The sequence below is a fragment of the Mauremys reevesii genome, linkage group 2 (genome assembly GCF_016161935.1).
Source record: "Mauremys reevesii isolate NIE-2019 linkage group 2, ASM1616193v1, whole genome shotgun sequence".
Taxonomy (NCBI): Eukaryota; Metazoa; Chordata; order Testudines; family Geoemydidae; genus Mauremys; species Mauremys reevesii.
The window spans coordinates 73,369,925-74,472,866 of record NC_052624.1 but is presented as its reverse complement, the minus strand read 5'-3'; the positions used below and the strand labels follow the sequence as shown (position 1 = coordinate 74,472,866).

At 41.4% G+C, this 1,102,942-nt stretch overlaps 1 protein-coding gene and 2 long non-coding RNA genes across 17 annotated transcripts; 1 reads left to right on the top strand and 2 right to left on the bottom strand.

Moving 5' to 3' along the window:
* Nucleotides 1-154,580: 154,580 nt before the first annotated feature.
* Nucleotides 154,581-1,059,110, bottom strand: RBMS3 (RNA binding motif single stranded interacting protein 3). Of its 15 annotated transcripts, none has more exons than XM_039527084.1 (18): nucleotides 919,392-919,647; nucleotides 916,356-916,424; nucleotides 773,376-773,430; nucleotides 770,127-770,300; nucleotides 584,184-584,353; nucleotides 557,182-557,240; nucleotides 479,971-480,062; nucleotides 343,200-343,357; nucleotides 325,085-325,164; nucleotides 264,443-264,549; nucleotides 250,696-250,742; nucleotides 242,423-242,519; nucleotides 240,284-240,334; nucleotides 207,299-207,397; nucleotides 202,206-202,316; nucleotides 167,953-168,033; nucleotides 165,478-165,605; nucleotides 154,581-160,465 (listed from the first exon to the last, which is right to left on the bottom strand). In XM_039527084.1, exons 4-18 carry the CDS (start codon nucleotides 770,250-770,252, stop codon nucleotides 160,459-160,461), a joined length of 1,413 nt encoding a protein of 470 aa, XP_039383018.1. In that variant the 5' UTR covers nucleotides 770,253-770,300; nucleotides 773,376-773,430; nucleotides 916,356-916,424; nucleotides 919,392-919,647; the 3' UTR covers nucleotides 154,581-160,458. The 15 variants fall into 15 exon arrangements, with proteins under 15 accessions (XP_039383018.1, XP_039383019.1, XP_039383024.1 ...); XM_039527085.1 differs by having other exon boundaries at nucleotides 770,127-770,295; XM_039527090.1 differs by having other exon boundaries at nucleotides 919,508-919,611.
* On the bottom strand, nucleotides 1,012,828-1,023,858 carry LOC120399143. The gene is made up of 4 exons (XR_005594982.1): nucleotides 1,023,800-1,023,858; nucleotides 1,015,753-1,015,790; nucleotides 1,014,163-1,014,454; nucleotides 1,012,828-1,013,251 (listed from the first exon to the last, which is right to left on the bottom strand). It is a non-coding gene; the product is annotated as an uncharacterized LOC120399143 (long non-coding RNA).
* LOC120399147 lies at nucleotides 1,023,909-1,055,798 on the top strand. Its single transcript, XR_005594988.1, has 3 exons — nucleotides 1,023,909-1,024,018; nucleotides 1,055,397-1,055,503; nucleotides 1,055,683-1,055,798. It is a non-coding gene; the product is annotated as an uncharacterized LOC120399147 (long non-coding RNA).
* Nucleotides 1,059,111-1,102,942: the final 43,832 nt, after the last annotated feature.

Here is a 1,102,942-nt window from a genome sequence, read left to right as displayed (position 1 = left end):
TTATTCCTGAATAACTCTAGAGAAGCACTGACAAGACGTCAACTGGGCAGCACACTTTGGGAACGATGTGGAAAAACTGGAGAAAATCCAGAGGAAAGCAACAAAAATGATTAAGGGTCTAAAAAACATGACCTACAAGGAAAGAGAGGAAAAATAGGTTTGTTTAGTCTGGAGAAAAGGAAACTGGGGTGAGGGGGGACATGATGATAGTCTTCAAGTACATAAAGAGGAGGTTGATGAATTGTTCTCCTTATCCACTGAGGGCAGGACAAAAAGAAATGGACTTAAATTGCAGCAAGGGCAGTTTAGGTTAGACATTAGGGAAAACTTCCTGTTAGGGTAGTTAAGCACTGGAACAAATTGCCTAGGGACAGGCCCACTGATGTGGGCAGGGGAGAGTGGGGAAAGAGGGCAATTGCCCAGGGGTTCGGGTGATTTAAAAGGGTCTGGGCCCCCCTGCCACCACTGTTACCACAGCAGCTGGGAGCCCTGGGCCCTTTTAAATTGCCCAGTTGGGCCGCAGGGCTCCTATTCATAGGTGCCAAGTGGGAGCTGAGCACATACCGGCGGGCCCATCCTCTCCCCCTGCGCCTCCTGCCAGCGGCGGGCCCTGCCAGCTGCTGCTCTGCAGCCCTCCACAGCAGCTGCCTAAGAGAGCCTGGCTGGGGAAGTGACTTCTGCTCCCTGCCCAGCTCAGGTGCTGGGGTCCCAGGCAGCCGAGCCAGGTGGAGAGCGGAAGCCACCTCCTCTCCAGCCAGGCTCTCTCAGATAGCTGCCAGGCAGGACTGCAGAGCAGTGACCAGGAGGGGCCAGCATTAAAAGCGGCTCCCTCCTGCTCCCCACCGAGGCTCCTGCCCGCCAGGGAGAGCAGCAGAACGTGAGGGAGGGGCAGGCACAGCGGGAGCACAAAGTGCCCCCCCACTCCGGAAACATGGGGCAGGGAGAGTGCAGTGGCCCTGGGTTGGGCGGTGGACACATGACCTGCCCTTTAGATCATGCCCCCCCACTATGGGGAGGCACCAGTTGTATATGGGGTGCCCTAAGGGCAGAGGGTGGAACAGGTGAGGCAGGCATGGAGCATTGGGGGAAGAGACCTAGAATGGAGCAGGGGGTCGAGCCCCCTCTGGGAAACCTGGAAGTCGGCGCCTATGCTCCTAGGCACACGTGGGGTGGTACCGGCGGCGGCAAAGGCTGCCAGGTGGGCATGTGGAATCCCTGGCCATGCCGGAAGAGCACACCCAGTACCACAGCCAGCAGCTTGCTGGGCACCAGTGGGCACCCATTGACTGGTCTGCCCTGGAGCCTGGAATTGCTGTTGGTGGGCCTGCCTAGGGAGCTTGTGGAATCTCCATCACTGGAGATTTTTAAGAGCAGGTTAGACAAACACTGGTCAGGGATGGTCTAGATAATATTTAGTCCTACCTCAGTGCAGGGGACTATACTGGATGACCGAGCAAGGTCCCGTCGAGTTCTACATTTCAATGATTCTATGATAAGCACCGAGAAACCAACATGACACTACTTAGACTTAGTGAAGGAAGAATGTTTAAAATCCTGATCCTCTTCCCACTAAAATCAATGAGAAAGTTCCCTCTGACTTCAAGAGTAGGCCCACATGAGTGCAATGAGGAGAGCCCTGCAGAGAACACGCTACATGTGGGTCAGACTTTCAAGAATTGGGACCCATGAGGTATTAGTGATCAGCAATAAGTGAGGGGTTGGTGACATAAAGGAGAGACAAACCCTTAAAATACAATAGACGATCCATGAAAATGTAGCTTTCCATGAATTCTGGAAAGCGCATTTATGTTTCTGTCTGTCTGTGTCTACATTTAAACCATTACAACGACACAGCTGCAGTTCTTCATTGTAGCGACTCACTACAGCGACGGGAGAGGTTCTCCTGTCGCTGCAGTTAATCCAACCCCCGAGAGGTAGTAGCTAGATTGATGGAAGAATTCTTTCATAAACCTATTGCTGTCTGCACCCCAGGTTAATTCGGCTTAACAATGTCACTCAGGGGTATGGAGTTTTCACACCCCCAAGTGACATAGCTGAGTCAATTTTACTTTTTAGTGTAGACCTGACCATAATGTCTACACTGCAGTCAGAGGTGTGACTGCAGCACTTGTAAGCATATCCAAACTAGCTTTGATCTGGCTAGTTCCAATAATAATAGCAATGAAACCCTGGCAGTACGGACTAACTGCTTAGGCACATACCCAGGGTCCTGGATGGGCTTGTGCTGACTCGGTTTCACTGATAATGTTATTGGATCTAGCTAGAACAAAGCTATCAGGCATGTCTACAGTTGCAGTCACTCCTCTGATCAGTGTTGACATAGTTTAAGTGTACACTTTGGGGTCAATTTCTTTTACACTTAATTAGCCCAAGATTTCTTTCTGCTGATTAAGGGCTGGCAAGTTGTTGTTGTTTTGTTTTAAGAAGGGAATAAACAAACCAACCCAAACAACAAGGTTTGATGTATTCCAGACATTTTCCAATTTTATTTTTAAAACACCCATGGCTATGTGTGTCTGCAGTTCACATACACATATGTTTAAATAATTGTGTATAAATTAGCACTTGATTTGAAAATTAAACTAGCTGGTGCAGGTAGCAGCAATTAAGTTAGCAATTGCTACTCTGTAACTAAGGGTATGTCTACACTACCCGCCGGATCGGCAGGCAGTGATTGATCCAGCAGGGGTCGATTTATCGTGTCCAGTCTAGAAGCAATAAATTGACCCCCAAACGCTCTCCTGTCGACTCTTGGTACCCCACTGCCATGAGAGGCGCAGTGAAGACACCGCGGTAAGTAGATCTAAGTACATTGACTTCAGCTACGTTATTCATGTAGCTGAAGTTGCGTAACTTAGATCGATTGCGCCCCCTCCCCCGCAATTGTAGACCAGGCCTCAGCATTACAGAGAAGCCTTCTCCTTACCCAAACCAAACAACATTGTCTTTGCAGCAATAGCAATAATCAAATTGGGATTTGTTCTACTACAAAGTCTGGCTTGATTGGCAAATTAAACTCCCTCTTTCCTTTCTGGAAAACAAACAAACAAAACAAAACTCTGCCTTTGAATTATATGGCTGCAGCTGAAAAGTCCAGCCCAAGCCTCTCCCCTCCTTAGACATCACAGACATCTCATCAGAGCACTAGCAGACAACACATTAAATGGGGCCCAGTCTCAGTATGCTCAGTAATGCACTTCTTACACAAGTTATTACTGGTATGGCTGACATCAGATAGGCCCATCTACCTCCCTTCTGACATGCAGCCCAGTACCATTGCTCTGCTCAGCTCCTTCCCTTTCCCCTCCTCTTGAGACTGTTCCACTCCTCCTGGTTGGTTCATGTGGCCACTCTCATATCTGACTGGCAGCTGAAGATTGCAGGGTAGATTTGGCTGAAATCTTTCAAAATTCCAAGTTCTGAAATTTCAAAATTCCAAGAAATTCACTGAAAAACTTCAGTTTAAATTTTCCTGAAATTTCTCTCAATTTTTGACTGCTTAAGTCCTGCTGTCTCCTGCATGCTGATGTGCAGTGAGCCTGCATGGAGAAGGGCTCTACCATAGCCCATGCATGCCTTCCCACATGCTTCCCTCTCCCTTGCCTGGAGAGTAGAGCTGGTCAGAATATTTTCTGACAAACAAGAATGTACAAGAATGTTCAGGGTCATGGGGAAATCCATTTTTTGACAAACTCTACTGGTGAGTCTCTGCATTGGCAGGGGAGAGGGCTGTATTTACCCTTTGCTGCACAACATATAGTCTCTTACTGGCATTATTGTCTTTAAGGGTGAGATTTACTGTGTGCAGATTGAGAGCAAAAGGCCCTTGGCACCATTTTAAGCCCTATTTTGAGGGCTTACATTGCACATAGGCTTTGCACTGGCCCAAAGCACAAGAATAAATTTCACCTTTAATGCAGTGAAATTATTTCTCCTAGAATGGAACCTTCATCAAACCATAAAATTGGTCCATTCCTCAAGAAGTCCTTTGGTGGATAAAAATCCAAACCATGAAGCATAATTAAAAACAAAGGCATTTAAAAAAATACTAAAACAGAATTATTAATCTAAATAAAATACAACTCAGCATCTCATCAGAAGTTTTGAAACTACGTGTAACCTTTTTGTAAGCAAAACTAAAAGCAGACTAAAATGTAATATAAACTGAACAGAAAAAATGGCAAAAATGCAACTTATTTATCATCACAATCAAAACATTTTGGTGGAATGATAGGCAACTGCAACTCAGTAAAACTACTATAAATGAATATAAATGTGGTTGATGCTACTAGACAGAAATGATTTGATGGTTCTGAAATAGGAGGAGAGAGAGGAGGAGTAAATTAATGAACCACACGTTGTTGTTCATTTCTTTGCAGCTCTGAGTAATGAGAATGTAGGTGGGTGGAGCGCCAGGAAGATATTAACAGAAAGGAAGAGTAAATAGTGTAATAAACCTGTATAGAAGCTTATGATTTTATGGTGAATCACACAAGGTAAACTTGTTACTGATTATCACCATAAGTAGATGAAAGGTTTAAAGTATGGAATAAATAAATGCAAAGGCCACACAGTATTCAGAACCAAACGTTCTCATTTGCTTAGTAGTTCAAAAATTACTTGATTCTTGAGCATTTGCTGTTTATTCCCTAATGCTTCCTTTCTCCAGTTAACATTTTATAGCAAAGTGTAATCAATTTTTGGTTTCCATTTACGAAACTGTAACAGGAAATTAAGGTTTTCTAAAATAAATCTGTCTCAGTCCATCTGCAGAGCTCCTTATACTTTGGTTATAAACTCACAGCATACTACTTTCACCAAAAGCAAAAGACTAGAAGTGGGTGATTTCCATATATAGTATTAATTATTGTGACTTCTAATATTTACTGTCATACAAACCCTTGTTTATAAGAAGTTTCTGGAACCATTTTACACTGATTATTCATGAAATAATGTAACTATAATAGAGAATTAAAAGCTACTAGCAAGCACCATTTGTTGGGTAGGTGTTTATGATCATTGTTACTCAAGCAGTTTAGACATTTCTTTGAAGGCATGAGAGGTTTAGATCTAAACAGTTTTTAATTATTTAAAAATGTTTACTGACAACAATATTTTGCCTTTCTTTGTACCTATATAGTGTACAGATTGCTTGGGTCTGCTACTTTCTACACCATTTAAGAATATGTTTAAAAATCAGGAATATGTTTAAACTAAAAAGAAAGCTACACCACTATGATGCTAGTAAAACCACAACAGGTGTACAGTTTTAGATAGTGGGCGCACATACGCACGAAGCACAAAAGATGTGGGCTGGTGGTTTTGTTGATGAAAACAGTGTAAATGTTGAGACCTGTAGTGTGAAATTAAGATAAACTGCAAGTCCTCTTGCTCTGATGTATGCTAATACAGCGAGCATGACAGGATTGCTTCAAAAATTAGATACAAATGAGGACTTTGAACCCTCACTCCCCACGGAAGTAAACCTCCCAGGGCCAATCAGATGGGGGGGTGGGAGGGAAGAGGGTCATTTGGCCTGGGCCTCAAGCTCAAAGGGGCCTCAAATTTAGACACTTGTTAATTTTTTGGTATTTGATAAGTTTTGCAACTTGTTTTTATGCACATCCCTATTGGACCAAAATGTGACACACACTCTCAGCTTAGAGCTGCAAATTTAAGTAAATAAGAGATGTGATTTGGTAAAAGAAATTTTTTTTTGGTTAAACTGATATAGATTGTTTCATATTAAAGAATTAAAAATGTTCATAAATATTAATAAAAATATATCAGTTCTAATGGCACAAGATTAGACCGTGATGACTGTGTCCTCTCAGATCAGCTGATTATATAAACAAACCACTACTAGTGGCTGGTACTGGATCAAGTGTGTGTTGAAAGGTAGAGAACTGTTACATTTTAGAGTCTTTATCGCTTTACATCTAGTTGACTAAGGAATTATTTGTGTGTGAGAATTCCTCATTATTATCTTCATACGGTAGCTAAAAGAGGTGACTGGCTGGTTGGTTGATCCCTAGCTTGGCCATCATCATAGGCTTTCGTAGGCTATAGGCCCAGATTCAAGGTGAAAATTTGTGAGGACAATCTCGTACAGTGAGTTTTGTGAGGACACACGTGAAATTTTTGGACGTTATCCCTCTGTCTGTATCCGTGTGTGTGTCATCCCTTTGTCTTCAGCTCAGCCTGTTATATTATACCTTGCGTGCTTGAGTTTTGATTCAGTGACAAGATAATAACCTGTCTGACTGTTTCATTTTGTGCTCTTAATTTTAAGTCTTTTCAGCATTTGTGTGCATGTCTACAATAGAAGATTTCAAGTGTAGATAAGCTACTTATTTACAACGGAATATTTCAAGTGTGGATAGGCTACATATTGACCAAAGAGATCATCATGAAGAGGAGATTTGAAAGTGGTGCAAGCAAGAGATGGCAAAAACAACTGAGTGAAGCAACAGCTAAGAGCTCAAAGCCAATAACTTCATTTCTCACTGAAAAACACACCTTACCCAACAAACAATGCTACAGATAGTGAAAACTCTGCAGCTGCAACAGGTGATATTTCAATGCCAATACCTGAACATAAGGACAATAGTCAAGAAGGAGATGTGCCAACAGTAATAGATGGAGCAGAAGATCCTGTGTACGATCAAGAAACTCAACAGCAACAGGTAGATATAGATCTTGAGCAGCAAGAGCAATTCATGAGTACTACAGGTTTGGCTGTGGCTGACATTGGAATTATTGACAAGAGCAATGCTGCCCAAATGCAATCTTTTCTTCAAATTATTTGTTTTGAAATTCTAAGTAACATTCCACGAGATGCTGATAATCATGCTTTTCCTACTCATCTGCTGACAAAAACTCTTCCAAATGGCGAGACCTGCACAAGAGACTGGTTATGCTGGAGTATGGAAAAACAATCTCTGTACTGTGCACCCTGCTTCATTTTGAACAAAAGTGCTGCAAATGCATCAGTTCTCTCTGATCAATCAGGATGGAGCATCAACAGAGATTGGAGGAAGTTGAAAGATAGAATACCATCAACATCACACAAATAAAACGATGTTGCATGGAAATCAGTCAAAAGGGCAGCATCAGCTGAAAGTTCAGCTGAGAATTTACTCTGGACTGAACTCTCTGCAGAAACTAATAACTGGAAAAGCTTCTTGAGCGCATCCTGAATCCCATCCTTTTTCTCTCTGAGCGGGGATTGGCTTTCTTTGGTTCCAGTCAATGTTTTGTGCAAATGGAAACTTTCTAGGCATAGTTGAGCTCCTCAGCAAATATGACCTACTTTTATCAAAGCACGTTAAAGGTGTTTGAGAATCGCAAGAGAAACAAAAGTGCATGCAAGTCCATTATCTCTCCACACGCATACAAAACGAGTTTATTGAGCTATGTGGGTCAGTCATACAAACAATTCTTGATGAGATTTGAAATACCAAGAACTTTTCAATCATTGTTGATGCCACTCCAGATTGTTCTCACAAGGAATAGACTACTATGGTTATTTGATATGTTAAGATTGTAGACAGCTCAAAATTTTCAATTGAAGAAGATTTATTTTGTTTGATAATTTCATGAGAGAAACTGGAAAAGAAATTGCTGCTCAAGTACTAGCCATACTAGAAGGGTTTAAGTTAGATTTTCAAGTCTGCATTAGTCAAGCCTATGACAGTGGATCTAATATGGCTGGGAAGTACAAAGGTGTACAAGAAGTTCTGCTTGAGCATAATTCAAACTGTATTTTCTCCAGCTGTGGAACCACACACTAAACCTTGTAGGTGTTGACTGTGCTGAATCATGCAAGGAAGAAATTACTTACTTTGGAACTGTTCAGCAAATGTACAATCTCTTCAGTAGCAATCCACAAAGGTGGGAAATTCTGAAGCAGTATCTTCCTGTTTCACTGCATGGGATATCCAAAACTAGATGGTCTGCACCTATTGATAGTAGTCAACCAGTTGCATAGCATTTGAATTCAGTGAGAACGGCTTTAAATGAGCTTGAATCTCTAAATCTCACTGCACGGGCTCGAACTGAACTTCAGTCTAGTTAGAAGCACTGTCCAAATTTGAATGCATTCTGATGTCATCTTTGTGGATGAAACTACTTACAATGATCCACCAAACTAATCTGGTAATTGAAGCACACAATGCTACACTTGATGTTGAGAGGGATAACAATGAAAGTCTTGTCAATGACATCCAATGGATTTGTGAACAATGGGATGCGATTCTGACTGAGTCCAAATTTGTAGCATTGATTATTGGCATTTCATCTGAGTTCTCCACCAATCGCAACTTACCTACTGAATCTGATGCAGAGTAGCATTATAAGGTCAATGTCTTCCTTTTCATCATTGATTCTATTCAATCAGGTCGTACACATCAATTTGAGTCACTGCAACTAATTTGTATCCTTTTTGGGTTTCTTTGGCAGTTCAACAGACTGAGTAATGAAGATCTACTTTCTGCAGCTGAACAATTTCAGTAACAGTACAACAAAGAAATCTCAAAAGATCTCAGTGATGAGGTCATCTTCCTCAAACAAATATATTCCATGAACTTTAAATTGGATTGCAAGCCAGAGGAATTGCTTCAAGAAATACTCGAACTTGGACTCTTTGGGGTGTTTCCTAATATCACAATTGCATTGCATATTTTTGTCAGTTTGCTTGCATCAGTGGCTTCAGGTGAACACACCTTCAATGCGCTGAAGCAGGTAAAGGACTATCACCATTCAACTATGGGATAAGAATATTTGAAAGGGCTCACCATGCTTAAAATAAACTGTGACATTGCATGAAAGCTAGATTTTTCCTCAATTAGTGCATGTTCACAGAAAAAGGCTAGAAAAGCATTTGTTAAACAAAAAAGTATTAAAATTATGTATCACTCTTTTTGGTTCCTTATTTTGTTTTCATGTGCTGTCATTTTTTATTTTTATTATGGCTAGGGGCCTCAAAAGCTGGAAGTGGCCCGGGATCCTCTGGACCTCTGAGAGGGCCTGAAAACTCCCATTAAAATCCCCAAGAGTTTTGCCTGTATAAGGGCAGAAGGATCATACTCAAGTTTTACTGTCTGAGATTATATGGAATAGAATTTTACAAGCAGGAGACAATCTGCCTACAGCAGATAGTATTCAGCAATGGCTACACTGTCCTTGTAGAAACTAAGAAAGCAATAGAAACAGGTTCATTATATTAGTAAATAAATAAATAGAGAGTTTTCTAGGCAAAATCAAGGTCCTTGAGAGGCACAAAGTCACTCTCTTTTTACAGAGGTATCTGGAATGCAGAAAGTGAATCTAAACAGTGAGATCTCTAGGCCTAGGAAGGTGTGGAGAATAGGTCTTTATTATCTGCCTCCTTTCAACTATTTCCTGAGAACGAAAAATAAAAGGACAAAATACTTGCCACATGAAGAATACAGTGAGATTTTTATATCTAAAGTTACCGCCTGTTTTCAGATCAGTATTGCCTTTGTACAAGACAGGATGAAAGAAAGCAAGAGGAGTTCAATACATTTTCATGTTATTCACCTTCAAAAGCACAAGCAATTTTATGTGATCATTTACACAGACAAATCAAAACTAAGCCCTTCTGGGAAGAAGGCAAAGAGTGATTGGTTCCCCAGTTTAACAGTTGAAGAGTGTATTGCAGTCAGACATTTCTGACTCATGAGGAGGTGGGCCCAGGAAAATGTATTAAAATGTTTTGTAATGGGAAATGACTCAAGGGTTTATAACTGGAAATCCAGATGCTAATCAGCAGTATAAACAGAGAGCTTCTCCAAAATGCCCTGAAGTCGTACTTAGTCAGAAAGTGAAGGAAAAAAATCATGGCAACCTTCCTTTGGAATGCTACTGAGGCTATCATCATTGGTGACCGCCCTCTAACACTACTATTACAGGGGAAGTGCACTAGCTAGAGTGACTTGCTACAGAAACTGAGAAGTGGCACTGAAAGACAGCAGTGTGCCGTGCTGCACTTGCATGAAGAAATCAGCACAGAGCTCAGAAGCTCTTAATAAAAGTACTAATATAAAAATAGAGCCTCCAGATGTTTCTAGGCCCCCTCATTTTTAAGACCCAGATCACAATCTCACAAGCCATTGAGTGCTCTTAATTCCTATCAAAGTCAATGGGAGACCAGGAAGCTGAGCATTTTACAGGATAAAGCCCCAGTGGGCTAAACTTGCTCCTATTAAAGGCCCTGGGAGTTTTGCAACTGATGTCAACTACCCATTTTACAGATGGAGTATTATTGTTGTTGCTATTTGTTATTGTGCTAGCATCTAGAGGCCAAGGTCCCATTGTGCTAGGCACTGTGCAAACATACACAGATGGTCTGTTCCATAAAGAGTTTACAATCTAAGTTAAAGACAGGATACAACAGGTAGATATGAGAGATGGTGAGGTGCATGAGGAGACAGGGAGGTCATAAACCGAGATACTGAAAAGATAAGATTAAATGATTTTCCCAAGGCCACACACTAAGTCAGTGGTAGAGGTCAAAGATCTTGTGTCCTTGTAATCCATTGTAAACCCTGAACCACACTGTCTCTATGTAGCATGCACTGTTTTCTCCTCTTTGAGAGAGACAAGGTTTTCTCCTCTTTTGAGAGAGACCTTAGTTCTGTTAAGGTACAGTAGAAAGTTGTATATAAACATTCCAGATATTATTGTTAATAACATACAATTTGTATTGAGTTGCCTATATAGGGTAGAAAATAAAATGTGTCTGGAGTTGTCTGTGTTGGGTTTGTGGCCCTACATTGGTAATTTCATAACAGAGTTGATTCTGTGAGCATCCCTGTGAGGTGCTGAGCTTCCTCAACTTCTAATGACTTCATTGGGAGCTCAGGGGGCCTCTTACCTTTATAGCAGTGCTCAGCAACGTGCAGAATCAAACCCATAATGCGGACATGTTAATGGGACCAATGTGAACTTATTGAGAGGGCAAGTGCTGCTACGTCTTTGTGACTTGAACTTTTGGCTGCTGTTTTCCATTATTCTTTTCTGCTGCAGGAAGTAATGGTAATGTCTCATAAGAATGTAAGAGTGGCCATATGGAGTCAGACCAGTGGTCCATCTATCCCAGTATCCTGTCTTCAGGCAGTGGCTGGTGCCAGATGCTTCAGAGGGTGTGATTGAATGAACCCCTGTATACATACCATTGTAATAATCTTTGTACAAAATATGTCTTGTGAGGTTCTCATTTGAAAAGTAGTAACTTGCTGGTCAATAATATCACGGTGAGATGTAAGCAGCAACAATATATGCAAAGTTATGAATTTCCTCTGTATGATGTTGGTAGCACACATTCAAACCCACGCAGCCCCGATTAGACAGGAGTGGCTAAGCAGGTCTATCTTAAACAAAGGAATGTGTGTTTACCTCAATTTACATATAAGTAATAAACAAGGTCCTTGAGACAGCAAGAGGGAGACAAGGCAAAACTGCATGTCACCATACACAGGGGAGATGAAAGAGCATGGGGCACCATCACCCCCAAACTCCACATCATCTTTGTTACCATTTAAATAAACTTTGCTTTGCGGGGTAATCCTCAGAAGAATTCACTTCAAAGGGGGACTGAACTATAAAAGTGAAGGGCCAAAACACCCCAGGTATCCTCTCTTTATCTCTCTCACTCACTCTTTCACCTGAGAGGACAAAGGAACCAGCCTTTGGACTTTGGGAAGGGTTCTGACCTAAGAATTTGGTTAGCAGCATTGCTGGGAACATGTAGCAAGATTTTCACCTTGAACCAAGTCTAATTTGTTACCTTTTAGTTACTGGAAAGCATTTTATTTTTATTTCGCTTGTGACCCTTTCTGACTTTAATGCCTTATGCTTGTACTCATTTAAAATCTATCTCCTTATAGTTAAATGAACTTGTTATATTCTTTAATCAAAACTAAACTGAACTGTGTGGGTAACTCCATTTAAAGTAGCAAACTGTTAGACATTGACCCTTACAGGGGCAATGGACCTCCAATATCTGGACTGTCCAGGAGAGGGCTGGACAGTGCAGAACACACATTTTGAGGAAAAACACAGGACTGGGAGTGTGTTTGGGTTCCACTTCTAGTGACCAAGGGAGGTGGAAGCCAGAGTGTAACTGGAGTGTGCTGGCAGGCTACAGCTATACACAGACACTCAAGGTGTGACCCACATTCTATTTGGCTGTTTGTGAGATGTCCAGGTTGGGAGTTACAGCAGCAAAGCATTGTAAAGCACCCAACATTGCAAGTCAGATGGTAACACAGCACCTCACTGGTCTGGATTGCAACACAGAATGTTAAAGAGGGAATGGACAGAACAGGGGAATTTATCGAGTGATCCATCCCCTGTCCTCCAGTCCCAGCTTCTGGCAATCAGAGGTTTAGGGACACTCAGAGCATGGGCTTACATCCTTGTCTAGTTCTTTTTTAAATCAAGTTATGCTTTTAGCCTTTGCAACTTCCCCTGGCAATGAGTTCTACAGATTGACTATGTGCTATGTAGAGAAGTACTTCTTTTGTTTTAAACCTGGTGCAAACTGATTTCTTTAGGTGACTCCCTGGTTCTTGTGTTACGTGAAGAGGTAAATAACACTTCTGTATTAACTTTCTCCACACCATTCATGGTTTTATAGACATCTATCATATTCCCCCCCACCCAATCATCTCTTTTGTAAGCTGAACAGTCCCAGTCTTTTAATCTTGCCTCATATGAAAGCTGTTCAATACCCCCAATCTTTTTTGTTGCCATTCCTAACATATCCTTTTTGAGATGGGACGACCAGAACTGCATGCAGTATTCAAGTTGTGGTTGTAACATGGATTTATATCATGGCATAATGATATTTTCTGTCTTATCTATCCCTTTCCTAATGGTTTCTAATATTCTGTTAGCTTTTATGACTGCTGCTTCACATTGAGCAGAAGTTTTTAGAGAACTACCCATGATGATGCCACGATCTCTTGTGGTAACAGCTAATTAGATCCCCATCATTTTGTATGTATAGTTTGGATTATGTTTTCCACTTTGCATTAGCCTGCACTTGTCAACACTGAGTTTCATCTGCCATTTTGTTGCTCAGTCACCCTGTTTTGTTAGATTGCCTAGTAACTCTTCACAGTTATCTTTGGCTTTAATTATCTTGAGTAATTTTGTATCATACACAAACTTTGCCAACTCACCGTTTACCCCCTTTTCCAGTCCATTTATCAATATTTTTAACAGCACTGGTCCCAGTAGAAATCCAGACCTTGGGGGACCATGCTATTTACCTCTCTCCACTTCAAGAATGACCATTTATTCCTGAGGTTTGTTTCCTATCTTTTAACCAGGTACTGATCCAGGAACAGACTTTCCATTTTATGCCATGACTGCTTACTTTGTTGAAGAGCCTTTAGAGAGGAATGCTGTGAAAGGCTTTCTGAAAGTCCAAGTACACAATGTCCACTGAATCACCCTTGTCCACCTGTTTGTTGATTCCCTCTCAGAGAATGAGGCATGATTTTCCTTTACAAAAGCCATGGTGACTCTTCCCAAAGCTATCATCTTCATCTATGTCTCTGATAATTCTGTTCTTGACTATACTTTCAACCAATTTGCCTAGTACTGAAGTTAGGCCTGTAATTGCCAGGATCTTCTCTGGAGTACAGATTTCTCACTAACTGTTTTTACAGACTCCAACATTTGTTGCATTGTACCAGTGGCTGAAGCACAGAGAGTCATGTCAGCATATCTGACATCACGTGTCCACCAGTGGAAATCCCAGCTCCATTCACTTTGTCAAAACCTTCCAAGACTTGTCTCATAATAAATTCTGTGTATATGTTAACCAGATGTGGGAAGAAAATACATCCTTGTCTCACACCCTGCCCAGTGGAAAACTATTCTCTGTCTCCTATTACTATTCACACTGGGGTCCATAGGCGGCAGGTTTGTATAATTTTTGGTGGGGCCCAAAATGGTGGTGCCCCCCCGCTCCCGCCCTGTAAGCCGATATAAAATGAAGCTACAACGCGTCAGTGCCACAAGATTACAAGGGTCAATTAAAAGTGGAAAGTCAGAAGCAGTACTTGCCTACTTCAATATACAGTATTATATTTTGTTGCATCTGTTGTGATGAAGTGGGAATGTTCTTAATATTTTCTCTGAATACTGTGTGGGTGCCTCAGTTTCCCCTGCAAGATGCCAACTGAAGGTGTTGGGGACAAAGAGATCAGGTGGCCTCCTTGTCCAGAAGAGACACAGAGGCCATAGGAGGGAGTGTCAGTTTGGAGCTGGCTGGGGAAATTGGGAGAGACCCAGAACTTGGTTCTGGGCTCCCCACCCCCCAAGATGGACCTGACAGAGGGGTTCTGTTTTCTGTACCAACAAGCTCTGTTTAAACTGTGTTCCCGTCATCTAATAAACCTTCTGTTTTACTGTCTGGCTGAGAGTCACATCTGACTGCAGAGTTGGGGTGCAGCGACCTCTGGTTGCCCCAGGACCAGCCTGGGCAGACTCACTTTGGAAAGTGCATGACGTGGAAGGGCATGCTGAATGCTCCGAGGTCAGACCCAGGAAGGTGTAAGCTTCTTGCCCTGGAGACAGTATGCTCCGAGAGAGAAGGCTCCCCCAGAGTCCTGACTGGCTTTGTATGGAGATGTTCCAAAGCATCACAGCATCCCCTTCCACACCGTGCACTTCCCAGAAGTCCGCACAGGCACTGACACTCCCTCCTCCGGCCTTTGTCTCTTTTCCAGGCATTAGGAGGCCACCTGATCTCTCTGTTCTCCAACACCTTCAGTTGGCACCTTGCAGGGGAAACTGATTTGGGAGAAATGAAGTAAAAGCTGCCCAAACCGAGCTTGAGCACTCCTGAATTTTGAGGTGTTCAAATCTGGAAGGCAGGTGCTGGAGAGGTGGGAGAGGGCTGTGGGCTCCATGGGGAGCATGGCAGCAACTGTCTGGAGCTGCATGGAGCCAGATACGCTGGTCTGAGTGGCACAGTAAGCAGTTTGGGGTTGGAGAAGAGGTAGGGAGTTCCGGGGGCAGTCAAGGGACAAGGAGCAGGGGAGTTGGATGGGGCAGAGGTTCAAGGGGCAGTCAGGGGACAGGCAGCAATTGGATAGGCATGGGAGTCTAAGAGGTTTATCAGGGGACAGGTAGGGGTGCGGTCCTGGGGAAGTTGGGTGGGGTCTCAGGAGGGGGCCGTGGGGGACAAGGAGAAGGGAGGCTTAGATAGGGGCTGAGGTCCCAAGGGGCAGTTAGGGGCAGGGGTCTCGGGAGGGGGTAATTGGGGAACAAGGACCAGTGGGGCTTAGATAGGGGGTGGAGGTTCTGGGGGGCAGTTGGGGCAGGGGTCTGGGGAGGGGGCAATCAGCGGACAGAGGCTGGGATTCAAAGGGCTCTGGGCTGCTGGCAGCCGCGGGGATCCCAGAGCCCTTTAAATCCCAGCTGGGGCCGGGAATCAGAGGGCTCTGGGCTGCCCGCTGCGGCGGGGAGCCCAGAACCCTTTAAATCTCAGCCGCTGCTGGGATTTAAAGGGCTCTGGGCTGCCTGCAACCGCGGGGAGCCCGCAGCCCTTAAAAACTCAGCCGCGGCAGGGATTTAAAGGGCTCTGGGCTGCCTGCAACCGGGGGGAGCTGAGACCCTTTTAAATCCCAGCCGCGGTTATTTAATTTGTTTTAAGTGGTTTCAAGATAAGATGTAGTACAGTAGCACTAAGTATATTTATTACTATAAATAAGGCAAAGTTGTATATGCAGAGGCTGAAGGGGGTATTAAGACATGCTCTTTCTCCCCTCTATGGGCTCCACATGCCAGGAGCAGCAGTACGGGGGAGATGTCGTCTCCACAAAGCCATTATTTTCCATCACACCGCTCCCCAGCAGAGAATAGACAAAGCCTTAGCTCTACCCCCAACGTACTAGCCAGCATAGCTGCACCAGCAGAGAGAGAGAGAGACAGAGAGATGCTGTGCCAAGTATACATCTGGCCCTGGCTATATCCCCCTTGGAGCTAGGGAGAACCCAAGAAGCAGACAGAGTCAGAGCAATGACATGCTGCCCCTTGCATTAGACTTGTGACAAAGCCAAGATTTGAGTTCATAATTTGTGAAGTGTTTTGGGTCCCTTTGGGACAAAACACATCATATAAACACGAGCTAAATACTCATTTAATAAAGATTTTGCCTTTTGGTACAGCACCAGTTTCCATATGAGAAAGGGCCCAAGCCTTTCTAACTGGGTATACTGGCCCTTTAAGAGTAAAGGGTGCCAGAAGACCACATTCCAGGGAGCTGAAAAGAACAAAGGCCCCGGAAATGGCCCAGGAGTGGGAGAGAGGAAGTGGTTCTGGGGAATGAGGAGTAAGTTGGGAGGAAAATTCCAAGACTCTGTTCCTTTAAGGGCCCAAGATCAGGAGCCCTATAGTGTAGAGTGGGGCAGGGCTCCCCTCTCTCCCAGCCAATTGGGAAGAGATCTCTGGAAGAGGGTAGTATATAGAGGGCCTAAAGAAGGAAGCTGGAGCCAGAAGACTGAATTCCAGGCAGACACAGCTAGGAAAGGTGACCTTGTGAAGGGCAGAAGAGCCAGAGATAAGCTTGAAGCTTTGGATTGCAGTGATGGCCTTTATTATTTGGAACTATTTGTGGACATTAAACCATCCCAAATGGGGGGTGGTAGAACTCATAACAAAGGCTGTGGGGAGTGTGTGAAGAGGGAGAAGAGAAGGCCACCACAAGGGGAACTGTGGCCACAAGGGACTACTCAGAAAGCAGCCCGGTTATACCTTGTCCCATTGAAGTCAATGGCAAAATTCTCCTTGAGGTCTGTGAAAGTAGGAACCAGCCCCAGATTGCTTGAGAAACACTATAATAAAGATAGAAGAGGAGGTTTCAGACTAAATTTATTTTAACTATTGGACACTGCAACATTATTCTGTGGCTCTGTATTTTAATGCTCCTTTTCATTTTGTAGCCTAGACACTTTGGAGGACAATGCATGTAATAACTGGTTAAGGCAGGGGATTGTCCAGTTATCAGCAAACCTTTCTAACTGGTGGTACCGGTTAAGTGAATTAACCTTGGAAGATAGACCGAGTGCAATGGTTTGAAATCTTGAAATTACAGGAGAGAGGGAGGCAGACTTGTCTCAGTTTCATCTACTTAAATGCAGCAGTGAAGCAGCAGGTCTTATAAAAGAGAGGAAAGTGGCTCATTTGCCAGAGACACTGGTCTCTTTGAGGCACATCAGCTTACATCCATTCTTTTATAAAATCTCTTTCTAACACAACCAGGGTGATCGAAATGGGAACTATAATAAATGGGCCATACTTGTCAGTTCGCACATTTCTGTTAGCCAGTTCCAAGGAGCCAGTTTTACTTCATTATAGTGAAATACATCCAAAGCATCTTGGGTGTTGAGTTTCTCTGGAACAATTACAACAGGATGTCATCTGCGCATCAGTTTACAAATTGAACTAGAAACAGACACAACAAGCCAGAGCTACTGTCAAAATGGGAGGAAAAAACCCCAAAACAAATGAACAAACAACCCCCCTACCACAGGAAAATGTAAAACAAGTGATATTGCCAAAATGATGATAAACCAATTAGTCTGAATAACATGAAAATGTAAAGAGACCATGATACTGACTGTAATATATTCGGAATACAGTAATGCTAGTGTACTATAAAAGTGTGAACCATTCCTATAAAAAACTGGTATATATATTACAAAATCAAAGCATTTCTGATGGATTTATAAACCTGAGTGTGTCAAACAAATTCCCTTAAAAGAAAGCTAACCTAAAATCCAAAATATTCTACATATTAAGAAATTAAAAACAAAACGCTACTGTAAAATGATTAACCATGCACATACCTGCAACAAGTTAGCCAGGTATTAATACTACTCTGGGGAGGAGGGAAAACTGTTTAGAGCAGAACTGAGACTACAACATTATGGAGGAAGAAGGAAGCAATGAAGTAAAACTAGCAGGGGTTAAAAGTTCGGCTGACTTTATAAGCAAATTTCTGTAGTGAATGCATTTAACAAGAAGCCAAAGAAGACTGTTCAAAAAGGAATTAGCTTTGAACAAACTCCATCCTCCAACCAGGCTGAATGTATGCAGACCATAAATCACCCGTTTCAAATGAACCTCTTTTAGACCTAGCAAGTAAATTTGGAGATCAGCAGCAAGGTAATGAAAGTCCAGGGCTAAGACCTATTAAGTCAAGTTTCAGGCTGGCTGTGAGTTTTTAAATGGATAAGCTATAAATCCTTGAAAACAGGATTTATAATGAAAATGCTGACAGACCTATAACCACCCAGCAGATGTTAGTATAGAAATATTCAGTAAGCATGAGATTCACTGCAGTTGAAAAGGACCTCCACAAAGCCCTGCCCATCACTTAAACTCTAGGTTACAAGTTTAAGTGACACAGAGGGCTTTGCGAAGGCCTTCTGCCTAAGTATCCCACCACAGAACAGCTAGATTTGAACAAGGCTTGGCTAGAGAACTTCAGATTTGTGAATACACATCACGTAGAAGGAGTTGTGAGCAGATTATTAAAAGTTGGAGGGAAGGGTTCATCTATTACTCTCCTCTCTACTCTCCATGCCACCGACAAAACACAGCAGCACTAGCTGATATTTCTCTTATTCAGTGAGCATTTTTTCAGATCAAAATCTCCCACTGAGAAGTTCGGATATTCAGAACAGGAGCATGTAGGAGCTGATAGGGGAACAGACTTGTATGAAATACAAAACGTTACCAGAAAGAATACTTTCTCTTTTGGAAAAGTTAGCTCAGTGTCATTTTATTTTAATTAACGATGGGTAGAGACATTATTTCCCTAGAGTTTAGTTTTCACGTTTACCTCTCCCTTAATTAAGTTGTAGATCTCTTTTAATAAGTGAAGTCGTTTGTTGTGAGGGTAATTTTGCCCACTCAGCAAAGTACCGAGAAGAGTTATTGGTTCATCACTTTCTCCTAATTCTCAAAGTGAATTTGGCATTGTTAATAGCTCGATGCTATAATTCACTGTTAAGGTTATGGCTCTTTATGTGTACTGCAAACCATGGGCCCAATTCACCCTAGGCCTCAGCGGGTGAGGGTCACAGTGGTACAAGGCAGGTGTAATGCCCACTGCTCTGAAGGGCCCCCAAGTCTGCTGCTACAGCCCAGAAAATGGGCAGGGCTTTCTGGGAAGGTGACAGGGCTAGAGTACCTGTGAGTTGGGTTGATTTAGCTTACCCCCTGTGCAGCCTATATGTGTGGATCTCCTAGAAAGTCTTAGCTGTAGATTAAATTTACTCTCACCTTGGAAGAAACTCTTGAAAGAAAGCAGTGGCACCACTTGCCCATCCCAACAGGAAAATCCTTCCCTTGGCGCAGCTACTGCAAGTCGTTCACATAGTAATAGTGCTGTCTGAGATTGTTTCTGATGTCTTGATTAAGTTGTTAAATGGATGGGCATAAGAAATGTAATGTGTGAGGAATGCAACACTTATTGTAGTCTGAAAATCTGTCAGATTGCTGCTGGTAACTTTAGGTTCCCCGTGGGTTATTGAAACCTAGCATTTATGGAGTGTTCAGATTTTCTTCTCTGAAACTGGCATTACAATGCTAATTCTCATAGATCACCTTGGTATCTGGAAGCAATTGCCTTGCACATCTGAAACACAGTCAACACATTAGGCTGAGTCAAATCTCGCCCCTTTCCTGAGGCTTGGATTTATTAACAAAGAAATTTATAATAAAATGAAGTTCAGCTCAAGCCTTCTCCTCAGGCTTGCTCTTAAATTTCTTACCTCAGGGCTTCTTAGTTCACAACCTAGAGAGACAGTGAGTGAGTGTGCATGCATAGCTCTCTCTCTCTCTCACATACACACACACACACACACACACACACGGTCTCTGTCAGGGGAACACCTATTTGAGATATGCTTTTCTCTCTCTCTCTTTATACTGTGAAGGGCCTTTCCTCCAAAGCTGACAGGTGTTGCAGAGCCAGCCCTAGTTCCCAGGACAGACTATTAACCATTTTCTGCTGTGGTCCAGCATGGGATTGATTTACACCATCACACCGTATAAAAGAATAACCAGGGCTAGGGACCTGAATGACAAAAGTATTTCACCTCTCCTCTAGCATCCTAGTTAAACTCAAACCAAGGTCAATAGTATCTGAAGTTTTTAACCATCTCAGCACTCAGCTTTTATTGTGGTCTGATCACTCCCCAAGTTCTAATGGATATGAGTACCCTAGAAATAGGCAAACATGGTCACACAACAAAGATTCTCTTAATATTTGCTTATTTTTTAAAATCAAACCCAGCATTTTTCCATAAGTCTGAAATGCTCAGATGAGTGTTTCTTCACTTCTAGCCAAGTCTAGAACCAGAACGGCTAACTACTAGAAAGCTGTTCTTCCACTATTTCTACTGGCAGTTCTGCCAGCATGCTAAGTGGAGATGCTGAAAGCCTAGTTTCAAGATTTCCAGGCTAGCTGATAAGACTCAACCATTTTGCATAGCTCAGATAAGCTTTGGAAAACCATCCAAACTTTTGGATGCTTAGCTAAAGTGCCTCCAAATCCAAGCCTTCTGAGACTCCCCCACCCCTAGTATTTACATCGGCAAAAATTTACATTTATCTACAATATTTACATCAGCAGCAGCAATGGGCACCATCACCAACTGGAACTAGTTTCAACAGAGAGGCTGAAGGTTCCTGTCTCCGTTATTCACCCAGCTGTAATACCACTGGTTGATCTACACATGCTACTCATTTGTTACCCTGTAAAATTTGTATCCCTTGTTTAATTCAAATGTTTGTGCAGTCACCAACTCTGTGAAAGTTGACACACAGCATTATTTACAATATTTCTCAATGACACGCTATTCACCGTACAGGTATAGAGCAAGACAAAGTCTATGCCTTAAGGAGCTTACAGTCAAAAAACAGTTCTTACTACTTATATAGCCCTTTTCATCCCCTGGTCTCAAAGCCCTTTACAAAAGTATCATTAGCCCAATTGCACAGATGAGAAAACTGAGGCACAGAGAAGGGAAGTGACTTGTCTAAAGTCACACAAGAAATCAGTGACAAAACTAGCAATAGAATCCAAGTCTCCTTCCTCCCAGTACTGATGGCCTATCCATGGGACCATACTGACTCCAAAGCAGTCAAACAGATGAAGGGTGAGGGCTAAGGGTACAGTATGTTTGTCCTTTAAAATTACATATACACATATAATTTTAAAGGTCAAGTATGCTGCATCCTGCTACATGATAGTTATGTATGGCTGAAACTATCTTAAACTCCTGATGTACCTAGCCATTATTAACTGATTTATTTCTTGAGAGTATCTCAACAGAAGCAGGTCTGGAGGAGGAATGTGAATGCAGAGAGGGTAGCAGCCTTAGGACCTGCTCAGGAAGGGTGTCCCATATGTGGAGGGAGATACAAGAAAAAAGCAAATGTTTGTTTGTTTGCTGTTTCAATTCCTTCAAAATATGACTTTACAAGCTTAACATTTATTGCTACATTTCTTAACCTTAGATTATTTGTTGCAAGGAGTTCAATAGCTTTGTTACACTCTCTAAGCTAGCTTTTCTATTACCCTCACCTTCTGCCCCCAAAATCAACTATGTATATTCTCTCAATAGATTTATTCTTGCTATAACACTACAGTATTTTTTCCAAGGGTTTCTTATTTGACCTCAGGCAACAAACATGCTCGTCTCCACAGCAATATAGTCTACTCTTATCCAGAGCACAAATTTCTCCTCTGCCATTCCCAGCATGGTTTCACTGCTTTGGTCTTTGTACGTGGACTTCGCACAACCTCCTTTGAAGTTGCATATGCCATTTTTCAGTTTGTTTTTTCAGTGCTTCCTTAGAAACGTAACTGCCACATTTTCACTTAAGCAAGACGTTTTAAAAAGGTCCCTGCCAAGAACGACGTCAGACATCATCAGAATGCAAAGAACCAGTCTCCCAGCCAGCATCAGAACCCAGGGAATATAAAGCTGTACTCACAATAGAGAGAACCTGAGGCACTCCTTGAAAAAAAACAAAAAGACCCCTGTATATGTGGTGCATTTTAACAAAAACCCTTCTTTATAGAAGATGTGATAGTTATAGACTTATTCCATAAAACAAACAAACAAATTAAAAAAAAAACATCAAAAGCCTCTACACTAAAAAACTATTCAGGTTGTGAAATGAAAGTCAGGAAAGAAGAGCGCTAACACTGACTGCGCAAACTTGCTCTATTCAAAATGTATCGACCTCACGTTGGGCCAGACACTGAAGGCCCCTTGCTTGGCTGCAGAGGGGCAGAATACTGTGCTGAAGGCTTGTACATGCCGGCAGTCTGTGCACTCCCACAGGGCCTTCTCACTGATGTGCCTTCAAATTAGTAAAACAAGCACACGCATAAGTCCTACTGAACTAGACTTTATAACCGAAAAGTGTGCATACGAGCTGTTCCCCAGCAAAGGGGAAACCTCTTAGCTTTTGAACAGGCAAACTTATCTCCTAGCATACCTAACGTGGTATGTCACTCTGTCACATATAGGATCCATGGAAAGAAAATAAATATATAAGGGGCTAGATTATACCACTTCCCCATGTAAGGAGCAGTGCAGAGCCAAACACTTCCAGGCGTACCAAGAACTTAAGCATGTGATTTAAGTTCAGTGCTTTGCTGAAGCAGGGGTTTGGGATCATCCCAATGCATGGAGCAACCCTGTGAGAGACTGTGTTTGCCTGTAGCACAGTTTCCCTGGCTCTCCTAGAGTTGTGTAGCTCTGTACTGCCCCCTATACAGTGGCATAAATGTCATGATGCATGTTAAATTGATTTCACTCAAGAGGTCAGTACACAGCTATATGATTGCAGCATCAAAGTGGCACAAGAAAAAAAATCTTTATAGTGGCTTTTTTTAGAGACTTCCCTGCAGCAGCACTGTCTTCGCCTTGCAGTTCTGATCACGGCCAAAACTTTCACTCGCTTCCTCTAGTGCATGAAACTATTTAAAAATAAGGTTACACTTCTGGTTGCTTGCTTTAAAAAATTGTGTAATTCATTTTTAAAAGCTGCACAATAAATGCTCAGCTTCCAGACGGGTTCGTGTGGAGCATTACCATACTGGAAACATAATGTTCCTGAAACAGCCATTTCAATTTCACTCTTTCTGGGCTATGTAGTAATTTTCCACATTTAGTTTTATCACCCATGTCTTATTGTACTGCCAACATCTGTACAAAGAATTCTTTTTACCTGCCAACTTTTTAAAAAAACCCACACGCAGTAAATTCAAAGTATGCTTGTTCCGAGAATTTTTTTCTACCACTCATCTACCTGCTCGTGGATATGGGAAGCCAAACTTCAAGTTGAAACATATGATATGGAATAAGAGAGAGACTTTGTTTTTAGAGTGAAAAACCTGGATTAAATACATAAGTAAAGTTGTCAAAAATCTTTTAATCAGCTACCTGCTACACTTCAGGAGGTAGAGTTTTAGCTGTCATTCTATCCTCTCTCCATTTATACATTCACTTTAAAATATTCATTCTTCAAAGGGTACGTCTTCAGCAAGACCTTAACTGTTTTTCTTTTCCAGATCCATTTAGACCTCCTTTATGCTTAAGGAAATCATGGGAAAAGATAGTTTCTGTTGCTTGCAATATGCACTCAGAGCCAAATTCTGGCATTCTTCTGGGTTTGACAAAAGAATAGATGCATACTAATGCTGCAAAATCAGCAGTGGTATGAGCCTATATATGAACATGCATACACACCATTTTCTTCCACTCTTTCCGCCTTCTCATGTCCAGGCAGATTATTGCTGCCAGGAATCCATGCTCAATTGTGCTGATCAGGTCCTTCATGCCAACACCTGCCCCAGAACGCTCTTTCATGGCCCCACTCATGGAGCCGCAGCAGTCTCACTATTTTGACTTATACTACATACAAAGACATGCATGGTCTGGATATTGCACACCAGTAACACTTGCTTTGTGTGATGATGATTTTGCTGAAACCCCCAGAAAAATGAATAATAATTTACAGAATTCTTTGGCATACTTTGATGAGTGAGATTTAAAATGTTTATTAAGTCAATGACATTAAAGGTATCTTAAGGAAGACTATGATGAGACATCTTAAACTGTTAGTCGGGGCAAACTAATCAGTCTTGCATTGGGCAGGAGGAGAAGGTTAGCACCAAAAAGCAACAGTTTCTCTGTGGAGGTTCAAAAATACAGGAAATAAACACAGAAATACAGGGGCACAAAAGATAATAAAAGAACTAGTTAATGTCAGAGGTAAACAATGCATTGATCATGGAAAGCACTCAGAGGGCTAAGGCAAGGGTATTACAAGAGAAGGAACAAAGCCACAGCCCCTAGCATATAAACTGAGAACTTCCAGGGAATGACATATTGTTGCCCCAAGTTAGATAACATAGGGCACTAGAAAGTTGGCCCACATGACATTTGGGAAAACGTCACAAACTTTTATGAAAAATTTTAAAAGGCTCCAATAACAACATTTATTTGATTAAGAGACTAGTTAACGAGTGCTAAATTACCAAAATCAACCACTGCCCAACCAAAACAACTATATACCTCTTATTACAGATAAAGCACAAGAGGCTAGTAAACTTCATTAAAATGTGAAAGAAGAGAGTTGTCTTCTCTTACTTGGTATAGGGAAGGGTTGGGTGGAACTTCTAGCTAAGTTACAGGAATTTAAGGTAGGAGCCGGCATGCAGAGATGCACCATCACACTTTATGCGCCCCTTTGAGCAATAATTAGATTCAATAGGCAATATCTAAACAAACACATCTTGGTTGGCTCTGTTCATTCCCTTCTCACCTGCGCATTATTTATGATGCCCCGTGGAACACTAGTTTAGAAACAGCTCCAATGTATATGGAATTAAAATAGCAGGACAATAAAACAAAGTGCAAATGGCTAATGCTAACCTGATGGTTAAAAGTGTAATTGTTCCTCTGCCAAACAGAATGAAACAAAGAGAAGTGGTGTCCTCTTTCAATCCCAGGTGAACTACAGATACTGAGGTCCTTCCAATAGGCCTCAAATATAAAGAACAGAGAAGCCTGGAATCTTTATTTAATTTGAGAGGGACTAAAACTCATATCAGATATTTGAGAGTTACTATCAAATGTGACAGGAATAAAAATGGTATGAAGTGAATCATATCCCTCTATTAAATGAAATAAAAATCAGCTGTAGAGAAGTGGTAAAATCTCATGTGGCTAAATTATGCTTCCTTTAACCCTTCTACCCCAACATGGCGGTACCTGGCAGAAGGAAGGAGAAGCAGTTAGTGCTGCTGGCCAGAGGGGAAACATCTGGTTAGAGGATGGTATGGTGGGAGGAGTCCTGCTACTCCATCATAAAAGCATAGCAAGAGTGTTTCCCAGCACAATTCCCACAGTACTCAAAGGGTATTTCAGAAAGTTAGACAACCTACTGGAGATGGATTGGCCGTCTCTGCTCCCCTATCCCATTTGGCTCAACTACGTCAGAGGCATCGTATAAAGAAACTCATGATATCCTGAGTTGGGAAATTGCACCCATTAAAATTAGACTTAATACCTGACATAATACTATGCAGCAGGCAAGGGCTGGAGGGAGGAAGCGAAGGAGTTTGAACTTATGTCAGAGATGAATTTGGCCAATTATGGTCAGAACAATGAAGGAAAAGGGGTCTGGCCAACCCCAAATCAAGAAATATTTTTGGCCAGCTCAGCTGAAAAGGCCATTTAGGTTACTGGGCAAAGGAACAGTGATCAGTGTGCACTTGCAAGGACAAAACCTTTTCCCTGTGCCTATCAAGTTAGCCACCTGGTAACCTGTAGAGCAACCTCTGTGGCTAGCAGGTGGATGAAAAATTCTCAGAACACAGCCCACACAAGTGCAGTTGTGCAAAAAGCTGGCATGAGTTTATTTTCAGTGCGACCATTTCCAACGCAAAACATCTTTACAAGGAAAAATGATATTCTCCCAACCTACATCAAACAACCAGGAAAAAATAACAAGCAGGTTCCTGAACCTTAAATCCCAGGTCATAAAACTCAAAGGAGGAAAATACATTCCCTGAAACCAGAGGAAATTTTCAGTCTCTCTGACTTTTATTTTTTTTATTGGCAACAGGAGTTTGTGTGTACTAGACATGTTTATACAACATGGGAAAGAGGTGACTCTAAGCATGGGAAAATGGGGACTTGAGGGAAAAGGCTATTTTAAAAAAAAAGAGTCTATTCTTCTGCATGTCCAACTCCAACACGGGACTCTGTGCTTTAAACGACCTTGACGCAGTGCTGCAGCAGCACTGCACCTTATGGAAAAGAACCACACATGTCCAGTGCATTCTAAAATGTAGTTGGATGCTTTTCTGCATACTAATCAATTCCAGTTTACAGCTCAGGATTTAAGAAATTTTAGTATCTCATCACAGCACATTGCACTGCAGTATGTAAACACAAGTGATGTGTTTTAATTGGCATGCGCCAGTGACCTGTGCTGTGACAGTGCAGGATACAGCACTACGTGCCCTGAATGCAGAGCAGTGAGTGCAACACACATGCCATTGTGCAGATATTGAATCTCCAAACCTAGCAATTTAAAATAACCTCTGGATACTTTGGAAATAGTTAGGGCCAAATCCTGTCCTGTCTTGTGAAGGTAAACTGAGATGGGGGAAGGGAGTGCAAGGTGCCTTTTCCTCTCCACTCCCTTGTAATTACCCATGCCATGACTAGGCATGATTCTAACAGGTGTTTCTTTGAATGCTAGGAGGAGGCGGCCCCTTTCCATGGTCCCAAGGAAGTATGATGAGTTAGCTTTGGATGATTGGTCAGTATTTAGAAACTAAAATGAAAAGGCAAAACTAACACCTAACTCAGTAAAATTCAGATTGTTCTATATAGACCTAATTCGACTCATAGAAAATGGAATATACGTCAGCATAAAAAAAACCTCTGTTGCTGACAGGATACTAAGGCCTTCACTGTATTTCAGATGGCTTCATTTTATTATGGCTGCCAGCCTTTAACGGTAACAGCAAATAAAAAAGGTTTGCGCTTTTATGTGTTTGTTTGTTTATTTGTGCCTTCTGCATGATGAATAAAGATGACCTGCCTTTTTTTTTAAAATGAAAGAAGGTCTTTTTCCATGTGTTTATGCATTAGAAATATCAGGGTATTCCTTTCCATCTCCCCCTCCTTTTTTTTCCTTTCCCTGGAAAAATGGAAGAAGAGACAAGAGATTGAAACCTCAGCAATTTTTATTTATATTTCTTTCAATTAGAGTTGTTCCAAAATGCCACTTATTTTGCATGTGGAATATTTTTGTTGTCATTTTTCCAAGTCATTTCCATGAAAATGGTTCTTGTTTGACAAAAACTGAAAATTTTTACTGAAAACCAAACATTTTTTCCAGAGAATTTGAAACAAAAATAAGATTTTCATTTAAAACCAGGCTATCTGCCATTTTAAAAAGAGGGGATTTCCAACCAGCTCTACTATTTAATTAAAACTAACACCATTTACCAATTATTTTTTAAACATTCCACTAACACATACATTGGGCACCCTTATAATGGCAATTCAAAAATATAATCACAAATAATAAACTACTTTTGGTGTCATGAACACTTAACCTATCAATCCTCCAGATAAAAACTCCTCATCAGCTACTCTCCTCTATAAAGGCGTGGAAGAAAGTGGCTTTGCAAAACATCTATAATGTTAATAGTTCTGGGCTGTGCCATACAAACCAAGGCGGAAGTGAGTTCTAGAATCAAGGAACTTTCATGGAGAATGCCTTGCCAGCATCTCCCTCCTACGCATCACTGAGCTCCTCCCTGTGATTGCAAATACACCATTGTATTACAAGGAGGGCTGCAGCCTCTCAGCTAATCAGGCCCCACACCAGTTGGGGTTAAAGGCACACCTTCAATTCTGTTCCATCATTTTCAGGTTCCTGCACAGTGTTATCACCATGGTATCCGAATTCCAGTTGGAAACTCAGAGTCAGCTACTGCAGAACCTAAAGCACCTGTGATACAGGATGGGCTTTTGGGGTGAAGTTCCATTCAAACTCTCCTGCAAACACTTACGTGTGTGCTTAGCTGTACTCCCCAGAGTATGCCTATTCATTTATTAGGTCGTAACTCAAAAATGGAATGCTATAACATATTGTCTACATACTGCACCTTGAGCCACTCAGATACTGAAGCTAATACTCCATACAGTGGCTAACTTAGGTCACAACCCTACAAACACTTGTACACGTTCATAACTTCACTAACCTGAGTACTCCCATTTAAAACTTGTCTTCTTTTCCCACCCCTTTCATGTTTTAAGTTAACAGCAATTTAATTCAAACTCCTGACAAGCCCAAGAAAAGCTCTCTTTGCAAAATAGTTCACATCTTATCCCTTCAGCTGAGTGCTGAGAAATCAGATACAGCAGATTCCCAATGCTTTATTACAAGAGTTTATAAATATTAGGAATATCAGCTATTTTCATAAGGTAAAAACACTTTGAATATTCAATGTTCCATTCTCGTTGGGAAACAGACTCTTCTTCCCAGCACTGAACTATATAAGCTGAAGAAATGTTCTTATGTTCTTATGAAATTACTAGCATCCTAAAACTAGTAATGTGGAAATAATCCCTAGGTTAAATAAATCAGTACATTTCTAAGTAATAAATTGGTTGATTTTGCTTTTACTAAAATACAGTGGATATATGCCAGTTATTTTAGTTTACAAACACAGCTGTTTGCAATGATTCATTTCCCATGATTTCCCAGCAGACCCACACAGAATGAGAGCAGCCAGCTTTAAAAGTTGCTAAGATCAGTACTGAAATCATTTCTCACCCAAACTTATTGGACTACATGTTCAATCAACGTAGTCTGTGAAGTAGCAACCATACAGAAATATTTTTGTAAAGCAAATATAAGTGCATAATGCAATTGGAAGTATGGAATGTTTCATCAGGATTTCTTGACAATGTTAGCAGAGCAAGCACCATGGAGAATGAGGCCTTCTGTGTATCACAGCACAGGAATATCACAGTCAGTGGTACCATGAGTTTCCCCACACTACCCTGCCCCATACACCTCAGCCTTGATCTGGAGACACCGCTGACAAGGGTGAGAGGTTAATTCAGTCCTTTTACCTGTTCAGTCCTTGCCCTTTGCTGAATGCAAACTAGAGTACCAGTTAGAGCCAATGGCAGTGGTAATTTTGTGATGTGGATAGCTATTAGGAACTGAATTAAGACAAGCAAATCATTTCATAGAGTCCACTAAACAACCATTGGATGGTAACATTTTTTGTCACTTCTGACCTGGGCAGGATTCAGTGGGCCTGATTCCAAACTTATTTACATAGGTATAAACCAGGAGTAAAGCTGCTGAAATCAAAAGATGTACAAGAGTGTAAAATTCGTGTATGCAGCAACCTGCATGGAACTTGGAACGAGGAACAAAAGTTACTGGAAGGAAGAGTTTGGAGCAGCTCCAGGAAGTCAGTCTGTGTACACATAGCTGGAATCCTAGCTGCAGCTGAAGTATCTCTCTCAATAGTTCTCTTAATAAAAAGCCAGCTTAGCTTTAAAAATATGGAGTTTCTCTTACATTATTACCCAGTACACAGTATATAAAACTGCGTGAGTGGAGAATGTGTTAATGAATAACCATATAGATGCAAGAATTTAAATCAATCAAAGTTAGGAAGTGCAATATAAACAATGAGGTCAGTGTTTCAGCTATGAGCACCTGGAGACCCCCATATACAATTGTATTACATTTGCCTTAGGAAACTCTTTTTATACACAGATTTTAAAATCAGTTTCTGCCAACTCTATAGTCCAGGTAAAACTGTTTCAAAAGAGGGTTAAAAACTTTTGTGTTTTCTTAGGAAGGATGACAGCTCACAATACAGATGTCTAACAGTATTTTAAACTCCTTTGCAGAAATGTACAGGTTTAGCCTCATCTGCACAGCGGGTTTGTTTGTTTTTTGTTTTTTCTGTGCTGGTATAAACCAAGACTTGCATCACTGCAACATCCTTTGGTTTCTGTGATCTACACTAGTCCATTGTGCCTCTGTTGGGGGTTTGCTTCAGCATGTCAACATTGCTGTTGCTACACCAGTACAGAAGAACCCTGTGTTGATAAGGCCTTAGCAAACAACATTTAACCAGCAAGTTAAAGAAGTATGGGCTGGATGAATGGACGGTAAGGTGGATAGAAAACTGGCTAGATGGTCGGGCTCAACGGGTAGTGATCAATGGTTCCATGTCTAGTTGGCAGCCGGTATCAAGTGGAGTGCCCCAAGGGTTGGTGCTGGGGCCGGTTTTGTTCAATATCTTCATTAACGATCTGGAGGATGGTGTGGACTGCACCCTTAGCAAGTTTGCAGATGACACTAAACTAGGAGGAGTGGTTGATACGCTGGAGGGTAGGGATAGGATACAGAGGGACCTAGACAAATTAGAGGATTGGGCCAAAAGAAATATGATGAGGTTCAACAAGGACAAGTGCAGAGTCCTGCACTTAGGACGGAAGAATCCCATGCACTGCTACAGACTAGGGACCGAATGGCTGGGCAGCAGGTCTGCAGAAAAGGACCTAGGGGTTACGGTGGACGAAAAGCTGAATATGAGTCAACAGTGTGCCCTTGTTGCCAAGAAGGCTAATGGCATTTTGGGTTGTATAAGTAGGGGCATTTCCAGCAGATCGAGGGATGTGATCATTCCCCTCTATTCAGCACTGGTGAGGCCTCATTTGGAGTACTGTGTCCAGTTTTGGGCCCCACACTACAAGAAGGATGTGGAAAAATTGGAGAGAGTCCAGCGGAGGGCAACAAAAATGATTAGGGGGCTGGAGCACATGACTTATGAGGTGAGGCTGAGGGAACTGAGACTGTTTAGCCTGCAGAAGAGAAGAATGAGGGGGGATTTGATAGCTGCTTTCAACTACCTGAAAGGGGGTTCCAAAGAGGATGGATCTAGACTGTTCTCAGTGGTAGAAGATGACAGAACAAGGAGTAATGGTCTCAAGTTGCAGAGTGGGAGGTTTAGGTTGGACATTAGGAAAAACTTTTTCACTAGTAGGGTGGTGAAGAACTGGAATGGGTTACCTAGGGAGGTGGTGGAATCTCCTTCCTTAGAGGTTTTTAAGGTCAGGCTTGACAAAGCCCTGGCTGGGATGATTTAGTTGGGTTTGGTCCTGCTTTGAGCAGGGGGTTGGACTAGATGACCTCCTGAGGTCCCTTCCAACCCTGAGATTCTATTATTCTAACCCATATTAGCAGAAATCATTTGGAAGACATTATCTCCACTGGGCAGTTTGTACTACACCAATGCAGACCCCCAATGTATATTAGTCCAGCACGTCTACACTAAAAGTTTGCACTGGAGTCTCTATACTGGTGCAAAAACCCTAATGTGGACAAGATTAAAGTCTACATTTTAAATGGCTTTCATAACACAGGAAAACACCAAGTGTGGATAGGGCCTGGACCACCACATGGAAATATCAGTTTGGGAGTGTCCTGGGGATGCTCACCTTTTGGGCCAGTAGATACAAGGAATAGAGAGTGGGATGAAGCTAACTCAACCTGCACTACACACTTAAATTGTCCGTGCAACTTAGGCCTTTACTCAGTGAACAGGTACATAGTCCACTATGAACCTAGGTCAGGGAGCTGGTGTGGCTATGTCTTTTGTACTTTACTTCAGATGAAGCAGGAGCGCCCCACTTTAAAAGTGGATTTGTTTCAGTACATTTCCCACGATGCCCACCCCAAGGTGAAAGGTTAAAGTGGATTGTGCATTTTAAAAATTGAAAATATAACTACTTTAAGGCTATGAATTAAATAAGAATATATACACACACAGAGAGAGAACAAGAGAGAGAGAGAGAGACCGTATTCTGCTCGCCTAATCAAAATGAGCAAACCAGTGATGTGGCAAGTGTATACAGTGCGCTCGCTCTCTCTCTCTCTCAAAGCTGGAACATGGCCAGACTAGTTATCCATTATTTCTCTAATCCTTTGCAGGTTTGTCTTTGGTTTTCTTTGGTTGATAGGTGACTGACCATATTGTAAAAAAGACCTATACAGCACAGTTAAGAAACTCTATGGAGCATAGTTAGGGGGTAGTAAACATCATTAGTTTGAAGCAGCAAGAACTCACCTGTCAATCATTATCCTTGGTATGCAATGATGCAGATCCCTGTGCAGTGAAACAGATACCCAGAAAAAATAAACTCCCTAACACTCATCAGCCCAGATCCATGCAATATCGCATATATCACACTTTCTAAAAGAAAAAAAAACAATAATTTATTTCATTATGTTATTCAAGCGCCTCTGTGGGGGAAACAAGAACTATTATCAACTGTCAAACACTTGTAATTGGGTATCCAATTTGGTCTTTAGAAGAGGGGTAAGAAGAGTTGATAATACCCAAGAGTTAAGTACACTACATACTGTAGGAGAAGGTAATATAATTGTAAGTGCCCCTGGCATGGAAATTTATTGATAGCAATAAGGGTGCTATAAACAGGAGTGATATTATGGGGCTCTGAATATATTGGGCTAATAACCATTTTAAATATATAACACATAGCATATTTTTCTTTAATTGGGTGGGAATCTGGCAATGTGTTTTCCAGTGGAGGCTGATATACCTCAAGTGGGAAGCAGAACTACATAATGAAAAGAATATACTGACTAATGAGTTTTGTCTCAATCTGCATGAATTAGATAGAACACTGAAATATGGACTTTACAACAGAAGAGTAACCCCAACAGTTAGTCCCAAGCATTCTTACAAAACAGCAAGATAGGGAGATAGTAGAAGCTTCAAAAATCAGACTACATATAAAAATCCAACTATGCTTGGGCTGGAATACCTACATGGAAACAAGGCTTGTACCGCCCTCTCCCCTAGAAACATAGATTTGGCAGTGCTTTTTGCAATTAAACAGGAGGGCACAAACGGGTTTCTTCAAACCCCCGTGACAACCACCTCTTACCCAACACATTGGGGATTAACCTGTGGACCTCCAAAAGGTAAAAACCATGAGCTAATACAGCTTGAGCTCGAGAGCCAAGACTCTGTAGCTGGAGGCTGTAACAACTCATGTCCTCTGTGTAACCCCCGATGAGAGTATAATACCCCTAACCAGCAGACCACTTGTGGTCTAATCCAAAGCCCAGTGAAAAATGCCATTGAGGCAGGCTTTGGATCAGGCCTTTAAGCGTGTGCTAAACTTTAAGCACATGAGAATTCCCATAGAAATCAACAACAAAACTCCAGTTGACTTCAGCAGTGCAGGATCAGGCCACACGAGCCCAGTTCCACAAGCCCCTTCAACTGCCATTGGAGTCAAAGGCACTCAGCTCTCTGCAAAATTGACCTCCCACCCAAAGGTCTTCATTCACTTGCTCCCACGTGACTTTAATTGCTGTGCTAAAACAGCAAGCAAGAGATGAGAGCGGCAGGTTCTTTCACCACAATCCATTCAGACAACTTTTAAAACTCATTTTAGGTCAAAGGTAATTTATTCAAGGGCACATCAACAGATGATCCGACCCATACCTTAGGGGGAGGGGGAGGGATCCTAGAATTTATAAAAAGAGAAAAGTATCATATTCCATTCCAGAGTTTTTTCTTTTTTACGTTCTAATCCACATGACCTAAGGAAATCTTTCCCCAACCTCATCTCTTTTCCACAAGGCCAAGGAGGTAAAAAGTGGCTTAGAGCAAAAAACTAGTTACCTGGTTTCTAATAGGCAATAATATCTCATTACCTCAGTGTTACAATAATATACTGTGTCACACATGCTAAGCTCCTTCATGAGAAAACAGGCCCTTACATACAATATTCATTTTAGGAAGGTGATATTGGGGCGGGAGGCAGTTTCATAAAATAGAGCTAACAAATAACCTGATTTTTCACTGCAATTTTTTTTAAAATCACTTCCTTTTTTATCATATATTTTTGTATGAGGGATGAGGAGTGGGGATAGATGGAAAACTGACTGCTGCAAAGTGCATCATGAACTGAGATGTCACTAGCATCTGTCAAAATGATAGTCAGTGTGACTCCTTTTTCCTGAAGGGGGATTCTATGAAGGATGGGTGCATCAAGGCCAGTGAAGGGAACTCAACAGAAAGAAATAATCCCCAAATACACAAAAAAGTGGTTGCCTGTTGCTCTTACAGTTTGCTGGTTCAGTAAGTGTCATTTTAGCTCCACGGTTGCACATGCTTTATTTCAGCACAGTTAGCTGTAATAAAAAGTAGTAAAGAATGCAGCAGCAATTTCTGTGAATTGTGTTGCAGGGGGAGTGTGTTTATATGAGGGGAGAAAGAATAATACTCAATACCAACCTATCCCCAGAGGAACATATGGTGCAAGGGACTGGTAAGGGGATACAAAGCCTTTACACTATCAGTGTGAATCCTGCCTACCTCAGTAGTGGTCAGAGTTGTTACAGCTATTTGGTGACCTGTCTGAATTCCCATTGGGCAGATATCCAGTTTGTAAGCTCTTTCCCATTCACCGTCCCAATCTGAGGTTGTTCGAGATAGGGCAAGTCTGCCTTGTGGCTTTTTATACAACTGTAACAAAACGACCACCCAAACTGGCACTTAAGACCAGTTTTTTTTTAAAGTATTTAGGCACCACTGAGCTCAATGGGAGTTAGACACCTCAATGCCTTTATAAGTGAGTATACTGGTTTACAGTCAGCAGAGGCCAATAACTAAATGGCAATGAGGGAAGCAGTGTCGCGCCCAGGGTTGCTCAGTGTGCCTTACTTGTGCTCTCGGTGCCATGCATTCAGATAGTGCAGATTGGCACCTAAGTGACATAGGTACTTTTGAAAATCTTACCCAGAGCCAATGCAATGAGGGGAGCAAAGTCCCCATTGACTTGACAATCTTATCCTCCGCTTCATGGGCTGGTATAGGAGTGTGGTGCAGCATATAGAGATTACCCAGACCCTGGAGACTATGGTCATGGTGAATGTAAAATGGTTTCTATTTCCTGTCTTACCATACACTTGCCTCCTCGCACTATGGCCCCTTAGGGGCCACTTGGCTACACGACTATGCACACGCTAAATAAATAAGTGGCCACCCTGAATAGTGATCACAACTAACATCACAGAGGAGACAGCAGGAACCTGGTCCTTATCTTCCCTCACCTCTTTTGAGTGACTTGATATCATGGCTCATGAGGCCTGCTATTGTGATTGGCCCTTCAGCAAATTGTGCAAGAGGTGGGTGGGGAAAAGGGTCTTTGCATATCCCAGCACGATTTCGTAAGGGCAAGTCACAAACTACCCATAATTCCCGAAACAAATAGTATCCAGGTAAAGTTAAGGGCACAATGTAAGGCCCAGTTCTCCTCGCACGCTGGTTTTACATTGGTGGAACTCTGTGCTAGAAATACTGCAGTAACTTGAGATGGATTAAAATACTAGTGAACCAGATGGTGCAATGAGATCAATATCTGAGACTATCCCATAACAACGCCATCTCAGTGCAGTTTTGAATTACCAATATTTTCTTCCCTGTGCCAGTAAATTTCACTTGGAGATATTATTTCTCACCCTGTGCAATACAGCAATGGTGCGTCGGAACAACAAAGGTGTGACCATTTTCTTTTTGTATTTATTTAATGGGGGGTAAGCAGGAGCAGAATTTTAGGAAGGGTAACATTTAAAGCAGCACTATACTGTGTGTCAATGCATGTGATTTGTGAGACAAACTGACATATTAAAAGGGCAGCAACAAATACATTTCCACACCTAGGATTAATTTAAACCATATAACCAAATGTTCCAATCCTTTTGATCTAGCACTGTCAAACATTCCTAAGCCATGCTGTAAAAAACCCAAGGACCCTGAAGGTAATCACTTTGCAAGCTTTATTTGTTTTGTTATAGAGTCAAGACTTTGGAAAGCTTTCAAGACAATGCTTATTCTTGAACAAATGCCATTACAAACTTCACAAACATACGGGATATTCAGACCAATTTCTGAAGGGGGAATGGAAAGCATGCAGCTGAACAAACCACATTGCCCCACTCTTCCCACTCATATCCCTAGCCCCAAACAAAACTGGAAAGCAAACACTGACTCCCTTCTGTAAACAGCAGCTGCCTTGTCAAAACCTGCCCATTCGCTCCATCACTCTGCATCACAGATAGTTGGGGGTTTTTTTGAAGCATTTTCATATCGCACCTCTTGCCAGGACAACTGAATGTTTTATCTATGAGATCTGAATCCTCCTGGCTGTGACATTATTCAAACATTACTGATACAATGGCCTCCAAGTACAACTGCTTCTGCTAACGTGTGTCAGAAAGAGTTTTATAGTGAGAGCTTATGAAGAAATTTACATAATCAAAGGAAATGTAACACTTTATTTTAAGTGTCCTTCAAGCAATGCTTCATCACTGCACCACACCTTGGGGAAGTGCATATGACATCCACACGATTGCTAAATGAATCCATTCAGATTAGTGGTATCAAAATAAATACCAGCTGAATAAACAGGGGATTGTGTTAAACAAAATGCAGTATAATGCTTGTGTTCCAATTCCAGTCTTCAAATAATATCTGCATATTACCCTAAAATCATGTCTTTGCTATTCTAGTCTCTTTCCTATAGAGCTCTAATGGTAGTTTTGCCCTATAGTGAATCAATATTGTATCTGGCATGGGACAACTGGCATTTGGATTCACTTAACTGTTGTCAAATGTGTAAGCTTGCTGTTCCTAGATTCGCAGAGTACTTTGGAAAACAATTTTCAATGCTTGATGGGGAAACAGGGAAACTGAGCCAAACTAAACTTCCCCTTCTTCTGATAACTCCTTGTGATTTTCAAAATGAGATAAAAGAGGTTAGATATCTGCTGAATTCAGAGAGCAGAGGTTGGCCAGGACTGATTGACAGTGACTAGACCATATATTACAATGAGAACAATTGCCCAAGTAAAAGCCCAGACACGAAAGTGTGCAAAATTTCCCAAGAACTAGCATTTTCATTTGTCACAGCACAAGTGACAAAGAAACAGCATCTCTAATTAGACCAAAAAAGTGGTGCATTCTTATATTTTAAGAGATGTCAAGGACAGAAGGGACCATTAGGATCATCTAGATTGATCTCTGGTTTGTCTATTTAGTTTGATTTGAGTTGGTTTGTTTTAGATCTGAACTAGTTAACCCCAATTATGAGCAGCTTCCTTGAAGACCTACTATAAGTTAGCCAACTTGAAGAATCAGTCACTCTCCTCACTAGATCCTTTTGTCCAAAATTTCCTCCACAGTTTCAGCCTTAACTATAGAGAGAGGACATTGTTTCCCACAATATATTCACCTACAGGCTTTATAATTCTGGGTTTTGAAGCAGCAAACTATGACCCAACATACAATCATACCTGCCATGTACAATACGTGCAAAACATCACAGATGAAATTCAGAATAAGGACAACAAAAGACAAGAGGCACAGAACTGGGTAGGAGCTAAAGTAACAGCCCCAGGGAAGTTCCAAGAGGCTGTAAACCTTCTAGCGTAATTAAAAGTGGGGAAGGCCCTAGAAATATTTGTAAATCTGGGGAAATACCTAGATGATTATAATTCAGCCAAGGATTTAAACAAGGAAACACGCACTACAAATCTGTTTACATTTCTTGAGGGAGAAACAAAAAGTTGATGTGGGGAAATAATTGACTGGAAAGTTATTGATACAGAGGCACTGGCCAGAATAGAGGCATTATCCTGTGAATTCTGAGAGCTTGCAGCCACTGCATGCGCCAGATGGAGCAATAGTCACAAATAATCTCCTCTTCCTGGCTACAGGCATCCTTGTTTGGTGGATATTAGGTGATTTTACTGACACTGGCTGCCATTTTGTCTTGCCTGCCTGCCCAAAACGAGAAAAATTTAGTTGTTTGCAGTGGCTATTTGCCACAGCTAGGTGGAGTTTTCCATTTGAGCTGTGAGGAGGGGGTTCACAGGCAGCCAGGCTTCTGACCAGGACACAAAGACCTGAGACGTATACCTTCATTCAATATAAAAACTGATGGCCCTGGAAGCTGAAATTTGCCTACATGAATCTCTTTAGCCATTTTGAAGCCCCGTTGACAGTCTTCTCTTCTGCTTCCACTGACTGCTGCCTTCTGAACCGCTAGAGCTAGTCAATATTTTGTATTCAAAGGATCACCTGCTTCCCGCTAACTAGTGTTTAGTGTGCCCTTCCCACACCCAGCTTTTGCTGCCACTTTTCAGCCTCCAGAAGATAGGACTACAGCACACTGGTTCCCCAGGCAGAAGCTTGGGGAAGAGGTAAGGAGAGCAAATTGGATTCTCGTCATACCAAGTTCTAAAACCGTACTGAATAAATGATCAATTGCACAAAAAGGAGCAACCAAGGGAAACAGTTTCAAGACGACAGCTATTTTGAAGGAAAAATATATTATGCTTTACAAGCAATAATTTAAAAGGGGGCTGGAGATATAAACATAAATGGGCTTCTTAGCCAAAAAACCTGTGCTGTGGACCTACTGCATTCTCCTAAAATATGTACAAATTCCTGAGGGAGGGGGCCGTCGGGGTGTGACAAGCTTTAAATTCCACTTAGAGCAAAATATGACAAAGGGTAAAGAAACTGCAGCAATATTAAATGCTGGGTCCCTGAAGTTAAAAACAAGGAAAATATATCCCGACCCCAGAGTCTGTGTTGAGTCTACTAACTTCAGTGCCAATAAGAGTTAAAACTTCAGTTGCTATGTTTGTCTACTTTGCAATTTAAGGTGGATTCAAATTCTGCTTAAAGCAACAGCATTGGGCAAATTCATTCATTCAACTCTACTCAGGTCAATGGAGTTGGGATGAATTTGACACATTATTTTTTTTTTTTAGTTAGTGCATCTATATATTACACAAATGTATTACTATCTAAAAGCTGCCAGGGCTTTATTATTTTTATTATTATTATTTATTTTAGTTTAATGAGATTTTGATCTTGTAGCATTGCAAGAATACATTTTATAATATTTATTATCTTGCTGTTTTGTTTATTCCTAATTACATGGATTCGATTCTGTATTCAGCAAATAAAATTCTAAATTTGATCAAATACAGATTAAATAAAGAGATTGGATTAATCTACTTTGAGCTATACAGAATCCAAGAAAATTACAATTTCAAGGAAATGTGATGGAGATAACTTTTGTTTATGGCTATGGCAATAGATTAATATGGCTATGACAATAAATTAATTTTTAATGACCATGGAAAAGTCTGTCCATTTGAATTACTTACTAAAAGTAGTCATACCAGGCCTTGTCTGCCTTTGGAGATGAGAGTAGGTAGTTCACATGGACTCTAGTACAAGTGCACATTCATCCAAGGAGAGATTTATAAGTCAAAATGCTCCATTTTCTTTTTATGAAACCTATCATTTAAATCAGTCTCTGTACCAGATGACTGGAGGATAGCTAACATAACAACATTTTTTTAAAAAGGTTCCAGAGGCGATCCCGGCAATTACAGGATAGTAAGCCTAACTTCAGTACCAGGGCACATGGTTGAAGTATAGTAAAGAACAGAATTATCAGACATATAGATGAACACGAGTTGCTGTAGAAGGGTCAATACGGCTTTTGTAAAGGGAAATCATGCCTCACCAATCTATTAGAATTCTTTGAGTGGGTCAACAAACATGTGGACACGGTGATCCAGTGAATAGAGCGTACTTGACTTTCAGAAAGCCTTTAACAAGGACCCTCACCAAAGGCTCTTAAGCAAAGTAAGCAATCATAAGATAAGAGGGAAGGTCCTCTCATGGATCAGTAACTGGTTAAAAGACAGGAAACAAAGGGTAGGAATAAATGGACAGTTTTCGTAATAGAGAGAGGTTAGTAGTGGTGTCCCCCAAGGATCTATATTGGAACCAGTGATGTTCAACATATTTATAAATGATCTGGAAAGAGGGGTAAGCAGTGAAGTGGCAAAATTTGCAGATGATACAAAATTACTCAAGATAGTTAAGTCCAGTGCAGACTGTGAAGAGTTACAAAGGAATTACACTAAACTGGGTGACTGGGCAACAAAATGGCAGATGAAATTCAATGTTGATAAATGCAATGTAATGCACATTGAAAAAAATAATCCTTATACATACATATAGATTAGCTGTTATCACTCAAGAAAGAGATCTTGGAGTCATTGTGGATAGTTCTCTGAAAACATCCACTCAGTGTGCAGCAGCAGTCAAAAACACTAACGGAATGTTCGGAATAAGACAGAAAATATAATACCACTATATAAATCCATGAAACACCCACATCTTGAATATTGCGTGCAGTTCTGATCATCTCATCTAAAAAAAGATATATTAACATGAGAAAAGGTACAGAGAAGGCCAACAAAAATGATTAAGGGTATGGAACAGACTCTGTACGAGGAGAACTGATACTTTTCAGCTTGGAAAAGAGATGACTAAGAGGAGATATGAAAGAGATCTATAAAATCATGAATGGTGTGGAGAAAGTAAGTGTTAGTTACTCCTTCACATAACGCAAGAACCAGGGGTCACCCAATGAAATTTATAGTCAGCACATTTAAAATAAACAAAAGGAAGTACTTCATACAACGCCCAGTCAACCTGTGGAACTCATTGCCAGGGGAAGTTGTGAAGGTCAAAAACTATAGTGTGGTTCAAAAAAGAATTAGATAAATTAATGGAGGATAAGTCCATCAATGGCTATTAGCCGAGATGGTCAGGGAGGCAACCCCATGGTCTGCGTGTCCCTAATTTCTGTTTGCCAGAAACTAGGAGTGGGCGACGGGATGAATCACTGGATGACTGCCTGTTCTGTTCATTCCCTCTGAAACAACTGGCATTGGCCACTGTTGGAAGACAGGATACTGGATTAGATGGACCCTTGGTCTGACCTAATATGGCTGTTATGTTCTTTGGATTTGTGCAAAGCAAGATATGGGGCAAAAATCACTCTTTTGCACCACATGGCTCCTCTTGTCCAGGATCTAAAACTTGAATTTCAAGTTGAGTATTTCACAGAGCTCTATTGTATTTCCTGGTGCTTTCTCTGTGGAAAACAGCTGTTGGTGTCATCATGGTGTCTTCGCTGCAATTGTCACAAAATCAGCGTTCTTAAGGAGCTGAAATAAACTGTGGATTTTAGTGAGAAAAGATGCTGATGCTTAAGGTGCACTAAATGAGTACAAACCAGTCAGAGAAAGTTTTTTGCTCCAATGCCTAAACCAGACATTAATGAGTTCCTGAATTTCTGTTTTTTTAATACTGAGTAGTTATGGTTTGACGTCTTCCAAGTGGAAACTACATCAGTCATTTTACCCTGCCTTTGGGAGCTTCCTATAGTGGATGGCAATGCCACTGCATTGTGTATTCTTCAATGGAGTCTTATAAAAAGAGGTTAAAGAAGTAAACCTCTATAGTAAGAATTACCACATTGGTTCCTAAAGTTAGCCATTGTGTTAATCATTTAAACTTTTATTATACTACCTACCATTATTATTGTCTCCTTTTGTGAGGAGACATAGTTGCTTACCCCACCTCCTATCTTACACAGGCTATAATGGAACATTGGCTGACTTGGGATTTCTGAAACTGGCCCTGTGTACGGCCCAATACATTACTTTAGCCCAACTATCAGATGTTTGTGTGCATAAATTAGGATTGTGCCAATGTTAATGTACAGTTGCATATGCTAGTTGAAAACTTGGCTCCTTTTGTATGTTTTTGATGTTCTTCCAGATTCTCGTATTGCTATTTGTGAAGAAAAAGGGGGGAAGTTGACAGTAATGAATATAAATCAGAAGCTAGGAATGTAGAAAATTGATAAGGAAGCAAAGGGATACAAGGAAAAGTCTATGGACAGCAGAATTAAGAATATATAAGAAAGAGTTTTAAAAGTATATTAGGAACAAAAAGAATCCTGACAATCGTATCGGTCCATTACTGGACAGAAATGGTAGAATTATCAATAATAATGCAGAAAAGGCAGACATGTTCAATAAATATTTCTGTTCTGTATTTGGAAAAAAAAAACGTTGTTCCATCATATGATGATTATGTTAAACAGATGCTACTAAAGTTATACATTTTTATATCAGCAGCTCCAAATAACCTGCATCCAACAGTTTTAAAAGAGCTGGCTGAAAATCTCGCTAGACTGTTAATGTTGATTTTCAGTAAGTCTTGGAATTCTGGAGACGTTCCAGAAGACTAAAAAAAAAGCTAATGTTGTGCCAATATTTAAAAAGGGTAAATTGGATGATGCAGATAATTATAGGCCCGTTGATCTGACATCGATCCTGGACAAGATAGTACACTAGGACTTGATTAATAAAGAATTAAAGGAGGGTGATATAATTAACACCAATCAACATGAGTTTATGGAAAATAGATTCTGTCAAACTAATTTGATATCTTGTTTGGATGACATAACAAGTTTGGTTGACAAAGGCAATAGTTTTGATATAATATACTTAATCTTCTGTAAAGCATTTGACTATGGACTGCAAGACATTCTGATTAAAAAAGCTAGAAAGTTATAGAATTAACATGGCACACATTAAATGGACTAATAGCTGGATAACTGATAGGTCTCAAAATGTAATTCTAAATAGGGAATCATCTTTAAGCAGGTGTGTTCTAGTCGAGTCCTGTGGCGATCAGTTCTTAGCCCTACACTATTGAACATTTTTATCAATGACATGGAATAAAACAAAATTGTCACTGATAAAGTTTACAGGTGACACAAAAATCAGGAGAGTGGTAGACAATGAAGAGGACAGGTCACTGATTCAGAGCTATCTGGATGGCTTTGTAAACTGCGACCAAGCCAACAATAAGCGTTAATACAGTAAATGCAAATGTATACATCTGGGAACAAAGAATCTAGGCCATACTTACAGGATGGGAGCACTCTCTCCTGGGAAGCAGTGATTTTAATCAAGATTTGGGGGTCATGGTGGATAATCAGCTGAACATGAGCTCCCAGTGTGAAGCTGTGGCGAAAAGGGCTAATGTAATCCTGGGATTCATAAACAGGAATCTCGAGTAGGATTTGGCCTTGGTGCAAGTGCTGTGGCGACTGTCTGGCATACCAGCACTGCCACGCTGGGAAATCAGCAAGGTTGTAGGGGCAGGAAAAGCCAACGCAGGAAAGGGAAAGAGTAGGATTTAGGTGCAGGGGTTTGTGAGAATGCAAGGCGACAACTGAATTTGCGTGAAGCCAGGTACGTCGTCTATTGGACCCTTCAGCACAAGTAGGGGACTTTTCCCTTTTATTGGATAAACTGCTTGTAGTCAGATAAGCCCAGACCCAACTCAAGGGAAGTCAAGGTTTGGAAGAGATCTCTACAAAAAGGAAACATCTGTCAAGAAGATGTTACTGTAAGTGACTGTTTCAGGCTTATTTCAATAAGGCTTGGTTCAGCTTCACAAGTGACCGTTTCTGTGCTTGATTATTCCTCCCAAACTACTCTTCCACTGAGGGAAATACTTGAGTGGGAGCGGGGATAGAAGGGCCCTCAAATGTGCAGGGAGAAAAGAGGCATGGAGTGTGGGAATAGAATGTGAGATGCTGAGATTGTTTAGGCTTCTGGGCTGGGAATTGTGTGTGAAGGGCTGGCCTTGGGCTTGTTCTCATTGGCCAGCTAATTGTGAGATGATTGATAACAGTGTGTAGGATGATAATTGATAATGGGTTACAGCTGTGGCTGTGTGAGTTTAATTAATTAATTAATTATTTAATTGTTGTTTGATTGCTATATATAATAATATATAGGGAATGATGAATAATGAATGCATACACATACACACACACACACTCTCTCTCTCACATTGAATGTGTTGAATTGTGAACTCTGTTCCTGCTCTTCAAAATGCAACAAATGGTGGAGAATGCGGGCAGTAGGCCTGAAAAAAAAAAAAAAAAGGGAGTCCACCTGAGTCTGAGTGGAGCCGGCTGGGAGCGGAAAGGAAAAAGGAGGCGCAGGAGTGTCTCTGGGAGAGCTGGGCTGGGGCTGCAGAGAAAAGGGCGGAGGAGCGAGTGTCAGTGTTGGCGGGCGGCTGAGCGCGGGGCGGGAAAGAGGAAAGCAGGGCGAGCTGAGCTCAGGCGTTGCGCCGCGGCGCGCAGGGAAAAGGAGGGCACACCGAATTTAGAGGTGAGCAGCTACCATGAAAAGGCGGGACTTAGCGAAGAAAGGATAGCGGGAGCTGTGCAGCACATATGCAGCTCAGCGCAGCCCCCTGTGCCCCCTCCCGTCCCTCCTCTCCCTCGCCTCTTTTGCGATAATCTGACTATAATGAAATCTGAAAGGATCTGGTAATTAAATCTGATCTTATATCTATTATGAGTATTGTATTGCAGCGAGGCGGGAGTAGGAGTGAGCAGCGGCGGCGCGCGCTGGCAGTTTGCGCGCAGCGCTGTTGTTTTTTTTTTTTTTTATATTTTTTGCTTTTTTTTTTTTAAGAAAGGGCGCCTGCGAGCCCTGCTTGCCTGATTGAAATGCTTGAGATGATTGAGATGATCATGCTATGAAATATCTAAGCTCTAAATCAGCTAAGAACAAGAAGATCAGCTCAATGAACTGTTGGAAATTAACCTGAGATATTGACCATGACACCTTTGAATGAGACTTGATTGACTGAGACTGAAAGAAAAAGATCTCTCAAGATCTCTTCAGCTTAACTCAAAAAAAAGCAAAAAGCCTTAACACCAAAAAATGGCTTGGAGCTGTGTTGGACTATGTGTGTGTGTTAGAAGAAAGAAAGAAGAATGAAGAAGCCACTGAAGAAAGAGAAGAAATTTTAGTAGCTGAGGTATCTCTTACATAAACTTAATGATGAAATGGAAATTCTGAAAATAGAGAGGAGAGAAAATGGAGTTGGAGAGTAGCTACTGAGAGTTGGGTTCACAACTGCTTTCATTCTCTCATTCACTTGAATTTGTTCATTCAGAAGAATTTATCTTGTGAAGAGAGAAGGGTTTTTTTTTTTTTTTTTTTTTTTTTTTTTTTATTATTTTTTTTTTTTGTTTTTTTTTTTGTTTTTTTTTTTTTTTTTTTTTTTTCTGTTAATGCATTTTTTTGTGCTTTTGTTTATTTGTTTAGTGTTTGTTTTTGTTATTTTGTTTGTTTATTTTTTTGTTTTTGTTTTGTTGTTGTTTTGTGTTGTTTTTGTTTGTGTGTTGTTTTGTTTTTTTGTTGTTATGTGATGTTTTTTTTTCTAGATGATCCCTCTTTTTTTCTCACCTCATCTGAGGTTTTGTTTTGTGTTTGTTGGGGGGGGGGGTTGTTCTTTGTTGTTTTGTGTTGGTTGTTGTTATTGTATGGTTTTGTTTTTTTTATGTGTTGTTATGTGGTGCTATTGTGTTTTTATTTTTTGGTTTTTTTAATTGTTTTTTTTTTATTTTTTTTTTTTGTGAATTTTTTTGTTGTTATTTTTTGGAAATGTTTTTTTTTGTTTTTTGTTTTGTTTGATTTTGAGATAAGGGGGGGAAGTGTGTGAGAGGCTGGCTGGCTGCTTGGTTCTTTCTCTTGTGCTGTTGGTTGTGTGGCTGGCTGGCAGGCTGTTGGCTTGTGTTGATGATAAGATTAATGATGGATGATAGAGTTGTGTGGGTGTAATTAATTAATTAGTGATTGTTTGATTGCTGTGTGTATTTAATTAATTAATTATGAGTTAATTATAATGATTAAATATTGTATATTTGTATACACTATTTTTATGAATAACATGGAATGAACAAATAATTTCTTCTCTCTGCTCTTCTGCTCTGAATGCTGTTTGAACTCTTTCAATGGAGAAGGCAGGGCCAGGGCCCCTCACCTATTCTACATGTAGCCTGCACACTCTCTCTGAACACCAGGGAGTCCAGTAGGGGTTCTGGGACAGATTCTCAGTGCAAGACCAGAGAGTAAGGGTACCAAAGGTGGCATTAAGGGCACTGCTCTGACCCTCTCCTCTCCTCAATTTTTAGCCAGCTCAGTGCAAGGTTGGTCTTCCGGTGCAGATTAGAGCAGTTGCTCTAATGTGTGATGGCTGACAATGACCCAGCCAGGGAGCATTCCAGCATCCAGGAACCAGCAACCTGGTTATGCCATTCAGATGGCAGGTGCTTCAAAGCCCCTAGGCTGCATAGTTCACATTTAATTGGTGGTTGCAGTATGAGGGTTCCCACATTTCATACAACAGGCCAGCAACTACAAGAGTATGATGCCCCATCGAAGTTTTGCTCTAGAGCTGTTACTGGTTTCAGTGCTGGCAATATATAGAATTTAATCTATGTTGATGTTATTAAATTGTATATTAAACATTTTTCCTTGCTGATGTGTTTTTCCTTCTTTATTTAATCTCCTTAGGCACAACTGCTGACTGCATTTTACTACTGATGCAATAGTGCTTTCTGACATGGGAAGAGTGGCTCACACACAACACTAAAGCTGAAACACTAAGAGGAATAATGCCAGAAAACATCAAATTCCCGTCAGTGTTCTATACAGTGATCACGGGAAATCTTGAGACTATTGTTTCTCTTTCAATCCCTCCCAATCCCAACGGAGCACCAACCTCTTTCCCACCAATAATTGTGTTTTCATGCCAGAATGATTAAAACTGAAAGTCTTGCATCATCTCTCAAGTTATAAGGCTAACATGACAACCAGTGGATGCAAGGATAGAAAGCAAAATTAGCAGCAACTGAGAAGGGCTTATTTAATGGCAGTATGGAGCCTTATATAGTCTTATTAAGACTCAAATGTTCATGCTAGAAAAGCTAGGGCTATTGCCATGCATCTACAAGTATCTTTAACTGAGATATTATTTAAGTGATCATTTTCATCCTCAGTATGTTGACATCTTACTCCTGCATTCAACACCATTTCCAACTTCTACCTTCCACAGAAAACTCAAGGCAAGTGGAGGAGGAGAGTACAATTGACATCATTATGAGACAGGTATCAGAGGGGTAGCCATGTATGTATCCACAAAAACGACGACGAGTCTGGTGGTACCTTAAAGACTAACAGATTTATTTGCCCAAATAAATTTGTTAATCTTTAAGGTGCCACCGGACTCCTCGTTGTCATTATGAGACAGACTTGCAGTCACCAGTTAGCCACCATGGCCAAGATTTTCAGAAATAACTAGTGGTTTTGGGTGCCCAACTTCTTTTTCCTTTATGCCGCTTTTCCTGGTGAGGTTTGCAGTGGCAGCATGGAGAATAAGGAGGACCAGACAGGTTTCAGCTCCTCCTGGGGGATTCCCCAGCATTCCCAGGCCAGCCAGGAGATAAAAGCCCTCCAGCGCATCCTGGGTCGACCTCAGGGCCTCCACCAGTGGGTCACGCCCGGTATAGTTCCAATGGAAGCCTCCCCGGGGGCATGTTTATCAGGCACCTGAACCACCTCAACTGGCTCCTTCAATCCAGAGGAATAGCCACAGCTTCTTGTGGCTGCCTGAACGATTGAGGCCCACATGGTCCACTTGGACTCAATGTCCAAGACCTCACCTAGGATACAGGAGAAGTTCTTCCAAAGGTGGCAATTGAAGTCTTTGCACACAGGGTCCTTCATGAGACATTCCCAGGTGACTTGCACTGATCATTTGAGCCTCCTGTGTCTATCTGGCCAGCAGCCTATTCATCAGATCCAACTCACCACCAAGTGGTGATTGGTTGTTAGCTCTGCCCATCTCTTCACCCGAGTGTTCAGAACATACAGCCTTAGGTCCAACGAGATAACTATGAAGATGATCTTTGGCCCAAGGTGCTCTGGTACCAGGTACATTTATGAGCAACCTCATGTTTGAACATGGTATTTGTTATGGACAATTCATGACTAGCACAGAAGTCCAACAACAACTCACCTCTCGAGTCCAGACCAGGGAGGCCATTCCTCCCAGTCACTCCCCTCCAGATATCTCCATTGTTCCCCACGTGAGCGCTGAGGTCCCTCCGTAGAACTACAGAGTTGGTAGGTGGCACTCTATTGAGCACCGATCCCACTGTCTCCAGAAAGGCTGAGTACTCTGAACTGCTGTTGGGCACATAGGCAACTTGAGATAGCTTAAAAGAGCCTGATTATCAGTAGGTGCTGATCACCCTGCAAATCATGGCCCTATAAGGCCGTTAAAGTCATGCAGAAAATCTTTTGGAAGATCTTGCCCACATCTACTTTCTGCTCTTTGATTCTGTTTTATTCAATCTATATGCCATGTGGATGAAATGAAAAGGTTAACTTTGATACTTGCCTATTTCATGGTTCCAACCCTGGGCCAGAAGAAGCAGTGCTGAAATACTGTAAGGAAGACTGTTGATGCAATTTCTGTCCTGACTGGAAAATAGGAAATAAGTTAGGGGGTTTTTTGTTTAAAAAACAATTGAGATTTCTAATCCAACCTGCAGACCAAAGAGTTTCAGAGAATCCATTTAAAGATTTGGGTGTTATTCAGAGGTTTACTTCAGAAAGAAATGAGGTTTATTAATCACTAAACCACAACTGTCTGTTCATGTGGACCTAGTGAATCATTTCTCCAGTGTACCTTATTGTGAGGTTTTCTAGATCACTAGGAAAGAATGTAAATTGTTTTCATTCTTTTCATTTTTACTTCATTTTTGACATTTAAAAGTCCTTCCTCCCTTGTCTAACATTTTTTATCTTAAGCACACATTTACAAAGAGTAAATAGTCCTTTTGAGATGTTGTATGCAGTGGTGTAAACTCGAAAGTTTGTCTCTCTCACCTGTAGAAGTTGGTCCAATAAAAGATATTACCTCACTCAGCTTGTCTCTTGTGACGATCCCGCTGTTAACTATTATTGTTCATGCCTCAGAGTGAACACGACTGATTTTGTTTCAACAAAATACGGTACCAGTGCACTCTGTTCCATTGATTTACGATGCACAAGCATTTTTCTTTGCAATAGTCAGGAATCTTGGCTCAACTTCAATATCTCTATACTTATACATTGGTCTGCGTGACTCTATTACTATCCCACTCAGTGAGAGATGAGATGTAATTGAATAGAGGAAAATATAAATAGCAATATAAACTATATTAATTAATAAAAAACCAGGCAAGAGAGGGCAGAGTGCAGGTTAATGGTCAGGTGAACTTCTGTTGTTCCCCAGAAAGACAAAATTAGTTTGAAATGTTCTTTTGTTCAAAGCAGTCACTTATAGGAGACATTGTTATAGACTCATTGTAAGTGCTGTTGTTTTTTTAAAAAAAGATTAACTCTATTGAAGTCAATGACTGGTGTAAGTGAAATCAGAATCAGAAACTCTAAATTGGATCCCCACAATCTTTTGCTTTTCTCCTGTGAATATAAAACATTTTTTATATTAGAAATAGAATTCTTCTAAACTTCCTGGCTGCTGGATGATACCCCTACATCATCACTCTTCCCTGAAGCACCTCCAAACACTGGAAGTGAGAAAGGGGAGATAAATGGTTTTACACCACTTTGGTAAGCAGTGCTTGTTTTTCTGCAAAAAGGCAACATTTTACTTTTAGTTGATCAATTTTGAAAACACACTGAGATGTCATTTTAGGGTTAGACTCTCATAAAACCAGATTATATCGGCTACAAAATACTCAAGCTTTTCCTAGGCTCCCAAACCAGGCACCACTTTGTTGGGAGTTTGTATTCAAACTTTCCTGAATCAGTTCTTCCAGTCTCTAATTTCCTTGTATTTATCAGATAAGAGTCATCATACAAACAGTTCTGATGAGAAGCTGCCCAAGCAAAGCTGAGTGGGTGAGACAATGCTTTCATAAGTGAACTCCCATGCGAGAACAACAGATGTACAAATGTATTACGAAATTATGAAATTAGTTGTGAGCACACAAAATTAGGCCCAGATTCTCTGCTAGTGGCTCAAAAGCAGCCACAGTTCCTCAGCCGGGTCCTATGCTTAGGTTCTCTGGCAATGGGGGCCTTTCAGGGTTAATAAGAGGCTGTGGCCATAGAACTCTTGCACTCCAGCTGTTCTCATCTAGCAGCTGAACACTTGGGAGCTATAGCTAGTCAGTGGAGTGTGGGATAGCCCCAAGTCAGCTCTACACTTCACCGGGATAAAAATTGCCAAAATTGCAACTGCCCTAAGTGCAGCCTTTAGGGGACAGGTTTGCAGCTGTGTTTGGCATTTACCAGACACAACTCGGAGAGGTTGCAGGGTTGCCAAGTGTCTGGTTTTTGACCAGAATGCCTGGTCAAAAAGGGATCCTGGCAGCTCCCATCAGCACAGCTGATTGGGCTGTTAAAATTCCAGTTGGTGGGGCTAAGGCAGGCTCCCTGCCTGCCTTGGCTCCATGTGGCTCCCAGAAGCAGCAGCATGTGTCTCCTCCAGTTCCTAGGCCTAGGGGCAGCCAGGGGGCTCCACGTGCTGCCCCCATCCCAAGTGCCAGCTCTGCAGCTCCCAATGGCCAGGAACTGCGGCCAATGGGATCTGCAGGAGCAGTGCCTGCGGATGGAGCAGCGCACAGAGCCGTCTGGAGATGCCTCCACATAGGAGCCAGAGGGGGGATATGCCACTACTTCCGGGAGCTGCCTGAGGTAAGTGCCACCCAGAGCCTGCACCCCTTCCTGTGCTCCAACCCCCTTCCCCAGCCCTGACCCCGCTCCTATCGTCTGAATCCCTTTATCCCAGCCTGGAGCACCCTCCTGCGTCCCAAATCCCTCATCCTCAGCTCCACGCCAGAGCCTGCACCTCCAGCTGGAGCCCTCACCCTGCCACCCCCAGTCCTGATCCCCGTCCCAACCTCTGAACCCCTTGGTCCCAACACAGAGCACCCTTCTAGACCCCAAACCCCTCATCCTCAACCCCACCCCAGAGCCTGCACCCCCAGCTGGAGCCCTCACTCCCCCCGCATCTCAACCCACTGTCCCAGCCTGGAGCCCCCTCCTGCACCCCAAACCCCTCATTCCTGGCCCCACCCCAGAGCCTGCACCCCCAGCTGGAGCCCTCAACCCCCTCACCCCAACCCCCTGAACCAGCCTGGTGAAAATGAGCGAGTGAGTGACAGTGGGGAGAGCGAGAGGCAGATGGAGGGGGGATAGAGTGAGAGGGGGTGGCCAAAGGTGTTCCGTTGTGTGCGAGTATAAAGCTGGCAACCCTAACTGCAAGGGAGCTGGTAAGGGCTCATAGATTCTGGTGCCAGGTCTATGCTCTCATTCCGGCTCAGGCTACAGCCCAAGCTCCAAATGTCTACACTGCGATTTTTAGCCCCACAGCATGAGCCCAATTCAGTTAACCTGGCCTCTGAGACTCACTGCTGTGGGTCTTTTTTTGCTTTGTATACATTCAGTGTGCATGCACAGGGTAAGTCTAGGAAGCTTGAGACGGATATTCCTTTCGTTCTCTAAAACTAACAGAATCAATGACCATGAGTCAGAAAAATCTCACATCTCTTTTTTACAATATGAAGGCCCAAATTTTCTAAGGTGCTAAGCACATGGAGCAGCCAGGGAGCTTAATCCCAGTCTCTTGGCCAAATTTTACTTGGGTCCTTCTGCCCACCTAAAACTTCCCTTATACATTTAATTGGAGGAACTACTCTTCAACTCTTAAAAACTGGTATAGAAGATTGCTTTGTTCTGTTAATCAGCTGCCATGTTCCTCCCCAGAGATAGCTGGGTGGTTCATGTACCTAGAAGTGAGCTGTAGCTCACGAAAGCTCATGCTAAAATAAATTTGTTAGTCTTTAAGGTGCCACACAAGTACCTGTTTCTTTTATGGATACAGACTAGCTAACACTACTCCTGTATATATGTAAAGCACATTGGGAGTCCTCTGTGTGAAAGGTTCAAAACAAATGAAAGCTTTACAAGGTATTACTACTGACATGGAGGATCAACATGCTGAAAAGTACTGTACATTGCATTCTCCTAGGAATAGGCATTACACTGGCAAGTGGGGAAAACAGATCCCCTAAAAGATTATGTTCCATAAACCTCAGATAGCATGGCAGATATTGTCTAATTTTGTTAATTCCTAATTTTCAAGAAATGTGCTTGGATAAGAGAGAGACAGATGATTTGCAGTATGTGAGCTAAATTCAGAGCTAAATCTAAGCAAATCTATAGGGTGTCCAAGTTGTAATTTTGTTTGAGCAGCCTGCTTGGATTGTATGCTCCATCCACTTAGACTCCTTTAAACTGCCATAGACAATCTCCCTTTTACCAAAATGTAACGTAGACAGCAGCCTTACACCTCATCTCTGACTTATGTCCACTGAGTCTAAGGTGGACTCAATTATTATATTGGGATAATTCACGCAGAAAAGGACCAGAGAGACGCGTACATGAAGAAAAAGTTACCAAGAGAATGTAAGAAGGTGCAAGTTAAAGTAGCACATACCTACTTTAATTTACACCTTCCAGTTTTTTGGTGTGTAAGTTACATCAACTTAGAATCCTTTCAACATCAGTAAAATGGATGTAAGTAGATTCAAGGGACTATGACTAAGTAAATTAGCATAACCAGGTAGAATTAACAGATCAACTCTGAATTTGGCCCCTTATGTGGGGGGACTTTTTTTTTAAAAAAAAAGCAGGTGTTTGTTTCAGATTTGGAATTTGATTATCTGAAGTGTCTTATCACATATTTGATGCCTCACATTTCATCACCAAATTCATGACTTGTCATATCCACTGTTCCACCGCCTCACAAAAACACACCTTGAGGGGGACAGTGAAACTTGATTGCACCCAAGAGAAACACTGCAACACAGGACATGACATATTCATTGTTAATGTCAACAGCAAGAGTCTCTGCTGAGATAAAGCTGGCAGACCAAAATCAGGCAGATCAGAAATTGGAAAATACCACAGTTGGCTGCCTGTGTGAATTACTTTCAGGTGGTCAGGTTAATCTCTAATTAAGATAGCACTCTTAGCAGGAGGTCCTAATGAGTCCACAGAAAGGCATAATGAGTCCCCATTCCCATCCTGCATAGTGGCACTTATCAGGCTGCATAGGTTACTATGCAATAAGTAAAGTACAACAAGCTTCTTGCATTTGCTAAGTGAGATGGGAGTCAGGTTACATTAAAGGTTTGATTGGTTCATTTGTGTACTGTATGTGTTGCTGGTTTTGTTTTTTTGTGAGAACCCTGGATGGAAGCCTTAAACTGTGGGGAAGAAAACACTAGGACATGCTTGAAATCCACTCCATTAGCAAACCTAATTTTTTAATGCAGGATAGAGTAGGAGAAAATTACTATCTATTTTAATGACATGAATATGCACAAAGCATATGTGACACTTTGCACCTGCTTTGAGCCTCAGTTTCATGCAAAAGCAACATTGGGACAAAACTGGAGTTTTATTAGTGTTGACTTGCAGCTGACAAGATTAGTGAGCTTTGTAATGGAACTTTAATGATGAAAGTTGGGAAGTCGGAGTGGACTTTTTGCCAAGTTCTTTTGTACAGGCAGAGTGGCCTAAGGGCTACAGGACCGACAGTCAGGAGATTCAGATTCTATTCCTGACTGGGCCACAGAATTGCTGTTATTGCCTTTGGAAAGTCGCTTTGCTGTGGTGATGAGAGCCATACAAGTACAAATTTTCACTTCCCCATCCAGAACATGGAGATAATTTCCTACCTCACAGGCAAGCTGTGAAGCTAGCTTTTTAAGGCAGGGACTGTCATTTACATAGCCTTGAGTGGATTAGGTCCTAGTTAACAAAACAGGTTCTCCAAAATCCTAGTCCAGACAAGGCCCAAGCATTTGTACAGGACCTAGCATGATGGGGCCATAACCCATTTGAGGTCCCTAGATGCTATCTTAATACAAATAATAATTAACATTTATAAAGGTCTTTGGCTAGGAAGCACAATAGAAATGCAAAGTATTATTTATCCAAATCAGCTCATTTTGCAATCTCTGGTTTCAAGAGGCAGTAAAAAGATTCATGTGACCCTCACTCAATTTTGCTGCTGAGCCCACACAAGTTTTCCTGGTTTCGATTTAGATTTTTTTAAAGAAAAGTTTTGCCCAGCTCTGCCTATGACACATTCTTTGATATGCCAAGTAGGAATGCTTTGAGCATTTGGGAATGGAAGATTTTGGTGGGTGGAAAATACTCAAGGCCAAATCTTCAGCTGATGTACATTAGTGTAGCTCCACTGAAGTCAATGAGATTGTAAACTCTTTGAAGAGGGGTGGGTGGATGGGGGTGAGTATGTGTGTGTGAGTGAGCAAGAGAGAGCAAGCATGCACACTTGCTAGAGGTGAGTGGAAATGCCTGTCCTATACATACCAAGTCTATTTTGGCAGACTGAGCAGAGGACACCTCTTGGTCCAATGGCAGGAAAGGCACTGCAGTAATGGATTGTGGAATATGTAAAGCTTGACAAGGCAAAAAGACATCAATGGCTATTCACTGCAGCTAATGAATTTCCCAGTCTTTGTGTCCTTTTGTGTCTCCAAATTCAGCAGCAGAGAAGTGAGATTGCCCCCATGCAACGATCTTTTTTTTTTTTTAAATGTGATGCAAAGGTATTCACACATCATTAAGGAAGAAAGCAATGGCTAGCTGTGAAGTGCAGCTGTAGATGAACACTAGGAGTTGTAGTTGCAAACCTGCATGAAGGTGAGCCACCAATCTTGGGCAGCAGGGGTGTTCAGCAACAGCCCTTTTTCAGGGCTGCACAATAGTCAAGGAAAGGGCTACAGAAAGGTGCCCTAAATATTACCTGCCCAACTTTAATCTGGCCAGTTCACCATGACTGGTGGATCATCCACAGAGCGGTCGTTCTATAAGAAAAACAAGAGATCTCATTGTAATGACAGGGAACACATGGATCCCAATGGACAGAGATAACACATCAAGACCTGAAAGATGTACAGCATTAAATACGAGGGAACTTGCTAGGTACAGCAGTGACATAGCTACCCTCAGTGAAACCAGACTTGTACACAAAGGCTCCATAAAGGAATTAGGAAGTGGCTACACCTTCTTTTGGAACAGGAAACCAACAGAGGAAGACAGAATTTATGGCATTGGTTGTGTCACTAAAAACAATGTCCTGAAATGACTGACAGGCTTATCTGCCAGCAAAAATGTACACTTAGTGACTCTATAACTTCTCGGCTTCTGGCAAACAGAATTTTTTAAGTGAAATTTTTTTATTTCATTTTATTCATTTCATTTCATTTCATATACCGCACTGTATCAGCTGTACCTTCTGGTTTCTGAGCCAGTAGAGTCATGGCTAGGTCACATTTTCAAGCTTTACTCTGACCATCAGCCTTGAAAAAAACTCAAGTCCTTTTCCAACCAGCCCCATTAACCACTAAGACAAGTAGCTCCACTGATGGTACAAAACTAAAGAATGTTAATCATCTTACATACCTTAGCAATACTATTTCAAGTGATGGTTTCTTGGATCAAGAAATCCAAAAGGCAGCACAGGTTTTCAGAAGACTTTGTCATAGGATACTCAACCAGCATACCATCAAATCATTGAAAAAGAGACAACACATCAGTTTTGTTATCTGAGCAGGTAATCAAAATCAGGGGCAGCTCTAGCCATTTCGCCGCCCCAAGCACGGCAGCATGCCGCGGGGGGCGCTCTGCCGGTCGCCGGTCCCGCAGCTCCGGTGGACCTCCCGCAGACGTGCCTATGGAGGGTCCGCTGATCCTGCGGCTCCGGTGGACCTCCCGCAGGTGTGCCTGCGGATGCTCCATCGAAGCCGTGGCATGCCGCCCCAAGCACGCGCTTGGTGTGCTGGGGCCTGGAGCCGCCCCTGATCAAAATTCAGGGCTCCGTAAGTGTTCCAGTTGGGAATAGAAATTGACAGTAGCCATATACTTTTTTGATGCGATCTTGTTAATTTACAAAGTGTACAAAGCACCGTGTCTCTGAATTTAGGAAGAATCCAGAAGAAAAAGGAGTAGTTTCTTAGCTTGCTAGTCCGCCAAGTCCCTTTAGCCATCTGGCTCTCAACTTTTCCAGACTACTGTACCCCTTTCAGGAGTCTAATTTGTCTTGCATTCCCCCAAGTTTCACCTCACTTAAAAACTACTTGCTTTCAAAATCAGACATAAAAATACAAAAGTGTCATGGCATGCTGACTTTCTTATTTTTACCACATAATTATAAAATAAATAAATTGGAATATAAATATTGTACTTGCATTTCAGTGTATAGTATATAGAGCAGTATAAACAAGTCATTATTTGTATGAAATTATGGTTTGTACTGACTTTGCTAGTGCTTTTTCCATAGCCTGTTGTAAAACTAGACAAATATCTAAATGAGTTGATGTACACCCTGGAAGACCTCTGCATACCCCCAGTGGTACACGGACCCCTGGTTGAGAACCACTGCTTTAGCAAACACCAGACCCAAAGCTCTTTCTTGCTTTTTCCAGTGCTCATAGACTCCTGCTTGGCTTTTCTTACCTCTTCTCCTCTGTCTCGCTCTCTGTTCTTGTCTGTGACCTCAGTATCTGGGGACAGGTCTATACTAAAAATTTATATCAGCGCATGGATGCAGTTGCACCTCTGTAACGCATCTGGTGAAGATGCTCTCAGATGATGGGAGAGAGCTCTTTCATCATCTTAATAACTCCACTTCTGCAACATAGCACAGTCTACATGGGGGGTTAAGGTCAGTATAACTACGTTGCTTATGGGTGTGGATTTTTCACACCCCTGAACGATGTAGTTATACCAAATTAAGTGTGTAGTGTAGACCAAGCCTGGGTGTTCCCTCACACTCATCTACCCAACACAATACTCAGCCAGCTGCTGGGCAGGTTCACACATGCACCTTTTGCCTAAGGTGGGGCTTATGCTTACATTGATGTTAATTGAAGGATGAATTCAAGCTCAATGGGGTTTTAAGCCATCCCATAACATTTCACCCAGCTCATAACAGACAATATACAACACAGCAGTGACAGCATCTCTTTTATATAGGTGTGGAAAATGGACAATTTACCACAGACCCATCAAACAACTTGAAAAATTTCACATGCTTTATCTTTGCTCTACTCTGAAGGTCCACTGGCAAGACAAAATGTCAAACATCAACATTCTTGAAAAAGAACGAACCACCAGAATCAAAGCAATGCTTATCAAAACTCAGCTTAGATGGACAGGTCAGAATATCAAAATGGGTGATGATACTTCCAGAAAAAAGTCCTCAAGGATGAACTGAAACTCAGAAAGTACAGGAAGGGGGTCAACATAAATGCTTCAAAAGCACCCGCAAGCTGCATATCAACTCACACGGCATAAATATTGATAACTTCAAAGACACAGCCAAGGACAGACCTGAATGGAGAGCAACTATCAATAAAGGTTGTAAACACTTTGAGAAAGACAGACACACGCAAAAATGATTGAAAAAGCAGCCAAGCAGCACATCAAGTCTTCAGTGGGAACCTACACATTCCTATGGGACATCTGTTCACAACCTTGCTCCTTGCAGATCAAACTATACAGCCAGAAGAGAACAAATAGATACTGTGACATCATCATTGGATACAACGGACAACCATCGAGATGTATGTGAGGGTCTATGTCTGCGTACTTATTGCGCCTAGCATAATGGGGCCTTGATCCCTGATTTGGCTCTCTAGACCCCAGTGCAATGCAAATATAAAGTAAAAGCTGATTGACAACAGCTGAGGATCTGGTGTGTATTCCACAGAGCTGTTTCTATGCTATGAACCCAGATTATAACTCCCTAGAAGGAATCCTTGTTCATGCTACTCTAATGCAATTTACTTACTGAGAGCAGATTTTTTGAGATGCTTTCTATAGTTGCCTAGCGAGTTATTTCTCTTTATAAAAACAGGCTGAAATCTGACAACTTTTCTGGTAATTAGCCCCATCTCTCACAGACAAAACTACATTTTCAGCTCCCCTTCTGTTTCTTTTTTTTCCCCAGTGTTAAGCCTCATATGGTATTAGCACAGAGCCGGCCAGTTAATACAGTGTAGCAGAGCTAGTCAAGAATTTTCTGATGAAAAATGATTAATGTGAAAATGCCAATTAATTGAAACCAAAACTGTTCACAGAGAAGGGGCAGTTTCAACAAATCTCCCGATTCAATCTTAGAAGAAAGTTTTGCAATTTTCAAAACAAAATTTCGTTTTTTGATTCAAACCAACTTTGTTTAAAAAAAGTTAGGTATTTTATACTGAAGAGGTATTAAAATAATAAAAAAAAAAGATCAAAGCCAATATTGGTTACCACATATTTGCATTAGTTTCTAATAAATCTGAAATATGTAATAACATAATACTTTGCCCAAGCAAATACATTAATGATTCAGGGACTCCACAGTAGTAAACCTTGTGAATATTTAGAAATACTTATCTTAAGTGCATTGGATATCATCACTAACAATATAAATTATATTGAATATAAACATGTAACTTTCAGTGCTTGAGATATTGATTCCTAGACAACATTCTGTTTCGGTGATGGACCTTACCTCTGTTATGAAGGATGGAAAATTATGCAGATTTTGCTATTGTATGTAGTGCAGTCAGGTTTAGAGTAGAGTAGATTACGATACCATTATAAAAAAAAATCCAAAACACAAAACAAGCCCTTCCCCTCCCCTTCCCCCCAGCCCCCGCATTTTGACCACTGTAGGTCAGGAAATAAATTGCAGTCCCAGTTATTCACAACAATAAAGTGTTTTGTTTCTCAAAGTTTATTGAACATTATAATCAGATGAGGACTTTTTTTTTTTAGTTTCTAGTTACAGGTAGAGAGGAGCAAAGCTATAGGGGAATTTTGGTTCTGGAAAACTACCTAGCAGCTGTTATCTTGGTTTTGCCACTGTAACTCCAAAACCATTCCAGCAACGGCTTGATAGCTCATAAAGATATGGTATATTTTACTCTCCAAATTTCTTTTGCTCACCTATGGCTCTTCTTTCCCCTTTAAATAATTCTTGCCCTGCTTCTAGGATTATATTGCAAATTAAAATTCGAACTCCTGCATTAGCATTACAATAATGCAAAGGAGACTACTTATTAAAACAGCCCCAATATTGCAGAAATATATATATGAGGACAGAGTAAAACAGCCTCAACAATGCAAAATAGATGTGCCAAACTCCCTCATCAATATGGCATTAGTTCCAGACTAAGAGAGACCAAGCGAGAAGTATAATTCTTACTGTTATTCCAGTATGTGTTAAGAATGTTAATAGGAGAAAGACCCCAGTGCCCCACTGTGAATCCTCAGTTTATATCAGATTAATCAAACCAGATTTACATCTGATAAGGCTCTGGAGATGTAAAGCAGCCCCAATGGCATGTTAATTAGCCAAGTGGGATTCCCCCATCAAAGGGGGATCCCGCAGCTACATCTATGCTGCTCTTTCTTAGAGTCCAAGTGTAGCATGCACTTGAGAGACAGAGTTCAGGGAAGAGCACTGCATTTTGTCTGATCTCCAGCTAGCGTACAGCCCATTGAAGCCTTTTACCAACTGGCATAATCTAGAGCAGCCCCGAGACTGTTCTAAGGGTATGTCTACACTACAAAATTAGGTCGATTTAATAGAAGTCAATTTTTTAGAAATCAATTTGCTACAGTCAATTGTGTGTGTTTCCACTAAGCGCATTAAGTCAGCGGTGTGCGTCCACAGTACCAAGGCTAGGATCAACTTTTGGAGCGTTGCACTGTGGTAGCTACCGCACAGTTCCCACAGTCTCAGCCGCCCATTGGAATTCTGGGTTGAGCTCCCAATGCCTGATGGGGCAAAAACATTGTTGTGGATGGTTCTGAGTACATATAGTCAGGCCCCCCTCCCTCCATGAAAGCAACAGCAAAAAATCGTTTCTCACCTTTTTTCCTGGGTTACCCATGCAGATGACATACCACGGCAAGCATGGAGCCCACTCAGCTGTCACCGTATGTCTCCTGGGTGCTGCTGGCAGACGCGGTACTGCAGTGCTACACAGCAGCATCCCCTTGCCTTGTCTTGCGGATGGCAGATGGTACAATATGACTGCTAGGTGTTGTCGTTGTCCCGTGGGTGCTCCTTACAGACCTTGGTTAGGTTGGTTGGGGGCGCCTGGACAAAAATGGGAATGATTCCATTCTCTTCTAATGGAGATTCAGTCCTGCCTGGAATATCATGCCAGCTGGAGGCTTCTGCCTCAGGCTGCTCTCCCAGTCAGTAGCACCGCACTGTCACACCTACCCCAGCCTACCCCTTGCTCCCATGGTAAGGAACAGTTCAACTATAGGCTGAGCAAGTGCATAATGGTGGTAGAATGTGCCTTTGGATGTTTAAAAGTGCGCTGGCGCAGTTTACTGACTCGGTTAGACCTCAGTGAAACCAATATTCCCATCGTTATTACTGCTTGCTGTGTGCTCCACAATATCTGTGAGAGTAAGGGGGAGACGTTTATAGCGGGATGGGAGGTTGAGGCAAATTTCCTGGCCGCTGATTACGCACAGCAAAACACCAGGGCAGTTAGAAGAGCACAGCAGGGCGTGCTGTGCCTCAGAGAAGCTTTGCAAACCAGTTTCATGACTGGCCAGGCTACGGTGTGAAAGTTCTGTTTGTTTCTCCTTGATGAAAACCCACTCCCTTGGTTCATTCTACTTCTCTGTAAGCCAATTGCCCTCCCCTCCTCACTTTGATCTCCACTTGCAGAGGCAATAAAGTCATTGTTGTTTCAAATTCATGCATTCTTTATTACACAAATGGGGGGAGAACTGCCAAGGTAGCCCGGGAGGGGTGGGGGAGGAAAGCACAGGGGTGGGGTAGTTGTAGGGGCACCCCCTAGAATGGTATGCAGCTCGTCATAGAAGCGGCATGTCTATGGCTCTGACCCAGAACAGCTGTTTGCCTCTCTGGTTCTTTGGTAGGCTTCACGCGGCACTGCTGCGGGTCCCTGTTATAACCTCTGTCCTTCATGCCCTTGGAGATTTTTTCAAATATTCCAGCATTTCATCTTTTGGAATGGAGTTTGGATAGCACAGATTAATTCATTCATACAGCGATCAGATGCAGTACCTCCCATTCGGTCCATGCTGGAGCTCTTTTGCGATTCTGGGACTCCATGGTCACCTGCGCTGATGAGCTCTGCATGGTCACTTGCGCTGATTAGCTCACTTCGCTGGCCAAACAGGAAATGAAATTCAAAAGTTTGCGGGGCTTTTCCTGTCTGCCTGGCCAGTGCATCTGCGTTGAGAGTGCTGTCCAGAGCGGTCACAATGGAGCACTCGGGGATAGCTCCCAGAGGCCAATACCATCGAATTGCGTCCACACTACCCCAAATTTGACCCACCAGGGTCGATTTCAGTGCTAATCCCCTCGTCAGGGACAAGTACAGAAATCAAGAGCCCTTTAAGTTGACAAAAATGGCTTCGTCGTGTGGACGGGTGCATGGTTAAATTGATCTAATGCTGCTAAATTCAACCTAAACTCATAGTGTAGACCAGGGCTAAGTTATGTCAAGTTGGTCCTCTGAAACAGGGGAGCAAAAAGAGTCACGAAGTTACCTTTGCCCTCCTGATCCCCAGTCCTATGCTGAGCACAGCTTGGCTGTGCCCAAATATCTGAATTATCACCATCATAGAAGGAGATGCTACAGGTGGAATACACTGCTCTGTGCTGTCAACGTGGAAACATTTTAAAAGCAAAGTAAAACAAACTAGAAATATGGTGCTGGTGAGGCAGCCAGACCAGGAATGTGCAATGAAGCCAAAAACACAACAAAATCGAGTGGGTAAAATCTGCTTTCTATTTTACTGTAGGAAATAATGTGTCCAAGGACATATTATTTGTTGCACTGACATGCAACAAACGTCAGCTACAGCAAGCCTGGAACCTATGTGGATGCACCTGTATAAAAGAGCCATCTATAAATAGTGCTGCTATGCCAATATGCCACTAGTTGCCAGTCTGACAGAAGCAGATAGGATTGGACTACATCATGTTTCCAGCACTGAACAAACTTTCAAAAGATCAAAAGTTGTTATTGTGCTACAAAAGATCAAAGGCCCCACAGCAGGTGTTTCACCAGCTGTTCCTGTCCAATTTCTGCCCAGACAATACACAGCTGGCTGTGAAACTGGGTATAGAAGCAGAGCCCAAGAGAGACTCAGAACCAGGGGAAGTGAATCTGCTAGGTCTCTTGTGGAGGAAGTAGATTATTATTAAATGGGTTTTTCTATGGAACAGCAACTGAGAATTTCTTCCCTTTTTCTTCCCCCAACTCCAATTAAAAAAAATCCAGCACCCTAGTTAAGAGTTCTGTCTACGATGAAGAACTATGTGGGCAGTTATGCATAGCTTTGAGAGGCGTTGTTTTCTATGGACAGAACACAATTAGTTTTCTTCACTGGGGCGGAGGTGGAGACTCAAAGATGAGGGGTCAGATACTCATGTGGTGCAAATCAATGCAACTCTTTGTAAATCAATGTAGATTCACTGAAGTCAATGTACCCATGTTGATTTATAACAGCTGAGGAACTGGCCTCTGGTTCACATCACAAACAGGAAAAGTTTTCTCACAAAATGGTGCTATTGAAATGGATCATTATCACACGATTATACACATATACAGTACTAAGCTTTGCACACTACTTAATTGTGCTGATTAACAAATTAGAAAAGGTTCAGAAAATAGCCAAAGAATGATTTGTGGCCAGGAAAATGCATCTTACAGTGAGATATGTAAGCTCAATCAATTTGGTTTCTCAAATAAAAATTAAGAAGTGACTTGGCCATGGTTTTTAATCACGTGGGAGGAAGATTCTTGATAGTAGAGGGCTTCTTACTCTATCAAACAAAATCCAAGGGGTGGAAGCTGAAGCTAGACAAATGAAACTGGAAATGAGGTACACATTTTTAACATTGAAGGTAATTAGTGACTGGAAAAAACTTAATAGGGATGTGGTGAATTCTCTGTTGTTTGAAGTCATTAAATCAAGATAGAATGCATTTCTTAAAGATACATTGTAGTTCAACCAGAAGTTACATTCTTGAAGGAATAACTGGGAGAATTTTGATGGGCTGTATTATATTGGTCAAACTAGATAATCACAATGGTCCTTTCTGACCTTAAAAAAAAAAATCCATGAAAAATTGTGTGTGTTGTCAGGCATATGACGATCACTCCAGTGCAGGGGACGTCCTCCACCATTACACTGCTGCTGTCATGGCTGCTCCTAACCCCCCTCCCCCATCCCCGTAGTTGGCATAATGGTGTGGTCCCTTGCGTTACTGGAACACTGGTTCAGTGCACAGACAATCTAGTCATACCAAATTTCCATTCTATGAAAAAAGTCTCAAGATTTCAAAATTTTCCATAACATGAGATTGTTGGGAAAAAAAACCCTTCGGGTGGATTGAAATGTTCTCTTCTGATAAAATCAAAACATTTCATTCTGATTTTGACTTTATATTTTTTAAATAAAATTAAAATTTTTGAAATGAAAAGCAGTTTTGAAACAAAGAAAATCAAACTGTTCAATTCTGATGTCAAAATCATCAAAACACTTCATTTTCATTTAACAAAAAAAAAAATTTCACTGGAAGCTTTGATGGAAACTTTTGATTTCAACAAAATGGCATTTTCCGATGAAAAAATGTTCTGTCGGAAATTTTTCAACCAGCTCTATTTTTCATGTAGGCTGGAGTTTTGCTATGTGATCTTGGGCCACAGCCAAGGATCTAAGCCTTAGAGTCCATTGCACTTTAAAAGACAAGCATTCGTAAAAATCATTACATTAAAAAATGCCTGTTTAATATAAATTTCCTAGATGGAACTTACAATAGCCCTGCCTGATAGTTGTTTCCCTTCTATTTGTTCCTGAAGTGAATATAGTGAACCTGAAAAGTTCCAAGAGGATAGTCCTGGAAACTGACCTCCTTCCTCTAGCGAATGGGTAAAGCAAAGCAACAGCAGTGTTTGCTTCCCCCACACTATCCTGCCAATGTGCATCAGCCCTCACCTGGGTAGACCATCTGTAATGGTGACAAGATAGTTCAGTTTCCATGTTCATTTAGTCCTTGGTCTCTTTGCTGAGACTCCCAGTAAGGGTACTAGTTAGTATCAAATATGTTTCTAATCTTTGTAATATGCATAGCTGCACATAGGGTGACCAGACGTCCTGATTTTATCGGGACTGTCCCGATATTTGCTTGTTTGTCCCGCGTCCTGACCAATGTTAGGTCGGGACACTGGACAAACAAGCAAAGGCTCTGGAGCCCGAAGGGCTTGCGCCCTCCCCTGCCCCAACTCCGCCCCCTCCTTCCCCCATTGGATCCTTCCCCAAATCCTCGCCCCCATCCCCGCCCCCTCACTGCCCCATTGTCTCCCTCCCCAAATCCCCGCCTCTTTCCAAGCATGCCATGCCCAGGAGACTCAGGTGAGTGCGAGTCTGGCCTGGCCCCGAGCAGGCAGGACTTGGGCGCGGTACCTGGAGGGAGAGTAGGGGGGCGGCCCGTGGGGCTAGGTGGTGGCTGTTCTCCCCACCTGGGCAGCGGACTCGGGAGCAGCCGCTGCTGCAGCTCCCACTGCTGCAGGGGGAGGAAGTGGCCAAGCACGTGGCGCTCGCGGCTGCGGCTTTGGTGCCTGGGCCCGAACCCCCCGAGCCCGGGCCTGCTGCGGGGCAGCGCGCACACTGCGCTCAGCCCCTGGCCAGCCGCGTCTGGGCTGGCTGCCCAGCTGGTGCAATCCCGTGGCGGAGGCATCGGCAGCCCAGTCCCGTTCTTTCCCCTGCAGGACCCGAGCGGGATGCGGGGGGCTGGGGCCTGCTGCCCCCACTCCGAGGCCGCCCGCAGGATTGCACCAGCTGAGCAGCCAGCCCAGACGCGAGTGGCCAGGGGCTGGGTATGCGCAGCGTGCGCGCTGGGTCCCCGCAGCAGGCCCGGGCTCGGGGGGTTCGTGGGCGCCAGAGCCGCAGCTGCCGAGCTTGGCCAGCGGCCGCTTCCTCCCCCCGCGGCAGTGGGAGCTGCAGCAGCGGCTGCTCCCGAGTCCTGCTGCCCAGGTGGGGAGAACAGCCGCTGCCTGGTCCCGCAGGCCACCCCGTACTCTCCCTCCAGATACCGCGCCTGAGTCCTGCCTGCTCGGGGCCAGGCTGGACTCACACTCACCCCGGCCCCGTGCTCCCCTGAGTCTCCCGGGCCTCCCTCCAGCGCTTGCGGAGGGAGGAGGAATCGGGGGTGGGGGATTTTTTTTTTTTTGCTCTGCCGCCATTTTTTCCCCTTCTGCCCCCGCCCCGCCCCCCTGCATCCCGATATTTGACCTGGGTGATCTGGTCACCCTAGCTGCACAATAGGGAATAGACTGAGACTAACAACTCATTTTACATACAGTAGGCCATCAAACAGCCATCAGAGGGTAACAATGTCAGTCGCTACAAACTGGGGCTTCCTGCCTATCTAAAGTGTTTATAGGAGCCACTCACCATGGTACCTGATTAGAATTTATGACATGGGCTCTGTTGTTGAAAGGCAATTACCACTTCACTGAGACATTCGGCCCATACTGTCTAATGCTTTCATACCTTAAAACTCCTCCAAAAATTAAGCAAGTTGATACTTTCCAGAATTAGAAAACACTCTGCATACTCCTACTTGGTCATCATTAAAAGGACCCGTGTCCACTGCAATCAACAGCTGACCTTGGATGGGTTTCCTGCAGCATGTGATTATAATAAAAATATTTCTACTGGCCAATATTTTCAAAAACAGGATACTATTTAGAGGTGTGTAAATCCAGATATAGGCATGATTTTCAAAAGTGCTGAGCACCCACAAGCTCTTGTAGAGGTTAACAGCACTTGTTGCTAGATACTGGGCACTTTTGAAAATAGGTCTTTATTTCAATGCATAAATATGGCCTTAGAAATCTATAGTCAGAATCTTGTTATCGGAAGTGTTGGCTTCCAGCTTGGAAGACAGTGAGCCAAATTCTGCTCTCAATCAGCCTGGGGAAGTCCTATGAAAGGCAATTAGGCTGCACTAGGGTAAATGAGAGAGTTTAGCTCAGAAGTGGTGCAGTCTAACTATCATTCCCTTTTGCTAAATTTTGGAAGCTGTATTTGATTTCTCCTGGACCCCTTTTCTATTATCGACAGGTGGCACTAATTTCTTTCATCCTCCCATTTAAATTGCAACTTCCAGTGGCCAAATTCAGTCCTTGTGTAACTAGATACAGTAACAGAAGATGGGAGAGCAAGGAAGAAGTGGCTAGAAGAAAAGGAGAAGAGACAATCGAGATAGCCATAAGTCAGAGCCCCAGGAGGATAGAGGATGACTCACAGAAGATTGCAAGGACGAACAGAAAACAAGAAGACTTGCAGCCAGAAAGAATGGAAGGGGGAAGACCAGAGAACTGCACCAACACCAGAAAGACCTACGTGACTGGGGACTCCCTACTAAGAAGAACAGACAGGCCTGTCATCAGAGCTGACCTGGAGAACAGACAATCAAGTAAAAGAGGATATGGCAATAGGGAAAGAAACAGAGGGTAGGAGAATGGACCAGAAAAGGAAAGATAGTGCCAATACCAATAATGTTATACCAATATAATAAAAACCAGCAGGATCTTATTAAGAGGGATAAGGCAAAGATGCCACATTTATTGCAAATATAATAATAAAGCAAAAGATAAAAGTAAACAACGCTGTTTGACTAATTTCTATTACTACTTATTCCTTACACACACACACACACACACACATATATATTCATTCACACAATCATTCATTCAGGTTCTGTATAGGTGTTATAGCTACCAGCCTAGAAGTTGCTCATGCCAAGTTACTGACCAGGTATCTTGGTCATGAGGATGGAGCCGAGTCTGTATCAGATGCACCTGATGCTCCTGGAGGCTGCCCGCATGGCCCCTCAGTATGCCAACATCTTTATGGCTGACTTAGAACAACGCTTCCTTAACTCTCGTTCCCTAACGCCCCTACTCTCCTTGCACTACATTGATGACATCTTCATCATCTGGACTCATGGAAAAGAAGCCCTCGAGGAATTCCACCGAGATTTTAACAATTTCCATCCCACCATCAACCTCAGCCTAGACCAATCCACACAAGCGGTCCATTTCCTAGACACTACTGTGCTAATAAACGATGGTCACATAAATACCACCCTATACCGGAAACCCACTGACCGCTATACTTACTTACATGCCTCCAGCTTCCATCCCGGACACACCACACGATCCATTGTCTACAGCCAAGCTCTAAGATACAACCGTATTTGCTCCAATCCCTCAGACAGAGATAAACACCTACAAGATCTCTATCAAGCATTCTTAAACCTACAATACCCACCTGCTGAAGTGAAAAAACAGATTGACAGAGCCAGAAGAGTACCCAGAAGCCACCTACTACAGGACAGGCCTAAAAAAGAAAATAACAGAACACCACTAGCCATCACCTACAGCCCCCAACTAAAACCTCTCCAGCACATCATCAAAGATTTACAACCTATCCTTAGAGATGATCCCTCACTCTCACAGTCCTCACTTATAGACAGCCTCCCAACCTGAAGCAAATACTCACCAGCAACCACACACCATACAACATAAACACTAACCCAGGAACCTATCCTTGCAACAAAGCCCGATGCCAGCTCTGTCCACATATCCATTCAAGTGACACCATCATAGGACCTAATCACATCAGACACGCCATCAGGGGCTCATACACCTGCACATCTACCAACGTGATATATGCCATCATGTGCCAGCAATGCCCCTCTGCCATGTACATTGGCCAAACCGGACAGTCTCTACGCAAAAGAATAAATGGACACAAATCAGACATCAGGAATCATAACATTCAAAAACCAGTGGGAGAACACTTCAAGCTCTCTAACCACTCAGTGATAGACTTGAAGGTGGCAATTTTGCAACAAAAATCTTCAAAAACAGACTCCAAAGAGAAACTGCTGAACTTGAATTAATATGCAAACTAGATACTATTAACTGTGGGTTAAACAAAGACTGGGAATGGTTGGGTCATTACACCAATTGAATCTATTTCCCTATGTTAAGTTCTCCTCACACCTTCTATGGGCCATCTTAATTATCACTTCAAAAAGTTTTTTTTCCTCCTGCTAAGGATAGCTCATCTCAATTGATTAGACTCTGCCTGTTGGTATGCATACTTCCACCTTTTCATGTTCTCTGTATGTATAAATATCCCCTGTCTGTGTGTTCCATTCTATGCATCTGAAGAAGTGAGCTGTAGCCCACAAAAGCTTATGCTTAAATAAATTTGTTAGTCTTTAAGGTGCCACAAGTACTCCTGTTTTTTTTTCAAAGTCCTCAGTTTTTAAGAGTCAATTTTTATAGGAATTAATTCCTATGTTAGTCTATGGGAACCATTTCATCCTGCTGTTGCTGGCTCAATCAGCAGATCAGGGGCGACTCTACCTTTTTGGCTGCCCCAAGCAGTCATGCGCGGGAGGCGCCCCGGAAGCAGCGGACCTCCCGCGGGCATGACTGCAGAGGGACCGCTGGTCCCGCGTGGCTCGGCTGGACCTCCCGCAGCTGCGGACGGTTCGCGGGTCCGGTGGCTCCGCTTGAGCTGCCGCAGTCATGCCTGCGGGAGGTCCAGCCGAGCCGCGGGACGAGCGCCCCCTCCGCAGTTATGCCTGCGGCAGGTCCAGTCGTCCCGGGGCTCCGGTGGACCTCCCGCAGGCATGACTGCGGCAGGTCCGCCGACCCAGCCTGCCGCCCCCCCCGGCTGCAGGGGACGGGCCGCTCCTCGGCTCGCAGCGCCCCCTAGATTTTGCCGCCCTAGGCACCAGCTTGTTTTGCAGCAGATGGCACATTCCTGGTGGCTCCACACTGTCTAAAGTGGCACATTCCTTCCAGGTGTTTGGGGTGGATCCCAGTTTACCCTCCAAGGTTTGTCTGGTGGTCCACTTGATACATTCTTCGGCCGATGGATCCTTTCTAGGCTGGCACCTCCCTAACCATTCACATACATCAAACATTCATCAACATAAATTCCATATCTTAACCATATCTTAATTTACTGTCTCCACCACTTTTGGGGTGTGTGTTAATTCTGATGAGACTCCCGGCCCTGTAATCACAGAGGGTGGGGGTCTGTTTGTTTACATTGTATCAATTACAGCTTAAGGCTAGCTTTGTGTTTACTTCAAGAACAAAGTCAATTAACTTGTTTGTAAGTTTTACATAGTAATAGAGTATCTTTCACAGGACAGATACAATCAGTGTTTTCTGCAGACAGGAGCTTACAAGTTTTAACATAAGAACTAAAAGATTTTTGTACTTGGTGAAACTGGGGGGTCACTGTCACCTGGGGGAATCACTGTTAGTACCTTCCTACAATGACACTAACAGTCAGGTAGATGATACTGGCAATACAATGTCTGTACCTAACTGGGTGAAGAATCTGGATGAAGCTGAGCACAAACAACTAAGATGTCTGTACACCACTGCAAGAAGCCTGGGTAACAAAATGGAGGAACTAGAACTACTGGTGCAGGAAGTGAAAGTCGATATGATAGAGGTAGCAGAAACATGGTGGAATAGTAGTCATGACTGGAGCACAGGTATTAAAGGATATGTGCTGTTCAGGAAAGATAGGAATAAAGGCGAAGGTGGTGGAGTAGCATTGTATTTTGATGATAAAGTAGACTGTAAAGAAATTAGAAGTGATGGAATGGATAAAACAGAATCTATTAAGGTCAAAATCACTTTGGGGAAGAAAGGTACCAGATGCTCCACTGGGACAGTGCTTGGGGTCTGATATAGACCCCCAGGATCTGATTTGGAGATGAATAGAGACATCTTTAATATTTGTAATGAAATAAGTCCTACTGGGAATTGTGAGATTATAGGAGACTTTAATTTCCCAGATATAGACTGGAGGATGAGTGCTAATAATAATGGTAGGGCTCCAATATTCCTGGATGTGATAGTGAACTGATTTCTTCACCAAATAGTCACCAAATCAACAAGAGGTGATGCCATTTATTATTGGTAAGTAGCAAGAACCTCATGGAAGAATTGGTTGAAGAGGATAAGCTTGCTTGAATGATCATAAGTTAATGCAGTAAACTAAATGGAAGAATAAACAAAAATAAATCTGCAACTATGGTCCTATAAGCTATAAAAAATTAAGGGAATTATTTAGGGAAGTGGACTGGACTGAAGAACTCAAAGATCTGAATATGGAGGAGGCTTGGAATAACTTGAAGTCAAAGCGACAGAAACTGTCTGAAGTCTGCATCCCAAGCAAGGGGAAATGTATTGTAGGGAAGGGTTGCAGTGCAAGCTAAATGAACTTGCACCTCAAACAAGTGGTTAAGAGAAAATAGAAAGCACCTACAGGGAATGGAAGTAGGGATGGATCAGAAGGAAAACTACTTTTTGGTGGTCAGAAAGCACAGGGGGGAAGTGAGAACTGCCAAGAGCCAAACAGAGTTGGACCTTGCAAAGGAAAATAAAACCAACAGTAAAATGTTCTATAGCCATATAAATAAAGAAAAGAAAAGAAAAGAAAAGAAAAGAAAAGAAAAGGGACCACTAAGCACCGAGGATGAGTTTCAGATTAAAGATAATCTAGGTAAGGCCCAACACCTAAACGGAATACTTTGCCTTGGTTTTTAATAAGGGTAATGAGGAGCTTGGAGTATGTGACTAATGAGAACAAGGATATGGAAGAAGAAATTACCACATCAGAGATCGAAGCCAAACTCAAACTGCTCAAAATTAGACACAGATTTCTAACCATCAGAAGAGCAAACTTCTGGAACAACCTTCCAAGGGGAGTAGTGGGGGCAAAAAAATTATTTTAAGGCTGACTTGATGAGTGTATGGAGGGGTGATATGATGAGGCTGCCTACTATGACATATGGCCCATTTACAACTGCTGTTAAAAATATATCCAATGGCCAGTGATGGGACATTAGATGGGGAGGGTTCTGAGTAACTACAGAGAATTCTTTCCCAGATGTTTGGCTGGTGGGTCTTGCCCACATGCTCAGGGTCTAACTGATCACCATATTTGGGGTTGAGAAGAAATTTTTCACCAGGTCAGATTGGCAGAGACCATGGGGGTTTTTTGCCTTCCTCTACAGCATGGGCATGGGTCACTTGCTGGTTTGAACTAGAATAAATGATGTATTCTCTGTAACCTGAAGTCTTTAAATCAATATTTGGGTGGGAGAAGTTCTGTGGCCTGCAATGTGCAGGTGGTCAGACTAAATGATCATGATGGCCCTTCTGCCTTTAAAGTCTATGAGTCTATATACAACTCCCATTGTCTTCATGTTTTTGGATTACAGCTAGAGCCATATAAACAGATTTGGAATAAAGCCCTAAACTTGCCCACTTTTATGCTTGGTAACTAATTCAAAACTCATCCCAGCTATACCAAAATATTCACCAAGACTCACAAATCTGCCAAACAAACTAAGGCCAAGTTTCAGGTAAATTTTGGTAGAATTTCCAGAGAACCTCCTCTCATTCTCTGGGTTTCTGGGGGAGCTTTAAAGTTCCATGCAAATTTGTAGTTTTACACAGATTCATTCCAAAGCCAGGAAAAATTTGGAAATTTTGAATTCATTTAAACACAAAATTTTAAGTAAAAACATGGTGGGTGCTAATCCTTGCAACTTGGAACTAACAAATTGGTTGAAACCCATGTGAACTTATATTGGCCGGGGTCTGCTTACCTCAGAAATCCCAGCTTTGTGGATTACTCAAGTGGGAATCAGCACAGTCCAGCAGATAAGACGCTAGAGACAGGAGACTTGGATTCTATTCCCAGCTGTACCACTTCCTAGCTATGTTACCTTGGCAAACCACTTGAGCTCTGTATATTAATTTAATTTACCCACTTTTGTAAGTTTGAGGTCTACAGATTAAAAGTTAGTAAGAGCTAAGTATTAATATCATATATACCGGCCCCAGGCTTCCATAGCTCTTATTATAGGGCTCGCGCTCTCTCTCAGAAGGAATGCAGCATACACAAACTTTACAACCAACTAACAAACTTTCATCAAGTAATTTATAAGACAGAACATTAGTCTTAGTCAAAATATTTAACAATAGGGCCCCTTTTGATGTGTTAAAGGGAGAGAGAGCTGCTGCACATAAAGGAATAAAGATTGTATCTATTTTGCACAATGCATAAAAAGCACTATTTGAATTTGTGCCATGCATGCAAAGCATCTTTAAAAGAGTAGAACTATAGTAAAAATTTCTGGCACATTTGTGCATTTAAAAGAGCTGGGGGGATTTTATAGTTACAGTCCAGTGATATATACAGCACAGACCGTTTGAGGGATTATTTTGTGTTTTGTAAACTAGATAAATAACCATCCTTGAATTATTTCATGAAGCATAAAGCAATGTAGAATCCAACTGTTTCTATATCTAAAGTACACTGCAGTGAGACATGAAGGAGGGGCTAGAAAGTACATGCTCATAAGGCAATATCTGCTTCTCCCCTTTTAAGGCACAAAATACATGTACGTGATTGAAATGAGTCCATATTCCCAACCTTACAATTATGTTCTAAGGGAAAACTAGAAAGAGGAAGAGTCCATTAAATTTAGGGCATGTCTACGCTGCCCCACAGTTCAGACTACAGGGGGAGTGAACAGCAGTGCTCAACGAAGTGCTGCACTGTAACGCCACCGTGTGGATGGGGCAGGTCAAACTAAAAGATTCCTACTTCTCATTAATGTAGTCCTATTTGAAGAGCCCGATAGTCCAAACTGCAGGGCAGTGTAGACCTGCCCTTAAACTCCAGACTACAGACAGTGAGAATGGCTCCATCACCTCTGTCCTTCACTCTCAGCTCCAACTGCTTGCCTAGCACATACTGTACACCCCATATGGTGAATACTTCAAAAGCCCTCCTTTCCTCCCACCCCTTCATGCCCCCTCCCCCTCAGATCAGTTCCACTTGTGTTCAAAGTAGCTTCACAGCTGAATATTAATTTTCAGGAAGACATAGGGCAAAATTCAGATAGGGTGTGAGAGGGCTGAAACCTGCATTCAGTCTATAGGTATACTGGCTCTGACCCTATGGATCTAGTATGAGACCCTCTCTTGGTGCAGTAGAGGAAGATAAATCCATGTAGTCTCGTGGCTATTGTAAGGGGCTCAGAGGCAAGACTCCTGGGGTCACTTAATCATTCTGACTCTCATCTTTAAATGGTGACAATAATATTACCCTACTTCACAGGGTTGTAGGGTTTAACTCACTCCTATTTGTAAAGCCCTTTGATAGCCTCACAGGAAGAAAGCTATAGGAGTGAAAATTATTATTATTAGACACTTGTCCACCTGGGCATGCTCCACCATGGGAGTGGGTAGGTATAAATCCCTTCCTGCCACCTACACGGTGATTATTTTACGACCTGAGGCAGGAGGATGAGTTACCCGCTGGACAAATTCCAAATAGTTCCAAAAAGAGCAGGCCACCTGCATTTCCTATTAAAGTCAGTTCTCAGCACCTCTTAGGATTCAGCCCCACACTATCTGCATTCACACACCTACTACAGCTAGCACTGGGGGCTGTGAAATGATCCAGTATCTATAAAAAATGAACTACAGTGCTGTGTAAAGTGCAGCTGTTTCACATTAACTATGCCAAATACAAAAGCTAAGCCCAGAAAAACGGACATTGCCCCATTTAGGCCTCGCTCCTTCATTCAGATCCATATGTCTGTAAGAGTGTATAGCGAGGATATGGCTGCAGGGTCTGGGATTTACATTTAAATTGACATAAAAAAAGAAAAATATCAATATGATAAAACTTAATCTAGCACCAAATCCTGTTCTTGCTCATGCAAGTGCTCACTCCCATTGAAGTGGATGGAAATACTTGTATGGCCAGACTTTTCCCCTCTTCATTTTAACCCTAGTTTTATCCCCAAGGAATTATTCACAGACCAAACTATAGACTTCCCTTCCCCCAATGAGATAAGCAACTAAATCCCAACAGAAATCATGGCACTAACAAGCAAGGCAGGAGGAGACATAAATCTCAGCGGGCATAAAGCTCACTCCTTTGCCAACACCAGGCCCAGTTTAGGGGAAGGTTGGAGGACTGCTATAACATGTGCTGAGGGAGGGCTGGAACTGCACACGGCATATCACAACTTCTGTGATGGCCCATCTCTCTCTTCTAAGCTGAACAGGTGTTGGAGCAGGAGAAAAATCTCATCTTGTGTCTTATTACTACCTGTTGGTGCTATACAGATCATAAAAATAACAATCATATTATTCATCCCCATGCCTTAGCCTCTGTAACATACATGATTTCCCAAGATAGCAACACCAAACCTTACCACCTTTATACAGTGATGAAATGGAGCAATGTCATAACTAAGTGCTTCTTGGTTTTACTTAGCACAGTACACTTTGATTTGAACCTTCCCTTGATGCCTTAGAGAGGTAGGATCGTGCATTTATTTCTCTGAGTTGTGAGATCTCACAGGGTTACCTGCAAAATCATAAGAGAATTAATATACTACTGTGTACTTGCAGAAATGCCTGCCACCTTATGAAAGCTGCCAGTACTGCCCTTCTCCCAATCTCAGTCATCATCATCTACTCCTCACAAGTGAATCTTCCTTTATATTTCTCCACTGCCCCAGTCATGACACCTTAAGTCATCCAGCTATATCCACATCTGCTGCTGCTACAGCAACTGTAGCAGAAAAGATAGGGGCTACCTTATGAGCGTCTACCTCAGTATGGATTTTAAAATACCAGGCGCAACTATTACCTGCTTCCCTTGGCCATTCCCCTCCAATTATTTCAATCTAGCAAGCAGGCTTTGCAAACCTGGGGCTAGTACCTTATCAGCACCAAATGGTTAATGATTTATGAAGCCACGCTGCAGGCAAAATAATGCTCACCATGTGGCTAACAAACAGGCTTTGTGAAATAAAGCTGAAAAAATTAGGGTCTTTTCTTGGGATAGTTTCAAGGAACTTTAAATATGGTTTGACATGTGCCTTGAATGTTAAGCAGACAATCTTGGCATTTTCAAAGTCAGTATAATTGCAAAGTGAAGGAGGGGAATATATTAATAAAAATCAGCCTTCACTTCTGTAAGAGAAGGGTGTTTTAGTCTTATACTGGACAGGTCTCATTTAATTGAATTGCAGGTAGAATCTCTGGGCCCAAAAGGCTTACTGTGTTTCATAGCGCAATTCCCAGACTGCGGTGACCTGGGGTAACTGTGCTGCTGTATAATGCTGGAAACATGCTGCAATGAATACATTTTATGCTGGTAGAAGTAAAGAAAAGACATGCTATTATTTTCAAGGCCAAAACAATAGGAAATGCAAAGAGAGAACACTCCAAAACCAGAAACCTCACCTTGATCAAGTGAAAACAAACGATAAGAAAATGTTGCCTTAGATTGTAAGCTTTTTGGGGCAGGGACGGTCTCTTACTATTGGTATGTACAGTGCCTAGCACAATGGGGCCCTTATCTCTTAATATTAATAATTGGAGCTGATCAAACTTTTTCAAAGTTCAATTTTTTTGGAAGATATTTTTTTGTCTAAAATTCAAACATTTAAAAATCTGAAACACTTCATTTAGGTTCTAGGCCACCTATAGAGCTGGCAAAAAATAGTTCAGTTTTTACAAGATTTAACTGAAAATTCCAAAAAACAGTATGTTAAAAAAAAGGCAACTTTTTTTTAAACCAGTTCTAATAATAATGCAAAGAATGCCTGGAAAATGAGAGAATATCATAGTCAGAAGGAATAACAAGGCATCTGCTTTTCGTTCCTTTCCCCATGTACTCTGTCACATGGCTTTGTGACTACTGTTTCTCTCCCTCTTTCCCTCCTCCAACACCACACATGCTTAATGTTTCAATTAAAGCTCATCTCAATGGGCCATTTCAGAACAGACAGCACCATCTTTAGAGGGTCTGTAGCTTAATCCTTGTTTTACAGCTCTGTCTTTGGCCACAGACCAGCATTTTCAGCAGAACATGAAGCCCAGGAGATCATGGGGATAAATAACAGGAAGGGAGACCATTTGAACATATCCAGCCAAAGCATATTTCTATTGCCAACTTTCTATCCACTTACGTTTCTCGCTAATCAGCAGTGAAGTGAAACGGTGAATATCCTGTGATCACCTATGCAGTGTACATTAAACAATCCACATGAAGCACTTTCCCATAGACCCAGATCCTGCAGAATCACATTATTTTGAAAGTAATGTGTAGAGAAAGCATGTCTGATTACAGTTAGATAAGAGGCTTTTACTGAGTCCATAAATAGGTCACCTACTGAAATTTTGCATAGAGATATAAACTTCACACATAGTGATACTCCCAAATGTGTAATTACTTATGGAAAGAGATTCTGATCTCAGACCACTGATGTAACTTCACAGAATTCAGCAGACTTCCTCTGGATTTACCAGCATAACTAAGCAGAGCATGGACCCAAATATAAGCAAGGTTCCTATTCCAAGAAGCTTACAAGCCAAGATCCTGATTTAGGAACTCATTCAAGCATGTGCTTAAGTCCATCAACTATTCAGGAAAGCACTTAAGCACCCACTTAAGTCTCACTAACCTCAATAAGATTTAAACATGCTTAAGAACCCCTTCCTAATGGAGGCCAGAGGCTCTGATCCTACAAGGAACTCCACATGAGCACATGGTACTTCAGGGGGTGGTGGTTTCCATGCACATGCAGGGGTCTGCCTGCATAGAGTTCCTTGCAGCTCAGGGCCTAAAACTAGATATGGTCAAGGCAACACCCCTAATTTCTCATCAAGCTGACTTCTGCTTATTGTAGGATGTAGGTAGCAATGAGTGCTGCTACTTTAAGATATGCAAATATACCTCTGATGAAAGGTGACAGACTAAGGCTTGGTCCACACTAGCCTGTTATTTCGGAATTAGCCAAATTATTTCGAAAAAAAATGATTCCGTCCACATGACCAAATGTAAAAAGCAACAAAGAGTCATATGGCACCTTATAGACTAACAGACATATTGGAGCATAAGCTTTCATGGGTGAATACCCACTTTGTCAGACACATGTCAAACGACCAAACCTTTTTTATTTATTTATAGGGCTCTTTAAATCGATTTCTGTACTCCACCTCGGCAAGTGGAGTAGCGCTTAAATCGAGATCACAATCCTGGGTTAAAGGTATTGTGGACTCAATTCGACATTATTGGCCTCCGGGAGCTAACCCAGGATGCTCCCTTGTGACCACTCTGGACTCTCAACTCCAATGCACTAGCCAGGTGGGCAGGAAAATCCCCAGGAACTTCTGAATTTCATTTCCTGTTTGGTCACCATCAGCACAGGTGACTGTCAGCACAGTCCACCATCACAGGTGACCATGCAGAGTCCACCATCACAAGAGATCACGCAGTCCAAGATTTGCAGACGAGCTCCAGCATGGTCCGAATGGGAGGTGCTGGATCTCATCGCATGCTGGGGAGATGAGTCTGTTATGGCAGCACTACGTTCCAAAAAAAGGAACGCAAATATCTACGCTAAAGTCTCCAGGGCCATGATGGAAAGAGGCTACTCCAGGGACACAGAGCAGTGGCGTACAAAAATCAAGCTGCTCAGGCAAGCGTACCAAAAAGCCAGGGAGGCAAATGGGCACTCTGGGTCACAGCCCCATACATTCTGCTTTTACTGTGAGCTCCATGCAATTATGGGGGGTGATGGCACCACTACCCCAGCACTGTCCATGGACACCTGCAAGTGGGGAGTTGCACGGAGCGAGGAGGAAGAGACATTGGAGGACGAGGAGGAGGAGGAGGAGAATGCACAGGTGGCAAGTGGGGAATCCGTTTCCCCCCCTAGTCAGGAACTAATCTTAACTCTGGATCCAATAGCCTCCCCTCACTCCCAAGGCGGGCTCCTGTTCCATGACCCTGGAGAAGGTATTTCTGGTGAGTGAGAGCCTGATCGGAGCCACGCGATGGGGGCTGGGTGGGTGGGGTGGGAAACCCAGCTGTGCTGGGTTGTTCATGTTTAGAGTAAATGGCTCATCCCTGCTCTGAGCCTGATCGGAACCATGCGGGGCGGGGGAGGGGGTGGTTGCTGTGTGCAGTGATCATCCCAGAGAGCCCACAGGCCCTCCTTTTATATGGCAAACCCACCAGGCATTGCTTGCTGTGGGAAAGGGGGCCCACCAGTTTGAAAACATTGAAATGAATGTAAAAGAAGCAGAACCCCGCATGCCCCTAGGCTGCCTGCAAGCTGAATTCTGTTGCCCGGCCGTGTGTGATGGCTTACTCATACCAAAGTGCCCCCTTTGTTCTCGACAATGTATTTTTTAAAATACTACTCTCCCTTTGTCTCCTCCCGCAGGTGCAAATGTTTCAAAGTGGCCCCTATCTACTCCATCCCAGAGGCTGGCCCAGATTAGAAGGCAGAAAAAACGAATTTGAGAGGACATGTTCACCAAGCTCATGCAGTCCTCCCACACTGATAGGACCCAGCTGAATGCGTGGAGGCAAACAATTGCGGAGTCCCCTAAAGCATTACAGGAACACGAAGACAGGAGGGAGGCGCGCAATTTGAGCAGGCAGGACGCTAGGGTCAAGCTCATGGGGGAGCAAACTGACATACTCCACTGTATGGTGGATCTAATGCAGGAAAGGCAGCAAGACCACAGACTTCTGCTGCAGCCCCTGTATAATTAAACTCCCTCCTCTCCAAGTTCCATAGCCTCCTATGTGGCCCAGGGAACTGCTGCAGGGGGCACTGCAGGAAGAAATCACTTGAGGCCAGAGAGCAGACAGCTAACCAAAAACCTCATTTTTATTACAGAGACAGAGCGCCTTCTGTCTCTAGGTGGAAAATCTTTCAGCTAATCCGTTGGTGGACGGAGATGATATGGTGCTGTGATGATGTGTATCCCCATTTGCCTTCAAAAATTTTTTGAACCTGACTTCATTATAGAGACTTCTGGCCATTTAGAATGGGCATCTACTGCCACCAAGAACACATTCCCTTCAAGGGCCAGCAGCAAACAAAATCATACGCTTTCACGTTGCAGTTCAGGCCAGTCATGGGGGTGGGGGTGCCTGGTGTGCATTTTTTTACACCTGACACATACACAACAGCTTTTTGCCTTCACTTTCACTGTCCAATCTAGGCCACCAAACCAAAAAATAGCTTTGTGCCTTCATGCACATATTCACACACAGTGACCGGTAGCTGCTTCTCTAATCTGTGTGATCTCAGGGTTGGTGGAAATGTTGCACGCCCCACACACAACACACAACAATTGGACCGATAACTCCGGACGCCTGGACATGTAGGAGGACAGGTCGGTGAGAAGAAGAAGGTTTGTCAAGATTTTCCATGCACACCAGGTCCATAATAATCACCAGGTCCATAACTTGGGGTTGGTTTCCTTTATAGCAGTAGTAGGAGTATTCTCTACCTGTTCATTCTCAAAGGGAAGATTTCCTTTTTTTCACTATTTTGATGTTTGAGGATGGATCAAAGTGCATTAGAACTCAGAATTTAATGCATCATCCTTTGCTTTGTGCAACATCACAGGCTTCAGTCCACTTCCAGGCCACTTTGCCCCTGGAGCTCATAGCTGGTTTTTGGTTTTTAGCAGTGTGGCTGTGGATGAACTTATAGTTCAGTAGTCCTAGAAATAGAAATGAGCGCTGGCTTTACATTCGAGGAGGTGGGTTTCCATAATTTTTTTAACTTTTGCAGGCCTTATGAAGACGATGATCAGAATGTCCCATGTATTCAACTGATCCTCTTCATTTCTTCCAGTGATCAGGATATCATCAGAGAGCACTGAACTCTCCACAAAACACACAAGATCTGGTCCATAGCCTCTGGAACAGAGCGGGAGCGATTCTGATTCGTAGGCGATAGACACAGTCGATAAAACCCCCCATGATAGTCAATAGTGTCAACAGCTCTTGGGACTTTTCATCATCTGTAATGTAAATTGCTTCAGATCATCAATCTGAACTTTTCTCCCCCCCCCAGCCAGGCCCAGGCCGGTCATCAGCCCGCTGCCAAAGACAAAGCATGCAGTGGCACTTCCTCTTGTGAGGAGGTCACCACTTGATCATCCTGATCTGCGTCACGCAGGGCATCATTTAACATCTCTTTAAATTCACAGTGTTCTGTTAGCTTTTTAAAATGGCTACAAATTGTACAACTGCAAAAAGCAAAATACACATGCCACTGCTCTGTATTCTCATCAAAAGGCCAGGGGCCTGGTCAGAGAGTAGCATTTTTTTTTTTTCTTTTCACAGTCAGTGCAAACAAGCAGCTTTTTTTTTTGTTTGGTCTTTACCTTGACTTCTACTTCCTTCTGTTACTAAGGAAAACACTTGAGGCCAGAGAGCGGACAGCTAACCAAAACCTCCATTTTATTTACAGGACAGAACCGCAGGTCTGGGAGCTGTGGAAGGGGGGGCAGGGAGTTGCCACGGGGGGGGCTCTCCTGCTCCACCCCAACCCCACCTCTTCTTGCCCCTGCTCTGCTCCAGCCCCATCACCACTCCCTGAAGACTGCAGCCAGGCCTGGCCCTGCACTCACCACATGGTAAGTGGAGCAACCTGGCCCCAGGCCTCCATGGTGGTGGCGGGGGGCTGGTCCCAGGCCTCCGTGGGGGATGGGGGGGCTGGCCACTTCCTGTGGGAAGTGGAGTGACCCAGCCCCAGCCTGCTCTGCTCTCCTGGCTCCCAGCCGCACCACCGGCGAGTGCTGAGGGGCGGTTCCCCCCTCCCTCCAAGCCTGGGAGCCAAGGGAGCAGAACAGGCTGGGGCCCCAGGCCTCCGCAGCGGGGAGGGAGGGGCTGGCCCCAGGCCTCCATGGGGAACAGGGGGAGGGGGACTGGCTACTTCCTGCAGGAAGTGGAGTAACTCGGCCCCAGCCTGCTCCACTCCCCTGGCTCCCAGGCTTGGAGGGAGGGGGCAACCGCCCCTCCACACTCACCGTTGGGGGCTGTGTAGGACACCAAAATAGCTAGGATGGCTCTGGCTCCCCGGGGGCTTAAGATGGAAGTTTCACCTAGGGCACGAAATATCCTTGCACCAGCCCTGGTTCCACCAGTCTGTGCTTGTTTCCCGGGCCCAGAATCTGCGTTCCATGGCATGAACCTGGCCCAATGCCACCATGGTCTCCCAATCGCCACATGCCGTGCATCTAGGAACATCTGTGTCCATGTCCTCATCAGTATGTAATCGCACTGTCGTCACTTCCTCACCTGGTTTTGCAGGTACTGAACATACTGCTGGATAATGCGCGAGGTATTCAATGGTCAAAACGGCAGCAGAGATCTGAGTGGGCTCCATGTTTGCCGTGCAATGGCTCCTGCATGGGTAATCCTTGAAAAAGGGCGCGAAATGAACTGTTCGGTTCAAGATGGCCAATAAAAGGCGGTAAATGGTTGTTTTCTGTTGCTTCCACAGGAGCCCAGGACAGCTTCCGCCACTTTCTCCAGATTGTCTGTGCGGCTCTCTTCATGATGGCTGAGAAACAGCAGGGAATTGTTGCCTTCTGTAGCTTCCATGGGAGCCCAGGACCGACAACATGGGAAAAGCGGCAGAAGCTGTGCGGCTCTGTTCACGATGGCCAAGAAACGGTGGGAAATGGTTAGATGAAAGAGGAGATAGAAAGAGGAGAGGACATTCGAAGTGGATTCAACATACCAGGAGACAGGTGGTGCACTGTGCTACACCATTTGCTGGCAGCTTGGTGTCTGCCGTAGCTTTCATGGAGGGAGGAGCGAGTGACGGCACACACCCAAAAAAACCCATGAGAATGTTTTTACCCATCATGCACTGGGAGCTTAACCCACAATTCCAATGGCCGGCAGAGACTGCGGGAACTGTGGGATAGCTACCACAGTGCAACGCTCTGTCCTTCGATGCTAACCTCGGTACTGTGGAACGCACTCCACCGAATTCACGCGCTTTAGTGGGGACATATAACATCGAATGTATGAACTCGATTCTGGAAATTTGAATAAAATAACTTTGAATTAATTTTGTACTGTAGACGTACCCTACGTTTCTTGTAGGCATCGTGGAATAAAGCAGGTCTTCGGAAGGAATTTACAAGAGGAGAGGGTAAAGGATACGCAGAGCCGCTAAGCAGCAAGTCTCCAAACAAATGGAATTTTAACAGTGTTATAGAGGTATAAATGATAGGTGAGCCAGGCCCACTGTGACAGTTTTGCTAGTCTTACCCTGGACTCCACCCACACCTGGCAGAGGAATGATCTCTCTGATTGTGATGTCAAGCTCTAAAAAACATTTCATATAAAGTATACTATCAAGTAACTTGTTTTCCTTTTCCATATTTATCATCTGCGGTTAAGCAGTACTGCCTTCTGCCCCTACTAGTCGAATTTCACAGAGATGGGTTGTCACAGCTGACAAAATTCCTTCTGAGAAATGGCCTCATTTCTATTGAAACACCCAAATTACTAGTCTCTGTGGGAACTACAGCATCATCCTGGAGTAGCAAGACCATCAGAATAAATAACCAGACAGAAGGGATACACATCTTAATTCCCAGTAGGTGCTCTGTCATCTTCTCAGACTTGTTAATCCTGGGAGATTTAAAGTACTAACTATATAAACTATAAAGGATGGCAAAAAATGATCTACAGTGACTTGTGCATCTTTCTCTCGCCATAAATAACTTTATATTTCATTTCTGGCAGCATGACAAAGCAAGGAGGTAATGAGCCATTATGGAAAACCCATCTGTTGCTTGTAAGGGGAAAGGCTCTGTGCTGGTAGATTTATTTAGGAAAATTTTCAGTGCAAGTCCCATTATTGTTAATGAGAATTGCACATCTAATTGCCCATGCTGAAAATGTACCCCATTATGTTCCTTCACTGTCTAGATATGCAGCACTGTGAGCTGCAGCAACAAGGGGGAAATGCTATTCAAAGGCAATCCAGAGCAGAAGTGACAATGACAGTCTCATGGTGAGGGAGCAGGGATATGAGCTATTGGGATGTGTGGAAAGGGAAGAGAGCTATTGAGAATTTTTACCAGCAAAACATAATCACTAAAAGATTCCTTTAAAAGTACAAGTACAGTAGGTATTTTTAAAAGATCCACACAGATTCCTATGCTAGTGGCTCTAGCCAAAAGTCTCTGTGCTTTTTCTGCTCTTGCTAAGCCTAAGCTATTAACCCTGATATTTCTGGTCAAAATTTTTCCATTGAACCTAGCAATACAGGTGGCTAAATCTAAACAATGCTGACAAATAACATGGTGAATACATACGCTAATTATGTCTTGCTCTTCTATGCTCCTTTCCTCTGACACCTCAAGCATTCTACAAACATTAACTAATTGAGCTTCACAACACCCTGTGAGGTAGATAAGACATACCATATATAGCACAGTGATAAGTTCACCTGCCTCTGAAATGTAACCACCTCTGCACTGGAACACAACAGTAACACAACACAACTGTTTAGGAAGGGAGAGAGGAAGACTGCTGTATCTGACTGACTCTATAGGGGGTTATAAGCAGGCAGAATGGAGATCTGAGAGTTTGGCCAGGACACCATGTTTGATGCAACATACCATGATATCTTTAATGACTACAGATGGCAAGAATCTGGGTTTTAAGTTTCATTCAAACAGCACCTTCTGAAGTACAGGGCCCCTAACATGCTGGGATATTGATTCATAAGAACGGCCATACTGGGTCAGGCCAATGGCCCATCGAGCCCAGCATCCCGTCTTCGGGCCTGTGCCAGATGCTTCAGAGGGAATGAACAGAACAGGGCAATTTTGACCGATCGATTCCCTGTCATCCAGTCCTGATTGCTGGCAGTTGGAGGTTTAGGTTTAGGCATGGGGTTGCATGCCTGACCATCTTGGCTAATAGCCATTGATGGACTTATCCTCCAAGAACTTACCTAATTTTTTTTGGAACCCACTTATACTTTTGGCCTTCACAACATTTCTTGTCAAAAGTTCCACAGACTGACGGTACACGGTGTGAATTACTTCCTTTTGCTTGTTTTAAACCTGCTTCCTACTAGTTTTATCTTGTGACTCCCAGTCCTTGGGTTAAATGAAGGGGTAATTAAGACTTCCCTTTTCACTTTCTCTATACAATTCATGATTTTATAGACACCTTATCATATCCCCCCTTACTCATCCCATTTCTAAAATGAACAGTACCAGTCCTTTCAATCTCTCCTCCTATGGCAGCTGTTCCATACCCCTAATCATTTCAGTTGCCCTTCCCTGCACCTTTTCCAATTCTAATATATCTTTTTTGAAATGGGAAGACCAGAACTACATGCAGTACTCAAGGTGTGGACGTAGGATGTATATAGTGCCATTATGATATTTTCTGTCTTATCAGCTATCCCTTTCCTAATGGTTCCACACTATTTACCTCTCTCCACTATGAAAACTGTCTGTTGTGGCAGCAAATGGTGACTTTACAACCACTAATAATATCTTATCTGACTGGGCAGTAAGTATAGCTGTTTGGAAATTTTCAAACAGAATGGCATTTTTTGATAGAAAAACAATTTCTATAAATTTCTGTCAGAAAACTGAAAGGATTCCTGCCAGCTCGCCCATCTCCCTGACTACCCACCTGGCAGGCTGCCCCAGCGCAAGGAGATCCAGGCTTCCCAGGTCATAGGCCAGCTGGCTCCTCAGGCTGCCTGACTCCTGTAGGCAGCCTGGAAAGCTCAGCTGGATCTTCCAACCTCCCAGCCAGGCTCAGAGAGAGCCAGGATCTGGGAAGTGCTTGGACTCCCAGTACCCAAGCTCTAAGGCTCCCAGGGCTTCTATGTTTTTGAATTTTTTTCTGGAATTTCCCTTCCATGGGAAATTTTTACTTTTCAGGCCAAAACAGAACAAAATAATTGCAATATTTCAGAATTTCCCACAGAAGGGAAATTCCAAATTTCTACCAGTTCGAGCGCTAAGTAGAAGCTTGAGAAGAGAAACCCTTAGAATGATTTAAGGTATCTCCAATTTAGAGAGACACTCATCCTAAGCATGTGAAGAGCACATCTTTAAGAGCTGCAGCTTCGTGGCATAGCATCAAGGGAAATGCTATAAAGAATGAAGGGGTTTGGGTTTTTTAATTTTTATTTGCTAGCATGTGCGTAGATTATAAAACAACAGGAGGAGGAAAAGAAGCCAGGTCCCAAAAACAGACATCCTACATATGTAAATTCAACTTAAAGTAAAAAAGGAGTTGGGGAAAGAGTGAAAGACAAGATAAGGAAAAGAGTGTGAGGGAGAGTGACTGCAGGAGGAATAAAGGGAAAAAGAAGATAAGTATGGGATCAATCATACCCTGTAGGCACAGCCCTGAGCCAGCAAGCTACAATGCCCCAGGAGATGTGACACACATTGCGTACAGTGCCTTAAAGAGCCCCGGGTGCATCGAGTGGGAGCACTCCTGCTGCTATAAGTCTTAAAAGGGGTGCAGCGGGGGAAGGGTTACATAACGGGCTGTTGCACAGACACACCACCAGGGAGGCAGTCCCTGTACTCCAGAATCAAAGGCACTGTGCCAGGCCAATACACAGGGCTTTGAGAGCAAGATTGCTTCTTTCACCCTCCCCAGTTTGCTCACATGTCTCGTGGCCAAGCAAAAGATCCTCTTGCTGGCACAGCTTACTGCATTTGGGGAAATGATATAAATTCTACTGACAAACACAGGATAAGCTGCATTCCCATCATAGTATAGCTCTACTGGTATATCTGTCTACTGGTATATCTTACCAATTGAAAGGTTACTGCTGTTTTCTCAGAAGATAACCATCTCCTTTCTTTCCCTGTGTATCTCTCTGATTAGGTTCAATCACCACCTCCTGCAGGACTTGCCATGTGAACACAGGAATTTTTAATCTCCACAGGCCTTGAAAGCAATGTGATCAAATGGATGACTGAGGGAACTTGACAGGTGTACAGCTGTGTACTGCACCTCTGCTGCCCCCCGACTTCTGAGCTCATCTGTCTCTGTTGTCTCACAGCATGCAAACACTCAGCAAAAGGAGATTTAAAGCAGCATTACAAGTTACTGCATTTAGCAAAGAGGAAAGAGAAAAATCAGCTGAGAGGGTATAGAGACAAAATCCAAAGTGGACAACAAAATCTGCTAGTCCCTTTCCTCTGATTCTGCTGCACAGAATCCTACTTGTAACAAGGGGAGGTCCCCACTTCACTCTCCTCTGGGTCTCAGTGTGTTCTTTGTCAATCTTTTAGGCACAACATCAGGGCCAAGCAGACTGTTACCTCATAAAAAAACCAAATAACTAACAACAACAACAACACAGTTCTTCAATTACAAAAGCCTATTCCCTCAGAGACAGCGTGACCCTTCCAATATGGATCTATCATAACCTTTGGAACCCACCGTCTCTGAATCCCACTGCATCTGGACAGTGTCCTGATACTGCTTCTATCTTTGGCTTCTCAGGCACATTCCCAGGGTACAGACTCTTATTCTGGTGGTCATTCTTGGGATGTGGGCCCTGCAGCTGCTGCATGCCCCAAGGCTAGTGCTGAACCCCATGTCTCTCTATTAGCTTATGCACATTCTCCCAGGGCTGTCCCCTCATGGACACTCTGGTTTATAGTTTAACTCTTCAGGGATACATGACAAATAAAGCAAGGAACAGAGAGTCTTTAATAAAGAACTTATTACACACACACGCACTCTCTCTCTCTCTCTCTTAGAAAGCTTGGTTTGGTCCCCTGATGAGGCTGTACCCTAGGGCAGGAGGGAACATGGCCCATTTCAGAGTGGAGTTCAATGGCCTGCTATTCTCCCTCTCCCCAGCATCTTCAGGGAAGAACAGCAGGCCTGTTCCCTTCTTAGTGTCTTGGGGGTGGGGGAAGAAAATCTCATATGGTTTTCATTGAGGCTGTAGAGTTTCAGTATTTCCCCCACCATCTTCCAAAGAATCGCTGCTTACTCTGTGTGTATGATAAAATGCATCCCTGTACTCACCCCCTACGTACTATTGTAATAATCTTTATACAAAATATGTCTTGTAAGGTATCATTTGAAAACTAATAGCTTGGTGGTCAATAATATCATGTTAAAATTTATATAACAATATTATATGTAAAGTTATGAATATATGCTGAAATCATGTCTGAAATGTGTTTGCCAGACAACTCTGGGAAGTGGGTAAACCTGTTTCTCAAAGACAAAGAACAAGTTGACACCGCTAGGCAGGTGTCATCAAAGCAGATGGGCCATCGCCTATCAAGTGGTTGTACCTTGGCAAAGAAGTGGAGGCAGGAACAAATCTCATCTGCATCTTAGCAAACAGCAACATAACACCTCTTCCCCACCAGACTCCATGTCTCCTTGCTCTCAACTGAAAAGAACGTGATCTAGGAATCACTCACAGGAAAATACATTTGAAAAGGTGACTGAACTATAAAAGTGAGGGGCAAAAACACCCGAAGTTCTCTCTCCCTGTCTCTCTCTCTCTTTTCACCTAAGAATAGTCATTGGACCTTGGGAGCAGATTCTGACCTGAAACTTGGTCAGCAATGCCACTGAAAACCTGTGATAAGAATTTCACCTTGAATCACATCTAGTTTCTTTAACTTTAATACTAGAAAGTGTTCTATCCTTATTTTTCTTGTAATCATTTCTGACTTTCATGCCATAATGCTTGTATTCATTTAAAACCTCTCTCTTTGTAGTGAAATAAACTTTTTATTCTTTAATCAAAACTAATCCAGCGTTGTGAACTGTGTGGGTAACTCCATTAAGGTGGCAAACTACTGTATCTTGATTGCCATAGAGGGACAATGGACCTAATGTATCTAGACTGTCCAGAACTCAGATTTTTGGGGGGAATGTGGGGCTGGGAGTATGTTGAGGTCACCCTGCATGTAGTAACTGAGGCTGGTGGAACCCATAGTGTGGCTGGTGTGTCACTGACAGTCTGCTGGGATCAGCATTGCTGGACCAGGGCTGTGGCTAACACAGATACTCAGGGTGTGACCTGCAAGCTGTTTGTGAGGGGCCCAGGTTGGGAGCCACAATAGCAAAGCATTTTGAGGCACCGCAGCTTGCAGGACAGGTGGTGAGATAGCCCCCCCACTGGTCTGAAATTACCAGTCCCTGAGAAGTCCTCCCTCTTCCCAAATTAACTCAGCCTCCCCACTTTGCCTAAACTTACCACTTGTTTGGTGCAATAATTGGTCCATGACAGGCAAGAATCCTGAGCAGCAACAGAGCTATTGTCCTGCAGCCAAATCCCCCACCAGACTCACAGGAAACATAGAGCTTCCATTCCAGTGCCTGAATAGCAACACTTCTCAGCCCCAGGAGGCACAGGACCTTAAAAAGCAATTCTGGCAAGCAGATCTCTCTCTCTCTCGCTGCCTCCCCTCCCCCACATCTGTGCTAAGAGGAATAAAAACCAGCAATGTTTTATTTTTTCACTAAAAAAAATAATCAGTAGATATGTCTGAGTACATACAGGAAACAGATCTGTTAAGAAAGAAACAGTTGTTTTGTCATTTTCCAGTCTCTCTCCCCACTCTGTTTATATATATATACATATATATATATATAAATATATATATATATATATATATATATATATATATATATATATATAAAATACACACACACATACCTATATCCCCACTTATTAAGACATCAGGTCACCATGACTAGTCTTAAAAATCTTGTGTAACAGCAGCTAATCACCCTGCCATGTGACAGGAATATAACCTTTTGTAAACCTATCCATGCTATTTGACTGAGACAGGAGATAAAAAGCACCTGAGGTACCTACCCTCCTGCATATCACGACCAGGACTGATCGGATCAAAGGGGGAATGCTGGCAACTATATGTTCCATTCTGAAAAGTAACTATATCAAAATTGCACTTTTCTACAAACAGATCTGGCCCATGTGCATAGCCTAAATTATGGGTGCTCGCTTGCTGCTTTTCATTCCTTATAGTACTGTAGAACCCAGTTTGCTAAGAAAGAGCAGGCTGGATTCTATTCCTTCTTGAGAATTAGCAAAATAATTGTTTGTTAAGTTCCAGTCAGTTACATCTGGCAAATCTGTTAAAGCAATGGGTATGCACAGAGGTCACTGAGGTCATAATTTTCCCTGCAGAACTTCTGTAACTGGGGAAATAACCTAATTCAACTTTCTCTCATATCCCTATTTGAGTTAGAAAAAAAATCTTTGAAATTTATAAACCGAGCACAGCTGATGTGAAAGTCACCAAAAAACAATAGGCGGGGGGCCACACCCATTTTTACAGAGCTACTTTTTGGAATGACAACACTTAAAACCCATGCTCAGTCAGAAATGTAGAAATATAATAAGAGCTAATTACTCCCAGCAGATACACTTGTGGGTGGATTGCAGATGAGTGTCAGAACTGATTGGCTATGTTGGCTGCAGTGAAAAAATATTGTTCCCCCAAATGTTTGCCTGTTCCAAAACACTTACACTGACTGCAACCCATCCACATTAGGATAAAAGATACCGAAACAGAGGTAGTGGTTTGGCAAAAAAGACAGTTATTAAGGCTGTTGCAATAAAAGCGTGTTGGTTTGCACATGTCAGCGAACTTTACAAGCAGGCCTGAATTACAGATGTTACGACCCCTAAATTTCATGTTGAGTTTCAGGGTCAACTAACCCTAGCGTGAAGCACAGGCACAAACGTGATACGCCCAGGGAATTTTTGGTGAAACCAACAATAGAAATGGACATTCATTCTCTCCATATAGTACATCACCTTTTGCCATATTTAGGGAGGGGGTCCTGGTGGCTTTGAAATGTTTTCCAACATTTTCTCTGCTGTCTGCAAAACCAGCTGACTGGCTCCTTTTACAGCCTAGATCCTTAGCAGAAGTTCAGCTGAAACATTTCTGCTTCTGAGCCAGCTAGTAAGGCCTACTGTACAAATGCTATCAAACAATCTCCAATTTGCCCCTTTTCCAAACTGCTATGTGGAAAGAACTCCCACTTTAACTTTTCCTGATAGACAGCAGGGCTGTAACCCACGACTAGAAACGGGCAATGCAAGCAACTGGGGCCAGTAATGAAGTGAAGCAAATCAAACAAACATTTCTAAACTGATGCAAATCCTTGAAAATAATTGGTATAGAAGGTATTTTATCTCCCTTAATCCAATTAGGAGGAACAATACCTCTGTATAACCATATAAATTCAGGTTAATCTCTTCAGTGAAACCCTATCTCTTAAGCACAACCCATTAGAAAATATCTTATAATACAGTTAGTTATTGACTGCGTAAAGCCTTTTAATCTTGAATACTTCAGGAATAAAAATATAATCAGGCAAGGTACAAAATTATTTGGGACTGAGCACAAAGGTCTAGTTAATTTGTTGTATAGTCCACAAATGGTTAATGTACACATCTCACTACTGGTTAATATTCACCAGTTTGAGTACATATTGTACAGCCCAGCACCAATTAATGTATATAGCTGTAGATAATACATTGTACATGCCAAATTTACCAGCTTGAAAGACATTTGTTCATTAGAGCACTCTACTTGGGATACCAAGAGATTTCAATTAAGCAGTCACATGGCACATGCATTGTGAGGCACTGGATCAGAGTACAGTTACCGTCTACCACCTAAGCAGCACCAAATTGCTCATCCCGTGGCTTGTTTCTATGCATATTTGCAGAACAGAGGCAGTGTTGAACCACTGAGGGAGTCAGATGTGCCATAGGAGAGCTCTTCCAGAGCCCACTGATCAGTAATTTTTGCAAAAACAAAAAAACAAACAAACAAAAAACCCCACAACCTGTTGGTCTTTCTCATTCCTCCCACTTTTTACAATGTCTAGTAAGAAATAAGGCCATTAACTATAGCAAAGGTTAAAACAGCAATGATTTGCATCGAAATACACAGTACCTTCGGAGAAAGCACCTCTGTCAGCAGTTTTTCAGGCTTCATTTGCCCAAAGGGATTGCAGTTTTGAGATTCTTGCAGAGATGACAGCCAGCAGTAATGGGCTCTGTTCATCCCTCAGTGGATTCTTCTCCCAAAGGGGAGAAGCTAGTCAGGCTTTGTAGCCACTTTAAATATTAGAAAATTGTTTGTGAACTAAATCTGATTTTCATTACCTGTAAAACTGGTATAAATGACATCAGACTCAGGCATATATTACAAGCATCTTATAGAACTCACATCACTTCCACTGTGAGTCTATTTTTCCTCCCACTGTTTATCCGTCTGGTTTGTTTAGATCATAAGTTCTTCCGGGTAAGGATTGTCTCACATTATATGTTTGCAGCAGCCGAGACACAAGGAGGTCCCAATTTTAGTAGGGCCTCTATGTGCTATTGTAATACCATACAGATACATCTGTTGTGGACAGGAAGAATACAATTCAGCTTTGAGATCAAGGACCACCACAACAATATGCATACCATGCAATATATGTCCTATCTTTAAAAAATTGCATATTCTTGAGCACCCTGCCTCTCTTCATGTAATGCAACACAATAGGGCAGCAAAAAGGCCAGTACAAGTTGGGCTGAAAAGAACACAAAGCAGAGGGGTAATGGCTCAGATCCATGGTGAAATTTAGGCATTGTGATGCTGAGTGTAATGGAACCTAGAAAATCAAAATCTAACTTTTGGCTAGGGAATAGCCTGAGGTGGATCTCCCTCAGTTTCTCCCATTGAAGTGGTTCCACTTTAATTAAATACTTAAATAATTAAATATTAATTGAGCGTGTGAAAGAATTAGAATGACTCTGTAGCCCAGTGATTCAGGCACTTCCCTGATAGGTAGGTGACCCCTGTTCAAATGCTCTCTCCTTGTTAGGTAGGTGTGAGATATGAACTGGGAAATAAACAAAAGACTAAAAGTGATGAGGTAGCTTCCCTCCCCACAGCTGTTTTGTATGAACTCACCTAAGGGGCTTGATCCACTAGGTGGCTTTTGACCATACCTACCAGATCAGGCAGCTGAATGCCTGTTTTCCTCAGTTTGTGAATCACCCTGGGGCTTAGGAAGGAGATAAGCACCCAGAGTGAGGCAGCAGTGCACATGCCCATAGGCAAGAACCTAGGCACCTTCAGGGTTAGGCAGCAGCCAAGCAGGAGTTTTGTGAATTGCAGTGAGCCTAAAAATGGGACTTAGGCACATAAGTATTTTCATGAACCACACCCATATTCCCTATGAGCCTGATCCAATGCTAATTGAAGTTTATTTAGTCTCATGAGCTTTGGATCTGTTCCTATGTGACTATAGTGAAACTACTCCTAGGCTATTGGGCCAGATATTTAGGATCCATGGGCTGTGAATCTTGGGAGTGCAGTGTGCTCTGGCCACACCCCATTTTATCTCCAAGTGCAGCTAAGGGTAGGCTACATGGGTGGAGGACATAACAGTCTACAAATATTTGGCAGCTACAAATGTCAAGGAGGGAGAGGAATTATTTAGGTTGCTATCAGATTTATATCTAGGAATGAAGTTGAGCTAGAGAAAATTCTGGCAGACTATGAGGGGAAGCTTTTGAAGGAGATGAGAGACCTACTGGGCTGTGGTATCCTAAAGAAGTCTCCCAAGAGAAGAGGTGAAAGCCCCATCATTTGGGACATTTAAAACCAGACAAAATCTTAGTCAAAGTTCTGTAGGGAACAAGCTGGCATTGGCAGGCAGATGAACTGGATGGTGTGAGGGTTCTTTTCCTTTTTTGGTTCTGCGTTATTAGGGCTTGGGTCAAGTGGGAACCGAGAAGAAAAATCCCCCCCTTGTTAAAATAAGAGATGGTTTAATAAATCACATCTTGAGATAGTGTAAATTGGCATAGTCCATTGAAGTCAATGGTGCAACACTGATTTACACTGATTAAGGATCTGGTCCAGGAAGTGGAGAGTTTGGGGAAAGGAATTTTTCTTCACTGTTTCCAAATCAAGTCATCCATGAATCTCACCCCGGAGTTGTAACATTGACAAAACGTCTTCATTAACTCGTTCCCAACTTCTCAACAATTGCATCTACTCACAAATATTAGTATAGCCTCAAGTAAACTAATATCTGGATCGAGAGATGTATAAAGATTCGAATGATTGTACTCAATAAGAGATTCTCTGTAGCTTTAAGTATCAGAGGGGTAGCCGTGTTAGTCTGGTTCTGTAGAAGCAGCAAAGAATCCTGTGGCACCTTATAGACTAACAGACGTTTTGCAGCATGAGCTTTCGTGGGTGAATACCCACTTCTTCGGATGCAAGCCAAAAATGTGAAGAACAGATATTGAAATTTGGATCAGCAAGTCATGGTATGTTTCAAGTATAATGGTTCAAAGTGTACAGATTTTATTATAGAGATGTGAGGAAATATTTGAGTAATTCCATTTTTAACACTACCATGGAAACCTCTCAAACAACCTGATAGAAACAAGTAACAAATTAGCACTCTTTTTGGCATTTTCTAATACAACGTATGTCCAATCCTTGGATGAACATCTCTCCCAACTACAGCCAACTGTTAACTGAAATTACGAATGTTAATCTACCTTGCTGATAATCTTTTCTTGGAGGAAACAAACTAACAACTATGACTACTACAAAGTATAAGACAAAAATTTCAGTTATGTCTTCATAGTTCCAAGAGTGCATGGGAACAGTTAATAAGCTTTTTCACATTCAAATATTACATATTGTTAAAATTGTATGTAAACTATTAGGGAAAACAAAATTTCCCCAGGCATTTTCTATGTCCTGTGATTGACTGACAGCATTGTTAGAGCCAAAGAAACAGTTAGGAAGTGGGTGTGGTTTACCAACCCCTTACAGGGTTAGTGAACATAATTGTTTCATTCTGTGTTTATGATCCACTATTTTTTCCACATCCTTGTAAAAGGCAAGGAACAGTGGATTCACGTGTGTCTCTTTAAACAGCAGCTTACTGATCTGAGCACTAGTTGGGTTGATTTATGTTTTAATTTTATGGATGATATCACACAATTATCTCCAGATGGAATAATCAGGATGAAGCATTGCCAAAGAACATTAGATATTAAAGAAGTTCAGCCAATGCAATCCATTCAGTATTGTAATTATTTTTGTTTTGGATTCATATAGTTGTATGGAGACACAAAACTCATTTCTTTACGGCATGATTCAACACCCGTTGAAGTCAGTGGAAAGACTCCCACTGATTTCAGAGGGCATTGCCTCAAGCAGAGTCCCACACCCATTCACTTATTTTTCCCATTAGAATGGGAATATTTCAAGGATCTCTCCATAATACTCCCTTTATTTTCATTCTGTCTTCCTCCTATCACTTTGCTGCAGATATTTGGGCCCATCAATTGTAGTTTATTGAGCCAAAACACATGGTAGGTTGGGGGGGGGGGGGGAAGTCCTTTCTTTGAATTATGGGCGAAACAGTTTTGAGTTGTGGGGTTTTTTGTTTGTTTTTGGCTGGCTGAATGATATTATGTATTAGCGAAACGATCATCTCAAGGTTTTCTTAGTGCTAAACTCTCGCAAAGAAGCTTTTCTAAATTAAAGCTGACAATTTAAAGGCAGATAGGGTTATACAAGAGGTCTATTTCTCATCTACCTGGGAATAACAAGCTCTTTGTTACTGGCAAAGCTAACTTCATAGAACACTTAAAATGTAGGCCAAAATGTTAGGTGCTAAAGTGAGATTTCTAGGGTGGGATTTTCAAAAGTGCCTAATTGAATTAGGAGCACAAGTTCCTTGGAAAGTCCTCGAGCCATACGTAGGCACCTACCTAAAACTAAATGTGGTTTTGGAAGCATAACTATAGGCACTGAGGTTTGAACATTGTGGACTGAGGCTATATTGCAGAATGCAAACTAGGCTCAAGGCCAACAACTGGCCACCACCAATGACTAATCATGTCTTTGTCTCCTGTTCAGGCTTTATTGTGTATATTAACTTCTCTTGTCCTGCCCAAAAAGCAAGTTTGACCTCTATTTATAAGGTGTTAGTGACTTCACTACCATGGATAAAGATTCCTCCAATATGTTTGGTATCAGAAACTGGCTTTGTGTGATACTTCCTAGGTGACTTTGTGTGTATGTGACAGAGCCAGGAATTGAGTCCACAACTCGTAAGTCCCAGCCCATTGCCTTAGCTATAAGGCCATTCTCCCCATTATTCTCCCTTCTCCCCCCCCCAAAAAAAGTTTACTCTTTTTAATATGTTGGTAGTGTGCAGGAAGACTGCTTCTCAGTCTAGGACAATGGTTCCAACCCTTTTCTCTGCTGTAGCACACCTTGATACCTTTAATTATTTTGAGGCATGCCACCATATTGTCTCCAAATGAACTTGCCTTTGTATAGCCTCGGTTAAGCTGTTTACACCCTTACCATTCACAGTCTGTACAACACAGTTAAGCTGGCAAGTATGAGACACTGAAATCTGTGTATAAAGGATCAGGCAAAAATCAGCCCAGTCGTGAAGGATGCTTGTAGCTAAATCAACATGTTTTGACTGGTGTGGTATATAGAACCTTATTTCTAATAAACATAATATTTCTCAGATCCATTGTTGTATTAATTAGGGAGGTACAAATTATTTGAAATTAACATCACAATCTATCAATTTGATATTTTGCACATGGTGGTGTAATCTAGATATAGGTCCTTTTCACTGAAAAACTTGCTAAATAGCATTACTTTTTGTGCGAAAATTGACTTGTTATTAAGAGAAGCTGGCTCTTGCAGCCGAACCGAGAATTTTCACACTGCAATAGAATAACATGAAAATTGTTATTTTTTCAAAATTATAATAAAGCAAGATTTTGGTGGCGGGGAGGGAATAGCCTGAAACATAATAGCAAAAAAGTCCATTTGAATCATTTTGAAAAAAAATATTTTCCAGATTTGCAGTTCTTCTTACAATGTGTTGTTTAACTTAAATAGTGTGTTTAACAGATGAACAAGGCAGTCACCTTTGTTCCCTTCTAATTATCGTCATACATTGCACAATCCATTTGAAAATTTCCAGTATTGGCTTATGAATTTATGACTGCAACAACAAAACACTATGCTAACCGAGATAACCAAGGTAAAGGAAATGTAAAAACATCCAGCATGCAAAGAGAGCAGGCTAGAAAAGGAAAAATGTAGTGCCAGAGGCAATGGAAACATACATGGTGCTGCATGACCTCTGAGTGAAGGTCACTGTCATTTTACCCTGCATTCCTGGATAAAAATGTGGCAGTCATTTCAGAGGAACACAACTTTTGTTGAACAGACTTCAAGTTCCATCAGTCCCTTTCAATTCACGGATGAGTGCAGGTCTCTCTCTACATAGATTCATTCCATGTAGTACTGAGGTAATAGTTGCAAGCATATTGTCCAACACAGAGGAAATGTTAAGTAAATGTCATTAAGCCCAATGGGAGGGCTAATAGACTTGTGCAGTACTTTGGTGCCTATTGTCAAAGGTAGTACACTACTTCATTATCAATGACTTGTTGCATTATCCAGCGCAACATGTAGTTCTATCTATGCTGTGATATGCACCTTATAAACAATGGTGTGTACCCAGCTAACTCCAGGTTTGTGGGTTGTACTAGTTCATGTGTTAAGCTACCAACAACCTTTTTTCTTCCCCCTAGCCTCAGGCATTGTTTCATTTGCTGGCTAATCAATAAATTCAACCCTAACTGCTTAATTCACCATGACTGAAAACAAATTCTGTTTGTAGCATGGCCTTAATATGTTCCTCAAGCTCACAGCTGCATGAGACCCAGAAGTGGAGCCAAACATCTACCTTTTAGCACTGGATACTAATGAAAATAGTTTGCATACTGGGGATTTAGATGTCTCTACCTTACCTACTACTATTGAAGTCAATGGGACTAGCCACATTCTTCTAGCGTCTTATATATCTCAAGTCCACCTCAGACCCAGCTGACTTCTTTTTGCATCACTTCTGCAACCCCAGGGAGGTAGGAGGGTGAATGGAGATCAATAGAATTGCACTTGACTGACTTGCTTCCTCAGCTATTCCCACTAAAGTGGCACATATGTATATCCAACGTCCCTTTCTTACAGCTGGCTAGAGTGAGCTCTGCTGTCTGCCATGGCTATTGCCCTCACTAGGAGGCTGTATTGCCGTGGATGCACATAGCAACCTAGTTGCTTGAGAGAACCAGTTCACTGACCCTTTCGTTGGGTTCTATTGGGGCATCATTACCACTGGAACTTTTCCTAAAAGCAGAGGCTGGAAACATGCTGGTTAGCAGCCTTACCATTGAAAAGTGAATGGAACCCTGCTAAGTGATGGGTGGCAAAGGAATGATACTGCACTGGGTGGCCTAGTTAGCAAAAGACATGAAAAAGCTTATACTCACCTCATTAAACATTGTGATCAAACACTCTCAGCCCCAGCTAATGTATTGGAGGGTGGGGGGAAGAAGAGAGAAACATGCAGGATTATGTGAAGGGGACTGGGAAAACAATTTAAGTTAGAGTGAATGAATTACCAGAATTTCAGACTGGCATCTGGTGTTTGCACATGAAATTGCAAGGCACTTTCAATTGTAATTTGTCAGTTAAGAAAAAGAACAGAATACAAAATGTCACGATTTGCATGGCAGGCAGTTTACACTGTGTCTTGCTTCTCTTTCATTTACTTCCCCTTATATTAAACAATTTACATCCACTAACATCAGATCTTAGATTGTGGAACTAAAGTCAGATCTTTCATGGTGCCAAAGACATATCTGGGTGCTCCCAGAACTCATGGCTAAGATGTGCTCTACATTTGTGAAAAAAAGTTCTGTGTAGTTCAAAAGCTTGTTCACCGACAGAAGTTGGTCTGATAAAAGACCCACCATGTCTCTGTATATTTGTGGAACAATAAACTGCGGGGTCTCATGCTGTGTGAATGCATTGATAATCATCCTGTTAGCTGCTAGCCATGGGTGGTGGGTGAACCCCTGCTTTGGGGAGGCTATCACATGGGCCTTGCCCCTGGAGCGCTGAAACCAGCCCCCCTTAACAGGAGGAGCCCTAAGGGCCTCCCCGTGACCGGAGGAGCCCCATCCCTCCTGCCCCAGCCACACTGGGCCAAGCCCCAGCTCTGGGCTGAGCCCCCCCCCCCAAGCTCGGACTGAGCCACCAGCCCTCTGAGTCCCAGGCCACTGGTCCTGGCCAAGCTGAGCCTAGTGCTGGGCCGAGCTGCCTGCCCCCCCAGCCAGAAGGCCCACCCCAGCTGATCTAGGCTGGCTCCAGCACTGGGCCTAGCCACCAGCCCCCCAAGTGTCAGTGCCAGGCTGCCAGCTCCCCCAAGCACTGGGCCGAGCCGCCACCCCCCACCACTGCAGGCTCCCCCGACTGAGCTGCCACCACCCCTCCTGAGTCACCAGCCCTTCTCTCCCCCTCCTCCCGCCACCAGGCCAGCCCTAGTGCCCGGCCAAGCTCCCTCACTCCCCCACCAGTCGCCCCTGCCCGCCACGTCCCTCCTCACTCCCCCTCCCAAGAGGAGGAGGGATGTGGCGAGCTAGCAGCAGGAACTTCCGGGGGATGCTGGTGGTGGACTGGAGGACTTACTGACAGGCAGAAGCAGGAGGAAGTGGGGGAAGGAGCAGGGCCACTGTGGCCCCCCAGGTGGCCGGTCGGTGGCAGCTGTTCCAGGGAAGGCTTATCCTTCCCTGGCCTATTACACCTGCCTTCCATGCTGCTAGCAATACCTCCTCATGCCTCCCTTGCTCCCTAAGAATATCCTCAAATGAAGTCAGTTGCAAAACTCCCATTGACTTCAGTGGGGCCAGGATATCACCCTAGATGTGGGAAGCAAGTCATAAAGCCCAATTCTGCATTGTACGGCACTGGCATTGCCAGGACTACTCCCCTTCTTCAGCTGACTGTGAGAAAAGCAGGGGAAGTGCTTTCAAGGGTAGCTAATCTGTCTGGCATGTGTGAGGTTCTTTTGAGATCTGAGGATGCTTTGCCATTGCTCCAGCTAAAGGAGAAGTATGCTTCAGTTACCTAATTGAAACTGATTTCGGTACAGAGACTTCCATTGCCAAATCATTCCACTGGGATTCATTGGATTCAAGTGACCACACCCGTGCCAATGTTGAAGGATATTTCTGTGCAAGCTTCCGTAACATTGCCCTGCTGGGAAAGAAACTCCTTGAAAGTAGCTGGTGTGAATAGAGACAGTAAGCATGTTTCAAAATCTAAATTCTGATTGCCTGCTTCCAGCCAGGCTGAAACACTGCCTGATTGTCCAGGGTAGCATGGAATCGTGGGGGAATACAAAGCGACACTTGTAACCTAGACAAGTGAATTGGCTGCTGTCCCCAGCACAATGATATGGATTTAGCTGGAACGCTATCCATGGCAAACACAACCAGTGTGGAAACCTTTAGTGCTCTCTTTGACTGGACCATTACTCAAGCACTGTGACTTTTTTCCTTCTTTTAAACAGACAACTGTCTAAAGCCAGATCTGCAAATTCAGGCAGTGAAATGGTGCACCTATGTTTGCATGCATCTCTCTGATGCATTTAAATATATAAAATGTGTATTTGCACTAACTGAATATTGAAATCTGCTCTATAGTAACAATAACTTCCAGTTCTTAAAACAATTCATTCCTGTAACAATCTTGAGGTTCATTAAGCAACAAACCGAATGAATGAGAAAGGAATAAAACTTCTAATAAAACAAATTGAAGAGCTTCTGTGGTGAACTGCCACACGCAGCCATGTGGTGTTCACAACCCCCACCGCCAGGGTACATCTCCAAATTCCTATGTTGATAATACTGTTCCTTATGAGAGAGTGTCTCTAAATCTTCTACAGACACGTCTCTACCTTTTTCCTCTTAAAGAAAAACAAATGAACTCATATACATACATATAAACTGCTAACAGCTATCTAATAACACATGTAGTACATGAATTAAGAATTTAATGCATTTCCATAAACCCAGTGTGTCAGCTATCTAGAGAGAAGAGGGTACCAGCACATCCCTCTCAAGTGAGTCTTTACCACTCACTTTCCTCCAATACTCCTCCAGGCAGGTTAGCAAGTCTCTTTGGCCTGGTCTACACTACGCGTTTAAACCGAATTTAGCAGCGTTATACCGATTTAACCCTGCACCCGTCCACACAATGAGGCCCTTTATATCGATATAAAGGGCTCTTTGAACCGGTTTCTGTACTCCTCCCCGACGAGAGGAGTAGCGCTGAAATCGGTATTGCCATGTCGGATTAGGGTTAGTGTGGCCACAAATTGACGGTATTGGCCTCTGGGAGCTATCCCACAGTGCACCATTGTGACCGCTCTGGAAAACCATCTGAACTCGGATGCACTGGGCAGGTAGACAGGAAAAGCCCCGCTAACTTTTGAATTTCATTTCCTGTTTGCCCAGCGTGGAGCTCTGATCAGCACGGGTGGCAATGCAGTCCCAAATCCAAAAAGAGCTCCAGCATGGACCGTACGGGAGATACTGGATCTGATCGCTGTATGGGGAGACAAATCTGTTGTATCAGAGCTCCGTTACAGAAGACGAAATGACAAAGCATTTGAAAAAATCTCCAGGCTATGATAGACAGAGGCCACAGCAGGGACTCAGCACAGTGCTGCGTGAGAAGCGTAACGGAAAGCCAAAGAATCAAATGGACGCTCATGGAGGGAGGGAGGGGGGACTGAGGACTCCAGCTATCCCACAGTCCCCGAAAAGCATTTGCATTCTTGGCTGGGCTCCAAGTGCCTGAAGGGTCAAAAACATTTTCCCGGGTGTTTCAAGGTGTATGTCGTCAATTTACACCCTTCTCCCCCCCCCGCCCGAAAGAAAAGGGAAAAAAATCGTTTCTTGCCTTTTTTCAATGTCACCCTATGTCTACTGCATGCTGCTGGTAGACGGGGTGCTGGAGCGCTAAACAGCAGCATCCTCTCCTCTCCCCTCCCTGGTGGCAGATGGTACAGTGCAGAAGGACTGGTATCCGTCCTCGTCATCAGCCCGTGAGTGCTCCTGGCTGGCCTCGGTGAGGTCGGCCGGGGGCACCTGGATAAAAATAGGAATGACTCCAGGTCATTCCCAGCAGATGGTACAGAATGGCTGGTAACCGTCCTCATCATAGCAACTGGGGGCTGAGCTCTATCAGCCCCCCCCCCCATCCTGTCTAAAGAAAAGATTCTGTACTGCCTGGACTATCATAGCAGCAGAAGGCTGGTCTCCTCACCCCCTTTAGTGTCCTGCCTGGACTATCATAGCAGCTGGAGGCTTCCTCTCCCTCATTTTATCTCACTAAAAAGACTGTGTTTCTTATTCCTGCATTCTTTATTACTTCATCACACAAACGGGGGGGCACTGCCACTGTAGCCCAGGAGGGCTGGGGGAAGAGGGAAGCAACAGGTGGGGTTGTTGCAGGGGCACCCCCTGTGAATGGCATGCAGCTCATCATTTCTGCGGGAGCTCTGGGGCTCTGACACAGAGCGGCTGTGCTCTCTGGTTCTCTAGTACACTTGCCCCATATTCTAGGCAGGACTGATTATTTTTAGACAAAACATAGGAAGGGAATGACTCAGGGAGTCATTCCCATTTTTGCATTTGTGCCCCCGGCCGACCTCAGCGAGGCCAGCCAGGAGCACCCATGATAGCAGCAGACAGTACAGAACGACTGATAACCGTCATCTCATCGCCAATTTACAATGGCAGATGGTGCAATATGACTGGTAACCATCTCTGCTATCTTGCAAAGGCAAATGAATGCTGCTGTGTAGCAGTGCAGTACTGCGTCTGTCAGCAGCATCCAGTACACGTATGGTAACAGTGACAAAAGGCAAAACGGGCTCCATGATTGCCATGCTATGGCGTCTGCCAGGGCAATCCAGGGAAAAAGGGCGCAAAATGATTGTCTGCCGTTGCTTTCCCGGAGGAAGGATTGAGTGACGACATTTACCTAGAATCACCCGCAACACTGTTTTTGCATTGGGATCTCAACCCAGAATTCCAATGGGCAGGGGAGACTGCGGGAACTATGGGATAGCTACGGGATAGCTACCAACAGTACAATGCTCCGGAAATCAACGTTAGCCTTGGTACATGGACGCACACCGCCGGATTAATGTGCTTAGTGTGGCTGCGTGCACTCGACTTTATACAATCTGTTTTACAAAACCAGTTTATGTAAAATCGGAATAATCCCATAGTGTAGACATACCCTTTCAGACTGTCAGAACATTTAATCTCCTGCTCTGATCTTCTCAGTATCAGCCTTTCATTATAATCTGAGTTGTTCTCTTGTTCCTTGACAGTTGCTCCTTTGTGCATTGATGATAAAGGATCAGTTAGATGGGAAATGCCAAAGTCCACATCTACTGTCAATGTGTTGGAACTTTCTGGGATTACTGGTAGATCCCTTCAATTATGTCGAAATGTGTCCCCCTGGTTTGTCTGGACAATACTTTGGATGCAGCTGTTCTTTAATGGTATCCCTTCTGCCCCAAGTATTAGAGGTGTGACTCCTCAGGCACATTATTACCTGATAAAGAGAGGAAATCACAGGCCTTTAGTCAAAATAACATTTCTGCTTCCGCTTCTGATTTTCTTTCATCTTCAGTTTGATTTCATTGTTAGATTTCAGCAAGTAAACAGTAATTGGTAAATTAGATCTGATCCTTCTTCCCATTAACAGCTGAGCTGGAGAAAAGCCATTATCCAGGGGTGTACTTCAGTAAACCAGTAATGCTTTATACAAATCACCCCACTGGCAAAAGTCTTTCATAACGTTCTTTATTGTCCATATTGACCTTTCCACAATTCCATTTGATTGGTTTTAATTTGGACTTGATATTTGGACTTGCCAGATTGCCAGATTGGTCGCAGAGGGGAGCCGGGCTCTGTTGGTCGCATTCCGATGCTCCTGGAGTGTGACAAGACGAACCCAAAGCCCCATGGCAGAGCACCCTGTTCTTATAGTCTTTTTTCCCTCTGTTGAAGTCTATGGATTTTGCTGTGTCAGTTTGTGACCAGGTTACTTCTTAATTGGTGTATCTTTTGGTGTAAACATTCCAATACACCTCCGAGAGGGTCATCCTGTCCTTTGTTCCAATTTAATCAATTGTCCTTAGGGGTGCCAGCCTTCACCTCAGGGTCGTCAATCTGCTCTTCATTATGGATGCGCATTAATGAGTCTCTGATGTCTTTTAAGTATCTTCACTCCTCTTTCCTTGATCATCTGGCTACAACAATGGCCTTCACACCTATCTTTTCCTGATGCATACATTCCTCATTCACACAAACAGACCTTTGAGAATACAAACAGTGTTAGGGCTTGGCTACACTTGAAAGTTGCAGCGCTGGGAGTTACAGCGCTGGTCGTGCAGCTGTGCAGGAACAGCGCTGGTGTGTGGCCACACTCACAGCTACCAGCGCTGGTGTGTGGCCACATTTGCAGCATTTGCAGCGCTGTTGGGAGTGATGCATTATGGGCAGCTATCCCAGCGTTCAAGTGGCAGCAACGTGCTTTTCAAAAGAGGGGGGTGGAGTGGGGTCTAGTGTGACAGGGAGCGGGGGGAGAGAGAGAGAGTGGATTTTTGGAGCCAACACTGTGTGTTACCTTCCTGCCTTGAAAAATCAGAACATGTTCCCGATCCCTTACCCTTAACTCTTAACTGCAAACAGCCTGCATCCAACACGACTCCCCTCTGTTTCACTCACTCCCTGCCTGCCTCTCATTTGATTGTTTACAGCCAGGTACAGATTGATCACAGCAAACAGGAGCTCTGTTTGTTTTTTAGATAAGCAGCACCGGCAACGGAGCTCCGTGCGGAGCTTGGAGTTCACAACAAAACAAAGAGAGGCTGCATAACAAAACAAAGAGAGTAATTTAGTTAAAAGCATTCTGGGATATCTCCTAATACCCTGGAGGCCAATTAAAGCGCTGGTGTGTGGCCACACTTTATGAGCAGCGCTGGATCACCAGTGCTGCACTCGTTATACCCCAACCAGACCAGGTGTACAGCCAGCGCTGCAGCCAGGGAGTTGCAGCGCTGGATGTGCCTTGCAGGTGTGAACAGTTACTAATTGCAGCGCTGGAAAGCCTCCACCAGCGCTGCAACTTTCAAGTGTAGCCAAGCCCTTAGTCTATATTGAGCAAAAAGGCATTGCAAATTAAACCTTACTAAGTTTTATAACCAGTAACCAAGACAATTTACATTGACACCCAGGCCTTCAATGTTCCCCTAATCTACTTAACATAGACGCAATACAGAATCCTGTCTCTTACTATCTAAGCTTTAAAACAAAGAACAAAAGAGGGCGCAATTTATAATGCATACGGGAAACCATAGTAGACATTATAACTTATCCTAAAACAAAAGGGTGACCATAATCAGTCATAAGGATTGTTCTGGTCTATCATTCCTTTCTGCTATTCAAAAAGGGTGGCTGACAGGATAAAAATCAAATCATACATTAATTCTCATAGTACAATTATAAAATCCTTCTTCTATAAATCCCAATGTATGGCAAAGTACCTAAATCTGCACTGGAAAATTGCAGCGCATTATCGCTAAAGACTTGGTCTGGAATTCCATGTCTGGAGAAGATTCCCTTCATGCCGGCGATCACTGACTTACTATTAGTACTGTGCAGTGTGCACATTTCTGGATACTAAAAATAATAATCTGTGACTGTTAAATAATCCTTTTATTGTCAGGTAAATAAGTCAGTGCCTATCTTCTCATAAGGCCTTTGTGGAATTGGATGAGGTCTCAGTGGCTCTTCCTTTTGGCATGGCTTGTATTTCAAGCATGAAAAACAGTTTCCTACCACATTAGTAATGTCATGATTGATCAATGGCCAATACAGCACCTCTTGTGCTCATTGTTTGCACTTTTCAATTCCTAAAGGACCCTCGTGGATATCCTGTAGCATTTCTTTTTGGAGGATCATTGGAATTACAACCTTACTGCCTTTGAAAATCACCCCACCTATCACAGTAAGTTCATGTCTGCCGTTCCAATAGTCTCTTATACTTGGACAACTGTTTATTTCTTCAGACCACCTTTTAATTATCACTTCTTTAAGGGTTCCTAACAATTCATCTTTCTCTGTTTCCTCTCTTATTTGTTGCAGTTTCCTGTTAGCTATTGGAATTGACTTTATAATCGATCTACATAGGCTTGCATCTCTGTCTCTAAAGTCTTCTCTGGTTTCATGGGAGCTACTGCTCAGGAAACTGCATCTGCAACAAACTTGAATTTATGGTCATGTAGGTCAAACCAAATCATACTTTTGCAGCTTTATCATCATTCTTTGAATCCTTAAGGCAGCGTTATTTAGCAAACCGCTAAATAACTATCGGGGCTTGTGGTCCATTTCAACTTGCACTGTCTACCCATAAATATACTGATTGAATCTCTCACAGGCAAACAATATTCCTAAAAGCTCCTTCTCGATCTGGGCATATCTGGTTTCTGCCTCAGTCAGTGATTTGGATTCATATCCTAGAGGTGGCCAACAATCGTCATGCTTCAGTAAAATCACTGCACCAAACCCAGACTGTGAAACATCTGCTGAAATCTTAATAGGCCATCCTGGTGCATAGAACTTCAACACTGGCTTTTGTATCAGTTGTTGTTTTAAATTTTCCCATGATTCTTCCTGTTCTGCACCCCAATATCATTCATTTTTGTTCTCTAGGAGTTTTCTAAAAGCCAATGGTTTGGTAAATGGAAAATTCATACATAATCTAAGATAATTAACCGTTCCCAGGCACTATTGGACATCTTTCTTTGACTGGGGACATGGCATTTCAATGGCTGGAATCTTCCTCTTATCAGGTTTTACACCTTCATTGGAAATAATGTCCCCAACAAAAGTCAATTCTGTAACCCCTAAAACACATTTCTCTCTATTTAGTTTCAGGTTTGCAGCTCTAGTTGCATCCAGGACTTCCCAAAGTCTATGACCATGTTCCTCTTTGGTTGAGCCCAAGATGATGATGTCATTCATTGAGGTGTCAACACCATTAATATGTTCAGAGATCATATGTATGGCTTCTGGTGCTGAAGCTATGCAGAAGGGTAACCATAAGAATCGGTATCTTCCAAAAGGGGTATTAAATGTGCATAGCTTTGAGTTTTCTTCAGTTAATTTTAGCTGCCAAAAACCTGAGGATGAATCCAATTTACTGAAATATTGAGCGTTAGCAAATTGAGCCACAATCTCTTCTCTGGTTAGTATTTTGAAATGTTATCTCTTTTTATAGCCTTGTTGAGGTTTCTGGGATCTAAGCATATATGTAGCTGGCCATTACTTTTCTCCACAATGATGAGGGAGTTCATCCATTCTCTTGGCTCCTCAATTTTTTGTATTTCTTGCATTGCTTCCATTCTTGCAAGCTCAGCATTGAGTTTATCACAGAGTGCAAATGACTGGAGGGATGGAGAGATTATTCGAAGGACCTGCCTGTTTAACTGGATTGTATGTTAACCCTGCAAGCAGCTCAACCCTTGAAACAGGTCATAAAATTTCCAAAGGACTGCCTGACTGGTATATTCAGGGCCGGCTCTAGGCACCAGCTAAGGAAGCAGGTGCTTGGGGCGGCCAATATCCAGGGGTGGCACGTCCGGGTCTTCAGCGGCAATTCAGCGGTGGGTCCCTCAGTCCCTGTCAGAATGAAGGACCTGCCACCGAATTGCCGCTGAGGAGTGGAGTGGCACGATTGCGATGCTGTGGCTTTTTTTTTTTTGCGCACCCCTTGGGGCGGCAGAAAACCTGGAGCCAGCCCTAGGTATATTTGTTCCAGAATAATCAGACTAACACGGCTACCCCTCTGATACCAGAATAATCAGTTACTTTTATTTTTGTTGGTCCCAGTTTTGGTCTTATTTTCAGTCTCTCATAATCTTATTCAGACAAAATATTAACCAGAGCTCCTGCGTTCAGTTTCAGTGGAATAATTGTTCCATTCACTGTCATAGGCAGTATCCAGTCCCTCAGTAGGCTTGCTAGATCCCAGTGTCTATATGAAAAACTCCTCAACCAGATTGTCTTTAACTGAATGCACTTGACTTTTCTGCATTTGGGATCTGCAGCATTTTGCAAAATGATTATTTTCCCCACATTTATGACAAAAAGTTTCCCATAAAGCAACACACTATTTGGGGCCATGCTTTTATCCACACCTTCCACATGACCATCTGTGCCCAGTCTTTCCCCTAGAAGTAGTTTTCATAGCGAGTGGTTTCACTCTTTGATTTGACCTGTTCTGGCTATATTCTTTTGTATTTACCCCCTTCTGGTGAATTTAGAGCTTTGATTTGTGTTTTCACAATTTCTGCTGCCCTGCACATATGGAGAGCTTTTTCTAAAGTTAAGTCTCCTTCATGGAGCGTCTCTCTTAACACAGTCTCTGGTCAGAGATAGAATCATTTGTGGCATTAAAAACAGTCAGCTCACCAAAGTCACAGGTTTCAATGAGTTTCCTTAATTCTGTGACATATTGCTCTATGGCAGGGGTCTCAAACATGCGGCCCGCAAGCTCCTCACAGCCCCCCCGCCATTCCCCAGCATTTACCTAAAGCGGCTCTGGCCCAGCGCGCACTGGAGGGAGGCTCCCTGCCTGCCTGCCCTGCCCCTGCACTGCTCTGGGAAGCGGAAAGAACGTGGGGGAAGAGAGCTGCAGGGGCGTGTGTTGCTGTTGCTTCAGGCACCACCCCCAGCAGCTCCCATTGGCCGCGATTCCCCCTTCCCAGCCAATGGGAGATGCTGGGGGTGGTGCCTGAAGCAACAGCAACACACACCCCTGTGCCCTTGCTCCCCCACGTTCTAGCCACTTCCCAGAGCAGCACAGGTGGTCAGGCAGGCAGGGAGTCTGCTCTGCCCTCAGTGCATGCCAGGCCAGAGCCCGCCCCCTGAACCACTTCTGCATTCGAATCCCCTGACCTGAGCCCCCTGCCACACCCCTCCTGCACCCAACTCACTGCCCTGAGCCCCCTGCCACACCCCGACCCCCTGCTCTACCCTGCACCCTGACCCCCTTCCCTGAGTCACCTGCTGCACCCCTCCTGCACCCCAACCCCCTTCTCTGAGCCGCCTGCTGCACCCTGCACCCGACCCCATGCCCTGAACCCCCTGCTGCACCCTGCTGCCCCCTGTACCCCTCCTGCACCCCAACCCCCTTCCCTGCACCTGACCCCCTGCCCTGACCCCCTGCTGCACCCCTCATCCCCCCTGCACCCAACACCCCAACTTCCTGCCCTGATCCCCTCCCACACCCCTCCTGCACCCCTGGGGGCAGGGTGGGGATTGAGTTGGGGTGGGGATTTCGGGGAAGAGGTGGGAATGGGGGCAGGGAAGGGGTGGGAAGAGGCGGGGCAGGGGCGGGGCCTCATGGAAAGGTGGAATGGGGGCGGGGCCGAGGGAGGCACGGGGGAGGTGTCAGTAATGCGGCCCTTGGGCCAAAGTACTAGTCCTCATGTGGCCCTCATTGTCATTTGAGTTTGAGACCCCTGCTCTATGGTGTCATCAGGTTTTTTTCATGCATGTAAAAAGGTTGTTCATCTCGCAAAGACTTCATTCCTTTTTGGCATGCAATGTTCCTCAAACGTAGTCAGCATTTTACTTAACTTCATGCTTTCACCTTATTCAAACTTAAAGTTGTTATAAATATCCAGTAATGCCTCCCCAACAACATGCAAAAAGATTGATGATTATTTCATTTTATCATTTTTTCTCCTTTGTCTGCTAAATACAATTCAAATCTGTCTGAAATTTTTCAGGTCTCTGCAACATTGCCTGACAATTGCAGACTGGACGGAGGTTGCAACACGTCCATTTTTGGCTCCCTCCCCCCGCCCCCCTGCTTTTAAGCTAGGTAAGCTACTATTGTGCTCACCAAATACATGCAAAAGCCTCAGTGCCTGGTGCTCCACGTGTTTCTCTGGTGCCTCCCTTTGTCTCCACTTTCAGTTGCAAACACCTGAGTTAACTTGAAAATGACTGCAGTTTCCCTTTCATGACTGCAGCACTTCTGACATCATGTAATGATCTTGGGGTTCATTAAACGATAAAACCAAATGAATGAGAAAGGAATAAACACTTTCAATAAAACCAACTGGAGACCTTCTGTGGTGAACTTCTGCACACAGCCATGTGGTGTTCCCAACCCCCACTTCCTGGGCAACATCTCCAAATTCCTACATTCACAATACTGTCCCTTATGAGGGAGCGTCTCTAGGTTATAATCTTCTACAAACATATCTAAAGTTCCCTAATAGTCTTCTGCTGGCCAATGGATCTAGCCTGTAATTTAATGAGATACTGAGCTTACTAACCAAAATAACATGTTTAAAATTAATCTGTTTTCATTCATCAATGTTATTTCTAGCCAATATCTCTATGGGACCAACACAGCTACAACAACACTGCAAACAAATCTATCTATTGACATTTATATAATGCTGTAAATAAGTGCTGTAAAAGCATAGTAAGATTTGCCAGGGAGTGGGGGGGGAAATCTGTTTTCTATCTTACTCTCTCTCACATGTGATCAGGGGCCTATCTATGAAGGTGATGTCAATTATCCATTTCACTCAAGATTTGGTCTTAGGCTGCTGCTTTTAAGGTTGCCAAAATGTGTTCTTGTGTTCTGGTTCCTTGGGGAATGCTCTGGTGCAGAGTGGTGTCTTAAAATGTGGCTGGAAGATGGTGATCTCCTTTGGGAGGGTTTTCCCCCCAGTATCTTTGGGCCTGCTGTTGAAAAGGCTCCACTTTTCTGCTCTCAAGTCAGTATCTGGATTCCAGTAAGGGTAAGGTGCTTGGTGATCATAAGTGCTGTTGAGCACTTCTGGAGAAATAATGGTTTGTAAGATAATATTGGCGTATACATCAGTATCAGAACCATTAATTGAGTCTGGTTACAGATCTGCAGCCCACCCAGTTGAGAACTTTTTTTGGGGGGGGGAGTCACTTCTGCAGCACTGGTGTGGAGGAATGGAGTTGCAATCAATAGTGTTGCCTAGAACATTGGCTCTCAATCTTTCCAGACTACTGTACTCCTTTCAGGAGTCTGATTTCTCTTTGGTATCCCATGTTACACCTCACTTAAAACTACTTGATTACAAAATCAGACATAAAAATACAAGTGTCACAGCACAATATTACTGAAAAATTGCTGACTTTCTCATTTTTACCATATAATTATAAAAAAATCAATTGGAATATAAATATTGTACTTACATTTCAGTATATAGTATATAGCACAGTATAAACAAGTTATTGTCTTTATGAAATTTTAGTTTGTACTTACTTTGCTAGTGCTTTTTATGCAGCCGGTTGTAAAATTAGGCAAATATATAAATGAGTTGATGTACCCCCCGGAAGACCTCTTAACATGTACCCCTGGTTAAGAACCACTGGCTTACAGGTTCTCTGAATTTAGCTCATTGCATAGACAAAATGACATCCTTTAATGTATTAGCCAGTTTTACATGAGCTTTTTAAAATTGTTCATAGCAATCGTTCTTGGAATCCATCTGAACCTGTTAGTAACGTAAGGCTTTTGGGACTCTTTCCATTGCTTTCAATGTGAGTTGGATCAGGCCCATGAACAGAGTGCATAAGTTGGGGGTGGGTGGGTTGCGCACATTAGGCATTTGGAAAGATTTAATACACTCGAGAAACTTTTTTGTTCTTTTTAAGATAGGGCATGTATTCTGTGGTTACTTTTCAAACTGATGTAGCACTATGAGGACAGAGTGGCAGTCATGACCCTGAATTTTCTTGGTTTGGCTATTTAAGGCACACTTTTATATTTCCTTTTCCTTGTGCAATGCATGCAATATACACTGTAGTTCTTCCATCAATGAGATTCAGAAGCAAGACTGCAACCCACAAATCAAACTTCCTTTAGGATATGGTCAGCAGTCAGCTCAGCCATGCATATGCAAAGCCTGTATTTAACAGGAATTATGGTTTGCGGGATCCATGCATTTTCTGAACCATGAAGTAAAGTAATTTACTCATTAAAGTACCCATCTATCAGTGAAGCTTAAAAAGCAGTACTAAAACAGACTACGGCTGAAAATGGAAAAAAAAAAAACCAACTTGATTTAAAGAGTTTAAAATGAGTGAAATTCCAGAGGTTTCTGAACTTTTTTCTCTCTGCTTCATACTAAATTATATGAAAGCCAGAAAGACCACCAAAGATCAGACATTGGGCAGGATCTCTAAAAAGAAAAGTTGGACTCAGCTTTAACCTTCAACAGATGCATGAAATCAAACATCATTTTTACTGGGTAGAGGCCAAACAAAAAAAAAGTAACATGAAATCCCCAAAGACCAAACTAAATGAGAGTCATTTGAAAGTGACTATGAATGAAAGTTAAGGATAAATATTTTGCAGACATCATTTGATGGACTAAATGAATGAACGTATTATTCTAAAATCTTTATATTTACTTCTTGAATGTTTTTACTAGACTTTGGCGTGGAAGCATTTAATTGGGATGCAAACATTAAATCACTGCAATGATCAGTGAAATTGATAGCTTGCTAAGATGTCTTATTCTTAGTTTTTGAGGCCTTTATAATCACATCACCCAATTACAAAGAGAGCAAAAGAAATTATGTTTCCCCATTTTAAATTTACTCTTTATTCATCTGCAGGTATTCATCCTCACATTACATGCTGTGAAGCAAGCTACCTGAGTTATTTCTCATGCCGTGGAATAGAAAGACACTTGGGAGTAACATATTCTCATCCCAAGACCAAAAGAGTTTGAAAGACTGGTTTATTTGGGAAAAAAAGAGTCCTGACTGTTGGTTTACTAGCTCAGCTACATCATTCATGCCTCCTCTTTAGGGAGCAATTCTGTATTCATTTGAACAGGATATTTATGTGAGTTGGCTCATTGGATTGGATTCAGGGTAGATTCTGTGCAGTGCTGAGCACCTGATCTTAGGGTTAAACTAAAATATATGTTCTTGGTGCCTTGCTCTGGCTGCTGTATAAGGAGATTGACTCCAGGGTCTTTATGAGCAAAATCCAACACAGATTATGGTGCAGGCCTTTGATGGCAGAAAATGCACCAAGGGGATGGATTGTAGTGGTACAAGGAGGCACCCACAATTTCCCTTCTCCTGAGATAGGGGTGCTATAGGCAGTCAGAGATCCCAAAATTGGACTTCTAAAGTGTCTTTAGAGTAGGCAGGGAATGCACAGATTTAGCACATGTATGGAACCCCCAGCAACTTCCAAAAAGCAGTACCCTGAGAGAGAGTAGTGATGGAAACAAGCTGCCATCACCATGGGGCAAGCCATCCTGAGGTAGAAGTGATACGCTGGCACAGGATGCTACAATTTACACCAAGATTGGCCCCAGAATGGTCTCCTCAGCTATATTCCAATTCAAACTGTATGCAAAATATCATTCTATGTACATAAGGGGCTCCTGAATGGAAGATATTACTGATATTGTTTTATTAACTGTGAATTACATTGTCTGAGACATATTAATGTGGGTGCTAAAAGATCAGTCTTAAAAGTTAAATGTGGAAGATTTTTCTGCAGTGAATTATCTCAAATAATGTTTCCCAAAAATGTTACATATTATGTGAAGACTTACTATCATGTAACAGTAATGCTAGAATCTCCACTAAGCATGAAGGATCCAAAAGACGGCAAAAAGAACTGTATTATCTTCTGGCATATGGGAGGCATACATGCTTTTTAGCTAAAGAATGACTACTGTGCTGTGCATTGTCACCAGGGCCAGCTCCAGGGTTTTTGCCTCCCCAAGTGTCAGGAAAAAAAAAAGCCACGATCGCTATCGGCAGCAGCTCCACCACGCAGCTTTCTTCTTCGGCGGCAATTTGGCGGCAGGTCCTTCCCTCTGAGAGGGACGGAGGAACCTGCAGCTGAATTGCCGCCGAAGAGCCCGACATGCCGCCCTTTCCCCTTGGCTGCCCCAAGACCTTTCAAAGTGCACAATTTGCACATGCAGGTGTTGAGAGTGCACGAAGAACTGTACCACTTGCATAGGAGAGGCCTGTTAGAAGTCTAAATGGTCATTTTGACATGAGGTTAGTGCAGTTTCATGAACTATGGTGGTAAGTGCCCAAGTACATTATCTGCTGGTGCACCTTTAAAGGTCTACATCTAAACAGTAGAGAATAGTACCAGCATCTTTGCAACCATTCCCTCTCATAATAAAAAGACTGTCTATTTTGGTTCTTAGATTGTCTATTCCCACATTATGTAACAAACCTTCCATGGCCTGTGTGTAACTGATGAGCTAGCACAGCAAAGGTGTCAGTCTCAGTTGTGACAGTCCAGGACAGAATAGGAGACATCCTCTATCTAGTACCTCTGCAGTGCCTGCCCAACTCTTGGTGATACAAGCATGAAATGCAATGATTATCAGAATCAAAGTGAGGGTGGAGTCATGGGGTTCAGAAGAGCACCTGACACGGATAGTAGTGTTTTTAAATATAAAAACAAGCCGAGTTTTTACTGCATTGTATTAAAATTCCTTTCAGTGAGCTTTTGACCAACCATACTCTGTCACTATTTTGCCTTGTGAAGTCTGTCAGGAAACAAGGAACTTGCTCCTTCTAAAACATTTGTGGAATTTAGGCCTAAATGGCATTCTTCTGCAAATGCTATTCAATGACAATAGAAGGCTTGCTTTCGCCACCTAGCGGCTAAAATGTAAAGCTAATATTCAGTGCTATAAAAGTGCCAGAAAGAAGGAGGACATGCAAAATCCAAATAAAAGGAAGAAAAACCACCAGAAATCCCTTGCTAGCCCCCAGTATCTTGTTTTGCTTCACTTCATTTTAACAAAATGACAGATTTTATCCCCCTCCTGGTCTTTATGTGAATTTAGCTCTCATGAAAGCTGCTGGGCTAAGAGCCCTGGAGATTAAAGTCAGCTATTTCTTCACAAAATAGGTACAGTATATGCAAATCAGCCCAATATTTAGACACTCAGAGCAAGAGATCTGGTCAAACTGCAATTCAGGGAGGAGAAAGCTTACCTTTGTGCTTCCCTGATCCTGCTGCGTAAAGGGCAGGTCCCCCAGTACAAATTAGAGCAGCCTGGAGATTAATGCAAATTACGCTGGCTGCCAACAGCTGGCTGGCAGCCGGGAGACTGGTGAGGCATAAGAAAGCCCTTGCTACATCCTCTCTGCACAGACTGTGCCCCTAATGCCAACAGAGGGAGGGGGATTGTATTGGCATCTCTATACTGGCTACATGTCACCAGAGGATTCCCCTACACCGGCGTGAACTGGGATAGCTAATTAAACTGGCTTTATGGGCAGAGCAGCCACGTTGCACTCCAGGATCTGGTCTACAATTCCCAAGTCCAAATCAAAGTCATGTAAGAACCAAGATTCCCAATGCCAATTACACGCACACACGCACAGTAACACAAAGCAACCGTGAAAAATAATCAAGCCAGGACCTGGCTACGTTTCTTGTTGACCTTCTCTTCAACTCCTCCAAAGCTCAATTGCCAAAGTCAGTTCTGGGGCAGTATCACAGAAGCTAAACACTGTGTTAAAAATGACAAGGGAAACAAAGGAAAAACTTTGGCAACATGGGGTCCATAAGATGAAGATCAGATGCCTTCAATGGCAAGTGAGGAAGTAAACAACCATGTGTAATTCTTTGAATACTCCACTGATTCTTCTGGGATAGTGAAACTATTTTAGGGGTGATAGAATTTTTAAAAATATTTTTATCTTGATACTTACTTGTGACACCTAGGTTAAGACAAAGTCTGAAATTCTAATAATATCTTGAACTTTTTATCCAAAGAGCTTTATAAACATTAGTTCTCCCCAAGTCCCTCAGAATGAGGTAGAGAAGTATTAATGTTAAAGTTGGCATGAGTTTATTGGAAAAAATTAATATTTCAATGGAGAATTAAAAAGGGAAAAGAAAGTTCCAGTAATTTTTGTCCATGTTCAATCAGCTCTAAATTTGGGGAAACTGAGGCAAATAAAGGGTTTGATCAAATGCTCACTGTAATTAACTGGAGTCTTTCAGTGGGAATTGGATTGAGCCATAAGTAACTTATCCATGGTTATTCAAGCCCTGATTCAGCAGTCATTCTCTAGTGAGTATAACTTTAGGAATACCCTTACGTCCCAGTGAACTCATGCATTATGTTAGTGCATGAGACCCAGAGAACAAATTCAGTTTCATTGTCCAAGCTAAGTGAGAAGTGCAAAACAGTTAGGTTTAAAAAAAAACCAAACCTTTCAGTTAAGGAGGATATGTGGTCTAGTGAATTAACTTCAATGGGCCTTAAGCACATGGCTAAAATTAAGCACGTGTTTAAGTCCTTTGCTGAATAGGGATGGACTTAATCACATCTTTAAATACTTTTCTGATTTGAAGCCTTTGTACCTCAATGACAGAGCCACAAATAGCACCCAGGAGTCCTGAAGCACTAATTCTAGGCTTCTCACCCCACCTCCACCCCAGCTGGGGTTTCCAACATTATAGGAGAGCTATAAAATACAATTTTAAAACACTTTTTTCTATGGGAAACAGACATTATTGAAATGTTTCCAAATGTAGTGGGGTTTTGTAAAATCTGTACAAAACGTACATTTTGGGCATAAGCTTTATGTGCCATTGTCCCCTTCAGTAGGTCACCAACACCTTAAAGCGTGGCAAGTTGAAGTACGCCATATGCAGGAAGAGATTATAATAAAAGATATATCTGAGTCAGCTCCATCTGAGATAGATTGCTCACTAATTGGCAATATGTCCTTTCAGAGCTAGAGCACTGAGTCCTTCTGAATGTCAGGGTAAGTTGCTTCTTTTACACTATATTACAATATGATATATTACTGGCCTATTTCCATATCTCTCCTCCTCAAACACTGAAAAATCTTGATACTTAAACTCATAATGAAACATTGCAACAACTCAACATTTTTTAGGGAGGTAGCATGGACCAGTGGATAGGGCACTGAAAGTCATAAGATATGGATTGGATTCCCAGCTCTGCCGCTGCCTTACAGTGCAATCTTGGGCAAGTCACTTTCCTGTTGATGTCACAAGGGCCAGGATTTTATACTCTATGGCTCACTCTCATCTGTAGAACAAGGATGCTAAATTAGTGCTGGCCAACTTTTGTGGTTTCAAAATTTGATTTTGTTCTGTTATCAGAAAGAAAATAAAACCTTTCAAATATTTTTCACAAAATGGAATGATGTCATCCATTTTCAGATCAAAAAGGTCACATTTTCAATTGGGGTCTCTCTCTCGAGAAGTGACCAAAAAGTCCTCGACTTCAAGCATCCCCCCCATCAAAAACATCACTGAATACACTAACATCAACGAAATGGCATATTTTGATGAAAATACATTTGCTGATAATGTTTCAACCATCTCAAACAATAATGCTTATCAACAAATCTGTATTTATTACAGTAAGTGTGACTGGCAAGTTGTCATTCACACTTCCTCTCCCACTGAAATCTATCTTATCAACTTCTCCAACAAAGGATAACACCAATCCGATGATATGTAATATCTGACATTGCTGGGTTAAAACTCCTTTTCTTTGCTATCAAAAAGCCCCACAGTGGTAAATCTTGAAGCAGCTCTTTGGTTAAATCCCTTGCTAGCAATCTCCAATTTAAGTTCCCTTTATCTAGCCAAGGGGCTAGAAATAGGAATCAATACTACAGGGATGTTCTTAGCACTGCAAGAAGATTTTCACATATTCGCCAAGCAGCTCTACGAATACATGCACATTACTTGAGCTTTGTGAGTTATCTAATGACAGCTTCTCCTAAGCACAAAATGGATTCTCTTCCCAATCCCTCAGAACACATTTGCTTTTCTAGTCATGCAGCCACAGGGTCCCCCATAAACAGGCACCAACATGCCAGTTAAAATAAGTACTTTCAACTTTACACTGAGACATTACCCACATTTCTGGAGTCTAAGTGTTGACTTGAGTCTCACAGGCAAGCTGAAAGAATGGAGATGGATGCATTTCTCACTCAGAGAGACAGGCTATTTTTAGATGATACTAGCTGGCTGACCAAGCAAGATTTACTGCTCTACTAAAGGTGAGATGGAAGGGCAATGTGACTCCTCATTGATTCAGTAAAAATGAGTATTACTGCTGAAAATATGTTTCCTTTGCCTTCTTTCCCTAGGTGTTATTTATATTGCTTAAGTTGTTTGGGGTGTGTGTGTGTGGTTTTTTGCAAAGATTGTTTAATGTATTATAAAAATTGATATATACCTATTTTTACAGCTGTCAGTCAAGGGCTTTGGTGCATTAGTATTATGCATTCCCACCAGGAAAAAAAATATGTTGGTGGTACAAATGACAGCTGTTTGCACTGCATATTCTTTTGTACTAGCAAATGTTATTAGTCATCAGTATGTGCAGGAGGACTTTTTGATTTCTGTGTTATTCTTCAGCAGCACTTAGGAGACTGGAATAATGGAGCTGTGGGCAACATCTTTTTAAGATAATTGCAGGTAAAGAGATGTGTGGAAATGCAGAAAGAGAAAAGTCCTGGATATAATAAATGGATTATGCTCCTTTAAAAAAAATAAAAATAAAAAAACTATAGGCTCACCATGAGCTCTGATTCAACATGGGTTCACCTCCTTCCCACGCTGTCCCAGACTATTTCACCCTGTTGAAGTAACTTACCATTCAAGAGATCAGGGCTTGCAGAGGCTGATTTTTTAGTATTTCCGCAGCAGTGCAATAGTACTACAGAAAAGGATAGCTGATCACAAATTGAATGAGCCAACAGCGTGATGCAGTTGCAAAAAAGACTAATATCATTCTGGGGTATATTAACAGCAGTGTTATGTGTAAGACATGGGAGGTAATTGTCCCAACCTAATTGGCCTCTGATGAGGTCTCAGCTGGAGTACTGCGTCCAGTTCTGGGAGCCACACTTTTAAAAGGATGTGGACAACAGAGAGATTCCAGAGAACAGTAACAAAAGTGAGGTCAAGTTTTCTAAACCTTTTATATTAGAAAAGGTTGAAACACTGGAGAGATCTAGTTTTGAGAAAATAAGATTATGGAGGGATCCTGATAGTCTTCAAATATGTTAAGGGTTGTTACAAAGAGGATTGGATCAATTGTTCTCCATGCCCACTGAAGGTAGGACAAGAAGTAAGGGATTTAAGCTGCAGCAAGGGAGATATAGCTTGGGTATTAGGAAAAACTTTCCAACTATAAGGATAGTTAAGTTCTGGAACAGGCTACCAAGGGAGGCTGTGGAATTCCCATCACTGGAAGTTGTTAGGAGCATCTTAGACAAACATCTCTAAAGGATGGCTTAGGTAGCCTTTATTCTGCCTCAGCACAGGGAGCTGGAACAGATGACTTCTTGAGGTCCCTTTGCACCCTACATTTCTGTGATTCTGTTTTATTTTAATTATCAGTTCAAGTTGAAAATTAAAATACAGTGGCACATTAAGCTCATTACTCCACTGCTTACAAAGAGAATGCAGAAGAAGTGAGATTTCAAATCAGAGCCACAGCAAGGGAGTACAAAGCCTATAACAGCAGGAGCCTGAGACAGACAGGAGTCCTGCAGTTCAGTCAATCCGTTTTTTACCGATGCCTTCATCCACAAAAATGCCTGTAGCCATCTGAACCACAGTAGAGTCCCAATTCAGCAAGGTGCTTAAGAATGTGGTTAACTTTAAGCATGTGAATAGCTTCATCAAAATCATTTGCTTCAGGTCATAACCACGTCTCATGTGCTAACAGTTCAGTGTGTGTTTGAGGTTCTGATTCATCATAGTGTGATCCAGAAAGTTTTTTGACCCATATTTAATGTCAGCCAGGGAAGACATCTTGTCCATATTTAACTTTGCACAATAAATAACCCTAATTAAAAAGCATGGGCCTGATTCACCACTACCTTATTCCAGTTCTACTCTGGTGTATCTGCATTGATTATAATAGTGTTAAACCCAGAGTATGAACAAGGGGGGCCAAGCAGGAGCATGTACCCCCCCCCGCCCCGAAAAAGTGAGGAAATTTAAATTCCTGCTCATGCCCCTGATTACACTCGTGTAAAACTGGACTAATGCAGTGGCGATTCAGGCCCTGCACCTTTAGGCTGGGAATTTCAAAGGAGTCTAAGGTACATTTACAGTGCACACTCCTTGGGGCAGTGTGTAGAGTACATACACAGCACACACCCTTAGCCTAGGTATCAACAACAGCATAGACCATGACTATTATTAGAGCTGCTAAGGCACATAAAGAAACTCCTCAATCCTATGGGTATGGTAATAAAAAAGGTAATAATTTTTTATTATTCCAATCTACCAATCTCCTAGAACTGGAAGGGACCTTGAAAGGTCATCTAGTCCAGCCCCCTGCCTTCACTAGCAGGACCAATTTTTGCCCCAGATCTCTAAGTGGCCTCCTCAAGGATTGAACTCACAACCCTGGGTTTAGCAGACCAATGCTCAAACCACTGAGCTATCCCTCCTCCCTATGTGTGTGTTCTACCGGGCTCTCTACTCACGCAAGCAGTGACTCCCCACCTACACTGCTGTGTTTAGCAGCCTGCTTTTCTCTGTGGCATGTAACTACACACATCACCTACATACCATTACAAAAGGTGGGCAGTGTAGCCATAACCTAAAAGAATTAGGCACCCATCTTCCACTGAATTTCAATAGTATGTGGGTGCATCATTCCCTAGTGTCCTTTGAAAACCCCAACCTTCAGAATGCCAGACAAGCACATTTAGGAGTATATCATGGATGTGTAGAATGTGAATTCTTATTTTAAAGTGGTTCAAATAGCATGTATATTTAGAAAAAGGATAAGAAATGTGATTGAAAAACTGACCTGGACTAGGAACAATTGTTCACTAGCTGGTTGTTTTTTTTATTTACTTACTTCACTTTTGTTCGCAGTCTATTGCAGTACAAGGCTGTACAAGACAGTTTCATTCAAAACGTTTTTTGGGAGTTCATTCATTGCTCTAACATTCACCAATGTGTTCCTCAAAATAATCATAAATTTAACAAAAAGATAGCTTTTCACAATGAACTCAAATAAGGCCAACCTATTTCTACATAGCAATCTCCAGGAAAAGCATATTATCACAAAAAGAGGGAAAATTTCTCCTTTTGACTTTCACTATTATATATGAGGCGGCTATGTCTATATATGTCTTCCAAGACTGGAGCTCAAGTAGTCTTGAAATGGTAATACCTCAGAGCAAACTAGGATAAAAAATGGATCTTAGTGGGAAATGCACTATTTATTGGTTTAAAAGATAAACGAGCTAAAATGATACTTTTCCAATAGCATCTCTGAAGCAGGCAGGCAATTGTGCACTATCAATTTTGTATAGGAATTGTTATTATAGTGAGACTACAATTTCTTCAAAAATATGACAGCAATTTAGTGATTCAAAGACAGTCATTCATCATAATTTCATCTTGCAAGACATACTGAGCATGTTTTACCATCTATTTTATTTCCAAAAAGTGTATTATATTGAACATGGTTGATATTGTGCAATGTATTACACGTTTTAAATAAATATGGGCCCAATTCTTCCTTCAGACATATATGCACAGCTCCTGCTGATATCAATGGCTATAGGAGGACAGAACTGGCCCTGTGTTTGAATTATGGGCTTTAAAATGCAGATAGGAAGTCAGATAGACACAACATTGTCTTGCATGAAATACAATGGAAATGAGCCATACTTCATCTGTTTAAGCTCCTGTCACTTCATTTAACAGGCAACATAGAAGTCTAACCATTTAACTACTTTTCAGTTTCTTAGATAATTATGGGGCCAATTCTCAGCTACGGTAGATTCTGTATAACTCTACTATGGTCAATGGAACTATGCCAATTTGTACGAGCTGAAGATGTGACCATATGTTATTATATAGTACTTTATGTCCCTACCAAATGGTTTCATTGCCAATTAGTTCCAGAGTATATTACCCCATAAATGTCAATGTTCACATCTAATACAATACTCTTTAGAAGACAGAAAAATTAGCAACCTCTCTCATAGCAACCTTCTTAGCCCCCTTCCTCAGTTAAGAGCTTGTGTGTGGGAACTTATGTTCATGAGGATGTGGAGTCACCGGACATCAATGATTCTTACCAATCACACCCAGCTAGCTTAAAGTGTCTTCTCATGTGTTTAGTTGTGAATGGTTAGAGCCACTATTCAGAGTGGCCACTAGGGACCCAGGGGACGGAGGTAAGAGTTCATGTAAACAAGAAATAAAGAAAGTCTCAAATTCATCCCAGTCATGGTGTCCTCTGTAATTGCTACAGTGCCAATGATGCAGCATTCCAATGTCTAGGCTAAAAGACCCTGCTTGGGAAGTAGGTGGCTCAGGCTCATTCTTAGCACAAGGGATGTGAGGATGATTGGCAAGAGGAAATGTTTTAAGAAACTGGCATGAGCTGTAACCTCACCCTCAAGTCCTGCACTTATAAAGAAATTTGCAATCTGGGGGGTCTCACTGGACTCACTTTTTTCCCTGGAGTTGCAGAGACAGAAGAGCATTTTACAATTTTGAGTCGGACAGGTCAGGTCTTAGATAAAGACCTAACTGCATTGATCCATGTTTAGATTGCCTCAAGGCTAGATGATGGCAATATACTCTGTGTGGATTTACCCTGAATATAATCTGGAATTGGCAGCTAGTTTAGAATTCCATCCCTCACCTTTTTGGTAGGGCAGGTAGATGTGAAAATATCACTCCAATGCTCTGGCCTGTCAAATCAATATTAATACAAGGTGCTGGTGCTAACTAGGCTAGGTCTCAACTTTCAGAGAAGGGCAGATAAAAAAAAATTTTCCCCAAAAAAAGAAAGAAAATCAGGTTTTTTTTTAAAGTCATGGCAGGGTGATCCACTCACCACCGGTCTGGCACCTGCTCCTGGTCATTCTGGGGACTAGCTCTCAAGGTCAACAGTTTGCACACCATCACTCTGTCTCTGGTTCCTCTCACTCCAGGACCTGCAGCATCCTCTCTGTGACTTAGCCCTCTGGCTAGATCAGTCAGTGTTCCCCCTTCCAGGGTTCAGTCCATCAGCAGTCCTAGGCAGCCTTCCCATTCGCTACCCTGGTGCCACTCCTCCAATGGCTGGTAAGGGAACCCAGGCCCACCCTCTAGTCCAGGTTCCAGTCCCAGGACCCTCAGCTCAGCAGTTCTGGGCTTCCTCTCTCTGCCTTCACTGCTCCCTACTCTCTGGCTCCTTTTCTGTCTCTGAATGTCAAGGCCTCCAGAGCCCTCCCAAAATGGGGAGGGGGCAGGGCCCCTGCCCCCCAAGGCCCTACCCTGGCCAAAAAGTGGGAGGATCCTGGGCCCCCCAGTTCCAGTGCCACTGCTGGGTGTACTAGCTCCAAGTACCTGCCTCCCTCTTCCCAGGGAGTGACTGCTACCTGTCTTCCTTCAGCCTTTCCCAGCAGCCCAGTATATAGACCACTACCTGGTTTTATAGGCCCCACCAATTCCTGCACAGGTGAGTCTCTCTCTAATTAGTTGCCTCCAGCCTAAAGCTCCTCTGTTTGCAGCCTAATTACCTGATTGGGCCCACATGACCCCAATTCTGCTCTTGCAGGGCTAGCCTGGGGATCTCTCCATCACATTATTTAAATCAGTATTTCTTTTAAAAAATAAACCTGTTTAAAATGAAATCTGAATTTAATATGAACCATGTTAAGGCCTAAACTTATTATAATCACGTACAACATTTAAATAAAAAATAATTATGCTGAATCCATGGCCTCTATCTGTGAGTTAAAGGCTGCTTTTATATATAAATAAAGAATCAGGGGGAAAACATCTAACTTTTGAGGCCAAGCTTTATAAATATGGCACAATAGGTTATGTATTGTATTAAGGGCTTGATCCTGTGGAGGATCCAGGGTGCAAGACACTGGCAGCCATCCCAGGCATTGGGACCCATTCTCTGACTCTAGGAGACATCTTCATGTATCTCAACAGTCTGATCCACTGGGCTTATAGCTTTTGCCCTACCTGAGCTCTGATTTGCTCAATTCTCAAATTATGAATATTTCTGACTCCACTCACCATGGAAATTTACTTTCCAGCTCATGGAAAAACAGTGATGAATCAGGGCATTTCAAGTGAATGGCCTTGCTGTCTCCTTGCATGTGTTTACAGACAGAGAGACAAACAAACAGAAATCCATTAATTTCTCAACTGCCTCGCTCTCTGTCTCTGAACAAATTAAATTCTGCATATGGGTTACATGAGCACATGTCCTGGATTGTTTAGTGCTTTTGTTTTTCTGGAAGTGAGGGTCCAGCGCACTGAGCCAGAGGACTTATGTAATGGGGGAAGGAGCAGAGTGTACAATCAGAAATAAGCAACACTGGTGTCAAAGACACTATGGGGAGAAGTGACAACATTCTTCAGGGTGCAGCCTCTAGTGTTCATTTCAACACTCAGGGACTAGACAGGGAAGGGAAAAAAAACTGCCATGGCTGCAGGTTGTAAAAGAGACCCTACCTGGGAGTATTTTCAAGAAATTCCTGTACTTCTGGGTCAAAAAGAAACACCTTCCAAATGTAAACAGTGCAAGAAAGAGATGCAAGGCCTGGTTGTCACTATGAAACATTATGAAAAAACTGCTTCTCAGAAGGCAATGCCTTTGACAATGTTGATGTGGACATGTCTGAACAATCTGGATCAGCTGGTTACTAAACTTATTTTTGTACAATTTTTATGGATGACCTACCATGTTTTACTATGCTAGTGAATGATAACTTAGATTAATGATACTCAGACCCCAGTGGTTCAGGAGCCAAATTAGTGCTCAACATTTCCCCAAAAGAGCCACAGTAGTGTGAATTCATTGTTTCATTTACTATAGTATTATATATTCATATTTAAACAGTATGACGGGGAAATATTTAGTGTATATATATTTAATTTCTGTATTATATCAAATAAATATATTGTTTATATATATATAAATTCTCACAGCAAAATGACTGACCAAGTATTATTATTTTATCAACTGCAATTGGTTAATAACATAATAAGAGCATCCTGATTATTAACTAATCTAAGTTATTAACCAATAAAAACAAAGCGTTTTAATATCATGAGCTGCAAAGAGCCACGGGAAACACATTAAAGAGCCACTTGCAGCTCCTGAGCCTCAGTCTGAGTATTACTGCCTTAGATTGCGGTCATAAATTTGTGTTTCAGGTGGATTATTTACTTATGTAGGTCAAAATGTTTGAGTTCAAAATATGTGGTATGCTAATTTGCTGTGGGAGTAGTTATCAGTTACATGTTTACTGTTACTGCTGGACTTCTGAAATGATTTTTTATTGCTCAGTATAAGTCAGCACCTTAGGTGAAGATTTCCTGTTTAAAGTTTTACTAGGCATTTATGAATTTTAACATTGAAAAAAATTTCAAGCTGTTTGGTATGTTGCTAGAGATAAGGGCTTAAATAAATTTAGATAATCCTTGATTTAATAATTATTTTCTCTATAAAACTGGGTTTAGAATAAATTGTATTATTCAAACAGCTGTAGTAGGAGGAATCTTTTATTTACAATCTCATTTTTTTAAAGCAGTGTGCTGAGTAATAGTGAGCAAGAGTGACCTGTTCACCATTTTGTTTCAGGGTCCAGTTTAGCCATAATGTCCATCATCTGCAATGTCTACAACTTCAGAGTCATCAGCTGGTACCACCAGCAATGCTGCAACTAAATATACATCAGACAGTAAATTACCTGTATCAAAAAAGAGACTTTGTTCATTATCCAGTAAAACCATGGATATGTCTATAATCAGGACTAACCAATTCCAGCAAGACGCCATATATGAAAATATTTCTTAGTTCAATTCTCCCTTTCATTTTGTTAGAACAAACATTTCATTCACATGGTTCAATCATAGTGACCAGGCTACACTCCATCCTTCAGAGCAGACATTACAGAAGGTTTCTTGATACACTGTATGAGATGGAAATTAAACATTGTGAAAAAACATTGATGGGAAATTCATTATTCTCCATCTTGATGGGTGGAGCAATGTACACAATGATCCAGTAATGTATGTTTGTGAGACACTAGAAAATGGGCTTGTCTATCTTACAGAAACACCTGATCTGTCTGTAAAAGGAATAATTAAAAGAAGTAGCAGTAAAAGTTATAGCAAACTGTGAACAAAAATTAAAGTGTCATGTGTGTATCTTTGTCAAAGACACTTGTAGCAAATGTAGCAAAGATGAGAAGAAAGAAAACTAGAAGAAGATAATGAAGGTAACCTGAAACTTGTAATGTAGGGGTGCAGTGCTGGTCTAATATAATAAAAATAATAATACATGGAGATATACTTATCTCATAGAACTGGAAGTGACCCTGAAAAGTCATTGAGTCTAGCCCTCTGCCTTTGCTAGCAAGACCAGCTACTGAATTTTTTTTTGCCCCAGATTCCTAATGTGGCCCCCTCAAGGACTGAACTCACAACCCTGGGTTTAGTAGGCCAATGCTCAAACCACTGAGCTATCCCCCCCTTGCCTGCAACATATTTAGCCAAAGACTTAATTACAACTCCATGAATAAAGGAAACTGTTGACATTGCAAAATACTTCTATAACAACCACTTTACTTCAGCTTCATTGAGGAGAGTGGGAGGATCCAAATCAACTCTGCCCCCACAATGTATAATGGAATTCAGCAATTGCCCATTTTGAGCTATTTATTAAGAATTGGCCTAGTCTGATGACAACTTGTGAAAAAAATAGATGGAACTATCACAACCAAAGGCATCAACATTGGACTAAAGAGGAATGTAGACAATATGCGGCATTTACTGAGACCTATTTTCTGTAGCCCTGGACAAACTACAGAAAGATTGCGGCTGCATTGCTGATGCTGTTGAAATTTGGAAAGAACTTCAAGAGACACTGAAGAAAGATATACCCAACCACAGAGTTAAATTGCAGGCACTAAAGAAGGAGATGGATTAAGCACTTACTCCACCTCATTTTCTTGACAATATTCTCAACCAAAAGCACTAGGGTAGAGGCCTAACTGCTGAAGATGCTGCTGCTGCTATGACACGGGTATCTAATAATCACTCATCATTCCTGGCAACCATAATAACTTTCCAGGCTGGAGGTGAATCATTCAGTTAGGACTTTTGCTGATGATGTTTTAAAGAAAGTCACACTACTGAACTGGGGGGAATTCACTAGCTAAGAACTGGAACCAGAGTCTGTTAAAGTGCTAAACCAGCGTTTGACAGCAGTAGCTTCGTCTGCAGGCACAGAAAGAATATTTTCTTCATTTGGAATAATTCATTCAAAGCTGAGAAATTAATTGGCAGTTGAAAAAGCAGGAAAACTTGTCTATGAATAAAAATGAGAAGGAAGAGGGGGAAATCTACTAGTTTTAAAAGTTTGAAGGACAGTCTATGTAACTTAGAAGATTGTTGTCTGATTTTTAAGAGACGAAGATGATTAGGAGCTTAAGCTCCAGTCATTTTCACTTAGGCATATTTGAAAATTTTCCCAGGCTGACTTGAAAGAACCAGTTTAATTCACAGACAGTTAATCCCTCTGTTCCTTTAATAAATCATTTAGTTGTAAATGTGACATGTTTTGATGAGAAGTTTATGTATCCAAAACTTTTAAGGTAATTTTGTTTAATAAAAATAAATTGTACATGCTGTTTTGTGTGTTTAATTAAAACCTAATATAGCTTGACACAAAACATGAGCAAAAAGGTAATTATCTCAGTAAATAAGCAATATATCATTCATTATTTTCTAGCATACGAAAATGTACAACTAATAAAATCTGAAAATGTTAAGCTATATAATTGCTTAAATACATGTGTACAGTAATAGAGTATCCTCCTAGATAGCAAAAAGATGAACCAAATCAAGTGTAAAGACTCTAGTTGTAAATCAATATAGTTTAAAAGCTATATCAACCAGTGAGAATGCAGCTTTCTTTAAAAAATAACTGAAGTACAAATGGAAAAAGTTGATTAAAATAGATTATTTAAATCGAGGCTTTCCACCTGCTGCTTTAAATCGTCAAGATTTAAATCAATCCACCCTGTTTCAGAAGCTGCCTTTGTGATTGCTTAGCCAGATGGAGACTCTAATTCTCATGTGAAGGCAGCGTTCTCTCACTGGGGGACTCTGACCTGGGAACGCCTCCCCAACTGGAGATCCAGTGTAGTCCTTCAGGTATGTTATGAGCCTCAGCTCTGTACAGGCCTTCTCTGAACAGAGGGGGAGATTCTGCCGCCTGTATTCACACCGACTAGCACTTTTCTCCATGAGCAATCCCAAAGTGAAAAAAGGTGACAGAAACTGTCCCAGAGCTATGGCAACAGCCTCCTGACTTGCTCACTCTTTAAAAGCAATTGGCTGTGACTGAGGGAAGGTTTTTTATATCATTTTTATGCAATGCATCAGGTGCTGTGATGTTAGCCCATTCAAAATGCAATTTGGAAAATTATAACTGAATCTTATTTAATTTGACTATTTAAACTTCTCTCTTTCTTGGAACATGAGGGATATCTTTTTTGAAACCCCATGGCCTTGATCCTCTGCTTTGTGCACTGGAGATGAGTTGTGGCTGGATATAGGTGGCTTTCTGACCCCTCTATTATTATTATTATTATTATTATTATTGGTTCGTACTATGGTAACTTTTAGAGGGCCCAGCTGAGATCAGGGCCCCATTACACTGTGCACTTTGCACACAGATAGTAAGAAACAATCCCTGCCTGAAAGAGCTCATAATGTTAATAACCAAGGAAGTACAATTATCCCCTTTCACAGATGGGGATCTGAGGTACAGAAAGAGTAGGTGACTTGGCCATCATTCTCCAGAAAGTCTGTAGAAAAAACTACAGCTTCTCTGCAGCTTAGAAAAGCCTAGGGCTAACCTTGAACACCAGCACAAGAACATAAGAACGGCCATACCAGGTCAGACCAAAGGTCCATCTAGCCCAGTATCCTGTCTACCGATAGTGGCCAATGCCAGGTGCCCCAGAGGGAGTGAACCTAACAGGCAATGATTAAGTGATATCTGTCCTGCCATCCATCTCCATCCTCTGACAAACAGAGGCTAGGGACACCATTCCTTACCCATCCTGGCTAATAGCCATTTATGGACTTAACCACCATGAATTTATCCAGTTCCCTTTTAAACGCTGTTATAGTCCTAGCCTTCACAACCTCCTCAGGTAAGGAGTTCCACAAGTTGACTATGCGCTGCATGAAGAAGAACTTCCTTTTATTTGTTTTAAACCTGCTGCCTATTAATTTCATTTGGTGACCCCTAGTTCTTGTATTATGGGAATAAGTAAATAACTTTTCCTTATCCACTTTCTCCACTTTCTGCAGCAAAACAAAAGTTCTCCACTAGCCAGCTCCTGGTCAATCATCAGCCCCAGCAAGGAAGTTCTACATTGACAGAGAAGAACTGGAAAATGTAGAACACTTTGCCTACCTTGGCAGCCATCTCTCATAGAGGCCAAACACAGACACTGAGATTCAACACAGAATCTGCTGTGCCAGCCTTACTTTTGGTAGACTGTCTCACTAGGTGTTCAACCACCATGACATCAGAACACACACTAGACTTTTAGTTTATAAAGCAGTGGTAACCCCAACTCTCCTCTATGGCTGCAAAACTTGGGTGACCTACAGAAAACACCAGAAAAACCTGGAATGCCGGCACCAGCACTTTCTCCCAAAGATCCTCAACATAAAGTGGAAGGATCATCGCACTAACATCAGTGTCCTCACTGAGGCCAACACCTTCAGTATTGAGGCCCTGGTTATCCAGTTGAGGGGGAGTGGGCACTGTGCACACCTAACAAAACAATTGCTGAATATCCCACTCAAAGGAGAAAGGAAATGGGGAGGCCAAAAGAAATGCATCAAAGAAATCCTCAAGACAAATATCAAGAGATGTGGCATTGATACCATACACTGGGAGACAGTAGCCCAGGACAAGGCTAACTGGCAAAGACTTGTCTGAGAAGGAACAGTCATTTTTTTGAGGAAAATCATTTTGCCCCGGCCACAGAAAAATGCCAGAAAAGAAAGGACAAATGACTGTCATGCATCCATTGTGGCCCGATCCTGTTTTCCAACATCGCCTGCAATGTCTGCCAACAAGTTTGCGGCTCAAGAATTGGACTCCTCAATTACCAAAGGACCCATAGAAAGTAAAACCCGTGGAATAAATCATCCTCAATCCTGAGGTATCACCGCTGCTGATGTAGAAAAAACAGGAATTGAACTCAGGTGTTTTATCACAAGCCCACCCACCCACACATCCACTGCTGATCAGAGGAGCAGCCACAAGACTGTTCTTGTTCTCACCTAGATTAACAGTAACAGGCTCTGGGGCCCCATTTTATTAGTTCAGGATCTCCAGAGGGCAGTGTGCTCTAGCTACACTTTCTCTCATTCCTGGGATGCCTCTTAGCATGCCCCCCGCCGCAGGAGATAGAGGCACAAATGCCAGACTTTACACCACGTGGGGATGGCCCAGAAGTCCCTTTAGGGCAGCTCTATGTTCCCTTTGTGTGCTAATGGAACTTAGCAAACAACAGAATTTGGCCTGGCAACTTTAACTGAAATGTATTCTCACATCCTTTGTGGTCTATGTTAGCTGTTTTTAAGCAAGCACTCAACAGGTTGCAGTCAACAGCCCACCTGGGTCCAGGTTGGCCTTGCTTTGATCTTGTATATGCCCTAAAGCTGGGAATGAGGTTTACCGATAAAACAAGAGTAGAGGTTTCAGACTCTCTTCTGTATGTATTTGTGTTTCAAGTGCTTGTTTTAATGTTTGGTTTGTTGGTGTTGGGTTATTTTTTGCCAGGCTTCTGTAGTGCCATAGAGAGCCATTTATGGTGCTGAGATGTTCTTCTAGTGTGATTTCATTTCCGGGATGGAGAAAATACCACAAGAAAGATCCGATTGCACGTTATTTTAGTCCCATGGGGCCTGAAAAATGTAAATACATATCCAACAATGCTAGGCTTTACTCTGGTTTAACCCAATACCTCAATTTTTTACTTTATTCAGGTTCTTGAAGAAACCAAATCACTTGCTCCATCTTCTTTTCCAACATTTCACCTGTCAACATGAGCCTTCCATTCATTAAACCCTCCCAAAAATTGGTACATCTAATGAATGAAAAAAAAAGTAAATTCTTGCAGCATTGGCTCTGCGTGCTGTATTACATTTCAGGGGAAGAAAGGCTTTATTTCTATAGGTTTGTTTACTCTGGCAAATGATGTCTCTTCCTCTTGTGTTTTAAAAGCTGGCTTTAACAAAATGACATCTTAAAAACCCTTCTTATTCACAGCTTGATATTGAGGTGGAAGCAAGCCAGAGCTGGAATGGCTTTCCAAATTAGCCAGGGAACCTGCTGCTGAAGTAGGCTATTACCCTGCGTGTGTTCGTGTGTACAACCCTGTTTCCTCTTACCCACACTGCGCTGCTATCATTTACTCACCTCACAAAGCGGCCTTCTTCCTGTTTTTCTCTCAAAGAATTTCAGCTAAAACAAAAGAAAATCAACGTAAGTCCTTGGTGCTTGAAAGTGCTTCACCACTTCAAATGACCAAGGAGTGTTGTTGTTTTGAGGAAGCAACAGAGAAAGATTCTTGAAAGGTTCAAGGAAAACACAGTGAGCTATATTTTCAAAGGGCTTCTTTCGCTGTGCTGCAGTCAGTGGGAGATCATCCCCAAGCACATGCAAAACTCTGAATGTGTGTGGGCAAAAGGCCAGTGTTGCAAGCACACCAGGTAACTGGATGCAAATCAAATGCATTTGTTGTATTGCTGGTGCTGTTCTGGCCTGTTATAGATAGCCAAAGCCAGGGTATTATTACTGACTATAACTTAAAGGTAATAATATTCTGTAGTTTATATATAATCACTTTTCATCCATATATTTCAGAGAGCTAAAAAGGCTGGAGCATATGGAGAAACTGAGGCAGGGAAAAGCAAAGTGACTTGAAGAAGGTCCCACTGGAGGTCAGTAGTGAAGCCAGGAATAGAAACATGGGTCTCCTCACTCCAATCTTGTAGTCTTTTAGTCTTGGACTGTTAAGCAGATTAACAAAAGAGGACTAACTTACAAGTATTAATAACAATCAACCAGCCCAAGATGGACCGTAGATGAAGATGATGGACAGTGATTTCCCATATGCCTGTTGACCATTTTCCTGTTGATTTTAGTTCATTATCGGAGGTCGGGATCATCCCTCCCCATCTGTCTGGGAGGGAAGACACACCCCCTCACTACCGTGCCTCTGTAGGAGTCAAGTTCAGGGGGAATTATTACTGGTGGCTCGAGGCTTCTGGCAGGATGGAACACCAGTTAGGTAGCCCTGGCTCACAGTCAGGGCAGAGCAGCAAAAGAGTCTAGGGGCCCTGGTACTCAGGGCAGGGCAAACAGTTAGGGAGCTCTGGCCTGCAGTCAGGGCAGAGCAAGAAAGGGTCTAGCATCCTAGTTCTGGCAGACAGTAGACCAACACAGGCCACCTGGCCTAAGGTGGTAAAGCTGTCACTCCAAAGGTGCAGTGGCAGGGATGGGGGGAATCTGGGCCCACTTGACCCCACTGGGTACCAGCCAAGGGTCCTAACAAATGGCAGTGTGTCCTGCCAATGGGTCAGCAGGGAATTCAACCCCAACATGCTGACCTAGTTTCAGAGCAGAATACAACCAAACCATCATCAGGTTCCCCTGGGCTACTTCCTACGCTCCCGCTGTGGGGAACCTGTGTCTTGGGGTCGTCGTCCGTCTCTCTGGGGTAGACAGCTAATGGCAGCCCCAACAGCTCCTTGGCATCCCCAGCACCCAGCAGCTCCAGCTGTTTCTCCAGGACTTTGGCACTGTAGTGTCGTCTGTCAAGACTCGAGCAGCACCAGTAGGCAGGAGATGTCCTTCTCCTCTGGTGGCTCCAGCCCAACTGAGGGTCTGCCCTTTATACTTCTGGTTCCTGCTCCACCCTTCTGTTTCTGGCGAAGTGGGTACAGATGTCCTGGCTCTGCCCACCAGGGAGTGGGTTAGAGAGTCTCCCCATCTGTCTGGGAGGGAAGCCACACCCTCTCATTACATTCACAAAAGGATTAGGCCCAAACTCTGAAGTCTGCATACCACTCAAATAAACAGGCTGTTCACAGAGATACCCCACATGGTTCAGGGGTGATTAAATCCTTTCAGTTTATGGTATGGAACAAAATCAGAGCTACTCCATGGCTACAGAGCAGTGGCATGACTAACCATGGTGACAAAGCAGGGCAGTGGCAGAACCAGAAATAAAACACAGCTCTCCAGAGGACACATCCATTTCCCTTTCTTATGAACCACACTGCCTCTGCATCCTGATTCTGCACTGCTCATTGCCTTCTGTGTCAGGGAGCAGGAAGGAGTCAGCATAAGAGTGGGTAATACATACTTAGTGTGTGTTTATATATATAAATATTCTGGGAGCATATTGTAACTGTACCTTGCAGCAGGGGTGGGCTGTGCTGATGTGGATTAATACAACCAGACAAGGAAATCAGTTAAAAGGGGGAAGTTGAAAGAAGAGTAAAAGGCAAGAGGAGAGTGTGAAAACATGTAAAATGTTGCAATGATAGCGAGAATGATACCATGAAGCCAAGTTTATTAAAGGAACTGTCAATTATAGTGATAGATTACATTTTAAAAATGTAACTCTAAGGAGAAGCCTTGATTCCCTCCCAACCTGAAAAGTAACAGACATTACTTTCAATTTTGATCCTTGGCCATCTTGCTCCATTCCAGTGGCATGAGCGATGAATGATGTCCTGGAGCCTAGTACAGCCATGGTCTCACATTTCATCTTCTATGGTGTGATGCCCAAGTAATTGAAATGTAGCCATTCATATAGAACAGATTGTCTTTGGATTCAATAATCAGCTTCAATATTCATAATTAGTACTCGCCAAGGATTCAACTCAGATGGATTCAGACAATATGAACAAACCCCAACACCCAAACAAAAGTCAGCCTAAACCAACTGGTTCCCTTCTGAAACCAGAAATCATTGGAGGTTGCCTGACATATAGCCCAGGCTAACTGAAAGGGTCATGCATTTTTGTGAACAAATTGGGCCAGTGAATAGCTTATGTTTCTACAGCACCTAGAACAAGGAAGTCTTGACCTGATAACCATTAGTTGCTACAGCAATATAAAAGTTATATAACAACACCTTTTAATTAAACCCAGGCTAAGTTTTGGGTTGGGCTGTACTGCCCAGTTAGCACAAGAATGAAGGCCATCTGGATCAATAGTCTGCTTATCTATGCATTTCTAGTGCACCCTCACTGTATCTGTGTGCTAGTTTTGATCATGAAACCCAAAGTCACGTGGATGTCATTTGGTTAATAGAGTTTTACACAGCTGTCTGTGCACAGATTGCTTTTTTCACAGTGTACTTAACAATCCCGATGAAGGAGTTGTCCTTGTATCCTGGAAATATGGCCTACTTTTCCTCAAATTATTGCAAATAGCAGCAAGTCAAAAGAAGAACGGACAGTATTTAAGTGTTTATGGTAACCAGTCTATTCCACCTTAGCTGAGACACCTTGAATACATTTCCCAGCCCTGAAGAAGAGCTCTGTGTAAGCTCAAAAGCTTGTCTCTCTCCGCAAAAGAAGTTGGTCCAATAAAAGATATTACCTCACCCACCTTGTGTCTCTAATATCCTGGGACTGACATGGCTACAACAATTGCTGACTGTTATATTTCTTTTAGGCTAGCAGTGAGGGAGGAAAAAGCCTCCCAGCTCCAAGCAGGGTAGAATAGCTGGGTCTAACAGAAAAGGCATAGATATCAAAGTCACTGATTTTTCTTTCTTCTAGGCAGTTGTTCAGCATCCAGAAGCAAACTGTGTTTGAACGTATGGTATATCAAAGCCTAATTGGTTCAGAAAATCTTGCCTCAAAAGTGGTTCTTTCTTTCATTGCAACGGCGAGCCTCCTCTTTCTTCAAGTGATCTCCGTTTACTATGGGACCAGAGATCTGTTTGATCAAACAGAGAAGCCAATCCAGATGTATAAGTAGGAAGTATTGTTATTGCTCATCAGAATAACCTCTGCATGGAGGAAAGCAAGGCATAGGTGCCTATGTATAAGGAGTGAGAAATCTGAGGCTGGTAAATAAATGAAGAATTAAAAATAGACATGGATCTTCATGGGAAAATCTGAAGCAGCCCCGCACAAATTGTGTGATATATTGTCAGTGCTGCAGCTATCCAGACATGCATGCGCACAGACCACAGCTGGCACAGGAGCTGACAATTTTGCTAGGCTACTTATGCCTGCTTCCCAACTGCTCAGGCACACGGATCACTTGTAATAACCTTATAGTCTTGTCATCCCGCTCTCTTTCTGGCTCTTCATTCTTCCTGTTCTCCAGTCCTTGCTCTTAGCCAGCACCACCAAGGGCACACCAGTTCTTTTTCCCTACTCGTCTGTCACGTTAAGTGCTTGTTATTGACTTGGTAAATTGATCTACCCCTCGATCATTGTAGCTTACACACACACACACACACACACACAATTCTTTTCAGCTCACAAGGAGCCATTTTTAATTATCTCAAGCCGATGGAATGTGTGGATGTGCCAGAGCCCTGTGATATTAAATGGTCGAGGTCAGGTAGTGAAATTGGAATGTCCCAAATATTTTCCTGATGGACTTTGGGAAATGGATAACGAGGAGTTGGGGAAAATAGTATTGGATGGCTTACTTCTCCCAAATTGATGGCTGGATGGAATTGGAGTCACTTCTGGTCTGGAGATGGAATCACTGCCCTACATGCCCACTTATTTTTAATTGTACCTTTTCTACTGTTTTTAGCTGGAGCTGGACTGGGCCTGCAATTTCCCAAACATCCAGATACCGAAGGCAATTTCCTGCCCCCACCCAAGAAGGCTGTGCTAGTGACATTGTAATAATGAGAGCAAGCCACTGCAAACATAGATCAATTTACAGAAGAAACGATAAAGGAAACTAGATCTGAGAATAATTGTTTCCTGAACGCTAGCACAATAACAATACCATCTTGTTTGCTTTATCTTCAATACATATTGACAAGTTTTATTTTGGAATCTCACAACTGACACTTGAACTGCACTTAAAGTAGAAGATGCTCATATTCTGATATGACATGACAGCTGGTCAGGAACTGGAATTTCTGATCTATGGGAAATTCTAAAATTGGAGGGGGGGGGGGAATTGTTCCAAATTGGAATGAAAGTCCAATATGTCAAAATTTCCCATGAAATGAAAATTCCAAAAAAATTCAGTTCAGAACGCTCCAAGGTTTAATTTTGATAGTGTTGAAACATTCTATGAACGTGTCATTTTGATTCATTTCATTTAGCATTTTATATTACATTAAAACAGTGGTTCTCAAACTTTTGTACTGGTGACCCCTTTCACACAGCAAGCCTATGAGTGCGATTCCCCCCCCTTATAAATTAAAAAACACATTTTTTAATATATTTAGCACACTTATAAATGGGTGAAGCGGGGTTTGGGGATGGAGGCAGACAGCCCATGACCCCCACATAATCTCGCAGCCCCCTGATGGATCACAACCCCCATACTACACATATATCATCGAATATTAATAGAATATCAAAATTGATATTTTCATACAACATAAATGTCCACATAAAATCAATTGAAATGATATTATCTGAATAAAATGTTTTCACTTTTTCCCATTAAAAAATTGACACACAGCCACAAAACATTTCTATTTCCATGAAACTGTATTTTTGGACAGGAAAACTGTTCCATCAAAAACAATGTGACTGGCTCTATGTGGCACTGATTTCAATGGGACTACTTAGAGTGCAAGCTGCTGCTCAACAGGATTAAGCATGGCAGAATGCGGCCCTTAAATTATAATTTCAGTGAGGCTCATTTTATCTGTTGTGCACAGCAGCCAGCTTTTGGGTGCTACATTAATATACAGTGACTATTTATACTCCCTGCTCTTTCTCCCTTGATTCATCTCCCAAGTCCCTTCTTTATCTCTCTCACTCTCTCTATCCCTCCATCCCTATTTCCTGTCTCATTCCCTCTCTCCTCCTTGCGCCCGCCTTCCTTTGTTCTTTTACTGGTATTATAGTCCCTGAATCACACTCCTGTGTTGCCAGACAGTTTGAATTGGAACTTCAGAAGGCAGTGTCTCTCCTCTCAGAAAGCGACTGCTTATTTCACACACTGAGAGGAGGCATGATCTGAAGCATCAGTTCAGAGCAGCAGGGGAAATTGTGGAACACTATTCTGGAGCATTAGGGCTTCATTTAACCTCATAAGAAAACTAGGTTAGAGCAGTGGTTTTCAAACTTTTTTTCTGGGGATGCAGTTGAAGAAAATTATTGATGCCCACCACTCAATGGAGCTGGGGATGAGGGGTTTGGGGTGTGGGAGGGGCTCAGGGATGGGGCAGAGGGTTGGGGTGCTGGGGTGAGATCTGTGGGGTGGGAATGAGGGGTTCAGAGTCTGGGGGGGCTCTGGGCTGGGGCAGGGGGTCGGCATGTGGGAGGGGCGCAGGGCTCCAGGCTGGGAGTGCAGGCTCTGGGGTGGGGCCAGAGATGAGGGGTTTGGGATGCAGGAAGGTGTTCCAGGTTTGTGGGGGGCTCAGGGCTGGGGCAGGGGGTTGGGGTGTGGGAGGGGGTCAGGGCTCTGGGCTGGGAGTGCAAGCTCTGGGGTGGGGCCAGAGATGAGGGGTTTGGGGTGCAGGAAAGGGTCCCAGGTTTCGGGGGGAAGGGGGCTCAGGGCTGGGACAGGGGATTGCGGCACAGGGTTGGGGCACGGACTAACCTCTGGTGGCTCCCAGTCAGCGGTGCAGCCAGGGTGCAGAGGCAGCCCTCCCACCTTTCCTGGCACCGCAGACTGCACTGCGCTCTGGAAGCGGCCAGCGGCAGGTCTGGCTCCTAGGTTGAGGTGCGCAAGTGGCTCTGCGTGACTCTCGCCCGCAGGCACTACCCCTCCAGTTCCCATTGGCTGGTTACCAGCCAATGGAAGTGCAGAGCCAGTGCTCAGGGCAGAAACAACACATGGAGCCCTGTGGGCTCCCCCCATCTAGTAGCCAGACCCGCTGCTGGCTGCTAATGGGGCACAGCATGGTGTCAGAAAAGGTAGGCTCTAGCCTGCCTTATCTGGGCAGCACCACCAATGGGACTTTTAACATCTCGGTCGGTGGCGTTGACCAGAGCAACCGCCTTACATACCACGACCCAGTAGTTGGTTGTGACTCTCAGTTTGAAAAACACTGGGTTAGAGCATCCTACTAGTAAAGACCATGTGATGGGATATGCGTGAGAGGGAGATAGGAATTCTTTAAGCTGGGAACATGTTGGCTGGATACATGCAGTACTTGCAGGGGACTATTTTCAGCTCAGTGCCCACTGTTTGTGGGTACCATTTGCACCCACCATTTTGCCAGTGATGGTGGCAGGCCTAAGCAGTCACTTCTTTGCCTACATGCTTTACATCCACTGATTGCAAGAGACATGGCTGCTTAGATCTGCACCTGAATTCTGGCCTCAAAGTAACACACACCGGACCTTCCAAAGACAGAGCTCTCTTCTGAAATGTGGACACCTCATTAACCCAACTGCTTTGGAAACATGATCTCTTATTCCTTTCTTGCCTCTCAGGGCTTTTTGGAGGCTTATTACCCCTGTTTTACCGATGGAAAAAATGAGACAGTTTGAACACTAGCTAGATGGAATCTAACCCTCCACAAGTGCATGAGAAGGCAAGTGGGGACTATAAAGATTGCCTCTAGATTTTAATGCAAATTTTTTCTGCATAAACATGAAAAATCAGGGATGGTGAGAAACAACAAATAGGAAAATCTGCTGGTTTAACTGCATCACCACACCAGCACTAGCTAACAATGTGACCCTCTGGTGAGATCAGGGGAAAATGACATTTTTACATGTGAATTATGCTGGATAGCTGTGATCCAATAAAGGTGTTTGAGTGGGATTTCATAATACATTATTTCTATCTTAATCAGCTACATAAAGCAGCAACAGGACTTACATACTTCACAGCCACTTTAGGTTATTGAAAGCTTGCAGTAGTCTCTAAGAGCACTTACAGCTCATCAAATTAAGCCAAAAAGTGCAAATTAAGTACAATCAAGCCTACAAACCATTGCATTTATGGGGAGCGGGGGGAGAGAAACAGTCAGCATGAATACAAGAATGAGGCCTTAAAATGTATTTTTCAATAGCATTCATTTATGAAAAAAATAATTAGCAAACACAACACTGCGCACCTTGTAGTGAGCAAAGGGCTACGTACACATTGCTCCCAAAATAAAATCATAGCTTTTGCAGTCATTTGATTATCAGATTATTCCCAAATACAGAGTGTTTAGCACCTTCCACATGTTGCAGTTTATGGAGTGGGTAAATCTCATCCTGGCTACAATTTAGGAAACTTGTGAAATAATTCTCTGCCTCCAAATCCAGACTTGGCCTCAGCAGAGCACCACAAAGCCCCACTATGCCCTGGGGTCAGCACCAGAACTCCAGCATGCAACAAATTTTGCACTTATAACATTTCACCTGAGTAGTGTCGTATTTCTATTATTGTCTATCTGCCATAACTAATTAGGCCCTGATTCTCTAATTATTTGTAGATGCAGTAGTGCATCCATACACAAACAATTACGGGATTGGGACCTTATACTGTAAACTCTTTGGAGAAGGCAATGTCTATCTGATTTTTGTATGTCACCTGTCACAGAGCTTGATTGAGGCTTTCAGGCATTAGCAACACATAAATAATGCTAATTCTAACAAATAAAAAATGACACTGCAGTATTTGCACAAAATAAACATTTGAATTCTTTGCTCCGCATTTATCTGCAGGACTAATATTATTCAGTCATCATGAATATTCATATGACCACCCACATATTCATGAAAATGTTCATAAATCACAAAAGCTTCATGAATTTTAGGACGAATGCTTCTGACTTTGAAAATTCTTTACTGAACCTATGTTATGGGATATTCCTCATCTGCTGTTTGGCATTTCTTTGTGTAAAAAGTTCCAGTCAATCAACTAAGGAACGTGAACAATGCCGCATGATTTGGGTGACCAGTAACAAACCACAAACAATTAATGGCACATAACAGATAGTCAAAATGAACCATTAATGAACAACCCTATTAAATTAGTATTACTATTGCCATTAAGCCACAACATGACAGCCTATTAATTTGTTACTCTGTTTCCTCTACCCTCTCACTCTGACCTGCTTGCTTGTCCAATTTGTTTTATCTTTTCTGTTTAGATAGTCCCTGTGCCAAAGTGTTGACTATCTTTCACTATGTATTTGTACTAAGCCTAGACACAACAGGGCTCATACCGGGTTGTGGCCTTTAGGTTCTACCTTTAAGTAAGAATAATAACAATCCACAAGGTAAAATGTGATTTCATACAGCATTTGGGGAACAAAACTTAAGAGTAATGAAAAAATCAGTAGACAGGCTAGGTTTGAAAATGATTTATGAACATAAAACAAAATTGATCTGACAAATTATTGCCAATAAATAAATTAATTAGGTTTAGTCTACTTGGAGATCTGGAGCTTCTGATAGCTACTTTCCAGCCTAGAATAACCAGATTTCAATATGGTTATCTTCTGAGGTGTTAACATGATTTCACATGGTAAGTGCAGGCAGGGCCCAATAAATTACAGAATAAGTTACCAAACACTCAAGAGAATGTAGAGGTTTGTTTCTAAGGCAATTCCTAAGATAGTGGAGCATCAAACATTGGGAAACGAGAAAATTATTGCAAATTATCAGTTGTGGTTTGCTCATAACAAGAGAAATGGCCAGCTGCTAAGGGTTTCTTAGTGTTGCCATTCATCAGTTTCCACCAAGAAAAATGAAGCTGTTGAATAGTTTGTTTGGTATTAGGGTAACTAGCAATAGGCAATATTTGTCCAGAGATTTTTTTTTTAATAAAGGCGACAGACAAAAAAATCAAGACTCCAGTTTTTAGCTTCTAACTTTAGCAGGGCTTTAAAATGGAATTTTCAGGGTCAGTATTTATTAGGTGGTTCATTTTCTGTTATCTATGATAATTTTGAAGAAATATGATCAAGTTGTTGGGGAGTCAAATTCAGATAACAAAACAGATCATCCCTTGTTCATCCTATGCTCCAAAAGAAGGGACAGGTCGGGAGGCCATTGTGTATGTATGGAAGGGTAGCACGTAGCAGGGAGGAACATGGAGAAGATTACAACTGTAAGAATGCTGAGTTCCCAGAGATGAGCCTTCAGCGACAATGCGGAATTTAGGGTGGGCACCATAGCAGATTGTGCAGATTAGGAAAATCTGGCGACTATTGGTTGTACTAAAGGCTAGACCACACCAAAAAATGATTGTCACTTTAATCATATTTCTTACCCATCAGTACTGAATGTGGGCACTCAATCAGCGTTTCAGATGGGGACGTGCCACCACTTCCTAGTGTGGTCTCAGTGAAAAGCTTTGGTTGGCTGGGATCTGTCTCTCCTCTCTCTCTTGTGGAATGTGAGACAGAAAAAGATTGATGTCCAGGATACATACCAACAGAGCCTATAATTTAGTACTTTTACTGAGTAATAAGTACAGACGTATTAAACCTTAAGGCCTGTAGGCACATATATAGCTGTAGCTATAGATATGTATCTACACACACACACACACACACACACACACACACACACACACACACACACACACACACACACACACACACAGATATATGCTGTGCATGGATTGCAGTCTATGGTGCCATCTGGTGGAAAGAAGAGAATAGCAGCTCTTCTGATACATTAAAAAATGCCAGTGCATTTTAAATTGACTTAAAAGTAACTTTAAAATAAAACAGAAGAGAAGCAAGAAATATAGCACAAAGAGGAGAGGATGCTGATCCATGTGATTTACAGAAGCAGACATGGTGTCAAACAATCAATTCCAGTCTGCCTTAAAACACCTAACCATGTCACCTTTACTCACCACACTGTTAAACTCTTAGAGGTTGATCAACAACCCTTGTGGAGTTTTGAAACCCAGGAAAGGCTAAAGTGACTTAGGGAAAAATGTGAAGACTTTGCTGCATTTCTAATAGTTCCAGTCTGGACTCTGTCTCCCCTGGGTGGTTTGAAATCGGTCAGATTTGCTAGGAATAGCAGACATCGTCATTTTTAGTATTGCTCTGAGAATGATCCACTCACATTCAATGAGTATTTTCCTGCAAGCCTGGATATTTTTGTGGTGATTTGTCAGTCTGGTATGGCATGAAACCTCTCCATTTCCATCAGTGATGTAGTTTTTGGGGTGGAAATTGGGGGCAATAATTCAATTTTTTTCATAGTTACTTTAGATGGAGATTTGCCATACATGCAGAGAAAGGTAGTTGTCATTTTTGAAGTAAAAATTATGGGTTTTCTTGTGAAAACTTCCTTTCATTTTCGGGGGGGGGGGGAGCAAGTCATAGGGGTTCATGAAAGAATACCCAAATATCCAAAAGTGTATGCCCACCTCAGACTGGATTGGGGACAGTGAGGAGCCAGCCAACCAGGAATACGTAGAGGGCTTAATTTTGCACTCAGTTATACAAATCAAGTAAATCAGGAGTAACTCTATTATATGCAGTGGCGTTAGACTCAGGTAAACTGGTGTAAATGAGACCAGAAGCAGTTTCAGGGTAATTTAAGGCTAGCAGGGAAGATATAAGGGCAGATATGAGTTAATAATAGCCAAGGAGTGTGGTGGGAATAAAAATTATCATAATTTTCAGTGAGAAAAAATATTAGAGTGCAAATAGATGCTATTCTTTTAGCACTGACTTGAAATGTTTCATACACAGTGTATGCGCGGGGCGGGGGGGGGGGAGGTGAAATAATACAATCAATGACATGCACAAGATAACCAAGGAAGTTTCCAAAAAGGCCAAGCTTCTGAAAATTTTTTCAATTGTTCTTGAACAAAAGCAACAATATTTAAAAAAAAAAAACACCAATGACCAATCTGAAGACCTTGTTGGTACAACCACTAACAAAAAGTATGGAAGGAAATACTTTGAAAAGCCTGCACAAATGAGCAAGCACAGCTACTTGTGCATTAAGCAATCTGTCTATAGTGCAACTGCCAGAAATTGAGCCATTTATCTTTCCATTTGAGCCAGTTCACTAACTCCCTGCGGCAAGTCAATCTAACCGTGCCACCTACACTTGTCCTCCTGTTTCTTACCACCTTGGTTCCTTCCTTTCCTGTTCACCAGAACCCAACAGCTCCTCCTCTCCATCCTTCAGGTCTGTCAAGAATCTCCCTTCTTCCATGACACCCATCACCTGAGTTCAGTGAGACAGACAGAGTGGGACATCATGTAGCTAAACTATTATGCCATCCTTGTTCAGATAAAATCCCCATTGACTTTGATGAGTGTTTGACTCAATAACAACTGAGAAAAAACTAAAGTATCTCAGGATTTGGCCCATAATTAACTTAATTTTATAACCAGGAAACCAAATCTATTTTTTTTCTTCCAGTGAGGGCTGAAGAAAGGCTTATGGGATAATATGGCCACTGGCAGAAATAGAGCTGATTGAAACATATCAGATTTTGAAATTTTTTGACGATTTTTTAAATAAAAAATGTGTCCAGTATTCTGACTGACTATAAAGCTGGCTGAAAAACATCAAGGATTTTCAACAAAATAGACATAAAATATTCCCCCCCTTTTCTGACCTCTATAGTCAAAAATGCTTCCCTCCCCACTTTAAAAAGATGAACACATTTGCTCTCCCCTCCCCCAGCAGTTTTCTGCCACATAAAATTGGAAACAATTGCTAAGGGGCTCAATAAGTTCAGTAACTAATTTCTTAGGGACCCTGTGATGTGTATTATGACTATGAGTAATTATTCTTATTATTTAATGCAGAACCATTAATGTGCCAGAGTTATTCAGAGAACAAATAAAAGACCTCGCTTTCTGCCATGAAGAGTTTACAATATGAGACTCTGCAGGATTTATAAAGAGCAAATCTTGCCAGACAAACATGAGCACTCCAAAAATGTTCCCTTTGTAATGATTGGGAATTTTGCCACTCACTGTAATGGGAACAGGCCTGGACCGTTGCTGGCTGTAGGGAATGCAAAACGTGAAATATAATTGGAATTTAATAAGACGACTCATTCATTTCCTCATAAAGCCTCGAAAAATCCATTAGTTAGTTTAGTTATGAATACTCACCTGGACAGAAAGCTGACTGAACTAAACAAAGGCTAATAACAATAATTTCATCGCACATCAACCAGTGGGGCCCTGTCCAGCTGAACAGCAAAGGAAAGTTGCCCCCTTTAACTGCAGGAATGGGTTTTGCCTGGCAGACTGGTAGGGATGGGGTAATTGTGCCTTTAAGCCCCTCCCCCCAAGATGATTGAAGAGGTGAACAAGAGGAAGTAGTATGCCTGGCCAGGTCAGTGGTGGAGGACGACGCAGCCCCTCTTCCGCCAGCTGAGCGGAAGGGGGTTATTTATTCCTGGAATGCCCCCTTTAACCCAGACCAGGCTAGAGGAGAAATACAATCAGCAGTTGCACTGGGAACTCTTTTCCTCTGGGGTATAACTGAACATCTTCACCCAAACCTCTGGCCAACTTGGTGGTTCAAGGCTGCAGCTGGGAGAGTAGAAGGACTGATGTATTTAATTATTCTAGAAGAGTTTAGACAATCATCACAGGATTGTGCAGGCTTAAGTACAACAGCACCTGGCCTTTGAAGCTAGCAGAGCCTGCTGCACAGCCCACATACAAGACAACATGGTAGCTGAGCAGTCACCTGGCGCTAAAAATAATGCTCATCCAGCCGCTGGGGTGTCCTTTGTGTGCCCAACTCTGCTCCCACTGACGTCAATGGTAAAACTTGATTTCAATGGGTGATACACACACCAAAGCGGAGGGTTTTTCAAATTTCCTAGCCCGTACCTGTTATTCAGCTATATCATCACTAAACAGAACACACAACAAGAAGGAATGTACGCGAGCAGAACTATTTCAATGGTGGAGCCCAAGGAGGGTCTAAACAGAGTAGAGCTTACACATATAGGTTGAGTGAGAACAACCTGCCTAACAAAACCATTTTTCCATGCATCAAATCAAGTAGGTTTCATTCTGAATCTGAATCCTTCCCGCACATCAAGTAAGGCACAAAGCAAGCTCCACCACCAGTGTCTATTCTGGGCTGCTCTTTGCATGTCCTCTGTATTTATTATTATTTCTGATCTGTATTACAATACCACCCAGGAGCCTTGGCATCGACCAGGACTTCATAATGCTAGGTGTTGTACAAAGACAGAACAAAAAGACAGTCCAATATGTTTTCCCTCTCTACGTACTATTCGATGGAGGGGTTTCCCCTTTAATGTCAAGTGACAGTAAGTTCTGCCAATTATTGCACATGATACCAGCATGGTTTGCAATATTTCAGTTAGCTGCACTGTAGCGAACACTTACTTTCACCTCTCTAGCCAGTTCTTTGCTAGCATAGTCCCAACTGCCCTGGGTTTACAGTGTAGTGTTCAGTATTCATAGACTATCTACATAATTTAAAGATGTATCCTTAGAGTGCAAGCAGAGGAGGCTGACGGGTGCTGCTGCTGGGTAGAGGGAAGCAGTGGAGGGGGTATTGCTCATCGCAAGGGGGAAGGTGAAGAAGCTTGGGAGAACCCACAGGCTTTTTTGGTTTTATAATAAAACTATAGGGTGGGCCCCCGACTTTATTTTATTGCAGTAACTACTCACTGTGGTGAAAATCACCTGTCTACTGAGGGCTTAAGTGGGACTCCCTTGGCCTTGCACTGGCCCTTTGCAGAGGGGTTCATCTCTCCCTATTTAGAGGCTCGGCTACCAATACCTTACTTTTCTTGTTCCAGGATTTGCGTCTCTGTGCCGCAGCTAGTCTGCCAAATACCATCTATCCTGCAGCCATTTAAAAATGATAGAAACAAAGGCCCAGGTTGCCACTGGCACTTAGCAGGCCCAATCAAGCACACAGACATGATTTATGGAGAAATCTTACTCCTGAGCAGCTTTTATGACTATAAGTGGGAGTTGTTGGACACACAGTTTGCTTTTTATTCAGGCTCAAGGGAACTAGATCCTGCTGAATTTGGAGCTGGGCTGATGACCTCCACTATAACAACTCGCATTTTGTGATGACATCTGTTAAAGCCAGCAATGGGGGACTTTCAGAAGGTTCAGTGGCTTGAGTAGGCATTAAAAAGCTTGGATACATATCCAAACATCAGAGATCATTGTTATTCCTCCCTCCCACAAGATCCTCCTTGCCTCTACAGTAACAGGCACCACGACTGTTCCCCTGGGAATGGAAGAAGGATTTCTCAAGGATTTTATAATGCGACAGTGGATCTAGCAGACAGGACACACTGAGTTCTGGACGTAATCTGAAGTTCTGTGATCAGATTTAAAGAAGATTGAAGATTTTTCTACATAGGGCTATATATTGCAAAATTATCATGCGTGTGTGTATAGACACTTACATATGTTCACACAATATGGTGTTAAATTGTGGCTTGAAGCCATAACCTATAATAGGGAATGGTATAGGTGTGCATTGCCCCAGCACATGCCCACATAGGGGTATGTCTATACAACAAAGCAAAACCAGTGGCTGGCCCATGCCAGCTGACTCGGACTTGGGCTGCAGGGCTGTTTCATTGCTGTGTAGACTTCTGGGCTTGGGCTCGAGCCTGAACTCTGGGACCCTTCTGCCTCACGGGATCCTAGGACACAGGGTCCAGCATAAGAACAGCCATACTGGGTCAGACCAAAGGTCCATCCAGCCCCAGAGCCTGTCTTCCAATAGTGGCCAGTGCCAGGTGCCCCAGAGGGAATGAATAGAACAGGCAATCATCAAGTGATCCATCCCCTGTCGCCCATTCCCAACTTCTGGTAAACAGAGGCTAGGGACACCATCCCAGCGACTAGCCATTGATGGACCTATCTTCTGAGCCTAGTCGTCTACACAGCAGTTAAAGAGACCCACAGCCCAAGCCCTGCAAGCCCAATTCAGCTGGCATGAGCCAGCCACGGGTGTCTGTCGACATTGGCTAGTATCGTAGTCTGCATGCGGTGCACTATCAGAAAGCTGAATCTTTTACATAGTCTATGTTTCTATTTTATTTTAGGAACTAAAAAGCCACATCAGGATTCAACATTGGCTTATTCAATGCAACAAATTACTCCAGCTACAGTTTTTTGCTTTGTTGTTTTCAACCAAATTACTTCCTCTCGACTCCTACTTGGGAAATCAACGAACTAACTAAATACAGCATGAATGACACTAAGTAAATTAGGAAAAACAATAAAAGTCTGTAGTCTTTCAGGAACATGAAAGTCACTGCGGCTCAATTTCCATTAATAGCTATTGTCAGGTAGAGCTGGACTGAAGGAATGAGCAGGGGGAATTTCACAGTGACATGTTTGCAGCTAACCCGACACAAAAATCCCAGTGTAAAACTGGGCATGCCATATTCCCGAGCATGCCCCAGAGAGCTCACGATCTACATGTGTCACACGCTGCCTTAGAATGAATGAATCAGACAAGTGAGGTGGACGTGGACTGAGATTACAGTACAATAAAACAGAGATTTTAGCAGGAGAGGTTTTGCTTTTGCTGTTCACTGATCAATACAACCAGGGCCAACAGACAATAGGATGTTTGTTGCTGTAATACAGTCAGTTCCTGCGTTGGAAGGAATCTCTCTTTGCTTCTTGGCAAGGGATCTCTAGATGGTGCTGAGTGGTATTTAGATTCTCCAAGGTGAACATGGCCAGCATTCATCACGCAAAGGATCACCGAAAGATGGGTTGAAAAAGCCAAAGTAGGGAGGAAATATGTGGATCGCAGAAAACATCTCCATCCCCCCAGCCACCCCAAATGTAAGACAAAAAATAGAATGGTTTTATGATAAAGCCAGCAGACGAGGACTCAGGAGACAGGAGACAGTAGACAGACTCAGGAGACTAGGACAGGGATCAGTTCCTAGCTCTACCACAAATCTCTTGTGTGATGTTGGGCAAGTCACATAGGCCCCAATCCAGCAGAGCACTTAAGCAAGTACCTAATATCCAGCACTTGAGTGGCAGGCTCACTGAAGTCACGTAGCATTTCTTATGATACGAAAATCAAATATGGAAATAAACCTCCTAAAACTGTTCCATCCTACCACCAATAATTTAGTCAACGGAACAACTCATGTGCTTAAATGTAAGCCCATAATTAAGTGCCTTGCTAGATTGGAGGTTTAATCTCTCTGTGCTTCAGTTCCCCATCTGTTAAAAAATATATGGGGAAGCCTTTCTCCAACTCATCATCTGTCTTGACTATGTAGACTGTAAGCAATCAGGGCAGAGATTCTGAGTATGTAGTACAGCACCTAGCACAACGGGGAAGGGCTAATCTTGGTTAGGGTCTTTAGGAGCTTCTGTAATACACATATTTAGCAACATGCTGTTCCACACTAAAAAGTATGAAAAATCCTTCATGACTTATATTACACCTCCCATTTAAAAAAAAAATCATAACAAATTATACTGCAGTGATGTAGGTTATGGCCTCTTAGCCAAAAGGGAATTCTGTTATAAGGAGTGATCTGAACAACTCTCTTTTGCACATCGTAACTGAATGATTACAATGGGCGATGTTCAGTCTAGTTCAGAGAGCAAGCACAGGGACTACGCATCCTTTAAATGTGCAGTCGAGGGTTTTAGTTGGACTTAAGTTGTAATAGGCCATTTCCTGTCTCTCTGCACAGGGGTGAATTGTGCACTACATAAGGCAGCATATTCCCCCAAATCATAGACTCTAAAGCCAGAAGGGACCATTATGCTCATCTAGTGTGACCTCCAGCACAGCGTAGGCCACAGAACCTCCCCCAGCCTCTCCTGTAATAGAACTATAACCTCTGGAGGAGTTACTGAAGGCCTCAAATCATGGTTTAAAGACATCAAGTTACAGAGAATCCACCTTTTACACTAGTTTAAATCTGAAAGTGACCCATGCCCCATGCAGCAGAGGAAGGCAACCCCCCTGCCCAGGATCTCTGCCAATCTGACCCCAAATGTGGCGATCAGTTAAACCCTGAGCATGTGGGCAAGACCCAGCAGGCAGATACCTGGGAAAGAATTCTCTGTTGTAACTGAGAACCCTTTCCATCTAGTGTTCCATCACAGGCTATTGGAGATATTTGCTTATAGCAGCAACAGACCAACTACATGCCATTGTAGGCAACCTCATCATACCATCCCCTTCATAAACTTATCAAGTTCAGTCTTGAAGCCAGTTACGTTTTTTTTTGCCCCCCACTACACTTCCCTTGGAAGGCTGTTCCAGAACTTCACTCCTCTGATGGTAAGAAACCTTCATCTAATTTCAAGTCTAAATTTATTGATGGACAGTTTAGCTCCATTTGTTCTTATGTCAACTTTGGCACTTAACTTACATAATTCCTCTCCTCCCTGCGATTTATCCCTCTGATGTATTTATAGGGAGCAATCATATCTCTCCTCATCCTCCTTCTGGTTAAGCTAAACAAGCAAAGCTCTTTGAGTCTCCTCTCTTAAGGTAGGTTTTCCATTCCTCTGATCATCCTAGTAGCCTTTCTCTGCAACTATTCCACGTTGAATTCATCCTTCTTAAACATGGGCGAGTAGAATTGCACACAGTATTCCCGATGAGGTCTCACTAGTGCCTTGTATAATGGTACTAACACTGCCCTGTCTCTACTGGGAATACCTCGCCTGAGGCATTCTAGGACTGTATTAGCCTTTTTTCCCAGCCATATCACACTGGTGACTCAGAGTCATCCTGTGATCAACCAATACACTTTGGTCTTTCTTCGCCTCTGTCACTTCCAACTGATACGTCCCCAGTTTATAGCAAAAGTTCTTATTGTTAGTGCCCAAGTGCAAGATTTTCCACTATTACATTTCATCCCATTTCTATTATTACAATTTTCAAGGCCCTCCAGATCTTCGTGTATGATATTCTGGTCATCTGTATTGGCAATACCTCCCAAATTTGCATCAGCTGCAAAGTTTTATTAGCATACTCAACCTTTTTAAACCAAGGTCACTAATAAAAATGTTAAATAACCTAGGTCCCAAGACTGATCCCTGAGGAACTTCACTATTAACCTCCCTCAGGCCTGATAATTCACCTTTCAGTATGACCAATTGTAGTCTCCCTTTTAACCTGTTCCTTATCCACCTTTCAATTCTCATAAATCTCCATCTTCTCCAATTTAACTAATAATTTCCCATGTGGAACTGTATCAAATTCCTTACTGAAATCCAGGTAGATTAGATCTACTGCTTTTCCTTTTTCTAAAAAAAAAAAATCAGTTAGCTCAAAGAAGGAGATCAGGCTGGTTTGGCACAATCTACCTTTTTCTAAAACCATGCTGTATTTTGTCTGAATTACCGTTTACCTCTATAACAAATCTCTTTTTAAACATTTGTTCCAGAAACAGGAAAAGATGCAAAATTGCCAATTTGCAGAACAATCCATCTATCAGGCATTTGAAGCACCAGAGTAGTTTAATCAAGTTCTTATTAATGACAATGGACACTTCCATATGGCTTCTGCTCTATGGCACTCAAAAAAGGTATGGACGTCTGGTCTGCCTTGGCGATAATCAAAGCAAACATTTGCAAACTGAGCCTTCCATCCCAAAAGTTCCTGGAACAGAATAATCAATGAACAAAAATGGAAACTGACTTTTGGAAGGAGGACTGAATCCATGTACAGCAGTCAAATGATCACTACACACCGTGATGAGCAGAGCAATCCCCCACTGTTCCATCTGTGCCCAAGTGTCTAAGACAAAAGGCAGCTCCAGCATTTAATGGCTTTTTGACTATAAGTTGTAAAGACACTCGGGCACAGATGGTCTCGCTTCTTTGTTTGTGCAGCACCCAGCACTATGGGATCCCAGAATGACTTGGGGCCTTTTGAGTGTTATCATAATATAAATATACATGCCTGCTGTCCAGGTACAAATAAGAAAGCAGCACAAACCCTAACAGCCCCACTTGTGGGCTGTTGAAAAGAAACTGCAGGGAAGGGAAAGAGAAGGTGGTGGCTCCTTGGGACTGCTGGAGATGCATCTGTTCAACTAATGGTTAGCCTGCTGCGGGAGCTTGTTAGGAAGAAAAGTGTGCAGTGTGAGAAGGCGCAGAGCCAGCCAAGAAGTGAAGCATTGGTTCAAATATGCATTTCTCAGCACTAACATGGGCATTTTAATTCACTGTGCAATGACTAAGAAGGCTCCTAAGAGCTCCTCAAAAGTTGTGAACAGGGAGAAGGTCATTTGTTTAACAGCATATTGGAACTGGGCATGTATTTGCGTGTCTATCTGTTTGGGAGCTGAGCGAGGCCTCCATTCTCAGTTATGATTTTTATTTTTTCCTCAAATAAATGGCCCCCTTTACTGCTTTTTTTCTAACTGAATGACTGACTGTTCTTGGTACCAACCAATGAAAGCCTTACATTCCCCTGCCTCTACTCCCTGGTAGTACTGAAATTAGTGGCACCCTGCTAGATAAATCTTTACCTGGTTCATGTCAGCAATAGTTGCTAACTCAGCCTAGGAAATAGAGTAAAATCGTGGCAAGGATGCTCAGTGGAGTTGCGAGTTTCATTATCAGTTGCTTTAGTTTAATATAGGAGTAGGCAGAATTTGTCCTGTGCTGAAGAAGAGCTTATATAGAAGCTGTGGTGTGCCATTCTAAACCACTATTGACTAAAATGTGTACTCAACTGTGTGACTACTCTGAAAAATGTTTGAGACCAAATACCAAACTTAGCCAAATTTACTGTCTAAAGACAAAGCAGTACAACATGAAAAGGAGCCATACATACCCTTCTTCTCGGAAGAAACTTCTTGCAGCGTGTTCACCTTACACAGGTGTGCTTCAGAGATACGCACTTCAGCTATAGTATATATAGCATACTTTTACACGTTACAAAACTCTTTACAGATCACTAATATCCAACCCACCAGTTTGTAACAGTTCCTTAACTTGTTGGTTTGTTCTGTACTTTTCTTATTTCTGTTTTGGGTACTATGTTCTCAGCCAGTTGGGTGTAGAGTAGAGGTGGACAAACTGCGGCCCGCAGGCCGGATCTGGCCCCTCAGGGCTTTGGATTCAGCAGGTGGGATTGCCACCTGTGGTGCCGCTCTCAGAAGCGGCCAGCACAACATCCCTGCGGCACCTGGGGGGGTGGGGGGAAGCAGAAGGCTCCGCATGTTGCCCTTGCCTCCAGGCACTGCTCCCGTGCAGCTCCCATTGGCCCGGAACAGGGAACCTCAGTCAATGGGAGCTTCGGGGGAGGTGCCTGGAGGCGCGCAAAGGGCAACGCGTGCGGAGCCCTCCTTTCCCAGGGGCCACAGTGCTTCCTGGAGCGGTGCAGGGCCGGGGCCAGGCCCAGGGCAGGCAACTTGCCCTGGCCCTGGTGTGTGCTGCTGCCACCCCGGAGCCACTTTAGGTAAGCGGCGCCAGGCCTGGGCCCAAATGCCACCTGCATCCCACCCCCCACAACTCCCTGCCCAACCCCCCTGCCTGCACCTTGCACCTCCTGCACTCCAACTCCCTGCCTTGAGTCCCCTGCTGCACTCTGCACCCCAACCCTGAGCCCCCTCCTGCACCCCAACCCCCTTTCCTGAGCCCCCTCATATACCCCACACCCCTCCTCTGCCCCAATCCCTTGCCCTGAGCCCCTTCCTGCACACCGCACCCCCTCCCACACCCTGCACTCCCTCCTGCACCCCAACCCCCTGCCCCGGCCCTGCATACAATTTCCCCATCCAGATGTGGCCCTTGGCCCAAAAAGTTTGCCCACCCCTGGTGTAGAGGTCCAATACCCTATGCTAGGTCACAGCATTCATGATTCTTGGCTTTTATAGGCTTCTTATTTTCTAACGCCAAAGCTTATTTCAGCTGTATTGGTGGATACTTGCCGTGGGTGAACAGAATTATAGGGGCGCGCATAACACAGTCCATTAACATAACTGCCTAGCACCGATGTATACTATGTCAATATTATGCATGTCTTACCTATTAATGTGGTGTATACTGTACATAACATTTATCACCAACATAGGGGAAAAGAAAAAAGATTTTGCTTGGAAAATAGAAGCTCAATCCCATAGGAATGGTGTTCAAGTAGACCATAGCGTTTTTCATTAGGCAATACCTATGGCTGAATAAAGGTCAGTGGATAACCCACTTAAAGTTCACTAGTTTTCATTTGCTAGGTACCTTTTCAATGGTATATGATTAGCACTATAGCTGGTAATATTAAATGCAGAGAATATATTATCCAGTAAATATTGATGGAGCTAATAAAATAATGTTTAATACATTGTATGTTCCATTCAACAAGTTCTATTATTATTACAATAGCGTCTAGAGACATCCCCCCCAGCTAGGTGCTTTACAACCACAAAGGCCTGGTCTATATTTTAAAAGTTACGGTAGATTAACATTGGTTTAACTAGACAAAATTTAAATCCATCTAGTTAAACTGATGCAAACCCCTAAAGTAGATGCACTTAAACATTTAATCCTCATTTTACGCACTTTAGTAATTCACCAACTCAAGCTAAACCAATTTAAGCAGTCATGCAGCCACATTAAGGGTTGGCACCAGTTTAACTAAATCAATTTTAAACTGATTTAAACTGGCCCCAGTTTTTTTAATGCAGGCAAGTGGTTAGTTAGAGCCCCTGCCCTAAGAGTTTGGCACTCCAGTCATGTCAGAGCTCAGGGCCCATTGAAAAGCATGCCAAATGCCTTTCCATGGGCTCTGTGCACCTACATCACTCAGGTGCTTTTGAAAATCTCCCGAAAAGCACAAGAGAGACAGAAGGTGGGACAGGAAACAGAGGCACAGAGAGCGGATGGATTGCAGTGTCACAGCACTGCCAGGAAGAAAATCTAGGTCTCCTGATTCCCAGCGTATGGCCCTATCCACTCGATTGCTCTGCTCCTCTGATTAATTCGATTGCAAACACTTTGGTTGCAGCCTCCCCCCTTGTTCTCACTGTGAGAGGGAGCATGTGGCACCTCAGTATAGGCTTGAGAGTGGACCCTGTTCCCCTTTCTGGGCCTGCTCCTCCATCTTCATGCTCAAGGGATTGCACCAATGAGCAGTTCACTGGGCAAAAAGAGCCAGAGGTGAAAGGGACAGACAGCCCCAGAGAGCTCAAGACATGTTGAGGGCACGTTCCTGGCCCTAACAGGCTAGGAGACGGGGGGAAGCCGAGAGATGTTCAACCACCGCCGGGCTCACTGAAAGCAGCAACCACAGCGGGGAGGGAGAACCACTGAAGAACGCCCTTAGCCTGACAGAAGTGTGTGTGTGTGAGAGAGAGACGGAGAGAATGACAGAGTGATTGAGGGCGGCGAGCTAGTCAGCAGTATCCCCAGAACCAGCGGGAGCCACAGCCATGGCTGGGAGAAGAAAAGGGCCCACTGAGCAACTGCTTTTGGCCCCCAGTGGGAGAAGTGGCTGGAGGTGGGGGCTCGTTTTTGCCCCAATTTCATTTCTACATGAGGCACATCAGGAGGCAATTTGGGGATGCGCACAGCTACCAACTGTGCTGTACGTGAAGAAAGGACGTCAGCTGAAAATGACGAGCACGTAAGTCTCTAGTCAATGTTTTTTAAAAAAGCTAAAACATTATCTAACATAAACCTTAGAAACAGAGGGAATGTGCTAATCAGTGGGTGGCGGGCGGGGTGAGGGGGGAAGGGTGACCAGACAGCAAGTGTGAAAAATCGTGACAGGAGTTGGGGGGTAATAGGAGCTTATATAAGACAAAGCCCTAAATATCGAGACTGTCCCTACAAAATTGGGACATCTGGTCACCCTACGGGGGGGGGGGGAAGGGGATGAGGGGGTGGTGTCTGAGTGTAGGGAACATTAGTATTAATCACCAGGCCTCAGCATGAGAGAACCTTTCTATTCAATTCCACCTTCTAACACGTGGGTGATTTTTGCTCCCAACATGAAGGAGAAACAGCAATCCTGTCTCTCAGGAGATTCAATTCTTAAAACCACGTGACAAGGAGCTAGGCAAAGGAGAGCATGTTGAAGTTCCCCTCCCATCTCAGCATTTAACACAGCATTTCACAGTGCTTAATGCTTCAGGGAGCCGCTGTTGCAATGTGTCACAAGAACACGCAGCCACCCATTGCTTTTCTTTTATTTATTTTTTTATTGAAAGCTTCATCAAAGAAAACAGAAGTTTAAACCTAACATCCACTGATCTACAGAAAGCCCCACGAGTGGGAAAATGGCAGCTATTAGGATTGTGGTACAAATGGAAAATAAAAATTAAAAAAAAGAAAATCATAGCAGTACAGCTCGTTCAGTGACAGTCTGAGATATCAGCACTATGATGCCCTTATAAATAAGATTCAGAATTGAATGGCTCACAGAGGTCCTTTGGTCGACAATACGGATACAGCAAGGTCTGTTTTAAAGAACCTCTGTTTCATTTATGTGAAACGTTTTCATGATTGGAATTCGTCTATTTTTAAAGCTGCTTTGATTTTTCTTAAATGGAAGCTTTTATTTATTGATTTTTAAATGGAGGGAAAAAATTAAACGTTTCTGTATGAATTCTGGATGCTTCCTGGTTTTACAGGTTTTTCCTTAAAAAGTGGGGGGGGGGGGAGAGAGAGAGGTGGATTTACTTATTTTCTGGGCAGCATCTTTAGTAATTTCTACAGCATCTTTAGTGACACTTAGTTACACTGAACATCATGTTCTCCTCTCTAAGCTTCATTTTTGGAGTTTTTCAAAATATGTGACTGTAAAATCTGCCAGACATAAATATGGCACCCGAGAGAGAGAAATCAACATTCAGAAAATATCATTAACGCTAAGCAGATTTTTTTAAACAACGGGCCCAGCTCTTAAGAGGTGCTGAACACCTCAGGATTTGGCCCTATGAGGAGAAACGGGTTTGTGGACCTGTCGATAGGGAACATTTTGCATTTTCTTACAAGTTGTTATTAAAAGGAAAGGAACTCAAATATCGTGGGCATGGAATAAGAACAAGAACAACTGATTTAAACACAAGAGTTTTTCTCATCATTGGAAGTAAAAGCAACTTTTTTTGTACAGCTTTTGTCATCTTTTTCTGTTTAACAAAGAAGACATTCACAACGGGGAGATTAATGGTCTCTTCTGCGCTCTCTGAGGCATGACGAAGAGTCTCACAGGTGCGTACAGCATTCCAGTCTATTTGGATGATATGACCGAAGTGGAAGGCGGGTGCTTCTTCTGAGAGAAAAATAACTCCCTCCCTCACTGACTCACACTCCAGGTTTGCTGCTTGAGGATTCCAGAAATCCACTTTGTTGAGGAATATAAAAAGTCTGCTGCTGATTCAACCCTTCTTCTGCTAATGTTTGGGCATGATTATGTGTTTGCATGTATCAGAAATGAAAGGAATCACCACTACTGGAGAGAAAAGAAATGCCATCAAACAGAAAAGATAGGTTCACTGGAATAGTCAGCGTGTTTCTGTTTGCTTTTGAATTTCCATCACACCGTTGGTATTTCCTCAGTTCAGATGGGCTTCCTAGAAGATCTCTAAAATCCTTTGCCCCAGGGCACTTCTTTTGCATCAAGACCAATTTCATGTTAAATAAAGTTCTGAAAAGAAATCTTAGCTGTGGGGGGGTCAAACATAACTATCTTCTACTACCACATTTGGTCTCATCACTAAAAGTGGATTGATTCATTACTTTAAGCCCATTATCACTCTTTAGCATGACTCTTACCATAGGTACAGTTCAGTGAGTGAGTCTCCTTAAACCTGTTTCACTCATGTCAACCTCAGCATTAAAATGAAGAGGCTGACTGATAAGCACCATCAAACTTAAAATTATGAACCAAGGCAGCTTGTTACACATTAAGTATTAATCTCATCCTTCAGTACCATAGACAACATAATATAGATCAAAATACTATGACATATTAAAAATAAACTTTATTACAATGCAGGCTTCCTCAAATTTGCTGAATTTTGGTACACACACATACATAAATAATACCCTTCATTTGATTTTTACTCAAGTAAAAATCCATTTTACTGCTTAATCCCATTGCAGAATCCCTCACTTTCCTGATCACCATCTGTCATCTTCCACAGTTGTGCATGCAGCCATAGCAGAAGATAATACAACATGATGAAATTGCTCTAAAATAAATCTAGTTCTGCATTACATTGGATGTCTCAACTATCATGTAAAGACAGTCTAAACCCCTTGGCAAACAGAACCATACAAGTATTCATCCACCAGGGACATTTCAAGAGTCCATTTCAGCGGAAGGGAAGACGAGGGCAACCAAAATTCTAGGCCTGACTGTCACAGGTGACCAGTGCTAACAAAATCAGCAATAGAGCCAGATAGGAAGAGGGCTCCCTAAGCATTTTAGTTCACTTGGGACAATAAGACTTTTCAGTGCCCTGAATTAGGCTCTGGATATGTCACTAGCAGCTCCAAATACAATATATTATACTGTATTTAGTTCCATCATACCAATTAACTTTCAATCGTCAGTGACAACTACGTATTCCGAATTTCCCAGCGTATTTCTGACACCTCTCATTTTCATTTATTTGAAAAGGGAAAAAAAAGTCTAAAATTTGACTATTTACAAGAGTTCGGATGTGATGGAAAGTACATATGCAGCTCAGCTTATGGATTTGATTTTATTTCCAGACACTTGGGTTAGGCACCATTGCCTTAGACTTCTGGAGTAGTTTCTGCAACCTTTCAGGAACTCTCCTGATATTTAAGGCTAAATTGGCATGACATAGGTACTGAATGTACAAATTCAGCACTTAAAAAAAAAAAGCCACTAAGAACCTTGTCAGCCAGAACATAAAGGAAATCAGCTTCAGTTTTTTGAAGCAATTGGGTATCTCTGTTATGATGATACCTAAAGGGCAGATAGGTGTGCTGCATTCAGTAGATTTCATCTGTATTCTTTTACTTCACCTTTGATTCTTACAAATAAGGATTCCCATCTCAGCATTTTCTGTATTTTGAATATGTTATTTCTTACCTGCTGATATATAACTGTTTACAACTGATGGACTACCAATTAATCAATACTGGGATCAATAAAATAAGATGATTAATTGGATTTATAGGACCTTTTGTCTTTCTTTTTCTTCTTCCCCTTTTTTGGTTTTTAAACAATGTTAAACGTTGTAACATGGCAAAAAGTTAAACAATCCTAACACAGAATGTACTTATAACAGTTTAAAGTGACAGGCATCCTGATACCTCTTTGCCTGACTGGCTTAATAAAAAAACACTGAGATTGTTTTACTTTATTTGCTCAAAATAATAATAAAAATGTTTCTGAATGTATAAATAAAGCAGCAGAGTTCTGAATAGAAACAGGAAGGTACCTCAGCATATTCATCAGCCACATGGTAGCTACCTTGTAGCCTCATTGTTGATAGTAAATGAGACCTTTTTGTGTGTCACATTAGAATTTGTACAGAAACAGAACAAGTATTTATTTCATATTCAACTCAGTGGTGCCTGGGGATCTCTATTTATACAAAGAGTTCATACACAGAGTGTAAAAAGGAAGAAAATAAGGCTAGCTTGATTTTTCCCATACCTTTTCCAAGGACAAAACTCGACTGTCATTCACAAAAAGAAAACAGCAATGAGGAAGCACGTGGAACAGAAAGGAAAAAGCTAGAGGTCTTTCTGTAAGATGGAAACACTACTTTCTTTCCTCCCACATGTTAGCATGGGCCTGATTTTTAAAAGTCCTGAATAACCACAACTCCAGGTGGAGTCAACAGGAGCTGGGAATACTTTAGCCCTTCTGAAAACCAGGCTCTGTAGCGATGGCAGTTAACCAGACAAGATCCCATCCCTCTCTTTCACATGTTGCATATTTAGCAGCCATTTGCTTGGGTAACCCACCCCTTCCCACACCCCACTACATTACAAAATAAGGTATTGATTTAGTAATTTTAAAAAAATACGTGATTTAAAAAAATCAGTTAAACATCAGATATTGTTTAGTTAGGGTGGCTAAATCAGGTTGATCCAATATAAATATGCCTTAATTTTTTTTTAATGGATACCCTGTTTTTAATGTACCACAGTGAATGTGGTGAAGCGTCCCCTTTTTCTTTGATGGACGAAAGTTTTCAGTTGTTTGATTTAGTTTATATGCTGCTTTTCTTTGATCTTTCTGCCTTAAGAAAAAAAACACGCGTCTTGTTCTGACTTAGTTCACCCCTTGTTTGTTTGGAAAAAGCAAGGATTTTAATCAGGATTTCTCCGTGCAATAGTTGTTATTCCTAAAATAGATTTCAACTGACTCAATTTATTTACCATTGTCTTTTGACTAATCGTACCAATTAGTGATTGTCAGCCAATATATTAAGACAACAGAAATCATAGGTGAGAAAAGTAATTTTTAACTTCCTGCCTGCTTGAGCATACAAACGTGAGTACTTTTTAACTTTCTGCTTGCATGGGAGAGCTAAAATGAGAACAGAGATTAAGTTTGCTTTCTCTAGGTGACTCAAATGCATCACTGAAAAACAAATACAGAATCAAGGTGACTATACATGTTGCAAGATGACAAAGACTGAGGTGAGGAAATGAACCTGTAGTATGTTGGAATTCAGAAGGAAGACTGTAGTTTCCGTAGAAATACAAAAGACCAGGCAATGTAACAGAAAACTTGTAAAAATTAAAGCCCATCTGGATAGTCGGTAACCCAGATCTCCTCATACTCTGAAATGATGCAAAACACAGGAGGTACAAGCTTCTAGTACCAACTGCTCTGAAATGATCATTATAAACATATGCAGTAAGTAAAAAACCAGTGGAAGATAGTTTAAACAAACAAGAAAGTAAGAACTGGTCCGGCCATGTAGGTCAAATAAAGATAAAAAAAGAAAAAACCTCTATCTCCTGGACTGCGTTAGGGTGTCATTTCATCTTTGGTATAAAATAGGCCATCCATAGGCTGCATTTGATCACAACTAGGAAAGACTACAGAAATTGTCAACAATTTCTTCTATCTATTGCTTTTTTGCACTTTTTTTGACCATAAGCTCCTATCTACTTAAGTTTTTTTAAATGCTCTTAAGCTAGGTTTTTGCAATGTGACAAGCAAAGCAGACTAAAAACTTCTTAAAGCTCATAAAAAAGATTGCAGATAAAAAGCACTAATGCTTTTGCTAGCGATCACGCTTTGTAAATTAAAAAAAATCTGCATTCGGCAAGAAAAAAACCCTGCATTCTTTATAATGCAGTTATTTTTTTCTCAATTCAATAACTTTACTGTAAAATGCTTTAGCCTTCTAGAATTTTTTTCTGTCAATACTTAAGACAAAGTTCATAAAAGTTCCAGCATTTTTCCAATCCTTACAGTTGCCACAGTTCCTTTATCAACAAGTTTTCTCCAAAAGAAGAAAAGCATTTTCTTTTAAACTGTACAGTTTTTTGTTGTTCACCCCAAAATCTCAGTCTGTTAAACTTCTGCACCAGCTGAAACCAGTGTGAGCAAGTTTCAATTCTTTTTCGGTTTTTCTAATAAGACATTGACAGCTTGCCTTGAGAGCCTCTGACGTCCTTAAAATTAAGGCAATTAAGATTCAAGATAAACCTTACCTAAACATTTCTAAAAAACACCCCAAAACAAAAACACACTAGATTTAAAACAAGAAGGAAAAAATGTAGAGAAAAAAAAGTAGCTTAATTTTTGAGGAAGACAATTAGTTTTCTTGTCAACTTGCTCCCTCTTGACATCCTCAGTTTTGATGTTTAAAAAAAAAAAATCTAGTTACACCTACAGGTAAATTCTGAATTCAAATGTTCGTCCTGATGAAATGTCAACCCAGTGTTTTTCCTCTGGGTCTTTTCTTTAATTAAAAAAAATATAGCAAAAATAAAACTGTCAGACTACATGACGGAACCATTTGCACAGCACATAAAAACACTCTTGTGTTTTCGTTGGGAAAGTAGAAAATTAAAAAAAAAAGCATTCATTTGACGCCTGTGCAAACTGGAAGCCAACTTCTTGTTCAATGAAGTTTCTCCATTCAAGGCAAAGATTTCAGACCGACATTCTTCAGTCCTGTTTATTGTCTGTGAAAACAATTGTATTAAAGTGGTCATTAAGTCAAAACAACTTTGAAATAGGCTCCTGTCCTTTTTTCCACCCAATTCCCTTTAAAAGGTATCCAAGCAAAACTAACTTTGCAGCTGTTTAAATATGATACAGCCACTAAACTGAAAATAGTGAGGCCAAAGCAGAGAAATCCTACTTTACGGGCATTCCTACTCAGTGCAGAAGGATTTTTACTCTTATTAATGCTATGGTTTATGCATAGTCCAGCACGTTGAAACGAGACTATATGTATTTACATAACTTTAAAGCTTTAATGTTATGTAAACACTTCAAGGGTAATAATGTATGAGAGAGAACTCTCTTTGTATTATTAAGTGGCACCATTTATTTTGGACACTAGTATTAAAATGAAGGCTAAACTTAAAATAAAAGGATAAATTCAACTTGCAAATAAGAAAACATTTTCTGATTGTAAGAATAACTGGACAGTGGAACAGTTTGCCTAATGAGCCAGTTATGGCCGATTCAGTAGAAACATTCATGCTGATAATAAATAAAAGTATATAGAAACTGTAGAAAGTACATGTACAGTCTTTCCAATTTAACACAGGGGACATGGTCTAGATGACCAATATTACTGCATCATTAAAGCAAAACGATTCAGGAATGTTTTTGAATGTTCCTAAAATGGAAGCAGCATCACAAAAACGTAATCTTGCCACCATAGTATGATATTTCTGTGGAGGTGGAGCTACTGTTGACAGTTGTCTATTACCGTGTCATCTATAATGCTATAGTTAAGGGATGGTTATTGATGCTCTTGTAAGCCTCCACGTTTAGGGGTTTACAGCTCTTCTGTAAAACTCCTCTCCAGGTGGAAACTCGACATAAGAAAAGCCAATAGTTTTCCTTTTGCCAAATTTTAAAATATTCAGTTGGGATTTTTTGTTGTTGTTTTAACTCAGTATATATATTTTTAAAAGAAAAGAACCATAATGAATCAGAATGCGTTCCCATATAGCTACCTTTCTGGGACTATGTCATTATATAAAATAATTACAGTCAGTATTTTCCAAACGAAGAACAGACATTTTCAGATAATGATGGTAGAATGTCAGATTTGTCTATTTCCTTACGGATTTTCCAAAGCATTGACCTATTCAGATATTTGTTGGCATTCTGTACCTGTATACTTAGGGAGCAACTGGAGGCAACCACTCTTAGTAGGGTCCTTGCTACCTGTCAGGAGGATGGAAACTGTGAGTGGATCTGAGAAATCTCCTACTGTGCTTCAGAGAAGGCTCCACAAACATCACCCTCACACAAAGAGTTAGTGGTTCCTGAGAGGTAGCCACCCAAATCACTGATTTGTACATCCTATCTCCTACCCCACCAGAGGAGTTCCTTACCCGTGCCAATGAGCCCCACACTTTACAAGTTGACCAACATTTATGCAATTAGGCCCAAAGTTTTTGCCACTGAGTCTTCAGCATTCTCAGCTAACTCATAGTTTGTGTTCGGAGTTAGCCCTGGTGTAAGGGGGAACCCATTTCACAGGAGTGTTATGTTTGTCTTTGTATGCCTATTTGCATTGTGGTTGTTTGGCCATCCTTTTTCTTCTAGAATTTCTTGAGTTCAGGTTTTTCTTCCCCTATATATAGCCATTCAGGTTGGACTGCCCACCTTCTGTGATTTTACTGCCTATTCGAGGGTGTTATCTGGATTGTCAGCATTGCTGTCATTAGTGTAAGAGAGTTATTGTGTGTTTCCCTGGAAAGTTTCTTGTGGGACCTAAAATCTGTACTCAAAAAAGAGTTTATCCCAGGTAGAAACATCATGCATTCTTTAATCTGGTACGGGATTTATCTTCCCAGAAAACCCAAAAATCTTTCTTTCCTACTTAAAGTCTGAGAGCTGCTGTCCAGCAAACAGACCTTTGCCCAGAGGCAAGAGGGTGGAGTTCCTGAGACAAAAGAGTTCGCTCTAACTTCACTTTCAAGGTTTCACATTTGTATATGTTAATTTATAAGAAGATTTGCAGGGGACAGAGATTCCTGTGGTCTAAAATGACTGAGGTACCCTCCTAATGAAGTGGAGTATTCTGCTCAGAGCCAAAGGATAGAGAGCCAAATTCGTCCATGGTATAATTTGCTCACATTACTGGATTTATGCTTTAAATTTGAATGCACTAAGATGAAATCACTATTAAAAAGCAGTCTAACAGGGTATATGAAAAAATATGTTCCTTGGCCAAGAAAGAGAAACAATTTCACCAGTTATCTATTTTACACTTACCTACAAGGCCAATACAAAATCTTTATCACATCCAGTTCAATTTCAAGATATTCTTATCTATTTGTTGGTTGTTATTTTCTGGTTAGTTCACAGAAAGATACATATAATTAACGAAGAGATTATAACATCCCTCCCATGAGCTTCTAGACAATTCTTTTGTAAGTTCTGCATGTTCCCTTGGCTATAAATGATTAGAATCAGCATCTAATCAGGTTAATTACTTCCTCTCCGCCACAATGGAAATTATTGTCATATACTGGGCATCATTTTCATTACTGCTAAATGTGCTTTTAAATTGAAAAAAATATATTTATTCCATATGATCTTTTGTAACTGGTGCGTTTGAAAAATATTTTAATTTTTTTTTTTAACTAGAAATTGCATACACTCTTTCTGTATCGATCCCCTCCCAAGTTTTGACATTTGTAACCACAATTTGCAGACACAGAAACAGCTGGCATGTTTCAGCAAAAAAAACAGAACAACAAAACAGAAAGGAACATCCAGATAGCCTGTAGTTTACCTACCTACGTGACTGAAAAAGAAAGTCCCCTAAATATAAATACCAATGACATAAGAACAGCATCTGCTACAGCAGTCATGCAATAGCTGAGTATGTGAGATGAGGGATGTTCTCAGAGAAGATGGGAATTTTACAGTGGAAAAATCCAGCAGTCATTTAAAAAAAGAGCTACAATCTTTGCAATATAGGCACAAGCCCAGCAGAAACTGCCGCCAGCTACATGTTGGGGGCTTCTGAACTTAAGTCTTTTTGCTTAAGGGAAAGGGAATTAGAAAATGAGAATGGTTAGTTCAAAATCCCTTCAGGACACAATGATCAGACCAGGCAACCAGCATGGAGTTGTCATGTATATTTTTCTCTTGGCCCATTATATTCTCTAAGTAGGTTGCCATTATTTATTTTTATAGGTTGTGACAAAGTTCCTCCTCTAGCTTGGTGGGTCCTGCGCTTATTGGCAGATTTTCTCACCTCAGTGATCTTCCCCACAGTCTGGATCAGCTCCTCCTGTGTCTGATCAGGAGTTGGGAGGTTTGGGGGGAACCCGGGCCCGCCCTCTACTCCGGGTTCCAGCCCAGGGCCCTGTGGATTGCAGCTGTCTATAGTGCCTCCTGTAACAGCTGCATGACAGCTACAACTCCCTGGGCTACTTCCCCATGGCCTCCTCCAAACACCTTCTTTATCCTCACCACAGGACCTTCCTCCTGGTGTCTGACAACACTTGTACTCCTCAGTCCTCCAGCAGCACACCCTCTCACTCTCAGCTCCTTGTGCCTCTTGCTCCCAGCTCCTCACACGCACTTCCTCTCCTCTGGCTCCTCCTTGCCTGACTGGGGTGAGCTCCTTTTTAAACCCAGGTGCCCTGATTAGCCTGCCTTGATTGGCTGCAGGTGTTCTAATCAGCCTGTCTGCCTTAATTGGTTCTAGCAGGTTCCTGATTACTCTAGTGCAGCCCCTGCTCTGGTCACTCAGGGAACAGAAAACTACTCATCCAGTGACCAGTATATTTGCCCTCTACCAGACTCCTGTACGCCACTGGTCTGGGTCTGTCACAAAGTATTAAAGAAAATGATGGCAGAACAGGTACACAAACATATTGTGCCTCTGAGTACATCAGACATATAGAGAAGAGGTGTATGATTGACTCCATCTGTAAAATACATACTGGGCCAAATTCTACAGCAATAAACAATACTGACGATGTAAGCTACCCACTGGGTACATGTATGTTGGCCAAACGGTGGGTATAGCTTGCACCAGTTTGGCATTCAGTTGGTGTGAAAAACAAGTGCAACTTAATGGTGAGGGGTCAAAAAGGCAGGTGAAGCAACCAACCAGATGGATACATTTCTATTCTGTTTCATTTGTTTTACTGTGCCTATCACCATGGTATCTGAGTACCTTCTCATGATGCATTAAACAGGGTCCAGCATGTGTCAAGTGAGGATCCTTCTTCATTTCATTCTCCTAGTTGAAAGCTGTGTGTGAATTTTTTTTTTTTTTTTGGTGATGTGCTATGTACTTTCACTGGAAGGCCAAGGCAAAAGAGAGAACTTTTCACTTGGGACAGGGGTTTGGTGTGGTTCATAATAATTTATGCTCTGTCTTCCACACAAATAACCTCTCCCTTCGGAGTAACAATTCCACTGTGGCACCGGAGCAGAAGAGGTAAGGGCTGTTTTGTTTCTAGAACATGAGGAGAACGTGGCTCAACCATTAAGTGTGTTGAAAATAAGGTTGAACTTTGAATTTATGGTATTATTCTATCGGAGCAAATGCAGTGAGCAGATGTCAGGGGTAAGATAAAACAGCCCCCCTACCTTTTCTTGAGATTGCCTTTCCTGCAGCACCCCTTTCTTCTCTCTCAACGTGCAAGTGACACTAGTTTTGCACACCCGCTGAATGCCATTTACACTACTTTGTCAGTTACATTCACATCCTGAAAAACTAAGCACCAGATGTGGAACTTACTGCTCCATTGACATCACTGGGGAATTTGACCAAAAGTTGTAGCCTCTTAACATCTGTTTGGGATTTTGCCCAGTGTGCTGATTGCTGAGCCAATGTCTGGTGTAAAACCAGAGCAACTCCACTGAATTCAGTAGAGCTACTCTGAATTTATACTATCACAATTGAGAGCAGAACTGAGATCTCTGTATTCCAAATACAATATCATATGTGGCCCTACCAGTGACTAATCACAGTCTTACTTACTTAGACTGTTGGTAAGAATATGCAGGTGCATGTTCACTGGATGTTTCCACTGTCATCTGTTGCTGTTGACCACTGGCTTCCTGTGATGAAGATGCTACTGTCTGCGGAGAAGTATCAGCAACGACACCCTATGGAAGCAAACAAGAACACAAAGGTCTTACTGATATTAATCACATGAAGGTGTTCAGCATCATCTCACCACTTCTTTATTTCTGTGTATCGGTACCATTGGTTTGCATTGTTGAGAGTGTCTGGGATAGCAGAAACCACATGCAGACATGACATAAATGCTATCAATTTACAAGGAGATCTGACCCGGCAATGAGAAACAGCCTCAATTCACGGAGTACCTGGAGCACTGTGCACTAACATGCAGTGGCGAAAATTATCTACACATTATGGAGGAAATCCCAGCCTTGCTGAAGTCACAACGTTTCCATTGACTTCAGTGGAACCAAGATTTCATCCTGTATATGTTATTTTTATTACATATGCATGGTTAATCTGTTTTTTTTACCTCACTTACACTGACTTTATCTTGGTCTAACATTGACTTCTGATTTACACTGGTGTGAGAACAGAACCAAGTCCCACAGGATTTTGCAATATATTGTGCTATAACACACATGGTGCAGACACTGTAGCATGCTTTGAACAATAGTGTATTTGCATTGATGTAGTGTTTTTATTTAGAGCGTTTTCCCTTTTAAAATAAATTTAAGACAAACAAAAGATTTTACCTAATAGGACGTTGCACAAATGAGGCTTTGAGGCATGTATGTGTGTATGTATTCGACATTATATGCATTTGCCTTGAAAACCTGCAATTACAATTATTTCATTGATAATTTTGTTTCTCCTATTTTGGCATTTTTTAGTTTTTTACATTTCTATTGAAATTAGCCATATTCTGTTTTCTTCTGTGCTTGTGTGCATCAACCACACCAATGATACCAGCAGCGCTCTTCTGGGAATAGACTGGAGTAGTAGATTGCACACTGTAGAGACAGGAGAGGGAGCACAAAGCACTCAGTTTTGTTGTTATCTGAGTTCTATATAAACAATGGGTGGTGCATTTTAAATCGCTGTGACAAAGTGGTCAATTTCTTTTTCAAAGCTTCCTAGAGTCCACTGCCTGCCATGCTGACCAATACTGGCTTATTGTTTCCTTCCTGTCTATCTGCATCCATCTGTTGTCTCTTGCCTTAGATTTAAATTGTAAACTCTTTGGGGCAGGGAACAGCTTTTTGTTCTGTTTGTACAACACCTAGCACAATGGGGTGCTCACCCATGACTAGGTGCTATGGTAATATAACAAACCAATAATTGCCAGATTATCGCAAATGTTATGGTAGGTCTTCTGCTCCGTTCCTTTAATAATTAATGAAGGCTATTCAAAGTAGTCTTGATATATTTACAGCAAAATCAGATTTAGGGTGAAACTGATGCGATGAAGATTTAAATAAGACCAGCTGAATATGACCAAAAATAAAATAAAAATAAAAATAAAAAAATAAACCAAACCCACCAGTAGGGGTCTTTCCTATCAGGTGGTAGATCATTTAGGATTCAGAGAATTTGCAGTCATGGAGACTGAGAAAACTATGGTGGATCCACTTGACTGCAGGCAGAGAAGTGCCAAAATAACAGCTCGAAGAGCATCCTCAACTGGCCAATCCATGGAGCAGTAATAGCCTCAACTCCAGAGGAGAGACAGCTGAAGACTAAAGTATTGAGACAATAGTGCCCCTCATATTATCACAAAGTAGGGGAGAAGAGGTTAAAAACAGAGAGAAGAATACAAATTTAAGAGTAACAGCATCTTTATTTCCCAAAGCCTCCCTCTTGTTGTGTCAGATGCCCTTATGAAGATGCACAGCAGTGGAGGTTGGGCTGAAGTGCTCCAGGCAACTTGTGCTCTACAGGGTTGAGTAAATACTTACTCATTAGAATGTCATCAGCATGACTCAGCCCCAAGGAGGGAGAGAGCGAATCCTTCCTCAAGGATGAAAAAGCACTCAGTCAGTGCAGCATCCTCCACGTCTGTATGTACAAGAGGAAGGTTTCCATTGCTCAATCACTTTTTCTGGTTGCTGCATGTTTTCAGCAGTTACCTACACTCACTAAGGACTGCATCAAACCCTCTTGCCATCATCTCTTCGGGTTCGTGGTTTGCTGGTTGGGTTTGTTTTCCTGCATTTTCCCATTTCCCTCCCAAATACATGAAACATCAAGAATGGTTTATTCCATTTCCTATGCACAGCAAAACAAATGCAAAAACAAGAGCATTTGCAGATCTTCAAAAAAAAAAGAAAAAAAAGAAATTTGAAGTGCAATCACAAATCTAAGAGCAGCATACGGTCTGTTTTGGTAAAGCAACATTTGACCCTTCTTGATATACAACAGGTTCAATGACGAATAGGTTTGTGATTTGTCACCCCTTCACCCTACTTGCATGAATGGAGGTAAACTTACTTCAATGGGGACAGCTGTTGCAGGCACAGGAGTGTACTGGGGAATGTAGGTCCCTTGCATAGGTGCAGCAGCAGTCATATACTAGAATAAGTCAAAGGCACATGTATATTAGAAATAGAAAACCACAATGCAACCACAGAAGACTGTATTAGAAGCATTATATAGATTTGGTTACAGTACAGAATGTATTGGTTTGTACGCACTGTACACCACACCATTATTTTTTGCTAATAATTTTACATAATGGTAGGAACTGACCATTAAAATCATACATCCTGACCTGCTTAGTGATGGCACATATGACTGAAAGCAACACCAAGAGATCATAGTATACAGTGCTGATGGGTTTAGATTTTATTATTTTGTCATATGCTTTATAACTGGAAGGAGTTCTATTTCGACATCTGAAGAAAATACCAAGGAGACACAATAACATCACGCACACGGTGATTATGTAGAAAAGTCTAAGGAAGCTCTTGGAATCCACATTTTTAAATGATACCTACAAAAATAACAAACTTAGGGCTAAAACCCTTACTCTAAGGGCTAGTCTACACTTACCTGCCGGGTTGACGCGGTGAGTTTGACTTCTCGGAGTTCGAACTATCGCGTCTAATCTAGACGCGATAGTTCGAACTCCCCGCGTGCTCTGGTCGACTCTGGTACTCCACCACTGCAAACGGCGGTGGCGGAGTCGACCTTGGAGCCGCGGACTTCGATCCCGCGGCGTCTGGACGGGTAAGTAGTTCGAACTAGGGTACTTCGAGTTCAGCTACGCTATTCACGTAGCTGAACTTGCGTACCCTAGTTCGACCCCCCGCCCTTAGTGTAGACCTGCCCTAACCCTGAACATGGGAACAATCACGTCTGTGGGGGATATGAAGATCAGGAAAGAACAGATATCTGAGAGTTTCTGCTTTTTGTACTTAGGGGCACTAACTGAATTTCCTTCTACATATGAATTCTTTTTAATATCCGTGAAGCCTTTCTAAATATCACAAAACTTTGCCAAATTATTATTCTGTCAACATATAGTACTAGCTTCTTCTAAGATATTCTCTTGCCCAAGCACTACAGGAAACCAGTCCTTAATTATGAGTGGATGCGAATTTCACCATTGGTACAGCATTATTCTCTTCATGCACAGTATTGCTTAAACAGTTCTTGGCTGAATGCAACAGATTGTTCAAATGCTTTAATGTCGTATGAGTATTGAGTTGTCAGATCTAGACATTGTTCTTACCAGTCCTATCTGTGTACTTTGACAAAAATCACAGAGTATGCCCAATCTCATAATTGTCTGGAAGGCATCTCCAACATGTTGTCTTCAAAGATGCACTGGAGATCTGAACCTACCCAGGATGCATTTGATGAATTTTAAAATGAGTTAAATATCGCTTGAGTTTTCTGGCTGAGTTAGGAGGTGCTTGCAGGATTTTTTCCACTGATTATTGTGAAATACACATTTCAAATGCTTTCTCAGCTCACCTTTAAATTAACTGTGTTGTTTGAAATGTCCATAGCAAAACTGCGTTATGCGAATGCAAGGAGGGATGTAACCGATGCACTGCCCAAGAAATGTTTGGGGTGCAGAAATGGCATAGACAAGAATACTGAGGGCAAAATTCCACAGTCCTTGCTTAGGTAAAAGTCCCACTAACTTCAGTGGAAGTTTTGCCTATATAAAAACAGTGAGTAAGCAGTGCAGGATTTAGGCTCACATTAGTGGCACCACATAATGTATTTGTAAGTAATTATAATGATGTTGTTGAAATTCACGGCATCTTCCTTGAATATGGCCAAAGAGACAGGAGTGTCACCCATCCATATTATGTCTGCCTCCTGCCACAACTTCCTGATGATATTTTTTTGTTTCTCTTCAAAAAGATAATTGTTACAGATTGAGGAGTTCAGTGTTTTCTTGGTCAATGTCTATCAGCCAATGACATTTAAGCCAAATATCCCTGTTGTACTGCAACATATAGTAGGGCTATTCTCCAGCCATGAACATTAGTCATGGATGAGAATATTATAAGAGTGAGAGTCCGTTCAGCTTCTATTTCATTCAGTCTGCTTTGTAACGCCACTGTCATCTGGTGCCATACTATATGCTAGACATTCTTCCAAATTAATTTAGCTTTTACTTGAAGTGCTCACTCTCATCGTTCCACAAAGCCTGTTTTAAATTCTCATTGAAGTTTGTTTCTCTGAAGCAAATTATTTTTAAATTAAAAACATCTATATAAAGAAGAGAAAAAAAGCAGTTCTAGGCAATGTTGTTTTCTTTTAAGTTCTTCCTGGAACCCAGTGGAAAATCAGCATATGTGCTCTGAATCACTAGATGTGATTATCCCTATCGTCATCTTAGTTTGCACACAATAAACACATAACTAAATAAAGTCTTATGAGACCTCACAAAATTATTAAACCACTTTTACAATCAGGCCACTTTATTTGTTTCAATATCCTTCAGCGGTGAGTTCCACAGGACAAGTATAGGAGCTATGTATGAAATATTTATTTTATTAGTTCTAAAGGTACTGCCCTTTGGAGTACAAGAGAATCAGGAGACTATTCCTAGTTCTGCCACTGACTCACTGAGTGATCTTAGGTAAGCTCCTTTGTCTCTCCATGTATCATTTTCTCCTTCTGTAAAACCTACTTTTCTTTTTTAAGTGCTTTGAATTCAATGGATAAAAGGGAAATTCACTGATGGTATAACTCCGCTGACAGAAATGGAGCTATACTGGCAGAAAATTTGCCCCCACAAGTGCCAATCCTGCAAACAGATGCACCAATATCTATCTTAGGGCGTGTCTGCACGGTGGAGGTAATGTGCTCTCCAGGGGTGCAGTTTCTAAAGTGCACTAACGTGTGGCTCATTAATTGGCCCATGAAGATCCTGCTGGTTTATGCGAATGGTTCCCTAATGTGCTTTAACACAGTACTGTTTTAAAGGGTACTACATTAAAGCACAGTAGGGGACATTTAGTGCGCACCAGCAAGGTCTACATGGACCAAATAATTGCAACACGTTAGTGCACTTTAGAAATCACAGCCCCATAGTGCACATTGCTGCTCCATGTACTCTGACTCTTTGATTGCTGCTCATCTATTACCCCTCACCCCTCACATTCACCAGAACCATCAGCTATCTCAGTTACTTACATGGCACCCTTTACCAGAGTATCTGAGCACCTCATAATCTTTAATCTATATGTCCTCACAATAGCCCTGTGAGGTGGGGAAGTGTCATTAACCCCATTTTACAGATGGGGAACAGACATACACTAAGTTTGTGCCAGAGAACAGAAATAAACTTGAGTCTCCCGAGACCCAGGTTAGTACCAGAACCACAGGACCATATTTTCTCTCATCAAGGATCCCATGTGGACCTCTTAATGCCCACACACAGTCCAACTGCTTTCCATAGGACTCTGTGGAGGTGTTAGGGTCCATACTGGTGGATCTGTTTTCCAGACTGGAGATGAAAGTAAGCACTGAGTGACTGTTTTTCTAATAGTATATGGGGAAAGGTCAAAAAGAGAAACTGATCAATTTTTTCTATGCCCACCATCCTTGGGGTTACTGCAATCAAGACCACCCTGATTTCTCTCCTTTCTAAACTAGATAATCCCAACCACTTTAATTTCTTGTCATCTGTGCTTTACAGTTGGTTCATCTCTGAAAGTGACTGTAAAATGGCACTGAGGAGGTTTCATGTTGACTTTGTCTCAGTAATTTCCATACTAGGGGATGGACTGATCTCTTCCTGTATTGGGATGGAGCCTCAGCTCTCTCTGACACATCATCCACTTCTTCCCCTGAACCTTACAGAGTGTAGTGGGGTAACAGGTGGGCTCAGACTAGTGCTAGCTACTTCGGGGAGTGGGGAGAGGTGGAGTACAAAACTTCCTTCCCTCCAGCCTCACAGAAATTCTGAAGAAAAATGGAAATTGTATTATCTTCTCTGCTCAAATTCATGTATGGTAAGGATTCTGCATTAAGAGTGTTCCTGGAGGTAGCCGTGGCTCAGGGGCACCATGGTGGTCCAGCTCCATTGGGTTTCTAGAGGCCAGAGCTATGCCAGAGTCACAGGGCCTCAATGTAGCTGGTTTCCCCTGGGTCCCAGGAAACTATGCACAGTATTGCTTAAGCAGTTCTTGGCTGAATGCAACAGATTGTTAAATGCTTAAATGTCATATGAGTATTGAGTTGTCAGATCTAGACGTTGTTCTTACCAGTCCTATCTGTGTACTTTGACAAAAATCACAGAGTATGCCCCATCTCACAATTGTCTGGAGGGCACCTCCAACATGTTGTCTTCTAAGATGCACTGGATTCCTATTCCCAAATTATGCTGTGATGTGGGGGAAATCTCTGCTAGGAGATCCACACAGAGATTTCCTTTACTTAAAGCCACTCTCACATATTTTACTGCAGGGAGTGGGATGTAAGTGTGAGATACGCACACACATTTGCTCAGCTTACAAGTAAACAGATGACTTAACTAAAAGGAAAATGAAGTTTCATTGCTGCCAAATAGGATCTGGAAATCAAATGGTGCTCCTTTTTTCCCCTCACATGCCATCATCAGGGATGGAGATTCTGCAATTGGAATGTAGTTAGTCTATTTTGACTTGTGCATATTCAGCAGAATGCCTATCGCTCACTCTCCCAGCACGGTATTGGCTTTTTGACAGCAAAATGAATAGCAACTCTAAGACACTGGGAACAGTAAAATAGTGTCTGTTTGTCACAATCATTTTTCTGACTATAATTACACTTTAAAGACTGACAATTTCCACCAAGAAAAAGAAACAGCATTGGCAGTGCTGATGCTTCTGTTTTCCCTTTAAAATGCTATTGTTTTCACATACTGTACCTAAAGCACCTTTGGTTTGTGCTCACAGTGTGCAATATTCTAGTGCAATGCACATCTCAGGATGTCTGACTGCTTAATTTCAAGTCCTGCTTATTACAGACACCAATTTAGCTTTTATTGATTCATCTCATACTCTCTTCTAGGGTTTTTGTTTCTGTCTATCTGAGGACACAAAGTATAGAGGACAAAAAGGCACAGAAGTCTAACAAAATGTAAAGAAATATATACCTTTTACACCACATAGTTTTACGACCTTTAAGACTGTTATCTATTGATTTGTTCAGAATGTTTGTAGGTCCAGTTGTTTCTTATTTTAAGACAGTATACTGCAAATAGAAGAAGCCTCTTGGACATGAAGAGTTAAGGCTCATGGCCACAATAAGTCTCAGGGTGTACTACATCATGAAAGCTGAATAGGGATGGGCGGCATAACAATACTGATCATATTTCCCTGGTTCAGACATCACAGCTGGAAAATACCAATTAATATCTATGTTTAATTATATGCTAGATATAGAATCTGAAACTTTTATTCAAACTGAGTAGTATTCGTTCATCTGAGTAGTCCTACGATGGTCAATAGGATTGCTCACATGAATAAGTACTACCTAACATGAGTATGCGGTAGTACTTATTCGTGTGGCCTTTAGATAGAAAAAGATGTGTGAAAACCCACCTTGGTTCTTTCATAGCTGTGGGTCTGTTTTACAATTATTTAAGGATTGAAAAAAATACAGTGAATCCTGTGAAGATCTTTTCTCTCACTGTAACAATTTACATGCTCACCACAATACTCAGATACTTTTCAGTTGAACTCAGAAACAAATGGAGGAACCTATTCTAATTCTGGTGAGCACTTACATGAGAACAGTTCTACTTAAGCACACTTAAATGGGACCACTTGTGTGAATAAATGCTAACCAGTGTGACCCATGTGAGCAAGGGTCCCACAGTTTCACACTTCGTGATTATCTGTGCCGTGATGCAATCCACATCTTGTGTGTGCTGGAGTACACTGATAATAGTTAGCATTTTAGGATTCACTGAATTAATGCCAACTCTTGCTTACGATCCAAGACGTCTAGACACTGCATCAGCGATAGAGCTACGTGAAAACATTTGTATCGCTGGAGAAACTGATGAAAGTCACACTGTTGCTGGATACATTTTAACCATAAATTTCTCGCTCTGGGGAAAATCGCCTTCCTGCCTTAGAATTCCCTCCCTGGCATGGTGGAAAAACTACAGATTCCCTGAGTCTTGTGAACCTTGCTGGTTCAGGCTTTAACAAAAAATAGAATAAAATCCCTTCTCTTCGGGACAGTCTGCCCCTGGGTTCTACCTTCTTATTTGGGAGTTCCCAGTTCCCTGATGGATTCAAGTATTGCCTCACTGTGTTCTTCCAGTCTATAATTCTGGCAAGATGGAATTGTAGTTCAATGGAATACAGCTCCCAGCAACCATAGCTTCTGACATAACATACAGAGACTTTCTGATTTGGGGGCTCAACTCTAGAAGCCCTACAGAGCTGGGGACTCTGTAATTTTTCTATGAGTTTTAGTGATAATTTTATAATTCCCTATTGAAAGGACGTGAGAAACAAAAGTGATGATTTTTGCATATCGCCGTATTTTAATATTTTTCTCCACAGTTATAGTGGTCTTAAATACAACATGATTTTGTGACATAAAATTATGACAGGGCAGCCAAGAATAGCACCCTTCATTCCACAGATCTCAGTCACTGGGCTATCTCATTCATCCTTCAAGAAGAAACTAAAAATCTTTAGATTTCAACCCCCTTCCCTGCTGCTCCTTAACACAAGGGGATTTACAAACACCAACTATCACTTCCCTTTCAACCTTCCTAATGAGATATTACCTAATTCTCTGAGCAAGTTAGATGAAGGTAGAGAGAAGAATACTTCAACAACTCTAGTTCCAAACTAATCTCCTTTTCTCTTCATGAGCTCTAAGTATCCTTCACAAATCTTTACTTTTGGAAAACAGAGCAATGAAAAGGTCTTAGAAGAATAGTGCAAATGAGCTAAGAAGTCCCTTATATAATAAATCTTTTTAATTTCCCAAGCTCAGGCCTGCTACTAAAGCAGAGCGAGCAGGACTTTCCAGATAAAGGATATTTACTCCAAGTAGAAGTGAATTCAGCCAGATTGCCACACATAGCCATGAACCACACATTCACTTGCATATGAAGCACAGCATTTGTAAAAACTGCAGTAAATGTAAATGGCACCCAGGAATGTCTCTAGAAACTGATAAGCCACATAAAAATTGACACACATTCTAGCCACTTTTAGGAATTGAAAGGATGGAAAAAAGAAGATTTGAAAATTCAAAATCCTTTTCAGAGCGCGTATCAGTTAACATACGCGGAGAAAAAAACACCCAGGAAAATCCACCAGTGCTGTGGAAAAATATCCTGTTACTTTATATCCAAACAAGACATTTCATAGGAATCATTCATACTTATGAATTCATCATCATTCATATTATATTTAGGAGCCTACATATGGCTATGGGAACTTACCTTTAGGCTTGCAAGTTTGAAAATGTTGGCTTACACTTTCAGTGTATCTATTCTGACATTCCCTCCTGTGTCACAATCTCCAGTCTGGGTAGTGAGCCTAGGTGACTGTGTAGATATGGAGACTGATTCTCCACTGCTGTGATGCACATGTGAATAGTTTTAGGATGTGAAAACTGCCTTTTTGCACAAATCAAATTGTCTCAGAAGTTTGATGGATCAGTTTTCAAACACATAAGTATGGTCTGTAGCAATGTTTACATGGGAGGTTTCTGCGCGGCAAGCTGCTGAGCTGTAGATTCTCACCTTGGCTGACACACAGTAACTTGCCACGTAGACAAGCCCTAAGATACATTTGACTTGCTCAGTGAGGGTTGGTTATCACTGAACTTCCGTCATCCCTTAGATTTTTGCTTCAGACCTGGTGCACTGAAGAGACTGAAGAAACGATGCACCTGAATAGCCTCCAAGATGGTTTCTTTTGTCACAAAACTCTCTCTGCACTCCCTTTCCTGGACATTTACATAGAATCATTCCCATCAATTTCTGTATAACTACAATCCGTTCTATTAATCCCTGAGGACGGAAGCCAAGACTGTTAAAATATTTTCAAGTTAAGTGTTCATCAAAAATGTTTCACAGGAAATAACCAAACCTGGGTTTTCTGACATGGCAGGTTTGAATTGCCTGATTATTTCTGTAGCATGTTACTGATCTTTTTGGACAAGCCATACAGTGCATTCTCAATGCTAATAGTTGATGAATGTGTCTCACGGAGGCTAGCTCCAAAAATCTAGTCTTGAAAGATGTAAACTACTCTACCTTCAATAAGTGAGTTTCCAAGCAGTTTGGATTAATTTATTGTTAAGACAATGTGAAAGAAACATTCAGAGTTGTTACATAATGACTACTCCTGTATCACACACTTTTCCATTTCTGTTTTAACAACATCCTCGAGTATGGACAGCTCTAGGACCTAACACTGATAGAGATGTAGCAATGTAATTAAAAGCTGATAACTAGATGCACAGAGAAGAAAAGCCAGAAACATAGTAAAGATCATATAAGTATTAGCATTTATAATTTCATTGAAGCAGAAAGAAATTTACGATCACCTGCGTGGAAATGATACACAGATGAGAGATATGATGTAGTGAGCCACTGGCATATACTACCAAGAGTACCTCCGTGAAGCCCATACCGGAGTTGAAACACAGTATTGCTCAGTCCTTTGTCCCTACAAGATTCCTAGAATCCAAATATTTCTGTAAGTCGTAATGAAAGCTTTCAATAAAAAAAGGCAGTTTTAAGGCTTTTTGCTGGATTACCTCATTAAAAAGAGCCTTATAAAGGAACCTTGTATGTATAACGTTTTAGTCAGATCCATCAGTTACATTAATATATGATCACAGAGTGAGGCTAACATTACCTTCAATGGAAAATGAAACTGCCATTAAACGTAAAGAATTATAGTTTTAGCATATTACACTACAAAATGTTATTTTCTATGGGAATAGAAATCAGTTCAGTTAACATCCTTCATAAATTTACATGATCATTAGTTAAGTCTGTGTGTGCGTGTAAGGGCGGGGCAGGGCATTTTTGTGAGATGTTTTTTCCCTGTGTACTTCAAAATCTTGCAGTCCATATTCAGTACCTACCGAGGAAAAATGAAGATCAAAATCAGTGGGTGTTCTGTCAGAGTAAGGACCAGGGTCGGCTCCAGGCTTCAGCAAAGGAAGCAGGTGCTTGGGGCGGCCCATAGAAAGGGGTGGCACATCCGGGTCTTCGGCGGCAGGTCCCCCAGTCCCTCTCTTCCTCTTTGAGCTGCTGCTGAAGAGAAAGAAAGGGAGCGAAGGACCCGCTGTCAAATGAAGCAGCGTGACTGAGCTGCCGCTGAAGTGCCACCATCGGCTTGATCTTTTTTTTTTCCCGCTTCGCCACTTGGGGAGGCAAAAAAGCTGGAGCCGGCCCTGGTAAGGACTGATTAAGAAAACTACAGGATTTGGCCCTAAGTGTGCTATTTATCCATTGTGAAGGGGTGTAACGGCCTGGCACCCACCACTCACAAGTGCCCCCTTCTGGTCGGGTGTGTCTGCAGTTTTTCAGTTTATGGTGCCCTCTTGGTGGTTTCTCAGGCAGGTTTCCAGTGACTCAGCCAAGTCACTGTCTCTATGTGAAACAGAACAAATCCCTTCCGGTATATACAGTCTTTAACTTGTCCCAGCGCTCGTATGGGCCATACCCACAGGGTTTCCTCCCTGGAGACTCTGTCTTCCTGAAGCCCTCTCTGGGTTCATTCACAGCAGACAGCCAGGCACGCCTTCTTTACTCCCCCAGTCCCTGCCAGAAGACTGATCTGTCTGTGGTCCTGCTGCTTTCAGTCAGCCAGGACACACAGCACTCTCTCCTCCAACTCAAGGCGGCAACTGACTTTCTCTGGCTCTGCAACCCCTGGACCTAATCCATGCCATCACAAGGGGTTACTGAAATGTGTCACGCTGAATCTATTCCAAGGCAATCTTACAATGAAGTGGAAATACAGTTTTTCAGGGTGCTGATTAAGTGGATTTTACTGTACTGTCAGTTCACAAGTCAACACTATATAGACAGGTATTCAGTGCTCAAAGTGAACAGAGAGTTACAGGATTGAGCCCATGCATGTTTTAGCAGCAGAAACAAAAAACTGGACACCTCAGAAATTAAATAGTCCTTACACTTTCCCTTGCACTAGGAGAAAAAGAGAAGATGCAAGAGAATGAAGCAAACAGACAATTATTATTTCAAGGGTTTGGATTATCCCTCTTGTGCCATATTCCTCTCTCCTTCACCATATTATCATTGTGCTCTATTCCCCCGCTCAGATTTATACTGCAGTTTTACAAGGGTTACTCTACTGTGTCCATCCCATTTTGAGCACTACATGTCCTGTGTATTACATGCTAATCAGGCAAGCAGCTCATGCATTCTGTGCATTGTGGTAAGATGTCTCATTCTGCTGGGAAAATGTGATAAGCAGCTAGTGCTGATGAAATGTGAGAGGAATGATCTTTCATGCTGACTTTAGTGCTGAATACTTCTTAATATTGGTAGGTAGTTAAGGCCTAGAGAACAAGAACATTTAAAAAAAACAAACAAACAACCTTTCTCCATAATGCCTTATTTAATATAGCTTTATGGGTGTGTGCAGTACTTATTTCCCCAGGAATTATATTAACAATGCTTGAAAGGCCCAGTGAAACAGATGTGCTTTGGTGTTGGCTGAACACCAGCATTCCAAGTCTGTTCTTTGTGTGGTAGAGGTCCAAAGGAGACAGATCCTGCACATATACATTCAAATGATATACAATCACTAATCTGTACCAATTCATGCCTAAACTCCCTGTGCTATTCTGGGTAACACAAATATCGACGGTATGCATTTTAATGTAAAGCAATACCTAACAAAGTCAGTGCTGAGTGAAAAGTAATTCAATTCAGTAGAAAAAAATTAGGGCTGTCAAGCGATTAAAACAATTAATTGTGATTAATTGCACTCAAACAATAATAGAATACCATTTAATTAAATATTTTTGGATGTTTTCAACAGTTTCAAAATGTATTTATTTAAATTACAATACAGAATGCAAAGTGTGCAGTGCTCACTTTATATTTATTTTTGATTACAAGTATTTGCACTGGAAAAAAACCCAAAAGAAATAGTATTTTTCAATTAATCTAATACAAGTACTGTAGTGTAATATCTTTATCATGAAATTTGAACTTACAAATGTAGAATTAAGTAAAAAAAAACGGCATTCAAAAATAAAACAATACAAAATTTTAGAGCCTGCAAGTCCGCTCAGTCCTACTTCTTGTTCAGCCAATTGCTCAGACATACAAGTCTGTTTACATTTGCAGGAGATAAAACTGTCCACTTCTTGTTTACACTGTCACCTGAAAGTGAAAACAGGCATTCTCATGGCACTGTTGTAGCCAGCATGGCAAGATATTTATGTGCCAAATGCACTAAAGATTCATATGTCCCTTCATGCTTCAACTCATTCCAAGGGACATGTGTCCATGTTGATGACAGGTTCTGCTCGATAACAATTCAAAGCAGTGCAGACCAACACTTGTTCAGATGCCATCAGAAGAAGATTGATTTTCTTTTTTGGTGGTTTGAGTTCTATAGTTTCCGCATCAGGGTATTCTCTTTTAAGACTTCTGAACGCATGCTACATATCTCATCCCTCTCAGATTTTGGAAGGCACTTCAGATTCTTAAACCTTGGGCTGAGTGCTGTAGTTATCTTTAGAAATCTCACATTGGTACCTTCTTTGCATTTTGTCAAATTTGCAGTGAAAGTGTTCTTAAAATGAACAACATGTGCTGGGTCATCATCCGAGACTACTATAACATGAAATATATGGCAGAATGCGGGTAAAACAGAGCAGGGGACATACTTTTCTCCCCCAAGGAGTTCAGTTATGAATTTAATTAATGCAATATTTTTTTCATGAGCGTCTTCAGCATTGAAGCATGTCCTCTGGAATGGTGGGTGAAGCATGAATGTTGGGCATTCATGAATGGGCATACTAAAGTTTAGCATATCTGGCACGTAAATACCTTGCAATGCTGGCTACAAAAGTGCCATGCAAATACTTGTTCTCATTTTCTGGTGCCATTGTAAATAAGAAGAGGGCAGAATTATCTCCTGTAAATGTAAACAAACTTGTTTGTCTTAGAGATTGGCTGAACAAGAATTAGGACTGAGTGAACTTTGTTGGCTTTGAAGTTTTACATTGTTTTGTTTTTGAATGCAGTTATGTAACAACAAAAACTACATTTGTAAGTTGCACTTTCACAACAAAGAGATTGCACTACAGTACTTTTATGAGGTGAATTGAAAAATACTATTTCTTTTGTTTATTATTTTTACAGTGCAAATATTTGTAATAATAAAGAATATACACTTTGATTTCAATTACAACACAGAATACAATATATATGAAAATGTAGAAAAACATCCAACATATTTAATACATTTCAATTGGTATTCTATTCTTTAACAGTGTGATCAAAACTGCGATTAACTGCAATTAATTTTTTTGTTAATCTCGTGACTTAACTGCAATTGACAGTCTTAAAAAAATTAATCAGTCTTCTCTCCACATTCAAAGTCCAGTGTATTGGTTGTAACTAATTTTAGAGAGGAACCAAAACAAAATAAGAAAGCACAAGAGGAGCAGCTCTGAGGTAAAGGCTTGAAAGAAGAGTAGGCAACAATGGCTGTTCTTGTTGCAGTTTTATTCAGGTTGTCAATTTTTGAGAAAAATGAGAAAAAAAAACCCCAATCCCGGGTGAAGGAAGTTGAAATGCAGAAAATCACTGAGCAAAGTAACAATGGGGAAGACATTAATACACTTACAAATACCCATATTTCATCAACATTCAGATAGAACGTTCTCTATCTGACACAACTCTCCACACAGCACTTAAGCGGTACCAGCTAAATGGTTGACAGACAGATGCGGTAAATTATGGCTCAAAATGTTTGCTTGCCAGACAGAAAAGGTGACATTTTTTTTTCTGAAAATCCTTTAAGGTAAACTGACCCTGTGTCTGCTGGCATGCTGCCATTTTTCTATAAGCTCTTATTACCATGGTGTATTTCTAATGGATTGGGTATGGTGCTTTTCCATTTTGCTAATGAGAAAAGCTAAAGGCCATTACTTGTTCTGATTAAGATGCCTGAGGGAAAGAATGTGATGTGTATATTACTAGGGCATATAAAGGGAAGTATGTGGCATTGGTAATCAATCAGATGAGAAGTAGACAAAAAATACTGAAATCTTATCCTGTGACTACAAAGGAATAAGGTAGGGAAAGCCTGAAACTGTCTTTAAAAGGTGACTTATAGGGGAATCAGTTATAATGATATTAGTATGATCAATGACTACGGCTACTATCTGGGAAAAATGTAATTACCAAAATGAAAACTTTCAAATGGCAAGCACTGATCAAGGGCAGAGGTATTGTCATATTTCTAAGAGCACTGTCAACTCTCATTCAAGCAATGTATGACAGTGACTTCTACCAGAATTACAATACTAAAATGGTTGATCGGTGTTTCCATTGCTTGGAAGGGAGTAGAGTAGAAAGGGTTGTAAAAATTTCCTCTGAACTTCAAAAACTTGACTAAATCTCAGCCCAAGGGCAGGTTAAAAAATTTAAACCTTTTTGGTTTTTTTAAGTGAGAAAAAAGATTTTGTGTGGTTTTATGGGCTTTTTTTGTGTGTGCACTTCTGTGCACTCATAAATGGTTTCAACTGAAGTAAAACAGGGTTTTGTAGACGACTAATCTTTTAATCTTAAAGGACATTCAATCAAAAATGTACCATAAAGAGCACTCCTCTATTTGCAGGGAGATAGACTGGATGGTCCAATAAGGTCTTTTCCATCTAGGTTTAAGCTTTACCGATGAGTAGGATCTTTTACAAAGTGTAAATGGTTTAAAAATTGAAGCTTGGAGACCTATATTCACTCATTTTTAAAGGACTTTTCATTTAAAACCTGAAGCTACCGTAGGATACATGCCCCAAGTGACAAGTGAAGTCAATGGAGTCAGAGGTGCCTATTCCAAGACAGGATAAAATCCTTTAAGCACATTCACAACACACTGTAGTTGTAGTACACATGTAATTTATACTACATTAATTCCAATTAATACTATAAATAGCTGCTACGTGTCAAAAAACAGCCATCCTTATGATGTCTCTTCAAATGTACATTGATGTGGTAGACCATTGCAATCTGTGATGCCAAAATTCTAATGATTTTGAGACTATTATGTCCTATGATTGCAATGATGAGGCCTGTAGGAGGGAGGATCTCATACCTCCATTGAGATTGTTTCAGTATTAACTTGTCTGGTTTTCCTTCATCAAGCCTCTGCTCTCCTGCAGATATTTGAGAGTCGATAAGGTATGATTCTCAGATCAACTTGTTCTGGGAGTTTAAAAGCCTGCTATTTCCATGGTTGGGGGGAAAAACCAAAAGAAATATTTTAAAAAAACCCATTGCATTTTCAAATTTGGGAAGTTTCTTCTCCCATACCTAGATCAGGGGTGACCTTGAAAACACAGACTCTGTTAATCCTTATGAATGGTAATACATAAACATCATAGAGAGTCTGGGAAAAAATAAGCATGAAAGCTGAAAAAGCACACCTACTGCTATCATATTGATATCCAATTGCCTGTAGTTTTCATTTGAGCTTTAAATGTAAAAGATACTACAGAGCCTAACGTTAATTATCACAAGCATTGGAGGTCTCTCTGCTCCACTCATGCGAGAAAGACAAACACGACACAACTGTACTTTAGCACATATGGTCAAGCAATCAGGGTGGGTCGAAACATTCTGTTCTGTTCTAAAACCACAGCCTAGTTAGTGGATTGCTCTTCCCACCGGGATCTTGCAAGATCTATTCCTGGGTTTGGTTGTACTTTCCGGTTCTTTGATAAACTCTTTGGCTTTGGTGCGTTAGCCATATGGCACACCGACTGACTGAGAAGCTCAAACATCTTCATTTTACACTCACAGTAGCGTTGTTGCAAAATGTCCCCTTTTCTGTTTTCTTTCTGTGTAAAACCCACATTCAAAAACAAGATAAAGTGCAGGGAAAATATTTGCAGTCGACAAAGACATAATTGCACTACAGCCAATCCTCCAAGAATGTGACAAACAGTATGACAAAGTGGCCACTTTTCTACTGAAGAAATGACTTTATATCAATACCTTTAAGGCTCCAGGACTTACAAGATTCACCTTACAAAGAAGAACCTCTAATGACCTGTGTATGTTATGTTGTATACCTAAGCTTCTGCTGAAATAGAAATCAATAGGGTTAATGTTTAAAAGGTAGGAGACTGGCTGCTCATGGGGAAGTAGGAGGGAGTCTGCACAGTTCTCTCAGCGACTGGCTGATTTCAGAGGTGATGAATTTTGCCTCTGGGGAAGCGTGTCAGCCAACCTGTACAGCAGTAACTCCCCTTTCCAGCACTGAAGGAATTATAATTGTGCAAACTGAGACGGCAGCTGCTTAACTGTCATTCCGGCCTGAGGACTGGAACTTTTTTGCTTATGGTGAAAGATCATGAGAAAGAATGCAAGGAAAGTGAAGTGAAAAACAGAGAGAGAGAAAAAAAAGAAAAAAATACAGCCGCCAAAGAACAGCACTGTCAGTATGATTAGTGACCCAAGGGAATAAAAATGTAAAAACATATGAGATTCATGATGAATTTTGATGCTGGTGTTCAAAACATTTTAATCATTTACCACAATTTAGTTATTTTAAAAAATTTGAATTGCAGTCAGGATCCCTTGATGTTATGAGTTTAAAACAAATATTTGACAGGAAGTAGATTAAATTCCAACTCCTGGTACACTGAAGAGGTAAGAGGTCAAGTCAAATCTAACTGGAATAGGTAATTTCTACCCTTTTCTTAATGAGGAACAGCTCATCAGCCGGTGTAAATTGGTAATCTCCATTGACTTCATTGGAACTACACCAACTCAGCTGAAAATCTGGCCCTTCCCTTAAATGTATTTTCTGTGTTATAAGATCTGCACTAAACCACTGTGATGGTTTTCAGTAGAATCTACTGTCCATGAAATATGAAACAGTCCACAGTATGCAGCTCATTTTCCTTGAGACTACCTAAGTGGTGTTACAAGAGTTATTTAGTTAATGTTTCCACAGAGCTCTGAAAATATAAATTGTAATTTGTGCTGTTACTACTGCCTACTTCAGTATATCTCATAAAAGATTGCAGTCCCATTCTTCTCAGTATGAAGAATATATGTTATAGGCTCCCTCATGCATAGCTATTACTTTCAGATAACAATTAGAAAACTAGGAATAGAATGTTAAACAGTATCCCCAGACAATGTGTGCTGGTTCTGTTTGAACCAAAAGTTTCTATAAAATTCCCACAGTTAGTTAAATGGAATTGATTACACAAGAGGGGCTTAGAACTGAGTGTAGTTGTTGCAGTGTTGCAGTTTGCAGAGGGCACAGCTCCTTCTGCAAAGGTCTCCCAGGAATAATTATGGTCCAGAGGTGCTTTAATCCTTTAGGCCACAGCACCAAACCAGCATACACACTGTCTGGTTTACTCTTTAACATTCTATTTCTAATTTTCTAATTTTTATTTGAAAGTAGTTGTTATGCATGAGGGAGCCTATGACATATATTCTTTATACTGGGAAGAATAGGACTGCAATCTTGTGAGATATACTTGGTAGGCAGTAGTAACAACACTTATAATTGCAATAATACATAATTACCTCTTGGTATCAATATCCAATAGAATATGTAATATAATAAGATTCCTAGTTTTAAAATTAAGCTTGAATAGATGCCATGGGGCATCAGCTCATATTTTTCTCCTCTGAAAAGCGTGAAAATGTAACATTGATCATGAAATTTACAAGAAAATTAATGACAGTGGATTTATAAACCTTCAAATACATCATTTTATTCCTCACCTTCTGTTGCAAGTTAATTACTTTAAAGTCTCCTATCATACATTTTTGATCTCCAGCTCCTTTAGATTTAGTTTTAAACAAAGGCCAAGGAATCTCAGGAAGGACATTATCCTTGCCCAGGTATAGTAGCACAGATGTGTAGTATAGAAATAAAGCAAAGGAAACTTGTTTGTTCGGCCAATATACTCTGAATAGAATTTATTTATTTTCTATTAATCACTTCACAACCTACCACAACTTGCCAAGCACAGGTGAAGTTGCTGTCATTAAAATGTTAGTTTAACAGCTATGTCTTGCTCCATACACTAATTACCACCAAACTTTACAGCTGGCTGAAAAATTGAATTAATTTTCCTGGAAAATGTTTACGATGGAAAATTATGCCTGAAAGTCTAAAATTGTGACACTTCTTTGCTGCCAAAAAAGCAAATTCCAGAGTCAACAACCCTCTTCTAAGAAAGCTATGTCACCCCACAGCAAGTCAGTCCTACAGACAGTCAACTGGGGCGGTGTGGTGATGGAATAGGGGAGAGATGGCCTTGAAGATAACCAGGTCCCTGGGCTCCGTATGGTAGAAAATGATCATTTTGTTGGAAGAGACAGGACAGAAAGACTGGGCAGGTTCCTGATAAGGTGGCAAGGTCAAGAACCCTTCTTCCTACCCGTCTCCTTACATACCCCGTTCATTGGCCAGTGGAAAATTCAAAAGAATGGTGCACCTTGTCCATTCCTACTGAACACAGGGGAGCTTGGAGAAGGATCATGCCTCTTGGAGGTGCAATCGTTCCCTGAACTCACCCTAGGGTGGTGCAGCTCTCATGTGTCACACGACATAAAACTGCCATGTTCAAAGTTATTTACCTGCTAGAAAAACAACTCAGTTCAGCAAACTCTGAAATTCACTTGATACAGCTGCTCTCAAACCCCTCACTACAATTTAATGAAATGCACCGACTGAACTTTTTTATAGTAAAAATTGGTTATAATGGTACTTCCAAACTGAGTCTTTTAGGACCATGAGGATTCCACAGCTACATAACACAGACTGAATCTCATATAATGCACAAATAATAAAATATCATCTGAGGGCATGGAGGTTATTGCTATCAACGACTCCCTATGGCACCGTAAACCACATAAGCAAAGCTCTGACTTTTTGAGAATTTCAAGCAGAAATCCCAACATGCACAGAATACCAGCATAAACTACCATTTGGTAAGACTGCGCCCTTACTAGATAATTCAGTGGATACAGCCACAGAAAACCCATGTAATCTGACCTTGCATCCTAAATTACTTGATCCTGGATGGGATGGTACTTCCAGGTGAGTAAGTCATCAGCAGTGAAGCATGCATACAAATGTACCTCAAACATGTATTATAGTCTGGTAATTTCCCTTAGAAAAAAATTAAACCTTTCACCACCAGCATCTTGGCCACATAAAAGGGTCATCACCATATTGCAATGAACACCAGTGGAATTCAATGGCATATTGTTTGTGGTCCTGGCACTATGCCTCGATAGACAAGCTACATACAGATTATGTCATTTTTGTTACTGATTTAAAAACATAAAAAATAGAGATGATGCAAATATCATTCCTTTTCAATTCTGCCCACCGTACAACGTGTAGGCATTTTCCCCTTGTGGCACTGTCCCACCTTCAGGAATGTCACAGCATCAATAAGCTAGTGTTTCTATGAAGTCTTGTGCCTGGAAATTAAGCTTTCCCTACGAAAAGCCACTGGGGATACAATTCATATATTTCTGTTCAGAACACACGTATGAGCAAAAATGCATTGCTTACTGAAATGTACACATCATCCACAAAGTGAATTGTAAACATACTGACTCACCTAACACATAGTGAAACAACTTAGCCTCAACTGCAAAAGGACTTTCCAGAGTTAGCAGTGTGAACAGCCGGCTGAAATGCATGTCTGCTCTTTGGTTGTCTTAACTCCAGTTGGTGAAAGAAAAACACTGTTTTGGCTTATAGTTCTTGTCTGATTTTGGTACGTTGTGCTCAGAAAACATTTTAAAATGGTATATCATCTTTTGAAATTACAGCGCTTAAATGAAAAATAGAAAAAAGAAACTATCCTTATTATTACTTAGTTTCATATTGGAGTCACATTATTTCTTTTCAACAAAGAACACAAGTTAGAGATAAAAAGACCACCTAGCCCATCTCCTTGCCAATGCCTGATAGTTCTCTGCAGTACAATTTCTGGTTTTAAATATCCCAGTGAGGGGCTCCCACCATTTCCCTTAGATGATTATTCCAAACTCTAATACATTATCATTTTCTGCAAGATAATCAAGCTAAATTTTTCCCTATCTTAGTTTTACCTCATTATTCACAGTTATACCAATGTGTACCACACTAAATAATTCCTCTCTTTCCTTGGTGCTTACACATTTAAGATATTTGCAGACTGCTATGTCCCTTAAGTTGCTGCTTTTCTACATTAAAAATGCTTTTTTTCATTATTGTTTATGTCATCAATGACTCAGTCAAAATTCCAAGTAGAATAGTGCTGGGGTCCCTCCTGTATCTCCCCAATGGTAAGACATACCTTGAAGGCATGAGCTAGTAGTCCTAAAGGTTTCATTTAAGCAGTTCAACTGCAGAACCATCTAATGTCAAGAGAGCACAACCTGCAAAGCAGACTGATCACTATCTTCCTTTCATTCATTGTATTGCTTTTTGCTCTCAAAGGCAGATTTCAGGATTCCAGGATTTCAGGGCTTGTTAATATGTTCACAGCTCAATGATTGTGTGTGTGTAAAATGAATGGTTACACGAAGCTATTTTCAACCATTTTTCTTCCCCTCCCTCTTTTCCCATTGCCCTGTCCCCACACCACCTTCCTTTGGCTTTCTGTTTACCTAGTCCCCTCCTAACCAAAACCCACCCAAAAATTTAAAACGAACCAACAAATTGGGGTACTAACATCCATGACATGTGCAGGCCATCACATGATCACACACTGTTTGTACATTCTATCCCTTTGCCCTACCCTGTGTCTGTCTTGTCTATTTAGACTGTAAATTCTTGGGGCAGGGACTGTCTAATAATCTGTGTTTGTACTATGCCTAGCACAATGGGGCCCCACTCGTGGTTGGCCCTGAGGCACTACTGTAATAAATATAACAACAACAACTTCAGAGGGTATGGCTAAAGATCATGTATGGAAACTGGTGACCCTTTTCAGGATATAATGTAGATTAGTCACTATGTGCTGTACACAATATTTCTAAAGCATTTCAGTATCCACTCTATGTGTTTTAATATAAAGGAGTTTTTCTAAGAGGTACGTGCCTATTGCTAAGTGATGTGCATGTTTTTTAAGAGAACACTTTGAATTATATTCTCAATGGCCCCTTGTATTTTCTATCGGGGGCACTTTTAGTAACAATAAATAGCATGACAGCAAAGACGTATAGGTGAAACTAGCCGCTGAGCACTCAAGACACCTGAAGCCTGTTTAACACATTTGGCTCATATAGCATCAGATTTGCAGTTATGAAAATAAAATGTTTATCAATTTCTTACATTTTAGCCATTATTTCAATGTTTTGATTTGCATTTGCATTATCATTTCTCCATATGTCAATTTAACTTTTTATCACAATCATCTAGGGGCCAGCGTTCTTCCATGAGAAGAGGCTTTAGGTTGGGCTAATCCTGCCTCCAGTAAAGGCCATTAGCTGATGCATCAGATGCAGGCAAAGAGTCCAAACGATGTACCTGTTCATTTGTGCAATGTTGCAGATGTAGGTACTGAACAAATACTTTCAGAATGTTCTGTGTATGTTTCATTGAATCAAAAACTGAATCCACATTATCTGTGTTTGTGCCCCTTTTCTTTTCCTTTTCTCTGAATTTCCTGGAAGGAATGTTTGCAGAAACAAAGCACGTTGTAGGCAAATACTATAGTGTAGAATGCTCTTAGAAAGTGAATGCTTAGCTCATAAATATGGCAGTCACACCAGGAACTGGATTTTAAGAGTTCTGCTCAGCCAGTAATGGAACAGAAACATATCATTCATGTGACCTGTGGCCAAATTTTTCAAACTTGGGTGGCTAAATGTCGGTTCCTGAACCCATATTTAGGCATCTGCATAGAAGCAGCTTGCAGTCAGTGGAAGCTTAAGGTGCTCAACACTTTTGAAGAGAAAAGGGAGATGAAAACCATGTAATGGATTATTTACTCAGCTCTAATTTAAAAATGTCTTTCCTTGCTATCCCCAGCTGGTGATCATATTCTGAACCACAAGAAACTATATCCCTTTTAGGTTTTTTTACTAAGCAATTGTGACTGCAAATGTTATCCATATCAATGTCAATTCTATTTTTAAACACCTTGCTCACCTATTTGTCTTACGAGTATCTGGTAGCAGCAAATTCTACAGATTGATTAGCTGCTGCATCAAAAAGTTATTTTGATTTTAAATTTGGTGACTTTTAATTTCATTGACTCTCCCCTTGTTTATTTCAAACTATAGAACAGACTAACAGGAGCAGCCAAGTGGCTTTCACTGCACTATTTGTTATTTTACATCACCCTTACAGAGATTAGTCTACTCCAGTGGTTCTCAAACTTTTGTACTGGTGACCCCTTTCACGCAGCAAGCCTCTGATTTCACCTTAAAAAGACACTTTAAAAAATATATTTAACATCATTATAAATGCTGGAGGCAAAGCAGAGCTTGGGGTGGAGGCTGACAGCTCACGACCCCCCATGTAATAACCTCACAACCCCTTGAGGGGTCCCAACCCCCAGGTTGAGAACCCCTGGCCTAGTCTTTACCTATCCAAACAGATTCATTTCTTTCTGAAAAAAACTGTTTCCCAAAATTGCACGATGCTGCTAATCATTTTCATTTGTTCAGGACCTAGGTTCAGAAAATGGACAAGGGTGCTCTACTTAGTACCAACTTGAACCATACTTTAGCTTCATTTGCTATTGGCCCAGTCTTGTGTAAGCAGAGTCAGGATGAGCTCTACCCTGACATCCAGTGGTAAATTATGAGGAGTGGGCAAAGGAATTTCAAGAATGTGCATTTGCATTGGTAAACCCACTCCATTTAGCATAACACACAGCAGCCTGGGATGGTTATTTTCATAGCTGTGGGATCCCCAATTTCTTTGTTATTGGGGCAGGAAGGAAAAAAAGTGCTGTCACCCTAATTATGTGAATGAGGAACTATGACACTGCTTTATGACAGAAATGACTCAACCTACATTAAATAGTACTTGCTAGACAAGGGACATGGGTTCCAAAAACCCAGTGAAAGGAAGAGAGGTTGGGGACTGGTGAGTGTACCTGATGGTATGGGCCCCTTTTAAGGGCCTGGAACACCAATTGCACATCCTCCTCTCTCCACTGTTAAAGAGCAGAGCTAATTTTGAATCCTTTAGGAGTCCATCTAGAGGCTGCTGGCCTGAATTCACGTTGGGCCAATGTGGCACTGGGGCTCCCCTACTACAAGCTGAAACCACTAAAAGCTGAAATCACTAAAAGAGCTAAGCTTACTGAGCTGACATCACTGAGTGGGGGAGCCTGAAGATCGATCGCTAAGCGGCTGGCAGAGCGGAGCAGTCTGCAGCATGTTGGAGCAGCCCATAGAACAGTGAGCAGTGTGGAGCGGTTTGTTGGGACGGCTGACATGGTTCACGGGTCTGCTGGAGGAACAGCACAGCTGGTGGAGTGGAGCCAGTCGTGGTGAAGGCTGCAGCAGAACTCCACGGAGAAGCAGGGCAGTCGGCCCCGGCCCACGTAAGGTGCCCCTTAGCACCCTGTGTGCGCCCCCCCCATTTCCACCCAGGCTGGGGGGTGTGTGTAAAACTCTGCAGATAAACTTTTGAACTCTGGGGTGGCACTGACCAGAGACAGAGACTTTGGGGTTGTTGGACTTTGGGGTGATTGGACTTAAGACCCTAAGGGGGAAAGGACATTGCCAAATGTACTTGGAGGTGGGTTTTGTTGCCGCATTGGTTCCCTCCTTTATTAAAAGGATTTTGCTACACTCGGACTCTGTGCTTGCGAGTGGGGAAGTATTGCCTCCTAGAGGCACCCGGGGGGGTGGTAGGTAATTGTCCCAGGTCACTGGGTGGGGGCTCGAGCCGGTTTTGCATTGTGTTATTGAAACGGAACCCCTGGATACTGAACCCGGCCCTTGTTGCTGCCAAATTAGAGGGGCAGAAGGGTTACATTTTTGGGGGCTTGTCCGGGATCCCTGGGTCAGTACCCCTCGCAAGCACCTGTTGAGTGTTCCACTTTATTGGGAAACAATTGTGTTTATATTTTGAGGGAATTACTGTTTGTATAATGGCTAATATGTCGGGTTTGTTGGGCCCCAGTCCTGCAGCCTCTAGCTCAGGGGCGGCAGCCTCAGCCAATGATTGGGCACAAGCACTGGGGCATATATTGGAAAAGATTGTGTTGGCCTATGCTATGTCAAACTCTTGTCGTAAGTTAAGGTTATTTGCTGGGGAAGAGGAGTTTGAACCCTGGTTGGAGCATACCACTGAAATGCTGCGGGAGTGGGCCGTACGTGATGTAGAAAAGCGAAGATGTCTAATAGAGAGCCTTAGTGGCCCAGCATTAGATGTACTTCGCACCCTGAAGCTCATTGACCCTGAGGTCAGTGTGAAGGACTGCCTAGAGGCCCTTGATAATACCTTTGGGACCGTAGAGAGCCCTGAAGACAGTTACTGTAAATTCCTTGATTCCCGACAGGAAAGGGGTGAGAAAATTTCAGCCTATATACAGGGGCTGGAGAGACTACTTCAGAGAGCTGTTATGAGGGGAGCAGTGACTGCTGAGCAGATAGATCAGACCAGACTGGCTCAAGTTGTAAGAGGGACTCGGTATCAGAACCCGATCTTACTTCATCTCCGACTAAGAGAACGGCAGGATCATCCCCCAAGTTACTCCCAACTGATAAAGGAGGTCAGGGAAGAGGAAGAAAGGCAGGCTGCCAGCGAGTGTTGGGAAGCCCAAACATTGGAACCAGCCAGCACAATGCCACTGCAAATGGCCAGTGTACTGCTGGTGAGCACCACAGAGGAACTTACCCAACAAATGCAGGCCCTGACAGAATGGATAGCTGAGCTGCAAAGCACCATTGACCGAGCAAAGATTTCCAGGAATAAGGGGCCTCAGACTGTGACAATGGAGAAGTCAGTATCTAGAGCCACTGTCCCACCCCGGCGAAGGGGGAAAGGACAATTATTTTGCTACCGGTGTGGTCAGGATGGGCACAGTGCTGCTAACTGCCATAAGGAAGAGAACCCCTCCTTAGTGTATGAAAAGCTGAGGATCAGTTGGGAGAGACCCAGTAGCTGTCAGAAGGTCTGACGGAGACCACCTAGGCCTACAGGATTTGAAGATTCCCCCAGAAGAGACCGTCCAGCTGGGATCCCTGCAGGACTGATAGGGCCTCGAGCAGAGGTCATCGTGAGGATTGAAGGGGCGGAGTGTAAAGCCGTGCTTGACACTGGATCTCAAGTGACTATTATATTTCAGTCATTCTACCAACAGATGCTTAGGCACCTGCCTATACAGCCACTGACTGGCATTGGTCTGTGTGGCCTCAGCAAGGATGAATACCCCTACCAAGGGTATGTCATAGTGCACCTGGAATTCCCAGAGGAGGTTGCTGGGGTAACGGAAGAGGTAGACACAGCTGCCTTAATATGTCCTGACCCTAAAGGGACCTCTGATGTGTCTGTGCTGATAGGGACCAACTCCAGTCTCTTCAAGGTGCTCGCGGATTATTGCAGACGACGGGCTGGGACCAGTACCTGAGTACCCTGATGATCCATATGCTTTGTGCTGAAGCCTATAGGAAGATTGAGAGTGCTAAAAAGGAGACATCTGAGCTACCGATTGGGGCACTGAAGTACATGGGCACAACCCCCTTAGTAGTGCCCGCAAGGACAGAGCAAGAGGTGCTTGTCATGAGTACCAGGCTGAAAGGCAGTAAAGGGGCATTAGCAATGATAGAGCAGCCAGTTGAAGGAGAGCTCCCGGAAGGAGTGCTGGTCCCCAGTGGAGTGATAACCCTACCTGCTGAAGCCCAGGAAAAGGTGACTATACTGATTGCTAATGAAACAAGTCGAGATGTTGTTGTGAAGCAAGGACAAAAGATAGCAGACCTCTTCGAGCCTGAATCAATTGTGAAACCCCAGTGCGAGACTCAAGTTCCGACAATAGACCCAGCAAAGTTTGACTTTGGAGATTCACCATTGTTGGAGGAGTGGAAAGATCGCCTGAGGAGGAAACTTTGTGAAAGACCCAAGGTGTTCTCACTGCATGAGTGGGATGTGGGATGTGCAAAAGGAGTAGAGCACAACATCAGACTACATGACTCCCGACCTTTCAGAGAGAGATCTAGGAGGCTTGCTCTCTCCGAGATGGAAGATGTGTGACAACATCTTCAAGAGCTGGCTGCAAATGGCATCATTACAGAGTCCCGCAGCTCATACGCCTCACCCATTGTGGTGGTCCATAAAAAGAATGGGAAAATCCGGATGTGTATTGACTACCGCACCCTAAACCGCCGTACTGTGGTTGATCAGTACACAATGCCTCGAGTCCAAGATGCTTTAGACTGTTTGCTGGGAAGCCAGTGGTTCTCTGTGTTGGATCTTCGGAGTGGATACTACCAGATCCCTCTGGGTGAAGAAGATAAGGAGAAGACAGCCTTCATCTGCCCCATTGGGGTTTTATCAGTTCGAACGCATGCCCCAAGGGATTTCTGGAGCACCTTCCACATTTCAACGTCTTATGGAGAAAGTTGTGGGAGACATGAATTTACTGCAAGTGTTAGTTTATTTGGATGACCTGATTGTGTTTGGAAGAACTTTGGAAGAGCACGAAGAAAGACTTCTTAAAGTGCTTGATAGGTTGGAGGAGTATGGTTTGAAGCTTTCAATTGACAAATGCCAGTTCTGCAGGACCTTGGTGAAGTATGTGGGCCACATCGTGTCCCAAGAGGGTGTGAGTACTGATCCTGATAAAACAGAAGCACTCACTACATGGCCACGTTCAAGCAACTACAGAGAACTCAAGACTTTCCTTGGGTTTAGTGGCTACTACCACAGATTTGTGAAAAACTATGCTACAATTGTAAAACCCCTCAATGATCTTACAAGGGGATATCAGTCCAGCAAGAACAAATCTAAGACCAGGAATAAAAGGCCTTTCGTGCAGAGACACTATGGCCCCTTAGAACCCTTTGGGCCACGGTGGAATGAGAGATGTGAAAGGGCTTTTCGAGAAATCATTACTTGCCTAACTCATGCCCCTGTCCTAGTCTTTGCTGACCCAAGCAAGCCATTTATCCTGCATACTGATGCCAGTTTGGAGGGTCTGGGAGCAGTACTGTACCAGGAGGTGGAAGGCAAGCGTAAACCTGTAGCCTTTGCCAGCCGAGGACTGTCTGATAGTGAAACACGCTATCCCACCCACAAGCTGGAGTTCTTGGCCTTGAAATGGGCCATCACTGAGAAATTTCGAGACTACTTGTATGCTGCTCAGTTCCAGGTGTGGACAGACAACAACGCACTGACTTATGTGTTAACAAGTGCTAAACTGGATGCTACAGGGCAAAGATGGGTGGCCGCTTTGGCTAGCTATGACTTCAGCATTCAGTACCGATCAGGGAGAAGCAATGTAGATGCAGATGCATCGTCCAGGCGTCCAAAAGCACCAGGAGTTGCTGTGATACCCACGGATGGAGTGAGAGCTATTTGCAGTGTGAGTTGCCGAGAGCCAGAGGCCCATGAGAGCCTTCATGGATGCGTTGCTGAAGCTTTGGGCCTGCCCCCTGAATGCGTGCCTTCTGCTTCAGTGAACTATATTGCTTTGGACCAATCTCCCTTGCCCGTGCTCAATGCGGCTGACTGGCAGGAAGCCCAGCTGCAAGATATTGACATTCGTGATACACTACTTGCCAAAAGGGAGGGGCAAGGCCCAGCTGCGGTTGTCCCACCTACCCCAGAGGGCAAACTACTATTGAGAGAATGGACCAAGCTAAAACTGATTCAGGGAGTGCTACACCGCGTGACCACAGACCCTCTACAAAAGCAACGGAACCAACCAGTGCTGCCGAAAGAGTACAGAGCCCTGGCCATGAGGGCCCTGCATGATGACTTTGGACATTTAGGGATGGAGAGGACCCTGGAACTTACCCGCAGTAGGTTCTATTGGCCCCGGATGGCTGAAGATGTTCGCAGAAAATGTGAGACCTGCGCTCGATGTGTTCAAAGGAAAACTCTGCCCACGAGGGCTGCATATCTGAAGAACATCACCAGCAACAAACCTCTGGAGCTGGTTTGCATTGATTTCTTGTTTTTAGAAGTGGACAAGAGGAATATTGGGAACATTCTAGTAGTGACCGACCATTACACACGATATGCGCAGGCATATCCCACACGTGATCAGAGGGCCACCACTGTCGCTCGAGTACTATGGGAAAAATATTTCTCAGTTTATGGATTCCCAGCCTGGATACACTCAGATCAGGGATGAGACTTTGAGAGTCACCTTCTGAAGGAGGTGCTGAGGATAGCAGGAATTAAAAAGTCGAGGACAACGCCTTATCACCCGCAAGGTGATCCTCAGCCAGAGAGGTTCAACTGAACCCTGTTAGATATGTTAGGGACTTTGCAGCCAAAGCAGAAGGCAACCTGGAGCCAACATGTTGCATTTCTGGTGCACGCCTACACCGCCACCAAGAACGATGTTACGGGAGTCACCCCATATCTCTTGATGTTTGGGCGAGAACCAAGATTACCCATAGACCTGTGCTTTGGTGTATCAGAGGATGGCGATAGCTATGAAACCCATCAGCAATATGTATCCCGACTACGAGAAAAGCTGCGGGATGCTTACCACTTAGCTACATCTGCAGCTCGGAAGAATGCAGATCGTAACAAACAGCTATATGATGCTAGGGTACGTCTGCAAGAGCTCCAGCCAGGGGACAGAGTCCTGCTGCAAAATTTGGGTATCACTGGCAAACACAAGATAGCTGACAGATGGAAGGCAATACCTTACTTGGTGATGGAAAAGCTAGGAGACCTGCCGGTCTACAAGATCAAACCTGAAGAGGGTCCAGGGCAGACAAAGACTGTGCATAGAAACCTTTTGCTCCCGGTGGGGGAATTGGTGGGCAGCCCTTATGAGATGGGCCACAACAGGGCAATTGGGCAGAACGAAGGTGCTGTACCAAAGCCACCTTCCAACGTGGACAGCCGGCCTCCTGCAGCTAATCTACCCCTACTCAGCACATCTGAGAGTGAGTCTGAGGAGGAAGACACAACCATGGTGTATCCTAGGATGAAGACGAGATTGCAGTCTCGATCGGCTGAATCAAAAGAGAGTACCTCCTCTTCCACCCTAAACCCTATGGCAGAAGTATTTAGGCCCATTCCTGACACTCCTGAGCCACTGGTGGAACCCCCGTGTAATGACTTACACAGATTATTGGACAGTGGCGACATACAGATGGAAGATGTCCCAAGCACCTTCGATCCTCCACTGTTAGAACTAGAAATGCAGGGGCCTATGCCAGTATCCGAGGGGAACTCACAGGAAACCTCCCCATCCGTCACTCAAGAGGATGTCCCCTCTACCACAGCAACAGAGATTCTCAATAGGCGAGACAGGGTAATAAGACCAGTGAAACGGTTAACTTATGATGCACCGGGGTGATTAGTGAGGAGCCAATACATTTAGCACACAGGTTTGTGAAAGCTAAAGTGGGCTATCTGAGGCCGTTTGGAGGGGACCAGTAAGTTGGTATAGTAGGGAATGTGATTTGTCGGGACGACAAATTCTTGGCTGGGGGGAGGATGTAAGCAGAGTCAGGATGAGCTCTACCCTGACATCCAGTGGTAAATTATGAGGAGTGGGCAAAGGAATTTCAAGAATGTGCATTTGCATTGGTAAACCCACTCCACTTAGCATAACACACAGCAGCCTGGGATGGTTATTTTCATAGCTGTGGGATCCCCAATTTCTTTGTTATTCGGCAGGAAGGAAAAAAAGTGCTGTCACCCTAATTATGTGAATGAGGAACTATGAGACTGCTTTATGACAGAAATGACTCAACCTACATTAAATAGTACTTGCTAGACAAGGGACATGGGTTCCAAAACCCAGTGAAAGGAAGAGAGGTTGGGGACTGGTGTGTGTACCTGATGGTATGGGCCCCTTTTGAGGGCCTGGAACACCAATTGCACATCCTAATCTCTCTACTGTTAAAGAACAGAGCTAATTTTGAATCCTTTAGGAGTCCATCTAGAGGCTGCTGACCTGAATTCATGTTGGGCCAATGTGGCACTGGGGCTCCCCTACTACAAGCTGAAACCACTAAGAGCTGAAATCACTAAAAGAGCTAATCTTACTGAGCTGAGATCACTGAGTGGGGGAGCCTGAAGATTGATCGCTAAGCGGCTGGCAGAGCGGAGCAGTCTGCAGCATGTTGGAGCAGCCCATAGAACAGTGAGCAGTGTGGAGCGGTTAGTTGGGACGGCTGATGTGGTTCACGGGTCTGCTGGAGAAACAACACAGCTGGTGGAGTGGAGCCAGTCGTGGTGAAGGCTGCAGCAGAACTCCACGGAGAAGCAGGGCAGTCGGCCCTGGCCCACGTAAGGTGCCCCTTAACATCCTGTGTGCGCCCCCCCCCATTTCCACCCAGGCTGGGGGGGTTAAAACTCTGCAGATAAGCTTTTGAACTCTGGGGTGGCACTGACCAGAGACAGAGACTTTTGGGTTGTTGGACTTTGGGGTGATTGGACTTAAGACCCTAAGGGGGAAAGGACATTGCCAAATGTACTTGGAGGTGGGTTTTTTGCTTATGGTTTGTGTATAGTCCTGTTTGTGGTGTCTCTCCAACGTGATGCCGCATTGGTTCCCTCCTTTATTAAAAGGATTTTGCTACACTCAGACTCTGTGCTTGCGAGTGGGGAAGTATTGCCTCCTAGAGGTGCCCGGGGGGGTGGTAGGTAATTGTCCCAGGTCACTGGGTGGGGGCTCGAGCCGGTTTTGCACTGTGTTATTGAAACGGAACCCCTGGATACTGAACCCGGCCCTTGTTGCTGCCAACTTAGAGGGGCAGAAGGGTTACACTTGTATTCTCCAAGCAAACTGAAACAGTCAAACAAAATAAAAGAGCTTCAAGATTAAAACCTGATTAACATCAAAATCAAAAGATTGTAATGAAATGTTGCTCCTATAAATTGTCAGGGACCACATGATGTACTATTAAAACAACAGACAAGATCATTTTGTAACAAAGCTCTGAACGTTAGAGGAATTTGATGACATCATAGAGTATTCATGGCCAAAGAATGTGCAAAGAAAATTGATGATTAAAAAACCAAACAAACCTAACAATCCAGTTATTCTATTGAGAGCCTTTGGTGACATTGTAAGTCATCAGTGACCATATAGTATCCAAAGGAAATAACAGATAAGAAACATGTAACAAGCTTGTTGTTCCATTGAGAGGTTCTAAAGATATCATCAAGCTCTAGTGGCAACAGAAATAGCTAACAAAGTAAGAGATAGGAAATGATGTACCAGAATAACACGCCTGTTATTCCATTGAGGGATTTCTGGTGACATTGTAAACCATGAAAGCAGAGTTAGGATGGTTTGCAATATCAACAGAGCCCTGAGATAAACTAACATCATTTTTATACACAACTGATCATTTTATACATAAGTATCCAGAACAATTAAACAAATGTACAGTTTATAAAGAAAAATCAAGAGCTTGTGCTGCAAGTTTTGCTTATTTTCTTTTAAATAAGCAAGCAAAAGCTAATACGGCCCGGCTGAGTGTGTGAAGAACAATTAAAAAGCGCAGTTGAGCTAGCAGTTTCAGTCTAAAAGCTGCCTTCCATTCACTCTCCCATTGGCATGGCCCCAAAAAGTTTCAAACGAAACAGGGCTATACTGAAGCAATTTCAAAACAGAAAAAAAAATGGTCAGAAAACTACATCTGCATAGGAGGGGTGAGAGATGCTGCCTCAGGATGTGGGATGTAAATGGAACCAAAGCATCACCTTAAATGCACGTTGGAAATAAAAGCAACAAGGTAATGACCATAAAACCTCCGTCAGGAATAAGCTATACAGGGGACATATATGGCAAATATTTGTTTCCTTTCAAATGGTAGATGGGTGCTGCTGATGGCTGAAAGTGTCATTGCCAATGTAAAAGGAGCCCCGCTGTAAATCCTGAAAGCTGTGATCAGGCTGCGCAGTTTTATTTTTCTAAAGGGTTTTTATATTGTTTCCACTCAAGCTATCAATCATGACTTTTATTAAACTGCAAAACAGACGTCAGATCAATGGCTGTGTTAGACACATTTTGAGTGACAGGCTGATGATGGAACAATTCCAGCATCCATATATTATTAAACACACACTTATGCTATTCTTTCAGTGTTTCCATATAGAGCGGACCTACTCCCTATGCTACCTCAGTAATGTATCATTTGAAGGGAAGAGCTAATTGTGGATAAATATTATATAAGGAAAACGAGGCTAGAATATATGCCAAGGTTATAACAAACTGGTAAAGAAGAGCAACATTCAGGGTTAAAACCAGCTTTCTATCCTTAGGTTAAGCCTTGGGCCTTCCTTTTTAATATACCGGCAGTAGCTGAGGAGGGATTGTCAGCCTTAATCAGGATTTTTAGGGTTTTCTCAGTTTTGTCACAATTGTGACATTATTTAGGCTTAGATTTCCTTTACTTGCACAGTCAGCACACCTATGCAAATATCTCTTGCTATTTTTAAGTGAAGAGGTATGTACAAAAATATATATAAATAAGGCTGAATTGTGACCTCTGGGATATTCTCTGCTCAATTCCTGATTCCAGGCAGATATGTGCAGGGGATCCAAGCAGCACAACTACCATCAAATCTGTCACTATTGTCAACTATATTTTCAATGAGTATTGAGGTTCAATGTGGATAAAGCGCAGAGCATGGGGAGGGGAAGAGGGGGAGGCGAGAGGGGTGAAATCTACACCCACAACTCAGGGACATGGTGTAAAGCTGCTGTGGAGCCCCCCTCAGTAGTCTCTTCCCCCCAAATTATACCTGCCTATGGGCTGGAATATTTGCTGTAGCTCTGTGCTTTCCATGGAAGGGGAACTGGGACCAGTGGATCTGAGTAAACAGAGATTTACAGTCATTCTCCTGGCCCCCCACCACTATGGCCTTACATGCAATACCTCTTGTTACAGGAGTATTCTGTATAAGAGATATCTAAACATATGTAAATAGTTGATCATTAATACATAACATGCTAGTGGATGGTGCTCATGAATATGGGGTATCTTTCCTGGGTTTTTAAGACCAATAAAACTTCTTGTTGTTCACTGCTTATGGCTTCTTGTACTCGTCAGTTTACATGCAGCCCTTTACACTACTTGGACTCAGTGACAAGATATTTTCCATAGTACATAGGGGATGCTAGTCACTTCAGGGTTGTTGTTTTCCCAGCAGGCATCAGGCCAGCCCTTAATTGGAGCTCAATCAATCCAAAGAGCCTTATGCTGGCCCTCTGCACCATGGGTGAATTTTCCCCATACTGTGGATTTGGCTGCAGAAGGGGTTGCAACCCTGCATTTTGGAAATGCACAGTCCTTAGTTAACCAATGGCTTGGTTCATGTTTGTAGCCAGGTTTAGAGCTAATTCTTCACTCAGGCACACCCTGGATGGCCATTTTGCCTGAAACATGTTTTATGCTGGTTAAATGGTTTGTCTAAGGAAGTAAATGTATAAAAGACTTTTAATAAAAAAATCTTTGCATATTGGAATCTCTTAGATTAAATTGGGACAGATTGCTGCTGACACGAAGCAGAATTGTTTATGACTTTTTGGCTTGTTTGTTGAAAACAAGCTGGTTGAAAGATATCCAGTGACTATAGCACCCCGTTGCAAACTTTTAAAGGACAAATTTGAAAATATGAGCACAACAGAAATTTTTAATTGATTTTTTAGATTGATCATAAAATGTGATTCAGTTCTGATAATCAGAGTAGCGTTCTTTTTTGTAATAGGGCTGGAGTTGCCATGGTTCATGGCCTGGGATTCATGAACACTGGTCTAAATAAACTAAAGAACCTTCTCAAGCTTCAGAATGCTAGAATATTGCTGTCAATTAATATCGCACATTCTACAGGCAAAGGTATCATTACATAAAGACTATCATAAAAGGATATAAAATGACTCATACAATGTAATAATAGGAAATATAATACATCTGGTCATGCCACCTGATCCAATTACAAAATAGCAACCAAAAGGAAACTAGCAGTGGTTTGGTGTTAGCGTAGATCATTAGTTGGGAATTTGCTGGTTTTATATGAAGACTGTTAGAGGAAAATTTTCTAAGTCATCCAAAGGGTTTACATCTGCACGATTCTCTCCAATGTCAATGAGAGACAAAGGGCAAAAGTCCCAAGAGCTGGTTCAACATACCTTTACTGCACTTTTAAAATACATGTTTAATTCACTCAGTAAAATGGATCTGTCATCAACAAACTCTAAAGACAACTAAAATGCATCTGGGCATTCTTTGCCAGGAGCTATCTAACTGGCCAATCAAGGCTTCAATTTCACATACAGATATTCTTACTAGCCACGGTAGCCTCCCTTAGGTTCATTTGTCCAAGGAAAAAAAGAAGAATAATGAGAAAAGCACTGAGATCATATTTCTATTTGTTTGTTTATTGGCTGAAACATATAAAATAGATGGCAAAGAATGATGAACCAACATATTCAGGCATCCTGAGAGATGAATAAAGTCTGATATATCAACAAAAATAGGGAAAAAAAACACTGAGGTTGGAATTAACTTGAACCAAATCTGGAAGGAAAGATGACACAAAGTATGTAAAGTAACAGTATAAGGAAGAAACAAATATGCCATACGCCAAAGAAATGACTGCAAGACTCATAGAATGAACTACTGTGTCATATTAAAGATGGTTAAATTTTTCCTTTAGTTAAAAAAGCTTGTAGTGCCATAAGTGAAATATTAGGAAAAATTCATATAAAGAGTATACTACATCTTCTATGTAATGTTAAAAATTAATACGCTAAGAAAAAAAAAGGAGCCATGGAAATATTAAAATAAAAAGAATGAAGTACTGGAAACTCAAGTGAGTGGAAATGACCTTGAGAACTCAGAAATTAATAAAACATTTTGTAAAATAGAAACGATGTAGCATATTATCTGAACTTACCGTTCCTGTTGTGCCCAAGGAAAGGTGATTCATCTGTTGGGTCAGAGGGCCCATCATGCTTGCTGGCTGCATTGACATAGTGTGGTCCATTGTTGGCGTTATCACAGCACCCTGCAAATACATATGATTTCCACCTCAACATTTATTTTTTTAGAAAGTCATCAGTTTTCTTTAAATGAATGAATTTGGCTAATGCTTAATATTAATCTTAAAAGAGACTAATATATCTGTCAGGTGAAATATATGTTGTTCCCATTGACAACCAAGACACACATATATGACTAGTGAGGGTGTATTATGCCATTTCCAATTAAATGTCATTTTTGGCTTCACTGTTTCTAACAAAAACATATGGTCTGTCTATAGTGAATGCTACTGTACATGGCAAAATGCCTGTCATTTACATTTTCCATATCCTATATGGAACAATCTTACACACATATGTCCCCAATTTTCCCTGGCTTTTAAAACCTTCAGTCCCTGATATATTCAACCTATAATGGTAATTAACTTGGCTTTTTCAATTCCTCTTAAGAACCCTTGTTTGTGACATTTTCAAGGTGATTAAGCAAGACTAGTTGTTGACAACCCTTATGGGAGCAACATCTATTTTAAAAAATACACATACACAGGTTTTAAATGCATTGCCCTCATTGCACGGCACCAAAAAGGTCAATAATAAACAGGACACAAGGTAAGGCAAGAACAAGACCCTAAACGAGAGAGAGAGAGAGAGAGAGAGAGAGAGAGAGAGAGAGAATGCCAAACAGAGAATTGTTAGGGAGAGCTGCTCTGTAATTTTCATCAGCAATCAAAGACCCCATGTCAGTGCACTCATGGCTTTGCCCAAAGCTGCACACGGCTCCCTCCGGAGCTCCCAAATGCAAAATTCTACTCCCTGGGTGGGCTAAAGTAGGTGTCTCAAGAATGGTATGAGTTGCTCCTTTTTCTGCCAAAGTCTGAACATATTCCATTCCTTGTGTTCCTTAGTAAGGGATGGACAAGGCTCACAAACTTGGTAGACCACAACACGGGCTATAAAGATAATTAAGCAAGGGTAAATAACACTGCTCTACAGGCAAAATGCTTCTGAAATAAATGTAGTCAAACTTTACTAATTCTGGGTCACTGAGAACGAAAATGATGCTTAAAATTGTTGATTGGCGCTAGTTTTGAATATATGCTATTAAGTCAGTATATACGACCCTTGACTTGGGAATAGCGGAGGATAAGTGAGTTATAAAGGGAAGGGATCTCAATTTAAATCAGAAATGACTAAAATACATCTTTGACTGGATCTATGAATAAATCTATGACTGGGTTTGGACAGTACTTGCTTTTTAGGCAAAACAATGAATGATGCAATCTGAAGCTGGTATTGCGTCATATATGATATGAATTGCATCATGTTATTCCTAGAAGTCATGGATGATGCAATCATAACGAAGCTTACATCACTCTGCTGAACAAATTGCCCTATATCAGCTCTAGAAATCATACAGTGTCGTGCTCTCTTATTTGTCAGTGTTCGATTTTGCAAAGGGACACATTTCTGTTTAGCCAAAGAGAGCAGAGATGCCTCGTACTTGTGTGAACAGTGTAGATAACTTCTGCTATGTTTGTGGTGAAGTGACTTTTGCATCACAAAAGCGCAGTATAACCACTATGGTTAAGAAAGCCTATCACCTTTATTTTGGCTGCAAAATTGGAGATCAGGACAAGAGGTAGGCCCCACACATATGCTGCAACACTTGTGCAACAAATCTTCGCCAGTGGTTGAACAGGAAAAGGAAATCTATGCCTTTTGCAGTGCCAATGATTTGGAAAGAGCCAACAGATCATATCAGCAATTGTTACTTCTGCATGGTGCCTCCAGTTGGGAAAGGTGTATCAAAGAAGAAAAAGTGGACTGTGCATTATCCAAACATTCCATCAGCTATACGCCCAGTACCCCACGGAGAAGGCCTGCCGGTTCCTGATGCACCAGAATCATTCTCACTTGAGTCAGACAAGGAAGAGGAAGAGTATGAAACTTCTGGTCCTGAACCATCAATGTCACAGGACCCACATTTTCTCCCATCCTCCTCCTCTGAACCACACCTCATAACACAAGGTGAACTGAATGATCTTGTCAGGGATTTGGAACTACCCAAGAGTAAGGCAGAGCTGTTGGGCTCCAGACTACAGCAGTGGAATCTCCTGGCAGGTGATGTTAGGGTTTCCATGTTCCGTGACCGTCAAAAGGATCTTGTCCCATTCTTCTTCATGGAAGGTGATCTTGTAGCCTGCAACAACATCGATGGTGTGATGGCAGCCCTCAACATCATTCATGATCCAGATGAGTGGAGACTGTTCATTGATTCATCGAAGACGAGTCTTAAAGCTGTTTTACTGCATAATGGCAATGTTTTGCCATCAATTCCAGTTGGTCATGCAGTCCATATGAAGGAAACCTATGACAACATGAAACAACTTTTGAGGTGCATAAACTATGACCAACATCAGTGGCAGCTTTGTGGCGATTTGAAGGTTGTTGCTCTCTTGCTTGGTCTGCAGACTGGATGCACAAAGTACTGCTGTTTTCTCTGCGAATGGGATAGTCGTGCAAGAGATTCCCACTACGTCAAGAAAGATTGGCCACTCCGACAGTCATTGGAGCCTGGGAGGAAAAGTGTTCAGCATCCAGCACTTGTTGAATCAAGGAAGATTTTGTTACCACCCTTACACATCAAGCTGGGTCCGATGAAGAACTTTGTCAAGGCCGTTGACAAAACACAAGCAGCTTTCAAGTACCTCCGTGGAAAATTTCCAAGGTTAAGTGAAGCTAAGATAAAGGAAGGTGTCTTTGTTGGTCCTCAGATTCGTGAACTTCTTCGAGATGATGCATTTGACCATGCACTGCGTGGCAAGGAAAAGACGGCATGGAAAGCCTTCCAGTTAGTGGCAATAAATTTTCTTGGAAACAACAAGGCAGACAACTACAGGTTGTTGGTGGAAAACCTCCTCAAGGCATACAAAAGCCTTGGTTGCAACATGTCACTAAAGATACATTTTTTGCACACTCATCTAGATTTTTTTCCACCGAACTGCGGAGTAGTGAGCGACGAGCACGGCGAGCGATTTCACCAGGACATTGCAACAATGGAGAAACGCTATCAGGGCAAATGGAGCCCATCAATGCTTGCAGACTATTGCTGGACAGTGACAAGAGATGCTCCATTTAATGAATACAAGAGACAAGACAAGAAGCGCCGAGTAGACACTGAATAGGACTAAACTATGTACATAATAGTTTTTTGCCTTTTGTTTCATAATAAATTTTATTTATATAACCCTTTTGCTGATTTTTAAAGTGTTACATAAACAGGACAGGTGAAATATTATCATGTAAAGCAACCATAAACACATGAAAAGACCTAGGTTTACAATTTATGATTAAAACTCTACTATCTACACAAGATACATAGACATAAAATGTAAAAACTTAAATATCTTAGAAACAGTAGGCAATCAGTTGTTTTAATTGTCATATTTGAATTCAGCACATCAAAATACATAATAAATAGCACATTTTATCTCTGAAGCAGACGACTTTTCAAAAATTGTAGACCAGTGTAATTCAGATGTTTCCAGCTCTCTCTCAATATGAATTCCATAGTGCACTCTGTGCATCTGTGAATACATTGTAAAAACGTATTCAGACACACTATGAAAGCCAGTATAAAATGGGGAAATTTTTTGTGACATTATATGAAACATTTGTCTCCTTTCTTCATCAAGATATTTCAAAGTCTGAATATTTTTGACCGAGATCTATACAGGGGAATTCAGCATTAAGGATAAAAACCCCAATAATTTCTAAAAGCCATTGTCATAGGTTCTCAAGTGACTACCTCACATTTATTTTGCACGGTTGGAAATCGTTTCTAAGAATGAGAGTGGAGGTTAGGTTTTCCATATTTTCAGCTGCACATAAAAAATAAAACAATTAGGGGGAATGCCAATCAACTTGTTCTGTCCTTGCCAACATTATTCTTTTATGCTTATGTCTGATTTGAGAATCTCACTGATTCCTGGACAAGTTTGTTTTAGTCACTAGAGAAATGCAGCAAACGACTCTATACGAAACATAAAAATCTCCAAAGAATAGTTGTGGTATTCCAGTATGAATTCTAGTAAATATCAACGGGCTTATTAGTGTGCATGTTTCAAATCCTTGTTGTTTGTGCCAATTTTTGCTTCTTATTTTTGGCTGCTGCATTTAGTATTAGCTTAGATGAAACTATGATAGAGGAATTTATTCAAATTAACTGCAATAGTGCCACTATTCACCTTGGTTGGAACAACTCTCTCAAAATCAGTGTTTCTACAAACCTTCACCACAGATATTTTCTTCACCAGATCTTGATCTTCCCCTCCTCCTCCTCACACATAAAATGATATTATTTTCCTTCACCCTATTCTATCTATAGCCCTAATTGTAACCCATTTTTGTATTATTCTTTCTACTAACAAACGTCAGAGAATCCATCCTTAGTAAACCTTTTGGGTGTAAAATAAGCCCATTCATCAATTAATATGAGATTCAAAGCAAGAGTCTGCAGTAGCACCTTGCTCTAGAAAACTGCATTTTGGCCAGGTGTTCGGCTTCACGTAGCCTGGGATTCCAGGCCCGCTCCTGAACTTGAGATCTTGGAATGTGTCCCTGAATCTGAAGTACGTTATTTGGTTATAATAAGAATTCATGAAAATATGCAATTATAGTCGGAACCCAGAATCAGGCAATTTTTGTGTGTCAAAACACTAAAGCTTAAACGGAGTTTAACAGAAAAAAAAATATCCTAGGCATCTCTGCAAGCAGTTTTCTCCTTTGCCCTGGAGATGGCCTATTTCCTCAGAGACATCAGTGATGGATGATTTTAGCTCCTGACTACAACAGGACATGCAAAAATGCACATATGCATTCCCAGAGCATATGTGTGTGGCTGATCAATTAAAGCCCTGTCTGGCACACTGAAAGAACCGACTCTCAACAGTAGTAGCAGTGGTAATTAATTTGGGAGGGTCCCAAGGACAGTAAAAGCTTAGCTCACCTTTCTGATATTTCTGTTGCAAAAGGCTTGATTGGAGGAACTTGGTTTGATTACAGATGTGGCAGACTGATGGCTACTCCAGTGTATAAATTCAGGAGCCTGGCAATCAAGGATGGACAGCAGCAAGGAAAGTGTTGTAATTTAGTATTGTAAATACAAGTGCCAGACATGCAGTGGAAAAGTTAAGTAGAAAATGTTTTTTTCAGTAAGCAAAACACAGTTATTGTGAATAAATTATTTTAAAAAATATAGGTCTTGGGGAAAATATATATCAAATAAAAATAAATATACTTGGAGATAACTGTTTTTTTGTTGAAATTACTGGTTACTGAGACCATAAACGTTATCATCTCAAAGTTTACACTGTTCAGCACACTAGAAATAGGGGTGGGGCAAACACAAGGATCTGTAGCTTTCTGATCATAATTTATCAGACAGAGACAACTTAAAGAGCTTGAAGCTGACAGTTACCTAGAGCAGAGAACTATATGCATTTGCCAGTCCATTAATTCACCAGAGTTTGCAGAATCCTCTTGTGATCACGTAGGAAAAAATATATACTTAATTAAGGAAATACTGTCTGGTTGTTAAGACAACACCAGGTCTCCAAATCATAATGCATTTCATAAAAACATGCTGTCAAGTCCATTTGTATCCAACTTATTTAGCTGTAGAAGGCAGCAATATCTCATGTCAGATATTGCCACTTGCATGCAAGGTAATTTAGTTTACTCACAATGTACAGTATGTGCCCTCTCAGGGGCCCCATTTGGCTAGTGGCAAGGCTAAAGGGAACATGTTTTTCATGTTAACATCTTTGGATGGCTGAGTTTACTCAGTTTGTAAATTATATAGAAAAACACCTTAATATGCTGTAATTCTATTAAAGGCCAAGTCTAGTTAAAAAAAATCCTGCAGGTAAATTAATGAAGTTTTTACCACTGTCTTTGCCAAATAAAGTTGCTAGTGCCTGCCAGTTACTTAGGTTTGCTCTGCTGTCTCTAAGGATTAGATTTTCACAGTTTCTGCAGGGAATATCCAACATCAGCATGGAGTAGACTGTCAATCTGTTACACTTGTCCTGCGTGTCACACATGGAAAGGGACTTACTTAGCAATTTTTTAAAGGCCATTTCAACATCTTTAAAGCTTGATTGGTAATTCAGTGAGATTTACGGATTTTTCTTCAGAGAATTGCCTGGGATCCCAATCATAACTGTTATTAAAGTACTTCAGATAAAACTGCATACTTCAACTTATCATGGAAATCAACCGCCTGTGGGCTGGCAAGGCTGATGGGTGGGACTAAAATGCTTTTTTGTTTGATAACAAAATCAAACAAGGGAAAGCATTTATGTCCTTCAAATAATGAAAAAGGACAAAGGGTTAGTTGTCTGGATTTGTCAAAGGAGCAAGCATTCCTGATAGCAGTTTGACAAACAATTCTACCTCCCTGTGAGGGGTTGAAAGGGGATTTGGAGAGTTTAAAGCTTTGTAGTCATATGTGACCTTTGGTTTTCCAAATAACTCTCGCCTTGGGATTCCTTGAACCAGAATCATTCTAAATTACTAGCCTCCATCAGAAACACCACAGTATTAGACACTTAACAATGCGTACACAATTTTCTCACATTTATCCTAACACTACTGTCTCTATACACAGGCTGCATGTATCTCTCATGTATCCTATACACAGAAGCATATATACTAGATAGACAGAACCAGTCACAAATCATGAGGATTTTTTTATATCACAGCACACTTTCTGTCCATCTTGGGTGCCACTGATTGCATGTACAGTTCCATTAGCCCAATAGCTAATCACCAACATCTGAGCAGCCACAAACATGAATCATTCTTTTAAAAAATATGCAGCAGACGGTGAGACCAAGTACAACATTTCAAGTATGCTTGCAAGGTATCCAGAACCAACTCCTGCAGTCTCAGCTAACACACGATGGGAAATCAGTTTTTAACTGGACATACCACAAGGCTATTGGGCAGTCCATTAATTGTTTCATACATTATATATCCCCCTCAGCTAATATCTCAATGCTCATCTCTTTCTTTGACAGCAATCACTGCTTATCCATTGAGAAGACAGATAATGACTTCTCTTTCGAGTCTCCAAGCTTCTCAGAGAAATTAAAATTATGTTGAATGACTCATCTATTGATCACCGAAAGAACCTTTGGTACTATCATTTAAAATGCACTTTCAATGCCTAGAACACTCTGGCAATCTAGTACCCTTTTAAAGTTGGCAAGATATTTTTGGCATGGGGCCTATTATGCAATGCTGCCAATATTGGATTAGCTTTACTAGAAGCGGGGATTATAGAGTCAAATAATAATGAACCCCTGGCAGATTCAAAAGAAAACAGAGTGCCCACTGAGGATCACCATGTTACTTCTCATACCAAAGCAGTAAGAACTTACTTCTGTTCAGATTTTTTTAAAACAATTGATTCTCTTGGTTAATGTATTGCTCTGTGTGTGTGTGTATATATATTTCTATATATACATATATATGTATATATACACAAATTGGAGAAGTTCTACAGAAGCTCAGACTAGATTATCACAACAGTCCCTTCTGGCCTTGGAATCTAAGAATATAAAATTGTGCATACTTTTTGACTTTGAAAAAGAACAAATAAGAAAGAAGTACTTATACCTTAGTCACCTCAAAAGATGGATTATGCACAAATAGTAAACCATGGAACATCTAGCAAGTAAGAGTATAAGAAAATGGATTTGTGAATTGGCAAACAAATGTACTATACAGTAGTTACTGGAATACATAGATAAATTAATATAGAATAATATCATTCATAAAGTCTGGAGAAAGGCTGGCTTCAGAGATAAAGGCGTATCTCCTATCAGACCATCTGTTATATGGCAAATAAGCATGAAAATAGAAGCTAAAACAACAAGTTGTTTACTTAGCACTAAAGTGTGTTTTATTTAACTACACACTCCACGGGGCACATTATGATTTCTGCTATTTTGCTGTAAACCTAGAGTAATTCTATTGAAATATGAATTCCTCTGAGCTTTATTCAAAATACCCTGTTCTTCTATACGGCCCTAGGGTCCATAGTCTATGAACACATCGTCCATATAAAAGGAGAATATATTTGTCGGAGATATTTTTGTTAATTTATCATTTACAGACTGACTTTAATACAGACATATCTTTCTATGGAATCAGAGAAAATCACAGGAGAAAGTTAAATACAGAGCTATGATATTATGTAAATGATGCTTTTTAAACAATTGTCAACATCAAAAGGCATATGCAGTATTATTTGTTATGTTGGTTCAGTGAAATGCATCCACTTTGAAAAACAGCGAGTGACTTAACAATAGTTGGATGATGCATGTTTAGACTGGTGGGCAAGGATGGCTAGTTAGTGCTGGGATTTCTGGAGTAATGAGCTATACTAATATTGTCTGCTTTTTCCTAGTGTTGTGAGACTGATGTTGGATTGGAAATACAATTACTGGCTGGAAAGTTTTTAAAATTCACAGTAAGCATCTTCCTATTTAACAGGGTATTATCATATTACAGAGCGAGCCTCTTTACATTATCCAAGGTTTGTTGTTTCTGGTGAATTTATTAAACTGAGTGAACCTATCAACTCTACTCATATTTATCACACCAGGAATGTCTATCAAATGTTAATATTAAAAAAAAAGAGATAGATGCTCTAGGTTTTTTTTTTTTTTTGCAACTGACTATATTTTGTCTGAGTATTGAATAAATGGTAACCAAATGTCTAATTCTATTTATCCTCTGTCTGTTTTGCTGGGTATGTAATTGATGTGTTATATTTTCCATAACAACCACCTCCCATATTTTTTGGAACCATTCCTCTGGTTTTGAATTATTTTTCTTTTTCCAATGTAGTCTAGTGTCTAGTAGCAGATGAGAGAGATTAATTCTTCATATCAGCTAGGAAGCCCCAAGAGGATTACCAAAGGATGATTTTGTAGTAAATATCCACAATTTATGATAGTTGGTTACGAATTACTAATTTGTTGAGGTTTTTCAAGGTTGCCAGACTAGTGGAAAACTAGAGGTGGGACCAAACCACCTCAAATTTGGGAATGTTCAAAATCAGTTTTGGATCCATGTCCTTCTCTTGCTGTACCTCTGTGCCTTCTCCTGGTGTCTCGGGGCTATTTTTATAATGAGTCCTGAAACTGGATCCCCAAATCTGAATATTCCTGATCTGTGGGTAAATTCAGATTCTGATCTGAGCCAGATCTGAACTTCACACCTCAGTCAATCTATCACAACTTCACACCTTTGTAAAACTGAATATACTTAAAGCAATGTATGTGCCTCATTGTTTGTAATGGGGGTGTGCTCCCCAGACTGGCCCTAAGAAAGCTGAAGCAAAGTAAGCTGTCATGGGATAAGAGGGAATATCCTCTCATGGATCAGTAGCTGATTAAAAGATAGGAAACAAAGGATAGGAATAAATGGTTAGTTTTCAGAATGGAGAGAGGTAAATAGTGGTGTCCCCCAGGGGTCTGTACTGGGCCCAGTCCTATTCAACATATTCATAAATCCTGTGGAAAAGGGGGTAAACAGTGAGATGACAAAATTTGCAGATGATACAAAATTACTCAAGATAGTTAAGTCCCAGGCAGACTGCAAAGAGCTACAAAAGGATCTCTCAAAACCAGGTGACTGGGCAACAAAATGGCAGATGAAATTCAGTGTTGATAAATACAAAGTAATGCACATTGGAAAACATAATCCCAACTCCACATATAAAATGATGGGTCTAAAATAGCTGTTACCAGTCAAGAAAGAGACCTTGGAGTCATTGTGGATAGTTCTCTGAAAATATGCACTCAATGTGCAGCGGCAGTCAAAAAAGTGACCAGAATATTGGGAATCATTAAGAAAGAGATAGATAATAAGACAGAAAATATCAGATTAACTCTATATAAATCCACGGTACGCACACATCTTGAATATTGTGTGCAGATGTGGTCACCCCATCTCAAAAATATATATACTGGAATTGGAAAAGGTTCAGAAAAGGGCAACTAAAATTAGAGTATGGAACAGCTTCCATATGAGGAGAGATTAATACGTCTGGGACTTTTCAGATGACTAAGGGGGGATATGATAGAGGTCTATAAAATCATGATTGGTGTGGAGAAAGTAAACAAGGAAGTCTTATTTACTCCTTCTCATAACACAAGAACTAGGGGTCACCAAATGAAATGAATAGGTAGCAGGTTTAAAACAAAACAAAAGGAAGTATTTTTTCACACAACGCACAGTCAACCTGTGGAACTCCTTGCCCGAGGATGTTGCGAAGGCCAAGACTATAATAGGGTCTAAAAAGAACTAGATAAATATATGGAGGATAGGTCCGTCAATGTCTATTAACCAGAATGGGTATGTCCCTAACCTCTGTTTACCAGAAGCTGGGAATGGGCGACAAGGAATGGATCACTTGATGATTACCTGTTTTGTTTGTTCCCTCTGGGGCACCTGGCATTGGCCACTGTCGGAAGACAGGATACTGGGCTAGATGGACCTTTGGTCCAACCCAATATGGCTGTTCTTAATTAGGCCACGTGAGCCCAAGCAGCCAGTTAAGCTGCAAACGGGGGAGATTTAGTCTGAATGGAGGGCACTAACTAGGAGAAAGCTCACTTTTCAGGGAACTGGCATGGCTTCTATAAAGCCAGGAGGCTGGCAACCATCAGGGAGGTAGCCTGCAGTCTCTCTCTCGGAGGCAAGGAAGAGGCAATAGGAACCCCTGAGGAAAGGAATAGGAACCTAGGAAGAAGGGTTTAGCTAGTAGGCCTAAGAGAGAGGGATCTGACTAGCAAGGCTGGAGAATGAAAAGCTTAGAGAAGCAGTCCAGGGGTGTCAAGTATCAGAGGGGTAGCCGTGTTAGTCTGGATCTGTAAAAGCAACAAAGAATCCTGTGGCACCTTATAGACTAACAGACGTTCTGCAGCATGAGCTTTCGTGGGTGAATACCCACTTCTTCAGATGCAAGTGGTGGAAATTTCCAGGGGCAGGTTTATATATGCAAGCAAGAAGCTTGCATATATAAACCTGCCCCTGGAAATTTCCACCACTTGCATCTGAAGAAGTGGGTATTCACCCACGAAAGCTCATGCTGCAGAACGTCTGTTAGTCTATAAGGTGCCACAGGATTCTTTGTTGCTAGTCCAGGGGTGAGAGCAGAAAACCAGATGTAGCCACAGACCTCAGCTGCTCACTGTAGAGCCCTGGAGTGAGGGCAGGCAATGTTGTCCTTCTATCCCTCTAGCTTCATGCTGCTTCCCATGGTTTGACACACAGAGTTATGGATGATGTACAGATACCAATCCACTGCTAGCACTGTAGCATAAGAGGAGGTAGAAATAGCTGTATCAGGGGAGATGAAATTGGGTATGGCTAAAGCACTGAAGAAGGTTCACAAGCAAAATAATACTTACAGTGGAACCAATCAGTATATCTCACAGATGGGGAAGAACCAAGATGGTACTCTGTAGAGAATTCATTATTATTTGATGCTTCTATTGGAACTGAATAAATCATAGGGTTCATGATGCCTGGGCGCTTGGTATCTTAGGGTGCCCTAAAAAATGGCATAGAGTTTGGTGCAAACTAAAAGGTGCTTATGTCACCCAATGTCAAAATTGAACCAGAGGACTGCAGTCCTTACATAGAAAAAGCAGCAAAGAGTCCTGTGGCACCTTATAGACTAACAGACACATTGGAGCATGAGCACAAAAGCTCAGGACTCTTTGCTGCTTTTACAGATCCAGACGAACATGGCTACCCCTCTGATACTTATATAGAAAGTAAGTTGTGGACTAATAAACCAAAACCATACACATAGAGAATGCATCTATGCAGTGGAAGTACTAAATTTTAAACCCAACAGGAGATGTCTGCAGCAGTAGGTTTTCAAGAGCCCCAGTCTGTACCTTTGCCCATACTGCTTCCAGGGGGGTTTCCCTGCAACCTCTCCCCTTCATACTCATCTCTGACAAGGAACTGTTTTTACACTAGTGATTCCATTCCCTTCTTCTCTCTTGCCACAGACAGGTGGACAAAGATGGCCACCATAGTCCTCAACATGTCTAGCCAGAATGAAGCCTAGAAAGATGGCCACCAAGGGCCAGCTCTTTAATCCTTTACTGAAAGAAGTCGGCACTTCCAGTTCATGCTATTCCAGGGATCCCAGCCTTGGGTTCTTAAAAAGCACAGAACCACTGGGCTTCCCCAAGGCCACTTCCTCTCCCGCAGTGACTGTGGCCCCCTGTCACAAATAAAAAATAAAAACCTCCCAAATATGCACATAGATGATTACGTAAAAGACCAAAGCTGTAGTAAACATTTTTATATTCGTTTTTGAAACCACCGGGATTCTCCAAACTTTTACTATCATGTTTGTGGCTGTGTTGAGATGGGCCTTTTATCATCACTGTTTCATGCAGGAGTTGAAGAGATAATTAATTTTATTCTGTTACTTCCTGCACTTCAGTTTGGGCTGTTTGCACACAATTCTACACTAACTTCACATATTCAGCAGCTATAATGGTGCTTTTCCTTTTTCCAAGCATGACAATCATTCACAAATTGACCCTCACAATCATCCTGACAAGGCAGGTGGGCATTAGCATTCCCAGCTGACAGACGGGGGTGGGGGGAACAGAGGTAGTGACATGTCCCAAGAGTGAGTGTCTCTGTATCAGAACAGGAATTGCTGAACCCTGGCCTGTGCTTAAACTAGTCACAGCACGCCCTTCTCTCTGTCTCAGATGTATTTTATATACCACTTATGCGTCAGGGAATATTTAGTCCAGAGGTAGTTACGGAAGGAAATCTGATGGTAGACTGGACAAAATATTTTTGATTAAACTTTTCCATCAAAAAATGCTTTATCATCAAACCAAACGTTCCCAAAACCACACCGATTTTGATGAAAATTTTGTCAGGTGAGGGAGAGAGAACCTCTATAGGCTGGTGGTTAGGGCATAGCCTAACACATGAGGGAGCCAGGTTCAAAGCCCTGCTCTGAATCTGGAATATTGAGAACCTCCCTCTTCCATTTCATAATATCTTTCTAAAGGTCTCAGAACAAAAGCAAATTTTGAAACCTCAAAATGTTTTGCAAAACGGAATTGTTGTTTTCTGGCCAGCCCTACTAGATCATTAATATTGGATGTATGACAGGATGCTATGCTTGGCTTCCATTGTTCTATTTATGTTATGCATACTGTTGATCAGGACTATATTTCTTCTACAGATGTTTTTCTTTTGATTTCCTCCAACGTCTTGTGAACTGCAAAGGTCGTATCAAATTAGAGAAGGACCTTCTTCCATGTGACAGATGGCTAACACATATTCCACATACATGGGAAAGAACATTCCAGCTGTCCTTGGGACAGGTTTCACAAGGAAGAGAATGCAATTTCCTCTATTAAATTAAGGGTGATATTCAGCTAATATTTCCTGTCACAAACAGTTCTGCTGTGTTCCATCCCTTCATGCACATAACTAAGTGTGAAAATTGAGTTGATGACATTACCTGGTTCTGACAAGGTGCAAAAGTGAAATTATTTGAATAGCACAATTAAATCCAGACTCAGCTTCAATGTTTAGCCTGAACTTTGAATCTCCCTGCGTTATTCAAACCATGACTTTTAGAAAGCCAAATGTTCAAAGAGACCCCAAGCCATACTCCATATTTTCACCTACAAACATTTGCACATCTAAACACTTGTGATTGTTCATACAAAGAAAACGTCACAAAACCCCTTTTGTGTGCAAATTTAGGTAACCATGCTATTTATTTAAAAATGTGTTCTTTAAAATTTAACTGAATTCTGATTTTTACAACTTTAAATCCATTATTTCCATTGTATTCAAATATGTAAAACAAACTAAAACAAAGCAGTTGTAATATCTTTTAAAACTTCTTAATTCTGTGTACTATTTATTCAACAACAAGTCAGGGCTTCAGTAACCATACAAATAAAATAACTATTTCCCCAGTAATGCTATGGACCACTCATTAGGAAATGATCTTCCACTAGATCGGGGTGGGCAAACTTTTTGGCCCGAGGGCCACATCGGGGTTGCGCATTGGTATGGGGGGCCGGGTAGGGAAGGCTGTGCCTTCCCAAACAGCCTGGCCCCCGCCCCCTATCCACCCCATGACTGCCCCCCTTAGAATCCCCAACCCATCCACCCCCCCTGCTCCTTGTCCCCTGACCTCTCCTTCCCGAGACCCGTGCCCCCTATCCAACCCCTGTGCTCTCTGGCCCCTGACTGCCCTACCCCCTATCCACACCCCCGCCCCCTGACAGCCCCCAGGACTCCCACCCCCTATCCAACCGCTCTCTGCTCCTCATCCCCTGACACCCTCTCCCGGGACTCCCCACCCTTAACTGCCCCCCGGGATCCCACCCCCTTATCCAACCCCACTGCTCTCTGCCCCACTGCCCTCCCGACCTCTATTCACATCCCCTCCCCCTGCCCGGCCCCCCAGGTCTCGCGCTCCCAACCCTCCCTGTTTCCCATCCCCTGACCGCCCCCCCAAACTTTCACCCCATCCAACCACCCCCTCCTTTCTGACTGCTCCCTTACCCAACCCCAACCCTCCCCCCTGCCACCTTACCAGCAGCAGGAGCTCGCAGCTGCGACAGCTGGCCAGAGCCAGCGGCGCTTCCCACTCTGCCCAGCAGGAGCAGTGGGCGGGAGTGTGGCCCATGCGGCGGCGTGGCTGCGGGGGAGAAGGGGCAGCGGGGGCGGGGCTGGGGATTAGGCTCCCCGGCTGGGAGCTCAGGGGCTGGGCAGGATGGTCCCACAGGCCAGATGTGGCCCGCAAGCCGTAGTTTGCCCACATCGGCACTAGATAGTGCAATACAAAATTTTAATTTTTAACATTTTCAACTATAAACCTATTGTTTCAAATCTGACAAAAACCATACTGCCTCATCAATGAACCTAAGTTTTTTTGAGGTATCAATCTACCAGCCGAATGCAATATCACTGATGTAATACTTCTGAAAGCTTTATTTTGTGTCAAGATTGGAGCCTTGGGGAAAATCTGAAGAGAGGAGTCAGCCAGAGACTCCAGCTGGAAGGCCCAGAAGCAGCCAAAATGACGTGTGTGCGTGTTTGTGCAAAATGGGGCCCAGCTGGGGCCACCCCTATCCACTTCCCCAGAACCCAGAACATTGTGCAGGGGAGAACCTTACTCACTCTTCAGGCACTAGGATCCAGGTGGTGTCTTCTCTTCCCTCCTCATCCGCCATGTGGCCTTGGGGAAAATCTGCAGGGAGGGGTCAGCACAGACTCCAGCTGGGAGGACCAGAAGCAGCGAAAGCAGAGACCTTTAGACCTTCAGAGAACTTTCTACAGTTTTGACTGGATTTTCTCTGCCCTGTGCTGATTGGCTGCCTACTCCAACTTAACCTGCACTCAAAGTCTGCTCCCCTCAGCTTCACTCCACACCTGCCCCTCTGATGGTAGCAAAAAACCAGGTTCTGATTAAGATCTCATTTATACTGGTGTAAATCGAGGGGAACTAAATTGAAATCACTTGAGGTACAAGTGATGTAAACACAATCAGAATCAAGGTCTTATTTTTGTGTACCCACTCAGCAAGTATGCCTCTGTATAAACAGAGGGGGCAGATCTGCTCAGTAACCAGGTGCTATTTTCAAGTCCCCATTCAGATTAGAACCTCTCTTTAAGACATCTCCAGTTAAACCAGCTGGCATATTACAATAATGATGGACCTTTTGAAAACCTCCCTTGTACCGGAGGTTTCCAAAATGCTTTACAAACTGTTTTACAAACTATATGACCAGCTATAAATAGGATTTAGAAAGGGGCCTAATCTCAAAGTTCTGACATGGATTTGGACCTGCATCTGAATTTCCTTAATTCCATGTGTGTTCAGAACTGGAGTCACAGACTGGACCATTATAGATAAAGGACCAAAGAGCTGAGGTGGTTTGGATTATATGCTCCAGTTAAAGTCAAATCAGTAAGAGAATTACTTTACCAGCCATTCAAATGTAAACATATCTGAAGTGAAACACAAAGTGTTTAACACAAACCTACTTTGTTTCATCCTTTGTTTTTCAAAAGTAAAAATATTGAGGACTAAGGATCTGAAACCAGCAGGAAGTGATTTGTTTAAAAAAGGTGGATTTTGTTGCTATGTTCTTTAAATTATCATAGAAAGAAGTCTCAGGGCCTGATTCTGCAAAGACTTATTGCTTATTTTATACACCTGTACTAACTGAAAACGACTGAATTGATTATATTTTCCAAATGTTGTTCAAATAAAGTCACTCTTGGGTTGAGATCTTCCTGACAAAGTTTCAGTCTGCAGCACATTTTTACAGCTGAGTTGCTATTGCCCTTAAAAATATGAGTTCATACTGGAAAATGCTGGCAGCCTCCTTAACTATTGTATAGCAGAGAGCACAGCTGTAACATGTTAAATAACTTGCAAGTATGTAGGGGAATAGAATAGCAAAGAGTACTAGAACTAGCAAAGGGAGCCTTTCAACTCTAGGTCACTGGGTCTGAATGTTGCTGAAGTTGTTAGTGACTGAAAGTCATTACAATCTTACAGCTGTTCAGTTATGTCCAGGCATCAGCTATCAAGGAACAGGCACCCACAAATCACAAAAACCCCACTGCAACTGGCATGCTCAACAGACTCACCAAGGATTGAGTAAGTGTGAAAATTTAACTTCCCCTTCACCCCAGATTAGTGCCTCCAGATCAGGGTTGAAGCACACTGAAGGGACAGTGTAGAGAAATGTGCATGGTCACTGCTCCTGCTGACTATTCTGTGGATAGAGGGCATCATTCACTGGGGCTGTTGCTATGGTACCTTTCAGGAGCACTGTGTTTGTTTATTTAAAAGAAAGTTAACTGTTGATGAATGGTCCCAGCAGTGCTCACCTGCTGTGTTGCTGACTGAGCCACATCCAGCCTACCCTTTCACTGATTACAAAGGAATGTAAACAGATGACACTAGAACAAGAGCACTAGATGCAAAATAGTTAACAAATGACTTCTTCAGCTTGCACAGCTACATAAATGCATGGAATGAAAGCACTCCATTCTTTAACTTTTCTTCAAACCAACTACTATTTGCTTTACTCTCCCTCAGCGTACGTGAAAAATACAAGTCAAAAATTTCAAAGGTGTACGCCTAAATGTCGAGATCTAAATCCACATCCAGGCACCAAAATATGTAACTGGATTTTTCAGTGCTCAATACCCCTCTGCAGTCTCGTGAGTGGTAGCGGTTCAGCACATCTGAAAATCATGATACTCGTTTAACTGCATAAATATGTTGTGTTTACTTTAGGCACCCCCTTTGAAAATTTCAGCCAAGGCAATCTGGAAGAATGAACTTGGAGTTCACTACTTTAATTCCATAACATGAAGGGGTTTTTATATGTTACAATAACTAGGACAAATTTCCCTGATAAATTATTCTCTGTACACATTACAGTTGTTTCCACATATGTTTTTAATTACAGCTTTTTAGTGCAACATTGTGTCCTAGCAGCCAATATATACACATGTGCGTGCGCGTGCGCACACACACACACACACAATGGTCATATCCTGACCCATGATGAATGAAGAGATGCTTTAGTCTCTCATGGAGCAAACTTTTTTTGTCCTTCATGCAGAGACTAACTTAAAGAAATTCTGATTCATGTCAGAGGCAATTCTCTGGACCAGCAGTTAGTTTTCCTTGCAGTTGTCTGAATATTTTAGTGGTACCATGTTTTGCCTGAAGAAAAAAAAAAGTCTGTTTTGTTTTCATTGGCACCTGGAAAAAAAACTATTATTGGCCTCTACACCAAGTTGTTCACTATTGATAATGCCAGGCCAGGGAATAGCAATTTAAGAATTCTCAAGGTCTTTTCCTACCAAAAGAATACAATTATACACAGCCAGTGGAAGGCTATTCTTCATGTACAGGGATAGTTGATGAAGAGTTGTCTATTAATATGCTAAGGTTCTGCAATGAGACCATCTCTTAGAATGTAGATTACCTTACTTGGCTGCAAGGCAAAAAGGAAGTGGGCATCCACTAATGAAAAACTAGCACTAGAGGCAGTTTTAGATAAGTAACTATCGTGCACATTTTGGGTGGGTGGGGAATCAGTTCACAATGTGTTAAGGAAGAAGTCCACTGCATGAGGGAGCCTTTGGTAAGAAGAGCCTGTGTATAGTGTGGGCTGCAGGAATAGTCCAACTAGCCAGTGTCTATGTGTCCTGTAAGTCCCAGCAAGGGGACAGCCTAGGAGGGAAAGGATCCACAAAACAGCCAAGGGGAGGTGAAGGAGAAAGGTATGGGAGACTCACTTTGTTTACCTGGGAGCTATGGGGAAAAGAGAGAAAACACTTAGAATAATTCCAGCATAGCAACTACCCAGGGCAGGCCTTTATGTGCACTATAGGGCTGTAAATTTGGGTCTACTGGAACCAAGTAAAAGTTGATGTGTCTTAAAGATCAAAAGACACAACAAACTAAAAATAGATGCTCAGGTAAACTCAAATAAACAACAATATATTGGCATTCATGTGTGTGTTTTTCACGGGCTTTTTGAACCCAGCTGAAGCTAGACAAATTCAGACTGGAAATAAGGCATAAATGTTCATGGTCAGAGTAATGAACCATGGGAACAGGGATTCTCCATCACTGACAACTTTTAAATCCAGATGGGATGTTATTTCCAAAAGCTCTGCTCTAGGAATTGTTTTGGGGAAGTTCTATGGCGTTACACAGGAGGTTAGATTAGACGATCACATCCTCTGACCTTGGAATCTATGAAAAAAAGAGAACCCAATTATGAGACAAACAAATCCATGAGATCTGGTCTTCTTGCCATATTTCCACTCCCTAGGAACTGAAATATCGCAAAAAGGCATGATTTTGGGTTAGCTGCATAAGTAGCTCCCGAAATGGTTTCAGTTCCACGAAGAGATGTGTAGACATAACTACAGATACTTGAAACATAAAAGCCAGACTAGATGCTAGGCACATCCCATATACCAGTATATGGTATTGTACAATTTCAGTTCACACCACCTCTGCAGCCCAATGATTAAAGCAAAACACAGACCTTAGTTTAGTGCACATTACAGAGCTTTGGGATGAAAACCGGGCCCCCCTGAAATCAACCTGAATTTTGACATTGATTTTAATGAAGCCAGGATTTCACCCTGTTGTTTAGAGTGTTGTTTACTCCTGAGATAATTGCCATTGATATTTTCATATTATCTGCAAGAACTAAAAAAAAAAAAATTGCCTCAGACTAAAATTCTGTGAGAATGTTTGGATCATTTCCACTGGTCATTTGCTGAAAGACCAGGTCCTGCTCTAGCTAGGCATCAAGTAGCGGACACGCCAAGTGAAAACATTTTTAAAATTTTGTTTGTCAAGTGGCACTGGTGGTGAAAACTGTCTATTACACTTCAAAACCGCAGGTAATAAAACAGTGTGTCTGTGTGGAGAAAAGAATGGTAGAATAACAGTTATGTACAAATGTTGTTTCTAATCTTGTATAGCTATCCAGCTGGAATTATACCACTGCATTTAAAGGGGATCAAGATATAGAAAACATTAAGTGCAGAAGGGTTCCCCCTCCCCACCAACATATTAGAAATCAAAGTAAGATTATTCAGCAAAAGCAGGTCTTTTATTTGATTAGACACTTTTAACATGCATTTTTGCTTCAGTTCATGCAACAGCAAGCAGGAAAATGTTTCGCTGCTGATAACTGCCTCATTCAGTGTCATTGCAAGTGGCTCCCATCAAGTCACAATCTTCAAAGGCACATTGTTTTTGTTTGTTCTCATTGTAACAGATGTTTTGTATCATGTACTTCAGCGGACTAATTCATCTGAAAGAGACCGCCCACTCTGGCTGGTGTACATCCAGCTGTGGAAATAGCTCAAGTGACATCTGTGGCCATGTTCATTCCATTCTTCTGATCTCACAGGATCTCTGTGACCGTATCCAAGTCCATAAAAAACAAACAGACCTGAGAATATCCTTTAAAAATATTTCCAGCAGAGGCGTAATGCTTCTTCAGCCAGGAAGCTTTGTTGGAAGGAATGCAACTGATGCTGAAGGTGAATGCGCTAAACTCCAGAGGTCTCAGCTATGCAATGCTGCTTTTATCATATGAATTATCCAGTCAGTATTAAGAGGCAGCAAAGCGATGCCATGTGTGATTTTGATGGAGCTGAGAGCATCTGACTAACTCAGTGCCATATCAATTAGCCAGAGTACCAACCAATCAATCACCACTCCTCTAAATGTACTGAGTTCCCATTAGGAGCTGCATACACCATGAGGCCAGTTCATCTCAACACGCTGAGCACTTTTATATACTGTGGATATGCTGTAATATATTTCTAAACTAGAAACAAAATCAATTTGAATTGCTCTGTAGTGGAACCATTTCCCATTAATAGCTGTGCACCAAGATTAAAAGTATTGGTGGAAAAAATTCTGTGTCAGTAAAAAGACAATTACTAAATTCTTAAAAGTGACCAAATAAAATATCTAGTGGTAATGAAGAACAGATTCTCTGAAGATGCTATAAAATCAACTTGTGTTACTCCATTACAGTCCAAAATGTGTGTGGCGAACAGCCATTCCCTCACTATCTTTATCCGAAGAAAGAACCACAAGCAATATGTGTGTGTTCTGAATTTGATAAAAAAGACCAGCTACTGTCTCCATTCCTACAGGAAAAAGTTCTTGATATGTTGGTAACCATAAGCTTCAATCTCAAATTCACTGGATGTGTAAACTACTTTCAGACCACCATCTCAGGGAAGTCACCTGTTAGCAGCAGTGCAAGTAGGGCAGTCTGGCCTAGTATGCTGTGCCAGCAATATATTTATAGCTGGTATGGCGTACCGGAAAGACACAGGAGGAGCAGAACATGGGGCCACTGGGCAGCCCCACGCTGGCAGTTTCTCTGGCGCAGCTATACACCCCCGGCCCTTCCACCCAAGGTCTCCTCCGTCTGTACAGCAGCCTTGCCAGAGGGCGGGGCTGGGGGCGGTACAGCTGTCCCAGGGGAGCTGCCAGCCTTAGGGCCGCCCAGTGGCCCTATGTTCTGCTCCTTTCCCCACTGCGGTTCTTGGGAGCTGTCCCAGGAACGGCAGCGGGGAGAGGAGCAGAAACCCCAGCCCCGCCCCCTGTCCTTCCACAAAGATGTCTCCCCTTCGGCTCCGTCTGTACAGCAGCAGCCCCACCAGAGGACAGGGCTGGGGGAGGGCGGGGCTGGTACAGCCACCAGAGGAGCTGCCAGTGTTCTGCTCCTTTCCCCACAGTAGGTGTGCGTGCTTGCCACGTGCACCGGTGCCGGAAGTTTTTCCCTTAGCAGTACCCATACTGGGGGAGCACCACGGCGACCCCTGGAGTGGCACCTATATATCGCGCTATAAGGGGAGCTGCAGGGTCCCCCCACCCTCGGTTCCTTCTTGCCGGACAACTCTGACAGAGGGGAAGGAGGGCGGGGTGTGGAATAGACAGGAGCAACACATCTCAAAGAAGGCCAGTTACGGAACAGGTAACTGTCCTTTCTTCTTTGAGTGCTTGCTCCTGTGTATTCCACAGTAGGTGATTCCAAGCAATATCTGTTGGAGGTGGGTAGGTGTTCACAGTGGTTCGGGACGAAGTACCGCCCTACTAAACCCAGCATCATCCCTAGACTGGGAGACGATCGTATAATGCGAAGTAAATGTGTGAACTGAGGCCCACGTGGCTGCCCTACAAATGTCCTGGATCGGGACATGGGCAACATAGGCAGGTGATGAGGCCTCAGCCCTCGTAGAGTGTGCCCTAACAATAGGTGGCGGGGAAATCCCTGCCAAATCATAACACGTGCGTATGCATGAGCTGATCCAGCAGGAAAGCCACTGAGTGGAGATGGGTTGCCCCTTAGCCTGCTCGGCCGAGGCAGTAAAAAGTTGAGAGGATTTCCGGAATGGTTTAGTCTGATCCAGGTAAAAAGCCAACGCCCTATGCACATCGAGCATGTGGAGACGGCGTTCCTCGATGGAGGAATTGGGACTTGGGACAGAGCACGGGAAGGAAGATGCTCTGCTCCATATGGAAGGCGTAGACCACCTTTGGGAGGAACATTGGATGTGGGCGGAGCGGGACTTTATCCTTATGGAAAACCATATAGGGGGTTCTGAGGTTAAGGCCCTGAGTTCTGAGACACATCTAGCCGACGTGATCGCCACCAGGAAGGCCACCTTCCAGGAGAGGTGTGACCAGGAACACGTGGCCAGGGGTTCGAAGGGGGGTCCCGTGAGACAGGACAAGACCAGGTTGAGGTCCCATTGCGGTACTGGGGTCTTGGTGTACGGGAACGAGCGGTCAAGGCCCTTTAGGAACCAGGAGGTCATTGAGTGGGAGAAGACCGAGCGGTCTTGCACTGGTGGGTGAAAGGCCAATATGGCCGCCAGGTGCACCCTGACAGAGGCAGGTGCCAGCCCCTGGGTCCTAAGGGATAGGAAGTAGTCCAGGATAAACTGTAGGGGTGCGGCAGAGGGGGACATTCCCTGCTCACTCGCCCTCCTGGCAAACCTGGACCACTTCGCCACGTATGTCCGACGCATGGAAGGCTTCCTGCTTTCTAGGAGGACTTGCCTTACCTGCTCCAAACACCTACTCTCCTCCTCATTCAGCCATGGAGCAGCCATGCTGTCAGGTGGAGTGCGGCTAGATTGGGATGGAGGAGGCGCCCCCGGTCCTGAGAGAGGAGGTCCGGGCGGAGCGGCAGCTTTCTCGGGGGGGCCGCCAAGAGACGTAGGAGGGGCCCATACCAGTGCTGGCGGGCCCATGCCGGGGCTATGAGAATGACCCTCGCCTTGTCCGCTTTCACCTTCTGAAGGACCTTGGCGATGAGTGGGAACAGGGGAAAGGCATAGAGCACCTGGCCCTACCAGCTCAGGAGGAACGCATCGGAGATCGCACCTTCCCCTATCCCTCCCCTGGAGCAGAACCGGGGGCAACGCCAGTTCTGACGGGTTGCAAACAGGTCGATCTGGGGAGCTCCCCACTCTTGGAAGAGCTGATGAGCGACCTCCGAGTGGAGGTCAGAGTCCAGGCGTGGATCCGCCGACCCATGACCCACCGACTTGTCTTGTGGGCGGCTGGAGGAGACCGATTGAGCCCGGGATGCTCTGGCAACTGAACGGGCCCTCGCCTGGGCTGGCACCGATGGGTACAGTGCCCACTGGCACCACTGTCCTTGCCAGGGAGCCCCTTGACATTGGTTCAGCTGAACGTGGGATGGCAATACGTGCCCCGGCGGAATGGTGTGTGCCAAGGGCGGGCCCCAAAGCCGAGGTCTCCGAGGAATGCTCGGTGCCATGGGAGCAGTAGGAGCCGTGTCTGTGTCATTATCTCTCTCGGGACCGGGATCTCAAGGACAACGAATGGTACCTACAAGACGAACTGCTTCGGTACACGTGACGGAGATGCCCCGCTTGGTGCCGTGACTCTGAGGTACCCCGAGGGGAGCCTCTGGTGTGACGCCTAGACGAGTGGGAGCTGGAATGGGAGCGGCCTGTCCTATCGAGAATGACTCCGGTACCCACGTCTAGCAGGTGAGCATTCCCGGTGCCTCTCTTGGTGCCTCCACTCGCTGGCAGGCGGCGTGGAGGGTCCCCGTGACTCCCGTCCTGGCGGTGGCCTGGATGGTCTGGCCCGGCGTCAAGGGTGGCCGGGAGCTGGTGGAAGGACAGCTGCTGTGTGCCGAGTGGTGAGGGGAGGGGTCTTCATAGCGGGAACTGCGGCTGCTTGGAGAGGTCTGGTGGGCACCCAGAGGGGGCTTGCCTCGTGACCTAGGGCCCGTGTCTGATTGAGCACTCGGGACGGACAGGGACATAATGTCCGTTGCAGCCTGCACTGCCTCCGGTGTTGACGGCATCCGTACCGGTGGGGATGCCTGGGTCGACGGCACCGGGCTGCTCCACTCCACACGAGTCAGAGCCTTAGAGCCCGGGGGGATCGAGGGCTGCCCAGCGCAGGAGCAGCCTCCCCTTGTCCTTATCGTGGCGTCGTTGCAAGGTCGTGTTCTTCCCTTGCTTTTTGGCAGGAGACCGGCGCCGGCTAGTCAACGGTGCCTCACTACGTACCGATGATGCGGCGGCCGGTGCCTTGTCCGATCTGCGCACTGGCGTCGGGGTCAACGCCAACTCCATCAGGAGAGCTCGAAGCCTGAAGTCTCTCTCCTTCTTGATTCTTGGCTTGAACGACCTGCAGATCTTGCAATGGTCGCTAATGTGAGTCTCACCCAGGCAGCGAAGACACTCAGCGTGAGGGTCGCTCCTGGGCACAGAACAGCAACAGGAGTCGCACAACTTGAAGCCTGGGGCATGGAGCACTCTATTCACTGAAGAACAATCCACAATGGTACCACTAAGGTCGAGAAGACGGGCTGCAGCAAAGCTGGAGCACAAAAGTTCCGACTACTTTCACTGGCGGCAAGAAGGAACTGAGGGTGGGGGGAGCCCGCTGCTGCCCTTATAGCTCGATATACAGGTGCCACTCCAGGGGTTGCCGCGGTGCTCCCCCAGTACGGGTACTGCTCCCCCAGTACGGGTACTGCTAAGGGAAAAACTTCCAGCACTGGTGCATGTAGCGAGCACGCACACCTACTGTGGAATACACAGGAGCAATCAGTCGAAGAACTTCTTAATTTTGGACAAACAGGAGTTTCGCTGAGCCAGAGTTTGGTAAATCAAAGTTGTTTCTGGTGGATCTAATGTAGTATGATTTCATAATAATGTACACTATGTCACAGTAACCTTACAGTGCATGTCATCACTGATTACCTATGGCTAAATGGGGCACCCATCGAGAGAGACTTCTGGTTCTTATCATTTGCCTGCCTCCTATTTTAACCCTCTTACTATTGCACCATTGCTCAAGCTGCCTGTGGATTAATTAGCATTACTCTCTTGTGTTGTGCTGCCACTCTAGTGAGCTCCATTTGATCCTGCTGATATGGTAGAGGACATTTTTCAAAATAGAGAAAGCACTTCACAAAGGTAAACTGCCACTTTTAAAAGAAAACGGCTGTGTTTTAGAACACAATGATGCCACATCAGTGCCACATTTTGGACATTTGGGTAGTTAATGGATTAACTTCCCATTTGTTTCCATCTGTAAGAATCTTATTAACACAGGAATGCTAAATTGGCTTCGCCGTGGGGAGAAATCACAATTAATAAGGTGCCAGGTTTTGCCTTTGCTTGGCCAACAGAGGTGGGGGAGGAGTACACAAGGAACATTCTCGCTTTGCAGTACACAATAGTAGTCATTTCACTAGTAGATTGCACATTCCTACTCCATCCTGGAGCACAAAGTAACAGAAGGGGTGGTGGTGGTCAGGGAGAATACAGATGTACTGGTGTGTTAGGGGGATGCATAGAAAACAGCACCACTGAGGATGGTACCTGAGGCATTATTTCCCCTTTGTTTCTTCTGGGATGGATACAGTTCCCTTCTTTTCCCTACACAAAGCTCTTGGCTAACTGATATAGCATAGTCCATACTATCTACGCAAAGGCTCACAGCTCCATTTCCTAACTGGGTTATGGTCTGAAAGGGATGTAAAAAATTATGAACCAATAGAGATGCAGACTACATAACCTCTTACTCACAGCTAGACAATCTTTTCAGTCCAAGAAATCCCAACTTTATCAAATTTGTACTCTAACGTAAAACCTCAGCAATGTTAAGGCATAACAACTTCCTAAAAGCATGGAATGTGTGACATGTGCTGATCTGACGATATAATTGATAACAATGGCCTTTATACTTTTATAAGGTTTTGCGTTAGTTTGCAAGTTTTCTGAAGCTGGTGTATATATTGCATTCAGGTACCTGTTGGAGCTGGAAGTGAAAGACTCCTGGAATGCTGAAGTGTACTATCGACAGAGTTGACAATAAGGAGCTGAAAAAGAATGCACGAATCTTACCCCATAACTTCTTTTTTCCTTGACTTTAAGGTTTTAGGTGAATGGAATGCATCTTGCCACAATTTTAACTACAAGTAAACATTGTTTTTGTTGGTTCATTTCCTAGTTTTTCATTTAGCTTTGGGGTACCTCAGTGGATAGCTCCCGGGACAGGAAGAAGAGGCGCTGCACCTGCATTGGAATCAGAGGGAGATACTGCACTGCTGAAGCTCCTCCTGACTATGTCAACCCTCCTTAAGTGCGTGAGAGCCTGTAACATGCAACAGTAATTTCTTTGTGACTAACATTTTATCCCATTAAAATGTTTCTGAAAGTAAGTACACCTAGAGCCATCCTCCATGTTTAGTGGTGATAGCACAACCTGACAGCTGGAGGGAACTTCTGTGAAGGACTCTGTGTAATCATGCAGCCGTGTTGGTCCCAGGCTATTAGAGGGACAAGGTGGGTGAGGTAATATATCTTATTGAATCAACTTCTGTTGTTGAGAGAGGCAAGCTTTTGAGCTTACACAGACCTGAAGAAGAACTCTGTGTAACTTGTCTCTCTCACCAATTGTTCCAATAAAAGATCATTATATCATAGGATATCAGGGTTGGAAGGGACCTCAGGTGGTCAGGATATTACTTCACCTACCTTATCTCTGTGTAACACTCATTTCCAGAAACACTCAAGGATTGTCTATAGTAACACTTAGGTTGCAGCAAGCTGGGATGTAAACCTACCTCACGCTTAGCCTGCCATGCACTAAGTATCCATGTAGACCAAGGGTAGGCAACCTATGGCACGGGTGCCGAAAGAGGCATGCGAGCTGGTTTTCAGTGACATTCGCATTGCCCAGGTCCTGGCCACCAGTCCAGGGGGCTCTGTATTTTAATTTAATTTTAAATGAAGCTTCTTAAACATTTTAAAAACCTTATTTACTTTACATACAACAATCGTTTAGTTATATATTATAGACTTATAGAAAGAGACCTTCTAAAAACGTTAAAATGTATTATTGGCACGCAAAACCTTAAATCAGAGTGAATAAATGAAGATTCGGCACACCAGTTCTGAAAGGTTGCCAACCCCTGATGTAGACCCACCTGCTGTGCACAAAAAGTTCCCTAGTACACTTTAACCTACTCCTGTTTCAAAGCATGAGTCTTTTACAGCTTGTGCCAAGGAGGCAGGATAACAAGATGAGAGTTGCCACAGACTCGCACCCCATGTGGACTGGGCACAAAGAGGAATGGATAATAATTTACAGATCATCATTTTTTATGTATAAAGCCTGTTTGAAAATAGTCTATTCACTGTGTGAATCCCGTCCATCGGTGTAGATCAGTCACAAGGTTTGGACCTCTGGACCTTCTGATCCCTAGTGTAGACAGGATCTTTCTAGACCAGCCACTGGAAGAGGAGTTGACATATGCTTTCCCTCTGGTGTATAATGCATAACTATTTATTAGTCAGCATGAGGCTCAGGAATCCTAGATTCTATCCCTGACTCTGGGAGAGGAGTGTGGTGTATAATGGTTAGAGAATGGTTAACAAAAACTGAGTTGTTATTCTGAAACGCAATGTGGTGGAGTGGCTAAAACTGCTATTTGTTACATTAGAGACCTGGGTTCTGGGTCTACAATGGCCTTACCCAAATTCTCTGCTAACTCACATAAAAAATATGGGGAGAGGAGTGTTCAACAGCATCCTTAACGGTCTTAAGGAGGTTGTAAGTGGGGGCTCATGGCTGTAGTCAATAAGGGCAATAAACTACATGGGCATTTAAATAGCACTTAGAAGACGTGAGATGTGAATGCCGGATCTCTTTCCAAGCTCAAGGACCTTTCCCCTAGATAGCAGGGGCATTTGGTGAGCAAGTCTCTCCATCATTTGTTTTTTTACCTTCCCATGGCAGATTCATTGTCAACTAAAAATTCAGTGTGTTTGACTTGATGTCCACCCTTGTTGGTATGGCTAAAAAGTTATAAAATACTTCACTGATGAACATTACTGATGTAGAACTGATATTCTGAGAACCATCCCATAGGGAGCAACAATGTGGCCAAAAGACAGGCCTCCCAACATATTTGATTTCTTGCGAAAGGGGTACCAAGAAAAAGTGAAAAATCACCCCAAACGGGTGTCTCAATTAATCAAATGAGCATCAAAATTTCAAATAGCGCATCAAGTTTATATTCTATGTTTTGTTTATTGCCATTTCAATGAGATTTTACAAAACAAAGGGTTAAAGCTCCAGTTAAAACTGAATTCTATAACACAGCCTTAACTATAGAGCAGGTACCACTGAACCATAATGACAAGCTTGCATGGAACAACATTGACTCTATTTTCTTAAATTGATTTAATCCTAGTTTACAACAGAGTGAGAGGAGAATCAAGCCATGAGGTTACAACCTGAATGCTTTAATTAAGCGAATAGTCCCATTAATTGTAATGGGATTACATGCATGCCTAAATAAGGCAAGCAAGATCTGGTCTGAATTCTTCTATGTTTTGCAAAGTCCGTGGTCATTTTTCATACTTTAAAAAAAATCAGTTTTTTACCTAAAAAAACAATTTAACAAAAAATTAAACCAAAGCAAATAAAAAAGTTCACAAAGCAATGCCAAAGGCTGCTAGTCCCAACAAACCTTTCAATAACAAACCAGTTGCAACTGGCAAACGTGGGAGAATTTATATTATACAGGGATTTTAGTTTCAAGTTTCCAAGCTACTAGGCTGTCAAACCACAGGGAATGTTTATAAAGTGTATAAAAAGATATAGTGTCAGGAGTTACTAGTTAAAAAAGATCATTAAAAACTACTGAGACTTCTCAACAGTTCATAATTAGTGGGGTGCTTAGTTTTATATCACTTCACCTATTTACCACACTAGAGAAATTGTTATGTTATCAGTTATGATGTAACTATATTAATTGTTAAATACCACATCTATATTTTCTCTCAACTATCCACGGGTAGTAGAAAGACTAGGTAATTTTCTCTCCTCATGTAAATCAGCCTCTGAATATCTGCTTGCATAACACTGTGATTTATGGACTTTTTTTGTTCTGAGGAACTAAACACATGTCAATGCCTGGTTCATTCAGCTTATTCATTTTGTGTGACTGATTATTCTCTTTTCACTCCAGTGTCACTCCTGTGTAACTCTATTTACTTCAGTGGAGTTATTCCTGATTTACACTTTTCTAACATGAGAGGAGAATCGGACCCAATCAGACTCTTAGGCAGGGTGAGTTTTTTATTCTTTGTCAGCTCATTATTATTTATATTGTGGTAGAATTCTCATAGATTGAAATCTTGGAATGTGTCACAATTTTATCAACAAATCTATGAGCCCTAGGAAGGCTGGGCATTGTCCAGTCCAATCCTTGAGATTCCTGTTTTGGTGCCATAATACTCCCCTCCAGCAAAACTTTGGTCATGCTATATGGCTCTTGCTAAGTGTTATTCTTTTAGGTTCAAATTCTGTCTCATTCTCCAAAGCTGCACTGGGCTCTGCCTCCAATGGAATTTATGAGTTTCTGCTGCACAAAGGGTGCAGATTTGGGAAGCCCACAGATTGGGTCCAGGCTTTGTTCTGTAGAGCTGGCCTCTGTAGGGATAACCCCTTTGCCTCCTAGTAGGAGTCAGTGTATACACTGATATGTACATACATCAGCCACTGCTCCCTATGAAAAGAAGGCCCTGCAGTAGTAGGAGATGCTGAAGTCACACAGGGTTGCAGTTGCTTCAGTAGTTCCATTGCTGCTCTGCAGCCTGCCTTCCAACCGCTGTGAAATTCCTCTATGCCTAGCCTGCTACCTGGATAGCACCTCCAAACCTGCATTCATTTAAACTAGTATAATACCATTGTCACTGCAGATGCTGCTGCTCAGAGGTTGGAAATGTTTGTATCAGTCTAGAGGACAGGAGTTGTGGTGAGTGATGAATGATGAGTTAGAGAGGCTGTGATGGGATTTCCACTCCACATAGGACTGACAAGGGTTAAGATGGCCAGGTAACCCATTTAACGCCACAGGTTGCACCTGGCTGAGGAGCCAGGGAGCAGGGAAGTCACTGAGAGCAGGCTCAGGTGGGGCCTATAAAGCCAAGTGGCTGGCAACAGAAAGAGACTGCTGCTGGGAAAGGGCAGTCACTGCCTGGAAAGAGGGAGAAGTGTTTGGAGGTTGCAGAGGTGGGCAGGCTACAGTTATTCCCTGGCAAGAGAGAAAGAGAGAGAGTCAGAGTGACGGCGTGCAAACCGCGTCTGCCTCGAAAGCTAATTCCCAGAGTGACCAGGAGGCATCAGTGCTGGAACTGGTGGGGCCAGTGCGCCATGCCTTCCCATTTTTTAACATGGGCATAGTTTGGGGGATGGGGACATCCTCCCCCCCAAACTGCAAGCCTCGGGCTGGCGCCATGCGCAGGGCTGCACTTTGCAGCGAGGGAGCTGATTACGGTGCTGCAGGTGCCAGACAGCGGCTGGTTGGAAGGGCAGAAGAAGGATGGCCTGTCTATCTGGTTCCTGGTGAGCTATGTGCAGCTACGGGAGGCAGGAGACTGGCTGCACCAAGTGCCTGCGTGGGGGTGGGGGGGGGCGCACGGGGAGAGAGTGCAGGGGGCTAGGGCCACAAGAGAATGCAGGGTTAGGGGAGAAGGGGGCACAGGACTCCACTTTGGCAGACCTCCACTGGGGGGCACGCACAGTCACGTGCCCCCCCCAGATTTCTCGGGATGCCTCTGGCTGGGATGCCCAGCAGTGACGAGGCAGAGCTCCCCCTTGCAGCAGCACTCTCTGTGTGTCCATGCAGGCTGGGGAGGGAGAAAGCAGCAGGGCGGCTGGCTGATGGCTGAGCTCCTCTCCACTCCTGCATATGGGACTGCTTCTTCCTTCCCTGCTGCTGGAGTCCCAGCGCTGCTGCCTGCTTTTCAGACTGTTTGCTAAGATGAGTCAGGGGGTGGAGACAGAAGCAACACGTGGGGAGGTCACATGCCCCCCCCGAACCTTTCAATTGTGTCCTGCACTAGCCACAGTTATGTGTCACCTGCCCCCCCTTCTACAAACATTCTGGCGCCCTTGCTAAGAGGAGGTGCTAGAGCAGCGGTGAGAGTGGGGTGCACTCCAAGACAGATGCATACAACATAAACATATCATATGCTTCTCCAATTTATAACATCACCTCCACAGACATACATCCACAATAAGATACATAATGCAATATCAATGATGTGATAAACTGAAGTAAAATGTGATAAATTACATAGACATGATATAAATGTATCACTCTATTGATCACATTGTCTTCCATTTGCTCATTAATCCACTATCCCAGGATTAATTCTAATATTCTAAACCCATGAAGAACTTCAAAAAGTACCATTTAATCTTTCTCCACCCACCAAATGAGAAATTTCACTGAAAAAATTACATATTCTTTACATTCTTCTGAAGAAAACTATTGATTAATAAAAAGCTTTAAAAAATAAATACCCTTTGATATATTCTGCTCCTTTGAAACAGTTGTGTTAAAACTATTCTTGAGAGCCTGAGGCTGATGATTAAGATTGCTTCTCTTCTGTTAAACAGAAATCAATACTCCATGGACATTATTTATCCTAAAATAGAAATTCCTGGATCCAAAATCTCATGAGTGTCCTTTCAAGTTTAATGTCAGTCTGGTTCTTCAAATATCTTTTCTAGTCAAGTTTCTAGAGCTGAACTCAAAAATGTATATACACATATATGTTGTATGCATATCTGTGTTTTCCCATTAATTTACATTTATCGCAAAATAGATATGTCAAAAAAGCAAAGCTAAGCAATTAAGTCTTCTTAGGGATAAGAATACATAGCAAAACACAAGGCTGTGTCTTGGGGAAGCACTATGTGGCTCTTCTGCTCATTGGCTGTATGTCAGTGCATAGGTTTCCAGAAGAAGCTTTTACATCTTGCTTATGTCACAAAGACATTCAGTTACACAAGGGGGCCTTAGCAGAGTGTCAAAAAGGATTCGAGAGGGGATGCTTGGCTGACATAATCAAAAACAAAAACTGTTGCAGCTATATTTTGTTTTATATTATTTCAGATAGGAGTTGATTAATCAATGATATATTATTCAAGTCTCCACCCTTGCACCTCATATGTGACATGGATGAACTGCTTACACTCATGTCCTCTTTCTGAGATATAGACTTGGATGAAATGCCTTGCTTTTCTACCTTTTCCCTATCTATAGGAGTTATTGTTCTGAGCTTCAGTACTATGTTGATTGACACGAAAACCTGAGATTAGATAGATTCTGTAAATGCACGCTCAGTTTGTGGTTATGCAAGGGTAGTCTGGAGACAATTTCTATATATGGACACAGTATTGGGTGAGGGGCAGGGAGACATGACCCCATGCTAGTCCCAAAGGAACGTTGCCAATTACTGCCTTGATTATCACAGTTATAGAATTGGCAGTCCTTGATTTTCTGCCTCGGGAACACTGGAATTAAAACTGTTCAGTAGAGCTTTGGCACTGGTGTCTGGTTAGTTATTTCAATCTCTAACCTCCTTAGCCTTCTAAGTTCAAGTAAGTTCACGTTCAAAAACACACAGCTAAACGTTAAAATAATAGCTGGCGATTTCAATTTCTAAGGTTTGTTTCCTGTTTATTTTTCCTATCATGTAGCAGAACTATCACATACATAGAACACAAATGGCCTACAGAGAACACACTTTGTTTCTTTACATTCAGACACGCTAACACACAACGGACTCCTGGTTCAACTTACTAAAAAGAGCAACAAATGTGAAGTCAAGAAAATATAGTTTTCTGAGCTATTAATGAGCATGTACAAGGAACTAAACTTTCTTTGTTCAAGGAAGTATGAATCAAAACACTGCTAGACTACTGTGGTATTTTGGGCATTACCCAAAACAACAAAGTTGCTAGTGAGAAAATGAAAAATGATATGTTTTCGCAGGAGAGTGTGTATATTTTACTCTATCTTTGTATACTGCAATCAAAAGACAAAATCCTGAAGTCTTTACTCAGGATAAATTCTCATTGAAATGGGAGTTTTGCCTGAGTAAGGACTGAGTTTACAAAATGAAAGCCAGATTACCTCTCACATGGGACAAGGCAAGAGGGACTGAAAAATCAGTAAGATTACTTTATGGAGTTATTGGGATACTCTCCTTCCTTGGCAGAAGTGATTGGGGGCTTGTAGCTGGATACGAGACATGTCCTTCAAAACTCACTTATCCAGGGTGTCTACTGGAAATGCATCATCAGAATGGAAATCATCCTACATGAGTGGCTTTCCTTGGGTGTATGTCTTACTGCAACAGGAAGTGTGATTGCAGCTTGGGTAGACACACCTGCACTAGATATAGTCTAGTTAGTTTTCAGAGTAGCAGCCATGTTAGTCTGTATCCGCAAAAAGAACAGGAGTCCTTGTGGCACCTTAGAGACTAACAAATTTATTTGAGCATAAGCTTTCATGGACTACAGCCCACTTCATCGGATGCATGTAGTGGAAAATACAGTAGGAAGATATATATATACACACAGGGAACATGAAACAATGGGTGTTACCATACACACTATAAGGAGAGTGATCAGTTAAGGTGAGCTATTACTAGCAGGAGAGAAAAAGACTTTTTGTAGTGGTAATGAAAATGGTCCATTTGCAGCAGTTGACAAGAAGGTGTGAGGAACAGTGTGTGTGTGTGTGGGGGGGGATTAAAAATGGGGAAATAGTTTTACTTTGTTTAACGACCCATCCACTCCCAGTCTTTATTCAAGCCTAATTTAATGGTGTCCATTTTGCAAATTAATTCCAATTCAGCAGTCTCTCGTTGGAGTCTGTTTTTGAAGTTTTTTTGTTGTAATATAGCAGTGTAGATGTGGCATCACATCTGTAAGCTGTACAAGCTGCCTGGATCCCTGTGTACATATTTGCATTGCTATCCGATGCCGTCACATCCTCACTGCTATTTGTCACTGCACTAGCTAGATTAAAGCTAGCATGGTTATGCCTACCCCAGTTGCAATTGCACCTCCGACTGGAGAGCAGACATACCCTGTGTGTTGCTGTGCTTTCCTCCCATCCCGGTATGATGCTTGCTTCCATTGGTCAATCCCCTCGGCAGCTACTGTAGAGAATCTATAAAGCAGACTTGGCCCTAGTTATTAGCCTTCCACGCACACGAGGGGTCTCGAATGCAAAAACAGATGCATGCACAGATAATGTATGTGTATAGTATTTATGCTGGTTCCCTACAAATTGGGCCCTTAGTGAAGAACAAGTAATAAGAACACATGAACTTTTAAAAACAAATATTCTGATCATAAAAATTAGGTAATTAAAAGAAAAACCCAAGATCTCTCTCTGCCTCTCTCTCTGAATTGTCTTTAAAGAGAATGTTTTTCAAAGTTTTCAATGAACCACCAGAGAGCGTTCAAGGATAGCAGGGTATCATACAACAAAAACATGCTAATACAGCAAAGTCTCTAAATCCACAGGATAACTCACTTTTCATTCATATTTGGACTCTGCCATCTCTCTCCCTCAACCCTTATTCCAAGGCAGCAATGGAGTATATGATTTTTCCTGACAGGGATGGGTGAACAGATTAAAAAGAAATTTGTGCTTGATCAAACAGAACTCAGTTTCTGAGATGAATTAATTAAATGTTGTGTCAAGAGAACTCCAATATCACCTTGTCACAATGCTATCAGAGCTTGTTTTCCTCCAGAGCTGGTAAACGTAGGCAGGACATACAGGAAAGGGGAACAACTAATATAGCTTGAATATTTGAGATTTGTTTGTCTGTTGACTATAGTGCAACCAGCTCAGCCATCTAATTGAGAAGATTACATTTACATAGAGTAAAATTTTAAAAAGTGCCTGAGTCAAAAGATCCTATGGGTAAACATTTTAAAAGTATCTAATTGATTCAGGAGCCCAAATCTCATTTTCTAAAGTACCTAAGCATGTGCAGATCTCCAGTTTGCAAGTTCAAGTGGCTTTTGGGGTACACAGATGTGGGTATTCCCTTGGCATGACTTCATTTTGCCAGCATGAGAATATTATTTGTGCTAATTATTCTAAATCAACAAAAGTGGTTGAATCCATTTTATATTCATTTCCATGCAGCTAACTACTACACAGTTAATAGAATTTATGTATAACACAAGTTTTTCAAAATAATATTTCTACCCATTATCCTTCAAAGTAAAGTCAGACTTTACTCTTATTTGGTCAGTAATGACTGGAAATACGTTCCTGGCATTTTTCCATGTAAATAGCTGGCCAGCATTGCATGTAGTCAACAATCCATTCCATGATCGCTCAGTTGCAGCCAGATATTCTTGGGTTGTTACATTGTGTAGCACAGCTGTTTCCTTCAGTCTGTGAGCTTGAGAAGCTGGGAGAAAGCTGGACTGTCTGTGTGTGTGCGTATAGCATCCCGAATAAAGAATCTCCTTTGTCTTCACTACAACAGAGTCCTGGCTCTTCTATCATGAAGAGCACTACATCATGTTTAAATATGAATAGCATGTTAAATCTGAACTTTCTTCTGAGAATGAAAAATTAATCATCCAGTGACATCATTTACTGAATGTTTATAATTAAGACCAAGCATTAACCATCAGCATTTGAAGTGACTCAAACATTACTCTCCTTAAAAGAGTTTATGTTTGCTCACAAAGAATAATACAGTCTTAACAAAATGTTCCTACATTTCGTAGCAAGGGGAATGTAAACTTTTATCAGCACTGGCTTCTAATGTGACATTATACAGCCACATAGAATACACACACACACACACACACTGTAATCAGTCATCTTGTAAAATGTTGTCAAGTAAAACAGTGACATTTTAGATAACAAAGTCACATACTAAACAAAAGAGGAGAGACAAATAGCTAATTGGATCAGAAAGCCACCACTTTCACTAACTCACTGGAGAATCTGAAATCCTACCTTAGTCAGATGTTCTCCATTTTGTTGTTTTTAACTTTCTGGAGGTGCCTGGCAGAGATTCCATAGTCAGAGTTGCAACTACGGTGGGCTTAAAGTAGGGCATAAATTCCTGTTTTTCTGTTAAATGTAGGTTGCCAATTGGTCTGACATTTTAGAGGCTGTTAATCTTTATGCTCTTTGAATTGTCTATGTAGTGTTTGTTTGGTTTCTCATCATAAATTTTTAATAATTAAGCCATTGGATTTGGGTGACATTTTTCCTTGGCAGTCCTACATTTCATTGTTGACCGATATCCCCCTGAACTTTGACCTACTTAGTCTATCTCCCCCTTATCTAATGCCTGCCCCACATTAAGCATTAAAAAAAAAACCTTAACTGCTTCATAATGAAGTTTCTGTGTTTTATAATAGCCAAGTGGTTATATGGTACAAAGGATCTCAAACCGGAGCAGTGAAGTCCTTGGATTTTCTCTGTAAATCCTGTGTATTTTACAGAGATCGCTGGTTTTTCACAGGTTAGAAAACAGTTACTTGTCTTCACCAATGTGCGGGATTCTAACATTTCTTATGCTCTGCAGTTATGTCTGAAGAGTTAGAGAACAGATTTCATTGTGCTTATAAAAACTCTCACTAGAATATGCCTCCCGACTGTTGGATGTAGGGAGCTTTATGTGCTCTCTTTCCCTCAAGGAAACATGGATTTGCATCTAGATTTGGATGCAAGTGAAATAAACTTGGTTGTTTCAATTGAGCGTTGAGTAGGCATTTGAACACGTGATCAGACCACTGCACAGCTTGAAAAATCTGTAAGACTCTGCTCAGGAGAGCAATAATGGCGAATGAGCAAGGGTGTTTCAAATCAGGATTTTGGTCCACAGGTAAGATAATTATATCCATACTACTATATGCCTAACTCTAGCTAGTGAAAGCTGCTACCCCAATTTCATGGACAGAGAAATTCACTTCAAAGATATCATGCTTCAGCAGATAGGCACCACATAAATAAAACTATTATTATTATTATAACATCAAAATACTTGCACAAGTGGGAAAACACAGATATTGTAAAAATCTGATGCTCTGCACCTTCACGTTACATTTGCTCTCCTCATGCTAAATCAATTACTCAAAATGTGTTGATGTGGAATAAATATTTGATTGTGAATAAGCAACAGTTCATGTCAATCTGTATCCGATAAGTTGGTCAAATACAACACAAACGAACAAACAAACAAAGCACTCCACAATTCAGGCAATCTGTACAAATGTGTTCAGTGTGTTGAATCCGTTTAATACTTCACTGGCATTTAAACAACACTGTGAAAAGTACTTTGTGAGCGAAACTAAACTTGCAGAACTACTTATTTTTAATGAATGATGCTACATGTATTTGAGAGCTGTTTTGAGCGCTTTACGGTATTTGATGAAGCAAACTTTCCAAGACAGAAAAAATATGAGTTGACTGATCAAGTCAGAGAGTAGACCCAAATTCTGCAGAGAATCTAAGACAGCAGGGCTTTACCTCTTGCAGTGTTTGGAATACGTTAGTGATGCAGTAAGGATCCTTTCAAGTATATATGTCAGTTAGAAAGGATTTTTTGAATGGATAAACATACAGGGGAAGGGTAGCAGATGTGTTCATCCAAGCAACTCAAAATATCCAAGAGTGCAGTTATTTCACAGTCCGTAAAGTAATGATTCAGAGGCTACACTCAAGGGTTTTTTATTCCCTTAATATAATCAACAAAACTAGACAATATAAGATCCAATCTTCCTCTTTATACTGAATACAAATATTATTCCTTAAAGAAGTGAGATCTGGACATGCATGACAAAAGATTCCCATCTAATGGGGTAGCTGATTGCTCTTATAACTTTTCCAATGATCTAGTGCTGCCCAGCAGAGGTAGGAATCTGCTACATACAGGTTTAGTTGGATGCGAGGAAATATCCACTTACTGTTGGTTGCATAACGTATGGCGGATGAGGCATCCACGAAGTACTCTGGACCTGCATATCAAACAACTTTCATTAGCACAAAACAGTTTTAAACAGAGATTTCTTTTCTCAGTGAATTCAGTTGCAAGCATCCTTTTCACTTGTCACAATAACAACTAATAGTGAGCTAATTTCAGGAAGAACCTACAGGGAGACAAAATTCATTTATGTCTTGTAATCTTATTGGCATAGAAACGTTCAAATCCCATTCAGTAATGTTTCCGCTATTTTCAGAAGTCTGAAAGACAGCACACTGTCTATGCTCCCCTGTTTTATCCAATGAAGTGTGTTATCCAATAGATGGTACAGTAGGCTCAAACTTTAAGTAAAATTTTCAAAAGCTCTTTAGTGCCAACATGTTTAAGTCCTCATTTCAAAAGTAACTTATGTACCTCGGAAAGTAATTTTGAAAGTCTCATTCAAAGCTTGGGAAAAGGGGCTGCTAGGCCATTTAAGAGATTTTGAAAATTTTACCCTTTGTGCTGCCATTTGGAAGTTCTCTCTGTGAAAAATTTTACATACACTTCAAGCTTAAGAATTCCGAGTTGTGGAGTAGAGTGAGATTTAATTAATTTTACCTCTGGAGATCCCTTCCTATACAAACTAAAATAATTTTGGTATCTCAGCGTAGTGGTAGTATCCTGCAGACATTTTCTTCATATTAAAAATAACCTAACAACAACAACAACAAAACGCCTAAATGTAGTTTTGAAAGTTTGGTGGAATTTTCTGAAGCAGACACCAGAACTGGAAGAGCAGCGAGGCTACAGGTTGGAACTGACTGGTATGGGAAAGAGCACATAACACTTGCACTGTACCTGGTTAAAGTGCCAGAAGTTTCCCATTTTCATGGCCATTATATTCAACCATAAATATTTACAGAAAACAACCCCAGATAACAATGAAAATTATCTATCTTGGTAAGGTTTAGGGATACATTTTGTGCATGGTTTCAACTCTGATGGCCTGACAAAAGTGTTCCTCACTATAATGTGGGAAAAACTCAGTACTTTTGCTCCTCAAATCAGTAATGACTAGCTATATGTTGGAGGCGTTCCACTCCAAAAATATCACCTGTAAATAAATCTATGCAGCAATGTTTTGACATCACCTCAGAAAAGCCACAGCAAGGATTTCACAATGGAAACTTGATATAGAAAAAGGAGGCCTGGACAGTAAAACTATTTTGGGGAGACTGGGAGGAGTTGGTGAGAACAGAAACTCCAAAATACACAATGGGTGGGAGCCTGAAGACAGATATAAAAACTGCGTTCCCCCAACGTCTTGCTTTGCAGGGTGCTACTCAAGAGGAATGTGTGTTGTTAATGGAGGTTATTGAGGCAAGTACAGCTGAAAGCAAAAGGTCAAAACATGAAGACGACAAACTAAATGACTAAAAAGGTGCATTCTCTAAAATGTGGCCAATGAAAAGAAGCCATAATGACCAAACATCTCATTAAGCATGACAAGCTTTTGCTAGTGTCAACTGGAAATGAAGCAAAATGCTGAGCACTTGAAAAACTGATTGAAATAGGACAAAAGCATGGTGGCGTTTATTACTTACTGTAAAGAATCCAGAAAATGCTTGATACCCTACACCAGGGGTCGGCAACCTCTGCAACTCACCAAGGTAAGCACCCTGGAGGGCCAGGCCACTTTGTTTACCTGCCATGTCCGCAGGTTCGGCCGATTGCGTCTCTCACTGGCTGTGGTTTGCTGCTCCAGGCCAATGGGGGCTATGGGAAGTGGTGCGGGCCGAGGGATGTGCTGGCCGCAGCTTCCCACCACCCCCATTGGCCTGGAGCGGCGAACTGCAGCCAGTGGGAGCCGCGATCGGCCGAACCTGTGGATGTGGCAGGTAAACACACTGGCCTAGCCTGCCAGGGTGCTTACCCTGGCGAGCCGCGTGCCAGAGGTTGCCGACCCCTGCCCTACACTAAGTGAAATTTGAGTGCTACTAAAAAAGCCTTGGTTTAAAGCATGAGTAAAGCATGCAGGCACACACACAATTTTCTGCTGTATACGTTTTGCCTTTGTCCACATCCAAAACATAATTGTCGAGTGGGGGTACATACTGAGATGCATGCAAATCTGACATACCTGATATGTAGAGACAGGGGAAGCAGCAATGAATGGCGTGATAGATGTCTGTGGAATCATGCGGTTTGTTGCAATACTGTACGGTGAGGAATAAAATCTGCAAACAGAAAACAAAAGGAAGATTCTTGAGGCTCTTGATAGCCAGACTCCAATTAACTGATCCACTGCCACCACTGGGCAAAGACAATTATATCTTTTTCTTTCCAAAACAATAATAAAAAAGGATAATGTGGCTCTATGAATTTTGTTGGTTTTCTCCCTCCCCCTCAATTTCACTATCAAGATCATTTGCAGAAGACATCATTTTTTTCCTACAGAAAGCATTAAGAAGCATAGAACTTTGGAAAACTCTCCTTCAGAAATGGAGAAAGCAGCTATTTGAAATGCAAAGGTGGTTGATTTTCCAGAGTACAATCTAGTCTAGGAAAACTTCTTGGACCATATCAAAGACACTGATATTGATCTAATTTATGCATACGGTAACTATTTTCTCTCAGATTTGAATAGTTCAGTGTTGACGATAATATATTCTATGCATATTCCCTCAGTTTGCTTATTACGGGACAGTTACAGTTACTGGACACACTGGTTAAGATTTTCATATCAATCTAGAAGAGGAAAATGCATCTCTTCCATTGAAATTATTCCCTAGTTGTATGCAGTATAGTTGAAGCGGTATCACTCCCAGGATATTAGAGAAACAAGATGAGTGAGGTGATATATTTTATTGGACCAACATTTGTTAGTGAGAGAGACAAGCTTTCCAGCCACACACAGATGTTCTTCAGACCTGTGAAAGGTCCCCTTAGCATCACAGCTAAATGCAAGGAGGAACAGATTGTTCAGCATAAGTAATTAGCAGATATTCAAGGTAGTTGGTTAACACCTCTGCAGTTATAGACAAAAAGAGAGGGTTAGTGGGTTACACATTGTAATAAGTTGTTGTAATAAGTCATAAATCCAGTGTCTCTGTTCAATACATGGTTTTTAGTGTCTAGCAGAGTTATCAATTTAAGTTCCCAGCAGAGGTGACACGTCGGTGGGGGCATGTGGGGTCTAGCGGCCCCGCAGATTTCTGAGAGTGCCGAGCTGCCCTTGCAGGGCTTGCTTTACTCAGCCTGCTGGCAGGGAAGCAAGCCAGAAATGTGCCAAGGATTGAGGGGCTCTGGCCAGTGACGAGCTGCCAAAATCTTAACAACCGGTTCCCTATAAAAAGTTCTGATTTAAGGGGGGGAGCGGGGGAGGGGCCGGTGCAGAGGGAGACATACTCGTGGGGCCGGGGGCCCCTGCAGGGCCTGGTCCAATTGCCCCACTTGCCCCCTCTCCTCCCCTCCCCTCTGGCCAGCCCTGGAGCTTGCAGCAGCCCCACCACCACCACCACCTTGCCGGGCCACTCAAAAAGCAGCAGCAGGACAACTCCCAAGCTCAGCTGAGCTGCCCAGTTGGTGCCGGCGGCTGGCCACGCTGGCCACGCTGCAGCTGGGGGAAGCAGGGGAGGGGCCCGGGGAGCCTCAGCTTCCAAAGCTGGGAATCCTGGGAGCAACAGGATGATCCGGCCCGCGGACTGGAGTTCTTTGCCCACCTCCTGGCCCTTTAACAACCGGTTCTCCACAGAGGTCTAATTTTAGCAACCGGTTCTTGAGAACCTGTGGGAACCGGCTCCAGCTCACCACTGGCTCTGGCTTGCTCATCCCCTGTCCCCGGCAGCCTTGCCCAGGCAGGGAGCAGAGCAGGAGGGCCACCACTGCCTCCCCAACTGGCCTCTCTCGCAGACAGCTGCTGCGCTGCAGAGTCAGTGACCTTGAGCGCCCACCCTCAACTGGTGCGAGAAGTGGTTCTGTCCTGCCCCCTTTGCCCCCAACCCAGGGTCGCTGGGGAAGGCGCTGGGAGCAGAGTCCCTCTGCTCAGCCTGAGTTAGGACACCCCGACTAAAGTATCTGTGAGGATGCCAGAGCTCAGGGGAGACATTGTGGGGTCTCCTTGGGCCAGGGCCAGCCACGGTCCCCGCCCAGAGGCACATGCTCCCTGCTCCTGTGCCCGCCCCCAGGAGCCGATGGGATTGGCTGCCCTGCCCCGGGAGGTGAGGCTGGAAGGTTCCTCCTAGAGGCAACGCATGGGGTGGTCACACGCTCCCCCCTTTACATTGTGCTCCCCACTATCAGCAGGCAAGAGTCATCTCTGACTTCCAGGCTTGTATTTTGAAAGTGTTGTGCAGGTTTCCTTCGAGGATGAGAACTGATAGGTCAGACATAGAGTGATCGCTTTGTGAAAAGCGTTCACTCACATGTGACGGGTTGTTTTTGTCTTTAACTACTTTTGCTAAGCAATCTGTTCTTCCTTGCATTTAGCTGGGATGCTCGGAGTATCTTTCTCAGACTTGAGGAGCTCTGTGTGGCTCGAAAGCTTGTCTTTCTCACCAACAGAAGTTGGTCCAATAAAAGATATTAACCTCACCCACCTTGTCTAGTCTCTAACTCCTCTAGACAGCTCTGGAAATCTCAACCTCTGATTTATTTTATCGTTTTTATTTCTACGTCGAGCACATCACTTGAGGCATGCACTGGGTATAAGTGGTGATAGGATTTTGCAGAGATGCTTTCTGCAGAGGGGTGAATTAGAATGTATTCTTCCCCTTCCTATGACATCTCCCCCACACTGAGGAAAGGAAATTAACAGTAGCCTTCCACAAGAGCCATGCAACAAAACAACATTATCTTTTTTTTTTTACACTAGTACACTGCTTAACCATCACTTTGACAAATCAGGATTTAATACTAATCAATCTATTTAATGTAGCAGATTCTGGATGAGGAGTAAAATAAATCACTGAGTCAGGAGAAACAGGTAGGCTGGGAAAAGCAGGCTCCCTTCTTTGAACATTGGAAGAAAATGTCCAAAAAGAGCGGGGGAGAAGAGAAATGAAATTATTTGAAATACTGAAAACGGATACGATTTTAAAATAGCAAGGGCAGCAGGCTGAACTCTGGAAAAAACAGCAATAAATTGCCATTTTTAAGAATCTCTATATTGCCTAAGAGTGCTGCCCAGACAGCTGTTTGTAAAATGTCTCCATATAACATTTTGCATGTATCCTATTTATGAGATAATGAAGGAGAAGACAGAAGGAGAAGGAGAAGCATTTTTTGTTACACTGTTGTTCAGCAGGGACCGAACAGACGCTGTTATTTAAAACCAAAGAATTTTTTGAATACATTTACCTGTGACATTAGCACAATGCATATGTTTTCCCTAGTCCTGTTAGAATGCTCTGCTGACCACAAGTGATCTGTTCCCAGTCAATGGCTAATCAGATTTCACTTTGGCCATGCTATCTTTTAGCAAATGTACCGAGGCAAGCTGTAGACCATAAATGAAAACGGCAGAATTTACAGGAAACTCCGCGGGGAACTGCACAATAGAAATATAAACAAACCTCACAAGTAAAGAGATACTGTAAAGGGGGAACCCTTTAGAGAAAACAATGCATTTTTGTTCTTACTGTTCTAATCCTATCCACCAAATATGGAATGTTATTTCACTCTCTAGGAAGTTAAAATACTGCCACTCAAGGTAAGAGCTATCAGGTGGAAGACAGTTGAGGAGAGAAACCACGTCCTATTTAATCCCCTAATGCTGATTCCCTGCTTAAGCCAATAACTCTATAGACAGCTAACCATTTCATTTTCAACTTAGAGCAGCAGCTATGTGACTATTATATAAGCTTTTAGAATACACACTCGGGTAATGTGAAAAATACATGCCTCTCAACTCCCCCGCCAATGCCATTTGTCTGTCATGGTCTGGAATGCTTTCAAACAGGTATCATTTTAAACAAATTATCAGGGCACTCAGAGACATTCCAGGGCACCACAGAAAAGAAAGGAGAGAATTTTGACAGAACAAACAACTTAATAGGAAAAACAAGCCTACAGTTGTACTGTAATTTTAATGACACTGGGCCATACTCTGCAGTGGAAAGGGGTGAAAAAGCCTCATCCTTCTTAGGGAGAATTCCCTCAGTGAAGGAATTGAGCAAGTCAGCTGCAGGATGTCTTCCGAAACCCTCTCTGCAAGTCCAGGTGTAGATGGTATGCTGGGGGCAGAACCAGGAGGTAGAGGTCATGAAGGCACAGTGGACAATGGCAATGCTCAATGGCATTGCTGCCCAAAGGTAGGCTGGCTTGGGGTGCCATAGATTAGACAGTTCCCTGTTGCAGCAGCCCAGAACTGGGAGGTAATTTAAAGCCACCTTAGACACCTCTTTCCCTGTGCTGTGAGTAGTGTGCTGCCTCTCTTGGCGGCACCTCACAAACATCCCACCCAAACTCCCTTACACCCATTCACTGATGGAGTCTGAACTTGTGTAACATACATGCTGAGCCTACTCTGACACACACATTGCTATACTCTCCTGACAGTTGCTTTTCTGCTTCTCTCTGTGGCCTCTTGGTTTTTGTGACACCACAAACTTCTTTAGACTTAACTTGAGGAGATGTGAGGTGACAGTTACATGTTGGTGACTGTGAGAATGAATGAATGCATGCATCTAGTGGAATCTAGAAATCTTAGCTGCCAATGTATACACTGGAGTGCGCGCGGGGGAGGGGGGGGAGAACTGGCAGAAGTGACACCAGCTTTGACTCCTTTTTGGCCCTTCTAGATTCACCACTGAATTTGGTCCCCAAATTCACTGGCATTGGAAAGCACTATACTTCACCAGAATTGTAGATTTGGAGGTAATCGACCTATATGTTATGACCTATATATGTGCATTCTCAAAGATTGAGGCTTAGCCTCTCTTTCTACAGGTGCAATTTGCACACACAAAATCATTTGCAGATGCAAATCAAAATTACTTGCCCCTCCACCTGCAATCAAGTTGCTATAGGTGCACATATCTCCAACTCAAAAGCAAGTGCAACAATGCAGGTGCAAATTTTGCAGTTGCAAACTGCACCTGCAAAGTGGAGGCTGCTCTTTCATTCAAAAAAAAAAAAAAAGGATCTTTTGTATGTGGATATTATGTGCACAGAGAAACACATTCACACCTCGTTACAGGTAAAAGTCTGCTCTGGGATACATTCACAGAGCTCCCATTGCCATAAGAAAAGTTTATAAGGAGAGATTTATAAATCACCTTAATAGAACCGTGTTCACGATAAGGGGATATCAGATATCTAGCACATAGGACAGACAGTGCTCCGAGGAAACTTTTTGTTGTCAAATAGTTCACATATTTCACTCAATCAAAAAAAGCAAGCTAGATTTGGAGATTTGACTCTTTGTAAGACACTGCCAAAAATGTCAATACGGTTACTATCCTATGGGAGAATGTGCAACCTTTTGCATAGAACGTGCACAATGGCAAGACCTTATTTGCCCAGAAATAAACACCATTTGCTCATGCCTCATGTCCATAGGCAGTACTGAAAAAGTCAGATTCATGAATAGCATCCTGGGGCTAACATAATGTAAGAGTATTACCAAGCATTATCACAGCAGCAAGTTTCCATTGCAACAAACCACAGAGTCAGCTGTCAGAGATGGAAAACACCTCTGAATATCAAGCCCATTGCTCTGCAAATCTATAGTATAGTCCCCCCAGCTATCAATATTAAACTGATACAGTACGCTGCAATCTTACACTCAAAACAGGACTAAAACCTCAGCAACATTTTAAATGAGTATGTTTACAATGCACATAGAACACTTTTGTATTCTCTTGTACAAGTGCATTAAACAACTAATAGTAATATAATGAATTGTAACACTAATAAGGTAGCACTACCTATTTGCTCCCTGAAATAAAATCCAAGTGCCTTTATAAATGCAGTTCAAGAAAGCCTGATTACAAGCCAGAAAAGGCAGAGAGAGATTGAGCGAGGAATAGAGCTTCTGCAGCACAGTGTGCCGTGACTGGTACTTCAGATGTTCATCTTGCATTGTTATGGTACACTAAGGGCCTGAGTCTCCACTCCATTACACCAGTTTTATGCTGGTGTAATTCCATTGATTTTAATGGCATTCCATTGGCATAAAAACAGTGTAATGGAATGGAGAATCAAGCCCTATAACTTAGTAGTCTCAAAAGAGAATGATCCATTACTTTGTTGGGGAAACAACTTTGTTTTGTTGTTGTTGAAAACTTCCCCCTTTTTTTTTTTACTTTCGCTATGGACTTTAAAAGAAAATATACAATCATACAGTAATAAAACTGACAGTACACAGTGACTGGACTGAATCCCATTTTTGTCATTAGGAGAACACACAGACCCTCAGTTAGTGTCCAGACTCACTCCTTTCCTTAAGGTTTGGCTCTGTTGAGACCTCAAGAACAATACCATAACAAACTCTAGCTCCTCCATGAGCTTTCCAGGGCCACCTCTGTCCTAGCTGTCTCTCTCTATACAGCCACTCCCACCTTCCTCATATCCTGTGTGTGGAGTTAAGACTTGCTAACAGGTACAGTCACCCTTCTTAGGGGTTAGTTTTATCAGTAACTCAAATTTCATCCTAGGCTTCCTCCTTGAGATTGGCTGTTCCTAGGTTTTCCCTCCCCTGTACTAATGATCCTGTTGCCTCTCCTTTGATAGCCACTCCACCTCTGTTGTAAGCCAGGTGGAGTTAATAAGCCACACCTCTCAAATAAGTCAGCTGGATTTTACCAGCTTTGTGCAGAGCTCCATGGGTCTCATGAATAGACCTGCCCAATCTTGCTACAAGCACAAGTATAATGTCTTGCTTTTTCAAGTACTGGAGTATATGCTCAACTTGATGTTCAGACTTTAGCTGCTCATCTCCCATTATTGCTAAAGAATTACACAAGAATACTCACTACCTGAAAAATTGTGCTAAAATACAGTGTGTGATACAGTCCAACATACCTGAACATATTGAATCATATTTGTTCACTTTGCCAGCCAAACATCAAGGTGCTCCCACACTTAAGCAGGCACAAATCCCATTAGCTAGTTTTTGATTGCACTTACCCATGACAACAATGCAACAAAATACATACCATCAAATATGCAAGTATGCACGCGAAAAATGATACAGAATTGCCTCCATATGATGTACAGAGACTAATAGATGAATTGTGGGGGAGTTAAAAAGAAATCATTGAATCAAAGGGTAGTGATGTTATTAATGGCAGGTGTAATCAGGTGGTCAAATAGTTAATGATTGAAGTATGCAGGCACATTTCAAAAATTGCACCTTCAGAGTTCAAATCAGGGTTCTGACAAAGCTCCCTTTGGGGTCTTGGGAAAGTCACTTTATTGCTCTGCCTTATCATCTTCACCCCCAAAACGAAAGTCTACCTCGGAGGGATGTCATTTGTGAAGTCGAGCAAAGGTGAAAAGTATTAATTATCATCGTTCATTTGTTTTCAAATACTGGGAATGTTTATTTTTAAACATTTGAACTATGCTCTAAGAGATACTGAAAAACAAAACAAGAGTTTCGAATGTTTCATATCTTTTTCCCTTCATGGGCAGGAGGTCCACGATGACAGTCGCTCAAGTGCTTGTATGGAATTTAGTGAGGTCTACGAAGACTCACCAATTTCCCACACTTTTAACTGATGATCATGTAGAAAGCAATTATTACAATCAACATCCCTTTGGTTAAACAGCCACTGTGAAATATTTTAGACCCAAAACACATCCTATTTTAAAACCATCATCATCTGGCTGGAAATTATTAATGACAGGTGTAATCAGGTGGTCATATAGTTAAAGATTGAAGTATGCAGGCACATTTCAAAAATTGCACCTTCAATTATTTGTCTCAGGAAGTTGTGGGTGAAAAATGAAGGTCAGCATAGTTTATAAGTCTAGCCTAAATCTCTTTTGCTCAAAAACTAATCTAAGGCTTTGTCTTCAGCCTTTTTGTTCAGGCAATGCTGTGACAGCCATCCAGCTAGCAGAAGGAACTCAGGTTAAGTAACAATCTTATTACACAAACCATGCTGGCATTCACAATAATTATTTTAACTAAAATGAAGTCAATAATGGGGAAAAACAGTGTTTGCCAAATGGAGATGGAAACTATTAGGAAAAGAAACTTCTTGTTTAAGTAGATATTACACACAACAGAGAATAAAAACAAAAATGAAAACTATGGAATGTACTTGCCAGTGCACATTGACATAGCCATATAAAATGATTATTGGATGAATTTGCTTCTGAATGAGTTTCACTGCAGGAAGAGAAACTGGAAAGAGAGCCCTGCAAATAATTTTAAAAAGGAATTGAAAAGCATATGTTACTTACCCATTCTGTATAGCAGCTGTTGGATCATAGGTCAAAGCCATGCCAGCCTGCACATAGTTAGGGGAAAAAACAGATTTTTACTCTAGCTGTAGACAAAATGGCATTAAACATTCTTTTAGAATTCCATTTAACGTGCGTTCAGTTTTGATGTATATTGACTTAGGTCCACAAAGCAAGCTAAAATTTCTCACAGTAGTTTGGAAAGTCTGGTTACCTTCCTTGACAGAGATTTCCCCACCCTATTGGTTGGGTTAGTATTTTTGCTATCCTCTCCCATCACCATTCTAGGCCAAACTGTACTCTTAATTACACCAGTATAAATCAGTAACTCCACTGTTATCAATGGACTTACTCCACATTTACACTGGTATAATTGAGGGCCAAGTTCTGCTACCTCCCAGTGAGGCAGGTAGTTCATAAATAGATTCAGACTGGGTATGAAAGTGTTAAGCTTAGGAACAGCTACATTTTCTTTCAAAGATCACACCTTCTATGACCAGATCACTCTATGATTTCTCTGTACTGTCAGCAGCAGTTGTAGATTGTTTAACATTGAATCTCTGCAGTCAAGCAGAAAAGCACAATCAAAAAAACGTGCTGATTATTTTATAAAATATTTTAGGGAATGGCTGTCTAAAGAATTTGTTAAAGCGCTACAACACAGCCTTTCTGCTATCAGTCACTGGGACAAATCCAGACGGTAATTACTACAGGATCAGATGGTGACCTATGTGGAATGAGCTGGCAATGTCAAAGCAGCTTCTAGCTAACAACTGTCCACATCACCATTAGCAAACGTGTCAGAAAAGCCAGGGATGGAACAGAGATGGAGAATGAACTACCCTCCTCACTCCTCCAGGCAGTATTTTTGTTCAGGGTTGAGGCAGACTGGCAGGACAGTTTGGGAAGCACAAGCTCCTCACTGTGTCGTGCCACCACTTGAATCGCCAGAGCTGACAACCCACCGCCTCTCATGACTGCTACATTCACTTGGATTTTGTCTTTAAACAGAGGAAATTTACTTTTAAAAAGTTAGTATGTTTTAAAGTCCTGACACGAGATGTGAGGCTCTGACATGGGAGAGGGAGGATAAAGGAGGGAGGGGAGGAGGTAGATGCTCCTCAGGCTCAGCTGCCCGGCAGATCTTCTTTAAAAGGATTCCAGGGTGTGGAAGATCTCTATGGAAAAGTGGGCATAAGCTTATGCTGTAATAACTGTACTGCAGGATCCACACTGTTGACAGGGCAAAGGGCATTGCCAGGTCTTATCTAAATATTTACAAGTAACAACCACTGTTACTATCTGAGCACTGCCCCATCCCAGATGGCTCTTCACAGGGATCAGGAAAGGGGGATGGTGCATAGGCTTAATGAGCCTGAGCCTGGTCCTGCTTCTGTAGAGGCAGGGGATGATCCATGCATGACTGTGGTGACAACAGGGTACAGAATGGTTGGTTGGAGACTGTTTTCTGAAAGGGTGAGTTAACACAGCAGCAGCACCTCAGTCTACAATGTGACTGGCTGTGTTTTCAGAAACAAAAAAAGCATTTATTTTAAAAGAAAACTTCAAATTCAGAGCATCATACTGTTCCGCTAACATGGCACTGTGCAATCTGGAAAAGGTTTTTCTTCACTCAGGGTTATAATCAGTCCCTGATGTTGGGGCACGTTTTTGTTTTGTTTTGTTTGTTGAAAACATCGCTGTTTCAATGAGATATATACAAGTTATGTGGAAGCTGTCCCAGGAGACTAAGCCCATGAATATGTGGCTAATATTTTTAAATAAGTGTGATGTTTGTTTATTTTTTTCACTTGAATCATAGCAAAAAATGGTGGAAGAACAGTTCCTCAAACTTAATTTTTAAAAAACCCATAGTTCATTTGAGTCCTAAAATTGAAAAATTCAGCATAAAAAATGGAAATAGCCTAGAAAATTGTGAGCATACGAAATAGCGGCAACTATTAACAACCTTATCTTTAAGTACTGCTACCAGCAAAAACTCTGTGTGTGTGTGTGTGTGTGTGTGCGCGCGCGCGAATGCATGTCCATCTGTCTGTGTGGAATATAAAATAATCATTATTTGGAATCCCTAAATATGTAAACCTTAACAAAATATATGATGGTAGAGACATAACAGATGTTTCGTCATGTGTTCAGCATGATCTGCTTAACTCACTCATTGCTTCTCCATTCCTTTACACCATTCCGTTCCTTTCTCTGTGTATGGTATTGTTTGTAATAGTCACATTACCCGGTTCTGGAAAGTTTTCCCAGAACACTGCCAATAACACTTGTATACCAAATGTATTTTGCCTCTGATACATTTTAGAAACTTTTTTTTACAGTTATAAAATTTGTTATTGGTGCTACTTTTTAATATCCCATTACTAGTAAAGACAACTTAATTAGCATGTACAAGTCCTGGAGGGACAGACAAAATAGTTCTAACACATTTTTAAACCTCTAAAAAAAACGTAAGAGGTTTTCCATAAATCATGTTGTTTTGAAACTTTAATATTCTGTGCCACCCCTGCTCAAGCCTGCAAACAAACGCTATAAACCCTTGGAAAGGAGGGATCCCAAAGGGTAAGGCAGGGGTTGTTAGATTTGATAGTCATGACATATACAACCTTAAAACTGTTTTTGGATCAGAAATTAATATCGTACTTCCAACACCCTGGATCGATGCAATTTGGAGATAAAATTCCAGTATGGGTAAAAAAAGGAGGAAATACAAAAATGAATAAATATAAAGAAAAGCCTGTTTGCCAGCTTCTTGGAAGTTAGCGATGTTAAAAACAGTTTCAGTAGAGATTGATTGGCGAACAGAGAGCACCTGAGGCTGGCAAAAGTACATTTATTATATAGTTACAGATATTTTCCCCAGGGATATTTAAACACATTTTTATGGGTCAGATCTTCAGTTGGTGCAAATTGGCATAACTTCATGGATCAATCGATCTATCTACCCACACATCTACCCACCCCACCACACACATACACACTCCCTTGCATATATGTTACCAACACATTCCCAGCTTTTATCTGTACTACAGATAAGGATTACTGTGAACATTATCTGCTTGAAAAGCAAAAACGTAAAAAGCCAGATTCTGATACCCTTACTCCAGACTGAAGAGTACAGGGCATACTTGTGCAGTAAGGGGATATGACCCAAAAATTTTAATGGTGACCACTATACATTTTACTATTACATTTGCCATTAAATGAAAGCTTCATATTAGAGAGCCAGACAAGACAAATACATGTTGCAGTGATATATTTTGCCTAGTAATACCCCTAACACAATATCTCTAACATTCTGCACCTCTGAACAGTTTCAAAGAGCTGCCATTTCAAACAGCTGCAAAATAGAGAATTGTTTACTTCTTTCCCAGCAAATTGTGTAATTCTTCCCTACAAAATTGCACTGGCCTGAGGCACAAGAGAGCCAATATTCATCCTACACCACTGACAGGTTTACAGTCTGAAGTTTCATGACTCATCAGGGCTAGAAACTGATGAGTAACTATAGCATATGTGAAAACCATCCATTGTTTTCTCCATAATACAATAACCAGAATATTAAAAACACTAGATAAATTATATGAGGGATAGCATCAGCCTTCCATTCAGTGACGATGCACATTGCTGGAAGGATGTTCTTGAGCACAAAGAGATGAAGGCCATATAATTCATGCCTCCGTGTTTTCCAGTTCCTCGGCTGTGTGAAGTAGTGAATACTGTCTTCCAAGTTTTTTCATCCATCACTGTTACTTATGTTGCAGTGAGGGGATACTGTCTCCTTCATTCTCTGAATAGTGGTACTAATGATGATATACTAGCTGAAACCCCAGACCGTTATTTATCAGGTAATTTTTTGGTTACTGAATATCTGGACCACAGATTTTCAACACCAGATAGGCCTGACGGTGGGATCATACTTTGGTGTTTACTGATCTTTTTGGTGACTGTGTACTTTTGGGTACCCCAGAATTTCAATATCTAACCAGTTCAAAAATTAAATTAAAATCAAAGGATAGCATTGGCAATTATTATTGTTAATAATAATAAACAAACAACTTCCTGGGTGACTAGAGAATGAGTAGGCTTAGGATATCACAAACTCCACAGAAGTGAAAGCAGATTCACTGATGGGGAAGTGATTTTTTATTTAGTCTTGTTTAAATCTCTGTTTGTCTGTTTTCCTTAACAACTTTTGAATTCAAATGCCTCATGAACAGTTGGAAGAAAGGTCATTATGTTAAAGATTCAACATCCCCTCCTCTTCCCTTCAGGGCTAACCCACATTGCTGGCTCTTCCAGTGAAGACCTCCATTGAAACAGAGAAGACAAGACTTAACATTTAGAAGGTAAAAAATAGGAAAAAAACCCAGCAAAAACAATCTAAGAATTCACTACACCTAGTAATTTTGCAGACGACTAGTCTATTAGGGTGGCAATGCATCCAGTTTTCCACTTGAACGCCTGGTGAAAAAGGGACCCTGGCAGCTCTGGCCAGCACTGCTGACCGGGCTGTTAAACGTCTGGTCAGCAGCGCAGCGGGGTTAAAGCAGGCTCCCTGCCTGCCCTGGCTCTGTGCAGCTCCCCAGAATCGGCCGGCATGTCCAGCCCCTAAGCACAGGGGCGATCTGGGAAGCTCTGCATGCTGCCCCCGTCCCCAGCGCCGGCTCCGCAGCTCCCATTGTCTGGGAACCACAGCCAAAGGGAGCTGCGGGGCAGTGCCTTCTGGGTGTGGGCAGCATGCAGAGCCCCTGGATCCCTCGGCCTAGGACATACCGGTTGCTTCCAGGAGCAGCGTGGAGCCAGGGAGCCTACCTTAGTGCCGCTGCACCACAGAACAGGAGCTGTCTGAGGTAAGTGCTGCCCGGCCAGAGCCCACACCCCAAAGCCCCTGCCCCACTTTGGAACCCCCTCTTGCACCCTAACTCCCTCCTCCCTCCCAGACCCCGCATCCCCACCCGAACCTCTTGCCCCAGGTTGGAACCCCCTTCTGCACCCAAACTCCCTCCCAGAGCCTGCATCCCACACTCCCTCCTGCACTTCAAACTCCTTCTCCAGCCCTGAGCCCCCTTCTGTAGCCCAACCCCCTACCTCAGCCCTGAGCCCTGTCCTGGAACCCGCACCCCCTCCCACACCCAAACTCACTCCCAGAGCCCACACCCCACACTCTCTCCCACAAATCATTTTTTAAATCGTCAGTTCATCTTTACTTTTTTTTTGTGGTTGATAACTAGCTGTTCCCTAAATAAATATTCTCTCTACCACATATATAGCTGTCAAAGGATAATTTGAAAAGTTTAGATCAGTGACTATTAAAGGCACAAGGAACACCAGCTCTATGAAAACTAACTAGTTTTGATCCATGAACATTAAGCATGAAAAAATATACTCTAATTTTCACTAACTTCACTCTCATTTTAACTACAATGAATTGTGAAGCTTCAAAGGCATTCAAGGAAATAGATATTTGCAATTTTGCAAGTTTTCAAAAGAATGACATTTTCAATATTTTGATAATATAGTTTTCTAATTACTAACCCCAGAAGATGAACAGATTCTAATAAAACTACTCACTCTGCATCTTTCTTCAAACTTAAAATCCTTCCTTGAAAAACACACAGGAAATAATAGAAAATTTGTCATGTCCCTTGAGGGCAAGGGTTGGTTTAGAAAGGAAGAAACTTGAAAACCCTCGTTCAACATTTTACTTTGCTTAATTCCACTGGCAAAAAAATTGTGCTCAGCCTTTTTTCCTCTTTGTTATGATTTAAACAGAAATGAGTAAGTTTCCCTCATTAAAAAGACCCTCATTTGCATTGTGTATGTAAATTGTAATTTGCGAATCACATGAAGAAATGATTATGTTGTGGAATGATTAGTCAAAAAACCGCACATCTCAAAACCTGTGAAATAAGACAGGTTTATTTTTTCTCTGTAGACTGTTTCTGAACTCTAACAGCAAGGGCTATATTCTGAACAATATTTTCCTTACACAAACACAAAAAAAGACCAATGCATGGTAAGGCATGTGATCATCCAGTCTGTATAACACAGGCCATAGAACTCCCCCCGAATAATTCCGAGAACATAATTTTTTAGGAAAACATCCAATCTTAATTTAAAAATGTTCAGTGACGGAGAATCCACCACAACCCTTGGTTTAGTGGTTAATTATTGTCACAGTTAAAAATGTACACCTTATTTCCAGTCTTATTTGTCTAGCTTCAGCTTCCAGCCATTGAATCATGTTATGCCTTTCTCTATTAGACTGGAGAACCCATTATTAAATGTTCGTTCTCCATGGAGATACTTACAGACTGTAATCAAGTCACACCTTAACATTCTCCTTGTTAAGATATGTAGACTGAGCTCCTTGAGTCTGTGACTATAAGGCATGTTTTCTAATCCTTCAGTCATTCTTATGGTTCTTCTCCAAACCCTCTCCAATTAATCAACATACTTTTTGGGTTGTGGAAACCAGAACTGAACCAAGTATTCCCGCAGTGTTTGCACCAGTTCCAAATATAGAGGCACTTCTAGAGATTCCCCTGTTTATGCATTCCAGGATCATGCTAGGTTTTTTTGGCCACAGCATCATACTGGGTTCTCATTTTCAGCTGATTATCCACCATGACCCCAAATGTTTGGGCAACAGTTTCTATACAAAGCTATACTCTCATATTGTTACCTCCGAGACTGAATTTTCAGTTACAAACTGCCTCCCCGTACTATATAGATCTATCTATCTCTGCATGTGCAAATCTATGGTGACATCTACATCTATCTATATATATAGAGAGGCTACTGGTGTGAGTGTGTGTGTGTGTATCTATATCTATCTATATAACTATATATTTTATAGATACCCAGATGCCCTGTGCCTCACCAGATCTGGATCCTCCACTCTCCACCCCACCATCTCTTCCATTGGCATGGATCCATTGCGTTCTCCAGAGGGCAGCTGCTCTATGTCAGTGGTTCTCAGCCAGAGGTACACATACCCCTGGAGGTAATTAGAAGTCTTCCAGAGGCTACATGAACTCATCTAGATATTTGCCAATTTTTCAACAGGCTACATAAAAAGCACTAGTGAAATCAGTACAAACTAAAATTGTATACAGACAATGACTTGTGTATACTGCTCTATATACTATACACTGAAATGTAAGTACAATATTTATATTCCAATTGATTTATTTTATAATGATATGGTAAAAATGAGAAAGTCAGAAATTTTTCAGTAACAGTGTGCTGTGACACTTGTATTTTTATGTCTGATTTTGTAAGCAAGTAGTTTTTAAGTGAGGTGACACTTGGGATATGCAAGATAAATCAAGACCCCTGAAGGGGGTATAGTAGTCTGCAAAGGTTGAGAGCCACTGTTCTAGGTATCCCACTCCCTTAAGCGGGCATCTGCACTGGAGAATTAGGGCTGTGGAAAAATAATACCTCCTGGGGTTCTATTCATTTCTGTGAGGAATCTCTGAGAAGACAGTGCACTGATGACGCCTCCTTCTTCCAGAACCTCCGTTTCTCCATTCAGCACCCTGTCCCCCACTTTCTTCACAGGAAGGATGTGATCTGCATCCATGGGGGCCTGGTTGGGCCCCTCTTTAATACAGTTTAGTAAACTAACATTTCTGCTACTACAATTGCCATACTTTTCTTAAAGTGTTTCTGTGTCTGCTCTTGATATCTGGCAGGCCTCAAAGCACAAGGATTCTTCTTGCCTTGAGTGCAAATACTCTAACTGAAAACTCTTTTTAAGAAGGAAAAGGGAGTGGGGAACCAACAATCCAAATGAGATTTGTTTAAAATACTGTTTTAATAAAATAAGCTTACTTGGCAGGAAAGTTAACTTGGCAGTGTTCCTTCCTTTGATTATTTAAAGCAGTTCTGTCTGAAAAGTTTCACCTTATTAGAAATACTCCTGAATTCAGAAAAGAAGTGGTTTTAAAAAATAAAACTAAAGTGTAGATGTGACAACTTTGAAATATACAGCAGTATACAAAAGAAACAGGAGATTTCCCAGTGATGCATGCTGGGAGACACTTATTTTAATACACATGTGCTCCCTGTGCAGCTTTAAGAATTGTGAAGAAACAGTTGGCATATGTCAGAGGTCAAAATATCTTATTTTAAAGTCAAATCAGCAAAAGAGGAAAAGTAGTGATTGGTGAACTTCAAAGGGTTCAGAAGTTCAGTGGAGAGCCTTAGCCAAACAATCTGAAACTCTACTGGGCCTTCAAAACTGGACTGGAAATCTAACTAGAAAGCTAAATAGCTTGTCTTGTGGTATTTGGTCACTTTCTTTTGCTTTTAGCCAGCACCAGGAAATGCTGAAATTAGCAAAAATGAAAAATAAGGGCCATATCATACCTCTCAGATACTTTCAGATCTGTACAATAGAGTGCACTTGTCTCAGCAAAAAGGACCAAACCTCATGGACTGCATGCAGGCCTAGAAAAATGCATGGAGATAGCTGGGTGGGATTTGGAACCCCACCTTGCAAAGAATGTGCCTAGGTGTTAATACAGCGATAGACTACGGTAATGTCTGCACTATGGAACCTGCCCTTCATGGTGAGTGGGGAAGGCTTTCAGAGGCTGTCATGAGTAGGTGAGTTCCCGGAAGTAGAGATCCAATGAAACCAAGCTGTCAGGGAGCACAGGAGGACTGGCGGCCTCAGATTCAGCAAAGAGGCAGATAAGTGAATTGACCTGTGTCTCAGGCTGCTGCCTGAGATCCAAGGGAATTTTTAAAAAATTGCAGGGCTTTGCGGCTAGACCTCTTACTTTTTTTTTTCATGGGGCAAGCTCTGCCCCAGTGAAAGATTTTAGAAGAAACCCCATGAGGGTAGAACCTCGTGGAGTTTTCCTACCCCCATGAGAGACTCCCATGGCCTTTTCTACAGGAAGGAAACTGGAGGCTTGAATTTCTGGACTAAGCAAACTTTTGGTTTGAATTTTGAATAAAGTTTCAGGTCAGTTCTTATTTTATTCAAATTGAGCCATTTATTTTGAATCAATTTTAACTGTCTTTTATAGACCTGAATCCAATGATAGTGAAATCATGTGTGCTGAGATTTTCAAAAGCACTTATGTACATTAGGAACTCATCTCCCTGTGACATTAAATGGGATTTGGGCACTCAACTCATTTAGGCATTTTTGAAAATGCCTGACTCTTGGGTTCCTGTGGAAGATTTAAAACACTACTATGTAGATTTTAACTCATTAAATCAGAGGTGTGTTTTCCCCCTGCCTTCTGTTGCTATGTGCTCCTAGTCCTCTCCCTAGAGGTACAATTCTTCTTTTTGTTAATTTAAGCTCCTACTGAAATAATACATACAAAATAGTTCTAATGCCTAACATACATGCACTCTAAAACATAAGAAATGCCTTTGGGCATATGGGCTGAATATGTGTGTAGTACTGTGTGTCTGGACAGGTCTGGAAATTATCTCCCAAAGATGATAATTTTTTATATAACAATTGTCTAGATGTAAAATGCATCATTCCTACAAACACACTTAGGATTATGGAGCACAGCTGAGTGTCACCAGTCTCCTGCAAAGCACAAAAAGAAATCTATGTCTGAGTTATAAATGTGCCCGGCACAGACCTATTCATCGTTTCTAAATTCCTGCTGCTGGTAGAGAAAGGAAGTCTGGTACCAGGATCAGCAACTTTGACTGTCCTCTGATATTGACTTTACAACATGGGGGGGGGGGGGGGGGAGATCTCAGTCTCCCAAATGGCCTATGTAAATTTTTCTTTCTAAATTGCAGTCTAGCACCGAGGAGAACTGTAATGAATGGAAGATCAAAACAAAAAGACAGTTCAAAGAAACTCTTCAGTACAGCTGTGATTTAAAATAAATAAATAAATAAATACGTTTATTTCTTTTCTTGAGAATTTCCCACAAATAGATAATCTTGGCTAAAAGCAAAACATCACTTTGTTAATCTACTGGCTGTTCAAAAAAGGCAGTATAACCACAGATAACAGGAGCAGCTATCAGTGTAAAGAAAAACAAGCAATGAAAGAATTATCATTGGAAATTCAAATAATTTGCTACACACATCTGGCCAAATTCAGATTTGATGGAGGTATATGGAACTCCCTGACTTCACTGGAGACATATCTGCTCAATAAACTCTGATTTTCATGGGATTAACCTAATGGATGATAAGTTTTTAAGAAAAATAATAAATACATATTTAAATCCCCATAAAATCTCCCAGACACATTTAAGTGATTTGTCCATCATGATTAGAAATCCATTGAAATAAAAGCAAATGTTACACAGCCATAATTAATATGTTTCTTCTTTCTCTCACCCTCCTTTTAGTGCCATATTGCCAGGGATGTTTTCAAACCAGAGGGCCTGATTCCCTTCTCATGAATCAGATGCAACTATACCACAATCAGTGAAGTTACACTGGTGCAGAACTGGTGTGAACAAGATGAGAATCAGGCCAGAATCTCACCAAGAATATTTCAGATATTTTTGAATTTCACTGTACATGCTTAGACTTCATCTGTAAATGAGGCCCTAATAACCTTAGTCTTCACGTTCGTTAGTCATTGTCAAATCATTCAACACAATGAATCTTTTCAAATGCTTCAAACTTAGAGGGGAGCTAGGAGATTAGAAAGTACTAAGTGAATGTCTTCTATTCTTCATCGCTTTTACCTTGACTTTTTGAGAAAACATCCTAATAATAAGAACTAAACCAAAAGTGTTCTGAAGAAATTCCATAGGGCTCTGTAGAAATTACTCTAAAACCTAGAGGGCCAGCTGCATGCAAACTCAACAGAGCACAATTTAAAGCTGTACCTTTGAGCTCCCTTGATTCTGATGCTTCTTTCTTCCCTGCCCTGCACTGGACTAGAGAAGCTCTAACTTTATGGTGCAATGCAATGGCCACAAGGGGCTGAAAATGCAGCTGGGATCAGTGTGCCACAGTGGTGGTGTCCTGAATTACCTCCCCTTTTTCCATAAAGGAAAGCTACAGATCTGAGAATAGAATGGACAGAGAGATAACAATGCAGTGATTTGTTCTTCTTAACTAAATCCATTGCATTTTCCACCCTACATCAAAGTATTGTGCACAGCTGCCTGTTTCTACTTTGCATACTCAAACTTGAGGCCTTTGACAAAAGTGCTGGTGTCATTTCTCTGGAGTCTGTTCTCCTACACAATAACCCTCATCTGCATTCAGTATTAATGATGATCCAACCTCAGAGGTTTCAGAGATGCAGTTCACATAAGCACCAAGCATTCAAACGTATTTGAATCATTGCCAAATATATTTTGGTCTGGAAATCAAATCTCACAAGATGTGGCCAGGTTGGAAATATCAGGGGAGTATCACTGCGATGGTATTTCAGTCCTTTTGTTCTTTAGTGGAACCAAGAAAAGCAGAGGTGCAGGAAAGGTTTTAATATACCATCCCTAATAAAAAATAGGACACCTGTTCTCTGGATAATTATTCCTTATTATTCCCTGTTCTGTTTGCTTAAAAATGATAGTTGTAATAAATATTATTACAAAAGATATTCAATGTGAGGCTCACAGCATGTAAAACAATTGACCAATGTGTCTTGCTTGCAGGCACAGTATAAAGAGCTAGAAAAATTCCATTACATTTCGAACAATAACATTAACTGCACAAAAGGATTTTGCCTAGCAACTGTGAAAAATATATGAACTCGTCAAAGATATAAAATGAACGGCTGACTTCCACTAAAAGATTAAATGCATTATTGTCTCAATTACTTCAGCTAGCAGCCCCTAAAAAGATAGTAAAGGTCATTAACATCCGCCGAGGATATTTCTATCTGGAAATATTCCCGCCTTCGTTTCCAAGTTTGTTTTCCATCTGTGTACAGGTAACCTAATGGCATCTTTTGAGTGACCCTGGCTTTGTATTGTAGAATAGTAGTAAGAACTGCTATCTTTGGATACTTTTTTAAGCTAACATTTATTAACATATTAAACAAATCCTATTTGTAAGTCATGAGTGTAACGTTGTCCTTAATTTGCCCCATCGTGTCTAACTATTCCAGCACATATGGGATGTATCATACACTGATCTGAAGTAGGCATAATGGTGGCATGTCAATTTTCATTTTACTTTCTCTGGCTGTTTATTGATTGGAACACAAGGAAGTGTAGAACAGTTGACATGATAGGTTAGAATGGCGTCTATTGCATTAAAATGAATACAGGCTGTTTAAAATACGAATTGTTGGCCTAATAGAAATAGTGCCTACCACATAAACCAGCCTCTAGAGACTTTTATAGGATGGTCAAAACCTTCTTGGCACTCCTTATTCTGTAGATTCTTAACACGATAAACCATTATGTCTCCAAAGGAGATGTCTCAGTTTTTTGGATCTGTGGCAAAACAGACTGTATTGACCCCTTTGAGGCTATTTCAGTCTGTCATGTCAATATGGTTGCCAGGCTGGTGCTCTAAGCCTGCAAGCTAAAAATACTTTTAGGAATTTTTGTTTGATCAGTGTACAGTAGCCTCCTTGTTAAAGTAAGCAACTCGTTGACTGCTTTCAAGATGCCATAGGAGCTCACTTATGGTGCTTCATGGACCAATGGTCTGAACTTCATGGACTGGTGGTCTGCAAAGTATCAGCTAACCATATCAAGCTGGAGTCTAGTTAGAACACAACAACCTGTCTGAAACCACTAACCACCTTTGGAAGTTATAAATGGCCAAACTCACACTCACACTCTCTCTCTTGTAAATTTAAAATGTGAATCACTAAAAAAAAGCTTGAACTCATGTATTCCACATTTCAGCAGGGAGTAAAACTTTTTAACATCCCAATGATAAACCCCAGAAAGGGGGTGGGTGGGTGAGAGGTCTTTAGGCATGGAAATACTACAGGAACTTCACTGTAGCAGCTATACCAATACCCAAGATTGTACTACAATCAGATTTTCTTCATTGATTCAAATGGCTTCATCCCATAACAACATTCAAGAGGAATAAACAAACACTTGAATGGTCAAACAAATGCCATTCTTATTTGGTACACCAATGTTGTTGCTTTGGGTACATGTGCGTGGAAAAGGAGTTCCAATTTGTTGAACATTTACAGCAATGAAGGGAAGCAACTGTTAAATTATCATATCTCCATACCAGTTTCCATTATGGGTAACTTCCTTGTTTGTCAACTGAAGAAAGAGCCCAAACTCAGACCTGCTGTGAATGAGTGGAACCTTCTTTCATTAGATATGAATTGCGTGCAAGTGTATTTTTCAATTTGTATAAGCAATACATCCTCCATGCCTGACCTTCCATGAAGACTGGTAATAGCTTTGAAAGTGGGTGTTATTTTACAACTATATATTATAACGTAAGAAGTTGTCATTACATTGCTAATTTTAGCTGTACACGCTCTCATTTGCATGACTGCTACACTGCAGAACTATCCACTGTTGGTAGTACATCTGAAAATATCCACTGAGTTCAAGTCTGGGAACAGACAGAGAGCTCACTATATGGGAATGCTGAGGTTAATATACCTCTCCATTCTGTAACTTTACACATTAACATAAAAGTCTTGCGCTCTCTCTCTCTCTCTTTTTGAAGCCATTTTGTTTTGCATGGAACCTGATTTTATCAAGGCTCTGAAAGCCAGACCCATAAGTTCTCCTCCCAAATGGATGAATAATGATTGCTGAGTGCCACTCACCTCTCCGTCTCTTGGCCACGGCCTTCCGTTCTGTGTGTATTTGCTTTGATTCTGTCGCTTCTTTTGCCCTCCGTCAGCAAATTTGCACAGCAAAGGCTCAGTGGGGGCTGCAAAGACAAGAAACCCAGTCTATATTAGCAACCCCCCAAAGAAAGTGATTATACTAGCAACAGTAATGCTTTGTAATACTGGTCTTTTGAAGTAAAATCTTGCCTTCTGCAGATATATTTTGCATCTTTTAGCCTTGGCTCCACTGGCAGCTGTTCTTACTAACTAAGCTTAAAAAAAATACTGGCAGACCTTAAAAGACTATAACAAATATTGTTGAAAAAATAATCAGCCTACACAGAATGTTAAGTCAATGCTATAGTGGAATAGTAGAGTCAGGCATTTATATCTGTTATGTTAGACACGTATTCATGACCAGCATTTGTGTGAGGATAATCATGGCTTTATTAAAGCAGCTCTCTGTTTTTATTATAGAAACTTTGCAAGAATCTTTTTTGGGAATAAGTGTTCTCATGATTTCTGTGTTTTTCAGCACCCAGGGCTTAAAAATATGCGTAAATAAAATAAATACAATAAAATAAAAGACGACTTTTGCCAAACACAGTCCAATTACTTTTTTTCCCCCTATAACTCCTTCCAGTTTAAGAGAGGTGCCTCCTTACCTCCCCGACTGAGATCTGTTCTCTGAGACTACAATAGTCATCAAGGCTAGTGTGCTGCTGAACTATGAATGCTCAAAAAGCTACAGACCAGAAAATGGAACTCATAATAGAATCCCCAGTGAAGAAATTAACACAAACAACATAGGAACAACCGGAAGGGAACTTTGTGTCTTGGTACCGTCTCCTAACTATCCAGCTTTAGAAATAGGCTTTTAAATGTTATTCAGACAATGCTACAAATTAGGGTTGCCAACTTTCGAATAGCACAAAACCAAACACCCCTGGCCTACCCTTTTCCTCGCCCCTTCCCTGAGGCCCCGCCCCTGCTCACACCCTCCCCCCCCCCCCTGTTGCTTGTTCTCTCCCACCCTTGCCCACTTTCACTGGGCTGGGACATGCATCAATATTTGTACCAAACTTCAAAGGGTTTGAATCTAATATGCCTCAAAACAATGCTTTTCATCTGAATCTTGTTGGAACTGTCTGAATCTCTTGGGTGTGCAGATTTGGAATGGAAAACTTATGAGAAGTGAGCTTCTTGCAATACTTCCAATTTTCCAGATCCTGGTAGGGTGGAAACTCCAAAAGAATAGACATTCTTACAGTATTACAACAGCTCCACTTATTACTGCCACCTGGAAGTGCAGAGATACCAAAAAAAAAAAAAAAAAAAAAAGGAGGAGGGTCGGGAAGATTAACCAATTTTTGTACTTAAAAAGGTGTTATTTATTTGAAATTTCCAGGAAGTTCTTATAATATTTGAACAGCTCATCCATGCTTAGTAACAGGTCGATCAAAATGGCTCACAGATATCAATCTTCAGTATAAATTGTCCTCATTTGAAAACTGTAATAAAGCAACAGAACAAACAGAGGCTCCAACATTAGAACCACACTGTGTCAGTGGAATGGGATCCCTTTGGCTACATCTGAAGCTTGAATTGCTTTGTTTTCTTTCAAGTGCCCATTTTACCGGGGCAGTAATTTCCAGGATCACTTGAAAATTGAACTGCAGGAAACAATCTTAGTATTGGCAGGAAGATGGACTAGATGACCTCAGAAGCCTTTTCACACCTCTGACTCTTATTATTGTATCAGGTTTTAGTACAGGCAATGCTCAGCCAGCCATTTTAAATTTAAAATAATGAAAGTTTAAAAGCCTCAAGGTGGCTGTGGGGATTCTCTCTGCAGATGGCTAGCTTCCAAGGGCCTGATTACCCCTCACTTACACCAATTTTACACTGATCTATCACCAATGATTTCAGTGCAGTCCCTCATAATTTACTCTGGTGTAACTGAGAGGAGAATGCTAAGATAGCACTGGAGAAAAATTTATTGGAGAAACTTCTGAAGCTTCAAAAGCTTTTTATTTTAAGATTATATATCAATCACTAGAAAAAGCATTACATAGCAAATCCATGCGTTGCGTATATACATACACTACAACTACCAGCTAACTACACGCAGGTGGCATCGGCACATGCACATTTAGGTAGTACATTATGATCTGGTATAGAAAGGTTGGAGATGATATGGTTTATTACATCTCCTTTTCTGTATACTAGTACATCACAAATGGGAGGCTGTTGCAATTTCTGGCTTTCCAGATATCCATCAATACCATTTTACAGCCTCGTAGTTGTTAATATGGACCTGTCTAACGCTGACTAAGAAGAGAGTGGCACAAATCACTGAGTGATATTTCAAAACAACTCTGTCCTTGTCTAGAGAAAGAAACGCACTGACTTGACTACAGGGACCCCGGGACATGCACATGATACCCTTCACAGCTAGATTTCTGTTTGGGAAAGTCCACTCCTCTTTAGCAAATTAGAAGGAATTATGACAAACAGATCAACTCACACAAATGCAGTCAGAGCATTAATACAACGTATGGACTGAAAGCCTGGTTTTGTCAGGAAGGGAGAGCCACATTATTTTAATACAACATCTTACACCCAGCAGGACACCAAAACCCTTAAAGACACAAATACAATGGGCTTGATTCTGTCAAGCCAGGGGTTGGAATGTCAGGGAGCCAGTTCCCCGATTCTTAGGGCGAACCCTGACCCCCGTGAAAAGTGCAGTTGCTTCCTAGCAGGTCCTGAATGGGCCCTACACCGGTGAAACAGAGGCATAGCTAAACTCTGACAATACCATGACCCCTCACCCTAACATGACTCTTACACTATGGTGCGGGAATAGCAGATACAGGGACTGGAGCTAATACATCTGTACCAGCAGAGTTCCCCTCTGAAAGGGGAATTTTCTGTTGGCCAGTTGTGTGGCCTGTTCCTGGTCCCTTTGTACCTCCCAGAATGACAAAGTGGGGCCAGATGAAATTATAGAATCTAGCCTTAAATGTCCAGGATTTGTCTGATTGTTTTTAAGAAGGGAAGCAAAGAGAGGTCTCAACCCACGGGATTTTAAAAATTGACTTGACAAACCCTACGTAGTGTACAACAGAAAATAGTTCTGTATGGGAGATGGATTTGTGGCCTACAATAATAATTTTCCTCTCTCTCTTATGTCTATTATTCTATGATATTGGAGACAAATCTCTCCAGCTGAAACAATGAGAGTTATTTTTTTTCCAAGTTAGGCAATAATTATCCAAATGAGAATTGGACGCCGATAGTGGGTATCATGCACCCATTCTTACACAATATGCCATGGAGAGATTTTAACAGCCACAAGTGGTTAAGGGTTTGCATCTCTCCAAAAGAACATCTCCAGGAGCATATAATAGCCATGGTACCCTCCTGGGACTAATTTATAGAGACAAGTACAACTACGTAATTATACCACAGTTTCCTGCAGCACCTGGGGTTTCCTTGGAGAGCTCCCATCCAAGAACTGACCAGGCCCAACCCTGTGTAAACTTCAGAAATCTAACAAGAACTCAGCATCTGAAATGTTCTGAGTTATTCAGGGCAGGAAACCAGATGATGTGACTATACTAAAAACTAGCTAACTCCTAGCCACTAGAGGGGCTGCTGTTCAAGCAGCATGACAAATGGAAAAGATTGGTAAGGCAAACAGGCAATATTTTGGAGAGTCTATGGCTACGTCTACACTACCCGCCGTATCGGCGGGTAGCGATCGATTTTTCGGATATATCGTATCTCTCTCATCGACGCGATATATCGATCCCCGACCCGCTTTCTATCGAACTCCAGAATTCCACGGCCGCGGCGGCGGCGGCGCGCGGGCGGACACCGAGAGCGATCGATCCCCGGCGTGAGGGGTGGAGGATATAAGATATAATATATATTTCACTTCAGCTATCGCTATTCACGAAGTTGTCGATTTATAATTTTGTTTTTTTTTTCCAGCCCTATGAAAGGCTCCATTATGCATGTTAGATCCTGGCTGAAAGAGGAAAACAGCCACCCAGACTGAGCAGGCATCACCATGATCAATGAAAGGGGAATGGTCAGCCAACTCTACTCCGTATGTTACATAGCTCAACCCAATCAGGGGAAAGTGTGCAAGTCCTGAGCACATGCATTTCCAAGTAATGCTGCACACTGATCTGGCAACTCTTGAGCATACGTCCTCCAAACAATGCACAGATGTCTGTGTTTCGACAAACTTAGATATATTTTCTTACTTGAACAGGAAAGCACTGCCAAGGAGAGAGACAGAGAGTCATTTAATTGCAATCAGAGACACGGAATTCAAGAAAGATTCTGAACAAAAAAGTAGCATGAGGAAGCGAGATCTACATCTCTCAATCAAGTGCTATTCTGTGCCATTTTAGGGACAAAAGTTTGATACAGATCAGTGTTTCTTGTTATCCTGGGATTTATCATAATCTACATAGATTACATGCTGGCTCTGCTGGCAGAGGTTACCCACTGCCATATAATCATCTGCATTAAAATTACTCAGAAAAGGTGCTGCAGATATTTTAGTAAAGAAAGGTTTTCTGCTTTTTGTTGGAAAATAGTTACAACAAAAAAATTCCAAACAGCCAACAGCCACAGAGTAATTTCTACAAAGGACAGTGTAATTAATTATGTAAATATTCAGTGTAATGACACTGCATTATCTCACGTCACCCTGGCACGAAAGCCATGAAATGTGGCTCATATCACAGGGCTCTTAACAAAATTATAGATAATACTCATTTTGGCGCATTTGGGAAGGAATTTGGGTATTTCAGAGGTCTTTATTAGTGCTTCCAAGAGAGTGATATCCACATGTTCATATTCGTCTTAATTTATTACAATATACTGATAAAGGTAAAGTATTAAAAAAAGAGTGTCTTATGAAGTTCAGTTGGTGGTGTGGAATATACAGTACAGCAAGGATGTGCCAGCAGCACTGTGACTAGGCTTACATTTAAACTTTGCAGTTTGATAGGACTTAACCACCGTTTTATTTACGTATAGGAGTAACTGGGTGAAACTCCATGGCTTGTGTTATGCAAGTCTGACTAGATAATCTAATACTTTCTTTTGGCCTTAAAATTTACATCCAATATCTCCTGTACAAATGTAAAGTCAAGGTAAGAACTATGATGTGCATTTTTACGAGAAATTTGGTTAATGGGTGAAATTTGGGGAGATGTCTATAAAAGAATAAAGAGTTCAGAAAAAACACAGCAATTTGGGAAAAGTTGGGTATGGAGTCTCATCGTTTTGTCCAAAACCCTTTTGCATGCATGCACACAGATACACATCTCAGAGATATGTCATAGTTGCCAGGCATGTGCCGAATCTTGTTCTGATTTTAAAATGTTCAGGAGTTACAGCCAAAAAGAGGTTTTGCTCCATAAAAGCTAGCGCTGCCAACAGCTGCAGGACAAATCCCCCGTTCTCATTCTGAGCCCTGATCTGCAGTTCCAGAGGAGCTTTCCAGCAGCGGACAATGGCCATGCTCATGGGGAGTGAACAGACCTGCTCTGGTGCAGCCATGCAAGGAAAGGAGAGACTTCTTGCTTGTCCCTCTAATATTGCAAGTCAACGAAAGTCTCTCTCAGAGTCTGGCGCTCAAGGGGAAGAAAAATGATTGTATATAGGCAGGGAGGGGCCAAAAATGGGACCAATGCCATTGTATTGTGGAGGAGGGAAAGCCACACCGTGGAGGACTAGGCTTTATGGAAAGGGCAGGTGTTGGACTGGTAGTCCTCGAGTGGGAGAATCCCATTTATTTGGATCTCCTGGACATAGACCCTGGAGAATAACAGCAGTCTCACAAGGTAGAAACTGGACAATCTTGCTGCACGTAAGTGAGGCTGAAGGAAAGGGAGTGCCTTTCTCCCACAGCAGCAGCAATGCATCAGGAAGCACAACAGCTGTGTTGTCAGAAAAGACCAGGATACTCATCAATGTTTCTGTCAGCCTCATAAGCATAATGCCGCTGCCACAGTCCTGAGCCACTGAGAGATGCCCATCTCCCTACTGCATTCAGCCCTATTGCATGCTTTGAGAGGTAGGGTCTCCAGCCTTTCCAGGAGCAGAGCCATAGTCAAAAATTTTCTATTTTAATGCAAGTTTTCTTAAGAAATAAATGCATAAAAATAGGAAACACAGGAAAGAAAATATCTGCTATTACACCATATCAGCAGAGCTATTTCGAAGTAAAATGCTTTTCAAAGGGTTCCATGAGATCTTACTGGTGCTTTAAAGATAACAAAATTTACCTTAGAAAAGGGGGAAAAAATCTCATTCAGGTATTGTGGTTATCAGTTAAAAAAATTAACTGTTTAGAAACCATTCAAAGCATACCAACAACACATGAAAAGTATCAAAGGTAGAAGGAATTGTACTAGATGTTAGAAAAGATTTGTATTTTAAATACCTCATGTGGGTGGAGTGTGGGAATCTTTTAAAAATATTTCTGCTGTTGTTTTTGTCTGCTCCTGCTGAACATTTCTGAATTCCCTGATTGTACTTTTACTTTTTCCTTATTGTTGGGTCTGAATAAGGTGGCTTGAAAATATATTTTAGCATCCCTTTCTGTGCTCTTGCCAACCTTTCTAAACTTTGACATAAAATAAAACATAGTGTGAATATTTTATAAGTGTTCATATTTTGAACTGATAAACAGAGCAACTTATTGTATGGCCTGCTTGCTTTCCTTTTTTGTTTGTTTGTATTTAAGGGTATTTTTGATCTCTTCAAAGCCTACGGGAGATGTGGCATTTCGCAGTGCATCTGGAATGATTTTTTAATGATGCTCACCTTTTATAAAAGTCAGGGGTCTGGTGCTCAATAGACCAAGTTAGTCTATTAAAACAATATAAGCTCCTCAGGACAGGGGATACATCTTTGCTGGCTTCTTACATGGCAGTAGCTGTAATGGGGCCCATCACCCTTTCCAGGGGATAAACTCTAAACTTGGAAAATGCTTACAAGGGGCCTGATCCAAAATCAAGTCAATGGGAGTCTTTCCATTAACTTCAGTGGCCGTGATTCAGGCTTTCAATCCTGGGAAAGAAGCAGAACCAGCATTAACATCAGGGATATTAGAGGCTGGTTGGAGAAAAGGTTGTGGTTGCTGTTGTTGTTCAGTGGTAAAATCCTGACCCCATTTAAGTAGATGGCAAAATTCTCATTCTCTAGGAGCCAGGATTTCACCAAAGGAGTTCCGAGGAGGGAAGAACAGAGGTTGTATTTTAATTTTCTTCAAGCCAGTTCATTCTTCCCACCCCGGTCCATTACTGAAAGGGGCTCTGTGCATTACTGTTACAGTTCTGGCAAGATAGCAATGTTTCACGCTTAATGGCTTTAGAGAGACTGACTGTACAGACAGACAGCATTAACAAGCCCCAGGGCTAGTTAGTTATGCCTCCCCACAGTAATGGATAATACGCAAAACAGGACAGAATCGCTAGCTGGGAAGTAGCTGTGATAATCCCCACTAAATCTTGTAGTCCATTGGAAACATTTTACATCAGGGGGACAAAGTCAATTAAGCTGAAGAATCTAAAAGTTCTAATTGGTTATTAATACAGAGGCTCCTTATTATGCATTCACCCGAGCTTAGATGAATTCTTATAAAAAGCATCACTAGGCTGCAAACGAGGCTGGTAATGCTGAGAAGAGCTTTGGTATATGCAAAAATCTACATCTATTCATGAACATGTATTTTGCAAATGAATGAGAAGGGTGAAAGCTTCTTATTTCCATCTAGCAAATCCCATCTTGCCATTTCAGGAGCTCAAACTTTTTTTTTTTTTTGAAGGGATGTGAGAAAAGATTGTCTTATCTTCTTCCCATTCACAATCATGTGGCATCTATATGGCAACGACAGCAAGTTCTTAGACTGAAAAGTAAAACTAGGAATGTATCTGTGTATTTTTAACTGTTTTCAGTTCATGTTTGAGAAGTGGGTACTTTTGTTCTTCATTTAATCTACTCCCATCAGTTCAGTTTCCCTCAGCTAGAAATAAGGAAGACAGTCAGCTCTGCACACATTACCAGCAAGTGCTCTGTGGACCATCACGGACTGTTTCAACCCTCCCTGCCCCCAGTTCTGCTGTTGTATCACAAAACACAAGAAACATGCCATTGATAAACCAAGAAACTCCCAATACTGCACAATCAATGATTTCTTTTGCAGACTATTTCACAAAAAAGTAGAGCTAATTTATTTTTCATCCTTGGACAATCTTATTCCATATTGAAAAGCAGCAGCAAAAGAGATAGGTTTGGAATTACATTGGAAATTCAAAGTTTTGGTAGTTTAATTTTTAACCCCCTCCCACCCCCAAAGTTTTGGAGATTGTCAACTGTTTCTTCGTATGCAGGGATCATCAAATGTCCAGCGGGAACATTTTTTTTGAGCACAGATCACTCGCCTCCCACAAAACACAGCTGGTCTCTGTGTGATCTGAGGAAATCTCACATCATCTGACAATAAATCAAGAGTAATTTCCAGCCAGTCTGTAACTGGTCCCATTCGTGTAAGTAACATTTCAAGGCTGTGAGACTGGCATATGTAGGATACATCTGTGCTGTGACATTGTGGCAGAACAACTCAAATTGAGGTCCTGATCCTGTAGCTGGCTTCACATGAGTGGACCCAACAGGATTCTGCCTAAATCCTAATAGTAGAAATGCTCATCCTAAATCATGGAATATCAGGATTAGAAGGGACCTCAAGAGGTCATCTAGTCCAATCCCCTGCTCAAAGCAGGACCAATCCCCAGACAGATTTTTGCCCCAGACCCCTAAATGGCCACCTCAAGGATTGAACTCCCAACCCTGGGTTCAGCAGGCCAATGCTCAAATCACTGAGCTGTCCCTCCCCCCAACCATGTCTTGCAGTGGTTTGATCCTGCAAGACACTGAGCACTTTGGTTTCCATGCAACAAAGAACTTACATCCTTAACTTTAACAGGGCTACCTATGCACTTACAATTAACCATGTGCTTATGTACATTGCTGAACTGGGACCTTTAATGAGGCTTTACATTTTCTTTTATCTTAGACTTTAAGTTTTAACTTAGTTTTAATTTATTTTAACATTGATTAAAACAGAAAATAAACAACAACAACAAAAAACCCTCTGTGGATACGAGACAGTTCTGCAATCCACAGATTAAAATATGATCAGAGACATTATAATTTATGTTGTGAAAAGGAGCATTTAAAATATAATTATAACAATGCACAAGAAGAAAAGAGCATAGTAATTAAGAAAAAGTGATTACTGTGCATAAGCAGTAGCTGATTTCTAGGCCACCAAACTTTTGCTGAATTAAATGTTTTTTTTTTTTTTTTTAAAGAGAATAACCAAAAGCATTAGTTCACACTATGGACCAGCAGGATGTAAAACTGTTTAATTGTTTTAATTTTTTAAGTAAAATGAGGATCTAAAGTATCAGAAACAGAAACTAGCTCAAGTCCTACAAGTTAATTTGGTAAAAACATTCTGCCCTACAATTCTGTACAATAAGGACCTTATCTGCATCTGGTGCAAAACAGAACAACTCTATTCTCTTGAATAGAGTTACACCAACTCACTCCTGCTGAGGATCTGTTCATCATAATACATTCTGATAATTAAACTTAGTTTTTTGAAGCCTCTGCCTTTTCACTTCTTCTATAGAGAAAAGCTCAATTTTAAAGTTCATTGCTTCTGAAGCACTGCTCATATAATATGTTCATTAAAGCTTGTCAAAGTTTTTCTGTCAAAACTGGTTTTCAAAAGAAAATACTTTTTTGACCAACAAGAAAAAAAAGCCTCGATAGAAATTTTAGTTTTTTTGATGAAAAAATATTCCAAATGAAAAATTTCAAAATGGTTTCAAAATTATTCAGAGACTTTCATTTCAATTCAGTGTGTGTGTGTGGAGGGGGGGGACCCACTAACTTTTTTATCTCTTCCCCTCCTCCCCCCCAAACACACACTGTAAAAGAAGAGGGAGAGAGAGCGCGCGCGCAAAAGAGAAAACAAGTTTATTTCCCCTACACATTTACTCATTTCTTTCTTCTTTTTAAAAAACAAAAAACAAAAAAACAAAACAAAAAAAACCCACAACTTTTTTGCAGTGGATAAAAAGAAAAAAAAAAGAAGTTTATTTTCCTGCCATTTAAATATAACATTTTTCATTGAAAACATGCAAAATTTTCAAAAGGAGAATTTTTCATTTTTTCCTCAAAATATATGTACTTTTAAAATCAATTGTACTTCTTGTAACATTGCACTATGACTAGTTTGCTGCTGTTCAATGCAAATGTAGAAGAATGTAACTGCTTTCCGGCATTCTTTGTTACTGATACTACTTTATCTAAATTATTCAATAGTCCAATCACAATGACATCAGCTACTAAGACTTGATGTTGAGTTGGTTCACACTAAGTTAAAAGGATAACTGTTAAATAATAAAATAATTTAATGTAACTATAGTGCATTTGTAGAAATGATTTATAAAATCTATATTCAAAATTACAAAATGTTACCAGACAAGATACCACGGTGATGAGTGGCAGCAGAAATCCTTAAGTTATACAGATGACAGTACAACAAGCAGTCACTAATTCATGCTCAAATGCTTCCTCGCCATCTCCTGCAGCGGAGACACATAGGGCTGCTATATGTACAGGCAACTGTAAATAATGTTCTGCTGTCTTTTAAACTGTCTATGGATTTATACAGTTCTAATTCTGAAACAAAACAATGGGTTAATGTTGCTTTTGGTTTCTACTGAAGGCCCCTTTACTATATGATTGTATAATACGGGGAAACAGCTTTATATAACAGAAAAGTACCCCAAAGCGACAATTAAAAAGAGAACAGCTGTTTGGCTAGAAACAAAAGAGTGAATAACTTTTGATAAACTATATTATAGCTTAAGTAATTATCTCCAGTTCACATCTCTGTCTTAAGCAATAGGAAACCATCCTTTCATCTTTTTTGTAGCAATTTCTTCCAGAGTGCACGAATACATTAGAAAAGGAAAGTAAATCTCAGAGGAGAAATATCATGTCAAGCAGCAAGCTGATGTTTCGATTCTAGAAACACAAATTATTTAGAAAAGATAAAAGAGTTAATTGTGTGTGTACTTTGGGGGAGCCAGCATGGCAGCTAAGGAGCTCGAGCCAGCTCTTATTGCAGTCAATGGAGAGACTCCATCGACTCCAATGGAGGAGAGTTGCCAGATGTCCGGTTTTTAACCTGGCAGTGTCCGGTTAGCTATAGAAACTGACCTCTGCCACCGGGAGGAGGGGCGGGGGGAGCAGCAACTGCTACTGGAGCCTGGAGGAGCACTCAGGAACAGTTCCTCTGGCAGAGAGAGGTACCGGCAACTCCCCCGTCCTGCACCGAGCATGGCTCTCCCCTCCCTTGTCCTGCCCCACTCACCCCCCACCCCCAGAGTGTGGTTTTCCCTCCCTTCAACACCCTGCCCAAGTCACCGCCACCACCAGAGTGCGCTCTCCCTTGAACATCCTAACCCAGTCACCCCTCCACCCCTAGAGCCCTGCTCAGCTGGCAGGGGGACAGAGGTGGAGAATGCAGAGAGTGATGGAGTGGAAGGAAGAGGAGTGGGTGGGGGCAGGGCCTCGAGGGTAAGAGGTGGAGCAGGGGGCGGGGGAAGTTCTGGTGCTCAGTGTCCGATTTTCACAGATTAGAAAGTTGGTCACCCTACCATGAAGGTTGGATCAGGCCTCAATCAAAACTGTGCTTAATCATTTCATTGTGGAAACCCAAAGAAGTGTTTGTTAGAACTGGCTAGAAACTGGAATTTCCATTCTGCAAAAAATTCTGACATTTCTAAATTTGTTTTCATTCACAATCAAATGAAAAAGTTAAAATTTGGAAATTGCTCTCCAAACAAAAATAAAAAAATGATTTGGAACTATCAAATGTTTCATTTCAATACTGTCAAAATGTTTTATTTTTATAATGTCAAAATTTTATGATATAAATATTAAACATCATATATCTAATATTAAATGTAATATTTAAAATATTTTGATATAACAGTCAAAACAAACAAGAAAGTCAAAACAGTTCCTGCAAAATGTTTGGTTTTGACAAAACTTTATTTTTCCAAGGAAAACAATTGCTTCAATATTTTTTGACCAGTTCTACTGCTTTTCCCCTCTCAGATACGTAACAGGAACTGATTCTGAACAGGATTAAACAGATTTATGTGAGGGAATTGTATTCCAGAGCAGGCACTTCAGTGTCTCAACAATAAGGAGTACTTGGATTTTTCTTTTATATTAAACTATGGGTGTGAATCAAAGCCCATTAAAGATTCCTGAGACTTCAGTGGGATTTGGATAAGGCTATTTTGAATGGAAATGTAATGAACTAAAATTTTCTTTCCTGTTAAGCACTTGTGTTGATTTTGGCACCAGCCTCAGAGGCCTTGGATGGAAGAGATTACAAAGTGTAGCAATTCCTTCTCTCGCCACTTTCATTGCTTTTGTGTTAAATATCACTTTGCACTAACAGTAACGCATGAGAAACTTTAAACCCATCTAATCTTACGTTAAATGTTTCTTTGGAAGGGGAAGGGCATACTCACATTCTGAAAGTGCTGGTCAAATGTATGTTACTTTTACAAATGTAAAAGTCCTTCTAAAGACTGATTCTCCTCTCACTAATGTATACACTAGTGTATATCAGGAGTAACTCCACTGAAGTCAATTGAGTTGAATCAGTGCAAAACTGGTGTAACTAAGTGAGAGCAGAATCAAGCTATGTGCGCCATTGTGTGGAACAAATGACTTCTGACGTTACTGGTAGAAGGGGAGGGTTACAGGAGTGATCTCTTACGATGTGTCTACACTTTGAGCTGGGCGTCTGATTCCCAGCTTGAGGAGATATACTTGCAGCAGCTCTCATCAACCTAACATGCTAAAATTAGAGTGTACCCATGGCAGCGTGAGCAGCAGGATGTACTAGCCACCCTCGTATGTGCCTAGGGTCTCAGACAGGTATGTACTCAGGGCAGCTAGCCCATCCCACTGCTCGGCCTGCCACGTTTACAATCTATTTTTAGCATGCGAGCTTGGTGAGAGCTACCACAAGTATGTCTCCTCAAGCTGGGAATCACAGCCCTAGCTCCAAGTGTAGACATGCCCATAGCTGTGTTTTTAAAATGCCTCAAGAAGCACTTAGATGAATAAATCATACAGTATGTGGAGATCACTCCAACCACCTTGGTTTGATAATATTACAGGACAGGACCCATATCCCACTAAAATTTGAAGAATGTATTTACAGAAACTGGAATCTAGCCAGGTCACTGGAATCCCACATGATGGGATCCTAAATGGCCAAAAGGGGTAAGGGTTTTGGACTTATGCCTCACAGAAAAAGGACAAGAGTTCACCGTACCAGAACATTAGATCAGTTCAGATTCAGAGGAGAGTACCACATACTGACTCACTGTAAACATTTCCTGCATATGCAACATCATATGTTATTTAAATATTCTATTTTTGGGGGGGTTGTCTCACTTGATTCTGTTACCTTTATCAGCCTTATTCAGTAATGCCCATCAGAGCCTGATCAATATCATTAAAAAACTGAATGTTGCCTGTACAATATTTAAGAAGTAACACCGTAGCTTTCCATTTTTAAGGACTTTTGGTGGAAGCAAGGCCCCCATTAACTCCACCATCCTTATTTCATGCCACAGTGACTAAGCAGAATGCTTAAGAAAAGAAAAGCAGTTGCATCTTTTTTTTGGTAGAGGTGCAAATAAGGGCACTATAATTACCTATCATGGATCTTATCCATTTGCAATGATTTGCTATTGGACAGCTTCCCCAGGGAAGAAAAAGTGTTTTGCATTAGTGGCATAGATTTTGCATGAACTGACAAGATATGTGTTTTCTTTCAGATTATTATTGGGGATTCTGTTTCCTCGGTTTTTATTACTTTTATTTTTATCAGCTTTAATGTCTTTTAGCTTCCTATAAAAATGTTATTTTATGCATGAATTAGTCTCTATAAATTTGAGCAGAAGTTGGTTATCTTAATGGCAATGAAATAAACACAAAAAGTTACAAATACCTATAAAAGCTTTTTTAAAAACAGTATCATTTATTGTTTTGCACCTTCCATTCCCATGTGACTATGTGGGCACAGAAAAGGAGGCCACACATATTTCTGCTATGTGTAACAAAGTAGTAAGCCATGAGGATCATGAGAAGCAAGTGATAGCTGGCCCATCCAAAACCCTGTGAAGTCAGTGGAAACACCCAGACTCTTAGATTTTGATTTGCACAAGGAGCTGTGAAGAGAATATCAGTTGTGTAGAAAACTGTTTGAAGGAACATATCCTTTTTTTCCTTCAGTATTTCAGTTTTAAGGCCGATGCCCAAAAAATTATGAAGGGCGGTGTTTTATTGGTTGCTTTGGGTTTAAACGGAACATTAGAATCTCTAGATATTAACAACAGTATGCAAAGAATGTGAGAGCCAATTTCTAACCTTTCATGAGGAACAGACTGATTTACAACAAAGAACCACACAATGGGGATTTGGTTTCTTATTTTATTGACTCTCAGCCTAGATAAACATTACGCTAAAAGGACATGTAATGTAGATCTGAACTGGAGGCTGCTTTTATTACTTATTAGACTGAAGCCTCAGTTCACTATTGATCAGTGGTTCCCAAACTGGGGTTTGTGAACCCCTGGGGGTTTGCAAAATGTTACACGGGGTTCTTGGGAAAAAATTCCCTAATGGCGGACAGAGCTGTCCCTAGGGACCCTGGGTAGCACAGGACCAGCAGCCCGGAGCCTCTGGACTTCCAAGAGCTAAGCAGATCAAAGCAAGCATATCTATCACACTGAGGAGATTTAAACTTCAAGACTCCTTATAAGAAATGGAAAGGGAGGTGACTATATTTTGCTGTTTTTTAAAATTAAATAGGCAGCTAAGCTTTGTTGTAACATGCGTTGTTTGCCTGGACTGCTCAAGACTTGAATGCTTGTGTAGGAGGAACTCTTTGAGTTGGCTTCTTAAATACCTTCATGCTGTTTTACATCTGATACTCCTTGATGAAACATAGGAGCCTTGTCTTATAACAGGTTTATTCAAAGTGATACAAGATACGAAAGTGAGATCTTGGAAGAGTGTTGCCATTTTCATAATGTAATAAAAATCCAGTAATGATAAATAATAATTAATAATAAAGTGTGTAATAAGCATGTCATAAAAACAAATTTTATATTTCCAAGATCACTGCTTTGATAATTTATACTCAGGAGTATAAAGGAGAAAATCCCTGGAAATATTCATTTTTAGGAGGGGGTTCGTGAGACAACATTTTAGTGAAAGGGGTTCACAGGTTGTTAAAGTTTGGGAACCACTGCTATTGATGAATGATAACATGCTCAGCATAAAAACTTGTGCCTAATTTTGATAATTCAATAATAAATAATAAATAATAATAATGATAAAAAACAACTTTGATTTTGAACAAAAAGCAAACTTAAAACCAAATTACTTAAAGAACATTCTAACTTTGATTCCATTCAACTACAAGGAGTCAGATCCTCATCTGGTATAAAGCAGCTTGACACCATGACTTCAATTGTGCTATGCCCATGTAGCGGGGTGGGTCACCCGCTCCGGCCCCGAAAGGGTTACAGCCAGCCCCAGGAGAGGGTTGGGGCTGCAAGCCAAAGACGAGGCTGATTGGGGAAGCAGCCACAGCTGGGGCCACACCCCAATCAAGCCACAGCTGGCCCTATAAAAGGCTGTGGGCCAGGAACCAGGAGAGTGTCTCTCTAGCTGTGGCGAGACATGGGCCTGGCTGCTTGGGAGCTCAGCAAGGTACCTAGAGTGGAGCAGGGCTGGGGAAAGGACAGAGGAGCTGGGGAGCTCCAGGCTGGAAAACCCCCAGGTTGCAGGCCTTGGTAAAGGCCGGGAAGGGTACTGGGGTTGCAGAGGTGCAGCCTCAGGGTAGGCAAAGGCAGCAGGTTCAAACACCTCTTGCCGATGATGAGTGGTATAGACTGCAGTCTGCCCCAGTGAGCGGAGGCTAGATGGTGACTGGCAGTAGCCACTGAGGCGAGGTGGGGGTAGAGGGTTGGGGGTTCCCTTGGATGGGGAGACCATGGGAGTAGGGGTACTGCAAGGCGGTAGCGCCCAAGGTAAAGGGACACCGGAGTCCAGGAGGGACACGGGGAGCCAGCGGCAAGTGAGACATTGGCCAGCAGAGGGTGCTCTGGAACTGGAGAGCTAATTCCCTGGATGACCAGCAGGAGGCACCGTGTTGGTGAGTCATCACCTTGCTACAGCCCAGTTATACCAGCTGAGGATCTGGCTGAGATCTTTTCTGTTTTGCAGTGGGAGCAAACTCAACTAAGAAAACTCTTTAACTGTAAACACAAAGTCGTCCTTCAAGACCTCACACAAGATGGCCTCTATAAGACTATGGACTTGTACAAGGAAGAATGAACTCAATAAACCTTTTTGCCCTCTTTGCAAAGTCAGAAGTTATTTTATTTGGATGAAAAGGGTGCTCATGTATTTCTTACTGTTCAATTATTATGGAATAGCAACAAAGTCAGTTTCATCACAGGATATCAGCAATTTTTAAATGATCTCATGTACTGTAATTTAGAATAGAAAATCAGGTACAAATAGTGTGCGATGCTTTCTGGTTCCCCCTCTAATAGAAATAAAATGAGTCCCTGGTTATGGGTGACCTTATTTGCACTTGCATCCATTTTGCTTTTTAGTGCTCTTGGAAGAAAACAGCAAATGCCAACCTCTGATCTGATGATGCTTCTCAAAACAATAGCTCAATGTTTCTGTTTTAAAATCTATTTTTCCTATCCTCATAAACTAAAACTACTGATCACCAAGACATCACTATTATCCCAAAAGGTATTTGGTTAACCACATTTAAACTGACAATCCAGAGGAGAACCGACTAGGACACATGTAATACCCAGAATAAATTCTACTTTCCTAATACAAGGCTATTTCATATAACAAATTAATTGGCATTTATAAACAGCAATATCACCCTCCCATTTATTCCTTTTTTTTGTCTACCACTGCTAGAGTTAATACCACTAAGAAAAGAAAACACACTTCAAGCATATGTTTTCAATATGAACCAAGGGAAATCTGGCAAAGTGTCTTATGTCAATACAATGATTTTGTTTCCACCAGTAATAAATGATTGCTGTACATGGACATTTATTTTTCACTAATTAAGGTTGAGTCTTGGCATTCTGTGCTCAGGCTCCAACATATGTATATCATTAATGTCCTGAAAAGCATATACAAACCCCGTGTAAAACTGTGTGTGTGTGGTGGCGGGGAGAGGCGAGGAAATGGGGACTGCTCTGCTTCACTTCTGCTCATTCATTTATTTGCTTCAGCCATGTATGTTTCAACAATACATTTTGTTTACAGATTGTGCGGAGAGAAACATCTGCTGTGTCTTTGTGAAAAGCCATTGTAATAAAAAAAAAATCAGACTGAATGTTTCCATTATTTGCAGCTATCCTCATAGTTTGTTAAAAATGTGTGGCAAAATAGTCTCATGGCAGGAAGGAAGTTTTTGGTCTGGTAAAGATGTAATAGTGCATGGCCCAAAAGTAATGTAGAGACCGCCACATGAGTACTGTAGCTATAACTTATTATGGTACAGCATACACACAGAGCAGTTAGGTAAAAACAGAAACGCTCTTTCTGGCAGGTTGCAACGTAACACCACTTTATTTCTTAGAATTCAGAATGATGACACACAAGAACCCAAAAAGATTGGGATTAAAAACGAGCTGTCCCCTAAGGTAGCAAGAAACAACTCACCCCACCTTGGTTTAAGCTGGTTCTAGCGAGACCCTTACCCTGTGAGCAGGACCAAGAAACCTCTCCCTAGCTTGCAATGCCAACATAGCCCCGTATACACCACCCAGCTGTACATTCCCAAAAGGAGTGATTTGAAATTTGTCAGCAAAAAAACAAGGCCAGTTTTTTTGGTGAACATTTTTGTGAAAAATTCATCAATGTCTTCACCAGCGATAGAGTGACCAAAAAAATTCAAATTGTTTTGACGAACAGAGGGGTACACTTGTTTCATAAAACTTTAATTCTAAAATGTCCCCATTTTTAAAACCATCTCTACCTAATACCCTATATTCCAATGGTGATTACTGGGCACAAGGTAAAACAAGCTAGTTTACAAGCATAATACACCGTTAGTGTAACTAAAAGAGCAGAGGTTTGCAGTAAGTGTGAGGGGAAGGGCTGAAGGGGAGATTCTTTTTATTGTTACTGCTCTTTGTTTCCTTAAATTCCTCTGGATTCACGGAAAGACTCCAGGCATGTGGTCCTGTAATAGGATACTATGCACTAGCCCACAAAGTAGTGTTTCTTCACTCACTAGAATGCAGAAACACCTTAAAAGCGTATTTGACCCTGAGTGGGTAAGGAATGTGATCTGGAATAGGTTACACAGCAGAAAACATTTACTGAGTTGTGACTGACTGACTCATATGGATGGGGGATTTATTTCACCTTGGGACAAAATAGCCAAATGATTCTAAAAGCTACAGACAGCATTATGGTTTTGTTTCATGAACGTTCACTATGGGCCATTATCGTCTCCTCCCACAAACCCAAAGGACGGGAGAGCACTTCAAAAACTGCACCAGGCTTAGGGCTCAGAGCTTCCCATTCTCTCCCTTGCAAAAGGGATTAACAGTAGCACAGAACATGGATTCCCCACTGTGCAGAGTCCCAGGGTATACAAGGAATCCCACCCACAACTCTAGGGTCCTATGTAGACACCAGCAGTCTCTCCCTTCAGTTTCCAAGCTCTACTGCAGAAGGCAAGTGGATGCTGCAATTGTGGGTGGCTCGGTGGTGTGGGACTTAAAGGTTTCAGAGGGAGGGCATTCCCTGCAAGCTACAGGAAGCTATTTGCTTCCTGAAATACCATGTCACACGGTCTCCTGCTGAGATGGTGTGGTTTCACACTCTCCACAATACGAGGCTCAGCCTTCAAAAGAGCCCATAATCCATAGCATATAAAATCATGTTATGGCGTCACTGGACATTTTAAATAAATCAGCTATTTATAGTGATATTTACTGAAAAAAATGCTATGAAGTAAAATTACTATTCTTCTAATGCAAGTGCTGTCATTACCCATAACACTCATGCCCTTTCAAACTGTGGAGCGGATATTCAACATTAAACCCAGTGTGCCACAACATGGCATTACACATGATTCTAACCTGAAAGCCTTTACTATTGTCCAACTCCATGAACGGGAACACTAACTAAGCGATAGTAAACACATCAGAAAATTTCAAGTGCCGTGTACTTCCTTGGGGAGAAAGATCATCATATGAAACCTGGTACATGTGTTTCAGAGGTTTGTTTGTATGGAAACCATGCAATAGTTTCCCATGCTGTGGGCTCAAAATTTAGAGGGGGCGAATTCTACTCATTTGTAATGGAAAATTAAATTTGTTGTTGCATTTGTCCCCAGCTTGAAAAAGTAAAATCTTATTTTCTTCTACTATAGTGCTGACTATCTAGAGAAGAGACAGAGGAAAGGAAACAAAAAAGGAAATATTGAAAGATGAAGATAATCAGAATAGGAATCAGGCAAAATGGGGCAGAATAAAGGGGTGGGGGAATAGGTACAGAAGTGGGGAAAGAAACCATGTTAAAGCAATGAAGGAAAAAGTAGGAGGTGAAGGAAGAGGAATACTCCTGTGATGCTCTTGAAAAAATGTAAAAGCTTCAAGCGAAAGCATATGCCACGGATATCTTTAGCTATTTCCAAAAAGACAAAGGGGGGCTTCACAATACAAAGACCTCTGCAGTGAGAGATTGTAACTAAACGAGCAAACGAATGGGTGAAATGTCACTGCCTGTGGCAAATTCTTTCAAGAATGGCAAACCTCACAGAAACTTTGCAGGGAGGGCTGAAGACTACCTGCTGTATTGTGTTACCACAGACATGTTAAGGCTTCAGGTGGTGTCAAGGTGAGGAGGTGTGTGGGGTCAAACCAAGGAAAAGACGGAAGATTGTGGAGTATGTGGAAAACAACATTCTTCTGCCATCAAGATCAGTTTAAAAACTCATCTCAAAACTACACTGACAATTCAACATATCTTCACAATGAGATCACGATATGAGTGCTACCATCAGAGATAGCCACGTGGGAGATTAGAAAGGCAGGCTTCTAGGTTTTTAATATGTTGTGAGAAATACAGAAGTTGAGCATCTGTACATTAAAAATACAACCATTTTTAAAAAGTGTAAATCCCCATTTCTTTGGAGATCTTTCCTTTGTTTACACTGGTCCTTATTTTGCCTCCCCCCCCAGCCTTACTCCCATATTGTATAACCCTTACTGAACCCATTCAAAGTGTGACTAAATATGAGCAACAATATCAGGATTGGGCCCAATGAAAGCCCCCTCCAATGGAAGAATATGGCAGCAACTTTCTTTAGAGCAAACTGTGGCATGAATCAGACAGCAGGGAATGTTGTGAGCGACAATATTCTCCTGTCATTAACAGTGCACTGAGCATATGACCTGATAGCCATCAGTTTAATCATATTCCATTGGAAGTACAATCACTTTTTTCACACAGCTATTAATAGAGATGATAATCTTGCCCTGAGCGTGCGTGCTTGTTTGTTTTTCTTTCTTTACTGTTTACCATTTAGCTTTTCCCTAGGCAGACAGAGAGATCCACTCCATGTTGCTCATAAAATTCTGAAGCAATGCAGTAGACTGGGGATTGAAGGGCTACAACTTTGACCACATTGATGAATATGGCTGGAAAAAACCCTCAGAGGCCTATGGTATTTCCTGCCCCAAGAATACCAGCTCAGTAGTGTGACTGTAGAACTTCACAGCTATATGAGAAACACTGACACCGGAGAGGAAACTATCCCCTTCTTTCTATTGTGTGCTCTGATACAAATCTAGATTTAGAGGGAAAAGCCCATAGACCTAGAAGTTTGTAGTTTTTGATGGTCATTACTGTAGAAGGGGAACAAAAAGCTTTCCTCGGGCTTAAGAGTACTAAATGCATAACAGGGGTCATTAAAGTATGAAGAATGAAAGCATGGATACTGTATGGATTTTAAATACTCAAAATATACAAGCTACGGTCCACAATTACAAAAATGTCCAAATTAATGCACCTTAAAGCATTTGTATTGTTGCAAGTCAGCATTAAAATTACACTCTTGCATTGACAGGACTAGAACAGTAAGATATTGACCTGCCTTACAAGCCTTCATTATACCTTCAAAACATGGTACCAGATGATAGAGACATATTTAAAGCCTTGATAGTGCTGTTGAGCAAAAAAATAACAGAAATCTAGGTTTTAGTCAATATCAGGATTCCAGTTGGTAAAAAGAGGGTTGATGCTCAAGATGTCCCTGAAATAACTGGATGTTGCTGCAAAAATGCAAAATTTAAACAGTTACAATATTAAAGCGATAAGGTGGTAAGATAATATCTTTTATTGGACCAACTTCTGTTGGTGAGACAGAAGTTGGTCCCATAAAAGATATCGTACCCACCTTGTTGCTCTAATATACTGGGACTGACACTGCTACAACAACACTGCATACAACTATAGTTAAAATACTGGCATTTAAACTAACATCATTAGATTTATGGAACCCGACGCCACTTGGCTGGGTCACCATCACCTAAAGACTGAAAATAGAACTCTGAATCTAAAAGCAGGAGCCTCCACTGGCTGAGTAAAAAGGCCCAGCTTGACTCTTAATCCTTTCTGCAGTCCAGCCACCACAGGGGCACAGAGCCACACTGAGTAAGTAATGGGTCATACCACATTTGGGCAGTTCACACTCTGGAATATTGTTTTGGCTTGTCTATGTGCAGAGCCAGGAAAACGCTGCATCTGTTTACTCTTGGAAGACCTTCTCCACCACAGTAGGGGGCAAGAATTGTCTATTGGTAATGAAAATATATTATTTGCAGCATCTGATGGGGCTACAAGAGAAGGGCTGGTATGACTTAATGGCCAAAACTAGCTCAACCTAGCTTGATTTTAGCATCAATTCTATTCTGTTTATATAGCATGTAAAATGAAAGCAACAGTCCTTTAGGGTGCCATGCTGTAATTCTTATTCATGTTTCTTTTTCAAGAGAGTATTCCCATACTAATAGGACTATCATGCACATGTTACACAGCATAAATAGGAGTTGCAGGATTAGACGCTTAATAGGGTTACAGTTACGTTCCGCTCCCTACATCTCAGACCTTGTCATATCGTGTTCCCCCAAGACCATGTACTCTGCCAACTTTTTTCTTAGGGTGCCCAGCACCGTGGTAAGTGAGTACTCACATATATTAATTTATCATCAAAACGCAAGGTAGTGAAGTATTATCCTCATTCTTCAGATGGGGAAAGTGAAGCATAGAGAGATTAAATGATTTGTCTAACGTCACCCAGATTGTCTGTTCCAAAGTCAGGAATTGAACCTGTATCTCCTGTGTTCCAGTCTAGTGATATATCTACAAGACGAACCTTTTTAAGGATGCTAGCCTGGATACTCCATTCAGTTCATTCTCATGCTCCCGCTCCCGCGCCCCAAACCCCTGCCCCGAGCCAGCTCCCACATCCAAACTCTCTCCCAGAGCCCACACCCCCTCCTGCACCTCAGCCCCCAGCTTTTGAAAATTTAAAATTGAACAGTCACTTCCCTTTTTGATATATCCCTACCTCACAAATTCAAGAGCATGGTCACACTATAAAATAAGGCTTTTCCCAGTGAAGATTTCAATCTGCCACCTTGTATTTGCTCATTCTTGACACAAAGATCCAAGAGATTCCCTAATATTACATTTAAAAATTAAGCAAGTATTTGTATTACTTTTCTAATCAGGGCTTCCCACCCCCCCTCAGCTAAAGGCTTGCACCGAGTGAGATTCTCCTGGAAGTGGTATCTAAAGACATCCTCAATCAGCTTTTCAATTTTTTGTCCTCTAAAACCTTCTGCATTTTTGAAGGTGTGGCTATGAACAGAAGGGATAAATTAAGGAAGATACAGTGGTCTTCTAGCAATGATACCTGTACGGTAGGATCACAGTTTATTCAGATGTCCTTTCCAGTGTAGCCTAAAGAAATAACCTGACAGGCAGACAGACAAGTTTCCATTTAAACAAAAAGAAAAAAAAGAAGACGACTAAGAAATAGCTGCTAAAAACCTTGTTGTTGACTTCCTTCCTTGAATTCCCCTGACAAAAGTAATGAGTGAGGTGACAGGAAACCTGATATTAATTCTGCAAGTTCTAACTAGATGTGCAGGAGATCTAAGCACAAGGAATGGAGCTGGAATGCAGAGCAAATAGGCAATTATTCTGAGCAGAAGAATTCTATGCCTGATGATGACTTGCCCGTCTCTCCTCTCTGGTGTCGGTTTTACAGAGACTGTAATCTTGTATGTTGATGCCTACATTCAATCTTAATGCCTGATATTGAGTGATGGAAAGCTGTAGGAATTCTTGTGAGAGTCACTGTTAATGGGTTTAACTCAATTGGTGTGCCTGCCTGGGATATTTCATAAATATGTAACCTGCACTACGTGATCAGAATAACTACCAAGAGTCATGCAGAGCGCCCATCCTAACAATACCATTTGTTCTATTCCTTCGTCACCTTTTCTTCTAAATCTTTAACTTCTCATCTATGTTCTAAAAATAAAAAATGTCACTAAGATTACACACACACACACACACACACACTAAATGAGCTTTGGAGATGGGGAGATTGTTGGCAGACTGATCAGAGATGCTATTGGGGTGAACTGTGACACACCGGCCTATAAAAGTATGTTCTTGTTATGCACAGAGATGGGACTGGGGGAACGAAGTTGCACTACAATGACTGCACGGAATTCTCACTGTTAGCAAATCGGATGAAAAATCCACTGCTTTCACTCTCTGGACTCTGTGGGTCATTCTGCACTAGAGCAGATCAGTACTAGAAAGAGAAAATCCTCTGTCAGAAAGAAAAAACAAACATTCTGGAGAGCATTTTTTTCTTTGAGAAGGCAAATTTTTCCCACTTATGTTGTGCTTTATTAAAGGCTTTAAAAATATACAAGGTCTCCTTTTCCCACAATCAATCTTTTGCCTCTTGGCTACCTTTTTTTTATTTTCAAATTTAACACCTGCAATCTTTGTTAGCTGATGACACGCGTAAGATGTATTTATCCTTATGGTTTCTCTGTAGTGATGTCGCTTCTATGCTTTTTGACCTATCTGAACACTGTATCATTTGGGATAAACTGGAGTCACTGAACTGGACTCTGGTGAAAAGTATTTTCAATGATCCACTTGCAGAAACAACATAAGTACTTGCTCTCACATTTTGACCTGTAGTAAACAGGAATGGGGAAGGAATGTAGGCCCCACCCTGGACAAGGTGCCAAATTAATGTTTTTCCCCCAACGTCTTGCTAGTGGAAGACCTGACAGGCCTCTAACTAATGACTTATGCATGATTTAGGCCACAAGTCTGGCCTCTTACACAGGACCAACTGCTGTACTACTGCACTCTTCTCTGGTTAGCATTATATCCTCACTTTATTATGAACGACGATAAGTGAGGTACATTCAGCACTGCAGCGAATACATCAACAGAATAGTCATATATATACACACACACACACACACACAGACATACAGTATTCTGCTATTATCTTAACCACCTACCTTCTACCATAGTTTACAAGGTCTGGGTCTTCACTGCATATCAGTGCCAATATATGTAAAACTGGCCACATGGATTAAAACGTGAAAGACCATGCTGAACAGCACAGGGCCAGCATAGCTACACAAGGAGAACGAGAAGATGTGAACTTCAAAATTGTACTGAGAATGGTTTGTGTTTGTTTTTTATACCCATGCCTAGTTAATCCCCTTCAATTAGTACTTATAGCAATTTTTGTTTGATTTAAAGAAAATCAGATTATAAAGTCATATAACACTGGTTATTACCACTTATATCTTTCATACATCTATTTATGCAAATAAATCAAGCACAGTTCTGACTGTATTTCCTATATTTGGTTGCAATCATTGTCATAAGAATGAATTTACATAATGACATCTGCGGCTCGTTACAATTTGCGGTTTAAAACTAAAGTGCATGTAAGATAACTTGTAAAACCAACCGTTTCATTATTGTCTGATTTGAATGGATGCCGGTTCGGTTTCTTTCCCTCTGTTTATCAAGGATGTAAATAGGAGAATGGGAATAAGCAGTGAATCAAATTACAGACCAATCAGAGAAGGACAGATAACTATAATTGTTCACATTCCCAAAGCACAAGACTTTTGAAATTCTGATATTTCATTTTAGGAATGGTTGAATCAGAGGGCACTAGAAATGTTGTGAGTGTCTAGTTTTCAAAATGTTATGGTGTCATGAAATGTATTTGTTTTTTATGAAACCCAAAGCATTAAAAAAAAAAATTAGTTAAAAAGCGCATCTCAAATCCCTTTTCTGGCCACCTCATCTGGTCCTTGTAAGAAGGGGTATGCAAAGATTCCTGACTCTTCATTACTAAAGCCTAAGGAGAGTTAAGATATTAGTTCTGGACTCTTGTAGCAGTATCCTTCCTCTAAAGTAACATTTCATATCCACTCATCCTTGCAAGCCTCTTCCTGACCCAATCTCCCATCTTTCCAGTTTCAAACTATTGCAATGTCTGATTCCACATTTGGATACATTCAGTTTTGCATTATATTGATTTCTTCCACTATATAATTGGTTGACTTGATTCTGACTGTACTCAGTAAATCAATAGCAATAGTCTTGATAGAAAATAGCTTGAAGTTTCAACAATCCTATCATTCCACTACAGAATGAAGTAAAATTAAAGACTAAAGGGATCATTATAGTCCTGTAATGACATGATAAAGGACAGGGTATTCCATCAGGAGAACAGCACGGTTCCAGTAGTGGGACGTGGCTGGGAGATGCCTTTCTGAAAACATTAACATTGAGACCATTCAGAACATTCTGAAAATATGGCCAGAAATAGAACAGTTTTCTAGGATTTAAACATTTAAGTCAAACATGGGCACTATCTAAACAATTTTGAACATATACTTGTATGTTACAATAGTTCTCAAACAATGCCCAGTAGCCCCACTACAGATTGAGTGACTAGCAATTGCAAAACATTACCATATGGTCCTCAGAGTTGCTTCAGTTATAGTCATGAAACATGCGTCATTCATGAATGAGGGATGCTTCCTGATAGTTGTAGTCCAGAGCAGTGAGGGCTTTATATAATGAGGATAGTCTCATCCCTAGTAAATATAAAATTCTACCATCCAAGGGGAGGAAATTAGCAGGACAGATATCAACTGGAGGGATACAACCAACCAGCCACAAACATTGAACTAAAGCAGAATTATTTTCATATTGTCTCCTGAATGCTATCCTAATCTTTTTTCTTTCAAGTCAAGAATTTAGGATTGGAACTGGGAGACAGGAAGTGGCTTGTCCGTATTAACTGAAGAAGTGTCCATAATTTGTAAAAAAAAAAAAAGAAATTGGAGAGCTATCCTATAGGAGACCAGAATACTAAAAAAACAAAATGATGGATATTCTAGCACCATAATACATGGGGTAGCAGATAACTGCAATTATTTCAAATATTCAATTAGCATAACACACTACAAAACTAAATATTTAGTAGAGATGGACCAAGGAAGATGTTATTACACAGGGCCTCAAGTCCAAATCAGAATTAGTTCATGTTTGGATTCAAGCCCATTGATCATCATCAACTATTCTTGTGATATTTCTGCATTTAATAGTCAAAATTTTGCAATAAAGCATATCTTCTGAGACCCCTGACATCTTCTGGTAAAGTATTTGGAAAAGTTTGGCTTTTCCTTATAAGATTCCAGCTGCATCTCACCTCAAATGAGAAAATAGCCCCTCTCCCCTTTTATCAATCCAACCTGGAACCAAAAACATAGGAGTTTGTCCAGATCTAAGGAAGAGAGCTAGGCAAAAGTCAAAAGAAATATTTTTTCAAACCTGAAACAAATTTTTTGTTAATTTTTTTCAATTTTTTGAATTTACAGTTTCAGTTTGACCCAAACTGATTTTTTCCCCCAGAATTTCCATTGAACCCCAAAACTAGTTATTCACCATGTTCTATTAAGGACTTGAATCTAATTCCCCAGTCCACCAAAATTCTGAAGGGTTCAAATTTCAGACTCCTATTTTGGCCCATGAATAGGACATAGTATCATAGAAATAAGAAATGAAAAAGACCCAGTAGGTGATCATGAATGTATTATAATTATTATATAATAGGTGTATAAGGGGCATACAATATAAATTAGAGCGAGAACGTAATGAGAAATGGCAGGTAGCCTTAGAAAAGCACATTTGCAAATAAACAAACTGAAAATGATACCTATCTCCTATAAACATGTCTTGCCTTTTCTTTTCCCTTTTAACTTATCTGAATTGACGTCTTACCCAAACTGCACTGAGCGTGCAAAATTTGCAGAGAAATGAACACAACTGAAATATCTGCTTTGCGTGTATTGGACTACTGGGAAATGGAAAACTTACAAGGATGGGCTAAACACAGATTCATCTTGAGCCCACAACTTTCATTATGTTCTGTTGCTATACGTACCAGAAATGTCACAATTTCATCACCTTTCCTCTGACTATCATTATTGTAATAACAAACCATGTCAGTAAATCTACATGTATGTTATTTTTCATAAAGCAAACTTGCATATGTGACAATAACCCTGGACATTCTTTAGTATTTATTCCACATTTCAGCACTGTTCAAAACCCAGTATTTATTGATTTGATAATGGTAACAAGCACTACCTAGAGTATGACATCTGGTAAATCAATCAGTATTACCATGTTTCTACATTATAATCCAGTCCAAGGTTTTTATGTTCATTGCACAAAGTAAATAATGTTTATCATTGAAAAACTATAGACCTCAAGCCAAGCATGCTGTGTTATCACATATTTTATTATAACTTGTGATACTAGACTGTGCTCAGAATACTCATAAGCATCTGCCTTTCTGAGGGAGGAAATTAGGGAGGCTCATCTCTCTGACAGAATGAATGGTAAGAGACAGTCATTACTGCTAAATCCACAATAAAAGATTGTGCTTTGCCACCCACCGTTCAAGCGGCTTCTTATATTCCCATTGTATTCAATATTAGGTTGTAATATTATACTAGTTGCTTTCCTCTTTCATCCGTGAGAGCCAGCCTTCACTTTCTGGGGCAAAGACCTGCAAAATGATATTTAGTAGCTCCCCTTCTCCATCCAAACATAACTGCCTGCTGCCCAACATGATCATGCTAACACGCACAGGGTAGTAAAATGATATACCATAAATACAATAGGTTCATTTTCCAAGCAGGCGCGTGGGGTGGCATTGTTGGGGCAGGGCGGCATTTGGCTCCGGCGGACCTTCCGCAGTCATGACTGCGGAGGGTCCCCTCTTCCCGCGGTTCCACTTGAGCTCCCACAGGATGCTCCACCGGAGCCGCGAACCAGCGCACCCGCCGCAGACACTTCTGCCCCGGCCGCGGGACCGGGGAAGGGCGGCGAAGTGTGCCGCCCTGCTTGGGGCGCCGTAATTTATAGAGCCGCCCCTGCCTGGGACTACGGTTTTCATGGCCCGCAAAAGCCTGTCTTGGGGTACGAGAGGGGCATGATGATCCTGTGATCATTAGGGGGGAAAACCAGTGACATAATTTAACATTAGAAATGGTGATAATTCAGGGGAAGGTTACAAGTAGCAGAGAATTTATAACCAAAATCTCTTGAGGATTCCAGCTGTGTCACAATGAATTAGACAAAACTTGCACTGTGCTAAAGCTACAACCACAAGAACAAAATATTTTTTTCAATATAATACAGTGGCCATGATGAAAAACAGCTTAGAAAAAGGAACAGTTCCATCATACAAGAGCTGATCTAACAGGGAACAGTATTTTTTCCATTCATTTTGAACATTTTGATTAAGAAAGATGAGAATCTGATGACTCCTCACTGTTGATATGGAAAAAGCTGAAGTGTAAATTATAGGTATATCCACACTTAGGGCACTTTACACTGCCAGAATGGTCTAAAGTGGCCTTTGTGTAAATGGGAAATCAATCCCCAAAGCTACCTGTGAAATCAATCTGGATCTTATACATGTTTAAAAAAACAACAAAAACCACCCTGCACCCCTTCAGCCATACAATACAAAGCTCCTCACAAACGCAGACTCTCTTTTCCTTGTGCCAGTTAGGCTACATTCCATTAATTCTTTCTACAGTTTATTTCCATCATAATGATGGACAAACCTCAATGAGTTTGAAGGTATAAGGACCCTACATTTCTGATGCTTTTCCAAACCCTTTTTATTCTGCAAAACTAAAGTGAAAACCTTGCAAGAAAAAGCTTTCTTAAAATTACAGTACTTCTTTCTTCTGGTTGGGCTGGAATTATTATCTAGAAAGAGGCTATCTTGCTATTCTGACACCTCTGCTTCTAATTCTAACCAGAAAAAGTAAGTGGAGAGGTGTGTAAAAAATGAAAAATAATAGGAGATAAACATTATCCTAATTTTTCAAACTTAGAAAGATGTTCAAATTCAGGTTTGATCTGAGTTCTGGACAATGATTCAGGGTCAAGTTCTTATCTTCTCCAAACCTGTTTGTCCATCCCTTTTCATAGCCAGTCACCTACTGCCTTACATTTTCACATAAGTACATTTACAGCAGCATTTTCATAGAAAATACTGGAAAATAGATTACTTTTGGGGTAGGCTGAAATTAGGAAAGAAACTCAATCTAAACCTAAAATTAATCTAAACATCACTGGATCTGACACTGTTGGAAGAAACATTGCTGGAACTTCCAATTTATTCCACCAAGGAAGTGCAGAGTAATATGTTTCAATGCCCTTTCTGTAGTTCTGCACAGCAAGTTTGATTTGTTTCTCCCAGAAGCAATTTACTTTTAAATTCCAAATCTGTTGGCATCACTGAAGAATGTTTAGGACTACTTAATCATGGTAAACCAACTTTTACAGAGATTAGAAGGTGAAGCCAGTGGCCTGTATTCACACATAGAATTAGGCATTCACCAGTGTTAGGGTGGGAAGAAATACTACTTTAAAACAGCATCTTAAAAATACATATTTGGTGGGGGCAAACATCAGAAAAACAGAGAGCCAAATCCTCAAGTCTGACCAAGCTATGCTTGGTGCAAGACCTGTTGAGGTTGTGGTGTGAAGAACACACCTGGGGAGGAGCTGGTGGCTAGTGTGGTCCCTGCATAACATAGAGCAGCCTCAGGGGAGTGAGGTGTGGCGATAACTGGTGTCTAAAATACCAGCAGGCACAGTTTGTGCTATATGGCACAAGAAGGTCTCTCTTTGGAGGTTTCTTCCTTCTTTCTCTGCAGAGTGTTGGCAAGCCAATGGCGGCAAAGGCCTTTAATGCTTCAGTTGCTATAAGGAGTCCTTGACCAACAAGTTATCAGAGTAGAGAGGGAGGCGATATTTACCCTTGTGAATGGGATTACAAGCTGAACTATAATGATTCTTGATCACATGGAGAGGACTAAATGGCCTCTAAATTTTGAGTCAAGAGGGAAATTTCTTGAGGACACATGGGTAAGTACAGCAGTATTGGCTTTTCTGAAGCATTGAGTAGGGATCATTGGTGGGTGTATCAAAAACATGCATTTTTATATTTGTAGATGAGTATTTGCTGCTCCCTGTTCTACTCACCTTCCTCTAAGTTTTCCTGCCTTTAGACAATTGTCTTTTGGGACTTAGCTCATTGTTTGGAAGAGAGTACTGCTATCAGTACTCAACAGTCAGCAATGTGTCAACAGAAAAAGGCCCTCTTTGAGAGCCATGATTCTGTTCCTAAAATATTTCTTGTTGGAAAAGCTCAAGACCTTATTAAAACAATTTTGCTAGCTATCACTCTCTTTACTAGTCAGACCTGTTGGCAGACCACTTTCTGGTGCTGACAAGCACCTGTCTTACCAACAGCACAAATAATATTAATTAGCACAGCAGGAAATATAAATATTTCTGACATGCAAATCGCCATTGCAGAACCAACTTGATTCTTCACTGACCTCAGTAAACAACTTCAAAATAATTGTCTAAAGCCTCTACTCTCCACCACTGGAAGTGAAAATTGGGATAACATCCTTTTTCAAATTTAACAAGGGAGCGCATAAACTCTTTATGCAAAACATTTCCTAGCTTCTCTTTGTCTGAACAGTGAAATGTATACAATATGATGATGCATATTAGTTTCTAGTTAGCATCTTCCTCACACCAGGGAACTTTTTAATAAGCAGCAGCAAGGGAGAAATCAATGTTGGCCTCTACAGATACTCTGTATTAATAGGGATGATTTTTCTGATTGATTTGGTGGCAAAATGAGATAACAAATATTTAAATTAAGAAAAAAGTCCTAATCTTACTAAATTTAATATAGAACAAAAGGGGAAATCTGTAACATCAAAATCAGAAAGAGATGCTAACAGTCTCTCTATCTTCTATTTCAAATAGTGTGTGAGGCCAAGCACAATAGAAAGAAGGAGATATACAGCCCCTAAAATTGGCCCTAGTGTAAAATAACCAGAATGTTACTAGACAAAATTACTGTAAAGCTTCAGCCACTGCACAATATGAGACAAACCATTTTGGCTGAAATAACAGCAAAGAGCCATTTAGTCCTGCTCCAAGTTACAAATTCAACAATCATATTCTTATTTCTTAATGCTTATCATTTCCCCATTGGCACTGCTGTTAAACTGAAAACCTAATACTGCAAACCTCTCCATTACGTTATTTTGATAGTTCAGGATTGGAGAGTTGCTGTGAGTGAATCCAAAACCTGGATTGTTCCCATATTATAGTCTTACAGACGTGACTATCACTATCCCTAGAAAAGAACCTCTTGGCAAACATTCACTTTGGTGTCATTATTGCAGAATGCCTTTTTCCTCATACAAAACAACAGAAGTCACAACATTCCCTGCACTGTATCCATGAATAATTTACAGTTACAGGAACCTACCTCTGCAATGAGAGAACTCAGGATATTCAGCTGAAAAGACAGCAAAATGAAACAGAGAGAGAGAGAGAGATATCTAGAACATTCAAACATGGAATTCAAAACTTTATTAGACACATTCTAAACTGTACACAGATGAGATTATTCAAAACCACTTCCCATTTTTAAAACTAACCAGATGTTCTTGGTCGGCAATCTTTTGGGCATATTTTTTTCTCCAATCAGCACTGCACATCTCTTACCTGTATGACAGGTGTCTGCTGTATATTCTGCGGGGGTCCAGTGCACAGAATTCCAGTTGAGATCAGAAAGTTCCATACCTGGAACATGTGTTGAATGTGCAATGGAGATCCATGGTGCAGATAAGAGATTCAAAAATCAAGCTCAGGGAAGGTGAGTTTATCTGATGTGATTGGCCAGCCTCTCCATCATAGGCTTTTATGTAACTAGGTGCAATCCAAAGATGGGTTCATCTGTTTTTTAGGGCTGTCAAGTGATTAAAAAAATTAATCATGCAATTTCAAAAATTTATTGTGATTAATCGCTCTGTTAAACAACAATAGAATACCATTTATTTGAAATATTTTTGGATGTTTACTACATTTTCAAATATATTCATTTCAATTACAATGCCGAATACAAAGTGTACTGTGCTCACTTTATGTTTATTTTTTATTACAAATCTTTGCACAGTAAAAAACAAAAAAAAATATTTTTCAATTCACCTCATACAAGTACTTTAGTGCAATCTCTTTATCATGAAAGTTGAACTTACAAATGTAGAATTATGTACAAAAAAACGGCATTCAAAAATAAAACAATGTAAAACTTTAGAGCCTATAAGTCCACTCAGTCCTACTTCTTGGTCAGCCAATCACTCAGGCAAACAAGGCTGGTTACAATTTGCAGGAGATAACGCTGCCTACTTCTTGTTTACAATGTCACCTGAAAGTGAGAACAGGCGTTTGCATGGCACTGTTGTAGCAGGCGTTGCAAGATATTTACGTGCCAGATGCGCTAAAGATTCATATGTCCCTTCATGCTTCAACCACCATTCCAGAGGACATGCTTTCATGCTGATGATGGGTTCTGCTTGATAACAATCCAAAGCAGTATGGACTGACACATATTCATTTTCATAATCTGAGTCAGATGCCACCAACAAGTGGTTTGGGTTCAGTAGTTTCCACATCGGAGTGTTGCTCTTTTAAGACTTCTGAAAGCATGCTCCACACCTTGTCCCTCTCAGATTTTGGACAGAACTTCAGATTCTTAAACCTTGGTTCGAGTGCTGTAGCTATCTTTAGAAAGCTCACATTGGTACCTTCTTTGCCTTTTCTCAGATCTGCAGTAAAAGTGTTCTTAAAATGAACAACATGTGCTGGGTCATCACCCGAGACTGCTATAATATGAAATATATGGCAGAATGCCATATGAGTGGACTTGTAGGCTCTAAAGGTTTGCACTGTTTTGTTTTTGAGTGCAGTTATGTAACGCCCCAAAAATCTGCATTTGTAAGTTACACTTTCACAATAAAGAGATTGCACTTCAGTACTTGTATAAAGTGAATTGAAAAATATTATTTCTTTCGTTTATCATTTTTACACTGCATATATTTGTAATAAAAAATAATAATATAAAGTGGGCACTGTGCACTTTGTATTCTGTGTTGTAATTGAAATCAATATTGAAAATGTAGAAAAATAGCCAAAAATATTTAATAAATTTCCGTTGGTAATCTATTATGTGTGATTAATTGCGATTAATTTTTTTGAGTTAATTGGGTGAGTTAACTGTGATTAATTGACAGCCCTACCTTTTTTTTAAAAAAAAAAGAACTCTGAATTAACCACATTATATTTGCATGTAGATCCTGCACTTCCTTGTACTTTGCACAGCAGGAGCACAAGACTGATGTGCTCCAGCACAAATGTGCATGGCGGCTATGCACGTAAGGTGCATTACTAGGTACAGTTTTCCACACTGAGTGGAAGTAAATCTCAAGCCTCGTGTGTGTCTGTTTCCTTACTTGGAAGAGTTCATGGTAGAAAAGGATCAAAGGCAGAGCACTTAGGCTTAAAAGTACTTGCTCCGATTGTCTCCCCACTCCTAGCAGCAGGAATAATTTGGTGAAAACACAAAAATGCTCTGATCCATGTGGGATCAGTTTCCCTTGTCCCTCCTCCCTTGCTTGTCATTTTTCACCCATTCTTCTGCACGTGTGACGTGCAGAATCAAGCTCTTGGAATGATTCTGTTTTGTCCCAATATGGAATAGAAACATTAGGAAAACTGAGCCCCATGAAAACTAATGTATTCAAACTCCAGCCAAGCTTCTCTGTTTCACAACTGTGGTAAAGCAAAAGAAACCAAATTGATTAGAGAGTTAGCTGAAGACAATGTTAGAAAATAGAATGAAAGCAGCTGAACGTTTGCTTTAAGTTTCAGCTGTTTATGCAACTTCAAAGCTTCTTAGTTAGGTAAAAGTTCTTTTCCTCATCTAACTTTGTACATTCCACTGTAACATCACACACATCACAGTCTTTTCAGCTCATCCTCTGTAACTCACCACTATAATCAAAATGCTAACATGAATAACCCAGTCTTTCAACATCTACACAAAACTACCTTTGTCAAGCCACATGGGCTTACATTCCTACAGTACAAGGTGCAAAAGAGCTTCTTGCTGTGAGTGACAGCAACAGTGGCTAAGACACTTGTTCTAAGCCTCCACCTACAAATGTTAAGGTTGTTTATTACATTGTGAATGAATCGATATAAAGGTTAAAAAGCTAAAAAGTCTACCCGAGTATTTTAAACTACATAATACAGTTGTGCACACTGCTGATTCCACTGAAAGGCATGATGTCCATCCAGTTCTGGTTTTCTTTAATCAGTTCTTTAATCCATCCCCAGCGTGCGTGCGTGTGTGTGTGTGTAAATGAATATAAAAATCATAAATTGCCAGTGATTCTTTAAGCACCATTCAAGGAGGGGAATCAAAGTCTCTTTTGCCCCTGACCAAATGTTCAAACTGTTCCCCATGCCTTGCCTGTTATCAGAGTGATTTTTCTCTTCAGCAATTGTTCTACCTAACAGTACTGGCAAATCAATGAAACAGAAAAATAGTCAGATGACAAAAATCTAGAAATAAACACATTTGTACAAGTACTACAAAAATCAGGTTTAGATGGACATAGAAAGTGCATTACAATTTTATTGTACTCGGGTTATCATATTATGCCCATGACTGTGATATTTGAGCATCTAATATACATCATATGGAAATATTACCTAAAGCATGGGAGAACAGAGTCTCTGTCCCGGTCTGAAATCTTAGAATGTCAAGAAATCTTTCAAGTCCAGAATGCCAATCAAAACACCTCGCCACACACAAGGAAGAGAGTCTCTAGTAAATACTCGTTTTTGCAATTTATGTTTCACCCAGGTTTCCAAACAGCTGGACTGTTGGTTGTATCCTCCATAAGTACTAACTTCCAATCCTGCACACAGAATGCAGAATCATTAGTCTTAATGATTCATACAATTCACCTGAGGATACATGTGGTTAAGACTGCAAGGCAAAGCTTGGGAGTTCCCAATATCCCCGATATCAGCAATGCAATTTACATATAAATGATAAAAGGTAAGCTCAAACATTTAATACAAAACTATAAATCATATATCCAAATATAGCTATCTGTCATAAAAATCAATGAGGAACAATTTAAACAGAAATGCTCCAAAAACCACAGGACAATTCCACGTGAAATAAAATTAGTTCTCACTAAAATTAGGACTTCTATCCTCTTTTGCAAACCAGTGGGTAGAGGGTAAGACCACTGCAAACACTTGATCTGGTCCAATGATTAAAGTACAGGATTAGAAATTCAGAGACCTTGGTTTTATTTTGATCTATGCCACAGATTTTCTATGCAACCTCAGACAATTATTTAATCTCTCTATGCCTCAGTTTCCTTTTCTGCCAAGTAGGGATGATGCTTTCCTAATTTACAAGGCTTTCAAGAGGCTAATATGTTTGCAAAGCCCTTTGGATCCTTGAACCAAGACACTGTAAAACTGCCCAGCATTATTATCTTTATTGAGCAGGTCTAATTTTATCTTGCAGATAGAAGAGGTGCACATAACACACAAGCCAGTCTTGAATATCATTATATGAACTCCTATTGTCAGAAATGGGAGCAAATACCATGCTTATTTGCCATTCTTTATCATAAACCCTCACCCCAACCCCCAGTGAACAGTCTACTAGGGACAAAATCCATATGGGGCCAGATTTTCAAATACTCAGCACCCACAATAAGGATAGATTTTCAAAAGGCCTCAGCTCCCACCTAGGTGCTTAAATAAAGGCCAGATTTTCAAAAATACTCGGCATCCAGCAATTCCCATTGTGATAGTCATGGCCACATATTTTCAATAGATGAACATCTGGCCAGTTCTTTTGGTTCCTGAATAAGAGCCGAGCTCTTTTTGAAAATACAGCCCCAACTGGGCCCGCTTAACCATAATGTCTGATGCAACTCGAGAATCAGTATCTGAATTTAGATGATTATTAATTATTGTTTTCATGTAAACTGATAGAATTGACTTCTTTGGAAATGACTTTATGTATTTCTCAATGAGAGAGAAGATGGGTGAGGTAATATTTTTTATTGGACCAACTTCTGTTATTTCTCAATGTAATTTCTTTTTTAGACGATACAAAAAAAAATCTTTGAAGTTCTAGCAAGAGAGGATGCATGTGCTTTTTTGCTTTGCCCTCTTTGTTAGTTTTTCTCCTTTAAGCAAATAACCAGGTTTAAAGGTTAAACCAGGTAATGGAATGAGTCACAATGTGACATCTTATTGAAATAGGATAGAGGGCAAGTTCAAAGATTTAACTCTTTCTTCTATCTCTTGATGGATTAGGCAAGAATTGTTATGTAAAACAGCCATCCTGTTACTTTAAATATCCCATCTACCTACAGTAAAGCTTTCTGTAACACTCTTCTCCACATGTGCAGAAACTAATCATATTACATTATAGCTAGCTATGCATTCTACCTTGAGCGCACTATGTTTTAAATTGCAAAATCCATTTTTATTTTCTCTCTCATTTGTCAGCTCGCCAGTGGACAGAAAGATTTCCTGGAGCGTATTCTATTGCCTGGTTGACAATATCAGGTCCACATTTGCTACGTTAATATAAAAAAATTGAGTATAAATAATTACAGTTATGTAAGGTCAATGAGCAGGTATAGGAGAGAGAAAGCCTACAGGATTCAATGTATCTCCTGATATAAGCCACTGAGAGATTTAGACGTAAATACATTTGTGGGCAGCAATGGCTAAAAGACAAAATAAATAATAAAGCTAACCTGATTTTTGGTATTCTGGTAATTTGCAGATAATTTAGTGAATATATTTGTAAATAATCCTGATTTGAATGTGTTTGCTTTGTTATCATACATGATGAGAATTTGCCTTCCCTTGATAAAGAAAAAAATTCTTGTGCACTGACGGAGCAAGACTCTCTGTCCTTTACTTCATGTCAGCCACTTGGGCATGAGGCGCTGATGAATTTCACCTTGAGGGCAGCCTGTTACACTATCATATTAGAGAACTGGAAGATGAAAATGAATTTCTTGCTTCTAAAGTGTATTGTCTTGTATTTTCACTTCGTATTCAATTAAAACATTACTTTTTATTTTCAACCTCCACATCATTACAATCAATTCCTGCATTTAAAAAGAAAACACATCAATGAGGTAAAACATTAAAAATGGTCACCACATATATAGCATTATAGGCATGGTTTGACTATCCGTTTAGAAAGAGAGAACTAAAAAAGAAATATACAATTCATACTTTAACATGCACATAAAGGAGAAACCATGAGCATTATCTAAAGGGTCAAGACACTCTTTGGGATACTAAAGAAGAATCTGTAAATATTTAACATAGCCAAAAGCAATGGGATTAACACAACAGATCTCTTTGATCAACACGTGCAGTACCAAGTATAATTTCCAATGGGTATTAATGGCACAATGCAATTCACAGGAAAAGAGGTACTCATCATCTCAAGTTTATCATGGGAAAATCTCTGGATAAAGAGTAAGCCATGAAACTAACTGAGCCTAATCAACTATTACTTATTATTTGTATTAGTGTAGCATGCAGTGGTCCCAAACAGGACCAGAGCCTCATTGTGCTGGGTGCTGTACAAACCCACAAAAAGATTAAAACTAAATTAATGTAAAACTAAATGAAATAAGAGGGTGTAACAAACAAATAGAAGGAGTGAGTAGCGGGAAGGGAACAATCACAGAAACTCTTGATTATGCAGACTAATTACATGCACAATTGGTGGTATTTTTGTTTTTAGTTTCAAGGAATGGAACAAACAAGACATAGCAAAGCTAGCAGCAATCTCAATTATATTGTATGCAGTGTAATCAATAAGGCAATGGGACAAGCACAAGGATATGTCCCAGTAGACCCCAATGCAGGGTAGGGGTCAATGTTTGTTTCCAGACAAACTGGAACAGCCAAAGCAAATCAGACTGATGGTCTATTTAGTCCGAAATCTGTCTCAGACAATGTCCAGTACCAGATTTTTCAGAGGAAAGTGCACAAAATCTCATCACAGACATTTGTGAATTAACCTGCCTATAAGGGAGAACTATTTATCTTCTCATTCTGGTTCTCCAAAGATACCACCATTGCAAAATTCTTACTCATTAATCTTATTAGAATATATATGGCTAACTACCCAGTACTGATTTGAAACATCAACCTATGTATCTAACCATGTTTTTTCTGCATTGTTTCCCATATTTGAGTATTGAGAAGTTTAAAAAAAATGGTATGGTTTCTATCTACAGTCAAAATTCTGTGGCACACTTGTCTTGTAAGAAAAAGCACAAATAAAAAACCTTCATAGCAAACCCACACCTGCTGCCTGAAGATAAATCACTGCAGTCAACTTCTTTCAAAGCCAGCTCCTAATCTTTGTCCTTTTTTGGGGGGTTACATTTAGTCTATAACCCTTAAAGCTGAGAACAGATAAGGCACAATATAAAACTTCACAAAAATGAGTACTCTTGCAACAGATGAACACAAACCACTGGTGAAGAGTCTGTGTGAACTTCATCAGAATCCATTTCTGTGTCTAAAGGCTGGACATTCAGGAACTCAGTCCCTTAGTCTGCAGCTGAAAAAAATGTGTGTGCGTGACTGCCATGAAACAGAGACTTGCTGGACATAATGGGGTAAATTCCAATACAAGTGACTCCAGCTACTTCTTGGTTCCATAAACTCCATGGTCTGAGTTTATTTCTGGTATAACTTCATTGACTTCAATGGAACTACACAGCAAATGAATTTGAATCCATGCTTCTTCAAGGGATGGGTAATCTGAATATAATTAAAACAGTTTTGCTGGAAAGAAAATATTCTCCATTTTCCTCTCTCAGCTTACACATGCAGTTACTTAGTCTCAAGGAAGAACAAGAAACTGAACATCTGACCCAGTCTCTTTAATGAGAGACTCAGAGCTCACACACATGCACAGACTCAGAGCAGTATGTCCCTAGTGTGTAATGCTGAATCATATCGGGGAAGCAAAGAGAAGAGTCTTTTCATGTAAACTTTGAATAAACTTTTCTAGATCAATCGTTCCAACTATGGTAAGGAGAAAGGTTAACCAACTAGTGAATCATTACTAACGTAGCTTATTTAATTCATTTTTCATGTTCCTATCCTGTGGAACGTGAAAATCCACAGAAATAGCAATCAGACTCAGAATCCACTTCTATACAGCCTAAAAACCATCCTCCCAAGAAGGATCAACTCCCAGCTAGTTAAAAGACATGTACAAAATGCCACATCTATATTTAATAGGAACAATTCCTATTCACCTTAATTTTTTTTATTTTCAAATTCAGACTCTCTTTTTGGCCAAACACATTTAGAGTTTTCTTCACAAGTTGCAGTAATCTTACGTCTTGTAAAGTACCAAGTTTGACATTAATTCTTTTAACAATCTCGGCCTTTGTTTGTTTGTTTGTTTTTTAAACAGGGAATCATCTGCCATCCAAAAATCATATATGATTCCCACAACCTGTAGAAGACTTCAGCAATAAGTCACTAAAGTGAGACGCCATCAGTATTAAAGAAGTCTCCTGTCTCAAGCTGCCTTTTTTTCTTCTTCTTTTTGGTACATATATAGCTGGTGTAAGAACCACAGCACGGACAATTCCCCAGTGACAAAACACATGAAACCAAAGTGAATACTTCAAAAACTAGTAGACTACAAGAAACCTCAAACTGAGAGAGGTCAAAAAATCACAAACAACCCTTTCCACCACTGCAGCCAACCCACATCATCTTTTTAAGTTGATAGGAACAAATGCTTGGTGTTCTCCTGGTTGACAGAAAGATTGTTATGCCGGATATATTGAACATCTATTATATGATCTGAATAGAGGATGTATGATAAAAATGGGTGCATGCATACTGTAAAAAATCTTTTCAATAAGAAACAAAGATTTCCAGGAAAAGACAAAACATCCTGAAGGAAATTTCTAATGCCAATGAAGATATGATTTGCATTACAGACAGATTGAGATTGAGATATATAGATAACACAGTCCATGCTGAGGCAGGTGCAGAAAAGCAGACCATAGATGTACATTAACTAGGGGTGGGGGAAGAAAGACACTTTACTGTAAACTAGACTATCTGCCATAGACTGACTTTCCACCCTTTCCTTTAATGTAACATTTATACGTAAATGAGTGTCAAGAATTTGAATGAAGTGTACACTTTAAATGTATTAAAATGAATTATGCAGGAAAACAGCCGGATAGCAACAGATGTACAGATCTGAGGGTGACACGCTTAGTGTCACTTGATGAATATTTGTTTTGCTGTTTTGAAAAATTAATGTAATACAATATTTAAAGACAACACGAAAATCTAACATCTTGTGGGTAGATTCTTTCCTTACAGGAACAGGGTTTTGGTTCTTTTAAAATGTCACTAGCATCTGAATGAGGGCTTTTTGAACCAACAGTCATTTTACTCTGAATTTCAGAAATGTCTTAGAGGATAATTAGCAAACATGGTAGCACTATTAGCCATACCCATAATATTTAGTGACCTTCTGCTAGGTTTTTTCAGAGCAATACTTCAGGAGAGTAAGGAGTTGGAGGCATTTCCTATCTGATATTTAGTTATTTAGGCCTATGTTTTGAACAGCATCCACACAGTTCTTCCCTTTTGGGTGGCCAATTTAGGACATCTAGGGTATGATTTTCAGAGGTGCTAAGCAACTGGAGTTATTGGTGGTCATCGACTGAAAAATCACGCTCTACAGTGTTTAAAGTTGGGCACCCAAAAATTGAGGTACTGAAAAAGAATGCATACTTTTGAAAACTTAAGGGCAGATTCTCAGCTACGTCCAGCTTCTGCCAGGAACAGCAGAATCTATTTGCGGAGGAGAGAGCTATCAGGGAGCCTTGATTCCCTACCACAGCTCCAGCATATAAAGAAATTGTGCAGCATTAGAACATATAGAACAAACAGAAGGTACTAAACTACCAATCCCAGTTCAAGTAATGGAGTCCACAAAGCATAATTTATTTTAAGCCTTGATAATGGCTTGGAAACTTCAGTATAGCTGATAATAACACAAAGAGACGTGAAAAAAAACCAACCCAAAATAGGGTAAAATTGACAACCACTTTTTGCTGAACTTTTAAGTGAGATCAACCAGAAAAAACCCTGAAGTGATGAAATGGACAGGAAACTATTCCTATTCATTTGCACTCAAATAGACTGCTTAAGGGAATCAAACAATCCATACTAATTTCAAAAATTAAGAATGCTCTTGACAACATGCACCCTTTGCCTTTATTCACGAGGAAGAAAAGAAATAAAGAATGTTATGATGAAATAACTCGCATGCACAGGTTTGAAATGATGGTCCCGTGAGAAAGAAAATTAATTTAGTGTATTCTTTATTTTATTTTAACAAATGAGTTTTACCATTTGGAATAGCTGCTACCCAGGAAGTGCACAATAACCATGTACAAATGATGCAGCTGCTAGGCAAATGAGATTTTGGGACTGTAAAAGAAATGTAGGGACTAACGATGATCCCTATCTCTAATTCACTGGTGAAGAGATCACTTTCCAATAATAACTCTCAACAACTGAAGGCATAGTTAAAAATCCTAATTGGATAATACCTGGGATTTTTAAGAGTTTAGTTTCATGACCCTTTCATCTGAGGAATTATCTCCACTATGAGAGAGAGAGAGAGAAGGGTTAATTAGAACAGATCTTCCTGATGGACTTTGCAAAATATCTTTCAGTTTCATGAAAACTCAGTTAAACAGCGGTATGTCAACATTTGTTAACTGGCACTTAGGCAGTCCATATTAGTTAAGCTCTGCTTTGCTGAACTGTGTTTAATTGGTCAAACTGCTTTCTATACCATTCTCAGACAAACAATAGTTGCTTTGTTTGCCCTTTAACTTAACTTGTCTGGAAGTGAACAATGACATTTGGTACTGCATATACCATATACAACCTCAAATCCTGGCGTAGCCTCCTCCACGAGACAGACACATTCTCTAACTAAAGTAAAAGAGCCAACAGCCCAAACATTTAAGGCAGTGAGGTAAACCTGATTTAATGGAGAATGGCTTTGTTTTCTGGATGGACTAGGGGGGAAGAGGGAGAAAGCAGCAGCAACAACAACAACAAAAATACAGAGTATCAAGAAAAGCAGGGAATGGCTCTAACCAGGAAATTAAATGCCTGGATCCAGCAAAGCCCTTAAGCATTTGTGTAGACCCACTGCTACTAACTTTAAGCACGTGAGTAGACGCATTGCCTTCAAGACAGCTGCTTTACTGGATTGAGGGCTAAAGCTTTATTCAGACATTAAGGCAGTGAAGGTCAGAAAGAAGAATGAAAGGGAAAAGAAATGAACATCACAAAGAATATTTGTGGTTTTGGCTTCCCAACCAAAGTGGAATGCTATGACAGTTGAATTTGTGTCCAAGACACTGGTGCAACATTTGGAAATTAACAGGGAAGAGGAGGGATCTTTTTCCACTGATAAAACTGCCATAGAGCTCAACAGAAAACAAAGTTCTGGGAAATACTTGTGGTTCTGGCAGATATTAGGGGCAGAGACAGGCTGTTAAAATGGCACAAGAGCAAAAGAATTTTTTTTTTTGAAAGGAATAGAAAAATCCTGTTGCCCAAACCTAAACTCAGTTACCCAAGCTTGTAGAAAAGAGTTGGTGAAGGTGAATGTTGATATGATTGCCTCAGTCCTGTCTGAAGTCAAACTGAGGTTCTGTTTTGAAGGGAGAAAATACACATTTTGTCAGGCAACTCCCGCACAAAAACATGTGGGGAAAATTAAAAATAATAAAGATGCAGATAGCAAGAAACTCAAAGGTCAGAACAGTACCTAGGACTAAAACAATTGTAAGGAAATACACTTGAAAGATTTTTTTTTTAAAACCAGGGCCTGATTTTCACAGGTGCTGATTGTCTTGAATTAAGACACAGAACTGGGAATCTGTATATCAGCGTTCTATTCTCAGCTCGGCAACAAGTTTCCTGTGTGACCTTGGGCAAATCACCTTATCTTTTTGGGCCTTGACAGCTTCATCTGTAAAAAGGGCATAACAATACATCCCTATGTGAGAGGGGTATTGTGGGGATTCAATAATTAGTGTCTGAGAGATGCTCTGATGCTATGGTGATGTGTACCATAATGATACAAATAAATAAATAATAAATCAAACCAACCAAAAATTGAAGACATATCGGAACTTTTAAGAAGGTTTGGCTTGAGTTTGGGTCAAAAATATATGCAGTAGATTCAAAAGAGGAATTTTTATTTTGTTTTAACAATTCCAATGAAACAATTTTGATTTGGCTGGAATAACTCATTTTCATCTTAGGATCCTCTGAACTCTGAGGGAAGTTTGGAACTAAACTTTGCTGCTCAAGTCCATCTTTTTGTTTACTCTTTCAACACAAGGCCAGTTTCTGGTTTCAAGATAGTAATTAGGCACATTTGTAAACTTTGAAGTCAATGGGACTTGAGCATGTGATAAAATGCTTTTCTGATTTGATGCCTAAAGCATTAACATTTCAGAACAAGATGCATATTTTATTACCTTGTGGAAGTCAACCTAGATGAAAAATCTGCTTGCCAGTAACTGTGGTTTTGACAGCTGGGAACAGAACCCAGGTTTTCCCTGTTCCCCACTCCTGTGTATTAATGCATAGAAATAAATAATAACAAATAAAATCAACCAAAATTTTAAGTTTTCAGAACTCCAACAATCCAAACCCATAAAAAAGGGTAAGTAGCCACCCCATGGATTTAGCACCACTAACATGAAATAGGAACAAAAATAGGTTCTCATTCATCCTTTAAAGGTGTCTGGCCTCCAACCTTCCCTGGACTAATCAGTCATAGCTTAAGACAATAAATAAATCCGAGTCCCTACTCGGAAACAAGCATCTTAAAGAGGATGCTCTAAATTCACTTTAACTGCTGCCCAGTCTGGGCAGCACCTATTCAAAATCGTAGAATCTGTGTCAGGTCATCAGTGAGCAAAACTCTTGCCTCAGAAGTGGTGATAAATAACAAGATGCAGTGAATGAGTGAGGTGATACCTTCTATTGGACCAGCTTCTGTTGAGAGAGAGAGACAAGCTTTCCAGCTACATAGAGCTCTTCTTTAGGTCTGGGAAATCTACTCTGAGCATCACAGCTAATGCAAGGAGGGAAACATTACTTAGCATAAGTAGTTAGCGTGGCTCAAAAGTTTGTTGATCTCTCACCACCAGAAGTTTGTTCAATAAAAGATATTACCTCACCCACCTTGTGTCTCTAATATCCTGGGACTGACATGGCTACAACAACACTGCATATACGATGCAGTTAGTGTCCAATATAATGCCACAGGCAGGGGAACGCGTGGATGTAGGTAGGATTTTATTTATAAAAAGTTCAGTGGGGTAGAGGCTAGTAAAAACCCATGGAGATAAATTTTGAAATGCTGGTGTAAAAGACACAGTGACAGCAAAGCAAGGCTAGCTGCAGGGAAGACATGTAGCATTAAGCCTACCGGGAATTAGAGAGAGTGACAGACCACCATATTACTAATCAAGGAACTCTTAAAAGTGTGCAGCACCAGGGGAAAATGCAGCCAGCTGTCCCTGGAGGTATGTACAAGTGGGTTAAATTTATTCTAAGTAGAGGGATGATCAGGAGACTAGTAGGCTAAGCATTTAATAAGTAACAATAGAAGAGCTAAAACAAAAGTCAAGCTTATGCTATTCGTAGCAAAGGCTGTGTCCTTTTAAATGATGGTGCATTCACTCTGGAGACTTCATTGTGGTAAGAGAGTGAAGGTCTAAATTCAGTTTGATTATTTGTATTCCACACATTCATGCTTGTTGAGGTTTGCTGTAGAGTCCCCTCAGGGCTCTGTTGTAGGCCTCAGATTCATAATCAACTTGACTACTGCGGTTTTATTTTTTCCAGGAGGAAGGACTAGATTACAACAGGTACTTTGACAACACCCTTGTCTGGTTTAACAGTGAATGCAGTTTATTGTTATACTGTCTTGTCAAAATTCAGAAATGTGGTCATTAATAGAAAAAAATTGAATATTATTAGTATGCAAACCTTTCTTGTAACAATCACAGTGATGAGTTTTTCAAGTTGGCAACCTGATGTAGGACCTGATGCTTCAGATGATTGGTAATGAGATATCAAGGCAGTCACTGATTCAAATCCTCGGTCAAGTCCTAAGTGTGTGAAAACCATTAACATGGTGGTAGCTGTTTGGGGGCCTGGTTAAATATGTTGGTGGTCTTGATCCAGTTCCTAGCAGACAAATATCTGTTCAACAGAAACTTTCAAAATCAATAGAATTAGCACCTTTTTGGAAGTCTCGGCTCAAAGTGCAAGGATTGGACTTCTCTGTTTCCAAGACTTGGTCCATATTGTACCATAAAAGCTGACAACTGGGCACCTTTCATAAATATATCACAAAAATATACCAGTAGGTTGAAATCTTCCATTGAACCTAAGGGCTCTAGGTACCTTATTGCCATTAAAATTCAAGGGGATTTGGGCACCTACCTCCTTAAATTAAGTTTAAAATAACCACTATTTTAATAATAAAATAATAAAACACAACTTGGGAGCCACATGAGATCCAATTATAAATTACCATCTAAAAGCTACTTCTAGAATCAAGCATCTGGCATGATGACCAGATACCAAACTGATGACTCATGGTTTCGTCGCCTCAATATTTGATTTTCAGAGTTGTTGAATGCTTGTGACTCCCACTAAAAGCCAATGAGATCTGTAATTGCTCAGCAACTCTGAAATTCACGCCAACTTTATTTAAGTGTATAACTTTCGGCACCCAGGTTTTCAATTTTTTCTTCATATGCTATTACTGTGAACCCATCCACACATTTACTTTGCCTAGCACTGAAATGACACCACTGCTTGGGTGAAATGCCCAGCACACAGCATTATAACCATGAAATGAAGAAGCAGATTGTATCCAGCTGAAACTACAGGGGAATTTTATGCACACAAAACACAATTATCTAAACTGGAAAGCAGCAAGTACATCACCATTATCATCACTTCTCTTACAAAAAACTGCATTAGGATATTTAATGATCTTTTTCACATTAAACAAAGGAGGATGAAACATTGATACAGTCAAAGATCATTCAAAAGAGAAAGAAAACAACAGCAATTACAGTATTGATAAGAAGTCAATACCATGAGGAAGGTTTCATTAGACTCGTAAAAACATGGGAATTAGCAACATAGGCTCAGACCATAGAACTGTCTAGTCTAGTATCTCTGTCTTACCACAATGAAGTCTCCAGAGTGAATGACCATCATTAAACAGGCCACAGTCTCTGCTATAAATAGTGTAGGTTTGACTTTTGTTTTAGCTTTTCTATTGCCTCCAACTTTGGACAATATCTGATGCATCAGTGGAGGTGTGAAAACATTCTAGAATGCACCCAGGGAATTGTGCGATGCATCGCTTAACTTAAATAAAGAAGAATGTACCATATCCTGTTAGAGCCTAGAAAATCCAACCCATTTTCCCCTGCATTACATAGGAGCCACTTCTGGCAGCCACGTGAAAAATTAGAAATGAAGAGGACCAGTTATATCGATCCCGTATTAGTGAAGGAAGGTCTTCACAGTACATGTACTACTGCTTTATGTGGACTACTTTCAAAAACCTAAAATGCTGAGGCATCTACTGCTTCAGCTCTCTCTCAACACTTGCAACTTAATTTTCTGCAGGGGTCACCTTTAAATGGAGCAAGGTTGATCACTCTGCCTTTACAGCACATTTACTCTCTAATAGCCTTGAACGGAGATTCAGACATAGGTTCCATGCTTGGCAATACAGAGCATTATTGTTAGGCCAATGGACTACACGTATTCTCTTTTTAAAAATAGCTTATTTATAATATTTTTTTAGAACTCACAATAATAATTTTATTCTAAAACACCTCAGGCTTTATCCAGAAATTACAATATTTTAACTTAAAAAAAAAAAAGGCTATAGAGTAAAATGTAGGGCCTGATTCTGCGACCTTACTCATGCGGAGTAGTAATTTACTTCAGGAGTAGGCCCATTGCAATCAGTAAGGCGACTTGCTGAATTGTTACTCGTTATGAATAGAACCAGTAAAAAACAAAACATTTTTATGAACTGTTTTTGTTTTTTGCTAAAATGTGCAATTTTCATTACATTTCTAGTTGTGGGTATGGTTGGCAGAACTGGGCCTTAGAAAACTATTCATCCTACAGTGCCCATACAAGTATACTGTTAGACAATACATATTATGTTCACCGCATCAGGCCTGGCTGAAAAGTTTTTGATTCTGGAAGTACCATCTATTTGATAATTACAGATAGGCACTTTATGGGAGAAATAAATATAGAGCATTGTCTTTATAAGATTTAACAGTAAGGAGAAATGAAGAACTAGACATTAGGCATCTTTCCTCTCTCCCTTGAGGACTCTCATATTCAGGAGTACTACATAATTCTAGAGTAAACTGTAAAAACATCACAGACACAGTGGCTGTGGTATGAAAATATAGGCTGTTTCAACCTTCAGGTTTCAGTAACTCAGTCTAGGAAAGATCTTTCTATGATCTTATGAAATGCAGCCAGTAAAACAAAAAAAGACATCATAGAAGCATAAGTGCTGGAACTAGGGGTGCTGCTGCACCCTCTGGCTTGAAGTGGTTTCCATCATGTACAGGGTTTACAGTTTGGTTCGATGGCTCTTAGCACCCCCCACTATACAAATTGTTCCAGCGCCCCTGACCAGAAATGCCCAAGAAAGGGGACTGATACATTTGACGGGAACTGTTGACCATTGTAACACTGTTCTCACATTAAAAATATGTATTTAACTACTAGGTTCCCTCTCACCCTTATGTTGCATAATTTCAATTTGAAGGATTTTCTCTGTGATGCAGTGCTGCCCAGAGGGCTGGAATTAAGCAGCAGGCTACTAGTATGATAACAAGAGTTGTACTATTGCTCATCTTACTTTGCATAGGTAATAATGGGTAAGAGCCTCATCCCAACTCCAGACCCCTTTTTTTTTTTTTTTTTTTGCAATGTGAAAAGAGCATAAAGGGACCCAGAAAGCCTTGCTGGGAGGCAGAAGAGGATTTCTCTGGCACAGAAACTGTGGAAATCAGCCAAAAGGACTATTCTTAGGAGTGCTGTGTACACATCTGCCCTCTTGTAGCGTTTGATCTACAACCCGCATGATTGGAGCATTCCAATACCCAAACTATAAATAGGTACACTTTATGTTTGTACAAATAGCAAGCTGAGTGAGGGCTAGGTAGAGCTGTCTAATAAGTGAGGCTTGATCCTGCACCATTCAAGTCAATGGGAGTTTTCCCTTTGAATTGAATGAGAGCAGGATCAAGTCTTGAGCGAGCAAAAGTCATTTAGTGGTGGAACAAGTTCTCCCCCTCCCCCCTCAAAATATCTATTGACCTAAAACTACATACGTTCCTACAACAAAGACAGTTAGAAATGAAAAATGTGTGAATCTGTGTAGGGGATCTGGACAGTTCTGACAGGAAGCATTTACTATTGTACCCAATACCAGCCCTGAAAACAAAAGGTAATCTATATTAGTACCTACAAAGTAGGGCCAGCTGAAGGATATGTGGACAGAAAAATAACAATGAATCACAGATGAAAAACTGAGTTGAAGGTGGAGAAGCCTGTTTCATTCAGTGATCAAAAACAACTTAGTTAAATGTGAAATACTCAAAGTTATGAAGCAATGCAATTTTTTTGACTTTAAGAAAGCTGCTTTTGAGAGCAAGATAATGGCCCCACGTAATTTTGATTAGAATCAAAATCACTACCTATTAGAAATCTATGGTCCAAAAGTAGGAACAAATTGGAGATACTGCAAACGATGCTCAACCAATTCAAAACACGGGAGAAAAGGCAACTGAGGTGTGACCGGGCTCCGGGTGGGGAGCCAGCTGTGGTCACTCAATTAGGGTGAACTGCAAAGAACAGGGCAGACAATCCCCAGAAAGCTGGTGGATATTCCAAGACTTAGATTTACCAAGCCAGCATAAAACAGCTGCTTTATTAACCTTACTGGTTACTCAGAAGTGCAAACAACACAGTTCTCTTAAAGTGATCCAGCCTCAGGCCTCCATCTAGGTAAATCTTATTTCATCATATAAAAGAAAAGATTCTACCAATCCCAAAGGATCGGACACATTACTTCCCAGGATAATGGATGTTTCAGATCTTACCCAAATATATGCTACAGCCAATTCTTATTAACTAAACTAAAATTTATTAAAAAACAAAAGAGAGAGAGTATGATTAAAAGATCAATATACATACAGGAGTTCAATTCTTAAGATTCAGATTCATAGCAGAGATGGTGAGCTTTGTAGTTGCAAAGAGTTCTTTTAGAAATAGTTCAATGTCCAAATATCATATTCGGGGTGCACTAGCATAACTGGGACCTCAGTCTTGGGACTCAAACTTCCCCTGATGAAGCCTAAGCAGACTTGAGATGACAGAATCAGAACCCAAGGATCTTTTATACAATTTCATGTATTTTGACAAGTTGGAGTTCAAAAGATAATTAGCATGACTTTTAAGGAGGTCCATCACCGGTACTTAGCTATAGGCATTAACATAAGGCAATTTACTTGTTCCTCCACCATTCACAGATTATTTGCTATACATTTCAAAGAGAGATGAATACAGAGATATCCCGTGTTTACAATTCATTTAAATGATAGGATGTTCTTTTGACCTCTGAATTATCAGAATACAGCATAGAGAGGGACTGTTGATTACATCATTGACCGTACTCATGCATATGCAGATACACAAACATTATCCCTCCACATGTCTTTTGAGGGTTGTTTATTTTGCAGGCTGTTTAACCCTTTCTAGCCATGCGTCACATGAGGAAACCGAGGATGAAAGGTTATAAAAGATAAGTAGAAAGAATTAAAAATTATAAACCATCTGACAAAAACAAGGATTGTGAGATCTATAAAAATATCGCAAACTGCAGACAGGTAAAAGGATGTTTAGAGGGCTCAAGATGAAAAAGAAATTTCTGCTAACAACAAAGAGTTCTGCACATATATTCATAATGCATAGAAAGTAAAAGATAAAAATGACAGTAGGGAATTGCAGAGAGTGGATAAGGAAATGGAAAATTTGTTAAACAGTTATTTTGCCACTGTCTTTACAGGGATCATATTTTTTGATACTGTAGGGGAAGATTTATACACTGTACTCAGCAGATAACAATGGAGCTGTTTGCGAAAAAACAAATGCTTGGAAGGTAGACAAAGTAACAAATTCAGATCATCTTACGATTATATGTGTTAAAGGAAATGAGTCTAAAAAATGACGGAATTATTTTGGTTTTGGAATACAGATCATTCCTGAGGGCAGCAAAGTGGAAAATGTAACACCTTTGTTTAAAACATTCACAATAATATTAATGTCACTAAAATTATTTATTTGTATTACTGTAGTACCTCTGAGTACTAGTTATGGACTAGAACCTCATTGTGCTAGGCACTGTACAAACACAGAATTAAAAGATGGACCCTCCCACTTACAATCTAAGATCTCATTCAGAGAACTCAGAGCACTCAGCAAATTTTTACAAACTAATTGTAAACCAAACTATACATTCAATCATTGGGCTGTGTTCTGGCTGTTTTGTGCTGCTGATGTATTATATATCTATAGGGCTCTAACTGAACTCTTATTGCCCATTATATAAGTCTGCAGGGTATACGTCAGTTCAGAGCATAGATGCACCACCATTCATAGTGTGGTCTGATGGACTAGGCATAGTAATGGGAGCCAGGAAACCTGGGTGCTGTTCCCAACTGGACTGCTGATTTGCTATGTGACTTGAGGCAAGTCACAACTATCTCTTCATCATATTCCACATCACGTGTGGTTAGTTACATCTACCTAACTTTGTAAAGTGGTCTGAACTCCTCAAGGCAATAGTTCTTTTAAAAAAATGCAATGTGTTATTCACATACACAAAGAGACACAGTGAAATTCACTGAGGGAGAGGAAAAGGAAAAGAAGTGATATTGCTACTGTACAATACACTTGCTAGCCTTCAACTAGAATATTGTGTTCTGTTTTATTCACTCATCCTTAGGAAAGATATTGTTCTTACATGTGTGGTTCCACATGCAAAGACTACTTCTTCAGAACAAAGATGAAAGAAATTGAGTTTATTCTTAGGGTTCAAGAAGCCATGAGTTGACCAGAGAGAAATATTCAAACTGACACAGGAGTGGAAAACAAAATTAACTGTTTTACCCTGGCAAAAAAAGTTTCCAGCCTCAACAAGAAAAGCAACAACTGAGCATTAAAGATGATGGAGAGAATCCTGGTCAATAACTACCATTTAGAACTTGAAGCAAAGACCTTGTGGTCAAAAAGCAAAAGAATGTAAATATTATTAAAGTTGGGGTATATGAAGCTATCGATTGCTTAGGACAATTTCTGCCTAGGTTAAAAAAGGAAGTAGATAATCTGGAACTAATGTTGGTTTAGTTGAATGCTATTAATAAAGGTGCTACAAAAATGATAATAGTTATTTTTTCTTCTTCTTATATCAATGTAGTCTGATATTAAATTTAGTAATAATAGTAACTGGTAGTTTACATTGTTTCAAAGAGGGAGAACCAGAGTGTGGGCTTTTCTCTATGGTTCCACCACTTTCACGAATATCGTTTCATACTTATTGGGTTTTTCCAGAGCTGGATCTGTAGCTTATGCTACTCAGACCACATTAAGCTTTTAATGACCCTAAATATTTGCAAGGAAAATGAAACTAAGGAAGTGCTGTAACTGCTACAAAGCTTTGTGATGTACCAGAATGGAGGCAGTTGTAGGGGATAGTCACTGCACTCAGGACAACTTCCTCCACAAAACAAACCAAAAAGCAAAGTTCAGAGAGTTATAAAAGGGACTTACTTGGCCCTTGAACATGTTCAAAAAAAGAGATAAGGGGGTTTCTCTATGTGGTGCTTGTGACTGCACCAGGGATGGGGGTGTGTGGGATATAGATTTTAGTTTGCACTAGTGCCCACATGGATGAGGCTGGCATGCACTAGAAGTTCCCTAGCGCACATCAATCTAATCCCATTTCAAACTGTACTATCTCAGCGCACACCAGGAAACTTTTAGTGCATGCCAGTAGAGTCCATGTAGGCCAATATTGCATGACACACTGGTGAGGACTAAAATTTACACGCTTCTGGTGCAGATTTAAGCACTGTGTGGACAAGCCCAATGACTATGAGGTACATTTTCAGAGGTGTAAAGGGTACTGGGAGCTGGACATGTAACAGTCCTTTGCAGGGCTGGCTCTAGGTTTTTGTCGCCATAAGCAAAAAAAAAAAAAAAATAGCCACCCGGAATGCCGCCCCTGGAATTGTGCTGCCCCAAGCATGTGCTTGGTTTTCTGGTGCCTAGAGCCGGTTCTGAACTATTCACCTAGTTAAAGTTACTCACATAAATATATTTTGCATGATTGGGTGTTATGGGGACAATCCTAGAAACACTTGAGTAATTTTACTCAAGTGAGTTGTCCCTTTGAAATCAGCGGGACAACTTGCATGAATAAAGCTGCCCAAAAGCCTTGGTTTTGGGGATTGAGCCATAAGAATATGGAAACAAGTCAGGTAATGAAGCACTAGAGATGAGCTCAAATCAAAATCCTGGATCCTAACACCCGAGATCCAGCTCCAGTCTTTGGGGCTCAGATAGGGCTGGCTCCAGGGTTTTTGCTGCCCCAAGCAGCAAAAAAAAAAAAAAAAAAGAAAAGAAAAAAGCCACGATTGCGATCTGCAGCAGCTCTACCACCGTTGCTTCAGTCTTCGGCAGCAATTCGGCAGCTGGTCCTTCGCTCCAAGAGGGAATGAGGGACCCAGTGCCGAATTGCTGCAGAAGAGCCGGATGTGCCACCCCTTCCCCTTGGCCGCCCCAAGCACCTGCTTGCTGGGCTGGTGCCTGGAGCCGGCCCTGGTCCTTTGTGCCTTTGAAAATCTTCCCCTAAAAGCTGTACCCAAATTTGTCAATAGAAAGAGACAACTCATTTCCTTGCTGATGGAAAATGTAGCTGTTTCGTAAAGTGAAATATGATTAACAGCTGTTAAAAAAAAGAGAGAGAGAGAGAGAGAAACAGCACTGATGGATGCAGTGCAAGCTCCAGTCTGCTCTTGTCCAGTCACATCTTCATTGAGCATGTAGATTTGTTCCCTTACTCATTCATTTCTTGACTCCTGCCAAGGCTGCCACAAGGCTGTACACATGAAGCACCAGCTGGAGTGACAATCTTTGTAATGTCCACTAGGTCCTGGACAATTCAAAATGAGCCAACACCAAACTTTTTGCCTTACTGCCAAGCTACTGGACAGGATGGAAAATAAAATAATCCAAGGTGTTGTGGGTGCTGATGGAATTCATGCTAACCCTGTCAAATACAGAGAGTTTGCAGGTTTTTTCTCAGTCTGGAAGAAGTATAACGATATCAACTAATTATTTCTGCAGTACTCAAGTGTCTCGCACTGAATATCTAAGGCTCAACATCACCACATTTTTGTTAGTTGAGAAAGTCCCTTTGGATTGGAAAGACCCTAAAGGGTTAGACAGAGCAGCACCCTTTGCAAGAATGATTTACTAACAGACATAGCACTGCTCAATTTACTTAGGTATTATGAGTCTTCCCAGTGAAGAACCTGGAAGTGAAGGAAAACATCCTTTTCACTGGCACTGGGATGAAACAGAGCAGTCTGGATCTGCAACTGCATAGCTGTGCAACTTGTTATGAGACAATAAATGGCAACTGAAGTTAGAAAATCAAGCAACAAATGGTATTTTAGCCCTGAATACATATAAGACATGTGCCATTCATGGCACCCTGTCTGCTTGTTCTTTGTGGTACTTTGTGGTTCTTTGTGGGGCATGGTACTTAACACCTTCCTCCTGTACTGGTGGCCAGAACACTTAAATGATTGACACTGGTCTATTCCTAGCTTTGTTCAAATGGATCATTCCTTACTTTACAAGAGTTGCACAGAAGTTGGGTCTTATATATGAAACTTTTTTTTCCTTCTGGTAAAGTTATGAAACCTCATATGCCAAGGGAACGTACAGGTTGGGAGTGCACTGTATTCAAAAGTGAACAGATCAGACACATCTCTGCGAGGGTATTAACAAGGATTAACAACCCCTGAGGTATTCATTAAAAGCTTATGGATAACTAGAAGATGAAGTAAAGGGAATCTGAGGTAGAGGAGATGTGGTCCAACACATGAGATTTGCTCAGTTCTGTGCCATCTCTGTTAAGCTGCTAGGAATCCAATTGAAAATTCTGAATCAACTGCATTTAACCCTAACTGGATAGGCTAATTTTTTCTAGCAATCAGATGACTGTTTGAGCAGTTGCGTTTAACAACAAACATGGAGACATATCTTTGCTAACGTTATCAGATTCCTCTTTTTTTTTTAACTGGCATTCATAAAGAGGTCACCACAATAACTAGAGCTGATTTTCCTTGTATGCCAATGACTGTGTTGCTGGAAGGATAATTTTCAAACTCTGATTGTGATTTTCCAAGTACACTAGGAGACTTGATTCTCCTTGCGTCTCCATGCAGGAAGATAAGCAATTGCTAGAGGGAGGATAAAGCAAAATGCTTCTATCTTTACCAAGAGGCTTAAATACAGGTTTATAACCGGGACATATAAATTGACTAGAAGCAGTGATGAGAAACTATGTGAATACGAAGAAACTTGGACTAAACCTTTTTAGCAGTAGGTAAAAAGCAAACTAATATTACTGGCAAGGAAAGGAAAAACGTATATCTTGCTAATTCAAAAGATCATACTTGTTCTGTGAGCTCTTAAGAACTGTAATAATGAATACAGCAGAACTGACTTTTAAATATGGATCATGGGAGCACTTTGCTTTGAAAATTATGCTGAAATGTTCACTCTATGTGAATTGATGAAACTGATCATTCCAAATCAACTGTGTTTGCAGATAGAAAATCTCCATCCAACAAGGATAGAGTGAGTTCTTCTAGGTGGTCTAGTGCATAGTGAAATTAGTCAAATTATTCATGATTCTAACTGGCTCTTCCATAAATTGTAATATTCTTTACCTGGAATTGAATGGTACTCAGATGAGAACTCTTAAAACATTGGAGAAATCACTTCCTATCTGACCCCTGCAACCAAATGACCACTGAGATCAGGATAAACAAGGAGAAAGCACATCAAACAACTCTCTCAAATGGGAATTCTCTTTTGGAAAAAAAAATTTGATTCATATACTGTAGCTGAACGACCAGAACAAGTCATGATCATTTAAATCCAATTCCACTATATCAGCTTGAAATACAGATAAATATGCTATCTCATCAAGATTCCTATTTTGTTGTATGCCCCACTTTTATTGCTTTATATATCCCATTTTTGTTCCTGTTCGACATCTAAATTAATGACTACTAAAAATAAAGAAAAATATCTTTGTCTCTAACTTCACCCTCTATTACATAGCTCTTTTTGGCTCAATAAAACAAGGCAAAATTTACCATTGTTTAAATGTGGAAACCTATCAGTAGCAATCATTTAAATGTTCTATCAAGCAGAAAGAGTTACCAATAGAAGAAATACAGGCATAGGGTTAAATTAATTAAGAATGTTGTAGTTATATCTAATTTTCCTATGTGTAAGCTGGTCTTGACTAACTCTGAAACTTGCCTATAGAGTGTGTGGGGTTATTATAGTGACTGAAACCCTGCACTAACAGAGTCCTTGCTATTCCCAGTGCTTCCATCGGGTGTAGCTATGATATTAGATAGGGTTGTATTGCAACCCATTGTATGCATACAGGAAGAAATGGCAAAAGTAAGGCCTTGGTATATATTTCTTTTCCCCTAATGTGATACAGCACCAATCTATCATATGCCATGTTTCAAACAGATTACCTACATCAGTTGGATCAGAAAAACTGTCAGCAAATACTTTAAGGAGAGAAGTCCATAAAATGGAATATCATAGCTTGTGTTAGAAGTTACATACCTGTGCATGGAGGTGATTTTACTATAATTTAAATGAACATCACATCATTCAATTACTGTATACAGTACTTGTGCAGTTAACTGTCTTTTAATTAGCATATTGTTTGTTTTCCATGTAAGGAAACACGCAAAGTATAAGAAAGAGTTTAATGGTAGTAAACAACAAGAAACATCTCAAAACAAGAAAACTTATTAGAAAACTATGCTGATCCTGCAAAAAGTTGCCCGTGAAGTTACTTTCACATACTCTGAGTAGTCCCAGAAAGTATGGTGGGGCTACTCATATTGTGTAAGCCTTTGCAGAACTGGGAGCTAAGAAACAGTGTTGTCAAGCACTCAGACTCAGCAGAGTAACTATGACAGTGATTTCTAAACTGCCCAACAGATGATGATACTGACAACACGCTAGGATCCTGACAGCTGTGCCTAATTTGCATAAAGTAGTTTTCACATTGATTGTTAATGTTGGTATGGAGGCAGTCACAAGGTAGTGCTGCCACAGTTCATTTGCTTACTGTGCTAGCACTTCTCAGTCTTTGAAGAAATGCTGCATTGTTGCTAGCTTTGTGATGTAGAGGTTTTTTATGCAAGAGTCAACTTTGGGGGCAGAGTTGCTCCTGAAATAGGAGCATTAGATTTTGGCTGAGATTCATGAAAGAAAGGATTGCCTGCATGCTGTTTGTGACCACCTCTGTTCAAGGACTAGCATATATGGTAAAAATTAAAAAAAAACACTAATATTCCATATCACTGGTTTCTCACAAAAGGAAACTGACTGGCAAGGGTATTTAATGTGCTATCGATTGGCAAGAAGGCAATGAAATGTAAGTATAGCCCATAGAGATTACAGGTCCCAGCATACTGTGCTCCCTCTTGATCTGAGCAGAGGCCATATTGACCAAGATGTATCATTCCATGCATGGGTCGCAGGTTTGTAGAAATGTTGGTGGTGCCCAGAACCTGCCCCCCCCAACTCCGCCCTCACCTGCCTAAGGCTCTGGGAGGGAGTTTTGGTGGGGGAAGGAGGTCTGGGGTGCAGGTCCTGGGCTGGGGATTAGGGTGCAGGAGGGGTGCAAGGTGCAGGCTCTGGGATGGAGTTTGGGTGCTGGGTGCAGGCGCCAGGCTGGGGCAGGGGGTAGGTGTGCAGGAGGGGGTGAGGAATGGAGTTTGGGGGTGAGAGGGGGTGCAGAGGGAGTGAGTTTGGGGGCAGGAGGGGGTGTGTGGGAAGGGGGAGAGGGTTCATGCTCTGAGAGGGAGTTTGGGGATAGGAGAGGGTGCAGGGGTGAGGGCTATGGGACTGAGGATGAGGGGTTCATGATGCAGGAGGGGGCTCAGGGCTGGGGCAGCGGATTAGGGTGCGGGGGGATGAGGGCTGTGGCTGGGGATGAGGCGTTTGGGGCATTGGAGAGGCTCAGGGCTAGGGCAGAAGGGCAGCCTCCCCTGCCATTAGCAGTGGGGGGGGGCACTAAGGCCCTGGGGCAGCAGACAGCAGTTGATGTGGGGAGCCGGTGTAGCGTAGGAATGTGCTACACCGGCAGCACAAGCAGGCATGGGAGAGGTGTGTGCTGCTTTCTTTCAGGCAGGGACGCAGCGGGGCAGGGAGAGAGACACGTGGGGGAGGGGTGGCAGGTGGGGGCAGGAGCCCGCTCCAGGCAGGGCCGGGGGAGAGACCCAGCTCCAAATATTGGTGGAGCAGGGCCCCTAGCCCTGAATATTCCTGGAGCCCGGGCACCATAAAAGAATATAACTCGCCACCTATGATTCCATGATAAGACATGTAGTTTTTGCACGCTGCAATTTTTCATTAAAAATGAGGGTGACTGCCAACCAAACTGTATAACTGTAGGCCTAATTAGTCCTATAAGATGCATTTTGATCACTCCTGCAATATGGTCATTCTGCCTCTGAAGAAAAGCAGATACAAATGAAGTATCTGACAATGCTATGGTGGAAATTACACGTGTCTGAATGTATATATAACCCACATACATTATATATTATTTCCAACTTGACTATATTCCTTGGACAAATATATCTAAATGAAATTAGCAAAATCAAGCCATAACAATTTATACATTGCTATGCAGGCTAGTGATGAATGAGTAGTTATTTAAAACATCCACAGCTGAATGGTTAAGCACCTACTATACGTCTTCAGCTTTCAGTTTCTTTTTCCACATTGTGGTCATCATCAATATCCTTAATTTATCAACAGGAAGTATTCACCCCCTAAGGCAAACCCTGAAGTCAGTACCTTTTTGTATTTAACCTTAAAACATTCTGAATAGGAAAGTAGCTAGAAAACCCAGGAAAAACACCTCAGGAGCAGGTAGTGTTGGAAAAGTGGGTTTGAGAACCTTTGAATCACCCCTGATTCCGCCTGCTTCAGGGGATGGCATGGCCTGCAAAGTGTTATGACCACTTGCTCTCCCATCGTCCGCTCCCCATCTGCCACTTTGGAGCTGAGAAGAGGGAGACAACGTGGAGCCATATATGCCACCTTTATGTGGCTTCTGCACCAGTGGAACTGGACACTGAGAACACTGTCACTCCTTTACTTCCCATATGTGCTGCCAGAGAGGCATATGAGGCCCATTATCAGAGCCTTATATGTGGCATGTACATGCTACTGAAAACATACGATGATGCTAAATTTTCTGCCTCTAATGATGAAATTTAATTGAGTCACTGCAAGAACAAAAGATAAGTACAAAAATCATGTATTATGTAGATACCCTAAAAGCTGAAGTTATTAAGGAGACAGTGACAACCTGAAATACAGGCAACTTTACATAAATTAATCTATAGTAGCTGCAGATATTACGAATACTCTTGAGATCCTCTACCAATTGTTGTATTCCTACGTTTTAGTCTCCCCTCTTCTAAGAGAGACTCACACAAGCAACAGGAGAAATTGACAATAGCGAAACTGACTATGCACAAAGATTGAAATCCTGCCCCACTGAAGTCAATAGGGGTTTTGCCACTTATTGCAATAAGGTTAGGATTTCACCCAAAGTGTTGTCAAATGTGGAGAGTAAAACAAACTAGGGGGAAAAATAAATCAGAAAGAAGTGTGGTATTTAGGTATTCTTGAATGTATTAACAGAGTGTTGTTTGTAGGACAAAAGAGGTAGTTGCTCTGCTCTACTTGGTACTGGTGGGGCCTCTGTTGCAGTGCTGTGTCCAGCTGCAAGCAGCACAATTTAAGAAAGATGTGGACAAACTGGAGAGAGTGCAGAGGAGAACAAAAATGCGGCAACACCACTACTATTTATCTATCTGGATTCTGCCCCAATTGAGAAACGCAAACAAAATCCATACAATAAAAATGGAAAATTTATACAGTAAAAATTATTGCAGTGGTTATTTACACTTCTTTTTTGTCATACATGAATGCTCATATACTACTAATGAGGGCAGGGCCAACATTGTAAATTCAATGAGGATTGGAGGGTAACAGCAAAAATAAACAAACAGTGATCACTGCTCATAATAAACGATGTGTGTCTGCTTAGATGGGGAGACATAACAGCAAACGTACAATATTGCAACTCTCGGCATGTACTCCAGCATTCCTGTAATCTAAATCGGCTAATATGCTTCAGGAATGTTTACGTTATTTTAGTGAAGAAGAAATGGAAACACTTACCTGGTACACCAGGTGGAGTTTTTAGATATTTGCCATTAAAATGTTGAATTACTACTTCACATTTTTCTGTAGACTCCATTCTGGAAAAGAAAAGGGGGAGGGGGAAGCAATTATTATTAGAGTTTTATGAAAGTGTGCAGTCAGCAAAGGCAGGCCCGACACAGATGTCGAGAGAAATCTCAAAAGCTGCTCTTGCTGAATTCTGTAGAGATGCAGGTGGAGCAGTTCATTACAATATGGTGTTAGCTAGCAAGGAGAACTTGCCACTATCAAGCATTGCAGCATTTTTCCTGGCTGCATGCAGGCTGGAACCGTGGCAGTGAACAGCTTGCTTTTGAGTCTTAGGGGGCATCTCAAACAAGGACACGTCAAATGCTTCTTGAAAAAGCTCAGGACCTGATTCCAAATTTCTGATGCACCCAAAATGCCCCCAAAGAATGTGCAAAAGATACAGGATCTAAGCTAAAACTGAAGGGGAGTAAAATGACAATAATTCAGGATTATAAAGTGGGTGCACGATTTTTTTTTTAAAACTACTCCAAGAGCAGTTATCAATGGTTTGCTGCCAAATAGGAAGGAAGAATCTAGTGGGTCTGTCATGTATGGGGTACTATTCAAGGTTTTCATTAATGACTTGGATAATGAGGTGGAGAACATGCTTATAAAATCTGCAGAAGGCAATAAGCTGGGATGGGTTGCAAGTATTCTGGAAGACAGAATGAAAATTCAAAATGACCTGGATAAATTGAAGAACAAGCAAAAAATCAAACGCACAATTACACAATGAGAAATAACTGGCTAAGTCGTAGTACAGCAGAAAAGGATCTTGGGGTAATAGTGGATCACAAATTGAATCTAAGCCAACAACTGCAGACATTTGCAAAAAAGGCTAATACAACTCTACCCCGATATAACGCGGTTCCTTGGGAGCCAAAAATCCCTACCGCGTTATAGGTGAAACCCTGTTATATCGGGGTAGCGGCGGCAGGGCTCCAGCGGTGATTTAAAGAGCCCAGGGCTCTGGCTGTGGGGAGCCCCAGGCCCTTTCAATCGCCACCCGAGCCCCGCTGCCGGAGTTCCGGGGTAGTGGCGGCAGGGCTCCGACAGTGATTTAAAGAGCTCCAGCCGCTGCAGGGAGCCCCGGGCCCTTTAAATCGTTGCCTGAGCCCCGCTGCCGCAGCCCTGGGGTAGCAGCAGCAGGGCTCCAACGGTAATTTAAAGCGCTCCGGCCGCTGCTGGGAGGCCGGGCCCTTTAAATCGTCACCTAAGCCCTGCTGCCGCAGCCCCGGGGTTACCACGCTATATGCGAACCCGTGTCATATTGGGTCGTGTTATATCGGGGTAGAGGTGTATTATTCTGGGGTGTACTAACAGGAGTGTAATTGTCCCACACTACTTAGCACTGCTGAGACCTCAACTGGAGTATTGTGCCCAGTTTCAGGAGCCCCACTTTAGGAAAGATGTGGACAAAGGGGAGAGAGTCCAGAGGAGAGCAACAAAAATGATACAAATTTTAGAGAACCTGACCTATGAGGAAAGATTTTAAAAACTGGGTATGTTCAGTCATGAGAAAAGAAGACTAAAGGGGGGCTGATAAAAGTCTTCAAATATGTTAAGGGCTGTTATAAAGAGGATGGTGATCAATTGCTGTCAATATCTACTAAAGGTAGAACAAGAAATAATTGAAGCAAGGGAGATTTAGATTAGATATTAGGAGAAGCTTTCTAACTATAAGGATAATTAAACACTGAGACAGGGTTTCATGGGAAGTTGTAGAATCAGCCTCACTGGACGTTTCTAAGAGGAGGTTAGATAATCCGCTGTCAGTGACAATCTAGGTATACATGGGACTGCCTAAGCACAGGGGCCTGGACTTGAGAACATTTCTATGATTTCATTATTACAGAGTAAACAAATTATGGAAAATTGATTATAAAACAAAACCAACAGCAATTTGTACTTGTAAATTACATGAGTCCAAGCCCTGGAGGGAGACAGACATTACAGCACATGATCTTGTCCTGGTGAAATGACTCATCATTCACCTGATATAATTGTGAACCATAGTTCTAAGACACCCATAGGACTGCAGCAGTAATAATAAATAAGCACCTATAGGACTGAAGTGATTATAAAGAATACAAAGATATGAGCCAAATCCTGAGCCGAGTTTATATCACTTTAAGAAATGTATAAGCCATTTTACAGGACCTAAACGGACCCCTCAGCAGGTTAACTGATACTGAGAACAGTTGCCCATGCTGCACAATAGGAATTAAAATGTTTGGGGAGGGGGGACAGAGATGATGACTCATAATTAGGCAGCAAAGACACTACAGTTTTTTTTTTTCAGGGGAGCTCTCTTGAAAAATTATATTCAATACTCATTTCGTATTTTGATTCTGATCTAGGTATTCTTCCAGCTAGGAGACTCTAATGACTTAAGTATTACTTCATTCTCACAAGTCAAGATCCTTTTTAAATGAATTCCTATACAATTGCTACCACAGACTAGTAAGGCGGGGAAAGAACAACATTCTGCAGAGCGTACATATTCTCTAGAGCCTCAACCCAGCGCTGAGAGGGGTGGCTTCTCTCCTTGGATAGGAGTTTGCCAAGAGTTAGAAAAAAAACTAAGGAAGAGACTAGGGTGATTAATAGTCCAAGCAGTACAAAATCTTTTGTTAATTTGTTTTGGGTGAAACCATTAAAATTGTCCCTTCTGGGTTCTAACCATGAGACAGTCTTTTGTAGCTCAGTTTTTACTGCCATATCATGTAGGATGGGCTGTTTCCACGAGCACAAAGACAGCAACTTAGATTGTTCACTTTGGCTTCATTCAGATTTAACTAAGCGAATGTCTGCAGCAAGCCTTTAGAGACTCTTGTCTCTGAAAGCATAAATGCAAGAAAAGTCTGTTTTCTGTAGCTACGGGTGCTTAGTGTCAAACCACGTTATGTTGCACCACACAGCAGTGACAATTTCATTTGAATACATAGGGCACATTTTAACAAGCCAAAGCAGCCCCGGCAAAGAATGCAATAGAGGAGCTGCCAAGTGAAAGAGCCTCAGTGCACTCCATGCATTTTATGTGGGAAGGGAATAAAAGTGAAACCCACGGTGCTCTGGGATAAAAGGGCCATCTCCTGAATAGCTGTCTTAGAAAGAACGCGCCCATTTTCTTCTCAAGTTTCACAATTAACGGCTCTCAAATGCCAGCACTAGCTATCTGTAATCTGGCACACGCTTCACTTGAAACTGACACTAGCATTATCAACTTGGCCTGAAAAGGCAGCATAATAGACAAAGCCGCCTTTACATGTTCGATTCAGATGTGCTGCTGAATAACTACAACTGCATGCATTATTCCTCCATGCTACTTGAATCCCCTCGAGTCTTTCAGAACAGCTGTGTGTGACAGGTAGACCTTCCCTCCAGAAATATGTTAATTAGACCTCTAGCCATTAAGTAACACTTGAGACATCTTGGATGTATCTCCCACCTACGGACAGATGCATGAATTATAATTTTCAAATGTACATATGTAGTATGTGGTGAAGTATCAACTCTTCTTTTGTGCGAGCTATTTAAGGTTATAAAATCATTGGGGTGGTATGGCAACTACAGGAAATAGATATGACAATAATATTATAACTATTCCATTATGAGACCTTATTTTCAATTATTTACAACTTCACCAAACTGTCACCATTTGGGCTGAAATATTGCATGATGAGTATCTGCCTCAGGTGGATTTGTATTAGGGAAAATTTCAGCCATGCCAATTCAGCTGTTTCCGAGAACAAGATTAGGGAAAAATACATTGTTTTGCCCACATTAAAAAATTTGGGCTTCATTTGCTTAGGAAAGCTGTAGCATCCCCATGCATTGGAGCAAGGGCTTGAAATTTGACAGTTGTTGTCAGAGATGTGCTTTCACTGTCCTTGTGAATCTGGCCAAATCAGGCCAAATTATAAGCCTTTTTAAAAAAAATCACATTACACATACGTTTCTTTGATTATAGGAGCTAAATTCCCCAAGATTCTACCTGCACCAAGCATGGTCCAGCGTGGGGCTAAGCAGAACTTTCCCTGCAATTGTAGTTCTAGGCTGCAAGCTGTGCCAGGGCTGGGTGAGAGTCCAGGCACGTAAACTGAGAGCAGGAAACCTATTTCTCCTGTGCTTTCAATGACCCTCTCCTCACCCCAATCCCCCAATGATGAAGCCGCAAAGAGGAGGAAGCCATGTGATTTGAATGCGTAGGGGACAAGAACTGGATCTGGGGGACCAGGGAATAGATTGGCTGAAGACTGGAACCTTAGGCTGGTGGGGAGAGGGGGAAAAGGGAAACTGGGAATGGGAATAAGGCAGTGATTCTCAAACTATTATACTGGGGGCCCTTTTCACGCAGCAAGCCTCTGAGTGCAACCCCCTTTATAAATTAAAAACACTTGTTTATATATTTAACACCATTATAAATGCTGGAGGCAAAGTGGGGTTTGGGGTGGAGGCTGACAGCTTGCAACATCCCATGTAATAACCTTGCAACCCCATGAGGGGTCCCAACCCCCAGTTTGAGAACCCCTGGAGTAAGGGGATGGTGGAGACTGGGCTGATGGTGCTGTGAGCCAGGAGTTGGAAGAGAAGAGACTGAAACCAGATGAGGAGACACAGGGAGATGGAGAGTGGCTGGGCAAGGAGCCTAGGACTGAGAACTAGTGGGTGGGGGAAGAAGGTGAAGGGGGGATCAGACAGATCTGATTAGGAGCCAGGACTGGTTGAGTAAAGAGACCAGGCCAAAGACTGTGTGGGGAGAAACTGAGAGGACCCTGGGAAAGAAGATTAGGACTAGGACCCATTGGACAGGGGCGGCTCTAGCAATTTTGCCACCCCAAGCACGGCAGCACACCGCGGGGGGCGCTCTGCTTGTCGCTGGTCCCGCGGCTCCGGTGGACCTCCTGCAGACGTGCCTGCGGAGGGTCCGCTAGTCCCGCGGCTCCGGTGGACCTCCCGCAGGCACGCCTGCGGATGCTCCACCGAAGCCGCGGGACCAGTGAACCCTCCGCAGGCACTCCTGCGGGAGGTCCACCGGAGCCGTCTGCCATCCTCCCAGGGACCGGCAGAGCACCCCCCATGGCATGCCGCCCCAAGCACGTGCTTGGCATGCTGGGGACTGGAGCCGCCCCTGCCATTGGGGACTGAATGAGTCAGCAGTCCTGTGGAAACAACTGTGTGACCATGTAATTCAAGACTATCATAATGCAAACACACAAGGGACAAATTCTGGCATTTCTTAACTTTTGAGTGCTAGACTTTGCAAGCTTAATAATGTTCTTTTAACATAGTTTCTGTATGCTGGATTTATATATTATATTAAGTGCATAACTGTATGTGTGTGCAGACATATATGTGTGTGTATTTTATAGATATATATATATAGCTAATTGCAGTGCATTTTGTTGCACTGGCAATTTTTTTATTTAAATTAAAACAATGCTAAAAATAATTCAAAATTTTCAAAACCTATCCAAAGGACAGAATGTACATAAATTGGCTGTAAATTGAGTGCAAATGGGTTTTGCAATCCATACATTTATTGCTATTGCATAAGTTTTGCACACTCAAGTCAATTCTATGAACAAAGTTGTGGGTTCACAAACGGAGACCTCTGAAAAATTACCCCTTACTCTTAAGGTTTGACTTCACATAGAAAACGGGAACATTTAGAACGAAGGATAGACCCCATACATCATCCCTATATGAGGACCTGCAGCACCATATATTAGAATTGACCCTTTGGCTCTGAGAATACAGTGAGTTAGTGCAAGGACAAACTATTGGCAGCCTAGACTTCCCACACTGACTGCGAAGGGCACATTTTCAAAGCTGGCTGATCATGCTGCACCCAACATCTATTCCTGTGCAGAAAAATCACAAGATATACAAAAATATGCAAGATAGACAAAGATTGAAAAATGTGTATTTGTGCACACAAAACAAATAATTGCATATGCAAGTGGGTGGTTATATGTACAGTTTGTAACAATGACCCTAGGTGATTGGTAAACAAGAGTTAATCTGCAAATGGAATTATGAGGACTATGTGGCCAGGGTAATCTAGTGAAGCATGTCCTCAGTTCCCTCCCCAACTCCTGGAGGATCTGGGAAATCAGAGAAGGTTCTGGCGTTCTGAAAATAAAGCAATATTGTGAAATCTTTCCCCCTCCCTCACCACATTAGCTCCTCTTATGGTTCTCCTGAGGGAAATTACAGATTATCCATTTTGCACACATACTATGACGATTTTCTCCACCTGAGGATCTGGACCACAATTCGATGTTTGAATTTATATATGCTCATGTTTGCAAGGTGCAATTTAGGCACCTAAACTTGAAAATTTAACTCTGAATGTCCTCTCTGTTAGCAGGATTAAATCAAATGAATAGTGATAATTTAGCAAAATTACTCTGGGATTTGAAGGATTTAATTATTTTTGCTTTCAGAAAGTAGTAAAAGAGTACGTCTAAGAGATTCTCCTAAAATGTGCAATATCTTATTTAATAAACTGAAACAACTCATTGATGTGTTTCAGACTACTCATTAATTCATGACTAGCGGCAGAAAATGTTTATTACTCCTGGAAACAGTTTTGCTGGTCTCCCAATATGTTTCTAGCCTTGGCAGGTGGTGAGATATCGAAACCTGACTTCCCTATCATTCTGGTTTACTATCTTGTTTTAATTCCATTGAAATTTTGATACACCCTCAGCACTTGCTATGGGCAGAAATAACATTTGGGATTCTCATGTTACATACTGTACAAGAGCCTGATCCTACACATGGGGCTGTGTGTGGGGAAAAGGGCCCACCCACACAGAGCTCAACATAGGATTGAAGTACGTTCATCATCCTTTTTTTTTTTTTTTTTTTAAGTAATGGCCACAAAAATTATGTAAGAAATAAAGTAAACTGGAAAACAAGATTTTAAAAACAAAGATCCTAATAATGTCACAATTTGTCATGCAAAGAGATGGATGTAATATACCTCTGAAGAATGGGTAATACCAACTTTCTAGTGGTAAAACAAAATTGTTTCTGTTCTAGATGGTTCACAAGATATCACTTTCAAACTCTCTTTAATAGTGCACTTTTGGTACTAGTCCACAGTGTAATGGAAGAAGTCCCAGGCCCTAGACCAGTTCATGGCCTACAACAATTCTGAAGGTACTAGGGTGCATCTTGTAAATATCATTGTTGGGTAAGAATTAGTTTGGAGAAAATAAGACCCCACCAAAGTCATAGGCCAAATCCTTTTAATATTCTTAAAGGTTTGGATAATTATTTAAAAAACCTTGAATTTCCTTTTCATTTGTCTCTGTACTTCTCGATTCTGATTAAGACCAGAAACTGAAGCGCTCAAATACTATAGAGAGAGCTATTCTTACTATATTTCTGACCCAGCAGGAAAGTGTTGAAAATCTCTAAAGAAAAGCTGTTATCAAATCTCCAGCCCAAATTTACAAATTCAAGATGTTTGGAGAAAGTTCATATAAAGAATCAGAATTCTGTATGCTTAATCTTAGCGAATCTCACCACCAAACCATTTGAGGTTTATCCTTCCCTAGCAAACAAAAAATTATTCTATTTTTAAAATGTATATTATTCCCCTCTATAGACCACTGTGGCACCACAGTGGTCATTATAAGTTGTTATAAATGATGGGGATCCTTCACAATGTAAGTGCAAATAAATACATAGAAAACCTTCTGGAAATAAATCTACTGTACTTACTCATTATGCAGATTAACAAAATGTCAAGTAAAAGTTTAAGAACATAAACATATATTAGAAAGAGCAACATGCTGATTAAGTGGCTATTATATAACAAATATTTGATATCTTGTAATTATCACTAAGCAATAAAACTATGTGGGCTTGGTTTGCATTTACACTAAGGCCCCTTTAGACGCCTTAGTGTAAATTGTGTGAGAATTGGGCCCCGTATTTTTAAATTCCAACTGAATATTGGGAGATTTTTTGGAATTAAAGGGTCTCTGTTATATTTAAATGATGGTTCCCTTCTGTGAGTTATTATTTTTTATATTAATACCGGTATGAAGATCTTAAGGTGTTTTGCAAACATTAATCAAGTAATCCAGGGGTTCTCAGACTTTTGAACTGGGGGCCCCTTTTACACAGAAAGCCTCTGAGTGCAACCCCCCTTATACATTAAAAACACTTGTTTATATATTTAACACCATTATAAATCCTGGAGGCACAGCAGGGTTTGGGGTGGAGCCTGACAGCTCGTGACCCCCCATGTAATAACCTCACGACCCTCTGAGGGGTCCTGACCCCCAGTTTGAGAACCCCTGAAGTAATCCCTGTGATACCCTTATGTGGTAAGAAATAAGAAAAATATTCTACAGATAAGGAAACTGCAGCAAAGAGGTTAAGTGACTTGCCTAAGGACACAGAAGGAATTGGAGACCCAGGATTAGCAATCAGGACCTCATAGTTCCCAGACATGTAACTCAGACCACATTATGTTCTTATGCTCTCTGACCGTGTCCAGGATAGAGGTTTTGTTTGATGGGAGCCTGAGAACAGGTGGGCTAAAATACAGCTGAATATTTTGGATAATCATCAAACCACAACAAATAGAGCTGACCTAGTCCAGTGCACGATAGTTTATTACAACACATTTTCTAGTACTTTTTTCCATCTACTGTCCTCCACTCATGGAGTTTACATTACTTTATTTGAGAAACTATTACACAGTCTATGATACTTTACTGTCAAGCACTAACCATGCACTGTAGGTTCCTGTGGCTAGTCAAGCGAAGTGGTTCTCAACCTATTAACCGTTGTGGGCCGCATATGCAGCTCTGTGTGTGTTACATGGGCCATATCAACACAATACATATACTACCTGTATGGCCCTGAGGATGTCACATGGGCAGCAACTGTGTGCTGATTGGGCCGCAAGGGGCCCATGGACCTCAGATTGAGAACCACTGGTCTAGGAGCCAGCTGGCTGTGGTGTGTCAGTATCTCCCTCCTGATACCTGTGTGTATGTTTGAGGCGGGAGGAAGAGAGATAGGATGCTTTCTCTTTCCTCACTCAGGAATCCTGTGGAATGGAAGTAGGGAAAATGGCCCTCTTTGTCCCCTAAATTCAGATGTGAGAACCAGACAAGGTAGGACTAGGGGGAAGGAGGAGGGACAGGTAGAGAGAGAGAGAGAGAGAGAGAGAGAGAAAAAGAGAGTGTATGTGCGCACATGTACAGTGGGACACGTGACACTGCTCCCCAAAAAGACAATACAGGTATGTGTTTTTGGTATGGGAGAGATTGAGAAGATGTCAGGGTGTCCCTGGGAGTGAGAAGGGAAGGGTGGAGAGTACCTAAGAGAAAATCTGAGCCCTCAAACAAATCACCTATTCCCTACCAAACCCAGTAGATGGACCCTGTATGGTTTCATTAGCTGTAATTATGAAACTATTTTGGCTCCTTTTCATTCCCTCTCTTTTTTTTTTATCTCCCCCCCACCCCGAGGAATTGTAGCCTATTGCATGTAGTTTTGGGGTTTCTCAGCATTCTCCAGGCTTTCTTCCATACTCAAGGATTTTACTACTTCTGACCAGAGTACTAAACTCACTGGATAAGTTCACAAATTTGCTTTCTTGAAATGTAATACCCTGATATGGCTGCATTCTGTGAACCCATTCCCAGGGCCGGCTCCAGGCACCAGCTTATCAAGCAGGTGCTTGGGGCAGCCACTCCAGAGTGGGGTGGCACTTTCACCTATTCGGCGGCAATTCGGCGGAGGGTCCCTCACTCCCGCTGAATTGCTGCAGATTGCGGCTTTTTTTTTTTTTTTTGGGCTGCTTGGGGCGGCAAAACCCTTGGAGCCGGCCCTGCCCATTCCTTCCTATGGCTAACTCAGCTAGCTTGTGTTCCCTTGTAACAAACACCCTCTCTGTTGATAAGAGGTAGATCTAGGGAGGCTTCAGTGTTTGGTTGGAATCTGTATTGCTCAAATTAAAGGAACTTGTTTATCACACATGAGCACACAAAATCCATGTGCAGCACACTAGTGAGATGCTATGAGTGGCCCTTTTATTACATACCACTATATTGGAGAAAGCAGACTGAGGGCCTGATTCTCATCTCACTAGGCCAGTCTAAATCAGGAGCAATTCCATTTCCCTTAAAGTCAGTGTAAAACTAGTATATGCGAGACAAGACCCTGATGAGGCCTACTACGTGCTGCCCATGTTCCATGCGCTTTTTTTAGTCCATGAGTACATATCTAGTTAAATACAATTCACAAAGACTAAATGTAAAGTGTAACAAAGGCAATAAACATCAGCCTATTTTAATTAAAAACCACAAACATATGCAAAGAAATTCACTCAGTTAAAAACATAATTAAAAGAATATTAATCATGCAACAAAAGTAACACTAGACCCCCCAAACCCAAAACATCTAGTCACAAAAAAAGAAGGCAAAGTGATTTCTCAATGTTCCTCTTTCTCTCAGGTGTGGGAGAAACGTAATTGTGAAATTCTTAACTTCGGTCATCCTCTGTGAACAGTACCATAACATTATTTTAAGACAGTTTATGTTGGACAAATTCTCTCATGTTACTGGAAAAGGGAAATGGATGGCATGAACACACCATCATTTCTAGCCAGACCTTGGCTGATTTATGCTACTGTCTTCTAACTCACAGGTTCAGTATTATACTGGCACCCGCTAGCACTGCAATGGTTGAGTGTCTGGCTGTCAGCATTTCCATCATAAATTTCTCTTTTTGGAGGTTTATGACTTTGCTGTAAAATGTTGCTTGGGGCTGAATCTTGCAAGGTCATTTTAAGTTACGAGAGAGCAAACACAATAAAAAAAAAGTTGGTGGCTTCTAACACTTTTTTGTACTTACCATTTAAAAACATCTTTAGAAAAAGGCTCACTATGCAGTGTAATTTATAGTGTAGAATAGAACATTTAACTATGGTATTTATAAAAAGTACCCTAGAGCATTCATATTATTTCTGTTACAAAAGAACCCGTCTACATGACTACATCTGAAGAGCTGCTACTTTTCAACAAAAATATCCTAAGAATTTTTACTAGAGGATTTTAGGGCCAAATTTTTGTTTCATTGATTTAATGGGGAGTTTTAACATTGACATCAATGGGATCAGGATTTGACACTGTAACACGATTGATGTATCTTTCCTCTGGAGGTATGCCAGCATGCCTCAGTTTCCTCTTCTTATGTGTTGCTGGAGTAATTGCACACCAAACAACTGGTGTTTCAGATTAAAATCTCCCTTTCTAGGGTCTTGTTTGTAATTAATTTAAAACAAAAGTTATGCAACCCATCACCCCTGTATCTGGGCTCCTCAGGGCTTCACAGACATCCTTGGATCAGGACTTCCCACCAGTTTAATTCTTGGCTCCTGGCTTGCTCTCACCACACAGGGAGACCCACTTGTTCCACTCCAGAGATCCAACCACAGCCTACAGTTCTTCCCCTGGCATAAGAACAGCCCTACTGGGTCAGAGCAAAGGTCCATCTAGCCCAGTATCCTCTCTTCCAACAGTGGCCAGTGCCAGGTATTCCAGAGGGAATGAACAGAACAGGTAATCATCGAGTGATCCATCCCCTGTTGCTCATTCCCAGCTTCTGGCAAACAGAGGCTAGGGACACCATTCCTGCCCATCCTGGCTAATAGCCACTGATGGACCTATCCTTCATGAATTCATCTCGTTCTTTTTTGAACCCTGTTATGGTCTTGGTCTTCACAACATCCTCTGGCAAGGAGTGCCACAGGTTTACTGTGTGTTGTGTGAAGAAATACTTATTTTTGTTTGTTTTAAACCTGCTGCCTATTAATTTCATTTGGTTACCCCTAGTTCTTCTGTTATGAGAATTAGTAAACACTTCCTTATCTACTCTCTCTATACCAGTCATGATTTTATAGACCTCAATCATATCTCCCCTTAGCCATCTCTTTTCCAAACTGAAAAGTCCCAGTTTTATTAATTTCTCCTCATATGGAAGCCATTCCATACCCCTAATCATTTTTGTTGCCCTTTTCTGAACCTTTTCCAATTCCAATATATCTTTTTTGAGATGGGGCGACTAGATCTGCACACAGTATTCAAGATGTGGGCATACCATGGATTTATATAGAGGCAACATGATATTTTCTGTCCTATTATCTATCCCTTTCTTAATTATTCCCAGCATTCTGTTTGCTTTTTTGACTTCCACTGCACATTGAGTGGATGTTTTCAGAAAACTATCCACAATGACTCCAAGATCTCTTTCTTGAGTGGTAACAGCTAATTTAGATCCCATCATTTTATATGTACAGTTGGGATTATGCTTTCCAATGTGCATTACTTTGCATTTATCAGCAGTAAATTTAATCTGCCACTTTGTTGCCCAGTCACTCAGTCCTGAGAGAGCCCTTTGTAGCTCTTCGCATTCTGCCTGGGTCTTAACTATCTTTAGTAATTTTGTATTATCTACAAATTTTGCCACCTCATTGTTTACCCCTTTTGATCATTTATGAATATGTTGAATAGGACTGAACAGACCCCTGGGGGACACCACTATTTACCTCTCTCCATTCTGAAAACTGACCATTTATTCATACTCTTTCTTTCTGATCTTTTAACCAGTTACCAATCCATGAGATCACCTTCTCTTTTATCCTATAGCAGCTTACTTTGTGTAAGAGCCTTTGGTGAGGGACCTGCAAAGGCTTTCTGAAAATCTAAGTACACTATATCCACTGGATCCCCTTGGTCCACATGCTTCTAGACCCCCACGAAGAATTCTAGTAGATTGGTGAGGCACAATTTCTCTTTACTAAAACTATGTTGACTCTTCCTCAACAAACTACGTTCATCTATATGTATGATAATTCGTTCTTTATTATAGTTTCAACCAGTTTGCCCGGTACTGACATCAGGCTTACAGGACTGTAATTGCCAGGATCACCTCTGGAGCCCTTTTTAAAAATTGGCATCACATTAGCTATCCTCCAGTCATCTGGTACAGAAGCTGATTTAAATGATTGGTTACAGACAACAGTTAGTAGTTCTGCAATTTCACATTTGAGTTCCTTCAGAACTCTTGGGTGAATACCATCTGGTCCTGGTGACTTATTGCTGTTTAATTTATCAATTTGTTCCAAAACCTCGTTAATGATACCTCAATCTGGGACAGTTCCTCAGATCTGTCACCTAAAAAGAATGGCTCGGGTTTGGGAATCTCCCTCACATCCTCAGCCGCGAAGACAGGTGCAAAGAATTCATTTAGGTTCTCCACAATGGCCTGATCATCCTTGAGTGCTCCTTTAGCACCTCAATCATCCAGTGGCCCCACTGGTTGTTTAGCAGGATTCCTGCTTCTGATGTACTTTAAAAAAATTGCTATTACTTTTTGAGTCTTTGGCTAACTGTTCCTCAAATTCTTTTTTGGCCTTCCTAATTGTATTTTTACACTTTATTTGCCAGTGTTTATGCTCCTTTCTATTTTCCTCACTAGGATTTAACTTCCACTTTTTAAAGGATGCTTTTTTGCCTCTCACTGTTTCTTTTACTTTGTTGTTTAGCCACGATGGCTCCTTTTTGGTTCCCTTACCATATTTTTTTAAATTTGGGGTACACATTTAAGTTGAACATCTATTATGGTGTCTTTAAAAAGTTTCCACGCAGCTTGCAGAGATTTCACTTTTGGCACTGTACCCTTTAATTTCTGTTTAACTAACCTCCTCATTTTTGTGTAGTTCCCCTTTCTGAACATAAATGCTACAGTGTTGGGCCATTGTTTTTTTTTTTTTTTTTCACAGACATTAATTTTATTATTTTTATTACTACTAATACTAAGCCGGCTATATTATATCACCTCTGGGACCAGATCCTCTGCTCCGCTTAGGACTAAATCAAGAATTGCCTCTCCTCTGGTGGGTTCCAGATCCAGCTGCTCCAAGAAGCAGTCATTTAAGGTGTCAAGAAACTTTATTATCTCTGTATCCCATCCTGAGGTGACATGTACTCAGTCAATATGGGAATAATCGAAATCTGTCATTATTATTATTAAGTTTTTTTATTTTAATAGCCTCTCTAATCTTCCTGAGCACTTCACAGTCACTATCACCATCCTGGTCAGGTGGTCGGTAATATATCCATACTGTTATGTTCTTATTATTAGAGCATGGAATTTCTATCCTTAGCGATTCTATGGTACAGTTTGATTCATTTATGATTTTTACTTCATTTGATTCTACGCTTTATTTCACATTAGTGCCACTCCCCCAGCAGCACGACCTGTTCTGTCCTTCCGATATATTTTGTACCCTTCTATTACTGTATCCCATTGATTATCCTCATTCCACCAAGTTTCTGTGATGCCTATTATATCAATATCCTCATTTAATTCAAGGCCCTCTAGTTCATCCATTTTATTATTTAGACTCCTAGCATTGGTATATAAGCACTTTAAAAACTTGTCTCCTTTTAGCTGTCTGCCATTACACAATGTAATTGAATGGGACTCTTTTTTATTTGACTGTTTGTGATCAGACCTTGTCTGTATTTCATCACTTTCCATCCTCTCGTCCTCACTAGGATATAATGTCATTAGGCAATGTGTCCTTCTGCAGGCTGCTGGAGAGTGACCCACATCAGCTATTTCCTAGACCTTGCTTTCCCTCCAACTGAGCCTAAAGCACCTGAGTAGTTTCCAGGTCTGGCTGGAAATTACCAGCATTTCTTCTTTTGAAAGGGTTGCATTTCCAAGAGTGCTGCATGCAAAGAATCTGTGCCCTATTACAGTCCCAGAGTGCCTGTGTGACTGGATTTTTAAAGAGCGATATTTTATGACTAATAGCAGCATTTATAGTTACACATTTTGACTTCAGAATAGTCTGATTTCATACTATCGGGCAAAACCTGCCCCTTTCGCCCTATGTGCAAAAGGCTCTCTGACAGGAAAATGGTATGGCTGAACCATGCAAAGAGGCTGCAAAAGTGGTAATGAATGTAGGGCCAGGGACTTGGAAGAGATAACCTCATTCCACAGAGTTTTCCAACATGCAGCTATGTTACTCAGAATCCTCGCTCATATATTTGTTAGGGCTTGAACTGAACATAAGAACAGCCTTACTGGATCAGACCAATGGTCCTCTTAGCCCAGTATCCTGTCTGATACTGGCCAGTGCCAGATGGTTTGGAGGGAATGAACAGAACAGGGCAATTCTGAGTGATCCATTCCCTGTCATCCAGTCCCGGCTTCTGGCAGTTGGAGATTTAGGGACACAAGAATCATGGAGTTACATCTTGGCTAATAGACAGTGATGGACCTGCCTTCCATGGATTTATCTAGTTCTTTGTTAAACCCAGTTATACTTCTGACCTTCACAATGTCCCATCACAATGAGCATGAAAGATCGTATCTGTGTTGTGTGAAGTACTTCCTTTTGTTTGCTTTAAACTTGCTGCCTATTCATTTCATCGGGTGATCCCTAGTTCTGGTGTTTATCCCTAGTAATAACACTTCCCTATTCACTTTCTGCATACCACTCATGATTTTGCCCCTCTATCATATGCCCCTTTAGCCATCTCTTTTCTAAGCTGAACAGTTCCAGTCTTTTTAATCTCTTCACATATGGAACCAGTTCCATACCCCAAAATATTTTTGTTGCCCTTCTCTGCACCTTTTCCAATTCTAATATATTCTTTTTTGAGATGAGGGAACCAAAACCGCACGCAGTATCCAAGGTGTGGACACACCATGAATATATATAGTCCTATTATGATATTTTCTGTTTTATTATTTATTCCTTTTCTATCTACCATAGGCATTAGGAGACAATTTTTAACAGCATATTGGATAGTGATCTAGGTGCATTTGGGGGATTTTCGTTCTCCTCTAAGGCATCACATTACTGGCCACTATCAGAGGCAAAATACTGCATTTGACAGACCATTCTTCTGATTCAATATAGGAAATCTTCTGTTCCTATAATGCACATTAGCATCCAAGATAATGTCTGACTTGTTCAAATAATCATATAGCTTCATTTCAACTGCCTTCACTTAAATGTTTCAAATATAGAAGTGCTTCCCTTGGTCAAGAGGAGCATCCTCAAGCTAACTTGATCTTCTCTATTCCCCTCCTCAACTGACACCCTCTGTTTGCCTCCAATGTGGTATCATCTTTTTTTGAGCCTTTAGGTGCCCTTTGGGTCATGCTTTCATGCTTTCCTCCACAACCATCAGGGTTAGAAATTTACAGTGGGGATAACGAGGAGAAGAAAGGCACAGGGGGCACCACAATGGCTTAAAGCCACTCCCCCAGACAGGGATAATCCTCCAGCTAAATCAGCTTTACAGAGCAGTACAAAGCAGCCTTAATGAAGGAGTACTGCAGAGCAGTACAAAGCAGCCTTAATGGAGGCAAAGGTGAGGGTCATCGATTCTCCATATAAATACTGCTGATATTGCCTCACAGTCACACACACCTACTGTGTGTGCTCACACTATAGATGTACTAGCCTGCACCCCCCACCATGCTTCTAGGCAACCATAGAGCGCCTCATCTATATAGAGTGACACACACACTGTACAAAGAAACGGAATAGTGCCTTGTTACAAGAGAAATATCATGTCATTAAAGATGGGATTGTAAATTCTAGTGCCCAAGGGCAAAGTGAAGCTTCAGCATTCAATTGTGGCTCCGAGAAATCCTGGCTTCATTCAAGTCAATGAGAATTTTGTCATGAACTTCAATGGAGCCAGGATTTTACCCTTCCTGTTGTTGTGTGCTTAAATACACGACCTTCGTCTTGCATTAACACTGGATTTAAGAAAAATGTTATCAGTTAAATACATTTCCATGAACACAGCCAACATTTACAATGCAATGTTTATCATCCGATAATGCTGAGCTGCGTGTAGTGAGTTCAGAGAGTCAAGTTAATATTGTTAACATAGATGGTGCGTAAAGAATGGTGTGTCATCTTTTACACTGATCGGTTTGTCTTTTACCATTTGAATTCAGACAGTAATACCGTAACATTTCCTTGAATATGATGATCTGGTATATCAAGGACAAAGGTAACATTACAATGCCAGTTATCTTGCAAGCTGCCTCATTATCACACAGTAACCCCACTTTACTCAATAGTATTATGGTACTGGGAGAAGTGTCATGACATACCAAGATATAGTGTATTCCAGGGAAATTTATAAGATAACTTAGTCATAATTTTGCTTGCTGTTCAAAAGAACAGTCACATGAATGTTCTGTAAACCAGAGTGATGTTTGCTTTTCTTTTGAAGCAGGAGACATTTATTTACAGTGTAACTGGATATATAAGTTGCTCCTTCTTCCACTTACTTCTTCTATCCCCTTCTATATACAGATCCCATTCTTTACTATTATTACTTTTTAAACAAACCTACTACGTTTAACAGTGTTTCTAGCTGAGGGAGCTTTCTATAAGTATTTCCTTATAGTTAACATGAAAATATTTCCTTCTCTCATGACAATGACATAAGGTCTACTCTATTCTGTCTAAAACATCATACTAGCCAAGGTTTCTTAAATGTAAATCTTTCTCCTGACCTCCTCTCAGGAGCTTGGAATCCTTCGGGATTTCAAGCAACTTGTGTTTCTCTAGATACACTTCCTCTCATCTGCTCTTCCTGCTGATAAATGTACCTTTCTTTGTTAGAACGGCTTTGCTAAATCTCTAAATGCATCCAGCTGTAGGACATTTATTATTATCTAAACTTGATAATGCATGGACAGTTCACTATTGCTAGAGATTTTATTTCTATATACAAAAGTGTAATGTAACTAATATTTGGACCAATGGGATGAACGCCTATTTGCATTGGTATTCTTCAGTTCTGTGAAAAGTGCAGACACTCAATCTGATCAAGATGCTGTTTCCTGATTGTTCTGCATATTCCATAGCTATGAGGCTTCCGAGCTACTGAGGAAACAGCATTTGCAAAAAGCCAAAGCCAAAAAAACCCCAAACCAACCCCTCCCAGAATAAATCAAATAGACCACGGGTTTCACCTGGCAAAGCCGACTCCTCTGCTGACTCCATTAGCATCTCTTAATATTCTGGTGGAAATGACATGTCCGAAGGGTTTCAGCATATTCTCCAGTTCCTGCTCATCCATGGAAATGGGTAAGTTTGAGATGTATAAATTAGTTGGGTCTTGCTCTTGTTGCTATGATAAAAGAAAAGAAACAGCCTCAATTAAACTCAGTACTTTAACAGAACAGCTTGTGGCTCCCGAGATCCAAAAATGGCGGGTGCTCCAAATAATACAGAGCCAAGAAATTATAACAGGGCTAGAAGCATAGCTCGGCAAGCTATTCAGAGCTGACAATATATTTGTCAAATATAGCCCATTAAGGCCTCAACCCTGCAAATTTTCATGCATGTGCTTATCTCTCCATCCATGAGTAGTTCCATTTAACTCAATGGGACTGCTCATGTGCAGGCCGTTACTCTCATGCACAAGTGTTTTTTCAGAACTGTGGCCTGAATTAGGAAGTTGACTGAACAGAACATGATTTCCACATATGTGTTCACTGCTCAAAAATATTCCGCAAATGTTGTATGCAGAGACATATATTCCAGCCTGAAGACTGTTTGTAACTTGGTCACTATGAGTGAGCTTGGCTGAAAATGGAGAATGTTTTTCTGGAAATTTTCCAACAAGCTCTAACAAGGATTTTTGCTTTGAACGTTTGATAGTTGCAATTCGAACTTCAAGCTTTTTTGACTAATAGGTCACATGGTGTATGTTTTATTCCTTGATTGGATGAGCATAATTCTTAGAATGGGTTAGAATGTGAATACCCAAGAATTCAAATTTGAAAATCACTTTCTAGTAATACTCCAAACTATTAGTTTAAAATGGCAGTTTTGGCAAACATTCCTGCTGGTAACTTGTTTGCTAGAATATTCTCAGGAAGGGGATACAAAACATGGGTGCAGCAAAAGCATTAAAAACTTTGAACAAATGCCCTGTCTACACACAAACTTGCACCTGTTTAATTAAACAAGTTTAGTTAAACCCTTGCAAACACCTGTATGGACACACTTATTTTGGTTTACACGCAGCTTATTTTTAGCTTAAATCTGTTTCCAATTGACTTAGGGCTTGTCTACACCTAAAACACTACAGTGGCACAGCTGCACAACTGTAGTGCTTCCTACGCTGATGGGAGGGATTCTCCTGTTGGTGTAGATAACCCATCTCCCTGAGTGGGAGGTTGATGAAAGAATTCTTCTGTCAACCTAGTGCTAGGAGGTAATTCAATATAGTTACTCCTCTCAGGGGGTGTAGATTCTTCTGATGTAAATTCCCAGTGTAGACCAGACCTTAGGCTAACTCAAAATAAGCCTGGTTTAAACTAACATCAGAATGTCCATGCAGCCTTTTGCATCAGTTTAGCTAAATTGGCTTTAAAAATCACACCTTCAGTTAACCCAGTGCAACTCGGATCGTGGACAAGCACAAACAATCCCATGCATTTGCCCAACTCCAGGAAGATACGTGAATAGAGTGAAAACTCAAGGACCCTGTTTCTCCACTTCCTTGAACCTCATTCACCGCTCTATAAAGTGAACACCATCACTGTGAGGGAGTAGAGAATTCTGATTTTGCAGCAGTTTACACCCACTGTACAAAGGTATAAATGACTACAAAAGGTGCAACCCTGTAGAGAATCAGGGCCAAAGACTTATGAAAGTTCCAAGGCAAGAGAAACCTCCCACTACAGCAATTCAAGAGGGCATATCTCTGCCATACACATGTAGCTGATTTTTGCCTTTAATGTATGGAAGATGAACATCAAGTTATAAATTCAGACGTACCCCATTCCATTTCACTATAAATAGCTCATAATAAACCTGGCATACAGTAAATATGTGGAACCAGAAATACAATAGGGAAACAGAATTATACTATGCCTAATAATAATACCAAATAAGCAACCAAGTTATCTTTTACTAGTTAAACACTTCAGGAATTCTATTAAAATATAAATTATATTACATACACAAACACACATATACAGTTTATATTCACATGTGCACATGCAAACACACATACATCACAAATGTAACGGTGCTCGACATGCTAAATTGCAGTGACGTGTGCATTGTTGCCAACTCTCACAATTTTATCAAGAGTCTCGCAATATTGGTGATTTTCTTAAAGCCCCAGCTCCCTGGAATAGGTCAATGTGGGAGAGTCACAGCTTACCTTTAAAAAAAAAAAAAAAGGAAAGAGAAGGGGTGGTTCTATTTATGCAAACTTGAACACATGAACCCTAAAGGCTCAAAAACCTGAAGAACATTTCTTATTTTTTAAAATCTCCTGAAGTTATCCAGCCTCATACTTTTTTGAGGTCTGATTCACGAATGCTTGGCATTGGCAATGCTACATGTGGTAAATGGCACATTACCTCCTCATCTAAGTCCTATCCATAATGCGTCTCACCTAGAACTACCTGCAATAGTCCACACCTCAGAGTAGTTTGAAAGAAGTGCCATTTTATAAAGTGGAAATAGTAATAAAAAAACCCCAGAAAACACCCTCAAGTTACTATTATAGTAAAATGTGTATAGATGAGTGACCATATTTGGGGGAGAAGGGAATAAAGCCCCAAATGGGCAAAGCGTTGAAAAGTAAACTGATCTCGAAAAAGGAAAAAAAAATAAAAACAACAAAACACAAACACCTCCCACCCTCTCCTTCCTTTTACGCCTTCCCTCACACCCCATCCCTTTTTACAACTGAGAAAGCTTTTCCCTCCACAGTAACAAATACATTTTTGCTTACATTGCATTTCAAAACTGAATTGGGAACAAGGGGCTGGCATTGTTACAACGTCAGCAATGTGAAGACAAATCATGTGATCAATTCTGAGAATATAAACCTGGCTAATATTTAGAGGGGAAGAAAAAGAGAGGAGGTCGGGAACAAGGAAGGCATGATGAGTTTAAAAAATTAGATTAACATTTTTAAAAGCTCTTTCCCTTTTCAGCACTTTTGCACTTTTTTCTGTGTGTCTATTGTGAAGTGTTATTTTGCTTTGTTATTTTGCTGTAGCTGAAGGGAGAGGGAAGATTAGGAAGTGTCTTTATTTTGAAAATGCTGAGCAGGGGAGTCAATTAAAGCAGAGGCATCACAGAACTCAATCAGAGTAAAGGTTTGCAATTTCACAGGCAGTGTTATTCAGAAATAATCAGACTATTATGCAAACCTCTGCCTTTTGATTGGTTAACTGTTTGGTTTAATCAACCAATCAGTGTACTGAGATCAGGCCTGCTGACAGCAATTCCGGGCCCCAGAGTAGAACAGTCAATGGGCGCAGAGCTGGACCAACAATGGCGGCTGTGCACACATGCACGCACAAGCCTTGCCCGCGGTCTGCCTGACATTTGGGCAGTGCTGCGCCAGCAAGCTGCTGCTGGCTGTGCCGTTGGTGCCCAGCAAACTGCCAGTTGCGCTGCTGGGCCTGTTCTTCCAGCACGGCCAGCGCTTCCACATGCCCGCCCTGCTGCCTCTGCCGCCACCAGTGCCACCCCGTGCGCGCACCTAGGAGCTCTGCAGCCCGCCCGGAGCTCCCAGCCACCACCACAGCTACCACGGCAGCGGTTGGGGGCCCCCCGGCCGTTTTAAATCACCCGGACCTCTGGGCAATTGCCCCCTTTTCCCCCCGCCCCATCAGCAGGCATGACAGGGATCAACATATTTTACCATTATTTAGAAATAAACACACAGTGATAGTGCAAATCAGACCTATACCCAGAATGCAGAGGATGGAATAACAGAGAAAATACAGTTATGCATCACTAACTATACAGCATCCCTCATTCTCACTGAGACAATTCTATTTCAATAGAATATTAAAGTATGAGATTTTGTTTTGACTATTGAGTCTTCTTTATACCTGTAGCAAAAATAAAAAGTTTAAAAAAAATAAAAATTGCAGCCAACATGTTCCATACCACAGAGTTTATCTTCCAGTTCCTTTTCTAGAGTAGGAAGCACTGATCCTTGTAGCAGATACCGATTAAATACAAAAAAACCAGGAGTACTTGTGGCACCTTAAAGACTAACAAATTTATTTAAGCATGAGCTTTCGTGAGCTACAGCTCACTTCTTCGGATAATACCCATAGACATTTTAGCTAAATTTTAAGTGTGAATGAATTCCCACCTGAAAGTTTGCTCTATGACCATTATTTACCTATGACACCTTTTATCAGTATGATAAACAGAAGCAGTAAATAGATATATTAAATCATAAAGGGCTAAATTAGGCTGCCCACTCTACCCTCAAGTGATTTACACTGTTTTGGATAGAAAGGAAAATAATTCCACATTATATTTTCTCCGCACAAATACAATATTTTCTTCTCTTGATGGGAAGAGATGACTTCAAAGAGATTTTGGTCTACTCAGGAGTCCTGTGAATTAATTCTCTCTATTAACAATCCGTCATAACTCCCGGGAGCAATTTGCAAAGGGGAGTTAACCACTGACTACTAGTTAAGAGGAGTTTCACTTTACATCTTCCAAATTGACTTTAGAATCTCTGTGAACACATTGTGATACCTAGTTTTGTGTCACTCTTCAAAGTCCTCTTTACACAGGCATAGTCATATACAAGTTATCTTGTCCTTGAATAATTAGATACTGTACTACCACTTACATCACACTATCGATACTGATCAATATAAGTTACAGATTGCCTTTAGAACCACTGTAACCTCATCCCAGGGCCGGCTCCAGACCCCAGCGCGCGAAAGCGCCGCGCGGCGGGCGGCACCAGGGGGGCAGAGGCGCGGGGGGGGCCGGGGCCTGCACACACCCACCGGGAGGGGTCCGGGGGGGAGCCCTGGACACCTGACCGCCGCAGGCAAGGCGCGGGGCGCTCTCCTCCAGGGCCAGTGGACCTCCCCGCAGCGTGACTGCGGGGCGGGGTGCGCGGTCGTCGCGCGCTCCGCCGGCGCGCGCCGGACCAGCGAACCAGCTGCCGCGAGCCCAGCCCGAGCCAGCCCGCGCGACGCGGACCCTTGCCAGTCCGGCCGCCGGGCTGTGCCGCTGCTCTCGCCGCCGCGCATGACCTGGGCGGGCGGCGGCGATGCTCCCCTGCCTCATCCAGAACATTTTAGACACTAGTCACTTCAAATGATTCAAAATTATTACTATTTCTGTCATGCTGTTTAGTAGTCAGGTCCCATCCTCCCTTTAAACAACAACAGTTACACCCTTATGGAAGAAACCATCCATATGTCACTGAATTACTCTTTAAAATATAGTCATATCACACATTTCTCATTTCTTGACAATATTGTTCCAACTGTAGTGGCTATGTGTCTTCAATCTTATCTTTGGAACCACAATTTATATGATCAATGCCAGTCTGGATTCAGGACAAGTCATAGCACTGAGACCGTTTAGAGAAGGCTTGTAATGATTTCTTTCTTTTTGTGGACTCGTATTCAAAATCTATTCTTGTTCTTTAGTATTGACTTTTTTTGACATTGCAGATCCTGGGACCCTTCTAGGACATTTGAAATATATACTAGATCATATATGGAAACTAGTTTGGTTTGTATTTGACTGGCTAGTTGCAGTATGTGACCTTTAATCTGGAAGGTCACATTCAATCAATTCCATGAATGAGAATTGAAGGTTTTTTCCAGAGTTCCATTTTTGCCATTTCTACACGCTTTTTCTTTCTGCTAGTTTTCACAGATTGGAGTTAATGCCAACACTTTCAAACTTCATGACACCTAAAAAAATCAGGTCACTAATTATTAGATGTCTAACTACTGTGGCAGAGCTCTGACCTTGCTCCTGTGGGTCCTGCGCTTCTAGGCGGTTTATGCTTAGCCTCAGTGGCTCACTGTGACCCTCCACGTAGCCCTTCTCTCTCTAGGGCCAAGGTTACAGTCTACTGAGCCCTTTTCATCATAGGCTGCAAGGAGGTTGGTGAGAGAACTCCCACAGTCTCTGTTCAGCCTCCTGTCCTGACAGGGACCTGACTTCCCCTTCCAGGAGCTGTTCCTGTAGTTGTGGGTTGGGGGGAACCCGGGCCCGCCCTCTACTCCGGGTTCCAGCCCAGGGACCCTAATGGTAGCAGTTGTTGGCAGCCAACCTTTCACTGCCAGAGTTGCTACATTTCCCTGGGCCACTTCCCCACAGATCTCCTGCTTCTCCCTTCTTCACCCTTACCTTAGGGCTCCTTTAACGATGTTTTAGGGTGTCTTCAGTAACCAGCCCTTCAGCCGCACTTCCTCTCCTCTGGCTCCCTGGCTCCTCTGCCTGACTGGAGTGAGCCCTTTTTATAGTAACAGCAGGGCCTTAATTAGAGTCAGGTGGTCACATTAACTGAATGGCCTCACCTGACTCTTTACAGGTTAATTAGAGTCAGGTGTTCTCATTAGCCTGGAGCAGCCCCTGCTCTGGTCAGTCAGGGAACAGAAAACTGTTAATCCAGTGGCCAGTATATCTGCCTTCAGCTATTCTGCTGTACCCAACTGGCCTGAGTCTATCACACTACAGATAAAGGTGCCCAACTTTAGGTAGGCAAGTCTAACATTCTGATCCCAAATTTTAACATTGAGCTCTTATCATTAATGTTACACATGAAATAACAGAACATTCCACTGAATTCTTCACATAGCATTTCGCATTTCTCCTTTATAAATGAACTGTACCCATTTTGCTAGACAGATAATTCTAAAAGTTAAAAGAAAACTATGTCCAACTTCCACAGCACAGCAGTCTGAAAAGCAGGCATGGCAGGGAACATTTTTGCTATACATCAAATGTGGATTATATTTAAGGGTTATGGGCTGGAACTTCATCTGGTGTAAATCAGCATAGCTTCATTGAAATTAATGTCACTAAACTGATTTACATCAGATGATGATGACCCAGTGTTTTGTTTTGTTTTTTTAAATTAAAACAGCTCTTATAAAAATACTACAATAATGGTCCAAACTACTTAGGCTTAAAATAGTGTTACTACAGTAGTTTGGCCATTACCGTTGTAGTGCTAGATAAACAGAATGCACCAATTCACTTTGCCAGCATTCACAACCCCTTTTATTTGCTTATTTGCATTCCCTTGGGTGGGCACATTTTTAATAGCGAGAATGTTCTCAGAAAGCAAAGCAGTTGTGAACAGAGAGACAACAGCAGCTGGGGGTTATCCAGTGGCGCATTCCATCTGGTTAGGGGAACTCAGTGCTGGCAGAAAGCTGACCCCACACTGCTGCCAATGGAGGGAAAAGAGGGATGTTAGGGCATTCCAGAGGGAAGGAACATGGAAGAGCACAGATACACTATGCCTGATCTTCTACTGGAATAAGGTGCTTGAGGAAGCTTATGCCAATCACTAGAGCTCTTCCCATGCAGGTCTCAACTGTGCTTGGATTAGGTCGCTGAGTATCAGGGAGCCACCACTAGCTCCCTGTGGACCCCCTCTCCATTGTGCCTGAGCTCTTCATAGTCTTCATAACTTGCCAATAGACTTCAATGGTGCTAAAGGCATAAGTATTTGTTCAGAAGAGGCTTGATCCCACACTCATTGAGGTCAATAGCAAAATTCACACTGACTTCAAGAATGCCTTAGATCAACTTGTAGGACTGGGGCATTTAATGTCCATTACAAAAAATGTACATCTCTTTACCCACCACTACACTTTTTTTCCCATGCATTTACTTTTTGCCTTCTATACATTTCTATTTCTAGACCATACTTAAATAAATGCTTAAGACAGATACGTACACCCACACATAGTCTACAAAGGGTTAAACTGATGTATATATTTCCTCTATCTGTAGAGCAATAGGAAAAGCTCATGAGAGTATTCACACCAAAAGTGCTCTCTCTTCTCTTTCAGATTTTTTTTTTTTTTCACCAAGTAAGAAAAAAAAAAATAAGAACTCTTACTGAAAAAAAAAAAATTTTTTTTTTTTTTTAGCAGCTCACATCAGTCATTCAAAGAAGAAAGAGAAGAGAACTCAGAATGCATGAGAATGATGGTTCTTCTGTGTGTGTGTGTGTGTGTGTGTCTGTGTGTCTGCTGTGCTGTGCTGATCGGAGGAGAACTATTTTCATTCCATCCATGCTGCTGCCTGCTGCTGCCATGTCTGAGCCAGCAGGCCTCTCAGGCTCTCCTCTGCTCCTCTCAGCTGCAGAGTCAAGAGTGGAGAAGAGAAGGAAGGGGGAGGGAGGGGGTGGGAGACACACATCACACAACCACAACACACACAACTATCATTACCATCAGGTAATTTCAAGGTTTCTTCTTCAAGAAGTATCTAGGTGACTACTAGCAGACTCCTAGTGCCCACCACTGGAGCACCAGTGAGGGAGAGAGTGTCAAGTCTGTTATCAAAGATGTTTATAGCATGGCAATCCAGGGCCACAATCTCAGCCAAGCCACCAGTAATAATGTAATAAATGTATGTTAAGTAAGTGTTGTGTAGATGCCCAGGTAACTGTTCTGCAGATTTCAGATACAGGGAGAAAGAGAGAAGAGAGTGAGGAAGAGACCAGAGTGGCATGCATGACATATTGAGAAGACACATTGCTATGACACAGTGATATAGGGAGAGACCCATAGTTGAGACCCATTTGGAGTCTTTTTTTTTTTGGGAAATATGAAATGGAGGAAGAGAGATTGAGATTTTCTAAAAGCCAGGGCCGCTCCAGACCCCCAGCCGCAGGGCGGGCAGCGCAGCAGCGGCGCAGCAGGCGCGCGGCGGGCGGCAGGCGGCATTTGGCCCTCGCTGCGGGAGGTCCACCCGCCCTGCCGGAGGATGCACCGCGGAGGTCAGGTGCCTGCCGGCCCGGCTCGGCCCCCCTCTCCCGCGGCTCCCCTGCTCTCTGGGCCTGCGCTGCGCGGCGGCGCCGCGCAGGCTGGGGCGCGGGCGCGTGGCAGGCATCGGCGGGCGTCCTCCGGAGCCAGCGCGCGCCCCGCCGCCACCCCGGCGGCGCCCGGGCGGGACCGGGAGCGCGCGCGCGCGCGCCCCGCCCGCCGCGGGAAGCTCTGTCTGCGCCTAAGCCTGCCCCTCTTGTTCTGTCCAAATAGAAGGCCAAGACCTCATGTTGAGAGTATGGCTTCCTTATTATCCTGATGAGGTTTGGGATAAAAGGTTGGAATTGAATAAGCTGATTTATATGAAATGTGGCAGTCACCTCGGGAGTGAATTTCGGATATGGTCTAAGACTGACATTGTCAGGGAAGAACACCATAAAGTGAGGATGCGATTTCTTAAGAAACAACAGGTACCCCAAGACTACTGGTAGAATGGCTGCATTCAGGGTGATGTCTTTGGGTTGACACAGATTTGAAATCTCTTCTACTTTTGTAGGTAGGTACAATGAGTAGCATAGGTGACAACTTTCTCTTTGGCCTGTGGGTGCTCAACCCCCCCGACCCCTGAGCCCTGCCCCTGCCCTACCCTTTCAGTCGCAGAATCCACAGGTTGGGATAGAGAGAGTGTCTCTTGTTCTGTGACAGCAGGTAAAGAGTGATTGGAAGAGTCATCGGTGGACATAGTGCCAGCTGTGACAGGTAAGAGTACCGTGTCTCTCAGGACCAGGTGGAGAGCAATTAGTATGATGTTAGCTTTTTCACTTTCAACAGGATGTTCAGTATTAGAGGGAATGGGGAAAAGGCGTAAAGACGACCCTGGTCCCAGGAAGGAGGAGAGCGTCTCCCATGGAGTGTCATCTGATCCCCACCCTGGAGACATATTGCGGACATTTCTTGTTCTGGTAAGTAGCGAACAGGTCTATTGTCAGTGTCCCCTATTTTTGGAATATGTCATGGAGGACCACCAAATCTATTTCCCATTCATGGTCAGGTGAAAATTTCTGGCTGAGACTCTCCGCTGTCGTGTTGTGTACTCCCAGTAGGTAGACCGCTGATATTATGACATCGTGGGAAATGCACCAGTTCCATAGCTGTAGTGCTTCCAAGTACAGGGAGTGTAATCTGGCGCCTGCTTGTCGGTTTATGTAATACATGCAGGCCACATTGTCCATCATGACTTTTGTGTGCATGTCTTTGATCAGAGGGAGGAAGTGGGCACATGCGTTTCTGACCAGTCTGAATTCAAGCAGGTTGATGTGAAGGCACGTCTCAGATAGAGACCATTTGCCCTGAATTGTGAGATCATTGAGCCTCACCCTATTAGAGATGCATCAGTAGTCAGGAGTGATGATGGGGAAGGCTGAATAAATGGGATTCCTGTACAGATGTTCACTGGGTCCCTTCCACCAGTCCAAGGATTGTTTGACCTTAGTGGGCATTGATAGTAGTTTGCTTATTTTGTTTCTATTCAACCTGTAAACCAAACTGAACCACACTTGTAGGCATCTCATGTGAAGTCTGGCATGAGCTGTAATCAGTGTGCCTGCAGCCATATGCCCCAGAATATGGAGGTAGTATCTAGCTGAAATTTGGGGGCTGGATTGAGCTGTTTTTAACAGCATGGAGACACTGAGAAATCTGAGGTGGGAGAAGTACCCTCACTTGGATGGTACCAAGGTCAGCTCTTATGAATTCTAGACTCTGTACCATTATTCATATTGATATTTGTGCGTTGATTTGTAGGCCCAGATTCTGGAACAGGTCCAGTGTGGTCTGGATGACTCACTGGGCTATGGCAAAGGAATGTGCCCTGAGAAGGCAGTCGTCCAGGTAAGGATATATCATGATGCCCTGAGAGTGTAAGTAAGCTGTCACTACTAAGAGGACCTGGGATAATACTCTGGAGGCCAATGAGAGGCTGAAAAGGAGTAGTCTGTACTGGTAGTGGTCTTAGGGTACGTCTTCACTACCCGCTGTATTGGCGGGTAGCAATCGATTTCTCGGGGATCGATATATCGTGTCTCATCTAGATGCGATATATCGATCCCCGAACATGCTCATGTCGACTCCGTAACTCCACCAACGCAAACGGTGGTAGCGTAGTCGACATGGGGAGCCGCGGACATCGATCCCGTGCCGTGAGGACGGTAAGTAATTCGATATAAGATACTTCTACTTCAGCTACGTTATTCACATAGCTGAAGTTGCGTATCTTATATCGATTTTCCCCCATAGTGTAGACCTGCCCTTAGTCTCTGACTTGGTATAATCGAAATGTGGAAGTACGTAGCTTGGAGGTTGAGGGCTGAGAACCAACCTCTTATCTAATGCTGGAATAATCATTGATAAAGTGACCATCTAGAACTTTTTCTGCACCTTGACAAATTTGTTGAATGCTCCGAGGTCTAGTATGGGTCTCCAACCTCCCTTTTTCTTCGGTATCAGGAAGTAGTGAGAGTAGAACCTTTTTTCTCTTACGTGTGTGGGCAATGGCTCTATGGCTCCTATGCTGAGGAGTGATTTCTCTCCTGACATAGCAGGCTTTCGTGAGAAGGGTCCCAGAAGAAAGACAGAGAAGGGTGTTTGGGAGGGGGGAAGAAGGAGTGTCCATCCTGGACGATCTCCAGCACCTATTTGTCGGTTATCCATTCCCAGGTGCTGTGGAACAGTGTGAGAATGTCTCTGAAGGAAAATGAGGAAAATGTTCTCTGGGCACCTCAACCAACCCGTCAAAACTGCCGCTTTGAGGTGGAAGGTTGAGAGGAAGTGGGCTGAGATCACGACATCTTTCATCTGGGGAACCTCTCTTCTTCCTCTGAAGTTTGTATGCGATGAATATTGAGAAGATGAGCAGGGTTTGAATGGCGGCTGAGGGCTATACTTTCTTTTGTACCAAGGTGTATAGATCCCAAGGGATTGAAGAGTGGCCCTGGAATCTTTTAACGTGTGAAGGGAGGTGTTGGAATTCTAGGCAAATAATTTTGTCCCTTCAAAATGGAGGTCCTCCACAGTAGTTTGGACCTCCTTTGGGAAACTGGGTAGATGAAGCCATGAGGCCCATCTCATCACAATGGCAGTGGAAATTGAATGTGCCGCCATGTCAGCTGCATCAAGTGCAAACTGGAGAGAGATCTTAGCCACCAGTTGGCCTTCGTTGACTATGGCCTTGAATTGCTCCTTATGAGAATTGGAAAGCTGCTCAATAAAAGAACTGAGTTTTGCGTAGTTTTGATAGTTGTATTTTGCCAATAAGGCTTGGTAGTTTGCAATGCAGAACTGGAGAGTGGCTGAGGAATATGCTTTCCTGCCAAAAAGATCCAGGTTGTTCCAGTCCTGGTCATAAGGGGTGGATTTAAACTGGTATTGGTGGCCCTTAGAATTGACTGCATCCACAATGATCGAATTGGGAGGCAGGTGGTAGAAGAGAAACTCCATGTCTTTTGCCAGCACATAGTATTTCCTGTCCGCCTGCCTGCATGTTGATGGGACTGACATGAGGGCCTCCATATGACCTTGGCGGAGTCCAGGAGTGCCTCATTAATAGGGAAGGCCACTCTGGAGGAGGTAGAGTAATGTAAAATATGCACCAGCTTGCTGTGAGACTCGGTCACCTCCTGCAATGCTATTTCTAATGCTTCTGGCACCCTCTGTGCCAGGTCCTGGAACAGTTTAAAATTATCAGCCATAGATGGTAGAGGGGGCATCACCATCTCGTCTGGTGATGATGACAAGAAGTGGGCTTGAGGAGTGACTTCCTCCTCAAATTTGGCCTCTGGTTCCTCCCTTGCCTGCTCAGGGGGTTCAGAAGTCCTCGAGGCGGCAGCTGAAGGAGGGTGTTTCCTTGATTGCTGATAGGTCTTATTAGAGGTAAGGGAGGCCTGTCGGTAAGTCAAGGGCTCTGGGTGAACCCAGTACGAGGGCCCCAGTACTGAGCAGAGGCGAGTCCGGTGCGTCACACACCGAAAGATCCATTGTGCACCAGAAATCAGGGGGGGCAGGCAGCGGCAGTGCTGAGAGGCTTGTACCGACTGGGTCAGAGGTGTGAACTTGGTAGTAAGGTCCGTCAATTCCTGGCATACCACAGGCGGTACCGATGTTCACGTCCGTACCAATGAAGCGGTATCAGTGCTTCTTTCCCTGTGCCCACTGGGTCTTTAGGCAGCCTGGTTTGCTCTGTAAGCTCAGTACTGTGCATGCCCTGGGTACCAGATTTAGATGGCTTTGGTGCCATCAGAACCAGTAAAACTGATCAAGCTGGCTACTGATTGTTTTTGACTCCATCGGGGCTCACTATGGGGACTCACAGACCTTTTCTTAGAGGCCTTATGTGAATGGCTTGTGGGTATCTCTCTGGGATCACCTCCCTTCGAAGTAGAGGCTTGCAATGAGGGCTCCCACTGGGGGACTGGAGTTTGAAGGGCTAACTCCATGAGTAGGAGTTTGAGCCTCAGTTCTCTGTCTTTCCTGGATATGGGCTTCAGTTGCTGACACAAGCCACACGTCTTTGGAATGTGTTTTTCTCCCAGACAGCGAACACACTGCGAGTGTCTGTCAGTCACTGGGATAGATTCCTTGCAATGTAGGCACTTTTTGAAGCCCAGGGAGCCAGGCATACCCTTGTCCAGGGGGTCTTATCCCCCACAGAGATTGGCGAAAGACAAAGTCCTTTTTTTTAGGCACGGTCAAAATAAAATGCAAACAAAATAAAGAAAGAAAAAAAGACTTTAAGGGAAGCTAAAAATTAGCAATTCTAAAGTTAACGATCTGCAACTGGACAGCTATACCTCTGTCTCTACCCAGGGGCGGCTGAGAAGGAACTGAGGAAGTTTCACCTGCGCAAGCTGGCTAGCCTCGTGGCAGGTGAGGAGCAGCACATGTGCGGGCTGAACCGACACTGCTACCAAAGTTCTCCTATCAGCGGCACAGGGATGCAGATACTCCTATAGCAGAGCACCCATAGGGACACTACTTGAAGAATAAAAGAAAAAATACAATATGACCAATCATATTGCATGCACAATCAACAATGAATACTCATAGCAATTAGTTCACAAACAAGTCATAGGTTACATTTTTTTCTAACAGACTTTGTTAAATAATTGCAAAAAGGCAAATTCATAAAAATCATGATTTGTAAATAGAAAAAGGGGGAAATTATTTAGGTATGTTGATTACAACAAATAGTTTGTTTAGTTCTATAGAGTAATATTATTTATAAGTGCTGTTTTAATTAAAAACTTGACTTTTAAATTGAGTTCATAGTATATATATGTTAAGGAATTCTTCTCACTTTGCAAACTTTCTAACTGCTGTGTTGTAAGATGGACTCAGCTTTCTTTTAATTAAGTTTGCCCACGGAAAGCACAGCATCTTCTAAACCTAAATAGTGCTAGAACTGAATTATTATACTTCTACCATGTCTGGTGCAGAATCTTCCATCATATATATTATCTGCCAATGCTGATTTGATTTTTCCCCTCATCTTACGCTGCAAATATGGGAGTTACTATAGACTGTGCCTTTTGAGCATTATATCAGATCTATGGGTTGCTATTTTCTTTTATTGTGCACAGAATATTGTCATAACTCAACCAGAACTATCACAGCCTGATGCAGAGACAATTATTCATATTTTTGTAACTTCTAGGTCAGACTGTTACAATTTCTGAGTTTACAGATTTCTAGAAAAAGATGTGCATGGTTTCGAATTGTACAATATGCCTCAGCCCGAACGTTATCGCACACTATGCAAATTTACCACATCACTCCAATTTTGAGGGTGATCTGCTGGCTTCCTGTTCAATGTCAAATTGGTTTAAAGATTACCTGGATGCTTTACAAAGCTGTATATGATTTGGAAACCATGTAGTTATCTGAGTGTCTGTTCTTGAAAGAGCCAATTCACTCCCACAGATCACTTGAAGTTACTCTATAAAACATTCTGCAAATACTGCCTAGCCTCCTACCATGCCCACCCTAAATTAGAAATTTCCTGATGCCCACTATGACCTGGGTGCAAATTGCTAAGCCAGACTAATTCCAAGTTTATTTTTTTTTCCTATTTCTTTTAGTCTGTCTCTCACTGAGTCCTACTGAATTTTTGTGTTGCATGTTCTATTGTAAGGCACATACTATTGCATAGAATAGTACATATATGTTTATTTTTCACTACATGGTATTGGTTTAGCGGCACTTTGACTTATACTTTCCAGTCTTATTTGTATTCAGACAAGAACACAGCTCCTTTATCTGCCATACAAAGTAGAAACTATTGCAATGCAATGCTTACCATGCACATTCATACTGAAATCAAGGTGATTTTGCATGTTGCCCATTCAATGCAGTGTATATATATACATTATTCTAATTACAAGTACATAGCATGAAATTACATAGGCAAACAAACCTTCCATTATCATTAACTTGAGAAACAGAACTAGCTAAATCCAAAACTCAATGTGCAAATACCCACGTAAATCAATGGAATTAAAAGTCAGATTGTGCTCTCAGAAAAATCTCTAAAATGAAAAGACAAATTCAGGTAGTATCCAAAGGGTCAGCACTTAACTGTCCACATTCACATTTGAAAGACATTGTGATTACTCTCACGGGTACTAACTTATCAGCACTGGAAAAGTATTTGAGGTTTTGAGGAGATTTTGGGGCCAGTATTAATGCTCTTTAATGTTTGATCTATTGAATCATTCAAGCAGGCGAATTTAAGCAGCTTGTAGATCCCATGTGATTGCTCGTGAAGAAAAATGAAAGCTCTCTTTTGTCATATTTTAGTTTACTTCCTATAAACCATAAATGAAGTCAAAATCTTCTTGTCTGGGAATTCCTGTTGGGATACAGGTTCAAGTCAATTTAGTCTGAGTCCATATAGATTCCCAGTGAACACAGATACTCATCTTGATGCACACACCAGAAATGGAAACCAACTGGTCCTTAAGGATGCATCAATTTTCTGGACGTCTGGATTGTTTTGAGTACTACAGAAACTTTGAAAAAAATGTACCTGGATACTTTATATGAAAACAAAAATAGAGCTTTTGACAATTTGAGAAATTTTACTCAGAGAAGAATAGTATTAATAGTTAGAATAATGCACTATTCACAAAGCGTTGAGGAAGAGCGATACATTTAAAACATGTAATATTTATTAAAGGTGAACGGAGTCTACGTTTAAAACAAGACAATTGCTGGTTGTCATTCAGCAGCATAATGGCCAAATGAAATTTACATTCTCCCGGGATGTGGAATTCCCAAAAATGAATCAATAGATCCCAGAGGAGAATTCAGCCATTACACAGAGAGTTTGAAAAATCAATTTCCCCATTCACCAGTGGCACATAGTAAACTTTCTCTAGTAAGTGGAGTGAACTAGGCCATCAGTTTCAGCAGAAATTCAACCTTTATTTATTTTACAAAAGTTTTGATTCCTTATGATTCCAAAAATAGTTTTTTCAAGTCTGAACTCCTGCTGTGCTGACTTCCTGAGTCTGCAGGCTGCTCCTACACAAGCAGCAGTGTAAGAATAAAACAACAAGAAAATGGAAGATGGCAGCTGGGAAACTAACAAGACATATTAATAGCCTTTCTACTTTCTGGAGAAGCTGCCATACAAGTAGCAAAAGAGGAGGAACCAAATCATGGTCCACAGATGCACAATTGTTGCCAACCAGGGCTTAGGCAGTCAGGCCTAGTGGTGAAGGCGAGAATCAGTCTACCAGTTAGAGCTGGGTCCGGGACAGATAGAGTCCAGGAAATGATCAGACGGTCAGTGCCAGAGGAACAGAAGCCAAATGCCAGAGTCGGAGGGGGTAGACCAGAGTCATGATTCAGAGGTGGTGTCAGGTATCAGTAATGGAGAGACAGAAGCTGAATACTAGAGTGTCAACCAGAGTCATCATCTGGAGGCAGAGCTGGGGTTGGGGGTCAAAGACAGAAGTCTGAAGCTAAAGGGGACCAGGAGCTGGAGAGGAACAGGAACTGAAACAAGGACAGGAGCAGGGGCTGGAGCCGCTGCAGGAACACTATGTGTTGAGCAGCCACTGAACTACTGTGGAGTCCAGGCTTGTGGGCAAGACTGCCACACCAGCAGGGGGCTGTGGCCACAGAGTTCTAAGGCAGCTGTTCCTAGCTGGTCTGGGCCCTGACAGCAATGTAGGGATTGGGTAGCAGGTATCTTCCATTCCTAACAGTAGCCAGGAGATTGGGGGCCGAGCAAAGTAATAGTGTCCCACCCTCCCCCGCCCCCCTCACAAGAGTCAGAAGGTTGGAAGAAGAGAAGAGTAGTTGAAACTCCTTCACACTTTGCACAGCCAGGACACCAGTAGCAAAGGGAGCGGGGAGGTTGGGGGTTGGGAGCACCCCAGCAACCCAACCATATCCAAACTCTGGGGTGAAGATGAGGATAAGAGAAAGCTGCTGCTTCTCTCTTCCAGTAGACAATGCTAAGAGTTGGCCTTCGTATTTATCAGACACCTACAAAAGATGGAGCTTCTGAGCAGGGTGTGGGACAGAACCTGTCAGGAATCTCAGCATTCCCTGAAGCTGTGAGAGGAAGGGTCTGAACTCCTCACCGGGAAATTGCTCTGAGACCTCCCCCTATTATAACTATCTATATATCGTGACTAAATATATTATACACATATATGTACATTCACCATGGAAACATGCATTCATTTTTGAAAATCTGGGTATGTAGATAGGTGTGTCTGTATAGACATACAAGTCTATGTCCAGATTTTAAAGATGGGTGCATGCTGAAATTGTACATGCACATAGCTTGACTGCATATGCAAATCACATAACCACACACACACACACACCACCACTTATGTGCCTAATCAGTGTTGTGCATGCGTGCATATACAAATAAAGGGATGGACGGAAGAATGGATATATATTTGAAGGTTGATTTTTTGTCCTTACTCTGGTGTAAATCAGAATTAACTTCATTGGAATTATTCTAATGACTTATACCATAGTAAAACTATTTGACTGACAAGGTATAAAGGCATTGCCCTTCCTCTCACATGGCTGATTTGACAGTGGGATATCAAAACAAAGGGGAAGCTGCTGTAGCTATCTAGTGGGAGGATGTGTTCTTGCCTCTCCCAATATGCTGGAAAGGCCTCTAAGCTTCTTTTCTCTTGTTTTGGAATCTTTTCTATGTTAATGAAGCCAGTTATGAGGAAAGGGCTTGAACTGAACTATACTTTGGGGCTTTATTTTACCCTTCCTGGATGGTATATCTGCCCACCCACTTATAAACTGGTTTAAATGAAAGAAGAAGCTGCAGGCGTATAATATCTATCTTAATATCTTAGGCACCTACGCATCATGGTACCTGCATGACAAAGAACTAGAAAAAGAGAGACCCACTCTATAATGTATAACTCTTGGGAGTATTTTATCACACGCAGACTCCCTGTTCCAATGCTTATCGCTGGTGATACTGAGGTCAGTAATTCACTGCATGCTGAGATGCCATGAGCAGCAAGTCAGACAATCCTTGGAGAGCAACTTCACTTACCAAAGAGGGAAAACTGAAAGGTATCATCAACTACAAACTTTTGAAATGATTGCTTGTGAAATTCATGGGACCAGTCATATGCTCATAGCAATACTACACACACACATACTCTACATATACTGCATAACATATTGGGAACTTTGAAACATGAGAGATTGAACCTGGTAGCTTATAACCTTGTGAATGTTGTGCTCAGCTCATATTTGCTACATATATCAAACTAACATTATATTTCATCTGCAGCCCACTTTCCAAAAAATTATGTCATAGGTGCTGGAACTAGAGGTGCTGCTGCACCCCCTGGCTTGAAGTAGTTTCCATCATATACAGGGTTTGCAGTTTGGTTCAATGGCTCTCAGCATCTCCACTGTACAAATTGTTTCAGCGCCGCTGAATCATGTGCTACATATGGAATTTGTTCCTACTCACACACAGTATTTGATAAACTCACTAACATAGCAAGATCTCCATGGGGAAAAATATCCATCGAGCCCTAAGGGAGAATGTCTCAACCCATGTTTAATCTTACATATCAGTGTCAGGCAGCCACACATTTGGCAATTTCAGATTTTAAATTCAAAGACTTCACAGTGAAGGTAGCCGCAGAAAGAGGAAACTGAAATACTGCAACATGAAATTGTCTGCCCCTGTGTATAGCCCCTAAGGGAGAATATGGGGCTGGATCATGAGAGCACCATCAACAACCAGTACAATTTGTTTGCTTTTCAAGGGAAATGACTTAAAGTTAGAGGACCCTATTTTTACAGTCAGCTCAAATTGCACTGCTGGATTTTCTTTAACTGAATCAGCTATGTTTTTATTTCAAAGATTTTAAAAATGAAGTGGGGGGAGGGCTTGCAGGTGTCCAGCACTTCTAAAGATCAGGTAATGAACTGGGAAGAGAGAATAAACTATCTTCTCACTCTCTGCTGGTCGGGATCCCCTGTAGGAGGAAGCTATTGCACTGTCACTGCCTAGGATGAAGCTGTACTGTGAATAAATGGAGAGCTTCAGTCTCCAGTTCTGCTAACCTGGTACCTTCCATAAACACTAGAATTAAGACCAATATTTTTCAAAAATTAAAATTAAAATGATTCAAAGAAAAAGTGCAAATGAAAAAAAGGCCCTGACCAGGTATGGTCAATTAAGGTCCCATGGTATCAAGTGTTAATTCCATTTTTTTGGCCAAAGTCTAGGTTGGATATTTAGAATCTGCCTACCTAAAATTCTCCTTGGAGTTTCAAATGCAGGAGTTATTCTTGATTTCCTTCCTATAACATTTGTTGTTTAGTGCAGCCAGTGAAGAGTGGTTGCACTTAAGCAATGGGCAAATGGTCCATATCTACTATAGAGAATATGTAAAAGCACTGTGGGATCCATCAGGAAGAAAGACACACATCAAAGTTCCATTTAGTATTGTCAGAAAAACGACTCATCTTTAAAAGTGTCTTCAGATTCCTCTGAACTAGTTATTTTATGAAGCTAGGATATTTTTCCAACAATTTAGGATGTCAGATTTAACATGCAAGTTTAACTGTATCTATAAGACAGACCAAAAAAATATATATAGAACTTCCTCTACTTAGAAAACTATTCATATCATTCTTGAGCCAAAGAAGATTAATTATTTATTACTACGCTCATTAATCAAAAAGAGTGTGTGTGTGTGTGTATGTATATGTATGTATAAAGGACCAATTCCACTGTTCAAGTAAATTAGGCCCTCTAAAGCTATTACACTGAGAAGAAGCTGCAACATTTTTAAGACTTCCTCAAGTATATTTAGACTTTAAAATAAATACTATTATTCAGGAGATACTGAATTGTTAAGCTGCTTAAATTTGTACAATTGGGAACCCGATGTACATTAAAATGCTGAAACTCATTAAGAGCCTTTTTCACAGCCTAAGAATCATTGGCATTCATAGAACTATTTAGAACAATAAAACACTCCCCATACCTAAGAAGAGGACAACTTCCACTCCTTCAGCTTTCCTTTAATTAATCACTGAGGCAGAACTGGTATCTAACCTCTCAGCCAACCTCTTTCGTTTTTAAACTAACTAAATAGTAATAAAAAACAACCCGATACTAATATTCCAAGTGAAATAATAAAATCTGCTAACACACTACTAAAAAAACCCAACAAAACAAAACAAAACCCCAAACAATTTAGTTAACATTGATCTCGTTAGAGTACAATTTAATTTTCTCTCTGTCAATAAGTAGTAAATCACCTTCAAAGTTAGAACATGAGCTATTTTTTTCTTCCAGCGTCCAAATTCACAACCCAACAGAGGCTGCTTTCTCAGGTGTAATTTTTCTGAGCAAAAAGCAATGGAAACACCAGCCCCCATCTGTTTTCATTAATGCTAGTTGCACACCCTCATTCTGTATGTATCACATTGAAAACTTCCTTGCTGGTCCATTCACTTTGGTAATCGGCTTCACGTTTGTAAACTGGTACTAAAATAGTCAAACAATTATCAGAGTCCACCTCACCCCTCCCACACAATTGCTCAACTCTTGGTGGGGTTTTCCTGCACATTAGCAGGCAGAGACTCAAAACAGGATCTGGATGCTCTCCTGATTAACCAGAATTAAACCTCCCTCTGACTGCACATGGATGGTCTGTGCTAAACTTGTCTCAGCTGGAAGTCACTCATTTTGCATACTGAACAGTGGGCAAGCAGCAGTTAAAGAAAATGCTTCTCCTTGATCTAATAATAGTTTATTATGCTGTACTGGGTGACTGGTTTCCTCCTCAATAAGGACTGCAGAAATTTCATGTAATGCCTCCAGCCTTCATCAGTCAGAGGACGGACAAAGAAGCACAAGTATATCCATTGTAGCATGCTTTAGACGTGTGTGTGTGTGTGTGTGTGTGTGTGTGTGTGTGCGCGCGCGCGCCCACAGTAGAAGGATCTGTCTCTAAGCAAGTTTCCACCTACTACATGCTTCTTTCATTTTTCATGTTACAGCTGTAGATCTTGAACTCAAGAGTAAATAATTGAATTTGGAAAGCAAAAGAAACAAAAATTTGGAAAAATAGACAAAAAAACTAAGTATAAGAAAGAACTCTGGGAAAAGTGAGCACTCCAGAGATTTCACAAGATTATTGGTCACACTGATAGCGTGACCTGAACTGAACTGAAACAAATATATTCTTGGGACTATTATATATGTTGTTAAACCGTACCTGTTATTCCAATATTCTTCAAAATAGTGAACCAGTGAATTTTCTCCAGGAGAATTGCAAAGCAAACTGTTTTCTTTTTTTTGTTCTCAGCATGTTGGGAGGATTGTAGTACAAGGCTGAAGTAGTGATCAAGATAATTTCGGAAGTCAATTGGTAGGAATCAGCTTTCCTTGGGGATTCTCAGGTCAAAGATAGACCTGAGTTACAGAAAAAAGGTGCACTGGTGCAGTCGTGTGTGACACGCGCCCCCCCCCCACTATGAGAAAAGAATAGAATATAGCCAAAATCAGGACTGTGATTAAAGCAGCAGATGCTTTGATATTATATGAACTGAGGTGGATTGCTATTTGCTTTTTAAACAAAGAGTTTTCAAGTTTTAATTCAAGTGCTATGTTTAAGCGCTATAGATTTGGCCACCAAAAACAATCTGGCCACCAAATCTGCCTGCACTGACAATTGTTAATGATTTCACTGGCCTATATTTTTGGTCTGTAATTTATAAGCACTGTGAACTGAAGACATCAAGACGACATGGCTGCTGAGAGGCACAAAATAGCTTAGATTACATTCTTCAGCCAGCTTCAGGCCACAGAGCACAAATTCAGGAACATTGCTGCTGCTGTTGCGTAGCTGTCAATATAACAGGTGGTATTGTAAGTGTCAAGCACACATTTAATAATATGAGCAACATGGCAATAGAAAACCCCAAGGTTTTTTTCAGATAAAAGACAGACCCGATGAGTAGAGGAATGTACCAGTTTCAGTGGGACCATTGTTTGGGGTTTGGATTAAATCAATATTTGAATGAAGACAATAAAAACTCTCCATCCTGTTAAACTTTTCAGCACATAACTTTGTTAGCAGCTTCTCTGGTATGAATCAGTAAGAGAGCCCTTAAAAGAGAAATATTGTATGGCATTTGATCCTTTAGGCGTTGTGGGTCTCCATCTTGAGGTCTCTCTCTCCTAGTATTAATTCTAGTTCATTAAGATTAACTGGGGTGTTCAAGATGACAGCCTTAAGATTTAAATGAGAGAACTAGGAGACAAGATGTTTTTAGGAAGGGCTCTCGACTCAAATTCATTTCCCTTCATTCAGTCCAACACAATGCAACATTTCTGACTTCAAGTCATGTTGCAAAACCTATCTATTTACAGCCAACTGGGTTCTTTCTTCTCCTCCTCCCTCCATTACTTGAAATGATTGAGCTTTTGCCATCCTCTTTTTGCGAACAATTTAAAACTGAGTCTGAAGAATTTATTTCAGCTAAGCTTTTGTTTCTGCATGTTGGAAAACAAGACAAAAATTATTACTTTCAGGCAGACCCATCTTTCAGTATATTTGTAGCAAAATCACTTTTATTATTACAGGTGTGATAAACTTATTTATTTTATCGTATGATTCAACAGTTGTAAGTAATATTGCCTAAGGATGCAGACGGAAAGGAAACTTGGCTTCTATGGATTTTCTTGGAATCTTTTAATTACACAAATTAGGCATGCTCAAATCATTACTTTTAAAAAAGCTGTAAAATTATTCTGGACACATAAAGACTTGGGGCATAAAAAGCAAGGGATATGGCTACATCTAACTTCTTCCAAGCTGACTGGCTCTTGGCAATTCTTGATTTGCACTTACACACATTAGGGTGTTTGAATGCCTAAATTCGGTATATTCAACTGTACAATGTGCCCATAATATCACACATCTAATATTCAAAAATCTGGCTATCAAAATGAAAATGGTCCTTGCCAATCTTAACAGTATGTTTCTAACTGAGTTTTAAGAATAAATTCAGTGAACAACTTTTGTCTTTGCTATTTGTCATGTTAAATTCTGCTTGTCTTTTAAAAAAGACCTGAAATCTCCCTATGCATTGTTCAGATTTACACATCATGGAAGTGAACGTAATTTGCCCAAGTCTGAGGTTTATGATGGTGACGTGGGCATAGGTCAGTGTAATCCTTTTGGCTGGTTGGTCAAATTCAGCACCAGTGTAAGTGGGCAAAACCCCACTGAAGTAACTAGTGACTAGATTCTCCACCCTGACTGAGCTTTGCTTGGATACAGTGGAGGGGAGGGGGGCCCTGGGAGCTGGTTGCAGCACAGCAATTGTTGTAAAGAACCTCTGCCACCTTACAACAGCGAAGGTTCAGAGCTCTGTCTTGCCACACCCCTGGTATGCACTCTCCTTCACGCTACACCTGGGTGTGTGGGGGGTGTAGCGAATACAAGAGGTTTGCTCTGCCACCTCTGTCTTTTTTCTGTTACCCGAGAACTCCCAAGGGTTGGTCCTGGGGCTGATTTTGTTCAATATCTTCATTAATGATCTGGAGGATGGCGTGGACTGCACCCTTAGCAAGTTTGCAGATGACACTAAACTGGGAGGAGCAGTAGATATGCTGGAGGGTAGGGATAGGATACAGAGGGACCTAGACAAATTAGAGGATTGGGCCAAAAGAAATCTGATGAGGTTCAACAAGGACAAGTGCAGAATCCTGCACTTAGGATGGAAGAATCCCATTCACTGCTACAGACTAGGGACCGAATGGCTAGGCAGCAGTTCTGCAGAAAAGGACCTAGGGGTTACAGTGGACGAGAAGCTGCATACGAGTCAACAGTGTGCCCTTGTTGCCAACGCGGCTAACGGCATTTTGGGCTGTATAAGTAGTGGCATTGCCAGCAGATCGAGGGACAGGATCATTCCCCTCTATTTGACATTGGTGAGGCCTCATCTGGAGTACTATGTCCAGTTTTGGGCCCCACACTACAAGAAGGATATGGAAAAATTGGAAAGAGTCCAGCGCAGGGCAACAAAAATGATTAGGGGGCTGGAGCACATGACTTATGAGGAGCGGCTGAGGGAACTGGGATTGTTTAGTCTGCAGAAGAGAAGAATGAGGCGGGATTTGATAGCTGCTTTCAATTACCTGAAATGGGGTTCCAAAGAGGATGGATCTAGACTGTTCTCAGTGGTGACAGATGACATAACAAAGAGTAATGGTCTCAAGTTGCAGAGGGGGAGGTTTAGGTTGGACATTAGGAAAAACTTTTTCACTAGGAGGGTGGTGAAGCACTGGAATGGGTTACCTAGGGAGGTGGTGGAATCTCCTTCCTTAGAGGTTTTTAAGGTCAGGCTTGACAAAGCCCTGGCTGGAATGATTTAGTTGGGAAATGGTCCTGCTTTGAGCAGGAGGTTGGACTAGATGACCTCCTGAGGTCCCTTCACACAGTCTTCATACGTAACCATGATTTGGCCATAATTCACTTAAATAGTTTGTGAACTTTATGCTACCGTGGTCTGAGTTGGAATTTGCAACGAAAATCAAACACTGGATAAGTTTTTACTTGGAAAATCTAATTTAGCACCAAAGCCTTATTTTGAAGGGAATAGCTTACATGTGCTAAAGCACTTGAGATCAGAAACTGGTCATCTAAAACCTGAGAGGATATCTATCTAGAAATGCACACTTCTGTGTGTGAACTACAGGATAAAAAGGTGCAGTGATGCATGAGCCAATAAAAGGGCACATATCACTGTTCTCATAAGCCACTGCACCATCACTAAAAACTACCATCTCTAAAAATGAAGCACGTTTTTAGCCAACACTAAGAAGTCCTGGGCTAATGTCATGCTCTGATACTTTTAAAAATTTAGGCAACGCACCACAGTGATTTCTTGTTTCTTTAGCTCCCATCTTCTCAGACAAAAATAAGTGTATCTTTTAAAAAAAAACTCGTTATTGGACGCTGTTTAAACTTGTTTAAAATCAAGCACTACTTAGCTGGCCAGTGCTCATAGGATTAAACCTTTTTGAAACTTTATGAAAAACATGTTCAAGCCTGTGGATCTGTGTTCCTTGACAAACAGAATTCAAGGGATTTTACACATGGTTCAACCTTTATTGAGTACAGTGATATGAGAGAGCTCTATACTTGTATATGGGTAAATAGTTAAGAGATAAAATGCCAATAGAAGGTGCTCAAGAATGTGGATTGTAGTTCCTAGGTTTCGTAAGAACAATAAAATGTGTTGTGTACTGCTCATGGCTTCCTCTATGCAGCTCTTTTCCATTAACGCTTATCAGATATGGCCTTAGGTTATATAATGAACATACAAAGACAAAGGATTTGCATACTGTATTAGACCACCAGAACATCTAGTCTAAGAGCCTGCCTCTGGTAGTGACCAGACCTTGACAACATCTCTATAACATTCAGTTAGCCAATGCAATGTGAAAGTCACAATAGTTTTAGATTTCAGGTTAGTCTGTATCAAGACTAACAAATTTATTTAAGATGGAACACACAGACAGGAGATATTTATACATACAGAGAACATGAAAAGGTGGAAGTATGCATACCAACAGGCAGAGTCTAATCAATTGAGATGAGCTATCTAGTTAGCAGGAGGAAAAAAACTTTTAGAAGTGATAATTAAGATGGCCCATAGAAGGTGTGAGAAATAGATTCAGTCTTTGTTTAAACCACAGTTAATTGTATCTAGTTTGCATATTAATTCAAGTTCAGAGTTGGTTTATAAGACAAAAAAATGCAAACCAAAAGTGTAATCACCACAACATTATATAGCACAAATAGTATAAAACCAACTCAAATTGCATCCCTGAAGATTCGTCAGCCAGGGCAGTGTCATTGGACTCCTCTCTGCTCTCCCCTCCCCCATGTAGGAGAGGCAAAGTATTTTCAGAGAAGAGCATGATTTTTAAACCGACAGCACTAATTTAAAACATGTCAACTGCTACTACTAAAACTACAACATACGCATGGGATTGCTAGATGCAAAGGGCCAAAAGTACAATAAGGTGTATTATACTGTACTGCAGGACTGATAGCAAACACATCAGTGGTCAAAATATTCCAATGTACCAAGCAAAATACATCACACTGAATTTTTCTGTGATGTTCTTTGAGCTTTGGAATATGATGGTATAATACCCATGTCTGAGAAGCAGGGGTCACCAGGCAAGTCACAGTTCTGTACTTCTGTATTATGCCTTGCAGAAAAATATATCCAAGTCTTGAATTTATTGTAGAAGAAAAACATAAAAATCCCCACAGTAAACGTAACAATTGTTTGCCACATACTTTGGACTCTCAGTCCCTGTTAGCAATAGAGAATTCAGTATTGTTTGGTATAAATGACAAATACGAAGAAATTAAAAGTTTGCTGCTTCCTACATTTAGTAAAGGAAATTATGCATTTCCCACAAAGCCTAATGCCAACTCCACAGGGATTATATTACTATTTATTGTTTTGTTTGCTCAAATAAAACACCTGTCGAGGTCAGCTATTTGAAGAATTTTTAATATACCAGTTTAACAACTACGGAGAGTCAGAAATGTTTATAGAGCCACTCCTGGTAAGATTGTTGGATTCCCCCTTGGCCCCCCAGTAGGTGCATAATGATTTAATAACAGAAACAGCATGCCCACCAACCTCTCAACTCCATATTTAAATAAAAACCTAATCTATTTGAGATCTGGGTGTCAGTCTCGACTGTTCCTTCAGCTTTCTGTGTTATGAAAGGAGAGGTAACCCTAGGATCCAGCATCCTTCCTTTATAAAGACCCGTCTTAAAGTGTCAAAAGTCAAGGAATTAAAAACAAGAGCAGCGTAAATCGCTGTCAATCATTAAAGTCTTTGATCTGCTCTTTACTTCAAAAGGCATTATGCTTTCTAAACGGAGGGATCAATCACCCTACATTAGACCTGCTGTTTAGCACCATTCTACCAGGCTGTCAAGCCTGAAGGCCAGCTAGTGGAGACGCATTTCATTTACAACAAACCAAAGGCACGTACGCGAGCAGTAAAACTGTTGTGTAACTCCACTACACAATTGCTTCCCCTTTTCGCATTTTGCAGGCTTTTCTAAAACACGACAGCCTGTCTTTTTTACAATGTTCTTGTTGGGTAGCCCACTGCTACTATTCTCCTTTGACAAGTGAAGGAGACTGGCAGCAAAGAAAATTCACATTTTCACTCTTTTGCAAGAACACAAAATATGTTGCAGGTTTGCCTCAACATGTTCACTGGTTTCTATGAGGACTAAGCAGTTTCTCAGAGTAAAATACAAGAAAAAGTGTCGTTTTCCTTCTCTCGTGCAAAATAATTACAAATATATATAGTTATTTCACTATGGAGATGATGAAATAAAACAAAACAAAAATGACCAGTGTTTGCTTTCAGAAATGGCTAATGGGCACTCAGGATATCATCTATATCTGCTCGGTTATACAGTATATTTCATTTGGGACCAGATCCTGCCATCCCTACCCTGAAAGGAGTACACTGAAACCCACTACAATGAGCCTTCTTGTGCGGAATTGGATAAAATGCAACATGATGTACATGGCAGAATCAAGCCCATGAGTGGAATGCCCTTTCTCAGAATAGCTGGTACGTATCCTAGGAAACAGCTCAATCCTAATGATAGTGAATGGAAATAACTGCTTGATAACAGAGACAAAATTGGCAGAAAACCTGTTTAATAAGGATGCATTTGATCAGTGGGGCAAGGGGTCAAGTGATGTTTAATCCCCTTTTGAATAGGATGGAATTTTCAAATTAGGCTGGTCCTAATATAGAAATTAGGGTTGGAGTCTCTTGCCCTTACTCATGTTGTGTAGTATCTTACATCATAAGATGTCCCTTTGATTTAATGGAGAACTCTCTTGAGGAAAGGTACAAATCCCATTAAGACCGGTAGGGGCAGAATCTTGTCTTTAACAAATAGAGATTCAAAGTAGTAGGAGTAAAGGTCAGAGACGAAACAGAGTGAATATCATTGCTATTCTTGTACTTTTATTTGTCAGTATTTTATCTCGTTTCAAGGACCAGATTCGCTGGTATTCTCCAGATGCTTTGCATCACTCCAGCAATGCAGAGCAGCTGTAAACTCAGCTCCTCGGGCCAGTTAAGCTGGGTTAGCAGCTGCTTTGCATTGCTGGAGCAGCACAGAGCAACCAGAGTGTGCCCATGAACTTGGCCCATAGTCTTTAAAAGGCACATTTTATTTTAAAAATAGCCTTTCATCTTATGACTGTTGCTTAACTGGGACTGTCACTTGTCCATGAGGGTTTCCTCATTAAGAGGAATAGAGTGAACTAAGAAAAATGTAAGATTTCACATGCACATAATCTTGAGGCAGAATTTAGTAACTTTACCTAATCTTGCCAAAAAAAAAAAAAAAAGGTGGGAAATCTTGTTATATTGGCAATGATATTGTCTCATTTCCAAATCTGATTTTAAGCAGTCGTCATTGCAAAGTGTCAATGCAAGCTGTACAGGCCAACCCACTGTTGTTTAGAGCTGTGAGAGCTTAGAAATCAATGTATGGAAATAAAGACAGACAGTTGCACCTTGGGCAGACATGAAATAGGAAGAAAAATACCCTTCCCAAAATACCCTCCCATTCAGCTAATGCAAAGTAAGTGGGGTTATGGTAGCTTCCAAATGTCGATCGCAGTGCTTGCTTCACTCGCTTTCAATATCATACACATGCAAAAGCTTCGTGTGCTCATGCACCGCACTACATTAGGATTATCTGAGCAATTAAACATGTGCTATGTTGTTGCTTTCTCACCTTGTTATTACTTCATTTGTCATCTGGAAGGAGCTGATGCTCATATACTGCTAAGCTCTCAGGAACCACAGCTACTCATTTCCCCTAGAGCACTCAAGTGAAAAACAAGCTGCAATCCAGAGCTAGTATTTTCTTCAAATCGAATTCCATAAGGATGGTTGAGAAGCAGCTCTCTGAGAAGCGCTCTCTCCCCACCCTTCGTAGGATAGCTATGAAAATAGTTAACAAAATAGGCTTGATTCTGATCTTACACCAAGGTGACTCCATTGACTTCAAGGGAGTTACTTCTAATTTACAGCAGTGGGACTGAGGTAAAAAAGATACTTGCTGGCTTGCTATAGTTTCCCTTCTCTGCTTCACTTGATTCATCCTTGATAGGTTACAGGAAGTTTCAACTTGTGTAAAGGCTGGTCAACACCTAAAACTTCAGTCGACCTAACTATATCACCCAAGACTGTGAAAAAATAGATACAGCTCGAATTCTTCCATCGACCTAGCTGCCACCTCTCGGAGAGATGGATTTACTACAGTGACGCAAAAAACACTCCCATCTCATTAGTAAGTGGTTACGCAACAGTGCGTAGTTGCAACTGTGCCGCTGTAGCACTTGCAGTGTAGACATACCCTAAACTACCTTTGTATTGCAGTTAGGCTTCAAAATGCTGAACGCCAGTTTCAAACAAGGGATTCTTCAATGACATTTTTCATCCCTGCATGTTCCTGTCATATTGATTACAACACAAAACAAAGAAGTGGGACATATTAGGCCAGTCAGTTCAGCTGCTCAGACCTCCATGTCTTGATTATGTGTCATTCCTGCTTGGTGTCACAGCAATGCCATACCAATTTCCCAGTAATGTAAAGAAAAGGAATATGGAAACTTGAACACACACAATATCAAAATAATAATACTTTTTTGAATAAAATCTATTATTCGTATGTCCTTTTGCAGGTTGTGTCAATGCAATGACTACAGTACATGTAGCACTGAGTTACACAGCTTGAGAATAACATGATTCTGCACGTTACATTTCCCTGGCAATTTCAATCATAATATGGTTTCACTGCTGCATGCAATTTCTGTTCCCAACATCAAGTGATAGAACTTGCAGAATCAATGCCATATGCCTTGGTTTGCACAGAGTAGTAATTATTCTGTCACAACCACCTGCAAGTCCTGGGTACATGACACCATGTCTTTGGCGCTTCAATGGCTCAGTCCTGCCATCGAGCTCGATGTGGATGACAGCAATCAAAGGGGAGGCAGAGCCATCACTAACACACCTGCTGCAATTGCAACAATTTAACAACCAAAAAAGCTAACAAAAAAAATAAAGCTGACCACAAGAAAATTCCATTTTCTGGAGTCTTTATTCTACAGCGAAATAAACTAGGGTGGGGGAAATCTGTAGTTATATTATTTCAGCTGGAGTATGATTCTTGCCACAACCTCCATCCACAAAGCATATCTGCCCCAGAAGTTTCAAAACCCACTATATCATATCCCCTCCTACAGATAACAACCCAGGCCCTTCTATTTGCTTATATTACTCATCCTGGATGAGTTGTAGTGCTCTATTTTTCCTTTTCCACAGATAAGACATTTACATAGCCATGTTTGAGTTAGTTTCAGTAGAGATAAAGGAAGCCAGTGAAAAGCCTAATTCCTCTGTGGAAGAGTTAATCAATTTCACCTACCTAGCCCCCTCTCCCTTGCCCACTTTCACATACAAGGCACACCAGGCCAAACAGGTAAAACTAACTAGGAACTTGTAAGCTTATTAAAGAAAGGGACTCGTATAGAGCTGGGCAAATTCTTTTTGGTGTAGAGTTTATTTGCCAAAAAACTATTCAGGTGGAAGGCAGAGAATTCTGAAAAACGTCAAAATGTTTTGTTTCAATATTTTCAAAATGAAACATTTCTAATTTTTCTTGTGAAATGACATTTAATTCAGAAATGTATGTACATTTAACTAAAAAAGGGTTTAAAAAATCCCCTAAGTAAACAAAATGTTTAATTGGGCCCCAAACAAAATTACAGTATTTTGTTTCAGCAAAACCTCCACTAATATTGTCATGTTGGGTCAATCCAAAGTGAAGATTGATTTTTTCGGTTTGAGGGCTGAAACAAAAAAGAGTTATTTGCCCAGCTTTGTTCAGGTATAGAATATTGATATCTCCCTTCTAAATTAGTAGCTCTCTGGGCTACTCAGTAGGCAGGGTAAGTTGGTTTGGTTGCTTAGCTGGTGCAAGTGACTCACTATTAGGAGGTCTATGCCATCTTAATACCAGGCTCATAATCATGGTATTTGAGTGTCTTACACTGAACATCACTATTACACAATAAGCCTGCAGCATAGTTTCCACTGTACTTCTGAAACAGTTAGGGGATAACCACTCTCTCTTATTTTCTCCTTTCCTCAGTGAAGGGCTCAGCATCCTGGGGCAACATGAACACTCAACAGGAGTCAAACTGCTTACCCCACACTTGCATTGACTTTTGCTGGCATATTTCTGAAGCAGTGTTGACTTCAATCTCTAAGGAATTAGGATCTTGCCTTTCCCTGGACTTCCTGTACTCGGGATGAAGGAGTTGGTATAAAGAAAAAGACCAGGCCACAACACCAGGAAAATAAGACCTTTGTTTGGCATATGCCCTGGGCAGAGGTCACAGAGAATTCACAGTTTTATACCCATCCTTTCTCCTCCCTATTATCAAAAATGAAAAGAAACATAGTGGGAGAAAAATCAGTTTAAATTATAAACTTTAATTTGAGCACCATGGAGGTACCATGTGTCACAGATCCTAGCAAGTGCCTCTTCATGGACTCCCACTAGGTTTCCACGTGTCTGCACTCTGGATCCCCTGAGATGTGTTGAGCTTCTAGCGCCTTACTCCCAGAACAGCAGCCCGAAGGTCTGAAGCTTTACAGTTTAACTTTCAGTGGCACACAGCAAGTCTGAAGCAGTCAACACACACGCAAACACGCTTTGCCCAGTTTAACACCTTTATGCTCTTTTATACTTAATCCTGTAAAGGGGAGTACTGATCATACAAAACTATAAACATGACCCACATGCCCCTTCCCTTGGGAGTCTTTAGGAACCATTGGTGTCCATGCTGGCTGTTGAGTGCTAGCAAGTCTCTCTCCCTCATGGAGCCCCTTATCCAGCTTGTGACCTTGCTCTCTTCTGCCCAATACTTCCTCTTCCTGTCCAGCTCCCTCTGTTCCTGTGTGTTTTTTTATTTAAACCCCTCTTGGTCATATGGTCTTTTTTGTTCTACCCCTGGTAAATTTCCACTGCTCCTAGCTTCCCCCCTCCCTTCAAGGTGTCGTACTAAAATTATATTTTCAAGGCTTGGTCTCCTTTTAGTTTACCTTTTGTAAAGGTTAAGGACCACCATTAACCTTAAGTATTTCCCATTGTCCATGTCTCACATGTCTCTGCTCCAGGACCTGTCAGCAAGGAGGGGACCCACTTACATATAGGCAGGCTCGGAAAAAATCATTTTTTTAATATATCTATGATTGATGATATCAATGATTATTTTAAAGATTTTTAATTTTTTAATGTATTTAAATGTTCACAGATGTGGGAATATATGTGGGTGTCAGATGATTATTTATTGACAGTAGACATTGAGCTATAAAAAGTTAAAGCTTTATAGCCATTAAAGCACAAATTGTCCACTTCACATGGTAGAATATACAAAGTAAATATGCTTCAACTAAACTCAAAATAAGTTCTCAAGCAGCATTCTTCTTACTTTGCCTAACTGTAAATTTCAGTGATCACAGATGGAAATAATTTTTCATCTGGTTTTGGGTTTATAGTGAAACAAGTTTACAGTTAAAAATCTAATACATCCAAGCCTACATACCGGCATTCATGGTATACTTCACTCAAAATTCATGAATTGTACAGACGTAGTCCCAATTAATCGCACCAAGTGAATGAAAACATTTATCCCATTATTCTGTTTACATTAAAACTCCTTTTTCAAACACTTAAACTTGCAAGTTCTTTTAATGAAATATTAACATTCCTTTAATACAGGAAATTCCATAAAAACCTAGGTAGAAAAAAGAAATTTAATAAAGTGAATATATTCAGCAAGCTCTGCTCCTTGCTAGGACAATAAGAGACACTGCGAGCGTGGTCACTTTTTACCACAGCTCCATACCTTTCCTATGTCTGCTCCGTGAGGAATAGGGATGCGAGCTCTGCAACTCTATAACTTGATAATAGCTAGAGAAGAGTTTAAAAGTTGGAGTGGCCGAGTTTTATTTTTTCTTATTGGCCACTCTGCAGCTTTTCAAACTTCTGTAATTTTTCAAAAGTTAGAGTACCAAAGGAAAAATGGAGAGTGGGAAACATGCTTTGGAAATAATTCCTTTTATTTCACTCAGTGGCTAAAAACAAGGGGGGGAGAAAAAAATAAAATTTTAAATTTCAGAAATTCAAAATTTTGAAATGCCAACATTTTTTGACAAAAGATTTTATGATTTTTTTTAAATGAAAAATGGTTTTGTTTTGAACTGCAAAATGGACACAGCTTCAAAATGGCGCCCTTTCCCCCCACCAGTTTTTGACCAGCTCTAGTGAAAAGGTGGAAATAGTATCTGTGGAAATAGGATGTACAGCACACCTTGATCAACTGAACCCCACTCTTCACATTTTATTATGATTCTGCTGTTCTATAAAAAGAACTGTGATTTCTGCCTTCAACTCATGAAGTTTTGCCCTTATCCAAAATGGCCACCATCTCCAATTACTGTTCATGGGACTGAAGTCGCATGCTTTTCTCAGCAAGACTCTAACCATCATAGGTAAAAGTGAGGCTTCCTGTTACAAAGATGAATGCCATCTCCCATTGTTTCCGATGGGACTGAATTCAGGATGATCTCAGGAAAGTTGGTGGCCCCTTCTTCCTCATATGAGAGGCCTGGCTGGGATGTAGATACTCGGAATGAGACTGCAGGGGACAGCAGGTAGGAGGAGTGTGTTAGGAAACAGACAGGGGACTATGAGCCTGAGACATGTGAGTGAAGAGGCAATTACACTGTAAGCCACTAGAGGGCAGGAACTGTCTTTTTGTTCTGTGTCTGTATGGTACTTTGCCCCATGGGACCCTGGTCTATGACTAGGGCTCCTATGCTACAGTAATAAATAAAATAAACTAATAAACTAATAAATAATAATAAATACATTGAGGGGAAGTACAGGAAAATATGGGGGTGATGTAGGGAGACTGATGGTGGTGCAGGCAGGCAGATTGGAACAGTGCAAGGGAATGTGAGGCACAGGAGGCAGACTGGGATGTAAAAAGACCGCAGGAGTCCTGGGGACTGTGGAGAGCAGGAGGCATAAGAACATAAGAACGGCCGTCCCAGGTCAGACCAAAGGTCCATCTAGCCCAGTATCTGAGGCAGACTGGGGGTACACACCAAGAGAAATGATAGCGGTTCAGGGGAATGTGGAGTGCAAGAGGCAGACTGCAGGGGTGTGTGGGGATTAGGAGGCAAGCTGAGGGCAGTGCAGGGAGCAAGAGGAGATATAGGGCGCCACAGAGGGCAACGGCCTGGCAGAGAAGAAGAATATGGTAGATAGGAGACCGTGAATGGAAAAGGAGGAAAATGGGGGGGGAGGCAAATGAAATTGACATCTATGACTTCTCCTTTTATACACTGATACAAACAAGTTACCTATTATACTACAGATGTTAGTTTCTACCCTTATACTTGTACCTGCTAGTTCGAACAAAACATCTTTATCCATTATCCTATCATAATTAGTTAGGGAGGTAGATACAGGCGGATAGAATGGCAGCTCCTTAAATCCCAGGGGTTAGGTCAGTGTATACGGAGTTCTTTTTAAGCAGTGACTGCATTTTAATTTTACTCCTGGGGGAATTCTGCACCAAAAAATAAAAAATTCTGCATCACAAAATTAAAAAACTCTGCACACAATATTTTAAAATTCTGCAAAAATCTGCATATTTTATTTGTCAAAATAACACAATATAATCACACCAGTTTCAGTTATGTTGGTAATTTATTTCAAAATACCTGTCAGCAAGTACAGTATGTCTGTAACAATACAGACAACAAAGATGATTCAGGAAATGTTTTTTGACAAATAGATTCCTTACTAGGCATATTAATACTGAACTCTGAGTAATAATAAATTTAAACTACAATATAGAAATATATTTTCCGCACCCCTCGGAAGCAAGGCAAAGGCTTGGTGGAGTCAGGGGTAACAGAGGAGCTGAGGGAGAGGAAGTAATTGCTGGGAAGGAGCCTGGATGTGAACTTGAGGGTTGTTGGGTCTGGGTGGGAAAAGTATGGAACAAGTTTTTTGAGATGCGTGGAGGAATTGTTATGCATACCCTGGCTGACCCCTAGCCTCTCCCATTCAGTCAAGCACATCTGTCTCTGTCCCCATGTGTCCCTTCACCCTCTTCCCCCAACCTCATGCCCCCACTCAGTCACTGCCCTTTCTCCATATGTCCCTGCATCCCCCATCCCCATGTGTCCTTGTCCCATCCCTGTGTGCCCCTGCATCCTCTCCCCACTGTCCATATGTGGCCCTGCACCTCCACTCCCATTCAGCCCCTTCCCCAGTCTGTCCTCCCCCCAGCCTGTGACACCACCCCAGCAGCCCCATGCTATCGGTTCCCCCCATATCCCCTGTCTCCTGACCTGGCCCCACCCGGTGCTGTGAAGAAGGCAGCCTCTTCTCTTCCCTTGCCTATCACAGCTGGGGCTCACCCTGGAGCCGCTGCTTTGTTCAAGCACCACAGTGGTCCCTGATGGCCAAAAGGCGTAACTGCGGCAACTTTCTGGCAGAAGTTATTTTCTGTGGGGAAAAAAAATTATGTGTAGCACATTAATTGTGCGCCTTTGCAGTGGTGGAGAATTCCCCCAGGAGAATAATTTGTATATTTAAGGTTGAATTTTGAACCTGACATGATTACATACAACTTGGGGGTGGGTGGTTCCCTCTTTCAGGGGAAGAAAAGTCAAAATGCAGGTGGAAAAACAATGATTTTTGTTAACCTCAGGATTTCTCAATGAATCTCATCATTTGCGGGAGTCTGGTTCGTGATTTTGGACACCTGGGCTTGCCGGTACTGAAACCTCCAGTTTGTACTTTCTTATCTGAGTGAGTACTGCAAGACATACAATTATTTGACAGCATAAGTACAGCACTGATATATTTACAGGTAAAGAACATATACACCGTAAAATGTACAGCGAGCATTTTGATAAGCTAAAAGTTTAGGCTCACAAAAAAGTGTTCCAGTTGCTGGGGGAAACTGTGTGAGACAAAACTATGTCTACCCTATGCTGCAGTATAGACTATGGGATGTGAATTACAGAGCGAACCAAAAACCTAGTGCACTAACTGCCCCATGTAGACACTGCTGACACGAACAAACAGATATCTAGTTCATGTTAACATAGTCTACTTTCAAACAGGACTAAATTAACACAAACTAGATATCTTTTAGTTCGGGCCAGCAGCATCCACAGAGGGCAGACAGTACTCAACACTTTGGTGCACGCCGCAGTTAACATGCTGGTAGTCCCTACTGCAGTACAGCATAGATAAGCCCAAAGACAACATCTGTCAAGTGACCTGCCAGGATATAGAGCTGTTTCAGGTGGCAGACACTGCAATTCTATTCATGTTCACTATGTATTCTTTAGTTCCAGTGTCAGCATTCCTTCTACCATCTTGCTAACCTGCAACAACGCCGACTGGAGGAGAATGAAAGGATGACTACCTGATAGCATGATGCAAGGTGCACAAATCACTCAGCACCATTCATAACTGTAGCAGTGTCCATTATCTCCAAACTACATTTGTAGAGAACTTTTTTTCTGCACTTTAAAGATGCAGTCTCTCTCTCTAGAGATGACCATCCTTGGCTGAGGCTGAGGTTGGTGTATATGTGTAATGCTTTGTGTTACTCGGAGCTCTGCAGACCAGCTTTAAACCAAATCCCTAGTGCTATAATTAGAATAATTGGTATGTCCAATGAAATAGCTTTAATTTTACAGGAATTTGACAAAGCCTTGGTGCTTTTCTTTCAAGAGGCCATGTAAAATTCCCTAATTGTGAAAGGATGTTCCTTTGTCATTTTTCTTAGTTAAGTTTGAGAAATGCACCTTGGATGCTAGAACAACAACAACCATCAGATATGTAACAACACTGAGGGAACTGTACTGTCTGCAACTGAAAACAATTATAGACAATCTATAAAATGCAGCTACTGTAATTTCTGTTTCATGAAGACTTTCTGTAAACAAGTAATATGTTTTCTGTGAAGTTGTAGTTTTAGTTAAAGAAAATGTGCAGGCTATAGTATGTATTTACTCTTAGAAGAAGACTGTGCTTATACAATCGACTGGCATTATATGTTTGTTCAAAACTGCATACAAATCTGGGTTTGATTATTCAAAACACTAACGAGAATTTTTAAAAAATCAGTTTTGTTCTTGAACCCCAATCCTCCAAACACAATCTTCTCAGCTCCAAAGTAAATGCATTTTATCTAGACGTGGGCAAATAACTGATATTTCAGTTCACTGGCAATTCTGAAAAATGGGGAAAAAATTCATTTTGAGCCAAACTGAATTTGAAAATAGGAAAAAATTCAGCAAATCAAAAAAAATCAGTTTCAGGTCAAACATTATGAATTGCCACTAAGAATATAAATGAATCATCATTGGACCAGGGAAATGAGTGGGAATGACTCTAGAAGCCCAGTGGTTAGAGTATACAGCTAGGATATGGGAGACCCCTGTTCAAGTCCCTGCTCCAGTGACTAATTATTTGTGTAACAATTTCAAAAGAAAAGGTTGAGGGATCCATCAGAATAACCCACAGATCAGTGGCTGGGGCATTCTCCTACAATGCAGAAGATCCAAGTTCAAAATCCTTCTCTACATCAGGCAGAGAGGGGAACTGAACCCAGGTTTCCCACATTCCAGGTGAGTGTTCCAACCACTGGTCTGAAAGTTAGGCAGCACAACTATCACTTTCTGTTCATTCTACAAAGTCTACAGCATACATCTAAAATTAAAGCATTTTCACACTAGCATCATTCCCCACTTTTAGCTTAGAACCACTGAGCATGTGGTCATTGGGCCTGACAAGAATAGGCTTAATGCATGCTTATGCAAGGCACCACTTCGACATCAGTCCTGTATTGCACATAGGGTGGGAGAGACTTCCACACTGTTATCCACCTTAGTATTGTAGGCCTTGCTGGAGCTCTAGGCATAACTAGTAGTGTGAACTGAAGGCTGTGAACCAAAGTACACCTGGCCTAGGCAAAACAACAACACACTAGGTATTAGCTAACACCAAAAAAGCACATCCCTGACTGGAGAGGATGGTACAAAAACACACAGCTCTCTCAAATAACTCCATAACACATTGCTAAGAGATGGTACAAGAACACACCGACCCCTCGAAAGATAAGGATGGGATGACAGGATAATGGATAAGGATGTTTTGTTCGAACTAGCAGGTAAAAGGGTGGAAACTAACAGCGTATGGAGTATAATACGTAACTTGTTAGTATCAGCGTATAAAAGGAGAAATCATAGGCGGGGCAACTTTGTGCTCGCCGAGGGGTCAGGATCCTGGTGCCTTAGCTGAGTGGGTACCTTGTCGTGGGCATACATGTGTTAGTGTACCTGTAGCTCCTATGGGGCTAGCTTTGTTGAGAATAAATCTGGCTGAGCGCCCTCACCACCGAACCAAGCCTGTGATCTTTCTTATGATGAACATCAAAATCTGCTGAGTTAACATGCTGCACTGTCTGCTAGTGCAGCTGACATCGGAGCTCCAAGAACAGCAACACTGGCAGCAATGACAATGCTACAGCAGCAGCAATATTCCTCAGCACTAACAAGAAGGACCACAACGGGAGAGTGAAACTCCCATCCCTTCCCTACATCAATGATCAAGATGGAGAGGTTGACCTGTTGTTCAAAGATGCAGCGTTGCCAACCTTGCAACACTGTAATCCTAAAAGCATGGTGATTTGGGGGCAGATTTTTGTGGTTGTTTGTGATCACGTAATCAACCACAAGCAGCTCAGGAACTTTGCTTGAGCTTCCTGAAGTCCTGACCTCAGCTCTCAAGCAAGTGCTTACAATAGCAGCATGCTGTGCATTCCAAGCACACGCAGCATAGTAGGGCTGCCTCATCCCTTCACTGACATTACTCTCCCCCTCCTCATTACAACATAAAGGCAAGGAGTAAATGTAGATAGGAGCCCAAGAGAAGGTCACTTCTATATAAGCTGGAGACGGGGCTGGTGGTAAAGCTTGCAGGAGAGAAGAGGATGAAGGCTGCTGGAGTCTATCATTGGGGCAGGAGTGGAAATTGGGGTGGGCCAGTCACTGGAACCTGCTCATGGGGAATCTGATGTACAAGAGAACCAGGGATGGGTTGGGGCAGTGGGAGGGAGAGAAGAGAGGAGCACTCAAGGATAGGGGTTGGGGCACTCAAAGCAGTGGGAGAGAGGCAAAATCAGAGAGCAGAGGCATAGGGCAATTTGCATTTTTGCATCCATTGTCATTTGAATTTTCATCCTGCAGATGTCACATACTTCCTTAAAAAACAGCACTTGGAACAAAAACATGAATAATTTTTCTTTAACAAAATACCATGACATTTTGACCAACTTAATGATTTTTTAACTCTTTGGGTCAGGACTACAGCAGATGTGTGCAGATTTGTACTCATGAGGGCTAGCCCGTACCACCACTCACCATTGCCTGTGCTCCCATGGTCACATTACTAGTTTTTGCGCGCTTGCTGACTGAGAGCTAGCACAAGTATGTATAGTTGAACTGGGAATCACACCCCCAACTCCAAATGTAGATATTAGCAGAAAAAGGGCTCTGATGGCTTCCTACTCCATACTGAGGGACACAATCCCAGAAGGAGGAGGAATCCAAGCGCACTGGAGCATTCCATCTGAAATGCACTGATTCAAAAAAAATTCAAGAAAACATCTGGAACCTTTTGTCAAAGAAAGGGAGAGTTAAGTTCTTAACAATCCTGGAAGAGCTGCCCTTGATCTGCTCGTAAAACACCCACTTACTTCACAGGAGTTCCAGGAACCTACTATTGCACTAAGTTGTGCAATAATCAGGTTGTTGGGAGCTATTGGTCCAAGGATAAAGATATCACCCACAATTAGCTCCTTTCTGGCAGTCTTAACAGAGAGGCCAACAACTGAATAAACCTGGAGACAGAACAAACCTCACCCTTTCATGGCGATTCCTTTGGGCCAGAGCTGAGGACAATTGGCACCGTGGGGGAGAAGCCTGCGCTTGTGCTTCACACATCGTCTCTCTTCTGTGGGTAAACAGAGGACTGCTGTTGCTATGCCTTTTATTCTCTCCCCTTTCACCAGCACTAAATTCACGTGCTCCAATAAATATTTAGGCTCCTGGCAGTTTGCATTTTCTTTCACTTTAACATAATAGTCTTCTGAAAACTTTGTTTTTTAAAATGCAACAAAGAATTGAAGGAGAAAATGAGGGAATCTCCTTATTGTAGCTACTATTTTCTCACTTGTAAAAAAGGAAAAATCCCAACCCCTATCCTTCTTCCTCAGCCTAACTGAATTTGAATCTTATTCACAGTGACAATGGCCCTGACAATGTGAAAAAGCATGTAGTATTCAATAAACGCTAATAAAAGGCAGTGGTCCAGGAATCTAATGATGCGTGTGGAATACCGACACTTAAGTTTCATAATATAACTCTACTATTCATGAGGCCAACTACATATAATGACAAGGAATTTCTATTGAACTTTACAGCATGGCAGTGGGCAACACAAAACTTTCCCTCAGATAGCGTCTTAATGGCAACTGCACTGCACTAAGCCAAACCCCACAGAAAACTCCCTTTTCTGTGTTCAGTTTAGCATTAACCTGAGCAGTGCTTATATTTTAGTTCAGAAAGTATATGCAACTTACACACGCGCACAACCACCATAAAACAGAGAATGAAAAAATCCTTTGCTATTTGTGGTATTACTTCTTTGTTTTTAACAGGCACTAAAAGCTGCCAATAAAATGCCATATATGTTTTGGCAACATTCTAATTAACAGTGAATGGTCATTCTAAATAAGAACATATAAATGACTCTTGTATGGTGGCCACAAAAATACTTACTTTTTTAAAATGAGAAAACAGGTGCACTGTGGAACACTTTTAGTCTTTAGGTTGCCTCTTCCTCCCAGTTTTTATTAAGGAGCAAAAGATGAAACATTCCACATTGCTGTTTTTTCAGCCACAAAATATGCAATACATGAAGAATGCACAAAATGTATGTATAAATCCCTAAATATTTTAGAATAGACATTTTCTATTTAATTCATGAGTCTGTGCATCTGTTATTTCACTAAATTTATATTTCCTTTTTGACACAGCCAAAAATCTTTGTTTTGTAGAGAGAAGAATGTACAGAGGTAAATCAATTTAATTAGAAGTTAAACTATTCAAATAGATTATTTTCAATAAACTGAGCTTGTCCTGTTCCTTCTGTCTTATACGTATCAGAGCCAGGCAGTAAAAACTATTTCTTGCTTTAGACAATGTTTATTCTTGTTCATTAAATAAAAGCAAATACCATTCCATTGTCCCCACTATGGTTAGGGCACTAAGGGGAGTGAAAATACGACAAACACTTATCAAAGAGAATCAGATTAAAATATACAAATTATGCTTATATATCTTGTAATCTAATTCCAAAAATATGAGCCACTGACTCCTCCACAGTTGGGACTGATCTTCAGCAGTCTGACATGTTCCTCTGCTGTGATGTTTGATCCAGTAACTAGGCCACTAGGCTGCACCACTCAGACCCTTTTAAGATTTAAGACATTTTTAGACTTCATCACAATCTGTCCCCTAGATTACATGGTGGTATTGTTGGTGCATACAAGGTCCTTCTATGGATCCCTGTCAGGGACAGCGTACTTCAAGATCTCCCTTTGAGACAGAAATTCAAAGCTACATAGACAGAAACAGAGGGCTACACTATCACCCAACGAAGCTGCGACAGGTATGAAATGGCAGTTCTACTTTGAAAGACTGCTATCCAAACCTTTTGTAACTTTCAAAGAAGTCTGGTACAGGTTTGGTTCGAAGAATGAGCTAAGACTCAGCTCATTTTTTATTTTAGTTAAAATGGGCCATGCAACCCCTTTTTCAGATGAAAAGGATCTCACATAATGAAACACAGTATTATTTTAACTAAGGATAGAAGAAAGGAATATAAACAGCTTCTAGTACTACCCCTATATGATGAGAGCTATACCAGAAATTCAGGCAGATGAAGAAAAACAACCAGACATCTGCAGTCAGTTATTCAAATTGGCTATTTTGCCATTTTCTTGTTGCAAATTGCCACTCATTTATGGTCACATTTATCTATTTTAGGTTTTTTCCCCATCTAGTGCCTACCACGATCACATTTAAGCACTCAATAGCAGTACGAAGTTAATCTAGCTAAGAACAATTTTAGCCGTCCCCATTGTAGCAATATTTTATAGAATGATTTTGTCCCCTAAGATTGAAGTCAGAATTATGCAAGCAGGCATGCACCTTATGATCTTTTCTTTAAAACTAACAAACAAACAAAGCTTTCTCCCTGAAAGTGGAATAATCTCAAACCCTTTCACAACACAGACACCCGAGTGAGTGCAGTGCTAGGCTACACTGCCATTTTCTCACAACACACTAAGGTGCTTTTCTTTTCCACAGCTTAAACAATGCTATTGCTTTTAATGTGACTCCAAAACCTGGATATGATTTGAATTTACCCATTTCTAACATAAACATGAATAAATCCTGAAAAGCATGAGGTTTGCCAGACACTGGCCATGTACTGGTTATCTCATAAAAACAACAGACCATCACCAGGCTCCCTTGTAACCAACGACTTTGGGTACAAGTGCATTTTTTGTAAAATGAACTGCACTACACTTGCTTCAAGAAAGATTTTGAACGCTCTGAAGCCTGTAGAGCCCAATTTACTATTTTTATTGGGCTCCTACTGTTGTAAGCAGGGGAAAAAACACTACAAAGAATATTCATAGTCACTGTTTCCATGGCTCAAAGCCTTTTGAAACATTATCACAACACTTCAGCTGACATAGTCAGTGGTTATGAAGAACCGCTGTTTCAATAACAATAGTAATGCTGATAATGCTAGACTTTCTAATGGCATCTTATACACCATGACTTCGGGGCACTGTACTTGAAAGTGCCTCATTCAGTGAGAAGATGCATTGCATGTGATACCATCAATGGTAATAATTTTGGGTTCAGAATGAAAGCTTTTAAACAAACAAACACGAATCCTCAAGATAATTACATTCAAATGAAAACAGAAAACAAAGAATTGAATTAAATGCATATGCTTTAAAACAAATATGGGGATGCAGTCTGTAGTTTTTAATATTAGTACAATAGAACCTCAGTTATGAACACCTCAGGAATGGAGGTGGTTTGTAACTCTGTAACGTTCATAACTCTGAACAAAATGTTATGGTTGTTCTTTCAAAAGTTTACAACTGAACATTGACTTAATACATCTTTGAAACTTTACTACGCAGAAGAAAAATGCTGCTTTTAACCATCTTAATTTAAATGAAACAAGCACAGAAACAGTTTCCTTACTTTGTCAATTTTTTTTAAACTTCCACTTTATTTTTTAGTAGTTTACGTTTAAAACAGTATTGTACTGCACGGTATTTGTTTTGGGGTTTTTTGTCTCTGCTGCCTGATTGCATACTTCCAGTTCCAAATGAGGTGTGTGGCCGACCAGTCAGTTTATTAGTCTGGCGTCCTGAGGTCCTTCTGTAATCCATTCTTGGTGCCTAATCTTTCCACTTTATATATAGTAATACAATTAACCGTAAATTACTTAGGAATGTAATGGATTGTCTGTCACTTGCAGACCAAGTCAAAATGGAATATCTTTCTAAAATATATGCAATAGCTCAACCTGAAGGGATGGGCTTGATGCAGAAATTATTGGCCAAGCTTTCGTGGCTTGTATGTTATGCAGAAAGTCAGACAAGATGATCATATGGTCCCTCTGGCATTCAAAAACAACAACACTGAATCTGTGAATGGCTAAAAATGGCTGGCATAAAATTCAGTAACTGATAAAAAGCCACTCAAAATTCTAGGTTGCCTTTGCATTAAATAAGAAACAATCCCTCATATGTTATACATACATTACATGTGGAGAATTACATGATGGTGCGGTATGGTACAGAAATTTTGTCATCATGAGTGCGTGATGGCTGCATGTCCCCAAAAAGTCCAATAGACTATGTCACACCATCATTTATTCAGTAAATGCCATGTGGTTTGCAGGACAATTATTTTAGAAATGTTTTTATTTCCAAAATATTATATTACTTTAAAAAAAATTCCCACTCCACAATGATCAGATAAGTTTAGTTAACATGAGTGCACCTGTCCAGGCCTCAGAGAAAGAGAAAAATTAGAACTAAGGATATTTATAAAACCTCTACTATTTATTGAAAATTGTTTTTCTCTAGAAATAATGTCAGGTTTTCAAACTAACCACATACAGGGATTGAAGCAAGAGCCAAATATCTTACTGACAAGCGAGTTACCCCGTCTTTTACTCTTTTAGTGGAATAAAGCTCCCATTTCTAGCCTTCACAGAACATAAAAAATTAAGTACCTTAGCCCTGTCAATGGAACAAGACTGAATATTGCCAATTCAATTATTTTTTAAGGCAAAAGTAAAAGTAGGAATGGCAAAAAGGCACCATTACATTGGTAGATTGCTTAAAAAATGATGTATGTTTCAAGCTCTACAGAAGTTTGTAATATCAAAGCAGCCCCAGTGGACATAGATTAGTGGGCAGGCTAAGTTACATATAAATACACTTTCAAAAGCACTTCTCACATACTCTAGTTTGTAGATGTATGTGAATGACATGTACAGAGATACGGTACTACAGTATACTGTATGCCATTAGCTAATATTATATATAGACTGAGTGCATTCACATATCACAATGTACAAATGATTCTGGTTGCTGCTTTTTCCTGGTTCTGTTAATTTGAATTTTTATCTAGATGCTGTTCTTGTTTCTAGTTATCCATTAAATTCTTTAGCAAATAAGGAATTGTAAATGACACTGTTTCCTAGCATGTAATATTACTAATACAGTGAGGCTAAACCCTAATGAAAGAAAATGAAGACATTCAATGAGATAAGAAGTTGACATTAGGTCATAGATCACTAGGGGTTTATCTTGATTAGGATTTAGGGGTGTGTTGTTAAAATATGTTATTGACTATATTCTAAAAGTCTAACATAGACAAAGTAATGTATCAAAAGTTGTAGTTTTGGGAGAAATTTAGGCTTCAACTCAACAGGCTGGTGCATGTTAAAAATATATATTCTTACTTGCCTACATTAGATTTTAAAATGTGTTAGCTAAAGTGTGGTCGTTAACACATTCTGAAAACACACCTTTAAATCATAGTCAAGACAATAGAAGAATTATGCTATAAATGGTGCTGCAGAAAGTATTAATGAGCGAGTGAGTCCTGAAAAATCTGGAGTTCGGTTTAAATGCACATCCAATCCTCCATGAGCTGAAAAGCTGGGACAGAAGTCTTGCAAGAATCCAGACTTTCTTTCATGAGATTTCTCATATTCGCGCTTCCAGTTTGTCCAGAAATACCATGGAAACAACTTGTCTCATGGTACTGCAAAAGGTTGTATTGTATGATTACAATAGGAAAATTAGTTTTTTCTCACCTCTGATTGGCTGAAATCATTCTCATGTCATATACAGTACTTAATTTTATTTCAATGCTTCCATTTTTTTATATCAAATTGTACCAATTTTTTTAAAAATAGAGGAAAACAAAGTAAGTGAATGTGCTCCAGGGAAAGAGAATCAGCAGTAACAGTCATATGTTGTTGCCTTCTGGAGAATGGGTTGGGAGAGACAATATTTGATAAACACCAGAAAGACACCCAGAAAAAACAAGGTTTAATGTACACAAGTTTGATAATACCAACAACTTATTGGGAGTAACAGAACCCCCAACATTTTAAATGTTGGTATTAGAAAACTTAATTAAAGAATGAAAAATCTATCACCTTATACAATATTCCTTCTGGTAATCAGGAAACACTACACACATTGCTATTTTTTAAAAAAGCAGAGAAAAACAAAACAAACACATACAAATCATTTGTTTGACCTGTGAACATTTTGGAAGTAAAATTGTGGTCACATCCTATGGATTGAAAATCAGAATGTTTCAAGTTTTGATGCAAACCAGGGAATATGGTTCATGTTTGAAAGGAAATATTTAATTTTTCCCTAATGACAGAGTTCAAAGGTGCAAATGAACTTCCAGTTTTACATGGAACACAATATGTAACAACAGACCAGTGTACGATTGTAATGTGCATCCATTTTCACAAGGGCGGCTCTACGTTTTTGGCCGCCCCAAGCAGTCATGCGCGGGAGGCGCCCCGGAGCCGCGGGAGCAGCGGACCTCCCGCGGGCATGACTGCAGAGGGACCGCTGGTCCCGCGTGGCTCGGCTGGACCTCCCGCGGCTGCGGACGGCTCGCGGGTCCGGCGGCTCCGCTTGAGCTGCCGCAGTCATGCCTGCGGCAGGTCCGGTCGTCCCGGGGCTCCGGTGGACCTCCCGCAGGCATGACTGCGGCAGGTCCGCCGGCCCAGCCTGCCGCCCCCCCCAGCGTGACGCCCCCTACATTTTGCCGCCCTAGGCACCAGCTTGTTTTGCTGGTGCCTAGAGCCGCCCCTGCATTTTCAATACATGAATGTGAAAAGCGGATTGGCTTTGGTTTTAGAGAGAGATGTATATAACCCAAATCTCTTCAAATTTCAGAGGAAGCAGGTGACCGTGTTCCAGATGTGAAATTTTGGCTCCAAACCCACCTTAACTATTTGGTTTCATGTTGAATCCTAAACCAGGAGGGGCATATTTGCCCATTGCATTCTACAAGTTTTCAACTAGAGATAGCAGAAATGTCTTGAATGGTAGAAATCTAACCTAATCTGCTATTCTTGTAAGCACTATGCCTTTGGGGGCTGAAATCTTATGAAATTTCAGGGCCATTGATTATAATCGTGGACCATAGTGCTGATTTGGTCTCAAATCTGAACTTTAATATAACCGCAGTATCCAAAAAAGAAAACAGACTCCTTCTTCCATCTCTAGTTTCAGCTTACTGTTGGAGAGGAAACCAGGTGTCCATCGCATAAGTAAATGCAATGAGTAATACATATAGAGTTGAATGGCCAAGATCCAAAGAGGGTCAATTGTAATAAAAGTAAGTCATTTTCTGTGTCTTTCTTGCTTCATTAATACAGTTGATAAAATTATTCGTTCAATGCTTCTTCATAAAGTAAGTGTTCAAGTGAATCGGTATTTGTAAACAAACTCTACTCAGGGTTCATTCTGCCAACTTACGATAAAACATTTTGTGCATTCATCTTCACTTCTCTGGTAAAATTCTCCTAATGAAATGTAGTAAAACTCACAAACCAGAAGCAAAATTAAACCCCTGAGAATATGCCCTGCTTTTATTTTTCTCAATACAATTTTAAATATTCAAAAATGTATGGGTCATAAAATTATGCTTAGGGCAACATTTTCTCAATTTCATTTGTGCGTTTTTAAAATAGATTTTAAAAGTAAACAATGTCCATCTAACTCTTCATACAGAGACAAACTGCTGTGGCCATGATAAGGAAAGATCTAGATAATTCTATCTTAAAACTGTTAATTTTAATATATTTTAAGGCTAAAAGAATGCCTCGAGTGGTAAAAGGAATGTGTTTAACTGCCTGAAGCTGTTTACATAATACTTCAGATTTCTATAGCAAATTCCACTCAGACACATTCACTCACTACCACAAAACAAAACTATTTATTTTTTTAACTAAAAAACAACAACAACAACTATAATCCTGATTTTGAAAGAATTTCAGCTCCTAACCCTCTGGATCGAAAAGGAGTTAGGCCCAGATTTTTAAAGGTATCGATGCACTTATGTGACTAACAACAACACTGTTCAGTCTGGCAAAGAGTCATATGATACCATTTCATGGAAAAAGCACTGAAGGATAAAAGATCTGATTAGCTCTTCAGAAAGATGGGGCTCCAACGTGCACCATAGTATATCTTTGCATTAGCCTATATTCTAATGTGCTGTTAAACAGTAAGCATGGTCATAAGATTCAATAGGAAAAGTCCAAACTATGAATATCTTGTAAAACATACAGTATCATACCATGCTCCAACATGTTGGCCTGCTATCAGACAAAGGCCCAGAACAAATGCCAGAGAGAATAATGATCCTTAGCACTCAGGACATTCTGTACTGGCTGAACAAGTCTGATGGGTGTTCCAGAATATATATTCTTTGCAAGTATATATGTAGAATGCTCAGTGCATGTTGATATTACTTGGCGAACAAATACCCTCACAATAGTTCTCTTCTATTAAATTATGTGGATTTTGCAGGGGAGTATACATGAAATCCCCTGGCTCTTCTAACAAATCACAACCCTTATTGTTCTTGTTTGTGGTTCTTCCATGGAGTTGGAGCACTGTACCAACCTTGCTTTATGTTTTTATGTAGTATCACGCCACTTTCACAGCAACTAGCGTGGAGGAGGCTGGACAGTTTTCTTTGTCGTTTAGTTTGTTAGCTATATGAATGTATACACCAAAGGGTGGGAAGATGCCATGGGCATTTGAACACATCAGTCAATGCTTTTTAACCCACCAAACAATTCAGGGACTGCACCTCTTTTAGTTCAAGTATTTCCTTTCTGGTCTACATTATGGATCTTTGATGCATATTCTGCACTCGTTCCACAGTGTGGACCGGGGAGAAGAATTTTGCCTTGAGCAATCAATGCCAAATGTGTTGCGATTTATTTTTTGTATAGATGAGGCTAAACTCAGTTCATTTCTATCCCACAATAAGCATCACATTTACTCATAATGCAGGTGTAATTTTGTAATATATGTGTAAAGTCCTGCACTTTTTGCTATAGTGGAAAGATGTTTAGCCACTTGAAAGAAAGGTTACCACTAAGGTAGCATAAATAATTTTTCTTGCTGTGGTACCTATGGCAAAGCCAATATGCCACACTGCAGCTATTGGACTCCTATGCCATGCTCACTTCAGCAAAGAAACTTTTTTAAAAGCCATTTCATAGATACTTACCAACAGTTATACTTCTAATGCATGTTACCTTTGCAGTCTGACACTTGTGGGATGTGGATCTTGGTTCCGCTACATTTTTGGACCTTCTAGAGAAGCAGTGCCCTCTCCCATCACCAAACATTTGGAGCCAAGAGTATAAGAACCCATCAGGTCCTCACCCAGCTCATTACCTCCATTAAGCCCCAGAGTCTCTAAGAGAGAAGAATGCTATGGAAACATGGAAGATGGGCATATAGTGTGAATGTGTCTAGGCAAGCACTCGAGGAATTAAGTCTCAAAGAGCCATCGCCTCCTGTCAAAATGACTGAGAGCAAACACCCACCCTACTTGTTGAGGCAGAACATTTCTATCATGTTCATCAGCACTTGCAGTATGTTAACCTTTAGTAGACACAAAATGGACGTTTGAACCCATTGATGGCTTGTCTCTATGGAATGTTTATATGGAGTCGCTATTACGTCAAATAAATTATAGGTCTTTTTGTGGGCCATGATGTTCTCCAACTCTAAGGATTCAGACGTCTGAACTACCAACTGATGAAATTGTAGTCATCAGGAGGTAGAACAGACATGGTTGTTTCATCAACAGATGTAACAGAAACAGCATCTTCCTGGTTAGCTAGTCTGCTGCTGCTCACATTTCCCCCTCCTTCACCTTCCTCTATCTACCCATCTGAATCCTAAAAGTCAAAATGGAGAAAAAGATAGAGAAACACAAACAGATTTCACAAGGAGCCTGACAAGTCCTGGATGAAGAGGAGAAGCTTCTAGGTGAGTCTGCAGGGAAAAATGAACCCTGAGAAGCCATAGTTTGCTTGACCTGTTAGCTGTCCAGAATGATGCTTAATCCAACCTATGCTGCCCTACAAAACAAACTCCAAAATCACAAGATTCAGTTACATCCTCTGCATTTTACAGTTGTTAATAATTTGAAGATAGAAGTCCACAAGATCCCTATGGTGGAGAATGCGCCCAATGCAGAGATGGAAACATGATATCACAGAATGACTTGCACTACCCAGAAAGGAGGGAGAGCCTGATGGAATTCTAAGGATCAGTATTCTAGGAATGGCTGCAGGTACCAAGGAAGCTGCAACGAAGACCTCCAATCTGCTCAAATACTCCCTGTATTCATAGTAAAGTTTCTTCTTTCTTTGGGAAGTCACCGAGTCCTCTAAAATAGAGAACCTTCTCAAGTTGTATTTCCTCATACCTTTATGCTTGAGGGCACAGGAGAGCAGAACCAACACTTCCACAACTACCAGGACACTACATGCAAAGGAAGCTTGGGAAGCTGCAAAAGAAGTCTACTTAGCTGGAGCCTTCCTCAGAATTGAAACAGACTCCAGCACGAGGGAAATAGTATCAGCAGGATCGGCCGGTCCCTGTTTAAGTGACCATCATCCAGAGTACCCCAGCAACACTAGTTTCAGATGATGGAATCAGCTTCTCATTAAAACCCATACTCCTCCAATTTAGAGCCAGATGAAGGCACCAGTCAATACTCCCACTTTAGAGAGCTCTGAAGCCAACAAAGGTCTACTTTCTCCTTGCACAAGTCCTGTTCTGAGGAGAGATCTAAGTTCCTGGCTTATAGAGAATCCATCATGAGGAATCTCTGGAGCAGTATGTGCCTGTCCTTTTAGGCTTGAGGTGTATAGGGTCACTACACCAAACAATGATCAGGAAATCCAAAGCACAACAGAGAATGGGTATGTGCCTCTACTCAGGAAGACAGAGGCACATGGAATACACAATTTAAACAGATAATCTTGCCCCAGGGTTGGTTGGTTGGTTGTACACAGTGGACAGAATCAAGGTGGCACAGGAATCCAACTGGATTACCTAACAGCAGCAGCAAGTTAACAGGAGATTTTTGGCTAAGAACCAGAAAATTTCCCTAACCCCACAGCTGACTGTGAGAATAGAGCAGCATTGGGGAACTGCACAAGCCCTTTATAACCTGGTTCTGAACATTTGTTGCCCAGATGGCCCCAGCTTTTTCAGAAAGTTCCCAAAGTTCATCAGTGACAGGGCTATATCCTACAAGTGAGCATATACAGAGGCCAACAAAAAGAAGAAAAGCATGGTCTGATGTTACAAGTGCTTGAAAATAATGTTTAACACAATAATCCCTTCAAAGGAAATTACCACATTTAACAGCCAACAACTCATTTCATTGTCCTTTAGTTATTTATTTCAATGGATTATTATTTAGATATTAAGACCTCAGGAAATCTCAGGAAACTGCAACTAAATACTACATTAGCAATACTATTTCCTAAAATCTCCTTCTTGAATTATACTGCTTCTTATTTTAATTTGAGGCAGGCAGCTATCTAACATGATATGCCAACAATGTACACACAGATGGGTATAGTTAACACTTGTTATTTACATTTTTTAAAGATAATTAACTAGGTGCATACCTAATCAGTGGTAATGGGACTTAAATTGAGACACAATATGTCAAGTACCACCCCATAAAACATAGCTCCTATGCAGCTCAGACCTGATCAGAAGGTCAGGGCTGAAATGAAAACCCTGTGGATAAATATGTTTAAGCATTCATATTTCTTTGATAATACTAACTGAATGACGTAATATGTATTGGCTACAGACTGGATTCTCTGAGGATGTTCTAGTCTCTATTATTTGCAGATGATAGATTTGCCCTAAAATATCAAGGATGTAGGGTGACCAGATGTCCCAATTTTATAGAGACAGTCCCAATTTTTGGGTCTTTTTCTTATATAGGCTCCTATTACCCCCCAACACATGTCCCGATTTTTCACACTTGTTGTCTGGTCGCCCTACAAGGATGTAAGATACTAAGTTTGTTGTGGAAACTAGGCAAGAGTTCTATGGCTGTTTTACTATGTTCTTCTTTTCTTTGCACTACTCATAGGTATGTCCTCAGCTGACACAGTTTATGGGACATGGCATAAGGAGCTCATCAGGCCAGAATAAGCTTTTGACTCAGAGAGAAGCTATGCATAAAGAAAATCCTCACACAGTGTACTTTCAAAATGCATGACCTCATTCTTCCCTAGTACTAGACAAAGGGAAACAAAACCAAACAAAACATTTTGTGGAGTGAAATATGAAACCAGTGTCTGCTATTTCACTTCCAAGAATGAAAAGCAAATTGCAAATGTGTAATAGATGTAACAGTGTTTCTGTTCCCTTTGCAAAAGAATGACTCCATTATCCCTCCGTCCCAAAAGATGTAGTGCCATTTGGTGAATACATGAAAAATTGACTCTCAAAATTAAATTAGTTCAAGTTTTGCCACATTTTGTGGTATCACTAGAAATCATGTCTATGTTTTAGTGGATTAAAAATAAATAGACGCATGCATTTCATCTGTTTAGTCCCCCAGGCAAACTCTCATTAAAACTGTGCATAGCTCATCATTTCACTTCACAAGGGGTCATCATCTTCGAGATTCAATTTGTGTGGATTTATACTTACTGTGTTACACGTTCAGAATAACCTCAAACACATAGCAAAACATAGTCAAAACCATAGTTTCACCTGATTTTATACAATTTTCCATGCATATTTTAAAATGCATCACCATAAATTATTATTTATTATTTATATATAATAAATATACTCCATAGGTGTACATGGTGATTTACAATGCAAAATAAAAATATATGGTCCTTACCTCAAAGTAAAAACATATACAAAATATCAGAGAATCATTTGATCCATATGGAGAGTTGTGAACAAATAACAGAATATGAGAGGAAGGGTTAGAGACTTTTGGAACACATGCACCCCATAAGAGCAAGATGCAGAGGGTGGTTGCCACTTGAATTTCACACTAATTCTCCTTTTCTCTCTTTTCCTCCCAGGCATTGCCCAAGACAATTTTCCTGGTTTATGGTTTTGGGTGTCATTGCTAAAATGTAATGCAGCTCAAATTCTTATTCTTCTGGTGATTCTGCTTGGGCCTCAGAGTGACACGCACGGATGGGTGCTAGACTGTTAGACCACTGCAACAGGTCATCTATCAAAACTAGGTTTATACTGAGGAGGTCAGCTTATCCTGCTTTATAATGATAAATTAAATTAAAGACACACCAAAGAAGAAAGATCAAAGAACAACAGAGAGAGGAACTGTGCCTTTAATCATCTAAATAATTATAAACTATGTTTAGATATACAGTGAAAGCTGTCTTAAATCACTACTCAGAGGCTCACCAATAATCAGTTACTTAACAGAGGTGGTCTTCCAATAAATCTGGAGCAGAACTGTACTCAGCATGTTTGGAGATATTTAGGCATAGTCTTGTAAAATGGTAGATAGACACTCAAACAGTAGGCAATCTCTAACCACATGCATGTACACACACACACACACACACACACTATATGTAAAGAGTAAAAGTGATAACCATACCGTCATACTGCATATATTAAGAGAAACTAGAAGGCAGTATTCTGCACAAAAAACGTACTATACCTGTAATATATGTCAGTGTGAATAATTTCTTGGCTGCTGGCTAGAATATGTTCTGCAGTTCATTTTGTTTTATCACATTATTCACACTTTTTTCTGGAACAAGCAGTTCTCTTCTTATATGACTACACTCTAGTGGAACAAATGAGCTCAAGCCTATGATTGATTTCCTAACACAGTTGAGATGCTATAGCTTTATTCACTTTTTAAAAACTACTTTATTCATTCACTATCTTCAGCATGACTCCAAAGTGTCAGTTACTGAGAACTACAATTGTGAAATGTTAATTCTGCTCTCAAGGAGGTGAACTTTTTTTTCAAACAGTGTGAATTCCAGGATAAGGAGGAGAAGTGGCCGATACAGACAGACTGTCTCTGTAACAAGTTCAGAAAGTGCACTCCCAGAAATATTTTCTGGTAGCTTATCACTCTAAACATTCCTCTTCAGTTCTGTTTCCCTGGTGAAATACTGAGGATCAAGATAGCAACTCCCTACTTTACTTCCTGATCAAGAACTCCAGGAGATGGGAGATCTGCAACTCCCGCTAGGGGGCCCTGAAAAGCTAAAGCCATGAAAAGGACTCGAAGAAGGCTTGTACAATAGAAGACTGTTAAATCTCACCCAAAACCAGCCCTCTTCTTCTCTGCCTATACCTTTTAATTACAGTTAAATAACAGAAGAGAGTAAAGGCATTTGGGGATACAGTTTGCATGAATGATAGGATATCAAAGGAAGATGTTCCGTACTGACGAGGTATTCTCTTTTCCCCTGCCCCCCAAACACTCCATGGAAAATTGGGATGACCTTTTTGTATAACAGGGATCGGCAACCTTTGGCACGCAGCCTGCCAGTGTAAGAATCCTGGCAGGCCGGGACAGTTTCTTTACCTGCTGCGTCTACAGGTTCGGCTGATCGCGGCTCCCACGGGCCGCAGTTTGCCGTTCCAGGCCAATGGGGGCTGCAGGAAGCGGCAACCAGCACATCCCTCGGCCCGCGCTGCTTACTGCAGCCCCCATTGGCCTGGAGCGGTGAACAGCGGCCAGTGGGAGCTACGAGCGGCTGAACCTGCAGACGCAGCAGATAAACAAACCGGCCCGGCCCACCAGGGTGCTTACTGTGGCGAGCCACGTGCCAAAGGTTGCCAATCCCTGTTGTATAATATACCACTCGCTTGTATTTTTATTTCTCCTCACTTTAAAAGACAGGCATACAAAATAATTCTGAATGGAGTAACTACACTCCTGAAACATCCTAGTAACACAGACATCTCAAAGAGGCAACCGGGTATGAAGTAAATTGCTAGTATTTTAAATAAAGTGAGGTAGTATAAAAATGAAAACCAACCATGGTTGTTTCCTTACAGGATTCAGAATAATCTTTATTGACCCAGGCACTGGTGAATTAAGGCAGTTAAACTGAACTGGGCATCGTCAAGAGCAACATTAATCCACAATCCATTCTACCATTTAAATATTAAAATTTGTGCAGGTGAAATATGATTTCAAATAAAACTGCGTCAAGGGCTCATGGGGGACAATAACATTTCATGTTTCGGAAGGTGAAATCCAACCACATCACATATTACAATATTTTTAACGTAATCCCTATGTTCAAAACAATTTCTTTGACTCTTTCTTTCTCATTACATATGAGAATTTTTCATTGCATAAAACAAACCAAAACATTTTAAAAACAGATTAATCTCATAAAGTGGGAAAAAGATCAACACAAAAAGATTTATGAGTTTAACTCAGATTGTTCATATCACAAAGTACCCTTTATTTTGCGCCTGGTCTACATCTAAAATTTATGTTGACCGAGCTACGTCACTCAGGGCTGTGAAAAAAATTATATTGTGTGAGCTGTACTTAGGTTGACCTCATCACCATCATATATGCAGTTAGGATAGACAGGCACGTGCTAGCTCTGCTAAAGCTAGAAGTGTAGATGCTTTCTACATCAACGGAAGGGATTTTTTCATTGTAATTAATCCAGTGGTACAGCTGCAGTGTCGTAGCTGTGCTGCAGTAGCTATGGTAGACAGACAAACCCTCGGTTTCTACTAAAAAGAGGCAAAAGAACTAATGGCTGGCCAATCTTTAAAAAGTTCAGAAGTTTGCTTTCAAACTCATAAGGACCCTAAATTTGAGTTGTTTATTCAAAGTTTTGGAACCTCAAATCTCCTTCATTTCCCAGGCCCATTCTTTCCTTTATCAGCATTTCTCTTTATGCTTAGGGCCCTACCAAATTCAGAGTCATGAAAAATGCGTCACAGACTGTGAGATCTTGTCTCTCCATGTGAAATCTGGTCTTTTGTGTGCTTTTACCCTATACTATACAGTTTTCACTGGAGAGACCAATGTTTCTCAAATTGGGGGTCCTGACCCAAAACAGAGTTGCGGGGGGGTCACAAGGTTATTTTAGGGGGACTTGGTATTGCCAACCTTACTTCTGTGCTGACTTTAGAGTGAGGTGGCATACCATACCATGTTACCCTTACGTCTGCGTTGCTGCTGACAACGGCTCTGCCTTCAGAGCTGGGCTCCCGGCCAGCAGATGCCACTCTCCAGCTGCTCAGTTCTGAAGGCAGCACTGCTGCCAGCAGTAGTGCAGAAGTAAGAGTAGCAGTACCGCAACCCTCCTACAATAACCTCGTGACACCCCCCCAACTCCTTTTTGGGTCAGGACCCCTACAATTACAATACAGTGAAATTTCAGATTTAAATAGCTGAAATCATGTAATTTACGATTTTAAAAATCCTATGACCGTGAAATTGACCGAAATAGACCATGAATTTAGTAGGGTCCCATTTCTGAGTATGTCTACACTGCGAGCTGGGAACATGCTCAAGCTAGCACGCTAAAAACAGCAGTGTGGGTGGGGTTTGCATGGGAAGCTGCTCAGGCTAGCCATCCAAACACGTACCCAACCTGCCATGTGTGCTACCCACATCTATGCTGCTATTTTTAGTGTGCTAGCTCCAGCAGAGCAAGCACATCTGCCTACCTGAACTGGGAAGCATGCGCCCCACTGCAGTGTAGACATACCCATATCAATACTGCTTTGCAAAAAAACTTAAAAACCCCTGCCCTGCCCTGGCTTCTCAGAGAAGGGATGGGGCTTCAGAGAATGGATGGTACAGGAGTGGGGCAAAGGTGTTTGGGTTTGTGTGATTAGACAGTTGGCAACTTTACCCTGAATCGATGCCACAGGCAGCTGGAGGGCACATCATGGCAGTAGAAGTTGGAACAGCTATGCTGGGCTTCACAACACCTGGTAAGTGGGGGGGAGGGAGAATGGGTTGGATGGTGTAACTAACCACAATCCCCTAACTAACCAAGCGTATCTCTAACATTACCTCACATGTTTTTGATTTTATGTGGGTTTGTCTTGTCCATTTATATTGTAAGCTCTCTGGGGGAGGAACTTTATCTTCCTATATGATCATACAGCTCCTAGCACATTTGGGGCACTACTGCAATACAAATAAACGATAAACACTAAACAACAATATCATCTTCAAGAAACAAGATGGTTAACGTAATATCTTTTATTGGACCAACTTCTGTTGGTGCGAAAGTACATAGTAAGCTTGAAAGCTTGTCTTTCTCACACACAGAAGCTGATCCAAAAAAGGGAGATTAACTCACCCACCTTGTCTCTCTAATATCCTGGGACCAACACAGCTACAACAACACTGTATACAATATCATCTTCAGATTTGCTGGGCTGTTTGGGGGCAAGGAGTGTGGTCCATTGCCTTGGATAGTTTTTCTTGAGGTGTGGTTTCCCAAATGGACTTAGAGTTCTCTGCTTGAGCCCTTGAAAGGAGAGGATCATATTTTAAGTAGTTTTCTGGAGATATCACAACACACTGTACACTTGTCTGCTGTTCAAATTTTCTGCATTTTTCTCTACTGAAATGTGTGTTTCATCTCATCTTAGCTTCACTACAAACACAGGGCTCTCCTTCTTTTTCCTTCTCCTAAATCTCATGTATTATTGTATACTTGAGTATAATCCGGCAACTGTTTTGTGCATCATCATTGATCTGGTAATTTGTGGTTCATATCTGGCAGTTCTTCCGATTGTAATGCTTTAATTGGCCTCCTCACCGGTAGTTTCAGAAGAAAGGTCAATAATTACAGCTATTTAGTCCATTTACTCTCTCACTAGTTGTGGAAGCTCGTGACACAGAGGCTCATTTGTGGTCCACTACTCTGTGTCAGCCACTCTTGTCAGGCCTGACATACTCACTACACCTCAGAGACTAGTGTTATTTATTTAAAAGTTGATGTAATATGTCATTTGAAATCTAACACCACAATGGTCATTAATGTCACTGCGACATGTTTGTAACGACTCTGTAGGTGAAATTATGGATGCTCTCAGGTATCATGTCCTGGAGACTGTAAGCACACAACGGTAACAAAACAGGTTTCTTCTATATTAAGAGGAAGGAAAATATGGTGGCAGATGTCTTGTCCAGGAAAAAGGGCTCTGACCTGCTGCCTCCAGGTCAACCAGTGGCTACCCCTTCTGCAGCTAGGGAGAAAGTGTGACCTGAAAAGCATCCCAGTGCCAGAGGGCAAGGGGCTCATTGGTATAAGGCAATGAGCTTCAGCTGGCCTGACCAATTCAGTGTACCCGAATTCACTATTGTCATAATTTGTATCTAAAAGGTGTCATGCAAGATGTCACTGGAAAACTAATAACACACTGATCATTAATATTCTTGCATGATGCATGTGTGCTGTGTGTATTAAGAGTTATGGATATATGCTAGAATTATGATTAAAATGTGTTTAAGTCACACATGTCAAGGGCAGTTGGTAAATAATCTGCCCTAGGCAAAGGAATGTGTATTTGCTTCTCAGCCCAGTCATCAAGCAGAGACAATGAAGTTCTATTTACATAGTGGGTAAACAAAGCTATCAATCTAACAAGCAGGGAAGGAGACAGCTTTCAGCAGGGAAGAGAAACTTTATCTGGACTATAAAGACAGGTCTGAACCTCAAGTGATAAGCAATTGAATCAACTGATCGGATACAATATTACTGTATTGTAAAAGTTCATTGAGAGAGGTGCTTTAGGAAAGTCTATGGCACACTGGTAATTAATATAGCTGTAAAATGTATGTATTAACAGTATATCCGGAATTATGGATACTCATTGATATTAGACTTTACAGTCTGTGTCCAAAGGGAGAAACAGGTCTCTCTCAGAGAGGAGTGTCACAGATATTTACCTGTCTCCTATGTAAATTAAGCATGATGGAATCAAAACAATGGAACCCCATTTACATACAGAAGGAAGGAAAGCCCACAGGAAGAGGGAAACAGCATGAGGTCATCCTCCCTCTTGAAACAAAGTTATTGAACTTTGAAAGATATAACCAAAGACAAAGCCATCTTTGGCATCGATCGTTTGGCAGACACAAGAGAACAGAGCTCTTGCAAAGTCAAGAAACATGAGACCTTCAAATGGATACTGAATATAGGTGAGAAACCTGCTTAGACAAAGTTCTTTCACCTAGAAAGACAAAGGAAAACATCCCCTTGTGCTTTTTGGAAGGCCCTGACTGAGGGAAAAGTCCTTCATGGCTGGGAAGAGTGAAGATTGGTGAGAGAAACCATCTTGAACAAAGTCTGTACCCGCCTAGATGAAATTTTAGAGTTTTAGATGTGTGCTTTCACTTTTATTTGCTTGTAACCATCTATACATTTGTTTCTTTCACTTAAACTACGTCCTATTGTTAATACATTTGTTTTATTTTTACTACAAACCAACTCAGTGCTATGTTTGAAGAGAAGGGTATATTTACTCCAATCAGTTATAGGCTGTAATGTGCATTTGTTTCTTAAAACGAGCAATGAACCTTATTATTTCTCTGAGCTGTCCAGGTGAAGGCTGGAACTTCAGAATACAATCTGGGGGAAATTCGGGACTGGGAGTGTGTTGGGAATCACCCTGCTGGTTGTAACCAAGGCTGGTGGAAACCAGAGAGGCTGTGGGGCTGCAGACAGGCTGTTGGATCAGAATGGCTGAACCAATGCTGGCTGCATAGCACACAGACTCTCAGGGTGTGACCTACATGCTTGTTGCTGACTGTGAGTACCCCAGGCAGAGAGCTATAGTAGCAAAAGCATTGTGAGGCACTCAGGGTTACAGGGCAAGAGAGGACAACCCTTCACTTATCTATATTGCACCTCGAAGCGTGACAGTGGTCCTGTGCATTGAGGCACATTAGTGGGACAGCACAGCTGAATTGCAGTAGAAGTGCTGAGGGAAAAGCAGGCTGTGAATCTGGCACCCTTCATGAACACTAAATTAAATTACAACAAATATTAAAGAAATGAGCACTTGCTTTAGCCTCATCGCTAATACAGCCATCTCATTTATCTCCCCTCTCCACACCTTCATCACTGTATATTGCAGCATAATTCTGCATCTCTTATGTATTGGTTGGGAGTTATCACTGATCTAGTCGTTCATGTCTCAAACTATTGTCCTGTCAAATCCATTCTGTCAATCCTTTGTGTGGAAATGATGGCTGAAATGAGATACATATTACTTAATGATTAGACTTCTGCAAAACATGTTCAAACAGATATGCCAGGCTTGATGATACCTTATTATCGTCAATGAGACAGAGACAGCATAATGGTGCCATGTATGTACTTCTCAGCAGTAAATGCAAGTGAAATGTTTTCCGTTTCAAACCCAGACAGCTCCTTAGTCTCAGTTATTCAGTTCAGCTAAAGATGACATACTAAAATGAGGACATTTATTACTAAGTGGCATTAAGAAGAGGGATATTTAACCTACCATTGAAATGCTTACAGCAATGCATGGAGAAATCATCTAATGTGTGCTGGCAGTAATTTATGACATTGGAAAAAATGCTATCATCTTTTTTTTCCCCCTCCACTGTCTGTGGTCTGGCTTTGCAAACTGCAAGCCCCGAGGAGCAAGTTTGATATAATATGGCTAATAAGAATAAGTGAGCACACTGCAGTATTCTTCAAGGGTTACACTGCTGAGTCTTTGACTCTTTATACTTTTTAATTTCCTTGAACAAACAGTGCACTGAAAACGGCAAAATCCATTTGGCTGATCTGTGCTACAAATTAAATCCTTGATTAAATTTTGGCAATTACTTCTCTGGGTCTTTTTCATTTAAACATTTTTAATTCATTGGAATAAGCTTCTTAATCACGATTCTGGCAAGCCATTGTATAGTAAGATAGAACAATAAATACTGTAAGACAGCCAACAGACAAACAGAAGTACGGACACATGCTAAAAAGGAAGAGTATTTCTTTTTACCCCAATGAGTATTGTTTATATCCATCTCTGGTAAAAGCTGCATTGCAATCTTCTCTACTGGTTGAAATTACTTTCATTGTGCATTGACACCTTTGCCGTGATAAAAGCTAACGAAGAGTCAAGGTAGGGATTCAAAACCTCTTAATAGAAAGGTGAAAGAAAGACTGAATCATCCTTGACACAAGTGTAAATACAGGGCTGTACTTCTCAAGTGGCAGAGAAAAAAAGTAGCCATGACTCACAACCAAGTTCCATTTGCTCATCCCCAAAAGGAAAGTCAACATTATTCCACTTTTCATTATAGTGTATTTTACACGTACTATGCAAGACACATTTTTTCCATTCATTTCAAAGGAGAGTTGGGACCAAATCCTTGCTCTTGAGCCAAGCTTGAGTAAACAGCCTTGAAAGAGGTGCTTCTGTCTCAGTTGGAGGAAAGAAAATATTCCTGCAGGCTGATCTGTGGCCACTACTGAAGCATCCAGACTGCTTGAGGCTTCTGCAGCTGCTGCATTTGCCCCATGTGAAAAGTGTGACTGGTAGATTCGGACTTGCCTTCAAACGCCCTCCACTTATCAATCAAGACTTGTTTTGTCAAATAGGCAAGAGATCTTAACAGGTGAGACCCATAGGGACACACTAGATTACAGTCCCATCCATTTCAACAGGAAGGGGTTGGTTGCAGGACATTTTCAGTGAAGGCCGTTGGCTTTGACACACCAGTGACACTCAGACTGAGCCTCAAGAGCTGCAAGTGGCTCTTTAATGTGTCTCTTGCAGCTCTTTGCAGCACAGGATATTAAAACACGGTGCGATTTAATTATTAACCAATCCATATGATTAACCAATCAGGATGCTGTTATGTTATTAACCAATTGCAGTTGATAATATAATAATACTTGGTCAGTCATTTTTCTGTGCGAATTTTGGGTAATGTTAATCACTAATTTGGCTCCTGAACCACTGAGGTCTGAGTATCACTGGACTACCCCATCCTTAATATAAAACATGATTCCCTCTAGCGAAAAAGTGTCCCATCACATGATTTACTATATGAAGTTCAATCTACTCGAGTGTGAGGATGTGTGTGTATTATATGAGACTGCAGGTTTACTTGTTCATGTTAGGGGCCAGATCAGAAACCTCTATAGTTAGAAAAGGGCATTTTGCTTTGGGTCCCCTCCAAAGACCCAGTGCTGGGATATGAGAAAGAGCATGGAAACTGGGTGAGCAAGAGGGAGGAGTGGCCAAATGAGAGGACAGGGATACAAACAATCCCTTATGTGGGCCTGCAGAAATAACACCAATCCAAATCCAGTCTGTGTCTAATTAAAGTTGACCATGTCCCTTTAGCTTCTGTGTCTCTATCTTACTATTGGTAAAGTATTTACCGACCTGAAAAGATGTTGTGGAGACTAACAAGTTACAGTTTGCACAGTGCTTTGAAAATGGAAAGGCTCAGTCTTATTATTAGTTCAGCTCCCTATACTAATAGGAAAATGCTAATTTGCAAACTAATATAACCCACACCACTCCACACACACCTCTATCTGATCAGACTGGCAGGAGAAAGACAAGACTTCTGGGGTCCTGAGAAGAGGGAAGAAGGGGCAGGCTCGGTTGCTCTGAGATTTTCTCCCTCTCCCACATCCAGAATGCATGTAGAAATGTGGGGTTTTCACCTTCCTTGTAGCATCCCGGAGGCTTAGTTTTAGGTTAATAAAGAGTAAAGACAGGAATTTAAAAGTTGTATGTTTATAAGTATAATTTCATCACAACTTGTATCAAGTATGGGTGAGAGGCACAAAGCGGCCAGATCCCAGATGCGAATATGAGTAAAAGACCTCAGAGGTAATTGTTGGTCTCTATTAGCCTGCAGGAAGAAGGGTATTTTTTGGGGGGAAGGGGTGGCGAAGAAGAGGGCTAGTCCCACTCCAGCTAAAGTTAAAAGTTAATAAAGATGCAGCCTTCCATTATAAAATCCATCCCTATGTCTGTATTTCATTCTTCTGCATGTTCTGATCACACCTATATTGAGATTCTGGATAAACAGACTAAACCTGAATTACACAATATTGAAGGGGGGAAAATCCCTCCAAAACTAAGCCCAATTGTGGATGATCCCTATCACAAGAAACATGTTAAGAGTACTGCAACTAGAGCTGGGGGAAAAATGCATTTTGGGGGCACCAAAACTTTTCATAAATATGGGTTGAATTCAAGCATAAGGTTTCAGCTGAAACAAAGCTGTTCCTTTTGATATTTTCTAAATGAACCATTTAGATATTTCATTTCAAAAAGACATATTTTATATCCACACTGTGTTACCAAATTGTTGTTTCAAATAAACATTCAAAATGCGAATGAATTTTGGTTTGGTTATTTTGAGAAAAACTAAACAAAAAATTCAGTGTCAGTTCGAAACAAGCCAATTTTTTTCAGATTTTTCAGTTCAGCCACCAAACCCAGAAGTCAATTATTCATTCAACTCTAATTTCAATGCATCCCACAGGATAGGGGTGACAAGACACCCTGGTGTCAGAGACAAAGAAAAATAAACAGCCACAATGTATTCGCTTAAGTACAGAGAAAGAAAAGGAACTGGGAAAGATGACTTCACAAAGAAAAGTACAGATTTCCAATAAATTCTGCTTCTAATTTTATATATATTCTCATTTTCTCTTCAGATATTGGCAGAGAGAGGATTTAAGAGCCAAGTTCAACTCTCAATTTTATTGAAATATTGAATAAGTGAGGGGCTGTGAAGCTCCTAATATTTGATTCAATATAATCTGAAAACTGAGTTTAACCCAAGCAGCAGTAATATGGCATACCTGTCGGTGTACCAAGTGTTGGGCCTTAGATGTAAATTGAGATGATGGAAGAAGGAAGAATTAGTAATTGATATTCTACTGTAAACGTATTTTATTTCCATATGGCCATTTTTATTTAATACATAGTGAGGCAAAATAAACTAAAATGGTTTCATCAGGTGCTCAGAGTCAGATATTTGTGCCAAATTCCATCTTTGGATGCACATAGACAGCTCAAATGAAGCATAGCAATCAGGTACCTGCATCTGAAGAAAGTATGAAGACAATACTTTTCTATAACTGGAAGGATGGAAACAGCGGCCACCCAAATTCCACTAACAACTACCAATGAGTGGCGGGGTTCCCAAGTACCTAACTTTAGCTGGGACAATATTCTGATCACCAATCAATCGATACATTACCTCAGCTTCTTGTGGAAAGGAAAAGGTTAATTTTTTAGAAAGCAACAGAAAGGAAACAATTATGGACTGGTTAATTGATATATCAATAAATGCTTGGCATTAATAACGGTATATTACAAGCCTTGCAGGTGGATAAATACATTCCTTCCACAAGCCCAAAGATGGATGAGGGATGGGCCCATGCTCAGACAGTTTCACCTTTAAACTAAGCCTCACTCATCAAGTATTTTTTTTAGTTTCTACTGGTTGTAAAATCTCCTCATAAGCTTCAGTTCAACATCTCGTTCCCCAACAAATTTGCCTCTCTCAGCCATAGGTTGGATTAACTTTTAAACTACATTTCCACAGGGCTAGAATGGGACATTTCACATCCTTCTGTTCTGTCCACTCCTGCAGGCCCAGTTTTCACCCCCGGGACCACAGAGTGGCATCTTCAGCATCCATGGGTAAGGGAGAAATGTGCACAGCAGGTGCCCTTTGTGTATGGATCTGGGGGCCTCGATCCAGTCCAGTGACTGTAGGATCATCATCATCATGCAAGCTGATACGTTATTCTGCTCTACCCACTCCCTATAGGAATAGTGTTGGACAGAGTTAAACAGCTGCTGTGTATTTAGAGATGTAAACATATTCTGTTATTTAATGAATTATGTCACTTTTAATAAAATTATTATTAAAAGTCTGAATATTGCCCCTTTTTATTCATGCTTAGAATTTACACTCACCATAAATTTCCATCATCGCCAGCTAACAGTTCCTTCCCTCCTTCCCAGCCAATCATCCGGATTGCAGCCATATAATTCATGCTTGCATTATCTCCCCCACATGCCACCTGCATTGCTACCTTCCATACAGCCTTTCCAGGCCCTAACAAATTGCACCCCAACATAGCAATCCCCTTATAATAAAACCAACACCCCATCCCACTGCCCCTTCACACATTTTTTCCTGCTCAGCACCACAACTCCAGTAAATCGTAGGCCAAACCAACATTCACAGGAAGCCTCCTTCCCTGGACCAGTCCTTCACATCTGGGGTAAGTACCTCCAATGGAAGAAAAGCTATTCAGATTTTCAGCTCACCATTTGAGATTATCCATACCTTGAAACGCTAAATTAGAGTCTGTATCTCAGCTCAAAATCCCCCCAGTCAAGTTCCTGGTAGAGCTATATTCTCCGCTTGAACAATGACATGACAATGAGGTTTTAATACTGGAGCTCTTTCATTATACAGAACCAGAAAAGTCACTGGGTTTTCACAATAAAAGGGGATGGGAGAAAACACAAGTTATGATACTTTTCTTCCATTATACTGAAGCCTATAGCGTGAAGCTCCAGCTGTATCCTTCCCTCCCTGAAGTAGTTTCACATTATTCTGAAGGTGAGATAAGCACTGAGAATTGTCATTCAGCCTACAATAGAAGATGGATACAAAACCACTAGCTGAAAGATTCAAGTACATTGGCAAGTATCCACTTTCTCTTTTCATCCACTTTACGCTATAATCTGATTTTTGAAAGACATTTGGAATCTTTTGGGGCCTGGCCCCTGAGCATGACATATGCTCTTTCTGGAGGCGTTTTCTGGTTTTCCAACTGCTCCTCCCCATTGCTCTAGGGCTTAGCTATACTCTAGTGTCTGGACATAGCATCACATCTCATTCACATCTCTCATATTCTTACTGTTCTGTCAGTGGGTGGATACTGGATAACTCAGCACAATGAGTCGCTGAAATGTTCACCTCTTACTTAATTTGCAGTACGAGCTTAGGTGGATTCCAGCCAAACCAATGCTATATATTATGTACAGTTCTCAAACCGACCATGGGATCGTAGACACCCTTGTTTTTCAGAAGATATCTGCTATAACCATTTTTTTAAAATCTATATGCTTTAAATCCTCCCTGACACATGAAATCTATCAATTTAATGAAACAAATGCTGCTAGTGCTCCTTGTACAATGTTTACGCAATGCAGGTGAACTTGGTCAGACTTCAAACCATCGCACACTGCATTTTTTTTTAAAGATACCAAATAATTATTTCAAATTTCAACATTGTACTTTTACATAGTATGCTTCAAGAACAAAAGTTTTGTGACCCACTGGCATATCTTAAAAAAAAATTCAGTTTTGAAACAGTAAGAATTACCAATGGTATGATATATGTATTATAGTACAGCCAATGTATACTGAAATGTTTAAAAAAGAGTTTTAAGTGCATTATTTAAGAATTGGAGAGCGAGCGAGTGAGGAAATTATTATAAAACCCACACCAACACAGCCTCCCTCTAGGGACTAGATGTATGGAGATTAGGAGTCTGCCACTCTCTCCAAGCTGGGGCAAAATCCTGGCTCCACTGAAATCCATGGGAGTTTTGTTATTGACTTCAGTGGAGCCAGGATTTCATTGCCAGTGTTTTAGCTCAGCTATAAGAGATTCATGGGTTTAGATTCAGATGTCATGGAGTCATGAATCCCTGCAGATGCTCCCCAGCTAGGGGCATTGTTACATGTGGTGACAGATGACACAGCATTGTTATATATTATGCGTTTGTATATACACATACACACAGGTGAAAAACATATGCGTATTTTTGTGTTATTCCACCCTTTCATGCATCTCTGAGAAGAAACATGCATGTGTAATGCCGCCAGACCCCCGTCATCGGGTGGGATCAAACTTGGGACCTCTGGAGCTTAGTGCATGAGCCAAAGCCAACTGGCTGTTAGCTAAGGCTGTAGAGGAAACTCATTAATCTCTCTCTGTAAGCGGTCTCAGTGCCACTAGCTGGAACAGAACCCCACACCCAGGAGGTGTATGGGTTACACAAGCACATCAAAGAGCCCATAGTTTTGGTGCATCCAGGTGTTATTTTGTTTTAATCCATCCCTGATCACTAGTTATGTGCAAACAAGAAGTTCCAGGGAAGCGGGGCTTCTAATTGGGTCCTTAAAAACCTAAACACATTCCTGAGAGTCCATCAATGTGGAACCGAAGGCTGGAGAACATGAAAAGGCACTAAATAATGAAGGTGCAGTTACTGCAATCCTGGTGAAAAAGGAAAAAAAAATCAAGGAATAAGCAGCAGCCAGTGGGGCTACACAAGGGACTACTCTGAAAGGTTTAAAAAAAAATAGCTGTAGTGGAAACAGAGAAGGCTCCAAACAAGAATATATGGAATCAGTTAAGACTTGCAGGGAAAGATAAGGATAATGAAAAAAACCAAAACAACAAAACAGAAAGTGTTCATGCTAGCTAAAGGGGTTAGTGGGAGTAAGAAAGGCTTTTACAAATATTGTATATCAGACAGAAAAGAGAGGAAAGAGGGCCAGTAATAAATGAGGGATGGGATGCAATAGACAGTAACTCTAAAGTGAATAAATCTGTCATTAACAAGAGACATAAATAAGAGAGAGATTTGAACAATAAGAATTGAATGAAATCCTGATAAAAAGCACATGAGGGAAATCTGGAGAATATAGGACAATACTGTAAGGAAGAATCTGCATTTGGAGAAGGGGGAACGGGGAGGAAAGCAGCCATCCTTAGAGGCACCTGCTCCTATTCCCATCTCACGTGGAACTGTTTCTCAAGAGAAGTGGTAGAAGTCCTATTAATCAGGATATTTAAAAGAAGATTTGACACATCACTAGAAAATATATTATAAGGCCAACTTCAGCAAAAGACCACTTGTTGCCAGAAAGAGAAAGGTCATTTATTCTGTGTAGCCCATTATAAACTTATACACACCAATAAAATATTTCTTGTCAATTTATATCAAGGGATTAGACCAAATTTAGGATTTAAAAGAATTACTGAATTTTCTATTAAAAGATTGGTCTAACAAGGAGAAGGCCTGCTGCCAACTGGCTTTTCTGCACTGGCTTGGGAGGTTGTAGGGTCTGATACTCTGCGGCCTTGCACCTTGTATTCTCATTTACATCGCTGCAAAATGGGGACAAAACTCCACCACATTCCGATCTGGTAGCATCTGACACTTGCTTTGCCCAGGTGTAAATGACTGCACAAAACGCAAGACAACAGCAGAGCACCAGGCTCACACATTATATTACTGACACAGAGTAAACTGGGAGGGAATGGGCCAGATGACTAAACAGGGCTTTTCCACCTCCCATTACCATGAATATATTAAATTAAAGCTTCCATCCTGTAAATAGCAAGCTGCCACTGATTTGCTGATTGCTTTTACTGAGCCCCTACGTAGCTTAGTGGGGCTGCTCCAACAAGAGTTTCAATTTTAAATTGAAGAACAAATGGTGAGACTGCACTGAAACTTAGTGGACAGCAGAGAACCAACAGCAATACAATACTATGCTGTTAGGCCTGCACTAATCTGCAGTGGAAATCTGTGTGGAGGGGTAAATTTTAATGGTTATAATGATTGTTCTATGGGCCAAAGATAATTTAATCACCAAACACATACAACAGAAGCAGCAGCCAATCAAGTTTATCCACACTGTCAAGCCTGGGTGCCTCAACTCTGGTCTTGGAAAAAGTATAGTTGAGAAGATTCCTAGGTCACCCTGCCCAAAATCTTCTGGACATGACTACTGCTAAAAAGGATGCTGTAAATGTGACTGTGGTTTGGAGAATATGGGTAACTAAGCTGTGATGTGGGAATAGAGCTGGGTGAAATGTTTTGACCAAAATGTTTTTCAGTGACAAATGCAAATTCAGCAACACTGAAACAATTCACAAATTTGTAGTGACATGTTTTTAAATGAATTATTTTCATTTTTCTATTTGAAAAATGACTTTTTCACTTCAAAATTTCCTTTAGATTTTAAAAATTTTAAAACATTTTAAAAGGCTCAAAATTGAAACAAAATATTTCATTTTAGGTCAACCGAAACAGTTTGTTTGACCCAAACTGAAACTTTCTGATTCACCAAAAATTTTGGTTTTGGTTTGAGCCAAAACTTTTGGTTGTTTCCTTTTGATTTCTCAGAATTGCCAGCAAACTAATCAGTTATTCATCCTGCTTTAGGGGAGGACTTTATTCTACTATCACAAAAAGTAAGAAGGAGACCAAACAGGTAGCATGCAGTAATGTACCGTGCATAAATTATACAGTAACTCTTGAGAACCCTAAATAAATAAACCTTCACAGATAAGACATTTAAAAAAAAAACGTACACGAACTTTAACCTGACAGTAAAACAAAATGCTTACTGAATGCAAATGTTTTATGGCTGGACAATCCCTAGTAACATTTAAGGCTGTGGCACTGCTTGGGGGTGAGCTGCACCTGTGATCTCTCCCATAGTCTCACCCGTGGGCACTCTTTCCAAGGAACAGGCCTCTATCCACACTTCTCCCAGAGTGGAACTCTGTCATTCACCCCTTTATAGGCTATGCTGCCAGAGTTACAGGCTGAGCAGTGCCTTATGCTCCCTTGCAGTTCCTCAGAAGTGCACTCCTCAAGTGACAGGTTTCACTTCCTCTCTCCAAGTGCAACCCTGCAGTTCTATCACTCTCAGGCTACGTCTACATGACCGCAGGATCGACACTGCTACAATCGATGCCCTGAGGGTTGATTTAGTGGGTCTAGTAAAGACCCACTAAATCCACAGCAGAGCGATCTCTGGTCGACTCCGGTACTCCACCGGGAACAAGAGGAGTAAGATAAGCCAACAGGAGAGCATCTTCTGTCAACCCAGAACAGTGTAGACACCGCAGGAAGTCGACCTAAGGTATGTCGAATCCAGCTACTTTATTCACGTAACTGGAGTAGTGTAACTTAGGTTAACTTACTGCGGGAGTGTAGACATAGCCTCAGACTGGATCCCAGGATGGCAGCCTCCCGACCCCTGTCTCCAGTCATGTTAGATCACCTGCATTTGGAACCTGTAAGACACTTCTCGCCAGGAGCCTGTGACCAGTGACTGGTTAAGGTGATTCAAAACAGCTCCTTCCAAACAGAGCATTGGCTATTTGCCCAAAGGTGCACAGTAAACAGACAAAAGGGTTACGACCCCCAAAGGCTTACGACCCCCAAAGGCTTGCCCACCTGAGTCATGTGCCAATGCACACCACCTCTCTCAATGCTTAAGTGACTTCAGTTGCCTCAGACATGTCTTACAGAGCTTCTTGCTCAGACCCACAGCCTTCTTGTATTCCTTGCCCCTCTCATTGTCTCTCCCTGAACAGCTGCTGCCTGTTCTGCCCATTCTCTCACAGTTTTCAACAGATTAGTGTTCTTTTGATCTTGAGTTTTGGCCTTGGAAAAACAGGACTGTTAACCTGGCTGGAGACAGGTAGTTAGGCATCTCCCAATGAATGGCTCACCCATTGTTCTCTTAAGGACACTTGGTATTTTCCCTGGAGATAATTTATCTTCCTCACTGTTCCATTTCCTGCTTGTTCCCCCCCCCCCCCAAAAAAAAACAGTTTTCTTTCATTTAACTCCATGCAGTCAAACAGAATCATGTCAAGCAGGTTAACTGAAGTATATAGAACATTCACACACACGTTCTCCACAGGCCCTATTTTCAAAGGTGGTCAGGTACTTTATATCGCTGAACAAATACAACTGCCTATTCCCTTTGTCTCATCATTCCACCGTCTTCTGCTTTTTCCTCCAATCACGCTGAACTTTTTAAAAAAACCTTTTACCCACTTAATAAAAAAAGAAAAGAAAAAGTAAAACCATGTGCAGACCCAAAACAATTTGTGTTAAACCAAAAATGGTCGGAACTGAATTATCACCTTATTGAAGAAAGAAAAAACAAAACAGCTAATTACACCAAATCTCTCTCCATAAATTAATCTTTGGACAAAAGCATTTGCAATCACTTCTGTTGTTTCAGACAAGGCATATAATAAATGTACTTAATAAAGGGGGCAAGTACTTGAGCTTGGAACGGAGTGAAAACTTGAAACTTGAAAACGAGAGTGTTCTCAACATTATCACAGTACCTGTAAACAACAGAACTCAAGGAGATGGAGCCCAGCCATTTCCAAGTACTCAGACATGGGAAGAAAGCAGAACATTGCCACAGCAGTGATCCAGAGTAATTATTCTATCAGAAACCTAGAAACGGTGCTCACTAACTCTAGAAATGTATGCCAGAAACAGCCAGAAAAATAACATCAGTTACCTTAGTATCCATCCATTTTTCTTCATTACTACCCCAACCCTCCTCTAGGTCTTTTGATGAGCTAACGACCATGGCTCCTTGGGGAAAAAACAATACTGTAGAAAGAGAACTGGTAGGAATCAGAGATTATATCCCATAAGGAAGTTGGGGAAATGCCCCTCCCCTTTTTTTTTTGAGAGAGAGAGAGAGAGATTTAAGTAGACTGATTTATGAACTAAGTTGGCCTTTTAGAATACATTTTCTGCACACACCCCAGGGATGCTTGCCACTGAACTAGATAATTATCAGACTTGAATCATCTCTTTGGTTTCTCAAAATCCCAAACAACTGTAACCAGAAGAGCTGATGCTTATTTACGAGAATCACTTGTGCATTCTCATTCATGAGCCACAGATTTCCATTAACACTAAGAAAAAGAGCATTTGATTCATATAGAGAAGTGCCTCACTATACTTAACTTGAATGCAGCCAGTGACCAATCTAGGAGCCTTAATGATTAATTTTTTATATGAACCACAATAATAAGTAGAACATTTGTCCTGCTTTCTTCATTTTTCGATTTTCCACTTTCATGTGTTTGTCAGGGACCATACCAAAGGGGATTTACATAGAGGGACTCACATGACATGCTGAACTCCAACTGACGCTTTCATCTAGTCAAACAGTCTAACTAGTGTAAACTTAGACAGAAACAATATGACATTTATAATTTATCTGATCACAACAGAAGATACACAGAATAAAAAACATTTTAATATAATTATTGCTCTTCTTCTTAACATATATTGAATCCTGACATTGTGACCCTTCTGCCTGCAGAGGAAAAACAATCCTTTTGTGTTTGGCATAATATTAAAAGCTAATGAACACTTTCGATCTGGCCAGAGATTTGCATGCAATTCAAACTAAATTTAGCAAAAATTATGTCCCTCCATCCTTCCAACAGCACTTACAGCTAAATCTTGCAAGGTGCTGAACACTCTGAACTTGGCAGGGAACTTCCTGCTCAGTTCTCTTGTTACATCTAATCTTTACTCTCCAATAAAGATTTCAATCCTCAACAGGAACTAAACTTACCCAACTAAATGCTCCCTGTGTATAACAAGACTGTCTTCCATTACACTACACAAATTGTCTGTTAAGTTTGATCACTTCTCTCTTTTTCTACTCTCACATTTACAGTGTGTTACTCCTCCCCCTACCCAACACCTTTTTTTTTTTTTTGGTATTGTTGCCGGTTGAATTCTTTGTTTGCCTCAAGAACAGAAACCTAATTGTTTTGAGCCACCTGGGTTGGAATCTCTTGTGAGATCTCTCCAATAAGCAGGGCTAGAAGACTTTCAAGGAAAACCCATACTCCTGCAGTAAGTGGTGCTGGCAATTCAGTAGGTTGACTTTTCTCTCTGTGTTAGTACCGATTGAACCAGTAACCTGACAAATTATTAAAGGGTACTGTGCAGTCAGAGGTGCTGTGCTAGAGTTGAAATTTAAAAGAAAGGTCATAATCACTTCTTGACAATACAGATCCCATGACAATTTTCAGAAAAGCAGGGGTCCTTGTACCTGGGTATTATGGCTACATTCCAATTCCCGTTGCCTACTTAAATTGCCCTGCAGCTCCAGTTCGAGTCTTCATTTTCTCTCCTGAACAGCTGTGTACTGTTGAAAACAGCTCCTCTGTCCCACTGCAGAGATAGCTGCATGTCAGCAGTGAAATGGTTCCTATATGTACAGGCTATATGTAAAGTGCTTTGGGATTCTTCATAAAGAGAGATATTATTAGAGATAGCTAAATGATAGACATTTACATCTTTTCTATATTATCCCTTCTTTTGTCTTCTTAGCCATCTTTGGCACTACACCTTCTCTTTCCTATACACCTGGTTACATGTTAGGGGCTCAGTCCTGAGAGTTGATTAGCACTACTTCAGAGTTACTAAAAACCCTCACCTCCCTTTAGAATTAATATATATATGAAATGAGATGATCTTGCAATCATGGAATTAACTGTGGTTCTCAAGCACTGAGATGCTGACAACATTGAATAAAGACATAGGGTGAAATTCTGGTTGTATTGAAATCAATGGCAAAACTCGCACTGACTTTGGGGTTGCTGGTGACAGGGACAAACACAAGATTTCATCCCTACAGTTCAGCCAGTTTAGACTCTTCCTTCTATGTGGACCTGCTTGAGATTTTGCATGGAGCTGTCCCCTCCCTTGGCCTCAAATGAGGTGTGGTGAAAGCTGGCAGTCAAGCAGAAAATGGAAACAGTACCCCGACCAGGCTTAAGAATGGGCTTCTAGGACGTTTTGGAGTCTGCTTAGAGGCTAGAATTCTAGAGAAACCAGCTTCCCCTATTGCCATTCCACTGCTCTGGTGCATGTCGGCAGCTTTAGCCCTACTTCATGACTATGAACTCTTATGTTTGCTAATGAGCTCCACAGGTATCACGCTAGCAGCATGAAGCTAAACACGTGCATCCATTATAAAACTGGTGCCTTGAGAGAGAATGATACCTATGCATCTCATCAAAGTGCTTTAAGATTCCTGGATGAAAGACACCATGTAAATGCAAAATATTTTTAGTATTATTGATGTGAGATCAGACCAAACAGGGCAAGATGTTCGCCACAAAAGGCAGTCAACCTGCTTAGCATTAGGACTGGCCCACTAGGCAAATGCTCATCTGATTGGTGGTGCGTTCTGGGGAAGATTAGAGTTCTCCCTTTAAGAGTATTTGCCTGTTGTGTGTTTGTTTATTATGCATTTCTTTGAATTTGTAAAATGACAAGATGCATCTACCCTAAGGGCCTCTGACAATATGTAAAAATATGATAGATCAGTGTGGCCAAACATAAAACAACCCCACAGCATATGACCAGATTAAATAGCCAAGCAGTAAGAAAAATAAAACAAATTAATTCCCTCATTTATGCATTAACTGTGAAAATATTTGATTCTTCAGCCCGCCTAAAACGATGTACTTTCCACTGTACACTGAAAGGTCAATAGATCCATTATGGGCCAACAGTGAGGGAAGCACATCCCCAAGGGGTCCTGACACAAAACACCTTGCTAGCAAATCCCTCTCTTTTATGCTAGGGAGATCAGCTCAAGCACCTCTGCGTCTCTCAACTGCAGCAAGATGGTATGAGCAGAAAGACAGCCTTTCAGACAGGGAGGTCTGAAGCCATTTAGAGTGATATGGGACAATGGCATGAAATCCTGGCTCCAGTGAAGTCCATAGTAAAACTCTCATTAGCTTTAATGGAGCCAGGAATTCACCCCTTTAAATTCCACCCATAAAGCTATAGACAGCCAGTACAGATCATGGATCACTAGTTGGTGAGAATGTTGTGACAAGATCTGGATTAGCATTAAACTACAGTCCAGGTTTGAGATCAATTCATAGCTAAGGTTTAAGTACAAGGGAACTGAAATCACAGAAGCTGATTTTGCCCCAATATTGCAGAAATCTCACAAATCAGCTGCGTCAGGGCCAGAATCAGAAAAAAAAGCCCAATCCATTTCAGTTTTGGATATGATCTGAACCTGTAGGAAAAGGAATTTCAAATGCAAACCTCTCCAACATTTGAGAGGATTTCAATTTGACCTTGCAGTCTTGGCCCATCTCCTGTCATCCTTGCTTTAAACTGTTACACATAATTGTTACACATGATGTACTATAACTGGAAAAGTGGGACTGAACTGGGTGTATGTTTAGTTATATTCTACTAAACACATTTTGTCTGAGTGGGAATGTGATGATGTTAGAGTTTAGATGCACAGCTCTGAAAACGCCCTACCAATGGCCTCATGGGAATTTAGAATCCATCAAGCACAATTACTGCACTGATAATTCTACACTTACAGTTTAATTACGGTTTGGTATTTTAAATATTGTTCAGACAACTTCCCTTTTAAGCCCCTTGAGCTTATTTTTACCTCATGACCTCTCTGCATCCCAAATTCCTCACATCCTCATAAGTATTTTAAAACAACTAATATTGAGCAACAACTGAAACCAAATGTGTTTTTTTCCAATCTCCCTTTGTCCCTTGTACGATGGTAAATGCTGACACAACCTCTTCAGCAGGAGTCTTTGAGCAGGTCATTCTTTATTCTTTTCCTCCTTTTCCTTTCACCTTCCACTCACAGTTTCCCTTTTATTTTTTTTCTTCACGTTTTTCCAGTATCCTTTTCTTCACTACACACAATCATTCCCTCTCGCTTCTAATCCTCTGTGTGTCACAGATAACACAACAGAGACAGAAGAAGAAAGCAGGCTTTGACCACAAGTGGCAGGTTGCAGAGCGGAAAATAAAAACATGTTCATTGTTTAAAAGCCTGAATTACTATAGAGTCCAAAGAAACAAGTGGATACATGTGTCAACCCCAGGCAACATTTCAAACACTAGAGCTTGCAAAGGCTTCTGGGTGCCTTGTTTCATAAATCCCCATGTGACTGCTGGGGTAACCTCAAAGGGAGTGGATCAGACGAGCAGCCAAAATTCTGGTGTTTTTCAAAGTGTGCCTGAAATTTAACCAAACCTCTTTGGTCTAGAGAGTGGGTTGGAAAACAGCTGAGAACAGGCTCTCCAAAGAGATTATAGGTACTTGCTGGTTTTCAGGAGCACACCTACCACCTGCCAAAGCCCAGAGGTGGGACACAATGGTGACAAAGACTTCAAGTGAGCAACAGATACATACACAAATACATACACAGGAAAGTTAAAATGCTGTAGAATTCTTTTCTTTAGTATACATGACTCGTGCTATAACATCACATATATGATTCTCTATGTGTGATGCAAGTTAATATCAGCCATAAAAGAAAGTAAGACACAGTTGTGTGACTATAGGAAAGACTTGGGACATAAGATGAGACCTATTTGAGAGATATGCCGAGCAGTGTAGAGGTACTCTATTAATATATGGTAATAGTTTCTTTGGGGGAGTTTTGCTATTTCTGTTTCCAGACCCAGACAAAACCAAGATGATGAAACAAAGATCAGAAATTAAAATAATAATAATAATAATAGAATTTTCTTAACATCAACAAAGGTTCAGATTAATTTGAGCTTTAAGGAAAGGTTCATATTGGTCATTTTATTAGAACCAGCTGTTTAATTGTCCTTATCTGGCATGGGATAAACAGAGGGAGGATTTTAGATTTTTACTAACAAAATGGGCTCATGGAACCCTAACACCAAGTAGTTCCCCCTTCCATCTTGGTATCCCACAAACAGCTTCTTTAGAGTGCCTCAATGTCAACATTAAGTACTCCCTTCAGAGTTCACTCCCTTCCCTATATATATGGTGAAAATATCAATAATGTCCCTTTTCCAGGACAAAAGAGTCACCACAACTGGGGTTCTCTGAAATGTCCTCTATGGGCTGGAAGAAGAATAACAGAACAGGCTTCATTCTGATCTCCTAAATCAAGACCAACTCCACCAAAGTAAATTGAAAAACACATGGAATGAGACTTAGGCTCAACAAAGACAGATGAGGTTTAAAAGGACAAAACTAACAGTATTGTACAGGACAGAAATGTAAGGTTTCCTATGCATAAAAAGAGATTTCTGGTTACTTTCTTTACTGTATATTACCACATAATTCTAACCTATGTGCTGTAGAAAACAGAATAGACAGAGTCCCTGCTCCAAGTAGCTTACAATCTAACACTCACTCATACGACCTGTTTCGTGCAGGTAAATTCATGCCCACATAGAGTCCCATTGAAGTCAATAGGATCTGCAAATCAGGCATGTACAATGTTTCTTTCTAATTTCTACAAACAATGCATGCCAGAATGTTAACCTATTTTCTCCTCTTAAAACCTTAAACCATAGCACTAATCAGAAAACAAAAATATGCTTAAGTGCTGCTCCACCATCGTGTTTTGTATAGTAGCCTGCAACTTTACATGCCGTGTGGGAGAGCATGCTTGAAAAGTAAGCTCAAGGCATCTTGCCTAACTAAACTAGTTACCTTTGAGACAACAAGGTCTGAAACTAGAATAAAAATGAATGTTAAACTCTTCCTACCAGATGCCTTCTGCGTGGAGCTCAATTTTACCTTGAGACCTCTCTTAGGCAAAATATTTTGAACACACGGGATACAGATAAGGGTAGGCTGAGATACAACCCTATTTTTCAACAGCTCAGTGATGGATTAGTTACTGGCATTTTCTCTATAAAGCCACATTGAAAGGATGCCCTGAGTAAGCCCTGCAAACTTATATATGCATCCTTATAAATTATAGGCAGGATTAGTCATTGTTCTTAAGGATACTAAGAACCTGAATTTTCAAAAAACAAAACAAAACAAAACCACTCAAAGTTCAGACTGATGAGCCAAGGGAGGGTTCTAAAACTTTTTTCAGGGCTGGTCTACACTACTGCTTAAGTTGATGTAACTTATTTTGCTCAGGGGTGTGAAAAAGCCACCCCTCTGAGCAACGCAAGTTACAACGACCTAAGCGCTGTTTACACTCTTATCTACATTGCTTCTGCCTCTCACAGAGGTGGAGTAATTATGCCAACAGGAGAGCACTCTCCGTTGGCATAGCGCGTCTTCACCAGATGCGCTATTAGTTGTGAACACCTGAACTGAAATGCCTTCTCCTCCCAGCAGAGGATGCTCTGTCAGCAGAGTTTACACTGATATCCCCAGCCTTTTCAAGGAAGGATTAAAGCTTCTGAGGCCAGACTTTTAGGGGTATTTAGGTGCCCAAGAGTTAGACGCCTGTGCAATTTTGAAAATCCAACCAGGCACTTACCTGCATACTTTTAAAAATCTGCCCCCTTGTTCTTCCATTTTCCCCCTTCCATCCTCCTTAACTTAATCAGCCAACTCATCACTTTGAAAGCGAGAGTAATTAAACACTTGTATTAGAGCTGGGTCCCATTAGATCTCCTCCACAGGTACGTCTTCTTAGATGCAGAAAACAACATCTGCTAGGAGAATTTGGCTGTAAATTACTATTTGAAGCTGACAGTGTTAAGGGGGAAAAAAAACCCAAACCATTTAAACTGCTATACCCAGAGAGGTGTGCTTTTTAATTAGCTGCCAGAGCTGACAAAACCTGGATTCAAAATATTTTCATTTGCTGAACCTGCAAATACTAACAGAACTCTTATTTCATCTCCAGGAAAACTATCATTTAGCTGTTACTGTACATTAACGCTATTTTCTGTATACAATTTTAACATGTTCCACTAATCTGTGCCAAGCCAAAGTGTAATCTAGGCCCTCTAAAAAAACCCTGGAATTCTTTGCAAGCAATAAAGGCATTTTTCCTCTGGAAAGTATGCCTAGCAGTGCAGTGGGGACACATGAGATGTTTGCATATGCTGCGCTATAATTGCACATTTTCAGATATTACTAGGCTCTCTGTAGAGAGTTAAATATTTCCAAGATGAGTACCATGTTAATACTGTACATATTAAATCAATTTGTCCTGAAGGAGGCTGTGCTAGTGACAACAGCAGAGCGAAGCCTCCCCCCCACTTCCCTTTTCTCACACTGGAAATCTTTGCAGCAGAGGAAATCTCTGTATCTGGTCCAAGTAGGTTGTTACTAAACAGATTTGACAGATTGATAGCACTTGCTCTGACACAGTAACAAAAACAATTTTAAAATAAAAATCAAGGGGCTTTTTTTCTTAATCAATATCCCAAGTGACCTGGGAAGGATCTAGATAGAGTAACAGAACAGCTAAATGACTAACATTTTTTGTAAGTGAAGTCTTCTATTAGATTTTGCCAAGTAATAGAACTAAGGGTGCTGGAAAATACACTTTGGGCCAAATCTAGCTGCCCTACTCACTCCTGTCCTAAAACAGCTGTATGGCTGTACATCCATGTTTAGTCTGAAGAAGAGAAGAGTGAGGGGGGATTTGATAGCAGCTTTCAAACTACCTGAAGCGGGGTTCCAAAGAGGATGGGACTCAGCTGTTCTCAATGGTGGCAGATGACAGAACAAGGAGCGATGGTCTCAAGTTGCAGTGGGGGAGGTCTAGGTTGGATATTAGGAAACACTAGTTGACTAGGAGGGTGGTGAAGCACTGGAATGGGTTACCTACCGAGGTGGTGAAATCTTCATTCTTAGCAGTTTTTAAGGCCCGGCTTGACAAAGCCCTGGCTGGGATGATTTAGTTGGTGTTGGTCCTGCTTTGAGCAACGGGTTGGACTAGATGATCTCCTGAGATCTCTTCCAACCCTAATCCTCTATGAGTCTATGATCCAGAGCTACTACAAAACCATGACAGCTACAGGAGAAGTATGGGTAGGTTGAAAGGTCATTTCCTGTTGCAGCAAGATCTAGAATATGAGCAGATTGGAAGGAAGGATCGATCTTGTAGGAGCGTAGTCTGGTGAGAAGGTGTGAACAGAACTTGAAGTTTTATTATGTGAATTTGGCCTCTGCATATCGAGTGGACTGTGTCTGAGATCAAGTTGGGGAAAGTCCTCTGCTCACATGTACGTATTTAGGATTGGAGTGGATTACTTTATGATTAGGATATGCGTTTTGTAGCAGGAATCACTGGGAGGGGTTTTATGGCCTGTTATACAGGAGGTCAGACTAGATTATCATAATGGTCCCGTCTGGCCTTAAAATATATATATATATATTTTCTTTTTTTAATTCCATAGATAAATATTTATGCAGTGGACTGCAACAACTCTAAAGGAACAGCTAGTACAAGAAAGAGACATTTAACCACACACACACATTATGCTGAAGCAACTTTCTGAGTATAATTTAAAATCCAGAGCTAAGGTTTAAAGTCCAGTCTCACACTAATGAGAGTTATATGGCGCATCAAGTGGAAATAGACCTTAATCTCTTATGGCTAGATAACATAAGGAGCTCCATAATGGAGGAGGAGGTAAAAGAACAATATGTTGAGACATTATCTTGTGAGTTAAGGATGGGATGTCATGCAAAAGACTCCTTCCGGTCTTTACTTTTATGATTTAATTCTGGTGCTTAAGCTTCCCTTCAGCATCACATTGCTTCTCTTAATGTTTAATATAAAATCGACTGTTGCTGAATTTAGGATATTTTCAAGGGTTACTATAGTTTCCATCTTTCTCCCAGGCTATACACATGCAACTGTCCCATGGGAAAACCAAACTTCAGATTATCACACAAGTTTCTTGCAAATTGATCAATTAGTCTTTTGAAGAGGAGGAAAAAAAAAAAGAAGCAGTTAACGGGGAAAGCTTGAATATTTTCCAGCAATGGTCTGTGCTCTTCCTCAGGCATTCATGCTGAAACTACATGATATGGTCCTGGGATAATAGTTCATAAGTGGCAAAGCTTCTCAAAAAAATGTGGCTACTGCGAATTCCTAAACTATTTCTATATGACAAGGAAAGTCACAGAGCTACTTCAGCTCAAGTTACACTAAAATAATAGCATTTATAATGTAAATTATTGTATCTGGTATGGTAATCTCTGGTACTAACGATGCTGCTTTTGGGATTTAAAACAATTTGTTATAGTTGGCATTTTAATGGAGCAGCACAACTAAAAGATTGCATTTCCAAAGGATATTGTATTTTCCCACCAATCCCTGTCATTTTCTCTTTATGCTAATAAGAAAGCAATGGAAATACATAGATTTTGTTTCACTGAGGTCTGTTCATTTCTGTGGTGTAGTCAGGGATATTCATGCCCCCTTAATTGAGTCTACAATTTCTCATGCTGAACCTTTGACCGTCACTCCAAGACAGCACACCATGTGCCATAAACCTGATGCGGCAACTTTGCATTGCAAATGTGTGAAGCATTTAATGGAACATAATGCTTGCAAAATAGGATTGTATAAAAAGGCCAAATAAAACACAGTCATTTTACACAAGAATACAAGTATCTAGAACGTAAGAACTTCCAAGACTCTCAGTTCACTCACATCTGGAGAGTTCTACCTGCAAAATTGCTTTCTCAACCACTTGCCCTCTGAAAGATACATCACTTGTATTTGGAGCATGAGTAGGATGTGCATTCCAGCCCACAGAACTGCCAAGGTGAACTGAAACAAAGGAAATGTGTGGGTGGGGGGGATGAACGGAGAGGAGAGGACAAAGCAATAGATAGAGTAGCAATGGAGCACAGAAGAATACTGTTTGGAAAAGGTTTAGATAAAGAGTGAAAATATGGACAGTAAGAGAGAATCCAGAAAGTAAAAGAAGATGGAGAGGAAAGGATCAAAATAATAAAGAAAAATATGTTGAAGAAAGACAGAAAAAAGGAGCTTTGAAAACTTTTAAAACAGGGTAAAAAATTATAGAAAAAAATCTGAAGAAAGCATAGACACAAGACGCAGCAAGTTGTCAAGGTAGAGAACAGGAAGAGAAAAAGGAAAGGAGATAAAAAAAAAACCCAAGGGCAGGCTTGAAAGGTTAGCCTTTACCCCTACTGCAGTATTTTGACTTGGTGATAGATTTCCGATACTCAGAATACATGCTATAGGATAAGCTGACCTTTTAAGGCTGCCTATTGTGTTTTTTTTAATAGGTATTTTGCTGTAAATGACATTTCGAATCTATAATTTAATGGTGATTTGACGACTTCTATTTTTTTTTTAAATAGTGAAAGAAGACAATCGTAAAAAAGTAGCCCCTCAAAATGTTCCCAGCTTTGACAGTCCTTCCCCTAACCCAAATTTCTGGGCTGTTTTTTAATCAATGTTGTTATTTTATTGTAAGGTTGGTTGGCATAAACTCATTTGTTTCCAGCACTTTTCAGACTATAAAACTAAGGGCCCAATCTTGCAATAACTTGTGCACATGCTTCACTTTATGCATAATCACTAGTAGATAGTGTAGCGGGACAAGAGACTTGGGTTCTAATCCCATAGTTACTACCGACTGCCTTGTGACCTCAGGCTAAATATTTCACCTCTCTGTACCTGTTTCCCTCTTACAATTGGTTTATCTTGTCTACTTCAAATGTGAGCTCTTTGAGGCAGGAGCTGTCTCTCACAATGTATTTCTATGGCACCTGGCACAATGGCACTACTGTAATACAAATAAGCACTATCACTATTACTAAGTATCAGAGAGGTAGCCGTGTTAGTCTGGATCTGTAAAAGCAGCAAAGAGTCTTGTGGCACCTTATAGACTAACAGACGTTTTGGAGCATGAGCTTTCGTGGGTGAATACCCACTTCGACTATTACTAATAGTCCTATTGACTTCAATGCATATGCTTAATTTTATACGGTGTGAGTAATCCCACTCACTTCAATGGGACTACTTCAGGGGTGAAAGTGAGCTGGTCTGGGCCGGTACTCTGTACCGGTAAGAACCCGCACCGGCCCATACCCAGCCCACATTAAAGCGCTTTAATGTCCCTGCCTCTTTTGCCTCCCCTGTCGGTGGCCCTGCTGGTAGGGTCCGTAACGGCAGTGCCGCCGATGGGGAGGGGCAGCAACGTTAAAGCGCTGCCGCGGCAAAGTACCCTGCAGCACTTTAACCCCTGTCCCTTTCCCCCCCACCCCCAGCTGCCGACAGGCGGGGGGGGGGGGAGGAGGGGGAAGGGAGCAGCTGCCCTGGGGCCAGCAATTTAAAAGGGCTATGGACCCTTTAAATCAACATGGGAGCTCCAGGCAGCATGGCACAGGCAGCCTGGAAGGGCTGGCTGGGGGATGCTGACCCCAGCGCCACCCCTTCTGCCCCTCCCCTTCCGGGGGCCGGAGCTGCCCTGCCCCGTACCGGTAAGTGTCCTCAGTTACTTTCACCCCTGGACTGCTTACACTGTAAAATTAGGTATATGTGTAAGTCTTTGCAGGACAGGGGTCCTACAGTTGTGATAGTCTTGGAAGGGAGTGAACTTGCACATGTTTTACATAAGGTAATACTATTTACCAACAAGTGTTGCGCTTTATGGTCTGAAAGTGACATTTAGCAAGTCAACTCTGACACAAACTAAACTTCCAAACTGATGGGGGAGTTTGCTATCCAGTGAAATATAAAACTTAAAATTACATATAAAAGATTAAAATATTTGTGCTTGTCAGAAGAAAAATCACTGTAGCAATTGCATGGCTTAATCAATTTCAGTCAAAAATATGACTGTATAGATAGGGCTTTTGTTTTGTTTTTTTTAAAATAAAAAAGCAATGCAAAACAAACACAAAATTATGATAAAAGAAAAATGTGAGGACCTGTATTTTAGATTAAAATTTGAAATGATAACCCCATAATCATTTCCCAGGGTTCAAAGTGAAGGCCTTTTATCCTTAACCCTGTACAAAGCCTCTCTTGTCATTGGAAAATTCCTTAGACAGCACCAGACACTTTGGATAAGAATGAACAAGACACAAAGAACAGCTTCTACAAAGCACTGCTCATTCACCAGATATTAATTTGAACAGTAGAATCAACCTGCAAGGTTACTATTAGATCATAATCACTAGAGTAATTTAAGATGGTCAGTCTAAAGCAGTGAAAGGAACTTCAGATTTGTAAATACCTATCAGCTGCTTCTTGAGAAGTAACTTTAACAAAAGTATTCTCCCATGTTACTAACAAATTACAATAACTAATTAAAAATGGTCCTCAGAAACACTGGCACAGCTTATAACTCCTCTACCAGCAATAATTATACCTTAGGTTGAAAGATACTAGAATTATTGCTCTTTGCATGAATTTGTGTTTGTTCTTCATCTTAAAATCTGCAAATGCTGACCCACACACTCAACTTTACTAAAGTGAGTTGATCCATTTAAATCAATGGCAGTAAACATAAGCATGAGCGTGTGTTTGCAGGATCGGGAGCCTAAGAAACAAAACACAAATCTATGCAAAAAGCACTAATTCTAGCATCTTTCAATGTATAATTGTAATATTGCTAGGAATGCAATAGGACTACCCACATGAGTAAAGTTAAGCACAGGTGTATGCCTTGCCAAGATCAGAGCCTTTTAAAAAAGGAAGCAATCAAAGAAGATTCCTGAAAAGGGGGCAGTAAAACATTACAACATTAACAATGCTAGTAAGAAAATTCAAGAATACAGATCACTACTTACCAAACAATAAAATATAAGTAGCAATAAAATACACAGAAAATAGCTAAGGCTCCCAATATGCATAAACATTTAAAACAATATTTCCATGTTAAATACATGGCCATTGAGTATTAAAATATACATTTATTGCATACTAACAGGTACTTAATATATGTTACTCAGGATTAACCACCATGAATAATAGCAATGAAGCTGTTTCTCAGAGGTGTGGAGTAACCGCAGCTCCCACTAAATTCATCTGAAACTGTAGATGTTCGGTTCCTCTGAATATCAGGCCCTGTAGTTCTTATATACTTGAGTTATGGAACTTCAGTAAATATGTTTTCAATGATTGGATTGGCTAGTATTTCTCTGTAAGTGAAATGCTCAGTTCTAAATGATAATTTCAGCATGACTCATCTCTCTCGTTCCCTTCTTTCCATTTTCCTCTTTGATGTGTTAATCCTCCATGCTGACTTCCATTTAGTCACCGTTCTTGCGTTTCAAGAGAGCTATTGGAAGTGATTTCAAAAACACATTTTTAATTACAGCCATTTGCCCATTTGAAATGGAACACCACAGCACTGACACCAACTCATCTTGACACCACCCGTCCCTAACTCTGCCACCTTCTTGCCAAACTAGAGGGGAAAACGACTAGCTCTTCCATTTAGATCAGCTCCTGCTGGTAACGATTACACCCATGGTTATGCAAGCAACAAGAAAATTGCGAAAACGTAGGGACAGTGAGAACAGAACAGTCAGTAAAGACTGCTTCAGAAATTGTCTTGATGTGTACAGCTTAGCGTCTTTTATCCAAATGAGACATAAAAGTAATGAGGAAAAATAGAGATTAATCTAAACTGCAACATTTGGATTTGAATTTTCTCTTTTTGTTGTTTTTGGAGGGTGGTGCAAGGGGAGTTTCAAGAGTGAATTCAGATCCAAGGAATTAGGACACGATCCAAAGCCCACTGAAGTCCTGGAAAGACTACTATTGACTTCTGTTGGTTTAAGATCAGGTCTCTAATTAGGTCCATTCTAGAGATAAGGCATAGAGTCAAATCCAGGTCTGAGCTTCCTCAGAGCTTTAGGCTGGTTGGATCCAGGATTTGGATTCTGGCCTGGCTCTAAAATAAACATGGGGCTTCGATTTCAGCGTATTGGATACATTAAATGGTGAGACCTTGTTTTTAATACACAAAAATTGATTAAATGACGCTTTGTAAAGAGAAATTTGACTGCATATTCCTTTTTATTGAGCAGTGCTTCTCTTTTATGTATTGGTATCATTTTGATGAACAGAAGAAGAATCCTGCAGTCCCACTGGGACTTCTCCCAGAGCTGAGCAGTACCACTGATAGTATGAACATGCCAAATCAGACCCTATTTTTCATCTGTTATGGAGAGAGCGAGGAAGAAAAAAGGTAAATATCTTCGTAGAACTCTCAACTTTTAAAAAGTCTTCTTGCAAATATCTAGCATATGAAATGAGCTTACTTAGGAAAATATTTTTCTTCTGGTATTGAAATAAAAAGCAAATCAAAATCAATCTTAACACAGTTACGAGAATGATAATCCAGGTTGGAAAAAAAAAACCCACACAACTGTCACAGGGTTTGCTACCTTAGCACAAAATCATTAAACATTCAGGGATCAGCATTCTCCACACATTCCTGTTCCTTCTTCCCCCACCTCCCCCCGGCGCCTCACACACTACTTTCAACAGGTCAGCAAGTTATGTAGCTGAGAATTATGAAATAATTTCCCCCCACATCTTGACAATAAAATGAGAAAGAAATTGACAGGCAAGATAAATGTATCTGTCACACAACTGGCAAATGGTAGAATCAAGCCCTGAGCAATGTTTAAAAAAATGTCTGATTTTTTTTTTGTCACAACACTAAATGCATTTTTCTTTCTCAATAATTCCCTCCAACACACCCGCTGCTCAATAGGTATGTCATGCTGCTTGACATCCCCCCTGAAGGTAACTTGACAACTTTTGGCTAATGATGGGGATGGGGGTCTTCATTGCGCCATTTACCTTCCCACCTTAGAGGCATTAAGAAGAAGAAAAGAAAAAAAAAAACATATGAAGCGGGAATAACTCTCTGATCTCCCACCGCTTTCTTGTACAGTTTTGCCAATATGGGAACCCTGGAAGAAGAAAGGTTTTTTATAGCCTATGACTGAAGGTTGACTAAAAAATTATCACTGATGAAGGGGAAGTGGAGAAACAAACAAGTCTTAACAGAGACACTCTCATCTTTTTAAAATAAGAAATGATGTTCCCTTTGTGTCTGCCATTGACTATGTTGGGCTAAAAGCTCATCCCTAAAAGCTCTGCATGTGTGGCTGCTAATGCACAGGAAATGTGATTAGGTGACTGAGAAAGGCTAGAATTACTCCCATTCTGACTAGATTACCGGATAATTAGATTGGTGGCACTCTCCCTTTACTGGGCTGTCAGATTAAATCCTGCTGTTTTTCTTCAGATAACTGTCATGTTCCACAATAACAAATATAGACTGACACCGAGTGTTTTTTATGTTCAAAGGATGCAAGTGCCTTTTCTTCCTTCAATAGGCCAATATGAAAAAGGCCTGCTGCATTTACTAGTTCATTCAGAATGTCATTATATTTGATTAGAACATACCTAGTTGTTAAACCTGGTCAGAAACATTTAATCTGAGTTGATAAATGGAAATCACAAGGCTTTGAATACTCATCTGCCTACTCACTTAATGGAGGGGCTCTATCAAATTACAGATTAAAGGAAGAAAGAAAGAACATTTCAAATTTTCATTACAGAGGAACAAATCTCCTCTCACTCTGTTCAGATTAGTGCAGGGAATTGTGTGTTATGTTGGGTGCTTCTCCCCACTCAATCCAGGTGGGGGCCCCTTGTATTCCTGATCACTCCTGTGCTTCCAACATTGACATAGGCCATGGGCCTATAGATTTTTTGGGTCTTCTTTTAGTTCCCTGGTTCTCTTGACTTTAATTCTGGTATCTGACTTGATTCTGAAAGCAAAAGTATTACTTCTAGAAATGCAGAAACAACAGCTGTATTTCCAGCCCCATACATTTAAAAATAATGAGTCAGGCCACAAAGAATCATAAGATTGGCTTAAAAACATGAGGTTTTCTTTGGCGGGGTTCTTTTTATTTGATCTTTGTTTAGTCTTGGAGGAGATGTTACATTTTTTAGCTTTTCTCATCAACCTAACTTAATCGTTTTGGAGGGGCGGAGGATTTAACATGAAAGCTGATGTTTTCACATAGTCATGTGACTCCAGGAGCCGGGACTTTAAGGCATACACCAAATACCACAAGACTTGCAAGAAAATTGCAAGAGCCAACAATACTTGCTATATCCATCTGTTTTTGAAAAGGTAGAAATAAATATTTGCTATTATATATTTAATGCAAAAGGGATGAATACTGACCCACAAACGGACCAGTTTGTCAGAGGACAAAAACAATGGACTATTTTAATTCTAGGCTGATCCCACGGACTTCAGTGGGAGCTTTGCCTGAGCGAGCCAGAGTAAGGTCTCATCTTGAAGATAACATGAGTAAAACAAAACAACAGATGTCTAGATCAATGGACCAATAAATCTGATGTTTCTTCTTAGACTAATCACTAGGCTGAAGAAGTATTTGTCTGTGAGAGACACAGACACAGCAAAAATATCCTCACTGTCATCAGTGGGAAAAGAAAATGGTCCCCCACACACACTCACACTCTGAGTGTTATAAGATGCTGCCATCACATCACCCAACCCGTTAAGGTATATGAGCTAACCTTTTACTGAAGTCAGTTCAAAATGCTTAGCTCCTGTGTGACAGGCTTATTTAATAGCTTTCACAGCCCAGGCCAAAGAAGACCAGTGCTCCTATTTGTACTGAGATCAGTGAAATGGCTCTTATTTGTGGCTAAAAGAGAAATTATTAATACTAACTCCCACTCAACAGTCAGTGGCACAAGCTCACCAAGACACATGCAATCAGCAATCCTTTTCAGTCCTTCCAATAAGTTTCTCTACTGTGGCATTTTCTATCAGACTGCAAGAAAATTTTTAGTTTTAAATAATGCCCTGAGTTTGAGGCAAGAGCATATGCTTGCTTATTACTTTAAATTATCAGGCATATTTTAGCTCCTTCCACAACTAGTTAACAATAATAAACTACTCTATGGATCATTTTATGGACCAGAATATGCCCAGATTGGTTGGAACCCTTATAAAATATGATAAATGTATCTGTATCTTTTCAAGCGTGTGCAAGAAATAAAGATTAGAAACAAGAAGGTGAAACATCCATGATGAACCTTCAGAGTACCAAGACCATTTTGAAGTTGCGCAGCTGTTTCTGCTAAAAAATTTTATTTATTGCCTGCCAATGGCTTATGAATCATTTTGTCTAATTGCGTAAGCAGGTGTTTATACTTTTACAGAATGATTTTCCTGTGAAAGAGGAAGCAGGTGAATTTACACACACAAGTGTCAATGAAGTTTAAGAGCAGATAAGTAGCTAAATCAGTGATTTATACATGTACACAGAAAATGGTAACATTAGTAGATGACGAAATATCATCCAGTCATTCCAAAGAGGCTGCCACAATGTTTAGAACTACAAAATAGGTAGGGTAATGATGAGTGAAATGATCTATAGAGCATTTCTACCCACTGGTTTCCAATATGCTTTACGTTCTTTACAATGTCTTTACAAAAACTACCTAGGGATCACCCTATCGCTTATTACCGAAATTCAGCCACCTTCAGAGTAAAATGTGCCAGCTGTTTAACAATGTCCAGCAACACTACACGCCAATTTAGGATAAAAAGTGAGTGAAGAACTCTTTATCCAGCTGAAACAGCAGGAAGATTTTGGTAGGCAAAAAAAGTAATGGCTTGAATTAGAATTTAACCAGGATGTTCCAATTAACTCCCCTTTCTCTTGCAAAATGTGCCACGTAATTTTGTGAAGGATAAGAAAAACATTTTGAGATCCTCTAATGTGAAGCATAACAGAAGTGAGAAATACATGCCTAGGTATTATTATTATCTATATTATACACCTACACAGACCAGTAGTTTTATGAGTCAGCCAGAAGACAGCACATGCAACATACTTAATTGAAGAGACGTTTATTTTATGTTCCCGTCCTTTGGAGGTAAAATAAAGCAAAGTTCCTGGCTATTAGACTATGTGTGTGTATAATACACTATACTGAGACAGATATTCAGCTGCTGTAAATCCACAGAGTTATATCACATGGCTATAAATAGAGCTATGCTCATTTACACCAGCTGAGGATCTGATCCACCCTATATAAGCACATAACCTGGCAAAAGCATAAAATATTAGATTTTAAAGTTGTGACAACTTCTAAATGGTCACAGGGGCAGGACAGATGCTTCATAACTACGGGCTATGAGCTGGAGTAACTTTTTGTGGAGGGAACATTTCTCCGGTCATCTGGCTAAAAAGAAAATGGCAACTATATGAAGCTGCGTAGGGGTTGGAAAGTTAGGATATATCCCAGATAAATGGATTAGTGGGAATGTTATAGGCTCAGATATATTTATCACATGCATGTGCAATTGATAATATGCACACACACTCAACTTATTCATGTCTTCATTATTACAATATGCAACCTTCTGCTTTGTCTCAGTTGGCAGTATAAGCCCCCATGCTGCTTTGACTATATGTTTCAGTCTAATTCTTGACAGACCTCATGTGGGAATGGGGAGTGGTGAATTTAATCTCCATACCTCTTTAATCCTTAGTCTCTTTAAGGAGACTGTATATGATTGTTTACTGTGATGGAGATATTCTCTGATGTGGACACCTGTCCATTATAAGCCAAATGGAAACCTTCACAAATGCCTAAATGCTATCAGATGTTAATTGGGTTTTGGTTACTACTGATTTGGGTGGGATTAAAGACAGTACATTAGGTGTAAAAGGTCCTTTGCCCATGTTGTACCAGCTCTGTGGATCAACAGAGTTCTTAAGTTTTCAGGACTATCAGTTCAGTAAATTTCATGAGAACTAAAGTAAGGAAAATAGAAATAATAATGAAAATAGAACCCACCACCACTTAAAGTTCCCTGGCTGGAATTATTCCAACAAATGGTTATTCATGCTGTTATGAGGATCCCTAAAATCTCAACAGCAGCAATGAAGCAGATCCAGTGGTGATGAAAAACTCTAGCTTAAAATAGAAACAGTTACTTTTCACCTACCCATGCTAAGCTGAAATGAACCATTTGTTAAAGTTTACATAACTCCAAGGAGGAAAAACAAAAACAAATCAACAACCCTGATTTCCAGAGCAATGAAACCTTTATTCTTCATATAGCCAAACCATTCTTCTGATCATTAAGAAAAAAACTAATTAAAATGGTGCTTCATATACCTTTGTAGGAAATTGGATCCCATGGTGAGAAGAGGTATCGCCAAAGGAGACGAGGATTCATTTGCAGTGTGTGGTCCCTGCTGTGCAAAAACACTTATACCACCAGTAAGAGTCACACACATTTTAAATATTTCCAGCTTGAATGCTCACTTCAAAACATCATTGCTAAATTTGTATCCTAAAGCCACAGCACAGTAAAACAGTCTTTAAATGTCACAGGAATGCTTGATTTTGTTTTACAATTTAAAAATCTCCTCTCTTCATTCTGCTGAGGGAAAGCCCACACATTCTAAGTTCAAATTGAGTCAAATTTGCTTCCTTCTCAGAAAAAAAATTATTTTAACTTCACAACTGCTATTAACTTCAAAAGGAACTGGACAGGTCTCTAGTTATTAAATTAAAAGACAGCCAACTTTTAGCTAGAATCATTGCACATTAATTCTGCCTCACAAAGCCACACTAGGTCATTTCCTGAGCTGACAGTAGTAAATAGCCCTTATGGTAATGTAAGAACAAATTACTATAGTAATAGTGTTCTGATTTAAAAGGCTCGGAAGAGTCTAGTACTGGCATGTAGGGTTCTGCCAAAACAACGCTCAGATTCTCCTTCACTACAACTACACATGAAACCTGAACCTATATCTTGATGCTCACTGAACTGTAATTTTGTTTCCAGTCTGAACTGCTGCCTTTGGATAAGATCTCATGTCACGTTCTTTACAGCACTGTTGTCTCTCTCTCTTTCTAAATACTGCCTGGCATAATAGGACAATGAACTCCTCATCTAAAGGACATGGCCGGCAGAATGAAACCAGAGCAGACTGAAGTCAGCATTTTCCTCCACAAACTTGACTTCTACTATGAACCTGCTCTGGGCTTTTAAGGACATATGTTTATTAACAGACCCATAAAAGGAGGAGAGCTGTTAGGCATACGCAATGGAAACAAGAAAGATGACAGAAATTTAATTTCCTGCCGACTAATTCTCTACAAACCATGTAAAAACTTTAGTTAAACAAACAGCCTAAAAAACATGGGATTTTCTGTTTGCACTACAACAATCACAGTAACAACCATCACCTCATTTCTCTGTGTCTAGGTGCCTTCGGGTAAAATTCAGCTTGGTGCACAGAGTCCATGAAACTTTCCTCCTCCACACACAGAAGTACACGCCACTTAAGTCCCTTAAGGACATGCACCCCCTGCCCAAGAATCTCCCCCATCTGGCTGTAGCCTCCTGTTGTTTCTTGTTGTCTTATACTTAGATTGTAATCTCTCTGGGGGCAGTGTGACATACCAGGGTACAACAAAGTCTTGCTGCTGTAGCCTCCAGCCTGGACTGCTCACAAACAGCCTCCAGCATGTAAAACACTCCTAGCTATGCTGTGTGTGCACAGTAGCCAACCTGCCACACCTGGGCTCTTACTAGCCTTGGTTATGCTGCAGGGTGACCCAAAACACCCCAATCCCAGATCTTCTCCCATAAGTGAATGTCATATAATGCCCAGGCCTCTCCTGGACATACAAATATGTTAAGCCCAGTATTCCTTTAAGGAAATACTATGCACACAACTTCTTGCCCCAAATGGAGTTTCCCAGACACTTCAGCTTGTACACACTGGATTAGATAAAACAATAAAACAAGTCTATTAACTACAAAAAGGGAGATTTTATGGGAATACAAGTAATGAGGCATAAAAACCAGAACAGGTTACAAGAAAAATAAAGGTAAAACGTTTAGTGGTGCCTAACCTAACAAGCTATATTCAATGCAAAGCGCCCCTTGCTTTCAGCAGTCTGACTGACCAAACTCTTTAAGTCAGGACTCCTCCCCCAGAGTCCAATGGCTGCCCCCTTTGTCTCTTCAGGTGCAGTGAATGCAATGGGCGGGGGGGAGAGGGAGTAGGGTGACCAGACAGCAAATGTGAAAAAGCAGGACGGGGGTGGGGGATAATAGGAGCCTATATAAGAAAAAGACCCAAAAATCGGGACTGTCCCTATAAAATCAGTACATCTGGTAACCCTAAGAGGGAGAGAGGTACATTGGGGGTTTGTCCCATCTTTTTATTGCCTCAATCCCTGTCTTGAAAAACATTTCCAGCCAAGACCCAGGAGATAAAGTCTGCGTGGAAGGATGTTCCCTGCTGGGGGGTGGGTTTCACCTGTTTAAACTTCCTTTGTTTTCCCTCCCTGCTTGGTGACTGTGTTTACTGCTTAACTGCAAATTAATGCAAGCACACATTCCTTCCTTTGTTTAGGACGGACCTGACTTCTTCCTGGGTAGGGCTGTGGGGTTTGAAACATCTTTTAATTACATCCCACTGGGGAATCTTATAACATCACCTACAATGTTGCCACACACATTTTATCAGGACAATACTGACCAGTAAATTATGAGTTTTCAAATGACACCTTACCAGGCAAATAAATGTGTTAGTCTCTAAGGTGCCCCAAGTACTCCTGTTCTTCTTACCAGGCATACTTTGTACAAAGGTTATTACAATAATGTGTGAATACGAGACTGTATTCTGTCACAGGCAGGGACTGTCTCTTGGGTCTATGTTTGTATAGGGTACAGGCTCATGACTAGGACTCATAGGTGTTGTTATAATATAGACAACAAATAATAATGCCTCCATGGGATCTCTGCATAGTGTAGCATTGGGGCAGGGCCAAGTGAGCCAAGAATGCACACAGCCAGTTGCCCTAATATGCTCTTAGAATGACACAGAAGGTGAAATCTTGGCCCCGGTGAAGTCAATGACACTCTGCCATTAACTTCAGTGGAATCAGTATTTTGCCCAGAACATCTGCAGTTCATAGATTAGTGCAGCGGCCACAGTGGCAGGAAAGTTGCACTTCATCACTGCTTTGATTTTGGGATGTAGCTTTTCACCTCCCCAACACTTTCAGCTGCAGAAACTCCAATATGGAGCTTTATAAACATGAAGAGAATTTCTCTTTCAGTGATGCAAAGCAGATTAGTTCTCATCATTACTACCACTATTGTTATGTTACTATGCAAAAATAACCAACAAAACAGGTTCCCTGGCTGCCAAATGAGTTTAGCTATAATTATAAAGAAAATGTGCTTGATGAATAGGATTTTGCATAGTCTCAGACAATCAAGACTATACTAGACAGTTTTGGATGGAAGTTAACTATTTTGTGCTTTGTATAAAGGAAGCAAGCAAGCTAGCCCGGACTGCAAAAAGATTTCACCATTAGTTAATCAGTATTTCAGCATAAAACACATACGCATATGGCTGTCCAGCTCATAGCACTGTCTCATCTGAGAGAATTAAGAAAATGCAGGTCAGTATGAATACCTCATGAATTATCCTGCCCTTGTCCAACATATAAAATAACTTGAGTGTGATCTAATAGATATAGCTGGGTACTGGCACTTCTGGCTTCCATTCTGGATCTGCTACTGTTTTATCATTTCTCCTTTGACAAGTTGTGTGTCAGTTTACAGTTTTTTAAAATAGGTATGACAACACTAACTTATCTCACATGAGAGCTGTGAAGCTAATAAATGTTCAGCGAGGGCTTTGAGATCCCTGAATGAAAAGTCCTAAGAAGTATAAATCATTATTTTCCTTTTTAAGAGAAAAATGTAAAATGTTATACATTGTTTGGTAGGAAAAGGGAAGAAAAAAGTGACACACATTGTAAATGGCCTGCTTAAATTGAAGTCTCATTGCTCAAGTGTTCAGAACAATTGCATGTGGAATAACTTCTGTAGTGAATTAAGCTGTTACAGTTTTTAGGGATTTCCTAAATAGCTTGTTAGATTATTTTGGAGATAATATAACGCATCGAAGTATAGATAACTTGTTTATAGAATATATTGCAAAATAACTGAAGGCAAAATGCTAAAATCAGGAGAGCATTTTAATATATTACCTGGAAGATGCATTATTTGCTTATTAGGATTCATACCTATTCATAGCTCTCATGCCAGAAAATATCCACTCAATATCTACAAAATTGTACAAGTTTAGTCATTTCCATTGGCTTGGGGATCCTGATATTCTGCTTAAATCGCACAAAGCACCAAGGCCACCACACAAATCCTCTGCAATCACAGTCATATATTCCAAAAACGGAAGGAAAAAGCATGATATAGTCAGGGGAGCCTTTAGGAGTTCCAAAACCCTAGACAGCCTTGTGTCACAGACAATTAGTTTCTGCTTATTTCTTTCATGCAAACAACCTCTGGTAACAATTAGAATGGATAAGATCCATAAAATGGACAACCTGCATCTACTGGACAATTTAAGATTTTGAAACGAGCAAAGCGTGTACAAGTTTCATCAGTAGAAGACTTCCCCATTTAGTGCTGCCTGCTAATGTAGACTGATGAATTCTTTTCTTCTTCATGTTTACTTGGAATCGTTGTCTTTCATTATTTATGTATTTATTTATTTTTATCCACCAGTTGCTATGTAATCCATTTACCGAAGCTGGAAAAAAACCCACGTTTCATTGCATTCTGAGTCATTTCCTATTTTCTTCCATTACTGAATGCTAATTTACCACCAAAATGAGAGACTTGAAAGTTTCTGAACAGACTAAGACGTTCGGTCACTGTTCCAGTATAATTTACTTCTCTCTCTGCTATTGTCATTCCTCTGTGAGCAATGACACATACCTGGAAGACGAATGCGGTGTAAGAAAATAAAATATTCTACTCTATTTTAGGAGTAGCATGAGGAGAATGCTGTAGTAAACTGGAAAGACAGCATTACATTCCTAGGGTCTTTTTCATTTATGCCATTCCTTTATTATTATTTTTTGCAGCCATAAAACTGATAAACAATAACATCTCACAAATTTGCTCAGCTATTATATGTGGTTCTAACAACAGCAACGTGCAAACATCACAACTCTGAAAGCAGCATCTTTCATTTGTGGTGGGGTGGAGCTGCTATGTCATAATCTATGCTGATATGTAATAATGTTTTCAATTATGTAGGAAATTCTGTGTAATAAACAAATACTGATGTGTAATGGGGTATAATTACTGTATGTGATCTGGTTGGGGAGGTAAAGTTACTGTATAACAATGGTGGGTTACTAGAATTCCCTGTATAAGTGTATGTTCTAAACAGGGGACTGTGGGAAAAACAAAAAGGAAAACAACACAATTGCTCCTTGGATAAGAACCTCCTGGCACAACACTCGAAAGACAATGGGGAAAGTGATTAGCTTCTATAGCCTGTCTCCAAGTATGATACAAATCTTGCTGTGTCAGTGCTGGGACCTTAGAGATCAAAAGGACACTGAAAAGTCAAAAAGCCCCTACTTGAGAGGAAAATGGGATATCAGTTGTCAGGTGCTGTTCAGGGGGCAGCCTACAGAGAGACTGCTGAGTATGTCTGAAGAATTTGGACGTTTCCCAGAGAATAGTAAACTTTACAGAGAGGAAGACCAGAAGGAAAAAACAAAAAACCCTGATGTTTCAATCCAAAAACATTCAAAGGGTTTTGGTTTTGTTCCAGTGCAGAACCTTGAAAGTTGTCATGAAGAGGATGGTCATCATATGGTCAGTGCTAAAGGAACTGTCTCTCTCTTTCCCTGCAGTGCCACAGGAAAGGGAGGAGCCTCATTATAGTATAAAGACAGACGCTGCAACAGGAAAGAAACCATGGCAACATGCACCTACTGCAGAATCTGCCAGCTCCATAGGAGGAATTTTAGCACAGGTACAAACCTTCCTTCAATTCCTTTTGTCCTTAACCATCTGATGTATTTTGTACAAAAAGAAACAGATGGGTTCCCTGGGAGCTATCTACTAAGAAATAAATACAGTGGGAATAGTGATTGCCTTACAACTCTGATTTATTTTAAGTCTCTTACTACCAGGTTAACACTTACATCTATATAGCTTATAAATACACGCACAGTATGATGTGTAGTGACACCTGGCAGCTCCATTGTAGTTTGGGATCCGTCCGCTTTTTCTAGCTACTCATCTGAAAGAGGTTTATACCTCAGCTGTTTGTCTTGGCATCAGCCTGATATTTGGCATATGCCAAATTCTCCACCCCAGTGAAATGAGTATTACCAAATCATGATAAAAATTTCTTCAGCAGGTATTTGGGACTAGAGGGTTAAGGCTCTAGAATGGAAATAACAGGATGTGTGTGTCGGGAAAAAGAATTTCAGACTATTTTTGCACTTGCCAAAATATTTTCCTTTCTATGACAGAATTTTGCAGCTCCATATAGCCCACTGGTGTACAGTTACTATTCTGTGCATTGGTAATTTGAAACCAACAATAACAATATTGGGGAAAGGATCATACGTAGTAACCAACAATATGTAAATATTTGTCTTGTATATTATTGTCCAATTACTAAAAGAATCCTTAAGTAGCTACAAACCTTCTCATATTGGAAATGACTTGGAAAAGTCTTCTAAGTCCTTTTTTGAGTTTTGAGGATTTTTACTACTTTGCTTTTTTTCCCGACTTCATCCAGCCTCACCCTGTTGTTGATCCAACCTGTGCTCTCACTGAGGAGGGCCGTACAGAGCTATCTTTGATGTCTGTCAATGCCTCACCTGATCTGATAGACAGGTGACTGAATGGGCCACAATCTCACACCTGAATGGTACCAAGGAGGCTGATAGTCCATGGAAAGTTGGCTAGTCATATGGTGCTGGCTCTAATCCTTTTATTTTTGCAGCCAAATTGCACCAAAAGATGCTAAAACAATTTTCCTGCTATTTTCCACATAAGCAATTACTGCAGTTGCTACAGGGATGCATATGATGGTGACTGGTAGGGGAGGTGGTTTTGTAACAATCTCTCAATTAAGATGCAGTCTGAATTACAAAATAGTTTGGGCTAATGGAAGAAAATTCCTCTTGTTTGGCAGGGAATTTCCTGCCCTGCAGAATGAAGATCATTGAATAAGGCTGAGTTTTTGTTTAAAAATAATAATAATAATAAAAAAACCCACCTATTCTGCAGGATAGGTGGGATTATTTTTTTTAAAAGGCTGCAGGAGTGTAACTAGTCTGACGTGGCCGTCATGTGTGGTAACTAGAGCAGTGTACTTAGAGCTTTGTGATCCTTAGCAGTTTTACCGTGAAAGATTTGCGGCAAACATTCTCTTTTGGTTTCGATCCCCGTGGGTTCTCTCCCCCAACTCCTCCAATTTGTTTTTTGAGTTTGTAGAGTTATGGAAAGAGGGATTTCTAAAAAGCATGTCCAAGGGTATATTTCTATTGTGGCAAAATATGGAACACAATATACTGGTAAAGTATTATTCCAGCAACAGTTCCACATCTTTTGTCGTAAGGGCTAGGCAGCAGAGCAGGTGCATTATGGAAAAACACATCTGCTGGATATGTAAAAAGCAGTGAAAAGTCCACTGTATTTTATTACCATTTCATGCCATTTACAAACGTCAGGATGAGTCTAGTGGTCTTGAATATATAGTTTAGCAAGAAGCATCTGGTCACTCACTAATTACATTTCAATAGTCTCAGAGGCTCTCCAAGTGGTTTGCACTCCTATGCAATCCCATGGGATTACTGTCAAAGATAAGAGAGTCACAGGTCTTTATGAAAAATTTACCAACTTTAAGGTGAGTTTGGGACTAGTTCTAATAAATAGGATCATGCCATGTAAAACTTTATCTTCAGGAGAAATAAGTATTTATATATGCATAACTGATTTTGATCCAAAAAACACTGAAACTTACAGTACCACAGATTCTGGGGATAATTATGATGCCAAAGCAATGAGCACTTGTAGTATCTTAAAACAAAAGAGAGGTTATGAAGAATCTGATACTCTTGCTTTGGTTCTAATCCAGCAAAAGCACTGAAAATGCACGTACATTACTTTCCGCACATGAATAGTCCGACTGAAGTCGATAATGCTACTTGTTGAAAATGACACGCACGCTAAGTGTTTTTCTGAATCAGTGCCTTGGTGGGGAAGCAACGGAGTCACTCTGAGATTCTTTTCTATTTCCTTTTTCCTTCCATCCACCTCAAAAGCTCCATGTCATAATGACTTTCCCTCCAGGCACAGAGAGCTGGTTGCACTGTCCCCCAAAGCACATGAAAACTGCCTTGGGTAGAAACGGCAGAGGGATGCTTAAGAATGACAGGCACTCCCCCGCCTCACTATTATTTGTTATTTGTATTACAACAGCCCCAGATGTGATCATTGCGCTAGACGCTGTACAAACACATAAATAATGAGACACAGCCTCTGCCCCAAAGAGATAACAATCTAAACAGGCTAAAGGTGGGAAAGGAAAGAGAAGCACAGAGGCAACTGACTTGCCTAAGGACACCAAGAAAACGAGAGGCAGAGCTGCGAACAGAATTCAGGTGTCCTGAATCTTACTCCAGTAGACCAGATTGCCTCATACTTCTGTGGCTGAGTGGGTTTCCACTGCAACCTAGAGAAAAAGGCACAATACTTCAGACCTAACCCTGGATCCATTTTGGCACTGGTACTAATCTGAAAAGTCAGTCCTAAATTTTACATCTGATCTTGTTTCTGATCCTGCCTGTACCATAGTGCAGCTCTAAATCACACCAAACATTTTATCATTTAGTTAGATAATTTAACATGACTGTTTAACAAGCTCCCCACAGACCAGGAGATACCAACTCAAGGCAGCACCAAACCCCGATAGAGCAACAGATGTGAAACCTGCAGACATATCTCCACTGCCATGATGATCAGTACCCCGCACAACACACCTTTCAAGATCCATCAATTCGACACATGTCTATCACAACATATGGTGCACTTCATCCAGTGCACTAACTGCCCCAATAGCAGTTATGTGAGTGAAACCAGACAATCACTACACTCACAAATGAACTCACACAGAAAAATGATAAAAGACAAAAACACCATATCAACCATGGGTGAACACTTTTCACGAAGTATCAGGAGGTAGCCATATTAGTCTGTATCCACAAAAACAACAAGTAGTCCACTGACACCTTAAAGACTAACAGATTTATTTGGGCATAACCTTTCATGGGTAAAAAACTAACTTCTTCAGCTGCATGGAGTGAAAATTACAGTTACAGGTATAAATATACTGGCACATGAAGAGAAGGGCCTTCTCTAGACTACACAATTATCTACCTGTTTTCTAGCAATGCTACAGCTGCACCTGCAATAGCAATGGTGTAAACACTAGAACTCCCTTCTCTTCATGTGCCAACATATTTACGCCTGTATCTGTAATTTTCACTCAATGCATCTGAAGAAGTGGGTTTTTTACCCACAAAAGCTTATGCCCAAATAAATCTGTTAGTCTTTAAGGTGTCACCGGACCCCTCGTTACTTTTCACAAAGCGATCACTCCATATTTGACCTCTCAGTTCTCCTCAAAGGAAACCAGCACATGACCTTCAAAAGACAAGACTGGGAACTTAAATTCATAACTCTGCTAGACACTAAAAACCATGGACTCGACAAAGACACTGTTTTTATGGCTCACTACAACAGTCTGTAACAATCCCACTGCCTGCTAACCCTTAATTGCTCACTTCATTTTAAGCGGTCTCCTACAGAATCCGTGAACCATTTATGCTTACCAATCCATCCCAACTTTTATTTAGCGAAAACACTCTGGTCATCTTCCCCTGACCCGATGAAGAGCTCTGTTAAGCTTGTCCCCTCCACCAACAGAAGCTGGTTCAATAAAAGGTATTACTTCATCTACCTTGTCCCTCTGTTTAACAAACACACAGCTAAACAGTTCACCGTAGAGCCTATGTATTGAAATATTTTTGTTTTAATACATTTTCTTTACTAATATCATTAGAAATTAATCTAGATAACCTAAATTAGCCAAAAAATGGGATTGGACTCCCTTCACTTGTTTATCCCATTTTTTCCCTACCTTTATGTTAACCAACCAGTGCCTTTTGCAGAGGAGTGTTTAGTTTCAAAGGGTTATCCCAGTGAAAGAGTGGTAAGTAAATAAATTGTTTCATCAACATGCCATTCTAAAGACTTTTGTTCAGAGTCTCTCTGCTGGTAAGATCAATCTGACTTAAGCCTGTCCACAGCAGGCATCTTCCAGCTTTCAAAAAGGAACATAATGCTCCGAAGATGATAAAGCGCCTTGGCTCAAAAACTGAGCTTTGTGGCTTTGAACTGACAAGTCAGTGTCCTGGACTGTATTCCACAGTAGTGTGATCAGCAAATTATATTTTAAATGCTTTTTGCTTTTCTTATCAAACTTCACATAGTTCTTTCATAATACTTTATGATACAGCACAAAAAAACTGCCCTACAGTTAATAAAAAGCTATTACATGATGGAAAAATACATACAAGGAGGTAGAATGGCATCCTCAGCCATCACTGTACATTGTTCAAGGCATCCATGCTATGGTGTATTGGCCATATTAAGTCGCCCTTGTATCATTCAGTGCCTAGGCATTGCGATCATGTAAATAGTAAGCTGCTTGAATTTTGATGCCAAAGCATCAAACTCATTGCTATACACCCATTGGGGTCACATTTGGCAGAGAGGTGGATGTTGCCAGCAATCAGTGTGGTTGGTCAAGTCCAGCCCTATCTTAAGAATCTGCTGTCGATGCATTGTAGGGAGTTAGAGGCATGAATCCCATTATTGTCATTGTGATCTGTGAGGGAAAATCCACAGTGTGAAACATTACCTCTGGGACTAGTCATACAGACACACGCAATACATTACACAAAATGTAGGGCCTTCCCTACGCTACACAATTATGTACCTGTTTTCTAGCAATGCTACAGCTGCACCTGCAATAGCAATGATGTAAACACTAGTCTAGGGATGGCACAGGCATTTTCAGCACCATATCATGAAAACCTGCTCAAAGCATGGTGCCAAAATGCCTGAGCCTTGCAGCTTGTACCATTGCTGGGATATAAGTACATAATTCCGTGCTTTTTGGTGGAACAGTAATGAAGGTTTAATATCTGCTAGCTAAATGTAATACTGGAGAGGACATTAGGTTATAGCACATATTCTTTTAGTGAGTTATTCAAACCTACCAAGCTAAATAGCCATCAAGTGTTCCAGATACCTGGTGTTCTTGTCTTCTCTTAATGCAACACTGGGCCTCAGATTACTCTTCCAGCTCTAAATGGAGCTCCAAATGCAAAGTAAATTGTGGGAACTAGTTTCACCAGCCTCTGCAAAAACATTTGGTTTGTGCTCCTCAAACTTAAAAACAGGAGCTACCCATTCTAATTACCAACAGGCCTTATCTCTTCAAGTAGTACATTGGTCCATTTGATCAAACTCCGTCCAGCAGGTGACAGGTGACCAATATCTTATGTTTTCTTGGGGAACAGTCTCTTGTTTCCAAAAACAAAGAGAAATTGAAAGGATGGGATAGGGCTCTCCTTTCTAAAAGTCTCCACGGATGTTCATTTCCTTTGGATGACTGCTTTCCTACATTTCAGCAAACAGCCTGGCCATGTGGCCCTCAGCACCTGGGAAGCACATTTTCCACTCTAGAAGCGTTTATTCTCTGTAGATTAAACAGAGCTTGCTGGATGATGATCACAGAAAGTTGTAAAAACAGATGGACAACGATCTGTCCAGACTTCCAGAGCTCACCATGAGAAGACTACTTATATAAAAACATTTTCCTGAAGGCTCAAAGGATTCTCCCTCCCCCCTCTAAATTCAGTTACATGAGGTCTGTTATATAAACAGTGCATGAATAAAAAATATTTTTTAGAGTCTGACTTTCAAAAAGATAGTCCAAGGTAGACTAGCAAATTAGCTGTGTTTAAGGCAACAAATCAACTCTAAATTCATCTGCACGGCAAAAAACCCCACTAGCAAGTTCCAGAGCCCAGGTCAACTGACAAGATTCATGCTATGTGGCTAAAAATGGCAGTGTAGTCATTTCCACACTGCTATGGGGTTTTTTTAGATGTTCCCTAAACACCCATACAGTCTTCAACAGCCATATGACTCAAGAGACTATATAGACTATTTGAACTGCATTTGGATCCCGTCTCCAGCTGAAAACTGCAGCTAAAAATCACTTCTTCCACCGCTCCAGCCAAATCACCCTCATCCTCAAATCCTGCACTGGCGCCTCAACTCGACATCCTCACCTTCCAGGCTTTTATACACCTCTAGTCTATCTTTTCTCACGTCTTAGCTCTAACTTACTCTTATGGTTTCACTTCTCTCCCCACTTTACTTCTAACTCACGTCTATATGCCTTTTCTCACATTGTCCCCTGTGCTTGGGATCATCCCCTCTTCCTGTTCACCGCTACATCCCTTCTCGATCCCTATAAATCCCATTCTAAAAATTCAGTTTCTATGTCTCACCTTCTAGTACCTACCTCAACTCTGTCACCATCTACTCACTCTGGCATGCTTAATCACATAAGAAACTATCAAACCAAACCACAGAAAATAGGCAAGAGAACACAGGAAAGCACATGGAAGAGAAACATCATCAATGACCTGAGTTGTATATAACTGTGCTTTCCCAGGCAAGGGGCCTGTAACCTGAGCCCCGCCACTTGGGCTTCGGCCCTGGGTGGTAGGACTCAGGCTTCGGCCTCAGGCCCCAGCAAGCCTAACACCAGCCCTGGCAACCCCATTAAAATGGGATCATGACCCACTTTGGGATCTTGACCCACAGTTTGAGAACTGCTGCCTTAGAGGAATGTAAAGCTGCTCTTCTCTGGAAGGTATGGGGTGGTGTTGCAAGCACTTCCTGTCTCCTCACCGGTGGCTAATCCTGTCTGTGGTACATGAGGTCTCAGAGGCACAGGAAGTTGCCACTTCCACCTTTGTGCATCAGAGGGAGGGAATCCAGCCACTTAACTCTTACTTTTATGGGTTTAATTAGTATTGTCTATTATGGCAGTGCTTAGAGACCCCACTGTGTTAGTGACTGTATAAACGAAGCAAAAGACAGTCTCCTACCTAGAGGAGCTTGTAGGACAAAAAGTTGTAGGAAAGGAAGTGAACATACAAGCAGAGTGAACCATATGATGGTTTGCAAACAGCATGGCTTTAAGTCAGATCTTTAATGTTATTATGCCCAGTTCAAATGAACACAGGATTCCTGCAGTACATACACCACCTCCAGGGGAGAATGTTAACAGTTTCCATATTAAAAGTTATTTGTTAATTTAGTATAATGGCATGCTGCACACAATAAAACCAAAAGCACCAATATGTGCATTAGATGCAATCTCTTCTGGACACACATCTTGTCTTATGTGTTGAGAAGCACAGAGTACAGTTCCTTTAAAGCACTACATAAATAGTAATAGTACAGTGATACGTACAATGATGAAAGTTTGTGCAATATAAACATACCATGGCAAAATTGATTCTACTGTAAAAAATTTTAAAAAACACTGAAATCCTAGCATATTTCATATCATCTGAAGTTTGCAGCAATTGGCGTCACCCAAAGAGTACTTTATAAATGCCAGAGAGAGTCAAGCAGGAAGCCTTATAAATAAACATTAATGAATAGATCTGTACTGAGTAAAGCACTCAGAGACAGATTACATGGGTACACTTCTTAGCATATGTGCAATGTGCCTCAGGTGGCATCACCCGTGGGGCAGAGAAGATGCAAAACGCCATCTCTTCATCTCACACAGCTCTCATAAAGACCAGGCAGAATTGCAAATTCTACACTCAGAGAAGCCCAGGTTGTGGCTGCTTCCAGATGGGACAATGCCCTCTCTCAGTGTGGCCATTTGTATAAGATCTCCCAAATATCCTTTGAGAACTATTTTGTTTTCCACAATCCTCTTCCCATCAGCCTCCATCTTGGACAGCACATGCTGTAGGATCCAGTAACCAGTTACTCATTTTTTGTTTAAAGCATTGGAAGCTACTGACCTGACACACTCTGGTAGGTCTACACTGCAATCAGAGATGTGACTGCAGAACATATAAACGTATCCAGGCTAGCTTTGATCTGTCCAGCTCCAACCACAATAGTCACCTGCAGAGCTGCAGCTTCACTGCTGCCGTTATTGGAGCTAGCTCGATGACAGTTACCTTGGGTACATCTACATGTGCTGCAGTCACACCTCTAATTGCAGCGTGGACAGATCGTTTGCGCATCCACATGGGTGCTGCACACCTGCTCTGAGGAATTCCTCAGAATGCAAAGTAACCCATTCAGAATGTTCAGCCCTTAGAAGCCTGAGAAGGATTTAGCTCCTTCCAGTTCTGAAATGAGGTACAGGAGCCACGTTAATTCTGCTCCCTTCCATCTCCATTCCTCTCTGCCCTTCCTCTCCTCCCAGACAGTGAATGAATGACCCCATCATACAAAGAGATAGGCATTTATAGATCAAAACCAATATCAAAAGAAGACCCTACCCCACCAAGCAGAGAACTTCCTACTCTCCACTGCAAGAGGCATGAGCTGTCCAATATACATTTTTTCTTGTAATTCATGACAGAGAACTACAAAGTGGAGCATTAATTATAGGCAAGATTAATGATTCATCCAGAGCCATTTGGATTTTCACATACCTGTACAAAATCTGTTGTTTACTGACCACAAATACTGTTTTCGAGGGAGAAATGTGATGCGGTGACCAGTGAGGGAACTGACACCAAGATCATCACAGGCCAAATATTTCAAAGTGGGGTAAATAACGCTAGTGCAAGCCCCACTTTTCACACAGTGAGGTGTATGTTGGCATTGGTGTGGCTACCTAGGCGCAAAAAATCTCTAGCCCAGTCAAGCCTGAAGCATGCTGTGCTATGGGGACTGAAACCTCCATTACAGTGGAGTAGCTCTGAGAAAGATACTGCATGTAGCAAATTAAACAGACCTAGTGATAGTTAACACTTCTTCAGTGTAATCACATAATTGCTATTCCAATAGGCAAAGATAACAGTTATTATAGGTCGTAGGGACAATTATTTAATAAATAAGCATTAATTGTATTATACAGGTAAATTACAGGTCACAAGCATTTCTGTCTAAGATAACCTTTCGGATATTTAGCAATTCGTGGATGAGACAATTTGCGAGGGCTGTGTGGATGCACAGCATTCACAATAAGGTATAATACACATCTACCTTGATATAATGCGACCCGATATAACACAAATTTGGATATAACATGGTAAAGCAGTGCTCCAGGGGGTGGGGGGGGAGCGCTGCGCACTCCGGTGGATCAAAGCAAGTTCAATAAAACGCGGTTTCACCTAAAATGCGATAAGATTTTTTGGCTCCCGAGGACAGCGTTATATCAAGGTAGAGCTGTATATTATTTTTTTCCCAGGATTCTTTTGGATTGCAAGTTTACTAACTTCACAGTTTGACATTTTCAGTTGTGACACTTTCTGAATGTTTTCTACTTCTTGTGCTCCATTAAAAATGGTAAGGTATCTTAAAGTGTTAAACAGCCTTTACATACTGCTGCCTGTAAAGGGAAGTAAAATGTTTATAAAAATCAAGCTCAGTTCAAAGTTTTCTAAATATGTCCTTCATGCTGCATGTCAGTGACTTTTTATTTACCTATTTTAATTCCAAAAGAGGCAATAAGTAATAGTGAGAAAAAAAGAAGAGTTCTTCAAAATAGAAAGCGTGATCCACAGAGACAGAGCTACAGTGAATAGAATAGAATAGTATCAGAAGGGTAGCCGTGTTAGTCTGGTTCTGTAAAAGCAGCAAAGAATCCTGTGGCACCTTATAGACTAACAGACGTTTTGCAGCATGAGCTTTTGTGGGTGAATGCCCACTTCGTCGGATGCAAGCTCTTGCATCCGACAAAGTGGGCATTCACCCACGAAAGCTCATGCTGCAAAACGTCTGTTAGTCTATAAGGTGCCACAGGATTCTTTGCTGCTAGAATAGAATAGAATTAAACACACATGTGCAAACATATATATATGTTTGCACATGTGTGTTTAATTCTATTCACTGTAGCTCTCTCTCTCTCTCTCTATATATATATATAACCTTTACAGGGAGAGGGCAGACATCCCCATCATATAAGGGGCAGAATTCTGCAGGGCACTTGGTGCTTCAATGCCCACTGAAATCAATGAGAACTGAGGGCATTCATCCCCTCTTTGAAGCATTTAGCACTTACAGGAATAAACCCAGGACAGCACAAATACAGTTACCAAATTAACAGTATGAATGTTTTGTCAGTAAAGCAAATAGTTTACAGGGACAGCAGGCTTCCATCCTATGGCTCTTCAGGGACGTCTGGGAAGGGAGACCACAGAGTCAAGCAGTCACTGTAGGAATTCTTCTTGAGGCTGCTTATTATTTCATCCATAAAGCTACCTATATTTTCACCTTGCTATTGATCGCTTCAGATTGCAAGGAGAAGTATCAGAAACAGCTGCACTTCTTTCCCAATACACACAATATTGAAGTTTCAAGACAAACATTTCTGAAAGGTACCAGATTTTTTGACAACTTGCAATTTGTACTATTTTATACTGTACTTATATTGGGTACTGTACATTTTGCATAAACTTGATTTCTTCTTCTGTTTTCTTAAATACACCTTTTTCTAGTACTCTGGAAGATTATAGCAATTACAGTTTAGTAGCACGCGCATACACACAAACTATGGAGAAACAAGAATCTGTCTAAGTCCATAGTTAAGACTGTGATTAGCTTTCTGTTATATGGCTGATTAAGAACCACTCAGACCTCCAAAGACACTGCCCAAACTAAAAAATCCACTTGAAACTGCTCATATACTGCATAAGGTATATCTAGTGTGAAGTGTCCCAATAGCAGCAGCAGGCCCTTAGTCTGGCCAGGTCTAGGAGAGAGGACAGGCACTTCTGGTAGTCCCCGGTTGAGGTCCTCATTCAGCAAAGCTACTAAGCACATGATTCATTTTAAGAATGTGATTAATCACGCTTAAGTACTTTGCTGAACAGGGACTGAATTACTCATGGGCTTAAATGCTTTGCTGAATTGGGGTCTGATACCACAAAGTTGGCAGAGCTTCAGTAGGCTCTGCTATAAAGCAGAAGATACCTGAGCCACATTCAAAAGTGATTTTTAAATTATCAGTAACTTAGCTGATAGTTCAAGAATGGAGAGTTTAAGCCCCAAATGAGAATGAAGAGAGCATACGAAAAGAACCTGAATGCAAAACACGAGAATAATGTTACCTATCAGTATAACTATACAATATAATAGAAAGAAAACAAACCAAGAAATAGAATGAGAGATGCATCTAAATAATACAGTTATAATCTTCAATAACTATTTTAAGAATTGGCCAATATTTAAATTATGTGTAGTTTAAAGGGATAAACGAGGGACTTATAATAGAAATAGATATTTTATGTTGTGTTAACTGTAGGATTCATTATTGCAAATGTTGTAATAATTACCCAACAATCTTACTTTTCAGAGATGACAGGACAAATAGTGCCTGGTAAGTATGTACTGTACATTGATTAGCTTTTAATATGATAAAACAGTTCAAGATCATTTTTATGGGCCCTAAAATGGAGTTTTCAGAAGCAGCTTTTGTTTCACAGCTGTTTTTCATATGGGCCTAAAGCAAGATTTTCAGAAAACTCTTTTTTAAAAGAAGAAACCACATAGTTGGACAATGTTAATACTTTTTTCACCATCTAATAGAAAATCCTTTACTGAATACCAATATTTTGCCCTGGACCATAAACTTCCAAAACTATTGCAGAAGTTTGAATACAAATAATACATGTAGGATAGGTGATTATTTTAGGTAGATGATATATAAATTGTGCTATATTTTATTGAATGATTTTCTTGGAATGAAATTAATTCCCAGAAAACTAAAGAAACAAACTGTGACACATAAGACAGGGTAGTTGTAATTGATATTTTGTAAATTGATTAGTGTGACAGCACAACCACTACTATTCATGTTTCTGCTTTTCCATTAAAGAAACATACTGTCAACATCAGGTTCATCGGTAATTAAAAGTTCATCTGTGTTCTTATTCTACAGGACAGGGGATCATTTACATCAAAGCAGCTTCTGACAGATTAATGTTTCTTCTGACATTTCTTTTTTTTTCCTCTGTGACACAAAACCCAAGGGCACTGTCACACACATGAAACGTGAATTCAAACAGGAATGACTAAATGTTACAAATATACAGGTATATGAAACAGAATTTCACCTGCGAGGAAAGGCGTTGCTTTTCTTCTCAGAAACACAAAAGGTAAAGTTTTCAAATCCACCATCTAAATCTGGCTGACTGTGATTTTTGGTATACAAAAACTTGATGTGGGGGCACAAACTAGTGTATATTGCTTTGTAGTGGGGTGGTCACCCGCGCCTGCCCTGAGGGGTTTGGAACAGCCCAGCAGAGGGCTGTGGCTGGGGCACACAGCTCCCAGGCTGATTGGAGAAGTAGGCACAGCTGGGAGCCACGCCCCAAACAGACCACAGCCGGCCCTATAAAAAGGCTTTGAGCCAGGAACACAGACACACACTCTCTCTGCTTGTAGAGAGAGAAGGGCCTGGCAGCTAGGGAGTTGAGAAGATACCTGGGTGGAGCAGGGCTGGCGGGAGGCCAAGGGAGCTGGGGAGGTCTGGCCTGGAAACCCCCCAGGCTGCAGCCTAGTCTAAGGCCAATTAGGTTCTGGAGTTGCAGAGGGCAGCCCATGGGTAGGCAGAGGCGACAGGTCCAAACCCCCCTTGCCTGTGATGAATGGCTGACACACTGCAGTCTGCCCCAGTGAACAGCGGCTAGATGGTGACTAGCAGTAGCCAAATACTGAGGCGAGGTGGGGATAGTGGGTGGGGGTTCCCCTGGATGGGGAGACCCAGAGAAACAGTGGGGGTACTGTCAGGGGGCAGCACCCAGTGAAAGGGGCACTGGGATACGGGGGGGGACATGGGGGACCAGTGGTAGCGCAACACTGGCTGACAAGGGGCACTCCGGAGGCTGGAAGCTAATTCCCTGAGATGACCAGCAGGAGGCACTGCGGCGGTGAGTCACGCCCAGTTACATGCTTGTTTGCATATGCCCACATCAGTGTTTCTATGCAGAAAAAATTGGCCCTCCAAAAATAAAATCACAATTTTAGGATTGCAGGTTAGAAGATTTGTAGTAGAAGATAAATACACCACAAATATCCACTAGTTGTGAATCTCGGACCAGAGTCTCATCTGCTGTAAATCAAGCTTGTTCCATTGATGAAGCAATGTCAATTCACAATCAGCAAAGGATCAGGCATCTGATTTAGAATTACCCTTAAACTCTTTAAAATTGCAATCTCTTCTGTTACTGAAAATGAGATTACAAAGACACAGGCTTCAATCTAAATCCTCTTCTGGAAACCACAGCTGCATCTGCACTTTTGTTTAACCCAACATAATACAGTAATTTGGTATATAGGATTAGGGAGTAGGTATTTGTCTATTATATACATTTCTGCCCCCAAACACTTTCTATGGTATTAAATTACATGTTTTACATGGTAAAAAGCAGTTTTGCTGCACATGTATGTGTTAGACTCTGATCTTCCAACATTTTCATATATTACAAAAAGCCACTCAACTAGCAGGCTTTCTGAATGTACAGGAGAACCACAGAGTTACGAACTGACCAGTCAACCACACACCTCATTTGGAACTAGAAGTACACAATCAGGCAGCAGCAGAGACAAACAAAACCAACCCAAATACAGCACAGTACTGTGTTAAACAAACTACTAAAAAAATAAAGGGAAAGCAGCATTTTTCTGCTGCATGGTAAAGTTTCAAAGCTGTATTAAGTTAATGTTCAGTTGTGAGCTTTTGAAACAAACAACTCTAATGTTTTGTACAGAGTTACCAACATTTCAGAGTTATAAACAACCTCCATTCCTGTGGTGTTCGTAACTCTGAGGTTCTACTGTACTGGGAATTCATCTACATCTTAATCTAGTAGCAGCTGTGGACTTGCAGCTATTTTCTATGGATAAAAACAGTGTTTCTTATCTATCTTTTATACGTTTGAAAAAATATCTGCGAACAGCAGCCTGATATAGATGTGTTCATTTCTTTTCTTCAGTGTTGTGAAGCTTTTTATTTTTTCTGATGTTTCAACTCCTTATTCTCAAGTCTTCTTCAGCGTGCAGACTGAGCTTCCAGTAAACAAGCTCATGAAGCCTCCAGATAAGGAGGTGACAGGTCCAGGAGAAATAAGAAATGCATGGCACTGAAGGCAAGAAAATCACCCAAGAAAATGGAAATTGCAAGACAGAGAAACACTCCTTGCATTATTATATCAGTGAATCCCACGATAGAATGAACAAACTTTGCATACTATATTACTAATATATGTGGCAATAATATTTCACACATTACATAAATAAGACAAATATAGTGCAATCAGCCAAAATCTTGTATATCTAGATAGTGCACTAAGAATCTGGTCTGACACTCAACAAAATCATTAGGAGAATTTCCACAGACTTCAAAGGACATTGGATTAGGCCCTAATTGTTTGGTCATTAATGTGAAATTTGATTTGTGCCCATGAATCTGATATGACGGAAGGGCAAAATAAAATGTGATGCCTAAATTTCACATTTTTTAGTGACCACAATATAGACAATTGCTCAAATACTGAACAAGACAATATATGGTTTAAAATAATTTTGGTTTAAATACATTTAACATATGTAAAATGTATCAATTAGTGACATATAATTTAGAAAATTAATATGACTGGAACTATATAACATTTCATTTATATTTTGCGTCCAGAATGGCTTGACTATCTCATTCATAGTTGTAGCACTAATCTTCAATCACTTGTATTAGCAGTTAGATACCATGGTGAGAGGCATCTGGGATATACCATGGATAGATTTCTGAGCTATAATTCCCTCCCCGCCCGCCCTCAAATATATCTTTAGCCCTCCCCTACCACTAAGTAGTATCAATTCTAGGTTTCTTAAAAGAAGCAATAGTCTTTATCATCACATTTTAACTCTGGAGAGATTAACTTGAATTACAAACTTGTGATTGGTGCTTCAATTTAGTCTATGCTAAAATGAAGCCAACACACAAGATTGATTTTTTAGTGCTTTATGCAGTATATACAGTTACATGACATACCCATCAAACTAATCTAAATAGTTGGCCATTTAACTGTCTGTTTGGAGTATTTACATAGTCTGTCATACCGTGTAATCTAAAGTACAGCAGAGTCAAATCCGGCTGCCGTTTATAATTTAAGACAGGTAGCTCCAAATGACAGGGCTTCTTTCTGCACACCCAAGGAATATAAGGCTCTTAAAAGGTCAGGCACCAATGTGGTTTACTGAATAAAACTCAAGTTTGAAGAATGTGCCTTCTAAAGTGATTTCACTACTTGGGATGAAATGAGTTTTACAGGCTGTCTTTGTTAAATTGCTCTGACAATTTCCATTGCCACTTGCTTCAATCATATTAACAGAAGCTAAAGTTCACAAGTAGTAAAATATTTCAGTGCATAGAGTTAGGGTTGTACAAAATAGATCACATATACCTGACAAACCCATAGGATATAATGTTTGGCATTCCATTTCATGTTTGGCTTGGCATCTCTCTTTTAGGACAATATGCCCTACCACAAAGGGAAGTACCTTGTTACTCATGGAAGCAAAGCATGGTGGCACCAAGAACTTAACCAATCCCATTAGGTATGTCAAAAGGAGGATAAGATTTTCCCAAAGAAGTGATGATGGGGAAGAAAGAAAAATATTAGTGATGCTCCACTTAATAGAAAAGTATTTACAGAACACAGACCAGAACACATGAAATCTTGATTAACATCATGATGAGATGGGCATAAGGACATGGGAACTGAAACAGGAAATCACTCCACAATAATGCAGAGAATGCCAAATGGTGAGGCAAGGGATTGAACACATCTAACGTTAAAAATGAAAGAAAGATCAACACACGCACAATTATAGTAATAACCTGCATGCCTATCATTACCCTGATCTCTTTGCTTCTGTGTTTTTCTCCTATCCAATCTAAGCTATAAATAATAATAAAAACTGATGATGGATTCTTTTCATCCAGTATGGAGCTGCCCCTGAATGAAACCATTTTTTTTCCAGAATTGTCAGAATATTCCATTCCATTCCTAAACTGTTTGCAGAGCAAGTGCAAGGAGACTTTAGTAGATGACTATGATGAAGAGGATTTGAAAACAATCCTCAAACACATTGTGGTGTTTAGATGTTGCTTGAAATTATTAGAACTGGGAGCACTGGCTGTTGGGAGTCTGAAAGGACAGGAAACAGGAAAGAGGTGGGAGGAGTTGAGGAGGCAGAGTGAGAGTTACAGAGAGTGCAGCAGCAGCAGCTTGGTAAAGAGGTTTCCACTTTAAAAATAAAGTCCTGTTGAAGTTTGTTAGTATCTTGCCTGGTTGATACAACACAGATTAATTCAAACAATGATTTCTAGCCAGAAGCATAACCAGAGGATCGGCCATGCCGATTTTTTTCTCCGGCTCTCCATCTTAATTTGCTACAGTATCTGTGGGCCTGATTACCCTTTAACTTACATTGATTTTACACTGATGTAACTCCATAGTCTTCAATTGATTTGCTCTTGATTTACACTTGTGTAGCCAAGTGGAGAATCAGGCCCAATAGGTGGGAGGAGGGATGCATTTTCTACAGTAACAAGACCATCCAAATTAGATGATTGCACACTGACAGATGTAGCAAATGTAGCATCTTGCCAAGTCCCCTACATCACGCAGCAATGTACAAATTCATTTGTTGAATGTATCTAGCAAAAGTTCATGGACAATACTAGGGCTCTTTTGGAGAAAAAGAATATGGAAAAAAATGATGCTTTCAAAATTAGTCCAAAAGCAGACCATCACCACAGGAATCTGCAACATGGGAGTGGTTTCAGGGAAAGTGAATGCTTAATATAAAGGAGAAGCAACACTTAAATAAAGGCTGCAAACACTCTATCATTTACAGCTCCTGGAGACCCAGAAAGGCTTGCAAGCACAGCAACCACCTCAGATGCAAAAAGATTTTATTACGCATACTCAGCAGATGGCATTAACTGAGGGAAAGAGTAGGAGATAGGGAGGTAAGCGTATAATAGGAATACAGTCCCCCAGATCCCTGGAGGAATAATAGCCTTTTACAATTGAAGTAAATCAAAGGTGTATGAAGAAATGCTAAGTTAATTTAGATGCAAATATATCCACACACTACTATGTTCCATATCTAATAATATTGCAGATACAGTAGTATTTCCATTGTGCCTAGGCATGCCTACCTCCTTTGTAATAATGTTCTCATTGATGCACATGTTGCTGGAACTGTAAGGAATATTTGCATTCAACAAAAAACTTCATCAGCACAGCAAAATGAACAAGCACCAGATCCATAATGGACATTTGACCTTTTCTGTTGTGCACATGTGTGTGAGAGAGACAGACACAGAAATGGCACAGTGTTCTTAGCTAACATCTGCTCGAGGTTCCCCAGTACTTTTTGTCCTACTTGTGTCTACTTTTTACTGTAAGCGCTAGGGACTGTCTTTATTTGTCTCTTTACAGTGCTGTGTACAGAACTAGTGATTAAGTAATAAATGAGAATAAAAACCACACCTGTCAAATAAATGACCAAAGTCTGTTTTCAGATGTATTAGCCTTGCTTCTTTTTTATCCCCACTTGTTTGCTTACTTACTAATTCAGAGTATACAGCCACATGCAATAGAGTCTCCTAGTCACCACAATTAATAAAATTCAATTCCTAGCGCATTTTGGACTCTATTATATTGGCTGAAATGAACCTTGACCAAATTCATCATTCAGCAGTTTTCACAGGAATAAAACATTAAACTTCATCCTTAACACTCAATTAACATGAGTGGTAGAACTTAGCACTTCTTTTTGTGGTGGTGCTTCAGTTTGTCTGTCTGAAGACTCCACAAGACAACATCAGTCCTAGCTTGACAAAGCAAGTTATCACTACAAAGGTGAGACACTGCAATGTGGGGGTGCAATGTGGGGATGCAATGTGGGGGGTGGTGTTTTTTTAAAAAGTTTGTAGCCTGCAGAAATCTATACTCTTCAGCAAGATATAAATCTTTAGATTCCATAGATACAGATTCAACTGCAGAACTAATTCCTTAAGTGTGATCTGGCAGTTCTAACCTGTCTTAAAACAGCTGAATTGACTTTAAAACTGTTTGGAGCTAAAATGGAAAGTTGTTATAAAAAATAGTGAATTATCCCCTTTTAAAATTGGTTTAGTAAGAACTGTTTATGCTTCTGGAACCTGATCTACTTTTTTGGCTCCCAGCTGGATTTATAATTTGTTGAGTAGAATCTTTTTTTAAAAAAACTGTTTAGAATTTTGAGGAAAATTTTCCTAGTGTTCACCAGACCATGCACATTACTATCTGTTTTCATTTGGTTCACATTTTGAAGGTTTTCCCAAAAGAACTACAGCCTTAAACATCCTTTAAGTAAACACATAGAGCTTTCTGGAGCACAAGAAGGTGACCATGTGGGCAAAGTTCCAGCACCATAAACCGGCCCAAAGTAATCCCTAGACTCAAATTTGTTATGTCATCCTTTTCTTTGTACACCTACCCCCTTTCTTCAAACGGAACTCCCACTGAAATCCATGAAGAGGTTTGTAGAAAGATTCAAGGACCATATATTTCCCTAGTGGGCACTGGAGTTTTTAAGGTGAACTAAAAAAAAATATATATACCCAAGCAGATAATAATAAAACAAGAGCCTGCACTTTGTCATATCACTTCCCTTAAGTGAGGTACAAAAGGGAAGAAATACAAAGGGCCTCTCTGTAATTAGTTTCAACCCAATTTTATAAAAGAATGTTTCTGCCAGCAGGTTGACCGTAGATTGCCAGCTTAGTGATGACCAGGCTAAACTATTCTGAAGTGTTTTAGGTAAGAATTTTGCCAAGTGCACAGTGACCAGGCAGTTTACTTTTAACCTACTGACAGCAACTGTAAACCAATAGAAATGGTTCCCTCACGTGGGTTAAAAACAACTACAAATAGAGGCAAAGCTAAGAGATAAAGGGTTGATCTTTGTCTTCTGTTTTGTTAAAAAAAAAGAGAAGAGACAACATATTCCTTTAGTGAGGGAAAGAAAATTTGTCCTAACTCATGTGGTACAGCAGAGGACAGTAGACTGGTAATAAACAAGGTAAGAAGCTGTAGTGTAGACAGGACTCGCCACTGGGGTAGGAATTGCCAAGTAATGTAACCTTCCTAATTTAAACTGATGTTTGTGTAAATCACAATTTATTGGTTATAATTTTTTCTTGCAACAACTGGAGTGGGTTCCTTGGAAGCACTGGTACATGTGTCTGCCATCTGGATGTTTGCATTTTGACAAGATTTCATAGTTGCCTAAAAAGAATTACTAAAAAACTATTTCAACAATGCCAGTTACAATTGAGGAGATGATTCAACAGGAAATGTGTGTTTTGTAAATCTCAGGGGGTTTTATACACCATCTGCAGTGTATAGTGATTTTGGCACCAAATCAGTGTGAAAACACAAGAAAAAATCTCCAACATTGCCCCGTAGAGAACAAGTTTACAACACAAAAACCCAAACTCTTCCGTTATGGTGACTTTGGGCTCAAATTTTTTGGCAGTCAAGGATCTACACAGATCATATACAGAGTTTTTAAAAAAATCTTTAATAAAAAGCTTGACCACCTAACATGATAAAATCCAGCTTTCCTTAAAGTAAATGAGGTTTTATCATGACAGATCTACAGTAAATGGACCTTTGGAATAAAATGTCAGGAACTAAAAGTTCAGAGGTTCATCCACTCACTGATGCCATTTTCCCATTTCCACTTTGTTTTAAAAATACCAGCATTTTAAAAACCATTTAATGTTTGGAAACAAGTAAATCAAACTGACAAACTAAATCGCCTACTAAACTGACAATATTTTGGAATTTACACAGCTGGCAAATTAGTTCTAGGACACTGGGCATTCTAGAAAAAAAAATTCTGGCATGTCCCACTGTATTAAACTCGTCATGTTTACTACATTAAACAAAAGGCAGATAGTTCACGTAACTACAGGCAGGCCAAAAAACCAGAACTTTAAATCCACACACCTTCAAACACTGAGAGGTTCAGATCAAAATCTGTCCCTATAGTTTTGCTTCTGTGTTGGACCCCAAACCAGACAGAATATGTCTTCTTCCTGGTGCAATCTCAGTCAAAAATCTCCCAACACAAGCCTACTATACAATTTTGGACCAAGACTGCAGAAATCTCAATGAGAGCAACTGATCTTGGGAGATTTAGGTGCTATTACATTCAAACCACCGTCTGAACCTATTCTGCATCTGAATACTGCCTTGTCAGATGATTTCCGTTACCAGTGGTAAACTGGCTTTCAAGCAACAGGTTTGGGATTTTTTTGTGTTGCTTTTTAAAATCTAAAGTGTCCCAAATTGGTAATTTAAAATTGCTAGCCATTTTGAAAAAATGTGGCCTCTTTTAAATCAGTTCCAGTTAATTTGGTTCAAAAGACATTTGGCCTCAACTATGTTGGGCAAAACACATTTAAATTGAGTTAACCTCAGTTGGATTAAACCATGCTTTTCACTAGTGCAACAAACATGGTTTGTGTGTAAATGTCAGTGCAGGATTTTTTTTTATAGACTCACAGAAGCAGAGATGGTAAAGACTTAGTCTAGTCTGTGACCTTAATGGGAATCAACACATGTGGTTACCGCAGATTAGGATGACCAGATGTCCCGATTTTATAGGGACAGTCCCGATTTTTGGGTCTTTTGCTTATATAGGCTCCTATTACCCCCCACCCCCGTCCCGATTTCCCACACTTGCTGTCTGGTCACTCTACTGCAGGTGGTTTTACAGGTCTCTCTAACTGATGTATAAGAGTTAGATCAGCTGTGACTGAAGTTTTTTTAGTAGCTGAACATATCACCATTACAGTCTGCTCCACCTTACTCTCTCTGATTTATTTGTTAGGTGTAGCGGCTGCCTCTAGTGTATACCCAGGCAAGCAAACAAAATATTGCATGGTGTCAAAACATTAAGGTCTCTTTCTTCTTGTAAATGCAGGATTGTTTCCTGCAGCATATTCTCTAGCATTTTGTCCAGCCATTTATAAATGTTCCAGTTTGATGAGGCTTCCACCACTTTCTTTGGGAGACTATTCCACAGCTCAGTACATCTCAAGAATATTCATTTTTTTCTGCTATTCTAAGGTCTGCTCTACACTAGCATTTTTCCCTCCTAAAACTTCCCACCATTGCTATCACCAGTGCTGCTCTGCCAGTAGCAACAGTGGTTGGTGGGCTGGTGTAGATGAGGACACTGTGGTGTCTAGCTTTATAACCACCATGTTGTCTACAGATACTCTCTTGAAACACCTGGATCCAGTCTTAACTTATACTCCAAGCTCCTGCGACAATCCGGGATGCTCCGCCGGAAGGGGGAAAATCCTGGCATACAGACAGTATACATACTCCCTTACTGATTTAATCCCATTATTTACGGCCACATCCTTGTACTTTACACTAAATTTCTCTGCATCTTTGGCATCGGAACCCTTCAAACATGTAGACTATTATGTTGCCATCTGTGTGAGAGCAAAAGGGAGTAAGAGGGAATGAGGGAGACGAAGCCTGGAGCAGGTTTGCTAATCTGAGCTAGCCAGAGACACCTGGCAAAGGGAGGGAACCAGAAGCAGCTGGTTCTTTAAAAGAGAGCTTGTCAGGGTTCCTTCCCCACTCTGAACTCTAGGGTACAGATATGGGGACCCGCATGAAAGCCCCCTAAGCTTATTTCTACCAGCTTAGGTTAAAACCTGGTATGCTGCCACCACCAAGTGATTTAACACAAAACAGGAAAAGGACCACTTGGAGTTCCTCTTCCCCCAAAATATCCCCCCAAATCCTTACACCCCCTTTCCTGGGGAGGCTTGAGAATAATATTCTAACCAATTGGTTACAAAGTGATCAAAGACCCAAACCGCTGGGTCTTTGGACAATGGAAAAATCAGTCAGGTTCTTAAAAGAAGGATTTTATTTAAAAGAAAAGGTCAAAATCATCTCTGTAAAATCAGGATGGAAAATAATTTTACAGGGTAATCAGATTCAAAGAGCCCAGAGGAACCTCCCTCTAGCCTTAGTTTCAAAGTTACAACAAAACAGGGATAAACTTCCCTCTAGCAAAGGGAACATTCACAAGTTGAGAAAACAAAGATAAACTAACACGCCTTGCACCTAGCTGTTACTTACAAGTTTGAAATATGAGAGCCTTGTTCAGAAAGATTTGGAGAACATGGATTGATGTCCGGTCCCTCTTAGTCCCAAGAGCGAAATAAAGAGCACCAAAATAAAGAGCACAAACAAAAGCTTCCCCCCCCCTCCCCGCAAGATTTGAAAGTATCTTGTTCCCTTATTGGGCCTTTGGGTCAGGGTCAGGTTACCTGAGCTTCTTAACCCTTTACAGGTAAAAGGATTTTGGTGCCTCTGACCAGGAGGGATTTTATAGTATTGTATACAGGAGGGTTGTTACCCTTCCCTTTATATTTATGACAGAGCTGAAGCAGTTGCTTGGAAGAGCTGATTCTGGAAAGTCTACAGGGGAGTCAGTGCTGAGCAGGACAACGGCAAGCCAAACCCCAGGTGGGTTATCTCCCCTCCCCAAGAACTCCTAAAAAAAGAAAAAGGACTAGATGAAGGGAACCTTTGGTTAACCCAGAGTCTGAGGTAAGAGGCATGCATTGGAGCAGATTTTTGGGGCTCTGAGTTTTACCTTTGAGTTACTGCCTGAATAAACCCAGACCCCTCTAAGGATGGCGATTGGACAAGCAAGTGTGTGGAGTCTCTGTAAAAGGGTCTGGAAAACGGAAAATAAAGGGCAGAACAGAGGCACCCTGGCCACAAGAGGACGCCTGGGGGCAACCCACTCATCCACCTCATTAATCAAGCAATAGTGTACAAGTTCCTGGGTTGGTTGGTTTTTTGGTCCTAAGTCAATCTTTTCTTTTGCCCTAATCATTTTGTTGCTCTTCTGTGAACTCTCTCTACTTTAACGTCTTCAGACCTGAACACATTCATCTAGATGCAGCGGCACCAGAACTACACAGAGGAACTGTTTCCTACTCACACCATAATGCAACATCCTTGCAGGCATAGCTCCAGATTGAACCATGCCCAAGCCAACTTTAAGATCTGATAGCCCTGAAGAAGAACTCTAGTCCTGCTGCCAGAACTAGATAATTGGGTGAGAGTCGCTAAGGCTGTCCCAGCAACCCAATCACGGAGTTGCAAAGAAACCCTTCTGCTGCTTGTGCTTAACACAGGCTTGGCTAGATAAAATAAAATCCACTGAGAACAATTCTCATTTATAGTGGCAACCCGATACAGATGGCTCACAAACCACTTTATGTATCATCACTAATAGGCATACAAATATTGTTTTATGTCCTTAGACAGACCCAAAATACATCGCCACAGATAACGCTATCAGTTATGTAAAACCCACAACACATGAAGTAAAACAGTCGGAAAGGTCATAAAATAAATACCCGCACACAGGCCATAAATATCATCTACAAATATCGGACAATGATGGATCCAATCTATTACTATTAAGACAGGAGACCTAAGGGAACATGGATTTTATATCTTTTTAATGCATTTCAGCTCTCAGCTGCTGAAATTTCAAAAGACCTCCTACCAAAGAGAGATGAAACCTTTAGTAACAACCAGTTTAATGAAAGAATCAGATCTTAAATGACTCACCGAGGAGGAAAGTCCATGGAAATTCTCAAGATAAGTTGGTACTTCACCAAGCAGTGTACTTTAGATAAGCACATACCATGCTTCAGAGATGCCTTGAGATTAAAGAGAGCCAGTTCAATGGAGTCACTGGCATGGGCGCAGAGAAGTACTCTGGTAACTAATCTAATCGCTGAATGATATAAAATGTCTAGCCTCTTCAATGTACTCCTGGAAACCAATCTGTAAACTACTTACATACACAAGAGGAGTGAATTGTACGTGATAGCACAATCATGCAAGATGCAACTAGTTGTCTGAACCTAAAGGAAAGCAAATGACAAATTGCATCCAGCACTCTTGTTCATCACCAAAAAAGTTTAAGAACAATTAAAGGACTAAGCATACAAAAGAGAGAGAACCATTGTGCGTTTCATCTGAGCTGTCTGATAAGGTAGAATTTTTATTCTGACAGGGAAACATTTCCATTATTTTAGACCCAGCAGATGAAGCAGAGAGACAGAGACTGAGTCAGAAAAGCCCCTGTGACCCCATTATCCTCAGAATTCTATGTGGCTCACAGACTCCCTGTGACTCGGAATTCTAGCATCTCCACCCAGAACATCATTTTACCATTTGAAATATACAGTATTATGAGGCTGGAGCTTTACATGAATTAGGGCATGCCATTAACAACAGATGCCTTTACACTGATGAACAATTCTTTAAACTACATTAGAACACTAGAAGCAAATCTTTTCCTTGGAAGTTAATACACTGCAAAGGTCACTGCTTAGCTTGTTCAGCATGCTGTATTTCTGCAATAAAACAACACAAAAATGTAAATGATGGGACCCAGTTTAGCATAATATAATTGGAATAGGTCATTATTAAAATGTTTAGATAAGTGGTGGAATCATAACCTTTTATGCAGAATAGAGGAACAAGTTATGGGAAATGTATGGAGAGCCCAAAAGGCTGTATGACTCAATCTTCAAGCCACAGGCAGTTAAAATAGACAGTAAATCACTAAATCTCATCTTGGGTTTTTCAATTTTTTGTTGTTGTTTTGGTTGTTTCCATTTTTTGCTGACAGATGAAAAAGAGTAGGTGAACGTGAATGAGATTTAAATTACCATCTAGTTACTTTCTGCTTCTACAGTGTATGCTGCCCAGCAACCAGTGTGTTTCATTCCTTATGCTTAAAAGGAATTGCCATTAAGTAGTCAGATTCCAATATTGGGAGGTAGTAGTTTTTACCAAGGCTTCTTGGTAAAGACTACAGATGCATTTTAGAACTAGAGTACATTTGAACTGATACTGTAGTAGTCATCTTTAATGATCTAATCCTAACATCCAGTTTCATGCACAGGTATCATCAATGCTTCTGGGGAGTTTGTGAGAAAACATTTGATCTACGCTCTTCCCAAAGGAGAATTGTGATACTACATTATAAGGACTCATTCAGCTGCAATAATTATTAATGTATCAGCTACATTCTAAAAGCTATAACTGTGATCCATTTAGGGTCCACTGGCTCAGCGAGAAAGACGATAACTGAATATTGAAGAACAATGTTTAAAGAAACATTTTGAAGGAAATCGTAATTAAATTCACAGAGGTAAACAGAAAAAGGGTTATATGGCAACAGCGGTTACCAAAGGTAGATCATGGCAGACTAACCCAATATCTTTCTTTGAGGAGATGACTGGTTGTTTAAATAAAGGAAATGCAGTTAGATCTAAAACACTTGGACTTCAGTAAAGCATTTGATATACCACCACCTGGGAAATTATTAGTAAAATTAGAGAAGATGGGAATTAGTACAAGAATTGCAAGGTGGGTAAGGACCTGCCTAACAGAGAGAAGGCAATGGGTTGTGCTGAAAGGTGAACTATCAGACTAGAGGGAAGTTAGTAGCAGAATTCCTCAAGGATCAGGCTTTAGACCTATCTTAATGTGCTAATGAAATCTGTTATAAAGTTGGGAGGCACTGTCAATACAGAGGAGGGTAGGAATATTATACAGGAAGCACCAGCTGACCTTGAAGACTGGAGTAACAGAAATGGGATGACAGTACAGAGCGCAAGGTCATACAAGTAGGGGTCTTGGAGTAAGAATTTTTGCTGAAAGCTGGGGGCTCATCAGTTGAACTTGAAAGCAAGAGAGAGACCTGGGTATGTTTGTCAATCACAGGACAACAATGAGCCACCAGTGTGATGGGGCTGCAAAAAAGGATATTCAATCCTAGGATGTACAGAAATGTGATTCATACCATTATACAAGGCACTGGTAAGACCTCATTTAGAATACTGTGTATAATTCTGTTCACCCATGTTTAAGAAAGGTGAATTCAAATTGGTACAGGTGCAGAGAATAGCTACTAGGATGATCAGGGGAATGGAGGGCCTAAACTTATGAGAGGAGACTAAAAATTTGGCTGAGAGGAGATATGATTGCTCTCTATTAATACATTAGGGGGAGTAAACACCAGGGATAATGAAGAACTATTAAATCTAAAGGACAGTGTTGTCACAAGAACAAATGGGTATAAACCGGCCATGGACAATTCAGACTGAAAATCAGAAGAAGGTTTCTAGCTATCAGGTGAGTGAGGTTCTGGAGCAGCCTCCCAATAGGAGTTGGGGGAGAAAACAACATAAACAGTTTTAAAAGTGAGCCTGACACTTTTGATTGTTATTGTATGATGTGGTTGCATGGGGGGAGTGAGGCGCAGGGTCACATGGAAGTCCCTTTCTGTGCATGTCTTATGTTCCTAAAAGTTCATGCTTCAAGGCTTCAGCTGGTCACCTGCAGGGGTCTGGCAGGGTCACCCCCATATATATTCTTGTTTGGTTATTTTTTTGTCTCCTTCCTCTGAAGGATCAGAGATTGCCACAGCTGGAGATGGGACACTGGGTGAGGTAGGCTAGTTCTCGGAGAGGTCACCAAACATTCTCTCTCTCACTCACTTAGCTGGCTGGTTCTTGCTCACATGCTGAAGGTCTAACTGATCACCATATGCAGAGTTGGGAAGGAATTTTCCTGCCAGTCAGATTGGCAGCAGCTTTGTTGTTGTTGTTTTTTTCTCTTCCTATGCAATGTGAGATGAGCAAGTTGCTGGGTATATCTCACTTAATTAATTCCCTGTCATTTCAGGGGCCTCAGGCACTGGTACACCTGAGTCCCTCCTGCTCTCTGCCCATGGCACAGAATAGTTTAGTCTCCTACAGGCTATAATACTTTGATCTAATTTCAGTGGTTGGGTTTAATATGTGGATACTAGGTGGTCATGGTGGCCTGTGATATACAGGAGGTCAGATTGGGTGATCTGGTGGCCCCTTCTGGCCTGAAACCTTTATGATTAACAAGTGTCTGAGGTTAGCAAATTGGGTGTGTTGAACTTGTCTACAATCAATGGTCATTAGCCCAGTGCTACACTTGCAGAGGAGGTATCACCCTCCCAGCCACAGGTTTAGAATCAGCATATGCACATTGAAGATTTTGCTGATGGAACTCATTGTACATAGGCAAAAAGATGACCAGAGACAAAGAACTAGGTGAATACAGATTTTATGAACTAGTTACTATTTGTGGAATTTTTTTACCACCCAAAAGTATCCTGTATTATACAAATTTGTTTTCAATCATGCTTGCAAGCTAGTAATCAAAGACAGACAGACAGATAGTGATGTTGATATTGCACTGAAACATAGCATCTCATATTAACTGCTTAGAAAGCATAGCAAAGGAAATACCTCTTGGGATTAAAAAAAAAAAAAAGAAAAGCACTCGTCAAGGGTCTCTTCTCTCTCCTCTGCTGGCCATCACAGGCATGTAAGTGCTGGCCATTAAAATGTATGGGAAAATGAAGCTATGAGACAGGGACGTCAATGGTAATCCCTAGAAGACATGGCACTTATGTAGATAAAATCCAGTTAAGACTTTCCAACTCTGATGTCTTCATCCCAAGGCAGCTGGAAAGGAGATTCCTTGCTTTTTTCTGGCTTTAGAAAGTTACATGCAAATATTAGAAACAATCTCGTTCTTTTATTCACATGCATTGAATTTCTCTTGACAGCTGGATAAAATCAGATGTCTAAGTGTCTGGGTCATTGCTGATTAGAAAATTATAATTACTGAAAATTTACCCCTCCCCTACTTACCAAAGTTACATCTCTACCTATGGGATTAAAATTAAAGACCAGCCCAATGTTTTCAAAAGTGGCCACAAATTCTGGGTGTTAGTTTTGGGGTGTCCAAATTTAAACACCAGGTTTTCAAAGATGTTGAAATGGGTTTGGATAGCAGTGGCTGCCATTAAAACTCAGTGTCTAGCAAGCATGATCACACTGTAGTTTCTGAGTTACCACAGTTATTTCCTATGCTTAGAATAGGAAATAACTGTGGTATCTCAGAAAAAAACTGTGTGGTCATGCTTGGTAGATGCTGACTTTTTAACAGTCATTAGGGTATATGGTGAGTAGATGACCTCAGGAATGGACCGCCCTGTTAAGCTGCTGTGTGCACCTACAGTGCATAGATCATTGTGACTAGGATGAAGGGACAATCTGGAATCATGGTTGGATTAAGGAAATGGAGGGGCCTAGGTATACCATGACATGGGGTCCTCTGTGTCTCCATCCCCACATGGTGGACCTGCCTCCTGCTTTAAATGAGGGTGGAAAGGGGCCCACCTCTCTTCCTGGAGAGACAGGGCATTAGCATGGCACCCTATTTGCATCAAGGTGTAGCAGCAGGGGCCCCCTCCCCTTGAGAGCAACAGGAGCAGCAGCAGGAATCCTTTCCCACCAGAAAGAGGCAGGGTAGCAGTAGAGTGGAGGCTCCCCAGTACTTATGCAGGTACTTAGGATATATATGCATGGGTGGGTGGGTAGACCAGGCCCGTCGCATTCTTCTCCTTCTGCCACACGCTGTGCTGGAGCACTGTTGGCAGGGCATCCAGAGCAGTGGGTTTTGGAGAGAACATCTCATTGACATGTATGAGGCAGTGACTCCTTTCCAAGGTAATATTTCAGGCTATCTGCCGATTAAGTCCTTGACTTGAAAATGCATCAAAATAGCTATTCCAGCATAGTTATTTTGGTATAAACCCCTGTGTGGATATTTATTCCAGAATAAGAGTGCCTTTTTCTGATTTAGCTTAATCCACTGGAGTATCTCCATGGGGTTTATACTAAAATTATTCCAGAATAGCTATTTCAGTGAATTTTACAAGCCCTCAGACAGACATTGCTGCATTAGTTGCATTTGATTCATCTTCTCAAGCTTTTCTTCACAACTATGAGAGCTTGAAACGTAGATAAAACAAAAAGAAAGCTGGGATTCTGATGTAATAATATAACTCAAGGAGCTCCAGGCATGGACCTATAGTAGCTATGCCTTAATCATGACTGAAACTTGTCTTTCTTTGATTTTCTTCTGTGTTCTAGTCTTGAAAATATCTGTCACATAGGCCTACCAGTAATCTCTTTACTTTCTATTATAACTGTTATAGTTATGATATACTACTATGGCACTTCAGCAATTCACCTGCTGGCTGGATCTTTGTAAAATCATTGTTTCTTATTGTTTTTTAATTTGGTCGTCTTACATTTGATAAGATTTTAATTTAGATTTCTGTATCTCTTCTTGTTCAGTAATAGGTGCATCTTACTATGAAAGGGCGCTCACTGAAGCACCCTGGTCACAGAAGTGTCTGCAACACTGTGAATACTACAGGCATGAGCGGCCTTAATTAACCAGTTTCTGTTGGGGAAATTACTGACACGTGGGTGGTAACTGCTGGGCTAAAGAGACAGTTGGCTCAGTAAGTGGGAGGATATATAACTGCAAAGAACAGGAAGTAAACAGAAGGTAAATTGTGAAAGGAGAGAAAGCTGAGTGAAGTACAGCAGGTGGAGCCTATCTTTGCTATGTCCTGCCATGTTGGGAAACTGAGGAATAAAGGTACATGTGGTGACAAAGAAACAGAATGTGTGTGTTTGTGACAAAGAAACAGAATGTGTGTGTTTGTGAGTAGGAGACCACGTTCCCATATTAGGAACAGACTTAGCCATGTTTTCTATATATTACTTACCCGTTCCCAAACTTAAAAATAAGCAAGCCCCCACATTTTTTAAAATGTTGCCCTGGTTAAAAATTCTTCTTGCTTATACTTGTGCACCCCTTTGCATTTCAGTGAAGTTACACTGATGTAGCTGAGATTCGAATTTGGCCAAATTATAGTTATGAATTTTGACCTACTTTGTGAGTTCAGTGCTCCAAAGGGAATGGCCAAGGACTGAAGTGATAATTATTTTCTATCTTGACTCAGCTTGTTGCCATGTATCACAATGAATGTCTAATTTTATAGAAGTATGCTATGGGAAAATATAGGTTTTTTCAAGGATAAAAAATAGTAATTTCACTGGTGAACAAAATTGCAACTATTCTATCCGTATTAAAATCACAGGCAAACCATTCAGACGTTGTGTGGGGGATTTTTAAAAATAAGGAAACAACAAAGCAGGGTATTTGGCAACGTAACATTTGCAGGCTTGTGTGGGGTGCACACGTGCATGGAAGAATGTCTGTGTGGAGCACTTGTGCATCTATCTACATGAAGGCCTACACCTGTGTGCATTTGTCGATTTAATGAGCCACAACCCTAGGGATTCAAACCAAATCAAAAGGACCACCACTGAGATTTACAGGAGATCTGATTCTGGCCCCATGTTTCTATATGAAAAGAAATCTGAAACAAAACCTGATTTTTATATCAATCATATTATCTTGTCAAATCTGTGTATCCAACACAGGCTAAGTGGTATATTTCTTCCTCTAAATGCATGCACATAACCTCCACTAGTATTCATAGGAGTCATTGCCTTACACTGAGCAAACGTGCTATATACACTGAGTTTTTCCCTCACCTTACAGTAGTATCACCCTTGTGCTGTGCGCTACAGAAGAACCCAATCAATGCCCCACTAAAGTGCTAAAACAATATAGCACTAAAGAAAATGCTTCCCTATCACTTGCACACCAAAATAATATTTTTTCAAAACCATGTTTTTGCAGTTTTCTTTTGGTGTTCTTGATTTTTCGGGATGAGTAAGGTCTGCTTGCTGAATCTATGACACAGTTCTCTCCATTTCAGCAACACATTCCCAAGCTGCATATTTGTGGTTGGATAACTCCTGCATAGGGCGTTTGGCGTTTCCTGAGTATGGAGGAAAAAGGGAATCAGACTCCAGTGTTTAACTCATTTACTGCACTCAGATTTCCTGTTTTCAAATGTAAAGGGTTTGCAAACAGTGCATAAAACTGCTTCAACTGCATAAAACTAATTGAAACTGCTGATTTCAGTAGTGTTAGTCCAGATTTAAACTTGTGTAAGTGGGAGGAGCATCAGGCATAGTGTGTATTTATGAAAAACGTGCCAATCCCTGTTTGGCTGAAGTTCATAACACATAGACCAACCCATAAATTTACTTCACTCCACAGCAACAGTAGTAAGCTAAACTTTTCACTAATCTGCATCTGTTCTGCAAAGGACTATCTATTCACAAGTGAAAAGTGTTGAGGGGGATATATTTACTGAGTACTTATACTGCAATCTTCTAAAGCAGAGGAAAGTTTTAATCTTAGAAAAAGTTACATTATGAAAAAAATCAAGTCAATCTAGAAACCAAGTTGAACACTTTACATCAAAAGCAGAGAACTGTGGAAAAATCTGTTTGAAGCGATAGCAAGAGATTGAACATTACAGGTTGGAAAACTGTTGTATGCGCTGTAAAGTTGGGGTGTTTTTTAAGTGAACGTAGTAGTTGGAAAAAGTGTTGAACTGAGATTCCCAAAGACTAAGGATGGGATTTTCAAAGACAAAGCACCACCCCAATTCTATTCTGATAGGCAATGATGAAACTCCCATTCACTTCAGTGAGACCAGATGTAGGCCAATGCTGAGTGCTTTTGAAAATTCCATCATAAATCCCTAATTATCCGCTATCCAGGTACAACATAAACAATGGCAATACAAGCTTCCCTCCATGTTACCCTGAGTGCTTGTGGGAGAAACACGTAGAAGGGTGAGAGAGCATTTTGATCTCCATATCAATTAATTTCTTTGACTCTACTGTTCACTGAGATGTCTGGTTTCTCTCTGAACAGGAACAAGATCACAAATTCATTTCACAGTGGCTACCCAACAGCTTTCAGATAAGAACCTAAGACATTCCAGACTAGACCAGTCATCCTTCTGCTGTAATCCAGTATCCCTGCTATCCCATATCTATTACAGTAGGTGCTTTTAATAAGATGGCTCCACTACTTCATTCTTAATTTCCTAGCGGAAATGTAGGTAACTCATCTGATCCTGGTAACTTGCTGATATTTAAGTTAGCAGTTTGTTCCAGAATCTCCCTCATTTGAACCTCTGACAGTGTCTCATCTTAAGAAAAGATTAAGTTTTGGGGTAGGTACAGTATCTCCCCACCATCCTTTGTAATCAGCAGTGGCTCCAGGCACCAGCACTGCGAGCGCGTGCCTGGGGCGGCAAGCTGTGTGGGGCGCCCTGACAGTCCCTGCAAGGGCAACAGTCAGGCTGCTTTCAGTGGTGCGCCTGCGGGAGGTCCGCCAGTCCTGCGGATTCAGCAGCAATTCTGTGGCAGGTACACCGAAGCCACGGGACCAGGGACCTCCTGCAGGCATGCCACCAAATCCGCGGGACCGGGGACCTCCTGCAAGCACGCAGCCAAAGGCAGCCTGCCTGCCATGCTTGGGGGAGCAAAAAAGCTAGAGCCACCTCTGTTTGTAATGAAGGCAGAGAGAAAGAAAACATTTTGCTTCCTTGCAATGTCCTTATCCTCCTCAATATTTCCCTTTGAAATAACAAATAGGAAAAAAAAATGTTCAATAGCAGCCCTTAAGGACTGGCTCTGGTGTCTGTCTGTCTTGGAGAAGAATCAGTGCTGTGATTCCCCATTAGCCTAGGAAAGGTCAGTTTAATGCAAACCCAGGACACAAGTAAACGGGGGAGAGGATTGAATCTGGGAGTACTAACAACTGAATCGTAAGACACCATAGCAGGGCTCATAGTTGCTGAAGAACCCTGTGGCCTGGTAGAGTCAGTATAAGAAAGCAAACGGCAAAAGGGAGGGAGAGCCCAAGACCTTTAATTTATAAATCTGAACCACACACTTTCCTCTTGCAGGAAATGCAGCTATAATATTTCATTATAATTTAATTGGGAATTGTTATTGATTCAGGTCAGCACTGGATACATACTGTGCATAAGTACTGGGTAAGATAGTTAACATTTTTGCAAGATAAATAGAACTGTTTGACTGCAGAACACTTGCATCCTGTAGTATGAAACTTCTTTGGCAACTGGTGAAGAACCAACCCGATAATGGATGTGTGGAGTTCTTCATGAAATGCTGTGGAATGCAGCCAACTTCATTAGCTGTTCCTAGCTATTTCCATGTTGCTGAACACACTGGAGTTTTCAGGGAGTCACTGGTTGGTGCCCTAGCAGTAAGTGATGAAAATCATTTTGCAGGAGCCAATCCAAATATTTAACTTTATAGAAGATGTTGCTTGAAATTTTTTTCAGATAATTAAAGAATGGGGTTAAAATCAAGCTTGACAATTTCAATATTGACGTTCAAGTCCTAGCATCCTGCTTTGACATCAGAAAAAAGAAGTAAAGTTGACAGTCAACATAGCTGATATTCACAAATATTTTCCAAATATGAAGAGAACCAACATGCAGGAGTTTGATTGGCTGAAAATTTCAGAAATTTCAATCATTAATAAAATAAAGCAACCACTTGTTGGATTCTGAATATCAGATAGTCCATTCATGTGCTATACTACATTTAAAAAGAAACAAAGGTCTATTAAACTTTTTACACAATAAAATAAAGAGAATTAAAAAGCTTTAGCTATGTACAAATATATATCACAACACGAAGTGCACAGAGATAATACTCCTTCAGCACAGGTGCATGTCAGATTAGAAAGAGAAAGGATAGAAAGATGAATTCACAGAAAAGGAAGAGAGCTATAGGAAGGAAGGCAGCTAACAGACTTAATTGGTGTCTGATCAACATCCGGACCAGGAGCACTTACTGTAACCCCCACAAGAGATGGAAATTCTGTAAGGTTTTCCTTGCAGAGTTTCATTTTTGCTGGTCCCTTGGGGGAGGAGTTTGGTCAATCCCTGAAACCAACAGATCTGCAAAGGCTCTGAATCTCCATGAAGGTTCTTGTCTCTACATGGTACCCTCCAGTTGGACAAGCCTAGCTCCTATATCACTCCCAGTGCCGACAGTAGTCATACTCTGGCCTCAACATCTCCAGCTTCTGCAGAATTATGGGAAAGGAGTGAGATCATGGAGGTAAGTCCTCCTCTTTTGAAATTTCCCTGTCCCACTATGAAAGATTCTTGATACCTCTGCCAGCCATGCAGACAGAGAGGTCTATTTAGCACGGTTACTGGTGTGTGAATTAATGGCTAGTTTACTTTATTAGATTAAACATGATTATTATATTTTTGGTAGTGGTAATAATTAGCCTATCCTGTAGAAAGAGGCAGATTGAATCTCCCAAAAAACAATATTTTAAAACTTTGCTAACTCCAAAGAGAGTTATCCCTTTGGCTGATATTTGGTATAGATCCAGGCCCCAATCCTCTCTTACAACTGCAATGGAATCCCACCAACTCTATGCATGTATAAGCATCTGTCTGTGTACATAAGAACAGCCATGCTGAGTCAGACCAATTGTCCATCTAGCCCACGGTCCGGTCTTCCGACAGTGGCCAATGCCAGGTGCTTCAGAGGTATTACACTAGAATTATTACACTAGACTTCTCATAGCATGTTCCTTGGTTTTATATGGTCAGGCACATAGGCCATTCCCTGTTTAAGCATTTCTTCAACTACAATATATTTGCTGATATTTATGGTATGTGTGATGTTGAACTCCATATGCTTTATGAAAATATACTTATGAATGCGAATATGATGTAAATGAAATATGCTTTATGCAAAAGGTCTCTTGTAAGGTATCATTACAAAGCTTATAATCTACCTAGTGTGTTCATCCTATTTGTATGCATGTATCATGCTTGTATCTGAAGCTAGAAATATGAAGTATAAGTCTGAGGTCCTATTGTAATTATGCAAAGTGTGGGCCATTAATGGTGGTTTAGAATCTTGATGGCTCCCATTGACTAGGACAATTGGTTGTAAATGGTTTATTTACCTACAAGCCTTCCTGTGTATGTGTGGGCCAGCCCATGGGTAAAGATGGATGAGGTCTCACAGGGACATGTGTAAAACAGATTTATTTGGGGTTTGGATCCCATTGAGACCTGGGTGTCTGGGTGGTGGAGGCAGGAAACCTGCATAGCTATTTTCACTTAAAGCATGCAGCTTTGGGGGGGGTGGCCCAGACCCTGGGTCTGTGTTGCAGCAGGCTAGCGTGTCTGGCTCAACAAGACAGGGTTCTGGAGTCCCAAGCTGACAGGGAAAACGGGCTCAGAGGTAATCTCATCACATCAGGTGACAGTCCCACGGGGGTCTCTGTGACCAAACCCATCACAGTATGCACTGAGAGCAAACATGGATTTTTTTAAAATGTACAAAATATACATAAAGGAAAACAGAGGAAAAAATACCTTTCCAATTAAGTACAAAAAACTACATCATTGTACTAGGCGTAGCAGCATTAGTAAAACATGTTTACTTGGCAAATGTACTTAATATTCCAGACAGAACCCTTGGAGGGATTTCTGTGTTTCACTGGACTGTAGCACTGTGCTTCCAGCTGAAATCCAGCGGATATAATATTGGCCCCTTTCTTAGTGCAATCCCCTCCATAGCAGAGAGGCTGTGTAGAGCGCCCCTGCTTGACCCTTCTACACCAGGGTGGATTTTACCAAGAGGGAACAAATAAAAACAGGTTTAACTATATTAATTCCTTCATTGGAAACAATGTAGAAATGGCTCCTTGCTGTGTTAGTCTTGTTAGAATACGTTTTCCAATAGTGAGAGAACATTGAACATCAATCCATTAGCGTTTGACATGTTTCAGTGGCAGCCATTTGAAACAAAATCAGACAAAGAGGCGTCCAAATGCTAGAACTCATAGAAAACGAATGGTCAAAACCAGGGAGGTGGCTCTGTTTATATATCAGTAGGATGAATAATTGCCATACTGATACAGATGACTCAGTCCCCAGAAACTGCATTTTGTTTTCCAAATAAGATTTTCTGGATTTCCCTCAGAAAAAAAAAATAGAGAAAGAATCTCTTTCACAGTCTTGACACTGAATCAGATTTATCTCCAGTAAGAGTGAAATAATATATGCTACACTCAAAGTTTCAATGTATGTTTATTCACTGTGAGCGAAATTCACCCCTATAGAGGCCAGCATAGGCACTCCTTACTTAAGTCTCATTTAAACCTTCAAAATAGGACTAGGTAGGACTTAAGTGCTGGAGCAGCCAGATGCTGGCCCTCTCCATAGGGGCGAGTTTCACCCCACTTCTATACGGCATTTGGCATACTGATGAATAAATACCACACACAAAAGGTTTTGATAATTTCTTTGACATTTTATTTTTTTATTTTGGTATTATTTGGGGGTCAATGTCCACTCTTCAATGAAGGTCAAAGACAGACTTCCTGGATTAGAGTCTCCATTATCGGAGGTTAAATTCTTCTCTTGTATCTTTGTTCCAACTTCTTCCAGTCCCAAAGATTGGCAGATAATATTCTCTTTCAGTCTGTCATGCAAATTGGCATCTAACATCTGCAAGCCCTAGCATGCTTCTCCAGGCAGGTTTCCTTTCCCAGGCTCCTGATTTTTCAGTATTACAGTAGAACCTCAGAGTTATGAACACCTCGGGAATGGAGGTTGTTCGTAACTCTGAAATGTTCGTAACGCTGAAAAAAATGTTATGGTTGTATTTTCAGAAGTTTATAACGGAACACTGCCTTAACACAGCTTTGACACTTTACTATGCAGAAGAAAAATGCTGTTTTAACCATCTTACTTTAAATGAAACTAGCACAGAAACAGTTTCCTTACCTTTTCAAATCTTTTTTTGAAACGTTCCCTTTATTAATTTTTTTAGTAGTTTTAATTTAACACAGTACTGTACTATATTTGCCTTTTTTATTTTTTTGGGGGTCTCTGCTGCTGCCTGATTCCATACTTCTGGTTCCAAATGAGGTGTGTGGTTAACTGGTCAGTTTGTAACTCTAGTGTTCGTAACTCTGAGGTTCTATTGTATGATGTACTACTTTGTATGAAGTCAGCTGATTTTCCTTTAAACCCCAGTTTTCTAAATATGCTGATTTTTTCTATTGGGAGAAACATTCAGTTGTATATTTACTTTGACTTATAAAAAATATTTAAAAAGCCTATTCCAGGACTCTAGGCACCTTGGCTAACTATTAAAAATACAATAAGCCCAATACGCACAAAAAGGTATGTAGCAATCTCCACAAAACCAGGAAAGAGAAAAACACCACTCCAGCCACAGATATCCCAGTGTACAAATCTTGGCCTTTGATGCAATGCTGCTAACTCAAATCCCTTGGCTTTGCAACATAGTCTAAAGAAATGTAATATTGTACCGCACTGACACGAGCATCTGCATTTTAAGAATGCCTTCCCTTTGCTATTTTCCAGCACAAGAGCTCTGCTATTGCTCCTCGTTATGCAACTTGATTGCTACTGCCTCAAATCACCAGATATACATACATTATGGATTATCCCCCAGAAACAGCTATTCAGGATCAACCTTTACCACAGAACATATCTCCTGCCTTTGGTTTCCTATTCAGGGGTCAACAAATGTCTCAGATTTCCTATATTTTAACAAGGAAACATAGCATATCAGGGAAATAAAATCCCAGGATCCTCAGTAGGCATTCAGGTGCCTTATTTTGCCATTTTTTTCCTATTTGAAGCAAATATTTTTATTACAATATGTCAGTAAAAACTAAGAGCCAATAAAACTGTATAATTTGCATCGTGGGACTCTATTAAAGAGGACAAGGAACCTTACAACAGTTATTTTAAGGCACAGTGGTTTACAGTTCAGTAGCAGGTACATGAGCCCCATATACTGCATAGCTTTTTTTTTTCTAGCATGGTAATAATGTATATAGGTAAAATTTAAGGTTAAGATTTTAATTAGGGTTGCCACCCATCTGGCTTTAACCCAGACAGTCTAGTTTTTGACTTGTGTGTCCAGGTGCTATTTAGAGTTGCCAGGTACCTTTTTTATTTTTGTTTTAAACCAGAAAGTCCAGTCGAGAAGGGGACCTGGCAGTGTCCAGTCAGATGTACTGACTAGCCACCAAAAGTCCGGTTACCGTGGGGTGGGGAGAGGTACCGGGTCATTAACCCACGCCAGTCCCTGCTCAGCCAGGGCCGTCTCCTACCTGCAGGCAGGCTCCAGATGCTCCCATCCTAGCCCTGAAGCAGAAGGAGCCCAGCTGAGGGAGGGAAGTGGAGACGATCCAGTGAGTGACAGGGGTAGGGGGGCAAGAGGAGCAAGCGAGGGGGATGAGGCCTTGAGGAAGGGGGGGGGCATGGCATTGAGGGAGGATGCACAGAAGGGGAGGGGCTTTGGGGAAGAGGCAGGACAATGGCTTAGGGGCCTGATTACCAGCAATTAGAAAGGTGGCAACCCTAGTTTTAATCCACCAAATTCCTTAAAGTGAATATTCACATTTACAGGTGGAGATGATTTTTTTTGGATTCTGAGAGCCCTATCCCGCCTAATTGGGAATGGTGGACCAGCAGTAATAAGAAAGAGGATGAATAATGGGTTAGGTGCATTGAGGGGACTAGCAAACTAGTTCATTTACTATGTATCTAATACTACTCTTGGGGGAAGAAAAAATTATTACGCATACAGAATGGGCATTGTTGGAGTTTATGCTAAACCACAAACTCCTCACAGCAACCCCCCTTCATGTTGATATAGGACAATTCACCGAAGGCGGTATTTCATCCAACTGCATGTTCCCATCTAATTGGGTCTTAAAGCAAGCAAATTGCTGGGAGATTTCAAATGTGACTCTCACAAAACCTCTGAAAAACATAATCCAGTGACCTCCAGATACAATCATAATTAAATTATGTCAATGGAATTGAACCAGGTTGCCAGACTTCTTTAAAGAAATACAGATGCAACAAACTTACATTAAATTCAGTCATTTAACTCCTCCAAACAGACCCACTAGGCTATTAAATGAAGAGTATTCCAAGGCACATTAATAGGCAATTACCCAGTGCACCACAGATTAAGGCATCTTCCTGATTGCTATAGAACTCAAACTCTGTTTGCTTATAAAGTTCTTAAGGGAATGCAACAGGCTATATAGAACATCACAAAATAACTTCCATACAGAACACAGTTCTCAAGAACACTGATGAGCCAACAGACAAATAAGCATTGAAGTAAACCAAACCAACCCTTGGCATCTGCACTACACAGAGGTAGGCAACCTATGGCATGTGAGCTGATTTTCAGTGGCACTCACACTGCCCGGATCCTGGCCACCTGTCCAGGGGCTCTGCATTTTAATTTTAAATGAAGCTTCTTAAATGTTTTAAAAAGTTATTTACATACAACAATAGTTTAGTTATATATAATAGACTTATAGAAAGAGACTTTCTAAAAAGGTTAAATGTATTACTGGCACGCGAAACCTTAAATCAGAGTGAATAAATGAAGACTCAGCACACCACTTCTGAAAGGTTGCCGACCCCTGCACTACACAGACTGAATAACACCATCACAACACAGGGGAAAAAAGCAGAAACAAAAAACTTGCTCTTACCTTTGCCATCTGGGCCTGAACGCCATTTGCTTTAAGAGATGCTACCGCTTTCTGTGCCGCTGCTGGACTGTCAAAATCTACAAAACCATAGCCTAAAAAAAATACAGAAGTCTTTGTTAATATCTATAAACAACCTCCCATTTTTTGTCAAACTCTTCTCAGATTCTTCTAACCGACTCCTCTCCTGACACTCAGCAGCCGCCACGTCTGTATTCCTTTCATCTTCACTTTCCTTAAATCAATGGTACTTAAAGAAATGGCTAGTTCTCTATCAAAGACTGCTTCAGGGAGCTCTCTCTGAGCACCCAGCAAGGCTAGACATGGGGAGATAATCTTTCACTTTTAAAATGGCTGCTTTACAGCCCAGTTATTTTCAATAGCTTGGTTTATCAAATTAGTCAGCTGGTTTGTACAATACACTTCCTATTATTACCCTTCCCTTGCTCCCCCTCTACTCCCCTCCACAGCCCCTGGCAATCCTTTCTTCTTTGGTGACCAGGGCTGGGATTTTCAAAGAAACATAAGAGCATTAAGCATCCAGGTCCTATTGAATTACAGACTTTTACATTCAGATATTGAAGTGCCTATAGGTGCATATAGGTACCTAGGGAGATTTACAAAAGCTCCCAATACTTTTAAAAATCTGCCCCAGGGCTCTTAACTCCCTTAGAGTCCTTTGAAAATATTCCAGCCCACATCTTGCTAAGAGGTTACAACACAGGTATATGCTTCTTGGAGAGAGTTTGCAACCACAGCTAACCTCCCTGCAGACTGCAGGGCTGAAACCAAATTGCCTGTAAGCTTTAATAATATTAGCACTAGCATGTTTATAGCAGAACAGTTCCTCTGCCATCATCTCCATTTACTAGGTCAATAAGTACAATACAGTAGGCAGCCACAAATATGTGGATTTCCTGCTGTATCAGGCTTTTTTATTTCTTTTGTTAGCCTTTCCCCTGTTAATATCTGAGCACCCCGGCCTTTCCCCTATTAATATTCTCCACCCCACGCCGCCAAAAGAGTATGTGGACACCTCACCACCCAAAGCCTGAAGACACTTTTGATGTGCACGCCTCACTCTAGGCAATGGTTAGTCCAATGTAAAAAGAACCTGTCACCCAAAGTTTCTCTCACGCTAAAATCTCATTTGCCAAGTTTTAAGCTTTAAAAAAATGAAAAACAGCCAAGATAGTTACTACAAAAAAACAAACAAAAGAAAAACACACCACTAAGAAACTAAAGAAGGATTTTGAGGCATTGCTTTAATAACGTCCTCCATTCCTGAATCTCTCTGTTCTGTTTTCTCCTAATCTTTTTACTTTTTTTTCATTATTATTATTATTTAGAACATTCGTACACCTCTAGGGAAGCCTTTGGAACAACGGTGCATTGTGACAGTATGCTCCACAACATTGCCATGAAAAAGTGCAACAGAATTCAATTATCACTTTGGTTTTTGTTTTTAATTAACTATTTAATTTTCTCCCCTCTGGTTCCTCCTCTTCCCTCTCACTCAGCGTGTTATGCAGCAATGAACTTGTTACACACAGCAGTGCACTTCACAATGCTCTCAAAAATGCTCTGCAGAGTAGCTGTGAAGTTTATATTTCTAACTCACTAAGAAAGCCTACTACATGAAGACACATGGTTCTTCCTTGGATTTCCACAGAGCCTTTGTTTGCGGGGTGATACAAGTGCACAAACTCAGAGTCAAGGAGAAGAAATGGAGAATGGTTCCTGGGAGGAGACAAGAGCAGACGTAACTTCACAGTCTCACAATACAAGTCACCCTGACTTGACTCTAAAGCTGCCAACAGACCCTGAAGCCCACCAGGAAGCCAGATACCACCATGAAAGCTTAGACAGATTGGGTATTGGGATGGCCTGGAATGAGTATGGGAACCAACCTATTCTTAGGAGGTGGAGTACTTGTTATTGATAGAAGATTGCATCTTGCCCTCTATCTCAACATGTTCATGTCTTTGTGCAGGGGAGAAATGCTAAAACTATCTTTTAGATGTTGACACTGTAAAAACTGGGAATGGAAGAACTGGAGATTTAAAGTACCGCAGGTTTATACTGCAGGATTCATATGTACAAGGTAAGTGATTTTTAATAAGACTTTCTACACAATGTTATACAGAAAAGAGTGTGCATCCGATTTAGTTCTACCAGTAAATTTACATTAGCATCTCTAGGTTTGGGATGTTTTGAGAGAAAACACTATAGATAGCAGGTATATGTAATGTAGTCAATCAATCAATAAAGATGTAAGTCAGTCCACAAGGTTTAATTGTATGAATAGCTTCTATACGCTTATTCTAATGGTCACAAAATACCCGAGTGTAGTCATAGAACCATATCCTCCCATTAAAGTCAATAAGGCAAAAACTGTATGCCTTTGGCCAGAGCCAGTTGTTCATTATATATACTTTCATTAATGAGGTTAGTTCAATTGTGAAGTAGTTATTGTTCCATCCCTCCAGTTAATTCACATTCCAAGTACTACTCTTATCTTCACCTCTCAACGTCCCTCCACCCCACACAGAACATCAGGGTAAAACTGCAAGGCTAAAAGCAATCCAAAGAGCAATCACCTACAATCCATGTTCCCAGGCTGCTTCAGCATTCAAGCATCCTTACCACGAGTTTGCAATGCTATGCAGCATAACGGCAGACATGTTAATATCCTTCTCACCACTTATGTTGGCTGTTAAAATGTGGGTATGTCTACATTACAAGCACTACAGCAGCACAGCTATGGTGCTGCAGCTATGCCACTGTGTAGACATTTGCTACAGTGACAGAAGGGGTTTTTCCATCACTGTAGTAAATCCACTCCCTCAAAAGGCAGTAGCTATATCGATGGACACTGACCCTACTGGTGTCTACACTGGGGCTTAGGTTGGCCTAACTACATCTCTCAGGGTGTGAATTTTAGGTGTAGACCAAGCCTCAGTGACTATGTTGGTCTATTTCACTTTTGTTTATAAATGTAATCACAGTTTCATTTTCTAGTGTCATGCACTCACAAAGTAAAGTGACTGTATATACTTTATAGAAACACCCTTCCTCTTTTACCCCCACATTCCATTCCCTACCTTTTTGCTCCTAGCCATAAACTTGGACAGTCAGCTCTCTATTTATTTCCTATGCTATTAAGCACCTAGTAAAATGGGGCTCTGATGATTAATTAGGACTCCTAGCTACTACTGTCATATAAAAATGAAGCAACAATAATAACGCAACAAACACAACAAATCTATTTTCACTGTTTTTTTTAAATCTCATTCCTTTTTGTTTTTATTATACTCTAATTAAAAAATAAACAAACTACCTACTAAAAAGTTTCATTAAAGGCTAAGGATCAAATTCATCCCTGTTAAGTCCTTTGACTTCAGTGTAGTTACACCAGGGTGATTTTGGCCCTCCAACACTAGAACTAAATTGGTGGGTGCCTGGCTTTATAGAAATGACATATACTACTAGCATGTAAATGCAATCACAAACAACAAGACGAGACTATCCATAATCATTGCCAATCCTTTCCTCTGAGAAATAAAATGACTGTAATTTTCTTTGGCTTGATGCCATCAAAGCTAAATAATTAAGTTTAAGGAATACAAACGGTGAGCCTGTACCTATGGGAGGACAAAACAGCTAAGCATCAGCAAGCATAAGTTTATGGGTTGCTTCAGTAAGTGCTACCTGAACACACAGGCAGGCACTAAACATCTATGTCTCCTATAACCTAAACAGCTGGGGGCCTCCTGGTCTCAGTTTCTCAATTCCATAATTAAGCTTGGCAGCAGGTTCAAATGAATTAAAACTGAATGTCACTGTTTCCTCAACAAATCCCTCATCCTTGTTTTTCTTACTTGTCAGAAGAAGACCAGCAGAACAGCAATTAGTGGTAAGCAGTGCAGTGAAAAAGAACCAAATATACACTAATTAGGTCACTCACCAAACACATTCATTTCATTGGCAGATTTAATCAATGTTTTCCTGAAATGCCTTAAATCTCCTATGTTAATTTAAAGTTTTGTTATTATTGTTGCTTTAAACACAGATGGGATGCCTGGGGATTTTCAATTGCTTTTTCCAAAACCATTTCTAAATAACAACCTCTTCAAATACTGCCCCATTAATATTTAGGTTCTGGTTTTAGGAAATGGGCTACATTTTGTGCCTACAAATACACTGTGCCTTTAAAACACTGCAGGTACACCACTACCCCGATATAACGCAACCCAATATAAGGCGGGTGCGCATACAGGGCAGTAAAGCTCTGACATGCTGCTCTGAGCAGCATGTTAAGAGTGCTGGGCCAGGCCGGGGCTGAGGGGTTCGATAAGAGGCAGAGGGTCTTGGGGGCGGTCAGGGGCTCCCCCCCCCCAGGATCTGGGGGGCAGGAGCTGTGGGAGAGCACTTTTGGGGGCCCTGCAGCCCCAAAGTGGCCCGGGGAATTACTGGGGGGCCAGAAGCAGCCCGCTCTGCTTCCCTCGCCCCAGCGCCTGCCGTGTTGCTTGGGGGAGGGGACTTAGGGGAAGGGATCTCCCCTGCACTCACCAGCAGCAGTGAAAGCGGAGCAGCCCAGCCCCAGCCTGCTCCACTCCACCAGCTCCCAGCCACAGCACTCCGCTTCCTGCCACAGGTGAGTATGGGGGGCATCTTTTCCATGACCTCCCTGCATTCACCTGCGGTGGGAAGCAGAGCGCTGCGGCGGGGAGGTGGCAGCGTGGGGCAGGCTGGGGCCATGTCACTCCGCTTCCTGCCACCAGTGAGTGCAGAGGGTGTCCTTTCCCCAACCTCCCCGCACTCACCGGCGGCAGGAAGCAGAGCTGCCCAGCGCCAGCCAGCTCCATTCTGCCAGCTCCCAGCCATGGCGCTCCACTTCCTGCCGGGCAGGTGAGTGCAGGACCTTTCCCCAGCTGCCTCGCAGCGACACGGCTGGGGCCAGGGCAAGGAAAGCGGAGCAGGCTGGGGCCACATTGCTCCACTTCCCGGCACAGGTGAGTCGGGGGGGAGGGGCATCCTTTCCCCAACCTGCCCACACTCACTGATGGCGGGAAGCGGAGCGCCGCAGCTGGGAGGTGGCAGAGTGGAGCGGGCTGGGGCCGAGCTGCTCTGCTTTCACTGCTACCGGTGAGTGCCTGTCAGGGGTCCTGGGGGTGATTATGGACAGAGGTCTCTGGAGGGGGCAGTCAGGGAACAAGGAACATGGGGGGGCGAAAGCAAGTTTGATATAACACGGTCTCACCTATAACGCGGTGAGACTTTTTGTCTCCCGAGGACCATGTTATATCGGGGTAGAGGTGTATATTTTATGTCTCTTCTATGTCAAACTATGGATTGTCCCCACAAATCAGGTAGCTAGACAAAACACTAAACATTACAAGACACTACCCACAATTAACTCACAAGTGGGAACCAAATACAAGTATTCTCCCATTGGTGCACAAATACAGTTCCCATCAAGTCTCTTGGGATTTTTGCACATACACTGGTATGAGAGTAGATCTGCTTGCATTTAAAAATCTCCGTTTGGCGTGTTACGTAGTATTTTTGCTAATTCTGGGAGCTATGTTACTAATTGTAGTTCTAAGGGCCCAATGGGAGTAGAGAATGGTCAGCACACTATAAGGTCATTTCCCAAATGTGTATCACAGCAAAGGTCTATGTAGTATTTTTTCAGCATTTCTTCATGGGCAGGTTGCACTGCAGACTCAGATTCTGTTTGAAATCCCTGGGCTAAACTATAGTATTTAGCCAAAATCCTGCTGTTGGCAGGTGGGCGGGGGAGTTGAATGGACCCAATACACAAACAGGCCACAGGACAAGTGTTGTTTTTTGCAAAGAAACAGATACAGAGCTGTGCTGCTGCAGAGGGGGCATCAGGAGGATTTCTACTTCAGGGAGATAGAATTTCTACATCTCCCAGAGCTCCCCAAATGCTCAGGGAGGGGAAGAATAATGCACCACAGACCTTTAAAACGTGCAGTTTACTCTTCCCAACATGGTTGTTTCAATGTGTAATTTCCTGGGTGTTTTTTGTTTTTAAAGAAAGAATAGCAAATATGGCAGGCGACCAGCTTGGCTTAACAGTGAAATCTTCGGTGAGCTTAAACACAAAAAGGAAGCTTAGAAGAAGTGGAAACTTGGTCAGATGACTAGGGAGGAGTATAAAAATATTGCTTGAGTATGCAGGGATGTAAACAGGAAGGCCAAAACACAACTGAAGTTGCAGCTAGCAAGGGATGTGAAAAGTACCAATAAGGGTTTCTACAGGTATGTTAGCAACAAGAAAAAGGTCATGCAAAGTGTGGGACTCTTAATGAATGGGGGAGGCAACATAGTGACAGATGATGTGGAAAAAGCTGAAGTACTCAAAGCTTTTTTTGCCTTAGTCTTCACAGACAAGATCAACTCCCACACTGCTGTCCTGGACAACACATTATGGGGAAGAGGTGAGCAGCCCTCAGTGGTGAAAGAACAGGTTAAGGACTATTTAGAAAAGCTGGACATACAGAACTCCATGGGTCCCGATCTAATGCATCCAAGGGTGCCAAGGGAATTGGCTGATGTGATTTCAGCTTGATTGATGTGATTGGCCATTATCTTTGAAAATTCATGGCGATCGGGGGATTGGAGGATTGGAAAACGGCAAATATAGTGCCCATATTTTAAAAAGGGAAGAAGGAGAACCCGGGGAACTACAGACCAGTTAGCCTCACCTCAGTCCCTGGAAAAATCATGGAGCAGGTCCTCTAGGAAACCATTTTAAAGCACTTGGAGAAGAGGAAGGTGATCAGGAAGTCAACATGGATTCACCAAGGGCAAGTCATGCCTGGCCAACCTGATTGCCTTCTATGATGGATCTGTGGATATGGGCATAGCAGTGGACATGATATACCTTGACTTTAGCAAAACTTTTGATACGGTCTCCCACAGTATTCTTGCCAGCAAGTTTAAAAAGTATGGATTGGATGAATGGACTATAAGGTGGATAGAAAGCTGGCTAGATTGTTGGGCTCTAGTGATCAACGGGTAGTGATCAACGGCTCGATGTCTAGTTAGCAGCCGGAATCAAGCAGAGTTCCCCAGGGTTGGTCCTGGGGCCAGTTGTTCAACATCTTCATTAATGATCTGGATGATGGGATAGATTGCACCCTCAGCAAGTTCGCAGATGACACTAAGCTGGGGGGAGAGGTAGATGCACTGGAGGGTAGGGATAGTGACCTAGACAAATTGGAGGATTGGGCCATAAGAAATCTGATGAGGTTCAATAAGTAATGGTCTCAAGTTGCAGTGGGGGAGGTGTAGATTGGATATTAGGAAAAACTTTTTCACTAGGAGGTTGGCGAAGCACTGGAATCGGTTAACTAGGGAGGTGGTGGAATCTCCTTCTTTAGAGGTTTTTAAGGTCAGGCTTGACAAAGCCCTGGCTGGGATGATTTAGTTGTGGATTGGTCTTGCTTTGAGCGGGGGTTGGACTAGATGACCTTCTGAGGTCCCTTTCAACCCTGATATTCTATGAAGGACAAGTACAGAGTCCTGCACTTAGGACGGAAGAATCCCATGCACCGCTACAGGCTGGGGACTGACGAGCTAAACAGCAGTTCTGCAGAAAAGGACCTGGGGATTACAGTGGATCAGAAGCTGGATATGAGTCAGCAGTGTGCCCTTGTTGCCAAGAAGGCTAATGGCATATTGGGCTGCATTAGTAGGAGTACTGCCAGTAGATCGAGGGAAGTGATTATTCCCCTCTATTCGGCATTGGTGAGGCCACATCTGGAGTACTGCTTCCAGTTTTGGGCCCGTCACTATAGAAAGGAGGTGGGCAAGTTGGAGAGAGTCCAGCAGAGGGCAACAAAAACGATCAGGGGCCAGGGCACATGACTTATGAGGAGAGGCTGAAGAAACTGGGCTTGCAAAACAGAAGAGTGGGGGGGAATTTGATAGCAGCCTTCAACTACCTGAAGGGGGGTTCCAAAGAGGATGGAGCTCTGCTGTTCTCAGTGGGGGCAGATGAGAGAACAGGGAGTAATGGTCTCAAGTTGCAGTAGGGGAGGTCTAAGCTGGATATTAGGAAACACTATTTCACTAGGAGGGTGATGAAGCACTGGAATGGGTTACCTAGGAAAGTGGTGAAATCTCCATCCTTAGAGGTTTTTAAGGCCCAGCTTGACAAAGCCCTGGCTGGGATGATTTAGTTGGTGTTGGTTCTGCTTTGAGCGGCCGGGGGGTTGGACTAGATGACCTCCTGAGGTTTCTTCCAACCCTAATCTTCTATGATTCTATGAAAAGGTAAACACAAATTCTATTATGTGCAACTATGAAAATCCCCCTATACATCTAACTAGATATAAAACTGCCATGCTTTTCCAGTCTGCTATCTTGGGTCTTTCTAAGTGCTAGTTCCCATTAGAAAGCATAAAATCTTGGATTTTCCATGGTATAAAGCTCCAAAATTCTCTTTCTGGCCCTCTAGAATTGTGAAATATCATACTTTAAACCTAGAATTGACATAAGACTGAATACATTGCTCATCTTGGGCCTTCAGTAGGTGTAATTTTGAGACCAAGTTTCTATATTTGGGAGAAAAAAGGCTAGATATCTGACAGGTTGATTTTTTTCCTTAAATGACTTTTTGAAGTTGCTTGAAGGTTTGGAAAGTGAAAAGTAGAGGGGTATGTGACATAATGAATGGGGACACAAGCATGGGGAAGGGGAGAAGTCAAAGTTGCACAAAAAACGTGAAGCCATGTACTAAAATATATCTTACACATGGATCTGTAACTTATCACCTGGATATCACCATGACACATGTATTAGAACTGTACAAAAATTCAAATAGTTTAGTCAACAAAAATGCAGGTTTTGGGTCAACCAAAAGTATTTGTGAATTTTACATGAATCCCCCAAATAGTTTCATCCCCCCCCCAAATCTGTGTGGTGGGTTAGATTCACAAGGTGACCTAGATGCCAGTCACAAAACCAGGAGGAGGTGAAAGTGGAGTTGGTGCCAGTGTCTCCCTCCTAGTACACAGAGCCCCATGGTTAGAGCACTCACTTGAGATGTCGGAGACTCAGGTTCACAAGTCTCCACTCTGGATTTTAACGTAGGTCTCCCACATTGTAGGTGAGTGCCCCAAACACCAGACTTTTAGGTAATCTGGGTGGGTCTCTTTCAATCTTTCCTTGTGAAATGGCTCCACTAGCCTCTGAAGCAGAGATTGGAACCCAGGTGTCCCCCACCTCCAATGTGAGTCCTCTCATTCTCACACTCTCTCTCTGGCCCAATGACCAATTAATTATTTATATACAGTGGAACAGTTTCAGCGAGAGAGACCGAGAGATACTCAACGCAAATTACTCTGTAGTCCAATGGTTGGGGCGCTCACCTGCAACGTGAGAGACCTATGTTAAAATCCCTGCTCCAAGTCAGGCAGAGTGGTGACTTGTGAACCTGGGTCTCCCACATCCCAGGTAAAGGGAGTATTCTAACCACAGGACTATAGAAGAGGGACTGCACCACTATGTCCTCTTATGCTGGTTTTGTGAAAGGCATCTCCACATTTGTGTAACTTTTAATTTAAAAACTGTTTAAAATGCCTGGACTAGACCTGGAATGATTTTCCTGGGAGTTTTTTGTTTCTCCAAGAAAACCAAAAATATTTAATTTCAGGTCAATCCAAATGTTTTATTTGTGGGGGGGGGGGGGGTCAGTTCAATCCGTAAACCAAACAACGATTTGCACAGCTTTAGTGTTTATGTTTATATGCCTTGATATGCTACATGCACACCCACAAACATATATATACACACAGACACACACTTTATATATATACAAATACACACACACACACAATCTTCTATGCATAGACAGGCAAATAGATAACATCCACAGTAAGCCACTTCCCCTTTCCAATTTACATGTAACCATTTCTGTTCCATGAGGACTGAATCCATCTGTTTAGTTGTTAAATTTGCTTTTGCCTTGCATTTAGCTAGAGTGTGACTCAAAAGGTAATGTTCATTTCAACAAGCAGGTAGGCTGCATAAAAAGTGATTATCCAACATTTACTATGCAAATTTCGGTGACTGTTTTATGCACACTGGTTAAAGAATCAAATTAAAGTCTTATAACCCTTGGAAAATTAGAGTTAGCAAGCAAAGAGGTTGATTTGCCCTTGAACACAAAATTACTTAAAGCAGAGTTTTTGCACTGTTCACACAAGACCAGAGCCACAAAAATACCATGGATACCACAAAGACAGCAATTGTAAAATACTGGTACTTTAAATTATTAAAAATCTTTGCCTTTTAAAAAAGTTCCTGGTTACTACAAAGTGGTGAATCACCACATTCTAATTAAAGAAGCTGATATATAGTCAGAAGAAATAACTGCAAAGGGAGAATCTTAAATGCAGCAAAGAAAATCAAGAGTAAACATAGTCTTTTCATTAAAGATAGCTCCCAAGAGATACATCTACATTGATAGTATGGAACGTGCAGCTGAAATTTTTGTTTGCTTTAGCTTGATATGGAAATATGGAACATACCTGTCACTTTGATTACGGTTCAGCCCTTTTTTAAATCTTCAACTCTTTTATACCGACAGAACTAGAGAAAAATTAAACCGTAAGCAACTAGGAGCCAGATTTTTACAAATGTGTGTGCAAAAATATTCCTACAATTGAGTGCCTAATTTGTGCATTCAATTACTGTGAATTAAGTTGGGTATATATGAATGCAGATGGCTAGTTAGTTTTACAACCGAACATTTGCTTTACCTAATTAATGCATACAGTTGTGATTACTGCATGCACAAAATAGGCATAGAACTTCTCAATGTCTTTCCTCATATTTTAAAATGTTGCTAAACTGGAAGGTTTTGAAAATCCAGCAAGTGTAAAGTAACAATACAAATAGACCCTAGAATTTAGGTATATAGAAAAGAAAGTAATAAAATGAGATTCATCCAAAAAGTTTCATAAGACTAAATTTGAAAAATAATCACCCAAAAATAGATGTTTCATGAAAACAGACATTAGAAAATAAATAATCCTAAGAAAAAGAGCAGGAGTGATAGTGGACATTATAGCTGAAATGAGCTTTTAGTCAAATACGTAGGAACAAAACCGAATCACAGTATATATGGATCAAGGAGGTTATATGGCACTAGGCTACTCCTCAAAGTCTATGCAGGGTAACTGCACAAGACAGACACAGAAAGGAGGGAATTCTGAAAAAAACCCAACAAAAGTGATGAGGGCCCTGTGACAGTGCAGAGGGTGAACAGGGGAGCCTGCACTCTTCTCACTCAGATGTTAGTTAGTTCCCCTGGAAGAAAGCTGACAGAGGTAATTAGACGATCAGGCTCGCCAGCTGGATAGGATAAGAAGCCAATTAGCCCATCAGCCCATAAGAAGGCAAGAAGGAAGTTCCAATGGCATAAGAAAGGGGTCTAGGGCTGGTGACCCCAGTTGCACAGAGACATCAAGGGAAGCAGGCCGCTGTTCCCCTCAGGTCCTGGGGAGAGGGCTGAAAAATGCTGTTGGCGCGGTAAATAGACTGTTGCATGGGGATTGTTGTGGAAATGCTAGAAGGAACTTAAAATAAAGGGCTATGGTGAAGGCACAACCACTAGAGTCCTTACAGTTTCTGCGGGGAAGAAAGCAGGAGAGAAGCCACGCTCCGGGACACACCTATATAATATTTATTTATGAGGCAAGAGTAAAATAACTAAGGCCCCAATCCTATAAAACTTCAATGGGACAACTCAGAGCGAGTAAAGTTAAGCACATGCTTAAGTCTTAATAGGATCTTGGTTTAAATACGTATAGACTAATGGTAACCATACACAGGTATGTGAACTATGTATACAAAGGCAAAGTATAGGAACTATTTAGAGACATCACATGAGCATAGAAATGATTAGATAAAACTGAACAAAAGACAAATTTCGGAAATATTTTCTGATATTCTGCTAACAGTAAATCTTCCAAAGTGAATGGTGAAAATCCCATTGCTTAAGTAACTTAAAACTAGATTGAATAAAGCACTCAAGAATATACTATAGTATAAACTCTGTATTGGCAGGTATGGACCAGGTGAGCTAAACAGTTTTTTCCATCTTTAACTTCTCTGATTCCTCTTCCTGCTAGGTTGCATTGATCAGCTGTCAAAATCAAATAGGAAGATTAATTCTTTTTAGCCAGGAATGGTTGTCACAGCTTTAAGAATGTAATACAAACCAACGTTTTATGATGGGTATTTAACCTAAAAGGTATTTTATATTTTAAAAAAGGTAAAATAAGAATGGACAAAAACCTTCACCCAAAACTTGAAATGAATCTCAGACTTTAAAGATTGTTACAAGTTTGATTAATTTTTTGAACAAGTCTTTTTCATTTTCATTCACCTCTTCACTTCTTGGTTCCAGCCATGTCCAGAGGTTGAAGTTCTGTAATACCAGAAAGACTATTTTCATGGTATTTCCAGCCAGCAGGTAACACTGCCACTGTCACGTGAAAGTTTTGTTCTTATGAGGTTTCGTATTTGTTTAAGCAGACTCAAGAGATTAATTTAGCTTGGATAATGCTTAGGTATGATCTGAATTAAACCTCCTGAGATTTCTCCATCACTTACTTCGGAGCTGTGTGATGCTGCATATAAAACCAGTATACAGAAGCAGTTTAGGAAATTTTTTCAGCCACATTCTGCACTAATATATCAGTTGTGTGCATATGAGTTAGCTAAAAATGGTAAAAACAGGATGTCAGTGGAAGTTTGGGATTCACTGTATGGCAGGGAACATTGAAATATTGAAAAAAAAAAAAAACAATCAAAATCCTGTAGCAGTCAGGCCATCCAGCAATACAATGAGATTGGATCCAATTCCATTGTGCAAAGAAAGCTGTTTGGTACCTACATCATCTGCTGCTCCTGGTCTACTCTGCAGTTAAACGTTTTTTTCTCTTTCCCATATTGTTGGGTCGTCAAGCTTTGATAACATTAAACAAGTAAGAATAAAAGTGATCAGGAAGAGATAATTCAACAAGGGAAGATGCATACAGCAATCACAGTGTGATTGCTGTGCTTTATTAGAACTAATTTTCATTTTCAAGATGTTTTTAAAAGAAAAAAAAAGCTTATTGAGCAGCTTTCAGGAAGTTTTAAAATAATGACGAGCATGCCATTATCTAGGTTACTTTGGAGGGAAGATGCTTGAATCCTGAAATGGTTTTAATTAAAGAGAGGCATCCATTTTAAAAACACCACCTTTGAAAGACTGGGCTGTGGACTCCTAGTACAGTCAGTAATCTGAAGGTACAGCAATTTAAGTTCCTTATGCAAACCACTTGCCATTCAGAAGAACAAGGAGGACGTAAGAAAAGGGCAGGAATGTGAAATCCCAGGTTAACCTTTCCCCAAAATTGAAATATATTTTCTTCAGACCACTCTGCCAATTCTGGCACACCAGCCTCTGCTATAGTAAACATTTTGAATGCTGTGTCAAAAGCCCATATTATAGCACAGCAACATTCGTGTTCTCTCCAGGTTTTGGTTGTAAACCCCTTACACAGAGCTGAATTATATTTGTGCTAAAATATGATTGGACTTGGTTTATAAGGTATCTAACCCAAAATTAATGTTGCACTTGATTTTAAACTAGATGCTTACCCAGTTATCACATTGTAAATTTCCCCTTCCAGCCACCTCCCCCATTTTTTTTTTAACAAGTCCACATATTTATTCATAGTTATCGCTGGAAATTCTGAGATACCTCAGAAAGGGTTATTGTTTTTCCAGACTGCAAGTAGCAGAAGAAAGCCCACAAGAAAACTCAGGGCTTTGGAGCTGAGCTCCGGCTCTGCTCCAGCTCCAGGCAAAAACCTGCAGCTCCACTGCTCTGGAGCTGCTCCGCACTCCAGCTCCGGGCTCCGCTCCAAAGCCCTAAGAAAACTTATTCTCAAAATTTCCAGTCTACTTTTTCAGGTCCAAGAGGAGTATGACAATTCAGATAAGGTGCACATGAAGTGCCTTGAAATTGTGGGTGCTTATCCAGTCTCAATTTTTTAAAATCTCACATTGTCCCGAGGTTCCTCAAATAAAAGGACACAATCAAGTACATTAATAATGTTTCTGGCTAAAGTGAAATGTTCTTCTCTTTGCTGGGTTTAAGTTGTTAGTTCATGTTATTTTAACACTAAGTATATGACCACATGTCCAATCCTGAGGCCACTTACAAAGGGGTTTGGGACCTAACTCATTAGAAACGATGTTTCTTCTGCACAAGGACCAACATATAGGGCTCTTTGCCTCCTAACACACAGCAGAAGTCACTTCCACAGCTAGCCTTTGCATAAGGGGATATGGGATGAGACTGAGCATGTCATCTATAGTTGGAGGTGTAGCCAGATGATCCACACACAGGGCGGATCAATATGGCCAAACTGACATGTTGTGTCATGGCAACAGGTTGCACCGAATGCTCGTACTACTCCACATATCTAGCAACAACATGCTGAGGATTCCTTTTCTCAACCCTGCTTTGTTCTAGCACTTTAGACCTTTTGTTCAGTGACAGTTTTTTAATAAAGGAGCAAACTTATCAGCCGGAATTGCCAATGAAAGGCCAAATAAAATACACTGTATACCAACTTTTACCTCCTGAGCCTAATCGCGGAAGGAAATGTACACATTTCCATGCTAAAATAATATTAAAAGTACATCAGTTTAAGGATGACTTAAATGTGTGTACTGAACATATGACACCATACTATTTATATGGTGCCTTCCATCCAGAAGGATCTTAGAAATCTTAATAAAGATATATGAGAAAATTATTTCATCCACAATTGTAAGAAAATGCCCTGCAGGATAGAATGAAGGCGTTTGTTTATACTAGCACCAAGCAGCACTATACAACAGCTTAGGACATAAAGTGAAGAATATCATCTGCAACTGAAAGAGTACAGAGAATTTATGCAGTCAGGATACTATTCCCCGTGCTGGAATTTTGCCTTGTCCCAGAGATCATAGGCCATATAAGCAGACACAATGCACACATTGTGAAAGAGATATTTTTCAACACCCAGAAGCACCTGCATGTACAGAACATGTTGAACTGTAAAGAAAATAACCTGCCAACATCCTAAAGCAACACAATAGTTTCTGCCTAGAAACTCAATAGTGAAGCCAAACAGATCACCTTCCATACCCCTGTATCTGGGTTTCATGTTGGTTACTGGCTTAACAATGCTAGTTACGGTGGGCTGTGTGCTTACAAGAACATTAAACGTCAGAGGGATTGTAGGGTGACTCTTGCTTAGACACTAGATAGGGGGTTTCAATGTGAAGCTGTGCAAATGTTTTAAGAATGAATATCTGATTTATGTCAACTGCAAGAATTAGCCAGATGAGTATTTGGCATGCATGGTCATGCTATCTTTAGGGTATGATTATTATATGATAAATGCAACAGAAGCGGTTTGTTTTATTGTTGATCCATTAACCTGCAAACACTACCCCTGCCTCTATCATGGTCTGGAAACAGATAGGCAGGAGGAAGAGGATGAGGTGCCAACTGCTTCAAAACTTTAGAAAAGCAAGAACTGGGTTGAATGGAGTCTTCTAAAGAAAAGTTTCTGTCCACTATGGGACAAATATCCTGTTTCCATTACTCAGGGCAAGAGGATCAGCTGCATGCCTCTACACGCATTTCACCTTCTTCTTATGAGGCACTTTCTTACTAAGTAGTAGAGGACTGCTAGCTTCCAAAGAATTGCATTACATCAGGGAGACCTTGTCACGGATAAGGAAACAGACAATTTGTAAGAAAAATAAACCCTCCTCTATTCAAATGATCACGTCATTCTATGCACTGACATGTATCACTAGCTTACTGCACTTGTTTTATGTGCTAACCGATGGAATCTAGTTTCTCTTAGAAAAGTCAACATTTTAGTGTATGAAATGAAAATTAGGAAAGTCAGCTCATAACTAAAAAATAAACTCTACGTTTAATTGCTTAAAATGAAGCCACGGAAGAATAAACATCTGGACTTTCTGGCGAGCATCCCAGATATTGCATGTAACACCGAAGCTTTTCATCACTGCCTCCTCTTAAGGACTGGAATAAAGTGATCCCACCTAATATTTGTTGTGCATGTCTGCAGAATACCACAGAAATGTGTCATTTAGATTGTCAGATTTTTGAGAAAGGGCTGTTATTATATGTATGTAGAGAGTGCAGCACAATGGGGTTTGCGTTTGGTTGGGATCTCTAGGAATTACTGAAATACAAATAATTCTGTGGTAGCAGCAGCCACACCACTGATGGACTGTAAGAGAAGTCTCTTGGGGTGGGATTTTCAAAAACGCTTTACTAAGTCAGGAATACTACTAGACCCTTTGGAAGTCAGTGGGACTTGTGCTCACTTAAGCACTTTATATAAAAAGACAAATGACTGGGGTTTTCCAATTTTGTTTTCCACTTTCAAGTTGCACAGTTGTCAAGTTTTGGAACCGTTACCAGATAGGCTCCATTTGAACCACAAGTTATTGGGTTTTATTCAGGAAATACTGGGAGAAATTCCATATCTGGTTCTATGCAGGATGTCAGAATAGATGGTCACAGCGCTCCCTTTTTAACTCAATCTATGAACTGCAAACCAAAAATGTACAGAACAAGTCACTGGAAAACTGTTGAACCAGTACAAAGTTTCAAGAGCTAGAGGCAAAGGTCTAACATTTAGAGCCACAGTATACAGTGCAAGATGCCCTCACAAAATTCAAAAATACTAGACAATGCTAAAACAGAAGTATCCTTAATAGACAATGGCTCCCTAGAGCTTTCTGTATTCACAGCCAAGCAAAATGGTTCTGAGTGGGGAGACAAGAAACAAAGACTTCTGCCATGTCTCTTGAGGCAAACACAATCTAAGAGACTGGCACCATAATGGAGCGAAGTGGTGATGCAGACCTCCTTACAACAAACAACTCATGGCTATGATACCATCAGGAATGGAATAAAGAAAATTGAACTTTTTACCTAAAATTACAGCTGTATTATTATTTCTTACTGTAACGGGGTATACCAGACCCTCTGAGGCCCTCTGCTGGCGACCTTGTGGCCCTGCCACAGCCCACTCCAAAAAAGGCAGTGGAGAGGGTCCTGTCCTCCAACCTGCCTAGAGTGTCTGTGTGGGACACAGCCAAATAGGGCCCAGCAGCCCAGTATAAGAAGAGCTGGAGGGCCAGAGGGAGTTCAGTTCCTTGCTGGAGCTGAGGAGTGTGGATGGCTGACGGAGCTGCAGAACCCTGGAAAGGGCAGCATAGCTAGAAGCCGGGGAGAGCAAGAAGGATCCCTGAGCTGATTGTTGAGACACCATTAGGAGAAGGCCCTGAGGTAAAGGTGAAGATGGGGGCATGGGGAATTAGAAAATTCATGTGACATAGTTAAAAGGACACATCAGAGAGCTGCGATCTACAGGATCCCTGCACTGGGACCTGGAGTAGTGGGCGGGCCACTGGACAGTGAGGCACCCCAAAGGGGGAACTGAGCTATAGTGGCCTAGCTGGAGAGCTGTAGCCAGGAAGGCCCAAGAGGGTGAAGACATTGTCTCCACTGCTCTATCCCAGCACAGGGACAATCTGAGAAAATGCGCAGGCGCACATACTTGGCCAAGGGGGTGCTCACGAGAGGCGAGTGCACCCTGTTACACGGCACTAAGAGTGGGGAGCAGGACTGACCCCTGAAACAAGGAGACGGTGGAGGAGTTGGTAAGGCTGCTGGCCCAGCAGCAGCACAGCACTACTGAAACCCAAGAGGACATTAGTTGCAGTGCAACATGAGGTGCTGCAGACTACTTAACAACAACAGGCTATACTCCTGGAGGTGCTTCAGCTCCAGCAGCACTGGCAGCAGCAGGAGCATCAATTCCAGGAGGCTTTGTTGCAGTGACTAACTAGCTCAGCCTCCTCAAACCAGTTGAACCCTGGGCCAGGGATACCACTGGCCAAGCTGGGGCTACATGATGATCCGGAGGCCTGCTTAGTCACCTTTGAGCTGGTAGCCACAACCGCTGCTTGGGATAAAGACAACTGTGCCGCTCACCTGGCCCCATTGCTGTCCAGGGATGCTCAGGCGACTTACTGGGCTCTAAATGACAAAGTGGTGAGAGATTATCAGACAGCGAAGGCTGCCATACTGAACTCCCTGGGAGGATCCCCAGAAACCTACTGGTGCAGGTTCCACTCAGAGCCTTTTGCCTCAGGGGCTTGCCCCCAGGGCTGGGGCCCAATGCCTTAAAGACTGGGCCATCTGATGACTACGCCCTGAGGTCCACACAAGTGTGGAGATCATAGAAGTGATAGTCTCAGAGCAGTTCCTAGACATATTCAATGTCAATTCAAACATGGTCTTGGTGGTGTGCAGGCGTGTGCCCTCGGCCAACGGGGTGTTCATGAGAGGGAGTGCACCCTGTTACACTTGCATAGAAATATTCTTCAGTTGCTGGCCATTTCTCCTTCTGTTCTAACAGATTTTCTTTCCTGTTTAAGAGATACTGGCACCTCAGATGCTTGATGAGAGGCTGTGCTTCAGTTTCTCCGTTTTCCCTTTTGGCCTTGTTTATGTCCCTTCTGACAATGAGCTCTTCCCTCCTGTTCTGTCCTTATATGATCTTCTAATTTTCTCAGCAGAGAGGCCAACAACAGAATGGGCAGGAAAACTGAACTACTCTGTCAACCAGTGGTCCAGTTCAGGGTTGAAGTACACTAGTGGGGCAGTGTGAGAAAGCTTGTGCTCTCACTGCCTGTGTTGTACCTGTTCTTTGCATAAATCAAAGACTTTAGTCCCCAAGCTGCATCTTTCACAAGTATTATGTTCTCTCTCTCTCACACATGCAAACACTCAGAGTACGGATTTTCAGCCCTGGAAAATTTCAGAGTAGTATTAAAATCCCAAATTCTACCACCTTTGTCTAGAGATAAATGAATGAAAAATTGTTACTAGAGGCTTAAGTCTCAATTTGTTCGCTGCCATAGGATTTCATGTCAACATGCAGCCTACAGTAGGAAACATAATACAAACAAATATATCTCTGTCTTATCCCATTCCTTACTCATTCAATGCCAAACATTTCCCAATCTAAACCCAAGAGACTTCCCGAGAGAGATCAGATCATTTTCACTGTGAGCCAGGGACATCTGAAACAAGAATACACATAGTAATGCCAGGGAAAGTATTTTCAGCCAGTAATTCTGTTTTTTATTTTTCTCATTTCCTCAAGTGTTTTCCTATTCTCACCACTCTGTCCTCATTGTGAAGCACAGGGGTACCACTACTATTACTATTACTACTACCAGCAATTAAGGCATACGAGTATCAGGAAAACAACTACTTCTTGACTGCTTGCTATGCTTTGGTTATGAAAAACATAGCACAAACAGGAAGCCTTTACAGTTAAGAGTAATTATCCAGTTTGAAAGTTTTGATTCAATAAAAAAAAATGTGCTATTGAAGGAAAAAACCCTTTAAAACGTGTATATTATTTTCTAACACATTTTAAAATTAATGTGCTGCTATGTATAAAAAAATCATAGCCCATGAAGTCACATCCCTTTTTCTCATAATGATGGACAGTGTTCTATGGTAGAGTGCAAGCTTTTTCAAACATTATTGTGTATATGCATTGTAAAATGTATTTTTTACACACACACACACACCCCTTTGTATATATAAAACTACAGTGTAAAATTCTTTGTTGGGACAAATTGGATCATGTTACATAAAGCATGCATGCGTACACACACACACACACACATATGGAAAACAACTCAATCTTAACTATGAAGTCAAAACTCTATTCTTCATAATACATACACACTATCACCAAAACCCAAGTGTTTCTTGGATCTAGAATAGCACTGAAAACACACACAGCACATTGCACAATAGTGGGACAGTGAGGGGAAAGTATGTCCCAGGACACCAGAGTACACATCCTTTACTTGCAACCCAAACCACGGAATTTCACCCACACAGAACAGATGAATCCTTGGTATTTAAAGCTCTCTTAAACCAATTTTTTCTGCTTATATCCAAGGCCGGGAAATAATCCAGAAAATGCAACCTTTTCTCTGTGTATCACATATGGTTTCATTCAATAAGCATTTCACTCATCTTTAATAGTATCAGTGATCACCTTTCTAGTTTTCTCATCTTTTTTCAGACAAACCTCAAATAGGTCAATGCAAAGACTCCTCATTTCCACGGAGAATCAAACCAACTTCCTTAACCTTTCCTCATAACTTAAATCATTTAAGCCTGTTTTCATTGTTGCTGCTTTAGGCTGTACCCTCTCAAGGGCAGCTACACTCTCTTCCTTCAAAGATATGGTGACCTGCATTTTGCACAGTACTTAAGAGGTTCCCAAATCTCTTCAGACCAGGCAAGGAATGCTGCTGGTCTTTGAGACAGATGCCCCAGGGAAGGGTAAAATGAGAGGAAGAGAATTATAGTAACTTTATATCTCTAAAGCCTGATTCCTAGCAGCGGATCAATAATAGCCAACTGTGACAGGGAAATCTGTATTAGCTTTGCAGTTCTGCCATTAGAATAGAGGTTACTGTAGACCAGGGGTCCCCAACGCGGTGTCTGCAGGCGCCATGGCGCCCGCGGGGGCATCTAAATGTGCCTGTGTCCTGGCCGGCGTTCGAGCATCCGCCGAAATGCCGCCAAAATTCGGCGATATTTTGGCGGCGACGCCTCTCGATGACGCCGCTTGCCGCCGACAAGCGACGTCATCGAGAAGTGTCACTGCCGAAATGCCGCCGAAATTCGGCAGCATTTCGGCAGATGCTCGACCGCCGCCATGGTCCTTTGTCTGGCGCCCGCCAGACAAAAAGGTTGGGGACCACTGCTGTAGACTTCAGAACAGAGGAGTCTAATATTGTAGCAAGATGAAGGTAAGGAAGAGGGAGAAGTGGTGAGACAGAGGGATAGGACAAAACAACATGTGAGCCTCTTCTTCCTATGAGAAGAAAAGGCTTCAAGGATTTCAAATTACCTGCTTCTCAACTGATCCTTCCAGCTTACAACCTTAAATCTCACCTCTCCTAGCAACAGTTACTGTGTACGATATAAGGCAAGTTTTTGCTTCCCGGCATTAGTAACACCACACCAAGCATTAAGGCCCCGATTCAACAAGTTGCTTAAGCATGTGCCTAACTTCAAGCTATGTATTTGTTAAGTACGTTGCTGAAATGGGGCCTAAGGACAATAGATACAAAGACTCCCCGCTCATTTTCCTTGAGGCTTTTTAAAAGCTAATGGTTTGTTACAAGCAAAGCTATACATATTTTAGTCATAGTCAGATTGTAAACATGTGTATCAAGGTGATACGAGGGGGCAGCCTCTGTGGGTTATTTCCTGGGAGAAGATGAGCACCCTTAACTTCCAGCATCCTTATAGGAATGGGCCCCAGAATTAGCACTGAGAAATGCCAACAGCACCAAAAGAAAGCAGACGTTTCACAGACTGTACTTGACAGCCACTCCTCAGGAAATTCTCATGGCTCACTGCTTATGTCCAGCAAAGGATTGGGCCTACAGATGTCTCCCAACGGAAACAGCAGCATCATAGTGACAATATCAGAAAATGACAAGTCACTACAATTGAAAAAGCCTGACTACTACACCAGGGTCAAGGAGAGAAATCCATGCAAAAAAAAGATTAGTTGATCAGTAAATCTGAAGAATCACTAAAGTGGTATGTGCCAATCCCAGTTTTTGGGAAGGCACCAAAGCAACAACAAAATCAAGCCAAAATATATAAAAACTGGCACATGCTGCTGCATCAGTAAAGTCTTCAGGTCCCTCCTGGTACATGCTATTTTTTCAGCATATCTTTGGGATCCTTGCTGAAGGGTATTTATTATTCTTGAGTGTTTTCTTTTTCCTGATGCAGTTTTTAGCACTTACTCATCTTGAATTTTTTACTGGTGTTGCCAATGTAACTTTGCAGGTGCCAGGTGAAATTTTTAGGCACAGCCTCGTCTTTAACATGATCAGTGACTTGTAAATATTTCTACTCCTATCACAAGTAGCCTGTGTAGTTGTTCTTTTTCCCTTTTAGGTCCACTGACATTTCACAACTCTATTACTTTCATTATCCAAGGCTCCCAGGTACTACAAACAAATAATAATAATAATATCACCCCAATATAGACATTAAAATAATATAAACCTTAACTAAGATATTTCTACCCCAGCTGCCTGGACTTCAGAAAAACTGATCATTTTGTGATCGAAGCACCGGACTGAGATCCAGAGGGCCTCGGTTCTATTCTTGGCTTTGACTACAAGTGAACTTCTGTCTGCCTCAATGTCCGCATCTGTAGAATGGGAATAATAAAACTGAATTCACTTACCTCACTAGAATTTTGTTTAACAAATTAATTTAGTCTGTAACATTCTTAGACAGACAGCACTACGTTAATGAAAAGTGTTATCATTGTTGCTTAAATAATTAAAGGTCAGGGAGCGGAAAAGGAAGGAGCCAGCTGGCAGACTGAATAACAATGCTTAGCCAATGTCTGCAATTAATAAGTGTTGTAACAAAAGCTTGACCTGCAAAAAATAGTTCTTGCCCTGACCAGCTCACAGTCTAACTATACATGACACATGATGGTAGCCACAAAGAGATGACTATTTATTTCTCTTTTCCAGAATACTGTTTTTTGTCCTTATTTATTTGTTCAGGCAAGGTAAACTACTTTTTGCTTTGTAATAAAGATGCTCAAGGATCCTTCAATTCAAGGTAGAAACAGTACAGTCTTAAACATCGCATCAACTATGCCTGATATTCACTGTATGAAGTTATTTGTGTTGCACACTGTACCTGCTGGAGAGACACTTGCTGTTTTGATCAGATGAACGGGGTAGCTGCTCAGACATGCTTTATCTATTCCTTTTCTAAAATTAAATATTACATCACTGTGAAATACATTAATTGACCTGTGCTGCGAACAAATAAATCACAAAATTCAACATGCTGCTTTGAATTTGCAGTTCATTTCACCAACCTGGTTTTGCTGCATCTCTAACATATGAGTTAAGTAAGCCTTTCTGACAGGTGTAAGAGCCTTTCATTCCACTTGCAAGGTTATGGTAGCAAGATGGGACTAGTCCATATTTTCTGTCATAATATAATATGTTCCATATCAGCAAGTATCATAACAGAAACTCTCACTACACCAACTAAAATAGAACATGTGATACAAATAATGGAGTGTGTGGAAATAATGATTTAATGAATCAGTCAGTAGTTACTGGTGTAAGTCTGTGGGATTTTCCACAGAACTCATCCAAGTGAGACCTCATCCTCTGGGAAGAATAAAATACTGATTTTATCCATCCTGATGATTATGGTCATTTTGGTTATTAGAGATAAAATAGGGGGTTTTTTGTTTTGTTTTTTTAACTTCAGTCACACTAATCCAGGGAATTGGCAATTTTCAGTGTTCCCTCCTCTTCCATCCTGTTGTGCATTCTTTTTCAAAGGGATTTTACCTAGCTCCTCTTCCCAGATGTTTTATATTTGGGGAAAGTGTCATAAATCACTAAACTAGAGACAGAAGAAGGAATTTTTAGCTATGAACCATGTAATGTTCTTAGTACTTTTGTGTGTGTGCATGCATGAGTGCGTATCTAATTAGCGGATCACACTCACTCCTTGGCAGAAGTGCTTGTGTCCAGCTCATTATGAGAAAATGAAGAAAGCTTTGTAAAAGAACATTTGGAAAGTTTAAAGGTTGGCCTTAGAAACTGAAAGATTTTGGTTGTTTCCAAACCCAGTTAACTCTAATCATGCTTTGTCATTCTCTCTTACCAATTGCTTCAGACTGGCAGACATGCAAATCACTCTGTACAGGAGGAACATATTTAAACTATATTACAAGATCAAATCTTGAGACTTGAAAATCTGATGAGCCAAACTTCATCTAGCCAAGTTGTGTTCAGTACTTTTGGAAGCACGTTTCCGTTTGAAAAAACAACTCCAGATAGGACTTTAAACTCAAGTAAAACAACAAAGAATCCTGTGGCACCTATAGACTAACAGATGTTCTGCAGCATGAGCTTTCGTGGGTGAATACCCACTTCTTCAGATGCAAGACATCTTTGTTGCTTTTACAGATCCAGACTAACACGGCTACCCCTCTGATACTTGTCAAGTAAAACAGTGTCTCTCTGGTGAGGGGCCAGTGTTGTGTCTGTTAAGAGATCCAGCATCTCTTCCAGAATGATCATTTTGGATGACACATTGTCTCATGTTGAGAGTCAGGCAGCCAAAACATTGTTCCAAACACGCCTGTTCACATGAGCTGCAACCACTATTTACTAGCATTAGAGAGAGAAAAAAAATATATCAACCACTGAATAATGCTTAGATCCTTTATTAGAGAGACATGTTTATACCAGTCTGACTTATGTTTGTGGAGAAGGAAACATTTAGAGGTGCCTATGAGTAGTACTGAAGACCAGATGTTTTCAGTTCTTCAGACCCGAATGTAAGCAAATAAAACAAGTTATTTTCAGTCCTCAAAGGTCCTCTTCAGGGGAAGGAAAGAGAACAAGGAAGGTATTACCCAGGACAAAACCCAGGATGAACAGGCTTCAAAGATCAAATTTATCCACCCCTATGGCCATAAGCAAGGTAGTCTACCAGTTTGCATCTATTAATAAAACTTCCAAGACATATGTTACCTGATGAGTTTGCTGTACCATTTTGAAAGGTTCCACTTGAGTCGTAAAGACTGGAGCAGCAATTAAGCCACAATATTTAACAACTATGTTAACTAAACTGTCACACACTGTATTCTACTGTACAGCACAAAAATTATTGGAATCATTTTAACACCCTCTGTTTAAGACTAGTAAGACATTCAAATACATTTTCTAGTCATCAAATATGTATTCTACAAAATGGCCTCCTCCACTCACCGTCACCTTGTATGTACAGTGCATAGTAGGTCGCACCACTCAGAGGATATCATTTGTAGAGCATGTCTGCTGGAGAGCATTACATTAGTCTACTGTTTTAAGTAGACATCATTCACCTTTCCAGTTTAGGTTAGAAGTTTCTGTTTTGTGATTACATTTTTGTTTCGGTTTAGTTGCAATTTTTTCCTTTTATTTTCATTTTGTGCAATACATTTCTTCTCCCCATTGCTTGCTACTTAATTAGTGTGCTATTCCAGTGATAAATTGTTCACTGAGTCTGAATGATGACATGTAATGTCAGTGGATATGTCAGCCCTAGTACTGAAAGCTGTGGAACTGTACTTGAAGCTTGACGGGTAATCAAGGCTTATTTAATTGTAATTAATTTGTCACCACCTAGAAGATTTGAAATCAATGTCTTCTAAGATATCACTACTGGATACCAGGTCCAATTCTGATCCAGTTTCAGTAGTGTACACTTGGAGTAACACCAATGAAGTTAAAGGGTTACTCTGACTATATAGTGATGCAAACTAGGTCAGAATCAGAGCTGTTGTGTTTGCATGGTTCTAGAAGATCAGACTTTTCTGATAAAAACATGTCAGGGACTGTATTAAAAAAATAAACCCTAAAAGCAATAAGAAATATATATTTTACAAGTCTATAGAAAATCTGAGAATTAAAAAGAGTGACATTGCCCTGCTCTGAGTTTACATACATATAAAGAAAATTATATCCATTTCTCGATACTGATAAACCCAAAGGGGTTTAAAATTATTTTGGCTACAACCACAAATCTATTGCTTTTTTTGTTGAAAGCAAAATGACAAAGCTTACAGAGAACTGATACAAACCTTTTCACATACAAGCCAAGCATGCTAGTTAACAACCGTGAGAAAGCAATCAGATGACCTGCACTTTCAGAGCAATCCCAAATGGACTACTCTGATATCAAACCTCCTTTATGCTACATACAAGACAGATATAACCTAACCAAAAAACAAAAGGTTGTTTCTGTTCTCCAAAGTCTCAGCCACCACTAGGAGTGAGAAAGCACAGTCTATTTTAAAGACACATTTCCCCATTTCTGAAGGTGTTTAAAGATGAGTAGGGGCTGAATAGCATGGGTTAGCCCACAGACAGAAGTGTGTGTAAATTTCCAGCTCTACCTATTTCTAAGACAGGACCACAGCTACCTCACAGAAAAAAGAAACCCAAAGTGAAGAAATACTATAAAATAGAGGCACCTTCTTACAAAACCATCGGCAGTTAAATGTACTCTGTAGGGTTTCACATTCTGATGATAGGCCTGTGCCAAGCCTGATTTGCTATGGAAACTCATGGCACTCCTGCATGAGAGGTGGCCATGCAGACAGCCTTCACTAGGCCCTGAGCACCAGGTAGGTGGTCTGTGTAAAAATGATGGAATGTAGTACTGGCATAGGGGACACCTGTATCTCTGCTTATACAAACACATTAGCAGGGGACATGGAGAGACAGTGGTTGCCATATCATATTACGGGCAGGTGTAGTGGCCACAAAAGGAATCCACATAGCTTGTCTCTGGGTAAAACAGGATACAGATTTCATCCTTTCCAGCTTTCACCCAGGGCATCCACAGAAAGCCCAATTATTTAGACTATGAAAGCAGACAAATTAGACACCATAAAGGTAATGCGTAAGTCACACTTTCAGGGTAACTGTACCTGTATCCCACCCATTAACGTCCCTGGTCCACTCCAGGAGTTCCCAGTCAGGTCTCAGGTCTCCAGCCATCACCTGTCCCTGGGTAAAGGCCTATCTCTCACTGTCTTCTAACTGGGGATTTTAAGGCTGCACAGCTCTCTGATCTACACTGTGATATCCCCAGCAAGCCAGTCTGTCTGAAAGACCAGCATCCAGCTTTTGCTTTCACTCCGAGGGCTATGACAGCATAATTGCCAGCAGTTAAAAGTTACCACATAGCTCCTTCTGCACAAGCACATTTATTGTTAAGATATAAGCATTACAGACAAAACAACAAAAACTATGTTCCTATACACACGCTAAGAGCTCACCAGAGGTCACCCATCGATCTTGTGGGGCCCTGGTAGGCTAAAGACTTTCCAACACTTCCACAAGAGTCAGGGTCCCCATTGGACAAAAAGTTCAGTCTGTCTGCTGAATCAGGAAGAAAAGGTGGAGTCAATTTAAACTCAGGCTATTTATCCAAAAATCCTTTCTTAGACTGTTGGTCTTTGGAGAATCCAGTTTGAACTAGGATGTGTTAGCCTTCCCAGCAGATGGTACCTCCCTGTGGGAACTACAGTCTGGCTGATTTGCCTTATTCGCCGCTCACTGTTTTTAGTTCCTGAAGGAGCTGTGGTAGCTCCCCGCACCCATGGAGTCGAACAGAATCATACATAAACCATTCATTTAAAACAGACCCCAAAGATACTGCATAAGATTACACTATCTGTCATAAAAACAGCCATATTAGGTCAGACCAATGGTCAATCTAACCCAGTATCCGGTCTCTGACAGTGGCCAGGGCTTCTTCTGGCAGTTGGAGGTTTAGGGACATCTGGAGCATCGGGGTTGCATCCCTGACCATATTGGCTAATAGCCCTTGATGGACCTATCCGCCATGCACTTATCTCAGTCTTTTTGGAACCTATTTATACTTTTGGCCTTCACAATATCCCATGGCAATGAGTTCCACAGGTTGACTGCGTGTTGTGTGATGAAGTACTTCCTTATGTTTGTTTTAAGCCTGCTGCTTATTAATTCCATTGGGTAACCTCTGGTTGTTATGTTATTTTAAGGGGCAAATAACACTCCCCTCTTCACTTTCTCCACATCATTCATGATTTTATAGACCTCTAACATAATCCCCCTTTAGCTGTCTTTTTTCTAAGATTAAAAAGACTGGGACAGTACATCTGTCCTCCTATGGAAAATGTTCCATACCCCTAATCCTTTTCGTTGCCCTTCTCTGCACCTTTTCCAATTCTAATACATCTTTTTAGTGATGGGGAAACCAGAACTGCACACAGTATCCAAGGCCTGGGCATACAATGGATTTCTATAGCATTAACCTCTTTTCTGTTTTATCATCTATCCTTTTCCTAATGGTTCCTAACATTGTTAGCTTTTTTGACTGCCACTACACGTCGAGCAGATATTTTCAGAGATCCATGAAGACTCTAAGATCTCTTTCTTCAGTGGCAACAGCTAATTTTGACCCCATAATTTTTATGTATAGTTGGGATTATTTTTTCCAATGTGCATTACTTTGCACTTATCATGAATTTCCTCTGCCATTTTATTGCACAGTCACTCGATTTAGGAGATCTCTTTGTAACTTTTAGCAGTCAGCTTTGGACTTAGCTATCTTGAGTAATTTTGTATTGTCTGCAAATTTTGCTATGTCACTGTTCACTCCCCTCTCCAGATCATTTATGAGTATATTGAACAGCACTGGTCCCAGTACAGATCCTTGGGACCCTGCTGTTTTCCTCTCTCCGCTGTGAAAACTGAACATTTATTCCTATCTTTTGTCTCCTATCTTTTAACCAGTTACTGATCCATAAAAGGACCTTTCCTCTTATCCTATTACTGCTTAGTTTGCTTAAGAGCCTTTGGAGACGGACCTTGTCAAAGGCTTCCTGAAAGTCCAAGTACACTATATGCTCTGGATCACCCTTGTCCACATGTCTGTTGACCTCCCACAAAGAAATCTAATAGATTGGTGAGGCATGAAAGCCTTAGCAAAAGCCATGTTGACTCTTCCCTAACATAGGGTATTCATCTGTGTCTGATAATTTTGTTCTTTACTATAGTTGCAACCAATTTGCCTGTTATTGAAATTAGGCTTAACAGCCTGCAATTGGCAGGATTGCCTCTGGAGCCTTTTTTAAAAAATTGGTGTTATATTAGCTATCCTCATGTCATCTGGTATAGAGGCTGATTTAAGAGATAGGTTACATACTACGTTTAGTAGTTATGCCATTTCATATTTGAGTTCCTTCTGTACTTTTAGGTGAATACCATTTGGTCCTGGTGACCTATTACTGTTTAATTTATCAATTTGTTCCAAAATCTACTCTGTTGACACCTCAATCTGGGACAGTTCCTAAGATTTATCACCTAAAAAGAATGGCTCAAGTGTGGGAAACTCCCTCACATCCTCAGCAGTGAAGACTGATGCAAAGAATTCATTTAGCTTCTCTGCAATAGCCTTCTCCTTCCTTAAGTGCTCCTTTAGCACCTTGATTGTCCAGTGGCCCTACTGATTGTTTGGTAGGCTTCTGATTCTGATGTTCTTAAATTATTTGTTTGCAAGTTCATAGACTATCAGGGTTGGAAGGGACCTCAGGAAGTCATCTAGTCCAACCCCCTACTCAAAACAGGACCCATCCCCAGACAGATTTTCACCCCAGTTCTCTAAATGGCCCTCTCAAGGATTGAACTCACAATCCTGGGTTTAGTAGGCCAATGCTCAAACCACTGAGCTATCCCTCCCCTTCAAAGTCTTTCCTGGCCTGCCTAATTATACTTTTATACTTTTGCCAGCGTTTATGTGCCTTTCTATTTTCCTCAGTAGGACTGACTTCCAATTTTTAAAGGATGCTTTTTTTGTCTCTAACTGCCTCTTTTACTCTGCTGTTTAGCGCTGGTCCTCTTACGTTTTTTTCATTGATTTGTTTTATTATTGGGGGTATACATTTAGTTTGAGCCTCTATTATGGTATTTTTAAATGGTCTACATACAGTTTGCAGGCATTTCACTCTTGGACCATTCTTCTTCATGTCTATTGAACTAGCTTCTTCATTTCTGGGTAGCTCCCTTTTTCGAAGTTAAATGCTACGGTGGAGGGATTCTTTAGTATTTCCCCCCCCCCCAAAATGTAAAGTTTAGCTACATTATGGTCACTATTACTGAGCAGTTCAGCTATATTCCACCTCCTGGACCAGATCCTGTTCTTCACTTAGGATTAAATCAAGAATTGCCTCTCCCGTAGTGGGTTCCAGGACAAGCTGCTCCCTTGTTGTCACTTATGGTGTTTAGAAATTTTCTCTTTGCATTCTGTCCTGAGGTGACATACATCCTGTCAATACCAGGATAGTTGAAATCCCACTCTGTTATTGCATTTTCTGCCTTTGCAGCATCTCTAATCTCCCTGAGCATTTTACAATAATCTTGATCGGGTAGTCAGTAGTATGTTCTTATTGCTGTACTCTTACTGTTCAATATACTGCCACAGTAAAGTCTTTAGTAACAGATCAGTCATAATCTGTTTCCAAGGGCCACATGCAGAATATGCATAAAAAGGATAATTGAGTAGTCTCATAGTTCTGTAATAACTGATTAATGGCTATACAGCCTTACCTATGGCACCATTATGGGCTGAAATACAACACATTGCTAAGGCATGCTGGGTAAAAATATAACATCTACTCAAACTGACATTTTTTAAAACAGCCTTTTTATTGTAAAGAGAATCTTCTATGTTGTTTCTAGGCATTAGAAAGAATATGGCAGTAAATAGGGGAGCAGGCCAAGTTATCTGCGTACAAGTCATTTGCCACTATCATCTTCTGAAAATTATTTTGGAAAGGTGTTTCATAGAATATTGATGTTGAGGTATAATGCCTAATAAATGAGTTATTTTAATATAGATATATTGTAGTAACAGTAATACTTAACAGCATGTTTCTCTTACGGTTAAACTGGCAAGTATCAAAATGAAAGACAGCAAATAAAATCTCTCTCTTTAAAGAGGGACTTTTATATGGGGGGAGACTTCAGAAATTTAACTCCACTAATAAGTCACAATTTTCATATTCACATGTTCTTATGTTTACTAATTACTGTGGGTATTTCATTTCTAAATCAGGGATTTTTACCTCACAGTCTAGTGTTTGCTTGCTGTCTGATCCTGTGAGTTGCTGAGTCCTCTCAGTCCCTTTGGAGTCAATATACTCACTTTTATGCCTTTTGTGGCATACCTATTGTAAGCAGAGTCAGGATGAGCTCTACCCTGACATCTGGTGGTAAATTGTGGGGAGTGCAGAAAGAAGTGTCAAGTATTCGCATTGGCATTTCAGTTATTTGCATTGGCACTCCCACCCCACTTAGCATAACACACAGCAGCCTGGGATGGTTATTTTCACAGCTGTGGGATCCCCAATTTCTTTGTTATTGGGGCAGGAGGAATAAAATGTTGTCACCCTGATTAAGTAAATGAGGAACTACAAAATTGTCTTATGATAAAGGGTTTCATTATCAACTAAATAGCACTTGCTAGACAAGGGACATGGGTTCCAAAACCCATTGAAAAGAGAGAAGCTGGGACAGATATCTGTACTTGGTGGCATAGGCGCCTTGTGTGAGCCAGAAGCACCAGTTCTATCTATGCCTCTCTCCATTGTGGAATGTCAGAGTTAATTTTTGATTCCCTTAAGAATCTAGATACAGGTTACTGAGCTGAACTCACTTTGGGCTAGTGGTGCACGGGCACTGGGCTCCCCTACTGTGAGCTGGAATCACTAAGAGCTGAAATCACTAAAGAGCTGGACTTGCTGAGCTGAGAGCACTGAGTACTGTGCTAACTAGTGGGGGAGCCTGAAGCAATACTGTGGAGCAGAGCGGCTAGCAGAGCGGAGTGGAGCAGTTTGTGAAGCCACTGCGTGAGTGGAGCCAAAGGGTTACACCTATGAAGTCAAATGGCAAGATTCACCCCATGCAGCCATGGGAGGTGGTGGGGGGGAGGGGAGAGAGGGGTTAGTTGTGCAGGAGACAGATTCATTTCTCATGAAGGACAAGTAGCCGCACTCTCCAGGAAGCCACATTTCCAGATTGGGTACAGTGCATTTCTCAGCTGCCTATTCCTACTCCCTCCCAGTCTGTGCCAGTCTGCTGCAGGTGTCCCCTTATGGAGTGTAGATTGTGAGCAGCTTGTCTGTAACAGAGGGCCTGCAACCTCCCACGTAGTAAAAAAGAAAACACACATCTAAAAGTCTAAAACAATCTAGTAAGGTACCAGTGGCAGATTAGCCACTGGGCCAATGGGGCCTGTGAGGGGCCTGGAAAAATGGGCACCCCCCCACACACCCCAACCTGCTCCACCAGCAGCAGCAGTACATCAAACTCAATGACAGCCAAAGTGGCCGATCACCTTGCAGAACTGGTCCCTAATGCAACACACTGACTCAAGAGTATTACTTCACTATTAACTCAAGAAGAGTGGGAGACTGTACTGCAAAAGAGAAATGTCTTACTAAATCTGAAATGGCAACAAAGGGGACCTAGGAAAATACCAATCAAGAGAATTCTTTTGTCTGCAAAGGTTCCTTTTGCCAAGCTTACTTCTGATTTAAAATAAATCAAAGAATTGTTCTTCCATCTGACATCTTTTATTTGTATGCATCTCCCAAAAACAAAGGTAGCAGTGTGCAACTGTCCAAACCACAAGAGAGACAGAAAATGGGACCAATCAGGAAAGAGGGACTTTTCCTGAAAATTTATTATCCCCGAGGGGAAAAAAAAAAGGTAGGAGAAATCTGTCGCTATACCTCCCCCTGCTTTAAATATATACAGAGAATTGTGATTGAGAATGTCACACATTAACCCACATAGCTTTTTAAACTTGACTAATAAAATCACTTGTATTTATCTGAAAGTGTCAATACATTTCAAATATTGTATTGCTACACATAACCAATCAGTAAACAGAGATGAACAAAGCCATGCAGATATTTGCAACTGCAGTTGGTCCACTAAGAAATGTGATTGACTTCCAACATCTTCATATAGTCTCACCACGCATTCAAGCTTCACACATCTGTGCTGCACATTTGTTTTTCTTTCATTCTGTCTTATTATTTTAAACCAATGATGTCCAGTAAAGAAATATGAGTTTACAAGTTGGGCCATAGATGCTGCAATATTTCTTTTTTGTCAAAAAGGGAAAACAGGTTTTTGTTTGTTTGTTTGTTTAATAAAATGAAGTAATTTCAACTATCATTGCTTCTTGGCCAGGGAACCCAGGTAACAGACAGGCAGTTTACAGAGCTGGCTTAAACCAGAGAATAAAAAGGTATTTGTAAAACAGCATATTGATTTTTTTTTAGACTCATGGAATTTTCCCCATGTATAATTCAAAAATGTCCAAGAGCCTTTTTATTGTGTGTGTGCAAATTGAGTGCTTATCCTTTCATCCATTTGGGGATTCGCAGCATTGTGGTGTTGGCCCCTTGTGCCATTTGCACATGTGCACTTTTCTCATCCATTTAAGGCCAACTATTCAGTATCACAACCTACGAGGCCACATTGAAAACTAACTCCTAAAATACCTTCAGTTCTGATATTGTTGCATTTCCTGTGTAGCTTATATAAATGGTGAACGTCTAAGAAGCCTTCTAATGATTAAACTTGGAAAACATCCATGACATTCTTATCAGCTCGCAGTCACAACCGGTCACTCCTGTCTCCAGCACAGAAACAGAGTTTTCAGCAACCAGGCTCATTTCCTTTCCTTTTTGTCCCTCCAAAAGTCACGTTTCTAGTACAAAATGGTGTTTTTCTCTTTTACACTCTTGTGATCCCATACATGCATAACCTCAGGTACCAGCTCAAGATTCAGATTCCATGGTCATTTCTCAGACACTTCAGCAGTCTCTCCAAAATCGCAGGATTGCTGGTGTTACTAAAGCAATGGGTGTGGCATATGCTGGGGATGCAGACCCCACAACCACAAAAATGGCATGAGTAACAGAGGCATAAAACAATGTCCAGGTAGGCAGGCTACAGACAGTTGCTGAGTCCCATTGTTTGAGGGATAGCTTATTTTCCATGTTTCAAAAATGTGGACATTTATTTGATGTCAATTGTTTTTCAAATGGCTGAGAGCTAGTCTACCCAGAACAGCAATACAGCACTACTTTAATGCACATGAGGGAACTTTTAGTTAGCACCAATAGGATCTACACGGGCCACATAGTGCGCAACTCATTGGTTCACTTCAGAAATAACACTGCTCTAGTGCGCATTGCTGCTCCACACAGGCAAGCCCAAAAGAAACCTACATGGTGGAGCCTGGATCCATCAAAAGGAAAAATCAGAGGCATTTACATCTCCCACTGTAGGCTGAGGCTTGCTCCCAAGTACTCCTGAAATCTAGAGCCTTCACTCTACAACACTGTTATGACACGTTGGGGGTTCACCCAAACTAGTAAGGGGTTGTTTCACTGCCTGTCCTGTAATCCTGGGTGCTTGCGCTGTGCAATTTTGGCTTAAAGCCCTGGCACCAGCAGCCTGCTCACAGCACAATGGCCTCACCCTGGCCTCCACCAGCCTTATTATTCCTTGCAGGCTGACACCAACAGCCACGCCAGTCCTGAGTCTCCCCAAAACCATCTCCCCTGCAGTGCTCAGACCCTCTCACTGTGTCACTCACAAAACTTCATCAAGTTCACTGCTCCCTAAAAGAGTCAGTGTATGGCACCCCCTCCTAGTTTGGCTCAGGATTTTACTTTTCAGTTTGATACACTGCACTGAGATGGTTTTGTAATAAAACTAGATTAAGTTTATTAACAAAAAGCAGAGATTTAAGTGATACCAAGTAGAAGGAATTCAGATAGAAATGGTGACAAACAAATGTAAAAATACGCTTCTAAGACTCAAGCCTAATTTAACAAACTAGAGCCTTTTGTTCTGAGTTGTTTTCTCACCCCAGTTGTTGTTCTACCATAGCTGGCCAGGCCCTAGCAGGATCCACCACAGAGCCCAAAGTGCTTAGTTTCTGTCTCTCTTCAGGTGAAGAATGACAAAATGGCTCGCTCTCACTTTCTGCTTATATCCTCAAAGTTTTTCTTTGTTTTCAAAGTCAGGAAGCCTTCCTGGGGGCTCAGCTTGCTGTGTCCACCAGGAAGTTGATGCCACATGGTGGTTGTTTTTTTTTGCAGTCTCCACCTCCTCATAGTGATAGTTAAGTGACTATCTCCCCCACTTGCAATGCTGATGGTTTTGTTTACCTTTTATGTAAATGTATTTCCACGGTCTCTCCTTGCTCAATTTACATTGGAGACACATTTCAAGCAGGCAGGACCATATTCCTTTGTCTAAGGTGGGGCGACTAAAGCCCTACCTGCCAAATGCATTTGAAGAACATATTTCCAGTACATATTTATAATGTTTCATATATCACTCATATGTACACCACACAACAATATCAATGACCAGCGTGTTACCAGTTTGCACGAGATACCTTACATGACACCTTTTAGATATACAGATTATGACAACTGTAAATTGGTCAGGCCAGCTGAGACTCACTACTTGATACCAGGGAGCCCTTTGCCCTCTGGCACTGAGGTGCTCTGAGATTCACAACTGTATTACCACTCTCTGACAAATCTGGAAATATATACACTGTTGTTACAGCTGGGTCGGTCCTAGGATATTAGAGAGAGAAGGTGAGTGAGGTAATATCTTTTAGTGGACCAGTTTCTGTTGTCTCTCTCACCAGCAGAAGCTGGTCCAATAAAAAAAAATTTGGACAGGTAAGGCATCTGGGGGCAATGATGATTTGACAGTACTATTTGAAACTAGCCTTACACAGGTGAGGAAGAACTGTAAGTGACGTTTTCAAATTGTATTTTAGGAAAGCTAGTGGAGTGTCTGTTCTTAAATTTTAAGAAGTGCTTGCTATTAAAACTATTAATGATTTCCAATTCAGAAATTTTAATAACGCTTAATTAGCTCCATAATCCACCTGATTTTATTATTCCTTTTTGCATTGGAAACATGCATCTTGGTAATGGAAATGTACCCTCAAATACTGAAGTGTTTAAGATCAAAAACATGAAAGCTGGGTGATAGCAGTGAGACACTACCCTAGTCTTTCACCTCTGGTGGCCTGAAGAAGTCTGGCTTGGGTCATAAGTCAACTAAGTTTTATGGTCTCAGTCAGTCACTCAGGAACATGTAGTAAGAGAAATGAGAGATGGAAAAGACTTATTAGTTCACATAGCCTACTGCTTTGCAAGTTTAGCATCGCTCCCTACGGTAATGTGAGCTATAGCAGAGGCTGAAAAATCCCCCTGCCTATTTGATTATGGTGTGTAAACCTTACCTAGGCAAGTACCAGCAAATTATTCTAAACTCTAAGCTTTCTATGTTTGGGGATGGGGAGCCCAACCATATGTGGAGTGAAACCAATATTTGCTATCTCTCTGCCTGTAAAGGATGACAACACTGGGTGAATCCGTTCCTGCTTAGAGCTTTCCTAAATGTCAGCTGGCTAAAAAATGACCAGTGTCTTGTCATTTTAAAAATTAGAGGAAAGAGGAAGATTGTTAGGAGAGAGAAATAAGAGAGACAGAAAATCTAGCTGAGAGAACATAACATATGGAAGGAATGAGAACAATACAAGGACTGGAGGCAGAGAAAAAAAAGGAAACAAATACTTACAACAATATGGTTTTATTTTTTTAATTTGGGAGTGGTGGGAAGGTAGCATGTATTTTTCCCCCAGATAGCAGAAGTAGTTCTTGGCACAGTAAATACTGGGTAATTTTTGCAGTCCCTGCATATATAATTTAGTCACTTCAGTCTCATGCTTTGTCCAGCTTAGTTTGAAATGACTCAAGCAATGGGGTTTCCACCACTTCCTTTGGGAGACTATTTCACAATCTCCCTGTCAGGAAGTGACTCTTGATGTTCAGCCTAATTTGTCCTTTTTAAAAATTTCATCCTCTAAACCTCAGTTTTACTATCCTGTATCATTTTCTTCACATCACCCCTACCTAAAAAATGAGATTGTTTGCCTTGACTAATTAGCACTCTCTTTGCTCAGGACTGCAACACCAAAACCGCTGTATGTCAGGAAAATGAATTGCACTGAACCGGTAGATCTAGTGGCACCTGCTTATCTCTCACTGTCATAAGAACTGAAATTCACTTTTTTTTTTAAAACATAAGAGGAAAACTGCTAGATGATGATGCTTCAAAGATATTATGAACACATCAAGATTATGGCACTGAGATGCAAGCTACAAAAATAGTGTCAAAATGACATACTTGAAAAAGTAGTGTCACCTTTAGTTTACTGAATACAGTACTCACTGTAGCTATGATGTGTTGAAACAGGATCCAAGCAGCAATATTAAAATTAGATCCTGACAGTTAATAGCATGGTCTCACAAGTCTTCACAGTATTTAGATAACAGAAATCAAGGATCTGAACTGTTCCCTTTAAAGACAGTGAATTTATTTTGCCGTCTTTCCCTAGGAGTGTAATTACAATCCAACCTGCTAAACTGCTCTCTCTCTTCCTCCTGACCTTTGTACTTTAGAAAACCCACAAAGGAACAGATCTGGCATTCTTGCTCCAAGAACATCACATAATACTTTTAATCTGCTTCAAGTTTTTACTGCTCTTAGGAACACTGAACTCTACTCTGTGTGAACAACCTGACTGCAAGCCAGGCAAAGGGCTATTACTCGGTCAACAGGAAGTAAGCTGGGACAAAAGGTCCAAGTTTAGGAATGCTTTTCTGCGTTCTATTTTGATGTACAGCCTAGTCAAACTGTGTAGTTGGGGAAGAGCCAGCATAAAAATGTATTCTGGGTAACTGTGGGTTTTGATTAAAAAGCCACAATGCTTAATAACAAAACCTGACTGGAGAGAAAAGAGGACTAAAGAGAAAGATTTGAGCTTATGAAAACTAACGTATGCCTTTGGGCTTATTTTTTAAAATGTGTTTTATTGACTTTTTGCTTGATTAAAGAATATACTTATTCTCTTTAGATACTGTCCACTGTTTTGCATTGTGCATCAAGAGACAGCCAAACAACCCATCACTACTGTGTATTTGTTTGTGTTCCTATCAGCACCTTGAAAAAACTGGGCTCTTTAACTACTCAAAATCCCACTAAAGCCACACATGGATAGGGATTAATTGCATTTCCAGAGCCCGTATAGGTGTTCCCCAACAGTAAGTATGAAGTGCACATAGACACAAAGTCTTCTAGCACTTTTGAGTTAGATCTTGAGTGTAGCAGCTTCTCCTGAAGAGCTCAACCATATCATTTTGCCAATTCCAGTTGATTCTGGAATGTTCTTTTTTCACTCTATTAACACTCTTTGAAGGGGAGACTTCTGGACAGACATGAGAAGGCTTGCCAGATACCAGGGACAAGATTTTTGAAACTAACTGCCTAAATTGCAAAAACGAATTCCTGCATTCAATTACGGCATATGAAAAAAAAAACACTTTAGGTATACACAAAATGTATAATTGCTCCCTTAATGGATACATATGCCCACAACTACCCATTGGATCATACAAATGTAGATTTTGTAGGTTCAGTTCTGTAATATTTGTATCTACAACTCTTTTGCACATGTGTGATAACGAAAGTAAATCACAATGGACAGTAAGGATTTGGCTGGTATTTTGGGAATGATAAACTGGACAAAATCACTGTAACTAAGAACACTGGCACAGTGATCTGTTGGTTTATACCAGGGGTCGGCAACCTATGGCACACGTGCCAAAGACAGCATGCAAACCAATTTTTAATGGCACGCTGGAGCCTGTCCGGACTCCAGCATGCCATTAAAAATCCTGCCCAGCCTCGCCCGCTCTCCTCTGCCCTCTGTTCCCCCCGTGGGAGCAGGGAGCAGAAGCATAGCTGTGCGCACGAGGTGGGCAAATGGTCCCACTCTCCCGGCACGGCAAGCCGCGGGGTCTGCGCTCCATGGCCGGAGCGCCGGCCAAGCGCAGCAAGCTGCCGGCCCCTCCCCTGGAGCCCTGCCGCCGCGTGCAACGCTCTGAGGGCCAGGGCTGTGCTCTCTGGCGGGGCAGCGTGTCTGGCTCTGCGTGGAGCCTCAAGGTAAAGGGCCCAGGGCTGGGGGGGTTGGATAAGGGGTGGGGGCAGTCAAGGGACAGGGAGAAGGATGGGTTGGATGGGGAGGTGGGGTCCCGGGGGGGGGGGGGTTAGGGGCGGGGGTCTCTGGAGAGGGCAGTCAGGGAGCAGGGGGGGTTGGATGGGGCCTGGGAGTCCTGGGGTTTGTGAGGGGGCAGGGGGTGGATAGGGGTCAGGGCAGTCAGGGGACCGGGAGCAAGGAGGGTCCTGGGGGGGCAGTTAGGGTGGGGGGTCTCTGGAGGGGATGGTCAGGGGACAAGGAGCTGGGGGGGTTGTATGAGTTGGGAGTTCTGGGGGTCCTGTCAAGAGGCAGGAGTGTGGAGAGGGGTTGGCGCAGGCAGGGAGTCAGGGGGGTTGGATGGGTCAGGAGTTCTGGGGGTCCTGTCAGGAGTGGGGAGTGGTTGGATAGGCATGGGAGTCCCAGGGGTCTGGCTGGGGACTAGGGTGTGGATAAGGGTCGGGGCAGTCAGGGGACAGGTAGGGGATAGGGTCCAGTCTGAGGACAAGGAACAGGGAGGCTTAGATAGGGGGTGGGGTCCTGGGGGGCAGTTGGGGGTTGGGGGCAGGGGTCCCAGGATGGGGTAGTCAGGGGACAAGGAGCAGCGGGGTTGGGAGTTCTTAGGGGGGCAGTCACCCAGCCCTCTCCCCTGAGCCCTGACCCCCACACATATACCACGCCCTCTGCCCTGAGCCCTGCACACCCCTCAGGCCCCTGCCCTGAGCCCTGTACCTCCCTCATACACACCCAGCTTTCTGCTTGACTCCTTCATCCCCCCCCAACCCTAGCCTTGACACCGGCACCCCCACCCATACCCAGGCCCCACTCTGCCCTGACACGTACATCCCCCCACATACCCAGCCTCCAGCCCTCTGCCCCCAGCCCTCTGGGTCCCAGCCCCGCACAGCCTGCTGCTGGTCTTGGGCTCTGGCTGACGGACCCTTGCCAGCCCGCTGCCAGCCTAGATGAACAGAACCCCAGACCGGCAGTGGGCTGAGCAGGCCAGCAGCGTAAGATCAACATTATAATTTCATTTTAAATGAAGCTTCTTAAACATTTTGAAATCCTTGTTTATTTTACAATATAACACTAGTTTAGTTATATAATGTATAGACTTATAGAGAGAGACCTTCTAAAAACATTAAAATGTATTACCGGCACCCTAAACCATAAATTAGAGTGAATAAATGAAGACTCGGCATACCGCTTCTGAAAGGTTGCCGACCCCTGGTTTATACAGAACAGACCATTAAATTCATGTATTTAAAATGCGTTCTACTCTGAAATGAGACTCTATAATATGGAATCCTGGGTCCCCCCACCCAGGGATTTCAACTGTACCTCAAATTTGTTCAGCTTCCAAACAAAAGATAATGATTTTTTTCTAACCACCGGAAAATATTGTGGTATCTGAAAATCACAATGTGCTTTTTCTGGAGTATGTACAATCCCAGAAACCAGAATTCATAAAAAAGGAAATTTCTCATGGAAATTTCAAATTTGGATAAAAAACCAAAATCATTTTGTAAAAAATTACTGATGTAATAATAAGGCTTATGTACTCAGAACATAGTTAACAACTTTATTAAAACATGAAGGAAAAATGTAACTCTCCCCCCCTATAACTTTGCCGTATAAATATCTAGAATAAAATGTGGTAAAAACTTATTTTGCAACACAAGTCTGCAGATATGATTCTGAACTTATACAGAGAATAGTTCTGAGTAAGAAGGGATCATTTTTATATAGCACTTTTTAGCATATACCTTCACTTTAAATTGTGAAACCTATTCACTGATTATAACTCCAGAAAGGAGCATTGTGATCATCTAGTCTGACCTTCTGTATAACACAAGCCACAAAACTCTCCCAAAATAGTTCCTATTTGAACTAGAACATAACTTGCAGAAAAATATCCAAGCTTGATTTAAAAATTGTTCCAACAGTTAATTACCCTCACTGTAAAAAATTTTGCACCTACTTTATAGCTTGAATTTGCTTAGCTTCAGTTTCCAGCCACTGGATCTGGTTATACCTTTTTCTACCTTTTATTATCAAACTTCTGTTCCTCAAGTACGTAGTTATAGGGTATATCTACACTGCAATTAAAAACTCGTGACTCGGGCTGCCAGGGCTCCGGCTAAGGGGCTGTTTAATTGCAGTGTAGACATTCAGGCTCAGGATGGAGTCTGGGATCTAGGACCCTGCAAGGGGGATTAAACTAAGCAGCCCCTTAGTCCGAGCCTCACAAGCCTGAGTCAGCTGGCACAGGCCAACTGCAGGTGTCTAACTTGTGGATAGACATACCCATAATCTGTGATCAAATCACCCACTAACCTTCTAATTGTTAAGCAAAACAGATTGAGCTACTTGAGTCTATCACATAAGACCTGTTTTCTAACCCTTTAATCACTCCTGTGGCTCGTCTCTGTACTCTCTCCAATCTATCAACATTCTTCTTGGACAGTGGACATAAGACCTGGATACAATTTTCCAGTAGCAGTTGCACCAGCGCCAGATACAGAGGTAATATAAACTCCTTCCTCCTATCCAAGATTTTCCTGTTTACATATAAAAGGATCACATTGGCCCTTTTGGCTAGACTGCTGCACTGGGATCTTATGCTCAGGACACAATCTCCCGTTCTGCAAGTAAGGGCTACATTCTTTGTTCCTAGATGTAGGAGTTTACACTTGATAATATTAAAACACAAACTTTGCTTGTGCCCTGTTTACTACACGATCCAGATTGCTCTGTAGCAGTGACCTGTCCTCCATTATTTACCACTTCTCCAATTTTGTCTCATCTGCATGCATTCTCAATGATGATTTTATGTTTTCTTCCAGGTCATTGATAAAAATAGCATTGGGCTGACAACCGATCCCTGCAGGACCTTTCTATAAACATATCCCCTTAGTGATGATTCCCTGTTTATAATTCCATTTTGAGACCTAACAGCCAGTTTTTAATCAATTTAATATGTGCCACGTTGATTTTGTATCATTCTAGTTTCTTAATTAGCAGGTTTATCTTCCCTGTAATTGATGTTTTGGAGCATGATACAAATGTGTCTAACCTACTGAAATATGATAAGCATCAGAATACTGGAGAATGATATAAATTGCAGTGCATTGTTGGGTTTTTGTGAACAGCCATTTTCTTCTGACTGCAATCCGAGAAAAACTCTACAACAGCATTCCCTCTGAACCTCACCAGGGACCAAGTACATGCTTCCCATGATACACAAACAAGGGAACCCAGGCAGACCCATCACACCTGGCCATGGCACTCTTACTGAAGGAATATTAGGACTCATAGAAATCATCCTCAAACCACTCATCACACAAAGGGCCAGTTTCCTGATGATACTACAAACTTCCTCCAGAATCTCTGCAACATTATTAACAATTTCCCTCAGAACACCATCCTTAACACCGTGGATGTCACCTCACTATACACCAACATCTGCCACAATGACAGCATAGTTGCCTGCCTCAAATATCTACAAGATCATGGACAACACTCAGATATCCACCCAAAACATATCACCAAACTCATCCATTTCATCCTCACCCATAACAATTTTACATTCAACAACAAACATTTAGTCTGAAACACTGGAATAGCCATGGGTACTAGGATGGTTCCCCAATATGCCAACCTCTCTATAGAAGAGTCTCTGGACAAATACATCACTAAATCAATGATATACCCAAAATACATAAATGAAATTTTCGTCCTCTGCACATCTACCAAAGTGATATATGCCATCATGTGCCAGCAATGCCCCTCTGCCATGTACATTGGCCAAACCGGACAATCTCTATGCAAAAGAATAAATGGACACAAATCTGACATCAGGAATCATAACATTCAAAAACCAGTGGGAGAACACTTCAATCTCTCTAACCACTCAGTGACAGACTTGAAGGTGGCAATTTTGCAACAAAAAAACTTCAAAAACCGACTCCAAAGAGACTGCTGAACTTGAATTAATATGCAAATTAGATACAATTAACTTAGGTTTAAACAGAGACTGGGAATGGTTGGGTCATTACACTAATTGAATCTATTTCCCTATGTTAAGTTCTCCTCACACCTTCTATGGGTCATCTCAATTATCACTTCAAAAGTTTTTTTTCTCCTGCTGATGATAGCTCATCTCAATTGATTAGACTCTTCCTGTTGGTATGCGTACTTCCACCTTTTCATGTTCTCTGTATGTATAAATATCTCCTGTCTGTGTGTTCCATTCTATGCATCTGAAGAAGTGAGCTGTAGCTCACGAAAGCTTATGCTGAAATAAATTTGTTAGTCTCTAAGGTGCCACAAGTACTCCTGTTCTTTTTGCGGATACAGACTAACATGGCTGCTACTCTGAATTCTCTGGAGAGATGACCTAAACACCCTTATAGACTTCTATCACAAATCCAACAATCACCACCCATCCATCAAACTCTCTCTAGAACATTCCTGCCCCAGCATCAACTTCCCAGACACCATGATCAGCTTCAGCAATGGATCCCCACAGACAAATATATACAAGAAGCCCACAGATTACCACACTTACTTTCACAAATCCAGTAATCACCCCAAATGCATCAAGAAATCTGTTATCTGAATTCAGAGATTCAGATACCACAACATATGCTCTGAGGAGAAAGTCCAGGATACACACCTCAAAACATTTGAAACCACTTTCACCCCATCTCCAACTGCACATCCTTAGTTGTCATCTACCACCCTGCACTGGAACTCACACATTAAATAATCACAACCCATTTTTGATGGAGACCACATCCTAAAAGCAATCTTTCCCAAACCTCCCCTTCTGGCCTTCAAACAACCCCCCAACCTTGCAACGCTCATCATCAGAAACAAGCTCCCCACAGACCAGGACCTACCAACTCAAAGCAGCACCAGACCATGCCATAACAACAAATGCAAAACCTGTTCTCCACTGCTACAATGGTCAACACCCCCCATAATACCCCTTTCAAGAGCCACGGGGTGTACACATGCCTATCACAACATGTGGTATACCTCATCCAGTGCACCCTAAATGTCCCAGTAACAACCATGCAGGTGAAAACAAAGAATCACTATGCTCTCAAATGAACTCAGACAGAAAAATGATAAAATACTAAAACACCATGTCATTCATGGGCAAACACTTTTCACACAACAATCACTCCATATCTGACATCTCAGACCTCATCCTCAAAGGAAACTGTACAACACCTTCAAAAGATGAGCCTTGAGCTGAAATTCATAACTTTACTAGACACAGTTTAAAGCCACTGCATTTATGGCTTATTACAACAATCTGTAACCAACTAATCCCCCTTTTTTGGTCCTATGACTGCAGAGATGTTAACTTGCCACTTCAGCTTGTATGATCTCTTACAATATGTGTTAACTATTTATGCTGAACAATCTGTTCCACCTTATATTTAGCCGTGACACTCTGAATACCTTTCACAGACCTGAGGAAGAGCTGTGTAGCTCAAAAGAGCTTGTCTCTTTCACCAACAGAAATTGGCCCAATAAAATATATTATCGCACCCACCTCGTCTATCATGTTTTTCCAATGTTAACTTATATCAGGTGAAGAAAAGACCAAGGGTTATGTATGAAACAATAAAATTGATCTTGAAATTTCAGCACTACCAAAGTTTCTTAATATCAAAGTCTCAAGCTGTTCAAATATTTGACGATAGCACAACAGCTTGTTTATTAATGTTTGCTTGAAAATACATTTCTCTCTCAGTGTAAAAGCCTTGGGAAAACTTTCAACATCAAGTAACAAGACTAACAGGGGGGGGGCACTGGCTTCTATCTACTGAGCATACCTTCTGTGATCTGTGTCTGACAGCCCCAAAGACCACTGATGACAGTGAGCCTTGATATGCTGACTTCCTACTGCCATCTCCGCTAGGAGATGGATAAACCTTCAGATAAATGTGTAATGAGAAACTGAGATAAGATCCTGGATCACAATCTCTGAAAAGCAAGGAGCATTTATTCTCCATTTCCTTTTTTCTGAAGTATTTTGTTTTTCCTTGTTTGTCTGTGTATTACACTATAAGGCACATTTGAATTAGCCAGAAGATATGACCCAGATGTCAATGCATTTGTAGTGGAAAGAGGCAGTTTCAGAGTCTAGTGCTTAATAAAATGTTTGCCTGATTTCCTACAGCTGTTATCCATGTGTTATGTCAGGGTAGCTGAATCACAGCATAGTTCAAGAACCGAACCAAGCATGCCGAAAACGCAAATCACCAAGTTACTTTAATGTGGGATGTAAGAGCAAGGGAGCATTAAGGGCTAGTGCTGATAAATAAGCACTATATTAGCCACCATATTTTGGGTTCTGAAACCAAAAACCTACTAAACATATGCATTTGCCATACTTAATTACACTGCCCTGATTTACTAACTACTGTCTCCTCTTTCCCATGACATGATGCGTTTATATAATGTATTTTAAAAAGGACAAAATAAAATCAATGATTTAAAATACATATGAAGCATAACTACTTCAGTCTGTGCTCTGCGTCTTAGCCTAGTTCAGTACCATGGCAACATGTGCATTTCAGTCTGCGGGTCAGCTCTGGGCCAAACAAGAAAATTTCTTGTTTTGGAGGGAGATGTAAAATGGACAAAAATTGATGAGCCCTGGTGAGACTAGATATCTGTCGTTTCCTTAGGAGTTTGGCACTCTTCAGTCAATGACGTAGTCTCCACAAATTCAAGGAATATAGGAGCTTAAGAAAAGTATGCCACTTGCCATCTAGCACTGTCTAGCTCATTCGCTTGCTATTCTTTGGAGAAAGACTCTTTGCCTAAATTTATCATTGTTCAGTGCTATCAGTACAACAATTTCAAATAAGCGTCAAGTACATTTAAAAAAATAAAATAAAAACAAGCATCTGGTAAAATGGTAAGTGACTCCATTATTTACATTTTCAGTGGGATAAAGAAAATAAAGTCTTGGCTATCCAGACAAATAGTTAATAGAAAAATATGTAAAACTTACTAAGGAATAAAAATAAATTGTAAGAACACTTAGATGACTAGGTATAAGATGATAAGACAAATTCTTCTCTGGTGGTATTCCAGTGACCTCCGATTTATATCATGATTTAAAAGTACAGAAATATTGTGAGAGACATATTTCTAGAACCAGTTGCATAAAAGCCTTAAAAGGGTTTTGTACACAGCATGGTGTAACTGGCTGATCCTGTCCAACAAAACTCCGGAAAAGCTCATTAATCAGCAGCACAAAGCCCACACTCTAGGGTTTTGTGTTTATGTTTCCATAATTTGTTAATATAAACTGTGCACAATATTTTTCAACCTACAGTTGCTTTGGTATTTACTGATCTTCCTCGAAATAGCTTCCTGTGAGATAAATAATTAGAAAATAGAATTTTCCCATTCCTAAATATTAATTCCTACCATTAACTTCTTTACGGAAGATAGCCAAAGAGGTTTGGTAATAATTCAGACTCTTGCATGGTATGTACGTTAACAATCCTGCAATTTGCCACCTCCAAGCCACTTTTACACGAGGCAACAGAATCACTTCACTACAAAAAATCTTTAAGGCCCATACAAACAGGTTGCTAAAGAAATCCTTTCAAGTCCCAAAATGTTATGGGCTACGCTGTGATGAACATCCACACAGAGAAATAAGAACCACCCATCCCCCTTAAACCTCTATATGGTCCACTGGACAAGAGCTTTCAAGTGTTCCAGGTTTTGCAGGATATCACCTGAATCAGGCTTCCTGTTCTGTCAAATCAGGCCATGTCCCCCCTTCCCCCAAAGAAAGAGGAACTATGCCCTACCCTAGAAGGCAGCCAAGTATCATTCCCCATTCAGATAGAAATAGGATCCAGTCCACAAATATGGCAGACTTAGGTGTGTGTTAGTCCCTGAGGATGTGGATGAGACCCACCAGCCAGACACCTGGGAAAGAATTCTCTGTAGTGACCCAAAGCCATTCCCATCTAGGTGTCCTATCTGCAGGCATGGGAGATATTTGCTAACAGCAGTTATGGATGGGCTATATGCAATTGTAGGCAAATTTACCAAGCTCAGTGATGAAAAAAGATAGGCTGCTTTTCCCCATTACTGCTCCTCCTCTGATGATTATACCAGAGTCAAGGATATAATCTTTCTGAGCTGACAAACATATCTATACAAATGTACATGCCAACACGCTCTGTACCAACACGAGGATTTACAGCACCTGAAAATTCATGCAAAGGACTGAACATAGGAATGAAGCTCCCCAATTTCACACTTTGTGTCTAAGCAGTAGGGATACTCAGAAAATATGCACTGGGTTTGAGAATATCAAAGTAAGCCAGTTGCTGTTTAAGATTAAAACACGCTTCTTTTGTAATGCGAGATTATGAAAAATAATAACTTCCCATTATTTAACAGCTTTAATGAGCTGCACATCTTAAAGAAACTTGTGTTCAATGAATTATGAAGAGCTGCAGAAGAATGATGGTGAGTGGCCTGTATAATATCTGTTACTTATTGGGAGAGCAGGTGAGGAGAAGGAAGTTGGCAAAGGAGAGGATATATGGGCATGTGTTGAGTACAGATTGTGCAGAAATGGGGAGGGACAGAGGAGGGGTTTGAAAAGTGCAAACTGTGCAATAGAGTATGAGCAAAGGACTGTGCCTCTTAATGTTGAAGGTGTAATGCTGTGCAAAGCATCAAGGGGAAATATATTCTGCATGTCAGTTCATAATTGGATTTCTCTCCATCATGCATCCTACATGATTCTCTCTAGCCTAACAGTTTCCACACTACAGAAAAAGAAGACAAGCGGAGTACAGCAAACCTGAGCTAAAGCCCTCCTCGCCTTCTCAGATGGTAAGGAGTATGTCTAGCAGTTAAAGTTCCCCCAGCTGCCTCCCTAGCTTGCTGCTTGACCTTGGGCAAATCACTTCATCTGCTGTGTCTCCGGTCACACGTCAGTAAATCAGGGATACAATACCTTCCTCAAAGGCTGTCATTCTTACAAGAGCAATGTGAGCTCCTCTGATGAGAAATTCAATCGAAGTATATATTAATATTGCAGTTCAGCTAGAAGATATTATCCCCAAACTCCTCCCAGCTTATCATATTCTCTTATTTGTACATGTTAAATAAACTGTATAATGATGATGTAAAATACTGATATAAAATGATGGGCATTTATGGGGACACATCCACACTAACTTTTGAGCAGACATTATTTCCCTCAGATGAAAGGAAAGATTGTGTTCATTTCTGGTCGTCTTCTGCTCTGTGGGTATTGCAGTGGCTAAAATACTGTAAGGGCAGCACATTCAGCCCAGCAGTTGAAAAGAGAGTGCCTCATTTCACTGAAAGGCAGCCTCTATAGCACATTAAGGAGTGGCACTGATAGATTCACAGAGTGCCAGGGTCTACTTGCCTGCAAAATTATTGGTTAAAATGAAGGGCTCTAAGCAGTTGTCGTACTGGAGAAGATAGCAATTAGAGGAATTCAACTGCCTGTCCATCCTGAAATATAAGAGGAAGCAAAGACTAGTTCATGGACAGAGGACGTCTCACTATTTTGAACTTACATCCAAGAATCTGAAACTGGTTTATGAACGCCACTTCCGAGGTACTTTGGGCACATATTGTTATCAAGAAAAAGGATGGTGCAGTGATTAGGGTGCTAGTCAATGACATGGGAGACCTGGATTCAAATTCCTGCTCTACCACTGACTTCTTGTGTGACTGTAGTCTCTTTGTGCCTCACTTCCCCATTTGTACAATGGGAATATTCATACTCATGTATTAGCAGGAATGTTGCCAGCAAGACAAAGTAATTCTTCTGCATTACTCCATGCTGATTTGGCCTCAAGTAGAGTATTGTGTCCAGTTCTGGGTACCACATCTCAGGAAAGATATGGAAAAATTGGAGATAGTCCAGAGAAGAGCAACACAAATGACTGAAGGCCTAGAAAACATGATCTATGAGGGAAGATTGAAAAAATTGGATTTGTTTAGCCTGGAGACGAGAAGACTGAGAGGGGACATGGTAACAGATTTCAAGTACATAAAAGGCTTTTACAAGAAGGTGGGGAGAAAAATTGTTCTTGTTAACCTCTGAGGCTAGGACAACACAATGGCTTAAATTGCAGCAAGGGAGGTTTAGGTTGGACATTAGGAAAAACTTCCTGTCAGGGTAACTAAGCACTGGAATAAATTGCCTTGGGAAGTTGTGGAATCTCCATCATTGCAGATTTTTAAGAGCAGGTTGGACAAACACCTGTCAGGGATGGTCTAGATAATACTTAGTTCTGCCATAAGTACAGGTCTCGAGATCCTGTCCAGTTCTACAATTCTGTGGTACCTTTCTGCCTCACAGGGGTGTTGTGAGGATGAAGATTGTGAGGCACTCAAATAACACAATGATGGAGTCACAGAAGTATCTCAAATAGATTATGCTCATTTTTACCAGATGGACCACAGCGGGATTATGCAACTCACCATGCAGGAAATATGTGGCAGAGCTACAAAGAGAATTCCTACATCCCACCCTGTGCTTTAATCACTAGACACAAGCTTCAGCATGAAGATTTTATTACAACAAATAATGACAATCTAGACACATGACCAAAATGGCTGCAAATAAAAAGTAAAATGAATATAAAAACAATCTATCACACCCCTTCTCCTTACTATTACTAGGGCCCTATCAAATTCACAGCCATGAAAAAAATGCATCACAAACCATGAAATCTGGTCTCCCACCCCCCGTGAAATCTGGTCTTGTGTGTGCTTTTACCCTATACTATACAGACTTGGTGGGGGAGAACAGCGTTTCACAAATTGGGTTCCTGACCCAAAAGGGAGTTGCGGGGGGGGGGGGGGAGTGTCACAAGGTTATGGGGGGGGGGGTGTCACGGTATTGCTACCTTCTTTTCTGTGCTGCCTTCAGATCTGTGTGGCTAGAGAGCTGCAGCTGTTAGCCTGGCGCCAAGCTCTGTAGGCAGCACTGCCAGCAGGAGTGCAGAAGTAAGAGTGGCAATACCATACCATGCCACCCTTACTTCTGCACTGCTGCCTTCAGAACTGGGCAGCCGGAGAGTGGCAGCTGCTGACTGAGGGCCCAGCTCTGCAGGCAGCAGCACAGAAGTAAGGGTAGCAATACAATACCATGCCATTCTTACTTCTGGGCTGCTGCTCGTGGTGGCTCTGCCTTCAGAGTTAGGCTCCCAGCCAGCAGCCGCTGCTCTCCGGCTGCCCAGCTCTGAAGGTAGCACTGCCACCAACAGCAGCGCAGAAGTAAGGGTAGCAGTATCACAACACCCCACACATACAATAACTTTGCGACTCCCCTCCCAACTCCTTTTTGGGTCAGGACCCCTACAATTCCAACTCTGTAAAATTTCAGATTTAAATAGCTGAAATCATTAAATCTATTATTTCTAAATGCTAGGTCCGTGAAATTCATAAAAATTGAACCATGAATTGGGTAGGGCCTTAACTATTATACAAAATGACTGCAAATACCACGGGTATGCGAACTTCAACAAGGGCTGCTGAAACCAGCCAGGGACAGGGCTGCCCATTGCTTCTAACTCCTTAAGCACTTATTAGGGGAGGATGGAGACATGAGGTCTAATTCTATGTTCTATTGTGCTTCTGTAGGTATTATACCACACTGATCACCAGGGGGTCCAAATGCCTTACATTGCCTGCCCCAGTTTTACACCACTCTGATAAGTAATGACTTTAGCTGCAGCTACTCTGATTTCGACTGCCATAGCTGAGAGCAGAAACCAATCATGCTCTGTGGGTGATCTCAAGAACACACTGAAACACTTAGCCAAGGAATAGTAGTTAAGGAGACATAAATGAGGGGGAAGGGGATTGGTGTGTGTTTGTTTGTTTATAACAACTGATCACGGAGACAGTCTCCTGCAGGAACTCAGAGCGAGACATGCAAAAAAGTTAGGCCAACAGGCACTGTGAATGCTCAGAACTTCTGAAAATCAGGTCACTTATTTAGGTGCCTCACTAAGGATTTAGAAGGCTAGCTTTAGTTTCCTTTAAAAAACATCATTACCCCAAAAGTTACTATTTTCCATATTGTTTTAAAAGGCTCTCTATTTTTAGTGTTCACACCTTACAAACCCTTAGTCACAAGGCTTTTCTAGTCTGAATCATCTGAATGAGCATCCAACTCTTGAGTAATGCCCCAACTTTTAACTGCAAATCACCTTGTGCACAATTTTTGAGAGACATGTGTGGTCCAGTGAAGGAGCAAGAGCCAGGAACCTAGAAGGGTTAGTTCCAGCTTTGAAATGGTTCCTTCTACGCTCTGGGGAAACTGCCTTAACTCAGTTTCCCCACCTGTAAAATGGGTCTAATAATACTCTCATGAGAACTCTGTGAGGTAAGTATCTTAATGTTTGTAAAGGTCTTCAAAGAAGGAAAGTGCCAGCTATTAATAATATAGTTTTATTACTGATACATTTAAATACAGACACTACAAAAATGCTTACCTCTATTTATTAAGTAAAACTTCTCATCCTAACAGAGGATGCTTGTTCATGAACTTTTCTGTTAGGCTATATGCAATTTATGGTATATGATTGTTATTTAAATCACAAGAGATCGCTCCTCCTTCCTGGGTGAATGGCAAACTTTTTAAACTGAAGAGTGAACAGCGGTCAGTGAATACTCTTACTTGCCTTCAATTTCCCTTGGTTGACTGAGAAGATGAGTAGTGGTCATTATATTACACACACACACACACACACACACACACACGCAGAACAGCAATTCCCCAAACATTTGCACAAAACCCCATTCTTGTGAATGGCAAAATAAAAGGGGTATGAACATGTTTTAACTGCACAACAGTTTGCAGTTAGAACCAAGGTTTGCAAACACTAGGCTGAATCCTCAGGAGGAAAGCATCACCTCCACATCTTATCAGAAGGCTACAAAGGAGGGTTTATGGCATCTTTCTCCCTAATCCCCCATTTTGGGAGTAACCAAGGCCCCATTTAACTCAGAGAAATATAGAACAGCCTCAGGGCTGCTCTACACTATACTAACCTCTAATGGCCACTATGCTAGTGGGGACTGTAAAAGCAGAACCCATGCACACATCCCTTCTGTCCTGGTAAACACACCATACTGCGGGTGCTGAGTGGGGATGATGTACAGCTGGGCTTGATCTGATCCACTACTTTTTAGATAGTTTTCAAACAGCTCTAGTGAAAGACTATATGTTTAATTAGCAGATTGAGACGGTTAACAGAATTGGTATGTTCAGTCGAATGTAAAGATAACAAGGGAGAAGATTGAGTCAAGGGAGACATACACAAAACAAAAACAAAAAGGGATGAAAAGTACAGGGATGCAAAGTACTTATTCTTAATAGTGAAAGACAGAATAAGTAGTAATGGGTTTTATAATGTTCATAAAGCATGCAGGAAATAGGTTGGTTGAAAAGAAGAAACAGCTCTTTTGACCACATTAGTACCCACCTAAGAATGAGTCAGCTTAGGCTTCTGGGAAGTTCACACTGGGCATGCCCAGATAGCTAATATATGTGTTTGCATAAACACTTCCATACAAAAATTCTCTCTCTTAAATAGTATGGTTGCTCCAACACTAATAATATGACACCTGTCAGTGCATCAGGGAATAATTGAAGCAAAAACTAGTAACATCTGTACTGAAAATAGTACAGGCAATTAAAATAACTGCTAGATAAAGTCATGAAATTGCATTTCATTGAGAGCGAGTGAGAGAGAGATAATCCTACAACAATATCAGAATGGGCAGTGGGATTCCTTCTACCACCAAGTATTTTATGAAGCTACAAATCATATGAAAGTTGTTAAAAACTATGTCATCCTGTTAAAACCAGCTATGTTCTTAATACCTGTAAAATGTGACTGTCCCAATGAACTGTGTATTTAATGTACAAACCTAAAACACGTCTGAGGATGATACATTGACTTATTCTACTAATTCCATTTCTGTGCAATTTCAACTAAAACAGTACTTACAAATGAGAGAAGCTTTTGATTTTTTTAATCTTCAAAAATTAACCGTGAATACTCAGATAACTCTACTTCAAATGGAAATAAAGAAATTATTTAACATCATGGATAAATACATTTCCAGATTATATTGTCACCCATAGACTTTACCTGGAATACTGCATTTCGATCTGGTCACCTCCATACCAGCAGCATGTAAATAAACTGTAGGGAGTTCAGCGATGAGCAACCAAACTGAACAGGTGTCAGGAGGAATGTTTTTTTTTTCAAGAAAAGATTGAAAGAGATAAATATGTATGTTGAGCTGAGCAAGTACTAAAGATAAGGGCATGAGAACATTATACTTTAATATCTGAAGAGCGTTAAGAAAATACCGAAGAGGGGGATTAATTAATTAGAGTGGTACTTGGGTGCAGGGTGTGTGTGTATAGATAATGGGATTAAATTAGGGAAAGTAAAATTTAGGATGACAAAAAAAAATCCTAATAATGAGATTAATTATTTGGGGAAATAGTCTCCCAGGTGAAGTGATAGAAGGACCTGCATATAGGACTTTTAAAATTAGGCTGGACAAAGGCACTGATACATAACACATAACATACACTCTCTCTCTCTAGGGGATAATACAGCACTGGCAGAGGATGGGAAGGGGACACTCTTTGTCCGATCTGCTATCTTTTCCATCTCTAATTCCATTATTACTACCAACAGATTTATCATGAACTGTACAAAATATCACATACAACTAAAGAATTAAACTTGGAAGCTTTACCCCTATGGAGAAGTGGTGGTAGCAGAAATGGTTGGTTCAATAGAGACATCATGGTCTCTAGGGGACAACAAGACATCAGTAGAGCTGGGCTCTATTCTCAATTCTGTTGTTATTCCACTACATGACCGCTCTGTGCCTTAGTTTCCCTTCTCTGTAAAATGGCTGGCAATGGCACTTAACAACATAGGTGCAGCACTTTGAGATCTATGGAGAAATAGCACTGTCAGTGGGTCACTCAGTGCTGCAGCACCTCCCAGCATCAGGACGTGGCCTTGCAGGGGTCTCATCTCTATCTCCCGGTTGGTCCCCACATTGGCCTTGCAATGGCCTGTCTCTTTGTGGGTCTTCTGTAGCCCATCAGTTCAGTCCCCTTCCAGGATAATCAAAGTCAAACTATAAATCCAAATAAATATCCAAACCAATAATTCTTCTGACCCTCTGGTATGGCCATCCTCTGCTCTTTGCCTATTCCCAGGCCCTGAAGGGTTCTATAAAAGAACTGTTTCTCTCTCCCCGCCAAGGGCTCTGGCAGCTTCCCTTGGGGATCTCCCTACTTCTTACAGGACCTACCTCTGGGCCTCCCACAGGAGCTTGACTTGCTCCCTGTGGAGTTGTCCAACCTTCACCAGGCCCTTCCCAGAGAGAGGGAACCCCCCTGCTCCTCTCTCTGTGTCTTCTTTCTCTCGCTCGCTCTCGGTAGTTCTCCCTCACACTCCCACAGCTGGGACCAGATCACTATGGTAATAGAGTCCATATCAGGATCAGCTGGGGGTTAAATTGCTAAGTCACAGGCCAGGCTGAGCCTAATGTCCCTTAAAGGGCCAGCCAGCTTGTGGCAACTATTATTATAATGAAGGCTATAAGAAAGTCATGATTTGGTTTGGTTCAAAAGTTGCAGCCACAGTTTGTTGAAGTCTCAATTTTGTTGCGGGGCCAAATTTGAGTGTCCCGGGTCACAATGCTGGTGCACAGAGTCACAATGCCATTCACATTGGAGGCAGCTATACAAAGTTTTGGTGTGTGTCAAAAGTTGTAGTTTCCACAACAAAACTGTGACCTGTGATTTTCTTATACTCTTAATTTTAATTGTTAGTTAGTGATCTTGGAAGTAAGATAAATGGCTCCAGAGCATACGCTCACATGTATGTTAATGTAAATGTTTGGGTTACTACAGTACTCTTGTTAAATAGAAGTTCCTGGAATAAATGACTGGTCATCTGAGAGGACTACTGTTGTTGCTGCATCCTAATTTCAGTTAATAAAAGTCATGCAAACCAGCTATCCCCACTATAAAACAAAAAAGATTTCCGAAGAAGGATTGCAATGTAAAATAACCCACAGAAGTAATGGGGTTGTTTGTTTGCAGAAGAGCATACAGTAAAAAGTGGAAAGTATCGGTTTTGTCGCAAAGTGAACCTGTACTGAATTGCATTTCTCAAGATCCTGCTCTCATCTCAAGACCAAACGTTAACAAAAGCATTAGACCGCAGAGACCACAATAGGATGAACAGTGCATGCTTAATGACTGACAAGTCAGTCATCCATGTGAAAAAAATAAGGGTTCACAGTCATAGCGTTATCAGGAAATTTGAGACTTTAAACTGGAAGCAATTTGTTCAATGGCTATTTTGACCATACCATTTCCTAATCTTAGTTCCCATAAAGTTTGGCTGGGAGCCAGCTGGAATGGTTCATTTCAGCTGCACAGACATCTTCCACAGAGGAAATAAAAGAATTTTAAACCCTGGAGTCATTTCCTTGGGTTCTCGGCTCATTCAGGAAAAAATGTCCTTTTGGTCAATGATATCTCTAACTTAATTCCTGCAGCATGACTTTGATAAAAAGTCTTTGTGGGAAACTTTTTCTGAAGGATTGGAATTGTTCCCTATAAGCTCCATGCCAGTTACTGTAAAATACATCTTTTCATTTCAGATTCTTATAAAAACTATCAGAGGGGTAGCCGTGTTAGTCTGGATCTGTAAAAGCAGCAAAGAGTCCGACAAAGTGGGTATTCACCCACGAAAGCTCATGCTCAAATACGTCTGTTAGTCTATAAGGTGCCACAGGACTCTTTGCTGCTTTTATAAAAACTAAAGATCCTCAATACTATGACATTAACCTGAGACACATAAGGGGCAAAGATTTAGAAAGCCCTTACTCACAGTAGGAGTCCTCTTAAAATGCAGAGAGCTACTCACGCAATTAAAGGGTTGGAAAATTGGGCCTCCAAGTGATCAGGAATTGGCATACATGTTGTGTCTGTATAATATTTTCATGCATCTTCAAACAGTTAAGGGTGCAACCCAAATGGGTAATTACATACACATCTATTCACATTCCCTCGTTTTGGGCAAGCAAAGGGCCATATGCATAGTTTGCAGGAGCAGCTCACCAATATTTGAAAATTTGGCTCCAACTGTGGAGAGTGATCCAAAAGGATATAATAAAGAATGTTTAAAACAAACCAGACAAGATTAATGCTATGTTAGGATGTCTTCAAATGAGCATTAGATCCAACACTCCAGCCTCCCATTTGAAAATGTAGCAGAAGAGTTTTACTGAAATAATGGAGACAGTATTTCGGATATGATACGATACTCTAAGTGATAATGGTCAAAGTCATTTGACATGAGGCAGTCCTGGAACACTACTTGTATGCGGTTACAGAGGAGGAAGGAAGCAGTATAGCATCTCAAACATATCCTCAAGCTCAGGACTGTGATATTTCTGAAAACACTGCAGTAAAAAATGCCAAAGCATGTGGCTTGGTATCTTTGGTTCATTCACGCAGCCTGTGATCTGAAATATTATATGTTCTTTGTCCTAGCATGAACTCTGGAGCATCAGGAAGTTTCAATTTCAGAATTCCCCATCTGAAATATGTTTTGTGAAGAAGATTGAAATTTGTTAGGCCCCAATTCAGCATGATGCTTCAACACATACTTAATTCTAAGCTTAAGTGCCTGGTTGAATCAGAGCCAATGTTCTTAATATAACCTTTTATATACTAAGATGAGGGCAGAATAAAGGATATATACAAAATGGAAAACATTAATGACTTTAGCTACACTGAGAACTTGGAATGTCAATCATGAATTTTTAAGTTATTTATTCCTGGAATGAATGCACGTAGTTCAATATAACATTTTAATTATTAATTATGTGTGAAGGTGGATCTTTCCAAATTATCATTTAATTATAAATATAAAAAATATATATTCTCTCAAGGGCTGACAATTCTCTCATAGCTGTGACCCAATCTGCTACATGAGATGGAGCAATATGTCACCTTCTAATACATTACTACTTGAAAAAAAGATTGATATCTAAATCACAAGCTAGTTGATCCTAGCTGCAAGATTCTTACACAAGGAAACGATCTGTGTTCAAATTAAAGGCCTTATTCTTTCACCATATCTTTGTGTCATGGCTAACTAGCAACTAGAGCGACAATCTATCACACAGTTATCTACTAGAGGAAAGATAAGCTATAAAAATAGGACATCAGTTTCATCTTGTTAAGGCATTCTGGAAGCTATCTGATTAAAAAAAAATAAGGAAGTAGCCCTATTATATACTTTATTTTGCACATCTTTTGACTCAAAGTTTTCTTTGTTTATACCCTAATTTACCATGATAAACTAATGAGGCAGCAACACTGATGCAACATAAGAAATGAAAAGCTTATGTGAAGTTTAAAAAATAGCTAATGTTTATGTGGATAAAATGGAAGAGCATTGGAATCATAACATGTAACATTTTTTAGTTATATGTAAATTCAAACCAAATGTTAACTGAAAGTTTCTCCCTTTTACATTCCACTCTTCCCTCCCCAAGGAATGCCAAACCCAGGAGCAGAGTGTCAGTAAAAAGGCTGTCTGTACAGGAACAGACACAAAATTTCTGGTTTCACTTAGTCCTATGGGCACATGTGCTTTCATTCTTCTCTTAAACACAATGGGAACACTGGGCTTTAAAGTCATAATCTGAAAATCCCATTTTGTTATGAGTTTTATTAATATGAGGTTGTTGTATCACGAGTCTAACTGAGCTCAATAAAGGAGACTCGGGTTTATTGGAGAGAAACACATCCCTGGAAAATCTGAACTCCTGAGCTACAGGTGAGGCTGCACGGTAACTTTGTGGGCGTAGTGCCCTGCAGTAACAAGGGTGGTACAGGCAGTTCTGACATTTGCTGGACTGGTGGTCGAGGTACCGAAGACACAGCAGATGCTGCAGGAGGTACCAACTTCTTTGGATTAGTCCCTAGAGTCTGCAACACCTCGGTCATGCTTCAATGGACTGGAGGCAACAGTACTGTGGGTACTATGTGATTCTGAGGAACTCAAGAACTTCAACTTAGAGCTCTTGGTATTGAGATCTCTTGAAGCTTCCCTGGAAGTCTTTAAGGGGTGCAAAGCCTTCAATAAGGCAGATCTCTTAGAGCTATGTTCTTTCTGAGGAGATTTCATAATCTTCTTGGTAGAAGTTTTTCTCATGTCACTTGCAGGTCTGCTGAAGGCTGCTGGGACACTGTGGTCGGAGGCTACTATACAAGGGAGGTCTCCAGGCCTGGATCTGAAGCCGGTTGAACAGGGAGCCATTTATGACAAAATTTGCCTGATTTTGAGTTTGCAAAATTTGATCAAATTGGAGAAATTTTACAAACCTTTTCATTAAACTATTTCACTCTCTTTGGACACTTGCAAAAAACTCAGAAAGCTTCTCTTACAAAAAAAAGAAGAGTGCATGTGAATTCAGAAAATGTCGCTGGAGGAAGAGGAGATGGTTTCTAAACATAATACAGCTAGTGGATTAAACTCACTGATGAGAATCTAGCTGTCCCATCTCCCACGTTCTAGTTCCACCTCTATCAATGACTAGATTTAATCACATAGGGCTAGATTGTGACATTACGATCTAGCCCAAAGTAAAAAATGGTTATCTACCTTTTTGTAACTGTTGTTCTTCAAGATGTGTTGCTCGTTCCATTCTAGGTGTGCGCGCGCCCTGGTGCACAGTTGTCGGAGATTTTTGCCTTAGCGGTATCCATAAGGCCGGCTGTGGTGCCCCCTTGAGTGCTGCACTCATGCATCGGTATATCAGGTGCCAGCGGCTGTATGCCCTCTCAGTTCTTTCTTGCTGGCAATTCCGACAGAAGGGCAGGAGAGTGGGTAATGAAATGGACATGAGCAACACATCTCGAAGAACAACAGTTAGGAAAAGGTAGGTAACCGGTTTTTCTTCTTTGAGTGCTTGCTCATGTCAATTCCATTCTAGATGACTCACAAGCAGTGTCCATAGAGGTGGGCTCGGAGTTCATGGTCTTGCAGCTTGCAGCACAGCTCTGCCAAAGCCAGCATTGTCTCGAGCTCACTGGGTAAGCGCATAATGAGACACAAACAGGTGGACAGTCGACCAGGTAGCAGCCCTACAGATCTCTTAGATTGGTACCTGTGCCAGGAAGGCCACTGACAATGCTTGTGCTCTAATTGAGTGCGCCATCGTGATTGCCGGTGGAGGCACCTTCGCCAGCTCATAGCAGTAGTGGATGTAGGCCTTGATCCAGGATGAAATCTTCTGAGCAGACACTGGATGACCTTTCATTCAGTCTGCCATTGCAATGAACAACTGCATTGACTTATGGTACGGTTTTGTTCTATGTAGAAGTCCAGTGCCCTCCTGATGTCCAGGGTGTGCAGCCTGTGCTCCTCATCTGAGCTATGAGATTTCAGAAAAAGGACGGGTAAGTATACGTCGGGGCTAGTATGAAACTGGGAAATGACCTTGGGCAGAAACGCTGGGTGCAGTCACAACTGGACCTTATTCTTATAGAAGGTTCTGAAGTAAATGCCCTGATTTCAGACACCCTGTGGGCAGACGTTATCGCAACCAGGAATGAAACCTTCCAGGAGAGAGCAGGAAGCCAGACGCTTGAACGGAGGCTCCATGAGCCTCAAAAGCATGAGATTCAGGTCCCAGGGAGGGATGGGAACCCAGATATGCAGATAGAGACAATCCAGACCTTTCAAAAACAGGCCATCATGTCGTGAGCGAAGATCGACCTGCCTTAGAATGGAAAGTGGAAAGCAGAGATATCAACTAGGTGGACCTTAATCGATTACAGGGACAAACCTTGGAGCTTGAGGTGCAGCAGAAAATCCAGGATCTCCTGCAGAGAGGCCTGCGAGGCCCAGATACACCATTCCGAGGCCCAGCATATGAACCTTTTCCATTTGGCCAGATAAGTCGCTCTGATGAAGGGTTTCAATGGTTCTAGGAGGCTGCTGTGGTTCTGGAACAGCAGATCTGGCCAGTGGGGCAGCTACCAAAAGGTTCAGCAACATGCCAAACCAGTGCTGGCAAGGCCATGCAAGGGCTATTAGGATAATTTTCGCCCTGTCCTTCTTAATCTTCACAAGGACCCTATGAATTAACGGCACTGGTGGAAAGACATACATCAGCGTCCCCGACCATGGAATGAGAAAGGCTGTGATGGGGGCCCCTGTCCATCCCCCAGATCTAACAGAACACATGGCATTTCATGTTCTGCCTAGAAGTGAACAGATTCACCTGGGGAGTTCCCCACCTCTGGAAAAATTATGCTGACCGCCTCCAGATGGAGCGACCACTCACGGCGAGATGAGAAAGTTCTGCTGAGGTGATCTGCTAAGAGGCTCCTGGTTCTGGGCAGGTGTGCGGCAATCAGATGAATGGCATACCGCACACAAAAATCCCTAAGGAGGAGAGCTTCTTGACAAAGGGCCGACAACCTGGCTCCGCCCTGCTTGTTGATGTAATACATTGTGGTGGTATTATACCTCAGGATCTGCACCACCTTGCCCTTACGGTGGAGCAAGAAAGCCTGGCAGGCCAGGCGAACTGCTCTGAGCTCCCTGATATTGACCTGGAGGGCGAGGTTGTCCCACAACCAGCAGCACTGGGTGCTTAGCTCACTCAGGTGGGCTCCGCAGCCCAGGTCTGAAGCATCAGAGACCAGGGTCAATGGTGGGGATGGGGTTGTGAAGGGAACTCCCTCCAATACCAACCTGGGGTCCAACCACCAATCCAGGGATGACCAGATGTGATCCGACACCATGACTACCCAGTATAGGTTGTACTTGTTAGGGATGTAGACCAATGCCAGCCACGCTTACAGATGCCAGAGATGGAGCCGGGCTTGACTGACCAGGTATGTGCAGGTGGCCATGTAGCCCAACAACCGTAGGCAGGTATGAGCTGTGATGAGTGGATGTCTCTTTACATGGGAGATCCGGTCCGACATGGCATAAAAACATTCTTCTGGAAGGAAGGATCTGCCTTGCATGGAGTTGAGAACTGCCCCAATGAATTCTATTTGCTGGACCAGCATTAAGGTGGATTTTTTCTCGTTTATTAACAGGCCCAGGTCATGGCAGGTGGAACGCACCAGATCGAGGCTCCTCTGCACTTGCTCCCGAGACCTACCCTTGATGAGCCAGTTGTCAAGATACGGGAAGACCTGGACTCCTCAATGTCTCAGGTAAGCAGCCACTGGCGGCATACACTTTGTGAACACCCTTGGGGCCCAAGAAAGGCCGAAGGGCAGTGCCGTGAATTTAAAATGGCGCCCGCCCACTATGAAACGGAGAACATAAGAATGGCCATACTGGGTCAGACCAAAGATCCATCCAGCCCCGTATCCTGTCTGCCAACAGTGGCCAATGCCAGGTGCCCCAGAGGGAGTGAACCTAACAGGTAATGATCAAGTGAGCTCTCTCCTGCCATCCATCTCCACCCTCTGACAAACAGAGGCTAGGGACACCACTCCTTACCAGTGGCGTAGCTGGTTTTTTAACAGCAGGGGCAAGCAAAACAAAAAAGCCTCCCCTCCTTCCTTCTCCCTCCGCCCCACCCCGCCCTCCAGCCAGCCATCCGTACCCCCCCCCCTGGCTGGCTCCTCCGGCCACACTGCGCTGCCGCCCCTCCCCGCCGCCCCCACCCGCTGCTGACAGGGAGGCTGGGAGGAGGGAGGAGGGGGAGGGGGAGGTGGAGGGAGGGAAAGGGAGAGGGGCAGGAGAGGAGGAGGTTAGAGGGGGGAGGGGCTGGGGCTGGAGGGGAGCTGGCTGGCCAGGGGGAGGGCTGCTGCCCTGGGAGGGGCCTCTAGGATGGGGGGATGGGGGCAAGGCAGGCGAGCCCCGCCAGCGCGGGCCCCAGCTGCCATGCCGCATGCCGCGCCGCCGCCGCCCCATGGCTCCTTCCTGCCGGTGCAGTGCTGGGCTGGCGGGGCGCTGCTTCTGCCCCCTTCGAGCTATCTCCTCTTCCTGCTGGGAACACAGCTGCTGCGGGGGGGGGGGGGGGGAGCGGCAGGGCGGTGAGGCAGAGGAGCCCATGAGGCGCCACTTTTTTAAAAAATGTGGGGAGGAGACGCAGCTGCTTCTGATGCATCCCACTAGCTACTGTTCCTTACCCATCCTGGCTAATAGCACAAATGGATTAAATGGACATAAATTTATTTATCTTATCTAATTTAGCCTTCATAACTCCCTAGCCTTCACTCTCACCTCAGGCTCAGAGTTCCACAGAGACTGGCACTTGTGTGTGTTTCTTTTATTTGTTTTTTTGAGATGAGGCGACCACTTCTGTATGCAGTATTCAAGATGTGGGCGTACCATGGATTTATATAAGGCAATACGATATTCTCCATCTTATTCTCTACCCCTCTTTTAATGATTCCTAACATCCTGTTTGCTTTTTTGACTGCCACTGCACACTGTGCACGTGTGGATGTCTTCAGAGAACTATCCACGATGATTCGAAGATCTCTTTCCTAATTACTTGTAGCTAAATTAGCCCCCATCATATTGTATGTATATTTGGGGTTATTTTTTCCAATGTGCATTACTTTACATTTATCCACATTAAATTTCATTTGCCATTTTGTTGCCCAATCACTTAGTTTAGTGAGATCTTTTAGAAGTTCTTCACAGTTTGCTTTGGTCTTAACTATCTTGAGCAGTTTAGTATCATCTGCAAACTTTGCCACCTCATTGTTTAACCCGTTCTCCAGATCATTTGTGAATAAGTTGAATAGGATTGGTCCTAGGACTGGTCCTTGAGGAATACCACTAGTTACCTACCCCTCTCCATTCTGAAAATTTACCATTTATTCCTACCCTTTGCTCCCTGTCTTTTAACCAGTTCTCAATCCATGAAAGGATCTTCCCTCTTATTCCATGACAACTTAATTTACGTAAGAGCCCTTGGTGAGGGACCTTGTCAAAGGCTTTCTGGAAATCTAAGTACATTATGTCCACTGGATCCCCCTTGTCCACATATTTGTTGACCCCTTCAAAGAACAGAAACCATGTTGACTTTTGCCCAACAATTTATGTTCTTCTATGTGTCTGACAATTTTATTCTTTACTACTGTTTCAACTAATTTGCCCAGTACTGACGTTAGACTTGCCAGTCTGTAATTGCCAGGATCACCTCTAGAGCCCTTTTTAAATATTGGTGTTACATTAGCTATCTTCCAGGCATTGAGTACATAAGCTGATTTAAAGGATAGGTTACAAATCATAGTTAGTAGTTCTGCAATTTCACATTTGAGTTCTTTCAGAACTCTTGGGTGAATGACATGTGGTCCCGGTGACTTGCTACTGTTAATTAATTAATTCCAAAGGGTTGGTCCTGGGGCTGGTTTTGTTCAATATCTTCATTAGTGATCTGGAGGATGGTGTGGATTGCACCCTCAGCAAGTTTACAGATGACACTGAACTGGGAGGAGCGGTAGATACATGGCAGGTAGGGATAGGATACAGAGGGACCTAGACAAATTAGAGGATTGGGCCAAAAGAAATCTGATGAGGTTCAAAAAGAACAAGTGCAGAGTCACTTAGGATGGAAGAATCCCATGCACTGCTACAGACTAGGGACCGACTGGCTAGGCAGCAGTTCTGCAGAAAAGGATCTAAGGGTTACAGTGGACGAGAAGCTGGATATGAGTCAACAGTGTGCCCTTATTGCCAAGTAGGCTAATGGCATTTTGGGATGTATAAGTAGGAGCGTTGCCAGCAGATCGAGGGACGTGATCACTCCCCTCTATTCGGCATTGGTGAGGCCTCATCTGGAGTACTGTGTCCAGTTTTGGGCTCCACACTACAAGAAGGATGTGGAAAAATTGGAAAGAGTCCAGCAGAGGGCAACAAAAATTATTAGGGGGCTGGAGCACATGCTTTATGAGGAGAGGCAGAGGGAACTGGGCTTATTTAGTCTGCAGAAGAGAAGAATGAGGGGAGATTTGATAGCTGCTTTCAACTACCTGAAAGGGGGTTCCAAAGAGGATGGATCTAGACTGTTCTCAGTGGTACCTGATGACAGAACAAGGAGTAATGGTCTCAAGTTGCAGTGGGGGAGGTTTAGGTTGGATATTAGGAAAAACTTTTTCACTAGGAGGTAGGTAACTGGAATGGGTTACCTAGGGAGGTGGTGGAATCTCCTTCCTTGGAGGTTTTTAAGGTCAGGCTTGACAAAGCCCTGGTTGGGATGATTTAGTTGAGGATTGGTCCTGCTTTGAGCAGGGGGTTGGACTAGATGACCTCCTGAGGTCCCTTCCAACCCTGATATTCTATGATTCTATGATTCTAATGACACTTCAATCTGTGACAATTCCTCAGATTTGTCACCTACAAAGGACAGCTCAAGTTTGGGAATCTCACTAACATCCTCAGCCATGAAGACTGAAGCAAAGAGGAAATGTCTGTGACCTTAGAATATGGAAATAAACGTTCTTCAAGTCGTGGGTGGTGTACAAGTCTCCCAGATCTGGGGAGTGGATGACGGAGGCCAAGGAGACCATGCAAAACTTTCAACTTTCTGAGAGACTTGTTGAGGTTGTGCAGGTACAGAGGGGATCTGAGGTCCCCTTTTGCTCTCAGGATTAGGAAGCAGCAGGAATAGAACCCTTTTGCCTTCATGTCACGAGGGACCTCCTCCACCGAACTCAGATGCACGAGGCTCTCAACCTTTTGAAGGGGGATGAGGAAGAGGGAGTTGGGAGTGAGGGGCATCCAAAAATTGCAGAGTATAGCCCTGAGATACTATATCCAGCACCCAGCCGTCCGAGGTGACCCACAACCAGGCCAAACGGTAGGGCTGAAGGTGTTTGAGGAAAGAACAAGGACTATCCGGGGAATTGACTGGGACGTCACTCTCAAGCGCACCTTAAAAATGAGCACTTCGGGCCCCCAGGATGCTTTGCTGGACATGGCTGCTCAGGTGAGGGGGAGAAGGGAGGGCGGCGATGACTAAAGCTCGTGTCTCTATCCCTTCTCCTTGCAGACCCCTGACGAGGCTGCCAAGGCCTTCGTGGCGGGGTCAGCTGGAACTGCTTCCATGCAGACTGCAGCATATGCATGCCCAGCGAGTGAAGGGTGGCCCGAATGTTCTTTAACTCATGCAGCCTCACATCTGTCTACTCTGAAAAGAGTCAATTCCCATTGAATGGGAGGTTCTGGATAGAGGTATGCATCTCTTGGGAGAGGCTGGCGGTCTGAACCAGGAGCTGCATCTCATGACCACTGCCAACAGAAGCACCCTAACTGCCAAGTCTGCCACAGTACCCTCCTCCACCAGGTTTCCAAATTCCTGGGCCAAACCCTGCGGGAAGGACTCCCTGAACTTTCGGTGGGAGCCCCATAAGTTAAAATTGTACCTGCCCAAGAGGTCCTGGTGGTTTGCCACCCGGAATTGCAGGCTGGCTGTCAAATTTTTTTCTCCCAATAAGGCACAGTCTTTTGGCCTCTTTATTTTTGGGTGTTGAACTGGTGTGCCCCTGCTTGTCCTTCTCATTGGTGCAGTGAGCCCAGAGGTGGGTGTGTATAAAGGTACTCGAAGCTTTTGGCTGGGACAAAGTACTTCTTTTTTACCCTTTTGGAGGTGGAAGGGATCAATGACGGGCTTTGCCAGAGGGTCTTGGGCAATTTTCAGGACCCTGTCATGCACTGGTAGTGCAACACGGACAGGGTAGAGGCAGAGAACACATTGAACAACATGACCACCTGCTCAGCCATCTTCTCCACCTCTAGGCCCAAGTTCTTGGCCACCCGTTGAAGCAGGGCCTGTTGTTCTATAAAATCTCCAGCGGTCTGGCCATGGAGGGCCCCATGACTGTCTCATCTTGGGATAAAGATTACTACTGTACCACCAGGGGAGGACCCTGGGCATCATCCCCCATGGGGGAAGGGAGTTTTGGGGTAGGCGCTGTCTCCTCTACCCCAACCTCCAAGTGTGTTTCATGCACTGATCCCAGTGCTGTCGGCTGTTGCTCTGAGGTGGCAGCAGACGAGCGGTGCAACGGGAGCATCATAATCACCGGCTTGCCCCACGCACTCCAGTAAGGCCATTGCACTGACCATTCTGCCAAGGCGGCGCCATAGACATTGACGCAGCTTCAGGTGCCCAATTGAACCGGTGGAGTCTTGGCGCAGGGCTAAACCACCCTTCTGCACTGGAGGAATCCCCTTCCAGTGACCACAGGAGGGCAGTGCTGGTATTGAGGGAACTGGTGCTAGGGCCGGGGCGAACCAGAATTGTGTTGGGGCGGGTGACAGAGATCTGCGCCAATACGAGGACTGGCGGGAGGGTGAACGGTGCTGGTGGTACGGAGACCAGCACCTCCCCCTAGGTGATCCGCACTGAGATGGCAGGAACTTTGAACGTGGTGCCGATGACCGAGAATGAGCCCCAGAGGATCTGGGATGCGATGTCGGAGATCTGCAGCACGGAGATGGAGAGTGCTGCCTCGGCTCAGGGGATCGGTGGCACTCCACTGCCCCCTAACAGGTCTTAGTGGCTGGCTTGTCCTTGTAGGGAGCCTTTGCCACGTCCTGCGGTGCCAGCGGAGGCCTCTGCTCTCTCAGAGATGGGGGAGCTTGGGAAGGCATTGATGCCACCACAAGTTTGGGTCCCCTACCACTCTCGGGAGCCAATGGTGGATCCTTTAAGGGGCTAAGTGCCCCGACCTGGGAGGCACATCTGCCTGGCTCCAGAGTGGTCGGGTTGCCCAAACTGGGGGAAAATGTTATTTTTTTTCCTACTTGTTTCCTTTCCTGCTCCAAAATTTCTAAAAAATTGACCAGCTGTACAGCTAATCCAAAAAGATGTGGAAATTGTGTCAAAATGCTTCCCAACACATTTCCGAATTTTCACTGAAATTTCAAAATTTAAAAAAATTCTACCATGTATGAGCATAAAAAAACATTATTTTTCATCTCAGGTATGGGCACAGGTAGCTTCAATATTACTTCACCCACCGAATTTCATTCTGTAGTTAACAAAGCTGAATCATGAGCATGAAAGCCCTTTCAGTTTAGATTTAGAGTTGATTTAGCTTGAGAAGGTAACCTAAGCATAACAAAGGCTCAGAAACGAGAAGGCAAACAAAAAGAATTCAAAATGTATTATTTAAAAAACACCACACACCTCTGAATTTTTAAGTCACACCAGGCCTATGCACCACTTAAATGCCACCTAAACAACACAATAAAGCTTAAGTGGGCCTTAAGCAATGCATACAAATCGTTTGGGCCCTCTGCACAGGGGTGAATTTCACCCACTGCATAATGGTAAAGCAGGTGGCAAGCTGTGACTAATGCTTACTGTGCTAAAATATGCTTGCTTTACTGTCAATTCATCCTCCAGTTCTCCCACTTCCTCAGTTTGATTCTTCAGCTCATTATATCCTGTTATAATCTAGGCCCCAATCCCACAAAGATTTACGTGTGTGCTTAACTTTATGCACTGTGAGTAGTCCCATTCAAGTCAGTGGCATGACTCATAGTGCATCAAGTTAAGCATGCACACCAGTCTTTTGAGACTTGAGTCCCCAGACTGTAAGCACTTATGAGGAGGGCTGTCTTTTAATAAGTGTTTGTACTGGGTTTAGCACAACTGGCCCCTATCGCTATTAATACATGAGAGTATTAACCTGTTTATCTCTTTGTACTGGCTGAACTGGGGGAGTAGTTCTTTTGCTCACGGCATAGAAGTGTGAGTTTTTGCTGCCAAAGGTTATGATTTTTTCCCTCATTCCCCATATACATCCTCAGGCAGTTATATACAGTTATAAAAAAACGGCCATGTCATCTCTGAGCATGAAGCCCCCAACAGAGTGTGCCAGTTCTAATGAAAATGCTGGCCTGGCTGGAATGCCTATTAATGCTTTACTTTCTGTTTATTACCCACTGAGAAAGAGAACATTTACTTAATTCACTTGACTAAAATAGCTCCACTGTTATAAACAAGTCAGGAAAATGTATTAATTGAAAAAAATGGAAAATGATTACTTTTCTGATTGTCAGAATATCATAAAAGTGAAATTGAGCTATTCTGTAATTAACTGATGCCGATTCAGGGTGGTTCCCGATGAGTAACTGTAATTCAGTAAGCGTCTGTCAGTATAGTTTGTTAGCAAATTGTCATTTTATATCAAACATTTATGGGGGTTCTGGCGCACATATAAACCATCTAATGAAATACAAATACTAAAGCAAAATAAACAGGACAAAGGTGGTAAAAGCAAGCTAAGTAGTAGAAGTTGAGCAAGGTTGATCATGGTCCCTTATGGAAGACAGGATTTTGCTTCCACAGCAGAACCGTATTTTGTTGCATATTTTTAGAAACATCCAAAACCTTTGGAAGAAATGGGTTTAGGATAAGCAAATGAGCATTGATACTGGGAGGCACAACCTGCTTCAAGTAATCACAGATCAGATAAATAGGGTTTTTATATAAGCCATAGGATCCAGCAACATGCCATGAGAAAAGATCATAACAAAGTCCAAGCTAAGCAAATTGATTCTGTAGGATGGAGAAAAAGCCATTGTAGTGTCAGAAGATTTTAACCCAGCTCACCATGAACTAGTATTGAAAAAAATCCTCTTTAAGACTTCTGCTAACAGCCTATGGGTCAAAGCAAATGTTTACAAATCACTCGAGACCAGCAGACATACAGAAAGATTACTCTTTGCCAAAACCCTTTTGAAATGGACACCAGGAGACTGACTGAGGGTTATATGGACCAATGTAACAAATACGAACTGAAAATTGATTTTTAACATCTATGACAGGATGATAAATGATTGGTTTATTCACCAATGATTTGGGGTTACAATTCTGGAACTGGTATTCAACAAATTAAAAAACTGAAGTAATCAAGGATAAAATGATATACCACAGCATAGCTGAGGATCTTGGGGTCCTTATGGAAAACACTTTTTAGGTCATTTATCAGTTCATTTATCAAGGGATAATGACCCAGGAAATATTCTCCTAAATGGCAAAAAAAAATATTTAAATAAGAGAGTCTGGAGAACTAATTGAGGCGGCGTTTCCTCTCTAGAAGACTTGACCTTAAACCCAATACACAAATTTGACAGGATTGACTTAAAACAGGACAGACTTTAAATACAGTCAAGAATTGTGTCTGGCGTGAGCTGCAACAAATCAGAAATAATACTTTGCAGACATGTTGGAGGGCGTCTCTCCATCACAGTCTTTCCAATGAGATGAAAACAACCAGTGCTGCCATCATGTAGGTACAGTAAGACGTTCAGAACTATTCATGGAAACCCCTTTTAGTTCCATTAGTGATAACTTTGGAAGCGTTTATAAATGTACAAATATGAACTGCCGTCTCCAAGTTATCTGCAGTGTTGTAGTAGCTGCGTTGGCCCCAGGAGAGGAGAGACACAAAGTAGGTAAGGTAATATATTTTATTGGGCCAGCTTCTTTTTTTGGTCCAGACCTGAAGAACAATTCTCAAAGCATGCATCTTCCACCAACAGAAGTTGGTCCAATAAAAGATACTACCCCACCTATCTTTCCTCTCTCATCTCCAAGTTAATTAACCCAGCTAGGGCATCCTCAGTCAGATCCCATTTGCAAATCACCCAAATCATTATTGTTAAATAGTCAAACTCGTAGAGTTGTATTAGTACAGGGTCATCAACAGGTGGACCACAGGCCAAATCCGGATGGCCAGATGCTTTTGAGCGGACCCCGAAATCTTTTTATTTACATATTATCATTATTGTTATTTTTATTATTTTCTTCTTTGGAGTCTGCACCTTGACTATACCTTAACCAAGAAATTTGGACCTTGAGCAAAAATAATTGACTACCCTGTATTAGGGTTTATGGGCCTACTTCAAAGCAAAGTGTAGTCAACAGAAAGACTGCCATTGACTTAAGGGGGGCTTTTTCAGGCCTTATATCACATAAATATCATAGCCAGTAGAGGGTAATCAGGTCTTGAGCATCCACATTGCATAGTGATGCACATACATGTTGAGGATGGATAAAGATAGACAGAGGATCTGATTTTCAGAGCTACCGAATACCAAAATCAAAGAGAGCTGAGCATGCTAAGATCCTTTGAAAAAGCAGACCAACAGTTTATTTATCTTGATACCAATTTGGTTCAAGGACAATAGTAATTAATAAAATATTGCCTTCAAGTTTGCATACTCTCCGACTTCAAATAATATAGCTGGATGCCAGGAACTGTTTTTATTCAAGGAACATAATTACCACTATTTCCTTTAGAGCAAACTAGTACAGTTCTCAGAGTTGCCAATTCTTGTGATTTAATTTCAAGTATTTGGTGTGTTTCTTAGAGACTAGGCACCCAGATTCATGTGATTACCTGAGAATCTTCGATTTCATTTTAAAACAAAGTTTCTAGCCCCCATGGTTGGGAAGAAAAGCTTGAGAAGAGGCTTAGAAACCAGAAGGCAAATAAGAACCCCAGATCTATTATTTAACAAACAATAAAAACCTCCTCATTTTTAAGCCAATCTGCATTTTGGGGGTTGACAGAATTGGGTTTTTTATAAAACAGTGCGCACGATATAAAATTTGTCATACGATACAAGGAAAGCTATCAGCAATATGGTTGAACTTGGGACTATGTGACACAATGGGTTAAGGCAGTGCCCTTCCAACTCTGGGACTTCTATCCTTGCTTGCCTAAAAAGCTTGGCATATCTCAGCATAATTTGCAGTCTCTGCTCAAGAGGCCCCAGACTGAGTAAGCAAGGGCTGCCACACGTCAGAACTGAGATGGAATAGCAGAGCTGTGCAGAGAAACTTGCAGCGTGCCTGCCAACGCTCATCCTCTAGCCAGCCCTGTCAGATCCCTCACTTCCATGAAAACCCCAACATTAAAATGCTACGTATCCCTACATTTTAACAACATCTAGATTCTTATCTCACTGATGGTATGGAACATTATTTTAAAAAGAACTAGGACTGTAAAATCACCACATTCATTATGTATCCAGCTTTCTAAGTTTTTTTAATATAAGCATATGGTTTCAAAATTAAATAAATGTGTCTTACAAATTATTTCCTGTCCATGAGAGCCATTCTCCCCCATGCATGCTGAGCATGCCCTCCTGGTGTGTGGAGTTTACAGTCAGTGAACAGGCATAGAACCACTTTGCTGGATTCTCTCTCTCTCTCTCTCTCAGAACAGAAGTTCTGAGAATCATAACTAATAGAGCACACTTATTTCAGTTTGTGCTATTCCCAATAAATAAAATTTATTATCTAAAGAGCAGTCCACAGAGCTTAGCTGCTTTCTTCACTAGAATATGATTTCACATGGGCCTGCTCCATGTTGCTGCTATCCTGAGCCAAACTCCTTCACTTTAAATATGATAACACAACAATAATTAATAAATACAAAGCATGGATACAGCAATACATATTTTCAAAGTGATGTAAGAGCATTAATCTTCAGAGTCCAGCTGTAAAATAAGTTATAGCCTCAGTTTACAGATATATACAATATATTACATACATACCTATCCAAATGCTTCTAAGGATCTGGTTACCAGAGCATCTGAGCACCTCATATACATTAGGTTTTGGTTCATGAGGGTACTTAAGCACATGAATAGTCCCTCGTACTTCAATTTAAGACAACATATACCAATATCGGTGCAGAGGTAGTTGGCATCACCATATCACTTCCTGCTCATTGCCTCTCTACTCTTGTAGCAGCCTTGTGGCTAGGGCAACACGGTCACCCTTTTCTATACACAAAGAAAGATAAATTTATATATGAAAAGACTCAGTGGGCTTTGAATGTTGGACTCAATACAGAGGTAACTGGCTGTAGCTGAATGACCTGTGATATACAGGAGGACAGACTAGATGTTCCCTTCTGACCTTAAACTTTAAGAAACCTCTATGAAAGCATGTTTGTAACCCAAACTTTTGCCTTTTAAATATGAATGAGTAGTATCTAGCAATAGGTTTCTGGAAAAGAAAGAGGTTTCAGTGAAGGGCGGAGGGATAGATCAGTGGTTTGAGCATTGGCCTGCTAAACCCAGGATTGAGTTCAATCCTTGAGGGGGCCATTTAGGGATTTGGGGCAAAAATCTGTCTGGGGATTAGTCCTGCTTTGAGCAGGGGGTTGGACTAGATGATCTCCTGAGGTCCCTTCCAACCCTGATAGTCTATGAAGTATGACAATTACAATTACATATGAAGTCTCTGTGGTTTCCCTCCAAAGACAAAACACTGCCACACATTAAATCAAGGCAGGCACTCTCTCTAATCTGTAAAATGAAGTCTAAGGTGGAAGTGTCTGTCTTCTAGAAGCAACTGCATGTCATGGTTTTTATTTCATAAAACAGAATGATCCCCATAGGTAGGAATTAAGACTTCTGGTCATTCTCCCATGGTTCATCTTTTAAGGTGCTGAGGAAATGCCCAAGACAATGTGAGCTCCTGCTTAAACGAGGAAGTAAATCTGTATGCACACCATTAAAGAGTCTGCAAGGGCAGATGCAGATGACAGTAATTCATACATTAAGGAATGGGCTTGTATATTTGGCAGATTAACTGTTCTGTATTCCATTGCTATGAGGTGTGGAAACTGTACTGTGAAACATCCATTACTCATTCCCTCTGCTCTAAACACATAAGCCTATCAAAGACGAGCCAGTTGGAGGAAAAAACCCTGCAAAGGGAAGAGTCTATGCATTTAAGATTAATGCTTCTCTTACATAATTTCCCCTGACTTTTAAAATCAGCAAATACACTAGACCCAGAAGGCAAATGCATGGAAAGAAAAGCAAAAACAGCAAAAATTCTCCAACTTGTACATTAGGTGTCATCAGACTTTTGTGTTTGAACATCTTTGAATGAATCATATGTCCATTTTTCATTACGCTCCATATGTGATCGTTCCCTGTTTTGTTCAGTGATTTTTGGCCACTTTGTCATGGCTGTGCTTGGGGGTTTTTTTGTTGTTTTTTTTTAATATACTGTTCTATTACAGAATGATTGTTGCTGCTGCTATGCCTCAGTGTGAATGATACCCAAGAAGAACAATCTTGAAATGAAAGATTTCGTCAAAAGGTTTCCCTAGTGAACTATCTTGGAATATATGTTTCCTTGGATCTGACTGTTTAACCCTCACCAGAAAAAAAAATGTTTTGATAACACTAGTCCTTAATATGGTGCAAGTGAATTTTTACAGACTGAGGAATGTTTGAAGAATAAATCAAATTGCAGTCTGTTTTCCTCATTGTTGGAAAAGGATACACCTAACACTTCCAGTTAGACAAAGCATTCTGTCTCAATGGATCTGTGAGGAATCTCATTGTTATCTATGCCATTTCTTAAAATTATCTTCTTTTTGCTGTTATGTGAACTCTTTATTTGGAGGTTTTAGTTTTCAAACCCACTGCTGTAATTTGGCCGAATTTCAAATGGCATTGAAATACATTTCTGAGTCTTAAAATTGCAAGATGACTTCCACAACTCTCAAATTTGACTATTATGATCATTCACTTGTATAAGGCACCAGACACTGCTGTTATCTTATCTCATCACTAACCTTATATTTCACTTAGTTTGCTACCTTAATCTGATGAGGTTCAACAAGGACAAGTGCAGAGTCCTGCACTTAGGACCGAAGAATCCCATGCACTGCTACAGATTGGGACCGAGTGCCTAGGCAGAAGTTCAGCAGAAAAGGACCTAGAGGTTACAGTGGACGAGAAGCAGGATATGATTCAACGGTGTGCCCTTGTTGCCTAGAAGGCTAACAGCTGTATAAGTAGGGTCATTGGCAGCAGATCCAGGGACATGATCATTCCCCTTTATTCAGCATTAGTGAGGCCTCATCTGGAGTACTGCGTCCAGTTTTGAGCCCCATACTACAAGAAGGATGTGGAAAAATTGGAAAGAGTCCAGCAGAGGGCAACAAAATTAGGGGGCTGGAGCACATGATTTATGAAGAGAGGCTGAGGGAACTGGGATTGTTTAGTCTGCAGAAGAGAAGAATGAGGGGGGAAGGATTTGATAGCTGCTTTCAACTACCTGAAAGGGGGTTCCAAAGAAGATGGATCTAGACTGTTCTCAGTGGTACCAGATGACATAACAAGGAGTAATGGTCTCAAGTTACAGTGGGGGAGATTTAGGTTGGATATTAGGAAAAACTTTTTTACTAGGAGGGTGGTGAAGCACTGGAATGGGTTACCTAGGGAGGTGGTGGAATCTCCTTCCTTGGAGGTTTTTAAGGTCAGGCTTGACAAAGCCCTGGCTGGGATGATTTAGTTGGGGATTGGTCCTGCTTTGAGCAGGGGGTTGGACTAGATGACCTCCTGAGGTCCCTTCCAACCCTGATATTCTAAGTTTCTATGATTCTATAATAAAGATGCCATAGTCCTTTTCTTACCAGGGCTACATAGAAAATGCTTGCTGTCCACAATCCACTCCATGTGAGAGAAATCCAGTTAGAATCACATAATCATAGACTTTAAGGTCAGAAGGGACCATTATGATCATCTAGTCTGACCTCCTGCACAATGCAGGCCACAGAATCTCACCCACCCACTCCTGTATCAAAACCTGTGTCTGAGCCATTGAAGTCCTCAAATCATGGTTTAAAGACTTCAAGGTGCAGAGAATCTTCCAGTAAGTGACCTGTTCCCATGCTGTGGAGGAAGGCGAAAAACTCCCAGGGCTTCTGCCAATCTGCCCTGAAGGAAAATTCCTTCCCGACCCCAAATATGGTGATCAGCTAAACCCTGAGCATGTGGGCAAGACTCACCAGCCAGACACCCAGGAAGGAATTCTCTGTAGTAATTCAGATCCCACCCCATCTAACATCCCATCACAAGCCATTGGGCATATTTACCGCTAATAGTCAAAGATGAATTAATTGCGAAAATTACAGTATCCCATTATACCATCCCCTCCATACACTTATCAAGCTTAGTCTTGAAGCCAGATATGTCTTTTGCCCCCACTACTCCCCTTGGAAGACTGTTCCAGAACTTCACTCCTCTGATGGTTAGAAACTTTCATATAATTTCAAGTCTAAACTTGCTGATAGCCAGTTTATATCCATTTGTTCTTGTGTCCACATTGGTATTGAGCTTAAATAATTCCTCTCCCTGGTATTTATTCCTCTGATATATTTATAGAGAGCAATCATATCTCCCCTCAGCCTTCTTTTGGTTAGGCTAAACAAGCCAAACTCTTTGAGTCTCCTTTCATATGACAGGTTTTCCATTCCTTAGATCATCCTAGTAGCCTAGTAGAGGTACCTGTTCCAGTTTGAATTCATCCTTCTTAAACGTGGGAGACCAGAACTGCACACAGTATTCCAGATGAGGTCTCACCAGTGCCTTGTATATCAGTATTAACACCTCCTTATCTCTACTGGAAATACTTCGCCTGATGCATCCCAAGACCGCATTAGCTTTTTTCACAGCCATATCACATTGGCGGCTCATAGTCATCCTGTGATCAACCAATACTCCGAGGTCCTTCTCTTCCTCTGTTACTTCCAACTGATGCCTTCCCAGCTTATAACAATAGTTCTTGTTATTAATCCCTAAATGCATGACCTTGCACTTTTCACTATTAAATTTCATCCTATTACTATTACTCCAGTTTACAAGGTCATCCAGATCTTCCTGTATGATATCTTGGTCCTTCTCTGTATTGGCAATAGCTCCCAGCTTTGTGTCATCCACAAACTTTATTAGCACATTGCCACTTTTTGTGCCAAGGTCAGTAATAAAAAGATTAAATAAGATTGGTCCCAAAACTGACCCCTAAGGAACTCCACTAGTAACCTCCCTCCAGCCTGACAGTTCACCTTTCAGTACAACCCGTTGTAGTCTCCCCTTTAACCAGTTCCTTATCCACCTTTCAATTTTCATATTGATCCCCATCTTTTCCAATTTAGTTAATAATTCCCCATGTGGAACCATAACAAATGCCTTACTGAAATCAAGGTAAATTAGATCCACTACATTTCCTTTGTCTAAAAAAACCTGTTACCTTCTCAAAGAAGGAGAGCAGGTTGGTTTGGCACAATCTATCTTTTGTAAAACCATGTTGTATTTTGTCCCAATTACCATTGACCTCAATGTCCTTGACTACTTTTTCCTTCAATTTTTTTTCCAAGACCTTGCATACTACAGATGTCAAACTGACAGGCCTGTGGTTGCCTGGATCACTTTTTTCCCCTTTCTTAAAGATAGGAACTATATTAGCAATTCTCCAGTCATACAGTACGACCTCTGAGTTTACAGGTTCATTAAAAATTCTTGCTAATGGGCTTGTAATTTCATGTGCCTGTTCCTTAGACATTAGTGCACAAAGATTCTACAGTTCACCAGCTATGGAATTACAATTTTATCCTGCAGGGAAGTGGACTCCACTGTGAGAACCAACACTCGAGTAAAGTGAGAGTCTCACCCATGGAAAAGATGGACCTTCAGATTGATTACAGATAATAATTCTAGTCTTCAGAAATCTCTGTATATATCTATCTAGACAAAGATATAGACACATGCAAACACCATATCTCCACAGTACACATTGTATTTCACTAAATAACAGAGACTATTTTGAAATATTACCAGAGAAATTAAAAATGCAAAACTGCAAGAGTAAGAGAAATCATTTTCATATCACTATGTCACAATTTTATGATCAATGTTGTGCCGCAGTGCATATTTTCTTCTTCCAATAATGTAGTCTGAGACATTCTAGAATAGAAAAATTAAGCCAGGTTTTGCTTGGGAAAGTTTTCCCAAGGGTTTCTCATTTTTATATAGGAAATCAATTTGCATCACTGATGATATCATTCAAATCAGACAACGCTATGTGGTTAGAAGGTAATTTACTTTTCTACCAAAGCAATTTGATACTTGTTCTGATTTGCGATTTTCATTTTGTTTGTTAATGAAAAAAATTAATGAGCAATGTTACTGGAAAATACAACTCAGAGCACTGGCATTATTAAATATGTTTGCAATATACTGTACATTGTGTTGATTGCACAGTCGGAGCCCAAACCTTGGTGGATGGAACATCAGTCAATCAGCCAAACAGACACCGAACTCATTGGGAGGACTCTTTGCACATACCTTTGCACTGATTTGTGTTTTTGTCAAGAATTGCCTTTGTGGATACAATTTTCCCATACCTACAGAGAAAGAAAAGAAAAAAAAAGAAAAATGCATGTTATTATATTTTAACCCTAGATCCATGCAGACTATTCCATGCATTTTATTATATATATATATATATATATATATATATATATAAATATATATATAAATAAATATATATATATATATACACACACACACATACACACACACACACACGAGAGGGAGAGGGGGTTCCCCCATAGAAAAGGTACAGGATGGACAGCAAGCTTCCCTGCATTCCCCCTGCACTGCAACACAGATCTTGAGGGATGTTCATTTTCCATGCCCATTCAAACTCTGATCTCTACACTGAGACTGCCAACAAAAATGCCAGTTACAGGAATGGCCAATAGGGTATCCAGATAGACAAAGATGTTTTTCTGGTGAAGGAAATTAACTTTATTTAAATGTATATTTGCATCTGAAACAATCAAAGGAAGTTTTGTTTTTTAATGGGAATGGAGCAGATGCTTTCCCACCATTCACCAAATGCCCTATAAAGCTGGCTGACAAAAAAAAAAAAAAAAGAGAGAGAGATCCAGAAGAATTATTTTTTTTAAAAGGTATCTTGTACATTTTAGATAGTCAAAGTTTTTTTTTTAAATTGTTTTTGTATATTTAGGCTTTTCTAGCTGAATACTGACGAGCGTTTGCATACATAGCACTACAACAAATAACAGAGCTTCAGAGTACCTCCACAAGATTCAGACTCTTGAGAGGAAATTTTAATTTCACGGACCACTTACAACTTGTTGCATTCAACAGTTAGACCACAAAGTGAGTGCCTGTCTTTAACTCAAAGAGAAGAGGACTGAAAATGCATATTTGATAGTCAGTACTTCCAGTTCCAAATGAGGTATGTGATTGACTGGTCAGTTTGTAACTCTGGAGTTTGTAACTCTGAGGTTCTACTGTAGTGCCAAATTCTATGCTGGTGTGATTTACAAGCATTTTATGGGTAAATTTACACCAGCAAAACATTTGGCCCATGAAGTGCATTTTCATTTATTTGATTTATAAACCAAATAAATGCAATATATACAAATAAATAAATAAACAATGTCTATCTATTGTCTTAAGAGTCTTTGACAGATACTGAGAAAGATAATCCAATTAAAATCAGTAGTTAACCCACAACAACCTCAAATAAAACTCAACCCCCAATTAAACTTTCTTAAAAAAAAAAACAAAAAAAACCCGACACCTAACATTAGTCTTCATTAGGACTTTCTCGTAACAAAAAAATTCCAAAAGAATGGATATGCTGTTCCATCCAAGGAGATTTGTGAGATTTAGAAGTCTGTGCATACAGTGGTTTACTTGTGAGTGCAAAAACCCAGAGTCTGAAATCTGAAGCAATTACTTAAATCTGCTTTACTCTTTTGAATTTCCTGCCAACAAAAAGAGACATTTATGGTTCCATTACATTTACTAAAGACTTTCCAAGGTTATTTGCTATACACCACAACCCTGCAAATGCTTAGTCACACAAGTCATTTCACCTGTGGAAGTAGTCCTGTTCATCCCAGTGGAACTACTCAAGCAAATAAAGTTACTCATGTAGCTAAGTGTTGGCAGAGTTGGACTCTACTGGAATGGTAAGAGGTGCTAAACAATGCTCTCTACTATATGAAAAGCCTTTCACATTAATGTATAGATATAAACCCTGAGTACTACCACAAGAAAGTAACTAGAATTAATTTGGACACAGTTTTCCTAAATACTTCACAGTGATTGGAACATGAGCTCTGATGAGTGGTGATCAAGGTAGAAAAGTATTTAGTTTATTAAGAAAATGATGATAATTTTCTTGCATAGAAGGACTGTAATACAAGGCTCTGATTCCCCTTCAGATTTAGTTGGCTTTCCTGTCAGGATAAACTGTAATTTCGATTCTATTCCAGAGGTTCCAAAAATGGATTCCACAATGGGAATTCACACGTAAATATGACGGAAAAATACAATGTAGCTCAAGAGATCGCCTCTTAATCTGTTGTTTTAAATGCTAACTACTAGTTATTAAAATCCAGCAGCCCATATGTTTGCTCTGTACAATACAGTAACTCCTCACTTAATGTAGTTATGTTCCTGAAAAATGCAACTTTAAGCAAAATTATGTTAAGCGAATCCCATTTCCCCATAAGAATTAATGTAAATGGAGGGGGTTAGGTTCCAGGGAAATTTTTTTCACCAGACAAAAAACTACACACACACACACACACACACAGTATAAGTTTTAAACAAACAATTTAATATTGTTCACAGCTATGGTGATTGTGAAGCTTGGATGAGGTGGTGAAGTTAAAGGGTGGAAGAGGGTGGGATATTTCTAAATAATGAACTAGCAATCGGCTGAGCCCTCAAGGGTTAACACATTGTTAATGCAGCCTCACACTCTACAAGTCAGCACGAATGGAGGGAGGGACGACAGCATGGCAGACACAGACAGAGACACACACCCTGTGTGTGAGAGAGATATGTGCATTGCCTCTTTAAGTATGCTGACACCACTCTAAGTACACTGCCTTTTTAAGTAGATCAGGAAGTTTAGACAACAGCTGCGGCCAGCAAGCTCCCTCCGTCCTGAGCCCTGTCGTGTCCCCACCCTGCTCTATATGGAGAAGGGGTAAGCGGGGTGCAGGAGCAGGGATGAGAGGGACACCCTGCCATTAGTCCCCCACCTTCCCCCCGCACAGCAAGCAGGAGGCTCCGGGGAGCAGCTCCAAGGCAGAGGGCAGGACCAGCCCATGGCAGTGGGGGGAGGGACAGCTGAACTGCCTTGATAGCCTGCTGGGCGGCTGCAGCACAGGGAACTTAGGGAAGCGGGGAGCTGATGGGGGCTGCCGATCCACCCTGGTTCCAAGCCCCCACCAGCTAGCTGCAAGGGGCTGCTCTTCCTGCAAGCAGTGGACAAAGCAGGCGGCTGCCAAATAATGTTATAAAGGAGCATTGCACAACTTTAAATGAGCATGTTCTCTAATTGATCACCAATGTAACAACGAAACAACATTAATCAGGATGACTTTAAGTGCGGAGTTACTGTACTAGTATTTTTTAAAATATAAAGATACTAGACATATAGGTTTGTGTGTGTCATGAGAACACATTAGCACTATTTAGTTTCCTGCTGAATTATAATGCCTGTTTTTGAAACCATCCTTCCACAGGGCCTATATTCAAGTGCTTCATCAAAGAAATATTATGGGAAGCACCATAGCTCAAAACCCACCATCATCTACACTTTGGATTTCTTGTACATCTCTTTAAGTTGATCCTTGCTGCATCACTATACCTGAATGGAAGTGGATGTTAGGAACTTGAGAGGCTGTGAGTGGGTCATTTGAAAGGGTTTCCATTTTGCAGGGTTCAACAGACCCATTTTGCATTTTCCATGAAATTTTTCACAAAACTTTTTATTGTCAACATTATTAAAATTTTCAAAATGTTTTAATTTATCAGTTTCCATAACATTTCAGTGATAATTTTGATAGACATTTGGATAAGAAATGTTGCAAAAAATTTGAAGAAAACAAAGATTTAGAGGTCTTTTTAAACAAACAAAACCCATAAAAGGTCTGCTTTTCAACAAAATGCCATTTCCTTTGGGGAAAAAATGTCTACCAGCTCTAGTACTTATTAGTTTTGGGTGAAACTACTCAAAACTTCACACACAATGTTCTGGGAGTCAATGGAACCAAAAACTCAAGCAAAACTGATCCAAAACCTCACATTTCTCAAGGTCTCGGGTGAAAACCTAAATTAAAATCAGAGCTTCATTGCACTAGGTACTTCTAGCTTACACATAGCAAAAGACAGTCCCTGACTTGAGCAGCTTACTGTTTCAATAACCATGCAATATCACTCAGTTTTGCATGGTTTTACCATAAAAATAGTCATCAGCCCAGGTTCTCAAACCTAAATTTAAGGTTTAACTTCCACAGTGGGTTTTACCACAAAAGTTTTACACAGCTCTAGCTCTAATGTTTCCCTTTCATTTCTTTTGCCTTCCTGAAAAAGATCAGCTTCTGCATGTCAACCAAACCCAAGGAAAACTCCAGTAGTGTACGATATTGGTAACAATTTAAAATAAAATAAACTTTTCTTCGGTTCTGTGTATATTGCTAGCTTCAATTACTGAAGGTGGTTTCAGGTTATGAATCTGGCTTTAAGGTTTACCTAGGGCCTCATCCTGCAGTCCTCAAATACCCAGAACTCCCAGAGACTTAACTGAGAATTCTGGGTGGATAAGAAATGCAGAATAGACAGAGTTTATGATGTTGTTTAGCTGGTATCTCAGTAACAGTATGATATTATTTAACAACCGATCACACTTTTATTTAAAGGCTCCAGGTGGTAGATCAGCATTTATGCAGCAAATACCAGCAGAAAGTTAGCTGGAATGTTAATCAGCTGCTATCCGGTGTTAAAATTATAATGGAGCACTTAGAGAACACTTCAGTTGTAGCTGATGTGAATACACAAATTGCAAGATTCTTTTTCATTGTCTACACCAGCGATCCTCAAACTTTTGAGGGTCGTCCTCTCTATCCCCGAAGCCAGATTCCTCCAGATTTATTAATTTATATATAAACAACTTACATGGGTTTGTTTTATGACAATATTGTGATGGGAAAGTCACACAGATTTCTGAAAAAATTCTCCACAGATGCCTTATAGAATTTGGTAAGAATGGTTATTTATCTTACTGTACAGCCACCATTCATTGAGATGTGTCGTCCATACAGATTCTATTCCCAGTGTACACTTGCTAAATGAATGTGATAGCAATCTTGCACACATGGGGCACATTCACACTGAGTGGAATTTATGTGGACTACCACTTGAAAAATTTCTCTTTCATATGATCATTTCTGTGCATTCCACCTACTGCTGAACTGCATTTTTATTCCTGTACTTTTTCAAATGAAAGATACTTACCGTACTACTTCAGCCATTTAAAAAATTGATTTGTTTTTCCTTAAAAAAATCAAAGGGCCCCATATCTTTTGAAGAAAAGCTCTGCAACCACAAAAACTTCTTTTTATTTGCCTGTGATTACAGTAGCAGAACTTACACCACTTTTACTTTCATGAATCTGTGCATGTGTTTGGGAAAGAGGAGGTCAGTGAATCAGGCTGTTGGGTTCATAAGATTGTATTTCTGCCCAATATGGTAAATGTTTAACCCAGTGTATAACCCACACATATCATTAAGTGTTATTGCCTCTACCACTTGCTTTATTCTGACTGTCAAATTCAGAATGGATAATCTCTTTACTGGATATAGTATAAACAAGCATAGCAACTGAGAATGACATTATGGCCAAAATTTTCAAAAATGGCTGTTCAGCTTCGGTCCATCTTTCAGCACCTGAATAATTGGCCTGATTTTCAAAAGGTGCTGAGCACCCACCAGTGGAGAATTAAGTCAATGGCAGATGGCGCAGCACTTTTGAAAATCAGACCACTTATTTAGGTACCTAAATATGGGTGACATAGGAGCATAAATTTTAGGCAACCATTTTTGAAAAAGCTTGGCGTTTATGAGGAATGAACAACCTTTAGCAGAAATGGCAGAATCCAAGATGATTAAGTAGTGAAGAAATGAAATATGTAACCTCCTCTCTCATATCCTCTTCGTGACTATTACAATCACGCAGCATGAAATACATAAGCAACTTGCACTAGCTCACTTATTGCACAAAAGGAGGTAACCAGGCCATCCTCTTACCCTCAGAAAATGAGACTTGAGTAGATGAGGGAGGCCACAACCATGCTCTAAAGAGATCCACTATCAGAGTGGAGAAGTGATCAGCTTCTAGGGAGGTGACTCCACCATCAGAATACTGAGCCCCGAAGTCTCTCCCTTACCCCGTGAAATCACACAGCAGATAAGAAGTAGGCATCGGGGTGGGATGATGGGAAGGCTTAAGTGTTATGTTGGAAACTCCCAATGTGTTACTCTTTAAACATTTTCCAAACCTCAGAAAGATTCAGGTTCAAGGATAGATAAAGATTTAGGTTTAGGAGGGACAGTCAAGGAGCGGGTAGGTGCTTCTTTTAAGACATCCCGGTTCATCCATATTTAGCAAACTGTGAGATAGCTCCATTTTGCCTACATATCAGAGCAGTCCCTTATACAAAGGTTATTTCATCTCAGATCAGCAATAACCTATCCTCTTCAAATGAGTTTGAGATCTTCCCATTTTATATAATATCCTGTAAAAATCTTCAGGGCTATCCAAAAAACAAACCCCAATCTGGAAATTTCACTATTGTGCATTGTGCAGAAGATACACAGAGTTGGAAATCTACCCTTTCTGATGTCTGGCCAAATCAGATTCAAAACACAGAGGATGTTCCCCTGGGCACAAATTTAGCTACACAAAAAATACCCAAATACCCAATTTTGATAATTCCCTTAATGATACCAAGACAAGTTACAAAGAAAATAAATATAAACCTATTTATTCCTTTCTAAAAATTACTACTCTGATCTTTTTCACTCCGGCTGAAACAAACTCTAAACAAAGGAAACTCTAAACAAAGGAAAACTTCCCACCTTCCTTTTGAAACATCTTGTTCCCCCATTGGTTCCTCTGGTCAGGTGTCAGCTAGGCTAGGTGAACTTCTTAACCCTTTACTACCCAAGAAAAAAAAAAGGTAGTGCTTGGGTGTGGTGGCGGCGATACCAAATCTAAGCTGGTAATTAAGCTTAGAAGTGTCCATGCAGGTCCCCACATCTGTACCCTAAAGTTCAGAGTGGGGAAGGAACCTTGACAAGTCTTCAAATAAATAGAAGGTTGTTATAAAGATGATGGTGATCAATTGTTCTCCATGTTCACTGAGCGTAGCAAGCAAAATTTATGTTAGATATAGGGAAAACTTTCTAACTCTAAGGGTAGATAAACACTGGAACAGACTTCCAAGGGAGTTTGTGGAATCCCCATCATTGGAGGTTTTCAAGATCAGGTAAGCAAACACCTATCTACGTTTGAGATGGTCTAGGTATGCCTAATCCTGCCTCAGTGCAGTTGGACTAGATGACCTTTTGAGGTAACTGCCAGCCGTACATTTCTATAATAAAGAATCATACATAAGGTTGGAAAGTTGGAACAAGATAATTAAACAAGCCTTCAAACTTCACGAAGAATATAAATAATTGAATGGACAAAAATATTATCCCTGTGTACAAAATGCATTTATTTTCTAGGTTCTTTCATGATGTTCTGTACTTTTGATGTGTCTGATTTCTCATTCAGAATATTGCTTACTTATGTAGGATTGACTGTTAAAGTACAGATGGTATGAACCAACTTGCCAGAATACCTTGATATTAATCTCTATTCAATCATTTAACAATAACCTCATTATGTGAGAGAACTCTGCACATACAGTGCTTGTACAATTTTCTGCCAATCATTAAAAGCAATTTAATTTTAAAATAATTATATGGCTACAGCATAATGTAAAAGGATCTCAGAAGTCACATCCCCAGTAACAACAGCAAAAATAAAATAATATTAATAATAATACTAAAAGAGAAATCCAGCTACCCCCTCCAGGGACTGTGAACTCAAACTGATAATTTAAAACTAAAGCATTTTATAGAGTTCATATAGAGGGCATTTGAATCAAATGTGTGAGCGAGACTTTTGTAGTTCACAGAGCTGCCTTTCATTATTTACAAATTATAAAATTCAAGGTATTTGGCTGTCTGTGATAATAATTCTGCAGCTGCTAATATTTGTGTTTCTCCAGGTTATTTTACATTTTAAAAAATTACTGTCAGGGTCAGTATAATAGAAATGCTTCACATTGCTCAATATTTCTATTAAATTTCCATATTTCCAGGGCTGAAATGTCAGCTTTATTAATTTGCCATGGGCTGAACTTTGACCTTCTTGGTGCAAGGGAGCACACTTTTTTTCTGGATGCAATTTTCAAGAGGCAGAAAACATAATTTAGACGACTTTTACAACTCTAAGGACAAAATCTTGCACTCCTTACCCAGAATTTAATTGGGCAAAACCCTGAGTTCATGGCTCAAGAATGTGCCTTATTCTACACAGTATGTTTTTAAAAGCAAAAGATTCTCAGTCTCTCTTATTTGTTTGGCACCTGTATAACACAAAGGCAGCTTAAATATAGGGTAGGGAAAGAAATTTGACAAGCAATTAGTCCCTGATATTTCGAAATATTTATGCCCCTATTTAACTACAGGCATGCCAGAAACCCCATTAAAGCATTTGGGATGAGATAGGTTTGTCAAGCTAGGCACGTGTTTGCAGATCAGAGCTTTAAGATGGTCTAAAAAGTTTGATATTTAGTGGGGAAAACATCCCTATTCAGGTCAGCTTTAATTTAAGCAAATGTTTCCAGTTTCCTGAATCAAGGCCTTTAATAGCTGTGATAATTAACTTTTTGAAGCAGTCAGTACCAGGGTTCCAAAGGAGGAATTGTGACAAACACCTTTGGTTAGATGATCTGTTGGGTCAAAAATTCAAGTTAAAATAGGCTAAACATAGACTTGGTCAATAGGCTACATAGAACATGTTTTGTAAACTTACATGTTTTAAAAACTGTAAATAAATACAACTTCGTTACTGATGGTTCATCGGTTAAATAACAACATTTACAAATTGTCTAAGCATGTATATATGATGGAGCCATTAGTCTATCATGTAAATAATTTTCAATTCACTGTTGCCTAAACACAGATGGACATAATTGACCATATTAGCTCCACTGTGTCAACTCTTGTAAACTTCTTCTATGCGGGAGGTCTCATTAAAAACTGGGGATTAAAGGCACCCAGGGTCAGGGCCTCAGCCGCCATCAATTGACTTCAGTGCAATATGCCTATTTGCATGAGTCGAAGATCTAGCTCATTATTTTTCTGTCCGAGTGTTTACTTTGTACTTCAGGATAACTTCAAGTGAGGCAGAGAAGGCTGCATAATGATCATGTCTGCTAGCTATTTGGTGGTCAGCCAGCCCTTCTGAGAACCAACAAGCCTTGGATGAGCAAAAATCTTAAAGCCCACAAAAATTCCTTAGTCAATGTCTTTGCCAGCTTCTCTGGACGGCGATCCTGGCAGAGGGCCTCCAGCAGTCCAAAGCCACCTTTGGTGATTGCTGCACTTGTTACTGTAGTGGGGCTTGTCCTCAAAGGGTATGTCTACACCATCATAAACCCCACCACCACCACCAGCTGGCCCATACCAGCTGACTGGGCTCGCAGAGCTCAGGCTAAGGGGGTGTAGATATTGGGCTCAAGCCCAGGCTGTAGGACCCTGCAAGGGGGTAGACTACCAGAGCTCTGGCTGCAGTCCAAGCCCGAACAGCTACACCACAATTAAACAGCCCCTTAACCCAAGCCCCAGTCAGCAGTCACAGGCCAGCTATGGGTGTCTAATTGCAGTATAGACATACCCAAAAAGACCATCACCGACCAGTAAGGAGACATGGTTAGGGCAGACAAAGAATGAACTGATTTAACATATTCTCTAGGCAGCTTCTCCTGGCAGAGCTACTCTGGAGCTTCCTAAAGAGACTATAGCTGCCCTTCCCAGGCAGACCCCTCAATAAAGAAAGCAAGAAGAGTACTGTTTCCCTGCCCTACTCTGAACAATATATTGAATAGAGCTAGTGGTAGAAAGGATAGTGTGGACACACTGTATGATATCTGCAGGGCAATTGTACCCCTGGATTAGGTGAGGAATGCACGCTGTCAGAGAGGAGGGCTGAGTGACTAGAGTCTATTCATTTGTTTTCCCATTTAAATAAAAACACCATTTTAGAACCATAACTAAGGTGAGAGAGAGAGAGAGCACTGCTTGGCAACCAACCAATTAAGCTGCACTCTGCTGAAACTTATTTATACTTTGTTCCTGAAAATTACATGGAGAACTGCATAGAGAGAATAGCACTGTGCAATTTGACGTATGAGTCATGTGGCGATTTTCTAGGAGGGTCGGGAGTGTCCTTATATCCAGGGCAATTTTTTAAAATTCCTGCCACATGGTGCAATCTGGTCCATGTCAAAAGCAAAAAACCACTATTCAGAAGTCAATTTCTGGCAGGGATGATGTAGCTATAACCAGCGAAGAGAGAAACTCCATTACTAGCAGGGAAAATCCCCCAAACCTTCCCGTTTGTTGGTAGAATTTTAAGCAGAGCTTCTAGGGCCCCCCCAAGAGTAGTCTCCTGTTTATTACTGGCTGCAGGTCCTTGCAAGACCATCAAACGCACAAAGCTAAAGTCTTGAATTAAGGTTCACATGAAAAACACAGGCTTAGCTATTTCAAAGCATTGGGCCCATCTAAGAGGGGCAGCTGTAATTAGCTGGGGCACAGATATTAGTCTTCCTGCAGCCTGCCAGTTAGGGGATGCAGTAATGCTAACTCCCAAATGTTGAAAAATTATGAGTTAGACTCCAAAACGTCATGAGTGGCTTTAAAATTATGATTTAAAAAAAGTTGGGGGTTCCTATTTTGACCTCTGGTTTGGGAGGCAGTTGCCTGCAGAGGGCACTTGGGTCACATTTTCAATCCTGTCTCCACGACCATGAAGGCTAGAAACCTACCTTTTTAAAAACTGAAAGCAGGGATTCGTGCCTAATCCCATGCATTAAGGAGCTGATGCTTTAGGAAACATACTAAATATTGCAAGACTCTCAAAAATTGGCAACACTGGAGCACCTTCATCAAACGAGTGATATCATCAGATGCAGACAAGCACTACTTACCACCTATGTGTGTCAAGTCCTAGAAAGTAATCTCCCCAAGGTAGAAACTTTATTTGCCTTTATTCCCACCCTAGGAAAACAGATAATGTTAGACTTTTAAGAATGGGTAATTCCATTTATAGAGGGGAATAAACACATTTTCTCCACCTATTTTATTCCAAGTATCATGAACAACCATAGCACATATATTCTGTCCAAATGGAAATCTGCTGTAATCTGTCAATGTTTTTAACTTAAAAAAATGAACGAAAATCAGTGCATTTCTACCAACAAGCAAGTGGCATTGCACCCCTGCTTTGAGCAGGGGATTGGTCTAGATGACCTCCGGAGGTCTCTTCCAACCCTAATATTCTATGATTCTATGAAAGCAATCCAGGAGTGAGAAAACAATGTATGAATATGGGGCCAATCTGTCAGCAGTCAGATAAAGAGATACTAAAATAAACAGTTCTGTTAGAAATGGTCCCTACCCTGCAAACCTTTATGCATGCGAGTAACTTTATACTCAGGTAAGTAGTGCCACTGAATAAAACGGGACTACCCCCATGAGTGTTTGCAGGATCAGGCCCAATGATTACATAACCACAACATTCTACCCACACATGAGCATGAGCACCCAATCATTCTGCTTGCCTAGGCACCTTTCTCTTCACCCTCATAGATAACGGAAGTACTCAAAAGATATACATCTTGGATCAGAATCCAAAGGAAAAAAGATGACTACTACATTTACTAATTTCCCAGCTGCCTCTTGCCCTAGGCTCACTCTGGACCCAATTCAAAGTCCACTGACATTAGTAAAAAGACTTCCATTGATTTCAGTGGGCTTTGGATCATGCTCTAAATCCACTATTTTTTCCAGACTCCTTTTAAATGTTATTCTATGTCTGAAGTTCCTGAGAAATTTTAAGATGATTTCCCAATTTCACGCTTCAGTTTCTTTTTTCTTCCCACATCCTCGGGACAATAACTCTTTTATTCAAGCTTCCACATTCTTGGGGAAATTATCTTATCTCTATGTTAGTCTCACACACTGAGCACAGATGGAAGAGAATCATCTTCTTGTCTGGGATTTAAAGATATATGTATGTTTACATGTCCTAAGATCTTTCTACAAGATAACTAAATTGTTCTTATTAATGCTGTTCCCCTGATGGGAATATTCAAATTGTTTGGTGTCCTTGTCTCTCTTGTGGTTCAAAATCAGCTATGACAGTAAAATTATTCTTGGGCCTTTTTCTGCCTCTCTTACTCTCACTGGAGTAGACTGTAACTTTAAAACTTGCCCTGAATAAAGGGCAGTGTTGCTCCATCTCATGAGCAACCAGAGAATGAGCTGTGACACAGAGAGGCACCATTCCTTCCTTTACCCTTCCCTTGCTCTGGTAGAGACCAGGGAATGGGCTAAGTTACTTCACTCCTTTTCAGGCAGCATCTTATCCCCTCTGTACCCATGGCCGGATACTCCTCTGTGGGAAAGTAGGGAATGAAGCCAAGGCTCCTCCTATTGCCTGCCCCTTCCACTCCCTCCCTACCCAGTGGCTTGCAGCAGGAACTATCAGGCAAGTAGCCCTGTTTTCCTGCTCTGCAGCTGCAGTCTCAATGAGAGCAGATTGTGTGTAAGGGACATAAGGTAAGCTATGCCACCCATTCCCTTACTCTCCTGCATAGTCAAGTAAAGGCTGTAACAATCTGCCTCGCTGAGTAGTACCTTTCCTGGTGAGTAGTCCCACTGATTTCAGTGGAATGATGTACGGAGTAAGGTGCTAGTCCTCGTGATCAAGGATGGCAGAACACAATCCCCTGTTTATAGGGGAGATGGATAAGATTTAAGTGCAAACACCTGTTCTTCCTCAAAGGAAAACATTGTAAAGAGCAAGGTGAACCACAACGTAGAAATACAGGGTTAAATACTCAGCTGGTGTAATAAGGCATAGCACCATTGACTTCTAGGTCCTTCTCCCCCTCAAATACATAGCATTCAAAAATAGTTTCAGAGAGTTGAAAAAAGAAAATTTGCAGAGACAAGCACTTTTAAAAATAACCTTAAAACCATAAGTTGGAGCATGGGCTAAGGGATTTAGCTGCAAGACTCCATCTGCGTTTCCAAAGAGTCAAGTGGTTAAATCCTGATGTAATACTTTGGAAACGCAGGGCTAGGAAACTGCCCAAGCCAAGAAATTCACATTTAAGGCTGAAACATCATCCAGTTCTACTTTATAATTCACACAAAGATTTCTTTACATAACTCCCACTAATGCTGGTTGGTGTTGGATGAGGAAATCCTCCACAAAGAGAATCTATCCCATAATATGATGTGTAAAATAGACCACTGCATGGAGACTCCAGAACAGCTAGGCACAACAGGGGTGAGTTAAGGATAAAGGTTCAAGCCTGAACTCTCTCATTTCCTGTCTTTGGCTCGTCTATGCCAGTTCCTTAATGCTATATAAATATCATTTTTGTGGATGTGATTGAATTACCCACAGCTCTTCATGCCAGCATTAGTGGATTTCTCTGTAATGAGAGAATGTATTTCACTGCACATATTGTTTCTAACTGTTAAGTGTACCATCTGCATGCCTTCTGATAGCAGCACTAGAGGGCTACCTCATTATGAGGTGAAGAGCACTTTACTGCTGGCATGGAGCCCAATCCTGCAAGCCCTCTGCACACCAAGCTCTCAATGAAATCCTCAAGAGGAAGACATGCACTTGTTTGTCACTAAGAGCAAATTAGGGTTGCCCGGGGGTCTGGTTTTCAACTGGAATGCCTAGTCAAAAAGGGACCCTGGAGGCTCTGTCAGCACAGTTAAGAAGTCCAGTCAGTGGCAGAGTGGGGCTAAGCCAGGCTCCCTGCCCGGCTCCGCATGGCTCCCAGAAGTGGCCGGCATGTCCCTGCAGCACCTAGGCACAGGGGCGATCAGGGAAGCTCTACGCGCTGCCCCCACCTTGAGTGTCCCTGAACCTCGGAGCCAGGCCAGACATGCCAGCCATTTTCGGGAGCCATGTGGAGCCTGGCAGGAAGCCTGCCTTAGCCCCAATGTGCTGCCAAGCAGTGCAACCTCAAGTAAGTGCCGCCTGGCTGGAACCCGCAACACTCCAAACTCCAGCCCCAGGTTGGAACTCCTTCCCACACCCAAACTCCCTCCCAGAGCCCACCCCCCAAGCCCCTGCCCCAGCCCCAAGCCCCCTCCCATATCCAAACTCCCTCCCAGAACCCACACCCCAAGCCCGTGCCCCAGCCCTGAGCCCCTTCCTATATCCAAACTTCCTCCTGGATCCCGCACCTCCTCCCACACCCCAACCCCCTCCTGCACCCAAACTTCCTTCTGGAGCCCTCAGCCTGCACCACCTCCTGCACCCCAACCCCCTGCCCAGTGGCCAGCTCACCTCCGCTCCCCCGCAACAAACCTGGGAGGGAGGGAGGGGGGAGAAGGGGTGTTACGGCACACTCAGGGGATGGCAGCGGTGGAGCGGAGGTGAGCTGGGGCTAGGAGCAGTTCCCGGCCCCCCCAGGTTACTCCCCACACCCGCGGACCCAGCTCACCTCTGCTCTGCCTCCTCCAAGCGCGCCGCTACTCGCTTCTCCCTCCCTCCGAGCGCTTTCGCGCGGCAAGCCTGGGATGGAGATGGAAGCGCAGCGTGGCGCGCCTGAGGGCGGAGGCAGTCAGGGGAATTGGGGAAGGGGCGGAGTTGGAGAGGGGGCGTGAGCAAATTTTCCGCCCCTGCAAATTTGTTGGCCTAGGCGATACTACACCGCTGCCCCTGCCCCAGCCCTGAGACCACTCCCACACTCGGAACCCCTCAGCTCCAGCCCAGAGCCCCCTCCTGCACCCCAAACCCCTCATCCCTGGCCCCACACCCCCAGCCAGAGCCCTCACCTCCCACACACCCTGAACCTCTTATTTCTGGCCCCACCCCAGAATCTGCCCCCCCAGCCAGAGCCCTCACCTCCTCCTGCACCCCAATCCCCTGCCCCAATCCAGTGAAAGTGAGTGAGGGTGGGGGAGAGTGAATGACAGAGGAAGAAGTGATGGGATGAGTGGGGGTGGTGCCTGAGGGTAGGGGCGGGGCAGGCGGCAGGGCAAGGGTGTTCGGGTTTGTGCAACTAGAAAGTTGGCAACTCTAAAGCAAATGCTGAGTACTCATTGTTTGATGTGCTGACAAGAGGAGCTCCTTTCATAGCTGACAGTCCCTGTATACCATGGTGTAAACATGACTTTGCAATCTGCAATGGTAGAAACTCTGACATTTTGGGCTCCATGTGAGATTGAGGGCTGCTGGATTCCAGATTTTAAAATGCTAAATGGTTCTGAGATGTTGAACAATTCTAGTACAGTAGCTGAAATATGATTTAAGAAGACAATTTAGGGATACTTTTACAATTTGCTAACCAGCAGCTACGAAATGAATTATTAAAGTTACTGAGGTGCAGAAACACTTCTACAGAAAAAAACCTGGAGATAAAAATGAAGACAAGATAAAAATAAAGGACAGTAATAGAAGGAAAGAAAGGCAGGAAAAAAGGGGAGGGAAGGAAAATTAGTCTATGTAAGAGTGTTCCACATACCTAGTCTCGGTGTGCCAGAGCTATAGTCAGGGCTGCTCTAAATTGTGCTGGCAAATAATGGCTCCCATGGCCTGGCTACACTGATCAGGACCCACAGAACACACATGGTGTGCTGGTTCCACCCCCTCCTACCCTGACATACTCACCTCCTTGATGTGAAACACCTGTAGGGCTGGCTGGCCTCTTCAGCTGCTGCCTTAACAGCAAATTTAAGTCCCTTTTGCAATGTGGGAGCAGCACAAAGGGGACTTACAAAAGGCTGGACAGCTGGTCTCATAATTAAAAGGAAACTCTTTTTCTTTAAATCAAAGTGTAATGAAAATGACAACAGATCAAGCAACTGCCAGTAGTTATCAAATACGAAGTATTCGGGTCCATGTTACACAGTGCCAGGGTTTTTGTTCGTTTGTTTGTTTTGTTTTTTACTGCTTATTGGTGATAGTGAGAAATCTTGTGATTAAATACAATAAAACATTTGTTTCAATGTTGATATTTAATAGCTGTACCATTATAGCCTTCCACTACTATGAACTGCAATCAGAGTCTTAAAAGGATTCTTAGTATAATTATTATATTCGGAAGTGAGCAGAATCACTGGTTGCATTGCTTTAAAAAAAATACACTGTTTTCAATTTAGAAGGAGTTGTTAATGTTTTCATAAGCGCCTCAATAGATGTATCCTGGCTGAATTCTTCAGCTTTCTGTTAGCTGTATGACAAGGCATGTGATATATATTCATTCATTTGCTATGCAGTGGAGAATGCATTTAACAAACTGCATATTGAAATGTTTGTGCTAATCTACTGTACAGTAATTTTAAAAATTCACATCCATGGTCCATCTAATTGACAATCCTAAACTCAATGCTCATTTCAATACAGCAAGCAAGAGGGACACATTAGAGATGAGCTAAGGAGTAGGCTAGTGTTTGAGTTTTAGTTTTACCGAACTAAAATTGGGATGGTTCAGATACAAAGTCTATTAGTAAAAAAAAAAAAAAAGTAGGCTTTTAGGTTCTGTCCATGTGCATAAAATGGGTGAACTAGGATGTTTTTTTCTAGTCAGAGAGGCTTTCACGGTACTAAACCAGGAATGGAGACAGACCTGGTTTACAATCCAAAATAATCAAACTTCAAAGCTAGTGAAAAAAGGTTCTGGTTTTGATCCAACTCTAGTACCCATATACAATGATTTTTTATAAATTATAAAATTTACAAATTAAATTAATGGAGATATACAAATCTCCTAGAACTGGAAGGGACCTTGAAAGGTCATTGAGTCCAGCCCCCTGCCTTCACTAGCAGGACCAAGTACTAATTTTGCCCCAGATCTCTAAGTGGCCCCTCCAAGGATTGAACTCACAACCCTGGATTTAGCAAGCCAATGCTCAAACCACTGAGCTCCCTCTCCCACCCCCACTGTATTAGTAAATTCCAGTGAGAAACAGACTAGATATCTGTGGATAATTTATGTTGGTTAAATATACTTTTACACATTGCAGTTATATTATTTTAAGGGCACACAAAACTGGCATGATTAACCCACAGATATATGATAATAAATGATTATTAAAGACAAAAAGGAAATAGTTTCTAACCTCAAATAATAATAATAAGTAATTGTTAAAAAACCAACACACCACATCTGATCATTCCAAGATGTCCCCTTATTCCTTCTAATTGCCAGGTCCCGTTATAAAACAGCTAGAATATTTATGTTCTTCTTGAATTAGTGAATTAATCAAAATAATTTAAGTTTCACAAGTAGCTTATAACCCGTGGAATATACGGTCTCTCTGAATATGGAAGCTGTGGAATAGAAAGTTTGTCTAATTTTTATATGACCACCATTCTGTAAGGAACATAAATGTTACACTTATAACCTGTCAAAACGATATACTGATAATGCCCTGATCCTGCAACACTTTCAGTCTGAGCAGACTCCTGGGCATGCATGAAGCTCCATGGAAATCAACAAAATCCACTGTGGATGCACTGATATGAAGCTCATTGTAGGATTGGGGGTCTATGTGTGCTCCAGATTACCATTACTGTATTTATTTGCAGGAGCACTGACTTTGAGCTAAGCACTTTCCAAACACTTAAGGAGGATGGCCCCTGCTCAATGAAGCTCAGATGCCAACGGGATATGCAGAGTACGCACTTGCAGAAAAATAAAACTTTACAAATCCCAGACATGTTGACATCATTTTAATATGAAACTTCAGTAAGTCATTCCATTTTGCCTGTCTCTGTTTCAGAACAAGGACAGACGCCTTAGCTGATAAAGCGGTGAGAACTTCTCTCTCCAATGAGCAGCTTTTGAATAATATTTTAGTCTTTTGGGTTTCTAATACACGTCTAACAGAAGTGCTTGTTCCACATATCATTCCGGGAAGTTACCAAATACTTGCAATGAAGGACGTTGCACATTACATAGTGCAGAGTTCTTGTCAATGCCTGTTTGAAGTGGTACGGGAAAATATAGCAGCTGAATACAATGACGTCTTTGTTTTATTGCAGATAATATTCAACAGCTTTGCCGTTATAGCCAGTCTCCCATTTCCCCTTGTACAGAAGTTCCAGGCATGCTGTTAGATTTTTGCCATTTCACTTAAAGTGGTGCCCAGGTTGTTTGAATTTCCTGACTTTTGGTTATAACAATTATTGTTAGCTCATAGCATAGCATAAGGAGAACATATTTCTGAAAATGACTGAACATTGTTTGCATCTTATCTGCAAAGAGGGAGATTATGGAAGAAATTCTGCTACACAAATGCCACCAACATCAAAGGGGTCTCCATTCTCCCCTCAGTGTCCTGCACATAATTCCCATTAATGTTAATTAGTGAAAATTAACTAGCGCTTGGCACAGGCATCAAGGGGAGATTAGTCTCTTTAGGAAGTTAGAGAGCGACACTACAGTTCAATTAAAGAATCTCCTGCTTCTTTCTCTGATCATTTTCGTATTGTAACTGCGACTGTAGGCACTGACAGGCGGAATCTCTAATCTAGCTAGCAAGTGTAACAACAGCAGCGTACACATAGCAATGGGGGCTTCAGTGCTGAGTAGCTACCCGAGTTCAAACCTGCTGGGGAGTCTGGGTATGTACTCAGGTAGCTAGCCATGGCCACCATATCTACACTACTATTGTTATCCAAGCTAGCTAGGTAAAATCTAGCATTGGTAAGCCTACCTGCACTACAATCACACCTCCATATGCAGTGTACACATACACTTGTCATTTGCTTTTAAGTGTGACAACTAGGGTAATATCCCTGGAAAATCTTATTGAATCTAATTTAAGAATCTTTTGAGTCCATTTCTTAAATGCAAAATTATGTATTATGGTGGGATCATCTGTAACTTCTTTAGGGAGGAGACATGGCCAATGTGAACCTTGAGAAGTCTAATGAGCTTCAAAGGACTATTTTGAACAATGTGCCAGACTAGAAGGAACTTTGAGGGCAAACAAAGTTAAGTGGTTTTCCTAGGAAATATATGGAAAGAGGCAAATACAAATTCCCACTCCTGACCCAACCTTCTGAAGTTATGCCCTGAGGACAGAAACATTGTCTTTTGATTACCTGTTACGTGAGAGTATAGGAGTCACAAAGTCTTCTCTGGTTCCCCTATGCTGGGAACGACTATGGTCCCTTCCATCCTGCTCTGTGGACAAACAGCTTGATTGTTTTTTATTATTTATTTGTATGGGCCTTTGTGTGCACGTAGGTGCATAAGCAAAGCACTTACTGAGAGTAAGACAAATCAAGTCTTGCCAATTCTCAGGATTTTATAATGAGCTGTGTGTTTTTTAGGATTCTTTTTTTTTAAAAGCCCCAGCTCCTGGAGTCAGGTGATTACATGAGAAATTCAGCTCTCACTTTTTAAAAAAGTGGGTTTCTTGCTCTGAAGGTTGTGGAGAAGAGCTTCAAAATGTGACCCCCTAAAGACTCAAAACACAGAAGGCAAATAAAAAGAACCCACCATTTATTCTTTTTTAAAACCACATAATTTTTAAGCCAGTCTAATGATTTCTGAAGATGTGGGGTTGGCAATACTCCCAGTCAATGAAATGAGATTTTCACTTAAAGGCCCTCATTCAGGAAGGACGCCCTATCTGCGAGCATATGAACAGTCCCATTGATTTGCTCAGCTTGGGCTTGCTGGGGCAGATTCACCAGTCAGGGAGGAACACTGAAGTCCCAACTACAAGGTACTTTAAAGTCCCTGTCCCCAGGGCTCACTCTGTCAACAAGGCCCCCAAAAGGGAGCAAATAAACTCCAAATACTCAGTACTAACCACTCAAGGCTTTTCCAGTTTCCATTGGCTGGGAAGAAAGAGGACAAACCCATCCCTCTGATAGCCCTTTCTATCTGCTATGGACAGTTACCTTCTCCATTTCAAAGTACTTCCCTGGCCAACCAAGAATGGCAAATAGAAAGAACATGATGCATGTGGTGTTAAAACAGGCCATTGCGTTACCTTATTTTGTGTAAATCTCCTTCACTCACTCACTCCTCCTTACCCTGAATCCTCCTATTTCAAACAAGGGCCAATTCTGAAGTCCTTACATTGAGTAATACTTCCATAAGTACTACTCAGTGTAAGTTATGACTACAGAATCAGGCCCACAGTTGGTAAATTCCTTGGGACAGGGACCTGGACTTTAGCTTTCTATAAAGCCCTATGCAGCTGTATGAACAAACATTATATAAGACGAAAAGGCTATAAAAGATGGTGTGGGTTATGTATTGTAGTATGACTAAATAATTATGCTGATGGAATTCACAAGGCCTGATGCAAAGTCCATTGAAGACATTGGGTTTCTTAACACTGATTTCACTGGGCTTTGAATCAGGCCAATACTCATTAAAATAAACTACAGTTGTTTATACTACTGGCAAGGGGTTTCCACACAGAGAAAGAAAGCAGGCAGGGATTGTGGGAACAAGGTAACGGTTGGTGTCGGAACCATAGCTGTGAATTTCTTAAGTTTTAAAACTATTAAATTCTACTAAATCTCTTGTAAACAGTAATATAGTCTCAATAATGGCTCAATCTCAATCTAATATTTGGTCTGAGAATTCTTGTATATTTATAGTTTTGGTTAAGTAAAGAATTCTTAATAATGTAGATTCTTCTCCCAAGCCAAGGTAAGTTCTGAAATAATCATATATTTTCCTATGTACACCTGCAAGCAAATGTAGTTTCCACTCTGCTTTGAACAATGTATGCATGTGCATGAACACACCCATGGATATGGCCCACACTTAGCCTTCCTTTCATTTGTCTTTTTTGTTAGTTTAAATAACAAAAACTAAGTTTAAGTGAAAATTATGATAATTTTGATTTCACAGTGCCTAAAAATTCTAGGTGTTTCATAAAAAAATAAACTGACAATATTTAGTATATATTGGTAACATACTTGTATACCTATGGGTCTCCCCACAATAAAATGAGGCTAATCATAATAAACTCTCTCGATCAAATTGCTGTATTATCAGCCCATCCACCCACCTCCTTCCTGCAAGCCTGAGTGGGGGAAAAAGTGAGTGTTGCAGCATGTCCATCAGGTCAGGAAATCTGGGCTATGATGGAGCAAGAGGAGACATTTAGTCAATGGTGTGTCACATTCAGTAAGTCTGCTATATGGAGCACATGCCCATCTGTCAGAAGAGTTTGTGAATCACCCACTATGGTTCCTGATAGAATAACAACAAATGCTATTTGTCCATTGGATGGTTTAGGGCCATAGATGTTTTCAGATTCTTAAACATTTACATTAATGATAAGCAAACATCTCAGTGCCTAATGGACATATCCAGCCGTGCTGTTACGGTTGACTGGCTGCACGTAGAAAGTATGCTGGGGGAGTGTAGCAGCGAAGAATATAATGAAAGAATGGAAACACTACATTCTCAAACAGGTCAGAAGAAGCTCATTGCGTTTGTTTATCCTGCTCGTTTCTCGAAGCCTTCTCCCCTACAATAAACAAACAAGTGATAATAGCAGTGCCCTTCACACGGCGACAGACAACTCACAATATTCCTGTTGAGAACTCTCAAGTTTTTTCCCCCACCCCCAGGACTTGAATTATAATTCATCTGGGGAAAAAAATGTTTTCTGTACCAAACCACGAGAATTCTTCCCTCTCTCACAAGCCTCTATTAAATTATGTTCATCCAACTTGAAAGGGAATCAGAAACTCTTACTGACACTCGGTCACACTCCGGTGAAATGATGGCTACATCCTAAGTAGGGAATGTTGCAGGTGTTCATTTATTAGCTTAACTAAGTTATTTTTGTGCCTTTCTTCCTTACAATGACAACATTCATGTTCCAGACAGAGCACTCTGCAATGCTCTGGGCATTTGTTGACCTAGGGTTTTGGTTTCCCTGACAAAAAGGGGTGGCTAAGGATAGGATTAGTTCATTGCCTATCAGAGGAAATTTTAATGTTTGTCTTTAACCATTGAAGATATTCAGGAACTACAGTAACAGGCAGATAATACAAACAATTTTACTAAGGTTTTTTGTTTGTTTGTTTTTAAAAGGGTAACAAAGTGAAGAAAAAATAATACATACAAAGCCTGCATTCAGCTTACACATTGGAGTACAAAGCTGTGAGTCAACACAGTTCTGAAGTTAAGATGCAGGTATTTGAAACCAAAAGTTCATTATATTATACCAATGTGGGCCTTAGGTAGAAGTCCAATTTTTTTATAATATTAGTAACAACTACCATCACGTGGAGGTCTCATATCACAGGGTAAAAAGCTACTTCTATGTCACTAGGTTGGTTTGCTTTTTTGTTTGTTTAAATAATAATATAGACATCCCTAAAATTAGTTACCGAGCACATGATCACTCTTCAATTTAAAAAACTATCAAGTTCAAATTATGTTTTTTCTTTTTAATGTTTAAGTGCAGCCCCTGCCCTAAAGAGCTTGCGAGAGGAGAGAGAGAGAAGCAATGCAAGCTTGCTTAATCTATCCTATCAATGTGCTTCACCACTATTCCAAATGGACCGTTTCTGAGGAAGACAAGTGTAAGCCAGTGGTGTTCCCTCACTGTCCTGAACAGAATCTGCAAACATTGTATTTAGTCCAAACATATGTCTTACCTGGGATTTGTCTCTATTGGTACTTCAAACAACAATGAAAACAAATCACAACCTTCACTTGCCCCCCAAATTTGGCTGTTTCTAGGGTTTCCCTGGAGAGACTTCGCTTCCTCAGACCTTAGTTTCCTCTGCTCAAACCGAACAGCTGAAGAGTAGTAAATGAGAAACACTGGACACCCAGAGTCAAGCAGGAATCAATCTACATCTCCCTGAATAGTTCTAACACCAGGTAATCCAGGGAGAAAGCTCCATCATTCAGAGGTTAACTCACTTTTCTCACCTCTTCAGTCAATGGCCTCTATGCTAAAGTATACAAGAGTGCCAATTATTGCTAATTACAATGGGGGGTACAGATTGCAGGCCTCTATTCAGATTATACTGTAATATGGATACAATGCTAACTAGCTTTAATGTATCTGAACCTCTACATTCCACTGTATCTTGCAAAGACCTGCTACTTAACTGGTCAAATGCAGATACTGAGTGAAATGCTGGCTCCACTGAAGCTTATGGGAATTTTGCCACTGGCTTTCACCCACCGTCTAAGCACACCCATTTACACTATGTCTGAATTTGTTCCATTGTCGTCATATCATGAATTCGTTTGGAAGATGGGAGACTATGGTGGTGACTTTTTTTTTTCTTATTTTGAATCTTACTGCGGATAGGTTATACCTTGTTTTAGCCTTTATTTTAATTAGAACTGGTTGGAAACATTCTTAAAAATACAAAAATTTTGACCAAAAAACATGGGGGGGGGGAACAGCAAAAGTTTTCACCTCTGTTTTCCTTATTTTTTGGCCATCTCTAATTTAATCATTCCACTCTTGTTTGTCTTTCCTATCACAAAACTAGAGGGAATAAAATAAACTAGGAATCTGACTCTCACTCCCTTGAGGCAAATCCATGACACTTTGAATGGGAAGAAGATCCTTTGCCTCACAGAAAATATGGCTCAGAGTCATAGAAGAAAAACCACACTGATGGCAATCACAGCAAAACAGGAAACTTTCTGTGCTTAGAAAAACATTTAGATACCAAATTCTGGTTCATCTTCCACACAACTTAGTCTGACTGGCTCACAGACTTATCAGTTTCGGGGTTTAATATTTTTGTTGTTGTTGTTGTTTTAATTCAGTCCTTTGATTTCAGCCTGGATCACACAGAAATCAAACACTGCCAGAGGATAAAGAGAGAGCTAATCCAAGCAAGGAAAACAAAGTAGATGGATATGGTAAGATTTCTGAAGGTACATTTCAGGTACAAAGCGGTAAGGTACTAAATCCAACCATATGCTGATCTAGAGTATTAGACCAAACCAGTTTTAAAGTCAAAGACTGAGTAAAATGTAGGTTAAATTGCATTTAAAGGATAGATTTAGCACTAAAAAACCGATGGCTAGAGCACGGCAGACAGGGACTGTATTCACAATGCATGCAATCTTCATAACCCTATATAGTAATCCTAAGAGAAAGAAAATTTTGAGCTATTATATTTAAATGTATAACCAAAAATGTATAAAATGTTCAACTACAACTTGTTAAAGCTCACAGGATTTCACGGTTTTAAAATATATTTGTATATTAAAATTTCACAGTAGGAATACACGTTCTTAGTATAACACATATTTTCCCCTGTAGCAAGGGGAAAATTTTAAAGCGAAACAATTTTTGTAAAAAACAGTAATTATTTTTCAAAATTGTGGACAATTTTATGACCAAAACCAACAACTAATATTCTTCATTTTCCTCTCACTTTTTATCCTTTTTTAAGCCCCTTTTTGAGTGGCAAACTAGGAAATGGGAAAATAAAAAGGAGGGATAAAGAAAAAATGGAGAGAAATGAGAAATAAGGAAAACCTGAAAATATTTGACTAAAAAATTGTGAACATTTTTGAAAAGTGAAAATTCTGCTTTAAAAACAACAAACAAAAAATCCAAATGTCTAAAACTTTGTGTGTTTTTGTGTATTTGTTTTTGTTTGTCTGTTTTTTGATCAGCTCTATTTTCACCTGGGATTACAATAGTTTATTGATGTGCCTCATACGTTAGTGACGGCCCAAGTGATTTCTAGGCAAAGTTTTATGAGAATTTTGGGATTCTTCTGGGTGAAACACATTATTTTGTATAAAAATAAGGTATGATTAGATTAGGGAAGGAACTTTATATGTTGTTTGTATAAAACAGTACTTTATACATTTTTCATTCTACAATCTATAAATATTAAATGTTAATTATGTTTATCTTAATTTTAATAAACATGTTTTGACTGAGTTAAGAGGATCATGTATGTAACAATGGATCGTACAATTATGCTATAAAACATTGGGTACATCTTAGGAATAAATGGCAATATTAGTATATTAATATTATTTGCATGGATTAGTTATGACCAAATTTCTAAATTATGGAATTATGAATGTGGATTGAGATGGGTTTAAAAGGCTACGTTATAAAAAGTGCAAAGCAAGCTAAAGTCATATTTTCAGAGATTTCTTGCTCAATTTATGTGAAAATCCAAGATGATACATAAATGAAGGAAGATTACCTTTACTATTCATATATTCCTGGTTTATTTTTTTCAATCACACCTGTTGCTGTACCAGTTAATAAAGATGTACTGTATCTTAAGTGCTTTGTACAGCAAAATAAAGTTTAAAGCAACTTTTCTGAACAGCAGTTACAAGAGATTTTCAGGATCAAAACGTTCCAGTAACATTTTTCTTATTTACTTGGTTACTGCGGAGTTCATGATGACTTCTTTTCCTTTTGTTATATCTGAACAGTTTGACAGATTACTGTGACAAGGTTACCCTTAAATTGATAAAAGGTTTGATAGTGTCGGTACATTTGTCAAAAATATCTGACATCACTCATAATGGAGTCTGCACTACGAGCATCAATGGCACTCCAGTCTGCTATTTTCTATTCAGCGTGCAGTGCACACCACATAAAAACATAAAATGGAAATGTATAAAGGTCAGGAGGATTAACTAAAGCAGCCACTCATCTTATCAAACACAAAAACGCATGGTATTTCTATGGTTTTAACTAAAATAGAATCTATTTTTATAGCCACACATCAAAATGCACTTAAAAGAAAGTTGAGTGTAGTTTAAAGAGTAAGCATCCTACTAGTGTAAAATTGGAAATGGAAATGTTGTACTATGAGAAATTTACTCAGTTGCAAGCATTTTCAACATTCCCTTGGCTACTGCAGAAGAAAAAAAATTTGTTTTAAGAGCTTTCTTCCTCAGACCTGCCAAGCGTCATACAAAGTGTCTATCACAGTATTTCTGATCAAATCTAGGAAGTGCATATCACACTAGATAATATTTACATGTATTTTAATTTAACTTATCATATATCTCAAAGCAGCATCAATTTCTGTTCAAATTCTAGGTCTAGGCTCAGATTGATTCTTACATTAGTAAATCCATTTATCAAGCTCTACCTGATATCCTGATTTGCAATGGAAAGTCTTAAAGGTGCCATTCAACTTTGGGGTGAGGGGGAAATACTATAAATACAGCATTGTAGGATTCCATACTTGCTGTGTCTGTTATTTCCCTACCAATGTTCTCATTCTACAACAAAAAATATATAACAACTCAATATGGGACCTGAAAGACAAGCTGGGTCATTTCCTTCTTGTGCATCACCACCAGTAATAAAGATTTAGCAAATCAAATTATACCCTCAGCTATACCTGCATTATCCCTTATAATCAACTCATTTGCTTAGGTAACTGCCCTGTGATTTGATTTTAGCAAACAATTCTGTTAGTTATGCACCAGGAGGAACAAAATTTAGCTATGTGGCCTCTGAAGTGTTAACAGAAATAAAAATCAGTAAAAACTTATATTTGTCGTTACAGTTGGCAGAAATTACTCCAAATATACACAGGGAGCAGATCTGTTGAATAAGAGGGTGACAATTTTACATCATCAGTTTTAAGAGGACATTTTGGTACAAGCCCATATTCACTTGGTAATATAGTTCTCAAACTTCAGACTTGACAATGAGACACAGCAATCGAAAGATGCGACAAATGACAAATGTGTTTTGTTGTGTTTTGTGTGTTCTGCCATGAATCAGAATTCTTTGACTGTAAAATCTCTCATAGTAGATGTTTTCTGATTATGTGAATTAACTAAATCAAAAGAAAAAAAGAAAAGAAAAAACATCAAAAAATAAATTCAGTCTTATGAAGCCATGACACTCAATTAATTGGATGTCAGTAGATTTTGAACCCTAGATTTTCAGATCTCCAAGCACAGACATCAACCATTTGAGCTAAAGGAGTCAGTGTTATCCTTTATGTTCACCTTTCACTACCAGGTACATCATGCATCTAAATTCTTGTTTTTAAAATATAAAATCTATATATACGAGCTTAAAATCTGGCTTGGAAATTTGTCCCTATAAATACGATGGTCAAGTGTATTCATTTCAAACTGGAGGACATGAAATATTTTAATGGCACTTACGGCTGGCACAGCTTGATAAGGTCCTGGTCAGTGGTGCCGGGTGGAAGGCCTCGAATGTACAGGTTGGTTTTACTCAACTGTTCCCCACTGCTGTTGTTGCTGCTGTTGTTGCTGCTGTTTGTGCTGGGGCTGGGAGGAGCCATGGGGTGGGGAGCTGGTGCATAGGACTGCTGAAAACAAAAAAATCTGTTACTGGAAAATAAACTCATCACCAGCTTGTGTGTCTTACTGAAGCCGCTATGAATTCATGGTAGTCCTGTCCCACACACATACTGCAATTAATTCTGGGCCCGGAATTTATTTCCCCCGTCTTTTACCTAGGGCAATAATATACAATAAACTTTATTTTTTAAAATCTGAATTAATAGCAGTTGATAGATTATGCATGCACTTTATCCTACTCACAAGATATGACACTACCACGCTGAATATTAAGGAACAGCATTTATTAAATGAAGATGACACACAGCACATGATTTAACTCAAGCTACGCTATGACTGGGGCCCTACAAAATTCACGGCCATGAAAAATGCATCCCAGACAATGAAATCTGGTCTCACCCATGAAATTTGGTCTTTTGTGTACTTTTACCCTATACTACACAGACATCACAGGGGAGACCAGCGTTTCTCAAACTGGGGGTCCCAACCCAAAAGTGGGTTGTGTATGTGTGTGGGGGGGTCCGCAAGGTTATTGTAGGATCAGGGCCCCTACAGTTACAAGGGGAAATTTCAGATTTAAATATCTAAAATCATGAAAATTATTATTTTTTAAATCCTGTGACCGTGAAATTGACCAAAATGAACTGTGAATTTGGTAGGGCCCTATCTATGACCCACTCAGTGTGGGAGTTCACTGAGGAAATGTATTGTCTTAAGATTTAAAGTAGGTGTGGGAGCTGTTACCAGGAATCTGATGTGTATCCAGCACATGCATAAAAAGGCAACAGAAGCTATCAGCCCTAGGAAAAGAGAGACAAGGTTCCCAACCTAAGTGCTGTTATGCTGGGTGTAGAATGGATGGTCTTGACAATATCAAAAGGTCAGAGACTAGGTGATCTGTCCTTAAAATCTATGAATATGCACAAGTCACACAACCTAGCTGAAAAATGGCACTTATGAATGGAGGCAGACTTATGAGGCAAACAATGTCCTCAATACGTTCCCCTACCCTCCAACAAATACCTGCTAGAAAAGAATACATAAAATCATGTTTTAAATCATTTCTAAGTACCTTTAAAATAGGGTAACAACTTTCAAATTTAGCTGCCTAAAACCTCTGATTGAGCCTCACACTTTACTTATTTATCATTCTTATTTGCAAAACATTACTCGGCTTTATTTCTTAGAAAGAAAAATATGATCCAGTTTTACAAAAAGGATGACAAGCCTTTTCACAGTTAAACAAGGAGCCTAGTTACAAAATTCGGAGCTAGATCAGAACTTCCCAAAGCTTGAGAGTGTTCAGAGGTGATGGTTTGGTTTGGCCAATTATAGAAACTGCAGCATTATCCATGAAGTACCAAGCTAAGTGGTCAAATGGCTGAGAGAAGGAAGACCCATTATGTGCAAGCAAAACACTGAATTTCATTAGCAGCCCGGAGACATCAGCAGTGACTAGATGTCAGGCCGATGGTGAGTTAATGATGACATAGTAATAACCCTATGCAGGCAAAATGAAAGCAATTTGGTGTCTAGCTGTGACGACAGTTGTGTGATGATTATCATACGTTCACACTCAGATACTCCAGTTCTGCAGTTAGACCTTGATTAAGCAAAACATTTAAGCCTAACTTCAAGCACATGTATAGTCCATTTCACTTCACTGGCCCTACTCAACGTGTTTAAAGTTATGCATATGCTAAATCAGTGTCTTCAGGAGCTGGACTTTTTTAAACTGGAAGCTTTAAAACACTTTCAAGCAGCCAACTACCTTTATTTAGAAGAACAGAAAATATTGAAAAGTTAAGACAGGTATAGATGGTAGATGAAGTTGTGCTCACTGAGAGTCTTGGATGAAATATAAACATGAATAACACACTTCCAAAGGTTCCTTTCTCTCCCGCACCACTCTTGCTCCCTCCTCCCAGACTGTCTCACTTAAACTAACCAAGGGGAAACACAAAATCAAGTGTTAAGATTTACATACATCTCTACTGTCTAGCCTGTCTGTGATCTGGTTCAGCAGGATTCTCAAGAGAGAAAATAAAGTTTAACAAACAGCATTATGGTACGCTGGTTAGGAAGCACATTCAGTCTGAGCCATAGCAAAGGGAAAAATGAACAACTCTGCGTTTAATTCTTCCCCTCTGAATCTATGAAGACTTGTTGACAATGATAGGATTTTAATATGTAGGTATCATATTACTCTGCATATAAATTTTATCACAGGGCCTTACACTCTCAAACTGCAGTGTCATTCCCAGAAATAGAGATTCAAAGCAGTAGTATTGGGAAGACACTATGGAATCAGCCAAGAGGCTTTCCCAATGTTGTGGTGCTTTGTGGAATTAAATTCTCCCTTGCAGAAACAGTACTCTTGGGTAAGAATTTATAAGACTGTAACCCCACACAAATACATAACGACATGGCTATCAAAATACTAGCTCATGTACATGTCCAGAAGTACTTCTTTGTGGGCTCTGCAACATATTTGTGAGGTCTACAGGACCTAACTACTGATTAATGTACTATTTTGGGGTTGGTTCTCCTCCACGGACCTTTTGCTTTGGTTTGAACACCAGCCAGCAGCCAATTTGTTTCCAGTGAATGTGTGGCTTTAGAACACAAAAAGCTGAAACAATACATCTTCCATTTTTCCTTATGCCAATTCTGCAGCTTTTGAGTATTAGTAATGTACAAAGATCAAGATAACATGGCTCCTACTTTATACCCCCCTTTTAAGTTGAATTTATATAATGAATGTGTGTAAGCTATTCAGGGCAGGGACACAGTCTACAAGTCAATAAAATGTCACGCATGTTAATTATAAATTATTATTATTATTATACATCTTAGCTTGGGTTCAATATGCAAATAGCGTTTTTTCCACACTAAGTAAATGTCCCAAAACTCAGTGGAAAAGACAAGATATACCTTTCAATCATAAAGAGCAATTTTCCTTTCAGTATCAGATATTTATCCTCATACACAGAGGAAAACACTAGGGGCCTGATTCTAATTTAAACTATGGCCACTTTGTGCCACTCTGCAGAGTAAAGGATATAAAGTATAAATTTACATTGATATTAAGGCCAGAGCAGTGTAATGTGCCCTCAGTGTAAATGAGAATCAAGTGCTAGGATGGAAATTCTTTCAGACTACAGCTGAGCAAACACTGGCCACAAACCTGCATGTACAATCACAGGCTGACATCTGCATTCAGGAAGGACCCCATTTAAACCAATGGGCCTATGTCTGACTGCACGTGGCATGATCGGGGCCTATGTCTGTTTGGACTAGACTATAGATCCTCTCTACCCTTTCACATGTAAATCTCAATTCACACACTGCTAATTTTTATGGACAGCAATTTAGCAATCCCAAAATGTTACAGAGAATTTACACCAAGCTACAAAATTATGATTACCAATATTCAGTTTTATATAGTCATGTGGCTGGCTGCCATGTTGGAGACCCAATCAAGGAGAAGGCTTTAGCCTCGTTTCCTAAACCGATAAAGCCAGACCATGTGCTGGTGTAGAAGAGCATTCACTTTGCCCCCAACAGGGTGAAGGCCCTGATCACCAACCTGCATGCAAGATATAGGCTGAAGGGACTCCAGACATACAATGCTTGCTACCAAACAGTGGCCTCTCTACCTTAAACATGGTCTAGTGACCTAAGCATAGGCCCAAAAGCAGGAATTCTTGAGTTCTAATCCTGGTTCTAGCATTCTGTGGCTTGGGGCAAGGCACTTAATCTCTCTGCCACAATATCCGCAGGGGTCATATGAATCCTAGGTATTATTAAAGGCTCTAAAGCAATGACAATGAAAGGGAGATGCAGCTATCCTATATATCTGGCAAGGGAACAATACAAATATAGTCAAATGGTGCTTATAATGCAACAGTTTGATACAAAATCTACACAAAGTATTTTATTTCAAGAGAGAGCTGGAAGTCAGAACTGAGTTTTTCATTAATTTTTCAAATAACCAATCCAGAAGATTCATTTTTCAATTCCCATGCTTCGTTATTCAATAAAGGGGAAAAATGAACTGGTTTGTAGATCATTCTAAGCAGCCTATTAATTCAGCGCAGCTGGATAATAGGATTTGTTTTCATCTTTTAAAAATGAAACAAGCGGCTTTTTTTATTATTTAAAAGTGAGAAATTATACTGTTAAATTCACCCCCAGTTTCAGACACCCAGCTTTGTAGCCCATAGCAGAGCTCTCTGAAACAAACTTTCCCATCCAAACACACACTACCAAGTAAATTGACCAATAAACCTAAATAATGAGACACGTAAGTCTTCCTTACTGATTAATGACACACAAATGCTGAATTAGGAGCCAGGTCAGTTACAAAACGAACGCCAATTCCAGATTTAGCCTCCTCACACAAGGTTCCCCCCCCCCCGCCCCATGGCAACCACAGTATCCCTGTCTAGCTTTCATTTGTTGCAAGTTTGGTCTAAAGCTTTTTTCTTCTTCTGATTTAAAGAACAACACTTTTACAAAGAGAAATTTTAAACATATTTCACATACAATTCCCTTTGGATGGGAATCACAGGTCCCAGATACCAAGCTGTAGAGTCAGCTTTATTAGCAGCAGCTGGCTCCTTGGCAGGCTTCTCAGGCAGTCAGGCTTGTAGTTTTGGAGTGGCCTCAGAGTCTATCATACAGCTCAACTACTCTGCTGTTGGGCTGGCCAATTTGTTTTGTTCGCCTTTGGCTATACCAAATTTGTACTCTTTTATCCACTTGAAAGTGAAGTCCTGGAATGATTCACCAAAGCATTAATATGTTGACTCACTTGTGTGAGTGTGTATATGAGTACAAACACAGTCCCACATTAAAACATACATTATTTAACTACAGTGAATACATGTAATCTACTTCACTCTGAACAGTGTCTTTTTAGGCTGAAATCATCTAACTTAGAATATGATTGTCACTCAATTCCCTTAGCTTCTCATTGTGAAGATAAAATAACTCAAGGTAAATACAAATATATTGAACAGATATCAGTTTACAACTCACTCTCCTACAGCACTGTGCTGTTCAAACCATACTGTACAAATGAGCAATTTTTGAGGGCTGGATGGTTTCCTACTGGCCAATTAAAGTAATGACCAGAGGATGCCACTGATCTGCAGGCCTATTTATGGGTCCCTTCAGTGGAATGGATGGCAAATCCCCCACCGAGCAAGAGACAACCTGTTATGTTCTGATGCACCCCAGAACAGCACCCCCAAAACAAGGAAATCAAAGCAAGACATGCAGGTAGGTAATCAATCATGTATTAACCATGAACCAGTTTAGTCAGCAACAGTGTAAACAAAACAAATGGCAGGTATGTTGCAGCAGAGCCTGAGTAACTTCACACACTCAATGCTACACATGGGAACCCGAACCCTGAGTTTAAGGGAGCAAGAACCAGGAAACAAACAAGAACAGGAATAAGCAGGAAGGTGTGCATGCACACACACCAACCAGTTGAGAGGGCAAAAAAACTAGCATAAAAGGTGAGGTGAAACTCAGCAATTCCTCTACTTTGTTAACTTCCTCAATCAGCAGCAGCATCTGAAGAAAACGTATATAGCCTTGGCTGTAACTGGAGAGAAGAGAGATGTGAAAAAGATACACCTTAATAAGAAGGAATTAGCTATGCAAAACTTGTATATTTTACAAAGGTTCCAGTTACAGGTGAGAGAATTGGAGAGAGGTTCAGGTTCTGCTGTAGAGCTTGCAGGACATTCACTGAGCTTGCAGAACTCAAACCTTAGCCATGCCTTCAGCTCCTGTCTGGATGATGAAGGCCTGGAAGGCAGGGCTCTTCTTGGACACTCATTTACCCATGCCACCAGACTTCCTAGCACCTGTATTCCACAAGCAGACTCCTGGAAACTAAAGGTATGAATTTAAAGTGGATTAGTTACACTGCATAAACCCTATGTGAACACTTGTACTCAGACTTAAAATGAACCTTAATTTGGGTTAGTTTAATTTACTTTGGAAGTGAATCAAAAGTGAAACTAAAGTGAATCAAACCACTTTAATTCTGAATATGAGTGTCCATATAAGGTTTAATGTGGTTTAACTAATCCACTTTAAATTCATACCTTTAGTAAATTCAGGTTAATTTCCCTGTGTCCCCCGATGTAGACTAACCTTACCATTTGTTTTACTTATTCATTGTGCCATGAGAAAGATCTATAATGTAAGGGCTTCAGGGCCTACAATGTTATTAGAAACTATAAAACTTTCTAATAATTAATAATAATAATACAGTAAAGAAAGAATGGGGGGGAAGTGGGGTGCCTACTTTCTTATCTTTAATATCTTAAGAGATGAAACAATCATGTTTTGACCAAAAATGATTGGCTTTATCCACAATAATATTTAAAAATGATTTTACTAGCATGTGCCCAAACTGTAAGAATTAATTTATTTTAATGTTAAATGTTAATTTAAAAAATGTAAAAAAACGCAGTCCCAATGGAATTTCTAACTGGATATAATTTCCATATATTTTATAATTTAGAATTTCTGAATAGCACAAAGACATTTCTCTCCATTTACACATGAAATGCCATCTTTTATTCACAGCAACATAGTGTGTTTATTTAATTAGAAAAGTTTTTAAAACTTTCCAGTTACTCATTCCTATTCATAAAGTTAAAAAGAGCATGTATGAAGAAAATTGTGAAAGAATGCAGTCTTTCCTTTGCTATAGTAGCAGTACTATAGTTAAGTAAAAATCTGAATTTGTTAGGCTAATAAAACATGTTTCTCAGATCTAACTGATTGAGGTTTAAAACTGTTGAAATTAGTGGGCCAAATAGTGGTCTGACTTACAATCTCATAGACTTCCTCCAGGAAGAGTTACATGAGGCATAAATCAGGGCAGAATTTGTCTTATTTTTCTCTGTAATGAATACTTATTCTCATCCAAACCCCTAAATTGTGACTGCCCAGTTTTCAGCGATTTTATGAACAATTAGAGCTAGACGTTGGCTATGAAGCCAAGTGTTTGATGGCAGGGGGAAAATCCTTTGTGGGAGGGCATTCTCTCCTGGGAAAATATTTGGAAAGCGTGTGCTGTTTCATGTAATCTGGTGCAATAATTTGTCCTTCATAACTATCTTAACGAGACAGGGATAAAAAGTCACCAAGAACAAGGCAAGCTTAGCAATACCAAGACAGGATGATGAATATCAGAAGCAAGGAAATTCCCTCATTTACTCACACTGATAAGAACACCTTTTTGCCACTAAGACTGAGTCAGTGGTCAAATGAAATATGTCAGTTCTCATACCGCTGGATTCCTAACCCTCACTTAATGATAAACATTAAAAGCAAATTGGCCAATTGGAAACCATCTTATTAGTTAAAAAAAAGATATAGTGAACCTTAAATGATAACGTGGATTAGCTCTATAAAGGACCACCTACAATAAGAACAGATTGCTTGTCATCTAGCTAAGGGGAAGACTTCAGTTGACGATAAATAGTCTCCAGTTTTGAATGTGTCCAATAAAAAGTACAGTGAATGCCAAGTAGACAGGCAGTGGGGTTTATGGATTGCGAACGGAACACCACGATCATGATGACAGCCCATGAGTACTTTAGTATGGACGGCCCGGCTCTCTTAGTATTGGCCTAAGGACAGATTTTGTGGTAGACCCACCTCAGCCACTGGCTCCTTCCAACCTCCTCATGCTGCCATAATGAAGAGAATACTATCTTGGCTCACAAGAAGTCTGGATTAATCCATGCACAGCCCCATCACAAACTGCCCCCCAAATAGTTCTCCCTGAATTTAGTGCATTTCATCTCCACAGGGAATGTGGCAACTTAGTCCTTAGTACAAAAGAAATGAAGACTAAGAATAGAGCTGTCTCGCAGAATAAATTATCTCCCACTCTGGAAAATAATCTTCACGGCATCAATCAACATTTATTTTCAATAAATGCCGCCTCTCCTCTCTTTGTCTCGTGGTTGGAGCTTCCAGTTACAATCCATTCCTGTGGCATTTTTTATTTCTTAACAAACAAAGGCCATGGACAAGGAGAATTCTCTTATATAAAGTATTCAAGCACTTTGTCAAACTCATAAACAAAAACCTATATTTTGTGACACAAATTAGTATTATTACTTCATTATCCAACATGTTCATATTTTATTTTATTTTATTATTTTTATTATTATTATTATATTTTATTGATGTACCGAGGCAAAATGTGAACAGAATATGGATCTTAAAAGTACTAAATCTGAGCAATCTGGTCTATAAAATATCATATGTCTCCTAAACAGAATACTTCAGAACACAGATCAAAATGTGAAAGCAATTACTGCCTGCAATACAGTAACTTTGTTGTGAAAAATGGGAAAAGTTTGAGTTAGCAGAGATGATTATTTGTGTTTATATTGCCACATATTATTTGGGGCACTTGTGTAGCAAGATTAGCATACTGATGGGTTAGCATCCCACTTAAAGGGTAAAAATGTAGAGTGGAAGGTTTATATTTAACTTAATATATTTATATTAAAATAGTATACATCTTAGGTCCTGAAAGTCTATTATTTATTATATGGATATTTATTTATTTTTAAATGGAAAACTAAAAGTGCTCTGAAGATGAAAATGCTACATATGAGCTAAATTTTATTGCCTACACACACACTATCAACATGGTGAAATAACATGAATGAAATAAAATTCAACTGAATAGAACTGAACTTTTGGCATAGGACAAAACCAAAACCTTTGATCTAATCCAACCCCTCCCCACCCAAAAATTTGTTGAACGCAGAGCAGAACCAGATGATATTTGGTTTTGCAGAATGAAAACCCAACCAAGGTTTACAAAATCAAAAGCAAGCACATTTCTTCGGCTTCTCTCTACATTACAAGAATTAAGTGGGAAATATTCCCCTGTTCACATCAATGCAGATTAGTAGAATGGAAGAATTGTGGCTGACGCAGTCTCTTAAGCAGAATGCACGGCTGGTAGGTCCCCACAGTATCACCCCCCAACACTCTTTTGGAGACATATGTAGAGAAACCCTTGCCTACATTATACACAGAGTTAAACTACATCAGTTCTTCTGGTGGGGAAGGATGTGTCCCTAACAAAAGAACATCTGAGCAGAATTTTGGACATTCCACGATACCTTACGCTGTTTTGGATTTACTGTCTTCGCAGGGCCACTGGGAGTGCAGCTACACAATAAAGCAGCGTTTCTCAAATGCGGCCACCAGGGGCTTTTCTTGCAGCCACAGCCTCCTGGGCAGTGATTTGGAGGGGGGCGGGAGGATGACGCAAAGCAGCGGCCCCTCCACAGGGGCAACCAGGAGTGGTTGGACCCTGCCCCCCTCTGGAGAGAGACAAGCTTGAGGCAGCCAGAGTTTTCCCCACCTTCCCGGGGGCAGTGGGATTGGGCTTCAGCCATGGGGCTTCGGGCTCCATTCACTGGCTGCGTGGTGATAGGCTCTGGCCCCAAACTCACCCCCCATCACCTCTGCCACGCTGCTGCCTCTCCTAGTGCCCCATCACCCCCGGCCCCTGCTGTCTCTGTATCGACCTCCCCATCCAGGGCTTAATTTGTCCCCGGACTTGCCCGGGCTGAGTAAGTCTGTTGTGAAAAGTGTTAATATCACTTTTCACAACACACTTACTAGGTAGTAAGTCTTTAAAAAAAGCAAACAAGGAAAGCAAAAGAACAATAAGACAAATTACTAGAATGTTCAAAGCACTTGATTTGTGTTTCTGTTCTGTTTAGGTCCAATAAAGAAGAGACAACTATACACTATTTTTATTATTGAGTCTGCAAAAGAACTCTACATAGATTACAATGATTTGAACATGTATCTGTACATAATTATTTGTTTTTCCTAAAGTTAATAAAGTATTTTAGGGAAAATTGTCAGAGCGACCACCAGCAAGAGTTGGTGGCCGCACCCTGAGGCCACCAAAATTTTTGTTGTGAGAACCCCTGCAATAAAGCTAGACAGAGAGCCATCAGGCAGAGCAAGAACTTGAATCTGGGTCTCCCACATCCCAGGCCAGTGCCCTAACTGCCTCGAACTAGTCTCTAATTCTCTCTCCCTTCAAAAGTTCCTGCATCCATGAAATTTCATTTAGTCCAAAATGTTCTGACCAACTCTATCTAGTCACTTCTCTATGAGCAGAAAGGAGGGAATAATTTACTACCGTGGTGTAAGTACCAACCCTCATTCCCATGGTGTCAGTGCCAGATTGTTTGTGTGTGCATGCACAAGTTTGCCAAGGGTTTCCAATGCTAATTGAGTTGGGTTTCCTGTGAAATGATCATCTGCAGTTTGATAAACAGAACATTTCAGTTTCTCTAAAATAGCTCATAATGAATGCAAAAAAATGTAACTCTCTCATCAGAAACCTTTTTTTTCTGGGTTTCCAAACATCAGTATTACCTTACAGTAAATGTTTAATGCAAGACAAGCCAAATTTCTGTATAAATGGGTGCAGCTCATAGAGTTTCAAACCATATACACGATGTGTCTCTCAGACACATTACACCCATATAATAATGAAAAATCTTTCTTCCTGTCTCAATAATAATTACAAAGAGAATTTATAGGTACAGAACTGTCTGACATGTAAGTAGCACAATGGGATTGGGATGCTTTTTTTTTTTTTTTAATAAAAATAAAATAAAATTTAGAAGGTATATTATGCCAAGAATTTCGAAATTACACTGGTTTTAATAAATGATAGCTTAAAGGCGCACAATACTTTTCTATAACGCAGGCTGTCGCTACGGTGATAATTTTTCTGTAGTTTTCTAAAAGGATGTGCTATACTTTTTAATTTTCTTCTTTTACATGTGAATTATTTTCTATTCCAGAATTTGTCTTTTGAAAAAATGCATACCTGAAACTACTACAAAACCTTAATAATTTTTTTAAAAAACAAAAACTCCAATTGATAAATTATTTTCTGTTATATTAAGTTCTATAACGGAAGTTTGGAAACATTAATATTTAACAATATTTTAATATATAAAACAGATGCATATACACTAATATTCTCAATACAAGAGAACATCTTTCTCAAATATATACAAAATTCTAGTTTAAGTGCAAAAACTAAGATTCAACCTAAAATAAAATTAATAAGTAAAAAATTAAAGGGAAAATAAGGAAAGAATTACACAGAAAAATAAATATCAGGGGAATGAGAATCCTACGAATCAGCATTTCTGAAGACCTAAATTGTGTGACTAGTATAGTATCCACCATCTAATAATCCAATGAATGATGGCAGAATCATCCCTAATGGCAATATAATTTGGTTCCGAATCATTTGATATGAAACAACTTTGGCAGACACTTTAAAATACCCTTGTAACTAAAATTATAGAATTAACGTGACCAGATGTCCCATTTTTAAAGAGAAAGTCCCATATTTAAGGCCTCCTGCAGGTGTCCTGATTTTTCTTCAAAATGGGCAAATTTTCCCGTATTTTCTGTCCCTCCCCCATCAGTACTGGTGGGTCCTGCTGCTGGCTGGATTCCTGCTCATCAGCCGCTCTGGTAAGTGGAGGGGCCTAGTGGCCGACGACGACAGTGGGTGTGTAAGGCTGGTGGTCGGGTGAAGATGCAGCGCATGGGGACAGCCGCTGCCCCTGCTGGTCCGTCAGCGCAGCCCCCACTGCATGCTGGCTCTAGGCCAGCAGGGCTCCGCCCCCATCCCGTTTCTGGCTGGCAATGGCTGATGAGTGCGGGCAGTGCCACGCAATGGCCATTTACATGTTACCTCTGCTACCCACCCATCAGCCCTTTATGTGCTCCCCCCTCACTGTCTTCTCCCTGCTTTGCCCCTTCACCACCACCACCCAGCCCCGCTGCGCCTCCATATCCCCCCCGGTGGGGTGCATCCAGCTCCCAGTGCTGTGCGGACAACCAGCTCCTTGTTGGAGCACTCAGCTTACCAACAGCCTGGCCAGGAGGCTCCTTCCACGCCCCGCCACTGCCTCTGGCTGGGCAGGCATCCCAGGAAATCCCAACACCCTCTGGCCCAGGGCGCTGGCCAGGAGGAGCCAAGCCCTGCGTGTGCCAAAGCTCCGCACAGCGCTGGCATGGGGAAGGCTCTCTGCCCCTCAGCTAAGCTCTGGAGTGGCAGGAAGGAATTTCCAGCCTGTTCACACTCTGAACCTGCAGGCTCCACAGCAGCTCCCTGGGCAGGGGCTTAGCACCCACTTCACCTCCCCCCATCCCCCTTGATCCTGCCCCGTGGGAGCATGGGGTTGCTCTGTCCCCTAGGCACCCTCCCCTGCTGAGCCACATCTCTTGCCAGGTCCGCTGAAGCCCTGCAGCCAGGTTCCCTGGGCCCTAGTGCACAATGCGTCCTTAGGGCTCAACCCCTTCCTGGCCGTGCTGTAACCAGGGGGGACAGGAGGCGGCTGGGTTATGTCGATGGCCAGCAGCAGCTGAAGGTGTTAGCTGCCTTTCGACACTGTGCAGGCAGGAAAGGACAAGCTGCTTCCAGCCACAGGGAAGTGAGAGGGAAAGAGATGAGCTCTGCAAAGACTCAGGCCAGGTCATCCCTCTCTACTCCCTCCCCTGAGGCAGGACGCAACTCCAGTCCCTTCCCTCCCACACAGTGCGAAAAGGCTGCTGCTGACCACATTCTGGTATCAACCCTGGCAGAAATCTGGGGAAAGGGGCATGTGACCCTGCGTGCCCCCCCCCCACACACCTGTTGTCTCAGGAAGATGTGGCATCAGGTACCAGGACAGGTGGGTCCGTCCCAGGGGCCCAGCCAGGCATGGAGGGCGGAGAGTGCTGCAGGGAGGGAAGGGTCAGTCGGTCACCCCCCCAGGTGAGAGGTTTGCAGGAGCGTGTGTGTGTGTGTCACCTCTCCCCATATGTGGAGTGGGGGAGGTGGAGGGTACATGTCACCCCTCCCTGTGTGAACCCTAAAGTCTTAAAGACAAGGTAAATAAAAAAAATACTGCATTGTTGGCTTTTTTTTTTTTTTTTTTTAAACAGGGCCTCAGTCAACTTGATGTTAATTTGAACATCTGTACTGCATTGTTCTGACTGATTACCGTTGAACTCATTTGAATATCAGTAATTTTACCAGGTGCCCCATATTCAGCATAGGGCAATATGGTGACCCTATATATATGATGAATAGCATTTCCAGTTACCTTTGGATTTTCAAGGGTGCTAAAGATTGCATGAGGTGCAATACAAACCCCAACAAATTATTTTTAGTTAATATCACTACTTTTTTTGTTTTGTTTGAAACACAAACACAGGCCTCACACTATGTCAATAGTAAAAGTGTTTTGCTATCCATGGAAACTAGATATTGCCCCTACCTTAACCCCCCAAAAGTTGCATGCACAATCTCAAACATACAATCCCACGCACTCAAAGGACATGAAATTGATAATTGGTTATGCAAACAGATATTTTTGTAGGCAAAACTCACATATTTGCAAATTTGGCCCAATAAGATTTAAAAAAGTAGTTTACACCCGTTTGTTGAAACACAGTATAATACCTATTATTCAATGCACTCAATCCTGCAAAATTCCCATTGATGTCAGTGAGAGTTTTGGATGAGTAAATCTGAAGGATTGAACTCTAAGTGATGGAGCATGCTCAGTGCAGACAGAATCTTCAGAGAATTGAAGTCCCAAACTCTAAGAAACCTCTACTGAGCATGTGCACACTGAGATTTTTCAACTGCTATAAATTGACTAAATTTTGGCATCTTTTCATGGAAACAGCAAAGGGCACCAGGGCAGCCTCCCTGCCAAAAAACCTACTCCAAAGCAGGGAAGGACTACTGGTTCTGAACAAAACAGTTGAATCAATTTTCTTTCTTACGTGGACAAAACTACATATTTTTCCATAATCTTGATCTTGGGAACTGTTCTAGCGGAAACTGTCCAAAAACCTCTGAAAAGTTTCAGCCTGAGGCAAATGACTGCACCGCGCTTTTAAGGGTGGGGGTGGGGGTGCGGTATTTGCTGGCTGGCCGAATAAAGGGAATAGTGCTTCATGGCTGGGGGAGGAGAGGAGATGAAAACTGCTGCAAAAGGGTCAGTGTGTCACAGACTCATCCCCTGGGAATGCAGGGTTTAAAAGGGGCAGCTCTGCGCATGAAGCCTCCCTTTTACATGGAGCAAGCTGAGGCAAGAGGGAACACGGCACTTCAGCACGTCTCTGCATGGCTCCACATGGAAGCAGGAGAGTAAGAAAGGGGGAAGGGGACTAATTCCCTCCTTCCTGTGGTCCTAGGGTTGCCAACTTTCTGACTGCAGAAAACCAAACACCCTTGCCCCACCTCATGCCCCACCTCTTCCCTGAGACAGGGGGTTAGGGCGTAGGACGGGGTGAGGGCTCCAAGTGGCGCTTACCTCAGGTGGCTCCTGGAAGTGGTCAGCATGCCCCCGCTCTGGCTCCCAGGAGTAGGAGTGGCCAGGCTGCTCCACACACTGCCCTCGCCCGCACAGTGGGAGCTGTGGAGCTAGCGCTCACGGAGGGGGCAGCGCGCAGAACTTTCCTTGCCACCCCTGAATCTAGGAGCCTGAGAGGGGACATGTCGCCACTTCTGGGAGCTGTGCAGAGCCAGGAGAGGCACAGAGTTTGCCTTAGCCCCGCTGTGCCAGTGACCGGACTTTTAACGGCCCAGACAGCAGTGCCGACCGGAGCCGCCAGGATCCCTTTTCGACCAGGCGTTATGGTAGAAAACGGACGCCTGGCAACCCCATCTGGTCTGGGAAGGGCGAAACAGGCATGACAGCTGTGCCCCACAGGCAGCTGTGTGGTGGGTAGAGGCATTACTGAATCAGGTTTCATGTTTTTCCCTGCTACGGGCAGGGGACAGCAGGGGGCAGTTTTGCTCAGCTTGGCTCCCTGTGGAGGCAGGACAGTAAGCAGTGAAGGGGGAGACCAAGAGGGGAAAGGAAGCCCCACACCATTCCCTTAATCCATGCAGAGATAAGCAGGAGCACATCAGTAGTACCAAAAAGGGAGGGGGAGTTACCTAGTTAGTCAACTCTAAGGTACCTACTATCCTGGAGAATATCAAGTATGGGGAATTTCAGCTCAAACTGTTAGTTCTGCAATATCATAAGCAAATGAAAACAGGGCCATATAATGGAAAATGTCAGGCAAACATAACTAAAGGCAGTGATATCAGCTCCACATATATTGGATAGATAATGCCTGGTGGTGGTAGGTAGCGTAAATATTTTATTGGTACATTTATGATGGCTGCCTTGTTCCTGAATGCCAAAGGATAGGCGAGTTTATGCAAGTCATCCCAAACATCATCCCCGATCATGTATTCAGCAGTTTACAGTAACGTTCATACCATCATCATGTTTTCTGTATATCCCACTGTTTACGGAATAACTATTTTAGAAATATTTTAGAAAGTTTTAAAAGTATATGGTACTAATTTTCAAATCCTTCCATCTGTAAAGCCAACTGAACAAGAAACTTCTAAAAACTTAAAACAGCTTTGGCCTGGCTGTGCAAAATAGCACGATTATCACTATTACATATGTGATTATATTTTTGTTCTTGAGTAAACCACAATTTTATTCTATCTTGACACTTTTCTGATAAAATCTTTTTTATGAACCTTCATTAGTTCTGCATCAGCAACTGGTACATGGAGTAACCCAGGAAAGTGGTATTCTGATATGAAATATTTTTGAATCTCTCTCCTCCAAATATGATCATATACTATAAAAGTTAAGACATCCAGCACAGCTTACAGCATTGCTTTGCTTACAACATTACCTTCTAGAAGTCTTAACTGGTAGGCTCCCCAGATAGCAGTCTGTAAAGCTAAAATTAGCATGCTATACCTTCTTTTGCTTATAACCGTGTGATGGGAAACAAAACATAAATTGGGAAATATAATATGTGCCAAAGGTGGAGTTGGAATACTATTATCTCCATTACAGTTTAGAATTAAAGGACACTGATACCCAGTAGTATCTCTTAATAGGACATCTGCTACTACTATTATAAGCCACTTTCTGCATAATAAATAAAGAGTACTGGGTTTAAATACATTCCCTAACAATCCAATCTGACCCTGAATCAAATTACGTTAGTCTATGTTACATGCAAATTGTTTTATCATGGACACTATATTACCAGCTGCTTAGTAATTTCAACTCTGCTTCTTCAGGGATAAGAAAAACCTTTTAGATGATTCATCCCAATGATAATAATTATTTTACATTAATATAGAACCTTTCATCCAGCAGGATCACAAATTGGTTTACAAACCATACACATACAGCACTACTGAAATGCAGCCAATCCTGGGATGGAGGGCAGCATCTAGAAAGACACTATGCGGTCCTACTCTTCTGAAGAGTCCCTTGGCTCTTTTAAAGTCCATGCAAAGCAGACAAGACCTCTTTTTCTAAAAAAAAGTCTTGTCCAAAGGACATCCACAAAGTAAACTGTATGTAGCTCAGTTTATCTACGTCAGCAGGACGAAGGGCAGAGTTAAAACTGCTGGGATTTCAGTACTGGGGTCAGGTAGGAACTGTAGCAAAATTATCAAAATATAAGTGCTATAGGACCTTCACCTCTCCTGAATATCAAAGCAAAGTACTTTTGCACATAAACTTTTGTCTGTTTCTTTGTATAAGTGCTAACAGGGATTTATATTGATCGAGGTAATACTGTCCAACACAGGGTCTGACTTTTTTCTGTCTGAGTGGTGCTCCACCCCCATTCTGCCCCAAGGCCCTGTCCCCACTCTGCACCTTCCCCCAAGGCGCCACCCTCGCACTGCATCTTCCTGCCCCATCCAACCTCTTCCCATCCCTGCTCCACCCCCTCCCCTGAACACGCCCCCACCCTCACTCCACCTCTTCCCGACCCCACTCCGTCCCCAGCTAATCGGCTGGTGGGGAGCTGAGAACCCACTATTTTTTTTTCTGAGCCCTGGAGCACTCACGGAGTCAGCACCTATGTTGTCCAACACAGATATGATAATCTGTCCACTCTCTCTACTTCATGCCCCCTGCTTTGTTATGTTTTGACTCAACCTGGCTATTTGCTCTAAGCTGCCCCCGCAATCAAGAGGGAACTTAGTTGGATAAAAGGGGTGTAGCTAAAGCACTGCTCTGATTTGGCCATCCCTGATTCCCAAAACTGTGCTTTGGACCTGCTGCATCCACCACGGTTTAAAGGAGCCCTGAGGCTATTCTGAATTGCTCCTTGGGACCCGACGCTAAGTATTAGAGACCCTACCCTAACCCCTCTTCAGCTGCCTAAAGGTTTGACTACTTTTATCCTAGCACCTATAATCCCAACATTGTATTACTGGTCAGAAAATATTCCAGCTCTTCATAAAATTCAGTCACATCATTTCACTTGAAGACTTTCTGCAGCAGTAATTCCATCATGGGCACCACACAGTTTATAAAACAGTATTTGGCAGTCATTCATTTGATGAAGCAATAAAGCCTTTGCCTGGGTAAAATGGAGTCACAATTTCGAGTTTCCAACAAAAAAAAATATTCCACTAGTTTAGCATATACCAGGCCCTGGCCCACCCAAGTTTGTAAATTTACCCTGATCTTGTATAAGAAGCACTTATGCCAATTTCCATTGAAAAGACAGTTTAGGGGCAAGAGATCCCATTGTCATCAGTTCTTTTCAAGCTATTTATCAAATTTCTGATAATTAAAGTAAGGCAGAAACAAAATTATGAATGGAATAAAAAGTACAGAGATTTAAGGAAGTAAAGTTCTCAGACAATAGACAGTTCTCTGTAAGCATTCCAAACACCATAGTTTTCTGCGCTGCATTGATAAGTTTAAAGTGTTTCAGGATATAAAGTTATATGGGAGACAAAGTTACATGGATGTTTTCACAAGCTGGAATTTTAAGTGGTTACTGAAATATTTAGTTATTTAGGTACCTGCTTATTTATCAGATATGATTAAACTATATCTACAACTTTGTCTATCAAGTCAAATTTAGGATGATAGGACAAATCAATTCTCTCTTTATGGGCAACTGTTAATTTCATTATTGACTGTTCACAATACTCAATGATTTCCTGGTCAATTATAGAAAAACAATTTTTAGATGTTATCAAGTTACCGAAAACACTCAGCACTTTCCCTGAATTAAGCATACAGTATTGGGCTATGACAAATGTGGATTTCAAATTTCATTTCATTTATTATTTATATTATGGGAACAACTAAAGGCTGCATCCATGAACAAGTCCCCATAGTGCTTCTCAGTACAAACACACAGTAAGAGACAGACACTGTCCCAAATAGCTTACAATGTACAGGCACAATCATGCTTTTGCCATAACCCGAGAGTGAGGGGCAGAGAACTGTTGTGCTGCCCCAGGAGCAGCCTGGGAAGGAAGATTGTGACTTTCCGAGTACCATCTCCCACCTCGTTCTCCTGCTGCTCTGGGAGAGAATAAACTGCACCAGGTCTATATCTGGCATAGAGGACATTCAATGGAATGCTGGCACATCTATACTGGCCCGTGCATTGTGGGGGAGAGCTAAGACTCCACCTATTTCCTGCTCTCCTCTATCTACCCATGGAAGGCTTCCCCTCCCACAGTGCTATTTGCCTGCTTCTGCTTCTCTGCCATCACACTAGCGAGGCCATAATTTGACCCAAAATAAACAAGGCATCAAAAGGTTGGAGGGGAAACAGAGATACAAAAAGGTAAAAATGACTTGTCCACTGTAGCATAGCTGATCAGCGACAGCAAGGAATAGACCCCGATCTCCTCACCCCCAGCACAGTGCCCTAGTCACTAAATCATATTGCCTCGCAACACCATCTAACATCATTCACCTATAACGTCACTCCTCACAGTGCTCATGTTTAATTAGTCCAGAGGTTCTCACGCTGTAGTGTGGCCAAATGAGGCAGATTGTGGGATGGGCACTTGATACCAATTATTGTATTTAACAATAGTGAATGTAAATCATTTGATCGCCTGCTAGTAAATCACCATAAGTCAAAAACTATCTAAATTAAAATATGGAGGTATAAAGTGGAAAAGGCCAACCCGGCCTCCTGATCCAGGTAATGTAAATTTGGCTAGGTGGGAGGTCTCTGATAGTTCTTCCCAATGTGGATGCAAATGATTATATAAGTGGCAAGGGAGTAGAGAATTCGGCCCTTAATCTTTTCTGAAAATGAAGAGATATGATTTAGTCTGGTGCTTTGACAAGTTTATGTTCCGTACCTTCTAGGCCTCGTTACAATGATCCACAGATTGCTGTTCTTAGTCTTCTGTAGGCCAAGCTAGTTTACCAAAATATCTGACACCATATGTTATCATTATGACAGTCTATCTTCTCGTAGCCACTGTTTAGCAATAATCTGCTCTTATAAGAAAGGTCTTATCACTCATTTCTAAAATGTCTGTAGACCTGTGCTTTCTCACTGGAGGTATTTAATAGATTATACTATTTTAGTTAGCAGCAGCAGATATGAAATGAGTAGGTTAAGGAAGTTAATGTGTGTGTGACAATTAGAGTGAATTATTCCATCCAACAGTGAACACACCCTCACACTCATCAGGGTAATAGATTTAGTAAGAGACTATACGCAGCAAGAAACAAATGAAAGACTCTGAGAAAAAACACTTATTAAAAGTGGCATATGCTAGTGCTATTTTAGAGTGGTGTCTCCCAGCGCTGCCACACTGAAGGGCTTATGAACATTTGCTAAAATTAAATTTCATTTTTCAGGCATCTGTAAATAGGCCATAAAACCTGAACAAGTCTCTGAGTTTTTATGGTCCGATCCTTTCCCCATTCACTTAGAAGAGGTTAGTGCCTGTTTTGGGTATAGTCCTTGAGCTCTGGGTTTATGTGCAAGGAATGCATTGTGTCTACTCCCCCATGTGGGCCCAGCAAAAGAGAAATTCTTTACAACTGTTCTCCACCTTGCACATGTGCAGGGCTGAGCTCATTTTGCTCATTATCAATAAAAGCTTGCTATGAGATGACATGCTCAATTTTTTTTTTTAATTACGGTAAGATTTTCAAAAGGACTTAAAGGAATTAGGTTACCAAGTCCCATTGATTCTGGGTGCCTAACTCCCTTAGGCTTCTTTGAAAATCCCTGCCCTCTACTGTGTTTTCACACAGGCACTGCCCCTTCACATGGGCAATGCCCAATATTTGAGTTGTGAATAAAATCATCATATTGTTAAATTTTTTAAAGGGATGATCAACTGTCACACAAGACAGAGTCCACATCACTGCAAAGCCACCTATTTAATTTGCCAACATTTAATTATGTTTCGTCTCCAGTGGTCTGACCAGACAGTGAGAAAAACACAAACACAGAGATGGCTTTGAGTAAGATTGCGAATGCTCTACTCCCACAGGTGATGTTAGTCTGAGGAGCAGTCCCACTGAAGTTACTTAGACTTTAGGAGTAAATGCTCACCAACGCGAGTCAAGGTTCCACAATGTAGCTTTAACTGATGGTTAAAAACATCTATGCTATTTCTTACGCCAATCTGAGAAGTTTTCAGCTTTGGGGTTTGATGCGTCTATTGCAAGTGCTATGTTAACACAAATGAGAGAGAGAGAGAAAGAGAGAGAATAAAACATGAAAGTGCATGAAAGAGACAAGTGACTCGATTGCCTAAAACTTGCCCAATGTAAAAGCCTCTTTATGCCACGGAGTTTGGAACATAAAATCAGAACACACCCAGATTTGAATAAGTCATTCGTAGCAACTTGAAAGATAACTGCATTAAAATGCTGTTATTCTGCTAATTCTGGAAAGAAAGACTTCATTCTTACCCCAACTATGACCAACACATTAACTCCTAAAACTACTCAGCACTGGATAGTCACATCAGAAGAGTCTGGTTTTTTTTAAACTCACACGAGACATTTCATGTGCAACAGAAAAATAAAAGGAAATCCCTACTGATCCAGCTGTATAAGTAGACTGGGAAGGATTCAGTTTTTATTGGTAAGCGTCAATGTCACTGTACACACACAACAATGAAAAAATATTTCCATTAATGATAATCAAAATTCAAAAGATAGGCAAAGAAAGAAAAATGCTGCTTGAGAATTTATTCGAGTTTGATGGAAGGATAATTACTTTGATGTGTAATGTTGATAATTTGTGTTGTAACCACCATAAAGCTTTACATTTTGAATCTCAATGTTTACTGACATTAAATAATTAATGTCTGGCCCTTTATTGTCTGACACCCTACCATAAGTTTCATCAGCTGTGAACATGTAAACAGATAAAAATAGGGGAAATGCTTTAAAAGAATATTATTCATCAAAATTATTTAAAAAATTGAATTCCGCCAAACCTATATATATGCATCCATCTTAAAAGGAAAATGCTAACTTTTTGATAGATAAGAAATGTACTTGTATCATCAAAATGGCCATTAGCTTAGGTAGATACAATTATCTGCACACTGAATAAGGAAACTGCCAAACAAGAGAACAGAGCATCTGCTGTGGACAAGGCTATAATTATCTCGTGCATCTGAACACTGCTGGGCATTTAAGTTTCACTAGCTATTGTGCCAGAAACTGTATGTTCAGAGTTCTTACACCACACCATCAGGAAATAATCCACTGTTTGAGAGTTCTGTCAATAATGACATTATACTCGTCAGAAGATTCTGCTGTTGATGGCATAAGTGAAGTCTTATTCTCTTGTAATGAAAATCAGAACTAGATTGCTGTCACTGATTCATATTATAAAATGCTGCAACATTCATGTTATAGCACACACTTGCTAACAACTGGTACCAGATCATCTGCTGTAGTTTATTCTGTTGGGTTAAGTATTCTAATCCAGGTTTTCGGAGGCTATTGTTTCATTCTTTATTTCCAAAAGAGCGAAATCACTATTATGGCGCCTTACCTCCAGGCAGTAGGAAAAGTAACAGTGAGCGAGCAAGCGGCTTCCTCCACAGTGCTGCTCAGTGGATGTGCAGCAAAGGAACAGTGTAGTCGCTACTGCCGCTGCTGTCATTTCCCTCTAGGGATGCCAACCTGAGACGAGCAAGAACTGTGAGCCTGGTCTCAGACCTGTGTGGCAGTGCTGTGCCTATCTCCACATGTGCTGCCTTAAACCCTGATTTCCTCCTACTAATCGTCGAGAGGTGTCTTTTACAGGAGCACTCTCGAAATCATGCTGGATCCACACATAGCACCTATCAGCTACAGCAAACTCTCATCAACTCATTGGTAATCGTGTGTCCTCCTTGGCAGCCCACTGATGCACTGAATGAGTCTGGAAAGCATATTAAATTGTTCTCCTTCCTCGACTATAAAAGCAAATGAGCAGCATTTCTTTTACAAACACTATTACAACTATTTCCTACGTAAAGCAACTGAAACCAATTTGTTTATTTTTCTATCATTAATTCACAATCTGTGTTTGCACATTGGGGGAGGGGGATAGGGGGAAACAAGAAGGATCAAAATACAGAACACGTCAAGGGAATAAAACTATATGACAACCTCCTTTGATCCTGGGAACACTACCGACTGGAAGAAACTCATCTGTCTGGGTATCTCAAGGACAGAGTCCCACGTGAAACTCCAAGCTAAGAGGTGTCACAGACACTGACAGATGGGTTTCCCTAGCCTCGAACTACCTAATGGAGCTTTTAGCCAATTTGCATAGTGGCTGTCGCTGAGTGAAATGGGTATGTGTCAAGGACATTAAGCAGGCCAAGATGAAAGCATAATAGTCTTGTACACAATATCGCTTCTTACCACTTGCTATATCATACATTAAAAAAAAAAAAGCCTGGCTTGAAGTCTGTATTGAGAGAAATTTGCACTTCTGGGAATGGAGGGAGGCTTCTACTCAGTTCTGCTGGTATCTGAAAGAGAAAAACTAAAATATTGCTGAGCAAGATTTCTTGCTGTCACTTAGTTTTACTTTTCAAACCCACCCGTGGGTTCTCCCAGTTCATCCTTGTATTGCCTGTCCAGTTTGGCCCCAACCCTGCCCAAAGATGCAGGCCAGAAGATCCCTCTGTCTACATGGAGCCCTAAATAACTTCAATGAGGCTCCACACAGGTGCAGGAGGCCTGCCGCTGTGTCTTTGTACAAGATCTGGGCTTCAGGATATAAGTTCATCAGGGCAGAGTCCAGGTCTTTTTTTGTGTCTTGTACAACACACTGTTGATACTTTAATTAAAAATAAGAATTTTGCACTGAGGGTCAGATCTCGAGAGATGCTGAATACCTGCTGCACATCTGCAGCTCCTGTCCACTTCAATGACAAAAACAGCAACACAGCACCTCTCAGGTTCTGATGGGCAGGTTGGGTTCTGTTGTCAACGACACCAGAGTAATTCCACTGACTTCCATGGAACTGAAAAAAAACCTGGGCTATACATGTACTGTAACTTTAAGAAAAAAATCCCTTAAATTCACTTCAATTTCATTGCCATGCCACATCATGTTCTACACACTTGCTCCTTTCACCTTGTCTACAACGCATACTGTTGGGTCTGCCGTTGTTCAAAACTAATTTTTTTTTTAACATTTACTAGAGATCAGATTAAAAATGAAATATGCAAACACAGAGGAATCCCTGAGGAAAGCTATAGCCTCTGGCAATCAAACTCTGCATACAATGCAGTATAAAATTCAACACTTTCTTAAACAACACAGAACTCCAACACAAAGGCTCAGAATGCAGCCCAACTGAACCCTACCATTTCAACACCAAATGTGTAGGGCCCTACCAAATTCACGGCCATGAAAAATGTGTCATGGACAGTGAAATCTAGTCTTATGTGCTTTTACCCTATACTATACAGATTTCACGGGGAAGACCAGTGTTTCTCAAACTGGGGATCCTGACCCAAAAGGGAGTTGCAGGGGGGGTCACAAGGTTATTTTTGGGGGGTCGTGGTACTGTCACCCTTACTTCTGCACTGCCTTCAGAGCTGGGAGGCTGGAGAGCAGCAACTGTTGGCCGGGCAGCAGCAGCAGACGGAAGGTGGCAATACCATACAATGACATCCTTACATCTGTGCTGCTGCTGGGGGTGATTCTGCCTTCAGAGCTGGGCTCCTGGCCAGCAGCTGCAGCTCTCCAGCTGCCCAGCTCTGAAGGCAGCACCTCCACCAGCAGCAGTACCACAGCCGCCCCTACAATAACCTTACAATCTCCACCTCCCACCCCCAACTCCTTTTTGGGTCAGGAACCCTACAATTACAACACCATGAAATTTCAGATTTAAATAGCTGAAATCATTACATTTATAATTTTTTAAATCCTATGATCATGAAATTGACCAAAATGAACCGTGAATTTGGTAGTGCCCCACATATGTGTACAGTCACACCAGATGTTACTACAGTATACTGGGAAAGATTTTTGATGAAGAAGATTATGTTAACATCAAGTGCTAGATTCTGCCATAGTTGCTCATATTGAGTAGTACTCCACCCCAGAAATAGTCCTACTTAGATCAATGGGACTGGACACTGGACACCAATGCAGTAGACCTGGATTCTACTCCTGGCTCTGACACTGGTTGCTGGGTGACCTTAAGACAGTGAATTTACCTCTCTGGGTCTCAGTTGCCTTATCTGTAAAACAGATGATACATATCTTCTTTGTAAAGCTCTTTGAGATCTAGAGATGAAAAGTGATATATAAGAGCAAAGTACTATTATTAGTGTAATTATGCAACTCATCATCATGTTTATTCAAATCAGGCCCAAAATTGGTGCACCATGTCTAGCCACAAATTTAGGCCACTGAGATTGGGTGAAATGTTAATGCTAATGTGTGGTGTAGTCTCCAGCTGAAAATCGTAAATAACCACAATATAATTTCAGGTCCAATTCTGCACTCTTTACATTACTCTTAATTAAGGGATGATTAGAAGTGAGATTTAAGTACTGGCCCTGAAGGTAACTTTTAAAAAAAAATGGAAAATGAAGAGATTACAAGGTTAAAGTGTAAATTATCCAGTTTTGGCACAATTATTTATGATAATTTTAAATGAAGTAAATTGCACTTCTGAATTGTTGGGTTGCATGTCAGTAACATTCTTTGTCTGACTTTTGCCCGTTTTCTGTCAAATCTCTGCTTTGTCCAAATATACCCTTTTGCCATACTCACTGTCCCTGTTGATTTCAATCTGCAGGACATTAACCCTGAAGAGAAAATTCATTTTTGAAGTTTCTCATTCATACAAATTATATCAAAGTTTGAAATACATGCTACATACCCAATGGCATATTTTTTAAATACTCCTTCTCAAGTGCTGTTGTTTCAAAACTTTTAAGATATCCAAATGTTTAATCCACCTGAAAGATGAGCTACTGGCAACATTTCATTTTTTATAGTGAACTCTGTTTTTCATCATAACTTTAGATAAATCAAACTGCTAAAAACTAGGTTCAATTTTTGGATAATGTTACAGTAAACAAATGGGTTAAATGTCTAAAAAATACTAACTACTGCTATGTAATACCCAAGACCTTTTACATTCCATCAAACCAAACAATTTGGAAAAAATATGCTTCTGGACGTATATTTATAACAGCATTAAAATGTAGACTAGCATGATTTGAAATTCTAAAATATTGGAGCCTGTACAGTAGTCTAGCTATCTAACAGAAACGTCAACCTAACCTTCACCAGTTCTGCTACTATTTTACAACTACCATTTAAACATCTGGAATCTGAAAGGGGAGAAAAGCATTCCTTGTCTACCTGCCTCAGACCTGGAAGAGATTCAAGTTATATGGAGACTAAATTATTCAGGGCTCTATAGATTGTTTTTCCCTCCCTATTCAGTTGCATCTACTGGATAATATTAATGCTCATTAGATACTTTTGGGAGTGTCAATGGGACTGTTAAGGTGGAAAGTTATTGCATTATTAACAGTACATCCTTCACCAAAAGTGGCTTACGAGTTTTATACACACACCAGTATCCTAGAATGCTGACGTCCTTTAAATCTCAGGTTCACACCTCAACATAGGGAGGCAGGTTCAAGATTTACAACTCGGGGACTAGCCTGCCAATTCATTATTACTAAACCATCTAGTGTCCTTTGGAAGCAGCATGAAGGGTACAAGAGGGAACCCTCAGCTGCTGAAGAGCTCACTTTCCAAATCAGTGTATTCCACAAGCAGCCAGTCAAACACAGACACAGACATACACACATGGACTAAACCAATTTCAAATTTATCTTTGTATTTATATTGGAGACACAAGCTTTGTGAATTTCAAAAACTGTTTGGGTGTGTCAGAGGGATATTGACATGAGAATATACAGCATACTACACATGTAAAGTACACAGATAGGTATTAGTTTGTGATTGTGCTATTATTATCCACGAGGGAAAGATGGTCTTTATTGTTAAGTCACTGGATCAGGAGTCAGGAGACTTGACTTCAGTTCTGAGTTTGTCTACATGCTCATAGGACAGGGAAACACAAGAGAAACTCGTTTTTCTCTCTTCTTGTCCCATGACAGGGAACTCTGTTGGAAGACAAGCCTCGACCAGAGCCAGGGAGAGAGCATTAAAGTAGTTTTGCAAGCTCCACCCATTATAACTGCATACACTTTTAAACTGGTGGGAGATGACCATCCTAATTCTACCCCTTTATATCTTATAGTGCATCCAACCACAACGGATGAACACGTTAGCTGGATTTGCCTATAAAAATAAATAAAATGGTCAATGTAGGTGTTTATAGCTGGGGTTTCCTAAGGAACTTAAGACCTTCCCTATACACAGTAGCTATACTGGTTTAACTTAAATCAGCTTAAACAAATGCTGCAAACCCCTGCGTAGGTATCCTTATTTCAGTTTTAAGAGTCACTTCTTTTGGTTTAGTTTACCCCTCTTCCTAATTTATTTAAACTACCAGGTTTATGATGATTTTAGAGTGTGAACTCAGTAGTTTGCATTGGTTTAAGTAAATCATTTCTAAATGACACTTTTAGTTGACCTGGTGCAACTCTGTATGAAGATAAGCCCTAAGTGAATGAGGCACCAACATCCTACTGAAATGCAGTGCGGAGTTGGAAGCCTAATTCCCTGAGGGTTCTTTGAAAAACCCTGCTTAAATTGACAGTAGTAGGCAGTAAAGTCATGGGGCAGTTCACATCTCCACTAGAGCTATAGTTTCAGGCTGTCTTCAACATTTCTTAAGACTCCAATTCAGCAATACACTTAAGCATGTGCTTAAATTTAAGTACATACTTAAGCTTTTTACTAAACAGGGATGGGATACTCTGGTGCTTAAATTTAAGCCTATGCTTAATTTCTTTATTGAACTGAGACCTCAGAAAGCACCATGTTGGATCATATCCAAAAGATTTTCTTTGCAGCAAGAGCTAGAATCTTAAATAATTTGAACAAAAGCTTGAATTGTACTTACTTCCTTCATCTTACCCCTGCCAATTAGCCACTGCTCCTCTAAAACTCTAAATTCACACCTAAATGCACAGAGGCAGGTTCAGGATTTACTGTTTGGGGACTAGCCTGCCAGTTCATCTTCATATCTAGTGTACTTTGGAAAGCACCAACAGGTCACTAGAGGGAACCACCAGCTGTTGCAGAGCTCCTCTTCCAAACAAATTGATTCCACAAGCTGCCAGAAACACACATACACATCCTGGGAAATACACTCCATGTCTTGATCAAAAAAGGGACGCAAATTTAGCTTCTCCATTATTGCATTTACAGAAGGAAGGTTGAACACAAATCTAAACTCTGGTGGTATATGCCTTTGCTGCCAGTGATGCTATGAACTACACGTTGAAAAGCATGCCTCACCACCACAATTTCTAGAATGATTTTAAGACGAGTAATTTGGCTAGATTCACTGTTTGCATATTGCATACTTGGTCTAAAGAGTACTCTACAGCATCCCCATGCAGCCCACAGCACTTTGTTTACCCAGCTCTGAGGACCACCCGTAATGCTTGTTCCTGTGCATTATTTATTATTATTATTCTCACAGAAGTCTATCAAATGAATGCCATAGTACCCAGAATATCCAGCACAAAAATAACTGAAAGATGAAGAATACTGTAAGAAATGGTGAATGTCATGTTATTTGCTGTCTGAAAGAGAAGCTAACAGTCGGATATAAAAAGAAGAGTATATAACTGGCAGCTATCCACAAGTCTTTACAATTAACAAGCTAGCTCATTGTCTGGGTTGTTATCTAAATTACAGTCTAGGCATTTTCTGCTAACATATTTTCTGACTTTTTAAACACTATACTGTACAGTACCTAGTACAAAGACATCTTTCTTTAACTCTGTTTAATTCCTTATTTTTCTGTTTTAAAACTTAACTACTGTAACCATAGCCTTGAGCAGCAAAGAAACAAGAGAAAAAGAAAAAGAAAATGTACTGACTTGACGGAACTGGAAAGGACCAAAAGACCTAAAGTTTTGCTGATGGTTTATTTTTTGAGGTGGAGACAGCCGAGTGAGGCGAGAATTAAGTGTAAGCTTTTAGAAGAGAAGGGATAAAACCAAAGTACACAGGTCTGAACCCCTCAAATTTTGGGAAAGATTATATTTGGCTGAAGATTTAAACTTTGCAACCATTGTCCACCACTGCCTTTTTATTAGCACAAATCAGTAGAATGACACCTGGTAGTAAGTGGATGCAGGACCATCCTCTTCGCTTATAAAGTCATTGGGTCCTGAAACTTTTTTTTTTTTTTGAACAGTGAATAATAAGTACCACAGAATACATGTACAATACAAGTACCACAGGAATAATAAGTACCACACAATGCATGACTCAAAATAAAATAATGACAAAGAAAAATATAGATCTGGATTAGATATAGCAAAGAATTTAAAGAATCCAAATAATGCACAGTACCTGGTCAAAAAGAGAGCACCCATTTCACAAAAACACAAAGACGTCTTTATAAGTGTACTAAATCTATTAATCAGTTATCAACCGAAAGCATTGTGTATTGTTTTCAATTCATCTCATCTCTCCTTCTAATATTAACTTGAACCCTTCATACCACTCTCCTCTGGTCTAGTGATTAAAATGCTTATTTAAAGAAAAAGTGAGCATGTAAAAATGGCACGGTCTTCCTCAACAAATCTGTTTCCCATGTGCATTCAGAGGCATAAGTGCCTATTTCTGTGAAAATGGAAGAGGAAGCTGGATTCCTTTCTGGCTTGTATGTTGTCAAGAGAATTGTTGCTAAGCTCCAATTGTTCTGTGAGTCTGCAGGTCAGGAAATTAGCAACAACAACCTTTTATTTTTTTAATCCCTTGACATGGCATAGACTCATTTTTAGCAGCTCTACGTCACCTAGGGTTGCCTACCATCCAGGACTGGCCTGGAATCTCCAGGAATTAATGAAATCTCCAGGAATACATCCAACCAAAATTGGCAACCTTAAGATCAGCCCTTCCAAGCTCTCAGCATTGGGCCAGGGCCAGCTGGGTGCAAATTAGAGCAGCCATAAGGCTGTTTGAAGTTTCACTGGAAACCGAACCAGTCCCAAGCTGGGCCTGGACTGAGGAGGTGCCATGATGCTGTAAAGCTACTTTGGTCCACCTCACTCAAGCTCTGCACTGACAATAGCTCAGACCAACCAGAGAATCCAGCCCAGTCAGAGCAAAGTGGGTTTAAAATGCTTCTCTTCTGATTTGGTAGCCTCTTTCCACCCACTTTTCATCAATGGAAATGACAATGTAAGGTGCGAAGTAATGGAGACCCAACCCCCTAATTCCAATCTTATACCAGATACACACAAATCTGAACACATTGGCAGTCTAGAAAATATCTGCATTCCAAGTAGGTAAACATGACTAATCAGAGTACATCTCAGAGGTCTGAACACAAAACCTTAATATTTATTCAAATTTCCTTTAAGTGAGAAGAAATGTATCTTCTCTTAGCTAAAATTTTTTAAAAGGTTCATCTTCACTAAGGAAAAGCAACGGAATGCAGAATGTGACAGATAAAGGCCCTGCATATCGCTTGCCCATATTCACATACAAAAAGATATTTTGAACGTTTCAGTTCAAAGACCAGAAATAAAAAACCCTCTTTCATATCCTCAGGATGCCAAATAATCATTTCATGCCCATCTCAGTATTGACTTAGAAAGACGTAACTTGCCTTTGTTGTATAGTTTTTTTTATAAATGAACAGAGGACAACTCATTGTTATGAAAGTCAGTGGCACTGTCAGCTCCTTTAAAAAATAATAAAGTCAGCAAGATTAAGTTGGCTCTTAGCTTGGGGAAAATATTAAAGAAGACAGAGAGACCATAATGTTTTTGTTGCTCTGTGGGCATTATGATATTTAGCAATAAGCAGCAAAGAACTACTGCAGTAAAGTGCAGAAAAATCACTTCCTTGCTGAAAAAAAGGTCAAGCACCGACTCTTTCTGAATCTCTAGCTAACACAGATAGTTTGTGGTTTCTGAGTGATTGCTGATACATGTTTTCAGTGGGAATGATGGGTTCTCAACACTCAAAAAGAATTATACTGGTGGTGAATCAGCTATTTGACCTTGAAACATCCTAAGAATCTTAAAGAGCATAGTGAAAGAGAGCATTCTCTCTTCCCAGTGAAATTAGAGGTTCTCCTGGACACAGATGAAAGGATCTTGCATGCTCTGGGATTTTACAATACCAACATGCACTGTCTGGCATAGACTCTCAGTTGCCTTTTAACATTTCAAATGACAGCAGCAGGATTCAGTCAAGGGGTTATGTGATGCTGGGGAGATCTTCTTGAAGATGAGATCTAGCTCCCTCTCGAGATTTACAGCTGTTGGGAATTGGAATTATGCAAGGACATCGAAGCCAGGTTGGACCTCTCTTCTTTTAGAAATCATCATCAAGAGAGATGATGTGCGATTGGTTCATGTTTTTAACCAAAGTAGTTTGCCCATCCCTATCACGCCTGTAACAAGTAGCTGGAAGAAGTGAAACTATCAACATGGAAATGTTATTTCCTTCCTTAAGCTGACCAGTGGTTATCAGCTCCATTGGATTTATCAAACCTGGAGAGAATTATTTTTAGAAAGCTAGTTAATATACACCTTCTATATAGAATCTTAGGGAAACATTATCTGAATTCTTACCAGGAACAGAGTGATGGTTAGGTGTGTATGTTGTTTAACAGATAAATAAAAGTGACAGGTCCATACCCCAAGATTACAGTATAAATTAGATGTAACATGGAAAGGGATGACAAACAAAAAATTGGGGAAAATGAGGAGACAAGGCTGAAGAAGATGAGAGCTGATGAGATATGCTTATTGTTACATGGACATTTTACCACTTCTGTTATTCTACAGTGAGGGGCGGGGTGGCTATTACTTTTAAGCTCTATTGTATGTAAGTTTATTGTATGTAAGTCACTTTGGTAAAGTTTTATAGAGTACCTCACTGCAGCAGACTGAGATGAATAAGTAATCCATATCCTATATCCCATTCCATTTCCTCTGCAGCTCCTTACTATGTATGAAGCATCTCTGCCCCAGATGCAGAGCAAAACCGACTTGGATTCCCTTTGGACTGAGCTCTTTACACAATGGCTGGCCACAAAAGGAAACTAACCAGGTTTTTCAGACCAAGATTTTATTCAGCTTCCCTTTGCACCCAGTTGGCAGTCTAAAATGCTGATTCAGACAGACAGAAACTGACATTCTAGTCAGGATCTTTCTGGATACTCTAGTTCCTCCCTGTGCAAGGCACACCTGTCAATGTTTCAGATAGAAAACAATAGTCAAAAGCAGAAAAAAGTTAGACGGTTTAAAAAAAAATAAATCTTCCAACCACACCCATTATTAGGGTGACCAGACAGCAAGTGCGAAAAATCAGGACAGGAGGTGGGGGGGTAATAAGAGCCTATATCAGAAAAAGATCCCAAAATCAGGACCATCCCTATAAAATCGGGACATCTGGACACCCTACCCATTATCAAACTCCTAACCACCCCTTTTGTGATTTCAAGATTATTCTCACATCTTGCTACACCCTTAACAACAAGTCACATCAAAATGAGTCCAGACATAATTATAATATAGTCAAAATATAAATTTTTAAAAACCTTATGTGTGTCTACATTTACACACTTTCACGTACTGGTACATTTGTGTGTATATTACTACTATTATTGTTTGCATTACTATAATGCGTAAGAACCCTAGTAATGGACTAGGATCCCATTGCACTAGGCTCTATACAAACAGAACAAAAAGACAATGCCCACCAGAAAGAGCTTGACATGTAATGAACCATCAAGTTATAGTCAATTAGGATTGTACATGTAACTTTATTTTTCCCCATCCCCACTGCTCTCTTTTGTCAAGTCCAATTTCATATTTAAAGCCCAAACCTGCAAACGTTTATACACATGAGTTAGTTTACTCACAGAAGGACTGGGCCCTTAGGCAGTAAGCTGCTCAAGGCAGCGAACATGTCGTTTTTAATTTGTCTGTGAGGCACTTGGGTAAGTGTGAAATAAAAATAATGATATATAGAGCCAGGCAGAACCCAACACTTAAAAATGAACAAACAAAAGCAATATATACAAATTTGAATGAATATATAAAAAGTCTAAAGTTAGTTGAATTAAAGGGATTTTTTTTTTCATTTTTGTGATGAAACCTGAAAAATGTCAAAGGAACATTTTGGTAAATACAAAAGTGTTTCACTTTTACTAAAATTTTCCAAAAGGGGAAAAAAAAACCATTTCCCAACCAGCTCTAGATATCAATCTACCTGCAGTCAGTAGAGAGCCAACCCTATGATGGGAAAGGGCCTGCCAGCTCCCAGCATTTGGGAGAACAGGGGATGCTACAGAGATGTAGCACCATAGCCCAAAGGGGATGAGGTGAGGAGTTAGGCAGAGACAGCTCTGCACGCCAACCACCCAGCATGCACCAGTCAGAGGAGCTGACCAGCCAGGCAGAGAGAAATATGCTGCATTCTTTAAAAGGGTGTGTTCCCTACACACACCTGGAAGCTCTGGACCAATGCTAGGCTCTGACCAAATGCCACAATCTAGCATTAAAGAGCTTGGTGTTTACTACCCGTTGGCATACATAGACACAATGACGTGACATGAGCGGGCATTTCATTTCCTCTCTCCCTCTATGTTTTATTTTTCCTTCTGTTATGTGTAACATATGTGCATAACATATGTACCATCTTTCTGATATATTTAAACAACAAAAATTTCACATCAAAGAGAGTTAACCTTGTTTGATGAGTCTCTGGTTATTCATCTTCCCCAATCTAAGTTTCTTTAGTGGAGAGAAAAAAAATTAGAATCCATTTCTCTATTTTTTCAGAGCCTGGAGACAACCTAATCCTGTTGTCTCCATTACATTATTCCCCTCCCCCAAAACACACACACACACACACACACCCCGGAACAATAATACTCCAAAAGTATTAAATTAAATAATACTTTTTTAAAAAATCAAGAGTATATTTAATTTGAGTACCATCTTGCTCCTCCCACAGCCTTTTGGATGCTCAGAACCCATGCAGCAGGAAACTACTTAATGATGTGCCTTTATGAAAGGGAAACTCCTAACTAGCCTACAGGATATCTCTGTGCATTACAAAAAACACTTTCTTGCAGCTATAGTTTGAGAACATTTCCCCGTAACAAAAAGCATCTGCATCAGAGTCCCTTTTATCACACAAGTTGAAATGAAAACAGCACTTCATGGACATAACCATTTCTTTTCACAGTGTCACTCTCCTGAACTGTAAACACTATTAAAAGATGGCATGCTATGGCACTTGGACATGTTATTTAATCCTCCAGGAACTCTACGCTACTGAAAACAACTGGAGCGATAATCCCACCTCGCCCCATGTGCTGCCACACACCAACACTCTCTCTACTGGCAAAATTGCATCCTTTCGCCATTGCCACCTCTTTGCCACACATGCCCCATGAGAACCACTGGGATAACCTATTGTGGGCTGCATATGCAGCTCTGTTTATGTGGGCTGCATCCACACAATATATATACTACCTGTGTGGCCCTGAGGATGTCGCATGGGCCGCAGCTTTGTGCTGATTCGGCCACGGGTTGAGAACCAATGCCCATGGGTGGCAAGTTTGTAAAAATTTTGGTGGGGCCCAGAACCCGCCCCCAACTCCGCCCCTCCAACTCCGCCCCCACCTGCCTAAGGCTCTGGGAGGGGGCTCGGCGGGGGAGGTCTGGGGTGCAGATCCTGGGCTGGGGATTAGGGTGCAGGAAGGGTGCTGGGTGCAGGCTCTGGTCTGGGGCAGGGGGTGGGTGTGCAGGAGGAGGTGAAGGGTGCAGGCTTTGGGATGGAGTTTGGGGTTGGGAAGGGGTGTGTGGGAAGGGGGAGGGAGTTTGGGGATAGGAGGGAGTGCAGGGTGAGGACTGTGGGGCTGAGGATGAGGGGTACATGATGCAGGAGGGGGCTCAGGGCTAGGGAAGAGGGTTGGGCTGTGGGTGAGGGCTGTGGATGAGGGGTTCATGATGTAGGGGCGCTCAGGGCTGGGGCTGAGGATTAGGGTGCAGGGGGATGAGGGCTCTGGCTGGGGCTGAGGATAAGGGTGCGGGGATGAGGGGTTCATGATGTGGGGTGCTCAGGGCTGGGGCTGAGGATTAGGGTGCAGGGGATGAGGGCTCTGGCTGGGGTTGAGGATTAGGGTGCAGGGGATGAGGGGTTCATGATGTGGGGGTGCTCAGGGCTGGGGCTGAGGATTAGGGTGCCGGGGGATGAGGGCTCGGGCTGGGGCGGCGGAGTAGGGTGCAGGGATGAGGGTTCATGTTGTTGGGGCGCTCTGGGCTGGGGCTGAGGATTAGGGTGTTGGGGGATGAGGGCTCTGGCTGGGGCTGAGGATTAGGGTGCAGGGGGATGAGGGCTCTGGCTGGGGCTGAGGATTAGGGTGCAGGGGGATGAGGGCTCTGGCTGGGGCTGAGGATTAGGGTGCAGGGGGATGAGGGGTTCATGATGTGGGGGTGCTCAGGGCTGGGGCAGAGGATTAGGGTGCGGGGGGAATGAGGGCTCTGGCTGGGGCTGAGGGTTTGGGGTTGGAGAGGCTCAGGGTAAGGGCAGCCTGCCTTGCCAGTACTGGCGGAGGGCAGGCACTAGGACCCTGCGGCAGCAGACAGCAAATCTGCTGGGAGCCCTCCGGGCAGCAGCGCGCTGCGTTCTGTCAGGCAGGAACGCAACACAACGCGGCTGAGGGGGAACACGCGGAGGGGGTGGCAGGCGGGGGCTGGGACCTGCTCCAGGCAGGGTCACGGTGGCGGGGGGAGACCTGTGGTGGCTGGGGCCGATCCAGGCAGGACCGGGGGGGGGGGCGCGGGAAGAGACCCAGCTCCAACTATTGCTGGAGCAGGGCGCCCAGCCCTGAATATTGGTGGGGCCCGAGCCCCACACAAATATATAACCTGCCGCCCATGCCAATGCCATATACTAATCACTATCCCCAATAGTTAAACAATGAGAGCCTGATCCTGTTAGATACTGACCACCGTCAACTCCCACTGAATTTCTTGAAAGTCAAAGACACCACCTCACAAGATATGGGCTTTGCTTACAGACCAAATATTCATCCATTTCTACAGTCCCAATCCCACTCAAGGAATAATACATAGGAACAAAAAGAACACGTAGCTTGGCAATAAAGTGCTACTTTATCGATCCTGCTATTGTTGCTCAAAGAAGTGGCCCTGCTGACTTACCCGCTCGCCTGAGTAAGCGTTGCAAGATCTAGCTCTATAAATCTTTTTGTTTTGTTATTGAACCAGATAATTGTCACATGGACTTTACATCTGGCTTTTAGGATAGCACTGCAATGGAACTGGCTTTGACAGCCAGACCTATGATAAAAAGGAAGCACAGCTTTAAAAAAAACAAAAAAAACCCCTTCATTTACCCAGAACGAGGTAATTTGAGCTAACTAGAAAGCAATTCTTTTCTTTTTTGCCAACAGCACTGAAGACTCCTGACAGCACTCGGGAGCATACGCTCCACTCAGAGTGGCCGTGGAAGCCCTGAGATGTGCTATCAGTTTCACAGCTCTGAATGACTGGAATGTGAGCATACCTTCACACGTTTTCATTTCAACTGCAGGTACAGAGATAGAATCGCACTCATGATATGAGTACACAGCCAGTTACCATAGTATTATTATCATAGCTTGCAGTGGGGTGTAACTTTTCCATAATAAAGACCACCACTGGCTGTCTGGTGAATAATTCCAGCAAGAGAGGAATACAACTGAAGTTTTTTTTTCTTTTGAATCCTGTCAGATCTGTCTATGTTTGAATGAACTCTCTCTTTGGTAAACCTGGCTAGCAGGAAAAGCTTTTGCTTTTCAAAGCGTCAGCAGAACATTAAAAAAAACAAACTGCACATTCTATTCAAGTTTAATATGTTAATCATTTGACAGTGGACTGTACTACACTTCTGATAACTGTATTAGCCCTTCCCATCTCTTCCGTCCTCCCTCGCAAACCCCTCCCCGCACCATACATCTCATTCTGAGCGCTGAACCACAGTGTATTTAGCTCATAACCTGCATTGATTTTTAAAATCTGCTTGTAGAGTGAGAGGAATCCTCCTTTACAGATCAATTGACAAGAGTGTCACAGCACTAAGGTCATCCATCCAGGAACAACCATCTGCAGCACACTTACCCTTTAGGGACTGCTCCTGCTCCTTGTCAGTGGGAGCTTTGCCATTGACTTCACTGGGAACAAGACAGACATCTCCTCCCCTGTTTAGAACAATCTCAAACTCAAAAACTGCATTTCAAAAATCACCTCTAATGGAGGATCAAAGTAAAGGTGTGTTATGTACTACTAAAGTAACTGCCATTGTCTCCTTATTTGCTATGCAGCACCAACACAAATCCGTTTATATGTATTATGGCAAACATTGTAGAAAATTTTCCTCTGTATTTATTAATGATCTGTGCAAACACAATACGAATCAGCTTTACCATATACCGAGTAACCAATTCCACACTGTAGCAAATGTTATTGCACTGCTACAGCACCTTTCGTCCAAGTATTTCAAGGCTCTTTGTAAACATTATTTAAGCCTTACAACATGCCAGTGGGACAGGCAAGTATTTATACAGATGGGAAAGCTGAGGCACGAGACATGAAGTGACTTACCCAAATACTACAGACTGAGGCAGTGGCAAAATTGGGAACTGGATTAAAATTTTAACTTCCACTCTCCCACCCTAAACTATAGACCACACAGTATTTAACACTGCTAAATCCTTATGTTGTTCTAAGGGAAAGGTTCTCTCAGTGCAGCTTATTCCCTTGTACTACCTTTTACTCTCAAACCTACTGATTTTAATTTTTTACCATCACGTACATTGATTCAGATCATATTCCATGAGGTATGAGTCTTGTGTCAATAGTGGAGCTGCGTGCAGGGTTCACCCAAACCAGTGAACCCACATGAAGTCTAGGTGGTTTCAGATTCTAGAACAATCAGAACACCCTCTGATGCAGTCCAGCCCCAAATTTGCCCAAACAATATGGAACTAACAAGGTAGATGTTAAGCCTGTTGCATCTCATTCCCCATGTCCACTCTGTTTATTTCAACCATAAGCAGTGCACGGGGGACACTTCTGACTACAGACATCTGTCTGTAAAGCAATTAAAATATGTGTGATGTTATATAATATGTTCTATGGGGAAACAAAATGTTAGATCCAGCTGGGGAGAAGTGTGTTGTGCTGCCATATTGGAGTCACAACATCAGCCGCAACCTTAGAACTCTCATTCCTCAGGTTGCAATAAATAGGCGATACATTTAGGCTTCAGAGAAAGAACTCTCTCCTCGTCCCCTGCTGAATGATTCACTTTCTGGCCCGGAGAAGCCCAGATCGGGGTAGCATACTTTGCTGCAGTAGGTCAGATGTTGACAAATTAACTGGAATGCATGGTTACCTCTCTGCCCTCTACTGGAGTGTGATGGGCTTGCTTGTACATAAGAATCTTTTATACCAACTGAACTAGAGAAACTGCTCTTTTAGCTTACAAATAAAGCCATGTGGTGTTTTGTCAGAACTGTGATAATACGTAGTTGGACTCTTATTGATGTTACATGTGGACTGAACGATCAATAACTGAAAAACAGTAGAAGCTCAGGGGAAGTGGATATACCCCTCATGTCCTTATTGCATATTTCTGGTTAGCCCTGTTCTCTCTCTATGGAGAGAAATTCCATGCTTGAATAATAAGAGTATAGCAGTAGGAATATACGGTACTACTGACCATGGCAGATGAAATTCAGCTTTGATAAATGCAAAGTAATGCACATTTGAAAACACAATCCTAACTATAAATACAAAATGATGGTGTCTAAATTAGCTGTTACCACTCAAGAGGGAGATCTTGGAGTCATTGTGGATAGTTCTCTGAAAACATCTGCTCAATGTGCAGTAGTAGTTAAAAAAACGCTAACAGAATGTTAGAAACCATTAGGAAAGGGACAGATAGTAAGACAGATGTATCACTCAGTAATTGCCCTGTTCTGTTCATTCCCTCTGAAACACCTGGCAAGGGCCACTGTCAGATGACAGGATACTGGGCTAGATGGACCATGGGTCTTATCCAGAATGGCCATGCTTATGTTCTTATATAGCTGTGCATAGCTGGGGTACGATCATACTCAAATCCAACTATTTGACAGAGCTCCTCCGATGGGTGAGGGCTAATCTTGTGAATAAGAATTTGCAAGCATTGCTATGGTTGCTATCCAAGAGCAGGTTCCAATTGACTTCAGTGAGAGCTGATGGGTACCTACTAAAAGGGAACTGGAAGTAAAGCAAAAATAAGGAAAAAGCAGTTGCTGCAGAAATCCTAGATGAGGGAGGGAGATCTGGCATGAGGGAAATCACATTAGACAGAACTGAATTCTCTATAGGCCACTGGGGTGGGAGGGAAACGTTCTTAAGGTGTCCATAAACATCTTTCATAATTGAAAAACACAAAGATGTTAATTTGACATGCAAGTTTGCAGAAATGCTGTTTCTATTCTCTATAGTTTTAAAAGAATATATATTGCACTTAATGTTTAAAAATGAAAATTAGATGTCTTTAAAAGTGTTCTATGACATATAATGTGAGCAAAGGCCTTACACATCAGTTTTGCCTGGGAACTAATGAACATCTTGGAGAAAGCTTATTTATGTTTTGCAAGAGTCGGAAGGCATTCATTTTCATGGCTCTTATTAACATCAAACAGCCAACACCACTGTAAACACTGCATATAATAGCAGTGTGAACAGAATTGTGAATTTGCACCATGTGGAGGCATTCTGCTGTATCTTTGAGGGCTTAATATAGAATACGAACAAATGGAGAGCATTTTTCTAGCTGCTAATTACCTGTCAAGTGACACAATGCCCCTTGCTACACTGTATCAGCATTTCTGGATATGGCTCCTCTGTGTGGTAGGTCAGGTAAACCATGATATGCTGACATCTTGGTAACCTCCATTAGATGAAGCTACTAGCTATTTATCAGAACTCCAACTTCCACCTCTTCCTATCTCCCCTCATCCCAGTTTCCTCCGCCTCTCTCTCCCACACAAAATAACTCCAGCAAATAAAATGATGTTATTTTTAAAATGATAGTTCTAAAGAAGCTCACAATACAACGCATATTAACTCTCTGGGTGATAGTTATCCACCTTCGCTTTACTCTCATCAGTCAATGATATTCCACTGAAATCAGTGGAATTTTAAGGTGGATTTTACATTCAGCAGCACAGCAAGTGCTGTCATTCAGGTTATATCTGAACTATTAAGCAGGATATCTAAAAATATATTTAGACATACAGAAGTTGTGCATCCGTGACAAATATTAAATTGCATTGTCTAAACAGTTCTACATTTACCTCCTACCCCATCACCTACATTAGGTGCATTTCCTGAATTGCTTTTGTTCTCCCTATCTCATTACTTAAGTAATTGTTTGATCAGAGAAATTGAAATTTGAGCTTCTTGAAAAGCTCTCACACAGCTAGAGTCGCCATTCTTGGATTTGTACTGAGTGGTTAAACTGAGGTCTGTCAAACTGGCTAGTTGCTCCACTCTGTCTCTTTTCTTTCTCTGGAAGACCAGATCTCCACCTAACATGATCAAGGTCTGGAATCCTTCTGAATCATACAGTAAATGCATCTCTCATTCTGATGGCCCACACAGGGATCTGAACTCATGGGACGACTGCTCAAATGCTCACTATTAATCCACTAGCTGAACAGCATAATGTGCCCCTTTAGCTCATTAGCCTCTTACACTCTGCAATTATTTATACATCTGAATGAGTTTTTCTTCCCATTTTAGCAAATGTTATTTAAAAATAACTATCCATGCATTTATTACAGACAGGGACCCATAAACTACAAGATGAGCATCAACTGTCCTTTCCTACGCGACAATGAATCCCTCATGGCTCAATTATTTGCCACTATTTGCTCCATTTCAGATGTTAACCATCCTCCTCCTTCTGAGTAATAACTACTGATAACAGTTTACAAACAAGAATTAAGGTTACTCTAACTGACACCAAGGACTTTTCTCCACTGGGAATCAGAACCAAATCCAAGCCTAATTTCCTTTCCCATCTCCATATTTCAATTTGTTTTATTGTCAGGAGGTTACACCCAGAGAACATCAGGTGGTATTTTTTGAGGAGCCAGCACGGCTTTAAGAAAAAAATATTCTTTGGGATACACTTACATTTACAGTTAATATCTAGGCACTATCAATAGGATTGCTTCAGTTCATCACAACAGTGATCATTTCATTTTACAGTTTACCATAAGTACCAAGATCCTGAGCCCTAGAGGGCTTTCTAAAACCACCTGGAATTACCCCAAAGGCAAAGTCTGTAACCAAAAGTTCACCAACTCACTTTCATTTTTATTTTATAATTTAGAATAATATTTTTACCCTCAAAAGAAAGCTACTTCTACTTTAGTTTCCTTCTCAAGAAAAGTTCCAACTTGAACCAGCTGGGTTAATCACCATCTTCCACACCAGTCAACTGCACACTTCTACTGCCCCAGAAAAAAAACACAGAACTGAGCCACACAGCCCCTACTTACAAGCCCATGGGACTCTTGCCCGAGTATGAACAGAAGGATTTGCCTCATTTAAATTGTTCCAACTGGCTTAAGACTCATACTAGATATTAAACTTTTTTCTTCCCACATTTTAAAACTGACTTTTTAAAAATGCTGTTTTCCACTGTCCATGTGTCTCATCTCCTACGTTTTAGCTAATACCATAAGTGCAAAAATACAGTGAGAAAGACACTTCTTACAGTGCTTGTCCTGACTCAACCAGAAAGAATGAAATGAAAGAGCCTATTCATGTGGTATTTCAGATTCAGTTTTGCAGCTGGTATTAAACAAGATGGCTCCTCTTGAGAAAGTGCTGTAAAATAATGTGGAGGTGGACCATACTGGCCTTCAGACCAACTATGTTTTCCCCTTTTTTTGTACCTGGTGCCTAGATACTATGCTGATAGATAGAATAATTATTCTGTCTTTCTTCACAGGTAGATGGGTATGCACTTGTACCGTGCTCAAGGAAAACTGGAATAAAAGTGCTGTTTTACATAATATGCTTTCAAATGCACATTACTGAAAAAAAGTGTCTAAGTATAACATCTGCAATAACCCACAAAGAAAACAGAGACAGCAAACAAGATTGTTATTATTTCCATGATCTTTGATGGTGAGCTAAAGTGGATGCTGGCTTGCAAACAACAAAAATTAAAACTCTTAAGTGGCAGCAATCATACTGCTCAAGAATTTGTCAACCTCTCCTTTAAAATGTCATCTGCTTGTGACAGCTAGATTCAGATATACAAGGTGAGAAATGTTTCAATCTATGTATCCCTCTGGTCTTTGTCTGCAGTGCAACTTGTGACTTCAAACAGCCTTCAGTAAACAGTCTTCTCATCACACCAGCCTGGACTGAATTTTAATCAAGGTCCTTTAAATGCCATTGAACAAATCCATATACTATGGATTGCTTCTTGTATGCCTTTGGCCAAATGCTATTTGGTGGGTCATTTATTATTTTTAGAAAACCAAAACAATCCACACTAATAGTATAAATTACAACTGATCTAGAAGCAGGAGACAGCCATTCCTGGCGATTTAGTACCGCATCTGAATGAAGCTTTTAATTATTCCTTTAAAATGACATAGTGGATGCTTTCCATCTGTTAGTCACATGAGAGGAGGAGCTAGATTTATCTCATAATTAAGCAGCAATTAAGTTTTCAGTCGCTACACATGTCCAAGTTGGATTCTAAATTTCATTGAGTGTGCAGTATAGACAACCAAAGGACACGGACATTACAACTGCTGTGGACTGTAATAGCAACAATAAGAGTCAGAAATTTAAAGTGGATGCTAGGTATTAGGAAGAGGGTCATTCCCTCCTCTACATTGTTTCCGCAAATCAATCCCAGGAATCTTAGGCAGGATTGATGTATCAATCATCAAACAAAGAATGCATTCCAAGCATATCCACAGGCTCAGCATAAACTCATTGGACACTGGAGGGGGGGAAATGTGGTCATCATTTGACTGTTCTGTTCTAAGAAGATCTGTATTAGGGAGGAGGAAACCAACAGACTGCTGACTGTTACATTTCTCTCTATTTCCCACAGATAACTCAATTAATCAAACTTTCCCAGCTACCTGTCAAAACTGGTCTCTGTCCTCTTTTGCTGAAATCTGAAAGATGCAGGGGTTCTTTTTAACCCCGAGCTTTGCCTTTCATTTGGTAAGGAACAGTTTCAGGCATTTGTGGAAAACATTAGTTCTCATTGTTAAATGGTTTTACAGAAATCTTCTCCCTCCCACAACCTTCAGCAGCATTGATCGTGAAAAGGAATTTCACCTGGAGAGAGGGTTATGACATACAATGTCATCTTAACATAACCCTCAAAGTGGTAACTCAGACATCTGACACTTCCTTTCTGTACCCTGCCACCCAGAGTTCTGGAGAAAGCACCGATGTGTGGCGCTCTGTGGCCATAGGGTACCACACAGGACACACATTCTGTGGCTTGACTGTGTGACTTTCACATGAGAACACTCCCACTGGTTTTGAATTCCTAGCAGTTAGAGCTGTGAGAAAATCCTGTTTATTTCTTCAACACCCTTCCTCCAAACTTCCAACATGGGAACTGACCACTAGGAGAGCTGTGTTTTAATCCCGATCCTACGATTGGCATCACATGTGATTCTGACCAAGTCAGAAAGGAATAAATTCTTCCCTACATGAAATGTGTAAAAGTAAGGTCAGAATTTGGCCCATGCTTTCTGTTTTCCCATCTTTAAAATGGAGATAATAATTATCCACCATTGTAAAGTACTTGCATGTCCTCAGAAGAGCTATATGAATGCAAAATACTAATTATTATGAAAATAAGTAAAACCACAAAGAAACCACCATTCCTCCCTTATGTAATGTCACTACAGTTGATGGAGTTATTTGGGATGAGAACGATCCATTGGTTTTTCAAATGTTCTGTCTGGTCTAGATTGTAATATGGATGGCTTGTTCTATGACTAGTAGCATTTGTAGTTATGCATGCTACGACAAGAGTAAACAAATCTCATGTTTTAAGACACAAGCTGATTGTTACAGGTATCTGGAAAAGTTTCCTCCTCCCAGTCCTCTCCCCACTGTATAACATGATACAATTCACCAGTGCATTGGGGAAGAGGTTTTATTTTTCTCTCCAGTATTAGGGATACAGACATCAGATCCAATTGTGGTGTGGAGAATCCCAAATTCTTGTATATTCTTAACCAAAAACTGTAGAGGTATTTTTGTGGAATCCTCCAATCCTTCTGTCAATGGAAAGTAAGGAGGAGGAGAATTCCCTCATCTCCTAGAAATTCACTTATTTGGGAGATGTGCTAAAGGCTAGGGCATTAAGTATGGAGATCGTATGCTTCTATGCTGCCTCCTGTTGGCATGATCCCATCAGTGCTGCCCCTGAAACCCATTCTGAAAGGGGAATTTCCAGAGCTCTGAATGGACTGTGCTCAGGGCGACGTCTCCATGAGGTTGATTTCCAGACCACGGAGATTTGGAGAAGCTTTGGAATTAGGGTACACATACAAACCTTGGAGAATTTATCTGACAAAAAAACCTTTAAATTTAAGTTTCAGCCATTATAATCATCAATCCCATCAGCAATATCAATATTAAGGCTCTGGTCAAACAAATAGTGCACCATGGGTCTGTCTCAAAGTCCAATGAAGTCAGAGGAAAGACTCAAATTGATTTGGATCTGGCCCTACAACTGGATCCTTCCCAGTACTTCAATTTACAGTAGTTATTTCCTTGTTATTATTTGATAAGATGTGAACAATTATCAGTTGTTGATTATAACTGATTTTAAGAACACACTAGTTTTGGATGAGTTTCTGAATTAAGTTCAGAATGAGCTATTTTGGGTCTATTTTTGTGTGTATCAAAATAGATGCTTCAGTGTTTTTAGCTGTTTTAGCAGCAGCTGTTGCTACAGACTACTTTGCTGTAGCATGAATACAAGTTGGATCCAAGATTATTATTTTGATGGCAACTTAAATTGCGCTTTGATTTTTTTCCCATGACAGTCATGCTCTGTACTATAGATTTGATCTAACAGCACCTAAAATGTCTATTAAAAGAAATATATAATGTCTGTGATAAACTACGTTTAACTAACCTAGTAACAGTCATAGTCTATAAACACTGCTAAACTATCACTTTGTCTATTAGGTATGTCTGTGTTCAGTTACATTATATCCTTCCCTAACTTGGATTTACCAGACTGCCTACATTTAGCTAATAATTTTCCTCAGCACTATTAGCCTACAGAATCAACTGGCAAAGCATTCTCAAGCCAGAAAGCCCAGCTTCCCTCCTAAACTCAACTGGATCTGAAATACCTCCCACAATTAGTACATAGCTTTTGCTCTTCCAGTCAAGCAACTTCTACTGTTCTACTCCCTGACTGTCAAGTGACTTCCTTTAACTCATTACATTTGTTGATGATTGATCTGATGAGAGGAATTCTCCTGATTCAACAAAATCAAAAGTTTACAAGAAAGTAAAATTTCTATCACAATCTGACAAACAATAGAAGTTGGATTTTCTCCAGTAAAGATGTAGTTCCACTGAAGTCAATGATATGCAAAGGGACTATTCATTGAATAAGAAAAAAGCAGGATTTGATCCCAAATATTTAACTGGAATATAAAGAATGATTGCCTCCCTGCAAATCTTAGCTCTCCCCTTCTCTGCTATTTCTCTCCACATCTGTTTATCCTTCACTCACATAAGCATGGCATTCGTAGGAAAGGTATGTTGAAATGATTTAAACAAGTTAGAGTTTCCGTGGAAATAGAGATGGATAGTAATTTGCATGTTACATTTATTTTAAAATACTCCTAAAATATACAGTTTCTTGACAGAATTTGAAGTGTGGTCACTGGTTGGTGTTTTTGGTTTCACAAATGATAATTGACCTGAAGCTTTTAAGCAAACACACCCATCAAATAAGCCAATTTAGTATAAATGAAATGGTTTTTGGAACATCTGTACTGAACGGAAAAATTAGCCTTTCAACTAGGGCCACCTGTAGATTCTTCAAACATTTTCCATGAAGAAAAGATTTCCACTGCTTCTCTCATTTTTTGAATTATTTTTCTAATGATGGCTCTGCTTTCAAAATCCGATGTCTGTCACTCTGAACATGGATTACACAATATATGCAAGAATTTAATTTTAAGATAACAGTATTGACTAAAGCATTAATAGAAGCCAACGGCAGGAACCAATCCAAAACAGCAACAGGTGTTTTGTTACGAGCTGTGTCATTTCAACCATTATATAGTCTATTTCCATTAATTAGATTTTAGCTCTTACCAAGCTGGGAGTCAAGGAGGGAAGGGAACCTCTCAAACTATTAAAATCTCAACCTCTGCAACTTATTTTAGGAGTCAGTGCACCAGCGAGCTCATTATGCATGTAAAACTTTGCAGAAGATGACTGATAAGCTCCAATGTCTTGCTTCTTCAGTTCCTGTGTTGAAAACTAGACCATGGTATATAAGGAATTTTCACCTGAAGTTTAAAATGCCTGTATACAGAGAAGTTTAATTTATTATTCTAATGACTTTCACAGCATGAGATTCTCACTGGGAGACATGCCTGTATGCATTTAATAAGGCTGCAGAGATTGGGACTATTCCTGAAGGACGCTCCAAATCATTTCCAAAGCATCTTTTTATAGCTAGCAAAGTATAAATTATGTAAAAAGGAATTTAGATGGATACCATCTAATCTATTGGACTGTTAACCCCTCTCTGTTACATTAATCTATAAGACTGAAAAGAATCCACTTTGAGCATCAAGACCATGTTAACACATTTAAACATAATGGTCTAGCCAACAGAAATGTAAAAAAGTATTCACCCCGTTCTTTTGCCTCCCCATTGAGTCCTAGATAGCACATTTATAACAAATCCTGTCTCTTATTATGCTGATACTTGCATCCAGCAACTACAAGACCAAACTCACTACTAATGATCTCAGTACTGGACCGCAGGAAACCTAGTAAAGAGGTCGGATGTTTCCCTCCTAGTAAATGGACATCTGCTTTCCTTATCATTAGAACCACAGTTTCTTTCAGGGGGTGGGTGCAGGAAAAGGATGCTCCCCTTCCCTCCCCCCTCCCCCCGACAGTGGAATTTTCCTAAACACCATCAAACTGCCCTGCAGTAGAAACTATGGAGGTCCAATGTTCTGCATTAACACTTCAGGAAAGGTATTAATTGTCACAGTACAACCCTATTAAAAATAAGATTCATTCCTGTTGGAAGAGGTACAAAACTAGCTTCTCTCCTCTGTTCCTCTTCATAAAAGGCCTTCTGCACATACTTGGAACTCACATACAACGGTAATGAATATTTAAATGATTAGACAGCTAGATAAGGTAGGGGACAGGAGTGAAGTTCACTTACTTGGCTAGTAATAGAAGTTGTTGGAGTGAAGTTACAAAGCAACACCTCCAAGACACTCCTAAATCCTGACAGTTATGGATACAAGGCACCAAATCTAGCACACATAGCAGCCCAGAGAGGTTAGGTGACTTAGGCTCACTGACTTCAAGACAAAAAGCCACTGACTGACCTAAGGTGCCACAAGTACTCCTGTTCTTTTTACAGATACAGACTACCACAATTGCTACTCTGAAACCTATCTACTAGTATGAGCATCACTCCCCATTGATGTTAACAGACATGTATGACGGCCAGTAAATGACTCAAAATGAACTGCTTTGTGATGCTGTCTACCCATGTGCCCGCTCAGGACAGGGCTGCAGGTTAATTCATTCATATGCTAATAGAAATCAAAGGAGTGTTAAAAGGTATTGTAGCATAGTCAGGCCAATTCACTTGGGTGTTAGTTTAGTTCAAAGGAAATGTTAATGGTATTGTCTTCACTTATCTATAACCTGTTGATTGCTATCACATTAATTCTAGGGATATACATAATGTAGTGAACTCTAGATCAAAAGTGCATATTAATGTTAAAATGAGAACGTACTTGATGTGTAAACTTCATGAAAACTAATGAAGGGTTGTTGTTTGCTATTACATTACCTTTTACGCTGTGTATATCCCTGTAATTAAATTACTCATCAAATGCAATTGGAGCCTTGGAAATGTAAATGAAGAAGAGTGCTAACTTCAAAGCAAAGGCCATTGTGTTCGACAATGGAAATTCACTGAGTGAAGACACTGTTCAGATTGTCTTCTGTGAGCAGAATCAGTATAAATACTGATTCCAAGGAATAATCCTTATCTCTGGACTGTTTGGATTCTAACAGGGTGGAAAATCTGAACAAGATGATGGAAATCCCCAGAGTTATTCTGGGTAACCCTGAAAGACTTTTGGGAAAGTAGCAGATTGCTACATCTCTGGTATCATTTTGGACTCACCTGTTAAAGTATTTTACCTGCTATAACCTCTCAATATCTCTCATTCCTTTTCTTAATTAATAAATCTTTAGTTAGTTTACTAGAGAACTGGTTACCAGCATTGTATTTGGTGTGATACAGAATATCAAATTGATCTGGGGTAAGTGACTGATCCTTTGGGAGTAACCTAAAGTAATCAGATTTTTTATTTATATAACCTTTTATCACAAAGTTCAGCTTGTCGGGGGGGCGGTGAGAGAAAGCAAGATAGACTGGAGAGCCTAAGGGAACTGTCTATGACTCCAGGGTAAGACCAATATAGTGATCCAGAAGTTCATATTTGTTACTGGCTTGAAGAAATCTAATTATAGAACTTACCGCTAAATTGGGGTGTCTGCCCTGTTTTTTGACAGTCTGACCTGAGACTGGCACTCACAGTTGTGAGCCACAATAAAGAGCATGACATGCTTCATTCAGCAAATTTCTGCTTCTTACTTGGTATCACATTTGTATTTATTATGAGTGACGATATGTTAAACAGGGAATCTTGAATATCTAGTACAACCTTTTAGACCATGCTTACCGTCGACCTGCAAACCCCTTCAAATTTAAGGGAAAGGGGAAAGGCCTGCTCAAATTCTCAAACCTGAACCAATCCTTGTAGTTCTGGTTCTCATAGGATCCAAAACCAGAAGGGAATTATTTTCCATTTCAGAGTCGATGTGACCAATATCTTGTGAAAATAGCCAGTCTTAGGGGATTTTTGCTATTTGGGGCCAAAACCTCATAAGAGCATCAGTACAGATTTCCATGCCCTTGAATCCAGACCAGGTAATTCAGCCTCAAACTTGAACCACAGCGTGACTGTAATCCAGGCTCAGATCTGATCATCTCCTCCTTGGCCCATCTCTAATTATGAGTAACCTTGATTTGATTTTTATCTCAGTAAGCAGACACTCTGGGTACAAACATTTTTCACACCATGTCTAGAGACTAGATAATATATACATCAAAAGAGTTCTTTTTCCCCTTCACTGCATTATATTAGTTTTGCAAGGCATGCCCACAGATAAAAAATCATGTTAAAAAATTTGACAAGAATGTTCACTATTTTTTCATCAAAAATGACTGCATGTTTCTGGTTTCAAAGACACTTTGTCAGTTTACCAAGTGGCCACTTTCCATACGCGCCAGCTAAGCAGAAACCAGAGACTTATGAATACTTATCAGATTGTGTGAAAGTCAGAGTCATCACACTCCAGTCTGACTCTCAATAGCAGGGAACTTCTGGGTGTCATTTGGGAATGAAAAGATGCTGTCATTACTCCAAGAGGAGAACGATAGCCAAATAAAACTCTTTGTGAAAGCAGTCCAATGATAGAACATTCTGATTAGAATATATGACACCAAGAAATTGTCTGCTGGCAACCATATATTTTCCCATTACAACAGCAAGACATACAATAAAAAGGAATTACTTTTCCAACTATGATTCCATTGAGAGGTTTATGAAACCTCAAGTTGGCGTGAGACAGCCTCTGGAGTCCAAGCATTAGAAAAAGAAGTATATTTACAGTGTGTTTTTCCAAAGAACAAATATAACATCTCTTTAATTGTACATGTGCAGACTTAGCATCGCACTGTTAACGCTTATTGGCATCTCCATATAGTGTAAAATCTTACCGTTAAACAATGCTTTAATAAAGAATCTGTTACCAAAAAGTAGTCTTCATCAAAAACTTACAGTTCACAATATTTGATTTTTATTTAGGAAGACAGAGAGGATATTAATACAGAGCCGTTGATGACTATCTAGTACACTAAGATACCACAACGACTGGAAGCTGATAGTGTGTAAACTACCCACAGGCTGCCAGCACAGACACAACCTGCAATTCCTAGCCAAAGGTTGGATCATTGTTCTTATGTGAAGAAATGCAAGTCCAAAAACCCCAACTTCTCTCCTTTCTGCATCACATATGTTGTAACATCCACTAAGCTGTGTCATGGCAAATGTACAAATATATATACTGCAGCCCCACCACTTAACTAGAGAGTAACATTCAGTACTGTGCTGACAGCCAGCACTCAGGGTCTATGCAACACTAAGTCCTACTATAGTCTGAATTAACCATCATAGGCCCTAGACAAACATACATAGATGTAGTTTAATTAACCCTCTCCTACCCAGGACATTCAGTAACTGGCTCCCACTGCACGGACACAGTACTATTAATCCCCTTGCGTCCGCCTCCCCCAGGGATCCCCACGACCTCCCCTGCCATACGGACAATCACTGTAGCTCACCATCCAGTGCCCAGATGACTGCAGTGAAGCTCGGGCTGGTCGTCTGGTTCAGCCAGGGCAGGAGCCAGCCCCACTGCAGCAGCAAGGAGGAACAGCAGCGCTGCCCAATCAGATTCGGCACCACTGCCCCTTCATTATGACAGGAGGTTGCAGGACCAATTTTGAGTGAGCCATGATGCACCATACCAAAGTTGCCTGTGCATTAATCCAGCAGGGATTAGCTGCCATTTTAAGCGATACAAAAGAAATCTCTTGCTGACCCTCACCAGTGGTGAATTTTAAATATGTGCACCCATATACCGCACGCCCTGGTGCACCCACACCAATAAAATAATTTCCAGGGAAGCCAAAGAGTAACACGTCTTCTGAAGGGGGAGAATCAAGCCCAGGTTAAAAAAAAAATAGCCTAATATGCTACTCAGTTAGGGTAACCAGGCAGCAAGAGTGAAAAATCAGGACGTGTGTGTGTGCGGGGGGGTGGGGGGGGAATAGGAGCCTATATAAGAAAAAGACCCAAAAATCAGGTCTGTACCTATAAAATCGGGACATCTGGTCACCCTATACTCAGTTATGAGTTAATGTGCCAGAACTTACATTTATTATTCCTTCATTTACAACTGAGCATCATGTGACACTCTACAACAGGATAACGGTAAACACCCAAATAAACATAAGCAGAGGACACTGCCGGCACCCGACACTGCCTTTCTCACTATTTCAGCTATCCATTAGTTCACTTCCTCTGTAGCTATGGCCTCAGGGAAATTTCAATGCAACATCTGATGTGGAGAATTAGTGAAAGAGCTCTTAAAAGCATTGGGGAAGATCCTCAGCTGGTGTACATCAGCACAGCCCCTGTGACTTCAGCTGCAGAAAACATTATTCAGCTAATTCCACTGCATGTGTGTCCATGACAAATTGATTCCAATATGCATCATGCTGGCACAAGGGGCAACTCTATCAGAGACTGTCCAAAAAGGCATGTACTGTTACAATGTTACTTGTATCTAGTTGCAAAAGGAAAAGCATTGTATTGTCAGAAGGTTAATGTTCCACCACACCTGGCCTGCACCTAATATTGTTAGAAACAGTTTGCTACAATTTGGAATTTCCAATTTGCTGGAAATTTCAACATTTTGAAATCTGATTTCTGACTGATTCGGACTCACACCTGGGGACAGGGCCATGGTACATAGTGCTGCAGTCCATAGAGCAATCACGGGAGGCTGCCATAACTTAGACAAGCCCCAGTGCTCAGCCCAGACCAGGTGCAGCCCAGACCTGGAAGGGTGCAAAGGGGGGAGTAAAGGCAGCACAGAGTGTGAGTCTTACCCTTAGTGTTAACTTCAAACTGCTTTTGGAAGCCATGCTCTAGAGGTATCTACACACTGTTCCCTAGTACGGTAAAAAACAGACACACAAAACCAAACTGCAGCGTCAGATAATACCTGCTGGCAATGGACATTGGCTGGTTGCCTTCAAGAGCTAGCATGACTTCATTGGGATGACCCAGGCTAGTAAGCTCCATGCCCAGCAATAAGTGTTTACAGATTCAGACCCTTAGACCGTAAATACTTTGGATTCCATCTTTATGTCCACTGTAAGTGTCATGTGTATCCTTTCCACTAAGTAATAAATACTAACAATAAAAATCGGATTTAAGACTCAGAAACTCCATTTATTCCACCCACCTAGCACAGAGCGTTATCTCAGGCTAGAGTTTCAGTCTGAACTCTGGTTCTCTGATACTCATTAATATATGACAGGAAAGGCTTTTTTTAAAAAAATAGCCTTTTATGTGTGAAAATCCATACAAAAAGACAGACATAAAATTCTGTGACCAAGTCAGAATTCAAAGAGATAGTCATCTTTGAAATTAACTACTTTTAATTTATTTAGATTTTTTATGAGCACATATTAATGGCAATACCCCTCCTCTCTAACCCTTTCCCCCAACATACACACACACTTTTACTGTTATACATCACAAAAAATATAAAATCCATTTCAGACTAAATATAGAAAGACCAACCCCAGCTGAAACTTTCCAGAGATCATACATTTGTATAAAATAAATGTCCCAAGCTCTTGATGTAAAACATATGAGCGCCAAACAAAAAATAGAAAAAGGAAGTAAAAAAGGAAATTCTTTATTTCGCTTTTAAAAAAATAAGTTGGTTATGTAAGGACCAGTAAAAGTTCCCATGAATCAAGCTACTCTACAAGTCTGTGGCCCCACAGTAAAGCATATTGATGAGTTGCATAAATTAACTTTCATTTTCTGGAGACAGTACATGGGGAGTGTTTTGTCTAGCTATATGGACCATGAACAATGTAACATTTTTACAGCATTCCATTTATGCATAAAACCCCCCTGTACACTATTAATATATCTTGACTAGATTAAAAGTCTTGCAAATGATTTTGCCTGAAATGCCCTAGTATGATATCTCCTTTAGGGAAATATCTTCAGCCCCAATTAGTTTAATTGACGAGGAAGCCAAGAGAATAGAAAGGAAAGGACAGCAATAGAATGACATGAAAGAATGGGTTTCCAGGTTTGCTACACAAACCTTGATTCTATTTGCTATTACTATTTGTAGCATACTCCTCCATAACTGTTGATTTTACTGCCACTTCATGGATACGTTAAAACTTTGAGTCATCAGAGATAACGTAGTAAATCTTAATAGCTTTACAATGTGATATTAGCACTGAAGTCACGCTTGGCATTTTCTTCTTTAAAGGAATCACTTTAATCATTTTCTATCCCAAAAATCACCAGTTCACATTTGAGCAATTTTAGCACTTACGAACACAACAGGGTTGTTTTTCCTCACACCAGGGAGGCAACAAAGAGAACAAATTTAACCTACCAAGTGTGATAAAAACTGTTAAATCCCCTCCTTCCTCCCCCTCCCCCCCATATCCCCAAGAAGTAAATTGAGCTTAGATTCCATTCCAACCAGTGATACTTTAGGGCCCCTAATGGCAGGGGAAGGGGAGGGGAGAGAGAGAGAGAGACTTGTTGCAACCTTGGGAATCATGTGGAATCCACATAATTTACTATTTCCTGTGATTCATCAAGCTTCCTTCTTCCCAAGAGTAATTGGTCACTAGTTATTTATATACCACAGAGCAGCTTAACTCGAAAGGTCAGTCAAAGATTAAAAAGGCTTATCATTTGTGTCAAAAACTAGTATAATTTTTTTTAATATGGAAAGAAAAATTAGCATGTTTTATGCAGGCATTTACTGTGTCAGAAAACACACGGGTTACTATAGCAAAGGCGGTCTCATATAATGGAGCTGGGATACAGAGCCTTTAATGAGGAAGCACATTCACGCACACACTTATATTGAGCCTCAGTTCTACAGTTCTTAAATAAAAGAACAGCAAGACTGGGCCTGTGTTATACAATATCACATATTGACACTAGACTTTGATCACATCACAAGAAATGTTTGATACAAATAGTCACACACATCAGGTCCTGATCATGCAAACACACACACACAAGTGTGAGTAGTCTCTATTGAAATCAATGGAGAATATTTGGTGTGTAAGGTATAGCACATATTTAAATGTTTGTCGAACTAGGTCTGTACTCAAGTTCGCCATTTACATTTTCATCACTTTTAAAACATTTTCACCATAATAGGGTGAAAAACAAGGAGGAAGATAAAATCATTAGGTGAGTAGTCAAGAAAAGGAATGTAAAAGCTAGTCCTCAGTTTCTGAAATCTGATTCTGAAATCAAGCAACACATGCTAACATTAAACATTTACCAAACATTTATTTGTTTGGAAGTTGTTACATACAAACACTAGGGGAACTAAGGAAATTGTGCGTGCTCCCCAGCTAAAATGCTGCCTAGTTTTAATTTTCTCCCTACACCTTCACAGTCCTATAAAAACCAAAGGTGTGAACCTACATAAAAATAAATGTTTGCCTATGTTAAACATATAAACTCCAAAATCCAGCTCGTGTGAACAATTAACATGACTGACTACAGTACAGCGTTTTCAGCTATTAAAAGCTACCATATAAATTTCTAATCAAAAGGAAAATTTTATACATATACACACACACAAGAATGCACTATAGTTATGTTAGCAAAGTGATATGCAGATATGCATTCATTAAGAATTAGAAAATGTAACCCAGTTCTTATTTTAGGATACAATTAACACATTTCAAGCAGTTCTAATTATTGCAAGAAGAAAATAAACTAAACTAACAGGAGTTAATCCAGTCCTTATAGAACTATAATATTTTCTTCTAGCCCTCCTACACAGTCCTCAGAGTTCCTTATGGGAAGCAAAGGAATTCCAAACATTCTTAGTGGAGCTCCTTCTATGGTACTTTGCCTAAGGCATTAACTGAAATTCCCAGTGTGGTAACAGGAAAATAAAAAAGATAACTGAAATAAGTAAAAAAAGGTAAGTATAACATTTATCAAGCAAGATTTGGACACCTACATTTCAGATGTCAGGAAAATATGCATAATTAAATGCAAAAAACATTTATGATCTGATCTTAATTACCATTTTTAAATTCACATTTCCTTGCAACATGATGGCACATACAGAAATGCCTAAGGATTTAAACAAGAAATGGCACCTAATCAATTTTGTTCCTTTGTTTAGATTTAACTTTTTTTTTTTTTTTTTTACGTTTTAGGAAATAATTAGTGTCTGGATAAACAATGTGCCTACATCGCCACGTCCCCCTCCCCTTCCCAAAAATACTCCCTCAGTCTCTCCTTTTCACATTTCGATACAACACTGCTCAGATGTATGGTCAAGATTATAGCCATATTTTTCAAAATACTTCAAAGCACTTCTTCTTCTCCAAATTAATCATTTTCATTATGCTGTCAACAGTTGCATCAGGGCTCAAATCAAATCTGTTTCTTTAACGAGAGCCCGTTGCCATACATTTTTATCCATACACTTTCAAACAATAGTAACACTACCACATTAGGATTCCAGTGCAGGCGGTCTTAGTACGGACAGTCAATAAGCAACGTTTTAAATAATTTAAAGAGCATGCTTTGAATTTTCATAAGCAGATGGACAAAAGCCTCTTGGAAATCTTATCCTAGGGAGACAGGCATTTTTATATCTTTCAGTGGAATTCTTGTAAAAGTAATGGAGGGAAGTGGGTTTAAAGAGAAGTACAGCAGAGAAAGAGCATGAGAGAAAGAGAGCACATGCTTACAGCGACAATGTTCCTTCCTTCCTTCCTTCCTTCCCTCATGATATGAAAAATGTGACTTCCTGTTTCTGTGTTTGCCTTAGTGAAGCAGTTCTAAATCAGTAGAATTTCAATGTGACAAAAGTAGATAATAAGGTCATGATTTTTGCTCTACTTTTCATCCACCCTTGATGTTTCTTTTCCCCTCACAAAGAAGCCTACAGACAAGGCTGCCAGGTAAAATTCGCAGAACAAAAGAATGCAAATTGCCACCTATTATATCTCAGACACACTTCAAATAATAAAAAGAAGTCTAGATAAATAAGAAGATTCCAGTCAATAGCTCATTTCTGCTATAACTAACTACATGGCCTTGAAGGGACACACACTGCAGTTAACCCAGTGCTGCATTACTGGACAAGATGACTATAGTTACCATATAACTATGGCCTAACAAAGATTACAGCTAAAAACTGTATTATTGTGTAAACACAGAATGACACCAGGACTTGACTATTTCTTTTAGTTTAAGTATTTTCCCCAAAATGTAACTAAACACAAAGGCAAAGATTTTCAAAAATGAGAGCCTCAAGTTAGAATTCGAGATCCGCTCTGAGTGTAGAATTCTCAGAAGTACTCAGTGTTGGCCTAACTCTGCACTTCTGAAAATCCCACCTTAAGGCAATTACATACATGGCCTAATTTTCAAAATTGCTGAGCGCTCAGCAGTTCCTATTGCCATGACTGAGAACTTTTAACTTCATTGGGCTTTTCATTTCAAGACATAAATGTTGGAGTTGAGGTGAATGTCCTTCAGCACGCAGTACATCAATCTGTCTCTCTTTCATTGTGTGGTCGGAATGAAACAACAGTACAATCCAGACCTGTAGTGAGCAGGGGCAAATTCCCTGAACGTATGCAGTGGCATTAATATTAAGTGTAAGTTGTTCAAACGGGGAGGAGGGGGCACTTGTAAGTGGTAAAACAGTATAACTTGCACAAGTTCTACATTCAGTGGATGGACAAAACACGTGTAACTGTCTTCTAAAAGATATGTTCTATGAATTATTTTGTGGAAGTTCTATGACCTATGTCAAACAGTATCAGTCTAGATCAAGGGTGGGGAACCTTTTTTCTATGAGGGGCCAATGACCCATAGAAAAAATCAGTTGTGGGCCACACACAGCCCCGCGGGGGTGGAGGGGCAGAGGCTCAGGGCTTCCCCTAGGCTCCGGGGTAGGGCCAGAAATGAGGGTTCAGAATGCAGGAGGTGGCTCCACGCTGCAGCAGGGGTTTGGGATGCAGGAGTGGATGAGTGCTGGGAGACAGAGTTGGGGTGTGGGAGGAGGTTTGGCGGGGGGGACTCCGGGCTGGGGGTTGCGGGAGGGGGAGAAGGCTGGGGCAGGAGGTCGGGGTGCAGAAGGGGGTTCAGGGCTGGGGTTGGGATACTGGTGTGGGATCTGGGAGCAGGGCCGGCTCCAGGCACCAGCAAAGGAAGCAGGTGCTTGGGGCAGCCAATGGAGAGGGGCGACACGTCCGGGTCTTTGGCGGTAATTCGGCGGCAGGTCCCTCACTCCCTCTCGGACAGAAGGACCCACCACCGAATTGCCGCCGAAGAAGTGGCACGGTAGTAGAGCTGCCGCCGAAGTGCCGCTGATCGCGGCTTTATCCTTTTTTTTTTTTGGCTTTGCCGCTTGGGGCAGCAAAAAAGCTGGAGACAGCCTTGTCTGGGAGGGAGTTAGAGTGCGGGAGCAGTTCTAACCTGGAGCAAAGGGTTCGGGGTATGAGATCCAGCTGGGCGGTGCTTACCTCGGACAGCTCCCATTCAGCAGCACAGTGGGACTAAGGAAGGCTCCTTGCCTGCCCTGGCCCCGTGCTGCTCCCAGAAGTGGCCATGTCTGGCCCCTAGGCGCAGGGAGCTCTGTGCAGTGCATGCTACCCGCACTCGCAGGCGCCGTGCCTGCAGCTCCCATTGGCCGTGGTTCCCGGACAATGGGAGCTGCAGAGCCAGTGCTGGGGGTGGGGGCAGCGTGCAGAGCTTCCCTGATTGCCCCAGAACCTAGGGGCCACAGGGACACTGCCGGTCGCTTCCAGGAGCTGGAGCAGACACTAGCTTCCCCCTGCAGTGGGGTGAGCCTGCGTTTGAGGCTTTGGCCAACTAAAGGGTTGCTGGCACTGCCTTTTTAGAAGGTTAGACTTCAGTGAGGAAAATATTCCCTTGGTCATAGCAGCCTGCTGTGCTCTATATAACATTTGTGAAGCTAAGGGGGAGGGGTGGAGGTGGATTGGCAGGCTGTTGCTTTTGAGCAGCCAGACACTAGGGCTGTTAGACGGGATCAACAGGGAGCTATTCAAATCAGGGAAGCTTTGAAGGAGCATTTTGACAATGAATCATAGAATCATAGAAACTCAGGGTTGGAAGGGACCTCAGAAGGTCATCTAGTCCAACCCCCTGCTCAAAGCAGGGCCAAACCCAACTAAATCATCCCAGCCAGGGCTTTGTCAAGCCTGACCTTAAAAACGAAGGAGATTCCACCACCTCTCGAGGCAACCCATTCCAGTTCACCACCCTACTAGTGAAAAAGTTTTTCCTAATGTCCAACCTAAACCTCCCCTTCTGCAACTTGAGACCATTACTCCTTGTTCTGTCATCTTCTACCACTGAGAACAGTCTAGATCCATCCTCTTTGGAACCCCCTTTCAGGTAGTTGAAAGCAGCTATCAAATCCCCCCTCATTCTTCTCTTCTGCAGGCTAAACAATCCCAGTTCCCTCAGCCTCTCTTCATAAGTCATGTGCTCCAGCCCCCTAATCATTTTTGTTGCCCTCCGCTGGACTTTCTATAATGCATTGAGACAGCCATTGTTTTCTTGCACCGTAGGTTTGAATCTCCGAATGATTCCTGTGGGTGCATTAAGTTTACAATGCAAATGCACCGATTGCCACCGCGTATGAATTTCAGCAACCACCATGTGTAGGAGCCAAAAAGATCCATACATACGTTTATATTCTATAGCTATACACATATTTCTATTTTCTAAAAGGGAGATGAAAATGAAGAGCACGTCTTTGAAATGAGGCTCTCACAGCTGGGTGCATGTCCCTCAGGATGGAGTGCATGGGGTACTGGAACAGCCCGGGAACTTGGGAGGAATGTACAGGGGAAGTGCGGGTTGGGCATATAAGCAGCAGCAGAGAATTGCAGCACCTCTCGGAATAAGTCTTCCTTACTCCTCCAGGTTCAACTCTTTATCAGCCGGTGTGCAGGAGGAAACCCTCATCTTCAGACGCTAAAGAAACAATAGAGGCACTATTGTGAGTGCACTCACAGCCTTGATTCATACAAGCTAGATACACCACTGTCTTGCTTTCCCTTGGCAGGCACACAGGATGGCGAGAATCCTAACCATGGTGTGAGTTTGGCCCGGGGGTGGCAAGGGGCAAGATGAGACGAAGGTTGAAGGGGTTTCAGAGGGTTATCACCACAAGCACCTAGGGACACTACTCTGAATATTGGCACCATTTTCCACAAGTGAGGATGATAACAGCTGATATCTCGCTCCTGAAAGTAACCGAGGGTGCGTCTCCTGCATGTGTGCAGCTGCAGAACAGGTCCGTATGCTGCTCACCTGTGTGCTGCTTTGTTGCCTGCAGAAGTAATTACCAATTGGCGTGGCGAAGTTTCGTACTGCGAGGGAGGAAACAAGTCAACACTCCCAAAAAATCTTCAGAAGAGGATTGCAGAGCACCTCCAGGAAAGTTTCCTAGAGATTTCTATGGAGGATTCCCAGGACATCCCGGTGTGCATGAACAAACTTTTGTGCAGGGCCCCCTCTGCCTAGCTGCACCGTGGAATCCAAAGCAGATACAAACTGTGCTTGTGTTAGTTATTTCTATCCCTCTTCTACCCTGAATTAAAAAAAAAAAAGCTTTACCTCATGTCTCCCCCTGCAGTAACAAAGCACAAGTTAGTACTTACCAGAGCTTCCCTCTCCTGCATCAGGAAACACCAGAGTCGGAGTGCTGGGACTGGCCAAACCCCTCCAGACTTAAAAAGAGGTCCTTGCTCGCCACATCACCAGATGTCCCTGTCGCCTGTCCCCCATCCTCCTCCAACTCCACTTCCTCATCCATCACTTCATTTTCAGTGTTCACTCCGCTGGCCACGGCCTCCAGCCCAACCCAAAGTATCTACCAGGCTCTTGGCAGTGAAGGTGGGGTCGCTGCCGAGGATGGACTGCAGCTCCCTGTAGAAATGGCAGGTCTTTGGCAACGCATCAGAGCGACGATTTGCCTCCCTTGCCTTCTGGTATGCCTGCCTGAGCTCCTTGATCTTAGCATGGCACTGCTGCGTGACCCTATCATGCACCGCCTCCTCTGTGCCACGAGCAACCTGCCCGTAGATATTCAAGTTCCTGCAGCTGGAGCGAAGCTGTGACTGCACAGCCTCCTCTCCCCACAGAACCAGCAGATCCAACAACTTCGGTGTACCCCAGGCAGGACTGCGATTGCTGCGGGAAGCCAGCATGGTCAGCTGGGAAGATAATATGTGAGCTGTTCACGCAAGTAAACAGGAAGTAGAATTTCAAAAATTCCCGGGGCTTTAAAGGGGGATGGGAGTAGGACTGTGTACCTGGCTGCAGGGAAGTGGAATTCAAACTTGTGACCAGAGCAGTCACGATGGGCATTGTGGGACACCTCCTGGAGGCCAACTCCTGGAGGCAGTGTCTACACCAACACTGTATCACTCTAACTTCATCACAAAAAGCTCTATGCCTCTCACTGAGGTGGTTTTATTATGTCAGCGTAGCAGGAGCATTAAATCAGCGGGAGGAGCATTGCAGTGTGTACACCTACATAGTTTTGTCGATGAAGCTGCCTTTTGTGGACAAAATTGTGTATTGTAGACATAGCCTAACACCACAACAAAGGATATAAAACTGTTCTCCTACCAAACAGCAAGAAGTTTTGGTATGCGAGCCAGGAAGCAGCTCTTCTGTCATTGAATTCTGATTTATTTAACCATAATACCTGAAGCTTTCCAGTGACTGTATTTGAAATAAGTCTGCACCTGAATGAAACTACAGCAGATAGCTCAAATGAAGAAAGCAATTATATATGAAGTCTGACTCTAGGGATTTCTGCAACTTTGATGCAGATCCATAGGGTTTATTCTATTCATAGAGTAGCCAATGAGAGTGATATTCAGGGCTAGATTTTAATTTCTGTGACTATCCCACAGGTGCAAATTTTATAATGCACTGAATATATTTAGCAGTTTTTGAGAACATCAGTATCATCAACCAGCTAATCATGGAGTCAAGACAACCCGTCCAGAGTAACATGCAGACATGAGGTGTCTGTTTGCCACAGCTCTGAGGCACAGTGGGACATATTTTCCACATCAACACGTAAATGTAATCAGTGAACTACCTTTTGAATTAGTAAGATTTATTCTTAAAGCCCTGCTATTAAAGAAAATATTTTATTATGATGCTACGTTACCTTTCAAAAAATTTTATAGGAAGTCATTAAGATAAAGTTCTAACTTCAATTCCTTATCCAAATGAACCAAGCATTATTTCAGCACTATGTACTGTACATCAACTGCAGGGAATTTATTTATTACTGAAATTCATAACATCCTTTCTAGCCATTATTAAAGACTGAAGCTGTGCCTAGCAATTACTTAAGAAATATGAATAAAACATCTACATCTGTAAATGTAACTTTAAAAACTGCTAGCACAGTATGCAAACAAAACGCTGAAGCTTTTTTTTTTTAAACAGACTTTGCTTCAAAGTTAGTAAACATAAATGCAACGAGCCAGATCCTCCCCTAGTGTAAATCAGTGCGCTTCCATTGATGTCAATGCCTGAGGATCTGACCCAAAGAACGCAATGCCTGTTTGGTTTGTGCAAAAAAAACTGTTTCTCCCTCCCTGTTCCCACGTACAGGACTAACTCCAGAAATAGCCTCCATGACCATTTTTATTTCCATTTCTGCGCCCTGTCCTGCAAAGTCTTTGACTGGTTTCCACTCTCCACTGCTGCTTTCCTCCCTGTCATTGCTGGGACTGGGTCCTCTTTTCTCTGTGCCTTCCCTCCCCTACAAACTCTGGGCCTGACCTCCACTGTCATTGTACCAGAAGGAGGCTTCACTTTATTTTCATCAGAACAGAATAAAAATCATATTTGATACGATTAATGGGAAAATGTTTGTGCTATTTTCCAGGTCAGAATTTTGTATTTGAATAACACCGATCACAGCTTTTTGCCTTCCTAATTATGTTTTTTGGATGGACGGTATGATGCTGAAAACTGGTGGATGAACACCAATCAAACATTATGTACAAGTAGGGGTGCTGAGAGCATCACAAAGGTGACCACAGCAGAACCAGTAACTATCAGATTGAGAAAGACAATTAAATGTATGCATCATTACACTGTTTGTTCAATACAAGGGTGTTAACAAATCAGGGCCTTTTTCCAAAAAAGTGTATTTATGCCTTTGATGATCATATGAATCATGTCATTGTAATTCCCAATATGTTACCTCTTTGTTGCACAGATATCTACTTAGGGAGAGCTAAAATACTTGGCATTTTCCATAAAGCTGAACTCAGTTTAGAAGTTATTTCCAGCTTCAATTTGGATGTCGGCAGGGTAGTACAAGACAATGAACCACGCACTTATGTTCCCTCTCTCCATGATAGAGGCACCTGATACTCAAGGCAAGTCAATAAATTCAAATACCATATTTTCAATCAGAGCAACGGAAAAGGAGCTAATTTCATCAGATCATACATAGGTCTTCGTCTCGGTCAGAGTGTGCACTATATTTACTATTTCAATAAAAGACTCAAGTTACTATGTATTAATACCTGCAGGTTAGTGGCATTATAACTAATTATCGTGTCTGCAAATCAATTAAAGGGAAACACCTCTTCGTACAAAACCTTCAAATTTAGAACTCAGCCAAACATGCAGGGGTGGCAAGTTTGTAGAATTTTTGGTGGTGCCCAGAATGGGTCCAAGTCCCGCCCCTCCACACCTGCCTTGTAAGCCGATACGTATTTTCTAAAATAATGTAAAAATGTGAGGACTCTGGGGTGGGGCTGGAGATGAGGGGCTTGGGGTATAGGAATGGCTCAAGCAGTGTTGGGGTGCAGGGATGAGGGCTTCAGGGTGGGGCTGTTGGTGGCAGTGGTGGTTGTTGTTTTTGATTGTCCTAAAAAGATTTTTGTCCCCAGTAAATTTAGTGCTAATGAAAGGTGCTGGATTGAGAGCCTAGGAGACTTAAATCTTCTGTTTATTTATTAGCTTGACAGCTCTATTTATTAATAGAACAAGCACAACCAAGATACTGCTTCCTCCATCACCACCACCATACCTCAGTCCTGACTGGATTTTCTCCTGGGCCTTTCTAATGAGTCTGCCAGCAAAGGCATTGGAAATACAAAAATAAGATTTGTTGAAAATCATTACCCTCAAATCAGGCTATGGACTATTTCATACAATACTTGCATATTCCACAAATTTTTGCCCCAGTTTATTGTCTGCATTGTACCATCACAGAAATTAGAAATGGGAAAACCTTTTAGGTTATACAGTAAACCCCCACCAGTGAAGAACTTCCCATGCTTTCTACAGATTATATATTTGCTAAAGCTTTGTGCATTCTATCTCCAATATTAGACCTAAATCATAGTAGGTTACCAAGGAATGAGTGGCATTGACATTTAACTACAGTTTCAGCAGGCACTTTAAAAAGGTTGTTTTTTTAATTAAGATTTTAAAAACTCAATTTCACAAATGACAAAAAGTAATAAAGAGTGAAAAAGGAAGGTATAGAGTTTATTCATAACTATCTGACCCACAGGCACACTCTGCAAGAGTAAGGACCCCAATCCTGCCAAGTACTTTGTATCTCCTGGAAGAGGTACCGAGTAACCATAGTTTCAAGTTAGTGGGAGTAGTGAGAGCACAGCACATCCCAAGAAAAAATCACTTTACAGGACCAAGCTGTAAATGAGCAGAAGTCCTGTTATCACTGTCAGAATGGCATCCTCCAAACATTCAGGAGAAGAATGAAACATCTGGGTATGTCTGTTTTAGCTTTCTACAATCCTGGGCTAGAGGGCCTAAGAGGTTTATTCTCTCTGTGATGGTGCTACCTACGGATTGTGACAAAATGCACCCATGTCCACACCCTACAGTAACAACCTTTGTACAAAGTATGCGTTGTAAGATGTCATTTAAAAACTCATAATTTGCTGATCAATAATATCATGGCAAAGTGCAGGCAGCAGGATTATTCATGAAGTTATAAACACAAGCTGAGATCATGACTAAAAGTACGTCTTCCAGAGAAGTCAGAGAGTGCTCAAACCAGTTCCTCAGAGACAATGGGCAAGCTGATACCTCAGCCAGGTGTAAACAAGGCTGATGGGCCATTACCTGCTAAGTGGCCATTCTATGCCAGGAAAGGGGGCAGGGGCAAGAAATCCACATCTTAGCAAAGAAACAGCATGGAGCTCCCTTCCACACAGTCTGCCTGTCGCCATGCTTCGAGCTGGAAATGCTTCTCAAAAAGGGGGACAGGACTATAAAAAGAAGCGTGAGACACCCTAAGGTACCCCCTCCTCGCTCTCTCTGCCCATCAATTCACTGCACCAGTAGGAACAAAGGAAGCAGCCATTGAACTGGGGAAGGGATCCTGACCAAAGAAGTTTGATCAGTAAGACTACTGAGAGCTTGTGGTGAGAAAAATTTTGCTTTGAATTTAACATATAGTTTGTTAAGTTAAGCACCAGTGACATTTTATTGTAACCATTTCTGACTTTATGCCTCATTACTTGTATTCACTTAAAATCTCTCTCTGTAGTTAATAAACTTGTTTTATTGTTTGAAGTGAAGTGTTTGGGAAACTCCATTTAGGATAACAAGATATGTACATATCATTTCTATTAATAAAATGACAAGATGATCTATAAGCTAGTATTGTCCAGGAGAGGGCTAGGCATACAGGATATATATCTCTGGGGGAAATCTAGGACTGAGTGTGTGTTGGAGTGACCCAGAAATATAACCACGGCTGGTAAGAGCCAAGGTATGGCTGTCTGGCTGCAACACACACAGACGTATCTGGGAGTGACTTGCATGCTGGAGGCTGTTTTTGAGCAGTCCAGACTGGAGGCTACAGCAGCAAAGTGGTGTAAAGAGGACCCCAGTTAGAGGGCCAAAGAGACACAGCTATGCATTAGTCTGCATTGTACCCTGAGTGTCTCTCTTTCACACACACACACACACACACCACTGATCAATATTATTTTGATTTATATCTAGCAATTTTTGACAAACTGCAATGTAATGAAAAAGTACCTATGTGGACTGAAGTTTTTTTAAATAAAGAGCAGTAAAATATACCTTACAAAGCACTTACAATTTTAAAATGTAGCAAGTTTAATGAAACAAAGAATATCATGTTCACATCTTGTGTATTTTCATGAAGCCTGGAAGATCATTTCACCTCTCAGTCACCTAACCTAAATTTTTCAGGAAACATCTGATAATTGGTATGCATTTTTTTCCAGGATGCAGGGCTGGTTCAAACAAATCTATTACTCTGCACAGGCATTCAGTTGTCCCTTTATCAGCAACATGAAAAATTCAGTGTCTGCCTTCTTGCACTACCTCCAAAAACCAGATGGCAGAAGACTTTAGTTCCACAGACTGTGAGCTACTACAGAATGTGTCCAAACCTGGTGTGTGTTTGTTGCTCCCCACAGTGTAGTCAAATTATCATCACAGAGCATTCAGTAAGCATGAACCAATATGTACCCCACACCCAGGCTGAAATCCTAGCCCTAGTCAAGTCAATGGTAGTTTTATTATTGACTTTATTAGGGCCAGGATACATCATCACCAGGTGTCTCTGGAGCCTGAGTGGTGAAAATTCCACTACCATTGCAGCCCATGTTTGGAGAGGCGGGTCCCCCTGAAGTTGTAGATTGAAAAGCCTACCCTATTTGGAAGTCAGACATTCCCATTTAAAAAATGACTGATAAGACTGGAAATTAAATTTACAACAGCAATGTTTCAGTTAACACACAAAGAGCCTCTATCCTAGCATATTTTCCCCCGGTCAGATTTTTTCCTTTAGTCACTTGCACTCCGCCGTAAAAGATGCAAGATCCGAAGTGAACTTATTGTAAAAGACAGACTGTGATTCAAAACCATCAGATTTCTACACATGCCCACAGATGCAAAATTTAGATGCAGTTCTGAACTTTCTCAAAATCTAGGCGTGTTTGCCTGTGGGATTTTAGTACAGGCCCATATCTCATCAAAATGAACCAAAACTATGGGCACGTTATGAGAACACAATACCTACAGAACTACAGTAAAACATCAAAGTACGGTCAGACAGGAGAAGGAGGATGGATGGTCTTGTGGTTCTATCAGTCTAGGTTCTTATACCACACCCATTGCGATGGGGCCTGAGAACCTAGCTGTCATTTATTTTTTGAATTATAAAAGTGACCAGAGACCTCAATCTGGACTGGGGAGGGGACCCATTGTGTTGCACACTGTATGATAGCATAGGAAAAGATCTGTAAGCAGGCTACAGGGTATTCTGCTGCTGGGCTCTCTCAATGACTCCTATTGAAGTTGTTGCACTCTTGATAAATTAGTAAAGAGTCACTGGAATAGGGGGACTAAATCCTGGATCACCTCCCAGGTGGGTGCTCTAACCAGTAGGCTACAGAGTCATTTGCATGCTTGTGCTCTCGTGTGCTCTCTCACTCGCTCGCTCTCTGGCCCAAATTACTCTTTGAGTGAGGAGGAGTGGGGGGTTGAGAATTGCAGCGATTTCCTAGGCACCTAAAAATGAGACATTGTGATACAGCATCACAATGCCTGACTCCTTTTGTGCATTCAGGGCTAAGTGACTTGCCTAAAGCCATACAAACAGTATGTGACAGAACCAGAAATTTGAACTCAGAATTTCTGAGATTCAGTCCAGTGCTTTAAGTGTACAATCATCCTTTCTACCTCTCAATATTCCTTGATTTTTCAAAGGTTCCTATTTAAAATTGCATTTTACCTATGCTAACTATGGGGTTCTGAGCATAAGCAATACAAGATCAGCCCATTTCAAGATAAACTCTTAGTTGTGTAATAGAAGTCCTCCTTTATTTCAAAGCACTGAATTATAGCATGCCTTTCTGAATCTCCTTAAACCTCTCACCCCATTTCAGTGGCGCTCTAAATTTGGTCTTTTGTCCTGGATTTCTATATAGGAGAATTGAGAAATCTGTTTGGAAATCCTATGCTCTTTAATACCTGTCTGAACACACTGAAAGCAAATCAAGGAAATAATATTTATGTAGTGTGGTCATGAAATCATTAGCAAGCTGGCTGGGAAATCAGAATTCTTTAAAAAGGGAAATTTAATTAAGTAATGACATGGCTGTAGTGCAGCTTCATATCCTTCTCATAGACAAGCATTCATTATGAGCTTGAATAGATTTTAGATATTTTGCATACAAGACGTTAAATATTTAAGTTTTCCTTTAACAGATACATCTTCCTACCTGGTAAGCTATGGCTGAGTACTGAATTCAAAGGATAAGCTTCTTTTAAGTTGTTTTTCTGTTTGGCTAGCAACCTGTAATATACAAATCTTCAACTCACTGTAAATAAGATTCTGACATTATCATTTCACAGTTAACCTACTATCCAAATATATTATCTTTATATGAATTCCTTCTATACTTTTATAGGGCAAATATTTTCTGAGGGGGACTGGCTACACCATGGTTGCCAGGGCAATGTGTTTAACCAAGTTCATCTACTTACGTATCTTACCAAAATGACTCAGAGCTCCAGTCTTTAGCAAGCTCAAGGCATCTATCATAGGATCTATGTCTGTCTTGCTGCCCTGCCTCCAGCCAGGAGGTAGTATATGACTTCAGTGTTACTGCTGTACTGTACAGCATATAAAATGCTATATACTAAAACAAGACTGGTAAAGGACACCCAAATAAAGTATTGTATAGGAGGTTTTTTGCAAAGCCATTCACACTCTATACCCCCATCAAATTACATTCATTTATTTCTTGAATTAGGAACACATCCACTAGATCTTTCTAGTTTTGAACATATTATGAAGCTATTGTTGAAACAGTGGCAGCTAGGTCAAAAACCAGATGCAATCCTACATTGTAATTATGCTGGCTAATCCTCTGCCTTGTAATATTTTAAAACAAATTATTCTATTTTTAATTTACAGTCTTTGATTTGTCTTCTGTACAAGAACCAAGATATCCTTGCTTTAGAATTAACAAAACTGCACTGTGTGCCATATAATATCAGCCTAGTGAATTTCATGTTGTTCTGCAGCTATACAGCATAAGATAAATCAAAAACTAATATTTGCTACCACCTTTTAAAATAAAGTTGCTGACAGACTAGAGAGAGGCTAAATGAGGCTTATAGATGTCTCATTCTAATTAAATATAAGGTAAATGTTCTGTAATTGCAACTTTCATTAAAATATGAACATGTGATTTGCAAGCTTCCTGATGCTGCCCTTTAAAAATCATTTTTAAATATTTTGGTCTGCTAGCATTGAGACATTATAGCTTGGCAGTGTATTGGTAACTTAATAAGCTAGCTGGATTTGTCTTGCAGAAATTGTTCTTCATATGCAAAGCTGTCAAACAGATTGACTATATAATTCTTCTTCACATGAAATAACATGATAAAGGTCCTGGTATCAAATTGAATGCTTTACCGTAACTAGCATTAGGAATCTTTCATGCATAGGTTGGAATTGTTTTACAATAGATGTATTGTTTGGTGGCAAACGCTCATTTCTTAACATCCATCAATTTTCTTTTAATGGTAGACATTATACTTCTTGCCATGGGTTTGCATTTGAGCTGTAGCACACTGGAAAATGAAGCACCCTTCCCAGTTACACTTAAAATTGTTTAAATGGGTAAATGTTCAAATTACATTATCAATATTGCAGGTGTTTTTCTTTATATTTCTTTTACAAAAGCCTGATATTCCATTTTTTGGGAAAAGGAGAGAGAGAAAAATTATATTCTTGCATGCTTTAAATTAAAATCTCTATTAACAACTTGGACTACTGTGTTGTGAACATTGATTTCATCTCTTACGATGATTCCTTTAATGAAATTGTTTAGGGCTCAGTTCACCACAAAGGAGAGGCAGCTCTCTTCACTGTTGAAGCCAAGTTAGGGTCACAGATTTTGGCTCTGCCATTCTGAGAATCATTCAGTAGGAAACATGATGGGCCAGAGAATAATTTTCAGCTAATTTAACAATTGCTTTCAAAACATGAGTGAAAAACTCATGTTAATGAGACTCTCCTACTTCTTACCCTATTCCACCTACTTCAATGGGGCTAATAAAAGCCCTGATTATTAATAAAACTAATTTTTAAACTGTCTGAAAAGTAGATCAATTTCTCCTGATTCCCAGAGATAAAGAGGCCTTGTGAGTGGAGCAGATGGAATATGTGGCTGACACACAATCTCCTGCATTCTAATCCTAATGCTGTCGCTGATTCATAGAATATTAGGGTTGGAAGAGACCTCAGGAGGTCATCTAGCCCAACCCCCTGCTCAAAGCAAACCAACCCCAACTAAATCATCCCAGACAGGGCTTTGTCAAGCTGGGCCTTAAAAACCTCTATGGATGGAGATTTCACCACCTTCCTAGGTAACCCATTTCAGTGCTTAACACTCCTCCCTCCAGTGAAATAGATTTTCCTAATATCCAACCTAGACCTCCCACACTGCAACTTGAGACCATTGCTCCTTGTTCTGTCATCTGTCACCACTGAGAACAGCCGAGTTCCATCCTCTTTGGAACCCCCCCTTCAGGTAGTTGAAGGCTGCTATCAAATCCCCCCTCACTCTTCTCTTCTACAGACTAAATAAGCCCAGTTCCCTCAGCCTCTTCTCATAAGTCATGTGCCCCAGCTCCCTAATCATTTTTGTTGCTTGCCGCTGGACTCTTAGTTTGTCCACATCCTTTCTGTAGTGGGGGCCCAAAACTGGCTGCAGTACTCCATATGTGGCCTCCCCAGTGCCGAATAGAGGGGAATAATCACCTCCCTCGATCTGCTGGCAATGCTCCTACTAATGCAGCCCAATATGCCATTAGCCTTCTAGGCAACAAGGGCACACTGTTGACTCATATCCAGCTTTTCATGCACTGTAATCCCCAAATCCTTTTCTGCAGAACCGCTGCTTAGCCAGTCGGTCCCCAGCCTGTAGCAGTGCATAGGATTCTTCCTTCTTAAGTGTAGGACTCTGCACTTGTCCTTGTTCAACCTCATCAGATTTCTTTTAGCCTAATCCTTCAGTTTGTCTAGGTCACTCTGGACCCTATCCCTACCCTCCAGTGTTATCTACCTCTCCCCCCAGCTTAGTGTCATCCGTGAACTTGCTGAGGGTGCGATGCATCCCATCATCCAGATCATTAATGAAGATGTTGACCAAAACTGACCCCAGGACCAACCCCTGGGATACTCTGCTTGATACCAGATGCCAACTCGACATCGAACCATTGATCACTACCCATTGAGCCCGACGATCTATCCAGCTTTCTATCCACCTTATAGTCCATTCATCCAATCCATACTTTAATTTGTGGGAGACCGTATCAAAAGCTTGAAGTCAAGATATATCACATCCAATGCTTTCCCCATATCAACAGAGCCAGTTATTTCATCATAGAAAGCAATCAGGTTGGTCAGGCATGACTTGCCCTTGGTGAACCATGTTGACTGTTCCAGATCACCTTCCTCTCCTCCAAGTGTATCAACATGGATTCCTTGAGGACCTGCTGCATGATTTTTCCAGGGACTGAGGTGCCCTTGAGAAAGTCACAATCTCTGTTTCAGTCTTCCCATTTGTAAAAGAAGAAGAATATTTACCTTCTTTGTGGGGATCGGTTAATTAATGTTTGTACCTTGAAAATGTAAAGTGCAATTTAAGTGCTAAGTATTACAAACATGGGCTGGCAAAATTAAAAAATGAATTTAACAGTTTTACTGCTCCTTAACGTACCCGGTACATGGCACAAAACATCCCTCTTATGCATCTCTGTGTACATGACAGATCTCATTTGAAAAGTCAGCCCTACAAAAGAATGTCAGCCCATCAAAGGGAAATTGATTTAGATTTAGCTTTAAATCCCGCTCAGGTGGTTTTAGATTTAGATTTAAGTCAGTAGATATTGACCACAACTGTCCTATGATAACGTATTGACCTTTGTAACCCTACTGTAGGCCAGGTGACTATAGGAACTAAAATTCAACTGTATTTGATTCTATGAAGTAAAAGTAACACTTCTATCATACCAATTTAGCACACACCTGTCTTCTAGGAAATGAATTATGTCATAGGCCACCTACTAGCCACCAGATCATAGAATCATAGAAATGTAGGGCTGCCATGGAACTCCATTGGAATTCCATCGAACTTTCAGGGCTGGAAGAGGTCACCTCCCCATGCTGAGGCAGGATTAAATATACTTAGACCATCCCTGTCAGGTATTTGTCTAATCTGATCCTAAAAATCTCTAATGACAGGGGTTCCACAACCTCGCTAGGTAACCTGTCCCCCCTGATTAGCTATCCTTAATAGTTACAAAGTTTTTTTTCTTAATATCCAACCTGAATCTCACTTACTACTAACTAATCCAATTAATTCTTGAATCTAATCCAGGTCAATCGTGTTGGAACATTATCAAATAAATAAAGACAGATAGTGTTATTAATGCTCATTAACCTATTGTGATATTCAATGTTGCACTTAAGCCCCAGCTCCTAAGAGCAAGTGATTACATAAGAATCTCAGCTGCCATTTTAAAATAAAGTAAATTCCTAGCCTGAAAATGTGAACCAAGCATACCCTTCTTTAAAAAGAAACCAAAACATATTTTTTTATTTTTAAAACCATGATTTTTGAAAGCTTGATGTTGGCAAAGCTGTGAAAAATGCTGTATTCTATTATCAATCCCCTGAGCAATCCAGGTCTCTATTTTGAGTTTAGAAACCCCTCTTGAAGGAAACAATTATGATTATATCGTATGATCCATGCATTTAGTATGTCTTATGAATGAATTCCTCTGGTACATGATATCTGCGTTACCTTGCTTTGAATAACTGGACTCATGGAGATTTCCCTATCCATAATAATAAAGTTTTCCAAATAATATGAAAGGCACATAAAAATGTCTACCGTTTGCAAGATGTAATTTGGTGAAATGCTCAGTTCTGACAACAACTGGATCCCCCTTCCTCCTGACCTGGAATAATGTTCTCGTCTATCCTCCCTGTGGCAGGAAAACGCCAGGGTAGAGACCGTCGAATCGTGGAAATCAACGAATGGCTACGCAGATGGTGTCGGAGAGAAGGGTTTGGATTCTTTGACAATGGGATGGTCTTCCAAGAAGAAGGATTGCTAGGCAGAGACGGGCTCCACCTCACAAAGAGAGGGAAGAGCATCTTTGCAAGCAGGCTGGCTAACCTAGTGAGGAGGGCTTTAAACTAGGTTCACCGGGGGAAGGAGACCAAAGCCCCGAGGTAAGTGGGGAAGTGGGATACCGGGAGGAAGCACAAGCAGGAGACTGCAAGAGGGGAGGACTCCTGTCTCAGACCGAGAAAGCGGGACAATCAGCGAGTTATCTTAAGTGCCTATACACAAATGCAAGAAGCCTGGGGAACAAGCAGGGAGAACTAGAAGTCCTGGCACAGTCAGGGAATTATGATGTAATTGGAATAACAGAGACTTGGTGGGATAACTCACATGGATTGGAGTACTGTCATGGATGGATATAAACTGTTCAGGAAGGATAGGCAGGGCAGAAAAGGTGGGGGAGTTGCGTTGTATGTAAGAGAGCAATATGACTGCTCAGAGCTCCGGTATGAAACTGCAGAAAAACCTGAGAGTCTCTGGATTAAATTTAGAAGTATGAACAACAAGGGTAATGTCGTGGTGGGAGTCTGCTACAGACCACCAGACCAGGGGGATGAGGTGGACGAGGCTTTCTTCCAGCAACTAACAGAAGTTGCTAGATCACAGGCCCTGGTTCTCATGGATGACTTTAATCACCCCGATATCTGCTGGGAGAGCAATACAGCGGTGCACAGACAATCCAGGAAGTTTCTGGAAAGTGTAGGGGACAATTTCCTGGTGCAAGTGCTGGAGGAACCAACTAGGGGAAAAGCTCTTCTTGACCTGCTGCTCACAAACAGGGAAGAAATAGTAGAGGAAGCAATAGTGGATGGGAACCTGGGAGGCAGTGACCATGAGATGGTCAAGTTCAGGATCCTGACACAAGGAAAAAAGGAAAGCAGTAGAACAGAGACTCTGGACTTCAGAAAAGCAGACTTTGACTCCCTCAGGGAACTGATGGGCAAGGTCCCCTGGGAGAATAACATGACGGGGAAAGGAGTCGAGGAAAGCTGGCTGTATTTTAAAGAAACCTTATTGAGGTTGCAGGAACAAACCATCCCGATGTGTAGGAAGAAAAGTAAATATGGCAGGCGACCAGCTTGGCTTAACAGTGAAATCCTTGCTCGTCTTAAACACAAAAAAACAGCTTACAAGAAGTGGAAGATTGGACAAATAACCAGGGAGGAGTATAAAAGTATTGCTCAGGCATGCAGGTGTGAAATTAGGAAGGCCAAATCACACTTGGAGTTGCAGCTAGCCGGAGATGTTAGGAGTAACAAGAAGGGTTTCTTTAGCTATGTTAGCAACAGGAAGAAAGTAAAGGCTAGTGTGGGCCCCTTGCTGAATGAGGGAGGGAACCTAGTGACGGAGGATGTGGAGAAAGCTAGTGTACTCAATGCTTTTTTTGCCTCTGTCTTCACAGACAAGGTCAGCTCCCAGACAGCTGCACTCTGCAGCACAGTATGGGGAGGAGGTGACCAGCTCTCTGTGGAGAAAGTAGTAGTTCGGGACTATTTAGGAAAGCTGGACGAGCACAAGTCCATGGGGCCGGATGCGCTGCATCCGAGGGTGCTAAAGGAGTTGGCCGATGAGATTGCAGAGCCATTGGCCATTATCTTTGAAAAATCATGGCGATCGGGGGAGGTCCCGGACGACTGGAAAAAAGCTAATGTAGTGCCCATCTTTAAAAAAGGGAAGAAGGAAGATCCAGGGAACTACAGGCCAGTCAGTCTCACCTCAGTCCCTGGAAAAATCATGGAACAGGTCCTCAAGGAATCAATCGTGAACCACTTAAAGGAGGGGAAAGTGATCAGGAACAGTCAGCATGGATTCACCAAGGGCAAGTCATGCCTGACTAACCTAATTGCCTTCTATGATGAGATAACCGGCTCTGTGGATGAGGGGAAAGCAGTGGATGTGCTATTTCTGGACTTTAGCAAAGCTTTTGATACTGTCTCCCACAGTATTCTTGCCAGCAAGTTAAAGAAGTATGGGCTGGATGAATGGACGGTAAGGTGGATAGAAAACTGGCTAGATGGTCGGGCTCAACGGGTAGTGATCAATGGTTCCATGTCTAGTTGGCAGCCGGTATCAAGTGGAGTGCCCCAAGGGTCGGTGCTGGGGTCGGTTTTATTCAATATCTTCATTAACGATCTGGAGGATGGTGTGGACTGCACCCTTAGCAAGTTTGCAGATGACACTAAACTGGGAGGAGTGGTTGATACGCTGGAGGGTAGGGATAGGATACAGAGGGACCTAGACAAATTAGAGGATTGGGCCAAAAGAAATATGATGAGGTTCAACAAGGACAAGTGCAGAGTCCTGCACTTAGGACGGAAGAATCCCATGCACTGTTACAGACTAGGGACCGAATGGCTGGGCAGCAGTTCTGCAGAAAAGGACCTAGGGGTTACGGTGGACGAAAAGCTGAATATGAGTCAACAGTGTGCCCTTGTTGCCAAGAAGGCTAATGGCATTTTGGGTTGTATAAGTAGGGACATTTCCAGCAGATCGAGGGATGTGATCATTCCCCTCTACTCAGCACTGGTGAGGCCTCATTTGGAGTACTGTGTCCAGTTTTGGGCCCCATACTACAAGAAGGATGTGGATAAATTGGAGAGAGTCCAGCGGAGGGCAACAAAAATGATTAGGGGGCTGGAGCACATGACTTATGAGGAGAGGCTGAGGGAACTGGGATTGTTTAGTCTGCAGAAGAGAAGAATGAGGGGGGATTTGATAGCTGCTTTCAACTACCTGAAAGGGGGTTCCAAAGAGGATGGATCTAGACTGTTCTCAGTGGTAGAAGATGACAGAACAAGGAGTAATGGTCTCAAGTTGCAGAGGGGAAGGTTTAGGTTGGACATTAGGAAAAACTTTTTCACTAGTAGGGTGGTGAAGAACTGGAATGGGTTACCTAGGGAGGTAGTGGAATCTCCTTCCTTAGAGGTTTTTAAGGTCAGGCTTGACAAAGCCCTGGCTGGGATGATTTAGTTGGGTTTGGTCCTGCTTTGAGCAGGGGGTTGGACTAGATGACCTCCTGAGGTCCCTTCCAACCCTGAGATTCTATGATTCTATGATAAGCTTTCAACCTACATTATGAATTTAACCTGTACATATATTATTATTTCATATGCTACTGATACTGTATTGTTATTTATCTTGGTTATACTTTCAAAATTTGACATATAAAAAAAATAAATGAAACAGCTTTTAATGGATACCAAAGGTGTAACATGGCAGACTTTTTAATTAGGAGCCAAATAATAAACAAAGAAAATTTGCTGCCTGACTTTTGATAGTAACGTAGACATTAGAAATGCTGGCTATTGGGGAACAGGACATTTAATTTACATGTGCAAATTTAAAGAAAAAGGAAAGCTAATATTTGGCCTTATTTCATATTGTACATGCAGGTGTTTTGTAAATAGGTTAAGAAAACACGATTTTGTCATTCAGAATATGGGCCAAATTCTACTTCACTGGAGTGAATAGCAAAACTCCCTCTCACTTCAATGGGCTCAAGATTTGAACCCAAGTTTCTAAAGAATTTATGACTAACCAGAAACTTCTCTTGAACTTGAAAAGTCTAAAAGCTTAGGAAAATTTGTTTTTAACAGCAATTGTTCAAAAACTCAAAAGCGTAAGGTGCAAGCTCTAACAGAAAAGTGGATTTTTTTTTCCTGCAGAGTGCTTGCTAACCCCAAGAGACAGAGGACTTCATGTTGGCTCAGGCTTAACATTTATGAGGTGATTGAAAGTCCAACATAAAGTGAATCCATTGTGAGTTAGTGCTTGACACTTGTAGGGACTTGTGGGCGGAATGATTGGCTGAAATTGGTGAGCTGAGAATTTTAATAAAATCTTTAAAGCAAAGAAAGTGCTTTTTAGGAAAGAAGAAAAAAAACAAACATTACTTAGCTGGCTTGTTTAAGGAGGGATCATGAGGATTTAACTCCTGACTGGCTGAACACTTCTTCTGAAATGTTATGTAAATTCCCATGGCTAAAGAAAGAATTTATAATACCAAGTTTCAATCTTGCAAAATATTTGTTCTTGAGGAGTTATAACCAATTGAAAAATTATAGATTGATCATTTAAATTCAGGTATGAACTTAAATAAACTATAACTTCGTACTCCTTAGGACAAGAGAAAACTGTCCAAATCCCCCATTTATGATACTCAGTTGTGACATTTACAGAGAGCCCAGTGTTGGGAAAAATTCCAACCTGATCTTTCTGCACTGTCAATCCGTGGCTGATATGAAGAGGGGTGGGACTATGGCCTTACTCTCCCCAACCTCGTGAGGCACTGTGCTTGCAGGGGTTCTGGGAGTGAGAAGTTCCTGTGTTCCCTTATGCAGGCCACAAAGGGAGGTGAAATCCTGTACCCAATATCCAGGGCAGGAAATTTCACCCCACAATTATGTACACGCTGTTGGTTTAATAGTTTAATTATCTATCGACTGTTGTTGGCGATGTTGGCGTAGCCATGTTGGCCCTAGGATATCAGAGAGACATGGCGGGTAAGCTAATATCTTTTACTGGACTAACTTCTGTTGGTCAAAGAGAAGCTTTTGAGCTTACACACAACTCTTCTTCAGGTCTATGTAGCTCAAAAGTTTGCCTCTTTCACCAACAGAAGTTGGTCCAGTAAAAGACATTACCTCACCCAACTTGTCTGTCTATAGATTGACAGTTTACATCAATGATGCTTGATGCTGTGGGACAAACTGTACATCTGCCATTTGCTTAAATATTTAACACTGAACTGATAGGGAGGCAAAAAAGGCAGTTTAAACATCAGCTCAATGTATAATATAATTCATCACCATGGGATTATAATTATAAAAACAATTTAAACTATGGAGCAATCTGCCAAGAGAGATTGTGGAATCACTGTGGTTAAAGACATTCAAGGCTAGACAATCTAAATTCATCAGTCAGAAACACTGAGGGCCTGATTCTCCTCTCCTTTGAAGCAACTTCACTGAAGTCAATAAAAATATTCAGACATAAAATCTGTGTAAATGGGAAATCAGAGCCTGTAGCTATAAGGAAATCAAACCTGTTATGATGCATCCGCTAGATTTGCGACCAATGTGATTATAAGCATTTAACAGGTCTATACACTGTTACATGTCACATTCCCAAATAAAAATACTTTTTAAAAAACCTTAGCCTCTTCCACTGAATGTATTGCCCATATGTGAAAAATGAACAATAGAAAATTCACATTTCGGAAGAAATGTACCATTTTTATCTCAGGATTTTTCTTGCATTGAAAAGGCTCCTTCTAATAGCAACCAAAAAAGGGGGGAGGGAGATAAGTTTTCATTCCCATTACAGACTCTCAAAATAAACAATCCCCATTCAAAAATCCTGATTCCGTGTGACTTTACATTGTAGCCTAACCATTTCAAGTGCCAACAACACAGACAGCAACATGCTACACTGGACTTATTTCTCATTCAGCTCTTATAACTCTGTAAACAAATAATGGGATTTGTGCACTTATCTCCCACACACCACTTTGAAAATTTTCCCCAAACTGAATATATCAAAGAGCATCATGTGCATTTTCAATAAAAATGCTTCTACAAACAATGAGGCTGCAGGAACAGAGAGCCCCTTGCAGCTGTGCATATAGTAGATTCACAGTTTAAAAAAATCCAGGAGGCATCTGAACTGTTGAACATTTGGAAAATTAGGTATTTATTTTACAGGGCTAAACATGAACTGCATTGCAGATTACTTATCTTCAGTCTGCACAGTGAATCCCACTGAGAATAATAAATTCTCAGTGCAGATTAGATAACAGAATTTAAGTCCAAATTTGCAAATTACATAAAGCTCTGGAAGTTTTAGTTTATACACGATCAACTCTGTCACAACTTCAACAGCAGTCTATAAAAATGAAACTGTACAGCGTCCACAAAATCTCAGATCAGCAACTGCCTGAGTTTATAAGGTACTTCTCACAAAGAAGTTTTGGAGAGCTGCATGAAGTCTCCACTTATGGTTAGAGAGAAAGGTCAATGGATGGATGGGGCACATTATCAGCATGAGTGAAAAGTTAGAGCCATTAAAACAGGCTCTTGCTTTAACGCTATCAAAATGCTTGCTAGCTACTGTATACAAGCAATAATCACAGGAGATGATCCAATAAGGTTTTAGGAGGAAAAATCTCTGATTTCAATTACACTGCAGCCCACTTGCTCCAGCTGACGAGCTGTCCAGGTTACTATTTCTTAGGGGGAGTGGGGCAAATGTACTGTGGTATATTAAACGGAGTAACTGTTGGCAGATCTTTGCCCTGAGTCTCTCAAAAGCATAATTTCTATTTCTTCCATTTAGCAGCCATCCTACTGATCATTTTTAATGAATAACTCCATTTTCTGTTTGTTTCACTTTTAAAATATCAAAACAGTTCCTAATGAAGAGTTAAGAGCCAGATTTTCACAGTTAGATCATGCCCAATTCCATGTATGCACCTGTGCAACCTCAAACGTATGCACCTGAAAATGAGGTATTTATGTACATATAATACATACGTTGTATAGGCAGATTAGGTATTTGTCAATATAAGATAAGAATGCACTGAAGTATGCCACAAATGCACACATGTAAATTAGAAAATCTGGCCTTTCGTGCACTGACACATTAAAGACAAGCTATTACATAGGTAACTGCTAACAAATTTTCAGAATCTGTAGGGAATTTTGTTGAATCTTTTAAACCATGTGAGCAGTTCTTGAGAAGTAGTGACTGTGGCACTGAGCAGGGGCAGCTCCAGGCACCAGTGCTCCAAGCGCATGCCTGGGGCGGCAAGCCACAGGGGGCGCTCTGCCAGTCGCCGCTAGGGCGGCAGGCAGAGTGCCTTCGGCGGCTTGCCTGCTGAAGGTCCACTGGTCCTGAGGCTTCGGTGGACCTCCTGCAGGCGTGCCTGCGGAGGGTCCGCTGGTCCCGCGGCTTCAGCAGACCCTCCATGCTTGGGGCGGCAAAATGTCTAGAGCCGCCCCTGGCACTGAGGGTCTGTGCCTTTAATTGCTGAGCTTCTCAGAGACTCTGGGTGGGATGGTGTGGCACAGCCCAGCCGGTTGATAAAGCAGAGCTCCTGGAAGCACCTTGAGCACTGTGCGATCACAGGACACCACAGTGACACTTTCACGTTCTTTCTTACCTTCAGCACACAAGGGTGGATTAGCAAGGAGAAATAAGCAAAGACAAACCTGGTACACATGAAGTCAGATTCATCCACTTTCACAAAATGAGTTCCCTCATTACTGAGAGAACATGCAAAGGAAAAGAGAGGGAAAGCTGAGGAAAGGGCTTCAGAAAGTCTTGGAACATGAACACCTAAGTACTAACATGATTAGTAAGACAATTCTTTGATGCTGTTAGCTCAATTATGCTTATTATAGGGTTGAGCTTTGGCAGAGAGAGTTGCACCACTGGAGTGCTGGTGAAAAGAGGCATTTATACCTTTGAAAGGCATAACAACTCCTAGATGCTGGGGAGAGCACATGAATTGGTGTTGCTTTTCACACTTTTGTAAGAGGTGTAAAACAGTGCACCTCCCAAGGCACTACTGCTGATACTGACTGCACCTTTGGGGGAGGGGGCATTGTCCCGCAGTGAGGAGACACTGACTCATCCCCAGGGATTGGAAGGGCTGGGGAGTTCAAAGGGAACAAGCCTAGTGGGAGAAGTCCCTTTTTCCTGGACCAGGCAGAGCAGCACCCACCCACCCTCCACTTGAGATGGCAAAAATACCAAGTTTGGTCAGGACCTTCTGTGGGCATTGCGCTAGCCGCTCCTTTCCAGAGGGGCTGGGAATAGGGTGACCAGATGTCCCGATTTTATAGGAACAGTCCTGATTTTGGGGTCTTTATAGGGTCTATATAGGGTCCTATTACCCCCCACCTCCTGTCCCGATTTTTCACACTTGCTGGTCTGGTCACCCTAGCTGGGAAGGAATTTTTTCCTCACCATCAGACTGGCCTAGGTGGAAGAGGGAGGGGTTGTTATGATGAATAGGGAAGGGTATTAGGCTATGATGTCACAACTCATTCAGTAAGTGGCGAGGCGGCTGTCCAGTGCAGGTACTTCCCAGGGAAGGGATACAGTGACCCGATAAATGGCTTGGTAAAGATGTAAAGTGGAAGTGTTTGTTAAAGGAGCAGAATGTGGGAAGGGATGGTTCGGGGCTCCTATGACTGGTATGGCAGGGAGCCAACCCCCCTTCCTTATCACCCACTTTAACCCTCATTCGGGTGGGGCATTAGCTCTCAACAATGGGTTGTCTGAGGGATCTAGATGGAAAAAAAGGGGGGGACAGGCTGAGAGAAGCCCCGCAGGTAGATATTGAATGAACGTGCAGTTACCTGCACTGTACACTTTTATCTGCCAGATAGTCCCAGACCTCTAATAATGAAGTGACGGCCTGATTAAAACCATATTAAGGGTCTTCTGTGCTTTTTTCTGTATAATGGGACAATAACAGCCTCTTCCTCCCCTCCCCTCTCTATCACTAGGAAGAAGGGCAGGTCATAAGTAGAAGACGCAAGAAATAATTCTTCTGCTTTACTCCGCTTTGATATGGCCTCAGCTGAAGTATTGTGTCCAGTTCTAGGCCACATATTTCAGGAAAGATGTGCACAAATTCAAGAAAGTCCAGAGGAGAGCAACAAAAATGATTAAAGGTCTAGAAAACATGACCTATGAGGGAAGATTGAAAACATTGGGTTGTTTACTCTGGGGAAAAGACGACTGGGGGAGGGGACACTACACGGTTTTCAAGTTCATAAAAGGTTGCTACAAGGAGGAGAGAGAAACAGGGCTGCCCAGAGGGGGGGCAAGTGGGGCAATTTGCCCCAGGCCCTGGGGCCCTGCAGGGACCCCCACGAGAGTTTTTCGGGGGCCCTGGAGCGGGGTCCTTCACTCGCTCCGGGGGCCCTGGAAAACTCTCGTGGGGCCCGGGCTCCCAGAGCTTCTTCCGCTCCGGGTCTTTGGTGGCGGGGGGTCCTTCCACCCCGGGACCCGCCGCCGAAGTGCCGGGTCTTCGGCAGCAATTTGGCAGCGGGGGCCCCCCTCCGCCGAAGACCCCAGGCCCCCTGAATCCTCTGGGCGGCCCTGGAGAGAAAAACTGTTCTTGTTAACCTCTTGGGATAGGACATGAAGCAGTGGCTTAAATTGCAGCAAGAGAAGTTTAGGTTGGACATTAGGAAAAAGCTTCCTGTCAGGGCAGTTAAGCATGGGAATAAATTGCCTAGGGAGGTTGTGGAATCTCCGTCATTGGAAGTTTTGAAGAGCAGGTTAGACAAACACCTGTCAGGGATGGTCTAGATCAGGGGTTCTCAAACTAGGGGTTGGGACCCCTCAGGGGGTTGCGAGGTTATTACATGGGGGGGTCGTGTGGTGTCAGCCTCCATCCCAAACCCCGCTTTTTCTCCAGCATCTATGATGGTGTTAAATATATTTAAAAGTGTTTTTAATTCGGGGGCGCGGGGGGGTCACATTCAGAGGCTTGCTATGTGAAAGGGGTCACCAGTACAAAAGTTTGAGAACCACTGGGCTAGTTAATACTTAAGTCCTGCCTTGAGTACAGGGGACTGGACTAGATGGCCTCTTGTGGTCCCTTCCAGTCTGCAATCCTATGATTAACTTTTCAATGAAATGTTTTCTCCTCGGAAAATGCCAATCCATCAAAAACTTTTTTTGCAGGAAAAGACCCATTTTGACTAAACTTTCATCGGGAAAGGTTTCTCAGGACTAGGATGGAATTACTGGTCAAAACTAGACAGAACAACAGAGAGAGAGAGAGATTGCTGTGGAACTGTATAGGTTAAAGACTAATACAAATATTCAAAAGAAAGGATATTATTCTCTATTTAATTCTATCCTTTTTTTTTTTTTCCTGTAAGAGACCCATGAAAGGGGAGGCATAATTTGGCCCTGTATGTTTAAATACAGAAGATTACAAATTGATTGCCAAATGGTGGCTTTTAGTGTCTACGAGAATTAATTAAAAGCCTTTTAAATTTATATCAGTTGAAAAGAACATTCAAAGTTTAATTTGGTAAACCAATCGGATTCTCTCTCTCTCTCTCTTTGTTTTTGTATTTTTTAAAAAGCGTTGCAATGCCTAAATCAGATGGAAATTAGCTTGGTATTATATTACAATTTTAATTAAATCAAGTACACACAGTAAAAACAATGGATCAAATTAAACTAGTAGGTGGTTAAGTATTATACCATAATTCATATCTTCGCATCACCATTTACTGTTAACATTTGTTTTATATCCAGCTGTTGAGTACTCACATTCTACTGCTTTTTACCAAGTATATTGTAAAAAACATTCTCACATTTTAAATTACAGCATTCATTTTATTCTTGTTTTCCGACTGTACAGGGAAAAGTCTAGGATATTGTTTGCTACCTGTTCCAGAACTGCTCATTTGCTACTGTTATCACCTAACTTTTGAGCTGAACTTACCATAATATTACCAACAAAACTTGAAAACCTCAAAATGTGTAGTTTTTTGTATTTAATAACTATTTTGTAATACTTTGAATAAACCCCCACACATTTGTGGGTCATAGTTACTGATTTATTTATTTTGCTTGAAAATATTATATATTTATTATTTGTTTTATAATAAAACCTAGAGGCCTCAATCAAGAATCAATGCCCTGTAGCGCAAGGCACTGTACACATACATAACAAAATGATGATTCCTGCACCAAAGAGATCACAAACTAAGGTGACATCTACATTCTAAACTGGGAGTGCAATTCCCAGCTCACATACACATACCCTCGCTAGCTCAATAAGCAGTAATATAGCCAACTGGTAGTACGGGCGATCGCAGCACAGTTTAGCTATGCGAGTACATGTCCACGGGCTTTAGAATGGTTTGTGCTCGCCACAGCTAAGCTGTGCCACCGCTGGCAATGCCCATGCTACAGCAGCTACACTATAAGTATTTGAATTACCACAAAAGTAACATATGTTACTTTTAAAAATATGTATTTTAAAATCAACTGCCAATGAATGGAAAAAGCCTGTTTCTTACTAAAAATCCCACATTTTTCCTTTACTGGCTCCTCTGCTTTTGGAAACTTTATGAATACAGAAAAAGCAAAGTTATGGCAAGACTGAGACATAGAAAAGCTCAATTCATGTTGTGAAATGCCATTCCTCTCAATCATCTTTAATCTTACACCACTACTTAGCCAGACTTTGGCTGCACAGGTTCATGATTTCATTTTTTATTTTTGGATAGCTACACAGGAAGATACCGTTTGCCTCAATAATGTGGCTATTTCTGTTATCTTTGTTTTACACTTTGAAAAAAAAATATAGAAATGGAGGCACTGAAATGTAGAAATATATAGGTATCCCCTTTTCTCAAATTTCAGTTACTATAATTTACTTAACTGATAGTTGAAGACGCTTTCAAACTTCAAACTTGCCCGAAGTTCCAGAGGATATTTTAGCAACTGACCACCAGATTTTGATATGCATAGTCGTGTTAATCAGCAGCTTACTGCATGAGTAGTCCCATCAGTGGGGGCTGTTGCAAAGTGTGATGCATGTTAAAGGGTTTCTGCATCTGGTTCAAAGTAAGACACTATGCAGAATTTGGCCCTTGGCAATTGGTTGGATATTTGTAACCTCTACTTTTTTGATACATGAAATATATGCAGCATTTGTGCTCCATATCATTTAGCTAAGGAGGAAGCTATTTGGCATAATGACTAGCAAATGGTTGATATTTTTCAAAGTATATGACATAGAAGTGAACACATTAACAGTTTTATTATTTAAAATCTATTAGGCTGCGATATTCAAAGGGGCTAAAAAGGCAGTCAAGTCCCCAACTTCCACAAGAATACAGGAACAGCCATACTGGGTCAGACCAGTGGTTCGTTTAACCCAGTATCCTGTCTTCCGACCGTGGCCAATGCCAGTTGCTTCAAAGGGAATGAACAGAACAGTTAATCATGAAGAAATCCATCCCCCGTCGTCCACTCCCAGCTTCTGAATTTCAATGGGAGCTGGGCTCCTTAGGGGTCATTGGAAAATCCCAGCCTTGAAGTATGTATTCTCACTAAGTTTCACTGCAGACAAGATGGCTGAAAGGCTTGTTAACGGGATGTGAAGGCTGTCCCCTCTAACTCATACACATGCTTACACAAAACATAAGGAACAGGAAGCAAACAAGAGACAAGGACAAGGATGACCTAAGCAATTTTTGCCACTTGATATGCAGCTTTTATTCATGCAGTTAGTCAACAGATCTTTACCTTAGTGAAGTACTACCAGGGCTGAAATGAGATCAGTGCAAGGACTATAATGTGTACAACACTGTGTCAGTTGTGCCCAATTACATACTGATTTTCCATTGCGGACAGGAGGAAGACTTAGGATAGGAACACCCCCATTCCAATTTAAGAACTGAGTCAGAATTTGAATTCTAGTCTCCCAATGGTGAATGCACAGAATTAACTAGCCAACAGCATGGAACTTACACCAAAACGTCACAACTAATACTGTACATCTATTAAGTACTGTTGTGATACTGCCATTTTACAGAATTGCAACTATTCCAAAATGTAATGATGACACCAAGCTTTTAACTGCAAAGTTTAATGTATCCTTCTCTTCCAAATAGTTGACTAAATATTTAACAAAAGTATGTAGAGCAAAGACAAGAAATTAAATTTGTGTAGTATAAAAGAATGTCATATTATTTGAACAACTGGAGAAAAAAATATGATCTGCCAAAAATGACTTAGTTCACCTGCAAATCAGAACTAACGTGAATAGGAAGAATTGTCCACATAACGATAAAATAAAATAGCAAATACACCTCTCTCTTGATATAACGCTGTCCCTTAGAGAGACTGTTAAGTAGCAGTCTCTAGTACAAAAAAATATATAACAAAAGGGTTTGCTGACCCAGCTGGGCTTCCCTTCTGCCCCACTCACTCAGAGCGCTGACTCTTTGGATTTTCTCCCTGGCAGTCTGCCTCCTACTTTATCCACTGAACCTCAGGAGTCCTTTCTCCAGTCTTGTTCTGCCCAGACTGGATCCTTATTCCCACTCTCTCTCTGGCCCACCTCTATGGGCTTGGCCTTTTCCCAGGCCTTGCACAGCACTCTCCTTCTCCCCTTTCCCTTCAGGGCCAGTCAGAGGAGACAACCTCCCCTCCTACAGCAACTTCCCAACTCAACTCTTCTCCTAGCCCTTTATGGAATTCACCCAAGTCTTTCCCAGCTGGGTGTGATAAGTAAATTGAGCCACCTGATTCCCAACTAATCAGGATCAGCAGCGGGTAACTGAGCCATCACAGGAGAGGCTGAGCCCAACTCCCCTTAAAGAGCCAGACAGGCTGTGACAGTAACCTACTGGAGTGTAACGCGCACTTTGCGAGGACTACTTGTCAAAAATTGAAGTACAATGCTGCATCTCAAAAATCAGCTGTTTGGAAAGTAGTCATTAGGAAGGCTACTTTAATGGATGGAAAGCAGGACAACACCTCCTGCACGATCTGGATAGGGTGGTAAAGATCAGAATGAGAGTCCAAGGTTGTGCTCTATGACCCCTATAGCTGAAATCAGGGTAGTTGAAGCATTTGATGTTGAGATTTGTATACAACTTCCTTTTTCACGAACATGCTGAGAACATACTAGAGAGAACTGATCTTTTGGCTTGAATACTCAAACATCCACATTAAGGCCCCGTTGGAGGAACTCAAAGCTATGTTTCACTTGTTGAACATGGTGGTTAAATTATGGACTTTGCCAGTACTATTTGTTGGCTTCTTTTTAAGGTCCAGTAGAGTATGTGATAATCACTTCACTCAAGTGTCCATTTTGTATCTGTCTGGTCCTGGATGGAGGACTGGTTTTTGCAATAGCAGACCTCCTCTGAGAAACAGAGATATTGGAAGGTCCAATGTTAGGTTAATCAGGTCTGACAGCTATAGCTTCTTCAGCAAGAAAGACAGAAACAATGACTGCTCTCTCCTTCCTTTATTTTGTAGGGTCCTGGGGAGCAATAGAAAATGTGGAAAGGCATACAGCACAGATTTTACGAGTAAAGGGCAGCAGAACTGTGCTTAGCATATCCTAAATTGAACCTCACTTGCTAAGCTGGGGGTAGGAATACTAAATCCCAGCAAAAATGAGAGAGGACAGGGACCGGTGTTCTACCTGGTCGTGGGGACTCTGCCCTTCTCCAGCGTTTACCAATAGAGCTGATTAGACTCAATTAAGAGTCCTTGTTTCCAGTTGGTGATTCCAAGAGCTGTTCTCACAGCTGAGCAAGTCTAGGGGCTAAGCCTTAGACCTTGTGTGAGAATAGTAAAAGTCACCACCGTACTGGTGGTGAGGTTTCCCACTGCCTGCCTGAAATCACTGGGCTGAAATCACTGAGAGCTGGATTAATTGGTGGAACCTCAGAACATGACGTCGCAGCAGCGGCAGAGCATCAACAGAGAGACAGCGGTAGCAGAGGGCAACAGCGGGACAGCGGCAGTAGCAGCAGAGACAGTGTCAGCTGTGAGCCATTTGCAGAGGGGGCATTGCTCAGTGACACACACACCCCGCCCCAGATAGCAGGTGAACCCCCATTCCCAATGAGTGCACCTCTGCACTCTGGGTCTTCAATAACCAAGAACCACCAACTGTGAGCAGGGTGCAGCAGAGGGAAAGAGGAGTGCTATATTAAGGGACACTCGTTTGTTGGACTTTCACAAAGTGAGAAACTGAAACAGAGGACACTGCCTAACACACTGTGGGGTGGTTGTTTGCCTGTGGCCACACATTTTGAATTATGGTTGCAACCCAAACCAACTAAAATTAATCATTTTAGCAATGCATCTCTATCATGCTGCTAGTGCCCACCTAGGCAGAGTAGGTATTTTTACGCAAACACAATTGAAATCTTTTCCCCCCAGCGCATCACTAGATGTCAGGGAGAGCTCATTTAGACCCAAGATCCTAACACATGGAGAGGCCATATGACTTTACGGCTGTTTCCAGCCATGAACAGGTCAATCACTCGCCCACCAAACTGATTTACAATAAGTGAGGATATTTCTGGGTGCAGGTTCCACTTTGCTTAATCCAACTTCTGCCGTGTAAACCTTGGTATTCATCACCCCTGGATGTGCCATGCACAGAAAGATTGGAAACTTTGCTGCAAACAGGAGTAGAAGTTGAATTTCTTTCTGAGGTTGGGCTGATCATGTTCTTCCTAAGTTTATTTATGAAAATTCCATCAGACATGCTGACTGTCATGAACAGATCAAGTCTGTGTTGTCCCTGGAAAGATCAGTGCTCTGAGACCTCAATGAATCATTGTGATCCAGATAGTGGATACTCTGCTCTCTCTTTCTGCTACCTCTTCCCTGGATTGGATTGGGACTGGAATGCATTAACTCAGATGGTATCTGACACATGGAGTGATTCACTAATGGGTGGATCCCTTCAAAAAAAAGTTATCTAAACTCATTTGATGTAGTGGAGAACAGGGCCGGCTCTAGACCCCAGCGCGCCAAGCGCGCGCGTGGGGCGGCATTTTAACTGGAGGGCGGCAGGCGGGTCCGGCGGACCTTCCGCAGTCATGCCTGCGGGAGGTCCAACGGAGCCGCGGGACGACCGGACCTCCCGCAGGCATGACTGCAGCGGGTGCGCTGGTCCCGCGGCTCGTGTGGACCTCCCGCAGGCACGCCTGCGGAAGCTCCACCGTAGGTGCAGGACCAGCGGCACGTCTGCGGGAGGTCCCGCGGAGGCGCGGGACCGGTGCCCGGCAGCGCGAGCGGCGCAGTGCACCGCCCTGCTTGGGGCGGCGGAATTCGTAGAGCCACCCCTGGTGGAGAATCAATAATGGAACCTTGATCTCTACCAACATGTGAGATAACGTGAGATGTGGAGGGGATCATAGGAATTACTGGATAGGTTGCATATGAACTCTGGTTCATTGATGAATGTCCATGTATATCAGCATTCCCAAAAGGCTCTCAAAAGAATTGTCTTTTTTTCCCCCCTTTGTCTGACACCACTTTATGACTAGGCTATCTTCATCTTATGTTTACATTCTTCTGAGATGAGACATTATACCCGATAGTCTTATGCCCAGGCCTGTGATAGACTACCCTGGTGCCATATGTCTGTGTTTATCATAACTCCAAGATGCTCCAGAAACTGTATCACTTATGTGTTTGCTTGAGCATTTTCTCTGTATAGAAACCTGATCTGTAAAATTGTTCAGGAGAAGATGCATGAATTTCTTAAAGCCAATATTAATACTACCCTGAACCTGGAAGAGACCCTAGGAGCATACTTCACAGATCAAATGGCAATGATCAACATTATAAAATAAAACTGCTATCCATATTCAAAATAGAAGAATAATTTGTGCGATGGTAAAATGGTAATCTGAAGATAAACCTTCTTTCGGAACTTATTCAGATATTTCAGACAGAGCCCTGATCTGTTTGTTCCTGATTGTCTGAGGCTAGAAATGAGACATGGAAGAGGTTGGCAGGAGAAGAGCAGATCAAATGGTGTCTAGGTCTCTTTAGGCAGAGTCCACGCTGATCCAATGCAATGTAGATGATGGTTGGTTTCATTCATGTCCTGGCATTTACATGAGTTGCTTGAAACTGAAAATGGGATAAAACTATGGTTGAAATTCTTCCAAATCTCCAAAGAATACCACGTCTGGAGGGTCTAGTGACCTCATTTTCACCAAAGCTGTAGGTAGCCATTTGCTCCCAAGCTGAAAGAGCTTGGCAGAAATTGGGCACTTAACTCCAGTTAGGGATGACCAAGAGGCATGTGCATAGCGCAGAGGAAACAGAGAGCAGCTACTGTTAAAATTACCACCTGGGGAGTGGTATTTTCTCCTCTTGTACTTAAGGGACTGCTTCAACTTGCCATATGACATATTCCTTTTTATCGTGTCTATCAGGCACCAGGATTTTAAGTCAATTTTTCCAATTACTCTTTTTTCACACTTTCCCATTGAATTGCTAAGATAGCTAGGAACTGAATTCCCTGAGTATCTGATGACAAGGACCAAAGCCCTATATATGTGCAGGAAACAAATTTATATCCCACTATCATTTTCAGGCATAAACAGGCTGTGGGATTATTAAATTAAGAGGAACCATGTTTGCAATAGCATCCACCATTGCTTGTGAAAGCATGAGGCACTTACAGGGTCAGGTGATAGTTCATAATCTTAGGGGGTGATCTGATGCCACTTGAGAGTTTTTATGCCCAAAGGAGAGGGCTGAGATGATGAAAGCCTGGGCTTGGCTGACTGTCAAGGACCCGTATAGTAGGGATCCCACTTGGGTAATATCTCCCCCCAGTTGGAAACGCCAAGTCCCTGACCAGCAGGGAAAATAGCTACTGTACATTTATCTTTAGTAGTGACACCAGGTTGAATTTGGACTGGTGAACACTGAGGAAACTTCTGGCCTTATAAAATGGAGGCCAGGGGTCCTAGAAAGAAATAAGTTGTGGGCCAAGAGGCCCAACTTTGTGTGTTTGTTCTTCCACAACTGGGCTACCACCCTTCTCATCACCCCACAGCCAGCTAGTAAGGGGGAAGGTAATGGAGACGAAGGTAAAACATGTCAAACAAATAGAAACTGGGAGCAATAACTTGGATGTTAGGGCCATGGCGACTCACCGCAACAGTCAGAACAGTGACAACAGGTAACCATCACCTGACGTTTTCCCAAGCTTCTAGATGTGTCAGAAATACCCATCGCTCTATTACTTCTTCCCAGGAAGTATGAGAGGAGACATACAGCTATTGCTTATCCAGACCCTACCAAGCATAGTTCTCAGTGCTTACCTGAAGTGTTCAGGTGAGCATTGTTTGGTTTGCTATTCATTTTTTATATATTTTTTATTATTTGATTTCCCTGAGTCCTGTTCAGACAGCTGGCCTTCCTACCCTAAGGAGGATGAATTCCATTTGTACGTGTCCACACACAGGGCCGGCTCCAGGGTTTTTGCCGCCCCAAGCAGCAAAACAAAAGAAAAAAACAAAACAAAACAAAAAAAAAAGCCGCGATCGTGATCTGTGGCACTACCGCCGCCGCTTCAGTCTTCGGCGGCAATTCCACGGCTGGTCCTTCACTCCAAGAGGGAGCGAGGGACCCGCAGCCAAATTGCCACTGAAGAGCTGGACATGCTGCCCCTTCCCCGTGGCCGCCCCAAGCACCTGCTTGCTGGGCTGGTGCCTGGAGCCAGCCCTGTGCACACAAAGGAATCAGCACAGCGTATGTGGCCTGGTCTTCTCTGGACTGATTTGCCCTCCTGCACTATGTGAACATGAGTAGGGGAACCAACGCTGATTTTATTTATTTATTTATTTGTTTATTTCCAATTGGTCCCTATGCCCCTGCTTCAGAGGGCAGAGTGAAACTGGGCTCAGAAATGGTTCCAAAAATATTTCAAGTGGCTAGCAATCACCTAGTTCTTCAAGAAGCTGGTTTTATTTTCTCTCCTCTTCCACATGGGCTTCTTTGGGGCTCTCAGAGAAGGTACTGACCTAGGGTTGAAGGATGGGATCTCCAGAAGTTCTGCCCCCCTTTACTATATGGGTTTCACATGGGCCAGATAGGTCTCCATTTCCCTGAGAGGCCCCAGCCTAGATCTGTAGGGATCACATGGGAAGCCAGTTACAGGGATAACATCAGAGGGAGGGAGGCAGGGAACTGAGCCAAAGGCCTCAGCTACATTCTCTGGCACTGGCAGTGTTCATACTGTGCTAGCTGAGCTCCCCAATGAGACACTTGATAAGGGATGAAGCCAGAGACACGGAGCCTTCCTTTTTGCCTCTAGCTTTTCCCTGCTTAGCTCTCACCCCCTGAAGCCTGCAGGGGACCCGCTCCTGCAAACGCCTCAGGGACAATCTCCCCAAAAGACAAATGCAGTTCTGGGGCACACTGGGAATTAGGCCAATCATTAAGCCAAAAATGTCCATCTGAAATCTGAAATAAGGTTGGGAGTCTCACTCAGAAAAGCTTTGCTGCCAGCCACTGGGGAAGCAGAAAAAACTAGTAGGAACTTTAGGGGCAAGGCACTCCCAGGTTGCCAGTGTCCAACAAGTCTGTTTCTGCCCCCTAGCTGCCAGCTGGCTGAAGTACCCATTATAACATAACCACGGACCTTAGCACGATGAAGGAAAAATGTTCAGCACAAATTATTAGCTATCCCTTGAAAGATAATAATGCAAATGGAATATTTTACCAGTAAGTAGGTTTTTTCCCCTGAGTGTATGGCAGAGCTATAACATTAGTTATGTCAAGCCAAATGCACCCTAATACCATGCAGCAACAACAGCACTAATGAAGAAGATCTCTGGGAAAGAGAGGAAGTCATTGATGTTCCGGAAAGTTATTGTGCATTAAAAGAAGAGCCAATATAAAACTAAATCAGTTCTCTTTGACTTCAGTCAAAAAATAATCAAAAGCTGGATTCATTTTTTACTGAATCATTACTATGCTCCTCTGGAAATTGTCTGGCAGTGACATTCATTCCAGGAAATAATATAAACCTAGTAGTAAAGCTGAACTCAGGAGTCACAAGCACTTTAAAACTGAAAATTTAATTGGGTTCTAGGATCGGTTATATCCGGATTGCATTTGCCATTCTTTCAGCCTCCAATTGTCCTTTCCAAATCAGAACTGCTAACAGAAACTTTTACAAGTATACAATAGGGGAAAATCCTTCCTGCAGAAGAAATGGTACTCAGAGTATTATGCAAGCTGTCCATCTATAAACCCATCACCCGCTTGGCACCCACTGCATGTCCATGACAACACTAACGTGCGATCAGGCATCATGCCATCCTAACACATGGACAGGAGGCAGGCAGCCCGGAGTGTGTACTCCATCTATGCTACCCTAGTAAAGATATTAATTAAATTCCACATTTATTGTAAAACAGTTCATGTCATTTTCTGGTAACTGCACGGTTTTGCCAATAGAAATTACACGGGAACTGCTATTAATGCTGCAGCTTTGTCTCCTGATAACTATGCAAACAATTTGCTGACCACTGTACATCAAACATGCATGTTGAGGGCAGGATTCCCAGACTGGTCTATCAGAACAGCTGTCCACCCTGAGCTTTCGTGCCTATGGTTACAAGAATGTGCCATGGCAAATCTGGATCTGAGTGGGATTAACTTTCCGCAGCTGCAGGTGGTGAGATTGTTGGCTCTAATTAGGCAAAGAGCTGGGCAGAGGATGGAGAAATTCAGTCATAATAATGAAGTTTCCGCCATTTTGTCTGCTTTTAAAAGGGACTCAACGGAATGTTGTTATGACTAACGATGTAAATCAGCAAATGACTCCAAAAATGAATCATTATGTGTGTGAACTCAATGGATTTGCACCCACTTTCCCCAACGTTCAACTGTGCTGCAGTGAACAAAATGAAACGACTAATGTCTGCAGTACTGTGAGAGATAGTGTTATGGCTTTGGAGCAGTGGTTTTCAACCTGTGGTCCACGGGTCTCTGGAGGTCTGCAGACTATGTCTAAGATTTCCTTTTGAGGTCTGCACCTCCATTCAAAATATTTTAGGGGTCTGCAAATGAAGAAAGGTTGAAAACCACAGCTTTAGAGAGCCATTTCTTAAAATCACTACAATGGCTGAAAGATTACAAACATGGCCAGTTTGTGATTAAACAAATGCTGTCTAGTAGTGCAAGCTTTACGAACTACTTCACCTATTTTCAAAACAGTTTAAACCACTAAACCCTCCTCAGCTTTTATAACAGGGGACATACCTCAGCAACAATGTGTGGTTTTGGTTTCAGTTCAATTCCAAGAGGACAAACGTCCAGATCACAACCCACCACAAGAACAGCAGCGCTAATTGGCATCCCTTGCTAGCAACCTCAATAGAGATGGAAAGGACCGAATGAATACAGAGAACAAATAACCCTCTCCGCTGTAGAGGTGGTCGTTCCATGGCAGGGTTGAATAAGATTGTCAGGGAGGGGTGATAAGCCTGCACTCTTGTGTTACATGTACCATGCCTGCTCCACATTTAGAAGGCTGAGGTCTCTGGGAATGTCAACCTGACACATATCTTCAGCTGATTACTGCTGAAAGGGATTCCCCTTGGACATCATCAATGCCTCTCCATCCCCCTGAGCAGTTGCTGCCGAGAGGTCTGAGGTTCTGCCTTCCCTCTAGGGGCTGAGCGCACTGTCTCCACACTCAATACAATGGAGTAAAAGATTAGATCCAGGAATCAAATTCAGATATCTCATGTGGTGGAGGATCACTAGGGCTGGCAGAAACGTCGATTTTAATCAAAAGCAAATAAAAAAGTGAACCATATGAACTTTCAGAAGGCTGCTGGGAGCAAAATATATATACAGCTTTGCTCTAACAAAAAAAAAAGGCAGCTCTATCTGTACTAAGATGTTTGATATTGGCCACATCTGCAGAAAACCATCGGGCTTGAGTCACACTCTCTGACAAACTGCATCCTCCTGCGCAGCAAGAGAAACTAGGTCTCTGGGAGGGCTCACCCCAGGGAAGAACTGGCAATGACTGTGCCATGTTTTTCCAGTTTTTGGAGGGGAATATCACCAAAAAGAATAAGCTCCACAGGAGTCGCTCCAGAAGAGGCTGAACAGAAAAGTGCTGAATTGATGGCTCTCTCAGTCAAGCCACCTCTCAATCATCCCCACCCACTTTTGGGGTGACAATAGCTGGCTCCTGCCTCTCCAGCTCAGTAGGGATTTGGTCTGTACCACTGCAATCCCACCCTGCTGCAAGCTTTCTGCCACTGGAAACCCTGAGCCAGAGTCTTTGCTGGCTTGATGATTCAAGCCCATGGTGCTACACGCTTTCAGCCATCAGTTCCTTTTTGGATCCCTACACTGTGTGGCATTAGCAGCTTAAGGAATTTCCTTACCAAGCAGAAGTTTGACAAGAAGGGGCAGCTGAAATCCAGCCAAAAAAATGGTTTTTGCTATGCCACTCCCCTTGCCCCCCCATTTTGAAAGAAATGGGTCACATATTCCCCATTTACGGGGAGCGGGGAAAGGGGTTGTTGGTTAAAGCTTTTTGGAGCCAAATTGAAAGGCAATGTATAATGCCTTTCATGCTGTCAGTGACAGGTGAAAGTAGATTTACTTACCATAGGTGTAAATTGAGGCAAGAGTGTCAAATTGGTGCAACATGCATGTCAAGGAGCAATATGTTTAAGTACTTAAACTTATACCTTCTTACACCCTCCTGCTAGTTGCTTTTCATTAAACACTCTTTTAGAGTGACTTTCTACATGCAAGTTACCTCATCTTGCATCCTCTTATTGCCAGTGGGCCAAACTCCACAGTGATGTGTGAAGAGGCATAAGTAGCAGCCAAAAGACAGCGTCACTAACAACAACTGAATCTGACCTTTTGATTTTAGTTAACAAGTTACAGCCTTGTTATAAAAACAGATACAACACTCTATTTCCTTCAACATCCCATGTCAAAAGGCTCCACTTTTTGTGAAGGATGGCTGGAACCCATTAGTAACACCTGCCTCTGTAAATCATTTTGTAATGCTCCAAGGGAAAGATGCTAATAAATTGCACTGAGCACATTTATGGAACATTTGTGATTTTATCATTCATATGAACATTGGGGTGTTGGAGGAGACAAACCACTCTCTTTTATAGGATAGAAAACAACACAAATACTTTACATTTGTATATAGTTCCCGTCACCTAAGAATTTTTAAAATATCAATTGATTCTTATAATGCCTCTATGAGATACTATAGACTTTATACCCACCTCACAGATGAGAAAACAAAGGCACAGAAGAGTGACTTCTCTGAGTTTACCCAGCAGAGTAAATGGTGGAGGTGGAAATGAAACCTCAGAGACTTGCCTCTCCCTACTGTACCCAATTCCTTGCTCTATCCACTAGACAATATTACCTTCCCATTGACTTTTTAACTGTTTTATGAGAGCGCCAGAAAAACATACCCAAAATCTAGCGAAGAATCTCAAAATATTATCAGCACTGAAATACAGGATTTAGTTTAGTTTTTGTGGCAATGTAATCCAAAGAGAGATGAAATAATCTGCATAACATATAAAATGTTTACATAATAGCAAATCTCACTGTAACTCTCAATTCATTTACAAATGCTATTTTTCCTATTCAGCACTAAGAGGAAAACATTGTATGATTATTTCTATTTCCCCGTGAACAAGTTAAGGTTTTGTACATTTGGATTTTCTACATGAAACTTTCATTCAGTTATTTTCCAGCATCACCTTATGATGTGATTTGCTTCAGGAATTTTCAGGTGGGGCATGGAAGGGAGAAAGAAACCGGGAAATTATCTAAGCCTTCTGAAGCTCAGAGGTTCTCACTGCTCAACTGTTGTACCTCAGCATTACCATTTCTTCAACCCAACATGGAGTGAATGAATAATTACAACTTCTTACATTACCTCTCTATAAAAGCACTGCTCTAAATCCAGTAAAATGCTGGATACACTTAACACACAGGAAAATATTTACACAGATCCATAGTTTTTGACACAAAGATGGCATAATGAAAAGAAAGGGCAGAAACTGGGCCAAATTCAGAAGCAATATGTAATAAGAAAATATAATTTATACTCCCTTATGCTCACTCGGAGCCCCCTTAGACCTTCTTATACATACTCTGTTGATGCATAAGGGAGCCTGAACTGATGTTATTTATATGCCAAAGAGTCAGAAAAGCTGTAAGCCAAATTAGAGGGCATTGAAGTATATGCATTCTTACACATTCTTCTGTTAATTGTTTTTCCTTAATACACGCTCTCCCTTCTGGCATTTCAGCTTCTGATTTATATCACCTAGACCTCCTTTTATTCAGTGGGCTGAGTTCAGAGACAGTGCATAAGTCAGTGTGAATCTAAGAAAGTCTAAGTTGAAGTAACAGAAGTTGGGGAAGCCAGGTGTCAGACACATCAAGTAGTCTCTTTGTGCACTTAGATTCAGCTCTGAATTCAGCCCTTCAAGTCTGCCAGTATCTCTTGCAATTAAATTAGTGACTCAAATTATAATAGTAGTTGCAGAGCCGAGACTCAGATTAGAAAGCCAGAAAGGACCATTATGATCATCGTCTGACCTTTGGTATAACACAGACCACAGAAATTCACCCGGTAATTCCTGAGCCCAATAACTTGTGGATGAATCAGAGCACCTCATTTAGAAAGATATCAAATCTTGATTTAAAGACTTCAAGTGATGGAGAATCCACCACATCTCTTGGCAATCTGTTTCAATAGTTAATTGCCTTCACTGTTAAAATACGCATCCTATCTCCAGATTTTACTAGCTTCAACTTGCAGTAACGGACTTTTGATATATCTTTTCCGCTAAATTAAAGAGTCAGTAACTTGCTGGGACCCGGGGCTGAAGCCAAAGTCCAAGCCCCACCGCCCAGGGCTCAAGCCCTCAAGCTTCAGCACCCCCCAGGGCGGGGAGGCTCAGGCTTCGGTCCCCATTCCCAGGGTCTTGTAGTAAGTTTTTGTTGTCAGAAGGGGATTGCAGTGCAATGAAGTTTGAGAAACCCTGATCTAAACCATCCCTGACAGGTGTTTGTCTAACCTGCTCTTAAAAATCAATGATGGAGATTCCACAACCTCCCTAGGCAATTTATTCCAGTCCTTAACCACCCTGACAGGAAGTTTTTCCTAATGTCCAACCTAAACCTCCCTTGCTGCAATTTAAGCCCATTGCTTTTTGTCCTATCCAGAGGTTAAGAACAATTTTTCTCCCTCCTCCTTGTAACAACCTTTTATGTACTTGAAAACTTATGTCCCCTCTCAATCTTCTCTTTTCCAGACTAAACAAACCCAATTTTTTCCCTCATAGGTCATGTTTTCTAGACCTTTAATCATTTTTATTACTCTTCTCTGGACTTTCTCCAATTTGTCCACATCTTTTCTGAAAGTGGCACCCAGAACTGGACACAATAGTCCAGTTGAGGCCTAATCAGCGCAGAGCAGAAGAATTACTTCTTGTGTCTTGCTTACAACAATCCTGCTAATAGATCCCAGAATGTTCGCTTTTTTTGCAACAGTGTTATACTGTTGCCTCATATTTAACATGTGGTCCACTATGACCCCCAGATCCCTTTCCGCAGTGCTCCTTCCTAGGCAGTCATTTCCCATGATTGTTCCTTCCTAAATGGAGTACTTTGTAATTGTCCTTACTGAATTTCATCCTATTTACTTCAGGCCATTTCTCCCATTTGTCCAGATCATTTTGAATTTTAATCCTATCCTCCAAAGCACTTGCAACCCCTCCCAGACTGGTATCGTCCACAAACTTTACAAGTGTATTCTCTATACCATGATCTAAATCATTGAGGAAGATATTGAACAAAACAGACCCAGAACTGATCCCTACGGGACCCCACTCGTTATACCCTTCTTTGAGATCAACAGTCCCCCAAGTCAAGGAAAGTACCAGGACAAACCCCTTTGCACTTAGGGGAGTGGTGGGGCTGTTGAGAAATATACCAAGGAACGCTCAGCATTTTTGGTTTGGACCAGCATGTAAATAGATTTATCTGGAGTGGGGATGCAACTACATGATTTGGGTAATTGTTGCTGACTCATACAGGAGGATGCATCAGATAATACACAATGTGTCAAGATATTGTTTCTGGTTGGAGAGGTGAGCACTTTAGTCTGGGGGAATAGCGTTTTATATCATCTGTTTAAATTGGAAAACTATTCCTGGATGACTGTACATCTTACTGGCTGATGGGGCTGGAATATCTAATCCCTTTCTTGTGACAGAGATATTACACCTGGATAGAAACACCTGCCTGCCAGCAAGGTTAACATCCTATCATTATTCTCCTGGATTAGCAGCTGACCATTTGGGAATTTTGCTGTGTAAGAAAGGGTTTGGGCTTTTCATGCCAACTACTGACAGCTGAATATGTAGTCACTAGATAGTGTATCACCAGAGCATATAGGAACAGATCATTGTTAAAGTCTGCACTCTCAAAACTCTCAGCGCTCTGCTTTAAATCCTAATTTCATAGTAATTTCAATAAATTCCTGGAGTGTGAACAAATAAAAAGGCAAAAAAGAGTCTCACCTAGACTTTCATTTTAATTTAATGTCATTTTTCTGTAAGAATGTGTTGTCTGTATTGTTTTTTTATTTTATTTTATTTTTTTTACAATGGCAGTATTCCATATAGCACAAGGCTACAGAACATATTCATGCTTAACAAGGTAAACAAAAAAAGTTAGCTTTATAATATAGTTTGGTGTTTGAAACACAATACAAATGAGGCCTCATGAGTTTGGAGCGAATGCACTTCCATTCCAACAGTAAGGTTAATATTCACACATCTCAGCCAGATGAAGGCTAAGGGATCACAGGATAACTACACGTGCTGCTGGGGCACCTTATGGTAGAGCACACGAGCTTTACACCTCCCATCTTCCATCTCGCTTTCTTCTCATCATGAGACAAATTTATACAACTGAAGATCAGGGCAGCCTGTGCGAAGCTGAACCTGTTCTACAGTGTCCCAGTATATCTATTTGCTGCCTCTATAAATAATTCCATCTCTTGCTGCTCCTGCAGTTCAGCAACTCTGGCCTTAAGATGTACTTGTGCTCTGAGATGCACTTGTGCTATTTGCACTGGGTACACACATAAGCCTCTTGACCTCCAAACAAGTGGGCATATCTTCTGCTAGTCTTTTACCTCCATCATTACACTGGGATCTTCACTCTGGGACTGCATTTGTTTGAGATACAGATTATCTTTACATTAGAAACTAGAGGTGGAGGGGGTTGGTTGGGTTTGATGTTTGTTTGTTTGTTAATATTTAATTTATTTAACAAATTGTATTTACTTTAGACTATTGACAACTGAGCATGCGCATATCCGGTCAGTGCCTCTCACTCTGTGCGCTCTCTCAGCTCAAGATTAGGCCTCTCCCTATGGATCCTTCCCAGTAGAAGGCACAAAGATTTTGCTCCTTTCACCTCCACAGTTACTATCAATGGGTTGGTCCCAGCTATGACTCACCGCTTCAGACATTTGCTGACTCACAGTCTTTAAAGAGACTTCTTCAAAGAACATCCTTAAATTAGAATGTCTGGGCCAAACTCTCTGCTGGAGAAAAAGTCATGCAGAAACTGACCCAGTGTCTTTTTCATAAGACAGTAAAATACACTCCACGTTTTTAGTCATTCTTTTTCTTTTATTCCTAATTAGCACAGAGTTATGTATTACTGAAATATACCTTAATGGCCTGATTTTCAAAAGTGCTAGGCACACAGTAGTTTCCATTGCTTTCAGTGCGTGCTCAGTATTTTAAAAATCAGGCCATTTATTTAGGTGATGAAATACGTCAATAGGAGCCTAATTTCAGGCACCTGTTAAAAATCTTGACCTAAGTATTTGATAATTTATTCATATTATACCTGGAAAGAGATTCAATAGTTATAACAGTAGCTACAGAAAATGTATTTCACTTAAAGCCATATTGAGGATTTTTTCTTTCATACACAAAATTGTCAGCTATAAGGTGTTTGATCTCTGTGATGCAGTTTATCAGATTTCACTGGCATTGCACTGACACTCTAGAAAGTTTTCGTATGAGCTGTATGTAGGCAAAAACTCAATGGCAAACATTAATGGCCTTGAGATAATTCCCTTTTTTAAAAAAATCACATTCTGTCTCTTTGTGAACATGGCAAATGTTAATGTGTAATTCTCAGCAGGGATCAGACTGGGGGAAAAAAAGAAGCGATGCCCTTCCAAGTTTTACCCACAAAATAAACTCCACCCATGTGAGCTTCCAAAATTAGACACCACTCAATGTACACTCACACAGATGTCTTTGTATCAGTTATACCCAATTCACATTTTTGAATTTTTCCTTACAACATGGCAGTTAGACTGTCATAAAAAAAAAAAGTCAGGTGGGATTCTGTACGGCAAGACTGTACCTCCATAGAAGTGCCAGTATGGCATATGGGTGTATAGCTGCTGTTTCTAAGACACAGGTTAAAAATGTATATTTCTAGTCCAGGAGTAGTCAATCATTTTTTGTCAGGGCCAAATTTCTTGGTCAAGGTATAGTCAAGGTCCAGACTCCAAAGAAAATAATAATAAAAAACAGTAATGACAATAATAAGTAAATAAAAAGATTTCGCAGTCCATTCCAAAGTGTCTGGTGGTCTGGAATTGGCCCATGGGCTGCCTATTGACTACTCCTGTTCCAGACCCTGCTCCTTAAGTTGCCACTTCAGAAATTCTAGTTAGCATGTATTCCTTTCCTCCTGCAGCTAGAAATTCAATTGCCTCAGCATCTGTGATGATTTGGGGAACGTGTCTGTATAACTTACAAATTCTGGGTGATGTTTATAAAGTTATTGTTATGAAATGCTGTCATTTTAAATGCCTCTCTGTGAATATGGAATTCACCATTTGCTAACAAGCCTCTAGCACAGGGCTGGCGAACCTGAGCCTCAGAAGGAGCCAGAATTTACCAATGTACATTGCCAAAGAGCCACAGTAATAAGTCAGCAGCCCCCCATCAGCTCCTCCATCCCGCTCCCACCCACCGGCAGCCCCGCTGATCAGTGGTTTTGTGGCCTGAAGGAGGTGAGGAGGGGGAGGGGTGAGGAGCAAGGGCATGGCAGTCTCAGGAGAGGGGACAGGAAGGAATGGAGTGGGGGCAGAGCCAGGGATTGAGCAGTGAGCACCCCTCAGCACATTGGAAAGTTGGAACCTGTAGTTCCATCCCCGGAGCCGGTGTTTGTACAAGGAGCCGCATATTAACTTCTGAAGAGCTGCATGTGGCTCCAGAGCCACAGGTTGGCCAACCCTGCTCTAGCAAGTACCCACCAGATCAAGGACAATGGAGAGTTGTTACAACTTAATGACTGCCTGGTTAGGTGGAAGCACCTTGGACCTATGGATAGCCGAAGGACGGTGCCAGAGGTGGGAAACTTTTAGTTGTAAATCTAGTCACTTTTTAAAAATAATGGCATAATAGTTTCATTTGCTACAACTGCCCCTGAATCCCACTGCTAGTTTTTGTGGTGCCGTATCACAATTTTAAAGGTATATATTATGTCTGTCCCCCTATTGCTGTATGAAAGGCCCACACAGAAACAGGACGAAATGACTAAGGGCCAGATTCTGACTGAGTAGGCTCATTGATCTCAATAGTACAAGCTGGGGCATAAGGGTACGAGAATCAGGCTGTAACTGACTACAAAGAGAAACAGTCAAACAGACTCCATGCACAGTGCATAGCGGAAACTAAGTGAGGGCGGGGAAAGGCAGACACCAATATTTCTCCAATCACTTTCAATTCAAGTAACCTTAGGTGTTGTAAAAAGAATAGGTAAAGAAATTTCAGACATAACTGATTTTTAAATAGACTGTGTCCCCATGCCTGAATACAGTCTATGTAGGAATGAAGCCTTACACCTGAAAAACTCCAAATGTTACAAAACGCCTGTCAAGCATAGCAACAAAGGTCCCTGTGAGCACATCACCTCAGCGCTCTGCTCTCTACACAAGTTACATACTGGCAGCCCAGGTCAAGGTCTCTGCCCAAATATTCAAAGCCTTCCATAGGATTAGCTCTACCTATCTCCGAGATCGCCTCTTCCTCTTTCACTGAAACATCAACAGAGGGAACTTACGAATGCAGGAAACTGGACCTAGACCCATAGGACCTGGACCTAGACTATAGAACTCACATCCAGATGAGCTAAGAATGACCGTGCAGCTCACCTTTTCAGAATTACCCGCCAGATTCATTGCTTTGATTTAGCCTTCCTCAGTTCTTCATATACGCAGTCATGCAACATGCCCACTCACACAAAGTATAAACTAATCAAGCTATTTCTCTGACAGGCTGAAAAGAAAAGGAAGAAGAGAGAGATTGTTATTGTTATTTCTCTTTGAAATTACTTGGGAAGAGCTGAGATGCTACAATGATGGGAACCATGTAAATTCCTAGACTAGATACACAGACAGATTATAGAGACAGATTAGCTACATAACATTAATATCCTATTGTACAGAGCTGAATATCAATCCAGTTTTCAAATCTCTAGTTTACTTCTTTTCATTTTAAGCTTCCTGATCTTATTTATTGACAAGAATTTGTTCCTGCCTATTGGATTAATTTAAACATTTACTTCTACTTTAACAAACAATTCTATTTATAGAAAATACCACCTTACAGTTTTTGCGAGTTGACCTAATGCTTTACGACACATCAAGTGTAAAAACGTATATAACATTTGAATATTCTCCAGTCTTTGTGACAAACGAAAGAGAAGATAACCTTTGTGCTTTTTTCTAATTCTTTTCTTCAATAGATCCCTCATCTCAGATTTGTACAAAACGTAGCCAAACTACCACCATTAACTATTTGAAAATGTACTGGTAGGTTGTTAGTAAAAGGTCAAGTTACATTTGGGACAAGACAAATGTGCTTTAAAAATGTTAGTAATATATGCCAACATTAACCTTGACACTCCTGCTGCCTAAATACCCCAACCAAAATTAAAAAACGAAATAAATATTTAATAAAAACTGAAATTCCACCTAAAATAACCATAAAATAACCCAAAGAAAAAATATTTACAAAAAAATCCTACCAAGCAAATTTTTTCCCCAGAAAGACAAATGCCAGAAACTCTATGAAGTGCACTAGGGACCTCACTGTTGCTATGAATTGTAGGCAGACAGTGCAAGATACTATAGCAATGGGCAACAGTATAAAATCCATAGATAGATTAAATAGATCTCCTCAGGAACAAACTCTTCCCATGAGCACTTGCAGAACCAAGGCTCAAAATGAAACAAGTATTTTTCTGTGCAGTGGTAGTTTTTCATCTCTTAGCTCTCCGTTTGTTGCAATATGCTCACAAAATGAAATTTCTTTCCTAGGGACCAGATTCTGCCTGTCTTATTCATTCTGAGTATCTCCTCACTCCGTTTGCCAGCTCCGTGATTTCAATAAAAGTACTCATGGAATGAGGGTATGTCTTCACTACCCGCCGGATCGGCGGGCAGTGATCGATCCAGCGGGGGTCGATTTATCGTGTCTAGCGACCCCCGAGCACTCTCCCATCGACTCCTGTACTCCAGCTCGGCAAGAGGCGCAGAGTTATTCACGTAGCTGAAGTTGCGTACCTTAGCTCGATCCCTGCCCACCGACCCCCAGTGTAGACCAGGGGTAAGATTCTGCCTAGTGTGAGTGTATCAGAATATGGACTTAAGGGAGAGATGGCAACACTACAAAGTGTTGAAAATTTGCCCAAAATGAAGGTTTTATAAGAATAAGCTTTTACAAATGCTAAAAATCACCCCATTAACTGTTTTTTAATTTCAGTTGATTTTTTTAAAAAACCATTCTCCTGTAGTATTTGCAACCCAAATACAGCAATAAGACCTGTCTATAAGACCTGAATGTGAAACTGGCAATTCTATTTCTATTATCCAGGCAGAGTAAAACACCAAAGATAAACACACCGAGTTCAAAGTAAATTAGATATTTAATATTTCCATGGTGCTATTTGTAACAAAATTAAAGCCACTTGCACTAGTTTTTTTTTTAATCAATACATTATTTTGTAATCTAACAGCATCTCTTTACATGGGCCTATTCTTTCTGCCTTTTTTATTTAGGTTTTCTTTTAAAGAAAAAACATATTTAGAACCAGAGCAGTTTTCCCCAGCAGTTCTAGCACATACAGGACCTAAGGAGGGTCTGATTTTCAAAAGGGCTAATCATTCAGTGCTGTAGTGGAAGTTAACAGGAGCTGCTGACGACCAGTACCCCTGACACTCTGGCCCTAAGCTACTGTATGTGGCAGTGTCCATTTGAAATTTCAGTTTAATATTCATCTATGGCCAACTTGTCTAGCTGCAAAACATAGACATTTCCCTCCATCTGTATTATTTACTTTTAACAGCAGTGAACAATTCCAGGGAGGATGCCTACCCCAAAATACTATAGTCCTAGTAACACTGGGCACAAGTTTGACAAATCCTGAGTATAACTCTGTGCCTGGAGCTGGTTTCTTTTGCTATTGCACATAATGGTAGTTGTGGACCTCTTGTCCATTGGGTGTTGACTTGTCGTCTCGTATTGATCTCCTCTGCTAGGCTGCTGTGCCCAGCTCCTTTTTATTCAACATGCAGGCAGCCTAGCAAAATCCGCTAAAATCCTCATATCTGAAGTGCTGGCATACTGACACAAGGTGCTTCAACGAGCCAGATTTTAGTTCATTTCATTTGGCTGCCAGCATATGGAAATCAGCCAGAAAATGAAACATGGGAGACACAACACAAGTGAACAGAGCTAAAGGAAGGAGGACAAGAGAAGGCTCAAGTGAAGGAGGAATGGAGGTGGCTGTAGAGGCAGACACACAAAACGGGGTCCTGGGGTGAGGAGGGAGAGACATAACCCAGTACCTGAAGTGAAGAGGTGGACATATATATATACACACATCCAGGCAGACACACAAAATACCCAAAGGGTGGTAGGAGTGGCAGTAGCAAAAACAACAGGCAGCATTTGGCTAGTGGATAAGTGGACTGGGGTTCAGTACACATGGGCTCTGCCACTATTGCAGTGTGTTATATAGCAGCAAGATTCTTCAGACTAGGTAATATCCACTAACCTTCAAAGGGAATAGGGAGTGTGAGATTGTTAGGAGACAGTGACAGACCTAGAAAATGGTGGTGCATGAGAGTTACGCTCTGATGGCGTGCAGTAAGTGTAACCCTCCCCCTCCCCCATATCTTGCTTATTATCAATGTCCACCCTCTGTGATATGTATTATCTGCCAGGCCTATGTTCTCATGGGGTCTTCCTCCTTTCTTTCCCTCCTCCTTTTGGACTGCTGTAATGCTCCAAGGAATATATTAAACTCCACACAGCTTCTAACCATGTTGGGCTTGATTGCCACAGTCCTTCCTTGGCAAGCAAAGAGGAGTCAGGTCCCCAGTACTTCCCTGCTAAGACTGTGATACTGGCTAGGAGCAGGGGCAACTCACCTGATAACACTCCTGTAAAAGCAAATGAGTGAAGAAGGGATAGACGGGAGTGGGGAATGGGAGGAACACAACTCCACCCCTTGCTCCCAGCTTGCCAGTCACAGTAGCTGTCTGGGCGCAGAATAAGCTGCTTCACCAAAAAAAAGCCTGAGATAACTTACTCCCTCCTTAAAGTAAGGGAGGAGTTGGGAAGGAATTGTGACTGTCCTGAGTCACAGTCCCTCCACCAATCAGCTCCTAGAGCAGGGAAGCAACACACCACCCCTTCCCCATGGCAGATTGTAAAACCACCATCTAGCTCTTGGTAGTAAGCAATGGCATTGCAGTTCTGGTGGGAAAAAAGCAGCAATGAGCCACTCTTGTTTATATTACATTACCATAACTAAAGCAAAAAGCTGGGATCCATAAATTATAAACATCTGTCTTAAAGTCCATTTCTCAGCATTCGTATAATGCACGTCACACCCATTCTGAACAAACTCATTTTGAAAATTGCAGCTACTTCCAACAAAATAATAAATGAAGCACATACTACGTTCGAAGCCAAAATGAAAAAAGCATCACCACCAACAAAAAACAACAACCCGAAAATAAATCCTGGCAAGATGCATCGTATTTGGAGCATATGAAATGGAAGACCAGCTGGCGTGAATGAATAAGTATTTATTGAATACTATTTATCTAACACCTATCAGTAAATAACTCCTTTTCTACACCAAGTTACCCTGACAATTAACAAAGTATCATAGCCATTGATAATTATCCTGAAGTAAGACTCATCTATCATTGATCAAGAGCAATCCTCAAGTGACATCAAAATTCAGTACGTCTGGCAAAGACATTTGTCCCTATTATGACGGATATCAAAATAGCAGTGATACATTTGGGCTAATGAACGGAGCATGGGACTGGGCACTAGTCACCTCTGCCAGTGAGATTCTATGCAGTTCCTGGCATAACTTGGACAGCCCAGTGGGCCTATCCAAGTGACAGCAGTCTCCCAGGGATGTCCTGCAGGCCACAGCGCAGCCTGGAATCTCAGCAATGGTGGATACTGTGACCCTACCCCCGTCATGCCTCTCCCATGGGCTGAGGCTTACTCACAGGACCTCAGAGGGCAGCATTACAGCCGTCTTTCCCCAGGGTCTGCACTGTGGGAAGTCTCCCCTGGAAGGAAGCATGGCTTTCAGGGCCCCTTTATGCTGCTCTGTCCCTTTTAGCTGGTGTAAAGGGGCCAGAGCAGGGGGTTGATCTTACCCTGCGTTTTGAACCAGCTACGATACTAACTCAGTCTCTGGCTTCAGATAAGCCATTTAAAGCTACATTTTCAAAAGTGCTCATCTTGAGACACCTTGGGTCTCATTTCAGAGGTGCTGAGTTAAGATATGAGAGCTCAGCATTTCTGGATAATCAGAGAATCAGAGGTCACTTCCGAAAATGTTGCCTTTAACTTCTCTGGCTACTGCATCCACACCTATAAAACGGGGATAGCATCACTTGCTCCTCTCAGAATGGGTTGAGAGGATTAGCTAATGTTTGTACAACTCTCTGCAGATCTAAATCATTGTATCAAGCGAAGCAATTATCATCAAAGTGGGTCCATTGAGGGAAGAGCAAGGCAGCAAATGAAGGATACAAAACTTATTTCTCTTTCTGTTCAGTACAATTATTGTTTGAATTATGCTTGCAGAAAACCCCACCAACCCACCTATCACAGTAAATTAATGTTTATGCTATTAGATTTAGACAATCTTACACTAATGGTTTTTCAAACCACAGGAAATTACACTTTGCTCAGAGACAACTGTATACAGTTATACTAATTCTGTAAAATGGCTGAGATAAAAGGTTGAATCTGACTGGCCAATGAGCATTTTAAAAAAAAAGGTATAACAGCAATCTTCCAATTCACGAAATGGCATCTGAGTCTCATACCTGCACTTGTGAGGCGAATACAGGCACTTGGATTCACAATGAACACTGCTGGTCTCCTGCTAGAGGCAGAAGTCAACCAGATTTATTTTTAGTTCATCTGTCTTAGTACTTGATCCTACATACATTACATCCTAGAAATGGCACTGAAAATTACAAGCTTACTGGGAATACCTGGTTCACCTAATGTTTCTTTAGGATGTAAAGCTGCAAAACACAAAGAGAACACATACACAAAAGTCTGCGAGTCTGATGCTCTTCCAGGCAGAAAGCTCCCAACTGCTTTGCTAAAGGCCACAGCAATATGTCTCCTTTACGGTTATTTTCACAAAGGGTTGTTTAACAGCACTTACAGGAGCTCTACCTTGACACAGTATATGCTCCTCTAATATAGCTTAGGAGAGGCATTTAGATTATGAAGTCATGCTGAAAGTTTTGCCGAATGTTTGAAAGACTCGGTGCTGCTATCTTTTTCTGATGTCTTTCAGGTACTGTTTCTCACTCTTCTTTGAGTGCTAAAGGTAGCCGTCATCAACACAGAAACAGACACAGACTTGTGTATGTCCTGTTCAGTTTTCTTTTCAGTACTAGCCTTTCTGTCTCAAAACCATTTTAGAAGTACATATTTCATTTACAAGCTAAGCAAGTAAAGACATATAATAAAGTTCAATTACTCAGAGGTAGATTACTGGTCTGTATATCAGCTAAAAGGAATACAGACAGCCGTGAATATGTGGTATTGAAAGAATTCTTGTTTTAGGCAATATCTGCAGTTCTGATCTTACATATATTTTAAAAGCTTGGCTATTATTAGGTGAAAGGCTGATATGATACTCCAGTATGAGCAAGAAATGAATGCCACAAATATGTTCCTCTTTACAGAATTTCTTGTTTAGGTCATATAAAAAAATATAACATTTTAAAAAATAAAATTTCATTTTCTACTCACAAGTACTAGTCCCCAAAAACATATTATTGTGTGTTCACGAACATTTGAATTGGTATTTTAAGTTGTGTATTACCTTCATTAAGAATAAAATCATGCTCTTGAATCAGTCATGAAGCGCTCCAAACTACCTAATTCATATTTAATATTTCAGAGTTTGTTAAAGCTGGAGCAAGGGATCATTAACACAGTACACCTTTGTTATGAATCAAAAGAGGTCGGGAAAACGGCATGAACTCAGTAACTAGCTCCTAACCAATTCACAGCCATAAAACGAGAAGATAAAAATAAAAACTGTATTCCCCATTATCTTCACCCTTTTTTAATAGCATCCATCAATTTGCACATTACGAACAAGCTTAACTCATTTAGAAGCATACTCCACAAGAAAAGGTCAGAAATTTGAGGCACAGCCTGGTAGAGCAGATATAAGGATGCAGTCTTTGTCTGTGTAGTGAGATGCACTTCCTTCCCTATAAAGCAAATGCACCGGCAGCATCTTTTAGAGACAGCAATTCCTTCCCACATAAGGAAACAAAGAAGTCCCTCATATGTCTAAGATTTCCAAGACCATTTCTTTCACTGCTTGGCTACCATCAGCTTCCTTATTCTTCCAGAAGGCATCTGTGAGCATGTGGGGAGAGGGGGGGAATTACAACAAGCCTTTAGAAGCCCACCCTCATAGCATCATGGAATTAATATAGGCACATCATTCTTGCTTTGTCTGTACTTTTTGCAACCAAAAGAAGAGCAGGAATGTAAACTAAGTGAGCTCCTGAAATCTAGGTTTAACTTCTTGCACCATAATTATGCATCCCAGTTTTATAATCCATTCTGACGTAGAAGTATTTCAGGTTCTCGCCTCCAAGCCTTGTGGAACCCCTTCAACGTGATTTTTCTTAATCTCAGCTTGTTTTCCAGGTCATCGATTCAATATCTCAGGGCTTTGCTGGCTTTGGAATTCTCTGTCAAAACAGCATCTTCTCCATCAATAGTTATTTCCATATCTTCGATTTCCCTCTCAGCTTCCTATAGTCTCGAGCTAAAGGTTACCAACTTCTTAGCCAGGAAGGCAACTGCAGCCTGCATAACATTGCATTTGTTCCTAATATCCACAGCTTGCCTTTTAAGCAAATCAAATAATATTTGATCATTCAGCTCTGCGCCTCCTGTTGGTGTGAAGCTGAACACAGAAAGGTCAGACTCAGAGGCGGCATCAATACTGAACTCTAAATAGTACAGGGTGTTTGATCTTTAGATACGGCATCATGGAGGCACGGACTGTACAAAAAAAGTAAGGCGAATGAACTGAACTAATAGTTATTAAGAAAGACAGTGTCATTTTGGTACACCCATGAGAATCTCTCGACTTCATCCCTCTCACATACAAGACAAATTAGTTTGCCACCGGGAGCTTTGATTTACAAAGATTTAGTCTGCTAAAGATGCCAGTTCACAAAATATGAACAAAGTAATGTCTGATTCATATTCCATGGGGGGCAAAAATCTGTTAAACAACTTTCTTCTTAAATAAATTTTAATCACACAGCAGTGAGGTCACTTCTACTATGTAACACCCTATAAATCAAAGCCACTTCACAGTACCATCCATAAAACATACGTCATCAAGAATCAAATGTCTGTACACAAGGAACCAAAAAACTAGAGGTCTCTACATCAGAACAAACACAATCTAATATGGTTTAGGACTTCCACTTATGATCTGTACCAATCAAGTGATCTGAATGAAACAAATATAATGCAACAGAGGAGTGTTCTAGCAATTTGGGTCTACAGAATGTTATCTGCATAATTTGATTCAAAATTCAGTTAAATTTTTGTATTTCAACACTTTTTGTATAATTAGATCATTCTTGATTCATAAATTGGCTTCGCCACAAATAAGCAAAAGGGGGAAATTATTCACATAACTGTTTTTTTTAAAATGGCAAATAAAGTTTTACCATTTTGTATCTGAGAGTCAGAGAAATAATCCTCCACCCTTGTTTTACAATGAAAAGTTGAAAATCTATCCACTGATAAAGAATGGCACATCAAGAGACTAGAGTTCATTACAAGCCAACATTATCAACAAAGACAATAAAACTAAAGAACCCACCTGGAGACTCAGACTCTCAATTACTGGGTAAACTGAGTGAATGCTTTGCTTCACTTGCATATTTAGAGATGACCATATCATCAACTAAGAACCTCACAAGACAAGTACAATATTGTGGTATTCTCAAAATGATGACATTGAATTCTGATTAAAAAATTATGGAACTACAAGTCAATGACAGATCTTCAGTCTTCACTCTGTTCCTTCCTTTAGTAACTATTCTTATTCTCTTACAGAAAACAATGCACATCATTATAGGCATTTAAAACAAGAGACAACATGCAAGACATCATGTATAGTAATTATACTTCTACATGTATAAATCATACCTCAACTGTGGGAGAGAAAGAGCCAGACAGACCAGTGGATAAGAAGCAGAAAACAGATGCTATACAAATACAAATTAAAGTACTGGTAATATAAAATAAATCCATACATCTAGAGAAGAGTCCGTATATAGGATCAACTTGAGATTCAGTTATGGTTTTGTGAAGAATCTATATTTAAAAAATATATATGGTGCTCATCTATAACACGTTGCATAGAGAACTGTACATGCTTTCTGGGCATCATCCTGCACCATTTAAGTTAATGAGATTTTTACCATTGACCTCACTGAGAGCAGGATCAAACTACATATTTGTAAATCTAGTTAAGCAATATAATATACAATTTTAATCAACTGCATCCGAAACTCAGTATGTTATTTTCTGCACATACAGTTCTCAATCTGATATATTTTGTTTGTGCTGAAGGGATGGCTCTCTTTATAAAAACATTTCTTTCTAAACTTCTTTCCAGCTCTCAATATTGTCTGCATGTGTGTGAAAGCAATTGCAAAACATAGCTACACAAGTACTCATAACATGTACTGTGACAATATATGAGTAAATCACTGTTCTCAGTTTCCCCATTCTGCCCATCTGCAGTCTTTTGGTATGGAACAACCATATCATAAAAGCGCCTATTCACACATGCTTTTGATATTACACTATTTAATCACATACAGCTGTAGCTTATGAGACTGTTACAAAACGAAATTTTAATGTAGCATTGGAAGCAAGTTCTGGAGAAACATCAACCACTTTTCTCTACATACACTTTCTATCATTAAAAGATTAAAAAAAACAAAAACAAAAAACAAATCAATAATAAAAACAACCCACTCATTTAAAAAAATCTGCTCATCTTACTGGAAGCTTCAGAGTATGCATGTTTGTAAGTGAACTTCAAGTCTCTGCCAGAAGTACCGATAATGTCAAAAAACCTGTTTAAAATCATATCAGTGCAAAACCAACACTATCCAGACTCCTTAGAGAAAGACCTGAAATGAACTCAGGCATTTATCTCTGTACATAGTTTTTGTTATCTGGTTTTTAATTCACAGAAATCTAAGAGCCATTGATCTGATGATTTTTTTCCAAGATATCTGAGTTAAAGAGATACATATATCATCTTGTCTATCTTACTCTTTTAATAAACACAGATACATAGTGAGTAATTTTAAACACCACTGTTTGCTTTTAGATATGCACCATGTATAAAATACTGTCAATAATATATAATAAGTTATAGCAAGATTTTTAATCACCTGACCTGGCAAACATGTACCTTTTCTCATGTGAGTAAAGCTATTCATGTGTGTTTGCAAGATACAGCCCTATGACATACATAAACCTAGGAGGATTAGATTTTTGTTGGTAAATGTCTATTTCATTATACCAGCAAAACCAATGAAACGTATTTCCATTGATGGTTGCCTATCTGTAAATTTTGGTTAGGTAAGAAAAATGCTGCTTGAGAACTTATTTGAGTTTGATTTAAGGATATTCACTTTGTATATTTTGATGTGATGTCAACAATTTGTGTTTTAATGTTTATAAAGCTTTAGCTTATGGATCCTCAATGTCTACTATGATTAAATAATTGTCTAGCTCCTCCCTGTCTGACACCCCACAGAATTTCCTGCAACTGTAAAAATTTAAATCAATATTTTTTTAAATGCTGAAAAATAAACATTATCCATCGAAATTATAAAAACAAACACTGAATTCTGCCCAGGCTTGCCATACAGTGAGGTCCTGCTTTAAAAGGGTGTGTGTGTGTGGGGGGGAGAAATCTCACCTTACTCGCCCACTTTTGTGTTTTATTTAAACAGATTCACACTGAAGGAAGATCAACTAAAATACAACATCATTTGAAAATGATATTGCCCTTTATAGCAACAGAAGTATTTTTAACTTAAGAGTGTGTAAAACTATATGGTAAGTAGTACTGAAAGACAAACAAGCATGTGTGTTTCTGATTTTCTAGGGAGGACATAACTTCAAGCTTTTTGATTGTTTAACACAACGGGCAGCATACCAGGGTTAGATATTAACACAGTCAAAAATATAATCAGTGTTCAAACAATATTTTAATTCCATTTAAACACCTGCATATATCTTAAAGACACCTGTCAGAGATATTTTTTAAAAATGCTATAATGTACTGAACCAACCAGGAGCTAAGTACATACAAATTTCATTCCCAGAAACATATTTCTCTATTTGCAAGTATTTGCTTTTACTTTGGCACTATCACACAGGCTCCAGCTAGACTTTAGAGCCCTGGCGGCAGTCCAAGTTGCAGATGGTTGAAAATGCAGCCTGAAATCAGTGTGCGGTTGATGAATTACTCCTTACACCTGACCCCTACTTCACACCAGGCACCAAACACAATCTGAACACTACCAGTCAGAAAAAGCCCTGTCAGGCATCTTAGTATCTGGAACTCTTTCTTCTAGGCCTTCTGTATGTCCAGATGGCCCAAAGTGGGGAATGCAATAAACTGACTAAACTGCAATGTGAGTGAGAAAAGAATTCTGGCATGGTGGGTGCAAGGTAGTGGAGAGGCATGGAGAGCTGTGTGTGGGTTCTAGTGATTTGCTTTATAAATGAGGCTGATACAGAGGAAGAGGAAGTGTCCCCCCCCACACACACACACATCTCAAAGCAGTTCTTGACTTGCTCAGACCAAAGAATGTCTTAAAAATGGAAAAAAGGAGAGAGAATGGAGGATTTCATTCTTTTAAAAAATGTTCATACCCAAAGTGACTTTTAAAAAGTGTAACGATTTCAGCAGTACACTTGCTTGAATTTCCAGGGCTTCTTTCTCAAGTTTGTGCAAACACTGTCACACATCTGACTCGCTTACCAATTCATTCTTTTTCATACCCTTTTTTGTTCACTTTTCCATTAACATCCATGCCAGATGGGTTTTTATTCACACAGATGTTGTGAAATGGCTGTTCTTCCTATTACACATATGTGCATGGCAGGGTGTTTGCACACGGGTATTTACTACTGGTGCCACCCTGTGTTTCAGCCATCCAACCACGAACCGGAGTTAATACCATGTGATTTCGTTGACCAAATACACACTATGAATAATAAATAGTGACTAGACAAAGATATAGCAAAGCAAATAGTATACGAAAAACTGGTAAGCTGAAATATATTCATGTAAAGTGCCGGTCAAACGATTGTGAAAAATAAATCCAGAAGAATCAATGTCTGTCCACGGGTAATTGCAAACAGCAAATGACTCAATTTATTCAATGCACTGTTTTCTAAGAATGGTCTTCCCAGTCTTAATTCTGACCATAAACTGCAAAGGCCAAAGGAAAGACACAAGCACTATTACTTCAAAAGATTCCATCAAATATGTAAAACCATGTTGGCGAAATCTTTTTTTCCTCATGTCATTCTTAATCATTACATGAAATTTCACATCACTGAGTCTTTTCTCACAATCTTAAAAAAAAAAAAGAACTACACTTTCAGGCAAGAGATCAAAAATGGAAATTCAAGGATTGGGGCAAGATTAGGTATCATGATATTCTTATAAGTGAATTACTACAACACAGCTACGTCAACTAGTTGGTTTCTTAGCTATCCCATCAACACACACACCACTCTAGAAACGTTTCATTGTCAAGCAGTCCAAAATAAAATCAAAGGGTTTCCTAAATTATAGGAAATAGTGTCATATGCATGTGACGTGAACATATTCCTTCATGATATTCTTTGCAGCAAGATAACATGAGGCCACATATTCCTAATTTATAACAGTAACAAAAATGTTTGATTTTAAATATAATTCATAACATGCCTAGCATAAGCAAGTTCTACTCTCAGGACTTAGCTAAGAAAGTTCAGACAATTTAAGCTAATTCAGTAGTGAGCCAGCGTCATGCCAGAAGGAAAAAAATACCTTTTCTTTCAATTCCTCTGTTTGTCCTTACAGGACATATTAAAGACATTATAATCTCCTTTACAAAACTGAACCTTTTTAAATTTTTGGATTATTGTGAGTTTGTCTGAAACAGCCATTGAAGTATTCACTTCAATGGTGGCATTTTATAATTAAGGTGCTCAACTAAATTGAATAATCAGACTGTGTTTCATGTTCTGCATGAGGCCATGTAACATTTGTAAAACTTGAGGCAATCACCCAAACATGTGGATCCTATTCTTCTATTTAAAATTCTTTAGACCATACAGTTATTAATGTGCACCGTTATTGCTTAACAACATGTTAGCTATACTAGAAGGTACAAATATGGACTATATATCTTGTGAACCTTATTCAATCCTGTACAAAACCCCTCCAAAAAGCTGTGCTACACAGTACTATTGTACTTCTTTCAGAACAGCTGAGATTAATTTACAGTGTGAGCAAAGCAAGAGCAAAGCAAAGCACTTGATCTGAAAATGTGAGGAAAACATTTAAATTTCAGAATGTTGTATATTTAATGCCCTGTTGCTCTGTGCTTTATGCATTGAACAAAAATGCCCCCAGAAAGCCTAAAATTCCTTTATATGATTTTAAGTTAATGCATTCCCCCTTCCCTGTGTATGACTATCCAGATATGAACGCACGTTTTCACACAGTTGAATTCTAAAATTTTGTTTAACACAATACACAGCATAGTATCCAGAAAATAAAAAAGTTGTGAATTTCACAGCGCAGTTGGAATCATATAGTGGTATATTAATGTGTGTTATCGTGATAGGCGCGATAACTGATACAGTTCTCTACCACGTTATTTGATTACCCAAATATTGACTTTGGACATACAATGCATCTAAATACTCTAAAATGTCCCAGAAGCTGATGGCTAGCTTTAAGGTAACAAAATCCAGATGCTGCCTGTCTGCACTACTCTAAACTCTTTAGAACTATAGTATAGAAATATATATGTGTGAGTTTATTTTATTATTTAGGTTTGAGAGAGAGAGAGGGAAAATAATTCCATATACAATTTATTATAGATTTGTAATATCTACCCTTGCAAAAATAATATTTTTACACTCACAACTTTTCATAAGAGCAGATAATTTTGTACTCTAGAACACAATAGATAATTATAGAAAATATATAATTAAGTAATATTAATTTATTCTCCAAAAGCTTCAGGTTAAAAAGTCATTGTGTGGAAAGCAGTTGTCACTTTCAACTGGATCAGAAGGTTAATTTCCCCAAAAAGCATATTTTACAAAATAGAAAGGGAAGTTAAAAAAAGAGGACTGGCAAAATGTAAGTGACATGAGTAAAAGAGATGGAATGTCCAGTAGTTCTCATCCAGTACTTGAGGCTATTGTTCTTTCAAAAACATACCCATAAATTGTTTCATGTCTTTGGCTTGCCAGGTTTTGAGGAATGGCATCGGTCTGCATCCCCAATCCCCCAAACAGTTGAAGCTATAACCAATATTGCAGTCAAGCTAGCAACGGGATGCTGCTGCTGCTGCACAATACGGACTAAATGGTCACAAAGGTAAAATGCTATTTGAATCGACCTTGAGGGGGGAAAATGGTGAAACAATTACTCCCTGCCCTCCCCCCTAAAATGGGTTGATGTCACACAAAAATTCTGCACATTATAGGTAGAGAAAGCACACAGAAAACAAATGAGAGGTAATCATGTTATGAATTACAAGGCTATAATCACATTGAGTGGTTCTGGTGTCATCACAACTCCAGCCAGCCTTAGTCTCAGTTTTCACAATTAGTTAATTTATATAATGCAGGGGTCTGGCTATAATCGTTAACAGAAGAGTAATTTTATTGGCAAGGAAACGTAACCTGGCCTTTCAATAATAACTAGCTCAACGTGTTTGAGACCAAAAGTAACCCCCCCACCAGGGGTGACGTTTGTTTGGGGGAGGGAGGAGGTTATTGGGGTTTTTTGTTTGTTTTTAAAAAACAAAAATGTTAGTTCATTGACTCAAAGAGTTAATCTATGGTTGTGAGGTTCCACTTCATAATAGTAATTTTCTTTATGATGCCCTAACTGGTTTGCAAAGTTGGTTTTGTTACTGTCCACTGGTTGCACAGGAGACTCTTTTGGGCAGCAGATTATGGTATGATGCCATTAGGGAAAAGCAAAACATGATTTAACTAATTAAAATCCAGGTGTCATTGACTTCATTCAGTCTTGTTGGGAGATGCAGACCGGCCTTCCAGAGCCACTGACATTGAAAAAAATGAAACCATGTTTGGTGCTTTTTCTGAGAGTAGCTACTATCTATTTCTAGCCCTATCAAATGTAACAGCACGCAGCCAGATCATCCACAATATTTAACGTAACATTAAAATACATCAGAGCAAACTCCAAAAGATTTACAGTAGGTTAGCGCCTTGTTCACCCCAGAACCCCACAGCATCTCAGACTTCACTGATGAAAAGTTTCAGTATCCACTGTCTCTTTGCTAATGGCAAAATGCTTTTGAACGCCAAATAAATTGCATAGATGACTGAAACGTTATTTGCATGCCTGATGCTGTCCAGAGCCATCTCCAGCCTATGCCATAATCATGTATACTTGCTTCAATAATAGTAACCACATTTCTTGTAGGGAGAGGGGAATGAAAGGGATTAACTAAAGATAGTAGTCAAAAATAAAATTAATAAATAAATGCATAAAGCCTAACCTTCCTGTTTCTGGCTATTCGCTCTGCCCGGCATGATACTGAATTTGAGGGGAAAAACAAACAAACAAAACAAAACCCTCTAATTTATGCAACTCCACCATCCATCCTTCACTAAGTGTATAATAATATCATATTAACACTGCTGGACAGGCAGGGAACTGCTGTACCATACCTTGGTTTGGAGATAATGAGGGTAGTAGTAAGTGTACTGAGGGTACATTGGTTGCTGTTCCAAGCGTTTGCCCATGTAGCTGGAATCTTTATCTCCGATGCAGGGAACTCGTTGACAGGGTGTAGTGCCCCAGGCCTTTCTTCCTCTTAAACCACTATTCCTGACAGTACTGATGACTGAAGAGGCTTTCGAGACTTCCTTGCCTTGTACTGCTCACAAGGTCCAACACAGCAAGAATAAAAAACAAAAACAAAATATAGACAGAGCTAAAAAAAAAAAAAAATCTTGTTTTGTTCCCTCCCCACGCCCTCCTGCACTCAGGATACAGCGTTCTCTTTCCTAGCCAGCTTGTCTGTAGTAATGTCAATTGCCAGTGTCCGTAGAAAAAAAGTCCTGTTAGAGAAATCAGCAAGACAGTGGAACTCCAAACCGCTGCAGACCAGCTTTTCCTCTCTCTCTTCTTCCTCACCCCGGCCCCCCTCCCCTTTATGATTTAAAAAAATAAAATAAAAAAGCAGCTTTCCACAGCCTACTTGCTGCTGCCCCTCTCACGGTGTGACATGGTGTTTAGGGCTTGTCTTGTCTTTCATTCAAACCCCCTCCTTCCAGCCGGTGTGGGTGGAACTACAGTGAGCCTCTCCCTCGAGAAGCAGACGCAGTCCAGAAGGCTGCAGTATTTCCTCCAAGAAGAAACAGCCTGCTTTTTTCAGCCCTGCTGCAAGCAAAGTCCCGATTCCCTCTGCTGGCTATCTCGGAAAGCAAAGCAATTTTACAGCAGCGCTTGCTGGTGTAACTGAACCCGGGGAACTTCAAATACCGGCAGTGGATTCTGCACTTCACAAAGTCACAGAACAAACCAGCCAAACAGTAAGCCAGGAGCACAGAATACCTGGGACACAAAGAAATTGCTGCAAAGGATGAGCCTTTAAAAAAAAACAAAAAAACTGTTGATACTTTGTAACGCTGTTAAAAAAAAGAAACAAATAACCCACAAGGTCACAGAGTCTATTAGTAGATCAGCAACAGATTCTCCAACATGGAATTGTTTTCAGCAGAAAACTAATTTGTACAATAATCTACCATTGCACAGAAACAAACAGGGGGTAAAAAGAGGCATGCATATTAAGTGTTCACTTTGACAGATCCAGTATATTAAGACTTGTTTCAGCCATTTCTCTATTTAGATTTATAACAAAGTGGGGGAGGGGGGTCACCTCTCCTGAGCTTTCCATGACTTTAATATAATTTAAAAAATACTCTTCATAAACCTCAGATAATCCATTACACCATCCCCTAGCAACATCCCACAGCACCCAGAAGTACCAGTCTCACACATTTGCACCATAAACGTTAACACTGCTCCCTAAAAGCCTGAGTAAAGAGACAGGGCTTGCAAGAGATTCAAGCTGATTCTGACCAATTTAAGCAAAAGTTTTGAATATTATTTATCTGAAGGGACCTACTTTATATGTATATAAATCACCTGTAACATTTCTGGGCACTGTACAAATAAATAAGTCAATATACTTTGTCTTATTGTGTGTACAAATCCCAGGTTTAAATTTTAAAATCCGGTATTCCTTTGACACATCATTTAATTTGTGGATCTCTGTTTAGTGGCCTCACTATTTTCTTTTTTTTCCTTTTTTCTTTTTTAATTTACAATTACTGGGCAGTGGTTTCCTTTGTTTTTATTTAAATCCTATGTACTATTTCAGCAGGATTGTCAGCAGCTGTATTATCAACCAAATTGTTTTTAGAGGGAAAAGTATATCTTTAAAGGGACACTTCTCAAGGCTGGTAAGGTCTAAAATTAGACCTGCCGGCTGTGTTTTGGTTTGTGGGCACACACTTGCACGTGACACAGGCACGCAAACATCACGTTCTACTCTGCTTTGTCAGACTGCTGTTCTTGTAAGCAAGCATGGCATTAAGTTGAGCAAGGATTCATATACATCTCCACAGCCTGCCAGTTACACCAGCAAAAAAGGTGCAACAAAACCGAGAGAAAGAGCAAAAGTGTGATGCACATGTATGAATCACTGCAATCCCAGAACGCATGGTTTCACTTCCTCAGTGGCTATTTTTTCATTTTAGTACTAAAACAGCACTCTGCGTCATGCAACGGAAGCTACTAGGTGCTGAGTTCTTTCAAAAATCTGGCTCCAATTGTGGGTGCCAAGCACTTGAAAATCTGCCCCATATCTCCAAAGCACTGTACTGTACAAATGTTAACTGTTAATTCTCACAACATTCTTGTGAGATGGGTAGGTGATTTTTATTATCTCCATTTTACAGATGTGTAAACAGACTCAGAGAGGCTAAGGGCTTGATCCTGTAACACAAAGTAGGTCCAAAAACTGTGATAGACGTACATCTATAGGGAATCTGACTCTGGAAAGCCAGGTCAGGGGAAGAAAGCCCTGTGTATCCTGGAGTAATGGGATGAAATCATAAATATGAAAGATTAAGACTAAATATAAAAGAAAAACCTTCCTGGCTGAGATGGGATCCATTTAAATGTATAATAGATTTTCCAACATTCATAGATTTTTTTAAGGCCAGAAAGAACTATTTTGATCATCTAGTCTGATTTCCTGCACACAGGCCACAACATTTCACCAAATGATTCCTTAAAAGTACAGGAAACCCTATCACAAACATTGAAGAGTAGATTGGACAATGCACTGGAAAAATATACAATACTATAGTAAAGAAACTTGTAATGGCTAAGTGATGGACTATGACACAAACAGGTCTTTTCCATCTCTAATATCTGTAATGCTAAGTACAAAACCGAGTCATACTCTAATCTGTACAAACTAAGCAATTTCCTGTTTCTGCTAGATAGCAAGTATTTCCATCAACAAAATGCTCCAATGCCATTGGTATTTTCCACACAAATTAATGTAGTTCGGACATATTTTGGATGAAGGCATAATTCTATTGAGTAATTACTGAGTTTTAGGTATATATTCTCTAATTTTCCACTGGTAAGACCTTGCAGTTGCAACTGCTAGGGCTCTGCTTAAGTAGCACAACGTAGGTTCAGAAAGGTTCTTGAAAGTGTGATAGCTATAAAGCTAGAGTGCAACAGCCATTATTAGCCTAATTTTTAAAATCTCAGCCACTCTTTCTGACATCTGTTCATGGATGTCTAGCTGTCAGCTCAAACTCAACATGGCTAAAACAGAGAGTGTCTACACTGCCATTAAACACCTGTGGCTGGCCCGTGCCAGCTGACTCAGGCTCATAGGGTTCAGGCTAAGGGGCTGTTTAATTGCCATATAGATGCTTGGGCTCAGGCTGCAGCACGAGCTCTGGGACCCTCCTACCTCACAGGGTCCTAGAGCCCAAGCTCCAGCCCAAGCATCTATACTGCAATTAAACAGCCCCTTAGCCCAAGCCAGCTGGCACAGCCCAGCTGCGGGTTTTTAATTGCAGTGTAAACATGCCCGTAGTCTTCCTCCCCAAGCACTCCCAGCTATCTCCTCTCTTGTCCCCCGTGATCAACACCACCATTACCGTGCCTGTCACTGAGGCCCATAATCTGGGCCTCATTTTTGACTTGGAGCAGACCCCTCTCAAGGTCCAGGCTACACCTGAATCTTGCAGATTCTTTCTGCATAAAATCCCTAAGGGCACATCTACACAAGAACTTATGGCCTGGCAAGCTGGGGTGTAAATCTACAGCACTCCAGAGGGACAGGCACTGCCTGTGTGGCCCCTGCTGATGCACACTACAAGTTCTCTAGTGACTTTTGACCTGCTGTTTCAAACCACGGTACATCGATGAACACGAGGAAACTTCTAGTCCACCACAGTAGGACAGTTAGCACATGGCACGCTGGAGCGCTGTAGATTTACACCCCAGCTTGCCATGGTCAGTCAGTCCTGGTGTAGACATGCCCTAAGATACAGCATTTCCTCTCTACACAGCTAAAAATTTCATCATATCATGGCTGGGCAATTGCAACATCCTTAACAAATGCAGGCTTGCCCCGTTCCTATCCATTCAAAGTGCTGCTGCAAAGAATTTTCCTAGCCTGTCGCTTTGGCCATGTCTCCCTGCTTTTTGTGTCCCTCCATTGACTCTTCCTACTCGGTCATATCAAACATAAGCTGCTTGTCTTCACCTTCAACACCCTTGACAACCTATCATCTCTCATTCACTATTGAAATATTGACTCCCACCTCTCACTGAGGAATGATGCCAGCCTCTTTCTCTCTCTCACTTCTTAAATGTTCAAGCAGGCACCTTTTTGCTTTCTCCCAGGCAGCCCCTCGTGCTAAGGAGGAGCTCCCTGTAAACATACACAAATCTAACTCATTATCCACCTTTCAGTCCCTCCTCGAAACTCTCCTTTGCTTTGAGATGCCTACAAAAAACCTGACAACAGGCAAGCTGCTGTGGTGTGCTTAGATCGCTGCTGAGCATGCTGACCAGTATTGTCTCGCTGTTCCCTTGTACTCTCCAGTTGGTCTGTCTCTATCCCTCTCTTGTCTTTTGCCTTATACTTGGTTTGTAAATTCTTTGTTGTTTTGTTCTCTGTTTGTACAGCATCTGGAACAATGGGGCTCTGGCCCTGGAGTAGGGATTCTAAGCTTTATGGTGATAAAAATAAATAAGCAGCAGCAACAGCCACCAAGAGGCATAATGTAGTGTCAGTAAAGACACAGTTAGGGCTTGAATCTTTTCTGTCCTATTGATCAAACACTATTTTCTAGGCACATGGCCATGATAATGGAGCTGCTGACCAGTTTAAGGCCATGTCTATATGTACCGTGCTGCAGCGGCGAAGCTCTCCTGCCGACATAGCTTCTGCCACTCGTGGACAGGGATTTTTTTATTTTTTTTTACCAACGGGAGAGCTCTCTCTCGTCAGCAGAGAGTGTCTTCACCCCATGTGCTGCAGTCTGTGCCGGTATAGCTGTGCCACTGCAGTGCCGTACGTACAGACCTGGCTTAAACCAGTTACCATCTACGTTAGCATGGCCACATGCATTTATCAGACACAGCACTGTGCACACGAGCACTTATGCTGGTGTAACTTATGTCGCTGCGGGAGGGGTGGTAGAATATTCATGTCCCTGAGCAATGTAAGTTTTGCCAACATAGGCTGTGGTGCAGACATAACCTAAGACGCTGTGCAACTGTGTTCTCTTTATAAGCTAACCTACCTATAGTAACTAAGGACAAAAGTCCTATTGCAAGATCCACCTAGACAGTGCTTGATTTAGAGGCCACGTATAAGATACAAAAGGTCATGAGTTCTCTGCTCTGCCACAGACTGCCTGTGTGACCATAGGCAAGTCACTTAGCCTCTCTGTGCTTTAGTTCTCCCATTTGTAAAATGGGAATAATATTACTTCCCTACCCCACAGGGGTGTTGTGAAGATAACTACATTGAAGACTGTGAGGCGCTCAGATACTGCAAGAATAGGGCTCATAAAAGTACATTCGATTAACAGACTAATTCAGGACTCAACACATGGTTGAGGCCAAGTCGCAGGCCTATGAACCCTGTCCCAGTCTCAGAGGATCAGGTCCTGGAGACCTGAAGACAAAAGCAAGACCCCCATTGATGTCAAAGGGAGAAGAATCCAGCCCTCAGTGTTTCAGTCCCTCTGCATTCTTTCTAAGCTCATTACATAATGGCTGCTTCCCCATTTCTCCTCTAGGGCAGAAGACCAGTGCAAGGTTCTCCATTTAAACTTTACAGGGGAGCTGTGAGCAGAGCAGTTGTATGCTGCAGAATGGGTTCCTACCACAGGCCCACAAAGGATGGGAAGCGGGAAGGAGGTGGCACAGGCATTCACATTTACACAGATCCAGTGGCCTAAACAACCTGCTTAACCAGGGCAAGCTGGGTGTAGCTGCTATTCCAAGAGTTCTGTTAACTGGTCTGAGGAGGTGAATTTCAGCTACCCATCCTCTCCATATTCTCCGTGTAGAGAGCTGAAACATTCAAGCTTTACACAGATGGAGTAGACCTCACTTAGTGCTGGTTTCTAAAAGGTACTGAGCACTTTTAACTCTCACTGAAGTCAGCTCATCGTTGACACTCAGCAGGACTGGTCCCTAATCATGAGACAGAAAAGTGAAGGGGAATCAAAATGGGAATTTGATATGAAAGGGGTGGGGCTGGGAGACAAAGTAAGGAAATTCAGTATTGAAAGGAAAAATGCAAATAACCAGCCAAAAAGCAGCCTCGATAATGCTGCCTCTGAAAGAATACTGGTGATGGAAAATGGAAAATTTCCGTTTGCAAAATACAGACATCAAAAAGATCATCTATGACTTGGGAGTACACTGTTTAAATAGAATCCCCTTCATTTTTTGGCCAGCGCATTTGAATAACTGAATCCACTTGCAAGCTGGAATAGCAGTTTGCCTACCGAGTGTTAAGTATAAATGTTACACAAAAGAAAAAACAAGCTGTTCAATCCCAATAAGCAACAGCCGACTAACTTAACAACTTTCTTCTCTCCTACTGGATGTTCATTATCAACTCAATAATGGAGCTAGTCATGGGAAGCTGGTAAGCAAGCCAAGTTCCAGTGCACCTGAAAAGGAATTACCATACACATCACCTAACATGGGGGGATTTCACAAGACATACAGAGGAACAAGAAATTTAGAAATAAAATAAAATACATTGGAACAAACCAACTGTAAATCTGACAGCTACATAAATTCTGAGACAGATACCTGAAGAGGCACCATCTTACTGATATTAACTCAACCAAAGGCATGTCTGAAAAGCTCAAAGCAGGTAAAAGCTAACAGGCGCGCGCGCACGCGCGCACACACACACACACACACGAAAAAGAGAAAGAAAATGCTTCTCTTGGGAAGCAGAGATAGAGGAATTAATCTGGTTTTTCATTTTGTAAAATTTAAATTTTCCCATTCATAACCAGGTAGGTGAAGAGAAAAGAAAGGTGAAAAAGGATGCTCCCAGCAGGAGAAAATAATTCAATAGCTTTCTTATTTGCTAAGATGCAGTTCTACACACACACACACACACACTTTTTCAAAAAAAAAAATAAAGCTTTGTGTACAAGAAACTACAGTTTTTAGCTTTTAACACAGAAGTCTTGTTGATTCCCACCTACCTGAATCAAGGAGGAATTCAAAGAAATTCTAACCCCATGCTCCTTAAAAGCAGAAATGTATATTCTGGGAGCATTAACTTGCATCAAAACAATGTCAAAACTGTCTAAGCAGGAACTAAAGAAAAATGTTCTTGTTTAGCAGCAGAAAGACAGCTGCCAACAACTAAAGAAATATAATAGGTAAAGAAAAAAAACACAACAATTATCTTGGGCTTACGTTTTTGACACTGTCTCTGCTTTTATTCTTCTCTATTTACTCATCAAAGCTATTTTCAAAGGAGACTGTAGTGATGCTTGACAGCTTGTTTACAATGGGTTACAAGAAGAATACTGATTTTATTTCTAGATCTGTCAATTTATGCAGTCCAGAGACCTTAAAACTATGTCTATGAACGTAGAATCTTGCTATTTAATAGTTCATTTATCAAGCTAATTTGCTTTAACATCGCTGACTGAAATTCTAACAGCAATACACACAGATGCTACCTATCACGTGATAGACAGAAGACTTATAAAATTTAAAAAAAGAAAAGAACAAGAAAAAAAAGGAGCAGCAGAAAAAACTGACTCAGACTCCTTGAGATCTACTCTTAGAGGTAGGTGACCCTCCATTCACAGATCTTTCCCCTCAAGGCAGCACTATCCTGTCCCTGACACACACACTTTCTTTGGGCCGCTTGAAGGGTACCTCCTGGTCCCAGGATCCACATATGGGGAGAAGGGGTAAACACATCCTCCTTAGCCTACATGATCTTTTCCATAAACTTCTGTTGCTGCGGGCTGCTGAAGGCAGGCTTGTCCCTTGCAGAAGAGGTCTGACAGAGCTATGCTGCCAGGGAAGCGAGCAGAGAAGTTGGTTCTGGGGGCCAGTGCACCTGCAGAGGCACGGGCCTTCATGATGCTCCCTGGGGATCAGTCCAGGACGGGGATGAGCCACACAATATTTTCAAGGAGAGGGAAAACTCCACCCCTCTCAAAAGGGTAACAGAACGTAGAGGTGGAAACATCTAGGATGAGATCCTTGTAGACATTTCCTTCCCTAAAGCACTCCTACTGGGAGTTTGGATCTGGCCCCAGAAATGGGATATAGAATAAAAATGGCTATGTGAGATGCTGGTGTTGCCAACCTTCACAAGTTTATCTTGAGTAATGGGATTTTAGCCCCTGCTTGGTGCCAGACTGGTACGAAGCTCCAGCATGCATGGAATGGGAAAACCCCTTCTGACTGGCGGCCTTTCCCACTTCCTGGGGAAGAAAAGACAATCAGAGCTTCTGCAGGAGGCAAGCAGAGCTCTCCCTGCCTCGCCCCTCAGAAACCCAGAGATGTTTCTTGGTAGGTGAGGGGGAGAGGGAGCACCCAAACTCCATTTGCACAAGAAATGAGGGAGATTGAGGGAGTTTAGGGTGGCTTTTGTCCTCCCCCTCCTTCTCTCTCACCTCCTGCTCCCCCCACCCTGTCCTTTCTCATCCTTTCCAATGCAGCAACAGCAGGCCTGGGAAAGAGAGAGGAGAACCCCACTTGGAGGTGTGCTCCCACTTGGAGGTGTGCTCCCCCTTCCCACATCTGGGAGGGTGTGTGAGAGAACAACTTCTAAAGTTGTTACCCCTTCCCACTCTGGGATTAGGAGAGGGCTGTGAAGATGCCCTGGAATTGTAGGAAGAGCAAAGATATGCTGGAGGCTGCGGCATATTATCGCCTAGGTCAACAAGGCCTAGGCCTAGGGCGGCAAATTTGCAGGGGTGGCAAATTTGCTCGTCACCCCTTACCAACTCCGCCCCTTCCCCAAATCCCCGGCCCGCCTCCTCCCCCAGGCGCGCCGCGCTTCCCTCCTTCCACATCCCTGCCAGGCTTGCTGCGCGAAAGCGCTGGGAGGGAGGGAGAAGCGAGTAGTGGTGTGCTTGGAGGAGGCAGAGCAGAGGTGAGCTGGGGCCGCGGGCACGGGGAGTAACCCGGGGAGGTTGGGAACTGCTCCTCGCCCCAGCTCACCTCCGCTCCACCGCGCGCGCCACAACTCCCCTTCTTCCTGCTCCTTCCCAGGCTTACCACGGGGGAGCAGAGGTGAGCTGGTGGGGGGAGGGGCAATTTTTTGAGGGCCTAGGGGCGCCAAATTTGTTAATCTGCCACTGGCTGGGGAGCAAGGGACAAATGTGAGGCTTAGGGGAGGAAATAGGGGTGCAGGGTTTTTGTGGGGCTGTGTGGCCAGAGTTGCTGTGGGGTTTTCAACAACTTATCTGTGGCTGGGGGTGCAGAGTTGACTGATGTAGGGATGTGCTGGCCAAAATGGTATTTCTCACTGCCAGCACTAATTGGTATAAACTGGCCATACTAGTTGTCATACACACGTTGGGGGTGGGGGCAAGAAGAGTTCAAAAATATCAGAAGACAGCTCAAAAACATTTTTAACTTATGAACATTCAAAGTAAAGTGGCCCATTAACACCTCTGCCGCTCTACTTTGAAGGGTCCCTTAGAATATGGGCTAACTACTTATGCTAAACAATCTATTCAACCTTGCATTTAGCTCTGACACTCAGAGTACCTTTCCCAGACCTGAAGAAGAGCTCTGTGTGGCTGAAAAGTGTCTCTCTCTCACCAACAGAAGTTGGGCCAATAAAAGATATTACCTCACCCATCTTGTCTCTCTAATATCCTGGGACCAAGACGGCTACAACTACACCGCATACAACACTCGATCTAACTTGTGACTTTGGAGCTTGCAAGGTTAGCAGTACTGGAATACAGTCCCATTTAATTGGCCTTTAAGTCTCTCTTCTAATACTTTAGTAATTAAAATCAACAAAGCTCAAAGATTTCCATTGACTGTGCTGTTTTTCCACGTTTGAAGAACAGCAGAGAATGGCAGGAGGACAGGAAGGGCATCTTCTGATTGATTCACATAACACATTGATTTCAAATAACACAGTGAATTCACTCGAGAACCTGGCTTCATTGATACTACTTTTTGCTAATATTTTCTAACGGATTCACTCTCTAGTCTGAAAAACAAAACTATATAATCAACAAATTGTAGTCAGCCCCAAAAGCTCCTTATATTGAAGGAATACAGTTATAGGCAAAGCTTTACAATCATTACATCATTTGTAAGGCATGAAGAAATGATGTCAGTAACAACCTGTGAGACAGGTGGTATTACGATGTGAGAGTTTCCAGTCTGTAAGGATGGTGGACTGGATAGTGTTTCCCTTAGAAAACAGTCAATGCTTCTCAAAGGCTGATACATGGTGGACTAAATTGTAGATGAACGGATCACAAGCTCTTTGAGCCTAGAAGACAACTCATGAGTACAGTGGCCTGATGGCAGAGAAACACAATGTGAGGACCCCTGAGATCCAAGGATGGGCCATACCGGTCAAGTGATACTGTAGTACCATTAATTATGTTACTCATTGCTATTCCAAAACTTCGAGAAAACATTACAATTTCAAAGTGATTAGAATATTTGCGTTCCCAAGGTCCTATTTCTTGTAGCAGCACCAAATCATCCCAGATTAGCAAATATTGTGTCTGTTCCAGTGGCTAAACCATTTTTCTACAGTCTGAACAATGCAGTGTCACTACTGTAAGCTGTAGTGTGTTTGACTAATACTGTACAATACTACAGCACTATTTTATTTGGAGAAAATTCTCCAAATCCCACCTCTCTCATTCAAAGTCCTGCTTACCAGTGTCTTTTCTTCATTCTCCCTGTTTACTTAAAATCATTTTGTAATCAGGAAACATGAGATTTTTTTTTCTTAAGGAAGTTTATTGCTGAAGGTAATGGGGGACATAAATATGCTGCCTGTTTACTGGGACCTATAAACACTTAAGAACACAGGCAATTAATTGTCATTGAGAGAGTAGCAGTGAACTTGGAGGCTTTCTAGAGTATAACTGCAAGTTTACCCATCACTAGAGACATAGCCTAAGGGTAGTCAGGAACACTAGGCCTTAAAACAGGGAACTCAGTGAAAATGGCTCACTAGTGGGCAGGGTAGGGTTATGAATAGAGGTGAGCAGGAATAGATAGAGCTCCAGACTAAGTTAAAAGGAGTCATCTTTTCTCCTAGACTAAGCAAGATTTTCTTTTGTTTTTCCTTTATTAAACCTGGTTTTGTTTAATTGCCAGCAATAATACTTCGGAGATCAGCTTTTCCATGCAGTATGGTTTAGTGGTTAAGATCCAGAACTGGAGGCTTGTCTACACAGGGAAATTTACCAGTGTAATTATATGATATCATTATACCTCTACAGTTTTACCAGCATAACTCCTCATTGTGGACATTCTGCAATAATTATGCCAGTAAATTTCCTCACATGAACAAGCCCTAGATATCAAGAAACCTGTGTTCTGTTGCCACCTCTACCTGCTGTATGACCTTGAAGAAGTCTTTTCCCCACTCTGTTTTCCTTTCCCACTTTTGTCTGTCTGGTCTATTTAGCATTGGCCTGCTAAACCCAGCGTTGTTAGTTCAATCCTCGAGAGGGCCATTTAGGGATCTGGGGCAAAAAAATAGTTGGGGACTGGTCCTGCTTTGAGCAGGGGTTGGACTAGATGACCTCCTGAGGTCCCTTCCAACCCTGATATTTTATGATTCTATTTAGACTGGAAGCTCTTCAGGGCAGGATCTTTTACTATATGTTTGTACGTTATCTGGCACATTGGGGCCTTCCTCGGTTTTGGTAGGGCACACAAGCACTACTAAAATACAAATTATTAATGTTGGTCAGTCATGATTCTTGGAAACAAAAATAATGATAGAGCTGTGCATAGTCAGTTCAGGGTAAGTTTCACTACCATTAAATATAATATTTTCAATTTTTTCCCCACTCTTCTTCATCTGCCACTAACACTACTCATTGTGAGAGGCACCTCCCCACTCTCTCCGTCCCCGCACCAGTCGCCATCCCTCCAAGATTAAGTTTGTCCACCAAATGATTTGTTCACACAACTCTGGCTGGGAAAAAAAAGGCCAAAATAAGCCTTCCCAAACAATTTCAATTCCTGAATCAGACTTTTTTTTTAAAAAAAGACAGTACTCTACATTAATATTCTATTTTGGCCCAGAGCTGGTTAAAAAAATGGCCTGTTTTGAAAATGAACATTTATTTAAAATGTTTGTGTTCTTTTTATTTTGCTTTTAAAAAACAAAACCCCAAATAAAATTAAATCTAAAAAAAATGGTTTAATTTTTGTTTCCTCAATTTATGCTTTTTCCTCCCCGCCAGCTCTCTCTCCCCATCTTTTCAGTGTCAAAATGAAAAAAAAGGAAGGAAAAAAGGAAGTCAAAAGAAGGGAAATTAACATTAAATTAAACTAAAAATGAATAAATAATGAAAAAAATCACTACATACAAAATGTTTGCAAACATTTTTGAACACGAGATTAATCCTTTTTAAAAAACCTGCAGAAAAAGGTTTCCAGGAAAAAAAACCGTTTTCAGCTAGTTCTCTGTAAGTAACTGCAGTCTCTTTTAAACTGAACTGTCAGGGTAGGAAATGCAGAACTGCTTTTTGGGTTGTCTACAGTTCTAGCCAAATAATCCCTGTATTTATTCACAGTTTATACCATACAAAGTATTTTGTAAACAAATAAAAAATACAAGACATAGTTAACCAGAATCTTGGACGTGGAAAAAACGCTATTGTTTCTTTCCCGCCTAAACACAATCAGGAAGGGAAGTGGAAAGCATGTGAAAACATTTACTTGAGCCTCAAGAGCAATTTTATCAGCACGGAAAGTTTCTCATTGTATTAGAAGAGAAATTAAGTTTCTATTAACACAGAATCAAAAACTTATGTGTAACGATTTTAAAACAAATTGTAAAGGAAAAGGAAAAATCTCTTCAGTTATTTCCTATCCAGCAAAATGAGAAAGTGTCTTTCTGCTTTGTGGAGATGTACATGAAAGGACCAGAAAAATTTAAGGTAGACCCCCTCCCGCTGGGGGCATAAACTGGGTCGTCTTTTGCTCAACACCCTTTTCTATAGATGGTGGCATTCTATGTAACAAATGGCTTCCAGCTACCACAGGACCAGTGCAACCTGCCAGGCAAAATTAAACTTAACGTCACGCCAGGTTACTGTCCATCAAAACCAAAGACAATGTATTGAATTGAATATGTTTGGTTGGGGAAATCTGTATTTTGTCAGCTGTAGTGTAACTCATTGGCCATTATACAGTATCAAGCCCATTCGAGGCAGCCCATAAAGTATAAATGTTCAACTTCCCAATCCCATACATGTCAACTTTCCAGAACAAGAATGATAGTGGATACATAACATATACACACACATTAGGGCTGGAGAGGAGCAAAAACTACCACTTGCCTGTCAAAAGGCCAGGAAAATTCACAGTGGTTGGAGGTTTTTCATTTACTAGGACGAGTCAAATGCTAATTATGGTACTTTTCCTTCCTTTTTCTGACTCGCTTCCTCCCACCACCACCCTCAATTCACAAAGTCATCTTCATACGATGCATTTTCCCCTCTCACAAATTCCTTAAATCCTAGTTGTTCTTCACCTAACACCCATTGCTCTTTAAGGTGACTCTTTTCTGATTTGGCTTGTCTGCCTTCCGTCCCTTCTTACTTGGGCCAGGAATCTGGCAGCTAACTCTCTTAGGCACCTTTGAAAATTTCAGCCCCTTCTCTCTTCATGTTCAGTGTTTCCATCTCCCTTTCTTCTTGGCCCATCACCTCTCCCAGCTGTCCATTCACTAAGACTCCTCTATTCTGCAGTCTCACTCTGCTGGGCCCAAGCAGCATAGAGGATGAAGCTGCCTGATGTGAATGTAGAGGGGACAAGCGTTTGACCTGGGGAGCAGGGAAGGAGGAATAGACTGAGACATGGATCCTGGGAGGGAGAGAGACTGCAACTGGCAGCAGAGGAAGTGAAAACTGGTCCTAGGAGTAGAGGGAAGACTGGGAGCCAGGAGGACATGCAACTGGCTGGGCAGAGAAACTGGGACTGAAAGTCAGGGAGGGAACTGAGGAGGCAGAAAAGACTGGGTGACAATAGATAGGGGTAGACGGAGATAAGATGAGGAGTGAAGGGGGAGGCTGTAAATTAGTGGGCAAGAAAAGTGGGACTGAGACCCAATGTAATGGGCGGGGAAATGAGGAGGGAAGGCAGACAGATCTGGTGAGGAGTCAGGATGTGGGGGAGAACTGGCACTGCTAGGCAAGGGAAAGTGACAAGGAGGTCAGGGTTGGGGGGAGACACACTGAGATTGAACAAGAAGCTTAGGAGGAAGTTTGGGACTGGAAGACAGGATGGTGGAAACAGATCGGATGAGGAGATGGAAGAGGGGTGAAGAATTGGAACTGGCTGGGCAAGGAGACTGGGAGCATGGAGAGAACTGGGAATGGCAGGGAGAAAAAACTGGGAATGAGAGTTGGGTGAGACTGGGACTGCAGGAGTGAGACTAGAACTTCTCGGGAGGGAGACTAGGGTTGGGTTGAGAAGCCTGCGGAATTGAGACTGAGGCTGGCTAGATGAGAATTGGCCTGGGACGAGGTAGGAATGCCACAGGGACAGGTTGGAAGGGACAGGATGGGTTTGGGGCAGATGGGCAGACGAGTTTGTGCCCATTACAGTTCACTCTGCTCCAGAATCATCCCTCTGTTGTCAGCAAGTATCTGTGAAATACACTGGCAAACACACTGGCATTCCCCTTTAATGCTGGTCCACACAGAGGATAACAAACTACTATTGCTATCAGTTACTCTATTAGCTCAAGTGACAGAGTTCTGTGTGGTGGATCTAAAGGTTCCAACCGAGCTGATGAACCACATGAGTATCATTATGATGCCACATGATGCAATTTCTTTTTCCAATGTGCTTTTTTGAAAACCTAGGAAACTACACACAAAAATCTATATTAACTAAGAAGAAAAAAACCAAGAAGAATGTGATCATGCAACTAAGACTGTATCATAGCACAAGGGAGTCCATAACTGGAAATGTTGAACGGGAAACCTTAATTCTGGCATTTCCTAACTTTTGAGTGCTTGACTTTGCAACTTGAATAATGTTTCTTAACATAGATCTTTGTGGTGTTATAGTATGTAAAATCTCCAGGTATTAGCTGCAGTCTTCACATTTCCTTGTTCCTTTCAGATTACTTTCAGAATTGGGCATGATAAAGTCATGGTCTCCTTGATTGAGAACCAATATACAAAGGAGCATGGCTTAGTTATCTTCATCTCCTCCCTCCTCCTCCTTCCTGTGCCTCATAATAGCTGAGACTATTGGAGGTGCTCTTGCTGACAATCCCCAGGTTTCAACTACTGGGCTGGCAGGCAAGGCATTTTCTATGGAAGCCATTTAGAGTTTGGTCTAACAGAGCCCCACATTGGTCTAACAGAGCCCAAATTCACCTTTCAGGACACACTGCAGAGCTTATCCAGTCAGTCAAGCTTTTGGCCACAAGAATGGCATTACCCATTTTCTTGAGCCTCTCTGGGTTGACATTGTCAGTTATTTGTGTTGTAATCATCTTAATGGCTGTGCAAGCATCTCCAGATGATAGGCACGTTTTGCAACTGGAAAAATACATTGTTATGCAGTGCACAGAGTACACACAGTATCCTAACAGTGTATGTTTATGGCTAGAAAGAGCCAAGATTAATAAGGTTTGCCTTGGCCTTCATGCAGACACATTAACTATTTTAGCTAAAATTGTCAATCCTTATCAGCTGCTTAGCTGTTGTTCCCAACTATACTAATATTTATGTTGTTTGCAGTGTTGTTGTAGCTCTGTCGGGCCAGGATATGAGTGAGACAGAGTAGGTGAGAGAATATCTTTTATTGGACCAATAAAATTGAATGAAGTTGGTCCAATAAAAGATATTACCTCACCAACGTTGTCTCTCTAATATTTAAAGATATTCTTTAGAACTGTCCTGACTTCTTGTCATTCTAGCTACTGTGGGTCACCATAAAGCTGTTGCAAGTCTCTAAGCCTCTGCATCATCCTATACTGTGCAGCAACCTTCACTGTGATATCTGCATGCTTATTTGCATGTGGTTCTCTTGGCATTTGGGGAAAAAAATCTTTTTGCAATAACGAGTAGTCACTATTTAGGGTAAGCCTACTGGTTCAGATAGCTGTGCAGTACTGACTTCACAATTCCAGCTATCTGACCCCAAAATAGTCATCATGGTCTTGGTGGGAAAGAGACACTACTGTTAAATAAGAGCCAGTCTCCACTCTATGCACCTGTAATGGCAAATGAAGTGTGCCACAGGTATAACCATGAAAAGCAGAAGATCAAACAGAAGGAAATAGTTATTGAGAATGAGGGAGCAAATGAAAGATCTCTCCCCCTCTAGATTGGACCTCGCCAGTCCAAGTTTCCACTCCTCAGACTTCTGATCCCAATTCTAGTCTCTTTGCCCATGCTGAGCAACCTTAATAATAGGCAGTACCAGCAGCCCTGCTTAAAATACATACACGTGATAAATCTATTTGACACATATTGAAATAAAAGAAAAGGAACTAATAACTTTTTGAAATGAAGATCTGAAATGGACTCCAGAGATCAAAGGGTTAGTAGCCACATGAGACTCTCCTCACAGCTTATTAAATTGGGTAAATTGGTGGGGACAATGGATTTCTTTGAATTTTATGGATGATTAAATTAGAAGCATGAGCCATCATTTTTAAGGAGCTCTCTAGTACCTGACTTTACCTATGCTTCCTTTTGTTTTGATGAACATCATAAAGCTACCTCAACATCCACCTTCAAATCCTTCCTCAAAACTCTCCTTTGCGGTAATGCCTACAAAACAATTGACAACAGTTAGGGCTGTTGGTGTGCTAAGACCACTGCTTACAGGCTGACCAATATTGTAAGACTGTTTATTAGTACTCCCCACCTGACTGTGTTCATCTGTAGTCTTGTCTTGCACTTTGACTGTATGCTTCTTGGGGTAGGGACCATCTTTTGGTTCTCTGTTTGTACAGCACCTAGCACAACAGGGTCCTGATCCATGACAAGGACTCTCATGCACTAGGGTAATACAGATAAATAATAATGACAAATAGCTACAGCCATGTGAAAGTGGTGATTTGGAGTGACAACCCAGGCACATCCTCTTAATGAAACATTTTAATGGCGTGGAGAGGAGTGTATAGTTCACGTGCAAAGCTGCTTGCAAATCTGGGGCCACATTCACAGCTAGGCTTTATGCGGTCACTTGTGGAGTACAACAGTGGAGATGGACAGAGGAAGGATACTCGTATTGGTGAGGCACTGGACTGGAAATCAGAAAATCTGGGTTCTGTCCCTGACACTGCCATTGACATCCTGTTAATCCTTAGACAGAAGTATCTTCTGAGGCTAAATTCATTGATGTGCTCATGTATGTAGTAATGAGCATCATAAACAGCCTATAAATGTAATGGCTTAACATAATTTTTAAGGTGCAGCCTCTTAAGTTCCATGAGGGATTGCTTTCATGTTCCTTTGGGGACGGGAGAGGTGTCTGCCTCAGCTGATGGCATAAGATTAATTTGGATCCGCCTCTGCTTGTATGGAATCTGGAAAAGCAATCATACATATTTTAATTTAAATTCAGCATCTGCCAACTGTCATAATAAAGCAGAACTTCCTTTATTTACACAGTATTTTATTTTGTTTTTATGATCGTTCTAATTATGTGGAGTCAGGATCTAGAAAGCATGGAGAAATACAGATAGGAGGGGACATCTTTAAAACATGCAACAAAACTCAAGTCCTGAAATGCACTTCAAAACTGTACATGTAATCACTACAATCACCCAGACAGACCACACTGTAGATAGCAAATAAAACTCATGTGTACATCTGGTAATTACATGACTGAACAAGCACGGGGTATGCAGCTATACAATTTGCAAGTAAACTCTAAGAGAAAGGGTGGTCCTGTGGTTAATGCACTGGACTGGGCCACACTAGATCTGGGTTCAGTTTCCAGCTCTGTGCAAACCACTTAAAGCCATGTGCCTGAGATCACCATCTTTACAAAGGGGATACTAATTCTTCCTTCCCCCCACCACTAGACTAATGGTCCCCAACCTTTTTTGTCTGGCACGCGCCAGACGACAAGCCATGGAGGACCGTGGCGGCAGACAAGCATCCGCCGAAATGCTGCCGACAAGTGGAAACATCAATAGGCATCGCCGCCGAAATACCGCCAACAAGCATCATCATCCAGAGGCGTTGCCGCCAAAATGCTGCAGAAAATCGGTGGCATTTTGGCGGCAACGCCTCTGGATGACGCTGCTTGTCGGCGGCATTTCGGCGGATGCTCGTCCGCTGGCCAGTATACAGGCACACTTAGACGCCCCAGCGGGCGCCATGGCACCCCCGGGCACCGCATTGGGGACCCCTGACCTAGACTGTAAACTAGGGGGTAGGAGGGGAGAGAATATATAAGTTTTTATGTAGACAGAGCCCGATCTCAGTTTATGGCCCAAGAAAATAATAATAAATAGTAGTAAAATCTATAGGTACATCTAGTAACTGCATGTCAAAGCAGGCTCTTTTGTATATAATTGCCCAGTTCACAAGTAAACCCTGATTATCTGATCTCTGAATTATCTGAAGTATGAGAAATTCATATAGGAACTGAAAGTTAGAGTTTCAGGCAAACAAATAGCTGGTTAAATGAGTTTGCATGTGCAGTTCTGTGCATGTATTAGACTCTGAGTTGCACCTGTAAATGTTTGAAAACTTGCCCCATTAAGAATATGCTCATTGATAAACCAACCAGCCTGCAGAATATAAAAGCATAGCTGAAGTTCGTGTTAGTGTTGGTTCTAGGTAAGCACCAAGTCCTACATTATTTGGAGTGATTTCTTAAAATCTTTGTAAGCTCTTTATTACTCATTAGTCAAATTGCTTCTCTCATAAACCACCATAAACTCCTTTCCTTTAAAACAACTGAGAAGTATCCTAGAATATCCAGGTGGGAAGGGACCTCAGGAGATCATCTAGTCCAACCCCCTGCTCAAAGCAGGACCAATTCCCAGACAGGTTTTTACCCCAGTTCCCTAAATAGCACCCCCCCTCACAGATTGAACTCACAACCCTAGGTTTACCAGGCCCATGCTCAAACCACTGAGTTATCCCTTCCAACAGAACACTATTCAACAGTTCAAGATTGTTAAACCACCAAAAAAAAAAAAAAAAAGCATCAGTTCAGGCTACTCAACAAAGGGAGCAGATAAGAAGAAGGGAAAATTAAAGACATAAGCAAAATCTATTTGCTGTGTCTGAAACATTGGAAAGATCTGACTGTTTAGATTAGATGTAACAAAGCTAACTGGGGTTTCTACAAGAGCTGATAATTAAAATACAATTACCTATCCCAACAAGAAGCAAGTGCATAAGTAATTACTGCCTTTCTAAGAAGCAGCCCTTACTTACTGTATTGCAGTTATTCGAGCAGATGCAAATTCAGCGAATGGACAAAGAATCAGCTCAGGTATTACCCCTGATGTCTACACTCCCAGAGAATTAACAGCCTCAGCAATTAGCAATAGATTTTTTTAATTTTTTTTTAAAAGGGGGAACAGCTTTTTGTGGAGGATGGGAATGGAAGAAATGAAGTGAAGAGTAAGTACCCTCCTTCCTTGCCTCACTGGAACCGTCTGTGTTATTAGCTGAATGCCTGGCCACTGGGATGTCTCAGCAATGGTGAGGCCTGTGGTGAAGCAGCAGTCTGGACACTACCAATAAGTTGTTAATTTTGGCAAGTAAGTTATGTTAAGGCAGCTGCGGTGGAGAAAAAGAGGTTGTAATAATATTGCAATGTAACATTATGAACAACATTCATAATGCCATAAACATCAGATACTTTTCAAAAGAATGCTACTGATACAGCAAAAAAATATTGCCTCATATTTTATTAAGGCTCAGGATACAATGCCAGCTCAACAGTAAACTGTATGTAACAATTATTCATAACAGGTTTTACAGCAGGCTTGGATAGTTTCTTGCTTGTATCCTTTTGGCATTCACTTATTTTATTGTAATGACAAGGGCACAGCACATGTTCACTGCCATACCTCTAACTACACATACAAGCCACGTTTCACTGTTGCATTTACCACTGTCTCTGATTGTCCCTGTACTTGCGCTTTGTATTTCTCAATGAAATACATTTAACAAACAACATAAAAAAGGAAATCAAAATGAGCCTCAAATAATCTTGTTCAGGGCAACAGAGAATAATGCCTGTGCTTTCAATGAGGGGCATAATTACAACAAGCTGTTCAAAGGAACTTTTAAAAGGTTTGGGGGCGGGGGAATTAAAAACTATTTACCTCTACCAAAGCAGAATGAATAGGGGTAATGAGTAATAACCCTGAGAAAATGACAACAAAGGGGAACATTCTCAGCACCGTGAGTGGGAAATTAATCAAGTCCCTCTATTGTTAACAGGTGTTACACAATAAATTCCCTGTGTTCCACTCTGACAAGGCATCAGTAACATAAAAGAAAAGGAAAAGTTTTAATAAGAAATAAATAAAAATAACACTACATCATACTTACATGGTAGCCTACACAAATATCCCAAGGCACTTCTCAATCCAACACAGGCAAAATCAATGTCCAAGTTAAACATCTTATCATATTTTGATTTAAAATCTTGGAGAGAGACAATTTTCTAAATTAAAAAGTAGGCAATGGTTCCAGATTATGAAACATGAATACTAGATCAATTTGGCCAATACTAAATGATCTTCAAATAACTACGTAATATAATATTTAATACGTTAATAGAATCTCCACGCTGAGATGTACAAAGTTTTACATCTTGATTATACCTATTATACGTGCACTGAGTCAGAGGATCATGATGCAGTTTAAGACAGAGGAGCATGATGCAGTTGTGTAAACAGAAGACTTGAGCCAGGAAATCTTTAGTTCTAAAACCAGGTCCAACCTTGACTCTCATGTGGCCTAGAGAAAGTTGCTGAACCTCTGTTCTGGTTTCCCCTTCTCTAAAACGGAGATACTACTACTTGTCTATCAGCCTTACAGAGATGCTGGAAGGATTACTTACAGCTCTTCGAAGAAGGAAAGTGTTCTGTATTTCCATTATAGAAATAATGAACAGATGATTTTCTACATGGATATTTTCTCTCTCCCCCTTTGTATATCAATTCCTCATCAATGCAGCAAAACAAAGACCGATATACAAATCGAAGGCAATTTTTCAATTAATCTTTGTTTCACGTTCCCAAAGTAATCCACAGATACCTAGGATTTTCAATGTATGCTAACTTCCATGATATCCTTTCCCAGTTTAGTTGGGTACTGAAGAAATAGCAAGGACAAAAAAAGCCTTATGAACATCTGTTTACAGCATCATATATTATATTCCCTTCTCCATGTAAAGTATTATAGGACAATTAATGCCTGTTCTCTCTCTTCAGGAAGGGACTGTTCAAAATGCCTTACAACTCTGAATAGGAAAGTGATAAGCAAAACAAAGACTGATCCACAGGCTTAATTCCATGCAAAGTTCATAAGTACTTAAATGTTACTGTTTAAGCAGAGCAATTAATGCACAGAAAAATCTGCCTCATTAATCAAGTAACTATGACACAGTTGGATGGAAGTATTATGCTTTATGAGATAAATATTTTAACCAAGCCTTCAAATTGTCTCAGGCAACTATAATTCAAAGGAGCACACATGAAATGATCATTTCGCCTTTGTGTCACAGCTCCAATCCACGTATATGACTGCCATCAAAAAACTTTTCAGTGGCATTAAAAATCTCAGTCAAGTTGGTGGTGGGCTGATGCCGGTGGCGCTGTTGCCAATTGTGACACCTGTACATGGTACATTCAGCAGGGAGGGCAGCTAAAGAGAGGTGAACCTCTGCGGTCCCTCTGGAATAAGGCTGATGAATTAGCTGGATGAAGCAGGGAAACTTTGCATTACCATTGTACTTGTTCTATGGAGAAAGAGGATTTCAGCCACTTGTGTTACAGGTTCTCAAACAGATCCATGCATGACTGGTTTCCCACACAGCACTTGTTAATGGTTCGTGGAGAGGTGGTCAGTGACATATGCTGCTGCTGTCCTTCTCGTCTGCAGCTGATAAATTTAAATAAGCCAAAAATACCTTAAATACTTACCTAATATCACTTTGCCATGTAACCAATTGATGTAGCTGCTACAGGATGCTATGCAATTGTTAGAGGGGAGTTGGTCAGTACAAGTGTTCCAAATACAACGTCTCTATTAAGACACAGTGCATTTGGAGACAACATGGGAACCCGTCTTCTAGGTGGTAAGTTTGCCAATTTCTACAGGTACTATGCTCATTCTAAAAAAGAAGAAAATATCTTTGGAAATAAATAGCATTTTTCAACTGATTGAAATCAAAAGCCTTTAAGAGATCTTTTCTGTATAAGTAAGTACCACATCAAAGTCTAAAGGGAAGGATCTCAAAAGCACAAAATCCAGTTGACTTTCAATCAGAGTTGGGCATCTAATTCCCCTCTCTGCCTTTGAAAATCTGCCTCTACAAGCTTTCAGAGCTTTTATCATGTAGTTTAGTTTGTTTCTCAGTTAATGCAATTAAAAGTAATGCCACATAAATCAGATAATCATGGGCCTTAGCTAAGTCAATAGAACTATGATTTACACTAGCTAAGTATTTTGCCCCATATCTCAAGCACATGGAACTAAGAACAAGTATAATACTGCATAGTAACTTGCTCTTTAGAACACAAGCATTCTGATCCAGTAACATGAAATTTTAAGGAATCAATTTGTGTCCTAAAGCATGTGTGCGCACACACACGCACACAATCTTGTATATTCAGACTACATGCTTAGAATACATACAAACTCTTGTTTGTCGTTCATGCTGAGCAGGTAGGCCTATCCTTCTTTAATCTAATCAACTTCAGAGTGATTGTGCAACCAACAGCTGTGTCAGAGCAACAGGAAAAATAGATTCAGAACAAAGGGGAAGACCCATTTCAACAGGGCTTCTCTCACTAGTACATAAACTCTGCTTTGGCAGAATGTATAAATATTTCATTCACTATTTTGTACTGTATTCCCTCTGTGATTTATACTCAAACCAGTTTCTTTTAAAGGTGCATTAATGCCTCCTTTTTACTGCATCCCTTCTAAACTTTTCCCTTTGCTTAATGGGCCTGGAGGGATTAAACCCTTAACAGAAAAATGCATCTATTGTACTTAACATCACAGTATTAGACTATCATAATACCAGCTCATTTATTTTCATTTTGTGGAAGTACATCTGTCCTTGGGAACGAAACTATGGAGTTATATTTTCTTCCTGATGCTCCCTTTCATTCACATGAATATGTGTATGAGTATGATATTAAAGAGGGACACTCATGTTTAAACTAAACTCCAGAAACACAGAGCTCAATTGTTGCAGTGATTTTTCAGACACCTTTATTCTGAAAACTTAGTTGAGCTGATCAAGTTCCTTCTATTACAAAGAGAAAGATATCTGCATTCTCTGCACCTGTCAAGGTTATGGACGCCAATAATGCAGAACTGGATTGAATAAAGTTCTTCTTGGTTTGGGTAAATTTGTAACAAGAAGTGAGAGAAAGGAAACTCCCAAATTCAGAGAGGTCAGCTCTGATTTTGCTTCTGGGATAAACATTAAAACATCCAACACCGTCTCAAACAATACTTCCTATTTAACTGGATAAGTCTTGGAGTTTCTCTCATTTACAGCAGATAACAGTTGGGTGTATATTTAAATATCAATTATACGAACACCACCTAGGCCAATAAATATAAATTTTAGTTAATGTGATTTGGAAAATTTTCAGTTCAGTTCAAACCAAATTACATTTGAGTCTACAAAAAGAATAAGACATGATCTTGTAATTATATTCTTTTATGTGACACTAACAATGCATTTATAATATATACATTTGGGGCCAAATTTATAAAGATACTTAAAGATGCACGTAAGTGCCTACTGGAATTTGAACATCTGCATCTTTAGGAACCTAAATAACTTGAAAAATCTGGCCCTGTGTGTTTATTCAGATAATATTTGATATATAAAAGTTCCCTCCTGAATTAGCCCCTTTGGTAAATATGCTCCAAAGCCTATCTAACTTTACAGTACATTTCTTATGATTATAGTAAAGGACAAAATTATTACTTAGCTGAGTGGAGATCAACGGAAGAGGTTCTTACAAAGTGTTTTCTTTGACAAAGTACCGACAGAGTCCAGATAATTTTGTAGAAATGATACAATAAACTCTGCTGGGGCAGTATCTGATACATGCAAAGTAGCCAGGGCCGGTGCAAGGATGTTTCGCGCCCTAGGCGAAACTTCCACCTTGATCCCCTCCTCGCGGCAGCTCCCCCTCTCCGCTCTGAGGCGCCTCCCCGTGGCAGCTTCCCATCCCCCACCCTCCTCCCTGAGGCACTCCCCCACCCCAGCTCCGCCTCCTCCCCGAGCACACCGTGGCTGCTTCACTTCTCCCACCTCCCAGGCTTGCGGCGCCAATCAGCTTAGGCACCGCAAGCCTGGGAGGCGGGAGAAGTGAAGCAGCCACGGCGTGCTCGGGGAGTAGGCGGGGCAGGGGTGAGCTGGGGCGGGGAGTTCCCCTGCGTGCCGCTCCCCGCCCCTTACTTGCTGCAGGCAGACCTCCCCGCGTTCCCCTGCCCAGCTCCCTCCGCCTAAATGCCGGCAGCGACCGGGGCAGCCGAAGATCCGGCCGCCGCGGTCGCTGCCGAAGAAAATGCTGCCCCCCAAATCCTAGTGCCCTAGGCGACCGCCTAGGTCGCCTAAATGGTTGCACCAGCCCTGAAAGTAGCAGCAATAGCAAACTGGAATAAAGTTCTCTTCTCAGTGGCAAGTTAAAGTAGCCATCCCTTCTCTCACTGTTTCACTGAGCAGGAGTGAAATCAGTGCTTCAAAGAGACAGAGGAATGCAGCCACCTTTATTGTTTAAATGGATAAGATCATGCACCAGTGTAACCTTTAAGACAGGAGTGGGTGGTTAGAGAAGCGGTACAAAATATGGATATTGCTTTGTGACTTTAATGAGGAAATTATCGTATATTGGTACAGTGGAAAAAATGCAACTTCCAAAATTTAGAGTGGATTTAACAAATGTCTATTCCCAACCCATTAGATACAACCGTCTCACATATTATGTACAGTATTTCCTATCAGATCTTATTAATAAAAATTAACAGTGCTATATGTAATCAATGGCTGAAGGGTAAAAATGTTGCATTGCCACCTTCACATTAATGCCTAAAACTGTCCCTGATTTTTTGCAAAAATGGTTATGAAAACCAGTTCATAACAATAAAATGAGTAAAGAAGAGTGTAGGGAAGGTTTCAGCATTAGTCAGAAAATACATAGACACAAATTTTAATGGCACAAATGGTGACAAACAATCATTTCAGGAAGAGATACAAACCTGTAATGTTTTCTGTCTCAGTTTTAGTAAATGCTGAACTGAAAATCCTGAGTGCTAGAGAGTGGGAACCCACCAATGTCCCTTAACGTTTCTTCAAGCTACCTTTTCCAGAAGCCTGCACTCCTCTGGTGTTTAAGGCAAGTCCTCAGTCCAGACTAATCTGAGGAAATATAAGACATCTGGTAGATAATATGTGCTGCAAGGAGGAAATGCCATTATTTTCACACTAGTCAAAAGCAGATCATATATTCTGTACTATGCCTTGGATATGGCAGAGAGCCTAAAGTTCACGAGGACGTTAATCACTGATTGTGATACTTGTAAATATATATCAGGCTTTACCTTTTAAAAAAAGTCAGACCGTCCTAGAAAGCAGCTATAAATACTAGTGAAAAACCAAACCTTGGTTGAGAAATTCTAGAGCTTGGAGTCACAGGGTTTAGTCATATAGGAGTGATCCGCATGGCATGATCTTTTTTGACGAAATTACAGATGGGCTCAAGCCACAAAATTCCAAAATCAGATTCAAGCATCTTGTCCTCACCTTTAAAACCCTGTAGAAATTAGCTCCTGCAAACCTTTGCTCTCATCACTTGGTAGTCTCCCCTTGCCGCCTTCACTCTGCCCAGCAGGAGCAGCAGCAGAACAGTCTGTACTGCATTTGTACAGTCAATAAGGCAAGAGACCTTGTCACAATCCATGCTTGTGTTTCTATGAACTTCCTGTTTGATGTGGAGTCACAGACTTATCTTTTAGGAAGAAAAAAATTAATTTGACTTTCATTTGTATGGGTGCATAATCCTCTAGCCCAATCAGCTTCCCCGTGCATCTTTCTTCTTGCTTGAAAAACATCTGGCTTTCAAAGACTACAGATTCTTCTCTGTTTATTTAAAACACTAGTGTGGCTTCCCTAAATAAGGAATTTCTCTTGCTTTGTTGGCTTATGTAAAACACTACTGCTATTTTCTGAATGCTCATAGTAATTGTGGGTCTGATTTCCCATCTTAAGGTTTTAATATTATGCCCCATGATTAAGGGTGCATTTTCACAATCAGACAGCTAACTCTGTTTTAATCTAGCGTTAGTTTGCTATTGCTTTTGATTGTGCTGAATTATAAAGAACCCAGAGATATTCTGTGAAGGGCACTGTATAATTTCACCATCTGAAGTATACTGGTGATTATTTGTATCAGGAAATACACAGGACAACTGGATTCGCCATTAATTCAGGTTGGCATCTACCACTCCCACATCACCATAACAAGTTAAATTAATAAAAAGCACTAATGCAGTACTTACCCTTCACAAATAAACTGCACAATCAAATTTTGTGGTAAACCTTCCTTCCACCTTCCCTGACATTATTTCTCACTTAGTCTTTTCACATTATGTCCAAATATAAATTGTAAGCTCCTTGGGGATAGGTCCTTGGCTAAGACTTTAAAAAAGTGACTAGTGACTTGGGGTTCCTCCATTTTGGGTACCAGTTGGAGAATCTAAAAAGGACTTCCCTTTCAGAGGATGGATGTGCAGTGCTGCCTGAAAATCATGCCCCTTTGAGTTGTCTCAATTTAGGCATTAAAAAAATGGAGGCACCCAATCTCACTAATCAATTTTCAAAAGCATTTATTTTCTCTTTAAAGTTCCACCCATTCCTACAGTGCTATGCACTTGTTTAATGATTAGAGATAGTTCCAAGCCATTATTGATCCTTACGGAGTCTGTTAGCTGAGTATATTCGTCCCCATTTTTTCATATTGTATTTCACACACTGACAAGATAATTGGGCCATTGGGCTAGGTATAACTTTGCAACTACCATTTCTTCTACAGGAAGTCACTCTCAGATAGCATTTTAGTGGCTGTGTCCCAAGCCTCTTTTCTTAATAACTGCTGACAGTTATGTGCCAAGGAAAGATTACCTAAACAATGGAGAAAAGGTAGAAACAGAGTTGGTGGGCAGATGTGACTGCTGACAAGTAAAGTTGTATAGCAAGAACTATCTGGGAAACTCAGTCAGTGACAAAGCGTGAACATTCATGTAACAGGAGATTGTTGTGTGCCATAGGCACTCTGTTTCAAGTCAAATCTGTGACAGACATAACATTTCTGAACAGCTCACTGATAATTAGTCAAGCTGGCTAAGACCCAAGGTGCGCCCTTCACCTAAGCAGTCAGTGAAAAAGAAAAAGGTGCACAATACTCCCTCATTAACCACAATATATATTCGTCTTTCAGACAAGGAAATGTTGACACAGACAACACTCATGCTGCTTCTGTGCTGCACAGACAAAAGCCAAAAGCCCAGAAATTAGATCAGATGACTTGTTTCTCTAGGTTATCTGGGAATGAATAGTAGGAAAGAGCCTGGAAATGCCTGCAGAGGTTCCATAGTATAACAGAAATTAGAGATGGGAAAGACCTACTGGTCATGCAGTCCATCTTCCTTGTCAGTGCAGGAGTGTCCTCAGAGTACATTTTTCTAGTGCTTTTTCCAGTCTAGTTTTAAAAGTCCCAAGCAATGGGGTTTCCACTACCTCCCTAGGAAGATTGTTTCATTATACTCCTGGGGCCAAACTCTGATCTCAGCTACATCAGAGTGAGTGCAAAGTTAGTCCATGAAAAGTAGTGGAGCTGCTCTGGATTTACACTGCTGTAAATGGTATTAGAATCTGATCCCTGGATATTCTTCTCTCCTGTATTAGTTAAAGTCAATTCACCAACTTTATTATTTTGTTGAAAGCTATATGAACCTAACAGGGGCTTTTCCCTCACCCATACAGTCCTGATCTATATTGTAAGTCATGGATTCTCAACCAACCTCAAAAGAGTGACCCACAAAATACTGTATTGGACCAACACAGACATACTACCATCCTTCTTCTTGGGTCAATATTTTTCCTTAGCAAGACTTATCCCACATCCATCGTTTTCTATAGTCACTTTTATCTCTACTATTTAGAGAGCAGATAGCTTCCTCAGAAACAGTAACACTGATCATTTAAGCTAGCCACGAAAAGTAATACAGTTTGCATCCTTTCCCAAGAGGCCGAGAACAATCAATTTTCTTTTGGCACAAGCTTCATCTGAGTAATATTTCTGTACGGTACCTCTTCACAAATGACTTTTGTTGAAAACAATCCTGTATTTGCCATATGCAGGGTCATGCCAAGGCTTTAAAGTAATACTAGACAGTCATCAAGGACGTTGGTCACAAGAAATTGTTTGCAAAATTTAGAAGCAATAGCAATTCATTGCTGCTTTAAACTGATTATACAGCTGAGCTAGTATGAAACAAATTCACTTATTCCTAAGACGACAAGTAAAATTCAAGCTAAGGTATATTGAAAAATATTATACAGTGTATTACACACAAAATAAAATGCATCAGCTACTGCATATGCTAAAAATAAAAGGCCTCTCAGGTATTTTAGGGAAATCGTATTTTAATATATATAAGGCCTGATCCAAAGCTCCACTGATATCAATATAATTGATGTCTATTCAATTCTATAGAACTCAATAGACTTCAATGGGCTTTGGTTCTGGCCCAGAGTGAAGGCCATTAGAAAGTCAACATTTGCCAGTCATTGCAGAGAATTATCACAGAAAAATCCTGCTTTAAGACTGGTGAGGGAGAAGTGGGAAGGGCAAGTCTACAAAATAGCTCTACATCTGCGCTGCTGTAGCATGTCTGGTGAAGGTGAGCTCTCCCATTGGCACAATTATTCCACCTCAGTGAGAAGCAGAAGCTACACTGGCGAGGGAGCATCTCCTGCCAACATAGCGCCGGTGTGGATGGCACAAAATTTGCATCGCCAGGGGTGGGGGCTTTTACACACCCCTTAGTGACGTAAGTAGATCTATTTAAGTGGTAGTGTAGACCTGCCCTTAGATACCACCATGTGCTAACTGTTGATAAATAGTTTTAAAATTGTGGCTTGACCACTTAGACCACTGATTCTGAAGTATGCAACTACAGCCTCCCCCCAACTCCTCTGAAACAAATAAGAGAGTTTTCATTTATTTCAGTGAGAACTGGTGCAGGCCATTACAGAATATGAAGACATAACTAATACTGTGCACTTTTGTACAAGATTAAAAGGGAAAATGCTGGGCCAACAAGTCCAATCAAGAGTCTCCTTTAACCCTGGAGTCTCTAATGGTCCCAGCCCTCCCGTATATACATATTGTAAATGGAGTTGGAAACTAATCCCGCATATCAGTAACAAACAACAGTTTTAGAATTACTAATATTCTGAAGTCTGAATCTTATAATTACGTTTTATGATAAAATAAATAATCAGATACTAAGGAGCAAGTTCTGCCTATACACGTATATACCTCCATCCGAAGTGATTTAACTAGAGTTTGGCCCATATAGATTAATTGCATGAAACACTGTTGGTATATGCACTTTGTATGCATAATTTTAATTGTGTATGCTCTCTTTCTGAACCTTAGTATTGGCATGGACTGCTATCTACCTCACTGGTACCATATTACGCCAAAAAAGAAAGAGGAGGAAGATGACAGGTTGATGAACAGCATCTTGGAAGATTGTTATTAATAATCCCACACATGAATATTGAATAGGATCATATTTGGATATTGCAGTGCATTAATCACTAATGTTATTACAGTGGAGCATTAGCAGCACCAGAATTTTGCAATAAACAGGGCCTTTATTATATATTAGTTTTATTCTGGCTTAAAAAAAATTTTTGGAGATAAGCAATCAAAATTGCAAATATTCTTTCCTAAACTACATTTGAGTATCAAATTCAGAGATTCCAAAGATATAGTTTAAAACATTTATTTTTTCATATTTCAGAATAGGATGTCACCTTTTCTGGAACACTTATAGAAGACAGTCATGAAAATTCCACAGAAATTAAGATTTATTCTCTGATTAAATAATTTTGCTAGGAAAAAGACACAAACAAAATGTATGTTCAAATATATATAGTATTAGATACTTTGCTTTCTCGGTGTAATGAACCAGGGTCGCAAAACTCCAGGGATCCCAAAGCCATCAGCAGGGATCAAATCTGAAACCTTCAGCGCCAAAAACTCAGGTCTCTACCACTGGAGCTCATTTAGCAGTGAGACAGCATGTCTCTGGTGGCAGACCCAAATGACTATAATAGCCTGCTACTTAATTTACAACTAAAGGAGCTCAAATAGTCGGGTGCTTGTACTTTTGATGCTTAAGACTCTAAATTCAATCCCCAGTGATGACTATGGGTCATTACAATTAGTTATCTCAAAAACATTATTCTCCAAAGTGTTTGCCTTTTCTTGTTTACATGATTGATGATGATAGTGCACGTGTGCACACACAGTAGCAAGCAATAAGAGGCCGATCCTCAGTTGGTATAAATTGCCATATCAGTGGAGCTACGACAATTTACACCAGCTGGGGATCTGCCCTCCAAGCACCTAAGCAGATTTCTAGGTTATCTGAAACGCTGCAAATTACATTTGCCATAATGGAGAGACACAAAAGAATCAGCTGGGAAATTAGTTTTACTTTTCAACTTCTTTGTAACAGAAACAAAATGTAAAAATATGAAACAAAATGAACAACAGAAGAGTAACTGGCACTGGATTCCTTTTGCAAAGGAGTATTTCAGAGGTGCAGTTCTTCAGTTTCATTCCATGAAAATGAAGCCAACTTTTGGTTCTGCACAGGTGTATAATGAAAAAATTCCAATTTTCCCATCCTACAGATTACACAGCTATTCTAAAATATTCTGCTAAAATCTCACTTGTGAACAGTGTTGAATTCAAATGAGATCAAAATGTACTGAACGATTACATTGCAATACATCACTTACCCTGAATTATTTTAATTTTTCATCTACTGCTACTCAAAATTCTGCTCTTCTCATTAGTGCGTGTTTGTATATATAATACAACTTTAAGAACTCTCATACACACTACTTACTTTTGTTTTTGACTTTCAGGTAGTTTTCCTAAGTCATGTTTCAGTAAATGAAGAAAGTCCAAATACAACAACTTGCCTTATGAGATTATCTTATTAGAAGACTGGATACTTGGGTTCTTAAAGATGAACGTAAAGCATTGTTTTTTCAGAGCATATGCTTCAGAAGCGTTCACCCTCATGTCACATCCAATATGTCCAATAGCAGACTCTTAGGGTGGGAAGAGAAGAGTGCAATGTCTCCAGATCAGAGATCTAATTTGTGGACGTTTCTGAAAGTCTGTCACAAAAATACTTCACCTAATCAGATCAAATTTCATGTGACTTTACACTTTTATTTTCATACTGAGGACACGAATGGCCCCAATCCTGCACTGATCTCCATGCAGGAGAATCCTGTGTCCATGTAGATCCCCACTGAAGTCCACCCACATGGAACTTAGAGCTGATCAGGGCTGAAATTAGTAACAAAGGAGCATGATATTACTCGTGTTACCAGGGATGCTGGAACAATTTGTATAGTGGGGGTGCTGTTAGCCATTGAAACAAACTATAAATCCTGTATATAATGGAAACCACTTCAAGTTAGGGGGTTCCAGCACCTATGAGTGTTACCACATTAATTTGTAAAGTGGGGGACTGATAAGAGAGGTTAAGTGATAAGAGATGTAGTAGGGACAGTATTGGCTACTGGATTTAGCATGGTACTAGAAAATAGGAGACCTGGGTTCTATTGATTCTGCCACCACTTTCTGTGTAACATTAGGCAAGTCATCTCACCGCTCTGAGCCTCAGTTTTTCCATATGTAAAATGGGGGTAATGTTTATTATCTCTCTCTCTGAGATCCAGTGAAGCAACACTGATATTTGCAATGTGCTACATAATTATAAAGTATTATTCAAACTTAGAAATACCTGGCTCCTGACCCTCAGGATGTTGCCTCAAAGGAGAAAGAGACAGTAAAATCTGCAAATACAAATATTAGGGCAAAAATTGATAGTCCACTATGTCCAATTGCTTGAAATTTCACAAAAACAAATCAAAATTATATGGGTCTAAAATCACAGAAAACAAAAATGGTGAAAATTTTCCTAGGAATTTCTTTCTGTGAAACAATTTTTTTCCAGCTTCTTTGAGCTCTGCAAGAGAGTGGTTGTGGTAAGTATACTTTATTCCAGGATTTTACAGAATTCAAACAATCCCTAACAAGATATTTAGAAATTGAGGATATCCACAATTGATTGAACAAATATAAGCACAGCAACCATACAAACAAACAATTACAGAAAATGTGTGTTGGGAATTTGCCTCAATCACTGAGAAAACAGCAGTGAAGATAGCCATATGGGAATGGAGGGAATCATGAAAATATTTTTTAACTGTTGCATCAATAGGAAAATTGTGAGGGTTTTATGGGGGAACCTTCTCCTGGGTTGTCATCCCCCTGAGATTCAGTATGTGTCTTTTTCCCCACCCCCAGAAAGTTATTTTAAATTCATACAAGTGCATCCTTCTATTTAAAAGGTGGTGCAGAAAAGAACAGCAAATCTGATATTCATATTCAAAAACATTCCAAAATGTTACGACTTATTTGGGAATGATTCAGCAAAGTACTATCGGACAATTTGTTTAGCTGAATAATTTTCTTTTGTTCCCTTCTTTAAAAGTTACTTTATCATACAATATTCCAAGAATAATATTTTTTTGCAATTGTATTTATAGACTTCATCATATTTTTAAAAAATCATCAAGGGAAGGAACTTTTTTTTCTCCAAATGTTTAAGTTAAAAGGTACCTGCAGCTACTGCAAATAATTTGTATGGATCCATCTGACAAAGCTTGGGGGCTTTTAGGAAAGGACTGAAAAGTGAACCTAGCTTGACATCTGCACTTAATTATTTCAGACTACCATGGCATTTTTGTCTTCAAGTCTGTTTGCTTACAACTCCTACCTCTTCTCCCCACCCCCAAAAGAAGCAATTGAAGTTATGTTCATGGGGAGCAACACTGACATCCAGTGGCCAAGTTGGGCTAACCCAAAATGTGTATTTTCCCTGTGCATACCTCAGTTTCGGGGTACCCAATCCAAGGTCTATGAAACCTATGGTGGTCTGATGAGCACTTAATGTAGATCTACAGAGATGTGCCAGGCTGCATTGTGACGGCTGCTCCTAAACTTCTTGCACTAAAGACCGCTAAAAAGAGATAGTTTCTTCTTACTGCTTTTCCATATAGGTGTTTTCTGTAGATACACAGGGGCGGTATTTGGGACTGAAGGGGGCCCTACACAATCACAGATGAGAGGAGCTGTCATCCATCAGCTACTGTCTCACTTTTCTGATGTAATAAAAAAGTTAGAGAAGCCCTGGGCAAAGGAATATATTCAGTATTTTCCTACTTTCAGGTGGCACTCAGAATTTAAGGAAGTGTCAGCCACACCAGAGGTGAATTATTTCTACTTACCAAATATGCCACCCATACCACAAAAGCTACTCAGCTCTCTATCACAAAACTAACATCTGTCATCTGGTGCTATGATTCAGAAAAAAAAAACATGCAAATCAGCAAGCCTTTTCCTCAAAAGTTAGTTTTTTATAACAAGAAAGCAAAGTAAATTAATATAGTCAGAAAGTTAAAACCAAACAACTCCCCAATTTAGAATCAATTCCAGTCCAATAATCCCTCAGTGTGAAGTACTGACTATCCGCAGCATTGCCCTCTCAAGCAATCATTCTTAGAGCCCTTCTCGTGAGTACCTGTGTAATGGAGAAAGCAGCAGTAACAATAATGATGCAATGTGAATAATGCAAACCGCCAATGTGATCAGGCAGATAGGGTGTTGGACTACGACTTTGGAGACCTGGCTTCTGTTCAGCTGACCTACTGGATGACTTTGACCACACCCCTCTATGCCTTAATTTACGCATCTGTAAAATGGGGGAAATATCATTACCTTCTTTGTACCGCACTTTGCGATCTATGGATGGAAAGCACTATATAAGACACTGGTATTGTTATCTTTACTGGATTCATAGCTGCTCCCCAAAAGAAAATCCGCCAAAGTAAAAACCTCCCTCACATCCCATTCCATGCTTCAGGAAGCTTGTTACATTTAGAGAGGCATGCAAAGATCAGTAAGTATATAAGGGAGCAAAGGAGTCCTTTCCTTCCCTTCCCTAAATACATAAAAGCTATCTGTGCTTCAAAACCATGTGGCTGGGGATTCCTGAATGTTTGATAGGTGTAGCTGGTGAGCAGAAGAGTCAGAGCAGTGATTCTACCGAGCAACTAGCCCGGGAGTTTATTGCTGGCCATGAAAACAGTAACTTTTCAATTGCCTGGGATAATTTTTGGTACCTGAGGTTAGGTATAGGGAAATTCAGATGATACTGCACATGTTCACTACTGTTATCTAATTGCAACATTTTGGAATTGGAAAACACTAAGAGCAGCCACTGTAAGCCAGGACTGCTCAGATATCTTTACTGGTTCTGTAGTTTGACACTGCAATGATAAAACTCCAGGGAAAGCCAGTTCCCCTCTGGTGTTAGAAATAGGGAATATAGAGGCAGAAACAAGGTTCAGATGCTTAGATGAGATGTTTTGCATACTTTTTATTTTTTAGTAATAATAATAATAATAATATCTTACATTTACTGTATACAGTTTGACTCTCAAGGACCACACAATGCACATACTTAAACCCTGACTTCACTCTGTCAGTGGAGGCCCTAGCTACCATGGAATTGATGGAGGGGAAGCAGGCCTCCTGGTACCAATGTGCTCCTAGCAACTAAGGACTCTTTAGCATTAGTCGCTATCACTGGTTCACTGCTGATTTGGAAGGAATTGCCTAACGAACTGCCTCTACTACTTTTGTCATATCATAGATTTTCCTTAGAGGTCTCTTGTCCAGCTTCCATCCTTACTTAATTTGTGCAATATGACTGGTGTACAGGCTGAGATGGTGTGGTATGTGTTTGGGAAGTCCTGGTGAAATCCCTGAAGAACGTAATTCGACAGCCGCCTATCCACCTTGACATAATTGCGTAAAAGTGAAATAAGCACAATTTGAAAATACCATTCATGCTTTGTTCATTTTTTTACCTTAAGCGGAAAAATGGCTTTCTTGACTTGCACTGCACTCAAAAAGCGAGACCCCTGTAGAGCGTGAAATGATACTGGGGAATACATTTTCCTCAACGTACTGTCTATTTCTCATCTATCAGGGGCAATTTTGTTCTCTTTTTAACAAAGTTATGTGGTACCTTATTGCAGTTCCTGCCTCTCTAACACTTTGTTAAACAAGCTGAGTACCCAAAAACACTGAAGGACAAATACTGTTCATGTTAATAAAAATAATCTGGTCACAAAGAATTGAGTACTACTATGTAGCATGTTATAAAAATATGATATGCTTCCTACTGCTCAGAATTTCACATTTATTCATGAACATATACCATATTTAGTATAAAATGTCCTATAAACATGGAATCTAATAGCTCTGCACCTAAGGAAGGGCTAAAAAACCTGTCACTGGTTCAACCCACCAATTCTGTAGCCTGAATAAGCAATATTCAACAGTCCTTGCTAGTAAAGACTCCATTGAATAATAAATTTCCTTCTGGAAAAAATGGACTCATAGTGAATAGTGCTTATTTTGATGGGTTTATATTTAAATTCAAATCAGCAATTTGTTTTATTAAATATGCCATGAACTGACATACAATTTACAATAAGGAAACTGCTGCTAAAATTGCCAGGTACCCTGCACTAACCTGATTTGTTCATTCATGATGGGAATAAATTGGTCAGATGATTATTACTGATAGGACTAAGAGTATTCTGCCCTCCATCATTATTAACGACTGCATTTGGAAAAACAGACTATGAGTAGCTTGGTTAAAGAGTGGATAAAAAAAAAAAGAGAATTTACATTTTCAACCAAGTTATATCAAACCACAAACTGGCCTTTGAGATATTGCTATGGCAGAAGTCACCACATTGTTACACAGAGGGTATAGACTACACTTCAAGATGGAGGTGTAAATTCCAGCTCAAAGAAACATCCCCATGCTAGCTCTGATCAAGCTAGTATGCTAAAAACAGAGTGTAGCCAAGAGAAGCATGGGTGATATGAGGGGCTAGCTATCCTGAGTGTGTGTGTATATATATATATATATATATATATATATATATATATATATATGTTGTGATGAGTACATATAGCTAGCAGCTCTCTCATCACTAGAGTCTCTCTCAATGGCTAAGCATGGTGGCTTGATCCAAGCTAGCATATATGCCTCCTCAAGATGGAACTTACACCTCATGCTTGAAATGTAGACACACCCATAGCATTTCAAGTTCTTAGTCTTAGCCTGTGCACTCTTGGAAGAAATTCTATATTGTTGTTAGCTTTGTGATACATAGTCTTTGGGGGGGAATGGTTGCAAACAGCTGGAGAGTTTGCTTTCTGCCTTAATCTCTCTTGTGTGGTGTAAACAAACAAGCTTCACTCACAAAATACCATGTCTCTGTGTCACTGATTTCTCCTCCAACGAGAAACCAGCCTATGAGGCCCTCACATCTGCTGCCAGCTCTGCCCAGGGACAACAGTATAAAAAATGTATGTGGATGGGGTCCTTGTTTTTTAGGAAGTCCCCAGATCAGTTCATGACTGTAGGTGGCAATGCTGCTCATACTACTCTTATAGGCCCAGATCCATCAAGCCTCTTAAGGCTCAACGTTTGACATACGTCAAGTCCCATTCATTTAAGTAGGATTTAAGCTTGTGTCACAAGTGCTTTGCTAGACTGGGGTCATATTAGAGTAACTAATTTGGATCTAAGGTGCCAAACTTTAGGCTCAGATTTGAACATTTTATTTCTTACTACTATTATGTGTATTGTTATAAAAAAAAATCAGGATTTTGCACTCAATTGAACTGAAAGACTCACTATCGTTATTGATTTCTGAATGAACTTAAAAAAAATCTTATTTCTAGCTTTGTAGTCACATATCAAAATTTAAAAATGTATGGCTGTAGATTATTTAAAAGACCCGAACATGCTGCAGTACAGCACCAAAAGGTTTAAAGTGTAATTCCAGATGCAAGTACTAAGATTTACTGAGAACATTTTAAAACATGTCAGGATTTTCAGTAGACTTTTTTAAAGAATTAAATTTGGATTTAAAAACTCATTTATTCATTGAACATTTTTATGTCTTGGGATTCCAATTCATTTATCTCATTATGTCAAAATCTGTCATAATGCTTCAAAAATGGAAATATTTTCTGTTTGAAAACTGAAAGGGAGAGGCACTAGCAGATGTAATGGAGTATTTTATCAAGTAACACCCCACTCCTACACTGAGAAGGAGTTCTACATTACATTAGAACCTCAATTAGAGTCAGATCCGGCAAACACTTGCTACTACTGGGTGAAAGCGCCATGTCCGATAAAGGTGTTTGAAGGATCAGACCCTTCAGTTTTCAAACTTAACCCAAAATAGTAATGAATAATCCAAACCAATACATCACTGTACCAAATCAGAATGACCCATAAGAGGAGGCAATTTCTTTTTCGTGTTCTTTGAATGATTACGTTATGTACGGTGAAAACTAAGTATCTTAATTTGCTTCATATGTTGTTAAAAGGCAAATGAAAATTTGGTGATTTTATTCTTCTAGCTGAGAAACTAGAAACCTATTCCTTATAATCAAAGAGAGATTTCCTGTTAGTTTCCATGAAATTCTCTCTCTTGACCCCAAACAATGAGAGAAATTCCAAAGCCAAATGTTTAAAGTTTATATCAATATACACATGAGACGAAGGTAATTTACTCAGTGAAGGAAGAACCCCCTGCTACATTTAATCATGTTCAAGTACATGGGAAAGTGCCCTTATGGGCTTTTATTTTTTTTAAACTAAACTATTGAAAAACAATTTTCTTCTCATAAAAACACCTTAAATCCAAAGTCTAATTAAACTGCTCAAATGCAGCATAGTGGGTAAGCAGACTTACTTCTGCTCACTAAGTTTTATACTTAACATTTTGGTGACGGTGGAGAGAATCAAAATTATGTTGATCCTTTCATGATAACATAACGTGCTTTCACATTAGAAGATTATTTTCTTAAACTCCCGCCGATTTGCATTGACTTCTCTTGGGGAAAGGGCAAAACCATATGAAAGAAACTAGTAGATACTCAACAAAATCTTTTCCTCACGTGCAGAGAAATATTCTCTCTTCCCCATGATCCAAAGGGAAGCCAGGTGGTAGGGTAAAATAGCACAGCATGCTTGATTAAAAAGACACGGTCAGGTAAAAAATCATAGGCCAAATTCTTCTCTTGATTATACCAGGGCAACCCAGTTAACTTCAGTGAGGTTGCATCAATGTAACCTGTAGGAGAAGTTGGCTTAATGCATTGCAAAAAATTCCTTATCTCTGTTACAGACACTACCACTGCTTATTAAATCTAGGGGGGGGGAAATAGTATTTTTTACTTTTATTAGGCCAGATACTCAGCTGGTGTAAATCTTCAATGAATTCAATGGAACTACACCGATTTCGGTCAGCTGAGAATCTGGCTTATTATGCTGTCTATATATAAGGAGCAACCATATTCTTTTAGTCTCAATTTTAGATTTAAGGGGAAACAACAGAACTGAAGCCTCCATGAGAGAGAGAGAGCACAGTGTGTCTCTAAATCAGTGGTCCCCAACCTTTTCGGCTGGTGGGTGCCAGCCGAAGGACCACTGTGGCGGTGGAGCACCCGCTGAAATGCCGCCGAATTTCGGCGGCGACGCCTCTCGATGACATCGCTTGCCATCGACAAGCGACGTCATCAAGAGGCGTCCCCACCAAAATTCGGGAGCGATGCCTCTCGATGACATCACTTGTCGATGGCAAGCGGCATCAGTGAGAGGCGTCCCCACCGAAATTCAGGAACGACGCCTCTCAATGAGGTCACTTGTCGGCGACAAGCGTTGTCATCGAAAGGCGTCCCTGTCAAAATACCACTGTGGCATTTCGGCGGGTGCTTTCCCAGGGGCCAGGATGCGGGCGCATTAAGATGCCCCCACAGGCGCCATGGCACCCGTGGGCACCAGGTTGGGGATCCCTGCTCTAAATCATAACATGCTGCATCAACTCTGCTTAACATTGTGGTAGTGCCCTCTGCAGACAGCACTCCGGAACGTAAATATCCAATGTGTAGACAATTAGTTCATAACCAGTTACATAGTTACCTACGCCACAGTTTTAAATAAAAAGAAATCTTGGCATTATTTTTGCCCAAAACCTTCTCATGGAAAACCACGTCTTGAGCAAGGTATGAAACTGGCTCGTCTTTTCAGCTACACAATTTATGTAGGATGTATTTTAATTTTTCCTGAAACATCTTTGTATCAGAAACTCATACCTTTGTGATACCATTTCCTACTGCTACCTGAAAATGCTCAGTGGACTGGGCAGCCACGAACATCTTACAGAAATCCTGTGTCCTTTATTCTGAGTGCCTCGGTAAGCGGCACACTGGTTTGGCAGCTGCATGGCTCCTTGTTTTTTAAAGCTCCAAATAATGTCACATAGGCATGGGCTATATTTGAGACAACCTTGTCTCGATTGCTAACTATGTACTGACACCACCAGCCAACTACCATTTAGCCTTGATGGCAGCACATGATTTTTGAAAACGGCAACAAAGAGGACCCAGGGAATTATAGACCAGTCAGCCTAGCTTTGACACCTGGAATGATACTGGGATAAATTATTAAACAATCAGTTTGTACACACCTGGAGGATAATAAGGTACAAGGAATAGCCAGCATGGATTTGTCAAGAACATATCATGCCAAACCAAATTAATTTCTTATTTTTGACAGGGTTACTGGCCTTAGTGGATGAGGAGTAAGCAGCAGACATGATAAATCTTCATTTTAGTAAGGCTTTTAATACAGTCCCACATGGCATTTTCATAAGCAACTTTAGGAAATGTGGATTAGATGGAATTAGTATAAGGTGGGTGCACAACTTGTTGAAAAACTGTGTTCAAAGAGTAGTTATCAATGGTTCGCTGTCTAAGTAGGAGGGCTAACTATGGGGTTCCATAGGGGTCAGTCCTGGGTCCAGTACTATTCAATATTTTCATTAATGACTTGGATAATGGAGTGGAGAGTATACTTATATAATTTGTGGATGACAACAACAGGGCCAGCTCTAGGTTTTTTGCTGCCCCAAGCAAAAAAAATTTTTGGCAGCCCTGGGCTCCCCCCCCACACACACTCCCCTGCTGCCCCAGCCCTGGGTTCTCCTCCCCCCACCCACACCCCCTGCTGCCCCAGTGCTGGGCTCCTCCCTTTCTCCCCCATCGGCACCCTCCCCCCACCCCTCTGCCGCCCCAGTCCTGGGCTATCCCCCCCAACCTGCACCCTCCTGCTGTCCCAGCCCTGGGTCACTGGTAACTCGCTCCCAGGGCAGGTCATTCAGCAGGAATTTTGGATGTGCACAGAACACAGACAGGATTGGTTCCCATGTGGTTACAGAACTGCAGTAAAGTGGAACAATTTTCAGCTTGTGTAATTGGAAGATATCTGGATGCATATTATAAGACTGTCCTACATAAATGAGGAAAAGTTGAGGTGTCTTTATTATTCTCTTGTTTCCACTCTTTCTTTCTATGGGGAATTTGCCAATGCAATATCACTGTCTTCCTTTTAAACAAATAAAACTAAAAAAAAAAAAAAGGCAATGGCTGTTGAAAATAGCAATTCCAGTCCTAAAAACCACTGGGAAGCATTTGTCTTACTTTTTCTACAGCAAGTTACAGTGAATCAGTATATTTGATTTAGGAGAAATGAAGTAACAGCTGCCCAAATTGAGCTTGAGCACTCCTGAATTTTGAGGGTGTTCAAATCTGGAAGGCAGGTGCTAGATTCCCTTTCTTAATATTAGCCATATCTGGAAAGGAAAAGTCAATTTCTGCTTCCATGGCTCAGAAGTGGAAATCCTCCTAAGTGCCTGGTACTGTATTTAAAGCTGCCCAGTTCCAGAGCCTCCCCTCCATTACATTTCATTTTAAATTCTAGTGGGATCCACATACCTCGCTTGCTAGGCTTCAGATAGAGAGGGGCACTGTCCATTTAGTCCAGCCAGTTCCTTCTTTGGGGGCTGCAAGGTGAGGTCACACCAGTATCCCTAATCCAGGCTGGGGAAGTCTTATGAAGGGGATATCTGGGGCAAAGCCTACTCCTTGGGCATACTTGTTCCCCATTCACAGTGCCACCCCTTTCAACTCACAGCAAGCTGCAGCATGGCTCAGCTACCTCACTCCCTACCCCTCCCTTTCCTGTTGATAGCTGCCAAGGGATTGCTGGGAAATGTAGTTCTTTCCCTGCTCCAGGGTTGGCTCTATAGGCAAGGAGTGAGGCAAGGAACTACAGCTCCCAGGGTCCCGTGGGTTCTCAGCTCCCATGCTGGATCCCCAGCTGCTCCATGGCTCCACTTCTGCAGGGTTGTGAGAGGGGAGGAAGTGAGTAAAAAACAAACAAACAAAAAGATGGCCCGAATGCCGCCCCCTACAAATGTGCTGCCGCAAACACCTGCTTGTTTTGCTGGTGCCTAGAGCCAGCCCCGGACAACAAGCTGGAGGGGTTGCATACACACTGGAGGATAGGATTAGAATTAAAAACAACCTGGAAAAAATGGAGAATTGCTCTGAAATTAACACAATAAAATTCAATAAAGACAAGTGGAAAGTACTATACTTGGGAAGGAAAACTTGAATGCGCAACTACAACATGAGAAATAACTGGCTAGGTGGTAGTACTGCTGAAAAGGATCTGGGAGTTATAGTGGATCAGAAATTGAATGGGAGTCAATGATGTGATGCGGTTATAGGAAAGGCCAGTATTATTCTGGGGTGTATTAACAGGAGTGTAGTATATAAGACACAGGAAATAACTGTTCCCACTCTACTCAGCACTGGTGAGATCTCAGCTGGAGTACTTCGTCCAATTCTGGGAGCCATGCTTGAGGAAAGATGTGGACAAACTGAAGAGAATTCAAAGGAGAACAACAAAAATGATAGAAGGTTTAGAAAATCTGGCCTCTGGGGAAAGATTTAAAAAATTGGGCATATTTAGTCTTGAGAACAGGCTACTGAGGGGAACCCGATAAGTCTTCAAATATATTAAGGATTGTTATAAAGAGAACTGTGATAATTTGTTCTCCATGTCCACTGGACGTAGGACAAGTAGTAATGGGCTTAAGCTTTCTAACTATAAAAATAGCAAAACTCTGGAATGGGTTTCTAAGGGAGGTTGTGGAACCTCCATCATTGTAGGTTTTGAAGAACAGGTTAGACAAATATCTGTGAAGGATGGTCTAGATTTACTTGGTCCTGCCTCAGCACAGGTAACTGGACTTTATGACTTCTCAAGATCCCTCCCAGCCCAACCTTTCTGTGATCCTATGTTTTCACTTTAGTTCCTCAGATGAGGAGCTGCCAAAGATCTACCCAACTTCTTCCCGCAGTTCATCCCTCCTCAATTGTTGAAAGCATCTGAAGACAGTTTTTTCAGTGGTGTTTATAGCTTTAATATCTGCCTATCTGTGTATACAGGAGTAGCAAAAAAAACAACCCCAAACAGTTACTTACCTTACAATACACCTTTGAGATGTCTGCCCATCTCATGGATCCCACTCATGGTGTGTGGGTGCACTAGCACAGCAGTTTGGAATGTTTTCACTAGCAGGGTCCAGTATGAATCATGCATGTGCACTCTCTAGGTCCCTATGTCCTCACCCCCTCACCAAGGTCATAAGGAGCAAGGTGACCTCCACTGCCGCTCAGTTAATTCACTGCCCAGAATCCTCATTTATAGGACTACAAGTTGTGAGGAAGAAGGGCTGGTCATAGGATCCACATGTGCAAATATCTTGAAGAACCACAGCTACTCTAAGGTAAATAACTCGTCATGTACTGCACATGTGCGCTTACTAGCTAATCACTCATGATGATTAGCTAGTAGTCATCTTCAATGGAGGTGGGAGCTAGGACCTATTTGAAAAGAGATTGCAGAACTGCCCTTCCAAATGGGCATCTGACTGGGAAGCTGTCACTAATGAATAATGTTTTGTAAATGTATGGCCTGAAGTCCAGATAACTGCTCTACAAATTTCCAAAATTGGCACCCTACTTAAATGTGCTACTGATGTTTCTGGTGCCCTGGTAGAGTGAATCCAAATGTTTGAAGGAGGACTTCACTTACTAATATTATATGCAGTCCTAATACCATTAGATTTCCATTTTAAAGTCTGTGTGGTGAAATAGCCATCCCTTTATATTTATTACCATAAGCAACAAAAACTTCTGTAGTTCTATTCGGATAGCATAATAAAAAAAAATTATATCCAAAGTTATGTAGTTTAGTTTTAGCTGAAGTTAATGAGTTTTGGTGAAAAAGACTGGTAAGTGAACAAACTGATTGATATGAAAATTAATAAAAATTTGGAATTAAAAAGATGTTGCGGTCTCAATTACCTGTCCATATAAAAAACCATATGAGGAGAGCTTATCATTAAGGCCTTCAATTCATGTATTCTACATGTGTGGTACCAAACCCCCCACTTTCATAGACAATAGCTGAATTGGACACTTTGGTAGTGGTTCAAAGCAAGGATGGAAGAGAGGGGGTCCATAAGAGAAGAAAGCACTAGATTTAAATCTCACATTGGAGCAATCTTCCTTCTGGGAAGAAAAATTCATATTAGACCTTTCAGAAATCCTGCAAGTAGTCCTGAATGTTTTAAAGATAACAAATAATCCAAAATAATCAGAACAGAACAGAGTGTATGACCCCTAGATAGAGGCCCTGAAGAAAAATGCTTCCTTTTTCCAGAATACCTATTCTAGTAAATGATTTCAGGATCTGAACTAAGATGTTCTGTACCGCTGATGAACATTTCTTACCTAACATGGACATCCAGATACCATTCATATTGAGATGCAGAGATGTTGGATTTGGATACAGGACTAGACCATGATTCTGCAATATCATGTCATTCTGGATCAGAAACATGAAGAATTGATGTTTAGATAGAATCAGTGGATCCAAAAACCAGAATTGGGGAGGCCAGGCAGGAGCTATTTGTATAACCCAAGCCTCCTCTTGGTCTTATCTTCCTTAACATCCTTGGAATTAATGGGGGGTGGTGGTGGAAAGCACATATCAGATGGTCAAACCTGCTGATCATGAAAGGGCCTGCTCCAGATCCTGGACTCATTCCTGGTCAAGAGCAAAATATTGGACACCCACAGCTAGCCTGTCAGAACAGTGAAGAAGCCAGATGGGGCTGATGGCCCATCAGCAAAGACAATAGACTGTGGAATAGCTTAACCTTCCTGTGGGTGTTTTGGCCAGCCTGTAAGCATTGGCTGCTATAACACTGCAAGGGCAGGTGACAAGATCATGTGTGTCTGGACTTCATCTTGGGGTGTCCGTATTTTTCCACAAACCGTTCTGGGAATCAAGTTTTGAAACAAAGGGTTCCGCCTTATATACCTTTAGCATACGGCAGGGAGTAACATCAGCGGTTGTTCTTCGCTCCCCACACAAAAAGACTCCTGAAAACACCTGAGGAACAAAGATTGAACTGGGAGAAGTGCTGGACCCAGACTAAAGGGATTTCTAGCCTGTGTATGAAAAACCTGGGGATTCCAAGCTGTAAAGCAAGTGCAGTTTGCCCCTTAATAATCTTCAGCCTGCCTGTACCATCGGTTAGGGTGAGAATCTGCTAATTCATAGCCAATCTACCTAGTATACTAAGCTTAGTTTGCTTATTTGCTAGCTAATCTGCTTTGATCTGTTTGAAATCCCTTACAATCACTTAAAATCTATCTTTTGTAGTTAATACATTTATTTTATGTTTTAATCAAACCAGTGAGATTGGAGGGAAGTGCATGGGAATCTTCCTCTCCACATTGAGGCGAAGGTGAACTGGATAATAAATTCATACTGGTTGGTGTTTGGACCAGGGCAAGATGGTACAGCTCTGGGGTCCTAGGCCGGAAGGCTGAGGGTTATTTTGGCTGTAGCTTCTCTATTGTTGGTTCACATGCAGTGGCTGCTCAGACAGACTGCATGTAACTGCAGCTGGGTGTGTCCCTATCTGTGTGTGTATGCTGGTGGAAGTGTAAGAACAGGAGCATGTCTGCAGCTTGTAACAGCAGCACAGTGTGAGAGGGAGCCCAGGCTGGTGGGTCAGAAGGCTCAGTGGTACCCCAGTTCCAGGTGTCACCCTGGGGGGAACCTGTCAGAGTTACATCACTGCAAGACAAGCCATAGTGAAGTCATTTCCCCCTTTTCCCTCCCTGCCACTGTCTTGATTTTATTTATTGTACATTAGTTTGATATTTAAAATGTGTATTATTTCTAAAAACTGTCATGAAGCACCCCAAGTGCTGCACCAGGGAAAGCGAGGGTTACTTTTAAAATAATTTTTTTTTACTATTTATTGCATTCTCTCAGCATGTGAAAGTAGGCTAGTCAGTTTCACTTTTGTTTTTAATCTGCCCAGGTCATTGTCCCTTTTGGGTTTAGTAGCACAATGCTACATTGACTGGGCTGCCAAAACTGCAAGTGAATATTTATTTGTTCCCAAACTGGCTTCAAATAGAATAAAAAAAGTCATTAAAATATTTCTATTGATCTTAGGTTTTGCAAAAGCTTCCCTAATTGAGGGCAAATTTGACCTTGCAATCCTTTTAAAGTTATTTTAAAAAAAAGCATACATTTGTCTGAAAAATGTATCTATTGTCGTTACAGGTAACATCTAGGATTTCTTTACTTGAGAGAGATTACATGGGGGAAAAATTCTTAATTTGTCTACTTTTTGCATTTGGCAGCATTTTGTTTCTAGCCAGTTTAACGGTTTCCCCCATAACTTCAGTTAGTTGGCTGGTTTCCCTTTCGCGTATGTGTCTTTCACACCGCAGGAACAAGGAATGAAAAACATTTTCTTTTAATGGGGAGTACAGCCCTGATCCCACAAGCTGCTGCACACAGACTGACTTCTCTGTTCCGTGGAGCCACAATGAAGTCAATGGGGCCCTCCATTGGGATCTGCCCACACACAGCAGCTTGCAGGATAAGGGCCTGTGCTGGTAAAAGCACAAAATCTGACAGGAAACTCAGAAGTGGGTGTAGTACCGGAAACTACTTTTAATGTATTATAATTTTTCTAACTGACAGGGTTTCAGATTGATGGTGTCCCTTTAAAAAAGCAGAGCACTTTTCAAAAAAGCTGGCCATGCAAGGTAGTAATGCCTCACAGAAGCTCTAACATACTTTCTGCCTATTGTTAATATTATGTGATTCTCTTTCTACTTCATAGCATTTCAAAGGGAAAAGTAATTGTCACATGGTACACACACAGTCATAGAACAGCAGCACAGCTGTTTATTCCCAGACCCTGAACATTTGAAACACACACAGCAGTCTGGGAATTTTCCCTTAAGGGAATTACAGTTTGTTACCATAAACAGACAAATTTTTATATTCAGTTCACCTACCATTCCATGCTTGTGCTGCAAAATGTAAACATTCACAAATGTTTTGTCCTGTTCCCCTTACCTGTTTCACCCCAAATTAATACTTTTGGAGCTGAAATGAGGGAGGAAGGTTCTATGTAAGAGAGGGCAAAGAGAAGCAACAAACCGTCACTGAATCACTGCATTTGCACTTTTTAAAAGTCATAATTAAAATGGACTTACAGAGAAAATATTGCACATCTGTTTAAGAAGCATCTCCGCTCCTGTATTAAGCAATAAAATGTAGCGGAAAGACCAAACATTCACCAGCCTCAAAAAATTGCATCTCTTACAAACCCTATTGTCTTGTGTCTCTGAGGGCGGGAGGGGAGGAGAGGAGGAGGAAATTGCAAGGACAAAGTTTTATAATGGCAAAAAGTGTAATTTATATCAAACTTCCACTGTTTTGGAGAAGCAGAACAGTTCCTGCTCACATTTTCTAAAAAAAAAAAAAGTCACCTTAGACAAAGACCAGACCTGGTAATGTTGAAAGTGTCACAAATTTCTGGACGGCAGAAAATATGGGATTACAATGGAAAGGCTCATCTTTTACAAGCATAAATAATAAAATGAGCTATTTTCTTAGTAAAGGGAAAGATAAAATGATGAAACCTGAAAAAAGGTATCTATTTAAGGGATTTCACTGCTATTCTACAGCCACCTGAACATCCTATGTAGGTAGATACACACTAGCACATTGTGGGCCAAGTGTTCTGCAGTTGTAAATTAGCACAGCTTGGCATATGGTCTGAAACCTCTTGGTTCTCAGCTCAAGTAACTCAACTGGGTGCTAGGGAATGCCTGGGGGTGGGGGGGGACGGACAGGGGGGAAGGTGGAGAAATCCTTCCAAACAGAATGCAGTTTGGGCTCTGGATTTGGATTCCTAGTCACCTCCTTCACCAGGGGAGGAGGCGCAGTAAAGGATCTGAATAGGTGTACATCTTGCAGCCCTATTTTCAGTCCCTATCGCTGTGAACTAGTTAGCAGGGAGCCCTCACAAATCCTTTTCCCTCATGTAGCAGAGAAAAGAATTTTTGTCCTTAAGTGACTGAAAAAGACTATTCCACCCTGACCTAATTTATAACTAATTCTGCTACTTCCCTCCCACAAAATTTAAGATAAACAAGCTGTTGGGTACAATACACTGTACACAGTACACTCTCAATGACTATGTTTGTAGTTTTCAAAATTCTAGTTGACCCACATAATGTCCTGTATGTGGGGCAGTGAATTACATTCCTTTATAAAAGGCCATGTTGAATTACATTCTCTTTCCCAGGGCTCAGAGGTGAATAATTGCACCTGTCCTCCCTAGGCAGACAAAAGACGCTAAGTAGCAGCCAAATGGAAAAAGATTTAAGAAGAAAATCACTTTATAGTTGGGTAGAAAAACAACTCAATCTAACCTTTCATTCTACTGTATACAATGTGAGGATTTCTACTAGCGCAGCTTCTGAAGAGAGGAGGACTTTCAATCAAAGTGCTATGCTAGCAGGACAAAAATCAAAGTGCTTACTAAAGTTAAGCAACTTAATTTTTAAACATATACCTTTACATTAAACAACATTAATTATACTTAGCAGTCATAATGTGGTTTTCACCCACATATCGTTAAGTGCTTTATAAATGGTGAGAATACATTATCACCTACATTGTGCAGATGGGGAAAGAGATAGAGAAAGTTAAATAACTTATCCAAGGACACACACAAGATCAGTGGCAGAATTAAGAATAGAATCTAGATCTCCTGACAATCCACCTGCTGTGCTCTTTATGACCAGGCTTCACATACAGGATGGCATTAGCTTAGTCTCTTTCCCTGTCTGTTCTATGGAACCCCTGTTAAGGGCTTGGCAGAGGAGTCACTAGAAATAATGGGTTTAATGGAGTCATGATGCAGGGATCTGAGAGAAGTTCACAGGAGCAGAGGCCCACAGACTTCTGATATTCTCCTGGTTCGGAGACAAACACCCTGCTCATGGCTTGTTATGACAATTAGTCTATAACTTTTGCCTTCTTGGGAATTTACCATGGAAAGTAGGTCAAGTTATTTTCAATAGGAAATGTTATAAAAAGGTGTAAGAGAACCAGACAGACTAAATTAGTCCCAACAAAAAGCCAAAGCCACATTGATATAATTCAAGGACTATATTGAAATCATGCTTGATAAAAACAGAAGATATGGAACTGGAAACTAGCGAACCAGAATTGGTGTGTCATATATTAGGTCTAATTGGCAGACAAAATAATGAGGGGATGGGTTATTCCACTGGCCACGCTCTTTATCGGTCCTTAAAGAAAGAGTCTTTGGGGACAAAGAACATACAGAAAGAACAGATGGGGAGAAAATAGAATGGAGAAGAACAGACTGAGGCTACTGAAGCAAGCTTCACTATCATGGCTACCACCTCCACCATCTCTGGGACCCCAGATCTTTTTTATCCTAATCCTGAGGGATGTCCTGATCAGACCAGACCAAAGAGGGATCCAGATGACATCAGCACCCCTAAAAACACCAATCCCAAACACCACCTGGGAGAAATGTGCTTGGACTTTAACAAAAGCAGCAATAACAACAGCTCCAGCCCATCTCAACTAGCTTCATTTCTTTTCCCCAAAAGGACAATTATTACCATCTTTGATATCATCAAGACAGGGGCTCTCAACCTTTTTCTTTCTGAGGACCCCCCAACATGCTATAAAAATGCCACTGCTCACTTGTGCTACAATACTCTTCTTCTGCATATAAAAGCCATGGCCAGCGTTATGGGGTAGCAAGCAGGACAATTGCCTGGAGCCCCATGTCACATGGGCCCCCATGAAACTACATTGCTTAGGCTTCAGCTTCCGCCTTGGGTGGTGGGGCTGAGGGCCCTGGGCTTCAGCCTCATGCAATGGGGCTTCGGCTTTCTGCCCTGGACCCTAGGGCAGAACACTGGTCCTGCTTGGCAGACCCCCGAAACCTGCTTGTGGCCCCCGAGGGGGCCCCGGACCGCTGGTTGAGAACCACTGATCTAAGAGACTGTCAAAGAAGCAGGGAAAAGGGTTCCTTTTAAAACTCTCTTCGGCTAAAGGGAAAGGGAACATGAAATGTTGTTAAAATGAAAGCCTTATGTAATACTTGACATTTCAAATATTTTAACTTTCCTTCTTTCCCGTATCTTTATTAAAAGGATAAAAGGGTTTCTAATGGCATGGTATTAAGCAGGTTGAGGTCTCTATATATCAAACCCCAGACGTTATTTAACACTCTTTAATGCTGGACAGTGACTACTAGGTTATGTTAACACCTTTGGCCCATTTATTTCATCTAAATTAATATAACATGCTACAGGTTGGGTCACAGAGAAGGGCATGAAACCCTGGATAGAACAGTGCCAGGGAAGCCCTGTAAAGGAAATCTTGCAAAATTTCCAGGCCCATTATGTGGTTTATTCTCATGTAAAGGACAATCTGACCCATAAAGCCTTGAGAACAGAGGAGTAAATGAAAAAAAATTAAACAAACCAACAGGGTTTGCAGAGTTGAGCCACATGTATACATAAAGAAAGAAAAAGATGGGCATTTGTGCAGTACAAGAGAGGGGAGTTCATGGAGTAGGTTCAGCCAATCAGGGAATCTGAAGAAATGCCATGTGGCAACACCCAGTCAATCCAGCTTGAAACTCTAAAATGAAGCATCACAAAAAGCTGCAGTTAAATTTTCACTGAGATCCAGAAGACAAAAACAAAAAGTCCTGCCCAGCGTAAGAGACACTATCAAAGGAAGCACTGCCATTTCTGAGAGAGACGCCACGAACTCCAAAAGGGCAAATGTCAAGTGTTGTAAGTCTTTAATCAGAGGTTACCAGAGTACAGAAGAAAGGTTCTGATCAGATGCAAGAGGCAAAACCAATTATGCTCTGCTTTTATCTGGAAGTTTTAATCTACTGGAAACTCTTCCATAATCGTACAGGTAATATATAAATTGAGCGAGAGAACACTTGACTCAGCCATATGCTTGGAAATATACAAGGATACAGCAAGGCCCAGTGCATAGGGCTTTGGCTTGGGACTCAGGGATCTATTCCCAGCTCTGCCACTGTTCTATTATGTGACCTTGGGCCTCTGTTTCCTCTCCAACTTTTCATCTTATCTAAGTAGAGTGACTTTGGGTCTGGGACTGTCTCTTACTATGTGTGCGCACACTGCCTAGCACAATGATGTCCTGGTCTCGGTGGGGCCTGTACAGGGCCGGTACAAGGATGTTTCGTGCCCTAGGCAAAATTTCCACCTTGCGCCCTCCCTGCACCGTGGCAGCTCTCCGCCTCCGCCCTGAGGCACCCCCCCACCCCAGTTCACCCCTACTCCATCTCCATCCCGAGTACGCCGTCGCTGCTTCACTTCTCCCACCTCCCAGGCTTGCGGTGCCTAAGCTGATTGGCGCTGCAAGCCTGGCAGGTGGGAGAAGTGAAGCGGCCATGGCGTGCTCAGGGAGGAGGCGGGGCAGGGGTGAGCTGGGACGGGGAGTTCCCCTGCATGCCGTCTCCCCCCCTACTTGCTGCAGGCGGCCCTCCCCGCGCTCCCCTGCCCCAGCTCCAGATCCAGCTGCCGCGGTCGCTGCCAAAGAAAATGGTGCCCCCCCAATCCTAGTGCCCTAGGCAACCGCCTAGGGCGCCTAAATGGTTGCACTGGCCCTGGGCCTGTAAGTGCCACGGTAATAAATAACAACAAATATAAATGTTTATATTTAGGGGCCAAGGGCCAGATTCATTCATGATGTAACTATGGCTTTAATTATTAAGAATAGGGCCGAGGGTCTTTATTCTTATTTAGATCAAAAGGTCTCAGCATTGTGCATAAATCAGTGTCTGAAGCAACATCATCAAAGAGGGATGACAAATGATCTTTGACTAGGGCACAGACCTGGAGCCAGAAGATCTGGGGTTTTACCAGCTGTGCTGCAGACATCCTGCATCTCCCTTGGGCGAGTCACAATTTCAATGTGCCCCCATTTCTCCATCCGTAAAATGGGGATAATACCACTTCGCTCAGGGGTGATTCTGAGGTGTCATTCTTTAAACTGATTGATAAAGTGCTCAGATACTACGGTGACATATTCCAAAGAAAGGCTCAAAGAAATAAAAATAAAATAATTGCAAAAAAGAAAAAGGAGCACTAACCCCTATCTACATTCTCCCCACCCCTTACAAAAAGTTTGCCCTTTTAAAATAAGTAACAAGGGACTGCCATACAGCAGTGGAAATACCATGCTTATTGTATGCAAGTGGAAATACCATGCTTATTGAGCTTCACTGGTTTAACACTTTTGTTTACATAAAGGAGGAAATCTCTGATTTTGGTGCATGCTGCAACTCACTTTCAGTGCCAACATTTCCAGGTTTTAGCCATAAAGGGACTACAAAGGGCACAGAAAAACTCAAATGAACCAGGCTGTTGTAATTCCACAAGTTCAAAATTTGATTTCGTTCCAAATTGGAATAAACGACTAAATTTCAAAATTTCTCCTGAAATGAATTTTTTGGTTCAATCAAAACATTTCATTTTTGATTTTGACTTTATTATAACTTACTATATAATAGAATTTTTTTTAAATGAAAGTAGTTTCAAAATGTAAAATTTCGTTCTGATCTGACAAACAACGTTAGTGTTTCAACCTTATCAAATTGCTTTGTTTCAAATTTCTTTCTAAATGAAATGTCTTTCAAGTCAGCATTTTCTAACAAATTTTTCCAACCCGCTTAAATGTGAACATTAACTACTGCTGAAAATGTTGTTGAACATCATCCCACCTACAGCACTGTTATAAACAAAAGCTCTTTTGCATGTGGCAAGAAACAAATCTAGGCGCAGAAGGAAAATATTTGTCCATTCCACCTGCATTTAACTGAGGGATTTGTATTAATTCAATATCCCCATTTAAAAATAAAAAAGGAGTAAGAAGCATTTCTCATCAGGAAAATTACTTATATTTTTAAATTAAATATTTGTTGAGACTGGCTCAAAAATCCTCACCCTTAGGAGTTGATTACAACAACAAGGAAATCTTCTGAGCATTTTAATTATTTAAAAAGAAAGCAACACAGTTACTGGTTTTGAATGCTCAATCCTTCATAATCTGTCAGATGTCTCCAAACATGTGACAGATTGGGAGTTTGTAGCATCTACCCTCCAGCTTTAATACCAGGATTTTCTCTGGGGCGTGGAGGAAGCTGTCACCTTACTTACAAATCCTAAAGACAACCTGTCTTGTTCATCTAATGTGTAACGGAGAAGCAGCAAAATAGAAGCAGAAAGATCCTATTTGCTAAATTAAAACAAAAACAAAAAAAAAATCCTCTTTAAATCAGAGCATTTATTTAAAAAATAATAGATGTTTATATAGACATTTCCTGGGCTCTGTGTTTACACTTTCCCCAAGTCTCTCCTCTTGTCTAGATTTTTGGAGTTTTCTTTGGTTTTAAAAATATATTGATTTTAAAAATATAATATGGGAGCATACGGTGGAAGTAAAAAAAATTAAGTTAGTTGCAACTGGGTCAGGACCATAGCACATCATTCCCATATAGTGGCTGAGAAATTCCATGAATTTACATATGCTGTGTCCTCTGAGTTCTTCTATTGGTTGGCCTCGTACACTACATCTCCCTCTACACATGTTTTTATACAGCACCCTTCACTTTAGTACCAGAGAGCTCCACTCCCATGGAAGCGGCAAAGGTGTTCAGCCACCAAACCTGATCCCCAAAAAGCTGCATGAATTTGAAGTCCTGTGGGTCTGCAAATCCTGACAGGCTCCTCCTGCTAGCAGCAGTGCACATTGCAGCACAGCTAATATAGGAAGGGAAGCCCATGCTGGTAACATGGCCTGCCTTTATTTTCATCAGGTAGGCCAATGGGTTTGGAGGGTGAGAGACAACACTGCAGAGAATGGCCATTTTCCTTGTCACGGTCTAATTTCCTCTTTAGACCTCAAAAGCCCAAACACTGTGGGGGACCGAAGAAAGGATCTTCTGTAGATTCAGCACTACTCCTTTGCATGCCTCTCAGGCAGGATCTGCAGCATGCTCTACTTGTAGAAGAGAAAGGAAGTCATGACCTATAGTTAACACATTTTCCAAGTGTGGTGGTGGGGAGGGTTTAATCTATGCTATAATTCTCTAGAAGGTAAAATACAGTAAATTACCTTGGCTAAACTGCTATATTACCAGTGACTTTTCTCTACAACCCTGGAAAGAAGCTCAATTTCAAAGGTTAATACACAAAACAAATATGCCCAGCTAACTCAAAGGCTGAATGTAAAAACACATTTGTGGATTTTGTGATGTTTTAAAAGGCCTGGCCAATTTTTAATGGGCTGTCACACATGAATGAGTATGAAAGCACTACAATGAACTGAGCTGATAAGCTGATCTGATCTGAATTAACGGCATGTGATTGCTGCTTTGAAAAACTGGCCTAAAGAGGCAGCATTGAAAGCAATCTTACAAGTCACTGGTACAATTTGCCTCAGCTATAAGAAAGTGTGAAAGGTGAGGGAAGTTAATTAAGAGACATATTTGTTTTGGAGTTTGAAATATTTTTCCTCCCACAATGGAAATGTGTTTTACATTTGCAGCCTAATAAGTTCCTATTTTGAGGCTTTGCTCCTGTAGATAGTGATAATAGATAAACTCAATAATTTGTGTCACCTGTTAGCATTTGGAATTGCACTGATCACATCACCACAATTCTCCTAACTAGCACAGCTCTGCTTTAATACCAAGGTATCTGCTTTAATACCCAAAAACGAAGATTTGCTATTCTCTCCATTTTTACTTCATTCATTTCTCCTTTTAAGTTCTTCCCTTACAGCATTTTGTAAGTTTTCTCACCAGCAGCCACACAAAACTAGCTATTAGTGATAAACCTCCCTGCCTTTTGGCTTTAAACCTCACCCCATCCTGGCCACGTACAGACTGGAGGGCTTTGAAGCTGGGGAGCAAGCTGGCAAGATTATGTCAGATTCTCTGCTCATTTCATGACTCAAAATGCCACTGATGTACTTTACACAATGCATGGAAGTGCCCTGTAACAGACAGTGAAAGGTGACCCTCACCAGCAGTGTCACTTAGTAGTTAGGCAGGGTGTGGTAGGTTGTCCCCCTCCCTGACATCCCGCCTTTCCTCTACATCTCAGTGCTGTAGGGTCTCATCCCTTCTTTTGCGGCTCACCCCTCCAGCTAGGTCAATCATTCCACTCTACCCCTTTTGGGGTACTGTAACAGGGTGCTGGCCAGGAGGTCCTGAGCCAGGCCTCTGTTAGCCCAGGTCCAATTAAGAAGCATTAATTGGGGCTGGCTGAGTAGGCCATGCCAAATTGCTAGAAGAGAAGCACCTGCAGGCCTTATTAGCCGGGGGCTATATAAGGCTGGCGGGGGAGGGGGAAAAGAAAGGAAAGGGAGGAGCCAAAGGCTGTTCATTCCTGCTGGCTGGAGAAGCTAGCTGTCCCCCAGGTTGCTGGTTTGGAGCAGACTGTAAATAGAAGGTAGTGGGCGCTAGCACTGAAAATAAAAAGCACTGGTGATTGCACTCAGAAGAGGTCTCTGGCTGATTTGTTGCAAGGGCAAGCGAATGCCTTGTTACAGGTACTTCAAAAAGAAAAGTCCAAGAACGTAGAAGTCTTTTGATGCCCACAAGGGCTTCAGACCTTTCTCCTTAGTTCCAGGACTTGGGGTCTGGACCCTTGTGTATTCGGGGCCTTCCCCAGCTAGATTCCCCACCAAGGGGTACACTCCCATTGTTGTCCCACTTGTAGGTGTTGGTACAGGAGCCCAGGCCCACCCTGGCATCTGGCCTCTGATCAGGACCCAGTGGTATGCAGCTAAGTTCTACACCCTGGGGTGCAGCTAACTAGCTGCCTCTGTGGATCACTTCCTACCTGAGCTCCCCTTTTCCCCCACAGGGTAAATTAACAGATTGAACTGAAAATAAAGTTTCTGACCTTCCCAAACAGTCACCACTCTCCTTTACAGACCTGGTCAGGTCAGGGTTCTCAGGGGTCAGGCAATGAAGTCCTGGGCTGTTCCTTCCCAGAGCAGAGGTATATTTCCTTCCACCACTTGCCCCCCTCTGGAGCTTCTCTGCTTCCCCTTTTAAACTCTGCCTCCAGCTCATGCAGGTTTGGCAGGTGTGGCCAGCCAGAGCTGCATGGGCCCATAGCTGCTCCTGAATCCCTTGTTCTCCAGTGTGGACTTTTGTATACCCCATCACACAGACACAATATCCTGTGCTGCTGAGTGCATAACCTAAGCTCAATGTCAAGGGTTGATCTGAATCCTGCAGGGAAAACAAGAGCACTCCAAGGAAAGTCTGGTTAAAGAATGGCAGCGGTGGGCTTCAGCAAAGCAAATCCATCCAGTACTTCTCAGCTGGAAAGTCCTTGAAGGTAAGAAAGAGTTAAGGTTAAAATAGGGAAAGTGGAGTGATTCTCAGAGCTCAGTAAGGAAAATAGAAGGGTTCTTAGAAAGGCATTTCCAATTCATATGTTCTGTACTATTTATTTCCTTTCCCATCATTGCTGATTACCAAGATGTACATGTGTAAGAGGAAGCTTTCGCCTCTCTAATCAGCCCTGCTCTATTCCATGAATCCACAATCCAGTGTTTGTGACATTACAAAATGAACCAGGCAGGAGGCTCAGGGCAGATCAGAAAGGCGACAGCTTCTGTTTCACAGATATATCTTGGAAATTAGCTGTGATGGGGGGAAATACAGAATTGCATGACGATTTAATCCTCCCAGCCACACTCTTCAAATGAAGGGCAACAAAGTCTCTCCCTGCGCCTGCCACATTGCCAAAAACTTCACTGGAATGCAGAATTATACGGCATATCTCCCCATAGATAAATGAATGGCTCTGCTTTGGATGGGCTGCGCATCATATATCCACTGAATTCCAAAGAGGTTAAATGAGGTTGTGATTTTTATTACAGATCTATGTAGCATGTGACCTATCATAGAAAATTTGGCCAATACTAAAAGAGTGCTGCTGTCCAGTATGATTTTGAGAAAGTTGCTCTACTTCTGCAAGTCTGGCTTACAGGAAATGAAATCAGTCTTTAAATATCTTTAAGTACTACATGGTAGTATCACAGAAGGAAAGCTCAGCATCACACAACATGGTAACACACCACCTGGAAAAATCACAGCAGCATCATGCAGGGACTTTCCCTGAGAGGAAAAATTTACAAGTTAAGAGCCATATCTCACAAAGTCTCAAGTGATCCTTAAAATGTAACATTAAAATGCCACCTTCACCTATTCTGATTAATCAGGACATACATGGTTAAAGTAAATAGTTAAGGGCTCTGTTCGGACAAGAATCTGATTTCTGTGATTTTGCCTGCAGAGTCTTCGTGGAGTTTACACAGACCTTCACTGCTTTGGAATGTACAGTACTGTAAAATCTGAGTTAGAAAATAAAGGTTACATACCTGTAACTGGAGTTCTTCATGATGGGCTCTGCCTATTCACACTCACAGGGTGCACTGGCAGGTTTGTATCTGACTGTACAAGCATCTCATAACAGTGCCCACTGGAGCACTCACACACCCCTCTGACTCTTTTCGCACTCACATCCTGAACATTTGGAGGGCAACACTATTAAAGGGGGTGTGTTGTTCTGACCACTTCAGTTCCTTCCAATCGCTTCCTCAGGTCTAAGATTCCATTAGGATACTGAGGAAGAGGTGCAGGTGGATGAGGAAGATGAATCTGCCACGACCATTTCAAAGAGATCTAGTTACTGGTACTTCAAGTGTCCTCTGCATGGAATAGTTTGATAAGCAGTACCTCACGCAAGGAAGGTGGGACACAGAGTCCTGACTGAAATACCGCTCTGCCAAACTGAGCTAGGGCTAGGGAGTAGTGTTTTGTAAGTGTATGTATAGAGCTCCAAGTTGCAGCCAAACAGATTTCTGCATTCTGATTCACACACATCTAAAACATTATGGAGGCACTATTGCTCTAGTAGAGAGTGACCTAATCCATACAGGAAGTGGAACAGATCCTAGTTTATAGCTTTCCTCCATGCACAGTTTAACCCATCTGGATAACATCTCTGAAGATGTGTGTCCCTTATGGTTATCTGCATATGAAACGGACTAGGAGACTTTCTAAATTCCTTGGTTCTGTTAAGACAGTAAGTCAAAGCTCTTTTAACATCCAACATATGTAGCTGTGGCTCACCATGTGAGTGTGAGGTCTAGGGGAAAATACTGGCAGATTAATCATTTGATGAAGGTTAAAGTCAAACACCATGTTGGGAAGGAATCTAGGATTAAGACAAAGTACTACTTTATCCTTGTGAAAGAGGGTGAATGGAGGATTAGGAATGAGGGCACGTAGTTAACTCATTCACTTAGTTGATGTTATGGATATGATGAAAGCAGTTTTTATAATTAGGTGAAACAAAGAACACTCTCCAAGAGGCCCTATTATCTCAGTGCGGACTAAACTGAGATCCCACAATAGAACTGGATCTGAATCAGTGGATACATATTGACAGGTCCGTTCATAAATTTCTTTACAGTATCTGGCACAAAAACTGACTTGTCCATTAATGCATAGTGGACAGCTATAGCTGCCAGGTGAAATTTCAAGGAGCATTTAGGAAGCCCTGAGATGTTTAATTGACACAGAATCATAGAATTTTAAGTCTGGAAGGGACCTCAAGAAGACATATTCCAGAATATACTGAATTGGTGCTACTAGTGAATCTATAGGTTTTTTGTTTGCCTGCTTCACAAAGCTACTGCATTCAAGATCATAGCACCTTCTAGTTGACAGTTTCCTAGAGTTAACCAATAGCTGTTGCAGTTCTAATGGGCAGGGTTTCTCCAGATTCATTAGAATCCTCTAGCCCATGCAGTAAGGAGCAGGGAAAGGGGATAAATTCAGCCTTCCTGTTAATAAATCTGAAGACAACAGTAGAGGTCTGTACACACCCTTGGAGAGCTGAAGAGGGTCCAAAAGCATTTTTGCTTTGCCCATGCTGGGCTAACCTATTTTGACACCGTCTTGTCTTATCTTCTTTATCACACTCTGGATGAGACGGAAGGAGGGGAAGTCCTGTAGAAAGGCATCTGATACAGACAGATTGGCTCTCCCTGCTCCTGAGTAAAATGTGATACTTCGCATTCTGTCTGGTTGCACACAAATCTATGCTTGGGTACTCCCACAAGTGTCTTTAATGATCCTTCATGCAATTCCATTACATCCTTGCACTGCTAACGTACCAGGTTGTCGTCTTTGCCTGCTGATGTAGAGCTACAGGATAAACGCACTGGATACACCAACATGGCAGAGCAATTGCCTCCTTGTTCAGGCAGTTCCAGAAAACATGATGGCAACACCTTGCACTACCATGCTCTGGATCTGAGATTGAAAAGATGTGAGAGGCCAACACTTTGCTTTCAACTCCAGTGTATTTGTATACAGTCTCTTTTCTTGAGAATTCCAATGGCCATGAAGTATTAATTTGTTAAAATGCACTGTCCATTCCTGTGGTTGGAGGCATCTGAAGTGGTTGTTTCTAATGGAGCTGGGGGGTTGAAATCTACCTCGTTTTGAAGGTTGCAATACTGATTCCACCATGCCAAGGATAGAACATAAGTACAGCCATAGTGGGTCAGACCAAAGGTTCATATAGCCCAGATCCTGTCTTCCAACAGTGGCCAATGCCAGGTGCCCCAGAGGGAATGAACAGAACAGGTATTCATCAAGTGATCCATCCCACTGTCATCCATTCCCAGCTTCTAGCAAACAGAGGCTAGGGACACCATCCCTGCCCATCCTGGCTAATAGCCATTGATGGACCTCCATGAATTCATCTAGTTCTTTTTAGAACCCTGTTATAGTTTTGGCCTTCACAACATCCTCTGGCAAGGAGTTCCAGAGGTTGACTGAGCATTGTGTGAAGAAATATTTCCTTTTGTTTGTTTTAAACCTGCTGCCTATTCATTTCATTTGGTGGCCCCTAGTTCTTGTGTTATGAGAAAGAGTAAATAACACTTCCTTATTTACTTTCTCCACACCAGTCATGATTTTATAGACCTCTATCATATCCCCCCTTAGTAGTCTCTTTTCCAAGCTGAAAAATCCCAGTCATATTAATCTCTCCTCATACAGCAGCTGTTCCATACCCCTAATCATTTTTGTTGTCCTTTTCTGAACCTTTTTTGGCCTTCCTAATTATATTTTTACACTTTACTTGCCAGAGTTTATGCTCCTTTCTATTTTCCTTATTAGGATTTAACGTCCACTTTTGAAAGGCTGCCTTTTTGCCTCTCACTGCTTATTCTACTTTCTTGTTTAGCCATGGTGGCTCTTTTTTCGTTCTCTGACAGGGGCGGCTCTAGGCATTTTGCCACCCCAAGCATGGCAGGCAGGCTGCCTTCGGTGGCTTGCCTGCGGGAGGTCCCCGGTCCTGTGGATTCGGCGGCAGCCTGCTGGAGGTCTGCCGAAGCCGCGGGACCAGCGGACCCTCCACAGGCATGCCGCTGAAGGCAGCCTGCCTGCCGCCCTCGCGGCGACCGGCAGAGCGCCCCCCGCGGCTTGCCGCTCCAAGCACGCGCTTGGTGTGCTGATGCCTGGAGCCGCCCTTGTTCTCTGACTATGTATTTTAATTTGGGGTATACATTTAAGTTGAGCCTCTATTATGGTGTCTTAAAAGTTTCCATGCAGCTTGCAGGGATTTTAGTTTTGGTGCTGTACCTTTTAAATTCTGTTTACCTAACCTCCTCATTTTTGATGGATATGAGTATCTCTCTTCATATGGTCAACCACATAAACATGTTGTCTTTGTTTGGTCTGTAATTAAGCCAGCCAATGCTGCAGACTTCTCATCCTAAACCAAATATAAGGTGTTACATAAATGGCTGAAGCAGTGAGGCCCATTAGACATAGAAAGAAAACTATTTTCTGAGTAGGATTTTGACCACACCCCACTATGACAGTGTGACAGGTTGGATCACAGAAATCCCCTTGGGACTGCCACCTGATGTGCTGAGACTACCTTTCAGCCTGTTTTCCCTGCCAGCTTTGTACTCCAGTACCTTGCCTTGTTTGAGCCAGACATGCTTGCCTGCTGCAAACACAGATCCAGGTCTGAACCATGTCTCCCACAAGCTGCAGGCTTAACTGAAAACAGCCTAAGAAGTGCTCCTGTCTCCAGCATTCAGATACCCAATCCCAATGGGGTCCAAACCCCAAATAAATCTGTTTTATCCTGTAAACTCATAAATTGTTCGCCCTCTATAACACTGATAGAGAGATATCCACAGCTGTTTGCCCCCCCCAAGTTAATTATTAATACATACTCTGCGTTAATTAATAAGTAAAAAGTGATTTTATTAAATACAAAAGATAGGATTTAAGTGGTTCCAAATAATAACAGACAGAACATAGTAAATTACCAAGCAAAATAAAATAAAAAACATGCAAGTCTATGCCTAATACAGTAAAAACTAAATGCAGGTAAATCTCACCCTCAGAGATGTTCCAATAAGCCTCTTTTACAGACTAGACTGCCTCCTAGTCCGAGTCCAGCAATCACTCACACCTTTGTAGTTACTGTCCTTTGTTTCGGTTTCTTTCAGGCATCTCCTTGGGGTGGAGAGGCTATCTTTTGTGCCAGCTGAAGACCAAATGGAAGGGTTTTCATAGGGGCATATAGAGTCTCTCTCTTGTGGGTGGAAACCCCTCTCGCCCCCTGTGTAGAATCCAGCTACAAAATGGAGTTTTGGAATCACACGGGCAAGTCACATGTCCATGCATGACTCAGTCTTCTACAGGAGGTTCCTAGGAAAGTTCAGATGTGGATTGGCAGCTATCAAGGTTCATTGTTAGCCAAGTACTCCCAATTACTTGAATAACCCCTTCACATTATGTTGACCAAATCTGCCGTAGGTGCTTTCTACAGGAAACACTTTAAATACAAGCATAAAGCCAATGCTCATAACTTCAGATATAAAAATGATGCATGCATACGAATAGGATGAACACATGCAGAAGAGCATAACCTTTGGAAAGATATTACATGACATATCTAGCATAAAACATATTCCAGTTATGTCATATTTACACTCATAAGCCTATTTCTATAAAGCATTATGGGATACAACGTCACAGATGGATTGAAACTTCAGGAATCTTTCTTTTAGAAAAAGGGTCTGCCTATCTGAGGATTGAGAAGTGCTCCTATAAAGGGGTTGCTTTGTTTAGGAGAAGAGAAATTTTTTTTTTAGGTTATCGTAAGTCCTAATGTTTTGAACAGGGAACATGGGTAAGCTATGTCCATGGAAAGGCCTTCCTCTGATGATGCTTTGATCAGCCAGTTATTTAAATAAAGATAAACCATGATACCCTTCCATTTTAAAATGAGCTGCTACCATGGGTAGACATTTTGTGAATAGCCAGGATACAGTGGATAGGCCAAAAGGTAAGATTTTGTACTGGAAATGGTCTTGTCAAACCAAAAAATGAAGGTGCTTGTGGTGTCTCAGTCTGGTAGAGATGTGAGAGCATGCATCTTTGAGACTCAGAGCTGCAAACCAATCTTGAGTATATGAGAGGGTATGATGATGTTAGTGTCAACATGCAGCATTGGAATTTCCTGATAAAGGAGTTAAGTTTATACAGATCTACAAGAGTAATATGGGATGAAGCCCTTCATCTTTCTTCGGTATCAGAAAATACCTGGAGTAGAAACCTTGACCTCTGAATTCCTTTGGCACTCCTCTATGGCTCCTGCTTCCAACAGAGAGTGAAGCTCTGATCTTAACAGGTTTCATGCGAGGAAACCCTGATTAGGAATGGAGGTGCAGGGGCTTATGTGGAGGAGGCGAAAGGAACTGACTGATGTAACCATCTTACCTTATCTCAAGAATCCATCTTTGTGATGCAGTAGAGTCCAAGCACTGACATATCTGGAAGTTGGTCTCCCAAAGGTGGTGAAGAGGTGTGGTGGAAGACTGGTCTGACGCTAACAATCCTCACATCAACTTAATGTCTGACATTTGATCCCAAAGACGAAGATTGCTTCCCTTTCATTCAAGACTTCCTCCTTTGCTGCGTCTGGGAAGGAGGAGGTTGATATTGAAACTGATGCCTTCATGAAAAATAAGATGAGGAAGAGAAAAAGGTATCTGAAGACTGCTCCCAAGGCCCTTCTTCTTGGGGGTTGGTAGACACCCAGTGATCTCGCAGTTGCTCTCTCATCTTTCATTTTCTCTAGTATTTCATGTTTTATTACGGAATAACAGATCACCTTCTAAGGGAAGGTCTTCCAATTTTGATTTAATTTCAGGTGGGTGAGTAGACAATTGAACCCAAGCATGTCTGCATAACGTGATAACTGACATGACTGCTCTTGCTGTAGAGCTGATAAAATCAAGCGTAACTCAGAGAGAATGCTTAGCCATTATTCCACCATCTGTTATCAAGGAATTGACAAGGTTCCTTTGCTTTGTGGGAAACACTTTGGCAAATACGGCCATTTTCTTCCATAAGTGGTATTGATCATGCAACTTCTTGGTAAAGTGTCATCCTGATAAGAAGCAAAACTGATGAAAGTACCTTTCAGGTAATTTTGTCTATCTTCTTTCCCTCCATGTGAGAACACGTGGAATGTGTTTGTCTCACACTTTGGACTGCTTCTGCCAAAACTAAAGAATTAGGAGTTGAGTCAGTATGAAAAAAAATGAAAATCCTTCATAGAGAAATTGATATAATTTGACAGCTTTTTAAAAAATATGTCCCAACTCAATGAAGCAGCAGCCCAAACTGCCTTTGCAGGTTGCAACAGTCTGTCTAAAATTAAAAGAGTAATTTTATTTTTAGGTGGAGAAGCCAGGATAACACAACACAAAAATGGCCATACTGGGTCAGACCAATGGTCCTTTTACCCCAGTATTCTGTCTTCTGACAGTGGCTGGTGACAGATGCATCAGAGGGAGTGAACAGAATTGGACAATTTATCAAGTGTTCCACCCCATCATTCAGTCCCAGCTTCTAGCAGTCAGAGCTGGGAGCATATCAGAGTATGCTACTATTGAGGTCCTGGCCTTTAATCTCTTATCTAGTAGCCTAAATTTGGCCACTCCTACCTTTCTCTATGTCATAGGTACCTACATGTACCATGACCATCAGCTCATTCCCAGAACTGTTCATAAGTCTGTCTAGATGTCTTGAGAAGTCCACAACCTTCGCACCTGGCAAGCAATTCACCATGAGGTCATCACAAACCCAACTATCTATATTTCTAATGATTTAATCTCTCATTACTATTACCTGTCTCTTCCTAATCATTAGTGATCCTTCCCTTGGAGGAGTATTCTCAGTGCAACAGGATACCATGGCATCATCTGAAAGGATAGCCCCTACTATGGGATCGTTTCCCTCCACTCCTGTTTGATGTCCTCCTTCCCTGAAACTTTCATCCTCCTCAGCAGCACAGAGGTTGTTAGATTGTGGATGGGATCACTCTGCTGTGTCCCGGAAAAGTCTCATCTATGTAATTCTCCGACTCCCATAGTTCCTCCAGTTCAGGCACTCAGGTCTCAAGAGTGGCTGAAGTGGTCTCTGAGGATCATGTACTGCTTGCACCAAAGGCACACGTGTGGCACCTGCCCACAAGGCAGGTAATCATACATCCTGTATTGAGTGCAATAAACTGGATCACCCCATTCTGCTGCTGCACTTCTGCCTGTATTATTTTTACTCTTGAAGTGTTTTTTGTTTGTTTGTGCATGGATTTTTTTTTCCTTTTGGGGGATGGTAATTTGCCTAAGTTTAGAGAATGTTTCTTAGGTGTATCTGGCTCTCATGATCCCTCTCTAAACTCCCTTGCAAAACTCCCTTTTGTTGTCCCTGTTCACTAGCTCCTCTGGTCGCTTACGAGCTTGCTTTTTAAGCCCTTGTTCTCCCTAAACTAGCTCTGCTCCCTTGTCAAGGGATCCTAAAGGGATTAGAGATCAAAGGATGACAAACTTGTTAGGAAGCTTCCTTGTTAGGAAGCTCTTGGCCTTGCCTAGTAGGCCCATAGGTTCAGTACACAGCCCCCCCAAGCAGACCACACTATAAACTTAAATTAAGCAGGCCCAGCAAGCAAGCATACAACAGTCACACTAACGAACATCAAACCCACTCCAAGGGGTCACATAGTCATCCCTCTTTCACCTGGAGAACTCCCTCGCAAACCTTCCTATTTGCTGCTCCTATTTGCTAGCTCCATTTTAAAAACAGGGTGGGAGGTTTCTTCTGTTGAGACCAAAGTAAGTTTCAACACTGTTGCCATTCTGTCTATCAACGTGTGGAATTGTAAAACATGTCCCCAGTTTATAGGCTATTCTGGTGCTGTCTGCAAGCCCTTGGGGTAAAATTTATGCAAATCGAGCACCTTCAGGGGATGACAGGCATCTGGTATGGACATCTGATGCCGTGAAGATTGCTGGGCAAGGGATACACCTCTTGAAGCCAGAGCTTTTAGCTTTTGGATCTGCCATGAATCTGGTAATCGGAAACAAACCCCAAAACTAACTAATCTAACCTAAGAAATAAAATTATCTTTTAAAAATAAAGATGAACCAGACATGCTAACCTTCACACTAGAACTAATGCCTAACAAGAATATTGCACTAAGGTACTGTTTTCTCTTACAGAGAAGGATCTGTGTGTGATGGACCCGGAGAGCTTCACATCCCTCTGTTGCTGTGGCTGGAAGGAAGTGAGGTGGACCCTTTTATAGTTTCACGCTCAGAACATTCCTAAATGGAGAGGTGAAGTGTTAGGAAGTGCACCTGAATGCTTCAACAAGCACCGCTAAGAGATATCACCATCAGAGCCGCGTCCACGGGTGCATCTCGCGAGTGGGAACACACAGAGAACGCTCTAAGAAGAACAACAAGTTTTCCTTCATAGCTGCTACTCCTGACTTTGAAAACCCTCTCATCTCACCCCCCAAAATGAAACATTAGGCAAAAACCAATACAGAGGACACCACATGACCCAATTATGTATGTTCAAAGAGAACTCTGATGTTGGCACAGGGCCGGAGGAAAAAACTCTCAGAGATATGCAGACAAATAAAGAGGCACTAATAGTGAAGAGCTGGAACAGAGAAAAAAATTGTGTGCAAGAGATGGCACTTATATAGTGTTATCCCAGCTGTCAATCTAACCCTTTGTAGCCTGCTGCTGACACTTCATGGAATCAGTCCAACTAACTGGTGAGCTGGCACCATAACAAAATGCCAGAGATGACTTCAGCCAAAGCACCGTAGAAGCTTTATGAAACAACTGTGGATGCTAACAGCAGAATTAAATGCAAACATCAATTCAGTTGCCTTCCCCTATGTTTAGCTATTTATTTTTGGTGTTTCTAATCAGGGCATTCGTTTACACAACTCTATTGAATCTGTACCAACCCAGCACTTGGCTGGACTGGCTTTCAAAACTGAAGAGAGTTGCTTCAAATAACCACATATTAGCGTGTGTTGCCCTGATGACTAGGACAAAACGATGTGAATAAAGCTATTTTAATTGAGTTACTACCAACTTTGATCTCAAAAAAGGAAGGAGTGGCTGCAGAATTGGCCTAAGAAGGCTCTCATACCTTGGCTGAAACACGTATACATATGCAGTGTTGTTGTAGCTGTATAGGGAGACAAGGTGGCCTGAAGAAGAGCTCTGTGTAAGCTCAAAAACTTCTCTCCCACCAACAGAAATTGCTTCAATAAAAGATATTACCTCCTCCACCTTGTCTTGCTACTTTGCTACCTAGGGTAGCAGGGTGAAGAGCGACATTCTGTGAATTTACACCATCTAATGGTAGTGTAGTATTCTGCCTGTCTGCCTTTAGTACACTATATAATCAGACTTTAGGTTTAATTCACAAGCATTTTTTTATGATGATCACTAATCAAAGTTTGAGAGGTAGAGACAGTTTAAATATCTATGGAATATAAAGTAAATCTTTACAATGACCCTTTATTTAAGAGAACATTCTAAATCAGAAGGATCAACAGGCTTCCAGCTGTGTCATCCCCCACCTCCCCGGCACCTCCCTCTCACAACTTTTACAATTCCTAAAACTCAAAACAATGGAATATAGCAAACAGCAGCATCTACAGAGATTTATGATATCTCAATAATTTTAAAAAGCAGTCAGATTTGCAGAATTCCTCTCATTTATCACAATTATTATGTCAGACATTTTCTAAGCAACTTTTTGGCTAAAAGTTTGCTGACAAAACATTAAGTCTAAATCAATCTTGCAACCATGTCTTCACATCACACATCATAAATTTTCCCCTGTAAATTAAGTTGCACTTTCCAATAAATCAGGGTGGTTTTTTTTTAATTTTCCTATTAGAATGTACTAGAAGATGATAAAGCTTCCTAACCTATAAGTGGCAGGGTGTTAAGATATTAAAACTTTGTCCTTTAGAATTTCTAAAAAAGTCCCAAAATTAAAAGACATCAAAGTCCAGAGCGGAGCCAAAGAAAGGACAGACTGCTTACACTAGCAAAATCTTTCCTTGTTGTTCCGCTCAAACCTGAAGACCTCCTGAAGCTGAAATTAAAAGAGCCACTGGGCTTCATGTGCAGTTAGCTTTTCAGAAATGAGCAAATACCATTCTAATAGCCATCAACTGTGACCCTTTCACAGCTGTCAAAATAGAACACGCAATAATAGTTACACTCCTCCTTTCTCTCCCCCTCCTTTAGCCAACTGCTCATGTAAACTACAAAGGAGAGCAGGCGTAGCCTAGTGATGATAGACTGTGTTCACTAGGGATGATGACAAATAAACAAATATTAGCAAAACCTATTACGATGACAAGAGACACCCAGCTTTATTGATTCATCCACATAATTTAAAATGTACACTCTCCCAAGCAAAAGAGAATTCACTTATTATCTAATAGCAACCCTCAAGGAAAATAGAAGGGAGCAACAAATAATTTTCCACCCCACCCACCGCCCTAAATTGCAACCAATGTTCATAACAATAGTTTAATATGAAGCTAAGCTGAATTTTTATAAACATTTCTATTGAGCAACAAGAAATTCACATCTGTTTCTGTCTTAGAATCATTCTAAATTTCTCCAAAGCTTACAGTTAATCCATCTGGGGAACAAACATTTCTAACAACAACACTGGGACAGACGGAACGCAGACATAGTCCACTGAGTTGTCAGACTGTGATACTGAGAACTTCTGCCTTCTGGGGAATAACGTAGAGTATTCATGTGGCTACATAAAAGGCTAATTACTTACAGCAGGGTGTCCAGCACAGTAGGTGTAGCTGGCATGGGACTGGTAGTGCAAGCTTGCTCTTGGAAAGGTGTATGTGTTCCAAGCAGGTTGGCTGCTGTTCCACTGTGAGCTAAAGCCAGGGCTCATGGTCACTCTTGATTTACTGTTTTGGTACGTTCTCACTGTGGAGCTGGACTATCAAGAAAGAAAGAAAAATGCAATATAAAAATAGCTTTTAGAATATATTACAAACAGTCCAACTAAATTTAATAAACACACATATACATATCTCAGCACACCATCGTGAACAAAGAGGAGCATTCCCATTAAGGAAGTGAAAGAGGCATCATTTCAGGGTGAAAAAATAGAAGGCATTTTGTAGCACTGTTCTACAGTAAATATAGAAGAATGAATGAGTGTTGGAATTTAGACTGGGCCACACATCAAGAGGAGAATTTAATGGTGATACAGATTTGAGGAGCTGTTTGAAATTTACATATAGGATTACTTCACAAGATTGATTCTTAAAATTTACTACTTCTTTCACTGGTAAGAACTGAAAATTTAAATCTACTGTACCAATGACTAATTAAGGAGCTTCAAAGTGAATAATCTAGCACCTGTGCTCAGAAAGTTTCCTCAGATTTTGCGATTCCATCTCTTGGAAAAATATGGTGGGTTGGGGCAAGGCAAAATATTACAAAGCTGTCCCTAATTTTAGAAAATTGCAACCTCCCACAAAAGACAAGCAGGCTTTAGGACCAAAGATTTGTTAAACTGGGCCCCCAAAAATTGACCCACCCAAAATTAGTTGTCATTTAAAAAAAGTATGGCCATAATATATTTGCTACAGTCAGGGGTGGCTCTAGGAATTTGGCCGCCCCAAGCACGGCGGCACGCTGCGGGGAATGCGCTGGCGGTCGCCGGTCCCGCGGCTCCAGGGGACCTTTTGCAGACGTGCCTGCGGAGGGTCCGCTGGTCCCGCGGCTCCGGTGGAGCATCTGCAGTCATGCCTGCGGGAGGTCCACCGGAGTCGCTCGTCCCGCGGCTCCGGTGGACCTCCCGCAGGCATGACTGTGGAAGGTCCGCTGGAGCCGCCTGCCGCCCTCCCGGCAAAATGCCGCCCCAAGCACGCGCTTGGCGTGCTGGGGTCTGGAGCCGGCCCTGGCTACAGTCAACCACACCCATTGAAAATAAACTTGATGCCTTCATCTACAAGATGTGGCAAACTGACCCAAATTGTGTATGCACTAATAATCATGTATGTTCTTTCCTGATACTTTAAACTTTTTACTACAGAATGCTGTTTCCACTGTAGAATATACCTCAGGACTATTTTAATTGATAAGCACTGGTCTTCTAGACAAGAAATAAAATCACTTTCAGCCTTTGCGGTCCATCTTCCTCCCCACTCCCCAACCCCCCCACCCCCAAAATGGATACATTTTTGACCAAATTATTTGCCCAGGATTCCAAAACAATTCAAATACTGAACATATTTTCTCATTTTATTCTTCTCTCCTTCGTTACAGTTTTTTCCCCTTCACAGAGGAAAGGAAATGAAATTTGGCACTCATTGATTCAAATTACACCAGTGAATTTTACTTATGATATGATCAGTCCTATTCTCAGTGACGTCAACAGCTAAACTCCCATTGACTTTAATGGGAACAGGATGTGATCTTGTTTAAAAAAAATATTATATATATATATATATCAAACTCAACATTCTTTACAAATGTGCCCTCAAGTAAAACCGATATATCATAAAGGAAAATGGAAAATATGGCTTAAGTCGAAAGGACATACTAAATTCATGTTAAAATGGTGATCCTAGTAGTTGGGGTATATTTAGATAGAGCCACCATAAATTGCACTCTGATGACTGCAGTTTAACTTATTTTTAACCACCTTTTTCAAGAACACAGATTATATTTTATACGTAGATTGTATTAAGTACATGTCCATTATTAGGCAATCATGAATATAAACTCCCTTCAGCATCAAAATAATGTAATATAGTTGCGTAGAGGACAATAATACTTTATTATTATGATGTCTATAACTGCAGTGCCTAGGGACCAGCCAAGATCAGGGCTCCTTTGTGCTAGGCACTGTACAGAATAAGGGACAGTCGCCGTCCTGAAGAGCTTACAACCTAAGTGGACAAGACAGACAGGGTATGGGGAAAGGATATAACACACAAGCAGAGCGAGCAGAGTGATGGTTTGAAAAAGTCATGTTTGTTCCATATTTGGTTAATATTTTGGTTCTGGGTTTTGTTGGGGGGGGGGGGGGGGGGAATAGCTAAATAGGAAAGACAAGGGAAGGAAGGGAAGCCATAGCAGAGACGGGGACAATTTTCATCATCTTTCCCATTTTAATACCATATTTAGATGGCTGTTACAAATTGGAACTTTTAGTGCCAACATGCACTGTTAGCACATACTGTATTTATTTAATTTTATTTTTAAAAGTTTAAGTACAGAAAGAATGCTTTGGTTATCAGACATTGTATAAACTATAAGTTCACAAAAAGGCTAAATGACTTCCTGTGTATGTTTATTTCCTGAACTGCAGATTAGGAAGCGTGTAAAGAGCAGTTTCCGCCCAACAGTTCTCAGTATCTCACCAGATTCTCTTCACCCCCGACTCCCAAGTAAAAGATTCCTGTGGTGTGATTTCTAAAGATTTAACTGATGACTAGCTGAACACAAAGCATATGAATGAACACTAAAACCCACACTCAACTCTCATTAGTCTGTGTATGTGACAAGTGGTTACTTTGTTCATTTACAAAAGGCTTTGGAAAAAAAACCTGCCCCTATAGTTAAAGAAGCTTCTTTCAAATAGATCTTTTTTATATGAATCTAAATCATGGCAAGTCAAAGGAAAGCAGCTCTGGCTAGAAAGACTCAAGTTCTCTTTTTTACACCCTTTCCCCAAGGAACAAAAAATGTAATATCTTTTCTTTTATTTGACATATTACTTATCTTTCATATCACCCCTCAAAGACAAATCTCTCTCTGTGCACTCTGGTAGATTTGCTTCGATATGGAAGAAAAGGTTTGGGGTTTGTTTTGACCAGTCCAGACAGACAGACAGAGCCATAATATGCTGCCTTGGTCTCTGCCATTTGTAGATGTCAGATATTAAAGTGTGACTGTTCATTAAATTACCTTATAAATGAGCAGAAAGACTGTTCATCCCTCTATAGAATATTCTATTTATGTTGTGCTATGGTACAGCATCAAGATTTTCCCTACTCACCGTTAGGTCTGATATAGCTGCACTGTACAGGCCAGTGGAAAATATTTGTGGCTGACTGGAAAATAAAAAGACATTGGCAGTTGCAGATTATTAATGTATCATTTACATTACCGCAGCAACCAATGTCCTGTTGTGTCGGGCTCTGTACAAACATACAAAGAATTGCCAATACCCCCAACTGTTTGAAAATCAGAAACAAGCCTCCAAAAATCATGATATATTTAAACATCAAATTTGGGGTTCTTTTAATTTACCTTTAGTGGTCACTTGGGTCATATTTTTCAGCTTTTCTCTGCAACAATGATGTCTAGAAACTTACCTTTTTTTAAAATGAAAGCTGACATTCTCTTATAAGAAACACAGCAACTAGCATGAGATGTGCAATAAAATCATAAGTGCTGACAATACCACAAACAATAAAAGACAGACCCCTTCCCTTCAGAGCTTACAAGAGGTAAAATAAAAATCTCTGCAGATGAGGAGTTGAAAGCTCAACTGAGATTTCCATTTCCCATGCTCTGCATCTCCCCAGTAAAGACTCTCCCACCCCCATTTGTCATCTGACAACGGTGAAGAACCTCAGAAAGAGTCACCTTCTCCTAACACTAATGTTCAGAATGAGGGAAAACTATCATCCCTAGAGATTCTCTCTCTTCCTCTGTTACATCTTCCATCTAGAATCTCCCCAATGGTCCAGAGAAGACTGGTGCCTCCCCATACGAGGGGGACACAAGCTAAAGGGGAGGAAACGTGACTGCACCATGTGTCTCTTCCCCACCCTGGGGCCCCCACACTCTCCCTGCCCCCCCCACCTGTGGAGGGGAGGGGCTCTGTCCTCCTGCTGCACTGCCTCCCTGTATGTTTGGCTGCTCTCCTTGGCAGCCGGGCCTGGGCAGGGAGTGGGAGGGAGCTGCTTCTGGTCGCTGCTCTGTGAACGTAGCCAGCTGCCTGGAAAACCCCAACCTCTTCCTGAGATTTTGCTACTGTTTAAAAGTCCTTTACCTCATCCAGACCAACTCACACCTTATTACTAATTATTATTATTTATTCATATTACCATAGCTCTGAGGACACCTAGTCCTGGGTCCAGACCCCACTGTATTAAGTGTTGTACAAACACAGAACAAAAAGACAGCCCCTGCCCAAGGAGCTGACCATCTAAGACAAGGGACAACCAGATGGAGGTGTACAAGGAAACAATAAGTCAGTATTGGTCAACAAGATAGGCAGTGGTCTCTGCACACCAGCAGCCTAGTTGTTAAGTTTTTTTGTATACATCACAGCAAAGGAGAGTTTTGAAGAGGGATCTGAAGGTGGAGAATGAGGTACCTTTGTGGATGTTTATGGAAAGTTCCTCTCAAGCATGTGGGGCAACGTGGGAGAAAGCAGGTTTGAAAATTTAACAAGTGGGCAATGGAGGCTGGCATCAGAAGAAGGCGAACATCAACAGCTCTGTATCAAATAAGGGATGATAGGTAAGGTAGGGATTGACTGTGAAAAGCCCTGAAAAGGAATATAAACATCTTATTTTTCATGCGATATAAAAGGGGGAGCCAGTGCAGGAATGCAAAGAAAGGAGTGACATAATCAAAGAAATGGGCTAGGAAAATTATCCTACTGGTAGCATTCTGAAGGGTCTGAGTGAGGCAAAACTGCATTTGTCAAGCCCAAAGAGATCCAGATTGTTATTGCTTTCAGAAGTGGTAAGACATTAAGATGTTACAGTTGTGAAAATTGTAAAACATCAATAGATAAATTCAATATAGAAGCTCTTTAAAAAACATCTCATCCAGGATGTGAGAGGAAGGTTTATAAAAACTGCTGTTATCGGGGGAGTTCCCTTTTCTCCAATCTGTTTCATGATGGGAGAAGAGGAGTTACTACTTTTGGCCTCTCTCATCTCAGTGGCTAACCTCTAGAAAGAGCCAACATGCAAAGAGATTTCCAATTTAATCAGCCTCCATGTGATCTTCTGAAAATTTGCAGTTATCTGAAGGTCAGGCAGTCAAGAAAGGAATATAGTCTGACCACCAACATTAAGGTGTCAGGGGATACACTGAGCATTGCATGACTCTATTCCAGAAGTGAGCAAGGATGATCATGTCTTTAAGACACAGGATTAGGAGTCAAGACATCTGGAATTAGAGCTGGTCAAAATGGTTGGTTAAAGTGTTCAATGAAAACTGGCCTTTTCCTCAAATCAGAAATTTCTGTGGGAAATGTCTGTTTGACATTTTTTGTTTTTTCAGGAATCAAAACATTTTCAGCTATCAGCAAAAAATGGAAAAAATCAGGTGTTTTGAAGAAAATCAAAACCTTTGTAGAAATCTTTGATGTAAATGAAATTTTGTTTTCATCAAAAAATGTTACGAGACAAAAAACAGTCCCAAAAAAATCCCTGTTCATTTCTACCTGCAATATATATCCAGCTGCACAAAAAACTCTTTGGAAGCTTGGACAAATCACCTTGAATCTGTGCCTCAGTTTCCTAATCTGTTAAATATGGCTCATAATAATTCACAGGAGTGCTGTAAGACTAAATTTACTCATGTTTCTGAAGTGCTTTTAAGATCTTTGGATGGAAGAGACAGAAGTGCAAACTCTTACTATTCCCTATGTCTAATTGCTGTCAGGAATTAGTTCTTTTAATAGCTGATGCTCAAAGGCTAACTGAGGTAAAAAAATAGTTTAGTATTTATATAGTACTTTTAATCTTCAAAGGATGTACACACATTAAATAGTGACAAAACTTTTGACTAGTCCAACCTCTCCAGCCTTTTAAGCAGTTTATAGTAGATCTAGGAAACAGCAGCTACTCCTCATTTCCTTCCTATTTGCATTTGAATAAAGCAAGTAATTTGACTAAGATATTAAACAACATACAGTAGTTCTGATGTAGACTTAAAAGTCTTAATAGTATATTGTGTGCACTGTCCACTGTCATTTATGACACACTACCTTGTAATTTAAAACTGCACAATAAACTGCTTTTATAAGGAAAATATTCAAAGGGTAATTCAGAATTTCCAGATAATTTAAATTCTTCTTTTCATTAAGTCAGCATTGACTGCAGCTTTTTTATCCCTGCTTGCCAGTCAGTTTCAATTGTATACTAGTGTCACTTGCTTTAGCACTGGCTTGCTTTAGCACTTGCTTTAGCACTGTTAAAGAGACAGGCCCAAATTCTGCTCTAGGTTACACCCATGCATCGAATTCATGAACCTTTAGTGGGATTAAATGGGTGTAAACAACATGAGAATTTACCCTATGCTGTCTAAACCTTTAAAATTAACTCAGATGTGCGTGTACTGAGAAAATGACTTCAATTTGGGTCTCTCCAATACCCAGGATTTTGAATATTCAAATTACTTCAGCCTTTGGCTACTTCTTCAGGCACAGTATCTTTTCACAAAGCTACAGAAGAGAAGTACGCCTAGTAAGTATCTTCTGCCACCAAAGTATCTTCTTTTGGGCCTCAAAGGATTACAGGGCAAGACAGGGCCGATTGTAGCAACTGCTGTTGTTGCTGGAAGAGTCACTGGCTCAGGCTCAAAATGCACCATGCCACGAGACAGAATCTGGGTCTAATCTACAAAAGACTGGATTCATTACAAAAATATGATCACTTCCATAATTCCAAGGTTTTCCTAGAGACAGAGATTAAAAGAGCTGCTCTAGAAGATTCTCACACAGGCTAGGATGGCAACTGTGTCTCATTCCTCAGGGAAGAAAAAAATTCGCAAAGTAAATTAGAAGAGTTTGACAACAATATTAATATTTGAAATGTCAAGGATCGTGGATGGTGAAACTGGAGAGAGTTTTCTTCTACAATGGCATTGAGAACTTAACCAGGAAGGAAATAAGGGGGCAGTGAATTATTTTACCAGCTGAGGCAGAGTTTTCCTGCTCTTACGTTTCCCGTGATTTACATATTACAACATAGAGATAATCTGTCCAAAGAGGACAGAGATAGTAATCGCTTGCCCATTGCAAATTTTGAGTTTACCCAGTTTATTCTGCATCTTTTATGAAGAAGCACCATGGATTTTCCAGAATTAAACAACATTTGGTTGGTGACACAGCATGACTGGCCCCTTTAAGAAGGGGGGGGGGCAGTGCACTTGTGACTCATCAGTTGCCTCCTGACTGGGCTTGAGAGGACACTTGGGCCACATCAAGGACTGAGGATGGGGCAGGTAGGAGCTGCCTAATGGATCCAAAGAGAGACTGGAAAGGGGCAAGTGAGAGCTGACTGAGAACAGAGGAGAGACAGGAGCAGCAATGGAGAGTTGCCTGAGGGAAAGAGCTGCAAGGAACTGAATGGAGAACAGTAACAATGCAGTGCAATGATGAGTTGTGAGGAAAGCTGCTGGGAGGGCGGGCTAGAGCTGGGGAACCCTGCTGAGTTGCAGGAAGACTTGTGCACAGGTTCCTATGAATGAGAGGAAAAACCAGTTTGGTCAGTGTAAGCTGAATCCAGAAGCAAAGGGTTGACTCTGTAGTGAGGTCCTGAGGAGCAGGGGAAGGACTCACAGGCAAGGAGGCCTGGAAAGTGGAACACTGTAAGGAACTCTCTGGCAGAAGACACAAATGGAGGGCTGCAGGAGCAGCCTAGGAACAGGGGATTGCCAGAAGGCGGTGCCCCAGATTCCTGCAGGGAGCTTTCTCGTGGGAGACCTGACCTATGGTTACAGGAGAAAGTTCACGGGAGAGAAGCAGGTCTTGGAACTTTTAGATGGATAGCCTACAGAGTCAACCTGGCCTGGCAGAGTGATGAATGGCCTACAGAGTGCTAGAGGACCGGGGGGAGAATGGTTATTGACTATTAGCTTCATTGATTCCAAGGCCAGCAGGGACCTAGTGATCATCTTGTTTGACCCCTGTATAACCCAGGTCATAGAACTTCCCCAAAAGAATTCCTAGAGGGTATCCTTTAGAAAAAACAGAAATCTTGATTTTGGAACAGCCAGTGATGGAGAATTCACCATGATCTTTGGTAAATTGTTCCTATGGTTAATTTCGCTTATTGTTAAAAATGTACTCATTTTCAGTCTCAATTTGTCTACCTTCAGCTTCCAGACATTGGATTGCATTATACCTTTCTCTGCTAGACAGAGAAGCCTATTAAATATTTGTTCTCCATGTAGATACCTATAGACTGTAATCAAGTAATCCCTTAACTTTCTCTTTGTTAAGCTAAATAGATTGAGCTCCTAGAGTTTACCACTATAAGGCAGGTTTTCTAATCCTTTAATCAGTCTTGTGGCTCTTCTCTGAACCCTCTCAATTTATCAACATCCTTCTTGATCTGTTGACACCAGAACTGGACACAGTATTCCAGCAGTGGTCTCACTAGTGTAAAATACTGAAGTTAAATAACCTGCGTACTCTAACTCGAGATTCCCCTGTTTAAACATTCAGTTGCACTTGAAGTTCATGTTGAGCTGATTATTCACCATGCCCCCAAATCTTTTTCAGAGTCATTGCTTCCCAGGATAGAATCCCTCATCCTGAAACTATGCTCTACATTCTTTGTTCCTATATGAATACAATTACATCTAGCCATACTAAAACGCATATTGATTGCTTGAGCTCAGCTCACCAAGCAATTCAGATGGCTTGGAATCAGTGACCTATCCTCTTCATTATCACCATTCCCCTAATTTGTGTGTCATCTGCAAATTATCAGTGATGATTTTATGTTTTCTTCTAGGTCATTAATAAAAATGTTAAATAGCATAGAGCCAAGAACTGATCCCTGTGGGATCCCTCTAGAAACATACCTGTTCTATGATGATTTCCTATTTATAATTACATTTTGAGAGGTATCAATTAGCAAGCTTTTAATCCACGTTAATTTCATATCTTTCTAGTTTTTTAAAATCAAAATGTCACAGGGTACTAAGTCAAATGCCTTAGAGAAATCTAAATATATTGCATCAAAACTATTACCTTTACCCAATCAAACCTGTAATCACATAGAAAAATCAAATCAGTTTGACTGGATCTATTTTCCATAAATCCATTTGGATTGGCATGAATTATATTACCTTCCTTTAATTCAGTGGTGGGCAACAGGTGGCCCGCAGGTTGCCCACCACTGCTTTCATTCTTCTTTAATCAACTCCTTTCTCAGCCACTCCATTATCTTGCCCAAGATAAATGTCAGACCAACAGGTCTATAATTACCTGGGACATCCCATTTACTGTTTCTGAATATTGGCACAACATTAGCTTTCTTCCAGTCTTCTGGAACTTCCCCAGTGTTCCAAGACTAGATGAAAAATCAACATTAATGGACCAGTGAGCAACTCAGCCAGTTTTTAAAACTTTGAATTCAAGTTATCCAGACCTGCTGATTTAAAAATGTCTACCTTTAGTAGCTGCTGTTAAATATCTTCCTGAGACACTAGAGCAGTGGTTCCCAAACTTGTTCTGCTGCTTGTGCAGGCAAAGCCTCTGGCGGGCTGGGCTGGTTTTTTTACCTGCCACGTACGCAGGTTTGGCTGATCGCGGCTCCTAGTGGCCGCGGTTTGCTGCTCCAGGCCAATGGGAGCTGCTGGAAGTGGCGGCCAGTATGTCCCTCAGCCCGCGCCACTTCCAGCAGCTCCCATTGGCCTGGAGCAGCAAACTACGGCCACGGGAAGTTGCGATCGGCCAAACCTGTGGACGTGGCAGGTAAACAAACTGGCCCGGCCCACCAGGGACTTTCCCTGCACAAGCGGTGGAACAAGTTTGGGAACCACTGCACTAGAGGAATGGAAAGAGTATTATCTTATGATATAAGTACATCATCTGTTTTTCCCTCAAATACAAACTAGAACTGTTTGTTGAACTAGAATTATGAATAATAATGCAGAAAAGGCAGAACTGTTTGAACAGTTCTGCCTTTTCTGCATTATTATTCATAATTCTACCATTTCCATCTAGTAATGGACCAATACCATTGTTAGAAATCTTTGTTCCAAGTATACTTAAATAACTCCTTCCTATTTTCCTATTTATTGCATGATCTGGGGATGGTGATATTTGAATCAGATTGAGAGCTGCTGCACTGTAACCTTGTTTTACTTTAGGGTTTTGAGAGGAACTGCTTTCACTATGATGAATCTGCATATTGTGGCACTTTGACTAAAAGAGTTTGAATTTGCCAACGTAAGAGACTATGTTCCTTTCACAGGTGGAAAGAAGGAAACTGATGCAAGTACACCTGTTTGCCATCAGAGGGTGATCAAGAAGGGGGTTGTTTTATGACATTTGGGGATAGCATTGAAAGACAGAAGAAATGTTTGCAAGACATGGGATTTAAATTCAATATGTTGTACCTGGCAAACTTTAGGGTAAACTAAAAGTAGCCAGAATTTTATCTAGATACAGGGATAGCAAATCCAAGAGGCTGAAGTTCTCAGATAAAGGACCCAATGGGAGTTGCATGTTCAGAAGACTTTTAGGATTGGGTGCAGAGTTTTCAAGTCAACTCCTGAGGAATATATTTTAAAACTAGATGGATACATTGTGTCTTGCTATTTATTTCCCTCAAAGTTAAATCCTGAGACAAAAATAGATATGTCCCTGGAATGGTTTTCATGCTTTTCTGATTAGGAACACTGTAATTTTCGGCATGACTCAGCATTCTGCTTCTTATTATACTTTTAAAAGTTTCATGTGAAATATGAATGAACAAAGATTCCTGTCAGCCTTAGAGATCAGCAGGAGGATCTGAAAATAGCAGGAAGATTAACTCGTTCAGGGAATTGGATATGGAGGGCTTGATTCTTCACTGTCTTGTCATTTACACCAGTGCAAAGTAGCGAAGAACCAGTGTAAAAAGCTACCTATGAGTGCAGAACTGTGATTTGGTTGTACAGATGTTAATGACTACACAAGATGCAACGAGGGGATGAATCAGAAGCCTTTAGGCCTCTCAGTCACCAGTTCATATTTGGCACAGATTGATAGTAATCAAAAGTTGTTACTGTCTGATGGCTCTGTGGTGGCCTATGTGAAGGTTTTGCTGGGACTCAGGATAATTCCCCAGCAAAAATGTCCAAATCCAAAAAAAATTCCAGCCCAACTGGCATCCTTGATGGCAGGCTCAACTCAGAGGCAAAAGATTAAAAAAAGTCACAGGAAGGGATCTCACATGTACAAGTGGTTTCTCCACAACAAGGTGAGACATATCGTTGGGCACCATGGGGAAGCATGTTGCTTCTTCTGCCCATTCTGCACACAGTCTGCCCACAGTCTGTGGATAAACAGAGAACCTCATTCTCCAGGATTGTTAATTCAGACCATTTCATGAGCATTACATTCTCTTAAAGGAAACCACGCATGGAAAGAAACATGACAGGACTTGCAAAAGATTTATCTATCTAGCTGAATTGGACCTGAAAATTTGTTATTTTTAACAAAGGAAGAGGCTTCCTTTTATTTTTTTTTCTTTTAACCTAAGAAGTATTAGGAAAGTAAAGTCTGGTCTGTCCTGGAGGACAATTTGGATGTATAAGGAATGTTTATTGTGAGTTTTTAAACATTTTAATTAAAGGGGTGAGGTGTTGAATTTTTAACAAAAGGTTTCCTTCATTCAAAATGATCGACAAAAACGTGACAGTCTAACTACAAATTCCTCCTTCTCTTAATAGCTCAACTTGCATATTCATTTCTTGTGATGTCATTGTTTCATTAGCTTTACAGTCACCAGAGTTTCTCCCAGGCTAGTCAGGATCTGAATTTCTAGTGTAAAAACAAAATGTAAAGAAAAATGTAAAGAAAAAATAAATAGTTTTCATCCCCTTTATCATCATAAAGCAAGAAACAAGGGCAAAAGCCCATTTCCCCCTTTTCCCAGTAACCATGAAGGAAGGTGCTACCACATTAGATAACTCTCAATGTATTGTGAGTTAATTTTAAGGCCTAATAGCAACCCAAGAAGGTCCTTGAATGTGACCCTTTAAATGGTACCAGTTATAAAGTTGCTCTTTTCTGCAAATAAAGAACACCAACATTGTTTACTGACCGAACATCTGTTTAATTATGTTTGGCACTTTTTCTTTTAATTGCACCAGGTTTACCATTTATAAGTAATGAAGCAATGTGTTAACCTAACGGGCATAATATTTGATGTTCCCAACAACATCCTGACAAGATCCCAGCAAGAGAGTAAGACCATTCACAAATAACCTGTGTATGCTGCACAATGTTGATTTTTGCAGAAGTCACATCCATGAAATAGTTGTTCAGTGTGATACGCTCCCATGGAATTGCAGCTCATCTGTATGGATTGACTTTTTATACAAAGACATTCTTCCACTTGAAGCAGGAGAGCACACAAGTCACAAAGGTAGTAGCGAATGACTTAAAGGAGAGGATTTGGGTGAGCAAAGTCTATTGGTGAGCACTAATCTTATTGAAAGCTGTTGATAAAGTGGAAAACAACATATTCAGTCACTGACCTTGGCAGCTATATAAGGGTAATATTTTTACAAGCTCTTGAAAATTCTCTCCAGTGTATTACAGTGGTGGCTCTTAAAATCTTTTCAATTCCTTTAGATAAGTAAACAACATTACCACAGGATTTGCAGCATTCCCTATTCAAACTATAGGGAACTGTAGAAGATACTGCCAATACAAAAGTAATACCCACATCAAAAATAGAACATTTTACTGGGTGAGTTCTCATAAACAAGTTCTCCTTCAATCAATTATGGTCCAGTTCAGCACCCACTTAAGCATGTGCTTAAACGCTAAATTGGGGCTTATATGTATATCTTATTTAATGGAGTATTTTTTCAAAGACATTAACTGAATATTTGAAGCCAAAAAAATTTTCATTAAAATTTGAGTTCCTTTTATCCTTCATATAGCATTCAAAGGTACTACACATACTGTGCTGTAGAATCCTAATGTTCTGACTGATGTGTCTTTGTACAGTATGTCTAATTGTTGTGAACATTTACTTCATCTCTTTAGAATACCTCCTGATGAATCTCATGTCAGAGAGCAATTAAGAGTCTGTCTAGTCACCTCCTTTATCCATAGACCGATCTTTTAGATACAAAACACAACATTATTTTCCCCACTGTATGTCTGCAACATGCTTCAAGACTCAACTAGCACCTTTTCTGGTTGTATCGAGAACAACAGCACAAACAATGTTCAGGCAATTCCCCTACATTAAGCAATGAAAACAATCCAGTCCCGTTTACCAGTGTTGAGTGAAACTCCTTTTGAATACCTATAAAATGTCCATGACACAAACACTTCCATAATCCTACTGAATGAGAAAAAGTCAGGTTCTCGTTGCCAACTACAATACACAGCTTATTGAGTCTAGCTTAACATCTACGTTACAAGTCAAGCACTGACGAAGAATCATTTAGCAAACATCAAATGCTTATTTTACTAACCACCAAGCCATTTTCTGCAATGGGGAGAAAATTTCTGAATAGAACAAGTACACTTGACACACTGTAAGGCCCCAGTACTGCAATGGGCTCTATGTGGCGAGACGTCTATGCTTTTATTAAGCTTGCTGCAGAATTGAAGCCTTAGTCAAAGCTATGATTTGTTCCTCACGTTATTCCTACTGTACACCATAATGCAGGTGGCACAATTTGTTTGTATTGTCATTAATTACAGTTTTCAGAGTAGCAGCCATATTAGTCTGTATCTGCAAAAAGAACAGGAGTACTTGTGGCACCTTAGAGATTAACAAATTTATTTGAGCATAAGCTTTCGTGGGCTACAGATTTGTGTCCATTTATTCTGTTACATAGAGACTGTCCGTTTTGGCCAATGTACAAAGCAGAGGGGCATTGCTGGCACATGATGGCATATATTACATTGGTAGATGTGCAAAAGAATAAATGGACACAAATCTGACATCAGGAATCATAACATTCAAAAACCAGTAGGAGAACACTTCAACCTGTCTGGTCACGCAATAACAGACCTGAGGGTGGCAATTTTGCAACAGAAAAGCTTCAAAAACAGACTCCAACGAGAAACTGCTGAACTTGAATTGATATGCAAACTAGATAAAATCAATTTCAGCTTGAATAGAGACTGGGAATGGCTGAGCCATTACAAACATTGAATCTATCTCCCCATTTAAGTATTCTCACACTTCTCAAACTGTCTGTACTGGGCTATCTTGATTATCACTTCAAAAGTTTTTTCTCTTACTTAATTGGTCTCTCAGAGTTGGTAAGACAACTCCCACCTTTTCATGCTCTCTGTATGTGTATACATATCTCCTCAATATATGTTCCATTCTATGCATCCGAAGAAATGGGCTGTAGACTACGAAAGCTTATGCTCAAATAAATTTGTTAGTCTCTAAGGTGCCACAAGTACTCCTGCTCTTTTATTAATTACAGTGTCCTGCAAACTGTTTCTGTTTGGTGTTAAGTAACAAGAAATTCATATTTCGAGTTGGTCCTTAGGTACAATTGTAATAAACCAGATTAAAAATATCCTCATTGATTTACTGAGGAATGGGGAACAGATTCCTGCTTGTCTTCCAGAAAAACAACAGGTTCCCTTTCTCTGAGTGTGGAGCTGTGATAGCCTGCATGCTACTCTGGTGCTCAGCAGGGTCTCTTATGGAAATCAAATGCAACTGTTTTTAATAGTGTCTTTCATGAAAGCACCTTGCCTAAATAATCATCATCGCTTGGTACTGTGTGAGACACCAAAGACTACAGGGGACCTCAGGATCAGAAGGGAGAGTTCTTACATGGGAAATGATGCAGAGGAAGGAAATGCTAAAAAAGTGGGAAAGGGAGCAGAAGGAACCAAATTCTGATTCTATTTAAGTCCTTGGAAGTTTTGCCACTGGGACCATGATTTGGTGAAAGGTCTTATGTTTGGCTGGTAAAAGGGTTCAAGGAGGGCAACCAAGGAGGGCAACGAATGGGAAATTATGTCTTATTCATACAAGCAACATTTCAAGGAATTATGGGTCTTTCACTCAAATTAGATATTCACAGAACCTTATTTACTGTATGCAATTCACATTTAAATGTGAAATAACTAATATTCTTTGGCTTCTCCAGTACTCAGTTAATCCATTAGAACGCTAAAAGTCATAGGACATAGGACACAGGCAGTGAAAGATGAAGGAGAAGGAGAAACAAGAGTGGATCACCAGGTGTGGGAGAGAATAAGAACTGAATAGGATCCAAAAACAGCTTTCAGGGTACTCAAACCCAGAGCATTCTATACTCGTGGGGATTTTAACTACCCAGACATCTGCTGGGTAACAAACACAGAACAGGCAAATGTGCATCAAAGAGCCATCTAAATTGCATACAAAACAGTTTTTATTTCCAAACTGTGGATACTCAAACTGGAGGTGAAACAGTCCTAGATGATCAATTTACAAACAAAAAGGAACTAATTAAAAATGGCAGCTTGACAAGAGCTACTTCAATTCAGCATAGCAAAGAAGAGGTTCCTAGAATGCAGTGATGTAAAGACAGTAGATTTCAGGAAAACAATTTAAGGCCTAATAAAAAGAAGTGTTAAAATCCACCAACACATAAGACAGGTAGGAAAACCTTAAAAACACCATACTTAAGGCACCACAGACTGTATATACTCTCAAAAATAGAGAACAAGAACAAGCAGCCACTGGGGCTGCAGTGAGGGACTGTTCAGGAATCAGATTATACAACCCTGTACTGTAAAAGGAAAAGAGGACAGGCAACTGAACAAAAAGCACTGCACAGAGTCAGTGAAGACTTGCGTACATAAATAAACCAGAAATAGTTAATGCTAATTAAGGGCTGGAACCTGCAATGGGCTGAACACTGGCCCAGATCCAGCAAAGCACTTCAACACAATGAGCATACTCAGGAATAAAATAATACATAACAAATGGTAGAAAGGGGAAGATGATAGTAATGAATAGAAGTCGGAAGTTAGGAATTGTAGAAAACTGATAAGGGGAGCAAAGGGACAAAGGAGAAATCTATGGTCAACAGAGAAGGATAATAAGGAGTTTTTAAAATATATTAAGAAGAAAAAGAATTCTGACAGTGGTATTGGTCCATTATTAGATAGAAATGGTAGAATCATCAGTAACGCAGAAAAAGGCAGAAATGTTAAATATTTCAATTCTGCATTTGGGGAAAAATAGATGATATAGTCTCATCATGTGGTGATGACAACACTCGTTCTATTCCACTAGTATCTATGGAGGATGCTAAACAGAAGCTTTAAAGTTAGACATTTTAAAATCAGCAGGCCCAGATATCTCTTAAATGATCTCTCTTTTAAAACTCTTTGAATGCAAGTTATCTGTGGAGCTGCTGGACTATTAATCTTGATTTTCAGTAAGTCTTGGAGCACTGGGAAAGCTCCAGAAGACTGGAAAGAAACTAGTGTTGTGCTACTTTTTAAAAAGGGAAAACTGGGTAAATACAGGCCTGTCAACCTGACTTGGATCTCTGGCAAAATAACAGAGCAGATGTTACAAGACTTGATCAGTGAAGCAGCAGTGCCAGGGCATTGGCGAGTGAGCACCTTGGGGACCATCTCATGGCAGCCAGGCTCCATAGGCAGGGGCTGGCTCCAGTAGGTGTTGCCAGCCAATGCCAGACTCCTTTAAGGGAGAGGCAAGATCGCATCAAGGTGCAGGACAGGGAGGGCTGTGCAGCACCCCAGCTCCCACATCAAGGAGAGCCAGGGGCCCAAGTGGCTCCTCCCAGCTTTCAATCTGCCAACTTCTAGCAGGAGGCGATGGTTTTGAAACTGGGGGATGCACCTCCCAGTTTGAAAACTCTGTGTTAAGTGGAAGGCAGAAATCTCGGGGGAGGATGTGACACCCCCCCAGATGTTCCCCCATGCGTATCCTCTAGGGGATGCAAATATGCTTGTTCGCCCAGGTGCTAAAATGCCTAGTTATGGCTCTAAGTGTTTCTGGGTGGGGTCTTGCAGGGACTGGTTCTTGGCCCTACTCTATTTTACATTTTTATCAATGACCTGGAAGAAAATAATGTCACTGATAAAGTTTGCAAATGAGACAACAATTTGCGGGGTGGTAAATAATGAAGAGGTCACTGATTCAGAGAAATCTGAATCACTTGAAAACTGGGTGCAAGCAAACAATGTGTGTTTTCATACAGCTAAATAGAATTGTATTAATCTAGGAACTAGGAATATAGGCCATATGCACAGGATGAGGGCTGGGAAGCAGCTACTTTGAAAAAGATTTGGACATCATGGTAGGTAATCAGCTGAATGTGAACTCCCAGTGTGATGTTGGGGCCAAAAGAGCTAATGTGATCCTGGAATGAACAAACAGCAGAATTTCAAGTAGGAGTAGGAAGTTGTTTTACCTCTATATTTGGCATGGGTGTGACTGCTGCTGGAGCACTGTGTCCAGATCTGGCGCCCACAATTCAACAAGAATGCTGATAAATTGGATAGGGTTCCGAGACGAGCCTCATGAATGACTAACGGATTGGAAAATATGCCTTATAGTGGTGGAATCCAGGGGCTTAATCTTTTTATCTTAAAAAAGAGAAGTTTCAGGTGTGACTTGATTACAATCTGTAAGTATCTACATGGAGAACAAATATTTAATAATGGGCTCTTCAGTCTAGCAGAGAAAGGTATAACATGATCTAATGGCTGGAAGTTAAAGCTAGACAAATTCAGACAGGAAATAAGGCATAATTTTTTAACAATATGGGTAATTAACCACAGGGTTGGGTAGATTCTCCATCACTGAGAGTTTTTAAATCAAGATTGGATATTTTTATTAAAAAAATATGCTTTAGAAATTATTCTGAGGAAGTTCATGACCTGTGTTATACAGGAGGTCAGACTAGATGATCAAAATGCTCCCTTCTGAGTCTGAAATCTAGGAATCTATGACCTTATAGTTAAGCATGTGCTTAAGTGCTTTGCTGGATCAGAACCAGAGTGCTCAGCATCTTGAAGAATCTAGCCTTAAATATAAGGCTGTCAGGGACTAAGTACTTTTAAAATATAACCAGAGATGAAAAACTAGAGAGAAAGAAGATCAGCTAATATTTACAATGGAGATGACATTAATTGTGACCCATGAATGGCTGAAATACTGAACTTCTTCAGCCACTGGGTTCCTTAAGCGATGGGAAGAAAACTTTCCTTTAAAATAATGTCTACTGACTGTTACTCAATGTTCAAATGTTACTGAATGTTCATAATGCAAATTCAATTTCAACTATTTGTGTACATGTGCATGCATATACACACTCCGAGCCCACAGCCAACCTATTTCCCTTTTAAAACACAAACGCTCCTCATATTCCCAATGGCACAAACATGCTAAGTTTAAATCACTAACCTCTGACATTTTGGTCAAACCACATGTATTTTAGCTGTATTTACGCTCTATTAATTTGTAAAAATAACCTATATTTTACTAAGGTTACCGTGGTGAGGCAAAGCAACCAAAGCCAGGAAATAAGTTACGGCCTGACAGCCTCTGTGAAGTCACGCCGTTGAGAACAAAAATGCAGCATGGAATGTATTAAACAATAATTAAGATGGAACGTACAGATCTTTTGGAGTCTGCTGGAGGGGACTGCAAGCCCTGCTCCATTCTGCCTCGCCGGTGCCCCTCAGAGGAAGCCTTGCTGAGCCAGCCAACAGCCTGAGGTTTTGGGTCATAATTCTCAGGCAGGATTCAGAGGCAGCATGGGGAGGTAATGTCAGCTGGGGACTAATTAAGTGCAGTTCAGCCTTTTTAAGCTCAATACCTTAAAGTTGATAGGTAAAGAAAAAAAATGGACTCCCTCTATTCCCCTTCGTGATGTATAGAGAGACACACGAAGTTATCCTTTACTTTGGTGGTGGTGGCGGCGGGGGGGTTAATGGTTTTTGTTTTCTGCTTCTTTTTAACATTAGAAATTCAAGTTTTGTCTGAGCTGCAAGAATCTGACAACTAGAGAGAATGGTGACATCACAAGAGCCAAGAGCATGAAAACTGAGCATTAAGTGAGGCAGGGAATTTGTCAGGCTGTTTCAATGTCTCTGTTATTTTTTTGTTTGTTTTTGTTCATTCTTATGTTACTTTGATAACTACTTAACATTCTGGATAAAGAAAGACTTTGATAAAGATTTCAGCACCTCATCAGTTCAGCTCAGGCATTAGCACTCGCAATAAACATCCTTGCGATGTTTCAGAGGTCAAGCAGCAAAACTAGGTCTGGAATTTTTAAGGTTAAAAAAAAACCCACATTTCAGGGCTTCTTTGTACATCGTGAGGGGGAAAAAAACCTCAAGAACATTTTTTTAAAAATTCTGCCGGTCACCATTAAAAGAAGGATGTTGTTCTCAGACTGGAGATAAAGAAGCAGAACGCCAAGGCAGGAAGCTCTGAGGAAACATGGAAGCTCTCCTGTCCAGTTTGTATTTGCTGCTTTGCATTTTTTAGTTGAAAAACTGCCTAGCAAGAATGCACTTAGAGACTTGTGTCAAGTTGGCGTCAGTTGGTTTAACCCCAAACCCCTCCACTGTAACCCTTTCTGGAGAAGATGACTATACTTTCAAACCGGCGGTCATAGCAAACTCTCTCACCCACCATTCTGCGAGAACACCACTTGGGAAAAAGATTTAAAGAATTAAAAATGTATGAAACCAATAGGGTTCTTTAGAAATGACTCTAAAAACCAATGGTATTTAACAGAGAATTGCAATGCTTTCTATAGAGTTTCTGAATCACTCTCTAGAATCCTGTACCACGGATATAAATTTTCTATAAGATTTTGCCCATAGGAGAAAGATCAGCCATGAATGTGGATTTCCTGATAAATGAGCTGGTTTCATAACTTTAGCACTACAGAGCAGAAACAGCAACACTCTCATTTGGACAAAAGCTTTTTTTTTAAATAGCATTAATCCACAGAGTTCTTTTCAGGGTAGAGGAAGAAAAATCTAGTACAGTTAACGGCAGTTTTTCAGTTTAAACAAGGAAAAAATATTTCTGTTACACATTCCAAAATCAAAAATTAACATTAAATTGACAAATCCCTGTACTGCTACCAGATTTCTAATAGTATCCCCATGTGGTCAGCTGCCACAATATCTCAGTTGTTTGCAGCTCATGCTGTACCACTAACCAGTCAACACCAATGCTGAATGTTTTAATGGTAGCTGTCAATCCCCTTGCAAAGAAAAGACCTTCAAGTGGACTTTGAACGTATTTCCCCACAAAGGTTCTTGAGCTATTGCTGTCTTTGCAGCCATCTCCTCTCCATGCTGGACCTGATACAACAAAGATAACACTTAAAAGTTAAGCACATATTTAAGTGCTTTACTGAATCGGTGCCATTTTGCATATAGATGAATCAGTACAATAAAACATGCACAGAATTTGCAGCCCATGAAAGATGTCAACTCATTTGAGATAGAAATGAATTTTAAATCTAATTAAAAGCTCTTTGGAGAAATTATCAGCTCCTACGAACCATTAATTCTTACATAAGAGCTCCAAATTAACTGTAAAAATATAAAATGGCTGATGTATTATTAACTCTCTGACCTAAAGTTAAGAAAAACCAACACACAAACACCCTGACTCAGATGGCCTTCTGTAACTAAAGTAGAATTCAGTTTTACTGATGTAGCTTTGAGTGGCCATTTGGTTGCATGGCTCAAATCTGGCTGGTCAAAAGACAGTTACCATGGAATGCTGATGTATGTATTCTTCTCTTGTGCCAGTAGGGCTCTCTATTTTTAATTGGCACCATTTTTAATTGGCACTCAGCCGCAATAATTAACAGCTTTTGGGCATTCCAATGAGAACGCAATTCACCAGCCTTGCCAGTAAGGCCCTGATTCGCATGTAAGCATGTGCATACCTTAAAGCATGTGAGTAGTCCTAGGGAAATCAGTCGGCCTATTCACATACATTAAGTGATCCATGTGGGGTTTTTTTGCTCATTCAGACCCTACTTGCCTAACAGAATTCATCCTATCCACAATGAAAAATGTTTCTCTTTGTACCTCACTCTGGGGCATTTGGAATTGGCCAAAGGCTATTTACTGCAATAGATGGACAACTGGTCTGATATGGCACAGTGATTCCTATTATTTGTGAAACCTACTTTTCAACAGGTCTGGGTGTTTTGATTCCTCTGATATAACAATCAGAAACAAAAAGGGAAATTTCCCTAATTGCTCTTTACAAGAGAATTACACTGTGCCAATCTCTAAAAGAAGTTGTTAGTTTAATCATTTTTCCTTTGTGATTTTCTTAACTAAAAAACCAACATCATGCAAAATGTCTAGATTCAAGGGACTTTAATAGTGTCTGTTTGGCACATACATTTGCCTCTGAGTATGTGGGTCACAAATTGCAAGTGGCTGCGTTGACCTTTTTCTTTTAATAAACTCATTTTTGGAAAAAAAAACCACATTCATTATGTCTCTTGCTCCCTGGAGAAAAGGTCAGTGTGGCTGAGGTCTAAAAACACAAGATTCAACAACAGGAACAAACAGTAGAAGCATTTCATTGTCTTGTTTTTTTTCTTCTTCCCTGTTCTTTTACACGCACATCCTAACTTCTATCTGCTTGTAGGGTTAACTATTTCAAAAGACAAGACACACATTGAATCTTCAAAAATCCAAATTTAACCATGAAAACTAATATTTGTGCATGAAAAAATGGATAGTTCTGAACACAATAGGGTAGTTAATTGCCTGACTCGAGCCTTCCAATTTATATTTGTGCATATAAATGCAGGATTTTGTAGACAAAATGTGCAGTCTGTGCCTGCTTTGAAAATACGGGCCAAGATTTTCAACAGTAGTAGCCAAACTATAGCCTCCTGTTTTTGAAAATTTTGACCTTTTGTTTCAGTGACTCCTTACTAACTGTCCTGTTCCATTCTGTTCCTCTTCGCTTGTTTGCACACTCCTCTAGTTAAACTTTTTCCATTTCTCTTTACATTACACTTTATATTTTTGAAGGGTTCACAAATCTGCAAGTCACGCATTTCATTCAATAGTTCTTCCAAGGAGAGCTCATGCCCTTGTAATTCAAGTCTCAAGAAACAGTTTTGTTCTTTAAATTGTTGTTGGGAATAGGTCAATATGCTCTCTCAGAGCTTTCAGTACACAAATGAACTGATGATCAGAAATGCCAGGTGTTTTTAAGAGCTGATGTAAACAGCATTGCCAGGCATTCAAAAATCATGAGTCATCCCACTCCCTCGCCCGCCATGGCATTGACTTAAAAACATAAAATAATTAATTTGGTCATCCTTTTATTTGCCTTCTGGATTTTGAGCTTGTTGGTAGCACTCAGGTCATATTTTCAAACCTTTTCTCCACAGTCATGAGGGCTAGAAACACTCCTTTTTACAGAGATTCTCACCAAGTGACATGACTGTACTATGAGCTAGGTATTTAAGAAGAACACCAAATACCGTCAAACTCACAAAGTCACAAGAGTTGGCAGCTCTATATGAAGAGCTGCACGGAAGAAGTCATTGGCGATGCACAACTTCTATTGGTCCTACAAAACCCAGACACTATGCTATGTATTGTTAAATACAATCTATCGACATGTTATCTGCTAGCTACCCATTTACAGATATACAGATAGAGACCCTTTTTATAACTGTAATTATGAACATTCAGGCCTGGCCCTGCTCTCAGTTAAGTAATTGACAAAACTCCCAATAGGTATACAATCAAGTGCTTTCCCTCCTCCCAGTACAGTTCACAGCCTATAAATAGCAACAAGTGTTTCTTGCCAGGCAAAATTTCCAGATGACTAAACAAAATTGTGCTCTTTTTAAAGGGTCCATAGTTAATCCACAGGTTAAATTTTATTAACAGGGAGACAAGAAAAGAGAATAGTCAGGCATATTTCAACCATTTTGCACGGGTGGACACATCAGGATTCCTCCTTAGAGATAGACACATACATGGAGAAATGAAATGATTCAATATGCAAAAAATAATTATGGATGTGTTGGCTCGGTGGCTTGAAAGTTGCCTTTTTCTACATATTCTGTAAAGGGCAGTCAGCCTGCCAGGTGAATCTGACCTTTTGTTTTCATTGATGTACGGGTTCCTCTTTTGTTAACACGTCTTTGATCCTGAGAGAACTAGAGACTAGGTGACCAGGGGATCTTTTTTCTTCCAAAAAGTATGCAATGAAACATCTGTCTGCCACTAGCAGATGTGAAATCAAATCTTCTTGCCTATTGTGCTTGGGGTGGGGGAAAGGACTGTAGCTCCAGATCACAATCTTATTGCTAAATTAATATTCATACTGTAGTTCCAGGATTCTCCCGGGGGTTAGGGGGGCAGAGGGGGAGTGGAAGGGAAGGTCAAGTCACAGAGAGAGATTTGAAAAGGAACACTGAGGAGAGAGCTGCACTCTTGTTCAATGCAGATAGTGGAAAGATCACTTGGGGAAGCATTTTGACTTCTTTCCAGATATACCCTGTGAAATGAATTCAAAAATAGGGAGTTTTAAATTACAGACAGCATTTCCAAGCCTTCTTCTGGCATGAGCCATGCTGCTGAAAAGCTGGGACACCAACAGTTAGGGAACTCAATGTAAGAGACCATAATAAGATAAACTAGCAGAGCAGGCATTAAAGCTCTAAATCTCTCTCCTGGATGTTCACTCAAATACGAAATTAAATGTATTTTGACTGTGTTTGTACCTCCTTTGTGTTCATAGTAGGGTGACCAGACAGCAAATGTGAAAAATCGGGATGGGGGGGGGGGCTAATAGGAGCCTCTATAAGAAAAAGACCCAAAAATCGGGACATCTGGTCACTCTAGTTCATAGTAACTATAAATTTTAAGCAAAAATTGGAGACAATTCATGGAATGTAAGTGTTAAACTTGTAAATCAGAGTATTTGCACCATAAGAAACCCAATTCCAGTAGTTTATGATGTTTCACCAACAAGAGAACAAAAACAATACCACCTGATGTGGGTGTCCAATCAACACTAACATTTTTCAAATTGGAATTTTTGCAAACAATGTACGGACCAAGAGTTATTTGCCAAAAACATTCAGCAAATAGTTTTAAATAAGAAACACATTCAAGAAAGTTGTATGCTCCTTGCAGACAATTCATGAGCAAAAACTACTACATTTGTGGAATAAATAAATCATCATGAGTGATTCACTGAGCTCTAGAATTTAAAAATTCAAAAGTCCTACTGTGTTCTTCATCGTTTAATGAGTGCTTTGTCTAGCTCTGTCTTAAATCCCAGATTCCTATCCTGTTTTAGGATTGACCAAACAACAGGAAAATGATCTCTCTTTAAAATATACAGTAATAGCTGCACTAAGGACCTCTTTGAAACGACTGCTTTAATGATAAGTCAAATACAATTTTAACAGAAACCTTGAGAGTATTTTAAAGATAACTTGTACTAGGCAAATAATATTTCCTGGTACCTTAATTACATTTCCTGGCTTCATTTTGTATTAAACCAAGATTGTTCTCCACCTATTAAATTAGTGCTGGAAACAGTTCTATGTTTTCTAACACTGGACTCCAGTGCAAAAATTACTAGGCTTTCTTTGCCACCACAGGCAGAAGACTCAGAATTGCCAACTGTGAGTATAAACATTGGGTCTGATCCTGATATCATGGAAGTCAGTGGCAAAATTCCCAGTGGGTGCAGTTTCAGGAATCCACTCCTCCCTGCCCCCAGGGTTCACAGACTCATGTAACAAAGTGTTTCTTGCCATGCAAAGCATCACTAAGCAAAATGAGTCCAGTTATATTTGCTCTTGCTCTGAAATGTAAGAGGGGACAGCAAACAAGTATACTCACCAGTCCAGACATGCACAATTTTGACTACATTGTTATGTCTTCTCATGGTTTCATTTCTTACAGATTCTCCTCTTTTGTATTGCTCCTGCCCTGCTGTAGGGTAAACGCCAGTAGTATAAAAGTCAGCAGTTCTCTACCACCTATTCCTATTTTCCTATGTAGGGGGACTTCCGTGGCAGGCTAGGCAGGGATAGGAGGGCACATGGCCAGACAATGCTTTGGCACAACTGTGGCTATGTCTGCACTGCAAGTGAAGGTGTGATTGTAGTACAGGTAGGCATACCCATGCTAACTTTAATCTAGCTAGCATGGATAACAAGAGTAGTGCAGGTGTGGTGGGCATGAGCTCCAGCAAGGACTAGCCCTGGGTACTCAGGTGTTAGCCTGTGCCACCACATCTAAACTACTCTAGTTAACTGTGCTAGCTAGATTAAAGCTAGCAGGGGTATACCTATTTGTGCTATAATCACACCTTTGCTTACAGTGTAGGCATACTCTGTGTCTGTTGGAATGTTCCAGCTGGCATAAGTTAAAGCAGCCTTGGGACTGCTCTGATTTGTGCTAGGGGCCAGTTCAGCTCCTGACCAAACCTGGAGCATAGGAGTACTTGCTCAGCTAAACTGAGGATTAAGCTCTATATGGGTGTTCTGCATATAATTCAAAAGTTTTGGTCACAAAAATGTAATAGTCCAGAACTGGACACGTCACATGAAGTGAAAACAGGCCAGCAGATAGTAGCAGATGTCCCTGGTGTGAAAGTTTAGAAAATGGAGTTTAGTTTAAAGGTCCATCTGTCTGTAGACTTAAGTGTGGGATATCTTATTCAAAACTTACAGCACTAGATCTACATACCCCTCACCACAGAGATGTGCAAGAATTTTTTAAGGTTCAAGGAAGATAAAGTGCAACATATATAGCAGGGGTCGGCAACCTTTCAGAAGTGCTGTGCCGAGTCTTCATTTATTCACTCTAATTTAAAGTTTCGCGGGCCAGTCATACATTTAAATCTTTTTAGAAGGTCTCTTTCTAGAAGTCTATAATATATAACTAAACTGTGGTTGTATGGAAAGTTAATAGGGTTTCAAAATGTTTAAGAAGCTTCATTTAAAATTAAATTAAAATGCAGAGCCCCCCGGACCGGTGGCCAGGACCTGGGCAGTGTGAGTGCCACTGAAAATCAGCTTGCGTGCTGCCTTCGGCACCTGTGCCATAGGTTGCCTACCCCTGATATATAGTTTGCTCTCACATTTTAGGTTTGTGCACCTTGAGAACACAATATTTTTCTCATTAAACTTTTTTCCATGAAATAAGTTGCTTGCAGTACATAGGACATTGAATTTATACATATCACCTAAAAAAACCACACTAGGATCACTCAGAGCTACAAACACATTTTATCAAAAGCTACCCCAGAAAGAGATAAACATATTTGGCACCGTCTCTGGATCACAGCCTCTAGACTACTGTCACCTGACTGTATTTCAGAAGTGAAAGGCACAGAGACTAGAGAAAAACCACTGGCATTCAATGAACGACATTCTTACAGCTACCCCTGCTGTCTGATCTATATAGCAGTAAAGGAGTATATTACAGGTATTACTATTGTTCTTTTCAGCTCTGATATCTGAAACATTTGTTAAAACCTTTGGTGATTAGTAGTTTGAAAGCTCCTGCATTATGGGCAACTCTCCTGAGGTTTGGTGCAGTTTGGTTAAGCATCCAATCTTAACCTTATCCAAAAATTTTAAGCCTCTTCAATCTATAAAACAAGGCCAGAAATCTTGTGAAAATTGAGTCAGAGTATTCTGGCACTTTCACTTCTCCTCCCAGCAAGAATCAATAAGTACAGAGGTAAGTGTATTTGAAAAAAATGCACCAAAAATTAACCAGTTTTTTTTTGTTGAGTGTCAAAAATGGCTCCAGATTCAGATCAAGTTCTGGGCTAAGTTCTTAGCTGAATTAGCCCTGTTTGCCCATACACGATGAGATATTCGAATATCCCAGCTCTTGTCATAAGAGTGTTGTGGATGCATCTTTTAGAAATCCAGACGTGCTTTGGTTCCTGACTTTTCACAGGACACTTCAGAAAGTTGTTACTGTTTTTAATGTTTACTAAGGCATCCCGACTGGTAGCCACATGGGCACTCCAGGAAGCCCTATATTATTAACAATAATATTTAGCAAAATTATTTGCACCTCTCAAAATAGGGGTGATGGGACAATGAAGTGAAGGGGGGACTGCTAAGAGTAAATGGAAAAGGGAAGAGAAAATGGGAGGGGTGAAAATCAAGAGATGCGAGAGGAAATAAAATAAGGAGGACACGTGAGGAGAGAAGGAAAAATACTTGCTATGCAATTAGATTTCATGCAGGACTCACTCGATTCCTTCCACTGTACAGCTTGACAATGCTACTTTTCAGAAGAAATTCTTCACACGCCCCTCTGTGCACAGGGGAAGGATGATGGGGGAGAGGTTTCCTCATCCACTTCTAGGCTATGCTGTCCCTTCTCAAGTTCTGCCATTAGTCACCACATTTCTGGTTTCAGCTGAGAAACTTGTGGGATTAAATGGAGTCTTGGGGATACTGTTGTTAAGGAGGGATGATGTTATGTTGTTTGCCTTTCCTCATGCTGCTGCTGACAGTAGCAGCTGCTATGATAGAGAGCAGGAATCAGGGCAAGGCAAGGAGAGTGTAGATACCCATTACATTTGAAGCTTTCAGTGGGATTGGAAAAAGAGCAGTGCAGATTAGCATGCATGATTTACTGTACTGTGTTTTATTGCCTTTAAAAAAAAAAAAGGAAATTATCAGCACCTACACGTTTGTTCTGTAACAAATGGGGTAAACTCCAAAGCTGTATTTTGCCACAATTATTCACTTTCCTTATACTTTACAGGACAGAAGTTATAGGATTTGCCTTTACTCATAAATGCTTTAGAAGTGTCCTCATTTCTTTTGTGCTTATTTTATAATTGTACATTTCCTTCCACTTAACAGTGAATAAAAGTCAAACTGTAAATCTCCTATATCATAGCTGGAACCATTAGCAAATAGCTTTAGATACTATTGGTAAATGTAGACCAATGGTTCATCTAACACTGCATCCTGTCCTCCAGCCTGTAGCTCATCTTTTAGAAAGTTATGAAAACCTATAATGCACACTAAGAAAGTTGTGCAATGCTATTCATAAAAGGAAATTCCTTCCTGATCTCAGAGGTCATCTCTTTTTGTCCTGAAGTACAAGACTGGATTACTTTTATATTTTAATTTTCATAGCTACAAATGTATTAGTCATCATAATGTAGCCACAGTTGTTAATATCCTGTGGGAGTACCACAGGTTGACTATTTTCTGCATAAAACAGTATTTTTTTCATAGAATCATAGAATATCAGGGTTGGAAGGGACCTCAGGAGGTCATCTAGTCCAATCCCCTGCTCAAAGCAGGACCAATCCCCAGACAGTTTTTACCCCTGATCCCTAAATGGCCCCCTCAATGATTGAGCTCACAACCCTGGATTTAGCAGGCCAATGCTCAAACTATCCCTGCCCACACCCCCACATTTTATGTGATGCCTTTTGATTTCATTGACTTTTAGAACACCCAAGCTCTTCTAATATGCAACAAAGCTAAAAGGAGGGACGGATCAAGTTTTCACGATGACATTTATACTTTTAAATATATCAGTGGGGTGTGCTGTAGTTCTACTCCTTTCCAGGATCACTATCTATAAATCGTGCCAGACCTTGAATCACCTGTATTGCCCTTCTCTGGTTTAGAAGTGGTGAGGAGGATCCGGGCGGGGATTCAAAATTAGTCTTGAAATTTTCCCCATTTTTTCAATATTTTAAAAATCTCTACCAATTCTACTCTGGATCTTTTCAGTCTTCAGCACATGTGACTAAAATGGGATAGAATATTCCTTATCAGCACCTATCGCGGAGATGTGTTCTATTTTCTGTATTACTTCCTCTGTTCTGGGCATCCAGGCATGCTATTTGCTCTTTTAACTGCTGTTGTATGCTGGGCAAACATCTTCATTGGCTATCCATGATAACTCCTAAGTCTTTTTCTCCTCTCACAAGACTTTGCCAGTTGGAAGCCCATCCGTGTACTGCATGAGAAAAATGTACATTACTTTTGCTTCTATGCATAATTTCTCCGTATTCCAAGTTACATTTTATGTGCCATTGTGGTGCCCAATTGTCCAAAGCATTATAGTGCCTCTCAAGTGTCTCACAAGCATACTGTATATAAATGGAAACAATTTAGTACAATTTGCTAAATATCAGCCTGACCAGTGCACTATCTACTTGTCCTCCAGAATCATTAACAGTGGTCACAGCATTGACCCCCAAAGCACCACACTATTAACTTCTTTCCATGCTGAGTAACAGCAATTCAGTGTGATCGCTTGTTTCTTATCACTTGATCAGTTTTAAGTCATGCCAGGAATTAGGACTTTGTTAGAGGAAATACGGTAAATAACTGAGATAAGGGGCAGCCTTCCTGAAAATCCAAGGATGGTGTATCCCTCAGGTCACTCAACTTTGTCTATTGGTTCCTTAACTTTTAAGTAAAAGAGATGTCATATTCCCTTACCAAAGCACATCAGTAGATCCTATCTGATTGTACTTATCCAAATAATACAAACTAACATATCCTTATTTGGATTCAGTCCGTTTACTCAGATGCAGTGTAAAGGTAACTGGGATGCATGTTCTGACCACATTCCATGCTCTCACACAGCCCTACTTAGAAACAGAGGCGCATCTCATAGTACTTCTGTATCTACCTAACTCCTTTCCTTCCTCAACTGTGGCGTTTGTGACTCTTCCTCACCAAAATACTGGGGAATAATGCCAGAGAGACACTTGTGTACATACAAGAGACCAGTGGTGTAATGGTAAAAAAGTAGCAGTAGTAGTAGTGAATAAACTAAACTAACCTAACCTCCATATTCCTCAAATGAGCAGTGAGTAAACTCCATTAATCCAGATTCACCTTTGCCTACACCATGGGAGGAGACTCCCTAATATATGGTGGTGAACACGGGGAATTTCTCCTGGTCTGACAGGCAACTAGGTTGAATTGGAGGAACTTCAAATGGATTTATAGCCCTATTGTAGTCCAGGGCTGGAAGTCAGGCCTGTGAAACAGTCAGACAAGAGGGAAGATGAGGCACTACTGACTCACAGTATTCTTGGTAGCTTCCATGATAATTCCGTGAGGCCAAGCCCCAAAAGCTGCCTCATAACTACATCTCCCATTCAAACCAACGGGAGAGGTGGGTGTTTAACAAGTCTTTTGATTTGTTGCATAGTTTTTTGTTTCTGCAAAATCATGCTCTCCTTAAATGGAATGTGCTCACAAAAGCAAATTAAAACAATCCATGGAGAAAACTACAATTATTCACCATTACCACTCCAGGAAGAATTAGCGAATGCTTTTTTGACAACAATGGATGCTATTACTGAATTGGCCCTGAGCTTGCTTCCACTGAAGTCACTAAGAATTTGATGTCAATGGGAACAAGACAAGACCCATTATTGCCTTTCATCCAAAATTCCTAAATACGCCCAACAAACATTACAAACCAAAGGCCCAATTGAATTCTCAGTTACTTCAGAGCAAATCTACTCCATTGAAGTCACTGACCTATGCCTTCAGGTCAGGGGGATCTGAGGTTCCATCTTCCTGTTGTCACAGAAATCTCAAAGGTCATGTTGTGCAGAAATGAAAAGTTTGACGTCTCTGGTGGTCTTGCATTTGCTAAACTATTACGAGCTTTACATATTAGCTGGCAATGTTTCAAAATATGTTCCCCAACACTTACACTGTCTGATTTGTGATACCTTATTTGGTTGGCAGGCGAACCAAATTTTTGACTGGGCTTGAACGGAGGCTGTGACAGTGGCAGGTCCCATGCCAGTTCTTTGCCATGCTGTTGGCATTAGCTAAGAACTGACAAACTCATAGCTGGAAACCAGACCAGTTCACTTATATGTTAGTATTGATCAAAATAGGTGTTAGTCTTGTAAGACTATTTAGTGTTTAGATTTTATAGAATGTTTTAAGTTGCTGCATGCATTAATTTTATGTGTAATGTCTATATTTCATGCTACAAGGAAATATGTAAGTTTTGCTTTATGACTTTGAAAATGTTTGCTCTAAACTAGTGAAATCAGATAGGAAGAGTGTTTCCTCCACCCATCCAGAAGATCAAAATCAAATGGGTCATCAAGGAACACTGCAATACAAAAGATTGGTTAATGGCCCTATCGCACCTTGGAAATTCTGCCTGCAAGGAAGCTCATCCTGTGGTCTCGGAGGCTGAATGAAGGAAATGAAATGAAGACATAGGAAAATTTCCCGTTTCTTTGCTGTTTGAACTCTCACAGGGGCAGACACACCAAACTGAAGCCAGAGATTCCAAGGGGCTACCTCCTAGGTCCACCTGGACAGACACTTTGAATTGACAGATCACTACAACTCTGTCACTGTTAAACCAATCAAACATATACACTCATTTGTGTATATATTTACTTGTTTTAACCTGTAAATAACTCATTCCTTTTTTTCTAGTTAATAAATCTTTAGATAGTTTATTACAAGATTGGCTACAGGCGTTGTCTTTGGTGTAAGATCTAGGGTACTAATTGGGCTAAGTGACTGGTCTCTTGGGATTGGGAGCAACCTGAATATTGTGTGGTTAAGTGACCATTTATCACTAAGTCCGGCTTGCCTGGATGGCAAGATAGACTGAAGAGTCTGAGGGCATGGTCTGTGATTTCATGGTGAGACTAGGGAGCTAGTTGTTAACATTTGTTACTAATTATAGAATTTACCACCAGTTTGGGGTTTCTTTTTTTGACAGTTTGTCCTGAGGTAGGCACTCACGGTCATGAGCCACTCCAGATAGCATGACAGAGGCAATTAGAGTAGTTGATTGGTTTGGAATTTGGAGATCATCACACTAAAGTATAGGTCAATTATATATAACTAGCAAGGTCTTCAATCTCATGGTTTCTCTGTGCAAAGGGCTGCTGTGTATTGTTTTAAATTTAGTACATAATTGGATCAGACCCCATTTTCCTACTCACCCCCGCACTCCCTTCCTTTTATGGGCAAAAAAAGGGTTGTTTACCTTAATAGTTCTAGTAGTGGTGACAATTTCCAAACTGATGGGGCTTCTTGCTAGTTTCTTAAATATTCAAATAAATATTTATCCAAATTAAATTTATCTGCAGTGTCAAGTGAGTGTATGCTGAGGTGATTATCTTTAAAGAGCATCCTACAGTTGTTGGGGTCTAGCATACAGCAACTCCTGCTAGCAACATATCAAAGCATTTGTTTAAGTCTGAGCAAATTCAAAACAGACTTCTGTCTGCAAATTCTGGAAAACAATGCCATCTACTTCTGAAAACAGAAGCCACCTGTGACACTGGCAGTCCAGGCGCCAGCTCATGCTGAAGCCCCAGGCCAATTCACTTGTGTATTAGTAGAGATTAAAGTGATGGTTAAATGTATAAGAATGTATGTGGTGTTTAATCTTCATGAAAACTAATGGGATGTTACTTGAATTGTTTTTACTTTTCTGTATCCTGTTATGTAGTAGCAAATATTTACATTAAATAACCCAAACAAGAAAGAAGCCTTGTGGAATGCAATGAAGACCGTTAACAGAAAAGTGCTAATTTTGAAGCAAGTGGTCATTGTGTGTGATGATCAGAGGTCAAAGACTAAACATGCATTCCTCATTTTCCATCAAAGGAAAATCCTACATGGGTAGTGACCCTGTCAGCTTGTTTTCTGTGAGACAAAGCTATAAGTAGAGATTCAGGGAAAGATCCTGGATCTCTGGACTATTTGGACTCTTACAAAGAAGTGTCCGAGATGCAAAGCAGAGATCCCAGAGACAACCTGAGTCCCTGAAAAGAATTTTGGGAAACTGGCAGTTTATTACAACATTGTCACCATTTGGAATTACAAACTGTGACTCAGCTGTGCATACAGTTTACCTGCTTTAACCTCTCAATAACTTTCACTTCCTTTTCTTAGCTAATAAACCTTCAGTTAGTTTAGTATAGAACTGGCTACCAGCATTGTCTTTGATGTAAGATCTAGAATACGATTGATCTGGGGCAAGTGACTGGTCTCTTGGGACTGGGAGCAACATGATGTGATGTAATTTTTGGTTTAACTAACCTTTTATTACAAAGTCCAGTTTGTCTGGGGGCAAGATAGGCAGTCAGTCCCCTTAGACTCTCCAGTCTGTGATTCCATGGTAAGACTGGTATAGTGATCCAGGAGTTCATATTTGTCACTGGCTTGGTGAAATCTAATTATAGAACATACCAGCAGTTTGGAGTGTCTGCCCTGTTTTCTGACAGTCTGCCCTGAGGTAGGTATCTCAGTTGTGAGCCACTCCAGACAGTGTGACACCACCGAGTCAATATAAGTATCTTGCATCTCCCTGAGAGACCGGAAGGGCTGATTCAATGATTTTTTCTTTCTGAATGAATCCTAAAACCAGTAGTGCAAGTAGGCAAAACAAACAAAATAAGCCAAGTACAACAAGGGAACTACTCGGCGGTCAGAGGTTGAGATGCATTCTGATCTTATGCCCAGATCATAGATCTTTATAGATTCACAGATTCCAGGGCCAGAAGGGATCACTGTAATCATATAGACTGACCTCCTGTATAACACAGGCCAGAGAATTTCGCCAAAATGATCATTCAGAAGAACATATTTTTTAGACAAATATCCAATCTTGATTTTAAAATGATCAGTGATGGAGAATCCACCACGACCCTTGGTTAATTGTTCCAATGGTTATTCCCTCGCTGTAAAAAATGTACGTTTCATTTCTAGTCTGAATTTGTCTAGCTTCAACTTCCAGCCACAGGATTATGTTACCTTTCTCTGCCAGATTGAAGCACTCATTATTAAACATTTGTTCCCCATGCTGATACTTACAAATTTCAGAGGAATGCAAGACTAAGAATCCTGATTTAGCTCTGAAATTTGCAGAGTTGAAAAGTAAAACTTGACTCAAAATGCATCTTTTTTGTTAAATTAATGCTAGAATGTAATTAAAAAGCAATACATATATGGCAGAGACAAATAATTCTTTTAAAAAAATCTGTTATATGGTATGTGTTTCAAAACAGGATAGATTAAAGCGCACTATGGAACTTAAGTGTATAGTAGCAAGATCCATATGGACAGCGTGTGGGGTAGATTTACGCCTCAGCTTGCCACAGACTACGTGTTTGTGTAGAGAAGCCTTTGAACTGCATATAGGTCAGTAAACATGTAAGTGAATCTGAGAGGGACAGGAGAGGAAACTCTGCTTGCCTCTCCTCAAGCATGTGGGAAAGAAAAAGGAACTTGGCTCTGTAGAAGGTAGGGAGATTCTTCCCCATAAAGGGATAGGGACCAAGGGTTGCATTTCCAATTAGGCACAGTAGGCACGTGCTTGGGGGGCACCAATGTTCTAGAGGAACCTAAAAGTTAAAGGTGGGTTAGAAGTTAAAAAGTTCATACACACAGCTCCCCTGTGGGCAGCCGGGCTCCTGGCATGAGTTGGTGGCTGCCCAGCATGTGGGACTGGAGCATCTGAGACAGCCTGGGGGCGTTGTGTGCTGCATCCAGGTGGGGCGGCTGTTGAAAGGGAGTCCCAGTCCTTTCTCAACCTCGGCCACCCTGCTGCCTCCCCCCCATGCTGGGGAAGAAGAGGGAGGGGTGTGGCCAGTGCCCCATTCACTTACACAGGCAGAGCTGGAGCACATCTGCCGCGCTGGGCTGTGGGAGGGACAGAAGACACCCAGGGACCGCTCGCCGGGTGTAGAGGTACAGTCCCCCCTTGTGCCTCACCTGGGGTGGGTGGTCTGCACCCCAGCTCAGGCTGGGAGCACCATGTGTGGTGTAGGGTCTTGTGCCTTCCCAGGGAGACTGTTTATATTTCTTTGTTTCGTTTTTTATGGAATACACGAAGGACAGCTATAGGCGGAGGGGAGCTGAAGATGCTGTGCCTAGGGGCATGTAAGGTATAAATTCAGCCCTGTATGGACCTCTTACCTTTCAGAGCTAAGACCCACTCTGCAGGAAGCCAAGCCTTTCCTGGCTACCCCAACAAATCAGAAGTATTGGGGTGACAAAAGCACGTGGCTGGTGCTTCTCATAGGTACCTCTCCCATGGGAACATAAGGGACAAGATTTCTATGAAGAATTTGAGGACTGATCTATAACTGTATTGTTATGATCATTGGAACTGTTTCCGGTCTGAATGTAAGAACATTACATCAGTAAGAGGTAATAGCAGATATTCTATCTCAGAAGGGAGGGGGTAAGAAATCCCCTGGGTACTTGGAATGAACCCCTGCTCTCTTTATCTTGAGGGGGAAGAGATGTGACAGTGTTTGTACATTTTATGAATTCTGATTGATATTATGAAATCTGTGCACAAATTCTAACCCGCCGTGTATTGAACTGGCCATTTCTGACCAAGACAATGTCACATATCACACACCACAACTGGGAACAACTACAGGACAATCAAAACACTTAGTGAATGTGGATTGACTCTGCCCTGGTAGAAAGAAACATGCTAAAGAAGTTGACCAAGCTAAACAAAACTGCAGGTTGTCTGCAGAGAGGGGAGTTGGAGCAATGGAAGTTCCCAAGCAAAAAAGGGGAATAAAGAAAGAGGTGTTAGAAGCTATTGTGAAAAGATGTTCTCTCTGAGTGAAGAGGAATCTTTTAACTGCAGAACCTCAACAAGCAAAAGGAGAGTTTGTTACCAGGGCAGGGAGAGAGAAACTCACTAAAAGTTGAGTGGGAGGAGAAGAAGGTCTGGGGGACGCTGAAAAGATTGACCAAAACCCAGTAGGCACTTGTGTGGTGAAGACACTGAAGTGAAGGTTTTTGCATGAAGGTTTTATTGGTTTTGTATAGATCTGCTATGTGTCTATGAATCAGGGGTGTGAGTGAGAGTGAGTGTGTGAGAGAAGTCACTTCGCAAAGCTTCCGAGTTCCTTGCTGTAATGTGTCCCTGAAGGATTAAAACTTTAAATCTATGAGGATGGAGCCTCAGGCAGCTGGACCACAGGATCCCACTCTCAAGAAAGGGATAAGGCTGGGTGTCTGCATGCCAGCAGTGTTCCTGAGAAGCCAGAGGCAGTGTCTGGATGCTGCTCAGATTCGGTGAGCTCAGAGGCAGAGGCCTGGATCCTGGCTGGCAGGCAGGGGTCTGGATCCAGATACAGCAGCCTGGTGAGTGTCCAGCAGGGGTGTGTGACATTGCACCCCATAATGCTTTATAGAAATATGCTTATGAGAGTAAATATGACATAACTGGAATATGTTTTATGCTAGATATGCCATGTAACATATCTCTGCAAAGGTTATGATCTACTGGATATATTCATCCTTTTTACATGCAGGTATCATTTTTGTATTCGAAGTTATGGATATTGGCTATGTACTTGTTGGATTTTAAGTAGCCTCAGTGAAGCATTCGTCAGCTTCTTGAGAAAAGACTATTCTCAGTAAGTGCCCAATCAAGAAACATTTAAGCCAACAATGAACGTTGAGAGACGCCAATCCACATCTGAGCTCTTCTGGGAATGTAGCTCAGCCTGTAAAGTTCTGAGTCATGCATGGACATGTGACTTGCCCATGTGACTCCAAAACTCCATATTGCAGCTGTAAAGCTTGTAAAAGAAGCTGGAACATCTGTGAGGGTGAGATTTCATCTGTAATCACTTTCTTACTGTATTGGGCTTGGACTTGTGTGTTTTATTTTATTTTGGTTGGTAATTCACTTTGTTCTGTCTGTTACTACTTGGAACCACTTAAATCCCACTTTTTATATTTAATAAAATCTCACTCTCAGAGATATTCCATCTTTTACAGACTAGCCTCCTTCTAGTCTGGGTCCAGCAATCACTCTCACCCCTGTAGTTACTGTCCTTTGTTCCAGTTTCTTTCAGTTATCCTTTGGGGGTGTAGAGGCTACCTCCTGAGTCAGCTGAAGACAAAATGAAGGGGTTTCCAGAGGCTTATATAGACTCTTTCTTGTGGGTAGAAACCCCCTCCCCTCTTCTATGCAGAATCCAGCTGCAAGATGGAGTTTTCGAGTCAGCAGAAATAGAGATTTTTAGATAATTCAATAATCTTCAGATGACTGAAACAAAAAGTACAATTAAAGTGGAAGGGTCAACAAATGAGTTTCAAAATGCTATCAGAAACACCCATTTGACACATGTCCATTGTTGGACAGCTTTAGCAGTGAGCTGAGTAAGTTCTCAGGATCTTCTAGTGCCTTCAATACTTCAGAGGCCCCATGACTCCTTTAAACGGGGAAATTGTCCAATTCCTTTTTGGAAGGCAATACAAATGCACTCAGTAAGAAAGATGAAAAATCCATTGATCATACCAACCAATATTAATCTAGACAATCAAATACTGGCAGAAATCTTTGCAAACCAACTATCTCTAGTCCAACCACTACTATCAATTCACATTGACCAATCTGCCTTGATTCCAGAGAGAGTCATGAATCCAGATATATGGTGAATGCTAAGCAGCACTTTAAACAATATAATTAAAACAGGTTTCAACTAGCATTACATTCATAGCATTCAAGTAATCCAGAGAGTTCTTTGGGGCGACTTTTTTTCTAATACTAAAGAAATTTAATTTCAGATATCTACTTATAGCCTCCATTAAACCATGCTACAATTCTCCATGTGCATTCCTATGATTCAGAGCTATTTGAACAGAGACTCTTGCTCCTTAAAGAGCAGTACAAGGTAAAAATGTGTCCTTTGTCACCTCATCTCTTCACTCTATCCATTGAGCTGCTTGCTCCTTCTTTATCTCAGTGACACACAAGCCTCTATTGAATGCCTCAAGGCAAGCTCAGAAAGCTATATCTGGTTTTCATGTAAGTGAGATTAATTCATCGCTGATGCTCTTACGTTCCATCCAGCAAGGCTTTTTAATTTTCCATGCAGATGGTTTTCTAAGCAATTCAAATACCTGAGAGTACAAAAGTCACCTAATACAACTAAACCAACTGCATTCAGTCTAAACTCTTATTATATACACCTTTCATCAAGACCTTCAACCTTTGGCTGAGTCAACTTGATAAAAATAAATGTCCTTCACCAAGTGACATACCTCCTACAAGTGTCTTCACTACTTCTTACAGACATACTTGATCTATAATAGATCATATAAAAATATGCATATTATATGGTATGAACAGAGAAAGAGAATCAGCTTGTTGAGTTTCCAAAAAGATAAAAGGAGCTTATAGTCTAAATCCCAATTTACAAAAATCATGTGGGCATTGACTTTCAAATCAGACTTAGACCCCTAAGTTCCTATGCTACTTTTGAAATTGGGGCTTCAGTGCTTTTGAAACTTTACCCAAAGACACTAACTTTGGATCACAAGCAAATTAACAACCATTTTTCCAGGAAGTCACACTACTGAACTTTTAACAGCTATGATTGTCGATATTTCTATATCAAATAAATGGATTAAACCAAATAAGCTCATATCTCTGTTGCACAACTTTTTCAATGAGAAACACTTGCAAGTTTACACTTCAAGTTCTACACATTGGACCTAAGATCTTAAAAATCCTCTCAAGGATAATCTATAGCAGAAAACTGAATAGTTCTTTGAAGCCATTATTTGCAAGTCTTACAAGAAAAAAGTGCCACATATACTACTATTTTCTTTAATTTTTAGACAAAATTAATCCAGATCTACATCAGATCTGCTCTATGTGTGACCACCCACACTCAAACATAAAGTATAGAACTACCAGTGTGTGTGTGTGTGTGTGTGTGTGTGTGTGTCTCTCCCCCCCCCACACCAATTCTGGGCATTGATCCACCATTTCATAGATTCCAAGCAGGCAACTGTTTAACTAGCTGGGAATGAACCTATGAGACCAATTCTCTGACGCTGATTTAGAGTAACAGAACGCTATGTATAGGGTGAGCAGAAAGCTGACCCGAAGTCTACTAATGGTATCAAAAGAGCACACATTACACCAGTGGCAAAATGAAGTCAAAACCTACTGAAAAACACAATTCACCAGCGCCAGAGAAAATTTGTATAAACTATGGGTACGTTATATACAAAATGAGACTAATAATTGATAAATCAATTGACTACCATTTTAGTGTCTATATATTCAAGAGTTATGTTCAGGTTAACCTGTTGTCCAAATTATTATTACAATTTGGTATTTCTAATATACGAAAGATTAGATGTGAGGAAAAAGGTTTTAATAGTTTGATTACTGTATTGCATGTTATCAATTTGTAAAATGAGACATAGCCTAGCATTCATTTATACCAAGTACTTTATTTACTTTTCCTTTTGTTACGGAATATAAAGTTCAGGACTCTGATTCCACCCTACCCCCTCCCCTCCCCCCTTTTTTTTTAATCTTGAATGCAGAACAAACAAAATTTAAGTTCACAAATAGTAGATAATCTTCAAAGGAATAAACGTGAAATATAAGAAACAGGGAAGCAGAGGAGAGGAGAAAAGAAAAAGATTGGACCAAAGTGATAGGGGAAAGATAGGAGACAGGTTTTTTGTCTTCTAGTTCAAAAGCCTCCATTCCCTTGAATGAGGCATTTTCATAAGATTTTCTGTTTGCCTTTAAAACACTTATTCTGGAGATTGGACCTCAAACAATGCTTTTAAAATGGAAGATATGAGCTAAAAGCGGCCACACATTATTACTATGAAAACCCACAGCCCAGTTTTATGTATTTAGAGTGAGAGAGAGAAGGCTCACATTTGGGGATACATCAAGTAGTGAACGGAGGAGGGGAATGGGATTCAGAATGGCCCGGCTTACCTGTAACTGGAGAGTAGTATGTACATACCTCACAGAGCACCAAAAGAACGAATTGAGTGATAAAGTACCTGGCAAATATGATGTTGCTACTATGAACTACATTCTCTGCTGTGGTGAAAACCACAGAGTGCTTGTTCAACGCTATTGCCTCTCCCATCCCCCTCAGTTCTCTCATCCTCTGAGCTCCAGTTGCTAAGAGGAGCATCTGTGAGCTTGAAGGAAGGAAAAGGAACAGAAAAAACCATGATCCTCTGATCATCCCCCTTTTTGCAGCCTCTCTGACCCTTTCTATTTTGTTTTGCTCTCCTCTCAAGTGAGGGGAGCACAAGGCTCTGTATGGTCTCACTCTTCTGAAAAACACATGTTGTGACCCCAAGAACTCCTCAATGCCAAATGGCAAAGGTTCACTGTTCTATAACAGCTACTCCTATCAGGCCTCACAAACTCACTACTATTTATTTATCAGTATTTATCTATAAAGAATGTCATGAGATCTTAAATGGAAGCCATGACCATACTGATCCTTATAATCATCGTGTGATGTACGTACAGATAGGGTTGCCACCTATCTGGGTTTTACCCGGACACTCTAGTTTTTGGCTTCTGTGTCTGGATGCCACTTAGGGTTACCAGATGCCCAGTTTTCGAACAGAAAATCCAGTTGAAAAAGAGACCTGGCAACCCTAAATGGCACCCAAACCAAAAGCCTAGTTACCATGAGGCAGGGGAAGGTGCCGGGTCATTAACCTTTGCCAGCCCCTGTTCAGCTGGGGCTGCCTCCTACCTGCAGGAGATGATTCAGCGAGCAACAAGAAGAGAGGAGCAAGCGACAAGGACAGGGCCTTGGCGGGGGATGGAAGTGCAGCAGTAGGTGGGGACTGGGGGAAGAGGCAAGGTGGGTCGGGGGCTTGGAGGTCTGGTTACCAGCCGTTAGAAAAGTGGATGATATTTAAGAAGTTGTGCATATGTACTGAACGTATGTTTTAAAACCTACATTCCAGGAAGACCTGACAAACAGCTGAGGTCCTCCAGGCAGGAGATAAGGAGGGTCTCTCTCTGTCAAATGTCAATTAAACATTGTAAGCCAACACAATGGACGCTTATTTGCATACAACATCAACATGAGGATGTGAAGTCAACATGAAGTCACCAAGCACTGGAAAACAAAACATTAGGGGTTACTGACTCTGGTGACAAAAACATGAGGGGGAATACAAGGGAAAGTCTAAAGGACACATCTTGAGGGGGGGATTTGATAGCTGCTTTCAACTACCTGAAAGGGGGTTCCAAAGAGGATGGATATAAACTGTTCTCAGTGGTACTAGATGACAGAACAAGGAGCAATGGTCTCAAGTTGCAGTGTGGGAGGTTTAGGTTGGATATTAGGAAAAGCTTTTTCACTAGGAGGGTGGTGAAGCACTGGAATGTATTACCTAGGGAGGTGGTGGAATTTCCTTCCTTAGAGGTTTTTAAGGCCTGGCTTGACGAAGCCCTGTATAGGATGATGTAGTTGGGAATTGGTTCTGCTTTAAGCAGGAGATTAGACCAGATGACCTCCTGAGGTCCCTTCCAACCCTGATATTCTATGATTCTATGATCTTTATTCATCACTGAGGAAGCAGAAAGGACAGCATTTTTTGCATCAAGCCATGTGCACCGGTGATGCTGGAAGAAAGCTTTAGGTGAGAAACTATTTTATACAAGAATTTTAGCTTGTTAAAGTTAAGTTTAGACTCTAAGAAGCATGTTATACTTACATAACACCACCATTTGTTTCCATTATCCTTACTAAGTATCTCTTAAGTCTTAATCTTTAATAATTAACCTATGATTGTCTCACTATAAATATATCTCCATGCAGTGATGTTATAAAGGACCTGATCCTGAGTTGTACCACTCAAGCTTTGGGTGTACGGTTCCCTTGGGAACAGTGAACCCGGTAATTATTGAGAGGGTCCAGTGACATGGGCTGGATACTAGAGTGGGATGCTTTTGGAGGAGATTGTGGTGTGTACCTATTGTTACCCTGCAAAGCAAAGGGCTGGTAGAGCTCTGAGAAGACTGTTTTGGTGGCTAACAAGCTGGTTGCATCAGGGAGCTCTCTCAGCAAGTCTCTCTTTCCCTGAAACAGGAGGGTAACCTGGTGACTCAGAGTCCTGCACCCCAATGTACCATCACATGTATATACATTATTTGGTTAGGGTTGGCGTGTGGACACTTTAATATATCTATGTACCTATTGCAGCTGATTGAAGTTTAGAAAGTTTTATTATTGTAAAACTGCCTTTTGAAATGAAATGAGAAACTTTCCACACAAAAATTGTCAACACTCAGATCTTCCACTTTTCATGACATTTTCTGAGACTTTTTAAATAGGTACTTAAACTTTTTGTTGAAATCATACAATATTTCTGTTTAATGAAACGTTGGGTTTTCAACAAGCAAATTTTTTTGATAATGATGTAAAAATGACAGATTAAGATTTTGATTTTTTAGGTTAAAAAGGTGAAAAATTCTGCCAAAAAAATGGATCCATTTCTAACCCTGTGAAATGGAAACAACTTTGAAATGTTTTACATAATCATTTTCTTGATTTTTGAGCAGCTGTAAAAGATATGACTCAAACATTTATATGTGCACATCCCTATACACACAAGTAGGGTGACCAGACAGTAAGTGTGAAAAATGGGGACAGGAGATGGGGGGTAATAGGAGCCTATATAAGAAAAAGACCCCAAAATCGTGACTGTTCCTATAAAATCGGGACATCTGGTCACCCTGCACACAGGGAAGACAAAATATATTCTTATTGTCAAATTCTACAGCCACTAGTAGCTTTGATAAGCCTACAGTACCACAGTTACTGAAATGTAATGGACATCAGAAAAATGGTTCCTCAGCATCCATATACACTGTGCAGATACTGTCACTGAGTTACGATAAAGTTCCCAGGTAGGAACCCCGTTTCTACCATCATCACAATGACGCAACTAGCCATTACAAATAAATATTATATAAACACATATGGCTCAAATAAACTGAAATTCACTTGTATAATATATTTTAAAGAATTGATTCACGATCTTTAAAGCCCCCAGCCTTACAATTTCTCATGCTCTTCTTGGATAGCTGGAAATGACTGCATTCGATGTTAGGGCTTTTTTTTTTCCGTATCTGTTACTCATGTTAAATTATGAGACCTTGTTAACACTATTTCATTTATGTGCACAATATACAGCCTCCTTTCAGGAAATTTAATGAACCATGCCAGGGGAAAAAAAGAAAACATCAAAGGAGTAGTGACCCTTGCCCCAAAAGCAAGTCATAAAACCTTTCGAGTATTTTTCTAAAGCATCTTTCAGTGCTTTTGTACTGTGTCTATACTGGAAGTGAAGCTGGTGTGACAAAAAAATTGATGTACAACTTGGGAGTAGCTGATTAAAGTGTCAGATGTCTGCCGATTTAAAGGATGATGTAATCAATACAAACTACTGTACAGAGTGCATAGTTTGTATCAGTGTAACTTGGGTCTTTTGATCCTTTGTTGTTTATTTACAGTACATGATATGAGACTACCTACTGAACTCCTAACATTAAGGTCAGATGCCATTTTCAAGAGAACTTCACAGGATCTCATCATCTTTCTTCTCCTTTTGAAGAGAATAAATTTGTCAGACAGAAAGTGCCTAGAAGCTCCAGGCAGAAGTGTTGGTTTTTTAAATTACTTTGGTTATGTTGACATAGAAAATATTCTTCCAATGGGGGGAAAGTATCAAAACCCTGGAGCTGAACATCATGGAATTTTGGGGAAGATTGAATCCAAATTTTGCAAGTCAGGCCTTTCTCTAATTTGTGGATATGTATCTAGTTTACTGAAGCATCTATTTCTTACAGAGAAAATTGGGCCACAGTAATTGCAGTTTCTTGGTTAATTGTAATATTGGGGTAGCCAAACCGTGGCTCGCGATTTGCATGTGGCTCTTTTACCCCCTCACCGCCCCCATTCTCTGCTTTCCAGACTGGGGGTGGAGGGAGCTCAGGGGTTCTGCCAGAGATGACTGGTGCCTGCTGAGTGGGGTGGGGCATAATTTAAAGGTTCAGCCCCCCCCCACAACAGCTTGAGTCATGCCCTCTATACCCTCAGCAGCCCTCTCCCTCCAGCTCCCAGATGTTAGCTCTGCGAGGAGAGTCAGCGGCAAACAGCTGAGAACTGCAGGGAGGGGTCACTGCTTTAGTTCCATGGGGAGAGGCAGCAGCAAAAGCAGGAACTCTCCCTGCAATTTCCAGCTGTTTACCGCGTCCTCTCCCCACAGCTGCAGCTCCCAGCTTGCCGGCTCCAGCAGCTGCCATGCAGGGAGGGGGGTCCGGTGGCACCATGTGACCAAGCAGGGCCAGCAAGTCGCCTCTCGCCTCTGCCCAGCGGGGCGGTGCCCCCTGTGGGGCCGAAGCCCTGAGGCCCGTCAGGCATGCCCTGGCTCTTGAACTTCTGAAGATTGTATATGTGGCTCAGAGGGTCAGTCAGTTTGGCCACCTCTGTATTATATGTTGTATTGTTAACTTCAGAAGGTAGCTGTCCTCTCACACATCCTGCCTGCAATCGCTGCTGTGCTCCCATGGACAGCACTTCAGCTGGTAAGAACTGGCATACCCCTATTGGACCTCAACAAAGCAAGTGTAAATCAACACAGCTCCAAGACTTCAATGAAGCTACACCAAATTACACCAGCTGAGGATCTGGCCCTCTGTGTTTAACTACTAAGTTGAAGATAAATGTTTTTATTTAGGTTTCAAGTATTTGTTTCCTTGTGTCCTAATTTAACAAATAGCCTAGCAACATTAAAAGGCTCTATTTTCAAATTAATTTCAAGGGTTTTGCTTCACTATTCATTGCATATGGCTAATGCTAATTTTGAAGGAAAAACTAGTGCTTTGCATTTTATATTCTCCTTACGCATGTTACAAAATGAAAGATTTTCTTCTTCAGCTCTTTACTTTGTCAATAGACCAAGCACAACAATAAGACCAGATTGGAGGAGATTTTTCATTAAAGACAGAAAAATAGTCTTAAACGATAATTAGTCACAACTAAATCTCTCTGCAGCACGAAAAGATTCTTCAAGTAACAAAAAAAGCCTTAATTTATGCTAATATACTATAAAATGCAAAGACATGTTTAAGAATACAGCACTTCTGACTTTTTACTGTTACTACATGGGAATAGAATAATTTGCATAATGAAGTTGTTAAATTTCCCCTCACTAACTTAAATGCTTCTAACTGTAGCATGGAGTTTCTAGTATCAGAGTCAGGATATTACCCTGCCCCTCATATTTAATATTGGTTTGATCTGTCAGCAACATCCATTTATGATGTAATATTTAAGCAAAAATGTTTAAGATTTAAATAAAGTTATTTTTCCTCTTCAAATCCTGACTCATTGTTGCATGGCACTATGTGGGCATGGGAGTGACTTCCTCTTGTGCGTGGCAGCAATGCAACAGCCAAGTAGTCTTCAGAACCACCAGGTTTGGTGTAGAAATGAAGTTTAAAGGATCAATGCCACAATTGCTGGAGAAGTTTTCCATGGATTCTGGTCTCTCCATGATTCTGCCCACCCATCACACAAGACGTGCAGGAGTTACTAGAGTAAACAGTGCAATGCTGCCACTGGAGAAGAAAGGGGGACCCCAAAGTGAAGCCACAATGTTTTAAAGGGCCCATTGAATGGAAACTGGGTTGATTTTTGGCATGATGGACCATGAATTCTGTTCCCAACAGACAGAGGCCCTTCTGAGGTATCCCTTTGGGGAGCTCTTTAGTGAATTCCAATACCCCACAGGAGAACAGTGTGGCCTTGTGGACAGAGCACTGGACTAGAACTCTATTCCTGGCTCTGCCATTGGCCTGCTGGGTGACCTTGAGCAAATCACTTCACCTCTTTGTGCCTCAGTTTCCCCCATCTGTTAAATGGGGATAATGATACTGACCTCCTTTGTAAAGTGCTTTGAGATCTACTGATGAAGAGAGCCCAAACCTTATTTTCTTTTCACATTGGTTTAAAACTGAAGTAATTCCACTCAATTCAACTGAGATATTTCCAGAAGCAAGAGGAAAATTAGACCCAGAGAGTCATCGCTCATGTTCAGTGCCTCCCCAATGTCATCCTCCAACTAACCGTTATAAACAAACAAGCGCTGCTCTGTGATAATGGTTCAAAACCCTACATCTTGGAAATGTGATATCATGGCATTTGGTGCCATGACTGTCTTTTTGGTTTTTTTTTAAATCAGGATGCTTAGTCACCTCTGTAACCACTCCAAAAAGGGGCGGAGTTTAAGCTAAAAACATGATGGACTTGAAGTCGTTATGCTCTCCCAATTCTGAATGTCCGTTAAATATGCGATACAATGCCACAGTTGCAGTCAAAGGTTCTGATTCTTGATCCCCTTGATATAAAAGAGGGAAGTGGAAGGACACTCTTTGTAAGAGCCCCAACAGAGTGGAATGCCCTTCTGTAACAGCATGGATTTGCAGACTTTTAAGGCACACTGCACCTGGCTTTTGAATGAGGAAGGGAGATTGAGGTACAAGCTGACATACGGGTGTGATGCTATTTCATTATGTACTGTTGTTTGGTAGAAGAGTTGAGCTGATTGCATTGTATTCTGTTCTTGTTTGATTTTAAATAATTTGCAGGGTATTAAAAGCCTGTATATGGATTCTTTATCTATTTTAAATCTAAAGAAAATAAATACTTCAAATTGCCAAGAAATGGAAATCCCCCCTCCCCAAAGACAGTGGTTAAAATGTGTGTGTGACACCAAAAATAAAGAAAACAAACCTATGTATGAACACTCTCCTGTCACTTTACACAAAGAAGTTAATAAACACTAGCCAGAGCTGCTGACATCCAAGATACTGATGACTGGTAAACAAAAAGTAGTTATGTTGAACTGGTTCTATTAGAAACTCAGAGGGAAAATGTTGCTAAATAAAGACAAATGGAGAAGGAAAGATTTCATTTTCACATATTCTTCACAAGATTTTTGCAAACTATGGCCCTGATCCTGCAAAAAAGTTCCAAATAACTAGGCATGCAAGCCATCGTGCAAACACCAATTTACTCAAACATGTAATTGTTGCGGGATCGGGGCTAAAAGGAAGTAAAGCAAATCTCTAAAAGCTTGTTTTAAAATGGTTATTTACAAATTTGTGACAGAACACAAAACTGTGAAAAAACACAGAATGTTAGTGAAAAATAAGTATTATCTCCATTAAGAACAATTTTCAGCTTGAGTACAGGGAAGGAGGGAAAAACCAAAACAAGTAATGCAGAAAGGATTTCAACTCATTCAAGTAACTTAAAATGTAGCACCACTTCTCTGGTGCTTTATTTATTTATTTTTAAGAATTACCATGTTATTTTCATGAGCTGCAAGGCAATGAACTATCAGTTAAAAATTGGGGATAATTTAGTCATCATCCACTGGAAATACACAGCCAAGACTATAGAAAAAAAATCATAGCCCCAAATATAATAAGAAAATGCAACCTGACAGGGTACCTCTCAGGTAAAAGCACCTTTTCATTTACATTTTAGTCAAAACCTGAATACATGCAAAACTAGAGTCAATGAAAGATTATTAAATTCTAGGTCCTGCAGAGTAAATGAGTGACCCTTACATTTTTCACTGTTTGTAAACGAGACGCTGGCTAAAATCTTTCTTCCTGCTTTTTTTAAAGACAGGGAAACAAAGTCAAGACAGCAATACTGAAGATAAGCTTCCTTCCCAATCTTGAGGAAAGGTTTGGTTGCTGGGGAAAAAAGTATTTCTAAAAAAAAAAAAAAAAAAAAGAGAAAGCACAATTCTTTCATAACGCACAAAGAAATGCCCCATATTTGTCTGACACAAATGCTAATTTCCAGTCCCAGTTGTGTTGTGGCAGTGCCAATGATTGGCTCCATATGTTTCAGCAATCAGAGCCATATTAACATTCTTACAGTTCCTTTTCTTTCACACACTTTGTCTTAACTACAGTATGCAAAGCTGGAAAATGTAACATTTTAAAACATTTTTTTTCAGAAATAAAGACAGATTGGGTTTCCTGAACACAGCGTTTTCTCTTTTCCTGAGGCAGAAACTGCGATCTTTGCAGACAATGCAGAGGGCAGGGAGGGACCTTATTTGTTTATTAAAGCATATTAATTTATGAGGAAGACATGGTTGACTGAATGGCAATATACAAGCTAATTTTGACAATAAGAGCTCTTTTCAGTTTATTACAAGAGAACACTGGTAGATTTAATTTTATTTTTCTTCCCCCAAAAAGCAAAAAGAAATAACTAGATAATAATTGGAGAGTAAAAATATTCTGGTCAGTGACAATAAACTAGTAGGAAAATGCTAGTGGAGCTGATAACACAGCAGCCTTTCACTTAATGGCTGCAATTTTCATCAGTACTGGAATACGAGCGGTGAGATGGAAAAATCACTTTCCAATACAAAATACTGGCAAATTCATTTTTTCCAAGAAAATCTGTTCTTCTAATGTAAAAGACCACAAAATCATTAAAATGGATGAATCTCATCACCAAAATAAAGACAAATCCCAGAAAGAGCCACTTAAGATAAGTAAAACAAACTGCCACAACATGATTTTTACACAGATGCTTCAACAGCATTCATTTTTCACCACAAAAGGTACAAAACAAAATCATAGCTATAGAATTCAGCACTTCCTATTTAAGCAATATAGTTATTAAAGTCAATGCACTAAATTCTGAGTCTTAAGTAAAAACTCCTATTGAAGTTCATGCAGAGCAACAAAGCAGCATGATACTGAAGGGAGGCTGTGTCACAGATCATAAAGCAAAACTCTGGTCCCATTGATTTCATGGTTTAAGGAACAGTGGTTCAACTCAAATCTAACGAGAATGACAAAGCATCACAATATTCTTAATATAAAAAGACTACATGATACAAGTAGTCTGTTCAACTGAGCATTAAAATTCCCTTAATACAAAATAGGTGGAAAGTGTTTCACAGGATCATCAATGTTGCTCAATGGAATTCAGGACATTTCTTGCAAGGCTGATGGAGTTTTAAGAATCCAAGACTGGATTTCACAATAAAACACGTTCTGAAAAATCCCAGAAGGAAGTAGTAGTTAATTTATACATTATTCCAGTATGGTTTACGCAAAAACCTAAAACTAAAGACAAGAGTCTCCTCTATGATCCAAACTGCATACAAGTCTAGGTGACATGCATTTTATGGTATTAAAGGAATTAGCTCATTAACCTACCAAACCATTGATGAATGTGGCCTGAACTCAGCAAAGACCTTAAATCATATACTTAACTGTAAGACCACTGAAGTCAATGGAATTTAAGTACATGTTCAAGGGCTTTGAAAAACTGACCTGTATATTTGAAGTTTTGGAAAAATGGAAAAACAGCCAAAAGTATGGAGAAAAGTAAATAACCATTTTTTAAAGACTGGGAAGTCTAATGTCACTTCTTAGCAAAATAATGGAGACTATTAAAGAGGAAGGAGGGAATCCCTGACAACTGAAGGAGAATGGAACCATTAACACTAAGCAACTGCATTTGTTAAGAACAAATCATGATGGGAAGACGATTATATTTACTAGATTTTTTTTAAGAGATGGATGACAAGAATTTTGTAAAAATAATATTTTTGCATTTTAGCAAGGCATGACAAAATCTTATAAAAGTAATTCAAATTGGATTGGATATAAACATTGCCATGTGGTCTGAAGACTATCAACAAAAGGAACGAGGGCTAAAAGTGGCAGTGTTAGCCAGATTAGGGAAAAGTGGGGTGCTGGAAAGCTGAGGGAAGCCTCTAGCACACTGAACACCAATGACACTAATCCAGGCACTGCATTAGAAGTTGTTTTACAGATTAAAATCCTTCAATGGAAGGGAGATGGGCTGGATACAGTACATTAAGAAGTCTTTACTAACTTTAATTTCTAAGATTCTTTGATCTGTCATCTGCAGTAGAGATCTCATTTGCAAATTTGCAAGGCTTTTTGTGCAGAATTCCCAACTATTTTAAATGAAGTCCCAAACACAGAATGAATATTGAATATATAATGAGGGATTTACAATGTGAATAGAAAAGACTACATTTACCCTAAACAACACTCAGCACTGCCAGTAGCACCTTTTATCTGAGGAGCTCTTTGCCACAGTAGGTATCATCATGTCCATTTTCCATTTAGGGAAACAGAGACACTGTGAGATTGAACTAGTCCTTTAAGGTCATGCAGCTAATCAGTGGAAGAGTGGTGAATAGAACCTCCGTCTTGACTCCTGGTCCCCTAATCTAACTAACCAGATCATGCCTTTCAATGTCTTACTCCTTTTCTGAATGTCATGCTGGATCACATGACTTTACCATCTGCAACCAAGACAAATGTGTGTGTGAGAGAGAGAGATTGAGAGAGAGAGAGAGAGAGAGAGAGAGCGCGCGCGCGCATTTGGCCACTTATGTATGGAACAAGGTGGTGTTACCATCTTCCTCTTAAGCCTGTGGAGGTCTTTGGAGAGTCCATCCACATCTCATTTACAAGTAGCCAAGAAAGTTAATGGAAATCTCCTCTATACCAGTATCTTCTTTCTTAAGTGCTGAAGATTGACATAAGACACTGCTGTTAACTTCTATTCATGCAGTTCTACTTCATGGAGGCAGGGAATTGCTTTTCTTCCTTTTTTGCCTACGGAGAAGTTTGTAAGTGTCCCTGAATTGTCCCAAGACAGTATGGAATGGCCAGAAGCAAAGAAGCTGGAAGTAGCAGCATCTCCCAGAGTAGCAGAAGCAGCAGCAAAGCAGAAACAGACATTGGATTAGCAGCTGAAGCAACAGAAGAAGTTTCAGAAGCAGATACCACCTTGGCTCCTCTCTCTAGGGATGACATCCCAACAGGGTGTTCCCTGTTTTTCTTTTGTATCCAGTGGCATATTTATAGGCTGTAGAATAAGGATAAGGGACCATTATGCACATGGATTTGTGCATTGACCTTAATAGGTGAAAATAGGTTTTTCCACATGACCATACCCTATATATACACAACATGTAGCAAAATGTATAATGAGGTAAACTGACTAGATGATGGAAACCAATTGCTAAAGGGTCTAAATTCTCCACTCCTTCTATAAGAGAACTTCCATTAATTCTGCGCAAGACAAAGCGAGAACTCTCCCCATAACTGCGGCACAAAGATCAGACTATGGTACAGCCAAAGCACTTCTCCAAACATATAGATGATATATCTCTTTCATTGTATAGGTACAAAATAATCAGACTAGAATCTTGTTAATATTAAACTACATTATTTATTAACTCATAATATAATTATCTAACAAATATACTCATTGTAAAACAAATATTCCAAAAGGGAATTCTATTATTTACAGCTAGTTTCTTACCATTAATAAAATCTTAGTAAGGATATTAGAAAAAAAGTTGCCTTCCATCTATCTAGGTGTTTATGCCAGGCCCATAGGTATTAAGTTAAGGATATCAGACTCTTTCTTTTCCTTGCTGCCTTTGGCAATCAGTTTTAAAATCAAACTTTGTCCCAGATCATCCCTTTGAAATACATGTAAGGAAGAGACTTATGTGAGGAGCTCCCAGTTCTACAGCATTGCCTTCGCTTCTCCTCCATCAATAACCCATGGGATCCTTTCTGGATCCAGGACCTGTGCAGCGAATGGGCTTGAGATCCGGAGAGACCAAAGCAAGAAGTGGGCAGGCATGGGCAAGTCTAGGGATATCCATCATCTTGCCTTGGCCCTACAGAGATTGCTCAGAAAAAAAATGATTATACAGATGGACACAGCTATACACCTTTTTTCCCCCCACAGAGCAGCCGCAATCAGGGAGAATCTTTGGTAAGGTGGCTATAATGAAGTTACGCTGCCAGAAAGCTGGGAGGAGATGAAGAAGTCAACTGAGGACCAGAGTCAGTGAAAATCATAATGGTCCCTTCTGACCTTAAACTCTATGAGTCTATGAGAAAGAGAGAACTTCTCTGAGGATGAACCTGATCTTGGCAATTTTACACCTGGGTTAGCTGTGTGGGCCCAACAACTTGTTCTATAATCAGGGCAAACCGCATCCCTCTGATGGGACATTATGGGGGAGATCCTCATGGAGATTTCCTCTCCCACAACTCCCTCTTGTATGCTTCAGCCCAAGAGGGGATAATCTGGCCCATAGTTATTGTGGGAAAGCAGAGTCAGAGAAATAAGTTTCACATTTTGATCTGCTTGTTGGCCTCTTACCAGCTTAGAGATCATTAACTCCTCATGACACCAAGATCCTAGGTAAAATGCAAGAACTAATTGACAGTTTAGGAAAAGTGATTTTTCCCAATGATACAGCATGAGTTTCAACCCCTAACCTGGGATTCTGAAGGAACAGTCCAATTTGAACTCCACAATAAGTTGGACTTTTCATTCAAACGCCAAATTACACACACACACTTGCCTTCAGAATCTGATTTGCTGCCATTTATAGTGATGACAAAATGAAAACTTCCACCCAGCTCAGTATTCTTCTTTCTACATAATGTTATCCCACATAGCACAACATTTGTTAACGCAGCAGAGAGGTGCGCTCTGTTAACCATATCTGTAATTAATGGTACCGTGCAGTATGGCGTGGAAACATTTATTAGCCCACTCCATCACAATTAAATTTCTTGAATAAAAATCTACCCTTCAGCCCAGAGGAACATGTGATTTTTTCTACTAAAAATATATTTACAGTTAACGTTTGCTAAGTCACCAGATTTATTGTACTACCCCTATAGAAGACACTTCCAATTCTGAGAAGAGTTTCAGCAGAAGTGACACTAATGAGAGGGCAGTTGTTGTCAGAAAGGCTCTATAAATTCATATCAGGAGTGTGTACTCTCTCATTTATGAGGGCAACTTCAAGGGTGCTGCTTCCTACATTTTAAGAAAGAATGCATCCCCGTAAAAGAGAATGTGAAGGGCCACTTCACCACCTCTTCTGCTCATTTCACTAATAGCTACTGTGAAGGGCACTCAGTCTGAAGAGTGGAATTCTGATAACCTATCAAACACTCTTTTTGTCCAGTGCCAACTGCAGTGGTTTACAAAGGCTGCATGCCTAGGACATTCAAAGGTTACAGTGCACAGTCAGCTACATGCACACTGAAGTGCCACATTCTTTTACTATAGGAATTTGTGACATTTCATGAAGGAAGGAGACTAGGAAAGTCATCTAAATTCATGGACTCCTGAATTGTTTCAATATGCTATAACAAAAGGCTCTAGAGACAGCATTTTCAAACTAAGCACCTAAACAACTGATTTTTTTGCAGTTCCCATTGAGGTTGTACAGGTATAAATGAGAGCATAATCTGACCCTTTCTCTACAAAGTAGAACCTATGCAAATATTTTAAAGCTACAGCTTAACAAACAAAAAAAAAACCCCAACAAACCAAACAAAAATATTCTGAGAGGAAAGACGGTCTTAGGGTTAAAGCACTATTCAAGGACTCAGGAGACCAGTGTTCATTTCCCCGATCTGCCACAAACTCCCTGTATGACCTTGGGTTGTTCCACATCTATAAAAATGGAGATACTACCACTCTGATCCCATCCTTTGTCTGTCTTGTCTACTTAGCCTATAAACTCTGGGGAAAGATCTGTCCCTTCCTAGATGCACGTATGGCTCTGATCTCTGTTGGGGCCACTAGTCTCATTTTAAAACAACATCCAAGTCTCCCTGCCAATAAAATATGCAGATGTGCAAACACAGGCCCTTTCCTGAGATCCTGGCATGGTCTCGTAATGACAGCCATTGTTTCCATAGTCCAGCAATACCAATAAATACAACCACTGCTACCAAGTTCCTAGATAACACTTTTGATCTGTAGACCTCAAAGTGCTTTATAATCCCCTTTTCATAGTTGAGGACATTGAGGTACAGAAATATTAAATATGACCTTGTACAAGGTCACACAGTGACTCAGTGGCAGAGCTGAGAACAAAGCTTAGGTCTCCTGACTCCCAATCAAGCATCCTACCCTCTGGATCATGCTGCATATCACCATGGCTGAATACTACATTGCTGTGAAGCAAATTGTAAACATTTTCCTGTACAGTTCCCTAGTTACCAGGTTATGTTTCATTTTAGAGCCAATGCGTCTTTGACAAATATACTTTCAATGTAAAGTTAATCATCCAAAGCTGCCAACAGAAAAAAAGCAATACACACAGGAATTATAGATGTAAGCTTCTAAATGTGAGAAAACCAGTTAGGAGACATTCTCCAACAATGCAACTAGGGGGAAAGGAGACACTGCACCTTTAAATGGAACCAGCTGTAGTAACCTGCATAACTCTTCTGGAATGCAGTGTTCTGGGATTCTGTCTAGTCAGGCCTCTGGCACCAGGACCATGGCAGCTTTTTTGTGGGCAGGCAGCTTCCTCACATTTCTGTTATTTTATCCTTAAAGAAGTTACCATGGAGACTGGCATGAAAATGGCATCAGGCCAGCTAGATAGAGACAGAAAGCGTATAAGGGAAATAGTCCAGCATTTTTAATAATCAAGCTTACATACTGGACTTTTTAAGACACACTCCATGCATTCTGCTCATTTGGGTGAATGTGAAGCGCCTTCTTCCAAGTAACAGCAGCCTATCAAAGAACATTTAATGAAGTAGGAAAATACCAGCCATTAGAAGTAATCTATCACAGCTCATGAACACCCAGTTAACAGGCATCATATTGCATAGTATTTATTTTCTTGTGCAAATGTTGTTAAAAGCAGAGTAAAATGAAACGATAAACCTAGGTGTTTATTTCCTGGAACACAGAGAAGAATGCAAAAATATTCCAGTCAAATTACATTTTATAAAACAAAATCACATTGTTTCAAGACTCCCCCGCCCACCCACCAATTCACTGCACGCAGGAATAAAATGATGGCTTGGGTGGGGAGGAGGAGTTATGGTATGTTATGCAAGGACATGTCACATTTCCGATTATTCCCATGTTCTCTGGAAGGTCCATTGACTGCAGTAAGTCTAACAAGGGTGAATATTCTGACTGAAGACCCTGCAGAAAGTCTGTTCAGAGTAGGCACAATGAGAAAAGCTGATGCCATTAAAATAATTCAAACATCCTCAAAAGGAGCTTATGGAAACCTGTGAATATGGGGTACATAAGAAATGTACCTGATGGTTTTAATCCATGGAACACCACAGTTTCCCAGCCATGCAGGAAGACAGACAAGGTGCAAGAGATGTGGTTTAATGAGGCCAAAACTATATTAACTCATCTGAGAAATACCCAGCAATAAGTCACACAGGGCAGGGCCATTTTTTCTTTCATCATTTTCCCCTATTTGGGATGGGCTGACGTAAGCCCTCCACCCTCAGACCCCTGTTGCTGGGACCCTGCTGCCCTCTCCTTGTATGAGTATTAAGGGCTGGGGAAAGGGGATTATCTCCTTGCTTACCAGATGTTAGGAGCCCCAACCCTCCCTCCCCTTAGGGAGTGTCTTCCCCCAAGACCACTTCCAATTTCAGTTTATCAGGGAACCAGGCCCACTACTGGGTGAGTATCTGCCACTTGATGAACTGTGACATCTTGAACCTAGCCTCCTTACCTACTCAACCCAGTCCCCAACCTGCAGTAGGGGAAGGCAAAAAACCCACTCCACCTTGGCCAATCGGGCCATAAAGGAACAATTCCTTCCCAGCCTCCAAAAAGATGACTAGCGTATACCCACAGCAAACCATAAAACCTTCCCCTAATCTGACCCAAAGGATGGGAGGATAGGGGCTGCTGGTTCAAAATAAAAGGGGACTCTGTCTGGGGGCTCCCTCCCCCAGGTTTCCATGTGCCAGGGGCCCCACCCGAGCCACTTCCCATTCCACCCCGGCTCAGGTGGTTTGCTTCCATGCCCTTCCCTCTTAACCTGAAGAAGTCACACATCCTTTTCTTCTCCCTGCCATACAAAGCCTCCCCTCCATACAAAGGTGTGGGGAGCACATTTTATTTAAACACTATTCTTTAGAAATCCTTTATACAATTCAACCCCACAAAAATAGCACTTTGCCCATTACAATAATCAAACCTAGGAGCAAACAAAAGAAAATAAGAAAAAGCTCACAGGATGAGAGGAACTTTCCCTGTTATTTACAAAGGCAGAGCTGATGAACCACAGACTCCCTGCTGCCAAACTTAGCCAATGAGCTCAACAGGACTCCAACACACGTTTCTGCTTTTCAGACTCATTGTGAACTTTATGGACCATTTTCCTCCTCCATCCACAGGGCAAATGTCCTAGGAGCGATTCATAAGCTTTTGCCACTGAATACCAGCACATGCCCCCCCCCCACAGGTTAATTTAAGGCAGGAATTAGGCTCTTTGTGCAGGCAGCCTTTTTATGAAGGCAGCATAATCCCACTGAGCACTTACAGCAAGCATTTTAAATCCTGATGTTTTATAGTGTTACTTTTTACAACCCATGCATATATTTTAGAGGTTTCTTTGATATATTCCTTTACACCAATATAAAGCATAAAATATGACCCACTGAGCCTGCAAGGTATTGACATTGTTCCCAGTGTTTGCATACATGTGGGTAACGTCATTTAAATCAGTTACAGACAAAGCGCCATTTACAGCATAAAAAGCAGTTGATCTCTAATACAGTTCCCATTTTTCTTGTACCATGGCACAACTACTCGAGTCTGTCTAGACAAAAAGGTAGTTTAATCTGGTCATCCTTCTATAAACCACTGAAAAAATGGCATCTATTTGTGCATATGCGTCTATGGAAAAAGCAATAGAGTTTCTGACATTTCTGGAGATATTATAAAGCCATAAGAGACATGCAAGTATTCTATTTAAAAAGTTTGAGGTCAGCTGAGGAAACCAAAGTATTTTAACAGACTGAAGGCATAATAAGTTTGAATTTCAGGATACTCAGTAACCATGCATACCATGCAGTTTTTCTAAACTTCTCTAGCTTAATTTTTCCTAAAACTATTTCTAAGGCTCCTCTTGAAAGCATAATCAAAGAGTCTACAATAGTAGGGTCTGATCCTGAAAACCCTTGCCCCTGTGCAGTCTTTGGTTATACTGAAGCCAATAAAACCCCTCATATGAGTAATGGTTTGCAGGATCCATTATTGGTGGCAGTGCAGGGACAGTGTCTCTAAAAGGCAATACTCGTGTACGGTGTAAATGATGCCCATTGCCTCAGTTTCTGGACCAGGGGTAGGCAACCTATGGCATGTGTGCCGAAGGCGGCATGCGAGCTGATTTTCAATGGCACTCACACTGCCCGGGTCCTGGCGGATCTGCATTTTAATTTAATTTTAAATTAAGCTTCTTAAACATTCTAAAAAACTTATTTACTTTACATACAACAATAATTTAGTTACATATTATAGACTTATAGAAAGAGACCTTCTAAAAATGTTAAAATGTATTACTGGCACATGACACCTTAAATTAGAGTGAATAAATGAAGACTCGGCACACTACTTCTGAAAGGTTGCCAACCCCTGTTCTGGACATTTACACTACATAGAATACAAAGACTATGCCTCATTTCAGAGTTAAATCAAGTTGAGTTAGCATGCATTCAATGAAAGTGGTGCCGGTCTTGAGTTTCCATTGGAATCCAGCTTTGATGTCTGTAGTGAGGGCCAGGACCTGGTCACAGCAACTTCTGTGCAGTTGAAAACCAGGTTGGTCCTTGGGTAGGCTGGTGTCCAAAGTGGGCCTGATTCGGTTCAGAATCATATGCTCCATCACCTTGCTCAAGAGGGAGATTGGCCTATACCTTGAAGGGTGATCTGCAGGTTTTCCAAGCTTTAGGAGTGCAGTGAGCTTGACTTCTCTCCAAACTCAAGACCTGTACTGCTTTCATAGATCTGTCAGGGGCACACAGCAGTCTGGAAGGATGGTCTGTTACTCATCTCCTGTGTGCAGATTCCCAGGTTGCTGATGATCATCTCAGCAGCTGAAGAATGCGCATATACCTCAGAGGTCAAACCAGCAAACTGTGCACTTTGAATAATGGGCTACCACAAGGCTCTGTACTTTCTCTGACACTCTTCAGTGTATACACAAGTGAGATGCTTGAAACCATAGTGCAGAAGGTTGCATATGCTGATGATTTGGCATTCACAACTCAGGCCCGGAGCTTTAAAGAACCTGAAGTGACCCATGTATCTGACCTTAAGATCATGGAGAGTACAGTAGAGAAAGCTGAGACAGCAAATCATCTAAAAAAATCGGTCTTCTCATTTCAACATCAACACAAGAATCACAAAACAAACACTATGTACCAACCCAAAGCAAATGCATCTCACTCACATCTCACACCTCACACACCCCTTCAAGACCACCTTCAAGCAAGTAGAAGTAGCAATGACTTGTTGCTTCAATATTATTTCATATGTCATGCATCAACCAACCACACATCCAGGATGATGCCATGCTGATGATGGGTTCTGCTTGATAACAATCCAAATCATGACAGACAATCCTGACTGACATCCTCAAAAACAAAAAAAAAAAACAAGCAAAAGGAGCTTAAATTCATAACTTTTCTAGATATTAAAAATCATGTTCTTAATAAAGACACTGGATTTATGACTTATTACAACAATCTGTAACTCACTATCCTCCCTTTTGGTCCTATGACTCTAGGGATGTTAACAAGCCACTTCACCTTGAATGGTCCCTTAGAATATCTGCTAACTACTTATGCCAAACTATCTGTTCAATCTTGTATTTACCTGTGACAATCTTACTACCTTTCCCAGACCTGAGGAAGAACTCTATGTAGCTTGAAAGCTTGTCTCTCACCAATAGAAGTTGCTCCAATAAAAGATATTGCCTCACCCACCTTGTCTCTCTAATATTCTGGGACCAACATGACTACAACAATACTTTATTACTTGTCAGTATGCACATAACACAATAGGACCCAGAGCACTGATTGGTAACCCTAGTGACAACAGTCCTCTAAGTAGTGGGAAAATTATGTCAAACAATTTAATACTTCCTCCCCACTCCCTGTAACCAGATATGTTTCAGAAGCTATTTCTCCCCAGTACTTAACTCTGACCCTCAGGTTACAAGAGTTCTGTATCTCCTAATGATAATAAAGTCAGATGGCATAAAAGCAGTCTAAGAAATACCACAAGAGAAATGTCTCCCCATGAGAAAACACACTTAGAAAGAGACGTACATAGTTTTGTTTACAAGATAAATTTACATATTAAAGGCTGTATTTATCAATATTTGATTTAAACGTCTGTGTCTGCACATTTATTGAACTGAGCCAGATGGGTGAATTCGGCTGCACATCTGTATTCATTAACACCAAAGGAGGGAGTCAAGCACAGCCACGGCACCAATAAAGGAATAACTATTTGGTCAGACTAAGTGTGATAGAGCAGAGAAACATCACACCAGCAGGCAAAAGATTAAAGTGCACCTGTGGGCCCAGCCAGGTATACCTCCAGGGGAAAAAAAGGAGAGGACCTGACTCAGTTTAGGGATGACTGGTAGAGAAGCAGAGCTACCTCCTGCCTCTTCACATGAGGGAAGCATCACTACAAGCCTGACAGCCAGGACAGCAGCCAGGAAGAAGCACCACGTCCCTGAATGAGAGAGAGACTGTTGAGGAAACTGGAGCATCCAGCAATGAGTGAACATTACTATTTGACTGAAAGGACACTGTGATGCTAGACCCTTACATCTACCCCACCCAGAGGGAGCTAAGGCTGTGGCAAGATACTGTCAAAGGTCCACAAGTGGGTGCTACTCCAGATGAGACAATGCAGTCTGTTTGGACTATAGGGGCCACACCCCAAACTGAAGGGACATACACAGCAAGTAGCCCAGGGCAGTGGACTTAAGACTCTCTACCCGGAGGTTGGTCCCGGGGCCCCCTACCACACCTCCTTAAGGGCTGAGGCCTAGGTGCAAGTAGCAGTCAGAAGGTTCCCAGCCTCAGGTCAGGTGCCAAGCACCTCTGCCAGGGAAGCAAGGAGCTGATGTTAGATGTGCTAATTGCTCGGCTGTCTGGCCCTCCAAGCACCCTATTACACAAAGCATTTCACCTTTGTCCATCAACCAACAGGCAACTTCCCTTAAGATTATATCCAACAAAAGGTACGTTTTTATAATGTTGTAGTGTTATAAACTGGCCCCCATACACTGTGCTCACACAGGCCCCAATCTAATAAAAATTTAAGTGTATACTTAACATTAAGAATGGAAGCAAATGGTACTATTCACATGCTTAAAGTTAAGTGCTTTGTTCTATCAGGACCATTTGGCTCCACTGCTGCAATTGTACGCAGGACATAAGAATATACACTCACCACCACTTCTAATGCTTAAAAAAAAGAAACAAACTTACTCTAGAGTGGAAAATCATTTTATACGATTAAGGTCAAATTTTCAAACATGCCCAGCTTTAGACACTTACCCCCTAATTTTCAGAAGCGCTGAGTACCCACAACTCCAGCCAAAATCAATGGGAATTACAGGTGCTAGGGCCTAGATTTTCAGAAAGGCTCAGCTCCCATAACCAGAGCCAGATTTCAGAAGAGCTCAGCTCCTCTTTAGACAGTAAAATAACTAAATGGATTTTCAATGTGTTCATCGTGGTGGATTCTGAACCCTTAAAAATCTGGCTCTTGTTTAATTTCCTAGATGGAAGCTGAGCTCTTTTGAAAATGTAGCCTGAATTGTGGGCATTGAGCTACTGAAAATCTTGCACAGAGCTTTTAAAAATCTGGCCCTACATGTCTAAAATTGGGCACTCCAAAATGAAGGCAACAGAATTAGAAGCCCATTTTGACAATGTAGCCCTGATTATCCAGGCTGGGCAAATAGAGCTTTCTGAAAGAGGATTTGCACATGTGCGTATGCTTCAGTAACGGAGTTTTACCAACATGAAGAAAGGGAATATGCAAACAATGAACCTGACCCACCCTGGTTACTCCTGTTTTACACCAGTGTAATTCAAATGATATGAGTAGGATTTCCCCTAGAGTAAAGAGCTTTTCAATTCATACTTAGAGTATCTAGAGTGAATGATTTATTTTTAAACCATAAAGGAACATGTAGGTAAATTTTCGAAGCAACATGAGAGGGTTGGTGCTTCAATAATTGGGTGACAGGAATCTTAGAAATAGAATGGGGAGAATGGAGAGAAAGGGTTGTACAACTAACTCTCCTTCCAATGCACTGAAAAACACCCTTTGCACAAAGCCCCTAAAGCCTAAACTATGCAACTTTTTTTTTTTTTTTAAGCAAAGGGAAAAATCTGTGCATTTCACTTTAAGGTCACTAATGAAAAAAATCTCCACTTTCTAGAACAACAGTCAAGGAAAAATTAAATGTGCTTCCTTGTGCTGTAAGACTTTAAATTCAAACACTGACATAAATGAGGAGCTTAGTTCAGAATAACCCCCTGCCAGTCTGCAATATTATGTTTAAATCTACTGGAGCGTGGCACAACATAAATATTGCATCGCTGCTTTGGAGCTTACAGCGTGTTACAAGTTTGCTTCACAAGGAAAATACTTCATGTACTCCCCAGCAGATTGCTGAGTTACAGTAAGTTCTTACTGAAGTGGATTGCTTTACATTGAATGAAGGCAAGTACCTTAATTCTGGGAAGAAAAAAAAGGTTACATGTTGCATACAGTTACCTGAATAAGCACTTTTTATATCAGCTGCATTAAGAAGGTTAAAATGAAAATTGTGTTTGAATTCCAGCCTGCATGATGGATAGAAGGGACTCAGCAGCTCATACATGACCGTACGTCACTGTGCCTACCATCCAAAGAGATCTGCCTGAGAAATGGTTCTGTAGTCACCATTTGCAACTTTCTAACATCTGGAAAGGAAACAGACTTCAAATTTGCTTGGAAAGAAGATCAAAAATAAAGATTGCAATTTTGTAGAGACCACACACACCCTGCAAATGAAAAAAATATTGTACATTTCAAACAGAGCACAACGAAGGGACTGTGCTGTCAGACGTTATCATTAAAAGGTAACTCCTTTTATATGTTATGTTCTATCCTATACAACATATATGATAGGTAAGGTGCTGGTATAAGTCATCCAGAACATCAGCCTTCTGCTAATAACTAGACCTAAACTCCCCAGCTCCCAAACTTCACACGTGGAAGTCCCCATTCTACCTACAAGAGGTGGTGGCCACTGCATCGTACTGACCCCTCTCGTCCCCAAATTCTACACAGGGTGTTCCACAAACTGGAGATATGTATGTATGCACTGCGCACAATCCTGTCCCCCTCCCCATCCACCCTGCAGGAAATCTGATGAAAGTTTACTGCAGCCTGAGGCCATCCTAACGTTTTTAAATATAGAGTTAGTCTGTGCTGTAGAATCTCCCTTAAAACCATCTCCCGCCCCTGACACATGCACACTCTTAGGCAGAATCCAGTGTCAGGAGGAGTGTCTTTAGTAGCACAGCTCCATTGGCACCTCATGGAGCCAGGATAAGGGGAGGGTCTCAGAGCATGTCCAGGGGCACAGGTCCTCTGTGCCCATGACCCAGGCCTCCAATGGATTCCTGAAACCTCACTCAAACCTTTAAAGATGTGCAGATACTGGAAGCTAAACACTGCTTAGTCTGCAAGACACTCTGGTGACAATGCTAGGAAGTCCATCTCACAAAGCCTTCATCCCTTCTGACGATATCCGAGTTATTCCACAGGAGGGGTAATCTGCCCCTAATCTATGTGGTTTAAAATATAGTCATGCTTTAGCATGCCACTGAATTGTGAATCATGCCGTAAAACCAATTACTTAATACTGAGCTGTGATCAGAGTTAGGACAGCTTTATTGGTGCCTTTCCATATTATCACACTGTTAACAGTTAATCAAAATCTGTAAAATAATGGACAATTCAGTCTGTTTTCTATTGCATCAGAATGGCTTTGAAACTGCCTGATCTCACTTTACAATCACACTTCCACTGGGAGTGGTGCCTGGGTGTCACCCCAGCTGATCTATGCGAATTTGTCTCTTGAACTAATCCTGCATGAATCTAGCACGAAAAAGCAGCCACAAACAGGAAGCACCTGGGTAGTTGTCATTTTCAAAAGGAGAAAGAGCTGGTGGAATAAAGTATTGTCCTTACAGTAAACTGAAAGCAAAAACCCAGTCCATTGCCAGGCCTCAGATCAGAGAAGATTCAGCTCTCACTTTGGCTCCAAAAGGAAAACCTCATGTATATTAACAATTAAAGTCTCTTTAGCAGATTGTGGTAGATGTAATCAGATATTTTCTTTTTAAAGTGAATTCAGTTGCTTGTAAAATCACTTGTGTTGGCTGGACTGAAGGATCAAATCCTCCATTCATTCGCAGAACAAGCATAGCTCAGTCACCGTGCAGTATGAGCTTCCAGACTGCTCCCCTTCTTCTCTGTCCAGAACACGCCTCATCCCTGATCTGTAGGCAGCTACATCTAGGTTTGAGAGGATAATTCTTTTTCCCAACTACCTAGGCACTGGAATTTCTATAGCGGCTACCACAAGAGTGCCAAGTAGTGCCAGTTATGATCATACTGTTCAGGTAATCCAATATTTAGCTGCAGCCTGTATACATCTATCTCAACTGCATGGCCAACTCACTGAGTGGCCTCCTCTAACTTGAAAATGATCAGCCCCCTTTGCCTCTGTCAGATGAGGTAATTGAGTTGGTGCCTACAATCTACGTTGGTCTGCCACCATCATACTAGCTTACTTAACTGGAGGGTTGAGGAAGCCAGTCCTTTTTATAGGACTGCTCTACAATGTCTGTACATGCTCTGTCTAGAAGTAATTCTGTCTCAGCTCCTTCACTTCAACACACAAATGGCAGTTTCAATTTTACAGTTTGAACGCTAGTGAAGATTTTTGGTTAAAAGAAATCCCTCAGCCTGTTGTAAATCAAATGTCTCTCTGTGAAATAGAGGGGGTAAAAATACAGGCTTGTTAAGGCATTCCTTGAACACCTGGAATTACCATGGATTCCACTTTGTTCCTTTCGCAAGCCTAGATTATAAACTTTGTGGCAGACACTGTCCCTTACTAGGTGTTCGTACAGCACCCAGAGCAATTGGGCCATGATCCTGATTGTGGCCTCTGGGTACTTCTATAATACAAATAATAATTGTGTGTGTGAGGGAAACACAGGATCGTTCTGCTTGTGCGTCTGTTATTTCTGAAATAAATTTTCTTCTTCAGGGTTGTCACAAATCAAACATCCCAATGATGAAATTTCTTAATGGCACTACAGGAAATTCTCCACATGACCTTTCCTGATTCTTTGCAACCCCTTAGAGTCAGGGCAGGATAGCTCTGTGCTTGGCCACTGTACCATATTGTAACATAGAAGCTCATTGGTTCCAACTACAGAGCTGTGCAGTTTTGTTTGTTTGAAGGTTAACAAACAAGCTAAAATTCTGCTCTTCTGAAGAAGAATGGCATGAAAGAAATACTGTGGGAAATCTCCGCACATTATGTGACTGATCCCACCATTCATACACAGGCAAAACTCCCTCTGAAGTTAATGTGTGAGGACTTCAGTTTGAGATCTGCCTAGTTTACATTGTATTGTGCCACATATTTATTGCCGATATTCCTGAGAGCAGGGTTTTCTTATCTGTGCTTCTGACTGATAAGATTTGCCATTAAGCTATGTGAAATCCTCTCTTTCTCTGGTTCAACAACTTTTCAGTCATTGTCCCCTGGAAATAAGATACCAACATTGCAAATGTTAAGATCAACACTATAGGAGAGTTTGACTCTGGTCTACACAACTGAACCTAACCAGGAAATGTATATATAAAACTTATGTTTGTGTTATAGTTGCAAGGAATCACAAATCTGGCCCCCTTCTCCATGCCACAGTGCAAGATGTGGGTCACCAGCTAGTAAGTAGGACATAATCTAAGTATTTAAACCCTAAAATGTGATTATAAACTGACAAAATTCCACTGTTGGGAATGATAGACATGGCACTTTTTTAGGCCATTTTAAGACCTCTTGTATCCTATAGGTTCATTTCAGTATGGACTTATTCTCCATCACACAGCCTTAATACACCTAGAGCGTGTGCCATCTGTCAGATAGCTCCTAAGCAATGTGATGGAGGAGAGAAGACACAAAGTGATGAGAATCCACTGCCTAATGTCAATCATCATGTGGGGTGGGTGAGCATGGAGTGAGAAATAGGTACATGGCAACAGGACAATACAGAAAAGGGAAAAAAAAGCACAAAGATGATCAGTACAACTCATAATTCTATATCTTTTTCCTAGATAAAGGCTCAAACTCATTAGAAATGCCGCAGATTAAAGTAAATGAGGGTGGGTGTGGAGGGAAAGCCATAGCCCAAGAAATAAAGAGTACTGGAGGAGGAAAGAAGCCTAATCTCTTCTTAGATTATACATTCAGCATGGCAAAGACTATGCCATCCAATGAGTGGGCAGGTTTCAGTACAAATGACCCATTTTAAGTGGGCCATCCCTTTGTAAATACAATTTTTTTTTCATTCCAAACTCAAATCATTTTAGATGTCAGACACTCCCTTGTTCTACACCGTAATGCTAACAACTCAACTTGATGATTCCAGCACCTCTCAAGAGCCAGGGTTGTTTGTTTTTAAAATCATCTTTCTTGATTACATTTTAAAGACGGACACATTTCACATACTGAAAACATCACAAGGCAGAATTAGCAGATTGATTTTCTGATCACTAAAACAACTAATGTGATCGTTTATTGTGGAAGGAGATATTTTCAACATCTTTTTTAAATCTATACGACTTTTCAGCTTTTTGGGCCAAAGCAGGTTGAAGATTTCTATATGGCAGCTAATCCATCTTTTACATCCCAGATTAACCTGTTGGAATTTTGTCCTACATACAAGATTAAAATTAGAAGAAAATATAGACAGACAGTAGGCTGAAGATCCAGTAGGAAATATGAGCATTGCTGTGTTCAAAGATGCAACCCTTGACCGTAGGAGCTGCATTTTCATAATAATATGGTTGGAGAATTTAGGGTCAGTCATGGTTCTGAGGCACAGGCTTGGGTGAGTGGGGTTGGAGGATCACCACCCCAGTGGGAGCTCTGGGAGGCATTGTACTAAATGATGTACAATGCCTCCCAGAGCGCAGAGCAGTGCAAAAGTTTAACTCAAAAGTTCTTGGTCCTCCACGTACCAGAGAGGACTAGGATATGTTGTCGAGGGACTTAATAAAGAGTGGGATTTCTGGATAATAGGTCATTCTCTCTAGTTATCTGCTGATGCACATAAGAGTCTTGTATCTCTGCTTCCAGTGCGATGGCCACAGTATAACTTTTCCAAGGGTGCAGCATGAGATCCCATCTTCACCCAGGCAACAACTCTGGCTGCTGCAAAGGGATGATGCAGGGGCGGTTACTATTATTATCATTACAGTAGTACCCACCAGCATCCCCACGTACAGATCCAGTCCCTGCCCCAAAGAGCTAACAATCTAAAACAGTGCTGGCAGCAGAACTAGCCTCAGGCAGTCCTTGTGTTCAGGGGAGTGCAGTTGTGCCTGCATGGGGTGGGTAGGTTAGAGAAAGAAGGGAAGAGAGAAGGAAACAAGGTCCCTTATACCCTCTCTTTCCTTCCTTGTTTACCCACGCAGAGCGGAGCATAAGCTATCCCTTACCATATACATCTACAGCTAGTGAAAAGAAACACTTGAAATTTTAATATTATGGCATCTCCAGAGACAAAAAGTTATGAGTTCCCTGTTTCCCTCTCCTTGTAAAATGGCATAAGGACACCCACAGCACTGACCTACTGCTCCGGTACAGGGAGCAGATCTATTTTAGATTGGGATTTTACCAGTTGTGCAATCAACATACCGAGCAACTACATTTGGTCACACAGGCGGACACACACACATATTCATTTTTGTCAGGATTTCCATTAGCACTTGCAACACCACAGTGACTGTGCTCCCATTGAACTCTTAAATGTGGCAGTCAGACCAAACCTTGCATTTCAAATCTGCGGAGTATATTTGCATTTGACATCCTGATTTACCAGATACCAGAGATGAAAGTTCACAGCTTCGGAATCAATTAAATAGTGCATCTACCAATTTTATTTCATTTAAAATTTACTGTCGTTCATACATGCTAATTAACACTCAGCCAAGTGAGCTCAGAATCATCACAGAGCAACAATGCACTTTATTTACAGGGCTCCTTTCACAACAAGAGATCCCCAAGTGCTTTAAAACTATGTACATGTGGCAACACTTACATACAGTTGCTTCCAGAGGAAGCAGTCTGACCAGCTCATGATTTTGTAGTGAGACCTATGGTATTTGATGCTTTTTCTTAAAATCTCTTCTCCTGGAGTCAGGTGATTGTGTGAAAATCTCAGCTTTCAATTTTTATTTTCATATATATATATTTTTTTTAATAAAAAGGTAAACGTCTATCCCTTGTGGTTGAAGAACGATGTTCAAATGGCCAGAAGGCAAATAAGAACAACTCAAACTGGGTTATCTATAGTCTCATGGTTTTTAAGATAATCTCATGTGGGGAGGGGCTGACTTGTGGCTTTGGGTTGGCCATACTAAGGGACGGCAATCACATAGCACACTGCACAACAACAGAGCAGAGATGAGGCAATTTAGCTAAGACCTAAAGACAGGCAGCTAAGATCACATTTACAGCCTGATCCTGCACCACTCAAATCAGAAAGAGTTTTGCTATTGACTTTAATGGAACAGGATCAGGCAGCATAGTCACTTAAATAAAAGTGGCCTAGTTTACAGAGGTGCTGAGCACTTACAGTTCTCACTTACATTGCCTGGTGAGTTTGACTCCAAAGACAGGGAAAGAAAACACCCACTACCCTTGACTGTGCATAAGATACAATCATATTTACTTTCTTTGACAAAAGACCTACAGCACAAGGGTTGAAACTCTGGAATATACGTTTTCAGTTCAGTATATTTACAGCCAGACCCAGGACACTACAGCAAAGGTGCACAGACCATGCTTGGTGAATCCTTGGCTACAGGAACATGATTCCAATTGGAGGGTCAGGACAACATGTTCTGCAGTACACCAATGTCAATGGAAAACATGAGCAGCACTGGACTTCCTGAACAGCAGAGCAGATCTTCTGGAAGGAGAACTACTCAGGATGGGGTATTAGTCAGCTCTTTCTTAGGGTATGTCTACACTACAAGACTATTTCGAATCAACTTAAGTCGAATTTGTGGAATCGACCTTATGAAGTCGAATTTGTGTATCCACACTAAATACACTAATTCGACTGTGTGAGTCCACAGTAACGGGGCCAGTTTGGAAGCGGTGCACTGTGGGAAGCTATCCCACAGTTCCCGCACTCCCTGCTGCCCATTGGAATTCTGGGATTTCCCCCCAATGCCTGCTGGGGGAAAAAATGTGTCGAGGGTGGTTTTGGGTAACTGTCATCATTGAACCGTCAATCACGCCATCCCTCCCTCCCCGAAAGCGCCTGCGGGCAATCTGTTCGTGCACTTTTCTGCTCAGTGACAGCACGGACGCCACAGCACTGCGAGCATGGAGCCCGCTGCAGTTATGGCCGTTGTCAACTCCTCGCACCTTATCATCCACCTCTTCCACAGTCAGCTGCTGAGAAATAGGGCTACTTTTCAAGGGTGCTGCGAGCACTGGTGGACCATGGGGGACGTTTTGCCAGCATCAACGTTGGGTGGCCAGGCAAAGTTCATGACGCGCGTGTTTTCAGGAACTCTGCTCTGTTTAGACGCCTGCAGGAAGGTAGTTTCTTCCCGGACCACAAAATAACTCTTGGGGATGTGCAGATGCCCACAGTGTTCCTCGGGGACCAGGGGCGGCTCTAGAAATTAGGCTGCCCCAGGCAGCGCGGTGTGCTGCGCCGCCCTTCCTCGGTCCCGCGGCGGGTCCCCTCTTCCCGCGGCTCCGGTTGAGCTCCCGCGGCATGACTGGGAACAGCGAACCTCCAGCGGGTCCGGCGGCAGCGGGACGAGCCCCCCTCCGCAGTCATGCCTGCGGCAGGTCCGGTCGTCCGCAGCCTGCCGCCCCCTAGATTTGGCCGGCCTAGGCAACAGCTTGGTTTGCTGGTGCCTAGAGCCGCCCCTGTCGGGGACCCAGCCTACCCGCTAATGCCCTGGCTCGTGAAGCCCTACGCAGGCGCCTTGCACAGCGACAAGGAACTCTTCAAGTACCAGCGAGCAGCGTGACCTGTGACTGTTCAGTTTCTTTACAGAGAAGCTGAACCTGCCCGTTTCTTTACCAAGCTATTGTTGACTAGCATCTGCAGTTACATACCCCGTCCACCCTGCTTCCCCCACTTCCAACACACGTTTAAAAATAAAATACATGTTCCACTGTAACTTTACAAAGGTTTCTTTATTGATGACTTTGCATTAAAGGGTTGAAACTGGGATGCAGACTGTGCTGGGTAGGGTGTGCGGTGATGTAAAGACCACCTCTAAACTCGAGGAATGACAGGCTCCTGCTCCCAGAGCGGTCTGCAGTGCTGGACTGGTTGTTTCAACGGCGCCTGCCATCCCTCTTTTTTGGGACTCTGTGTGCGGGGGCTATGTGGCCTTGTGGCGGAGGAGGACGGATACAGATTCCTCTGCTGCGTGGCTCTGTGGTCCAGGACAGGGACCGTTGCATGAGATCTGTAACCACCCTCCCCCGCTACAAAGTCACGTACCCCCCCACCCACACAGAACCTGCAAACCACCTCCCATACCGACCAGGGTGCCTACTGACTGCACTGTGTGTGTGACCTGCTGCTGATCCTGCCCCCGTCTTTGTACCCTGCTAAAGGTGACTGTCCTATGCAATACCCTACCCCCTTCCCCACCCACCCCTTCAAACGCAGCGTTGTGTAAAAAAGCATGACGGAAACAGTAATTAACAGCAAAGTATTTTTAATAATTAACCAGACAGTCAGGGGATGAAACTGGGATTGGGGCTTGGGTGAGTCAGGAAGGGAAGGAATTCTCAAAAATTAGGGTATGAGAGCTTTTGGATACTTGAGCACTCTGCTGGGGTGCAGTGACAGTTTTCACGGCCCCTGGCGCCACTCCTTCTGGTTACTTTGGGTGACGGGAGGTATGGGACTTTGTGGCGGGGGAGGGCGGTTGCAGATACACTGCGGGGGGGGCTCTGTCCTCCTGGCTGCGGTCCTGCAGAACATCCACAAGGCACCGGAGCGTGTCCGTTTGCTCCCTCATTAGTCCAAGCAGCGTTTGAGTTGCCTGCTTGTCTTCCTCACGCCACCTCTCCTCCCGTTCGCTGTGTGAGCGCTGGTACAGAGAGAGGGTCTCCCTCCACTGGCTCTGCTGGTCCGCCTTGGCTCGGGAGCACCCCATAACTTCAGCGATCATCTCGTCCCGTGTCTTTCTCTTTCGCCGCCTAATCTTTGCCAGCCTCTGTGAGGGGGATGCTGTGGCAGGTCTGGAGACAGTCGAAGCTGTGTGATGGGAAAACGGGAGTGAATTCCTTGCAAAGATGCATTTTTCCGAACAATGAACACAGTCTAGTCTGTATCTCTGAACAACACCATGCACAGCACCTATCTCGTCCGCACTCCTGCAGCAGACAATCCTGAAAGCATAAACTCTGCCCCTGTTCCACCCCATCACAGTGTCCCCCGACCCTTGCACTTCTGGGTTGAGATCCCAGTGCCTGATGGTGCAAATTTCATTGTCGTGGGTGGTTCTGGGTAAATGTAGTCAGTCATTCCTTCCTCCGGGAAAGCAACGCCAGACAATCATTTCGAGCCCGTTTTCCCTGGATTGCCCTGGCATACGCCATAGCGTGGCAACCATGGAGCCTGTTTTGCCTTTTGTCACTGTCACCGTATGTGTACTAGATGCCGCGGACAGAGGCGATTCAGCAATGCTACACAGCAGCATTCATTTGCATGACAGCAGAGATGGTTATCAGCCATATTGCACCATCAACCACGCCAATGTAAATTGGCAAGGTGATGACGGGTAGCTGTCCTATTGCACTACACCTTCTGCTGCTGTCATAGGTGCCCCTGGCCGAGATCAGCCGGGGGCGCAAAAGACAAAACTGGGAATGACTCCCCGAGTCAATCCCTCCTTTATGGTATCTAAAAATAGAAACAGTCCCACCTAGAATATGGGGCAACTGTACTAGGGTTGCAGTGCATCAGAGAACTACAGAGCACAGCCGCTCTGTGTCAGATCCCGCAGGAATGACGAGCTGCGTGCCATTCACAGGGGTTGCCCCTGCAACAACCCTACCTGTTGCTTCCCTCCTCCTCCAGCCTTCCTGGGCTACCGTTGTAGTGTCCCCCCATTTGTATGCTGAAGTAATAAGGAATGCAGGAATAAGAAACAGTGACTTGTTAGGGAAATGAAATGAGGGTAAGGCAGCCTCCAGCTGCTATGATAGTCCAGGCAGTACAGAATCTTTTCTTTACACATGAAGGGTGGGGGCTGATGGAGCTCAGCCCCCTGTTGCTATGATGAAGACGGTTAGCAGGCCGTCTACTTATGGGCTGATGACGAGGACAGGTAGCAGTCCTATTGCACTACACCATCTATCGCAAGGCTGATGATGAGGACGGGTACCAGTCATTTTGCACCGTCAGTCACCCATGAGGCGGGGGAGAGGGGGCGAGGATGCTACCGTAGCGTGCCGCAGCATCGCATCTACCAGCAGCATTCAGTACACATAGGGTGACATTTACAAGAGTCAAGAGACGATTTCTTTCCCTTTTCCTTCTGGGGGTAGGGGGTGGCTGTACATTGACGAGCTATGCCCTGAACCACTGTGGACACTGTGTTTGACCCTAGAAGCATTTGGAGCTCAGCCAAGAATGCAAATGATTTTCGGACACAGCGGGAACTGTGGGATAGCTTGCGTCCTCATTCCCCCGCCCCCCTCCATGAGCCTCCATTTGATTCTTTGGCTTTCCGTTACACTTGTCACGCAGCAGCGTGCCGACTCTCTGCTACGCCATCTGTCCGGAGATTTTTTAAAAATACTTTGGACCAGGCGTAACATTACGGTAATTTTCCTAATTAGATGCAGGAGTCGCCGAGTGAGATCGCCCTGAAGAGGGTCACTGAAGGAGATAGAGAGCGCATGCTGCGTGAAAGACAGCACAAACCAGGGGCCTATGCAGCCGTGCTTGGGGAGGCAATGCTCCCTGAGTACCTCATGAAAGCCTGGCGCGGAAAGGTGTGCTACCACGGAGCACCCAATAAGGCAGCTCTCCCCAGGAACCTCCTGCGGAGGCTTTTCGATTACCTCCAGGAGAGCTTCGTGGAGATCTCCCAGGAGGATTTCTGTTCTATCCCCATATATATATAGAGAGAGACCTCCTTTACACATAGTTCAGATTCCTGTTCCATTAATAATAAAAGTTTACATGTTTAAAGCACTTACCGACTGCTCCTTCCCCTGATTCAGGGTCCGGGTTAACGGCCGGGGAGGGTTGTTGGGGATCTCCGTGAGGGTGCTGAAGAGATCCTGGCTGTCGGGGAAACCAGCGTTGTAAGCGCTGTCGCCTGCCTCGTCCTCCACAAACCCTTCCTCATCTTCCCCGTCCGCGAACATCGCCGAGGAACTGGCCGTCGACACTGTCCCATCGTCAGAGTCCAAGGTCACTGGTGGGGCAGTGGTGGCAGGCTCCGTAGTGTCCGTTTGCCGCTTTGATTTTTTGGTAGCCTTGTCTGGGGTCCTTGATTTTCACGCTGCGCTGCGTTACATCCTGCCTGTATCCTCTGTCTCTCATGGCTTTGGAGACATTCCCGTAGGTCTTTGCATTCCGTTTGTTGGAGCGCAGCTCCGAAAGCACAGACTCCTCGCCCCACACACTGATCAGATCCAAGACTTCCCGGTCAGTCTATGCTGGGTCCCTCTTTCTATTCAGAGATTACATGAACTCCTCTGCTGGAGAGCTCTGCATTGCTGCCGGTGCTGCTGAGCTCGCCCCGATGTCCAACCACGAAATGAGATTCTAACTGTCCAGACAGGAAAAGGAATTCAAATTTTCCTGGGACTTTTCCTGTGTGGCTGGTCAGAGCATCCAAGCTCGGACTGCTGTCCAGAGCGTCAGAGTGGTGCAGTGTGGGATAGCTCCCGGAGCTACTAAGTTCGATTTGCATCCACACCTAGCCTAATTCGACATAGCCATGTCGAATTTAGTGCTACTCCCCTCGTTGGGAAGGAGTACAGAATTCGAACTAAAGAGCCCTCTATGTCAAATTAAATGGCTTCCTGGTGTGGACGGGTGCACGGTTAATTCGAATTAACGCTGCTAAATTCGAATTAAAGTCCTAGTGTAGACCAGGCCTTAGTGTGCTCTTGAGAGATCCTGCTTCATTTGAACAGAGTTGGTGGTGGAAGAAAATGTCTTTTATCTCTTGACTTTCTTCAGCACAAGACAAGATTTAACCTTATTGATTCCTATTGTTCCAGCCTGTGTGCACATGCATGTGTAGTTTCATGGTTTATTCTTACATAAAACCTCAACTTCCCATTCACCCACCATCCCCAAACAACTTCCCTCCCCTCAACCTCCCTCTTCATCCCTGCTACACCACCATCTCTTATTCCCCCAGGGCCCTTCTTCTGCCCCCAACATCCAAGTCCATCTACCCTACAGATCAATCCAAATGCTCCCAACTCCTGGCTGCAGCTATCACCCCCCCCCCCAACGCCTTTCTCAACTGCTCCAGTTCCCTATGGCTCACCCATGGCCCTTCACCCCTTAGCACTGCCATCATCATCCTATCTTCACTTTCTTCACCTGGGAACATTATGCAGGGCTAGTGACCCTCTTCCAATTCTCCCCTCTCCCTCTTTTTCTTCTTGAGACTGTCAGAAGGTTAGCCTCTCCCACACCACCCATTCAGAGGAGCCTGCCATAGCAAATCTGCGAGCGGTGAGAGCCAATGTGCTGGAACGAGAAACTGGGCCCAGATCTGCCACCACAGGGCGAGTCGGCGTGTGGGGCAGGCTAGCTCTCCAACTTCTTCATCCCAAGGCCTCCCCTGCACACCAGGACAGCAATCCCCCTACCTCTCCACACACACCAGAGAATGGGTTTTACTCAGACTCCGCACAGACTATTTTCACCAGCTGCCCATTGCTATCTGAACTGCTGTCCAGTAAGGTCCTTTTGCTGGGACCAGGTCTCCTTAGAGACTTGGCACACGTGGATCTTCTCCTTTCAAAAACCTCTTCCCTCCAGGAGCACGTTTCCTAGGTCCCCTTTCCTGTGAGCTCTCTAACCATCTCCCCTGAGAAGTCCCTCTCCTCAGGAACTTCCTGTCCTCTGAAACCTCCTGGCTGAGACCTCATAACTCTTTGTTATGCACAGGTTTTCCTTAGGTACTTAACTGCCACCCAGCCACCCAGGCAATTAACTACTCACAGCTGGATCTGGGATGGCTCATTCTCCTTAGTGGAACCAGTCACAAGGAGACTGGGTGCAAGACTCCCCGCATGGACCAGCTACCCTGTGACAGTACCATTAAATGTTTGTCAAATATACAGTGGCATAGTTCCTGAAGGGTTGAAGCATTAAAATGACTTACACACTAACGCTGATTAATTTCTGAACACAGCCTCTCTGATACAATCATCAATTAGATCAATTTAAAACCCAGGCCTTAGCAGTACAAACAAATTAAAGAACACTGTGAAGTTGTGGGGTGGTTATTTTTTAAATAGTGCCAATAAATCTCTACATAATTATACAAAAAGTAATTAGGAACAAAACTATGACCTGATTTGACATCTTTTTTCTTAATATGAATTTAACTGGATTATACATGCATAACTAATTGCTATATCTGGTGACCCATGATCATGGTATGAGTTCTGTATTACAAATGACCTTAGAGAGACAAGACGGAACTACACTGCTTACAGATGACCTGACATTTAATTAGTTTGTATGATTAAATTATGTAAATATGTGTAAGTGATGGCCAAGTAGTTTAAACTTATACTACTCCTGGTATTATTGGTATTAATACAGTATTGTCTATACTTCAGTATGAACACAAGATTTTTTTAAATCCACAAATATGGTCATCCAATTAAATTTAAATTGAAAAGAGCATCTTAGGTTTATAGAGTGGAATAGTTTTATGTTTTATCCATTCAAACTTCAATGATCAGTGAATACCTACTAGAGAATGAGGTAAAACAATGTTTTGTATAAATTCATCTGGACACTAACTCATTTCCTTTATGATTTTCAATTCCATATTCCAAATTGTGAGTTTGGAACAGTTGTGTGTGGAGTTACACAAAAGATTAACTTGTTAGTTACAAAACAAGTCAATCTAGTAAAGGTTTTGTTTGGGAAGTACTCAACTGGCCAGTCCGCATGTGAGATGGCTGTTTGCCATTAAAAATACACCAAAATAAGAAAGGGAATAAACTGAGATCAATACTGTATATGGCACAGTAAAAAAAGTCTCACCATGATAAAATATTCTTCCAGCAGCTCTATGGTGATATACTCACAGGAGATAACAGCAAGACAGTGTATAGCAAGTAGAAAATGGAAGTCATGCTTGCCACTGGAGAACACCTATCATTTTATTTTACTACTGCTGCCCTTCGCCATAGTTTCTAAATGACTTCCACATAAAATCGATAGCAAAAGTGAAGTCCCTAGTAGATTTCACTGAGTATCTGGCATTTCTTCCTACTTGGGGTAGGCATTTGGTTTTGAGTTTTAGATTTTTATTAATTTATAATTTATTTATTCATTCTTATGTTGTTTGGGATTTATTTGGTGGGAGGAGGTCTCAGTGTTGCAAGTGTCATTCTTATGGTGTAAAGGGCCTTTTGAAAAGGAAAGTTTTGCAGCACTTTCTATAGACAGTTAGACGCCTGATTTACCTAATCTCCTCTGGAAGTTTGTTCCATAAACTGGATTCCCCTTGACCAGGGCCATATACTGTAGTGTATTGTAATTCCAGACATCTCTACAGAGAAACTCCTACATACTGCAGAAGTAACACTTGCTTGGCTAGAGCAGTAAGGAATCTGAGTGAAACAGGCCAAATGTCAGTTTTTACAGCCAAGTTTATGTTGCCGAATAACTGAGAAGGTTGTAGAACAGCAACGCCTAGGCTTTAAAACTGAGAAATGACTGAACTCTGAGATGGAAAAGCAATAATAAGATGACCTAGCCACTGTGAGGATGTGGGTCTTTAGTGGCGTTATTTCAGTGGTAACAAGGATTTATCAATCTACGATTCCTTCCTATCAAATACTTCTAGCACAGGATATAAGGATAGATTCCTCTTTGAACTTTTTGGTGTTGGAGTATAGACCATCTCTGACACACAAGACACCAATTTCACTGTTTCTCCCCCCCACCCCGCCGTATCTCTCCTAATCTCAGATTTCTGATTTAGGTTTTATTGTGTGTCATCTATCCTGACAAATGTATATGTATTGCTGCCATCTGTGACCAGATTAACCAAGGCACGTAAGCACATGCATAGCCCCACTGACTTCAAACACCTTGCTGAATCTGGCCCTACAAGCAGTCATCAACTCCTCCAACCCAGAGAAGCTGGTGCTCTCTACATCTAGCAGTCTGATTTCAATTTTAAAGAGCTTTCCCAAAGCAGAGTCTCATCTACATAGCATTTCTCATCTTTAAAATGCTGCACAGACATTTACTAGTTAACTGTCTCAGCAGCCCTCCCATGGTTTTGTGGCATTCCACTGCCATGGAATTTTCCATGAAGATCCACTCACTGTTATAGAATTGTGTTCCAGAATTTAAGCTTCCATAAAACCCATTTTCTGTCCCTTACAGTTACAAGAAAGGTTACTTTTCATAAACCAGAAAGGCTGAGATTTTTAAAGCCGCCTAAACAATTTGGATGCAGAATTCCACATTAATTTCTAATTCCACATTACTTTCCTTCTGAAGGGGTATCTAAAATGGGCTTTGAAAATTCCTCCTAGAGTACACTTGCAAACTGATTATGATATTTGAAATATATTTTTAAGCACAAGTTTAAAAAACATGTACCGGGATAAATCCTACCTACTTTACTTGGCCATTGATTTCAATAAGAGTACCTGAGTTAGGATAGGCAGGGCTGGCCTTACCATGAGGCAAACTGACGCGGCCACCTCAGGTGCCAGACTGTGGGAGAGCGCTACTAGGACCCAGAGTGTAGAAAATTGTGTCTGCTGCTAGTGCATACATATTCTCTCTGCTCTAGATGCACAGAGATGGTCGAGTGCTGTGCTGGAGGAAGGAGGGCACAAGAGACATAACAGGCAGGCAGGAGAAAAGGTGAGAGGGAATAACAGAAAGCAGCAGGAGCTGCAGGGAGCACCTCAGGAGACTGGACTGATTAACACCAGTTTCTCAGGGAGCTTCCTGTTTCCTGCTGCTTCCCTGAACCCACTTGAGGAGAACAGGCAGTCAACTGAAGTAGTAGGAGCCAGTTAGGCCCTTAAGACACTGATATCTTCCCTCACTTAGGCCTTGCTACCAGCCTGCTTATTTGTCCCCTTCAACTGAGTCTTGAAAGCCACTATAGCTGGCACAGAACAGCAGTCAGTGAAAGAAGAAAAGGCCCCACTGGGGCAGCATTCAGAAAAAGAAAAGCAAAGGAAGTGTTTCTATCTAAGCAGGAAGGAGCTCTCCTGAGATACATAGACACAAATGTTCATGGTGAGCCTTCCGGCCCTAGTAAGGATGTGAGTGGTGAGGAGATGCCTGATCTTCCAGTTAATCAGAGTGCAGGTGACCTGGCAGCTACTGCAGCATCCATATCTCCATCTCAAATGGATGTAACCATGCACATTCCTGAAAAAAAGTGTAGCTCAGAGAAGAGTGTGGTGGAGGCACAAGAAACAGCTGCTGCTGAGTTTAGTTCCTTAAGTCTAGATGATCCAGGACTTGAGCAGTAGCCTGAGGGACTTCCTTGTACTGCATGGGTCACAGCAAGTGAAAATTTCATGTTCCCCAAAGACAACGAAAATAGAAGTTTCCATACAACACATTACTAGCGTGCAATCCCCAACGGTGTCAAAGTGGAGAAGCCATGGCTTATGTACTCCAAAACCCAGAATGCTGCATACTGTTTTTATTGCAAACTCTTCCAGTCTAATGTTCCAGCCACATTGGGTTCTACAGGGACAAAAGACTGGAAAAATCTGGCTAGGAATCTGGCATGCCATGAGAAGGCAGCAAATCACCAGAGAGCATTCCATAGGTGGAAAGAGCTTGAGATGAGACTAAGGTTAAAGGCCACTATAGATGATCAGCATCAAGAGAAGATTGCATCAGAGTCTCTTTACTGGTAAAATGTTCTGAAAAGGCTCACTGCCATTGTGAGAATGCTTTGCTACCCAAAACCTAGAACTGCGTGGCACTTCAGATCAGCTGTATGTGCCAAACAATGGAAACTTCCTTAAAATTATGGAGCTGATGGCTGAGTTTGATGCTGTACTCCAGGAGCATCTAAGAAGTCACCACCCAAGAAATGTACACACACCTCTACCTTGGAAAAAACAATTCAAAATGAGATCATACAGTTATTGGGAATGTAACCCTTCTGCCGGGCCGAAACGATAGCAGCAAGGGCCGGGTTCAATACATAGGGGTCCCTTCCCCAAAACATAATGCAAAACCAGATCGAGCCCCCACCCAGTGACCTGGGAAAAATCTTACACACACCCCTGGGCGCCTTGAGGAGGCAATACTTCCCCTCTCACAAGCACAGAGTCTTGGTGGAGCAGAAAAGGTTTAATTACATGATAAACAACAAGCATTAAATTGGGAAAATACCTCAGCTAGAGTTCATAGGTCAAACCGTGAGCAAAGACCCACCCCAGCAAATTGGGCTGTGTCCTTCTCTCGGGGCCCTTGAGTCCAGCAACCCCCAAATCACCTACAGTCCCAAAAGTCCCACAATCCAAAAGTCTCTGTCCCGGGTCAGTGCAGCCCCAGAGTTCAAGAGTCTCTCTGCAGAGGTCCCCTCCCCAGCCTGGGTAGAAAGGGGCACCTTACGTGGTTTCGGGGCCAACTGCCCTGCCTCTTCGTGGGGTTCTGCTTCCACTAGTCGTCCCCGCAAACAGCTCCGCTCCGCTTGCTCTGTGGGCTGCTCCGCTCTGCCAGCTGCTCTGGTCCACCAGCTGTCCTGCGAGCCACTCCAGCCATCCTTGCGAGCTGCTTGGCTCCACTCACCCAGTGGCTGCACAAACTGCTCCACTCCGCTCTGCCAGCTGCTCTGCGGTATTGCTTCAGGCTCCCCCACTCATTAGCACAGTACTCAGTGCTCTCAGCTCAGCAAGACCAGCTCTTCAGTGATTTCAGCTCTTAGTGATTCCAGCTCATAGTGGGGGAGCCCCAGTGCCAGTGAGTTCAGCTCAGTAACCTGTATCTAGATTCTTAAGGGAATCAAACATTAACTCTGACATTCCACAGTGGAGAGAGGCACAGGTGGAACTGGTGCTTCTGGCTCACACAAGGAGCCTGCACCACCAAGTACAGATATCTGTCCCCAGCCTCTCTCTCTTCAATGGGTTTTGGAACCCATGTCCCCCGTCTAGCAAGCGCTATCCAGCTGACAATGAAACCTTCTGTCATAAGACAGTTTTGTAGTTCCTCATTTCCTTAATCGGGGTGACAACATTTTATTGCTCCTGCCCCAATAACAACGAAATTGGGGCTCCCACAGCTGTGAAAATAACCATCCCAGGCTGCTGTGCAGTATGCTAAGTGGGGTGGGAGTGCCCATGCAAATAATTGAAATGCTAATGCAAATACTCGAAACTTCTTTCTGCACTTCCCATAATTTACCGCCAGATGTCAGGGTAGAGCTCATCCTGACTGCTTACAGGAACAAAAATCAAACAGAAGATTGTGGCAGATCTGAAGTCAGCAAGATATTACTCTGTTATTCTGGATTGCACACCTGACATCAGCCATACGGAACAGATTATTTTAATGGTGCGTTTTGTAACAACAACAGAACCTAGTGAAAATGTCCCTGAAATGTTGACTGTCAGGGAGCATTTTCTAGAATGCTTTGACATTGATGATACTACAGGAGCTGGTATGACAAATTTGCTTCTTAAAAAGCTGGAAGATATGGGAATTGTGATAGCTGACATGACAGGTCAGGGCTACAATAATGGTGCCAATGGTGAGAGGAAAGAATAGAGGAGTGCAGACCCAGATCTGAGAGTCAAACCCTCGAGCTTTTTTTTTGTCTCCTGCAGTTCTCATTCATTGAACTTGGTGGTCAGTGATGCAGCATCAGCTTCTCGTGAGGCTGCTGAATTTTTTAATGTAATTCAAAGCATTTATGTATTTTTCTCTGCATCAACTCATCAATGGCAAATTTTGAAGCAACATCTAGGAACATCCTTTCTGACACTGAAACCACTGAGTGCCACATGATGGGAAAGTCGAGTGGAGGTGATAAAGCCTATCAAACACCAAATTGGGAAGATAGATGATGCCATAGTTGCCATTATGGAGGATAATGCTGTGATAGGAACTGTTCATGGGAGAACAGTGGCAGAGGGAAATGGAATCACCGGAAACATTCATCACTTCAAATTTCTATGTGGCTGTCCTAGGGTCTCACCCCCACTTTGAGCTTGTGAGTTCAAAGATGGGGACCCGCAGGTATTCTCCCCCCACCCTAACCCTTAGGGTAGGTTTCCTTCTCGCTGCCACCACTCGATTAATTCGGTGAATCGAGACACCCCTCTGTTCCCCCCTCCTCCTTCCAGAGACTTTCCTGGGGAAGCACAGATCAAGTCACAGAGGGAGAAAGATTCCTTTCACTTCCCTCTCCCTTCCCTGCTTTCTCTGCTTGGAGACAACCCTTGTCTCCACAGAGTGGCGCCTAGCTTCCTTCCCCTGAATCCACAGGTAAGGAACTTAACCAAGTCCTGAACCTAAAAAAGTTTATTAAAAGAATAAAAAAGGAAAAAAAATACACAATCTCTATGAATCCAAGATAGACATTCATAGGGTCTAATCTTATTAATCCCTGGAGAAATTTCTCCCTTTTCCTCAGTACAAACAATACAGGCAAAATTACGAATAATCAATACAAACACACAGAATTGCAGACACAGGATTCTTATATGAAATTACCCAGTACTTCTAATACTCACTAGCTTGAATAGAAGAAATTAGTTCAGAAAGATGAGCAGACTTGATTAAGCGTCTGGGCTGGTGTAGTTCCAGACGGCTAAGAACACAGAACAAAGAACACAGAGACCCAAGTTCCCGCTCTCTGGGATTTTCAAATTCTCTTCCCTGATTGGTCCTTTGGTCAGGTGTTTCACCAGGTCTGTGTTAACCCTTTACAGGTAGAACTTAACCCTTAACTAACTACTTATGACAGTGGCTTAGTGTTGTGGCATGACATACTGTTTGAAATAAATGTTATAAGCAAGAGACTCCAAGGTGTTGACCTTGATATATGTGGAGTAATGAAACAACTGGACAAAGCAAAGTGATACCTACAGTCTTACCAGTCAGATGAGGGATTTCAAAACATTCTGAAGCGTGCACAGAAGTTGGCAGAGGAACTTCACACTGAAGCTATTTTCCCACCCATTCAAGAATACAAGAGTCACCGAAGAAGACATTTTGATTACGAGGCATGGGATAATCCCATAAGAGACCTCAAACAATTATTCAAAGTTGAATTCTTTAACCAGGTGCTAGATTGTGCAATACAGTCAGTTGAAGAACGTTTCATGCAGCTCAAGGAACACAGCAGTATATTTGGGATGTTGTATGATATTTCCCAAACTCCTCACTATACCTGAAGACGACCAACACCAGCAATACAGGGCACTAGAGACAGTATTGACACATGATGACATGAGTGATATTGATGCGAGTGATTTAGGTGATGAACTGAAAGCCTTTTCAAGATACATTTCAGCAGGATCAACTCCAAAGGCTGTTCTGGAATATATGTGCACAAATAAGATGACCACCCTCTTTCCAAAGCTTTTGTTGCTCTGCACATACTTCTAACACTTCCTGTAACAGTTGCAAGTGAAGAACGCAACTTCTCCAAGCTGAAGTGAATAAAAAACACATCTACGCTCCACAATGAGACAGGAGAGGCTGGTTGACCTTGCAACCATCTCAATAGAACACGAGCTGATCCAGACTGTGGACCTTCAGGAAGCAGTTCAAATCTTTGCAACCAAGGCGGCACGGAAAGCACCACTTTGATTATTCAAACAGATAAAAATGCCAGTGTTTACTATGCAGACAAGAAAAAGTTACATTTGCTGTTTAGGCATTTGAAAGTTAAGTATTACTTAAAATTTTTGATCAAGGCATTTTAAGTTGTTAGTTCTCCTTTATTGGGGTAGGTAGCAGAGCAGTACCATGAGAGGAGAAGAACAGGAAGAAGGCAGAATTGATACCTTTCAAAGTTTTGGCCCAAGTGAGGGGGCATGGGGGCATCATTTGAGCTCCTCGCCTCAGGTGCCAAAATGTTGTGGGCCAGCCCTGAGGATAGGTCACTTTCGGGACTCTCAATCATAATGTTACTTATTTTAAAAATTGAAAGGGATGTATGAATAAATGCAAAGTTTACAAGAAGGGTAGATCTGGGACTGGTTTTTTTTGTTTGTTTGTTTTTAAACCACCATAAAAAGTACAGTTATGGTGGAAGAAGCTGACAAATCTCACCAACTCTTTTTATGTTAAGATACATTATTTTAAAAAGACTCTAGAGGCAAACTCTATGAGCACTGTATATTCACCATGTGAATATACTCTAACAGTGGAAATATAGGACAATCTAGTACATCCATATGAATGTCATTTTTAAATAAAATCCATTATTTGTTATTAAAAAAGAAATAGATCATCCTGAGAAATCCCACACATTTTGTGGTTACATGCCTGATAGCAGCTTAAATTCTTTGTAGAGTATTTTACAGCCACATTAAAATGGGAAATAGACCCCGTATATATCAACCTTTTATCATATCTTCATGTTTACAGCCATCAAAATAGAGACAAGTTCCCAAATACAAAGGAAAGCTACACTGGATACATGACACAGAAAAAAAAAATCCAGGCACAGCCAGGAAATTCAAAAGCATAGGGAGTTGAGACAAAAATTTGACCTAATGTATCATGAAATTATAATACAGTATGGTACATAACATCCTCAGGGTTCCAAATATCTATACTACAATCAAGTAATCAAGATAAAAAAGAACAGGGACAGATCTTTTGATTGTGTAAATTGATAGAGCGCCACAGAAGTCAGAACATCTATTTATACCAGTTTAAGATCCGCCCCACTGTTTATGTAGGGCTTCCAGTCATTATCCTCTGCTTAACGGAGCCAGATGGAGCACAAGTTCACCAACCCAATTGCTAAAGCTAGGTGGATATTAATGATGCTGATGCACAAGCAAGAAAACAAAGGGAATCAATGTTGACTTATGTTCCACTCTGGAGGGGAATGAAAATCAAGGTTTTTCCTAATAGAAAAAAGGCAAAATAAAATGTTTTCACACTTCCAATAGGGTAACAAAAACAATGAAAAATCTGGAATCTATGAAAAGTGTTCAACAATCTCATGCTAAGCATCCACGTGTAATTAATATACACCTCTACCTCGATATAATGCTGTCCTTGGGAGCCAAAAAAATCTTACCGTGTTATAGGTGAAACCGTGTTATATTGAACTTGCTTTGATCCACTGGAGTGCGCAGCCCCGCCCCCCCCCCGGAGCACTGCTTTACCGTGTTATATCCAAATTCGTGTTATATCGGGTGGCGTTATATCGAGGCAGCGGTGTACTTGGGAATGGAGTGGAAGAAGACACAGTACCAACTAAAAAGGTTTACATTTCAACCCTGAAGGAAACAGAGTGAAATAAGAATAATTCTCTAATTGTTACATCTGATTTGTTTATAAGGTCTAGTAATAAAGGGCTCAGTTTTACAACCCTTAGTCATGTGAGTAGGCTAATTCGCATTAATGGGTTTACTTGTATAAGGTCTACTCATGTAAGTGAGGGTTGCAGGATCAGGCACCTTCTATCTTACATATAGAACAATATAACAATAATTATAAATTAGAAAATTCCCTTATTGACAGTAAAACCATAAAATCATATTCCTATAGCCCTTCATCAGCCAAATACTCCCATTTAAATTAATAGTATTTTTTGCCTGAGTAGGTTCAGTCTAGCACTCTGATAGTAGGAACATGGGACATCAAGTCCAGTCCCATACTTAGGTCCTCATGTCCAGTCTTGTGCTATCACAGGCAGCCCCACCATATAATCTCATTCATAAACTTAGGCTCCATCTTAAGTTCTGCAACTGCATTTCAATAGAGTAGCAGGGACAAGCAACCTCACTCCTTTGATGGTTAGAAACAATATTCTAATTCCCAGCCTAAATTTACTGATGGCCAGTTTATACCTATTTGTTCTAGTAATCACATTCTCATTAGTTTAAATAGCTTGTCTCCTTCTCTGGTGTTCATGTCCCTGCTGTATTTACAGAGAGCAATCATATCCCCTCTCAGCCTTCATTTCACTAGGTTAAACAAGCCAAGGGCTTTTAGTCTCTTCTCATAAGATAGGCTCTCCATTCCCCTAATCATTCTGATAGTCCTTCTCTGCACCTGTTCCAGTTTGAATTCATCTTTCTTAAACATGGGTGATCACAACTGTACACAGTATTCCAGATGAGGTATTTCCAGTAGAGAACAGGAAGAACTGAAACTATTGTACAAGGCACTGGTAAGACCTCGCCTGATATATACTAGGATCATATTTGCCTCTCCTAACTAATACACCCAGGTCTTTCTTTTCCTTTGTTTCTAACAGATCAACCTCCAGTTTCAAGCAGAAATTCTTGTTATTAGTCTTTAAGTGCATGACCTTGCATTTTGTGCTATTAAATGTCATCCTATTTCCATTACTTCAGTCCTCAATGCCCACCAATTCTTCCTGTATAATTAGCCTGGGCAGAATTCAATTTTTATATACAATTTTTACAGGTAATATCAATACTTATTTTTAAACATTTTCCCCAATTTTTATCAATTTAAATTTTCACAGTTGCGGGAAATAATGGGGTTTAATTTTTTTATTATCAGTTTAAGTTCTTCAGCGTTGCAGGAAATTATTGGATGAGCATCAGGCAATAATTATTTAATGGCAGAAGATGTGATTGAAAAAGTTAAAGCTTTATAACCATTAACACACAAATTGTTAATGTAACATGTCAAAATATACAAATTGAATATCTTTAAATCAAATTCTAATAATTTCTCAAGAAGCATTTTTCTTACTTTGCCTCTCTGTATATTTTGATTATTAGCAATGGAAATATTTTTTCATTGGTTTGTGTGCATCAGTGAAGTTAACATTTACTACTAAAAATCTAATCCTTCCACATTTATGTATAATATTCTAATCCTCTTCTGTACTGATGAGGCCTCGCAATTTTGGGTCACGAGCAAATTTCATTAGCACACTTCTACTTATTGTGCCAAGGTCATTATCTTCTCCAGATGAAGAAATAATTTTCCATGCAATACCACATCAAATTTTTACTGAGTAAAAATCAATTTGTTTTATAGAAGCATAATAGGCAGGAGACTGTCAAGAGTGTTTTCTATAGTAAGTTCAGTGATTTTTTTGTAGAAAAAAAAAGAAGTGCTGATACCTTGTAGCCATTGAAGTCAATGGCAAAGTCCCATTGCCTTCAATAGCGCAGAATCATGCCCCAGAGTGGGCACCTCCCAGCCTCCTTCCACTGAGGGGTTTGGGCACTGCACTATCTATAACGCTGTTCAGGTTACACAGTGATGAAATACCAGATTTACAGTGGCCCACACAATCTTAATTCAATCCCCTTGTGTGCTGAAATACAGTTATTAATCAGATGATCACATATGGTTTTTACCATAGTACCCCTGCTTCCTTCAGAGCACAGGATGAATGCAGGCACACTGAAGCCTCATGGGCCTTAAAATTGTCAGTGATTTTGGCAGCCTGCCAAAATGTTCATGAGGCATGCAAGCAAGACAGTGAAATGGTGATTTTTAGAAATTTCTCTAAGTAGAAGCTTCCTGGCACCTCACTAACCATATCGCCCTGCTCAGCGTCAATGGCCTTCAGCAAACAAACCCAAATATAACACCATTAAAAAATGAGGGCTATGGGTCATACAGGAGTGGGCAGTGATTAACACTGGCAAACCTCATTTAAAAAAAGTTTTCTACAGGGTTTGATGTGTTTTAACTATGTGCAGAATGGGCACAATATATGATCGCAGAACAAGTACTGTATGAATCAACACATTAACCCAGTAACTTCCCTCCATCTCAGCTGTCCTGGAGGGAAAAGGTCTAGCTAGTAGAGTATTACTCAGTACAACATCTAGCTGGCAGAGAGCTCCATAATCCCTACGGTACAAAAAAAAGGAAGTAATATCCTGAGGCCTGAGTGGACCAGAGTCAAGAAAAAGCCTGAGGCTGAGTATGGGCAGAAGGCATCATCAGGCTAAAGACTGTAGCCTGGGAGATGGCTGCTGAGAGAAGGTAGGTGGCCTGAGATCTGAGACTGAATATTAAGAGACGGGCATCCCAGCAGCCTGTTGCTGGCAGGAGGCAGCAGTAACCACAGCAGGAAGTATAGCACAGTGGTCTATAATCAAGCGACGTAGGGCACTGCACATGTGTACCAGGAAGGGAGGAGAGGGAACGCCAACAAGGCTGTTTCCTTTATGCTCCTGTACTAGACTGCCCTATGGGGCTGGGTTAGGGACTGTTTGGTTTGATCTTAATTGTAACCATTAAAATAATTGCGCTTAAAATATTCACATCTTTTACTCTCTATTAGCCCATCCCCCCCTCCCCTTCTAGGCAGGTGCATTAGGGCTAGGCACAGTCTGACCCTTCATATTCTATGTGCAGTACATTATTTAGACAGAAATGGGCCTCCTTTGGTCAATATGTATTCATCTAGTAGGCAGGAGTGGCTTGGTCCTTCGTTAAAAAGGCACGGTCCCTTTCAAATACATATTTACCCAGCAGACCAGCATATCCCTGAATGCATGATGTGCCAATACTTCCTTCTGCTGTGGGAGTGCAGTAAAATACTGGCTGCTATTAATGTACCTCGGTGAATAATGGCGTACTGCTAATTTTCAGACATGAATGATTAAGCAGTTCATACAGTATATGAGCATAAAAGGCTATTTCCCCACACTTACAGTATATTTGATTTGAGAACCCAGTGGAGCAAACCCACCCTCATGGCAGTATAAGGACAAGTTACTGAACAAGGCAATTATTCTTGTGCATCCATGTTCCAGCATGGCATACAAATTCAGCAGGAAAGCTGCGACACTCCTGCAGAAGACAATATTCCTGCATTGCTGTTCAACAGCAGCTTACAGGTTCTATGCAAGTTTTCCTGTTTGGGTGCAAAGTGTGTATATTTTTTCCAAATGCTTTATAAATTGAGTATGGTTTACAATGGTTCAATGTTCAGAATGTATCAGATTATATAGGGCCCAATTCTGTAACCTTTTCTCATGCTGAATAGCAATTATTCACACAAGCTGTTCCATTAAAGTCAACTTTGCAACAGCAAGAGCCAACAACCTCAAGACAGGAATTGCCAGAACATTTAATTATCCTTTATAAAGTAAATTGCCAATGCCACAGTGCAGACCTGGGTTTAGTGCTTCCAGCTCAGGATCCTTGCTCCCTGGCAATGCATATTTATGTAGGTATACTGTGGATGAGATATGCGGTAATCTTGAAAATACAGGATCACATGTATAACTGGACTCAGTGAAAGAATCCTACCCTAATCCATGAGGGCCCAGTTTCATACTCCTTTAAGTATGTTAAGTAGCACTTAATCTCGCTGCTAGTGTAAGTGCTACTAAACATGAGTAAGGATTATTGATTTGGCCCTGAATTGTCAAGGCAGATTGCTTCTGGCAAGTGCAGTTATACACTCTTCATTCCTACACAGATATAAGGAAGTCGCAGTTCTGTATTGTGACTGATAGGAGTCCTGGAGGTTATGCATCATGAAGTAGTCCTGGAAGTTATGCATTGAACGTACTCTCTCTTTTTATGAGTGTATTTGTTATCCTCCATCCTCAGCAAACTGCTGCATGTCACATCCACAGTGTAACTATATAAATACACACTGCCAAGGAACAAGGATCCTGATTCTGTATCACCAAGCCCAGGCCTGCACATGTGGCTGTCACAATTCACTTTTTTATATAGAGTAACAGGCTTTGGTCCTTCCTCTGTGAAACAACCATTGGCTAATTTTTTTTTTACTAAGATGCTATACTAAGAGATTATGAAAGGTGTTCCACACACACACCTATCCCATAACCTACTGGATCAAAACATTTGGGCATTATTTTTGAGGCATAAATTAAAGGAGAAAATGCATGGGCAGATAACAACAATCATGAGAAATTAGAGTAGCCAACTTTCAAATGTCTGAAAACCTCCACCCCCTAAGACCCTGCTCCTGCTCTGCCTCTTCCCCTGAAGCCCTGGCCCCTGCTCTGCCCCTTCCCCCTGAGACCCCATCCCCTGCTCCGCCTCTTTCCCCCAAACCCCATCCCCTGCTCGCTCTTCTCCCCCCAAGCCCTATCACTCACTGCTCTCCCCCCTCAACTCCAGTATGAGCTGCCCGGGGGACTTGCAAACCCCAGCTCTAGCAGGCCACCTGGGAGTGCAGGTCAGAAGAGTGATGCGGCCGCATGGGAGCAGACAGACAATCCTGCTGGTGAACTAGGACATGGCCCTCCTGCCTGGCAGCCTCCCACGTCTCTCTACTCTGCCTGCCCAGCAGCCCTCTTCCCTGCCTGCTTGAGCCATCGCTGCCCTGGAGCTCCCTGAGAATGCAGTGGGTGGAAGCATCAGCTGGCGGCGCAGTTCATGTTCCTTCCCTCCTGGGGAATGTTTCGTGCCCACTGGGAGTCCCATATTCCACTCGCCATGGGGCCCTACAGTCCATCCTCTGCCACAGCCCAGCAAACCGTTCTCCTCAAAGGGGCTGCCCGAGCCAATGCATGCGTGCTGCCACAGGAGCTGCTGCTTCAGGGCCAGGCGACAAGTTGCCACTGCCCCCATCCCCAGCCACTGTAACCGGACTTTTACTGTCCGGTCAGTACATCTGACTGGATACCACTAGGTTCCCTTTTCAACCAGACTTGCTGGTAGAAAATCAGACACCTGGCAACCCTATGAGCAATGCATTTACAGTATTCTCCACAATATGCTGCACACACCTAAATCTCTTTGAAATTGTAATGCTGGGGAAATGGAGAAAGCTTAGATTTTAAAATCTTTAGAGAAAGTTTTTTGAATATTTAAGATGTTATTGTAAACATGATGAGTCCAAATCTGTAGTCCCTACTCAGGGAAACCTCCCACAAGTCATTGGGGACAAGGTGCATGAGAGCAGGCCAAGCCTGGCTTCCTTTGTGAGTGTAGGAGTTATATCATCATGGGCAAGTTTATTCATTCAAAGCATTCCACACCAAGGAACTGAAGATTAACATTTTTGTCTCTCTCTCTGCCATTCTCCTAATTCCCTCAAGTAAGGCACCCTGCCTCATCCCAGTTACTACTCCATCCTTCCTTCCTCCCTCTCGCTCCCCACCACCCCGGACACAAAGGGCTTCCCACTTCAAGTGTCCCATATGACAAATACCCTGGAAAATGCAGGGTGATTCTCGTCCACTCCCTCCCCACCAGCCCACTTGTCAGTTGTTTCCTGCAATTCTCCAGTCCCCCTCTTCACTACCCACTTCTAATGTTCACATTTAGAACAAGCAGCAAGGGAGGCAAATTGTGTTAGGGGCACGAGAGGTGAAATTCTGCCAAGTGGCAACAAGGAGAATTGAAATTTGCTCCAGGCAAGGGTCCTGATTTGCCTTGCCTCCTGGTGGTCAGAAACCATCCCTCATTCCCAGCAGATTGATCCCTCTTAGAATAAAACCTTAAAAGACAACCAGTTCCCAGGCATCATCCACAGATCAATCTAGAAATTGAATGACCTTTCCAACTATGATGATAAATAAGATTTGAAACACTCTAACGCTATCACTAGAAAAGGCTATCCAACACTATTTCATGTAGCCAAGTGCCACCTGATTGCCCAGCCACAACCTCTGATTGACTTACTGCTTTTTCCACTTGAAATTTTGAGAGAAAGAAAACAAAAATTGAAATTCTCCCCCAATATCCTCAATACACCAAGATGTTAACAAAGCAGCTAACTGCCCATTTCACAACCCTCCTCCTGTAAGTCTTATGAATGTTTCAAATTGCCACAGTTTGTTAATTGCTACACAAAAGTTACCACATTAATGCAGCTTGGATGCCAAGAATAGTTTAAATGAAGTTAAATGAGTAAAGCATGCGTAGTAGTTTCCATTGTTCAGCCTCATAGACATTCAATGAATTGTATAATTGGGCATTCTAATACTTCCAACTCATTTGGTTCATTACAGAGTTGCCTGCACTCAAACAAACATCTGTAAAAAAAAGTGCAAATGCACAGATCTAAGAATCCTTCATGAAGAAAAATGTTTTTATTTGAACTTCAGAGTGACGTTACATCCATTTCTTACAAGTAAGGGTCTACTCCGAGAGTAATGCTGTGCCTTTATCCTAAGAAACATAGTCAAGATGATATTTTGATATTTTCTAGGTGACTGTATTGGGACACGTGTAACAGTAGGATGAAAACTATGCAAAAAACTTTTAATTTTAACCTATGCAAAAAACTCAAAATCCTCATCTGGTTTAAAGTTTCAATAAAGACATGAAAAGTCAGTGGGATGTTTGCAAACTTTGAGTGAACCTGATACAATTTACAGTTCTAGTGTGAAACTAGGTGTAATTGTGCAATTTCAATTGTTTCACTTTGAACTTGTCAGAAGTAATAAATACATATTAAGGCAGGCATAGTAGAAATTGTATGTGTGCAATTTTACCCTCACCACGCCATGTCAATGTGCCTCAGTCAGAACCTCAGAAACCCCTGGTATTTAGCTCTTTTCAGTAGCCATTTCCTATCATGTAAAACTATGATATTTTTGTGATTGGGCATCTATTTTTCATGTGAGATGAGCTACATTTCTGAAGCAGCTCACACAAGAGGAAAAAGCTACCACACTGGTTGATCGACACCCCAAAACCTAGCATTAGAGATTGTAAAAAAGTTTGATAGAACATTCCTGTGGAAAGTTTCTATTTTGATGTAATTTTATTTAGGAAAAAATATGAGAAGTTGTAATAAAAAAATCATAGTGAATATTTTGGATTGAAAACAAATTCTGAAGCATTGAAATTTCCCAGAGAAAAACTCCAAATTTCAACCAGGTTTACCTAACATTAACAACTTACCTGGAATCTGAGTGGGTTTTCTTATTAATACAGTAAACCAACATGTTGCCAACTCACTATTTCACCACATGTCTCACAATATTTAGTGTTTTTTAAAGCCCTACCTCCTGGAGTCACATGAATCTCATCTTTCATTTAAAAAAAAAAAGTGAATCCTTGCAGCTTAAAAAAAAACCCCAACACAAAAACACCACACCACAGAAGGCAAATAAATTTCAAAAAAATTATTTTTAACGTTTTATTATTTTTAAGCCAATTTTAGGATGGGGGGATTGACTCGTGACTTTTGAATGCTGATGGCAAGCAATATTAGTAAAATATAATTCATTATTTATAAAAGGAAGAGAAGGCATAAAACAATGGAATAAAGGAAATGGCCGGCAATGTTCTAGCTCTACAGTAACTGCTGTACTGTTTTACTTGAATACAAGAGCCAATTAAACTAAATAGGAGTGGGTATATTGTATTTATGGTAAATCTGTGTACATTTTTTACTCATGACTTTATTATTTAAGGGCCCGATCCTGCAAAGACTTATTCCCAGGAGTAATCCCAATGCAGTCAAAGGGACTACCAAGTACTGGCAATGTTACTAGCAGTGAGTAACATTGACAGGACTGGGTTATAATGTTAATCACCCATGTGTAACAAACAACTCGGGCTTGGTCCCCGAGAGCACTCTGAAAGTAGCGGCTAATTATGTATTTTTAAAAATATTTTTTCTGCAGCGATGTTGCAGAAACTGGTTCTTTCATTCTTATTCCCTTCTTCCAATACCCCTCTTAAACTTAGTTATAAATAAAAACTTAATTAAAATTTTTCCTCGCTTCATTTGCGCCTCTGACATGAGTCATCAAAAAAGTGTGAACCAGCTCTGGGAGAAAAACAGCAACTGCTAACATTTGGTGCTAGACTGCAATGGACAGCTGCAATTCAGGCCAGTAGGTGCAGAACCCTTCTGAACCTTTATACGTTATTCAGGTATACTGCTATCACTTATTTATGGCTACGTTCTTTATTTTCCCCCAGGCCTGGAAAAGTCAACAACTGTGGCACAACTGAGCCCCTCAAACTTCTAACAGGAGTCTCTATCTATTTTTCTGGAATGGGGGTGGAACAAGTGATTTCCTTTCTGCTTTATTACATCTACATATAAATGTAACACTACCACTTTATATTTTTAATGCATTACTAAGCTGTGTGTATCGTGCATATGTTATTAGCACACTTTTGTATGGGAGTGAGACATGGACCTTATACTCTCCTCAGGAAAAGAGGCTCAACAGCTTCCATATGTGTTGCCTTTGTCGAATCTCCTGGAGGGACAGAGTCACCAACACTGAGATGCTCGAGCAGGCCAGCATACCCAGCATGCAAACACTCCTCAGCCACGCCTCCACTGGGGAATGAATGATGGGCATATCTCAAAGGACATCCTCTACGGTGAATTGGAATCTGGAAAAAGACCCAAAGGACGCCCAAAATTGTGTTTCAAAGATGTGTGCAAGTGAGACCTCAAAGAAATGGACATGGATGTGGACAACTTGGCAGATCACTCAGGACTGCAGCCTTTGGAAACAAGAACTAAAACAAATGTTCTGCACATTCTTTTTTTACACAGTTAATTCAAAACCAGCTGAACAATGAGGTTAAGATTTTCCCAAGTGTCTAGTGATTTTGGGGGCCCAACTTGAGATACCTTAAAAAGACTCAAAAGTTGGGCATCAAAAAACCAAGGTACCTAAATTCACAGGACACTTCAAAAAAAATTGGCATAAAGCTGGAAACAGTATGTAACTATGCCTCATTGAGGAGCATCTATATAATCAAATGATTTATGAGAGGGATAAGGGGGAGGAGGGGAGAAAAATGTCTGGATAATCGCAATACTGACTAATTTAGTGGGTGGAAGATGAGGCCAAGGTGAGTCCAAAAGCTATGCATGATTGGTATTAACTGCCAAGGAGCAGAAAACTTTATAAAATCTGAATGTTCATACTTACAATCCTGAGACAAAACCAGACATCCTCACTCAGGCAAAACTCCACCTCCCCTGCCACCCCCCGCATTGATCTCATTGGGAGTTTTGGCTGAAAGAAAGATGCAGGGCTCAGTCCACATTTTCATTGATCCAAGCTACAGCTACTACTCCAGTTTACAGCCTATAGTATTCACTTGGCAGGATATTGCTACCACTTCTGGCATATGCTTTGGCTCCAGGCATAGGCGCTGACTCCATGGGTGCTCCTGGGCTCAAGCACCCATAGGAAAAAAACAAGGGGTGCTCAGAACCCATCAGCCACACTGGTTCCTAGGCTGGCCACCAAACAGTTGTTTGGTGCATAGGAGGCACTTGGGGAAAGGGGGCAGAGAGAAGGGAGTGGCGGGCAGCGGGCCTCAGGGGAGAGGTTGTGATGGGGCAGGGAGGATTGACCTGGGGATGTCTCAGGGGAGTTTTACTGGGACTGTCTGCATTGGGGATGGGATAGCAGTGGGTGACTTCACTTGAGGGATGATACCTGAGCCTGTAACCTGAGCCAGGATGGGGGTTGGGGCCAGGTGACTCCTTTGCCCAGAAAACTGGACAAAGGCTGGAGGAGGAGCCTGGGGGAAGGCTGGGTGAGATGGCTGGAGGGGGGTTTTCAGTTTGGAGCAGTCTGGAGGAACGGAGGGAACCCCAAGGCTGGAGTCTAAGCTCCCTGCCCCCCACCCCCCAGAGGAACTTAACTGAGGGGTCCTGGTTGTACCTACAAGCTCTGTTTGGGTCTGTGTTCCTGTCAATTAATAAACCTTCCATTTTACTGGCTGGCTTAAAGTCACGGTAAATCGCAGGAAGTGGGGGTGCAGGGCCCTGACTCCCCACACTCCATGACAGAGGTCCCTTGGGGGTGGGAGGGGAAGTGGATGATGAGCACCCGCTGGGGAAAATATAAGTCAGCCAGGTGAGGTATTTTACCCTTGTTTTATGTGAGAGACATGAATTTCACCATAAAAATCTTGTGCCACAGTAAAGATTTCAGACTCAGCTAGACATTCATATAGTATGCAGCTGGAGTCAGAACAGAATCAATGAGATTAAAATACAAACAGCCTTAGAAGAAGAATCTCCAGTGGCATGAAGCATAGTTTGCAGCTTCTGGCATCATTTTAAGGAGAAGTGTGAAACAAGAGTCATCATGCAATCACATATGGTAGTAATATGTATGTACAAAAAAAGTCGCTCTTCTTTATTGTGCTTGAATTGACACTGACAATATATCTTATGCATTAGGGGAGTTTATATTTCATTCTCAGCAGTATGTTAAATTTCCTACTGTTATGTGGCAAGAATACATAAAACATATAAGCAAAGACATGCTGGTATGGACAGATTTTATATATATCTCAAAACGTTCTGAACACCTTCAGAAAGCATTTTTTTCTTAAAATAAATAGCCAAAGTCAAAAGGGGAAAGTAAAATTGTTATCCTTAATTTTTCCCTGGTGTTTCATTTATTACATCAAGAGCTTCTTCACTGGATTCAAGTACAAAGTTGCTCCTATGGCTTCAAAGTCACAGACTGAATTGAAAAATCCACTTCAACAACATTTATACTGAAATAATATTCCAGAATACTGCATTAATGGCTTTAATTTTATTAAACAAAAACATAACATAACTTTAGGGGTTCTTTTTAATGAAACAGTGCAAAGATGAAACACTAGACTGAGGAATAGAGAGCCATGTCCTTTTCTTAACCTCCTCTGGAAAGATTCCAGAAAGTCAACTTTTCTAGGTTTCTGAATAGGCACGCAGAGCCCAATGTTCAATCATTCGCATCCATAGAGGATGTCCAAGTCTGTGCTAACAGTCACAAAAGGCTAGATTTGTGACTTTAGGCACAGATCTGAGCAGAGGATGGTAAGCTGTACCAGGTCAGGGATAGCCCCAGGAAGCACTGTGACTGCAACACAACAATGAATCACAATTCTTCCCCTGCTGCCTCCTTGCTCCAGAGTGGAGGGAAGGGCTGACAAAGGGGGCAGACTAATTTGTTGCTGGTCTAAAGTTCAAAGTTTCCACTATTTATGTAAACACACATTTCATTGGCCTAAAATAGGAAGGCATTTTCAGCATTTAAAAAAAAATATATCTATATCTATGTACCTACCTCATAAAGAGCACTGTTCATCAGTAGAGTTCAAAGCATGTTGAAAAGGGGGACAGTATCATCATCTCTATTTTCCAATCAATCTCAATTTTTTTTCTTTACAGCAGAACAAACTGAAATGTATTTGGTTTCCAAGGCAGAGAAACTGATAGAGCTACCATTCTTTATAAATAACACAAAGTGATGTAGTTGGGAGTATTAGGCAGCTTTGAATTGCAGGCTTTTGGGAAGCAATATGAATTTCAAGCACACTGCTTCCAACTATTCCTTCCCCGTCACAAGTGGGCTAGTGGAGAGAGCAGTGAAGATTGCCAACTGAATACATAATACAGATGTTGTGTATTTCTCCTCCTGAGCTACCTGGAAACGTGCTTCAACCTCCAGAGTAAGCCCAGCTCAGCTGCTCATGGGTCAATAGAAGTTAATTATTGTTCAAAGTGGCCCTGCTTAAATAATATAAGGCTATTCTTCTTCTTCAACTACTGAGACATCTGGTGGAAAAACAACACAGGAAGGCACAGATTATCCAACAAGTTCTTGGAGTGTGTATTGGAGACAATTTTTTATTTCAGAAGGTGGAGAAAGCTACTAGGGTAGAGGCTGTTCTAGATTTGGTTTTGACAAATAGCGAGGAACTGGTTGAGAATCTGAAAGTGGAAGGCAGCTTGGATGAAAGTGATCATGAAATGATAGAGTTCATGATTCTAAGGAATGGTAGAAGAGAGAACAGCACAATAAAGACAATGGATTTCAAGAAGGCAGACATTAGCAAACTCATGGAGTTGGTAGGTAAGATCCCATGGGAAGCAAGTCTAAGGGGGGAAAACAATTGAAGACAGTTGGCAGTTTTTCAGACAGACATTATTAAGGGCACAAGAGTAAACTATCCCACTGTGTAGGAAAAATAGTAAGTATGGCAAGAGACCACCCTGGAAACTTGGTCAAATTCCAAAGGATGAATATAAACAAATACAATTATGTAGGGACAAAATTAAAAGGCCAAGGCACAAAACGAGATCAAACAAGCTAGAGACATAAAGGGTAACAAGAAAACATTCTACCAATACATGAGAAGCAAGAGGTCCATCCCCCACTCAATGAGGGGGGGAATAACAGAATGTGGAAATGGCAGAGGTGCTTAATGATTTCTTTGTTTTGGTTTTCACCAAAAAGGTTGGTGGTGGTTGGATTTCTAACATAGTGAATACCAGTGAAAATGGAGGTAAGATCAGAGGCTGAAACAGGAAAAGAACAAGTTAAAATTATTTAGACAAGTTAGATGTCTTCAAGTCACCACAGCCTGATGAAATGCATCCTAGAATACTCAAGGAGCCGACTGAGGAGATATCTGAGCTATTAGCGAATATCTATGAAAAGTCATAGAAGACGGGAGAGATTCCAGAAGACTGGAAAAGGGCAAATATGGTGCCAATCTTTTAAAAGGGAAATAAGGACAACCCAGGGAATTACACACCAGTCAGCTTAACTTCTGTACCTGGAAAGATAATGGAGCAAATAATCAAGCAATTTGCAAACATCTAGAAGATAATAAGGTTATAAGTAACAGTCGTCATGGATTTGTCAAGAACAAATAGTGTTAAACCAACCTGATAGCATTCTTTGACAGAGTAACATGCCTTGTGGATGGAGGGGAAAGGAGTAGACATGATATATCTTGACTTTAGTAAAGCTTTTGATATGATCTCTCATAAACAAACTAGGGAAATGCAACATAGATAGAGATGGATAAGGTGGATGTAAAACTGTTTTGGAAAACCATTCCCAGAGAGTAGTGATCCACTGATCATAGTCATACTGGATGGGCATAACAAGTGGGGTTACGCAGGGATCAGTTCTGGGTCTGTTCAATATCTTCATCAATGATTTAGGATAATGGGATAGAGAGTCTGACAAAATGGCCAATTTGGTATGGTGGGTCCCACACTTTTCTTGGCCAGGGGGCTAGGATGCCACCCCTTGTCCCTGCTCTTGGGGCACTGAGGGCACCACTAGTGGCCTGGGAAGGTGGTAGAGGAGGGAAGCGGGGAAGGAGTCTGGGTTTGCTCCTCACTCTGAGCCCCAGCCCCTCTCAACCACTGCGGGTTTCTTACCCTCTTCCCCCTTGGGTAGGTCTACCCATGGTTCTTGATACTGGGAAGGGAGTGTCCCTGCTCTGCTGGGGCCAGGTCTCCCTTCCTCCGGGTCTCTGGTCTTTCAGTACTCAGCAACACACCTCCAAACTCCAGCCCTCTCCTTCCTCACGCCCCACTGTCTGCCTGAAGCAGGGGGTGTTTATTAGGTTCCTGACAGGGCCTTAATTGGCTAGAGGTGCTCCAATTAAACTCTAATAACCTTCCCTAGTCTACAGGGAACCATGGCTTAATTAGCCTAGGGCTCATACATCTCCCCTCAACCACTCTCCCACTGCTCTCTGGCCCTACTGTATCACAAAAGTACCCTTAAAGTTTGTGGACGATACCAAGCTGGAAGGGGTTGCAAGTGCTTTGGAGGATAGGATTAAAATTCAAAAATGATCTAGACAAACTGGAGAAATGATCTGAAGAAAATAGGATGAAATTCAATAAGGACAAATGCAAAGTACTCCATTTAGGAAGGAACTATCAGTTGCACACATACAAAAGGGGAAATGACTGCCTAGGAAGGAGCACTATTGAAAGGGATCTGGGGGTCATAGTGGACCATAAGCTAAATATGAGTCAACAGTGTAACGCTGTTGCAAAAAAAGCGAACCTCATTCTGGGATGTATTAGCAGGAGTGTTGTAAGCAAGACATGAGAAGTAATTCTTCTGCTCTACTCTGTGCTGATTAGGCCTCAACTGGAGTAGTGTGTCCAGTTCTGAGCATCAGATTTCAGGAAAGATGTGGACAAATTGGAGAAAGTCCAGAGCAGAGTGACAAAAATGATTAAAGATCTATAAAACATGACCCATGAGGGAAGACTGGAAAAATTGTGTTTGTTTAGCCTAGAAAAAGAGATGACTGAGAGGGGACATGATAACAGTTTTCAAGTACATAAAAGGTTGTTACAAGGAGGAGGGAGAAAAATTGTTGTTCTTAGCCTCTGAGGACAGGACAAGAAGCAATGGGCTTAAATTGCAGCAAGAGCGGTTTAGGTTGGATATTAGGAAAAACTTCTCAACTGTCAGGGTAGTTAAGCACTGCCTAGGGAGGTTGTGGAATCTCCATCATTGGAGATTTTTAAGAGCAGGTTAGACAAACACCTGTCAGGAATGGTCTAGATAATACTTAGTCCTGCCATGAGTGCAGGGGACTGGACTAGATGACCTCTCAAGGTCTCATCCAGTCCTATGATTCTTTAACTACCAAAATGCTGCCTGAAACTTATTTAAGCTTAAACCAAGAGACTTGGTCTTGATAAAACCAGATGAGGAAAAACACTGGGAAACACCAGCTATTGTCACTGGACACAGGTGTCCCCCAAGAGTCCATGTAGTTGAGACTAATCCAGATACCTGGAACATAAGAAATAAGTGGCATCTTCAAGCTGTTTCCAGACCCAGGTGAATTATGATCTGATCCTAGTCAATTCTCATGAGTATGCTATTTAGTGAAAAGAGAAAATCCTATTGAGTACTATTAAACTTACTGAATGAGAGTTTACACTTTGGAAGGTTTGATAGCATAAGTGAATCAACTGGACAAAACCTTCCTCAAAGCCAGCAGATTGTCAGATCTGGACAAACAAATGATCCATGTGGATCCATAACTTGCTGTAGAAAATTGATTCCCGTTAAACACATCATATAGAAAAAATAAAGGTGGAGATGCAAGGATGTATACTTTCTTTGAATCTATAGTAGAAAGCCATGTAGGTGGAGGCTGGGAGTGATTCTAGGCAGAAGCTGTATAGTGAAATGAAGAAAGAGAGCCAAAATAGCACTAGTGGTAATACTATTTTCCTTATTTTAATGCAATTCCATGGTCAGTGTCTAAAAAAAATTTTTTATTCTCACATAATTACAAATAGACATTGTTTGAAAATTTAAGGATAAGGTCCTGAAATGACCCATTAAAAAAAGTTAAAAGCAGAGTTTCAACCTGAGGTTAGAATTCAACCTGTTGTACCTTGGTAGTGCATAATTCTTGGAACAGTGGTATCTTACAGAACATATATAGCCAGAGTCTCATCTGAGTAACATGCCATAAATTGCCTTCAGTGGAGCAATTCTGTTGTATCCAAGCTCAGAATCTGTCTCACAGGCTATGTGCTATAAGTCATGCAAAGGATTCAGCTCATAGGCCCAGTAAATCAGGGGGTTTCAAGATCTAAGAGCAGGTCAGATATGTGATGCCATTGTTTAATTATAGCCCTAAAGGAAATAAAAGCCAGTGTATGTGGTATTTTGGACTTTTTTGCGTATAGAACAGTGTTACACAGTAATCACTTGATTACATTCAGAAGCAATATATCCCTCAGTGACATAACACCCTGAACACCAGAATGATGTCAAGTGAACAGAAAGCAGACCAGCATTTCTGAGGAGCATCCACTGCTATCCAAGTGTACTAGACATGAAGCATCATCAATGCAATCTGTGGGCAGTATGAAATGTGTAAAATGCATGAGATGCATATTGGGCTGCATTAGTAGGAGCACTGCCAGCAGATCGAGGGACGTGATTATTCCCCTCTATTTGGCACTGGTGAGGCCACATCCAAAGTACTGCATCCAGTCCCCCCCGCTACAGAAAGGATGTGGACAAATTGGAGAGTCCAGTGGAGGGCAACAAAAATGATCAGAGAGCTGGAGCACATGATTTATGAGGAGAGACTGAGGAAACTGGGGTTAGTCAGTCTGCAGAAGAGAAGAATGAGGGGGGATTTGATAGCAGCCCTCAACTACCTGAACGGGGGTTCCAAAGAGGATGGAGTTCAGCTGTTCTCAGCTGATATTGGATATTAGGAAACACTATTTCACTAGTATCAGAGGGGTAGCTGTGTTAGTCTGGATCTGTAAAAAGCAACAAAGAGTCCTGTGGCACCTTATAGGCTAACAAATGTATTGAAGCATAAGCTTTTGTGGGTGAATACCTACTTCGTCAGACACAAAAGCTCTGCTTCTATTTCACTAGGAGGGTGGTGAAGCACTGGAATGGGTTACCTAGGGAGGTGGTGGAATCTTCATCCTTAGAGGTTTTTAAGACCCGGCTTGACAAAGCCCTAGCTAGATGATTTAGTTGGTGTTGGTCCTGCTTTGAGCAGGGGGGTGGACTACATGACCTCCTGAGGTCTCGTCCAACCCCAATCTTCTATGATTCTATGGTGTTTCATCCCAACTCTGAACTGCATTGCATTTGTGAATTGTGCCCAACATTTAATATTATAGTAATTTTTGTATGGTTTAATACACACTCACTGGATCCACAGAATAATGGATAGCACTAGTGCAAATATAATGAAAATGCCAAGATTAAATAGCTTGTTTAATTATTAAAAATGTTACAGGAGAAACTAACTCTGCACTGCTGTCAAGATGAAATGAACATGGATTTCAATCAAAAAGAGGCTACGGTACAATATATTAAAACAGGAGGTTCTGCCTACAGTAATTATTGTGCACAGTGCACAAAGGGGAAAAAGGCAACACTATCAATCACACTCTGTCCACATTCAGTCAATAAAAACCTCTCCCCTGCTTTCTTGTATAGTCTTTCCTTTGTTAGCAATATTATACAGTACATGGGGCATTCAAGAAGTTTGGCCTTGGTTGCACATTAAGGAAAGCTCTTGAGATCCTTCTCAAAACAAATTCAATATCTTTTCCTGTTTGAGAAAATTGCAGTTAACCACAATATATTTATTATTTCTATTTTTAAAATCAGTCATTTGCTACTCATTACATTATCCTTCCTGTATGATCAGGTTATGGAACTACCCCAAAATGCCTATCGTATGTCATAATATCCGGACATAAGTTCAGCCACTGAACAGTGGCAATAAAAGGAGCTCTCAATCAGGCCACTGAAAACGTTATTTCTCCAACTAGGAAAGCACAAACATCAAGCTTTCAGGGTGCAGCTTTGCTGATTACGTGATATTCTGCTTATTCCATTGACAGTGAAAGATATTTCCTTTTCAATTTTTTTTTGGGGTGGGGGGAAGTAGAGTTGCGCTTTTTTTTTTTAAAGCAAGTATATGTACTGTTTTCAAAATATCCCATTAACAAAATTGGCTAAGAGCTTAGATTTTAGTTTGGGGTTTTGTTAAAGTTCTCAGTGTTTTATGCTAGAGGTGCTGTTATGCTGCACCACTCTTAAAAATCTTCAACAGTAAGTTCCACCCTTAAATGCTAATATACGCTTAACCCTCCCTTTAACATGTTCTAGGCTTGTAAGTTAGTGATCCAAATTTGCTCTTCTGTGATGTCTATACACTATATAAGCTGAAAAAGGAAAAGTGCACCAAGATTTAAAAATAGATTCCCCCTCCATCCCACCATGGAGGGAAAGGATTTTTGTATCTTCTCTAAAATGGGTCGCTACAATATTCTGAGAAAGGAATCTAAGGGCCTGATTATGCTCATACTGATGCCAATAAGTAGTTTGTAATTTACTGAGCATGTGTGTGTCTTAAGTAAAAGAGAGAAGGCTGAATTCTGCCCTAACTAACCCCATCACAACAGAGTACATTTATTTATCATGTTCTGTTGCACTCTTTATATCCCTATATGCTGTAGGCTGCAGATTCACACACATGGTTGAGATCAGATTATGGAAACAAAACTTCCTTGTGCACACCCAGAGGAATAGGCAACTTTTATGACCAACATGAACTCTACTTGGCTATATAGCAATACTAAAAACTTTAAAAAGAGTGTTCTCTCCATTGATGTGCATCTCCACTGAATGACAGATGGCTTGCATTCAAGCTCAGTCCTACAAAGTTCTCAGCACTTGGTCACAATCCAGCAAAGCACTTCAACATGTGCTTAACTTTAAGCATAAGTATTGTTCCATTGGCTTCAATAGGAACACTCATATGCTTCACATAATGCACATTCACATTGTGCTGAAGTATTTGGCTTGATCAGGGCTCAGGCACTGATCACTTGGTAGATTCAAGCCTCATATGCTGGTGCAGAGGAAAAGTTTCATGGTGGGCCAAGGGATGGGACACTAAATCTATATTTACATAGATCCAATGGGTATGAATGCCCTCATAGTGGGTTTGAAGGTGCATCCACTGCTGTTGCAACCCATTTACTGAAGGACAGATGCAGAGAGTCAGTGCTGATGCGCTGGGTTGCAGAGTAGATTCCATCCCACTCAATCCTGCTTGCTTGCTTACTAGGGGCAAGGAGAAAGGGGTTAATTCCACCTTAATTGAACACCTATATTTGGTTCCCTCATGGAAGGTGCCATGAAGTTATAACCTGACAATGAACAAATGAAAACAAACCTACTTGTCTGGTAACTTGTGGTGGAAATCTTTGGTTTAAAATTCATTCTGCATAGAAATTTTCTAGCCTGCTAATTCTCTGGCCTTTTCTATGCTCCTCTTGATAGTTTGTAGTTTTTGCTACCCATTTCCCCTGCAAATTCCCCTTCACAAATTAGAAATAGAACTGTTGATTAATCGCAGTTAACTCACACGATTAACTCAAAAAAATGCAGTTTTAATTGCACTGTTAAACAATAGAATACCAATTGAAATTTATTAAATATTTTGGATTTTTTCCTACATTTTCAAATATATTGATTTCAATTACACAGAACAAAGTGTACACTTCTCATTTTATATTTTTTATTACAGATATTTGCACTGTAAAAATTATAAAGAAACAGTATTTTTCAATTCCCCTCATACAAGTACTGTAGTGCAATCTCTTTATTGTGAAAGTACAACTTACAAATGTAGATTTTTTTGTTACATAACTGCACTCAAAAACAAAATGCAAAACTTTAGAGTCTACAGGTTGACTCAGTCCTACTTCTCGTTCAACCAATCGCTAAGACAAACAAATTTGTTTACATTTGCAGGAGATAATGCTGCCCACTTCTTATTTACTATGGCACCTAAAAGTGAGTACGTGCATTCATGTGGGACTTTTGTAGCCAGCATTGCAAGGTATTTACGTGCCAGATATGCTAAACATTCGTATGCCCCTTCATGCTTCGGCCACCATTCCAGAGAACATGTTTCCATGCTGATGATGCTCATTACAAAAATAATGCATTAATTAAATGTGACTGAACTCCTTAGGGGAGAATTGTATGTCTCCAACTCTATTTCACCCATATTCTGCCATGTATTTCATGTTATAATAGTCTTGGATGATGACCAGCACATGTTGTTCATTTTAAGAACTTCCACGGCAGATCTGACAAAACACAAAGAATGTACCGATGTGAGATTTCTAGAGATAGCTACAGCACTTGATGCAAGGTTTAAGAATCTGAAGTGCCTTCCAAAATCTGAGAGGAAAAAGGTGGGGAGCATACTTTCAGAAGTCTTAAAAGAGCAACACTCCGATGAGGAAACTGCAGAATCCAAACCACCAAAAACAAAAATCAACCTTCTGTTGATGGCATCTGACTCAGATGATGAAAATGCACATGTGTTAGTCCGCACTGCTTTGGATTGTTATTGAGCAGAACTTGTCATCAGTATGGATGCACATCTCCTGGAATGGTGGTTGAAGGATGAAGGGACATATGAATCTTTAATGCCTCTGGCATGTAAATATCTTGCAACGCCAACTACAACAGTACCATGAGAACACCTGTTCTCACTTTCAGGTGACATTGTGAACAAGTGGGCAACATTATCTCCTGCAAATGTAAACAAACTTGTTTGAGTGACTGTCTGAACAAGAAGTAGGACTGAGTGGATTCATATATGTTACATTATTTGATTTTTGAATGCAGTTATTTTTTGTACATAATTCTACATTTGTAAGTTGCAATCTTTTCACCATGAAAGTTGACTACCGTACTTCTTTAAGGTGAATTTAAAAATATTTTTTTTTACAGTGCAAATATTGTAATAAAATATAAAATGAGCACTGTACACTTTGTATTGTTATAATTGAAATCAATATTTGAAAAGGTAGAAAACATTCAAAAATATTTAAATAAATGGTATTCTATTAGTGTTAAATAGTCCGATTAATTGCGATTAATTTTTTTTTAAAATCAGTTGACAGCCCTCATTAGAAGATTACCAAATATTAGAGAGGAAAATTAATAGCACCAGATTGGGAGTCAGAGGAACAAGTGTTTCTATTTCTGGCTCTGCTGTTGGCTCACTTTCTAAGCTTAAGCAAGTCACTGCATCCCTATACCTGCCCAATTCCAGTATTGGGCTATTTAAAGGAACTACAGCTGTGTTAGTCATTAGAGCATGGTGAAGATGCATAGAAAAGGAAAATGGATGCTTTTTCAGGTTAGTATAGGACAAGGCATAGGAACAAGGTCAAAGTAGGCTTGGAAGAAGCCAGATCTGAAACAAACAGCTATTGCAAGCTTTTCCTTCCCTGTAGCGTTCTTGGAAGCAAGTTGTAGTGATCATGCAAATATAACTGAAAATGCACTGAGTTTGCCTAATCATCTAATAATGCACAGGGCTGTCCCACTCTAGTTACTGAACCATAGCAAATCTGTCAGTGGGCGTCTATGGAATTTATGAGACTGAAGTTGACACCTGGCTTGTGATGAGTTCTGTAGATCTGAGCATGAATCTTGTATCTGATAATTTAGTGGAGAAATCACAGGCTTGTTTTATAGCTACTTGAAGACTCCTTTTCTGTTCATTTTCCCAGATGAGGGGGTTCTGGTGACAGAGGGCTGGATTTATTGTACACATGTAGCTGCAATACAGTAATTGGCTTCACCCAAGGTTCTGAAATAGACCTCGTTGCATGATGTTATATTAACTTTTCACATCTTTATACAGGGTACATTTTTGACACTGCTCTCTCCTTGTCCCCATGAGAGCAGTCAATCTATTCATTCATCTTTGTTTGCATTCTTTCAGTAAATTATATGGACAACTCTCGCCTTTGCAGTTTCTTCACTACTGGCATTTTTCATTTTGCATTTACATAAGATACTTTAAATTTATGGGTTGAATAGGAGGTGATAAAAGTAAAACTAACCGCTATAAAAATGATTTTGCATTAATATTACAATCACAGTAAAATATTTGTTACAAACTTTTGCCTACTTCTCCCTTTTTGTTTCCTCCTGTTTCCTTCAAACACAGCATTTGCCCTACATAACTGAATTCAAGGGGGCTTGCTCCAGCCCCTCTTAATAGTCTTCCTTTGGCACCATGGAGGAGAATCTCAGCGTTCATGTACATTAAGTTTCTAGCCCTTTTCTTTGCAAATATAGTCTTGAAAATGTAGACCCATCACTAGATTTGAAAGCAACAAACAGCCAGGCTCCTCACCAGAATCGTTTGGTTGCCTTTGTGCATGGTGATGCAAGAAAGGTGGATAGGTGTGTGTGTGGGGGGGGGGGGGTTCTGGATGCAGGGGGGGAGGCTGGGCAGGGCAATCTGGGTAGGGGCTGGGTCTGGATGCATGAGGGGGGTGAGAAAATGGGGGAGCAGCGCTCCATACAGTGATGGCTGAGGAGTGATGGGGGCAGAGCTTCCTGCAGACAGAGAGGTTTCTGGGGATGGGTCTGACCCAGCCCTGTCTGCTCCTTGCAGGGGAAGAGGAAGTCCTTCCCTCCCCAGCCCTGCTGGGATTAGCAGCTGAGTCTGGCACACAGGGTAGGAGCCATTAGCTGGGGTGTTCCCAGACCACCCCCCCAAATTTACCTCTCTATTGGCTGCTCCGGATGCCTGAAACAATGCACCCGCGCTGCCGAGGAGCTGTGCATGCCCGCTTTTGTAGGTTCCCTTTGTTTCCCCCATCAGAAAGTCATTTTTATGCAGGGAAGCAATGAAAACTGCGGGAGACAGAATGCTGGGGGAATTCTGTCCCACTTCACGTGCGCAGGTGTAAGTATTGCTGTGGCTTTTAGACTCAGACTTTAAGGTCAGAAGGGACCATTATGATCATCTAGTCTGACCTCCTGCACAATGCAGGCCACAGAATCTCACCCACCCACTCCTGTAACAAACCCCTAACCTATGTTTGAGTTATTGAAGTCCTCAAATCGTGGTTTAAAGACCTCAAAGTGCAGAGAATCCTCCAGCAAGTGACCCATGCCCCACGCTGCAGAGGAAGGTGAAAAACCTCCAGGGCCTCTGCCAATCTTCCCTAGAGGAAAATTCCTTCCCAGCGATCAGTTAAACCCTGAGCACGTGGGCAAGACTCACCAGCCAGACACCCAGGAAAGAATTCTCTGTAGTAACTCAGATCCCATCCCATCTAACATCCCATCACAGACCATTGGGCATATTTACCTGCTAATAATCAAAGATCAATTAATTGCCAAAATTAGGCTATCCCATCATACCATCCCCTCCATAAACTTATCAAGCTTAGTCTTGAAGCCAGGTATGTCTTTTGCCTCCACTACTCCCCTTGGAAGGCTGTTCCAGAACTTCACTCTTCTAATGGTTAGAAACCTTCATCTAATTTCAAGTCTTAACTTCCTAGTTTACAGGGCCGGCTCCAGACCCCAGCGCGCCAAGCGCGTGCTTCGGGCGGCGTACCGTGGGAGGGCGGCAGGCGGCTCCAGTGGACCTCCCGCAGGCATGCCCGCGGCGGGTCCGCTGGTCCCGCGGCTTCGGTGGAGCATCCAGGCACGTCTGCAGGAGGTCCACCGGAGCCACGGGACCGGCGACCGCCAGAGCGCCCCCCGCGGCATGCCGCCCTGTTTGGGGCGGCGCAATTCCTAGAGCTGCCCCTGCCAGTTTATACCCATTTGTTCTTGTGTCCACATTGGTACTAAGCTTAAATAATTCTTCTCCCTCCCTGATATTTATCCCTCTGATATATTTATAGAGAGCAATCATATCTCCCCTCAGCCTTCTTTTGGTTAGGCTAAACAAGCCAAACTCTTTCACTCTTTTTTCATAAGACAGGTTTTCCATTTTCAGATCATCCTAGTAGCCCTTCTCTGTACCTGTTCTAGTTTGAATTCATCCTTCTTAAACATGGGAGACCAGAACTGCACACAATATTCCAGATGAGGTCTCACCAGTGCCTTATCTTTACTGGAAATACCGCGCATCCCAAGACCGCATTAGCTTTTTTAACGGCCATATCACATAGGCGGCTCATAGTCATCCTGTGATCAACCAATACTCCGAGGTCCTTCTCCTTCTCTGTTACTTCCAAATGATGTGTCCTCAATTTATAACCAAAATTCTTGTTATTAATCCCTAAATGCATGGCCTTGCACTTTTCACTATTAAATTTCATCCTATTACTAGTACTCCAGTTTACAAGGTCATCCAGATCTTCCTGTAGGATATCCCGGTCCTTCTCTGTATTAGCAATACCTCCCAGCTTTGTGTCATCCGCAAACTTTATTAGCACATTCCCGCTTTTTGTCCCAAGGTCAGTAATAAAGAGATTAAAGAAGATTAGTCCCAAAACCGATCCCTGAGGGACTCCACTAGTAACCTCCTTCCAGCCTGACAGTTCACCCTTCAGTACGACCCGTTGTAGTCTCCCCTTTAACCAGTTCCTTATCCACCTTTCAATTTTCATACTGATCACCATCTTTTCCAATTTAACTAATAATTCCTCATGTGGAACCATATCAAATGAAAATCAAGGTAAATTAGATCCACTGTGTTTACTTTGTCTAAAAAAAATCTGTTACCTTCTCAAAGATGGAAATCAGGTTGGTTTGGCACGATCTACCTTTTGTAAAACCATGTTGAATTTTGTCCCAATTACCATTGACCTCAATGTCCTTAACTACTTTCTCCTTCAAAAATTTTTCCAAGACCTTGCATACTACAGATGTCAAACTAACAGGCCTATAGTTACTTGCATCACTTTTTTGTCCTCTCAAAAACAGGAACTATGTTAGCAATTCTCCAGTCATACGGTACAACCCCTGAGTTTACTAATTCATTAAAAATTCTTGCTAATGGGCTTGCAATTTCATGTGCCAGTTCCTTTAATATTCTTGGATGAAGATTATCAGGGCCCCCCCAGTTTAGTCCCATTCAGCTGTTCAAGTTTGGCTTCTACCTCGAATGTGGTAATATCTACCTCCATATCCTCATTCCCATTTGTCATCCTACCATTATCCCTAAGCTCCTCATTAGTCTCATTAAAAACTGAGGCAAAGTATTTGTTTACATATTGGGCCATTCCTAGATGATCCTTAACCTCCATTCCATCCTCAGTGTTTAGTGGTCCCACTTCTTCTTTGTTTTCTTCTTATTTATATGGCTATAGAACCTTTTACTATTGGTTTTAATTCCCTTTGCAAGGTCCAACTCTACATGGCTTTTGGCCTTTCTCACTTTATCCCTACATGTTCTGACCTCAATAAGGTAGCTTTCCTTGCTGATCCCTCCCATCTTCCACTCCTTGTAGGCTTTCTGCTTTTTCTTAATCACTTATCTGAGATGTTTGCTCATCCAGCTTGGTCTACAACTCCTGCCTATGAATTTTCCCCCCCCTTTCTTGGGATGCAGGCTTCTGACAGTTTCTGCAACTTTGACTTGAAGTAATTCCAGACCTCCTCTGCCTTTAGATCCACAAGTTCTTCAGTCCAATCCACTTCCCTAATTTCCTTAATTCTTTAAAGTTAGCCCTTTTGAAATAAAAAACCCTAGTCCCAGATCTATTTTTTGTTTATCCTTTCATCTAGTTTGAACTGAATTAGCTCATGATCACTCGAACCAAGGTTGTCCCCTACAACCATTTCTTCTATGAGGTCCTCACCTCACCAAAACCAAATCTAAAATGGCATCCCCTCTTGTTGGTTCTTCAACTACTTTTGTTTCCTGTACACATGCTGGATTATAATGCAAGAGGACTCTGTTTCTAAAACTTAAGAGCCAGTTTAGAGAACTATTTTACAGAGATGCTGAAACTGCAGCTAATGTTCAAGCTTGACTTCCTGGTGTCTCCTCCAAACATATTCCTCCTGTAACCTGGGATGCTCCTCTCAAGTTCCAGGCAAGTTGCTACTCTTTCCTTTTAACAATTTTTGCGTGATTGTTTGCTGACTTCCTGGGGCCAGAGGATACAAGTACACAGCATGTCCAAAGGAACATGGACTTTACTGCCATACCATTGTGACCTGTTAGGCCTCCCACTCCTTCAAGCACACTAATCTTTGAACCAATCTCTCACTTTATTTCGTTACCACAGTTGGTGGGGAACTTGCTTCTACTCTGTTACTGTGTTCATTCTGTTGAGTGGCAACATGTTGGTCCTCTGTGTTGCTATAAAAAATAATAAAAAAATAATTGGAGATATACTTATCTCCTAGAACTGGAAGGGACCTTGAAAAGTCATTGAGTCCAGCCCCCTGCCTTCACTAGCAGGACCAAGTACTGATTTTTGCCCCAGCTCTCTAAGTGGCCCCCTCAAGGATTGAACTCACAACCCTGGGCTTAGCAGGCCAATGCTCAAACCACTGAGCTATCCCTACCCCCCTCAGATCTCACTTATGATTTTCTTTACTGTTTCAAATGCCTGTTGTGACCTTTGCTCATGTACCCTTTTTCTTCTGACTCTGCCAGGCCAGCTGAGGCTCTTTTTAAGTCCTCCTAATCCTGGCCTCACCCCTATCTGTTGCTACTCTGCAGCTGTTGGGTTTAGTTTCCACTGCTGTCTGGGGTCTGCAGTTACCTCTTATGACCAGTTCCAACTGGAGCTTAACTATTGCTTTTTGCCATTGCTCTATGCAGCTCTTAGATGGTTGGACCCAGAACTGCTCACCTGTGCCTAGTGGCCTCAGATCCTTAGTTCCTTTGCTGTAACAGGCTGTCTCCCTAGCTTAGCATTCTCATACCTGCTTCTGTGTACTGTCTGTTGTTCCTCCACTCAGCTATAGCAGACAGCCTCTCATGATAGGCATGGTACCCCCATCAGTCCCTATGCTGGGCTCCAATCCAGTCTCTGGGATGGTGCACTACAATTGTCCAGCATAGCCAGGTAGGGATCCCTTCCTGTTTGTTTTGCCTTTGCCATCAGTCTCTTCACTGCTGACACTGCCTTCCTGTTGCTTTGTGGGACTCCAGAGCAAGATGTTGTGCGCTCAAATTACCCTTTGGTAGCGAATTGTTTGAATGCTGTTGCAGTATACCGCGTCCCATTGTCTGAGAATAGGTTATGTCATGTATTTGTGTCTTCAATTTCTGATCACAGTTCTTGGCTGAGTATCCTCCAGATAGTTCACCACCCATAAATTGTAGTAGAATCTACTCTGACTATGTAGTTCCTGTCATTTAAAAAGTGAACAAGTCTGTTCCAACCTTTTCCCAGCATTGGGATTTCATGAAGCTGTAGAATCTCCTGCTGTCAATCGCTATACTCTTTATATACACCTTACACTGTTCCACGCATGCTCTCAGTTGGTCACTCATACCTGGCCATGCTTACACTTCCTGGCTCATCTCCGGAATGCCTCCATCCTCAGATGTGAAGCATGTATCCGTCTCATATCAGTTCTTAAATCTGCTCACTCCTCTTTAAACAAACTGCTATCTTGCACAGACAGCTCATCCCTCACCTGGCAATCACATTGCAGCTCAAACTGCTCCACAGGGCTGCAGTACTTTAGGGCTCAGGCCTCACTTACAATTTTCTTTACTGTTTCAAATGCCTGTTCTGACCTTTCCCATGCTGCATCACGTGCTAACTCTCTCAAGCATTCACAGGCTTTGATAGGTGTGTGTAGAATCTGAAAAGACAGTTGGCCAGCTCCATAAATCACTGGATGCCCTTTGGTCTGGGTGTTTCCTTAAGACCTCTCAGTTCCTCAGGGCTCAGCTATCAGAAGTCAGATATCTGACATAGGGGACCTCAGTTCTCTGCAGCTGCAGCTTGATGCAATCCGCCTAATATTCCACTCTCAGCACTTGTCTAGGAGTTGTCACAGTCTAGTATCATGGTCCTGGATTGTCTCTTCCTTGACATCTCCTTCTCCTCTAATCTTGATGCCTGTGAGCCCTTCAAGTACCTGCTTCAGTTTACAATGGAACATCTCTGGGGCTGGGCTGATACCAATAGGCATTCTTATTCAGCGGCACCTGCCAAAAGGTGTGGCAAATGTTGGGCCATGCAGCTGCCTGACATCTAGCTCAACATGCCAGTACCTCTTGACTTATTCTCTCACCTCTCCTGTTGAGGATGTTGTTCTAGGACAGGGGTTCTCAAACTGGAAGTCGGGACCCCTCAAGGGGTCATGAGGTTATTACATGGGGGGGAGCTTCTCAAGCTGTCATCATCCACCCCAAACCCTGCTTTGCCTCCAGCATTTATAATGGTGTTAAATATATAAAAAAGTGTTTTTAATTTATAAGGGGCAGGGGAGGAGGGTCGCACTCAAAGGCTTACTATGTGAAAGGGGTCACCAGTACAAAAGTTTGAGAAGTACTGTTCTAGGATCATATCAATGGCTTGCTCTGCCCTGCTGCCCAGCAGTCGGTGGTATGCTTGTGTATCCATTCCAAGCAATTGCATTTCCTGTTGCATGGGTTTAATTAAGAGCTGGCATTTCCCCACTGACCTCAGAATTGTTTTATTGAACATCACAAGCACTTGTTCACATTTCACCAATCTAATATTGCTTCTTATCAGTGGTCCTCAAAATTATATTGCAGAAGGCTCCACAATCCAACTGGAATTTAATTGTCATTGATGTAATAGTTGCAAATATGGCAGTTGAATGACTAGCAGCCTTTTTCTTCAGTGCATATACATCAATAGAGCCCTGTGCAGATACAAACATTTATATCCATGGATGTGGATATAAAATCTGTATCCACAGAGCTGCAGGGCTCTACTGGGAACCACAGCAGTGAAAGCAGCAACAAATTGGGCCACCGCTCCCAGGAGACAGTGCCCCGTACCAGCAGCTCCTCCTCTGCCATGGCTGTACTGCCCCAACCCTGCCCACTGGGGTAGCCACCAGGCTCATCAGCAGCTGTCCCTGGTTGCACTACTGTGTACAAGCAGCTCGCATGTTCCTAGACAGGAGTCTCTTCTATGCAGCGGTCTGTGTTTTCTGTCCGGGAACATGCGAGCCACTTACACACAGTAGTGCAACCAGGGACAGCTGTTGGTGAGCCTGGTGCCTGCCCTAGTGGATGTGGCTTGGGCAGCGCTGGGAGTGGTACAACCATGACAAAGGAGGAGCAGCCGTTGTAGGGCGCTGGCTCCTGGGAGTGGCAGCCCGACATGCTGGATACATAAACTGTGTTTCTGTGCAAGGCTCTAAGCATCAAGAGTCTTTGGATTCAGTGTCCAGTGCAAATATCCTCCTCTTAGTTGGAAGTCCCCACATTCTCATTCACAGCATGTATTTACTGCTTTTCTCTTCCTGGAGTAGCTGTGGCACTGAAATAGAGAGAGGTTCTGCTTCCCACACTTCATGTGCCATTGCCTGTAGGCTGGGCATTTTTCTTTCTAGCTTTCATCTTGCTTTCCACAGTGTACATACCAGACCATTCTTGGTCAGTCTGTCTCTGTCTTGATTTCTGGGATGCTTTAGCTAGAATCTCTTTTATTTGTTCTGCACTAGTGGCTGAAATTGTGTTGATCCTTTCCCTGTATAGTTCAGCTGCCCCTGCTATTTTGGGACATTGCTCCAGTTAGAGATATTTTTCCTCAACACTCTCTCCAGTAAACTGGAATCACGTGTCCCCACAAACAATCCTGTCTCTGATTGTCTCCCAACTTACATGTGGATGCCAGTGTTCTCAGCTCTGTAATGCAAGTATCCATTCCCTCTTCTGCTTCTTGGTTTCAGGTAAAAGTCAGTATCTCGCTACAGTCTCATTCTGTCTGGGGTCACAGTATTCAACCTTTTTATCTGCTACTCCAGTGTTTCAGGCATTATTAGTGGGGAATGGATGAGAAGAGAGTAAGATATTGTGGCCAAGAATGAGATAGTAAAAAAAGTTTTTTCTTCATTTTCTCATCTTTATTTCCCAGGCTCAGTTCTGTATACAAAATAATTTCTTCGCTCCATTGCTCTTGTGAATGGTTTGGTTTCTTTGGGGATTTTTTGGTCTGGAATCCAGCCTTCCTGGTTGCCCAAGTCCCTCCATTCTGCCCATCTGCTGTTTCTAGGTGCTGCTTTGGTTTTCCTGTTAATTATACTCTCTTCTTTGCTTTGGGTTTCACTAGACAGACGGCTGCCACTGTGTTTCGTGTACCATGTGCTGCGTAGTAACATGAGGACTCCATGTTTCTAAAACTAAACTGGCTCTTTATTAAGACAATTTTACAGAGATGCTGCAATGACAGCTAGCATTCTAGCCATGTGAACAGAGATTAACTTCCGGGTGCCTCCTCTAAACTGTTCCCTCCTGCAACCTGTGCTCTTCCTTTCAAGTTCCATGTAGGTAGCTACAGTTTTGGCAGCTGCTGTAAGAGCATTCCCTTCCTATATCATCCACCAGGACTTTTAGGAATGCATGGGAGATACAACACATGGTGTCCCTTTCCCCCACTCCTGCAATGCATGAAGTGGAGCCAAGCCTCCCCTCACATCTACGTGTTTAACCTGCTCAACCCTGAGTTTTAAGAATCAGTACTGGAAGAATACATAAACCCCCATTTCCACCATGGCACAGCCCTTCACCAACATACAAAGGGAAACACACTTCCCTCCATCCCACCTACATCAGGCAGGAAGACCCACTCCACCACAGCCACTAGGGCAAGTCCACCACCAAGCTGGTCAAAAAATGGGAATTTTTTGGTAAATATTTGACCTTCTTCTCTCTCTAGTACCACCCTTCCCCTCATAAAGAAAAAAAAATAATGGTTTTTAACAAGCTCTGATCCCCTTGCACTTGAAGAAGCTCTGCTTTTCAGAACCAAAGGAGATGACCCACTCCTACCTGACCAAAGCTTCCACAGACAGTCTCCTAGGGCAATCTGCCTGCCATCCAACAAGGCACTTGTGACAGAGTAGTCTTCCCCTGAAGAGTAGTGGTGCCTAGTGGTCAGCTCATCCACCATGTGGTGTGGGCCTTTAAATTTTTGAAAAATTTGATACATACACACACACCCTCACCCTCTACCTCAAGGTAACGCCACCTGATATAACATGAATTCGGATATAACACGGTAAAGTAGTGCTCTGGGGGGGCGGGGCTGTGCGCTCTGGCGGATCAAATCAAGTTCGATATAATGCGGTTTCACCTAGAACGCAGTAAGATTTTTTGGCTCCCGAGGACAGAGTTATATCGAGGTAGAGTTGTATATATTTTTTAAAGGGCCTTTGAGATACTGAGAGAGAGGAAGTGTTCTGGCAATGTGGTCATTAGGAGAAAATCCCATCACTGTCTCTTTAAGGGCCTGGGACCAGGAACCTTGCAGATAAGTCAGGCAAGGCTGTCCTCTCACCAAATCAACTGGGAATGAGCTGGGAGAAGGGGGCCAACATAAATGATGTCTCCTTCCTCATAGCAGGCCACACACCAGTGGGAAGAGGCTGACCTGCTGAACTCTCTCAGCCTGAGGTCTAACTGGAGAAAGAGGGGCCAGTTGAGGGAGAAGCTGGCTAAGACCCTACAGCTGGCTAACTCACAACCCACCTCCAAGACAGACAGATGGAGATTCCAATTTTGACAGAGCTGACCAGTACCCTTATGTGGACCCAGAGGAGGGTGGCCTGGAAAAAAACAGACTGAGTTACACTTGGTAGAATGCCTTTAAAAAAAAAAAAAAAAAAAGTCTGACACGTGAAGTGGGTACATGTCTTGGGGTAATTGTGAGAAAGAATCTGAAGGGGCCCTCCATGCAAGAATGCACTCACGAAGCCACACAGGGGCATGTTGGAGGGCAGCACCCCATGACATGACCCCACAGCCAAAGGCTACAGCATAGTCCATTGCCAGCACTGCAAATGCTGCATGGCACAACTGCCAAGGAGCCTCCATGCCAGGGATGTGCAAGGGAATTTGAAGCATAGTTAAATACAAGGGGCAAGGTTGGCTTTGCTGCTCAGAAATTTCCCACTGCCATTCTCACAGCTGTCCATAATGTTATAATTTTAAAATGTGTAAATTGAAGCGTTGGGTTTTTTAGCTCCAGCTGCAGTGAGCATCTCCAGGCTGATCCATGGATGATGACTGAAAGAGTGAGACCACAGCACTGAACTGGCAGCAGTGAGCACTGATGACTTGACACAATGCCATTCCTCATCAGATGATGAGGGGAGTGGGACTTCAGTCTCCAATATTTCGATAGTCTTAAGCAGTTCAGAACAAAAAGCTGCTGCTAAGTTTAAGGCCCATCAATGGCCTCCATGGAGACATTGTGACATGAAACTCGCTATGAAGCTGAAGATCTACAGAACCATGGTTATACCAGCTCCATTATACAGAAGAGAAATGGGGATGCTGAGCAAGTCTGAAGAACTCCCGATTGACGCTTGTGATTCTAGTAATCTTTGTCAGCTGCTCCATATCAAATGGCAGGACAAGATCAGAAATGAGGATATTCAAAGGCAAACCCAGCAACTGCTTCCATTAGCAGTGGTTTGGTTTTGGCAGCTTTCTTGTTATGGACATATTAGAATGGAAGACCAGTGAATTCTGAAGCGCCTACAACAGGGAATGGTGCCACATGGCTGGCAATCACATGGGTGCAAAGAAACTTTGGTGGCGAGATAAGATTGCCAGTGACAAACTGAATATCCAGCCAGACCACCAAGCACCTTGCCAGAGATCTCTCTGGGTGGCACATGATCTGCAAGGTACAAGATACTTCAACTGACAACAACTCATGATGAAAGAGGAAATTAAAAAGAACACCCATTTCTCCATCTCCAATTCTCTCATTCTAGCCGGTCTCAGTCCCAGCCCCATGGCATACTATGATGTCTTACCAATGTGCTTTCAATCCACCCTACCACCCCTGCAAGCATCTCCTGAGAAATGGTAGACGCCCATCAATTGACACAAAGTCAATGTAAATTGAGGGAATTCAGCCACTTGCAGGACTGGGCCCTTTTAAGATCTTTTGGGAAGGGACTTTGTCGTGCTTTATATGTATGTCTGCAAAGTGCCATGCACATGCATGGTGTTATATTATTAAAAATATTGAAAAGTTGTATGAAAGAATGGATTAAACACTAATCAAAACACTGCAGCTAGACACAGAAATCCTAAAAACCAAAATACCGATTCTTGGCTTTATCATCAGTTCCATCAAAAGTGAGAGAGATTAAATGTGCAGTAATCACTCAGGGCCACACTTCAGAAATGAAACTTGACCAGTGCAAAACATGAGACTAACACGAATACTGCTGATTTTTTTCCTCCTTAAAAAGGATTGCTACTAATTTAGCATCTGTTATGAAACTATTTTTCACCCAGAAGCAGGCACAAGCAATCAAAGCCAATTTGAACATTTAAATTACAGGATATTAATTTCAGATAGACATATCTGTCATAGGTACAGACAATAGACAATTAAGATTATTTTCTCAACTGCACATAGTGCATTTTCCCAACCTAATCCAGAGACATAAAACATTCAATAAACCAACAACTGAAACCAGCACAACATCAGGGAAAGTCATTTCCTCTGCAGCAGTGTAACAACAGATCTATTGAACTTAGTCAAAAAGTGCACTTTCATCCTATTTAACACACACTCTAGGTAGCTTTTCTCTCCCCCAACTTCACTTACAGACAGCAAACTATTAAGCAGAAACAGCCTTACATCTCATAACTGAGATTTTGTATTAGACATAGTACTCAGTTCTGTTACCAACTACGTTTATGCTTATATTTTTGTGTAATCCAAACTATAAGTCAATACCCAGGTAAATAATGCTGAAATAAGTCACTTGTCTAGACATTTACAGAATTGTGTACTAGGCATTAAGGCTGTCAGCGAGCCTAACTCTTCCTTAAATTTAAAGTTGCAAAATGTAACTGCTGCTTAAAATCAAAACTGTCGAGTCTCATTTCCTGTCAGCAAAACATTCTATAATTGCTTTCTATTTCTGCACAAGGAAACCACCATCAGCTTCAAATTTCACACTTACTTTGCTGTAGAGCACCACTTTTAATATAAACTCCCCTGCCCCAACTGAAACATTAGAATTTGGTACAAAAACCACTAAAAACTTTTTTATTATGGCTCTTGATATCATGCATTTGAAAGTGCCATTATGAAGTCTAATCCCAGACAGATTAGAAAACCAGTGATTTTCTCCCCTTATTATAGTCCAACTGTATCACACAGGCTAGGCTAGAGTATTTTAGTCACACACACACACACACACACACACACACACACACACACACACTGCATTGTGAAGTTCCTGCCTTAGAGCCAGAAAGGGTATATAGAAGCCATACTTAGTATTTCTGAATTATTATACATATAAATACTGAAAGTATGTACAAATACAACATAAAAAAGTGTATATAATGCTATTCACCCAGTAGTAGCATGTCTTATGGGATTTTTACAACACAACTGTAACCGTCACAAGTGAAAATAAATCTTACAATTACAGAAAAGTCACAGCTCTGTGCCTTTTTCTGAATGGACATCTGCACCAGACCACTGCACTCCCGTTCTCTAGTCCTAGGAAATGCAATACAGCCACAAAACCTTGATTGGCTCCCAACTAGCTTCGTCTGCATAACCGCATGTGAGCAGATACAGGATTCTGCTGATAAAAAGAAACCTTTGAGATTTCACATCTTTGATTTAATATTGCAGATAGATTTTCTTCTCTGCCTTTTTCCTCCTCACTCCTTTCTCCCCTTTACTATTTCTAATTATGAGTTTTAATGTTACTATTCTGTATTTTTTCTTGAAATGAGAGGCCTGCTAAGATGGTCATAGATCTATTCTACAATACTGTATGATCAATAGTTAATCCTCTTCCATGCCATTGGGTATTGTTAACTATGTGCTTTTAGTTTATGTGCTATTCAGAAGTACAGTACCAACAATATATAGGGTGAAAGCCTTTAAGTCAGAGGTTTTGCTAGATTAAGGAACAGATAATTTGGTGCATCTTTTATAAAAGATTAACGAAAGTCAAACTACTATTAGAGCCATCGTTTCTTTTACTGCTTGGCTTAGAGCTAAATCCTGCCCACTGGTGCACATTGTGGGAAGGAGAAATTATGTGCTCAACTGGTCATGGGACAATTTGCTCACTAAGGGCCCGATCCAATATGCATTGAAGTTCAACAGAAGACTCCCCGTTGACTTAAATGGGCATTGGCTCAGGTCTTACGCAAGCAGTCCAGACACAAGAATACAGTAGGGGAGATAAGCCCACAACATGCCTCATGATTTTGAGGTCAGCTAAGAGACAGGTAAGTCTAGCCCCAAAACAGTTAACCCATATGCTGTCATCATCAGCTAATAGCAAATAGATACGGACCTTGCTTCTGATCAGCACAGCAGAAAAATGCACCCCAGACTGCAGTAAAGTGACTACCTGTGCAGAGGCCTACCGTCTGTTAGCAGGAGACCCTGGACAGAAGATGCATCTTCCAGGGTGCATGCACTCATTCCCACTGCACAAGCTTGCTGCTGAAAGGATAATAATGAGGCTTTATCACGTCCATGTTCAGTTTACTTATTGGGATTGATAAAAACCTGTAGTTTTAAGGAATATTCATAAAAACAAACAAACAAAGATTAAAACCCATGCATAAGGCAGTGCATGGAAACCAATGCCGATCCTCATCAAATTATGTGAATTTACTGTATGGTTCTTAATGAAACGCTACCATAGAAAAATATAACTGCAGTGCTTATTTTCACTCCTTAGCATTTTAATACAAGAAAATGCCTTTGAATTGCAATTTTCCTAAAAATTAAAAAAAAAAAAAAAACTCACTGAAGCTGGTTATCAAAAAAATTTTCAATTGTGTGCTCTCTCATACTCTCCCAGTCTTTCATGTTTTCCCTCCTTTCTAAAAGTTTTGCATAGAAAATAAATTTCATTTTGTCTGCAATGAATACTGAGTTTTTTCTACTATAAAGAACAACCTTCCTTAGGCAATACTATTTCCCAGCTAGGCTGTGTACAACTAAAGCAGACTTAACTGAATGAAGACAACATTGGTCCCATTTCATCCAGAGACTGCCAACTTCTCGACATGTTGTAACCAAATGCACTGATATCTCTGCCATTTATTCTATCAGGATGAAATCCAGTGTTAAAGAAACAACTGACATTCAACAACATGATAATCCCTTTACCAGAAGCTGAATGTAGGGGTAAAGGCAGTGGAGTAGGGGTGGAAACACATTTCCTTTCATCCCATTCCAGCACAGATGTCATCAACTGTCTGCTGACAGATGAATTGCTGTTTTCTCCATGTCCTTGCTTGTGGGTTACTCCTCTAATCCCTAACAGGATCCATCAGCGGCTTGCCAAACTTCAGCTATTCAAGTATCATTCACAATATCCACTCTCACAAGGGTCTAAAACATTCCTCACAGGTGACTGTATAAAATTCAACTACCCGAGGTCTGATTTACTTACTGAAACCTGGGAGGGGCAAATTCAACCCTCAGATGCAAGTGTGTGGCACCCATTGGCTTCAGGTGAAACACCATCCTCACATTCCAGGGCAGAATTTAGCGTAAGGTCTATACCTAGAAAAAACCCTGTTGAAATTACACAAAGGGCCAAAATATGCTCCCAGTTAAACGCTGACCAAAGTTTGTCCCAGTTTGTGTAGCAGAGCTCCTGTAGTTCTGCATTTGACAACATTCTTATTTATGTATGATTCATACCTTTTTTTATTTTTACTTTTATACAGCAACAAGCATATAACGAAATACTATAGACTTGTTCTGGTTGATTTCTACAGAAGGGGGGAAAATCTACCTTTATTTTATGGGTTACCCAATGCTGCAATCTATCAGTTTTTAGCCAAAATATATTGAAGAGGTGGCAATAATAATTAATTGCCTTTCTGTATTAATATATCCTATGATAAAAATTAGGATTCCCCCAACAAATTGGCACTCATGAGAGTACACTGGCAAATTTATTTAAGTACAATACTTTCCAAAGTGCCCAGCGCAAAGGGGCTACAAGAAAAAGTCTTACACTGTTCATAAACTATAAGGAAGCAGCTCACAGGTAACATGCAGAATGATGAATGAGTAGATCTGAAGGGAAAAAAAAGGTATGTATTCAGCTCGTATTCTCCATCACTTTCCTCACATCTCCATTCCTTATCTTCAGGTAAATCTACTAATTCCTTAGTAATAGGACTTCCATCATTTACGCTTCGTTCCTCAATTTCTTCTGCACTGGGACGACTGCTACTGCCTAAAGCCCAGACTATGTTGTTCTGTTTCAGATATTTTCCCATTACATTTGCCCCTTGCTGCAAAACTAGATTGCAATTGAGTTTTTCCACTTCCTATACTGAGCTCCTGAAGGCTTCTTTGGTGGCATCTTTTATTTTTTACAGGGGAAAACGGTATTAGGAAGAGCAAGGGTCTATTTTCTGCAGTCTGAGTGTCAAACATTATATGTTAAGCATGGCAAACGTAGTAACAGTATTTCTTTTATACTGTTGTGTAAATAGGGATCTGATAGATATCTCTAGCATCTCATTAAATATGTCCTTTATTAGTTGCTACTTACACTCTTCAAGTCTTAAAACACAAGTACACTTTCACAATTACAGAATAAAACAAGGTTCACAGCAGGGCTCTCATTTCACTTCAGTTTGTTCTTATATCTCACTGATCAACTGCAACACCCCACCCCATATATATCCGCAAGGGCATGGCTGACAACATTCTAGAAGGTTTGAGGAAAACTTAATTCTCAAAAAGTCTGGAAGTTTCCATAAGATTCTACAAAGGTCCAGAACATTCTAGGAGGTTAATGAAAAATGAATCCACATACAGAAGACCTGAAACATGTTACTTCAAACAGTCTATTTTCCCTTTTTTCGCTAACAACAAAAGCAGCACCCCTAACCCAGCAATGCCTAGCCCAGCACTCCAGGCACTCATCTGGGTCACCTGACTCTAAATCCAGCCTCACATCCCAGACTCTCTTTCAGAGATCTGTTAGCTCCACATGCCTTAGGAACTCAGCTGTAAAATGGGAATAATTTTTCCCTATCTCACAAGATGGTATGAGGGTAAGTCCTTCGATGTATGCATGACACCACAGAATAGCATATAGATAAAAACATATGCAACTTGTTTTATTACTAGACATATTACTATCAGTCTGTTTAATTCGCTTTTCTGCTCATTTTATTTATTGGTATACTAAGTTAAACTCTGGGTTTACTGAACTTGAGCCTTCTACATGTAGGTATGTTTAAAGAGATTGGAAATTATTGGTTAACTAATCTCAAGTCAAAGTGTGATAGAATTCAGTACCAAAGGATCTTCTTAAAAGTTTAAAAAAAAAAAAAAAAATACACCGCCCTCCCCACAAGTCCCCAGGCATTATTTCATATGAGCTCCTACTTTTTGTGAAGTACTTTATAGTGAAGAAAATCTGTAGCCAACTGAAAGTCATGTCTAGAAATATACACTGTTCATACATTATTCCCCTTTTAATTTGGGAGTGAATTTAGGTCTTAATACTGAAGAATCAATAGCATGGCATGCGCCTAGCATAACAAAGATAAGGCATTGTTACAGATTCACCACTCAGCTCTGCCTTTGTTTGAGAAAGACCATGGAATGGAATAGCAAGTGTATTGGAAATCAGAACTAAGGTGCAAAGAGTGACAGACAGGCTGAATTGTAGCAGAATGTATTGTAGCTTTGTGATGTGCACAAATGGGAGATTCAGGATGGGACCATCTAACTCATTTTCACTTATGTCCTACAGAAAAAGTAAAGTTAACCAAATACTGCATATGAAAATTCTGCCATCAGCTCAATTACAAAAGGAAACATTAGTGAGGGATTATACTGCAGAATGAGTGCATGGTCCCATTTTCTACCATTGACTGTCAATGTAAATGAAAATCCCTGTTTAAAAGATGAATCCATACGTAGCCTCTAAACCCAGAGAGATAACAACATCATTCTGTTAATGCTTCTGGAGACCAAAACTTCCTAAAAATATAATTAACAGCAATTGAGAGACATAATTAATACTAAATTTTTAAGTATCAGCTTAAGAATACTGCATCAAAAATGCATCTTATCAAAATTACACTGTCTGTTACTATAGCAGGGACCGTCATGTGACTGTAGCTATCCATGTGATAACACCTATATTTTCAACCTCACCATAAGCAAATTTGCCTCATATGTCATCTTCAAATTCGGTTAGCTATTTTTAATGTCACACTTCTACGACACAGAGAAACTGTGTTTAAGACACATGAAGAACAAATGTAAGTGAAAACTTGGTCCAATTTAAAAAGTACCATTCATTAAGTGAAGGGTTCTTAATGCCATCTCAAAAGTGGTACTTTGACTTAAAAAAAAAAAAAAAAAAAAGTGGCCAAGCCATTAGGCCATAACCCAGAAAAGGGAATCACAGAGGTGTCCCCAGTGCCCACACAGTTACAGCTGAAGGCCTTCAGTCTGAAAACTGGTTGCCCTGCATGTACAAGGCTTAGACATCCTGCACATAGTTGCACACATGCTTAACTTTAAAGCATGTGAGTAGTCCCAACGAAATCAGTGAGGTTACTCATGGCCTTAGAGTTCAGTACATGGGTAAGAATTTGCAGGATCAGGGCCTAAGAGCCTCTTTTTTTTTTTTAAACCAAGAATAAAGTAGGTCTCTCACTGTGCCCAGTGAATGCCCTAACATTTTGGGGCAAGCTATCCTAGCATCCTGCATATTACAAAAGGTAAAAACAAGTCAGCATAGCAGGACTTTACAGGAAGAGAGGGCATGTGACATTTGTTATATAATCCACTGTCTCATATGAGAAAAAATAGAGAGTCACAAGAAAATAGGACTTACAGAGTATGAGTGTACTGGAATGACAGACTAAAAGAAAAGGACATTTAAAGCCTACTACGACCAACAAACTAAAGACCTCACAGAACTACAACCAGTAGACCTTGTCAGGATCAAACTATTTCCTCAGAACAAATCACATACTTAAGGCAAGTACATGTGTTTGACTGATATGTAACCCTTCCGCAATGTGGAGTTGGTAGCAACAAGGGCCAGGTTCAATATCTAGGAGTTCCTCTTAACAATACAAACCAGAACTGGTTTGAGTCCCCACCTTGTAATCTAGGAAAATTAACCACCACCTATGGGCACCTCTAAGAGGCAACACTTCCTCACTTGCAAGCACTGAATCTCTGTATAGCAAAGAAATTTTTAATTAAAAAGGAAAAGGAACCCAGCATTAATTAGGAAAAACACCACAACCATGATTCAAGTGTATGACCATGAGTAAACACCCACCCCAGAGCACATTGGGCAGCATCTTTTGCCTCAGTTTCTCACCTTGCAGCATGAAAGTCAAACAACAAATGTTCCTTTAACATATCACTTCCCTCTCCCTCCACTGCATCCAACTTGCAGTTGCTGTCCTTGGTCAGTGAAGACCAGAGTTCACCTCCCACCCCAGGCAAAGGAATTGAGCAATGCTCAGCTGCTGTGCCTTTGCAACTGGATCATAGTTGCTGCTGTTCTCTCTGCCATTGCTGCCCACTGCTGCTGCTATTCACTCTGCTACCGCTGTCTCTGCTGTGATGTCACATTCATACAATCGTAGAATATCAGGGTTGGAAGGGACCTCAGGAGGTCATCTAGTCCAACCCCCTGCTCAAATCAGGACCAATCCCCAACTAAATCATCCCAGACAGGGCTTTGTCAAGCCTGATCTTAAAAACCTCTAAGAATGGAGATTTCACCACCTCCCTAGGTAACCCATTCCAGTGCTTCACCACCCTCCTAGTGAAAAAGTTTTTCCTGATATCCAACCTAAACCTCCCCCACTGCAACTTGAGACCATTACTCCTTGTTCTGTCATCAGGTACCACTGAGAACAGTCTAGATACATCCTCTTTGGAACCCCCTTTCAGGTAGTTGAAAGCAGCTATCAAATCCCACCTCATTCTTCTCTTCTGCAGACTAAACAATCCCAGTTCCCTCAGCCTCTCCTCATAAGTTATGCGCTCCAGACCCCTAATCATATTTCTTGCCCTCCGCTGTACTCTTTCCAATTTTTCCACATCCTTCTTGTAATGTGGGGCTCAAAACTGGACACAGTACTCCAGATAAGGCCTCACCATTCTGAGGTTCCACCGCTCAGTGATTTCAGAGGGTAGTGGGGAATCTCACGGATAGAGACTGCACCACCTGCACTTTCACTGCAACACTGTTCCCTATCAAATCCAAGGCTCTGAACCTGGTTATCGGATTTCAGCTCTAGTGATCTCTGAACAAAACTATGACTCGCAATTGAGTCTAATCAGTTCTATTTTTAAACAGAGGAGATGGAAGGATCAAATGGTGTCTAGGTCTCCTTAGGCCAAGCCACATCACTAGATAGGAACATCTGTTTCCCCCCCTCTTCCCCGCTCAATTTCACGGAGATTTGGCATCCCTACCCACTGCTTAGCAAGTGAGGATAGTTTAAGGCAGTGCCATAAGAAGGGCGAGGCGAGTGAGGCACTTGCCTCGGGTGCGCAAAGCGGAGGGGCGCAGCTCTACCACCGCTGCTTCTTCAGCGGCAGCAATTCGGCGGCAGGTTCTTCCCTCCAACAGGGACTCAGGGACCTGCCACCGAATTGCTGCCGAAGAAACTGGAGCCGTCCCTTGCCTCAGGCGCAAAAATTCCTTGTTACGGCTCTGGTTTAGGGGGAACTCCTCAATCAGAACAGGCTAAGTATAGTTCTGCTGCCCATTACTTATACAATGAGGATAACGACATCTCATTACCCCTGAACTCAACAGTAAAGTGATTTGTAACCCAACAGCAGCCAAAATTGATCACTCTGGCAAAGCAGTTCCCCCTGCTGAATACCTAGGCAGAGTAGGTGTGTTTATACAAATACAGTCTGTTCCTCAAGTCTTTTCCCCCAGCTCATCACTAGATGTCAGGGGAGAGCTCCTTCAGACAGTGCTCAAAGATAGATCCTTGCTCATTTTACACAGACAAAAAACAGACACATGTAGGATGGTGAAATATGCACTCCGCTGAGACTTGATCAGCCAAACAGGGAAGGAACACAGCTTGATGAGTGACCAATACATAGATATTGCAACAGACACCAGAAGAACCAAGTGCAAAGCAGTCTTCTGTTACCACAAGAAAGACTCACTTGCTCCAGCACCAAACTGCCTGCAGGGTACACAGAAATTACTACAATGCTAAGACATGAAATAACTGCCCTCCCATACCCTGAGAGAACATTTTAGTTTCCAAGCACATCAGGAGTTATAATTTAACACACTCTTATTTTAAAATGGATATATTTAACGTATTTATTGATATAGATTATGTAAGCAAGTAGTTTCTGGTATTTGCATTTAATTTTGCTATCTCAAATAAATATGACAAAAGAGACATTACAGTAGACGGGAGCTGTAATATGATGGGGAGCGCAGTACACGTGGAGGAAGGCGTACAGCCTGAATGTTGCACTGTGTCTCCCTCGCTGCTTAAACACTGAACAGAATGAACATTTTAACAATTATGTCTAAGTTTATTAGATGGATGAGGTGCGGCTGGGGCGGGGGGGAGGAGGGGAAAGAGGATAGTTTTAGTTCAGCCACTGAATTTCACTGACAATATTTAGTAAATTTTTTCAATCCAAACATACCAAAATACCCACCCCTCAAAATAATTAACCCTCTGCCCCGATTTGGACGTTGCATGTAACTGCACTTCAACATGTGCGCTAGCTACAGAGGAGTTCCAGTGTAAAATTGTGTTAATGTATTTATTGGAATACATTTATTCTGTGCTTACATCTTGTGCAACCCCCACGGGTAGAACTGGAGGCAAATCAATGTGGAATGTGTCCAATATATTTAATGCCTAGTTAAAGAAAAAGTCTGACACAATATGTGGTGTCAAATTTAAGCCTGGGGCTGTATAAAGATATGCCCTCAATATGCTGCTTCTGTAATACTAAGTCAGTACTTTTAGGGCGGAAGGGGTGCAACCACCATGTAGCACAATATAGTGTATTGAGTGATCACGGCTACCTTTGTTGTGTACTGCAACAAAAGTAGGGCACGAAGAGGCTGCTACAAACAACACGTATTCAGGACAGTGCATGGGACTAGGTGCTAAGATACTTTTACATAGAGAAAAATAGTAACATACATACTAGGATTAATCAAAAGTAATATTTTTTTTAAAGTTTTAAGCAACAGGCATTAGTACATCACTAAGCACACAATAATCATGCGTCTGCAAAAGAGGATCTGAGAGAGTCATTACAGTGTCAATAAACTGTGATTTAAATATTCCGAAAATATACTTCTATACATAGACTGAAACATCCCTTCTGGTGCAGCGTAGGTTTCTTTCCCTACATTTATGTTCCTTTCAGTATGAAGATTCTCTTTTCTGATATATATATTTATAGTGTGTGAATGAAGTTACACTAACACAGAACATACTAACATTTTCCTAAAGATCTACATTTATAATAAGCTAGATAAAGTCTGACACAAAAGATATTAGCTAGGACATCGGACATGAAAAATGACACTATGTCCTTACAAGTCCCATTATGCCTAAGCAGGTACTGTGTATTGCAGTGGTTTCAATAACCAAGTGACCTTTCCACCATATGTGCTTAGATAACTAAGCAAACCAAGCTGAATTAAAGACAAAAAACCCAGCCTTCACTTTGAATTTTCTTTCCTGTCATCTGTTTCTTTCACATGCATTACCTAGTGTATTGTGTATGCATGTTTTCATATTAACACCAAGCTTTCAGTACTCAGTTTGTTTTCCAGGATGCATCTAGGATTTTGTTCACATTCAGAAGCACCACATCACAAGCAAACCCATAAATAAGCCACTAAGGCTTTTTGGAATTGTCTTTAACGTTCCTTTTTAGGAGAACTATTAAAATGAAATCATACAATAATAAATTCTTGCAAAGAGGAAAATAGCCTGGGAATAAAAATATGCCATGCTGTGTTTCTAAATTACCACAGGCAGCTGAAATTTGCAATTAGCTGAACAGGAAGACAAGTATGTTTAAAAATACAATTGCCACAATATTATGGTCTCACTGGCATATCTGAACCCAAAAGTGACTGTTACAAGTTAAAATGACCAAAATGAGAATGACAAACTGTGTCAGAATCAAACCATTACATGTTTTATGGACAAAAAGATATTTTGGTTTCAGTTTTGTACTTGTACAATCCACCCCCCAACTGTTTTTTTTTAAAGACATTTATTTATAGTCTTGGGCATTTGGGCCTGTAAGCATGCAGTAAAGGATTATACATAATTCAAAGCTTAAGTTAATAAACTATGGTATGTGTTGAGAGACAAGGTAGGTGAGGTAATACCTTTTATTAAATCACCCTGTTGGTGTTTTTTAAGTTTCACAGAGCTCTTCCTCAGACCATAGTGATATGCACATATGGCTGAATGGAATGTTTTTGCCATTTAAACCCTTTGCCTTCTTGTAGTATCCATTGGGATCATCCATCTTTAAGGACTTCGTTCAGCTGCAAATGCAGTGAATTGTGGCTCCTGAGTCATTGTACAAGCCACAAGAATTGCCAAAAAAACAAACAGAGAATATTAAAGATATATTTTACTAGGAGTGAGAAACCACAAAAAGCTACAGGGCCAACAAGAGTGGTGAAAAGCTCATTAAAGTACATCAAATTTTCTAACTGCAATTCGTAGCTGTTTATTGAATTTCTATACGAATAGGATAGAAAAGGAAAAGGGAGCGCAACAATTTCCATCTCCAATGCAATCTGAGGGGATATTAGAAAGAGATCAAAATTCAAAGTATTGTGAATGCTGGCTTCCTTCTTCAGTGGGAATTGCTTTGACCATCATTATGATGATGTATTTTATGGTATTTGGAGCCTTACTACTTGAGAGACAACCTCTCTCCTTGTGCCATACTGACACACATGGGATCAGCAAAGGCATTGGAGCTTGCTCTCACTTGGTGTGAAAGAGAGCTGTCAGTCGAGTTCTCTGTGAGCCTAGAATAGGCTTCCCCCTTCACATCTCTAATATCCCAAATCTATTGGCTTTCAGGACATGCTGCATCTATTTACACAGATTGCTGCAGAGGTACACTTTTTGAGGAAAATCAAATTTGGAGCAGTATCACGAGGGAAGTTTGGTCTTATGTGGGTGATTTAATTTTGTTGTTGCAATTTATAGCAGGGACAACTAGAACCTTGGATAAACATCCCTTTTTATTCCTCATACATAAAAAAAGCCATTGAAAAATGTATTAAACATAAAACAATTACATTACCTGTTTCATACTTGTTTCTTGTACACCCTGCCAGAGCAAAAATACCTCCAATGGTATCCTGTGTACCATGTACATTGTTCTTTCCTACTGACGATTTAAAGCACTGACCCTTCAAAAAGGCACACACAATTGGAGCACAGGACCAAGCAGTAAACTAGTTAACTCAGAAAACAGACTACTCTGATTTATAGAAATTTCTCATATTACACCTAAACATATGGGCTCCTATGGTTTCCTCTTACTGTACTTCATACTGGATCTGAAGGAACAAAGTCTTATGACTGTCAAGATATAGATTTTTAAAATTTGTAACTATAGTGGAAAGGTTTCATATGTTAGCAGTAGCATTGCAAAGTCCAGCATAGCTTCTACTAGTTAGTAACTAGAAGGCTTATTGATAGGGTTGCCAGGTGTCTAGTTTTTGACTGTAAAGTCCAGTTGAAAGGGGACTTGTCCAGCATCTGGTCAGTACTGTTGACTGGACACCGAAAGTCCAGTTACTGCAGTAATCGGCCTCTGCCACCCGGACAGCAGGAAGAACAGCTGGTGGAGAGAAGCTTAATCTGAGTAGCCAGCTCCTGGCTCTGGCAGAGAGATAGGTACTGGTGATGCCAGGGGAAGCAATCCTTCCCATGCACAGCATTTGAGGAGTGGGGTCAGCAGCTGGGCTTGCCACCTGGGATGGCCCGATGGGGCTTCTCAGCCTTCCAGGGCCCTGACTCTGTCTGGCCCCTCACTCCAGGGATCGAGCCCCGAATCCCACATCTCTGTGCCCCGACTGGGCAGGCAGGCTCCAAGTCAGCTCCTCCCAGCCCGGCCCTGCAGGTGGCAGGTGAGTCCCGGCGGAAGGCGGGGAGCGAGCCTGTAGTGTCCGGTTATGGAAAGTTGGCAACCTTACTTATTAAGTGACTTATTTTACAACCATCCCTGAAAAGGAGACAGGCAACAATACACTGATACAACATCTTTTCTACATGTAGGGGGAAAAACAAACAAACCAACCCACTGTATTTTAAAGATTGGTAGTTTTTTCTTTCTACTTTGCTACTTTTGAATCAAGCAAATTAAATGTAAAAATCTAACTCAAAATGTCATTTATTCAGCACAATACACAAGTTAATTGAAATTAATATTTATTGTAATTGTGTGACACTGGAAATCAGACTTAAGGCTCTTTGTTTTCAGTAGATTGTGCCAAATTATACAGTGAGTAAGGTAATGTATATATGACTCTCCATGCTAACAGCCAGGCCCAAATAAGTGGCTGAAGGATACAGTGAAAGCTTTGATTCTTAATTGCCTTGTTTTTGTCGGCTTAAATCAGAAACTCAGTGTTACAGAAAATGAAGTTAAAGTAATTACATAAATATTTTGGCACAACATTTATATGTATAATCAAGAGCAAATCACACGAACATGGCATCTACCTTAAATAAAGCTTTCTATACATATTTAATGTTGATAAACCACATGGTACTGGAACCAGGGAGCACAGTATGAACTACCACATAGCTGTTTGCTGTTGTATATCTGTATAATTCTGTTGCATGGTATGAGGTGATGGGAGATGGGGAGAAATATTCCAAATAATTAAAGCAGAAGCAGTGCATTACAACTTTGGGATGTGTGTTCCACAGGCCACCATCAGGGCTGGAACGTAGGCAGCCAGGACTTGCGGTTAGGGTAGGGCAGGGCACCAGGTCACAATGCCAGCCAGGGTTCAGAACTAGAAGGCCAAAGTATCCTGCCGTGGGGGGAAGGGGGGGGAGGAGAGGGGCATGACATAACATAGGACTGCCACTCTTGCAGGAGCGTAATACGATTGTTTGGAAACATAACTCCATCCCAGAGGTAGTGCAGCTCTTCATTTATGATGACCATTGGGCAGAATCCCAGAGCCAGAATGGATCAGTGTGTATAGATCCTGGTGGAGAGCTGAATTAAGGATGTTCTGAGGCAAAGAATGCAGGCCCGTAGCTGGCTGAGGCATCGTGGGTCAGTACCCTATTCTCCCTTTTGGGACAGGGTGTCCACCTTGCCATTTTTGGTCCCAAATAATGGCAAAGTTGAACTGTGAGAAGAACAAGGGCCATTGGAGCTGCCACTGGTTCGGAGCTTTGGCCCTGCACAAGCACTTCAGGTTTTTATGGTCGGTAAACACTTGGACAAGATGATGAGTCACTTTCTAAACAATGTCACCACTCCAAAGAGGCAGACTTAATTGCCAGAAGTTCTTTATCCGGGATCTTGTAGCTTTGCGTGGTGGGGCTAAGTTTTCTTGAATAATAAGCACGAGTGCAATACTTGCTCAGATCCAGGTCTTTGGGAGAGAACTGCCCCATCGCTATACTGAAGGCATCAGTTTTCACTCCAAAACCTTGTGTGGCATCGGGATGGGCCAATAGGAGAGCAGTGAAGGCAAGCTTCACCTGTTCAAATGCATGCTGGGCCTCGGGGGGACCAACAGAGCTGGGCTTTTTTTTCCTGGAGTAAAGTGGTGAGGGATTTGGTTTGATTAAAAGAAAATTGGAATGAAATCTTGATAGAAATTTGAAAAACCCAGAACACACTGGAGATTGCATGTATTGCAGGGAGCTGCTCAGTCACAGACAGCCTGGATCTTGCATGGGTCCATCTTGATTCCTTCTGAGGACAGGATAAGGCCAAAGAATTCTGTGAAGTTGTGGTTAAAAAGCACAAATTTTCAAGTGTGGCTTAGTGACCACTTCCTGCACCAGGACCACGCCCTTGAGGATTACTGTGTGGTCCATACAAGCTGTCAGGGCTGGAATGTAGGCAAATGGGCATAGTGGTTAGTATAGGGTGGGGTTCAAGTCCCCACTCCAGCTGGGGTTCACAACCAGAAGGTTAGGAGCCAAGGTCAGGAACCACAAGTTAGATGACAGGAATCAGGCTGAGTTAGGAAACCAGAAGGCCAGGACCCAGAAACAAAAGCAGGTAGTGCTGGCTAAGCAGTCCAAAGCAGGGTAGAGCCTGGATGGATGACTTCCTGTTCCTCCTTCTAGCGTAAGTAGGGAGATTGAAGCTCCTAATTGGCCCAGTGTTCCACAAATTGGAGCCCAGGGGTGGAGCCTCCTAAGCCAGGCTTCAAGGAATTCTAGTTCTAGGTGATACCAGTAAGCTGCCAGGTAGAGGACTGGAGCATAACCACCCCCAGGAATCCTACGGACCTGGGTTCAAAACCCATGGATCATGACGGTCAGATGTGCAATGAGTTTCCATGTGAAGCTCCTATACTCTTCCGGCCAATTAATTTTTTATCATTACTTATTGTCAAGTGCCAACAGTAAGCCCCACCCTGTACAAGCCACTAAGACAATCCCTGCCTTTTTAGGAGTTTACACAAATCAAGGCCTAAGGATAGAGATACATATTTTGAGTGGGTATGGTGTTGGCATAATGACAGGTTAGTGTTTGTGGGTCTCCTGGAAGAAGCAGGTTTTTAAAGAATTTAAAGTGGAGTGGATAGGAGCCCTGCCAGTACTAAAACATTATTGGAATGTCTGAACATTATAGAGGACAATTTCCTAATTCAGAAAGTATTGCAACAAACACAGGGAAATTCGATATTAGACCTTATCCTAGCAGATAAAGAGGAGCAGAACACAGAACTAAGACATTAATGATAGCTAAGGTACAAGCGATCATGACTCGATCACATTTATAATGTGCAAACAGAATAAAATCCAGGTGAGGAGATTTTTTTTTTTAAATACACACACAATTTCACAAAGTTGAAAGTGATTATGAGCCAAAATCAATTGGAAGGAATAATTTAATCAGAAAAATGTGAATGATAATTGGGAATCATTTAAGGACACCTTGCTAAATGCCCCAAAAAACACATTTGAGAAAGTAGGCTGTGCTAGTTAAACAAAAACTAAAAAAAAAACCTCCAACACCACACACACACAAAACATAGCAACCTGGTTTAGAGGGGAGCTGTAAAAAAATAAATATAGTATAACAAATGAAAGAAAGGGGAAGTTGACAGTATTGAATATAAATCAGAAGTCTGGGCTCAACGGCTCCATGTCTAGTTGGCAGCCGGTTTCAAGTGGAGTGCCCCAGGGGGTCGGTCCTGGGGCCGGTTTTGTTCAATATCTTCATTAATGATCTGGAGAATGGTGTGGACTGCACTTTCAGCAAGTTTGCAGATGACACTAAACTTGGAGGAGTGGTAGATATGCTGGAGGGTAGGGATAGGATACAGAGGGACCTAGACAAATTAGAGGACTGGGCCAAAAGAAACCTGATGAGGTTCAACAAGGACAAGTGCAGAGTCCTGCACTTAGGACGGAAGAATCCCATTCACTGCTACAGACTAGGGACCGAATGGCTAGGCAGCAGTTCTGCAGAAAAGGACCGAGGGGCTACAGTGGACAAGAAGCTGGATATGAGTCAACAGTGTGCCCTTGTTGCCAAGAAGGCTAACGGCATTTTGGGCTGTATAAGTAGGGGCATTGCCAGCAGATCGAGCGATGTGATCACTCCCCTCTATTCGACATTGGTGAGGCCTCATCTGGAGTACTGTGTCCAGTTTTGGGCCCCACACTACAAGAAGGATGTGGAAAAATTGGAAAGAGTCCAGCAGAGGGCAACAAAAATGATTAGGGGGCTGGAGCACACGACTTATGAGGAGCGGCTGAGGGAACTGGGATTGTTTAGTCTGCAGAAGAGAAGAATGAGGGGGGGTTTGATAGCTGCTTTCAACTACCTGAAAGGGGGTTCTAAAGAGGATGGATCTAGACTGTTCTCAGTGGTACCTGATGACAGATCAAGGAGTAATGGTCTCAAGTTGCAGTGGGGGAGGTTTAGGTTGGATATTAGGAAAAACGTTTTCACTCAGAGTGGTGAAGCACTGGAATGGGTTACCTAGGGAGGTGGTGGAATCTCCTTCCTTAGAGGTTTTTAAGATCAGGCTTGACAAAGCCCTGTCTGGGATGATTTAGTTGGGAATTGGTCCTGCTTTGAGCAGGGGGTTGGACTAGATGACCACCTGAGGTCCATTCCAACCCTGATATTCTATTATTCTAACTGTAGAAAAGTGGTAAGGGAAGCAAAGGGACACAAATCTATGGACAACAGATTTAAGGACAATAAGGAGTTTTTAAAAAATATTAGGAACAAAAAGAATCCTGACAATGATAGTGGTCAATTACCAGATTGAAATGGTAAAATTATAAATAAAATTTCAGAACAGGCAGAAATTTTCAATAAATCTGTCTGTTTTTCATTTGGAGAAAAACAAGAGATTATGTACTCATCATATGGTGATAACACTCTTCCTATACCAACAACAACTCTGGAGGATATTAAACAAAAGCTACTAAAGTTAAACATTTTTAAATCAGCAGGTCCAAATAATTTGCATCCAAGAGTTTTGAAAGAGGTGGCTGTGGAGGTCACTGTACCATTAATATTAATTTTCAAAAGGTCTTGGAGCACTGGCAAAGTTCCAGAAGACTGGAAGAAAGCTAATGTGCCAGTTTTTAAAGAGTAAATGGGATGTCCCATTATAGGTCTGTTGGCCTGACATCAATCCTGGGTAAGATAATGCAGTGGTTGATATGGGATTTAATAAAAGAACTAAAGGAGGGTAATGTAATTAATGGAAATCAACATGGCTTTATGGAAAACAGATCCTGTCAAACTAATTTGATCTTTTTTTTAAATGAGACTACAAGTTTGATTGATCAAAGGCAATAGTGTTGATGTAAAAAACTTGGACGTCTCTAAGGAATTTGACTTGGTACTGCATGACATTCTGATTAAAACACTAGAATGATATAAAATTATCATGGCATGCATTAAATGGATTAAAAATTGGCTAACTAATAGGTCTCAGAATATAAATGTAAATAGAGAATAGTTACTGAGTGAGTTTGTTTCCAGTGGAGTCCCACAGGGATCAGTTTCTTGGCTCTACACAATTTAACATTTTTATCAGCAACCTGGAAGAAAACATTATCACTGATAAAGTTTACAGAGGAGACAAAAATTGGAGGGGTGGTAAATAATGAAGAGGACAAGTCAATGATATGGAGCAATCTGCACTGCTTGGTAATCCGGGCTCAAACAAACAATATGAGTTTTAATGCAAATATATTGTGACAAAGCTCTGTCCTTATCTCCATAGGTCCTGCATTTCCTGGTGGATTTCACTAGCCTCAGAGGCTCACTGTGGCCCTCCACATAGCCCTTCTCTTTCTAGAGGCCAGGGTCACAGCTTACTGAGCCATTTTCATCATAAGATAGAAAGGGAGGTGAGGAAAAGCTACCCTACTTTGCAGAGTCTCTGTTGTCTCCCATTCTCAGTGATTAATTGGGGTGGGAGGCGAAGGGGGGAGCCCGGGCCCACCCTCTACTCCGGGCTCCAGCCAAGGGACCCTAATAGTATCAGCTACGATATTTTTAGCACCAGGATGCGTACAATTCCCTGGTCCACTTCCCCACAGCAGCCCCCACTTCCTCAATATCCACTTCACCCTTACCTCAGGGCCTCCTTCCTTGTGCCTGATATGCTGGGGCGGCTCTAGCAATTCCGCCGCCCCAAGCAGAGCGGTGCACCGTGCAGGGCGCTCTGCCGGTCGCCGGTCCCGCGGCTCCGGTGGACCTCCCGCAGGCACGCCTGCAGATGCTCCACCGGAGCCGCCTGCCGCCCTCCCAGCGACTGGCAGAGCACCCCCCACAGCGTGCCGCCCCAAGCACGCACTTGGCGTGCTGGGGCCTGGAGCCGCCCCTGCTGATATGGTTTATACTGCTCAGTCTCTCCAACAGCATGGCTTTCTCCTACAGCTCCTGATGCCCCCCCCCGACTAACTGGGAAGTTTTTAACTAGTTTCAACCAGCCCTGATTGGCTTCAGGTATCCCAATCAGCCTAGCTGTCTTCTCTGCCTTCTAGAAAGATCTTAATTGGCCCCAGGTGTCTTAATTGACCTGGAGCAGTTGCCATTTGCTTATCATGGTAACAGGGATTTATTTAGCCTGTGGCTAATATATCTGTCTCCCACTACTTCACTATAGCCATCTGGCCTTGCCCCGCACAGTATAGATCTAGGAAAAATAATGTAGCCCATACTTACTGGATGGGGAAACTCTCTGCTGGGAAGCAGTGACTCTGAAAGAGGTTTGGGAGTTGTGTTGGATAATCAGCTGAACATGAGCTCCCCGTGAAATATTGTGGCCAAAAGAGCTAATGCAATCCTGGGATGCATATACAGAAGCATCTCAAGTATGATTTGACACTGGTGCAACTCTGTGTAGCTCGAAAGCTGGTACCTTCCACCAACAGAAACTGGTCCAGTAAAAGATATTACCTCGCTTGCCTTGTCTCTCATATCTCCTGGGGCCCTCACTGCTACAACAAGCTTTTTCCTTTTAGCAGTTTAACTCAGATAAATTCACACACGAGTATTTGGTAGTCACTAATCACCACTTACCATACTGATTACAGATCTCCATATTTATTGAAGTTAGAATGAGAAAAAAAGTTATCTAGTAAATTTGTATGTGTAGACTTGAAATGAAATGTAGAGCCAGGTTTACAGACCCACATTATCAAGTGCTCTTCCTTTCCTGTGTTCTCTTTACTTCCCATTTTAGTTTATTAGCATAAAGATTTCATTCACAGACTGGAATTAAAACTCAGGTATCTAGTACCAATGAATTTACTGCGACATTTGAAAATCTAAGTAAATAGTCCAATGACAAACAAAAAATGTGAACAAAAATTCCACCACACCCAAAGTCTTTCAGGGTAGAGTTCAAAATTCATACAATTAACAATGTTTTGAACCAATCCAGAACTAGCTACTTTATACAAGAATGCTAAGGCCAACATATTAAATCACTTGAAATCACAGATCAATGGGAAACAAAGTTACAGATAAGATGATATGTACAGGCATGTTCCGCTGCAGGGGAAATTTCAGGAGAAGTCCTGGACTGCCTGACCAGCTCTACTACTAGAGCACTAGGAATCCACAGGAGGCACTTCCTTTAGAAGCAGAAGAACTTCAAGGATAGGGTGCAGACTGTACAACATCTCTGAAAGCAGTAGGATCTCCACTGGGAAGATATTCATTCCACTTATTTTCACCATAGGAAGATGAAGTAGAGTAGCACTAAGAATTCTGATATGGACATAGGAATAGCCATATGCAAGCAGATCTATGGTCCATCTACTGTAGTCTGGTATTCGGTCTGACAGACTAAACTTGCTTCAGAGAGGTGAAAAATACCCTTCCATAATGCATTTCAGGCATCATTGATAAAAAAGGAACACTGACTTACACACAGTTAACACACAAGATACTACAAAGTTTTAATATAGAGGAAATCTGATCTCAGGCGCCAGCATAGGGTTTCTTCTTGATCTTAGCTGGTGATCACTATGCCCTGAGATCTGAGGACAGATGGCCCTGTAAAGCCTATCTTTACTAGTGTAGCAACTATGAATAAGTGAGATTTTTGTAGTACCAAGTACGAGATAACAGATTCTGCAATGGACTATCAATCTTCAGATACTCGGGGCCTTTTAACCTGACAAATTCTACTGTCACTTTAATATCTGATATGATCCTGACTGGCAGAGGCAGAAGCAGAGAGATGAACTCCGTGTAGTGACAATTCTTCAGCAGATGTAAGTTAGCTACATTAAAGTCAATGGAGTTACACCTGTTGAGAATCTGACCTCTATGCTCTTAAGAGGTATTTTCCATCTCTAGTTTAGGATTTATAGATCACAATTTCACTAATGCTACAAGGTAAACAACTTAATTAGGCTACATACAGAAGTAAGCTCCAGACATGCCATGATAGTCACAGAAGAAAGTATTTTGTTATTACTCAAACATACACCCTTATCCTAATGAAGGAGTTTTTTTTCCTGCAGTGGTTAACTACCTGTAGATGAGTTTTTGTTGGTCTACTAATTGATTGCCTGAAAATTAACTATACAAGTCTTTGAAGCACTATAGTCACTGCTATGTTATTAAAAGCATCTGTGCGAATCAACCAGTCTCACTTCCTTTCATATGAAAGGGGTGGGGGAGTTAAATGTTCTAACAAGCCCTTTGCATGACAGGCAACTGAACCATCTATACTCCAAACCCCACACAACACACAATTCTGTGTCCTCAGCCCATGTCTGTTTCCTAGCCCTCCCCACTAACTAGTTCTGTATCTCACAACCCATCCACCCCAATCTGTCCCTACACCCAACCCCACATCCATTGTGTACACCCCATATCTATCCTTGCTCCCCAGCACACCTCTGCTCTTCCTGAAGCTCTGGAAGTTCCTCCCACCTTCCAGGCCTGGGGAGAGAGTTTCCAAGAATGGTTCTTCACTCCCACCTTTCAGATCTGGAGGGGTTATAGATCCAGAAGGGGCCATTCAATCCCTAGCCCTTCCCAGGCTAAGCCTGCAGGGACAGAGAGGAGATGAGCAGAAAAGAGCCAATCCACTACTCACGAGACAGGAGGAGGCAGAGCCGAGCCACCCTGAGTAGATGAGCTCTTTCTGCTCCCTTCTCCCACCCACCCAAAAATGTAGTAGGGGCTCTCCAAACAGGGGCGGCTCTAGCAATTTCGCCGCCCCAAGCACGGCAGCACGCTGCGGGGGGCGCTCTGTCGGTCGCCGGTCCCGTGGCTCTGGTGGACCTCCCGCAGACGTGCCTGCGGAGGGTCCGCTGGTCCCGCAGCTCCGGTGGACCTCCCACAGGCACGCCTGCGGGAGGTCCACTGGAGCCGCCTGCCACCCTCCCGGCGACCAGCAGAGCGCCCCCCGCGGCGTGCCGCCCCAAGCACACGCTTGGCGTGCTGGGGCCTGCAGCCGCCCCTGTCTCCAAAGGACTCTGGAGCTACACAGCAATACAGCTGAAGATTATTTGTACTCTCAATTACCTCTTGCACCAGACTGACCACATTAAGGAACAGCCACTGTAATTTACAATATAACTATATACATCACTAATCACTTTCAATTTAAGTATCAGAGGGGTAGCCGTGTTAGTCTGGATCTGTAAAAGCAGCAAAGAGTCCTGTGGCACCTTATAGACTAACAGATGTATTGGAGCATGAGCTTCGTGGGTGAATACCCACTTCGTCGGATGTATGTGGTATTCACCCACGAAAGCTCATGCTCCAATACGTCTGTTAGTCTATAAGGTGCCACAGGACTCTTTGCTACTTTCAATTTAATTTTTCATGGAATTGTAATGAACTGCTGACAAATATTAGGAGTATGTTAATAAATGGCTGGTGGTCCATATTTTTTCTACTTTTGAAAAGTGGTCAATGGCTTCAAGGTTGACAACCTGCAATTTATTGAATACTCTGCAGGTGGTTTCCAAATGACCTATTTTTGTCAAATGTCACATTTTACATATTACTGTGCAGTATAACTAACCTTTGCTGTAAGCCTGCATAGACATCAAGAATACTGTGCAGTGAGTGTAACGGAAAGATATTAAAATCTAGAGGCATGACCTGTTTAAACAGTGTTGGCTTAAATAGCTACCCATATTTGGACCTTGTGAATTTATTGTAATGAGGGCCAGTTCTCCCCTTTCTTTAAATATAAAGTTGTAAATAATTCTACTCTTAAATAGCGGATTCTCTTAGTAAAGAATTTAATTTTGCCAATACAAAATTCTATAGGAAGAGCACACAAATAGGCATACTGGATCAGACCAGTGGTCCATCTAGCCCAGTATCCTGTCTGACAGAGGCAAGTGCTTCAGAGGGAATGAACACATCAGTGCAATTTTGAGTGATCCATTCCCTATGGTCCAGTCCCAGCTTCTAGCAGTTGGAGGTTTATGGACACCTGAAGCACGGGTTGCATCCCTGTCCATTTTGTCTAATAGCCATTGAAGTACCTGTCCTCCATCAACTTATCTAATTCATTTTTTAACTCAGTTGTAGTTTTAGCCTTCACAACATCCCCTGGCAATGAGTTCCACAGGTTGACTGCATGTTGTGTAAAGTAATTACTTCAATTTGTTTGTTTTAAGGACTCTATGGGAAGGATATTCAGTCACTAATACATTGTCAAACCGATTCTTAACCATTTCACTCCGTTTGTAGACATTTAGATTTCTACAAAGAGGATGTACAGCTTTAAGTGCCTGCCCCAGGTGCAAGGCAGTGAAAAATTAGAACCTATAAGTTTTTTTAAATAATTCTGTAGAATCCTGTTAGTTTCATCCCTATTAAGTTCTATAAGACTTGCCCCATAGAAGAAATAGCTAAAGTTATTTTGTCATTAGGTGCTGTAAAAGGTATTTTGGGAAATGTCAAAAGTGATTACCACCATATACTTTACCAGTGCCATCACTAATCTCTTTCCCTCAACTTCTCTCTACATCCTCAAGCGTGTTGTATGCATAGTTGGTATAATAGAGTAATTTGGTATTCAACCGTCAAAATAATTAGGTAATAACAAATAGAATCAAAAACGTTACCTAGGCTAGAAAATTTCCTTCTATAGTACCCGTGCAGAAAAGTATTTTTTTAATATTCTAAGTGGTCTTTTTTCTGCTCATTTTAAGATTAACTAAATTAGAAAACAACGTTCAATAGATTGTTATAAGTGCAACATAATAAAATGGCCTCTGACTTTTGCAGCATGGATTAGAGATCAAGATCAGTGTAGTTTCCCCTCATACCTGTAAAAGAAATCCAGAACCGTATCACTCAGGCATAGAAAAAATTATATTTGCTAAAATATCTAGAGCTCTACACATGCATTGTCTCCATATCATGTTTATTCCTTTTTCCAGTTAACACAGTGTTCTGAAATCTAGGGGAATTAGCCCACCTCATAACATCTGATCTCTGCATAATAATTTAAAACCATACTAAAATTAGAAATGCAATTCTAGGATCAGAGCTTTTTCCTAATAATCTGAGCATAGCTGATTTGCAGTGTATAAAGTCAAAAGGTAGAAGACTATAATATAGTTATTGTACAAACAAACCACAGAAATTATAAATTAAGGCTCCTACATCCAGAATCAAGCTGCTTTGCCTTCTGCAAAGCATGTACCACTTATGCTCTCCAAAATCATCACACTAGATCCAGGTAGCTATTCTGCTCTGACTACTTGTGGACACGTCTCCATTGGTATCGTTTTGGTGAGTGAATGAGAGGTAGTAGAATAGCCTTGACAGGATTTACCACGTGGCACAGAGAGAACAGTTTACCTCTGCATGTCCCCCAACCCAGAGAAGCTACCAGGAGAAGTAAGAAGTCTGTATTTAGATACAGGTTTTAGTTTCTTTCTAAAGCTTTGAGACTGTTAAAACCAACACTGTAGGATGAAACCTGCATTGTGATGCCATGTGGTGCCATCAGCTATACAGAAGTGTTTTGCCAAGTGGCTCCTCCATGTCTTTTCTCTTGTCTGCTAGTGTTTCTTTTAAAGGCATGGGGGCCTGAGCCTGCTCTCAGTCACTAACTTCAATAGGAACCAAGTGATTTTTCCCACCTAATGTCCAGCATACTTTGAGCCACTTATCACCTCATCCCAAAATATTACTCTTAAACAAAATGAACCAAGTTGTAGAGATGTTGAATCACCTCAGCAGTGCTGGTCAGAATAGAACAACCTGCTCAATTAGAAGAGGCAAAGTGGTCCAGTGGATAAGACTCAGGAGATTTTGGACTTCTCTGCACAGACATTAGTTTGAGGCAAGCTGGGGTGTGACTCTACCCCACACCAGCCTGTCGCAGACTAACTCTCCATGTAGACCCTGCTGACGTGCATTAACAGTGCAGTAATGTGCTTTGATCTAGTCCCCTGTGAAAGTGGACTAGAGAGGATTAGATCAAAGTGCATTAACCAACAGCAAGGTCCACATGGACAGTTATCCATGATGGGCAAAATATTTTACAAGCATTTTGAAGTTGTCTCATCTTGCCTAAGAGTGAAAAAAGGCAGCCCACGATCGGACTGAGTCAGACAAACTCTTGCCTTCCTAACCAGCCTATTCCTTCTACTTCAGGGTGGGGAAGTTAGATGGATTTGTTTCAGCAGTGTAGCCAATGGCAGCACAGGTGGCACCTCGGGCAGCTCATGTCCCCAGTTACCTTAGATGAGAGCTGAGTCACCTGGCCTATTGCTCCTATCACTTCCTGAACCATTAAATGGCCTTTCGTAGAGACAGTCTCTTTTGCTAGTGACTCAAAAGAAGCATTAGGCAGGGAAAAATTCTTTATCTTCATTCTGATTTTCTACTCCCTTCCCTGTTGACCCTGGTCCTCTTTACTTTTTTTCTTATTCTTCGCCATTGTTTTTCCCCTATACCCATTTCCCCTCTGTGCACTCTCCACCTGTTACACTTCGGCAAGAGTGTCTAGCATCCAGTGCTAAAAGCATTACTAGTGAGGGAAGTCAGATGCCAATGTCACTGGACATTAGGAGCACTGCTACTGACAGCTAAGCTACAATGCTAGTAACACCTCATGTCTAACACTGGTAGCGTAGCTAAAAACTTTTATGAGACAAGCAGGTTGTTCCACTGGGGACATACCACTGCAGGAGGCTCACTCCAGATGCAGTCCTACTTCTTGAAATGAACACTGTGCTAGAAATCAATTGGGTCATCATGCCGGACAGGCACCACTTCTCCAACTGCTTCCTTCACCAGCATTAGTGGTAACAGCCAATTGCACCTCCAATGGGCATGCACAGTCTGGAAAGTACCATGTAAGGACTAAATTAGCCTCAAAGCCTCCAGACAAACTACTGCAGACCCATTGACACATCAAGAGATTCCACTGAGTTTGAGTCAGACCAGGATCCTGGAATACCACAGCCAGTATGACATATTCGGTCAGGACAAATACTGCATGCTGTTATCACAAAGTCATTCCGTAACAACACAACGTAATGCCATATTGTACTATCTGAAATGTATTTAATGGGACAGGTATCAGTCCCCTCTTTAAAATTAATAGCCCACAAATAAAACCAAGATAGGTGTTATTAGCAGTCCTAATTTATGGAAATCACTGTTGCTACTGAACCACCACGGATTCTAGTTGTTGAAATCAGGAGTGGTCTTAAAATGTCCCCAAGCAATAAAGACATTTATAAGTTCCTTGACAGTCATTTAATATATATACACACATAGATTTTTATAGCTTTGCAAGCTTATTGTTGAACTTCTGGAATCAATCTTTTTAACTATCCAACTATTGATGTTAGTTGACCATTCTGGCAAAATTTATAAAACAGAAAATGTGGCACACTTCTGAGACAGTCAGAAGAGGGCAGCCTTACACATCTTACAGGTTATATAGTCAGAAGGTGCAGCTTAATCAGACTCCAAGGGCATCTTCTGTAACAAGACACTGGCCCTGGCTCCAGGAGCTAAAAAAGTACATATATTGCTTTCCATCAAAATTATTAAACTTGCATTACCACTCACCCACCCAGAGCCAGGAGTTAAAAGGAACTTATTAAAATCTCTCTAGATAGTGCATTTGAGGTAGAGAAGTATGTTTCATCTTATCCAATACAGAATATAAGTACGTATGAGTTTATTACATTTGCACAAAGCAAAGTGTCACTGAAAGTGGCACGTTTTCCCAAATTCATTGACCCGCTGTAGAATCCCTTCAAATCTCTCACCCAATGTGCCCTCTAATGTCACACAGATATGGAAATTTAAAATGAAAACTTGGTGGAGGGAGGGAAGTTAATTTAATTTATAACATTTCTTAGATGTATCAAAGATCTCAGTTGGGTAGTTCTATTAGATTTTTGTATGGATTCTTGTAAGATGTATATGGAAAAAGCCTTGAGTTCACTGCACGAGGCTCAAGAATATACAGACAATATGAATTTGAACTTTAATCTTGTTCTTTTTTGGAAAACTGTTTTCAAAACGTTTAGGTAAACTATATATAATCTCTTGCAGGAGACAAGACATTACAAACCTATGATCCAATAAAAATGTTTTGCTGATCTCAAAACATGAGTGCACAGCAGCATCAGGACTCTTGAACTGAGCCATAGCACTGCCAGACATCCCACAGTTGGATTTTGCAAATACCAGTTCCATCAAGCAAGTCTATAAGCTTATTAAACCCAAAACACAGAAGACAAAGGTTTACGATAAACATGGATGAGAAAGAAAGATTAGAGTGCAGAGGACAAAGGAAGAGAAAGATTACAATGTGCGGGTATAATGTAGGTGGAGAAGAATTACCACAGGCATGTTTTAATATAATAGGACAAGGTTTTTCCAGCAGATGCAGGATGGTCTAAGCATATTTTTAAACAGTATTCCTGATAGTTAATCTCTCAACTCTGCTAGTGCTTCAACAAGATTCTAATGCTACCAAACACTCTGTGTGTGCTTATGTTCCGCCCCTCCCCTCTGCTTAAAAGAAAATCAAGTGTACAGAGTACCAAATGTGTTTCATATGATTTGTTAAAGGGGTATTCTTCTCTTGATTTAGGAGCATCTCTCCTATTAACATTAAGAGGGAGTTGCACTCATACACTGAGAGAAGAATATTCATTGCTGGGTTTGCTCTGTGCACATCAGTGGGAATATGTTGACAACTTCCTGTACTTAGCCTCCCTACTAAAGGCTAGACATCCCTGCAGTCAAGGCTAGCAGGTTCCGAAGATAAACCTCTAGCCATTATAAAAAAAAATCCCCATAGTAAAACACACTACCTTTCAAAATGAAGGGGAAAGGCAGTTCTGATTTCTCAGCTACTCAGGTGGACACACAAACAATATACCCCAGGCATTGGGCTAGTCCCAACTTCAGCTTCAAAGATTTTGAGGCCAGAAGTGACTCGTGTGGTTATCTAATCTGACTGCCAGTATAACACAGCTCATAGGACTTACTTGAAAATGTGCATGTGTGCACTCCATTGCCACACTGCAGGCAGTAACCATAATCCTATTTGATGAGGAGCAGAGAGCAAGATTCTTCTCCATTTCAACAAGCATGCATGCTCATCAACAATAGAAAGCAAGGGGGATGGTGTGATTGTTTCTAATCTCTAGAGTACCTGTTATCTAGCCTCTTCTTTATACTGAAGTTTCAGGGCCTGAATAAAAATGGGACCCCGTTCTTAACTCTCTCTACTTTTAATTGTGTAAAGCCAAATCCCAGTTGACGGCAAAACTAATGCCACCTTGGGCATTTCCCCACTTCTAGGGGCATGTACTCGTACCTTTGTCAAAACAAACCAGCACCCAGGTTTATTTGTATGAGGTCCTCCTAAGGAAAAGGTTACATTTTAAGCCGGTCAACCCTTCATTTAAGCAACTGAATTATGTTTCTGCCTACAGTCACAACAGTCTTTCCCTCTGTTCTACCAGACTGAATTGACTACAGTCTCCTCTCAATACTCAGGGTGGAGGGGGAAGATAGTTAAAAAAAGGGAAAAAAAAGTGAAGCTGCTAACAATTTCATCACTAGTTGGTAGCTGTCTCATTGCTTCCCTGCTCTTTGTATCAGCACTGGGTCTGTGTTTGTAGTGGGTCCCTAAGTTTCCCTGTCACCCATCAGATTACCTCTCTCATTTACTGTTTTAAATGGTGCAAAACACTGGTGTAGCAGGGATAATGACATGACTGAACTCAATTGGGGATATAATCGCTTCCAAAGAGTGAGTCAAATTCATCACCAGCATAAGAAATGTGCCAGAACCGTCCTTCATTGCTGCCCCTTCCACCCTACTCAGTGGCACCTTAGAGAAGGTGACTCACAGCTGCGAGGACCCTCCAAGTGATCAGTGGGCCTGTACACCTGTCACAGAAACACCATCAATTTCAGTGGCATTGTGCCTGCTTATGTCATCACTCAAATTGGCCCACTTGGGTCAAGCAAACTAGACAACTCTCAGAACCCACAGTTGAATAACAGAGCAGCATAAGCATACGGTGCTTATCGTGTTCACCTACAGGTATTATAATACAGTGCGGTGCATGTTCTCCTCAAAAAGCATGCATTACCTGATGTGGCTGTGAGCTGGACCATCTGCTATATGAAGGAGCACCTGAAGTCTTGCTGGCTGTTGACCTCTGTAAAATAAAAATGCCATGCATTCAGCCAGAGCTCACTATAAATATCCATATATGAACTTAATTAATGTCAGCAACCCAGATTTCTACAGAGAAAGAAAGGCAGCACAGTCAAGGGTTAGGGCATTGGCCTGAAACAAAGGAGACCTGGGTTTTAGTTCCAACTTTGCCACCGACCTATTGTTTGACGTTGGACAAGTGCCTTCGTTCTTCTGTTCCCCCTTGCAGCCTTAGTCTTGGCTATTTAGATTGCAAACTCTTGAGGACAATCTCTGCTTAAATAAGTGTGTATACACTGCCTAGCATAGTTGGGGCTAGGCCCTTAGTTGGGGCTTCTAGACACTACTGTTGCATAAAGAATAATAATGCAGAGTGCTCATCTTTCTGATGTAGCCTTATGCATTAGTTCCCCTTACCTCTCCATGTCTATTGTCACCGAAGTGCTAAACCATGTCTAGTGTGACCGAGCTATAATAGCTACCTAATAATCTGATCCCAGCCATACTCCTGCAGAACCATCAGTATGTAATCTACATACACTGTAAAAAGCATACCTAGTCATGTTTTATTCTTTGAGTTGTAAACTTAAATGCAAGACTTGTGACATACAATAGATAAGTGAGATGGTGTACTAATTGCCACTGAGTTTGAAATTATATGAAAAAGTATTACCTAACCAGCAAGTTGTCTGAGGTGATCTGATCCTTACCTGCTAAAATCATTCATCCAGAGACACTATTAAAGGTCTCAAGTTTTCTACCAATTGTGATTATGTAGCAGCAAGCTGTTCTCTCTTTATACTGTATTACACCAATCTTAAGAAATGTTTTCATTCACAGGATCTAGAGAAAGTGACTCAATCCAGACTAGAGGTATGAGCTCAGGTTTGTTTGTTTCAAATACTATAGATGGTTAATTTAGTGCTTTTGAAATTGAGGAACTAATTGCTCTTGCAGGTATGGTATAATGCAGACAAGTGTTTTATCAGTGCATCACAATCCTAATCTAGACTCACCTGCTATTCTAACTCTGGAAGTCTTTTCAACAGAGTGTGATAATCATACGGTTCTGTACTGGGACATTGAGCCTCACAAATAAGAATTATATTTACTTACATCCTTCCTGCACTAATGTTGGTACACAGGGCAGAAACTACAATTAGACTTACGTTATTTACACTTGAGACCTAGCTTGAATTTAGGTCTCCAGACATGAAATATTAATTCACCAATACATTACATCACCAGCTAGGCTCGAACACAAGTTCAGATATATGAAGGGAACATATATGGAAATTATAGCTCTATGTAGAATTTGTAGTACAGAAATAAATGGTTTAACGCTTGTAACACTTGAGGACAGAATAAAGATGTTCTAGGATATAACCAATAGGTTTACATTTATCATTAAAAAGCGACAAAGTGTCCTGTGGCACCTTATAGACTAACAGACATTGGAGCATAAGCTTTCGTGGGTGAATACGAAGTGGGTATTCACCCACGAAAGCTTATGCTCCAATATATCTGTTAGTCTATAAGGTGCCACAGGACACTTTGTCGCTTTTTACAGATCCAGACTAATGCGGCTGCCCCTCTGATATTTATCTAGAGTGATTGTTTCTCATTAGTGAGAATGAAAAGACAGAGTCAGTTGATTATTTTGCTGACTATTCCTTTTGATAAAAAAAAGTCATATTACAAGTTTAATAGCAATAATCTTACTCTGTGGATTCTTAACTTCTAACAGATATCCTTAGGCAGATATCCCAAACAAAGATTCAATTTCTTTTTAAATATAAAAGACTTCAAATTAAAAATCAACACATTTTGCTTTAAAAAAACTTTTACAGAACTCTGAAAACAAGGAGGGAGGGTAGAAGGGAGAGAGAGACCTAGTTTGTCTCTCAAAAGTAAGTTGAAAAGTGAGACAATTACATTTCTCCAGAAGCTTATTTTATAACAAAAAACAATTTGATTGAAGCACCTTATGCTTTTCTTAATTAAAAGTACCCAGAAAGGTAAAAACTGTTATCAAACTAACTCTGTTCTTGCTGTCCAAATTTCTTAGTCAATAGCCAAGAGAATTATGTTTTTCCCATTTCCTTCAATAGTGAATTCCTTTCATAACCAGTAACTGCCCCCAACCCACGTGTTTCATAATTCTGTTTTAAAAAAAAAATCTTCCCAGCATAAATATTAAGAAGAATTTACAACAGAGGCCTACTCTGCCAGACCCATGTAAAGGGGCCTTAATGTAAATGAGAAAGAGCCTTAGATATAATCTGCAATGAGTGCAACATATCACTATTATTAACTCAGCATCTGTGTAACTCTTACTTGGTTTAGTAAAACAAGTGTGGGGATGAAAGGGTCCATTTATGAGATATTGTATAAGGCCATCAGAATACAAAGGAAGACTTAAAGTAGAGTGGGGTGAAAGTTCTCAGACAGCATGAACAGAACCAAAGTGTTCCGCAGGAACATGTTTATTCCATCAAAACTTTCAACAGAAATCAGGCGGGCCCAGCTCACTGGGGATCAAGGAGACTCCACAGCAGATAGTTTTGTAAGGCCTGACTGATATTCACTTTCAAGTATTCTCAGAGAACCCAAGTGCCACAGGAGACATTTGCAGGGCAGATTACATTCCCTAGTAGTTGTCTCACTAATTAATGAATTACAGCACTGAGTACCTAGGGCCAAGATCAGAATCTGGATCTATAGCTCTAGCTCACCAGCACTTTGTGCATGCACCTATCACAAGGACAAAGACTAGCACAGGAGAACATGGGGGTACATCCTGCTGCTTTGTTAGCAATTGTAGCAGCACTTAACCTGTCTGGCATTCCCCATCTACCACCTTAGTTTCTCTTTCTTCTTCAGGGAGGAAAGCTTCACCTTGTGGGAATTTTCCTCAGCAACTCTCCCCTTCTGGGAAATTAAACACCAACTTTCAAAGCCTTCCCACCTTCTGCCTCAGGCTCAGTTAGTCCTTTGTCAGGGATTCCCCTTCCATCCAGGCTCAAAGTCCTTTTCAGGGCTTCTCAAACAGCAGATTCCTAATTGCTGCAGGTCCTTTATTACCAGTAGGCTTTTGCTCCTTGCTGGTTTTCTGTCCCAGGCATTCTACATCATACCTGGGAGCTCTTAGCTGTCTTCTTAGTAGCTCTCTCTCCCTAAACCCCAACTTTCCTTCTATTCCCAGCAGGCTGCCTGCCCAAGCCTATAACTAGAAGCTAAGGGGAAAGAGTCTCTAAGTGAATTCAGGCTGTCCTGGTTTGTAATCACATGTTCTTCCTCCCCCTCCTTACTCGCCCGTGGGAGTGACTGGGCTAAGCCTGACAGCCACAGCTGAACTCCTGTCCCTCCTAGAGGGCTAGTTCATCCTATGGCAGGAAAAAGTAGTGTTGAAACTTTCAGAAAAGCATGACAATTTGCAATGTAAACAGTAGTTCAGAAAGCAAGGAAAACTGCCAACTGCACATTTGTTTTCCTCGTCTAAGCTAGAAGTCATTGGCAAAAAATATGCTGAGAAAAACAGGCATTATTTAGATATCCAGACAGTAGCCTCTTTGAAGGGGTAAAGGCTGACGTAGGAGTATGAACAGTTACAGGTACAAAATGTGTTTTAAACCTACAGCCAGAGCAAAGCCTAGATGTGACAAGTGCTGATGAAACCTTAGGCCTGCTCCAAAGAGCTCAAAGCCCAGTGACAGGAGGGGGGAAAATGCTTTTCACAGCAACAAAGTGGCACAGATAAAAGGAGAGCAAACAATGCAGTATCTACACAGCTCATAGGAAAACAGTGTTTGACCAGTAGAGTCACTTTTTTGAACAAAAGTGCTTATTGAAGCAAGAAGTTATAGAAGGACTAGCTGGGTTCCAGTGTACATTACATGTCAGTCAAACACATGCAAGTTTGGATGTGGCCTGGTAATGATGCTGGCTTTGGTGGGACACTTTTGAGAGTGTCAATTCAGGACAAATTGCTTAAAGCAGGACAGTTACAGCCACATTGCACACCATGTCAAACCAAACCAGCCAAACAGAGACGACTTTGGTTTTATCCCACTGGCTAACCATAAGTCACATGAGCAATTCCCTTAGACACTCCAGTTTCCCAGTATCACCCAGTGCCAACTCGTTAGGGGGATGAATGGTTATGAAAACCAATACCCCAGTAAAAGAAAAAAAGGTTCTCCCGATCCCAAAGGACCAAGCCCCAGACCCAGGTCAATATACAAGTTAGATCTTACCCACAAATCACGCTGTTGCCAATCCTTTAGAATCTAAAATCTAAAGGTTTATTCATAAAAGGAAAAAGATATAGATGAGAGCTAGAATTGGTTAAATGGCAAAGTTCTTGGTTCAGGCTTGTAGCAGTGATGGAATAAACTGCAGGTTCAAATCAAGTCTCTGGAGTACATCCACAGGTGGGATGGGTCATTCAGTCCTGTGTTCAGAGCTTCAGTTTGTAGCCAAGTCCCTCTAGAGGAAAGAAGCAGAGGCAAGAAGATGGAGATGAGGCAGCTGCCTTTTATAGTCTCTTCCACCTCTTAGTTCTTACTGTGGAAAATTACAGCAAAATGGAGTTTGGAGTCACATGGGCAAGTCACATGTCCATGCATGACTCAGTTCTTTACACGCGGAAGCTATTGCTCACATGCTATCTTGAATGTCCTCAGAAAGACTTCTTATGTGGATTGCAGTCGCCCAAGGTCCATTGTCCATTAAGAGTTTCTTGATTGGGCACTTAATTTGCAAATTCCTTTCTCAAGAAGATGACCAAATACTTTACTAAGGCTACTTCAGAATCAAAATACATTGAGATACAAATACAGAGCCAATATTCATAATTTTAACTAAAAAAATGATACACCCATACAGATAGTATAATCATAATCAGCAAATCATAACCTTTCCATAGATACCTTACACGACAATCTTTGTACAATATTTGCTGCAAATATATAACAGTGATTGCAACAATAATCTATACGGTCACAGGTTATATTAATAATGTCACAGGCTCTAAAAGAGGGCCCAGGTAACATAGGATAATCTATGGGTAAGGTAATAGTGTGAGTCCATCAATGACTACAGATTGAAGACTATATGTTATGGTTGATTCATGTTTGAACCCATTAGAGCTGGTTACAGCCTTTCAGATTTCAACATAATGCCAAATTTCAAAACTAAGAAAAAAGGGGAGAATTTTTTTTACCATACTGCAAGTTGAAATTTTTCAAATTACAAAAGTGACAAAATTCCAAAATGCAAAAAGGTAAAAATTTGGAATTTTTTGTTTGTTTGCAGTTTTCAATCAGCTAATTAACATAACACATCTTCTGACATGGATGTCCCCATAATAAAAGCAGACATTGACTGTATGTTGTTCTTCCTACCAGTAAACCTAGGCAATTTGCCATCTCCTAGGTTTTAAAGTGTGATTATCGCTGTGACACTGACAGACCAACTCAGGCCATGGTCATAGGTCAATTCACTTCTGTGTGAATATCAAAGAAGTGTTAAGTGTATTAGTGTGTATTCAAGCTAACTGACTCATATTCTAACAGAATTCAAAGGTGTGTCAAAAGATATTGTAGTGTAATCAGGCCAATTCATTTGTGTGTTAGTATAGCCTACGGCCTACAGGTGGTACATGGCATTTCATAAGGCCTGCAGCCTGCTTCAACACAACATACTATCGGCCAATTCATTAGCATTTTTGTCATCACGTTTACATCATTTTAGTTTATACAACTGTGTAAACAGACAATACTGTACATAGAAAAAAACTATCTAAATACATACGAAACAAGCTGAACTTAAAATATAAATCAATACAGGGGACTTTAAATCTATATGTAGAATCTGTTTGGCCCACTCAAGGTTGCACTTAGGTTTATGTGGTCTTCCTGTGTAATAAGGTTCGGCACCATTGCTATAGTTCAAAGGAAATATTAATGGTACTGTTGTCACTTATCTCTAACCTATTGGTTGCTATTGCACTACATTATGTAATTAGATAACCCTAGATCAAAATGTGTGTTAGTGTTAAGATGAGAAGATGTTTATGTGAAAACTAATGAAAGATTGTTTGCTGTTATATTACACTAACATTGTGTATACTCCTGTAATTACATTTACATTGTGTATATCCCTGTAACTAAATTACTCATCAAACGTGATTGGAGCCTTGCAACTCTGAATGAAGAAGAGTGCTAACTCTGACACCCCATCACACTAACCTCAGAGCAGAGGTGAAAGTAAGCCGGTCCGGTCCGGTACGGCGTACCGGCAAGAGCCAGTACGCCATGCTGGACCACATTGACTTCCACGGCAGAGCCCTTTAAATCCCGGCCGCGACTCTGGCGGCTGGGCTGGGGCCGGGATTTAAAGGGCTCAGAGCTCCCCACGGCTGCGGGCAGCCCAGAGCCCTTTCAATCCCCGCCATGGAAGTCGATGTGGTCCAGCATGGTTGATTTAAAGGCTCTGGGTCTCCCACCCACAGCTGGTTCCCCAGGGCCTTTAAATCTTGAGAGGCCACACCTCTTCCAGATGAGGCCACGCCTCTTCCAGATTAGGCCACACACCCCTCAGGACTCCAGCAGTACCGGTAAGTCCTGTAAGTTACTTTCACCTCTGCCTCAGAGCAAGGGCCATTGAGCTCAACAATGGGAATTCATAGACTTAAGTGCAAGTGTAGACATGGCCTATGTCAGTCAAATTTTTGTTGGTCAGGAGTGTGGAAAAAACACACCCCTGAGCGACATGAGTTTTGCTGGCATAAGCGCTCGTGTGCATAGCTACCGACACTTGTTGAGCTGGTTTTATTATGTCAATGGGAGAACTCTCTTCCATTGGCATAACGTGGCTACACAAGTGCTCTTACAGCAGCACAGCTGTATCAGTACAGCTTGGCCGCTATAAACTTGTAAGTATAGAAATGGCCTCAGTCTGCACTTCCTACCCATTGTCATCAAAGGAAAAGCCCACATGCGTAAAGACACTGTTCAGATAGTTTTCTGGAAAAGAACCTATAAATATTGATTCAAGGAACAGCCCTGTATCTCTGGACTGTTTGGATTCCAACAAGGTGGAAATACTGAATGAGTAGACAGCAGTCCCCACAGTTATTCTGGGTACCCTGAGAGACTTTTGGAAACTGGCAATTTATTACATCTCCGCAATCATTTTGGACTTACAAACTTTGACTCATTTTACCTGCTATTTTATGTGCTTTAACCTCTCAATAACTGTCATTTCTTTTTATTAGCTAATAAATTGTTTGTTAGTTTATTAGAGAATTGGCTGCCAGCATTGTTTTTGGTGTGAGATCCAGAGTACCAATTGATCTGGGGTAAGTAGCTGATTCTTTGGGATAGGGAATAACCTGTGATTTTAGGTTATCACAAAGACCTATTTGTCAGGGTGGCAAGATAGGCTGGAGAGCCTTAGGGGACTGTCTGTAACTCCATGGTAATACTGGTATCATGATTCAGGAGTGCACATTTGTTACTGGCTTGGAGAAATCTAATTACAGAACATACCACCCATTTGGGGAGTCTGTCCTATTTTCTGACAGTCTGCCTTAAGATTGGCACTCACATTTATGAGCTCCTCCAGACAGCATGACTGCCATTAGAAAAGCGACTATGCAATAGTGATACCTTCTTATTCAATAAATCTGTTCCCAGTGTATGTTTAGTCACATTTGCTTACTCCAGTGGCAGAAATAATTGATACTGCTTTTTACTTTTGGAAGACCTAAAGGGCAAGTCTACACTTAAAACACTGCATTAGCACAGCTGCACCGATGCAGTTACGCCACTGTAGTGCTTAAGTGAAGACGCTCCTATGCCGACGGGAGAGCTTCTCCTGTTGGTGTAATTAATCCACCTCCCACACAAATGGCAGCTATGTCAACGGGAGAAGTCCTCCTGTTGACATAGCACCCTCTACCTGGGGGGTTTGGTCGGTATAACTACGTTGCTTAGGGGTGTCGATTTTTCACATCCCTGAGTAGCAGTTTTACCAATATAGGTCTGTAGTGAAGACCTGCTAAAGAGCCAATATAACTAAGGTGGGAGACCTGGTTTCTTTTTCAGGTCATTTGAGATGAACAGAATTGCTAACTAAGGGCATGATTGCCCTGCCCAGCAGTTCAGACTAGGGGGATGTGAATAGCAGCCCACACCAAAGCGCTGTGCTGTAACTCATCCATGTGGATCCTATGGGCATGAACTTAAAGGTCTCAAGTGTGAATTCATAACTTTACTAGACACTAAAAATCACAGACTGAATAGAGACACCGGATTTATGGCTTATTACAACAATCTATAACTCACTTACAATTCCCGCTCCTTCCTTTCCTCCCTATGACTGGAGGAGTGTCAACAGGTCATTTCACCTTGAATGGTCCCTCGAAATATGTGTTAACTACTTATGCTGAATAATCTGTTCCACCCTGTATTTAGCAGTGACACCCCGAGTTAGTTTCCCAGACCTGAAGAAGAGTTCTATGTAAGCTTGAAAGCTTCTCTCTCTCACCCACAGAATTTGGTCCAGTAAAAGATATTACCTCACCCACTTTGTCTCTCTAATATCCTGGGACCAATACACCAACACTGCCTGCAAAGGAGGGAATAAGAATTTCAGGATCTGGCCAATTATTTATGACTGGCTCAGAAATCAGAATTTATTGTAACCTATGCAATACATATATTACATGTTTTATTTGTAATTCCCATAGATTTTCCATGCATTAGTCACTGAATTCAAGAGCTTGCTGAATGGCAGAATAGTGACTTGTAGCAACATTATAATAGTTTTTAGGCATAAAGCTTGCTTCTGTGAGAACCTTCTTCAGACAAGCTAAACGTTTTGAATGTCTATTGCTTATGATAGGAAGAACAATAAAGTCATGTTAAAAAGATACAGTTATTCAAAAGCTATTTGCTGACAAACACAGTCTTGTTGGTTAACTTGCTTCTTATTTTGTTTGGTGGCTTCTACAGATGGAATTTAAAGACACAAACAAACAAACAAACAAAACAAAACAAAACAAAACAACCGGCACTGTTGAGCATTATAATTTCCCTTTGCAGTTATGGCAGAAAAAAAGTGATTATTGGGTGAAATCCTGGCCCCATTAAAATCAATGGTAATTTTGCTATTAACTTCAATAGAGCTAGGATTCAGCCCATGGACTACATCAACTCTATTCACAGTAGTATTTTAAAAAAAAGTTATTCACTTCTACTGGACACAAAATGAAAGAGGTGACCGTCTAGCTACACTTGTTAGATCCCATCTCACCCAAATAAAAAAAATGGCAGCTAATAAATGTTTTTTTTCAACCAAGAGAACTAACAAACATCCATAATTTACAAAGCCTTTAAAAATCAATATAATCCTCATAAGTAACCAAGAAGATCAGTTTATCTTTGCTTCTTGGTCTGGCCCTGGGGCTCCAAACTTTGTTGTTTCCTACCTGGACTGTCTCCCACTTAGGAGTCCTATCCCAGCCTCCTCTTTATGGGCTGATCCAAAGCCCAGAACTCCAAAGGGAGTCTTTCCACTGACCTCAACAGGCTTTGAAACAGGGTCTCCATTCCTACTATAAAGGGGCCCTTAACTAATCCTCTTCACTGCCTATCTTGGGGCTTGTCTACACTACAGGACTATTTCGAATCTACTTAAGTCGAATTTGTGGATTCGACCTTAATAAGTCGAATTTGTGTATCCATACTAAACACAACAATTCAAACTTGACACATTCACACATTCACGGGGCCTTTGAAGCGGTGTGTGGGAAGCTAAAGCTATCCACAGTTCTCCCGCCGCCCCCCATTTGAATTGTTTCCATTTCATGCATGCTGGGGGGGGAAAAATGTGTATGTCATGAATCACCCAATCCTCTCTCCTCTCTTCTTTCCTTGGCGCGCGGCGAATCTGTTCGCTCTCTTCTCTGGTCGGTCGCGGCGCGCAGCACTGAGCATGGAGCCCGCCGAGCCCGATCATCTGCGACTGCCGCCATTGTCCCAACTCCTCGCGTCCGTCCTCGCCCACCTCTTCCACAGATGCTGACTGAGAGGAGAAAGAGGAGGAGGCGGGTGAGGGAGCAGAGTGAGGAGAGTGGCTAAGCCTCTCCTCAATGGTGTGGTGCCGGCAGTGGGGTGGGTGGGTGGCAAGGGGTCAAGTTCAGGGTGTGGACAAGCGATTCTGGGAAAGGAGCACAGACAGACTGGTGTCATAGTGGCATAGTGCTGCAGGTCTGGGATGACACAGAGGGAACTTCAAACACTTCAGGATGCGTGGACACTGTGACCTGCCCTGTGTGACCCGCCTGTCCCCTGCCCTGAGCCCACAGGACACAGCCCAGGGCAGCCGCCCTCTGGAAACTGGCCGCCAGACAGCTAAGCTACCCTTGCCCAGACAGCCACCGGGGGCGTGGGTAACCGTGGCGTGGGATTGCTTTGGGGTATTAGGCGCTGTCATCAAATGAGCAGCAACTTGAAACTGCTGCTCTGGTAGGGACTCAGCCATCAAATGTCATTGTCAGGCTTCGATGGGATGGCCAAACTGGCGTGGGGATATAGATGGGACTCCCCATCCTTATACCAGGCCACCACAGGGCAGCGAGGCACCAGCCCACCAGGCCAGCAGGTTCAATGGTGCACTAAGCTGTGGTGCTGGGACGGGGGCAAGACCAACATCAACGTTCGGTGGCGGGTGCAAGTTTCATGGCCTTGTGCAGGTTGGGTGGGGTGGCGTGTGTTCAGCCAGCCTGGCAGCAGGCACTGCTCCAGGCACACACCCGGGGAGGGGAGCATGCCTTGCCTATGCCTATGGATATGCTGGGGCCCCTACTGAAGCCCTGATGGCCTCCCGGCCCTACTACCTCCCTGCCTTGGCGAAGAGGAATGAAGCCCCAGGGAACTACCAAAAGTGCATGAGAGTGGAGTGGTGGGTGGTGAGTGCTCAAGGAGAGAGGGGTGGTGGAAGGACGGACTCGGACATCAGGATAAAAGCTGACATTACTGATCCGCTCTGTCCGCTGTGTGCTCACGCTGCTCTGCCACAGTGCTTGTGAGAGCTTTGGCGCCTTCTTTGGCTGAGCGGGAGGGAGGAGCAGGCGGTCTGATCAGCCAGACACCCATCCTGAGAGAGTGCTGGAGGCAGGAAGCGCTCGCAGCAGGCTTTGACATCAGGGGGCCTGCGACAGAGCAAGGAGAGGTTTGCAGAGCAGTGCTTTGACTGCCAGCTTATCATAAACCAAGTTTTTAATTCTTTTCCCCACTTTTAAAATTTTTTTTTTGTTTTCAAAGATTAATTTTAATAATAAATTGACTTTTTCATTTTTTTTTTTGGTTTTTTAATGGGTTCATTCATTTGGGAAGGGGTGGAAACATTGGGTGTGGGTGGGGGTGTGTGGGTTTGTGCCGGGGGCGGATGGGTGGTGAGGTTGGGGGGGTGGGGGTGGGGGGGTTGGGGGGTGGAAGGGTGAGGGGAGGGGGGGGTGGGCTGCTGTTGGGGGGGAGGGGGTCTTGGAGGATGGGGGCTCCGGGGAGGGGGAGGATCTTGGGTCAAATGCATGTGAAGGGAAGCCTGCCTTTGCATTTACATGCTCAAGGAGGCACTGCTGCACATACACCAGGACAGCATACACCACCTGCCACACCTACACCACCACACTAGCCCTGCAGAGTCCCTGCAGCCAAGTGTGCACACACACTGTGTGTGGCTGTGTTGTGACTGTGCAATGCACAGTGCAGAACAAGTGACAGGAGCAGTGACAGAAACAGATGACAGCAGAACAACAGAAAGTCTTCATGACAAACAAAAAACGACAGAACAAACCAGAACAACAGGGGGTTTGAACTTGAACTGGAAATACACAGTGCTGTAATTTGTCTTTGTGTACAAAATTTACAGCATTACAGGTGTGCTGAAAGACAGTTTTGTGCACGTGCTGCAGACCTCTTGTACAGCAGTGTGTGCGGTTGTCTCTCTTGGCCTCCGTTGGAGTCTCCTTGCTTGCACTTTCGGAGGGGGGGAGCCTGCGCGTTGGTGGTGCTCTGGGCTGGGACAGGACTTGGCGATTCTTTGACTGTTGCAGCAGCTGCACTAGCTCGTCTCTTTGTCCGCCTGTGACAAGGCTGGCCGGAGCGTCCAGCGCCGCGCTCTGCTGCCCCTCTGCCTCCTGCCCCATCCTGCTGTTCTGCTTGCCCTGCCTCTGCTGCCTCTGCTCTCCCCTGCTGGCTCTGCTCTGCTGCTCTGTCTCTGGCCTCAGCCCTCTGCGCCTCGTCTGATCTTGTCTTTCCTTTCTCTGGCAGGCCATCAGCTGCAGCCTGGGCTGGTGTCTGGTCTGGCAGCCTCTTGAGATGGAAAAGCGTAGGTGATTTCAACAGTAAACAGTAGATAGTGAACAGTCACACTGTGTGAACAAGAAAAAAGAAGAGTGAACACAGTCAGAGAAGACTGAAGAGACAAAGTCAGTGAGATCTCAGTGAACATTCAGAGAGATGAAGAGAGAGCGCGAGAGAGAGCCATTGCTGGAGACACCTGAGCAGAGAGAGCTGCATTCCTCTCAGACAAAGGTACAGGTGTGCTTACCTGTACAGAGAGACTTACAGTGCAGAGCTGCTTGTGCTCTCTGCAAAAAAGAGCAAAAAGTGTGCAAAAAAGATGAAGTGTGGCGCAATTCTGATGCAGTGCTTTGAAGAAGTCCCAAGCTGCTTTCCTCCTGCTTGCAAAAGTGGCTAGCGCAGAGCAATTCTTCCCCAAAGTAAAAATCTCTTTAAGCGAGGTCATTCTATGCAAAGTAAAACTCTGTATGCAAAGTAAAACTCTGATAAGCGCACAATAGTAACAGTACACTAATTCCACTACACTAATTCCACTAATTAGATGCAGCACTTCCACAACGCATGCACACCCGGGCCAGTGTCAATGGAACAGAGCAGATGGCGCACACCCACTGCAGCACCAGCCATGCTGACCAGGACCCCTTGGAGAGAGCGATGGATGGTCCCCTGCCCCTGAGGATGGGACGCTGAAGGGCTGCAGTGTGCTTCAACCTCTAACCCCTCTTTCAGAAACCTCTTTGTGAGGCTTTTCTGAGGCTTTTTTGCTTAATTTTGAATTTTTTTTGCTCCCACTATTGCTCCATTTGAGCTGCTTGTTGTTTAGCTTTGTGTTTATTTTGTTTATATTTTTTTTTTTTTTTTTATATAGTTTTTTTTTTTTAATAAATCCCTGTTAAAAAAAAAAAATGTTTCCTGTTTATGTGCATCCTCCGATTCCTCCCTCCCTGATTTCCAGTGGTGGGTGCGGGGGGCTGGGACGAGGGGATCCATGATGAAGAGGAGAGGGATCCTGCAGAGGGGGGAGTCCTGGGATGTCGCCTGTGCCTCACCTCAAGTCCCTCTAAGGCCCTTCCTCATCTTCCCCATCGGCGAACAGGGCCCGGCGCACTAGGGACTCCTTCCCCCTGTCCCTCACTGGGGCACACTCCAGGGCACACAGGGTGGCCTGTCATGAGCTGTGGCACTGGCGTCGGCATGCTGGGGGCATGCTTCGGGGGTCCGCAGTGCCTTTGTTTTTTTTGACCTTTGTCTTGCTTCTCACCTTCTTCCGGCCTGCACTTCCGCATCCACTGCCTCCTTTTCCTTTTGACGCTTTGACTTTCTGCTCCTTCTCTTTTTTCCGCTGTTTCCTTGTCGCCTGGAGCGCAGACTCTCTGCTTCCCAGAGCAGATCCTCACTTGCCGAGACTCTGAGTCTCGGACAGCTTCCTCTCCTTATCTGGCCCTTGCCGGACTCCTTCCTGGAGATCTCTGCTGCGCTGTTCAGCCGGCTGCAGGGACCCCTCGACTCTCTGCTGCAGAGAAAAAAGATTTCAACCCAGTGAACAGCATTGGCAGAATTGGGTCAGAATTGGAGTAGCTGGCAGCAGATCCAGAGAGCCAAAACAGGGTGGGCCGTCAGGCGTGGTGAGCGAAGGGATAGCTCCCGGGCTGCTAAGAGCGCAAACAGCCACTTCACCAGGCTTTGGCTGTGCGCCTGGCTGGTGCAGCGTCGCACCAGCCCCCTATTTACTTGGCAAAATTCCTAACCAAAGAGCTATTCTAAGCAAATGCTTAGTTCGAATTGTGGGGGGTTGGAGTGTTCGTTCAAATTTAAAGAAATGTGAATTAATGAGTCCTTAAATAGACCAGGCCTTAGTGTGATATATGTACCCCCATCATAAGTTCTTTATGGGCTTACTATTCTCCCATGAGCCTGAGTTCATCCCTTTGCCATTCTCCTGCCCCCGTCTCCCCCAATACACACACTAAAACATCCTTTTAAAAGGCCAAAATCTGCAAGGCCAAAGTTTGAAGTTTATGAACAAACCCATTTTGGAGACAGGATGAGGGAAAACGAGTTACAAACACTTTCAAAAAGTCCATGACAGTTTTAAGCACCATAGATTTAAAATTCATTTCCTGGTTTTCCCCTCTTCCCCACAAAATAATTGCCATGAAAAAAAATCTACCTTGGGAGGAGTAGCAGCATGAGGAATTTTCAGGGAATAGTTTTCTTCTTTGGAAGTTGGAGGCAAGGACAAGGGTTGAAAATCGGACATGTAATGGGAACCTGGACTTGAAAATTGGATTTATAATTTCAACCTAACTATGGAGCAGGTACTGCTAACCCCATAGTGGTCATTACTGAGCATTCAGAGCGAGGGCAGGATGCTCCACTGATAATGTAAAACCACAGTATGGTAGCTGGCCAAAATTTGCTGTCTTTTCTGCCGAGTCATAGGGTCTGCTTATTTCTGAATGATGTTATCCAACCTGAGCATTTTTTGTGCACTGATGACAAGAAGCTGGAGAATCAACAAGTATATAGTCCAAAAAATGCCCAATATCAAGCAAAAAATATTCAAAATCAGCTGATGTGAATATGATGATTGAAATATAAAAGGCACACTGATGAGAGATATAGTAGTAAATTGCAGATTAAACAATAGGCAGTGTAAAAAAGAAAAAGAATTCTGTGCTTAAGGTTTGTGCACTATGTCACCAGAGATTTCTTCCTCTAGCTTACAGAAATCAATGTTGTGACAGGAAGAGACAGAGCTGGGGAGATATTGACTGAGCTGCCAACTACCGGAGTGAATCTCAGTGAATTTGTGGGTTTGAGCTTTGATGGAGCTAGTGCAATGAGTGGACACTTTTATTGAAGCTAAGGCACTCATTCAAAGTGAGTACTTTATGCCCACTGTGCAAGCAACTGTCTTAGACTTGGTTCTAAGCAAATTTACTGAGGTTTCTACCACTCACAATTATTGAGGTACAATTGCGAAAAGCAACACAATCCACTCAACCAAAAGGGCAGTGTATCTGACCATTTAGCAGGGAAAGGACTCCTCATGGTTATTGACAAGGATGTGTTAATTGACATTTTCACTTTTCTCCCACTAATTACAGCAAAATTGAGTACCATTTTATTGCTTTTCTGCCTGTGTATTTCAGTCAAGTAAACGACAGTGAACTTGAACAATCAGTTAGGCACAACTTGCCATATTTAGCTGATGATAAACAAGAAGTCTCTATTGAGCACCAGTAATAGAGGAGATACTGGCAAGAAAAGGAAGTCATACCTAATACCCAGTATAAACCAATATTCTTTTGCTACATCAACATGTTGCAAATATTTGCTACTCTACTTATGACTGCAGCTAATGATGAGTATTCTTTTTTCACTCTGGTTTAACAGAAAAACTGCCCAAACACTACAGCAATGGCTCATTTTAGATTAGTGCTGATATTAATTAATCAAGGGTTGACCCTAGATTTTCACCAGCTGATTAAAAATACAACTGTTTTGCATAGAAGCCAAGCTCTGGAATGTTATTGCCTATGCAAAGCATTAGATGTTGTGTAATTCATTGTCTTTTTATAAAGATTCAGCTAATTTGCATAACATATTTGCACAGTGTGCTTATTTACATATCAGACCGTCCCAACAACCTAACTGCACAATCTTAGATGCACTACTGACTCCATCTACATCTCTTTCTAAAACTCTTCTGTGAAAATAAGCCTAAAGATTTGTTTCATTGTTAGAGTCCCTTTGCTTGTTCTCATTCTCTCTCACTGTATTCAGCTCCTTCTCATTCTCCCCTATGCCTATCACAGAATCTAACTCATGACACAAGGGAAGGTGAGACAAGCAATTCAAATTCATCTGTCACTGCAAGAGGGTTTGTAGCAGGATGGACCCCCCCCCCACTCCTGCCCTAAAGAGGTAAAAACAGCCCTAGGGGCTGTGGCTGGAGAAAGCAGCTTTTAGGCTGGGTTGATTGGGGGAAGTGGCTGCAGCTGGGGCCATGCCCCAAACAAACTCAGCTGGCCCTATAAAGGCAGAGAAGCCGGGGCAGACAGAAGTTTTCCTCTTCAGGGAGAAGAGCCTGGTTGTAGGGAGCTAAAGACAGAGTACCTGAGTGAAGCAGGGCTGGGGACAGGCTGAGGAGGTGGGGAGCTCCAGACTGGAAAGCCCCAGGCTGTGACCTAGTAGAAGGCCAAGAGGTACTAGGGGTTGTAGAGGACAGCCCAGGGGTAGGCCAAGGCAGCAGGTCCAAACCCTCCTTGCCAGTGATGAGTAGGCTGATACTGCAGTCTGCCCCAGGGTGTGGGGCTAGATGATGACTGGTAGTAGCCGTACACTGAGGTGAGGAGGGGATAGAGGGTGGGGGTTTCCCAGGGAGGGGAGACCCTGAGAGAAAGGGGTTACTGCTGGGGGCAGCACCCCATGTAAAAGGGCACCAGGGATCAAGGAGGAGCCTGGGGGCCAGAGGACAGGCGGATCACTGGCCTGCAGAGGGCGCTCCAGAGCTGGAATAAGCTAATTCCCAGAAGTCCCTAACAGGAGGCACCGCAGGGGTGAGTCTGCTCATTTACAGGGTTAATGCAACAAAGTGGCTGCAGCAGCAAAATCTGAAAATACATCATTCTAGATCTTCAGTGCCCCTCCCTGCATGATGATCGAGGGTCACCTCAGTGATCAATTCTTCTAAGAGCCCTTTAAATCTATTACACTAATTGCTCAATCTGGAGTAGCCATTCACCTAGCCCTGATACCATATCTGCTCTTAGGAAACTTTAAAAACATTTCCTTGTGATTAAAACCTAAAATATTAGATGTAAAGAAAGTAACAGCCCTGCATGGGCTTTCAGGCTAGCTCTTCTTTTTGAAATCTGTAGAGCTGTTCAGGATTGAAAACATGGAAGATAAGGCGAACTGTCAATAAGGAAGACAGAATGTTTTCTCAGTCTAAGTACATACATTTTTAGTATTCCAAGATATTCATTTTCTAGAGAGTAAATTGAATAAACAGTACCTACATCATCTTCAGATGCTTGCTGATAACCTTCCAATTGAAATCAGGAAATTCCTACTAAAATCCTAATTAAATCTCTATAAATAAAGAATTAGGAAGGAAAAAGTACTTTATTTTAATATAGGTTAGGTACTTTTTAAAAAAAGTAACTGATTTTGATGAGGAAAGACACTTCAAGGAAAACAGAAGTAATTATGAATGGCACACTCAAGACTGAACATGTACTTTGTAGCACAAATAATTTGCACAATGTACAGTAACCTTTTCAAATTAAGAAAATTTCAAGTATATGTGGAAAGGCTGCCCTCTTCAGACACACTTTTTTAAAGGTACTAAAAAGATATTCTAAGTATCTTTCACTGTGGTGAAACACAATATACAGTGCAACACTTCTACATCTATAGTATCATTCTATTTAACAGGAAAATAGGAGTAAGACAACATATATGTACACATACACATTATAAATAAGAGACTTTTACTTTTGTGTGTGTACATATGTGTACACACAAAAAAGTAAGTCTCTTATCATTACACACACATTAAAGTGTGTTTGTTTAGACTTGCTAAAGCCATGTTCCTTATAAATATTCTACATGGGTATTAGAACTTCCAAGCATGTGCTGGAATACAGAGCTATAATTAATTAATGGAGCTGTCTGAGATGTTTACTTAAGCTGCCACATATCTAAGTGTGATCAGAATAACCACCTGAATTCTCAATAATTGGCTTTTATCTCATTAGAATTTTTAATAATCACGATGAATATCATTCTTCTCACATATAAAACCTCGGTTTTAGCTACATTTCTTTCACTCCAAATAATTTGAAATAGTAACAATCCATATTGTGACAGTGAATAGTATTTTACATATTAGGGACCCATCAAGGTATTGTCAACACTTTTTCCTCACAACATTCATAGCAAATAAAAAGTCCAGTTATGTAGGTATCTTGGTATTTATATGCTCTCACCACCATAGTATCTAAGTACTTCACATTTATAAGTGGATTTTTACCCTCACAACATCTGTCCCCATTTTCTAGGTGAGGAGCTGAGGCAAATGATGTATTAAGTAAACTGCCCAAGTTCAAATAGGAAGTCTATGGCAGCACACAGTACTGAACCCAGGTCTCTCAAGTGCTAGTTCTATTCCCTAGCCACTAGTCCATCCTTCCTACCTTTAAGCAGGAGTTTCTGTACAAAATGGACATTTTACAGCATTTTCAATCACTCAGTTGTTTTCTAAAATAAAAAACCCTAATAAAACTTATTTTAACCTTTTATTTTCAAAGTTACACATCATGATATAGAAAAGAAGGGGGGAATGGAACAGGAAAGATTGTATAAGAGCTACTTGGAACATATTTTTCAGATGATAAATCTTCTTTCCTTTTGAGTTACTGCATGGGAGTCACTTATACAGTGCAGACTATACAGTGGTTATCATCAAAGTTAATGTTTGCCAACAGACACGAAACAGCTATGGTACACCACCATTTCCTACTCTAAGCATAGGAGCACTATTCCGGCACCTTGGATGGAAGTGAATAATAAGTTTATAATGGCAATCACTGTATACAAAATAGTACAGCAAAGATCTTTCACTTTATGCTCCTCACACAGACCTATAAGTACAACCCAAGACTGATAGTTATATACAAGTATAGACATATAAAACTCAATGGGACTGTAAATAAATCATTATACATAACATGGCTCCAATCCTTCATTCCTTATTCAGGCAAGCTCCCATTGAAGTTAAAGAAGCATTTGCTTGACAAAGGCCTGGGCCTTTTTCTGTTTACTTGAAATGTAGGGTATTTTAACTTTTTTAATTTTCATAAGAAGCAAATGACCTTTGTAAACAAAAGAAGATCTATATATGTCTTTACTGTTGTAAGCTACAGCTTGTGATTTTTGCACGCAGATACAAATATTCACAGCACTGATTTATTTTACAACATCACAACTGAAAGCAATATCATGTAAACTACTGAGGGATATGCTGTTACAGGTTAGAGTAAGAGTTTTACAAAAGGTAGATTGTGCCAAACCAACCTGATCTCCTTCTTTGAGAAGGTAACAGATTATTTAGACAAAGGAAATGCAGTGGATCTAATTTACCTCGATTTCAGTAAGGCATTTGACACGGTTCCGCATGGGGAATTATTAAATTGGAAAAGATGGGGATCAATATGAAAATTGAAAGGTGGATAAGGAACTGGTTAAAGGGGACACTACAATGGGTCGTCCTGAAGGGTGAACTGTCAGGCTGGAAGGAGGTTACTAGTGGAGTTCCTCAGGGATCAGTTTTGGGACCAATCTTATTTAACCTTTTTATTACTGACCTTGGCACAAAAAGCGGGAATGTGCTAATAAAGTTTGCGGATGACACAAAGCTGGGAGGTATTGCTAACACAGAGAAGGACCGGGATATCATACAGGAAGATCTGGATGACCTTGTAAACTGGAGTAATAGTAATAGGATGAAATTTAATAGTGAAAAGTGCAAGGTCATGCATTTAGGGATTAATAATAAGAATTTTAGTTATAAATTGGGGACACATCAGTTGGAAGTAACAGAGGAGGAGAAGGACCTCGGAGTATTGGTTGATCACTGGATGACTATGAGCCGCCAATGTGATATGGCTGTTAAAAAAGCTAATGCGGTTTTAGGATGCATCAGGCGAGGTATTTCCAGTAAAGATAAGGAAGTGCTAGTACCGTTATATAAGGCACTGGTGAGACCTCATCTGGAATACTGTGTGCAGTTCCGGTCTCCCATGTTTAAGAAGGATGAATGCAAACTGGAACAGGTTCAGAGACGGACTACTAGGATGATCCGAGGAATGGAAAACCTGTCTTATGAAAGGAGACACAAAGAGCTTGGCTTGTTTAGCCTAACCAAAAGAAGGTTGAGAGGGGATATGATTGCTCTTTATAAATATATCAGAGGGATTAATATTAGGGAGGGAGAGGAATTATTTAAGCTTAGTACCAATGTGGACACAAGAACAAATGGGTATAAACTAGACACTAGGAAGTTTAGATTTGAAATTAGATGAAGGTTTCTAACCATTAGAGGAGTGAAATTCTGGAACAGCCTTCCAAGGGGAATAGTGGGGGCAAAAGACATATCTGGCTTTAAGACTAAGCTTGATAAGTTTATGGAAGGGATGGTATGATGGGATAGCCTAATTTTTGGCAATTAATTTTGGCAATTGATCTTTATCAGCAGGTAAGTATGCCCAGTGGTCTGTGATGGGATGTTAGATTGGATGGGATCACTGCAGAGAATTCTTTCCTGGGTGCTGGCGGGTGAGTCTTGCCCACATGCTCAGGGTTTAACTGATCACCATATTTGGGATCAGGAAGGAATTTTCCTCCAGGGCAGATTGGCAGAGGCCCTAGAGGTTTTTCGCCTTCCTCTGCAGCGTGGGGCATGGGTCACTTGCTAGAGGATTCTCTGCAGCTTGAGGTCTTCAAACCATAATTTGAAGACTTCAGTAACTCAGATATAGGTTAGGGCTTTGTTATAGAAGTGGATGGGTAAGATTCTGTGGCCTGCATTGTGCAGGAGGTCAGACTAGATGATCATAATTAAAGTCTATGAGTCTATGACCTTAAAGTCTATTACCTTAAAGTCTATGAGTCTAAGGCCAGGAGGAACCACCAAATCATCTAATCTGACCTCCTGAACATCACAGGACACCACCACCAGCCAGCACTCATGCACTAAATCCAACAACCAAAATTAGACCAAAGTATTACTGCTCTCAGGAGTCTAGATTTTTATGTGTCACAGGGAGAGAATAGGAGGGATTGAAGTGCACCAAGGCTGAGGCCCCTGCAATGGCAGAGAAATGATTCCGTGAGATATGCATAGACGCTGACTCCGTGGGTGCTCTGGGGCTGGAGCACCCAGGGGGAAAAATGGTGGGTGCTGAGCACCTAGTGGCAGCCCCTCATCAGCTCCCCAGTACTTCCCCGCCCGCTGGCAGGCCCCGCAGATTAGCACCTCGCCCTCCCTCCCCCCCCCCCGTGCCTCCCACCCCGCCGCCACAATCAGCTGTTTAGCGACGTGCAGGGAGGCTGAGAGGGAGTGATGATGTATCACGCTTGGGGGGAAGGGGTGTAACTGGGTGGGCAGAGGTGGAGCAGGGGTGGGGGCAGGTCCTGGGGCAGAGCCAGGGGTCAAACATCCCCCAGCAGTTTGAAAAGTTGGTGCCTGTGGAGATATGCCCAGATAATTCTGGCAAGTGACCTGCACCCCCATACTGCAGAGGAAAGTGAAAATCCCCCAAGCTCACCGCCATTCTGACCTGGAGGAACATTCCTTCCCAGCCCCATATATGGACAATCTGTCAGACCCTGGCCTGTGAGCAAGAGCCAGCCAGCCAAGCACCTGGGAGAGAGAATGCTCAGTGTCACCTCAGAGCCCTGACCCACCACATCCAGTGTCCCATCTCTGATGCTTCAGAGGAAGGAGACAAACAAACAAAAACCCAGAATACATTGGAGAGGAGGGTGTATGAATCTCTTTTTTACCCTGACAGGTGGCGGGCTGAATATTAAACCTTGTATTACTAAGCCTAGTACCACTCGGGCCACTGAATTCTTCTTGTGTCCCCATATTGTCTTGTGCCAGTTCTTTTCAGACATCATGGAGAGGAGAATTGCAATTCCCTTGCTGCTAATATAGTACCTAAGTGGTTACTTCACTTCTTCCATAGTTAGTTCTCTTCTCTATGAGGAGACACAACAACTAGCATCCCAATTTAACAGGCTTCATCTCCTATTCATGTGGTGTCTTAAATAAAAACACAGCATATAAGTGAAAGATTTAAAATATCATTAAAAGTTAGTCCAGTAAATACACATCACATGCTAATATTGCTAAAGACAGCTGGGCAGTGAGTTCAAGTTACCAAGCATGGAAGTATTACCAGGGCAGAAAGATAAAAGTGATTTGACTCTCAGCTTGATGGTAGCCTCTCAGTTCGTCCTGGGTGTCCTTAGCCAAATTCTCTTTCAAAAAATCCTCTAGCAAAAAAATCACATGTCTAAGGAAGGTTTGAGGGGAATCCAATAAGTTTGTGTGTCAAGGTGGGACTCTCTTCTTCATAGGAAAATGAGGTCCTTTCATTGTGTCAGACTCACCCCCTGCCCAGGGTATAAGGAGTCCAGTTATACCTTACATTCTTTTCCAAAGCCAGGTTGGGTTTGCTGCATCTTTCATTATATTCCATAAGAGATGTGGACAATATGCAATATCCTCTTTGAATTGTCCCCTTCCAGTTTTGCATGCAATGGCATTCAAACAGCTTTGAATCCCTGTTTCAGCAAAAACAACATACTTTCCTCTAAGCATGTGCTTAAGTTCCACTGAAGATTTAAGTGCATACATAAGCATTTTGCTGAATAGTGGCGAACTTCAGCATGTTCTTAAATTAAGCACATGCTTAAGTGCTTTGCTGAACTGAGGTAATTAAGGAGTCCCATAATGGCTGCTAATACACCATTGGCCCAATTTGGGCATCTTTATCAAGTCAGCCTTTCTGAGTGAGTTTGCCGTAAAACCAATACAAGTTATTCATTCAGAAATTAATGAAAGGGCCAGAAGTTTAGTACAAAATTATAAATTAGATATCTGCATAGAGCTAACTGTTACACCTGGATGTTAAAGAGCAGCTCTTGTTTATAAATAGGGATGTAAGAGCTGAAAATAAATACTTGCCATTTTAGTCTTCTCCTGCACTATAATATTCAGTTTCATGTATAATTTATAGGCTGAAATTTTAAGATAGGTAGAGTAAATAAATTATGAGTATTCAAAATATCACCCATTTGCCAGTAAAACCCTGTTATTCTTTCTACTGAATCATCCACCCCTCACATTGCTATCTATATTTATAGGAGCAGTATTTTCTGTGGCTTTTTGGCATATAGGGTTCCAGCTAAAATATAACTATGGTTTCATAACAATCAAAATACAGCACGCTTTTTGTTTGTAGTTAGTCTTAGTTTTTCATTTAATCTGTTCATAGTATAAAAATGAGACATACTAATTGAACACAATTGTTGCTAGCTTTTTCACAATAGAAAATCCTAACACCTGTACTGTAATTCTGAAGAACTACACTATATCTTTTCTTCAAAGAGGTGTCCACAGTGCTGCTCACCGGTTTTCCCATGCTGTTAAATTATAAAACTGCTCACACTAAGCACTGTGATTGGGTTATGAATGTTCTGCCATAACAGATTGTTATGTAAACCGCTAGGTGAATCTGAAAATGCTGCTCAGCATTCTCAGCTTTAGAATTAATTTTCTTCTCCTCCTCCTCACACTGAAATTAAGTGTTCACTATGATATTGATTGTTAGAGGAGTCAGCCAATTATCATAGTGCAGTTGTCACGACAAAGTCACACCCATGGGAAAACCACAAAGCACATCTTCCAGCCTTTAAAATACAGAGGTGCAATTTCATCATGACAACCATACTTCTGTTGCAATTTATTGATGAAATCAAACAGAAGAAACAATGCCAAAGTTAAAACAACTTCTTTCACCATAGCTGCACAATGTTTTTACAAAAGCAAATGTACTGTATGGACTAAACTTAACAAAAATAATAGCTTCTGTGCAAGAGATTAAAATAAACTGTCTGTATACAATACTATGCCATGTTTCCCTGCTCTCCCATTACTGTGACCGCCTCCTTTACACTCAACTGGATGGAACACCAGCTCAAGTGTGTGGTCATGTAAATCTGCTTTCATTTCACACTATAGAAGTACACTGTGAAGGTTTCACTGGTTATCACCAATAGATATTAATATACAATGGACTTATACAAATGACTTTGTTCAGTTATAGTTTTCTGTATTTGCCAGAAAACTCCAAGGACTCTGTTCTCAGAATTTCCTATAATATATAGCTTTACCTTGGGCAACAGTACACTCCGTATGCAGTATTAGTCAACAGAAAGAACTCAAATTTGTAATCAAACACAGGGGATTTTGTAAACAGACCAGACTTTAAATATGGACACAAGAAAAATGTGACAGTAATAACATCACAGTGAAAAGCTAGAGAAAGTAAGCAGAGGGACATGGCATGGAGATTATCAATGTCTCCTTCAAAGAAAATAACCTATCATGCTTCACGAAAATCTGATAATCCACCCAATTCCCAACGAACCTATGTGTGATGTTGAAAATCCCTCCAACTTCCCTTTCTTAAGGCAAAATCCTCAAGAAGTGAGAACCAAATTCAAAAATCATGTGACAGCTGCCAGTGATTTAAACCCCTCACAACCAGGCTTCAGACCAGGCCATGGAAAGGAGAAGGCTCAGCTAGCACTGATGCATAAACCACCTTATATCTATTTAAAGTTACATTACATTGGATAAAAAATTAGAAGGGATATAAAACCTTAGGCTTCAGAGCCAACCTTTGACTGTTTGCATTTAGGAAGAAATTTTCCCTATGGGCAGATAGGCCCAGATCCTCAAAGGTATTTAGGCACTTAACACCCACTGATTTTAATAGGAGTTAGGTACCTAACTTTGAGGATCTGGACCATATTCCTTAACTATCCACTTAGATTTCTAGCACCTTCCTCTTAAGCACCTATTACTGGTCACTGTCAAAAACAGGAAATGGAACTAGACTGAACACAGGTCCGATCCAGTATGGCAATTCCTAGGTTCCTGTGATTAGAAGCTAAATGGATGCATATACTACTTGACATCTTCGCAGCCTTCAACATGGTCAATCACAAAATGCTCTTGACCTGCTTACAAGACCCAGCCAGAGCTGAAGGTGGAGCACTCTGGAGTTTCATATGAAACACAGGAAAAAAAAGTATGCTTCAATGTTAGTAGATATAGTTGAAAAAGGTCATTACAACTAACCACAGCATCATGCTAGATTCTTGGAAGGGAGTGCTACAGAAAAGGATAAACATGTAGGACATTGGCCCATACTCCCGCAGTTCCCTGGGATATTGTAAAAGGAACTAAACCATAGTTGGAAAATAAGATTTTACTTGGATTAGTCATACAAACGCGTGTTCCAGGAGAAAGTAGGCAGAGACACACGTGATCCTTGTCTTATGTCATAGCCTGACAAATGGAAAAAAGTTTAGTTTATCCTTAAATAAAGATTGCTTCTTACCTTTTTAATACTGCCAAGTTAAGTGAGATTGGTCAATTTCTGCCATGAGGGCTGGCTGGCCAGTGCCCTGGCCACGCTGAGGCACAAAACATGACTGTTAAATTGGTTTAAAACTGTGTTTACATAGTTTAAGCTCAGCTAATCAATGCACATAGAAACAAATCATGTTTAAACCAGATTAGACTGCCTGGGTATAACAGTGGTCAGCAAACACAAGCAGAACCCTCTACCCCCAATGTGGATGGTCCCAAATCAAAGGTGCCTAAACTTTAAATTACACCTTGTATTTCTTAAATTCACTTTTGAATATTATTATTTATTTATTTGTATCACTATAGCACCTAAGAATCCTAGTCATGGATCAGGTGCTAGGTGCTGTACAAACACAGGGAAAAAAGACAGTCCCTGCCTCAAAGAGCTAACAATTTAAGTGTAAGATGAGAGAAAACAGATGGATACTGATGGGTATGTACAAGGAAACAGTAAGACAATATTGGTCAGCATGCTAGGCAGCGGTCATAGCACACCAGCAGCCCTGACAGTGTAAAGTTGTAAAGGCATCACATCAAAGGAGAGCTTTAAAGAGGGATTTGAAGGAGAACAAGGGTTTAGTCTTGCAGATGTTTAGGGGGAGCCCCTCCCAAGCATGAGGAGCAGCATGGGAGAAATACGAAGGTACTTGTTTCAAAATTGAATAAGTAGGCAATGGGGACTCGTACCATGGGTCAATCAGAGGTGGGAGTTGTCATCTTGAAAGCAAAAGATAAATGATAGGTAGAGTGGGCATAGGTTGTGAAGGGCCTTGGGAATGAAAACTATTAGCTTATGTTTGTTGCAATACACACAGGAGAACCAGTGGAGGGATTCAAAAAGAGGTGTAACAGTCACAGTGGCAAGCTAGGAAAATGTTCTTTTCAGCCGCACTCTGAACAGATATGAGTGGGGCAAGACTTCATTTTCTCTAGGCTAGTTTCCCTAAAATACTAGTTGAATGACTGCAACTCTAGCTACTCTCTTTACATGCTGAGTCCTTCAAGAAGCTGAGCATCAAATCTAGAGCCCAGGCCAGGCACTTGGGGACATGGGAGGTCTTCTGGGGAGAAATTTTGCCCTTCACCTCAGCCCCAAGGCCACAAAGCTATTTCATGATGCCGATTTTTAGTTCAACAGCTGAGGTAGCTTGTGTGAGGCCCTATGCATGTGGGGGTTCCTCTCCCCAACTCCCACTGGCCTGACTGCCTAAATACTGGTGCAGATGGAGTGCACACCATCACAAATGAGCCCTCTGTTTCTGTAGAGGAAGGGGGTGGACAGTGGTCCTTATTATAACACACTGTCTTAGACAGCCTGTATCCTATTAGGGAAAAGTAGACATGCATGGTGTAGCCCCCCAAACATTAATCCTCAGATGGCTAATGTCAATCTGCCATTGATAAAATATTGAAACTGGCCATACAGACCAAGAGTAAGCAGGACAGTTTTCAGAATGCAATGGAAAATCAAGCCTCTTGCTAAAAAGCTTCCTGGCAATAAATGACACCACAGACTAAGGGCCGAGTCCAAAGCCCACTGAAGTTGATGAAAGGGCTCACATTGAATTTAGATTGAGGCCTAACAACAAAAAACAAAACACTCATGTTAAAGTAACTGAACCCAGAAGTGGGAAAGAGTCCAAGTATGATAAACCTTTGAGTCTTCATTTTTATATTTGGCACTTTGGAGCTATGGCGTTAAGCTAATTAAAAATACCTTATACCGCAAAGCTGATCTGTGCAAGCCTCACAGCAGGATGGTAAAGGAGGAAGGTAGTCTCCCTCTCTGCTCTGACATTCATATAAATTCCATCCGTTCTCTCCCTGTTATCTTCCATGGCTCACAGAGGGGAGTTAGTCCAGCCATTTACAGAATAGGGCAGACTCAGAGTAGTGAGTGTGTGGTCCACAAGAACTCCCTCAGGCCTAAACAGCTATGCAGTTGCCCATGATTTTCACCACTATATTTTAACAAAAGTAGTTGGTTATAGCTACATTTCTTATTTTTCAGTGTTTATCTGGAGAACTGAAGCAGTTTTCCATGGTCCTCTATAGAAAAAATAATACCTAAAACCAAACATTGACGTGTTTTTAAAATACTGAAGCTCTCAAATCACTGTCTGTCACTCTGCAGCAAATAGCAATTTAAAATTATTGAAGCTCTTAAATAAAGTACTTAAATTTGAAGGTGATCACCATTCTAAGCATGTGAATTGTAGAGCTATCTGAACTATCAAAGGGCTTCAATTTACTTTAAGCAGGTCATTTTTGCAAGCTATAAGGGAGCCTGTGATTGCCCCACATTCACTGATTTAAAGCTAGTGAATTTTTCAATTCTTTTTTTTTTCCAAGCACATGAGTTTGGATGCAGCATAGTTATGATTGCTTATGTGAGGATCAAATTGTTCTACACTGTACATGTTTGAACTCTTATGTGTTGGGGGTTTCTTACTTAGCAATTTCTGCATTTTCCCTTAGGAGCCAAGTCAATGTAGGTAATTTTCCCTAGTCCTTCCACTGTCTAGTGGATATAAAAAACTGAACACATTTATCTGTTTGAGTCCTCAATTCACTTAATATACAGTATGCAATTTTCTGAGAGTACTGAGAGCTTTGTAGCTACAAATTGAAACCTATAATGTTCATCGCCAGGAAGCAATGATTAGTGCCTTTTTACAATAGAATATATTTAACCTTGAGATTTTGTCATACATTTTGAAAGCTTTCTCCTAAATCTGTTAGTAATAGCTACTTATCACCTGTAAAATATTTCCCAATAACAAAACAGTTTCATTCAGTATACACACTTTTTCTTTCTCTCAAGCGAACTAAAGAAATACCACACAGCCTTAAACTCCAGCCATCAGATGTCATGAACAAGGCTCGGCCATCCCTGTCTTCAGGGCTGCACTTTGTATTTTATTAAGTCCTGTGTGTTTTCCATCTTTAAGTAATGAAGGGATTGTTTCAGTCAGCTCCTTTACATGTTCCTCCAGTTGCCCAATGGCACACCTGCCATGGCAGACACTCTGGCTTCATTCTTAACATATGTCCCAAATATTTCCATCTCCTTTTTTGGATAACTTTGGAAATCAGGGGCTGTTGAACTCTGATGAATCTCATAAATTAATTCCATTTAATACCTAGTATTTTCCTAAGGCATATGCTTTGGAAGGCATAAGATACTTGTCTGTACCTTTGATGAATTTCCCGCGTTCACATCCATGTATTAAAATGGAAATTACATCTGAGTTGAAGATTTGTACTTTGGATTAAGTTGTAGATTTTCAATGATGAAACCTTAAACTGATGAACGCAGCTGCCACCTTGCCAATTTGTGATATTATTTCCTTTTGGACATCCCTATTGACTTACACGTTACCCAAGGTATGTGAACGAACTAACCTCTTGTATTTGTTTGCTTTCTAAAGTAATGATTGTGTTGGGAGTTGCTGGGGTTCCCCTTAAATGTATTTATTCATACTGATTATTAACCCTGTCTTTTTTGCAATGCTGGACAGTCTTTTGGTCTTTGCTTGCATGTTGGTTGAACTGTAACTTAGAAGAGCTATGTTGTCAGCAAAATATAGCTCTTTTAGTGTACTGTTGTTGACATATGTGATACCTGTGTTATAACCATCTGCACCTCTGGTCATAATGAAGTCAATGGCAGTGCCAAACAGCACAAGTAAAAGCATGCATTGTTGTTTGACATCAGTGTCTGTTGGAGCATTCACTCAAGTCTGAGTTTACTTTAAATGTCCGTGCTGCACTTTGATATACAGCCTTGATGATGTTGATTATTTTTGTCAGCATACTGTATCACTTCAAGATGTTCCAGTGTGAATCACAGTGAAGGCTGTCAAATGCTTTCTTGAAATCTAAGACATTTGATTAATGGTTTTTGCCATTCAATGCTATCTTCAATCATTACTCTTAAGGTGAAAAATCTGGTCGACATGTGATCTTCTGGGTCAAAATGCAACTTGCTTTCCCCTTAGCTTTGTTTCAACCACTTTCTTTATTCTGCTTAAGATGGGAAGACTTTGCCTCTCACTAAAAGGAGTGTAATGCCCTGCTGGTTATTGCAGTCGCTTAAGTCACCTTTCTTTGGTATTTTGACAATAAAACCAATTTTCTATTGTTCTGGAGACTTTTCTTGTCCCTTACTTTGTAGAAGAGTTCAGAGATTATTATCAGTGGTCTCATCATCACAAGCTTTCAGCATTTCCTCAGTGACTAGGTCATCATTTGCAGCTTTCCCAAGTTTAAACTTTTTCACTTCTTTGTTTGTGATGTAAGATGATACAACGCTTAATTCTGGGAGTATAATTTCTTTGTCAAAATCAATAGTTTCTTGTGGTGTTTGGTCTGTTAACACCTGTACAATGTGCTCCTCCCGTCATTCTCTTTGTTCTTTCTGTTGTGAAGATCTTTCCTTGTTCATCCTTGACAGGCCCTCCCACTGGTGTAAACTTACATCTAGGACTTCATTGAGCTGATAACTCATCTCTTACTCTCATCTCTTTCAGCAACTGTTTCAATTTCTTTGGCAATGTTAGCCATGTATTTCCTCTTGTCTCTTCTTGTGTTGCTTTGTAGTGCTTTGTCTTTTGTGTTATACAGATTTTTTTTTGGCAGCTTCTTTTTCTAGAGGTGCTTCTGAGGTGTTGATGTTTGCTTTGGCTTGTTTCCTTTCTTTTCAACAGTTCCAAGTGTCTTCACTTATCCAGACTTCAACTTTGCATGTCTGGAAACCATCTAGTTATTGCAGCTTCTATGATACTGTCAAGCAGAAAAAAACATGACATATCACTGCTGATTTCTTATAACAGATATAAATTTTGTAGCACCTGAAATCTATTCTTCAATTCAATTTGAAATTGCAGCTGTAATGTCTTGTCTATTAGCTTTTTACTATCAATTTTCTTAATGCTTTTAGGGGGATTTTCTTAAATTTGATGTTAAGTCTTGCCACACATAAATTGTGGTTACTTCTGACATTGGCTCCTCTGAAGTTCTGGAAGGATTATCTAAATTCATTCCAATACATAGATGGCCAGTCTTGTTCCTTGTGACTTCATCTGGGGAATTCCAAGATACTTTATGGATATCTTTGGGGGGGAATTGTGGTTCACTAATTATGAGCCCTGATACTAGGTATAGTTCTACCAGTCTTTCATGGTTCTGATTTTGGAAACCCAGGCCATGCTTGCCCATTGCTTTCTTCATTCTGTTGTTGTCATCCATAGCCTTGGCACTGAAATCCCCCATTACTAAGCAGATGTCATGCATGGGAATATTGTCAAGCAGAGTGTGCAGACAATTGATCTCATCATCCTAGTTGTCTATTGGTGCATAAGGCTATGTAACTGTCATTTTCACACATCATGTTTGAAATCTAGCTTGGGGCAATCAGCTGTTAATTGGCTCCTAGGCTATGAGTGATTTTTCTGCTTTGGAAGTTGTAATTAATGCTACTCCCCTGAGTGGTAACCATCTTGCCTCTCAGAATATATTATGGCTTTCTTTGCCTTTTTATATTGCTTTTTCTCAGCTCCTGGCCATCAACAGTAGCAAACTCAATATCTAGATTATATTTGTCTATTTCTTTCATCACCTGTGTGGTTTTTTGTTGTTGTAGCCATTGTTCTAATATTCCAGAAACCTATTTTCATAGTTTATTTTAATTTTAGCAAAAAGCTTCTCAAAGTTTTGGCTTCATGAGGGCTTTCCTCAAGACTCATCATTTCTTCCAAGATAAAGTCCATTACTTTGGCTTGCCATTTGCCAGCAGAGCTGCCTTGTGTTATTGTTGTTTGACTTTTTATATGAGGGTAGGTTATTGGCTATTGCTCAAATCCCAACCTGGAGGACCCGTGGACTGCTTTTTACCTGGTCCCTACCCTTTGACCTTTCTGGTGTCTTTGGCTCAACCAGGGAAGGAAACTCCAGTAGTGAGGACTGTAAATGTTAATAACTTTGATAAGAAACTATGGCTAACATTTTAAAACCCGGGTACCTAAAGCTAGCCACCTGAATCCATACGTAGGCACCTAAATTAAAGTAGCCAGATTTTGAAAGATACTGAGCACTCACAGCGCCCAGTGAGCTTTTTAGAATTAAATAAGAACAATAAGTGAGATAACGCAAAATCTGAAAGAGAGAAGCAAAGTGACATATGGCTACAAAAATTTCAAGACACAGAAAGACATCTTTGAATTAAGTTTAATACATGCCGTTGAAAATGGAAAATGACTCATCACTTTATTTAACTTATTCATTTATTGCACTGTTTAATTGATGGCCTAAAGCCAAGGACAGAGATTTTAAATTAAATAAAAGAAAATAAATTTAATAAATAATCATAACTTCATTGTGTACTGTGAAGCTGCCACCACATAATGAAATAAGCAGGATACACAATAGGCTGCTACTTTTATTAAACATAATATTAATTGAAAATATCCACCTGTTGTTTGGCGTTTACATACACCTAAATACAGTTCCAATTCTATTACAGAGAGTAGCATGATCTAAAATGATGCAATATTAATGTGAGAGCTGTTTAACAGGGATTTATCCAACCACCTGAAATCCCCCAGTCAGCTTCTTCTCCTCTGCCCCCACAATCCTACCCCCATGGAAGGATAATGTTCACATAAGGAGTTCCATAGATCTTTATGAGAGTGACGTCCATCCATATGTGTAACATGCAACATTCTATGGCTAATTCCTGCCATGACCTAGGCTTGGGATAAGATAGGACAATCCAGTGCACCAAAGTTGCAAAGAATCCTGGCAACCTGAGAAGACCCTAGGCCTAACCGAATGTTTCTATAGCTCACAGATAACTGTAGATAATCAGGTTTCTACAGTGTTATAGTCTTTAATAAATGGCTTACAGTACAAAAAGGGCAGCTAACAGTTTGTTCTTGAAAGGCTGTTACAAGTGGGCACACCTACAATGTTTATGCTGAGCGTCAATCAAAATCAGGAAATGTCTATGAGTCTGGTCATGCCCCTGACAGCTGGCTCTTCTGCCTGGCGTTACAACACTGCCAATAGGCAGCCCAACACTATTTTTTAGTGCACAGCTAAAAGTGAGGTAATTTAAAAGATGCTCATGATTTTTTAACTGAATTGAATAGTTTAGCACACACACAAATACCAGAGAAAAATTTAAATAAGCTTTAATGAGGCTGCTACAGTGTCACAGAGCACTCCAGAGTAAATACATGTTTGTATTTTAGCAGGTCAGTATCACCTGGCTTTGGTCTTACAAAAATATGCTGTACTGATTGTAAATGTGTCTTGGCACTTGAAAATGAAATCTGAAGTAAGCTAAAAAATAAAGTACAAAATGTAGGGCTGCTAAAAATCTCTGAAAATTCCATCCTTGCTGGGTGCACTCACTGCTCCTACTGCTGACCAGACCATGCAGACCCATGGCGTTACTGAGCATGATCCTGCCCAGGGCTATGGGATTTTCCCTTTAAAGGCTGCTTCTAGGCTAGGGTGGGGCAAGCACTGCAACTGAGAACACAGAGCCTGTCCCACCTGTGCTCCTAACAATTTCTGTGTTGGTACCATGTAGAGGAGGAAGCTGTCTGAGTCAAATACACAGGGGACAAAGCCCGGACTGGGGGAAAGGAAAGGAGTAGATTGAGACGAGGAGTCTGGTGAGATTGACTGGTGGCGGAGAAAGAAACTGGGGCTAGGACTAGGTAGCAAGGAGACTGGGATTGGGAGCTGGTGTGTGAGAGGGGAGGCTTGGAGTAGGGGGCTGGAACTGGCTGTGTGTACACAATACAATTCAGTCTTTAATTACATGATCACATTGAACAATGAGAAGAAAACAAAACACCGAACAGCTGCTCATTGTGCACTGTGCACTGAATGAAGCAGGGGGCCTCAGGCAAAAATAGTATGTGATCATATAATTAAGGACTATCATAATGCACACTGAATAAAGGCTGCACATTCTGGCATTTCCTAACTTTTCAGTGCTTGACTTTGCAACTTTAATAATGGTTTTTAACTTAGGGTATGGGTGTGTTTATATATGTGTGTATGTGTGTCTGTCTATATAGAGAGAGAGACAGAAAGATGTAAGTCACTCTCATAACACTTTTATTGAAGTTGCAGCATTGTACACTAAGGCAAAGATTTTCCAAGGATTTGTTCACAGTTGGTCAAATTTTCAAAAAGTTTAGTTCCAACAGTGGCTATAAAAACTAAATACATATGCTACTCCATTCATTTGTGTGCACAAAACCCACATTTGTGCATGCAAGTCAAGTACTTGTGTAGATAAACAGGTAATTACATGAACAATCTACAAAAGTACTAGAGACGTGCCATATTTTGACTCATCTCTATGACTCAAAAATACCAAGGTACAGCAGCAGTGCTTACATCATTATCTGCATTAAAGCTGAGATTTTCAAAGTAGCATAAAGGAAAGTCATTGAGAATTGGGCATCGCACCCTAAGGTTCCTTCGAAGATCCCAATTTAAACAAAACAAAACAGTGCTCAGCCCCAGATCACAGCAGAGACCAGTTCTCTTGTCACCCAATTCTAACCGAGTTCCCTCAGTTTCAGGTAATAAAACCAGCCTCTTTTTTCAGGGGATAGAATTAAAACATTTCTTTGCCTTTCTACAGTAAAGAATACAGTACCTGCTAATCAGATGGAAATAAGTTAAAAATTTATCCTTGAGTTTGACTAAGTCCATAAATAAAAACAAGACATTTCTCTTTCTGGCCCTGGACTTCACATACCTTATCTTCTCCAAGTGCAGTTAGAGGAGGTTCTCTCATTTCCCAATGGAAAAACGCTGGTCCACCACTTCCTCCTCTCCCCTCTCTACCTTTCAAACACCAGCTGGAGAACCCTTCCCCATTCAGGCAGTTTCTTCCTCTTTCCTCATCCAGACAATTGACTGAGTGGGTGTGATATCCCTGTCATATGGGCATAAAAGGCTCAAGGGTGGTCTATACCTTTTAAATATTTGGCCCATTGTACCTGCCGGGATGCTGAGAATCCTGCCCTTAACACTTACAACCAATTCACATATAAGTTTCTCTTGGCTCAGGCTACACTCATCCCATCTGTTTAAAAAATACATGCCTGCCGGAAGGTTTGGTGTTCACAGAGTGGTGCCAAGTGAAGTGAACATTCATGCAGATATATGCAGCTTGAATACGGGAGCCATTTCCTCATTAGTAAGTCCCGCCTCTGTGGTAGCGCTACATCATTACAATAGATCAGACCTGTTCATTCAAGGTAAGCACGCAAGGAGCTACATTGCCATGGGAGTGGGATGGGGTCAGGGGAGCTTCACTGGCAGGTGGAGTCAAACAGGGCAAATCACACCCCATCAAGGGAACAAATCCTGTGGAAATGCCCTGGGAAAACCTCACAGTGCATTTCTTTCCCTCTCAGGGGGATACTCTGGCCCTAAAATTCTAATTAGCGACAGAAGTCAGAAACAAAGGATTCCAAACAAGAAATAATTAAACAAATACAGTTGAAAAATCCCAGAACACATTATAATTTAATATCTCATTATCTACTAGGCATATAGAACATAACATTAATTTCCCTACTCTGCACCAAACCCAATTCATATTCCACAGAGCCTACGCATCCATATCTCATCCAGCTTGAGAGGAAATTGTCTTGTGAATCAGAAGAATGTATGAGAGAATAGTCTATACTTTGGTAAAGGTTAGTTTGAATTTTCACATCAGTCCAGCTTCCAGTTGGATTTCCAGAATTTTCTCACACACACTTCACTGCATCAGAAATCATTTTATAGTTATTAAACAGTTATTGCACATGCCCTTATGACTGGTACATGATACTACAGAGAAAATTAAGGGGAAGGTTTGAATAAATAATTCTACACAAACCTAGAAGTTCTTATTTTACATCTAGATTTGCAGGCTGTCTTTGTATGCAGAGCTGGGCTCAGTTCTGAAAAATACTGATATTTGGGGGGCATTTGAATTTCAGATTTGAATCCTGATTTTGTAATGTTCCTTGAAATCTGGATCCAGATCCAAATGTTGCAGCTTGTCAATTTGAAAGTCAATAAAATATAGGTGGAGAGTTAAGGTGTAATAAGCCAATTGCTAGAAATCTGAATTCTGGCATGCAAACTATTGCTCCACAACCCCACCCAGCTGTCTCAAATGGAAAATGAAGGTTTTCACTTACTTCTCAGGCTTCTGTCTGGCATATTTTGCTTCTCTGCTTTGCATTTATCTGATTGCGTGAGCCAGGTACTATGGAGAGACTACTGACATCATCACTGAAAGCAGTAGTCTGGCAGAGCTCTGAAGCAGTCAGTTAAAACTCACACAATGAAGCTACAGTCAGCTCCTGGAGATGTTGGATTTTTTTATTCCTCTCAACTGGTACAAAAGAGAGGGGTGGGAATCCACAGCTGGAAAGGACAGGGCAAAGCTCTGTTTCTAGACCTGCCATTTAAAACTAACTCCTTCTCCTTCAGTGGCGCTGGGGTAGGAGTCATTCAAAGTAGCTTTGAAGCAAGAGAAGATACACTTGAAAAATGAACAGCCAAGCTAAAATAAAAAAATGGAGTTAAAACCCAGATATATATGTGCTTGAAGTCCTTGTTAACTAAGCACCAGAGGCTTTTAGCAAAGAAATAAGTTTTAAATTATCCTTTTAACATATTTATAGTCTAAATCATCTGGCTCCTCCTGATTTAGGCCACAATTCAGCGAAACACTTAAACACGAGCAATCTCATCCTATTCAGCCATACTCTTAAATCCATACTTTAAGTGTATGAGTTGTCCCAACTGACAACAATGTACATGCTGAATCAAGGTCTTCATAAACATACCCCAAAAGGTATTATTCTTTGACAAGCCTGTTACCATTCAGTGCATGGGACTAATTGTATCTGAAATGTCACTGAATTATGTATTCTGTGATGACTTCAGAACACTAGAAGTGCCAGAGGATTTCACAAAAGGAACAGAATATTTTTTAAAGGTTAGTGAGAACCGATTTTTGTTTTGCTCATTGAATGCCAGCCACAGCCTAGCTAGTGGAGACATTGAGGATACGTTTATCTGATTAGCTGAATTTTTATTTTAACTTTTCAGTTCACCTTGAATTGAAGAGAATGTAATTAATCTTTACTCAGAGAGGCAATCTTGGGAATTTTCTTCTCATCAGTTCACTTTTTCAAGCTATTACAGCTCCAGTGGACAATCTCCATCTAGAAATGATGCCTTATTCTAATTTTAATTTTCCTCTCTTGCAGCATAAACTGATGTGTCACATTATTGCTAAACAAAGTTCTGAGCCTTCAAAATAAGAATCGTAATTTAAACTTCATCTGCACCTGGGATTTGTTTATTTACCTCCCATACATTTAAATAGTTGCCTGTCAATGGCTCTAGAGATGTATGTATCAGCTAAAGATAAAGATCACCAAACATGCATACAAAAACACTGCACATGCACCCCCGCACATGGGAGTAATGTAAGTATTACAAATATATCCTGATTATACCATACCTTCATGTATTATCTATGTGTTTTATACATTAGACTAGATTTAACTGCCCGTAGAAACCAACCAATAGTATCTACCAACCAAAACATTGTTCACAATAAACTCCATATTTTACCACCTTCTAATCGCCCACACCTCCCCAAATATCTAGGGAGGAAACAGCTGGCTTTTCAGACTGACCAGAAGTTAGTAAATTAGGCTGACAGGCCCTGATTCAGAAATCCATACCTTTTAGGCAAATGACTTAAGCACATGATTAACTTTGGACTCATGCTTAAAGTTAAGCACATGTTTAACTGCTGTATTGAATAGGGATGGATTTAACTACGTGCATAACTGCATTGCTAAACTGTCATAATTGACAACTCAGACACCATAATCTTCCCAGTAGTCCCCAAATGGAAGATTCAGCAGAGGTTGCTAAGCCCAGTGTCAAGAGATGGCTTCTTGAGGAAAAATCTCACCAAAAACTCCTTAAGAATATTTGACATCTACCATAACCACCCTTGGCCTTAGCCAGCCAAGGCAGATATTAAAAGGGCTCACCTGTCCATGGTGGTAAATGCTGTCACAGTGAAGCAGTAGAGTTAGTCTGCAATATGACATTAACACATATTTCTAATGTAATGTAGATGTCACAAGTGTAATACTAGCACTATCATATTAGCATATCTTAATGTAATACATATTTTGCTAATATTAACTACTCATACCTATCAAAGTGGTAATTTTCTGAACTATTAAACAATTAACATTGATATAGATTTCATCATTCTTTAGAGCTAGGTATTAATTTACTAATATTACTTATTTTGATGACACGGATGTATACAAATTTTAAAAAAATCATTAACTAAATTTGTCTTTCACACACACAAATATTGTGATACAACAACCAGTCACCTTTTCAGAATATCATCAATTTCTCTGCAAAGTATTATAGGAAAATGTGACAGTGGATAATTTCTAGACTAGTTGACCAGTTGCAGGAATTGATGAATGCTTTCAAGTCACTTCATTCTGGTGACAGTGTAAAACCTGAATGTCTGATATAGACTCTGAATACTCCCCAGATCACAGGAGTAGGAAGCTAGTGAATTAAACTCCCAAGGCATTTGTTTTGCTTTTTGACCATTGCTTCACATTGAGCTGTCCACAATGATGTCCAGATCTATTTCCTAGGTGGTTACAGTTAATGCAGGACCCAGCAGTATGCTAGCAGTCCAAATGATTACTTCCACTGTCCATTACTTTGCATTTGTCAACACCGAATTTCAACTGCTATTATGCTGCTCATTCAACTAGGCACATTAGGCCTGGTCTATATTGGGGGGGGTGTCAATCTAAGATATGCAACTTCAGCTACGAGAATAGCGTAGCTGAACTCAACGTATCTTAGATTGTATTTAGATTGACTTACTTCGCGTCCTCGCGGTGCGGGATCGATGGCCGCTGCTCCCCCGTCAACTCCGTTTCTGCCTCTCGCCCTGGTGGAGTTCCGGAGTCGATGGGGAGCAAGTTCAGGGACTGATTTATCGCATCTAGATGAGACATGATACATCAATCCCCAATAGATCGATCACTACCTGCCGATCCGGTGGGTAGTGTAGACATACCCTTAGGACCCTTCTGAAGTTTTCATAGTTTTGTCTAATCTAAATAATTTTGTGTCATTTTCAAATTTTGCCCCTGGACTATTCAGGTCAATATTACAGAACCACTGTTCACCTGCCCTGTTGAAAGTTGACTATTAATTTCTAATTCACTTATAATCTGTGAATGCATAGTTTCCTCTTTTGGAGGACTTTCTCAAAGGATTTGAAAGTCCAGATTGTTATCCTTTATCTACTATTTTGCTGACACACTCAAAGAATTCTAATAGATTAGAGAGCCACAATTTTCCTTTACGTAAACCATACCAGTTAGTCTTTATTGTAACCTCATGAGCCTTGCAATTTAAACTTTGTTTTTGCCTTCCTGTTTTTCTGTTTGCATGCATATTGTGAGTCTATTATAGAATTATATAAGTAGCTTCCATGATGGGTCTAAGATCTGCAATTTAATCACTTGCGTTTTTGATTAGCTCTCTTTTAATCTTCATTTCTAATTTTAACGTCAAAGTGCTAGTTTCTGGTACAATTCTCCCCAAAGATATTGAACTTAATTATATTGTGGTCACTGTCACTTTGTAGCTCAACTATAGATACTTCTTGAACCAGCTCCTGAATATTAGTTTGTGTGATCTAGGACAAGATTTTCCAGGCAGTTTGGAGTTGTTTAAGATGTTGAAACATTGCTTCTCTAAATTTTGTCCTGTTGTGACACTTGACTAGTTTCTATGGGGATATTTGAAGCTTCCCATTATTACTTAAAAAAAAAAAAGATTTAGCTGCCTCTTTGATCTCTCTCATCATTTTGCACACAATATCCTTTTCCTCACGAGGAAGTCAGTAGTGCAACCCACTAAGACAGTCTATTTATACTCTTATGACATGAGATTTATGTCTATACAGATTCTACTGTATGTTCCTCCACATTATCAGATTAGATTTTATGAAGCAGGGAATCAAACACAATGCAATTTTTAAAAGGCTATATTCACTGAGTGTTTTAAACCATAATTTTGAATTGCAATCACAGATAAATATATAGTATCTCGTTCATACCTCATGCAATTCCCCTGAAGTCAATGGAGTCACACCAGAATTACTGTACTATTGTATAACTAGCCTTTTACATGTTTTGGAGCTAGACTGAACTTTCCTCCTTGCTCTAGTGTCTTTGAAAAAAAAGCATAAATCAAAGTCAATCTCCTATTTTAATCAAATTGCCATGACTATCTGGTAAGGATCTGAAGGAAGGATGTTATATAGCTCACACAACAGAAGTATTTCAGAATTAAGCTGACAGTACAAGCAAAATGTAGTAATTAATAAAAGCAAATGCAATTACATAGTGGTAATCAGGGAATGGCTCAGAAAGGGCACAAAAATTACAAGAACCAGCTGACTACTATGGACTGTTTCACCTAAAATAATCTGTGTCCTTTGTGCTGCAAAAATGTATGGATCTGTACTACCTACACAGCTCAATTATTGGTTTACAATTTGGCCAGACTGAGAGCCTTTTGATGAGGAGGACGCAAGTTGCTTATTTTCTGTGCTATGGGAGAGGTGAACAGAGACAGAGATTTGGTGATACATTATTCTCAGCTTGCTATCTGGGAAGTGAAGCATAGCACACCATTGTTACAAGAGATCTATATTAACATAGGACTTAATAATGCTTTATGGTCAAATCCTAACCTGATTTTCTTGTGGAGTGAAGCCCCGTAGTCTGGATCAGCTTCATACTTATGGAGGTTAAGTGAAATCCTCGGCTGGGATAGACAACCCACTTCCCCGCCAATGTATTCCATGCAGATTTTTTATCTCCTTCCTCTGATGCTTCAGAGATGGCCACAGCTGGAGAAGGGACACAGCATGGGGTGGACAAGGGCTCTAAAGTGGCTCTGAGAATTCTCTCTCTCAGGTGCCTGGCTGGCTGGTTCTTGCTCACATGCTCAGCGTCTAACTGATCACTATACATGGAGTTAGGAAGGAATTTCCCCCTCATTCAGATTGGCAGTGAGTTTAGGGTTTTTTCATCTCCCTCTGTAGCATGTGGGTGTGAGTCACTTGCCAGGATTACGTGAGTCTCTCTCATTTAATAATTTCCCTGCCATTGCTTTAACCTCGAGCATTAATGCATCTTGTTCCCTCCTATTCTGTAGCACATAATTGTCTAGTCTCCTTTGGGTCTCATTTTGATTGTTGGGTTTAGTGTGCGGGTGCTGGGTGATGTTGGTGGCCTGTGATACACAGGAGGTCAGACTAGATGATCTGGTGATCCCTTCTGGCCTTAAACTCTATGACACCAGGAACAGCAGAGCTGCCATTTTGTCCAATAAGCCTCCTTCTCAGAGATGTGGTCCATAACAATCCATAACAATCTCCCCCTAATCCCCTCTTCCCCTCCCCGACCCCTGGTATATGTGACATCAAGGATGTTGGTTGAATGACATCACAAATGAAAGGGTCTTACCTGATGCACCAAAATGGGGGAGTGAATTTTTTGTTTCTGAGTAACAGCAGAGAGAATTGTTGTGAATCACCTTAAAAGCACATAAACAAAGAGGGAGGTATGCCTTCACGATCTGCACAACATGGAACTTCACAGACCCAAATCAGCACAATACACTGCAAGTGTCATGCCATGCCCTAACAAGTAAAGAATCTTACATGTCCAGCATAAAAAATATGAGGTGATCTCAGATATTAGATTGATGGCTGTGCACCACAGAAAAGCTTATGTATACCAAATCAAAATAAACCGTGATATGCAAATCCATACCTTGCCAGAGGCAAAAGAAGATTTCAGACTTAAAATCTCGAGAAATGTGTTAGAATGTTACAAACATGTGTTGGTTTTTCCAATCTTCTCTAAGGTAGTTAACTTACAATTTGACAAAATAAGCAGTGTATTTTAAAGGAGCCCTTGAACATGATCAGACTGCTTTAAATAATTGTTTTTCACTGTACATTTTAACTGACTTTTAATTTCTTCATTTTGTAGAGAGAGAATTTAAGATGACTAGGGTAGAAGAAACTAAATGCAAATACACAAAGATCAGTAGGCCTCAAAACTAAGACCCTCAAGAGTTGTTTCACAATTAAAGCCTTATTCCTAAGTAATCATTCTTATGATGAGAAAAGTGTAAGTGAATTTCAGATCCATGAGTTACTGTTAGACAAAATACATCAATAAAAAATAAAATAAATAAATGCCGTGATCGAAAGCGTGTTGATAATGATTTGTTTTCAACAATTCCCACAATGAGTACTTGCTTAAGGTTTGCCAAACCCCAACAACATCCTCTTAAGTTAAGTACATTCTGAGGTCTAATCAAGCACATGTCTTTATGTAAACATTGATTATTGAAAACACTTTGATTATTAGTAGTTATGTCAACCGTTGTCATTAACAACAGGACATTTATCATCTCCAGTAGTTAACCTTACTAAGATATTTCTCATTCTATGTATAGGTAATAGCACAAATAAAGATCTAAAGGTAAATGATGCAATGTGGTAAATGTCCATTTGTTAATGGCACAGAAGTTTTCTTTGATCCAAAATCAAGTTGCTATGATTGACGGGTGAGCTTTTCCAGTCTGTTAATGATCAGGTGGTGTTTAGGGCCAAAGACAGCGAACGGCCCTTACCCCAGCTGGTCATTATTTGCCAGGAGCTGTGCAGCATGGAGATCATACTGCTATAAAAAATATAAAAATATAAACATTTAAAGAAAAACTGTATTTATTAGGAGCACGATTTAATAGTAACAACAGCAACAGAACTGTACAACCCTCTTCCCTAAACCTCAGACTGAACTGAAACTTTATTGTGGCAATGACATTTTTGGTTTTGTTATTTATATTATGGTAGTGCACAGAGACCCCAGATGAGATCGGGGCCCCGCTGTGATAGGTGCTGTAGAAACTGATAGTAAGACACAGGTCCTGCCCCAAGAGCTTACATTCTAAAGAGACAAGCCAAAGGTGGGAGAGGGGAGAGAAGGAGAAGCAGACATGGAGAGACAAAGTGTCTTTGCCAAAGGTATACAGCAGGACCAGGAACAGAATCCATGTCTCCTGTCTTCCAATCCAGAGGCCTGTCATGAGACAACACTTCCTTTCACCTGGTTAATCTTTGACTTCTACCACTGCATTGGTAGGATTCCCCTCCCCTCCCACTTGTCTCCCCATCTTCTTGCATGGACTTAAGTCTTGTGTGGCAAGTGACACACACTGATGGATTTCTTCTTTAGTGATGACTAGGAAGCTTGTTCACCTGCCTGGCATTTTCTGTGGCAACTGGCTCATCTTCTCCCCAGCCTCCCTGATTGTAAAGATTATTTTTCCAATAGCCTATGTGTATTTTGAGTTTATTTGGGTGAATGTTTAATGGGATCACCACCTTTCAAATTCCAAATGCAGCTCTCTTCTGGATAGGTAGCAACCTGCCTACTTCCCCCAAATGGACCCTAGAACCACTTTGCTAGCACTGATACTCTGGGGTGCAGCAGATTTATATGGTGAGAAAATGTGTTCTCATGCAAAACAAGCCTAAGGTGTGAGATCTACATTTTCAAGAGTGACTAGTAACCTTAGGGGTCTCAAGGTTTGGCTTACCAGCTGCTGACACATTAAAGGGACTTCATTTTCAAAAACTGTTGAGCACACACCCTCTAAAGTTCAGGCCCCTTTAAAGTGTTTCAAGGAGGTAATTCAAAAAATTTACTTGGTATATGCAATCTGGTCAAGCCAAGCCTCGCGTTCTTATGAACAATGTTTAAAGCACAATGACCTCCAGGAAGTTGAGTCATTTTGCAGCCCTCAACTGTGCATGTCATAGTTTGTGGCTGCCCACATTGACATAGTGGACTTTCTCTAAAATGCAACCAAATTTCTGCTGCAGGACAAATTCCATGTTTGGCACGAAACCAGCTGAGAAGGATCCATTGCCTTCATGGTACATCAAACCCCGGGTTGATGTTGAGTGGAGTCGGAGACAAGATATTTTTCACTTTCTCTGCGGACCATGAAGCTTCCCATGGATCCTCTACTGTAAATCCCTCACCCAGTAAACTTATCCACAGCAGGTGCCTTGAAGGCAGACAACCATGTGGTGGATTAAACAAGTCTTTAGTTAATGGTAGATGTGGCTTTGCGACGCTTTCCTCTCTGCGAACACTGGGTGGAACAATATTGCAGAGAACCAGTAACCATGATAGGGGAGTAGATTTAAGTGTGCCTGAAATAATACACATGGGGGAATTAAGTTGTACATCGATCATCCTTGTTTGAGACAATTGAGCCCATATTCTGAGTAACAGAGTGCAAAGGCTGAGGTGTGTAACATTTGGGCATTGGTGCCCCCATGTAGTTCCAACCAGTTTTCTGAGCAGGTTGTTGTGAATTTTGACATTAGTCACTGTCTTTATAAGATGGTCACAATATGTGAGAGTTCTATCCAACATGATGCCTAGATAGACTGGGTGTGAATCATGCTTTATTCACTGACCATTGGGAACTATATTCAACTTTCTGCCTGCTTGTGCATGATGTAAGTGGAAGCCACTTGACACAATCTTACTTCCACTTGGTATTAGGTGCCACCGACAACAATAATCACCCATAGCTGCCATATCTGCATTCGAAACACTCTTAAGTATGTCAGTGTTGAATGAGCCCCCGCAAATCATTAGTAACTTTTGAAAATTAGGCTAGAACTTTCTTGGGTCCATCTATCCCAAGCAATGACCTTTTCATACATTGAGAAGAATCTGCTGTGTTGAAATGTATCATTTGTTAAGTGAATGAAAGGTGATAAATGGCCCAAATTATCTGTCCAATAGTATAAGATCTGGTGTTCTGTTTATAGTACTGGCACCAAATTCATCATTGACATGAGTGGGTGAAACCCCACTGAAATTAAAGGGGCTTCGCCCTCTTATATTTAAGAGAATTGGGCCTTGGTCTTTTCTCATTAATTAAAGATGAGTGCAATAACCAATAAGAAAGGAGGACTTTATTCCCCACATTCTATAAGATTTATAATTTAAGGCCTGGTCTACACATAGGTGCCTCGGTTTAATTAAAGGTGAGCTGTTGTGCCATAGAGCATCCATACAAAGAGTTGTTCTGGTTTAACTAAATCAGGGTAATGTCACACCTTTCGTTAAACCTGTGCAACTCTGTTTGTAGACAACTCTTAGAATACACATAAGGGAATACTGCTGGTTGTTTCCCAATTCTTCATATTTGTGATGCTGAAATATTCAGTTACAGTGGTGAAAGAAAGATGTCCCACCTGCGCTTCTCACTCAAAAATAAGTGTGTGAGAATCACAGGGAAGGGCTGATTATTTCCATAGCCTTCCTGAGTGGACATGATGAAACCTGGCATGAGATGCCCTAACAGATTGCTGAAATGGTGCCTATGATAAAGAGCCGTGTTCACTTGTTAACCTGCAATAGCATTATCACAGTAACTCAGTAATGCTAAAATTAACTCTGTTCATTACTGTGGAGCCCAAGCAAGTGGCATCATTTGGCTGCTAAACCTTCTGTGCTGTGCAGTCTGAAGAGCTCATGAGATTGGGAAAAAGCTAAGTGGCTGATTGGGTATGGCATAGGCACAAGTGAAGCCATTCAATAGGCACAAGGCCTGGAGGAATTTTCTTCCCCAAGGCATTTCAGAGAGTGAACATACCTATCAAGAGGGCATGTCTTAGTTTCACAAAAAGTACATTCCTTGAACCCTGGCTGCTTTGACTGTTCCACTTAGATAGTGTCAAATGATGCTGACTGGCAAGGAAACCAGCAAGCACCAAGCAGAGATGTGCTCCTAGCATTAAGGAAAAAATACAGCATCACAAATTTTGTGGCTAGAGGCTGGGTTGAGGCCCTTTCAAACATCAGGGCCAAAAAGAAATGTCTACAATTAGAGCACAGCTGACAATTTTGTTGATGCTACATGAGACAGAATAGATTACAGCCCACCCTGCAGCGCAGAGGTGTTTTGTCTCTGTGACGCTAGCAGTAATAAAAACTTGTCTGTGTCAGTAAAGTAAGCAAATATGACTCAAAGGCACCCAGGGGGCAGATGCACTGACTAAGATGACACTGTTCTGATCATGACCACACTTTGAGTGCCAAGACAGAGTGGCCTATGAATCCTCCACCCCTGGGCAGCTGCTGTGGAAATACAAAATGCCAGTGTAGTGCCCTGAAAAATAAGAGAGTAGAACATAGCAGAAATAAACAAGTGAAGCAGAACACAGTCAAAGGACTAGTATTATTGTTTTGCAAAGGTAAATGTTCTTTTGTACTAGCTGACACAGCTAGTTGGGTGGAACTTACAATAAATATACACGTAGCTCCGTTTTTAAAGAATGCTACAGCATGGGGCTAATTAAAATGGGTTTAGACAAAACTAGAATGCTGACAACCCTTGTAGATGCCTGGCTGTATTCAGACAACAGGAAAAACAGCAGCAGACTCAAAAGCAAAACAAAAATACAAAGTCCAATCCTCGCCAGCTGTTATTTTGCTCCTGTTGGCCAGAAATGATTTTTAAGCCCATACTGAAGGACCAATGAATTATGAAAGATATCTAGGTCTACCAGAGAAACTGAACAATGAGGGGTATTTGGTTTTGCTTTGATTTCAACTTACTCTGTCCACATTACAATTTTGTAACTAACTGGCAACCTAAATATATTTCTTCTGCTGTCAGTGTCCTATCACTACAGAAAGGGAAACAATGATACTTTGTGACTGGTGGCAAATGGTAATGGTATATAAAATGAAGTGAGGGGGAGGGTTAGTCCCATAAATAAACCAACACAGCACATATTTTTAATGCACATTCTCAAACTTGATGAAGCTGGTAATTAAGCAATAAATCCTGCCTGGTGACTTGCCTTGGTGTTCAAGAAGAGGGTTACAAGGTGTAGAGAGCTCCCTTTTCCCATCTCATTATAAGCAGCAGGGTTGGATCCCTTCATAAAGCTCAATAATGTTCTAAGAAGATTGGTGTGCTAATGCCTCTCCCTAGGAATCATATCCCAAAACAGCATGGCTCCCTAGTGCTAGTTCCTTCTTCCTGCCTCACCACTTAGGGTACGTCTTCACTACCTGCCGGATCGGCGGGTAGCAATCGATTTCTCGGAGTTCAATATATCGCGTCTCATCTAGACGCGATATATCAAACCCCAAACGTGCTCCTGTCGACTCCGGAACTCCACCGGAGCGAGTGGCGGTAGCAGAGTTGACGGGGGAGCCACGGACGTCGATCCCGCGCCGTGAGGATGGGTAAGTAATTCGAGCTAAGGTACTTCGACTTCAGCTACGCTATTCACGTAGCTGAAGTTGCGTACCTTAGATCGACCCCCCCCAGTGTAGACCAGGCCTAAGTAGTCTTATACTACAGCAGCAACACAAACTAGCTAGCAGTCCACTCTACACTTTGAGCAGCAAAGTCTGCACCACACTGTCTTCCAACCCCACCTCTCCTGGAATCCTGCTTTTCCCAGCAAGGGTCCTTTAGCAGAGAATACCCTGAGCATTGCATCTCTACTTCCCATCTCTGCATTAGCTAGAACAGATGTGAGGCCTAAGAATCAGGAATTAATGGGTTTTAAAACACTCATTTTAAATTTATAGGAGATAAACGTTTACTCTCTCTCAAAACTATAACTGGCAATGGAAAATGAGCAAAGCCTCTCTAATTAACACTAATCTGTTTGCCCTGTGCATGCACTAGCAAGGGAACTAGTACATTGCAGATCAGAAGATAAAAGAACACTCAGGAGTTCAACTGCCTTAGAAGCACAACATCTGTTAGCCATGTTATTGTGCAGCTACAGAACAAGCAGAGCACTCTTCATAACGCTTGATAGCTTATGCATTATGCATGCAACAGTTGATACAGAGGAGCTTGGGTCCAGGGTTTCACTGAGTGCAAGTCTAGAATTATCAAACTACAGACAGTTTTGCACAATGTCTCTCCCCAAACTGGTAACTGAAAGCTATGGGCCAGATTCTGCATTCATTTACACAAATATAAATCCAGAATGACTCAGTTCGTAATGTCAACTCACTGCAACAAAGAGCAGAACTTGGCTTATGCATTCCAATGTATGGAATTAGAATAAAAGTATAAAGGAGGAAGGAAACTGATAGAAAAGAACAAATTTTATCTGGTGTTGCTGCTACAGCCCTTATTGATTTATCCATTATATTTTAATAAATCAATGAAGGAAGGACACACATTAATTTAGTGTATAGGTTTCTCAGTCACTGCTTTCATATTATTCTACTATTCAATTTACTGACTCCTTCATATAAATTTGTCTACACCTCCACTGCACGCCAGAGCTTCAGAATTTAAAAAATATATACAAAACATATGAATTGTATTATCTCATCTCACCATAGTCATAACCGAGTCAATTAAAATGTGCAGCTATGTACATTACAAAGGGAAAAAATCCAATTGAGACTTACAATTCCTAATGGTTAATATATTGCCAGTTATTTCTATTTGTTCGAATTGTTCATTCTTACCAAAATGCAATCAAGACCAAAGAACAAATATCCTGTCATCTCCCCCTTGTTCTCCATAGACGCATGGTGGGATTTCAAAAGTACCTAAGTGGTTTAGCAGCAGCTTACTCTCCCCACTGATTTTCATATTCATAGATTTTAAGGCTAGAAGGGACCATTCTGATCAGCTAGTCTGATTTCCTGCATAATGCCGGCCAATGAATTTCACCCAGCGACTCCTGTATCAAGCCCCTAATTTCTGGTTGAACTGGAAGGCATTTTAGAAACACATCCAAACTTGATTTTAAAACATCAGGCAATTGGTAATCCCCCCTGGATAAGTTGTTCCAATGATAAATTACCCTCACAGTTAAAAATTTGCACTTTATTTCTAGTCTGAATTTATCTAGATTCTGCTTCCTGCCATTAGCCCTTGTTATTCCTTTATCTGGTAAATTAAATAGCTGTCTATGTATCAGAAATCTTCTGCCTAGGTAGATAAATTGTGATCAAGTCACCTCTTAACCTTCTCTTTGATAAATTACATAGACTGAATATCCTTATTACCTATTCCTTCCCAATTTGTCCACATCCTTTTTACAGCATGACACTAGAACTGGACATACGGTATTCCAGTAGTGGTCTCACTAATTCTGTTTGGTGGGACTTTAGGTGCTTTAGAAAATCCCATCTTTAAACTACTGATACCATTACAGTGCTCCACCAGCCTTAGAGTATTAATTAATATTTGTAAGGCACTTTGAAGATGGTCATGTGACTACTTTGTGCCCTGCAGAGTTTTCACTGGTATAGTGTAGCTCTATACCACTCCCAACCTGAGCCAGTCCTGAAAAAGGTTCAGTCAAGCCTAGAAAGTGCAATTTCCCCCCAAATATTTTAGATGGCATATTTTAATATCCCAGCAGGAATCCCTCCTTGCCACACAAATATGCTAATAAAGCCTTCATTCTATAACTTGACAGATGTTTCTGCTGCACGTTGATTCATTTATACTGTATAGAACTGAATTTTAAAGTTAAAGGTTTAAACTTTGGTCTTATGATAAAATTAGTATTATTCATGAACAAAGTCATCAAAAGCCTGGTAGAAATGTTATTCACCTTGCAGGTGAAAAAACTAAAAGACATTTCTAAGGGCTACCATCTAGTTTACATTAGATAAATACACCACATGAAGAAAGGTCTAAGGGTCACAGGATTTGCAAGCGCCACACAAATAATGCCTGTGGTTTAAATGCCTTTTCTGGATCTTTTCACACCCAGACCACAAGACCCAGTAGTCATATAAAACAAACCTCAAGCAAATGAAAGTAATGTCCCTTTGGGCAGTAAGACTACAAGTACAACATTCATGGAACAAAGGCCGATCCAAAGATTTAGTACAACTCCTCCCTCTTTCTATTCATCTCAGGGGAAGTTTAGCCACAGTGCCTGTTTAATATAATATAAGCAAACAGTTGACTTCCCCAAGCACTCCTCTCCTATAGTTCCCATATTCACCACAACATGATATTAGTTTTGGTTGATGGTTGTGATGACCTGCTAGATCTCTCTTGCTGTAATCCTCTCCATGCCCAGCACTGTGTGGAATCAGCATTTCCCACTGCAGTGCTGTATCCATTTTCTTCCACAGACTGGTATACTTCTCTGCCTTTCTTATGGGTATTATCTCAGGTACTGTAGGAAAGTCAAAAGTAATCTACAGATTTACTTCACCACAGATGAAGCGTTGGAGGGGGGAGTGTTGTCTGGCTTGTATGCCCCTTTGATGGCTAGAGAGAAAGGGAGTGACTCTCTGATACAGCTGCAGACCAGGGCAGCATGGAGAGACTGACCCATCCATCCCCCACAGGTGACCAGAAGAAAGGGGCACTATATAGGTCCATGCTGGTGCAGGAAAAGCCCTCCCTCAGACCTTATATTTCTCTACAGTCTCTCTCTTTATTGTCTGACTCTTCTCCATGCATTTTCCCCCTTTTCACATCTCCCACCTCCTCTATTTTATTCCCTTTTATTTTCGTCTCCCTTTTCATCTCTCACTATTATCCTCTCCTGTCTGACTAAAGAGTTGCATGGTTTTTGAAAAGATACATAAATACTGTGGCCAAACCATTCCTACCCTTGTAGCAGAGCCAATATTTGAGAAAAACCTTCTCTTTGTCTTTTCAATGTCTGAAGTTGGTTGTCAGGAAAAGGAAGATTACTTAAAAAAAATACAGATTCAGCAACTACACATCATTACTTGGAAGGAAGATTGTCCCTGGGGTAGTTATTATACATTTAAAGACAATAATAAGGCTGAAGACTGCAACGTTGTGCAGCAAAGGTAGAAATCTCACTTCTATTTTTTAGTTATCCTTGCAATTCTCCAATGGTTTGATACATAACATAAAAGAGCCTATTTTACTCATATGTAAGTACCTGAAAGAGAGTTAGTGACTTGTTCATCATTATTTCTGATTCATAAATTGGGCTACAATACTGCTCAAGTACTGTACCAGTAAGAAAGTGAAATGGAAGCCACCATGCATAAACATATGTATGGAGGGCATTGTCTTCTTCAGAAGACGAAGGTCCATATATATGTTTTTTCTATTTGCACATGACATGACCATTTATTTGCTATTGACAACTGACATCCCTGGGTGGATCAGCAGCAGCAGCAGATCCTGCTTATGCAAGATCCTAACACATGACCTTCTACTGCTGTTAGCCAAGGCTGTAAGAGGCTCATCAATCTCTAGTTGGCCTATTCACCATTACCAGGAAAGAGAAGTCCCAGGTTTGATCCCTGCTGCTGCTGATCCACCCAGGCTGTTAATGTTTCAAGAGGTGGCCCATAAAGGGAATTGAATGGGGAAGCCTCTAAAGCTTGGGGCATGCTTCCCTACCTACAAGGGAATGTGTAAGCCATGCCCACTTGGTGTGGCACACTGTCTCCCTCTAGTAGTGGTTAGGCTAACAAGAGATTGATGAGCCCACTACAGCCATGGCTAAGAGAAGTGGGTCTTTTAGCTCAGGCAGTTAAGGCCCACGTATTAAGATCCAGAGGTCCCAGCGTCAACCCCTAGTGCTGCGCCAAGGGCATCAGCATTGCAATAATAACTATGTGCATTACATATTACTGTAAAATGAGAGACATAAGAAGTTCAGTCTATTTGATTTATGGAAGAGAAGATTAGAAGGTGACTTGATCACAGTCTGTAAGTACCTACCTATGTACAGAAGATTTCCAACAGCAGAAGGCTTTTTAACCAAACAGACAAGAGAAACACAAGATACAATGACTGGAAGTTAAAGCTAGACAAATTCAGACTAGACATAAGGTACAATTTTTTTAACAATGAGTTAACATTGGAACAACTTACCAAGGGAAGTGATGGATTCTTCATCACTTGGAGCTTTTAAATCAAGACTGGATGTCTTTGTAAAAAATGTGCTCTAGCTCAAACAGAAGTTATGGTCTTGATGTAGAAATTCCTGGGTGAAAATTCTATGCCCTGTGTCATACAGAAAATCAGTCTAGATTATCAGTGGTTCCTCCAGGTCTTAAATGTTCTGACTATCAATCTTCTTATTAGAACTAGTTGAAAAAATGGAATACATTTTTGCAATCTTTTTTCTTGAGAAAAATGTCTATTTTTCACTGAAAAGTTTTGAATTTGAATTTTTAGACCAGTTCCACTCACAATAAAATAATGTTATATCAAAGAGATAAAGAATATCACATCATATTTCAGTGTTCCTTATTAGTATTTCCTTTAAATCAATAGGCTCAGATAATTACACATTCATATGTCATTGGCAAATGAATTGTGATACTAACATGTAAACAAGTTACATGACGATGACTGTAAAGAATTATCCCAGAAGACCCTGATGTAAATAGTATAAAGCTCCTTTGTTTAGAAGCAAAGGAGCAACAGGTTCTATGTACTCAGAGGGCTGCATAGGTGGGAAATTTCTGTTCACAAACTCCAATTCTCACTGGGTAGCTTTCCTGAAAAGCTTGTAACCGTAAACAACATGAGATGTGCCATTACAATATAGGTAGGCCATTAATATACTGTTTAGAGTAATTGAAATGCATTGCACAGAATTAGTTCCCTGTCAATCATTCCAATTAAGCAGGCATGTCATTGATCAGGATGTCAATTAAGTAGATTTTAGGATATCAGCAATTTATTTTTTACCACACCAGAACTGATTGCTTCCCAGCAAACAGCATCAGAACCAGGGTCCACATTAGTTACAAAAGGAATAAGGGGCTAATACTGGGAAAGTTCATGTTTTTCTCCATAGGGCACTGCACACTTATTATATTGTATTAGGAGCATTCCAATGCTTTAATGTACTAACAAATTACTAAAACATACCACATCATTCACTGCATTTGGCTGTATGCAACCGATAAGATGCAGCAAAACGTATCAGCTGTGTCTGTTTTTAATTTTGATTTACAATATTCTTATCAAGACAGAGTACATGAACAATTCAACATCTAAAGCCATATTTCAAAAATATTAGAGCTCCATGGCTGGTAAAATGTTGATGCTTGTACAGACTCTGTAAGGACTATTGGGTTCAATCCTGCAAGATGCTGAGCTCTCTGGCTCCAATCCAACAAAGCACATAGGCACATAAGAACAGCCATACTGGGTCAGACCAAAGGTCCATCAAGCCCAGTACCCTGTCCTCTGACAGTGGCCAATGATGGGTGCCCCAAAGGGAATGAACAGACAGGTTATCATCAAGTGATCCATGCCCTGTCACCCAATCCCAGCATCTGGCAAACAGAGGCTAGGGACACCATCCCTATCCATCCTGGCTAATAGCTATTGATGGACCTATCTTCCATGAATCTATCTAGCTCCCTTTTGAACCCCGTTATAGTATTGGCCTTCATAACACCTTCTGGCAAGGCGTTCCAGAGGTTGGCAGTGCATGAAAACAAATACTTTCTTGTGTTTGTTTTAAACCTGCTACCTACTAATTTCATTTGGTGGCCCCTTGTTCTTGTATTATGAGGAGTAAATAACACTTCCTTATTTACTTTCCCTATACCACTCATGATTGTATAGACCTCTATCATATTCCCCCCTTAGTCGCCTTTTTTCCAAGCTGAAAAGTCCCAGTCTTATTAATCTCTCCTCTTACAGAAGCTGTTCTATACCCCTAATCATTTTTTGTGCCCTTTTCTGAACCTATTCCAATTCCAATATATCTTTTTTGAGATGGGGTGACCACATCTGCACACAGTATTCAACGTGTGGGCATACCATGGATTTATATAGAGGCAATATTATATTTTCTGTCTTCTTATCTATCTCTTTCTTGATGATTCCCAACATTCTGTTCACTTTTTTGACTGCCGCTGCACATTGAGTGGATGATTTCAGAGAACTATCCAAAATGACTCCAAGATCTCTTTCTTGAGTGGTAACAGCTAATTTAGACCCCATCATTGTATATGTATAGTTGGGATTATGTTTTCCACATGCTTGACTTCAAGCCAATGGGACCACTTGCATAAGTAAATGCTTATGTACTTTGCTGGATGGGGGACATAGTGCTCAGCACCTAGCAGGATCTAGACCCACAGAAAGTTCTTAAAGCATATCAATGTACATTAAAAATGTGTCAGGGTGGCTGCTCTAGGGACAAATTGGCCTTTTATATTGGTGCTGGATTTAACTGGAGTTTATAGAGGAAAGGAAGTTTGGGTATTGCAATGGCAGAAGGCAGCATCTTGGCATTTGCTCTTCCTTTCTGTAGAGAACCCTGGGATTGAAAAACCTGAATAGCGAAAGCTCCATTTCTCCCACCCTTTGTTAAGGAAGAATCTCTCTAATGTTAGTTCAACCCGCTCTGGGAATCTTTTCTGGTCTGAATGTGTGTGTGCACGGGTGTGACACAGGTGGAAAGACAGTATATCTCAGGAAGCTAAGATCATGTTCTCAGGTGGTGAGACACCATGGTGATAGCAAAAGACAGACAGATAAATGTGGTCCAGTTACCCATGCAGACTGAGCAGAGGATAAATGCTGGCCTGTGCGCAGGTCATAATCTCAGGGGTCAGCACAAATCACAAACTCAATTCAACTTTCCTTGAAGTTAATAGTTTTTTCCACTGAAACTAAATAGAAGTTGTATTCAGCCTTATACAAATGTCCTCAAGCTTTTGTAGTGGTAAGCACAAAATAAGAGTCTGTGTGTGACAGTACATTTCTTTGTGGTGTCTTTTTTCCTCCCATATCTAGACCTTTTTACCTTATAAGTAACCTATTGGCATAATTTCTCTTAACTGACCCTAGCTGGTCAACACAGTGGCATAAACTAAACATTTTTCACCTGGAACATTGAAAATTCCATTCTTTTTATTGCTGGGTTTTTATATTGAAAACACTTGAGAGCCTGGCATAAAACTGAAGAAAATAAAGCCAAAGAAACCAACCAATTAAAAAACAGTTGCTGGAAAATATTTCAAGTTCTTGACCATATGTGAATGCTATTTTAAACCCAGATTTTGTGCAGTAGTATTATTAAGTATCCTAGAGGATTTTTATAAAATTTTGCACTACTGGAAAATGTAAATATAAGATCAAAATAGGGACATATATTCAGATTTTAAATAACATTATGCTTCATATATAGTAAGTTCTATTTGTTTGTATACCACATTAGTTAGCTACCATATATTTAAAGGTTCATACCACAGATACATCTTTACAAACTGCAATTTACATAAGGTATGTTCTATTACCTGGTCTATGGAGGGTATGAAATTTCAGAGTTTTGACAATTGTGCAGATATTCCTCCCACTGAAGCCAATGGGAACAACAGGAAGTCCTATGGCTCCTAATCCTTGCAAAATGCCAGATCTCTGGCAAGTTAAATCCCAATCCTGCAAACCCTTCCTCACAAGAGTAGTCCTTACTCATGCAAATAGTTCCATTGAAGTCACTGTTTATTAATCTTATCTGGCTCCCATTACCATAGTGTCCGAATGCCTTGCAATCTTTTATGCATTATCATCACAATGCCTCTGGGAGATATTATCATCTCCATTCTACAAATGGAGAACAGAAGCACAAGATTCTAGGGGCCAGATATTTAAAGGTATTGAGATGCCTAGTATGATTTTTAAATGCATCTACACACCAACATCCACTGAGATCAATGAGTTTTAGTTGCTTTTTCAAAAATCTCACTAGGCGTCTTGTATACATTTAAAAATCTGGCCCCAAGTGACTGCCTGTTGTCACACAGGAAGTCTGTAGTAGAAGCAAAAATCAAGCCTGGGCCTCCAGTCCTAGCTAGTACCCCAACCATAGGGTCATCCTTCTTGCCGACAAAAATTGTGAATCAGGATTATTTGTATGAGTAAGAATTGTGTGATCAGGTGAATAGTTATACAATAGCTATACATTCTCTCACTACAGTTTGTTAGCATGGTCCAAGATGATCGGGCACTGAAGAAAAAAAATCAGGAGGCCTAGGTCTTATTCCTAGTTTTATCACAGATGTGGCTTTGGGCAAACCACATAACCTCTATATCTCAGTATTCCCGTCTGTAAAACTAGGGTATTATCACTCTTTCAAAAGGGTGTTGATATCCTTGACTGACAAGGACCATTCCTATTTGTCAGTTTACTAAATAACCAACAATATTATTTTACATAATGGAACATAATACCTACGGCTATAAAATACCCATCATTAACTTGTCCCTAGACTGAACGATAATAATTCCAGTTAAAGTGTAAATTGGCTTTAGCTGAAGTCAGTGAGGCTGCTTTGGTGTAATAAGGGCAGAATGTGTGTCAAAAATTAGCAATTAAAAAAAAATACCGGTCTGTCCTAGTAAAAGCTGCAAGGGGGTACTGTGTAAATGCTGATTTTTCTAGCCAGCACAAATACTGTGTGTACATGCGTATTGGGCAACTAGCAAGTAAACAAATCGGTCAGCGAGTTAGGAAAAATGGTTTCTTTGCTCTCATTTCAGGGAGTGAAATCCTACAGTGTAACTTGTTTTAAGAAAACCAGTCTCTTTGCACTTGCAACAGTAGAACTGCCGATTTACAGAGCTGCTTCAGCAAAGGAGAGACCATAGTTCTATGCCCAAAACAACTTTTTCCTATTAATTTAACTTTGTTGCTGCATGTGCGATGCAGCCCTCTGAAATCCTTCCATCTTGTTTGCAGCTTGAGTCATGGCCCTATTTTTAGAGAACTTGGAGATACAGTGTAGCTTTACCAAATGGAAAATGTAATAATGTCTGTGTCACGTTTAACAAAGTGTGTATTTATCTCGAGCCAGATGAACTTCATTTTTATAATTTTGGACGGAGTGATTTCTTGGAAATGTCAGAGATCTGGGAACTGGTCCTGCCAGCAGCTTCTCTTTCTTAACTTGTATTAGCTCAATGTGTGCAACAATTCTCTGAAGAGCTTAATTTGGGCTACACAATAAAGAATACATGAATGCATACAGCCAAATTCTCCTCAGCAATTTATTTCATTGGGGTTGCCCCAATATAAGCAAGCTGGGTTTGGACAATTAAGTTGAGAAATAACATTTCTGTATAGATATATAGATATATATATACAATGTTATAAGTGACTCCTCAGGTTAGAGGTTTGGGGGGCACGTTTCCCTCCAGTGAGTTGATTTACTGCTTTTGACTGTACTTTGTGTATAATCAGTATCATAGTGTGATGGTCAGTTCCACAACTCATGCCCTGCTTTGGAGGCAACTCTGTACATTCCACTCCAGGCTTTGCATTTACCAGGAGGAGCAGTACAGCTGAAACAGAAACTGAAGAAGCAGAAGGTGGTTTAGTGCACAGAGAAGGAGAGATGTGAATGTGAATGTTATCATTGCCATTGGGTCTCTTCAAAAGGTCTCTCTAAATAGAGTAGGCAACAGAAAAATAACCATTTTTGGGTGGTGGTGATGGTGGTTGTTTTTTAAGAATTTTAAACAAACAACTTCAGGACATAGAATTCAAAGGATGCTGGATAAGGATTTTTTTTAATTAGTTAATTTAAGCAAAATGAAATTGCCAGTGTGCCTTTAAGCATGGTAATGCCTGCTTTAGAAATACATGCATAAATGTGAACTGATTCTCCTGTTGCTTACACTAGTTTTACATCAATGTAACTACATGGCTCTCAGGAAAATTGCTCTGGATTTAGATGGTGGAGAGAAGAGAATCAGACCCACTGACTCAGGTACCTCAGTTAGCACTGGTTCCTGATATTTTTTAAACCATCAATATGTACAGAATCCATAAAATCTCAGGCAAAAGGACTTCTCAATCATCCACACAGTGAAGGACAATTGTTCCTGGATAAAGTTGTCTTGCCTCAGTGAACAAATTGTTAGTACAAAATTATAGATCTCTCAAAATCATTCATTCTCAATGTTTACTGAAAATGCATGCCTAAGAACATACCATCTCATTTCCCCAAATGCCTTTTCTGCATAACTTTTTTTTTCTGAAAATGAAATTCCCAAATTTTCTATAAAAATTGTTTAATGTCACATTTCTGTAATTAATGATTCAATTGTCCTACCCATGCTAGCCTATAAAGAAATATAAAATATAACTGAAATGATTTTTGCCTGGTAATAAGTATTCTAAATCACAGCAGCAGCAGCAGTCACAAAAAGACACTCTGGATTTGGTTTACAAACAAATTTCTGCCTGAGCAGTTGACATAAATAAAGCTAACTACATTATTTATGTCAATTGCACTAGATCAAATTAACTACTGTAATCCAGTAAAAACCATTCAGCAGTCCTAAATATGGCTAACTGAAGAAAAGCAATGCACATGTGACAATTTGTAAGCATTTCAGAGTTATTTGAAAAAGTTACTCTCTCACTTGTAAAAATGTTGCAAAAATACATGGTATGACTTCACTGTACCACATTGTAATTTTGCTTTACATCACCTACAATGTGATATCCACTCTAAGAGTCAGAGCATCACCCTGCTGTTGGCGTCAGTTTGGGAGGTATGAGGGGGAGGGCAGCTACCACTCCCCATCCTGCACAAGTGGGTAGGCTGAGAGTGAACAGGAGTAAGGAGTGAGTGGAATGTGCCAGTGAAGAGAGGGAAGTAAGCCCACACGGAGCAAGGGGAAAGCAGGCACCAAACTGTGATTCTTGGTCACAATTGGAGCTGGGCAAAAAATTTTGACCAAAACTGTTTTTCAAGCAAAAAAAAAATGCAGATTCAGTAACACCAAAACATTTTTTGAATTCATGCTGATTTTGCCAAAATATTTTGGGCAAAAATCATAAAAGAAAAATCCAAACAGATTGGAGGGTTTCATTTCAATGTTCTCTAAACAAAACATTTCCATATTTTGATGTATAAAAGCCTTTGTGTTACAAAATTTCCTTTCATTTTACTTTTAAAGGTTAAATGTGTTTTTAAATGCTCAAAATCTGAATGAAATGTTTAATTTTGGACTAAACATTTCATTTGAAACAAAAGGAATTTTTTTCATCTTTTTCATTTGATTCAACAAGAAACCATTTTTGGTTGATTTTTCAGAATTGCCAGAAACCTGAAAAATCTGTTATTCACCCAGCTCTAGTCACAATTCAGTCCCTGTTCTGTTCTTGGCTACACAATGCTCCTTACTTGGGTAGATTGCAAGGTGCCAATCCAGCCTGAAGAGTCTGATCCAAAATACACTGAAATCAACGTAAAAAATGCCTCATTGAATTCATAGGGCTTTGGGTCAGGTTCCATGGATCAGATACCATGAATCAAGGAACTAGATTCATAAATAGGAGATGCTTTTATACCAATGTCTTTCTACTTTAGTTAAAACCTGTAACGTACTTGCTGTGGCCTTGATCCAGCAAAACACTTGAGCACACAACTTTAGGCACACAAGTAGACTCATTTAAATAATTGAAGTTATTCACATACTTAAGTGCTCTGCATTTGGGGATTAGATAACTGCCTAGAATCAGCTTTTTAAATTCCAAACACCAATCTGTTAACGAGCAAGTCAATTTTACCACAGAACTGCTTACTGTAAAGGGTCATCTTTAAAAGTCAAGTTCCTGTCTTTAGTGACCACTTTAATCTATTCCCAAAATTTCTGCTACAATTTTGTTCAACCTTAAAAATCAGCAGCACTAGGCAACCAATTCTTGGTGGTCCCTGGTTTATCACTTAAGATAAATTTTGCTGTATTAAATCTATCATCTGCAGCACCTCCCTCAAGATTTTAAGATCTCTCAACATTTTTCAAGATAGAGGTGAACAGTTTTCTTTCTACTTGACTCTCTGGCTAAATTGCATTATTTTCCTTCAGTGCCCTTAGATTATTTATCAGTACTGATTTGCTACATATTGAAGGTATTTAGCTATGACTAATCACGAGGGGTCTTATTCAAAGCCTGTTAAGTAGATCTTAATTTTAGTTCTTATTATATCAGATTTCTTTGGATGAGGGTGGTTTAATTTTACTGTAGATGCACCTAGAGGTTTTGATATTTGCATCATACAGATGAGAGGGTGTGGAAAGGGGAGAATAAATAAATAAAACTGTAACCTATTTAGAATAACTTGAGGCTGTTTGCACTTCATATGAATCTCTGACGCGTGTGTGGTAAACATATACTAGCACTTCCTAATTATGCAACCAGACTGTGACAGCTTTCGTTTCTTCTAGGTGAAAGAAAAATGTGTTTTTCATCATTCTGCCAGAAGACAGACTCCTACCACATCTCTGTGATGGGCAGGAGGCAGCAGCAGTACAATCTTGCAAAGCTCTCCAAGCGGACCAGGGTAATGGGGGGTTTTGCTATAAGCAGGAAAACATAAGGCACACCTTCTTTGTCTGCCCTCCTCCCATCTCTCTTTAACAATTTTACTCTGACCTTCCCCTCCCCATTTTGTGACAGTAAAATGAATTCTCTTTGTAGAAACATCTTGCATCTCTGCAGCAAAAGTGTGGAATTTGGAGGCTCTGTACAATCCTGCTTCTAAAGACCACCATTGGCTGCTGCTCCTAATTGGGACTGCAATCATATTGCAGAGATATAAGGGGGTGGGAGGAGTCCCAATCTCCACACTGCAGACAGGATGCAGAAGACTGGGCCTGCTAGGTGTCATAATAGATCATTTACCAAAATTAAAAGGTGCAATAGAAGGGCAACAAAAATAGAGGAGAGATGACAAAGACTGTAATAATCAGTTATTACTCATTGGTACTGAAGTAGCATTCAGTGGTCATGCAAAAGGGTGGATTCACTGCAGGAGCATCTCCTCACGGCTGGACGTGGCATGGTAGCTCTCTCCTTGTCTAACATCCCCTGTTGACAGCCACCATGGTCCTTCAGATGTACACCTCTTTTCATGACTCAGCCCTCTGGCCAGGATATGATTTAAGCCCACTCCTAATAGATGCCAACAAATAAAAGTTCAGTATGCTTATATCAAGTCTCTGGCCCAACCCTGTGGCTCCTGGTCCTTGCTCACCCTTTTGCAGGGCTCTCTGTCATCCTTGTCCCCTTCTCCAGCCTCATGCCAACATACCAGTGGCTGATATGTGAACCCAAGCTTGTCTACTACCTTGCATTCCAGCCCAGGGTCCCTATAACTAACCACCAGCCGCAGACTGCTCTGTCCAACTCCTTGCTCCTGCCTCTCTGGGCTGCTTCCTATCTGACATTTCTCAGGCCTTTTCCCCCATGAGTTCTCTACGTTCACCCTTCTCTCAGGCCTGAGACTTGCAGGGCCCTGGAATCCCCTAGCAAAATCCCAAACTAAAAGTACAAACTCAAACCCACTTCTGCCCTCCTTGAACGTGGCCTTTCATACCGCTTAAGTTCCCCTAGTTGTTCCCCCACTTAATACCTCCAGGACACTCCCTCTGGAAGCCCAGATCATGCCATTGTATCAGGGCTTACCACTAGAGCCTACTTCCCTCCCAGTGGCTGCTTCATCTCCCTGCTGGCCTTCTGCAAGACTTCTCTACTCAAGCAAGGATCGCAGGGCTAGCTCTCATCCCAAGCTTCCTCCTCACATCCTCTATATTCCCATAGAGGGTCTGCAGACTATTTCTCTGCAGCCCCCTTCAACCCTGAACTTCCTCTTTTATATTAAGCACTAGCTCCTCCCTCAGCTGGAATCCATCAGTAATTGGGGCTGGCCCACTCTCCATGTGCCACCAGGTATGTAAATTGGCCTCAGGCCGACATTAACCCTTTCAGAATCGGTGTTTCCTTTTGACCTGAAACTTTTTTTAGGTTGTTGTTGTTTTGTTTTGGGGCATTTTTCACTCTTGTTTGTTTTAAAAACATTTATCTCAATTTTAAAACAAAATGCGGTTCTGAAACAAAAAGTCAAAACATTTCATTTCAAAATGGTCAAAATGAAATGGTTTGAAATGGTCAAAACAAATCATTTCAAAACAGCCAAAACTTTTGTGGAAAAATTTTTGGGGGCCCCCCAAAATGCAATTTTTTGGATAATTTATTATTTAGAAGAAAAAAAACACCCAGGTTTAATGGTAAACATTTTTTTCATTTTTAAAAGCATATTTTCTTGGAGTCTTTAAAATTCCACCTGGTACACAAAGGGGGAGGGGGGAGGGTCTTCTTTACAGGAACTAGTGTTAATTTCTGAAATTTCATGCTTCATGACTGGAAACACCATGCATATTAGGGGGAAGATTAAGATACCAAGACTATACATAGGCCTCTCCTTGCCTATTCTCAAGGTTCTTACTAAAATTATCAGGGCACTCATCTCAGTTACATTTGTGAAAAGAGAATTCCCCCAGTAATACAAAACACTGTAGTCATACCAGCTATGAGCCAGTGCTAATAGTTTCATACTTCTCCCAATACACATTGTACATAGTTGTGCTAGTTATTTATTATTTGTATTACAGTAGCACCTAGAGGCCTCATTTAAAGATCAGGATCCCATTGTGCTACATCTGGCACGTAAATATCTTGCAACACCAGCTACAACAGTGCCATGCAAACATCTGTTCTCACTTTCAGTTGACATTGTAAACAAGAAGTGGGCAGCATTATCTCCTGCAAATATAAACAAACTTGTTTGTCTTAGCAATTGGCTGAACAAGAAGTAGGACTTGTAGGCTCTAAAATTTTACATTTTATTTTTGAGTGTAGTTTTTTTTTACATAATTCTACATATGTAAGTTCAACTTTCATAATAAAGAGATTGCACTACAGTACTTGTATTAGGTGAATTGAAAAATACTATTTTTTTGTTTTTTTATAGTGCAAATACTTGTAACCAAAGTGAGCACTGTACACTTGTATTCTGAGTTGTAATTGAAATCAATATATTTGAAAATGTAGAAAATATCAACAATATTTAAATAAATGGTATTCTATTATAATTCAACAGTACAATTAATCACGATTAATTTTTTTAATCATGCAATTAATCACAATTAATTTTTTAATCGCTTGATAGCCCTAGTTAAGATTTGTTAGTTGTAGACTGTATGCATAAGGAAGAGGCTGATAAACTTCTTAAAACTACAATTTTAGGGGAAATAAAAAGTAATTTGCCAGCTACCTACATTTCTGAGAGATGCAAGAGGGATGATAATGTATGGAGTTCCAGTAGGTATGATAATGAAATTAAAAGGGGTATAGGCAGTGGTGAGCTCCAGCCGGTTCGCACTGGTTCGCAGGAACCAGTTGTTAAATTTAGAAGCCTTTTTAGAATCGGTTGTTCCAGGACAACCGGTTCTAAAAAAGCTTTTAAATTTAACAAAGGCTCGGGCAGCTGTCCACCCGGCCCCAGCTCACCTCCCCCTCTCCCCTGAATGCTCCGCCCTCCTTCTCCTCCTCCTCCCCTGCTTCCCGTGAATCAAATGTTCAAATCAAAGGAGCAGGCAAAGGAGCAGGCAGGTAAGCCGGGCGGGGGAGGGGCGGACGCGCGGAGGGCTCTAGGGAGGCACGGCACGCGCGGCCCAGTCCAGCTTCCCCTGCCCCTGGCCGAGCGCCCCCGGCTTGGGCTGGTTCTGGCCGAGCGGCTTCGGCCCAGCCCGGCCATGCTCGGGGAGTCTGGGCCCCGCAGCGCCGGTCCCGGTCCTGGCGGAGCGGACCCAGTCCGGGCCCCAGGCAGTGTGGTAAGGGAGCAGGGAGGGGGTGTTCGGTGGGTTGGGGGGGGTGGATAGGAGTCGGGGCAGTCAGAGGGCAGGGAACAGGGGAATTGAATGGGGGCAAGGGGCCCGGGGAGCAGTCAGGAAGGAGCAGGGGTTGGATGAGGTGGTGGGGGGCAGTCAGGGATAGAGAGAAGGGGTGGTTGGATGGGTAAGGGGTCCTGGGAGGCCATCAGGAATAACAGAAGGGGTTGGATGGGGCGGCAGGGGGCAGGTAGGGGACAGGGAAGGGGGGTGGCTGGTGCAGGGGTCCTGGGGGTGGGGTGTCAAGGAACGCGGGGGGGTTGGATGGGGCAGGAGCCCTGGGGGGGGGAACGACCCCCTTGTTGGGTGAGGAGGAGGGAACTGGTTCATTTTGGCAGCTCATTGCTGGGTATAGGCAAGAACAAAGTGCTGTTTGTTAATCAACGGATTAGCAGGAGAAGATGAGAACACAAACCATCCATGGCCATCCAAGTAACATTGAGAAGTGCAGTGCTACTAATAGGATTAATATAGGATATCAGCTCTTCTGGGTTAAATCATATAGCCTAGCTCCTTTGAGATGTCATAAATGTCAAACGTTTGGGCATAAACGGGAAAACAAATCTTGGTACGTGTGGAGAAGAACACTCGTATGAGAACTGTATGGAAGGAACAGAATTAAAATGTAGCAGTTGTGCGAATAAGCACAGTGCAGCATAAAAAGGTGTGTGGCAGTCGAATGAGTTAAAGAGATATAGAAAATTAAAACTATCCATAAAATATCCTATGCAGGAACTACCAAAAGGTATTCACAGCAGAATGTAGAGGAGGAACACGGCAGTGAGGGAAAAGAGCTACTGGTACAACAATATGCAGTTCAGGGCAGGAAAGATAATATAAGTGGAACAGATGAAGATATACTGCTTTTAGGCAAAGAGAAATGGATAGCAGTTATGACAGAAGTGATTAATTGTGCTTTACAGACAGGAAAGAAGACTGAAAAAATAAAAATAACAAAAGCGTCAGACCGCATTCATGCAGTTTTAAATTAAGGTAATAATGTAGTTTAAATAACATGATTGTAACAGGTTTTTGCTAGAACACACACACACACACACACACAGTTTAATAACATATAATCAGGAATTAAAAGAAATGTTTTGAAATGCAAAACAAATCTGTACAAGAAACAGTGAGAAAACTTATATTTAGACTTCCAGGATATGATGTAATCAGATGTGACAGAGAAATAACAAGAGGAGGAAGGGTTTGTACATTTATGAAGGAAGGTCTTAGTTACATTGAAATAGATGTACAGAACTTAAGTTTGAGTACAACACTGTTGAGATTTCTCTGCAATATAATAGCACCTTTATATGAATCTATAATGTTTACAACTCATATAAAAAACTAGACAATCTAGAATTGGAAGAATTAGTTATGGGTGTCAAAGGCCCATATCATATTTGTGGAGACCTTAGTAGACATAATGAATATTAAGAAGCAGGAAAACTGATTATAACGGCAAATGCCTGGAACAGTTCATTGACCTGCACAACCTAGTATTCCTCAATACTGGTGTACCTATTAGGTTTAATTCAGTGGATGGAACGTTTTCATGTTTAGATCTGGGAATTGCAACAAGCAGCATAGCAAGTAAATGCAGCTGGGAAATCTATAAAGAAGATGGAATGGGAAGTGATCACATCCCTGTGCTAATTACATATCAAGGTAATGTTGAAAACACTGACAGAATTCCTACCTGGAGCCTTAGAAAAGCAAACTGGGGACTCTTTAAGAGTAAGTGTGTAGAGTAGCTAAGCACCAACTGTATAAGTGATAATCTAGAGAAATTTCATGATAATATAATAAAGGGAGTTGTAGTAGCAGCCAATCTAGCTATATATAAGACACTGAATTGCCACACACTCAGAAACCCAGTTCCCTGATGGAATAAAGATAGCAAAGTAGCAATTAAAGAAATATGGCATATAAACAAGCAAAAAGTACAATAAATAGGAATGACTTCATGAACTATAAAAGATGTAAAGCAGTGGCGCAGAGAGTTGGAGAAAGAATTGTGGAAAATGAACAAAGGTTCCAAGGTTTCAGTGATATATAAACAAGTTTAAAGAATGACTGGGGGTAATAATAAATGTATTCCTAGTCTTATCGTAAATGATAAAGTTGAAAGTTGTAACTTAGGAAAAGTGGACATTTTAAATAAAGAGTTCCAAAAAGTTAGTAGTGATACAAATCAAAGTAAAGAGTTTTGTGAACAAAAAAAGAATTATGGCTCGGTAGACTTACATGGCTCGGTAGACTACAAAGAGGACATACTGAATGAAAATTTCAGCATATAGGAACTCAAAAATGCTATAGATAAAAGCAAAAATACAGCCCCAGGTAAAGATAGTATATTTAATGCAATGTTTAAGCACATACCAGAAGGGAGTTTAAGAGTTTTACTGAAATCATATAATAATATATGGGGAAAAGGAATACTACCAGCAGAAACAAGTGGTGGTTATAACAATAGGCATACCTGGCAAATTACACACAAGACCTGATGCATCTACTTTTGGGCACTGAAAATGCATATAACATGCTATGGAGGGGAAGCTTGCCTCAATTGGAATAAGAGGAAGAATGTTCTGGTGGATAAGAAACTTCTTAAGTGATAGAATCATACACGTCAGGGTGGGGTCAGCTTTGTCGAATACGTATAAACTTACTAAAAGCACTCCACAAGGGAGCGTTATCAGCCCAGCCCTGTTTAACATTTTGACTAATGATCTCCCAGAGAGTATACAGGCAAGAACAGGAATACCCTATTTCAATGATTTTCAATCTTTTTTCATTTGCAGACCCCTAAAAAATTTTGAATGGAGGTGCGGACATCTTAGACATAGTTTGTGGACCCCCAGGGATCCGTGGACCACAGGTTGAAAACCATCACCCTGTTTATAGACAACTGTGCTACATGGGCCAAACCTAGAAGACTTAAGATAGCTGTGGACAGAACAAATGAGGTGCTCAGAGGGATTTCAGAAAGGGGAGACACTTGGATATTTAAGTTCTCTCTTGTTAAAACAAAGAAAACTATCTTCCCAAAAAGGAGGATTGGGGGGAAATGGAATCTATATCTCTATATAGAAAAAATATAGGTACTTCAAAATGCTACATTTTTAGGAGTTATGTTCAATAACTGACTTGGATGGTTCATATAGATAATATTAAGACCAAATGTAAAGATGGGCTGAATCTCCTTAAAAGTATTGCTAGGAATTGGGGTGCAGATAGGAACACATTGCTGATGCTGTATAGGTAGGGTCCTTTGTTTTCAGTTTTTATTTTATTTAATTTTTCCCAGGAATTGACCGGTGTTTATTACAACAACAAAAAACAGGTGAAAATTGGTGGAAAAAACTATTAGTAATTTTTTTAGGTAAATACTGGGATTTATTTTGGTGGATGGAAGAACAGGGGGAAAAAGCATTCAGTAGATTAACACATGGATGAGTGGAATTCAATGTGGTTTGCTGCAGAACTACAACAGAACTCAAATCACAATGCCATCTCTGAGTTTAAGAAAACAATATATCTCTAATCCCCAAATACAACTTTTCATTTGAATAAACAGTTTACTGTTGTAGACTTAGAACTACTAGCCTATAAATATTTACATTTAATAATTGGGCCACACCATTTGCAGCACATACACTCAACTTCATCCTTTTTGCCCCTTTTTTTTTTTAAAACTTTCAAATATTTGAAACATATGTGTTCTGAAACATATTCTCATACAGATTTTCATTTTCTTCCCATTTTAGGGTAGGTCTTACCTACTTACCTGCCGGGTCAACGCGTAGCATTCGACTTCTCGGAGTTCGAACTATCGCGTCTAATCTAGACACGATAGTTCGAACTCCGAACACGCTCCCGTCAACTCCGGAACTCCACCACCGCGAACGGTGGTGGCGGAGTCGACGGGGAAGCCGTGGACTTCGATCCCGCGGCGTCTGGACAGGTAAGAAGTTCAAACTAAGGTAGTTCGACTTCAGCTACGCTATTCGCGTAGCTGAAGTTGCGTACCTTAGTTCGACCCCCCACCCTAGTGTAGACCAGGCCTTAGAGTGTCAGATCTTAAAACTGTTATCAGCTAACAGCTTGAAATATGTATATGCTGGTGTGACAGGGCGCATCTCACCACTGTCAGGGCCGGCTTTATGAACTGCAGGGCTCGATTTGAATACACGGTGGTGGTCCAGGGCTTCGGCAGCACTTCGGCGGCAGGGGGTCCGCTCCGAGTCTTCCGTAACACCGAAGGACCCCCCACCGCCGAAATGCTGCCAAAGATCCCCGGAGCAGACCGCCGCCTGGTGAGTAAAAAAAAATTAAAAAGGCACCTAAGGCATGGGGCCCTCTTAGGCACGGGCACAGAGCCCTCTTAGGCACGGGGCCCGATTCCAGGGAATCAGGGGAAATCAGCCTAAAGCCGGCCCTGACCACTGTGGTGCCTCCTGCTGACCATTCTGGGGATTAGCTCTGCTTGCCAGGGCACCCTCCTCTGGTGGTGCCACCATCACTTTCGTTCCAGGACCCGCACTACTCCCAGGACTGCAGCATCCTCTTCATGACACTGCCCTCTGGATGTGCCACATTCTGTATTCTCCTCTTCCGGGGGATCTGCGATCTCTCTGTCCAGCCACTCCCTCAGTGGCAATTACCGTCCTTTGTTCTGGGGCCACTTCCCATCTGGCTCCAGCACCCTTTTCTGCCCTTACCTCAGGCCCTAGCAGCCCGCCAGGAACTCTCTCTGGCTCCCCCGGCCAGTCCCTGCTTGCAGCACTAAATTGTGCCAGGTGCTGGGGGCTTCTTCCTCCTGCTAGAAGCCTGGTCTTCTCCACTCAAGCTCCAGTCAATATTGAACTCCTCTCTGCCCTGCAGCCCTTCTTATATGAGCCTGCCGGGCCATGATTGGCTACTCCTCTCAGCTGCTTTCTAATTGGCTACCTCCGCTGCAGCCTCCCTAGGGCTGCTTTTAATCCCTTTTCTGCCAGTATGGGGCAGACACCCCATCACAGATGGGCATGAGAGTCATCAATACGTTCAGATGCGCATGCACTTCAGAGCGTGTGTGCCTGTTTGATTATTGTGTGTATCTTCTAGAGTAATAGATAGCTTTACTTCAACAGGCAGCTTTGCATATATACACAGATTAATGTTTTATCGTAATACATATATCTCATGCAATGTATTGTATTTTTGTAATAAAACAAGTTATTATATATGAATGATACAAAAGTAAGGTGAAAATCAGAAAAAAACCGAATAATACTGTTTGTTAAGCCTGGGATTTTTCGGTAAAAATAGGTTTAAACCGAAAATGAAGGGACTTATATATGGGGCACTAATAAAACCAGCTATAGATTATGGATGCCAAGCTTTTAATTCAGCTTCTACATCAGCACTTAAAAAATTAGAGCTGATCCAAGCCCAAGCTCTGTGAATCACATGTGGGTGAGTATTACAACTGTGTTGTGTGTGCTGCAGGTAGCAACCAGAGAAATACCTATACATTTAAGGATGAAATTGTTAGATTTAACCTTTTGGGCTAAGGTTAATGGAAACAGTGCAGTTAAGAGTACTAAACAAATATATGAAGACTGCTGGGAATTAAGCAGACAAGAAGAACCTTGGCACCACAAACTCCCACACGCTAACAGGCTCAAAAGATGGGTGAAAAGGAAGCACTGGAAGAAACTATAGCTGGATGTTCTCTCTCCTATTGTGGATTTGGAATTATATGATAAAACAGTTATATGATAAAACAAAGTGAAGAATAGGTGCATCAAATATGACAACTAAGATTTATGAGTTTATACATGGCAAATTGGGTCAGCATTGCCAAATCTATACTGACAGCTCAAGAGATGACAACACAGGTAGAGTGGGAACAGCCTTTTGTATCTCTGAATTTGGAATTAGGAGATTGATGAGACTATCCAATACTGTGGCCGTTATAACAGCCAAATTGATGGGCACACTGTTGGCACTGCCCTGGATAAGGGATGTAAGCCCAACTATGACTGCTATCCTATCTGACTCTTTATCAGGTATAATGGCGATTAGAAAGGGAGCCTTGGAAAGCAGGAATGACAATGAAAATATTGTTCTTAACTATGCAGATAGTACAATTAAGTGTACATATGGTAATAGTGTGGATTCCGGGACATGTCAGGACACCAGGCAATGAAATGGCAGATAAAGCAGTGAAAAATGTCTTAAAAAATTAGGAGGTTGATATAAATAAACAGGACTTCAAAAGTTTGGTTAAGAGAGAACTTAAGAAGGAATGGCAAGAACTATGGACCAAAGAGAAAAAAGGATGAAGGTTCTATGAAATAAGTCTAAGAACGGAGGATAATGGTATACTTAATAGCTATGATAGAAGCAGCAAAATAACTATATTTAGCACCCTAACAGATCACTGTGACCTGAATGGTAATTTATATTTACTAAGCACAAAGATAGCTTGTCAGATACATGCAAAGTCGAAGAAACAGTTGAGCATCTGCTGTGGCAATGCAGGGAGAATTACACAAAAGAAAGATCCTTTCCAAAAAACTGAGACACCTCAAGGTGAAAAAATATAGTCTGAAAGGATGGGTGAGAGTACCAGGAAAGTGGGGTAGCATTACTTCGCCTTTTTTTTTTTTTTTAAGGATACAGGACTGGGTGAGAGGATATAGATTTTTGTTTATGAGAAAACTGCAGTAGGAGGTGGTTGTAGCCTCATATGCTGAGACTGCTGCACAATAAAACCACAAGGAAAAAAAAGAAAAAGAAAGTGGGCAGACAGGAGGAGAGACCTACCTTGGGAGCACCTGAGTAAGGGGACAGCTGGAGCTCTGGCTGCAGCAGGGAGGGCTGCAAGCAACAGCTACTACATGCCCTAGAGGACTAGGGAACTCTGTCTTTTGGTGGGCCATTTGTGAGGCTTTTGACCACACCCTGGACTGGGAGGGTAAGTGATAAGAAGTGCCTGAGGGAGGCAGCCCCACAGCACTCCTAAGGGCTTGATATCACTACCTCTTGTAGGGCCCTTGATCAGAGCCTGGCGGAGAGGGAGGGCCGGGTCAGCATGGTCGCTGACTCATCCCCTGGGAATGAAGGGTTGAAAAGTGTGTCTGAAGCCCCCTTTTACACAGAGCAGGCTGTAGGGTTACCTGCACTGTACACTTTTATCTGCCAGATAGTCCCAGACATCTAATAAGAAAGTTGTGGCCTGATTAAACTCATATCAAATGTCTCCTGTCCTTTCAGTATAGCCAGACAATAAGTGGCTTGAAAGGAATAATCATGAGAATTTTGTTCCTAAATGTATAGTATAAGTAGTTAAACTCTTGGTTTATGCAAGTCATAATGTCGTTCAGAACTACAGCATTGATCTGTTAAATGGAGGTCTTGTGAAGAGTAACAGTTCTACGCAGGAACATGTTGGAACGCCATCAAAACCTTAACAAGCCGGAAAACACACTAACTGGATCACACTAGACTGCTCAATAGTATAAGTTTCAGTTGTAAAAGAAATGAACAGCACTAAGCAGTTATGGTTATAAAGCAAGCCATATGGTTATATTGTACGCTTGTGGGTTCATGGTTATGAATAACCACAGCAAACATGTGCAGTGCCAACATATTTAAAACTAGCAGTCAAATGTGCTCTGGTCAACAGAGCTTTATAAATTATAGGTAAATCTCAGTAGACTAATCTGAGCTGAATGAGCTGCTTAACACCAAGACATGAAATCCTGACACTTAATCTTTAACCAAAAGGAGGCTTAACAATAAACCTGTAATTAATTATGCTGTCAGAAACATGCCACAGTCCCTTCCAGAAAGGCTCATTGGAGGACAGTCTTAAAAGTATTTCCCCACCCCCAAGGGTTTGGATTGGGGAAAGAGCTTTTACCCCTTTCCCCCACTCCATCCTCCACTGACTTCATAATACAATGAAAGATCCATTTGCTCAGCAAAATACAACTGATGAAGATGGGCATGAGATATATCAAAAGTGGTTAAAAGGAGGGCAAAAAGCAAGATTCTTCCGAAGATGAGGCCTTCAGATATTATGAGATTTCCATTCTTGTCATTCTTTCAACACATTGATCTAGATGGACAATTGCAGATCCAAAGCAATCTTAGCTGTAAATTTAGAACAGTAGATAACATCTTGTCAAGTATCAGGGAGGTAGCTGTGTTAGTCTGTTTCCACAAAAACGAGGAGTTTGGTGGCCAGGGGCGGCTCTACCTTTTTGGCCGCCCCAAGCAGTCATGCGCGGGAGGCGCCCCAGAGCCACGGGAGCAGCGGACCTCCCGCGGGCATGACTGCAGAGGGTCCGCTGGTCGCGCGGCTCGGCTGGACCTCCCGCAGGTGCAGACGGTTCGCAGGTCCGGCGGCTCTGCTTGAGCTGCCTCAGGCATGCCTGCGGGAGGTCCAGCCGAGCCGCGGGACCAGCGAACCATCCGCAGTCATGCCTGCGGGAGGTCCACTGGAGCCGCGGGACGAGCGCCCCCTCCACAGTCATGCCTGCGGCAGGTCCGGTCCTCCCGGGGCTCCGGTAGACCTCCCGCAGGCATGACTGCGGCAGGTCCGCTGGCCCAATCTGCCACCCTCCCGGGAAAGGGCCGCCCCACGCGCGTGCTTGCCGCGCTGGGGTCTGGAGCCGGCCCTGCTGGTGGCACCTTAAAGACTAGCAGATTTATTTGGGCATAAGCTTTCGTGGGTGAAAAACCTCACTTCTTCAGATGCAACTGAAGAAGTGGGTTTTTTTACCCATGAAAGCTTATGCCCAAATAAATCTGTTAGTCTTTAAGGTACCGCTGGACCCCTCATTGTTTTTTTAGATAACATCTTGTGCATTGTGATAACACTTCAGAAACCTCCTTCTTGTATAAGGGAAGACATGGACTGATGCTAGACAAAGTGTCATCAAGCTTTGTGGTTAAAATCTTCTGGTGCTTGGCACTCTATGGGTACAGTTACACTGCAATAAAAAAACACCAGCAGGGCCACAGCTGGCTTGGGTCAACTGACTCAGGCTTGAGGGACTAAAAATTGAAGTGTAGATGTAACACCAACAGGCCCTGGTCATTGGTGGGTGGGACTGAACCTAGGACCTTGGGAGCTTAGTGCATGAGCCTCTACCGCATGAGCTAAAAGCTAACTGGCTGTTAGCTAAAGCTGTAGAGCAGACTCATTTTATCTCTCTCTCTAAGTAGTCTTGGTGCCACTAGAGGGGACAGAACACCACACCCAGGAGGTGTGTGGGTTACATAGACACTTGGGCTCAGGCTGGACCCCGAGCTCTGAGACCACACAAGAGGGGATGACCTCAGAGCTCGGGCTCCAACCCACACATGAATGTCTACACTGCAACTTTTATCCTCACAGCCCAAGCCCTGTGAGCCCTAGTCAACTGACCTGGGATTTGAGACTGAAGGCAAGTCTACACTACCGTGGTACATTGGTGAAGACACACTATGCCGACGGGGGAGCGCTCTCCCATTGGCATAGTTAATCCACCTTGGTGACAAGCAGAAGCTATGTCGGAGTGGACCGCCAACACAGCACCGGTGTGGACAGACCTCTGAGGGGTGTCTTTTTCACATCCCTGAGCAATGTAAGCTAGATCGACTTAAGCGGTTGTGTAGACCTGCCCTGAATGTTGAGGGTTTTCTATTGCAGTGTAGACATAACCTATGAGAACACAAAAGAAGGGTGAGGGTACTTAGGATAGACTTTGAGCTGGAGGTATAAATCGGAGCTCGAGGAGACACGCACACATATATTTTCATTGTGCTAGTATTCTAAAAAATAGAGTAAAAAGAACAGGAGTACTTGTGGCACCTTAGAGACTAACTAATTTATTTGAGCATAAGCTTTTGTGGGCTACAGCCCACTTGCATCAGATGCATAGAATGGAATATATAGTAAGAAGATATATATACGCATACAGAGAACATGAAAAGTTGTCACAAATACTTCTGTTCTTTTTGTGGATACAGACTAACATGGCTGCTACTCTGAAACCTAAAAATATAGTGTAGCTGCAGCAGTGCCAATGACAGGAGGGCTACCGTATTTTCCGGCGTATAAGATGACTTTCTATACTAAAAAACAACCCCCAAAAATCGGGGGTCGTCTTATACGCCGGGTATAAACAGCGGGCAGCCCAGAGCCCTCTGATTCCCGGCCGCGGCTGGGATTTAAAAGGCTCTGTGCTCCCAGCCGCAGCGGGCAGCCCAGAGCCCTCTGATTCCCGGCCGCGGCTGGGATTTAAAAGGCTCTGGGCTCCCCGCCGCAGCGGGCAGCCCAGAGCCCTCTGAGTCCCGGCCGCAGCTGGGATTTAAAAGGCTCTGGGCTCCCCACCGCAGCGGGCAGCCCAGAGCCCTCTGACTCCCACGCGGCTGGGATTTAAAAGGCTCTGTGCTCCCAGCCGCAGCGGGCAGCCCAGAGCCCTCTGATTCCCGGCCGCGGCTGGGATTTAAAAGGCTCTGGGCTCCCCACCGCAGCGGGCAGCCCAGAGCCCTCTGACTCCCCGCCGCGGCTGGGATTTAAAAGGCTCTGGGCTCCCCGCCGCAGCGGGCAGCCCAGAGCCCTCTGACTCCCCGCCGCGGCTGGGATTTAAAAGGCTCTGGGCTCCCCGCCGCAGCGGGCAGCCCAGAGCCCTCTGATTCCCGGCCGCGGCTGGGATTTAAAAGGCTCTGGGCTCCCCCACTCGGAAGGGGGGGGTCGTCTTATACGACGAGTATAGGCCAAAACCTATGTTTTAACTGTAAAATTAGGGGGTCGTCTTATACGCCCAGTCTCCTTATACGCCGGAAAATACGGTAGTTGCCCCGAGTACCTACCCATCTAAAATGCTAGGTGCATACTCGGAGTAACTAGCCCCCCATCTGCTCACACTGTAGCAGCTGTACTCTAGTGCAGGTATGTCTCCTTGAGCTGGAAATTATACCCCGAGCTTGGAGTGTAGACATACGCATAGGGGTATTATGTTAAATGCTATTTCTTTTGACTAAAACAATAAAACATCCTGTCATGCTGCCAGACAGTGTTTTCCAATGTGGTGTTAAATACACACACACACACAAATTTATACCAATTCAATTTGAAAATCACATATTCAACAACAATGAAGAGAGACAAAACAATTCATTGAAATCACCAGATCTGAAATGACCTTCATAGCAGAAGAGATGTCCATACTGGAAGTGTAAATGGGTCTAGAAAATAGAATTAGTTTCCCCCGGGAGGTTTAAAAAGAAACTGCATGAGATTATAATGAAGATTCAAAAAGGTATTCAATCAGTTCTCAGTGGGAACCATGCTGCACACCTCCCACATATGGGTAAAAACAGCAGAAAGAGCAAGGAAGTCGACAGGATTTGACTCATGGAGTTTCCTTATAATCATTATCCTGGAATGAGAAATGCACATGCATACACTCTCTCCACACACCCACTCATACAAACATAAAAGAATCAGCGGAAAATTTGGCCCCATAAATCCACATATGCTCTGAGATCCACATGAAGATCAGGACAACCATGGAAGGCAAAGCTTCCACATTGCTTTCCAGGCCCTGTGGCAACTTGGACTCTTAGCAGAAGGGGAACATGCATAAAATGAGGTCACCTTTATCTCGTGGGTAATCTCTATTGGGTTGAGGGGCACAATGCCAAAAATCATGACTGTACCTTCTCAATCCCCAGAGCTAAGGTCACTTGTTCCAGCTAAGGAACTCAAAGGAAAAGCCAACACTTCCTCCTTTTCCTCCTAACCATATAGTGCCCTGCTACAGGTCTTATTTTCTTGTGAAAATAAAGGGGATGACTGAGCTCTCAAGCTCTTGGCTTGGCACTCAGGCCATTGAGGGACTTCTTAAGCCCTCAGAACTGCTTCCATGATCTCAGTAATTACCTATAGCAGAGCCCCAGCAACTGCACCTTCAAACAGACATTGAACATAATTAAGTCCTGGTAATTGGTGAGTCCTTTTTGTTCTCCATATTCACCTCAGCAAGTGAGTAGATTATTTCTCCAGTTGGAAAATAAATTCAGTTTTCCAAATGGTAGATAAATCCTGATGAGGGATCTGTTGAGAGGAAAATTGCATGCATTTCAGTCTCCCATTGTAGGGAGGGATGCTGGGAAGACAGTCATAAAATGAAAGGAATGTAAGTAGTACATCCAAGAGTACAGACTAATGAGTATTCCATATGGTGGAATTTGCATAAATCCTGATGGCTGATGAAAGTTACACATTTAACAAAAATTCTAAAAATAACTTATGATTTGCATAGACTATACAGCCAAAATTTCTATTTTCCATGTAGTTCACGTGTATGCTATGACGATGAAAGGTAAACACAGCAAAGGATGATTCAAACAAAAGTGGGACTGCTGCAGCCAATATTGCAAACAGCTCTCACTGTTGCAAGGGGGAAAGCTTGCATTAAAAAGAACAATGTTGAGTCAAACAAAAATTTGTAAAAACAGCATCTATGGCTATATAGGGATATGTATACAACCAGCCCTCACATATTCACGCATATTCCCTTAGTACCATAACTGGCCCAGTCCTCCAGGCCTTACTCAAGCAAAACGAATTTGACATTTTGAGTTAAGGACAGCAGGATAGGGCCAATAACTGAGAGAACCCTGGAACTAAAATGTCTTAAACTAAAGCCCCCCACAGTTAAACAGACAATCTAAGCTGTGAACCGCTAAAACTTTTGGTCCTTCACTCTGTAAGTAAGAGTTCTTCAAGGATGGTCTGCAGGAACACTTTTTTTTTTTGGTCCAACGCACTAATTTAAGAATTAGATTTCGGCTTTAGTCCAGCATCCAGGTTGTCCTCCCTGCAATAAACAATGGCTACTATCTTTTCCAGCAGCAGGATAACTGAACACATTTGGCATTAATTTACATAAAGCTTCTACATAAAGCAGGGACTAAACACTAGATTGCCCACTCTTGTGATTTTATGGTGAGTCTTATGATATTTGTCTTTAAAAGAGGGAAGAAAAAGGACCCGTGAAATTATAGACCAGTCAGCCTAACTTCAATACCTGGAAAAATACTCAAATAAATGATTAAATCAACTTGTAAATAGGATTATAAGGAATAGCCTGCATGGATTTGTCAGAAGCAAATCATGCCAAACCAACCTAATTGCCTTCTTTGATAGGATTGTGGCCTAGTGGTGGAGGAAGCAATAGACGTTATATATTTGGTGTTACCAAAAATCCCAAGCCATTTAGGCCTGGGGTGGCTGTGGTGAGAAGACAAAGGCATACGTGCTGGAACTAGGGGTGCTGGGGTTGCTGCCGCACCGCCTGGCATGAAGTGGTTTCCATCAGATACAGGGTTTACCGTTTGGTTCTATGGCTCTCAGCACCCACCCCCTCCCATACTAATTGTTCCAGTAGTCCTGGACAAAGAGGTGAAAATCTGATACATGAAGGGCCCTCAGAGAGAAAAGCCTGACAGGAGTGTCTCTCTCTCTCTCTTTTAAACTAAGCAGGACCCAGCTCAAGCCTCACTACAGCTGGGTAATTGGTTTGTGACTGATTCCTATGAATCAAAGCTTAAATTCTGCAGTAAGTTAGTGGCTTGATATGTAGCCAGGGGCAGCTCTAGGATTTCGGCCGCCCCAAGCAGGGCGGCACACCGCGGGGGCGCTCTGCTGGTCGCCGGTCCCGCGGCTCCGGTGCACCTCCTGCAGACGTGCCTGTGGAGGGTCTGCTGCTCCCGTGGCTCCGGTGGACCTCCCGCAGGCATGCCTGTGGGAGGTCCACCGGGGTCGCCTGCCGCCCTCCCGCGGGACGCCACCCCAAGCGTGCGCTTGGCGCGCTGGGGTCTGGAGCCGGCCCTGTATGTAGCTAAATGCCACAGTGCAAAGCAGGCTGCCTCCCCTCGCCAGAGCCTTTCACTGATGCATAACTACATACTGCAATGTGGAGGCAGCCTGCTTTTCACTGTGGGGTGTAGCTACACATACCCTACAAACTGCTGCCAGTTAAACAAGGCCTAAGAGTGCTCACAAACTAGGCACATACTATCACATATGGTTTTAGGCATATAACAGGAGAGTTTCAAAGGCACAAAATGAGTGTTAGGTGTCCAATTCCCTTCAAAGACACACAGGAGAACTGAACACTTAACAGGCCTTTTTCTTTGGGCCTTTGAAAATCTCACCCTAGTCATTTACAGAATATTCTATAATAGCTTTCCTCTGAAGGGAGCATTTGTGTAAACAGAAATAGTTTACATACCACTAAGATATGTCTTAAAATAGCTGGGCTTAATAACTTAAGTCAACTGAAATATGGTCTAATTTAATTTTTCTGTGATAAGGAAGGCGTCACATACTGTTTCTGAAAAACATTTTGCAGTAAAAGAAACACTGTACTGTGTAGATCTTAAGAGAGTAAAAGGAAACATTAATGCTGCACAACTCTTAGCAGGGATGTCTCATTAGTCACCTAGTAATTCCTGTGTGTGTTTACAGTGAGGCTCATGCCAAAGGGAAAAAAATGAACCACATTCCAATTAAGCTTGTTCACACAATTAACACAGACTTTTGAATGATCGTTTGTATGCTTTAGTTCCATTATGACATGAAATTAACATAATCAGTATTATTGTTTTGCTCATACTCTTTGTTGTTTGTCTTTCTATATCAGGTTCCAATGTACAAATATAGATCACTCATAGACTTTAAGACCTGAAGGAACCATTGTGATCATCTATTCTGACCTCCTGCACATCACAGGCCACAGAACATCACTCCCTTTTCCCCCATAACTTCTGGCTGGGTTATTCAAGTCCTCAAACCATTATTTACAGACTTCAAGTTACAGAGAATCCACAATGTACTCCAGTTTAAACGAGCAAGTGACCCAGGCCCCATGCTGCAGAGGAAAGGCACCAAGCAGAGAGAAAAAGGGGTTATATATTGTTTACAAATTAAGATTAATTACCCTACAGGCCTAAAATCACCAAAATTAATAAAGATGATAAAGAACCCTGAGCCTGAAAGCCTCTGCTCCAGACCTTCAGAGCCTACTTCCATAGCCTGTTTAAGACTTTGGTCCAAATCTTCAAAGCAATTAATGGATCAAGCTACATTAGAGACTGTATTTCCATATACAAACTGCCAAGACAGCTGCACTCCTCTGGGACAATGCAGGTCACAAAGCTCAGAATGACATGAGAGCCAGGAACAAAGCATACTTAGATGAGGAAATCCAACTGTGGAACAAACTTCCAGAGGAGATTAGAAAACCCAGAGACAGACAACCTGTAGAAAATGCTGCAAAGCCTTCTTATTTGATACATTTTTCCCACCATAACCAGAAAGATATTCACAGCATCCTCCATTCCCTCTTTCCCCTAGTCCTAACAAAGACCTACTCCCTGCAGAGCTTTCTATAACTCCAAAAGAGAGGAGAGTCAGAGAGTCCACAAAGAGCTTGATTTTTGCCAATCAATTTTGTGTGGCAGACAGATACCATGATAGATAAGAACATAATGGGCACACTGAATCAGACCCAGTAGGCCATCTAGCCCAGTATCCTGTCTTCTGACAGTAGCCAATGCCAGCCATACTGGGGGTGGGGGGGGAGATAAAAAAAATGGCTAGAAATCTGAATGCAACTGACCTGGGTTAGGAAATATATAGGTTCAAACTCTATTCCTACAATTTGCCTTTAAGAGGACCAGAGCACGCATTTTAAACATACCTCTGGGCACATAAATCTGTTACACTGTGGTGGCACCAGCCATAACAGTATCTCAAGGTAATATGTACAGCAATCTTATTAAGTAAACATGATTGCTCGTTCTGTGTCCTTTTGAACTGTCATGTAAATATACATTTAAGCAATGGGTAAAACATTATGTTCTGTGGAGTATATCCATGTAAACCCATCTGCTGAGCCATTATGGAGGTATATAAGTGCAATCTGTAAAAGGATACTTTTAAAAACTGTACTTTAAACACTACTAAACTTAATGGTGGCTTCACGACAACCATGACAGTGGGTAAAATGCTGAAGTCAATGTGAGTTTTGCCACTGATTTTAATAGGGCCAGGATGTCACCCAGTTAAATTAGTCAGATGCTTATATGTACCTTTGAGAACCATTTTTTAAAAAATTATTAGATGTACATACTGACAGGGAGAGTTTTAAAATATAAACTAAGATGGATACAATAAAAACAAAAGTTATAGCCCTCCCATAACAATAAAGCTCAGATTCAGCCAATCTGCATAAGATCTTTGTAGGTATTATACTCAGCTTGTCGTCTGATATCTGAGAACCTTACAAGTGAATAAATGGCCTGAAGCCACATGGTTCTCTTTCCTCCCGTCCTTTTCCATTGTTCTTAGGGGTTTGGGTCTATTACCAGTTTGGGATTTTTTTTTAAATTATTATTATAATTGTTGAGGAAAAGGTAAGGCATAGAAATGGGGGTTGCATTTGGACCTGAAGGATGATTTAAGGTCATTCTTACCCCCAAAAGGAGACTGAGAAAGTACTGACTTCAGCTTTCAAATGACTAAACTCTTGCTATGGTTGAAGCAATGTTGTTATGGTAGATATTTCTGACAAAAGGAGAGACTGCCCCTTGGTACTAGCTCTTGGGAAACTTTGGAGAGTAGGAGCACGGTATAGAACATTATCAGGTTTCCAATATGGAGTCAATGCAGTTACCAGAGCATAAAGGTGATGTGTATGCTTCTATGTTTCTTAAACAGGCAGATTGCTCTGTTTTGAACCAGATGGATTTTTTTCATGGTTTGCATATTCAATCCAAGGCATAATCCAACCTGGAGGCCATGCTGTTGTGGATCATTTTGTGGCAAACTATCTGTTCCAAAGAGGACAGCTTCCTAGACAGCCATGAAGTGGGAAGAAAGGATTCTGATTGTCATCACTAATTGCTTATCCATTATCAATCAGGAATCCAAGAGAATCCTGAGGCTGCACACTTTGATAACACTTGGGCTGCTTCCCTCCATGATAGGTGGTGATATAGTGCTATCTAGACTTCAAAGCATTTGCCTCTTCCCATCAACAACACCTTTGTCTTGCTAGGGTTCTGTTTCAGCCAGCTACTCTTTATCCATGAATTATTTCAATTAGGCATGGGAATAGTTGACATTTTTTGCATTTGATAGGAAGGAGAGGCACACTTCTGTGTCCCTGGTATCGTTAAAATCTACATCAAAAGTTTTACAAAGATGGAGGAGAGAAAGGAGCCTTACGGGTCTCCACAAGAGAGAGCACAGACGGCAGATGTGCAGATACCTAGTACACTTTTCTGAGTTCAGTGTGAGAGGATTGATCCCTGACAATATATTTGCATATATCCTTGCAAGATCTTCAGGCCAGATTGGCCATAACCTGTCATTCACAATGTCAAATACTCTAGACAAGACTAGAAATAAGTAGAGAAAACTTTCCATAGGCTATGACTTAATGATACTCCATCATCATCACTAAAGTAATCTCTGTGCTGTATCCTGCTTTCAAATTTAATTGGGAGGAGACAGAGATATTGACAGAGGTCAACTTTTGTTGGACTTGGCCTTTTGCCATTTTTTCAGTCACCTCACTTAGGAATAACAGATCAGACACTGAGGGTTCCTTGGATAGGTCAGTTTCATCAAGAAGAAATTTCTTTATTGCTTATTAGATTATTACATGTTTTTGGGAAGGTGATAAACATAAAAGAGGTGAACTTCTTTTCTGTTACATATGGCCTTGAAGGCAGGAACAACTCGGAGAAATTAGCTGATGTGCCTCAAATTCCAAAAAATAAAAAGTCCTTGTTAATATTGTTAGTAATGCTGATGACATTTGCAGCCAGCTGTACATGGAAGTGAAATTAAAATTGGGGTTGGTAGTTAAACAGAAAAGATGGTGTCACAAATTTACTTCTATCATCAAAATACATTTTAGTTACTATTTTTAAAAACTTATTAAAAACTAATATTCAAGAGAGTACATTTGCATGCAGAGTCCGCTAAAGACTACTATGGTTTAATTGCTTAGTGGGTGGAAATTTGGAATGCTGAAAAGTTGCCAATTAGAATGCTACCATCTATTGCTAACACAGTTAACTTGCTAGCATGTCCAAAATTCTTACAATTGGTATGTGAACCACCATTTTATGTCTTTCCCTTTATAAGGCTAATATATATTTTGAATTTTTGTCTGTGTCAAAGTTTACTTTTTTTTTTTCAATATAGTGCAAATTCCACAGTGACAAAAAATGCTGGCCATAAGGTTGTTCAGAGAAACAGGTGTATGTGGAAAAGTGTACTCATTTGGCATTTACACTGGGTGTGTCAAATAAGTATAAGTTATATGCTGAGAAGGCAGAAGGGTGATGTAAGCAGGAAAAAGCAAACAAGAGTAGGGTGTAAGAAAAAGCAAGCCTCAGAGCTGCTCTTAATTGTGCCAGTCCCAGAATTAGGCAGTCCCAAAGATGGCTTAAGGTTGCCTTTGTCTCCCCACCTTTTCTAGGACCTTATACCACCATGTGTAGGATTCGGTCCTATGACATTTCTACATTTAAAATCCTTACCACTGTATGAACATTGATCATTTATGAAGGATACCACTGCTTACAATATAGTTACCAAGCACTTTATAGAATAATATCCATTGAAAATGCTGACAATTATCCAGGGACTATAAAATCATTTCAAGATTACAGATGGCACTGAACTGTTCCCTTTTCTACTACTGAAAAAAATTCAAACCCATTGCAGGAAATATAATGAACATGTAAATTATTTGAAGCTAATTAACTCCACCTGTTTATTTCCTTCAGTGTTTGAAGGTGTCACCCCAGGTGATAATTACTGAAAAGTACAAACTAACCTTTTGCTACCAGGCAAGGATATTGCCTTGGAAAATTAAGGAAATTAAATAGACATCCATCGATTTTTTTTAAAAAGTCTTACAAAGAGTACTTCCTCCAGGAAAACAATTCAAGATATAGTGATTTTGCTGTACTTTCATATACATATCCCAACTCCATGGAGGCCAATGGGAGTTTTGCCATTGATTTCAGTGGGGCCAGGATTTCATCCATTGAGTTTCTTAAATATAATTTATGAAAACCACCTGTTCAATGTATGAGGTAAATTCTGTTCAGTCACTCTACTAATACTGCACCAGTGGAAGAATCTTATCACTGACATCAACAGAATCTTTCCACTGCTAAGTATGAATTGGATGAGTTCCTAAAGGCCTGATCCAATGTCCATTGAAGTTAATGGAAAGACTGATTTCAATGGGGTTTGGATCAGGACCTAGGAGAACTTGCCACTATATGACAATCTTTATTCAAAAATATCTGGTGGGCTTACTTGTTCTGCCATGAATGAAGTAGAGAAGCACCAACAATATTCCCAAGAATAACTGCTTGTTTTTGGTGGGTTTTATTTCTTTAATATCCATGTACAAATATTGCTTTATTTAAAAAAAACTATCAAAGAATGAGGCGGGGGGGGGGGGACACACACATCCAGAGCAGATCTAACCCACCTTCAAAATGTATGCAATAACAAATATAATTCAATATCTCTGTTTTGGAGCAAAATGTGCAACACAACATTCTAAATGGATACTAGCTATTCATTCTGAATACAGAATTAAGCTCTGAAATAGTAAAATCAATGAGCCAGGATATATTCAATAAAAATGCACAGCTAACTTAAATATGCAGATGCAAGAACACTTTAAAAAAAAAATAGGTTCTACATTAACTATCGTGAATACAGTCAATAAAATTCCTTTGATATTATATACAGGCACAAACACTAAGTATATGCTACATAGTACCTAGCTGATCAAATCCACGTAAAACTGTTTTTTTCTGTTAACAGCTTACTAGCATGATCATTTTTATGATGACCTATGTGAGGATTACAGGCATGTAAGGACTTCAGAATCAGTCCTAAAATGCTCAGTTCTCAGAAATGACAGTAGACTATAAATTTTATTCACATTGATAAGAATCAATATACCAGCCATACGCTTCACTATATACTGTTAAACATGTGTTTCCATTACAAAGTACTGTGACTGATGTAATATATTAGAGGAGCATATTGTATTAAATCTATGAATGGTTTATGTCTGATTGTGTTCTACTCCATGGAAAGGGTTAGTGCATCTCCTTCAGGAATTAAAAACAGTGTGTGGTGATTACAGCAAGTCAATGAAACTAAACAACTCCACAGAGGTATCACTCCATGGAGTGGTTCGCATATACTTGTTCAAGATGGGTTTTCCAGAGAATAAGAGACAAAGAAAGGGCTGTTGGTATAAAAGGATGAGATTGAACTGACACAGGCCTTCTTTGTGACCCAGCAAACGGATATGACCTTCTGTTCAACGCAGGCCCCAAACCTTGTAGAGGAGTTGAAAAGACTTTGGCCTACAAGGCCCCATACACGATTCCTGGTATGTTTAGTATGTGTTTAAATCTGTGTATTGTTTTTTATGTTTTCTCTGAAATCCTTTTACCTTAAGGTAAGAAAGAGCTGTGTGGTAAGTTGTTTCTGCTGGCAATATACTGTTCACAGCCCTTGCAGAAAAAGCAAAGCACAGGCCCTGGTCTTTAGGCAGACTGGTTTGCTGGGGATACCTAAAAATGCTTGGTTGGGGAGAGAGAGATGGGTTTTTGCACAGGAGAGGTGACAGCAAGGAGCTGGAAACATTAAGTGGGTGCCCTTGAAGGACCATGGAGGAAGAATACAGATGCAGTTACCCAGAAACTGTGACAAGTACTATAACATGCTTTTAAAATCTGTGTTGCCATCATCATCCAAATAGTAATAATACCAGCTACTTCTTACACAGCACACTAAAACAGGTCTTTTTCAAAATTCTAGGACACCTCTGTTGTAGAAGAACTGAGTACATTTTCTAATACTGTCATATAGATTCAGGAGAGGGCAATTCTACCACCATCTCTGATACTGGACTCAGTCCTGCAGATCTCACTTTGGGTTCTGTGGGAGTTTTCACTATGAAAATTTTACTTAAGTTCAGATTCCAGGATTGTGTCCACTGTTTCATCCAGGAATTTATAAGACTGGGGGGGAGGGGTGGAAACCTGCAATTAAGCAAAGTATCAGAGTAATTTTCTTTTGAATTTATTGTGCAGTATGTGTGTGCAAGGAAAAAATCATTTCAGCTTTTAAGGCTAGAGATAAAAAACGTAACTAGTGTTAAAACTGAGGCACTAATGTAAACTTATGTGCTTAGAGTAAGTAGTTTATCAGTTGACCCTGAAAACTCAACATATTTAGGAAAACAGTTTAATTCCATAAGTAGTAAACTTTACCTAAAGGTTTTATTTGCCTCCAGGAACACAGGGAAACATGATGTTTGTTTAATGTATTTACTGGACAAGGAGGAGTGCTGCAAACCCATCTATAATGTGAACATTCTCACACCCAGGTTAGTAACTGCAATCCACCTTTTAAACTACTTCTCTTGGTTGTTCCTACTACTGCATCTGGTAGCTACCACTGTGTAAAATAATGATGCCCAAATTACCATTGTGAACTCACTATGTTATTGTACTTAGAACAGGAGTCTGAGAGAACATTCTTGCTCTGGTCTAAATCCTGAATTGTATTTGACAATAAAGTTCTTAATTATAATTGCCATGAGAGAGCCTTACTGCTAGTGGCAACCTACTTGAAGAAAAAATACTTGTGATCTCAGCAGAGTTGTTACCCAATGAGAGGTGTTCTAAATACATTTAAAATTGTCAGAGCAAATCAGAAATTTAAGCCTTTTGTTTCAATATTTAGATCTTATGAAAAAGAAAGGTCCATCAGGCAAGCAAAAATGCCTATGTAACTTACTCACCTATATTTGAACATCCAGACATCACTGCACACAAGGGATGATTGCATGAGCAAATACCTATGTGCATATGCAATCACCCAGTAACTGTGCACACAAGTATAAAAGTGCAATTTTGCACAGACTTCTACCTTTCCTTTTAAAACTGTGGCCTATGAAATTCCAATAACCGTTAGACTGGTTTACAGCAGGAGGTTCAGAAGTCACAAGTGCAATTTAATTTTATTTTGACATATTTTTCCACAATATTTAACCACACGAGAGATGTGTCTCACCATGCAAACTGTCACATCCCTTCCGTAAGCAGAGGGTACTGTTTACCACCTCTTTGCTTTTGTATAGGTCACTTGTTTGAATAGCCATCTTTATTTTTTTCCTCTATTTTACAAGCATTTATGATGTGACGTCAAATCTTTTACAGACTGGAGAATCTTGACCCACTTTCCCATATCCCCTTGAGTAACAAATCCTTGAAGCCCAGTGATATAGGGGATCATTCCCTGATCGCAGTTTGTTTCATTCAACATTCCAAATGCAGCCTTTGTGATTTTGCACTGAACAACACAAATTTACATTTAAATCCAATGTCTTTCTATATTCACCCACCAGTGAATACGTAATAGATCTATCTTTCAAATGCTATTAAGCACATTTTGACCATGAAGAGTTGGAGAATCACTTTGTCAGAGAATGAATTCCCAAGGAGTCACCCAGTAAAGCCCAACATTTTGTTGTGGTGCTTGTATCATTACAATTCAACTTCACCAGTACCAACAAAATATCGAGGCACAAATATTGCACTAGAATATTGGGATGTAAGCAAAGTAGGTTTGCTTGGGTGGCACTGAGGGCATAAGCTGAAGACAGTGGAACTGCATAGCTGTTACTAGTTGCACCTCTGTCAATGGTGATCAGAGAAATGGGAAGAACGCAACCTGACTTTCAGAGCCCAGAGCAGGTTTGAGAGACTGGCAGAAAGAGAAAAAAATGGAAGCTGTTTTTTCTTGCAAACTGTGTGTATTTGATATGGAAAGCCATGAGGAGGCATGATGAATATAGTACTGCACAATGTCGTTTGTAGAAAGTTATTTTATGGTAGAAATGCACTTTGATATCAGGCAACATGAAAAGCAAATATAATAAATTAAAAAAGGCAAATGTTAATAACTACTTTAACATGCTCATGTTATACTGGTAATTGATCTACACAGTACTAAGTCCTTTCAGGTTACTGCCATCTTCCTTGTAGAAATCATTCTGAAATGACTGAACACATAGCAGAATCTACCTCTACTAGACAATACCAACTGTCTAGATCAACTAAAGTTTAACTGGGTATCTTAAGATTTCTACAGTGAAGGTAGGGAGAATAAAAGAGAGAATAAAAGAAGAGGTATAGAGGAGAGAGGGACAAATACAGGAGGAAGATAGGGAAAATGTAATATATTTACCTCTGTCCCTTTCATAAATCTTGGTCCTCTTTCCAAGATGATCTAGGAAAGTCACAATTTTACTCCAAGACAGGGATATTCATTACCCAAGTTCAAACCATATGAAAAATTACTGCAGAAAAATCAATTGATTTATGGCTAAATTGAGAGAAGTGGAAGTGCTAGTCCAATCAGCTGCCTTCAAAATATCTTCCAATCTGGGTATCAGACTAAAAGCTTTGTTCAAAGCTGCTTCTACAATTTGAGTACCAAAACATAAGCCATTTAACCCAGCATATCTCATTAATCATTTTAGCCACCTAGCAATGGAGGCAACAGGGAAATGGAGAAAGGGATAAACATTTTATTTGTTTAGTAATTGATCTCTATTTGGAAAAATATAATGTACCAAAACAAATACTGTGAGCCTGAAAGATTCCTCAACAAGAATATTCATTTTCTTTTAATAAACATAGAAAAATGTTCCTTTAAGAAGGAGAAAAACCCCTGCCTTTTACAAATACCTTACTTCTTGGAGGCTGCTCTCTAGAAGCTAAACAGAGGGAAAGGATCTGTGTGACAGATCTTTTTACAAATCAGCTGTTGAGTGGTTCCATAGGCTTCTAATCAATACAAAGAGTGCATGGATGGTTGGGTTAGTTCCAAGAGCTGTAAATCACCTGAAACTACACATGATCTTGTGTGTCTTCAGCAAGTTTACCAGTAACAGGCATGCTACTTATGTGCTGCATTATGCCTCCAGAACAGGGTAACCATTACAGTTCTAAGGCATGAAGGCTGGATGATCCTAGACGCAGTGGAGGATTCTGCTCCCTCTGTGCACAGAGCAAAATAAGGTTTCATTTCACTTTAACATTTTTAATTGTTAGAAATAAAGGAATCTGTAAATGAAAAGTCATTTTGAACAGAAAACTTAGAAACTTTTGACAGTTCCAAAATGAAGTTCCATGTTTTTGGAAATCGTTTGAACCAAAATAATTTGGAGAAATTAACACTAATTTGCAAAATGTTTGTATAACTAACACTGCATTTTACACACACAAAAATTGCCTAACTCTAGCTGGGAATGAGGTTTTTAAATAAGATCAAGCAGGAGAACAACTTGCTCAACAGTGTAATAGCACAGACACTAGATATCTTTAACAAAAGACTCCCCACCCCACAAGCACAGTACTTTAAATTACCATATGAATACTTCCATATAGCATGTACACAGGATTTCAGAACAAGGATGTATCAGGGAACATTCAAACAGCAGCTCTCGAACTGGAGTACAAAATTGTTAAGTAACAGTAAAGTGGTTGCTATTGAAAATGAAATCTTAATGAAGAATTATAACACTATGGTATTTGAAATCTCTCTATTGTGGTCATTCTTTGTCATCTTTTTCAATGACAACCACTGTAAAGAAATTGTAATTAATAGTACTACCATTTAGTCTGTGTTTAATATCTTTAAATGACCACTTACTGTTACTTATTCCATATATTGTACACTGTCTTGAACGGTGTTATTTAGTTCTATAGAAAGCATTACACAGGAGCATAGCACTGTCATACTAGTCTAGTGTCCTGTCTCCTAAAATGACCAGCATCAAATGCTTTAGAGGAAGGTATAAAAATCCCACAATGGGCAGATCTGAGATAATCTGCCTCCACATTAGATCTCATCCTAATCTCCAATAGTTAGACATTGTCTTAAGCCCTGAAGCATGAGCTTTAATATCCTTTCCACAAAGTTTTTTTAATCTTGATATTCATACAAATGCCCAATGCCTTTTTTAATCTTAATTCTTGGCCTCAATGACTTTCACAGGGTCACTCAATTACATACCTAAAAGTCACAATTATTCAACAAAAAAACTTCAAAAACAGACTCCAGCGAGAAACTGCAGAACTAGAATTAATTTGCAAACTGGACTTGAATAAAGACTGGGAGTGGATGAGTCATTAGAGTTGGTATGGCAACACTCATTTTTTCATGTTCTCTGTGTGTAAATATATATCTTCCTACTGTATTTTCCACTGCATGCATCTGATGAAGTGGGCTTTAGTCTCTAAGGTGCCACAAGTACTCCTCATTCTTTTTTCTTTGTTCTGTGTTATGAGATCAGGAAGAATAGACATTCCTGATCTACTGACTCTATACCATTCATTATTTTATATACTTTTATCATGTCCTCTCTTATTTGTCTAATTTGTAAGGTAAAGAATCCCATTTTTTCCCTCACTCTTCATGAGTCTTTCCAGACCTTCGATCATGCTGATTACCCTTCTCTGCATACCCCGTAGTTCTACAATATTCTTTTTAAGATGGGGTGACCACTACTGCACACAGTATTCTGAATAACGCCATATCATTGATTTATTTAAAAAGCAATATTTTTGTCGTATTATTCACCACTCTCTCACTTGTGCAACTTAACATCTTATTTGCATTTTATTTTTACACCAACAGCTGAAAATTGAGCAGAGGTCTTCATTAAGCTGTCTACCACAACAATCAGGTCCTTTCCCTGAATTGTTTCAGCTAATTTAAAACCCTGCAATATACATTACTTGGCATCAGGGGCGGCTCTAGGAATTTGGCCGCCCCAAGCACGGCGGCATGCCGCGGGGGGCGTGCTGGCGGTCGCCGGTCCCGCGGCTCCGGGGGACTTCTTGCAGACGTGCCTGCGGAGGGTCCGCTGGTCCCGCGGCTCCGGTGGAGCATCCGCAGGCGTGCCTGCGGGAGGTCGACCAGAGCCGCGGGACCAGCGGACCCTCCGCAGTCATGCCTGTGGGAGGTCCACCGGAGCTGCTCGTCCCGCGGCTCCGGTGGACCTCCCGCAGGCATGACTGCGGAAGGTCCGCCGGAGCCGCCTGCCGCCCTCCCGGCAAAATGCCGCCCCAAGCGCGCGCTTGGCACGCTGGGGCCTGGAGCCGGCCCTGCTTGGCATTTAATGACACTGAATTTCATTTTCCATTATATTTCCCATTCATTTAGCTTCTTTACATTTCTCTGAAGTTCCTCAGTCACCTCTGCTCCTAACTTAACCTAAATAATTGTGTCACCTGGCAATTTTGCTACCTCAATATTAATCCCACCCCCACCCCCCTTCCAAGATAATTAATATATTATACAATGCAGGCCCTAATACTGAGCCTCTTGGAACCCTGCTGTTATTATGGCAGAAGGTTAACAATAGATCATTTAATCCTAGCCTTTGCTTTCTGGCTCCTAGCCAATGTTTGGTCCATGGAAATACTTTGTCTCTGACCCCATGACACCTTAGCTTCTTTAGTAATCTCTTGTGTGAAACTTTGACAAAGATCTTATGGCAGCTAAATAAATTATGTCAGCCAGTTCTCCTTTATTAAGATTAAAATATCCGGAAGACAATTTTCCTTTGCAGAAACCATGCTGGTCATATCATGATCTTTCTGGTGCCTTGTTATTGTTTCTAATTGTTTCAACCAATTTGCAGGTATAACTGTAAAGTGTTACTGGTCTATAAATTTCACAGATTATCCCAAATGCCTTTTTTAAGATATAGATTTTGGAACAGAGATAGTATGACTGAAGATGCATACAAACTTTGATCTGTGTGGTTGTCCAAGTCCATCATCATCAAAGGACAAACTGTAAATATATCTTGTACCAACAGTAAGAAAAATTTAGCGCCAGTCTCTAGATTAATTTTCCATTTAAAATATCACTCAACTAACAAATCATACATCTAACTGATTCATAGATGAAGTCCTATTTTCTGCAGAACACTATTAAACTCACCCACATGAAATCAAAATTTTCTGTGATGCGGGACTAATTCTAGCTCTATGAATCTTGTTGGTTGAACATTCTGTGGAACATGCACTAGCCAGCAATTGCCCAGCCCTGTTTCTTGTTACAAGCTCCACTAATCTAACCATCATTGGGGTGGGGCGGAAATCTCAAATTTGGAGCCTACCCAGGTAGAATCAGAAGAATTTCTGTTAACAGGCTTAGAAAAGAACCCTTCTGAATTTCATCTGAGGAAGCTTCCAGGAAACTTTTGCCTTTGGAGCACTTTATTTTTCATTTAGTTCTTTAAGAAATTTTGCAAGCCCCAGGGTATAGCAAAAAGTCACTGCCATGGAGAAATTCAAGGTTAGATACAGAATTGGACTAAGTGGACTGTCAGATGCTGGAAGAACTACAAAGTTAGCAGTACTTGTCTGCTAGGCTGAAGGTACAGTTCTGTCAAGAAGGGAGGGAAGGTTACCACAAAGTAGTGACTCCATGAGGATGGGCAGGAGGCAGGGGTAAAAGAGAAGAATCCCAAAGGACAGTCACTTGGCTGTCTCAGGAGAAAGATTTGTACAGAGGCCCTAGGAAAAGTCAGGGGAAAACTTCACCTTCTGACAGATGGTCCCAGGAGGTTTAGTCACTCCCACCATCCTGAGATCAGAGTCAAATGCCATTAAAAATTGTATTATGAATACACAGTCCCAAACGACACCATGTAAATCCAGGCAATTTAGCAATAAGCAAAAGTGATGTAAAAATAGCCAAGGAGGTCACTGGTGTTATTTAGCCTTTACAAAGCAAACTCCTGTACTTAAATACAGAGAGTGTCCAGCCCACCTTATGTCATGGACCTGTCTCTGATCATTCTCACAGTTGAAACGCTGCTTCCTTTGGGCTCAGTCTTGCGCCAGATGACATTATTGCCAGCGTTCCCTTTGGGAGTCAATGACAGCAATATCAGTCTGGTGTCAGTTACCAAGCAAGCCATGCCTTAGGCCCCTTCTGGACCCTCTCCCTTGGTTAACAGGCCTGGTTTCATGCACTTAACTCTGGGACTGGATTTTTGGGCTGCAACCACCCTGTTTCCTAACTCCATTAACTAGACCGGCCCCACTGAGTTACTCAAATACAACTTCTTTCAAACAAAGCATTATTTATTCTTTTATGCAAAAGGTAGAACAGTTTTTACTCGTAAAACAGTTTTGAAACTCAAGGTTGGGGGAAAGCAGACAGGTGCAGAGGAGCACGTGCTTCGAACAGAGACATCCCTTAGGGGAGGCTCTATTAATGGAGATTCTCTATATACTAGTAAGGAGGAGAGGATGGAAGATGATAAAATACAGGTAGCATCTGATGAGAAACAGTCAAATGGAAAAAGTCCCATTCAATTCCATCATGTAATGGCAGACAGCTAAAAAAGTGACAAGTTTCTGAAGTGTTTATATACCAATGCTAGAAGTCTAAACAATAAGATGGGTGAACTAGAGCGCCTCGTATTAAATGAGGATACTGGTACAGCAGGCATCACAGAAACTTGGTAGAATGAGGATAATCAATGGGACACAGTAATACCAGGGTACAAAAGATATCAGAAGGACAGAACAGGTTGCTCTGCTGGGGGAGTGGCACTATATATAAAAGAAAGCACAGAATCAATAAAAATCTTAAATGAACCAAACTGTGCCATAGATGGATATGGATAGTAATCTCATGCTCTGATAAGAATATAGCAGTAGGGACATATTACTGACCACCTGCCCAGTATGGTGACAGTGACTGAAATGCTCAGGGATATTAGAGAGGCTATTAAAATAAAAAACTCCATAATAATGGGGGATTTCAACTTTCCCCATATTGACTGGATACCTGTCACCTAAGGACAGGATGCAGAGATAAAGTTTCTTGACACTTAAATGACTGCTTCTTGGAGCAGCTGGTCCTGGAACCCACCAGAAGAGTGGCAATTCTTGATTTAGTCCTAAGTGAAGCACAGGATCTGGTCCCAGAGGTGAATATGGCTGGACCACTTGGTAATAGTGACCATAATATAATTAAATTTAACATCCCTGTGGCGCGGAAAACACCACAGCAGCCCAACATAGTAGCATTTAATTTCAGAAAGAGGGACTACACAAAAATGAGGAAGCTAGTTAAATAGAAATTAAAAGGTACTGCACAAAAAGTGAAATCCCTGCAAGCTGCATAGAAACCGTATAAAGACATCATAACAGAGGCTCAACTTAATTGTATACTCCAAATTAAAAAACTAGTAAGAGAACCGAAGAAGTGCCACCATGGCTAAACAAAGTAAAAGGAGCAGTGAGGGGTAAAAAGGCATCCTTTAAAAAGTGGAAGTTAAATCCTAATGAGGAAAATAGGAAGGAGAATAAACTCTGGCAAGTGAAGTGTAAAAATATAATTAGGAAGGACAAAAAAGAATTTGAAGAACAGCTAGCCAAAGACTCAAAAAGTAATAGCAAAAAAAAATTAAGTACATCAGAAGCAAGAAGCCACTGGATGATCATAAGAACGGCCATACTGGGTCAGACCAAAAGTCCATCTAGCCCACTATCCTGTCTTCTGACAGTGGCCAATGCCAGGTTCCCCGATATGCTGAAGAAGCACTCAAGGACAATAAGGCCATTGCAGAGAAACTAAATGAATTCTTTGCATCAGTCTTCACGGCTGAGGGTGTGAGGGAGATTCCAAAACCCGAGCCATTCTTTTTAGGTGACAAATCTGAGGAACTGTCCCAGATTGAAGTGTCAGAGGAGGTTTTGGAACAAATTAGTAAACTAAAGAGTAATAAGTCACCAGGACCAGATGGTATTCACCCAAGAGTTCTGAAGGAACTAAAATGTGAAATTTCAGAACTACTAACTGTGGTTTGTAACCTATCATTTAAGTCAGCTTCTGTACCAAATGACTGGAGGATAGCTAATTCAACACCAATTTTTAAAAAGGGCTCCAGAGTTGATCCCGGCAATTACAGGCCAGTAAGCCTGACTTCAGTACCAGGCAAATGGGTTGGAACTATAGTGAAGAACAAGTTTGTCAGATACATAGATGAACATAATTTGTTGGGGAAGAGTCAACATGGTTTTTGTAAAGGGAAATCATGCCTCACCAATCTACTAGCATTCTTTGAGGGGGTCAACATGCATGTGGATAAGTGAGATCCAGTGGATAGAGCGTACTTAGATTTTCAGAAAGCCTTTAACAAGATCCCTCACCAAAGGCTCTTAAGCAAAGTAAGCTGTCATGGGATAAGAGGGAATATCCTCTTATGGATTGGTAAATGGTTAAAATATAGGAAAGAAAGGGTAGGAATAAATGTTCAGTTTTCAGAATGGAGAGAGGTAAAAAGTGGTGTCCCCCAGGGGTCTGTACTGGGACCAGAACTATTCAACATATTCATAAACGATCTGGAAAAAGGGGTAAACAATGAGGTGGCAAAATTTGCAGATACAAAACTACCCAAGATAGTCTGCCTGGGACTTAATTGCAAAGAGCTACAAAAGGATCTCTCAAAAATGGATGACTGGGCAACAAAATGGCAGATGAAATTCAATATTGATAAATGCAAAGTAATGCATATTGGAAAATATAATCCCAACTATACTCATAAAATTATGGGGTCTAAATTAGCTGTTACCACTCAAGAAAGAGATCTTGGAGTCATTGTGGATAGTTCTCTGAAAACATCCACTCAATGTGCAACGGCAGTCAAAAAAGCGAACAAAATGTTGGGAATCATTCAGAAAGGGATAGATAAAACAGAAAATATCATATTGCCTCCATATAAATCTATGGTACACCCACATCTTGAATACGGCGTGCAGATGTGGTCACCTCGTCTCAAAAGAGATATATTGGAATTGGAAAAGGTTCAGAAAAGGGCAACAAAAGTGATTAGGGGTATGGAACGGCTTCCATATGAGGAGACAGACTTTTCAGCTTGAAAAAGAGACTACTAAGAGGGGATATGATTGAGGTCTATAAAATCATGACTGGTGTGGAAAAAGTAAATAAGGAAGTGTTATTTACTCCTTCTCATAACACAAGAACTAGGGGCCACCAAATGAAAATAATAGGTAGCAGGTTTAAAACAAAAGGAAGTATTTCTTCACACAATGCACAGTCAACCTGTGGAACTCATTGCCAGAGGATGTTGTGAAGGCCAAGGCTATAGTAGGGTTCAAAAAGAACTAATTAAATTCATGGAGGATAGGTCCATCAGTGTCTATTAGCCAGGATGGATAGGGATGGTGTCCCTAGCCTGTTTGCCAGAAGCTGGGAATGGGCGACAGGGAATGGATCACTTGATGAATACCTGTCCTGTGCATTCCCTCTGGGGCACCTGGCATTAGGCACTATCAGAAGACAGGATACTGGGTTAGATGGACCTTTGGTCTGACCCAGTATGGCTGTTATGTACATTGTATACAGAGCAGAGGGTTAAAAGAATGAAGTCCTATATGCATATTTTCACTTACCTAAACCTTAATCTTTCTTTGCAAATTTTGGTGTATTTCATCTAGCCCAGTTATCTCCATCTCTGGATTGAGGGAAACAAACTGTTCGGCTCACAGCAGGCTGTCTCTATATATCTCCTGGCACACCGGTTAGCTGTCACTGACACTCCCTGGACAGCCTCCTTTAGGCCAACATCTTTAAGAATAGAGTGTCCCCTTTGACTCTAGGCTTAACCTTAGAAAAATAAACTGTTCTTTACCTGGTTCCATCCAAGATGAGGGAATTCCCTACTAAACAGCTTCCCTGTTTCCTCTGGGACTCTTAACTGTGTCATTGTTTTGCCTTCCCTACCTGGTTCCTTCATCAGGCCTTTGATTTAACTCCATGCATTCAGGCAGGAAAATATCACAAGTAATCTGAGACATATAATATTCATAAAAAATTATACACAAAATTCCAGTGTGGAGAATGAGGTAGTTAATATAATACATAAATCAGATTCAGACATTCCATACAAGAAAACCACACAAGTGTTAAGACTGAACACTTACAGACAACCTTAGCTCTGCCACCTTTTGTATATGCCTTCCTTTTAGTCTTTGATTAGATGATCATATAGCATACTTTAAATATGACAATTCAATATTCAGGATTATTTCCTGCAACCTTAGAAAATATTGCAAGACTACATGGGTCTAGGCCAATTAGCCCATTAGAGTCATTTAATTAAAGTATTATAAGAAAGGATAGTACAAAGTAGAATGATACAGAAAAATATGTAATGCAGTGGTAGGAGCCACTGATTTTCTTGTAACAGGGCGAAAAGGAAGGTATGCTCTTTAAAGGACCAGATTTCATGCATATGAAGGGAAGGGAAAGAAAAAAGTAATCACTGAAGTTGAATAGCTTTGCCCAATGCTGCACAAACGTTGTGTGCAGAGAGGTTTATAGCAACTGTCACTGCAGTTTCTTTGTAGATAGTGATTGAGGACTAAGTGTCACTTTAAATAGAAGTGCCTACTTCTTCCATCTTCTGATCACACTTGCTACATATTACTCCTGCCTTGAAATAAAGCATGTCTCTGGTGAGCTCTGAGTTGGGCTTGGCCTCCTCAGAGTTTGACTTGTCGGAGTGCAGCATAGAGTGCTGGCTACCAGTACCAGCAGCCTGAAATGTAAAGCATTTGTTTGGCTATTTTTGCCTCTGCAGAATAACTAGAATAACTTTAGAAAGACATTTTAGAGAAAATTAAAATATTTTATTTTTTCATCCACAAAGAATGTTTTGGTTCTTTACAATTGTAAAATAAAGTAATTGCTCAGTCATACTATATAGCTTATTTCACTCAGTGGTAACAGCAAAACTTCCTTTTCCACAAAGCTACAAAGTATAGTAATGTGACATAGAACACTACATATTTTCCCAGCTTTAAATGACAGAAAAAGTGAGGGGGAAAACAAGTTCAGGGGAGGGGACTAGGGTGCAAGATACACCTAATCAAAGGGCAATGGGTTTGATTGTATGCCACAGTAAATATATATCCCCACACCCAAAAATACCCACCCAACAATTTAAGTCGACAACAGCCATGGCCATAGCTGCCCAAATGCCTCTGAATCTGCTTTGGGATAAGATTTCAGCAACACTACCACCACCACACCTGAAAAACAAGAAGGGGAGAAAGGAAAGTTAGAGACAGATTCCCATGCTGACCATAACCTACAGACTGTGGCCAAAGAATACTTAAGGTCCTCATCATCCTTCAACAATTTACCCTTATGTGGGAGTAGATCTCCCAATTATCCCCTCCAACCCATGGCCACTAGACAAAGACAGATTGTCTTGATTTAACTTGTTATCTACAGCCACCAAAGGAATGGCTGGGCTTATCCACAAAAGTCTAGGAGGCAGGTCTAGAAGAGATCAAAGAGAAAATGAAGCAGTATTGCAATCTATGCTGCATGTGGGGCGGGGGGGATTCCTGCCTGGAATGGATGGAACAGTATTAAGTTTTGGACCATATCACTCATGCTGACAGAAGCTCATTGGGCAATGGTAAGACAGCAAGTGAGCATCAGTAATAATACAGTACAGATGAAAGGGCAGAAAGTTTTTAAACAATCACCAATTTTAGGAAATTCCTTGCAAGTGAACAATTAAGTTGTGTTCATTTACCAAATACAGTAACAAATCCACTGTAGTACATGGGAAAAATAAAATTACTTTATATGTTTCCAGTGTAATCTTAACACGTTACTAGGAGGATATTTAAAACGTACTCGTCAACTGTCTATTGTGTGTGCAGAATATCTTTAAAATAAAATAGCCTGGTACATTAATAAGTATTTGTTTCTTAGTGCCTCTGCTCTAGTTCCTGCTAAGGGGTTCAGACACGTGTCCGAATTTTTAGATGTTTTTGCAGATGAAGTTGTATATTGTGAGGCTGTAAGTTAACATTTCCTCATTCTGAGAATGAGGATGTGGAGATTGCGCTACCTAATCTCTCCCCAACCACCCACCCCAAAAAGAGATTTATCTGTTACACTCTCAACAAGCTTGACATATACTTACTTCTCTCCCTCTCCACAGTGCTGTGAAGTGAGAGGTTTTAGCAAAGCATTCTTCAGTGACAAGAACTTTGGCTTCAAGCCCAGCTAAGATATGGGTCAGCTCAAGAAGTTGTGGGAGGGAATCTTCAGAGAGACTTCCTCAGCACTGTTCAAGGAAATGCTACTCCTCATGGCCTACATGCAAGGCTTTAAAGTAATCCAGATCTCAATCCTCACTGACATCTCTTCACTTCAGTATAATAAGTTGTCAAAGGTGTAACAATTTACATGACTTTGCCTTGACTGTTCCTCAGCTGAAAATTTAGACAAGGAAAATTAATATTTAAAAGAATGCTCCATTGCTAGATTTAGTTTTTACTCATCACATATCAAGTGGCTAGTTCACATTAACAATTGCTCGTTATCTTTAGCTTCACACTGATTGTGACTCTTTAGCTGCACACTGATTGTGACTCTAAGGCTTGTCTACATATAAAAGGTTTGCAGACATACGTATACCAGCAAACCCTCCTAGTTTAGACACAGCTTATACTGGTGGGGAAAAGAAAAGGTCTTTTTCCTGAAATAGCTTATATACAAGTTCTGTGTGAAATAAAGGACTTCTCACCAGCATTACTTCATCTACACTATAGCTTTGGCTGGCACAGATAGGTAATTAAAAATATATATACCCCAATAGACTTAGTTATGCCAGCAAAACCTAAACATTAACTATATAGTCTAGTAATGAGATTTATCTTCAGCATCATATAGATCTATTGATACTTGAATTTATATGAACAGTATAGGCCTCTCCCCCCTTGGAGCAGTGTGCATTTTCTTCTATTACTAATACTTATATTGGTCTAGCCTCCTTAATGCATGTGGGATTTTTCTAGGTCTCCTGTCCACATGCCGTTAAATGTGGACCCTGGTGGGCAAGTGCTAGACAGCACTTCTCATGTGACTAAGTTCCCATCAACACAAGTAAAGGTTGCATGACCTGGCCCTATTTTTAAGAAGTTCCTGTTGCATAGTCCCAGGGCCGGCTCCAGGCACCAGCGCAGCAAGCAGGTGCTTGGGGCGGCCAATGGAAAGGGGAGGCACATCCGGCTCTTCGGCGGCAATTCAGTGGCGGGGACTGAGGGCCTGCTACTGAATTGCCGCTGAAGAATGAAGTGGCAGTGTTAATGTTAGAGCTGCCGCCGATCATGGCTTTTTTTTTTTTTGCGCCGCTTGGGGCGGCAAAAACACTGGAGCTGGCCCTGGATAGTTCAGATAAAATGCTGTGTGCCAAATGGATAAAACCCTCCATTTCTGCTGGGCTCACAGGCACAACTCACAACCACCTGTCCTGTAATTCCCACCACCCACTCTGGTGTTCCTAACAAGTTTCAGTGGTTAATACGACACTACTTAGTCACGATAGGTTTTTTTTTTTTTATGTTAGCAATTTCTTTCCTTCATGTTAAGATGCATAATGTAAACTGAATGTTGTGTTTGTCTAAGCCTAATACTTCCATTTTGTACATGTTGTTGGGAGGTATACAAGGAAACAGTCAATAAAGCCAGCTCTTTACTGAAACTTGTTTTAATTAAGAGAATTTCTTACCATGCTCAATGAAATCCAGAAGATTTCAGTGCAGTTCCCTGAAAAAGAGAAAGCAGCCTTTAAAGCTAGTCTTTAGCTAAATAGAAGTCTAACTGTGAAGAAACTATTACCAGCATAATTATAATTCTACATGTTTAGTTAAATAAATAAATACTTATCTGGTCAATTGTTGCCTGGAATCCTTTTGTGCTTGTATCTCTTGAGTTAGAGGTCATATTTTTAAAACAGTGCACTGGAGATTTGAAATTGGAATCTGAGGACAACCTACAGCTTGATTCTAAGAAGTCTGAATGCACCAACACATTCCAGTGGAGTGGCTGAAGTAAAGTTCAGTTATCAAGTGTGACAAAGCAGTCAGCAGCAATCCAAAGTTACATGGAGAGCAAACTAAACAACAGAGTATTTGGCATATATATATCTGACTCATTACAATACTCAATGAAAAAAGAAAAACCAGATGTTTGACTAAGCAGCTTTAAAGTTAGATAGCATTTCAATCTAGATGAAATGCAAAATGACTTTTATAGCAAGCGTCTGAATACTAGGATGACCAAATTTATACTTCGTTTCCAAAAGTCTGATATTGTCAATATTTTCACTTCACGAATCACTCTGTATTATGTAACTAATAAGCCAAATGAGCACCAAAAATGCCAATTTCAAGCAATAGTTTAAGATAGCACACACTTCCATTCCTTTCATCCTGACCTTCTCTTATTCCACTTCTCATCTCTCCTATATGGATTTTCCAAATTTTATTCAGACTCTTAGTACTTAGATTATAAACTCTTCAGGGCAGGGACTGTGTTACATGACCATACACCTACCTCAATGGGGATATGATCTGGGCCTCACAGATGCTACCACATTACAAATAAGCCTTTTGTCCCACATTATTACCATTAATTGTAACTTTTTCTAAACACTAAAATCTGCCACTGTCCAGTCCTTCAAGCCACCCACTTGCCCTTTACCAAACTACTGTCCCATCTCTAACCTTTTCTCAAAGTATCAACTCTCATATGAAGTTATCCTTGAGCAGTTTCCTCTCAGTCATGGAAGCTACTCCCCTCCACCTCTGCCTTTGAAGATAGCTCTGCCTTTAAAGATGGCTCTTTCCATCTCATTTTCCTTTCCCTCAGTACAGCCTTTGACATGAATCACCATTACATCTTCCTACATTAGTTCTATTCTAACTATGGAGGTCTAAGAGGGACAAATCCTCTTCTGGCATAGTTCTTCTCCGTTTCTAGATAAACATATCTCTGCATAAAGATCCTTTATAGACAGTCCATGTGACTGCTTTCTAGGTCCCCTACCTTTTTTTTTTTAATCTACAGTTATCTTCTCCCATTCATCTTATCACACCCACTCATCTTATCATGAATAACTGTATGGGTTGATGTAAAGGATGTACAAGTTTTTCACCATCTGAACAAAATACCCAGTTTCAGAGACATGTTTACACAAACCCACTTACTGCCTTTGAAAAAAAAAATCAATTGAATAGTGTCAAACCACATATGGTGTCCAAATATTCAAGAGCAACTCAAAGACCTCCATTTAGATTTTTTCTGAGGTACAGCAAATAAAAGGAAATGTAGTTGGTGAAGACAGGTATGTCAATTATATTCACAAATCTAGCTTAGCAAATAGTACAAAATGCCCCATGCCACAAAGCAAAGTTTTCATAATTGAGTGCCCTAACTTATGGTAAGAATATACCTATGGATTTAGGCTTCTAAATAAAAAGAGTAGCACATTTATTCAGAGGTGCTCAGGACCAATAACATCTGTTGACTTCAAATGGAGCTACAAATGCTTAGCACTTTTGAAAAAGCAAATAAATCTTATTGTAGATAGTGGATGCCTACTGTAATTTCAGACACCCAAGTTTGTCCTAGTATTTTAGTTAATGTAATGTCTGGCTACTTCACATCCACATCCTGATAGTCAGGAACCCTGAAGTACGGTTAGGTACTAAGCAAAGGGAGTACTGCATGTTTAGAATAGCAACCCAGCCTCAGCCACACACAGTTCAGAGAACTATGGTACAACATACAGCCTAGAAGCTGCCAAACAAAAAAGTCACACTATCCTAAGTGAGTTGGTGGCTGTACATACCCAGCCCATTAATGGTAGAAAATAAACAGTTTAAAAAATATTCTCCACTCTTCATACCAGAAGGAAAGGTGTCAGCCCAATAACTCCATCTCTGTGTAGTCTTGCAGATACATTCTAAAAGTTAATCTACAAAACAGAACTGACCACACCTGTATATCTAACTAGGTAGATAACAGAGAAGGCCTCAGATCCAGGAGAGTGAAGTCTTTCAAATCCATTTCAGATAGATTCAGCCATCCTCTGAAAAAGCAAAGGATACACAGCCTGAGCTCCAGATCCCAGATTTTGAGATCTAGTCAGTTATGGCACATGTACACTGTAGGTGGAAGGAAGGTGTAATTCTCAACACAGGCAAACAGACCTGTGCTAAGTACAGCAATGCAAATGTTCTGGCACCAGCAGCAGCTTGGGCTAATCACCCAAATCAAAGCCTCTCCAACCCTGGGGGGCCAAGCTCAGGCAGCTAGCTTGTGTCACAACCACCACACTGCTATTTTAGTCCACTAGCTTGAGGTGAGCTGGTATGAGTCTATTTACCCCATGGTAGGACTCACACCTCCCAGCTGTAGTGCAGACATACCTCTAGTTTAGTGTCATCCTGGACTACAGTGACCAGATAGCAAGTGTGAAAATATTGGGATGGAGGTGGGGGTAATAGGTACCTATATAAGACAAAGCCCCAAATATGAGGATTGTTCCTATAACAATCAGAACATCTGGTCACCCTATGCTGGGCTACTACAAAAGCTGCCATAATTAAGTTAGCAAAAGTAAAATATGCACTGAAAAGCCAGAACTGAAAAGACCAAGAAAGTGAACGAACGTGTGAGCAACAGCATCTGACCCACAGGAAGGGACATAAGAAACATGTGCACCTAGGAAGAGAGAAACAGAGGCCTAAGGCTATGTCTACACTCTGGACCTTACAGTGGCACAGCTGTACCCCTGCAGCTGTGCCACTATATGGTCTCCCATGTAGCCGCTCTATGCCAGTGGGAGAGAGCTCTCCCACTGGCATAATTAAACCACCCCCAACCAGCAACGGTAGCTATGTCAGTAAGAGAGTGTCTCCCTCCGCGACATAGCACTGTCCACACTGGCGCTTTTGTTGGGAAAACTTATGTTAGTCAGGGGTGTGTTTTTTTCACACCCCTAACCAAGATAAGTTTTTCTGACAGAAGTGCTAGTGTAGACAAAGCCTAAATCCACCCATGTCCTCCACATGTCCTGCCCACCCGACAGTACAGAAGTAGTTGACACTTCCTTTTTACAAGGAATCCAGCAGGTGACCAGTTCACCCAAAACATGGCCTATATTGGTATAATATAGTAGCCAGAGCCAGAAGGCATACTAATTCAGTATACATTACTACTAGGCCTCCATGGAACATCTACAGGAAAACAAGTCTTCCCATTTACAGGTATAAGAAGGGAAGGAAGGCAGCAGTGGAAACCCTTGCGAGCTTCCCCTGGGATTGCATCTCCATTGTACCGGTGAAGCAGTTTGTGCCAGTAAAAGGTACAATTGAGCACAGGGAATGAATATAGCCCAATTCTCATTTTCCATTCAATAATCAATGGAGAAAAGGCATGCACACGCACTCTTTACATTGATCATAGTCACAGATTTCCCCAGAGACTGGTGGAAACAATCATCAGCCCTCCTACTCTTTCTCCTATCATGCTATCCTGAGAGGTTCAGTCACTCATCGGAGTAGGCTCAAATAGGCTGTTCAGCTATGCTGAAAGAATTTGCATTTACTCTTATCACATATACAGAAAGGGAAGTAACATGCCAATACATACATTCCACTGTTAAAGGGTGATAGAGAAGTCTGCTTTTTAATCACACATTTATTAACCAGTCTATTTTAGAACACATATGCAACTGAACACTGTATGTTATTGAAACCACAAATGGCATAATGAATGTCCCAATCTGTGCGCTCTCAGAAGATTAGTATGATGTGTAGTGCAGTTATAGCTTACAAAACACTGCTATCATATGTAAGGTTATTGATTTAACTTCTAATTACTGATATGTAGTGTAGGTTTACTGATTTCACTTTTAGAGTACTGTTGGAATAATCCATCCTCCCTGCCCCCCCGGAAAACAAAAGCCTTGACACTATCATCTGGAGCTATATTTTGTAGCAGATAGATTTTCAGGGCTGGTATTCAGTATTCAAAATTTTAGGCTTGTTACAGCCTTGATATATGTTCAATGGCTCTTCACCCTCTGTTTTGAGCAAATAAGCTTGTTGCTTCTTCTAAATTTTTCAGCTCCAGGTCAGACAAATGTATTTCTTAGGCAAAATCATCCCCACATCACCACACAACATTACATCCCTACCCCTCTTCTAGACTTGCGCCTCCAAAACAAGTCCACTTTCTATAACCTGGGTGTTGTTGTACTCTTTCTTCCTTCAATGATTAATTGCTCATTGTTTCTTCTGCATGTACACCAATGCCCTCTTTCTATCTCCGGCAAAATACTAATCTCAGCCTTCAATCACCTATTCTTTTGACTACTGCAGGAACCTCCTCAGTGTCTTCCCAAAGTCTCAGCACATATGGAATGCTGCAGCTATACAGCACTCAGAGAATAGAGAGATAATCCTTCAACATCACCACTAAGTCACCACTTCAGAAGTACCTTAAAGAAAAAGTAATACTCCCAATGGAATTGTATCTAACCTGCCTTTGAAGCCTCTCTATAGCCCATCCAACCCAGCCATTTGCACCTGTTTTCTCTGGCGTATCCATTTTCACCCCGTCCAGGCAAGAATATTCTTCTCAGTTATACCTGTCACCTATATAAGCCTTCCTTTATCTCTGCGATATCAGCTCTGAGGTTAATTACTCTTCTCCCCCATCCTTGCCTATGTCTCTTAATTCCTCTGTTATCAAATGCTTTAATTTCAAAATGAGGTCTTCATGTGGCACAAATTACTGAAACAGTAGTATAGAGTCTGAATTCATTAAACCTGTAGATATTTTGTAGATAGAAAACTATGTTGATACAGATGAAGCAAGGTGCTTTAACAAATACCAAGGAATCATATACCCAGCATTTTCAGTCAGCCTTTTTTAACCCATTAGCAACCTACCAACCAATTGCTAATTGTTTGGAGAAAAACAACATATGTCTACATTAAGACTTTCCATGAAGTCAAGTTGTCATACTGTTATATCCAATTCTGACACCAGAAAGAGGGAGAAATGTCTCAAAAGAAAGACAAGCTACCCAAATGAAATCCCTCTCTGGGAGTTAATAGTAGGGTCATAATCACATCAAGATAAAACTTAAGTCTAATCTTTTGTTTATTAGATGTTGTCTTATAGTATTTCCACTCCTTGACACCTAGATAATTCCACAATATCTGGTCACTCCCATGCTCTCAAAATACCAAAAACTCATTATGTTTATCTTGGCAGATTTGGAGGATTAGATCTAAAAAAAAAATTATGATTTTTTAAAAAGCCATACATTATAAACTGGTTTACCAAAACCTCTCTCTCTCTCTCTCATAAAAGGATAAATGTACTTATCCAGTATCTTTTCATACCTCATTGTCTGAACTCAGGCTGACCTAAAGAACATATGCATTCCTTAATTACCACAAACTTTGTTAAGCCATTGAAAACAGACTGCTATGTCAAACACAGTTATCTTCTCCCTGCTTACCATACATCCTGTAAGAGCCATCTTCTATTTTTAAAGACAAAGGAGAGCTCTGTTTTAAAATGTATTAAAACATATGTTTAATGGTTAAAAAATACAATGTTTAATGTTTTTTCAACAGTGCAAAATGTTGCATTTATCCCAGTTGGGCAAGCACTAAAGGGAGCCATGTGACTGGATAACAATTCATGAGTGTTCCTGATTTACAAGGGAACGAACCCCTTCCTGGGCCCAAAGTCAATAAGAATTTTGCCACTGACTCTGACTGGAAGCAGGAGCAGGCCCAATAACTAGACATGTTGGGCTATATAAGTCAGAAGGAAACACAAGGGGGTTTGTCAGCCCAGGATATTATATGCGAGGCTGGTAGCCTGGCCTAAGTTTGGCACTATGTTTTCAGTTGCTTACATAACTTCACCAAATATTAACCATTCAAGCTGAAATTTACATGCTGGGTGTCTGTCTCAGGAGGAATTGTTTTGGAAAATTTTCATCTAAAACAGTTTACCATTCCCAGGAATGAGGCTAGGAAAACACGCATTTTTTGGTCTATGTTAAATTCTGGAAACCTTTTCTTTTAAAAGTAAGTTAAAAGAGCATTAGGTTAGGAAATGGCTTTGCAACCTTAATAGCATTCTTTTTAGTTAGTTTGTGTGTAACAGTTAACCACATACTATTTTTCCCCCAGGGTTTGACTGCTCTAAGGACACAATTATTGATTTCTTCATGGGCTTTTCTATGACACTAATCACTATAGTATCTGAGTGCACAAACATCAATGAAATTATTTTTGCAGCATCCTTTGAAGGTGAAAGGGCAGTATTATCCCCATTTTACAGATGGGGAACTGAGGCACAGAAAGGTTAGGGTTAAAAGTGCCTAAGCTGAGGCACCTAGGACTTGATTTTTTTCAATATTCAGCATTATATAGCACTTTAGATGTTCAAAGCACAAGGGAGCTGAGTCAAGGTTGGACAGGCAACTCAGCTGTGGCATTTCCACACTTTAGAGGGCTTGGCTTTGCAACCTTAAGAGCATTCTTTTTAGGTAGTTTGTGTGTAACAGTTAACATACTGAGCTGACAGGCAGCCACCTCGTTATTACTGAAATGTGCTCCCCTTCTTCTAGCCCTTTAATTGCTCTTCTGCTGGGTCTCTCAGGCCTCCTTCTGCTTACAAAGGATCGCTTTCTGACCTAGGATGAGGGCTTAATATGGCATTGTTTAATAAAACAATATAATGGAATAGACACTCACCACTAGCATACCTCCTTGTGTCTACATCAGGAATTGTAGTTCTTGCTGTGTCTTGTGTGCCCCCTTGCTACTCATTGCTTACTCTACAAGAGTCTTTCTTCTGTTAACTTAATGCCCCCCAGCCAGGTTACCATTTTGCCTACTCTTCTGGGTTACAAAGTTCAACAGGACAACTGTCCAAATGCTGTTTCCGGTCCATGTTGAACCCCTCCTCAAGCTCCACAGCAGTAACTTGCAAGGGCATATACAGGTCTGCCCACTACACCAGGTTCCAGCTCCGGGACCCTACATCCAGCAATCACAGTCCCTGTTATGGTTTCCCTGGCCTCCTACCTACCCATCTTCTCATAGCTACTGTTGGTTTACCATGGTTACTTCACACACACACACACACACCTTCTTACCAGAGTCCTATTCCAAGGCAGAATCCTGACACTTACTTTTTCTTCCCCCCTCCCGGCTGCCTTATGGCACCTACCTACCTACCTACCTTCCTCCTCTCCTCTCCTCCCCTCTACAACCCACTTCTGCTTTCAGACTCTTGGCTTCATAGTGCTGACCCAGCAGGGGCTGGCTGCGGGCAGGGCAGGGGGGTGCAGCAGGGGCTGGCTGGAGACAGAGGGTGTGGGGCTGGCTGCGGGCAGGGCATGGGGGTGCGGCAGGGGCTGGCTGGAGACAGGGGGTGTGGAGCTGGCTGCGGGAAGGGCAGGAGGTGTGGGGCTGGCTGGAGGCAGGGCAGGGAGTGCAGCAGGGGCTGGCTGCGGGCAGAGCAGGGAGTGCAGCAGGGGCTGGCTGCGGGCAGAGCAGGGGGTGCAGCGGGGCTGGCTGCGGGCAGGGTGGCGGGTACCAGGGCCGTCCCTAGATATTCTGGGGTCTTACGCTGCCCCCTCGCAGGGGAGGGGTGTGGTGCCCCCGGCCTCCACGGCGGGGGGGGGGGGGCAGAGCTGGCTTTGAGGGCGGGGGGAACCACCCCTCAGCACTCACCAGCAGTGCGGGTCTCTGTACTTCCTGCTGCCGGTGAGTGCAGGCCCAGCCCTGCTGCAGAGCTCAGGGGAGTGGGGGCAGGGCAGGGCGGGGCTGAGCAGGGGCGGGGGTCCTGGGGAAGAGCCAGAGCAGCAGGGAGCAGCGCAGCGCCCCCAGCAACCGGAGGAGGAATGACATCACTTCCCAGCCAGCCGGAGCTGATTAAAGTCGCAGGGCCAGGTGAGCATCCCAGGCATTTTGGGCACCGCTTTTTGGTGCCCTCAAATCCTGATGCCAGCAGCGTATTATCACCTAGGCCAACAAGGCCTAGGCCTAGGGCGGCAAATTTGCAGGGGCGGCAAATTTGCTCACGTCCCGTCCCCAACTCTGCCCCTTCCCCAAATCCCCGGCCCGCCTCCTCCCCCAGGCGCGCCGCGCTTCCCTCCTTTCTCCCAGACTTGCCGCGCGAAAGCGAGTAGCAGTGTGCTCAGAGGAGGCAGAGGTGAGCTGGGGCTCACGGGCACGGGGAGTAACCCGGGGGGGGCCAGGAACCGCTCCCCGCCCCAGCTCACCTCCGCTCCACCGCTGCCATCCCCCGAGCGTGCCACAACTCCCCTTCTCCCCCCCCCTCCCTCCCTCCCAGGCTTGCCGCAAGGGAGCGGAGGTGAGCTGGCGTGGGGGGGCAGCAATTTTTTGTGGGCCTAGGGGTGGCAAATTTGTTAATCCACCACTGCTTGGCGCCCTAGGCGGCCGCCTAGTTTGCCTAATGGTTGCACCGGCCCTGCATGAAGGGATCACATCATACAAGGATTCAAGGTAATCAGACCAGCAGACTCAATGTTTAACCTGAGCCTAAAGCCAATAAATAAAATCAATTTCAAGTCCAGAATTCCAAAGGAAAACAAAAATCAGTTACTTGTAAAGATGAGATACAAGGTAGCAGTTCTCCATTCTCCCTCAAGCTGCACCAATTTATGCTAGTAGAAAACTTGGCCTACTACTTCTAACACTTCATAAGTGTTAAATTCAGAACATAAATTGATCATATTTTACAGTAACTTGGTTTCAGTAAATACAACTGACATCATTATTATTAGGGATCCTACAGTCCTATCCTGGATACAGTCCAAACATACCTCTTTGCCTTTATTGTTAAATAACAAACATAAACCTAAGTGTTTTCCTGAGCTTAACACTTTTTTTTAATGCTTGTGGTGTTCTTTGTAGTAGGGTTTTGTGTTGTTTGTTTGGTGTCCCCCCCCACCCTCACTTTTCCATTTCACCACAAAAACTACATTTAGCCCAGAGAGCTCCTCAAATCTTGGGTTAGAGGTAGTAGGAACCAGCTGATGTGACTGGCAGGTGAGTCTCTGCATCTCTGTACAACATCCTACCCCTGATAACCTATCAGCCTTCCACTGAAGTCAATAGAAAATGTTCAAGTGAGATCAAGAAAAATGAGCACATTTACCATTTTAATTTTCATAATCACTTTCAAAAGAGCTGTTTGCTAGATTTACCTCAGATGTACAGAAACTTTTATTTTAATCATAAATACCCATTAGACTAGCAATCTCAGTGGAGATACTAAAGACTGATGGGCACAGAGGAGGAACTATCCTTCTGTCCCTACAGGTAGTCTCTCCAGGTCAGGACTGAGGCCCACGAGCACACTCTTTACTTTGCAGTAGCTGTTGTGTAAATTGCTGTAAATCTGTCAATCCATGTGGTCTGTGGATAGCTATCAGGAGGAATATATTATTTAGAGCTCTCATAAATATAGCAAATACTACACTTTTCTATGACCCTTTGAAGTGATGAACACTACACTACAGATCGAAGCCATATAAAAATATTGTAAATCATTAACAACCTAACTGAAAATGCTAGTACAAAAACGTTATGAAATATATAAAGAATATATGTTTCTTTTCCCTCTCTCTCTTATAATTATAATTTACTTTCTTACTCCTCAAACTGAAGGCCTAACACCCCTGGTTAGATCTAAGCACAATAAGGGCAAGCTTCTCCATACAGGTGCTCCAATGTACTAAATATTAAACAACACTATTATTCTATTCTCTCTTCAGCCCAGACTACTAATAGCATAGTGATTTGCTAATGCGGGCAAATGTCTACTAGCTCATTTCAATAAATCACTGAACTCATTTCACTTGGATCCTTAGCCAAACTTGAAGCCTAGGAGTAACATTTTCAAACGTTCCTATATGGCTGAGGAGCCGAAGTCCCATTATCAAAACTGACGTCAGCACTTAAGGATACATTTACACAGCAGCTGGAAGCGTGTCTCCCAGACGGGGTAGACAGACTCTCAGAAGCAGGGCTCAAGCTAGCAGGCTAAAATAACCATGTGGCCATAGCAGCTCGGGCTCTCAAGTCTAGGGAGTCAGATGGGCTTGAGAGCCCAAGCTGCAGCCCGAACATCAATGTCCAGACTACTATTTTTAGTGTGCTCACTCAAGCCCCACTAGTGTGAGTCTACCTTCTTGGCGGGGAGGCTTACTCCCAGCCGCAGTGCAGACAGATCCTCAGATCTTATGTCCCACTGACTTTCAATGAGACTTAGGGCAGGTCTACACTACCGGGTACATAGGTCTAACTTATGTCATTCAGGGATGTGAAAAAGCCTTCCTCCTGAGTGACACAATTTTTGCGCTGTCCACACCTGCACTGTCAGTGGTAGACACTCTCCTGCCAACATAGCTTACACTTCTCGCCAAGGCAGAGTGCTCTCCCATCAGCATAGCACATCTGCACCAGATGTCGTACAGCAGCGCTGCTGCATCGGTGCAGCTGCACCAATGTAACGCTGTAGCGCAGACTTGCCCTGAGTCTTCTAAGTGCCTACCTCTCTTTGGAAAATTGATTTCAGACTCCTAAGTCACCCAGGCACTTTTGGAAACTTCACCCCATGTCTACAGAGGTGAAACCAAGAAAAGCTCAGATACTAAGTGTGTAACCCTTACTCTCAAATAAATTCACAAATAAATTCTCACAATCTAGCCCCAATAAAATATTTTCTTCCCAATACAAATAACTGAAAAAATGTGTATGTGGCAGAAATGGCATGATCTGCAGATTCAGCATTCACCTATGTATTAAACTTCCATGGAAGTCAGATCATTGTCAAGAAGTGGTCAGCATTAAAGAGCAGGCTGCAGGATGAAATATTTTCCTGGAAGCCAAGGGTTTTATTTGTAAACTGAAAGTACTGATTCAGTAATTCTACCTACACAAATCAGATAAACATGATATGCTAATATAAAATCATTAAATTAAATAAATATTTTTAGGATAGGCTAAAGCTTGGATCTGAGGTGCTTCCCATGGATAGTCAGCTACTATATGTGTATGTGCAAGAACAACAGTCGGTTTCCCAAGCCATATGATGATATGCGCTATGGTTCAGAAAGATGAGAACAGTCTCACTGTTGTCACATATAATGGCAGGGGGAGGAGATTCTTCTTTTACTTTGTTCCCCTACCCCATTTTTTTCTCAGGCAGGAGGAGGCGTGAGATCTATTGATATCCATGTAGTGACAGCCATTCTCCTGATTTAGGGTTGCTTTTGTGACAATGATGTGCTAGTGAAAGATAACAGTCTCCCCTAATTGTATTCTTAGAATATAAGACAAAAGTGTACCTGTTGAGAATCACTGAGGACTATTACTATAACAAAGTACGAGATAACATTTCACTAGAGGATACAAGAGATTCTGAAAGGAGCAACAATGAAACCAGACAATCTTTCAATCACTTTATCGAAGCACTTAGAGTCCTAGTTTAAAAGCCAAGGAAATAACAGTAAACAGTGAGTAAAGTCAGTTAATCTTTATACAAAGCCATTCAATAAAGAAAAAAAAAGATAAAGAGAGTTAAGGCAGGCATGTCGGCCCTTGAAGACTTGCATTGCTTAAAGACAGTACATAAGCGAGGCTTAAACAATTTTAAAATAAATAAACCTAAAAGTAAATGCGAAAAAATCTATGAATGAATTCCTGCTTCTCCTTTCTCAAACAATTTGAGGAGCATCAAAGTGCTCTGAGGTTTGGCATTCTTGTACATACATTCTATGACAAATTACAAAAGTTCCATATTAGACCACTGGAAGGTTTGGTGTCACTGGATGGTATGTAACTGTTTAACATAATCTGTGCCAAAATTACAGTAACACAGTATATCATGTCATCAGAACTATGGAAACATTAATACATGGATCTTTGACAATATAATATAACATGTCACTGAGCAGTTATTATGCTAATAAAAGATACTTCCTAGAAAACACCATGAAACAGTAAGCTGTGTGGGTGTAGTAATGGATATTTAGCATTCAGAAAATATATTAAAAGGAAAGCCAGAGGAGTTATTTCATATGGAGTCTAATCCTGCATTAGACAGCTGAGGCTTTCCCTGGCATATTGTCAGGGCAAGTGGGGACATGGCTGAAGCACCCAGACAGCATACCAGCCTTTAGGGATGGAACAAGCCAACATAATTTAAAGCAGCCACAGTTATGCAATGGGTCAAACTGGCTCCCGGGGGTGGGGTGGGGGATTATTCACAGAGCAAGGGCAGTGAAAAAATACCAGAAAGCCACTTTGCCACCACTACTACTTCTTCAGATTTGCTGAGCAATGCCTGAGGATTGAATCCTTCACTTCAATAGACGTTTTAGTTGTGCAAGAACTGCTGGTCAAGCCTTTTATGGACTAAAAAGGGGCAAACTTTGTCCTCTGCTGCATGCAAGCAGGGCATGATGAAAGGGTAGATTGTTCAAATATTAATTATAAAAAATAAACTACATGATAACAAGGAAAAGGTCCCAAATTGAATGCTCTCTAAAAAGCAAGCAAACTGCTGAACTAATTAAAATAAAATTTTAGCAACAAAAAAGTCTCCTATTCTAAGAATGTGTACAGCACCACATTTTAGCCCAAAGAAAATATTTGCAATTAATTCACAAACCCAAAAATAAGAGGGTTTTATACGTTAGAAATAAACCTGGGAGAGGGAGTCCCTATTGGCCTGACAGTTGGATAGTAAAGTTCTGTATTCACAGAACAGATATAGTATGGGCATGATCAGTGGAAACCCTCTCCAACCCCATACAAATGTGCCTTGGCCCTGAAAATTATGTGTATGGAGTTTCAATGGGAAGAGAATAATATTGAATATTTTGAATAATATACCTTATAATTAAAATTGCTGCATTCACTAACTTGATGTGTGTCAAACTGAGGATTCATGTGCAAATGCTGTAGCAGTTGAAAATACCTGTCTTTCACTATTACGCTTGTGAGAGTAATCCTTAGCTGCAATCTAAGCCGCAGTGATAGCAGCAGCAAGGATAGAAAAATCTGTGTGATTACTTATCACAGCTCTCAATCTACAAGTGTAATAACCTGCCATGGCCCCTTTATGCATTTATAAAAAAAAAGAAGTCAACCCTCACCCCTAATTTCTGCTGCAAAGAGTCATTTAAATTTTGCTTGCAGTAATAGGGCTGAATTCAGCAAACACATGCACATGAATGCCTTTACTCATGTGAACGCACATGCATATAAGCATCTACAGGATTGGTTGTACTGAATATGGGCCAGATCACGTTCTAGCATTCTATAGTAAGCAACACAAAGCAGGGGAAAAGCCAACTTAGCCAGTCACAGGGTTGCTTCTGGAGCTGGGCCTTCCTACAGAATAACAATCACCAATTGACATTTGTTATACAAAGAAAGCTTATTTCCCCCCACACTTTAGTCAGTATTTCACACCTCCCAAAATATAAAGGACAAAATCTGCAGTCTGGAGGTTTCTTGTAGTAGAAAAGAACATTCCAGTTCTAACAATTTAAACAGTTGAGATACAAGACATATGGGAATATAAAAGGATCTTCCATCACATATGACCTGTAAGGGCAATGCAGAGTTACAGGAGAGGAAATGCCAACATTTGTGATTTTATTGCTAGACTTGCAATATTTCATGTTCACCTTAAAGTGACAGCTCTTGGAGTCATGTGATTACATAAAAATCTCAACTTTCCTTTTAAAAAACATGTTTCCAGCCCTCATGGTTGCAGAGATGTGACCCCCCTAAAGGCTTGAAAATGTGACCCCCTAAAGGCTCAAAAAACAGAAGGCAAACTAAAAGAATCCAACGTGTATTACTCTGTAAAATCTCATGATTTGTAAGCCAATCTCAGAGTGTATAGTTCCCCAGAGGGGACACAGAGAGGCAGGGAGAAGAGCTGTCTGGCCATGTGGAGATTGGGGGAAGAAGTATGCTGCTCCCCTTAAAGAGATAGGATATAAGATGAAATCCTAGCCCCACTGAAGTCAACAGAAGTTTTGCCATTGACTTTCTGGGGGCCAGAACTTCATACTTACTCTGCACGCTAGGGAGCTCCAAGAAATAGTCTGGCATCTTCAGACAGAATGCCCCTGATGTTCACCTTCAGGCAGTGTGGCTCTGAACCACCCCACAATGCAGGGCTTTGCCTAAACAACACAATCTAGCCCTTAGCAATCATGAGGGCTACTAACAGATACTTGCAGAAAGTACAAATTGCCAGTTTTATTACAATTCAGGGATTTCTTTCTCTGTATAGTCTGTGCTTCCACAGTTTAGTGTGGGAATGCAGTTTACTAACTAACAGGCAAGCCAAATGTGCTAAACATCAGGACTCAGTCTTGATTATCAATTAAATAGGCACTAAAAGCATCTAAACAGATGGTTTTAGCCAGTCAAGTGAAGTCTCAGGGGAGAAAGAACTCACGTCCATTCATGGAAATATCATCTTATGCAAAAATAAAATAAAACTGACAGGGGAGAATATGCCGCCTCACGTTACATTTTTAATATTTTTAACTAAAAAACAAACAAACAAGAATCCCTGTATACTGCAGTATAATGCACCGATAACAAAAATCTAAGGCAATGGTCCCCAACCTTTTTGTGTCCAGTAACACATTCATGTTTTCAGAAGAGTGTGGCGGGCACCAACAATTTTTCAAGGCTTATTTTGTATTTGTACATTAAATAATATGAAAAACATCATATTTAATATTACATAATATATGAATCCATAAGATAAAAAGGGTAATTTTACATGTAAAAGGTATTAATTAAATTATTCAGCAATTACTCTTTCACCTTACCATGTGAATTTGCTCTTTTTTATCTACCTGTAAGAAAAATTACGGAGTTTTTACAAAATAAATATCATAAACAGTTTTCATCTTATTTATTTTTTAAAAGTAAAACATTGTAGAACTGCTGGTCCAAATATATTTATTATTCTTACTTTAACAGAGAATGAAGCCTGCAGCCCCGGAGTTCTCTGTCCCCGGCAGGCGCGGGTCCGCAGCTTCTCTCCAGCTTAAGCCATGGCCCTGCACCTGCTAAGGACCGAGAACGCCAGGGCTGCAGGCTGCAGGCGCCGGCATTCTCTGTCCCCGGCAGGGGTGGGGCTGCGGCTTCTCTCCCCTGCTGGGCACTAGGCGGGCGCACATAAATGCCCCGGCAGGTGCCATGGCGCCCACGGGCACCGCGTTGGGGACCACTGATCTAAGGTATACTTTTATATGAAATAAATTTATAACAATACATAGCACTAATCTGCCCAGAGTTTTCTGGAAAGTTAAACAATAATAATAAATTGTCATTAGATTATTGAGGTAGCAACAAGAGGACCCAATCAAGGATGAGGGCCCCGATGTACTAGGCACTGTATACATGTATCACATATTACAAAAAGATAGTCCCTACCTAAAGGAAATTATTAAATGTAATGTTATATGGAGCAGGTGTTGAACTACTTACTCTCTTTTTATTTAGACCCAACTCCCATTGTTTTTACTCATGGCCATGTACCTTCGACCACCTGCAGTCTACCCACTAGTCCATTTTGACTGAGGCTATGTCTAACATTTCTAACTTCTGAGTAGCTTCAAACAGAAACTGTTTCTTTAAAAATTGCCACAAAAATGTTTCTTCTCTTTCTAACCTTCATAATGTACAATTTTCATAAAAGTCACACTGGCCCAATACTCAGGATGGGCAATATTTAGTCCTGGATCAGTGATAGATTAAAGGACTGATAGCTCACAGTCTTCTGGGCTAGAAATGGGAGCTTTATACTACTCGTGTACAATGACCTTCATACGGATTCACCATTTGTGAGTTACGGGCCTGATCCAGTGTCCACCAAAGTCAATGGAAGTGTTTCCACTGGTTTCAATAGATACTGAATTGGATTCTAAATGACCATACCTAATCTGTGCCAATACAACTTTTATAACAAAGTATGCCATCAGATATTCTCCATATACATGCATGTGCATATATACAGAAAGAGAATATATATACATTTAAGCCATTTAATTGGCTTTAGTGTTCATTATAGTGATGGGGCTCATATATAATATACATTCATTCTGCAACTGCAGCAGCAACTAATTATGTCAATTGAAAATCCCAAATTCAAGACAGTTCATATGGAGATGACAGGTGAAAGTTAGTCTCACCGCTAATAAATGTCTCAGGCCTACAAACCCTTATTCACACCAGTAATCCAACTGAAGTAAATGAGCCAGATTCTGCTCTCATTTACACAGATGTGAATCCACAGTAACTCCAATGAGATACTCAGGGCTAACACTGGTGTAAGGGATGGCTTATATTGGGAGTACTTGTGGCATCTTAGAGACTAACAAATTTATTTGGGCATAAACTTTACAACAATGTAGCTTAATTCAGTAATATAAACTCAACTTTGCTCTAGCACAATGAGTCTACTGTAGGAGTTTATATTGTTGTAACTACATCAATGTAGTTACAACAGCAATGCAAATTTCTTTAGTGTAGACAAGCCTTGAAAGCAGATTTTGGCCTAATGGGTCTGCTCAGAGGGTAAAGTACCACTCAACATAAATGAGAACTGGACTCCTAATATTGTTTTGTAGGATTAGATTAATAGATTAATAGATTTTAAGGCCAGAGGAACCATTATAATATCTAGTCTGACCACCTGTATATCATAGGCCACAGAATTTCACCCAGATACCCATATAAGAAGATAGATAGACAAACAACCAGACAGACCTATCATCATATCCCCTTAGCTAATCTTTACATATTTAGTTATTTTAATTCGTCTTCACAATTCAGTCCCTCTAGCTCCTAATTGTTTTAGTAGCAGTCCTCTGAGCTGTATCCTGTAAAAAAATTAATGGCATTTAAAAAAGAAAGTGTACTTGAATGGGCATTAATTGCCATATGAGCATGTTACCAACCATTAAACAGACATGTGAAGTGTTTAACTTGAGCACCTAATTTCAGAGGAGGTAACATTTCATTAAAATCCCTGGATAATAAAAGGTCAGACCAGATGAAATAGTACCAAGTTCCCAACAGAGAAAAAAAACTTCCAAGTCTATTTTATCCACAAGTGCAAATGAGTAACAGTACACTTCATTAAGTTCTGATCCCTATTACAATCACATGGCATAAACCTTATTGCAATTACAGTATCTCAGAGACAAAAGCACCCACCATCTTCAATAGGGAATCACTGATTTGGACAAGGTTTATAAATGACTCTCATTGACTATCATTTCCAATTAGAGCAAATAAAAGCATTAAATGCACACTTTGCTGTAGAGAATGACCTTTAACCTGGATTCTTTCTCTAACAGATGAGGGCCAGATTTATTGTGACAGCACCTAATCACACTTAGCACAGCCTGTGATTTGATGGTATTGGTATCACATCAACTGCAGGCTGAGTTGATAAGACCATTGCATGAAGCATCTGTATTAGAAGTATGCTTATTAGTATCCTAGGGAGTTGGGAAATGTAGACATTTTCAAATTATCTAGTTTACATTGCAGTAGCTAAAAAATGACACACAGCTACACTATTGCCTACAAAGAGATGTTTCACAGTGAACATGCTGATTTTTCTCTTATTTTTTTCTAGTTAACGTATCTGAAATACGTTAATATTGGTGTCAAAATTGTAGCATTCTAGATAAAAACCAGTGGTCACAACTAATCTGATCAGAGGCAACCTCCTCACCTCCAAAAAATATTCATATATTGTATTTCCAAAACAGCTTTGCTTCATATAAAGGTAATACAGTTGTGTAATATTTAATATAAAGGCACTGATGAATGATTTTGTATGTATCCTATGTAACACATTTTGCAGCAGAGTCAAAGAGAAATATGGTGCAGTCAATGCCTATGGAACAGAAATGATTTATTTTACAATCCAAACATTTCAATTTACATAAAAATAACTATGCTGCAGCAAAGGTTTTAGGCCAAAATACCAATCTGAACAGTTATTTATCCTACAATAACTGTGGTTCTTCAAGATGTTGCAGTTAGTGTAGATTCCCCTGACGGTGCATGTGGATCACATACACAGAAGATCAATTTTTTTAACTAGAAGTGTCCATTGGGGATGCACATGTCCATACACGGGCCAAAAGCATGGGGCAGCCATGACCCTCCCTCAATTCTCTTTGCAATGCAAAGCCTGTATTGCTGAGGAATCTGAGAAGCAGGGACAGAAGATGGATTATGAGATCCATGCTGACTACATCTCAAACAACTACAATTTCCATTTTGAGGAGTATGTTTTCCTGGTGGAAGGTTTCCTGCTTGGTATAATAACTTTCTGAACCTATAGGGAGCAGTCTCTGTCAGTGGTGCTCAGTCAGCCAACATCTAGGCCATCCGATGCAATGAATGCCAGTCTGTGTGCAGTATCTAACCGTGGTTCTAGGATATTATGTCTGGGCAAGCTGGAAGGTATATGGAAGGCTGCTGGAATACCCACAACAGGTTTGAGAGCCAGAATTGTCTCAGCCAGTATGAAGCTATCTTGATGACAGAAGCTTTGTCTCATATGGTCTTGGATTTATTCTGAGGATTGGGGTATCACTGGGAAAGCATACAGGAGTCCTCGTGACCATCAAAAGAAGATGGCATCTGGCAAGGAGCCATGGCTCACACCTCCTCTGGAACATAAGTTCTGAATCCTGGTTTGCCATAGAACACAAATCTATGGTGAGGGTCTCCAACTGATTGAATAGTGGATCTGAGATGGATTGGTTGGATAGCAGTCTCTGAGATCTGGAAAACAGTATGTGGAATAACCCACTTACTTTTCTTAAACATTATGCATTTGACATTGCAGCCAGGTAAGATGCCATGTTTGGGAGAGCAGCACTTCAGTCTCTGTTAGGACAGCTGAAATTCCTCATTCCCACCAATGGATCTGTCTGATATCATGGCAGATCACATCCAGTGAAAGAGGCAAGGTGGCTTCTGAAGGTTGTGCTCCAAAGACTAGGTCTGGTGCAGCTAGATGCACTAGCTCGTTGCTGATCCCTTGGAAGGTATTAGTGGGGTCACCCCATATTGATGACACCATTGCCAGAACTTGACAGCTTCCTATCACAAAGAGAATGATTGAGCGCCTCTCTCCTGTTTATATAGTGCATCGCTGACATGTTGTCTGTCAGAATTTGCACCACAGAGTTCCACAGAACAGGCAAGTATGCTCTATAGGCTAGTCTGATGGCCTCTAATCCAGGATGCTCATGGGTAGGTTCAAGTCATCCTGAGACCATGTGCCTTGCATTTGAAGGTGGTTCAGGTGCACATCTCATGTACCCCAGACCGTCCTGTGGGATGGACAGAGGGCTTTGTGGAAGTACACATACTGCAAGTTGAGAGCTGAGAACCAGGTTTGAGCTTGGAGAGATGGTATGATTGAGGCTAGCTTCACCACCCTGAACTTGAGATGGTGAATGTATTTGAGTCTCCTCAGGTTTAGGATAGAACAAAGATCCCCTTTCTTCTTCAGAATGAAGAAATATCAGGAGTAGAAGCCTCTTCCCCTCTATTCTTGAGAAACCTCCTCTATGCAGTGGTTCTCAACCGGGGGTCTGCAGTCCCTTGGGGGTCCAAGAGCCCTTTCAGGGGGACCGCAGAAGCCAGGAGCGGCGCAGGGCTAAAGGTGCCCCCCCTGAAGCCGGGAGTGGCCCGGGACTGATGCCAGCACATTCACCCCTGCCCAAGCCTCTGAAACCGGGAGTGGGGTGGAGCTGAAGCCACCAAACCTCCCCCACCACCCCAAGCCAGGAGCAGCAGGGAGCTGAAGCTGGAGCCCCAGAGCCCCTACGAAGCTGGGAGCTGCACTGGGAGCCCCAGCCCCCCCACCTGTACACAGCCTCTAACTACCCCCTGCCTGCACCCTGAGCTGCTCCCCTCACTTCACACAGCCCCTCGCTATCCCCTCCTTGCACCCTGAGCTACCCTCCTGCCTGCACACAGCCCCTAATCCCTGCACCCTGGGTGGCCTCCTGAGTGAGGAGGGGGTGGAGGTGGCGCTTCCTCCCTGGACTCTGCTGTGCAGAACTTGCTCGAGCCCTGCCAGCCCTTGCCCCACCCCCCAAATAGAGGTAAAACTATGCTTATGCCAAAGGGTCTCCCCCAGCCCGGAGCCCGGAGTTTCCCACTGGGCCCTGGCATTTTTATAGCATGTTGAGGGGGATCTCAGCAAGAAAAAAGTTGAGAACCCCTGCTCTGTGGCTCCTCAATGATGCAATGAGGTCACTTCTGTTTATAAATGCCTCTCGTGAGAGGAGTCCCTGAGGAGGGATGGGAAGGGGGATGGGAGGGGTAAAGAATGGAATTGGATGGGGTAGCCATGGGTGATGATCTTTAACAACCATCTTTCTGATGTCATGGCAGACCACGTCCACTGAAAGGGGATGAGGTGGCTTCTGAAAATTAAATTAAATTAAATTAAATTAAATTAAATTAATCCACACAGGATTCAGAACCAGTCTGATTAAATTGATTTAAAATCACACCTTTAATTAACCAATACAAGTTGATGGGTAGTTCATGGCTTGGCCAGTTTCTGGTCCACAAAGACTTGCCAGAGGAGTACAAAGATTGTTCTCTCCATGTACTCCAGTCGGCAAATAGTGCCAGACTCACACAAGGGAGCAGGCCAAACCTAAAATTTCTACAGCCCCCATGCACAACAGAGAGTGATTGTACTCAAGGATACCTACTACCCCCACCACAGCGATGTGCTTTAAAGTCAAATTAAGAAGTCTGAACTCACTAATTTAGTAAGTAAGTAAGTAGTCATGGAATAATTTGATTTTTATCAGTAAATGTTGATTTCATCATACACACACACACTCTGACAAAAAATATTTACATTGTTAATAATTGAAATGTACAGATAGGCAAAGTAAGAAAAATGCTGCTTGAAAACTTATTATAGTTTGATTTAAAGATATTTACTTTGTATATTTTGACATGTTATATTGACAATTTGTGTGGTTATGCTTATAGAGCTTTAACTTTTTGAATCTCAACATCTACTATCATTAAATAATTGTCTGACTCCCCATAATTTCTGGCAACTGTAAAAATTCAAATAAATCTAAATAGGAAGAATGCTTAAAAACTAATATCAGTTGAAATTATAAAAAAAAAATTGGATTTTGCCAAGCCTATATATGATGGCAGGCACTTTGCCCAGTAGGCAAGACAAATTTCTATTAATCCAAAAGTCTTAAATTAACTGCAAAAGAGCTCCTGTGATGGGGCAGCACCTCCCCACACCAGCCCCAGTAGCATCAGGATGGAAGCACTGATGGCGGAAGTCCCGCCCTGTCCCTACTGGGCATGCTCCAAGTCTCTGGGAGTATAAAAGGAGGAAGCCCAGTTCAGTCTGGGCTGGTGGCCTGTAGTGAGGCGGCCTGGTCCCCAGGCGCCCCAGAGGACGAGGAGCCCAGCCGGAGGCTGGACTGGGCGGAGCTACGGGGCTCTGGGCCCGCCCCGCAAAGGGTCAAGAGCCGGCCCGGAAGTACAAAGGCGGGCCCTCCAGGCTCAGTAGGGCCCCAGCCGTCAGCAAGGCCGGACATCTACGACCAAGCTCCCGCTGGGGAGGCCACAGAAGGCAGCGGCCGACCCAGCCTCCCCCTCACTCACTACCCGGAGGAGGACTGGCCAAGCCTGCCCCGCTCCCGCTACCTGGAGGAGGAGCCGAGCCTGACGGTGGCCGCCAACCCCGAGGACCCGCTGAGCCCACCTGTGCAAACTTACTCTGAGGAGCCGATGGTGGTTGAACCCTCTGCCGAAACCACGACGACTCAGGTACTCGAGGAGGGGGGAAGTGGAAGTAGCCCAGGGGAAGCCGACCCCAGTCTGGCTGCAGCACTGCCAGAACCGATGTCAGTGTGTTGCGGCCTGGATCCCCACTGACAGCAGTGAGTTTCTGCCGCTGCTAGGGCCCCGGGCTGGGACGCAGTGGAGAGGGTGGGCCGGCGTCCCCCCCGCCACCCTTCCAGGGGTGGCAGACTTCCCCCTCTCCCTGGCCTGAGGAGGCCTTTAGACTTGAACTGCTGCTCAGCCCTGCCTGAGAGCCTGAGCCCTGTACCTGTGTTTGTTGCCCCGCCCTGAGCCAGGACTTGGGCTTTATAGACTTACAGACTTGAACCGCTTGCTCAGCCCTGCCTGAGGGTCTGAGCCCTGTACCTGTGTTTGTTGCCCTGCCCTGAGCCAGGGCTTGGGCTTTGTAGATTCATAGACTGTACTACTCGTGTGTAGTGAGGCGGCCTGGTCCCCAGGTTCCCGGAGGGCGAAGAGCGACCCCTTGCCCAACAGGGGAACCCTTACACGGCGCAGGGGAAGGACCTGACCGGTAAGCTCCTGCGGAGGACCAGCCACCACCTGCAGAGGCGCCAGGGACTGAAGCCTCTCCAGGCCAGCTTGAAGCCCTACTACAGGAGGAATCCGGCGAGGCGACTGACCCAGAGGCCCAGAGGGAACCTAGGGACTCGTGGGGGACCTCCACACTAAAGCCGGTAGGAAGCAACCTGTGGACGGGGGGGAACGGACTGGTACCTTGCCCCCGGCAAGCCTTAGCCTGTTTTGGTAGGAACCCCCCCCCCCCCCCCCACTGAGCCAGGGGTAAGGTCCTATGCTATGTTAAGGCCAGAGGCCGGGACCCAGTGGAATGGGAGAGTCTCTGGCCACCAGGCCACATTGCCCCACAACCCACTGCGATTCTATGGACTCTGGCCACTAGGCCATACTGCCCTGCAACCCAGGGGCAACTCTATGGACTCTGGCCACTAGGCCATATTGCCTGGTAACCAGAGGTGCAAATGCTCACAGCTCCCCTATTGTAACCTGAATGTGACAGAAACATAATGAAATCTACCATAAAAATCAAATATAAGGATTTGAAAAAATCAAATATAAGGATTACAAAATGCAAACAAAGTTTATTTGCAAATGCAGAAAAAGATATAATTGCATGCAGATTTAATGAAAATTGGCCTTAACAATGTATATAATATTTTGCCTATAGAATAAAAAAGTTTTAAAATATTGCTATTAAATGGAGAGTATTTTTCAATTGTAATGTTAATTGTTGAACTATAATAATTCATTTGACAGTCAGAGTAAAAAGAGAAGAATTTGTTATAGAAGTGCCAATGGATTAGAACAAATATATCTTGCAGTAGAAGACAGCCCCTTTATCTACCAGGCTGCACAGCAGAAGTTTAGAGGCATTCTTTTGAAACAGAAATATATTGAAAGTTACCATTTTAAAATAATTAAAAAAAAATTAAATATAGAGGGCATAGAGTTGAAGATAGTAATTTTCCTTGTTAATACTAAGATGTACTTTATATGAATACAAATTTTCATGCAAATCAGACAATCTTCTGTGTGTTTTGCCTTTTTAAATTAAAAATAAAAGGCAGAAAATGTTTTCCCTACATTTTGACTCTAAAGCCTCTCCATCAATAGGAACCTTGCTACAATGATTCTACTGTGGGTTATTACAGTGAATAGGTGCGAGCATACATACAAAAAGACTGACATTCTAATCTTTGGTATAGTCAGGGTAGGCACTCAGATTGTCCACCAAGTTCAGCTTCATTCACACAATAATTATAGTGCTCTCCTGCTAACTTGGCTGGAATCACCATGATCTCAGAACACTAGTTACCACCCATCAAATCATTTTAGAAATTGGCAAATAATATCGCTACTATTGCAGAAGGGTATTTTGGATACTCTGGCTCAAAATGTTCCACATTCCCCTTATGAAGAGAGTTAGTGAAAGCAGCTGGAACATTTGCAAAGAAGATTTTCTCCTTGTACAACTGACTCCTGCTAGAGTTTGCCCCTTATTCAGGCTGCATACTGACTTCTCTGTATCTTCCTCACACGAAGGGGCCTCTCACACTTCCTTACACCCTTAACTCCTCTCTTCCAACAAGGGAAAAATGTAACACAGTCAGCCTGCCCTCAACTGCCTAGGTTTCTCAGTGGTGCTGCCTCTCACCTGAATGAAGAGAGGTGTCTCTCAGATAGATCACACAAAGCCTTGCTTTGGCTGCAAATTGTAATCCCCAGCAGGTCTACTCACCCAGCCTGTTTGTACCCAACACCTAATGATAATGACCTCCTTTGTAAAGCACTTTGAGATCTGCTGATGAAAACTGTTGTATGAGAGCCAAATATTATATATTATTTATTAATTGTTACTTGTTGTTGTTATTGTTATTATTATTTTATTATTATTACACCTCTAAAAAACCCAGTAACTCCCATTTGCATTCTCACTATTATGGAGCAGAATTTTGCCCCTTTCTAGAGCACAGCAGCAGCACAGTGTTCAGGGGTGTAGAGTACACTTGTCACAGTTTAGGCATCTAGAGCACTGCGTGATTTTTACCAACAACTCACCTTAACTCAGTCCCCTAAGGACTGGAGGAGCCTTGCCATCCTTTAGATAACAGGCACACCACTGTTAGCTCACTATCGTTGCCAATGAGGCCAATCAGTCACCTGCATCCCTCCCAAGTACAAGTCAAACTAGGAAAAAATAAACAGAGGACAGACCAGCTGGCACCTGGAAAAAAATGGTGTAACCAGCAAAAAGAACCTCTCACAGGTCCAAAACCAGACACTTCAGCCTCACATTGATCAGCACAAGATCTGTGGTCACCAATAACAGAGAGAAAGATGGTTATTGTTATTTCTGTTTTTAAATATTTGAAGGGTGCTAGGATACTATAGTGATGGTGCCATATAAATAAACAGACAGACAGACAACAACTTCCACTTCAATTTCCATTGGTTCTACACTGATTTAAGTTCAATTGTTTCCTGGCTGTGCAGACATTCACAGGCTAGGCTCTGAATTGCAGAGAGGGGATTAGACATGTGGTGCTGACTGATCACTACCTCACCAGCTAGCCTGCTAAATACATTCACCATGTCATCCCACTCCTCCTGTTCTCTGTTTGGTCCCTTGTGTTCAATCAACTCACTCTCCTGACTTGAATGGATCCACATCAAACACACAGTGATGATTCCAGCTAATGTGGCAAAACTGTGACCAAAAAAACAACAGCCACATGTCACAGAGAGCAACGCAGGTAGGTCACAGGGTGGAATTCCTATACCCATGCCCCCTTAGTCAGTATGCTAAACAGTTGACATGCAGTCATTTTAAAGGGGCTGACATGCTACAGCAATTATAAAAAAGCTGACACTCAGCTAAAAGTACAAAACAGAAGAAACAAAAGCAAAATGTGACTGAACTGTGTCGTGTATGCTTGTTTTTTGTTGACAAATATATTTGTAGTTACAAGAATTTGGCCTTTTCTTAAGAATGTCACCATCAACCACCCAACTTGAGTCTATCACAGAAGAATTACTCTTGATACTGATGCACACAGCAATAGAACAAAGCATTCAAGTCACATAAAGATTACCCAAGCTAACCTTCTGTAGTATTGATATCAATATTTGACATTATTGTGTAACCCTTCTATGCAAAAAAAAAAAAAAGGGAGCACTTGGAATTTGAACGATTGTATTATAATGGAATGTCTCTTTAAACATATCACTCTAAGGGAATGCAATTTCTGGTGACAGTTTCAACTTCAGAATATGTTTTTATTCTTCAAGGTACTTTAAATCTCTAATTCAATTACTATGCCAGTACTTTATATGAACTATTAACTACTGTAAATACGTTTTAGAAAGATATACTTTGTTAGAACTCCACTTTCATATCATACTGCTTTCAGTAAACTATAAAAATGTTCTCGACACAGTATAGAAGAATATAATTTAAGAGGTTTTTTAAACTTACTGTAGCTCTGTAAGGTCAATAGGATCTCAAAGATATAGCACTCCACTTGTATGTCTTAATTACATTCCTTATTCATCATAATGCTTTGGGTTTTATTATTTATTTAGTATTCCAGGCAAAGCTTAGGAGTCCCATCCAGTGTTCGAGCCCCACTATAGTAGATGGTGTCCTTGTCCCAAAGAACTCATAATCTAAAGCTCCCACACATGTATTTAGCTATTAACTTCAAAAAAGTAATTTTCTCTACCGTTGGATTCACCTTATACAATATTTTGGTAATGATACCACAATGATTTATTTACAACAACAATAATACCTAGTCCTTGTATAGCACTTTTCACCCAGAGATCTCAAAGTGCTTTACAAAAGAGGTCAGTATTATTATCCCCCTTTTAAAACAATATTTGGTAGTCTGAGTAGAAATGGAAACTATTGCAATATAGTTAAATTTAAAAAAACATTCAAAATATTTTCCATCATCCTATATTTCATCCTTTGTCAACTGAAATTCAATCCGATGTTGGCAGGATGAGGGAATATATTGCACATCTGTTAAGCGAGAAGGCTGTTTGATGACCTCTCTGGTGACCTCACTGCTACCCAGAAGGCTAACATTTGGGATGACATAAGCAATTTGAAGCAGCACTAGCACTATGCAGAGACATCACAGGACTTTAGAGGAGCTAAAGATAAGCATGGCAAAGGTAAACTGGCCACACGGTAACAGGCTCTTGCCTAGACCACAGCCAATGTGAGAGGGACAAGGTCTGTCTCACTGCAAGGCACAACATGGAGGGTATGGGTCTGGACAGCATGTAGAAGAACAGCCAGCGACAAGGGGAGAATATATTCCCCTTATTTATCTGTGTAAGTACAAAAATTACATGAATATCAGTAATGCTCTGTACATTCCCAAACCCATGATATGGACACAAGACCCATGCAACTGCTCAAGGCCAGGTTTCCTCCAGAAAGCTGTGCATTCCTAGTTGCCCATGTGTCCATCACAGTTCCCTGGAGTCAGACAGAAAATGTGTTGCTGGTATTGATCAGTTTGAAAGGCTTTCTTGTTAATGATGAGAGAATTCCAGTAATGCTAACCAACTTGCTGCAACCTCACAAGCTTCTGAGGCCAGCAGACACATCCTACCATCATCACCACACCAAGGACCCACACTCATCTGCAGAAGAGGAGCACAGTAACAGGATTATGACCAGTGCATTTTCCTCTCCATTCCCATACTAGAGCCCACCATCAATCAGCCCTTAAGAGTCTTCTGGGGATGCCAGGCAAGCTCCTCCTTCACCCCCATTACAGCCCAATCCTCCCCATCCCAGTCTCTGTACCCCAATCCCCTTGAATTAATTCCTGAATCACCAACAGCCCAGAGGACCAAAGATCTGCAGAACCTGCCATGCAGCTGGGGTGTTTTCTCCCTCTGAGGAATTCATACAGCGTATGATCCAGGTCTGCAGCAAACAGACTACAGACCCTTTTAGAATTGAGAAAGTAGCACACACGCCACCACAGCCAGTTTGTGGATTATACTCAATAACTAATTGCTTGGCAACACATGCTGGTGCTAGTCTCTGAGTGGGATTGGGAAACACCTTCTCTGACAAAAGGGGACAGCAACAGATTGAAGACCAGAGGTAACACATTGCCTCCCGCCAGGCCTCAAATTTGGCATCCATTTCCACCTGGAGAAGTAAGGAGCCTCAGCAGAAGACTAAGCCATGGTGAAAGTGACCCTTGATTCGTCAGAGCCTGCAGGAAGCTGTCACAGTGCCCTGCTATAGAGGTGGCCCTTTGGCTAACCTCAAAGCCACTAACAATAGAGCTGAGGAAGAAGGGTAATGCGCCTATTCTTTTTTTTTCCCTCTTATTTTACATATGGCTTTTATCACTAGCTCCCATTATTGTGTTTGTGCATTTTCTATTGTTTTGACTTTTTAAGTATGATTCATTATTCCACGATAATTGCTGCACTGGTGCTTTTTTTCTGTTTTGTTTTATGTAGCTTTATTTATATAATAAATCCTCTTGGGAAGCAGAACTTAAGCATTTATATTTTGCATTGTATATATGATTCACACACAGAGAGATATAGTGTGTGCTGCACTTCTGTATAATAATTTAGCAACTCACCTTAATAATTCACCTCATTGAGTGTCCACTGCAACTATCTGGAATTCTGATTGTCATCATTGTAGTCCACTGCCACTCCTCAGATTTATTCTGGTTAGCAGTGGCAATCTTAGCCTTAGCAACTGAAGGTATTCCATGTCAATGCATAAAGTACACAGCATGACAAGATTACCAGGTTGATCTTCTTGTAGCTATGGAATGTGCCACCACTGCCCACCAGCAGGGGCGGCTCTAGGCACCAGCAAAACAAGCTGGTGCCTAGGGCGGCAAAATCTAGGGGGCGGTAAAAGGCTGGGGCGCCAGCCCAGCCTGCCGGGTGGGCGGCTGGCTGGGCCGGCGGACCTGCCGCAGTCATGCCTGCGGGAGGTCCACCAGAGCCCCGGGACGACTGGACCTGCCGCAGGCATGACTGCGGAGGGGGCGCTCGTCCCGCGGCTCGGCTGGACCTCCCGCAGGCACGACTGCAGCAGCTCAAGCGGAGCCGCCGGACCCGCGAACCGTCTGCAGCCGTGGGAGGTCCAGCCGAGCCACGCGGGACCAGCGGTCCCTCTGCAGTCATGCCCGCGGGAGGTCCGCTGCTCCCGCGGCTCCGGGGCGCCTCCCGCGCATGACTGCTTGGGGCGGCCAAAAAGGTAGAGCCGCCCCTGCCCACCAGATCTATCAAAGCACTTGAAGTGTATCTTAAAAATAGCAAATGTCCTATCTAAAGATGTAAATGGAATTTTCCTCTGTGAAGGTTTGCAAACAGGGTTTCTGTGTCATCAGCTAAGGGCACCTGAGAAAGTTTCTGTCACCTGTTAATTCTAGGATAAAACAGTTAATAATCTTCCGTGACTGTTATTTGAGATGTATTGCACATATCCATTCCACTCTAGGTGTGTGCATGCCCCAAGTACAGTTGCTGGAAATGCTTCCCTCAATGGTACCCATCGAGGTGGCTCAAGCGCACTCTGCTGCCATGTGCCAATAGTGCCAGTAAAAGCACCCAGCTGACCCTGAACCCCCTCAGTTCCTTCCTTCCGGAAACTTCGGTGCAGAGAGCCAGGAGGGCGGGTCATGGAATGGACATGTGCAACACATCTCAAAAAACAACAGTTAAGGAAGGTTAGTAACCGTTTTTTAGTTAGTAACCGACTCCAAAGCTGCTGATTAGGTGGAGGGATTGGAGTTCATGGGCACATAGACTGCAGAACAGAACAGCCAAATTTGGCAAAATCTCTGGAATGCTGAGTGATGGCATAATTGGAGGAGAATGTGTGCACCGATGACCAGGTTGCTGCTTTAAAAATATCCTGAGGATGCTTGCAACCTTGTGGAATGAACAGTCAGGTTAGCTGATGGAGAAACACCCTCCAGATTGTAACAAATTTGAATACATGAAGTGATCCAGGACAAGCTGTCTGTGAAGAGATTGGGAGACTCTTCATCCTGTCAGCTACAGCTACGAACAGTTGGGTGGTCCTTCAGAATGGTTTAGTGCTTTCCATGTAGAAAGCTAGGTCTTGTCTAATGTCCATGAGTGACGACATTGTTCATTTCTATTTCCATGCTGCTTTGGGTAAAAAACAGGTAAATTGCCTGACTGCTATGAAACCATGAAATGACTCTCAGGAGAAAACTGGGGTGAGGACGTAAATACACCTTATCTTAAAGAAAGATTGTATACGGAGGCTCTGATGTAAGGGCATGGAGTTCCAAGACCCTTCTGGCCAAAGTAATGGCTAAGAAAACCACTTTCCAGGAGAGGTATAATAAGGAGCAAGTTGCCAATGATTCAAATGGTGTTCCCATAAGCTTCGATAAGACTACGACTAAGTTCAAGTCAAGTCCTTGACAGTGCCTGCACAGGTGCTGGAGTCAATGCTGTCGACTTCTACAGTAGTGAGGCAGAGGAGTACTTTGATTTAGATTGCACTCCACTCTGATCCCCGTATCTGGCTGTCTTTGGTGCCAGGGATCGTCCTCTCTCAGCTGTCTGTTTCTTATACATTGGCCCTGGGGATGGTGATCAGTGCTGGAACGCCAGTATGGTAGGAAGAGCACTCCTTACCAACGCTGAGGCATTTGGTGCCGAGTCTGACTGGCCTGGCTTAGAAGGAGGTCTCAGTGCTGCCTCCATAAGCAAAAACTTCAGCCTGGCCTCCTGGCCCTTTTTCATGTGAGGCTTAATGTCCCTGCAGATCTGGCAATGGTTGCCAATGCGAACTTCTCCCAGGCACTTGAGGCAGTTTGAGTGTGGGACACTCAGGGGCATAGTCTTGTTGCAGGAGTTGCATGGCTTAAAGCCCAGTGAACAAGGCATGCCTTAGCACTAGGGAACAGGCAAAAATTCCAGTAAAACACAAAGCTAACAGCAACTAACTAACTATGTACAGAAAAAGAAAAAGAAGACCACTGAGAGAGCTTGCAAAGAAAGGATGCCAGTTCCAGCGACTGTCATGGGTAGTAAGAGGGAACTGAGGAGGCAGGGCTCAGCTGTTTCTTTACACTTGTGCTATTGGCACACAGTACCAGAGGGTACCAGAGAGGGAAAATTTTCTGGTGACTGTGCTCTGGGCGCACGCACACCGTGAGTGGAATGCACATGTGTAATCACTCAAAGAAGAACAATGTATAACTAATACACAAATACTTTATAAACGTATAGCTGTGTGTTTAAGTGCCTTTGGAAAAATTTATCCTGTACCTCTGAACTTGAATTTGTCCAGGTTTGATTAGTCCTGTTGGACTTGAATGTATGAGTAGGAAAAAGTCATGATATGGTTCTGGATAATGGGTTCTGTGAATAGCAGTTTAGCATTGCAGAATGTCATCATGTTCATGGAGTATGATTATTTCCTGTACGTATAGGCTGCCTATGTCACTCTGAGTGGCTTCTGGAGACGTGAATATAGAATCCCTTGACAGATAAAAACTTTGCTATTTCAGAGCACACCTGCATTTTTATCTATATTTAGGGAAACTAATGTAGCAATTAGGACGCCAAAGAAGTACTCCTAGGAATTAGTGTAAGCATGCCACTGGGCAACTGGAGAAACATGCAAAAGGGACTGGCAGGAAGAAATGGTCTATCAAATCATATTTAGAGAGGAAAAATATATGGGACTTAACAAAACAGAGGACATGCAAAGAGCATCTCAGGATAGATAGGGATAACAGAGCCTTGTTTGTGCCCTAAGCAATGTCTGATAGCATGAGAAAGATTCAGATTCAAAGGTAGAGGTGACTGGCTGGCTGATACCAGTGGTGTTATTGATGGCCCTGTGATATGACCCTATTGGCAAGATTTCCAGGCTTTGATTGCCTCTAATGTAAAATAAATATGCTGCCTTTAACTCTCTAGGTCCTCATACAGCTTCTCATAGAGGTGTTCATCATTTGTTTCTCTACTTTGAGGAACCTGCTCTTCTGGCATATTCAGGAAGCTGACACATTGGCCCCATTTCTCAGATCTAACTGGGCTGCTCTTGGTAAAGGACCCAAGGAGGAGGGAAATGTGACCTTTTATCACCTTTTCATCTCCCCAGTTGGCAGGATTCAGATTCAGTATTCTTGCTTGTACCTTTGCTGCTTGCTTTTGCGTTCCACTCTTCCCAAACACTGTGCCTTCCTCCTCCTCCTCCTCCTCCTTTTCCTCCTCTCAAGCTCTCTGGCTTCATCCTTTCTCCTCACTCCATGCAAACATACTCACACTCCTCCCTGAATTTAAGTGCTCCGTATTTATGTGAACACATGCACACATGCACGAAAATCACACTTGAAAGTATGCATACATAAATGACTGCCATACATCTCTGAAAACAAACTGTACATGCCTTCCTCTGAGACCCCGCCAGCAAGCCCACCAATTCTGCACATCCATTTATTAAGTCCTTGAGTGGCTTTTCTGAAAATGATGTGCCAGGTTATCTTTCCTTGTGCAATCATTTGCACATGCACAAATTGGGTCCCATAAATGCATGGACGAAAACTGGTAAGTTTAAGGTAAAAGTCAGTTTAACATCTGACATTTTCAATACGTCTCATGGCCTAGCACTGCCACAGCTGCCCCAGATTATGTAGCAATCCTAGTCTCCACATAGTCTGGGACAGCTGTGGAAGTGACGTATTGGCAAGATATTTGGGTGAGATTAAATATTCTATACACAGTTGAAGTTAAAACTTGCTTCCACTTACAAACACACATAGACACACACACAATCACTAGTAACCAATACTGGACCAATCTGCCAGAAATCGCCTCTTAACCCAAAGTACAGTTATTCTGCAAAGTTTGGAGGATATCATATGAAGCATTTGGGCAAGATGATGGTTCAAAAACTGAGAATGATTTCATTTCTTGACATTTTCCAAGTTACTTTTTAGCTTTTCATATCTCCATGCCTTAGAAACTAAATGTTTTAGTATCTGCTGACCTTGGTAAGGACAAACTTTTGCCTTTGATTAAATATGGAGCAAAGAGAGATGGGAGGAAAATAATTAGCTATTAAAAGTGGTTTCCAGATACTTAGGAAGTCTTCATGTCCTCAAAACACACTCCATAAAGTTTAAAAGGTTGCATCAGAGCACTTTATAATGTCTATGGGGCCCAGATGTGACTTTCCATTCTGCATGATTCTGATGTGTACTTCCTGTACTGATGCCCACTTCATAAAGTTCTCTTGACCCCAAAGTGGACCATATACCACCTCCTTCAAATCCTTACTCAAAACTTACTGCTTTTGGTTAGCTCTATACCAATGACATTCTCCCTGGGCTTCCTTCCACACTCTTCCAGTGTTAAGGTATCTCAACAGTAGACTGTTACATTGTTTTATACGTTGTCCTCCCATACCCACCTCCCCATCTTCTGTTTATAGTCATCCCTGCTGTGTTTTGTCTAATTTGCAATGTAAATGGCTCAAGGCAGAGACCTGGCATTTTTTAAATCTCTGCAGAGCACAATTCACATCTATGATGCTATATAATAATAAGTAATAATTTTGGTAGATATTTACAACTTTAATTACATTTCATCAAATGCAGGAATCTTGTAATTGCATTAGGTTTGGATTCAGAGACACATTTTCTGCCAGAAGAGTCTGGCAGTGAGTACAGTCCTAGTAATATCCTCAGTGAGGACACAATCATTAGTTACTGGTGAAGAGGAGGTGTCAGTGGTGCTTGAGGCAGTTGCTGAAATCAATTAACAGGGAGCCTGTGTTAATAAAAGAGGCAGAGGTTCCGCTCCTTTTTTTCACCCTCTAATCAAACATAATAGTTATTTGTGGGTCACCTGAAACTAATGTGAACAGTGTGTTCTTGGTACAGCATTTTCAGATATTGCTAATATTGTTGCTCTGACCAACTTGTGTAATACAATTACCTGAAGGTGAATCCTTTTTACAGAAATAAACTCTGAAGCTGTAGGCTGAGATGTTTATAGCAACTGAACTCTGAGGCCAAAGAACTATTTGTTTATTAGCCTGTGCTTTGGGGCCTTATCCTGCAACACTTATTTACCCAAAGAGTTCAATTTAATTCAATAGAGCTTCTTACTTACCATTTACATAGCAAAACTGTCCTATTTAGTAGATTTTTAAACGAAAAGGACAGGCATGTTTCAAAACATGTTAGCTGGTCATGATGAGCTACTGAATAATTATTATTGTATTGTACTGGTTAATCATGGCTACCTAGCACATTTTAAAATGACTGTCCTTGTCTGCACTAAGAGCTAAATTGTATTTTATGTTGCGTTAGTTAAAATATGTTAGTTAACACAGTTTCTCACACAATGTATTTTCCCTTAATTTTCCCTTGCTCTATCAGCAAGTAGTGTAAACAAATAATTTAAACAAATATACAACAGTTATTCTAGGGACAGGAGCCTTATAGAATTGGGCGAGGAAGAGAGATAGGAGAAGAGAGTAATGGGGAAAGAAGGAAAGGAGACATTAATTATGGAGACCTTTAATATGTTTAAGCTCTTTGGGACAGGGATTGTCTTTTATTATACAACACACAGTGCAACAGGGCCCTCATTGAGAACTCTGGGCATTACTTGAACACACATTTATTTATTTATTTTCCCTTTGAGCTGTTTCAGTTGTAGTTTCTTTGCTCGTCAGTATTTTTTGAGAATGGGTTATTGGGAAATAACTGTACAGTGAATATGTAAATCCCTATTCTCTGAGTAATTATGGCTGGCAGCCAATCAGAGTATACGGATTCGCATATTGTACAGCTTGTGCAAAATAATTACAGTCATTATGTGAATGAGACTCCCACAACCAATCAGACTCCAGGGAACTGTATAACTGAGAAAAACAATGAACAGTTTATGTATCAATAACTCTACAGCATCTCTGCATTCTAATTGGTTTAGTCAATTCCATTTCAGTATAATGATAAATATCTGGGCAACATGGAAACAACTTGGAATCATAAATGTTCACCACATGCACTGAGAACCTAAAAACATTATGACTGTCTACAACTATAGTGGAAATACTTTGTTTGTAACACCATGGATATTAGTCTTTCTAGCTTAATTGATCTCCATTGTTTGTAGCCACAAATTTGTTACAAGCTGGCACCCAACTGTTGGTTATGAACTCCTGTGAACACTAGACAAGCTTTACTTCACTGGAAGGAATATGCCATGTACTGGCCAACCACTGTATTAGCATATACTTAAGTGCTTTCCTGAATAAGGTTGCTTTTTTGAATCATGGCCTAAGTATGTACCTGTTTAAATCATGCACTATACTGGATGCAATGTCAAACCTACTCAAGTGTATATTATTATAATTTAATATTTATTTGTATAAATAGGAACCTCAGCCATGGATCAGGACCCCATTGTACAAGGTGCTGTACAAACAGAACCAAAAAATGGTAGTATACATCCTCTGGTGGCATGCCCTCCAGAGCATCAACACCCTAATAATACTGCTGCAGCAACTATTAATTCTTCTTTAGCCCAATGCCAGCATCCTGTATTTTCTTAGCAGATAGCTCTTAGTTCTATCCCTGATGCTTCAAGTGCAACCATGGCGTTCATTGTTTGTGGCTGTGGATTTGATCATCCACACGTGCACCTCATTTCCCTCTGTAATGAGTATGACTAGAAATAGTACCAAGTTTTATTGAAATTCCAACATTACAATGAAAATATCTGTGCTTGTCCCAGGAACTATTCACTGTGTGATTGGCTTTTCAAGCTTCATCCTCTTATTGATCGTTTAGATGAAAAATTTAAACAGCTGCTCACTCTTTGCCAAAAAAATCTCTTGCTATTTATTCAAGGGGAGAATCATTTTTAAATAGTATATTTCCCTATCACCAGATTTGTTCAACTTGGTACTGGAAGCAGTAATGGATGTAGCACTGAGAGATGAAAAAAAGAGGACTCATGTTATATGGGAGGACGTAAATCACATTAGAGTCACAGATGATATTGAATTCATTTCACTGACCAAGGAAGTTTTACAGAGAATAACTGACGAGGTGGCCCAGGAAAGCAGAAACTTTGAATTGAAGATCAGTATGGAGAAGAAAAAAATATGGCAACTGGAAGACAAGAGGAAGAGTTAGAGGCAAAGAGTTAGAGGAAGGAGTTAGAGGCAAAGAACTAGAACACACAGAGAAAAATCTGTTTGCCTTGGAGGACTAGTATTAAAGAATGGGAACTGTAAAGATGATATAAAAAGTAGAATCAGACTAGCCGCTACAGTATTTGGAAAACTGCAGATTTGAAAGTCTAAAAACATTTAGATAAAACCAAAAAACAGTGTATCTGAGACAACCGTTATGCTGATACTGCTGTATGGATCTAAATGTTGAAGTATGAGGGAAGACAATGAATGAAATATATTGACTGGAGAATTGAACTGGTTATGGGGAATACTGAGAGTTTCAAGACTGCAGAAAATAAAAAATGAAGTGACAAGAAAATGGCTAGGGCATAAAATAATGTTTTTACACAAGATTCAAGAAGGATGATTGAGATGGTTTGGAGAAATGTCAAGAATGAACCCAAAAAGGATACTATACCTGGCAATACATACCAGAGTGCAAGGAGGAACTAGCAATAGAAGATGACCCAGGATGCATTGGATAGACATAGTGAAGAATGACAGAGAACAAAAAGGTTTATAAGTGAGAAAAGCGGTGAAGCTGGCACAAAACAAAAAGTGACGGAAAGACATCATTTGGCCCCCATCATTGCAGCTGAGCTGAAGGATGGGAGTCAAGAAGAAAATGCTCCCCTTGCAGAGTGCCCAGTGCTTCATAAAACTTTACAAAACTTACCTGGAAATTCTATCAATGTACCAGAAAAGACCACAGCCTTTGAATATTATCATTTTCTCCATAATGTCTCCTTTGTTTTAGGAAGATTTTTTGTTTATTTCTAAGTACAAAGACATACTTTTATATGTGCCATTATAGGACTCCAGCATTTGATATGACTTCTGCACCACTCCTGTGTGTTTGATGTACCCTGAATGTTGCTTCATTATCAATGTTTGAGAGACCTCAGAAGTTGATTCCCCACCCTCTACAACTGTTACCTAATACTTAAAACTAATGTAAAAATGGTATAAGACCTCATTCTTCTCTTGCAGGGCTCTAGATACACCACTTGTAAATAAAGAGATTCTAAATACATATTCTTTTACTTAGGTTTTTATTATTTGACACATCCACTTAAGGTATAACAGCAAACTGAAATAGGTTCTCAAAACACCTAATAAAGCTGGCAACAACCAGGAAAAGCTAGTATGAGGATCCACGTGTCTAGAACCTGGATCTGCTGGTGCTGAGCAACTACTGCATTTATGCTATCACCCACCAGCTGTTCCAGAGCAGCCATTAACAGGCTCTCAGCCTTGTGGGCCCAAGTACCACCGGATATGCCATCCACAGAAGGCCTGATTGACAGTGCTCTCAGGGTCCTTGATTGGTCCAGGCACACTACCTATGCCTGGAGAGGACACCAGGAAGTTGTCTGTGCAACTAGGCAGATTCCTCAGCTTGCTGCTACAACAGACCTTGCCCCAGCCTTGTTCCCAGCCTTACTCCAGTCCTGTTCCCTTCTGCTCCTGCCTTGCTCCAGCCCTGCTTCCTTTCCAGGCTTCTGACCATCAGCTCTGGTTCCAGGCTGATGACTCCAGCTCCACCCACTAGACCAGCCCCCGTGGAGATGACAGCTAGTGCTTAGCAATTAAGTAGCAGCTAGAAGCAGGGCTGTCCCTAGCCATTTGGGTGCCCTACACAAGCAGCCCCCCCATGGGGGGCTCTGTGGGGTCCCAGGCCTCCCTCCCCCAGGGTCTGGGAGGCAGGAGCTGTGGGGGGCCACTTTTGGGGGCCCCATAGGCCCAGAGTGGCCTGGGGGATTAGTAGGGTGCTGGGAGCAGCCTGCTCCACTTCCCTCGCCCCAGCCCCAGCCATGTCGCTCGGGGGAGGGAGTTTGGGGGAAGGGATCCCCCACTCACCAGCAGCAGCGGGAAATGGAGCAGCCAGGCCCCAGCCCACTCTACTCCACCAGCTCCCAGCTGCAACACTCCACTTCCCACCTCTGGTGATATCCGGAAGCGGTCCTTTCCCCAACCCGAGCGACATGACTGGGGCCAGGGCAAGGGAGCGGAGCAGGCTGGGGCTGCGTCTCTCTGCTCCGTGCCACTGGTGAGTGCAGGGGGCGATCCTTTCCCCGCACTGACCAAAGGCGGGAAGCGGAGCGCCGCGGCTGGGAGCTGGCAGAGTAGAGCAGGCTGGAGCTGGGTTGCTCCGCTTCCCGCCACTGCCGGTGAGTGCGGGGTTGCTGGGGGAAGAGGCGGAATGGGGATGGGCTGGGGCGGAGCAGGGGGAAGGGTAAGAGGCAGGGCGGAGGGAGTTGTCGGGGCCCCACAGCCCCCTAGGGACGGCCCTGCTCCTTGCAGGGGCGACCAGCCGAGTGATAGGGCTGGTCACTGGGGCTGGTGCTGCCGCACATGCAGCACACAGCTGCCTAGGGCACCATGAAATTTGGGGCCCTATGCAGCTGTGTATGCTGCGTATGCCTAAGGATGGCCCTGGCTAGAAGTAACATACACTGATAGAAAGTATTTGTACCTTCTCATGACAATATACAATGAAGGTAGAATTGTAGATTCCAGTAGAAGTTAAGATACACGCAATAAATGTATCTGAGTTGAGAGTACATCAAACACAGAGGAGCGGTGCAGAAGTTATATCAAATGCTGGAGTCCTATGATGCCACATGCAAAAGGATGCCTTTGTATTTAAAAACAAACAACCCTTCCCCTCCCACCCCCCAAAAAAGGAGAGAATATGGAGAAAAAGGTAATATTAAAAGGCTGTGGTCCTTTCTGGGTTTCTGTAAGGAGGTCATTTCCAGCCTAATACTGAATGCATTCAACGGTATGCTCAAAGTGTGGTCTTTTTCCTCTCAGAGCTTACACACTAGCACCACTCTCACATAGGTATGAGGTAGAAGAGCATTCTGAGTAATGGCATCCAAATAAGCACACAAAGCACTTCAGAAGTCCTATATCAAGCACTAGCACAATAGCTTTTGAACTAGAATCAATGTACCCAGCCCAAATAGGCTTATTTTTCTTGTAACCTTATTATACTTATTTTCATGTAAATATGCAGAAAGTTCTTCAATGTGCAGCTGTTTCAAGGGGTTCTTGCATCTGCAGTCTGGGTATAATGTGGAAGATGTGGATATGCCTGTAAATGCACTGGGTTCTTTTGTACATACTTGAAAAAATTGAATTATGGAAGTTTTTTCCTCAGTGTTTAAAATAAAAAATAGAACAAAAATTTCCAACTTAGATGTGTAAAGTTAGACACTTAAATCTCTATGTAGACACCTACTGAAGAGCCTGATTTTCAAAGGTGCTGAAAACCCATAGGTCTGGAGACGCAGCTGCTCAGCATCTTTGAAAATCAGAATGTTTTTCTGTAGGTGTCTGAGTAAGGACCTAAAAGTCTTTCTTTAGTTGCCTAAATTTATTTTTTTTTATCTTAGTGTCTGTTCTAGCATGTACAGAGACATGTTAGGGTCACAAGTTGCTATTACCACAGACATCTTTCACAGCCAAATCCTTGACTAAATAAATGCTTTCAAAGATACCACTCCTCTATTATAACTGTAAGCATGTGAGTAATCTCACTGAAGTCAATGGGACTAATCACATATTTAAAAGTAAGCGTGTGTTTTGATGTTTTACTAGATTGGGGCCTACCAGCTTTCCGAATGTTTGATGGACCAGAGAAACCTGAGATCCACTAAAAAGACATTGAGACACCTTTGTAATGGGGTATCCTGCAAAATTCAAAGGTATGTCTATTTTCAGTAGACAGTTGATTTGACAAAGTTTCATTCTGAGACACTGTGAAAAACATAGCTTTACTGATCATGAGCCTGATCCAGCTCCCACTTAGGTCAACGGCAAAACTTCTATTGTCTTCAGTGAAAGTGGAAGTGGACCCTAAAACATAATGCTTTTTATTACTCAGGTAAAATCCTGGGAAGCAAGTGCTGAAGGTGGAATCCTGAGATACCCTGAAATCCTAATTTTTGTAAAATTTTAGGAAACATGTGTGTGTGTGAGTATCTATCTACAATATGCCAGGAGATCTCATTGTTACTTATGTTCTTTATCATTTACATGTGTGGTGCTTTATAGCTATGAAATGCAGCTCTTAATCAAGGTGCCCTTGATGTCTATTTAATAGTTAAATAAGCAAAGATCATGTTATTTCTGTCCATTTAGAAGGATCTTATATGATGTTTCATGCAATATTTGGGGTTTTTTGGATTTTGATTTAGAAAAGTATTATTTTCCCATGTTAATATAAAATGTGTTGGACTGTATTACCATTTTAATGACTTTTCCCCACATTTTCAATGTAATTGTTTCTTAAGGGACTCAAAAGAATTTGGCATTAATGAGAAGTATAAATTGTCCTGGAAAAGCATCCAGAAAAGATTCATACAGTTAGTGAGGTTTGAAATAGCATAGCTCTCCCCACAAATGTAACCTGCAGGCACTGCAGATACTTTTGGCAACAGCAGGGTTAAAATAGAACCCATGTTGGGTAAGAAAAGGACACATCAAAATACCTTTGAAAGACTACACCTAGAAAAAAAAGTATTTTGATTCTAAGTCAAGCAATTGCTGACAAATATATAGGAAAACATCAGTAGAATACTCAGTTACCTACACCTATTAATTAGCTAACTGTAGTCAAGTCTTTTCTAGTACTCATTTCACCTGCAGTCATATGTGTTATTTGCCTTCCTTCCTGCTAGCCACCGCTGGTAGAACATTAGACAGACTATGTGATGCATCAAAAAGTAACTACTGAGCATACATTTCTGCTGATGGCAGGATTTTTAAATGCTCAAGGCATTGGCTCAGCCAACACATGAAAATGGCAGCATTAGCTCTACATATTAATTATTCTGTAAACTAATATTGAATGAATACATTTAAAGTTCTGTTAGTAACATCATGCACAAAAATGATTCCTAAAACTGAACATATACAGTCATTTAAATATGTTACAGTAATATGCATTCATGACAGAATTAAATATTCATACACACAAGGGAGACTGAAATGCTATCTACATATATTAGAATATTTAAAGCCATCAGTTATCATTTTAAAAAATAAAAACCTTTTATTCACCTTACTTAGCCATACAGGCCCTGTTCAAATTATCAATCTTTAATATACTGTTTTTTTAATAAAACAATTGTACTGATTTTACAAGATGGTCAACAAATCAAAAAGTATCTCAGCTATGAAACACATATGTAAATATTGTGAACTAGCGGTCTCCAGTAAAAGATACAATGATTTCAAAATATTCAAGATAATCCAACTCTAGCTCTATAAATATGTGGCCTGACATAGTTATTGCACTAATTTATTTAATTACTGGTTTACATTGTTTCATTGTATAAGTGTTTCCTTACACATTTCTAACATAAAATAAAACTGTACTACTAGAAAACTACTTTATGAAACATGGCTCACTTCTAGTACAATGCAACATTTTGAAACATGATTAAAATTTATTCATGTGATCTCTATTCACTTAGAAAACTGCACAGATTTCAATGAAACTTTAAGAATTTTTTATCATTAATTTTACATAGAATGCAAAATTCATTATTATATTAAAACTTATGCATTTGTCAGTATGTGTCTGTTACGTATCTATACACATACAATTTATAGGCTTCAGTTAAGTAAACCCATGCTGGGAAATATTAATGGAAATGAAGACAATGCCTACAGACAAAAGCACTGATCAATGCACTCCGCTAACGTTATCTTAATGGCAATATTTTCTACTCCATTCTCCTTACTTTATGATTCATTTAGCAGAAGATATATAAGCACCAAAGAACGCAATTTGACCCATTTCTCATTTATCTCAGTTACCCAAAGATTTTCATTCAGTACAGTAGTAAGCAGCTGTCCCCTAGTCTACAATGACACAGCAGGGTTGAAGAAACAGATTTACTAGGCTTCTTTCCTTACAGGTAACTCGCCTCTTGCCCTTAGCTAAAAAAGGATGCTACGGGTGAAGAGGCACTCACAGTACTAAATACTGAAAGTAAGGTAAACTTTAGTGCCAACATTTTATCATTTTCAATTTCTCCTAATTCAAGCTCTACAAAGCCACTTTCAATGCACTGTACATAGAACAATGCATTTGAGACAAATGCACATCATTTATGTTTGAATGGGCAGAGAAGTGCTTTCTATCCATTGCTATTTTGCTATGACCCTCTTAATTTCCCTTGTCCTTAAACAACCTTCCACTCTGTCTTTATACATCTCTTCTTTACATTTAAAAAGAAAATAACTATCTTTAATAATAATAAAACATCATAATAATAATCAGGGTACACTTCTTCCTAGTAAGGCTAGATGCTTTCACTTCCCAAAGTCATCCTCCTCTTCATTCCCTACAGAATGGATTCCCACCCCTACTCTAATTTCCTATCTAACCACAAGCGATCGTAGTTTATAAAGGAAGGCTCCTCTCCTGTGCTTGGCGATGCCCGTTTTAAAGGCGGCGGACCTACCTTTTTGTCTTCTTTCTCACTGTTTTGCCTCTTCTCTGGATTATTACTGTCACTAGCAGTTGCACTTTCCCCTGCCTGCCCATCCTGCTGTTGCTGCTGCTGCTGCTGCTGACAGCCTCCAGACCCCTGCGAGTGGGGGATGGGCTCTGGGCACTGAGAAACTCCCTTAACATCCATCTCCATCTTCCAATTCACTGTATTTCAAGACAAAAGCAGACAAAATACTTTCCACCACCCAGCGTCTTTCTCTTTTCAGGAGGCCGTGGCACGCATAGCTCTGGCTGCCTCTTCTGCACCGATCCGGTGGCTGCAATTTCCCCCTAGATCCTCCAGACTTTTGTATCTAGCGTGTGTATGTGTGTGTGTGTGTGTGTGTCCTTGGTGCGATGGCCTTCAATCGCCCCTAAACAGCAAACGCTAACTAAGCAGATCGTTAGCGACTAAGCAAAACTCCCTGCCCCAGTCTAATTGTGGTGATTATTTACTTTATGTTATCTATGTCCCAGGCCCGGACAAGCCTTTTTGGCTGCAGCCCACTGAACAAAGTTAACTGGCGGGAGCTAAGTGGGGGGGTGGGGAGGGGGGCGGAAGAGCGGCGAGGGGAAATCGCCGGGATTTAACACAGTGAAACTGACAATAACCCGGTAATGTCAAGTAAAAGTTAAACCTCCCTCTTTCTCCCCTCCCCCCGCCCTCCCTCTCCTATCCAGATCATAGGCAAGCACAATACAGCAAAGGAAAAGAAGCGAATTCAGACCTGAGCAAGGTGCTGGTGACGAGGACAGACGAGCATTTATCCGATTGTTGCCTTTATTTCCCCCCCACACCCCGGCCAACCCCACCTCCCTTCTATAGCAAACGTGGTCTCCTTGATGTTAATCTCCTCTCCGTGGTCTGTGTGTGTGTGTGACTGGAGCTCCCTCTCTCTCAGTCTGCCAGCGCCACGCAGCATTGCACAAGGAGAACTGGAGTAAGGAGAAAAACAAGAGCAAATTCAGGCAGGAAATCTAAACCAGTACCAGCTACCGGTTCCCCAGTTTTATTTTTAAAAATCCAAATAAATAAAATATTGGTGAGAGAGAGAGAAAAATCCTGTGTAAATAGTTTAATATCGAACGAGACTACAATGTGCACACAGGATTATTTTATTCCTTATGATAGCTACCTTAGATTGGAAGTTATGCATGGGTGGGGAGAATGCAATCTCATTAAGAATATTTTAATTATAAAATAATAAGAATAATATTGAAACCCAATCCAGCCAACTGTTTATCTTTAATTTTTTTTTAAAAATGAATGGTGAACTTAGACCAGATAATTCTTAAATCAGGACACGGTCAGGTGACCAGCCTGCACTTCTAAATATAACACCACATTGTCCTGAGGAGCTGCTGCTTTAAAAGTTAACTGGAAACATCTAATGGAAGTCTGTGTGGAACTTTATAATAGCCATAATCCACTTCATAAAGATATAGTGACAGATCCTAGGAGGTTTGTCCATTTACATTAACTGAGGGTCTGGCCCAGGATATTTTGGTAACTATGCTATTCGGTGGGGCCATTTGGTTCTTTCCCTGGGATTTCATTACATCCCACATGGATTTGTTTCTACATGTACCCTGACATGTCTTATTGCAACAACATACTGGGTAAAGGGCAAAGGTAGTTTTGTAATATTGAAAAAAAAAAGTATCACAAAGCCAAACTGTCTTTTAAAATAGAAACCTTTTAAAACAGAAATCTTTAAAAATATTTTAGTAAAAAAATAAAAAAGCATACCTTGCTAAGTGTGGGCCTTGTTCTCCTCTCACTTACAATGGTGTAAATCAAGAGTAACTCTGATGAAATCACTGGTATTTCAATTTAAAACTGATGTAAATGAGAAGAAATTCAGATCCTGTATATTTGATAATCAAATTAATTAAATAGAATCTACATATTATTTGGGGAGGGGAGAATGAGGAGGATTTGAATGTCCAGCACTGAATATACTACTACTCCTCTATAATTTCATAAAAAGCAATGATAGCTTGTAAAATGTTTATGGGTTCTTTTGGGGACCTGTTTACATATCCCTTGGTTGCAGAACTCTTCAAGGGTAGAATTATTTACAAAACAGTTGGTATCAAAACAGTTGGTTTGCATGAAATAAAAGCTACCCCACAATCAGTAGTGCCTGTGAGACCACCATCACACTCCTTAAACAATAAGGCCCAAATCTAGCAAGCATCTACTAAATATGTGCATAATAATATTATGTATGTTCTTAACTGCATTGCTAGATCAGTGTCAAAGTACTTTCAGCAGCATAGGCTGAAAAATAGAGGGGCATGGGTGAAAAGTCCAGGCACCTAGCTTCTTTGAGTGCTAGCTCATGTCCATTCCATATTAGGTGTGTGTGCTCGCCACATGCACCGGTGCCGGAAGTTTTTTCCCTTAGCAGTATCCATAGGGGACAGGCTCTGGCACCCCCTGGAGTGGTGCCCACATGGTGTGGTATAAGGGGCGCCGCTGGCTTCCCCACCCTCAGTTCCTTTTTGCTGCCAGTGATGGTGCTGGAACGTCTGCTGCTTTGGCTAGCATTGTTTCGTTCTCTGTTCTTGTGAACTTTGAAAACCTGTAATATAGTTGTATATGCACAGCATTTGTCCTAGGACAGAAAAGCTACTCCAGGCATAGGAAAATGCTATATCACCACTCTCTTTGGGAGATTGAGTGCCAGTGCAGTAAAAAACCCACCAATCCTGTCTGATGATTCCATATTATCCTGAGCTTCACAGCTGGATTCTGGAGAAGCAGTTGCATGCAAAGTGGCATCCAACCATCTGCCCAGCTCTGCCAAGCTGTGCTTGCTCTCCACTTCCCCACTAAAGCACTGACATGTCTTCACTACTCCCAAAGTGCCAGCATTCCAATATACAGACATGTCCACTACCCTCTGGCCATATCAGTGTTCCTCAAAGCATACATACACTGAGGTGCTCTGCTCTGCAGTATGTGCAAAAAATGAGATCTTGCTTCCCAAATGCATATATTACACTAATGGCATCCAATGAACCCAACTTTCCTTGCTTGTAGAGTTTGACATCTATATTTGCCTGCTGTTGATTGGTTGCCTGTATGTCATATATGAAAGAAGATGGCCAGCCTCCACTTTCTGGACTGCCCCAGACTGTTTATTTCCCTATTTGTACTGGTACCAAATCCAGGATATGCATATCTTTTCCTATAGTGCATACCTGATGTTGAGTGTAATGGCTTTTACACAAGTGTATATAATTGGATCCTACATTCGAATCATATTATTAGCAAATGTAACTCTTGATATACTTGAGCAAACATTAGTTGGCTGCTGATTGCATAACTAATAATATTTTTAAATAATTGTATTGTCTTCTTTATAGTGTCTTGATTCATAGAGCTACTACTGCCACAACATCTATGCACTTATTTACAAAGTTATTAAAATGATAAATTATATACAAACATTAAAGAACCAATGTCATTTTGCTGAAAAACAAACTCAGACAACGCTCCCACACACACAAAATCCCCCCAAATCCCTAATTTACAAAAAAAAAAGATAAAAGCTAAACAAAATAAAAACATCTTACCATATGCTCTGAAGTTTACTAGATTTTGGCAGACAACCAAGGAAAGCTAATTCCAAAGATGGGTGCCCTTGACTGAGAAAGCCCTGCAATAAGCCTTGAGTGTTTAACCCCAGAAATCAACAGGACCGTAGGGTATGCCTACATTGCAACATAAACCCAAGGTTAGAACTGTAGCTCAGGCCTAACCCCTCATCCATTTACACACAATTTGTGCTATCCCAGGGTCCCAGGACCACACAGAGATGGAGGGTCCAAGCCTGAGTCAAGACAGGACCCAGGGTTCAAACCCTATTGCTCTGCAGTGTAGATGCAACCCCACCGGACTCATGCTCTGAAAGTCTGCTAAAAGTATTCCATAAACCCACAGTCCGATTTTCTTTGTCCTCTGGATAATCAAGTTTAGGGGACAGTCAAGTTTTCTCACATTGCACCATGAACAAAGGGCTAGAGCAGCCACATTTGGGAAGGGTGCTAGGAAGTCTGGGTAGACTTGGGCCCACATAATGTGCAGACATTGGTGCCCCAGGCTGGGACTGAGGATTCAACAATTCCTAACTGGGGGTTACAAATGTATGTAGACACTCAAGCCCTAGGTTAAGAAACCCAGGGTCTGCTAACTCGAGTTCTACTAACCTTGAGCTTACATTCCAGTGTAGACATACCCTCCATGGCCATGAGGAGGAATAGAGAGGGAAGCGGGTTCTAGACAACCAGATTGCAGACTATTCGGAAGTCAGTAAAAAGACTTAAGCTCAATTCTGTGAATAGGGACTTTTCTCTTTGTACTGCAAAATGCCTAGTATACCACTGTAAAAATAAAATAATTAGTATTAATAATAATTGATCATAATAATGTGTTCACAATAGCTCTTCTCGTTCAGGAAGCTGGCTTCTGCACCAGACAGAGCTTTTAGGTGGATTGCCAGTGTAACGTAAGTACAACACATTGTAGTAAACTAGACTGAAGATGACAAAGGTGAATGACCAGTGTGAGGTGTGTGTGAGAGGAATGTTGGCCTCAAGATCAGCTATACTTCAAGCCATAATTCTACTACTACCTAAAAACTCAGGAGCACTGATGGATCTAATATGAGCAATTTTGTTGAAAGACAGGCATACACTCTCAGCGGAAAGTGCAGCTACCACCTTCTTCCAATCTTCTAAATGACTCTTCCTACTTCCAACAAGCATCCAGGTTGAATTGAACCAGGTTTGCTTTCATCCAGAACTCTGTCTCAGTAAGCCACTGAGAAAGTAATGATACTACAGAATGTAATTATGAAAAGAAACTGTAGAGCTGAGCATCTTCTGAATACTGATGACACTGCATACTTAGCAGCTTCCAATATCTCTTATTGGTTTCATACTTCTGTGGTGCAGGCCCTAGGCCTCACTGAACACTGACAAGTGCATAGCTGGAAACTACCTTGGCTCACCTGTGTGTTAGCTTTGTTAAAATAGAGGTTTAAGTTGATAAGAATGTGTTTAGTGTTTAGACTTGATAAATTGCTTGTAGGATACTGCAGGTACTTCTCTCTCTTACAACATCTGTAGCCCATGGTATAAAGTTATATTGAGTGTTTGCATTGTAAACCTTGGTAATTGTGTAATTCACCAAACAGGAAAGAAGCATTAATTAGTGTAAAGTCCTGGTCCTCCACTCAAGAAGGCCCATTAAAACCAAATGAGCCATTGTGAAACAGCAAAGGCCAAAGACTTTGCTGATTGTTCCCTTCTCCTGCTTATCTTGGGTTATTCGTAAAGAACATATAGATCTTCTATATTACTGCAGCTTCTATTAACTTTTGAAATCTAAGACTGTAGCTCATCTGTGTATGCATGTTTACCTGCTTTAACTTTGTAAATAACTCTTCTTTTTTTTTCCAGTTTAATAAATCTTTAGTTAATTTATTATAGGGTTGACTATAAACGTTGTCTTTAGCGAGAGATCTAAGGTGCAATTGACATAGGGTAAGTGATTGGTCCTTTTGGATTAGGAGTAACCTGAATATTGTGTAAGGGAGCATCTATCACAAAGGCAAACTTGCCTAAGTGGCAAGATAGACCAGAGTATCCAATGGGACTGTCTGTAACTCCATTTTAAGGCTACTTTAATCTTTGAGGAATTCACACTTGATAATTGGTTGGTGAAACTGAAGTACAGAACACACAACCAGTTTTAGTTTGCACCCTATTTCTTAACAGTCTGTCCTGAGGTTGGCACTCACAGTCGTGAGCCACTCCAGGCAGCTTGACAATATGAATCTGAGGGGTGGGGTTGACAAGATGGAACACTGCCTGTGAGGACTATTCGGGAAGACAAGCAATTGACAGCAGTACTGACTGTTACCTCACTGGAGAGTAATTCCATCTATACCAGCAAGATCCCACTGGTAAGTAAAAATATTCTGGGGGTCAATGGAATCCAGAAGTGCTGATAGATCTGAGAGAAGCAGCATGGATCCCTTTCTTTCATCCATGGTAATGCATATGGTAATGTGCCATGTACTTATGGCACTCTATAAAGAAACAAACAAAAAACTTAGTTTAAAGTTAGTTAAGGTTGCTCTCTAAACTAAAGTAAATCACAAGAAATTAGGAATTACAAAGGATTAAAAGAAATTAAAAGGTTCCAAATAAAGAACTCTCGAGTTAGGAAATGCCAGAATGAACACTGTCCATGCAACCTTAATTTAGCCACCTTGTGTGTATGCATTATGATACAGCCTTTGATTTATATGCAGAAGTGATTACCTGTGAATAGTTTGCTGTAAGGGACTTGCCCAGAATCTCATAGGAATTTGGCTGCAGAGGCAGGAATAAAATCCAGGTCTCTAGGATGGTATTCAACTGCCCTAACCATGAGACTATCACAGATATGACAATTTCTTGCAATATCCAAAGTCCTTATTGTATTAAGTTTTATGTATTATTGTGGATTGGGATTCTATGTAATCTCACTAGTGGGAAGATGTGATAAATGTGAGACCTGGGAGTTCAAAAGTTATATTTAAAATGTGCCAGACAAGTATGGACTTTTGAGACAATAAGTGATAAGTGGATTTCTTGGGAAATCCCTAGGAAGAGGATAATGCAAATTCCCCAACTCCAGTTATGTAAGAACCCAGAATTTTGAAGCTATGCCCTGACCAGTGAGACATTGTCTGCTGATTACCTGTTACAGAATGTCAAGATAAAAGGCCTGAGCTGTATAAATAAATGGCTGATCTGCCCAGTCTCTGTTCTGGTTCTGGATCAAAAGCAGATGAATCTGTAACCACAGGAAAAGCTCAGTTATGGGTTTTGAAAGACTAAAACCTACCAGAGTCCTAGGACAGAGTTGAGGTTGACTTCTGGTAAGTCAACATTTTAGCATGCATGTAGGTTCTTTTATTATTTTAATATGTTTATTCTTAACATAATAGTTTTTATGTTAAGACTAAAGGCACATGCTTAGAAGGAACTGGTAATTTATAACTGTGAGCAATATACTGGCCATAACCCTTGGACAGAAAAGCACAGCATGGCCGTTGGCCTGTTAGGCAGCCTGGCTTGCTAGGGATATCACAATGTAAGGCAGAGAGTGATGCAGTCTAAAATGTCCGAGTCAGGAGTGAGTGAGACACAGGTCTCCACCCAAGAGAGGTGACATCTGGGAGCCAGAAGTCTAAACTGGAAGCCCTTGGTGGACAATAGAGGGGGAATACATGTGCAGTTGCCCTGAAACAGTGACAAAGACCATCCTTTCTCTTCCTGCAATCCCAGGCTTCATTTACTACAAACCTAACTTTTACAATAAAGGAGGCAGAGATCCTACAGATAATAAATTCCTTCACTACACAAACCCAATCCATCCCCACAGAATAATGAACCTGCGGTCCTGTGCAAAAAATAATATGTGATCATTTAATTAAACACTGTACCATAATGTATATGCACAATGGGGCCAAAATAAAGTTGCATGGGTAACATTCATTCTGGCATTTTCTTACTTGAGAGTGCTTGACTTTGCACCCTTTGAATCCTTAACTTTGTATTTCCTATTTTTTTTATATTTAGATTATTGATGAGAATAACCTTAACTAACATTAAATTAATTTTTTGTGAATTTTCTTAGTTTTTAACAGAAAGAATATACATGTGTGTGCACACGCACTATTTAAATAATAAAGCACTTACACGTTTGTTGTTTTCAATGTATATTTTGTTGCCATTGTTATCTCTGTGATGCTCCAGATTACCATGTTGACCAATACATTGACATTAAATCTAATGCCTAAATCTAAATCTATTCAGACAAAACATGTTTTTTTTAAATGTAACTTCAGTTTTACTGCAACTTCCACATGATAGGGTTTTTTTGCTGTGTAACAGAAACCAAATAGTGAATCAGACCTAAAATTCCCAGCTTTTTTATAAAAATCCCCCAATTTGTAAGAAGTAGATAACAATAGGAGCTGTAATTCTATATCCAAAAGGAGCTGTAATTGAATATCTTATCTTCATGTACCCTTTTTAAGGAAAGTAACAAACAATTACCCTTTGAAAAGAAACAGCATACCTTACCACAAGGCAAACCCAAAGGAGCACAGCGGGAGCTTATCAGAAGCTGGCATGCTTTCATTATAGCTCCCCCTGTGACCCATCTTTGTAATAATGTTATGGCAGTCTGAGGTCAATCATTTATCAAAAGTAGCCATTGTCATGACAACCAGGGCAGTAGTAATTCTCCCCAAATATACAAATGAATTGGAGGGAGTGATGAGTGGCTGATTTTCTCTCATGTCACAATGTTAGTGCTCACGCAGTAGCAGGGGGACAGTAAATGTGTCAAAAAACATGCTTTTTTAGTGTTCTTGTTTTTACACATTTTCTAAAAATAACAATATACCAATCCAAAATTACACATTGGAGATCATTCCACACAGACATTAATTAGCTTGGCTCAAATTCCCCATGGAATGTTTAAAAAAAAAGGTTGTGAAAAAAGTTGAGACACTAAGATACAGAACCCTGTAAAACACAAAATTCTGAAGCAACCTTAAATATGGTCCCACTACTGTAAAACTATAATAAGGCATATTTCTAAATATGCACTGTATATTACAATATACAGCACAAAAATCAAACATTTCTGAACTCAGTTCTATTATTCATTTTGAGTAGAAATGGCATTAAAATATTGCAAGTGCAATCAATATTACAGCTTATTACCATATACACTGTGCTCTTCCGTAAGATGTAGTCTATAATGGTTGCTTAAACTGATTCTAGAAACAGTCATACCCTAAAATATAAAGGTAACACATTTCAGGACCAACTATAGCCTTCATGGATCAAAGATAAAAGTTTGGTTACAATGAAGTTACGAGTTTAATGTAAAAGACAGGAATAAGACTACATGATGGGACTGAAGTGGGAACCAATGGTTCAAAGCAATATTATTGGTATAACTGCAAGACCAAGATTAAGTCGCTATCATGTTAGGCACTATAGTAACACACAGAAAGAGAGACCTTGCACTGAAGAACTTCCAAACCTAACAATAAGACTGGCAAATAGTGGGAGTAGAAACAGAAGCACAGAGAAGTAAAATGATTTGCACAGGGTCACAAAATAGGTCTGTGGCAGAGCTGGAAACAGACACCATCTTCTTGAGTCCCAATCCAGGCCACATTATCCACTGGACCACATTATGCCTGTGATTTTGGCTACATTGTATGTATTTATCACAAAAATACTACAAAAACAAGTTCTCAGAAACTTCTGCTTAATCATTCATATACAACTAGATGTTTGCTTTAGAAAACTGCAGTTGTTGCATGCAAATATTTTTCCATGCCTCTTCCATGCACATTTGATGTAAGTTAATATGGGTGAACTGAAGATACACTGCATTTCAAAAAACTTGATTGCTTTCATTTGTGGATCTAAATAATTATGACTGAAAATGGTTACTATAAATATGCAGGCTATATGAAACCTTTCAAAAAAATGTAGCCCTGGATGTCATGTGATGTGGTGCATTTGACATTACATTACTTCACATGATTTTTGGTTCAGGACTCACCTACTAATCAGAATCAGCATTTGACACTAATATTGACCTTTTGCCACCCTCAGACAATTCAAATCAAAGGTTTCCTTCTGTCAACTCAGACTGCTTGGGGCCTCACTCAAAACCATATCTGTCAACTTGCATTCCAGGATATTTCTTTCTCTTGGATAAGAGTTGCAAACAGAGTTGCTTCCTCATGAAGATTCTGACCCTGTCGATAATTTGATCTGTACTATACATTTCAAAGTGGCTGATACTGATGTTCATTGAGACATTTTCCCATCCATCATTCTCTGTTTCTGTTCTCGAAGAGTTCTTACTGCTAGTATGCAAACATTCAACAACCTTGGGACTACTTTCATATTCAAGCTCTCACAAATACAGATATTTCTACCTTAAAAGATTGGTAATTGTCTAAGCTTAGTGGAGGTTATCCTAAAAGAAACATGCTGCACAGCAACATAATATTACCAGGACTAAAGGCAAGCCACTGATGTCCTTTGCCAAATACTTACAGAATAAAGAGTAAACCTATTCCTGGAGCTTCACCATCCTCACCTTTTTCCTTGTTCCTTCATACAAACAGAAAAATTTCCAGGCTACATTTTCAAAATTGGCCTCTAACTTTCTAACCACAAATCAGGTAGTTTAGATATTGCATTCTGTCATTTACACCCAATACAGTGGCTGCTCCCTGATCCTCAGCCCATGGCAGCAACCTCCACCCCTAGCTACAGGGTGGTGATTGTGCAGGATCTCACTGGACATGCCAGGGACAGAAGGTCATGCAGCCAGGGAGCAGACACACTGCATGGCATTTTTCCCTCAGGACCACATAGCTCTGGAAATCCACATGGGAATTAATGGTTTACCCCCTCACAATCTCCTCTGCAGTTTATACAATAAAGCTGGGAACTGTTTGTGTCCACAAAGGCTGCTGGTGGAGCAGAGCTGACTAAGGACAAGAGCCCACATAGACATCCCAAGTTCTGCAAAGTTGTGATTCCCATAGTCTACTTGACTCTGCAGTTTAGTAGGCCACTGTTCTTGCACCCAACCATTGCCTGTTGATGGACGAATTAGTAATTTCATAAGGAGAGCATCACAAGCATGAGCAAGGTGATGATAATCTAAGATAATGGCATATGCTATCTCATGTGTTGCTTGACTCTTCTTTTGGGGTCCAGTAAGATTTTTTTCTCTCTATCACATAGAATAGTCATTATCCATTGACTTGGTGGTGGTGAATGTGTGGTTGCATTGGGTTACACTGGACTACATATAAGGTCATATTTTAAAAGAAATAATACAAATACAGCTCTACCTCAATATAACATGACCTGATCTAACATGAATTCGGATATAATGCGGTAAAGTAGTGCTCGGGGGGGGGGGGAGGCGGGGCTGAGCACTCCAATGGATCAAAGTAAGTTCGATATAACACGGTTTCACCTATAACACGGTAAGATTTTTTTACTCACGAGGACAGCGTTCTATTGAGGTAGAGGTGCATAGTACTAATATACATAAGAATTCTTAAAGATGTGAAAAATCCATCTAACTTTGTGGTCATAAAATCATGTGCTGTTGTTGTGAGTTCAGCACAAGGAAGCTTCAGTTTGCTACCACCACCCTCTTAACTGTGTGTGCTGTTTTATCCTGTGAATAGTTCTCTTGACAGTTTATGAAGTAAGGTACTACTTAGTGTGGCTGAGAGCAGCAGAATCAGACTCATAATAAATAAAGGCATAACCTGCACACATTATACTAGCAGCAAAAAACACTTTAGTACCCTTCTTTGCAAACAGTTTTCCATTGAAAGGGCATGGTTGAAAATGAGGCCAACTGAATAAGGTTTTGAAAACTTTTTTATAATGTGATCCTTTGCTATACTCCTCTCTTAATTTTATATGGAAATTGACATAGAAATGAACCCCAAATCTCCATGTTACTCAAAACTCTTATCATAATCACAATTCATTTCATGATATGACATTCCAATTTATGAATGTTTTAAATAGCCCCTGAGACTTTTGTAAAATTGAGGTTACAATTCCCTTAGGATAGGCACCTTTTATGGAGAAATAAATATCTGTTCCTTGAACAATCACATATATTTATTCACTTTTCATGGGCTAAATTGTGGCTGGGTCTAATGCATCCACCACAGGAGATTAAAGGAAACAATCCTGTCCACTCACCCTTCTGTGCAGCCATATTAGACATGCTCGGATTGCGACATTAGGTGAGGAATGCAGGGGCTGACTGAGCAATTGTCCCTCTGCAATAGAGCAGGCAGTGAAGGGTGGAACCACATGACTCCATTGCCACTGAAGTTGGTTGGAACCAAAGGGTATGTCTACACTGGAACTGGAAGGTCCGATTGCAGCAGCACATATAGACATACACAAGCTAGCTAGCTTTGATTTACCTACATTAAAGCTCGCTTGAGTAACAATAGCAGTGTAGCTGCAGCAGCAGGGACTGCAGCATGGGCTAGCTGCTCAGATCTGTACCCAGGGTCTTGAGTGGTGCTGTTCTCAGGAGGCAAGCCTGTACTGCAGCCTCTGATGCCTCAGCTACACTGCTATTGTTGCTCAAGCTAGCTTTGATCTAGCATTGGCTCCACTCATCCCCCAGTCCTCTTTCTATATTTCAGGTCTTTTCTACTGTATTTTATTTTCATTTGCTCTCCTCAACGCCTCACAGCAGAAGCAAGCATAAGGCTTGATGTATTAATAGCCTATTTTTTTTTTTGGTAGCAGACTGTATGTGTGTATATGCAAGTATAGTTTTGAGCTTGGAAGATGGTATTTGTTTAAAACTGTCAAAACTGAAGACTGGAAGATTTTTTTGGTGCTGAAAATAAGTGAGTAATTCATCTGGTACTATTTGCGTACACGATGTGCACATAAGCACCCTCTTTAAAATGTTTCTGCTGTTAATTTTTGAATTAACAAACTGCTCATTTTGGCTACTTCTTCCAACTTTTGCTCATTCTCTGTCCCTTTTAGATATGCCTCCTACTCTTCTCATTGCCATAGTATCCTTGAAAAATATTTAGATGCCTAGTAATTAGTCCAAAACGGAAAATAAGAAGCTTGTCTAAAACATAAGCTGAGATTTTAAAAATAATTACAACTTTTTTAAAACAAAAAAATCGGTTACAGTCATATGGAATATCAGTTATTCCTTTACTTTTAGGGTTTAGAGTTCCAAGTTTTACATATTACATTCAAGGCCTGATCCAAAGCACACTCAAGTTAATGAATAGGAAAAAGTTATGCCTAAAGAATACAGTCCTCACCCCTCTAGGTTTTAATGATAGGTCCAGTTCTGCTGTCCTTTGATATCAATGGAGCTGTTTGAGTATGAACTGAAGGACTGGGCTCAATGTCACAGGAGAAACACAGGATTCTGAACTGAAGTCTGAAAGTTAACTTAAAAGAGAGAATGTCTATAGTTCAACTTGCTTTGGAACAGCTAAACAATCCTCCATGTATGTGTTCTAATTAAGTAAGCATTTCCTACATAATTTGGATATAAAAATGCTATGGATAGTTCCCTAACTGTAAAAACCACACTTCTCACTATTTCTATAGTATGCTAATTTAAAAAAATTAATTTGGAGGAATTTTAAAGAAACATGTATTTATTCAAAAGTAATATATGAAATATATTTTCTTCAGCTTGTTCACCATACCAGTATGTGCAACGCTAACAAGAATATACACAAAAAACCCACTAGTTAAGTGCAAGACAACAGGACACTGATACAAACTTGAAGTCCTATAGACAGGCAGGCCTGGTCTACACTACGCGTTTAAACCGATTTTAGCAGCATTAAACCGATTTAACGCTGCACCCGTCCACACAACGAGGCCCTTTATATCGATATAAAGGGCTCTTTAAACCAGTTTCTGTACTCCTCCCCGACGAGAGGAGTAGCGCTGAAATTGGTATTACCATATCGGATTAGGAATAGTGTGGCCGCAAATCGACGGTATTGGCCTCCGGGTGGTACCCCACAGTGCACCATTGTGACCGCTCTGGACAGCAATCTGAACTCGGATGCACTGGCCAGGTAGACAGGAAAAGCCCTGCGAACTTTTGAATTTCATTTCCTGTTTGCCCAGAGTGGAGCTCTGATCAGCACAGGTGGTGATGCAGTCCCAAATCCAAAAAGAGCTCCAGCATGGACTGTACGGGAGATACTGGATCTGATCGCTGTATGGGGAGGCAAATCTGTTCTATCACAGCTCCGTTACAGAAGACAAAATGCCAAAGCATTTGAAAAAAATCTCCAGACAGAGGCCACAGCAGGGACTCAGCACAGTGCTGCGTGACAAGCGTAACGGAAAGCCAAAGAATCAAATGGACGCTCATGAAGGGAGGGAGGGGGGACTGAGGACTCCAGCTATCCCACAGTCCCCACAGTCTCCGAAAAGCATTTGCATTCTTGGCTGAGCTCCCAATGCCTGTAGGGTCAAACACATTGTCCGGGGTGGTTCAGGGTATAGCTCGTCAATTTACCCCCCTCCCCCCGGAAAGAAAAGGGAAAAAAATCATTTCTTGACTTTTTTCAGTGTCACCCTATGTCTACTGAATGCTGCTGGTAGACGCGATGCTGCGGCAGTGAACAGCAGCATCCTCTCCCTCCCCCCTCCCCGGTGGCAGATGGAACAATATGACAGTCATCATCAGCCCGTGAATGCTCCTGGCTGGCCTCCGGTGAGGTCGGCCAGGGGCGCCTGGGTAAAAATAGGAATGACTCCTGGTCATTCCCAGTAGATGGTACAGAACGGCTGGTAACCGCCTTCATCATAGCAATTGGGGGCTGAGCTCCATCAGCCCCCGCCCTTCATGTCTAAAGAAAAGATTCTGTACTGCCTGGACTATCATAGCAGCGGGATGCTGGGCTCCTCTCCCCCACACCGCTTAATGTCCTGCCTGGACTATCATAGCAGCTGGAGGCTGCCTCACCCTCATTTTATCTCACTAACAAGTCACTGTTTCTTATTCCTGCATTCTTTATTACTTCATCACACAAATGGGGGGGACACTGCCACGGTAGCCCAGGAAGGTTGGGGGAGGAGGGAAGCAACAGGTGGGGTTGTTGCAGGGGCACCCCCCGTGAATGGCATGCAGCTCATCATTTCTGCAGGATCTGACATGGAGCGGCTGTGCTCTCTGGTTCTCTGATACACTGGTTCTCTAGTACACTTGCCCCATATTCTAGGCAGGACTGACTCTATTTTTAGATACCATAAAGGAGGGATTGAGTTGGGGAGTCATTCCCATTTTTGTCTTTGCGCCCCCGGCCGACCTCAGCCAGGGGCACCCATGACAGCAGCAGACGGTACAGAATGACTGATAACCGTCATTTCATTGCCAATTTACAATGGCAGCAGACGGTACAGAATGGCTGATAACCATCTCTGCTATCATGCAAAAGCAAAATGAATGCTGCTGTGTAGCGCGGCAGTATCGGAATGAGTGACGACATTTACCCAGAACCACCCGCGACAATGATTTTTGCCCCATCAGGCACTGGGATCTCAACCCAAAATTCCAAGGGGTGGGGGAGACTGCAGGAACTATGGGATAGCTATGGAATAGCTACCCACAGTGCCTCGGACCATGGACGCACACCGCCGAATTAATGTGCTTAGTGTGGCCACGTGCACTCGACTATATACAATCTGTTTTACAAAACCAGTTTATGTAAAATCAGAATAATCCTGTAGTGTAGACGTACCCACAGTGTGAGACAGGTAAATGATGAATATATCACAAGGAATATTTGCTTGTTCCTTAAAGGAGTAGCTCATTATACTATTATTATTTTGGGGGCACCATCACTGGCCACAGGGCCGCCCAGAGGGGGGGCAAGTGGGGCAATTTGCCCCGGGCCCCGGGCTCCGCAGGGGCCCCCAAGAGAACAGCTGAGGCTCCCGCATCCGCCCCTCTCCTGGAGCCTTAGCGCATCAAGCGGCATCCTCAGACAGCGCCACAGCGTGTCTCTGGTGGGGCCCCTGAGCCCCGCCCCGCTCAGAGCCGCGTGGTGAGGGGGCGGGGCTGCGAGCTCCAGGCTGAGCTCAGCTCCCTCCGCTCGGCGTGGAGCTCACAGCCCCGCACCCTGACCACGCGGCTCTGAGCAGGGCGGAGCTCAGGCCCCGGCGGAGACATGCTGTAGCTGTTTAGCGACGCGCTGAGGCTCCAGGTGAGGAGGGAGCCGGGGGTAAGAGGCTGGGGCCAGGGGGGTTGGCTAAGGGGCAGGGAGTCCTGGGGACAGTCAGAGCACAGGGAGGGGGCAGAAGTTGGGGGACCGGTCAGGGGGCAGGGAATGGGGGGGTTGGATTGTGGGCATTCCGGGGGGGGGTCTGTCAGGACTCAGTGGGGGTGGTGGATAGGAGTTGAGGCAGACAGGGAGCAGGGGTGGGGTCCCATGGTGGTGGTGGAGGGTCTCTGGGGGACAGTGAGGGGGCAAGGAGCAGGATGGGTCGGGAATTCTAAGGGGGGGCAGGAAGTCGGTGGGGGTCGGATAGGGGGCAGGGCCAGGCTGTTTGGGGAGGCACAGCCCTCCCTACCCTAAAGCTCATTCAGCTGTTTGAGGCTTGCAGAAGAGCCAAGCTGTTAGCTTTTCCATTAGGGCTACCATCCCTTTCACTTCTCAAATGCCAAATTATAGTCTATATTTAATTTCAGTGCCATAGGGAGATTCATGTCAGGGGAGGGTAGCTTCATTTAAAATTAGCCACTGCGGGGAAGGGATCACATGAGAAGAGCAATACCCTTCCCAACCCTACCAAGGGAGACCCCTCTTCCCTGCATTCCCTGAGGCTCCAGAGGGGTTAATTCAGTGGTTCTCAAACTTTTGTCCTGGTGACCCTTTCACATAGCAAACCTCTGAGTGCGACCCGCCCCCCTTATAAATTGAAAACACTTTTTTATATATTTAACACTATTATAAATGCTGGAGGCAAAGCAGGGTTTGAGGTGGAGGCTGACAGCTCACGACCCCCAGTAATAACCTCGTGACCCCCTGAGGGGTCCTGACCTCCAGTTTGAGAACCCCTGGATTAATTTAATTTTAGCACCCTGTGTCCATTCACATGCATGTGCTATTTTGAGCATTTCAGTTTTGACAACATAGGCTCATCCCAGATTCTGGAACAAGCTCAAATGCTCAGTTCGTGGAGTATGTACATAGTCTATACTAAAGACAAACCCACAATAACTGTCTCCAGTTTGTGAGGGACTACATGGAGCCAGTCTCTAGGAAACAGGTAAATGCATGGAGATTAAGTCCATTAATGGCTATTAGCCAGGATGGGTAAGGAATGGTGTCCCTAGCCTCTGTTTGTCAGAGAGTGGAGATGGATGGCAGGAGCGAGATCACTTGATCATTACCTGATAGGGTCACTCCCTCTGGGGCACTTGGCATTGGCCATTGTCAGTAGAAAGGATACTGGGCAGGATGGCCTTTGGTTTGACCCAGTATGGCTGTTCTTATGTTCTAACCTAAATGAACCCAAAGTTATGGAGACAGATACGAGTCAAGGAAGCCAGCAGAGTATCAGAAACCTGATCTCTGCCTGGATGGGCTCAGGTGTTTGGTTACAAGCTGAGGTGGTTCAAAAGTTTTGGATTTTTTTTTAAGCAGAATTTTTTTATTGTTTCTTTAAACAATCAAACACAGCAAGCAGCAAATATTTGGCTGCACACTTCTGAAACCTCAAACCATGTTCAGGTTTTGGCAGACTAATTTCAGCTTTTCAATTAAAAAAACAACAAATTTTGAAGGAAAGCAGACATTGTCCATGATTTTTTTCTGCTTTTTAAAAAACCCTAGTTTTCGATCCAGAAAAATTTTTGATGGAAAATATTTGTCCAACCCTTTTAATGAGCTTTAGTGCCTTTTAGCACTAGCTGATGCTGAGAACCAGTGATACCTTGTAAAGAAGTTTTCTCAAAACTGGGTTTGTGCTGAAATGCGGAAGGTTTATTTTTCCCTGGGGCACCCGTGTGGGGGAGCAAGTGGGGCAATTTGCCGTGGGCCCTGCAAGGGCCCTCAGGAGAATATAGTATTGCAATTTTTTTATAGACGGGGCCCCCAAAATTTCTTTGCCCCAGGCCCCCTGAATTCTCTGGGCGGCCCTGACTGGCCATGGCACCCTTCAAAACACACAGGAAGATACATTCTTACCCCCATGGCATTTACAATCTAAGAGCCTGATCCAACTCCCTTTGAAACTAGCCAACAGAAAGATTCCAATGTAGGAGGTGGCATTGCTCTGTATGATACTGAATGATACTGCAGGCACTCCCCTCCTTTGACGGCCTCTTGGGGCAGGGTAGCTGGTGCTGTAAGCTTGTCATTGGTTTCTAAACAATCAAGTAATGAAATAGTAAGTCAGGCTGTCTGAGCCTCTAAATAAAGAGAAAAAAACCCTTCAAATGCAATGCTTAGTTGCAGAGCTTAAGACAAGGGCATGGGACCCAGGTTCAGCCTGAGGAGCTCCTCCTCTATTCCAGTTTCACCCAGCTCTACCTCTGAGCAAAGAGGCAGCCTTTTTAATTGGCCTCTTAGTTCTTGTGTATTTCCTCCTGGCCCTTGTAGGTCTCTAGAGGACTGTCCTATTGGCTGCCCAATCTGAGCGAATTTTCTTTGGATGGGCAGTGTCAAGCACTGATTCCTCCAGCAGGGGGTAGAAAAGGCTCAACAGACCACCATCAAAGCCTCCTGATTTCAGTGTGAGTAGTATTAGGCCCTAAATTAGACAGATGTACGGGGATAGCAGTGCCTGCCAGCATATTAGTAATAGTTCAGCAAAAATCAACTGTCAGCCTCGCTATTCAAAGATCAGATAGTTTGATGACAGATTAAAAATAGACATGGTAATGGATAGAAAAAATATAAACTGAAACTAAAAGGAAGTGTTTTAATTAATTAATTAACAAGCCAGCTATTCAGATCAAATATACTGTCAACAGAATATGACACTGTATGGTCTCAAAATCATTAAAATTCAACTCAGCTTCCACTTTTGTGCCTGCAACTTTGTGCATATAAATCACTTGTGTGTGCAATTGTTCATCAATGGCAATTTGTACAAGCAAATGTTAGAACTGACATGTCTAAAAGCTCATTTGTGTTTAGTTTGTATTCAGTTAGCACATGCAAGTGGAGTTTGTATGCATACCTATATAGCCCATAATTTTCTTGCAGACACAATAGTGCTCATAAATTGTGCCTGCAAAAAATGGATGCCATATTTTGAAAATTTAGTCTTGAATGACACTCAGCAGAGGGGTGAAGGAAAAGTTGTTCTTTTTCAAGCTACATCTACAACCCAAACTGCTCCCAGTCATCAGACCAAAATAAGGTATAAGTCATAGTACATGGTGCAGATCTCCATACTGTGTTTGTCCATTTTCTTTCTTGTGCACTTTGATCAGCAAATGAAGTTCATAGTTTTTGACATTCAAATTTCTGTATTAAACTTCAAAGAAGTTAGCACTCCTTTGTCGTGAGTAGAGAGTTCACAAATCTCATTGCTATTGTTTCAGTCTGTCTGCAGACTCAGACAGAGATTACTGTGTCATTTATGATAAGTTTATATTTAGAAGGAATTTTAGCCACTATAAGGCCTAGAGACATAATTTTTTAAAATTAAAGCTTAGATTCTGGATCACAAAGTGCAGCATTAGAGAAAAGAATTGAGTTGCTGAGCTGATGGGAGCTGGCCCAATTCAACCTCTGCACTTATTTCTAAGAGCTAAATTCAGCCCTCATGAAAGTCTATTGAAGTCATAGAGCTGCATTCACTTATACCATCAGTGAGTGTGGCCTTATGCACTATTTATCACTTTCCTCATGGGAGTACAAATGAGACAAACACTTTCAGATACAGAAAATGTGTGGAAACTGGAGTCTAATAATTTAACATAAACTACATGAACTAGATCTTGTGAATTGTATTTAGTTTATTATAAAAACATTATCTGGGAGAGAGTTGGAGAGGTACAACAGCTAATATTGGAAATTATGGGGTTTGGTTTGAACTAGGGCTGTCAAGCAATTAAAAACATTAATCACAATTAATCACATGGTTAAAAAAATTAATTGCAGTTAACCACACTATTAAGCAATAATAGAATACCATTTATTTAATTTTTTTGATGTTTTCCATATTTCCAAATATATTGATCTCAGTTATAACACAGAATACAAAGTATATAGTGCTCACTTTCTATTTATTTTTATTACAAATATTTGCACTGTAAAAAAACCCAAAAGAAATAGTATTTCAATTCACCTAATAGAAGTACTGTAGTGCAATCGCTTTATCATGAAAGTTGAACTTACAATTGTAGAATTATGTACAAAAAATAACTGCATCCAAAAATAAAACTTAAGAGCCTACAAGTCCATTCAGTCCTACTTCTTGTTCAGCCTATCGCTCAGACAAACAAGTTTGTTTACATTTGAGGGAGATGCCCACTTCTTGGTTACAATGTCACCTGGTGTTTACATGGCACTGTTGTAGCCAGTGTCACAAGATATTTACATGCCAGATGCACTAGAGATTCATATGTCCCTTCATGCTTCGACCACCATTCCAGAGGATATGCATCCATGCTGATGACAGGTGTGACATTATGCCCCATAGTCTTCATAGAAATATTGTTATGATATGAATATGGCATAACTAAGATATATTTTATGCAAGATGGGTCATGTGGGGTATAATTGGAAAGGTTATGATTTACTGAATGTGATTATCCAATTTATATGCATGTATCATTTCTGTAGCTGAAGTTAGGAATATTGACTATATAACAATTACAACTGTGTGTACACTTGGGAAACACCCACCAGACAGTATGCAAACAGCCTGAATGGACCATTAGGAAGGACAATAGGACTTTGAAGATACTAATCTCCCTCCTTCCTGATAAGTTTCCTGGGATGCTGCTTTGAACACTGCAGGGTCCTGTGATCATGTCACCGGTACAGGATACCATCTTGAAATGCTAGTACTTTTCCCCGGGAAGGGAGTGGGGGTCAAACTGGGAAACAAAGGATTCCCGCCATGCACAAATTCTATTTAAGGCTGGGGAGTGAGTTAATCTTGGCTCTTCTCCACTGCCTCCCCACCCAAGAAGGAAGACTGCTGAAAACATCTGAAGAAACAAAGGAACTAAGCTGGGGAGGCAGGGCCTGAGCCCAGGCAAGAAAGGTCAGCTTCTGAAAGGAATACCTGGAGATTTAAGCTGCAAGCAGTGCAGTTTACCTTCAAGAAACTCTGCAACCTGCATAAAACAACATTTAGGATGAGAAATTACTATTTGTAGCCAATTTCTTTAAGGAATTCAGCCTAGTTTGCATGTTTTGTTTTATTTGCTCAGTAATCTGCTTTGTTCTGTTTGCTGTCCCTTATAATCACTTAAAATTTACCTTTTGTAGTTAATAAACTTGTTTTTGTTTATTCTAAAATTCAGCCTGTGCAATTCATAACGGGGGGAGGGAGGGAAAGCTGTGCATATCTTCCTTCACATTGAGGGATGGGGTGAATTTCATGAACTTATGCTGTATAGATCTCTATACAGCACAAGACAATGCAGCAGCACAGGGTGAGGAAGCCCAGGCTGTGGAACAGGTGGGCTCAGTGGGACCCCAGCACATCAGGTAGCACCCTGGAAGGAGGTTCAACCCATCACAATGGGTTCTGTTCGATAATGATCCAAAGCTCACACTGGTACCTTCTTTGTCTTTTCTCAGATCTGCAGTAAAAGTGTTCTTAAAACGAACATCGTATGCTAGGTCATCATCCAAGACGGCTATAACATGAAATATATGGCAGAATGCGAGTAAAACACGGAGCAGGAGACATACAGTTCTCCCCCAAAGAGTTCAGTACAAATTTAATTAATGCATTTTTTTTTAATGAGCGTCATCAGCATGGAAGCATGTTTTCTGAAATGGTGGCCAAAGCATGAAGAGGCATACGAATGTTTAGCATATCTGAGATGTAAATACCTTACAATGCCAGCTACAAAAGCGCCATGTGAATGCCTGTTCTCACTTGCAGGTGAAATTGTAAATAAGAAGTGGGCAGCATTATCTCCCATAAATATATACAAACTTGTCTGTGTTAGTGATTGGCTGAAGAAGAAGTAGGACTGAGTTGACTTGTAGGCTCTAAAGTTTTACATTGTTTTGTTTTTGAATGCAGTTATGTAACAAAAAAAAATCTACATTTGTAAGTTGCACTTTCATGAAAAAGAGATTGTCCTACAGTACTTATCTGAGGTGAATTGAAAAATACTATTTCTTTTATCATTTTTACAGTGCAAATATTTGTAATAACAATAATAATATAAAGTGAGCACTGTACACTTTGTATTCTGTGTTGTAATTGAAATCAATATTTTTGAAAACGTAGAAAAAGATAAAAAAATACTTAATAAATTTCAACTGATATTCTTTTATTGTTTAGCAGTGTGATCAAAACTGTGATTAAGCGCAGTTAATTTTTTTTAGTTAATCTCATAAATTAACTCTGATTAATTGACAGCCCTAGTTTTAATCAGAGGAAATCTGGCAGTATGAAGCCCCTCTCCTCTAACAACCAAGTAACAGGGGGATTACCTGTTAGTTCTGTTGAGACTATAATATTGATTTATCATAAACCAAAGCATACTTACTATTTTGTAAAAATTCTTTTTCTGACCTCTGTCAATTAAACTCTTTTTGTTTTCCAGTGAGGAACATTAAAGTTTACGTATTTGAATATATTTATAGGCCTCTAAGCTCACAGATTCTGCAAGCACCTGAAATTGTCTGTAGTGTTAACCCTAACAATAACTCTTCCACAGTAATTATTTATACATGTGTAGTATTAGGAACTTGTCTTGGTCTATATTTTCAAAATGCAAGTTATAATAAGAATGGCCATGTTAGATTGGGTGGGTGAAGTAATATTTTTACTGGACCAACTTCTGTTGGTGAGAAAGACAAGCTTTCAAGCTTACACAGAGCTCTTCTTCAGGTATTCAGGACGGGACTGTCTCTTCTGCTGCGTGTATAGTGCCTAACATATTTTGAGTGTGACTGCATTATAATAAAAGTGAAGCAAAAAAGGAAGAAGACAGAGTAAAGGAATTAGTGTTTGTAACAGGTAGAGAAACAAGGTTGACTGCAATCCTTTATTCTTCTTACCTGAAGAAGAGCTCTGTGTAAATGCAAAAGCTTGTCTCTCTCACCAACAGAAGTTGGGCCAACAAAAGATATTATCCCACCTACCTTGTCTCTCTAATATCTTGGGACCGATATGGCTACAAAAACACTGCATACATGTTAGATCTGACCAACAGGTCATCTAGTGCAGCATCCTGTAAGACGTTGCCCAGAGGAAGGTGCAAGAACCCCAGTAGTGAACAATTATGCAGTAATTAGCCTATTGTGGAAGTTTCTTCTTAATCCCTATCAGTTTGTGGTTGATTTATGTACTAATCATGAGGTTTTACATTCTTTAAAAAAAAAAGTTTTATCCTAACTCATGGAACAATGGATGTTCTCCTTATCCTTATGGTTCTTATAAGATGTTAAAGATCCAAAATGAGGTGCAGCATAGTAAATGTAAATGCAGTAGAAATTACTTTTCTCAAACAACATGACTAACAACTGAGTAGCTTTTAGAAACTTATTCTGATTTATGTAGAACACTAACCTCAGATGCTGAGCTATCAGTCAGATTTAAATATGTTAATATTCTATTGTTTCATGGTGTTTCTATACTTTTGAACCATCCAATAACTGATTTATTTATTTAGCCTGATCTAACAGCATAACAGGGTATTTATGGGGAATGTTCAAGGTTCTAAGATTTGGCTCCTAGTAATGAACCTCATGTAATCAGATTCTGCTTTCGATTTTACTTTTAAATGGTTCTATGTACATGGTGTTCCCCTCCAGTCCTTCCCCCTGTACAAGCAAGCTATTCAGGACAAGGATTGTCTCTTCCACTGTTTGCATAGTGACTAGCACATTTTGAGTGTGATTGCACTATAAATAAAAGCGATGAGGAAAAGGAAAAGGAAGAAGAGAGAATAAAGCAATTAGTATTAGTAACAGGTAGAGAAACAAGGTTGACTGAGTCACTTTCTTCTGTTGAAACTGTATTCCTTGTGTAACATCAAACAAACCCAGCTCAGATATGTGTGTATACACACACACACACATTCACACACACACCCCTGAAGAAAAGTAGGGGTGATCATTTATTTAGCTGGATATCAATGGTCAGAAACTTACTTTGGACCTGACCCAAGAGCCATTTATCATACTTTCAGAATGAGCTAGGAAAATATGCAGGAGCAAGAAAATGAGAAATATTCTTCTCCCGTTCCTGTTGACCCTTTGGCCCAGGAAAGATGGGTTATATCTATGGAAAAGGGGAGATTTATTAGTTGCATCCAGAAAGGTTCTCATGAAACACAAAGGGGAGTTTTTGGACTTGAATGCAGTCTCATATGAAAGAAAGGACTAAATCTCTAAACACTGAGGTACTTGTAAAATGTTGATAACATTGGACATGATGGGATGGAATCTGATTGACTGATGGTTGTATGGTGGGAGTAATTAGATCAACAACAGGCGCATCTGGGGAGGCAAGGCTAGAGTTAGTTGTAATGGATAGGGCGGACAGGATCCAAAAAGTATTAGATAAAGGAAATTTAAATTGGATGGGTTTTCCATTGGGAGTCTACCTTCAGCTGGAAATTGTAGACTTACTGATGCATGTATTTAAAAACCTCATAGATCCTCATGATGAAAGGATCTTGGTTTACATTGGAATACCTAATTTGGATTATCTTGATGCTCCAATCCTAGATAACATGTTTGGTATATAGTACTTGGGATAACAAAAAGATTATTTAATCAAAAAGTATTCTTGAGATGAAATGGCTCAAGATTTCCAAGTAGATCAATGAAAGTGTGCTGATTTGTTGTTGAGAATCTGTTAAAATATCTGTTTTTCTGGAATCTCTTCCATCTCAAAAATTGATAGTTAGGCTTAAAACTTTTGCCTGAGCAATCAGGTCTTTAGTGGTATTAGCAAAGTAATCCTCTTGTTATCTTCCTAATATCTGGTCGATAGATTTTGTCTTCAGAAGTCTAATGAAATGGGCACTGTGCCAGAATGAAAAAAATAAAAGGGGGACACTTATCAAACCAACATTTGTCATTGTAATAGAAATTCCTGTTCTTCAGAAGGAGTCTTATATCAACCATTTTCCTACATTCAGAAATAGATGTTTTGGTTCAGGAAAGTTCAAAGATGAGTGAAGTATCAAAAACTTCTCTTAAAATTTGTAAATTTTACTTGGATAAATAGCCATCTCATGATGGCCATCTGCTCTCTGGTAATCACATTTTGATTTTATCTTTCAGCATCTTTAACAACTACAGAGAACTCATTGTTTACTGTCTTGAAAGCTTGTCAGTTGTCTGATAGATAGTTCTAAAGTTTTAGGGGAAAAAACCTGACAAATTATTTATCTCTTCTACAAAAGAATGGACCTGTTCAATTAAACACAATTAAAGCCTGGTTTAGACTAGCTTTCAAAGAAACTGGCACTGATATTTCTAGATTTTGAGCACATGCCTTGAGATAAGAAGTTGTAACTAATGTGGTACCCAAAGGGATTAAGATTAATTTGATCTTTAAAGATGCCACGTGGTCAAAAGAAAATAGTTTTAGAAGCTTTATTGGAAGCCTTCAGACAGGAATAAATATGATCTAGACTTCCAGACAGCCAGTTACTATAGGATGGTATAGCCTATTTGTTGACAAATGATTATTCATTAGCCATGATGTCTGAGAGATGAAGATTGCCAGGAATTTACAATAAAAGTCGTCACTTTTCTCTTAGTCATGGCAATAACTCATTTTTTCTCAGCTTACATGTTCCAAAAAATTCGCAATAGACTTGATCACATATGTGTTTGTGCTTTTTGTTGCTGTTTTCAAGAAACAATACTCAGAGAACACTATCCCAGAGGGGACTGTTTCCAAGGGCAACCAGCTCAGGTGGACAAAGGTCTGTGGACAGAGTCTAACAGAAGTTTTATTTAAAATATTAAATTTCTATGTTATTACAGTGTTGTTTGTTGTTTCACATTTGAAACAGTTATTGATGTTATTAATGAGCTTACAGAAATTGTTAGATAAATTGTATAAAAAATAAATAAAGGCCACGTTGTGGCCCAGCTTGTTCTCCATTATGCTCTTCTGCAGGTTACCTATACCATGGGAAGAAGCACAGGAGATATAGAGTGACTTTATCCCCTCAACATATATGAGCAGAATGGCGCATGGAAGGGATGGAACCTTGGCTCCTACTGCCCCAACGCCCCACCTGACCTCAAACTGGCCAGTATAGTTGTGTGATCTGGAGGAAATATGCTCTGACATGCACTTATAGACATGAAGCAGGGTGTTTCAAGGGAGATCCCAGGAGTTACAATCTGCTTTCTGGTCTGCTCCATGGACATCACAACATCAAGATGCCCCTTGTTTAGAGCAAAGCTACAATTTAGCCACAAATGAACACAGATGTTAGTTATGCAATTTTGTTTAGTTGATATGAGGTAAAAACCTCAATATTGCTAACATCAACCTTATGATAAATCAGTTATACAAATCCCAACTGGGGGAGGGAGGTATTTACATAATAAAAGTGATGTCGATGAAGAACAAATTGACATCCCTTCACGTTCTGCTACCTTCACTGTACTCGCTTTGCAATGGTTTGAAGGACAAGAAAGCAACTCAGTGCACCATACCTACTGTAATTTTGAGATGTTCAATTTTATGAAATTTTCTATTGTATAACTCCTCAAATCCCAATTAGTTTGTAAATTAGGGGATCTGCTGTAATAAGGTATTCAGGAATGACTCATGTCATTGTGTGCTTCTGTTTAAAAATATTTTCAATAAAGTAGGATGTTGTTAATTGCTAATGTTTGGTTGTTATTTTTTCTTTTAAGTATAAGCTCGATTTTGACTTGCAAGGCTTTTACAACCTTAATGCCAGGTTCATTACTATTTTTTTTTTAAACTTGGAACTTCTTTAGATTTTGAAATAGGTTTTCAAGAATGTCCAGTGAGGCTTTGATATCTATTTAAAGTTCAGAATTTTGCCCTAGATAAAATGGACTCCCCAATCTTGGTATCAGTTCCTCCAGTCATGTAAACTGGTCAAACAACTCATTGGCTAGCTGCGTCAATGAAGCTTCCACCAGTGTCAGTATTTCATTTCCTTTTCCCAGGGTTACATTTACTGTTCAAACTCAAACACAATTCAGCATCCAAACAGGTAATCCAGGTCCTGCAGAGTGGTCCTTCCTGCTGCCACCTATGCAGCAGGTATCCCAGCCAGGACTTTCACCTAGCTAGGCTGGCAAGCCCCTTCAAATCAATTCCTCAACCCTAGGCTCTAATATAGAACCTGCCTACGCCCTACAGCTCTCCCTCTAAATTCAGGCTGTCCTTTATATCTCAGCTGGCCTTGCTCTGAGTCTCATTCTTCTACAATGTGACCCTGGGAGGTAGCTGAGTCTGGCACAAAGTGCAGCTGAATCCCTACTCCCTTGAAGTGCAGTTCACCCTGCAGAACTGAGAAATGAAGATTTTGTTCTAATTTTGTAAAATTACTTTCTGTAATACAGACCACAAGTCTGGGATGTAGGCTATGCTCCTCATTACATTATGGAAGGTAGCACCACCAATCAGATGGTTGTGAGGCTTTTGTTTCCAGGGGAACCTCTCTTGACAGCAACCCTTTCTCTCTTTTTCTCAGCAACTCAAATTTGTTTTGCTGAGCTGGCCTCCCTAAGGAATGACATTTCCTGTCATTTGAGGTGGATGTAATTTGGTTTAAGAGTAATGTACTAATTCTTTAAAAAATGGTAGTCAGGTCTGGACTAGGGTATAAATACCATAGGCCCATGACTAGAGTCCCAGCTCCTGGGGTCATGTGATTACATCAGACTCTCCGCTTTCATTTAAAAAAAGTAACCCTCATTGGTTTTTTATCCCTCATGGTTGCAAAGAAAATCTTGAAAACATTAATTAAGCACAATTTAGGTAGTGACATAAGTCACTGCCTGAGTCTGCAGAGAGCCAGAAATGACAATTCTGAGAGGCGTGCATCGTATTATCTCCAAGATTCACTGTTTTGGGGGATCCCATCACCACAACACAGGACTCTGCATGTGGTAGGAGGATCAGGATGCAGTGGGCCTGGTCCAATCATCTCCTATGTACTCCTGGCAACTACACTAAATACAGGTGGACCCCGGTTGCTCCTAAAGGGAGGAGGCCCTGCTGCCACTCCTGGGATATTAAAGCTGTCCCAAGCCACTTTGCCTTCCTTTTTGAGAGAGGAGCCCCCCTTCTAGGTGAAAGGTGGAGCCATGATTCAGGAATGGTCCATACTAGAAAATGAGTATGGGATCATGCATGCATTCTACTGAAAAAGTAGGGCATCGTGTACATTCTAAAATATACATTATGCTTATTGGATAACTATAAAATTACCCAACACTCTTCAAAAGCAGGGAATGGAAGTTCTCTTCAATGATACTAGCCATCTAGCACACGTCAGTTTGTTACAAATAATACATTAATAAAAGCTATAATACAGAGGTGTTCACCCTACCAGAAAAAAGAAGAAATAGCTGGCTAAATACCTGACCTACCTACTGCTCCTTCGCTTTCAGTTTACTCAGTTTCATCTTTGCTATATTATGATTTAATATGAATGTTTGGCCTATGAGGTTTTTCGCATAAGAAAATTAGGTGCCCAACTCATACTGAGCTCCAATGGGATTTAGCACTTAATTCTTTTAGGCTTCTCTGAAAATATTAGTCTACACTTCTGCTGGATATTACTTACAAAACTGTAAATTAAAAGAACATTAATGTTGCAAAATCAATCGCTCAAAAATTAGGAAATGTCCAAATTAAGATCACCCACTTAACCTTAATTCACCCCCTTCTGTGAATCAGTGTGATAGTCTTTAATTACATGATCACATATTTTTTTTTCCACAGTCACTCAGTACACAGTTTGAATGCTGCAAGCTGAATGGTTAGCTAGTCAATTTTTTTATCCTCATCATTCAATGTGTGTTCCCATGCATTATTTACTATACACCATCCAAACCCTGTACCAAATACTGCAGTATTGCCAACCTCAGGATCCAAAATCATGGATCAGACCCCCAAAAATCATGAGATATTTTTAAAGAGTAAAATAAAATCATGAATTTCAGTTTGGTTTTTGTCTTTTTAACTTCCCTCTATTCCTCTGCCAATATGTATATGATAATTTCATGTTGAAAAGTCAAGCTTTAATCCATACAGAAATGCATACCTCTCCCTAGCTGCTCAGATGAAGACTCTACTTATCCTCTCTTCACTCCTAAGGTAAGGGAACTGCCATGACTGGGGCATGGGCAGTCAGGCTAGCAGTTGGAGCCAACGGTCAACACCAAAGACAGCATCAGCTACCAAGCCAAAGCTCAGAGCCAGAAACAGTGTCAGGTGCCAAAGCCAGAGACAGCATCAGAGGTAAGGCAGAGGAGCAGGGACCTGGAGTAGAGTAGGGCCGCAGGAACTGGGAGTAGACAGAAGTCTGGGATAGGAGGACAGGAACCAGGAGCAGGTAGCAATGGAGGGTTCAGGAGTCTGGTAATCAGGAGGGGTCCAAAGTAGTCACCTGCCAGGGATTACTTTAGTTCCTCAGACAACTTCCTGTTACTTCTTATTTTATATTCAGTTCCTCTGCCAATCAGGAACTTGGATGTTCCCCCAGTTTGGAGCTTTGGGGGTGTGGCCCTCTGAGACCTAACCCTTCCCTGGTTACTCAGGTGAGCTGCAGGGTGGTGGTTGTGGCCTGGGCCCTGCCTGGGCCCAAGTTTGAGGCCTGTGATCCCTCAAATCACCCTATACCCTAGTGTGCCCTCTGGATGGTTGTAGGACAGGTTTTTCAGGGTGGGTTTTGGTGAAAGGCACTTACAAGGTCAGGAGTGTGGACATTCTCTGAGAGTTCCTGGGAACACTCTTCAGGTCTGTAGCCTTCCCAATCTACAAGATACCAGAGTTTACCTCATCTAATTTTGGCATGAAGGCTCTCATGGATGATGTACTCATCATGATCTTGAACACATACCAGTAGAAGGGGGTGATTGCGAGCGGCGAGGAAATGGGTCCAGAAGGTGGGGCTTCAGGAGTGATATGTGAAAAACTGGGTGCATTCAGAGAGAATGGAGCAATTCGAGTTCAAAGGCAACAGGATTAATTTACCTGTGAATTTGGTAGGGTCCAAGTAACTTATTTATGAGATGGCCTATTTGTGTGTAGGTTTTTTTATGAACAGCCATATCTTCTACCCTACTGACAGGGTGGCCCCCTCCTGTCATTGGTGGGCCATACATTGTTTATAGCTCTTCTTGGAACCCTCCAGATGAATTTTTAAGTCATCTTGGGTTTGGCATATGTTTGTATCCAGCCTGGGCTGCTGGGTTGTGGGAAGTTGCAGGTAGCTCTGGATAAAACCTGGGGTGGAACCCATAATTTGAAAAAAAAAGAAGGGCTTTGCCCCATACACATGTGTTCTGAATTATTGCATGCAAACTCTGCCTAGAGCAGCAGCAAGAACCAGTATTCTGATGGAAGCTGATGTAACACACTGAAGATATTGGTCCAGAATCTGGTTGGGTCTCTCCTCTTGATCATTGGTCTGAGGGTGATAGGCTGAGGAGAGGCAGGAATGGATGCTCAAAATCCAGAGAGCTTCTTGCCAGAAATGGGAGCAAATTGTGTGTTGCAGTCAGAGACAATGTGCTCTGGGAGGCCATCGAAGCAGAAAGCTTGGCCCACCCAGAGCCAGGCAGTTTCCTGAGAGGAGGGTAGGCCAGTGCAGGGGATGAAGTGTGTCATCTTTATGAGGTGGTCCATAACTGTCATGATGATCGTGAACCCATTGGACTGGGGTAGTTCTACCACAAAAGTTTAAGGCAATAACTGTCCAGGGGCCAGGTGGAATCTCATGCACTTCCAGGAGTTCCAGGGGTGTATTGTATGGTGCCTTGAAGTGGGCACATACATTGCAAAAGGCCACGTAGGTCTGTACTGTGGCCTGTATGTAAGGCCACTAGAAGACACAAGAGATGAGTTGCTGAGTTTTAAAGCAGCTAAAATGTCCTGCCAGAGGGGAATCATTACGTATTTGTAGGGTAGTAGTCCTCGGAGGCCTGAAGGGAATATATATATATCCTTTTATGTAGATTACCCCATATTGGACCTTGTGAAGTTCCTTACATGTGGCTTTCTGCTCAACTGGAAGGATCCCGTGGGTTGAGGCTGGTCTTCTGAGGTTGAGCAGATCTTGGCAGGGAGCTGTGCCCAGAATGTTCTGAGGCCTGAGGATTCAAGAGGTTTTCAGGTTTGGGTCCTTCAGGTCAGTGTAATACTCACTTTCTGGGACAAAGCATCAGTGATGCTGTGTTTGGTTCCTGAAAAAAGATTATGAAATTAAAGCAGGAAAGGAATAAGGCCCACTGAAGTTGCCCTTGGTTGAGGGCCTTGGCACTATACAGATTTTCAAGCTTCTTGTGGTCAGTGTACACCTGGATTATAAACTGAGCCCCTTCTAGATAGTGGCACCACTCTTCAGAAGCGGTCTTAATTGCCAGTAGTTCATTGTCTAAAATGTCAGAGTTCTGCTTTGCAGTAAAGAGTGTCTGGAATAGAAGGTCCACAGATGTAGCAGTTGTTGAGGAGCATTCCTTTGAGATAGCAACACCCTGATCACTAAGTTGGAGGCAACTGCCTTGATAATGAAGGCTTGCATGGTGTTGGGGTGGACCAATATGGGAGTGATGGTGAAGGCAAGTTTCAATTGTTCAAAGACTTTTTGGGCCCTGGGAGACAAGAAGAACCTGGTGTTTTTGCAGAGTAGGGCAGTGAGAGGGGCAATCCACTCCAAGAATTTTAGGATGAACCACTGATAGAAATTTGTGAACCCCAAGAAGCATTGTAGTTCACAAACATTCCATGGCACTGGACACTCAAGTACTGCCTTTACCTTGCACAGGTCTATTTTGATTCCAGAAGAAGATAGGATGAACCCTAGGAATTCTACTGAGAACTTATGGAAAGCACATTATTCTAGTTTGACACAGAGACCGTGTCGGCGTAGACTCTCCCAGATGTAACTGATATGCATGGTGTGCTGCTTGGCATTGCCTGAGAAAATAAGTAGGTCTTCTAGGTATGCTCCCACATACTGATTCAGAATGTCCCAGAGAACGTCATTAATAACATGATGGAATGTTACATGTGCGTTTGTTCACCCAAAGGGCATCACAAGATACTCAAAGTGGCTATAATGCATTCCAGAGGTGGTCTTCCATTTATCCGCAGATCTAACACATACTAGGTTGTAGGCCCCTGGAGGTCCAACTTTGTGTACACCCAGGTTGTTTTCACGCAGTCCATTAGCTTGGGGATTAGTGGCAGCAGGTACTGGTTTCTAATGGTGATTAGATTTAGGGCCCACTGGTCAACACATAGTCGGAGGCTCCTGTCCTTTTTAACAAAGAGGACTGGTGCCCGGGCAGGTGATGTGGATTTCTGCATAGAGCCCTTGTCTAGGTTTTCTTGAAAGTAGGTACACAGCATGGCTAGTTGAGACTTTGCCGTGGTGTATATATGTCCAAATGGATTGTTTGTCCCTTGGTATAGCTTGAGTGGGCAGCCATAGTCCCTGTGCAGGGGCAGGGTGTCAACATTATTTTTTCAAATACATCTTTGCAGTCACTGTACTTGGATGGAAGTTAAGGACCAGAGTCGGTGTGCAGCTTTGCTGGGCCTGCTACCCTGGCATGCAAATACTGGGGACCTGCTGCACACTGCCCAATTCCCAGGGCATTGCAAACTTTTAGTTCATGTCAGCAGTTAAGGAGATTGTGGAAGGCCAGCTATGAGATACCCAGGATCAGAGGGAAGTATAAGGAATGGATGACACTGAAGTGTAGGGTCTCTCAATGCCCCTGTAACTTTGAGTGGAACAGTTTCTGTAGCCACTGGTCCGGATGTTCAGAGGGACCTGTCAATCATCTCTACCAGATCTGGAACAGGCTTGGGTCACAGGAGAATCTGTATTGCCTAGGCCATCTCTTCATTAATGAAACTGTCTGTTGTACCCAAGTCAATGAGTGCCTGCTGTGGAGGAAGTGGTTGGGAATGCCCTGGGATTTGCAACTCAACTGGGATTTGTAGGTGCAGTGTTCGTTAATGGAAGTCAGCACACCTCCCTGTAAGGACCTCAGTTGGTGTTTCAGAGGGATACTCTGTCAGGACACCCAGGCTAGCTCCCTTTACTGAGCCTAAGCTGGCTCATTTCTTGGATTCCTTCTGGACTGGGTTCCTCATGAGGCAATTGGAGATAGCATGGCCCAGCTCACCACAGTAACAGCACAAGTTAAGGCATTGCTGGCACTCTCTTTCTTGAGGGTTGAGTTGCCGGCAGGTTGGGTCTACTTGCTTCAGATCAACTGGTTGGCTGGAATCCAATAGCATGGGGCACAGTCATAGTGCCCCTCTCCTTTCTACCCATTGCTTACATAGATTGTTGATATGGACAACGAGCTCCATGGAGGCATCCAGACCCACTGGGGTCTCTCTCAACTCAGGCCAATTTGTCCTTAATCTCATCCCACAGGCCCCATTGAAACTGATATACTTGGGCCATCTCATTCTATTCTGTGTCCGATATGAGACGGCAGAAGTGAACTACATACAGATTGGCTTGACCCGCCCCGTGTTGGAGTTTCTGCAGGGGGGTTCAGTGGAGTGGGTGTGGTTAGGGTCATTTAGGATGGTCAGTACTGCCCACTGGAAGGCATCCCACTTAGACAGAACCAGCCTGTTGGCTTCCAACAGGGGAGAGACTCAGTCCAATGCCTCCCCTGTCAGCAGGCTGACTACCAGGCCTACCTGGGTATGGTCAAAAGCATACATCTGCAGTGAAAGTAAGAACAAGAAGCAGCACTGATTCATGAACAATGGAATTTGGACCATCTGGAGAAGTTAACAGTGTTCTGAACAAGCTGCAATGACCAGAGTGTGGGCGGTCAAGCCTACTGGTCAGAGCTGAAGTCAGGCCTAGTGGTTGGAGCCAAGGGTCAACAACAAAGACAGTGTCCGGTAACAAGCGAAAGGTCAGAGCTGGAGACAGAGTCAGGTGCAGAGCCAGGGGTCAGATGGAATCTTCTGAGAATGCATGAACTGAGATTTTCATGCGCTCATAACTTGACCAAATTTTTGCAAATTTTCGCAGGAATGGCAAAAGACACAAACACAGCATCAAGGAGACTCCCAGACAAATTTCAAGTCTCTGCTCCAAAACATGGATGATCTATAACTTCTGAATTAAACAGATGTATGAATTTTTAACATGGGCAAAACAATACTTTCTCCCCTAACTCATTGTGAGAAATGTCTAAACTGCTTTGGCTGAAATTTTCCAAAATAAAAATGCAGCACGAGGCAGACCCCTGGCATAGAAAATTTCTGCTTGAATGGTTAACATATGGCAAAGCTATAAGCAACTGAAAACAGATTATAATGAAAAATGATGGGCAATACTATCTGTATTTTGAGTCTTGGTAGTACTACTGTTTCCTGTGAAACTCTGGGTTGTGATAATCAAGTTAATTCCTTTCCAGGGGATGAGACTCAGTCTATGAACCATTTTAAAATTAGAATTTAAATAGAGTGGTTTCTTTTTTTCATAATGGGCATGGGAAATACTTGAATAGGGCTAAACAGTGAACTGAACAAAGCTTGTATTAATATTTTTTCTGTATGTATGTAGCATCTGAGATATACCCAGATGGTTTCTCAAATTCCAAATCACATTGACTTTTTCCACAGAGTGAGATTAGGCACATTGGTTTGGTCTTGCTCCCTAGGGGATAGGTCAAGTGCCTTCACTGGTTGCCAATCAGCATCGTGCCACTGAGGCATTTCTATAAGATTAAATACTTCTCAGGATTAAGAAGCCTAGTTAAAATGAAAAGATTTCCTGTTTTTCTTGCATTTAATACCTATTAGGGGGCTAGCAGAGGGATTATGGAATCTTAGATCCTCAACAGTATCATCAGTTGGGGTCTTTTTTCTTTGTTGTCTGTCATTTTGTTTGTTTTTGTTTTACTTTGGGTTTTTTTTTTAATACAGTGTAATGTACAATATCCTGCTTAGCCCTTCCTGCTAAATGATGAATTTCTCAAGTCATTGGATCTGTGGGGCTTTGTTGTTGTGTAATTGTTAAAGAACCTACTCTGAAGAGAAGATTGTTTCTAAAGCTCAAAGGATTGTTTATCATTAAGCATATTATGCGACTACATAATATTTCTCAGTTCTTTAATGAATGAGGTTGCTTAAAAATTCCTTTAAAATCAATAAAGAAAAATTAAACAAAACAATATCCATGTTAATAACCATAAATCCAATATTCTGTTAATTTATGTGCAGTCTTGCATAGTCATTCATTCAATGTATGTCACTTAGTTGAGTAATAAGATTCACTGTAGCTTTCCCCCATTTGTTTGTGTGTTACTGTATTACATGGTACTGCATATCAATAACTGATAATTATTCTACTTGCATATTAAACTGAAGTCTAAAAGATACTCCCATGATGTTTAGAATACTGTAATTTACTTTTGTTGGAAACAATAACTTCCTCTCCAGGCCTTTCAACATATACATGAAAGCTTGTACAAAGTGCATTATATGGCAGTGCTATGGAGCCAGGCTGAGAGTTGTGAGAGTTGTGGAGGCAAGATCTTACAAATGTTCTGTGCTGTTCTCTGTGTCACCCTCTAACTCCTGGATCCATTCTGCCACTGACCCCAAGAAGAGATGATGCAGCAGAGCATCAGTTGTTGAAAGACCAGAGGTCTGTCCTCTTTTTTGGAAACTTTTTGTCCTCACATCTACTCCACTTTGGAGCCTAAGATCTGGAGATAACTATTACAGTCCGAAGGAAGGGATGAGGCCTGGACAGCCTGGGGATGCATTAATCCAGAACCTCTCCAAGGCAGCCTCTGCCAGAAAGGATGCAATGAAATCCTGATGCAATTTAAAGCTGCCATCCCCTAGCAGAATCCCTGTAGTACAGTAGCTGTGCAAAAACCACTACTTTCTCTTTGTTGCACTTTTATCATCTACCGTGTTTACACCCTTGAGATATTAGAAGGTGGTTATCAGGTTCCTCTCAGTTGTCACTTAGTCAGGTCATACATATAACTCTCGCTCTTTCTTCATAAACAAATCTCTCCAGTACCTCAATTATTTTTGTTGTTCTTCTCTGAACTCTGTCCATATTTTCTCTTTCTCCAATAGAGATGCTTATAAGAGAACTCAACTTTAACTGTATTATTTTAAGTGCTAACAGTGTTATTTTTACAAAATTTCATGTGTGGTGTCATTAAAGACAAGGGTTTATCACTTCTGTTTATTGTCCAGATGGTGAGTGACTCTTGTGCAGTGTGGTGGAGACATACATCTCTACCTGCCAATGCCTAAACGTGTGACATACTGTATGCCAACGATTCAAAATGAGCCCCCAAAATTATTCACGTACGCAACTTAAAATGCTGTAGTATTCATTCCTGGAGTGGCAATGACTCTTATGTAGCCTCAGGTTATATGATTCTTGATTTCTGATGTCAATCATTTTCAACAATAAAAGCAAAGGGATTATACATATGCATGGAACATGGTTAACTTTGGGACTAAAATTAATAACATCTCTTAAAATGAGGTACAGGTGAGAAGTATGGGCAGAGATGTAAGAAGCCTATAATAATCATAATTGCGGTCTCTACACTCAGAGCACAAGGACTGCTGCCTCCATTTCTCCAGTGGAGACATATATAGCCTGAAAGGGGCAGAAGGGGAGCAGGATCATGACTCTGAATCCTCCTGTGCAACCAGTTTAAAGACTAGTCCAAGTATACTTGGGAGAGCAGGATGCACTATCCTGAAAGATGATGCAACCTGAGCATACCCCTGCAGACAATCAGGAAGAGATTATTATTATTACCCAACATGCCACTCCCAATGTTGGCATGTGTCTCTCTCAAATCAAATTGGTGTTTTTCTGTCATATTCCAATTCAAATTCACATATAACTTTCAGTCCAGTTATCATCCCTAGATCTTTTAGCATTACTACTTCCAAGATTTCTCACTCTAATTGAACAGCTGTGTTTCACATTATTTTTCCCTAGATATAGTATATTAGTTTTGAATTTCCAAGCAAAATCTAATTTCCTTTTGCTATTTCCTTCCTGTATGTCTAAAGTTGCTTGGTCCTTCTATATTATTTTTATGTCTTCATTTAGTATCATCTGTAAATTTTGCTAGCGTGCTCATTAACCTCCCCTCCTGCACTTCCAGATTATTAATACAGATGTTAAATAAGACTTGTTTATGGGACTGAGCAGTTACTTTACTCTCCCAATGTCTGGCTCAGATATGGAAATGGAAGAAAGCAGGATGGCTAAAGATCAATCTGGATAATAGTGATGCTGTTTGGAGGGGGAAAGTAGTAGGTTTTGAGGAATTGGGAATGTCTATAACCACTACCTCAACTAAGGGCTGCCCAATGTCCAAATGGATCACAATCTCAGGTTTTACTAAATTTATGTACTAGACCGTAAAAAAAGTAAAATGCCAGAAATACTGTTTTTTACATTTGACTGGCCCTTTCCACTCAGTCATCTGTTCCTTTGTTAGCTCTACACTAGACTACGGCAATGCACACTACCCGGCTCCAGAAGTAAAAGGAACCTCGAAACTTCAGCTACTGCAGAATGTGGCTGCCCTCCTTCTGAGCAAGATGGCCAGAGAGCAAATTGCACCCATATTGGGCACTCTACACTGGCTGCCAGTTACTGATTGGGTGAAATTTAAGGTGCTTATCTTCTACTAACCCCTGAATGGCTCAGTGCCCAGCTACCACAGAGACTGCCTCTCCCATCTGATCCACCATTTTAAGTGTTTTCATTCAGAATACTAAAGCAAACTTCTCTCACTGTATGCTCAAGGTATCTGGGGACAGGGTATTTTCTGTGCTAGGTCTTCATTCCTGGAATTCTTCTTCCAAAAGTACATCTAAGGATGATTTTGGCTACATTAAAAGAAATTCTGCAAGATGCACTGCTTTGTCCACACTTCTCACTAACATTTAACCTATTATCAAGCTTTTCTTGTCTCTGTTCAATAAAGATAAGAGATTACAAGGGATGGGATAGTTGTTGCTTCTTATTCTTGGGAAATGTTATACTTGTAATCTAAACACATACAATATGACAGATACTACTGTGAAGGGTGCCATATAAGTGCCTATTACAAATAAACAATAAAATAAAACTTCTATAGCAGTCCACTGGATACTACCTTCATTTATGATATTTCCATTTATCTCTTGTCCTATTTGTAATACATGTCTGCAACCACTCAAAGAAAAAGACAGTTGCTTACCTGTATTGTAAATGTTGTTCTTCAAGATGTCAGTATAGACACTTATTCCACTCAGGTGTGTGCATGCCCAAAGCACCAAAGTTGGGGAATTTTGCCTAGCAATAGTAGTAGTGGTGGCACTCGTACCCTTTCCCTCATAGCCCCTCCCATGGCTATATAGTGGCAGCGCTGCCCCAATCCCTATCAGTTTCTTTGCACACAACCCCAAGCCTGGAGACACCAATGCAGATGGGATGGAAGGTGGGTTGTGGAATACACATCTGCACCACATCTCAAAGAACAGCACTTACAATTCAGGTAAGTATCTGTATTTTCTTCAAATGCATGCATGTATGTATTCCACTCAGACGACTCACAAGCACTTGCTACAGGAGGTGAGGCTTGGAGTCTATTTAAATAGTGACTGCAGAACTGCCTTCCCAACGTTTGCATCAGATCTCAATGCCCTGGTGATATTGTAATGTACTGAAGACCACGTTGCAGCCCTGCAAATATCCACTATTGAGACATTGCTAAGAAACACAACTAATGTCACATGAACTCTCATTGAATGAACCCATAATAACTGTGGGGGCATCATCTGAGCAAGTCCATAAGCTGAGGCAATATAGGCAGTTATCCGCTCGGAAATAGTCTGAGTGGAGACTGATTGTCCTTTCATCTTCTCAGTGTAGGAGAGTCGAGGTGATGAACAAAACAGTTTAATCCTTTCTAAATAGAATACTAAGCACTGCCTGACATGTAAGGTATGTAGATGCTGCTCCTCCACATTTGAATGTTGTTTGGAAAAATATATAGGTAAGTAAATACACTTAAAGTGAAACTCAGATACCACTTTAAACAAAAAAACCTGCCACCTTGACCTTGAAAATTTGAGGGCATGGAGGATCTGCCATTAAGGCTTGGAACTTGCTAACTCTTCTTGTAGATGTAATAGCCACAAGGAAGGCTGTCTTCTGGTAGTGGATAGCCAACAAGCATGTTGTTATTGGTTCAACTGGCAAACCCATCAGCATCACCAGAACCGAATTAAGGTCCCACAACAGCGCCATTTCCTTCACTTGTGGAAAAAGGCAGATAATACTCTAAAAAACTCACTATCATATGGTCTGAGAATACCAACTTTCTGTGAATGGGAATAAGGAAAGCTGAGATTGCAGTCAAGTGAAACTTCAGAGCCCTCAGATATAGGCCTAACATGGGCTGAATTTGTTTCGACATTCCCCAAATCGAGAACCATTTCCATTTAGACAAATAGGTAGACTTTGTAACTGGTTTTCTTTTACTAAGCAGAATATCTCTAACCACTCCCATGCATTGCCCCTCCTCTTCATCTAGCCACACAGCATCCACACAGTAAGGTGTACACTGCTCAATGCTGTATGGACACCCTGGCTGTGATGTTGAGTGAGCAGGTTGGGAAGAAGAGGGAGAGGCTTGGATGGTCAAGCCAAAAGAGTGAAGAGGTTGGAAAACCAATATTACCTCATGCTGGAGCAATCAGAAAAAGACAGTTACTCACCGTTGTAACTGTTGTTCTTCGAGATGTGTTGCTCATATCCATTCCATGTAGGTGTGCGCACGCCACGTACATGTTCGTCGGAGACTTTTACCCTAGCAACTCAGTGGGTCGGCTGGGCGCCCCCTGGAGTGGCGCCACTATGGCCGCGGATATATACCCCAGCCGACCCACCCACTCCTCAGTTCCTTCTTGCCGGCTACTCCAACAGTGGGGAAGGAGGGTGGGTGTGGAATGGATATGAGCAACACATCTCGAAGAACAACAGTTACAACGGTGAGTAACCGTCTTTTCTTCTTCGAGTGCTTGCTCATATCCATTCCATGTAGGTGATTCCCAAGCCTTACCTAGGTGGAGGGGTCGGAGTGAGACGTGGCCGAGTGTAAAACTGCCGAGCCGAAGGCGGTATCGTCTCTAGACTGCTGCACCAAAGCGTAGTGCAAGGTAAACGTATGTACCGAGGACCAGGTTGCTGCCCTGCAGATCTCCTGGATTGGCACGTGCGCCAGGAAGGTGGCCGAAGAAGCCTGAGCTCTCGTGGAATGGGCAGTGAGGTGGCCCGCCGGAACATGGGCCAAGTCATAGCACGTGCGGATGCATGCCGTCAGCCACGAGGAAATCCTCTTAGTGGAGATAGGGAGACCTTTCATACGATCCGCTAGTGCCACAAAAAGCTGAGGGGACTTACGAAAGGGCCTCGTGCGATCGATGTAGAAGGCAAGTGCCCTGCGGACATCTAGGGAATGTAAGCGTTGCTCCCGGGGAGATGAGTGAGGCTTTGGGAAGAAGACCGGGAGAAAGATGTCCTGATTGGTATGAAAGGCCGAAACCACCTTAGGCAGAAAAGTGGGATGCGGCCTTAGCTGCACTTTGTCTTTATGAAAGACCGTGTAAGGAGGGTCTACAGTCAGGGCCCGTAGCTCGGAGACTCTGCGGACCGAAGTAATGGCAACCAGAAAAACCGTCTTCCACGAAAGGTAGAGGAGAGAACAGGTTGCCAGCGGCTCAAAGGGCGGGCCCATGAGTCTGTTAAGTACCAGATTGAGGTCCCAGGTAGGGGCGGGGCGACGGACCTGAGGGTAGAGGCGTTCCAGCCCCCTGCGGAATCTAATGACCACCGGGTAAGAGAATACCGAGTGTCCACGTTCGCCAGGGTGGAAGGCGGATATGGCTGCCAAGTGCACCTTCAGGGAAGATATAGCAAGGCCTTGTTGCTTGAGATACCATAGGTAGTCCAGAATGACTGGAACGGGAACCTCAGTGGGTACCAGAGTCCGTGACTCACATCACAACGAGAAGCGCTTCCACTTAGCCAGGTACATTGACCGAGTGGAAGGCTTCCTGCTGCTGAGCAAGACGTGCCGCATGGGGGCGGAGCAGCGTAGCTCAGAGGCGTCTAGCCACGCAGGAGCCACGCCGTGAGGTGGAGAGCCGGGAGGTCCGGGTGGCGAAGAGTCCCGTGCTCCTGTGTTATAAGGTCCGGGCAGAGGGGGAGGGTGATCGGTGGAGATACCGAGAGGCTGAGCAACATGGAGTACCACGGTTGCCTGGGCCATGCTGGGGCAATCAGGATCAGATGAGCCCTGTCCTGCCGGAGCTTCAACAAAACCTTGAGGATTAGAGGGAAAGGGGGGAACGCGTAAAGCAGGTGGTGCGTCCACTGGATGAGGAACGCGTCCAAGATTGACCCCGATGAGTGGCCCCGGAATGAGCAGAAGGCTTGGCACTTCCTGTTCACATGAGTCGCAAAGAGGTCCAGCTGGGGAAAGCCCCACCTGCGGAAGATCAAGTGAATAATGTCCGATCTTATGGACCACTCGTGGCACAGGAAGGACCTGCTCAACCGATCTGCGAGAGTGTTCCGAACTCCCGGGAGAAAGGATGCCACCAGGTCGATCGTATGAGTCATGCAAAATTCCCACAACTGAATGGCCTCTGTGCAAAGAGGGGAGGAGCGAGTCCCACCCTGCTTGTTTATGTAGTACATGGCCGTTGTGTTGTCCGTAAAGACGGAGACACAATGGCTGGACAGAGGCCTGCGGAACGCCTGGCAGGCTAGGCAAACCGCTCTGAGCTCCCGCACATTTATGTGGAGGGAGAGCTCCTCTGGTGACCACAGGCCCTGGGTGCGCAGATGGCCTAGGTGGGCCCCCCAGCCCAGAGAAGACGCGTCTGTCATCAAGGACAGCATGGGTTGGGGTGGGTGAAAGGGCAACCCCGCACAGACCGTGGAGGGGTTCAGCCACCAGTCGAGGGAACGAAGCGTAGTCGATGGAACGGTGACCAGGGTGTCCATCGAGTCTCTGGCCGGACGGTACACCCAATGTAACCACGTTTGAAGAGGGCAGAGCCGAAGCCTGGCGTACTTGGTGACGTACATACACGCCGCCATGTGTCCTAGCAGAGTGAGGCAAGTGCGGACCGAGGTCGTGGGGAAGGCCTGTTGGCTGCGGACAACGGATGTCAATGCCAGGAATCTTGGCTGAGGGAGACAGGCCTTGGCCAGAGTGGAGTCCAAGGTCGCTCCTATGAAGTCCAGCCTCTGTGTGGGAACCAGGGTGGATTTGTCCACATTGAGCAGCAGGCCAAGGCTCAAGAACAGGTCCGATGCTACTCGCACATGCTCCATGATTTGTTCCCGGGAGGCCCCCCTTGAGGAGCCAATCGTCCAGGTAGGGAAACACGTGGAGCCCTTGGCGATGGAGGTGGGCGGCCACCACCGCCATGCACTTCATGAATACTCGAGGTGCTGTGGAGAGGCCAAAGGGAAGGACTGCAAACTGGAAATGGCGATGGCCCGCCACGAAGCAGAGGTACCGCCTGTGTGGAGGAAAGATGGCTATATGAAAGTAAGCGTCTTTCATGTCGAGGGCAGCATACCAGTCCCCAGGATCCAAGGAAGGGATAATGGTCCCTAGGGAGACCATGCGGAACTTTAACTTTACTAGGAATTTGTTGAGGCCTCGTAGGTCCAGGATCGGCCTGAGACCCCCTTTTGACTTTGGAATCAAAAAGTAACAGGAGTAAAACCCTTTGCCCCAGTCATTCCCTGGTACCTCCTCTATCGCTCCGATATCGAGGAGCGTCCGGACCTCCTGTAAGAGGAGGTGCTCGTGAGAGGGGTCCCTGAAGAGGGACTGGGAGGGAGGGCGGAAAGGCGGGGTTGAAGCAAACTGGAGGTGGTATCCGTGCTTCACAGTGCGTAGAACCCAGACATCTGAAGTCAAAAGGGACCACGCTGGGAAAAAATAAGAGAGGCGATTGGAGAACGGGGGGGAAGGGTCTGAGACAGGAAAAGGTATGCTGCCCCCGGGCGCGCCTTCAAAAGGACGACTTCGGGTCCGACTGCAGCTTAGAGGAGCCGCGATTCTGGCCGGACTGAGGGCCCGAATATTGCCTGCGGCCTCCACACCCTCAGCGTCTATTAAAATCCTGACCCCGGCGAGGGACAAAGTATGGACGGAAATGCTGAGGGCAGTAGCTGCGCCGCTGGGTTACGGGAGTGTGCATACCCAGGTTGTGCATAGTGACCCTATTATCTTTTAAGTTCTGGAGCCTAGAGTCAGTTTTCTCCGAGAACAAGGCATTCCCCTCGAAGGGCAAGTCCTGCAAAGTGTATTGAAGCTCAGGCGGAAGGTTAGAGGCCTGAAGCCAGGCGATGCGCTGCATGGTGATGCCGGTTGCTATGGATCTGGCCGCGGAATCCCCCGCGTCAAGGGAGGCCTGCAAGGAGGTCCTTGCCACCTTTTTTCCTTCTGTCAGGAAGGCTTTGTACTCTTGGCGGGAATCCGGGGGAAGCAAGTCCTGAAACTTGTCCATTTCCGCCCAGGTGTTGAAGTCGTAGCGACTCAGCAGGGCATGCTGATTTGCCACGCGCAGCTGCAGAGCGCCCGCCGAATAGACCTTACGGCCCAGGAGGTCCATACGTCTGGCCTCTTTAGCTTTTGGGGCGGGGGCCGGCTGACCATGACGCTCCTTGTCGTTGACCGACTGAACAACCAGAGAAGAGGGAGGCGGGTGCATATAAAGGTACTCATACCCGCGGGATGGTACCATGTATTTCCACTCAACTCCCTTCGCCGTCGGCGGAATAGAAGCTGGCATTTGCCACAGCGTATCTGCCTTTGCCTGGATGGTCTTGATAAAGGGCAGAGATACCCTGGTCGGCGCATCTGCCGACAGAATGTTGCAGACCGGGTCCTCGACCTCTGTGACCTCCTCTACCTGGAGGTTAATGTTGAGCGCAACTCGTCTGAGGAGGTCTTGATGCGCAGCGAGGTCCACTGGGGGTGGGCTCGTTGACGATGCGCCCGCCACTGCCTCATCCAGTGAGGAACAGGATGAAACACCGGGGCTGAGGACATCCTGGATGAGCTCCTCCTGTTGAGGCTCCTGCTCCAGGTGCTCAGGTGAGGTGGTGGTAGGAGGCGGCTGTGCATCCGTACCAGCTGGCGGAGGGCGACTCATGGTTGCCTCAGGGGCCCGACGTTCGGTAGGGACAGTCTGCAATGGAACTATGGGAGCACCTTGGGCCTGGTGATAAGCCCAAGGTGTCCAAAAGGGCCACTGCTGAAGTCCTTGTGATTCAGAGTGGGAGTCCTGGAATAAACCCTCCGGCACATCTGCGTCTCGGTCTTGGGAGTAGAGGCTACCCGCCTGAGACGAAGCCGAGGGGTGTCGAGAAGGCCATGGTGGAGCAGATAGGCCTTGGGCTGACGTTCCCACTGACCTGGTGCTCTTCCACACCAGGGAGCGGTGCCGTGAGGGACTCCGGTGCTGCGAACGGGTCCGGGACCTGCAACCAGGATGGTGCCGGGAGGTCGACTGCGACCGTGAGATTCGG

What these genes read in the sequence shown, in the direction of transcription:
- RBMS3 (XM_039527079.1), bottom strand. Translation starts at nt 1,058,445, where the DNA reads ATGTTAAGGGAGTTTCTCAGTGCCCAGAGCCCATCCCCCACTCGCAGG. An exon ending in GTGAGAAAGAAGACAAAAAG is followed by an intron (nt 770,296 to 1,058,272) that starts GTAGGTCCGCCG and finishes TTGATAGTCCAG; the next exon opens with CTCCACAGTGAGAACGTACC. An exon ending in CAACAGCTGTCCCCATTGAA is followed by an intron (nt 165,606 to 167,952) that starts GTAAGTTTACCT and finishes TTGCTTCCATAG; the next exon opens with GGTGTCGTTGCTGATACTTC.